The 1153433-nt window shown below is 45.8% G+C and overlaps 1 protein-coding gene and 3 long non-coding RNA genes across 5 annotated transcripts; 1 reads left to right on the top strand and 3 right to left on the bottom strand.

Moving 5' to 3' along the window:
- Window positions 1–236799: 236799 nt before the first annotated feature.
- LOC146835101 (uncharacterized) lies at window positions 236800–237956 on the bottom strand. The gene is made up of 3 exons (XR_014960385.1): window positions 237753–237956; window positions 237569–237653; window positions 236800–237037 (listed from the first exon to the last, which is right to left on the bottom strand). It is a non-coding gene; the product is annotated as an uncharacterized LOC146835101 (long non-coding RNA).
- Window positions 237957–245421: 7465 nt separating this feature from the next.
- On the top strand, window positions 245422–246465 carry LOC146835100 (uncharacterized). The gene is made up of 3 exons (XR_014960384.1): window positions 245422–245512; window positions 245612–245696; window positions 246228–246465. It is a non-coding gene; the product is annotated as an uncharacterized LOC146835100 (long non-coding RNA).
- A 135243-nt stretch (window positions 246466–381708) lies between these two features.
- On the bottom strand, window positions 381709–1019415 carry LOC146835098 (uncharacterized). 2 transcript variants are annotated; one of them, XR_014960382.1, is made up of 7 exons: window positions 1019325–1019415; window positions 891523–891678; window positions 862869–862936; window positions 813773–813847; window positions 466902–466984; window positions 403237–403308; window positions 381709–382519 (listed from the first exon to the last, which is right to left on the bottom strand). It is a non-coding gene; the product is annotated as an uncharacterized LOC146835098 (long non-coding RNA). The 2 variants fall into 2 exon arrangements; XR_014960383.1 differs by lacking the exons at window positions 381709–382519; window positions 403237–403308; window positions 466902–466984 and adding an exon at window positions 809780–809904.
- Window positions 836003–838124, bottom strand: LOC146835099 (uncharacterized). Its single transcript, XM_085600174.1, has 2 exons — window positions 836630–838124; window positions 836003–836572 (listed from the first exon to the last, which is right to left on the bottom strand). Exons 1-2 carry the CDS (start codon window positions 837470–837472, stop codon window positions 836312–836314), a joined length of 1104 nt encoding a protein of 367 aa, XP_085456300.1. The 5' UTR covers window positions 837473–838124; the 3' UTR covers window positions 836003–836311.
- Window positions 1019416–1153433: the final 134018 nt, after the last annotated feature.

Below are 1153433 nucleotides of genomic sequence, written 5' to 3'. Positions count from 1 at the left end.
TCCCCTTAATGGATATAAGGTGGGCTTTCAATACCAAGTGGATGGGCCTCAGCTCCAGAAGGTTGACGTGGAACCAAGACTCTGCCAGAGACCAGAGTCCTCTGATCTCCACCTCTCCCAGATGCCCGTCCAACCCAGAACCAATGCATAACCACTGTCAGTTCTGGTAGGGGAGGGGAGGGGAGAGGGGGGGGTCTGTCACTGACCTATCACAGTTCAGCAACCACCACTGCAGATGTTTTGCAGTCTCCTCTGAAATCTGAATGTAGTCGGAGAGGTCCCCTTGATGTTGAGCCCACTGGGACTTCAGATCCCATTGCATATTACGCATCTGCCACCAATCATTCTCCATAAGCAGGATGAAGGAGGCCATCAGTCCTAGCAGCTTCAGAATCGACCTAAATGAAATCCAAGACTGAGGCTGAAAGATTAGTTTCATAGCCTGAATGTCTGGAACTCTGTTTCCTAAGGCTGACCATGTCCAGAATAGCTCCGATAAAGGGGTCAGGTATGACTTCGGCGCATTGATAGAGAACCCCAAAGATGACAGGAGGTTCACCATAGTCCGGAGGTGGGTGATGACTGCCTCTGGCAGGCCCGCTTGCAACAGCCAGTCGTCGAGGTAGGGGAAGGCTGGCACCCCTGACCTCTGAAGCTGTGCTGCCACCACCACCATTACATTTGTAAACACCCGAGGGGTGCTGGTGAGACCAAGGGGAGCACAGTGAACTGATAATGCTGGCAGGCCTGGCACATGGAAATAGGTGACCTCAGGTCCAATGCCACGATCCAGTCTCCAGTGTCAAGGGCAGACAAGACCTGGGCCAGGGTGACCATTTTGAACACCTCCTTCTGGAAGAAGGCATTGAGATGGCACAGGTCTAAATAGGCTGAAGTCTCCATCCTTCTTGGGCTTCAGAAAGTAGCGGGAATATCACAACCACATCCTACTTCTGGCAAGGGCATCCTCTCGTCATCCCCTTTGACCAATAGGGCCTATGCTTCCTGTCAACAAAATAGGGATGGTCCCCGGCCGGGTGCTCAAGGGACAGTGGAATGTGTGCCGGGGAGTAGAGAAAGGGCAAAGCACAGCCTGCGAACAATGTGTAGGACCCACCTGTCTGACGTGATCGATTGCCAGCCTGGTAAGAATCAATGTATTCTGCCTCCCATCGGGTGGTTGTGTTCCTGCAGAGAGGTTTGGCAGGTGAGATTTCAGGGGAAGGGCGATAAGCTGGGCGGCATGCTTACCTTGGCGTGTGGCCTATTTGCCCCATGACCTGCACAGTGAAACTGCTGGGTTCCACGTGGAGGCTGGTGTTAAGGAACGCCTCGGCCAAAGCCTTGAAAGGAGCTAAAGAACTGTTGCGGTTGACAAGGTGGGGTGGAAAGGCCCAGAAAGCGAGTTTCAGACCAGCTTTTCTTAAAAAGCATGACAGTGGAATCAGCTTTGTCCCTGAACAGGCAAGTACCATCTAAGGGCATGTCCATATGGGAGGTTTGGACATCGCCTGAGAACCCAGTTGATCACCACCGCGCATTGCGGCCAATGGCAGTGCTGGTGGTTATAGCCCACCCGCTGGAATCTGTAGTGTCCAAGCCACAACAAGTTGCGAACTTGGCTGCATCATGATCATCTTGAATTGCCTGAGAGAACACACGGCAAAGGCCTTCACACACACCAGGATGGACTTGTACCATCGAATCCCAAGCGTATTTGTAGAGTCCTAGCAAACGGCTGGCATTAACAGATCGGAGTGCCAAGCTGGTAGAAGAAAAGACAAGTTTGATAAATGTTTTCAAAGTCTTAGATTCCCTATTAGGGGGAGTGGTGGGAAATATGTTGGGATTAGAGGGTCTGGTGGAAGCCTGCATAACTAGGCTTTCTGATGAGGGGTGTTGCAAAAGAAAAGCCAGGGCGCTAGGAGCAGTGCAATGGCGCCTGTCAATTTTTGATTGACTTGGGGGTCCAGAACAAGGCTTGCCCCAAGCCCGAATAAGTTATCTGGAAATCCCTCATTAAATGGAAGAAGGGCCTCAGAAGATGTTTGCCCCAATTGGAGGGCTTCTGTGAATACACTTGTTTTAACTTCCAAGGTAGGGAGCTGGAGGTCAAGTACTTCTGATGCCTCACACATCACCTTGGCATAGTAGGCAGACTTCTCTGGTCCACTTGGAGAAAAAGGACCTGTCTCCAGGGAGGTATTGGGGCCACTAGCCTCCTGTAATCCTCATACCAATTGTCATCCTGTTAAGGCTGAGGAAACCCATCACCCAAGTCACAGTCGTTATCTGAGTCAGTCCCAAAAATGGAATGCAGACAGTGTTGTCGACCACGTGGTAACTTAAGTGGGAAAAGCGGAGGATCGGTCTGATTCGGGCACAATGTCAGTCGAGGTCGGACAGGCGTCGACTCAGCATCGGAGAGAACAATCGGGGTTACCTCCTCAGATGGCAAAGCCTGCCTTGGCGTCAACATGCCCATTGCAAGCATGGGTCTGGAATCTGGAAAAGGAGTCGGAGCAAGAGCTGAATGGAAGATAGGCTTTCAGAACCTAGCTGACACCGAGGTTGAAACTGTAGGTGATATTCCAGGTAGAAAGCCTCTTGACTCTTTTGGATGAAGGTGCATAAAAGAGAATCAGCAGGAATTATCTGAGGACTTGGAGAGAGACGAAGGCCAAACTTTGGAGCGGCTCCATCGACTCTGGGAACAGGACCAAGATTGAACCTGAGATACAGAGTAGGATTTGGAACGGTGCCGGCGTGGAGTCTTTTTATGCTTGGTGAAGTAAAGTTTTGCCTTGTGTTTCCTGATGTTCTTCAGGTTCATCGATGTCAGTTGCCGCAGAACTTAGTGTTGTGCCTCGACCACAGGCACACCTTATTTGGATCCCTCACAGACATTTGTTTACGGCAGTCTCTACAGGGCTTAGAACCTGTTGTTTTAAGAGGTGACATCCCTTTCAGACTGTGAGAAAATATGGGAAAATATTGACCACTGGAATTATGTATCGATGATGCTCTGTAACATTATAGGCACATCTATTTAGGGGCTAACTATTTCTGGAGGAAAGATTATTCAGCCAAGAAAGACAACCTTCTGATGTACTCATGGAGAATTGACTGTGGTAGCTAGACAATACATCGTTTAGGCATATTTTACTGTTGTAAATTGACATCCATAGTTGATCAATTCCACCATTATTTCTTCAAATCTTGTCTGAATGCACTTGATATGTACACACAAAAGAAATTCTTCCTGGTACCTAAACAGGGAGATTTCCCCTGTCTGGGAACATTGCTTGTACTGCTTTAAAAAAACAAGAAGAAGTTAACAAAATATAACAATATGGGAGAGAAATAGTCAAGGAATAAAGTGCTGCATATACTGAATGGGTAAGGAGCACAACATTTAAGAATGCAGGTGAGAGTGAAGTTCGCGGGATGGAGAGTTTAAGACTGAGAAGTTTGACATGAACGTACGGATAAATCACCACCTTTCTCTCATCAGAGCAGAGTGCACAGATCCTTTGTAGCCTGGAGGAGAAGTGAGAATGAGGTCAGGGGCAGAAGCGTTGTTATGTTATCTTACATTAATTTAACTTTGTATAGTGCAACAACCACCTGAAAGTCTCTTGGCACTTAAAAATGAGTGCACGTATTGGATAATTACAGTGAGAAGTGCTGAGTTTTAAGTGTTTTTCTGAATGTAAAGTAGGTATCTGAATCTGGTGGTCATACAACAAAGGATGACCCTCCCCAAGTGACCTTCTAGTAATGAGCACCCTCCAATAGATTAGCATTAGAGGACTGTAAAGCCTTATTGGGGACATGTTCCTTAAACCTTGTTCCTTTCCGAACCCAGAGAGATCAACTGGGGATTACCCCAAGGATCTTCGCTCAGTCCCACGCCCTTCAACATCTACATGGCCCCCCTCATCGCCATCGTCAGACAGCATGGAGTCAGCATAGTATACTACACCGACGACACCTAGCTCATCCTCTCCCTCACCAAGGACCCCATCACCACCAGACTCAGCTTCCAGGAAGGAATGAAGGACGTTGCATCCTGGATGAGCAGCAGCTGCCTGAAGCTCAACTCGGAGAAGACAGAGGTCCTTGTCCTGGGACCCTCCCCCTCTGCTTGGAACAACACCTGTTGGTCCACTGCCCTCGGCAGCCCCTTTACTCCCACGGACCTCCCCCAGAACCTCGGCATCATATTCGACTTCTCCCTCTCCATGACCCGACAGGTCAACGCCGTCACCTCCACCTGTTTCAACACCCTCCACATCCGCCGGAAGACCTTCAAATAGATCCCCCAAGAATCAAGAAAGACCGTCACCCATGCACTCATAACCAGCAGACTGGACTACAGAAACGCCCTCTATGCTGAGATCAACAAGTCTCTGCTCCGCAAACTCCAGACCATACAGAACACCACAACCAGACTCGTCCTCGGCATCCCTCGACATGAACACATCACCCAACACCTGCGAAACCTCCACTGGCTCCCCGTCAATAGGAGAGTGATTTTCAAGATACTCACCAACGCCTACAAATGCCTCCACAACACCGGACCCCAATATCTCAACAAAAGAATCTTCTTCCACGTACCCAAGAGAAACCTCCGTTCCGCTGACATCGCCCTCTCTGAGCCTTCTCCTACATCGCAGCTAAGACTAAGACCAGTCTACACATCTTCAGGATGACCCTCAAGACCTGGCTCTTCGACTAACCGGAGCTCCCCGCCACTCCCCCTTCCCTCCCCCCCAGCGTCTTGAGGCCCTCACGGGTGAGTAGCGCGCTTCAAGATCCCTGATTGATTGATTGTAAGAGTTCACAGTGCTAAACCGTTGAGACATTTAAACAAAATACAAAGGGCCTTGAACAAGGGAGAGGATGTAGCCTTACAGCTAGAGCAGTCGACCTCGAAGTTGGGGAACCGGGTTCAAGTCTCGGCAACGACACTCAACATCCTGTGATTCTGGGCAAATCACTTAATCTGCCCGTGTCTAACAAAAATGAATTTGTCCACCTGTAACAAAACTAGTGCTCATGTAAAGCGCTCAGATACCCGATGTCTTGGGTCTAGTTCTCGCTATATAAAACTCTAAAAAAAAACACACAGTTCTTTTCTGAACACAAAGCCAATGTATCGTCAGAAAGAACAAATTTGTCTGACGAAAATCTTCAGTCCATATGATCACTCAAGCAGCTTGGCTCTAAATAATTTAGAGCAGGGGTCTTCAACTTTTTCTACAATAAGAGCTACTTATTTTCAATGAAAATCCTCCCTATCTGCTTATATTCTTAGTGTTTTAAAAGTGACCCCATCAGAAAAGATTACATTAGTGGCCACCACATGCAAGATTACCAGCTGTGGTCACCTTGGCTGGAGGGTTACCAGTAGTAATGTAAATAAGCATTGGCATAGCCAATAGGTCTCTCCTTTGGGACCTTATAAGTGTTTAGCAATGCAACAGTTGCATAACTAAATACTTATAAGGTCCCAAAAGCGAGACCTATTGGCTATGCCAAGCGGCCGTGCGGCCACGAAAGTGAAAGTGAACGCGATTGCGATCACGATCAAACATCAAAATGTGAAAGTATTCGCGGTAAAGCGCGGCACGCGCGCCCGCGCACATGCACTGTAGCTCTAGGCTGGCCTGGTAGCACTTTTTGGAGCCCTCTCAATAAGTCTCGCCAGACCAGCGCATGGGCTGGGTCAGGCGAGACCTAAAGAGGCATTGTCAATTTGGAATTCCTCTATGAGGGCACTATATAACAGCCATAGCTGCAATGCCCTTTGCACCAAAGGGATAATATTGGTAAAACGTCTATTCAACGTCACATTATTTTTTACTCAAATATCAGTCCTTGAAAATTCAATCACTTTTTCTTCAAACATCAGCTTTGAGTTCTGAAAATGCACACATTTCGCTACAAATATATGCTTTTCATGTTTGGTACATATATTAATTCAAGCAAGCAATATCTTCTAATTATATAGGCTAGGCCGCACAGGGGAGAGCTACCTACAGGTAGCTCACAAGCTACTCGTTGGAGAAGCCTGATTTAAAGCCTCTGGAGGTGGCCTTTCAAGGCCCCTTAATAGAGTTAATCACAATAATGTAACTGTAGTATAATGATTCTCTTCTTTTCTGTGCATCTCGTGCTGTATCACGAGATGCATGGACCATGTTGTTATGATTGAATTCCATATGTTTATTATAGAACCGCGTTCTGAGTTCCAGCCCTTTTGGCTTGTCTCTGAATACAGTTGATTCTGCTGCCAGGTTGAGCTGTATAGGAGGTCGGTCATGGGCTCTCTGTTATTTGAGACAATAAAGTCTCTATTATTGAATTCCACTCCGTGTCCTGCCTGTGTTTCTTCGTGGACCCTCCCGCAACAGTAACCTGCATCCGATGATGGCAGAGACAGGCACTTGTCTACATTCTTCTGAAAGTAATGGAAGAATTGGTCACAGGTTATATAATGTGCAGGCAGAGACCACTACTGAGACTTGTCTCTCAAGTTTGAGTAGCATATCAAATTTAACGGCAAATGATTTCACCACTGTTTTAGGAGAAGAGGTATGAACACAAAGAATCAGGCCACAAGAATGGAGACCAAAGTATACAGCTTTTCCCTACTGTCATTATTCCTGTCTTCTTCAGTGTTACTTTTTTGCCAGTTTTGGGCCATCCACGTTTTAATATTTTCTAGGCAGCTCAACATGGTTTAAATATATGAGCCTTACTCACTGAGCTGAAAAATTTGTTGAGTATCATCTGCATACACATAGAATGAACACCTAAATTACCTAATGAGCAGCACCAGAGGAAAGACATGTATATATTAAAGAGTAGAGTTGAAAAGAATGGCTCTTTGAGAGACTCTGGTGTTCGAAATTAATCTCTGTTGAACAGACATGGTTAATCGTCAATTTCTGAGACCTATTTGAAATGAAAGATTTACATCAATCCAGGACAAGGCCTTTAACACCATATGGTAGCAGTTTTATGACTAGGATGCTGTGGTCTACGGTCTTGAAGTCAGCATATAGGTCTGATCAAGGAGAGCACTGGCAGAATTCCTGTCTTCTGTCATTTTAAGATCTTCAAGCACTGCTAAGAGTTCTGTCTCTGTAATGAGATTTGATCTAAAGCCAACTTGAGCACGTCCATTAAATCATTTTCTTCTCTGAAAGATGAAAGTTGGTTTTCCACAATAGACTACATTTTTGGCTATTGCAGGAAGAAGGGTAATGAGACGATAATTGGATGCTTCGGCTGGATCAAGATTGGCTTTCTTTAATAAAGGTCTCACAATGCTGTGTTTTAGTTCCATGGGATTAATAACAGAATGAAGTGACATGAAAATTATTTTTGAAATAAGCGTGTTTAATACAGATTCCTTTTTCTGTAATATTTGTATGGCAATTAGGTCAGCAGGGGAATCTGATCAACACTTTTTAATACATTCCATCACTTGTTGCAGGGAAGGGGTTGGTATCTTTCAAGAGAGCAGGATACATTTGTCTCCAAAAAATCAACAGGTTTATGGTCTTCCTGCATAGATGCAGAATCACCCATAGCGTGAGAGGGAGCGCAGGAACCCACATATTTTAGAATACTTTTGCAAAAGTTATTGATTTTTTCTGTGATGAATTGTGAAAGCTTATCACAAAACTCTTGAGTGTCCAGGGAAGCTGAAATCCCTGAAGGGCGGTCAACAGTACATTAATTTGTGAATTAAAATGTTTTTTCTTTGCATAGTAGGGGCTGGTAGGAGACAATTAGTATGGTAGTCTTTATGAGCAATCTGATTCGCTCTTTTATAGTTTCGCAGTTTCTCCTTACCCCCAGGTCCCTTATGTCCTCGTCCCATTCATTTACATATTGGAGATAACCATCTCCCGACAGAAAAAAAGAGCAGAGGCTTGCTGGGACCCTAATACTGCCCCTCCCACCGGGAGTACATAAGCAGTACTTACCCAGCATCCCGTCTGCTCTTTTTTTCTGTCTGTCGACAGAAGTTTGCTGTGGTTGCTGGTGCTGCTCCTGCTGGGCTTGAGCGGCTTCCCTCTCTTGGTACTCCCCGTCCGGCTGCCTGGCTGTTCGGTCGGGGTGTTGGCTGTCCTGCCTCTTGGCCTGCCGGGCTTGCTGGGAGGTTGGTTTCTTTCTGGATTGTGGATGCCTGGGTGCACCGGCCCTTTGCGGCTGGTGCGCTGGCCTCCGGGTCTCTTCCTGGTCAAGGGGCGCGTCTTCCTGGATCCTGGCTGAGGGAAAGACGCGCTGTGTTTGCTCCTGACTGTCTGCCCGGCCCTGGCGTGGTTCCTGTGGTGCGACTTAAGCTGGTGCAAGGGGGGGGGGGCCTTGTTGGCGATGTGGAGTGTGTTGCACCGGCCTCCCTCCCTCCCGTAGCGGTTTTCTTTGCTTCTGCAAACATGCTGAATATAACGGCCTTGTGTATGGCTGTCGTTCTTTTCTTTTTCCCGCTGTTGGTGCCTACTTCAGCTTCAGTTGGCGGCTCCCGACGCTGCAGCGTCCTGTGGCTTTGGTGTGGCGGGCCCCTGCGCTGCATTGGTTCGGGTCCAGCCACCGGCTCCTTTCTTAGCATGAGCGTGGGCCACTTTCCTCCATGGCGTGGATCCTTCTTCTGCCTTTTTGTGTTGCAGGTCCCTGTCTGGCTGGGGTTCTACCTACGTGCTATTGCACAATAGTGTTTTCTGTGCCTCTGGTGGCAGGACAAGGGTTCAGCTCCTGACAATGCTGTCTAAATGTACTATGCAGGTGCTTTTGTATTATAAGGTGGCTGCACACAATGTACAGTACCGTCGAGGCGCACACAGCTGGTTGCGACCTCTCTGTTTCAATAGCTTGGTGATGTTCTTCCTGGCCCTTCTGGTTGTTGGAAAACAGCTGCGGGAGACTCCTGGGTATGCCGGGGTTTGAACCCGGGACCTCATGCTTGCGATGCATGCGCTCTGCCTCTGAGCTACATCCCGGTCGGAGCACTTCCGGCTTCCCTGCGTGCTGGTGCTGTGCTGCTGGTTTGCTCTTCACTTGGACTACCCGGCTCCAGTGATGTTAGGGTGCTTGGCTCCTTGCTCTGCCTTCTGCCAGTTTGCCGGTTGTGTGTCCGGGTCCTTCTCCTACTGCCGGGGTTTGTGCCTCTGGCGGTGGGGCGCTCCTTCTGGCTGCTACCTTGTTGCTTGGCTGCCTGTTTTTTTCGCTGGCTTTCCGGGTTGGGGCCTGGCGTCGGCTTTTTGTGCCTTCTGCCGGCTACGCTTGGGGTGCTTCCTGCGGGGGTTGGTCTGCTCCTCGCGGGTGGCTTGCTGCAGTCTCCGGGCGCCGGCGTCTGCTGCCCTGGTCGGTTGCGCCTTGGTCGGGGCTGTGCTTCTGTGGGTGCGCGTTCTGCTTCTGCCGCTCCTCTCGGGGAGCGTCCTGTCGGGACTGCTCTCCTCCTCCTCCTTCTTGGTTCGCATGCTGCAGGCTCCTCTCCCTCGCGCTGCTCCTGGCGTGCTCTGCCCGGTTCGGGTGCACCATTGGTTGGGGCTGTGCTTCTCTGTGCTGCCCGGTTGCTCCAGGCTCTGGCCTTCGCCCCCGCCTGCGGTATGTGGTCTGGGGGTCGCGGTTTTTTCCCAGTTTGCTGGCGGCCCTCGGTCGGGTGGCTTGTGTGGTGTGGCCCGCCGCTAACTCTTCCGGCTCCCCTTCTCTGCTCTCCTCCCGTGGTCTGCGTGGTTGGTGTATTCTGTTTCTGCTGCGGGCCTTCTTCCTTTGGGTCGCTGCCTTCGGCTGGTGACCCTGTTCCGGGCCACGCGTGCTTTTGCGTTTTGTTTCGGGCCAGGTTAGGGGGGTTCTCCTCTCTGTTACGTTCATTTGCTGCTTCTCTGGGCTGTTGGCATTCGCTCTTCTGTTTGGTGGCCTGACTCAGGTTGGCGTGGGTTCCTGTCGCCTCTGTGGTGGCTGGTTCCTTTTTTTTTGCTGGCTCTGTCTGTGCTTGCTCCTGGGGATCTCTGTGTTGCTGGGGTCTCCCTGCCTGCTTGCTTGCGCCTTCTCCTCTGCTGCTCCTGTGTCGGGGTCGCCTTTCGCTTTCTCGGTGGCGGCCTGTTGGGGTGCGCTTCTGGTCCATTCTCCTTTGGGTTCCTCCACGGCTCCCTGCCCCTGGTAGGTGGTGGGTTGCTGTTTCTGCTCCTTGAGCGGCTGCAGGGGGGTCCTGTTGGCTCCCCTGGATTCCTGTTGGTTCTGCCTTGGGTTTTCCCCGCTTTTCTTGCTGCCCCTCTGCTGCCCTGCTTTTTGGGGTGTCACAGGTGCGGGTGTCATGGCCTTGCCTTGGGTGTGTTGAGTTTGTCTGTCTGTCCGCCCCTTTTTGGGTGGCCTTCCCTCCGCTACGGGCTAGCTGTTGTGTTCAGGTCTCTGCTCCGCTGTGGGTTCTGGGTGTTCGCCTTCTCTTCCTGGCTTCTGCGTGGTTGGTTAGGGTTTGGTGCGTGGGGGCTCCTGGTACCCCATCCCTTGGGCTGCACCTGGTTCCTCTTGTGGCTTCCTGGTGTTGTGCCTGGGGCACTCTGGGGCTCTCTGCCTCCTCTGCCTACGCCTGGGTGGCTCGTGCTGCCGTGCGAGTGGCTGTTCTGCTCTCCTTTGCTCCGGCCTGGGACTTCGGGCGTTTGTCCCTGGGCCTTCTGTGTGTTGGGGTTGCTTCTGGGGTCTGGCTGCTTCTGTTTTTGTTTGCTCCTGCCCTGGCTCTCCCTGTGCTTGCCTTTTGCTTGTTTCCAGGGTTTCCTGTCCGCCCCGCCTGGTTTTCTGTCTGGTGTGGTTGGGCGTCTGCTCTTCCTTTCCTTGGCGTCCCCCCTGGGTTGTGTTTCCGTGGCGGTTCGCCTTTTGGTCCCTGGGGTTCGTGCCGCTGCTTTTGGGCCTGGCTGTCTTTCGCTGCTGCCGTGTCATTGGCGTGGTGCCTGTTTCCCCTCTTCTGTTCTACTGTTCCCTCGAAGACACTGCCGGGTGCTGTTGGTTTCTTGGTCCGTCTGCGCTCTGGTGTGTTTGATACCGGGGTGGTTCTGGTCTCCTCTGGTTCCCGTGGTGGGTGCCTGGCTGGGTGTCTGCTGGGGCTTTTCCGCTCCTGGGGGTTTTGTGTGGCTGGTTTGTCGCCTTTTGGGGCTCTGTGTCCTGGCCTGGGCTCTCTTTTGTGTCCTGGCGGGGTGCTGTGCGGTTGTGGCTGCGTCCTGGTGGGTCCTTTGGGGCCTTCTCCTGCCGTTGGTTCTCCTCCTGGGCTTGTTTCGCCTGTGTTGGGGCCTGTATGGGATCCTGTTACTCCGGGTTGGCCGGCTTTCTGCTGGTTAGGGGTGGCCTCGAGCTGTGCCTCCTTGGCTTTGTGGCTGTGCCGTAGTTTTCGGCCTGCTCTGGGGTGTGTTTTGCTGGGCGTTCCAGGTTCTGGTGTCTTGGCTCGCTTCTCTCTTGCTTCCCCGGGCTTTTGTTCCTGGGGTGTGTCTGTTTGGGTGTCATCCTGCCCCTCTCTGGTTGTGGTGCGGTTCTGTGGTGCTCTTGCCCCTGTGGGGTCCTCCCTCCAGGCTGCAGGTTGTCTGGGGTTTTCCTGCTGCTTGGCCCTCTGCCTTCTCTGCGGTTTCCGCATTGGCGGTTTCCTCTGTTTCGTTTTCCGGCCTTTTTTGTGGTCCAGCGGTGGTGTGCTGGGGGTTTTCTGTTCCTCCCTACCCTTTGCTTTGGCCTTGGCGCTGCGTGGGCTCCTTCCTGGGTTTGGTTGGGCCTGCGGGTCCTCCTGGGTCGTCGGGTTGCTGGGCTCCGGTCCTGGCTTCCTGACTCCTTTTGGGAGTTTGTTGCCCTGGTTTGTGCTGTTTTCTTGGCTCCTCCCCGGTGTTGCTGGGGTTGGGCCCTGTGGCTTTTTGTCTGGGTGCCGTTTCTTTTTTTGGCTGCCCCTGGCCTTGCTGCGTGCTTGGCCTGGGAGTGGGTTACTGTGCGGTTCTCTGCTGTGTGGGCGCATGTTTTTGTCTGCCCTCTGTGGTTCGGTGGGTTCCTGCCTGGTTGTTTCCTGGTTTGGGGGCTGCTGGTTGTTCCCGGTTGCTCTGGCCTTCCTTCATGCCCTGTTCTCCCTTCCTTTTGGGGTTGGGGGTTTTATGGGGGTTATGGCCGGTGGCTCTGTCCCCGCCCTTGTTGGGCTTGTTCGTTGTTGGTTTCCGGTCTTGTTGGCCTCGCCTTGCTGGTTGGCTGTCGGCTGGTTCTCTCTAGAGGGCGTCTCTGGCCTGTGGTCTTTGGGTTGGCCTCCTATTCCCTGCTGTTATGGGTTTGGTGTCCTTCCTGTTTTGGCTGGTGGTCTCCTTTCCGGTGTTTTTTTTTGCCCTCCTGGGGTTTTCGGTTTTTCTTTCCCCTTGCCTGTCTTTCTGTTCGGTTGGGGTCTTGCTCCTGTTTGGCCCCTGCTCTGGGCTCTCTGGGGCCGGGTCGTTCATTTTGGTGGGGTGGGCCGGTTTCTGGCCTATGCTTTCCTCCTTCCTTGTTGGTCTCAGTGCCTGTGCCTGCGCTCTGTTGGCCTTCTTCGGGGCTGTCGCAATTTGCTCTGTGTCTTTGTCGCTGGCGTGTCCTGTGTGCCTTCCCGGTGGTTCTGGGCTGGGCAGCCTTGTCCAGTGGGTTGCTTGGCCGTGTCCTTTGGGTCTTGGTTCCGATTGCCTTGTCTCCGGATTCTCTGGTTGGCGGCCTCCTTGTTGGGGCTCTGGCCTTCTGTTTTTCTGGGTTGTTTCCGGGCCTTGTTTTGGCCCTGCTGTCCTGTTCTGGGTTGCGGGACGGTTGTTTCCTGCGGTTCCCCTTTTCCTCCTTCTCAGTGCTCCCATAGGTTGCTGGTTTTGTTGTGGTTTCCTGGGTTGCTTGTGGGTGCGGAAGGCCGGTTTTCTGCTTTCGTATTCTCCAATATGTAAATGAATGGGACGAGGACATAAGGGACCTGGGGGTAATGTTCTATTACTTACCGGTAATCTTCATTACGCCAGGTCCCATTGTCCTCGTCCCATTCATGCGCCCCTCCCTCCCGGGCGGCCGGCCTTCCTGTCTGGGCTTGGTTGTACAGACGGGATGCTGGTTAAGTACTGCTTATGTACTCCCGGTGGGAGGGGCAGTATTAGGGTCCCAGCATGCCTCTGCTCTTTTTTTCTGTTGGGAGATGGTTATCTCCAATATGTAAATGAATGGGACGAGGATAACGGGACCTGGAGTAATGAAGATTACCGGTAAGTAATAGAACATTATAGAATGATTGAGTTTCCGGTGAGTATTGTTGTCGCCATTTCTTTTCAGATTGTCTAACTGCCATATCAAGTTTGGCAAGCTCAGCAAAGAACCAAGGAAAACGTTTGTGTTTGTCCACTCTTTTAACCTAATGGTGGGATCTTTATTATTTGCACTGGAAAGCACCCAATTCGGATAGCCTCTACAACAGGTGTTGAGATCGGTAAGGTCCTGGGGTGAGAGGAAGGCCTCAAGAATAGTTTCATTCTTAGCTTATGTGATTTACTAATAAATGTGACATTTACGGAGGTCACATTATGTTAATGAGCCGTGGTTATTGTAAAGGACAGCAAAAACAAGGTCAGTCCATATTTGGGAAGACTAACCTTGGAGCAATGATAGTGTCATGAAATCTCATCTAAAACGTGACGTGCCTCACGCGTAGCAGACCTTACCTGTTGTTCCATGACCAAGATCTTTACAGTGCAGAAGGACCTCTCTGACTGAGAGCTCATTCGGATTATCAAAATCAAGGTTTATATCTACTTCAATAATCCTTCAGGAAGGATTCGCACAAATAGCTGTGATCATTTCTATAAGTTCCGAAATGAAAAAGGAGGGGGAAAAAGGGGCCGCTAAATTAACATGACACTTTTAGTGCAGGTAGAGGAGAGAATAATATATTCGCTTCCAGTATGTTTACGATCTGGATTTTGAAATCCTTAAAGTTTTCTTTATTAAGTGTAGCTGCTCCTCCACCTCGCTTCTCATGAGTCTAAGACTGAAACGTGAAGAAGATGTTTGGTTTGAAGTCTTCAATAAAGTAGTGAGTATATGGACACATGGTAACAGTCTTGCATATGTGGAGCACGAGGTGAATAGAAAGAGCCTACCACACTCAAGAAAAGAACAGAAGGAACGACCAAAGGAAAAATCAATCTGGAGTAGTCGGGGTAAATTAGGTCATTCTGTGAATACTCTTTGATGGAGAACTACCAACAATTACGCAATTACTCTGGTTCACATAATTAAGAGTAATTCTGACCTCAGGAGCACATTTACCCAGCATGAGCAGCACTCGCTATTAATTTTCTGTGGCATTTAGCGCAAAATTCATCATTGTGTCCAAGAAAATAGCGCTAAATGACGGTAGCAAGTTAGGGGAAAATCCTAGCACATTTAGGGCCAGATGTATGACCGTTTTTTGCGGTCGCAAATGGGAAATCGGCCCGTCTGTGACCGCAAAATAGGTCTGCCCTAGTTTACAAACTCTATTTTGCGAGTCCGTAACCTATTACAGACTCACAAAATAGGGTTTGCGACTCTCTATTAGGAAGGGGCGTGCCAAGGGTGTCCCTTCCTAATAGTGACTTGCACTTCAATGTAAGATTGTTTTGTGGAAGCAATTGCAGCCGCAAAACACTCGCAGTTTACCACCCATTTCAAATGGGTGGTAAGCCACTCGCAAAGGGGAAGGGGACCCCATGGAACCACTTCCCCTTTGTGACTGGCATTGAAAATATTTTTTAGAGCAGGCAGTGGTTCCACGGACCAGTGCCTGCTCTTAAAAATGAAACAGTAACGTTTAATTTTTCTTTTTTAATTGCATCCCAGTTTACTTAAAGAAAAACGGGCATTTAAAAAAAAACTGCTTTATTGAAAAATCAGTCACAGACAGTAGGCCACCATCCCTGGGAGTGCTGGCCATTTCCAATTGGGTCGCAAATTGCACCTGCCTCATGAATATTCATAAGGCAGGCAATTTGCGACCCTATTAGGAAACGCAAACAGTGTCTAAGACACTGTTGTACATTCCAATTTGCGAGTCGCAAATTGCGAGTCGCAAAACGATGCAATTTGTGACTAGCAAATTGGAAGGGTCATACATCTGGCCCTTAGTGAGTGCTCGTGCTCACTATTCATGGTCTGTTGTATTTAGAGCTATTTCTTAGTGCAAAATACATTCTTGTGTCCACATTGGACATGAACGGACATTTTTGCTCTAAGAAATAGCGCTAAACACAGAATTACTTTTGCCATGTTATTCAAGTGCAATGCCGCTGAATTCTTAGGTAACTCCACAGAATTACTCTACATGGAATTATGCAACTTACGCCCACCCCTAAACATGTTGCTCCTTCATTCAGTTTACTGGTATGATACTCAAGTCAGTTACTGCACCTGCTGAGGTGATGCTGGCAACCCCCACAGGTCACAGATTTGTAATTCAGCAGGGCCAAACCAATGTTTCCTTCTAGAACAGTCACTAAAATAAAAAGTAAAAAATATTGTCTGTAACAAACAAGGTAAAGAACCCTGACACTGTAGAGAAGATACTGTGTGGTATATTAGTAGATCTGAACAGTGATGCCATTATTAATGCAGGCATTGTTATTCATTATTATTAGAAGTATTGTTATTACTTATTAATCATTATGACATTGTTATTATGATTATTATTGTTATGTTATGTTAAAAAATGTTTCTAAAGCGCTCGAATACCTATGGGTGTCTTGGCGCTAGTTGGGAATAGCAGGGAGGGTGAGATCAGCGGAAGACTAAAGGTTAAAAAGCCAGGTTTTTGTTAGTCTCCTAAAGCTCAGTAATGTGGGGGCTGCTTTAACATTTATAGGCAGACTATTCCAGAGTGCGAGGACTTCAGAGGAAAAACAACTGCCTCCCCATTTGAGTCTCTTAAAACTGGAACGTGAGACCGTCACAGAGATTTTTGATCGCAGGTCTCTATTGGGTATATACCAAGAAAGGGACTGTTTAAGGAAACTAGGACCTAGATCATGCAAAGCTTTATAGGTGAGGTATAATGCCTTGAATTTAATACGTATTTACAAAAACACAAGAGTGACCCATATGTCCTTGCGAACTGGGTGTTGCTAATCAGCAAGAAAACAATGTTCACAAGGAACTCATTTATAAAAAAAAATAGAAACTTAGCAAGAAAGTATAACTTGCTAGAATCAATCAGAAAACCAAAGACAATTTAAACGACTGAGACCTGAAGTATTATAGAATCAATTTCAGAGAGCCCACAAGACAATGTCTCAAAGCTGTACTCACTTCAGCTGAAATGAGTATAGTTTATTTTACAGTTATCATAAGCATACACCTTTCCAATGATATGTATTCAATATCTACAATAGCCAACAGTTTATACGTGACTTAGTGAACCCCAGTGAAGTGACCATAACCTAACAGTGCTGTACAAAATATGTGAACAAAGGGGGAAATTGGTTATTGGTAGCAAAAGAAAAGGAGCTCTTCATAATTATGGGTTAGTAATTGTATATCTATTTTTCTTCGGCTCTCCCTTTTAAAATGTCGACGAAGTTTCAACCCTCTTGCGATACGGGGTCTCTTCAGGATAGGAATTCTGGGGACTAAATGGAGGGAAGTGTGAGTGAGCTGTATGATAGGACAGTCTGAGAACAGTGACGTGGCAAAGGTGGACATGGGCTTACCAAGAAGTAGCACAGGGGTTGTGCCGGGCGTGGATGTCTTCTGGTGTGTGATCTAGTGATCTCAGGTGGTCCAGATGAGATGGTCCTAATATTAATAAGACAAGAATAATTGGTGGGCCATTATGCCAGTGAATGGCATGTAAGATAAAGCGGTATTAGGTGGCTTACCAGAATGCTCACAATCAACGGATGTGCCGGTCTGAGTTGGAGAATGCAATAATTCCTTCACGAATCTGAAGAAAACAAGGGCAGTTCGGATATGTCATTGCCAAGACACCTAGCTTCTCACATTTATAATGGTGAAGCAGTGTCATAGCAGTAAACTCACCCGGTCTAGTCTCGGTGGTGAGTAAATAAATTCCTATGCTCAACTGATCACAAATCCTTTGTGGCGGCACAGTGCCTTGTGGTGATCTAATGTAAAGGGGGCATATAAGTGTGTAAGTTACCAAGGCAATGAGCAGTAACAATACGGTCCAACTCACCCGAAGGTTTCCTCGGCTTGAGTAATTCATTTACAGGGTTCTCACCATCACAATCTAAAGTTTAAAGAGGGGATAATTATAGGAAGTACCGCAATATTAATGCGTGCGGTAGTATGTGTGAAAGCACTATTCTACTTACTATTTGTTGGACGGCATGGCGCTTCAGAGGTGGGTCCAGTAACGGCGATGTCTGCCGAGGGCTGCCCTTAAAGAGTGTCAGTGTGCACGCTGCTGGATACCGCGCATGCGCAGAGTGGGACCTCAGGACGGAAAAACGTCAGCCATTGCTAAGTGGTGAGATGCCGCGGGCAGGATATGGCTTGTATTGTGATACGCTGTTATTGAGCCATCACCAAAGTCACTCTTATTACATGGTGATCGCGGTATGTAATGTAGGGTATATCGGGTAGGGAGTCCTACAGGAATAAGTAATTCATGGACAGAATTGTATGGCGGCAATTACTAAGTGGGGTGTTGCTACATAAAAATAGTTGAACTGGGCAAATACACCAGATCGTGTACAGCAGGTAATCAATTACACAGTGATGTACATGACCATTGTGGAGTCACAATCAAGATAAATTACACTAAAGTGAAGGTTTTTAAAAAAACACATTGTTTTTGACATCGACTCATTTGCAATTTGCATAATAAAATGGTTAAACTGAGCCAGTCCACAAGGTGGTGTCCAACAGTTAATCAGTTAAACGATGATAAACATGATCATTATGGAGTCACACTAATTACCTTTACACTAAAGTAAAAGTGTCTGAAAATATTGTTTGTGGCATAGACTCATTTGGCTTAGCAATGGCGGCTTATATCACAAGATAGCAAATGACAATTACTTAATTATAAAGACATATACAATATTCACAGTTAGCAGACAGTTGGTCTGCTCAAGTCTTATACATGTAGTGCATGGTTCAAAGTAGTGTATGTTATTTCTCTTGTCTACCGAGATAAAATTGGACCATTCGTTATGTATTAAATTCATAGCAGGACACTATCCCCTACTCATCCCAACTGAGATGAAGGAGTACACAGGTGGTATTAGTGTGTAATGAGTCATGGGTACCATGGGTATCAGTGTAAGCTGATGAACCTACGCCATTCCTCCAAACCGTTGAGCCCCTCTCTAATGGAATCACATTTTTCGATCCATTTGCATTCTAGTGTCTGCAGAATGAGAGAGATATTACCCCCTCCGGGTGGGATTTTGGCTCTTTCAATAACTTGCCATTTGAGGTCATTAACTGTGTGGGATTTGTCCTTGTAATGCTGTACTAAGGGGGCATTTTCCTCTTGACAGCGTATTCTGCTACGATGCTGTCCAATGCGGGTTTTTACTGGCTGGGTTGTCTGTCCTATGTATATCAAACCACAAGGGCACCAAATGCAATAGATTACATTAGCGGTGGCACAATTTCTAAGGTCACGCAGTGATAGTTTTACATTACCATGGGTAAAGTCTTTGGTATCAAAAGTGTAGTTACATGCTACACACGAGCCGCATTTGAAATGTCCAGTGACAGGTGGAAGAGCCCAGAGTTCATTGATAGTGCTTTTCGGTGTTCTTATGCTGGTATCAGAATGTACCAAGTGGTCCTTGATATTCATTCCCTTTTTATAAGAGAACAGGGGTAATTCTTGGCAAGTGCTCAGCGTGTTCAGTGTGGGCCAATGTTTTTTGATGGTTTTGGTGACCTGACTACTCAAGGGGCAGAAAGTGGTCACACGTACACTTTTGTTAGTCTGGCGTTTAGTCTTGCCGGTTAATAGCACTTCTCGGGGGCTGAACCATGCCCTCTTCATGGAGGTTGTCACCAATCTTTTGGGGTATTCCCTCTCGCGTGGCACTCAGGATGTTTGCCTCTCTGAAAAAGTCCTCTTTCTCTGTACAATTGCGTCGTAGCTTCAGAAACTGCTCATACGGGAGACCATCCTTCAGGGCCCTGGGATGGAATCTTTTGTATTGTAGGAGTGTATTTCTAACTGTTGGTTTCTGATAGAAAGTCACATTGAGTTGATTGTGACAGCATCTTATTTGTAAGTCAAGGATCGGAACGCTCTCTTTATCAGCGCTGAAAGTAAAGGTCAATGCTGACTGGCATTCATGTAGATAGGTCACAAACATTCTTAGACTGTCTTCGGTGCCAGTCCATATGAGGAAGATATCGTCTATGTACCTCTTTCAACATCTGATGTTGTTGATGAATGGGTTAGTAGTAGTAAAGTTATGACTCCTTACTTTACTACTACTAAATGCCCTCTGTGAATACCAAAAGTAGTAAGTTTAGGATTTTATCTCAGATTAGTTCTGTGAATCTGCCCCATATTGTTTTTGAAGTTTGACAAAAAGTCTGTTGCAGTAATCCAATTTCGTAAGTATTAGTAAGGAAATGAGTTGAGAGGAATAAAAGGAAGAATCTTCCTAATAATTCTCAAAGTTTTGAAGCTGGACGAGACAACTGAACTAATCTGCTTATTAAAGTTCAGATTGTCATCAATTGTTATGCCTACCTTTTTTGCTTTTTGGACTGGGTGTGGGAGAGTTCCCATTTCTGCTGGCTAGCATGCTGGGCTCCAAAACTGAGGTTTATTACTGAAAAGTGTCACCTCTGTTTTCTCTGAGTTTATTTTGATGCAATGCATTCCCATCCAGTCACTTACTGCTCGCATAGAGTTTTGAAACTGAGAGATAGTGACTTCTGTATTGTTGGAGGCTGATACCACGATTTGAGTATCATCTGCATAAGATGTGGGGGAAAATCCAAAAGATCTAATTAGGGAGGCCAACTCTGAAACATAGATATTGAAGAGTAGAGGGCTTAGGGAAGATCCCTGAGGGACCCCGCATGGAAGAGAGAAGTAGCTGGATGAAATGTTTTCCAGCATAACTAAATGACTTCTGTCTGTTAAAAATTATTAGAGTAGGGCAAGAGCTTTATCAGCAATGCCCAATTTTTTGAGGCGGCCGACAAGGGTGACACGATTGACCGTGTTGAAGGCCGTTGACAGGTCAAGAAGAATAAGTGCTGCAGAACCTCTTTTGTCCAAGATAGTTCTTAATACATCTGTGGTTTTTATTAATGCCATCTCAGTACTATGTTCGGCCCTAAAGTCGAACTGAGAAGGATCCAACAGATGATTTTCCCTGAATAAACTGTGTAAGTTGTGTATTGATCAGTTTTTCTACTATTTTGGCTGGGAATGGTAACCTACAAATAGGACGGTAGTTGGCTGGATTAGCAGGATCTAGGTTGGGCTTCTTAAGAAGTGGCTTTTCCACTGAGCAGGAAAAGTACAGGTGCTAAACATTCTATTGAAGATGTTAACTAGAAATGAAGAAATTGAAACCGGAAGCTGTTTTAATATGGAGGGGGGACAAGGATCAAAAGGTGATCCTGACTTTGTAGAATTAACTAAATTAAGAACGTCTGAGGTAGTGGTAGAAGAAAATTGGGTGAAGTTGGATGGAGGACTTGAACTAATCGGCACTTGTGCTGTCGTGGGGCTGATGCTAAGGTTGATGTCACTGGAAGCAAAAAACTGGTTGTAGATTTGTGCAACTTTGTTGCAAAAATGAGAAGCTATTTCCTCACAGAAGGATTGGCTAATATTGCTGCCTTTAGTGTCGGGGACTTTAGTAAGTTTGTTTATGACCTGAAAGAGTTCTCCGGTAGAGTTCTTGGATTCTTCTAATTGCCGTGTAAAAAAGGACGACTTTTCCTTAATGATGGCTGCTTTGTAGTTGGCCAGGGACTGATTAAATATTAATTTGTCTGAAGGGTTATAGTTTAATCTCCATATTCTTTCCAGTTTTCTACATTTCTGTTTTTGGAGACGAAGAGCATATGTGTACCACGGTGCGGATTGTTTAAGTTTGTGTTTGCTACCGCATATTTTTGGAACAGCTTTGGAGATGGCCGAGTTGAGCCAATCGGTACAGACGGTTGTGGCCTGATTCGGGTCGAGCAGCTGGGGAATTGTTACCTGGGAGAGATGTTGTTCCAGAATATCGAAATTAGTTTCAGACCAGAGATGGAATGGCGAATTATTGGAATTTACATTCCTGCTTTGCGTAGAGAGGGAGACGGACAGTTCAAATAGAACTGCTTTATTATCAGACCATGTGAGTGGAAGGGACTCTTTGACAGAAATGAAATGGTTGTTGGAGAAGATCGTATCCAGAATGTGACCACAATTATGAGTAGACTGAGGTATCAATTGTGGGAGGTTGAAAGCGTTCATAATGTTCAGGATAGCCTCCGTGTCTTTATCCTCTTTGCGGTCTACGTGAAAATTTAAATCCCCGAGTACCGTGTAATCACTTTTGCACGCCCTCCCTCAACCAATGTATAGATTGATTGGAGAAAGTCATGTCTTGTCCCTGGGAGACGATAAATGAGCAGGCCTTTAAAAGAGTAGCTGTTAGTCAATTTGAGGCTAAAGGATGCAAGTTCGCACTCTGAGTTAGGCATAGAGTCAGTTTTATAATTGAGATGACTTCGGTAGATTATCCCCAACCACCACCTCTTTTTCCAACTCTGTCAGCTCTTGACATTAAGTAGCCTTGTGAGGTTGCTATTAACAGATCTGGGCTGAAATGATTATTAGCCCATGTTTCTGTAATGAAAAGGACATCTTGTTGTTGATTTTCAATGAGCTCAACGACCACTTGGGCATGCTTCACTAGGGACCGCGTGTTGATCATGGCCATGTGGAATTTGTGAATGGTAAAAAAAGTTGTTAGAGCGAGCCTGTTTCAGATTAGATGCCTGCTTGAGGTTAGTGGCCTGAAAACCACAATTGTGACACTGGGAACTAGAAGGATCTTGACTAAGTTTAATTAGAAGGCAACGGTGATCAGTTTTATCAAAGATTGAAGGGCTTTACTTGACCACATAACCTTGGTTTCTTTATTTCAAGAGAAACGGGCAGCCTTTCCGGTGCTAGGCGCGGTCGAGGTGGGGACGTGCGCAGACAGGCTTGCCTTTAGCGTGCCTTAGGCGCGCCTGCTGCGCGCGTCCACTGCGCATCCAGCCCAGCATGTGGCTCTGTGGCTGGCCGTGCGCTATTCTGACCTATGACCCACAGCCCCGGCCGGAAGTCAGGCAAGTCAGACAAGGGGGAGGGGCTGCTTCCCTTCGCTTCCCTCCGCACAATCGGCAATGCGGCGGCGGACCAGGGATGCGGGAAAACCAACCCACACTGCAATAGCAGGTGAGTGCACACTCAATTCAAAATACGCAGTTAAAATGCGCTAAAAAGAATACGCTAAAAAGAATGCCCACACAAATAAAAAAAATAAAAACCTAATTTGTGCACAGTGCGCAGTGCCGCAATGCCGCTTCCTACTGTGTCGGACGGCACTGTGCTAGTCAGGGTTTCCCTCTCACCATCTTCACCCGCTGCACGTCTGGCCCAGCATGTGGCTTTGTAGCTGGCCGGGTGCTATTCTGACCCATGACCCACAGCCCCCGCCGGAAGTCAGGCAAGGGGGAGGGGCCGCTTCCCTCCGCACAATCGGCAATGCCACCGATGACTGGGAATGCGGGAAAACCAACCCACACTGCAATAGGAGGTGAGTGCACACTCAATTCAAAACCCACAACTAAAATATGCTCAAAAAAATACGCTAAAAAGAATGCCCACACAAATAAAAGAAATAAAAACCTAATTCGTGCACAGTGCCGCAATGCCGCTTCCTACTATGTCGGACGGCACTGCGCTAGTCAGGGTTTCCCTCTCACCTTCAGTACCTGCTGTGCGTCCGGCCCAGCATGTGGCTTTGTAGCTGGCCGGGCGCTATTCTGACCAATGACCCACAGTGCTAGTCAGGGTTTCCCTCTCACCTTCTGCACCCTTATTATTATTATTATTATTATTAATACATTTTTTTGCTCTTGTTGTTTCTGTTGTTGTTGTTATATTGGCTGAAAACCATTGCTGTTATTATTGTATTTGCAAATGTTTATTGTTACATATATTATATTATTATTTTTCTTATTATTACTATTGTTGTTACTCTTGTTATACTGGATGAAAACAATTACTGTTATTGTTTTAATCATAAGTATTGTATTACTATTTATATTATTATTATTGATTTTAACTGTAATAGTAGTAATATGGGAAGTAATAGTAGTATTACTGTTTCTATTATTATGACCACCATTATTAGCTGTAATACTAGTAGTATGGTAAGTAGTACTAGCATTATTTTTACTATTATTACTATTATTTGTCTTGCAATAAGAATGATTAGCAGCAGAATCATTATTACCAGGTAATATTGTGGTCATTGTGACTAGCAGCCTTATTAATAAGCAATACATCCGTTTGAAGTGGTAATACCTTTTCCTCGCTGTGCAGCTCATGCCGCCTCGAGTGTTGACCTTGGAAAGCCTGCCCTATTTCACTCCATCACTTCTAATTGGGGCCTGGCGTGGGCACGTTACGTAAGGCACAGCGGAGGGACGGCTTGAAGCGCCTGGCCGCGGGCACGCGCTGTGCCTGGGCCTGACCTGGGACGCGCCGTGCCCCGCAGCTCCGTTCTCAGATCTCGGCAGCTCGCGGGCTGCTGGTCAGATCTCGCGCTGTCCCAGATTCCCGCCTCTGGGGCGGCTCTCTCACACGCGCTGCTGAAGACATCGGCAGGGGCGCATTTTATCATCGCTGACAGCTTCTCCCTGCTTTACCTCTCTCGCTGTACACACTGTCCTGTCCCGGAATAAACTCGCTTCCCTGCGACTTGACAGCCACCTGACGCAATGCTCGTTAGAGGCAAGGAATTGGAAAAGTGCCATTTGTTCCTCTCATGTACACCAACGGAACGCAGGGCCTTCTTGGCACTAATTGCCTTTCCCCGCAAAGTAAGTTACAGTGGGAAAGTTTGCAATACTCTGGCTCTGTCATTTCCCCTGCAGCCACGCAGAACTTCTACAAGGCGATATTCATGCTTGAAGGTCAAAACATCCTGGACAATAACATCGACTGTCTCCTATATCGACTCCGGGATACTGACATCTCGTCAATGTAAGCATATAGTGGTAAATTTACTATTCAAACTCCACATCTATTTACCTAAATGAGTCGTTTACCGATATTGTGGATCCATGTGATTGTGGATGGATATTAAAAACTCAATATTTTGGTAGAGCACCATGTTTGGAGGCCACCACAGCCCCTCCATAGAGGACTACATCAGAATTGGAGGCGTTTTCTGGCATCAGTGGGACAGCCATGCTCTTTCTCACTCTCAATGTATTCAACTCACTTTTTAACATTTGCTCCCTAGCTTATATAATATATTTCCCTAATAAGTGGACCAATTGTTCCATGAGGAGCGAGATTGCCTGACTTCTTTACCATGATTATTGGATTTTTCCCCTTTAACGTTCATGTACTTTTATTCTGCAGTACAATCACACCTGTACTCTTGGCCTAGGTGGGGGGAAGTGGTGGCTGTATACGAACCCTGCAGTGGAAGGTACACAGCAGGCAGTATTGTTACTTATGCTGATGGTTGAGTTAGGAAGGGCTTTCTCTAATACCATGACGGAGAAAGCTGGACCTAATGTACACTGGCGGGACCTCACTGGATTTCAGAAGAAGACTGTCGCCTCCTGGGGCCATCACCTGTCAATCAATTGTATTTACGAATTCAAGAACTGCTATTATTAGGTCTCGCTATTATTAGGTCTCGCTAGAGTCAGCGCATGCGCTGCTCTTGCGATAAATTTAGTAGGTGGTTTATAAGTGCTACCCAGGCCGGCCACCAGCTTGCTATTACGCGCACAAGCGCGCGCGACGTGCACAGCACATTTTCCCATCGCGTGTGCGCACAACTCGCATCACCACTCGCGTTTTTATTTATTTTTTATTTCATTTCTCGGCCGCGCTGCGTTACTTTTACAGCCACGTGGCCAATGCTTGTTGGTGGCTTAACTTCAGCCGCTTTCACGGTGCTGCTTACAGCCCCTTTTCCAGGGCTTCATTTGTGATAAAAGATGTGCTGGGCCTCTTTTGGCGTTAGCTTTCCTTAAAGTACGCTGTACGCGTATCTCCCTTCTGTGCGCGAAATGTACTTTCCATAAGTACACTTTTTATACATTTGTATGCATTGCACAACATATTTGTATATATTGTTCTCTATATGTGCCTCACCACTCGTGTGTGCCTTATAACTCACACATGTATCCTCTTACAGTCGTTGCTTTTACGCCCACTTATATGTAACAGAAATGGCCATATTTGCTTTGTATATTTGTTTACAATTTACTGTCAATTAACGCATTTTACTTCACACATAATGCATATGTGTTCAGCTGTCTGCGGTTCATTGTTGGTTGCTGTCTATGAGTTGAAGTACATAAAACATGATGCGACAATTCACAGCAACTCACACTTCATTAGAATTTCAGGCGGCTTTTTTTACAAAACATATGTCGATCTAATACATTATATTAACCACGTTACAAAAGCAACGTTCAAGCTATTTTTTTAAACAAATTGGAGCATATTTTTACAAATTACTGTTGCTACTATTTAATTCTACTAATTTTGGTTGTGTGTAGCAGCAAACATGTGGCTACAGTCGTTCTGTTCGACACATCTCCCGCCTATAACGAACAGATTTTTTTTATTCTTTTCTACTGAGTGCGTTATTTACTTTTTATACGTACCCTATTGTACATTTTGTTGCCCGGGGTTTTTAATTAGGTGGCTGATTTCTAAATACAATTTGGGGTGTTATTCTGCCTAAGAAACAAAAAAGAAGCCGTATTATTGGGGAGGGCATGTTGTTTAAATGCAAAAAATTAGAAATTCAGCACTTGCGGTTTACTAAATTTGAAAAGCAACTTCTTTATTAATGTACGTGTACTTAGCCAGCTGCCGTTCCTCGTTGTTTTGGGATTAGCTACAGTCGCTTTTACAGTGCTGGTTACAGCTGCTTTTATAGAGCTTAATTTGTGACAGGATAGGTGCTGGGGCTCTTATTAGGTCGAAGATTTTAAAGGAATTTTTTTTATGTTAGCCTGAATAAGAAACTGCCTAGAAACCGTACAATTCTGAAGGGCATGTTGTTTCACTCACACTGCTCTTATTACTCTCCTTCCATTTCACTCACACTGCTCTCATACTCTTCCATTTCACTCACACTGCTCTTATTACTCTCTTTCCATTTCACTCACACTGCTCTCATTACTCTCCTTCCATTTCACTCACACTGCTCTCATTACTCTTCCATTTCACTCACACTGCTCTTATTACTCTCTTTCCATTTCACTCACACTGCTCTCATTACTCTTCCATTTCACTCACACTGCTCTCATTACTCTCCTTCCATTTGACTCACACTGCTCTCATTACTCTTCCATTTCACTCACACTGCTCTTATTACTCTCTTTCCATTTCACTCACACTGCTCTCATTACTCTTCCATTTCACTCACACTGCTCTTATTACTCTCTTTCCATTTCACTCACACTGCTCTCATTACTCTTCCATTTCACTCACACTGCTCTTATTACTCTCTTTCCATTTCACTCACACTGCTCTCATTACTCTCCTTCCATTTCACTCACACTGCTCTCATTACTCTCCTTCCATTTCACTCACACTGCTCTCATTACTCTTCCATTTCACTCAGGCTGCTCTTATGACACACCTTCCTTTTGACTCATACTGCTCTTATTACTCTCCTTCAATTTCACTCACAATGCTTTCATTACTCTTCCATTTCACTCACACTGCTCTTCGCATACTCAGTCTCCTTCCTTATACTACATACTCCTCCATTTCTAACAATTCTAATTCAATCCGCATCATTCAAATACACAACACATAATACATCCATAACAGATAGATAAAAAACATTACCATTTAGAACACGAAATACTCAAAAATAACCAATTGCGAGACCTATTGCATTTCCAATGCTCATACTGATCTTCAACTCCTCACTCTCCTTCCTCATCTCAACCTACTCTTCTCCTCACTCTTTCCTTACACCTCGCACTACTTTTCTGTTCTCTACATCCTTTTACCTCACACTACTCTTCTCCTCCTCACTCTTCTTCCTTATACCTCACACTATTCTTCTCATCACTCTACATCTTTATACCTCACACTACTCTTCTCCACACTCTCCTTCTTATACCTCACACTTCTCTTCTCATCACTCTACATCTTTATACCTCATACTACTCTTCTCCTCACTCTCCTTCCTTATTCCTCACACTTCTCTTCTCCCCACTCTCCTTCCTTATACCTCACACTGCACGTCTACTCCTCTCTCATTCCTTATTTCTCACACTACTCTTCTCATCACTCTACATCTTTATACCTCACACTACTCTTCTTCTCACCCTCCTTCCTTATACCTCACACTGCTCTTCAAATCATCACTCTCCTTCTTTATAACATATACCACTCTTCTCCTCCTCAGTCTCGTTCCTTATATCTCACACTACTCTTCTCCTCACACCCTTTCCTTATACCTCAAACTACTCTTCTCATCAATCTACATCCTAATACCTCACACTACTCTTCTCCTCATTCTCCTTCCTTTATACCTCACACTGCTCTTCTCCTCCTCACTCTCATTCGTTATACCTCACTCTGATCTTTCCTTCCCTCGACATCCTTATACCTCACCCTACTCTTCTCCTCCTCACTCTACTTCCTTATACCTCACACTACTTTTCTCATTTCTGTACATCCTTATACCTCACACTATTCTTCTCACTCCCCTTCCTTATACCTCATACAACTCTTCTACTCATCACTCTCCTTTTTATACCTCACACTACTCTTCTCCTCCCCACTCTCCTTCTTTATTCTGCACACTACTCTTCTCATCACTCTACACCCTTATACCTCACACTACTCATCTCCTCATCACTCTACTTTCTTATATCTCATACTACTCTTCTACTCCTCACTCTCCTTCCTTATACCTCACACTACTCTTCTCATCACTCTACATCCTTGTACCTCACACTACTCTTCTCCTCACTCCCCTTCCTTATACCTCACACTGCTCTTTTCCTCCTTACTCTCCTTTCTTATAGATCATACTACTCGTCTCCTCCTCACTCTCCTTCCTTAATCCTCACACTACTCTTCTCATCCCTCTACAGCCTTATACCTCACATTACTCTTCTCCTCATCACTCTCCTTTCTTATATCTCATGCTACTGCTACCCCCAATGCATAGCCAATAGGTCTCGCCTGTGGAACATTATAAATGTTTAGTTATCCAGCACAATATCCTAGATTAGACAACATCATGTGTTCCATGGCTATTCACTTATAAGGTCCCAAGAGTGCTGGACTTCCTTCAGATCTCTGCTGGAGTATGTCTACTACTGTTTTGGGTTATTTGGGCTGAATTAACTTTATAAGTTTAGTTTGTGGCTAGCAATAGACATATCCTTTTGTAGATGAGTGTCCATCCCTCCCTAAATCACGTATTAGTCCTTACTAACCCCCGGCTTGCTCCTTCTTAAACCCCTCCCATGTAGTTGTATGAATTCCTCATTTTCAGCCACTCCCCCCGTCCCGCCCACATTTACTACATGTGTACGGATGTCCACAGAGAATTGATAGGAGAGGTTGAGGTGGACATTTCTGCCTGTAGGGTGGTGAATTGCATTTTGTAGTAAGCAAGTAGGTCTACAGTACTACAAAATGCAGTTTGTGAATCAGACCCATAATCTCTTTGTGTTGTCTGTGTTGTAACCCTTTTATGCTTAATTTGCTCTCTCTTTCTCTCATTCTTTCTCTCTTACACTCCCGCTCTCTCTTTCTCAATATCTCTTCCTGTCTCCCTCTCTGCCTACTCCTGTGCTTCCTTTCATTCATTGTTCTCCTTTTTCCTGTATTACTCTCTCTCATAACAGACAGCAATCAAAGGGAGATTTAGCAAAAGTTTGGGACTTTGCTGTACAGATCCTACCCAAGATGTTTGGAGCCCAATGAAACACTGAACAGCTCAGCTGGTGCACCCCCCCTTTCAAATATAACAAAGCCTGGGATCAGTATGCTTCACTGACCTATGCTTATGTCCCTTTCAAAATAATTTGTAGTCATATAAAGATCTCTTCATCCTTTCCTTACAATCAAAAAGCCTCAATAAACAAAACATTTTTTTTCTATAAATGTAATGAAAAATGAAGTTTCATAATAACTACCCCTTGGAAATGTACTAAAAGAGCAGTAATGATAAATGCAATTCAAGGAATGTCTAAGTAAAAACATAATTTAAATGTATCGGATTCATAGATAATCTGATGTGTATATTGCTCTTATAATCCTTTCATATGAAAGAAGAAAGGTGTATAAAATTACATGATGAACAAAGCTTAAATGATGGTGATGAGAATTTCAGCTACTATTAGATGAGTTGTCTCCAATTCTTGGATCATGCACTACTTAATAATTAATGCTGAGACTGCTCCTGTGGAAGACTTCATAAGAGAAAAGCATGTTGTTGCTTTCTGAAGGCAGACACACACTGGAAGAAATCTTTTTATTTTTTTGATTATTAAGCTTTATTGTTCAATTACTTAAAATCGTTACAATATACTATCATTGCAATATTCTATAAAAAGAAGAAGAGTTAAAAACCCACACAGATTGCTACAAACTAGAAGGGAGTTAAACATTAAAAACAGATATCCAAACTGTCAATAAAGTGCAAGTGCATAAAACTTAAAGGGGAGTTTTGTCAAAGTCTCTCTTGCTTGCTAGCTGGCTGGTTTCTTTTTGTAACTCGATTTTCTGTGTCAGTGCAGCCCGGATTGATTCTGTAAATTACCCTAGCCGCGCAACTTTTTGAGCTGTTTTAGCAGAGAAACACAAGTCTGAGGCTTCTCTGCATCGTACAAGGCCGTGAGACCTGCAGATGGGAAGTACCAGTTGGTGCCGCTCGCTTGCTAACTTTGGGCAGCAGCACAGCAGATGGAGCCAGGATTCACGATGGTAACTACAAAGTCGACATGCGGCTGAATTGTCTTTCCAGGCCCAGGCTTGGTTAAAGTCCGCGATAGGTAATGCAAGAAGTCTCATGTAGGTGATTTTTTTTCCGGGCCGGGACTGTCAGTGCTTGCTCAAAATAAGGCTGTGGTTTTCCCACTTTGTAGGGAGTGTCCAGTGATGAGAGAGATTGGGTTGATGGCGTAGGCTTTCCAGGTCTCTTTCATAGGATATTTTCTTGACCTGTGTATTCACAGATCTTTTCCATGCAGTTACAGGAATGTTTAAGTTGAGCAAGTTTTGGATGTCTATTTCTAGCAATTTTGTGGCTGCTGCCAGCTGAACCTGCCAATGAGATCCACCTTCTTCAAAGATTGTTGTAATATGCGTTTTCCGAGAGGTTGCTGAAGCTCACAGGGTGCTAATATAGTATTTTAACATGTCCCCTCAGCTGGTAATGTCCGGTCGGGTGAGTCCCAGCTCCAACCTTACTCTTGCTTTCCTGGCCTGTCGTGGGAGTCCTAGAACTTTCTTATAGGCAGAAATTTGGTGGTTCATGTGGAACTTGGTGAAGGCTCCAGGGAAGACTAGGTGGCTGTAGTTGAGAGAGGGAACTAGTTTTGCTTTTAAGGCTTTCAGGATGGGTTCTGCAGTCAGACTATGTAGTCGTCGATTGAGGTTTCTCAAACTATAAATGATGCCGGCCCCTTGCTTCTTAGATGTTTCAGATGGGCTGTGGGTTTGGCCCCTTCCGATGACCTGAGACCCAGAAAGTTATAACTTGTGCATGTTCTGATTTGCAGGTCACCTACGCGCCATTGTGCTGTCTTCTTTCGGTGGTACTTCCCAAAGATAATTATCCTGGTCTTTTCCTGGTTCACCGAAAGTTTGTTCTTTTGGTTAAACCTGTACAGAGCTTCTAGGGCTTTCTGTAGGCATGTCCTAGCGTGATCTATTATGACTATGTCGTTGGCGTATTGGAGAATTTGGAGCCGCGCATTCCCCAGCCTTGGTGTTAGTAAATTTGCCCCCTCCAGGGCTTTTCCCAGGTCGGATGTATAGAGATTGAAAAGTAAAGGAGCAAAAACGTACCCTTGTTTGAGGCCATTATTGGTTAAAACCTTAGTTGTTACAGTCGTTTGGCTGGTTTTGATACGAACCCAGGTCCCCTCATGAAGGGTAATTATTGTCTTTAACAGCTTTTGAGGAACCTCCCAGGAGTCCAGTTTTTCCCATAGCTTCCCACGGTCAACTCGTCGAAGGCTGCACTGTAATCAACAAAGCAGCAAAACGGGGGTAGTTGTGCTGGCTGGGTCGCACCGAGTGACAGGTGTCCCAGTGCTAAGATGTTATCTATGGTGGAACTTTGGGGCCTGAAGCCGAATTTAAAGAAGGGAAGGATGTTCTGATCTTTTGCCCAGGTTTCTAGTTCTTTCAACAGTATTCTGGCATATGCTTTCGCTTCTATGTCTAATAGAGCGGCGAGCCGGTAATTTTCAGGTTTCGTGCAGTCCCCTTTTTTATGAATGGGAAAGAGTATTGAGCCTTTATACGACGATGGAATGGTGGAAGTGGCGAATGCATACTTGAAAAGTGGTGTTAACTGCTCTGCTCAGAATCCGTAAGAAGCTTTAAACACTGCTGCAGGGACTCCGTTGGGACATGGGGCACTATCTGTCCTCATTTTTTAATCAGGTTGGTTATCTTGACCTTAGTGATGACAGGTGTTTTGACGCCTTTATGTATTGCTGGGGGAGTTTGTTGTGTTTGGGTATAAGTCATGTACTGATGTGTTGTATACAGTTGCTTTGCGTATTTAACCCACTCGGAGGCTGCCACCCTGTTTTCCTTGATCTGTCCGATGTGGCTATGTTGCTTGATATGCCTCCAAAGTTGTATGTGTCTCTTTTCTTTGAGAAGGTTAAATATTTTCAGCCACTCTGCCTCGATTTTCTTTCGTTGTGTATCCCACTGGAAGAAATCTATACTCAACAAGTAAAGAAAACAAGAAACAATTTCCAACAAGTAAAGAAAACAATAACAGTGCAGACCAAGACAATTTATATTATATCCTCTATTAGAATACATAATTCCAAAACGAATATCTTAATCATAATCAATTTATTTAACATGACTTATAAGTCTTTACCCCCTGTCGGGCTCCATATTGTTCAAGTAGATCAGAAGTTTTTCTCAGCTCTGAATTCATCTGGAAGTATTTTAAAAGAAGTTCTTTTTCATGAAAATGTATCAAGAATATTTTATTTCAATTCTTATGTGGGGAAATCCCTCTTAAAAATACAGTGAGAATTTGTCACGGCTTCAGATAAAATGGTGCACTGTGAACCTTCTAAAAAACAAATTGAATTTAGATTTCTTTGAGGATAAAGTACAAAAATACAATTTTGAAATGTCTCATTTACTCATGGGAATCTTAATAAAACTGGAGAGGAGTGTATAAGACTTTCAGATCAAGCAGTTCGTCCAATAGCATGCTTGCATAACCTTTCACATGTTAATAACATGAACAAATCAATGGCGTTAAAAGTGCAATGTAAACCTCCACAGAGACTAGGCGACTACCAAAGTGGTCACATTGAAATAAATCAAGCAAATTACAAAAGTCACAAAATAATTCAGAAATCTTTATAATCAATAGTAAACATGAATGTGCATAATGAAAGAAAACCACAGCCATTTGTACTTTTGTTATCCTCTTTTACACAAGAATTTGTTTATAACATTTCCGTCATAGAAAGGTTAATGCTGAGCATAAGAAAACACAATGTTGTAGATCTTTTATCCCATTTATAACTCGATCCTACCAGATAGTGCAAGCTGTCTGGTTGCGAAAGACCTATTTCGGGCTTACCAAGAATTTACCGGAGCTTAAAGAGATTTGCGGACATTTCACTGCCTAGTAAACACAGACTCACTCTTGACACCGATGTTTGCCCCGCAGTGTATGTCCCTTACTTTTTTTAAGGGGGTACCTCCCCACCCACCTGAATCCCTGCTTCCCTTCCAACCCCGCTGGCAGGCATGTCCCCACCTACAACTGCACCACTATTAAATTAGGCGCTGCGGGGCAGCCGGTGAAATGTCCATCGGCAGGAACAATGCGGTCCAAAGTCTGCATACCCTTAAAGCCCACACACTACTCAGCAATGGTTAGCTTTATTGTCCCTGTCATTTGCATGCTTCTTCCATTTCCCCACTCTTGTGTTTTTATCACCCGTGGAGCATAGGCACTTTACCATCGTTCTGATTGGCTGGCTTTCTGTCCTTCCACTTTTCACGTTTAAGGAACTACTTTTTTCTTTTTGCTTAAGCACTTCATGACAGTAAATCCGTTTTCTTGCTCTCTACAGCTCCTGTCACATCATTTTGCCTTTTTTCACTACAGTAAAATACTACAATGATATGGCAACGGACCGATTTTTTTTTTTTTAAATTAATAAGAATTCAGATTTTGGTATGTTTTTATATACCATGATTAGACAGTATAATTTGAGAAAGATAATATATGCTCAATTGTTCCTCTTTTCTGACTTCTCTTTGCACCATTGTGAATGGTTTTGTATTCCACAATCAGTGCAGACTCATTGAATTTGATATGTTCTCGCAGAGGCCTTCGGTGCTGTTGTGCTTACTTCATTACCGCCTGCTCTTTGCTGGACCCGTGTGTTTTATGCTCTCCCGCTTCGCTGCACTGAAAGCGATTCAAGCGGCGGCATGGAGCATTATTTTCGCCCCTTTATCGTCCTCTTTCAGGGTTAACATTTGGCCCTCTCCTATTTGTTTGCAGGTCCCTTGACAAGAAGCGAGGGTGGGAACCGAGGCTTGCTGCCAATTTCTGATCAAATCAGTGGATATGAACTAACTCTTGCCATGCTACCGTTTTTTCTACTTTTATAAGCATTTTTATTTGGGCCTTCTATTAAGAATTTTGGGGCATATTATCAAGCCAGGAAACTGCCGCTAAAACGACGATAATGGGCTTGATAATATGCTCTATGGAATTCCAATTGAAGCCCATGTTAGACGTCCTTCACATTTAACATGGGCTTCAATTGGAATATTGGATAATTTTATCGCCTGGCTTGATAATATGCCCCATGCTTTTTAAAAAAAGACAAAAGAAAAGGTAAAATGCTGCCAGGTTTATTCCTAACAGCGGGTCGTCACTCGTCTTCGCGCCACCCGCCCTAGCACTTGTGGTTCCGTTCCACAGCCAGTTGCTGTGAGCAACTGATAAAAATAGGTAAAAGAATACACGAGTAATACTATTTTTGTTTCATGCTATTAATCACTTAATACACATCAAGCTTGCACTAACTTACCTTTGAGTGTACAGTGACTCATTTCAAGTAGTCGAATGCAATTAGAAGGTGTCCCTTCTGCATCAAACAATCCTGTCTGTGATGCATTCACACTGGCACTAATGTGCCAGGGTGCCCGCGTTGGCGCTAGGCAGCTCACAGTGCACGAGCACAAGGAGACCACAGAAATGCTCCATATCTTTGTAATTATGGAGCATTTATGCTCTCTCCCTTTCACGCAACCCAGCACAGCATGTTAGATCCCTTGCATTGCATGAAATAATAGAAAATATGCCCCTAACTGTTCTCGCAGAGGTAACTCCCCCATTTGGATTGTGCCAGTACCTGCAAGCCTCTGCAAATGCACTAAATGCGGAGCGCCAGGTCCTGGGGTGGAGGGTGGCGCAGACATGACAAAGTGATGCTAGGGCCAGGATGCCCTCTGCATCCTCTGAAGAATGGAGTCCCATGAGCGTGCCAGCTGCTAGAGCTGCAGTAAGCCCTGAGGTAGAGAGGAGTTGTATCTCCTCGTGCTATTCAACTTCACCAGGCTTTTTGTGCCATGAACGTACGCAGCAGACAAAAGCCATGCAGCACCCCACAACAGACGTGGACACGCGCAAGGCATCAATCGAGTACCATTACTGCAATGCTTAATTTGTAAAATAGTAAGTGCCAAAACTACTACTAACTATCTATCTCGCCTGCAAGTGCAACAGTTCAGATTATTCCAGGTCCCCATAGCTAAGGAATGTCTGGGGAGGCAGGTATTAGTCATTTCTAATGTATTTTGTATTCATAAACAACCGTTGTTCTGCTCATCTCTAAACTAGATGAGCAGCGCCACCATGTGGCAGACTCATAAGTGTGGTGTTGATAATTAAGTGCTGGTGCGAGCACCAGAAACCAATAAGTGCCAGTGTCCAGCACCGGAAACTACTGGCTCAAATTAAGCACTGCATTAGTGGCATTATGTGCACTTCAAGCTGTAATGACACCATAGGAGTTGATGCCACATGCTCTTTGATCCTGACAACATCACAGAGAAAAACAGTGCAAGATGAAGAAAATTGCAAAAATAATTAGAATCTCAGTTGTAAAGGCAAATCCATCATAAATTCAGAAGAGTGAAGGGCCGGGGGTTCCTACTCTGGGAAAGCTGAATTTTTATGGTTAAAATTAAAGCCAGAAGCAGGTTACGTCACTTGCCAAAACCTGGTGAGTTTAGAGACGTTTTAGTTCACAGTACGTGCTGTACAGGAAAATGTATTTCTGGCATGACGCCCTGAGACGACGAATGCATTAAAATGCCCTTGATATATTCTTTAAGTCATAACCCGAAAATATAGTACAACATCTGTTTGCTCCACTTTGGTCCTAGTTGAATCATTGTACAGCACGACCATGGCAACACCTGCTAGCTTCATTCCTTGATAAGGAAGCAAAGAATGGAACCACATGAACCCAGGGCAAACAGGACGTAAGAATGCCACGTCTTGGCAAACCAGGCTTTCTTCCGGGGCAGAAATAAAAATTTTGTACCAAAACTTCAGTTTATGAGTTTTAGTAAATACATGTTTAGTCTTAAATTATCAACTTGTTTTCAGCAAACCCCCCACACACGCGTGCTCGCACAAGTGCGTTCACACACAGTTTTTGTTTGTCATTACCATTTGTCATCATCATCCACAACCAGGTATATTTTTCACACGGTATGGGTTTTACCACCATTGTACTATGGATAGGCAGAATTATGACAAGAATGTCCATGAGAAGCCAACAATGCGTACCATTCTTCCAGGGCCACCATGATTTGAAAATTATTTGAAGGACTCGGGTTCCACGTTCTAGACTTACTCAGGAACCCTTGGTTGATGGCTCGTTGGTGCCTGCTTAAAAGCGTGGAGGGGAGAAAAAGTCATTGAAAATTATGCATTACCCCTCCCTTCACCCATATTACTAAAGGAACACAGACTTTGAATCCAGAGTCTAATGGATTTATTACAAAGCCAAGAAAAGTTGAACATACAAACTCCTCATGACAAGGGTGTAAAAATACATGGGCACTAATGCAAAGCCAAACCTACGGTCAACATTGAGACGGTGCAGCACGCATAAGATGACCTATTCCAATAGCATTGTGCAAAATATTGCTGCAACAACATCAATAGTTCTCTTCTTTGGCCGTTCGCATTTAAAAAGCATTAGTCTGTCCCTACTCTACCACTAGCATGACATCCCGCCTTAGCATTCCCCAGGCAAGTTCAGGAAAGGGTATCAGCACGTGATGGCTTCCTAAGAAGTGCACTCACGTTGAATGGGTCAGGTAGCATAAATCTACAGAGCTTGTTCTAAGATGCTCTTCCTCTCCAGTTCCTGCAGAAGTTCCCCAGACTCTGTCCCTAACCCCAACACAAAAATCATAGGACACACCCTTTGTCACATCACGCGATCATGCCATCCAGCTAGACCCCTCCTCGTAGGTAACTTTCCATGCAATGGCGGTGCTCCCAGGCCTCGCTCGATGACCTTGATTCCCAGGCCTTCTTCAGTGAGAAAGAACACCGTCCCATGTAGTATCTCTTGTTTAAATGTATCCTCTCCTCCTAAGCTTAGCTCCTAAAACAAAAGCTTTAACTAACTAAGATGAATTTCTCCACCTGCAACAGAAACGTGAGAAAGAAAAGATTCTGCATAGACATGAATTTTGCGAGTAACTCATCTAGAGAGCCATGGAGAAATACACATGAGACCTATGAAATTCAGCTAACATAAGAAGCAACATATAATTTAATTACGCATGCGTATGCATGAGAATTATTACTGTGCATTTTTAGATCAATAAGTTACATAGCAAACAAAATATCTCTCATTAGTCACATGTAAAATTCAGAACATTAAAGCTTCATCGAATAGCACGTGATTACAATGTTGATTTCTCAATGTTGTACAAAACTATAGCTATCACTTTTCTTTACACTTATTACATTACACATTATAATAACCACATGTTAACACATCAAAGGAATATATGCGGGTGCGAACTACTTGTGATTATAATGCACCCCTACAAATGAAAGAGCACCATTGTGCGCTATCATATTAAAAGTCTGTCTCTATCAGTCAAGTCTGGCATTAAATGCGTAGGCTCACAGACACAAGCTTCAGCATTCAGGCCCACCTAGCATCATTGTACCTCAGCGATCCGGCACTCCACCAATACTGGATTTTGTAATGGATAGCCATATTTATGATGAGAATAACCACAAAAAGTCCAGGATGAGCCTAAATATGCTAAGTATAGCTAGAATCATTTCAGGACATCCCCCAAGATGTAATCATTGCATCCTTTATGAGGACCAGCCTGTTGTTTTTTTCCATTTCTTCTCAGTAGTTGTTACCCACTGATTGACTCTACCCATCTCTCTGTCATCTCTCACAATTTAGGAATTGCAAAACGCGTGTAATTTCGCGTACTAACATGAGACATAATTTGACATTTAGGGATAATGCATTAGTGCAAACCATACCCTCATGCCCAAAATGGATGTGCGGATGAATTTTGTGCTAACAAAATAGCCCTGCTTGCAACAGAACAAGAACAGCAGCAACTTGCACTCTGTTCGGTTGTTGTTTCCATGCTTCTGTATTACGATTTTGCCCCCAATGGTGGGTAAATTATGCAGGCGGGTGTAATATTGTAATTTCGCTAAGTTCACGTAATGAAAGTAACGCAAAATTACACCTATTACACAAGATTAGACTGTTGTAATGAACATTTCGCCCACCCATACTTACAACCAAACCAGCAAAATAAAAAAACTAGACCCCCAAATCTACTAGAACTTTGCAACGGGTGCACAAGTGATGCAACGTGATGTAAAAGATAGCGGGGCATATTTACAAGCCCCTATCGCCACCAAAACATCACTTTTAAAAACGTGGTGGTGATACAGGCTTTGCCTTATTTACAAGGCAGTGTTAAGCCACTTAAGGTGGCTTAAGGCTGCCTTGTAAACAAGGCCTCTGTAGTGTAGTCCCAATAGTACCCTGTCATGCAGGACCTACGCTGTTTACGGATAAACAAATACAGTGGGTCTGGTTGCAGACTGACTCCGTACACCCCCGCTGCATATGTTAGCCTATGGTTTGCATTAGCTAGCTCGCAGTATCACTAGAATCTTCTGTTATCAGAGAGATTAGTTTTTACAACCTTAAAACACACTAACCTCAGACTTGTGGAAACAATTTACTACTTTTCACCCAGTCACTCGTGTATGCTTGTTTTGTTCTCAGAGAGATAGGGAGAAGACACAATCGAGCATTTTTACAATAATAATTTATTGTACCATTTTCTCATGTAGGATAAGTGTTCTGTTACGACTGTAACACAGTAGCAGAGATATAGACCCAGCAGTACAGTGAATAACAAGAAATAGTATTGTTCTACCATTTTGCGATAGTCATGAACACATACATGAATATGAAATACATTTATAAAATAAAGTGCGTACTCCTAAGATGCCTGACTAGATGTACCCAAGTGTACCTAGCATGTGAGTAGGTGCTACCGAGCCTAAACCTCAGAGCCAAGAATCCCGCTAGGATTTAGTCGTACCCCCATACCTGAATAGTGAGAGTGTGGGACTTCATCCTGGACTTGAGCTGGACACCCCGCAAGCTATAGTCAGACCACTGTCAGCTGGAGCAATGGCATGCCGGAGCCGCAGCGTCTCTGGTCAGTGTGTCGGCCTCGAAGTCTCAGTTCCCTCCTGCTTTCTGATAGCAAGAGGTGCTGTATTTATACAGTATATGTACGTGTGTTACCCATTGTTCAGTATGAGGATGACGTTGGGAATTAAACCTTGTGCGTCGATGGGAGAGGTGAAGTATACCTCCTGGAGAGTGTACTCATCAATTATTCATATGTACTAAGGATGACGTCTTAGCAATATCGATTGGGAAAAACCCACCCTCGGCATGGAACTAGGTGAAAGGTTTAGTCCATAAAAGGCTGCAGTCCTTATAAGGCATGATGTCCCTATAAGGCATTCTTTCCTTATTTGGAGATATGTCCTTATAAGGCTCGTTCATATGAAATAACGAGAGCTGATGTAGGGAAAGGGTACTATGTTCCCTGGACCTATATTAGGGTACTGATATGAAATATAACACCTCCTTCCACGCTATACTTAGCGTGAAATGAGGGGGCAATGGGTGTTGCTTTGGCGTGCCACCACAACACCCATTGATTTTGACACTGCCCCGTGTTTACAAGGGTGGCATAAATATGGGGCAGCGCCAAAATTAAGACCAGGGAAATCCTGTTCATAGCCTGGCGAAACGATGAGAAACGTTTAATTTCTCATAATTTTTGCTGTTTACATGTGTGCTGCGTTGTGCGGCACACATGGAAAGAGCAAAACGCCTTTGATTGTTTAAAGGTGTCCCTTCCTGCACATAATCATTTTTAAAAAATTACATTTTGCAACTTCTATGTGAGAAGTTTCAAATCGCCATTTCAGATTGTTTATGTGGAGGAAGGGACACCTCCCTGCACATAATCAATCACTCCCCTCAACGCAGGAATTCTTGCACTATGGTACAAGGGTGCCTGCGGTGGCGATAGTCAGCTAAATTTAGCACCAGCGCAGGGGTGAAACGCAGGGCTGCACCATATTTTAGTAAATATGTTGCAGCCTGCTTTTCTAAAGGGATGGAGCATTTTGGTAGCCTTCTTGGCTTAACAACACGCTTCACCACTTACCTTGTAAAAATGCCCCTGCACCGGTTTACTTACCATTGTAGAGTTCAGCGGGAGCAGCCGTATTGTAGTGAGCTGCACGACTCAACACAAACGTCAGTAGTAGGTCCTAATGAATTCAATTTACCCTTGAGCTGTGGCATTGCCCTTCCCATACCCCATGCAAACACACAGGCAGTTCACAGACCCCCACCGATCCAGTGCTACATTATCTCACGGGTGAAGGTCAGTGCTATATAATTATAACTAACACCCTATTAAAGTAGTTGCATTACTTAATTTCATATTTTCTTTTAAACAATTAACCTGTCTCACATTAAATTTGTATATTTATTGTTTAATCTGTACCAACCTTATCGTCTGTACAGCCACTCATTTGGGGGCATATTATCAAGCATGGAGTTAAAATTGTCGCCGCTTTAGCGGCAGAAAACTGCCGCTAAAGCGGCGATAATGGGCTTGATAATATGCTGCAGAGAATTCCAATAGAAGCCCGTGTTGACACCAGAACATGGGCTTCTATGGGAATTCCCAAGGGCATATTATCAAGCCCATTATCGCCGCTTTAGCGGCAGTTTTCTGCCGCTAAAGCGGCGATAATTTTAACTCTGTTTCTTGATAATACGCCCCTTCGAGAGTAAAGTCGGCTTCGGTGTCCAAAGAAGATTTTTTGTATCGGCTTTCTACAGTTCTAACTTTAACGCCTATTGTTAAGAAAATTGAGATTGTGTAGATACATTTAAAGTCAGTCACCTCTGGACCTTCTGTTCTTAAATGTTCCAAGAACCTGCCATAGTAAGTGTACTTTAAGGAGCATTATGAAGATGTTGTCCAACGTTTCTCATGGGTGGGCTCAGTTTTCATTCTGTTGGCTAGTTCTTACATTTTATTCCCGTGGACGTTACACACATTCTTTTGCAATTATGCATCTGGCAAAGGTTTTTCCTGCAAATCCAATTTTTAATGGAACATTCTCTGGCTTAAAGTTGGATTGTTTCTATTATTGTGCACAAAATAAGGGAAGCACACTTTTAACGATGTTTTCTTAGAATTCAGAAAAAAGTTTGCAAAATATCAATTTGACAGGTTTTCCTTCTACAAAAACATTTTACCAATCTTTTCCTTTTAAACAACAAGTTTGCAGTGTTACTCCTGTGACTGCACAAAGTGTGTGAACACAAATTCACCCAGTTTTTCGCAACCCTTAATTATTTTTCCTCCCCGGGGATAATGAATCCTTCCATACTTTCACTCATTTTCCCTGAGCTTGAAGTAAATCTAGACCACATTTGTTTCACATGTTCAAAAGTGTTCAGAAGGAAAACAAGTCAGAGCTTGTTGGAAATTAATTGTTTTGTTTGTTCTCTGAATCCTAGCTTCCCTTATTGTTGATTTTCATGTGAACTTGTGTGGGTTAATGAATGTGCCCATTAGCTTTCAACTGAGTGCTGTTGTACTTATAACATATGCATCCTATGCAATGTTTACATTCGTTGAAGCTCAGAATGTAGCTATTAAAAGGAGTAAGGGTCAGATCTAGCTCACAGTTTAAAGTATGCGGAGGAAGGTGGTGAAAAGCCACAGTGATGCATCTGGAATGCAGAGGGTTTGGAAGATATGCGGTGATCTGTTTTTCCTGCTAACGCAGGTGTGGCTGGAGAATGAGGAATAACAATGCGGTGCACCTGTTTTCAGGACACAATTTCTTTGGGTGGGATGAGCCGTCCCTCAGCGGGCCCCGCAGCTTCGCTGTCCCCTCATTTCCCGAAGTGTTACGTTTCACATTATTTAAGATTACACTATTAAAAGAGACACAACGGGCCCGATTCACAGAACTAACTTAAGACAAAATCCTAAACTTACTACCATTTTGGTATTCACAGAAGGCACTTACTCATTTCGGTATTCACAGAAGTTAGGACTCCTAACTTTAGGACTCCTAAATGCCTTCTGTGAATACCGAAAGCCTTAAAATTAGGATTTTTCCCAGTTTAGTAGTAGTATAGTTAGGACTCCTAACTTTAGGACTCCTAAATGCCTTCTGTGAATACCGAAAGTCTTAAAATTAGGATTTACCACAATTTAGTAGTAGTAAAGTTAGGACTCCTAACTTTAGGACTCCTAAATGCCATCTCTGAATACCGAAAGCCTTAAAATTAGGATTTTTCTCCGTTTAGTAGTAGTAAAGTTAGGAGTCCTAACTTTAGGACTCCTAAACTGAGAAAATCAAAATTTTAAGACTTTCGGTATTCACAGAAGGCATTTAGGAGTCCTAAAGTTAGGACTCCTAAATTCTGTGAATACCGAAGTGAGTAAGTGTCTTCTGTGAATACCAAAATGAGTAAGTGCTTTCTGTGAATACGAAAATGGTAGTAAGTTTTGGATTTTGTCTTAAGTTAGTTCTGTGAATCGGGCCCAACGCCTTTATGGAGTTAGAAGGCTGCTACTCTGTAATATTTTCATCGCACATGAAGAAAGTGTTCAAACCAAAGATAATAAGCAAAATCTGGAGCAGTAGATCCAGGACCACCCATATCAAAATTACTGCAATTAAAAAAAGGAAAGACATAACCGACTAACCTACTTCCTCCATGGATGAAAGGTTATTTACTGGCCAGGGACCTGCTCTCTCCCAACAGCTCCGCCGGTGTGCCGCTGCCACCGAAAGGGATCTTGTCGGTGTTAGAGCCTGCCCTGCTGCTCCCACTGTTTGCCTGTCTCCCCCGCTGTGCCCGTTTTGTCCTGTGTCATCCTCCTGTCTTCGTTGAATTTGATATTCTGTATTATTGTTAACTGTTAATTGTCTTCATTGTTTTTTGTATCCTGTATTGGTATTCTACATTATTGTTAATTCGGTGCTGTGTCTTTATTGTTTTTATTGTAATTCCACGTTTTGCTTTTGCCTGCTCTGACCCTGCTTTTCCCGTCACTGCACCCCCACGGCCCCTCCCCCCGCCGTTCCCGCTCCCGCCTCCCAGCTGAGCTTCCCTTCCCCCCTCCTTATTTAATAATGGCCGCTGCTGGGTGAGCAAGCAAGACCACTGGCCAGGGACCTGCTCTCTCAAAACAGCTCCGCCATTGTGCCGCTGCCGCCCATTGGGATCTTGTAGGTGTTCAAGCCTGCCCTGCTGCGCCCACTGTTTGCCTGTCTCCCCTGCTGTGCCCATTTTGCCCTGTGTCATCCTCCTGTCTTCTTTGGGTTTGATATTCTGTATTATTGTTAACTGTTAATTGTCTTCGTTGGTTTTTGTATCCTGTATCGGTATTCAGCATTATTGTTAATTCTGTGCTGTCTTTATTGTTTTTATTGTCATTCCGCTTTTCCTACTGCTGCTCCCCAGCAGCCCTCCCCCTGCCGTTCTTGCTCCAGCCTCCCAGCTGAGCTTCCCTCCCCCTCCCTGTTTAATGGCGGCCGCTGTCGCGCCAAAGCAAAACCAAATGCAAGCCCGTCTGCGCCTGTCCGTGACCCGACAGTGACCAGCGCCGGGGACCCTGGATCTCCGACCATCCTCCGCTACGACGCAGCTGCCCTCCTCGCACTCAACCCCGGAAGGAGCAACAACTGCCTGCTGTCCATGCCGAGCACTACCCATGGACAGTTCTCCTGCCGTCACTGCTGCCAGACCTTCACCACCGCCCTCACCCCCACGGCCACCGCCCCTGCACCAAACACCAATAACTCCAAAGCCCTGAGGTGCACCCTCCTCAACGTGACATGCTGTAGAGGTCTGGGACTCCTCGACACCCTCTCACCAGACTTTGCCTTCTTTACAGAAACCTGGACCAACTCCTCCTCAGCCCCTGACATTGCCATCGCCATCCCTGATGGATACAAGATCTAGAGGAAGGACCTCCCCAACCACCCAGGAGGAGGGCTGGTCATCGTGCACAAGAGCTCCCTCCGACTCTCCACCTCCACCATGAGTGACTCCTTTTCCACCACCGAACACCTTCATTTCTAGATCCAGACCAGCCCTAGATCCACTCTTCGCGGCACAATCGCCTACAGACCCCCCAGAACTCGCGCCTCATTTGCCACTACCATCACTGACCTTGTCGCACCCCACGCCATTGCCTCCATGGACTACATACTCATCGGAGACCTGAACTTCTACCTCGACAACCCCAGCGACCCCAACTCCACCACCCTCCTGGACACCCTCGCCAACATCAGACCGAGACAGCTCATCACCACACCCACCCACAAGGCAGGACACACCCTCGACCCCATCCTCACAGGAGGCAACAATATCCACTTCAGCCACACCATGCAACCCCCATGGTCGGACCACCACTGCGTACACTTCCACGTCGACAAACCCACACCGCCCAAACCTGCACCGGGCCCTCCACGAAGGAACTGGAGCAAAGTCACAGAGGAGCAGCTCAACTGAACCCTCAACTGCTAAGCCCCCACCACCTCGAACCACACCAACCTCGCAGCCGAAGAACTCCACAGATGGATCTCCAATTGCACTGACAAGCTCGCACCCCTACGTACCCTACGTAATGCCGACAGACAGCGCCCGAGGAAGGCCACTTGGTTCACCCCGACCTCCGAGAATCCAGACACTCCAGCAAAAGTCTTGAGAAGAAGTTGAGAAACAGCAAAACAGCAGAAGATTGCACCACCTACCAGAACGCCTTGACGGAATACCACCAACGCATCAGATCCACCAAAAGGACCTTCATCCAAAACAAGATCCTCGCCAACACCAGGAACTCCAAGGAACGTTTCAGCGTCATCCAGGAATTCACCAAGCCCCCCAGCGAAACCACAGACATCACCCCCTCCCAAGACCTCTGCAACAAGCTCAAATCCTACTTCCATCTGAAAATCAAGGGCGTCTACGATGACTTCAACGACCGCACACCTGATTCCGAAACCACTTCCCCCTCCAGCAATGCCAGCCAGCCCACCATCTCCTCGTGGATACCAGTCTCCATCAAAGACAACACTTCAACCATGAAAGGCATCCACTCAGGAGACCCCATGGACCCCTGCCTGCCACACATCTTCCACAGAGCCGCCACCACCATCGTTCCAGAACTACAATGCACCATCAATGCCACCCTCAAGACCGGCATCTTTCCCGACGACTGGAAATGCGCAGAAGTCAGACCACTGCTCAAGAAGCCCTCTGCAGATCCCACGGACCTCAAGAACTACCGACCCATCTCCCTCCTCCCTTTCGCGGCCAAAGTCAGTGAGAAGACCGTCAATGCCCAACTAACAAAATTCATCAAAGAAAACTCAATCCTCGATCCCTCCCAATCCGGATTCTGCAGCAACCACAGCACCAAGACCTCTCTATTCACCGCCACAGACGACATCTGCACCCTCCTCGACCAAGGACATACTGCGGCCCTGATACTACTCGACCTCTCTGCAGCCTTCGACACCATCTCCTACCGCGCCCTCACCCCCAGACTCCGCGACGCCGGTATACAGGTAACTGCCGTCGACTGGATCTGCCCCTTCCTCACCGGCAGAGCACAAAGAATAAGACTGCCACCCTTCCTCTCCGAACCCACGGTAATTAACTGCAGAGTATCCCAAGGATCGTCGCTCAGCCCCACGCTCTTCAACATTTACATGGCCCCCCTCGCCAGACAGCACAGTCTCAGCATAGTATCCTACACCAACGACACACAGCTCATTCTCTCCCACACCAAGGACCCTACCACCACCAGACTCAACTTCCAGGAAGGAATGAAAGACGCTGCATCCTGGATGAGCAGCAGCTGTCTGAAGCTCAACTTGGAGAAGATAGAGGTCCTCATCCTCGGACCCTCCCCCTCTGCATGCCTCGGCAGCCCGCCCACCCCCACGGACCACACCCGAAACCTCGGCATCGTACTTGACTCCTCCCTCTCCGTGACCCGACAGGTCAACGCCGTTGCCTCCAGCTGCTTCAACACCCTCCACATCCTCCGAAAGACCTTCAAATGGATCCCCCCCCAAATCAAGGAAGACTGTCACCCATGCACTCATAACCAGAAGACTAGACTACGGTAATGCCCTCTACGTCGGGATCAACAAGTCTCTGCTCCGCAAACTTGAGACCAAACAGAACACCGCAGCCAGACTCATCCTCAGCATCCCTAGACACGAACACATCACCCAACACCTGCAGAACCTCCACTGGCTCCCTGTTGAGAAGAGAGTTACCTTCAAAATTCTCACCCACGCCTACAAATGCCTCCACAACACCAGACCCCAATACCTCAACAAGAGGATTTCCTTCCTCGTTTCCAAGAGAATCCACCAACCTCGCTGAAACCCTGCGCATCCGCAGAGCCAGAACAGGTGGAAGAGCCTTCTACGACATTGCGGCCAAGACCTGGAACGAGCTCCCAATCGACATCAGACGCGCCCCCTCTCTGAACACCTTCAGGAAGGCACTCAAGACCTGGCTCTTCGACTGAACGGAGCTGTCTTCCCCAGCGCCTTGAGACCCTCATGGGTGAGTAGCGCGCTTACTATTCCCCTGATTGATTGATTGATTGCTTGGTTGATTCTCCCTCTCCAGCAGTTGCATTGGCTGCCTGCATATGATGTGAGCTGTTCCTTCTCCCCTGCATCCAGTGATAGAACCGCTGGTACTGCCTCCCTCGGCTTTCAATTGGTACTTCTACAGCCAACAGGCAATGCCTAAGGCAGCCAAGTGGCAGCTACCAACACCAACGATCCTCCTGGTGGGCTTCAAGGCGTGGCCATGAATTATTCAAACACTGTAAACACAAACTTACTATTTTGGCAACTACACTAATATTACAGAGTTTTGCTGTTCTCATGCACTCCTGTTAAACGAATGAATCAAAGGTAGTGCTACCGTCATAAATTCCCAATGCACCACTGCCTCCAAAACGTATAGTAAAAGGACAAGGAGCAAATTCACCTATAGCCCCCCTACTTGCGTTGAAAAATGCTGACAGGCCTAGATATACAAGGACCTTTTGTCTGGGAGAACTATGGTGATCTACTCTCCAGAAAGGGGAGATGTCCCTCCCATAATTCTTAACAAGCAGAGCCAGGACCGCCATGATGCTCTGCTTAGCTCTGAACCTGGACTCCACGCAGCATCAGCACATCAGTGTTGCCCCACTTTAAACATAAGAATAAGAACTCTCGAATTGTTAGCCAGCCGCTCTTGGCTTCATAAGATTTGCCCCATAGGGTAGGTTTTAGCAGGTCTCGAATTGTTAGCTAGCCGCTCTGCTCTTTTTAGCTCTGAATCTGGACTCCACGCAGCATCAGCACATCAGTGTTGCCCCACTTTAAACATAAGAATAAGAACTCTCGAATTGTTAGCCAGCCGCTCTTAGCTTCATAAGATTTGCTCCATAGGATAGGTTTTAGCAGGTCTCGAATTGTTAGCCAGCCGCTCTTGGCTTCATAAGATTTGTTCCATAGGATAGGTTTTAGCAGGTCTCGAATTGTTAGCCAACCGCTCTTGGCTTCATAAGATTTGTTCCATAGGATAGGTTTTAGCAGGTCTCGAATTGTTAGCCAGCCGCTCTTGGCTTCATAAGATTTGCTCCATAGGATAGGTTTTAGCAGGCTCTGGAATTTCTAACCAGCTGCCCAGATGCTTCTATTCGATGGTAATTGTCCTTGTCCTGTGTGGCGCTGGTGATGAAGCCGTACCACATCCTGAGATAAACCCTGCCATTACAAGATCCAGCTTATTCACACTCACATTTTATACCACTGCTCTTTTGAGGTCTGGAATACCAACATCCCCTCTCTATGATGACATCCTGTGTAGCCACACTTGCTGCTGCTTCTAGCGCTGGAAAGAGTCTGAAGAATGCATGTTATGCTATCCAAGTTGATACCCACATCCTGTATACACCAGCTTCGTAACACTGCTAAATAGTCAATGGACACCCTATCACATGAATCTTCTCGTTGCTTCACATATTGTGCAGGAATTTCTTGGTGAGTAGTAAAGGCAACTACAGGATTCTGACATACTTGAGGTCAACATGAATGTCCTAATGGATGAGCATCTGTGCAGCAACACTTCCATTATGCTTTCCGAAACTGGGGAGGAGATACCTTCCCTCTTGTCCTTCAGCCCTTTTTGTGCCCTCCCCAGCCTACCATGATCCTCGTCCCTGTAATAACACTCCCAGGCATCGCACAAAGGAGGTTGAGGATGCTGGTCTGATTACTACTCATGATCTAAATTCCCCATTCTCGAAAGCTCAGCCCACAAATGCTGCTACTACTTTCTCAGTTAACCCCTGGCTCCTAATTTCACACTCCTGTGCCAGTCTCTATATGTCTATAATGCCACTACTGCAGGAAGGATGCACTTCTTTGGAGGGCTACTGCCCTGTCACATGTTTCATATTTGCTTTTTGTTCCAACAAAAGATGCCGTATCTGCCCTTAATTTATCCCAAATGTGGGTCCACTATACATCATAGACCTGCATTTGTGATGCATTAAAACCAGATAAAGGCAGTCGTTTACAGCAGCGATAAGAAGTCGCTGCAACAGGACCTTTTATGGGATACAACACAAGCTTATTTGGAAAATAGATGACTTACCAGCTTTGTGAGCTGGAAAACATGGGTTAAACTGTTTGAGGGCCCAGAAGCGTATTTCCATCTACTGGAGAAGCCAAGATGTTTAGACTACAAAGATTATACAGTCCAAAAACATGAATCAGAGTACAAAAGTGGCAGATTGCTGGTATGACTGCGAAACCAAAGTCTACGGGTGCTCTGCTCACAAGTATGTGCAATGAAAAGGAGACATCATTCATAGGCAAGAAGAGATAAATTAAGTGTTCAGGGATTATTAGCCTGTAGAGAATGCCAGCTGGGCGACCTAGAGCGAGGAAACTATCTGAATTTGGCCCCATTCATAATCCTGCTGCCAGCATAGATGGAGGATTTGGAGGTCTTATTGTTGGTTCCAGAGAATAAGAAAGCAATCTTGGATCTGAGTCCAGAGAAATTACCGGGAGAGAATGGTCTATCAACAGAATTCTATCAAACTTATTTTGATATATTAGTTTCTAAACTGGTGGAAATGTATTTGGTTTCCAGTCCAAGGTTTTTTTTTCAACCAGATGACCAGAGAAGTGTTGAAGGTATCTCTTCCAAGTCATGGGTAGGGGGGGGGGGGGCAAAGAGTAGGTAACCCTACCACCCTCTATCCATGCTAAACATTTATTAAAAAATAGGAGTAAAGTTATAGCCAATAGACTTCATATTACGTCTACTGCTGGTTCATCCAGCCCAATGTGGATGTATTCAAGGATATAGCGCTCCTCCAAATGTAAAGAGACGCTTCTAAGTGATGAAAGACACCCCAATAACTTCACCAAGACCAGCAGATTTGACAGTGGACTTGGAAAAGGTGTTTGATACAATCATCTGGAGATGCTCATTGATGCTGCGGGACAGGTATACTGCAATGGATTATTAATCTGCACTTTTACCCAACTACTGGGGTTCAGACAGGTCAAATAATTCCCACTCATATAAAATTGACGCGGGACTCACCTGAGATGCCTCGTATCCCCTATGATCTTTGCTTTGCCTGTGGTGCTATCTGCAAATGTGATATGCCTCAAAGCACAGGAAAGAGACATTGAGACTTAATGAACACTACCCACTGTCTCTCTGTATGCTCGTGATATTCTGATGTTTCTTAGGAACGTTTCCTCTGGATTGGACCAGACAATAACAGAACTGGAAAAGCTTGGGAGGATATCTGGTCTGAGAGTAAACTGGGCTAAGAACTGCTTACTCTTGATCAGACATGAGGATGAACCACCCCTTATTGAGTGCTTTATTGGAAAATAAGTATATTCTGATATTTGGGGGATTTGTATATCACAAAGAATCAAATGTAATAGCAGGCACTGCCAGCAATTTCTGGAAGACTCTTCCACTAATAGATAATGTCAAGAAATGTGCTTGCGAAGATGGCTGCACTCCATCAGATTATATGTTGCATCACAGCTCTGCCAGTGAAACTAACGGTTTCTCTTTTCAGAGACACAGGAAGTCGTTCTGAGTGGCAGACTTTCACCCGGGTTAATCAGGGTGATGTTCTACCACCTGTAATTCCAAGTGTCTACAGGCCTGAAATGATTGGGTCCGTGAGCTCTGGATCTAATAAAACCCAGGGTGAGGGCTGGGATACCATTATTGAGCTAAGGAAAACTCATGTAAAGGCTATTCTACATGGAGCAATACTCACTGAGTATTTAAGGGCCAACGCTGCACCTCGAGGCCTATTGGTTACCAACGAACCCCTGATCTTCCTGGAAGATCCGTCTTTCAGGAAAGATTGGGACTTGATTGCATGGAAATGCACAAGAGATTGGTTGGTCCTAATTATAACAACGGCCAAGAGAATTGTAGACACATTGCTCATACAAATACAGAATAGTGAGCAGGGTTTGAGAGCCAGTGTAGTTTTGGCCACATATAAGAGGAAACTAGAGGAGACCAATATAGAAATAGGAGAGTATAAGGACTACCTATTACTGTCAAAGATCTCTAAACTACAGAACGACCTTAAATTTTCAAAAGAGAAAGTATATCCATATACGACGGAAGAATATGTGCAGAAAAAACTGGAAGAAGCAAAGAAGGGACACCCGGGAGACCGGAGGAGTTCGGACTCCATGAGTTCAAACAGTGATGGAAGTGAAAGTGAAAACAGGCCAAGGAGGAGGGGGCGTGGTAGAGGTAGGGGACAGTATCAAGGCCAAGGGTACAATTTTAATCCTATGTACCAGAATTATCAAGGCCATGGATTTGGCTGGCCCCCTATGTATCAGCCCTTCCCACCCATGCAGGGCCCCAATAACATCCAGAATTTCCCACAGTTACCTGGTTCCCCTTTTTTAGGCAGAGGCAGGGGCCGGGGCAGGGGGAGGCAGAGAGGCAACCTGGGTGTTCAGTGGGAAGATCTAAATCAAAGAGTAACCTGGAGCATGGCACGGGACCCAATACCGGGAACCAGCAGGGAGACGACCTAGTTATGAACCTTACGGATCTTCCTCTTACACCAATACAACAAAGGGTACTGAATAAGGGCCTGGGATTTGTCCCTACAAACATCATGGATAGTTTCAAGGTACGCCAGGAACTTTCCGATTTCTTTAGATCAGTGAGACTAAATGTCTTCTTTTCAGATCAAGAAGATAGATCAGAGAAAAGAGGGGACACGAACTTTCGCCCAAAGTCAACTTTCACACCTATGAACTCGGTACTACCAAATGAAGTTGCCACTTTTGAGAGAGCGGTTGTGTATGATATAGACAAATTAGGTGACAATCAGAAGCACCCTTTCAGGAATATTACGAGAGAAGAAAGGGAAGCCCTAGATGACCTAAAGAAAAATCAACACATAACTATAAAACCCGCCGACAAGGGGGGAGCAATAGTTATCCAATTGAAAGAAGTATACGAACATGAGTGCAGAAGACTATTGAGAGACGAGAGGAATTATAAGATTCTTCTGAGTGATCCTACTCCAGGACTAAAGAGAGAGATTGGAATGATTGTAGAGGAAGCCTTAAACAATGACTGGATAACAGAACATGAGGCTGGCTTCTTATTAAAGAAAGACCCTGTGACACCAGCATTCTATACTCTACCCAAAGTACACAAAGTAACTAGACCACCACCAGGAAGACCTATTGTGGCAGGGATAAACTCCATATTGGAGCCCTTGTCACAATTTTGTGATTTTTACTTTAAACCTTTGGTTCAGAGTAGGAGGGCATACCTCAAAGACACAACTGAAGTACTCAATCTCTTAACGGATATGGCCTTCAACCCTGACGAGGAATTTTTGGTGGGATTGGACATAGAATCCCTTTATACCAATATTCTGCAGCAAGAAACTTTGAGCATGATTGAGGAGCTTCTATTTGACCTGGATTGGCAGTATCAGACCCCTAGACCATTTATTTTACATCTGGCTGAGTTGGCCTTAACTCGGAACTTTTTTGAGTTCAATGGAGTGCTGTATTTGCAAACCCATGGTACTTCAATGGGTAGTGCCTTTGCACCTAGTCTAGCAGGTCTGTATGTTGCCACCTTTGAGCAAAAATACATCTTTAGCTCTGAGAATCCATGGACTGATAACATACGGGTCTGGAAACGGTTTATAGAGGACGTCCTCCTCATTTGGAGGGGTGATGAGACATCTATAAAGGAGTTTATGCAATGGTTAAATGCACAAAACCAGTTTTTACACTTCACAAACACTATCACTAAGGAAAGTCTTCCTTTTTTGGATTTGGTCATCTCCCCATTGGAGGGTAAACTGTCTACGAACGTCTATCATAAAACCACGGATAAGAATGGACTCCTGCATTTTGGGAGCTTTCATCCTAGAGCCCTACGCGAAAATCTTCCGGTAGGTCAGTTCCTGCGACTCCGCAGGAACTGTTCTGAACCGGCTGAATTTAAGGCAGAGGCAGTACGCCTAGCAGAAAAATTGGATGAAAGAGGATATCCGAAACAAATTGTCAGGCGAGATCGTAAGCGAGCATGGAACTGCCCTAGAGAGGCATTGTTAACTAAAGTAGAAAGACCAGCAAGTAATAAAATAGTTTGTGTGACTACTTTTAATACATCTTCCACGGCTATCAAACGTATCGTCCTGAAACATTGGCGTATCTTGAACTCCAGTGGCCTGAAACTTGAGAAACCCCTCTTTGCTTTTAGAAGGGGCCAAAATATTAAGGATCAATTAGTACATTCTGCCCACATAATAGTGTCCGGGGGGCCCCCAGGGGAGGTGGATTTCTAACACCAGTCACGGGACATACACAATGTGGGTCATGCGATGTCTGTTCCCTGACCAGAAACACAAAAGAGGTTGATGTGGGTTTGAAATACCCTTGGCAACAGCGAGTACATACCAACTGTAACTCGTCCAACGTGATTTACATGATCAGGTGCCCGTGCAATCTTATTTACATTGGGATGACCTGTAGAAAGGTCAAAGTGAGGATCATGGAGCATAGGAGTAACATCAGGTGTTCCAGGACCAACACACGCCTCACTTTGCATTTTGCGGAAAAAGGGCATACAACACAGGACATATATTGGACTGTATTGGATAAACCCACTATCAAACCTTCAACGAGGGACCCCTCTAAATTCCTCTTCTTACGGGAGCAGAAGTGGGTATATCGTACAAAGAGTCATGAATCTGGACTCAATGATGATATACCGTGGTCGGCCTTAGGTAGAAAATGACCCAGTATTGGGGGTAATATTCATTTGATTGGAGGACCTGTGGGGTAAAGGAATATAGAGTCAAGAACACTCTAGTAATAATGGCCTGGAAGTGGGGATGAGTGTCCCTTGTTTAAATGCAAGCGCCAATAGCACAAATGTGTACTCTACACGTAATGTGTGAGGAAGAGCCTGTGCTTGTATGGAACATAGGCAGAACCTGGCAAAGACGTAAAGGCTAATGAGCTTACTCCCGGAGGCTAGGCGTGCTTTGTAGAATGCACGCATCCCGAGAAAACAGGTCTCTTTACACAAAGGCAATATACGCTATACCTGGATGAATCAGGGAGGTTAGTGGTCTAGCCTCAATGTAGATACGTGCCTTGCCACTCGGATTATGTGATGCGTGCATCGTCACTCGCACGCATCACGTGACGAGTGAGCGGAAGTGAAAATGCGGAGGGCATGGAAGCCAGAGGTATCTACACGGCACCAGGAGAGACGTATTCCGTAGGCGGCGCACCACTCTTGACGAAGTAAGGGGGATTGGGCCAAAAATTGAGGGAAGCAAAATATATTCATGCTACAACTACTCGAGTACGTAAGGGCAGTACTCGAGATCGCGATCTTAGTAGAGAAGCCTCATTATAGAAAGAAAAGCTCTTCTCCTTCACCTTGGGGATGATTTATGCGTTGAGCCAAACACACAATAGACCTCATGCTCTGATAGGGGTGTTGAGAGGGGTATTGTTGAGTACTCCCAATAACGAACAAGATAAGACGTATAGCACATACTTGATATTGTCTGGCTGCCAAAGCACTAGTGGAGAACATCATCCTAGTGTGTGTTTTAGTCGGAATGAAATACGAACTTAAGAATTGAATACATTCTGTGATTTCCCTCCCACAGTGTGTGACTACAGAGGGTCGCTCTCTACTCCAGTGCCTTTTCTAGCAACTTGCTTAATAAACTCTGTTAAGAAATGGGAAAGGCTGGAGATCGCACGACCCTGTATGAGTGTGTATAAGATTCTTTGACTAAGATGGGGAAAGCAACACCTCGACATCTTTGGACTGCATGTGGGGGTGTTGGAGTATGTTTATTCTCATTTGACTCAGCACGTTACTCCTTGTATGTGAAGTATATATATATTTTTTAGTTGAATGGATATTAAGCACAAATTATGTGTCTTGGATATACCACTAGGAAGGCCATTGCTTGCCCGCTGAATTATGATGGTGGATTGAGCACCACATATGTTATAGTTTTGGTCACACCGACTGAGTGGTTTGCAATTGCTTTATGTTTGTTTGAGAGCACACATTATAAAATATTTTCTCTGTTTCGGATGTGAAAATAAATGGTGTCATTTTCGTACATTTTATCTTTCAGTTCCTATTTGAAAGAGTAAGTTACGAGAGGAACTCCAGACTTACAGGTGGAGTATAACCCACGAGAGTGGGTAGCAAGAGGGGTTTGGAAAAAGGGCATCGGGATCTAACTTGTCCTGAGGAATGCCGGAGATTTAATTTTGAACCGGCAGAAACATGTCGACTGCTATGCAGAATGGAGGTGTGGTGAGCACTTAATCAACTCATTCCACCACTATCCATTTGGTATATATTTTTCCATATATATATACCTTTTTAATCTGACTGGGGAATCCAGGAATAAAACTATTATAGAGATATCCCTGGGTCAGTTTTAAAATTCATTATTTCTGCACTAAAGGATCCAGCCTTTTTGTTTGTTTGTATCACTGTTGTATTGTTTACCCCTCCCTATTGCTCCGCCTCTAGCGTTGGTCTGCGCAGAGGCGTCAGTAGCAGCCCGATGATGAAGCATGCCACAACTTGTTGTGGATGAGGGCAGTTTTTACAGAGTATGTGTGCTCTCTTAAAACATTTTGCAATTGCCATTGGATGTAGGCCGTTTCTTCACTCTACCTCTTTTTGTGTGGTTTATCTAATAAATCTGGGCCAGAGGACATTGCACCTTCTTTGATGCTGCAGAGACTACAAGCAGCAGTAGATCCAGGCCCAAACCCAACCCCTGCCGCTGTTTGGGGAAGCAGACATGCTCCTCCTGGACAGGCAAGCGTTTTCCCTGAATCCCGCCCCCCCCACACATCCACTGAACCTCCCACTGGCTCTCCTGCTGACACCTTCCATCTGCTCAGAGCAGGCAAATATTTCTGGGTCTGTGCTGTTATTCCCCATTCAAGGGAGAAAACTTGTAATTAGTGGATTTTGTTATGGGAATACCACCCAGAAGAGGGAGTTCCAGCATCCCTGCACCAAAATCCACTGAACTTCTAATCGAAATCCAAGACTCTACTTTAATCAAACTGATAAAGACGCTGAAAGATACAGAATGGCCCTTGTAAGATCTGACTGCCTAACACTGAAGGGAATCTGGGTATCGTCAACTCTATCATATTGCTGTGCAGTTTCAAGAAGGTAACCAGAGGGTCCTCTGAGGCACCAATGTAGGAATCTGTGGCTTTATCGGCTCACACCATGCGTGATACCAGGGGGGCCTATTACTATGTCCAAAAATCGTGATTGGGAAATTACCAGGATGGTTAAGGATAGCCTGACATTGCTGGGACAGCATGCCTGTGAGGTTAAATTATGCAATGTATTTCCATGGGTAGTATGCCGGGTTGGTAGATGGTGCCGCAGATCAAGCTAAACGTGCATCCAGTAGATGCAGTGACCCACTAACCCCAAACACAATTATGGTTGCCTTTTACTGCCCAGCCACCATGCTGGGGCCCATTATTCCTTGAGTCCATTGTGCATCATCTCATCCTGCCTATGTTACAAGGTGTACTGCCACCTTTACAATGGTTTGCTGGAAGTCAGCCTGTTTGATATTACAGAAGGGGCTGCAAGAGTCTTCAAGTCCTCTTCTATAACACTAAACATGTAAGTGTACCCAGCGAATTTCTTCACAGTATAGGCTTCAATAACCTGGGTGGCACGAGACACTTATGGATCCTGGGGGTTGATTTTCAGACCATCTCAGTGGTCCAGTTCACTCTGCTTATGCCACAAGGCAGGCTGGTACTGAGGAACTGGAATGTCTGTGAGGTGGTGGTATTCCTGAGCAAACACCAAGAGCAAAGTTCAAAGCTACTGCCACAAACATGTGCACTGTACTGATATGCTGGCTGTGCTGTCTTTTCTTGGGAGAGGGGCTGTTAGGGCCCTGCTGTGGGAATATGCACTCTCTTACTGTAGCCAGTTATTAGAGCTGAGGCAACACCCTTTTGTGTCAGAATGGACACCAGGGGCTGTATTGTGGAAGTGCCCCGGGGCACTTTGGTATTCGAGAAGGTGCCACAGATGCTTCCCCTTCTGTAATACCAATAGTGCTGGCGCTTATTAAAGTGCGAGTGCTATTTTCAGAGGGCATTTCCTCTATTGCATGGGAGCGTGGCCCCATGCAAATGAGGGAGTCCCTGTGCTTCTGTGCCCTGGCCACATCATAGACGCGGGCTCAGAGGCAAAAAACTTGTAAGGAGGAGTGCTGACGTGGTGCACTGTCAGTGTGCCCCCTGATGACAGCCCTCTGGAGGGGGAAAAGAGGGTCTCAATTGACTCACCCAAACATACCCTTACAGGTGGGTGCTGTCCCTCACTGCACCCGCCTGCAAGGGGATCTCTAATCCCCCTTAAAAATGCAGAAGGGTTGCCACCTGCACAGTGAAACATGGAGGGCTGCTTCAAAGCCGCTCTGTTTTTCACTTGAATGCGCTGCCCCAGGGCAGTGCGAGTAGTTTACGGCTGCCCTGAGGGTAGTGCATTCAATGTGATAGAGCGCACTTTCACTGTTTGCTCATGGCACACCTGTTTTAAGATGCGCCAGGCGCAAACAGGGAAAGGTTACCCTATCCCTTATACGGCCCATGCACTGCTATGAAGCTCCACATAATGAGAACACGCTGACTGGGAGTGGGACAGCGGTTTTAGAATATTTAATACAATTTAATGTCTGCCGTGTCTGGTGCACTTCAGTGACAAGCAGCCCGTATGGAACACCTTTCCATATTCCATAATAAAAGAAGCACAGATATTGCCAAGGTAATCTGATTTTTTTCTCTAGAGGGGATAAGCCTTATTTCATCATCTCTCTCACAGTCCACAATCATTTTATCGCCTGTTTTGGTAGAATGTAGGTGACCAGCCTCATGCAAATCAGTTCAACCAAGGCCAAAAAGGGTAAGCCTTACCCAACCTTCTAGGCCACAACCTCTCAATACAAGACAACAAGCAGATCTACATGCCTTGCCTGTACAGTGAGATACAAAAAATGGGGGGAAGATTCAATAAAGTGTGCAGAGGCTGGAATCTATACTAACTTTCTTTGACATGCATTTGCCTCTGACACCATTGATCACAAATGTGTTTTTTCTCAGCTAGCCTATTTAATGACTGCGAGTTATAAATCAATTATTGCAATTTCTTGTTTTTTTTTTAAACATAAAGAACACTGCTTCATTTCACATTGCACGTGTCCTAAACATAAAACAGTGACGAATATTTACATTTGTACAGTGACTTCATGACATATCATACAACATGGAAAAAGTGCTGAGAACAGACAAAAAATAAATTTTTCATAACAATGATAAGGTGTCCACTTTGGTGTATCTTTGGGAACTTAAACCAATTGGCTCCTCAAGTTCTGGTTGTTACTATGGTCCTGAGCAGAGTCAGATGATTGTGACGTAATGATTTGGGGAGCAATAGACTGATTTGCTATTTAAGCTCTCTAGGGTACTCTGATGTCTAGATTGTTATATCCCAAACGTGTCTGGATCTCTGCTGTCCAGCCGACGCGTTTCGACCTGTAACGTATTGGACCCGTATTGTGTTCACAAGGTCGTCTTCAGGGCTGTAATATGGTTCGAGTGGGACATCTATTCGTGCACTCAGGTGAAGGTTGCTGTTTCGTCTTCGCCCTAGCTTCCGATTATTTGAGTAAGGGACCAGCGTGCGTGGTTGATCGTATCTTCCTTGCTGTAGCTGATAGCTCTTATTTGTGGTGGCGGGGCGGCTCACTTTAGGTTCGTTGTTTTCTTCCTCCTCGTCCTAATCGGAAGCTAGGGCGAAGACGAAACAGCAACCTTCCCCTGAGTGCACGAATAGATGTCCCACTCGAACCATATTACAGCCCTGAAGACGACCTTGTGAACACAATACGGGTCCAATACGTTACAGGTCGAAACGCGTCGGCTGGACAGCAGAGATCCAGACACGTTTGGGATATAACAATCTAGACATCAGAGTCCCCTAGAGAGCTTAATAGCAAATCAGTCTATTGCTCCCCAAATCATTACGTCACAATCATCTGACTCTGCTCAGGACCATAGTAACAACCAGAACTTGAGAAGCCAATTGGTTTAAGTTCCCAAAGATACACCAAAGTGGACACCTTATCATTGTTATGAAAAATTTATTTTTTGTCTGTTCTAAGCACTTTTTCCATGTTGTATGATATGTCATGAAGTCACTGTACAAATGTAAATATTCGTCACTGTTTTATGTTTAGGACACGTGCAATGTGAAATGAAGCAGTGTTCTTTATGTTTAAAAAAAAAAAGAAATTGCAATAATTGATTTATAACTCGCAGTCATTAAATAGGCTAGCTGAGAAAAGACATATTTGTGATCAATGGTGTCAGAGGCAAATGCATGTCAAAGAAAGTTGCCTCTACACTGAGCATCAATGCGTAGTTTGTGTCTCTAGAAACAGCATCCCAGGTGTGTGCATCCACAGTACCATTTCACACAGCAGCAGCCAAGAAGAACAGGATACATGGGACAACTACTGGGGATACCTAGACCCAGAATGTCCAATATGGATCCAGAAGAGACAAACCATGGTAAATGTTAATGGCATAAGAAGAAGATAGATACATTTACATAGACTGGGGATGTCCAACAGAGATCCAGGAGAGATGATGCCGGCCAGGTTTGAATGGCATACACACGGAGACATTTACATACAATGAATCTGAATGCAAATCATTTAGATTGCAAGTAGTTGTCCCTAAAACCTGGCATGAATTCCAGCTCTCCTGCACCTATGTTGGGATTCCTACCCTAGACCCTAGGGGCAGCATTTCTCACAACTCCCAGTCCACTACAGAATTTACAAAGGACACCTGGCAACACTGACCAGGCCTGTTGGGATTTTCGGGGGAAATTGATCACACCCAACAAATAATGGCACCTCTGGGATCGTATTAATCGGATTCGGTAAATATCCCTATCTATGATGGGGAATAGCTTAGAGTTTACTAGTTTGCACAACAAAATCTTCGTATGATGTACTTTCCGGGCCTTTCTTTACTGGTTAATATGGGCAGGTCTGGCCTGCCCATTTCTACCAGTGGAATTTTTGTATGGCAACGTATAGTGAACTGAGGAAATAAAATCGACAAACTCATAATTCCCCCACCTGTGCAGACAGGGGTTTGCAGAGGTGTTTGTCATTTACAGAGGTACTTATAATCAAGGCATGTCCGTATTGTGAGCTATGGAATTTGTGATATAATTAAGAATTGATTCCAAACGAAAAAAAACTCCCATGCACTTGAGAAAGGCTTCGGAAGGCTCACTGAAAATGCTGAGCAAACGGAAATTAGAAACTTTCTATAAACTGAAGCCCAACGGCAATTAATTACAGCTTGAAGATCAGTCTTTGATATCAGTCTTTCGTAAAGAATTCTGTCTCCTTGCCCCCCTCAGTAATGAGATGCAGTGGCTCAGTGGAGGGGGCTGGTGGTGGCCACTGAGAGATCTGGGAGACCTTCTAAAATGGGAGAGCGGGCGGCCTGGGGACATCTCTCTCTACTTCCCCAAACAAGGAGCTCCACGCGCTGCAGACATGGCCATTAAGGGGATTTGTGGGGCGCTTTGATCGCAAAGCGCCCCCCGCCCCCTTCCCCCCCTCTAATTATAGACAGAATGGATCAGACGCGTCCCGCCCGTGTGGCGTCAAATACGAGAAATTAATTTGAGAATGGAAAATCAAATGAAAACAAGATGAGATGGTTTGATGATTATAAAATTAAGTGGAAACTGAAAAGGGATGTGTTGGGAAGGAGACGGCAGCAGTGCCCCTGGGTTATAAGTGGGGGAGGGAGGGAGCCTTTCCAAAGAAGTGCATGTGTTGAAAGGGCCACTTTGGACACACATGGAAGCAACCGATGCTTTTTCCAAGTCATGCCCGCATGGAACCGAAGACTGACCGTAAATGACCACATGGAGTCCCACGCTCCTCTGGCGAGGAGGCTGAGGTGGGGGTCTGCGTGGTATTGCAGATCTGGGGTGCACGAAAAGAGCTGAATAGAAGCAGATGTGCAGCAGCGACGCGGGGTCCAGATGTGCTCCAAACTAGTGCACGAAGAGCCTGGGGCGCGTTTGGCAGTCGGCTATCACGGCGGTGTAGGGTGACATTTGTGCTGTGGTCTCTTGTGGAAACTGTTGTTGTGCTTATGGGCAAAGGCTTAGGGTCGCTGAGCAAGAAGACGCCACTGACCAGTGACAGTAAGGTTGTGGTGTGGAACCGGCCCCTCAGAACATTTTCAGAGTTCTTTGAGGCTACATCTGAGCCATTGTGCGCAGGAAAAGAAGGCACTCGGGCAACTAGGCTATCTGTTGGTTTCGGTTAAGGATGAACCGTCAATTTAGTGCTACGTTGAAGTTCTCATGAGGATTTGCATTTTACGCATGCGTCGCCGTGAAAATATACGCAAGGCATGTATTGTACGAATAGTTTCAAAGCCATATGGCGAACAGTGCTAGCAGAGCGCATCCAGTTTTACAATTCCTGTAAGTTTTTTCTGGAACCAGCTTGTCTGTAGATGAAAGAAACCCCATCATTCTAAACAAAAGAAAATCATAAATTAGGCAAAATAGAGGTTACCCAGTAGTGTAATTTACATGACATTGCACTTGAGTAATAAAACAAATTGCACAACTCTACAACCAGTCAGAGAGATTTCCATTTAGCAAATATTTTATGTAAATTACAACCAGGCAAAGTGCTTAATGACTTAGGAATTTTTTAGCCACTGGGTCTTGCTTTTGTCTTTGCCAATGCTTTTTAGGTCTCGCCTGACCAGCGCTTTAGCGCTGCTCTGGCGAGACTTACAGTAAGCGCGTTTTGGAAGTGCAAAGAGTGGCTTTGCAGGCCTCCAACTACAGTGCATGTGACCCGTCCGGGCGCGCGCACCATTTGGAGTCCTGCAACCACTTGTTTGCTTTCACTTTAGCCGTGATTCATCGCACCATTTGGCAGCCTGCGTGCCCGCCCCCACTCCCCCTCCCACTCCGTCAGCTTCAGTGCGCGCTTGTTTTTATTGTGGCTTGTATTGCTCGGGCAGCCTCTCCTCGCTTCAGTCCCCCAGCCTCTGAGCACACGTCCGCTTGGAGAGCTTCATCTCACTTCAGCCCCCCGCCTCGGAGCCCCCCCGTACCCCTCCCCCGCCAGCACACGTCTGCTCAGGCATCCTCTCCTCGCTTCAGCCCCCCGCCTTGGAGCACACGTCCGCTCGGGGAGCTAGGACTGGGATTTCTCGGCGTAGTGAGCCTTTGGGACACTCAGATACGCGACAACATACAGCCATGTGGCATCACCCTTTCTGGTGATTAGCGTCTTTACACCGACTTCTAATAATAACTAGTGTGATACTAAACGAGGGAGAGCACTACTTGTGTAGGCTTGACAATGGTTACCTTTCCCGTAGCCTTGTGATCTGCCTTCGAGTGACATAGCTCGCCACCCGCGCCTGAAGCAGATGGGTACACGGGTGTCATCACCAATGGCTGCAGTGTACCCGATGTGTGAACAAGGTAAGCCGTGCTTCTCAACAGAGCGATGAGGTAACAAAGAGGGCAGGGCCAACAGGGACAGAGGGCTCGAGCTCAGCAGTCACGTGCCCCCAAACTGCAGCTCAGTGACTAAACACCAGCACCTCAGTTGTGCTGTTTAATTAGTAGGGAAACATTTCCCTCCCAATGCTATCATTATGCTTCATTATCACGGCACTTCGGTTACACAGTTCTGATTTTTACGAATACAGTATTTGCCTACAAGAAACATGAGTGTAAGTATGGTACTGATAGCTATAAAATATACACGTAGATGGCACCTCAGGGCAATGCAGACAGACTCCATGCGACAAGAGCTGTCTACAGCAAAATGAAAAGCTAACAAGCCATCAGTGACACTGGTCATACGAGTGGTGCAACAAATGCTTTCTTCTCATGATGCGAAAACACTACACTTGGGGACATTGCTCCTCACTTCAGCCCCATCCCCCCCCCCCCCACACACACACACCGCCTCGGAGAACACGTAACTAGTTAATTATCTGGCACGGTTCATATGGTATGTGCTACTTTCCCCAATTCGCAGGCGCACCAACTCCAGTTTAAGTTATTAATTTATTAGCCCTCCAGCCCTTGTTGCCAGCATCCCACTCGATTCCAGCTGGAACAGACCTGGAGCTTTCATTTATCCTTGACCGCTCGTTGCATCTGTCTGGTGAGTGCCTGCCACTCCCCCCCCCCTCCCCTCCCCCACCCAGTTATACTTTTGTGATGCACACTTATTAAGTGCGTGAGTCTGCAGGTTCTCTCTCTTACCCTTTTGCCAACCATTCGCCCTCTGCCCACTGTTCTGTTTTGCCAACCCTCCACTCTCCTCACTTTATCCATTCTTTTTTGCCAACGCTACGCCCTCCTCCCGCTGTCCATTCTGTTTACCACCCTCCTCCCACTTTCCGTTCTCTTTACCACCATCCGCCCTCCTTCAGCGGTCTGTTCGGTTTAACATCCTCCTCCCGTTGTCCGTTCTTTGTCCCCCCACCCATCCTCCCTCATGTAGCTTGTTTGTACAAGTTACTGCTTCTGATATTTCTTTCTGGAAAAAAGGCTGCATTGCAATATGGGCAGCTTGTGTTGGAAGATGCTTTACTGTCGGTTGGTTCAATGTGTAATTGGGCGCAGGCAGCGGGAAAGACATTGCAGGCGAGTCCACAAGAGACACACTGCAGGCACACTGGGCCCCATTCATTCACCCCCCTGAACGCATGGTATGATTCCCTTGAATGTCATCATACTTCTTTTCAACAATCCTTCCCTAGCCTTTCTTTTCCTTCGAGCTCATCACCTAAGCGTAGCGTTTTTCTCTCGCCCTTTCCTCTTCCTAACTCCATTCGCATCGCCAGTCACCCTCCCCACCCTTTGCTTTTTGTTGGTATTCAGAGCATTCAGGTTCCCATGTATCTTTCCGTGCCCCTCCCCCACAGGTTCATCCTACCCCACTCTCTTTCTGTACCTAGGTCTATTGTTAATCTCTTGCTGTCTTCACTCACTCTACCCCCATGATTTCTCCTTTACCTGCCCTATCCTTTCCTATCTGTACCTCTCCGCCCCTACTCATTTTCTCAATTTTCCATTCTCTCTCTCTCATTCTCTCTCTCTCTCTCTCTCTCTCTCTCTCTCTCTCTCTCTTCTGTGCACCCCATCTTTATCCTTTCCTCTGCCATTTGTCTGCCCCCTCCTTGCCTCTATACTCTCCTCTACTCTCTGACAGAGTCTCTCTGCCAATGCTGCAGCCTCCATGTTCTCCCCCTCCCTGCCCTAGCAGCACATGTCATTCACAGTAACAATCCTAGCAGCCCTCCAAACATAGCTCCTGGGCAGCGATTTATAGCGTACTTTACTGTAATGTACAAAGAAACAAGCTAAACTGGCCCCAGTAATGAGCGTGCGGCACTAACTGTGTGCAGGAACGCCACCTCTTTCTTGATCACTTATAAACTTGTATACAGCATGCGACTGACATGAGCGTTTGCTTTTCCTGTGTGCGTGCCTGTATACAGTCCCTTTCGTTCATGCTGATTCATTGCAACAGCAGTGGTGGTTTCTGCACCAAACTGCAGTAAACTACCCGCTTCCCTATTGCTTTTGGAGCGATTCCCGATTCGCACTAGAGGTTTCTATTGGAAAATGGCAGTTGCTTAGCAGTATGAAAGATGACACTGGTAACCGCTTGTGCTCCAAAATCTATCTAAAAAGGTTATTTCAGGGAGCTTACTGAAGATGTGGCGTCTTTGGAGACGTGCATTGTTCTATGCCTTGTTTTTTTTACTGTGAGCGTAACTCTTTTCATATAAAAAGGCAAAGTGAATAACAACAGTATACCATGCACTCCTGTTACAATACATCTGGAGGGAGAAGCCGCATTGATAAGCTGTCCTAAATAAGTATGGTGGGAGACCTAGTAAGATACATCGAGAACTGCAATCAGAGTGGAAAAAAAGGGTCTGGAACCACAGGAGTGTAACATGGCAAATTAAGCGGCTCATAGGGAGACGATGTGGTCTGTCGGCTAGACTGCCAACTTTGGTGCTAGAAACCAGGGTTCGAGCCTCCAGGTCGCGTCCACATCCTGATTCTGGGCAAATCACTTAATCTCCCCGTGCCTGAATGTGTAATGTAAATACGGTGCTCATGTAAAGCGCTCAAATATCTTCTGGTCGAGTTCGCGCTATATAAATATGCAACAACACCTATAAAAAAACAGCATTTGCAATGCAATAGGTCTCACAGTTACGCCAGCTTGAGCTATTGCAAATAACAATGCCGTATATTTTTGTTTTCGTTTTGAAAACATAAATAAAAGGCATTGTCATTTACTATGCCAATAGCTTAAACTTGCGTAACTGCGAGACCTATTGCATTGCAAATGCTTGTTATTTAATTGGCACGCTTCTAGCCTGTTCCTGTCAGCGGGGGTTAGCAGTAACAGGCACAATACAATACGTTAATAAAATCATTTGTGTTAGTAAGATTAATGTAACGCCGTGGAGCCAGGGAGTGGCAGGATCAGCTGCAACATCAGGAGGTCACTTCAGTTTTGTCCACTGTGAAATTCTGAATTTACACCATGTCCTCTTGGGGTTCAGCGAGGCCTTTGACACTTCCAGGTGGAGCATTCAAAGCCAGTATGTGGGCCCTCCTCATGGTACTCAGGATGGATAAGTAGGCTCGTGTGGTCAAGGACGGTGCATCATTTATTGTTTAGTTTACCTTATACCACTAGAATTTGTAAGGCCCTGCGGTGTTCTTGGAATTCTGTGCAGCCTTTCTGTATGGTTGTACAATTGTATTGACAGGAGTCATGGGGTTCTGGTGTCATTGTGTTTAAACCGCAACAATTGGTATGCATAGTATAATAATCGCTGATAATTGGCTTTGGTTCAGTTGGATGACTACAGTGGGTTTGAGTCTCAAGGGATCTCAGGCCTCCTCTGATTTTACATAACGGTATTGTTTATGTGAACGTTCCAAACAGATGTATAATCTGTGAGTATCTTTTGTTGGGTTAGGTATCTTTTGGTTAGTCCCAAAGTCATCAATTCAGAGTTTGAGGTGCTGGCATTGTATATGACTATGCCTTTTACTTATGTGTTGATTATCAAAACAGATAAATAAAAGGCATTGTCATTTACAATGCCAATAGCTTAAACTCTCACAAAATGCGAGACCTATTGCATTGCAAATGCTTGTTGTGAATGCGGTTCAGCAGCAGGTGAAATAAGCGGAAAGGGTGTTTAAAAAAAGTCACAAAAAATGTGAACGGAACAGGGAGATGCAGGGAACCAACGTACAACAGCAACACAGAGAGCACAGGGCAAGTGAGATGTAAGGAGAGTTCCAGCACACGGGGAAACAACATCAAGAAAACACGGGCACGCCCATGGAGTGCAGAAGAAAAAGTAACAAACCTTGGCAAAGCCAATAGGTCTTGCCATTGTGTTAGCTTCACCAAAGGATTTTATCCACGCTGCAAAGCATTATCAATGCTGTCCAGCATGGCTAAAGTAAAAAAATAAAACACACACAAAAGCCTTTGATGCGCCTAACCCCTTCATTTTGCTGGTGCGTGCACCACCCATGGGCGTGCCCACAAATAGACATGGGCCTTTTTTTTCGTTATAGCTATTGATCCAAGTTAGATCAGTAACTAATATGAAAATATACAAAATATTTTTTTTTAAGTCGGAAGGCGAGGGAAGGGGAAATAATGAAGCAAAATGAGGGACACTGGGGGCAAACAACGAAGCAACAAGGCTGAGGGGGGGCAAATGGTGAAGCAACACGGGGAAGGTGATGGGGAAATGCTGAAGCAACACAAAAGCAATGAGGGGTTGGTAAAAGCAACAAGGAGGGATCAGGTGAGCTGAAGCAATAGGGAGAAACACGTGTGAGGGTAAGAGAGAGGAGTGTGGGAGAAGGAGTAGGGCAACAGAGAGCAACACAGCAACATAGAAACTTACACGAGGGAGATCGCTCGAAAACACACACACTCTAATAGAGTTATTCACGTAAAAGAAAAGAATAGTGCTTGAGAAGCAATAAATGGCAGATTTTAAGTACCAATGGTTTTGGCCCCCGTATTCAGACAGCTATAAAGGCTATGTACGTACAACCCCATGCAAAAATTCAATTGATGGGGATGGAATCTGGGAGAATCAAGATCTCACGCGGTACTAGACAAGGATGCCCGTGATCCCCTATTCTCTTCGCCCTTTATATCGACCCATTAATTAGAGCAATGCTTAATGATCAGGCTATTGAACCTATAGTGGTCAGGGGATATAATACCAAAGTTTTAGCATATGCGGATGATATCGCAATAGTTACCCCAGACCCTAAAGTAGCTTTGGACCGAATTGAGGTTTTGGCATTGGAATTTGGCAGTCAATCTGGCTATAGATTGAACACTGATAAAACCTAAATTGTCTGCTCCAAAAATACTCAGCTTCACGACGCACGGAGGTCTTCGGAGGCTATATATTTAGGGATAAATATAAACACGGAGGTTGGGACGATTTGGGATATTAATTCAGCACAGTTGTTGAACAAGATTAGTAATGATTTAAAGACAATGGATAACTTACATATCTCCATCATAGGACGTGCAAATATCTTAAAAATGACTATGTTCCCTAAATTTTTTTATTTATTTAGATATATTCCGTTGGAACCCTCAAAAGGGTTCTTTACAAAAATTGAAGGAATATTCTCACAATTTATTTGGGGGTATAAAAAGATTAGAAGATCAATTAAGCTGATGACTCTTCCACAAAACCGTGGGGGTTTGGCAATCCCCCATATGCTATATTACTTCTGGGCTTTAACTTTGCAGCAAATGGTTAGTCTTTTTCGGCCTAAAAACTGCACAGGAATTATACCGGCAGACCAAATTAGGGAGACACCACCCTCTATTTATGAGTTGGCCCTAGGGGATTTGGCTTCAGGTGTTTTACTGAGGCAACACGAAGGGAGTTATTACAAAAAAACACGGTTTAAAATAGTCAGAACTGCTTGGAATGTATGGAATAATGTAAGAAAACGTCTGAGAATTCCAAAGGTCCATAGATATCTCTCTTTATGGCGCTCGTCAATGTTTTCTTCTTTATTCTATGATACGTTAGGCAGAAATTGGGAGCAGGCAGGAATCAATGCAGTAGGGGATTTGTTTGATCAATTAGAGTTAAAGTCATTCGAAGAACTTCAAATACAATATGGCGTAGACTCTAAGACGTTTTTTAAGTATCTACAATTGAGGGAGAAAATTAAACTAGTAATGCCCCAATTTTCTAATTTGGATAATATTCCAATGCTTGACTGGCTGGGGCATAGGCACCCACGGGTCAAAGATCTATATCAAATTCTTTTGAATGCCAACCAAGACGACATCGCCAGTGCAGAAAGTGTTTGGGCTGGGAAGTTGGGGGATCAGGATGTGGATATGTGCAGGTCCTTATAATTGTCGAAAAAAAAATTTGGGGCCGCAAATCTTAAAGCTCAACACTTTAAAACTCTGTTTAGGCTTTACTATACCCCAGCAAAATTATTTTGTTGAGGGGAAAAGGGAAACTGATAGGTGTCCAAGATGTGATCAGGGCCCAGCAGATATGATTCATATGTTTTGTGGCTGCAGTAAGCTTGATATTTTGACACAAAGAATAGATCATTTTCTCAACCAAGTCATAGGGGGTTTAGCCAGATTAACTCCTACGTTGATTATACTTGGGATTGATGATAGTCTACAGTTGGATTCCTCCCAAACGTATTTTTGTTTTATGGTAACTGCTATTCTGCGGTTAATTATAGCAACTCATTGGAAGGATGCTGAATCGCCTTCTTTCCAGGAATGGTATGCAAGGCTTTGTCATGTTTTTAATTTAGAGAAGGCACTGTATAAATGTAAAGGTAGAAGGGCTAAAAAAAGAGGTCTCCGGGTTTGGGGTCCGTTGTGGGTAGCTGAGGAGAACTAAAGAAATAGCCGAGTGATGTAATGAAGCTCGGAATCCCTTTTGCTTCTACCCATACCATTGCGATATATATAGTAACTTGTGAAAATATGTATTGATTTATTGATGGAAAAGATTGTGCCATTTTTGTAATAAATATATGTATTGGTTTTCCTGAAAAAAAAAAAAAAGAGAAGCAATAAATGGAATTAGCAATGCCAGACAATCAAAGAGATTGTAAGCAGACAGTGCATCATGGAAGGGACAAACAGAAGATTCAATAAATCAATCAAGTGGATTTATATTACTGGCTAATCATTCAAGAGGGTATCCGGGTACTTGAGGGTCAGATGGTTCAGATGACTCAGTCGAACCGCCAGGTCTTGAGTGCTCTCCAGAATCCCAGTAGAGAGGTGGATGTCCTTGGCTGCAGAGGGAGGTCGTTCTAGGCTTTCGCCGCAAGGTATGAGAAGGAGCGTCCTCCGCTGTTTTCAATAATTCCGGGGGGTGTGGGTGAGTGAGAGGGAGGCGGAGCATAGTTGTCTGGTTGGGAGGTGGAAATTCAGGCTGTTCCTTGGTTGTGCAGGGCTTTGTAGATGTGGATTATCAGCTTAAATTGGCATTTCTTTTGAATGCGGAGATAGTGGAGTTTTCTGAGGTGGCGGGTGATGTGGGTCCATCTGGGGAGGTCAAGGATGAGTCTGGCAGTGGAGTTCTGTATTGTCTGGAGTCTCTGCAGAAGGTGTGTGGTGATCCTAGCGTAGAGTGCATTACCGTAGTCTAATTGGCTGGTGATTAGGGTCTGAGTGACGATACACCTGATGTTCAGGGGGAGCCATTTAAAGACTTTACATAACATGTGAAGTGTGCGAAAGCAGGCAGAGGCAATTGCGTTGATCTGGGACCTCATGCCGTACAGGTTTATGCAGAGGTTTCTGGAGTGGCCGGTCAGTTTGGGTGATGGTCCTAATCCTGAAGGCCACCAGGAGTCGCTCCAAGGGTTGTTGTTGTTGCCAAAGATCAGCACTTCTATTTTGTCCTTGTTGAGCTTGAGGCAGTTATCCTTCACCCAGCTGGTGATGCTTATCATGCACCTGTGGAAATTAGTTCTTGTGTTGGCGGGATCTTCTGAGAAAGAGAGAATGAGCTGGGTGTCATCTGCGTAGGGTGGGATTTTTAGTCCATGAGATATGACGATGTTGGGCTAAGGGGTCATGTAGGTGTTGAAAAGGCTGAGGCTGACGGAGGATCCTAGAGGGACACAGTAGATGATGTAATTGGGTTCGGGGAGATGAATGGAGGTAGGCAGACCTTCTGCGTTCTTCCAGTGAGGAAGGAGACGATCCACTTGAGGGTATTTCCTTGAACACCGATGTGATATAGTCTTCTGATCAGGGTGTGATGAGATAGGGTGTCAATGGCGGCTGAGAGGTCGAGGAGGATCAGACCCGCTGTTTCTCACCTGTCGAGGAGAGCTCTGATGTCAGCGATGGCAGTGACCAAAGCAGTCTTGGTGCTGTGGTTGGCACGGAATCTAGATTGGGAGGTGTCTAGGAGAAGATTCTGCTCCAGATATTTTGTAGGTTGTTGGTTGAGGGCTTTTTCCAGGACTTTGGCATGGAAAGGAAGAAGGGAGACGGGGTGGTAGTTTTTGAGTTCACACGGGTCGGCAGAAGGTTTCTTGAGGAGTGGTTTGATTATTGCATATTTCCAGAAAGGTGACTATGGAAAGTGAGAAGTTGAAGAGGGTGGGGAGCTCGCTGCTGGTCCTGCGGCTTCAGAGGTTGAAAATCTTGAGCGGGCAGGGGTACCTGGGGGCTCCTGAGTAAACAGAGTTCATGATGGTAGTGGTGTTGTAGGAGGTGATCTGGTCCCATGAGGTAAGTTGGTGGTCGATGTTAATTTCGGTGAGTGTGCAAAGGTGAAGGAAGTCTGACAGCTTGGGCTGGAGTTCGAAGTTCTTATGGATGGTGGCGATCTTGAGGAGGAAAAAGTCAGAAAGTCTGTCACATAGTTCTTGGGAGTAGGTGATGCCGTTTTCTGTGGCATGTGGGGTTGGCAAACTCTCTGATGTTGAAGAGCACTTTTCTGTAGTTGGAACTGGACTCGTTTCGGTTGGCTAGGGAATTCCTCTTTGTCTCTCCTTTTAGCCGGTGATAGAGGTTGAGGGAGGTCTTGAAGCTGGTCCTGTCTGAGGTGTCTTTGGCTGTGTGCAATCTTCTTTCCAGTTACTTGCATTGGAGTTTCCTGTTCTCAATTCCTTGTTGTACCATCTTGATGGGAGTGATGATGTTGGTGCAATTGGTGATCCAGGAGTTGAAGTTTTTGACAGCTTGGCCCAGGTTAGATGCAGTGTTAGGGCATAATGTGTTGAGGGAACTGTCCATTGGCTCTGGGTGGCTCCGCATTGGAGGTGGGGGGGCTGGAGATGTTGAAGTGTACAATGGAGTGGTCGGTCCAGATGAGTTTCGTGACATAGCTGTACTTGACCCTGTTGATGGAGGTAAAGATGGGGCCCATTGTGTATCCTGCATTGTGGGTGGGGTAGGTGATGAGTTGGGTGAATCTAATGTTATTCATGCTGTCAAGTAGGTTGGCAGTGTTGATGTCATTCAGGTTGTCGAGGTGGAAATTCAGATCTCCAAGGAACCTCTAGTCTTTGGCGTCAATAGTGACAGGGATAATGAAGTCGGGGATGACAGTGCAGAAGCTGGGGCGTGGTCTAGGTGGTCTGTAGGTGAGGGAGCCTCGGATGGTCGTTTTTCTGTTTGTTTGGAGTTTGAAGTTGAAGTATTCCATGGTCTTGATGGTGCCTTCTATCTCATTGGTCCAGTGAATGTTTTGTTTGTTGATGATGGCGATCCCTATTTTGGAGCAAAAAGGTTCTCCCTAGATGACTTGAGGCCCCAGAGGAGGGAGAGAGCAATATGAACAAAGATATAAATACCTCTGAGCCGGCCTATATACTTAGACGATTGATCTATTAAGATTCCACATTATCTAAACAACATTGCCAATTGTCACTTCAGATTTTATCATTGTCTTTGTAGAAACATAAATGGTCTTTTATAGTTTTTAAATCCAAGAATTTTTTATTTATAATTAGAATCAAGCAAAAAATACATTTTTTTCTTTTTTTAGAACACTTACATTTTTAGTTCTAACATATCACATAGTCGATGTGATAAGAAATATTCATGACATCCTAGACAGCAAATACGAAAAAACAAAATTCTAAAATATCCTAAACAGCAATATACACATATTACTAATCATTCATACTTACATACATACAAAAAAGAGTTTTACTAAATGCTAAAGGAAAATCAAAGGGAAAAGGGAAGACACCGGACCCTTGAATTGGTCAACTTAGGTCAGATTGTCAAGCTGGAGTTTAACAATCTTCAATATCACTGTGATGTAAACAAAATCGCGGTCTATAGGCCGGCTCAGCGATGATGGCGATCCCTCCTCTGGATTTGTTGGTGCGTTTTGGTGATTGATTTTGTATCCAGCTGGTGTTGCTGTGTCGGGAGCAGATGCGGGTGTAAGCCAGGTCTCGGTGAGGAAGATGACATCAGGGTGAGGGTGGTGATGAGGTCCCAGATCTCCATGGCATGTTTGAAGAGCGAGCGTGTGTTGAGGAGGAAGCAGGCAAACTATTGTGAAGTAGGTGCGTTGTGTTGGTTGGCTTGCATGATGTTGGATGGCGTGTTGGTGGGCGATCTGATGATACAGGAGAAGAAGCAATGAATGCAGGAAAAGTTTCTACTGTAGATTGTGGGGAGGTGCGGCAGCAGCATTTGTCGTGGCATCTGTGGTCCAGGGCTTGGAGCAGTGTAGCTGTTCGGTGTAGAAGAACCAGGGTTCCTGGCACTGTTCATGGTCCAGGTGTAGACGAGCACAGACGGCTTGGCTTTGGCACACCAGCAGTGCGGTTTGCGCTGCTACCTCCATTAAGTAGGTCCTGGTAGGAGGGAGGGGCGCTGGGTGGTGGTGGGCGTGGCAGGCCGGAGGTGGAAAATGGCAGTGACGAGTCAAGTGGGAGAAAAAGGAGTGAACAAAACAAGTGGGAGAAAAAAGGAGAGAATAATTAAAGCGCAGGCAGGCACAAAAGGGAAAGGCACAAAAGGCAAAGACGAAAATAAGGAAAAATGAGGCACAAGGAGGGCAAAAATCCAGCTGTTCGGGGCCCGACAGTGAGTGTGAGGGTTGGGCCTGGGACCTGAATGACAAGCTGGGACATATGCGAACGACAAGGAAAATCAACCAATGCTAAGCAATGGGTGGGCTCCAAGCCACTCGATGTTTTTGGTAAGCCACAAAACGCCTCGCAACAGAGAGAGCATGAGCTCTCTAGTATGCTTACCCTCAAAAGTAGTTTCCTGATGTATAGCTGTGGAAGAATACAAGTGATCCAATCCAAGAAATGGTGATAAGGTTAAACTTCAGCAGAGGAACGAATACAAGAATAGGAAAGAAAACCATTGTATAAGAAGCAAGAAAATGAGATTCACAAGAAAGCTAACCAACGGAGGGTTGATCCAAAGTATTGGTATTTTGCCCAATAGGTCGGTAAGCAAAGTCTACTTAAGAATTTATGGAATTGAAGACTGTAACATTACTCCTAATTAAATCATGAACAAAAAGTGGCGTCGGTCCAGCTGGTAGAGCTGAAATTTTTGTTAGCTACATCACTAGATGTATATTTCAGAAAGTTTTGCAAGATTCTGCCCAGTGCCCAGTCCAGTGCGAGGAACATCTACTTACTCAAGGGCAGTGTTTTTAGAGTTTTTTATTCTAAAAGGTGTATGTAATGCCTTTTAACCTAGGATGTGGACTATAACGTTAGCGGAGACATCAATATAGGGAAGACATTTTGATATGTTTAATTCTGTTTTAACAATGTGAATGCTTTTATGATTTATCTCAAATCGAATAAAGAACTATAATAATAATAATAATAATACTCAAGGGCACGGGTGTCCAACCTTGGACCATCAGCGCCAGATTTATGTTAAATGTACAGGGAAGCACTGATTATGCAAAAATGCAATTAATTCCAAAACAGAATCACTTAATGTGAATTGATCACACTCTGATATCTTCATGATCTGGTATGAACTTGGTCCCCGTGATCAGTGCTGCACAGCAGAATACTGGGGGATAATAAAGAAATGGAAGGAGTTTGAAGACAGAATTGATAGACTATAGGACCGCAGTTGAAGCAAACCGACATAGAGATGTAGTGAGACTCTCCATTTTTCACCATGGATGAAACTATGGATTTTGCGGTGGACATTATATAATGATTACATAATAGAATGTGGAAGGAATTTCTAGAGTCCTTTATTTCTGATTCTGTATTGCTTTGTAAAGTGTAGGCAAAAGAAGAAATTTAAGCTCTCGCGAACATGAGACAGACGCAGACACAAAAATCACCCCAGGGTACATGTTGGACACAGTATCCCACATACATCCAATGCATCTCCAGCATGCCCAAAAGTGAGTTCTCGGGTTGCTGCGAACAGCACTAGCCACTGAAACACAACACACACGAACACAGAACACCATCTTTCGACTATCCTAAATCGCCAGCCATCGGGAATAGTGCTTATTGATGAGATGCACAAGCAACCAGAAAATGCCTCCTGGCAGAGCTGTGACGCACCAGACACTTAAATCACTCACCTGAAGCTCATGGCGCATAACAACACCCCGACCCGCCCAGAGATGGAGCAGAACACAACACCCCGAACATCTCATCCCAGACCTTCTCAAACTCCAGTCTGCGATGGAATCCCCAGAATCCTGCGCGAAGGCACCCTCTCACAATAGCGCTGCGAGGCCATTCTGATGGCAAACTGTGCGCTTTACAAATGCCAAAAGCAGAGCACTCCATCCCTGCTTCTGCTCCATTTTCTCTCACCGAGCGCTCATTAATGAAATGCTGTTAAGAGCTGGGATTCATCCCCAGGTACTCAGTCCAAACAAACTATAGGCCCTTTGGCTATGGGTTATTATTCAAGGTCAAATATGCCCCCAACTGATTTGGAAACATGCAAGTTCTTCTTGCCAGGAGCCGCTGGCTGCCTCTTTACAGTGCGTTATGCAAGTATTTCGGTGTTGACAGATGACATAATGGTCGCAATTTATACCTCTGCAGACCGGTTCGTTGCGCCATCAGAGGCAAATCATAGCGGGCGGTATTAATAGCGCCCGTAATTATATTCGCTATGAACTGAAAGAGGGGTAATTATGTTTTCAAGGAACAATTTTGGAAGATGCCTGAATGATTAAAGGACAAACAGGGAGGTGGGCCTCTCGCAACCACTGTGAGAAGTCTTTACGGTCTAGTCTTCCCTCAACAAACTATTTTAGCTCTCCCAGACACAATTACACCGAGTTGCTGAAAATGTGCGAGGTGGGCAAGTAGCAGCGGTTAGTGATCTGCTTCCTGCCTGCCAGACTTCCTTCTTTCTGCAGTCTCCAGTGCATGAATTTACTCTCAATCGTCATACAGCGTTATTAGTGGCACACTACTTTTGTGGGTTGATGTACGTCACTAGCAGTCAGTGGAGCAGCACAAGATGCGGAATGAGCCCTCTCGCCAAACTTTGGTGAGATGCCCCTAAAATGTCACACTGTGTATTTATTTAAGAGGCTTTATACACAGTGAGGGGCAGGGGCGTCCCTGCACTGTCCTAGACTCTAAAATACCCCTGTGAGCTGCGCCTTTAAAAACAAGCAGTGGCAAAGCCAATAGGTCGCCCCAATGAGCGAGCTATTGGCCATGTTGTCTAGCAGCACATGTGCTATTCATCATGGCTGAAAGTTACTGAAAGCCCAGAATGACAGGATGTTGAGCCCACGCCAATTCTCTTTGCCCCCCATGTTGAATTTATTTTCCTACCCCTCCTAACACAAAAAGGCGCTATGACGACGTGGCCTACGCTGGCCACATCATTGCGCTTTTTTCAGTGGTGACTTTCAGCCGTGCTGAATAGCAGATGTGCTAAGCCACCTCCCAGCTCCACTGCCTTTTATCAGTTCACCAAACGTTTATCAGTGATTGGATGCCCTCTCGCGATATCCTCCATCCTTTTTAACACATCTAATTTCCCCCCAGTGCCCAATGCTCCAGTATTTTCCCTTCATTTGTAAGTTACATAGGCACCCACCGCCGCTTTATTAATATTACTGCTGTTCATGCAGCAGCGGTCAGTGCAGGTAAGTGTGGTGGGGCAGTGGGGTGCGGGGCAGAGCGGGCGGGATGTCAACAGGCAACGGAATAGGAATTATTTATTTTTACCTATTCTGTTGTCTGTCGACTTCCCCCGCCTCACCACGCTACCTGCACAGACCGCCGCCGTGTTTATGCGTGGTCCCTCATCATCTTCTTCTGTGAATACTGATAAAATGTTTTGCTGCAAATATACTTCTCTTCTTTAGCTGGTTTTACAAAACAAATACGTGTGTGTGTGTGTGTGTTCTTTACGAGTTTTGTAAAACCAGCAAAAAAGACCAGAGAAGAGAATGACAAAAATGTCTCTAAAGAGCTCATAAGAAGAGTGAAACACGTGTCAGGGGTTGCTTTTATTCATTCCAGGTTGGCTTGGATGGCATTTTACTAATTCAAAGCTGTAATACTGTGCCTGTAGAAGTAAAATGCTTTTGTCATGTTTCAGCTCGGCATGGGTGGCACTTATTAATCAAATGCTTAAAGACTCTGCTGTACAAATGGCAAAAGACGTTGTCACCCTTTTGCGTGGTGTGGATGCACTGCTCTAATCCTATGCCTAAACACTTTGCTAGAAAAACAGGCTTTCCTTTAAGATTAGGATGTGTGGCTACATGCGCACTTTTTACTCGATCTTGAGGCATCAGGGAAGTATGGATAATACATTTGAGGTACTGGCTACAAAGTGGTCTCGACGCTTACAGTGCAATGTCTCTGTGTCTGAGATATGGTACACCAACACGCTGGCTCAGAGTACGCTTAATGTTTCTTGACTCAAAGCACACTCTTATAAAATCTAAAATGATACTTGCTATGCACCGCTTAAGCTGTAAAAGTGGGGTCTGAGGTAAACATCTGCGTGTTTCAGCTGTGATGCACTCGAGACTGATACAGTGCTTATTTTTGCAGCCTGTGGCCCTATCTTACAGGATCGCTATGTATGGCTGGAACATGAAATATGTAACTTTAATACAAAGTCTGCTGTGTGTTTTGCTGTCCATTATGTCTGTCACATTCCAGGCATAGATGTGGAGGCATGGATTCTATAGGTAGCTGTTTCACTTCTGAGAGGTTGGTACAAATAGCACGGAATCTGCCATTCATCTGCAGGTGTTTCTGACAGGTTACTCTGTCTGTGCCAGAGATTAACTTACAAGTTGATATCTCTGAGTGACCCCCACAGCAAATCAGATGTCATGCCAGCACCCTTGACCGAGGAAATGCCTGCAAGACTGGGGTAGAATCAGTCACGTCAGATCAGTTCCTCTGGGCTGCAGTAGATCCTGCCACACTTTAGGCTCATATGTGTGTCTTCTATATCAGGAGCATAGGCATGTGGTGCACAGCCAATAGGGCTGGGTTAGTAAGTCACATAGTAGGTGGAAGACAGCTAATTATATCTGTGTGTGTGTGTGTGTGACACAGCCTAACGCCGTGCATGGTAAAGGGTGGGTACCCATGGGTAGCTGGCCTGAGCGCCCAACCGCAGGCTGTGTACAGTGATGGGCATCTTATTTTATGTTAAAAATATAAAAATTCACTGAAAAAAACAACCTCAAGTAACTGTAACTCGTGCCCTAAAGTAACTATAACTCGCACCCTTGCCATGCACTGCTAATTACCTCATATATTACACTACTCATGACATGTTCCATGATTTCATTGATAACATCACTGCAACATCTGAAATGGCATCATTTATAACAACAAAGTGCATGGCAGGGGCGCGTGTTATGGTTAGTTTATGGTGTGCGTTATAATTACTTAAGATTACTATAACTGGTGAATGTCAGTGATTTTTTTAGTGTAAAATGGTATGTTTTAAGTGACCGTTTCACCTAATTGTAACATCCCTTTACCTTTTTTGCCCTGAATTTCTAAGTATTTTTTAAATGTAAAGTGAAATATTATTACAATTCCTAACGCCACTTGAACCTTTGTTTCTTTAAGTGAATACACACATATAAATTAATTGATAAAAAAATGTTTAGCGATATAATTAGGTGAAAATGTCACTGTAGACATACCATTTTAAACTCAAAAAACACTACAACTCACCAGTTATAAGTATAACTAACTAACTAATTAATAGGTTAACTAACTATACCTTGCACCCCCATGAAGCACTGATTATTACTTCACATATTACATCTCTCATGACATGTTCAGTGATATTATTGGAGACATCACTGATGACATCTCAAATTACATCATTGATGACTTCTCTGATGACATTATACCATGAGTTTGAAAGTTTGCTCTACGTTTCTGACACTGAAAAGTATTTTGTGAGCTACACCTATAGCACATTTTCAATAGTTTCTGTGTTGCTAATTAGTGTAAGCTTTTGCAACATGCTATATCTCCTAATGGGGCTTGCATCTATGAAGGGTGTGTGCTCTCCATGAGGAGTTCTCCATAGGAAAAAGGTTGTACATAGTGGAGGCTTCATCATCTAACAGAGTTTGAGAGTCGGTAGGCAGTGGGCTATCTGTGAAACGTTGTGCACAGGGTTTGGGTTGAACATGACAGAGGCTGTCTATAATAGGAGCTGTGCACAGGATGAAGACTATGTGTATTACAGCCTTGACCACCTATTGAGAAATGCAAATTGGGTGCTTGGAGGGAGTGGACTCTGAGGGAAGAACTCTGTTCAAGACGAAGGCCATACATGGTACGTAGAACGAGTTTTACTACCTTATGGGGATTGGGTGTCTGTAGTTAGTGGGCTCTACATGAAGAGTTTTGCACAGGGTGAAGGCTGTGCGTAGCAGGCACTTTGGCACCTTATGGGCATTGGGTGTCTAGAGGTAGTGGACTCTCTGTGAGCAATTGTTCACATTGCGCAGGATGTGTGTAGTAGAGACCTTGCCAACTAATGGTGCTTGTGTGTCTAGAGCCACTGGATTACAGTTTAATAATTTTATATATGCACATACGTTTATGTAATTTATGCTTTGCATGATTCTGTGCCATTTATCTCTTATTTACATGTTTCAAAGGTTGTACTGGTTTATACAGTAATTTGAACAGCAGTACGGTGGATGATGTCATAAATGATGGAATTGTTATGAGTAATATCTGTCCTGCCATTGCTGAAGAAACCCTTCAATGCTCGCCAACTACAGGCCGATCTACATGATACCATTCTGGCCAAGGTCTTGGATAAAATCATCAACAGATGCCTTACCAATATCTCCACAAGCACCAACTCCTCACCACCACTCAGTTTGGTTTCAGATCAAACCCCAGCACAGAAACTGCCCTCATCGCCGCCACGGATGACATCTACATGGCTTTGGACAGAGGAGACACGGCAACCCTCATCCTCCTGGACCTATTTGCAGCGTTTGAAACAGTCTCTCGTCCCTTCCTCATTCAATGCCTACATTGAATCCAAAGGGACACACTCTGATGGATCTGCTCCTTCCTAACTGAAAAGATCCAGTCAGTAAGCCTGGCACTGCACACCTCAGACACCCGTGACTTCATCTGCAGAGTATGCTCCCTGAGGCCGACCCTCTTCAATGCACACATGTTCTCTCTAGCCAGCATCATCCACTCTCATGACATAAACATCCTCTCCTATCCTGGTGACACACAACTCATTCAATCCCTCATGGACAAGATGCCCAGTACTTGTATTAAGTTCGATGCCTGCATGACTCAAATAACCCACTGTATAAAGACCAACTGTATAAATCTGGACACAAACAAGACTGAAATTGTGATTGTTAGATTTGGGGGTCTCTAGTTGGCACAGGTAGGTACTTGTGACAAATAGGGACCCTTGCCTCTAGTCAGGGTAAGGGGGTACACTCCTACAATATCCCCTGCTCACCCCCTTGGTAGCTTGGCACGAGCAGACAGGTTTATCTCAGAGGCAGTGTGTAAAGCATTTGTGACCACATACAGTAATCCAGTGACAACACTACAAATGGACACCACACAGGTTTTATATAAAAAATAAGTAAACTTTATATAGATTTACCACAAGACCATAAACGACAAAAATACACAATACTGTTACTTTAAGAAGGTAGTTTTTAGCTTAGTTCAGTTCAGTTTTTAAGATGCGACACTTTGCGTCAATGTACCTTACGATGCGTTGCACTTCCACGACAAGCAATGTCGCAGCGATGGAAATGCGGCAAAGTTCTGGTGCAAAGAAATAAAGACTTGAAGATCTTCCAGATGCGGCGCGCTTCTCCGGGGATGCGAGAAGTTCTTGGTTTGATGCGTGGACTGCAGCAGCGACACACTTGTTCAGAAGTGCGACGGCAACAGCTCCAACTGCGACACTCTTCTCCCACGATGCGTGAAGCTTCCGCACAATGCGACAACTAAAGTGGCGACATCCTTGTTCAGAAATGCGACGGCAGCAGCTCCGACGGCGGCGCGCTTCTCGGGGATGCGAGGCACTTTCTCCGATGCGGTGCAGTGCGACAACTCCAGCGGCGACACACTTGTTCAGAAGTGCGACAGCAGGCAGCAGCGATGGCGACACGCTTCCTCTTCATTGCAAGACACTTCTCTCGATGCGTTGCAGTGCGACAACTCCAGCGGCGACACCCTTGTTCAGAAGTGCGCCGGCAGCAGCAGCGACGGCGACACGCTTTGGCTTCGTTTGATCATGCTTTCAGCTCCTTGCGACACGCAGTCCCTCAGAAGGCCCAAAACAGCAGCAGGCACTTCCAAAGAACTCTGGGAAGCTGGGGTTTGAAGTCTGTTGTCCCTGAGACTTCAGCAGGAGGCAAGCTCTGTTCCAAGCCCTTGGAGATCCTTACAAGTTGAAATAAGCACACAAAGTCTCTTCTCCTTCCTTTGGCAGTCAGGCAAACCACTGCAGGCCAATCCCCCAAGCATCACTTCAGCTTAGGGATAGTCTCTCCTCAGTTTCTTCAGGTTCCGCTCCTCAGTAAAGGTTTCTTCTTGTTCCAAAAGTGATAAGATTTCTTGGGATCAGGGTCCCAATATTTATACCCCAAAATCCTTTGTTCTCTGAAGGCAGAGAGGCCTTTGCCTAGTCCAAACCAGTTCTGGAGCACTCTGTTTACATGACTCCTTCTTTCCTTTCACAGTGCAGAGCAGAAACATCAGACGCCCCACAGGAGGTGGAGCCAGCATTGTAGCCAGCATTGTGGAGGGAAAGCACAGCCCTGGAGCACTTTGTTGACATGATTCCTTCTCTCCTTTCACAGTGCAGGGCAGAGACATCAGACGCACCACAGGGGGTGGAGCCAGCACTGTGGGGGGCAGGCACAATCCTATTCAGGTCCCAGGTGCAACTCCTCCCTCCCATCTAGATGCAGATCTCTCTATTCACCACTGGGCGGACTCACCCTGTCTCCTGGAATCCCCCAGCCCTGTCACTCAAACTCCAGACAAGGAATACACAACCTAGCAGAGGCAGGCTTGGTTAGTTAGACAAGAAAATACCTACTTTCTAAAAGCGGTATTTTCAAACACAGAATGTTAAAACCACCTTCACTAAAAGGTGTATTTTATCATACTGAGTTCAGGCATACTAAACTCGAATTTCTACCATGTTCTCTGAGTCAGTTAAGATTATAAACATGTAATAATCTAACAGCCCATTCTGGCCTATGGAGAACAGGTAGCCTTGCAATAGTGAAAAATGAAAATGGCTGTAATTCACTATTAGGACATGCCACACACATAAGGGCATGTCCTACCTTACAATGCACCCTGCCCTTGGGCCTACCATAGGGGTGTCTGATATGAAGAAACGGGAAGGTTTAGGGACTGGTAAGTGGATGCACTTGCCCAGTCAGCATGACAGTACCAGACTGCACACAGGCTCTGCAATGGCAGACCTTAGACACATTTTACAAGGCTGCTTCTGTGGGTGGCACAACCAGTGCTGCAAGCCCACCAGCAGCATTTGGATTTACACGCCCTGGGCACACTCAGTGCACTGTACTAGGGTCTGACAAGTAAACCAAATCAGTCAATTATGGAATCACCAATTCATACATCAATTTACAATAGGGAGAGCATATGCACTTTAGCACTGATCAGCAGTGGTAAAGTGCCCAGAGTCATAAAACAGCCAACAACAGGTCAGAAAAAATACAGGAGGAAGGCAAAAAGTTCAGGGATGACCCTGCAAAAAGGGCCAAGTCCAACAGTGATCTTCTGGAAGAGCACTTTACTGTAGGACTCTACCTGGTGGCCAACAGAGCAAGTACTGACACCCACCCCCATCACCCACAGCAAGAACCAGAGGGTCATCATTGACAGCAAACTGGACACGACCACCCAAGTCAACACTCTCACTACTTCATACTTTAATTCCCTAAAGATGTTGTGGAAGATTTTCAAATGACTCCCAACCAGCACCCGGAAAACCGTCACAGACGTCCTGGTCACAAGGAAGCTGGACTACAGGAACACCTTCTATGCCGGGACAAACAAAAAACTCACCAGAAAGCTGCAGACCGCCCCAACCCCATTCTGCACTCACATCCCACCACACCTGAAGGAACTCCCTTTGATCCCCATTCAAAAACCAGCAACATTTAAACTCCTCACCCACATTTTCAATGCCCTATATAACATTTCCAAGCATACCTTAACACAAACCTTCCAGACACCTTTGCTCATTTGGACTCCTACTTTCAAACATCCCATGCCTACGAAAAAACAGATCCAGCCATCGATCCTTCTCCTACATGGCTTCTAAAGCTTGGAACAACCTGCCACTACACATAAGAGCCTGCTCCTCACTTCTTAATCCCGCAAGAAGCTGAAGACCTGCCTTTTTTGAGTAGCCCCACTAGTGTAGCGTAACTGAGTCTGCGGCTCATCCCTAAAAGGTTTGATTTCACACCCACGGCTGACACGAGTGAACGTAGTCCAATGCACTTGTGCTGACTGTGAAAGACAGGTTATTATAGCCCTGCAGAAACCTATCCAATATATAAATGAGGTAGTGCTAGTGCTTTTGGGTTACTAACAGGGAGCAGTGGTATTCCAAATGATCATTCATTAATGATTTACACACTAACGATCACTAGAAACAGAATACATATTTCAACAGATTTATTTTAAAATAGTCATTTTAAAATATTGGGGTCTAGTGACCATAATATTGGTAACATCAAAGAAGATAATAAAAAGCACCTAAGGTTTTTAATAACCGTGAAAACTGAACATTCATAGCATCACAATGTATAGCCCTTAAACCCTCACTGTGCTATCTCTGTGCTATCTAGTAGATGAATAAATAATTCGAATGCAGAGATCTAGTGCACATAATATTAGTGACATCACAAAAGAAAATAAAAAGCATCTAAGCTTTTCCATAACTGTGATAACAGGGAAAAATCATAACATCACAATTTATAGCCCTTAAACCCTCACGGTGCTAGCTCTAAGCGCTATACTAGTTTTAGCAGTTGAATACATACATAATAAGCCTGTGTTTCGGAGGTGGTGCCCATACCTGGACAACAGGGTTTGTTGTCTGTTTGGAATAGCTTGTCAGCTATTTTGAGCACACGGCCAACAGCTAGGAGACTGTGTCTATGAGAGAACACGATCCTGGCACCAGTTCATGAAGGAAAATAGAATGCTCACAAAGCCTCTGGGAGTCTTATTGGATGCTTGTTCAGTCAAAATGGTATCTGGTGCCGTGCTCATCTGGAAGTGCAATCTCCGACCTTCGACCTGGGTGAAGTCTCTCTCTTGACTAAGTGGTCAAGTGGTAGTCCTTATATATTGCAACTTATCTAAGATGGAATTTGCAATGTCACCTTAGGAATGTTTAGGCGTAATCATAGACATCAGTGGATTTACTAATAAGGTAAAATAGGCCAATAAAGACTACATTATTTGGGTTATGGTTGCAATATGACCATAAAAAGGTACCTGTTCCAGTCTGATGTCACACTGGGGGTTTTGTTGATGTTTATATCTGAATAACTTGACACTTTCACAGTTCTTGGAAAGATAAGCACAGACTTCTGCTTCAAAGGAGGACGTTGATAATTCTGCAAAATTTAATGAAAAATGGAAGCCTTCTTTGTCATAGATGGCAGCCTCCATTGTCCTCTATTACCTTTGATGTATTCAGGGCCAAAGGTAAACAAGCTGGACAGGCTCAATAAAATGGAGACTAGAGCTAAAAAAGAAACCTGTCCTGTATTGTATGTGTTTAAGTACCTACAACTAAAAGAAGTAATCCTAAAAGCAAGTGATTAAAATAATTGGATTATGTAGAGAAACAGCCATAAGACTTATGACATTCCTGGAATAAATTCTAAGTTAAATAGTCCCTAAATTATCAATGAATGTGTTTTGATTGAACTTGCTTATCAGACATATTTATTACACATTTGCAGAATAAAAGCACATGCCAGAAATGCGAATGTGATGAAATATCAAGAAAAAGAGAAAAAGTGTAACCAGTCCCTTTAAAAACTATCTCTGTTTATATTAAAAAAAGGTACAGTTACTTTCCTGCATAGGGATGCAATCTGGTTACCTTTGTTTCTCTCTGCTGCTGATGTGGACGTGAGCTCTCCACTGAATTTGAAGGTTGAGCATTGATTAATCTTTGGTGATGGTTTGTGAAAACAACACAGCGAAGCAAAACAGAACCGGAGCAGCTGGATTACATAACACAGCTTTCGATTTGAATGGCGCAGATAAAGCACATCATTTTCCAATGTTGCTGAAGCAGACAAACACATCCTTGCTGTTGATGGAATCCAATAAAGAAGAAGTGTCTTCTGGCTTTACTCTGGAGAGAGCAGGTTTTAGCACTGCTGGTGGATTGTTATTTGGTGATTTAAGTGACACATCAACTTCTGCATGCCTCAGAGTGGGCCACTGCAGTGCAACATATTAGTGCAACCTCCTAGTTTGAAACAGTTGCTTTGCTTGTAGATTGAAAAAAGTCAAGTGCTTACAGATAGTTGCTCCAAAACTAGAATTCCACCATTATGGCCCTCCATCTCTGTACATAACTTTATTTCACATTGCTTGTTTAAACAAATAGAAGTGGCTGTGCAACAGTGCAGCCAAGTCGATAGGAAATTCAGTCTTTGAAGGTCTTTAAATCTAAGATGTAAAATAAGCTCTTTGCAGGAAAAAAACCTAAAATGATTTTCTTGCTGCTTGAAGTTAAAATACCTCTTTTGGAATTTATATTCTAACAAACTCTTTTTAATTTGCCAAAGTGCATAATCTATTAACTCTATTTTTGTGCCATTTTACAAGCACACATTTCTTAAATTGCCTTCTTTTCTACACTATGACTTTTGACACACATTTGCTTGCGTGACAGTGCAGGATTAGTTTCAATGAAACCACATTTATTACATTTCTACTCCATAGGCACACTATCACGGCACCTTGAACATTTAGTACAAGGCCTAACTATACATTCTGCAAAAGTTTCTGTTATTAGTCTGTAAGGGGACATAGCTATCACAAGAGGATAAACAATGACAGCCTGGCTCAGGCCTCGGCACAAAAGCATGGATGCTGTTATTATAAATACACACACATTTCTGTGTTCAAATCCGAGGAGCACTCTGCTGTCACTTCGAGGTTGCTGTTGTCGGAGTCTCAGCCCAGCTGATCCCTGTTTTCCCTCTATGAAGAGGGATGTCCAAATTGTGACCAAGAAGGGGACCTGTATCCACTTACTCTCAGGTAATGGGGAGTTAGATCATCTAGTAGGGGTTTTTGGCAGATCACCTGTCCTAGGTAACTAGGAGGCATATCAGTAACACCCAGCGATAATTATCGCTCAGCGCTCTTAGCGCGAGGATAATTATCGCCGGGTAACGTGGATTTTTATCGCTGAGATAGCGTGCTATTAGCAACGCTTATCTCCTCAGCGATAAAAATCCTCACGCTAACTGCCTAACGTGAGATTATCGCTGGAAACCCAGCGATAATCTCACGAATGTGGCGTTAGCTTGCTGATAGGGCCTCACAAACTTAGCCATGATATCCACCTTTCATAGGATATCATGGCTAAGTCAGTCCTGAAGCAGGCGTAAGGAAAGTAGCGATAACAGGGGTTATCGCTACTTTTCCTGCCGCTATGCTTCATAGCGTGGGGCTTGATGATAGGAGAAATGTCGCTTAGGGACATTTCTCCTGTCATGTTAGGTCAGGAACGCCCAGTTTGCATCTCATTAGAGATGCAAAGCTGGGCGTTAGGAATCCTGATGCTAAAGCAAGGTTTCACATGTTAGCGTGGCCTTGCTAATTAGGCGATAAAATTATCGCCGCTTTTCGGCCGAAAACGGCCGCCAAAGCGGCGATAATTTTTTAACACCTGCTTGTAAATATGCCCCTAGGTTAGGGAGTGCATAGTAGAAGCACACTGTATACTGTGCTTATATGCCAGCATATATACACTGCTTTAGCACAGTGGTGGAATTATTTATCCTTTTCACTGTTCTCATATTGCTGATCACTTTCATTTGCTTCTGTCTATTATTAATTGCAGCACATATATTTCTACACAAGAATCACAATGGTTCAATAAATATTGAGACCCCTTTTGGTGTATTTCTGGTGTATCTCTCTTGGAATGCATGAGTGACTGAGCGAAAAGGTTCTAGGGGCCAGATGTATCAAGCTAAATTGCGTTTGCAAACGCTGAAATTCGCAGAATTTCAGCATTTGCGATCGCAATTTAGTTGTGTGCTATGTAGGTAGGCAAATACCTACTCGCAAAATAAGGAATCACAAAAAATTGCAATTCCTTATTTTGCGCAAGCATTTAAAGAATCGCAATTTGCGATTCCCTAAATGCTATGCTAGTAGGCATCGCAAATTGCGATATTGCCTTAAGGAATCGCAAATTACCATCAACTTCAAGTTGGTGGTAATTTGCGATTTCCTTTAAAAAAACACCTTTTTGCTTTTTTCAAAGTGCCATGTGGCACACATACATGCCCCTAGGGCATGTATATGCACCACATGTGCACACATGCATATTTCAGGGGTGCAACAGGGTGTCCTTTTGGAATCCTTGCACCCTTGAAATTGCGTGTGCAATTTGCGAGTACCTATTGGGTACTCGCAAATTGCGCACACAATTCCCATTAATACCTATGGGCCTCTTGGCCCATAGGAATGAATGGGAAGCTATTCCTTAATTGCGACTCGTAATTTGTGAGTCGCAATTAAGGAATGCAATGGAATTCCCAATAAATTGCAAATTTGTATTTACATATCGTTTTGCGATTCTCAAATAGCGATTCTCTAAAAATCTCTATTTGAGAATCGCAAATGCATTCTTTGATACATATTCCCCCTAGATCTGTTAACCTGATTCTTTGGGGAGTCAGGGTTGTCATGTTCTGAGGTTGCCCAATCCATTTATTACCTTCTTAGGCTTAGAGGTACTTATGGTGGCACTGTGAGGACTACAGGCTAACATATCCTTAATTAATCCCAACGGTATGTTGTCCAACAAGCGCACTGTTCCTACTGAGGAAGTAGAACCCGTTCGACAAATGCAACTTTCAAAACAATCTTTTTCACGAGGAAAAATAAAATAAAACTACAATGTTATCATTGCTTTTGCAGTTACCATGTAGGCATAATACAACATGAATCATTTCCTAGAAGCATATGTATGTATCTGAAGCCATAAGGCTTTACATTAAAATCACTTACAGTCAAATAGAAAACACTGTTCTGAACAGACTCAAATTGAAAATACCATTCTGAGTTGTTTCAGTTAAATTACTATCCGTAATGTTTTCTTTCGTAGCCTTGGACAGTAAGAGTTGCAATACAATGTGCACTGTAACTGAGTCCGTGGGTGTTAATCATGTTTAATCAGATTTCTCTGAAGTTTCTCTTTTTTCTGCGTGTAGAAAAAAAGCAGACATGCTTGACGCATCAGCAACGTTGGATAAGAAACATTTCTCTGAAACATTTCTGTTTATTTGTGCTCACGGCCTTAAAGTGTTCCTATTGTGTATAATTGTACATTTCTCAGGATCCAATGCTTTTGTGAATTTCATATTAACCACAATTATTAAAAGAGTACTTTTTTGTCATTTAGAATATGAAAACATGAACATTCATTTTCAAAGGTAGCATAAACAGACCAAATGTGTTGTACAGTATCAAGGTCTGACAGGCCTGAAAAGGAATCAGGAATAATTAGACAATTAATTGAAACTTTCAACACATATGCCAATTGCAATGTCTCAGTGGGTCACATAACTTAATAAGAAACCCTTTCCCAGACAATGCCCTCGGGCACAGGATACGCTGTAATGTTGGCAGCCTCGAGATCTAGTCGGGCTCTGTGGGATGAGTGTTGCAGTTGAAGTTCTTGAACCACAGTTTGTGGAACAGTTCTTTCAGGGGCATAATGTGTATTCAGTAGCAGTAGAGCAACATTTAGCATTGTCAGCCATATGATGAAAAAGAAACACTCTTGTAGTAATCCAAACATAGGACCAAAGTGGTGTCCAGTGCCTGCCACAAAACCAATGATATGCAAGAATAAATCAATGGCGTAGAGTGACTGTAGTTTGTCATGAAAAGTCTTCTGTGTAGAATTCAGATTCATTTTCCTAAAGCATTGTTGCTCAAGAAGGCCTCACCGCTGTCAATGTTGAATTATGCGGAGGTTTATGGTAAACCATAGCAATAGTTGAGAGTGTCCAATTGTTGGAATTGCATCCTCATGTTCCTCTTTGGAATCTGGAAAATGGTATAAAGCTGGAGACACAGTAGGCTCTGCAGTCCCTGGATTGGGACTCAGGAATCCAGCATCATTATGACCTTCCTGGGGCAGTTCCTCCAGAGTAGGGAAAGAGTGAGAGGTTGCTCTCTTAGGGCCCTTAGGTGTTAAAAGGGGGTCTGTTAAACTGAATTAGATACATGGTGCTTTCAATGTGAGCGATGGACACATTCTTGGCTGTCTTTGAATCAGGCAGTGGAAGCAGGATTACAGTCCATGTGCCTTCTTCACCAACAACTGGAGCGGGTGGTCTGTAAAACGGCTTAAAAATGTGTTTATCAGTAATCTTTTCTTGAATTTTAATGAGACATCTGTCAGCAGCATTGGAAGCCTTAACTTCTGCTCAGTTTCTGAGTCAGAAAGTTTTGCTGCTGCCACCTTTCCAGGGAAACCCAGAAAAGGTACATACTCTGGAGCGCATATAATATGAAGTGCAACCACCTATTACTCCTCTAGGCAAATTATTTACCGCTCTGTAGACTTCCTACAGATTACGCAACCAACTCAGTCCTGAATTCAATACCCCAGCAGTCAGGGCTTGTTGAACATCCTAAAACTCACTCACCTTACGAATTGCTTACTAGTCAAAATAGGTTAGTAATCGAAGAAAAACACTCAGAGCAGATGCAACATTCCAGTAAGCATTTGAGATAAACGCAGGACCATCGTCTGAATGAGAAGAATAAAAAATTGCTCCATTGGCAGTGATACTGTAAGCCTTTTTGACCACATCAGTATATCAGCATTTCCTTGTGGCTGAAACCCATAAGAATCTGGAGCCTGAATCAACAGAAACTAATATAAAATAATAAAAGTTACATCTGTGATTAGCCCCACCATTGTCATGGGAAAGATCACAGTGAAAGGGTGATCAAAATAGTGTAGGGCGTCTGCACGAGTCTCACAAAAATACATCTGTCATTTACTCACAACATTGGATTGCAGGAAATATTTATTTTCCATTTAGTTTGTTGAATTGAGGATGGCTACCTTGGGTACCAATTTTGGTGTGGTAGTTTTGACACTACAGACTTTATGCCAGGATGTGCAGACGCATTCACCCCCTGACGTGCCATGATTAAATATAACTTAGATTGCTCATCTAAGAGCATGTTTTTCCTTCACTCCTAGATTTGGCGAACATTAGAGTGTTACCTAAATTGAGGGTGTAGGAGTGATACGGAGATTCATCTTCTTTTGAAGTTGCTTAGCTCACTATCAAAATGTCCATGCCGATCCTGGCTTGAGATCGGGTTACCTGCAGATTCCTTAGAAAGGTATGATTGGCATCTCCAGCAAAGCAACATTGGCAGCCCAGTTCCTTTAAATGTTAAATTCTTTACTATTATGGTCCATGGTCCTTGACACAGACCGGTTGAGGCTTGTCTCTGAAAGACAGTACCCTTCCCCAGAAGTTTCCTTTATTAACTTCCCTTCTGAATCTCTTAATCCATTTAGATGCTAAAGTATGCAATGTACATTGTAAGCTGTAAAGGGCATTACAACTGAACCCTACCCTGCTCTAGTGTGGGAACTGAAGGATCAGCTTTACATAATGAAAGTAAAATGGATTGGATATTGCTGTGCAAGGGAGACACCTAAAAAACTTTAGTGTGTGTATAGCACTTTGACATTTCTAGCGCCAAGAGTTTCCTGCACTACATACAACACAAGTTGTAAAGGTAAAACATTTAGGAGTTGCTTATGATGTGTAATGATTTTTTAATGGCAGCATTGTATACACATTGCAAAAAAGACTTGCACTACATAAGATAAAATAGAAACTTTGTATCAAATAGCTTCTAAAAGAAGAAACTTGCCGCACCACAGAATTCTCTGTGCGGGAGTGAAACTTGCTTTCAGCTGTGAAAATGTAATTAGTAAAGGAATGGAATTTCTGTATGATCTTTGTGTGAACTATGTGTATGTAGCCTAAAAGTGCTAAGAGAAAAAACATGTTCCTTTACAGTCCATGTGAGATAACTGCACGTTTTCATCCAATATATTTCAGAAAACGTAAGAAAAAATGTAGCATAGACTGTGGAATAATCATGTAGTTCGGTACAGGATAAATCTCTGCTAAGCGAAATTACATTAGAATGCACAAATTTAGATTTTTAAGTGTTAATTGTGTAATTGTGTGTGGTCAGTAATGTTCTACCCTAAAGACAACTATAATATGTGATGTAATGTTTTAAGGTATGAATCTTTCTGTCAGATATCCATCAAATCAGGACTATTAGTATCCCATAAGTGGTTTTAAGTAGAAATCTAAAAATACTTAAACAAGAAAAGCGGTTAGATACTGTTTTGGGGTGCTATGTTTGAGCTGAAACATTCATTTGAAATGTCCAGGGTGATTTTAAATGTACCTTTATATTAGGATGATTTCCAACCTCGTCAGTGAACTGCTCCCCTTCCCGCACAGCTCCACCTGGTAGCTGCCGCCGCTGACCCTTACAGGTCTTCGAGTTCAAGGCCCTCCTCCACTCGCCACTGCCTCATCCCTGGTGGTCTAGTGGGGAGAATCTCAGCTCTGCTTCTGCTCTGCCCTCTGTTTCTCTGCTTTCTATCTTTTCTCCTCTGATCTCTTTTTTCCTTTCATCTCTTCTGCTTTTTTTGTCCCTTTCTGCACTTTTTCACTTTGCGCCTTTTTGCCGCCGTGTCCCCACCGCTGCTCATCCTCCCACAGCCCGCCCCCCTCCAGCGCCGGTTCCCCACCTCTCAGCGGTTAGCCCTCCCCTATCACTACTTAATGGTGGTGTTGCGCACCCGCCCAGCGGATGGGCGCAGCAGGATCTCTGCTTGCACCAAAGGTGTGCCAGAGGCAAGCCTGTCTGGGCCCGTCCATGCTTGGAGCACTTCCAGCACCACGGACCCTGATCCTCTGACCTTCCACTGCTACAACATCAGCAGCCTCCACATCCTCAACATCGGACGCCACCTCATGTCGCTGAAGAACACCCAAGGCCCGTTCGCCTGCCGCACCTACAACTGCACCTTTGCTGGCCTCCGCACACCAGACCCACTGACCTCACGACCCTTAAGAACGGGACCAGACCACCTCAGATGCATCCTACTCATCACCCACTCCCTCAAAAGACATTCCATGGAGATCTGGACCTGCTCGACTCCATCTCCCCCGACGTCACCTTCTTCACAGAAACCTGGATGAACTCCAGCTCACCCCTGGACATCGCAATCATCATCCCGTATGGATACAAAATCATCCGCAAGGAAAGGACCTAGTCAACCGGCCGGGAGGAAACATCGCCATCGTACACAAAGACACCCTCCGCCTCACAACGAGTTCTGGCGGCCAATCATCCAACATGGAGCACCTCCACTTCAAGATCCAGATCAACCCGAATGCCACCCTCTGCGGCACTGTCGACTACAGACCCCCCGTACACTGCCCCCCCTTCAACGAAGCCATAACCGACCTCATGTTTCACCACGCTTTTGCCTTAATGGACTACATCCTCCTCGTCGTAAGCCACCACGCCCACTGCGATCCTCCCAGAAGCTAGAACAAAGTCACCGAAGACCAGCTCACCACCTCTCTCAGCAAGACCCAACCTCAGACATCCACGGACACCAACACCTCAGCATACAACCTCCACTGCTGGATCTCTGACTTCACCAACACACTTGCGGGGGGGCAACCCTCAGGCAAGCAGCCCTCCAAGAAAGCCAGCTGGTTCTCCTCCACCCTCTAAGAGTCCAGCTGCACCTGCAGACAGCTCCAGAAAAGGTGGACTTGAAGGCTGCGTGGTCTGCCGTGATCTTGGTGCTCGCAAGATCACGGCAGATCACGAAGCCTTCAAGTCTGACGTCACTGCACACCACCACCTCATCAGAACAACAAAGAAAGCAGCCATTGAGGAACGCATTAAAGCAAACGCACACAACAGCAAAGAACTCTCTGCAGTGGTCAAAGAATTTGCTAAACACAGCTCAGGGATAGCAGACATCCTATTGTCTCAAGACCACTGTGACAACCTCGCCATCTTCTTCCACAGCAAGATCGAGGAGACAGCTGCGCAATCCAAGACTCGCCCACCCCACCCACAACCACCACAAGGAATGGCTCCAGCTCCCAGCAGACCCTGACCAACTGGCCTACCCTCACTCCTGATGACACCTTCAGGATCATTTCCACTCTGGAGCCCCCTCAGATCCCTACCCTCACCACATCTCCAACAGAGCCGACACCTTCATTGTGCCCGAACTCTGCTGCACCATCAACTGCTCCATCGAGTCCCAGAAGACTGGAAGCACGTAGAGATCAAACCCCTGTGGAAGAAAAGCTTCTGCCGACGCAGACCTCAAGAACTACAGACATATCTCACTACTCCCCTTCACAGCCAAAGTCATTGAGAAGGTCATCAACGCTCAACTCTGATTTAATCGAAACAAACATCCTGGACCACTCCCAATCTGGATTCAGAAGCAACCACAGCACAGAGACTGCTCTTCTCTCCCCCACATACGACATCCTCCTCGACAGAGGCGAGACCACAGCTCTTATCCTCCTGGACCTCTCTTCTGCCTTCAACACTGTCTCCCACCACACCCTCTGCTCAAGACTCCATGACGCCGGCATCCACAACAAAGCCCTAGAATAGATTTGCTCCTTTCTCACCGGCCGAACGCAGAGTCAGACTTCCACCGTTCTGCTCCGAGCCCACAGAGCTGTGGAGTGCCTCAAGGATCCTCCCTGAGCCCCAACCTCTTCAACATGTACATGGCCCACTTGCAGCTATCGTCAGAAGCCACTGACTCAACATCGTCCCTTACACTAACGACACCCAGCTGATTCTCTCCCTCACTGACCAACCCACAGCCACTAAGAGCAACTTCCATGATGGCATGACAAGATGAAGACAGTAGCCACCTGGATGAAGGACAACTGCCTCAAGCTTAACTCAGACAAGACTGAAGTTCTCATTCTGGGCTCCTCCCACTCTGCCTGGGAAGACTCTTGATGGCTCACATTGGTCAGATCCACCCCCCCACTTCCATAGACCACACATGAATCCTGGATTTCTCGCTCTCAATGAACCACCAACTCAACGCCGTTTCATCCTTTTGCTTCTACACACTTCTTCTCCTTCATAAGATCTTCAAATGGATCCCAACCGAAACTAGGAAAATGGTCACCCTGCGCTCGTCAGCAGCAGACTTGACTATGGCAATTCACTGTCTGCCGGTACCAACGTGAAACTCTCCAAAAAACTACAGACCGCCCAGAATGCCTCAGACAGACTCATACTGAACATCACATGCAGCAACAACATCACTGGCCACCTGAGAGACCTTCACTGGCTACCTGTCAACAAAAGAATAACCTTCAAGCTTCATACGCATGCCTACAAAGCCAGCCACAATACCAGACCTGCATACCTCAACCACTGCATCTCCTTCTACACTACCACCAGACATCTCCGCTGCGCCCAACTAGCCCTGGGCACCATCCCACGTATCCGCAAGACCACGGCTGGATGAAGATCCTTCTACCTTGCTGCGAAGTCCTGTACCTCAGGCAATACCCATCGCTGACGCAATTCGGGAAGGACCTCAAGACCTGGCTCTTCAACTGAACCACAGACCCACTCCCCAACCCAGCACCTTGAGATGCTCACGGGTGAGTAGGTCGTGCTTTATAAGATTACTGATTGATTGATTAAATCCTGTGTTTTGAGTGCGCATGCCTGTGTATATACATGTCTAAAATTAAAAGCCATACTATTTGGTAGGGTCTGTCAGGTTTAATTAAACCAGAAAAAGAGTCTTCATTATAGAACTGCAAGGTACTATAATGCCTTGATATTGTAGCTAGTTTAAAATAGCTATTATGTCATGTTTAGCTTCTGTCTTCAGAGTATTTTAAGCTTGCACTTGGGACTCACTCTTTAGGGTAATGACATGTGGAGCTGAATTTTACCCCACTCCTCTTGATTTCTATGCAGGGCTGGAGACTATTTTAAAAGACCACTTGCATCAAAAAATTTCCTGGGCTCTTCAAGTACTTAAGGAGAAAAAATGTCAATGCTATTACGTCCTCATTTGGAGGTGCATCTCTTTCTAAAGACTGGAGTCTAGTCAAACTCTGCAAAAATTATGTCCACAAAGGATGTCACAAACATCAGATAAAGAAAGCTAGAATGTTGCTTACATTTTGAGTGGTATGCCCACATCAATCTGTATATAGTCTAGCTAAATTCACCACCAGATGTTCTTTCAAGATTCTTGTGAACGGGTTCATTTCTGTTGCACTATCCCGAAGCAATATTTATGGATTACGTACATGCATTGTATGTATTGCATGTGTGCACATGTTGTGCAGAACCGCAAGGTACTAGGTCCTATAAAAGCCATTTGCATGACCCATTATGTAAGTCACCTATAGAATGATATTACTTTATTCAGTAAGAGTATTATTTGTGAAAGTGTAAAAATATGTATGTCAGCACAGGATGTAAACCCAGCCAAAATCGTGACTGGTGACTCTGTCATTATTTAGCAAACCGCTTCATCATTCTACGATGTATGGGCTAAATGACCCCTAAACCAAGCCTCAAAGAGACTTCTAGGTCTCAGTAGATTACCTATTTAACAACAAAATGTGTAGGTCTGTAAATTTAAAAGCTCCCAGTGTTGGGAACTATATCATAAAACTCCAAAACTCTACCCATAGCTCAGATAACTATAAGTGGTAAATTCAGTGCTTTTTTTTACATTTAAAATGGTATGTTTTAGGTGACATTCTCACCTAACAATATCACTTTAACCTTCTTTTTTTCAGTGAATTACTGCGTTTTTTTAAACATAAAGTTAGATCTTATTACCATACCTAAATTCACTTTAAACTTGTTTTTTTCAATGAATTTCTAGGGTTTGTTAATGCTAGGCATGATCTTACTATAATACCTAACAATAACATCACTCACTGGCCTGTGGCAGACAACAAGCCCGGCATCCAACCACAGCGGGGCAGCCAACCCTCCACCCCCCGTGCGGCCAGCCAGTGAAAGTGCACATCACAATATAAAGCGGTGTCATTTTAAATAACACAGGTCTACTGGCTTTCTCAAGACGGCATCAAATCAATATATAAAAGTCAAGCATATTGGATTTGTCAAGAGGTGGTACACACAAAATTCACTCAGACTCATAAATCTCTCAAACGGGGAATGCACACACACTGAGATCACTAACTAAAATACCAACAAACCCAAAAATGTAGCGTCAGAGGCTTTATTTATATAAAAAGCAAACATATATTGTAAACATTACAATTCACATCTAAAAATATTGGTTACTTTACAATTCATAGGAGATGCAATACATCTAATGCACATTAAACACCAACAAACTATACTAATTGTGACAATCGTATAATCAATAAAAAACAATTTATCGATTTGTAATAAAAATACATTTTACATAAAAATGTGAGGTAAGAGATAAAACATAAAAAACTGTAAAAACTGACAGGGAGACCGTCAGTTTAGAAAGTACTAAAAAGTAAGAAAGTACTGTTACAGACCCTGATCCAACTTTTCACATAGATTTCATGCCCTAATTGCTGTCCATTATAACTTATTAGAGTAATATGTCTCATGGTTGGATTCAGTAGTCCTAAAGCGTTGACGCATTTCAGTGGTCAAAGAATGATAAACCCCACCTTTCTCAGGACAAAAGGTATATAAGGGATTATAACCTCCCTCTTAGAAGAACTACAAAGTCAGATCTAAAAGAGACAGGGGGAATAAACAAAGATACAATTTTAGTACCATGTCCCATAACATGAACTCTCATCCCTATTCATGCCATATCTTTAAATTAAAATCAAAGTCAATAATAATCACTTCATAATGGACATTGCCCTCCCCATAACATCTGTCAATAAAATAATCGAGTTTGGTGGGTTGTAATTAAAAAACAATCCTCTTTTTCCCTAGTTACATGCTACTTTCATACACTGTTAAACAAAAGCCATTCGGTCGTTCAATTTTATAGTCTTAAGTTTAGACAAAACCACACTCACCACTCTCAGCGATGTGCTTCCAAATGACGTCAAAGAATTAATACATTGAATGCTGTATCAGTCGCTATACTGCCAAACTGAGAGGTTCCTGTCCTCTGTTCTAAAATAAGAACCAATTCCTTTATAGGTATTTGACCATACATAGACACACTGTCTAAATTAAGCTGTAACTGTCATACTTGTTCCTGTGTATCTTCTTACCTGAGAGACAGGTTCTTTAATTTTATGGAGTATGCAGTAGCTTTAGGTCCTATGTAGGCCAAGATGCATATCCCTTATAATGAATAGACAATCACTTCCGATAGTGTTGTTGGCCGGAAATGCGACAGTTCAATATTCTCTGTTTTTTATATATAAAAACTTGTAGTGCCGGCAGCGGACTCACCTTTTCTGTTCTTTGGTTTCCGCACCCGGGTACCGATATACAACCAGTGTAAATAGGCCCTAAACAAAATAAAACAGGCCTTACTATAAACTACACAGAAATAAGTTTCCAATAGAAAAGACCCCTGTATGAGGCTTCATCGTATTCAATAGTCTGGGGCAAGAGGCCTTTACTGCACATTTCATATTGCGCATTAGCAGCATGTTGTGCTATACATGTTCATTAATTGGTAGATGATAGATACCGCCAGGAATGTAAAATGGCATGTTTTACTGTGGTAGGCAAAGCGATGGTAGAAGCTGTAAAATTCCTTCTCTTTCTACCTACGCATAAGTTTAAATTTAAAACGGGGGCATGATTTTCAGTTGTTAAAAAATTATTTTAAAATGCGAAGAGATCCCCCTTGTTTTTGAATAAACCAAGTAGTGCCTCCCTACTCAAAAAGGGTATCTCTCTGTAGGGTCCCGTAAGCTCATACTCCGCTTACCTTTCGTCTGAACGGTAGCTGCTCCTTCCGTCTCCAACAATGGGCGCTGAGAAGTTACCCATTTTTATATTCAGATTGACCCAGAAATGGAATTAATCAAATTCCCGAATGAGCCTTGTTACTGAGGCGGCCATCTTGTAACTTGCCGTAAGTTGTCAGAATGAATAGCCTCTTGATGTCCTTAGAGATGTTCCTATCTGTCTATAACTACTGATAAATAAATATAATGGCCATGGGCTAATACTAAATTAAGTGTCACGCGGCCAAGTCCCAATTTACGTTTTATTTTTTTATTTAAAAAATAATGTCTCAGATATTCATGTGAGTAATTCTTGTAACACAATAAGATACTTGTTGCTGAGGTGGCCATCTTGTGACTGGTCGTAGACTGTCAGAATAAACAGCCTTTTGATCTCCTTAGGGATGTTCCTTTCTGTCTATAACTACCGATAAATAGATATACAGGCCATATGTTAATACTAAGTTAACTGTCAAGAGGTGACCACATTCATGTCAAGGCAAGCGTCCTAGCTTAGTCAAGGGGTCTCCACATCATTATATTAAGGCAAACCTATTGGCTTTGTCAAGGTGTCCCCCCATCAATATACACGGCAAGCCTATTGGCTTTGTCAAGGGATGACTACATCTTTATATAAAGAGTAGCCGATAGGCTTTGTCAAGTGGAGCCCACATAATTATATAAGGCAAGCCTTTTGGCTGTGTCAACAGAGGACCACATCAATGTGCAAAGCAAGCCTATTGTCGTTACCAAGGGGTCACCACATCATTATATGAAGACAAGCCTATTGGCTGTGTCAGAGGGTGACTACACCATTATACAAGTCAAGCCTATTGGTTTGTCAAAGGATTACCTCACCAAAATCTTAAAGCAAGCCTATTGGCTTGTCAACAATAGTAAACACACTGATGGAGCAGTGCATCCCAAACTTTTTAGAATCGCAAACGTTCATGACCCACCTAGCTTTATTTGACATGAGTCGGGCAATTTTTGAATGTAACTAAGGCATCATGTGGTAGCACACTTTCATTTACAGACAGCACATTTTCCATTGAAATGGCCACCAAATTTGCACAAACAAATAATTTTACAGATAATACTATATTGCACACAAATGATAATGTATGGAAATTGGGGTTCAGTGAATATTTTTCATTTGTACATCACCAAGTAAAGTGTTCTGATTTTGTTTTGATCCAATTTCAATCTTTATTTCCATCACACTTCAGAATAAACAAAATGTGCTTCATTTTTGGTTTCTTAACCTCTGAATGTGTACAGTTCTTTTATAGGTATTTACATTTCATGGTGTTACAAAAATTACATCTTACAGCCTTTCCTTTCACACTCTTTGCACCCCAGCAAAATTCTCACATAATTGACTTTAATTTTCATTCTCTGACTGCAAAGTGAGAGGAGTCTGTAAACACTAATCTCCATGGTAAAAAAAATGGGCAGAATTTTGTTGGAAGACATAGTTTGACATTAGAACTCTTTGATGTGCAGCAAATGTGACAAGATAAATAAAAAATTGAAAGTCATCTTTATTTATTGCTTGGACTTTCATGAACCACTAAACATCAGCTTGTGACTCAGAGTTTGGGAAACACGGTGTTGGAGTCTTTCTTTTACACTGTTCATGCCACATAATACAACCATTAGCCCAACTACAAGAGATCCATATCACCCCTAGCGAAAAAACAAAAGCTCTAACTCTGGGAATGCCTAGAAACACCATAAACTTTTCCTGAGGTCACGATCTATATGCCCATGAAAATATAGGGTTACTTTTCATCCATTATTTCTGGGGACTGCTGTATTCCCTACAGCCCCCACTACATTTATTTAACATGTTGGTGCTGTCCTTGGCCAGATCGGGGCGCCACAAAGCCAGAAGAAATTTACAAAATAGCCCATGAGGGCACTATGAGGAACTGCTAGCCAGGAGAGGTGAATAATCAATGAGCGGTGTTCTTTTTTTGCATATTATTCTTTTTTTCCCTGTTTTAATTTTTGGGTGCATTGCATGTCTCGAGAAACCAAGATCCCCGCAGCCATGTGAGGCCCCACATGTAGCCCCTGTCCTATGGGGCTGCACAGTAGACAGCACCATAAGCTGTGTTCTACTGCACTGAAATATTACGAAATCATTACAAGAATGCTTTCTGGGCAAAGATATAACTTTCTGCCGAATTTGGTGTAATTGTGTTCAGCTGGCTTTTTTCTGCATCATAGTACAATTTTCCAATGGAAATTGCATGAGGAAAAACGTGTTTTTAGGTTAGCTCGCACTTCACCAATCACCCCAAAACCTTCCATGAAGGAGATGTTCAAAAATCCCTATGAAATTGCATGGGGAAATTGTATTTCGGGAACCACCTTTTTCTAAGCCCACACTTAACAGATCTCCCTGAAACTTTGTGAAAAGGCGATGAGGTGGGTTATCTTTTTTTTGGTGTTTTTTGAAGGTTCGTCAAACGGCACTAAAGGTATAAGATTAGCAAAACAAAAAATCTACTTCCTATGGTAACTAGGCCCTAACTATAACTACACAGAGAGTAAGGATCAAAAGGCACCTTCCTCATGCAATTTCTATGGGGATTTTTGAACAGTGCCACAGCCAAAATAGTTCAATGTAATTACACCAAATTTTGCAGAAATGTAGATCGTGACCTAGAAAGTGTGCCTTTTGTGATTTGTTGTAAAACAATTCAGTAGTTTTTGAAAAACTAAGGTTTAAAATATATAGGTTTTTGGACAGTTGGATATGCTGCGGGCATGCAACTTCAATAGCTATCTGACTGGCAGAGGGCTTTATTTCCTCATCAGTCGCCCCGTTTCCCGGGGAAGTGAGAAGCTCCAGCTAGTCCTGCAGGAGCTAGTGCTCTCATGAGACATATTGCGGCCACTACAGAAAATGGAGACTCGCTCCCTGTGTCCTGAAAATAAAATAAAAAGGAAATATAAGGGTGTGGTGAAGGGATATGCTGACGCCCCTTTAACTTGTGGGTAGGTCCCTGAGGGATTTCATCTAGATCAGATTAAAAATATTTTTAAAAGTTTGGTTTGCTGAAATCCTGCCGGACTTCCTCAAGAGTCCTGTGGGAACAGAAAGCACTTAAAAAACAAACAAGTGAAGTGATGGCATGCTTGACCTATTCTCAGTCACTTGCAATCACCTGGGCCGCATTCCAATCCATCATTTCTCATCCATCATGCTGGCTCAATTGGGACCCAGCTATACGCAAATCAGTCTTGATGCTGCTTCCGTGAGAACAGTCCAGCCCAAACTGCAATGCCAGGTCCTCCCTACACTGGAACACAAGCAACCCAGGACTGGTTTCACCCTTATTAGGGCTCATCAGCAAGGTTTTGCTTGAGTGGCACAGTGAGTATGGGACCCGCTTCTGGGCATACCCATCACTCTTAGGGCATCAAAAACTAAGTGGTGGATAGAATGCCTGAATTCATCTCAGCCACTGACAGTTCAGGCTGGTCTGTTCCTATTGGAGCAGAGTAAAGACTGATATGCATATTGCTGGGTCCATAATGGGGTGTCATAACAGTAAAAGAATGATGTGTTGGAATGTTATCCAAAGCGATTGCCAGTGGTTAGACTTTTTGCAAGCATCCTTCCATCACCTTTTGTGTGTTTCATGTAATACTCTAAGTGGCCAAGGGTATGCCCAGATGTTGGTCCCTTGCTCACTGTTCCACTAGAACCAAGCTACACCCAACAGAAGAGCCCCAATCAGGGTGAAACCAGTCTAGGGTTGTTTCTGTTCCGGTTCAAGGAAGGTTTGATCTTGCAGCTTGGAGGGGGCTGTTCCTATCGAAGCAGGGTCAAGACGGATTTGCATATGGCTGGATACACGCTGAGGTGGCATAGTGGGCAAAAGAACGATGGGTTGAAATCCTGCCCGAGTGATTGCCAATGGTTAGATTTTATGCAAATAATTTGCCATCAACTTTTGTGTGTTTCATATCCCTTGGGGCAGGCCAGTGCTGCACACAATGTAGGGTTGGGTGCCCAAAGGAATTCGGGAGCACAGCCTGGCCATAGGCTAGGCCCTCTGGCGAACCCAATACCAAAGATCGTACACTGCAAGCTGGTCGGTTATCCATGGGGGTGGGGAAGTGGAGATGATAACAATAACACTACTTTGAATTTTAAAAACAATAGAAATTCACTGAAAAACCCAAACGTTATAGTGATGTTTATAATTAGGTTCTGTAAAATATTTTACTTTAAAAAAAAAACAAATTTCACTCAGAAATTGACTGAATAAGCAAATGTTAATATGACCGTATACGTCAAAATTTAAGTTTTCATTTTTTACTTTAAAATGTTACTTTTTTAACTTATATTTCACCTAACTATAACATCACTGTATGGAAAACAATCCTTAGCACACGTACTACTTATACAAATTTAAAGGTGTAACGTGTTTTCACATTAAGATTCAATCAAGTGTACAAAAGAAATGAATTAGTCTTTTTCTCTTCTTGGTGGTTCTTTTATTGGTTGCCAGTCTTCTCAGTGGTTCGTAACAGCCAACACGTGTTTCGTCGCTACAGGGGAATGTAGTCCCGCGACTTTTTCAAGGCTGTGTTTACAGAAAAGATTAAAAGAACTAAAGTATCTATCCTGAAGAAAAACATGTTGTACTTATTGATAATATCACAACAACACGGTAGTGGAACTAGAACCCCAACGGAATATGGGTGAAGCCTATATCCAATTGGATAAATAACTTTACGACCAATTGTCATAGTCACAATACATTGTGAATTCGTGAAATGAGCTGAAATTCGATTACTCTAATCGCGATGGAGAGAGCTAATAACGTGCATTTAGTGAAAAAGTTCAATAAATACTATTCGAGTCCTTAATTGTGAACAACACACCCGCATTGTGAATATCAGAAGGAAGTGAGGTGGGTGTAGTTGGTGTTCATGAGTTCTAGGGAGTGTGAGTTCGCGCATTTCAAGTGGGTAAAAACTCGTGCTGTACATTGGTGCCAGACCTGTGAGTAAAACAAAGTGCATTTGATCATAGCTACCTATTTTCGGCTTGGTATATATATCTGGAAGGAATAATATCATAAATATCAGACTGACGTCAAAAGGAAAATAATCTTAAGAGTTCAGAAAATAAGAATAAATATATCATAAGTGAGAGACCTACTTAGTAAGCGGTGATAATTCCAAACCGCCTATGGTTTCTGAGGTTGTGGCGTCACTTGTTGTCATAGGATACTGCAATCCTTAGTAAAATCCTGTTTCCCTTTCAGTACTGTGAATAACAAGTTAAGTCCAAATTAACCCATAGCCATGGTCTTCAACCTGTTAAACTACAGACAGCTATTCAGTAATGTAATCCGTAATTCTAATCTAATGGAGCATAATATCCATGCAACGCTATTCCAACATTGTCCCATTGTAAGAAGTTAGGTAGTATAGTAGCAGTATACCGGGGGACTAAGCACGTACTGATACCATAGCGCCAATATACGTATCACGTGCGTGAAACCAGATTCTAAATACACCCCCCGGTTTATGGGCAGTCGTGTCCTGATCACAATTTGAAACTTTCCAATTTCGTTGATCCTTAATATCATTAACGCTAGAGTAACTGTGTCACTAATGTGGATACTCGATCAGTACAAAAATAACAGGCTAACAACATACAGATTAGTATAAATCTTCCGGAAGGCAAACTAATTTCTAAAACCTCCCCTATGGTCTGTACCTTTCGGCTAGTCTCCATCCCTGCCAGACTATTGACATAATCATGGACTAATCATCATAGCTATTAAAGTATAATGGGAACACAGTTCAGTATGCAGCGCTCAGTTTCTTTACTTTAATCGAACAGGACGTGGTTCTCACTCGGTAGAAATATAGCCGGCGAGGTAACCTATTTCTATCATTCGTTTGTGCATTCCTTAATACGAAATAAACCGCGTTTGGCAAAGCTTACCTTATTCGACTGAAAAGTGATTCGGACGTGACGCCCGTCCCTAATATTCCGGTCTCGAGTGCGTGCATGCAAGAGGTTTCCCTTCTATTTATTAAATGTTTGGAGGTCGGGGAAGTGTGTTCCCGTGTGTGACTCGGTCTCGTCCAAACTCTCATAATGTTAATAAAAGAAGGACTACAGAAGTCTGACTAATACGGCGGCCATTTTAAGACATGCTTGGTTGTCACGTAATTCTATAGGTTTCAGCGTATAAGGTGAGAATTGAAAAAGTGCACCTATCTCGTACTTTGTGAATATCGGCAAATCTTTAGAGAGTATTGTTCTCTCCATCTATTAGACTCAGTACATATCCATTCCATACGGTATAACGTGAAATTTGAAAAACAATTATTCTCTGTTTGAAACAATTTGACAAGAAAGACTAAATGTCACATAGGTATAAAAATACAAATAACAAGTATTATACAACTGAGAATTGAAACGAAGGTTGCTCAATAACCAAAACAAATTGGCTAAGCCAACACTCAGAGGGCTTTTACATATGTGGTCACTGTAGTTCTTGTAAATGGGCAGATGACCGTAAGACTGACTTCGCAGGGCCAGGAGACAGAAGATACAAAATACACTCTAACATCAACTGCCTAACAAAATGTGTGGTGTACATAATTGAGTGTAAGTGTAAAAAACAATACATTGGTAGTACAATCAGACCATTACGTGAACGCATAGGGGAACACACCAGGGCAGTCAAACAGGGGGACATGAGATACCCGCTGGCAGCACACATGTCAATCTGTCCTGCCCAGTCACCCAATCGCACGTTTAAATTCTACGGAATTGAACATGTCCCAAGAAACCTGAGGGGGGGGGAACAGGGAACTCACATTAAGACAGAAAGAGGCACACTGGATTTTAAGAATGCACAGTGTGGAACAGGGTCTTAACATTGACCACAAATTACACTATTTTTTGGGCAAATAAGACCCCCACTGTCAGTTCTGTTGGACTTTATCAGATTGGTTAATACATAAGTTCCCTATTGATTATATCCAATCTGACAGAAGGCCAAATTAACAATACATACTGGGCACTTCACTACTTACTGTAACTCCTGTTAGAAAGAATAGAATTTTTAGTAAATACTATTGACAGATTTGAATGGGTTTACACCATAAAAGCATTAGACATGAATGTTTTTCTAATGAGCAACCTTCGTTTCAATTCTCAGTTGTATAATACTTGTTATTTGTATTTTTATACCTATGTGACATTTAGTCTTTCTTGTCAAATTGTTTCAAACAGAGAATAATTGTTTTTCAAATTTCACGTTATACCGTATGGAATGGATATGTACTGAGTCTAATAGATGGAGAGAACAATAGGCTCTAAAGATTTGCCGATATTTACAAAGCACGAGATAGGTGCACTTTTTCAATTCTCACCTTATACGCTGAAACCTATAGAATTACGTGACAACCAAGCATGTCTTAAAATGGCCGCCGTATTAGTCAGACTTCTGTAGTCCTTCTTTTATTCACATTATGAGAGTTTGGACGAGACCGAGTCACACACGGGAACACACTTCCCCGACCTCCAAACATTTAATAAATAGAAGGGAAACCTCTTGCATGCACGCACTCGAGACCGGAATATTAGGGACGGGCGTCACGTCCGAATCACTTTTCAGTCGAATAAGGTAAGCTTTGCCAAACGCGGTTTATTTCGTATTAAGGAATGCACAAACGAATGATAGAAATAGGTTACCTCGCCGGCTATATTTCTACCGAGTGAGAACCACGTCCTGTTCGATTAAAGTAAAGAAACTGAGCGCTGCATACTGAACTGTGTTCCCATTATACTTTAATAGCTATGATGATTAGTCCATGATTATGTCAATAGTCTGGCAGGGATGGAGACTAGCCGAAAGGTACAGACCATAGGGGAGGTTTTAGAAATTAGTTTGCCTTCCGGAAGATTTATACTAATCTGTATGTTGTTAGCCTGTTATTTTTGTACTGATCGAGTATCCACAGTAGTGACACAGTTACCCTAGCGTTAATGATATCAAGGATCAACGAAATTGGAAAGTTTCAAATTGTGATCAGGACACGACTGCCCATAAACCGGGGGGTGTATTTAGAATCTGGTTTCACGCACGTGATACGTATATTGGCGCTATGGTATCGGTACGTGCTTAGTCCCCCGGTATACTGCTACTATACTACCTAACTTCTTACAATGGGACAATGTTGGAATAGCGTTGCATGGATATTATGCTCCATTAGATTAGAATTACGGATTACATTACTGAATAGCTGTCTGTAGTTTAACAGGTTGAAGACCATGGCTATGGGTTAATTTGGACTTAACTTGTTATTCACAGTACTGAAAGGGAAACAGGATTTTACTAAGGATTGCAGTATCCTATGACAACAAGTGACGCCACAACCTCAGAAACCATAGGCGGTTTGGAATTATCACCGCTTACTAAGTAGGTCTCTCACTTATGATATATTTATTCTTATTTTCTGAACTCTTAAGATTATTTTCCTTTTGACGTCAGTCTGATATTTATGATATTATTCCTTCCAGATATATATACCAAGCCGAAAATAGGTAGCTTTGATCAAATGCACTTTGTTTTACTCACAGGTCCGGCACCAATGTACAGCACGAGTTTTTACCCACTTGAAATGCGCGAACTCACACTCCCTAGAACCTATGAACACCAACTACACCCACCTCACTTCCTTCTGATATTCACAATGCGGGTGTGTTGTTCACAATTAGGGACTCGAATATTATTTATTGAACTTTTTCACTAAATGCACGTTATTAGCTCTCTCCATCGCGATTAGAGTCATAGAATTTCAGCTCATTTCACGAATTCACAATGTATTGTGACTATGACAATTGGTCGTAAAGTTATTTATCCAATTGGATATAGGCTTCACCCATATTCCGTTGGGGTTCTAGTTCCACTACCGTGTTGTTGTGATATTATCAATAAGTACAACATGTTTTTCTTCAGGATAGATACTTTAGTTCTTTTAATCTTTTCTGTAAACACAGCCTTGAAAAAGTCGCGGGACTACATTCCCCTGTAGCGACGAAACACGTGTTGGCTGTTACGAACCACTGAGAAGACTGGCAACCAATAAAAGAACCACCAAGAAGAGAAAAAGACTAATTCATTTCTTTTGTACACTTGATTGAATCTTAATGTGAAAACACGTTACACCTTTAAATTTGTATAAGTAGTACGTGTGCTAAGGATTGTTTTCCAAGTTGTACTGGGCCAAGGCCCATAATTCTGGGAAGTAAGGTGGTACTTCTCACCTTGTAGCGGTGTCAATCAATAAGTTCAGGACAAATAATACATGTAAATTTTCCCTGTGGCGCCTTTACCTAAACCTAAAACCACCGCATACAGCATTTCAGTATAACATCACTGTAACCTTTATTTTTTCAGTGAATTTATATATCTATCTATATATATCTATCTATCTCACAGAGGGGCGGTAGGCACTCTCTAGGTACAGTTAGGGTTAGTCAGGTATAGGAATTACTTGGATGTTGGCTCACTAATAACGTTGCGTTCATTTGAGTCTCCACAAAACTTTCCATACCTGCTTTTTTTACATTGGTGGATGATGAAAAGTTTTGTGTAGATTTGTCAAGGGGGTGAAAGTCAAAAGAGGGATCCCAAAACACATTTTTTCACCAATTCATTTTCCATAGACTTTTGTTTTGCACATAGCGCCCAAACGCCCAGACAGATTTCCATGAAATTTGTCTGGATTGTAGATTATGGTGTGCATTTAATCCTTTTTGGTATTACAGGTGAGTAGGGTAAGTATTTTGAAAGCTATAATGCATTTAAACATATTGATATCTGTGACTCTGCAGCTCCATAAACGTTTGCGAAACTCTGCGGTACATGGCGATGACAAGCCATTTTGTGATTGGCTAATGACTGCCTTTACAAAAGTTAAAGGCAGCTATATTATTGGCTTTTTTGTTTCTCCATACACAGTCTTGTCACCTTACTCTCCACACTACAATAACTATAACACGCCATTCTTCCATGCAATGTGTTCTCACAAATGATGTCTTTGAGATGGCATAAGTGTTTTTATCAATGTTATGATTTTGTATGCTATAAGTCATGTAATATGCAAGGGTATAACCAGTACATTGAGAAGGCATGAGTTGTAGTCAATGTAGTGTAGCGAGTGAGGTGGTAAGACTGTGAACCGAGGTGTGTGAATTGTAATAATTAGAAGGTGTTCCGTAAATTATAAATTTATATTATAACTATAACTTTAGAATTTCAAATATTTGTATAGTTTAAGTTGAGTTTGTATAGAAAGAATAAATAACATTTTCATAACTATAACACTGTAATTTATCCTTAACTTTTGTTGTTTTCATACGTATATATGCATATGTATGTGTGTGTATATATATATAGATAGATATATATAGAGAGGTATATTCGCTGACAAAACAAAGGTTAAAGAAAGGTTATAGTCAGTTGAAAATTTCAGCAGCCTAAGTAATGTTTTAAACAAAAAAAAACACCCCTGAATTTTAGCTGACGTAACTATAACTTGTGCCCTAAAGTAACTACAGCTCGCGCCCCTACCATGCACAGTTTTGGCATCAATGAGACTTGGGAAGGAGTGCCACTCGCCCCTCCCTTTTAATTTATGCACCGACCTGTGGATGGGGGACCACCGCGGCTATCTGCCTCATGAGAGTCATTCAAACCCAACCGCCCACATATACAAATATTTTTGTACCTTCATTTCTCAAAAACTACAGCACAGATTTACACCAAATCACGATAAGCACACTTGACGAACCAAGATCTAGCTTCTTGCTAAATTTGGTGTCATTCCATTCAGCAGTTTTTGCGTAGCGCTGTTAAAGAAAGGCCATGGAAAATGCATGGGGATTCTGCATTTTGGGACGCCCCCTTTACTGAGCCCTACTTTACAGATCGCCCTAAAACTTTCCATGGAGATACTGCCCAAAAATAGCAGTTTTAGGGAAAGTTTTGTGAACATTCATTAAACAGCACCAAAACTATTTGCAAACCAAAAAAGGTACTTCTTATGGAAACGCAGACTTAACTAGAACTACCCAGTGGTGAATGCTACAGGGTAAAACATCTCTCTTCTCTCTCTGTACATTTATATGTATGTATGTTAGGCATGAAACACTTGCTTGCAAACACCAAAAGATTTTTGTTGTTTTAAAAAAAAAAAAAGTTACACGCTTTGCAAAGTGCAAAGCAAGCATACACCCCTATGCCATGCATGGTGGGTAGAGAGGCCTGGTGGTTTGCCACAAGGCCGTGGCCAAATAAAACAGCAAGTAACCAAAGTCTGCTGAAAATGGCCAAGCCCTTGTGCAGTGGATTCGGTGGCTGGGTGACCTGGAGCATACTGGTGGTGCACAGCTCTTGCTTGAAGTTCAATTAGCAAATTATAGTTCCTGGTCGCAAAAATTAGAGTAGTGGATTGAGACTAGTTTTTGCTACCAGAAAGTTAGTACATCTGGCCCTTAGTGAATGTGTTTATTATCGCTCATCCCTGACGGAATTTACGCATTTCTTGCTGAGTAGGGGAATCGAAGTTTGCCTTCTTTCACTTTTCTGCCTGTACATTGTGTACTATTTGGCACATCAAAAACGTATAGATTCAGGTGTTCCAACAGCACCAAATAAATTAGTTCCAACCTAATACTGGAAAATTAATAACACAAGAAAACTGTAGGCTGTGTTTTCCTTGCTGAAATAGAGAACACTCTTAATTAGAGGGGTTTAAGATTTGTGTTCTCTCTGCCAGTCAGGAACAAAACAAGCTCAAAGGCAAAAGGCATTAAAGTGCTGAGGAGAGCAGAAAATGTATTCTTTTCAGAATTGTATTTAAATGCCAGCAGCTGCTACTTCCACATGGCTGGTCATATCTTTTTTATTTAAATTACAAGTTCCAGAGTTGATAGAATAAAGCTATTACAGATTAGGGATGTGCAAAGTTGCAAGTATTTCCTTTGCAAAATTCATGCACTTATTGTGTGAGCTTGACAACCTTTACAAAGAGCACATTATGTTTAAGTGACAAGAAAAACTTCGTTTTGGGGAAATAATATCAGAACAATTTCACAGCTATTTTGGGGAATTATAGGGAATACATTTTAAAAGAAAACTATTATGCAAGGGAATCTTTACAAAGTTGACTCAACTTTGCATTCTTTCGAATTGAACTCTTCTGGTAAACTTTTAAATTTACCTACCCTACAGCAAACAGAAGTGACTGAGATTGTATGTTTTGTAAAGCTGGGATTGCGAAATACTTTTATTTCTCCTTGTTTTTTCCTCTTTCTATTCTGCAGCATGCATAGACAGAGGGAAATGCCATCAACGCAGGCACCCTTGCAATATGATGCAAGTATGCCTGTGCTAGCGCAGGAGAAAGCACACAGATGCGTTGTATTGCTGTTAATACCATGCATCCCTGTGCTTTTAAAATGACACAGGTCTGTGCGGCAAAATGGTTTGCAGCACTGCGCTGCGTCATTTTGTTTGTAAATGAGACCCCTAGGGCCTCATTTACAAGCCCATTGTGCCACCGGTGCATCACTTTTTCAGACACACTGGCAGTGCAATGGACTTTTCCATATTTACAAAGCCACATAATGTCAACCTGCGTGACGTTTCATGGCCTTGTAAGTATAGGCCGCTTTCATGCATTACTCTGTGTGAAAGGGGTGTTCCATGGGTGTTGCTGTGGGTGTTCCCACATAACATCCATGGAACCTGACACATCCCCAGATTTTTTACTTTTTGCAAAGATGGGAATGCATCAGAATCCTACGCCTGAGTGGTGCAACAAGGAGAAACACTTTCATTTCTCTCTGTGCAGGTGTCCCTTCCTGCACAAAAACTATCATCACCGCAAAGCAGGTACCCTTGTAACAAGATGCAAGGGTGTCTGTGTTGATTCACTGCTGTTGTTGTTAGTGTGCCGGCGCAGGGGAGAAGGACAGGAATGCATCATATCCTGTAGATACTGCACATTCCTGCCCTTTTGTTTTCAAGCACAGCAGCGCAGTAGGAAGGCTTGCTGTGCTGCCGTGCATCAAAATATAACAAATGAGCCCCACAGTACCTTAAACATTTTTCTCAGGAAAGAATGGATTTTCCCAGCAGTCTTTGCCACTTGCCACTCTTCCTGATGGTAGTACACTTACTAAATAGTTTTTCATGCAAATCCAAATCCAAATCCAAAAACGTTTGTGTGCATCAATATTGAAGGCTTTATTAACTAGCAAGAATATAACCCTCTCTGCGTTGGCTTGGCAACTAAGAGTTCTTTGTTAAATGTGATGCTATGAAGCCTCAATCCAGTAAGCATGAGTGTTTAAAGTGCTCTGTTAAACTTTCCTTTAGGCATGATTCATTGCCTTTGAGGATTGCATTTGAGGTCAGGTTGACAAGAGGAGGCTTTGTGATGCAGCTCATTCCTCTACTGCCCCAAATCTCATCCATCTCTGGTACATGATGGAGAATGTCTGGGAATACAGCCCATGCATTGCCCACCTCTGTTAAAATTCTAAAGTGTCTGGCGTCTAATCCCATGGCTTTATCTACATTATGGTTTGTAGCACCGTCAGGATTTTTTCTTGCATAAAGGGTGAGCTTCAAGTCCCCTTTTTTGTGCAATAAAAGAGTTCTACATCCCTATCACTTTCTTCTACAAATACTGAAAAAAGGTTCACATTGTTGAACATACATATAGGGCATCCTTATGACAGTACTGTTTTCCCAATATCCCAATGGGACCGGATTCAGGTGTCATAGGCATCTCAGGATTTCATGTTAAGTGGGAACAAATCCCATTTTGAGTTTTTAACACAGGCCCTTTGCTTGTTGTGTGAAAATCTACAGGAAAATGGAGAAAAACTGGCATAATCAGGAGTAAATTCACAGCTTCAATGGGTAGTTCTGGGCTAAAAAACTAGCCCGCTCCTAATAGCCACAGTACAGCTCTCACTTGCATACTAGAAAATGTGTCTTTGCTTCATGTACAAAGTTATTTCCTACTTTGTTTTTTTGCCTTTTTTCTCTTAAGCTCTACTTTTCCAAAAATACATACCTTTCTCAAGACTCTACTTACGTGGCCCTGGCTCTTATGTATACTAGGAACTTCAAAAATGATCATCTTTCTGCACTTCCCTTTTCCTTCAACTTGCATGGGAAATTATTTTATATATAGATTTATATATTTTGTTTTGAATTACTTGCTCAGTATAAGAGTTTGATAAATACATTGGTAAGTAGGGGATCTTTGCATAATGTAAAACTAGCTGAAGATCAACAATCTACCATAGAGTGGCAGCTCAGGAGAGTGTTAACAGGGAGTGGAAGGTGATTTATAATAGTTTACAAGACACTATGGAAATTGCATGTTAGCAGGAATGTTATGTTATGTTAGCAGGAATTTCTATAGCGCACGGTCACCGAGAGGTTTCATGGTGCTTACTTTGGGCAATGTCAAGCGGAGACGGATTACGCATGGGCTTGTTCGACAGCCATACCCATTGAATGCCTCTGCCATACCAAATACCTTCATGGGTGAGCAAAGGAGGACTTGCGAGGCGTAGGAATCACAGGTGAAAAAGAGAAGGGAGTGAGAGAGAATCCCAAACTGGTACCCACACTCCTTCAAGGTTAGTTTGTCTCAAAGGACAGCTCCTTATGACTGATTCCTGCCCCAGGTGTTACAAGCCCTAATTTGACCAGGAATTAAGTGGAAGGCCCCAGATGCTGTAGCAAAATACTGCTAAAACTCTACGGAAAATGGGACAAAGACAGAACAACACAAGGAAAGGCAATGCTGGAAAAAACTGAGGAAACCGAGGGAGCTGAAGACGGAAGGAAAACAATAAGCAATGGCAAATGCAATAACAGGTGCAACTAACAAGTGAGTGAAGAGCAATGCAAATACCAAACATGTTGGTAGATGAAGCCTAATAGGCTAGTGTTCTATTACTCTTCACCCGGAAGTGACTCCAACCCAGGAAGTGAGTAATTGTTGTTATACTATAATTATTGGTCTAGTATCTCCACCGTTCATTGTCTCCGCAGACCCTTTCATTCTCCTCGCATACCCATCATGACAACCCCTCATTGTGCCATTTTACCACCAACAGTCAACCCAAGATTGACCTTCATCTGTGACTCATTATTAAGCATACTTTTGATCACTTTACAATATCTCATACATAGTATGACATTAACCAGGGAAGAAGTATTGTTACACTGTAAAATGCATTTGGAAACATTCAATCGATGGCATGTCCTTGAACAACTTCATGGTGTATATTAGCTTCTTATTGCAAGTTGTCAACCATACTGGCAAAGAAAGCATCAAACGCCTTTTCTCATCATTATGACATGAATCAACCGTAAACAGTAAATCACTTGCATTCACAATAAGTGCCAAACTAAATTCTATTTTAGTATTCTTCACAACTTTCTTTGCACTAGACTAATTCAATTAGGTGTCAGTCTGATCATCTTTCTCATTACACCCTTGGGCAAAATGACTTTGGAAGCCAGGTGCTTTGCAATTCGTACCAACAGTAGGGAGTCTTCTAAACTAGGCTACATGATAAATATTGCCCCACCAGGAACACTTGAAACACATCTTATTTTTTTATTTTTCCTTTCTTTGAATATTGGCCACACTGTAAACATCTCTAGTTCTCTTTTCACTTTTTTTCTTAAGTGACATATTTAGTCCATTTTGATGTCTGCTTAATGCTTTTAGCAGTTGTAAATACTTTATCTGGATAGAATCTCACATACGTTACAGTCTTTCCTGTATCTTCCCACTGTTGCTGTGTACCATAAACTGGTCTGTGAGCATGTGGTCCTTAAATGTACCAATTTGACACATTTTGGTAAGAAATCTTAAAACCTGTTGTTAGAAATGGGGATCTGTAGTTGGCAGAGGCTTGCACCCATTCCAAGTAGGGAGCCCTTCTTTCTAGTCAGGGTAAGGGGATTACACAGCCACAATAATCCTTGCTCACCCCCTTGGGTGATAGCTTGGCACGAGCAGTCAGGCCTATCTAAGAGGCAATGTATAAAACATTTGTACATAAAACACACAGTAACACAGTGAAAATACTACAAACAGACATCACACCAATTTAGAAAAATAGCCAATATTTATCTAAACAAAAAAGACCAAAATGACAAAAATCCCAACATACACAATTTAAGATAGGAATTTAAAAAAACAACTAAAAAATACAGTTCCTTGAATTCGATAGCACAACCGGGCGATTGTGACGGCGTGACCAACAAATCCAACAGATAAGTCCGACCTCAATGGAGTCGAGGGCCGGCTACTGCCTTCAGGGAAGACCCACAAACAGTCCTTGTGGTGAAGTGCAACGGTGATGCGACGCGGGTGTCGGTACTGCAAGTCGGTGCAGAAGTGGGGGAGTTCTTGAAGTCTCACGTGTTGCAGTTTGAACTCCATGAGATTGAAGTCAGGAGTGCTGACGTCGGCAGTGCTGGGGCTGAGGTGTCATCGCGGGCAGTGGGTAGTGCACTTCACCATGCAGTGTCCGTGTCTCCGGTGCATGCAGTGGTGTGGTGTCAGTGCAGAGTGCTGGTGTCAGAGTCGATGTTGCTGTCATCAGCAGCCTGTAGCTGCGGTGTCAACGAGGGCGGTGTATTGAGGCGGTGACCACGGCAGCGGGGCAAACAGTGGTGACGGGCTTAGGAATCAGTGAGACCAATGTTGTGGTGTTGGTGTAGGCAGTGGCATCGGTGATGGCGTTGGAAATACTTTTCTTGAAGTTACAGCTCAGCAAACACCTTCAATGGGCCAGAACTGGAATTGGCACCACTTGGCAGGTTCAGAACTTCCAGCAATGGAGTCCAGGTGCTGTAGATGAAGTCTTTGCGACCCTCGAATGTCCAACAGGTGGCAAGCACACACAAGCCCTTGGAGAAACTTGGAAAAGCAGGATTCAAAAGCAAAGTCCAGTTCTTTCACTGCCCACAGACAGAAGCAGGCCAACCCAACAAAACAACACACAGCAATGGGGCGTACTCCTCTTGACAGCTCTTCAGCACTTCTTCTTGGCAGGGTCCTCAATACGGAAGTGTTCAAAACATGTGGGGTTACAGGTACAATACTTATACCCCTTTTGGCCTTTGAAATAGGCATACTTCAATGGAAAATCTTTATAGTGCACAGATCCTGCCTTGCCCTGGCCTGGCTCCAGACACACTACAGGGGGTGGGGGGTGGTAGACAGCATGGTAAGAGGAAAGGCATAGCCTTATTCAGGTTTCAGTGACAACTCCTCCCACCACTCTAGCTCAGGAAGGCCCATTAGCCTGGTTTTGGCCATAAGGATATGTAGGGCATACCTCAGCTCCCTTTGTGTGACTGTCTAAAGTGAATGCACAAACAATCCAGCTGTCAGTCTAAACCAGACATTCTTTCCACAGCATGGAGAGGCACAGGATGGTAAAGCAAGAAAATGCCCACTTTCTAAAAAGTAAAATTTTCAAACACACAATTTAAAAACTACCTTCATTAAAAAATGTGTTTTAAAATTCTGAGCTCAGAGAGCCCAAACTCCAAATTTCTAGCTCTTCCCAATTGAAAGTTACACTTGTAAGATGTTACAAGGCAGCTCCCATGACAACTATGGGAGCGATAGTCCTTGCAATAGTGATAAACAAAATTGACAGAATTTCTCTATCAGAACATGTAAAACAGACCAGTACATGCCCTACCTTTTGCATGCACTGCTTCCTGCCCTTGAGGCTACTTAGGGCCTACCATGGGGTGTCTTACATGTAATAAAACGGAAGGTTTGTGCCTGGCATGTGGTTGCAACTGCCAGGTCGACATGACAGGGCAGTTTAAAACTGCACTTACAGACACTGCAATGGAAAGCCTGAGACATGTTCACATGGCTACTCATGCGGGTGGCACAACCAGTGCTGTAGGCCCACTGGTAGCATTTTATTTATAGGACCTGGGAGAACGCAGTGCACTTTACTAGGGTTTTACTGGTAAATCCAATATGTCAATCTTTGATAACCAATCATGATCACAATTTACACAAGGAGCACTTGCACATTAACACTGATCATCAGTGGTAAAATGCCCAAAGTACACAAACCAGCAAAAACGTAGTCCAGTACACAGTCAAAAATATAGGAGGTAGAGGCAAAAAGACAGAGGGAAACCATGCCAAGGAGGCCAGGTCTAACACCTGCTAAGAATTTATCAAATGTCTCAGTCTGCCCTATATACATGTGGGAAATCTCCACCTCTCCAGTACATTTTCAAATGTTAACATCAAATTCTTTTTAATCCCCACACTGATTCCCAGTCCTGTATGCAATCACAACCAAAGTAAATTCCTAAATATTTCTTGTCCCTTGAAATCCAAAGAATGCCACAATAAAGCTTTGTAGTATTCAACTGACATGTCAACCCCATCCAAATCTATAGATCATAACTCCTGTTTCCAAGGAGTAGAAGTTTCCCCTTTCTGTTGTAAAAAGTTCAGAGGAGCATCCCACTGTTGCAGCAACACCTCTTACCTGGAAACACAGAAATAAAATTTGCAAGTTATATTGTAAAGCAAAAGTTCAATGTCATGCAACATCCACTGACTAAAGGACAATGGGGCAAATTTACAGGCCCCTATCGACATGGTAACGTCACTTTTTGTGACGTTTCCGTGGCGATAGGGAGTTAGCCTTATTTTCAATGCACCGTTAAGCCACTTAACGTGGCTTAAAGCTGCATTGTAAATAGGGCCCCTTTCATGCTATGCTTAGCGTGAAAAGGGTTGGCAGTGGGAGTTGCAGTGGGTGTTCCACCTCAACACCCTTTGATTTTGACGCTGGCCCCTATTTACAAGGGTAGGATAAATAGGAGGCAGCGCCAAAATTAAGACCAGGGGAAACCTGGTGTCAACTTGACAAAACGAGGAGAAATTCTTTATTTTTCCTCGTTTTTGCTTTTTCCATGTGTGCTGCCGTGTGCAGCACACATGGAAAAAGCAAAACTCCTTGGATTGTTTATGTTCTGGAAGGTAAACCTTCCAGCACATAAACAATCTTTAAAAAAAAGACATTTTGTAACTTCCATGTGTGCTGCATTAAGCAGCACACATAGACATGACAAAAGGGCATTTCAAGATTGTTTATGTGCAGGAAGGGGGACCTGCCTGTATATAAACAATCTTCCCCTGCAGGCAGACACCCTCGCACTATGGTGCAGGTGAGCCTGCATTGGCGCTACACTGCTAAGTGTAGCGTCAGCACAGGGGGAAATGCAAGGCTGCACCATGTTCTTGTAAATATGGTACAGCCTTGGTTTATGAAGTGTCGGAGTGAAGCGCTAAGCCATGACGGCTAGCGCCTCACTCTTGTAAATATCCCCCAATATGTCTTGTCAGTGGCGGCTGCCTTCAATAAAACATGGCGAGGTGTGAAAGCACTACTCACCATAAACTGGGAGCTGAAGCAGGAGCACGACCGCTGCCGCACTTCTCCCTTCCACAAGCATGAAAAGGAAGGACTTCCTTTCTACTTGTGGAACATAACTCCAACCAATCCTGGAGCTCTAGGATTGGCGGGAGCAAGCTCCTCCAGCACTCATGTTGAGGCTGGGGCCCTGTGCCAGCAATCCCCAGACTGCTTCACAGTCGGATAGGATGGCGGTAGACAGCCGGCCAATCCATCATGCTCACTGTAGACCATTGTTGTCATCCTGTATTTGCAGGATACAGCCCGCCCTCACCCTTGCGGTGTACACAGCGCAAGCTGGTGTGGTGGTAAATAAATAAAATGGCGTCGAAATTGCATTGTATTTATTTGTGTTCGCCCTCTGCACTCGCAGCAGGCGGGGAGATGCTCCTGCGCTCATGAGGAGGAGCCGCCCCTGTGTCTACTATGCATGATACAGAACGATATACAACCATAACAACAATATGTCTGGATTTGTATAAAAATATAAATCACAGTCACCACAGTGAAAATCAATGTTGTAAGCACATACAAATTAGGCATATGAAGTTATCAGAGTACATACATTTTATTGTAAATATTAATAATACTATTAATTTCCTTGTGTGCACCTTACTGAATTTGCTATCATATCCTCTATGCACACCAGAAATGTAATGTGCAGTGCGATCACATATGTGTGCATATCACAGATGAAATTTGTAGCTAAAACAAATCCATCTATCATGAACTGAAACTTGGTAAAACATTCCTTATGCTTGAACTAAATGAAAATACCTAAATGAAAATACATAAAAGCGCCTCCAATATAACTATCAATATTGCATTTCTGGTGGTTCCAATACCAATAAAAGATTCATTTGTTAAACTGTACCTTCCCACAGTAAAATGGCCAACGTTGCTCTGTATAAGGACTTAGCATGAAAGGGCCACCAACCGCATTACTCTTACATTGAAAGGGAATCATGCTGAAAAACTGTCAGTCAGCCACATAGTTAATAAACTTCTGATGATATGAATGTAATATAATATAAAATTACAGTATCTAGCTACTAGGGAACATGTTGGTGACGCAAGGCCAAAAGCAGTTCACAGAAAACACAGTCAAAGCAGAGCATACCCTCTTTAAACCCAAAGTGTACTTTAAAGAGAATCACCCTCGACCATGAACATCCCTTGAAGCCAAACCAACAGGATCTACACCAGCAATTTAACAAGTTATTTAGGGACATTAGCCTTTAGCAAAATACGTGTGCATTGTCACCCTTCTTAAACATGTGGGTGTGGCCAACCAAGATGGCCCTTCGGGCATAATCCACGACGGCTTCACTACCTTAGCTGAAGAAATGCGGGGTAATGGCTGTAACTGACACACCATTGTATGGGAATCGTGGAGGCGGCACTCACCGATCTCCATACAGGCATGGCTGATGTCTCCAGTGCACGGAGCCTGGGTAGAAGAGGGGGGATGCCGGCAGGCCTGGCCGGGTGCAAGAATGAGGAGGAGAGGAAAATGGTAGTTACAGTTCTCACATGGAACATTAGGGGGCTTAATGCAACAGCTAAGTGACACAAGCTCTGGAAGTATCTATCGGACCAACACTATGACATTGTGGCGCTGCAAGAGACCCACCTTAAATGTTCAGAGGATCATAGGCTTAAACATAAAATGTATCCCCTGATATACAAATCTTTCGTCAAAACAAAACACAATGGGGTAGCCCTCCTATTTCATTCCACATTAAAATTCCAAACTGAGGGCTACAAAATGGGTAAAGAAGAGAGAGTGGTCATGATAGGAGACTATGTACAGTGGCAGCGACTTATGTTCTTGACTCAAATCAAGTAACTCATATTTCGTCTCTGTTGACTCTATAGGGGGCTTTCCAGAAGGAGATATGATTCTCATGGGAGACTTCAACCTTACATGGCATTCTGGTATGGATAGTACACACCCCCATAGAATGCCAACGGGTAGCTTCACAAAAGGCCTAAAATACGCAATACATGATCTGAGTTTACTCGATGCGTGGAGGGTGCAACATCCCAGGAACTACACATTTTTCTCTCATGTTCATCGTATATTTTCCTGGTTAGACTATTCCTTAGTCAAGCTCTCGCACACAAAATTCAAGACGCAAAGATCCATTCAATCACCATATCAGACCATGCACCGGTGGTCATCACACTTGACCAACCCCCTGCCTAAATGTAAACAATGATTCTTTCCCCATGCCCTGCTTTGGGACAGGTTGCCCCGACTCGAGCTCCGCAAAAACATCAGAGAATTTGTCCAACTGAACAAACCTCAAGATACATCCCCTTCCAATAATTAGGATTCCTTTAAGGCGGTTCTGGAAGGTCAATGTGTGGCATTAAACGGGTCCCTCAATAAACAGAGGACCAAAGATAAATTGACATTGGAGTGGGAACTACGCACCATAGAGCAAGCTCAAAAACAGACCCCCACAGTAGCCTTCCAAAGAAAAGTGACAGCTGTAAAGGGGTAACATTGCAATACATACTACTAGAGTGGAGCTAATGCTCCTCCAGCTTAAGCAAGCATCATACTCACAGTGTAATAAGGGTGGGGCACACCAAGCAAGACAGTTGAGGATACGTAGGGAACATGAATACATAGAAGAAATGCGCCACTCCTTAGGAGAAGTGGAAACCTTGGACCAGGGAAAGGCACTCATCTTTAGGCAGTTTTATTCAACTCCATACACAGCAGACCCAGCAGACTCACATGCCCAACAAGACTATTTACACACAGTAGATTTGCCACAAGTGACACAAATACAAAATGAATATTTGTGGGCCTCGATCAGCAAGGAAAAAGTTAGACAGGCAATTGATGTGTTGAAGCTTCATAAATCACTGGGTCCGGACAGTCTGACGGCACACTTTTATAAAAACGTATAATGCAGAACTAATCCCCCACTTAACTGCTCTCCTTAACCATATCGCGGAAACAGGGAGAGTAACGCCAATGATGAAAGAGGCAGTCATCACTGTCTTGCCAAAACCTGACAAAGACTTACAGAGTTGTGGTTCCTTCCGCTTCGATAGCACTCCTCAACCTGGACGCAAAGCTCTACTCCAAAATCCTAGCCAAACATATAGAGGACCTGATGTCACCAGAATCAATTGGGCTCCATTAAGGGCCGGCAGACCCACAACAACGTACTGAGGGTAATTCACGTAATCGACAAGGTGACCCAAAAGAGATTCCCAACTGTGCTGCTTTGTCTGCATGCCGAAAAGGCGTTTGACCGGGTCCTTCTTTTTCCACGCTCTGAAGCGATTTGGCTTCAGCAAGTCCTTTATTGCGATGGTACAAGCCAACGTTGTACTGAGTATAGAGCAAGAGAAATGATAAGGGTACAACAAACAATTAAAGGAATTAACTTCGGGTCAGTGGAACATAAGATCTCACTGTGTGCTGATGATATTTTACTGACACTCACGGACCCCCAAAGCTCCGTGTCTACACTGCAGGAAGAGCTTAAACTCTTTGAGGAAATAGCAGGCTTCCGTATCAATCTATCTAAATCCTCCTTCCTTAACTTTACACTTCTAGACGCAGAGACGGGGATGCTGGTGACCATGACCCCTTTTCAGTGGGCATAGAGGGAACTTACCTTTCTTGGTATCAAACTTACTCCCAAGATCCGTAGTTTATTTCAGGCTAATTTCCCTCCCCTCCCCCACAAAATACAGAACGATCTTCCCCACTGGGCCCTAATGTACCTATCATGGCTAGGTAGAATACATGCAATTAAGATAGTGATCCTGCCGAAGTTTCTACATTTATTTCAAAGTCTAACAATTTTCCTGGAGAAGGATTACCTGAAAATGCTCCACACTCGACTGATGAGGTTTATTTGGCAAAACAAAAGAGCCCGCATCCCCTATAATCTACTTTGGTGCCTGAGGGATAAAGGGGGACTAGTGCTCCCAGATTTTCATCTCTATTATAAAGCTGCCCAATTACGTATCATTGCAGAATGGTCTCAGAGAGAGTCAGACAAGCATTGGCTCCATATGGATAGGGCAATAGCAGGGCGGGTCATATTGGACATGTTATGGAAACAGAAGGTAGACCACCCAACTAATGCATACCTAAGCACACCCATGAGAAAACCTTACAAGTATGGGACGAGGTGGTCAAGACGGCCGACTGGACGACGTTACCTTGCCCCTTCACTCCCATACACTACAATCCAGCCTTTCTGCTGGCACTTCAACAGGGTCCATTCAACGCCTGGAAGGAAGGGTGTTGCCTCATATTATCCCACCTATTTCATAACTGGCACGTTCTTACATATGAACACTGTATACGAGACTTTCAGCTCTCATGCTGAACACTTCCATTATTTGCAACTACGTCACTGGGCCTTACAGACAGACGTTAGGGAGGTGGCAACGCGGAAACTCATGTAGGTAGAACGCTTTATAAAAGGGGCTACAGCGAATAAAGGCACAAAATCTTTCTTATACTCATTACTTCTCCACACACTGCCTTCCCCTCAACCAAGCGTTACAACAAACAAATGATGGACGGAATGCTGACAATGCAGACATTCTCCCCCAGTCAAGAGATCTGGGTTAAATCCATCGTTCTTTTGCCCACTACGCCACCCCAGATTAGACATGGCCATATGCAAATCAGTCTTGACCCTGTGCCTCATGGGAACAGTCCAGCCCGAACTGCCAAGCCATGTCTTCCCTGGACCGGAATCAAGCATCCTAGGACCGGTTTCTGGCTATCAGCCGTCATCAGCCAGGATAGCTTGACTCCAGTGGCGCAGTGAGCACGGGTCCCACGTCTGGGAATACCCATCCCACTTAGGGCGAAAAGCGTTACAACAAACAAATGATGGACGGAATGCTGACAATGCAGACATTCTCCCCCAGTCAAGAGATCTGGGTTAAATCCATCGTTCTTTTGCCCACTACGCCACCCCAGATTAGACATGGCCATATGCAAATCAGTCTTGACCCTGTGCCTCATGGGAACAGTCCAGCCCGAACTGCCAAGCCATGTCTTCCCTGGACCGGAATCAAGCATCCTAGGACCGGTTTCTGGCTATCAGCCGTCATCAGCCAGGATAGCTTGACTCCAGTGGCGCAGTGAGCACGGGTCCCACGTCTGGGAATACCCATCCCACTTAGGGCGAAAAGCGTTACAACAAACAAATGATGGACGGAATGCTGACAATGCAGACATTCTCCCCCAGTCAAGAGATCTGGGTTAAATCCATCGTTCTTTTGCCCACTACGCCACCCCAGATTAGACATGGCCATATGCAAATCAGTCTTGACCCTGTGCCTCATGGGAACAGTCCAGCCCGAACTGCCAAGCCATGTCTTCCCTGGACCGGAATCAAGCATCCTAGGACCGGTTTCTGGCTATCAGCCGTCATCAGCCAGGATAGCTTGACTCCAGTGGCGCAGTGAGCACGGGTCCCACGTCTGGGAATACCCATCCCACTTAGGGCGAAAAGCGTTACAACAAACAAATGATGGACGGAATGCTGACAATGCAGACATTCTCCCCCAGTCAAGAGATCTGGGTTAAATCCATCGTTCTTTTGCCCACTACGCCACCCCAGATTAGACATGGCCATATGCAAATCAGTCTTGACCCTGTGCCTCATGGGAACAGTCCAGCCCGAACTGCCAAGCCATGTCTTCCCTGGACCGGAATCAAGCATCCTAGGACCGGTTTCTGGCTATCAGCCGTCATCAGCCAGGATAGCTTGACTCCAGTGGCGCAGTGAGCACGGGTCCCACGTCTGGGAATACCCATCCCACTTAGGGCGAAAAGCGTTACAACAAACAAATGATGGACGGAATGCTGACAATGCAGACATTCTCCCCCAGTCAAGAGATCTGGGTTAAATCCATCGTTCTTTTGCCCACTACGCCACCCCAGATTAGACATGGCCATATGCAAATCAGTCTTGACCCTGTGCCTCATGGGAACAGTCCAGCCCGAACTGCCAAGCCATGTCTTCCCTGGACCGGAATCAAGCATCCTAGGACCGGTTTCTGGCTATCAGCCGTCATCAGCCAGGATAGCTTGACTCCAGTGGCGCAGTGAGCACGGGTCCCACGTCTGGGAATACCCATCCCACTTAGGGCGAAAAGCGTTACAACAAACAAATGATGGACGGAATGCTGACAATGCAGACATTCTCCCCCAGTCAAGAGATCTGGGTTAAATCCATCGTTCTTTTGCCCACTACGCCACCCCAGATTAGACATGGCCATATGCAAATCAGTCTTGACCCTGTGCCTCATGGGAACAGTCCAGCCCGAACTGCCAAGCCATGTCTTCCCTGGACCGGAATCAAGCATCCTAGGACCGGTTTCTGGCTATCAGCCGTCATCAGCCAGGATAGCTTGACTCCAGTGGCGCAGTGAGCACGGGTCCCACGTCTGGGAATACCCATCCCACTTAGGGCGAAAAGCGTTACAACAAACAAATGATGGACGGAATGCTGACAATGCAGACATTCTCCCCCAGTCAAGAGATCTGGGTTAAATCCATCGTTCTTTTGCCCACTACGCCACCCCAGATTAGACATGGCCATATGCAAATCAGTCTTGACCCTGTGCCTCATGGGAACAGTCCAGCCCGAACTGCCAAGCCATGTCTTCCCTGGACCGGAATCAAGCATCCTAGGACCGGTTTCTGGCTATCAGCCGTCATCAGCCAGGATAGCTTGACTCCAGTGGCGCAGTGAGCACGGGTCCCACGTCTGGGAATACCCATCCCACTTAGGGCGAAAAGCGTTACAACAAACAAATGATGGACGGAATGCTGACAATGCAGACATTCTCCCCCAGTCAAGAGATCTGGGTTAAATCCATCGTTCTTTTGCCCACTACGCCACCCCAGATTAGACATGGCCATATGCAAATCAGTCTTGACCCTGTGCCTCATGGGAACAGTCCAGCCCGAACTGCCAAGCCATGTCTTCCCTGGACCGGAATCAAGCATCCTAGGACCGGTTTCTGGCTATCAGCCGTCATCAGCCAGGATAGCTTGACTCCAGTGGCGCAGTGAGCACGGGTCCCACGTCTGGGAATACCCATCCCACTTAGGGCGAAAAGCGTTACAACAAACAAATGATGGACGGAATGCTGACAATGCAGACATTCTCCCCCAGTCAAGAGATCTGGGTTAAATCCATCGTTCTTTTGCCCACTACGCCACCCCAGATTAGACATGGCCATATGCAAATCAGTCTTGACCCTGTGCCTCATGGGAACAGTCCAGCCCGAACTGCCAAGCCATGTCTTCCCTGGACCGGAATCAAGCATCCTAGGACCGGTTTCTGGCTATCAGCCGTCATCAGCCAGGATAGCTTGACTCCAGTGGCGCAGTGAGCACGGGTCCCACGTCTGGGAATACCCATCCCACTTAGGGCGAAAAGCGTTACAACAAACAAATGATGGACGGAATGCTGACAATGCAGACATTCTCCCCCAGTCAAGAGATCTGGGTTAAATCCATCGTTCTTTTGCCCACTACGCCACCCCAGATTAGACATGGCCATATGCAAATCAGTCTTGACCCTGTGCCTCATGGGAACAGTCCAGCCCGAACTGCCAAGCCATGTCTTCCCTGGACCGGAATCAAGCATCCTAGGACCGGTTTCTGGCTATCAGCCGTCATCAGCCAGGATAGCTTGACTCCAGTGGCGCAGTGAGCACGGGTCCCACGTCTGGGAATACCCATCCCACTTAGGGCGAAAAGCGTTACAACAAACAAATGATGGACGGAATGCTGACAATGCAGACATTCTCCCCCAGTCAAGAGATCTGGGTTAAATCCATCGTTCTTTTGCCCACTACGCCACCCCAGATTAGACATGGCCATATGCAAATCAGTCTTGACCCTGTGCCTCATGGGAACAGTCCAGCCCGAACTGCCAAGCCATGTCTTCCCTGGACCGGAATCAAGCATCCTAGGACCGGTTTCTGGCTATCAGCCGTCATCAGCCAGGATAGCTTGACTCCAGTGGCGCAGTGAGCACGGGTCCCACGTCTGGGAATACCCATCCCACTTAGGGCGAAAAGCGTTACAACAAACAAATGATGGACGGAATGCTGACAATGCAGACATTCTCCCCCAGTCAAGAGATCTGGGTTAAATCCATCGTTCTTTTGCCCACTACGCCACCCCAGATTAGACATGGCCATATGCAAATCAGTCTTGACCCTGTGCCTCATGGGAACAGTCCAGCCCGAACTGCCAAGCCATGTCTTCCCTGGACCGGAATCAAGCATCCTAGGACCGGTTTCTGGCTATCAGCCGTCATCAGCCAGGATAGCTTGACTCCAGTGGCGCAGTGAGCACGGGTCCCACGTCTGGGAATACCCATCCCACTTAGGGCGAAAAGCGTTACAACAAACAAATGATGGACGGAATGCTGACAATGCAGACATTCTCCCCCAGTCAAGAGATCTGGGTTAAATCCATCGTTCTTTTGCCCACTACGCCACCCCAGATTAGACATGGCCATATGCAAATCAGTCTTGACCCTGTGCCTCATGGGAACAGTCCAGCCCGAACTGCCAAGCCATGTCTTCCCTGGACCGGAATCAAGCATCCTAGGACCGGTTTCTGGCTATCAGCCGTCATCAGCCAGGATAGCTTGACTCCAGTGGCGCAGTGAGCACGGGTCCCACGTCTGGGAATACCCATCCCACTTAGGGCGAAAAGCGTTACAACAAACAAATGATGGACGGAATGCTGACAATGCAGACATTCTCCCCCAGTCAAACTGGGGTGGTGTAGTGGGCAAAAGAACGATGGATTTAACCCAGATCTCTTGACTGGGGGAGAATGTATGCATTGTCAGCATTCCGTCCATCATTTGTTTGTTGTAACGCTTTTCGCCCTAAGTGGGATGGGTATTCCCAGACGTGGGACCCGTGCTCACTACGCCACTGGAGTCAAGCTATCCTGGCTGATGACGGCTGATAGCCAGAAACCGGTCCTAGGATGCTTGATTCCGGTCCAGGGAAGACATGGCTTGGCAGTTCGGGCTGGACTGTTCCCATGAGGCACAGGGTCAAGACTGATTTGCATATGGCCATGTCTAAACTGGGGTGGTGTAGTGGGCAAAAGAACGATGGATTTAACCCAGATCTCTTGACTGGGGGAGAATGTATGCATTGTCAGCATTCCGTCCATCATTTGTTTGTTGTAACGCTTTTCGCCCTAAGTGGGATGGGTATTCCCAGACGTGGGACCCGTGCTCACTACGCCACTGGAGTCAAGCTATCCTGGCTGATGACGGCTGATAGCCAGAAACCGGTCCTAGGATGCTTGATTCCGGTCCAGGGAAGACATGGCTTGGCAGTTCGGGCTGGACTGTTCCCATGAGGCACAGGGTCAAGACTGATTTGCATATGGCCATGTCTAAACTGGGGTGGTGTAGTGGGCAAAAGAACGATGGATTTAACCCAGATCTCTTGACTGGGGGAGAATGTATGCATTGTCAGCATTCCGTCCATCATTTGTTTGTTGTAACGCTTTTCGCCCTAAGTGGGATGGGTATTCCCAGACGTGGGACCCGTGCTCACTACGCCACTGGAGTCAAGCTATCCTGGCTGATGACGGCTGATAGCCAGAAACCGGTCCTAGGATGCTTGATTCCGGTCCAGGGAAGACATGGCTTGGCAGTTCGGGCTGGACTGTTCCCATGAGGCACAGGGTCAAGACTGATTTGCATATGGCCATGTCTAAACTGGGGTGGTGTAGTGGGCAAAAGAACGATGGATTTAACCCAGATCTCTTGACTGGGGGAGAATGTATGCATTGTCAGCATTCCGTCCATCATTTGTTTGTTGTAACGCTTTTCGCCCTAAGTGGGATGGGTATTCCCAGACGTGGGACCCGTGCTCACTACGCCACTGGAGTCAAGCTATCCTGGCTGATGACGGCTGATAGCCAGAAACCGGTCCTAGGATGCTTGATTCCGGTCCAGGGAAGACATGGCTTGGCAGTTCGGGCTGGACTGTTCCCATGAGGCACAGGGTCAAGACTGATTTGCATATGGCCATGTCTAAACTGGGGTGGTGTAGTGGGCAAAAGAACGATGGATTTAACCCAGATCTCTTGACTGGGGGAGAATGTATGCATTGTCAGCATTCCGTCCATCATTTGTTTGTTGTAACGCTTTTCGCCCTAAGTGGGATGGGTATTCCCAGACGTGGGACCCGTGCTCACTACGCCACTGGAGTCAAGCTATCCTGGCTGATGACGGCTGATAGCCAGAAACCGGTCCTAGGATGCTTGATTCCGGTCCAGGGAAGACATGGCTTGGCAGTTCGGGCTGGACTGTTCCCATGAGGCACAGGGTCAAGACTGATTTGCATATGGCCATGTCTAAACTGGGGTGGTGTAGTGGGCAAAAGAACGATGGATTTAACCCAGATCTCTTGACTGGGGGAGAATGTATGCATTGTCAGCATTCCGTCCATCATTTGTTTGTTGTAACGCTTTTCGCCCTAAGTGGGATGGGTATTCCCAGACGTGGGACCCGTGCTCACTACGCCACTGGAGTCAAGCTATCCTGGCTGATGACGGCTGATAGCCAGAAACCGGTCCTAGGATGCTTGATTCCGGTCCAGGGAAGACATGGCTTGGCAGTTCGGGCTGGACTGTTCCCATGAGGCACAGGGTCAAGACTGATTTGCATATGGCCATGTCTAAACTGGGGTGGTGTAGTGGGCAAAAGAACGATGGATTTAACCCAGATCTCTTGACTGGGGGAGAATGTATGCATTGTCAGCATTCCGTCCATCATTTGTTTGTTGTAACGCTTTTCGCCCTAAGTGGGATGGGTATTCCCAGACGTGGGACCCGTGCTCACTACGCCACTGGAGTCAAGCTATCCTGGCTGATGACGGCTGATAGCCAGAAACCGGTCCTAGGATGCTTGATTCCGGTCCAGGGAAGACATGGCTTGGCAGTTCGGGCTGGACTGTTCCCATGAGGCACAGGGTCAAGACTGATTTGCATATGGCCATGTCTAAACTGGGGTGGTGTAGTGGGCAAAAGAACGATGGATTTAACCCAGATCTCTTGACTGGGGGAGAATGTATGCATTGTCAGCATTCCGTCCATCATTTGTTTGTTGTAACGCTTTTCGCCCTAAGTGGGATGGGTATTCCCAGACGTGGGACCCGTGCTCACTACGCCACTGGAGTCAAGCTATCCTGGCTGATGACGGCTGATAGCCAGAAACCGGTCCTAGGATGCTTGATTCCGGTCCAGGGAAGACATGGCTTGGCAGTTCGGGCTGGACTGTTCCCATGAGGCACAGGGTCAAGACTGATTTGCATATGGCCATGTCTAAACTGGGGTGGTGTAGTGGGCAAAAGAACGATGGATTTAACCCAGATCTCTTGACTGGGGGAGAATGTATGCATTGTCAGCATTCCGTCCATCATTTGTTTGTTGTAACGCTTTTCGCCCTAAGTGGGATGGGTATTCCCAGACGTGGGACCCGTGCTCACTACGCCACTGGAGTCAAGCTATCCTGGCTGATGACGGCTGATAGCCAGAAACCGGTCCTAGGATGCTTGATTCCGGTCCAGGGAAGACATGGCTTGGCAGTTCGGGCTGGACTGTTCCCATGAGGCACAGGGTCAAGACTGATTTGCATATGGCCATGTCTAAACTGGGGTGGTGTAGTGGGCAAAAGAACGATGGATTTAACCCAGATCTCTTGACTGGGGGAGAATGTATGCATTGTCAGCATTCCGTCCATCATTTGTTTGTTGTAACGCTTTTCGCCCTAAGTGGGATGGGTATTCCCAGACGTGGGACCCGTGCTCACTACGCCACTGGAGTCAAGCTATCCTGGCTGATGACGGCTGATAGCCAGAAACCGGTCCTAGGATGCTTGATTCCGGTCCAGGGAAGACATGGCTTGGCAGTTCGGGCTGGACTGTTCCCATGAGGCACAGGGTCAAGACTGATTTGCATATGGCCATGTCTAAACTGGGGTGGTGTAGTGGGCAAAAGAACGATGGATTTAACCCAGATCTCTTGACTGGGGGAGAATGTATGCATTGTCAGCATTCCGTCCATCATTTGTTTGTTGTAACGCTTTTCGCCCTAAGTGGGATGGGTATTCCCAGACGTGGGACCCGTGCTCACTACGCCACTGGAGTCAAGCTATCCTGGCTGATGACGGCTGATAGCCAGAAACCGGTCCTAGGATGCTTGATTCCGGTCCAGGGAAGACATGGCTTGGCAGTTCGGGCTGGACTGTTCCCATGAGGCACAGGGTCAAGACTGATTTGCATATGGCCATGTCTAAACTGGGGTGGTGTAGTGGGCAAAAGAACGATGGATTTAACCCAGATCTCTTGACTGGGGGAGAATGTATGCATTGTCAGCATTCCGTCCATCATTTGTTTGTTGTAACGCTTTTCGCCCTAAGTGGGATGGGTATTCCCAGACGTGGGACCCGTGCTCACTACGCCACTGGAGTCAAGCTATCCTGGCTGATGACGGCTGATAGCCAGAAACCGGTCCTAGGATGCTTGATTCCGGTCCAGGGAAGACATGGCTTGGCAGTTCGGGCTGGACTGTTCCCATGAGGCACAGGGTCAAGACTGATTTGCATATGGCCATGTCTAAACTGGGGTGGTGTAGTGGGCAAAAGAACGATGGATTTAACCCAGATCTCTTGACTGGGGGAGAATGTATGCATTGTCAGCATTCCGTCCATCATTTGTTTGTTGTAACGCTTTTCGCCCTAAGTGGGATGGGTATTCCCAGACGTGGGACCCGTGCTCACTACGCCACTGGAGTCAAGCTATCCTGGCTGATGACGGCTGATAGCCAGAAACCGGTCCTAGGATGCTTGATTCCGGTCCAGGGAAGACATGGCTTGGCAGTTCGGGCTGGACTGTTCCCATGAGGCACAGGGTCAAGACTGATTTGCATATGGCCATGTCTAAACTGGGGTGGTGTAGTGGGCAAAAGAACGATGGATTTAACCCAGATCTCTTGACTGGGGGAGAATGTATGCATTGTCAGCATTCCGTCCATCATTTGTTTGTTGTAACGCTTTTCGCCCTAAGTGGGATGGGTATTCCCAGACGTGGGACCCGTGCTCACTACGCCACTGGAGTCAAGCTATCCTGGCTGATGACGGCTGATAGCCAGAAACCGGTCCTAGGATGCTTGATTCCGGTCCAGGGAAGACATGGCTTGGCAGTTCGGGCTGGACTGTTCCCATGAGGCACAGGGTCAAGACTGATTTGCATATGGCCATGTCTAAACTGGGGTGGTGTAGTGGGCAAAAGAACGATGGATTTAACCCAGATCTCTTGACTGGGGGAGAATGTATGCATTGTCAGCATTCCGTCCATCATTTGTTTGTTGTAACGCTTTTCGCCCTAAGTGGGATGGGTATTCCCAGACGTGGGACCCGTGCTCACTACGCCACTGGAGTCAAGCTATCCTGGCTGATGACGGCTGATAGCCAGAAACCGGTCCTAGGATGCTTGATTCCGGTCCAGGGAAGACATGGCTTGGCAGTTCGGGCTGGACTGTTCCCATGAGGCACAGGGTCAAGACTGATTTGCATATGGCCATGTCTAAACTGGGGTGGTGTAGTGGGCAAAAGAACGATGGATTTAACCCAGATCTCTTGACTGGGGGAGAATGTATGCATTGTCAGCATTCCGTCCATCATTTGTTTGTTGTAACGCTTTTCGCCCTAAGTGGGATGGGTATTCCCAGACGTGGGACCCGTGCTCACTACGCCACTGGAGTCAAGCTATCCTGGCTGATGACGGCTGATAGCCAGAAACCGGTCCTAGGATGCTTGATTCCGGTCCAGGGAAGACATGGCTTGGCAGTTCGGGCTGGACTGTTCCCATGAGGCACAGGGTCAAGACTGATTTGCATATGGCCATGTCTAAACTGGGGTGGTGTAGTGGGCAAAAGAACGATGGATTTAACCCAGATCTCTTGACTGGGGGAGAATGTATGCATTGTCAGCATTCCGTCCATCATTTGTTTGTTGTAACGCTTTTCGCCCTAAGTGGGATGGGTATTCCCAGACGTGGGACCCGTGCTCACTACGCCACTGGAGTCAAGCTATCCTGGCTGATGACGGCTGATAGCCAGAAACCGGTCCTAGGATGCTTGATTCCGGTCCAGGGAAGACATGGCTTGGCAGTTCGGGCTGGACTGTTCCCATGAGGCACAGGGTCAAGACTGATTTGCATATGGCCATGTCTAAACTGGGGTGGTGTAGTGGGCAAAAGAACGATGGATTTAACCCAGATCTCTTGACTGGGGGAGAATGTATGCATTGTCAGCATTCCGTCCATCATTTGTTTGTTGTAACGCTTTTCGCCCTAAGTGGGATGGGTATTCCCAGACGTGGGACCCGTGCTCACTACGCCACTGGAGTCAAGCTATCCTGGCTGATGACGGCTGATAGCCAGAAACCGGTCCTAGGATGCTTGATTCCGGTCCAGGGAAGACATGGCTTGGCAGTTCGGGCTGGACTGTTCCCATGAGGCACAGGGTCAAGACTGATTTGCATATGGCCATGTCTAAACTGGGGTGGTGTAGTGGGCAAAAGAACGATGGATTTAACCCAGATCTCTTGACTGGGGGAGAATGTATGCATTGTCAGCATTCCGTCCATCATTTGTTTGTTGTAACGCTGTTCCCCTCAACCAAGGCATTTTAGGAGCACACACTGGGGCACGAAATACAGGAGGGACACTGGAGGTCTTTATGAAGGGATATAGCTCATCACAATCGCTCCTTAGGACTTTGGAAAGCCCATCACAAGCTACTTTATGATTGGTGCTTATACCCAACCAAATTAAAACAGCTTTTTCCTAATACATCAGATTTATGCTGGAGGGGTTGTGGCATGCTGGGCGATTTCAGACACGTATGTTGGGATTGCCCAATGATTTGCCCATTCTGAGCAGAAATCCTGGCACAAATCAAAGATATGTTGGGATACCCACTCCCAGATTCCCCAGACTATGTTCTACAAGGCCTGAGAGACTCCTCCTTGAAATATCTAACATAAACAGACCGAGATGTGGCGTGGCTTTGCTTAGGAATGGCGAAGCTGGCGATAGCTGCAGCCTGGAAGAAGAGAGAGAGAGAGAGAGAGACCCCACACTGGCGCAATGGCATGCCCGACCATGTTAGGCAGCCACAATGGAAAGGATATATTTAGAGATGATTTTAAGAATTTTGAATATGCCTGGGGTCCCCTCATTAGTTATCTCTGCAGGGGTATACCTCCTGTGGTCTGCCCCTCCAGGGTACGAGCACTGCACATTTTCCAGTTCTGAATAGTACACCTAACCAAACAGAGATGTCCAAACATAGCGTAGTACCACGGTCAACACACCTGGGTACCTTGCAAAGCTTTGTTTTCTTTTTCTTTTTGGTTCGTTTGCAAGGGATGTGGGATAAGACGGGAGGGAGTTGTTGAAGGGGAAAGCATGGAATTACTTAGGCTCAGAGGGCTGGTGATGCATGTCAAGGAACAGGTTTGGAGGAGATCCATGAGATATAGAGGAACGCTGTACATTACAATAGATTCAAGAAGACTTCTTATGATTCTGTAATTTGAGCATGACTGGCCTGTGTTGCAACTTTTTGTGCTATAAATCTCAATAAAAAGAAATTTGACAAACATATATATTATTCTTTGATGGTCCCATGAATTAAAACATATACAAGAAACCTACATCGTTTTAAAGGTTCTGGCCAAGAATGGTGGCCAGAGATCCAGAAACTATTATTGTCCTGTTAACAGGAAATGCGCCCCTTGCAGGGTACTAGTCTTGTCACGAAGCTCGTGTAGATTTCATTAAGGCATTAGCCATCCATTTTCAAGAATGGCAATGTTTTTTGTATAAACTTTTTGTTAAACATTTTGCAAAGTATGACATCAGCATTTCTTTCACATGACATGTGGACATAATAGTTCCGGTATCAACATAATCATTACTGTGCGTCTCATAGCGTCCCCCTCCTCGTTCCAACTCTAGCATCTTTGCGGTCCCTATACATATACCCCTTGTGCGTGCGCCCCCTCTAATCTGTTGATATACCGGCATCTGATTCCGATTCGTCCAGCGGGGCGGGCTCACAGATATTGCCTCAATAGATGTTCCAGCTTTCCCAGACCTTTTCCCATTTTTTCGGACACCCCCGGTGGATGTATACTGACTTTTCCGCCACCAGTGCCATATCCATGTCTTTGCACCATTGAGCAAGTGTGGGGCTGTTTCTGGATCCCCAGCGCTGGGCAATGTTACGTTTGGCTATCGTCATGCCCAAAGTTACCCAATCTTGAGCCACCGCATTTAAATCTGTTGGTTGCCAAATATTGAGCAGGCAGCACCTCGGACTTGGAAGTGTGCCGATCTGTGTGACCTGGGACAGCGTCCGCATTACCACCATCCAGTACTGTATTATTTTGGGGCATAGCCAAATAGTGTGGTAGAACGTGCCCTCCTCCCCGCACTGCCGGAGACAGAGCGGTGTGTCCACTCGATGTATTTTGTGTAGGATTGTCCTAGTGTAATACGTACGGTGCAAGATTTTTAATTGGACTAACCGCAGTCTTGATGGGATTGCAGCTTCTCTGGGGGAGGCTAACGCCTCCCGCCAGTCCGTCTCATCAATCTCTCCAAGTTCGTGTTCCCACGTGGCCTTCAGCGCTACCATGGGGTCTTTTGGGTTATTGACTATTTTCCTGTATGTCAATGAGATTGCCTTTATGCGGAGGTGGTCTGTTAGGAGCCGATCCTCCAATGGGGAGGCCTCTTCAGGCCTTGTATCTGGTGGTACTAGGGACTGTAGTGCATGTCTGACCTGCATGTATCGAAAGAATTCTGTCAGGGCCATGCCATAAGTGGCCTGAAGATGAGCAAAGGCAACCACTCCACCCCTCTGCCACAAGTCCCCAACTTTGGAAATGCCTAGTAGGTCCCAACTACGAAATCCTTTGGTCCTACCCAGCATTCCAAGTCGCTTTGCATCCCATAATGGCGTCACCAGTGTGACAACATTGTCCCACCCTAGTGTAGGTTGTGCCTCAAACCAAACCATATTCGCAGTGTGTGCCGTGTAGGCCCCGTAACGTTGCGTTGCTTCCTTTTATTGTATAAAGCACCCATTATCCCTGACGACTCTAAGAGGTGTCTATCTAATCTGAATGCGGGGTTGTCGTGGGGGACGTGGAGCCACTGGTTGATTGCGACTAATTGGGAAGCCCAGTAATAGACCTTAAGATCCGGAAGGGCGATCCCGCCATCATACCAGCTTCTGGTAAGTTTATGTAGAGCTATTCGGGGTGTTTTCCCATCCCAGAGCAGCGACGTCACTTCCGCATTGACTGCTGTGAAATCCGCATCCGGGACCGGGAATGGTGTATTTTGCAGTGCGTACAGAAACCGGGGGAGCGCCATCATTTTAAATAGGGCTTCTCGCCCTAGAAGCGTCAAGGGTAGCATACGCCAATGCTTAACATCTCTTTTAAATCACGCCATGGGTTGGGTAGGTTTTTTTCCGTGAATAGCGCGTGGTCATGTGTAACAAAAATCCCTAGATATTTAAACCCGTCCATGACTATTTGTAGTGGTCACCCTCTTGGAGCCGTGTAGGATATACAGCAGTGACTTTTCCCAGTTGATAGTATACCCTGACATCTGCCTGTTCGTGGCACATATGTCCAGAAGACAGTTGATGGACCATGCAGGGGACGTTAAATACAGTAAAAAATCATCCGCATATAGCGAAATACGATCTTCCCATCCGTTAGCCCATCGCAGGCCCTGTATTGTAAGATCTTGCCTAATCCATGTCGCCAGGGGCTCCAGTACCACTGCGAAAAGGAGCAGTGACAGTGGACATCCCTGCCTCGTCCCTCTGCCTAATGGAAACTCGTCTGATAAATGGCCATTAACTACGACCTGCGCCACTGGCTGTGTATACAACAGACGGATCCATGCACAGAATTTTGGCCCAAATCCCATACGCTTAAGGACTGCAAAGAGAAAGGGCCACTCTACTAGGTCAAAGGCCATTCTCGCATCTAACGAGAGTATGACTGCGTCTTCGTCTATAATTGATCTGCGCTCCATTACTCCGTGCAACCTTCTAATATTTAACGCTGTGTTGCGGTGAGGCATAAATCCAGATTGATCTGGATGAATTATTGCAGAGAGATGTGGCTGCAGCCTTGCTGCTATTGTCTTCGCAAGTATTTTTGCCTCTGCGTTGAGGAGGGAAATCGGTCTGTAAGATCCGTATTCGTGCGCCGGCTTACCGGACTTGTGTATGGCTACTATAGTGGTGAGTCGTTGATCTTTGGGCAGGATCCCCTTACCTAAGCTTTCTGTGTACATGCCCAGGAGATGTGACGCCAGCTGAGGGGCTGCCAATTTAAAGAATTCTACTGGAATTCCATTGGGCCCCTAGGCCTTTCCTGTGTGTAGTGCCCTAATGGCTTGTGCAAGTTCCTCTGGTGTAATATCCGCCTCAAGGGCAGTTATGGCGTCACCGTCAAGTGAGGGCATGCGTATATCTCGCAGGAACGCCAAGTGCTCTTCCTCCGTCGCAGTAGCTATCGGTGTATAGATTGCCTTCTAGTGTTGCGCATGTGCTGCAGTAATGTGCTGCGGCGCAGTCACTAAAGCTCCGTCTCCTGCCCTTATCTGGGTTATCCAGTTACTCGCTCTTTCTTTCTTTCCCAACCAGGCCAGGAGTCGGCCCGCCATATTCCCCTGCTCGTAGATTACATGTTGCGTCTTTGTCAATCTATCCATAGGCTCTTCGCGCGTGTATGCCCTATATTACTACTGTGCCAAATGTAAATTGTGTGCCGTCTCGTCAGTGGTGTCTGCCACCAGGGCCGCCTCCGCCCGCGAGAGCTCTACCTCTAGGTCGTCAATGTGTTTCTGGTGGTCTCTCTTTTGTCCCACTATCAACGAAATGGCCTGCCCGCGGAGCACTGTCTTATATGCCTCCCACAACGTAATCGATGAGGGTACTGAGCATAAGTTTTCCTCAAAATAACATTTCGTCGTGGCCCTTCCTTATTGTACGGTTCTTAAGGTGCCCTGGTCTGATGGGGAACAGTCTACGGGTCTGCGGTGTAAATGGGGCATAGGTGATGAGAATGGGGGAGTGGTCTGAGATACCCCTAGGCAAGTGTCTAACGTCCGCCATGCCTACTGTCCCTGTTGCTAATGTGAATATGTAGTTGCTTTTCATTCGGGTGCCTAGTCCTCCACGCATCGAGCAGCCCGAGCGCTTCTACAAATTCCTTTAGTCTATAGGTTGGACCATTGGAATCTCTGGGAGGCTGCCGGTCTATAGCCGTATCCATGACGGCATTGAAATCGCCACCGAGTATGAGCTCCCCTCCTGGAAGGGCAAGCAGGGATTTCCCGAGATCTGAAAAAGCAGTCTGGTGTAGCGTCGGGGGTACGTATACTGACACTATATTGTATATTCTACCATCCCATTGGCCCGTGATTGCCGCAAATCTACCCTGATCATCCCTATGTGTTGCAGTTACAGTCAAAGGGACGCGTTTATTAAGAAGGACCCCTCTAGACCCTGAGGTGAATTCGGAGTGCACTGCCATTCTGAAGCCCCAGCGATCTAGTGCTTTAACTGTCATGCCCTGCACATGCGACTCCCGAAGGAGCGCCACCGCTGGGTTTTTCCGCCGAAGAAATTGTAACACCAGTCCCCGTTTGATTTTGTTCCCTAATCCATTTACGTTCCATGACATCACAGTAAATGGGGGCCCTCTCGTTTGACTGTCTTGTGCGTGCGAGGCGTTATTACTGTCACCTTGGTTTGTGCCTGCCATCATGATTTGGAACGAAAACTTTGTCTCTTGCTATTTCAGACTTGTCTGTCATGCTACAGTCTACAACATTCTTCGTTGCATCTGTGCAAAAGAGGGTCGCCACTAGAACTAAAAACCTCCCCAACATGAACTGATCCCATCCCCCTACCCCCCCACCGTGCCTCCCTGCCTAGCCACAGCAGAGCACTTAAATCCCATACCCATGTACCTACGTGTAGGGGGGAGAGTCTCCCGCGACTCACCAAGCACCCCTTATATAGAGTCTTTGTGTCTGTGGTGTACGAATTGTGTCTGGTGTCTTTCACCCCTGGGGCCCCATAATTATACATCACCGCTTGGAGGCACTTTCAGACCCCGCCTCGGAGTATGTAGGTGCAGTTCTCAGTCCGCCGCACGGCAGCATCCCGGTGGGCCAACATCTGGGCCTCGGCCCGGAATAGCAGCCAGTCTCCTCAAGTCCATAGTGCTCCGACCCTGCTCCTAGGTCTGGAGGCTGCGCTTTCAGATTGTCACTCCACGTCGCTTCCAGTCCCTGTCCCGGTGGTCGGTCCTTCCGCTTCGTCCCTCCCTTCGTGTTGGGCCGGCTTCTACTCTTAACTTTGCCGGGTAGAGCATGGAGTACTTTAGTTCTCTGTTACGGAGTTCTCGTTTGACTTCTGTGAAGTTGGGCCGCTGCTTTGTGACTGCGGCAGTATAGTCCGGGTAAAGGGTTACCACACTATTGTCCACCCGAAGCGGTGGTCCCACTCGGGCCGCTTGTAAGATCGCATCTCTGTCCCTGAAGTTGAATATTCGCGCCAGGATGGGTCGCGGGGGAGCCCCCGGCCTGGGCCGACCGCCCGCCACACGGGGCTCTCTCCGCTGAAAAGAATTTGGAGAGTCTGCGGGGCTGTAGTTGGTCCTGGATCAGCTCTTCCACAAACAGATCCAGCGCCGGTCCTGTAATACTCTCCGGCACACCCACTAAGCGCACGTTGTTTCGTCTAGCGCGCCCTTCTTGGTCATCAAGTTTCTCCGCCATCTGCTTGTTGGCTAGTTCAAGATGATGCACCTCTCGCTGCAGGGTCTTTGTGTCAGTTGAGAGGACTGCCGTTGTGGCCTCGACTTCCGCCATCCTCGTACCCATTTTAGAAATGTCAACCCTAAGCAGCGTCACATCACAAGAAATGGTGCCGATGGAGGCTTGCATTTGCGGCAGAGTGGCCATCACATCATGGAGTGTGATTTCCTTTTGCGGTTCAGTGGGCTGACTAGTCAGAGCTCCTTGCGCCGCGTCAGACGTGCCATGCCGGTCTTTGGTAGTGGCGTACTTATCGATGCGGTTGCTTTGCACCGATCTTGGGCCCCTGCTGCTCATGGCACTCTAGGTACTGACGCGGGTGACCCTTGTACAACCGGCGCAGGGCAGACGGCGCCAACAACCCATAGACGGCACCCAATCCACAGGAGGGTGTGGGGGGGGGGCACCCTGGCTCCGTTTACTGCTACTCCGGTCCCGGCCCAGGAAAGGATGATAGTGCACAATCCGCTGGCTGCGTAGTACGCAATTCTCTATGCGTAGGACAGGGTATGGGCCTTGGTCATGGTGAGATCTCCGTACCTGCTCCTCCCACGGCCTCCGGAACTGACAAATATCGCTTCCTGCCAATTGTTAGTCACTGTGGCCCCTGGGGGCCGCACCTCCGCTGCAGCTGCTACCTGGCAAGATGTCGGAGTGCTGGCGCCTTGTGCCCCACGTCCCTCACTCGCCTCTGGTGCTCCTACTCCTCTCCAAGCCCCAGCCGCACGGGGACAGCCTCCCCTCAGCACGGGTCCCTTCCCACACTGGGCGGGGGTCGCGAAGGGCCATCCCGACCTGCCGAGTCGTGCTGCGTGCAATGAGACCTAGCTCAGTCTTTGTTCAGGGCCCTCTTGTTGCCACCTCGCGGTTCCTTAAATCAATGGGCCAGTGCCTCTCTGCTACTTCGGGGCGGGCTGATCGGCCTCATCTGCGTCTGCCCTGCCATCCGCTATAAGTGAGCTGCAGCGCTGCCGCGCTGCGCGCCACCCGCTGCAGCTCACGCCTCCACTCCCGGCTGCGGCAGTCACTGTGTCTACCGGCTGTGCTGCCGGGTCTATGCCGCTGCTCCTTCCCTCAGCCTCCGGCGGGTCCGCAGGCGTGTTTCGCTCCCTGGTCGCGGCAGTGGTCACCGCAGGCAGTGTGGCGCCTCCGCCTCCGCGTACTTCCCTCAGACGTCAGGATTAATGCTAGGATTGTCGGGGCTAGCTCGGCGTCCTCGGGAGCCCTCTTAGGCTGTGGCCATTTTTTCCGGTCGCAGACCACGCCCCCCCAAGAATGGCAATGTTAAGATCAGATTGGAGGCCATATTTTTTATCACAGTCAATTCAAATTTTCAAAAACAGTGTAGAACCAGAGGCCCTACACGCAGCATTGAAGTCATCCAAAAACACCTCTATTAAACTGATGGTTTTACCCCTTAACTTTCGGCCTCCCTGCTGCACTTTTAAAACAGACAACTTTAGGATTTTGAAGAGATTTTGGGGTCCTTCAGAGTTTCCTTCTTGCTACATGCTCCTTGAACCACCAATATTGCCAACTAGTGAAACAAGCGGTGCACAGCACTTGTAAAGTCCTAGCTTTATGATTAGTTATCTATGGAAACCCTTGATAACCAGAATATCTTGTGATTCATGCCCAAGCAATGATAAAATAAAACTAATGGCACCTTCGCACTACGGACAACAAAGTGACTAGGTCTCTTTGGGTCAAAGGAAGTCTTTCCAGTCACTTAAAAGGCTATGACTCCATGGCCTCGAATATCCTATCTTGTGTCAATGACCCAGGTCTAGGAATCCTTACTTCTGATTCCACTGCACGGTTTGCAGTCACCAGATCATGGCCCACCACTAATGTGGCATTAAATCCATCCCAAGACCAGACCCGTGTGGCCTACCATGCGTCATTAATCTAATAAAGAAAGTCTGACTAATCTACCAACACGTTGGTTGCTGTAGTAGCTAATTACATGTATAAAGGATCACGCACTCCCAGTATTCCAATCTTATGTTGAATCATACTCAATTAGTGGCTAATTACAAGTAAGGACACTCCTTTCCGACAATTACGTTCCACTGCAATTTGAACAAGTTTCAAGAAGAGCAATCACACAGTTCATGTCAATCCCCATCCAAGTGAAGACACTCCCAGAAAGAAGACCCCCGGAAATTGGCAGGGCTGGTATATTACACAATTAAAGTCCTCCATATAACAGGGTTCAACTAAACCTGTCTTCTGCAATGAACATTAGCCTATCAGGATCGCCCAGCAGACCAGCAATATGCAAATGGATTCTGAGCGTCAATTAATCGGCTCTGGCATCCTACAGCCAAACACTTCTAGTAAACACATAAAAAAAAACATTAAAAAACATAACATGTACTTTTGTATAGCGCACGTATCACCCAAAAGTCTCAAGGCGCTGAATAACAGATGTATATTGTTACCCAACTCAATGGTATTCATTTTATCGACCTCAGATGGATGAAAGGCTGAGTGGACCTGCTGGGATTAGAACCTGTGACCATGAGGTCAAACACAGGCCCCTACAGTGGATGCATTTGTCCACTGCGCCACCAGACGCAACTCTACGGTGACGTCTGGTGGCATCGACGTAACTCTACAGACGGGTGACCACAAATGCGAATGCATTCTTAGGGCCACATGCACGATCATTTCATTTTGTGACTCACAAATTGCGATTTTTTGCAACTCGCAATTAGCGAGTCGCAAATTGAAATGTACATTAATGTTTCAGACACTGTATGCGATTCGCAAATGGGTTGCAATGGACCGCCTCATTAATATTCATGAGGCAGGTCGAAATTTGCGACCCATTGGGAATGGCCCGGCACTCACAGGGATAATGGATTGCTGGGGTCTGTAGACCACTATGTCTGTTACTGCTTGTTCAATAAAGCAGTTACAAAAAAAGAAAATTCATCCGGTTTCTCTTAAAGTAAAACGGGGTCATTTAAAAAAGAAAAACAAAATGTTTCTGTTTCATTTTTTAAGAGTATGCAGTTATCCGTAGGACCACTGCCTGCTCTTAAAAACTTTTTCACTGCCAATCACAAAGGGGAAGGGTTCACCTGAGGACCCATTCCCGTTTGCGACTGGCTTACCACCTACATGAAGTAGGCGGTAAACTGAAGTTATTTTGCAATCACATTCCGGTCGCAAAACGTTCATAAATCCCCCTGTGAGTCGCTATTGGGAAGGGACGTCCTTGGCACACCCCTTCCTAATACCGACTCGCAAACCCTATTTTGCGAGTCGTAACAGGTTACCGACTCGCAAATAGTGTTGATCCATGCTACAGGCGGTTTTAGCGGTCGCAAATGGCTCAATTTACTATTTGCGACCACTAAGAACGGTCGTACATGTGGCCCTCAGACTTTCAAATCAATACATCCACCCAAATGCATTCTTATCAACATGTGTCCTTTCTCGTAACAAAATTAATATTCATTTATGGACAACATACAAAGTACCTCAAAGAGCAAAAAACAAACAATTCTACTGAAGGCTTTCGTAAACCCATACAATTCGGATCAATTGTATCTTTTTTGTTGGACTAGAATGTAAACGTGCAAAGCACCAGAGAATGCTGTTAGTGTCTTGTCCTTTCAGCCCTGGAGGCTGCTGTCTGGAAGGTGCAAGGCACGTTATTGGAAGCAACTGTTGTCTCTTCCTGTCAGGAATAAAACAAGGCTAATGTCAAAAAGTATAAAAAGCCCTGAGCGAAGCAAAACGATCGTCTCCCCCGGAAATGAATTTAAATGCTGACAGCTGTTTGGTGTTTTACTTTTGTGTGAGTTCTAAATGCACTTCCCTCTCCAGGGGGTTCTGCTGGCAAAAATAGCGGTGATGGGCTACTCCGCCCAACAAACTAGAAGAAGTAACTGGTGGATCAGATGAGAGTGTAAGCAGGAGCTTGGCTCAACCAGCTTTTTCTTATGAAATGCTTTATGATAATGAAGGAACAACAAACACAACAGACCCTGTTTAGTGGTGGGCGGTCATGGTGCGCGTTGAAAGATTGGCAGGGTTCTCATCCACTCGCCATTGGGTTCACCTACCTCCATTAGAAGTGAGGCAACTGACTGGTTTTCTATTGGATCCTCAGCCAGCTTCTGATTGGAAACTTCTGGCCGTTGGCCTGCTTGACACAGGGCTGTCGGCTTTTCAGTAACAGAAGGTCCACCCTTTTTAGGTTCACCCGGGCAGCGGGGAGCATAGATCGGAGGTAGGGGGTGGGGCAGGGGTAGGAGGGAGTGGAGGACGTGGGGGAAATGGACGGCAAATAAAAAAAAGTACCTTCTCACCGCTTACACGCCGCATCTCTCCTGCGTAGTCCTCCCTTATTGGAGGACCCGCCACTGGTTGACCATCCGACTCAGCTTTTCCTGTCAAGAATTGTCATGCCGTGCTTCGTGATCCTTGATAATATCCATAATGCGCAGGGAGAACACTCCCTGCGCATTGTGGGCATTACTTTTCTTCAAAATTAAACTCTTCCTTCAGGAAAAACAAAAAACAATGTCAGTAGGACTACAGTGAGATGGAGGCCCAGCCACATTACTTACAAACCAAAAGCGTCCCCACCCTGTCAGCAGGGGCACTATTGATAAAAACTTCCACCAGAGTGGTGGGTAATGTAAATAAGGTGGATTGGCTAGCCAGCGTTAGCAAAGGCATGGCCTCTGCCGTCCGAACTGTTTGGCAGCCAATCCATCAAAATCAAAAGTACTCACAAAGTTTTTTCACATAAGTAAAATTAGGGGTATATTTACTATGATTTTGCGCCATTGTGCATCACAAAGTGAAGCAAATCAGTGCATTTTGTTTCCTATTTACTTTCCAGTGCAAAACATTTTTTCTGTTGGAAATTCGCCTGAAAGTAGCACAAAGCAGTGCACAGCGCGGCTTTGCATCACTTAGCATCAAGGGGGCATACATGGGTGGTGCACGGGCATTCCCATGCAACCATCCATTGCTTTGATGCAAAACCCTATCTACTAAAACAAGTAGACAGGATGTTTCATAAAAAACAACAGCCTTTTGAAATGGGAGCTATCGAGGAGAGATGCTTTTATTTCTCATTTCTTTTCTGACTTTTCACGTGCTGCACTGTACAACACACATACACTCTAGGAAACCTTTTAAAGTTAGTCTAAGCATAGCATTTTGTACTGGAAGGCTACCCTTCTAGTACTAAAGTCGTGCTAGGCTCAAGCAGAGAGCTTTTCACTATGGTGCAAGGGTGTGTGTGTATGGCGTTCTGCAGCCCGATTGTGCACCAACACTAGGGTAGATATGGTGCTCTCCTGCTCTCTCAAGCAATGCAGCACAGCATGTTTGGGTGCTGTGCTGTGTTGCATGACATTTTAGTAAATATACCCCCTAGGTTTTTGTGGTTGTACTTACTGCACAACTACAGTAAGTACAGTTGGGGAACACTGATCAACCACATCATTTTAAATCACTGCATTTGAAACCACACCCTCCTTTCAGCAACAGATCCTCTTTCACCACCAGGATTGTTTCTGTTCCCTTCAATAATTAATATAAATAGCCTAACATTTCTCCAGTGAGAGAAACAGTCCTCCACTGATCCATCGATTGCTGTCAATAGCAACTAGATAGCAGAAGATCTGAAATTAGAACAAGTTTGAATAAGGATCTGCATTGGGCCCAGTAGTTTGCAGAAAGTAATCTAGGGCGGCTTCTTTCTTTTTTTTGTTTTTTAATAATTTTATTGAATTTAAACTTGGCACATTCAGGATAGCAGTAGTATATATTCTGTTACAGATAAACAGTTATAAGTTGACATTTATCGTGTACAGTGTTTCAGTCCATCATTACATTCCTTTGGCCCCCCTTTGTTGACATTTCCATTTCTACCGTTGGTGAAGTACATAATTCTGCATTCCAGGCACCCCATTTTTTGTCCCACTTTACAGGACAGCCCCTGGATTTGTAGACATCTTTTTCAGCAATCATACATTTGTCCATTTCTGCCACCCATCCTATTGTCAATGGTCGATCTGCTGCTCCCCATTTCATAGCGATTGCCCTTTTCACCAATGTGTATCCTAGGGTGGCTAATTGTTGCCCTATTTCTATTAGGTCAGTTGCATCCCATATGTTTAGAATCCCCTTTAGAGGTGTTCGAGTGATTTGTTTACCTAGTGCATCTTGTAGCTTCTCTGTAGCCTTCTCCCACAGGAGTCATATCTGGGGGCAGTCCCATATAATATGATAGAATGTTGCCGTTTGGTTACATCCACACAGACAAAGTGCGTCCTGCCTTGTTCCTATTTTAGCTAGGGTTATTCCGGTGAGGTACGTTCTGTGTAAAACCTTTAATTGAATCAATCGAAAACGATGATTTATGGCTGCCTCTCTTGGGGACATCAATGCGGTTTGCCAATCATCATCATCGATCTGCCCCAAATAAGCCTGCCAATGGTTTCTGAGAGTGTGGAAGGGGTCTGGTAAGTTGTTGCATAGTTTACGATATGTGAGTGAAATGGCTTTGGCTGGGATAGGCTCTGATAATAGCCGGTACTCCAAGGGAGATGAATCTGGTACATTTGTCAGGTCCGGGAGTGTTGTCTTAAGAGCATGGCGAATCTGTAGATATCGAAATATCTCCCTGTGTGCTAGTTCGTGCTTTGCTTGTAATTCCTTAAATGTGAGGATCTTACCCTTATGTAGGAGATCTCCGATGATGGAGAGTCCAATGGTGTCCCATTTATCAAAACCTACGTGGTGACAAGGCAACCCCACCTGTTAAGAGGACCACAGGGGTGTAGCTTTTGTTAATGCTCCAGTCCAGCCCAGACGCTTAGTTGCCTTATGCCAGATGGATTCCGTTTGAGCCATAGAGCCCAGATATCTCCTTTTACGGAGTTTAGTATATAGGGCCCCAAGATACCCCTCTCGTCCCATCTGATATCTTTCTAGCCTGTATGATGGGTTCATCGGGGTGCCGTACAGCCATTGATTAATCGCCACCAGTTGTGATGCCCAATAATAGAGTCATATATCTGGGAGTGCGATCGCCCCGTCATACCACCCCTTCGTCAATTTCCCTAAAGCTATTCGTTGTGTACCTCCATCCCACAGTAGTGTGCGTACCTCTGCCTCAACGTTATTAAAATAGGAGTCAGGGACCTGGTATGGGCAATTCAGAAGCAGGTAACGGAATCGTGGCAGATCTAGCATTTTAAATAGGGCCGCTCGACCTAATAGTGACAGTGGCAGCGACCTCCAATGTTTAACATCTTCACGAAGTCTATTTAAGGGGACTGCTACGTTCTTATCATAAAAAGTTTTAGGGTCGGGAGTAATGAAGATCCCCAAATACCGATATCCATCGCAGGCCACCTCGATTTCACATCCCCGGGGTTGCCTAGGTGTGCGGCCATGTAGAACAAATAGCATTGATTTAGTCCAATTAATAGCATATGCCGAAGTTTGTGAATATATTTAGTAATCTATGTATGGAGGCATAGGGAGATGCTAAGTAGATCAGGATATCATCTGCATACAATGAAATCCTGTCCTCATTGTCTGCCTCCCACTTTAATTAATTAATTAATTAATTGTGGGTTTATATAGCGCTAGAATCGACTCCCGGAGGAGTATCTCTGCGCTTCGACCGCTGGGGAACCCGTCCTGGCTCACCCTGAGAGATGGTCCCTAATGGGTATCTCCAAGGTGCGACCAAGCATCCCCGGCGGTCTGGGGGGGCCGTTGTGAAGATGAGGCAAGCTAATGCCCAGAGTTGCCGAGTGTGGTCCCTGACTAGAGTAGGCACCGAAGCGAGAATTATCGAGTCCGCTGACCCTGGTCCACGATCCTGGCCTCTAAGAGCCACATCCCGTCTCACCCATGATGCCAGTGGTTCTAAGGCGAAAAGTAGGGGTACAGGGGGCAGCCCTGTCTGGTCCCTCTGTTCAGCTTAAACATCTGCGACGTGCAGTTATTCACCCTCACCTGACCCTGCAACTCAGTGTAAAGCAGTCTGATCCAATTTATGAACCGCGAGCCAAACCCCAGGCGGGCCAGCACTTCAAAGAGATAGGGCCACTCTATAAAACTGAATGCAATTGAGGCATCCAGCAACAGAATTACCGCATCCTCTTCTATATATTGCTGACATGCCAGAACATTGTGCACTCAGCGAATATTCAGTGCTGTGTTAAGTCCCGGCACAAAGTTTGACTGATCTGCGTGAACCAGTGAAGGGAGAACAGTATTAAGACGGGACGCTAGCAGTTTCGCTAGAATTTTAGCCTCCGCATTTATCAAGGAGATGGGCCTGTAAGAGCTACAACTGTCCGCCGGCTTCCTGGGTTTACGGAATACCACTATGGAAGCCAATCTTTGATCTTCAGGCAGAATTCCCTTCTCCAAACTTTCTGTATACATTTGTTTAAAGTGGGGTTTTATCCGTAAGGCCATCGATTTTAGGAACTCAATAGGAATCCTGTTGGGCCCATTGCTTTCCCTGATTGGACGCTAAATATGGCTTTGCAAATTTCATCATCCGTTATGTCGGCGTCTAGCTCAGCTCTGTCTGTCACGGACAATGAGGGCAAATTTATATCTGCCAACAGCTGTCGTGAGTCATCAGATGTATAGGTGATGGAGGATGTATACACCGTCTCCAGATAATCCGCAAATACCTCCGCTATTTCTTGGGGATCGGAGATCTGTTCATTCCCGTTAACGGATAGTTCAGGTACCCACCGTTCCCCTTGTTCCCTTCTCTCTAGCCAGGCAAGCATTTTCCCTCCTCCGTCTCCCAGTTCGTACACCCTGTGACGTGTATAGAGTATTTTCGCCCAGGCCTTTTCTCGTACCAGTTTTCTACTCAAGTTGTTTAATGGTTAAGCAGTGTGTGGTGGCCTCGCTGGGCGAGGAGTTATTTTGTGTCTCTAGCTGCTGGAGCTCACTCTCTAATTGTAGTATTTACTTGTTATGTCTTCAGTTATAACCTGTCATTAATGCCAGGGCGGGCCCTATCAGCATCACTTTATAAGCTTCCCAGATGGTCTGCGCTGAGTCTACGGATCCTAGGTTTTTGGTAAAATAACAGTCTGTCTGCTTAGTGAGCTCCTCCTTTATGTCTGGAACCGTTATGGAGCTGCGCTGCCTTTTTTGCTTAAAGGTGAGCTCGGGCGATACTGGGGAGTGATCCGAGATCCCCCTTGGAAGCCCGCGAGGGTTTTGGATGTGGCCAATGTCTGTTAAGTGCGTAAGGAAGTAATCGATGCGGGACATACTATTATGTGCATTAGAGTAATGGGTGTAATACGACATGTTTGGTTGCAGTGAGCACCATACTTCTGTCAGTCCCATAGCTTGCACAAACTCCTCCATTTGAGTGCTATGTCGGGTTGGGGGTCATCGAGGAAACCTATCTAGTGCATCGTCCATAGTCATGTTAAAGTCACCTTCCAGTATTAGAGTACCATCGGGGAGATCTATCAAGATTTTGCCTAAATCACTGAGTGCCTCTTTTCCCAGTGCTGGCAGGATATACACTGATACCACATTTATCGGTTTCCCCTACCAGGTGGCCCCCATCACCGCAAATCTTCCTTGTGGGTCCGCCCATGTATGAGTGGGAGTGAGAGCTAGGTTCCTCCGCACTAGTATACCCATTCCCCTGGAACCAGACGTAAACCTTGCATGAACCAATAGTTTGTACCCCCATCTGCTGAGGGCCTTACAATTATTAGCCACTAGGTGCGTTTCTTGTAGCAGTACTAAGTCTGGCACCTGTCTCTTGAGGTATTGGGGCACTACTTTCCGCTTTATTTTGTCTCCCAATCCGTTTACATTCCACGTCAAAATGGACAATTTTGTGGCCATAGTTCTACCCATGATGAATCATTGTTAGGGACTAGCGAAATACCTGTGGAGGTCACCAGAGGGGTGATCGACTCCTCCAATGCGTGAGCAGCTATCTGTAGTAACCTGGGTCGGTCATACGTTCCAGATTGTTCCGTGAACTCCGATTGTCTATACCATGCCGGCTTAGGGAGGACCCAACTTTCCAAATCTGGTTTATAACACTGTGCATCGTGACATTCAACATTAAAACTAACAAAATAACCCCACCCTCCCCCCCACTCTATCCCCCTCCCTGCCCCCCTGCCGGTGGATTTCAAACTACCCACCCCCCAACAAGGCAGAGTGCCTGTCGCCCACCCCCCCAAATGCGAGGTGCTTGTTTTACAACCCTCCCTCCCTCGTCGTGAATTAAGGATGTAAGCATATTACACATTATGTCATTCGAACATGTTCAAGTCCCCTCTGAAGCTTTTACCAGCAGAGCAGCACATCATCGACAGTCCCGCCTATGTCGGCATTAGCGGAGCATACCGCGTCAGAAGAATACCCCTGTACCTTTGTCAGGTGTCTTACCCTGTACCCATGGACAGCAATTGTCTCCCAGGCTACGGTGCTCAGAGTCCATAACGCCTCGCTTCTTCAGCCCTTCGATGTTGGGTTCAGTTCATCCTGGGTTGGATCGTCTCGTGGTTTTTCAATATTGTTTAGTCTGCTACCACGGGTTCTACCGTTTTGATTTCCATTCAGCCTCCCAACTCTTCGCCAACCCTCCAACCATTCCCAAGCCTCTTCTGGAGATGAAAAGAACCATGTTATGCCCCTTGGACTCCACCCGGAGCTTCGCTGGGTAAAGCATAGAGTATTTTACTTCTTTGTCCCGTAGTGCTTTCTTAACTGTGCCCCCACAGCCGGTCGCTCCTCCTCCACTGCTCTGCTGCCTGCCTGCCTGCCGCTGCCTGGCGCCTGCCTACCGCTGTGACTGCTGACTGACGCCACTTACCTCCTCCACGCCGCTGCCTTCTGCCTGCTGCCTGCTGCCTCGTAGGTACCGCCTGCCGCTCTTTGCCTGCCGCTGCTGCCCCTTCCTCGCCCGCTGACCGCCGCCGCTGTCCCGGTCACTTCCCCTCCGTTTTTCCCGCCGCCGCTGCCCCGGTCTCCTCCTTCCTGCTCCCGCCTCCGCCTGCAGTCCCGCCTCCCCTCCCTGCCCATTGGCCACCCCGCTCCCGCCTCCCAGCTGACCCTCCCTCCCGGCTCCTTATTTAAGGGGACCGTGGCGGGCTGGTCAGTGTGACCCCCTGTGCCCCCACAGCCGGTCACTCCTCCTCCACTGCTCTGCCGCCTGCCTGCCTGCTGCTGCCTGGCGCCTGCCTACCGCTGTGACTGCTGACTAACTGCCCCGGTCTCCTCCTTCCTGCTCTCGCCTCCGCCTGCAGTCCCGCCTCCCCTCCCTGTCCATTGGCCACCCCGCTCCCGCCTCCCAGCTGACCCTCCCTCCCGGCTCCTCATTTATGACGCCCCCTCAGCGACCGCGCAGCGGACGCGCGCAGCGGGAACGCCGATTGAGCGCCCGTCCGCGCCTGGACCGCGCCCAGTGCCAGACCCCCTGGCCCCCGCACCTGCCAGCCCCCCCGCAGGACCTACAACTTCGCCACACTCATCGCACTCAACACCGCCCGAGCCCCCGGATGCTACCGAGCATCCCCGCGACGCACCCATGGACCCTTCGTCTGCCGATCCTGCAACTTCTCCTGCCTCCGAACCTGCACCGCACCCGCCAAGACTGGAAGCAACAACCACCTCAAGTGCATCATGCTCAACACCCGCTCCATCCACCGCCACGCCGTGGAACTCTGGAACCTCCTCGACACCGCATCTCCAGACGTCGCCTTCCTCACGGAAACCTGGATGAACGCCTCCTCAGCCCCCGACATCGCCATAGCCATCCCGGACGGCTACAAGATCATCAGGAGGGACCGCATCAACCAGACCGGAGGAGGCATCGCCATCGTACACAAGAGCACCATTCGCATCTCGACTGACTCCATCAACACATTCAGCGCCGCCGAATACCTCCACTTCCAGATCCACACCGACCCCAAGACGACCCTCAGAGGCACCCTCATCTACAGACCCCCGGGACCGCGCACACAGTTCTGCGATGACATCACGGACTTCATCAGCCCACACGCCCTCCCCTCCACCGACTACATCCTCCTCGGGGACCTCAACTTCCACCTGGAGAACAACAACGACCGCAACACCACCGCCCTGCTGGACAACCTCGCCAACCTCGGACTCAAGCAGCTGGTCAACACCCCCACCCACTACGCCGGCCACACGCTCGATCCTATCTTCTCCTCCAGCAAGCACGTCTCCTTCAGTCACTCCACCGGACTCCACTGGACCGACCACAGCTGCGTCCATTTCAGCTTCGCAAAGAACACGGTCCACCACCACCCGAAGCGGGTTCCCCACAGGAACTGGAGCAAGATCACCGCCGACCAGCTCGCCACCTCCCTCAGCCTGAACCCACCCGTCTGGACAACGGACCCTAACACAGCAGCCTGCAACCTCACGCAGTGGCTGACCACAAGTGCTGACGACCTCGCCCCACTGAAGGACCCACTCACCAGGCCCAGAAGCAAGAAGGCTCCCTGGTTCACCGACGAACTCAAGGACTCCAAGAAGGCCTGCCGCACCCTCGAGAAGGCCTGGCTCCTCGACAAGACCGCCGACAACATGACCGCCCTCAAACTCGCCACCCGCAGACATCACCGGCTCATCAGCACCACAAAGAAGAAATATCTGAAGGAACGGCTGGACAAGAACGCCCATGACAGCAAGGAGCTCTTCAACATCGTCAAGGAATTCTCCAACCCCAGCACCGGCAACAACGACATCACCCCCTCACAGGACCTCTGCGACTCCCTCGCCTCGTACTTCCACCGCAAGATCGCCGACATCCACAACAGTTTCGGCGCTCAACCCCCGCACCCATCAATCGGACCTACGCACCCAGCCGCCATCCTCCAGACATGGACCGAGGTGACCCCACCTCCGAGACATCATCAACACCTCCTTCAACACAGCCACCTTCCCGGAGAGCTGGAAGCACGCCGAGCTCAGCGCACTACTGAAGAAACCAACAGCGGACCCGACCGACCTCAAGAACTTCCGCCCCATCTCGCTCCTTCCCTTCCCTGCCAAAGTCATCGAAAAGGTCGTCAACAAGCAACTGGCCGCCTTCCTCGAAACGAACGGATCCCTCGACCCATCGCAGTCCGGATTCAGAGCCAATCACAGCACCGAGACCGCCCTCATCGCAGCCACTGACGACATCCGAGCCCTGCTCGACAACGGTGAAACAGCGGCACTCATCCTCCTAGACCTCTCCGCTGCATTCGATACTGATAAGGGAAGGCCCTGGACTGGATCACCTCATACCTCTCCGGAAGAACACAGAGAGTACGCCTCCCGCCGTTCCGCTCGGAGGCCACCGAAGTCATCTGCGGCGTCCCGCAAGGATCATCGCTCAGCCCCACTCTCTTCAACATCTACATGAAACCACTAGCTGCCATCGCTCGCAATCACAACCTGAACATCATTTCCTACGCCGATGACACCCAGCTGATCCTCTCCCTCACCAAAGACCCCGACACCGCCAAAACGAGCCTCCACGAAGGGATGAAAGACGTCGCTGAATGGATGAACAACAGCCGCCTAAAGTTGAACACGGACAAGACAGAAGTCCTCATCCTGGGACCATCGCCCTCCGCATGGGACGACTCCTGGTGGCCCCCAGCCCTAGGCACCGCACCCAAGCCAACAGACCACGCACGCAACTTGGGCGTCATCCTGGACTCCTCCCTATCGATGACCAGACAAGTCAACGCCGTCTCCTCATCTTGCTTCCACACACTCCGTATGCTCCACAAGATCTTCCAATGGATTCCGACCGAGACGAGGAAGACGGTCACCCAGGCCCTCATCACCAGCAAACTGGACTATGGAAACACCCTCTATGCCGGAACAACAGCCAAGCTTCAGAAGAGACTCCAGCGCATCCAGAACGCCTCTACCCGAATCATCCTAGACGTCCCCCGACGCAGCCACATCTCGAGCCACCTGAGAGACCTACACTGGCTCCCTGTCAACAAGAGGATCACGTTCAGACTCCTCACCCATGCACACAAATCCCTCCACGACCTGGGCCCAAGGTACCTCAATGACCGCCTGACCTTCTACACGCCCACCCGCCAGCTACGATCGGCGAACCTCGCCCTCGCCGTCGTTCCTCGCATCCAGAGAGCCACCGCCGGAGGAAGATCCTTCTCCTACCTAGCGGCAAAGACATGGAACTCCCTGCCCGTCCACCTGCGGCTGACCCAGGACCACCTCGCCTTCAGGAAACAGTTCAAGACCTGGCTGTTCGAGCAGTAGCAGACCCCCCTCCCCAAGCGCCTTGAGTAGTGCGCGATATAAATGCCATGATTGATTGATTGATTGAAACTGCATCTTTGAGCTTGTACTTTGGTGGTAAAATCCAGGAAGAAGGTGACTGCACAGTCCTCCAGTGTCAATGGTGGGTGGGCTCGTGCCGTTTGGAGTATGAGGTCACGGTCGCGAAAGTTGAACACCCATGCTATAATCGGTCTCGGAGGGGCTCCTGGCTTTGGTCTACCCCCGGGGACCTGATGAGCGCGTTCAATGGAAAAGTAACTGGATAGGCGCTTCGGCTGGAGTTTTGTCAATACTTGGTCCTCAACGAAGAGGTCCACCGCCGGCCCCTCCGTCCTCTCTGGGACCCCCAGGATTGGAATGTTATTCCTGCACGCTCTTTCTTAGTAATCATCGAGGAGCCCCTCCATTTCTGTCTGCTGGTCATGGAGTTGGACCACTTGTTGCTTAAGGAGAGCCGTGTCTCAGGTTAGTGTTTCAGTAGCTACCTCCACTTCTTTCAGTGTGGAGTCCATTTTCCGCAGGTCGGCTCTGATGAGGGAAACCTAAATATTAACGGAGTCAATGCGAGTCTCTAAGGAGCTCCGCACCCCAGCAATGGCCTCCATAACATCGTGGAGGGTGACATCTGGCTGAGGAGTCTGTGGTTGAGGATTTTGTGTTTCCCCTGGGGTGGTGGCATCGTCCTCCTCACCTGTTTTGTCCCAGGCAAATTTGGCTAATTTATTTTGAGCCTGCATCTTGGATTCCTGTCCGCTGGCCATTGCTGCTCAATGTCGAGTAGTGTCCTCCCAATTGTTCAGGGCCCTGTGCCAGTACTCGCCGTTGCCTGCGCAGCGGGGGATTTTCCGCTTCTGCCGGCCTGTCGGGTTTCCTGGTCAGGCGAGTGAGATACTTATTAAGGGAGTGAGTAGCGATGAGGTGCTGCACCACCTCACCACACTGTAAGTGTGAGGTGAAGGGGGTCACGGAGCTGGAAAGAGCCCATGACTACATTACAAAACCCCTGCAGTCCTTTTTGTCCATGCGCTATGTAGCAGTCAATAATATTGGGGACGTGGTCGTGGAGGGTCGCTGGGCCTCGTTGTATCTGTGGTTCCCAGCCTCCGTGGGTCCCCGCAGATTGAGTGGGATGCTTCCTTACACACTGTTTTGCCCCCGAAGGTCGTGAAGCTGTTTGTGTCTGTTACTGGCCATAGACGCTTATTGCGGGGCATTCACCATGCGTGGCTGACTCCCCAGCCCCGCGTCCTCTGTGGCTTCCGACTCACCGCGAGTTCCGCCGGCGTCCTGGGCTATTCGGCAGAGCGCTGTCCCAGTCGCGCTACCTGCAAAGTCACTTGCGGGGTGGAGAAGTGTGGCTCAATGGTTAGAGCGGCAGACCTCGATGCAGAGCACTGGTCCGGGACCAGGGTTCGATTCCCTTCGCGGCAGGGTCTCGGGCTATAAATTCCGCGGACCGGATATTCTCGCCTCAGTGCCTATTCTAATCATGGGTCCCACGCTGCAACTCTGGGCAATAGGTTGCTTAATCTCCACAACGGCCCCAACAGCGCTGGGATGCCTGGCTTCACCCTGGGGATGCCCAGGAGTGGACATTTCACAGGGAAAAAGCCAGGAAGGGCTCCCTAGCGGTATGAGTACAGCGCCGGGAAACCCCGAACCGGGGTAGCTGTGCGCTATATAAGTACAAGCACATTTACATTTACATTTACATTTGCCCCTCTGGCAGGATGAGGACAGCCGTCTGGGGGGGTCTCCTTCTCCGGCTCCACTATCCACAAGGCCACAAAGCCGGGGCCTCGAGGACCCTTGTCGTCTGATTGCCCTCACCATTGCTGATGCTCAGATCCCTCCCACTGCTGGCGCACACCGGTGTCTCGAATCACTAACGTGCTCGGTCGTGTCCATTGTCGGGCTGCAGGGTTGGCAGTTGTCTATTTCAGGGCCCCCCAACAGTCACTGTATCTGTGGCAGCCCCGCACGCTCACCTCTAAGGTGGAGGCACTGGGAAGGTCCGCTATGTTTGTCCCGTATGGACTCCGATTGCCGCGGTGGTGTCTCGGCTCTGCCGCTCTCCCCACGGCGGGCTACACAGGTTTGGCGGCTTGGGCTTCGCTGGGACTTGTACCCCCGGTTACGAGGGGGTATCTGCAGGTTTGATGTCAGATTCTGTCAGAAAGGACGGCGAGGGCAGAGTGTGGCCATTCCCAATGGCTGCTCGGGCAGCTTCTTTTTTAATCTTACATCCAAGTAAGAAAGCGAACAAACTCCTAAAGATGTCATTTGGAAAGAATCTTGGGAGAAATATGCTTTACTTGAGAACTGAAGAGATCTGGCTGCTAGCTATGCATGGAATTTGAGCCTTATTTAGAGTATGGCCTATGTGGGGCATCAGCCAAAAGGTGGTGGGTGTCCTGTCCACCATATTAAGAATACACAATTATAAATGCCACTCCAAAGACTAAGGATGCGACATCCACCACTTTTTGGTGGATGTCCCACTCATCCAGGCCAGCCTAAAGGCCAACCAGGTAATGCCCGATGGGTTGGAGTTGACAAATCAGTATGTGGGCCGGCTTTTGGCTGTTTGTGGGCTTGTGTTATGATCTGCTGAGCTGGTTTTTACTGTTTATTTCCCTGATATTAAAACAAACATTGACTGTAGCAAGCATAAACCAATGAAGTCTTGCACATCTTGCAAAACACTTATACAGTGTGTCTTTACAAGCTCAAAACTGCCCAATGTGTAAATGTGGGCAACTTTTTGAGCTTTCTAATTCACTACTGACGGGCACTTAAATTTTTTTTTTAGGTGGCACATAAACCGACAGGAGTGTGAGCGTGTAGCCCTCCCAGGCACCTGTAACTCCTACATATCTGCCTCTATCGTCCGTCCAGGTTGAGCTCACGGCTAAAGGGAAGGAAGTTTTCACCATTATGTCTACTCCCCGTGAGCTAGTCGTGAACCCTGCGTGTGCAATTAACTGGTATCCCCACCTATTGAGTGCCTTACAGGAGTTGCCCACAAGATGTGTTTCTTGGAGCAGAATAACATCTGGGGCATGGCGCCTGATGTGTTGCAATACGACACTGCGTTAATTTTGTCTCTTAGTCCATTAACGTTCCAGCTCAATGGTTTAACACTTTTGTCCCATTGCGTACTCATTGGGGTCAAAGTAAAGTCCATGTTCCTCTGCGTAAATGTCAGCTTTACCGTCGATGTTACTTGAATAACATAAGGCAATGATAGCAACCCAACCCAACTCCCCCCACTCCAGCCTCTCCTCCCTCCCACTAAAAGAAACAAGTAAAACAATAAAAGAAGAACTCCCATTACTGTTCCTTCCCTCCCTGCAACCCTGCTGTGTAGGCTCAGAACTACCCACATCCCCAACTAGCAGAGCGCCTGTCGCCCCAAAGAACTTCTTAACTGTTACAGAGGTTTTGGGGTGACACCTCTTGCGGCCCCCCAGAGCCCAACTCCAGCCCCCACTAGGAAAGAGACATTATTACATATTATGGTCCCGCAGTGTCCAGTGTAAATGGTGGCTGCTACACCCCCAAAAAGAACAGATGACATACAATACGGAGTGTTACAACGAGTCTCAGGTTCCATTTTCTGATGGAAGTAGTTCAATCTCCGCCAGTCACAGAGGCCGCTGGGCTCATGGATCTCAATCGCCAGGATCGCAGGCTTCTCTTGTCGGGTTCTGCTCCGCCGTCCTGGGAGCTCGGCGGACTCACGCGGGAATCCCTTCAGCCACTCCTGTTGACTTGCCGTGTCTTCCGCGTAGGTCCTTCATCCAGCCACGTCTGCACATCCATAGGGGTAGTGAAGAACCAGGATTTTCCATCTACCATTACTTTGAGTTTTGCTGGGAAAAACATCATGTACTTGATGCCTCTGTCTCTGAGCGCTCGTTTCACCCCGTCAAAGGAACGACGTTCTTGTTGGACCTTGAGAGTAAAGCCTGGAAAGAACCGGATGGTGGCATCCTCATATCTGAGATCCCCGTATATGCGTGCCGCCTGTAGTATTGCGTCCTGGTCTCTGTAGTTGAGGATTTTAGCAATGATCGTCCTTGGGGCTGCGCCCGGTTTTGGTTGGGGGATTGGGGCCCTGTGCAACCGCTCCACTGTGAAAAAGGCAGAGAGTCTTTTAGGTTTGAGATGATTTAGTATTAGATCTTCGAGGAAGAGATCCACACTTGGCCCCTCTGCCCCCTCAGGAACCCCAACCACTCGAATGTTGTTGCGGTGGGCCCGCCCTTCCTGGTCTTCCAACTTAAGTGCAACCTGACGATGCTGCTGAGTCAATTTTTGGACTTTTTCTTCCATCGACCGAGTTTTATGTTGTAGCTCTGTTACATTTTTTTTGGTTTGTGTTACGCATTCCGCCGTTTTGTTCATGTCGGCCCTGAGTAAATTCATTTCAATGGAAACTTTGTCGATCTTTGTTTCTAGCATGGTACCCAAGACCTGGATAGCCATCATTATGGAGCTTAGCGAAGGCTCAGAGTCGCCCGCTAGGCCACCCGTTGCCCCCTCTTCCGTGGTAGGCTGCTTGGGGATTGCGTATTTGTCCAGTTTGTTGGACTGCACAGGAGGACCTCCCTTGGGCTTCATCTCGGTGTGAGGTCAATGGGCTGCATACGGGGAGTCGATTGCTACGTGTCAATTTGTGAACCTTGTGTTGTAGAGACACCCTGGCCTGGTGCGTAGGATGGACTACCGGTATCTGCACAGTAGGAGATATGGTGCAGTCTTGACCGTATGCTTGACCCCCTCTGTGCACTGCGGCCGCTAAGGCTGCCTGTAACTCTTAAGGTTCCCCTAGGCCCAGTAGTTACTGAGGAGGAGCCTCCAGATGCAAGCTGCGCCCTGGCAGGAGGAGCTTCCAGATCTCCCAAAGCGCCTGGCCAAATGTTAGGCACACACGGCTCTCGGGCCTATTGGCGTCTGGCAGCTGTCATTTGGTTGTGTAGTCTTGGGGGGCCCACTTGTGGGAGGCTAAAACGATGAGCGTCTGGCGCCAGGTACTGAAACACACACTTCGAAGATCCTGGGCAGGCCCCAGGCGATGCTGCCCCGAAACCAGGCAACCTGGCATGTAGCGAGCCAAGGAACTCGTCTCACAGGAAAGGGGGAAAGGGCCTCCAAATCAATGGCCAATAGCAGTAGTAGCATAGGGGGTTTCCAGGGCCAGGCCACACCACCAGCACATCCAGGGAGAGGTGTCCGCTCCAGCAATTCCTCACCGGGGAGAAAGGCAACAGGTACCACAATTCAGCCCTCCCCGTGAGCCCAGGTCAGCCAGCAGTCTTATAGGTCCTGGGGAGGGGGAAACAGGCGGTCGCTGCGGATCGCACCAGTGACTTAAGTAAAAGCGGCGCGCAACACCTATTGCTATTGGCTGCTGAGGTGTATCTTCCTACCGCCAATGCAGCACTTTGCATTGAACTGCATCAGGGACCATTTTACAACTAAAGACTCTGGGCCTCATTTATGAAAAGTGACGCATCGTTGCGAGAAAACAGCGATGCGTCGCTTTTCATTGCACCCTCCTTACGACACCAATGATGCATCATATTTACAGTATGACGCATCATTTCACAAGGAGTTACAGATACGTCAGTATTTGTGACGTATCTGCAGGTGCAAAAATGACGCATTGCTGGAGTGTGTCACAAAAGAGACGCAACTCCAGCAATGGGTCATTACACATGGGCAAGTCCCATGTTAAATGATCCTGCATCAGTCTTACGCCTGCCATGAGGCAGGCGTAAGATATTTTTTTTTTTAAATATTTTTATTATTTTCAATGGCAGAGGCAAACAGAGTACAAGGATGACAAAAAAAATGAAAGAAATACATTTTAAACAATGACAATCCATAGCACAATTATTAATACATTAGATTAAATCCAATTTTCAATAGGCGACCAAAGTTTCCTAGCAAATGTCTTCTTTCTGTGTCCTTTCAAATTATACACAGCTTTATCCATTCTGTAAACATTTAACAATTTTAACAATTTTCCCAACCATTGTTCAAATGATGGTGGATCAGAATCTAGCCATCTTGAAGTAATACATAAACGATAGACAGACATTCCAATAAAAAGAAAATGTTCCTGATCAACGGTTAAGCTCTCAGATGAAGTATATAAACCAAGAATAATCACAGATGGACATAGTTTAATATTAACATTGAGCAAATTGGTCAAAAACTGTTCTATCCTGTTTATGAATACAGTTAATTCAGCGCAGCTAAAAAACATATGACAAGAATCAGCTGCTAAAGTTCCACAGCGGCTGCAATTAATACCTTTCGTAGCTTTCCATTTAGCCAACTTTGCCGGTGTATAATAGAGATCTAGAGATGCCATGTAATGTTGGCTTTTAAGAGAGCTGTTAATTAATGTTTTATTGCTAATCTCAAATGCCCTTACAAGATCAATTCCGTCTGTGCAAAGTATTTTTTCCCATTTCTGGGTTTGGAAATCAAGATCATCATGCAACATGTTGACCATTGATTGGTAGATTGTACCGATAGGGCTATTTCTCCTGACATTTTCCATGACTATATTGGTCTCCATTACATTGGTATGTAAGAGGTGTTTTTTTTCCAAGAAGCTGCGAATTTGTAAATATTTAAAGAATTCGTTTCTGAGTAAACCGAATATATTTTGGAGATTAGAAAAAGACATTAAAGCCCCATTTTGGTACAGTTGCCCAATTGAATGAATCTGTCCCAGACGGAATCGGTTCATAGGAATGTCTTGAGAAATGCCAGATAAAGAAAGATTACAGCAAATTGGTGTATAGAAATTATATTTTAAAGTTAGCCCTAAAGTTTTGTTAATTTGTCTCCACACCAAAAAAGCAGAGAGAAGAACCTTAAATCTTGTTTTTTTGTAATAGCTTGGCTCCATGAATATCAATAAGCATTGGCGCACATGAGCACCCATAAGCATCTCAAAAATAGATGGTGACATAAAAGTTTCGTTAATGTGATCATGAAATAATAAAACCTTTATATTTTTGAGAGTTAAAGCCCAGTAGTACATTCTAAAATTCGGGAATCCTAACCCACCGCGTTCTGGCGGTAGAGTGCACCATTTTAGGGATCTTCTTGAACGACGATAGCCCCATAAAAACCTGGACAGCATCCTATCTATTTTATTAAAAAGAGACATAGAGAAAAATAATGGAATAGTACGAAAAAAGTAGAGAAATTTTGGAAAAATCAACATCTTGATAACATTAGTCCGTCCGATTAAAGATAAATGTAAATTATGCAGGCGTAAGATATTGACGCATTTGCGTCCTAGAAGTGACGCAGTGAAATCTCACAGATTTCACTGAGTCACTTCTACGAGGCTTACTTGCGTCAAAACGCCCCCTTCCTGCATACATTATACCTGGCGCAGGGTTTTAAAAAATGACGCATCTACCTAGATGCGTCACTTTGTAAATACGCCGCAACATGGCGCATTTTTTACGCCACTGGTGCGTCACAAAAAGTGATGCCTCGGCGGCGCAAAAGTGACGCAAGGGCTCATAAATAAGCCCCTCTGTCCTGGCTCCTCCTGTGTCTGCTCCTGGTTGCTCCCTCTTGCCCCTCCACCCCCCTTCCTGCTGTCTTGTGCTTCTTTTCTTCCACCCATTCTGCTTGCTTTCTTCAGTCTCTCACCCTTTCCCCTTCATGCTTCATTTTCTCCTGTCCATCACCTCCCATAGCTCCTTCCTGTCCCTCCTTCTTTTCCTTGTGTGATCCTAGTTGATCCTTCGGGTGCTAACTCTTGTGATTCCTATATCACACCCATTCCTGTGTTCTCCTTATTTCCCCACCCACTGCAAAATCAAGTTCCTCTGTCCCATCCATTTCTTTCGCTGTATGTACTCCTCATTCCAAACTCTGCCTTTCACTTTCAGCAGTTTCTAAGCGCCACCAGAGTCTATATTGAAGGCTCTCTTGTGTGCAACACAGTCCTAGTTTTGTCAATTGTCAGACAGTAAGGCAAGGCTGCTCACAAGCATTTTCTCACCGGCCACAAAGTTTGGGCTGTGATGTGACGAGGGCTGTATCGATGCCAGCAGGGTGGTGATTTGTGGGGGGGAGGGCGGTAATGTGGACATGGGGAAGCAAAGCATACACATATCTAGTGGCTGAATTGCACAATGTGAAACCAGAAATCCTGAGATTAAACCAAGCTTCCATACTTTATCAAATTGTGTGGAATGAAATACACTTTTTGAGTTTTAAAGAGACATTCTCATATTTGTCCACTATTGCAGCAAGATAGCTTTAAAAATGAAGGCGTTCCTAAAGTTAAGTGGTGCAGGACAACCTAGTTACTTCCTTTCCTTAACTTCAATTAACCTGTAAATAAAGGCTTGCCTGTATATTTGACATCTTTTTAATGTTAGTGCTGAGTTTAGTGAACAGCAGCCCAGTGCTGCTGTTGATCAGGGGGCCGCATGTAAAGGTCAAGAGGGCCGCATGCGGCCCCCGGGCCATACTTTGAGTATCACTGCAGTTAGGGAACCTTCTGATTGTGGTCACTTTTTGGAACCAAGGGTTCGTATTCAATCAGTCTCATTCACCCTCAAGTCAACCAGATCTCTGCTATTTGCTTATTCTTCTTTCTTTTAAGGAAGCTTAGAAATGTTCAACTTCCACTGTCTTCCTCCTGCAGATTCACAGTTGTAACTGTGCTAACCTGGATTACTGCGACTTACTTTACCTAGGCATCCATAATTATGATGCCAACAACTGGTCCAAAACACAGTGGCATGACTTCTGCTTGGCATTCCTCATCACGTAGGCATCTCTGACCACCTAACTCATCTTCATTTGTTCCTGGTGTCAAAACCCTCATTTTTTTAAAACATCCACATTTTCCCCAAGGCATTTAACGATAAGGGCAAATATTTCTCCGAAATCATATTTTTCTTTACACCTCACTCAAAACGCTGGGCTCCTCTCTAGCCAGGATGCTAACACCACTTAAAATCTGCAAGATCCAAGCTACAGGCCATGTTTTCTCTTTCCTGACAAAAAATACATTCTCCACCACTATTTCTCCATGAACAGTTACCATCTTATTTTTCATAAACTCTTATAAACTTGGCTATTTGAGAATTAGTTTGTCTTCTGTCTCTTCAGATGGATTCTGGTGCTTCCAATAATGCCAAGGCACTGGCATTGGATATTTGCATGCTCTACAAATATAAGGAATGAACTATAATAAAGAATACATTTGATAGTGCCAGGGAAAGTTAATATCATCTGAGTCAACAAATCCTTTGTAAATTCCAGATCTAGTACATGACCATGCACTATATATGACAAGACAATTGGTCTCATTGCCAGAGATGTGGGTGGGAAATGAAGTACTAGGGGAGACAAATAAAATGCAATGATACAAATGATATTTTGTAATGCCTTACAACGTCCCCTCAAACGACACAACATCCAGCAGTTCCTTGATATTTTCTAATAAGATAAATGCAGGTGATATTGTCTCTTCTGACATTCTCTATTCACCTTGGACAAAATATGTTCTAAGCTGTGCCAGAAAACAGCCTGGTGATACTGAGCTGTAGCACATCACAGTGTAGCTGAAAAATGACATGAGTGGAGTGGTGTCTATCAAAGCTGATCTGGTTATAAACCAACATTAAATAAAGACATGGCCCGGCAGCTCATACTGGACTGTTCCTGTTGGAGCAGAAGCAAGGATTATTTTAATATGGTTGCTCGCTGTCAGTAATAGCACAGTGGGCAAAACTCGTAAAGGGCTGGACCTTGGCCAGAGGACTTAACCATTCACTGAGAATATTTCACTAATTTCACTCATCACTTTTTTGTTTTTCTTGGTGTCACTGCCCTGTGGTGTGTAGCTCAGTCTAGAGTCCTGAAGCTAACTATACAATAGGGCTCAAACTGCACCTCACTGATTAGGCCCAGCAAGGCAGAAACCAATCTGGGGTCTCTTGTGCAGCCTGGTAGGGTTGTATGACGGAACCCGCAGGCATTTACCCCGCATGCCTTTACAATGCAGTCAGTACCCCTCATGCGACATTACCATGCATCACTTTAGACTTCCCTTAGAGGGCGCTGGACTGTGGAATAGTATAAATTACTATTCCATTTACAGTCTACACAACAGTAGGGAAGGTGTTGGACTTAAAAATCCAGCACCAGGCCAACAATGCGCCCTCCCCTACAGCAAGTCGTTGTAACGACTTGGGGGCATATCAGCAACAACCGGCGATAATTATCACTCAGCGCTCTTAGCGTGAGGATAATTGTCGCCGGGTAACATGAATTTTTATCGCTGAGATAGCGTGCTATTAGCAACGCTTATCTCCTCAGCGATAAAAATCCTCACGCTAACTGTCTAACGTGAGATTATCACTGGAACCCCAGCGATAATCTCACGTAGTGTGGCGTTAGCTTGCTGATAGGGACTCACAAACTTAGCCATGATATCCACCTTCCATAGGATATCATGGCTAAGTCAGTCCTGAAGCAGGCCTAAGGAAAGTAGCGATAACAGGGGTTATCACTACTTCTCCTGACGCTATCCTTCATAGTGTGGGGCTTGATGATAGGAGAAATGTCGCTTAGCGACATTTCTCCTGTCATGTTAGGTCAGGAACGCCCACTTTGCATCTCATTAGAGATGCAAAGCTGAGCGTTAGGAATCCCGACGCTAAAGCAAGGTTTCACGCGTTAGTGTGAGCTTCCTAATTAGGCGATAAAATTATCGCCGCTTTTCGGCCGAAAACGGCCGCAAAAGCGGTGATAATCTTTTATCGCCAGCTTGTAAATATGCCCCTTGGGTGGTAAAGTAATGCGTGGTAACATTGCAAGCGGAAAAAGCTGGTCGTTGTGGAGACTGCGGGGTAATGGATGTATCCCTCCTGGTATTTTGACCCAGACAGATAATGGAGCAACACTAATACTATTTGAAATTGTTGCTATATAAATGGGGCTGCACAGCGGGCAAAACATTATAGACTGGAATGTGGACCAATGTAACCCACGGTGTGATCATCTAAAGCAACTGACACGCAGCTTTTTTGGTTTTCCCTTGAATAATGAGTGAGTGAGTGTGTAATATGATATATTCAACAAACGTAAATGTTATGTTTCCCTGCTCAACCTTTGTGCCTAGTAGAATTTTGGATAACCAGAAGGGTCTGGTCTTCAATCCTATTTGACACAGGGGACAACTAGCAATTAAAATAAGAGGAACATTTATCTGAAATTGATAACTTTGTTTATGGTATTATCTTTGATGTAAATGTTGTCCTTTAACGCTGCAGTGCCCATCACTCCTCAGTCCAAAGTTAGTCGTGCATAGCAAAGTCATAAAAGTATCGTGGTGCTGTTTTTGATTTAGTTTGCTACACGTTTGCCACACGTTTCCCATTGGTGCCACTTCTGGGGGAGTGACGTATCATTCCACTGAACAGGTATGTTGGTGCCAAAGGGAGGGTGTGCAAAAAAGTTACTTTGCTTATGGTGCACAATTATCCTGACATGGCCCCAGGCCTGGCCTGGAAACGCTCCTTAAAACAACTCCGTGGTTGGCTTCTCTCGCCGCGGCTGCCGGCCTGGCAGCTCTTTTAGTTGCGTGTCAGAAGGTGAGAGAGTAAAAGCAATTAAAGAAAGGAATCCGCTGTGAAGTCAGCAACTCGGCCACTTGGAAGCTCGGTCTGATAAGATGCAGCAAGACACGAGGAGTGCAGATGATAAAGTGAACGGTTACTCTGCCAGCATTTCAGACCACGAGACCTTTTGGAAAGAGATAATTAATCTCTAAAAAAGGACCTGGAGGGATGCAAATGAGCTGTCCAGTCCAGCAAGCCTTAGCTGTGCAGAAATAACACTAAAGGTATTGGCTTGCAGCAAAAGACTGGGGGTTATGAAACAGATGGTGTTTGGAGAAGGTTTCTAAATCTAAATTAAACATGGCACAGGCATCGATTGCAGATAAAGCACAGAGTGTACTGAACGCAGCTCTTTCACCAGGAGCTCATCGAAAATGAGATATAGTTAAAGCTATGAACTTCTGACAAACTTAAGAAATCCAAAGAGAGAAACTGCAAAGGTTATAATGGTTAATTGCTTTTTTTAAAACTCTAACCTCCCAACTGCCCATTAAATGAATATTTTCGCATGAGCACAGGAGTTGCAAAAGATGCAAATGTGCCTTTCCCTCCAGGCCACCACGTGAGCGCTTAACACTGGAGGAGTTAACCAAGGATAACGGGAATGGAGAAGGAGTCAGAGAACCATGGAGCATATCAACAAGGGCTTTATCTCTGCTTTTTTGGCTTTAAAAGCCAAAAAAGCAGAGATAAAACTAGCGCCCTATCAACAACAGGGTGCTAACACGCACATTTGCATGTTAGCACCCTTTTACTCTACGCTTCCCCTTGCATCTCTAATGAGATGCAAAGGGGGCGTTCCAGAGTAAAATAATAGGAGAAATGTCGTTAAGCGACATTTCTCCTATTATCAAGAATGTCGTTAACCCTGTTAGAGACAAAAAAAGCAGCACTAACCTCGGTTAACGCTGCTTTTTTACGTCTGCTAATTTTCAGACTTAGCCATGATATCCTATGGAAGGAGGATATCATGGCTAAGTTTGCCTGTCCCTATCAACAAGGTAACTTGTGATTATCGCTGGGTTTCCAGCGATAATCTCACGTTAGCCTGTTAGCGTGTAGATTTTTATCGCTATTGAGGTAAGCGTTGCTAATAGCATGCTATCTCAGCGATAAAAATCACGCTAGCCGGCGATAATTATCCAAGCGCTAAGTGCGCTTTGCGATAATTATCGCCGGTTGTTGTTGATATGCCCCCATGTCTGCTGCCTACAAGACAATCCAATGCCTTCGCCTATTGGTTCTCTGTGACGTGTGTATGACCTCCCCCTTTATACAGTGATAATTAGTCACAAGGAAACAGGAAACTATGTAAGCACGGATGTGTCAACATGGATGCCGGTTCACCGGAATGCGATGGACAGCGGAAGTGACATGGTACACTGTTGAGTTCCTAATGTCATCACGGGGTAAGCTACTGATGAGGCAGATGAAAGGCAAGGAGTACACGGGGCTCTTAGGGTCTTGGGCCTGTTTTCTTCTTGTTGCTGTTGTCATGCCTGTGTCCTGTGAGACCACGGGCCCTATAACAGATAGGGGGCACTTTTCCCGTTTGCGCCACAGCGCACATTTAAACAGGTGCACCAGGTGCAAACAGGGAAGGTACACACCCATATTTGTTAAATTCTCTGCCCTCAAGCTGCTCCGTGTTTCTCCTTGCAGGCAGCAACCCGCCTGCAATTTTAAGAGGGATTAGCGATCCCCTTACAGCCGGGTGCAGTGAGTCACTGTGTGTAAGGTGATGTCTAAGGGGTCCATGGGACCCCCTTTCATTCCTCCAGAGGCTTACCTTAAGGAGGCGCAGTGAAATTGTGTGACTTTTCTGTGGTCCACTTTCAGTGTGCATCTTAAGGGCATGTTTGCCTCTATGCCCACGTCGGTAATACGGTGCAGGCGCAGAAGCAAAGAGATTACCTCATTTACATGGGACCACACCCCCATGCAAATGAGGGAGCGTCCTCTGATAATACCGCTGGTGCTACATGTGGGCCAGCGCTGTCTGTATTACAGAAAGAGCTGCACAAGCATTTGTGGCCCCTTCTGTAATACCAAAGTGCCCCTAGTAACCACAAAGCGGGCGCAAATGCTCATTCCGCCCTGGGTGTACTTCTATAATATAGCCCCAGAAGTACAAAAGGAAGAACCAGTGCCATGAATGGGCAAGTCAAGAATAGCAGTGGCTATCCCAAGCTACTAACATCCAGACAGTCTACTGATGACAGATTTTGAAATGAGAACTTTTTGTGAATGACAAAAAATATGAAAACAGTAATATAGACAGATTGGTCTCTATAAACTTAGGGCCATATTTATTAGAAAGTAACACAACGCATCGCAGCAAGTTACCTTAGTGTGCTGTGTTACAAGGAAAGGGCAGGGATATGCTGTATTTATTACAATAGATTGAATTCCTGTCCTTTCCCCAGCGCTGAAGCATAATGGGCTGCCTAGCGCCAATGCAGACACCCTTGCACCATGGTGCAAGGGTGTCTGTTTTGCATGCAGGATTGTTTTTGTGCAGGATGGGGCACCTTCTTGCACAAATACAATCCTGAGAGGCATATTAAGAGGAAGTAATGAGGAAAATAGATATTTCTCCTCGCTAAGCCTTCACTGAGAAGGCGTATCTTGTTGGCACATAGCCACCAATGAACGCTGCGAAGAAATTGCCTGCTTCTTCTCAGATAAGGTCACTAAAATTGATCAATCTTTTTTCCAAAGCCCTAACCTGCTCCACTTTGCTCACCGATGACCAATCAGAACTAAATCCTGCAGAGTATAACCTGGTCCCTACCCATACAAAAAATTATGCAAATTGGTCGGTTTTCAAAACCATGTCGGAAAAAGAAGTATTCAATATAATTACGAGCTTAAAGCCCACCTCCCACACCGGGGACCCCCTTCCTTCCATAATAGTACAAAATCTCAACCACATCATTGCCCCCTTCGGGAAAAAAAATCATTAACTCCTCTCTCACCTCAGGCTGTGTACCAGACTCCCTTCAACTAGGACAAATCACACCTATTCTAAAAAACCCAGGGGCTGACCCAAACGATCTCAACAACATCAGACCTATCTCCAATCTCCCGTTCCTAGCTAAAACGTAAGAGAAATGTGTTCTCCAAAAACTCAATAAACACATTGACGATTTCAACCTCTTTGATACCTTTCTACCTTTCAATCGGGATTAAAAAAAGGCTGTAACACTGAAACAGCCATTCTCAACATCTCTGATGATATCCACAGTTACTTAGATGAAGGTGAAGCATGTCTTCTCGTCCTTATTGACCTATTTGCGGCGTTCAACACAATAAATCATACAGCATTACTGAGACTCTAAAAAGATGCTCTGGCATCAATGGCACAGTACTAAAATGGTTCACTTCCTACCTTCAAAATCATTCACAACAAATTAAAATCAACTCTTGCCTTTCTCAGCCCTAACGAGTCACGCTTGGTGTCCCCCAAGGCTCGATCCTCTCCCCGCCCCTCTTCAATCTCTTCATGGAACCACTTACAAGTATACTAAAGCAAACAGGAATTAAACATCACCTATATGCAGATGACACACAACTCTACTACAAAATCAAATCACCCAATGACATCCGACACCTCAATGACACGCTAACCAAGATTCAAACATGTTTTCACTCCAACCACTTAAAGCTGAACCCGGACAAAACTGAATTAATACTGTTCTCTCCGAAAAGTAACAACCTACCAATCCAAGATTGGCTGAAGAACCTGGATGCCCTAAATTACTCCCTCGCCCTCTCTGACTCAGTAAAGTCACTTGGCATTACCCTGGACAACAATTTGTCAATGAATGTCCACATCGAAAATTCTGTGAAAGGTGCACTGTACGCTCTAAAACACCTCAAGAAAATTAAACCTTTCATCCCCCAGGATGAATTCAAGACAATAGTTCAATCCCTAGTCCTATCTAGACTGGACTATGCGAACGCCATCCTAACAGGAACGCCTAAAACACAGCCAGCCCCATTAAGGTCAGTACTAAATATGGCAGCCCAGCTCATAACAGGTGTTAAACTGTTTGAACACGTTACACCAACCCCTTAAATCCTTCAACTGGCTTCCCATTGAAGGTAGATGTATTTACAAGTCTACATGCATCACATACAAAACCCTTCACACACATTCCCACAACTACCTAAACAGCAAACTCGTGAAAGCAGGACAAGCTGGAAGTCTGAGAAGCTCTAACTCTCTTCTTCTCATCCCTCCGTAATTGAAAAAGTATAGCACTCAGTCACGATCTTTATCTGGTAATGTACCCAGGATGTGGAACACACTCCCTATCGAACTCAGATGCAATACCCCCTTCACATGCTTCAAAAGGGATTTGAAACTCCATCTCCTTGACAAATACTTTACGAACAAAGACAACTGATCCAGGATCTGATAGCATATTTGACTCTCTCTAAATCTAGGCAGTCAAGGATTGATGGTCATCTGACTGTTTCACCTGCCTAAACCATCACTCACCTTTCTAATGTATTCTGTGTTAAAATGTGAATGTTATTCCTATTTTATTATGTATCCTTATACCATATTTACACCATTCTATTTCATTCGTGTTGTGAAGCTCTGATGCCCACGGGTCTAGCTAGCACTATATAAAACTCATAAATAATAAACACCAGTGATGATAAATCTAGAAGGTGTAAATACATCTACAAGTGTGTATTTCTATGACACAAGTGCATAGAAATCCACACTAGTTAATCTCACCCAAGGAGTAGGAATTGAGCATTCCACAGCATGGAATGCCTTGGAAATTTGGAAACAGACACAAACGTAGGTTTGGGGACATTCTCAAATTCCATCCTGGAAATGGTTTGTGATTTACACCAGACAAGGACTGAAATAACTCCTATTCCAGGATGGAAAGGGAAACAGATCAACCCCAAAGATGCTGGGGGGTTCACAGGAAGAGCTTTTCCATTGAGAACAATGTTTTCCCACAGAGTTCCACAGGAGGCTTCATTTTGCCCTGTGCGAAGTTCTCCCTTGTGAAGAATTGCACACAGGGAGACTAGGGGTCCTTGGAAAAAGATCACACTACTTTCCCAGAGGCATGCCTGTAAACCTTTGCTTGCCATAGCTTTCTATGTGTACTTCTGGGAATGTTTGTGAACTCCAACAAAAACATGAAAGTATGTTGCGGCAAGGATCTGACTCCTCACTGATACTTTAATTTTTTTGGTGTGAAGAGGGCCCATCAGGGGTGTGCGTTTGAAAATCTATGCACAACAAAAGACCTGCATGGTGCACAATATACATCTAGTGTCAAATCTTAACCCCTTCAGCGCGGCGCGGATTACCGCGCCGTGCTGAAGGTTCGTTGCGCGGGCGGGGCCGTGACGGAGCGGTTCCGTCATACGCACAACGCGACTGATGCGCATGACGGAACCGCTCCGTCATGCGCATCGAAAGGGTTAATGCCTCTCCTCACCAGACTGGGCTTGTTTGGCCTTTGCAGGCTTTCCTATGGCTCCAGTTCTTACTGGTTCTCACCATATCACACGATGGTTGACCATGCAGTGCAGAGTCCTATCTTGAAATTCAGGTCTGTCCAGTAGCTAGTGCTTCATTTGAACTGGTAGGTGCAGGTTGGGCCTGCTGGCACTTATTTTTGGGCAGTAGCACTTATTTTTTCTGATAAGGCGTTTGCCCAGAAAAAGAGAGAGGGAAACGAAAAAAAGATGAAAGAAGAAGGAAGAGAAATACGGAAAAGGAGTGTAAAAGGGAGAATGCAAGGAAAGAAAAGAGGGTAGGGAGTGTCGGATCATGGATAAAGATACACGAGGAAGAATCAAGACTATGCAGCACAGCTACCTTCTAAAGCAGCAGCAGCAGCATTTGAGCAAAGTTTGGGCACCAGCACTTATTAGTTTACAAATTAAGCACTGCCTGGATCCCGCATGTAAGTGTACCGTGCTGGATGCAGCACGAGAAGCAGGACTTCTGAATGGTTGAGGTGGCACAAGTTTTGGGGGAGGCAGCGTCCCCCGCTCTTACCTGCCGTCTCGGGGTGGCAATCGCTAGACTTCCCCCGCTCTTCAATGCACCGTCGCGGCGCCGCACCCCGACCGCTCTTCAGTGTGATCACGGGCGGCAAATGCAGGGACCGCCAGGGGCGGCCTAAGGTCTAGCTGCACCACTGGTGGGTTGGTTTAAAGGCCTGACCATTGGGTATTAAATATCCCACTCCAGCCATCTACAGAGAATATATTATCAGTTTCCTATGTGCCAGATCTCTTTTTGTCTCTGCGGGCACCTGGAAAACAATGTCACCCTTGGGAATATCATGCATACCCAGGGATCAGTCTATAGACTATACCTGATGTGGGACACCTCTGCTTGTTATGGCAGCGTGTGCCTTGAATGAGATTGCATTGTGATGCATACAATCACAAGTCGAATTAGTGAACATGTAATTAATAGAGCCATCAGGGTTTTATGCACAAACAAGATGCTGTTTATTAGTGTACATGAACCTCATGCTTTCCTGTCTCTCATTAGTCCCTGTCTTTTGTAATAAAAAAGTAAGTTTTACAAAGAGATTGGTGGGTGACCTTCCTTCACCTAGGGGAGCGGCTGTAATAATCTCTGCACCCCTGGCACTCTACCACATGCTGGTTTTAAAGATCCCTGCCTCCCTGGCAGAAATCTCTATGCCATCTGAGGAGGCTCCTCTGAAGACCTAGAATGTTTGCTGAGCAGCTGCCATGTTTTATGAACTGCTTGGCAAACTTTTTTGTTTTTCAAAAACAAACTCCAAAGTGGGATGCCCCTAACACCCCGAAACTCTTCCAAGGTATGGGAGGACACATGGGAGTCTCTTGGTGGGGAGGTAATTTTTCTTTTTTCCTCTTCAGACTAGTGGTCCCAGAGGAAAAAAAAATACATAAAATCCTCCACTTTAAATAGGGCAGGAGGTTTGATGTACTTATGTCGACGGCCCCCGGTCCATTGGTGTAAGGTTTCTGCCAGCAGAGCCAGCGGGAGCACTGCTGGTGCAAACTTGATGGTCTGTATGACTCTAAATAGAGTGGGCAGGCTGTCAAATTGACAGACAGAATTCCACATTTGTGGCAGAGAATCCTGTCCACCAGGCTCTATAGCAGGCCCTTAGTCGTTCAAGAATTAGCAACATTGTAGACACACAAAAATCATCTCCCAATAGAGGTACTCAATCACACAGACACACTCGCAGTTCATCCCCTCCCCAGCGCAGGCATACACACATTGATCCAGGCACCGACAAACACTACTGTGATACACAGTTACAGATCACAACACCAACTGGGAATCTATGGAAATAAACACATCCCAGTGGGTGAGACTGCTAATCATTGGTTGTGAGGCACTTGTGAAGGAAAATCATTTTTATTCAGTCATATTCATAAATGGTTTTTTCTGGTCACCAGTTGCAGATATGCCACATTTTGTGTTTTGTTTACTCTGCTACTACTACTACTACTACTGCCACAAATACTACTACAACTGCTATCACAAATACTTCTACCACAAGTATTACTACTACTACAAATACTAATACTAACACAAATACTACACCTACTACTACTTACACAAATACTACCACTTACTACTATGTCTTCTGCTGGTGTTACAGCTACATAGCAGAATTTGCTAGGAACACACAATGCTCAAGGTTTGTAAAAACAAGTAATGCTTGTTTGATCACAATAATGTATATCACTGTATATATGTGGATACATGCAGTCCACTGGATGTTGTAGTAAGATTTCTGTTGCAAAAATAATTTTCACAAAGTTTATTGTGAGAACACATTAGTTTACAGGTCAGTTTACTTATGCGTAATATTTGAGCTGATCTGGGTTCATATATTGATTTACTGTCTTGCATGGGATGGGATGTATGTCTGTGGATGAGAGTATTCAGCATTCGAGTCTTTCAGTACATTAGCTGGATTATGTGACTCAGCAAGTCAGGCTGGTGTTCCTGTGACATCACAGTGGAATTTCCAGACTAGTGTGCACATGCCCAGGGCGGTGATTATCTTAAAGCACTTCCTGGTGCCCCTCTCATATTTAAAATAAGGAATCCCAGGCTCCTGAAGTGATGCCTAACTCAGCTGAGTCTCCTCCTGGGGTGGTGAATCACTGTGGATGGGAGAAAAATATTATGCCCAAAATATTATTTACAAAAATATCACCCCACTGGAATTAAAAATGGAAAATCCACACCCAATAGACAAATATTTTTGTAAAAGATATGTAGGTTTTGGGTAAAATATTCATAGCAGACAATCTGTTTGTCAACAATATTGTAGGCTTATGATTTTGGGTTGGGCTGCCTGAATTCTAAAAAGCAGCCACCTCTCACCTGATGGGTGAGAGGTGGCAGGTAGAGCGGATGAATGATGGGTAAACGAATGGTGAGTGGTCCTATAAGCACATGGTGTACCCTATTATCAATGTAAGGTACATCAGGAGGCAACCTTGAATCTTGTGAAAGCCCTGCAGTTGTGTAAGTGTCACACTAGAAGGTGAGAGCATGTTATCTAGAAAGACATCCTGGAGAAAGAGTATGTCTTTTTCCATTGAGATCAGAAAGCATCATCAAGGCAGAGTGAAGAAAACAACAAAGTAAGGCTAAACCTCCGTTGTGAAGGAGAAATGACGTCTCACAGAGGCCCACATCCTCTCTAACTGGGATAGCAACAAGAGAAACTAAGTGGTAAAATATGTCCCTTTCAGGGTCCAGAAGCTGTGCAATGCTTATAACAAACTGAGCCACAATGAGATAATGGGAGGATATGTGGGGGAGTGGATTTTATGTATATCTCCAAGTAAAGAGAAAAATGAGATGGTCATTCATAGTGACTCACACAGAATCATAGATGCAGAGCTTGACCATGAATAACGAAGGGTGATCCTATCAAACCTGACAACCCACACCCTTTTTTACAGACCAGCTTTGTGGCAAGATTTACCATTGACATAATACAAATATGAGAGAAGGAATCAGACAAAGATCCTCATAGGAACCAGTATACAATAAGTTTGCAACACAAACAAGCTCCATCCACAGCTGTTCCTAACAGTTGTCACCGGCTGAATCTGGCTAAGTTGCTTTCAGAGATTAGCTTCACTAGCGGTTGTTGACTGCCATGGACCTATGCAATGCTCCAAGGAATAGGTTTCTAAGTACCACATCTAGTAGGACCAATCACCAGCATACATTTAAATCCTCCTGAGGCTTTGTTCCACCAGGAGTCCAATCTTATAGGTTGTCAAGAGCCTTTCTAAAGGGTAATGACTGACTTCTGCTATCAAAGCATTCTTTGGGGCAGATGTTTCATCAGGAAAATTAAAATGAGGACACCCTCACTACATTGAGTCCTCTACTTTGCCACCCCTACATCGTAGGACATTACGTTGTGTAATATATATTAAGAGAGGTGGCTAATTAATTATAATGTAGGGTATGGTAGTGATGGAGCAGGTAAAACAAAATTTTGTATACTCCTCTATCTTGCATTAAAAAACTAATTACATAACCTACTTATTATAATTTACTAACGGTTTGCTGTGTTAAACTAAACCAATCATTTGCATACACCAATTAAACGTGGGACTTATTGCTATTTGCATGGCAAAATAACTCTAATAACTAAAATATGTACGCATATTAATAGTAGTACATGTGGTAATAGGATATCGCATGATTTATGTTGCTTTTGTGATGTTTGCATTCCTATTTGGATCCTAAAGGCGAGTATTATCGCTTTAAATGTCGGTAAAGGCTAGGAAAATACTTATACATAAAGGGATTAGTGAGGGTTTAACATTAGAATCTTCATTTCTTTGTATTAATTATTCTTTTGTGTTTGTTTCGCTTAAGTTGACATTTGGGCCTACAAAATATGGCGTCCGAAATGGAGTTCAGAAGTGGCCACCGTCTCTTGAGCGCGATGTCTACTGCGCAGACTCGGATGGCTCCGTGAACTTCCCGATGACCCAAGTCACAGTGTTCCTGGTCAAGGATAGGAACATGGAAGACTGCCAAACTTCAGTCAGTAAAATCTGGTTTAAATTAACAATTGGGACATACAAGCAAACCTTCAACAATGTTGCATATGGGCAACACTGACAGAGGAATTGAACCAGCAAAATCCATGAGAACCTCATAGAATAAAAATCGGACATTCCCCAACCAGCCAATCACCGTCTTTCTTAGCCTAAAAATGTTTCATGTTATGCTGAAATTTATTATAAAAAGTAGTAGAATAGGGAGGGGAGTTCTAGGCATTCGGCGGTTTGGATGACTGCACACCCCTATCGACCCCAAAGGCGATGACAGATGCTTGTACGATTTCTGGTCCTTCGGAGATCTTTGGGACTGTAACGTGCTGAGCAAGGAACTTTCGGACTTTGAGCTTTGGCCTGCTTTATTTGGACAATTAACGGCTAAATTTGGTTATGCAGAGCCAAATGAATTAGAGAAAAATCCAGAGAGCAAGAATAGGTAAATATAAATGTCAGGTGATTTGTGAACAAAAATAATATTTTAGATAAACAAATATGATTAACAGAAATTACAAGTATGTGGTTTTTCAATGAAGAGAGTAAAGGATTCTGAGTCTTAAAATGTGCTTTAGCTGGTTCTAAATCACCATCAACCAATCCAACCAACCAAGTGGTGGAGTGCCTTGATGTTTAGGATTAGGAATCTATAGGTGGTGAATGCAAATGTATATTCTGTAAAGTAACTTTTCTTCCCTATAGGTAATAAGGTACCCCCCACATGTCCAGCACGAAATCATCATCCCTCCTGTGTGCAGACTCGTGAGTGGAGTAATGTGAGTGTTGGTGTTATGGGCCCCACCAATGAATGTGTGTGTGAATGAGCTAGTGTGGCGACGGGTCTGCGACGCAAGAAGGGATAGTTGTAAAATGTGCCTCCTTTTTCTCTTTTCCCCGGTCTCGCGCTGGATCAGTAGCTTAAATAAATAAAAAAGGTGGCTCAAGCAGTGTGAACTGTTTCCCCCTCCACCTCCAAGACCATATAATCTGTAACAATATTGTGGTAGAGATATGTGGCCCATGATATAGTGACATACATCCGATTTGCAATTTTTAGATCACAACTTAAAATATTGTAGTCATTTATTATATGAAGGTATTTTTCATTCTAGCACACCACTAGTGATATTGTGAAGCTGTTCCACTGTTTAATGACTTGTGCTGCAATTAATACTTTTTATGCTTTTGAATTCATCTAACTCTAGCACTCTAAAAGTTTATTTTATACACTCATTTCAATTTAACTTTCTTTACCTTTGGTCGCCTTTTCATTTGTGGGCAGCTTTTTGGTCGCCCCGGTACTATAAAGTGAGGCATTAAAATCTGCTTGGAAATGGAGCCTTGTTGAATGAGACTTCCACTCCCTCCCAGTTCTCTAGACCTTTGCAGGGAAAGAAATTGAAATGTTCCTGAGAAGCATTTAATAGAAAGCTGTACTTCTACAAATGACAAAAAGAACAATGTATACTTTCCCTTTACCATGACAAAACCACAGTGCCAAAATGTGTAGGATAATATTTCTGATCGCCAACTACAATTCCAGAAGCCCCAGTTACCCCCATCTGCCTTTCTTTCTATACACAGCAGCCATTTTGAGGATCTTCCTCTTTTTTGCTTCACTAAATCATGATTCTTGCTGTAATGTATTCCTATGCTGGGGATACTAACCTCTCATCACAATGAAAACTCATGAACTGAATGATCAAGGTCACTCAAATTCATCTATGTGGTTCACTATTGACTCATGATGCAGTATAGGAAGACACACTTCTGTAGTAAAAAACACAGACCTTGGGGGGAAGTGGAGGAGGGTTGCAGGAGGAATACCCAGGGCACTTAACCAGCCCGAATGAAAGAGAACCTAGATAACCTCGGCTTCCATGTCATTTATTAAATTGTGACCCTCTGTTTAGTGTTTCTCAGACCATCTTCATTTGAACCCACAAGAGATGATGGGAGGAATGCTTGCAATAAGTCTAATGATTGGCAAATGCTCGGGGTAGCATTCCAACCCATGGTTCTTTTGCCCACCATGCCACCTCTGTTTGGACCCAGACATGTGCAAATATTTCTTCACCCTGCTCCAATTGGAACACTCCTGCCCAAACTACCAGGCCAGGCTCTCCGTGAAGCGGAACACAAGCAACCCAAGACCGGTTTAACCCTGATTGAGGCTCTTCAGTCTGTTTGGCAATTTACATATTTCCAACTTCACAAATCTGCTTTTATAAAATGGTGGTAAAAAGTGTCCGCAACATGCAGAGCATTACAACCAAGGACACGCAATAGTGCCAGTGAAAAAGTTTTGTGATCCGTTCCCATGTCTTAAAGTAGCAATTCCAGTGATTAATTTCTCTGATATACTCCAAGAACTGTTCCCTGCGAGAACTTTGTTGGGAGGAGTGTATGGTGTGGTTCAAATGACGATATGAGACGTAGAGATGCACCACAACAATAACAAAAGAAGAACAATGTTGTTTCTTGTCTTTTTTTTCTCTTTTTTTCTCTCTCACATTTTCACACATGTAAAGTGAAGACAGCATAACTTTGTTCTTCTTTTGATATTGTTGTGGTGCATTTCTACATCTCATATTGTCATTTATAACCTCTCTTTGGTTTATGCATCTGGGTAGTAGGTGCTTGTACTTTATGCACACATTGATACTTATTTATGGTTCATGATCATATTTGGAACTAACAAGTCAGGTGCAGTCTCCTATGTCCCCTGCTTTCGCTTCTATGGTGTGGTTCACTTTGCCGATTTGCTGGGAGAACTTATGTAGATGTTGTATCAAGGGAGAATCCCGAAATTCTCCCAAATGGTTGGATTCATGATATTCAATAGTCTTCACGTCCTTATTTATTAGCAATACAGCTGTTTTCAGGAAGCCCTGTTAACCGCCCCACACCATAGTATAGGCCACAAAGCTAAGAATGTCCTCCTCTTGATATTGGTGTTGTATGTGTAGTAGATTCATGGATGATCTAAAAGTGGTTTTACTAATCTGAACATAAAGCTCAATTAAGACATGGTTTAGTTAGCCTGATTAGGCCTCAGTCAGCAGGCACTGACATCTGTTTACAGAACGAAATGTGCATTTTTATTATATGTGAACGAGCCGTTCCACGTTCACGTTTTATGTGTGCTTTTCCATTTCCGAAAATCAGGAAAATAGAAGCTTAGACTGTGGTCTCTGAATCAATAAAGTTCATTAGTTGTGTTCTGCCAAGGAAGCCATATTCAGGATGTATTGTCTTTGTAACATTCAAGGCCCTTTGATTGGACCTTTCAGAAGGACTATTCATTGAATGAACTGATCATTGCAATATTGCATTATATAAATGCGATGATATTTCTTAACGTGCTGTGCCCAATCTGAGCACGTGTATGTGATTTCTCTTTTCAGAAACTCGTTCCAGTTCAGAGGAAAATCGTGGGTTCTGTGTGGGTATTTATCAAATAACAGTTTGCTAGCTTTTTCAGCAGAACAAAAGTAATAGGTTTCAAGGTTATGTCCCTTGTTATAAATGTGCTGAAGAAGCTGATTGTTTAATGTTTCATTTCATGTTTATTTCCTTTTGCTGTTTAAATCATGCACTTAGGTTAACCGATCACACTCATTTGGAAGTAGGTGACGACTTTAGTGATTGCAATTGAATACACTGATTGGCTGCTGTGCTAAAGTAACATATTAATTAGTACAGCCCATTTGCTAAATGTCATGCTTTAATGTGTGTGTTTCTATTGTCTGAAAACCCTATAAAAGTTGATGTTGGGACATGTGCCAGATATTCTGTGCCTTTCTCAATGAGCAGATTCTATGGCAGTCAGTCTTTCATTTGAGTTGATTCTTAATTGACTAACTAACTACGTTTTGCCTTCTGCAATTTATTAATTTTGGAAAAATGCATAAGGTTTAGCCTGTAATCCTGTCTCGTAAGAGTTTATTTTAATTGGCTAGGACTTAGTGTTATGAAGGTTTTGCAAAGATTCAGATAGTCCCAATCCTATGCACCAACCCTCGTAATTAGTTACTTAGAGCATTGACAATTGCATGGCATTCCAGCAAGAATAGGCCACCTTTCTTCTCAGTAGCCTGAAGGGTTATTTAGAGTTGTTGGTAGTCAAACAGACATAGGAAGATATATGTGGGAGCTCGAGGTGGAGGTGATTTCCAGTTGAATTGCATGTGCTCTATGGAATTCCAGACACATTCGTCAAAGTATAAACTCAGCCATCAAATTAAACATGCCTTCTTTTGGGACACCACTAAACCAGATGTTGTCTCAGTGAGAATAGTCTTCCAAATCACTGACCTTGCATTTGAGGTGGCAATTTTCCTGATCACATTCTGGACAGTCTTCCAAACGTTCCTTCACAGGCTCAGGCCTTCTTTCCCTTCATTTGATTTGACTTGTGAGGACATGTTCGACATTTCTGATTCAACTATGCATATCAGCACTACTATTGCATTTGTCTGTTTTTTTTTGTTTAATTTTTTTTATTGGTATTTAGCATTTCATGTTACAAATGATAATACTGTTATTAGAAAACTACATGCATTTGCAGGAAGTTGAACAGTGACTATAGATAATAGAGTTTACTACATTACGGCATATTAAAAACATTGAACATGGCACAGTAGAGTATTCTGGGTGCTACCCCCTAGCCTGATGCTGTTTCTGTGTCAGTGCTCTTGCTAGAACCTGGTTAGGTGAGTTCCCCATGATCGTGGATTGATGGTTTATCCCCACCGTTACGTTTTTGTGCTGTCATACATGATATTTTGAGGAATGCATACCCGTTTGAAAAACCATCGGTTTCAGAACAGCCGATGAGGAAGAAGAACTATCAACTTTTGGAGGTAAACTGGGGAGGTTATTGGCGAGCTGCTGGAATATATAGTGGTGTACACCCTTGTGCAGCTGGCTGTATTTCCATTTCACGGTGTGGTGTTGTGTATGTGGGGGGTGTCGCAGTAGATCGTCATAGCGCATGGGATTATCTGGTGTGGCTCCTACGCATCGTATTGCATTTGTATGTTATAATTAATTTTACCACCACCCTTTTTCAATATGGTGATATGTGCAAGACATTAACTTCCATTTATCACTTCAAAGGAAAGAAGATGCTGTGCTGGTTTCATAGGCAACATGAGGGTAATAAGTCAGAGTTCAAACAACATGCTACGAATATTTTCATTATAGACAGTGTTGCTACGTCCCTGTAGTAGAGATCATAGAATTAGCAATGAGCAGTGAGAATAGAAAAATATTTTGAATGTTGAGGAATCTCCGAAGGGGTAGTCTTTAAGCTCTATGGAGTTCACTGCAATGAGTTGTTCTCTAAACCTGTTGAACATGCCTCTTGGGTACAGCAAGAGTACCCTCCTGAGTACTGGACATCCCTGCCTCCTGCCCATGGTTGATAGGCCAGGGAAGCGAAGAGTATATCATTATACTACATAATAATGAATGACTGCTACTAATTGTTTGAGATGTCATGAGTGATGTCACTGACCATGTCATGAGTGATGTAATATGTGAGGTCATTAGCAGGGAATTGCAGGGGGCACACATTATAGTTAGCTCAGCTAACTATAACTGCTGAATTTCACTGGTTTTGTATGAGTGAAACCTGAGCCTAACTATAACGTCCCTATAACCTTTGGTTTTTTTAGTGAATTTCTAAGGTTTTTTTAAAATTCCATTTCCTAACTATAATGTCCCTGTAACCTTTGTTTTTTTCAGTGAACTTCTAAGGTTTTTTAAATGTTAATTCCTAACTATTATGTCCCTCTAACCTTCGGTTTTTTTCAGTGAATTTCAATGTTTTTTTAAGTGGTAGTCACGTTTGCATAGTGGTGGAGAAAGGGGGCAACTAGCTCTCAGGAATCCCTCTGTGTAGGACTTACAGAAGGTACCAGGAGGGCTTCTTGGCTCCCAAGATCCATCAGGAGTAAAGTGGACTTCATTCCCCAACCAGTAGTGCAACAGGAGCAACATTTGCAGAGCGGTGTAGAAAAAGTGCGTGGTCTCCGAAGACCTGTTAGCAATCGCACTGTGTGGGTTCTTACTGGAGGTAACAGGAGGGGTAGTTGGCCCCCAAGGACGTCCTTGGTGGTTTCTACCCTGCCCCCTTTTCTTTTTGTAATCTTTTTTCTGTGACTCGGTTCTACCGGTGCTTGTTATGCCACTAGATTCAAGCTAGCCTGGCTGATGAGGGGTGATACCCCAAAACCGGTCCTAGGATGTTTGATTTCCGGTCCAAGGATGGCCTGGCCTGGCAGGTCAGGCTAGACTGTTCTCATGGGAAGCAAGGTCAAGACTGATTTGCATATTGCTGGGTTCAAACTGGGGTGGCATGGCGAGCCAAAAAACAATGGATTTAATCCAGATTTGTGACTGGGGGTGAGTGTTAGACAATGTTTAGTATTCCGTCCATCATCTTTTTGTGACGACATAGCCGCCCTAAGTTGGAAGAGTATGGCCATACGTGGGTCCCATGCTTGCTATGCCACTGGATTAAAGCAAGCCTGGCTGATGAGGGGTGATACCCCAAAACCGGTCCCAGGATGCTTGTTTTCCGGTCCAGGGAGGACCTGGCCTGGCAGTTCGGGCTGGACTGTTCCCATGGAGAGCAGGGGTGGGACTGATTTAAATATGGATGGGTCCAAACCGGGGTGGCATGGTGAGCAAAACAAATTGGGATTTAACCCAGATCTAAGACTCGGTGAGTGTTTGACAATGTTCAGCATTCCGTCCATCATCTTTTCGTATTGCTATAGTCACCCTAAGTGGGAAGAGTATACCCAGACATGGGTCCCATGCTCGTAATGCCACTGGATTCAAGCTAGTCTGGCTGATGAGGTATGATACCCCGAAAATGGTCTCAGGATGCTTGTTTTCCGGTCCAGGGATTACCTGGCATGGCAGTTCAGACTAGACTATTCCTATGGGGATCAAGGTCAAGACTTATTTGCATATGGCTGGGTACAAACTGGGGTGGCCGTTTGAGCAAAAAAAACTATAGATTTAACCCAGAACTGTAACTGGGGGTGAGTGTTTGACAATGTTCAGCATTCTGTCCATCATCTTTTTGTGTTGGAATTCAATAACTTGTAGATTATAAAACTAGCCAGATAGGTTCTTGCATAGGAAATGATTTCCTTAAATTACGACGTTTAAGACATAAGGATACACCACCCAATGTTTGGGCCATCAGTCGTTACTAGGCAGAGTTTTACTGGAGACACTCCTGCAGTTGAAATTCAGTGGCTTAACGCAAAATGTTGGAGTCCAGTTGGTGAATGTGAAGAGTATCCATTTAGTTTCCCATGTCTCATAGATATTCATTGGTCTTTGCCTAAATGGGGTTGAGAGGTCCCTGAAAAGTGTTAAGGGGTCCCTGAAGAGCTGGATTCTCCCTGCACCACAGTAGTCTTGATCTACTATTTAACAATACAGTATCCCGCCAAGGGTTATGGGGATTGTGGTGTATTGTACACGAGACACGGACTGGAGGGGTAGGTCACCCCGTTTGGATATGCTAACTCCATATGACTAGAGCGGGGAAGGAAAAAATTATTTTTTATATATAACCCTCACACACTCCAGTAGTGTCATGCTTCATTATTGGGTTCGCCCTGACTCCTAAAGGTCAGGTTGAGCTCGACCGTATTTCAGGGAGCACTTAAGAACAGAGGGTGACCAGGGGGCTTAACTAGAGATTAAAAATCCCTCACCGTCTCCTAGGAATCCCTTTATTCATGGAGAAGGTGGAGAAAGCTAAAAATAAGGTAAGGGGTAATGTGGACTTTTATGGTCCTATGACCCTATATTTTTGACCGACATATTTCAGCCATACTCTAAGGCCTAACAAGGTCCGGAGCTTTCATCAGGGTATCAGATAAATATCTTCCTGGTAAATAAGTCACAGATGTAACTTGCCGAGTAATGTCATACACTAATGTAAGGGCAGTGTTAATACTTGCCCGTCAATTGTCTTTCTGTCGCGTCACCTGCAATAAAGAATCCAAAGCAGGCACTACGTGAAGTTCTAATCTGACAGTTAAATAAGGTGAAGATGCATATCAATGTTGTGAGAGGATAAGCGGCATGCATATCTCACTGCATGCGTGTATATTACAAAGTCTCAAAGTCGAGACAAATGCATATATTCTCTGTGCACATCATTGATAAAAATGTAGAACGAATATTAATTCCCATAACATACTTCTTTCACCCACACAACTCTTGTGGACTGTTTTTTCTAGAGCGATAAATTAGTGGCCCTAGTGATAATCTTTCAATGCTTCAATATATCACTCTCATGCATATTATACGAAGTGAGAAAGATACCTAGGACCACAAACGTGGACAGACACCATGCATTCTTAAAAGTTATACTTGTATGGTATAGGTCTCTATGTTTCATGCGTATTATAAAACGGTGATTCTTGAGGGTGCAGTGATCCCACATTAGATGGGTATCATATATCTTAGGAGCAGGGGTGAGGCTCCCTTTAGTCACACACTGCGGGCACAAAGTAGTGGAATAGGCAAGAGGGAGTTAGTTGTCAATGGTATACCATACTCAAGTTCAAGGTGAGTCCAATCTCTTTGACTGCGTTGGAGCATGAATACCACCCACATCCCTTTCATGGACCTCAACTTTACCAAGAGATGCCGTTCTTCCACCTAACCAGGAACATTTTTTAGGGAGAGGCAGCCAGAGGAACAGACAAAATCGCAGAGGAGGGAGAAGACTCCAATTGGAAGACGGAGAAATAGAAGGTATGAACACAAGAAGCCGGACACAAGACCAGCAACCATGGATGAGCGGCCTATGAATATGGTTGTGAATTTGACAGACATAATATTGACACCCACTGAGATTGCGGTACTGAACAAAGGTTTTGGTCCATTAATATGGACAAATTCAAGACCATATGTGAAATCCATGAATTCTTCAGAAAAATACTGGTCAAAACCTTTTTCCATCAGACACCTATATCTCCAACACAGGATGGTTGTAGCATGATGTGGAATAAATCAACGTTCAATCCCCCCATAACCACCATTCCCCCGGAGGTTAAGGCTTTGAGGATGCAGTGATAAAAGAAGTAGAAGCACTTGACACAAGATAACATGGGGCATATTCTCAAGGAGCTATTGCCGAGTTAACGGCACTTTAACGCAGTCAAAGTCGCGATAAATTTATCACCCCATTCACAAGCTGGTGCTAACAGCCCATAGCACCAGTTTACCCATGATAGCAGCTGCAAAAACATCGCCACAGATGACCCCGGCAACTGTCAGTAATGAGATGCAGAGTAGGCTTCCCGAGCAAAAAGCTGCAACATCACCACTCCACAAGATTCTCAATGACCAGCCAGATGGACGAAAAGCCCACAAAACATGTGATAAGGCGCGTTAGCAGCAAGAAATTAACATCTGCTCTGACCTGGTGTAAAGTCGGACGGCAGCCTGCACCACAAAAGAGAGCCCAGCCCACAGCCACACCTGAAGAACAACAGATGCCATGGAGCCACTGATCATGGAGGCCGGACACCCAAGAGAAAGCAAAAGACACACAATTGATGGACGGAATGCAAAACAAATCACTTCACTTTGATAGCTTTATTTCGGTCGTTGACCATAAAAGCACAGGTAAAATATGTACATACAAGATAAAACATAAATATTTATACATACAGGTAAAAAAATTATTAAACAGGGGTTATCAAAGGTGAAATTTACACATCGTTAATTTGATTAATAAGGGCGGACCTCCTCCGCCACATACTATGTAAAAAACGGTAAACAGTGAACACAATTGGGGGTGAGGTATCATAGCGCAATATCCTGCATGCTTGTGCACAATGTTTCAAGCCTAAGTTCCTACATAGTGGGACAAGCCAAGATCTGCGTATTTCTTTGTAGGCAGGGCAGAAGAATAAGATATGAGCTAAGTCTTCTTTAATTGCGTTACAACCCGGACAAAGTCCCTCACTTCTCCCTACCCATTTGCAGGTCAGGTCCCCGATTGGGAGGCAATCCTTAATTGATATTCTAACAGTGCTTTCTGGAACTACCCCAGCTCTAACACCTGCGTGGCCCGGATGTTCCACAGATGTCACAGACCCTCGTGTTCTGGACTCACTCTGGGAATCCGGATTCGCTATCATACAAGTAGAGCCATCCGGTTGGAATGCCCTCTCACCGGCTGGGTACACCAATGTTTTTCCCGAGAGGGAACTATATAGGGTCGCAAAATGGGCTTCCCACACAGCGGGCGAAATATTTGGGAGAAAAGGTTCCGCACTATTTCTCCTGGTATTATTCACTAAAGCCCAGAAAAGTTTGGCGTCCTTCAGCATCAGGGCATTCCTCAATTTTCCCCATGTATCCTCTTCCCAATCCAACCGGCTCCTATGTAGTTCCTCCTTATATGCCTTCCTAAGGGTTCTGATATCTGGCTTATTTTTTAGCTTAATTGCCGTTAGAAGTTCCTTGCGTAATTTCCTACAATCAGTATTATACCAGGGGTGGGTGTTTGGTACACGCCTCTTGGTACGGATTACAGGATGGAAAACATCAGCCAGTGCCGCAACTAGTCGTTTATGAATACCCAGTATTTGTGCATGCTCTTTTCCTTCGGCCATCTGGGCTATGAAAGGCGTGGCCATTTGGTAAATTTTGGCAAGTTGTAAGGGTGACTCTGCCAAATGTGGCCATTTCACCCGCCTTCTGTTATTAGTTAATGCGAGGGGGTGGGTTACTAAAGTGGGGTTGGTCTCACTATTTTTCAGGCCAAAGGACCCTGGCTTTAGAGTTAGGATCAGTGCATTGCGGTCACTGTCCTGTCTTTTCTCAATTCTAAAACAAATCAAAACATTCACCCCCAGTCAAGAGATCTGGGTTAAATCCATCATTCTTTTGCTCACCATGCCACGCCAGTTTAGACCTGGCCATATGCAAATCAGTCTTGACCCTGTGCCTCATGGTAACAGTCCAGCCCGAACTTCCAAGCCAGGTCCTGCCTGAACCGGAAACAAGCATCCTAGGACTGGTTTTGTGTCGGTGTCGTGGATACCATCTTCTGCCTGATCCCCTGATCAGCACTCCAGGTGCCACTGACAACCATGGACAGTTACTGATTGAGTTTTGTGCTGTGCAGATGTTGAGCAGCAATGTCAGCTCAGGCAGTGTGGGAGACTTGGGACGTTGATGAGGAAGTTGGTGCAGGTCTAACACACCCCACTGCATCTGCATCAGGAATAACCCAAAGGGTCATAATCCTAGACATTTTCTTCATATGAGCGCGCTCATCTCTAGTGCCCCGTCCTTTCCTGCATTTCACTATGACTATTAACAAGGACAAAATTCCCTTTCTGGATGTAAACATTCTAGCAAAAGGTGGAAAACTGACAAGCACCCTCTACACTAAACCCACAGACCGGAATAGTCTACTGCACTTTAACAGTGCCCACCCACGGTCAATTTCTACATATTTGGCAAAAATGTTCAGAATTACGAGATTTTAAAGAAGAATCGAGCAAGCTTGCAATCAAACTTAAAGAGAAGGAATACCCATTGAAAGTGGTTTGACAAGCACAGAAAAGAGCACAAAATACCCCATGATCAGCTTTACTTGACACCAATGTCAAACCGGATTCCCTGATCTGCGTAACCACATACAATTCATGCTCCACCACAGTCAAGAAAATAATCTCCAGGAATTGGAGAATACTCACATCAAACAAACTCACCTTCAAACCTCTGCTTTTCTCCATCAGAAAAAATAAGAGCATTAGGGACCTGCTGGTGCATAGCGTTATGAGGAAACCCCAAAGTGAACAACAATTGACTCTGTGGAATCAACCCCGAGTAATGGGACATTACCCATGTGGATCATGTACGGCATGCGCATTCACACAACAGAGTAAATACATTGACCTGGATCTTCCTACTCCATGGGAGCAAAGACATCATACAAGTTGCAACAGTTGCAATGTAATATACACCATCACATTCCCTTGCAGGGATGACGACAAGGAAAACGAAAATCCGAAAAAACGAACATAGGAGCACCATTAGGTGCAAAAGAAGTGCTACAAAACTGACTACACATTATCTGAAATGGACCATAATAGAAAAGATAGATAATACCTTAACGAACAACGCAGGGTGTACAAACCGGGGACACACAGAACAGGATTAAATGATGAAATTCCATGGGGCCAACTGAGATACTAATGTTAAACTATCCAGAATGACATCTGTATACAATCTCACACCGAAAGGCATATACCTGACTGCATTGACAGTCAATATCAACTGATAGACCACAAATATTTGTCCCCTCTACTCAGTATTACTTATCTACACATTAAGAAAGGTCCTTAAGCCCATTGTGACCACTGGAGAGGAGGTAACAAATGAGCACAGCCATATATCAAGGACACGATTAATGTACCCTTTATGTCAAGAAGGGGAATTTCATAAAGGCCCAGTTATAAATGTTCATGCCCACTGTACGTGTATCCGGTCATCTCTACAGAAATAACAAACATATAATTAGTGTTCTTCCCGCCCTTTTGAACATATAATGAATGTCATTCCGGCTCCTTGAACATACGTGCTCTATACAATGGACACCGTAAATACTAACATCTAGTATGTATTAGATGCTGCATCTTTAACAACAGGCATAGATGACGCTGGACACAACTTTATTAGTAATGAGGCTCGCTTCTAAATAACTTCTTTACAGGACCATAAAAGTCCACATTACCCCTTACCTTATGTTGTGCCTAGGTTGAGATGGTTGAAGCCTTTATGTAGGAGTCTGGGCACAAGATCATATTTGGAAGCTTTACGCATATTGCGCTCAGATGCCCGTCCTTTCTTTGCCTGTTGTATGGCTAAATTTCTGGGCTGGGCTTGGAGGATAAGAACTGCAAAGAAACAGTTGATACAGTAATGTGTTTCTGCTTGTATTGGCTTTTAAAACTTGGCTATTACTTTGTTTTAAAAAAAAATTTCACTGTTGATTCTGTAGGCTTTTATACTGTGTTTTGTCAAACTGTTCTTTTTTCCTCTTTTTTATTGATGTTATGTATTACTTTTATGACATGTCTTTATGTCGAAATAAAGTTCAAATACCCTTACCTTATGTTTAGCTTTCCTCACCTTCTCCACAAATAAAGTGATACTTAGGAGAAGGTGAGGGATTTTTACTCTCTAGTTAAGCCCCCTGGTCACCCTCTATTACTAGGAGTCAGGATGAACCCAGTGATGAAGCATGACACTACTAGAGTGTGTGAGGGATATATATAAAAAGGATTTTTTTTCCTTCCCCGCACTAGTCATGCGGAGTTAGCTTATCCACACGGTACCCCTCCAGTCCGTGTCTCGTGTACTATAAACCACAATCCCCATAACCCTTGGCAGGATACTGTCTTGTTCAATTGAGTTTACAAGGGAGGGCGTGTCCCCCCATACTCTACGTATCTGAAGAGGCCTCTCAAACCTTCAGGTCCCACAGGTTACTTCTGTGTGAACCTTGTTTGTTTACCAAAGTCTTGATCCACTATACACATGATCTGAAGCCACAAACACTACTGTGACCCATTCACGCATTATGCGCAAAGTGATTGTGCATACAAAGGATGTAAATTTAAGTGCATATGTTACCAATCTGCCCTGACAAAGGGTCCAGGAAGGAAACTCAACTCAAACTGACAATCCATGAGCACCCACACTTTCACGTTTTCTTGCAAAATTCATTTTTTTCACCATTATAATCACAAAGATTTCTCATTTTATGTTTAAGTTTTGAACTGAATTACTACATTTCTAAAGAATGTTAATTTAATTTAATGCACTCTGTAGTGCACTCGAAATTATTTATACATTTTATTCCAACCTGCACATAATCCATTTTATTTCTGTGCTGACATTGTGCTGAAAATATTAATTCAGGGAGGAATCCCTATGGAGGGCTTGGAATGAGATGACCAGCAGAGACATTGCTCAGTTCTGACATCTTAAAACAACTTCCAATTACCTGTTTCAATAAACATCAATCTTGAGGCTCCATTTGTTACCAGAATGTGAGAAATCATAATTAGAGCAATCATAATGCTTGTAAAGGAAAGAAAAAATCACATTAGATGCATAAAAACCTAGAAGATTAATAACCAGAGCACTTAGATCTAGGGCTTGCATGAGCGAGACATGGGATCCATGGAAGGATTGTGGCGGGAGTGGTGAAGCAATAGATTCGCTGGTAGTGTGCTCGCTCAGTGCTACGGAAGGCCTGTGGGCAATATGGCGAAAGACCTCAAGACCACAGGGAAGATAGGAAACCTTCCTACAGTTTCATTTGTTATAAAAGCATGGACATGCACAACAGACCCCATTACCTGATCAACGGAACCCTGCATTAGGGGAAGGACAACTTGATTACACAGCAAATGTTCAAACGGTTCATGCCGGAAGGAAGTTCTGTGCCCCAGATGGTTGTACACTCTGAACCTCAGCCCAGGAGTGCATGGGCTTCAGAGAGGCACCTCCAGACATGATTTTTTGAGGGGGACTCAAAAACAATACCATCCACAATCTAACTTCAAATATAAACGTCAGTCACACACTCATACAAATATAACTCACCATATTTATATCCTGTGTAAAAGAAAAGGTTTGCAGCTGCATATCATTATGTATATATAATTGGTAAATTAAGATATTGTAGGAAAGTACCCCTAACCTTTTGCCAGATACCTGATGCTAACATGACTGAGTGTGCCCTGGGTCCCTGCCAATAAGGTCCCCAGGGCTTGTGTTCTTTCCCAAAACTGTACCTTCACAATTGTCTTCAGAATTGGCACACCTCTGGGCCAAATGTAAGACCCCTCACCTGAACACCCAAACACTGCCACTGCAGGATGCAGTCCTGTTGCAGACTAAACTGAAGAGTCGACATGGCACCCATCCCTATCCCTGGGTGCCATGCCCCCTGACACTGCCTATGGCATGGGTAAGTCCCCCCTCTAGCAGGCCTTGCAGCCCTAAATGCAGGGTGCACCATACCACCAGTGAGGGCATAGCTGCATGAGCACTATGCCCTAATAATGTCTGTGCCATTCACAGGCATATCGTCCCAGAATGCTTTGCAGGGTCTTTGGTTGGGATTGTATTTTTGCCCATGACTGTGCTTGGGGTGGTCCTAGGAGGATGGACCACCACCAAATTGTTCAGCATGATGTGCTCTTTGTGTTCAAGGCATCGGCTTGGTTCTCTCCCTAGGTTAGGGAGGACCCCAAAATCATCACCTCTTTCACTGCTTGCTATATTTTCATTTTCAATTTTGTGAGATGACTATATGCTTTTTAGCATGCACAGATAGAATTATTTGTTGTTTAGCTAAAGGTACTGCTTGCTATATTTTCATTTTCATTTTCACTTTTGTGAGATGACTATATGTATTTTAACATCCAAAGATAGTCATTTGTTGTTTTACTAAAGGTATGTGAGATTGTTGTTTTACTAATATGCATTACATTGAAAACAGAAGATTTTTGTTTTATTAATACGCATTACATTGAAAACATGGAATTAATGCGCAAACTCTGGAGTAAGCTATGGCACCCACAAACCTTTGAGAAAAGAACTTTACCTTTACATGCTAAAAAACATATATTCAATTCACAAAAGTGAAGGCAATGAGAGAGTTGATGATTTTGGGGTCCCCCTAACCTAGGGGAAGGACCAAGCAGATGCATTGAACACAAAGAGCATATAATGCTTAACGATTGTGGTGGTCCCATTCTCCTAGGACCACCCCAAGCAAAGTTTTGGGCAAAAATACAATGCTAACCAAAGGCCCAGCAAAGCTTTATGGGGCTAGATTCTAGAGTGCAGTGAATATTATAGCATTAGCTCTCAGCTGAGCCCGAGAGCCTGCCCCTTGAGGAATGTTTTGATATTGGATACTATAATATTCACCGCACTCTAGAATATTGTCCCATAATGCTTTGCAGAGCCTTTGGTTGGGATTGTATTTTTGCCAAATCACTTACATAATATCGACGAGCACAATATCGAATTACAAACATATCGGCACCAAATTATCGATTACAGTATTAACGACTACCAATACTGTTAAACAAATATCTAAATGAAAATATCGTAAATAAAAAATATCATATACATTATCAAAAACACAAATATCGTTAAAAAAATTATCGAACTTTCTTTAATAAACATTAGAATGTCCTAAATATCGAAAACTAAAATATAGACAGCAATATTATTCATTTTATTTAAATATCGACATTTAAAAAACGAACTAAAATAAACATATCTTAACTCCAAAACTTATTTTCACTATATAAACAATAACTATGCACAGTATAAGTATTATATAACTTTATTATAACATATAAACATATAAAAACATCAAAACTTTAAAAATCACACTATTAAACTTAACATTAAATATTATTACAAATAACACATACAAAATTAAACATTATAGACTATATAAAACATACAAAAGCAAAGAAATATGTTTAAAAAAAATAATTTGCACTAACAACTTCTTAATTAGCGTTTCCCATATATGGAAAGTAGGTCTAAATATAACTGGTATCCTTCAAGGATCAAACGTACGTTTTTTTGCAAATATCTCGGTAAGACTAAAATTCCAGCCTGGGCATTCGTAGAAAAAATATCAAATTTCGGAGAGTGCTCCCGTCGCCATCGTAACTTAGTATCTTACAAACAAAGTTACGATGGCGACAGGAGCTCTCTCCGAAACTTGATATTTTTTCTACAAACGCTCAGGCTGGAATTTTAGTCTTACCGAGATATTTGCAAAAAACGTATGTTTGATCCTTGAAGGATACCAGTTATATTTAGACCCATTTTGTATGGGACCACATACAGGTTTTACCTGAGGTGTGGTGAGTCGGTTTTTCATAAATTGCATCTGCCCTGAGGAAGTCGCTGGGCGATTAACCCAAGACAAAACACGTGTTGGCTACAACTTGGTCATAACATCTACGCCAATATGTTATCATGAATCGATGTGTAATACACCTACGGTTATGATCAAGATGAGAATTTTTGAGAAATGAGAAAATAAAGAAGAACATCTTTTGATAATATATTGGACTGACATCTTATTGGATTGATGCTCTAATGATACTTGTTTGATTGCTTATTTGCTTTTTGCTCGGGAACGATATTCTGTTTTGTGTTTATCCTCTGTGTATTTGTAGTAACGGAGGATTATTGGGATGTAGGTGGCCGATTCCTTTCTGTCCCCTGGAGCACTTTTCTAGACATTTGTCTGTACCCTCACTAAATTATTGGTTTTGCGCAAGTTTTAAACCTAGCCACGCTTCAAAGTCACATATATGGAAACTAACGGCCAGAAACTTAAAAAAAATAAAGAACAACGAATGAAAACCTCAAACTAATCAAATACACCAATGAAATAAACCCATCAATTAAACAAACACTTTATAAACAACACATTTTTACACATAATACAAACTACAACCCTACAGAAAAAAGAAGAGGAAACTCTGCCGGATTAATTCCAGAAAGCAAATTTACATTTCTGAAAGAAACTTTACAACAGCACCAAGTAAGTAAAACACCATTTAAAATAGAACAACACTTATACTCTTCACTTAAAAATATATCAAAATGTAATTTACTAATACATCTATCTTAAACTTATATCTCCTCCACAGATACCTTCTAAAAAGCTCCAAAAACGACTTCTACTACATAAACAAAAAAGTTACTAAAAAGTAAGTATATTTCTGTTTTATAATCCACAATTCCCTAAAATTCCCACCCAAAAACCCACGTATCCCCAATTTCCCCATCACCTATAAGTTAATAGAACAAACATTTGAACATTATATTTCCTCTTACCAACAGAAATATTTTCAAGAAAATGAAAACAGAAGTTTGAAAGTAACCAACACCATCTTCAGTGACATCAACAGCAGCATTGTAAGTATATGCAACGAAATGTATATTTGTTTTCCTTAAAAATGTACTGTATTATATCAATTAATATTTATAAATATTTTCCTTAGAACTAAAAAGACCACCATGACTGAAGGAGCCCAGTTTATAACGTCACAAAAAGGCAAAATGTTATTGTGTTATATGGGTTATGTATACACACAAGAAAAACAAAGTGGTTTAAAAGTGTTTTGGAAATGTAGTAAATATTATTCGAATAAATGCTATGGAAGAGCTATTACACAGGAAACGGCTGCTACATCTGTTAAAGAACATAACCATCCACCAAATGTAACAGAGATTGAAATTAGAGGTGCTCTTGAAACAATAAAAGAAGCTACCACTCATATAGATAGGCCTACCACAGAAATACTGAAGGAGCAGTTACTAACAGTACCCCAAAATGCATCTAGTCAATTACCATCTATTGATTCCTTAAAAAGAACAATAGCAAGACAAAAGAAAGCCACTACAACTTGTACACCTGTCCCTAAAACCTTTCAAGAGGTAGAGATTCCCCCTGAGCTAAGTGTAACACACAGCAATGAACCATTCATATTATTTGACAATAACTGCAAAGACAAACAAATTATTACGTTTGCTACTGCACACAATTTACTTAAATTACAGCAATGTAATACTTGGATGATGGATGGGACATTCAGAATTTGTCCCAAACCATTTTATCAGTTATACACAATACATGTTTTTTCCCAAAATACCAATATTCCATTTATCTATACCCTACTCCCCAATAAACAACAAGCTACCTACCTTGAAATTGTAAACCAAATAAAAGATAAAACCAATAATTATTTTCCTCAGAAAATAATTATTGATTTTGAGCATGCCATGAGCATTACTATACTAAAATGCTACCCCCATACAGCAATCCAGGGTTGCTATTACCACTTTAATCAATGTCTCTGGAGACATCTACAAAAGTCAACCCTAAGGGCCCCATTAGAATGGCAGGCGGATCGCCCCTGCAATCCATACCTAAACGCAGACCCCCAAAGACAGCTTCCCAGATGTTTAGCGAGCCGAAAACCTCAGGTCGATCCGGCTGTCCGACGCGTGCATCGTACTGTCTTGGTCGGAATTCGCCTCCATTGCACGGCACGGTTTGTTTACGGACGAGGCGTACGGAGCGGTTCGGACCCGGAAACGAATCGGTCGGCGATTTTGTGTTTCTCGCATTGTACTTGCTGGCTCGTACAGCCGTACGAGATGGGCGGAGAACACGCGTACGGCTCTTATTTTTTACGGCCGCATCGCGTTCGCTGCCCTTCCGAGCGAGATCGGAATCGGCCCCTATCGATATATAATTTACTATTCCCACTCCAGTCAATATTAAGTCAGGGAAGGTGCTGGACACTAAAGATACATAATTTACTATTCCCACTCCAGTCAGTATTAAGTCAGAGAATGTGCTGGACACTAAAGATATATAATCTACTATTCCTACTCCACTCGATATTAAATCAGGGAAGGGGCTAGACACTAAATCTATATAATTTACTATTCCCACTCCACTCAATATTAAGTCAGGGAAGGTGCTGGACACTAACAGTATATAAATTACTATTCCCACTCCAGTCAGTATTAAGTCAGGGAAGTATAGTGTAGTTCCTATATCCCTGATAGGCTCTGCGCATTGGACTAATATACACTATAGTTTTGACATAGGACTGAGGTCAGTATGTCTCTATCGAGTACATTAAACTTAATTACTTGTGTTTGCCAGCTAACTCAGAGGTCACTAGAAAACCTCTTGAATAAACAAGAAGGGATTAGTTTCTGGCAACCGCATAAACATGACAACTTTGTTTCCCTTAGAATCGGAACAATCTCACAATCGTGGAAACAATAGATAACAGTTTCACTAAATCAATCATGCATGCTTCGTTTCTACAGAGTTACACAGCAATAGATAGACGGCATTTCAATAAAAAGGGTTTATTGAGCAGTCTTATTTCTCGTTCAAGAGATATGATCTGCTACAATCGTAAGACAGAATGCGAAGTATAATATGTACAGCGTTAGCAGTAAGATAAAATAATACTGCGATAGCATGGTTGGTGGCTATGACAGATTTTCATAAAAATACATCCATAAATAACACAGGCTAAAATGTTAATACTTATCTGATGCTTCTAGCTAGTTCTACCCCAGTGTACCTAACCCAAGTGTAGTACGAGGTAAGAAGTAGGTGCTGTTTGTCTATAGTCTAGTTTAGCTATAGTTGTCAAGATTTGCCAAAAGTCCCTCTAGGTTCTAGTCCGCTCCATACCTTAGAATGAGTGAGGTTGGAATCTCCTTCCGAGTCTCGATCTCTAACAGCCCGCAAGGGGAGTCAGAAACACTGGATTTGGATTCTCTGCGAGGAGGATGACAGCGTCTGGTCAGTGCGTCAGGCGGGGACTTGACTTCCTTACAAACTTGCTGTGGTGAGCCGCGTCGTGCAAGTAGGCAGCTGAACCGTGGTTTGCCATGGTAAGTGAAGGTATATTTATACCTTGAAGGTGTTTAGGAATGCCAGTATTGATGTAAAAGTCGGGCAGAAGAACGTCATGAATGAACCCCTAAGTAATAGATGTTCATGCATAATAAATGAGTTCTTTAAGAAATCAATATCCAAGCAAGGGGAAGTCCTAAAGGCTTAAGAGTCTGGTTTTCCAAGAACTCGTTGTAACGTAGATGAAAGGATGTAAGTGGCCATGCCTGTATTTGTTCAGCATGGATAATGCATAAATAAGGGTAGGGTTTCTATGCCTAAATATGGGCAATGCGAATTGTGTCTTATAAGGACATAAATCGGGAAACCTATGTACGGTATCTAAATCGACACACAACAGAAGGTGCTGGACACTAAAGATATATAATTTACTAGTTCCACTCCACTCAAAATTAAGTCAGGGAAGGTGCTGGACACTAAACATACATAAATTACTATTCCCACTCTAGTTAGTATTAAGTCAGGGAAGGTGTTGGAACTAAGGATATATAAATTACTATTCCCACTCCAGTCAGTATTAAGTCAGGGAAGGTGCTGAACACTAAAGATATATAATTTACTATTCCCACTCCACTCGATATTAAGTCAGGGAAGGTGCTGGACACTATACATATATAAATTACTATTCCCACTCCAGTTATTATTAAGTCAGGGAAGGTGCTGGACACAATTGATATATAAATTACTATTACCACTCCAGTCAGTATTTTGGGGTCTCTTAGGATGGCGGTCGGAAAAGCACTGTGACCGCCATGGTAGCGGGAAAACACTGTGTCACTATAAATTTACTCCAACTGACCAATAACTGGTCAACATCAACACGCGTGGATGGAATATTATGATGAAGCTACTGTGGAAAAATATTAACTTCACCAATAGGTGAGCAAGGAAGCAATTCCTTTTGATTTAGGTACCCTCACACACCCTAGTGGTGTCATGCTTCATCATTGGGTCACCCCGACGCCTAAAAGTCGGGGTGGGCTCAACCACAATGTTGGGAGCTCTTTGAAGATGTTACAGACCAGGTGGGCTAAAGATTTAAAAAACCTCAGACAGATCCCCAGTATCCCTTTATTTGCGGGTCTGTCTGGGATACTAAAATACTTCAAAAAGGGTCTTTGTAGGATAATTATGGTCCTAAGACCCTAGTGCGGGAAAACACCACCCGCTAGGACCGCGGCATAACCGCCAGTCCAGTCTGTATGCTCTGCAGTCGAAATCCGACCGCGGCGGTCGGATCGCGGCTTTTTACATTGCGGCGGCTGCTGCTGCCAGCAGCACCGCCGCCATGTCCAGAAAGGCATGTCCAGCATATCCCTTCACTGTGTGGCAGGCACAGCACAGTGCCTGCCACCTGGTTCAGGGACATGTAGGGGGATACCGTGGGTATCCCCCAGTGCACCCACCCCCCCAAACACATTGGGGGCCCGCAATGGGCCCCCTGAGACATTCTCCGCATGCCTGTCCATGGCGGTTCCACCGCCGTGGATAGGCTGGCTACTGCCGGCATCATAATGATGCCGGCGGAGCCTGGCCGTGCACCGGCCCCAGTTTAGCGGTCCAGCTCTGCATGTCAGGCAAGCATGCGGACTGCTACAGACAGAAAAGTGACGGGTGGAAAACATCACCGCCGCGGTCGTCACCGCCATGCTAATGGGACCGGAGGTTTTCTGGGTTGCGATTGCGGGCGGATGACTGCCGCCGGCCCAGAGGTTGCCACCGCCGGACCGGCGGCAGACATCCGCCCGCCATTCCAATAGACCCCTGGGTCAGGGAAGGTGCTGGACACTAAGGAAATATATTTTACAATTCCAAAGTGGACAAAGCCCGCGACTGTAATGGAATGTGGGACCGTCCGCCAGGGGTGCGGCAGTCCTGCACCTGCAATTAAGATGCCACCGCCACCGTGGCGGTGGCATCCCCCATTCCCAGCATTGTAGCGGGCGGTGCTCACAGCACTGCCCGCCACAATGCTGGGAATGCACGTTGTGCATTGGCATGCACAAGGTGACAGACCCTGCGCGTATCACTATTCCCACTCCAGTTAGTATTAAGTCAGAGAAGGTGCTAGGACACTAAGGATATATAAATTACTATTCCCACTGCAGTCAATATTAAGTCAGGGAAGGTGCAGGACACTAAAAATATATAATTTACTATTCCCACTCCAGTCACTATTAACTCAGGAGAGATACTGGATAATAAACTTATACAATTAACTATTCACCCTCTACTTTCTATTATATGAGGTAAGGCAAAGGACACAAAAAATATTTAATTAAATATTACCACCACAATTATTACCAATTCAGGGTACATGCTTGACTTTAAAATTTATATTATCTAAATTAATTTAAAATGAACATTTGTATAATGTTAAAAATTGAAATATAGAAAAAATATAAAGCATTAATACAATATTTTTACATTTTTTAAATAAATTACTCTAACATTTATACAACTTTAACAGCTTAGAAAAATACTAATCTTTAATATAAATATGAATAAATGTTTTTCTATAACATTTTGTTTAAACATCTCAAAAATATTTAATTTAATTAAAACAAATCTGTAATACATTTAATAAATATTACATTTATAAATAATAAACACTAAAAATAAAAAAATAATATATTTAACATTATATTCAAATTTTTTAATTCTCAATTATTGTTTTTTTAAGTACACCCCATCCAAACCGTATAAAAATACTACAGCCCACTCCATAAAACAATAATTATTTTAATTTCAAATTTTTATTTTTCATTTATTTAGATTTTTTTAATACTTAAAAAAGTAGTAGCACACACTTCGCCCATAATAAAACAACAATTCACACCTACAACATTTCAATTTTTAAATTGCAATTTTCAAATTGTTTTCAAATTTCTTTGTATTTTAAAAATATTCCCCACCCTTATGCCGTAATAACTCGACATCCAACTCCTAAAACAAAATATCAAAATTCAATTCTAAATGTAAATAAATGGGAGTAAAATCTAAGAAATGTTATGGGGGTAAAACCTAAGAAATGTAAGACCCATCACTGTGAAGGGCATGAACTAACACGGGTGGCTACGTTTTTATATTTAGGAGTGTTATTAGATGAAAAGGGCACATGTATCCCCCAAATGAAAGCCAAAAGAAATGTAATGGCCAGATCAACTATTCCAGTCCTAGATTTTTCTCGCAGATTGGGATCGAAACTTATGCTACAGGGCCAAATGCCTTGCTATAGCTATCTATGGTTCTGATCTCTGGGGATACAGAGACATCACCGATGTCCAAATAGTGGAAAACAAGTTTTTAAGAAACTTGCTTTCTGTGCTGCAATCGACATCTACCTATATCATACACAAAGAAATGGGTATGGGTTTTATATCAGATGTCATAGGAATGGCTCTACTTAAATGGATTGGTATTTGGATGTTCCAGAGCTTGAGTTGAACTGCGAAATTATTCGCGATTGTTTAACTCTCGATTTAGCTAGCAGTATCCCGTGGTTTAATTATATAAAAAGAATTGCATCTTATTTGGAGAGACCTGAGCTATTTAGCTCCCCGGAGAAACTCCTAAAGGCGGACATGCTCTGGGTTAAAAGCATGTGCAATTATCACAAAATGATAGAGAGTCCAGGGAATTAAGGAAACCTCTTGTGCGGGCACACCAGTTGCTATGTACATCACAAATCATTGAGCCATATTTGACTATAGTTACAAACCAACAACATTGTTTTCTTCTGGTGAGATTCAGATTGAATCAATTACATCTGCTCGTTGCTGAACCAATGAGATGGAAAAAATTGGAGGATTTGAATGTATGTACTTGCGATAATTTTTCCACCCAGGACTCAATGCACTTTGTATTATTTTGTGATCATTTTCTGCACATTCGAAACCGGTTCATTTTACCAATTTTAAAAGGCAAAGGATTTACTCAGGCTAGACCGACTTTTTTATATTTACAATTGTTGAACAACATTTGGGAAATTTTTAATATAGCTAGCTTTTTGACCGCTGCTATTAGATTAAGGAGAAAAGGAAGAATTGTTAATAATGAACATTCCTTTTAGAAAACTCATGACATTTTTATGGTTTTAATCAACCGAATAAAGTGAATTTGACTGACTGACTGAAATAAATTTTTCAAATTTTAAATTAATATTTTTAAAACACTCCCCACCCTTATCCCCTAATAACCCAACATCCCGCTACTAAAACAACATTTCAAATTTCAAAATTATTTTTAATTGTACATTTTCAACTAATATTTTTAAAACACTCCCCACCGTTATCCCCTAATAACGCAACATCCCTCTCCTAAAACAAAATTTCAAAATTCAATATTAAATTTACATTTTATTTTACATTTTAAACTAATATTTTTAAAACACTCCCCACCCTTATCCCCTAATAACCCAACATCCCACTCCTAAAACAACATTTCAAATTTCAAAATCTAATTTTAATTTTAATTTTTCAACTAACATTTTTAAAACACTCCCCACCCTTATCCCCAACATCCTGCTCCTAAAATGTATATTACAATTATTATTTTAATACAATTTACTACAACTATTAATACAATAAAAACAACAATATTTGAATTAGTATTAGCTCTCAGCTGAGCCCGGAAAGCCAGCCCTTTGAGGAATGTTTTGATATTGGATACTATAATATTCACTGCACTCTAGAATCTCGTCCCATAATGCTTTGCAGGGCCTTTGGTTGGGATTGTATTTTTGGCCATAACTGTGCTTGGGGTGGTCCTAGGAGGATGGGACCACCGCCGAATCATTCAGCATGATGTGCTCTTTGTGTTCAAGGCATCTGCTTGGTTCTCTCCCTAGGTTAGGGAGGACTCCAAAATAATCACCTCTCTCACTGTTTGCTGTATTTTCATTTACACTTTTGTGAGATGACTATATGTATTTTTGTAAGGAAAGATAGAGTTACTTGTTGATTTATCAAAGGTATGTGAGGTTTCTGTTTTATTAATTGGGACGAGACAGAACAGAGTATGGTACTCTGCCAATTATGCCCACCCTTAATTCCCAAGACATTCTTTTAATGGAATGTAGCAACTCAGGCACAGGTCAGAGCAATGAAATGACCAAGGTAATCTGTGTATCCTCTGAGTGGGCCCAGAAGGTCTTGGAAAATGCAGAGACCTTTAAGCATTCAGGGATCACATTTACTCCTCCAAGGAACCCGGGCTACCCACATGTCACCGAGAGCTTGAGGAAAGAAGGCACTACACCAACCCAACTTAGACGAGTCTACTTGGTCTTAAGAAATGCCTTAAGCAAATCCCTAGGCTCTCTGACTCAACAAACTGGTAAACGTCCGGGTAAGCCTGCATCTGGACCTGAATTGGCTGATAAATGGGGCTGGCTGTCGGGAGCTTTGAACTCAACTAGGCTTCTACAATGACAAAGCACTCTTGCAATCGACTCCACAGATTGGGTGCTTAAGGTGTTTGTTCAGCTGGCTGGGTAACAAACTGGAAGACCCTGAAATCCTCTGCTCATTCCATATAATGCTCCTACAAGAGACATGGTCACAGATGGTGCTCCACCTGGAGGGCTACAAAAATCACTTTATCCCAACAGCCAAAGAACTCAAATATGAGCATAGCAAGTGCGGTCTTCCCATTTACATATCTGCCACCAGCGCAATTGAATGTTGGGAACAGGGTAGCAATGATGCGGGACTGCAGGTAATAGAAACTACGCTCAAAGCGTCCAATGGCAAAACCAAGAAAATCACTTTGATACATGTGTACTTTCATCCAAATGCAAGATCAAGGACTGAGCTCACTGACAAGCTGGTTGACATCACAATAGGACTAAGGTCGGAGAGGCCCAGTATTGACCTTATCATATCAGGGGATTTCAACATGTGGCTGATGAGTGCAATACCAGCTGATGAAGTCACAGAGGCACATGATAGCGACTGGATGATATAATCTCAAAATATTCCTGGGTGGCACAAAGAGGACAAGAAAAGATGGACCTTCCAAGATAATGTTGAACACCTTGGCCTCAGAGCTCTTAACGGATGTATATCCACAGACAAACCAGCAGGCCTCTCACATTTAACATCCTCTGGGTCTTCCCTAATCGACTACATGTTTGTGAGCCCCCCCTGTTGAACACTATTTCCTCCTTTGGCTTTAGGGAGAAACTGGAAAGCGACAACCCTTGACATAGGCATGAACAACTTTGCACATGTGACAGACCAAGGGATCAAAGGGCATATAATCGACCTCAAACACATCATACTCACTACTGAGTCTTTCCCAGCACTGGCACTTGAAGCTAAACAATTAATACCATGCACACTTATACTGGGGGAAGATCCTCTGACTGGCTGGGATAGGTTCACCACAAATTTCTCCAACCAGCACGCCAAGCCGGTCCGTGCCAAGAAAAAGACTCTAGGGTGGGGAAGTAATTCCACAATAAGAAGGGCCAAAACGAGTGCAAACTATCTGTGGAGAGCACTCAAAAGATCGCCAATGGACCTTACAATACTGCACAACCTACGGAAGGTGAGAAAAATGCTAAAAAGGGAGAAAAAGAATAATCAAAGGGAGTGATGGAACTCCTTCTGGGCACAACTGCTGCATGATAATATGACAAACAACTCTTGTGTACTTCTGCCAGACCATAAACGGAGTTGGCAGACACCATTCAAATATGGCCTCCTCCAATATCTGAGTCAACCTGGTATCAATTCCTGCTGGATCATTTCAACCCGGTGTCACAGCCGGACCAACCTAGTGCTCAGGCAGATGACTTGGAGCCTTCAAAATCCCTGCCAAAGTAATCTATAGGAAATGACCGAAAATCAACTTAGTGCACTGTCTCCGCAAGAATTGTTCTGAAACAAATTGCAAAGGATCACAGGGAGGAGTCACCTGACCCGAGAGGAATTCCACCTGCCCTCTACAAGGATGATCCAACATTTTGGGCTGCACAGCTAACATTGCTCTTCTCTGCCATCTTGCAGCTTAATCGTACCCCGCCCCCCCCCCCCTTCCCCATGGCAAGGCTAGATTCTGGCACCAATATTCAAGGGGGAGGGAGTGATAGCTTTAATTGACAGCAATGCCAAATATTTTGCAGGGGTGCTACTGGCAGGGCTGCAGCAGTGGGCTGAGGTTAATGCCATCATTCCACCAAACTAAACCGGCGTCACCAAGAGTACACCACTTAAATGCACTAACACGCAAAATCATCTACACCCTCTACTATATAATACTGCCAAATTTCACAAAAATCGAGCTGATGATTTTCATGCTACATGAAATACAAAAGTGTATGGAAAATACATTGGATTTGAAGCCTGATTTGGGACCCCCCATTTTTCTTTTCACCACCTTGACAAAACACCACAAATCTTTCAGCACTCCATGAATGAAACGGGGGCAGCAGGTCTGTAAAGTTTCACAGGCATTCATCAAAAGGGTGCAAAGTTATTAAGAGACAAAAATGTATAAAATCACTATCTCTGATCACTCTATCTATAACTACAGTGTTGCTAGTGCTACCACTACTCCGGTGTCGGTAGCCACTCTAGTTACACTTAGGTCAGCGTTTCCATACAAAATGCCTTTATTTGGTTGCTAATAACTTTGCCGCATCTCCACAAAACTTTCCAGAAAGGTTCTGTTTTTTGACTAGTTTCTTCATGAAAAGTATCAGGGTGATCTATCAAATGGGGGCTGAGAAAAAGGGGGGGGTACCAAAAGGCACTTTTTAGGCAGTGCTAAAGAAAAACTGCTGAACGGAATTACAGTAAATTTGGCAGGGACCTAGATCATGGTCCAGAAAGCATGCTTTTTGTGATTTTGTGTAAATCCATTCAGCAGTTTTTGAGAAACTGGGCCCTCACCATGCACAGCGAATTAGCCCATATATTACATCACTCATGACATGTTCTATAACATCATTGATAACATCACCCAAACATTTGAAATGACATCAAGACTGTGAATGACTGGGGAGGAAGATATAATTACCTTAGGGCATGAGTTATTTTTACTAGAGATAACTATGACTGGCGAATGTCAGTGTTTTTTTATTTTAAAACATTTTGTTGTCACTGAAATTTTCACCTAACTATAACGTCACTCTAACCTTTGTCTTTTTTCAATGATATTTATATATATATTTGCCAGTGGTGGTCACCACTGGGTAAGTATGTTTAGATCGTGTTCCCATTAGAAATGCATTTTGTTGTGTTGCTCATAACTGTGGCTCACTTGGCGAATCTCCACGAAACTTTCCAGAAGAGTGCCACTTTTGACTAGATTGCCCAGGGAAAGTTTTGGGGTAACCTGTCAAGTGGAGGCCAAGGAAAAGGGGGTCCCAAACCACGTTTCCCTATTTATTTTTCTATCGGAACCTTAGACACTGCTACAGCCCAAACTCCTAAACGGATTTACACCAAATTTGGCAGAAAGCTAGATCTTGGTCAAGAAAGAATGCTTTTTGTATTATGGTGTAAATCCATTGAGTAGTTCTAGAGAAATATAGGTTATATATCACACCGCGGAGGATCCACAGATCCGACAGCTCTCAAACTGAGATCTGATTGTCTCCAACCACCACAACCAGGAAGTGGTGGCAGCCATCTAAGGACTTGGTCCCGAGTCCTATGAAAAAGGTGAAAAAAGACATAAGGGTGCAGGGAGCAGATACCCTGACCCCCTAGGCCTGGTGGTGGGGGTCGCAGAGAACTACAATGCATGCCCTAAGGTAACTATAACTCACGCAATCGCAGCACACTGCTAATTACCGCACATATTACATCACTCATTACATCTTCTATAACAACATTGATAATATCACTGGAACATTTGTAATGAAATTATTGATGAGAAAACTGTGCATGACGGGGGTGCAAGTTATAGTTATTGTAACTGGTGAATTTCTGTGGTTTGTAGAGTGTAGAATGTTACGTTGTTACTGAACATTTCACATAACTATAACACTTTGTTTTTTTCAGTGAACTAGTGAATATATATATGAGTATATAATATATATATATTAATAATATAATATTAATACTATGTATTCGCTGAAAAGAACAGAGGTTACAGGGACATTATGTTTAGGTTCACGTTTCACCCACAAAAAAAACATCGAAATTCAGCCCTTAAAGTTATACTTATGTTAAGAAACTCTAACTTAAAGCATAAATTTCTTAACTGTACAGATTAAAGCTTCTTCTGATTTCTTCGGTGAATTTGTATGTTTTTTTAATGTAAAGTCATATTTAATTACTGTGCGTTAGTATAACCACCGCTGCAAACAGCCTTTGGCCCTGCGCACAAACCCCTCGCATGCACCCAACCCCACGTTGCGCACGGCCTTTAGCTGTGCACAGCAGGGGTTTGGTGTGTGAGTGCGTATATTTTTTTTCATTGTGCTTCGGATCCGTAGATCTATCGCAAAGTTACACTGGGGGCCACGCTGAGCACTGTGTTGGATCCGTGGATCCGCAAATCAGCCCCCATACAATTTGAGGGCAATTTCTTGCCCATGAGGGGCCTCTCCATGTGTCCTATGGGGTCAGGATACCTTTATCCTGACACCTTATGTGTAGGATACAACTTTTGTGATCTCTTAGTATATATGTTTGACACTCAGAAACGTTCAGAAAACACTCACAATCACTGGATGATGCCATTAGTGATGTCATTTGCGATGTCATCAGTGTTGTCACTGCATATGTCATCGGTGATGTAATAAGTGAGGTCATAAGCAGTGCATTGGGGACGTACGTTATGGTTAGCTCAGGTAATTATAACTGCTGAAGTTCTATGGGTTTGCCTCTTTTCGGTCACTGCAGATCTATATTTTGGCTCTTTCTGCTCGTTTCTCACCTTAATTTCGCCTCTTTCTGCTCATTTCTGACCTTTATTCTGCCTCTTTCTGCTTGTTTCTACCCTTCATTCTGCCTCTTGCTGCTTGTTTCTGTCCTTTATTTTGTCTCTTTCTGCTCGTTGCTGACATTTATTCTGCCTTTCTGCTTGTTGCTGAACTTTATTCTGCCTCTTTCTGCTTGTTTCTCACCTTTATTTTGCCTCTTTCTGCTCCTGGCTGATCTTTATTTTGCCTCTTTCTGCTCATTGCTAATCTATATTCTGCCTCTTTCTGCTCATTTCTCACCTGTATTTTGCCTCTTTCTGCTCATTTCTCACCTTTATTCTGCCTCTTTATGCTTGTTGCTGACCTTTATTTTGCCTCTCTCTGTTCGTTGCTGACCCTTATTCTGCCTCTTTCTGCTTGTTTATGACCTTCAGTCTACCCCTTTCTTCTCGTTTCTCACCTTTATTGTGCCTCTTTCTGCTCATTGCTGAACTTTATTCTGCCTTCTTCTGCTCTTTTTCCTGGGACAGGGGGGAGCCTCAAGGCCCCTGCGGCCCCAGATGGTTTCCCGCCTCTTGCATGAGCCAGCATTCCTGCAGCACGGAGGGAGATGCTGGAAAGGTAGCTCTCTCCGTACAAGAGCAATTGTTTCATCTCTTCCCCTGCATGCATGTCTGTGGGCAGGGAAAGAGATTAAACCTCTGCTTCCAGCAGGCAGGAGCACTTTGACAGCTCCTTCCCGCTGGAAGCAGAGTGTTTGCTTTAGTTGTGAGCTCCCACCAAGCTAAAGAAAATATCTATATCCCGGGGGTGGGCACCCTGGGACATAGCAGGCTCCAGGAGGGGCGCCCCCTCTCCTTTGATTTTCAAAGGCTTGCCCCGGGGAGGTGGTGGGTCCAGGGGTCGGGACCAGCTCAGGAGGTGGGGCTATGGAGCCCCTCTCCCATATTTGGCACTGGGGAGGTGATGGCCCCTGGGGCCTGGGGGTTCCACAGGACCCCCCCATTAAGTGTTTTTTAACCCCGGAAGGTGGTGGTCCCCAAGGTTCGGGGGGGGTCCACACAGCCCCCCCATCAATGTTTCAATAGGTTCGAGGAGGTGGTGGTCCCCGGGGCTTATAGAGCCTATGGCATGGAGGGGGGCCCGTGCGCTTGTATACTTTTTTATAAAAAGCCCCCGTGATCTGGCCCACCCAGAGTCCCTCTTCAAAACAAGCCAAGAGCCTGTGCTTGTTTTTTTTATGCTGCGAATTTGCAAATATCGCGATTTCCCTGTCAATGTTATTTATTTAAAAAAAACAAATTGGCGCTGACGGGGCCCTCTGGGACCCCATGACCAAGGGGGTCATGGTATTCATACCCTGCCCTATTTTCCTTAAAAATAAATAAATTAGTGGGGTTTCAGCTGATGCCGAGACCCAAGATGGCTGCCAACACTTCCTGGTTGAAGTGTAGGCAGCCAATCAGAGCTCTGCATTTGCATGCACAATCTCCTTATTATTTGCGAATTAGCTGCACCCACAGATATTTCTAACTTTATTCTCTTAAATTTCTCAGCAACTACTGAACGGATTTACACCAAATAACAAAACACACAATCTGCATAACCAAATCTACCTTTCTACCAAATGTGGTGTAATTCCATCCACGGGTTCGGGCTGTAGCATGTTCAAAGGTCCTATGGGAATTAACGTGGAAAAACACACTTTATTGGTACCCCTTTTTCTCTGCCCCCGCATGACAGACCCCCCAAAACTTCAAAGATGTATTCCACACCTTACCATTTTCTAACACCACAACGCTAGCCTTACCTTCCTTGACTTTTGCTGGGGCACAGATATGTGAAAGTCCTTTCTGAACTTGACCTGGTTTTTTAATCCCAACCCAGACACCCACCTTGACATGAAGTGAACTACTCCTTTCCTCTGAGAGATACTTAGGGGTCTATCCACGCATGAATGACCCCCCGCCATATTATGATGGCTGGGGGGTCCGCAGCGGACGGGAAGACCGTCTGCTGCATTTCCGCCCGTCGACAAGTCGACCGGGCGGAAAAGGGGTCTAACATGGTGGTGGTGTCTGCATGACACCGCCATCCATATTAGCATGTAGGCGGAGATGTGCCTTTCTATGGCGGCAACGAGGCATGCGGTCTTTGCCTATGGGGGCCCGTGGAGGACCCCCAGGTAGTTGGGGTGGTGGAGGGTGCACCTGCATTGGCACGGACAAAGTGGCAGGCACCGTGCGGTGCCTGTCACCTTGTGCATCCCAATGCTGGGAATAGGGGATGCCACTGCCACGGTGGCATTAGCATCCTAATTACAGGTGCGGAACCGCCGCACCCCTTGCAGACGGTCCCGCATTCTGTTACGGTGGCGGGCGGATCAGCCCCGCCATCGTAATAGACCCCTTAGTCTGAGCCACACTCCTAACATCAACACCACTCTCCACTTTCCATCAGCACATTTTCTTTTCATCCATTCTTTGTTCGACTTGGAGCCAGCAACCCTTCTTCTCTACAAAATAAAAGGTTACCTTCCCGTACTGATATGCGGGGAGGTTCTCATGGCCCACAACATATCCTTAACAACTGACTTACACTTCAATCCATTAATCAACACCAGTTGCAACTGGACCATGACTACATGGTTCAGTCTCTTTACAAAACTATCGCTATAGGGATGATGCAAAGAAATTCTAACGTCTTACCCCCACAGATTAAAAAAATTTATCCTTTCCTGGGCAACTAACTGAGTGCCATTATCCTGTACTAGCCCCTCATGATTCTATGATGGCTCACAAATTAACTCTATCCACAAACTTTGTTTCAGGCCACTTGGAGAAATAATCAATTAACACAGTAACGGCTATGGCCTTCTCCCTAAAACTCTGAAAGGTCCTGAACTGTCCAGAGCCAACTTTTGCCATGGTAAATTACTATAGGTTACAGGAGAAACCGGACTTGTTTGTTGGTCGTCCATGTGGTGACACAGTTATCTATAGAACATAAACAATTGCAGACTGACTGAGTCATATATAAACGAGCATTTTCAGGTTTTGGCAGAGGACCACTTGCTACCATTGCAAGGTCATTACACGTTGAAACCTCAGCCCAGCTGCTTGTTGATCCCTCTGTGAGGAGGGATGTCTAACCTGTGACCTAGATGGGGACCTACATGCTTTCCCTTCAGGTAACGGGGGTTGGATCCTCCAATAGGGTATTCTTGGCATAACATCTACACATACCCAAGACGTCTAGGTTAGGGAACGTGAAGTAGGAGTATGCTATCTAGATACTGTTTTATATGTTTGCATGCCTACATTGTTTTAGCAAGATGGTGGGACTATTCTTTTTGTTCACTGTCCTTAAACTGCTAATTACTTTTATCTGCTTCCGTCTATTGATCATCGCCGCACATATATTCTGCAGAAGAATCACGATGCTTCAATAAATATTGAAAACGCCCCTCTGTGTATTCTTTGTATATTTCTCAGAGAGAGAGCACGAGTGACTGAGTGAATGGGTTCTTGATCTGTTTCCATGATTCTTGGGGAGATCAAGGTTGTCCTGTTCTGTGGTTGCCCAAACCATTCTCTACCTGTCTAGGTTTAGGGGTGCTTATGGTGACACTGTGAGCCAACTGGCCTATAGGACAACATATCCTGAGGGGGTGCACGGAATCAGTCTGGCACCTTCCCAATGCTTATGTTGCCCAACAAACACGCAGTTCCTAGTGGAAATTGGATACTACAGAACTCTGCTCTCTACACCACTCTACTCTGCAACACTCTATTGCCAATTCACTCTATGCCACTGTCCTCTACTACGCACCACTCAACGCTATGCCACTCTACTGCACTCTATGCCACTGCACTCTCCATCACTCCACTCTACACCACTATTCTGCACCCCTACTCTCCACTGAACTCTGTGCCACTCTACTCTGTGCCACTGCACTCTACTTTGCACCACTGTACTCTACGCTACTCTACTCCAATGCACTCTATGGCACTGCTCTCTATGCCACTCCACTCTACGCCACTCTAATCTACTGTGCATCTCTTTACTCTCTGACACTGCACTCTATGCCACTTCACGCTATGCGTTTCTACTGTGCACCACTCAACTCTATGCTGGTGCACTGTACCCCACTCTACTATGTACCATTGCACTTTTCACCATGCCCCTCCATGCCACTGCACTCTACCATGCACAAATCCACTCTATGCCATTCTACTGCATTCTACGCCACGACACTCTGCATCACTCGACTCCAAGCGACTCTAATCTATTCTGCACCACTGCACTCTACGGCACTCTACTCTAGACATTTTTTATTCTGGTGGTGCGTAGGAGGTGTAGATGGGAGGACCTTAATAGCCAGGTGGGGACGTGAGTGGATATCAGATTTCAAAGTTTTTCCGAGACTTTATTATTTACTGCCGTATGAGCAATGCATAGGGATTTAAACTTCACTCTCACTGCAATTGGCAACCAATGGAGCTGTTTCAGAGATTCCCTTACCGAAATGTATCTAGGGAGTTTGAGCAGAAGCCTTGTGGCCGCGTTCTGCACAGTCTGAAGTCTCTTTATCATGTACTTTGGTGAGCCTCGGTAAAGAGAGTTACCATAGTCCATGCGGGAGACTATAAGGGACTGCAGGACGGTTTTCCTTAGCTGCTCTGGGATAACCTCCAGTACCTTTCTGAGCCTTATTAAAAGCTTGAAGCAGATGCCAGACAGTTTGTTTGCCTGTTGGTTCATTGCAAGGGTGCTATACAGCCAGATACCTACATTTTTTACTACAGGTTTAGGATCAGGTTGATTTTCCATGCAGGACAGCAATTGTTCAGTGGCTAGGGAATGGCATGTTACCTAATATCATGAGTTCAGTCTTCTCTCCATTCAGTAGATGTGCCTGTCACCCGTATACTGATCAACTGACAGACAACAGTCTTCCTGAAACGAAATCAACTTTCCCAAAATATGTCCACCAAAATGTGCATAACGCACTTTGCTCGATGTACACTCTACTGTGGGCCAGACAACCTGTCTGATTGATGCTGAGCTTCCCAGAAAATAGCAGCCAAAATGTGCGTAGTGTCATTTTCTATGGGAGTTGGAGCATACTACTCGCTGCTCATTCACCTTCCATTACGTGACTGGTTGTTGATTCCAATTACCAGTTCAATGAGTAAAAATGTCCGCCGCACACTCAGCCCAAGTTCTTTCAATGGGAGGTAGGGCACACTGCTCCTGATGACACAGCCAACGATGCTCTGCCATGGTCAGCGCACAGCTCCCTGTCTGAACCGAAAACGGCAAAACACAACAGCGCTTTGCCAATGCGGAAAATCAGGGACTTCATCGACTCCGGTGGATTTGCCTGTAACAACCCCTTATACTTCCGGGGGTGACCCGGAAGCTCCTTACACCCTGTAACACCCTCAGACCAGTCATGGCCAGAGGATATAAATAACGGGGGCGAAAACCGCTCTGGGTTTTCAGCCTAGAGCTCTATAGTGGGAGTGTGTCTATTGTTTTATGCTGCGCTCAGGGCTGCACCTTGTCCACACTGGCAATGAGGGTGGTGACCCACCCCTTCCCGAGACACCACCACTCCGCACCATCCCTGCAAGACCAACCAGTGCGGGCCTACCTTCGACGCAGGGGCTGCTGCGTGGTGGGTCCGCTGGATGCCGGTGCCTCGCAGATGCGGCACTCACGGTGTGATCAGAGGAACTGCCTGCCAAAGTTTCACCTCGCCTCCCCGACTGTCTCAGCAGAGTTCGCTGCAAGACCGGGTGTGAGGCCTGGAGCTGCTAGAGAGCCCGGCGGCTGACATACCTCCTCCCCTGCGCTACGTGGGCTCGCACCAGCAGGAGGGGTCGACTGCTCTCTCTCTCTCTCTCCAGGGAGCCCCGAACTGCTGATGCCCGCATCCTTCATGGAGGCAGGGGCACAGATAAGTGAGCAGGGGCAAGGCAAAAAGAAAAGCCAAATAAGTCTGACATTTTGGGACATACAGTACTGAAAGAAGGTGGTAACCAGAGAGAAAAAAAAAGAGACAAACAGAAAAAAAATACAAATTCACAGAAATACTTACCAGCCTTGCCACAGTGCTGCCTAGAACTTTGTGCCCTCTTCCTACAGTAGATTCAAAAAACAGATCAGGCCTAGAAGAGAGGAAAGGGAAGGAGGAAGGGAATTGGACCTGTCACGTGGTTGTGCAGAAACCCCAGCACGCCCACCACCCCAACAGAGGTAACAAGGTATTCTGTTTCCCCCTCTACACCAGCACCACCGCCTGGCAGCCATGGTAGATGAAGCAGCCAACGCAGTCTCTCAGCCTGTACAACTTCCTTCACAACCTCCTGTGCAGCGTCCTGCCACGCAACACACGCAGGTCAGCGCACTACCACCATTAAGCGGACTCTCCGATCCAACCACTGCCTCCTCCCGATGGAAGATCTGTATTGGACGGCTAGACAACTACTTTGTCATGACCAGAGAGACAGACAGCACAGTAAAGAGATCACTCCTGCTCCATTTCGCAGGTGAGGAGATCTACAAACTCTTCGCACATCTGCCCAATGACTACAACGCTGCAGTCAGGGCCCTCGATGCTCATCTTGACCCGCAACTCAACCCAGACTATGAGCGCTTTAAACTCTGCCAAGCATGCCAACAGGAAGGGGAGTCAATGGACACTTTCTACGCACACCTGCGAGAACTAGCCAGCACATGCACGGCAGATGGCCAGCCCAAGGAGTTGGGAGCACAAGTCATTCAAGGATGCCAAAACAATACACTAAGAAGCCTCATCCTCTGCTAACCGGAAATCCCACTGGTAGATATCCTCATCCGGAGGCAGTCCCATGACCTGTCGGACTCCAGAGCAACAAAATTGGACATTGCCATCACCCAACAACCAGAAAGACCCATCACAATAAAGACGGAACACTTGCCGATGCAATTTGTACACGTGGAAGAAGCAACGGACCAAGGCAAACAGCAAGTGCACCACCCGGATACCAATGTGGCTACTGTGGGTGAGAAGAGTATTCCCTGGAGGAGTGACCAGCCCAAGGATGAACCTGCTCCAAGTGCTGCACCCTCAATCACTTTGCCACTACGTGCAGAGGCGCAAAAGGCAGACGACCACCATCAAAATCCGTGCAACAGCTATCCCTAGAAGATCCAGAAACACTGAAAACATCCAAAACAGTGCAGCATCAGCACTACCGTCTGGAAGACTCATCCCCCGATGATGATGAAGAAGTATTCCTCATCTCATTTGCAAGTGACCTAAAGCGACAAAGGCGCCCACAGCCAACATGCATAATGGAAGTGGCAGGATCCAGTGTCAAAGCCCTGATTGACACCGGCGCATCCGTCAACGTAATAGGAATCCAGCAATACCGGGAAACTCCACCCGTGCCCTCAGCTGTCCCCAACCAACGTCAAAATATTCACATACAGAAGCCAGTTGCCACCACTCCTAAAAGGCAAGATGACCGTCCAATTAAGAGCAGAAGACCAAGAGATCACAACCACTTTCCATGTGGTCGACAAAGAGGCCGATACCCTGGTGGGAAGCCACACCACAGAAGATCTGGGCCTGGTCATATTCGCCTATGCCGTCAAAGCTCTCAAGACGGATGAAATACTAGACATGTTTTCCCATCTCTTTACCGGACTCGGATGCCTGAAGGGAACCCCAGTCAAGCTTCACATTGACAAGTCGGTCAAACCAGTGGCACTCCGGCACCGACGAATACCCTTCCATTTGAGGCCCATAGTCAAGCAAGAGCTACAAAACCTTGAACAACAAGGGGTAATAGAGACAATCACTGGTCCAACACTGTGGGCCTGCCCATGGTGAGAGCTGAAAAACCAAAATAACCCAGCAAAATAGGGCTGTACATAGACATGCGCCTACCAAACCAGGCGATCAAAAGAGAGAGGCACATAATGCCCACAATGGACGACATAACAGCTGACCTTAACGGATCGAGATGGTTCTCCAAGCAGGACCTCAATGCTGGATATCACCAACTAAGGGTAGCGGAAGAGAGCCTTTACATAACAACCTTCTCAACACACATAGGGTTATGCCAATATAACGAAATCTCATCAGCCGCTGAGGTTTTCCAAGATGCGGTCTGAGATACCCTATTAGGCTTGCAAGGAGTGTTAAACATCAATGATGACATCCTAATTCACTCATCATCCATTGAAGAGCACCACAAACACCTGAGAGCAGCTCTGCAACGACTGTCCGACCATGGCGTGACCCTTTACAAGGAAAAGTGTTCATAATTCCAAAACTCCATCGAGTTTTTTGGCTGCGTGTTTACCCAGGAGGGAGTTCAAGGAGACCCACGCAAATCCAACTCTATCCAGCAAGCACTGGCACCAACCACTGTATCCGAAGTATGCAGCTTCCTAGGAATGGCCACCTACTGCTTCTTATTCATTCCCAACCTAGCTACAGTGGCTGAATCCTTCCGAGCCCTAACTAAGAAAGACGGTGAGTGGAAGTGGGGGCGAGAGGAAGAAGAAGCCCGTAGGAACGTCAAGAAAGCCCTGCTCAGTAAAACTACCATGGCCTATTTTGACGCAACATAAAGTACAGAACTACTGGTAGATGTTAGTCCGGTAGGACTAGGAGCAGTGATCACACAAGAAGTAGTGGCATGAAAATGGGCACCCCTTGCATTTGCTAGCAAAGCCGTCACACCTACGGAAGCGCAATATTCCCAAATTGAGAGAGAGGCGCTGGCAATCAAATGGGCATGCTGCCATTTCCTTCTCTACATCAGTGGGCACCCGATCCATGTAGTCACTGACCACCAGCCACTCATCCCGCTGTTTCGAGGCACAGCCCGCACCCTCCACCGTGATTCGAACGCTGGGCGATCCAGATGCAACACTTCCAGATGGAGCTGATATACCGACCAGGTTCGAAAAACCCTGTGGATTTCCTCTCCAGGCATCCGCCAAGTCCAATGGAGGGCGACATCGAAAACACCAACAAAGCAGAAGAATACGTGAACATGATATCCCGAGGAGCGTGCCCCCATGCACTCACCATAGAGGAGATAAGCAAAACTACCAAAAACAATCCAGTCTTAATGAAGGTCGTGGAATCTCTACACGAACATGATATCCTGAGGAGCGTGCCCCCATGCACTCACCATAGAGGAGATCAGCAAAGCTACCAAAAACAATCCAGTCTTAAATGAAGGTTGTGGATTCTCTACACGGAGGCTATGGCACAACGTCCTGTGAGATGCCAACAACTGGTGTGGCCCAGATAGAGAACGTTTTGGGAAAATGTGGAGGATGCATGATGACTTGAGTTCTACAGCAGGCGACCGGGTACTATGGGGGTCACACATCGTAATCCCAGAAAGTTTGCAAGACCGGGTGAAAACTTTTGTCCACGGAGTTCATCAAAGAACCGTCCGAATGAAGTCTCGGATGAGGTAAAAGATGTGGTTTCCGGAGCTGGAAGCCACTGTAGATGACTTTGTGCGACAATGCCATTCCTGTCAGATGACAGGCAGTGAAGAACCCCCAGCACCCATCATTACAGAGGAACCCTGCTCAACTCCCTGGTCCCAATAAGCCTTGATTTTGGGAGCTTCCCAGACCAGAGAGTTACCCCAGAAATGGTTGACAGTTCTTCCAAGTATCCAGTAGTTGAGGTTATAGAATCCACAGCATACACAAACATTGCCCCAGTATTGAAAATAACTTTTGCCTTGTTAGGACTTCCCCAAGAGATAAAGACGGACAACGGCCTGCCATTCCAAGGAGGAGACTTCAGTGACCTACTTACATCCCTTAGCATACGACACTGCCGTATCACCCCGCAGTGGCCCCAAGCGAATGGTGAAGCAAAATGCTTCATGCGCACGCTGAACAAAGTGTTGAGCATCGTGGTGGTAGAAGGTACCAATCCTGAGGCAAGTCTGCATCGGTTCCTACGAGAATACCGAGGAACTCCGCCTTGCACCACGCAATGGTCCCCTTGGTCCTTGATGCTCAATGGACTTAGGCGGGACACCATCGCTGTGTCCAGCCAGTGGGCTCCTCTGCCATATGAACCAGCCAACACTCAAGCCAGATGCGTCCAGAGCAATGAACGTGTCAGCATGAGGTGATGCACCAAGCCCCGGCAGCTCATACCAGCGAACCTGGTGCTAATCTGAAACCGCCGAACAAGATGGAAGTTCAGGACGCCGTTCGAACCAGTCACATGGACAGTTTCACGTGTAAACGGGACTGTAGTCACCGCCAAACGTGGAGAAGAAATAGTCACCAAAAACATGTCATGGTTCTGGAGGGTGGACCACCCGAATCAAGAAATCACTGATTCGGAAGGAACAGAAGCTAACTGGAACGGCAGGAACTCACAGCCAAACCCTGAGAGGTCCTCCCTGGCTAGTCCTAGAGTTGAGTCACCTGAGTAGCGAAGACTTAAACACCAGCTCTCAGCCCGAGTCAGACAGCCAGGGTGAAAACCATCGTTCCAGTCCTCAGCGCTACAACCTGAGGCTGAACCCACCACCAAGTCAGAGACTGAAAGACTTTCTCGAACTTTTCAGGCGCAATTTGACGCCAAGTTGGGAAGGGATGAAACAACCCTAGCACCTTGAGAATGGTGAAGGGGGTGACCCGGAAGCTCCTCGCACCCTGTAACACCCTCTGGCCAGGCGTGGCCTGAGGATATAAATAAAAGGGGCACAGACTTGTCAGGGTCTTCCGCCCAGAGCACTATAGTGGGAGTGTGTCTATTATTGTATGCTGCGCTCAGGGCCGCACCTTGTCCACTCCCTCAGTGCAGCGCGACTCTGCTGACAACACCAACCGAAACGCTGACTGCCCTCCAGAAAGAAGCAAAAAAGCAGCAGCACCAAGAAATGACGCACAGCCCACAGCGGCACCACGAGACAGCAGGGACAACCAGGAACCAGAAACAAATAAACATGTTGTCACTAAAGGGAATAGTCCTCTTGGCATGGTAAGTACAGGAGCTTTATTAATATTCGGTCCACCGGTCCAGGAAGCAACTGCCACACTGAGCACCAGGAGAGCATTCCACACCCCAACATTCTACATTTCACAACCCGGGCCGCACACCTGTGGAATGGGGTAGGGGGGTCTTTGGAGTCTCAAAATCATTCCTGTTCTCCTCTTCACACCACTCTCCGCTGCAGTTTCTTTAATTGGCATTTACACCCTTTTCTTGTCTTTCATACACACTCAATCTGTATTTCTCACACCTCTTCTCTTTCCTCTTCAGTACCTTCTTGTCACACTTCTGCTTGTATTTCCTTGCATACCCTTTTTCACTAGTACCCCCACACACAATGCGCCCACTCACCTGTACACACTGCATTTTCTTAAATTTTCGCCCTGTCAATATTTTGATGGCTGTGTTCCTCCACATACTTTTGCATATAATCACAATTACAGCTGACACACCTGACCTTTGCTCTCAGCGCCCTCAAGAGGTCAGGGATCTGATAAACATGCCTTCCGAACCCATGCATGTCCCACTGGCATGATGCAATTCACACAGCTTGGGCCTAAACCTCACAACTCTCAAGTTTGGCTTGTCCACAACCTGAGCTCGCAGAGCTTCATGGGAGCAATCCTTTACACACTGTACATGAGTAATATGTTGCATGAAAAAAACTACAGACTCTCACCATCCTGGAAAAAGCAAATACTCCGGAAATGCAGTAGTAAGTAAAACATGACAATTAAACAGGAACGACATCACAGTTCCCAGGCAGAAAGGGCAGTGTTTTTCTTTTCGCTGGCTGTGGTGGAAGGTGGTGATGTAGGACGTCTACAGTTGGGGCACCGAATCCACAAATGCCCCAACCTCCCACCCCCAACCGGGAAATGCCAATGGCGCTTCAGGAAAGGTCTGAAAATAGAACTGTTTCAGCTCTTTCAACTGATCAAGGTGAAAGTGAGGACAGCCACTGCAGAACAGCGGGGCAAGAGGGCGACACATATAGGAATGGGGTCCACCCTTCTCGGACCGCATGTAACTCCTCAACACCTCTGAAATCTAATGTATAAAGGCTGCCACATCTATAAAACTCAGAAATCAATGTAAGGTGAAGTGAAATACTCTATGAAAATAAGCATGATAAAAAAAGTATTTTCCGTTCTAAAGCATATATAGGCACTGGTCAGAAAGCTTGTAAAATGGTACTTTGAACAACAACATAAGTTACCAGATAGATGCAACAGCAATAAAAGAGAGACTGGGGGCACCAATGTCTATGGAGACTGTAACAGACACTGCTGTTTTGGTGCTGGTGTCCATGACAGAGAGGAAGCTCATTTTATCATATGCAATACATATCAAAAATATTGCATACGCTATATCAACTACTAATTATTTTGTAGGAGAAAGTAGAATCTACCCATGTGTATCTGACGATACAGAAGCAACTAGTACAGTGGATGCCATATTCATGCAGGTCGGCAGTGTCGACCTTGATATAATGACATCCAACCACACCAGCAGGATGGCGGTGGGAAGAGAATCAGCTGGGGTAAAAAACAAGAAAGGAAAATTAAAAAATGGTTGAGATGGCGCTGGCCACTGAGTCATGAACTGCAACTTTGAATGAACTTGAAGGGAATTAATAATGCAGGATTTTTATGAAAAAGGGAACTGTAGGAAAGCCTCCTCCAGCTTGGCTGCGTGCCTCTGTCTTGTAATGCAGGCTTGCTGGACTTACAGGAGGGAATACAAGAACTGTAGGCTCCTTATCAGAAGAGACACATTCCAGAGGTGAAAATAAGTGAATAGATGTTATCTACAGGGGAAGGCGAGAGTTTCTATTGGCGTCTTCTTCCTTTGAAGCCTGCTGGCTTCCACTCAGTGGCATGCACTCTGGAAGCACTCTTGCAGTATGAAATATTTCAGTTTTTATGTTTATTTGTGGGTGTTTGAGGGAGTCTTTGCCTTCATACTTCCACTTACAGAACAGAGCCCTGCGCTTGCTTTCAATACATTGCATGCAATGAACACTGAAAGAATGAGTTCATGCATAAGGGGTGAATGCACAGCTAAGAGACTGTCAGCCATGCTGGTCGCTCTCTCTATGTGCTTTGCATAACTGATGCACGAACTTCAAGGGTGCTGCAGTCGGCGCGAGCACTCAAAGGGAGCCTTTCATACACATGCACGACAACCCTCAGAGTGCCCGAGTGCACCTGAGATGCTGTTACACGGTAATACTCGAAATGGGGATCGTATGCCGTGTTTTATATGGTTATAGTTCAATGAAGATATCAAGACTGAAAATATCTAGTCCTGGTGTTGGCGTTTGATGTACCTGATTCTTTCCAGTCTTATGGCTGTATACGTGTCCTGCAGGAAAAGAGTCTGGGAGTCACTGTACAACGTTTGGAAGCAGTCAGATAAAGAAAGACACTGGGCTATTGAAACTCCAAAGAAGGGAATACACAGACTACTAAGGGCCTAATTATGAGTTTGACGGTGTGGGAGCGGGGCAGCACGCCACCGCCCCGCTCCCACACTCCCAAACCTCACCACCAGCCAGATTATGAGTTTTCTCGTGGTCTGGTGGGCAGTCCTTTAGCATTCCCATGACGGGGCCTATTAAAAAGACACTGCCACGTGAATGCCAAAGCACGTTCTTGCACAGCATGCACTGTGCAGTCCATGCCGTTCAGGAAAGGAGTGCACCATGTGCCCACCTGCATGCATCCTTATTCTTTGAGGAACAGGGGGCCCTGTAGAGCTCCCTTAGTTTCCTCACCACAACAGGTTTCATGGCGGGCTCTTCGACATGAAATCTGTGGTGGTGAGGAAGCTCGTAATATGCTTGGTGGTGCCTCAGCAGCACTACCAGCATATTGCGGCCCTCAGTCTGCCGCCAGTGGTGTAACAATGCTTGAGGGGGCCCCCCTGCAAGGTACATGGAGGGCCCCCCTTGTAGACTCAGTCAGGAGCTCTCCGGTCAGGGTAATCTTCTGAGGGCGCCCCTGGAGCTTGGGGGCCCCTCCACACCGTGGTAGCAGTGGGGGCCTATGTTACACCACTGACCGCCGTACCACCGCCAGGGATCGCAGATCCCTGGCTGTTGAGGCAGTACTATGGCAGTCCGACTGCCGTAGTCGTAATACAGCAGTCAGACCACTAGTGCGGTGGTCCGCGACTGCTACTGCACCTCCACCATGAGTTTGGCGGTCCTATGGACCGCCAAACTCATAATTAGGCCTGAGGAATGCAGCAAGATTGTGCCTAAACAGGACCACATGTTTCCATCCCTGAAAAAACAACTCTAGCTTCTAGTGGGACAACAAATAAATTCAAAGTGCCGTGCACCTATCCAGCTCTTCCGTGGAGTTGGTCCTGTATACTGCTCAACTGACTGCAAACTCTGCGGTTGAAGTGCCATTCTGGACAACATGTTAAAATACAGAGCAAAGAATCATGGAGAGTTTAGGGGGCTCTATGTCGAATTCTTTAGTCTGCCTTTTGTAAGACTCTTGCACATTTCCATCCTTCGGGAACACAGAATAGAAGGCTGTCCAAAGGCACATACGTCTCATAAACTGTCTCTATCAGGATCCACCATCATGGGCTCCCACTATGTTTTTTAATAATTTCATGTCTGTCTTATTGACGCTGGTATACACAGTAGGAATAATTTGATGCACTATTGAACAATTATGGTCCCATATCATCCTTTAGCAAACGATTCGGGAAATCAGTATACACCAGTCATTCACATCCTCTTCACCCACCCACAGTAAGCATTCCCCTCACAAGTATTTAGGCAGATGTCATTTGTACATCTATATGTCTCCTCCAGGATTCAAAGTGAGTTACTTTCATGTGGATTCTAATTATTGAATACAGAATATTGTGTGAATCAAATATCATATCACAGACAGAATATCGAGGGACAAAATAGCAAAAGGTGAGCAGGTATAGATTTTCTATACCTAATTCCACACCTGTACCTTGACGACATATATTGTATATTGTCAAGGTACTTAGATGTGGAGTTAGGAAGATTAAATCTACACTTCCTTAGATATATATCTCTAAGGAAGTATATATGTGTATATATATATATATATATATAAATATATTATCTACTGGCGGTCGCCAGTAGATAGCCATAGTTAGGACCGTGTTTCCATAGGAAATCCGCAACATTCTATTTGGAATAACTTTGGCGCCGGTTGACAAATCCTCGCGAAATTTTCAAAATAGGTGGGGCGCTCCGCTCCGCTCCTACCCTGAAAGTCTCGGGGGGATTAGTCAAGCGGGGGCTGAGAAAAAAGGGGGGTCCCAAAACGCGTTTTCCCCATGCAATTTTCCATAGGACCTTTAGTCGAAGGTACAGCCCGAACGGCTGAACAGAATTACTTGAAATTTGGCAGAGAGGTAGTCCTCAGGTCAGGGAAGTGCCTTTTGCAGGTTTGGTGTCAATCTGTTCAGTATTTCCTGAGAAAATAGCATTTAAAAGCATATAAATATCTATACGCGCGCACCGTGCGCGAGCGAAATTCTGATTGGTTGTTAGATGTCAGTCAACATTCGAATCCGTCGAAATCAGGAAGTGTCGGCCGCCATTTTGTCTTTCGCACTGAAAAGGAAAGGGGGAAAAAAGGTGGAAAACGTGAAAAGGGGGCAGGGAAGAGAGTTCCTGACCCCCTAGCCTTTGTCAGGGGGTCACAGAAGGACCCCCATGGGTGAAATAAACATTTTATTTTTCTTTATAAAAATTGCGGGGTGCGCGCACGGTACGCGCACGGTGCACGGTGCGCGCAGCGCACCTTGCGCCCAACGCGCGCACACGGTGTGCGAAGCGCACCGTGCGCCCAAAGCACGCACGGTGCGTGAAGCGCACCGTGCGCGCACCGTGCGTGCACGGTGAAAAACCTTAATAAAATATATATATTCATAAATACATAACTTAGCATTTTAAAAAACGTACAAATTCACTTAAAAAACCATAGGTTTCACACACGTTATAGTTAGGAATTAGCATTTAAAAACCTTGCAAATTCAGTTAAAAAACCATAGGTTTCACACAGGTTATAGTTAGGTGGACATTTCACTTGTAAAAAACCAATGAAATTCCCCCGTTATAGTTAGTTCAGATAACTATAACTCGCGCGACCGCCACTCTATCACAAGGATGATGTCATCAGTGATGTCATGAGTGATGCCACTGACCATGTCATAAGTGATGTAATATGTGACGTCATGAGCAGTGGATTGCGGGCGCGCGAGTTATAGTTATCTGAACTAACTATAACGGGGGAATTTCATTGGTTTTTTACGAGTGAAATGTCCACCTAACTATAACCTGTGTGAAACCTATGGTTTTTTAAGTGAATATATATATATATATATATATATCACCTTCAATCCCGCAATTCTCACAATCCAAATAGCCAGGCACAGATTCCTTTTTTCATTAGTGCTCTTTTAGTTCAATAAATTACACATGTCCATATAAATATATGTAATATGTATTTACCTTTCGATATTTTGTCCCTCAATATTTTGACCATGATATTAGTGCGCCCATATTCTTGTACTCAATATTCTAGAGCACAATATGTTAAATGGGTGCCAACTCTTTTTGATTTTTACAGTTCTCTCCTGGATTAGTGCCTTAACTTTTCCATAGTGAATGGTCCAATTTTATGTCCACTACAGGGCCGATGGTGGAGTGGTGGCAATCCTCATGTGTTTCACTATCAAAAAACCTGCTGCCAATAACAAGTGTGAGATAAGTTCACCCATCTCTGTGAATACTAAATGTATAATATCCTCCTATGTGAGACCTAAGAGGACAATCAAGGGCTCTTCTTGAAAAGTGAGAGAATTAAACGTCACTGCGTCTCAACATGGATACATGATAAGAACATGGGAAGCATTGTCGGTAGTCTGTCTAGCACTACTTAATGCACAGAAAAATGCAGTTTGTGAATGGGACACACAACGTTTTTTGTTCATTGAGAGCATTTGTAAATCAATTTAAACAATGAAATTACACGAGTGTGGTAGGTTAATAGGAGACTATTGAAACTATTTTGGAAGGACACCGAATACAGTAGGCACAGCAAAGGCTGGGAGAAAGTGGTATATAAAGGAGGTTTAAAAGATGAACTAGAGACTGGAAGAACATGGTTTGGAAAAGGTGTATATTTCCAGTAAAATAGAGCTTAAGGTGGTGGGGTATCGCCAGAAAAAGAATGCGTTATAAAAAGAAATTATATTGACGTCTCTGCTTAGAAGACTTAGGTACTTTGCTTGGACTTGTTGGCAAACAGATTTGATAGAAGAACATGGTGTGGCAGCTGATTTGGAAATATTTGAACATAGTGTGCAGGTCTGGGAGGCAAGATTTGAGTTGGCCAAAGCTATAGGTGGTGGTAAAGGTGCAAGAAGTGACAGGCAGAGCTATCTTTAAGCAAAGAAGAGCAAACAAGACCAATAATCATTGTGAATGTACATCAATGGCTACATTTGGAGTGACTGAAATGATTTTAATTCGCAAAACTTTCCATGAGAGCTCCTGCTTGACAGATTTAAAGCAGTACTCTCATCCTTAGACTTTTATACCTGAGCATATGAATGTTTACGTACGTAGAACACCTTTTTATTTTATTTTTCCTTTGGGAACATATATTTTCTAAGGAGAACATCCTTGCCATATGGCTCTTCTGATTTTGGGAGGTTTCCCTCCCCATTCCACTTTGTATATGGACTTAATCCGTTTTAAATTTGAGTAAACCTCTGACCTAATGTAGAGAAGTAATGTAACTTGAATGCTTACCAACTTTATCCTTTTCTTGGAACGTTCAATCACCACTCAAGCTGGAAGATTTACTCACACATAAAATTACGCTACACTGGTAAGTTTCTACAGTGACTAATCATCTATTCATGTATATACCTAAATTAAGTTTAGGTGTTCAAATGTCTTTATGAGTCTGTCTGACCATAAGTGGATATGCCGTCCGTAGGGAAGTGGCTCACGCTCATTCAGGAGATACCGAGCCCCTTTTAACGAGGACAAAATAAAGGGTCCGGGAGAGGAGCTTCTTCTCCTTCTTCAGGAGCAGTAACCTGGAGTAAGAGTGCTTGGCTGTGTTTTGGATGCGAGGAGATGAGAGGGTGGGGGAATTTATAGCAGCCATTGAAATCCAAGGATTTGTCTCTGGGGATAAAGGTGGAAGGTTTGGTTCTCAAGACTGGTTCATTGGAAGGTTTGAGTTTAATATCGTGACTCAATATTTATCACTCAGTGGAGGAGAGATTGGAATTAAGGTGATGAATGTCATGTGCAGTGGGTATTTCCAGACAGAGACAGGTAACATAAGTGAATTTGTAAATAAAGAGGATTGTGCCTGTAAGAAGTCTCCAGCAGCTCCTTCTATAGACTGAAAAGTACAGATGTCAAGGCAGGACCATAAAGTACTCCATCTTGGTCATGATTTAAAGGTATCGAATGAGATGAGGTGGAGTTGGTTTATAACAAAGATATGAAATAGAGTAAAAGATTTCCCTTATGAATTTTTAGGTGAACTATTTGGGGAAAATGTCAATATCGCATTTGAAGTTCAATTGTAAGGGACATTAACCAAAACCTGAACATGAAAGAGGGACCGAGATCCCATTGAAGGTGGGTCCAGTGAGTGTCCTCACTTGCCTGCAGGTGGATGTCTATGGGGGTTCATTGGACTCCTTTTCCCCCTTTCAAGGAGCACCCTCAGTGGCGTACTGACAGAATGCCACCACTATGTAGTGCACAGTCAGTATGTCCCCTGACAGCTCTATTGCCTGTGTGCCCCAATATACAATATGATGCAGTGCGGAGGCAAAGTGTTTCTTCATTTGCATGGGGCTACATCTCCCATGCAAATGAGGACACGCCCCATTAAGATCGCACCACTGCTACAGTTTTAGTATTCGTCACCCCCGATATTCAGAGCACCAAAAAATCATACCTAATATACATCCTCAGAGAGGCTTTTGGTCTTGTTCTTTAGCCTCCTAAATTGTCCTTAATGTTTTGCTTCCGCACGCCGCAGCACACAGCATGGGGTAATCAGTCAGCCCACTTTACTCGCTTCATTTTGAGTGACTGCATAAAGACTATGTAGATGTTCACCTCCACATAAAAGTAGTTCCTTTCTTTTTAGTTTTAAAGCGAGTTCAAAATATTGACTTTAAATGTAAGTTATGTATTTTGTCTCCATTCCATTATAACGTTTATTTTATGACGTTTTTAAGGGACATTGTAATATTGTAGCGGCCTGTGATATAAGAGTTTGGGTAGGTGGTGGTTTTTTACTCTATTTTGTAAACAATACTAATAAATATCATGCCATGACTGAAAGGCTTTTATTTGAAAAAACAAACACTATAGGGCTTTGTCTTTTTTTCCATTGTTTAATTGCAAACCTGAGGTGACACATTTAGGTAACAGCAGCGTTTATTTATTTTTCTTTTTATGTTTGTGTGATATGCTCCAGCTATCCAAGGCCAGACCTATTAGCTTTGTCAGTTTGTTTGGATTGCTCCATAGCAGTGTAGTAGGATCTGCTGAAGGTTGCATGACATAATATTGTTGAAAACAATATTGGTTCACCAAAGTTTGGCAAAATATTATTGATTACAAAAATATCGCCATCTTAAACTTAAAAAAAAAAAAAGAAATTCTATTGATTGTTTCCAAGCATTTCTTACCAACACAGCTTTCACATGGTGTGATTCAACTGTTGTAGGCCATATTACATCGGATAAACATGCATCAGCATCTTGTGGCATCATTTAGATCAAGTTGGTAAATCCAAAATGCGTAACAACTAATTTCCTGTGGTGGGTGTTGGCTCGGTATTACACTAGCTTATTAGGTCTAAAAAGTAGCAAAAGTAAGACAAACTACATAAATAAAGAACAAATCATTTGAAGCCCAGCTTTAAACTATATAGCCTTTAAAATGATTAACAAACCAACATACACTCACTCCCACGTATGCCTCATTTTGCCTTTTGCCTCCTATTTTCTGACCCTGTTTTTGTTGGCCTATAGGCACTTTAGCACTGCTAATCAGTGCTAAAGTGCATATCCTCTCGCTGTAAATTGTGATTATGATTGGTTATCCATGATTGGCATATTTGATTTACTGATAAGTCCCTAGTAAAGTGCACTGAGTTTGCCAGGATCTGTAAATCAAATGCTACTAGTGGGCTTGCAGCACTGGGTGTGCCACCCATATGAATAGCCCTGTAAAGGTGCCTCCGACCTGCCACTGCAATATCTGTGCATGCAGTTTTTAACTGCCATGCTGACCTGAAGTGCACCCCCTTGCCATGCCCAAACTTTCCCTTTCCTTACATGTAAGGCACCCCTCAGGTAGGCCCAAGGTACCCCCATGGGCAGGGTTCACTGCATGTGAAACGTAGGACATGTACTGGTGTGCTTTACATGTCCTGATAGTGAAATACTGTGCATTTAGTTTTTCACCGTTGAAAGACTGTCTGTCTCCTAGGTTTACATTGGAGCTGCCTTGTAACATCTTACAAGGGTAAGATTCCATTGGGGAAGACAGAGACAAGGAGTTTAGGCTCTCTGAACTCAGAGTTTAATAACACACCTTTTAGTGAATGTGGTTTTTAAATTGTGTGTTTTAAAATACTACTTTTAGAAAGTGGGTGTTTTCTTGTTTTACCATCCCGTGTGCCTCTACCTGTGTATTTACTGTCTGGTTTTGGAGTCACAACAGCTGGGGATATGCATTCACTCTAGACAGTCACAAGGGGGGTTGAGGTGTGTTTTGCCTCTCTGGGTGACTCATAGCCAGGCTGAATAGACCTTTCTGAGTTTAGAGTGGTGGGAGGAGTTTTCACTAGAACCTGAATAGGCTGTGTCTCCTTTGCACAATGCTGTCTCCACCATCTGTGGTCAAGCTGGACGAGGGAGGACAGAACTGGTTTGTACTGAGCTCAGGGACTCTGAAACAAAGACTACAATGAGAAACTGGAGTATAGGTTCTGGACCTAAAACCCCATAACTTTAGATTACTTCTGGAAACAAGAGGCCCTGCCACGAAGAAGAGCTGTGTAAGAAGTGCTGCCTTTTCTGTGTATGGGGTGAGTCAGCCTGCAGTTTCTGCCTCTATCTGTAGACAGAGGTAAAGGACTGACTCTTTTTGCCCTACTGTGGTATCCTGCTTGAGAAGATCTCCAAGGGCTTCTGTGTGCTTGCCTCCTCTTGGACGTCTCAGGGAAATCAAAGACTTCAAAGGATCCTTGCTGGATCAAAAAGGAACCTGCCTGGGAGGAGAGGTGGGAGAGCTGTGTGAGGAACGCTGCCACTGATGTGTGTGGGGTGGGTCGGCCTGCAGTTGCTGCTCCTGTCTGTAGTCGGAGAAGCACTGGACTGTTTTTCACCTTTTATCAAGTAAGCGTGTGTTGAGCACTTAATTTGTGGCACAAGTGTGTGGTGAGTCCTCCCCCTTTCAAGAAGGAGCACTCTAAACTAAGGCATGGTGAGTGCTTTGTGGTTTACACTCAGCGCTTGTCAAGAGTTGCTCTGTCCCTCGTGTTCGGAGCAGCGGGAGGGGAGAGCTTGTTATGAATTAAGTGCTCTCCCTTTCCCTGGCAGCCGGTGTCTGTGCTCCACCCTTTCAGCAGTGATGGCAAAGGAAACCCCGGTCTGGAGTTCCTGCTTTGCCTGGCAATACTGACGCCACCAGTGGGTATAGTTCAGGGAGAAAAGTACGGCACCAACAGAGATGCCGCTCCGTATCACGTCAGTTGGAGGATGTTCCCTCCCACGTCTGCAGGAGCCTGTGGTGCTCAGGCCCATGGTTAGCCCAAAGCCGAGGCAGGAGACCCAGCGATGTCTCCCTGTTGCAACTTCAGGGCTGCCTGAATCCCCGCAGTGGTCCCATGTGTTCACGAGCAGCTCCACTTTTGCAGTCTCAACAGTGGTCCCCAAGGCCCTGGAGGGCTCCGGACATGCCGCATCATCAGAGCTGCTTTGCTCGGTTTGGAAGCTCTGTTTTGACATTGGAAACAGTGGTCCGAGAGGTCCCGGAGGGCTACAGACAAGCTGTAGCTCAGCGCGGCCTCATAGTGTTGAAACGCTGCATTGGCTGCGGCATCTGAACCACACATTTCTGAACTTCTGTCTTTCACTGTTGGGCACAGGGGGGACCCAGCGAGGTCTCCCTACTGGATTCAGCAGTTTGTGCCCGCAGGGTTGACACGTACCTTGGGGCACTGGTTGTTTGTAGCCTTACGGGGGTGATCCTCGACGGAGACCCCACCCGATCAGGAACTGACAACATTTGGAGACACGGCAATTACCATATTGAAGGTAATAGGTGCGCAGGTGCTATTATGTCTGATGTTTGGTGCCTAAATTTCCCCATGAAGGTTAATAGGAGGCCTGGTGCGCTACACCCTATATGTTTATGGTGATATCTGGTGATTTTCATTACTGACTTGTATTTTTTGCCCTGATGTTATGATTCATGTTGTTCTTTGCTTTGCTATGACAGGATAATATAGCATTTTATGGGTGAATTGCGCCTGCGCCAGCATGGCGGGCGGGTTTAGGTTGAGGCTCCGCCAGCGGGCACGAATCTCGCCTGCTATGCCGCACCTAACAGTGTAAAAAAACAATTCAGCAGTGGTCAGAACAGAGCAGGAGATCGTTGCTGGGCTCTCAGTCGATCCAACATCGGGAGAAGCTGAGAAAACTGACCCGGAGCCGCGACAGCCCGGTAACCAACATGGCAGCCACTGGACCCCGGCAACGCCATTAATCGAATCTCTGGTCCTGCCACGGACAGCCCCTCATGGGTAGATTGGTCCGCGGCTGAGGGAAGACCGATGAGGAGTTAGCATAGGAGATTAGCCCCACGGTAATTGCCGTCGAAGCCGGTAAACAGCACGGACCCCTCCCCCCTCGTAGGAGACTAGCAGACACTGGGACACGTCCTGCCACAGGGGGCGTGCAGCAGCCCCACTATGCTTGCGGCCCTCACTGGAGCGACAGGTGCATGGCGGGGGGGTCCGGCTAGTCAGCATGGAGGAAAGTGGCGTGCACACGGCAGTCAGGTGTGACTGATGTTAAGATGGTGGCCGCAATGCAGCAACTTGGATCCCATAGCCGCTGACAAAACCGGTGACCGCGCCCATGCAAGTCGAGGAGCACCCTGGTGGCAGCACCAATGCTGCACCAGACATAAGCAGCAACTTTGACAGCAGTATGGAACAGCATGCAAGGTGAGAGCCAAGGTCGCTTCTACTTTCCCCTCCTTGTGATAGAAACCAGTGGGGGTGAAACAATGACAATTGCAATTCAGCGGCGTTCAGGGCGTAGTGGCGTCTGGTGGGTCTCTGGTGGCAAAGTGGGAGATGACTGCTTGATCCAAACTCTCCGTCGAGTACGGACTCCATGCGTGGACACCTGAAGAATGCAGCGGGAAAACCCTAGGGACTCCGGGGGCCATCAACAAGATGGCCGCTGACTAGGAGCTCTACGCCAGAGCTCACGGGCTGGGGATTACCAAACCTTTAGATATCCTCCTGTTTGCCCGGTCTTCCACCCTCTACCCGGATTGTAACCACCTAACCTACATGTTCCACCGGATCTCCCACTTACCTGAGTGGGCGATCTTCAGGGACTCCAGGAAGCCGTCGCCTGCTTCTCCACTCATCACCAGGACCGAGCCCGCCGAAGGGGACGAGCGGCCACTCCTCCACCTCCAAACAGACCGCCGCTGTGTCACTACTCCAACGGTGGCTCACCATCGGACTCGCTGCTTCACTGCCGGACTGTACTTGTTTCTGGGGTGAGCCTGTTTTCCGTTTGCAGGTCTGTTGCTCCTCTCCCTGCCAGGTTTGCAACCTGCTTTCCCCACCGCCTGACGGACAGGGGCTATGTCGTTGGCGGCTCTTCCGTGAGGTGTGCGTGCTCTTCGCATTGTACTCCGGCCGCTGCTGATATGTAGAAGCTGGCTGCGACACTGCGGTGGCCTGGGCGGTGGTGCCCTGGTCCGCCATCTTGTGCAGATTGCTCCCTTTTACAGGGAGTGCCTTTCTCTACCAGCTTGACTCCCTTAAATGGCCCCCATAACTATGCCCTTGTCCAAAGCACTCCCACTCCCCTTGTTGGGGATGGATCCAGCATCTTTGCCCTGGAGTCTCAGAGACCCCTCTGAGAGAGTCCACAGTGACGAGGGTGTCACACATAGTGGAGGACTGGGACTGATCCCCTTACCACTGGGAGCCGTCTCCTACCCTGACGGACATCGGACACTGTGTTCCTGCTGGGTTTCCTACCCCCTCCCCCACCTCTTCCCTCTATCATTCCTCAGAGAGAGTGTGCCTGTGACCAAAGCACTCTTCTTCCCTTGTTGGAGAGGGATCCAGCATCTTATGCCCTGGAGTCTCAGTGACCCCGCTGAAAGAGTCCTTCGTGAAAATGGGAATCACACATAACTGAGGACTGAGAATGATCCCTGTCCCACCCAGCCGGACGTCGGCCATTACTTCCCCGTCTCCACGCTGTGTCCCCTAACCCCTCCACCTCCGCTTCCCTCCTTCATTTTTTGGCTACCTCCCCTTGTTCCTTCCTCTCTCCCCTGAATTCCTCTCACCTGCCTGCTTTGTCTATCCTTATGCCTATGCTCCGTTTAATTCTCCCTTCCCTCACCCTTTTACATTACCCCTTACCCCTCTACACACCATTAACCTAAGAATGTAACTTGTAACTGTTGTACCTTCTGTAGCAATGTGTAATTTGTAACCTATGTAACTCTCCCCATGTAAAGCGCTCAGATACCTCCGGTTCTAGCCAGCGCTATATAAAACTCAAGTAAATAAATAACAAGTATAATTTCAGGATCTGCGTGTTATATTCGGTGGTGTTGTTTTATGACATGTGCAGCATACAACTATTTACTTTAGGCCACTACCTCTGATGATTATGACAACTGCCTAGTTGCCAAAGTGATTTATGTGATTGTCGTCCATGTGTTATATACAATATATGAGATATTTTGATATACTACTGCGTGGAGTCTCTTTTGTGGTGTATTTATTGTGTCACTGGTGTGTGTGTGCTTTGCAAAGGCTTTACGCATTGCATGCTGGGCCAAGATAAGAAGAGGTTATCTTGGGTGTGAAACTCACTTACCCTGACTAGAGTGGTAAGTTCTGCCTGGCTTAGGTGCATACCCTAGTCAACCAGAAACCCCATTTCTAACAGTGTCTGTGCGCTAACCACAGCGATTGGAGTTCAGTAGGATGAGGGGGTTTCTGCCCACCACTCCATGCTTAGGTTGGTCTTAACCTCTATGCTGCTCAATTCTAATTGTCTGCCGTAACAAAGGAGTCTACCAACTCTCCCCAAAGATCAGTAATGGTGTGTTTATGCAGTCCCTGGCAGTCTTTATTTTGCAGAGCTGCACCCTCTGCTTCTGCCCATGTCTTAACCTCTTCCTTCTATCTGCCTTTGGACTGTTTCTCAGAAATCTCCAACGCATTGCTAAGCTGTGTCTTGCAATCGCTAAGACTAGACCTAAAAATTTGGAGCTCATACTCTTCCCCTTTGAACAAGTAGATAGGCCTACCATGCACATCTTCGCCGTAAGCAGGTCTGTTCTGCCCCTTGTGTCTTCTAATTCAGAGGGGACTGGCTGTCAGAAACTGGTAAGTATCCAGCAGTTCCAGGTCATGTGTATAAACTACAAAATGTGCGCAGTATGGCAGTCCTCCCACCAGTATGTATTTGTGGCTCAGTATGGCAGTCCTCCCACCAGCTGTCCAGAAATCGCATCTGTGCTCCATACACCAGGACCTGGGATTCCAGCACGCGATCCTAAACTATTAATTGAGCTGTAAAGTATCCGCCTCTGCAGGGGGGAAGCTAATTAATGGGAGCCCTTGTACATAGAGTGCATGTTGTCGTGTTTTCTTGACTATTCTCTTCCAGCATTGGAGTGCGATGGCAAGAAGTTTAGAATGTTTAGTGTCCCATTTCTTTACACCCAGCAGCAACACAATTAGAGCTCTCTCCCTTTGTCTCTGCCCTATCGCGTCCACTTCCACTAGTCCAGTCCTGTCAAGCCATTGGGTACCCATTACAGCTGGGCAGCCGAACAGTATAACTCGTAGTTGGGGTGCTGCGAATCCTCCATCTCCCACCGGGCATCATAGAATATGTATTGGTACTCTGTGCTTGCCACTATCCCACATCAGCTCCCTTAGTAGTACATTTACTGCTGTAAACCAAGACTGAGATCTATACTGGGAGATCTGTAAAGTAATATAGAATTTGTGGGAGCATCACCATTTTAGACAAGGCAATCCTTCCCATTATAGGCAGTGTAGGGAGCACCAAAAATCAGCATTACTCTTAGAAGGCTGTCCGAGTTCCTCCCAAGTTCCTCTCGCAGGGATCCTCATGATGATATATTTTTATTGCCAAGTATTTAAATGTCTTGCATTCCCAGATGATTCCCAGGCAAGTTACCACTTGCGGAGCATGTTATCTGCTTGTGAAAATTGGTAAAGTGCATATCTTAGTCTGGGTGGTGTGGAACGCCTATACACTGCCTAACTCGGTGAGATATTGCACACTTTTGGTGATGCCCTCACTAATGTCTGGAAGGTACAGGAGCATATCATCTGTGTAGAACCAAGTCAAAATACACCTGAGCACACCCAAGTAGAGTCACTATAATCCAAAGGTTTTAGTCAGAACCTCAGCAACATGAATAGTAGTTTGGAGTGTCCTTTGTTTTCCCTTTTTTTTGTAATTGGATATAAAGAAGTTTCCCAATCAGGTCCTGTTGCAGATTATTTTATTCAACAAACAACAGCGCAGAGCAGCAGCAGCCACTTTAATGTTCTTGTCGAGTTTCTAGAAGGCAGCCTGGGACACGTAGTAATCGAGCCGCATCACATGTTGTGATTAAGGTACCCCTTCAGGTGCGGGAACCAAAATAAAGGACCTTGATAAGCCCTGAATGTCGCAGCAGTGTCCTAACGAAGACGCGTGGCAACTCGGCGTGTCTGTGTAGAACCAGATGCCATGCTCTTCATCCCGCAAAGGGATTCCCCCAATGAATATCTCTACTCTCACTATGCTGGTACCCCTGAAGGCCTTAAAGCGTATAGAGATACAATGACCCGTCCAAACTCTGGCACATGCGTATAACAATAAAAACCTAGTTATCCCAGTCCTCTCCTAGGGCCATGTGTTTCATTGCAACCCACAGATAGTCCCACTGAACTGTGTCCAATGCCTTCTGCAGGTCCCTAACCTAGGGAGAGGACCAAGCAGATGCCTTGAACACAACGAGCACATTATGCTGAACAATTTGGTGGTGGTCGCATCCTTCTAGGACCCTCCCAAGCACAGTTATGGTTATGGGCAAAAATACAATCCCAGCCAAAGGCCCTGCAAAGCATTATGGAACTAGAATCTAGAGTGCAGTGAATATTATAGTATCCAATATCAAAACAATCCTTACTGGGCAGCAGCTCTCGGCTCAGCTGAGAGCTAATACTATAATATTCACTGCCCTCTAGAATCTCGCCCCATAATGCTTTGCTGGGCCTTTGGTTGGCATTGTATTTTTGCTCATAACTTTGCTTGGGGTGTTCCTAGGAGGATGAAACCACCACCGAATCGTTCAGCATGATATGCTCTTTGTGTTCAAGGCATCTGCTTGGTCCTCTCCCTAGGTTAGGGAGGATCCCAAAATCATCACCTCTCTCATTGCCTGATATTTTTCAAATCTCACATTTGTGAATTATTTATATGCTTTTTAGCATTTGCAGATAAACTAGTTATATTGAAGGGTTGTGGTGCAATAGCTAACTCTGCTATGTGGCTTGGAATGCGCAATCTCTGCGAGCGGAGTTCAATGCCCATGGTTAGTATGGATGCCATTCGTGTCTCCCTAATAGTGTCTAGGAGGGAGACCTTCGCTAGTGCCTCCCAATATAATTCCACTAAATGTGATGTGAGCAGCGGTGCATATGTCTGAGAAAATTCAATAGAGAGACCGGCCATTCCTGGTGTTTTGTTACATGCTAAATCCTGTAGACCCACTTTTATCTCCGCCTCAGCTACGGGTTCGCCTTAAGCTGCCCTATCATCATCCGAAAGTGAGGTCCACCGTTTCTAGGTAAGCGTCTATTTCTGGCATATTCATGTTGATCATAGAGGGCCTCACACTGGTACAAGATTTCCTTATGTATATCGAGCTGTGCCTGTACCAGTGCTCCCCCCACAGTTCTACTATTAGTGATTGGCTGTTTTCTGAGTGTATTAGCTAGGCTGGTGTCCTACTCAATCCTTCCTCTTCCATGTTGTTTAGTGTAATGTAACACGAGGAAGAATCAAACCAACACTGTACAAATTTATAGAAGCTCTTCCAAAAGAAGAAAGCAACCAACAACTAAGGATAGAACAACTGGTGAACCAAATCAAACCTAAAATAAACAAACAAATCAGGGAGAAGTATGAAATGCTACAATTCAAAGTTAGCAAAATTTTAAAGTCCAAATTAATTTAATCGAAGTAATTCACAGTCATTGGAAGCCATGGAAACTCAAAATACAGAAAGTAAAAACCACTTCAGGAAATCCCAAAAAATCAAAGGAAATTAAAAAAATAATGCTAATTTAAATTAAACTAAATTATTTTCCTTGAAATACAAATGTATATGCATTATAAATAGCTGCAAACATTGCTAACTTGTATATAACATTACACACCCACTCTTACACTTCATCAATCAATCAGGCGCTTGTATAGTGCGGCTACTCACCAGTGAGGATCTCAAGGCGCTGGAGGATGGTGGATGCTGCTGGTCCTTCTGGGTGTAGGATCATTTGAAGAGCCAGGTCTTGAGATCCTTCTTGAATTGGGTCAGCAACAGGGATTGCCTGAGGTGGAGGGGCAAGGTGTTCCAGGTCTTGGTGGCGAGGTAGGAGAAGGATCTTCCTCCGGTTCTGGTCTTGTGGATCCTGGGGACAAAAACTTATAACATCACATAAATGATAAAATAAGATAATACTTTTCAGAGATGAAGCTCTACTGAGTGAAATGAGGATCCTCAAAAAACCAAGGGCCTAAATACAATGTCGGTCGTACTTAGATGCGACCGACACCACTGCGGACAGAAATTGCTCCATAGGTCGGCGGTTCCGACCGCAAAAATTAGATGTGACCACCCTCCAATCAATTAGAATGCACGGAATAAATTCCTTCATCACCAAGCTATATCACCAAGCTATATCACCAATTATGATTGTCTGCTTGTTTTAAGGAAAGGCCAACATGGAAAGGCTGCATGAAAGTGCTATCATAATCCCGAGGGCGAAGCCGAGGCTGGCTCTGTCGTCATTATGGGATTATGATGCCTTCGGACTGATCGTCTGGCTCTTTAAGCCTGTCGAAACAGCAGCGGATGGTCCCTCGGCCTGATGCTTGGATCCGCCGCATAGTAATGCGGCGGGCGGACTGCAGGGGCAGATGTCGGGTGGACCACAACCAACGGTTGGTCAGTTGCAGTCTGCCCGAATGCATAATCTGGCCCCAAACCTCAAAAAAATATCGAAATTGCACAAATAAGCCAGTAAAAACTGAACATCCAATGTGAGTTCAATAATCCAAGGAATCCATGCAAAACCTGAAAAACTGGAAAAATAAATAAGGCTCCAGAAAACAAAAAAAATCAAGGAAAATGTAAAACAATAATTTTGGATTATAAATAACCAACTCTTATTCATTGAAAAAAATTCGCGTCCAGGTTAAAAATTAAGTCCGACATCCAAAAATGAAAATCGATGACGGAAAAAAAATAAAAACCCACCCAGAAACATTTACAACCCTAGTATGAAACAAAGCACAGTAAAAAAAAATGTTTAAATCAATGTTGAACTCATAGAACAGAGATATAAAATACAAATAAACATTACATTTCACAATATGGCCTACCGCAATACCATAAACTAAAGCAGTCAAAACTGAAGCTAGAGTGGGTTGAGCTGCTTCAGTTACTACGTATATGGCCTCTACTCACACAATGCACCCAGCCATGTCGACACACGTAGGGGGATATTCTCAAGAACGTGTGATAATTATCGCAAAATTACCTTAACGCAACTTTGCACATCGCAGTCTAGTGTGACAAAATAACACTGTGTAAATGTTGTATTCCCAACCCGGCAGCACCATGCGATAGCATCACGTAAACGTGCCAAATTACCGCGTTAAAAACTTAAAATTAACGCAATGCCGAAAAAATGTGGAACATGAACGCGAAAAAAATTGCGAAGCCCCAAATCGCGATACAAAAATCAGCGACAAACAGTGACAGGCCTGCAATTCCCACGCGGCATGCGGGAAAATCCAATATAAAAGCAACAGAAAAAAGATACCAAATCAAACTGCGTAGCACCATGGATGTACCCGGACCGAGTGCAGAGGACAACCTAAACCCCACAAGCCCCACAGAGGACCAGCCAGTGACCCCGTGTTCGGGGAAGGGCAAGGAGAAGAGGCAGAGGAAGACGGGGTTCAGTCCTCAGGAAGACTTGATCATCGTCACGAAGGTGATAGAACATTACCAACAACTGTTCATCACCTCCACAGCGTCATTGGCAAAACAAATGGAAATATGGCAGTCCATTGTGAACAACGTGAATGCAATCGGAGTGTCGATGAGGTCAAGAGGTGCTGGCATGATGTGCAAAGCCACACCAAAGAGAAACTCGCTGCTAACAGGAAGGCAGCGAAGGCGACTGGAGATGGGAGTCCTGCGCCACAGTAGTAACTGGATGAGCTGGAGGAAATGGTGGCCACAGTCATCAGTGTGGAGACGGTGAAAGGAGTTGGGAGCCCGGACACAGCTCGATATGACCTGACCCAACAGCAACAGGGTGAGTAACGACCAGTGACTGGGGGGACGGAGGGAGATGGGCACAATGGCACACATGCACAATCATGTGTAGCACACTGCACACCCACAATGATTGTGGAACATGTCCCTGGTACCCTTGGCACACTGCAGCACACATAGAAACACCAAGTAGGCCCCCGTCCACTATGCCCTCCTTATCACCAGTCCCACAACCTACCCATGCACATGTGCTGAATCCAGCAAAGCAGCGGCTCTGTGAGCTACACTGACAATGCAAGTGACACTGCATGACCGACAGCATGGCTGCAGTCAAAATACATGACATGGTGCCTGACACAACACTGAGGTGGCCCAGTGTGGATCACATCCTCAAAGGAGCAGGTCACATTCTGACACATCCATGTGCACACACAACCCTTGACGTCAACAACACATCTGCAGACAAACAATGCGCAAGAGTACAAAAAACGTCCAAGAGCACAAATGACCCAAGTCGCCAACATCTCAGCACCGTAAAAGCATACAAGTCAAAGGCACACTGCCTCAAAGGGATAAGGGTAGACAGGAAAAACTAACACCTAGGGATTAATAATATAGCTATGTTATGGTGACGAGAAAAATCAAATATCTCCTCCCTTGAGTTAATTAATCCTCAAAAATAGACTATGTTCTTTTTATTTTCACTAGTCATACATAGAAAATCCGACCCAACAATGAATATATCTTTCCTTAGATCTGCATCTAAGTGTATTTATTGTTTTATATTTCACCAAACATATATAAGAAGATTAATCTTTTAGACATATATACAAAAACATTTGTAATATTTACATTCTTTTCTCGAAAAAATCAATATACATATACATCTATACGACCCTATACTTGAATTTGGATGCTTGTAGGATTAATCTGTTCCAGCATTCCTTTGTAATGAAGAACAAAACCAAAATGAGAACTCTAGAGATCTTTTTTCATCTTGATCTCTACTTTCTTAAGAGTACTCTGCTAGACATCAATCAAAACAAAATTTAATCAATTAACTGGATGTCTTCCAATTCGTTGTCGACGCGTTTCAGCCCAAAGAATTTTAAGGCCTCATCAGGACTAGGGTACACGTATATTCGATTTCATCAAAATTCACCTATAAATGCAAGTTCAATATATCTGTATTACTATATTTTATATACAATATAATACAAACCTATATCCTTATTTACACTATATATACACATTGGAGCAAAAGGACGGATCATGCTGTCTCATATTTACAAACAAGAACACGTTTCTTAAAAGAATCACTGAAGTGGCGGGCAAATATATCCCGATTCAAATGTGTCAAATATGAACATAATAGTGCACTAAACACCACTGTGTGTCAATTATCTTTAGAGATGCAAATATAAAAGAAGAAATAATAAAGAAACAATATTTTAAACTAAAATCTCAATGTATATATATATATCCCACCTCTGCAACTGAGGGGAATATAGCCTTACGAAATGCAATATTTCTTAAATAAGCAAGTACCGAAGAAAGACTTTTAATATAGTATCTGCGGCACCTTGATTCACAACTACATTCATAGCGAATGGTGTGGTTCCATAGCAAAAATCAATTCATGGAAAAGCACTCCAACCATCTTAACCCTGATGTACACACACTCTAAACTTACTAATGGAATCCGTGCTGTCGAGGCGTTTCGTAAAAATATATTCATAATGGACTTCTCCAAGCTTTCATTCAATGGAAAGTCATGACTACAAAACAAAAAAAGAAGGATTTCTAACCGTAAATTTCCTTAATTTATTATAATTATACACATCCAGGCAAAACCAAGATTAAATTAAAAGGCCTACCTTATCAAAAGGACTTAAGTTGTACGCCCGTGATAGCCTTAGTTCCTATCAAGAAATCTCTGCGGGACAATAGACCACAAACGTCGGTTCTGCCAAAGTTACAAAACATATAGTTATACTCGAGACCCACGTCGATGACTAAATGTCTAATAAGGAAAGGTGTAGTTTCTTTGTCGTTTCTCACCTTATTATTCCAAATCCTTTCGTCCTAACTCCTCGTCAAACTTCCTCGCGTTTACCAGCATCAGGAAGCGCGTAATACGCCAGCGGGATTATATCCGGCTTGAGGAGGGACTAGAGCTAGAAAACGGACTATATTCCGCCGTAAGGGAAATGGAGGGCAGACTATCCATAACATCAGGGTCGCTAGCGATCATAATAAACACCCGAATGTTACTTCTAATTCAATTAGAACCTTGTAATACCACTTGTAGGTAATTTGTTCAAAAAATAAAATTAAAATAATACAGAGAAAATATGATAATAAATATTAAATAAATATAAAGAAAAGTCACCTTATAGCCCAGTGTGCACCCGCCACTCCTTACAGTCTGTTTTTACATATATCAGTTCATCATCTGACAATTTTTATACCAAATTATATTATTGGACCCTGTATCATAGAAATAACGAAGAATAACTCACATACTAAATGCTTTATTTGCCACTGCCGTGTTCTAATGCAATAATGACCATATTTCATCTCTGTCATTCAATCCCACAACTGTAGTGTGATATTTTTCAATCAGTCTGGCTTCCAATCTATTTAGCCTAGTCTGAAGTTGGCTTTTTTCCAGGTTGCCCACTAAGCAGAGTACTGACCATTTAAAGTCATTTTCCGAATGATTAAAAGTCTGGAAATGTTGTACTAACGGAGCACCTTGAACTTTACATTTTATTCGCGACTTATGTTGCAGTATTCGTTTTTTCATTTGTTGTATAGTCTGCCCAATGTAGTATTTATTACATGGGCATCTGATGCAATAAATTGCATTTTTGGAATTGCAATTAGAAAAAACTTTTTGATGATGTATTTGGTCATTGATAGTCAATTCTTTGGAATCCTCTGTTAGACAACATGCCGAACAATTCTGGCATCTATAATGGCCCACTACAGGTGGTAAGTTCAAAAGATTTCTAAGATCTTTTTTCTGGGGGACAGTTAGTCTATTTGCCTTCACCAGTTGTTGCCGGATATTTCTACCCTTTTTAAAAGCAAACAGAGGTTTAGGAATTCCCAGGCTTTCAATCAGTTTCCAATTCTTTTGGACAATCTTTTTAATTTTGTTTGCCTTGGGGTCGTATGTCAATACACAAGTCAAGGGGGTATTTTTGTCTTTTTCTTTTGGTGTTAGTAATTCCTCCCTTGGAGTATACCAAGCTCTTTTTAGCGCACCTTTCACAAGTTTTTTGGGGTATCCTCGTGCTATCAATTTCTCTTTGAGGGTCTCTGCATTCATAAAATAATCTGATTTATTGGTACAGTTTCTCCTGATACGGAGAAACTGTCCATATGGCAGATTCTCCTTTAATGTGCGCGGATGACAGCTTGTAAAGTGTAGTAAGGTGTTTCGATCTGTGGGTTTGGTGTATAGACACACTCCTAGTTTGTCAATTTCTTGTTGGATGAATACATCCAAAAAGTTGATCTTCATATGGTCAAAGCTCATTGTAAACTTGAATTCCATTGTCCTAAAGTTCAACCAATTGTGGAATTCCTTTAGTTGAGAATCATTTCCTGCCCAAATCATAAAAATATCATCTATATAGCGACACCAAAACCCCACATGATGTTTATAGGGATTGGTGTCGCCATATATCCATCTTTTTTCAAATTCCGCCATCACCAAATTAGCTATTTCAGGCGAAAAACTGCAGCCCATAGCTACCCCAGAAATTTGGAGATATAGGTCCCCTTTAAAATTGAAAAAATTGTTTTTCAAACACAAGCTAGCCAATGCTACTAGAAATTCTGTTGGAACTTGATGAGGGCGGTCTCTTTTGTCAAGGTGGTATTCCATCACAGCCAATGCCTCTTCTTGCGGAATATTCGTATATAGAGATTCGATATCAAAGGATACCAAGAGTTGTTTTTCTTTATCATAAGGTAATCCTTCAATCTTTGATATCAAATCCATAGTGTCTCTTATATACGAAGGGGTCTCTTTCACCAATGGGATTAGAAAGGTGTCAATATATTTGGCTAATGGCTCCAAGATAGACCCACAGGCAGACACAATGGGTCTGCCTGGTGGATCTATCAAGGTTTTATGAACCTTCGGCAAAACATATATATTAGGTGTTTTAGTATTGTCATTATTCAAGTATTCAAATTCATTTTTGCATAGCCATCCTTCCTCCAAACCCTCCTTGGTAATCTCCATGATTTTAGATTTTAAATCCAGTGTGGGATTAATGTTTAGTGCTCTGTAATGCAAGGGATTAGATAATTGACGAATTATTTCTTGGTCGTATTTTTCTGTATCCCACAGAACGATTCCTCCCCCCTTGTCAGCCGGCTTGATTATAATCGCCGGATTATTAGACAGGTCTCTTAGGGCTTGAAATTCATTTTTAGAGCAGTTAACATTATAGAAAATTTTCTTTTTTTGTAGACTGTCTAATTCACGTAAGACTTGTTCCTCAAAGATTAGAATTTCTGCTGGTAAAAATATACTTTCTGGAACAAAGTTTGACTTCTTTCGCAAACCACTTATGTTAATTTGTTCATTGCTCTCTCTTTCTAGGAAAAATGCTTTCAGTCTGACTTTTCTGAGAAAGTGTAAGATTTCAGTTTTTGTGTCTACGGGATTTTGTAACGTGGTTGGAACAAAGGATAGGCCTTTACTTAAAATCATCAACTCAGTTTGGGTAGGAGTGTATTTGGACAAATTATAAATGGGTATCGTTTCTATTTTGTCCACTTGTGCAGTATCCCATCTATTTAACGTCTGTATGTTTTCTTGCGGGTTCTGAACGTCTCTGAATCCTGATTTTGGTACTGATCCGGGGTCTGGTATTGGCCCTGTTGTTGATACTGGCTTGGTTGAGTGTTGAAATTTCGCCATCTTGCTCCTCCTCCCCTGCCTCGATATCTGCCTCTGCCAAAAAAAGGTTGGGATCTAGGGTACTGAGAATAGTTCTGATAACTGTTGTATGACCCTTGATCTGAATCAGAGGATGTATCAGAAAACGTGATGAACCTATTTCTTGACCTACCTCTGTATTGTGAGTTTATTGAACTTGGATTATTATTTTGATAAAAATCCTCCTTCAAATACGGATATGTCTCTTCCAGTTTAAAGTTTTTGATGTCTCTAGTTACTTTCGTGGTTTTTTGATTAGTGGTGTGTATCTTGAAATCTGCAATTGTTTTTTCGACTGTTTCAAGCAAAGATTTACTATCTTTTATCGTGTTATCTCCTAGAATTTCTTGTTCCAATAACTGAATTTCCTTCAATTCTTCGTCATTTAATCTAAGGGCAGTTTCTATAGACAATGCCATCCAGTCCCTAGAGCATTTTGTTCCTACTCCCCCAAATTTACCCAAATATACCTTATCTGTAATAAAGATTACTGGGATATTTCTCACTTGGAGGCCTACTGGGACAGTGTTATTTTTTAGATGTTCCAAAAGAACCTGAGCGTGTAATTGGGTTCTTATGTTTTTCTTTTTCAGTTGTTTTAATCTTTCAATTTTGTCAATGTTTAATACTTGAGTCGCACATTGATCTCCACTTAACAATGAGGGAATCTTACACAGAGCACTAATTTCTTCTTCGGTATAACTAACCAATACAGGTTCTGTCATGTCAATGAATATCTGTTCCCTTGTCAATTTGTATGCTCCAATGTGAAAAAAGAAGAAGAAATATTTATCAAAGTAGGGAAGAATAAGTATGGCTAACAATTTCTTTTATTTTCTTTTCAATACTAACCCTTTGGTGTCTGGGTACTTAAACAGGTAGACAGGAAAAACTAACACCTAGGGATTAATAATATAGCTATTCCCTCATTGTTAAGTGGAGATCAATGTGCGACTCAAGTATTAAACATTGACAAAATTGAAAGATTAAAACAACTGAAAAAGAAAAACATAAGAACCCAATTACACGCTCAGGTTCTTTTGGAACATCTAAAAAATAACACTGTCCCAGTAGGCCTCCAAGTGAGAAATATCCCAGTAATCTTTATTACAGATAAGGTATATTTGGGTAAATTTGGGGGAGTAGGAACAAAATGCTCTAGGGACTGGATGGCATTGTCTATAGAAACTGCCCTTAGATTAAATGACGAAGAATTGAAGGAAATTCAGTTATTGGAACAAGAAATTCTAGGAGATAACACGATAAAAGATAGTAAATCTTTGCTTGAAACAGTCGAAAAAACAATTGCAGATTTCAAGATACACACCACTAATCAAAAAACCACGAAAGTAACTAGAGACATCAAAAACTTTAAACTGGAAGAGACATATCCGTATTTGAAGGAGGATTTTTATCAAAATAATAATCCAAGTTCAATAAACTCACAATACAGAGGTAGGTCAAGAAATAGGTTCATCACGTTTTCTGATACATCCTCTGATTCAGATCAAGGGTCATACAACAGTTATCAGAACTATTCTCAGTACCCTAGATCCCAACCTTTTTTTGGCAGAGGCAGATATCGAGGCAGGGGAGGAGGAGCAAGATGGCGAAATTTCAACACTCAACCAAGCCAGTATCAACAACAGGGCCAATACCAGACCCCGGATCAGTACCAAAATCAGGATTCAGAGACGTTCAGAACCCGCAAGAAAACATACAGACGTTAAATAGATGGGATACTGCACAAGTGGACAAAATAGAAACGATACCCATTTATAATTTGTCCAAATACACTCCTACCCAAACTGAGTTGATGATTTTAAGTAAAGGCCTATCCTTTGTTCCAACCACGTTACAAAATCCCGTAGACACAAAAACTGAAATCTTACACTTTCTCAGAAAAGTCAGACTGAAAGCATTTTTCCTAGAAAGAGAGAGCAATGAACAAATTAACATAAGTGGTTTGCGAAAGAAGTCAAACTTTGTTCCAGAAAGTATATTTTTACCAGCAGAAATTCTAATCTTTGAGGAACAAGTCTTACGTGAATTAGACAGTCTACAAAAAAAGAAAATTTTCTATAATGTTAACTGCTCTAAAAATGAATTTCAAGCCCTAAGAGACCTGTCTAATAATCCGGCGATTATAATCAAGCCGGCTGACAAGGGGGGAGGAATCGTTCTGTGGGATACAGAAAAATACGACCAAGAAATAATTCGTCAATTATCTAATCCCTTGCATTACAGAGCACTAAACATTAATCCCACACTGGATTTAAAATCTAAAATCATGGAGATTACCAAGGAGGGTTTGGAGGAAGGATGGCTATGCAAAAATGAATTTGAATACTTGAATAATGACAATACTAAAACACCTAATATATATGTTTTGCCGAAGGTTCATAAAACCTTGATAGATCCACCAGGCAGACCCATTGTGTCTGCCTGTGGGTCTATCTTGGAGCCATTAGCCAAATATATTGACACCTTTCTAATCCCATTGGTGAAAGAGACCCCTTCGTATATAAGAGACACTATGGATTTGATATCAAAGATTGAAGGATTACCTTATGATAAAGAAAAACAACTCTTGGTATCCTTTGATATCGAATCTCTATATACGAATATTCCGCAAGAAGAGGCATTGGCTGTGAAGGAATACCACCTTGACAAAAGAGACCGCCCTCATCAAGTTCCAACAGAATTTCTAGTAGCATTGGCTAGCTTGTGTTTGAAAAACAATTTTTTCAATTTTAAAGGGGACCTATATCTCCAAATTTCTGGGGTAGCTATGGGCTGCAGTTTTTCGCCTGAAATAGCTAATTTGGTGATGGCGGAATTTGAAAAAAGATGGATATATGGCGACACCAATCCCTATAAACATCATGTGGGGTTTTGGTGTCGCTATATAGATGATATTTTTATGATTTGGGCAGGAAATGATTCTCAACTAAAGGAATTCCACAATTGGTTGAACTTTAGGACAATGGAATTCAAGTTTACAATGAGCTTTGACCATATGAAGATCAACTTTTTGGATGTATTCATCCAACAAGAAATTGACAAACTAGGAGTGTGTCTATACACCAAACCCACAGATCGAAACACCTTACTACACTTTACAAGCTGTCATCCGCGCACATTAAAGGAGAATCTGCCATATGGACAGTTTCTCCGTATCAGGAGAAACTGTACCAATAAATCAGATTATTTTATGAATGCAGAGACCCTCAAAGAGAAATTGATAGCACGAGGATACCCCAAAAAACTTGTGAAAGGTGCGCTAAAAAGAGCTTGGTATACTCCAAGGGAGGAATTACTAACACCAAAAGAAAAAGACAAAAATACCCCCTTGACTTGTGTATTGACATACGACCCCAAGGCAAACAAAATTAAAAAGATTGTCCAAAAGAATTGGAAACTGATTGAAAGCCTGGGAATTCCTAAACCTCTGTTTGCTTTTAAAAAGGGTAGAAATATCCGGCAACAACTGGTGAAGGCAAATAGACTAACTGTCCCCCAGAAAAAAGATCTTAGAAATCTTTTGAACTTACCACCTGTAGTGGGCCATTATAGATGCCAGAATTGTTCGGCATGTTGTCTAACAGAGGATTCCAAAGAATTGACTATCAATGACCAAATACATCATCAAAAAGTTTTTTCTAATTGCAATTCCAAAAATGCAATTTATTGCATCAGATGCCCATGTAATAAATACTACATTGGGCAGACTATACAACAAATGAAAAAACGAATACTGCAACATAAGTCGCGAATAAAATGTAAAGTTCAAGGTGCTCCGTTAGTACAACATTTCCAGACTTTTAATCATTCGGAAAATGACTTTAAATGGTCAGTACTCTGCTTAGTGGGCAACCTGGAAAAAAGCCAACTTCAGACTAGGCTAAATAGATTGGAAGCCAGACTGATTGAAAAATATCACACTACAGTTGTGGGATTGAATGACAGAGATGAAATATGGTCATTATTGCATTAGAACACGGCAGTGGCAAATAAAGCATTTAGTATGTGAGTTATTCTTCGTTATTTCTATGATACAGGGTCCAATAATATAATTTGGTATAAAAATTGTCAGATGATGAATTGATATATGTAAAAACAGACTGTAAGGAGTGGCGGGTGCACACTGGGCTATAAGGTGACTTTTTTTTATATTTATTTAATATTTATTATCATATTTTCTCTGTATTATTTTAATTTTATTTTTTGAACAAATTACCTACAAGTGGTATTACAAGGTTCTAATTGAATTAGAAGTAACATTCGGGTGTTTATTATGATCGCTAGCGACCCTGATGTTATGGATAGTCTGCCCTCCATTTCCCTTACGGCGGAATATAGTCCGTTTTCTAGCTCTAGTCCCTCCTCAAGCCGGATATAATCCCGCTGGCGTATTACGCGCTTCCTGATGCTGGTAAACGCGAGGAAGTTTGACGAGGAGTTAGGACGAAAGGATTTGGAATAATAAGGTGAGAAACGACAAAGAAACTACACCTTTCCTTATTAGACATTTAGTCATCGACGTGGGTCTCGAGTATAACTATATGTTTTGTAACTTTGGCAGAACCGACGTTTGTGGTCTATTGTCCCGCAGAGATTTCTTGATAGGAACTAAGGCTATCACGGGCGTACAACTTAAGTCCTTTTGATAAGGTAGGCCTTTTAATTTAATCTTGGTTTTGCCTGGATGTGTATAATTATAATAAATTAAGGAAATTTACGGTTAGAAATCCTTCTTTTTTTGTTTTGTAGTCATGACTTTCCATTGAATGAAAGCTTGGAGAAGTCCATTATGAATATATTTTTACGAAACGCCTCGACAGCACGGATTCCATTAGTAAGTTTAGAGTGTGTGTACATCAGGGTTAAGATGGTTGGAGTGCTTTTCCATGAATTGATTTTTGCTATGGAACCACACCATTCGCTATGAATGTAGTTGTGAATCAAGGTGCCGCAGATACTATATTAAAAGTCTTTCTTCGGTACTTGCTTATTTAAGAAATATTGCATTTCGTAAGGCTATATTCCCCTCAGTTGCAGAGGTGGGATATATATATATACATTGAGATTTTAGTTTAAAATATTGTTTCTTTATTATTTCTTCTTTTATATTTGCATCTCTAAAGATAATTGACACACAGTGGTGTTTAGTGCACTATTATGTTCATATTTGACACATTTGAATCGGGATATATTTGCCCGCCACTTCAGTGATTCTTTTAAGAAACGTGTTCTTGTTTGTAAATATGAGACAGCATGATCCGTCCTTTTGCTCCAATGTGTATATATAGTGTAAATAAGGATATAGGTTTGTATTATATTGTATATAAAATATAGTAATACAGATATATTGAACTTGCATTTATAGGTGAATTTTGATGAAATCGAATATACGTGTACCCTAGTCCTGATGAGGCCTTAAAATTCTTTGGGCTGAAACGCGTCGACAACGAATTGGAAGACATCCAGTTAATTGATTAAATTTTGTTTTGATTGATGTCTAGCAGAGTACTCTTAAGAAAGTAGAGATCAAGATGAAAAAAGATCTCTAGAGTTCTCATTTTGGTTTTGTTCTTCATTACAAAGGAATGCTGGAACAGATTAATCCTACAAGCATCCAAATTCAAGTATAGGGTCGTATAGATGTATATGTATATTGATTTTTTCGAGAAAAGAATGTAAATATTACAAATGTTTTTGTATATATGTCTAAAAGATTAATCTTCTTATATATGTTTGGTGAAATATAAAACAATAAATACACTTAGATGCAGATCTAAGGAAAGATATATTCATTGTTGGGTCGGATTTTCTATGTATGACTAGTGAAAATAAAAAGAACATAGTCTATTTTTGAGGATTAATTAACTCAAGGGAGGAGATATTTGATTTTTCTCGTCACCATAACATAGCTATATTATTAATCCCTAGGTGTTAGTTTTTCCTGTCTACCTGTTTAAGTACCCAGACACCAAAGGGTTAGTATGGGTTTTCCCCTTTTCTTTTGAAAGTTTGTGATTTCAAAGGGATAAGGGGGCGCTAAATCAGAGCTGCAGATGCAACTCTCCCACAATGCAGCACACACACACAGCGCAATCACAGCACATCAATATTGACGACAATGTGGTACAAAGTGCAACACTTTCACTACATGTCAGAGGACACAACTGGTGCTGCCTGAGCATAGAAACTGGCCAATCACATCTGGCATAGCAGGAAACTGTGAGATGATAATGTACGAGTACAACCTCACATCCGTCATGTAGTCTAAATGTCCACTGTCTCCCATCAAATAGCCAGCTCCCCCAAAACAGTCACAATGTACATTGTCATGCAGTCTGTATATGAACATGTACAATGTGTCAACATACATGGAACACGCTGTTAACCTGCATCTCCCCTTTACATTGCAGAGGGACAATCAACACCTCCTGCAGAGCAGACCAGACATCTCTTCAGTGATGATGAAGAGGACCCCCTGGCCATCTGCTCCGACACCCACCAACAGCCCGTATTCAGCCTCCGTACCCCACCTCCAGGAGCAGGTCAGCCCAGCTGCGTCTAGGTCAGCCCCTGCACAGACCACACAGCAGGAAGCACACCCCACCATGGCTGGCTTACATTACAAGACCCCCACAACCAACACAAGGCATTCCAACGCCGTGTGTTAGGGTGTCAAGAGAAGATGGCTGATCAGCTGCGGGTGGAGTTCGACCTCAGGGCAGCCAAACTAGATGCCATACGTGGGTGTCTAATTCCCATCAGGGACCACTTACAGTCCCTAACGGACACCCACTGTCCGCTCCATGCTCTCCAACAATCCTTGGCTGACATACTGGGGCTGTTACTCGGATACAAGAACTGTATAGTCAGACAGGCTCCAGCGATGACAGCACAGAGTTGGCACAGATGCGGAGGACAATGGAGATCATGGAGCCGATGCAGGCTGGAAGTATGGCTGCCATGGCTGAACACCAGCAAGATGTAGCTGGGATCTTCCATGCCCTGCAGATCCTCATCTTGCCATTGCTGCCACAGAGCCTGTCCCAGATGACTGCTGCAGGAACTTTGACACACACATCTCTGCCCCTGATGTGCCATTGGCACACAGTGATGCAGACCTACTATCTTCGCCCCCTGATGTGTCATTGGCACACAGTGATGCAGCCATAACACCACCACACACACCTGACAGGCCGGACACAGAAGACATATCAGAGAAGTAAGATGTGGATGGTAATGACTGTGTGAGAAAGGAGGTAGTAGCATCCATCCCCGCCATATGGCCTGTCCCTGCCTGGTTCAGCCCTCTGCATCATGCCCTGGAACAACACCTTCCACTGTCCCCCGAAACACTCTGTGCCATTCATCTGGTCCATGACATGGACTGCCATATTTGCTCTGGTTACCAATGACACAGCAATCAGGCTGCGGACTGAACTCTTCCTCTCCCGATTAACTTTACATTCCACCAAGGACTCTGGTTGGCCCTCCACTGGGCAACCATGTAATGGGGGGTTGGCATGGCCATGTACTGCTCCAGCTCCGACACTCCACAGAATGTGAATAAAACATTCCAAATCACACAGATGTATCATGTCTATGTTCAATCAAGTATAGAAGTATGGATGAATGTATGGACATTATTTGCACAAAAAGGTACACCCTGGGAAAAGACATCCATGCGCATGTTTGAGCCTGACCCACATGGCCAATTAGATGACTGTGAAGGTGTGAACTAGCTGTGGCCTCATTGCTCATGAACAACAATCTTGCAACCCCACATAGCTCCACATCCATGTATCAAATAGGGCTGTGTGTAAAAATGTCAAATGCGGTAGCAGGCCTGAAGTAGTGTCCCCCATCACATGTGACAACAGAACATCTCTTCGCATACCTACTCACACTCAACTGTGTGGACACAGCCTGTTTTGATGGATCACATTGATCGACATAGCAAGAAGTTGGACACCATACTCACATTGCTGAAGACACGCAAGAGCACAGGTCTACCAGCAACTATCACAGCCACAATGTCTGGCTCACAGAGGTGGAGCTGTCAATAGGGACTCACCCCCAAGTGAAATGCGACAGTCAGTTCCTCCCTGTGCACGGACAATGCTCATTGAAGGCACACGATTTATCATTCTAATCAACACTGATCACAGTTGAACACTAGTGAAGTTGCATAGACTTTATTGGCATGTGCGTGTCAGTACAGGCAAGACAAGGGCCACAACATGCAGACCAATGCTTAAGACACTTACATGCAGCATAGGAACATGTAGCGGTGAAAGAAATGGGGAGACAAAAATGAACACCAATCATTACGGATGGCAATGGTCTCAGCCCACCTTGCCTTGCTGGACGAGTCATGTGATGTTTGGTGTCTGCTCATTGCCCCGTGTCAGGGGACACGACTCACAGCCCATGGGATCTGCATAGTGCTATACCACCGGACTGCGCTGACTGTGTGCTCTGCTGACAGTGAGCAGGTGAAAGTGTCCAACAAGGTCAGATGTCGTACTACATTGCCATGTGTGTACTCTCCCTCCAGCGGTATGTCAGATTTAGAAACGTTGCCAAACGACCCTGTGCAGCTCCGCCCATGGGACTGCCTCACCTTGCACAGGTGTGTGTCAACATGCGTAGATGAACACGTGCCTTATTGCCTGTTTTGTGTTCTTATCGCAGATCTGGCTGGTCCTTGAGCATGTTGTAACGTGGTGTTGTCGCGGCTTTTTGCACAGGAATGCCTACTCTGCATCTCATTAGCGTTAGTTGCCGGTGTCATCTATGGCGATGTTTTTTGCGGCTGCTATCGCAGGGAAACTGGTGATATTGGCTGTTAGCACCGGCTTGTGAATGGGGCGATAAGTTTGTCACCACTTTGGCTGAGATAAGCCCAGCAAAGCATTATGGGGCGAGATTCAAGAGTTTAGTGAATATTATAGTATTAGCTCTCAGCTGAGCCCCAGAGCCTGCCCCTTGAGGAATGTTTTGATATTGGATACTATAATATTCACTGCACTCCAGAATATCGTCCCATAATGCTTTGCAGGGCCTTTGGTTGGGATTGTATTTTTGCCCATAACTGTGCTTGGGGTGGTCCTAGGAGGATGGGACCACCACCAATCGTACAGCATGATGTGCTCTTTGTGTTCAAGGAATCTGCTTGGTTCTGTCCCTAGGTTAGTGAGGACACCAAAATCATCACATCTCTCACTGCTTGCTATATTTTCATTTTCACTTTTGTGAGATGATTTTATGCATTTTAGCATGTAATGATAGAGTTACTTGTTGTTTTATTAAGAGTATGTGAGGTTTCTGTTTAATTGATTGGGGTGAGACGTTGCGGAGCGGAATTCCGCGTAGTGGTACTCCGCCAACTACACCCACCCTTAGATTCATACCATAAGCTTACTAACACATAATACACTAAAAAATACACTAAAACAGTATCCAATTACAAAGCCAGGCCTAAGTCTAACACCTCCCTGTTATACCCGCTGCTCAGCCTGTGTCAGTGTGGTGTGGAAGGTTGGTGTGTGGTGATGCTGTAGAATGTTGGATGTTGGAGAGAGTCAGTTGGAGAATGGGCTGAGCAGCAGGAAGGCTGCTCCTGGTGGGGGGAGTTCTTCATGGAAACTACTAATAAAACATTTTAATTAATCTACACCTGCACTTCTGGACTTCTTGTGTTCACAACCCTCCCCGACCACCAAACCCTTAGAAAACCTTGGTAAAGGGGCTAATTTCCAAGCGCCTTGCTCCGCTGGTACCTCACTTTGTCCCATATTAAAAGTGACGCACTGGCGGCGCAAAGGGCTTGTAAATAAGCCCCTACATTTCAAATAGTCTTACCCGAACCGTACACCAGCAATGGGAAACCGCAACTATAAACTGCGTGAACAGCACAAAATGATGTAAAAATGACTATGAAATCAAATAAATTAGATAAACAGATGAGAATTTTTTTAAAGATGCTTTTCCTCTAGAAATCAATGTTTAAACACTGTTTTTATTTATTAATCTTTATAAAATATTATACATATTATAAATATATTAAAAAATCTGCTTAAATTTATGTACTACTATATTTTATGTATGACTACATTAAAATGTACTAGTATAAATATAAAAACAACATTTTTCACTATTTGTTTAATATACTATGTTAAAAAAATAAGAAATGCAAAAATGTACAATTGGTTAAAAATGTATGTTGCAAGTTTAAAAAATGTGTTTAAACAGGAAAGAAAATGTATGTATACACAACTATATCATATGTGTTATTATTCTGAATGTAGGAAAGGGCTCTTTTTGTGTGGTCACTCCCTACTTTTTGCCCCAATGCTGATAGTTATGACTCTGAAAGTGTACTGGAGCCTGCTGCCTAGGCCCCAGTGCCAGTGCTCGCTCCCTAAAACAAATATATGTGAATTGGTATCCCCAATTGGCAAGGACTTTAACCCCTTATAAGTACCTGGTAAATGGTACCAGTGGTGAGCAGGCAATGGGAGTTGAAGGGGTCACCTGGGCCTGAAGCACTGTTTATGCCACCCTGAGTGACCCAAGTAAACAAATGACATTCTAGAGTGCTGGAGCAGTGTAAACTGCTCGAACTCGACTTTGTCCTCACCCTGTGTGCCAAGGTCAAAGCACTATCTTTACAAATGCCAGTCACCCCTAAGGTTGGCCTCCTGAGCCCAGAAGGCAGGGTGCATTATATTTTGGGTGAAGATGTGCAAGTGCAAGCTTATATGTCCCTATAGAAGCCTTTTCCATCAAAGGCTGGCACCCGGGCTCCATTATGGTACTGCCGAGATATGTTGGGTTTGGTATCAAACAACGTGTCTCATCACCCCTGACATGAATCTCATGCCAGGGTTAATATGAAATGCACCCAGGTGGCTACCTTAGAGGTTGCCCACCTGGTTGCCCCAGCCTTTCTGGTGCTCTGGCTGGCAGCCTGCAGCTAGGAGCTGTGAACACTCCCAGGAGTCAGAAACAAAGGCCAGGACCTGGAAGGAGGTGACATTTCCTCATTAACAGGATTGCTAGTGAAGTGGCACATCAAGGCGGTGAGCTTCAAAGTATTCACCGCATCTGATATGCATCAGGGCTGCCTCCCTAAGGAGTCACCATCCCACCCCCTGCCTCCAGGCACATTTACACCTGGGCAGGTGGGAAAATAATGCAGTCAAGAGGTGTACACCTCAGAAGGCTAGCCACACCCCTAGGGTGGGCTACCTTGTCTGTAAAGCAAAGGAAGGTTTCTGTCATTTTAAAAGTGGGAGAATACAGGGTTCTGGGTAGAAAAGATGGCACATACCCCCAGATGTGGTCACCCAAGGGGCAGATTAGTCGCTGGTGCTAGTAGGCCACTTGCATCCACACCCCTACGTCGCCTAAATCTAGGATCTAAAGGGGCACTCCTTGCACCAGAAACTCAGTTCTGATCAGCAAGGACAAAAAAGAGACCCGTGTTTGCAACTATAGGACCTGAACAAAACAAAGGCGCAATAGTCTGCACCTGTGGCACCCCTTCCTGGAACTGCACGACTGCAACTCGTCCCGTACCAAAGACCGGTTCACCTAGACCAAGGGAACCCTTTCAGGGCCAAAAGCAACTCCAGATTCCCTTGGACTAGTGCCACTAGTCCCCTGCAGTCCGCAGGTAAAAACAGCGTACTGGAAACAAAGAATCGCTAGCCATCGGGCCCGCCAAGGGATTGCCCAAAGTTAAATGGTCCGGAGCACTGTGGGAAATGCAGTTGTGACCTCCAGAAAGTTTCAGGTGTTTACCGCTTTTCCCCATACCTCCGGAGGTAAACATATCTAAATGCTAACCTCATCGTTGCCAAGGCTTGTTGGTGGCCAGTCCGGCAATCACCGCCTTTACTTGATACTGCAACTTGAAGAATCTCCGCAGCACCTTCATCCAACATCAGCAGTGGCTTCGTTGTTGACTTTTTGCATCCATTTCCTCACCAGCACTGCGTAAGCAGTAAAACCAGCTCCCCCACAACTCCCACTTCAGCACCTCGGACAGCCAGAACAACTCTGCATCCGGGCTTCTCAAACCTGGTAAAGTCAAATTGACTGTTGTGGCTTAGTCCTGGGACCTGCATCACCTTAACCCTCCTTGGGTTCCATGCAACTTGACCTTCAAGTGGCCGTTTTTCACGAGTGCTTTTTAGGTCTCGCCTAGCTATTGTGTTTATGCAATCGCTTTGCGAGACTCTAGTAAGGGGCATTTCAAAGTGCTCCCAAAAGTGGATTGCATGGCGAGCACGCGCACAATCACGTGCATCTTGCCGCCATGCAATCAGTTTGGGGAAGCGCTTCAGCCCACTGGCGCCCTCTGCATCATTCTTCAAAGGGTCCGCTCCCCCGCCTGGAATGCGCTCCCCCGCCCCCGCCAAGCACGCGCGCCACGCTCCGCCGCGTCACAAATTTGCTTTCACTTTAAGCGCTTCAGCCCACTGGCGCCCTCGGCCTCATTCTTCAAAGGGTCCGCTACCCCGCCTGGTTCTTAAACTAGTTCCCTCCTGAAACTCCATGCTCTGATCTCCCCGATCTGAAGTAGGGGGAATGCACTCAGGCAAGCTATCCCCCTGTGCTGAAAGAGAGCACGCTACTGCACGAGTGCACTCCATCCTAGGATGTGGGCATGTTTCTACTGGCTGAGCGCTCAACTGCTCTCTTTTGATCTTAATTTCCTTTCCCCCCACTCCCATGCGCTGGTAGAGTGCACTTGAAAAAACTCTTCCTTCTGTGCTGCTATAAAATGAATAACAGACTTTACAGCGCATTGACCTTCTCTTACTACGTGTTGGTTTACATCGTTGTACCTTTCTCTTACTACGTGTTGGTTTACATCGTTGTACCTTTACTACGCATTTGTTGTTGTAAAGGCTGAGATTTCTGGTTTGGCTCAAATCCCCATTTTACTTGCGCACACGCTCACACTCTTTCTACTCTATTTACCCCGGCCTAATCCATAAAACCCCTACTACCCTGTGTCCTTGCCCATTACTAAACCCTAAAGTCCTTTCCTACTCTATATCCTTACCGATCCCTGAAACCCTAAATATGCCTTACAACCCTGTGCCAGTACCTATTCCAAGACCCCCTACTACTCCGTACCCTTACCTTTCCATGAACCTTACACCGCACCTTACTTGCCCCTTCTCTATCCCTGAACCCTAAAACACTCTTGAAAACTGTACTGCCCTGTACCTTTACCCATCCCCGAACCCTTAAAATTACTCACACCTCTTATTTTTCTTAATAAATAATATCTTAAAATGCTTACCTTCGTGCTTAATTCGTAAAACTATAGATAGATTGTTCTTGTCTCCAAATAAGGCAAACCGCTCCACCATGTGGCAGACTGCCGTAAGTGTAGGTGTTGACATCTTGTGTACCCACCGCATTTGGGACATTTTTCAAATGTTCACGTCTCACGAATCTTTCAGAAACTGCAGGAAGGAAATCCAAATTATTAACACACAGATCTTTCATCTAGGACTGTCCGTACTCTCAATGAAAACGAATCAAACTACCCACAGAGGACTAAATAGGCCAATACAAAATAACACAATGCCATTTTCAAAGTGAAAAGTATTTTTTTCAACAGACCAAATAGACAAAGAAATAAATCAATCAAAGATGGCTTCATGTTCTGAAAGTCTTACCAATTATATTTCCCTACAATCAAGGTCCGGTATACACGTAGTTGCACAACTGAACTGCACCATTTTCTGTATGCAAAGTAAACACTGTAACTCCTTTTTCACCAACAAATCCAACATCAAACATAATACTAAAATGAAAAAATAATACCAAATACCATTTTCAGACCCAGTTTTCAACGGCGTTTTCGAAAACACCTTCAAATGCTGATAATCTCACTACTTTCATCCTATTAAAATGCCAGCGGTCTGATAAAGGGTACTTTTCCGCTCCCATTTGACTCCTGCTTGACCTCCTTCTCCTTAAGCAGGGTGCAGATCAGCAACTGCGTTTTACTTGTTCTCTGGACCAACTCTCTGGTACTAGACCTGCCAACAAGCATTGGCATAGCCAATAGATCTCGCCTTTGGGACCTTATAAGTGTTTAGCCATGCAACAGTTGATGTTGCACCAAGGATATTGTGCTGCATAACTAAATAGTTATAAGGTCCCAAAAGCGAGACCTATTGGCTATGCCAATGCTTGTTCCCATTGACCGCAGTGCTAAAGTTCTGCAGTATTGAATTGCTGTGATTTATTTTTCTTCTAAAATCCATAACTCTATTTATATGTATCAGATTGTGCCCATTTTGGTGTCTACATTTTTGTTTACAAATGCGCCATATTTCAAGAAATTGGTGTTGGATTTCTATTGTGCCATGTTGTGTTACTTAGGGGTCCATTAGGATGTAGGGCGGTAGGACCACCGCGGCACTGGCAATGCAGAAAAATGCCTTTTTCTCCCCACCAGCAGCAGACCTCACGCCCTCCATATTAGTATGGTCAAACATAGGCCAATTTCCGACCGCCACGGTGCGACGCGCACTGCCGTTAAAGTGCGCCCGCCACCGCGGCGGTGGGAGCCAGTGGAGACTCTCTGCCGTGCTGAATGACGTCCGCCCCGCTCCACAAATTAGGATGACTCAAGCAAGCAGACGCACCGCAGCGGAGATACCGCCCAACCAGAGATGGCGGAAACTCGACAGCGCAGCGCGAAAGCAGAGTCCCGGTCACGACTGCCATGGACCCAGCTCTACACGTCTTTCCGGTGCTGTACCTGTTACATCACCAGGAACTCATGGACGCCGCCGCAGGTACGCTATAATACAACACACAACACCCAACCCACGGCCTGACACAGGGTCCAAATCCACATCAGACACCCTAGGGGGGACAGGGACACATCCACAAGGGCACCCACACATCACCCACATGCCACAAAGTCACCCCGCTGCATCCTGGACACACAGCTACTGCCACCATGCAGCAATGTCCCGGTCACGTCACCGCAGCGGCGAACACAAGCAAATACATGGGCACAATGAAGAAGGCAGGGCCAGTGCAGGGCACAAAGACCACAGGGACACACCCATTCCCACCACACACTAGCACACCCATGTGCCCGCCCTGTGCACCCCATGCACAACATCAAGCCAGGGCAATACATACCCTTTACCACACAACAAACAATCATGGAGACACACAATGCAGGAGTGGCTGCACAGGAGCACACAACACACAACCACAGTAGCACAGGGCCAGGGAAACACACACAACACCACACTCAGGAAAAAAGCAATGAGGACAAGCAACAAATGAACACACACAAGGAATCAACATCCAAATGGACACACAGCCTGCACAGTCACACATACATATCACAGACTGTCATACACACACATATACACCCCACATGCCAACAGCAATGGAGCACAACAAATAGGGAAAGCAAAGTGGGTTGCACACAAATGGAAGGCAATGGAGACACACAACAAGCATGTGTACATCAAATCAACACAAGGAACAGAGCACCACACCCTCACACCATCAAAACACACATGGCAGGCACAGTCATTGAAATCAAACCACAGACAGCTCAGTGCAACAACACAGGGAGACAGCAAGGCACACCGTGTATAGGCACAAGGATGAAAGGATGAAAGGAAGGCCCTGAAGTCAAACTGCGAACAGCCACACATCCATACAACTACTTCACAGGAGTACACCAGCAGCACTACACACAGGGACCATCTAAACACCTCAGGATTGACAAATAACAGTAAGAATCTACACACATACCCACCTAACACCAGCAGCACACAACACCAGTGCCAAACACATTGAAGGCTGGCAATACTTGACAGGCAATACACACAAAAACAACCACACACCCTGGGCCCAGCCACAAACATCACACACACACACACACACACACAGACACACACACACACACAGGGATGACACCACAAATGTGGAAACAAATACAACAGACAAACACATAACCCAACAGAAACACACACAGAGACACAATAACAACAACAGACATGCCCTGTGCAGCTAAACTGGAGAAAGGCAGTGGGAGCACAGACACAACAGGAGTGCACAACCTCATCACTCAGGAACAATGCACAGACAACATACCACAACACACACAAGAAGTGCACCATCACAGAACAAAACAGCCACAGCAAACAAGCAACAGATGCACAGGCAGAACAATCACATAGCAAACATAGCACAACATCAGGGGATGCACACCAGGCAATCACAAGGCAACATACACACACAGCACTGCATGCACAACAAGCTGTGTGTGCACACCAAGCATACCAGACAAACACAGTCATCAGTGACAGAACAGCAACCCACACAACACCATACAGCACAGCATAAAGACAACAGCACACCCAGGAAGTGAGGCAATAACATAAACAACACACATACATCCAACACAACACCGAATAGATGCACAAGTCTGGGACACAAAGGTGGAAACAACTTGACCACAGGACTGGGTAGCACACACAGTTGAACTGCATAGCAGCAACCATGACTGACAAACAGCACCAGAACATCACACATGACCCATTGGGGAAATGCACTGAGTGACACACTGACCCTGGACAAAGAACTGCACCACAAAGCACAGTGGCACAAATGAAGTCATGGGGAGGCACACACACATACAAACCAAGGAGACAGCTCACATCAAAGTGAAATGTACTGCATGTCAGTAGGGGGCATGGCAGGAGTGTACCATACACAAAGAGAGGGAGTGCAGCTGAAGCACAGATAGGGGATGGCATGACAACACACACAACATGCCACACTGGATGCAAGAAGGCACCATGGGACAGCAAGGAATGAGAACACACAACCACAATGGCAGTGTGGAGCAGCAGGTCTGCACAGACCCCACAAACAGCCACCAGACACATGGATGTGCAACAAAACACAACACTGAATTGCCACTAACACCCTCTGCATACTCACAGTGACACAAACAACAATTAGGAGTCAGACAGAACTGCATGGACACACCAACACACTGCACAGTGCACAACATACAACCACATCCACAGGGATGAACAATCAAAACAACAGGCACACAACTCCTGGGTGACACGTGTGTGTAGTTGACATTGCATAGGCATGCACACATCAACACTCCCCACAAACTCACCCCCTTCACACTGCACACTACCTGGCCATCCAAGAGCACAAATGGAAAATAGGCCATGGGACTAGGATGACTGGCCATCACAAGATGACCACACACATACACCACTGGGCACACATATAGGAAGAACACACACATGATGATCCTGGACAGTCTGCCTGCATAACTGTGTGCAGAAACCCACCCTGTGCTGGCAGTGCCCCCCAACCTGACATGTGTACAATAGAGCCAACATGAACTAATCAAGTAAATGACTACTGCTAACCATTCAAAATTGACACCATTGCCACCTCAAGTATCTGGGCCAAGAAGAACTGAAGACCCTGTCACCCCTGAAAAAAGAGAGCAAGTGAGCCCAAACATTGACCATATTGAAGTGCCACACAGACCATGTGGCACAGTAAACCATTTACACACAACAAAATATCGTTATTCAGTAAGGAAACTGACAAAATAGACAACTGGAGCAACTGTCTTTATTCACACATTGCACAGATAGGCACCATGAGAAGAGAAGAGTAAGGCACAAAATGCAGAGCATGTCCATAAGAAGCTGCACAGGCAAGGGCAAAACAACAAGGCCAGTGGCCAGGGCAGAGTGCAGAGTATGTCAATGAGAAGCTGCACAGGCGATGGCATAACAGCAGTGAACAACAAGGCCAGTGGCCAGGGCAGAGTGCAGAGTATGTCCATGAGAAGCTGCACAGGCAAGGGCAAAACAGCAGTGAACAACAAGGCCGGTGGCCAGGGCAGAGTGCAGAGTATGTCCATGAGAAGCTGCACAGGCAAGGGCAAAACAGCAGTGAACAACAAGGCCAGTGCAGAGTGCAGAGTATGTCCATGAGAAGCTGCACAGGGAATGTGTGCGACTGTACCTTTCCATGGTCAGCAACACAGTCAGGGGGCAACAATGTGCAGTACAGGACCACCTGTGTGAGACACAGGTGTGTGAGGGTGACTACCACTCAGACTTGGCTGTCAGGCGGACTGGGAGCTGGCTGTGTCTCGGGGACTGTCGGGGCACTTGATGGGGGAGAGAGCGGAACAGCTGAGGTAGAGCTATCAGTGGCTTGGCAAGCTGGAGGGCTGTTTGGACCAGGTGGTGTAGTGGCACGTGTAGGTGGCATCATGCAGACGGGAGTCACGTTGTGGCTGAAGGATTGTGGAGGGGTGCCCTTCCACTTCTTGGGGATCCTAAATGGCTTGACTGACTGTGGATCTATGGGAAGTGGTGTGGGCACAACAGGCACACTCACCACCACTGCTGCAGCAGGTGCAGGCGCTGGCAGCCCCTCTGGTTATGTGCTGGACCCAGCAGAACGCTTTGCCTTGCTTTGCCTCTGCCCCCCTTTCCCTGTTTACTAGGTGTTACCCCTACAGTGCCCTCCGGCCCCTGCTTCACTGGGCTTTGAGTCGAGGTGGTTGGTCATACTGCCTTTGAGCCCTTCCTAGGTGTATCCTTGGCATGCACCACCTCCTTGGTGGGCACAGCCACTGTATGATTATCTTTGCGCGATGCTTTAGGGGCAGTAGAGTCCTTGGATGGGGATGCCACTGAGGCATGTGTACCTGAGGTCTGCTGCTTTGCTAATTGTCCACTGGTGTCACCTGACGGGCTTTTCTCCCTGCACTGTGGGGTGCCTTTGGTCTTCTGTGGGGATGGTGTCTGCGACCCGGACCGCTTGTGTTGCTGCTGCTGTGTGCTCCGTGTGCTGTATCGTGACTTTGATGTATGTGGACCGTGGTCACTATCGTCAGACGTGGCCACTGCCCGGGAGGTGGACAAAGGTACTGGAGCTGGACTGTGAGAATGTGCCTGTTGTAGGGCAGACGTCACTGTTAATGACAAAGCCTGGACTGTCCGGTGCAGCCCACCCACGTCGGAATGTATATCCTCCATGAAAGCAACCACCTGGGCCAATTTCTTTTCGTGGTCAATGAAGGCATTGAGGAGAGCTGTCTTGCCTACACACAGCTGGCTCAAAAGGTCCACAGACTCAGCACTGATGGCAGCAGGGGGGACCGGGGCAGGGGCAGCGGTACCAGGGGTGAAGGACACTCTTCCCCTCTTACTGAGGCAGACACGGGCAGCACCAGAGGAAGTGGCTGGGAGGGTGGGCAATGGCCGCTGTGTGGTGGAAGTCAATGCAGAGTCCCCATTCCCTGTGCCCTTCAACATGGATGCATCCCCGCAGGAATCGGATGATGTGGTGCTTTGCGTCTCAGGCTGGGACTCCTCCAGCAGACTCCTGTCCCCCTCTGAGGCGCTGGTGACATCTGTGTCACTGGGCTCCTGGGCAGCTGTGGTGCTAGTTTCACCCCCACTGGTGTCCGTCTCCTGTCCCTCCGTAACCACAGGTGATGCTGCATGGGAGAGAGAGAGATGTAGGGTCAGGTCAGTGGCAAAAACAGAACAAACATATGCAAGCAATACATGACAAAAGTTGAGCAAATCTACATGTTGCACACCACCCTGTGCAATCACATTGTGCCAACTCACTACATAGACTCAAGCAGTGCGTGGAAACTGGAAACTCAGGCATGCGTGAGCCATGTGATGACCACACAGCACAACACCCTGCTTGTCGCTCTGTTCAAACAGACACACAACTAGTTCTGAGCACACCTAGGGACATGATGGGGGCACACTACTTGTTGCCAATGACAGAACTGGATGGAACAGGAGGGGACAACACAGTCACAGACTACAACATGACAGTCCACGATGGACGTTAGCCCATGCCACCCACCATGTCGTACCTTGGGGACAATAGAATGCCGCACATTGCTGTAAGATGTCTAGCCCTCCCCAATATGGGTGAATGCAATGGACCCATTGATGTATGCACAGTCAGATTGGGCTCACTGGGATTCCCAAGACTACACCAATGCAGAAGAAACCTGAAGAGCACAACTCAGAATGTAATGTGAAGGCACAGCATCCAAATCACCTTTGTAAGTACAGGTAGTGCAAATGCATGCCACAGGCACCCAGGCCAGCCGCCACTTACATGCCACAGCATCACACTACCAACATCACAGAGGCCAGCGCTGGCACAGGCTCTGTACACATGCAGCCACTCCCAGCCAAAGTCAGACTCTCCAATTGCTCACCCCTGGCTTGCTGCTGATGCTCCTTCAAAAGTGCATCCAGCTCAGGCTGTGTCACCACCAAGATGTGCCCCATTAGTGGTGTCATACTGCGCCGTGCCAGACGCCCAGTGAAGGAAGCAGCACCAGGGTAATCTCCGCCACATTCTTTGCCAGCCAGCTGATGTCGTCCCATCTCTTGTGGCAGTGGGTGCGCCGTCGGTTTGAGACCCCAAGGGATCGCACCTTCGCTGCAATGGCCCTCCACACAGCCTTACGCTCGTGTACCTTGAGCTGCAGGCATGGGAGACAAGAGGGAGAAATGATCGGGGACACAGTGTCATGTACCGACATCTATCAGTATATCAGCAAGATACAAAATCATCACATATCCAACGATAGGTCAATCAGAGACTATAGTACAGCCCACATGGGACCCCTGCATGGGAAAAGCTGATGTTAAAGCTTGCAGGTAAGAGGGGGAACACAGTCTCTACACATCTCACACACATGGAGGATGCCAGCACTGAAACACCCATATAGCCTGCCCACATCTCCAGTCCATTGTTGGCTTGAGCAACACATATATTACATGTCAACCTGTGTTTGGGGGTGGACTCACTGTGTCCAAGACTGCACAGCCATCAATGTTCGTGTCCTGTGAATATTTGAATGAGTCATGGTGGTCACATGGAAGGACATGATATCACAAATACAAAATGCCAATCACAAAGCCAGTTGTGTGCAAACCACAGTGCTGAGATGGACCATAGCTGGAGTGCAATGTGACAAGACTGATGTCCTACTATGTAAGTTCAGTGAGCTGTCCTTGTCTTTGTAGGCAGGGACTGTGCAGGCCAGCTGGGCTCACACTGAGATTGGCTACAGGGGCACACACAGCCATCCAGCCAAGCATTCACTGTCCTGACTACAGCATGAACAACCTTCTGTGTCACTTTATGGCTGACAACACAACACAGGTCACTCATACATACATGTGCAGGGAGGGAAAGCTGTGGCATTGGGTACACACACCCTCCCATTGGAGACAGCATGCCAGGCAGTGCATGAGACTACCCCACACTCCCAGGCACATACTGCATCAGTCCAACTACATGTGTGGCCCCCCTGCCCTACCCCACCACTGTTGAAGACTTACCATGAGATTTGAGGCACCATATAGCCTTGGGTACTGTGTGAGCACCTCGTCCACCAGGACCTCCAGCTCCTCGCTCGTGAAGGGACTGGCACAGATCTTCTCTGTTCTTGCCATCAATGTGGACGTGAGAAAACAGCAGGGGATTTTGGTGGCGAGGGGTCTCAAGCAGCAGTCCCTGGAGGAAGCAGCAGGAGAGGGATCCCAGGCAGCAGTCCCTGGAGGCAGCAGCAGGTGAGGGGTCTCAGGCAGCAGACCCTGGAGGCAGCAGCAGGTGAGGGGTCTCAGGCAGCAGTCCCTGGAGGCAGCAGCAGGTGAAGGGTCTCAGGCAGCAGTCCCTGGAGGCAACAGCAGGTGAGGGGTCTCGGGCAGCAGGCTCTGTGAGCAGTGGCAATGTGAGGCTCACTCCCACATATATAGCCCCCTGGAGTCGTTTCAAAGGTGCCAAGCTGCAGCAATTGGTGGTCCAGGTCTGCCTCTTTCAAATGCATCCAATGTTCGCCTCCGCGGTGGCAAAGCACGCCTACCGCGATCTTCAAAATTGCATCATGTCACCACAATCATGGCTCCCATTGGCTGTAAGGGCATGCTCCATGGCGGTGATACAACGCTGGGGCCCGGGGTGCGCTACCGCGATGGTGCATCTTTCAAATCCAGCCAATGTCCGCCTACGTGGTGGTGGAGCACTCCTACCTCGATCTTCAAAAATGCATCATGCCACCGCTATCGAGCTTCGCATTGCTCTAGGGCGAGCTCCATGGCGGTGAAACACCGCAGGGGCCCGGTGTGCGCTACCGCGATTTTACTGGTGGAGCATGCCAACCGCCATTTCCACATGTCTCCATGCCTATGACTACCGCACTTGTGTGAATGGGGGTACTGGTGACACACCGCCGGGGCCAGGCGGAAGCTACCGCGATATGAGTGCCCTGCATTGACTCGAGGCACCGCCATTCAGGCGGCGGAGCATACCAACGGCCATATGGGCATGTCTCCATGCCTATGACTACCGCACTTGTGTGAATGGGGTTGCTGGTGACACACCGCCAGGGCCAGGCGGTAGCTACCACGATATGGGTGCCATGTATTGACACGAGCCACTGCGATTTGGGTGGCGGAGCATGCCAACCGCCATTTCCACACGTCTCCATGCCTATGACTATCGCACTTGTGTGAATGAGGGTGCTCCAGCTCGTCATGAACCCCGCCCGCTAATGCAACGGCCGGCACAGGGTGGGGAAAGGGCGTGGCACACAAGGGGTTAAAGCATCCACTTGTGAGGGAAGTGCTGGTGCACACCCCCATACCTTCCCAACACCCATTTTCACTGGGATGGCTGGGTAAGTACTTCCACTGCCACCCCAAGCCTACCCCCAAGTGATCGGATGATGTCGGTGCATGCATCAACATCATCAAGAGATGCTGTGGCCATCATGGAAGCAAATGGGTTCCAACGTGGTTGTGGAAGAGAAGGTTAAGTCCTCTGCCAAGTCTTCAGTGGTTTCCTGCTGTGGGATTGCGGGTATAACTGCGATTTTGTGCAGCAGGAGTTCACCCACTAGACACCAGGGGTGTCTTTTTTATGCGCTGAGTGGCACCTTGGGCATGGGTCGTTCCCCATATTTGGGCACACATGTTTTAGCTGTTTTCTGCCTCCCCGGGGGCAGATTGTGCCATTTTTAAAAGCCGCTCTGACCCCATGCGGGCAGAAAATGACCAGACACCAGGGACTTACATAAATACATGCCAGAGAGCGGCCCCTTGCACAAGGATCACTCCCCTAATATATTACCACAGATTTTGACTGTTTTCCACCCCCCTGAGGGCAAATTGGTAATGTTTTAGGCCAGTCTCCCCACTACGGGGACAGAAAACCACCAGATACCAGGGATTTTATAATGATACATGGTGGGGAGCGACACCCTCTGGCAAGGGTCGTGCTCCAAATTTATAGCAACATGTTTTGGATGTTTTCTGCCCTGCTTGGGGGCAGATCGGCCATTTTTTAGGATGATCTGCCCCAAAAGGGGGCAGAAAGCCACTAGACACATGGGGCATCATTAGGATGGTGGGTGGACTTTGTCTGCCCGCCATCCTGATGTAAAAAGGGACCGCCCACCATAAGTGTGGCGGTCCCGTGGGGGTGATTAGGATGCGCCCGCCACACAGGCGGGTGCATCCTGCATTTATAACATTGTGGTGGGCGGTGCTTTCAGCATCACCCGTCGCAATGCCAAAAATGCATGTTGTGCATTTGCATGCACAACGTGGCAGGCACTGCGCGGTGCCTGCCATGTTGAGCATGCAAATGCAGGGGGTATCAAAGGTACCCCCAATGTGCCCCCCAGCTCCCCAACATACTGGGGGCCCACAATGGGTCCCCCAACTTCAAAATCCGCCATGGAAAGGCTGCCTCCCACCTTAATCTTGATATGGATGGCGGTGTCTAGCAGACACCGCCACCATATGAAACCCTTTTCAGCCCGGTCGACTCGTCGACCCGGCAGAAAAGCGGCGGATGGTCTTCCCGTCTGCCGCGGTACCCCCGCCATACTGATATGGTGGGGAGTAATGTGCATGCGGGGGGTGTTTTATGACGGGCAGATCACCACCGCTGTTTGGGCGGTGGCGATCTGCCCACCATACTAATAGGCCCCTAGGTATTTTATTTTGATACATGGTAGGGAGTGCCCCTTGGGCAATGGTCACTCTCATATTACATAAGCACAGTTTTTGGCTGTTTATCACCTCCCACTGGGGGCAGATCAGCCATTTTTAGGGTGATCTGCCCCCAAGGTGGGTGGAAAACCACTAGACATGAAGGAGATTTTTTGTTATTGTGGAGATGAACCACTTAGGCAAGGGTGGCTCCCCATTTTGAAAATGGCATGTTCTTGCCCCCTGGAGGGGGGCAGAATGGCAATTCTTTTCAGAGCAATCTGCCCCCAGAGGTGGGTACTGAAAACCAGTAGACATAAAGGAATTCTGACTTATTTATGTTGGGGGAGAGGACCATTGGCTGGCGATGTGTGTAAACTTCCGTTTGGCTGGCAGTGTGTGCGGATGGGCATTCAGCTGAAAGTGGTTGTGGCTGGCATTTGGCTGGCAGTGTGCGTGGACTGGCATGTGACTGATTTTGACTGGTATTTGGCTCATGGTGTGTGTTTGGCTGGTGGCATGTGTTGACTGACGTTTGGCTGGCTATGTGTGTGAACTGGTGTTTGGCTGGAGGCATGTGTGGACTGGCATTTGGATGGAACTGTGTGTAGACTGGCAGCGGCCTGGCAATGTATGTGGACTGACTACACACTGGCAGCCACATGCCAGTCCCCACACACCTACAGCCAAGCATCAGCCCCTAGGAAGTGGGATTGCTGTGTCAGTACTATCGGTGAATGAAAATGTTAGGCTCTTGAATGGCGCTCTTTGTTAATGTGAGTGTTGTAGTGTGTTGGGGCTGAAGTTGGTGGTGTGAATGGTTTTGTGTGTGAACCATGAAAGGTGTATGAATGGCCTGTAAAGTGTTTGGTGCCTTGTCATGGCTTTACAGCTCACAAGCTGGGAGTCACTAGTTCAGTATTTGATCATTTAAATTATATTATCAACTGTGATTTCTAATCTATGATTTTTATGAAATCTTTTGTTAATAAAATTAACTTTTTGGACTTTTACTCACCCTCATGAGAAATCCAACCAGTATGTGTGTGTATTTGAGTGGTAGATGGTTGTGCAGGGTGTACATTGTGTCGGAAAAACCTAACAAACCGAGCTACTTTTGTAAACTAGGAACCGGAGGACTCCAGGGTGGTGCGTCTTGTGTGGAGGTTTTCCTATCCAGAAGCCCTATCAAACCTCAAACATAGGCTAAAATTACTAATAAATTTCTTCACATTTCTGTGAGTCAAAGTACTAGAATCTGCAAGGAGTCACAAATTCCCTACACCCAGTGGTCCCACATGTCTTCTGGTAAAAGAAAATTGTACCTCACTTGTGTGGGTGGGCCTAGCACCCACAAAAAGAGGGGGTCTAAGATGCAATGTGGCAATATCAATAAAACAGTAGGTGCGTTTATTGGGCCTGGGCTTGGAGGCCACCCACGGAAACCTACCTAACTCAGGCAATTCTGATTACTCGGTCAACAAAAAAGAGGGGGGACCAGGAGCCTGTTATGGTCCAGTGTCCGTGCTCCACAAATGACTGTTAAATCATAGGGGACACTGTTCCAATTCTGATTACTAGACACCCAGGGGAATCCAGGGTGGTGTGCATCGCTGAGATCCCACAAAGTTTTCTTTACCACAATGCCCGGTAAACATCATCGGAAGGAATACACATGATTCCTATCACCCAGCATTCCCCCATTGGCCTGATAAATATGCTGCCCCACTTGTGTGGCTGGGCATAGCGCCCGCAAACTAAGGTCAATGGGAGTCTTTACATAGGGACTTTCATTGACCGTGGGTCGATAGTTTTTTGTATGAAGGCACTTATTGTAGGAAAACATGTGTCAATATATATCTATATCTATACCTAATCTATATATATATTTCAATATCTATGCAGGAGAAACTACTTATTGCATGGATGTGCACATTGTGCAAGAGCCGAAAGCCATCACTCACAGTCGGGTAAGCAAATTACTGAAGTTGGCTGACCCCGTGCGCCATGAGGTACGCACTGGTGGGCAGTAGCAAAATGTGAATGACACCACAGAAGAACAAAGGGTGAAGACGGCAGACTGAAAGAAATCCCCAGTAAAAAGCACGTCTGATTGCAGGTGCGCCTCGATCTCTTTAGTGCAGACACTGGGCGACTCATATGTAAATTCTCACTTAGTATTAACAAGTATGAAAGTGAGACTGAATACATCAGAAATGAGAGAGCTGTCTAACATAACCGTAACTCAGAAAAGAAAGATGGTAGTACATTAATTAATATGGTATCAATTACTGTGGCGTAGGCGGCCCCTGCGTTATCCGTGTAGGAGAGTAGGATCTGCTTCTTATAGTTACCCCCACTTTTTGCTGATGTTTCACTGTTTTTGACTTTAGTCTGGCTGGGATCCTGCTATCCAGGACCCCAGCCTAGCTGCTTCCTCTCTAAATTGATTGCATGTACTTTAGGTACACCACAGATTGGATTCTGGGGTACCCTTATAAGTCCCTAGTATATGGTATCCTATATACCCAGGGCATAGGTATTCCAGAGGCCTCTCAGGGCTGCAGCATGTATTATGCCACCCCTGGGAGACCATTCAAAGTGACACAACAGGTCTGCTACAGCAGCTTGTGTAAGGTGGTGCATGTACCCCTTACTTAGATATAGGTCCACTATATCTATCCATATCACTGCACAGATAAACCTATCAGTCACCCCTATGGCAGGCCTTACCAATCCTGAAGGCAGGGTGCTGGGTTTTATGTGAGACGGTGCCCATGCATGAGCAGAGCCCCTCTGCAGCTTTCGGAACCTTTATTCCGGGATTGTTTGTGATGCAGCCAAACCATATACTCAAACCATATACTCTTAAGTGCATTATGACCTCGCTGTAAATGCTAACTTTGGAATGGCTGCACAGAAACATGTCATGTTTGGTGTCAAACACCTTGGAATCATGCCCCCACACCAGCAACTGGTGTGGGAGGTATGATTCCACCCTACTAGAGGGAGAAATATGACAGCACCGGTGCACCCGGTACCAGCTTTGCAAGCCCTGACAGCACAAAATGGATGATGCCAGCCACAGACACGAGTCTGTCCTCCTGCTGCTGGCCGAAACTCCGGCAGTGGATGGCTGGACAATAGGTTTCCTGTCACAGGGAGGTGTGACCACCTCCCAGACAGGCTTTAGTGTATTGGGGCTGGGTGGGTGCACTCTGAGAGTGCTTTGAAGTCTGCACTGGGGGCACATTTGGTGTCCCTGTGCATAGTCCAGCTCAAACCAGTTGCAGGGGCTACTAGCCCCTGCTGTGGCGCGAGACTGGACAAAGGACATGGGTGTAGCCACCCCTCTGTCCTGACCCTCCCATGGGTGGGTCCCCAGAGTTTGTCCCAACCATACCTTGGGTATAAAGTAGGAACCCCTGACTACATGACTTTAGATTTACCTGGACGAAACTCTGCTACAGAATCCCAGAACTTCAACTATCTACACAACGTTGGATGACCGAAGAATCTCCCTTGGATTAAAGAAGTTACTCCCCTGCAAGGCAGGCACCAAAGACGCATCTGTCCGGTTTGCAACTACGCAGCTCCTGAAGGACTTCGAAGATTTTGCAACACAGGAGGTGGGTTTCCAAGATTCCCCGAGGCCGATCCGTGCTCTCAGCAAACCTAAGATCCAAAGCCCTCGTGGGGATCGTGCAACCCGAACCCCTGGACACCGTGAACATTTGCAGCAGCATATGCTTTTTGGCAAATCCTGAGGCTATGCTTTGGGCTACTTGTAGTGCAGATCCCGAGCAGTGATTCCACTGAAGATTACTGGCCTACACTCTTCGAGTGTCCCGTGGGCTGGTATTGAATGATTCCTCTCAAGGTCCCTTCGCGATCCCTTGTCCGTCGACTTGTGGGTACCTGAGAGGGATACTGTTACTTTCAGTGGGCTTACCTGGTTGCTCCAGACGTGCCCTGACCCTCCATCGCTTGGGGAGTCCACAGGACCTTGCTGGTCCACACGAAGCCTTTTTACTCTCACTGCATGGTTTGCCGTTGCCAAGGCTTGTTGGTCTCCAATCCAGACCCCACAGCACTCGACATCCTTTGTGGGTCATCTTGCCTGCGGACTGTGGTTGTCGTCAACACCTCCTGGTCCCCCTGGCAGTGGAGTCAAGCTTCACCTCATCGCACCTGAAACACCCGACATCGGTGGGCATTCGTCTATTGTGCCCCAGGTCACTGGCAAGTGACCCAGACTCTGTCCTCTCTGCTTTCAGGTTCTTCACATCTTCGATCCAAGCTTAGATCACACCGGACACTTCTCCTTTCCACGGCAGCAGCACTTTGCAGCAACTCGCCATTGAAAACAGCGAAGATTCCCGACACCATTTGACACCTATGCACCCGGCTTCCCTGGGTTAGGTAACACGAGTACTCCAGTGCTCACATGTGTGATGGCCTTAGAACCTTCTAAGTCTAAAAGGGTTTTCTCCAAGTCCTCTCCTAAGTGTCCTTATTCTTTAAAATTCCAACCATGACTTTCCAATAGGATTGTACGGAGCTCGCGGCTGTGTTCTCACACTGCACGCGTCCCCCGTGGGTCCCCTGTGTCACTACCTTGGGTAGTTCCTTGGGGTCCCAGCGATTCTACGTGCTCTAGGCACTGTGTCTAGTCAAGTTGTGGTTCTTATACCACTTTCTTATTATATAGTTTGGTCTCCCCCTGGGGCCCATTGTAAATTGTGCTATTTACTATCGTTTCGGAACTGTAATATTGTGTGCCTTGCTATCTAATCTCATAAAGAGGTTAATAGAGAGTGTTTAGTAATAAATACATATATTTTATATATATATACCTTGTGTGGTTCTCCTTTCATTTGGTAATTCAGGAGGTTATAATCTAGTAAACCAAGCTGCTTTACATTCCTTCGAGACTTAGCCTGAAGGCTGCTCTCCATAGCTACCACTAGGATAACTTTCAATAAAGGTTGTCTTTAACCTAATAATCAATAAGGGTTGTTTGGACTGGTGCAAGCTGCCCACTAGAACTAGTGGACAGCATATACCAGGCCAACGTCTCACAATCCGCCCCATAGCAGCCATATGTAAGAGCAGGTGGGGTGCTAGCGAGTCCTGGGATGACTGCCTCGCGACAACCACAGGTAAGGGGGGAGGCCACCGCCTCCAAAACTCGTGCCATCCTTGCTACGCCACTAGTCAATTAAATTACTATGGTGATTAAAAGCAAATTTTCAGTCAATCTCTCAGTTATATAGCACAGTGATTTTTTTCATGTGGGCGGGGACCCCATGGGATCTATAACACCTACTCATGTTAGAAACCTAAGTAACATTAACAGATTATTTAGGTAAATATGAAAAACCAGCAAAATTGAATATTGAAAATTTTTAAACGGTCTGTAAATTTGAAGGAATTTGAAATTGGAGGCGACCAATTAAGTTAGCATCTTTAGATTAATTTGTGAGAGCAGTAAAAGTGCATGAAACAGAATATAGTACGTATGATAGGTGACCTCAATTGAATTTAGAAATGTTCCAACTTTCCCACTAAAATAAATAGAAAATTATATTTGTTTGTGAATTAATATTTCAACATTTATGTACTTGCTTGATGAATGCTTGTTTCTATATTTTGTTGAGTTGTTTTGCGGTTGAAATTATTGAAATTGCTTAGTCCGGCGTCCCCGGATTCCAAAAATGATTCAATGGGGTTCCCTGTATTCCAGTAATAATTAAGTGGGGATCCAAAGAAGTCAAAAAGTTAAGAACCACTGGTATAGCATAAATATTTTATTAAAAACAAAAGGCTCCAAATAATGCCAGACCTGATCAATAAAAACAAAAGATCTTGGCTAACGCCACACCTGAAACGTTGGTCTAGCTAAACAACCTCTATCACCAGCATCACGAAAACAGAATAAGAACATACTATATATACACAAGATAACAAAAACAAACCAAAAGCGTACGCCAAACATAGGCTCGACAAACATGGTTGTAGCTGATCTAGGTCCATGTTTCCTGGGCCTCTTCTCTAATAATAAAATTAGTGTATACTCATTGACCTTGGACTCTAAAGTCATGCGTGATGGATGGTATCAGTACAAAGTCCTTACCCTTCACGCGTCAATTCCACAAAAGAGAAATATTAATGTAATGTTTTAATCAGTTTTGGGAAGGGAGCGTAGAGTGCTTAGATCCCTTTCTCCCTCCAGAAATCCTAGTGTCATTTCGTTTCCTGAAAGGGAGCTTGACAGGCTTTTGCAAAGCGGATACTGGGATGAAGGCGCACACACACAGCTGAATTCGCATCACTAGTAATTGTTTTGGCAGATGGTTGGGAACGACAAACTCAAAGTCCTTGTTCATCATTCCTGGGGAATTTGAAAGCTATTGAAACCTCCATTCTTCCGCGCGGCAGAACGTCATCATTCACAGACGGCTGGCACGCGCGGCTGACAGAAACATCATTTTCCTGAGCCGGCTGTCTCGCGCGATAATGGCCTGGGAAGGTGGACCAGGAGGCGGCTGGGGGGATGGGGGGGTCATCTCGGCTCAGGGGCTGCAGAGGCAGATTGGAAGAGGCGCCCGTTGATTGAGAGGCCCATTTATTGGGTGGCGGAGGGCCTGAACTCACCCGCTCTGGAGGGCGTAAGAATGAGGCCTTTATCAGCTTCCAGACCCTGCCATCAGTAGAAATCATTCCCATCACTCTGAGGGCATGGCTCTTTCCAGATCTTGCCATTTTCTTTTCCTGCAGCGGAAGGGTATCTGCGAACATCACTTGCAAGATAAAAACAGTATGTTGAAGGGCACTTGATTACTGCCTCTGGTGGAATAAAATGTCAAAAAGTAAATGTCATTCTCTCATATATAGACCTTAATAATTGGGGTTGGCCTGTTTGAGAGTGCTCCCAATTACAGCAAATAAAGGGACCGGAGGCCAGGAGCATCAAATGATTTGCCCAGGATCACACAAATTGAGCAAGAGTCGAGGTTCAGGAGCTGACAATTTAACCACTAGACAAGTCTCCTCCTGAAAATAGTTACACGTAAATTCCAATAGATTTAAAGGAGAAAGGCTCTGAAATGTATTTCTCTGCCACACTTCAGCTTCCAAGATGTGGGCTGTTTTACAGTGTAAGCAAATAATATTGAATATGGAAAAAAGGAAGCAAGACCAGGGCTTTCGGAGGGAGGGGTACAAGCCAAACTGAGACCAACTTTTTGTGTGTGTAAAAGGCTGCTTTATTGAAACAGGTGCATATCACAATGATCAACACTGGCAAATGCCTTACAAAACTAAAACCTCATTATACATAAATTAACTGACCCCCTGTTCCCCCCCCCACGATCCCCATATTAAATCCCCCACCCTGCCGATACCAAAAATAACATTACATAACAACCATATTACACAATATTGCATTTACAAATCCTGCCCTCCAATGACCTAAACCCCTACCTGCCTTTGTGCAACTGTAACTACCAAACATCTAGTCTAAACTTAGCCCACCTGCCTACCCTTTCCCTGCCCCTGCTCACAAACTACCAACACTTAACTAAAAACTTCAGCCAATCTTGGCCAACTTTTAACAACCCCGCCTGCACCTGTTCCAAGCGACGAATATACAATCAGCCACACCCCTATGCTCCTGTCCCAAAAAAACGGCCTGAGACAAAAAACACAAACCCCAAAATAAACGAACCCCAAAACCTAGAGAAAAAAAGGGTGGGAGGGAGGGAAAAACGCTAAAACCTACTACGGTCCCGGCTACCACGTCACCAAACCAAAAATGGTGGCTGGGAAAGCGCGAAACCCCAACTTATACCCCTTGGCTATATTTCTCTTTGGGCTACAATTGGGCTATTCCCAATGTAGCCCAAGAACAAAATGGCCGCTAATCGGCTTGCCCCTACCCCCTCCCAAGACCTCACCGGGTTCGGCTGCCCCCCAAGCCCCCCTTGGGAGGGAGGGGGACAAGCCAAACCGAGACCATTTTTTTGTGTGTAAAATGCCGCTTTATTGAAACAGGTGCATATCACAATGATCAACACTGGCAATTGCCTTACAAAACTAAAACCTCCCTATACATAAATTAACTGACCCTCTGTTCCCCCCACCCCTATGATCCCCTCATCAAATCCCCCACCCTGCCGATAACAAAATTAACATTACATAACAACCATATTACACAATATTGCATTTACAAATCCTGCCCTCCAATGACCCAAACCCCTACCTGCCTTTGTGCAACTGTAACTACCAAACATCTAGTCCTGACCAAGACCTCTCTGATTTCCAGCAAATACAAATCCATGCCCATCCACGACAAGTGGACTCCACCACCCCTGACAAAACTCTGCTGTGTCATATCTGATGTCCTTATGTGTGATCCTCACAAAAACCCAGATGCCTGCATCCATTTTGGTATTGAGCTTTCTCCGAGCCTTGACCACTGCCCCAGGGTTAATAGCTCCTCTCCAAACTCTACAGGGCACAAACGCTGTCCAAATGACATAACAACCCACCCACTGCCGTTTTATCAAGGCCAGGTCCTGCTTCATGCTCCTAATTAAACCTAGCCCTGACCATGTCGTTCTCACCCAGATGGATCAACAAAATGTCGGGGCACCTACCAGCTGCCAACACGCCATTCAAAACATACACCAGCTCTGTCCAGCGCATGCCCCCCCTTCTCCTCCAGGAAACTTCAAATAAATCTTTATTAAAACCCACATTTTCCCCAAAATAACAGGGGCGGGCCTGGACCTGTGCGCACTTCACAAATGAATGTCCCAAATTGACATCTTTCTGGCGAGGGGGCCAATCACCGAACCTGAAACGAGAAAAATTAAATGAACAGGGGAAATGAACAGAACCGCGCTACATCCCCCCTGCTGCTCTGCAAACATAACGCTTATAACAATCCGAGGACCATTCCCCAACGTCATAATGTCCCCCCCACCCCCAACCCCTATTACTTGCCCCCGATGTTGCCCCAATCCTGAAGGAATGCGTCCCAAAACCCCTGCCGTCAATCCCCAACTCCGCAAGCGCTTTTCGCAAAACTGCCAATAGCTGAAATGCCGTAGCTCGCCGCCCATTCGTATGTAGAAAAACTAAACCAGCCTGGCCGGTAGCCAGAGCCCTCCACTTCACTTCTCACCTGCAAGGACAAGTCAACTGTAGCTCAGAAGCCTGAAGAGACACCGATTTACCCACGCCCCTCTGATCTATTTTAGATTTTCTCAGCCATATGCAAACTCTATCCTGATATGTTGCCACATCCCCCCACTGAATCCCATTCCCCAATTTTGTACCCAACATTTCCGACTCTCAAAAAGCCCCAAAAAACATCCAAACCATCAGTGTGGAGAAAAGGCACGACTCATAACCGTCTGTACATAACCTCAGCAAAATCTGAAGCACCCGCCCCAGCAAAGTCCAAAACCAAGGGTTCCTCAACCTGCCTACCCGGCCCCGCTCCCGAGCCCACCCCTCCAACATCTGCGAGCCAATTTCTCCTGCAGATGGCGCATAGCCCCATAACAGCTTTCCTACAAATGCAATTCCTGCTAGTTTACCCACAATCGTCACCCTAGAATGCCACTTATCCATCAAATCCAGCATAAACTGTACCACATCTTCCCTTCTATGCTCCAATGAAGACCGCCACCGTGCTCCAGATAGCAGAAATTCCTCCCAAGCTGTCCTGTAAGCCATCCTCATGGATTGTGCCAGGGACCCTAAAACCAGCCTGTGTTGCCTACGTACCACAACTGCTGCGGCATGTGGGTCAGAGTCCTGTCTGCGTCCTTGGCTAGCCCACGGAATCTCCCCCACTGTGAATGAAACAAAGCATCTATGTCATTGTCCACTCCTGGCACATGCAACGCTCTAAAAGCGATATCATAACGTAAGCATCCCAAAACAAACACCCTCAATAACTTCAAAACCTGTTCATCCCTGGCAGACTGGCGGTTTGCAATCTCCACAACCACCATGTTATCAATCCTGAAAGTCACCTTCCTGTGTGCCAAGTGTTCCCCCCAAAGTGTGACTGCCACCACCAGGGGAAGAATTCCAAACATGCTATACTCCTACCCTCCCAGCCCACTCTGCAGGCCACTGTTCACCACACCATTTCCCTTGCCAATAGAGGCCAAAGCCTTTGCTTCCTGCTGCATCGGAAAAAAATTGGACATCCCACACCATGTCACCCTCCCGCATCAGAGGAATGCCGTTGAAATCCTGCAAGATAAACTACCACATTCGTAAGTCTCACTCCCGCACACAACCGCACATGATGGTGTGGGGGTCTCTGTCCTGCAACTGCCCTGCCCAATCGTCTGCAAAACGTCCTCCCTACTCTCACTACTCTGCAGGCAAAGTTGAGGTGTCCCAGCAGCACCTGAATCTCCTTTACTATAACTTTGCCCTTCAACAGCATTGTCGCCAGCAGCCCCAACATTTGCTGCTTTCATCTTCCGGAAGGCCTGCCTCCATCAATTGAGAGTCCAACTCAACACCCAAAAAGGAAAAGCAGTGCAGGGCCCCATTGTCTTTTCCGGTGCCAAAGGCACCCCAAGTTCATGATCTCTTTGAAGCTGTCCAGAGCTGCCTAGCAGTCTGTGGAGTCTGAGGTGCCGACAAAGAAAAAGTCATCCAGATAGTGTGTTACCAGCTAGTGACCCGTCCGACAACCACTGAAGAAACGTGCTAAAGCACTCAAATAATGAGCAAGACATAGAACATCCCATCGGTAATGCTTTGTCCACGTACCGTTTACCAATGAAATGGATGCCCAGAAGATTCCAATCATCCGGGTGGACTAGAAGCAAATGGAAAGCTGACTTTATGTCACATTTTGCCATCATCGCCGTTGCGCCCGCGGTCACTACCAGTGACATGGCCACATCAACTGACGAATAAGAAACAGTAGCCTCCCTTTCATCAATGAAATCGTTCACAGAACTCCCTTCCGGCCACGAAAAATGCTGGATTAAACGGAATTGCCCTTGTTCCTTTTTTGGCACCACTCCTATGGGAGACACAATCAAATTTTTCAGTGGCCAATCATCAAAGGGTCCTGCCATGCGGCCTTCGCGCACCTCTTTGACCAATTTCTCTTGCACTGTCTCAGGATGTTGTTTTGCAGATTGTAAATTGTCCGACCACCTTCTCATCCTAGGTCCCCCATACCTGAGTTTAAAGCCCTCCTTAAAACTTGCCTGAAAACGTTCCACAGCCTCCCGTTTGCCATAACCCTGTAAGGCTGCGATCAATTTGTCTGTTCTAACCGGCATACAAGCCCTTTGGCCCAGGCCCCTTTGCCCCTCGCCCAACCGCAAAAGGCTGTTGCTGCTGTCCACCTGCCTTAAACCCCCCTGACTGCCACTGCTGACCCCCTTGTTGCTGTCCCAGCCCGCCCCCGAAGCAGTTAACCAAGGCGTGTCTGCCTCCACATTTCGGGCAGTCATGCCGAAATCTGCAAAACTCCCGGGTGCACAGTCCCTTATTAAAATCCCAGCAGGCCCCCCTGATCCAGTCTGTCCTCTACCTGAACCGCCCACCCCTCCCCGGGTGGGTTGACCCTGAAAGGGCCGATACACGAGCGGTAGCCCGTTGGCCGTGAAAATAGTCTTGCCCGCCCCGGACAGCCCCATCGTGTGTTGCCACAGATCTGTATCTAATTCCCCTCATTTTGCCTCAGTGTCCCACGCCATGTGTGGCCTAAATTCCTCTTCATATTGAGCCCATGCATATCCACCCCCCGTAATCTGGGCCCCCCTGATCACATCCATGTACTTAAACAGCGCCACACACCTCTCCGGGTATTTTTCACAGTACACACTTGCATATATCAAAAAGGCCGCTGTCCAATTCTTGATTGTGAGAGGCACCTTCGGCGCTTGGCCAATTCGTACTCCTCCTCTTTAGATCCCTCCTTCACCCGTACTTCTTTATGCAGAAGCTTGAGCATCTCAACATACTCACCCTTCCAGATCCGCTCCTTAGTGGCCAGCAATAAGTGCGTGCCCAAAGGCTTGGTTACTCCCATGTAAGGCAGCCGTTTTATTTTTAACTCCTTACTCTTTAACTTGTTCCCGGACTCCACTACCGTTATTACCACTGTCTCTTTTTTGGCTCCCTGACACCATACCTGCGTCCCCTGTGCCCACTCCCACGGTTTTCACCCCGTCTCCCATGTCCGCTGATGCCTTACCTGCATCGTCTGTGCCTACCCTACTTCCAAAATATACTTTCCTTTCCGCAGCATGGCCCCGCCCCCTCCTTGTCCCCCCTCCAACCCCCACTGATACCATGATGGGCCGCAATCCCCCATCCTGTTTACCTGGCTCTAAGGAGTATGCCCGTCGTCCTGCAGTCCGCCTTGCCAATGGGGCCGACCATTCGTCCAACCTCGATGTCCGACCTGCGGGCTCTGCCAGGTTTAGTGACACCTGTAAAATACTAGACAAAACATTACTGGCCCCCCCCACACCCTTGTCCTCAATTTCCCGCAACTCGCCCTCCTCAAGGCTATCCTCCTCGTAATCTAGCTCCTCGTGCTCCCTGAAACCCCATGCCCCCTCAACCTGAGGTGCAGACTGCACCCTCCTAGCCCAACTTATATGCCTGTCATCCGAGCTCCTGCGTCCTCGATGCCCCGAGGACCGTTGGGGCCCATTGGGTGTTGGGGTGGGCGGGCCCGCCCGGGGCCTACTAATGCCGGCCGCGCCATGATCCCATGCCGGTACTGGGACGCCTTGTGAGGCTCCACCCTCTCTTCTCCTAGGCGCCTTTGAGCCGCTCCCAGCTCTGCCAAGTCTGGCGCCCGCTGTTGCTCCGCCACCTGAAAGAAAAAGGAATGGCCTGGTGTGCTGGGCCTGCCTACCCTCTCTCTCCCATCCCAGCTCCTCTTCCTGCCCACCCCCAGCGTACTAGCCACCCATGCCCGCCCTACCATACTAAGATCCACCGCTTACCCCCCGGCTACCTGTTCCTCCTCCTCGTCACTCCATTCCAAGCCTGCCAAGCCCCGAACCCCGGCACAACTGGGCCCAGCCTCTGCCTCCAAGACTCCCCACCCAACCCACCCCTGTACCCCCGCTGGCCCCCCCAATTGCCCATTCCCCTCTAACCCCAAACCCACCGACCCCCCACGACACGTACCCATCCAACTGGCCTACCCTATCCACCCCCACACCTCCTCATTCCAGGAGGAGAAAATATCCATCCCCTCCCAGTCCCTGCCACTCCCTTCTGACTCCAAGTCAATAGGAGAACCCTCTCCCTCATTCTCCAAAACCCAAGCACTACCCCCTCTCACCCCTCCCCCAACCTTTCCCCTCCCAGGAACCACCTCGCCAACCCCCAAAAACCCACCCCACCCACATATGTCCCCTCCTGCCCAGCAGGGGTAGACTGAACTAGTGTCTCCCTGCTCCCCCTTGTGCCCCTCCTGCTTTGCCTCTTATTACCCCCATCCTCCAACACAATAGTGGCTGCCTGGGGCTAAGGGCCTCCAACCTCGATTGTAGGTAGCCCCTTCCCCCCTTCTTCCTTCTCTTCCCGCCCTCCCGCTGTTCTACAGCCCCGACTGAACTCAGGGCATCCTTCCCTCCCTTCCTGTGCAGCCTCTCAGAACATGGCACGCTCCGCGGCGAACGGCTCCCCCGGCGGGCCCTGCCTCCTCCACTTCTCGCCGAAGCCCCTACCAGAGAGGGAGGCTCCGGCTCGATGCCTACAAGCGGGCAGCTCTCCTCACATAGGAGCGGCCCCGGGCCTTTGGAGAAACCGCCGGGGAGGCGCGAGACGCGCTCCCCCGCCGGGCCCCTCCTCTCCGTACCTCCGCAGCCGCCTTCTCCCTCCCACCATCCCGCAACGCTGAGATGCCTGAATGGGCTGCGCTTTCCCCATTCGCACTGCCCCCAACACTCACCTGCCCTTTCTTTGCCTTCCGGGGGGGGTGAGCAGGCCACAACAGCGGCCGCCACCCCCGCCGAGGCGCTCCTCAATGGGCGCGCACTCCCAAAGGCCTCCGGCCTCGGTAAGTCAAGCCAGCCGGCCTCACTAAAGAGACGAACCGCATCCAGTACGCGGTAATCTTCTGCCGCCATCGTTGAAACTCCGCACTAACAGACAATGCACTACCACCTAAGGACCCCACAAAACTGCCTGCCGCTGACAAAACACTATGCCTGACACTGACAAAAAATGCAAAAGCCTACTATGCTCCCAGCTACCAGGTCACCAAACCTAAAATGGTGGCTGGGAAAGCGCGAAACCTCAACTTACACCCCTTGGGCTATATTTCCCTTTGGGTTACAATTGGGCTATTCCCAATGTAGCCCAATCACAAAATTGCCGCTAATAGGCTTGCCCCTACCCCCTCCCAATCTGCCCGGGGGGCAGACCTCACCGGTTTCAGCTGCCCCCCAACCCCCCTTATTTTAAGTTAGAGTTTATAATTATTTTCTTACATATTTTTTTCGGTGAGAGTTTATTAAAGCGTACATTTGCAAACAAAAGCCAGCTTAATCCTTATTTCCAGATCACGACTATGGAGCCACAGTTGAGGGATATATATTGTGGGCTTGTGTAGGGGTATCCAGTGCAGGTCCAAGAGGATCGGATCCATGCCAGTCTTTCAGGATAACCACCAGTGCTTTAATTGTACTAGTGGTTGCAAGCGGTGGACATTGACACTTTATTTGTGGACCATAACTAATTTTTCATCATTGGAGTTTGACCCAGAGCAAGAGGGAAGCAGACACCTGTTGACCCTTGCACTGATTTCATATCGAATTACTGGAACATGTGTGAGAAAAATAGAGATATATACAAGAGGCTTAAAATCTAGTCATTTAAATATAGGTTTGAAAGCGGGTTAACTATTGTGTGGAAATTTAAATCAGAAGTCAAAATGATAGACTGGAAATGGTATAATGCTGTTCAAAAAAAGGACTAGCTGTTCCATGTTAACCTTCCAGTAATTTGCAACAAATGAAGGGAAATTCTGGAAATTAAGCTCTTACACATTATAATTTTGGATACTATAAAGCGTAGGAAAAATGGGAAGGGTGTAGGCTAGGAAAGTCAGCTGGCAGGGGGCTGCACTGCTTTAAAAGACCCCACCTTCTGACAGACGTTTGCTAGGGTGTAGGGGTTGAGAAAAACTCCCCAAGCCATGGGCTAATGCCAATGACTGCAAAATGTTATTTTCAGTGAAAATCTGCAAAATCTACAGGGATACACGCTTATATCTCTGCTGAAAAATAATGGAAAATATTCTCTTCATGATTTTGGCAGAGCAGGTGAACGTTGTTATCACATATAAGTAATCCTCACCAAAAATGATTTATTTCAGGAAGATATGTGTAGCAAAGTAGGATCTGTTTTCATGGTCACACCTACTTTTTTCTGGTGTCATTATGTTTTTCTGACTAGTCTGACTTCATTATGTTTTTCTGACTAATCTGACTGGGATCCTGCTAATCAGGACCCCAGTCTCTGTGCTTCTTCCCTAAATTGGACATGGTGAGTACATAGGTACATTCCAGACTGGCTACTGGGGCACCCTTGTAAGTCTCCCATGGGCTGAAGCATGTATTATGCCACCAATGACAGACCACTCAAATTGTGACTCCAGGCCTGCCATTGCAGCCTGTGTAAGCTGGTGCTAGCACCACTTAACGACAGATATAGATTTCCCTATATCTGGGGTCACTACACTTAAAACCTATAAGCCAAACCTAAGGCAGACCTTTCCATCCTGAAGGCAGGGTGCTGGGTCCCAAATGTGAGGGTGCCCCTGCATGAGCGTGGCACCCCTACAACCTTCAGAGTCCATTCTCCCGGGTTGTAAGTGCATCAGCCATTATGACATATAGAGTGACCATGCGTCATTACGCGATGACCATCTCTAAACTGGCTGTAATGAACCCTGTCATGTTTGATATTAAACATGTTGCAATCATACCCCCACATACCATTAACGGTGTGGGAGGTATGATTTCATGCACTGTAAAGCTCCTCCGGGAGGCCCTCAGTGCTTCCGGTACCAGTCTTCCAGAACTGGACAGCAAGCTAGGGCTGCTGCCCCCCAGAGACACGTTTCTGCCCTCCTAATGCTGAGCCAAGCTCGAACAGGGGAAGGCAGAACAAAAGATATCCTGTCACAGGGAGGTGTAACCACCTCCCAGACAGGGTTAAGAATATTGGGGCAGGGTGGGGGCACTTGTCAGCACCCCTGAGACTGCTTGAAGGGCACATTTGGCACCCTCCTTGCTTACTCCAGTTCAAACCAGTTCAGGGAGCCGTTGGCTCCCACTCTGGTGTGAAATTGGACAAAGGACATGGGAGTATCTGCCCCACTGTCCAACCACCTCTCTGAAAGGTACCCCTGAATTGTTCCAATCCTTTCCTAAGGGTACTTAAGGCTTTACCTGTGAGTGGGTTCCTAGATTCGTCACTCCTCTGCATCTGCAGGCACCTCAGCACAGCTGAACGGTCTACTGATCCTGGGCTCCCACGTACTCCAAAAGGCTCAGCAACACAGGTTCTGCATCATCAACCTCTCCTGCATCTCCGACAACGGCGGGCATTCGTATTCCGTGCCTCCTAGTCACTCCTGAGTAGCATAGACTCTGTCCACTCTGCTTGCGGGTATCTCTCATCTTGAATACACCTTTGGGTTCCACCGGACTCCTTTGTCTTCTTCTCCAGTGGCATCTTTCCTGAAGTCCTCTATTGGATTATGAGATGTTACATCGCATGCGGTACGACGCATGCGATTACAACACGATCGTTACAAGAAAATGTCGAAAGCACAAGATAGCCCGGGGGTATGAAACTTTACTTAAGTGTGAAAAGATTAAAATCTTCTTTAGCAGCAGGTGAGGGAGACTGAAATGCTAATGTAGGAGCTACTAAGGGGCTTATTATGATGTGGGTTGGAGTTGCCTCCGACCAACACTGTCTCGGTCTTAGGGCCGACCGACCTCCGGTCGGTGGTTCCGCCCACCTAATTACGATGCGACCGAACACTAGGGGTGGGCGGAATTTGCGTAGTCGCGCTACGCAAAGCTCCGCGAAACGGTAAAAAATCTCCGCGAGCACGCAGAAATTCCACGAACACATGGAATTGCTTGTTCGCGATGCTTTTTTCCTGTTCGCGAACGCTGTTTGTGTGCTCGGGGGGAAATATCTTGCGAACACGTATTTTGAGAACGCGAACAAGCAAAAACTTCCGCAAAGCTGCGGAACGCAGAATTTTGGGCAATTCCGCGTTCTCCGCGGTACGCGAAATTACCCAAATTACGCAAATTCCACGAGCGGAACAGAATTTACTGCCCAGGCCTACCGAACACTGTTCGGTCACATACTCACTTTTCTCTATGGAAGCTTGTGTTACGGCCATAAATCGGCAGTAATACAGACTCCTATAGAGAAATAGGGGTGTGTGTAAAACCCTGGCCTTATTGCATGGACCCCATGGTGCCTGCCACACAGTGCAGTGTTTTACAGGGGGTTACAATAGGTATCCCTTCAAACATCAACCGTAGGCTGTGGAGGCAAGGTGGCCCTGCTAGGGGCCCCCAAAGTTGTTCCCCGACAGCCGTGTCGGAAAGGCCGGCATGGAATGGCTGTGGGAAAGCGACATCGTAATCCCAAAACCAGAAACGCCGTCCGTAGGGGATTAGGGTGCGGTTCCGACTGTCCGGAAGACTCCGAGAGCTGGTCGTAACCACGTCGGAAAGTCTAGCCGGTTTACGTGCTGACGGAGTCGGAGAGGCTTTCCGGCCGGCATCCTAATCGGCCCCTAAATATTTGACCTATATCCACCTATTTTTTTCGTGATTGGATCAAGCCTACCACGATTAAGTGGAATCAATTCATCACTATTTATAGATTATCATGGAAGCAAGCGAAGTGGGCAATGTTTCAGGTGGATATGAGGTTGAATTGTCCGAAGGTGTTAGTGGGCAAATGAAGACGGCATTTGTATGTTTGTGTATTGGCCTACTTCTGGAGATTCATATGGTATGTAACAGGACTAAGAAAGGGGATAAGTGAATCATTAGTTACATTCGGAATTGTAGAATATAGTAAGATCTTTAAAGAGGTGACAGAGAAGGTGATTTTTCAGATGGCTCTATTGTCCATAATACATTTAACCAAAAAATAAGGGCGTGGGTGCTCTGGTGCCAATAAATTTTGAAGACTCGTAAGTTAGATAGTAGTATAGCTACCACAACAGAAAATCAATTTTATGAAGTGACGAAGAACTATTATAATGAAGCAATATGAAATATGAGTTAGAAAAAATGTATTAGTTTTAGAAGAAGAAAAAAAAGTTCCTGGGTATTTGTCGGACCAGATTGGATCTCAGTGAGCCACATAGCATAGAAAACTTCCGAACTGCAAGCAACTTAACATCAAACAATATGACTATGGGGACACCAAAGATACTGAGGGCCAGATTTATGAGCCCCTTGCGCCACTTTTGCGTCACTTTTAACATGGGAAAAGTGACGCAAAAGTGGCGCAAGGGGCTCATAAATCTGCCCCCGAATGCTGATGTTAAGACAAGCCACTAATATTGCTCAGCAAGTATAGAAACTAAAAACATGCTTTTTAAAAAGTTTTTAAGAACAGTTTTCAAAAAGAGTCTTTTAATTGTAAATTTCTTCACTAAGCTCTCAAACGAACATTTGTTATAAAAACATTAAAATTGCCAGGATAACCTTCACCTTTAGTGAGTTATGGTGAGGATAAAAATCCCAAGAACCACAGGAATCCCACAGTTATGGCTAGATATCTAACTATAGCACGACAGTGCACTGCTCAGGCATAACATCAGAGATAATCAAAGATGATATAGGAACTTACATCCTTATCGGGATCCCTTTCCCCTTTGGCTATACTCTGTGCGGTGTTGGGGAATTCTGGAATCACCTACATAAGTGTGGAATGCTTTTCTACTTTGCATTCTATTTCTATCAATTATATAATGTTATTATTTAAGTATGGCCATTGTAACTGAGTGGTGGGTAAAGAGTGAAGAGTGTACCAGTGCTGCAAGAAAGATCTGAATCTTCGTACTCCTCCCGGTGGTAGCACAATTTTTGGTGATGAATTCTGCAGCTCTGGAAAAAGATGAGTCCGTTCTTTGGGGCGTTTACGCCTGAAGTCTCAGCTTATGCATGGAACAGAATTGGCATCGATCCCGGTTGGAATTATGAGGAAGAAATTCTGATGTGCTGCTCCACGGACAATTTTGGTGTCTGTAGGTTGGTTGAGGATACCAGTGCTTATATTTGAGGAGTAGAATGCTTGTCTTGCTTCTGTAATTCAGTGAGAGTAGGTGCATATCATGGGTAATCAGATGGGAAAGCTATGGAAAAGATATACAGAGTGGAGGAAGATCCTGGGTGGATTTAAAGACCCTTAGATATCACTCTATATCCCAATAGACCCAAACAGGTACTGGTGGTAGGAAATAGTGTAACTACAGGAGTCACAGCGTTGAAGGAATAAAGTGAGGAATTTACCCTTGGTTCTAAGTGAAGAAGTTAACCAGGAGATATTTAGGCTTTTGGAGGTTTGTTTTGTTTGTTTGTTTTGTTTAACCCCTTCCATGCCCTTCCATGCCCATGACGGAACGGTTCCGTCATGAGCATCGGTTGCGCTGTGCTCATGACGGAACCGTTCCGTCATGGGCCCGCCCGCGCTCGAACCCTTCAGCACCGCGGGGGAATTCCCGCAGCGCTGAAGGGGTTAAGTATGGTTATTGTACCTGACTGCTAGGTGGAGGGCAGAGTGCACATCAGTGCTGCAAAAAAGAGTTGAGTCTTCATTTGCCTCCATGTGGTCTTTACACTCTGTGCCCAAACCCACCAGCAAATGTTTTTATTCTGGGCCCACAAACCCACGTTTTTGGTTTCAATGGTACGTCATGTTAGGATAGGATTGTTGCTATATTTTGACATTTATTCGCTCTGTGTTCCTAAATGGTGTATTGAGTGTTTGATGTATGCCTTTACATTTTGTTCAAATTAGGGTGGGCTGAACTCGTATGCAGAATTGCATTTAAATAAAAACTCCGCTGCATACTGCGGAGTTCCGCCAACAGGCAGAACATATGTGGCTCACACTGCAATTTGGTGTTGGTAGTGCGAGCAGCGCTGAAAAATCTGCACGAACTGCAAGTGCGCACAGCCATTTGAGTCGATTTTGCTGCCGCTCAAGTAAAAATCCCTCTACCCTGATCACCCATATTAGAAAATCGCTTTAGGGGACGCCAAATCTCACTCGCACTCACCATCTTGAATTTCTGGAGCCTCGTAGGAGAAAAACTCCATCACATGACATTTGGCGGAATTTGGCCAGAACTCCACTGAGTAACATGGAGTGACCAAAATTTCACAAAGTATGCAGGCGGAATGAAACATTTTGCCCACCCCAGTTCAAATTCAGCATCATTTTATGTGTGGTTTGTAGTACTACTGCTGGTGTGCCTTTTTTTTGGTTTGTTTTTTTGGACTCTTTTTGTGGTTGAAATGCATAAGGTATTTTTAGTAACAGCAATAGATGCCTGTTTCTTTATTGTCACTATAGGCATTGTAGTATGAGTTCTATTTAGCACAAGCAATTCCTTGCATGTAAACGTCCTGCTGGAGGCATACCACAGTCAAGGCAGGTGCTGACAGGCACCAACAGGGAAGGCCTGGGCAGTGGGAGAGGGCGACAGAAAGTAGCGGAAGCCAGAGCTTGCACTGAAAGAGAAACAGCACCTTGCCTGCCAAATACTTCATAATAATTGCCCATCCTCTTCCTTTTAGTACAACACATTTCTAGCAATCAAATGAGATTATGAAATTCACACATTTTTTGTTACTCCAAAGAGTGTTTTGGAACATAAGCAGATGTTTTGTATCACTATAGAGCTTACGTGCCATTTGCATAATAAAGTGCAACTTTTTTATGTATTTCACAAAACCTACTGTACCAAAAAATTCAGCAAATTTGGTATCTGCACCAAATAAATCCATGCATAATTTGACTATTGACTTGTGGACTAGTTTTGTGGACAGTAGTGAATGGGGGTGGGGCAATGTTTGCAAAAATCATTTTGCGTGAAACTTGAGTTTAAGCTTAACTGGAGATTTTAAAAGTCATTGGTATTATGGTGAACCTGAAATACATAACAGGCACCGTTCCATGGCCAATGATGCACTAGTCTATGAAATATACTAGGACTTAGCTAAAACAGTAAACATGACTTAAAGGCCCCAAGAATGGGACAAAGATGGGAAAAACAATAGATTTTACTTTTTTGAAACACTGCTCTATGCATTAGGGCACAGAATATTTAAATAAAATCCATGTTCTGTATAAAGAAAGCAGAGCTGCAGATGTTGTTTTCAGGGATGTGCAGAATGTTTCATTCTGCGCGTGGAATTTGGCGACTCCATTTTACTCTTGTAACATTAAGTTCCTGTCTAAGTCTGTCAATCGCCGCCTGGTGTATTTTTTTTCCAGAGAGACTTCAGAAATGCGAGCTGATGAGCGTGAGCAAATTTGGTGTCCCTTAGCGTGATTTTCTAATACAGGCTGTAGTGGGCGGTTGCGGGCGGTCATGGCAGTTGCTGCTTATCGAGTAGAATTGCAGCCGCTCAAGTAGATTTTGTACTCGAGTTGGCAGCATAACCAACTCAAATTGCCGCGCTCTCATATGCACAGCATGGTGCTGTTCGTGCTGATTTTTCAGCACCGCTTGCGCTGTTGGTGCTAAATTGCAGCGCAGCGTGCTTGTTTTTCACCCGTTGGTGGAAATCCGCAGAATCTCGCGGGATTTTTATGTAACTCTGTGAAATTCTATGGAGTGACACTCCACGAGTTCCGCCGACCCATAGTTGTTTTATACCTAAAGCCCCATTTGGAGTTTGGATGACAGTGTACTCCTTTGCAAATCTCCTTTGTCTGCTCGTCTCATTTTAGAGACAGACAGACCTTAAGTATTTGTCTAAGGAGTCCCCATAGTTTTAATCATAATTGGAATTCTTTATCAAGCAAAAAGTGAAAGGTTGACATGGATCTGAAAACGTTAACAACACTTCTGAAATATTAAAAAGAACAGAAAGCTGAATTATGTGATGCAGATGAAAGTTGGAGCTTCTTCATTGTTAATCACTAGCATTGCAGAGTGGATCTGAAGTAGTTAAGTATCTGAACTGAGTAATATGGCAGGCAATGCCCTCTGCTCGAATGCAGAACTGTAAGGCTACTCAGCTTTATTTCCACACCCAGTAAATGATGTGTGCGTGGAAGGTCAGAAGGTGGTAGACAGAGATATGCGGCTTCTGTGTCCAAAACCTTGTGCACGGATAGCATGTGAGAGCAGACGTAATACACTGGGGATAACGCTCTTTTCTCCTCCCTTTAGGCAGTTTCATAGAACATGCTTCCTTCCATAGATTTTCTGACATAAATGTGAGGAAGGGACCTTGGAGGTTTCAAAGTCTGATGCCCCTATTTTTTGTCAGCCTCAGAAGAGATACCACAATTGGTTTGTCGTGGATGGCACTCTGGCCCTCTTATTCCCTCTCTCTTTCTTCCTCTGCAGTGTGGCAGGCTTCTAGCAAAAGTTTGGAGCAAGTTGGAGAGTTTACAGATAAACTTTTTCTGCAAGCTGCAGTGTTCTGATAAGAGTGTCATTTTTTCCTTTTGCACATCAACACCCAGTTAGAGCTTTGACATCCCTTGAAGTTGCAGGATGACAGGTTTGTAGCCAACATCCTTTCACTTGGCTAAAGGGAGGCCCCCTGCTGCTGCATTCTGTGTGTTTGACTTTCTCACGGCAGAAAAGAAATGTGATTTATTCGAGAAGCAGTCATCTTTCAGGTCTGATGGCCCTTTCTGATAGAAGAATACGGGTGCCTGCATGTGACCCTTTCTAGGCAGTGCAGAGGCTCTACGGATGATGCAGGCGCTTGCAAGGAATCACAAAGCTTATTAAAAGGATTTATACAGATTACTCAGGCCATATTAATATCCACTACTGTATAGCCATTGACATGCTACATTGGGATACTGTACCAGTGTGCCTTTGGGACCTTTAAATGGCAATTTAAATAATCACTTAGATCCATAATCAGGCAGGCGGTAGATTGAGTACTGGCGCTCATCTTGCCTCCTGTGTGGGCATTGTTGTTATTGTTGATTTCGAAGGGCCACCAATGCCAGCACACTCCAATTGGATGTCTAATCTACTCAATTTATGGACTTCGCTCTCCAGGGTCCTGAAGCTGAAAGGTCCATGCATTTTCTGGGCGGTTTTGAGAATCTCAGATGTGCACAGTAAATATCACTCAAAGTTAAACTCGGGCCAGTGCTATATAATGAAAGAAGAGTGTGACTTTTGTTTACATTGAAATACAAAACAATATTTGAAAATACGATACATAGGAATGACAAGAAAAGACCCGAAATGTTTTATTTCGTTAACATGCCTGTCTTTTTTCCATATATAATAGAGGACGTATGGATGCACTCGGGTTGATTCAGGGAAATTCGAAACTACAGTTTTATGTCCAGTGTTTGCTCTCAAAGTTTCAGTCGATGAGACAGAGATGACAGACAAAAAGATATAAGGTACCAAAATCAGGCCGTCTGTTGCAACAGTTCCTGGATCCAGAGGCTGAACCTTCAGCTCCTCAGTTGCTATTCGAAATTCATAAAAAGTCCTGACACCCAAAAAACAAGGCTTCCATCCAAGAAAAGTCAATGGCAGAGTTTATAGTTCTAATAACCCCTTGTACACTGCAATCTTAATCTGAGGTGCAACATGGAGTGATCAGGTGGGTTGCAGTTGAAATTCCTCAGACACCAGTTAACATCGCAACTGGTGTCAAGGTTTTGGATTGGAGCAGATGAAGAAGTGTGGCAGCTCCTGCTGGGAAGCCCCCTGCTCATTTATTTTTTTTTAAAGTATTTTTATTTGATTTTGGATTGCAACATCTGGGAGTTAATGCAGAATTAAAGGTACTCGGTAGTCATCATATCAACAACCCTCGTTAGTCAGTGGTCCCACTGTACATTGTCATCTTAATCAAGCGAAGCTCATGCATACATTCTCCATGTTAGCTCCCGCTAGCCATATACAATTATAGCGATTAACAATCCAATAGAGGTTCCTCATTGGCTAATACCCAAGGTGTGACTGTGGTGAAGCCCCCTGCTCATACCAACTTTTAGAGGCACCTACCTCAAATATTAAGCTGTTGCTGGTAGATCGTGCAGGGGTGGAACATTTAGGGTACTGACCGGACCACAACTAGTGCCACTTTGGCACTGGATTTTGGGATTAAAGAGCAACAGTAACTTTAAATGGTCCTGGGTCTGGTTCAGATTCTGGAGTCGGGACAGCCAGCGTCAGCCAACAAGACCACACCTCACACAGGGGGTGTGAAGATTCTGAACCTACAATGTCTCTGGACTGGAGATGCCACTGTAAGGTTATGGGGTCACTCAGGGGCAATGTAGGGTCAGCAGTGGTGGCACAGGAAATCATCTATGCAGCTGCACCATCTTTAAGCTTTGAATTTGGCGTTATACCGACATAGGTGCATTTGGTAAAGTAGAAATAATATCAATGCGTAAATGATGGGATTAAAAACAACACTTCCAAAGGAATGCATTTGGGCGGGGTATGTGGCTTCCCGAAATATTATTGGGGAACGCATGGAGTTTCCAATTAAGTACTGTACGGGTAAGCGAGGTTCAACTTTCTATGGGGAACGATATTGTAGCAAACATGGGGTATGATGAGAGGCTGAGAACAAGAGCAGTCATCTATTCAAGTTTTGAAATGATACGTGACTGAAACTTGGCACGTTCTTTTGCTAAGACTACTGTTTGCCATTATACCGACATATGTGCATTTTGTAAAGCAGAAATATTATTAATACATTAAAGGACATGTGGTTTCTCTAATTGTTATTGGGGAACACACCGAGTTTTCAACTAAGTACCGAGATAAGGATATAAAATCCGAAATGCAGTAAAATTGAATACAATTATATTCTAGCAGCAAGCCCCTACTAACAGCCGGTAGATGGCATAGATTGCCTGTAAAGGTTTAGATAGGGAGTCTAACAAATCTTGTGACTGCAGTGATACAACTACAGAGTTATATATCAATTGTTATTTTAATTGTAGGCACAATAGCCTTGAAATAGGATCATATTGGGAACATCAAGAGACCGACTATGCCTTTAATATAGGTAAGAAATTAGATTTTATAATGAAAGTACAATACTCAAACTTTTTAAACACTATAAGTCAGTCTATGATATTAGTTGCTATTAATTTCTTGACAGGCAGAGAGTTTGGGATAGTTCTCTTGGAGTTCTACCTACGTGAGAAAATACAAAGGATACTAGAAATCCCAAACCATTGAAAACAATTTGTTCACCAAAGTAAACAACTGGCATTGAGATAAATTGGTATGTATGTTGCGCTTCCATCTGCAATAATATTGTCATGTGGTGATAGCATAAGTCATGCAGTATAATGGATTTGTAAGAGTGAGGCCAGATAACATTATTTTTGTTGCTATACTCTATCCTTGGAAAGAGGATTGGATTGTAATGGGAACTGCTTTGTATCTTATCAGTATGGACTGGGATTGGTAACCTCATTGTATCCTATGATCATGGAAGAAGCATGCCACTAGAACTAAAAGATGATAACATGCTTCGCTCATGGAATCAAGCTGTGTATAGGTCTCTCTCTTTTGTTATATATTATTTGGAAAGTGAGGTTTGAGTTGGAATTAACTTGCTTCTTGATATTGAACATCTATAACTCTATTGGTGACTGGATATGGATAATAAGTAGAGAAAAAATGGGGATTTGAATTGTGAACATATTTTCAAACACTACATGCAATGTACAGTGTGCATGAGAGTATCTTCTGTTTGGTTGAATAATGTGTTTTGTAATATACTATATCAACTGTACTGCAACAATGGTATTATATATGTATTTTTAAATGTTTTTTACAGCCATGAGGAAGTTCTTTGTTAAAGAACGAAACGCGTTGGCTGACCACGATCTGTGAAGAAGAATAAAGAGGAATACTTGAATGATTTATACTTTATGGACAATCATATATTATTGTTTGTTTTTGACTGGACCAAGTGGTGCAACCTACAGTGTGGTTTTAAGTTTGATTTGATCTTGTGGATCACCCTCTGGAAACAACGGGGGTAGTGGAGATGCACACTATGTAAGCCATGATAGCTGATTCATTTAGTTTGGGAGGGTGTATAGGAAACGTCCTGAGAGAGGTGCGACTCAAATCTCTGAGGGTTTGTATAAGTTGAGTTGTTTCCCATTGGTTTAAAACCAATCAGGTGATGTTTGTCTGTGAACTTGAGCTTTGTCTTGCTACTGGCCCTACTGGGCTCTACAGATGTTGTATCTTTTTCTGTATCCTTGTTTGGTGGCCAGAGTGGAAAGAATGGGTCAATCAAAGGTGTGCTTTATTTGAAATGCAAAGACTTCTCCATGCAGGGTAAAGTGCGTCTTCTTTCTTTTTGTCCAGATTTTATGGGTATCTGGAGTAGAAACTTCAAGTTCCGATCACTTTTGCCTGGTTAGGGTGTTTTGCTATTGAGAGCCAGACAAAGCCCCAGCAGAAGGCTACTGTTGATATACGACATGCAGCAAAACAAGAGGGCAGCTTCACTCCAGGAGACTGCACTGATCTTGTGCACAGGATCCAACTGGAGTGATGCTCTCTTCTACTGCCCACCACTCCAATCAACGACCGCATATATAACAGAAATGTGAGGGCCAGTCGTAGAAGTGGGCAAAGGGGAATGGGATAAGAGAGAAAGCAGAGACGCAGGTCTCTACTACTTCTGCCTCATCACTCGACTGGTCGATGAGGTCATCACAATGTAGTGGATTCCTACAAGGGAGAGAGGAATCTTAAGTGTCTTGTTATACAGAGCACTAAAAATAAGTACTATTGCATATAGATTTACCTGGACTCTATCACTGTGTCACCAAATTTCTGTGGGTGATATGGAACTGGTAATTCCTGTAAATTAAACATACAAACATTAAGTATCTAAAAAATAACACAAGTGTATATAACTCCCTATTCTGATTATAACTATCTCAAAAGCTGTCACTACCCACTTTCATGTGGAAATGAATTATAGTCTCTGTCTGAGCTCCATAACCTGGAAAGATAACAATACCTGTAATGTCATGCTGTCCCTGAATGTGCCAATGATGTTCTTATCAAAATTCTAATATATTAATCATGATATGTGTCAATCCCAAGTGGTGAGGCTCTGGCTGCATCAGCATTGTAGCAACACTGTGTAGCAAAGATGCCATGAACCACAAGTAAAGTTTTACAGCGTAATCAAAGATGGCTACATCTCTCTTAAGGGTGGGTGTAATTGGCGGAGTACTACTATGCGGAATTCCACAAAGTTTGACTTTCTGCAACTTCTGTCAGACTCCCAATTAATAAAACAAAAAACCTCATATGCTTTTGGTAAAATAACAAGGATCTCTGTCTTTACATGTTTCAATGCATATAGTCATTTCACTACAGTGAAATTGAAAATTTAGCAAGCAGTGAGAGAGGTGATGATTTTGGGATCCTCCCAAACCTAGGGGGAGAACCAAGCAGATACCTTGAAAACAAAGAGCACATCTTGCTGAACGATTCGGTGGTGGTCCCATCCTCTTAGGACCACCCCAATCACAGTTATGGGCAAAAATACAATCCCAACCAAAGACCATGCAAAGCATTATGGGATGAGATTAGCAGTGGGCACTGAATATTATAGTATCCAATATCAAAATAATTCTACAAAGAGCTGCAGTTCAACTAGTCGTTACTAGGTGTCCCTCACTAATCAAATGCAAAAGCATTGAAATTATTACATCAAGCTACAGTTCCACTAGTCGTTACTAGGAGTCCCTCACAAGTCAAATGCAAAAACATTGAAACCCTTTCATGAAGCTGCAGTTCCACTAGTCGTTACTAGGTGTCCCTCATGAGTCAAATACAAAAGCATTTGACTTGAGGGACACCTAGCAACCACTAGTTGAAATACAGCTTGATGTAATAATTTCAATGCCGATTCCGATCCGGTTCGGAAAGCACTCCGACCGAGCCGGATCCGGGGTATTTTCCGACCGATCCGGACTCCTGCAGTCCGACCGAGCGAGTACGATGCGGTCATATGCTGTCGGACTCGGTTCGGTCGGACTCCCATAGAAGTCAATGGGAGCCGATCGTATGACGTTTACATGGGCTCCCATCGACTGAATGGGTACGTCGCAGACAAGAGCGCCCCCTACAGTGGGTACTCGTCGGTGCCACCCCCACCGTACATGCCTTTGTTGGGGAGACCCATGGGTCTCCCCCTGTGTCCGAGTAGCAAGGCTGCGTGTGACGGGGGGTCCGACGCGGACACCCAAAGTCCGAGCTTTTGCGAGCCAGACGCTCCAACTCGATCCGGCTGTCCGAATCGAGCATCGTACTAGCTCGGTCGTGAAACGTCTCCATTTTATGCCACGGTTTGCTTGCGATAGTCGTACGGAACGGTTCGGAGCCAGAAACGATTTGGGCGAAGATTTCACGCTTGTTCGCATCGTACTTCGACGTCCGGACCCGTGTCGACTTGGACAGAAAATCAGCCTCCGAATCGGATCCGCTAATGCCGAACCCGATTCAGTGCCCTACCGACCAAGATCGTAATCGACCCCCATGTGTTGAAGATTATTTCAAGGTTGTTTATATGAACACAACTATGGAATAGTCACTATTATTCTTTGTAGAATAAATCCCAGTTCTAATCCTTCACAATTAGTTCTATCACTGTTGGCCTGAACTTGTGACTTTGTACCGGACGAAAGCGACCAGATATCCAGAGTTGCCACTTTGTGCTGTTTGGCACCATTTTCACTTAAATCTTTAAAATTGCATATCTCCAGTTCTAATGATTGGATTTTTGTCATTTTGGTCTTGATTTATTTATTATGTTTTGCTATATATTTCTAAATTGGTGTGGGATTTTTCTTGTGCTGTTTGAAGTGCTGCATAAATACTTTACACATTGCATCTAAGTTAAGCCTGACTGCTCTGTGCCAAGATACCAGAGGGTTGAACACAGGCTAATTTAGGGTTTGCTTGTGCCTCATCCTGACAAGGATTGCAGTTGCTGCTTGAGTAAGAATTCCACCCCTCCTCAACCAGTGACCCAATGTCTTACACCCAGTAAACTAAGATGTCTGTCTTCTCTCATAGTTCACAACTAATGCACTGCCACACTGAGCATCATTCATGCATCATCCTGACTGCAAGACACCCAGTCTGAGTAGGTGTAGCCCACCTCTCCGTGCACATGAATGACACAGGTCCTTATGCTTTTCCTCCAGCCACACTTCCTTACAATGTGATGTTTTTTATACATTTTGATCTGCTTGAGCTAGAAGCAAATATTTTGTTGAAATTTGCGAATTACACAGCAGGCGGTGGATTGTGTGGCATTTGCGGTAAATGCATAATTACGTGGAAACTGAATCAGCAAAAGAATTACATAATTCCAGTGGAACTGTCAATTATCTATTAATGGGCCTGCAGGCTTTTATGTGCATGTAATTGCTGCAAGGACATCCGCTGGTTGTCTAAATAATTGTAGCCTTTAACCTGCATGTAATAACTCTGAAATCATCTGTTATCTGTGAGTGGTACTGCAGTTTATATTTTCATATAAACCTTATGAGGACATCTGGAAATTAAGAGGGATTTAGGTTTTTGATCAGAACCATAAGACTTACGTATTTGAAGGGAATTCTTATGGTTTTCATAAAGTAAGTAAGGCTGTGATCTCAGTGACCAATCATGATGTCCCTGTAATGATGTTTTTGTAGTAAATTTGCCAGGGTTTGTAATCATACAGTCTAGTTCTGATACATTTACATGGAAGACCCTCCAAGTGTTTTCATAATCATCACTGTGGGTGCCATTCCTCTTCGGACCAAAGAATTGTCTCCATGTTAGGTGTTCCTGTAACATAACATAACGTGTATTCGTAAAGTGCACATTCACCCAGAAGGGTATCTTGGTGCTGAATAACAGATGATTAATGGTACCCAACGGTACTTATTTTATTGACCTCAGAAGGACGAAAGGCTGGGTGAACCCGCCAGGATTTTAACCTATGACCATGTGGTTGAACACAGGCTCTCTACAGTGGACACATTAGTCCACTAAACTAGGCTGTTCTTGTGCACAAAGCTGAAATTGTGTTTGAGTGACCAAATGGTGAAGTTCAGATTCAAGTTAATGGAGGCAGATTTTTCTGGTAGATTCTTGGAGTCCTCAGAGACTTTCAGTTTGTCAGCTCAGTAGATGGAGAGGGAATTGTGGGTAGCTTTGTAACATATATAGGTCAAATTAAATTTGATTCTGGTTTTATGGGGTTCCAAAGAAAATCTTGTAGGATGGGGTTAATGTGATTAAATACGGAATCTGATGAAAATATTTGTTTTCATTGTTAGAGAAAACCTCAGACTCATAAATTAATATTTACATTTAAAGGGTACTAAACTTGTGTTGCTGAGGTTAGTAACGTGGACCTCATCTATAATTATCAATAGCCCCCTGCCAACCACATTCTCCAGGCTATGTTGTACATCCACCTACAGGGTCCAAGATAGTTGCACACCAATGATTTGTGGTTTCATGCTGCTGAATTACTCTGGTATTTCATTAATTAAAAGTGTGCTGAAAAAGAGTATCTTCTGGCCATGGCCACTCAGTTAAATACCCTACATGGTGACTCCTTAAAATAAAGGGTAGCCCGCTGAAGGGTATGGAAGATTGAGATTGAGCAAGATTACCAGTGGAACATAATGTACTTTGTACTCTCTAGGTACATACATGGAGGAACAGGCGAGGATGGTGGTGGAGGAAGAAGACTGAAGGTAGAGGTTGGAATCTATGGGGTCCATTGGGAGGGATGGAGGCGCAGGAGAGAGAAATGGGAACAAAAAAGGGGGATGTAAAACACTGAGCCAAAGGAAAGAAAACCTGGATGGCTGCCTAGCAGCCTAGGAGGCCTCCCAGCCAGTTCTAGCCAAAAAGGACGGCCAGATTTGCAGGAAAAGGTCAAGCTTGTCCTGTACCGTGTATATGTGTCTCTCATAGGAGGCGGCTTTGTTTATTTTATTAAGTCATTCATTGTGGGAGGGTAAGTGAGGGGGATCTCCAATTTCGGAGATCCTGGATGTGTTCACAGCTGTAAAGGGAAGGTGTTTCTCGATCGTCAGAGTAGGGAAATCAGCTGTGTTGTGTAACATAATCAGTTACCTCATGAAGGGGAGGGGAAACATAGTTTACAACGCAGGCATTACAACACAATTCCTTTACAACGCAACTATTACAACGCAGGTACACTTACATCGCATGATTTTACAACGCATGTCATTACTACGCATATATAGGTCCAACGCATGCTTTTACAATGCATTGGTAAGTATTGTATGGTAAGTGTTTGTTAAATATTTAGATAATGCATGTTAATTTATTTAAGTAATATTTATTTATAAAATTTAATAATTTATTTATAGTTAATTCGTTTTTATATATTTATATTGTTATTTAAGAGTTAATACGTTTGTTAATAATAATATATAATTTATGGAATAGTTATAAGTTATGAGTAGATTAATACTCAGGTATTAATATTAATGCTACTGTTATAATTATTATGGAAACATTTACCAAAAATGTCGTTTTAAATATAAGATTAAAATACTCAGGTATTAATTTTGTTGGTAAATATTTAATTTGATGATTATAATTAGTTAATTCATTTTAAGGTTTAGGTTAAAATTCTCAGTAAATTAATACTCAGGTATAAAAAATGTTTATAAGTATTTATTTGTTATGTAAAAACTTAAAGAAAGTATTTCTAAAAACGAATTAAATATTAATGAATATTTTAAATAAAAAATTACATAGAGAAAAATAAAGTTAATGTTAGGTTTAAATACTATTACTGTTAATAGTAAATTGTGATTAATTATATATATATCTTAATGTAAAGTATATGGAATTAATTATTAATTGATGTAAAAAAATAATACATATATATATATATTATCCACAAAAGTCGCAGGTCTCTCTGCCGCTTTGCGGTGGCGGGCTTCGAGTGAAGTCGCGACCCTCACAATATTCAGAACGATTATTACCTCTCCACAAATAATCAACTCGAGCCCAATTCCATAAAGCGTGCGATTTAATCAAAACATGAAACAAGCACAACACCCGTTGCTGGTTTCATCATTACGTAGATCGTCGCTGGAGAGAACAGGAGCAAGGGAGAGCTGTGTTAAGGAAAGATACATTTACATTCTTAAAATACAAAGGGGTATATTCACAAGAACGTGTGATAAACAACACCAAAAAACGCAACTTCACACATCGCAGCCTATCACGGGAAGATAACCCGGTGTCAACGTGAAATTCACAACAAGGCGGTACCATGCGATAGTCTGCCGACACCGCGGTCAATGTCCGCGATACAACCACCTCGATGGAATTAAAAACACAAACCACAACACAAAAAAACCTGCGGTAGGCCAAAGCGCGATAAGAAAACAGTGACAATCAGCGCAAGGGCAGCAATAGTAATGCGTAATGTGGGAAAAAGCACACAAACAGCCTACGGAAAATTCCACAGAAAAATAAGACATCAACTGTGGAGTACCACGGATGCACCCTGACCGACTGCAGAGGACAACATGTACCCCACAACATCCAAGCACCGTGGAAGAACACAACCGACAGGCACACCGCATGAAAGAGACCAGTGGTAGACAAATCACAACTGGTTGCGCAAATGTGCACAACATGGCAAATCACATCTGTAATCGCAGGAAAATGTAACATGACAATGTACAAGTACAACCTGTAACCTGCAAATATGTTTTAATCGCACATGCTGTGCAATTGGACATCTTGTATTGTCCCATGATTGCCATGGATGGCCACGATGTGACGTGCTCATGATAAGTAAGTGTCAATGATGGTGTTCCTGCGGGTCAAACCTGTCGCAGCTGCAGGGGGATGCGGGCCACCTGCCCCATTGTCACCATCACCGTCCAGTACCTCTGGAACTGGGATCCATGGGGTATTGGTGCGAACACAGATGTTGTGCAACACACAACATGCAACGATCATCTTGCACACGATGTCCGGGCTGTACAGGAGCTTTCCACCTGTGCTGTCCAGGCACCTGAAATGTGTCTTCAGCACGCCAAATGTGAGTTCAACGATGCCCATGGTGCATATGTGGGCCGCATTGTACTGTCTCTGGGCGGGTGTGTTTGGGTCTCGGAGGGGTGTCATCATCCAAGGGCAGAGTGCCTATCCTTGATCACCTGTGACAGTGCACGGAGAAAAGAGTCAATACTTGGTTCGACAGGATGTGATGGCAGGCCCACTAATCCAGTGACGCCTGTGCTGGCTGTGTGTGTGGTGAGTGTAAGCCAGCCCTCAGAGAGTAGCTGGTGCTGGCAACAATTCCAACAGTCATCAGAAATGCAATGTCAGAACCACAAAGGGGAAAGACTCGAGTCGCACAGGGCTAGTGGCCCCCGATGCACAGCGGCCCACCGCCATGGGACGCTGACCTGCTGGAGACTGGGGTAGGGTCATGAGGGCAGAGCAGGGCCTTGCACGTGTCATAGGTGCCTTCCGTGGAGTGTCACGGGGCAGAATGGGAGGTCATGATGCAGAGGACACATGCCAGCTGTGCCCAGCCGCATGGCAGATACGAATGCCACAGACCCATGCCAGACACCAAGTCCGTACCTGCCCGTTGCTGATCACAACCCCCAAGCCACAGGCTCAGACACCAACGATGTCCCGTCAGAGGATGACGGTCACCAATGGAGCACAGGGTTAGTGGCACCACGTGTTGCCGGCTTGCGTTGAACAGGGCTAGTGGCACCACGAGTTGCCGGCTTGCGTTGAACAGGGTTAGTTGCACCACGTGTCGCAGGCCTGCGATATGGAATTATGCCTCACTGATCGAAGGGAGTCTGGTGCTGTGGTCGCTGCCACAGACTTGGGGTCACTGCCATTCAGGACACAGGACACAGTTCCACATGTGGAACCTACTGGGCCGAAGAGGACGCCAGCGGAGTATGTTAATAAGAAAAGAGTGATGTGGGCCAGCGTCAGGGGGGCCAGCGATGGTTTGTGGAGACTGCAGAGGTCGCGGAACTGGGGCTTGGAGCTTGCATCGGCACGTGGTGGGCCCTCTTTGACACGCGACGGTGTTGGCAGGTGTGCTGAGGTGGGCAGGCCTAGTCTGTGCATCAGTGTCCTGGGGTGCAGCAGGCGCACAGGGTCGCGGGCCCCGCTGCTCACGGTATCGGCCTCGTGGCAGGCCACGAGGCGCCGCACTGTCAGCGATGTTGGCCTTCCAGGGAGTGAACCACGCTCTGTGCAATGGGGTTTTAGACCACACCCCTGTGCAGCCCTGGCGTACACAGGGCCAACTTACTATGCTCATGCACACAGGGGGGGAGCAGTGTGCGACACTTCCGCTATCTGACCCACGGCCTGGGGTGACATGGTTGCGTCCACTGCTCACTACTTACCAGTCACCAGCAGTTGTGGTCTGCATGGACATGTCTGTGGTTTGCATACCCATGTCTGTCCTGCACATCCACACCTCACTTGTCATTGTGTACATTCCCATGCACGGGTCACTTGCATCTTCCGCACATGGCTGCATTCCGCATCTCCACACATTCAGCTGTTGTGTGACTGTGGTGCCATGATATGTCTTTATTGCATGCAGGGGTAGCCCAGGATGAAGGTACTGGGGTATGAAGCTGAGGATGGCATCCAGGACAGGTGTGATAAACTTTGATAGGGCTGGCTGTGAGACCCCTCTGACTCTGGCAGTTGTTGGTTGGAAGGTACCAGAGGCAAACAGATGCAGCACAGCCAGCAGCTTTGTCTGCGGAGAGATGTTGGGACCATCAGCCTGTGGCGATGTGGGTCATGATGAGGAGGATGGTTGTCCTTTTGAGCCTGTAGTGGGCAATGACTTCCTCGGGCGTTAGGTTTGGGAGAGTGGTGCGATTGCGGTAGGTCCGCTGTCTTACTTTGCGCTGTCTCTGTGGTGGTACGGGGGCGGGTCCGGGACCTGGGGGTGGTGGCAGTCCTGGAGGTGGTGGCGGTGAGTGTTGTGGCCCTGTTGGGGCTCCGAACTGCATGATAAGTAGCTCCATGGCGTTGTTTGTTTTTCGGGTGTGGCTGTGTGCGGGGCTCCGTTGCCTACTGCAGGTAGTCGTCCATCTTTACCCCTACTTGAGGCAGGTGTTAAATACCTGCGGGTAACGCAGCTTATCGTGTGTTTTTGACTCGCATTGCGGATCTGGCATTTCGTTGTGAAAGTGGTGTTGTGGTTTTTTTTGTGTGTTTTTGCACGGGAACGCCTACTCTGCATCTCATTATGGTTAGTTGGTGGTGTCCACAGTGGAGATAGATTTTGGGGCAGTTATCGTGGGAATACTGGCGATATCTGCAGTTTGAACCAGCTTGTGAATGGGGTGTTTGATCTATCTCCACTTTTAAAGCGTTAAGGTGGAGATAATTCAGAGATAAGTCCTTGTGAATATGCCCCATAGTGTAGTGGTAATGTTTATTGTAAGGAGAGATGAGGGAGGTATATCTATTTAGTAAATGTGTTTTACATAGGTTTCATGTGTTTTCAGAAACTAATTTCAGCCAATACATGTTGCAGTAGTAGTTCCACGTCGGGTCTTTTATTTCTAAAACTACATTTGTTTTGTTAAGTGGTTACTGGTATATATTAAACACATAGGGGCCGATTCCGATCTCGCACAGAAGGGCTCCGAACACGATCCGGACGGAAAAAATATGAGCCGTACGCGTGTTTTCCGTCCAACTCATACAGCTGTACGAGCGAGCAAGTACGATGCGAGCAATGCGAAATTCGCCAACCGAATCGTTTCCAGGTCTGAACCGCTCCGTACGTCTCATCTGTAAGCAAGCAGTGCCGTGCAATAGAGGCAATTTACGACCGAGCCTGTACGATGCACGATTCAGACAGCCGGATCGAGTCGGAGCCTCTGACACGTAAACGCTCCAGGAAGCGGTATTCGGGGGTCCGCGCCGGACCCCCCTTCACCCGTAGCCTTATGAGTCGGACACAGGTGGGGACCCAAGGGTCCCACCAACACGTGCATATACAGTGCGGGTGGCACAGACACATGCCCACTGCAGGAGGCGCACTTGTGCACAATGTACCTTCTTCATCAATAGGAGCCTATGTACGCGTCGTACAAAAGGCTCCCGTTGACTTCAATGGGGCTCCGAGTGACTCATGTCGGTCAGCGCTTGTTCGCATCCTACTCGGGCACTCGGAGCCCCCGAGCTCGAGTCGGTTGGAAAACCTTCCGGATCCGAGTCAGACGGAGCCTTTGCCCAGCGAGGTCGGAATCGGCCCCTTAATGAAACAAAAGTGTTTTGAAATGTGTACCTTTTTGGTTTATCGGTACGTTGTTTAATAAATAACACATTTTTATCAGTTTTACGGTTAGATGTATTTAAACTTTGGTTAAACTGTAATACACTTTGGATGTGTACATGTGAAAAACATTTAGGAAATATCATAGAAAAGTGGACTCACAAATATAAGAATATGCAAACACCCCAAAAAAAAGTTTATTCTGTATCAAAAATCAATTTGTATTATTTATCTTTCATTCTTTTGTTATTTGTTAATATTATTTTCTTTAAATATATATAAAAAGTTTTTAGAAAAGCAGTATATGCAACATTCCAATTTATACTTTCACATGTATACCCATCACATAGTTTTCTACCCTGATGCTAAATACATGTGTGCCAGGCATACTTGTACATTCATACTTATCTGTCTAATAACAATGATTTCCTCAGAACAATTTTAATCAAGAAGTTTGATCTAACTATATTTGATTTTTTTTATACATATATATGTACAGACAGTATAATAAATTCAACACATTGCCACGCTTGTTAGCATCTAAGAATATATGCGATGAGTAAGGGCATTCATATCTTGTCCTTGATATTCACATTGCCTACCCACAGCTTGTCTGTGTGGGACTGTTCGTTACTGTCATATCTGTTCAAATCTTGTTTGTCTGATTGTTTTATTCAGTAAGTTGCCATTTGACTTTCACTTTTTCTTTTAAGTGCTCTATTCTACACACTGTAACTATTCTTAATCACTGTTATCTTCTTTGAACAGGTCTCAAGCTTTACCTTCTATAAACCTGTCATCTTTTCAGTGCTGTATTTTCCTTTATTCATATACAATCTTACTTCAATATGGAACAACTTAAAACATTCGGTTTTTCTGATGAAGAGTTTGCGCTTTTAGTAGGCACAAGTAATTCTTCCAGTAACATTTCTAATGCCTCTGCTCAAAACAGTGATGATTCGATCCAACTATTAAACCTAAAGAAGAAAATAAAAAGAATAGAAGCCCATGGGGATTTCAAGTTGCAATATCTTAAAGCAGGGGTAATTCCGCAAGGGTTAAGAGTATGGAACATTCCCGGTCTATTTGTGGAATTCAGGAAATTTCTTGAGAAGTGGAGCATGATAGCCAACATATGCTCACAAGATTTAATGATACTGATATTAGAAACAGCTAAAGAACTGCTTGCTTCTCTAAAAAACGAATTATTAGTACTAGAAGAAAAAATCTGAAAAAACAATCCGAGAAGATCCATCTTTTAGCCGCCTCACATTACTTGCCCCTATTTCTCTGTTGTGTTGTTTTTCATCATGTCTATGTATATGTATTAATGTTTTGTCTATTTTAGACTACCTTTAGTTTTGTGATATTTGTGTGATTTTGTATTTCACTGAAACTATATTGTATCAGAATGATGTATTGTTCACAATATTATCTGAACTAAAGTCTTGTTAAAAAATGAATTGAATAAAATTCCAATATGTTTTAACGTAGCTTAATTGTATTCACACTGAGTTCTCCTTATTATGTTGTTCGTGACGATGAGTTGTTAGAGTAGTTTAACCATTTGACTGCCTAGGAATTTTGCTTTCTATTGTATTATTACCCTGTCCTAGGAGCTCTAGAAGAATTACAGGGGGTCCTTGATATTCGCATTGAAACTAGTATACAGCAAGGACTACGATTGAACTTGCGTGCTCTAAAGGAGTAAAGCATTCCAAAATTTTTGTCTTGATAGTGGGCAAATATCGGTTCTCTACAGAAGTGTATTTTGTCATTTATTCATAATGGCAGTGCAAATAATCATGTTCTAACTAAATAAAATTAATGATCCTAATTAGTAACTGAAATTAACTGTAGCGAGGTGATTCTTACCCCTGGTTTTAGAGTTGATTAACGCACCCAGGATTACTGGCACTTTGTATTTGAATGCACACTCTTGTGTCCGTGATCCAAAACAGTAGACGCTTGTATATCGAGCGTTCGGGGCCGTGTATCCGAGGGCTTGTCCGAGATGCCCTCGGCATCTATATTAGTTCTCTGCATAAACAGGGTTAAAAGGAAAGAGAAACCCACACGTTGTAGAGGGAGCCTTATGAGCTATGAAGTTCCTACGTATTTTGAAAATTAATGTGGAATGCTCTTACCCGTGTCTTTCGAAGAATCCTAATTTGCTCGCCTCTTCTGGAATGCGGGCAATTGCTTCCGCGCTTCTAAAGGCAAACGTTCGAGTAACAGGCATCCAGGATGATGTGTCCGGGGGCTCGTCCGAGCTCCTCTTGGCATAGAGTTCCTTACGTAGACATTAGTGGATGGAAGGATGTGTACGTACTGTGGGAGGTTTTATATATTCAAAGTGCCGCATAAATCACCAAGGATGGCACAGGTGACTCCTGATTGGTTGGCACAGGCGGCTCCTGATTGGTTAATATGAAAGGCTATACAGGTCTCTTCCTTCTAAAGGTAAAGGTGGCGGCGATCTTTATCCTACATACAGAACATATCAAAATGCCTGAATGTTAGGTGTAGTCGTTTTTACGGCTATATTAATTGTAGATTATTTATATCAGTTGATAAAAAAATATATACCGAAAGAGGATGAGCCACCATACTCAAATTAAACCGAGGTAGTAACTTACAAACAAATGAGATGAGGCATTCCTCATTGTTTTGATGGCATGTGTATATTTAGTGAAACCCTTTTTAAAAATCAATTTATAGTGCAGAAGGATTTTGAGCCTATTCGGAATATTTAAGTGGAATTCTTATGAATTTGCATAACAAACTGAAATAGTTCTAAAAATCTGTGAAATTGAAATGGCCACCTTATTAAGAGAATCAGGGTGATAAATCAAGGTAGTTGTTAATAACTGTCATTGAAGAGATATATGTGTGACATCCAGAGATCCCCACCCTGATTTTAGAGGATATCTTTTCAATGACCATATTGTAATGTCAGACATTGTTAAATCTGATTGCCTGGTCCCAAGGTATTTCAGTATTCATTTCTTTTAGATAAGTATCTAGAGTAAAAATCCAAAAGACTTCCCTGCGCTTTCGTATTTCTGTGCTCGAAATGCCTTTAGTATGGATTTTCTCAAGGATAAGCCATCTAATGTCCTCGGTAGAAGGATTAGCTTCTAATTGATGTTTTACTAGTGAGGCATTTAGTTTTTTGGTTCTGATGGCCGACCTATGCTAAGTAAGATGTGTAGTCATTGTGCGCGACGTTTCCCCCACGTATCCCTGATCACAGGGACATAAGATTAGATAAACAATGTTTGTAGTCTTCAGTTTGTTAGAGATTTAAGTGAGAAACTTGTTCCATTGACTGTATAAGTTTTTGTTTCTATGACAAATTGGCATGCGACACAGAATAGACATTTGTAGTTTCCTATTGGTGGTGTCTTACCACAAAGTGTCGTTTGTATGGATTCATTCAAGGTATTTGTTAGGTGAGAACGCACTATCATGTCCTTTAGATTTTTATTCTTTCGATGGGCAAAAAGAGGTTTTGGGATCAGAGTGGCTCTATCGCTTGTGGCATTTAAAATGTGCCAATTAGAATTCACAATGCGACGAATGTTATCATTTAGTGTAGAATGGCGTGTAACAAATACTAGTCTATTATTCTCTTTAGGATCTTTTGGAGTCAGCAAGTGTTGCCTGTCATAGTACCGTGCTCTTTTGTAAGAGTCATGTACTAAGCGAAGAGGATAACCTCTGGCAATAAACTTAGATTTCATCTCAACTGCTCTTGTGTCAAAATAAGTTAAATTAGTGCAATTCCTGCGCAATCGCAGGAACTGTCCAAACGGAATGCTGGTTTTTAGGTCTTGCGCCTAGCGTTGCAGTGTGCAGCATTGCTCGTGCAGCGAGAGACCTCTTGTAGGGGGTTTCAAAACTGACCTAGAAATCGCACATGCTTGTGCGTGTGCTTTTCCTTTTGGGACACGCTATTGGCCTTTGCATGCGTCTTTTTAACAAAGACAGCACGCAATTGGCCAAAGGCGGGCGCATTGCTCCGCCCATGGCCTATTGGTGTCGGTTACCCTCACCGTTGCCATGTGGTTTCAATTATCTCAAGATAAATACATGAAAAAGGTATTAACAAAAAAATCCAAGTGGGACATATCCAACGTCGTACTGACACAAGGAAACAAAGAAACAAAAACAAATGAAGAAAGGTTCAGGCAAAACAGAACGTGTCTGCGTAGTATAAATTATAGCAGACTCATGTACTTTGAAAACACCATTGCACATTAAGCTTTACAATATATTTATTGCATATGATGTAAAGACTGTGGACGGCGTTTCGATCCCTCGCAAAAATTAATGGGACCAAGTAATCTTCCTTTCGGTAGCAGTTTCTCCTTATACGCAGGAACTACCCCGTGAGCACAGTCGCTACCTCATCTATTCTTGCCGTTTCCTGCGACGCGGCCCTCCTTATTTCCGGTTCTTCTCTTTCAAATACTACTCGCAACACTATCCCTGGTGTCTTTCTTTTCAAATTCTAACACGACCCGGTTTTTTAACTCGTTCTTCCTCACTCATTTCTTTGCAAAGTTTGGCTTAATAATGTTCAAATACACAACCAATAATGTAATGTTTGTGGTTTACCCAATGCCCATTATAAACGTATGTTTTTACTCCCTTTCTCTCATTTTTTCTCCTTCTAAACCCTTATCTCCATGGTTTACGCATTTTAGCAATTTTTCACTGTATATATACTGGCGATATTATCTAATTTTACGCCAATTGTAAGCAGGCATGTATAATTATAATGTCCTGAAGATGGTTCCATTAATTTTTGGGAGGGATCGAAACGCCGTCGACAGTCTTTACATCATATGAAATTAATATATTGTAAAGCTTAATGTGCAATGGTGTTTTCACGTTACATGAGTCTGCTATAATTTATACTACGCAGACACGTTCTGTTTTGCCTGAACCTTTCTTCATTTGTTTTTGTTTCTTTGTTTCCTTGTGTCAGTAGGACGTTGGATATGTCCCACATGTATTTTTTTGTATATACCTTTTTCATCTATTTATCTTGAGATTAAAACCTTGTCCGGCTGGACAGAGAATATAGCTTCTATTTAGACTATATTTATTCTTCATATAATCCTAAATTGTCTAGGGACCCCTGTTCTCAAAAATACATTTTAGAGCAGGCCAGTTTTTAAAATGAAAATAGTCGGGAGAATGTATTTTCCCTCTTGATTTTATATTGATCCAGAGGCAATCTGTCTGATTTGGGTTCATTGGCTTATTTTGTGGCAGAAAATCCGCATTTCATTGTTGACAGTTGAACAGCACAGTGCTAACAAAAGCAGAGTTCAAAACTCTGTTTTTTATACACTTTGTACATTTTCCAAAAATAAAATGTGGATGCTCTCAACCCTTCTAATCTCCCCTCCAAGAATTAAGGATTCAGAGGTCATTGTTGGAGGAGACGTCACAGGCATCAACATGTCACTTCTGCCTTGTTTCCAGCAGATCCTGATTGGCCATTCGAATCGGGTTTCTGCAGGAATTGGGAGGCGGGAGACTAACCTTGAAATCGGTACTCTCCCGCCCAAGCCGGGAGGATTGGCATCTAAGAATACATATGTTTAAAATTACTGCAGATTATAACAAGCATTTGCAATGCAATAGGTCTCGCAGTTACACGAGTTTAAGCTATTGGTATTGTAAATGACAATGCCTTTTATGTATGTTTTCAAAACAAAAACAAAAATAAAAGGCATTGTTATTTCCAATGTCAATAGCTCAAACTCGCGTAAATGCGAGACCTATTGCATTGCGATTGCTTGTTTGTGTTTTCGGGTGATAGCTATTGAAGTGCAGCAGCGTATTGCGGGTCGTATGTTTTGTAAAGAGATCAACTTCCAATTTTTGGCTATTTGCTTTGATCATAATATCCAAGAACTCTACGTTGCTAAAACTAGAGTTTGCTGTAAAAAGAATATTGGGATACACTTTGGATGTGTTCATAACAAATTTTCTACAGGATTTTGGCTCTAGATGGATTTAATTTTTGGAATTTGTTGCATTTTTTCTATGTAAATAAAAAACATTTTCTGGATTTTTTTCTTGGGTTTCCTTATGTTGGCTATCTAGCGATATCGAAATGTTATTGGATTTCAATTAGAAGTGGATTGCAATGTTGGAATTTGTTGAGTTTTTTCAGAAAACAAATATATTTTTCGTGATTTTTCTATTGGGTGCGTATTTTCACATATGCACTAATTTTAGTGTGCATATTAATATATTTTTCATCCGGTGATGGATTTTTTTAATGGATTTGCTGTTATTTACTATGGATTAAAGAAAAAAAGGACTCTTGGTGAAGTAATGGATGGAATGTAAGTCCGAGAGTTGAACATAGAAATCGTCTGAAGGTAAGAAGACCCGGCTTTTATTTTTAATTTTAATTTTTTTTAATAAGACCAATTGAATTAGTAGGAGTTGTTTAAGGGTAAAACAGACAAGTAAAATAAATGTGTTTTAAAAGTGTAGCATGTGTGCAAGATTATCAGCGTAGTCTGAAGCCACTGTCAACGAAAATTGTTGAATTACACCCAATAGTCTTTCTGACATTTCCTGACGCGCTTGGCAAAGCTTGAGAAGGTCTGGTTGCTGCTCGAGGGGACTCCATTGCCCACAATCCCGCACTCCCAGGAGGGAGGAGAGAACATCGCCTACGCGCTTAAAAAGCGCAGGAGAACACAGCAGCGCGCGGGCCCGTCCTTCCACGTCAGAGCCCGGAGGAGACTGGACTGGGCCACATCTCTTACATTTGAAAACAGGCTGAGGCTATCTCGTAGGTGAGCACAGCCCATTCCCATATACTAACATTATTAATTGCGCCATTCCCCCTAGCACCATTGTTGTATGCTGTTTTTGAAACCATGAGGAGGCGCACTAATGCACCGGTAATGAAATCGACCACTACATGTATTGAAAATATGTTGGAGAGGGCTGTTAGTATTGTGAGCAATGAAATTGAGCTCCCTGAGAGGCGTTTGTCTCTTGGCTTAGGGCAATCTGCACCACTCTCTGGACTTATTGCCGAAACAACTGATTTGACTGTAAGCAATCCCGATGTCCCCGTTTTGGCCCGTGAAGAGGTTCATGATGTTTTTACACTTGATACACCTGTATCAAATTCTGAAATAAGCAACACTCTCACCTTAGGGGCAAAACGCACAAGGAAAGTAGGAAAGCCAGCGAGTGCGAAGAGAAAACAACTCACTCGCCCATGTTCCACACGCTCGACCTTAAACTCGTGGATTCACCCAACAACAAATCAATCATCTGTTGAAGCCCCACCGGTTGAATTGCTCTCTCACACGATTGGAACTCAAACTGATAACGACTTTTTATTCCCCTTTATTGATAACGACAATCAAAGTAGAGTAATTGACACTAGCTATCTAATTACTGTTATCACCAATCATATTAAGCCTGTTCTTGATAATTTTCTCTCCTCATTGCAAGATAGTATTCTTAATTCTCTGACTGTCCAACAAACACACTCTGTATTGCAGCCCGTGAATGTTGTTCCCCAAGTTGTTGCTAAGACACCCGATTCTATCATTGCTAGTAGGCAAATTATAAATATCCCTATTAATAGTATACCCACCTCTTATCAAAACATTAATGCGCCACATAATTCAACTCAGGGAATTAGTGATTGTGTGACTTGTAACGAGATTCGCACATGGTTCGATACGAGGGGTACTAGGGACGCAAATAGGCCTCTGGACCACATTACCGAAATTTATGACGGTAATTTGATAAATAACACGACATCCGCCACCAATGTACCCACGAACATATCCAATAATGATAGCTTGGCTAAGACCCAACAAGAAGCTGCTATCAATTCAAGGTCCACAAACCACTTTGTGGTGTTAAATTTGCCCCCTGAGGCGTGTCCATACGTTGTAATTTTAGCAGGTGTTCCTCCTTTAAGAAAAGATCAGAGAGAGTCTTGGGAGCAACTACGCTGTAAGTGCGTTGATTGGCTCACCAAATATAGGAGATTTAGACCTTCACTGATTGAGAACATCATTATGGTACGACGAGTGGGTTGGCTGGGTACATCCCCCAAAGTCATCAAGGGGGATTGTATAATTATTAATTTTCGGAGGCAATCGGTGGCAAAAACTATTTTAATACCACAGATGGAACAGAATGGCCATAATACCAGTATATGGACCCTACTCTTAGGCTATTTTTATAAACCCACATTTGAGACACCGTCCTGTAACATGTACAATCATATCCCAACATTCAATAGATTCACATCGCTGTCTGGTTTGGATTGTCAAGATTGACTGCCTACCCAGGTAACGAATGAAGTAAGAACTGACGCATTAATTTTAGCACCAATCCAAAGAAGCCCTCAGGCCTTTAAACCGGACACACCAACCATAAGGAAAGCCGATCAGACACTTAAAATATTGATCTGGAATGTAGCCGGTTTGGCATCTAAGCTAAATTTACCGGATTGGAAAGAATTAATTAATCATGTTCCAAGAGACTTGGGCAACTCAGGAGTTGTATATGGAGGGCTTTGAATGTTTCAATATTTTGTCCCCCATTCCTATATCAGGTAGACCTGCTGGCGGTCTCTCAATTTGGATAAATATTAAGGCAGGTGGCCGTTCTAGAATTTTGCCTACAAACAGTGATAAATTCCAAGTAATCCTTTATACTCGGGGGATTCAATTTACCTGATCAATTTTTATAATGATGATTTTAAAACTGTGCCCAATATGAACTTTTCTTTGTTGTTTAATTTTATCTTAAAATTACAATTAGTTAACTGTGGTGCCCAAATTAAGGGTATATGTTTAGGTGGTGACTTTAATGTCAAAATCCCAAGGGATATTTATTCTGCCGTTCGGCTCGTCACCCAAGTATTACTGAGCAAAAGAGGGGAACAATTAGTGAATCTTTTAAGTTCGCATAACTTTTTGAATGTTATGCAGATTGCAGCTGCTCCTGTTCCTGACGGTTGTATAGTTCCAATTTATAGAAGCCGAGGCTCTACCTCCACCATTGATTATATTTTTGTAACCGCTTCCCTAGAAAGTCATGTATTAAGGGCTGAGGTAATCCCAACAATACAAGGTGATCATAACCCTATCAGTACCACTCTAAGTTTTTCATGCCGCCAAGTGTACGACTGTACGCCTGGTGCACGTGACTTGGTGGTATCCAACGATAAACTTAGAATTGTTTGGCGTAACATTGATAATAATGCCCTATTTGAAAATATGATAAAATCTCATTCAAACCTGATTAACACCTGTTAGACGTTTGGCCTATGTAACACAAAGGTAGTTGACGCATTCTCAGGGTTATGCTCCGGCATTAAAAAAATACTGTCTAAACCGATTAGGGTGTTAAATCCCGATCCTGGTTGGTTTAACACGGATTGCTCTGCGGCTAATAGAGCGCTAATAAAGGCTCTTGCAAGCAAACCCAGAGTAACCTCTCTTGTATCATCACTCAGGGGAAGTTACAAAAAAGCTATTATACGTAGGAAGGAAGAGCTTATTAATGATTATTGAGCAAATCTTATGCAGGCAAATGTATTAAAAAACGGTAAGAACTTCTGGAGGGCTGTCAAAGATATGAAATCTGTGGGCAATACTTCCTCACCAATTGGCTGCAATATCTCGAGTGAATCTTGGGAGGCTCATTTTAGTAAGATTTATGCCACCCCGATTTCTAACGAACCTGAAAAAGAATATATATACACTATCGGGATACAGATTGAACTATCTGAGGTTGAAGAAGCTATAATTCAAAGTCTGGGGGGTAAAGCCCCCGGACCAGATGATCTCCTGATCGACCTCATCAAAAGTTAACCCGAATTTTGGGCACCACTTATTACCAATGTTTTTAATAATCTTACTAACTCATCTATTCCTGATTCTTGGTCATTTAGTACTATAGTCCCAATTTTTAAGAAGGGGGATCGATCAAACCCGAGTTGCTATAGGCCAATTTCATTGATCGATAACACCTTAAAAATTTTGGGCAGGGTGATATTTAATAGGATCAACCTATGGGCCGAGGATAATAAGGTCTTGCATCCATCTCAGCTGGGTTTTAGGAGCAAGGTTGGCACAGTGGAACAGTGCCTAAACCTTCACTTGATTGTTAGAAAATACACTATAGCTAAGAAAACACCAATGTACCTGGCATTCATGGACCTCACGTCAGCCTTTGATTTTGTAAATAGATCACGGCTGTGGCAAACTCTTTTAAATCTTGGCCTAGACAACTCATTAGTTTCCTTCTTGGCACATCTGCACAGAGACCTAAGAGGCAGGGTGCGTATAGGTAGGAATGGTGAGATTTCTAAGGCCATTGAAATTGGAAGGGGGGTCAGACAGGGTTGTGTCTTGGCCCCCCTCTTATTTATATTATACATCAACGACTTAACTAAATCTCTACTGTTTTCAACCGAAGATGTCCCAAACATTAGTGGAAATAAGATCCCTGCGTTGCTTTATGCTGATGACGCTGTGTTAATGGGGCGCACCCCCAAAGCTTTACGCGCCCTGGTTCACGGCTTTGTGGAATTTATGGCAACTTTGGACTTATGTACTAATTTTAAGAAATCGTTTTTAATGTCGTGTGGGTCCAAGAAGTATTCTAACCTTTCAATTGTTTTAAATTCTACTCAATTGTTAAGCACTTGCACTTTCCCGTATCTTGGGTTGGTATTTGCATCTAATGGTTTATGGAATGACCACATTGTTCACTGTAAAAGGAAATTTACTAATTCTATCAATACAATCCTTAGGCTACCTAAGCCTAAAAACATAGAGGTAGTCCCTTCTATCATTAAAATTTACAGACTACAATGCATACCAACCGTCACATATGGTGCAGAGGTATTGGGGAACATCACTAGTACTATTCAGTGTGAAGAGAACAGGTTCTGTCGTAAAATTCTGGGAGCCCCATTTTTTTTTCCTCCACATATGCTTGCCACAGCGAGCTTCATCTACCTTATGTAGAAGATTTTATTAAGGCTCGCCCGACATTGTTTTGGCTAACAATCTGGAAGAATTCGGCCGCACAACTGACTAGGGAGATAATCTTGGATTGTTTAAAATGTGACAGAGGAATGGATATACCATGGTTGGCCGGAGTCCTCAAAAGTTTAAATAGCTTGAATTTGGAACATCTTTTCTCAAATCCTTTAGACCATAGCCCTACCAGCATTAAAATTCTGGAAAAACTACTCTATGCTTCTTATAAAGAAATAAGATTAGCAACTGAATGTAATAAAACTTCAGTTGCTAGATATATGCAAATTGAGCATGCAACCCCAGTTATGCCCAAATATCTTTTAAAACCTGTTGGCTGCTGGGAAAGGGGCCTATTTTTCAGGCTAAGGACAGACACAATGAAATATCTGTTGTCATTCCCTATTGGTTATTCTGCAAACCTCGATCTTTCCCTCTGTCCATGTAGTAACACCTTAAAACAATCAATGTTACATTTGTTATTTTTATGTTCTTATTATCTACCACTTACTAAAACATTTCTGATCTCGTACTTTAAATTACGATGTGCTACTGACTACAAGATAGCTTATGGGATCGTGCTAGCTATTAACAATGATGAATTATGTTTTCGAGTTGGATCCTTTTTAAAAATGGCGATACGTATCCGCAATACCATGTATCCAGATTAATTTTTATCATCTGATATTTGTGAAATATTTGTACCTTTTTCCTTGTACAATATCTTTTTAACTGTACTTTTATGGATATGTTGTTTTTATCCGAATAAAGTTCATATAAAAAAAAAAAAATCCTTAGTTCTGGTAGAAATACGTGGGTTCAGACTACCTGTTAATGATTGTGCCATTCTCATTTCTTGGAAACTTTGCTCCTTCTTCAAAATTTCCAAAAGATGATAGAAATTAAGGTGAGGTTTGCCAATTGCTTTTTTGAAGGAGTTGTGCCATCCCTCTATGGCATTGTTTGTTTTTGCTCCTCCTTCTAAGCAGGTCGAGTAACAGTTCCACCAGTCCAAATGGAAACGTGGTCTCCTTCTGTGACCCGACCTGCTTAGATGGCCAATCCGTGTGTCTTCAAAATAATTTAGTATAGGTGCCAATTTATCATAATTTGCTGTAAAATATTCAGATTCAGTCATTGAAGTGTAGTATTTATCTACACTGTCAGGAGGAACAAAGCAAAGTGCAGTTAGTTTTTTTAGTTCAAACTGTAGGTTACTGTCTGATATATAATCCTCAATTAAGGATGTTTTTTGAAGTTTGCACCAATATGCCTGAGAAAAGTCAAAGAAACATCTTGAATTTGGGTTTCTGGATACGTTTTTGTAATTGTATTAATCATAGATATTTCAAAGTCAATTATTACTTTTCTAGGGCTTTTGTTAGATGATTTAGATTTTATTATATTATTATTAATTATATAAAACTGCGGTTCCACTAGTCATTACTAGATGTCCCTCACGAGTCAAATGCAAATGCATTGAAAGCCTTTCATGAAGCTGTTGCATTTGACTCATGAGGAATATCGAGTAACGACAAATAACTCTGGGCATAATACTACGATTCACTCACAGAGCATGCATAGTTTGTGCTACTACGCACTATGCAAAATGCACGTAGCACAGTGCAAAAACTATGCTACAACATGTAGCATAGCAGCAATATCAACAATACCAACAAATACTTTGATAAAGCAATTTTACATGCTAAAAAGCATATAACCAATTAACAAAAGAGAACTGTGAATGAAGATATTAGGCAATGAGAGAGGTGATAATTTTGGGGTCCCCCCTAACCTAGGGGGAGGACCAAGCAGATGCCTTGAACACAAAGAGCAGATCATGCTGGTGAACGATTCAGTGGTGGTCCCTCCCTCCTGGACCACCCCAAGCATCGTTATGGGCAAAAATACAATCCCAACCAAAGGCCCTGCAAAGCATTATGGGATGATATTAGCAGTGGGCAGGGACGAGATTAGCACTGGGCAGTGAATATTATAGTGTCCAATATCAAAATAATTCTACAAAGAGCTACAGTTCAACTAGTCGTTACTAGGTGTCCCTCACGAGAAAAAATGCAAAAGCATTGAAATTATTACATCAAGCTGCAGTTCAACTAGTCGTTGCTAGGTGTCCCTCAAGTCAAATGCTTTTGCATTTGACTCATGAGGGACACCTAGTAACGACTAGTGGAACTGCAGCTTCATGAAAGGGTTTCAATGTTTTTGCCTTTGACTCTTGACGGATTCCTAGTAACGACTAGTGGAACTGTAGCGTGATGTAATAATTTCAATGCTTTTGCATTTGACTCGCGAGGGACACCTAATAACGACTAGTTGAACTGCAGCTCTTTGTAGAATTATTTTGATATTGGATACTATAATATTCACTGCCCACTGCTAATCTCATCCCATAATATTAGATGTCCCTCACGAGTCAAATGCAAAAGAATTGAAATTATTATTACATCAAGCTGCAGTTCCACTAGTCGTTACTAGATGTCCCTCACAAGTCAAATGCAAAAGCATTGAAACCCTTTCATGAAGCTTTTGCATTTGACTCGTGAGAGACATCTAGTAATGACTAGTGGAACTGCAGCTTGATGTAACAATAATATCAATGCTTTTGCATTTGACTCGTGAGGGATATCTAGTAACGACTAGTTGAACTGCAGCTCTTTATAGAATTATTTTTATATTGGATACTATAATATTCACTGCCCACTGCTAATCTTGTCCCATAATGCTTTGCAGGGCCTTTGGTTGGATTTATATTTTTGCCAATAACTGTGCTTGGGGTGGTCCTCTGAGAATGGGACCACCGCTGAATCGTTCAAGAAGATGTGCTTTTTGTTTTCAATGCATCTTCTTGGTTCTCTCCCTAGGTTATGGAGGATTCCAAAATCATCACCTCTCTCACTGCTTGCTAATTTATCATTTTCACTTTTGTGAAATGACTATATGCATCTTAGCATATAAAGACAGAAATACTTATTTTTCATAACTTACACTGTGCAAGATGCTGTTTGCAATTATTGCTCAGAGCAGTAAAGCACACAGTGCTATCAGCTACGCACTATGCAGTTTGAGGAGTAGCTGAACATAGATCAAAGTGTACTCCATGTAGCTATGTGTAGTATTACTATGCAAACTACTCCCAGGGTTAACGATGAGTGGAGCTGCAGCTTGATGTAACAATAATTTCAATGCTTTTGCATTTGTCTCGTGAGGGACATCTAGTAACGACTAGTTGAACTGCAGCTCTTTGTAGAATTATTTGGATATTGGATACTATAATATTTACTGCCCACTGCTAATCTTGTCCTATAATGGTTTGCAGGGCCTTTGGTTGGGAATGTATTTTTGCCAATAACTGTGCTTGGGTTGGTCCTCAGAGGATGGGACCACCGCCGAATCGTTCAAGAAGATGTGCTTTTTGTTTTCAAGGCATCTGCTTGGTTCTCTCCCTAGGTTAGGTAGGATCCCAAAATCATCACCTCTCTCACTGCTTGCTAATTTATCATTTTCACTTTTGTGAAATAACTATATGCATTTTAGCATATAAAGACAGAAATACTTATTTTATCATAACTTGCACTGTGCAATATGCTGTTTGCAATTATTGCTCAGAGCTGAGAAGCACACAGTGCTATCAGCTACGCATTACGCAGTTTGAGGAGTAGCTGAGCGTACATCAAAGTGTACTCCGCGTAGCTACGTGTAGTGCTACTACGCAAACTACGCCCAGGGTTAATTTTGTGTTTGTATGTTTTCTCATTTATTTGCTTCTTCTTAGATGGTTATATTTGAGAGAATTACCTTGGTATATGAGTTTGCTGCTGTCCAGTGGATTTTGCGATTTGTTTGTTAAGATGTTGTATTGCAGTAATCTGTTGATATAACAAAAAAATTACCGTAGGAATAGTAATTTGAACGTTTTAATATTATGCATGTTTATTGAAAGAAGCAGCTTTTGGAGTAAGAATATTTCTTTTAACCTCATCACTATCCAGCATTTTCTTTGAGTCAAGCATATTTTAGAGTAGGTATAGTAATATAAATATACTAGTATCATGCACATAGTCTGAATCAAGCACCTTTTGGAGTTGGAATAGTTATTTCAACCTAAACACTATCCAGCATTTTCTGTGAGGCAAGCACCCTTAGGAATAGTAGGAATAGTAATTTTAACATACTACTATCATGCACATTTTCTGAATCAAGCACCTTTTGGAGTTGGAATAGTTATATTAACCTAAACACAATCCAGCATTTTCTGTGAGGCAAGCACCCTTTAGAGTAGGAATAGTAATTTCAACATACTACTATCCTGCACATTTTCTGAATCAAGCACCTTTTGGAGTTGGAATAGTTATTTTAACCTAAACACTATCCAGCATTTTCTCTTAGGCAAGCATCTTTTGGAGTAGGAATAGTAATTTTAACCTAAACGCTATCCAGCATTTTTTGTGAGGAAAACACCCTTTGGAGTAGGAATAGTAATTTTAACTTAGTACTATCCTGCACATTTCTGAATCAAGCACCTTTTGGAGTTGGAATAGTTATTTTAACCTAAACACTATCCAGCATTTTCTCTCAGGCAAGCACCTTTTGGTGTTGGAATAGTTATTTTAACCTAAACACTAGCCGGCACTTTCTCTTATGTGAGGCAAGCACCCTTTGGAGTAGGAATAGTAATTTTAACTTACTACTATCCAGCACATTTTCTGAATCAAGCACCTTTTGGAGTTGGAATAGGTATTTTAACCTAAACACTATCCAGCATTTTCTCTTACGCAAGCATTGTTTGGAGTTGGAATAGAAATTTTAACCTAAACACTATCCAGCAATTTTTGTGAGGCAAGCACCCTTTGGAGTAGGAATAGTAATTTTACCATACTACTATCCTGCACATTTTCCGAATCAAGCACCTTTTGGAGTTGGAATCGTTATTTTAGTCTAAACACTATACAGCATTTTCTCTTAGGCAAGCATCTTTTGGAGTTGGAATAGTAATTTTAACATAAACACCATCCAGCATTTTCTGTGACGCAAGCACCCTTTGGAGTAGGAATAGTAATTTTAACATACTACTATCCTGCACATTTTCTGACTCAAGCACCTTTTGGAGTTGGAATAGATATTTTAACCTAAAAACTACCCAGGATTTTCTCTCAGGTAAGGAACTTTTGGAGTTGGAATAGTTATTTTAACCTAAACACTATCCAGCATTTTCTCTTAGGCAAGCATCTTTTGGGGTCGGAATAGTAATTTTAATCTAAACACTATCCAGCATTTTCGTTGAGGCAACCATTCTTTGGAGTAGAAATAGTAATTTTAATATATTATTGTCGTGCATATTTTCTGAGTCAAACACTTTTTGGAGTTGGAAAAGTAATTTGAACTTAAACACTATCCAGCATTTTCTCAGAGGGAAGCATAGTTTGGAGTAGGAATAGTTATTTTAACCTAAACACTATCCAGCATTTTCTCACAGGCAAGAACTCTTTGGAGTAAGAATAGTAATTTTAATCATGCACATTTTCAGAATCAAACAACTTTTGGAGTTGGAATAGTTATTTTAACGTAAACATTATCCAGTGTTTTCTCACAGGCAAGCACCCTTTTTTGCACATTTTCTGAATCAAACACCTTTTGGAGTTGGAATACTTATTTTAACTTAAACACTATCCAGTATTTTCTCACAGGAAAGCACCCTTTGCAGAAAGAATAGTAATTTTAATACATTATTATCCTGCACATTTTTAGAATCAAGTGTAAAAAAAAGTTTAAACAGAAACATTATTTTAACTTTGAATATATTTTGTAAAGTGAATACTAATTATTTTTTTGGGTGAAGTCTCATTCGTTTTAGCATTATTTACTATAAAACAACTATTTTACATTTTGTTTTAAATGAGAAAAAAAAATATGTTTTGACTTGCTTTTGATATATATATTGTCCCAAATAGAGTATTCAGTAAAGTTGGTTGGAGGTTGTAAAGTTTTGTAACAAACTGAAAAACTAAAATAATATGTTCTAATTTGGTTCATTTGCGTCTCTAAAAACTTGTTAAGTAGCTATACATTTCTATAGTTTGTACTTACTTTGAGCTTTAGCTGGCTTTCTTCGCCGAGTAGAATTTGCAAAGTGTAATCCTGCGTGCAGTCTCTGGTAATCAGGTAACTACAATTTTAAAAATGGTGGATGGCTCCTTTTATACGTTTTGTTGTCTTGAACGTTATTTGAAAAATGTGTTTTGCGTTTAATTTTTCTTTGTGTTTTTAATGGTGTGTGAGAATATAAATAATTATTTTCTTATGTTACTTTTCGTATCTTTTTATTTTAGTAGGTTTTAACATCTGTTTTGGCTATTTCCGGGTCAAAGTAATTTAATTGAAAGAATTGTTGGACTTTTTGTTTCGTATTTGTAAAACGGAACTTTTCTTTTTGTTGTTGGTATTAGTTGTGTATTATACTATTTTTGTTATGTAAAAATCTATGATTTATTAATAGTAGTTTAATTTGTGTTATTATGTAGTGTTTTTATGTTTGTGTATTTTTTTGTGTTTACATAATAACATTTTGAAAATGTTGGTTAAATTTATGTTATGTTAAAATGTCGTAAATAAATTAGTTTATATTAATTTAAGTTTTATGTTTAATTTATATGTTTATTATGCATTTTGGAAATGTTTATTAAAATTATAAAGTAAAAAAAAATAATCCTGAAAAAAGTACTTGAGTATTAATTTTGTTGGGCGAGTTTTTTTTGTAATATTGGGTAATTTAATTAAATATTGTGTTATAAAATAGTATGTGTTGTAGCAATTATTTTAATAAATTTATATAAATTGTACTATCCCTATTTTTAATATTAGCCCTGTGTATTAATTTTAATACTCGAGTATTAATTTTAATGCTTGTGTATTAATTTTCATTATTTACGTTTTAATACACTTCCCCACCCAAAACCCCTGTTTTCCCTGCATCCCGCTCCATGGGTTTATTATACAAAAAATATATATATATAGCGTTGTAAATGTGTGTGTTGTTGTAGTATGCGTTGTAATGGATCATTCAATTTATTATACTACATTTGCGTTGTAATGGTATGCGTTGCAAAAACTTGCGATGTAATGGTAGTTGCGTTGTGTAGAGTCTCAGTAAGGGTGCTCCCTATCCATTGCCATACTTCAAGTAAGAGTGGGCAGTCATGGAGGACATGTAAGATGCCACATCCTGTCTGGCCACAGTCCCAGCAGATCAAGTGAGGGAGCAAGTCTGCTGTGTGCAATTTGTGCGGAGTCCAGTACCAGTCCAAAACAGTCTTGAATACACAGAATTTCTAACCCCTTTTTCCAAGTCCGCTAGCAACTCTTTCCAGTCACAATCAGTGTAAGCAACATAAAGAGTATCCTGTCATTTGACACAAAACTGTGACATGAGGGGTAGAGCATGCAAGTGGGACGTCAAGAGAATGTAGAAGCAGTCTGAAGAGGCCATAATAGTATAGGTACTGTGCCATAGGGGAATCTCAGATGTTCCAAGGTGGTTTTCCAAGTTTACTCCATGGGCAATTCTATAGTGACTTTTGTGTAGCAGGTAGTTGAAATGCCTCATGCAGCACTACAAAGGTTTTAAGATCGCCACATAATAGTATCTGATCCAGTGTACGGATACATGACGTCCACCACCCTTTGCAGAATATGGGACATCCACCCACACAAATGGTGGAATTGCGCCAGAGGGGTATGTATCCCCCTTAACATTTTTTAGCCACAGAAGCCGAAGCGCACTGTGGAGCACACCACTGGGTTCAGTGATAGTGAAGACGGATGGTTGTAAACATAAAGAATCTGGAAACCTGCCCACTGGCCATAAGATGTTGCTCAATGGCACCCCACAATGGGGTGCCCTTAGCAGTTGAGCCCAGCATAGCTAGTTGAGTGAGTTGTAGGGCCATGTAATAATGTTCGACTGATGGAAGGCTGAGACCACCTTGTCTTCTGTTTATCAACAATTTGGACATTCGGATTCTGGGCTTCATGGCTCCCAAACAAAGGTCTTGATGTCTTATCAATCGCTTGCAGTTTGGATAGGGCATCCGACAATGGTAGCATGCCCAGAACATACGTGAATCAAGGTACCGCTACCATCTTCACTACTTGTATCCTACCCCATAAGGATAGGTGTAAGGGTGCCCATTTTGTATAGTCTTCCCTGGCAATGAGGCAATCGATATTGTCGGGCGCCATCATTTCCAGGCCCCTATTGAGGTACACCCCCAAGTATCTGAGCTGGTCTCCATTGGAATGGATAGGTAGCAATAAATGCTGCAGTAGTATTTTGTGACAGAGCCAGATCTTCGCTTTTATCTCAGGTACTTTAGCTGGATGTATATTAGAAGGTGGTTCTGACACTCTGAGCCGGCCAGATTTTTCACTTTTTGAGCACCTATTTGTTGAGCTTTTACTGTGGGAGAGCCTCATAAGTTGGGACTCACACACAGTGAACTCATGATGAAAGAGACTGCATGTGGATTTTACTGGTGTCCCCCTAGCTTGACTAGGCCACTGCGCAGCAGCTGGAGTAAGGGGCACCGGGCTGGTTACATACAGACACATGTGTACATGCGTGTACACATGTGTACGGGCTGCGCAGGGGAGATTCTTGGCGTGCGCAGGCCAGGAGCAGCTACAAAGTGAATGGTGTGGCAGCACTTATGCAGAATTGGGTGGGCTGGGTCAGGTCCTGGGGGCTGCCCCCACAAGAAGAAAAGTCAGGGAGCGCCGTCTGGCTCCCCGTGAAAAAAGCCCCCACGGGGTGCCAGGAGCCCCCGCCGAACCTGGAGGCAGGGGAGCACTGTCGCGCCCTCTGTAAAGACAAAAGTTGGGGAGCGCCGTTGTGCTCCCCGTGGAGGGGCCCAACCCGGGTGCCAGGATCCCACCCTTGCCCCCTGCGACAATGAAGTGCAGGGAACGCCATCGTGCCCACCGCAAGGAAGTCATGGGGGCCCAGGATCCCTACTCTGGGCCCCGTCCCCCGGAAGTAAAGCCGGGGAGCGCCATCGCGCTCCCCGTAAATATGTGCAAGGGGGCCCGGGACCCCATCTCCGGGCCCTGAATGGAAGGCGGGGGAAGTGCCGTTGCACACTCCCCCGAAGACCTGCTAGCGAGGAAGCAGCCTCCGTGTCTGCCCGGCGGAGCGGGCAGACCAGAATGCACATGTCGGCTCCTGCGGCCGCACACAAGGGTGTGGGCCGGGAGGGAGCCGGCAGGGGCGGTCGGGGGTGGGCTCCCCGGGCTGCCCTCCATCATTCTGCCAGCACGGGGTGCCCGGGTGAGACCGGGCCCCAGCAATGAGGAGAGGAGCGGCTGGGGGTGGGCTCCCTGGGCTGTCAGAACAACTCACCGGCAGCACGGGGTCCGGGTGGGACCGAACCTCCAACGATGTCGTGGAGTGGCCGGGGGTGGGCTCCCCGAGCTGCGAGAACAACTCACCAGAAGCATGGGGTCCGGGTGGGACCGGACCCCCAACGATGTCGTGAAACGCCAGGAAGAAGGGCAGCGCGGCTCTCCACAGAGCAGCAGGGGTGCCGCTTCTCTAATATTCATTAGCGCCCTGGACCGGCCTGCAAGGAAAAGTCAGCTTTTCTCTACTTGTGGTGGCCCCACGAGGACGGGGTCACCACCACATGTGTGACAGGGTGCAGAGGGAGCTGCAGAAGCAACGCAGTCTCCCCCAGCACAACGCAAAGAAGTCATTCCCTAAGTCTCATGGGGACAAAAAAGAATAACCCCTCAAGGGCTCAGCCAGGAATCATCTGCATCCCCCCCATGGCTGGAACTTTTGTTTTACAACTAGGGGTGCCTTAGGGACTGCCTCAAGTAGTGAAGGGCTGAGTTGGGGATGTCTGGAGAAGGGCATCTCCTGGAGGTGAAGAGGTGCACCAGAACTGCATTTACTAACTTTATTTCTTTTAGAGGGACTGAACGTCACAGGTGTAATGTGAAGTATCTGTGTAAGGTGATGTCATAAGACAAATGGGGTTATGTTGTATGACATTCCTGCTAGGGTGTCTGGCTGTATATGCTTAATCCTGTGATTTCATCTGTGATGCCTTTAGGGGCTATAATTGCAATGCATTATAATGATCAACCAATGTGATGAGTACTGTCATTCTAAAGTGATGCTTAAACATGTATTCTTGCTGTTGCGCTTAGGTGAAGAACAATCCAGACTGTTAGCCCCTAAGATGTAGAGGTGCATCCTGTATGGTCAGTGGGAGATGCTCAGTCAGGATTATGTGTCACCAGGGCAGGTGTGCCTAGTTTAAATGCTTGTTGAGGTAATGGGGTAGGTCGCCACTGGGATGGTGCCAGTGCGCAGGGCCCTCGCTCCAGGTTATGTTCAACTAACTGCATTAGGGGACAAGATGATGTGCATACATGGGAGTGGTGGTACTAGACCCCACCCCCCTGCGGGAGGGGTGGAGATGTTATGCAATGTCACAAAGTAATTCCAACAGCTTATGTATATTTGTAAATTGGTGCATAGTATTGAGTAGTGTGTGTGTTTAATAAATGTAATCTTACTTTTATAAAGCAAAGTACAGACTGGACAATCAATTATTGAGTGTTATTACTGTGCACCTGTAATGGCGATTACTAGCCCTCACCACCTCCCTTGAGTAAGCCTCAGACTGCTCTGCAACTCTACCCTCTGAGAGTCAGGCGCGACAATTTGGTGTTTGGTTCCCAGTGAAGGACAAATGTAGTCATGTTATTTGTGCAGGCCTCATAGATACTGCCTCCTTGTCCAACAATGTCTCATTATCCTGATATCTTATGTTACTGGCACAGAGCAATGGCAGTTCATTGGATGGTTTCAGCATCTGAAGTCAAAGGGGCGTTAATAATCAGCCTCTAATATCCTTTCCATTAAGGAATGGCCTTCCTCAAACGTAGGATTGGGAGCTGCATGACGTAGCACCTCTGAAGGTGGAACGTCACAGTGTAATTGTTCACACTATAAAAATGCATTTCCTCTGACAGCCACTTGTCCTTCTTTCTTCCAGCCTAGGTGAATGGACCAGTTGCGGCTCTCAAATGACGTATCTGTAAGCAGAGAAACTCATTAAAGCACATACAATTTTTAAAAATTTCATTTTTCTCTTGGAAAGGTGAAATCTATGATGACGAGGCCTGGTTCCCCAAAATCAGAGCCTGCGAAGGATGCCCGGTGCTCTGATGAAGTTCTGCAGCACAGCAGAGGCTGAGTTAGTCGCTAAGCAACGTGAGGCAGAGGAGTGAAAAGTGGGCGATTGCCCTGGGAAATGCTATTCTTGCGCTGGCTACGAACCTATTATAAACAGATTTATTGTTGTGTAATTTCATTGGCTCCTACATGAGAATAGAGTGCTTTATTGGCCCATGAAACAGTAGAGCCGCGCTGGCTCCCGGGGCAGCATGAAACCCTCTAACCCCCTCTGGCGCTGGCACAGAAACTTAAACACGTCCTTGGGCTGAAGCCACAGATGTGACTCTCGTAAAACCGAGCGGATCAGGCGTAGCTAAAGAAAGAGGAAAGTGCTGATTGAGAACTGCCCTCAGTAAGAGGGGACACACCACTGACCTTCAACTCAAACCACAGCCTTCTATCAGCTTCTAAGTGTAACTTAAAGTGCCTGCTGGCAAGTTAGACATCCCTTTTTACCCCCCTTCTTACAAATATTAACACCATCCAGATCCTCCTGTCCCACAGGCCTGTCTGTATACCTGCAGACACATTTACCAAGGACAACAACTATCGCAACAATTGACAATAAATACCCTTTGAATTTATATTTATTTAGTGAACACTAACATACCACCTTACAACCTCTTCGGAGCAATTTTGAATAGAGGGTTCATCAGCATTACAAAAATATTATTCGATGGATGGAAGACCTAGGGCCATATTCACAAGGAGCTATCGCCGAATTAATGGCACTTTATCGCAGCCAAAGTCCTGATAAATTTACCTCCCCATTCACAAGCTGGTGTTAACAGCCCCCAGCACCAGTTTACCCCCGATAGCAGCCGCAAGAAGCATCGCCACAGAGGATCCCCGTAACTATCGCTATTGAGATGCAGAGTGGGCGTTCCCGTGCCAAAAGCCGCGACCACACCACTCCTCAACATTCTCAACGACCAGACAGATCGGCAATAAGAACACAAAACTGGCAATAAGGCGTGTTAGCAGCAGGAAATCTACACCTGCTCTGACCTGGTGGTAAGTCGGACGGCAGCCAGCACCACAAAAGGGAGACCACCCCAGGGCCACATCGGAAGGACAACAGATGCCATGGAGCCACACATCATGCGTCCCGGACACACAAGAGGGCCCACCGACACCACCCCCCGGACCACCCCTCCCTGGCACCCCCCCACAAAGACATGCCACATCAGCTACACAAAAACATGTACAAAATATTCTGCATGATGTCGCACAATCACAACAGTTGAAATGCATGTGTCGTCACAGAAATGAGCATCACACATTCACGTTCAAAGCAACAAATAAAACTTTATTAAAATGAACACCAAAATTAAATGAAGACACATGGCGGCCTGCAAGACAAAAAACATGATGAGAAGGTGTGTCCTGCGCACATCAAAGGACAGAGAGAGAGCGAAGGAGAAAGAGAGAGAGAGAAGAAGAGGGAGAGAAAGAGAGAAGAAGAGAGGGCGAGAGAGAGAGAGAAAAGAAGAGAGGGGGAGAGAGAGGGAGAGAAGAAGAGAGGGAGCAGCCCCTGCGCACCCAGGCCACACTGCTCACCTGGTGCCACCGGTGTGTTTCCAACCACTTGCCGGCATGTAGTGCAGTCCATTAGGTCACACATCTGAGTCAGAGCCGTCATCTGAAACAGAGTCCAGATACATGACTGGCACAGTACACACACTCACACAAGACAACAGCGCCTGCCTGCCCATGCACACCCAGGCAGAGGCAGAGGCATCACAAAGGCACCCGCCGCCCATGGAGCATGCCCGCCCATGCACACCCAGGCCTCACTGCTCACCTTCAGCCACCGGCGTGAGAGACTGCATGTCCCACCACGTGCCGCTGCAAGCCACAAGCCCAGGGCCTGCGGACATGGCACCCTCCGCACCATGCAGCCATGCTCCGCAGGCCACCAGGTCTCACTTGTGTTGCTGGGCCTGGAATACTCCATGGCTGAGGACATACCAGTGCACCTGGCAACATCACAGGCTGCACACCCGCTCAGTTTTGATTTGCTCAGCAGTACGTACATCAATTGTGTGTCTTTTATATACCCTATCAGCCCAATGGGTGCCACTAAGTCTGTGACCCGGAAGCGAGGCCATGTGGCGGTAGGCCCGCGCTGCCTGATGGCTCTGGCCTACACTGCGGTCCAGCAGGGCACACGAAACCTGAGTTGCGCGGACCGTCGGGACGGGACATCATCACAGGGTGCCCACTTGCCCAGCAGCTTAAGGTGCGACTGACTCAGTGCACCCAAAGTCACCGTCCCATGGCAGGGTGCCGGTGCTTGCAGGCAATGCGCCAGGTGCGATTAACCCTGTGCAACCCCGGGGGCATGGTCTGCCGCGCTGCGGAATGGCCACCTACTGAGCGCGCCCCGCTGGCCGGGAAAAGATCCTTTGTCAAATCCTGCACACCGGAGGAATGCTTGGCGGCCCTGGTGCTTGCGACGCAGCGCGGAACACCCGCTGATCCTTCGGAAGTGCTCCGATGCTCGGAGTATATCTCTGAGCGGCTGTCCCTTTGCGGAGGTGAGGCGTCTGGGGCCCTCTGTGGAGGCGATCGCCGGACCTGCGGGCCTCGCAGAAATTTAGCCCACGGCTCCGGCCTAGACGTGGGCCATGCCGCGACATCAATTGGGGGGAACTGCGGGCTATCCTCTCCCGGCGGAGCCGGATATATTATGAACTGAGGTGCAGGCGAACTGCGGATGCCTGCTGGTGACCTCCGGCGCTGCGCTGCTGTGGTTGGACGGACGGGGAAGACGGGGATTGATTGAGACCCGCCATTTTGTGGCGCCCGCCGGCGGCGCTTGAAAGCTACCTCCAATACTTTAGGTCTGTGGTTCTTATTGAGGCAGCGACTGCACCGGACGGACGCCTTGGACCCTCGCTGAGTGCTGGTCGAAGCCTGTGCGGAACCCCAGCCCTGCACCTGGTCGCTCTGGAGCTGTTGATGTGGGAGTAGCTACACGAGGTCCTGCCTGCCCTGAAGGAAGATAGAGGCCTACTGTTGAGCTGGCATTACCTGGGGGCCTGGAGACGCTGCCCTTGGGGAGCAGATGGGAGTCCTGCGCTCATCGTCTGGCGTGGAACGCCCAAGTTGGCCTTCAACTGCCAGTGGTTGCGGTACAAGTGTTGTTTTGCTCTGTGGTAGTTGCTGAGACGGCGCGCCCCACGGCGCACCTAGGACCCAGGTTGGAAGCTGAAGCCTGTCCTGTGACCACTGCTGGGCCAGTCTGCTTTCTGTCGATGCCTACTCTCTCTATCACATATTCGTAGCGTGTGCTGCGCTCTGCTGCCGTCCCCCTGGTTCTGAGTGGTGCCTGAAGCGGAGTTGCGTGCATTGGCATCGCGACTCTGGCCGTGCCTGATTGAGCTTTGCACGGGCTGTGTAGCGGGTCGCTGTGGTGCTATTTTCCCCTGGGGGCACGAAGACAGGGGGCTTCTGTCGCTTGGGCTCTTCGACTGCTGAGACGCTGTTTGGGGATCCTCTGCTACGAACTCCGCACACCCCTCATCATGGGTAAGCCAGACGCAAGGCAGCCAAGGCTAACCTTTGATGGCAAGCGCTTCACGCGGACCACGGAGCCGGACCGAGAGGTGCATGGAGATGGCCAGCAGGGCGCGCAGACTGAGGATCAGGGAGAGGATCTGCAGTCCCTCATGCTTGAGATGAGGTCCAGTCTCCATAACATAGATACGAAACTAGACACGTTGACGTCGCAGCTGGACTCCGTCAAATCCCAGGTATCGACACACGAGTCTCGCCTTGATGTACTGGAAAATCGTCAAACTGATTTCCATGAATTCCAAGTGGAGACAAAAGAACAGCTGCTTCATATGGACAAGCTACTAGGGGTCATCAGGGCCAAGAATGATGATTTAGAGGCGAGGTCACGACGCAACAACCTCCGCATTACTGGAATTCTCGAGACGACCGCCATTTCCAGGATGGAAACCTATATTACTGACCTACTCCATGAGCTGTTTGACCCGAACTTATCCTCTGTTTTTGTTGTGGAACGGGCTAATCGATCGCTGGGACAGAGGCCCCCGATTGGCGCTCCACCGAGACCCATCATAGCAAAACTTCTCAACTATCAAGACAGGGATCTCATCCTCAGATTGGCTAGAGAGAAGGGGAAGATACAGCACAAAGGCAACAACATCTCGTTCTATCCGGACTTCACCCCAGCAGTGCAGGCGGCCCAACGGGAATTCCTCCCGGCCAAACGTATCTTGTTGCAGGCACAGATTCCATACTCCCTACTATATCCGGCCAAATTGAAAGTGTCCTTTGATGGAGCTGCCCACTGTTTTTACTGACTCGAAATCGGCTTTAAAATTTGCCAAGCACGTAGGGAGTAAGAAGAATAAAGGAACTCGGGGGGACGCTCAGGCTGCAGGAGACCGCCTCAGTGACAATGACTGATATGGGTACCGTATGCTTGGCTGAGTTCTTACCTTAGAAGACGATAATATAGACACTGAAATATGATGTTCGGGTGGCTGCTGCACGATCTGTCGCTCTCAAATATGTTATTACATGTAGTGTGTCGTCTTGCGCCAGGGCATGCAGCTCCCCCCGCAGTATTCCTGGCCACCTTGTGTTAACGAGGTAGTTTGCCGGTGCTACTGCGCCCCCATGGGAGACTTCCCTGTTTTGAAAAGCTCATGTTGTGGTTTTGTTTTTCTAGGGTGGGTATTCTGCAACCTGATTGGGGGGTTGGAGTGGGTGGGGGGTGGAGGGTGGGGGATGTTTTGGGGGTTTTTGCCAGTCTGTATCTCGCTCCTTGGATGTCTTGTGGACTTCATTGCTGGATCTGCGCTCGTCAGCACTATTCATTTTAGGCTAGTGGTTGTTTGGCACTTGCAACCTCACTAATGTACTAAATTGCATTACTTGGAACATTTGTGGCCTCAACGATGGTAGGAAATCAAGATTAGTACATGCTTACCTTTCTAGACATAATATAGATATTTGTTTGTTGCAGGAGACTCACTTGAATGACACACATTCCACTAGAATACGCCATAAGCATTGGGGAAGTGTCTATTTGTTTGTCTACTCCAATTATGCACGTGGTGTGGCTGTGCTTATTAAACGGGGACTGGATTGGAAGGAGAGATTGGTGCGAATTGACCCAGAGGGGCGTTTTACCATTTTGCTTGGCTTGTTGTGTGGGGTCTCTATGGCCATTGTGGCTGTCTATGGCCCTAATGTGGACTCTCCCGAAGTTTTTACTGATGTCTGGATGAGAGTGAGAGCTACAGGTTGCAGTACGATACTGTGGGGTGGAGATTTTAATGCTGTGCTGAATGACGAATTGGATAGGCAGGGAACTTCTCGATCTTTACACACTGCAGCTGGCGCCGCCCTAAAGGCTATAATCTATGATGGTGACTTGGTAGATATCTGGCGTGAAAGGAAACCATTGCTTAGGGAGGGCACCTGCACATCTGATCATCATAGTGCATGGTCCCACTTGGACTTTTGGCTGGTGTCCCGTGATGTTGCCTCTTGGTCATTAGATGTATTGCACATGCCGCGCACCTTATCAGATCATGCCCCTTGTTTGTTGAAATTACTAGTACCTGGCTCACTCCCGCGTGCCTTCACCTAGCGTCTCCCCCCGCATGCTCTGCTCGACGGAGCGTTTAGAGAGGAGATCAGGTCTGACATACACAAATATTTTGACTTAAACACTGGATCTGTGGACACTGTGGCCTCCCTCTGGTAGGCATTCAAAGTCGTGATCAGAGGTAAATGTATTGCAAGACAAGCAGGGGTGTTGAAAGCTCTTAGGGGAACGCTGGCCTCCCTAGAGGCCCAAATTAGAGAACTTGAGGAGGAATTCTATTCCAATGCGGACCAGGGTACGGCTGGCCTCCTGAAGGCCAAGCTAATTGAATTCTCTGAAGAAGCACAGCGGGAGGTTATCTTCCTTGGAAAATACGTGGAGGCGAGGCGCTATGGAGAGGGAGATAGGCCGGGGCGCACACTAGCGGGTATGATTAGGCCGCCCAGGTCCACTACTTTTATTCATGAAATACACACTGCACCGGACACAGTAATCAGGGGTCAGGGGATCATTTTAAATGTGTTCTTCGAGTTCAATTCGGGGTTATATACTGCTACCCAAGACACGTGCCCGGAGGGGGTGCAATCATTTATGGACTCGATTGCCCTAGTCTGGTTTCATAACCGCCACAGGCAATATATGGACCTCCCGTTCACCATAGAGGATGTTGCCCAGGTAATAAAAAGCATGCCACCTGATAAAGCCCCTGGCCCTGACGGCCTAACTACCTCCTTTTATAAGGCATACGTTGACGAGCTAGAACCTAGGTTACTGGCGGTATATGAGGAAGCATTGGAGGTGGGGGTACTGCCTGCGTCCATGAGGGAAGCCATAATAATCACTCTATTAAAGCCGGGGAAGCCAGACACGGAAGTGCATTCATATCGGCCTCTATCGCTGATCAATGATGATGCCAAAATATTAGCTAAGTTGCTTGCCAATCGAATACAACCATTGATCCGTATGGTTGCACTTCCGGATCAATCAGGGTTCATCCCTGGGAGATCCACATCTCATAACCTGCCCACTATATTCTCAATCCTGCACTATTTGCACCATGATGTACGCGCGGCAGTGGTCTTTCTGGACGCAACTAAGGCCTTCGATACACTCGAGTGGCCATATCTGTTTGCTATACTAGGCCGCATGGGCTTTAGCCCCCTTCTACTTAATTGAATACAGTTGTTGTATACCTCACCCAGGGCCCAAATCAGGGTAAATGGAATGTTATCTGATCCCTTCCCCATATCGCGCGGCACAAGGCAGGGATGCCCTCTCTCCCCACTCCTGTTCGCCATCGCGATGGAGCCACTGGCTGCTCGCATCCGGCAACACCATACTGCGAGGGGCATAGGGCTTAGCTCTAGGAGTCTACTAATATCTCTATATGCCGATGACGTGACTCTATATTTGCTCAACCCAGAGGTAAACCTCGACCCAGTTTTGAGGGAATTCATCCGGTTTGGAGGAATCTCTGGGATCACTATAAACTGGGCAAAACCAGTGATATTCCCACTAACTGATGGCACGTCGCAGTTGCACTCTGAATACCCCATGAAATGGGAGGCTGAAGAGGTCAAATACTTAGGCATATGGATCAGTCGGGACACACAGGCAATATGAAATCTAAATTATGGACGTGCGACTGAATGGTTGGAGGAGAAGGTCAGGATCTGGTCTAAACTACCACTCTCCTTAGCTGGGCGGATAGCATTGGCCAAAATGGTCATCCTACCCAAATTCTTATATCTCTTTGTAAATATCCAGATCCCACTCACAACACATTTCTTTAACACTCTTAAATCGCACTTAATATCGTTGACTTGGGCGGGTGGGCAGGCGCGTGTCTCTTGGGACATGCTCACACTTCCGCTGTGACAGGGCGGATTGGGCGCTCCGGACATGCATCTTTATGCATTGTGTGCCCAGGCCCAGTTTTTACACTTTTGGGTACACCCCAGGCCATTCCAGCCCCATGTTGCAGTGGAGATTGACACGGTTGCACCTATCCCACTACGAGTTGCAATCTACAAGTCGTCGCGGCGCCCACATGGAGACGTTGATACTGCTGGCACGCTGCGGTGGGCCTGGGAGGAGTTGCGAAAACGGGCGAAGATCCCGTTGCTGTATGCCCCCTCCATCCCATTAGCACAGAATCCTATGTTGCCCTGTCTTGAAGACGGGGTTGGTAAGCGCCTAACGCAGAAATTACAACTGCGCACATTTGACGATATATTCCCCGACAATGAATTCAGACTGCCCCTGTTGGCAGAGGAAGGCCAGACAGTACTCTATTCTGAGCTATTCCTATATCATAAGTTGTGTGCTACATGTCGTGCGCTGTCTAGGGATTTCCCAGTGGCCCCTCCACAACTTCAAGCACTGGAAAATCTATTGAAATTCCCCTCCCCGAGCAAACTGATTACACGTTTATATACACACATGCAAAACACAGCTCCGGTGGTGGAGTCCAAATCCTTTCAATATTGGAATGTAGATCTTCCCACCCCATTAACCAAGGCACAGTGGGATTTTTGTTGTGGACAACTGACTGAGCTATCACCCAACTATAGACTCCGCCTGATCCATTTTAAATATTTAAATAGATTTTATAGAACACCCATCAGCCTGCATCGCATGGGGTTAAAAGAAGACGATAGTTGTTGGCGCTGCAGATATTCCCCGCTACATTTTTGCATATGGCTTGGGACTGCCCAGTGCTTGTTGAGTATTGGTCAAAAAGTTTCACCTCGATTAGTCAAATTATTGGGGTACCGGATGTTCCATTGCCTCTTTTAGGCTTACTGGGCTATGTTAAAGACACCCCGCCCAAACTGCGCAAATTACATGCCCTGCTTTTACTCTACGCGAAACGGCAAGTGGCGGTACATTGGGGGAGAAGGAGGGTGCCAGTGTTTAAGAGGTGGCTTGCAGATGTCACCTATGGTAATGAGCAGCTGAGTACATTCTGGGAATTGGTGCCCCTTACCTCACGACCTCGGGATATCTGGGACCCTTTTCTGACGTGGTTAAGGGGACAGAGCGAATTGGCTGGAGAAGCTCTAGGTGAGAATGCGTGTGATGAACCTTAGTTAGGGTCTAACCTGCAGGCAACGCAATGTTGGGTGCGACCCCTAGACCATCGCACCCTGTGGCATGAGCTGTGAACTCTATAGGGTTCAACTGCCCCAAGAGATATTTGCTCTGCTGTATTTTATGCTGTGCGGACTGCATTTTTGGTTTCGCAAACTACCATCGAGGAGAACCTTCATGTATGGGATTAGTACTGTTATGTATTTAAGACTGGTGCTTGACGAGACCACGTATAGCTTTGCATTTCAATGTATAAACTGACATTGAGCTATAATCCATTTTGATGAAATAACGAACTGGCCTGTTATGTTGTAATAGTTTTTGTATTTTGTCAAATGCTAATAAAAAACAAAAAAAAAAAAAAAAAAACCCTGTGCAACCCCAGACAGCACCACGTGGTGGTCGGCCCGTGCCGTACACAGGCCTGGGTTGCCACTAACCCCGTGTGCAACAAAACTCATGTGCCCTTCATTATTGGGAACCGTGGCGTCCGTCATCCACTCACCACTGGTAGAGGAGAATGTGACGTCGTCGGCCCCTTATGTTGGCGGAGTCACATGACCTGTGACGCCTGTGTCAGATGGGTGTGGTGTGTGTGCAAACCTGCCCTCAGGGAGTGGCTGTGACATGCTGACAACTAGACCAGTGACCTGCACACCACAAGCGAGGTCGCCTGTGAGGGGGACCCCCCTCGGAGCGTAAGCGGAGTGGTCTGGCCTGCCGTACGCCAGACCAGCACAGGGCTTGCCACAATGACACATTGGCTCTGGGCGTGGTTCAGTCCATGTCCAGACAAGGAAGTGAGTGATGCGTGTGTCTCAGTTGTAGTGTCCACGGGACCGGTACACAAAATGCAATGTAGCACCCTCTGACTGGCATCCCACAAGATGACCATCATTGACGCAAGGGAAATCACTGTCACTTGTTTGTGTTTTTATCTCCATCGAGGTGGTTTTACCGCAGACATTTTCTGCGGTTTTGGCAGACTATCGCATGCTACCGCCTTGTTGTGAATCCCACGTTATCACAGGGTTATTTGCCCGCGATGGGCTGCGATATTGAAATTTACGTTACGCTACTCTTGCCGCAGTTTTCACTCATTCTTGTGAATATACCCCCTAGTGTTATAGTTTGGTCATTTATTTGTTGAACAATTGTGCACCAGTGAAAGTATTTGGGCGCTTTGTAGTCGAGTAAGAACAGCTGCAAAGTTTCACATTCATAAAACTTGCATTTAAGGGTAAGAGATTAGAGGCTTTCCTTAGAGTTTGGTGGATGGGGTCATCATCCAGAAAGCAGGGCACTGACCCATCTTTCATAGGTCAGGGGTATATTGGTCCGCTAAGCACTCTAAAGAGAGTGGACAGGGCATGTGCTACTTTTTGGCAGATGTCAGACATCCACCAACTGCTAAAAAAGGCCCTGACTCAGAATGCCAAGAAAATGTTCTTCTTTGAGAAATTACTGAAAAATGTGGGCTTGTAAAATTGTTGAAGGGTGTTGAGTTGTATGGTATGATGTACACAGAGGTTTTTAAAACGTCCTTTGTCCCAAAATTACTGCCAACAGAGAAAGAGCTTGTGGTACCTCTATGCTCACAACCTATCAGGTAGGTGGAAACATTTCCACAGACATGCCTAAGAGTCGGGCAGTTGCCCATGATCTACCGCCCCTTCATTCTTCATTACTCCGTGAGCATGAACCTCTCCCTCTCTGTGCTCCGTGCTCTCCCTTTCAGCTTGCATTCTTCCTTGTACTTTACACTTCCCTCTGCAGCATGTGCTCTCCTCTTGCACCCTTCACTCCTTGCACCCTTGAATTCTACACCACGGGGCAGATTTACAATAACTGATGCATCCCTGCATATCATCAGGGATGCGCCAGTTATTGTGAGTCACGGCTCCGCCATCATGGATGCGCCGCATTTACAATGCAGCGCACCATGTAGCAAAAAACATCTGTGCCATAAAGGCAGTGCATTGCTGGAGATGCATCGCAAGCGCGACGCAGCTCCAGCAAGGCTCTGGGGTGCCCTATCTTCACAATGCTGCATCAATCCTTACGCCTGCTTCAATCTTGTAGATTTCACTCAGCCACTTTTAAGAGGCGTTCCTGCGATGGAACGCCCCCCCCCCCCTGCGCAGAAACGCCTACTTCTGGCGCTGGGCTTTACAACATGACACATCTCCCAGATGCGTCACGTTGTAAATACCCCGCAGCATCAAAAGTGACGCAACGGCGGCGTAAAAGAGGAGCAAGGGGCTTGTAAATCTGCCCCTACATTTTTAGCCCAAAGAAGTATATGCAAAAGGTTTATGTCCACTTGCACCTTGCTATCTTCCTTGCACCAAGAAAGCACCACCTTCACGCTTCTGCTTGATCTGAGTGCCCCCACTGCACCCTGCATGCCAGCTTTGCAGCCTCTACTCCCCCTTGCAACATTTCTCCTTTTCACCCTGAGCTCCTCTTGCACCATGTGACCCCCGTTACATTTTTCATTTCTTTGTACCCTCTAGCCCCTTTAAATTCTCAAGTATCTTTTCCGCCCTGCACTCCAGATTGCATCCTGTGTTCTCTTCCCCCTGCACTCCCCCTCGTGCACGTTGTGCTCCCCTCGTACCCTGCACTACTCCTTTCACATTGAGCTCCCACTTCCATCCTGCGCTCACGTCCGCTTTCGCCCTGTTGGCACTCTTCCATATCTCATGGCTTCATGCTGTGTCCCCTTCATCCTTCTGTGGCCCCCTTGCAAGCTGCAACCCCACCCATTTAATTCCAATCAGTGTGGATTTTTAAGAGTTAAAAGGTGTTCAGCAAGATTGGTTAACATAGAGTACAGATAAAGCATGCAGCAGAACAAGCTTCCCAAGCACAACATTTATGTGACTGGTGACAGCAATTCTCTGGATCAAAAAATATTTCAATTCTCCTGTCATTGACTAATCGCATAGTGATTTATAAATACATTGATACCTTTGGTGTAGCATACAACTCTGCACTGGTACTGGCAGAAGATAATCTTGATGTAATCATTGACTCACACTTTACATTCACACGCCACATAAATGATATGCAAAGAAAATTAACTTTTAGAGATAAGTCTTTAGAAAGATCCCTCCATTCCACCGCTGAGAGGAACTGACACGTGTCCTGTTCTTGGTACATCCATCAAACTGCAAAGTAATCTACATTGATCCTCCAAAAAGTTAATGACAGCAAACAGCAAATGAAGAGCCCTCATATGGCCAGGCTGCCCTAAAAAGGAAGTGTCACAGACACATGAAAACTACCTTAAAAACTGTCTGCGGCCTCCCGGAAGGGTACAGGACAAAATTTAAGGTTTGTGCTCGCCATGTACAACTATTTCTGGAAGATGAGCCTAGAAGTGAAGAAATTGGCAAAGTAAATCCTGGTTGACCAAGACACAAATTGCCCACTACCTGATATCAGGGGGTATAAATGTGTGGAAAGGAACCAGGGCCGGACTGGCCATAGCGGGCACCAGGCAATCCTCCGGTGCGCCGCACGGGTGGGGGCCGGTTTCGGGCCCCTGGGGGCCGTTTTTTGTTACAGGGCCTGTAAAATCGGCCCTGTAACAAAATCGGCCGAAAACCGGTCCTGGCAAAGAGCTCGGCGGCACCCCCCACCCAGCCCTTGGGGGGGGGGGAGCGTCCGAGCACGTTGCCAGGGCCGGTTGTGGTTCCCAGTCCGGCCCTGAAAGGAACCTTGGAGAGGAGGGGCCTTAACACTGAAATGGTCTAATCCACCCTTCAGAGCTAAGCCACAGTAACTTAAATTTGTAACTAATGCTTGGAACACTGACTAGACCCGAAGAAGCAGATTCTAAAAAATGTCACGCAGTACAGCCATGCATCCAAAGATGCTGTGCTGCGTTGCGTGAGAGAGAAGGAGCAGGAGAGCGCCCTATCTACAGAGATATGACTCTCTCCTCCCCTCTACCTCGCGCCAACACTGTGTTTAGCTGTTTTGCGTGACGCACACACCTTAGCGCCATAGCACTAGGATGCGTGACTGAGTCTAGCATAGGTTTTGTATAGGAAGGATACCCTTTATGTACAAAATACTATGCCTAGACAACTTTAAACACTTTTCTTACCTTATATGCATGCTGCACAGTGCAGCACACATGCAAAGTAGGAAAAAAAGGAGAAATTAAGACATTACTCCTCTTAATGACTCTTTTCAGACGGCATTAACTTTTGGTGCTAAACCCTATCTACAATTGTTTTTTGATAGGGTTTGCGTCAAAAGGCATGGGTGATTGCATGGGAATGCCCATGTGCCACTAATGTAACGCCCCCTTTGCACTAAGTAATGCAAAGCAATGCTTCGTGCTGCTTTGCGTTACTTGTAGGGTACTTTCCACCGCAAAACAATTGCAGTGGAATTTGGTAAAAAAGCATCTAGTGCTGATTAGCATCACTTTTGTGGCGTGAACCCAGCACAAAATGTTAGAAAATCTACCCCGAAGTTTGATTGACTTTTGTCACTTGTATCATCACACCTTGCTAACTAACACCACCAACAACATTCCATTTTCACCACAAACTCAAGGGGTGGCTCCCTCTATCCTCTCAGTCACATCAAAGTCAGGGCAAAACCTACCTAACTGATATGAACTCAGAAACCCAGTGTAAATGTGCACTTTGACATGAAACATGGAATAAAGAAGTGATCACAAGTCAACATGTTGGTGCCGAGTAAAATCCGGAAATTATGTTATCTAAAATAATAGTGCACTCCTATTCCAAAACTTTAGCTGCCAATGGAGTTCTTGAAAAACAAGATTTAGAGGGAGATTTACAATAAAGTCACGCAACGCAGCACAGCCCTCCATAAGGCTGTGCTGCTTTGCACAACAGGGAGGTAGCAGGAGAGCGCCATACCTTCAGAGATATGGCTCTCTCCTCCCCTTTCCTTGCGCCGGCGCTGAATGTCCAAAATGTCCACTGAGTAGGAGCTCCCTGCAAGAGCTCCGGGTTGGGGATTACCGCATCGGTGTTTATCCCTGGTTAACCCCGCCAGCTGCCCTTCTCTCTCTACTGCATCGTGTGCCCTGTAGCACTGGATCGCCCGGACTTACCCAACTTACCTCGTCGCGACATTCTGCAGCTTCTCTGCCTCCGTTTGCTGTGGTGTTGTGATGCGCATGCAGAGATGGTCTCCGGGACTCCTGGCGAGCCTGGGTGGCGGCTGCGAGGGAGACATCACTGGACGAACCTAGGGTTGAGTGCTGCTGCACCCGCTGCTCCCTTGCACCTCCCGACGCTGAGGACAGCGACGCTGAGGACAGCACAGAGACGGTCTCCGGGACCCCTGGTGTGCCTGGGTGTCAGCTGCGAGGGACACATTGCTGCAAGGCCTAGGGGTGAGTGCTGCTGCACCTCGCTTCTCCCCCGCAGGTCCCGACGCCGAAGACCGTGCTCCCCGGGCGGCTGGTCGGTGATTCACCTCGCCGGAGAAAGCGGAGCTGGGCGCTGCCTTCCGCCTCCAGGCGCTCTCGATGGCTGGTTCAGTGCGGGAGCATATGTGACCGGTGACCTATCTCACCGCAAATAAGTCTAGCGGGAGCTGCTACAGATGCCAGCTGTAGGCCCTCGGTGTGTAGCTCATAGGAGCATCGAGGCCTGATCACGATCCGCCGCTCGTCTGGCCCTCGGCGTGCAGCTGATTGGAACGTCGGGACTCTAATTGCATACCGCTGCTCGTCTGGCCCGCGGTGCTGCCGGATCCTGCGACCTGGCCTCTCCCGTCGCAGGCCTCCCACAGGAGCGATGGATGACCGTGGTGCCGCAAACCGCTCAATCATGTATCCAGCAAGGACAATATAGCATTGTTAATCACCAAAAAGCCAGCTGTTGATCTTTGGTGCAAATTCTTTTTTTTATTTTTTATTCAAGTATTCATCAGGGACATTGCCACATTACCATTTGTTTGCACATGTATGTCCTCTGATATACTTAAGATGGCAGCAACCATAGTTTATTCTCCCCTAACATGGCCGAGACAATAAATATCTCCTTCTCCTGTCCACTCCAAGCACCGGCCACAGCTACTGACGTAAATCAGTCAAAACTGAAATAGGACTTTCTTTCCATCTTTCAGCTCCAATGCCAGCAAAACTAGACTCTATTGTTGGTCCCCCAGAGCCCCCACTTCCCTAATGGACATGGAAATAGGACCACACGGTTGCTCCCATAGGGTATAGAAACTGCGTCAATGGACCACATAACGGTTTTATTAGTTCGTTCTCTTTGATGTGACCTTCCTAGTTTCCCCCCACCCTCCACCTCTCATTAGCCTGACCTCCCCTTCCCCTCAGCGCAAAGCGAATTTACTGTAAATCCCTCACACTGCACTCCTCCAGCCTCTCCACCTCTAAGCCCTCGTGATGTCCCTTTTTTTTTGTTTTCCCTTTTCCTCCCCTTGTGTACCTCTCAGCCTAACCTTCACTCGGCACCCGTGGCTGACATCAACCTACCCCTAGCATGTTTTGCCTCTTACTGTGCTATCCGCATCATCATGGAGCACGCAGTTTTGCCCTCCTATAGCATCATTTATCCCCCTAATCTCACCAAAGAATCTGCCAAACGATTTAAGCACAACTTTTTAAAACTTCACCCCGAAACTCTTGGCTGATCCTTATTTCTCACCTCACAGTGGGATTACTACCACGGATTTTATTTTCCACACGAAACAAAGAGCCCAATTAAGAAAAGCTTTCCTAGCTTCGCTCTCGATCTCCTCCACGAGGAAAACCTCTCACGGTACAGCTTTCGGCATTTCCCCCTCCCAGCTCTTTCCTGCGACAGCTACTATCACCATATACAATAATGGTACTATCCTCATCCAAGCCACAGACCATAACTTAAACTTTTTTGACAACATCTTCCCCATCATTAATAACATGGTGTCTAAGCCCCACTTGGCTACTCAACCCACACCCCGCGCCAGCACAAAACTGATAACACCGTCCACACTGGCAAACAACACCACCCCTCCTCTTCCTTTTCCTCCTCTGTCCCCCACTCAACTTACTCTTCCCTTCCACACACTGCACGTCACCTCCTCCTCCCCAACCTGCAGGGCTGACACCCTCACCCTTAGTCAGGCCCTGACACCACAAGCACCGGTTTCTTTTGGCATCCCCCCCTGAACACCATCAATCCCATCAACACACCACACATCACTGCACCCAACCCTATCACTCTTCAGCCCTTCATGACTGAGATAGCATGCGCCCCCCCTTAGATTTGGAACCCCCTCTGCTTAAGCCCATTGTCCCCTCCCCTGTAACATCTTATCTCCCATAGATACATTCTCTACCATTACCTCATCTACGCCCCATATTGCCTCTCCCTACACATCTTCCCCACAGCACACCCACCCCCCTCGACGTAGATTGTTGGCACATAACTTGACACCCCACCATCTTTCAGAAACCTTGTTTCCGGCAGTGCAAGCCACCATCCCTTCTCCCGTCCCTTATTTTCCCACACCCACACATCAGCCTACCACTCCCACTATCCACCCACCCACACCCACAACCCACCCACACTCAGGCACGGCAATGCCTCCACTTCCTTTCATACCGGCTACTGCTCACACACCCATCCTTTCCTCAGCGCAGCCATCCACATGCATTACACAGCCACCTACCTCACCTATATCTGCTCCAGACCCTAGACTAGATGAAATTATGATGGCGCTGCACCAAATTAAAACGGAGCTCCACTCTTTTAAAGAGGTGCTGTCGAGACAATCATCGCGCTCTATTTCCTCTAAAACCTATAACTCAATCGAGCGCACACACCACACTTCTTTCATCTCTAAAACTCCTCCATCCAGTTGGAAAACAGTCCCGTCCCACAACACACGTACACGCCCTATGCGTAGCATCAATCAGCTCTCAGAGAGCAACCTTCTCTCTCTTCTACACTCTTACGATCCTGCTCTCCCCAACCCCTGTATGTCCTCTTAGTTGACCATCCCGACTATCCCCCTCAACCCCTTCAGACCTGCTACCTACAACAATAGAGGAGTCAACGATAACAACCTTAGAAGAATCCCTCTCACTCAGGACTCCTCCCCCTCCCTCATCTCACCCCGTCTTAAATATATTTTGCTAAACTGAAGATCGGCCTCTAGACACGCAACCGATATAGCTGACCTCATCATGCCACAGGAGCTGGACATGATAGTGTTAACTGAAACCTGGCTAACAGAATCCTCCACCCCACTCATCGACATCCTAGTCCCACCAGACTACAACATCATTAGATTGGACAGATCGGACAAGATAGGGGGAGGTATAGCTTGTATTCATCGTAGCAACCTCACTGTAAATAGAGCCATTTCGCCTATTTTCCCCTCGTGTGAATACTTATGCCTGGACATTAGCTGCAATGTCAAACTAGTATGCTTACTCCACATCATCTATCATCCCCCAGGAGACAACCTCCTCTTCACTGAACACTTCATGGACATGATCTCTACCAACAATGGGCGGCAAAACACCCAAATATTCCTTGGCGATTTCAATCTCCATTGGAATGACAGCAATGATGCCGCGGTTAACAGCCTTAAAAACTTCCTGGATGATCTAGCCCTCATCCAATCCTGCAACAGCCCGACACACAACAAAGGCTCAACCCTCGATCTTATAATCTCCAAAACTGACGTCATTCAGCTAGAGTCGATCCAACCCTGTGATTGGTCGGACCATCATATTATCACCTTCAACATCAAGGAAACTTTAAAACTCAACTCGGCTCATTCTACAAATCCAAAGATCTGGAAAAGAGACCTGAAAAATCTCAACCCTAACTCATTACCCTCCTCCAGCTACAACCTGCTTCAGCCCCCTCTAGGTACCTCCGACGTCCAGGACCTCACCAACCACTACCTCAACACCATGTCCACGTTAATCAAGGAGGTAGCCCCCCTGCAACTTAAGAGAGCTCCCATTAAAGTTTCTAAGCCCTGATACAACGGTCTTCTCAATGAGGATAGACGGGCCCTCAGATCCCTGGAACGCAATTGGAGATCAGCTCCATCTGCTAATCACCTCAAAGTACTAAGGAAAAAGAGAAATGCTTACTACAAAAAAAACAAGCGCACTAAAGTAGACTTCATCAGCCACCAATTAGACCTAGCTAAAAACCGTCCCCAAAAACTTTTCGAGTTAATCAAAACACAATCCACGGACGCACCTCCACGACTACAAAACTTATCTCGCCCATAACCCAACTGTGAAGAATTCTCTACCTTCTTTAATTAGAAGATCGACAACATCAAGATGGATCTCCTAAATGACTGATTACCACGCTCTGATCCTCTTACGAAAATCACCACCACCCTCCCTACCCCGCCATGCCAGCTCCCCCCTAAGTCTGGCCCAAAAAACGATGCAACTTGGTCTTCCTTTGACTCGTACTCTGAAGAAACTTTAGGCAGGATTCTCAACGCCTTGAAGCCGGCCAATCACCTCACCGATGCTCTCCCTGCGAATGCTGTCAAAGACCTCGCACCATGGCTTCTTCCACTCTGGACCAAAATCATTAACAGTTCTCTTCAACAAGGCTGCATACCGGACTCCCTCAAAATAGGACAGGTTTCACCCATTCTAAAGAAACCTACAGTCGACCCTACTGACCTTAATAACTATCGTCCTATTTCCAATATTCCCACCCTCGCTAAACTTCATGAAAAATGTGAACAACGCCAATTGACTAAACACATTGATCACTTTGAACTCCTTGATAAACACCAATCAGGTTTCAGAGCAGGCCACAGCACCGAATCTGCCATGATACACATTATTGATGATGCGCTACAAATCCTTGACAAGAACGGATCTTGTTTACTCATCCTACTAGACCTATCATCAGCCTTTGATACGGTCAAACACGAGAACCTATTAGATCTCCTGGAACACAGAATGGGTTTATCAGGGTCAGTGTTAAACTGGTTTACCTCTTTCCTCCATAACCGTACTCAAAAATTCAAGGTCAACAACACGCTCTCCAATTCCTCACCAGTAACATTGGGAGTGCCGCAAGGGTCCTCACTTTCTCCGACACTGTTTAACCTATTCATGGAACCCCTCACCAAAATGCTCCATGATTCTAACGTACATTTTCACATGTATGCTGACGATACACAACTCTACCTCAAGATCAACACCCTAGAAGACATCAATTTGCTGAACTCCACTCTCAGGAATACCCAATCCTGGCTTGCAGATAACCATCTCAAACTGAACGCTCTAAAAACAGAATTCCTCCTTATAGCCCCACCTGCCAGAGTCCCCTTAATGCAAGACTTGATCAAACAGCTTACCGCACTCAACGTGCAACCAACCATCTTGGACTCTGCAAAATCTCTGGGTATTATTCTTGACAGCAACCTCTCTATGCAAAAACACATTAGCAACGCTACAAAGGGAGCAAACTTCCAGATAAATACTTTGAGGAAGCTGAAACCCTTCCTTCCAGTCGATGACTTCAAGTTGGCAGTACAAGCGCTAGTCATCCCTCGTGTGTATTACGGTAGTGTCTCCCTTCGTAGCCTCCCAAAAGCGACAACTGCGCCCCTAAGAGCCTCACTAAACGCTGCAGCAAGACTCATCACTGGCTCGAAAAGAAGTTCCCACATCTCCCCTGACTTAAAAGCCTTGAATTGGCCCCCGCTTGAAGCCAGGATCCACCTAAAAATAGCATGCATGACGCATAATGCCTTACATCATAATACTCCCAGTTACCTCGCACAGAAATTAACGATCTTTGGTGGTCTAAGATCCTCAAGGAGTGTCGTTAACCTATTATTGAAACCTCAAAGGTTCAACAAGAAGAAAACATACAAACGATCCTTCTCGGGGCTGGCCCCCAGAATCTGGAACACTCTACCCCCCGAAACCAGACTGAATGCCTCCACCGCATCTTTCAAAAAGGAAGTCACAGCTATTCTCATGGCAAAATTCACATGAACACAATCCTATACGCACCGACTTATACAGATCCTGTACGTTTATGCCCTTCTATTTTAATGTGCCAATCACCCCCCTCGCCCTGGACTCTTCGCATTGGGGATGCTTTCCCGGTATCTATCCTGCTTCTGTTTGTACGATATGTTGTTTATTTGACTGCTACCTGCTTTTATCCTGTTTGCTAAGTCACATTTGTATTAATGTAAAGCGCTCTGATATCCGCAAGGATCTTGTTCGCGCTCTATAAAATTCTCAAATTCTCAAATATAGCGGCCGCACACCATTCACACACCTTAGCACCATAGCGCTAGGGTGTGTGCATGAGTCTAGCACAGATTTACTATGCCTAGACAAGATGGAAAGCTTTACCCACGTTGTATGCGTGCTGCACAGTGCAGCACAGATGCAAAGTAGGAAAAGGAACGGAGAAATTAAAGCATTTCTCCTGTTAGCACCTCGTTTGAAGGGGCGTTAACTTTTGGCGCAAATCCATGTCTACAAATCTTTGTAAATATGGTTTTGCAACAAAAGGCATGGGTGGTTGCATGGGAATGCCCATGTTCCACCCATGTAACGCCCGCTCGGTGTTAAGTAACGCAAAGCAGTGCTTTGCCCTACTTTGAGGGTGCCTTCCAGCACAAAAAAGGTTTTGCGCTGGAAAGTAAATAGCAAAAAATACAATTTGCACTGGTTAGCATCACTTTTGTGACGCTAACCCAGCGCAAAATATTTGTAAATCTCCCCTTAATGTATTGTGTCCAAACTGTGCGCTAACCACATTACATGTCAAATGACAAGTGGTCTAGTACATCTCGGCTGCAAATCCATTAAATCACTCTTCTTGTTACAAAACCTCATAGGTTTCAATGATGAATGCTTACATATAAAATAAGGCTGAACCATATCCCTTCATTGAGCCCCATGCATTGATCAATACTATGTTGTGTCTGCCCTGATATCATGTACTCCGCACTGGCTGTAAGCTAATGTTTCTTCTGTGATTCTACCCTGAACAAAAATAAATACAACTTTCTGTCTGCCTTTTCACTGTGCACCGAACATATTTCCAACCCATAGAAACTTAGCACTTGAGAGCAGGTCTCTCTGCTCTGCCCCTTAAATAATGATTATTGCCCCTACCTGTCCTGCCACCAAGTCTGGAAATTGATGTCTGGACACTAATGCCTTCTTTCTGTCCTGAGGCCAGCAACTAAGCCCTGAAATATTTTTTTTACACACTGTGTTTTCACGTAGTTGGTTATAACCTGACCAGTGAGTAATAACACTTCCCCTTTTTATTTTCTGCAGGCCATGAAAATGTACCAGTAAGTAATTTTGTAAGGCATTTTTATATCCTCAGCAGACAGGCCGAGAATGCTAGAAATCTGCCTTTTATTCTGGCGTCTTGGGAATGGTCAATAAAGATGTAATTCTCTTCTTATGTCAAAAAAGGAATCTCTGTTATGCCAGTTTCATACAAGTCTTATCACTGTATTGTCCTAAAAGAATTTTGTTGTTGTTGTTGCCTTTTTACTATGTCTTGAACACTAAAAACATATTTCATTATAGGCCCCAGGCGAATAATGCTTTAACACTTGGGGAGTGCATGAACATGGTTTGGCAACTCATTGTCATGATTTATTGTGTTAATAAAAAAGAGTAAAAAGCTATTTTAGTGATAAATAAATTTAGAGTATTTACCACATAACAAATATACGCTTTAGTTGTTTGTTAACGTTTTTTGTAGTTATTTTATTGCATAGTGTGTGCTTTGTTTAATAAATTACTTTGTGGGCAGGAGGAGAAGATAGTTTACTAGTGTTTGCCAATGTTAGAGATTTTTTTATTTTTATGAGTTATGGAATATATTTTGTTAGAACTGGTGGTCTCTAGTTGGCTGAGCTAGGTACCTTAGTCCAAATAGGGACCCTTGCTTCTAGTCAGGGAAAGGAGGGACACACTGTTAGATAACCCCTGCTCACCCTCCGGTAGCTTGGCACGAGCAGCCAGGCTTATCTCCAAGGCAATGTGTAAAGTATTTGCAACCACACTCCCAGTAACACAGTGATAACACCACAAATGGACACCACACTGATTTATAAAAATAGCGGTATCTTTATCAAGAAGAAATACGATGAGACCAAACGATAAAAATATCCAGCATATGCGTATTCGTAATATTTCACTGGGGAGGTTATTAGGCCAACAATCACTTCTAAGTTCTTGCGGTATTAATGAGCAGTTCACGATGATCTAATGCAGTCCTAATGCAATGCTATGTAGTTCGTAATGTAGAAATAAGACAGTCCTTAATGCAAGTAGTAATGCGGTTCGTAAAGCAAGTAATAATGCAGTTCATAATGCAAGTACTAATGCGGATCGTAAGAGCAATTCGGCACCTAACGCAGTACTAGTGAAGGTCTCTATGCCACTCTTGGCTGACTCCCTGTCAGCGACTGCCAACATATGCCCCCAATACTGTTATGAAGGAAACAAAGTGCAGCTCTACAATCCCAGCCCGGTACTGCCACTCCTCGGCGAGTACGGGCTGTGATACTGACTTGAGCAGAGGCTCACACTGTAAAAATGGGAAACGACGAGAGTGGTCTCTCGTAGCATGCACTCCGCCCCAGGCGGCGACACACGCACGCTCGCTGAGCGTTACCTGGTTGCAGTCTCTCTCTCCTCGCGACTTGGGCGTCACACTGTACAGCTTCGGGTTGGCGGTGGCTGCTCCTCGCGGTGAGAGTCGGGTTACCAGGCGACGGCCTCGCAGCTGATCGGCTCCCGGCATGACTCCGTTGATCTTGGGCCAAGGACCTCGGACCCACTATGGTGAAGGTTCACAGGTCTCTCCTTGGCAAAGGCAGGCTCGGACCGGCGGTGGTGATTTCTCACGGCTCCCCCTGGGGACAACGGTCCGGGCAGATGGCGATAACGATCACAGCACTTCTGGTCAAGCTGTCGATTGAATCAGAACACAAGACTGCTCCGGGGCACACAGTCACGGGGCAATTCTCACGAAGGTCTCAGGCTGCAAAAAGTACATGCACACAGCGTCGCTAAGACACACTTGGAAACTTTGATGTTCCTGAGTTTCCACAACAGGGAGCCGGCTCCTCTCGGGCCCTTGGAGACAAGTTACTTCAGGACACAGAACACAGCAAAGTCCTTTCAAGCAGGGGGACACAGCACACAGCAAAGTCCCTTGTCCTCTCCTTAGTCAAATCAGCAAACTGCAGGCCAGCCCCAGAACACACAGCAAGGGCAGTCCTTCTCTTCAGTCTCGTCAGCTGTTCTTCTTTGGCAGAGGTTCCTCTTGATCACAAAGTAGTTTCAATACTTTTTCAGTCTTGAGTTCAGTCTTGAGTTCAGGGGTTTCAGCTCTCACATTTATACCCCTAAATGCCTTTGAAGTCTTTGTGTTCAGGGGGCTCTGAGGCCGGTCCAACCCAGTTCTGGGTGTCTTCCTGCCAGTGCACACCTTCTTCCTTTGATAGTGAGGGTCTGGGCCTCAGATACTCCGCAGGAGGTGGAGCCATTCTTTTGTGGCAGCAGCACAGCCCTCTTCTCATCAAAGGGGCTACTCCTCCCACCACACCAAACGCAGGCCAGCCTGTTGCTGTCTCACCTACTCCTCCCTGGTGTCAGGACACCTCCCCAGATCCTGTCACATCCAAACCCGTACAGTCAATACACAACCAGGCAGAGGCACACAGGATGGTTAGGACAAGAAACCAGCCACTTCTAAAAGTGTGGTTTCTAAACACACAATTTAAAAACCATCTTCACAAAAAGATGTGTTATTAAATTCTGAGTTCAGGCACGCTAAACTCCATCTCTCCATCTTATGTCTATGGGAAGATATGCTGGAGACATGTGACACAGCATTCCCCATTCTGTCCTATGGGCAAGATGGCCTTACAACAGTGAAAAACGAATTTGGCAGTATCTCACTGTCAGGACATGGTACACACCTCAGTACATGTCCTACCTTTCACATACACTGCACACTGCCCAGGGGGGTTTCCGCCATCAAAGCTGGGCTCAGAGATTTACCTTGGTGGTTTCCCTCTTGAATGATTGTAAGGTGATCTGGTGTGATATAGCTGACCATACATTTCTGCTCAAGATGCAGCTGGAGGAATATTCTGCATATACCACAGGTCTTTTTCCAGTATGTAGTATAAAGAGAAATGTAAACTTACTTCCCTGGTTCACCAGTGGATAGTCAGTTTCTTCAACATTGGCTTAACCTATGCATGCTTTAAGCGATGTATGCACAGTCTTTCTGCACAATTCTGTAGTTGTTGTATTTGTTTAGTAAGGTGTTCTGGAAGTGACATGTATTCTGCATTGCAGTACTCCGGTGCTTAATTTGAGCCAGTGGTTTCCGGTACTCAGCACCGGCACTTAATCATCAACACCAGCGCTTTTGAGGACCAGTTAAGGACACATTCATTATTGGTAGGCATGGGGAGATTACGTGATTTGCCCAGCATCACAGGATGTTGGCCTGATGCCAAGACTCAAACCTGGTTCCCCAGCTCTGAAGGCAGCAGCTCTGGCCATTATGCCACATCCTCTCCCCACTTTGATGGCTAGTAGTTGGTTCTGTTTTAGGCAGCACTAACAGGAGAAATGGGCTGGTGCAAGCTGCCTCCTGATGAGAGCCCCAACACTTATTTCTTTTTACAAATTAACCACTGCAGTACTCCAGTTAAGAATCTTGTAATTTCCTCTCAATGGGTGCAGCAGAGTGAGGGCCAAGTCTGCACCCTTAACTACAGCATTGACTTGAGATGAAAAAGACATGTCAAGATCAAATAGAATTCCCATGTTATTTGCCTTCATGAACACAGGGATGGCCTTCCAAGATTCTGTAGCCATTCCAAGGGGATGGATTTATAGTCTGTTCCAACAATGCAACCATCAAATGCTCCATTGAAACACAGAGCATTTTTCTTCCATCCAGTTGTAATGTGCGTAAGGTTTGCGTGGCATAGCGCAACGTCAAAATGTCCATTCGTAAGACCTGCAAAATTACTGCTCTTGCTCTAAACCTACAGTTCTAGAAAATTTCTGTCCAATAGCTTAACTTTCCTTTGATCTCAAAGTTTATGTGAGCATTAGTTCTTGGCCAGGACCAGTCTCATTTGGAATATTTCCACTATGGCCAGCATTAAGGCACTTCAAATCCTTTGTTTGACTACTGCGTCCGCCAGGAAACATCAAAGAATTTTTCTAAGTGTTTGTCTATGGTTTGACTCCCACATTCAACAGTGCAGTGAGAAAGAAACATTCACCATGATAATCTACATACAATGGAGAGCTCTATTGTCATTTGTCTAGAAACAAGGCATAAGTGGAGCTGAGTATAAACACATTTTGAAGTATTAAAGTATGCTTTTAGCAGACCTGATACAAAGCTCAGAAAAATTGCCTTGTCTAAATGTCAATGTCATTTTATGTCTCAAAGTCAGTGTAGGAAGCTGGCTCTTTATGTGATATATCATTAAGTTGATATACTGTGTAAAGAGCCTAGGGGTTCCCTTATGAGTGGGCAGGGATTTGCTATGCAATCCCAAAGTGCTCTGTCAGGGGGTAGTGTGGTCTAGCATCCTTTGGCTTAAACACTGAGGAGTACAAGACATTTGCAAATACTCACAACGATTAATAAATGACAACACAACTTAAGAAGGATATCCGCACCAATTTACAGAAATATCAAGTATATTTATATGTTTAGGCATCAGAGAAAAATCGTTCAGGTAAGTACTTTTTTAAATATTTATTTGTTTCACTTCAAAAAGTGGATACAGTGCAATTTCTGAGTTTTGCTATGTTATCCTATGGGAGGAAGAACAAGGTCTGTAAACTGGTACAGTACATCAACGTACAGGTCCAATCTCCAGGGGTTAAGGTGAGTGATGGGCAAGGCCCAAGACAGCACCAATAGTACACCACCAGCGGCACGAGGGCAGCCAGGTGCAAATCAGCATCTGGAACCGAATGCATTTCAATGGGGATCGGTCACTGTGAAAAGAGGCTGCAGGCTCTGGTGGGAAGCTAGTCGGGGTTAACCAACGGGGGGGGCGTGGTTCAAGGCTTGCAATGTCCAGGGACGTAGGGACACCTGGGGTACTCTTCTCCATGGCCCAGGGGCAACAGATGCAGAGGTGCCTTTAGGCGTCTGGTTTCCCTTACCTGGAGCAGTTGTGGGGCCCTGCGTGCAGAGGCTGCAGGCGACGTCGGGGAGTCCGCGATGGGTGAAACCACAATGGACTTGAGCTCTGGAGGGCTGGGGAATCTTGTTGGCACCAGTGGCCCACTTGAACTCAGGCCGGAGGCGACCGGTGCAGTGGTTGCTTCGGTTGTCGGGTTTTGGCGGTTCCAGAGGCCACAGGTCTGTAGTTCCCGGAAGGTCCCTATCTTTTTCCAAGTCGGGCAGTCCTCACACATTTCTGGAGTCACAGCTGCAGGACAAGTCGACTTTTGTGCCCTTTTTTGACGAGGGGTGCAGACAGGCCAGCAGGGTTAGTACAAGGTCAGCTGCTTCTTCTCTCTTCTCGGCTTTTGCGGCTCTTTGGTGTCCTCTCTCTTCATAGGTCATCAGGGGCTGCTTCTCTGGTGCCAGGGACTCCCCTAAATACTGAATGTAGGGGGGTCAGGGTAGTGTAGGTTAGTAGACAATGGGCTATTGACACTTGGGGCACCACGCTCCATATATGACCCCTTCCTGTGGGAAGTGGGCATAACCCTGTATCAGAATTCCTAAATATGCTATCACAAAGATGGCTTCTCTTGAAAAATCGTGTCTGCCTCACAGTAACCCACCTTAGCGACGGTACTAGCCTGGAGGTGGCATGCCTACCTGACTAGCTAATTTTCTCACCTATCCAGGTGCCAGGGGGCTCTGGACTAGGGAAATGACTCCCTCTCCTGTGAGGGGAGCCAGATTCACAATCCAAAGGGGGCAGATTTTTATAGCTCGCCAGACCAAGGAGGCTAATAAGCAGGTCATCCTGTGGGAGGGGGTTTACACCCTTTTCCCGGACGGGCTTTTGTTCTGGGCCTTCTAAGAGCAAAGACTCTCACCCTAGGAGGACAGAACAGCATCTCGGATGGCAGGATGGCAGAAACCAGTCAGCAAGCACATAAGAGGCGGGTAGGATATCAGGGGTCACCTCTAAGGTACCCACTAGGTGCATGTATTGATAAATCCAACACTGGCATCAGTGTGGATTTAACAATATGAGATGTTTGATACCAAACATCCCTATTTTCAGTGAAGCCTTTGGGTTGCCAGGCATGCTGTACGGGTGACTTACAAATATTACATGCAGTTTTAGGGACATGGCACACAGGAATGTGTAACATGTTGTGTTTTTACTTTTCCCTGCAGCAAAACATGCAGCCTGCAATGGCAGCCTAGCATGGGGTGAGGGGTCCCCTAGGGTGGCACAATTTGTGCTGCTGCTCTTCTTTAGTACCTCAGGCCCTAGGTACCAGGGGTACCATTTAATAGGGACTTACAGAGGATGCTAAAGGTTTTGCCGATTGGATAAACAATTGTAAATTTTTAGGGAAAGAACACTGGTACGGGGAACCTTGTTAGCAGGGACTCAGTACACTTCAGTCAAAGGTATATCAAAAACCAGGCAGAAAGTGGGGGGGTACTGCAAGAAAAACCCAGACAGTCACCTCAGAAATGTATTAAGTAATCACAACTGTTTGCCCTATTTGGGGCTTCCCAGCGTGAGACCGATAAAAATTTAAGAAACAAGTGACATGTGAAGTGGGCCAATAACAAACTAATTTTGGGTTTAGTATCCATTTGGCAAGGAAATTCACCCCAGATTCAAGGGTGTCCCAGAAGCTGCCGAATTGAAATGTGTCCATATGGGATGACTGTTGTTTAGCTTTAAGGATTCAAAGCAAAAGCTCTGAAAATACCTTAATCTAACATATGCGGCATGAAGGAGATCACAGAAGCTGCTGTGTGCTTCTCAGAGGAAAAGCAACTATAACCATAAAGCTTCATGGTGCCCATTTACAAATTGCATTTTGTAATACTTTAGAAGTGCTACAATGCTGTTCAAAAGCCTACAAGTGTAATTATCCACCTCAACCTCTCCTATCTTTTCTATGGAGAGAGTCTCACACATGTAAATTTACTACTGAGTTTTAAATGTGAGCGGGATTGGCTGATAAAAGGGCCATACTTACTATCAAATGAGAGGGATTTAGGAAGGGTTAGTACGTGGTTTAGGGAGGGTTGTGTACCCACCCACACAAGAGTAAGCCCTTTGCTATTTACAAACTCCACTTTCAAAGTTAGAACAACGAAAAAGAGACCACACATGGTGACCCCTTGGTACTGCAACACCCTCCAACAGAAAATAATAGGTATAGAGATTTAAAGTAAAAAGTCATAGGAAACAATGTTAAAATAAAATTAATTATTTAAAATTGTAAAAAAAAACTCATTTAATTTGAAACGAACCTCTAAAAATAAACGGTATATATGACTATATAAAAAATATTTTTACAACCTTTTTAAACGAATAAATTAATGTAACATTAATTTATATTATAATAATATTGAATGACTTTCAATTAATTCTATACATCATTTTTAATAATTGCTAATGCTTATTAAACAAAAGATTTTTTTATTGTACTTGGGAATTTATTATTTAATTTAAACATCAAACAATTATTTTTTATTTAATGTGATATGGTTAAACTAATTAAAGATTTAATTCAAAAGTAAGTTAATAGTGCTTTATCATTTTAATTTTGTTCTACATTTAAAATTAATAGTATCAAGATCCTGTTCTAGATGTGCATTTTCATACAAACACTATCACACGGTCTCTTTCTCCCTGAATGTGCCACAGCCGGGTGTTTACTTTTCTGTCATCATCTTCCATCCCAAATTGCATGCTGGGCAAGCTCAATAAACCCCACCAACAACCAAAGGCTAACACCATCCCAGGCAACCATCTGCTTCAGCTCCCCAGTAGTGTTTGGCTCCTAGAGCCAAAAAAAGACTGAGCTACATAATCTACTCACAGGGAGATGTAACCTGGAAGTGGTGTGGGCCACTTTCCCTCCCTTTCTGGGTCTCCTGTGAGGTCAATTTGCTTCAGCCTCTTTCAGTCTCAGAGGGATCACGTTGCACAACAAGAGGTCAGGCTGGAAATTGGGAAGACCAATTTTTATTCATAGAGATTAAACATTATAGTAGTGAAAATCAGAATATTAAATTGATCTCATAATGGATTTAATACTCTGCAAATTTGATTTTAATAGCAAAAATGTTGTTAATCAATATTTGGTATACACCAGGCTTTGCAGCCTACTTGCATTCAACATGCACTGTCTAATGCACATGTTATATTTTCAAGTATAAGATAGGAAAGTGTTCTTTCACTCTTGCACTCCATAACTGAACTTTGTTCAGCTGCACAAGCATTTTAAGCACAAATATAATTGATCTACCAAAGTAGCAGAATATCAGATATAACTGACATACAGTGAGCAGGCCTCAACTTATAAATGAAAATTAGCAGATGCAGCAGACAAAGTGCCCCATTATGCATCCCATTGTAAAATAGAACAGAAAGTATCAGATTGTCCAAGAGTTAAAAAGAGCTGCCAGGAGTTGCAGGTGCAGCTGGTCAGAGCAGATTAAGACTAGGACGGCCAGAATTCTTTATGCCCTTGTCAGCAAATAGACCAATCACCCCTTAAGTAAAACCTGGATCCCATGCTGACCTGAGGGAAGAGAAAAGTACTGAAGAATCGAGGTGGAGCATAAACGTACAGGGACCTATCATAGAAATGCACCTGGCAAGTGGAGAGTGGCCATAGATGTGAGTACAGGCCCCAAGAAAATGTTGTTACGTGAAGCAAGTTTGAAAGTTTTATATTAGGAGGTTTTTTTAGGAGTTGCAGGTATGCCACAAGTCAAACAAATTTCAGCAAAGAAGATACAGCCCTACTCCATTTATTAAAAATTTAAAGATTTAATAACAAAAAAAGCACCCAAAAATGAGCAAATATCATTAAGAGAAAATGGAGAAAAATATCTTTGATTGCATGAAAATCCCTTAATCAGAGTGGGTAAAAAAAGCAAATTACTATAAAAAGTAAGAGAAAAAATTGAAAGGTTTCTTAGTGTTTAACGTCCTCTTACAACTTGCTAACTGCACCTTAACTTGAGAGTATAGAAAAAAATCTGCCTCAAAGTGATCCAAACATTTCAGCCAAACGAAGATCTGAAACTGTTGTCTCACTTCTTGTTGGATCTATTGCTCAAATAACCTTGACTCCAAAAGATAAGCATTAATTTCAAGATGTGTTTTCTGAATTCAAAGAAAAGGAATTACCACCCCATTGACCTATTGATTGTTCGGTTGACTTAATACCAGATTCCAATTTACCATTTAGATGAATGACTTCCCTATTCCCAGATTGAAAATTGGCTCTTAAGGAATATCTTAATAATAATCTTAAGAGTGGTCTGATTGTTTCATCCAAGACTCTAGCTGGGGCATCATTGTGTTTGGTTATTAAAAAAAACAATTTGACTGAACTTCAACATTGTCCTGGTTCAAGAAGACCAGTATGGAATCCTGATGTCTATGTCTCTCAGAAATTCACCCCAGCAGCATTCAGCAATCAAGTATGCGAAAAAGCATTACTAGCTCTCAAGGAAACCTTTGTTGAATGAAGATATTTTCTTCTTGGGGCTCAGTGTAAAGTCACTGGCCATACTGATAATCGACATTTGCAACTGCTACATCATGCAGAGTGCTTGCCACTGAGAACATAGATGGGCTATTTGTCCAATGGTACAATTTATTAGTTACTTGCATTGCCATTTTTACCTTATCCCTTTTACATCAAGTCCTTCAAAAGACTAAGGAAATTCAACATTACCGCTTTAATCGTTAATTTGCTTCAATCACGATTCAAGATCATTAAATGATTCATTTTCTACCAAAACAGAATGTTTGTGCCATCGAAACACCATCAAATAATGTGAATTCAGTTGTGTCATGACTCTTTGATTTTCTGGACACAAAGGCAGAACGGTGTCAGAAGAGTTACTGAGAAGGAAGTTCTTTTGGCCAACTATTTATCAAGCTGTTTCAAGTTACGTTAATGCCTGTGGTATCTGTGCTCTCAGTTCTGGAAATATCTGTGGAAATATTTGTGCAGCAAATAAGGCATAAAAGATTGCTTTCGATTCTGCTCTGCATCCTCAAGATAATAATTTGATGAAGAAGTAAAATTGCACCTTAGTGGAAATGATAGGATGTTGCTTCTCTGCTTCCCAAGATAACTGGAAATCCCGGCTTCCAGCAACAGAATATGCCAATAAGAACGCAATTCACACCTCTAGTGGATTTTCTTTTTTTTTTTTTTTTTTTTTTTTTTTTTTTTTTTTAAAAAGGTTTTTATTGAGCAATAATTCGATTACAAGCACGGGCCTACAACCACCAGGGCCGGCCGCTAAGGACAGAATGAAATATACATTTATCAAAGCTGCAGTCGGTTCCCGGGGTTCGGCCCCGTAGTGACTCCGGATAGTTCTAAAGGAACAGGAGAGTTAAATCCAACAAACACAAAAAAACTAAAAGAAAAACAAAAGGCGAGGCATAAAGACAAACAGTGCAGGTCAGGCTTCCTCCGGGGAACTCCAGTTCAGACCATTAGGCAGCACGCAAAAGGAAGGAGTACCGGGAGGCTGGGGACGGGGGGGGGGGCCAAGGGAAATGAACGTCCATATGTAGTCATTCCAAAAGATGCCCGGAACCGTCAAGGGTCAGGGGGACAAGGCGATATCGGTGTCCACCAGGGGGGGCGTACAGATACCCCCGCGATATGCATTCCATTGCCCCCAGATTCTGCCCCATGCCCCCGGCTTACCACGGGCAACATACACAGTCTTCTCCCTGAACATACACCAGTCCATATTCTCCTTCCATACTGACACGGTGGGCGGCCGCTGGGCACCCCAAAGCTGCGCTATATCTCTCTTGGCAATCATGTTCCCCAGGGCCGCCCACCGAGTCTGAGCCGCGCTATAATCATTGGGCTCCCACACATTCAGGACACAGCGACGCACCTCCGGCAGTAGCACAACCCCAGTGACCTGTCCCATAACCGTATGTACCCGGCGCCAGTAGTCCGCCACCTCGCGGCACTCCCACAGGATATGGAGAAAGGTGGCGCTGAGCCCACAACCCCGCTTACAGAGCCCATCGTCGGAATACCCCATCGAGACCAAGCGAGGACCCGTCACATACACCCGGTGAAGAATCTTAAGCTGTACCAACCGGAGACGGGCTGGAATGGCGACCTCCTTGGGGGACGACAGTGCAGACTGCCAGTCCTCGTCGTCCAATTCCACCCCATCCCCCGTCCAAGCCTCCCGAAGGCGCACCAAGAGGTCAGCCCGATGATTAATCAGTTTCTTATAAATTAAAGAAATAGTACTGTCAGGGACATGTCCGTCAAGTATGCGGTCCTCGAGGGGCGAGGAAACCGGGATCTTGGTCCCCTCTCCAAAGACCGAGAGCAGGGCGTGTCGAACCTGGGCATAGCGGAAGAACTCCCTGTCCGTAAGCTCATATTCGGCCTGAAGAGCCGCGAAAGTCTTAACCGCGCCCTTATGCCACAGGTCTCCCACTTTGCTGATACCAATCGTGTCCCACTGGTCAAACCCCTTCGTAGTCCAGAGGCTCCCAAGGCGATCGGAGGCAAACAAAGGAGTAGCACATGTCAGTCGCTCACTCCAGCCCGTGGCCGCAGTGGCAGCCCTCCAAGTCCTCACCGCAATCTTAGTAGGACCCGTAAGGGTCCGGCCAGCCGAGCGGGAGTAAAGCGCCCTGTTATAGTCCCCGCCGGGAAGCAGGAACTTGTCCATCTCATACGCCGGATTCAGGCCAGGCGCATACGTGGCATGGTTGATGGCCGAAAGCTGCGCGGCCCAATAATACCTGCGAATGTCGGGAAGCGCGATGCCCCCGTCGTACCAGGGTAGAGTAAGCTTAGCCAGAGCAATGCGCGCCCGCCCGTCCCACACCAGTCTCCTCTGCAGGCTCTCTACCTCCCGAAAGTAGGCCACTGGGATGACGTCGAAGGAATTCTGGAGTGCATAGAGGAACCTGGGAAGGGACATCATTTTGAACAGCGCGGCCCGACCCCGCGGGGACAGGGGCAGCCTGCACCACCGGGCCGTGTCCTCTCGCAATCGCCGAAGCGGACGCAGGAGATTCTGCTCATAGCGAGCCACCGGGTCCAGCGAAACGTATATCCCCAGGTACTTAAAGCCGCTCAGAGATACTTGGATCGGAAGCCGAGGCGGCAGGAGAGGAGGACCACCGGAGATCGGATAGACGCAGGATTTAGACCAATTGATCGTGAGACCCGAATTATTCCCGAAGGAAGTCAGAACGTCAAAGAGGACGTTGAGCGACTGCCGCGGTGAGGTGAGATACAGGAGAATATCGTCCGCATACAGCGAAACCCGATCTTCAAAGCCCGGGGCCCACCGGATCCCTCTAAGCGAGGGCTCCCAGCGGAGCCAAGCAGCGAGTGGCTCCAGGGCGAGAGCAAAGAGCAAAGGGGACAACGGGCATCCCTGCCTCGTGCCCCTGCCGAGGGCAAAGGGCCGAGAGACCCGCCCATTCACCACCACCTGGGCCATGGGTCCCGTGTAAAGAAGCTTCACCCAGCCAATAAATCCTTCCCCAAAGCCAAATTTAGCCAAGACAGCCCAGAGGAATGGCCACTCGATGGTGTCAAAAGCCATCGTGGCGTCAAGAGAAACCAGCACGGCCGGTTCGGAGAGGAGCTCCGCCCTGGCAAGGGCGCCGTGAAGACGCCGCAAGTTAAGAGCGGTGTTACGATGCGGGATGAATCCGCATTGGTCCGGATGAATAAGATCGCACACGACGCTCAACAGACGAGTGGCAAGGACTTTCGCCAAGATCTTAGGCTCCGCATTTAGCAGTGAAATAGGCCGGTAAGAAGTACAGCGGTCTCGCGGCTTGCCCTCCTTGGGGATAACGACTATCGTGGCCAAACGCTGGTCGGCCGGGAGGGAACCCGCCGCCAGAGACTCACGGAACATGCGACTGAGGAAGGGCGCAAGCTTGTCAGGGCGCAATTTATATAGCTCAATAGGCAGACCGTTGGGACCCATAGCCTTGCCCGAGCGAAGGGAGCGGATCGCGGTCGCTATTTCGTCCGCCGACAAGGGGGCGTCCAGCCGCTCACGGTCCTCGACGGACAAGCCGGGCAAGGCGATATCCCTCAGAAGAAGGCGAGAGTCGTCCTCATCCCTGTCAGTCACTGGGGAGTACACAGCCCGGAGGTGGTCGGCAAAACATTCCACAATCTCGTCAGGCTCCGTCACACACACACCATCCGCAGCACACAACTCCGGGACCACACGATTCACTCTCTCCTTCCTGTCCAGCCACGCGATCAACTTTCCCGCCTTGTCCCCGGCATCGTACAGTCGACCCTGCTGCTCCCTATACATAGTTTTGGCCGCGTCGGTGACCAGGGACCTATATTCAAACTGTTTCAGGCTGAGGGCATGGAGCCCGTCCGGAGTGACATTCGCCTCCAAGGCCGACTCCAGCCCCAAGATGTCAGTCTCCAGCCTCACCACTGCCTCACTCTTGACCCTCTTAGCCACCACTATCTGGGAAAGGGCGTGTCCGCGGATCACGGTTTTAAAGGCTTCCCACAGGGACATTGCAGACGACACCGACCCCTCGTTATCCAGGAAGTATTGGTCCATAGCCTTAACCAGGCTGTCACGAGTCGTAGGGTCTCGCAGGTACCATGGGTTAATGGGAGCGATCCGCCCTGCAGACCGCGGCCCGGTGTCAAAAAGAAGCCACAGCGGAGAATGGTCGGAGATACCCCGCGCCAGGTGCCTGACCTCTCGAATCCGACCAGTCTGCGCCGCGGGCATCAGGAAGTAGTCTAACCTAGAGAGACTCCCATGCGCCCCCGAGTGAAAGGTGAATTGACATTGGGTCGGATGCATTAATCTCCAACTATCCACCAGGCCGAAGGTATCCAGCATCCCACCCAGCCATGCCTGGGCAGCGGGGAGGGTCCTCGGTGGGTGACGATCCAGTTCCCCCGAAACCACAGAATTAAAGTCCCCGCCCATAAGCAGGAGGCTGTCCGGAAGGTCAAGCAGCATTCGACCCAAGTCAGTGAAGGTGGAGTTCTGGAGGCCCGGGGGGACGTAAACTGAAACCAGGGCAAGGGGCTGACCCTCCCACCTCCCAATCAAGCACACATAGCGCCCTCTGTCATCCGAGACTATCTTAGTGATCTCCACCGGAAGTGAGGTTCGCAGGAGAATGCCCACCCCCCTGGAACCAGTTGTGAAACCAGAATGGGCCACGAGGCGGTATCCCCCCCTATTCATTGCATGACAAACATTGCCAACCAGATGCGTCTCCTGGAGAAACACCACATCGGGAGTCAAACGACGCAAATATTGCAGTACTACACCCCGCTTGATACGGTCCCCCAACCCATTGACGTTCCATGACATAAGCCTCAACCCGTCCCCCCCCATCCCCCCCAATAGATCAAGGGTCCCCCAGCCTGCAGCACAGTTCCCAAATGTGGACAAAAATCAGTACCTCGCCCTGTAAACAAAAAACACACCACAAAACAACCCCTCCTCCCCCCCAACCCCACCCCAGGACAAACTCCCCCACCCTGCACCCCTGCGGGCCAAAAAACCCCCCCAACTTGCAGTGTGCCTGTCGCCCCTCTAACCCCATTCTATGAAAAGACCCCAGAGGAGGTAAGGGACCCGTCCCCGCCCGCCCCCCTCACTGGTCCTGGTAAAACACAATATGCAAATGAAATAAGACCCAACTGTACAGTGCAAAACGGCAAAATCAAGGACCAAAAGTCATTCTTAAGGGGACCCGTCACCCACGGTGCCCGCGGAGGGTCCGGGACGGCCACCTCCGTCCGGCAGAGAGTCCAGCCAGTCACTTGCAGCCACAGGAGAGTCAAAAAAGGCTGTCCGATCCCCATGTTCCACTCGGAGTTTTGCAGGGTAGAGCATCGAATATTTTAGGCCCAGCTCGCGGAGACGACGCTTCACCCCCTGGAATCCCATCCGTTGTTTCTGGACCAGCTGCGTGAAGTCCGGATAAAAATTGATGGTCGAGTTCTCATAGCGAACCGGGCCGTGGGCCCGTGAGGCCTGCAGAATAGCGTCACGGTCCCTGTAGTAGAACAGTTTGGCCACGATAGGCCTCGGGGGGGCCCCCGGCCGTGGCCGACCGCCCGGAACTCGATGGGCCCGCTCCACGGCAAAGAACTTACTTAGGCCAGCCGGGGACAACTGTTTCAGGATATGTTCCTCGACCACGAGGTCAACCGGGCGGCCGTCGGAGGACTCCGGTACACCTATGACGCGAATGTTGTTGCGTCGGGCCCGTCCCTCGAAGTCCTCAAGCCGCCGGGCCATATGATCGTTAACCACCCTGATGTCTCCAAGCGCGGCCCGCAGATCCAACACCTCCGCACCGAGGGTGGAGGTCCGCGTGTCGAGAGCCTGGACCCTCTCGTTAGTTTTGGAGAGGTCGGCCCGGATCAGGGTGACATCAATCGCGACAGTGTCAATCTTACGGGCCAGGGCCTCATATTGCGTCGCGATGGTTTCCCTAATGCCATCAATGGCGCCCATAATGTCCTGTAGGGATAGTTCCGTAGAGACGGTCGCGCCTCCCTCCGCGGTATCCGAGGGGAGGCCAGCAGCGCCAGAGGGCCCCCTGCCCTGGGTGTAGCGGTCCATGTTATTGCTCTGGACTGGTCCCCCGCGGAGGGAAGCCTTGGTCTTGCGGCCCTCGGGACCCCCTTTACCCCCCATGTGAACACGGTCACTCAAGGGGACCTCCAACCAAGAGGTGTAAGGGCACCAGCAAGAAGACCAAAAAATGTCAATATAGGGGGTCCGAGGCGATAGGCACGCTAGTGGCAGTTGAAAGGAAACCTCATGCAAAGGCCCAGGAAGCACCTCGCCACTCCGAGCGCACCCCCCTGCCGGTCTCCTGAAGTGCAAAACCGAAACCGAAAGTGAGGGATCGGCAGCTGGCACCGCGCTGAAGCCGCTGTTGTTCAATTGCAGCCCGGCCCCTCGGGTCAACTTCACCCCGGTCACCTCCGTCGGGTGGGTCCCAAAAGTTCCGACGACGACAACTCAGGATTCCCAGGTCCGATTTAAGTTTTGAAAAGAGATATATGCTCAGCTGGTCTTTATCTCCCAGATTCCATAAGCCACTTCAGGATATTCTCAGGATAGATTCCGAGGAGCAGAGAGGGTCCGGGGAGCCCTGTGCTCACGCGACCATCTTGGATGCGCGCTAGGCTCCTCCTCCCCTCTAGTGGATTTTCAACTTGATTTGCTGTATACACGTTTCATTCTGAAACAGTTCCGAAATTATTGAAGGCGATGACTCTGTTCCTGCTGTCCAATAATCTTTGAGAAATAATGATCCAATCAGAATATTTTGGGAACTGAATTTACAATCTTAGAAATTAAAATAAAATCACCAGGTCAAACAAAAGAGACAACTAACATCTTCAACTAAAAAATCTTCCTCATTCAATCCATTGATCTAAGATTAGTCCAAGATATAATGTCCCTTTTCTGATTTCCAAAACCATTAATACAGTAACTGTCAGGTTACAAGTACCCCCTTCAAAGAAGGTTTATATTTTTTTTCCATGGGTCGCCTCTGAGCGATGTAAATTGGCCAAGCACTTCTCTTAAGAGCAGGCCTCCGCCAGTTTTTGTTGATGATCACCCTGGATAAGAGGTTCTATTGTCTCATTGATTGGGATGTTTATCCTCTTTGTGACTGATCATGAGAACCAACAGAGGTAGTTCATGCTCCTCATTTAGTGAAATGTTTTTTCACAAAGTATCCCAAGAAACACAGAGCTCCTAGAAGAGGGCAGTGTCATGTTTTTTTATTCACCAGTTCTCTTGTCTGACCGCAATTACCAGTCACAGATTCAAGGAAAACTTTGGTGTTGTCATCCTATTTGGCAGCAGGTTGACACCGCAGTGTTCGTGGCCTCTTCTTCTTGGTTCAGCATATGCAGCTAGGCATTCCACTAAGTACCGTATACTGAATTATACGTCGAGTTTGTTTTTTTACTGCATGCACCATTTCTGTAACATCGCATGCATGGGAAACCCTTGAATAAGATACCGGGCATGGTATGTCTCTGTAATGGCACAGGTACTAAGGGTCCCATATTTTTTTCTATAATTTCCTGGCATATCAGTTGTAGTACATTCTAGATTTTCTATTTTGGAATAGCTCCCAACACTTCTTAGATTACTTTTGTCTGTTGCCGAGGTGTTATGGAGGACAACTAACTCCTGTTAACTAGGAAGTCACATCCTGAAATAATTGTTTTTTGTTTGTTTGCCTAGGTCCTGGTTTCTTGGACTCATTGGGATCCCACTTTTTCCTCACATATCTGCTGCTTCTCTCATCAGTAGGCCTGCATTCCAGTTTTATTCCCTTCTATCTAGAATCTAATTCTAGGGTCATTTTCAGGCTTTTTCTGTGAAATCCTGGAGCCTTGGAGTTGGACCGCCATTTCCTTGAACCAAGAAAGTCTTACAGCCGTTGCCCAGAAGACTTACTCTCCACACTGAGGTGCTAGAAATTAACATAGTAAAAGCACAGACTGTCAGCACTGGGTCTAAATATCCTGTTTTTAATTTCACTGAACAATAGGATCACCACCCAAAAGCCTGCGGTGTACTTTAAGGTCTGTGTCCTTGTTACTCAAGCTTACACTTTTCGTAGAGATGCTATGGTAGAATTATATAATTTTTCAGACAACAATCACTAGGAGCTGGAAACACAAACTGTATATGTCCACGTTTGCACTGTATATGAGTAATTTTGACTAGCTATCTTCACAGACGTGTTTGGGGTAAGTGTTCTTAGGGCACAGCCACCCGCCAAACCTCTATCTCAGTTTTCAGGCTAAGAGTCAGCACTGACTTGATGGTATCTTCAGAACTAACTTTCCCACTCAGGGGATTAGCAAGCATGTGCCTTTGGGTGACCCTCTGAAATGCCGCCATTGATGGAAAACATTAATTTCCCTTGAGGTCAGCAAAAGTGCTGTTATCTATAGGTATTTCTGAACCTACTGTGAAAATGATTAAATTAACTCATGACACCATTTACAATGAGATGATTTCCTGTCGCCAAAAATGGTGACTTCTTTGGGCATCCTCCAAATGCACTCTTGGTGGGGTTCCTTGACCATATGCCTCAGACAGACTGCTCCCAAACCCATCTCATCCAGTTCAGGGTTTTTACTCTTTATCTAGACTTGTGTCTGTATATGCAGGGCACACTATAAGTGAAACACAGTAGCCTTCCTTTTTAGGACTGTTGTCTATTTCTAACTCAGGGAGTCCATGAGAATACAAAATAATGCTTCCAGTTCTTCTCGGGTTTAGTGCCTCCCGATTCAGCGTCTTGCGGAGCTAAACGTCATGACTCTTCAGCTGCACCTTTCGATGCTGGAACATTTGTCCCTCAACCATGGCTCCATTTCCTGTTTTCCTTGTAAAACAATGTTGCGATGTTCTTCTGTCTCTTGCTGCTCAGTTGGCATAGGCAGCTCAACTACTGAAGATATCCAACCGCTGTTTATCTGAGCTCCATCATTCTGTTCCTATGAACTCTATATGTCATGAAGAGGGCAACTCAGTCAAAGAGCAAATTCACCCTCATGATATTTAGGAGTACAAGACTATCACGGTCTTTACACTTGGGTTCCTACTGAGAAGTGAACAGGGTTCTTATCTCCACTGAGACACTGTACTCAAGGATGCTTTCAACAAGCTGATCAATATCAACCGCAGCCAGCAACAAGTGTCCACACTCCAATGTGGTCTAATTATATTCAGCCTCCAGAAACGCTCACAAATACACCGATCCATCGTGCACTTCTCCGCGTCACCAGCGTCTCCTCTGCCATGGTTACAGTTAGAAAGGCCGCATTTACAGGACCATTGTAGAGGTTTGTCTGGGTTTTTCATCAAGGATATTGCGGTCTACAGTACACCTTCCCAGGGAAACAGAGGTTTGTTTATTTTTCTAAAATTTGGAGCTTTATTGGGCATTTTTATCCATATCAGCAAAGAAAGGGGTGGAGCTGGCATGTAGAAGCAGAACAGTGAGCTTTTCATACGGCTGCGGCATGGAAGAGAAGGCTGCAGTGTAATAGAATAAAGAAGCAGTTTTTTGTTACCACTTTAGTCAGGATCTGCCATTTCTTCTCTAGAGGACAAGGAAAGGCAACTAAAAACCTAATAGTACATGGCACCCTGGATGAGCAGAGAACAAGCAGCCACATAATGCTTCCAGAGCGGGCCTATAGTGGTAGTTACTGCATGCAAAATACATATTCTGATTACATGACCTGCTCTCAATGGTCAACTTCGGGTATGAATATAGTATTGTAGCTAGCCTTGCCTTAGGCTATACTGCAAATTCAAGGTCTTCTTCCTGAGCTAAAGGAGCAAGCCACAGGGCCTATAAATGCGGCAGAGGGCATTTACCGACCAGTATAGTCTAAGGGTAGAAGAGCTTTAATGCTATTAGAACATTTCACCCACTGAAGGTAGAATGTTCTCAGTTAAATAAGGAGAAAAATTGGCGTGGTGGAGTAGGAGGCTTCTACCAGCCATTATTGCCATCTGCCAGTATTTTGTGTTCAGTGGAGCTCCAAACATTTAAATGTTCTAAGATACATCAAGACATCGCTGTAAGTAATTATGAACCATGACCCGTGATGACCCTTTCATCCCTTGGACTCAACAGTGGGATCTCCTCATAGCCAAAGATAGTATGACATGCTCAGACAATGTTACTAAACATTGAATACATCTGAGGATAATGAAAGTAAAATTCTGTTAGCTAACCTTTTGCACAAAAAGGCTTTATTTACAGCTCTTTCATCTTTCTTTTGGAAAAACAAAGCCTTTGCTGCACTTACCCTGGCCCACCTCACTGCAACAGTGATTAGTAATAAAGAGTCCACATAATTGCACACCTATGTAATGCTTAGCTATGTGGTGGGATGGAAATGTCCCCAGCCCCATGATGGACATGCACTCTTGCCTTGAGTGCCCCAGCTGCATGGATATCCGGAACCCTGCTACTGATTTTTGGTCATAAGCAAACACAGATTATGCCTGTACTCCATGGCCTAGGCCTGTCTCATGGGTCTGCAGTCTGGATAGACCGGAAGGGGCACCCCACGTGCTAGCCTTATAGTAGTAAAAGGCTACTGCCATTGAAGGGGATACATGACATGAGCACAGTTGTGGCAGAGTACCCTTTTTTTGCTTTGTAGTAATCACTGAGTGGTGCCTATAGACCCACAGGGGTAAAGTTCCACTGCTGTGCATTTAATTAACCTTAGCTTAGATGGGAATAGTATTTAGTGCCTTACAGCATGTGAGTGCATGTGAATTAAGTGTTGCACACACGTGCCTGAGTGTGGTACATAACACGGGGGCCTATGGTTTACATTTTGGGATTGCTGACGTTCCTGGGGGCTGGGAAGGGAATACTCTGAAGCGAGAGGAGCAAAGCATTCTCTTTGCACATCAAAGGCTTTTATGATTCAGGAAGGGTTCTGGTAGTGGGGCCTAGGCACCGTGTTGAGAGCTGATGGTTGGTCTGATAAGGCACACATTACTGGGATGCAGAATTATTTTTAAAGAAAGGGGCGGCTTAGGCCTTTCATCATTTGTGAGGCATACATCAGTGAGGCTGACACTCAGCTGTGACCCTGAAGCTGCCTTTATGGCCAATGTAATGGGTCCATCAATTCTGCTGCCACCTCTGCTGCAACAGACTGCCCTCTGGCCAACATCAGGAGAGAGGAGCAGGCACTTCAAAGGGACTTCACACTCACAATAAGATTTCAAAACCCCAACACTAAATCACATCTGGTGTCTGGGCGAACACAAAAAAAGTGTGAGCCAGAAACCTACATCAGCGTAGACAAGATCACCATGACTTCAAGCTGCTGGAAGCAGGACTGAGGACCACGGTCTGTTGGGCTGCCAGCTGAGTGTGGGGCCTTCACCCAGGAATCCAAGAATGCTTGCCCTGTGCAAGGAGCACCATCCTTCTGCCTGCCTGCCCTGACTAGTGTGCCCTGTGAGGAGGTGGAGAGAGCCTTGAGGGAGCAAAGCCCAGCGGGGATCCTGGTAAGTGGATCTGGGTGAGCGAAGTGTGAGGAGCCTTGTCCTGCCACTGCTAATGCTGAAAGAGAGAGAGACATCCACTCTTGGCGACCCCTGTTGGGGCTGCAGTGAAGTTTTGGGTCATCACTGGTTGAAGTGAAACCGTTGGAGCAGTTCCCTTGCTCGTGACCTCTTTCTGCCAAGCAGGGACCAATAGGAACATTGGGGCCATCACCCAGTGCAACCAACATCATTGGGATCTGCCTGTCTGCCAGAAGGGGGCCACAAGGTCTGTTATGGCAGTCGCCTATATCCGAGGAATCCTACCTGCAGAAAGCATGAAGAGAAAGCCACATGCTTCACGCAGAAACCGTCACAAACTAAAATCAACGCAGCACTCCGCTCATGTTGACCACTGGACGATGCAGTGCATCTCGGTTGTCGGCGAGGTGCAGTAAAGAGGTGCTCTTGCTCATAAACACTTTTCCAGGCCACTGCTGTGTTAGACTGGAGCAGGGCTGGCAGGCTTTTTGAGACTTGTGTGAACCCTGTGTATTAGCGCCATAGCGAGCTGAACTTTGAGGGCTAAAATCTTCTTATACATTGCTGGTGAGGGTAGCACCTGTGGAGTACCCTCAAATAAATTGCCAGGTACATGTTGATTAGCATGAAGAAGGGAGGGGGAGCTCCTGGGGGACATGGCCTAGGAAACTACTACAGCACTCACCCTGAGAGACTTTGGTGTGTATTATTTTGTGTGATATACTATATTTTGTGTGTGTAATAAATACTTCTTTTCTTTAAAAAAGTTCATATTGAACTGAACACTCACATTATTGGGGTCATTGTTTGTATTTTGAGTCTTGCGCCTTTGCTTACCTTGCACGTACTTCTCCGGTAAAGCCTTGGACTGTTCGACCCACGCTACCACTGAGAGTCAAGTACTGAAGGGGTAGGACTTGGTCTAGCTGTTCAGAATCCATAATAAGTCAGGCCCCAGGAATAAAAAGCCTCAACCCCCATAGGTGGGGCCAGTAGCCCCTGCCTGCCCCAGCGGCCTTCTAAAAGGGCTTGTGACACTTTGCAAAAAATACAATTGGCCAGAAAGCAAAACCAACGATTCTTAACCATATTTTTATTATTAAATTTTTGGGAAGTTTTATATAGCGCAAACTCGACCCAAAGATATCAGGTATCAGAGCGCTTTACATCAGCACCAGTTTCGTTACACACGGACACATTCATTTTTGTTAGGCATCGGGTGGTTAAGTGATTCACTCAGAATACCAGGATGTTGAGCGCCGTTGCCGAGCCTCGAACCCGGTTCCCCAGCTTCAAGGTCGACCACTCTAGCCGTTAGGCCACATCCTCTCCCCAATATTTGATGCTGTTTTCATCATGAACTTAAAAAAATAACATAAGCGTTCCCCAAGTTCCTGGAAATTAACTGATTGAACATTTAGACTGAGATCAACTGTTTCTGGGACTGTTGTATAGTATCTACTTCCTCACAACTTTCCCTGTAGAATAAGAGACCTGTCATCAGTTAGTTCAGCCAACATTTGAGTTTTACCCTCGAAAAGTCTAGATTTTTAGGTTTAGCCCTTAAATCTGGAAACATATGCCAAAGAACATTCACCTAAAACACTACACAGAAGGGGTTGGGTATCTGAAAAAACATAATGTGCTGTTTCCTTCTTTGTTGGTCTATTTTGTTTAGTGTCTTATGAGTGATGCTAAGAATTCTATCGCATGTCAGCAATCGTCCTTGGATTGTCTGTTTTGAGTAATGTGCTCTAATATGCTGCTAAGCAGGTTGGTGTTATTTAATTTGCTGGTGGTGATTTAAATAGTGGGGAAGTGTGGCTGTATGTATTGGTAGCTCATCTCCTAGGAGAGTAGCAAGCATGTTGCCCAGCAGTTATATATTTTTTGTAGTGCAATGATGCTGGATGAATGTCCTCTATGATTTGCACTATTTATATGTAGTGGTCTGCCTAATGTGTCCTTTGTATTTGTGATTTAGAAGTCATCAAGGCGTTTTGTGGTATTGTAATATTTGAGCTGCACACTAAATGAATATGTGTAGTTTGTTGTGCCTAATGTGCTTTCTTGTGTCTGGGTGTTGTCTCTTAGTGTCTAGTGCATTTCGTAGCTTCTTAATTGCCCGGTTTATGGCTTATGTTTATATGCACTTTTTTAATGCATGTGTGTAAGCTGTAAAATGTGTTCTCCAGCTTTGAGTCATTTAGAGCAGTGGTTCTTAACCTTTTGACTACTGTGTACCCCAACTGAATCATTATTGGAAACCGGGGTCCCCCACTGGGTCATTATTGGAAGCCGGGATACCCTGCATAATTAATTTCTATCATTTGAGCCTCAAAACAATACACAAAAATACAAAACAAGTATACACTAAAACAAATGTTAATGAATTGAAATATTGTGTTTACTTCACAATCAAATATAGAAAAAGTTTTCAAATTTTCAAAGTTGTGTCTTTATTTGTATACACTTTATTTATTGTATTTGCTTAGTTTTTTTAATCTTATTTAATTTTGTAGAGCAGTAGTGGACCCTCAGAATAGGCCTAACAGGGGTCCTCAGATCACAGGTTCAGAACCACTGAATTAGTGAATAAAATGTTGCGCCTGTGCCATATTTTGTTGGCCAATGTGAGAAGGACGTGAAACCATTGACATGATGTATCTCGATGCGGTATGCAACTTGTCCTGCCAAATGTGTTCCCAGTGGTGGCTCCTCCATTAAGGCAGGGGAGCATTGTCCCACTGCTCACGGAGCAATGTAAAAGAAAAAAGAAAATGATAATAACTGAAGTTATTATAATTTTCTTTTTAGTATCATTACGGGCGGGTTGGGGCTTGGCCCCCTTGACATGGGGAGGAGGAGCGGCTGCTGCACTATAAAGTGCGCATGACGCTTTGACCAGCTGGCCAAAGCATTATGCGCACTTTGCATGCTCTCCACCCAGGCCACATTACAGCTTGGGTGGAGAACATGCCCAGGCCCCTAGCCCCAGTCTCAACGCCGAATCACGGTGTTCAGACCACTCACAAAGCCGTTGTGATTAGCTCGGGATGCAGCGTTGTGATTGGCTGTGGGGCGCTTGGGTGCTCCCTGGAAAGTGACACGACTTGAGAGAGACGGAGGAGAGACGCGGCGAGATCAGGTAAGTGAATTTTAATTTTTCTTTTTACAACTCCCCCCACCCCTATCTGCCTCCTTCCCCCCCTCGCCCCACTACTGTATCGTACCGGCCGCCGCTGTGTGTTCCATTGGACTCTAATGTGCAAAGTATCTAGGTGTTGATACTCAAAAGTATGCCCGGGTGAAAGTTTCATTATGTCTGTATTATGTTGATCATTTCTTGCATTTTGTATCACGTGGCATTCCTAAAATACAGCATCATGCCACTGTCGTGTAATTTCAAACCCATTCAGGTAAAAATCCTATTGAAGGAGCAGGGGTACACAATGCAAGCGCTTGATGTTATTGATTGCAGTTGTGGTTTTTTTTAGCTTTTAAAATGGACATGAGGACGCATTTTGCACTAAAATACAGCAATAGGGGCGAGATGTACGATGCTTTTAGCATGCGCAAACGGGTCGTAGACCCGTTTGCGCATGCTAAAAAGCATGGGCCCATGTACAAACAGTATTTGTTTTCCTTTAAGGAAAACGGGCTGCATTTATTAAAAAAAGCTGCTTTATTTAAAAGCAGTCCTAGACATGGAGGTCTGCTGAGCCCAGCAGGCCACCATACATGGGAGGGCCAGCCATTCCCAAAGGGGTCGCATATTGTGAGAGGCTCATTAATATTCATAAGCCTCACAATTTGCGACCCCATTGGGAATCACAAACAGTGCTAAATGCTCTGTTGCACATGCCAATTAGTGCCTCGCAAATTGTGAGTCGCAAATGCGATGCAATTTGCGAGGCGCTATTTGGCAGGTCGTACATCTGGCCCTAAATGGCAAATTTGCATTTCATATAATTTTGCATACATTTCCCAAAATATCAAGTAGTTATGCAAAAATAAATGATGCAAATTTCACTCACACTTACTCAACTGTGTTGCATTTCTGTGCTGTGATTGATGTCCTGACAAATGTCATATGCTGAATGTGTACGCATTGAATACCTGGAGGTTGTATTTTAGAATATCGCACAAAGAAATATTGTGCAACATAACTATTATGTCATAAACATAGTTCAGAAAAATATTGTTCCTCTGGTGTAGATTTTCTATTGTTAATACCAAGGGGGCCTATGTTTTGTACACGATATTTGGGACATGATATTTGCCCGACTTGTTAATCTGACAACGATATTCTTGTCTCAAACCATATATTGGAAGAACTGTGCTATTCCAATATGTGGTAGATACGTTCTGGTTAATGTGCTCGGGTGAATGTATGTGTGTGGCATATCTGGTGACGGGCCGGCTCGCTCGCTATAAGGCAATCATCCTGAACTAATGCGCCCTACCACTTTCAAATGTCACCAGCCGCCACTGATGTCCTGTACGCCATTTCCTCATATCGTATTGTTGCCAGCGGGCCGTCTTCCATCTGATATCAGCCTCCTCCCCCTCATTTGTAATCAGGTTGGCCTTCCCTGGACCTTACCCGTCTCCGTGTAGGACATTACTGCTCATGTCTATGCTCCTATGCAGTTAAATGTTGCTGAAGTGTGCCGGCCCTCATATCGTGTGAGTATGCTGTGGTAAATCACTCATATTAGATAATGTTTCTTCCCATTGCAATAAATCTTTTGCCCCGTCTCATCGATTCTAATAGCCCTCATTCGTATTTCTTCTGCGAAGGTTCAGTCCCTCATATCTGTCCAGGCCTTCCTAGTGGGCGTCCGGCTCCCTCCCCAGCATGGTTCAGGAGCTGTGTTGGATGTAGGAGAGGTGTTCTGTAATACAGTCTGCTTCTGCGTGGCATATCTTGGTGGAAAAAGCTCTCTGAAGCACCCTGATAACGCTCAGTGTAGCACTTTAACAACATTGTTTATTTTCTCCGACTGCCTGAAAGAAAAATAACGCAGAATATTATATAGAAAAAATACACAGGGGCAGATTTACAAGCCCCTTGCGCCTCTTTGCACCGCCATTGCGTCACTTTTTTTGACTCAACAGTGGCGCAAACAATGCTCCCTATTTACAAAGTGACGCATCTAGGGAGATGCGTCACGTTGTAAAGCCCTGCGTCACATTTTACCTGCGTCTGGTATAATGTATGCAGGGGGGCGTTCCTACGCAGGAAAGCCTCGTAAAAATGTGACGCAGTGAAATCTACAAGATTTCACGGCGTCACTTTTAGGACGCCACTGCGTCAAAACCTTACGCCTGCTTGAAGCAGGAGTATGGAGTGACGCAGTGTAGTGGGAATAGGCCACAAAATGCATTGCTGGAGTTGCGTCGTGCTTGCGACACGACTCCAGCAATGCGTGACTTTTGCCCCAACAGATGCGTCAGAATTTCTGACGCATCTGTCAATCTTTGCGCCGTATTGTAAATACAGCGCATCCATATTGGCGCAAGCATTTTTTAGGGTGGCGCAAGGAAAGTGACTCATCTCTATAGATGCGTCACTTTCTTGTAAATCTGCCCCATAGTATATTGATTTCACTCAACAAATGAACACATTTATTTTCTATATTTGTGCCAGAGTATAGAGTTATGCTTGTCTTTGAATACATCCAGTATTACAGACCTGTAAAAGGAGGCTGCTTACCTCACACAAGAGAAAGGTTGTGGAGGGTCACAAAGGATTTTGGCCTTGTTGATCCTGACCTGGAGAGAGGATGTGGTCCGATGGCTACACTGCCGACTTTGGAAACCAGGGTTCGAGCCTCGAGGTCGCGTCCACATCCTGTGATTCTGGACAAATCAGTTAATCTCCCCGTGCCTGAATGTGTAATGTAAATACGGTGCTATGTAAAGCGCTCCAATACCTTTGGGTCGAGTTCGCGCTATATAAATATGCAACAAAAAAAAAAAAAACACAGGTCTAAGAAAGGATTTGATGAGAGAGTACAAATGTGGGAAAACCTACTGCAGGGGCGCAAGAGGGAGGAGAAATAGCAGAAAAGCGTGTTGAACAACCACGACCACTGTGCAATGCGGGGAAGGAATCAGGAAAGAATAAGTGGGTCAGGAAAGATTCACTGTTGGCTGCAGGCAGATGGGGAATGTACTGGTTCTGATAGGGGAGGCATTGGTACTGTTGTAAGTACATTAACTTCAGACTATGGCCATCTCCTAGCATGTGGGATGGAGGCTTACACTGTAAGAATCATTCAAATCAGACTGCAAGGGACCCTTGCGATGAGCTCCATGGCATGTGGAGCGAGGTCACACTCCCATTACTAGCACTGCGGAATGTAATGGTGGCCCTTCTCTTGTCCATGGTGGACTAACTGGGCATCATCATTGCCTATAGATGGGTTCGGACGGATAGTTCCTCTCCTTTACTTCCAACTACTCTATCCCCACTACTCTCTTCTGCAGAGGTGGCCAAAGGGCAAAAGGCTCTCCGAGCAGCGCAAAGGTAAAATAAAATTATAATAACTGAACATTATCATCATTTTGTTTTTACTATGGAGCTTGCAGCGAGGGTAGGGTGGGGCGAAGCTTGGATTGTGTGACGTCACATGAGGGAGGAGGAGAGGTTGGTACACCGTGAGTGCCCATGACGGTTTGGCCGGCCATCTTGGGCCGACCAAACCGTCATGCGCCCTTAGCATGTTCTCCACCGGGCTGTATTGCACAGCACATGCACAGGCTCACACTCCTTGTCTAAGCGCCGAACAGAGTCAAACATTTCGCCCACTACTATTCATTTCCACGTCTAGATGAAGAGTTACATGCACACATCTCCCAGCATCATCATGCACCCTGCGCAGCTTCAAGCCCTACAGTTTGCTGAACATTTGTAGCTTCAACAGCACAGTCAGGTGAAGCCAGAGTCACTCCTGAGCCACTCTCAGTCATTGAATGACATCACACTTTCCAAGTGCCATCATGTGCACCAATGACCAAGTACTTGCCATCCCATGGCACATCTAGACCAAGTTACACTTGTACCTTAATGGTCACCAATGGTACACACTAGACATGGAGTCTGACCCTCACACACACAACATGGCTCCTAGCTATATGGTTAACGCATGTGCCAACTCAAAGGCACATATATTAACCATCCTGTAGAGTTTAACTTGAACATTTCACAGCCGTGTGCACATAGAAGAGCATCAAAGCCACATAATGAGCAGAGATGTTTTGACAGGACAAAAACATCTGAATTCAGGCAATGGACAACCGTACAACCCTTACAGACCTAAACAATCAACACTATCCATGGAAACATGCCTCCATTGACACAACGCCTCACAAAGATTCAAGGGAAGGTCTAGCTAGCAGCCTCCAATAGAATCCATCACTAATCAATACACAAATCCACCACAACCTTACCGACCACCACTCAATATATCTAAAACAGGATGGAAAATGAGCAAACATCAGTTTCAACAGACAGCCTTGAGCCCGGTGGATGAGAATACAAGAATCATTAACTGCACCCAGAGGCCGAAAGATATTCAGGACACAGCAATGGAGGAATGTGCTCCAAAAATGCTCTTACCATGACACAGCATAATTATACCTGCAGTGTAGGGGTTCCTCGGGAATAGGAGCCAGTCAAATTTATCACACAAATGTAGAGACATTTCTGAGGACCCAGGAAGGGAAGGATGGGGGCGGCTGGGCCATATATCTGGGGATGTTCATGCTCAAATCCCGAGCAGCCAGACTTCACCACAAATCTGTAGCTACACTTTGGTGGCTTTGCTACAGCCCAGAAGCAGATGCTGTATAGAGAAGAGGACCATTTTTTGTAGTAACAGTGAATGATGGTGGCACTATGCTGGCCTTGTTTTGCCTCTACTGGCTGGCACTGTTTGCTGTGCAGTGTATCTCAGCTACAGATTCATCTGTCTGCCAAGGAGAAGGAAGCAGCTAGAACAGATGACAGCTGCAATGTGAGAGCATGACACTCATTTTCCTCTCCACTGACGCTGACCTTAAAGCTTGAATGACAGCTTTCCAATACTCTCAATTCCCGGCTGAACTTTTGGTGTACAAAGATGGCCTTTTACAAACTTGGGAGGGTTGGAGCATTTTCTCTGGCAGGTGCCAATACTGGAAAGTTACCCAGAGTCAGGCTATAAAGCGGATTTCTCCGAGAGGCAAAGTTGTGTACTGTGCACTTTTGAAATATTTTTGTATAGCGGCCAGCTTGACTCTCAGCACTTCAAACCGCTTTATTTAAAGGGATAAGGAGAAAGACAGAGATATTGGACATATATTCTTTTTTAGGTCTCGCCTGGCGAACGCAGCGCGAAGCTCTGTCGCCAGCGAGATCTATTGTTGCTGACTTGCCTCGGAAGGGGGACAGGAGATGGGCACGCGCAGGCTCTCAGCGGATTTGAGTTGGTGTACGCGCTTACAGCCACGCGGCGTGCACATCTCCTGTCCCCCTTCCCTCGCAAGCCAGCAAGCAGTTTCACTTTCGTCCTCACCAGCCTCATGTAATTTTTTTTTAAATGCGCTCCAAGCACGTCGCGCTTTAAATGTACAACATGCAATTTTGTTTTTTTTTAAATGCACACGTGCGCTCCAAGCGCGGCGCGCTTTAAACGTACAGCATGCCCCACTTACCAGCTCTTGTGGGGACTCCGGCTGGTCGTGAGTCTTCAGCGGCTCACTGCAGCACCACGCGGGGCTCCGTCTTGCTCACAGGAGCCCCGTCTGAAACCATGCGGCATTCACGAAGGCTGGGTGGGCTCCCGCCGGATTTCTGCTTTACTTTTTTTGCCTTGGCTGCACGATGCAGCACTCATTAAAGTACGGCGGCTTTTGAAGTCCGCACGCGCCGCCGTCCCTGTGCACGAGCCGCAGTCGCAGAACACGCAAAAGATTCAGTTACTGCGCATGCGCGGGCAGCCCTCCACCTCCCAGGTCTCCTCCCCGGCCCAGATATGGATCTGCTTTCTGGCGGAAGAGGCTCTAGTAACTCATTTTATTTACTATTTTTTTTACTTTTGGGTTCCGCACTTGTTGTTAAAGTGTTTAGAAATGGAAGAAGGGGCTGACAGGGAGGCCAGGATATTAGTCCACGCCCACGGTCTCATCTCTTGTAAAAAAAACGGGTACAGTGTTAGTTACCTGACATGTACCCGACACGGTTTACTTATAAAGGCCTTTGAGAGAAACCAGTCTGTCGGCAGTATTTTTACGTTTTAATGTCTAGCCTTGATAATATATCCCTGACTTTACCCATCTCTTCTGGACTCTCCAACCTTCATTCAATTTAATCTTGCAAACCCTACTGGCCTTTCAGAGTTCGGATTGTGACTGACTCTGTCCAGCCCTGTAAAGCTTGTCCGGCGACGATGTTTGGCCGGCCCTTCTGGACTAGAAAATTCTCAAAATCTGCCCAGAAGCTTCAGCCCGACAGAAAGATGATTCTGCCCCTTCAGTAGCTTTACATTCAACAGATACTCGTCATTCAGAGCTGGACACGTGAATGACTCCTCTGCTCTTCTGGCCTTTTGCCGTGCACCGGACCTGCCCTCCCTTACCTGTCTTTCAGAGGCGTGTCGAAAAGCCTTCGGATTTTATCCGATCTGATTCCATCGGCTACTCTGTAGAAATATAGTGCCCACTAGGGTCTAGCGCCTCGCCTCCAGGCGCATGCTGACTTTAATGTCCTTTTTTCCTCCGCCCTGCAGAACATCTCGTGCACATGCTGTGGAATGAAGCTCACCATGGTGTGAGTTTACATTTCACTGAAACCCCAGCAGTTCTAAACAGTGACACCAATCCGGCCTCCTTCCCGCCTCTCACACTGCTGTGTTGCCGTACAGATACAAGACAGAACACTGAGGCAGCATCATAGCTCGGAGGTCAATGCCCCTGCTGCAGACCACTAGACGTCATCCTCAAAATGAATTCCAACTAGTTGGACTCACTCAGTCTTTCATGCTTTGAGATCGATTAATTGAGCCTCACCAGGTTGGCTAAAAATGCCACCTATTATTTATTATTCAAGCGCCTAGAAACATTGCGATGTTAATGCTCTGCTCGAACCTGAGGTCCTTGCATAATAAATGGCATACAAGAATCATGGAAATAAAATGTATACCTATTGTGAAGCAAAATGAGACAACTGCAGAATGTAAAGAAAAAAACGCGAGGGAGTGTGAAAAAGAAAACACTATGGCGGGACGAGATAACAAAATGCATTGGCAAAGCCAACAGGACTTGCTTCCTGTTGCCTTTGCCTTTTAGAAAAGTTGGCTGCCCAGCATCATCCAACAAGCATTTGCAATGCAACAGGTCTCGCATTTACGCGAGTTTTAGCTATTTACAGTGTAAATGACAATGCCTTTTATTTATGTTTTTTTTTTAAAAAACGCATTGTCATTTACAATGCCAATAGATCCAACTCGCGTAAATGCGAGACCTATTGCATTGCAAATGCTTGTTCCTTTTTTTGTGATTTCATATATTACTCACCGCTGTGTAAAGGGATTTGTTGTAATGTTACTTATATATTTTGTATCTTTCAAGATCCTTTGGTGACGTGTATGTATTCTAGAATACAAAGGGTGGCTGACAGGCTGAGCTGTTTTTCTCCTGCAAGTTGAAGATTAAATCTACTTCAGAAGACATTCAGTTCCCTGCGTCCTCATTCATCAAAGAATCCACTGTTTAACAGGATATTTATTCCAGTTGTGTACATTTCATCTGCAAAGTTGTTACTCATGCGGATCCAAACTTCAGCAGCCCTCAAACGCATGCATGAATCATAGACAGATAGAAACTTTACTAATATAAACTTAGCTGATTAACTATTTTCACATTTCCTTTCAAGTGATGGCTCGTTGAATTTTGGGGAGACTCCTGCTTAGGAAGGTAATGAAATAGAAAATAAATCTTCATTTTGTGTAAAAGACCTCAAACACTATAAAATAACGACCTGTAGCTCTGTTAGGGGCATATTTACAAGCAGGTGATACAAAATTATCGCCACTTTTGCGGCCGTTTTCGGCCGAAAAGCGGCGATAATTTTATCGCCTAATTAGCAAGGCCACGCTAACGCGTGGAACCTTGCTTCAGCGTGGGGATTCTTTACGCCCAGCTTTGCATCTCTAATGAGATGTTAAGTGGGGGTTCCTGACCTAACATGACAGGAGAAACGTCGCTAAGCGACATTTCTCCTATCATCAAGCCCCACGCTATGAAGCATAGCGTCAGGAAAAGTAGCGATAACCCCTGTTATCCCTATTTTCCTTACGCCTGCTTCAGGACTGACTTAGCCATGATATCCTATGGAAGGTGGATATCATGGCTAAGTTTGTTAGTCCCTATCAGCAAACTAACGCCACATTGCGTGAGATTATCGCTGGGTTTCCAGCGATAATCTCACGTTAGGCAGTTAGCGTGAGGATTTTTATCGCTGAGGAGAGAGGCGTTGCTAATAGCACGCTATCTCAGCGATAAAAATCCACGTTACCCGGCGATAATTATCCTCACGCTAAGAGCGCTGAGCGATAATTATCGCTGGGTGTTGCTGATATGCCCCTTAGAGAGTTACAAAGAATGAACGTAAGATCCTCCGATCTCACATTTATTGCAATCAAATAATGACTTAGGGGCATATTATCAACGGACAGCGATAATTATCGCTGGCCGTTCATAGCGATAGAAAAATTATCGGCAGCTATCGCTGAATATTATCGCCATGATAACGCTATATTTACAACGCATTGCGCCATGGCGATAATATTTCAGCGATAGCGGTGTTTTCAATGGAACATCGCTGGTTTTCCAGCGATGTTCCATTGAAAACAGCAATAACATTGCTGATAGGACCCTGTGGTCCTATCAGCATAATCCATATCCCATTAAAAGTATGCCTTAGTCAGGAATTTAACAGGTGTTAAATTCCTGAGTTAAGGCTGAGGTAGCGCAATTTTTTTTATCGCTGCACCTCCTTGTTAATATCGCGAAGCTGCCTTCACGATATTAACATGTGTTGTTTTCACAGCCACGCCTCTTTTGCATCTCATTAGCGATGCGAGGCGAGGCTGTGAAAAAACGGGCTCTACATCAAGGAAACACGCGCTAGCGTGTCCTTGATGATATTGCGATATAATTATCCACACTTTTCGCCCAAAAACGGACGCTAAAGGGGCGATAATTATATCGCCAGCCCTTGCTAATATGCCCCAAAGTTAGATGCACGCACCCTTTCAATGTGTGACATCAAATGCAACCAAACCACATTTTGCTGTCACCTAAAACATGCATACTGCAAAAACAAACTATAGGAAATAAGGCTTTATGCAGAATAGGACTGGAAGAATTGAAATAATTCAATTACAAAGATTATAATAATTTGTAAAAGTAAAATGGGATTTTGACAACTATTCAGAATAAATCCTTAAAAGAAAACACAGTTCTGTCAGTGGGTAAGATCTTGATGCATGAATCTCACTCAGGGCGTTGCATCATTTATAATGGTTATGTGATAATGGAGAAAATGTCAATGCTCTGACCACTGGTGAGTGTTGGTTCCACCGTGTGTTGTGTGAAAGCAAGAAAGACCATTTCTAGACCCCAAGCCTGCCTGCAGCGTGTGAAAGGTGACCAACTTCCTCCAGGTCATTATAGGCACAGTTTACAGCCCGGGACTTCTATAGCAATAGCATGATGCCTTCTGGGTGTTGTAGTTTTGTTTTGCTTCTATTGAACTACTTAGACTAACCTACACGAAATAAAAGTTTGCAGGTGAAAAGCTCAGGACTGGAGATAGTGTGTGTAATGAACTGAAGGGGATGGCCCCCCCAAGCCTTTGAAAGATTGCCTACCCACAAATGGGAAACCTTAAACAGACTGATGATTCAACTTGGCTAAAAGTCGATAACTGCTGTCACACCAAGACATTTAGTTTATCAGGAAGTCCTGCAGTTACATGTTTTGGAGGCAGGTGGACAAAAAGTTTATAAGGCTGGTTGTGCTTTTGACCAAAATGTATTTGAAAGCAGCTTTGAACCGGGACCTCCGTGAAGTGACACCGTCTGAGGAATGAGGGTGACCCCACCAATGCTGTCCTTGCATCTGTCTCTGTATTTGGTCTGTAGTGAGGAGGGTAGAAGGGGAGGGAAAGAATCTGAGGATCAGCTTGTTGTGAATGAAGGAAGGTGTAGAGAGGTGTCAGGCTACACCATCTGAGTACTCCAGAACTGGAGACCATATTTCAGATGAGGGCTCAACATTGAGCTTTACACAATCCAGTCACGGAACAAACCCCTTTTCACTGCATTTAATATTTCTCCCTCTGCACCCCACCATCCCCTTAGCATTGCAGACAGCCTTGAGATGTAATGTATCCTCTTTGAGGGCATCAAACATGAGAACTTGCACTGCTGCCAGTGTTGTAATTATTCAGCATATGCAGGGGGAACCTGCAGTGCAGTTGCCTGTGCTGTACCTGTTCTGTGTGAATTAGGGAAGCTTACACTACTGGTGTAATGCATATGCTGTCCCTGTCAGACCGCTGTCTGCGTTTGACCTGCTTCGGTGTGCCTGCACTGCTTGTATCCTTCCTGTACCAGGAAAATGGGTGTTACCGAACCGTGGCAAAAACTCTTCTTATCAAAAAGCCAAATCGATTGGCATTGTAAAAGTCTGTTATTCTGCATATAAGTGAATGCATCATCCTAGACTTGTCAGGATCTCATGTGGTGGCTGCAACTATTCAATAAACAATCCAGATGCAAGACACAAGCCCTGTGGTACCTGAGGTTGACTTTTCACCATTCAAACTCCATTCAGACTAGCATGAATCTATCATTCAACTAACCCATTGCCTTGGGGGTGATATATTGTGTCCAAGATCGGCTGGCCACTTCTTCTGTGTGTGTTGCCAGGACACCATATAGGGTGATTATTATGAACTCTATAAATCCTATTTCATCTTCATCACCCATCCAAGATACAGCCATAATTAAAGTGTCTAAATCTAAGAGTCAAGTAGGAGTCTGGAGATACAAGTCATCAGCGCCCACTGCATAAAGCAACCATTTAAGCATGTAAAATCAATCAATATAGGAATGGAAAGGTCATCCACCTCGTACGGTCCACCTCATAGTTGTGATGAACATCCTCCAAACAAAAACAGCTACACATATCAAGAAAAGATCCACCAAGAACAAATACAAGAAAAAGATGGCACTCAAATTGACACTCAAATGCTCTTCAGAAGATTATCCAACAATGTCAGTATAATTTGAATGTTTACATACAGAATGGATTTGGACTCGACTAACCTGAGGAAAGTGTCTTGAAACCAGCTGCGGCCCGTGCAGGTAAGAGCGGTGGGGCCGGGGAGAGAGGGGGGGTTTTGACGAATGATGATGAGGGAAAATTAAATAAATAATTGATTTTCCCTTGTCATCGTCCATCGAAATCCACCCTTCCCGGCCCCACCGCTCTTACCTGCAAGGGCCGCGGCTGCTTGAAACTACAAATACCTTCTCTCTAGATGTATTACTTGTTAAGGCTTCGTCCCTTAGTCCAACTCTTCTTCCCTTAGTCCAAAACCTGTTATTGGTTTTGGTGGAATCTTTTGGCTGTCGGGTGGTATGTTATGCTGATGACACCCAGCGTTTCCTCTCTTTCAAGAAGGTAGCTGAGGTTGACTGCTGTCCTCAAGTCCTGCTCTGTGTGGTGTTTGTATAGTTTCATGCCAATCATTTATTGTGTAATGTGGATAAGACTTCTCTTTGGGTCTTTTCATGAGGATTGGTGGCTAAATTGTTGGTCTGATAGACCCCCATATCCGTCATCACCCTCAACTGTTATCAAAAAAGTAGGGGTGAGGTTTGATAACCTCCTCTCCTTTCAACCGCAGGTGTCCGCATTGGTGGACACTTGCTTTGGACTGCTACAAGCCTTAAATAAATTCCTTTTTCTTTTTCCTCTGTCTTCTAGGACGACGGTGGTCCATCCCCTTATTTCATCTCGCCAGGTGTATGTTAATTTCTTATATTTGGGGCTCCCTGACTATTTAATCGCTAGACTTTAGATTGTTCAGAATGGTACCGCCTGGCTAATTTTTAGGTGAGACACCCATATCTCGTCATTTGCGCTATTTACACTTGACTACCCATAAAGAAGAGAATTCTATACAAATCTTTAGTCATGGCTCATAGTGCTTTGTCTATGGTGGGCCCTCAGTATCTGACAATCTACGTCTTTACTCTTCAGCTAGGGGTTTACACTCCTCTCAGTTATTTTTGGCTGTAGTCCCTAGATCAGATAGGTCAGGAGGGGTGGGCACTCATTCTCCTATCTAGCCACGAGGGCCTGGAATCAACTTCCGCTTGAACTCTTAGTCCTGAGTCTATTTTCAGAAAAAAACCTAAAGCCTGTTTATTTGCACTGGCTTAACTGTCCTCTTGCTGTTAGTCATTAGGGCCGGGACACTTCTAGTAGCATGTGTGCACCTCATAAAATCTTTTTCATTCACTTGTAAGTAATTCACAAACACGTATCTCGTGACAATGACTGAACCATGTCTCCCTCATAGTAACTCTTAAAAAATGTTCTTCAATAGGAACCTTCAAGTCAGTATTGCAAATCCTCCTACAATGGGACTTTAGGGATGCCCTCAATCTAAATTATTGTCTGAAGAATATGGCAGCAGAAACACTGTGTGTCAATTTCTGTGAACCTGTTTGCTTAGTTTGCATTGCCAGAGACAAGCTAGGAGAGGTCCGAAGAACATACAGAGGTGACAACCCATAGAGGATGATAGTGGGGGGCTTTATCAAAGAGTGCAGATATGAGAAGATGGATACAGAGAGAGAAAAACATCTCTAGGCAAGCATAGGATGCACAAGTCGCTTACATTGAGCCTTGCTCTTATTTACTGATGTCAAATGTACTAGAAAGAGCCAAATTATAAACACTGGCTGCCATTTTGGGCTAGGTTTGTGCTCCCACAACACAGCAGGAAAACCAGATGAGCTACACACACCAAACACGCAAGAGTCCTACAGCAAATGCCCAAAGAACTTACAGTCTTAACTGGGTAAAAATGCTCATTCTGAAGTTCCTTGTAGGTGTTTATGGTAATATGGAGAGGCTTTGATGAAGATGAGGCTTCAAATCCTCTGATGTTGCACTGTGGTGATGACAACCATGAACTGACAGTGTTAATAAAAGGGGAACATCAGTGACATGAGTGCCTCCGGATATTCAACAGTATGAGCTGCAACTGAGAGGGGAACTGCCCCAAAAGGTTTGGCATGATAAATTAGATTCTTTGAGGGGAGCTTCAGCCTGCCGACTGGAAGAGCATCGCCATCTTTAAAAGAGTTCCCAGACGGGTTGAGCAGTGCGCAGAGTCGTTGTGGGTTCAGCCCGCTGCTGTGCCTTCTACTGAAATGTAATGTCTGGGACATCCTGACTGCTGACTCAAAGGACTAGAATAGAAGACAAAATGAGTCACATAAAAGGGGTGGCTTGACTAGGTCACACAAACAGATGAAATAGGTTGAAATGTGGTACACACTAGACTTCAATGATTACTGAATCTGTGAGGCAGAAATTGATTGAATATTTCTGAAGGGTGATCACTTTAAGGAGCATTGATGTTGCTCCACTGGCTCCCAGTGCAAGAGAAAACCAAGCTCCAAATTCTATTTACCATACATAAAGCATATTGGAAGAATATCCTTGATACAGGTAAGGTTTGGCTCCAGTTTAGGATTACTAGCAGTAGTAGTAGTTCTATTATTATTATATTAGCAGTTCTACTATTATTAGTAGTAGTAGTTGAATTATCATTATTATTAGTAGTAATAGTAGCATTATTATTATTAGTAGTAGTAGTAGCATTATTATTATTAGTAGTAGTAGTAGGGGCAGTGGTAGTAGTTGTATTATTATAAATATTATAATTATTATTATTACCAGCAGTCGTAGTAGTTCTAGTAATATTATATTAGTAGTACTTCTACTATTAATATTATTATTAGTAGTAGTTGTATTATTATTACTAGTAATAGTTGCATTATTATGTAGTAGTAGTATAAGTAGTAGTAGGAGCAGTGGTAGGAGTTGTATTATCATTATACTAATTATTATTATAATTATTATTATTACTAACAGTAGTAGTAGTTCTATTATTATTATATTAGCAGTTCTACTATTATTAGTAGTAGTAGTAGTTGTATTATTATTATTAGTAGTAGTAATGTAGCATTAGTAGTAGTAGTAGTAGGAGGAGGAGCAGTGGCAGTAGTTGTATTATTATAATTATTAATATTACCAGCAGTAGTAGTTCTATTAATATTATATTAGCAGTTCTACTATTATTATTTGTAGTAGTTGTATTATTATTAATAGTAGTACTAATAGTTGCATTATTATTATGTAGTAGTATAAGTAGTAGTAGGAGCAGTGGTAGGAGTTGTATTATCATTATACTAATTATTATAATAATTATTATTATTACTAGCAGTAGTAGTAGTTCTATTATTATTATATTAGCAGTTCTACTATTATTATTATTAGTAGTAGTTGTATTATTATTATTAGTAGTAGTAATGTAGCATTAGTAGTAGTAGTAGTAGTAGTAGTAGGAGCAGTGGTAGTAGTTGTATTATTATAATTATTATTATTACCAGCAGTAGTAGTGCTATTAATATTATATTAGTAGTACTTCTACTTTTATTATTATTATTAGTAGTAGTAGTATTAGCAGTAATTGTATTATTATTATCGGTAGTAGTAATAGTTGCATTATTATTGGTAATAGTAATAGTAGAAGTAGTAGTAAAAGCAGTGGTAGTAGTTGTATTCTTATTCTTGTTGTTGGTGCTATCATAATTATTATTAAGCAATGGCACATCCATTTAAGGCTGGAAAAACCCTTGCGGTTGGCTCTGCTTGCCTATTCTTTTGCTGTTCTATTCATTATTCGAATTGCCCCACCCTCTTTTCTTTCCTATGTGTAAGTAGAGTAACTCTGTTTTTATAATTTGAGCTCGGTGATGTTGATGTCCTTTATTTTGTTACCAAACGGTACCTAAGGGCGTCCATTGTGACTCGTGCAAAAGGCATGTATGGAGCGCGGGTATATTACAACCGCACACACCACAGGAGGACTACAAAGAAGACTTGCTTGTGGAAAATTGACATACAAACATAAACAGACTATTTTAAAAAGAACTCCTGCCATTGATACCTCATTTTTAAGGACACTGAAATGTATCTCTTTTCACCGTCTGTGCCACACCCTAGAAACCACTGTAACATTAGTATAATAGCTTGGCGATCCAATCTATCAAATCTGAGTCACAGTATGAGGGCAAGTGCCTTTTTGATGTTGACACCTCTGACAATCCAAAACAATATCCCAGTCCTAAAAGGGAATATAAATTGCATCTCACAGACCTAAGCACACAAAAACAACCATGTTGCTCTGAGCCTGAATTCCCATTGATGCTAATCCAAACCGAAGAAGACATCACAGCCATCCAGCACTCCCAAAGTCCTATTTGCTGCTAACAAATATATTTTAAGCTGCATGTGCCCAAAAAGCCATCAACCAACTTTCCAAAAATGTCACAAATATCTAAATAAAATTCTCAATACCACCTGCATAGCCGATTGTATGATATTATATCAAGAAAAACAATATTGAAATGCAAAATGCAAAAATATTGCCTAAACATTATAGAGAACCTAAATATCTTGATACTATACTAACTCAAAAAAATATATATATAGACAACAAAAATATTATTGATAACAATACCTAAAATACAACACTATCAAAGACAAAAACAAAGAAAAAAGATATAATAACTAAATTAAAGCTAATGCAATATAACAATAACCATGAAAACAAAAGTTTCAAAACACCCAAAAATGTATATAGCATAAATATAAATGTTTAGGAGACCACGTATAGTGGGGAGCTTCCCTGGGGATTTGGGATTGGAATTAGAAAGGGACAAATTCCAGTAGTTGGGTTTTTAATGCACATTAAATGCGGGTAGAGTAGTGCAAGGACTAAACTTCTGGAGGACATTGCAGCTTTCCATAATGGATCTCATTTCTGTGGCAAAGATGGTATTTTTACCCTGTAGTTTGTATATTTATAGATGTTCGCAAGCACAATATGCATTAAATGCGGGGAGAGTAGAGGATGAACTGGTGGAGTTCTGGATGACATTGTCGCTTTCCATAATGGGTTGTATTTCTGTGACGAAGCTGGTGTTTTTTTCCCATTGTTTATAAGTGCTGCAAAAACAATGCGTCCCAGTCCAATAAAAATGTCCCATTACCTCAATAGATTATTAGGTAAGCTGGTCTGAACAGGGAAGGACAGCCAAGTAAAGTTAGAGACGCTAAAACTACAGTGGTTAATAGGTGAGCTGGGCTTATCAGACTTTTGTTTATGCTATTCATACAGGTCGTTGTTTTGAAAAAGGCCCAGAAAAGAAGTTATAGTTGGGTTCATGGGTTAAGACACATGAGATACCTGGTGTGTCAGTTGGTGCAAAACTGGCACATAGTAGTGGTTACACATTTCAAAAGAGGTCTGTTCGCAGTGGAAATTCCCATCTGGTCCCCTAGACCGTTCCAGGTGTTTACCAGGAATATGTCCTTTCACCACTGGCAAGAGAGTGGCAGTGCATCTGTATGTGAATAATCTATTCATTACATTTGAACAGGCACAAGAACACTTTGGTGTGGGAACAGACAATTTTTGCAATATGCCAGAACAGCCCATGTGGCAAGAACCATCTGGAATGGCTTACCAGAGGCCCTGTGGAACATATGGTGCTTCAGAAGATCTTAGATCTAATCTTTAGCAGAATGTTTATAACCCTATTACATGCTGCAGTGGAACAGGACGGCGGTGTGACACACGGAAAGCTAAAGAACGGAGGACTGCCAGTATGGCTTGTCAGACACGGATAGGGGTAGAGAGTGTGACCAAATTAAAACAATTTCTGTGAATGCCAGGTTTAAATTGATAGACTTTGAATATATTCATAAGACGTATCTCACCCCTCAAAGGCTAGCCTGGGTGCAGCAAGGCAGATTGTCAGCATGTGCTACATTTGATTGGAGAGAGGTCAATTTCCTACACATGAAGTGGGAATGCCAAAAGATAACAGATTTTTGGTATGAGGTGATGACGGTGCTCCATGATATAACTGGTATGAATGTGGCGAAAAATTAAAACATTTATAGGGAGCCCTGCTGAAGTGGAAACAATGTAAAATGAAACTGCAAATCTGAGCTTTTGGGGACTTTGTGGGGGGAAAAGGAGACTAACCATGCATTGGATTTTTCCAGTCTCTCCTTGGATGGCTCAATGGAAACAAGACCGGGTTCAGTGGGCCTTACCATATGACCAACATATGAAGAAGCCAAGAAGAGAAGATAAGTTAACAGAGTATTTATCAAATTGGTTAGGAATGTTGACCAGACTCTCTGACCCACACAACAACAGACCCCCATGAAGGGAACAGACGTTGAGAGTAACCCTGCTTTTTTCTATTTAATTGTGACTTAATTTATTGCAATGTTTATATATATATATATATCTATATACTGTGCGGGTCCAGCGTCTTGAATATCGAGGTGCAGAGGGAGCGGCGTGTCCTGTTGCAGTGACTGAAAGTAAGCGGAGCATCAGCCTCGTGAGGTGACAGCCCCACTGTGGTATTTATTTTGAATTATGAAGCCTTTTGCGGCATCCACTAAGGAATCAACCTTGATTTTATGAACTTCATAAACCACAATGCACTTGATGTATACGCCAATGAGGGCGGGACATATAAGAATCATCGCGAGTGCGATGCAAACTATTGCTGACTTACTTCCTCATTGCCGATTCAGAGACCAACGGCGAGGAACGCCCGAAACACGTTTGGAAATATTGGCACATCACCAAGCTGTAACCGCGATGTCTGTTTGCTCCGCAGTCTTGCAATAATGTATGGAAAATAACACGCCGTGTGTGGCGCCTTCAATCTTGGGAGCGTTTGCATATGGATATGTCGCAACCTGCTCTGATCGCGAAGGTGCCCCTCTGCTGACTGTTCGGGTCCAGGACTCTGAATATCAGGGTGCAGAGGAAGCGGCGTGTCCTGTTGCAGTGACTAAAACTAAGCGGAGCATCAGGCTCGTGAGTTGACAGCACCCACTGTGGTATTTATTTTGAATTATGGAGACATTTGCGGCATCCACTAAGGAACCCACTGTGGTATTTACTTTGAATTATGGAGACTTTTGCGGCATCCACTAAGGAATCAACCTTGATTTTATGAACTTCAGAAACCACAATGCGCTTGATGTATACGCCCATGAGGGCGGCACATATAAGGATCATCACAAGTACGAAGCAAACTATTCCTGACTTACCTCCTCATTGCCGATCCAGAGACCAAGGGCGAGGAACGCCCGAAACGCGTTTGGAAATATTGGCACATCACTAAGCTGTAACTGTGATGTCTGTTTGCTCCGCAGTCTTGCAATAAAGAATGGAAAATAACACGCCGTGTTCGGCGCCTTCACTCTTGGGAGCGTTTGCATATGGATATATATAAATGTATATATATTTATATATACTTCAATCAATCAAAAATATTTACTAACAAATTGATAAAGTTGTTTCAGATGACATTATCTATATATATATATTCAATCTGAAATTAAACACACACCCAAACACACATATATATACATATGCATAAATAAAATAAATATATATTTGATTTAAAATAAAAACACTAGAGTTAATCATAAATCTTAAACAAAAATCAAACTATTCACCAAACAATCCATGAAATTATATCTAAAAACAGTTACGAAATATAAATGCTATCCAATTTAAAAACTAAGAACACAAAAACATCCAAAAAATGCATCCTAAAAAGCTACCACAGCAGGTATGCGTCAATCTGAGAGCTCATACCTCCACATGAGAAGATTGCTACATTTAAAAAGATGCAACCTTATACTAACTGAAAGAAATAATAAAATATGTAAACTAAAAATACCAAAACTGTACTATACATATATCCCAAACCAGTGGTATATCCACTACAAGAAGATAAAAGGAAAAAGAAAATAAAGCCACAGACATTTGAAAATGAAAAGTCCAAGAAAGACTAACTGAAATGTGTTATTTTTAAAGCACTAATTAACATTATAACAAAAAACAATTTATTTACAAATCAGAACTTAACACAATCAAAACAAAAACATGACTACATGATAACCCTACACAACTAATATATCTCCTTGTCTCAGACTGCTCCAAACGCCAACTGTCATCAAATCCAAAACAAGCATCCATTCAACTTAGAAATTTTGAGGGACTAAAGTTCCTCAAAGTTATCCAAAATGTAAGTACAAATGTGTGGCTATAATACATATTAATATAGTTAATATATAATCATTAGGGGGCATATGTATCAAGCCCTTTTACGGTTCGCAAACGGGCCGATTCTGAGAATCGGGCCATTAGCGAACAGAAAAAGGCCTTTTGGGATGCATCATCCCAAAAGGGCATTGCAAATTAGAGAATCGCAAAATTTGCGATTCTCTATTTTGCGATTGCATTTAAGGAATCGCAAATTACCATTCCTTAAATGAGATGTAGAAAGCACCTAAGTTGTGCGAATTTGGCATAAGAAATCGCAAGTTACCACCAACTGACAGTTGGTGGTAATTTGCAAATTCTTTGAAAAAAGCACTTTTTTGCTTTTTTCAAAGTGCCACGTGGCACACATACATGCCCTTAGTCCTTATGACACCCTTGCAACCTTGAAATCGCATTCTTAATGTGCGATTTTCTAATTGGTAATCGCAAATTGAGAATGTCTTCCCATTCATTCCTACGGGCCTCTACGCCCATAGGAATGAATGGGAAGGTATTCCTTAATTGCGAATCGCGATTTGCGATTCGCAATTAAGGAATATTAAGGAATCACAATTATTATTGTGATTCCTACATACATAGCATTTTGCGATTCCTTAATAAAAATTTGCTAAAAATCGCTATTAAGAAATCGCAAAAGGGCTTATTCATACATATGTCCCTAGATCCCAAAACTCACAGATAAAATGTTAGAATAGCAACATACATCATATCCCAAATAGGGAAGCTTTTACTTTGGAATAGGGGATATATCTATAGTAAGCAGAGCACCAACACTGAAGAAACTGAAAATGCAACATGTGTTACTGATGTGCTTTGGTATGGCAGGGATACTACTAAAATGACATTGTTGAAAATGTTAGGGAACAAAGTCATCCCCCTAAGATTACAAAAATAGAAGTGAGGGATGCCAAACAGGATCTGAAAGAAGCCAGTGCAAGCGTACACAAGCCAACAGAATAATACTGAAAATATTATTCAAAACAGTCATGACCACGAAACAGGCCAACTCCGTGCGATACCAAATCTAAAAAGATTAATGTATCAGGACACATATAACATCTAGGGAAACAGCAGTAGCACCTACAAGATATGAAGAACTAGACATGCCCCAACATTTGCTAACCACACATTAAAATGACACCTACTTATATGACAACCATACTAATGAAAGAAGAATTATAATTTATGCTACTTCAGTGAAGTACTAACATAACACAAATAAAACAAGACATTAACAACTAAAACTCTCACAAAATCATCACACCAACCTAAGTATCACATTCCATGGTGGAAAGTCTATGATAGCACCATGTCTCAAGAAGAAAAGACAAATAATGCAGTGGAAGGGTGACACAGTTCCCTTCAAGGAACACTTGGAAGAAGCCACTCTACTATAAACCAATTTTTAGAAATACTCCAAAAAAGAGCAAAGCTACCAGGAACTAAGAATGGAGCAATGCATACCCTAATCAAATCAAAAGTATCTAAACAAACTAAAGAAATACATCAAATTTTAGCAAGCAAAATAATAATGTTGCTAACAGCCATCTATCATATCTAGATTCAATAGCAAGAACCCAATTATAAAACCAACACACTGAACAACATCACAATGTAAGTGATACCAAATACTCAAAAACACATATTTTTATGAATGTGTATTTATAAATAATAATAAAACAAATCTTAAATAACCACCTGGAAACTAAAATAAATGTGCAATACATTATTTTTTAGACTGATAAGTAAGAATTGCATGAATAACTATAAAAACCAACAATAACCTAATTGATTTAAACAAAACAAATCTCTATTACATACACAAATATTTTAATATAATAAAGAAACATACGAATACAAAATAACATAATCATAAAAATATTAACAGGGGGCGTGGCTTGACGCGTCAAGATGGCGGTCGCACTTTAAGAGTGCTCCTGGGCCCCTCCGTCATACGCCCGTCCTTGCACTCATCCAGCCTCGCAGCCCGGTGCCATCTCATCACCGCATCGTCGAACATCGATTTCCAGCTCGAGAACGTCCCGTGGCCCTGCGATTCTGAGATAGGCGCCGACAAGGTGCTCTCACCTACAAGATGGCCGTCTATGTGCCCTGAATCGCGGCACACACACTCCCCAGAGCGTGCTGCCCAGATCCCTATCCTCGTGGTCGTGATTGCAGTAGTGGCCTGTGGAGCTAAGGCGAGGCACCAGCCTCAGGCGCACTGTGGGCCTCCTTTGATCGAGCTGGCACCCGGCCACCACCTGACGCCCGCCTGAGGCTCCCTGTCCTGGTTGGCCCTGACCCTGCCTTGGCAGCCTGTTGCCGTCGCTTCCCTGCCTAGCCCCTGGCGTGAGGCCCGGCCTGCCTGGTGCGTGGCCCGTGTGTGAGCAGAGGCGGCCTGAGACGACTGAGTCTGGTCCGTTGGCTTCCGTGTGGCAGCCGCCATTTCGGGCGGCAGGGAAGACGTCTGCTGCCAACTAAGATCCGGCTGCAGCCGGCGACCTGTGGTTTCCCCCATCTTCCAAGAGAGGCCGTCCGACACCCGATGTGCACAGGCTTGTAGACCCAGTGAGTGCACTGGCGATAGGGGGGGCTGCGACTGCGCAGAGAGGGGCCCCCATGTGCTCTGAGCAGCCTGCCTGCCTGCTGGGAGGGTGGAATCGACTACTGGGTCGTGCAGCGCGGGGTTCTGGACCCCCTCCACCACTCCCACTTACCTGCCCTGAACCGCGGTACTGCTTTGGTCCCCGCTGGGCCCCATAATTGAGTACATGCTGCTGACCTGAAGGCTTTGGACCCACCTCTGGTGTGAGGACCGCCTGGAGAGGGAGTGGAGCGGGTCACGAGCTGTGATTGGAGCGGCGTCCAGGGGAGAACCCACTCCACACACACCCCCCTGCCTGGCTCCTGTGGCCCCGGTGGTGGATCACTGGCCATTCATTCCAGGGACCCTGCTGATACCCTCAAAGACCTGGCACATGTGCTGCTGCTGGGGCCCCGCCGGAGAAGGGAGTGGGAGTAGCTGCATCTCTTGCTGGTGTGGAGTCTGAGGACTCGACCCTATGGACTGCTAGCTTGGACGGCGGTGAGGGCTTGTGATTCGCCCCCTCCCCTGCGGCTGCTGTGGATCCGAGGGTGTGTGATTGTGGTCTGTGACTGAAAGGCGCCTCCTGAAGGGATTCGGCCTTCGCGGCAGATGGCGAAGGGTGCGGGCCCTGCCTCTCCTCTGGCTGCCAACGTTGCCCCTCACCCTGCTCTGGCCTGATTCAGGGATCTCCCCACTTGGATTCTTGGGCGGCGAGGGGGCAGGTAGTGCTCTCTCCTCTCTCCACATCCTTCCTTTCTCATTCTCTCTTCCCCCCGCCTGACTGCCTGAGGGCCGCTTGGCTCTCCCGCCCTGCTCAGTACACACCATGGGTAGAGATTGGGGCCCCAAAACCCCAGCCACGCAGACCAAAGTGGACAGATTCACAACTACGGACCCTGGGGTGACCAGAGGAACCGCGGATACAAACACCCCCTCCGCTACAGACTTGACCACTATCCTTCAAGCCATTCACACCTCGCATGCCTCGGTGGAGGGCAAGATTGCAGAAGTCCGGGTCGATATGACCCTTATCCGGCAAGACCTCTGCATAGCTACTTCCTGGATTAAGGAGTCGGAATCCCGCTTATCCACCCTAGAGGATGATGTCACCAACTCAAGGACCAAGTTGCTCGCCTCCAGACGCATACCCAAGAGCTCCATCAACGGGCCGAAAATGCCGAAAACAGGTCCCGGCGAAACAACCTCCGCCTGGTAGGGTTTTCGGAGGCTCGGAACAGGGCAGGAGCAGCTGACTTCGCTGAGCTTGGCTGCGCTCATGGATGCCTGAAGGTTCCCTCTTCCAGTGGCTCGCGGTGGAGCGCGTGCATCATTCTCTTGCACCCAAGCCACCACCGGGCACACCCCATAGAATGATAATACTGCGGATCCTAAACTTCGGGGACTGGGACTCCATTCTGGCCGAAGCCAGCGAACAGTGGCGCCTCCAATATGAGGGTCAAATGATCATGGTTTTCCCAGACTAAACTCAAGAGGTTCAGGGCCAACGTCGCTTGTTTGGTGAGGTTAAGCAAAACATGCGTGCCCTCAACCTCCAATATAGGCTCCTCTTCCTGGCCTGCCTCTGGGTCGTGTTTCAGAACAAGACCCTCTTCTTTGATTCCCCTGAGGAGGCCTGGGCATGGGTAATGGAGGAATGCCCCACACAGGGGCGTAACAAAGACCCCCGCAGCCCCCGCGGTGTGGGGGGGCCCCCAGTCTTCAGTATCTGAAGGGGGCCCCCTCAGCTCATCGGTAGAGAGCTGTATGTCTCTTGCTCTGAAGCAGCTGCAGTCTGCAGTCTGCTCTGAGCTCCTCGCAGGACCCAGGACTGAAGAGAAACAAAGTAACAACGTACATTGTTTCTCTTCAGTCAGAGCCGGGTCCGGAAAAATGATGGGGATGGGGGCCCTCAGAGTTACAGGCCTGGGATGTGCATTTACAGGGATCTCTGTAAGTAGGTGTGTTAACCCAGTGATCTTTCTGCATGGGGCGGAGAGGGGGACTGACTATGCGGAAGGTTTGCTCGTGGCTGGCACTGTCCCTTGTGGTGATCTGGCTAGAAGTGTTGGTACTGTCCATTTAACGCCCTGGTGTCCCTTGAGAAGTGCTGCACTCTCCTTTTAGGCGCTATGGGGTACTGTTCAGAAGTGTCGCCACTGTCCATGAAATGCTTTAGGACCTGTATGTACTGCCTATGAAATGTTACGAGGTCTGCACGGATTTATGTATGTACTGTCCGATTTGTGTATGCACTTCTCATTGAAATACTGTGTGTCTTTTTAGAAATGCGGTTCTGTCCTATGAAATTGTCTGAGATCTGTTTGGGTGTGCCTATATTATCCCTTGAAATGTTTGGGACTTTCTAATTTGTTTGGATCTGTTTGTACTGCCACATGAAATTTTTGGGAATCTGTCGGTACTGTCCAAAGAAATGTTCTGGGAACTGTTTGTACTGCCCCATAAAATGCTCAGGGATATGTTTGTACTGCCCCATGGGATGCTCAGGGATATGTTTGTACTGCCCCATGGAATGCTCAGGGATATGTTTGTACTGCCCCATGGAATGCTTTTAGATCTGTTAGTGCTACTGCTCAGTGGAATGCTCTTAGGTCTGGTGGTAACTGCCCCGTGGAATGCTCAGGGATCTGGTTTTACTGCCCCATAGAATGGTGTTAGTTCTGTTGGTGCTACTGCCCTGTGGAATGCTCAGGTATCTGTTTTTACTGCCCCGTGGAATGCTCTTAGGTCTGTTGGTGCTACTGTCCCGTGGAATGCTCAGGGATCTGGTTTTACTGCCCCATAGAATGGTGTTAGTTCTGTTGGTGCTACTGCCCTGTGGAATGCTCAGGGATCTGTTTGTACTGCCCCGTGGAATGCTCTTAGGTCTGTTGGTGCTACTGCCCCATGGAATGCTCAGGGATCTGTTTTTACTGCCCCATGGAATGGTGTTGGTTCTGTTGGTGCTACTGCCCTATGAAATGCTCAGGGATCTGTTTGTACTGCCCCGTGGAATGCTATTAGGTCTGTTGGTGCTACTGTCCCATGGAATGCTCAGGGATCTGTTTGTACTGCCCCATGGAATGTTCCGGGTTCTCTTTGTAGTGCCTATGTAATGTTCTGGGATACGTTTGTGTACTGTCCCATGAAATGCTATGGGATTTTTCTATGCTGTCACCCGAAATGCTGTGGAGTCGGGTTGGATGTATTGATACAGTCCCATAAAGTTCCGTTGAGAAGTGCTGCTTCGTGTCCTAGAAGATGCTATTAGATCTGTTTGTGTTTTCACTATTCCACTGCACGTGCAGCAGACTCGTAGAGATCGGCATCATTCGTACTGCCCCATCAGCAGTGGTGGATGCCTGCTGAGACTGCTGGCTCTGCCTCTGCCCCACTAAATGTAATCAAATTCTTCAGAAAAGTGCTTCTGCCGGTCCGTGGAAAGCATTGCAGGTATGTTGAGATGTGCCCGGGGTAACCTGTTAAACGTGTGCTAAGCGTCAAGTGCGCACTGTCCCTTTAAACGTGATGCACTGTTCTAGATGCTAAGTGCTGCTACTATGCCATTGAAAGTGCTTGAAGGGGTGAAGCAGGCGGTGTCCCTTTAAATGTGATGTAGCTGTGGATGCGAACTGCTATCACTGTCCCATTGGTGCGGTTACAGGTTTTGGTTGTCAATTGCTGGTAATTTGGCTGATTTATTCTTTGTAGTTTTGGGTGAGTTACTGCGTTTGTAGCTGCTGTTATCACGTCACCGTTAACTCATTCAGGACAGAGGGGATTTTGCAGGCCATACTAGCAGGGAAGAGCCAATGTAGTTACATGAAAGTGCCAGCTCTATCTGTAAAGTGCCGCTACCGACTAAATGAATGCCGTCATGTTGGAAAGTACTGGGTTCGCCCCACCTAAAGTGCCGTGTTCCTCGTTGTGAAGTGCGGCAAACAAGTACATTAAAGACGCTACAGTTAGAAAAAATTAGAAGTGCCTTATGCCCACCTAGGCAGTAGTGTAAGGCTTGTGTTTTTTATTTATTGTTTATGTTGGCCTTCATGTCCTTTTCTTTAACATCAGTGGTGTTCTTGCAGAGTGTTGTGTGAGTAACTTTGATGTATTGGTCAAATCTTTGTGTCTACATCCAACAATGAAGGATTTTATTTATTTTTTAGAGTTTTTCAGTAGATCAGTTTGTCAGGTCTCCGTATGATGTGTATATGACTTCGACATGGTAGTGTGTGCTGCCAGACCCCATTTGATGATTATCAGTGCCACTTCTACAGCGCATAACAGTTGCGCTGTGGATGAGTGTGACAGCCTTGGCCATGAAGAAGGATGTATGGTGGCCAAAGCAGTTTTGGCAAGTGTTGGCCGCAATGGGGTTCTTTCTTTGGGGATCTATAAAATCCATCAGCTAATAGACAATTCCTGTGGCATTTGTGACCTATAGAAAGAGAGGGTCATCCCTACATACTCCACAGGGGCCTACGGCTGTAGTCGTGGGCACAAAGACATGTTGGGCCAGTCTGGGGCATGTCAGCAAGAGGACTTCATGGTGTCACACCTTCTTGAAGGTCTGCAGAACACTAGACATGAAAGGACAGATGCTCATTTAACAGATCAAATATATTTTTTTAAGTTTTCATTTTGGGGGGTTTTACATCAATGTAGCAGCTAATGGGTAGCGTAATATCACTTCGATTGTCGACGGTGGGACACTACTCAAGCCTTTGCCTGTCCCCTTGAAAGCAGAAACACTTACCTAGTTACACAGGTGGTATAGTCAGATTTTCCCAATTGATAAGTGAAATTTGTGTTACAAAAACATCAAGGAAGTAATACTAAGGCCTAAGAATAAGCAGAGATCAGCTGCGGGCTGGCCTGTCTCAAAACTGGGACATTTTCTGAAAAGATTAGTGTCTCTGAAAGCTTGTGAGGGTCGGGACAGAGTCAGTCGTTTCTCAGGCAAACATGCTTAATTTGTGCTGGTGGATGCATGTTGTAGACTCGGGCATTCAATATTTTGGCATCCAGAATGATTTTTCCTTTCCAAAGATTGACCTAGTGCAATAGAGAGAAAGGCAGGCAATGGAGAAAGAAGCAGGAAGAGAAGGATACGGCCGCAGCAGTGATAAAAGCATGAATCGTGATAAAAATAATCCCAGCTGTGAGCTAAGAGGCAGGGTGGGAGTGTGTAGTGGAAGAATCAGGCATGGGGTGGAATAAAAACTAGGCTCCCAGTTTTCTATTGTGCCTGCGAAAGGCTTATCCCTTGCTCACAGCTTGTATCCAGAGATATGGGTGGGTAGATGAGTGAATAAATGGATGGTAATATGGACAGAAGGTCTTGGTTTGATATGTGGTTCGATGCAAGAGGATGGATGGGTGGGGATGGATGAACGGTTGGGTTGATGTTTTAGGTTGGCTGAATGGCTGGTTGGGTGAATAGATGGATGGGTTTTGCTAGTTTGATGGATAGTTTGGTGGATGAAGGGTTCGGATGGATGAATAGATGGGGTCGGATAAGTGGGTGGGTGGGTGGATGGGTCATTTGGGTGGTTTAGTTGGATGGGTTACGACTTGTGGATGGCTAAGGGGTGAATAAAAATACAAAAGACAAATGTGTAGCATTTGACTCGAAAATGGTTACACAAAAGTGTCCGATATTGGCACAGCAATGACGCTCGCGCCTGCATAATTGTGAGCATTCTTATAATGCGGCCATATTGCTCTCACTGGCTGTTGCTCATCCATATCCATTAATGATTGTTGCCAGGGCAATTTTGTCTGCAAGTGTGTGGTTTTTACACCAGTTCTTTGGAATTGCCAAAGAAATAGTATTAGGTCGTTCCCCATTTAGCTTCTATTGCCAGCCCTCTCTATTCGAGTAGCATGTGGGTTGGTGGGATTTAAATGTCCCCCATTACATTACGGCATTACGCTTCCCTATTCTCACAAAGGGCGTGCAGATATTAAGTGTCTTGCGGCATCTTCCATGGCATGTGCGAGCTATATCAAAAATGTGTGCAGTCACCTCGGTCCTACAAGTTTCCTCACTGGGTTTCGCATTTGAATCCAGTCCTGGATTTGCTGTGGTAAGCTCTCGGTCAGCATGGGCCCTTGACCATGAGGGATCATCCACCTTGTCCCACCCCTAAGGAACATCGGAGTTTCAGTGGGTGGCGGGGTGGTAATCGGATAATTTGGAATCAGGGAGGTCATCATGGTGGGGCGATTGGGGCCCGGCCGGCATTAAAAGTAAAACATAGTGTAGAGCGGTACATTCTTCACCCACTCTCCATCTCATGCCGGTCATACACCTGAAGGAAATTTGCCCGCATATACTATAAATCAATAGATCAATCTACAAGCAAAATGAAAGCCTTTCCAAACTATATCTACCTTTTAGTATTTCTACTTGTGGTTGTCTAATCTCACATCGGGGCTTCCTTAATTCGCTTACCGCTTTAACTTGTTTATCTACTTTAGTTGATCATTGTCGTACTAAATCCTATTTTACGTCATCAGTGACATACTAAAGTCTTTAATGTGACTTTAAGTTTGGCTGATATAATGTTTGCTGTGCTCTCATTTCTCAGTATGTCTCAGTCATGTATTAGTTATTCCTGAAAGACATTCTGTCAGTTTGGCCATTCGCCCCCCCCCAAATCTTGGAGCTGCCTTTGTCAAATGCCTCAGAGCATTCTACGAGGAGCAATGTGTATATATACCTATCTGTGATAAACGCGGTACTTCTACCACTTGTGAATTTAAACTGAGGAATTGCTGGATTGAGATGTCGAGATGATATACTGTAGGTGGTGGGCCGGGCCGCTAGGGAGGCCCCCTCCATGTGCTTTGCAGGGGGGCCCCCTCAAGTTTCGTTATGCCACCGGCCCCCACACGACTCAACACTCGCAGTCCATCATCCCCTGGTGATGCTGGAGGTTCCCGCCGCGTCATTCCTGCCCCTCAACCACAGCATCACCGCTCTCGCAGGAGATGGGACCAAAGACGGACTCGTTCAGACTCACCATTGTACCCCTCTCGTCAGTATCCAGAACACCCCCGGAAGATCCCCGTGCTGGGCGGAGGACTGGCTCTTCAGGCCGCTCGGACCCCAGGAATGCCTCGCCCCGCCCATCGCTGTTGGATCTGGTGGACACAGACCTCTCCTGTAGCCCGGTTCTCCCCACGGGGCCTTCCTGAGCCTGCCAGGACCTTCTTGCTGCGACCAGTCCTGCACTCTTGAGGCTGCACATCAACTTACAGCGCTCTACTTCCCGATGGACATTGCCGTTGAACATCCTGCTCTGAGGAAGGTCCTCCACAATTCTCCATTCCCAAGCGTTTTAGTTTGGTCTTCCTTGTGTTTCCTAGTTAGGGCGACAGATGCTTCTGTTCCTGAAGTATAGGGAGAGGGAGGGAATGGGATTGGGGGGGAGGGACCATTGTCCCGGTTCTTTGGTTGTTTTCTCTGTTTAATGCACTAACATTCCTTTCCATCAGCAGAGCAAGCGCGTTGAAATCCAGCACTGTAGAGTTGCACCCACTACCTCGTACAAATACACCACTTCATCCACACCTACCAACCACACTAGAAGACTGATTGTCTGTCGACTCTCCCTATGTCTGACAAGTATGCCGGGCGGCATTGCTCCACATAATGTCCTGGAATGGAATGTTAATAGCTTACTAGATAAGGTCAAGTGCACAGCGGTCCTTCGATATGACCAGCGCCACACCGTAGACATTCTGCTGCACCAAGAAAACCACCTGGTAGGAAATCACTGTCCTTTTCTGGCGCCATATGCTATGGCGGAGTCTGGCACTCTGGTTTTACTCGGTGCTCGAGAGGGGTGGCCTTCCTGGTGCACCGTGCCCTACCATACGTGGTGCCTGGGGTGACTCATGATCCTCAGGGCTGCTTCGTCCTCTTGGAGGGGAGCCTTGGGTACCGACCTCTGAACCTGCTTACTGTATACTCTCCCCCCTTCCTGCTGACCTCCACACTTCAGCATCTAGCCACCCTGGTTGCTGCTTTGCCCCAAGGGAAGACCATCATTGGGGGTGACTTCAATGCTGTTATGGACCCCGACCTTGACACTGCTAAGGCCCCCTCAACCTCTAGAATTATGCACTCTAATCTCCTATCGAGCTGGGCCGCTGCTCAAGGCATCGAGGATGCTTGGAGACTTTGGCACCCGAACCCTGAATTGTACACCCACACATCGGCATCCCATCACACGCATGCCCGTATAGACTAAGTTTTCATGCCAGCCCTGGACTGCCGAGCAATTCAAGATATCGCCATCCTCCCCAGGGGTTTATCGGACCACTCTCCAGTGGCGATCCCGCTAGGTAAGATCCCTGAATCTTCGCGCCCGATCTGGTGGCTAAACGCCTGGTTTCTCCAGGACAAGACATTTAGAGACCAAGTGGGCGACGAGCTTCACCAGTACTTCATCACCAAGCAGGGCTTGGTTCCTTCTCCTGGCACCCTATGGGAGGCTGGTAAGGCCACCATCCGGGGCTTCGCCAAAGGCCAGCTCAAACTCCAGAGAGCGAAGCAGAACTCTCGACTCACGCTCCTGGAGGCCTAAGCTGTCCTACTTGAGACCCACCCTCCGGAGGAGAGAACTGCAGCCCCAGATAAGAGGCTATCGCTCCTAAGGCACGAGATTAAGCAAGCCTCCCTGGAGGCCACTAAGTTGTTGTGGAGATCATCCGTGGTCCGAGTGTACAGATGGGGAGTTAAGAATGGGAAACTCCTCCACCGTCTGGCCACATTTCCTATGGCCAATCGTATCATTCCTGAGGTGCTTGATTCGAACGGAGTGACCCAGCGAACCCCAGTGGCAGTGGCCCAGTGTTTTGCCACGTACTATGACAATCTTTACTCTGCACAGCCTCCCAGTCTCTCACTCCCAGAGCTCCTTCGGCGCAAATGGTTCCCTCATCCATGACTCAGCAAATCAGAGGCGGAGGCGCTGGACGGCCCGGTCAGTCCGAAGGAGATCAACGATGCCATATCGTGCATGGCTGCCGGTAAGACGCCAGGGCCAGATTGACTCTCGCAGGAGTTCTACGCATCCTACTGAGACACGCTGGTTCCCCACCTCCTAGAAGTATATCAGGAGGCCTGTTGATTGCGGCTCATTCTGCCCCGAGATGGACACGGCCACCATTGTGGTGACCTCCAAGTCTCAACCTCCGTCGAAGCATTGTCCTGACTACCGCCCCATCTCTCTTATAAATTTGGAGCTCAAAATATTTGCTTCTGTCCTGGCTAATCGAGTGAGACCGTACCTGGCCAAGCTGGTCCACCCCGACCAGTGCAGATTCATGCCCCTCTGGGGAACCAGACACTGCCTTAGATGCCTCCACCTGGCTTTAGCAAACCGGCAACAGCTGACCCCATAATTATTCCTTCTTCTCGTGGATTTCGAGAAAGCATTTGATTTGGTGGACTGGCGATATCTAGAGGCGGTGTTGACCGAAATGAGGTTCGGTCGGCCCTTCCGCAGCCTGGTCAAGACATTATACTGTAAGCCGCGAACTCAGGTACTAGTCAATGGAGCTTGTCCCACCCCTTTCCCATCAGAAGATGCCCCCTCTCGCCCCTCCTCTTCGCGTTAGCGAAGGAACCCTTTGCCAGCCTCGTTAGAGCTGACAAACTCATCATGGGATGGCGGTGGCCAGGCTTAGAGGAGGACAAGATCGCCCTTTGCGCAGACGATGTTCTGCTATTTTTAGGAGATCCAGCCCAGTCGGGACCCCGGTGTCTCCGGGCCCTGAGCCTTTTTGAACAAACATTCGGTCTTTGCTTGAATTCGACTAAATCCGTCCTGGTCCCCCTTCACCTCTCGAGGGAGAGCTTTGACTGTCAGTCGTCGATACCTCTCCGGCGTCAGTCCTTTAAATACCTGGGGATCTGGGTTGCCCTCCACCCCGACCTCACCTGGTCACTCAATGTCACCCCGCTGGTGAAAAAGGTTTTTGCTGACCTCCTGAAGTGGCAGACTCTGCCATTGAACCCCATGGGCAGAATAGCTCTGTTCAAAATGATGGTTCTGCCCAGATTCCTTTACATGCTCCAGAATTCAGACCTCTCCTTCACCCGCGCATGGTTCCGCGAGATGGACAGCTTGGCTATCAAGTTCTTATGGGGAGGTCGAAGGTCTTGGCTGGCCCTTGCCCAGTGCCGGATTCTGCCCTTTGATGGAGGTCTGGGGATGACGAATCTATACCTCTACTACCAAGCTACACGGCTCCTCACTTTGCATGATTGGTTTAATGGGGGATGGTCCGACCAGGCAAACCACCTGGAACTGCACACCCTGGGCCTACACAACATTCAGGGGATGCTGTATGGGAACACCATTTCCCAAACTATGCCTGAGGTTACACTTGGGGTGCTTTTGGCCTGGCGGGCTTCTCTGCGCCATACCCACTGGTTGGGTAAACTGACCCAATATACCCCATTGTGGAGGGGCACTCGGCTCTGGGAGGTCGCCAACCTGAAAAACTCTTTCTGAACACGGCATTGATGGTGACTAAAAGGGACATTGCGGCCAACTGGCTGAACTCGGCTGCGCCCGCCATGGTGCACTGGTGCAGTGGGGTAGACTGGTGCGCGGCACAAGAACGACCCCTGTACGAGGCTAGGGGATGCCCGAAAACGTTTCGCAGAATGTGGGGTAAATGGGTCGGGGTGATAGAAGATTGATACCCCCGCAGAACAACCAAGGACCGGGGTGGATGCTGCAATGTTTTCACCTTGCTTATCAACTCATGTATGTTGGTGCTCTATTGCTACATTTTTGCTCTGCACTGATAACTGTGTATAATGCTGGTATTGTTCTCTCTTGCTGGTTTCTCCAAATGAATAAAAATTAGATTTTCAAAAAAAAGAATTTTAACAAATGAACAGTTCCCTCTGAATAATATATCATATAAATTAAAATTACACTTACAATTTTGTTTCTGAAGTCTTTTGAAATGAAACTCTTACCCCCAAAAAAAATTCCAAAAATATATTCATGAAAAAGATCACGCAAAAAATGCAACACAAAAATTAAACAGCCAATACTTCATTAAGCCAGTAAACACATTGAAAATCTGATAACTACTTAACAAATAAATAAACACTCCAGGAAATCAAAAAAGAGGGAAAAAGAAAAAAAGTATTTGGGTCAAAACATAACCAAATATTTTTCTAGGAAAAGAAAAACCACACACAGAATAAAAATGTTCTCCAATATCTAAAATAACAACATGTAAAGTAAAAACATATAAACCTAAGCAAACAACATTCACAACTATAAACCCACATATGAACCACAATCGAAATTCTTAAAAACATACATCCATATAAAACACAAAACACATAAAAATATTCTTAATTACATGTAGACTTAGCACATTAACATAAAAAAGGTAATGCAAATTACACTAATATGTTACATACATAGGGCCTCATAATGACTTTGGCAGTGTGGGATCGAGGCGCCATGCTTCCGCACTGTTCCCACACTGCCAAAGCCAAAACAGACTGCCCTCCAGATTACGACTTTTTAAGTTGCTGGTACGCAGTTCTCTGGTGTTCCTATGGCGCTGCCTTTAAAATATGCACCGCCATGGGAACGTCAAAGCATGTTCCTGCATGGACCGAAATGCACAATGTTGTGCATTTCGTTCTGTACAGTAACATGGGGGTGCATGCAGACAGGGGGGGCACACTATGTGCCCCCCTGCACATGCACCCCATGGTGCAGAGGCCTTTGTTTCCTCACCGCCAATTTTCATGGTGGTCGCACCGCCATGAAAAGTGTGGTGATGAGGAAACTCATAATATGCTTGGTGCCCTGCCAAGCACATTCCAACCTCAAGACCGCTGTGCCATAGACGCAAGGGATCTCTGATCCCTGGTGGTTACGGTGGTCCCAGGGCAGCCCGACCGCCCTCGTCATAATAGGGCAGTCGGAAAACTGCCACCACCACGGCCCTGCAAGTCTGGCGGTTCGTGGACCGGCAGACTCGTAATAAGCCCCTAAAATGACATTACATTTCAAATGCTGCTCTACCTAACTTTAAACACTTCCCATCAAACACTAAATCCTTGCAAAGCAATTGTAAACTACTCTTACCTAAACCTTGACAGCAGGAACGGGAAACTGCAACCTCAAAGTCCACAAGCAGCCCAAAATGATGAAGACAGTCTACAAAATCAAGCAGATGGTAAGAAATGTTAGAAAATGACTATTAAAAAAAACAACTCCCATCCTATACAAACAATGAAACAATTAAATACACTTATTATTAATGTGTGTAAATCAATATGAAACATGGGAAAATGTTACAGTGCATTTTCTTGTGCAAAAAAGTACAAAATGTAAAATAAATATACACACACTAAGAAATACTGAAAAATAATTGCTATTTGTTTACGGCACTTTTTAATATTCCAGCAAACTAATTCCAACCACAACTGCTCATTACCTATGGTGCTGCTGCTGGTAACGACTGGAGTCCCGTTTACCATAGCAAGAAATTAAACCCCAACAATGGAGAGAAAACACCAGCAGTCCAGCTTGCTCTTCACCCACTTTACTGGCAATAACACGTTTCAGCAATTTTTGCCTTTGTCATACCTATCAGAGCAAGCTTTTCAGTCTTGTGTGGCTCCTCAATGGTCTCCAGTTTCACCTGCACTCTAAATGGGCCATCCTGTGTAGAGAAAAAATCTGTTTTCTTTACCCAGGTCTGCATCACTAACAATTTAAAATCAAAATTAGAGAAATATATTTGATTTAAATTAGTAACCTTATGGGAGATAAAAGGCCCTGGCTCTTGTAGGAGCAGGGTTAGGTTTAGAATGGGAGCTGTGGTAAAAAAGCTAGCATCAAGGATAGTCTTGGGGTAATTCTATTATGGTAAGGGTAAAGATATAGGGGCATATTTATGTTCCCTGGCCCATCCCTGCAAATCAGCATGGATGCGCCAGGGAAGATGCGTCATGCAAGTTTGCCCTTGCGCCACCGCAGATGCGCCGCATTTACAATGCGGTGCATCGTGGCGCAAGGACAAGCAGATACGTGACGCATCTGCCGGTGTAAGGTTGGCGCAGTGCTGAAGTTGCGTCGCAAGCGCGACGCAACTCCAGCACTGTTCCAACCTACCCTTTCCTTAACATGGTGCGTCAAGCCTTACGCCTGCTTCAAGCAGGCGCAGGGTTTTGACGCATCAGCGTTGGGAAGTGACTCAGTGAAATCTTATAGATTTCACTGAGTCACTTTTCAGGGGCGTTCCTGCGACGGAACGCCCCCCCCCCGAGTTGAAACGCCCACATGAAACCTGATGCAGGTTTCATGTGGCGCAGGGCTTTACACCGTGACGCATCTCCATAGATGCGTCACGATGTAAATAGGACGCAACATGGCGCAGGGTTTACGCCGCCGCTGCGTCACAAAAGTGACGCAACGGCGGCGTAAAAGGGGCGCAAGTCCCTCATAAATCTGCCCCACATTGATTGCATGAATAGTGTTATGATAACGGTAAGCAGCAAAGTCAGGTAAGATCATTGTTAGGGTAGACTATTGATAGATAACAGAGTCAAAGAGGCTCATGTCAAAGGTTAGGGTCAGGGCAACTCTTGATAAATGTTAGTATCTTTTAAGTGTCTTTGCTTGGGCCAAGGTTATGGTTAGGCCTTGGGTAATGGTTGTTAACAAGCTCTGAGTATGGTTAGCGTTAGGTCAGGGGTGTGGTCAAGGTGAGGGTTTACATTCCTGTTTGGCTGAGGTAAGGGTTAATTTAAGATAGGTTCAAAAGTTAGGGTAAGGATTGGGGATAAAGATAGGGTAAGGCATCAGGTGTTTCTGAAAAATATTGCAATAAACCAAACTTTGAAAAGAAGGGGGGCAGTGTGACAGAAAATGAATTGTTTTTTTCACGGAAAAGGATTTCATTCATATACTTGCAATTATAGTGCCTTTCAAGGCATTATATAGCAAACTATGAATTCAAAAGGTGTCACTAATCTATATTGAGTGGACAGGCTATGATAATATAACAACAATAACCTCCTTATACATAGCAATGTATACCACGTCCACCATTTATAAGCACTGTGTATAAAAGGTTTTAAAATTCTCAATTACAAGAACTGGTGACACATACGTGTAATAAGTCCAATCACCAAGAAAAGCTACAAATGCGACACAAATCAGTCTTCTTTGGTGCCGATTCCGATCCTGTAAAACCCGGGTACGAATGGTCGTACGGAGCGTATTCTCCATACGACTCGTACCCGGGAAATCCACCTTACAAAGCAGCAAGTACGATTCGTACAGAAATACAATTTCCGGACGAATCATAAAAAACTACGTGCGTCGAAAAAATAACCACAATTCCGATCCGGGACATCGCGTACGTGACGTCCAGACGGAGTCAGGCAGCGTTCTACGGACCAGCAAGTACGATTCGTGCCTACGTCACTCCGCACGGATAATTTTTTACGGCAGCCAAAAACTCCCGGGAAATTGAGGACGACGCGAAGAAGGAGCAGCGGTACGCGACGGACAGCCATGGACCCCATCCTACGTGTCATCCCGGCCCTCCTAGCCTACGACCTGGTGCACCGAAACCGCCGCGCACGCCGCAGAAGATCAGCATAACACCCAGGGGCAAAGGGGGGGCGAGGGGCAGGAAACATAACCTCTACCTAATTTTTAAAATACCATATACTGTCCATACATTACCTCCAGGGTCTGGTCACTTCGGGGGGCGTGTCCACCAATCCCCGCGTACGCGTACCCGTCACCACTACAATGGTGGTACGGCCCGTACCCACGCCCTCAGAGCTTGGGTACGGCCCGTTCCACGCGTACCCCTACATCACCACTACAATGGTGGTACGGGCCGTACCCACGCTCTGAGGGCGTGGGTACGGCCCGTACCACCATTGTGGTGGTGATGTAGGGGTACGCGTGGTACGGGCCGTACCCACGCTTTGAGGGCGTGGGTACGGCCCGTACCACCATTGTAGTGGTGATGTAGGGGTAGGCGTGATACGGGCTGTACCCACGCTTTGAGGGCATGGGTACGGCCCGTACCACCATTGTAGTGGTGATGTAGGTGTACGCGCCGTACCCACACCCTCAGAGCGTGTGTAAGGCCCGTACCACGCGTACCCCTACATCACCACTACAATGGTGGTACGGGCCGTACCCATGCCCTCAAAGCGTGGGTATGGCCTGTACCACGCGTACCCCTACATCACCACTACAATGGTGGCATGGCCCATACCCACGCTCTGAGGGCATGGGTACGGCGCATACACCTACATCACCACTACAATGGTGGTACGGGCCGTACCCACGCCCTCAAAGCGTGGGTACGGCCCGTACCACCATTGTAGTGGTGATGTAGGGGTACGCGTGGTACGGGCCGTACCCACGCTCTGAGGGCGTGGGTACGGCCCGTACCACCATTGTAGTGGTGATGTAGGGGTACACGTGGTACGGGCCGTACCCAACCTATGAATGCGGGGGTCCGGACCGCATCACCCGTACACCTAGGGCACCAGTACATTTGTGATACAAGGCGTACACACGCCACAAATGTTGACTTAGGGCCTGGTGCAGCATATAACCAGTATATTGGGGTGTGTACATGGCCAGGACAGCAGTGTACACCACCAAGGGTGCGGGTGGGTGGGTGTCTGCCTAGGAGTCCCAGCAGTGGACAAAGACATGTGAGGGGTGGGTGCCCATCACTCCCGGCAGTGGACAGAGACATGTGAGGGGTGGGTGCCTATCACTCCCAGCAGTGGACATAGACATGTGAGGGGTGGGTGCAGAGGAATACCAGCAGTGGACAGAGACATGTGAGGGGTGGGTGCCTATCACTCCCAGCAGTGGACAGAGACATGTGAGTGGTGGGTGCCTATCACTCCCAGCAGTGGACATAGACATGTGAGGGGTGGGTGCACATCACTCCCAGCAGTGGGCAGAGACATGTGAGGGGTGGGTGCCTATCACTCCCAGCAGTGGACATAGACATGTGAGGGGTGGTTGCCTATCACTCCCAGCAGTGGACATAGACATGTGAGGGGTGGTTGCAGAGCAATACCAGCAGTGGACAGAGACATGTGAGGGGTGGGTGCAGAGGAATACCAGCAGTGGACAGAGACATGTGAGTGGTGGGTGCAGAGGAATACCAGCAGTGGACAGAGACATGTGAGGGGTGGGTGCCTATCACTCCCAGCAGTGGACAGAGACATGTGAGGGGTGGGTGCCTATCACTCCCAGCAGTGGACATAGACATGTGAGTGGTGGTTGCAGAGGAATACCAGCAGTGGACAGAGACATGTGAGGGGTGGGTGCCTATCACTCCCAGCAGTGGACAGAGACATGTGAGGGGTGGGTGCCTATCACTCCCAGCAGTGAACAGAGACATGTGAGGGGTGGGTGCCTATCACTCCCAGCAGTGGACATAGACATGTGAGGGGTGGGTGCCTATCAGTCCCAGCAGTGGACAGAGACATGTGAGGGGTGGGTGCCTATCACTCCCAGCAGTGGACATACACATGTGCGGGGTGGGTGCCTATCACTCCCAGCAGTGGACATAGACATGTGAGGGGTGGTTGCAGAGGAATACCAGCAGTGGACAGAGACATGTGAGGGGTGGGTGCAGAGGAATACCAGCAGTGGACAGAGACATGTGAGTGGTGGGTGCAGAGGAATACCAGCAGTGGACAGAGACATGTGAGGGGCGGGTGCCTATCACTACCAGCAGTGGACAGAGACATGTGAGGGGTGGGTGCCTATCACTCCCAGCAGCGGACAGAGACATGGGGGTGTGTACATCATGATCAGATGACCACAACTCCATGGGTGTATGTACGCATCCCTAATGTTCTACTATGTTGATAGTGCCATAACAACACATCACTGACAACAGTGTCCCACTCCCATGAGGATGGATGTCTTTCCCCCACTGCATGACACACCACATGTGGGTGTGAGGACAAATGACACATGCATACCCACCCCTGGCGGATGCAGCACAATACACACACAGAGATCATGCCACAAGACTGTAAAGTCATGGCAATGCCTACTAAACTAAGAGAGCCAAAGGGAACACACACTGTCACGCACATCCCAGGACTGATAGGAATGTACAGGTGCTGGGACAGTCACAAAGATGTTGCCTCTCATGGAAGGAATAGGGTAGAGTTCCCACAGATACAATGCCCACAATTGTCAGGCAGGTGCCCAAATACCCTGCAGAACAAGTACCAATTGTGTGCTAGGCTGGGATAACACACATGCATAGTGCGGAAAATGGATAATTTAGCCATTAAGGCATTACAACATACTCAATACACAAGTACAGTGACTAGCAAGGATGGCACAGACGATGCAGCCGGAGACATTGCTGAGCAGGCATCCCCATAGTTGAAGGGATCCGTCACCAACAAAGGAAATGTAGACACAGGTCAGCACAACAATTGTGCAACTCCCTGCAGGGAAGATGTCAGGTGTCACAGAGGAAAGAACACTCCTTGGGACAATGTCTCCAAACACAAATAGCACACACGACCAAAGATTCTTCGCAGAGACCTTGTGATGGCACGCAGATACCATGGTCCTCCCCATGAGCATCAGGCTACAACATTACCCTGAAACATAACACATTACCACAACCCCAACTCCTGGAGCATCAGCACCCACATCAATACCTGAAATGCAAGTGTTCAAAGTGAAAAGAAAATGCTTTATTCAGCATTAAAAGCAAAATCATAAAAGGACACTATTTACAAAAGCACATGGCCAGTCTAGATCAGAAGTCCTTGGGGGGGACACATGGCCACGCGTCTCCCCTAGCTTGCCTGCACATTAGAACCCTCAGGTTCGTCGACTGGGGGGGGCGGGCATCATGTAGGGAAGGACCAGGCACCGCAGGGACAGGAGGTGTAACGGTAGGTGTGGTGGGTGCAGGGACGGACACCTCCACCGCAGGGGGTGGGGCAGCGCCAAAGGTGGAGGTCAGCTCGGCGCTGCACACTGCTGCCAGGTCGTCCAGCGTATCCCCTGCACCCAAAGAAAACACAGGCTCAAAGGAGGGGGGGTCGGAGGAATGGGGTGCAACGCTACTGGGGGAGGGGGTGGACAGGGGGGGTACTCAACTCCCCTACCCGTGGAGTGCCGTGCCCGTTTGCGGGCTGGTGAGCCAGAGGGGCTGGGGCCCAGCACAGCCAAGTAGGCCTCCTTGCCAGATTGTGTGGTAGGGGAGCCGAGGGGAGTGCCATTGGAGGGACTGGGTAGTGCGGCATGTGGACTCGGACTGTGGCTGTGTGTATGCCTGTGTGCCCCAGACCCAGTGGGTGTGCCTTCATCCCCCTGAGTGTGCGTGCCAGGAGGTGTGCACTTGCCCTTACGTGTTGGTGTGCTGCCTGTGTCTGGTGGGGTGTGTGCTTGGGAATGTCTGGGTGTGCTTTGGACAGACATGGCAGTGGGAAGTGTGGATGGTGCAGGGGTAGGGGGGACGAAGCGCTGCAGGAGACTCACTGCTGCTGTCAGTGAAGAGTCCATGGACCTCAGCAACATCCGTTGGTCAGACATCGCTGATGACATGCCCTCCATGTACAACACCATCTGTGTCAGCAGTCTGGTGTGGCCATGGAGGACATTCAGCATCGATGTCTGGCCAACCTGCAACTGCTGCTGAATGTCCACAGACTCTGCAGCGAGGGCAGCAGGGGGGACAGGGGCAGGGGGTGCGGTGCCTGGCACGAAGGAGACACGGTGTTGCCTTGCACGGACAGAAGGGACCGGAGCAACTGGGAGGGCGGTGATGGGAATGGAGAGGGCGATGACAGATGTAGTGCTGCTGCCAGGTGTTGTAGCAGCCTCTGCCCCCTCGAGGAGTTCAGCCTCGGACCCATCAGCATCGTAGTCAGTGTTGCCACTAGACAGGTCCTCCGCCTGACTCCCCTCGCCCTCCGTGCCACTTGTTCCTGCAGACTTGCCAGCAGTGGTGGCAGCGATGCTGGATCCCTCCTCCAGGTCCGTGCAGGTGTCTCCCTCGGTGTCCTCCGATGATGCTGTGGGCAAGGTGAAGATACAGAAAATAATCAGTCACCCTTATACATCTAACACATGAGTCCAAACAAAAAATGTCACAGTGCATATCTGGAAATGCATCATGAGTAACATCTAGAATACTCTGCACATATGTAACCCTGCACTCCCCAGTTGGTTGACCCACCATGCCACTTGGAAACAATGGAGATTATGACACAACAGCAAATAACTTGATATCAAATTATACTGAGAAGCTAGTGTCTGGGAACAGTTGAGCACAGCAAGACTGTGAAGGCATGCCACCTCTTGTTCACTGTGAACGAAACAGTATTGGTGCACCCAAGGCCAAATAACAGACCTCAATGCTGAAGGTGTCCCCACACTCAGAGACCTGTGAGTACTTTTGAAATCCAAACCAAAAACATTGCGATCCCTTGGGACTCACAACACTTTACACAATGTACATGTTTAGAATGTGTGAATGTGCCAATTTGTGAACAGAACACACATGTGCCTGTATAACAGAATTCACACAAGGAGGTGCACACTAAACTACATTTACACATTCATTGTATGAGCTGGCAGCCGAATTCAAATAAGCCACTGTAAAGAAGAAATGGGGTATCAGTAAGTACATATACATGGCACCACGGTGGTCTGGATGACTTGACACTCGTAAGTTGGTATCAGCAACAACCAAGGACTTACCCAAATGTAAAAACACTGTGGGAACATGGATATGTATAATCAGAAAACAAGTGGTAATCGAACTGTGCCTTTCTTTAAAATGTGCCAGCGTGTCCCGGGAAAGTGTGAAGGTACTTTATTTTGTACTTCCTTGGGAGACATCTGTCATGCAGGCACATTATTGTCCTTCACAACAAAACTTGAGACATGTTGACAAGTGTAGTGAGTGCCAAGGTACAATACTTCTTGACTAACAGCTTGAATCATGCCACCTGTCACATGGCCATCCGTACCATGATGACACAGTTGGCAACACATCTGACCCACTGCCTGTAATGTGGAGTGGCGCACATGTCCAAACACAGGACAATGCATTAGCTAATGGGCCTGCAATTGTGTCGGGATAAGGAGCACCTGCACTGAGGAGACACCCTCATGGGAACCAAGAATGCCCACACAGATGTCAGCACACACAGACCAAACTACGTAGCATCTCGACCACACCCAGGTGGCAAACATGGATGAGCATGAACCATGTATTTTAACTTTTGACACATGCTGCAAAGCACAAACATTAAACCCTGCACAACATGACTGGGTCAACGCATGTTGAGTGTCTGTCCAGACAATTATCACACACAGGTCAGACCTGGCAAGGAGACATAAGGTTTGGACATGTAGGCCTTGCCCGCACAAACCCACCATACCTGACACAATGTGATTGAGACAGATCAAGAAGTTACACCTCTTAATCTGGGTTTACTAAAATGTGCATCAAGAATTCCTAAATGTACTCCACATCACCTTGTGAGGCTGCCAATACATATTTGTGACAAACAACCATCAACAGATAGTTGTACATAGACACACAGGCACTGCCCAGTGTGAGGATGCACAAGCCAAATGGGGTCAGCCTGTACAATGGGCACATGTAGCACACTTTAGATAAATACAAATGAGGCCAGGGAACAATGCCACAGAGGCCAACCTATGCTGAACACACAGAGAATGGGCACAGTGTTGGATGACACACATGATTCCGAGGCAAGGGTGTCTTAGGGGACTGTAGTGGGCACACTGCTCCACGGTCCTGGAATGATCTGACTGTAACATGAGCTACCGTCCCGGCACTATGCATATCTCCCACTCATGCACATCATGTCTGAGGCCACAACATCGGTCATGCATGCTGCAAGTCTGTTCATTTGAAAACTCACACTCCTATGTTGAGACTCTGCATCAGTGCCAACTAATATGGACCCCCAAATGACTGAACAGGACAGGGCACAGGCAAGGTAACAACAAATGTCTCAGACCCCCCCCACATGATGCAGAAAGCAATGTGCACTTGGATTAACTGGCAGCCTAGATGACCATGTGCAATAGTGATTACACACAGACCAGGGAACACATGTCAAAGAGGGGAAGGGAGGAAGAACAGCACTGGTTGACTTTGGGGAACAGGATATGCACTGCACATATTAACCCTCGCAGTGTATCCAGGTGACTGAGCACTTCAAAAAGCTGGTGACACACAACAAATACACATGTACCTACCCCCTTCCTACTGCTGCAACTCCTGTAACCGCCTATCCATGTCAGGGAAGACCACCGTCAGGACACGCTTCATCTGGTGGGTCAGGCGTCGGCGCCCGCCGAGCTTGCGTGGAGGTGAGTTCTTCAGCTGCCACCGGGCGATCCTCCGGGTCCAGCACCGGATGTCCTGCCAGCGTTTCCACACCTGGGCTAGGCGCCGACTGCGACCCTCCACTGATCTCACGGCCCTGACGGCCCGCTTCCAGATCTCCCCCTTCTCGTAGGCAGTTACCTGTGAGGATGACAAAGTGAGACAACATCACTACACCTGCTCCATGTCACAGAGACACACATTTGAACATCTTTGATATGTTGAACAGGGCATAGTATGCTGGCAACAAATAGCACCTTTTTCATAGGGACATTAGCCTCTGTGGAAGCCCCAATGCACTACATGGCATTGAAAGTACACAGATGGCATGAGGGGTGCAACACACTCCCTGATCATGGCACACACTGTGCATCACATGCAACACCAGGCTGATGGACAGCACCTCCAAGCAGTTACATGCCCCAGGCCACTGACGCAACCTCAGCAGAGTACACAGACACACACAGGCACAGATCAATCACCTGCCATTGGCAACAGCGGATACAAACCTCACTCTGCACATGTGCCACTTGCCTGTGGGGTGTCACAGGTGTGGGGCTAGCTCAGCAAGTCAGACACTCCGCACGGCTTACATCTCACATCAGATGGGTGGAGCTGTTGCCTCCTCCATGCAGCTGTGGTGCAACACTCCACATAGACACTCACCTACATGACAAGGAACATTCACACACATCAATGTCCAGGGGGCGTACACATCATTTGGACACTCTCACCACTCTCACCACAGCTCCACTCAACTCACACACATCTGTGGGTACAGTCACCTGTCACACCGGGGGGGGGCAGTGAATCACCTCAGGACTATAGAACAAAAATGGCCAAAGGATTGGGCAGGCTGAATGTGCCATGCACTATGCAGTGAATGTCCCAGTAAGCACAATGCAAGTGAGGAGTGCACACATGAACTACATCATGCTCTGCATGAGAGACATAAGCCATTCCCACCCCTGGGACCCACTCTAAACAACATTGCATGTCTGTCACACCTGGACAAAATGCCAGAAGTGACAGTCACAAAAAAGGTGCACAGTCAAAGCTAGTGGAGTCAGCACTCACCTGCTCCCCTGGTCTCCCATACAGGCTGGGGTACTGTGGGAGGATGACATCTAGCAATGCCTCATTCTCCTCTTGTGTGAAAGGCTGGGCCCTCTCCACAGACCTTGGCATGGTGCCAGAGGAAGCACAAGCAGCAGCAGTGGTGTCGACTGAAAGGCTGTGCAGGCAAGTGCCCTCTCATGGGTTCTCGCTGATTTATATCTGCCTTGCTGGGCTGTTTCTTTTACAGGAGTACAGAGTGATTGGTCAGACTCATTTGCATCCTACGTTTCCTCCAATCCCTTTAAACATTCACCAGTGAGTGCCTTTGCATGGTTCAAAATTTGTGCATCATGTGAAGTCAACAACCACTTTGCAACATTGGATTTAGTTGCCAACTGACTTTTACAGGCCACCTGATGGAAAATTTGAACTGGAAACTCGGTATCCATGACAACCAGCATGCATTTAGGCCCTAATACTTGTCCCTCATGTGTCCCTGTGTAATTTAGCAATTCACACACAGGTACGGTGCGTTTCACACGTACCCCTACGGCACCAGTTGCACAGTGCGTTTGACACGTACGTGTACGACCAGTGTGTACACCTACGTGTACTACCAGTGTGTACACGTACGTGCGACCAGTGTGTACACGTAGGTGTACACACTGGTCGTACACATACGTGTACGACCAGTGTGTACACCTACGTGTACTACCAGTGTGTACACGTACGTGTACACACTGGTCGTACACGTACGTGTACGACCGTAGTACACGTACGTGTACACACTGGTAGTAGACGTACGTGTGTACAGTCCGTGGCAAGACCAATATAATGATACGACCATTCACACGCCTTCAGAGAGTGTGTACGGGGCGTTTCACAGCTTACACTGGTGATAGGAGGCGCACACGAAAGGAATGGAGATGTCAGACTCGTGCACGGCTGTACATCAAGTCATTGTCATTGCAGTCCTTCATGTGCAGGGCCTAGGTGTGTCAGGCAGTGATATTGCACATGTTTCCTCATGTTTTAGCACAATAGATGTGTGATGACCTGTGTACACATGTCATGTGTGATGGGGCAGTATGTGGCACACTTCCCCTTCCCACTCTGCACATGTGTGCATGTAGTACAAATGTGTCAAGCACTACATCACTGGTATGGCACAGTCACCAACACCCGCAACTGTCCCCTGATGCCAGGGACAGGGACACTAACACCTGACATCTAAGTACCAGTGTGCCCCGATGTGACTATGTCCTGTGTGTGTCATGTGTTCCCATGAGCTTGCTGTTGGTGTTCCGTCAACTGCATCTGCTGTTGCTGCATCCAACATGTGTCTGTGTGTAGATGGGCATCGCACACATAAACGCACACCATGCCACATGTGGATTCACACGTTACGTGTGTCTGGATGCTTCGAAGATGGTTTTTTGACATGAGGACATATCTGCGCCGTATCCATGTCTGTGTTTTCGTTTTTCACTTGTACCCCTTCATCGCAATGTGTGTGATCTGTTCATTTTCAATGACATGTGACCTGTGTGTCTAGCTTGCCGCCAGCTTTCTGTATGAGATGACATCCTTCAAATTCAGATATGTGGATGTATGTCACTCCTGTGATGTCTCTGGCTGTTCACTTACACTGGCCCACAGCTAGTTTTGGGGCATGTCATGTAGAACTTGACAAACAACGGGTGTAGCTGGCTTTTCGTAGGAGTATCACCTGGCTGGCATACATGTCCTGGATGTATTGCACAGACCAGACTCTGTATTTAGCAGATGTGTAGTAGCAGTTGAGCATGTGCTCAGTTCATTGACATTGATGTTGTTATGTACTCACTCTTCGTTATTCCTTCCAATTTTCTGCAGGGTACCGCCTCTCCCCCGACCAATGCCAGACTTGGGTGGCATGAGGGAACGTGACTGCATAAGACGTTACCGCTTCTCGCAACAGTTGATTGAGCTGGAACCACACCTCCAACCGCGACACAGGTATCCTACTGCGCTGACGCCCAAGATGAAGGTGATGGCAGCCCTACATTTTTTTGCCACTGGTACGTTTCAATTCACCATAGCTGATGTGGGTGGCATGTCACAGACCATGTTCAGCCGTGTCCTGCATGATGTTTTAGAAGCCATGTTGGAGCACCTGAATGAATTCCTCCATTTTCCGACTCCTGAGGAGTTGACAGGTGTCAAGGGTGATTTCTATGCCCTGGGAGGGATGCCCCATGTCATTGGGTCCATTGATGGGACACATGTGGCTTTTGTACCACCACAGGTACAGGAGGTCGCCTATCGCAACCTTAAACATTACCACTCTATAAATGCCCTTGTGGTGTGTCTTGCCAACATGCTGATTTCCCATGTCTGTGCACGTTTTCCAGGGTCAGCACACGATGCCTACATCATGAGGCGTAGCAGGGTGCCAGAAATGATGCTGTGGCTGCACAACGAATGAGCATGTCTTGTTGGTGGGTATACTCTGTTTGTCCTTTGTTTAGCACTATCTTTGTATCTTAAGGCATCTCCTGACCCACTTCTTTACATGATGTTTCCATGTAGGGGACTCTGGCTATCCCAACATGCCATGGCTGATGACGCCTCTCCACAACCCCAGAACAGCTGCAGATCACCGTTACAACAACGCACATGTGCAGACCAGGCGAGTGATCGAGAGGACGTTTGGCCTCCTGAAGAGCCGATTCCGGTGCCTTCACAAGACAGCACCGGTGAAGGTCTGCAAAATCTTCCTCGTGTGCTGCATGCTGCACAACATGGCAGTGGAGAAGGCTGTGCCACTCATCCTGGATCCGGATGAGCAGGAACATCCACCCGTGGAGGATGAAGGGCTTGGTCACGAGGCAAGTGAGGAGGAAGAGGAGGAGGAGGACGACGACATCCGGAGTCAGCTCATACGCAACTTCTTCTCATAATGGTGAGTCCATGGGTCTGAGTGTGCACGCTTGGAGCCTTGTGTGGCATGTGTTGCAATGTGTGTGTCCAGCTGACTGTACGCTAAGTGACTTAGAGGTGTGTTCAGATGTGTCACTCAAGGGATGATGTCCTTCCACGCATATTAGCTTAGACACTCAATTTAAAAGTAGCATGATGACACACTTATTCCTGTACAGTAAATGACCATGCATGCGGATGACAATCTTTTCCCTGACTTCTTGTGTGTATGTCATCCCCAGGTAGTTGCGCATGCTGTCTGCTCGTGTCATCCTTGGCCTCCCGCTATTCCTCATGAGTATTGCAACGTGTGCTGAATCAGCGTCCCATGCACGGACATGGTGAAAAGTCTTTTGGTTAAGGATTGCTGCAAGGCATTTTGGTGTTGGTAGGTGTTTGGAATGTGTGGGCACTGCTCCTGTGCATGTTGTGTTACTATACATACATGTCGACTCACCATGGGGCACATGACATGTTGAATGACTCCCATGAATTGATAGTCACCCTTCGTAACAGTAATATGTAATGGGACTGATGAAGGCATCAATGTGTGTACAACTTCCCTCTGAAACATACGGGATGCTACGGGTAGACATAGTGTGGGACATCCCCATGAGAGGATCAATGGGGAATTGCAGACCCTCCGTGTGCAGCAGGGGGTGTTTGGCTCACACCCTTCACTTGTGTGCCAGTTCAATGGATTTACAGCATCTGTGTTGTGAAGGGGGTGTCCAGTGTAGGTCCCACATGTTCAGCCTAATGACCTGTGAGTCTGTTCATATTGATGCATTTCTCTAGGTGTGAACCTGAGTAATAAAGGTGTTCCTCAACCTCCAAGGTGCCTCATCTATGTCAATGCAGGTCTCTTGCCACTCTGCATGCGACATCTCTGGCATAGTTGTCAAAGATTGTGCATATGAGTCTAAGTGTAGTTTGGCAACATGCATGCAGTTCTTCAGGGATTAGGATCTCTATTGTGCATGATGTCCATGGTTGTTTATGTATTTGGGCATGTTGGTCACCACAACGGGCCGTCAACACCTGCTGAGGGTGTGTATCCTGTGCGCAGCTCGTCCTTCAGTTTCCTGATCCTGTGTCAGTCATCTTTGGTGATTGTGCATCCATTGTCTCTGGGTGTGCCATGGGGACCCGACACTCCTTCCTTTACATACGCCTGTTGCAGTTGTCCTTTCTGACATCCTTGTCTTTGTGTGCAACTTGTGGCATAGTTTCCAGGACATGCCACCTGCTGCTGCTGCCCCTGCAGCAAGGGCCAACTAAGTTTCCGGATTCGGCAACACACACACCTCAAAGATGCTCCTCCCTTCCTCCCTCCACCCATTCATTTGGCTGTTATCAGCTTGTCTGTGCCACTGTTGTGGCGCCGTGGTGCCAAAGGCTGGATCGTCAGCGCATGCAACGTGCACATTGCATGACCCTCATATCCTTGCATGACCCACATCACACTACAGTCTGATGGTGCAGCCACCCTCCAAGCATTGTCCATCCGAAAATCTACCACCTTCTCTCAGGCCTTCTCTCAGGCATACCATAGGCACACACACGACACCTTTGCATGATGATTGTGCAACTCCAACTGCCTACACAGCGCTGCCCCGCATTCCAGGCCCTGTCACACCAACCAGGTCATGTCCCTCCTACTCCCCACCGGCTCTGTACACCAGCAAGGCCATGGGAGTGGGACTCAAGCCTTCAACGTGTAGTATAGTGGCATCATCTGGCACATGGCCCAGGAATCATCTCTCAGCGTGTCAATCTTCAATGTGTCCAGGTCCCCCTCTCCGGCATCACATGCGCACAGCACCTCATCATCAGCTTGACAGCCAGGTGCTCCTCACCCTCACCAAAGACGCAGCCATTGCCAGTTCCAACATTCAAGAAGGCATGAGATCCATTGATGAATGGCTGAACATCGGCCACCTGAGGCTGGACTTGTACAGGACTGAGGTAATCATCTGAGCATTGTCCCCTTACAGCTGGGACAACTGCTTGTGTCCCACCCGCAAGAGCCCTGCACATGCACCCAGTGCCCACGCACACAAGATGGTGTGCATCATGGATTCATCACTCACATTTGCCATGCTAATCACCAGCATCTGTATCTCAGGGTGCAACACCCTCTGCATGATGCACATGATCCACAGATATATCCACTCCAAGGAAAGACAGACCATCCCCCAGGCCCACGACACCAGCCGTGTCAAATACTGCCCCGCCCTCTACGGAGCAAGTACATCCAAACTCCCGGGAAACTTGTCCACATCCAGGCTGCATGTGCACATCTCAGCCTCAACATCCCACGCCCCAGCCACATTGACGTCCACCATAGATAGCTGCAATGGATCACTGTCTGCTGCAGGATGACCTTCAGACTCCTCACCCACACTCAGGAGGCAGGCCACAACCCCAGACCCCAAACCAACCTTGCACATATGTCATCCAAGACCCTGTTGTGCCAACTCCGTGCATCCAACATTGCCCTGGCCACCATTCTTCACATCCACTGTACTCCAGCTTGCAGGACATAGTTCTCCCACCTGGCAAGACATACCTGCTACTCCCTCCTCGGCAACATCCACATGAGCCATGACCTCTACGCCTTCATGATACTCTTCCCAATTGGTCTGTACGCACAGTATAGCATGCCCCCCCTCAGCAGCTTGAGGCCATCACGGGTGTGTATTGTGCTCCATGTCTGTATTGTATGATACATTGTGACCCATGTGTATCCTGTACCAGACTCAGATTCCAGGGTATGGATGGCTGGAGTTAGTTCAACACTCAGGCATAGTTTGACATTTCCACACACGTAGGTTGTGTACTCATGCTAAATGAATGCAACATCTCATTGAACAAATTAGGATTTATTCTCGGTGTGGGGCCAGTTTAGTGTGGACAAATAGGTGCTATACAGTGTGCATGGAATCCAAAGTTCACAGGGGGAGATGGGATCCTTGGCATTTGAAGTCATCAGAGTCCAGACCACAGTGTTGGTCATCATTGGTCAGACTGTGACCAGCAAGTCCATGTGACAGAAAATGTCAGTGAATGATGTGCTGCTGTTGCGCATGAAGGCCAGGTGCCAGGCCAGGTGACCTGGGAGATGTGGATGGTCGGCTGCCTCTCACGGTCTTTTCCGTGGACGACCCACCTTCCTCCGGGGACCCTCAGATGCAGGCCTTGACGATGTTTGGGACGCTCCATCGGACGAATCCTCCTCCTCCTCCTCCCTCCCTGTGGCTGGTGCTGGTCTGCGCCTGGTGTCACAGGGAGGGTTGCCCATGTTGTCGGCGATCCGATGGAGTGAATGGCTCATGTCCCTTTGCACCGCCAGGAGCTCAGCCAGTCTTGCCTCCATCCGTCCTTGGTGTTGTTGTTGACTGGCGTGTTGCTCGGCTGTGGGTGTGTGGGTGTGAATGTGTAGGTGTGTGTGTATGTGTAGAGGGGGGCTGTGTGAAAGAGGTTGTGTGAAGGTGTGTAAGTTAAGGTGTATGGGTGCAGTTGTTTGTGTGTGATGTCTGTCAGCAGTGGGTCTGTTGCAAAGGCTCATGGTTTGTGATTGTGGGCCCTTTTTATTGGTCCATTTGTGGGTGTGGCTGGGTTTGAACTTTTGGTGGGTGTGTTATAAGAGGTGGTTGTGAGTTTGGGCCTCTGTTTGCCTGTTTGGATGTGCCAGGTCAGTCTTTTAGATGTTTTTTGTCCTGTAGACGTGTTTGTGGTATTGTGCGAGTCAAATTGACCCTCCTTGGGCTGTTTTCCAGTGCCCTGATTCAGTAAGAGTCGTTTTCGCGTATGTAAGGTACGTCCATAGCTATGTTGTTGTACAGTCATCACATATGCAATGGTGTTGTACGATTCGTACATAGGCGATGCTGGGGTACGGTGTTGGGGTACTGTGCGTCCAAGTACGGGGCTGGGGTGGGTGGAATGGGGCGTACATACGAGGGTGCTGGGGTGGGGGGTATGGCGCTTACATACGCGTGTGCTGGGGTACGGCACGTACATGCGCGGGTGCTGGGGTGGGGGGGGTACGGTGCGTACATACGCGGGTGCTGAGGTACGGCGCGTACATATGCGGGTGCTGGGGTGGGGGGTACGGCGCATACATACGGGGGCTGGGGGTACGGTGCGTACATACAGGGCTGGGGGTACAGCGTGTACATACGGGGGGCTGGGGGTATGCACCGTACTTAATAGGGGGGGTACGGTGCGGACGTACGCAGGAGGGGTGGGAGGCTGGGGGGGGCCGTACGACTCGTACCCTGGGCAAAAGTGTACCCGGGGTAGGGGTCGTGCAAAGTTCGCTCCGTACGGGACGTTTTACATACGCGTGTGTATTCGGGACACCGGTGCGGATCGGACTTGTGCGCTCGGACTTCAGTTTTACGACTCATACGTAAAACTGTCCGGGGACGTCATTAGACTTTTCCCGAGGTCATTTGTATGTATTTTTCACTTACGAATCGTGCTTCGCCGTTTGTACGGGACTTGTACGATTCGTGCGTAAGAAAATAAAGATACGAGTCGGATGGTAAATTTTGTTAACGGATCGGAATCGGCACCTTTGTGTTGATTAGACATATACCTTTACAATGTCGGTGTCCGTCTTCACTTGCAAGATTAGATCAAAGAGGACATCCTGACGTCACTTCATTGAGGCTTTAGCAACGGTCTACCAATTACACCCATTTCACTTCCCCTGTTAGGCCTGTATTACAACTGGCTTGTTAATAATGATTTGCGCCAAAACAGGTTTCACCCATATGAGTTTTAAGAGGCACATGGTAATCTATTACTGCCCCTTATTCCCCAGTACATAGGAGTTCATAGGCTATTACAGACAATCCCCTGTTTTCTCCACATCCTGAAATTATTATTAGTCACAGCTTTGATCAGTCCATGTGTAAAATTCCCAATTCCCAATTACAGCAGTGGTCATGGTGAAAGCCATATTGGAAAAATACATCTCACATGTGGAAATGTAATTATGTTAGGCCTTCATAAACTGCAGGTGAGCTTCAGTGCTATCAACCTGAGGACTCTGTCGTCAAAATCTTAGGGTGTCCCCCACTAAAGGCACCAATTCTTCTTTTCATTCATTAGACTTCAAAAAGCAGTCCAATGCTTGCATGATACAAATTATAAGATGTATTTACTCCTTTCCCTCAGTGAAAAAGTGCTTCCCTGCAGCCCATTTTCAGTTTTAAATTTCCAACCTGTGTTTCGTGCAGAACAACATGGACTTGTTCAAGATGATTGTGCAGAGGTAAGCATAAATGACCATGTACAAAAAGTGTTCCTGTGCATATGTCGTTGAAGGACCCAACCCGTTTCATGTGTTTCCTGTGGTGAAATGGGAGTGTTATCTCGTAGTAGGTCAATAAAATGGTGATAGGATGTTCGTCCCTCTCGTTGCAGGGCGGGTCTGCCAGGGTTCGCTGTCTTAAGAGGCTCTGCAGCAACTCTGTCTCTCAAGTTACCACTGGCATGAATAGCAAAAGTTTAAGTATTCTCAGTTCTAATAAAGATATGAAAGAGGGTTCTTTGCAGGCCTGGCCTTTACAACCTCTATATCAAAGACTGCTATCAGGCCATGGTAGATGTATCAAAAGACATCCTGCAAGGTGGATCTAAGAAAATCCTCATATCTATTAATCTATGTGGACAACACAATGCTGCTGGTCAGAACGCCAAGATGCTTGAAAGCCCCACTAAAGGTGGATGAGAGTTATTGCTTTCGAAATGGCCTAATTATAAACAACACTAGAGTGATAGTAATAGTCTTGTGTTGGGATCGAAAATATCCTCTGCACAGTTCTGGGAAACATGTATCCCTGCCTCAAGCTCACCATAGAAAGCTCTGCAGGAACTGCTCAAAACCTGGTCCCGCAGTGGACTGCTAGGGAACCCAAATGTTGTCTTTAGTATAAAGAGCCAATACAAAATGTCCAGCAAATGTGTCGATTTTTCTCTTTCGGAATCCTGGGCCCACACCAGTGGCAAACAAGAAACTCTTATGTGCTCCAGGTATCCAGCATCAACTCCCCGTTGTCAGGTTCTGGACCTGTAGTTTGAGGGTTTCTACAGCTGCCTTGAGGTCCGCAATGAAAGCAGGAGCTGTCTGACTGCTCAAGAGTGATATTGGAGGTGCCTATACACCAACAAGATGCTGCCTGGTAGAATGCACCTGCCACCTTCCAAAGGTTGGTGAATCAAGTCCTTACTGGGTTGGATGACTTTTGTGCAGCATATCTTGATGACATTGCTGTCTTTAGCTCCACCTGGGAGGATCACCTGATCCACCTGAGGAAGGTACTTGAGGCTCTGCAAAAGGCAGGCCTCACTATCAAGGCTACTAAGTGCCAGATAGGGCAGAGTAAGGTTGTGTATTTGGGCCACCTTGTAGGTGGAGGCCAAGTTCAACCACTGGAGAGTAAGATACAATCCATCAAGGACTGGTCCCCTCCAACCACCCAGACTCAAGTTCGAGCTTTCTTGGGCTTGACTGGGTATTACAGGAAGTTTGTTAAGAACTATGGGTCCATCGTGACTCCTCTTAATGATCTGACATCCAAGAAGATGCCCAAAAAGGTTCAGTGGACAGTAAGCTGTCAAAAGGCATTTGATGACCTGAAGAAGGCCATGTGCTCTGCACCTATCCTGAAAAGTCCTGACTACTCCAAAGAGTTTATTGTCCAAACAGATGCTTCTGAGTTGGGTGTGGGAGCTGTGCTGTCACAACTTAATGTAGATGGTCAAGACCAACCCATTGCTTTTATTAGCAAAAGGTTGACCCCCAGAGAGAAGAATTGGTAAGCTATTTAGAGGGAGGCCTTTGATGTGGTGTGGGCCCTGAAGAAGCTGAGGCCATACTTGTTTGGCACTCACTTCAAGATTCGGACCGACCATAAGACCCTCTTGTGGCTAAATCAGATGAAGGGTGAAAACCCCAAACTGCTAAGGTGGTCCATTTCCCTACAGGGGATGGACTTTACAGTGGAGCACCGGCCAGGTACAGACCATGGGAATGCAGATGGTCTCTCCAGGTACTTCCACTTAGGACATGAAGACGAGACTGGTCAAGGCTAGTTTAATGTCCCTGCGTTTGGGGGGGGGTTGTGTAGGAGAGTAGGGTCTGCTATCCTATGGTCACCCCAAATTTTTGCTTTTTGCTTCACTGGTTTTTGACATATTGAGGCTGTGGGCCTGCTAATCAGACCCCCAGCCTGCTGTTCTCTCTAACTAAATTGACACTATGCACCCTAGGTGCATAACCAATTGGAATTGGATCACCCTGTGAGCCCCTGTACCAGTGTACACTAGGTACCCAGGGCATTGGTGTATCTAAGGCCTACCAGGGGCTGAAGCATGTATTATGCCACCCCAGGCCTGGCCTAACAAATTTGACACAACTGGCTGATCACTCAGCTGGGGTAAGTTGGTGTAACCACCTCTTACTTAGGGTAGTATACCTATACCTAACCTTAAATGGGACACATGTTAACCTATAAGTCACTCCTATGGCAGGCCTTGACAATCCTGAAGGCAGAGTGCTTGGTTCCATGTGAGATGGTGCTCTGGCATGAGCTGAGCCTGTCTGCAGTGGTCGGAACAACTTCCTTCTACCGTTTCCAGATATCGTCATACCATATACTCTTAAGTGCATTATGAACCTCGCGGTTAAATGCTACCTTTGGTTTGGCTTTATCAAAACATGTAGAGTAAGGTGTTATACGAATTGGAATACTAACCCCTCGCCAATTCTGGCGACGGGGTTAGCATTCCACCCTTCTAGAGGGACACGACATGTACAGTACCTGAAACCCGGGTAAAATCAGACATAGCCTCAGCTCCACAAAATGGATGCTGCCACCACAGACACAAGTCTGCCCTCCTGCTGCTGGGAGTCCTTCCAGCTTGGGAGACGTGGACAAAGGGTTTCCTGCCAGGGGAGGTGCGAGCACCACCCCAGACAGGATTTTGTGTATTGGTCAGGTAGGGCTTGAAAGGAATCAGACATGCCTGAGGCTCACAAGGAGCCTCGGTGCATATGCCAGTTCAAACCGGTCCTGGGGCACACCAGCCCCGGACCTGGGGCGAGCTGGACAAAGGATTGGGGGTGTAACCACCCCCCTTCCTGGTCCCACCCTTAGGGAGGGACCTAGCAGGTAGTCCGGACCCTAGAATCCGCTTAAAGGTAGGAGCTGTGTCCTAAGACTTCAGACATCCTGGAATCAACTTAACCACAAGAAGAAGACGGGAACTTCGACGCTCTGCTGCACAGAGGACTGAAGGAAAATCTCCCCTATGGTCAGGGAGTGACCATCTTGCTAACGCAAGCACCAACCAGCTATTCAACGTCTGCTTTGCCGCCGCCTCCTGCCAGAGCCCGAGCCCAGAGCCCGACAAGACCTGGACCTCCAGACCTCTCACTGCCCGATCCACAGTCCCTGCAAAGAAGGAACCCGTGGAGGCACCGAGACACGTGGAGCCAGCCATCTTGGAAGACCGACGACAAGCTGCAAGCGCAACGACAGAGGCTCCCTCCAAGTTGTGCTTTGGGTCCTGAGAAGCCCAACCACCGAGCAGCATCTGCACCAAAGGTGAGCCCTCCAGCATCTCCATGATCTGCGTGGGGCCCCTCTGCACTTTGCATCTCGACGCGCCTGCCCGGTCCCTGGCCCGTTGGCTAGTGGCCATTTTGGCAACCTATTTTGAAATCAACGACACTGGTCTGGTTGCTACAGACTGGCCCTAGCTGCTCTCCAAAAGAGCAGCCCCTCTGACCTTGCTGGTCAGAACAATCAGCTTTCTTGAACTTCCACGACTCCTGCCTTTGCCAAGGCTTGTTTGCTTCTTTCGAGTCGCCGACACCGCCGACACCGCCGACAGCGAGAGCCTGCGTGGAACAGCTCGTGAACCGACTCCTGGACATCGTTGACCTTCAGGGACCACGTGGCTGCGGAGACAAGCTACACCTAACCACCTGTTTGTACCTGACATCGCCTGGTACCTACCTGGTGCCACGCCGGTCACTGGCTAGTGACTGTGAACACTGTCCCCTCTGCTTTCAGGTCTTCTACAACTCCGATCCACTCTTGGATCCACCGCATCTCTTCTGGATCGACCGCCTGCAGCATCTTTGTCATCAGGCTCCATTGAATCGATAGAAGAAACCCGACGCACTTCGAGACCTATGCACCCGCTTCTTGTGGGTGAGGTAAAGCTGCCACTCCGGTGCCCAAGTGTAGAGAAACATCTCTAGTGTCTGTGTTTTGAATCTTAAGATCGTAGTCCACCCAGAAGACCCTTTCTGCAGTAACTTTCTAACTTTTACGCACCCATTGAAAACCTATGGGAGCACGCGTGTAACTTTCCTCACTGCACACGCGATCCGTGGACCTCCTGGTCACTAACTGAAGTTAGCTCCTTGTAGGCCCAGCGATTCTAGAGGCCCTAGGCCTTTTCCCTTTCCTGTTCGTGGTACTTATACCACTATTTTAGTATATGGTTTGAGTGGCCACCAGCGCCCATCCATATAAAGTGCAACTTCTGTATATTATAACGTTGTCTTGTTTAACGATTTGTGCTCCTGTGCTCATAAAGAGTCTAGGGGATACTTTGAGAAATAAATACATATATATTTTGAATATATATCTGTGTGGTGTCCTTTCATTGGTATAAAGGGGGTTTACATTTGGTGAAACAGCCTGCTTAACACGCTTTAACGAGTTTAGCCTCAAAGACTGCTTAGCCTACGCTACCACTAGGGCAGCTAGTCCGAAAAGGTTGACTTACAACCACACCATAAGGGTTGCTTGGCATGGTACAAGGTGGTCACTTTAACTAGTGAACATTATATACCAGGCCAACTTCTCACACCATCTAACTGACCTGTACCAATGTGGAAAACGTCTATGCTGGAAAATCACTCTTACAACCTGGAGTGAGTTCCCAGCTTACGTTTGGTGGTGGAGGGCTTGTGTTTAGGCCCAAGTAAGATCCAGCAAAGCAAGACAGAGACAATAGAAGCAGCGTGACTTGCACACAGTTAATCCTCCACCGGTAATGGCACTCACCCGATTGGGTGTGCAGAGGAGTGCAAAACATGGGCTACATTGGATGGGCTGAGGCAGAGAACAGGCGATTCCACTCGGTGAGCCATGTTAGGAGCACACCACCATAAGCAGCACTGCCCACCAATAACTAACAAGTTCAGGGCTTGCCTGCAGATCACCAACATCCTCAAGGACATGAAAAGGTACTTTGCAACTACAATTCCGGAAGGAAGGGGAAGCATTATCCTACTGAACTTGAACACACCTGACTCTTGGATGAAGGGGTGCGTCAAATACAGGACAGTGTACCACAGAAACGGTTCCCCCTAGGTTTCCCTCAACGGCATAACATTTATCTCATTTGCTTTTGTCCTACTGGTAAATAAGAGACTGTTCTCCCAAGTGCACTGTGGTCCCATATATAGGATAACAGAGTAACATGTGAAGTGCCCTCTGAATTTTACGTACAGTATTCTGCTGTGTAAAAGTAAAATTACAAAAGTAGAATTTTAGTTTTTAAGCACAATCACTTGCTGGGCATATATTTATTGATTGTAGTTAGTTGGTCTTTTGAGCTCTGAGTATCAAACCCCACACCACCTCCCTGTGTAAGCCTTGGATTGCTCAACGTATTGCTAAAAGAGTGTATTTGATGCTCATTTTTGGGACCAATAGTAAAGTTAATCACCTGTGGAAACCTGCTCTGACTGTCACAATCGGAGTACAGTAATTGTCAGCCTGGGACTCCTGAAGTTCCTGCAATTGGTGGCAAACAATGACGGATCACTAGATTCCAGTTCCAATAGATGCTAATAACAGTTACTAAATCCAGGTTATTCACAGGCAGCTTGCGCATAATAATGGCAGAAGCCAAATAGGATGAAGTAAGCTTGAAAGCCCATCCCTAAATTAGTAGAGCGAGATGTATTGCAATAAGAGGTACAGGAGTTCATGATTCAAGATCAGGAGAGCATTCCAGATTTCAAGATGAATAAATGGGAGAAAGAGACCCTCATAGCAATAGAACAGGTTGCCATATTCTCATGGAAGGGTTCAGTAGAGGACACTCCAGAGGAGAATCCTGGAGATACAGGCTCTCAGAGTCCCTGGTATATGCTTTTTCTAGACAGACCCCCACTCTCCCACCATGGTATTTGGTTTTAAGAATTTTCTTTAGACTGTATACTCTACCCATCTCTAGGTCACCAATTTGCCGCAGGGATGGCTCCTAAAGATAGGTTAGACTTTGTTGACAGCTTGGAACTTGAGCTCAGTAAATCTAACGAGGAGCAGGAGGAAAATGCTAGGGAGTTTGAGCGAAAGAGTACACCATCTAGGAACAGGAAGAGAAGTAAACAGAGAGGATAAGTGAGCCCAGGAAGAAAGGGAACAGGAGAGGCAGGAGAAAGAGAGAAAGAGAGTTAGGGACCTACAGAAGAAGGTGTGGCTATAGAAAAAAGTTAAGGTTAACAGCACAGAAAGGGTATGGGATTTCCACCTCCAGGTCCATGGATTCCACCGCTTAGGCACCAAATAATACATATGTAGATGTAAATCACTAACATTTCAGCGTGTAATGAATGTGACTTCTCACCAATAAGCCACACCCAAACCCTGCACTCCCCTAACGAGAAGCAAATGTATCACTGCACCTTTAAATCATACACGTTTGCACAGCACCCCCAAGGCGAGGCAAGAAAACAAATTCCAGTGCATTTAAAACAACACACACAAATTTATTAATATAAATGTTTAAAAGGGCAGGCCACATATATCAGTAATTGTGGATTCCAAAATGCCAATTAACTATAATAAACAATTAGAATAAAATGCAGCATATATACAGATTGCAAGAGTATAAAATATATACAGAAATGGTTAGGAACACCTCACCGACTGATTCTGCCACATCATTGCCAATTCTAGCTGGGGAAGTCCTTTCAACAGCCCAGGAAGGAGTTCAGTCAGGACCCAAGTTCCGTCACATCCACAGCAATACGTCTATTCTGTGGTGAACTTCCACCTGGCCCCCAAAAGCACCCAGCTTTAATACCATTACTCAACGTGAAGCGAAGCTTCTAGAAAACCTCACCCCCTTCTCATTGGAAAAAACCGAGCTGGCTGGTACCCGTCTGCATCAAGGCCAAGACGGAGGCTGGCCAAGCTTCCGTATTTTGGCTCTGAGGCAGAGTTGTACATTCCACAGACACTTCTCACAACATGTTCCAGTTCACTCTGGTCAGTGAGGAGCGAAAAACAAGTGAGGAGCAGAAAGGAATTGAATATGAATCGCAAGCACTGCTTTGCACGCAGAAGCAAGGCAAAGTCAGTGAACAAGAAGACATGAGGCCATGTCAAAGCCAATAGTAAGCACCTATAATTCTCATTAACACAACTTGCATGCACCACTGTGCACACCGAAACAAGTTGAAGGCAGAAAATAAGAAGAAATGAGGCCATGTCAAAGGCAATACTAAGAACCTATAATTCTCATAACCCAAACAACTAGCAAGCACCACTGTGCACGCAGAAGAACTGAAGCAAGGCAAAGTCAGAAAGCAAGATGACATGATTTGCCATGTCAAAGGCAATAGTAAGAACTCATACTTCTCACCAATGTACAACACAGAGCACATGTGTGCACCACCGCTCACAACAGTGCATTTCCAGACCAAAGGGTACATTCCACCTTATTCTCTGCGCTTGGCAAGACTGTTCCACTCCGTGACAGCTCCCACTGAAAGACAGCAAGATTACAGGAAAGAAGGGAAGCAGACATATGCAGGACCGTCCTACATTAAGGCTAGGGTAAAATAGCACACTAAAGTCAGTTAAAATGGTGGTGGTCGAAGGTCATCATAGGGTGCCCAACCACAAGAGTGGCACTTTCATTACACAGTGTGGTTACACAATTTTGGGATTACATGCATGGCTCAAAGTTTGAATGAAAAGTTGAAGGCAGTGATTCTACTTTGTCGTCTCCCTTTAGACGGTACTGAGTTCAATATAAGGATGTCGGAGAATGACAATCTGACAGATGAATATATGAAGGAATCTTTGATGATAGAGTTCAAGCTGAAGCCAATCTAGTATGTGCAGAGATTCCAGGAGAACACGCTGACAGGTGGGGTTTTGTATAAGAATTAGAAACAAAGTAAAGGAGTACAAGTTCCTTAATCAACTGATAGTAACAGAGTGACTCAGGAAAATGTCCTGTACCACTTTTAGGAAGTACTTGTCTGATCATACTGAAAGGGATAAGGAGAATGGTTTACTGCTGGCTGATAAGTGCTTAGTTAACTGGGTCAAAAAAGGTAATGAGCAGCAGAGTTCAAAGCCTAAAGGGAAGAAGAGATTCCTAACAGAATGTTTCTAAGTTAGAAGGAGAGGGAGAGAAAGGTTCTGCTGGCCCTGACTAGGACAGAAGTTGAAGGGGAACATGGATATGAGTCAAAACCACAAAGAGAAGTGTGGGATAGGGGACACTTCTCCGGCCAAGGTTGTTATATGCTTTGGACACCATCAGGAATGGCATTCAGGACTTATTGCCCAGTTAACAACTTAGCACCCTTATAGGCAGTATGCTGTTGGTGAGAATGGGTATAAGTGAGGGCCCAGTGTTACTCAACCAAGTCATGATGGACATCTGGCAGAGAGAATTAGATGCTCTTATCCATATTTACCCAAATACCTTGGGGATTGTTAGTAAGGTGAATATCAAGGGGAGGATGGTTCTTGCCGTAAGGGATACCAGCTCCTACAGGACTATGTTTTGAGAGCAAGTATCTCAAACGTGAGGAAATTCTCCCTGGTTCCATTGCCAGTGGCCTGGGTGCCACGGAGAACAACATAGAGTGCCTGTTTGCCAGAGGTGAGTTTGAAGTCAAAGGCAATATGGCATGGTCAATGTAGGGGTTGGAGAGAAGCAGGTTGGTGGAAGTCTGATAGCTATAGCTATATTGCACCAGGCTAGTGTCAGGGCTAGAGCCATACTTGGTCTGGACAATGTCACCTGTGTTGATGAGAACACAATTGCATGTCACCCATTGGAGGAGACTGTAGTCACTCCCAGAGTGGGGAGATCAAGAGAGAGCAGGCGTTAGAAGGTGTGGTGCAAATGCTCAAGACAAAGACCCGGCTGAGGCCCCAGAGGCAAGTTCTGTGTTGGAGTCTGGGCTAAAGCGATATCTACATGAGTCATAGAAAGATTTCCGTCAGGCACAGGCAGGGTGTCCTACTCTGGTGGGTCTACACTATGTGGCCTAGTTTCAAGTTGCCCCCAGAAGGGGCTGGCAACTTGAAACTGGGAGGATGGGCTGTATAGCGAACCTGTTGATCCAGATCCCAGTGCCAGCAAGAAACTGTCTGTTTTTTTGCAAGCAGTCAGAAACGTTCTGTTGAGCTATCCCATGAGTTTCCTCCAGCTGGACATATGGGCATCAAGAAGATCAAGGACAGGGTAAAACCTTTGTTCTGTTGGCCAGGTATGGGTCAATATGTAGAGAGGTTTAACAGAACCTGCCCAACTTGTCAAAGTGATTGGCAAGTCTGGAGGCTCAACAAAGGCAAGGGTAGTGCCTCAACCCATGGTCAGTGTGCTGCTTGAGAGGGTGGGCACAGAACAGACATTTTTTGGGGGAGTTTTATATAGCACAAACTCGACCCAAAGACATCAGAGTGCTTTACATGATCACCAGTTGTGTTACAGACGTGCACATTCATTTGTTTTACGCACGGGGAGATTTAGTGATTTGACCAGAATCACAGGATGTTAAACGGCCCTACCGAGACTCCGAACCCTGTTCCCCAGCTTCGAGGTCAACCGCTCTAGACGTTAGGCACATCTTCTCGCATATGACCCCCTCTACTTAAGGCAACAGGTATATCTTAGTTGTTGTGGACCAAGCCACCAGGTACCATGAGGTGATCCCTCCAAGTAGCATGACAGCCAAGATAGATTACAGGGTCCTTTTTGTGATATCCTCCAGGGTCAGATTTCAATGGGCTGTGGTATCAAACAGGGGAAAAAATTCATCTTCCCATAAATGAGGATCATTTGGAGCAAGCAAGAGCAACTCTACTGCATACCACCCTCAGACCAGTGGGTGGGTGGAATGCTTCAACAGACTCTAAAGTGCATGACGGAAGCTCTTTCCATGCATCTCTTATTCACCTGGGAAACCCACAGAAGGGGTTGGAATTAGCCCATTTGTCTTTCTGTTTCTGCATCCTGTCCACTGACTTTGGAGCATTGTGTGTAAAAAGTAAGGTACTTATTCTTTTTATAAATAAAAGCAATGGCTGGACATTGACTTTATTGATTGTTGAGATGGTCTGTTAAGTTCTGATTCTCTAAACCCACATCACCTCAGTGAGTAAGTTTTGGACTTCTGTGCTTCATTATTCCGAAGGTCCTGTGCAGTTGGGGCTCAGTTTTAGACTTAATAGTACCATTAAGCCCCTGTACACCAGTAGTAACCTGCTCTGATTGTCACAATGTGAGACCAGTAACCACTGTCTGCCCTGGGCCTCCTGAGAAAAGTTCAGACATCATGTTTCGAAAAAGACATTAGTGATAGAGCATGTTTTCCTTTTAAAGCAGAAGAAACTGTGTGACATCTCATTGTACCTTCATGTGAAAATAATAAACATGTCACCTGGACCAAGTATCTGGCAGAAATCTAGCAAACAATGCTGAAACGACCATAAAGACTTTCCCAAACCACCTGAATAGGGAAATAGCAAGCACTAAGGTAGGTACCCAATACAGCAAAGCTTTGAAATAGACCAATGATGAGAGAACAAATTGGGAAATTAAATGAAAAATCTGGAAGAGAACCATTCTTCAGTGAACCAGGGCCTCTAATTTGCAACACTAACAGTGATATTCCCTCCACCTGAACTGAAGACAGTTTTTGCCAACTCCCATTACCTATGCCTTCTAAGTCACAACAAGAGTCTCAAACAACTTAATCAACAAGTGTTGGACAGAAAACCTTAGAAAAAACACGTATCTTGTAGAACGAAGGAATTAGACAAATGTTTCAAAATAGATGCCCAACTAAGTAGATCTTCTGTAAGCTGAAGTGAGTCCCCTGGAAACACTGTGATAGCCATTCCTGGTCCTAAATGTTACATATATCCACACAAGAGGAGAGACATCTAATCATAGGACCAAAAACAACATTATGCATACAGGAAAGATCCAAAGGAAAACTTTGAAGCACTTCACACTTTTCTTTTTACCACAATACAATGAAACGCAAAATTGTAAGTTACATAAGTCCTTAAGAAGCTCTGGTATCACCATATGAGATGAAAGAATACTTTATTTGCTATAACACCCATACAAAGACAACACAGTAAAAGCTAACATTTTCTTGAGAAAATTATAGGAGAAGGTAGGTAGAACTGGACAATACTGTATTAACATAATAGATTCATTTGCTTACAACAGATTTTCTATATGGCCAGCAGCCAGAGTTGCCATCTCATTTATGTAAACAAATGACTCTGTTGCCTTGACGGCAAATTCTGGCAGATCATAAGAGGTCCAACAACAGTACAACTTAGATTCTTCATAGTTTCTAGCACAGTAAAAGCCTGAAGGAATCATGGCATACAGATAAATTTAATTGCCTCAGCACCTATAGCTTTGGATCTCAGATAATCTATTGCTAATCAATCCCAATATACATCAGTTAGAGAGAGATAGCAAGGAACAACAAAACTGCTCTGTACTGTAAACAGAATGATTTTAATCAGATGTCTAAAATGTACCTCCAAGAATCACACTTCAACTGTAAACCTGGGTGTAAGGAAATGCCGCTTTTTGCATAATCACCCCCATTTGTTTTTGGACTGATGCTGTTAGTTTTTAGACTGTACACTGGGACCATGCTAACAAAGCCCCGGTGCATGTGCTCTGGCCACTAACAACTTGTTGAATTGGCCAGCACTCCTAATTGGCACAATTAATTTACCTATAAATCCCTAGTATATGGTACCCCAGTCAGCCAGGGCCTGTAAGTTAAATGTCACTAGAGGACTGCAGCATCTATTGAACCACAATTAAAGTGAAAATAAAAAGCATGTCTGCCCCTGCAGCTTGGGTGTGCAATTTTAAAACTGCAAGTTCAACCTGGCAAAATAAACCTTCTCCCAGGCCTAAACCTTCCTGTTTAAAATGTATAAGTCAACCCCAAGGCAGACCCTAAATTCCCATTGAGCAGAGCTCATGTTATTTAAAAATTAGGTTCCGTATTTAAGTTTTACATGTCCTGGCAGTCAAACATCTCCAATGTCGTTTTTTGCTGCGGCAAGGCTGGCTGTGTGCGGAGTTATCCTTATGGGGATGGAATGTAGAGCTTGTTGCTAGGGTGGAATGTTATTCTTTAAGGGAAAAAGAGTAGATGGGGCTGTGAAGCTGGAAGGAAGAGCTGGAGGTACCTGTGATTGTATCTTACTTAATAAAGATACTTTACTTCACATCTTGCATTGGAGTGGATCTTTACATTGGCAACAAGTTGAACCCGGTCTGCGCGGGGGGCAGACAACCAGTACCTCCACCCCTGGATGAACCTACTACTAAAGGAACCAAAGGAACTATACAGTTGCAGCATTGTGAATATTTAATTCAGCTGCCTTGCTTGCGCTCCACTAATTGAAGAAGCATCTATGCCTACGTGTGTCTATTTATCGACATAGTTTGGCTGCCTTGCTTTGTGCTCCCTTGCAAGAGTTGCCTGATGTGTGCTGTTGCCAGTGACTTAATCCAAATTAGCATTGCGATAGAGCTGTCGACAGCTACAGCTGAACGTATGCACTTTACTGAGCCATCAGTTTGCAGCAAGTTTTGTTTAGCAGCTACACTCAGATTTCACTAGAGACCACGAACAGCCGTGTTTGTGGATTTACTGACACTTTACAGAGCAAGTTTGCACCATGTTTTGTTGTGCAACCACGCTTGGATTTCAATTGGTACGTGGTACGGATTTGTACTTTTCTGGAGTTTTATTGCCGACGAAATGTTTATTGGGCAAAATGTTTACATTTCAACATTAAACAAACGACAGTCAAACGCTCACCTCTGAGCTCGCTCTGCCACGCACTTAGTTCTCGACTCGCGCTGTCCCAGTGATTGCCCTTGAAGTATGCTCTTTGTGTCTTCGTGCCCTCGCACTCATCTGCTCTGAATTTCCTGCAAAAACTTGGCACAAGCCATGTACAGCAGCGGCCATTTTAAGAGGTTGGGAAGATCTCCTTGTTAATAAGTAAAACCACAACGTTTTTTTTTCTCATCCAAAATATCGATTACTCAACTGAATGGACATTTCTTTGAACAACCCATGTTTGATAGCTAAAGGGTTAGAGCACACAGACTTATGGATCAAGGAAATGGATAAATGTAGTAATTCCATAATGTCAAAAGATCAAATTTCTAAAGGTTATGACGTTCATGTGTTTGTTGATGAGACTAAAATGGTGAAACATACTACAAAATTGCAAAATAAGCCTCCTAACAAACATAATGATGTTCCTCGAATTGCCACTGCTTTTCCAGGGATCAATACGAGGGTAATTAAGTGTTATTGATGTGGTGCTCCTGGTCACATTGCTTCCAGTACCAAATGCATGGCCAGGAATGTAATATGTAGAGCATGTGGTAAGAGAGGACATCTTGCCAAAGTTTGCAGAACCAAAACTCAATTTTGTCTAGTATTAGAAGTGGACGACACGTGTGAGAGTGTCCATGAATTAATGTTGTGTGTAGAGGATTCTGGTATTCCTGGCGAATCATACTGAAACTGTACTGTCTTGGATTGTGGTATTGTCACTAGAAAAACCTCACTGTATCATAAGTTTGGATATATGTGAAGTCATGATGTTAGTTGATTCAGGAAGTTTGTATACGTTATTATCTAAAGAAATGTATTCCAAAGTGTGGGGAGGTAAGGCCGATATGGGTCTTGGGACAAGTCTGAGATCAAAGCTGTTGGATACGGTGGAAAAACCATTAAAATGTTGGGGTCAAAGTGGATGGTGATCTGCTTTAATGGCAAAAAAGTGTACGGTCGGGTATACTTAACAAGACAGGGCTAGAATTTACTAGGTTGGTGCCATCAAAAGGATCTTGGCATCATGCTCAATCCCAACGCAACTGAGCCAGTCATGTCTACTATAGTGCATGACATTGATGCATATGAGACAACTATAATGGAGAAGTATCCTGAGGTTTTCTTTGACAAGTAAACTTAAAAACTTCTCATAGGATTATCTTAAAGAGAAATGTAGTGTCTGTCACACAAAAAGTAAGAAATGTACCACATTTAATGAGAGATCCTCTCCAAAAAGAACTCAAGAAGTTATGAGCGCAAGGAATTATAGAGTCCATTGAGGCCTCGGAATTGTTGGCACCCATCGTGGTTGCACCCAAGGATGGAGGCAGAATTTACTTATGTGTTGATTTGCGTGACCTGAACAAAAATATTTGGGTAGATAGACAGCCGCTACCCAACATCTCGGAAATGCTGATGGCCATGGGCGGCGGAGTGATGTTTAGTGTGATCGATATGTCTGCAGCATATCACCAGAATGATTTGAATGAGGAATCAAGACACCTCACTTCATTTGTTACACCGCTGGGTGCATTTCATTCCTGAAGGAAGTCATTTGGCTTAGCATCTGCCTCAGCGGTGTTTCAAAGAGTCATGCAACAAATCTTTGTGGGTATGAAAGATGTCCTCTGTTTTCAAGACGATGTGTTTATTGTAGGAAAGGACAGTGTACATCATGATGAGGTGATGAGCGAAGTTCTGAGGCGAATGGAGAGTCATGGGTTAACCATAAGAAAGGAATAGTGCCAATTGAGGAAGAGTTGTGTCACATAATTGGGACACGAAATATCTAACGCGGGGATCAAACCTAAGGAGAGTATTGTTTCTGCTGTCAAGGATGCTCCTTCTCCCCTTAACAAAGAACAGTTAAAATCTTTTCTTGGTTTAGCAGAATACTGTTCCAAGTTTGTGAGTGGGTTCACGGAAATAGTAGAACCACTGAGGCTGCTAATGAAGAAAAGTGTTGTGTTAGAATGGGATGTCACCTGTAACTACGCCCGACTCTTGGTCATTTCGATGTCAAAGCTAAAACTCTTATAACTACTGATGCCAGTGCAGTGGGGATTAGAGCTGTCCTGACCCAAGTGTGTGATGGGTAAGAGAAGATTATCGGGTTTGCATCTAGGAGACTTCAAGATGCAAAAGGATCATATTCTGTGGTTGAAAAAGAAGCCCTAGCATGTTGTTGGGGCATAAAGCTCTTCAGATAGTTTGTTTGGGGAGGTAGGGGACATTTATTTAAGGGAGGTAGGGGTTTGGAAGGTAGTGAGACTCCCAGGATTTCCAGATGGATGTTATCAGTTTTTGAGTATAATTTTGAAGTGGAATATGTGAGAGGTTTAAAGACTGTAGTGGCTGACTATTTATCTAGAATGCCAGTGGATGAGGTTGAAGTGGACATGGGTGAAGGAATTGAGGTGATTAGGGGCGAAAGTGAGGAATTGGCCCTCGATAAAGAGGAATGGACGAATGCCATGTTGAATGATGATGTCTTACAGCATGTCATGAGATATGTATCAGAAGGGTGGAAGGAGGATCTCATTGAGGATGTTCGCTTCAAAAGTTATCGTCATGTGGAGGATGAGTTGAGTGTGTGTGAAGGGGAACTATTGAGAAGGAGTCAGTTGGTGCCACCAGTAGGACTTAGGGAAAGGATTGTGAACATCACACATGAGGGGCACCTGGGTATAAATATGACTAAAAGACGAGTATTGCAGTCATTTTGGTGGCCCTGCATGCATGGTGATATTGAGGAAGTTGTGAAGGGATGCCATGCGTGTGCTAAAAGTGATAAAACTAAAGTGGTAAGGCAACCTCCTCTAGCATGTGCGAGTTTTCCCAAGCATCCATGGGAGAGGTAGGCAATTGATTTCTTGGGTTCAATTTCCAAACTTGGGTCACAAAGTAAGTTTTTAATGGTTTTGGTGAATTACCACTGCAAGTGGTTTGTCATTGAAACTACTGATTGTATTGATACTGAGAAGGTGGTTGGGTTTAGGGAAAGTGTATTCATGAACGAAGGTATTCCTAAGACCTTGGTATTAGATAATGGTGTTCAATTGGTATCAAGGAAGAATTTCTGTGCAAATTGGGGATAAAACATGAAATGGTCGCCATGTTCAGACCCCAAGAAAACGGATTAGTTGAGAGAATTAATCATTTAAAAATGGAAAACTTTCAACTCTCACTCTCGATTGGGCTGTTATGATTTGAATAACTCAAGAAATTAGTGTGGTCTTATAGGGTGACACCACACTCAGTGACTGGAGTGTTGCTATTCATCTCTCTCAAGGGGCGAGAGTCTGGTGTGAAAGAAGTCCCAGGCTGGCTAAAAAACAAAGATTGTGTATGGGTTGATCGTGCTGCTGTAGATAATGATGTGGCCAGGCAGCAACTGGCTGCGACGAGGTATTACAATGCCGAAAAAGGTGTAAAGATTCCTGATATAAAGGAGAGAGACTGGGTTGTGGTAAAAAGAGGAGGAATAGTCACCAAAGGCGAGAGCAAATTTTCTAAACCTATGCAAGTGAAAACTGTGAAGAAGAATTTTCTCATTTTAACTGATGGCTCTGCTTGGAGTACTGGAAATGTTTGTAAATGTCATGCTCCTCAGCCAATTCTCTCTGATGAATGTCTTTGTGGCCTTCACCCTTTTTTTGTTGTCCCCATCTATGCATTGTTTAGAGGGTGAATTTTGTTCACTGTATATAAGGGGGGAGATGTGTGGAGTTATCTTAATGGGGTGGAATGTAGAGATTGTTGCTAGGGTGGAATGTTACTCTTTGAAGGAAAAAGAGTAGTTGGGGCTAAGAAGCTGGAAGGAAGAGCTGGAGGTACCTGTGATTGTATCTTACTTAATAAAGATACTTAACTTCACATCTTACGTTGGTGTGGATTTTTACACCCTGCCATAGAAAAACACTGGGTTACATTAGAACACCTTATAACGCATAACTTCAAATTTGGAATAGTTAGAACAATGATCCAAGGATTCAAATTATTAGTAATTTGAAATCCAATGAAATGGTTTTTGGATTTGAACCCACTATTTTGAAAATGTCACTTTTAAAAAGTTGGCATTTTCCTGCCTTAATCCTCTAGTAGCATTTTCAGAGTTAACCCCCAACTGTCACATGGTAGCCTGCTGGCCCTCTGCAAGTAGGTGTGAATGGCTCCGACGAAAGGGAACAAAGGAGGCCTTAGGTAGGAGGAGGGCAGTCCTCTTGCTGACAGGATGGCTTGGGGGATGTGCTCACCAACTGCCCAAGCTTCAAAGGAGCATCCCATGTTACAGGCATATGTAACTCACACATAGGCCTGCTCCTACTATTGGCCAAGTAGCCAGTGTGGCAACAATTCCAGTGGGATTTTCCAAGTACCCAGAGTGGCACCAATCCCAGTGTGGAGGGGGTGGAGTTTCAGAACTGTTTGCAGGGGAGTTTCTCATTTACCTAGAGGCACATCAGGGGTGTACACAGAGCTCTGCCCAGGGGAAGAAAGGTTCTGCAGTGTTGGCAGACAGTGCACCGTGGGATTCTTTAGGGCCAAACCCCAGGAAGTGATGTAAAAGTGGGCAGGATTCCCCCTGAGAAATGTTTCTGTATTTGTCAGGCAGTATTCCCTACCCACAAGCTGGTGCCAGGCATAAATGTGGCACCCCTGTGTAATTTCTTCAGAACACTTCTGGACCTGTGGAAGACAGAAGAAGGACTGCATCTACTGTTGAACTTGTGAAAAGAGACCCAAAGGGCTGACCTGCTCCCACTTGTACCAAGGACAAAATAGTGGACTCCAAGTTGTCTAGCATCCAGTTAAGCTCCAGGAACACAAAAGCTGCATGAAGCCCAAATCTATTTGGAGTCCAGCTGACCAGTTCCAACTGGATTTGCCCTAGACACTTTAGGTGGTTTCTGGGAGATTGAGTCATAACCTCCAAATGGTGACCAAAAGGTCCTGGACCCTTGGTTGGTGTTAGAGTGTGCTCTTTTCCCTATCAAGATTGCAAGACTGGACACTTAAAAACTTTTTCTGAACATTTATTTGAAAGAACCAGAGGTTGCCACTGGACCACCCCTGAGCCATAGCTGCCGACGTCGAATTGCTCGTCGGACTACACTTGCTGGTTTGCCCCTCTGAAAGAATCCTGAGTTCCAGAAAAGTTGATAAGTCCAAACGTAGAGGACTTCACTGAAACCAATATGGAGCAGCACCTCACTATTGTTTACCCCTCCCTGGGCCTAAACTTCAGACTTTGGCTGCTTTGAGTTTTGTCGCCTTCTACGTCAAGAGCTTCAAACTTCTCCCTCTAGAGCCTAGGCTCCCACGAGGACCCATGTTTTAGCTGGCCACTGTAGACAGGCCCCTTTTCGGATCCAGCTTGCAGCCCGACCCACCAACGATCCTGTCAACAAGGACTTTCTAAAAAAAAAGACCAAATCCAAAGTTAAACTTTGGACGAACCAGGTTTCTGTATCCGACCCGCACTCCATTAAGGTTAGCCTTAGCTTTTGATTTCGACCTGGTTTAGCATGACAAGAAATCCAAAGTTGGCGCTTTGTGCTTTTTGGAGCTAAAATTATATAAGCCTTCCAAAAATCATCTCTCCGGTTCCCCACATCCGATTTTTGTTGTTTTGTGTCAACTTGCTCATTAAAACTTACTTAATTTGTATAATTTGTAGTGAGATTTTATAGTGCATTGTTTTTTGCTTTTTAACTGTTTTGGTACTGACAAATGATTTACACATTTCTCCTACGTTAAGACTGTATGCTCTATGCTCTATGCTCCAGCTACCATGAGTTGATCTCATATTTAAATTATTGAGACCTATCTGGACCTAGTAAGGAGTAGGGCCATCAATCATTGAAGAGGACTGCCATCGACTTCAGTTAATAATCCACTTTCTCACGCTGGGAAAACGGGAATCAAAACAAACTTGAATTTTGATGTGATTCTGGGTTTGCTGTACTCTCAGACTTTTCAGTGACTCAAACCATATTTATGACTCCCCAACTTTGCATATAAACATAAAACATTTTTTCTACAGCTATTGGAATGCTAGTGTTAGGGTTCAAACTCAAATAATCTTACAATTATTTATATGTAATTATATATAATCTAATTTAAAATTGTTCGGCCTCTAAAGAGATTGGTACAATGCGCCCTTAAGCATCCTCATGAAATCCGAGAGGCCAAACTCCCTAAAATCCAATTCAACCCAAGATTGCTCCCAACAGATGGTAAATTTAGAGACTCAGATAGGTAATTTCAGAAGTAGCATTTTTAACATGTATACAGTTTAGGGGGGGGGCATTTGGACATCAGTCCACCTGTCACAGTAATACCCGTCTGTCTGGCAAGGAGCTCTGTGCCTTTCGTGCAGCCGCGGGTGCTGTGGCTGGAAATGAGGATACTGTTAAATGCTGAGCAGGTACATGTGTATTTCACCCTCTGGGCATTCTTCTTTGGTTCTCTAAAACAAACTCCCAAAGCAGAAGTTTGTTTACATTATTTTTGATTTCCCTACGCAGAACCCACATACTTTGCAAGGTAACCAACAGGAAAGTCCAGTGATGGTTGCCCCATTCTACATGGGTGCGGTGATGTTCACCCAGACCTTGTTGCCCTCAGGCAGATGGTCCACCAGCTTTAAGGCTTCTAGTGGCAGAGTCAGCTCAGGCTCCAGGATCCGATATACTGTGGCTCCCCCACCTATAAACCGCGCTGGGGAACTACTAGTTTGACAAGCAGGGCAACTGCTAGATCCGAGGGATCCTGATGGAGTGATAGACGGAAGCGTGAAAATTGGATTCAGCAGAATTTGAGTTTGCAGATTGGGAAAGCAAATGTGATACCTTTCCTGGAATGAGCTGCAGAGCTGCACAGAGACCTAATTTAAGTAACTGCCGGAAAACAGGTTGGGCGTTCACAGGTGCATGGCGTGCGCATCCTGATTTGCATCAGTGCGTAATTAAAAATTCTCCACCTGTTTGCACAAATTGATTAACATTTACTTATTCTTGCAAGTACCCTCTTGTTGTGAACAAAAAGTAATGTATGGTTTGCATAAAAATACATCTCCATGATAACATGGCTGCTGGGCTGACGAAGTCCTGGTATTCCCAGTGAGCCTCTGTGCCTGCTAGTTATTCAGACATTGGTTCATCAGTCTACAAGGGCCAGACAAGTAGAAAGGCCTGGTCCTGCAGCTTGCATTTGGCATTTCTGGTACCTACAAAATGCCCACACAGCTTATTGGTTAATCTGGATTTGTCCTATTTAGTGGCCATCATGTACATTTGTGCTGCGCACGCACTGTTGTGCAAAAATGTAATGAATTTGGGGGCATATTAACAAGCCAGGCGATAAAATTATCGCCGCTTTAGCGTCAGAAAACTGCCGCTAAAACGGCGATAATGGGCTTGATAATATGCTCTATGGAATTCCAATTGAAGCCCATTTTAGATGTGAAGGACATCTAACATGGACTTCAATTGGAATTCCATACAGCATATTATCAAGCCCATTATCGCCGTTTTAGCGGCAGTTTTCTGCCGCTAAAGCGGCGATAATTTTATCGACTGGCTTGTTAATATGCCCCATAGTCCGATGTGTCCAGTACCTGATTGGTTGTCTCACCATGTTGATGTTGTGGCCCCAGAACGCCATTTTAAATGTTTATTTTCAGTTGTCTCCAAGACATAAGAAGAATGAATTCTCTAATGAGCTCAGTAGTGGATGGGCATCGGGTTGAGTTGAGGTTAAAGGACCCTGCATTAGGCACCCTGCTTGCTTGATACGCCACTAGCACCTTTTCCATAAAATTACAAGTCCCAGCATGCTAAGTGCTCCTGACAGAAGAACCAAGAGTGGCTGCAAGACACCTCCCTGACATTTAGCTAGTTGTTAGATGCGCTTATTCAGTTGGAACAGACAGTATGTGCTATAATTTTACCTATTTGAGGCAGAGGTGAAAGACTTTAACGAAATTGGCCAGACCCAATAACTAAGCTGCAGCGTTCGCAGAGTGTCTGCACCTACATGAAGCGGTATATTTTGGGAGGGTTTTGGTGTGGACCGCGAGACGCAGCTCTCCCTCCGGGACTTCCCACGGTATCCCATGACTCGCCTGTCCCCACCACGCCCACCCTCAGCCTGTCACGCGGCGCCCGCCGCTCTCCTCCAGCTGTTTCAAGTTGTTGGGTGGACAAAGCATCGAAAGACGAGAAGAGGAGAGGGCCAGTAACATCCTCCGTGACTCAGGCTGCAGACAGACGCCAGAGTGTACGACGGGGCTTCCCGGCGGGAGTTTGAGGCCTGGGTGGAGCATCCGAAGGGACAGCGCTCGCCACCGCGTCGACCGCTCCAAAACCTACGTAAACAGAAGTAAAGTGAACAGATCGGCCCATTGGCGTGCACTGCCCGCGGCGCTGTCACGTCAGTTTAGCAGGACTGTATTTTAGTCAGAGCGCAGGGTTAGAAGCCTGTTTGTCTGGCTGTACGTGTGTTTTTTGAACTGGGAGCTTTTAGGAAAACTACTAGTTTAGCGGAATTTAAAGTGTCCATCGTGAGGCGCAGCACGCACGGTGCTTGCACTGCGGCTACCAGACAAGGCCTTAACCCAACTCAAATTCACAAAACTACTTTGAATGTAAATACTGAGGCACAAGTCGGGGGTACTCGATTGTTGGTGGACGGCGTCCACCCACTATTTTCATAGGATGGACGCCGTCCCCCTCTCAAGAAGTTGGGACCCATATGGTATGCTGAACATGCCCCAGTGTAATTTTCTGACACCGGGACAAATTCAGCAAGGCCTGGCCTGCACCTTGTCTGTTTTCCCTTCCGAACAGCAACGTGCAGGTGGAGGGGCTTGCTTACTTACAGCCCCAGCTGGGCCTCAGACAAAGGCCTATAAGGCTATCAGCCCTCATTTTGTTCGAGCAAGATCCTGACCAGAAGTTATCTCGAGCCTATCACTTAGATGCCAGAGCTATGGACGGGAAACAAAGGCACACCGCATCTTATGCATCACTTAAGTATTTAACAGATTATGCATCACTTTAGTACTTAACAGAAACTAGGATTAGGAAGCAAGCTGTTGATTTAGGTCAATCATATATAAAACAGATATGAATGCACAGGAATGTAAGATGTATTGGTATGTACAAGTACAAGCCTGGCTGATGAGGGATGTTACCCCGAAACCGGTCCCAAAATGCTTGTTTCCGATCCAGGGAAGATCTGGCTTGGCAGTTCAGGCTGGACTGTTCCCATGAGGCACAGGGTCAAGACTGATTTGCATATGGCTGGGTCTGAACTGGTGTGGCGAAATGAGCTAAAGAACGATGATGGATTCAACCCAGATCTGTGACTGGGGGTGAGTGTCTGAAATGTTTCAGCGCCCCGTCCATCATCTCCTGGTGTTCACTTAAGTATTTAACAGAAACTAGGATTAGGAAGCAAGCTGTTGACTTTGTTCAATCATATATAAAACATTTATGAATGCACAGGAATGTAAGCTGTATTGGTATGTACAAGTATTTACATGAATAACAATTCTAATGCCACATTATTTTAAATTTAATTCTTTTGTAGTGTTATTCCTGATGTAGGGTGTCAAAGAACTTTACATCACATGCACGTATTTTACATTGACAAAAACAATCATACAAGTGTATAAAACAATGTACAGGATGTTTTTTCATAATACAATGATGACAGGGCAACTGGAATTATGTGGCAGAGACAGTCCAAACTGTGCAGCAGAGTTGACTAAATTATGTGGCAAGAAAAGGCAAATTAAGTGGCAAGAAAATGTAAATTATGCAGCATAATGCAGTACATGTAGTGCTAGTATTACCTAATTAGTTTGGAATTTATACACATGTTGACATAATCTGGGCAAAGGTTTCATCTCATTAGTACCACTTTGCCACCGAAATACAGAAATAAGCAACAGAAAGCTAACCAGTCAACCTTCGCAAAGGACCTTCCACTGTATGGCTATATGTGTCACTGTGCTTTTAGTAACGTTTAATCTGTTTGAGCACAAAATAAATAATGTTGTTGATATCTGCAGATTATGCAGCAAACTATGGATTATGAGGCACATCCATAATTATGAGGAAAATACACCAACTGTAACATTACATATTTCCTGAAGGAGGGTTCCAATGTATAGGAGTCACACGCCGATTACAATTTATGGACTGCAAGTAACAAAAGAATCTCTGTGTTAAAATCAGTAACCCACTTACCCATCTACATAAAATAAAAATATGTAATCTGCGTATTACATGATGTGCTTTGCAGGAGACATTTAACCCTCCATGCTACTTTGAGCCAAAACTGTGCCCAGACAAAACACAGATATCTCCAGCATGTGCATTAATCACCATAGTTATTTTACCATTAATATTTTTCCCTGAGATTTACCCGGCGCATAAAAATCTCTGCAGCAGGTGCCTTAACTCCACAACATACACGAAAATGTGGCCTTTGCAACCAGTTAAACTAGAACAGATTTGCTGTCATGTTTCTCCTTGTTGCCAATTTCTTTGTGGCAGAGTTGTTTTAAAAAAAATAAAAGTTAACTGTTAGACTGCTTTACATGACTTCGGCCCTCGTGACCCCAGCAACATTTGTTGCACATAGACATGAGTGTAAATCAACAAATAAACAGGGAGACCTGAGCCAGAGTCGAGCAATGAGGTTTGCTTGCCTGCATGGGAACACCTTTACATCGCGGTCATTAGACTGGGATGCCTTTACAACGTGGTCGCTACAGTGACCGCGTTGTTACAAGGTGATGCCATTACTACTCAAAACCCTTACATCGACTTGCAGTAGATGGCGCTCTAACATAAGGAATAGTATAATTTACTATTCCAACACCTTCCCTACCGTTGCGTAGGCTGGAGTTAGAATAGTAAATTATAGATTCCTAATGTTACGGCGCCATCTCCTGCAAGTCGATGTAATGACTTGCGTTGTAACGACTGCATTGTTACATACTGCGTAATAAAAGCGCGCGTTGTAACGTGCTATATTCGCCTGCAGGAACCTGTGCATGAGACAAACCCTTGAAAAGGTTTGGCAAGTAAATCATGCATCAAACAGCATATTAGAGTATGTTATGGTGTCTTCAACATTCAATGAAGTTTATTTAGCACACAAAAGCTTTTCACCTTAGTACATCCAGAATATATCACTGCATTGATTGAAATTTATGGTTTTTAGTATTGAATCAATTTTATTGGCAGAACACAAGGCAGGGCAAAACAGGACAATGTCGCCTACAACCTAGCGGGCCGGCTAACATCTGGTCCGATCATGACAGCAAGACAGTGAAATAGAGGCACAGAGCGGCTGATAATTAACACAGCATGTCGCCTACAACCCAGAGAGGGACGGCCGTGTGTATAAAAAGAGGGGAGACGGCTAACCGCTCCCACTACGAATGGGTAGTCATAAAGTCCAGTGTGCCATGAAGCTTGTGAGCAGTAGTAAGCCAACAGCCTGTAACCTATAGTGACTTACTAGTGGTTCTGCTTTTAACAAAGGGCAAAGAACAACAAAAGGAAGAAGTCAATACCTTGTCCCACCCCCTCCCTCCCTCCCCAATGAGCAGGAACAATGAAAAGATGTGAATCCAGCCTGTAAGTACTGTGTGTCGCGGGACTCCAATAGTCTATAGGGTTTTGGAAGTCCAGCGGGAAGCAACCTTACTGGGCAGTAGCAGTGTCCCGGGAATCAATTTCAGGATTCGGAGATAACTAGGGACGGTCAGTTCCCGGAATTCAGTGGAGAGGATGGCTATGAAGGGGGCCCAAATATTGGCATAGTCTGCGCTGTTCCCCCAAAGCAGCCATTGAAAGTCTCTTCATACCTAAAAGATACCAGAGTTGGTGCAGCCATTGCGTGTGCTCCGGGATCCTGTCTGATTTCCACCCTGCCAGTATCACCCGGTGTGCAGCGTTCCACGCAAGCGCCATCTGTCTCCCTCTAGTAGAGCACAGGGGGAAGGTCAGCGCATTGGGTAGACCTAAGAGAGTGTAAGCCGGGAGCCTAGGAATGGTGGTGTTGAAAGCCTTATCAATGTCATCCAATATTCTCTCCCAATAATGCATGAGCTTTGGGTAGTGCCATAACAGGTGGAGGAGGGTACCAGGGCTACCACTTTCCCACCAACAAAGGCCATCGTAACGAGAGTGCCACTTAGCTAGTCGGGCTGGGGTATAGTATCAGTAGGACGCAATTTTAAAAGCCGTTTCGGCATGACCCATGGAATGTGCTGTGTGATGAGACCTCTAAAAGACATCTTCCCATTCCTTGTCGGACAGTGTGCGCCCCAGTTCCGCCTCCCATCGTTTCTACCTTGCTGTACGGACTTTCAGGACGCCCAGTGTGAGAAATGAATATATTTCAGAAATGAGTCTCTGATCATCCTTTTTACCAATGAGCCATTTCTCGAACGACCTCATCGGTCGAAGTGCCAAGGGGCGCGTTGTGGCCCCAGAGATCCAGTGCGTCATTTGGGAATGTAGGAAGAGATCAGCGCTGGGGAGACCAAAGTCCTCCTGTAACTCCTTAAAGGGGATGAGACCCTGGATGTCAAATAGATGCCCTAAGCCCTTGCAACCACCCTCCAACCAGCGCGCAGCGATTTTATTGTCCATCCCAGGAGGGAAGGCATGGTGTGAGAAAATCGGGGTCATTGGCGAGGGAAATGTAGTCAAATTAGCCCGCAGAGAGACCCTATACCAGATAAGCAATGTGGGGCGAGTGACTGGCGAAGAGTAGAGTCCCCAGGCGCGAGCAGATCTCGGTAGCCAGGCGTCACACCTGATGTGGTGGCCCGCCACTGTCTGGTCCATGACGACCCAGTATTTCTCTGTCATAGGACGATTCCATTCTACGAGGTATCATAAGAGAGAAGCCTGGAAGTAGCGGGTGATATTAGGGAAGGCGAGGCCGCCCTCATTCTTGGGGCATTGTAGCGGAGTATTTTGCAGCTAAGGCGAAATCGGACCCCACACAAAGGGCTCGATCGCGGTCTGAATATGGCGCAGCGAATGTGGCGGGGGCTCCAAGGGGAGTGTTTGAAAAAGATACAAGGCCCACGGCAATACATTCATTTTAACAGCAGACAACCTCCCAAACCATGTCCAAGGCAGGCGCTGCCAGCGAGCCAAGTCTGCACGGATGCGAGATAAAAGGGTTGTGTAGTTCACATCCGCTGTTTTAGCGAGACTTTTGTGGAGGACCAACCCAAGATATGTAATACCCTCTGACACCCAGTCAAAGGCAAGTGGGCCCATAAAGCGTCAACTGTTGGTTGAGCTGCGGTAAGGTTAAGTACTTGAGACTACTGCATATTAATTTTAAAGCCAGAGACCTGGCTGAAAGTCCATAGGTCATCCACAATAGCTGGCAGTGAGGTCAAGGGATGAGCCACCGAGAAAATGACGTAATCCACGTAGAGGTTAATGAGATGGTGATCTAACCCGAACGGGATACCTTGCGCCAAGGGGTTGTCCCGAAGCTGTTGGGCGAGGGGCTCCATATAAAGGGTGAAAAGCAAAGGGGATAAGGAGCAACCCTGCCTCGTCCCCCTCCCCACCGCAAAGCCCTCCAAGAGCAAGCCATTGACCCTAACAGGCGCTGTTGAAGCACTATAGATGCTTGCAACCCACTGTCGAAACCTGGGCCCCAACCCAAAACGCTCGAGAGTAGCGAATAGGTATGGCCAGTGCACACGGTCGAAAGAGTTTTCGGCATCAACCGTTAGCAGTAGGGCTTCTTCTTTGGACCGTTGCACCTTATCAATTAAGTGGCAGATACGTTTGGTATTGTCCCCACATTGCCTCCATGGAATAAAGCCCGATTGGTCTGGGTCAACCAAACCTGGCATTCGAGAGTTCAGCCTGTGCGCCAGAATGCTAGAGAACAACTTCGCATCGACGTCCAGCAGGGAGATCGGACCCGGAGCTTTGTAGTTCTACAAAGTAGTTGTGGAACTACAAAGCTCTGGGTTTTTCCACGGTTTGGGGATGACCGAAATAGAAGCCTGTAACATAGAGGCTGTAAGGGACCCCGTATCGGCGAAGGAGTTAAACAAACGAGTGAGTAGCGGGGCGAGTTTGACACAAAAAGTTTTATAAAAAAGAGCGCTAAAGCCATCAGGGCCTGGAGCCTTCAGGACCTTCAACCGGGCAATAGCAGAGATCACCTCCTCAATACGAATAGGGGCTTCCAGGGCCTCACTCTCGACGTCTGGAAGAGGAGTGACCGCTGCACCCTGATGATACTCATTGGGATCGGACAGCATGGACGAGTCCGCAGTATAGAGAGTTTGGTAAAAAGAGTGGAAAGCTACCAGTTTACCAGCATCGTCCGCAATCGACAGTCCACCCTCGCCCCGTATCGCTTTGATAGCCTGCGCCGCTCGATGACTGCGTAGGCAATGATTCAGCATACGGCCCCCTTTATTAGAGCCCGCATAGTATTTGTGCTTCAGTTGGACCACAGCATGTTCAGCTCGATCGAGATCCAGGCGTCGAAGCTGAAGTCGCTCTTTTTCTAACTGCTGCCAGATTCTGGGAGCACCAGTGCGTTTGTGAATAGCTTTCAATTCTCTAACAGTCACTTCGAGTTTCGCGCGCTTGGACTTTCTGATCTTGTTCTCGTAGGCCGCTTTAGCAATGAGGGGCCCCCTCGCAACCATTTTAAGTGCTTCCCACACCGAGGATAGCGGCGTAGAGCCCACATCGTTAGTCGCTAAGTAGTCGATCAGGCAACACCTGATGTCGTTCACCAAGGCCGGGGACCGGAGCAGTGAGTCTCGCAAGCGCCAGTGTGAGATGGGGGAAGACCGCACAGAGGGAAAGCGCATGGTCAAAGTAATGTGTGCGTGATCAGACAGGGAGCGGGCCTCAATGGTGGAGTCTGTGACGCAAGCCCAAGCGGCTGGGGTAACAAGGAAGTGATCAAGGCGGGCATAGGTCTTATGGGCCACTGAATAATATGAAAAGTCCTGCTTATCAGGGTGCAAGCAGCGCCAGGCGTCTCTAATCCCTGCGTCGCGCAGCCAGTCACCACCACCCACCGATAGAGCTCCTGCGCCCCCGGTCCGTGAGCCTGAACGGTCCAGCCCGACATCCATCCCTAAGTTGAGGTCACACCCCACCACCACCATAAGATCGGGCATGTGCAGCACGTCAGCACAGGCATCCAGTAGGAACATCTCCGGTCGGTCATTTGGGGAGTAAATAGATGCTACAGTGAAGGGAGAAGGCCCTATACGGAAGCGCAGCGCTAGTAGGTGTCCCTTGATCTCAGCGACGGGTCCTACCGCTGAACCCCTTAAGCGTTTGGAGAGCTGGATAGCCACCCCACCCCGCTTACTATTCCAAGAGGCCCAAAACTGTAAGAGAAAGTGACTATGGCACATGCGGTGTGTGTCACTATGGAGCAAGTGGGTTTCCTGAAGAAGACAAACAATACCCCCAGAGTGCTCGAGCAGGGAAAGGACCGCCTTCCGTTTAGTGGGGTTGTTAAGACCCCGGACGTTGAAGCTAACTACCTTGATTTCCATCTGTAAAAGATGGACCAACTGGGGCTACCATGGGACCTCGGGGGCGCAGTGGGGGCAGGACACGAAGAGGGGTCCCGAGGAGGAGGGAGGCAGACATCGCTGGACAAGAGTAAGTGCAAAGGAGAAAAGGCTCTCTGGGAAGAGAACACTCCCTATCCCAAAAATAAAACAACCCAAAGAACAACAGAACATTAATCATTTCAAGCACATAAGGACCAGCCCAAGGAAGGCCAGCACGAAAACTAAGTGATGAACTACCGCAGCAGGGTGGGAGTGACGAAAGTTCGTCGGAGTGACACAGTTCGGGGACAGTGTTTCCACACAGGTCAATGAGAGCCAAGGAGCAGCGTCCCTCCAGCCCAGCCGTGATAAGGATCCCCAAAACGATCTAGACAACAGCACCAGGCGGGACAGGAATGGGTAGGGCTGCCGGTCAGTGAGGCCAGGACTTCTCTTTCTTTCGCCATCGCTGCCGAATCCGGTCTGTGAGACGGGGAGGATTTGCCCACTACCTGCCACCATCCGGATCTGGTTCTACTAGTGGTGGCCGCTGCTTGCTGGCAGGACGAGTCTGTAGGAGGGAGGCCCAGGAGGTCGGCGGCCTCCCGCACCTATCGTAGCTGACACAATCTGCCCTCATATTTAAAGATGATACGAAAGGGGTGCCCTCAAGCGCAGGGGATCCCCTTCTCCCTCAGGTGTTGAGTGATCAGCCAAAATTCTCTCCGCTTGATCAGGGGGACAGCGGATAAATCTTGAAAGAGCAGTGGGGAATTCCCTCGGAACTGCAGGGGATGTGTGTCTCGGGCCTTACGAAGGATGAGTTCTTTCATTTGGAAGCTGTGCACACATGCTAGGATATCCGGTGGCGGGGCCCTGGCAGGGGTGGACCCACTCGGTGAACCCTGTTGATCTGCACCTCGGTCGCGTTCTCCGGGCCCAACACTTGACGGAAGAGGGCCTGGACAAATTCCCCAATGTCACCTTCCTCGGCCCCCTGTTTCGCTCCCCGGATGCGTATATTATTTCGGCGGGTCAGTTCTCTAGGTCCTCCGCCCGTCCCTGGAGCTCAATGTGTTTGTTCTTTGAGTTGCAATATTTCTTGTTGCATCATCTCCATTTCTTCATCACGCCCATTTTCGTGCTCCTCCAGCGTTGCCACCCGGTCCCCAATCTCCGAGACATCGCGTCCCGGAGGTCCGCCGCCAATTGATCCTTACATTTTTGAAGGTCCTCCCTGAGCGCCGAGAAGAGCGACGTCATAAAGGCCTTCATAGCTGGCGTGTCTGCTCCATCCTGCGGCCCCGTAGATGCCTCCAACGCTTGGCCAGCATGGCCCTGTGCGGCCTTGGGCTGCAGCATGTCCTTCACGGAACGTTCCTTCTTGAGTCGTGCACTCGCCATGCGGGCCTATTTGGTGTCTGCCTCCGGCCACTGGGCATCTCCAGGCGACCCCCTCACCACATGGCCAGACACCCCACAGTCAGCTGGGCCGATGGATGTGGTGCCCTTGGCAGAGGGGCCCGGAATCTGTGCAGGCCACCCACCTCAGTTGCGTACCTTGACCGCAGGATCCCCCTGCAGGGAGAGCACGCAGCCATCTGATTCTTGTGTGGCGTGGTCAAGTGTGGGCCCTCGCCGTAGCGACACCGCACGATGTCCCCGCAGGCCTTAATACACGCCCCCACTCCTCTTTGAGGTCTCTGTCGCACTGCCCTCAGCTTCTAGCTAGCGGGCAAGCCCAGGGGTGCTCCACAAGTCCGCCCCCAGGAGGCTGCGCGTACCGGGGGGGGCAGTGCGATCGCTCCCACCCCACGCTGCACACTCACCGGTACTTGCTGTGGGCCCACCAGGCCGTATCTCTCGTGGAGCTGGGTATACCGAGGTCTGACTGGCAACGCAGACCAACGCGCTCCAGGACCTCCAAGCCGCACCCACGTGTGTGCCCTCTGGGCCCGTAGCCTGCCTCCGCTCCTCTGAACACACGCTTTCAGGCTGCACACAAGGCTGCTCCCACGCCGGGGTTTATCCTGCGGCCACCGGCCGGGTAACCACTAGGGGAGCTCATCAACGCTGAGGTAAGAAGCGGCCCTCGCCGTGACTCTACAGTGTCTAACATCTCAGCAGGGGGCTCGGGTATCACTCCTTGTCCGCTGCAGAATGCAGCAACCGCCGTAAAACTGCTGGGTGTGTGGCACGGCCCTCTGGGAGATCACGTTGCTGCCTCACTGTGCCGCAGGTCGCGGCTCCCCACAGCCATGCGGTCTCTGCTCGCTGTCAAGGACTGTGGCGCTCTCCAGATGGCCCCCCTGGCAGCAGCAGAGTTACCCTCTCATCCCTGCCTGTTAGGAGCAGCGGATGAGGTGCGATATCAAAGCTTTAGAGCGGCAATGCCGGAGGGACCGCAATAGACGTCCTATGCGGTTGCCATCTTGGACACGCCCCCCAAAAGTTATGTTTTTTTAAACATGAATCTGTAAACAGTCCTGCCCACCCCGGCCACAATGGCATTAGTAATGAAGGAAGCAAGTCAGTTGTCAGGCATACCCTAAAAAGGACCGAGATTCTTATTATAAATGGAGCAACATTGTAGTCTATTAAATCACATACAAGTAGTTTTTGAACAACGCATATTCTGCTCTCATATGTAGTGATAAATAAAAAGAAGGCTCAGTCAAATGAAATACTTGCCTAGGATCACATAATTGGTGAGCATGGCAACCTTGATAGATTATTGCTTTTCTTGTTGAACATTGTACAGTTCAGCACTTAGATGGGTATCTTTTTGTGTTAGTTGTTACTGCTTTGTCTTCAATTCATGGTGTACGAGGTTAGAGCATGCTGTCAGGCAGAAGCCACATCAAAGCTTGGCTTATATTGGGCTTGAGGGCCCCAAAAGACCTCAAGTGAACCAGAACCAGTCACCTGGCTGAAGACTGGCTTGAGCTTTCAGTAGGTCACCCACCTCTTGTTGTACCCCAATTAAAAAGCCAGAATGTGGTATTTTTGTTCCTATGCCCCTACACCTGCCTTAGTCACCCTGACGTTTGCCTTTCTATCAGAGCTGGAGCGCACGCTGCATATGGACAGAAAGAAGAGGAGAGAAGCTAGACGAGATTGCAGGTGGAGAGGAATCCGTTCTATCCAGGCCTTCATTTCAGCTGTTGGTAAGTACAAGTACACCAGCCAGAATTCATCCTATCCCACTGCAAAAGAAAAACGGTGTCTTATCTATGGACAAAATGTTGCCCCTGTTGCCTGGACCTGCAACTGGAATCGATCGAGCTCTGCTGACCTCTGCAAGAGTGAGTCCCTTATCCTTAAGAGATGCCTCTCCATGTCCTGGGCACTTGGCTGGAATCAGAGTACACTCGACTGACTCAAAAAGGAGAACTCCTACAGTTTTGGGCTCTTCTTACCAGGCCTGTTCGCAGCAAGATCTTGCAGCCGATGCCAACACAAAGCTCCATTGAATACAGCTCTTCGTGCTACTGCGACCACCAGCAGCGCAAGATCTGCACTTCGTGCTACAGTACGCGGTGACCGCCAACGTGAATGCCAAGCAACAACCGTCCGCGACCCCCAACACATCTTCACGGTACAGCAGTGACAGTTTGCAAAACCCAGCCTGCTCTTCGCGCTGCAGCGCAACCATCGTGATGCTCTCCCTGCGCCTCTTGATCTCCAACACAAACAGAACTCTTTGCACTGGACTTTAAAAGATTACTAACTTTTTCAGCTGAACGAATATGGTCCCTGTATCCACGCACTCCTTTGTGGTCTGCTTGAAATTGTGACTTTCACCTGCTCTCGCAAGACCAGATAACCACAAGTGGCGCTTTGTGCTTTTAGACGCTGTACTGACCTGGGTCTACTGATTGGATGTTTGTCGTTTTGGTGTAATTTTATTTATTACTGTTTATTCTGTTTTTCTAACTGTGGAGAGGATGGGGCCTAACGGCTAGAGCTGTTGACCTCCCAGCTGGGCAACCGGGTTTGAGTCTCAGCAGGGATGCTCAACATCCAGTCATTCTGGCCAAATCACTTAATCTCCCTGTGCCTAACAAAAAAAAAATGAATGTGTCCAGCTGTAACGCAACTGGTGGTCATTTAAAGCGCTCCGATACCTTCGGGTCTAGTTCGCGCTATATAAAACTCCCAAACAAAAAAAAAAACAATTGGTGTGAGATGTTGCTTTTGTGCGTTTTTACTTTATTACTGTTTTTGTGCTGCATAAATACTTTACACATTACCTCCAAGTTAAACCTGACTGGTTTTGTGCCAAGCTACCAGAGGGTTATCTACAGGCTGATTTAGCGACTTTTGCTGTCCCCCCTGACAAGGATAATGGCTGCTGCTTGGGAGGGGATCACACCCCTCTCAACCAACAACTCCATTGCTCACAGTCTCCAATGTCTGAAGTAATATATGTGCAGAATATCCAGTGATAACTGTATCGTTCTTAGGGAATATCATTTGCTGTACTCCGAATACCAAATGCAGTGTGCAACTTTCATTTGTTTGTTAATGGTCAAAGTGCTAAAATTGTCAGTGTATATAATGGTGGTATATTTGGTAGGTCAATACATTTTACAGTTCTGATATTCACCATTGCAGATTCTAGCATTTTTCATGCAATGCATGAAATTTGCTTTGCTCTTGGTACCTAGTTTTGTATGCCTACCTTGTAGAACTTAGTGGCTTGTCTACTGTAGGTAGTCAGACACCAAATGTCATCCACATTTGGGCTATTAATTTTTTCCGACAGGGAACTCCAGCCACAGGCTTAAATACTATTCATTTGTTAAATCTTGTAATGCTCTTAAATGTACTCATATTAGACCTGCTAAACATATTTGGGAGGTCCTAAGATCTGATGTCACTTCTTGTGAGGTTGTGATATCACTTCCTGTAATGCCACATGCGATGTCGTGTCTTGATGCCACTTGCATACTGCTACTTGGTTAGTCACACCCCTTCTTTTTTTAGGACTTGTACCCTGGTAATACTTAACCTTAATTGTGAGCAAGGCATCCAAGCTTCTTCTAGGAAGGTACCAGGGCTTTCCTCCACTTCGATGAGACTTTTTTTTTTTTAAAGGGCTTCAATGGTGCATTTAAGTCACTGTGCTCACGTACATTTGCCAAAAGTCATAGGCTTTTAAAAGTCATTCAAGAAATATTCCAGTAGTTTCATGGTGCACTAAAAAAACATGACCTTTCACAGTGGCTGACCCCATTTATATCATAGGTTGCCATGGGTCTCTATTACTGGGCGGCACACATGCCAATCATCAACAACTGACTATTTGGCGAAAGACAAGACCTAGCCTAGACCTAGAAATAGAAGAGTTTGGGCGGGGGAGCACTTCCTTACTCGCACGCCTGGGAGCCTATGATGTCCAGCACGAGGTCCCAAAACTACATTCAGGGCTTGGAAAAGTGCCTTACAGCACAAACATTGGTTTAAAACTCTCATTGCAGGAAGTGCCACTTTGGGTGGGTGACTAGCTGGCCAATGCAGGCAGGGCATTTGATTTTAGAGTGAGAGATAATATAGGGCCCTCAGAATTAGGGGACACGTTGGAGGTCACTTGAATAACTCAAAGGGGAGTATGACCAAAATCAGTGCTTCCCAAACCATTTAGGTGCAGGACCCAATTTTTAGAGGCAACAAACTTTTGTCACCCACCTGGCTTTAATGGAAATGAGTCGCACGCTTTTGCTAATGTAACTAAAGCATCCTGTGGCAGCGCACTGTCATATCAGACAGCACATTTTCTATTGAAATAGCCAATTAATGTGCACGGACATACAGTTTTACTGATAAAACTATATTTCACACAGATGATAATGTGGGAACGTCGGAATTCAGTGAATATTTATCATTTGTGCATCACCAAGTAAAGTGTCTTGATTTGTTTTGATCCTATAAAAATCTTTGTTTCAGTCACACTTCTGGATTACCAAAAGATGTGCTTCATTTTTATTTTCCTAACTGTTGAATACGTAGAGTTCATTTTTTGTCCTGTGTTATAAATAATGACATCCTACAGCTTTACTTTCTCACACTCTGTGCCCCAGCAAGAATGAGATGAGTTTTAAAACACCAATCTCCCATATGAAAAAAACAGCAATTTGTCAAAAGACATAGCCTGACATTTGACCTTTTTCTTTTAAGGGCAGCAAACGTGCCAAGATAAATGCAGACTTTAAAACCATCTTTGTTTATTGCTTGGACTTTCATGACCCACCAAAAATCGTCTCATGACCCACCAGTGGGTCGCAGCCCTCAGTTTGGAAAACACTGACCTACATAAGTTGTAATTTTATAGAGTTCTGCAGTCAAAGATCATGTTAGAGCCACTGAGGAGATCTCCTGGGACTGTTCCTGAGTTTAGTCCATTCGAAGCCAGGTTGACATTGGAATCAGGGGACTCATGGAATCTCTGGGTTGTACCGCTCTTTGTTGGTGAATGCCCCTCACTCAGTGACTAACCTGCGGGGGAGGGTGCAGGAGGATGTAGGGAGAGGATGATAAATGGAGGGAGATGCTGTTGGGTTCTCATAATATTGGCGCGTCCCCGCCTTACCCAGTTTCATCGCATCCACAGAGCCTACTACACACTGGAAAGACTGTGGAGCATGGGCAGCAGGCCCAATCCAAACTATACCTGATGCTCACAAGAGAGGGAAGCCTTTATGCAGATGGTCTGGGACTGTCCAAGGATTAGGAATTTCTGGGAACAAGTGGAGGAGGTCATGGTGGGGTAATAGGGATGCCAGTACAACGCGCCCCAGAATAGCACTGTTTGAAATGTTGGATGAAGATGGAGGACTCAGGTGTAGTATTATGCTGTTGGGATGCACCATTGCTAAGACAGACGTAGCGCACAGATGGCTCTCATGGGGTGGTTGTCACAGGAGTGGCAACCATGGAGCCTGGCAGAGAGGCATGGACACTGCACAGTCATGGAGAGGGAAATGTACCCAGCAAGGGAGTGTCCCCCACAAACATAGTTAAATCTGAAGACCATGGCAGACACATTCACAGGAGGGGCTCTATAGAGGGCACATGGGTGGCTGTTGGTAAGACAGGAACCTTGGGCTTTACAGCATTACCCCAGGCACTGGATTTCTCATGGAAGGTTCCATGTTCACAGCGAGAGATGACCATAGGCGCTTGTAACCAGATAGACCCTGGTCAGAGTGAATTTACTTGTTATATGCTTCGTGGTTGGTTGATTCAGCTCTGTGCACATCACCAGAGTGGTGAATGTGTGCCAATGGTGATGTGGATTAATTTGTTACATAAACTAATACAAATTCTTGTAAACAATGCCATGGGCTCACTTCATATGTTGCGATTACCTACAGTGTACCAGGGCCATAATGTAAAAAACGAGTTCCAGTATGCCATGGTTAGCATTATTTTCATGGGAGTCTGCCAATATGCCATGCGGGCTCCCCTTATGCCATGGATTCCATACAGTATTCCAGTGTCCCCAAAAGTCAACAATTGCCTCTGGAATGCCAGGTTTTGCATTTTGCCATATGTAACCCCCCAACGTGCCATGGTTTTGAGCCCCAGAAGCAAAGAGTTACTACAAGTATTTCAGGGCTAGCAGCACCCTTGCAAACACAAGCCCCAGACACAGACTCTCTGACACTCACTTTCACATAGATCCACTCATACTCAAACACTCCCACATTCTCATACACGTACAGACACGCACACTCTTGTTGTTACAATCCGCGTGAGTTAGAAATCTTACACTGCTGTTGATCCTCCTAAGACTATCTTTCCAGTGAGTGAAGAGTAGAAAACACTTCTCTACACACTATGCAACACGTGGCAGTGCTTGGTTTTACGCATGATATAGTGCACTTCCAGGAAATAAATGAACAGGATTTATATCTGGTCTTACTTGGTGTTCAGGCAGTAACTGTGCCTGAAGTGCCCTAGACTGCACATAACATCTAAATTATTTTAAATTCACATACAACTGTTTCAGGCTTTCAGTCCCTACTTGCATGCAGCACTGTGGTGCCGGAGAAAGCAGGACCGACTAAAGGCGTAGGCCAAAACAGGGGCCCCTTCTCAAATAGGTGAATAGTTAAAAACAACATTTTTCAGTTTGTGATTTTTGGCCCTTATTCTTGGAAGTAAGTATTGAACAGGCGGAGATGGTATTTCATGTACAGATGTTAAAATCCCAGTGCTAGTAGGAAAATATTCACATTCCTCTAAAACAATGGGACTTGCTAAAACCTTTACTGCCAAACACAATTAGAGTTCCCTTGTTGTGTGGACCATATGTCAGAGCACCACCTCCATCCCTTCCTGTAGTCACATTTTGTAGCAGCAGCAGTAGAAGTTGCTTGGGGCAATATGTACAAAGCATTTTTGCAGTTAGAAACAACTCAATTCGCAGTATTGGGACGTTTCCAACTGCAAAAATGCTTTTTCATATGTACAAAACAGAAATGGCGACTCTGTAACACTTTACCGAATAGCAATTTGTGTTTGCGATTTGGGGCGTGTTTAGGGCATCCCTCCCAAATACCGTGTCTCAGTATTAATGTTTTGTGACCAAATTCTGGTCCGCAAAACATTAATACTTTACTGACTCCTTGAAAGAGGTGGTAAGCCATTCACAAATGGGAAGGTGTCCCAAGGGGGCCGCTTCCCCTTTGAGAATGAAAAGAACTATTTTTTTAAGAGCAGACAGTGGTCCCAGAGACCAATGCCTACCCTTAACAAATGAAACGTCGATGTTTCATTGTTTTCTTTTCAAACACATCCCATTTTCCTTTAACAAAAATGAGATACATTTAAAAAAAAGATTGCTTTTTTAAAAAGCAATCACAGACATGGTGGTCTGCTGTCCTCAGCAGGCCACCATCCCTGTGATCGCTGCGATTCCTATTTGGTCGCGTATTGCAACCTACCTCATTCATATTTGCGAACTCATTGGAAATCGCTATTTAGGAAATCATTCTTTTGTACAATAGGAATCGTAATTTCCTAATTGCGATTCACTAAGGATCCCAATTAGAAAATTGCAATTCCCTTTTTATTTTTTTTGTATATACGGCCCTAAGTGCATCGAATATACAAGATGACGCAAATGGCTCAATACCGGAGTATCTATTCACATGCAGAGTCCAGCCTTTGGTGCACCTTCTCAAGCCCCTCAGCTGGAATATTGCTGGGACTCAGGCACCGGTGATCCATAAAAGTTGGCACCCATGGCCCCACTCAACATGGCCCATCACCAGGGGACGATGGGCGCAGTGGGTTTACTGGTGTAGGTGTTTGTCTAAAGTTGAAGGCAAAGGAGCAACTTCTCTGAGGAGTTTACTTTGAAATCTGCTAAATGTACAGTTACACACAGCTCCTGGATATGGGGAATGTTAATTTCAGACCCCTGGTGATATCGATGTCTGGGACGGTCTTTCCAGGTGTGCGTAATAAACACGGGCCATTTTTTAAAGCTTGAGACTGCCTGGAGAAATGACAAATCACTGTGGGAATCAGTAGGACCAGTTTCAATTCTCATGGTAATTCCTCATTGCCTCCCACTGTTTCCTCTGGAAACCTCTGAGGGAAATGTGACAGGTCCATGGTGTTTCTAAGGCACTCTTAATTCCAGGTGAGATCAGTAACTTGCTGTTTGAAATCAAAAATAAAACACAACACGTTGAGAAGCCGAAAGTCTAACATTCATTTAATGCACGAATAGCGAGGACCACAGCAAATAAGAAACAATTGTCATTTCATCCACCCGAAGCTCTCACCCAAAACAGTGAGTTGGAGCAAGTAATGCTAAAATGCATGCAAATTTGAATGTTGTTATACATTTTGCTTCAATACTATGGAACATAAATATGTCACAGAAATTTGGTACTTTCAGTGAAACTTATCCAATGAACATGTGGCAGGATCTTCTCATGGAGTAAATGTGAGACATCCTTGAAACGAAGATAAAATACATGAATTCAACACAGACTTCAATAAAGTCTTAAAATCATGCTTCGGTATGCCAATTTAGAAGGCAAGGCTACACTTTACTCCGAGATTCAGCAAATATGTAAATGTACTCCCTCATATGAAGTTGCTTCAGGCCTATTAGAGTCATTAAACGTAGACTTAGGAAGCACATTGAGGTTAAAGTGCACTTCAGGATAATAGGAAAAGGATCTCCCTATTTGATTATAAATGTGATTACAATTATGATACATGAGTGCAAGGGAACTTTAAAGTTACAGGTTATGTTTTTTCAAACTGCTTTTGCCTGGAGATAACATTTCTTAGTAATACTTCAATCATAAATAGTCTCAAGACGTCTGCTTTCATATTTTCATTATCACTGTTATCATCATCATCATCATCAAAGGTAGCAAGTGGAAAAGTATTGGTGGTACCTTTATTTGCACAAGTGCATACAATTATGCACATTATTAATGTTATAAATCATGTAGAACAACCACAATTAAAATGATTGCAATGATTATTTCAAATATGTTCATTCTCCATTTTACTCCCTAACAATGTCCTAATGCCACTTAAGTTAAAATCTAGCCTGCTTTGTATCTCATTACATTTCTTAGCACTATTCTTTATGTGGTCTGTCTGCTAATGGATACTGAGTGAGGTGTTGGGAAGATGACTGTGTCATTTACAACCTTAAATAAACCCCTCTACCCCCCAATCAGGTGCTAAAATATAATCTAAAGTCATTCAATTCTGAACCAGCATCTTAGCATGGGCGTCTAATTGATCTATCACTAATCATACAGCTAATAGAGTGGAGTTAGAAATATCTGCCTTTCTTTTTACTTATCTAAAGTAACTGTTTTTCCATAGGTTGGAATTAAAGTAGAAAATAACCTATAAGTACTAGAGGCAACCCGCCTACCCCGCCTCCACTGCAAAGGGTTATCGCCAAAGAGTCTCATGGCAGGAATAATATATCCTAGATAACAAGCACCAGTCCAGTCTAAGGACAGGAATAGACAGGCTTGAGATCCACAAAAAAGTATTCATCGTTCCCTGCTGTTGGCTCCTGTGAAACCACAGTCCATAAGGAAGAATGAATTTGTAAGAGGACAGTTTGACAGGACTGCTCTCTAAAATGAGTTCATATTTAGTATTTCTAATAAATACACTGAAAATATGTGCTTTAAGTTGCTTACACATATGTCCTGGCTCAGTACAAGTTGAGTCACACCTGGCATGTTCTAGATGAAAGTTGTCTCAAACATTTCAAGGACCTGATAGGCGGTGGGGTATCAGCCGACACACTCTCACAATCGGTGTCCAAGGTAGAAGAGGTCAATGCAAGTGTCATTGTAACTGATAGGCACACCAATTAACTACATCCACAGGCAAATGCATGCAAATTCAGCAAGAAGAATCATTTGTACTCCTCCAGCAACAGCATGGAGGAATTGTTCTAATAAACGGAGCAGCAATTCCATGCAAGGACAGGTTCAGTACAATTAGATCTTGAATGATTGCACCTTCTGTAGTGAGGATGTACTCCACCACCAATCTCAATGCAGCAGCAAAGACAGCAGGCTAGACCCGCGAGGAATCCAATGTCCTAGAGGAGGCCGCTTACCTCTGAAGGAGGTGGTACTTTGAGAAGCTGCAGGGCAGTATCACTTGGTGGCGGGGAGCAGGTACAAAAGTGGATATGGAGGACTTGTCCTACTGACAGACAGCAGGATACCAGCATAAAGAGTTCCAGCAGGGGGTCCACTCAGGTCCAGAAGCAAGGACATTGCCTCTAGGAGGAGCAGCTCATTTGCAGTGAGAGGAGTGGATCCCTATCACTAGACTACAACATTAAACGGATGTGTTGGTGATCAGCAGGACCTGGTGGGTTCTGTGCCAGTGAGGCTGCAGTGGAATCTTCCTCTGGTGTTACACATATGTACACCCAATCACTGGGCTGGAGTAAATGGCAGACTTCTGCTGGACAATGAGGTAAGGTTGCATGAACCTAAGAACAGAAACTGCAGAGACATTGTATAAGCTTTCTGCATGCTTCAAACTGCATAATCATTCCACTGTAAACCTAGCGTAGCTGGTGAGACCAGTGGATTGAAGGGCAACATCATGGGTCAGCCCATGACTATTACATATACAGGCTGAATTGTATTTTCTGTGAAGGAATTGCTCTGAAACATCATAGTGCTAGTGGCAGGGGATCGGGCCATTTTAATTGAGTTTCTGAGCATATCTTAGCTATCTTATTCTTGAGGGCATCATTTATCCGCTCTGCCTCGGCTGATTCTGGGTCATATACAAAATGGAATTGCTGATCTATTCATAACGCAACAAACTGTCTTTACTGTTACTGACACAAAGTGTGTTCAATGGTCCCTTGTAATCCGGTACAGAACCCTGAACTGAGCGATAAAATCTCTGAGTACCCACTTAGTTACTGTAATGGCATCTGCATGGACACACAAGTATGTGCCCACCAATCCTGCTAATATACACACAATAACTATGACATATGAGTAATTAGCATACCTTGGCATCCATCTGGAGGTGCACAAAGGGGTGTCAAGTAGGAGGATGAGCAGCAAGGGGTGCTCTTAATACCTTTCTGCAATTGTGTGACAAGCAGATGGCACAGGACTGGCAATAACTATGGAAAAGGGTGCATGTCATTGGGTTGCTGCAGCAGATGTCACTCCATCCATACCGACATGGGCTACTCCAAGAAACAGCCTGATGAGTTTGGGTAGTAGAAATGTGTTTTAGATGCCCATTGCTATCTTTCCACACCACCTCAGGGTCTCATTTACATTTCTGCTTGATTCAAGGCTGTTTTTCACTTTCGGAGGCTTGCTCCTGCATTTGAGACAGGTATTTTAGCACCGGTACAGGAAATAAGTTCTGGCACATATAGCGACTTTAGACAAAGCAGCATCTATAGCGGCTAAACTAGCTAGGTTGTTACCCCTTGACACACCATTGCGAGGATGTTGTTGGGCAGCACAACTTTGTAGGCATCTGTAAAGCATTCAAAAGTTTTAGAACATGATTTGCATTCTTAATAAGGGGGTCTGGATGATTAAGAAGCCCCTTTAAATCCATAGGAGCCTAAAGTTGTCTTTTAATCCTAACACATATTTTAAGTCTGTGTACACAGTCTCAGTATTTTCCTTGGATAAAATGCAAGCTCTGGTGAATAAGCTCTGAACCTGAGCAGATCTCACATTTGGCAAGTGGTAACTTTCCACAATCTGATACATAAGGCATAACCAGCAACCATTACATCATCATTGTTTCTGAGACACATTCCCTCTAGAAAATATGTTAAGTCACAGTTAAGAATAGGCACATCAGGTAAATCCACACAGAGTTTGGTTACATAGACAGTGACGAGAATGCAATCATCGGGTTCCTCTTCCTCACTGGCGAGCATTAAAGAAGCAGGGCTGAGAGCTAGACACTGGGCCAGGTTGCTATGAGAAGCAGACAACAATATCATTTCATACCAGGACAATTGAGCTATGGAGAGGTGCTGGGGTTTTGTAGTGAGTAGTAGCGCTACCATAGAATGAGGCACACAAACAGTTAAAAGAGAACCCCGCACAATATTTAAGATGCTTCAAAGAGGTTTGCGGCAGCCATCCCAGTCGTTAAACATGTTGGGAGCCCAGCTGTGACAAGGTTCAGGATTGAAGAATAATAAACTGTGGACTTTTGCTGATCCCCATGGCCATGCATGAACACGCTGAGTGCAAATCTTTTATGTTCATGACAATACAAGGTAAAGGGTTTGGCATAATCAGGGAGTCCTAAATGTTTACAAATGCATTTTCAGCTTCTATAGATGACTGCAAGGGTTAATGGGTGTCTTTTCTGAGATAGTCTTGCAAAGGCTTCGCAATTCGCCATACAGCGGAGTGCAGGATCCACTGCCTGCAATACCCAGCCATGGAAGTAGTTACAGATCTGAACCACATACGAATGGCTTTACCCTATTCAAGGGTATTCCCTTTCTATGTTGATTAAAAAACAGCAAGTCACTAATGTCATTCAGAGGGCTGCTGAAAACATGGTTATTTAAGAAATGAAGGTCAGAAGCATAGTTAATGTGCAAAGTCAACATATCCGTTGGTTATAGCGCCAAGACGCCCTTGGGCATACGTGCGCTCTATAAGTCTGTAAATCAAATCAAATCAAATCAAAGGGCAGCTACTGCTTGCCAGCAGAGATTTCATGACCAAGGTATCGCATTTGGGGAAGGCAGAACTTGAATTTCTCCTTTGAATCCTTATGCTGTTCAATAACCATTTTGGTGAGGAGATAGAGTCCTCCTTGCAATGATCTAGAGTAGGGGCCCCTGTTCCCTAGGACATGAGTACACAAAAGTTGAAATTATAAGAATGTAAATGAGAAGAGATATTGACTCTCCTCGTGTATGGGAATGAACGAGAAAGTTGAACAAAGATCAACCACAATAATCCATTGGGTATTTTGGGGAATACAAGAAAGGATGGTGGCAGGGTTAGGGCCACAGGGAAGCTTGAAATTCCCACAGTGTTAATAGCCTCAAGGCCCTGCACACATCTGTATATGCTGGTTTTCTCTGCCTTGAGTATTGGAAGAATCGAGGTATTACATCTACTAACAATAGGCACTGCCCCTTCCATTGCCTCTCCTAGCTCTCCCTCCTCCTCTTCCCATACCCTTTTGTTTTTCCTTTTGCGAGGCTCCATGTCCATCAAAGGCTGACTGTTCTCTGCATATTCTGCATTTTCTGTGACATCTGTTAACATTCTACATTATCTTTTTTCCTCTCTTGGGAAGCTACACAATGGTGAGCAACCGTCACCAAATAAACAAAGCTCCTAGTATGCAATCTAATGCAGATGGTCATAAGTGGACTCCCAACGTTCAGTAATAACGCTCTGCACAAAAGCAGCACCTATAGCTTCCTGAATCATCTCTGCAGTAGGTCATGCTATGTCTGAATATCTTTCAAGCACATCCTTAGGTCTGTCCAAATGATCACCTGGTCTTTCACCCTTATTTTGTTTATAGTTAAAAATACTAATCCAATCCTTTTATACTGGACACACATCCGCAAATGTATTGCTGCATTGAACTCTCCTTCACTGCTAAGGCCAACGCATTGCCACATCCACTTTTCCACTAATCATTCTCTCACTTCGCTTGGCACCACAAATTGCAGTTAATGATTCACATCTGCCTAGTTAAGTCTGTATACTTCAAACACATCCTGCAGTTCCTTTCGGAACTCAGTATGGTTTTATCTAATATTAGAGAATTGATCCTTAATACTCCTGAAATCCCAGGGTGTCCAAGGGACATGGACCATAAGTCTATCCCTAGCCATGGGATTCTCCATTAAAGGAGAGATTGGTGGAAGAGGAATAAGTGCCACTCGAGCAGGGAGAAGGGAAACGCCTTCTACACATTTGTTCTCTTGTCTGCCTCAAACATTGGAGGGTCATAGTGGGGCCTCGTTCTCGGTGCCTTGAGACGCAATATACATGGGGGCCAAACTTATCAACAGTATAAGAATCAGCCTATTGTCTACTCGCTGACACCCCTCTACCAGATGCTTTACTGTCTGGCATGCATATCATATCACTCCCCTGCACATTACACCCTTTCCTTTTTGGGATCCTTCAGTTTCTTATGTAAGGTTACTAATCCTTCGATATTTAAAGGTATCGTGCTCTTGAAGGGACTTTATCCCATCCTCGTTATAAGTCCCACCCACCCTTCTAAAACACGCTCATGCCTTTACCGTATTGTATGCATATAGTACAGGCAAGAGTCCCTTTCACTGGGAACTTGCTACATTTAGATATTTTTATACCCAGCTCTGCTTCCTATTTCTCCCTTGCACCTGGGTAGCAAGGAATGGGTCTGCCTGCAGTGTGTCCGCAGCTCATCCCATGGAGTGTGGTAGGGAAGGAGATGTAAGACTTGATAGGGTTCCTCAATTATATTTGTTTTAACTGATCTCAAGAAGTGGGATAGAAGACATTGTGCACTTCTACCCATGATCTCCTGCTTTTGATAAACCACTAGTGAACACTTGGAGGGGGGCGGCGTGGCTGGATCAGAGGGCCTCTTTCATGTTCAAATTAACCATTTGAGGGTCTGTGCTTCGGCTCCTGGTGCTCCTGTCTATCTTCCCTACTCCCACACTATTTCTATGGCCGGCTCACTCTACACTATGGATTCACACTCATACGCGTTTGTATTCTCTGGGCTCCTCTCAGTCTTACTTCCCAATACTACTTGTTTTCCCAATCGTCTCCTAACCAGATGACAGTTGTGCGCACCACATTTTAAGACCACATTTGCAACCATAAAGTAGTGCTGGCCATGCAAAGACAAGCAAGCAAATATATGGTAAACGCATTTCGACTTTAGATAAGTTTGTTTCAATCATGTTCATGCTTTTAGCTGATTCTCCACTTCCAGTGTTGGGCCTTGCTCCACCCATGCCCGATTGAGAATCTTACCTCTAGTGCCTGGGGTCGGCATATGGATTCCAGTCCAGCTCTCTCCTGTCTGCAGATTTGATTTCCTGGCACCAGTGTACCATCTGATAAAATTAAACACAACATGTCAGGAAGACAAAAGTTTATAGTGTTTAATGCAAAAGGAAATATATATATATATATATATATATATATACATATATATATATATATATATGTATGTATATATATATATATATATATATATATATATATATTTAATCCAAAGTCTACATTCAACCCAATTATGTTGCATGATAACATCAATATTTATAATGAGTTAGTGACCACCCAACTCAAAAGGTTACATACATCTATCCTGCAGGCTCAACAAAAATGTCGTAATCAAAATAACTGTTATGGCAGCCTGATGAAAAAACTTCAGAGCAACAACAATGTGGTGATACGTCAATCGGACAAGGGGGCCAACATTGTCCTTTGGTCGAGGTCAATGTACATGGATGAGGCACTCCAACATCTGAATGATCATCAGTGTTACAGACGGGGTGATTGGAAGACAGTAAAACTGGCCTGGAATGAGTTCAACACTAAATTACCATCATGGAAGAGTGATGGGTTATTAAGCAGTGACAAATTTAAATTCCTCAAGTTGAACCATCCGGTAATTCCAGTCTTTTATTTGATTCCGAAGATACACAAAGACCCTAACAAACCTCCTGGGAGACCTATAATCTCCACGAAGAATAGTATATTGGAGAACACTTCACGGTACATCGATTTCTTCCTCCAGAAAGATGTCAAAAATTTACCATCATATTTACAGGTCACGGGGGATTTCTTGAGGAAGATTGAGACTGTAACTTGGCATGAAGATTATCTGCTGATAACTCTTGACGTCACTGCTCTGTTCACCAGCATACACCATATGGATGGTGTCAGAGCAGTTGAACATTTTTTACGGACAAAATCACTTTACATGCTGAAAACACAACAAAATGCTGTCTGATATGATCCTGACATGTTTAAATAACAATTACTTTTTGTTCCAAATTCAGGTGTTCCAGCATATGAGAGGCGTGGCGATGGGGGCTTGCTTCTCCCCCAGTTATGCATGTTTACACATGGGACTGTGGGAGGAGCAGGTCCTCAAGGCTAGATTTGGGCACATCCTGTGTAACCATATAGTTGCCTGCCATCGTTATATTGATGATCTGTTTCTCATTTGGAGAGGGTCCGAGACAGCAGCTAATTTGTTTATTGAGGAAATGAATGTGAATAACCTCAACCTTGAATTTACAGCTCATGTCAGCAAGGTATCCGTAAATTTTCCGGATGTAGAAGTGTACATCAAAGAAAACCATCTGGAGACCCTGTTACATCGCAAAGCCACAGCGGGTAACATGGTTCTGCACGCCACCAGCCACCACCCTGACCATCTGATACGCAGTATCCCCTACAGTGAGATGCAGCGTATCAGACGTATCGGATGTATCTGTAGTGTGGATACTGACTGTGCGAAGGCTCAACATGAAAGCAAGCAAAGATTTTTAGCCAGAGGCTATACTGCTAACATGCTTGACACAGCGATTAAGAAAGCCAACTCTATTTGTCACTCTACAACATTGGGTTGAAGCACTGAGCAGATTATTTTGCCCAACATTCCCAGAGCCACTTCGGAACCACCCAGATTAATCACTACGTACAGCCGACAACACAATAAATTGCGTATGAATTTTAATAAGAATTGGTCGATTGTTCAGAGTGATTTAGTAATTGGTGACACTCTACCCAAGGCTCCTGAGATAACTTTTCGCAGAGCCCCCTCAATGAATGACATGCTTGTCAAGAGCAGTCCAGAAATCACCACTAACAGTTCCTGGTTACAAACCACTAAGGGCTTCATAAAATGCGCATCTTTCAAAGCCTGTAAATTAGGTAGGAACAAAACAACATACAGTATCACGTTTAATGATGTCCCTGTAGTTATCTCTAAGAAATTGACATGCAAGACTGATTATGCCGTTTATGTGCTGGAGTGTACGTGTGGCCTGCAATATGTTGGCGGCACCAAGTTGCAGGTCCACAAACGTATACTCCAGCACATGAGGGCCATCAGCAATAATGATGCAGCTTATCCAGTTGCTAGGCATTTTAAAGAGGTCCATGGTAGTTGCCTAGACTACTTCAGTTACTTTGTGGTGGACACGGTCCCACAACTTCGTTGAGGAGGGGACCGTGAAGCCATATTAAGAAAGCTTGAGACTAGGGACATCCTCGAGTTAGATATCAAGACCCCGAATGGGCTTTACTCGTGTGAAGACCTGCCTTTAAATTCTCCCAGATCTGTGTCAGTCTTTATACAGCTGTTAGCATTGGGTTCTAGATCAGTATCTGATCTTCATATTGAATAATTTTAATCATACGGGAGATGATCTGACTAGTTGTATTTTATTATGTTGTTTTTTCTTTCCGTTTTCACTTCACTCCTCTTTTTTGATTTTACATCATTAGAACGTGACCATTCTGGACAGATTAGATGTCGAGGCTTACAGGACTCCATGCAGATGTATCAGAATCATTACTATTTTTTACTCATATTTATTATACATTGACATTTTTTGAGTTGGTCTCTGAAATCATCAAACAATACAGTTGACTCCCTCTAGTATTCATGTATGGGACATAGTCCATGGGTCATTTTTAGATATTTATGATGTAATAAATATTTATTAGTATTTTTAGAGGTTCTTTTTTAACTGTTGGTTGTTACATGAAATTTGAATGAATATTTTAATCAAATTGTTTTATTATAAATTATTTTTCATAAGCGTATCACCTATGGGTTAAAGTTTGGATCAGGGACATGCTAGCTACAGGAGAATGTATTAGTTCTGTGACCCACTAGGGTTAGATGTAGCATTATTACATTTCAATGTTTGTAAAGTTTTTTATAGAGTAACATATTGATTTCTATATGGCTGCAGTTGGTGTCCCATGATACTAATCCTGTCACCTAGGGTATAGACATGTCTATTTTGGAACTCTCCATTGCATTTTATGCAATATGACAATCGGATAAATTGCATTGGGCTGAATTGTTTCGCACTATTGCCAATAATTTGCACAGCTATTTAGAGACAGCACTCTTGATATTTGTTTTACCGGTTGGGTATGGGGTTTCAATAATGCACTTTTGTGACTTTACCCAGGTATTATATACCACTTGTGCGGTCAGCCTCACTAAGGGGATAATCTCAATTTGCCTATTTTGCACACGCTAAATTTGCACTATTGCATTTTTTGCACATCCGTCTAAACTAAATGACATGTCAAGTTTGATTTAATTAATTACTATCAGAATAACAAGTGATCATCATGCATTTCATGCATCAATGTATTGTCAGATCTTTTCTATGTCTATTGGCCACGTGATGGTTATTACTTGAACTTTAAATTTATTGGCTTTCACTGACAGCGTCATGTGATCAAGGCCTTTCTGGGGCCGAAATGCGTCATGGCGGTGCGTGGTGCTTCAATGGATTAAATAAATACCTTTTGCACGTAGAAGTTTGGGTCCGTTTTTGTCTTTCCGGCATCGGTCGCCAGTAGGTAATTATAGTTAGGACCTCGTTTGTATTAAAAAAGCGCTTATCCTTTTGCCAATATCTCTGGCGCCGGTTGACGAATCTTCTCAAAATTTTCAACACCAATGGGGCACCCTGGTCAGCTCCTGTCTTAAAAGATTCGGGGTGAGTCGTCAAGCGGGGGCTGAGAAAAAAGGGGGGGCCCAAAACGTGTTTTCCCTATTTTAATTTCCAGAGGAACTTTAGACAAAGCTACAGCCTGAACTGCTGAACAGAATTACACCAAATTTGGCAAAAGGTAGGCCTTGGTTCAGAAAGCACCCTTTTTTTAAAATGGTGTAAATCCGTTCAGTAGTTCCTGAGAAATTAGAGAAAGAAAAGTTTTGATATCTGAGCACCGAGGAGGAGTTGCGACTCCTCCCGAGCACAAGCTGACTTCTGATTGGCTGCCAACACTCCAACCAGGAAGTGTTGGCAGCCATCTTGTGACTCGGTAACCGAGTCGCAAGAAAACAGTGAAAAAACAAGAAAAGAGGGCAGGGATATGTCATCAGTGATGTCATTTGAGATGTCATCAGTGATCTCATCAGTGATGTCACTGACCATGTCATGAATGATGTAATATGTGACATCGTCAGCAGCAGCAGTGCATTGCTGGGGCGCGAGTTATAGTTAACTGAACTAATTATAACAGCCGAATTTCTCTGGTTTTGTACAAGTAAAATGTCCAACTAACTATAATGTCCCTGAAACCTGTGTTTTTTTCAGTGAAAAAAAAAAATATGTATATATAAAATTAGACACAGCTACAGCCAAAACGGCTGAACAGAATTACACAAAATTTATAAAAGCTATATCTTGGTCTAGAAAGCTTGTTTTTTGAGAATTGTTGTAAATCCATTCAGTAGTTTTGACAAATTAAAGCTCAAAAGGTTTGTATATTTCAGGCCACAGAGAATCGGCAGCCAACAGATCATGATATATGATCTAATTGACTGCCACCACATCAACAAAGAAGTGATGGCAGCCATTTTAAGACTTGGGGATTCAGTGCCCTGTCCTGAACAGAAAAGAAAAAATACATATGGGGGTAAGGATAGCCTTCCCCCCCCAGGCCTAGTAGTGGCGTCCCACTCTCCAGGGCAAACGTTTTTTATTTTATCAGCGGAACAGATCCACAGAGGATCCGAAGGAAAAAAAAACATAGGCTCCCACCGAATTTAAAAATAAGCCCGCTCTCCCCGGTGCGGGATAGAGCCCAGGAGAGGTTTGTGGTTTTATTTTGTTATGGGGAGGGAGGCCCCAACTTTTTCTGGCCTGCTGGGACCCTATTCTGTGGGGCTGTATTTCATTAAAAAGGAGGAGGCTTGTGGCCTCCCCTCCCTGAGCCTTATTGAGGCCCCAGGGACCCTATCCCCCAAGGCTGATAATTATAATTAGGGGAAGGGGCGCACAGCTCCCTAGCCAAGCCTTATAGAGACCACGGGGCTGATCCTTAAACCTGGGTGGGGGGGATTGGACACTGCTCCTCAAGCAAACATCGATCCCAGGGATCCCATCCCAGGGGCCCCATGTGACCTGATCCCCCGGTATATTGCTGTTTCCTTCCTGGGAGAGTAAGGGCATTTCCTACTCGCACTCTCCCAGCCAAGAAACATAATTTTACTCCTGCCAAGCCGGAAGCACAGAAAAATGTTGTTTTCACCCAGGCGTGAGCAAAGAAAAAGAGCTGGGCAATGCATGCTGGCTGGGGAACCCGTAGGGGCATTAGAGCTCCCCCGCAGCACCCATTAAAAAAATATCCAGCTCCTGCCGCAGTGGTGGCTAGGGAGGAGCAAGGGCTGTGGAGACCCTGAGGCTCTTCCCACCACCCCCAACAGAGGCACATATTGTGGGTACCCACAAGTGGGCACTGGGGCACCCACTTGAAAAAGTGAAAGAAAATGGCCAGATCCCATCTCGGTCATGCCTGGGGAGCCAGCGAGGGCCCTGCAGCTCCCCTACGGCCTCCAACACTGACACATATTGTGAGTGCCCTGAGTGGGTACTGGGGAACCCAAATCATTTTTTTTTAAATGGGGAAAAAAAGAATAAATGTGCAGCAAGAACTGCTCATTTATTATTCACTGCCCTAGGGCTTTTTACTCATGTTGTTTTGATCCTGGAGGTGCCCCTAGACAGGGCAGGGGCATCACCAAAGATTTTGTTAATGTTGTGGAGGGCTGCTGGGAGCACAGCAGCCCCCAGAAACATTAAAAACAACACAGTGGATCACTGTGGTAATTGAATTCATGAACCCAGGAAAACGTAGCATATTTTTGTAAAGCACTCCAAGCTGCAGCTGTATGTTTTTCAGCTGGAGTGCTGGGACACATTGTGGTTGGTTCAATGGATGTACTTTTTGGCCTTGAAAATGTTACTAATAATGCTTTATTGAAAATATGTTGTGAGAATCACTACTATAAAACCTTGCAATGTGGGAATTTATCAAATCAAATTTGATTTCAGTTAGTTGTGGCTTTTTGACAACCGCTTTATATACGTTGATGTGCTGACCTAGATAAAGCCAAAAGGCCCCCTGCTTTTTATATTTTGGTGTTTTAACACTTTGACAAAGCCAGTAGGTCTGCCTTGCCTAAAATGACACATTGTATATTGTTACATGATATAGCTGTGTGCGTCTTCAAGGTGTTGGGGTCCCAAAGGCCATGTGTGGTTGGCTGCTCACAGAGGTTTGAAAGCAAGGCCTGGCCAGGCCTGCATCCAATCTCATGCAGTGGCCATGCATGACGTTGGCTGGCCACTCACGGGGTGTTGGCCACAGGGGTTCAGACACATAAACTGGCTGCAGGCCAGGCCTGCACCCAACCTCATGCTGCGCACCCACAGGGAGCTTGGCACAGGCACTGTGCCCAACCCCACGGTGTGCATGACTGAAGGCTGTGCACAGATGGAGGTTGAGCTCTCGCAAGGAGTTGGGTGCAGGCCTAACACCCAACCGCACACCACACCTGGTGATGGACATCTTCTTTTACATTGAAAAAATAGAGATTCTTGAAAGAAACAAAGGTTAGGTGATGTTATAGTTAGGAATTGTAATAATATGTTATTTTACGTTGAAAAAAACGAAGAAATGTACTGAAAAAAACAAAGATTAAAGATCATCAATGATGCTGTTTCAGTTGTCATAAATAATGTCATAGAAATTGCCATGAGTGATGTAATATTGTGGTCATAAGCAGTGCATGGTGAAAGCACAAGTTATAGTTATCACTGCTAACTATAACTGGTGAAACATTAATGTTGTCACTGCCATATAAAACTAACTGTAACATTAATTTAACCTTTGTTTTTTCTGTGAATTTCTAGTTTATAAAAAATGTAAAGCAATATATTATTATCATATGTAAAGCCACCCCCCTGACGCACAGCCCCCACGGAGCCTTATGTTTTTTTAAGGGGGAGGGGCCAAGTGGCCCCCCTCGTCTAGCCTCATTGTGCTCATTAAATGAAGCAGCGTTCATAGTAATTACTAAATATGCAGAGTAGAAGTATAAAAAATAAAGTTAAAAAAAATCTCTCAAAGTTAAAAATATTTAAAAAGTGAAAAGAGTATCATCACCAAGTCCAGAGTGCTGTTGGATCATCTTAGTGGGAAGCAGAGTCCAAGTGAGTTCTTGCGAACGTAGGAATTGGATCACTAGTGAAAAGTGCTAGTTCAGGCATCTGGCAGGCTGGAGATGGTCATAGTCTCTGACTCGGAAGGATAGGTACTTCGATGGAGACTGTATGTGGCTTAGGTAAAGTGTGATCCAGAGGTGCCCACCTGCAACAATTGAAGTGCTGCGCGGATTACGCCGGTAAATTTCCCCAGCTTTGTTAGAGTCCTTTGGGTGTTGGTGGAGAAGCACAGATCTGAGGCCATTCTGCAAGTACTTGTTCTGTGAACCAAACATCAAGGAACTAACGAGTGATGGCGGTCGCAGGCACGTTTAGGGCAGCAGCACAGTAAATAAAGTCAAAATTCCTTACAGTAATTGCACAGCCTGCATGTTCTTCCCATGTCCTGCCTTCCTTGCCCAGGAGGGGTTAAAGTCTATGATTGGAAGGGCGAGGAGCAGCATATATAAGATATTCGTGCAGGTGTAGGCTGCTAAAGCTTGTTAAAAATAAGGCTGCGCTATCTCAGTCATGTAGGAAGCATCTAATGCTTTGGTGATCAAAGGACGGTGGAGGCTTTCTTTGTCCAGTTCCAGGGAGATCTTCTTGACCTGCAGATTCTCTGTTTATTTCAGTATGTCCGTACGGTGAAGGTTGGCGACTTCTATTTTTAAGCTCTTAGTTGTCTGGGCTAAATACTATTGACATGGAGTTTTCACTGCCTTGAAGACTGCTTTAAGTAGTGCCTTAAGTGTGTTCTCTGGGGCCCATAGAATCCTGATGTAATATTTTAATAGATTCCCTTGGCATTTGAGGACCATTCGCCCATGTCGAATTTAAACACAGCCTCGCTCTTTGGGCCTGCTAGGGTGCATGGAAGATTTTTTTATAAGATGAGATTTGGATGTTGTTTAGTTGTAGGACTTGTGCGCCAGCGAAGGCTAGGTGTCCGTAATTTAGTGCTGGTATCAATTTTGCTTTCAAGATTTCCATCATGGGACCGGCAGATGGACTTGACAGGTGACTGTTAAGATGTATTAGACTATGGACTACTACCGCACCCTTTGTTGTGAGATGCTTTAAATGAGTTGTTGGCATGGCCCCTTCTGTGCATCAGACACCTAGATAGTTGTAATTTGGAATTGTAATTATTCATAACTCCGTGCCGACAGTGTGCATGTGTCTAGTGGGGATATTTTCCAAAAATTATGATTTTTGTCTTGCCCTGGTCCATCTGAAGTGTATTGGTCCTGTTGAACCTATGGAGTGCATCTCAGGCTGTCTGTAGTCCTTATTTAGTGTATTCCATAATCACTATGTCGTCTGCATACTGCCGAATTGGGAGTCTTGTCAATCCTATCCTGGGTGTGTCTAAGTTGGCATTTCCTAATGCTTTGCCCAGGTTGGCAGTATAAAGGTTGAAAAGAAGAGGGGCCAACACACAGCCCTTTTTGAGGCCGTTGTTATTTGGAACTTTGGCAATTACTGTGGAGGGGCCTGTTTTCAACCAGGTCCCCTGGTGTAAAGATATTATTGCTTTAAGGAGTAGGGGCCATGCTGTTAGTTTTTCCCACAGCGTGTCTCGGACCACCCTCATATAAATATATTTATATAAACACACGTGTATGTGTTTAAAAATATATTTATATATGGTATCAAATAATTAGTGGACATTATTTACATGATATTAATTATATATTTTATAATATTTAACATTTTACTTTAAACTATATATATACATTAGAAAAATGATATTACTGTATGTTTTTGGACAATATTACTGTCCACAATATTTGTTATTCAATAGTTTCCCCATTTCTGTTATAAATATAGGAACACAATATTGTGGTAAACTATATTTTTGACAGAATATTTTTATCAAGGATATTGTTTCCCATGCTATTGAACCTGGGTCGAAAAAGTGATGCTTCTCATTTTAACCCCCATTGGATTATTTGCTTTCCTATACAGGAAAAAAATTACTGAACGGAATTACACAAAACTTGGCATTAAAGTAAAACTTTGATAAAAAAATGACTTTGCTTACATTGGTGTCAATCCATTTAGTAGTTCTTGAGAAATTAACTTTACAAAAAAATTTCAGTTGAGCATCAAAAGGTTAAAAAGTTAGAGATAAATAGGCAGCTAATTTTCAGATCCTCCACAGATGTGATAATCTTCCAGTTCAAAAAATAAAGGCATGCCAATGAACGAGTGAGCTTTTGCATCAGTCATCCATTGTAAATTTTGAATTCACTGGCAGATTTGTGAATTTACCATATTCTGATTGGCTGGCCAATTCAGAAAAATGTGTCTAGGGGCCACAATTGCCAAAGAAAAGTATGTGCTGTGTTGAGAATAATGAAACCAAAATAGGGTATATAGGAGCAGGGTGAGCAAAGCCCCATGTGGTGGAACTCAAAGCAATCTCTCAGGCATTAAACAAAATATTTAAAAATATTTTTATCACAGTTTTCATAAATTCTGGTCTCACCTTTGATCCTCCCAGGATTCAGTCAGTCAGTCAGAAAAACTTTATTTCGGCTACAAGCCATAAAAGTGATAAAATATCATGATATAATATTTACAAATTTAAAACATGATTGATAAGAACAATACGATAGAACAGTTCACAGATTAAAACAGATTAATAACAGGGATTGGTGCCAATGTGATTGATTTAGTGGGGTAGTAGTTGTCTTCTGGTTAGCCACATAGAAAAGAGAAATTTAGCAATCACAGTAACGTAAAGGGGGGAAGGATCATATTTCAGCAGCCTGAAGAGATCTCTATGGTTCGTAACCCCTATGTTCTTAGCAAGTTGAATTATCCATTTCCTACGGGATATTTTATATGCCAAACAGAAGATTACAACATGAACCTCAGTTTCATCAGTAGCACCACACCCAGGACAGGATTGCCTTGGTAAGCCAGCCCATTTATTTGTTCTTGAAAACAGGGGGAGAGACCCATGCCTAAATTGTAAGTATAATTTTTTAGCCAATACAGGTTGGATCAAGTCGATTGCAGACTCAAAGCTATAACTAATTTTGGCCTCGGGAAAAGCCGAGGTCAGATTCAAAGTATTGACTGATCGAATGATCTGAGTTAGTTTAAATTCCTGCAGTGTTTTTGCCAATGTTTTTTTTGGCAATGAGGGACAAGTGTCCTCAGGTGAAAGCCAGAGGTCTTCTCTCCCTATATCTCTTAATGATTTCCTAACATGAGCTAGCCAAGGGATAGCACCTACCCTTGGTAGCAATAGGATGGATTTCAATTCTTCCTGAAAGATGGCAAGTTCAGGAGTGCTCCATAGTCGTCGCCAGTACATTACTGGTCTGGAGGCGACCATGTCCGCAATTGGTTGTATACCCAGGTCCATCCTGAGCGGCTGTATAGGGGTGCTCACCGGGAGTGCGAATAGCTGTCTTAAAAATTTGTTTTCTGACTTAGTTAAAATCAAGGATGGGTTATGGCCCCATAGTTCCGCGCCGTAGGCTGCCATCCCCCTTGCCTGACTTTTGTAAATCTCTACCAATGGGCTGGTTAGTTTTAGGGGGCTATTTTTAAGCATCTTTAGGATCCCCCCTGATATCTGGACGAGTTTTAGATTTACTTTTGAGATCTGGTCGGCCCAGGTCATTTTATTATTGAGGGTCAGGCCAAGATAATCAAAAGTGTTCACCCGTTCTAGGGGCAGTCCATCCAATTTCGGTATGGGACGGTTGATGGTATCTGCGTGAAACACCATGTATTTAGTCTTGTTCACGTTGATTATTAAGTTCCTTTTCCTGCAAAAGGTGGCAAAGCCATCCAGAACTCTAGCCATACCCATAGGTGATCTTGACAGGAGCAGAGTATCATCCGCGAACATAAGTACGGGGATTTTCCTGCCTGCCAACTTAGGGGAATCTATGTCACTCAAGGCCAAGATATCTTCAACCAGTCCGTTCAGGAAGAGGGCAAAGAGTGTTGGAGCTAGAACGCAGCCCTGTCTGACTCCCTTTTCGACCCTAAAAGGGTCTGTAAGGTCTCCATGTAGTCCAAACCTGACTCTGGCAAAAGTGTCCTTATGGAGGCGTTCTAATAAATCACAGAGGTAAAGAGGTACGCTCATCCCCTTTAATAACTCCCAGAGTTGGCTACGGTCCACCATGTCGAAAGCAGACTTCAAGTCAACGAACGTGAGGTAAAGGCTGCCCCCTTCTAAGATTATGCTTTTCCAGTGGATCATTTGCAGCCTAAACAATTGGTCCACGGTTGACATCCTAGCTCTAAATCCCACCTGGAGAGGGGTCAAGATGTTGGTTTCCTCCATCCAGGTTTGTAGTCTCCCTAAGAGAATGCGGGCAAAAATCTTCTGGGCGACATCTATTAGGCTAATTGGCCTATAGTTTGCCGGATCAAGTGGCGAGCCCTTTTTATGTATTGGTATGATCTCGGCGCCGGCCCAGGTGGATGGCAATGGCATTCCTGCTAGGATTGCGTTAAAGAGACCAAATAGATAAGGAACCCAGATGTCGGGCTCACTTTTGAAAAGATCACCTGGGATCCTATCTAAGCCTGGAGCTTTATTCGGTTGGATTTTAGTAAGAGCAACTCTAACCTCACTAAGGGTGCACATCGGGGTCAAAGCCTGAATTGGAGGAGGGTGCAAGGTAGTGTGGGTGAGGGAGGTGGACAATGATGAGGGCTGAATTGCGTATAATTCTTTGAAGTAAGTACGCCAGATTTCTTGCCCAAGATTGGGTTGAAGCGCCTGTGTTGGACGTGACATTCCAGTTTTAATTAAATTCCAGAATGATCTTTGGTCCCTATTTTTTAGTGCGTGGGAAATTTCCTCCCATCTGCTAATTTCCCACTCTTTTTTGGCTTCGTGAATAATTTTCTTAAAGTGGGCCCTGGATTCCTTTATATTTAGCTTGGTTCCATTTTTTAGCGTTGACAGAAGCGAGAGCTTTGCTTCCCTACACGATTTGTTGAACCAAGTAGGGATCTCCCTTGTAGGTGGTAAATTTCTCTTAATTGCCCGACTGAAGTGGGTCTCAAGGCTGGCACATAGTTCTATATGTGTTGCTCCTATCAGCTCAAAATCTAAGTAGCCCTCTGGTAAAATTGAGGCTCCCATTAATTTTTCCAAAAGAGGATAGATCTCAGAATACATTACGCCGAGATTTCTATCAGATAGAACAAACTTCTCCCACCTGACTCTTCGGGAGCCATCAGATGTGATCAAGGGAACAACACTAAGTGGGACTATAGATGTAGAGTGATTGGTTATAAAACCCTCTAAGGTGACAATAATGGGCTTATGGTCACTTTCACTACGTTTAAGAACTCGAAAGTCCAGAATACTTGGCCATAGTCCCATGCTAAGCATAATATAATCAATGATGGACGCTTGATCGTTTCTTTCAAATGTGGGATTGCCTGGGTTATCTGCAGGGAACCTACCATTGCATGCCCTTAGAGAGTAAGTAAGTGTCAATTGGGTGACTTGGAGAATCAATGGCGTCCAAGCCTTCGTGGGATAAGAGTTGGAGGGTGGTATAGCCCACTCTTGATCCTCATCCTGGGATACAGGGGTGACCAACCCATTTAAGGGTTCGTAGTGACAATTAAAGTCCCCACCAATTACCAGAGTATCGGTGTTAATAATGGAGCTCAAAAGAGCATCCAAACTACTCAGAGTGGGGGACTCCTGGCCGTACCTCACAGGGCGAGAGTATATGTTTACGATGGACAGTACCCGGTTTCCCCTCTTGGACATACCTACACACATAATGTCCGGCGAGTCGGTATTAATTCTCTTAAATGCGCATTCCAAATGAGTCCGTACCCAGATAGACAGCCCTCCAGAGGGCCTTCCCCCATTTGGCCTTACTGCAGATTCCCAGAAAGTAGCAAACCCCACACGGTGGTAGGGCTTCAATGCCCTTGTCTCCTGAAAGAGGCAGATATCATGGCCGTCAATGAAGTCCCCCCAATCGGGGAGTTCTAACAGCCGTGACAGACCTGCCACATTCCAGGACAACATTTTCAGCCCCATAGCCTTGTGTGAAGGGGGATGGGCAAGGTAGGACCTAGGTGATATAGGTGTTATAGGCGGGGGAGTTCTAGGGTTGCCATTTGCGGTAATCGATGTTGGGCCTAGCTCCGTATAGGGATCAGTAGAAACGGTGTTATCAAAGATGGTGTCAGAACAGGAAACTGTTGACTCAGGGGGTGATGTCATCAATTCTATTTGACGCAGTAGCCCTGAGTTGGGGCAGCCACCTAAGAGCATAGTCGAGCTCAGAACGGGTGGGATGCCCTGATCGGTACCTAAAGATAAAAAATTCCTGGCGTCTAGGCTTTCTGAACATTCGAGGGACGCTACAGGCCAATTTGAAGATTCTCCCCGTGGTCCAGGGTCATAGGCAACATCGAGGTATCTCAAAGTATCTGAACCCGTTGTTGCCTGGGGCTGTGTGAGTACAGCCAGGCTCTCAATTGGCTCTGTCTGGGTTGGGGCTGCGGTCCTGGAATTGACAACCAACTTCAGTCAGTCGACGCAATCCAAGGCACTGAACCTATTGTGACATGGAATGTTAGGATAGGCAAGATGTAAACAAACTCTTGGTTTCCGCTATGGCCTATGCATAATCTCTCTGCAGTCGGTTGTACATTAGGTATATCCCTCCTGTGGTTTAATGCTCCCAACGGATAAAAATATGAGAGATGGGGGGAGTGGATTCCATCAATCATATTATTCCAGCCACCCTCGCCCACATACTTTACCACCCTAGGATCTCTAAAGTTCACAATTATGCAGTCCCCCTTAATGTTCTTCACAACCCGGCCTACCCAAGATACTCTTCGGACCATCAGAATTTCCCCATTCAGATTTGGAGGCAGAGGTCTTTTTGCATTCAACCAATGAACTGTCTTGTTCTTCAACGACTGATAAGGTTCAACTCTGCCTTGTGGTAATTCAGGTACACCTGTTAAGACCACAACATAAGGGCTACATTCTGGGGGTAAGTCTAGTCTTGGGAGATAATTGGAAGTAGGGGGGGGGGTTAGTTCCAATGTTGGTCGAGGAAGGGAGGGAAGATTGGGGTGGGGGACCCACTAAGCTTCCTGGTTCACACGGTGTGTCAGCCTGTCGTATTGTGGCAGCTCGAGCTTGCCTAGGAGCTTTATTATTGGTTAGTTCCCCACCAGATTGGGCTACATTAGGAGAGAGGGAGTAGCCAGTCGCCTGTTCAATGGGCAAGATAAGAGGTGAGGTAGTCGATTGTTGACGTGGCAAATTCCGAGCTGGGAGCACAGATGCCACTGTATTAGGCTGGGTCAGGTTGGATAGTGATGCTAATTTCCCTTCCAAGGCAACAAGGCATTCAAATAGGGGGGACAGCCTCCCATCGATTAGTGCAGTCATTCTATTCCAAAAAGCACTAGAGCTCAGTCCCTCCTGAGCATCCAGACTTGAAGCAATAGTTATAGGTGAAACGGCTGAGTGTTGGGTCGGGAAGTTTACTTGATCATTTACTTCTAAGGGAGTAATATTGTCTTGATTAGGAGCGGGCAGTTTTTTTTGTTTATTTTTAGTGGGACAACTCACAGGACCCCCAACACGTTCTTTCCCTTTTGTGGCTGGAAGATTCACCTCGGAACATTTGCCTCTGGCGGACCTATCCGCCATCGATCTTGTCGTGGCACATGTGAAAATAGGGGCTGGGAGAGGGTGGTCAACCTGATTTTGCCCAGGGGCAGCTGAGTTAGATTGAGTGGAAGCAATTAGGGGGGGGAGGTCATCTAACAGAGTCTCAACTGGAGAACCACCTAGTAGGGGATGTGCAAAGTTATTAGGGGAGGGAATGGTTGTAATGGCACCCAGGGATGATTGCTTCCCTAACGATGGTTCTAGGGATAGTCTGCGTTCTGTGGCGGCGATCTCATAGGCAAGGACATTGCTAGCCCGTGTTATAAAATTATCAAGGGTCCCCACGAGACTCCCACCCTTGGGAGCCAGCCTCAACAGACCGGTAGCCATTGCTTAGTGCCTTTCGCAGAACACACTTGCCAAGGGGGATGTCCAGTCCAGGCTCGTACAGTCTCGAGCGGCCTCAAACGGCCCGCTCTTTGCCCGCTCTTTGCCCGCTCTTTGCCCGCTCTTTGCCCGGTCTTCGCCCGGGGCTACGTCCCGCGCGCGTCCCGCTTGCGCGCGGGGGCAGGGCTGCACAATGAAGGCGGGGGGACAGAAAGGGAGGAGCCGGGAAGAGGAACCAGCTGTGAGCGCCGCCAAGCAGCCTGGTCCTCGCAGTCCCGGTCGATGGTTGTCCCAGGTGATGGCGCCCTCCACACAGCGCAGCGTCCTCGGCAGAGCCCACGAGGCCACGGAGATTGTCAGCAGCAGCCCAGGTCGGGTAAGTTCAACGGTGAGCCTACGAGCGGCACCCCAAATGTTTTGAGTACCGTACCTCCTCACACTCCTGTAAAGCGCTCCGATAGCGCTCCGATACCCCTGGGTCTAGCCAACGCTATATAAAACCTGACAAAATGTGTTGTTTCTACAGACCGTGGGATGAAGAGCTGAGTCACTGAATAGCCCTGGTTCATAACCTTATTCTTCTTGAAAATCGGTTCGCCTCTTCGCCTGAACTTGGCAGTTTCTGACTGGAAGAATGCGCAGCGAGGGGCGAAAAAAACCCACATCAGAACGGGAAGTTCATGAATTCAGCACAGGATTTGTGAATACTAAAAAAAAAAAATGAATTGGCACACTACAGCTGCACTTAGGGGTTTATGTACTCGGCCTGGCCTTGGGACAAGCCCTGTGGCCAACCCCTGTGGTGCATGGGCAAAGGCGGCATGTGTTGGCAATCTCAAGGGGGGATGGGCACTGGGCCTAGCCAGTCCACGCTGCATGTGGACATGTACAGCTGATATTGTCTGTCCACACGGGTTGACATTTGGAAGAACTACATAATCAAAAACAGAGAGATTCAATGAAAGCTCTACAGTTAAAGTGAAGTGATTGTTACAAATTGTTGTAATATCTAAAAGTATGTTTAAAATACCTCTGAAGTTCAGTTAAACGCCACAGTTAAAGCATAGTTGTTACTATGAATTAATACTGGAAAACCATTGAAATTTGGAAGTTGTGGTTAGCTCCACAATTAGTGACTCTCACAAGAGTTAAGGAACAGAGACTGTGTTTCCTACCAGAAAGGCAGTGGCAGCTAGTGAACTTTGAAAGTGGTGCAGCGTAAATAACCACTGCGAGAGTCAGACTTACTCTAGGGGACTACTAAAATCTCTCGGCAACCTCAAACTTTCAATTTCAGCTCATACATACATGTATCTATACATAAAAATATATGGCCCAGAGAGTGTAACCCATAATTCACATGTCTTTTTATTGTCAATCAGTAGAAATTAAAAATAATATCATTCCTACACAGTGAACAGGCAATATCCTGAACATCACTATTACAGGTCACAAAAATAAAAAAAAACACATCCACTAAAAACGCCATTTACCTTCACTTGCATATCATCATTCATAACTTTTTCACACTAACATCTGAATCATAAAACTATTTTTATACATCCACATTTGTTTTTTACTCTGTCTTGTATACTTTAATATCTTTCATAATTTCTCTTCATGTTGACACAATCATCAATGTTTAAATCACGATTTGAAAAACAGTTATAACATCATCTGCTTGTCATTCTTTTTCATTTTTCACACTAGCTGTGGCTTATGTTAACTCACTCAATTTAGTCTACACAATAACCAATCTGTTTGTTTTGTTTTTCAATTGTGCTGTGTCTTGTATTTAATATCTTCACAACACGCGTTTCGGCATGAAACGCCTTTTTCAGGAATGCCACATCATCATCATCAAGACCTCTATGTTTATAAAGTGACCTGCAGACATAAACAAAAACCCTCCTGAGCCCTACATTGCATAATCTATCAAGATGCTTTTGGATCATAAAAAAAAGGGTCCACCACTGTTGCGGGGATTCTGCTCATGCACAGAACAATGCGCAGGAAACCAGAATCTCAGTGAATTGTGGTGTACCAAAAAACTCACCTCAGTACCCAGAACCCCTATCCGACTAGCATCAGTGTCTCATTCGTTCTCCATACTACAGCGAAGCTACCAATGATTAGACAACCTAGAACAGCGGCTTAGGTTACTCTCAGGAATAGTGGGAATCAAGAACACATTTTCGTTGTTATACTCATATCAGTCCACAACATGAGTAATCAGAGACACGGAAAAGTTTAAAATGTTTATTTTTAACTACGTGCTCTAAGATGCAGTATTTTGGTTTACATAAGCAAACAAATGATTAGAAATCAAACCATTAGCATTGTTACAATTCCATAAAACACAAAGGGAGAAATCATATTATAATGATAGTGGAAACAGGTCCTATAATACCTTGTGTACCACCCTCCCCTGGCTATAAGCTAGTTTTATAATAATAATAGAAGGTCTCTAGGTTTGAATGGGAAACCCCATACCTCCAAGATCAGCTTAGGTGAATCACATCACAGGATCAGCATTGCTCTCTGTTTCTGGAAAGGTTTTCTCTAAGAGTGCCAGCATCATGCATGCAATGCAATATTAAAGGCACCCGAATGTGAGATATTTGCAGCTGTGTGCTTGTTGTGTCTAGAGCGTGGGCCGATCAACCTGAATTCAACAGCATACATTGTTATTTGACCTTGACGGTTTCTGCACACAGTGTTCAGACTAAGGTCGCGGTGCAAGTCTAGGGATGTAAAAAACAGACCGTTCTCATGTGAAGAAAAAGCAAGCAAGCAGTTTTACTTATAATAACAGCTACCTGTAGTGTTGTGTGCAAAAGCAGCAAAGTGGCAAGATGGCGTGTAGCATCTAAAAAGCTTATGCTAACATAGCAATGTGTGCAGGCAAAACCCTGTCTTCACTACACCACCTGCTTCATAGTCACGCTCTATAGGGATATGTGTGAGTGCCATGTACTAAACCATCACCAATAAGGACCAAGTGCTCAGAAGACAAATGCTTAACACAAACCCCGTCATCTTGTGCAATTCTGAAACCTACTACTTAATCCAAACCGTCAATGGTGGAAGTGAAAGTTTGGGGCCATGGACCTCATGGATCACTACACAAATAGAAAGCGGGGCACAATTTCCCTAGAGATTTGCTGCCAGCTTTAGCTATTACTAGTAGTTCATAAAATTTGATCATGCAATTTCACATGGCCTGTCATGATTCCAAATATATACACCATCTTCACTTTTACATTTCACTGCATTTCATTTATACATTTAACCACTTGATAAAAAATCTTTAGCGCTGCAGATGGCATGCCATTCAGTTGTTATGAAATTATAGTCAAAGCAGTGAGCATATGTAGTAAATATACAGGGGGAAGGAATATTGAAAACAAAAAAATTAACTGATCCAAAGGTGGAAAAATTGGCCATGGAAGAGGGAATTCGTCAAAGACATGGTGGGTGGGGGAATAAAGGTAGAAACAACAAAATTAGGAGTAATCAGGGTAATGAGTGTGTAGAAAGGACTTAGAAATGGGAGAAGCAAGAGAGTAAAATAGAGCAATTTTGTCTTGAATGCCTGCCGTATTTCTCAGGTAGGCACCGTGATGCTAGGGCTATTATGTTGCCAACAATAGCCACAAATAAGTCAGGAATTCCGTCAATATGTCAAGAATGATTAAAATTAGTCAAGGGCCACCATTACTCCAGAGATAGGCACAATGTTGTTAAGAATTTTCACAATATGTTAAGTATCAACAACATTGAACCAGGATCACCACTTTGCCATGGGACCCATACGGGTGAGCAGTCGCGCTTAACAAACGCCTGATTGATTGATTGATGGATAGCTACAAAATGTCAACGATGATTGTCTTCCCAGCAACACCATTTTGCCAGAAATAGTCACCATTATGCCCAGCATAGGTCACAACATTAAGTCCACAATATGGCAAGGCTGTACTACTGTTATGCCATGGATAACCACATTTGTGTCAGGAATACTCACTGATGAGCGCTATTAAACCAGGGCACATCCTCATAAACACACACAGGCACCCACTGGTGGAGATGCAGGTTGTCCTCCTCTGCTCCCAGCTTGGGGTCTGCATATGCAGGAACAGGGTGACAGTTGTAGGAGGTTAAAGGTGTCACAAATGACAGCTTCCTCTTGTCCTAACAAAGTCTACTGAGGCCTACTATCTCCATGCTTCTGGTACTCCTGGCCTACATTTCCCATCATCCTCATAGGCCCACAAGTGCAGGTGAGGCCTAAGATCCCCATGCTGCATGTGCTTCCAGCCTACAATTCAAGTGCACCCTCAATGGTTGTCTCTTTAAGCACGCCAGGCACAACCACAACAGGAACATGCCTTTAATCGAAGAAGTAATTGGAAGAGAAGCACATAAGGTACTGTTGTCCTCCCCTGGATTTAGGAAGCGTATGAGGACTCACTGATAATTTCACTTCTTACCTTTCTAAACATCTGAGGGTTACCAATTGGTCCGAAACATGTCGACCTTCTTCATAAGGGTTGAATTGTTCCCCTGGCTTTTTTTTAACACCACCCTAATAAAACATTTCAGTCGACCAGGAGGAAGTCTTAAACGTTTCCTCTCTACACTATATCCACATATTATCCCCACACCAGATCATCTAGGCCCCCATGTCCACAGGAGTGGACCTTTTGTTTTCCACCACTTGCTCACTCAGGGTAGTATCTCAAATTGGTGGTTACTTCCATAAATGTTAGGAGAACCCCCATGATAATGAGTGCCTCCTCTGGGTGGGTGAGGGCTTCAGTCCTAAAACAGTCAACAAAAATTCCAGTAAATTGCACATGAGATGTGGCTATTTTTAAAATACCACACGTGGTTCTTAAATTATATTTTGTTCAACCTTTTATTCAATGTAACTAATTGGTGTATTGTACAAAGATGATCACATGGAGATTATCACTTTTAAAAGTAAGCGAATGAGACACAAACTCAAACTGCCTATAAAATGGACTTTCAACATTAATGTGGGACTAGCTAGGTAATACTGATGCAGAGAAAATGTATTACATAAGCAAATGATAAATACAGAATGGCGGCAAATATACTAATTTTAGAATAGTTTTAGCATTCTTCTTATTTCAACATAATTTTATACAATGTTTGGGGATGTTTTTAGTCTCTGTTAGGGCTTGAAACTGGTACTGGTTTCGGACTTTTTAAGGTTTATGAAAACTACAACAATGCAATTATTTAAAGTAAGATATAGAATGAAATCAATGCGATATCTGTTTTTGCAAAGTATAGCTGGAAAGCAAAAACGTAATATGAAGAATTATTGTGCAGAAAGGAAAATAAATGCTCTACCTATTTTAAAAATAAAAAGTGGCAAAATGTAAGGAGCCTTATATACATGCATGGTGTGTCAATAGCGAAAAACTTCCCAATACTTATTTCAGGAAGTTAGGAAAGAAGCATGGGTTTTAATTCTACACAGTACTGACTATGAATCATACGGTGAATATTTGACAGATGACATTAATATTACTCCCTTAAATTAATTTTGGTCTGCGGTGGAAGCCCAAAAGAGTATGAACTGGACATGTTAATGCTTTATATGCTGCTTCGGGTAAAATGAAAGCTGTGCATGTGGCTAAATGAAATGAGGGCTTTGTTAATTAAACTGCTGGTGCATGTGTAACACCGAATTCAGTTATGAGGCATCTGCACTTCTCCACATTAGGGGTGAATTCCAGCAGCACGAAGGTAACTGGCAACCGGAATAAACCTTTCCTTGCCCTCAAATGATCAAAATCAAGCATGTCATCCAATAAGGTCTGATGCTCAACTTGCTGCCAACCTGTATCCTTTGTGCAGGGGCTGCAGGAAGGAAAGTTTTGTAACGAATATTCACAGCCTGCAGCAAAATTCTCTAGAAGCCTCAATCTGAGCTGTAAAAGAAACAGAGTGAAAGTAAAGAATTATCCATATACAGTGAGGAATGTTGCCTGATGAAATATAGGGGCAGATTTATGTTCCCTGGCGCATCCCTGCCAATCAGCATGGTTGTGCCAGGGAAGATGCGTCACACAAGTTTGCCCTTGCGCCACCGCAGATGCGCCGCATTTACAATGCGGTGCATCGTGGCGCAAGGACAAGCAGATACGTGACGCAACTCCAGCACTGTTCCAACCTACCCTATCCCTAACATGGTGCGTCAAGCCTTACGCCTGCTTCAAGCAGGCCTAGGGTTTTGACGCATCAGCGTTGGGAAAGTGACTCAGTGAAATCTTATAGATTTCACTGAGTCACTTTTCAGGGGTAGTTCCTGCGACGGAACGCCCCCCCTGAGTAGAAACGCCCACATGAAACCTGACGCAGGTTTCATGTGGCGCAGGGCTTTACACCGTGACGCATCTCCATAGATGCGTCACGATGTAAATTGGGCGCAACATGGCGCAGGGTTTACGCCACCGCTGCGTCACAAAAGTGACGCAACGGCGGCGTAAAAGTGGCGCAAGTCTGATATAAATCTGCCCCATAATGCGGAAGTCCTGCTACCACTCCTGCCTCAGCTTTAGGTTATCCCAGTTGACTTATTTTAACATCATTTCCCAGACTATTGGACTTAAACTGATTTTGTCCAGTTCCTGTCTAAGCACCAGTTCAGGACTGTTTGTTGGGGCTACTCTAAAAATCAACATTAATTCATTGGTGATAGAGATGGCCCTTCCTCAATGAAGCCTTGCCTACAGAATGGAGGATTAACATTAAAACTTTCCACCTGGCAATATTGGCATGACCTTCCAATGTCATTATGCACATTTGAGTGCCTTAAAAAAAACATCACTTTGTGCTTTTAACATTATGAACTTTTTTGTCATAACTAAGGGGCCGATTACGATGGCGGGCGGACTTGACCCCGCATACTGAACCCCCTAAGTAACATCATAGTGCACCAGGTATTTAAAAAGGAAGCCGCGAAAACCTTTTGCCCCTTATGCATCAGGAAGCTTTGCTATTCGGATAAGGTAAATTTAAAATTTGATCTATACTATTTTCCTAGTAACATTTAATACTAATTTCATCATATGTAAATTGGCTTTAATTCTCCTAGCTTTTGCAGTGTCGTGAGCTACATGTCCATGAGTGTATTTGGCCTTGGACAACACCTTGATTAATATTAATATTTTGCAACCTTCATCCTCAGTTAGAACTTTTCCTAATTTTCTGATAAGGTGACCCTGTAACCTTAGAACACACCGCTTGGACAGTGGACCAACAAATAGCACTTGTGGCACCAATAACGTAAAGAATTCTTGCCAATGAAATCAAAATCTCAAACTGTCTTGTGTGCAAGCTTCTAAAAGTGGCCCCTGTCCAAGGGCAACCCCCTTTACCCCAGGGGCAATTGTACAAAAGAAATAGATCTGAGCTGCACCACTTTAGAGTCCACAAGTCCATACAAATAGTTATAGCTCAATCACGCGCAAGTCAGAACAATTTCTTCTATATTATTTCTTTCTTTATAATGCAAACAGCCAACGCGTTTCGTCCTGTAACGCGTTGGCTGTGTACTTGTGTACTCTAAAGTGGTGCAGCTCTGATCTAGTTCTTTTGACCCTGCAACCTTATCCTATTCAGGTTTTGAGCAGGGGTTTACCATTGTTTGGGATACAAATTCAGTGGTTTCCGGTCCTCACTTGGCCAATGATACCCAGATGCATACTTTTTATGTTGCTTTTCTGTTATATACTGTGTTGCTGACCAAGCAGAAGCTAGGCCGAACCTAAACACTAAAACCTTTAAATGTAAAAGATATCCTGCTATGAGTCCCTTAATTTGATGGAGCTCAAATATGCTGCTTGATCCAGATAAAGGGCCTTTATTGTAAATGTTTTTAGTGGATCGTATCACTTGCCCTTTGAAAAATAGAGTTTGCCTTTAACAGAGAGTGTTAGAATGAACTCACCCAATGTGAAATGTATACACATATCTAAACCTATACATCCCTGTAGCAGTCTCCCACTGAGAATGTTCAGGGTATTAACTACAGGCTACAGCATTCGGGTTCTAGGATTCCTGCAGCCCTCACCGGAAACTGAAACATGCACTCTAAGGCGCAAAGGAATGTGATGCTGGCCCTGAAATTAATTTCCCAGAATACAGGAGGGCGTTCGTCGCCACTAGGAAAAAAGAGGTTAGAGACAAGGCTTATTAAACCCTTTTAAAGACTTGTAAAAAAAAAAAAAGGACAGTATAGGGTCTGGCAAGTGTTTAATCATTCGTTTTTTAATGATTCAACTAACACGGGTGAAAGTGGTCATTTCGCCTCACGACTGGTTTACCCATTTTTCAGGGGTCTATAATGTTGGAACTCTTTCTGATATGCCCCCCAGCATAGAGTTATCCAAACCCTGTGGTTTGTTAATCGAATATGAAGCTGTTATAAAAGCCATCAATAAGAGTCCTGTGGGCAAGGCCCCTGGCCTGGATGTGGTCCCTATTGATCTCTTTAAGGCTAGTATTGATCTATGGGCACCCCTCCTTACTAACATCTTGCGGGCAGTTGTGGTTACGGGTCTTCCTAGCTCTTAGTCACATGCCATAGTGGTGCAGTTGGAGTCTTTCGCAAAGCCCCATCAGGTTATTTTGGATCTACAATGTGGTTTCAGACCAGGTGTTGGAACATTAGAGCAGTGTCTTCATTTTATTCTTCTAATTAACAAATACTCTGTAGCAAAAGGCGGTTCTGTATATAGTGCATTCATGGATCTCAGCTTGGCCATTGACTACGTGAATCAGAGTAAATTTGGGCCATTATGAGTGACCAGGGGATTGAAGCCAATATGTTTTATTCTCTAAGGCAACTTCATAACGAGATGACTTCAAGATTTAGATATGGCACAAATGAGGAGATGACCGAACCCTTCCAGACTGCTAGAGAAATCAGACAGGGCTGTATCTTGGCCCCTTTCTTGTTTATTTTGTAGATTAACGGGTTGGAAAAACGTATTCTTAATTCCCCCGTTGATGTACCTCACGTTGGCACTCATCTTGTTTCCGCACTTTTATATGCGGACGATGTTGTCCTCATGATGCTGATTTTTTTCATAGGTTGTGAGGTTCTTATGCATTGATGTAGATTATAGTTTGGAAGTTTGCGGCTCGAGGATGCCAGGGTTGACAGTTGCTACCTAGTTGGAGAGATGCTGGGCAGAATAAACTTCTGCTCTTAAACTACCTTGATTCCTTCTTAATATTGGTGACAAGGATGAGATGGAGGAAGTTTCAGCAGCTCGCCCTGGGCTGTCACTAAGTACCTTCTGATGCATGCGCTGCGCGCTGTATGCATGCGTAGGTGCGCCATTTTAAATCGGAAAGTTTTGTCAGCTTTTTCTGTGCTTGCATTGTTTTCTTCTAGCTACGCATGTGCTGTGTGCTGAGTGCTCGCTTGAATGTTCCAAGATTTTAAGAAGTCTGGCCTCATTCACGTCACTGTGGGACACCCCCGCGCCGCACGGCCACCAGCTGCTGCGTGTGCTCCTCTGCCCTGCCTAGCTGCCTCGCTGCCTGTCGCGCTGCCGCTGACCACGCCCCCTCCTCCGAGAGGCGCGGTCCGTGCCTGCCTGCCGGCTGATCGTTTTTGGTGCTAATTGTATTCCCTTGACTGTGTGACCTGTGCTTCTCCTTTCAGTGTAACCGTGCCCGTGTTTTTGTTTATTTTTCTGGTAACTGTGCCCGTGTCTCGCTGTCTCCTCCCTGTCTGCCCGCCTACCTCGCCGATCCTCGCTCACCCTCCCCGCTTCCCGCCACCGCCGCTTAGCCCCGCCCCTTTTTCCTTCTGTATCCCTCCCCGCTCCCGCCTCCCAGCTGCCCCGCCCACCCGCGCACTTCGCCTTATATGGCGACCGTGCGAACGCGCAGCAGTCACGCGCAGCGGGCGCGCCGATTGTGCGCCGAAGGCGCGCCAAAGGTAAGCCCGTCTGCGCCCGTCCGCGACCGGATCGCGACCAGCGCCAGGACCCCTGGCCCACGAAGACCCCGACCTACCCGCCTGACGTACTCCGCCGCCACCCTCATCGCACTCAACACCGGCCGACTCCCAGACTGCCACCAAGCCACACCACGACTCACCCACGGACCTTTCAGCTGCCACGCCTGCAAGTTCTCCTGCATCCGGACCTGCCCCGCACCAGCAGCCGCCAAGCCAAACACCAGCAGCACCCACCTCAAGTGCATCCTGCTCAACACCCGCTCCGTCCACAGACACGCCGTGGAACTCTGGAACCTCCTAGACGCCACAGCCCCTGACGTTGCCTTCCTCACGGAGACCTGGATGAACGCCTCTTCAGCTCCCGACATCGCCATCGCCATCCCGGAGGGCTACAAGATCGTCCGGAGGGATTGCAACGCCAACCAGATGGGAGGAGGCGTCGCCATCATCCACAGGAACACCATCCGTCTCACGACCAGCACCGACAACTCCCTGACCACCGCCGAACACCTGCACTTCCAGATCCACACCGACCCAAACACCACCCTCAGAGGCACCCTGATCTACCGACCCCCGGGACCACGCACACAATTCAGCGAGGACATCGCCGACTTCGTCAGCCCGCATGCCCTCCCCTCCGCCGACTACATCCTCCTGGGGGACCTTAACTTCCACCTGGAGAACAACAACGACTGCAACACCAGCACCCTGCTCGACAACCTCGCCAATCTTGGACTCAAGCAGCTGGTATCCACCCCCACCCACCTCGCCGGACACACACTCGACGCCGTCTTCTCATCCTGCAAAGACATCGTCTTCAGCCACGCCACAGAGCTCCAATGGACGGACCACAGCTGCGTCCACTTCACCTTCAAGAGAACGACGACCCACCACCACCAGCAACAGGCCGCCCGCAGAAGCTGGAACAAGATCACAGCAGACCAGCTCGCCACCTCCCTGAGCCAGCACCCCCCTGCCAGCTCAGCGAACCCCAGCCAGGCCGCCAACAACCTCACACAGTGGATCAGCAACTGCGCGGACGAACTCGCCCCGCTGAGGACCCCGCCCAGCAGACCCGGCAGCAAGAAAGCCCCGTGGTTCACCGACGAACTCAAGAGCTCCAAGAAGAACTGCCGAGCCCTCGAGAAAGTCTGGAGAAGGGATCCCACACCGGACAACAGGACCACCTTCAAGCTGGCCACCCGGAAACACCACCAGCTGATCCGCGCCGCCAAGAAAACTGCTTTCAAGGACCGGCTGGACAACAACGCACACAACTGCAAGGAACTCTTTAACATCGTGAAAGAGCTCTCCAACCCCAGCGCAGAAAACAACGACATCACCCCATCGCAAGACCTCTGCAACTCCCTCGCCTCATACTTCCACAACAAGATCGCGGACATACACAACAGCTTCAGCAACCAACCAACGCACACCAAGACCGTACAACCACCCCTCACCACCACCCTCCAAGCCTGGACTCCGATCAGCACCAAAGACACCATCCGCACGATGAACTCCATCCACTCCGGATCACCGACCGACCCCTGCCCTCATCACGTCTTCAACAAGGCTGACGCTGTCATCGCACCCCACCTGCGAGACATCATCAACACATCCTTCGACACCGCCACCTTCCCTGAGAGCTGGAAGCACGCCGAACTCAGCGCGCTACTCAAGAAACCCACAGCGGACCCCACCGAACTCAAGAACTACCGCCCCATCTCGCTCCTCCCGTTTCCAGCCAAAGTCATCGAGAAGACCGTCAACAAGCAGATGGCCGCCTTCCTCGAAACGAATGGATCCCTCGACCCCTCACAGTCCGGCTTCCGAGCCAATCACAGCACCGAGACCGCCCTCATCGCCGCCACCGATGACATTCGAGCCCTGATGGACAACGGAGAAACAGCGGCCCTCATCCTCCTAGACCTCTCCGCAGCATTCGACACTGTCTGCCACCGCACCCTAGTACAGCGCCTCAGCAACGTCGGAATCCAGGACAAGGCGCTGGAATGGATCATCTCCTTCCTCGACGGAAGAACACAGAAAGTCCGTCTACCACCGTACAAGTCAGAGGCCACCGATGTCATCTGCGGCGTCCCTCAAGGATCCTCGCTGAGCCCCACCCTCTTCAACGTCTACATGAGCCCCCTCGCGGCCATCGCACGGCAACACCACCTCAACATAATCTCCTACGCCGACGACACCCAGCTGATCCTCTCCCTGACCAACGACCCCGCCGCCGCCAGAGCCAACCTACACGAAGGGATGAAGGACGTAGCCGAGTGGATGACGACCAGCCGCCTGAAGCTGAACTCGGACAAGACGGAGGTCCTCATCCTGGGCTCCTCACCCTCCGCCTGGGACGACTCCTGGTGGCCTCCCGCCCTGGGCACCGCACTCAAACCGACAGACCATGTACGCAACCTGGGCTTCATCCTGGACTCCTCCCTCTCCATGACCAGGCAAGTCAACGCCGTCTCCTCGGCGTGCTTCAACATCCTACGCATGCTACGGAAGATCTTCTGGTGGATCCCCACAGAGACCAGGAGGACCGTCACCCAGGCCCTCGTCACCAGCCGACTGGACTACGGCAACGCCCTCTACGCCGGTACCACCGCCAAGCTCCAGAAGAGACTCCAGCGGATCCAGAACGCCTCAGCCAGACTCATCCTCGACATCCCACGAACCAGCCACATCTCCGGACATCTGAGAGACCTTCACTGGCTCCCCGTCAACAAAAGAATCACCTTCCGCCTCCTCACCCACGCACACAAAGCGCTACACGACCAAGGCCCGAGCTACCTCAACAGCCGAGTCAACTTCTACGCTCCCAAACGCCACCTCCGATCAGCCAACCTCGCCCTCGCCGCCGTCCCCCGCATCCGAAGAGCGACCACAGGAGGAAGGTCCTTCTCCTACCTGGCCGCCAAGACCTGGAACTCCCTCCCGACCGACCTGCGCCTGACCCAAGACCACCTCTCCTTCAGGAAGAAGCTGAAGACATGGCTGTTCGAGCAGTAGCGGCACCCCCCCACCCCCAGCGCCTTGAGACCCTACGGGTATGTAGTGCGCTCTATAAATGTCACTGATTGATTGATTGATTGACTGTCATCATAAACCTGCTTGTGTGTGGGCACCCTAAACACCTCAAAAGACTGCTCTTTGATTCAATGATATATCACAGGAAAGGAGATGGGGCCCATAAGAGAATCATAAAGAGTAGGGCTGAGGTCCGGGATTAGCCTTTTGATGCACATATCACGGTGGCTGACATCCCACTCCCATGAATTATGTTGTGGACAATCAACTTCGGAGTCATGCCTGCTGCGACAGATTTCTTTTATGAAGGAAGATGAAAAGGAGAAGTGCTCACTTCAAAAGAAGCAGAACCCCAACATAAAACCTCAAAGTCCCTCACCATAAATTACATTTCGTGTCTGGAAAAGGACTATAAGAAGGGAAGGTTGAGCCCCCCAAAATGTGTAATCTCTTAGAGACCTCCACTGGCTCCTGGTGGAACATTTTGTTCAATTAAAGTTATTATGCATAGGGAAATTAATAGTAAAGGTCCCTTACTTCTACGATCATTAGCCTCCCCATATTTGCAGGGAGACTTCTTAGATCCTCCTCTGCTCACTTACTGAAGGTCCCCGGGAGCCATAGATCTCGCTGGGGTAGACGCTCCACTTCTTTTTGGCATCTAAACTTTGGAATTTCTTACCTTTTGAACGGCACCTTTTGGAGCATGAACTCCTCTTCCACAAAGCCTTGAATACCTGGCTGTTCAGGTAATAACTCCATTTACAGCACCTGATGTTCTACAAGTCTGTTGCAGCACAGGGAGGCCTCCGGGTAGCCATGCACTATACAAAAGTAGCAGAATAGAATAGAATCTGCCAAGCAGCCAGACAGGCTCTGCAAGACTTCTGCCTGTGACCAAGACTGGTGGCATCAAAGACCTGGTAGTCTCCCTGCAAGTGAGGGGACATCACCCATAACACCAAGATCACCTGCCCTGGAGCACCTGCTCACCTGCCTACTTGCCAAGACCCGTGTGCCCTGTGAGGCAGAGGAGAGAGTTGAAGCTTGCGAAGAGCAGTTGGAAGCGCAGCATGAGAATTCCCTGAGTGAGGTGTGACGCTGTGAACCGATTGGCTCATTGCCTGTGTGCAGTATTGGCACTGCCACCCTTGTATGCCAGGAGAGGGCTGAGTTGTTCTGAGTCACATCCGAAGCACTGGGTGGGATGCACCAAGCTGCCATGCCTCAATGACCCTGTATGCCACAGGGGGCCAGATGCGCAAGACCTGTGACTGCCAAGATTGGCAAGCAAATATTCCAAGAGGGGCTGCCGTAGGGAGGGCGATCGCCTAAGGAGAGTCTGTGCCCTGAACGTGAGTACCCCGACAGGAAGAGTCTGCGCCTCCGGTTGCTTCCATGTCCGCCGCGAATGGCCTGACTTCGTCGTACAGGATCCAAACTTGGGAGCACTTGAGGAGACAGAACTTATTGCACTTCTGAACACTGCCATACTGTCGGAGCGGGTAACACTGGGGCCCTGGGGTACTTGCTGCTAACAGTGCTGCGGCACCATAGACACTTCAGACTAAGTTCCTAAAATGTCAGCAGTGAGAGCTCTTGAGTATGGCCTAATAGTTTGCATTCCCTGATTTGGCCACCAGTAAATGGGGAATAACCCTGGACAAGTTACACAAAGGGGGTGGGACAGGGATTTGCCTGACAACTACTAAAGCCCCGACCTCAAGGGGGATAGTGTTCTTACTCCTGAATGTCGTATTCCTTTGCATGTGTAGAGTTAGAAATAAAACACTACGTTTTCTTATAAAAGCAAGTCTTGGCTGGACACTGATTTATTGTTCGTACTGTTTGCATCTTAAGTTATGAGTCGTCTTCACTGACCTGTATCGACATTCCCCCTGTTGAAGGCTTGACTGCTGGACCTCAGCTACCACTGAGAGTCAAGTGCATAATGATTACTTGGCCCAGTTCAGCGGGATCCATAGTAGGTCAGGCCCCGTACATCAGGAGTAAAAAGCCTCAACCTCCACGGTTGGGCCCAGTAACCCCTACATGCCCCATGGTCCTCTGAAAGGGATTCTGACAGTGAGTCAACAACAACACAGCAAAATGACACCACGTAACAGGCAACAGCGTCAAACAACAAATAGCCAAACAAATTCGAGTACAGCCATTATTCTGAATACAAAAAACTTTATTGACAGTCTAAAGATACACTATGAATAGGAACTTTTTATAAGTTCCCAGAAGGCAAACAGTGAATACAAAACAGAACCCAGACCCAACCAGCCAGGTCTCCCCATTGCCTTATATCACTACTACCCTGATCAAATATCTGTATAACTGGAATGTACTCACCACTAAATATAAATGTAATTAACAATAAAAAATATGAACCAACAGTAAAATCATTGATAATAAATTAATTAAATATTGAATGCTGTCCTAAAAGGTAAGCCCAACCCACAATTATCAAAACGACCAATGTAAAGAGAATTTGGGGGCCAAAGTCCAATAAAAAAATAACATGCAACCTTAATAATGACCTAGAGGGCACCTAACACAAACATAAGAAGTCTAGATGGCCTTTGTAGACCCTGAGAAAAACCGAGTAGGAAACCAACTGTAGCAGTTAAAGAAAGGAAAGGAAGACTTTCTGAAGTGGACTGTTGTGTGGAGTTGTCAACTGGCACAAAGCAATCCAAATTGACAAAGTCAAATTGGCGAATTGACAAAGTCAAGCTAAGTCAGAGAACCCACTTCCATCACCCTCTAGACCAGACGTTTAAGCATCTTCTGGCCCTCCCTCAACTCTTACCTGACTATGGCAGTAGACTATAGTCTATCGGCATTGGAGGAGTGTTGCAAGGCTAAATATGAGTCTGTGATGAAGTGTTTATTCTTCTGGATGTTTGTCTACTGCTGCACGTTCTTGAGTGTCACCAGTGGCTGTTGACTTCACCACATGTGGGGTGAATAACCTTTGCTTATGGCAAGAGTTCTAGCTACATAGAAAATTATCAATGAGAAGGCATTGAATGGAGGTCACCTGAGAATGTTCCTACCTACCCAAACTAGTGCAGGCTGCCGCACTCTTCTCTTAATTTTCCACAATGAGGAAAATGAAAATGTAGTGCCAAACATGTATCCTTTAGGTATGTCTCCATCATGCCTGAAGCACTGGACTCACTGCGTTCATCACCATTAGGGCAAACTCCGAGAGGAGAAAGTACCATAGGGAGCGGGGGAACCCATCAGTGTGAGAGTTCATGACATTCTGGAATTAAACGACAATGTTAGTTTTTGGTGATTTATTTTATTACTCATCCTTCTCGGTAGGGAAAATAAAATCATGAAAACTGGCATCTTATGAGAACATTTTCCAGCAAAAATATACCAATTTTCAGGTTATGCAGAGTTATCAATTTGACCAAATTTAAAACCAGTGGAATTATAATATTGCATACTCCTGGACACTACCAATTTGAAGTCATGGGCAAGAAGTGGTACGCATTGAAGCAGACAGAATGTCGAGCAAAAAATATCGAGTTGCACAAATATTGAGTAATAAATATCGTGGTTCAGAAATATCGACAGCAAGAATATTGTGGTCAAGAATATCGACTTTACATTTAATGATATTGTTTGTATTTTTAATATATGTGTTAGATTTTTATAGTTGCTCGTTTATTTTATTTGAATTTTTTGTTTTTAGTTTCATAGCGGGTTGTGGGTTAATAGGGAAATAGGGTGGGAATTAATTTAATTATAATAAATTAATTGATAATTTTTTATTTATTAACATTTGTTTAATTGAGATTTTATAGTTTTGAATGTGTAAAGTAATTTATTAGTAATTAATTAATAATCGGTTAATTAAAAATGTATCATTAATTTTGGTAATTGTGTGATTCATTTTAGGTGTGTGTTGTGGTGTAAAGGGTGGGATGTAGTTTCTTTTTAATTTATGAATGAATAATTGGTTGTTAATTAATTTTAATTAATTCATTGGTAATTAATTATGGGAATTGTGTAATTAATTTTAGGTGTATGTTGTGGTGTTTATAGGTGTAAAGGGTGGGACGTAATTTATTTTTAATTGATTAATTAATAATTGGTTGTTAATTCATTTTAATTACTTATTTTGTAATTAATTATGGTATTAGTCTAATTCATTTTAGGTCTGTGTTTTGGGGTTTATATGGGTAAAGGGTGTTAAGTAGTTTATTTATTTTAGATTATACATTTTTTGTTAATTGATATTAGTTAAAATTTTATTATGGTAATTGTATAATTAATTTTAGGTGTGTGTTGTGGTGTTTATAGGAGTAAAGGGTGGGAAGTAATTTGTGTTTATTTAATTAATATATGGGGGCCCATTAGGATGGCTGGGGAATCCGCGGCGGACGGGAAGACCGTCCGCCGCTTTTCCGCTGGTCGACTCGTCAACCGGCGGAAAAAGTGCCTGCATATGGTGTCGGTGGCTGCGAGACACCGCCATCCATATTAGGATGCTGGTGGTCAATGGCCTTTTCACAGCGGTGAAAGGCATACGGTCCTTGCATTGGGGGCCTGTTGCGGGCCTCCACAGTGAAGGGGGGGGGTGAGGGGTGCACATGGGGGGTAGTGCATGGCAGTGCCGTGCACAGTCCTTTTCCATTGCGGGCGGGTCTGCAGCCAGCAGATCCACCCGCAATGGAAAAGGCACAGGATGTGCCTGCCAGTGTGGCGGGCGCATCCTAATGTGCATGGCGGGACCGCCGCAGCATCGGCGGGCGGTCCCGCGCTCCGTTACGGTGGCGGGCGGACTATGTCCACCTGCCATCGTAATAGGCCCCATAGTTGTTAATTAATGTTAATTATTTGATATTTATTTTGGTTAATTGTTTGTGTATTTGTGTGTTGTTTGTACTTTTAAAGGGGTAAATGTTGGGTATTAAATACATTTTAATTACTTCATTATTAGTTGTTAATAGTAATAGATTTTAATTTAAAAATACGTTTTAGTTGTGTTATTATTTTATAGTTTAATTTCGGTGTGTGTTGTGGATATTATAGTGTTAAAGTGTGTGTAGTCAATTAATGTTTATTAGTTTTTTTATTACAAAATATTTTTTAATGGATTATTAACTATGTTAATTATGGAAGTCAATTTAATTTAAAATGTTGCTGTTTTGTTTTTGGTTTGGTGTTATAGGGCAGGAAATGAAATAAATAAATTTATGTATTGTAGGTTTTTGTTATATGTAATTAATATTATAATATGTTTTCTTTTTATATATTTAATATATTTGATTTAAAAAAAAAAAATAGTGTTTATTTATTTTATGACTTGTTTTAATTTTTAATATATTAGGGCGCTTACCACCAATAATGACAAATTTCAGGCTTTATTCTATAAACAGGGGATTTCGTTTTTTTTTTATAACAATGATTTTAAGATTGTTCCCAATATGAACTTTATTGATTCGGTTAACTTCATCGCTAATATACAGACATCTAACCGCGGCACTAAACCTGAGGGTATTTGTTTAGGGGGCGATTTTAATGTCAAGCTCTCGAGGGGCATTTACTCTGCTATCCACCCTATGAATAGGGCACCATTATGTCACAGGGGGACCCAATTACTAGACCTCCTAAGTATCATCAACTTTACAGGTATAATGGAGCTTGCAGAAGTGCCGACTAGAGCGGGCCATATTGAACCCACCTATAGAGGTAGGGGTTCGACCTCTACTATTGATTATATTTTTATCACTGCCCCTTTAGGGAATTGTGTGCTAAAAGCTGAGGTGATTCCCACACTACAGGGGATCACAATTCTGTCAATCTAACCCTGAGCTCTATATCTAGACCGATCTATGATATAGAGTGCGGTGCTAGGGACTTGTCCCCCTCTACTGACAATCTCAGATTGGTCTGGCGTGGAATAGACAACAAAGCCATATTTGGCAGGATGGTAAGAAATCACCCCAAATTGATCGACATTTGTTTGTCGTTTAAGGAACATAACCTGGAGGTAGTCGACGCCTTCCCACAGCTTTGTGCAGGCGTCAAAACCTTGTTGTCTAGACCTAATAAGAAAACCCACCTGGACCCAGGTTGGTTTAATGCTGATTGCTCCTCAGCTAATAGAGCCCTGCGTAGGGCGCTTGCTAACAAACCCAGAGATAGCTGCCTTATTAAATCACTTAGATTATGTTATAAAAGAGCTATAGCAACTAGAAAGGAGGCAATCATAAGAGAGCATTGGGACAATCTTGCACAGGCCATCGCATTAAAAAATGGCAAGGATTTTTGGTCGGCCGTTAAGGGCATGAGGTCTCTAGGGGAACCATATGTCTCCTAATAGTTGCAATATCTCTAGTGAGTCTTGGGAAGCACATTTTAGTAAGATCTATTCTGCTCCGGCCATACCCACAACTATTAATGAGTATAAAATGACTACTAGGGTTCCGATTGACCTATTGGAGGTAGAGGAGGCTATCGATCAGAGCCTGGGAGGCAAAGCCCCTGGCCTTGATGGCTTGCCCATTGATCTTATTAAAAGTCACCCTGATTTTTGGGCGCCCCTATTGCTCAATGTTTTTAATAACCTAATCAATTCCCCTATACCCCATACTTGCTCCTCCAGTATAATTGTGCCTATTTTTAAAAAGGGGGACCGTTCAAACCCGAGTTGTTACAGGCCGATCTCCCTGATCGATAATACGCTGAAACTTTTGGGGAGGGTCCTGTATAACAAGATCAGGTCATAAGCCGAGGAGTGTCAGATTTTACATCCCTGTCAGTTGGGGTTCAGGAGTAATATCGGCACTGTTGAACAATGCCTCAACCTCAACTTGATTATTGGTAAATATAATGTAGCTAAGAAAACACCCATATATCTGGCATTCATGGATCTCACGTCGGCCTTCGACTTTTGTCAACAGGTCTCTTCTGTGGACTATCCTTTTAAACTATGGTTTGGATGAGTCCCTTGTAGTCTTTTTGGCTTATCTGCATAAAGACCTACACGCCCGGGTGCGCATCAGCAGGGATGGGGAGGTCTCAAAAGTTATTGAAGTTAGCAGAGGGGTCAGGCAAGGATGTGTCCTGGCCCCTCTTCTATTCATTCTGTATATCAACAATCTGAATAAGTCTCTGGCAACATTGACCCAAGACGTCCCACGCATTAACGGCAATAAACTCCCGGCCCTGTTATATGCCGACGACGCGGTGCTGATGGGCCGCACCCCAAAAGCTCTTCGTATTTTGGTGCGTGGCTTTGTAGATTTCATGGCCGCCCTGGATTTATGTACTAATTTAAAAAAATCCTTTTTAATGGCGTGTGGGTCAAAGAAGTGTTTTAAGTCATCAATAGTTTTCAATTTTAACAGTTTACAGAGCACTCGCACTTTCCCATATCTCGGTCTGGTATTTGCCTCAAACGGATTATGGGCGGAACATGTGGCTTATTGCAGGAGGAAGTTCACAAACTCTACTAACGTGATACTCGGGCTATCAAAGCAGAGGAATACAGAGGTGGTATCTGCCACTATTAAAATGTATAGACTCCAATGCATACCTATTGCCACTTGTGGCGCTGAAGTTTGGGGACACACTAATATTGGCATTATCCAGGATGAGGAGAATAGATTCTGTCGTAAAATCCTGGGTGCACCTATTTCTTCCTCTAAATATGCTTGTCATTGTGAGCTTAACCTGCCATATATCGAAGATTACATTAAGGCTCGCCCAGCATTATTTTGGCTGAGAGTTTGGAGAAATCCCGCGGCCCAACTAACCAGAGAGATAATATCAGACTGTCTGAAACGTGATAAGGGAATGAACATACCTTGGTTGGCAGCGGTACATAAAAGCTTATCCAGTGTGAACTGCGAACATTTATTTTTAAATCCTTTAGACCTTGGCACCATTAGTAATAAATCCCTTCAGACGGTTCTTTATGCATCCTATAAGGATGCTAGATTGGACAAAGAGCGCAAGAAAGTATCAGTCGCTAGATACTGTGGTTCCGTGAATTCTGAATCCATTCAATGAAGGTTGTCGTATCGTGATGATTTTGGTATCAGCGAACCGTGACTGACAAGTGCGGTATGCGTAAGCATTTTCGTCATACTACACCGATGGATTCACTGTGTATTTAACGATCTAGTCTGCACCCGTGGGTTCCATCTTGTGCATAACCGCCATTTTGTGGTTGCCCTCACATAGGCTGATGACTATAGGATGACTGTGGCCAAGAGAGCCTCTAGGGACGCATACACCTTAGTTTGAATTCGTGTTGACTTCTGTTTGACCTGAGTCAACTGACCCTGTTGCCCGAGGCTAAACTTGTTGAGCCAGTACCTTGTTAAGCAGCTGGTCAGATAGAGATCAAAGAGCAGGACATTATTGATTCTATGGCACACGCACACACCCCTCTATCTTTTTCCTCATCTGTTTCTGCGCCTTACTTTTATGGCCTTATGGCCTAATTATTGATTTGGGTTGAGGTCTTTTATGATGGGCCCGTCCGGCTTGTTTGAGCAAGAATTCTGGATTTATGCTGTGTCATTGGCGGTGGGTTGGATAACTGAAAGTGGGTTTGTCGTTATGTGATGCCTCTGTAAATATCGTCATCTGATTGGTCAAGTTTGTGAGTAATTGATGTTAGCCAGGAATGAGGTTTTTGGCATAAAAGACGATGCTCCGCTCTATTAGGTTGAGCAGGCTCCTGAGAACATACACCGTGTTTTGTACTTCTAGGACCTCTGTTACTGGCTGCAGCCAATAAATTTGATCTTTGACATCGACAGAAGAATCCCGTGTCTCTGTACTCCAAGACAGGTGAACCCGAAGACTTCGGGCGTGTCCCCTGCACCGCTGGGATTAAATCCCGGTTCTTCACGCTATCTCACGAGACAAGTAGGCGGCATACGCCATCTCAAGAGACCAGTAGGTGGCATACGCTATTCATTGTGTAAACAAACCTCAACACTAGGGTTGCCAGTTGGCATCTGGAACACCAGGTGCTAGTCCATGTGCTGAGTACAGCGAGGCACCAGACAATCCTGACCGCGGGGATCAGTGTTCAGGAGCAGGACTACTCCATCAGAGGAACAGCGCATCCTCTCGACCATTACCAATAATCTGCAAAGGAACTATATGTCCCCAGAGTTACGAGGAAAGGTGCTTAGGTCAACACGCACAAAGTCAACAGAAGAATCCCGTGTCTCTGTACTCCAAGACAGGTGAACCCGAAGACTTCGGGCGTGTCCCCAGCGCCGCTGGGATTAAATCCCGGTTCTTCAATACATGTGTATTCAGAACTTTTCACGTGCACCTTCTAGCTACTTATTAAAACCAATTAGTCGCTGGGAAAGGGGGTTACTTTTCCAGCTGAGGACTGACACCATGAAATTTATGCTCTCTTTTCCCGCTGGGTTTACCCCTAACCTTGATCTATTGCCATGCCCATGCAATAACCAACAGAAACAATCGATGTTGCACTTTTTATTTTTCTGCTGCTATTACTCAATACTCACTAAAAGGTTTTTACTTCCGTATTTTAAAGCTTTACCAGAGATTGACTATAAGGCTGCATATGGGAAGGTCATTGCTTTAAATGACGATGAGCTAACCTTTCGGGTTGGCTCTTTCCTGAAGGCTGCAGTACGCACTTGTAATTCCATGTGCCCCTGCTGAATCTTTGCACCTTATTTTGTTGTTTTAATCTCTAAGTTATATGTCACTCTAATGAATTTTGCACTTTTTTCAGCCTGTGTACTGTATTACTGGAGGACTCATTTTAATTTTAGCCGGATGTTTTTAACTGTTCCTTTGTTGTTGAAATTTTTCTTTGAATATGTTGCTTTTTGTCTGTACTTTTATGGATATGTCTCTGTATCCGAATAAAGTTTATATTGATTGATTGAATATATATATATATATATTTTAATCCGACACTTTCTCCAATGTTGCACTCACTGGAATGGGAATAGCAATTTTTACCTCTCCGCTATCCAGCACTTTCCCTACTGTTGCACTCAGTGGAGTGTGAATAGGAATTTTTGTCTCTCCGCTATCCAACACTTCCCCTAATGTTGCACTCAGTGGAATGGGAATAGTAATTTTTACCTCTCCGCTATCCAGCACTTTTCCTACTGCTGCTCTCACTGGAGTGGGAATAGTAATTTTCACCCCACCGCTATCCAACACTTTCCCTACTGTTGCACTCACTGGAGGTATAATAGTAATGCCTACCCCTCCGTTATCCAACACTTTCCCTACTGTTGCATTCACTGGAGTGGGAATAGTAATTTTTACTTCTCTGCTGTCAAGCACTCTCCCTACTGTTGCTCTCACTGGAGTGGGAATTGTAATTAATTTTTACCCCTTTGCTATCCAGCACTTTCCCTACTGTTGCACTCAGTGGGGTGGGAATAGTAAATGTTACCCCTCCGCTATACAGCACTTATCCTACTGTTGCACTCAGTGGAGTGTGAATAATCATTTTGACTCTTCCGCTATCCAACAAGTTCCCTACTGTTCCACTTTTTGCAGTGGAAATAGTCATTGTTACCCCTCCGCTATCTAACACTTTCTATACTGTTTCACTCACTGGAGTTGGAATAGTAAATGTAATTCCTCCGCTATCCAACACTTACTTTACTGTTGCACTCATTGGAGTGGGAATAGTTATTTTGACCACTTTCCTATCCAACACTTTCCCTACTGTTGCATTGTGAAATTTAAGTTTAAATCTTTTTTAACAGTTTAATGTTTCAATGTGTTATAGATTTGTGTTTTTTTATATTTTAAATCATTCATATATATTTTTATTTTTTATATTATTTTAAACTTTTAGCATAAATTAAAAATAATAGTTTATTAATTGTTTTAAAATAAATGTATATGTATAAATTATTATGTTTTTCTGTTTATTTTTCTATTAAGTTTATATGTTATATTTTATTGAAATGTATATTAAATGTATTTTATTTTGTTAAAATTATATTTAATATATATTATATTATTTTATATTGATATAAAAGTCAATATTTTATACATCTATAATTTATACATCGATATTTTTTAGTCTTTTTTTGTACTTGCCTGTTTAAGTATAGGAGTCAATATTTTTGTTGTCTATATTTTTTACTCGATATTTGTAACATCAATATTTTTTACATCGATGTTGTGTCAGTGAACCGTTAGACCTGACAGCCTTGGGGTGGTCTTTCCCCAAACTTTTTGCCTGCTTGCCTCCAATTTTGCCGGACTTTTGCTTCTGTTGGCCATAGGACTACCAGTGCTAAAATGCTTGTGCTCACACTCCTAAACATGGTTTGATTGGCAATGGCATACCCCTAACTAGCATTTTTAATTTTCCAATGCACTAAGGGGATATTCACAAGAACGTGTGATAACTACCGCCAGAGTAGCGTAACGCAACTTCCAATATCGCAGCCCATCGCGGGAAAATAACCCCATGTCAATGTGGATGGGCCACAGCGCGATGAGGAAATCAGCGATAAGCAGCGCCAGGCCTGCAACACACACCTGGCAGGCCGAAAAAATCACCATAAAAGAACAGAAAAAACCCACACCAAAACTGACCTACACCCAAGCACCATGGAGGCAGCCGGAGCAGGCGCAGAGGACAAGCACAACCCCACAAGCACCCCGGACGACCAGACCGGGACATCGGGGACAGCGAAGGGCCAGGACAAGAGACGAGGAAGACGAAGTTCAATCCGCAGGCGAACAGGATCATAGTCCTGGAGGTGATGGAACACCACCAACAACTCTTCATCAACTCCAAGGTGTCATTGGGCACCAAAACTGCAATATTGCGGTACATCTTCGACAAGGTGAATGCCGTCTGAGAGCACAAGAGGACAATGGACGAGGTCAAGAAGCGATGGAATGACATCAAGAGAAAGACCAAAGAGAAACTCACAGCCAACCAGAAGGCAGCAATGCAGACTGGAGGTGGGATCCCAGGGCCACAGCTCAAGCTGGATGACATGGAGGAGCTGGTGTCGATAGTCATCAGTGTGGATACTGTGGCCGGAGTCGGGGGAGCAGACACTGCTCGACAGGACACAACACAACCGCAACAGGGTGAGGGACCACCAGGTACTGGGGGGGACAGACGAAGATGGCCATGATGGCACAAATGCACAATCAAGCAGGGCACAGTACACACCCACAATGACCCTGGCACCTCGCCCAGACCAGAGACTGTCACAATGTACAATGCCATGCTGTCAGAATGTCAACCTGTACCATGTGGCTGCATACATGTGGACACATTGTAATACACCATCTCCCCTTCACATCGCAGGGGCATTGTCAAACCTCCTGCCGAGCAGTCTCAGCCACTCTTCACTGATGACGGGGAGGACAACACCAGCATCGACACACAAGCCATCCTAGACATCATTGACCTCATCTGCGACTCACCTCCAGGAACAGGGCAGCCCAGCTTCATCGAGGAGACCCCACCCACCACCCAAACCAACCAGCAGGAGGCACCCACAGCCTTCCAACGCCGTGTGCTGGAGGGCCAGAGGGAGATGGCTGAGCAGGTGCGGGTGGGGTTGGAACTAATGACTGCCAAACTGGACGCCATCCTTGGGTATCTATGTCTGCCCCATGGTCTCCAACGAGCCCTGACTGACATCACTGCAGTCAATGCACAGAGAGTAGAACAGCTGTCTGCTCAGAGTGGCTCCAGCGATACCAGCCGTGAGCTGGCACACATGCGGAGGCTCATGGAGGACATGGTGCGTATGGAGGTGGAAAGGATGGCAGCCACCGCTGCACATCATCAGAATGTAGGTGGGATCTATCATACCCTACAGACCTCCATCATGGCATTGCCGCCACAAGGAGTGGTGCTGATGAATGCTGCTGCCCCCAGACCATCCACATCCCCACCCCCACCCCCTGGTGTGTCAGTGCCTCACAGTGCGGCAGACGTATCCACCCAGGCCCCTGATGTGTCAGTGGCACACAGTGCCGCAGCCAGGACTGCAACACCCACAGGGTGGGGGCAAGCCACACATCCGGGGATGAGGACATGGATGGGTTTGTGATCAGGAGGCACGAGCATTCATTTCCACCACCTGGCCTGTTTCTGCTTGGTGCCAAACATGGCCTCATGACCTTCCACTGACCCCCGATGCACTCTGATGCACTCACCTTGGACAGCGACATGGACTGCCACATCCTGTCTGACGACCAATAACACGGCGGACAGACTACGGACTGTACCCTTCCTCTTCCAAAGTACATGTCATTCCCGGATGGACTTTGGCTGGCCCTCCACGGGCCCATATTGTGTAGTGTGCTCGGCAAGGCCCTGTACCGCTCCAGCTGCAGAACTGCACTGGATGTGAAAATAACCATCCAGTTACGCACTGCTGTGTCATGTCTTACATCATTCAGGTATGGATGTGAGGATGAATGTGGGGACAGTGCCTTCCCTTGCATCAATGATGTTCATCCTGTGGGATGCGAGTCAGAACATTACATTTTGTGTACCTGGTCCCGTGAACACTACAACAGGGACACATGCATCAGTCACTTCCTTGTCCGGACATGGACTGGACCGCGCCCCGAGCTCATGAGTCATTGTGGCAAGCCCTGCGTTGGTCCGGCGTACGGCAGGCCAGACCACTCCGATGACGCACTGAGGGGGGGCCATCATTACTACCCGTCGCAGGTGTACTCGCTAGTGGTGTGCAGATCACTGGTCTAGTTGTCAGAATGTCACAGCCACTCCCTGAGGGCAGGTTTGCACACACACCACACCCATCCGGCACAGGCATCACTGGCCATGTGACTCTGCCAACATAAGGGGCCGACGATGTCACATTCCCCTCATCCAGTGGTGACTGGATGACAGCCGCTCCACGCTTCTCATTCATAAAGGGCCCATGAGTTGTTGTGCACAGGGTTGGTGGCATCTGAGGCCTGGCACACGACATGGGCCTACCGCCACGTGGCGCTGACTGGGCTTGCACAGGGTTAGGGGCACTCGGAGCATTGCGGCCGGCACAGGCACACCGCCACGGGACGGTGACTTTGAGTGCACTGAGTCAGTGGCACCTTAAGCTGCTGAGCGGGTGTGCAGCCTGCGATGATGCCCCGTCCCGGCGGTCCAGACAGCTCAGGTTTTGTGTGCCCTGCTGGACCGCAGTGTAGGCCAGAGCCAGCAGGCAGCGTGGGCCTACTGCCACATGGCGTCGCTTCCAGGAGCACAGAGTTAGTGGCACCCATTGGGCTGAGTGGGTGTGCAGCCTGCGATGGTGCCGTGTGCACTGGTATGTCCTCTGCCATGGAGTAATGAAGACCCAGCACCAAACGTGAGACCTGTTGGTCTGCGTAGCATGGCTGCATAGTGTGGAGGGTGCCATGTCCGCGGGCCACCGGCTTGTGGCTTGCAGCGGCACGTGGTGGTACCTCCCGTCTATGCGCCAGTGGCGGAAGGTGAGCTGTGAGGCCTGGGTGTGCATGGGAGGGCATGCTCCGATGGGCGGTGGGAGGGGTTGGGGTGCCTCTGCCTGGGTGTGCATGGTCGGCAGGCTCAGTGGGCAGCGGGAGGGGTTGGGGTGCTTCTGCCTGGATGTGCATGGGCAGGCAGGCGATGTTGTCTTGTGCAGGTGTGTGTACTGTGCCAGTCATGTATCTGGACTCTGTTTCAGCTCGCGGCTCAGACTCATATGTGTGACCTGATGAACTGCGATACATACCTGCACGTGGTTGGAGACACACCGGTGGCAGCAGATGAGCAGTGTGGCCTGGGTGCGCAGGGGCGGCACTGTCTCTCTCTCCCCCTCTCTTCTTCTTTCTCCCCCCCCTATTCTATCTCTCTCTCTCCCTCTCTTCTTCTCTCTCTCTCTCCCCTTCTCTTCTTCTCTCTCTCCCCCTCTCTTCTCTCTCTCTCTCTCCCCCTCTCTTCTTTTCTCTCTCCCCCTCTCTTCTTCTCTCTCTCTCTCCCCCTCTCTTCTTCTCTCTCTCTCTCCCCTTCGCGCTCTCTCTGTCCTTTGATGTGCGGAGGACACACCTTCTCATCATGATTCTTGTCTTGCAGGCTGGGACCTACGGATTGTCCCGAGGGGAGCGGCCATGTGTCTTCATTTCATTTCAGTGTTCATTTTAATAAAGTTTCATTTGTTGCTTCGAAAGTGAATGTGTGCTACTCTTTTCTGTGTCAACACATGCATGTCACTAGTTGTGATTGTGCGACGTCAGGCAGATTATTTTGTGCATGTTTAGGTGTAGCTGATGTGGCATGTCTTTGGTCAGGGGGGTGCCAGGGAGGGGTGGTCCTGGGGGTGGTGTCGGTGGGTGTTGTAGCCCTCTTGGGTGTCCAGGCCGCATGATGGGTGGCTTCATGGCTTCTGTTGCCCTTCGGGTGTGGCCCTGGGCTGGTCTTTCTTTTGTGGTGCAGGCTGCTGTCCGACTTTACACCAGGTCAGAGCAGGTGTAGATTTCCTGGTACCAACGCGCCGTATCGCCTGTTTTGTGTTTTTATCACTGATGTGGCTGGTTGTTGAGAATGTTGTGGTGTGATGTTGTTGCGAATTTTGGCACAGGGAACTCCCACTTTGCATCTCATTAGCGATAGTTGCGCGGGTCCTCTATGGCAATGTTTTTTGCGGCTGCTATCGCGAGTAAACTGGTGCTGTGGGCTGTTAACACCAGCTTGTGAATGGGGCGATGGATTTATCGCAATTTGGCTGCGATAAAGTGCCGTTGACTCGGTGATTGTTTCTTATGAATATGCCCCATAATGTGCCCAGAGCCGGTAGGTTAAATGCTACTAGTGGGCCTGCAGTATGGCGGGCGCATCCTAATTGCAGTGGTGGGACCACCGCATGTCTTGCGGGCGGTCCCACGCACCGTAACGATGGCAGGCGGACTCGGGTGTGCCCGCCATCGTAATGAGCCCCTCTGTTTATTCGATCAGACCACTCCTGACAGGACACATTTCGGCTGTATTAAAGGTCAGGTGACAAAGGCCATTGAATACAGCCGAAATCGTCCTGTCCGGAGGGGCCTGATCGAATAAAAAGAGTTCCTTGCATCCCAGAGTGCCAATTCTTTCTTACTTGCTCCCATTCCCGGCCAAGGTCATCGAGAAGATCATCAACAGATAGCTAACCCGATACCTCGAAGATAACAGAATCCTGGATCCTTCCCAGTCAGGGTTCCCCAGCAACCACAGCACCGAGACCGCCCTCATCGCCGCCACCGACGACATCAGGACTCTGCTCAACAATGGTGATATCGCAGCCCTCATCCTCCTGGACCTCTCCGCCGCCTTCGACACCGTCTGCCACTGCACACTACACACACGCCTCCACGCCGTAGGGATCCGAGACAAAACTCTGAAATGGACCACCTCCTTCCTCGCCGGCAGAACCCAGAGCGTCCGCCTCCCCCATTCCGATCCAAATCCTCCGAGATCATCTGCGGCGTACCCCAGGGATCTTCCCTCAGCCTGACACTGTTCAACATTTACATGGCCCCGCTCACACACGTTGCCCGACACCACGACCTCAACATAATCTCTTATGCCGACGACACTCAACTGATCCTCTCCCTCACCAAGGACCCCATCACTGCCAAAACCAACCTCCACGAAGGAATGAAGGCTGTCGCCGACTGGATGAAGATCAGCTGACTGAAGCTGAACACGGACAAAACGGAGGTCCTCATCCTTGGCTCCAACCCTTGAGCCTGGGACTACTCCTGGTGGCCGACGGCACTGGGGGCAGCCCCAACACCCACCGACCATGCACGCAACCTGGGAATCATCCTCGACTCAACGCTCTCCATGACCAAGCAAGTCAACGCCGTCTCCTCCTCCTGCTTCAAAACCCTCCGCATGCTCCGCAAGATCTACTGGGGGATCACGACAGATACAAGAAGAACAGTCACCCAGGCCCTTGTAAGCAGCAGACTCGACTACGGAAACGCCCTCTACGTGGGAGCCCCAACCAAGCTCATCAAACGACTGCAACCCATCCAAAACACCTTGGCACGACTGATCCTCGACGTACCACGCCACGGCCACATCACCCCCCACTTGAGAAACCTGCACTGGCTGCCCGTCAACAAGAGGCTATCCTTCAAGCTCGTCATCCACACACACAAGGCACTCCACAAGACCGTCCCAGCCTACCTCAACAGATGACTTTCCTTCTACATCCCCAACCGCTAGCTCTGCTCCGCCGACCTCATACTCGCCACCGCCCCGCGCATCTGAAGAACAACCGCCGGTGGGAGATCCTTCTCCCACCTCGCCGCCAAGACCTGGAACACCCTCCCACTGAGCCTACGACTGACCCAAGACCTGCTGACCTTCAAGAGGCTACTCAAGACTTGGCTGTTCGATCAGTAGCGCCCCCCCTCCCAGCGCCTTGAGACCCTCACGGGTATGTAGTGCGCTCTACAAATGTTTGATTGATTGATTGATTGATTGATTGACTTGAAGGGAGTTGTGATGGTTTAAAAAAGTGCACCACCAGAGTTCTGGAAGCAAGCCGGAGTAACCGCAAAATATATATATATATATATATATATACAGTCTTTGCTTTTTGATGATTAACAAAATTATGCCAAATAGACGTAGTTTATTGAATTGAACAGGCATCAAATTGCCTCACTAAATAAAGCAATACAATTTTCTATGTTGCTGTGATCACAAGAAACGCGTGTCTAAATGTGGTACTTTAGTCACATGCAAGACAGGGCCAGCCTCTGCATCCAGGCCTTGCATCCAAACCCCTACTGCACATCGTTAAAAGGTTTCACTTAAAAAACACAAAGGGTAAAGTGACATTATAGTTAGGCAAGATAATTAGATTTTAATATAAGTTAAAAAAGACACCAGAAATTCACTGACAAAAACAATGGTTAAAATTATGTTATTGTTAGGCCTGCTAATAATATCTTTTGTAACGTTAAAAAGCCATCGTCCACATTATGAATTATGTCATTTGAGATGTCATCAGTGATGTTATCACTGATGTTATAGAGCATGTAATGGGTGATATAAAATGTGAGGTCATGAGCAGTGCCTGTTGGGAAGCTAGTTCTAGTTAGCTCAATAAACTATAACTGTCAAACTTCAGTGGTTTTTTTTAAATGAAAGTTTTAAATTTATTAGAAGGCCTAACTATAACATTCCTTTAATTTTTGGTTTTTTCAGTGAATTTCTAGTGTTTATATATAGATGGCGCCGGCGGGCTAAACAGATTGTTAGTCCTTTGACTATGTTGTCGCTCATGTAGTGCATACCGGAAATGAAGGCTGTCTTGTTTCTTTGTTAGCTTATTTAAACATATTGTCACCCTGTCTCCACTCACAGTGGAAATAGGTGCTACGTCGAAACGCGTCCTGTCCTGCTTCATCTCTCAGTGAAATTAAATAACCGAGTTTACCCACTTGATTGTTTGCGGTCGCCTCGTTTCTTTGGATGCGAATATTGGAGCTGATATCTATATATTCCCGGTACTGCCGGGAATATGTTCTCAGTGCGAGAGACGACCCGCTCTACAAGTGGCCGGGGCTTTGCTGGCAACAAGCTTCTCACAGTCTTCCAAGGTATTGGAATGCCTCGGCCCGCCACGGAAGCATGTCTAAGCAAAGGGCCGCTGTCAAGTACAATTCGTGACTACACGGGGTGGCGCGATCACTGAATCAGCGTCACACGACCCGGCTGATTTGTGCTATTGCGGCTGGGGCGTCTGATGACCCAAGGAAGCCCCTGAAACAACCAAAGAAGTGCGACTTACCACCTACATAAAGCCCCCTTTTGTCAATCAGTACAACCCGAAAACATCGAATTAGGACCCGCTGAATTCAAATCAATGGGAAAGTTGCAGCCATTTCAAAGGAGGGGTGTGGCAATCTCCCGGTATCAGCGGCATCAGAAGAAGGCAAACCTCGCCAAAACACGTCATGCCACAAGCTGTTATTCAAATTGGACTTCCTACAAATGCCCAGTGTGTCCTCTAAAGTACTTGCAACTCAAGTGTTTCCCTTTTGATATTTTTCATGCTGGCCAGCAGCGCGAGAGAGGACACGCTCTACAAGTGGCCGGTGGTTTGCTGGCAACAAGCTTCTCACAGTCTTCCAAGGTACTGGAATGCCTTGGCCCGCCATGGAAGCATGTCTAAGCAAAGGGCCACTGTCAAGTCCAGTCCGTGACTAAACGGGGTGGCGCGATCACTGAATCAGCGTTGCACGGCCCGGCTGATTCTTGCTATTGCGGCTGGGGCTTCTGGGGACCCAAGGAAGCCCCTGAAACAACCGAAGAAGCGAGACTTACCACCTACACACAGCCCCCCTTTGCCAATCATATCTACGCTCACTAAGGGCTTCATGGGGTCCTGCCGGGAATATGTTCTAAGCGATGGTACATGCTTAGAACATGGTAGTTGTACCATCCAGGACTACAACACAACCCGAAAACATTGAATCAGGATTTTGAAGCACCTGGTGTTATTGAACAACCAATTCTTTCCTCTCCCAGGGGTCAAAATGGATCGACGTGAGTATGTCTCCCAATCATTTAGCCTTTTTAGATGTTATCCATGGGCCCATGCACACAATATCCTTCAAGTTATTCAACACATGCCAGTTTTTTTGTAATATCGTTTTAATGCTAGATTGTGCCGTGTTATATTACAGAAATAATCTTTTCACCCAGTTTTCCTTTTTATCCATACTATTGCCTTGTGGATATAATAATTGTTCCACTGGCTCTTTTCTTTGCATCGTACAAGATGTTTCTAGGGTAACCCCTCTCACTGAAACATTTGAACATATTGCACATCTCTATATTAAATTGTTTATCAGTCAAGCATATCTTTCTGGCTCTCAATATTTGACTATAAGGAATGCTTCATTACTTACTTCATCACTGTTGGCATGTAATAAAGAATATGTGGTAGTTGCCTATCTGTGTATTTTCATTGTTAATTGGTTGTTGACCACGTCCAATTCCACATCATGAAAGTCATAGTGGGATCAACTGCACGTGCTTGTAAACTGTAAATTAAGGTCATTGAAATTCATTTTTTCAAAAAAGGAGTCCAGCTCAGTTTTGTCCCCTTCCTGCAGGATAAATAGTCTATAAACTGTATCCACAGTGCAACCTTCTAAACATGTTCCTTGTTTTCATCAGCCCAGGCCACCACCTTCTCCCACCACCCCATGAACAAGTTTGTGTAGGTGGTGACAAAGGAGGGGCCCCTTGACTTTCTTTGCTGCTGTAGATAGTATTCATTATTGAAGACAAAGACACTGTGGGTAAGGCAGTACCTTAACATCTCCTTTAACATCTGGGTATGTTCAAGCAACTCTACAGTTCAATCCCATAAGAATAAGTCACATACTTGAGTTCAGGGCCGGACTGGCCATAGCGGGCACCGGGCAATCCCCCGGTGCTCCGCATGGGTGGGGGCCGTTTTTGTTACAGGGCCGTTTTTGCAGCATAGCTGCAAAATCGGCCCTGTAACAAAATCGGCCGAAAACCGGCCCTGGCAAAGAGCTCAGTGGCACCCCCAACCCCCCCGCGGAAGGGGGGGGGCAGCCGAGCACTTTGCCAGGGCCGGTTTTGGTTCCCAGTCCGGCCCTGCTTGAGTTCCTTTATCGTGACCAATGGATGTATATAATGTCGTATCAAGCATGACCAATATAAACTCCTGCTTCCATGGGATGTGGTCCAGTTTCTTAAAAAAATATGTTGAGTCCTTTAAGTATGATGGCAGATTGACAACATATTCTTGTAAAAACAGATCCAGGTATCGTGAACTTTTCTCCAACAAGGACATAATTGAACTCACAATGAGTCTCCCTAGCGGAAGATTTTAAATGCTCTTATGTATTTTAGTCCTTCATTATGATACCAGGCGGACCGCCACCGACAAGCCATAGGTGGCCATCTGCCTGACAGACAGGGCATCGGTCCGACCATCATATTACGATGCAGGCGGTCTGACCGTTGACAGATGGGGGACAGATTGCCACCTTGGACAGGATTTACCGATCCCGACGTGGCGGCAGTCAGAATCGTGATCCTGAATGGAGGCAGTGCCTGCTCAGGAACTGCCTTCAGGATTACGATGTCCCTTTCCAGCTGCCTGTTCATGGCAGTCCGACCGCCATAATAAGGCAGCTGTAAAGGGACTTTGGGGGCCCCAAGCAGGGTCCCTGTCCCCTGTGGTCTGCTGTAATGTGGCCCTGGGGGTACATGTAGGGCCCCCACACACATCTATGCACTGTGTGTCAGGCACCATGTGGTGCCTGGCACACTGTGCATGAATGTGCACAAAGTGCTCAAGAACAATGCAGCTAGTGCTGCAGCCCTTTCCCAAGGCCGCAGCACAAGCCGCAATGGTATGAAGCACTTTTCCTCCTGCTATCCCGGCGGGCACATTGTAATTGGGCAGTGGGACCGCCGACGTCTGTTCGGGCGACACCCTGACAAAAGCATCCAACAGCCATCGTAATGACCCCCTTAGGGAGAAAGTAGATGGTGGCAATCCTTGCACCCGAACTTGGTCGCGCCATCAATGCCACCCTCACATACGGCATCTGCCCAGACAATTGGAAACGGGCGGAGGTGAAACCCCTCCTCAAGAAACCAACGGCCGACCCAACGGACCTGAAAAACTACCGGCTTATCTCTCTCCTCCCTTTGCGGCCAAAGTCACAGAGAGACTCGTAAATGCCCAGCTGACCACCCTTGTAGAAGATAACTCCATCCCAGTCTGGATTCCGCAGCAACCACAGTACCAAGACCGCCCTCCTAGCCGCCACTGAGGACAACCGCATGCTACTGGACCAGGGACACACGGCAGCCCTCATCCTGCTAGACCTTTCCGCGGCCTTCGACACCGTTTCACACCGCACACTCACAGCCAGACTTCACAATGCAGGGATACAAGGAGCTGCCCTCGACTGGATCCAATCCTTCCTCTCTGGCCAAACCCAGAGGATCAGACTCCCTCCCTTCCGCTCCGAGTACCCCAGGGATCATCTCTCAGCCCTACGCTCTTCACCATCTACATGGCCCCCCTCGCTGCCATCGTCAGACAGCATGTGCTCAGCATTGTATCCTATGTCGACGAGACACAGCTCATCCTCTCACTCGTGAAGAATCCTGAAGACACCAGACTCTGCTTCCAGGAAGGAATGACGAATGTGGCAGCCTGAATGAAGGACAGCTGTCTGAAGCTCAGCTCAGAGAAGACCGAGGTCCTCATCCTCAGACCCTGCTACATCGCCTGGGACAACACCTGGTGGCTATCTGCCCTCAGGAGCCCACCCTCGCCCACCGACCACGCCCGGAACCTCGGCATCATCCTCTACTCCTCCCTCTCCATGAACCGCCAGATCAACGCCGTCGCCTCCACAAGTTTCAACTGCCATCGCGTCCTCCGTAAGACCTTCAAATGGATCCCCCCCGACTGCAGAAGGACCGTCACCCACGCACTCATAACCAGCAGACTTGACTACGGCAACGCCCTCTACGCCGGAATTTATTTATTTATTTTATTGAACTTATATTGCGCGCAGCTACCCGCAGTGGGTTTCCCGGCGCCAGGGATAGACTGGAGGAGAAATCGGAAAACAAGTAATTGCAAAAGGGAAACACAAGACCGGAGGAATCTGGAACTAGAACAGGAGGGTCTTCAGCTTTTTGCGGAAAGCCAGAAGACTGGGTTCTGTTTTAAGCGCCAATGGGAGAGCATTCCACATCTTGGGGCCCAGATATGCGAATGAACGGCCTCCCATTTTTGCCAGTCGGATTCTGGGAATCACAAGATTGCCACTCTTGGATGACCTCAAAAGGCGGCCAGGCTGATATGGCTGCGCAAGATTGTGCAAGTAGGCCGGAGCGGAGCCTTGGCGAATTTTGAAGAGGATGCACAAAGTTTTGAAGGCCACTCGTTCCGAGATTTTTAACCAATGGAGGTCACGTAGAGCCTGCATTGCGGACATTCTCCTTGGGACATTACGCAGCAGGCGGGCGGCTGAGTTCTGTACAACCTGGAGTTTATTGATTGTAGCTTTATCTGCTCCTAGATAAAGCACATTGCCATAGTCGATATGGGACATCACAAGGGCCTGTACGACAGTTCTACGAGTGGACTCAGGCAGCATCCATATGATCTTTTGCAACCAGCGAAGGGTGTTAAAGCAGATCGCAGCGACCTTAGTTGCCTGCTGCCTCATCGAGAGTTTGTCGTCGATTAGGACACCGAGGTTGCGAGCAACAGGCACAGGGGTAGGCAGAGGACCCATGTCACTGGGCCAATGTCGTGGACCCCAGAGATCTTTTTGTTTGCCTAGTATGATCACCTCGGTCTTGTCTCCGTTGAGCTTTAACAGATGCATTTGCATCCAAGCTGCAACGCGAGAGAGGCCGATTTTGAGGGCAGAGGTGTCCTGAGCCCTGCTGCTAGACAGAGAGAACACAATCTGCGTGTCGTCTGCGTATGAGTATATAGACAGACCGGCGTCCTCTACGATGGAAGCAAGTGGTCTGATGTAAATATTAAACAACAGAGGGCTCAATATAGACCCTTGGGGGACGCCGTAGGCAGAGGAATGAATCGCAGATTCAGCTTTGTTTGAGAAAACCTGAAAGGTGCGCTCCTTAAGAAATGAGGACACCCAGGCGAGCGCAGATCCAGCAACACCGAGGGAACCGAGAGACTCCAATAGGATGGAGTGGGACACGGTATCGAAGGCAGCGCTTAAGTCAAGAAGAATCAGCGCAAAGGTCTCACCGCCATCGATACCGTGTCGGAGTCGCTCAGTTACCCCTAGGAGTGCGGATTCGGTGGAATAATTAGCGCGAAAGCCTGATTGGGACGGATGGAGATATCCCATGTTTTCAACAAACTCATTAAGTTGGGTGTTAACATGGCGTTCTAGGATTTTAGAACAGGCTGGCAGCAGGGATATAGGCCTGAAGTTGGCAAGATTTGTGATGTCAGCACCAGATTTTTTCGGCAGGGGGACGACCATGGCATGTTTCCAGTCCTGTTCCACTCGAGATTCGATGAGCGAGACGTTTAATAGCCTCATTAGGAATCTTCGTGGTTCAAGGTCAAGTTGTTTGAGTATCTTCATGGGGACTGGGTCCCGCGGAGATCCAGACCTGATGCTTTTTAAGCAGGATAGGAAAGAAGAGTCGTCAAATGGTGTCCAGTTGTAAATATACTCAGTGGGGGAGGTGGAGGTATTACAATACGGACCGTGTAGAGAGGAATCAGTTGGAGAGGGAAGGGAAGCAAGAGATTGATGGATGCCCTCAACCTTATATACAAAAAAGTCTGCAATGGCATTACATTGTGTGGCATCTAAAGCCGGCAGTGCGGGGACAGTATCAGCTCCTGTGAGTTTTTTAACTGTGGCAAAAAGAGTTCGGGGACAGTTTTGCACTGAAGTGATTGTGGAAACAGTGTAGGAGGCCTTAGCACGTTTGCAGTTTGCATGATAAAGTTTTAGTTCTTCTTTGTAGATCACTTTAGAGGAAGCTGAATAGGACGCCCTCCATTTCCTCTCCAGGGCTTTGCATTTGGAGCGTAGGATTTTCAGCTCCTCTGAATACCAGGGTGCTGGTGGGCGCAAGGATCTATGTTTGCTCCTGGATTGAGGGACAAGAGTCGATACTGCATCTGTCAGCCAATCAGAAATGGAAACATTCAGATTCTGGTCAGTATTGATGGAGGATGGAATAGACTCAGTTAGACGCAGAACTCTTCTACACAGACTCTAAACCATCCAGAACGCCGCAGCCAGACTTGTCCTCGGAACTCCGCGGCGCAAGCAAATGACCCAACACCTACGCGATCTCCACTGGCTCCCCATCGAGAAGAGAGTCACTTTCCAACTCCTCACCCACGCCTACAAAGCCCTCAACAACATCTGACCCAAATACCTCAACAAGAGAGTCTCCTTCCATGCACCCAGGAGAAACGTCCTCTCTGCAGACCTCGCCCTGGCAGAGGTCCCCTGCATCCACAGAAACAAAACTGCAGGAAGAGCCTTCTCCTATACATCGCAGCCAAGACCTGGAATGAGCTCCCGGTGAACATCAGATGTTCCCCGACCCTGCACACATTCAGGAAGGACCTCAAGACCTGGCTCTTCGACTGATCCGGAGCCGACTCCCCCCCCCTAGCGCCTTGAGACCCTCACGGGTAAGTAGCGTGCTATATAATCCCTGATTGATTGATTGATGCCATGGTTTTAATTTCAAGTTCCTTCATGGGATTTTCCGGGAGGCAGCTTGTAATGTGTGATGTTATTCAGTTGACTCCTTGCTTCTGATAAGTATCTACTCTGATTCATCAAAATAATGTTGCCCCCCCCACCCTTATCAGAGGGCTTGATGATTAAAGAGAGGTTGTTCTTTAGATCATAAATGTCTCTCCAGTCCTTCACTGAAAAATCACTCGTTTTTTAATAATTCTGCCACTGCTTCCTTAATATTTTCAACTCTTCAATACCAGTTCTTGGAATAAATCAGTTCAGTTTCCTGGAGGTAGCTGAGTGCAAAATCTACGTTTTGTTTTCAACCCACTCTGTTTGATGGTATGTCTCAAATCCCATGTTTCTAAGGTCATTACTTTGGAGGGTCAGCTCTCTTGATTCTCACTTCTCATCGTCAATACCTGTACATGAGGCTGATCCTACACCACCATTTATGTTATTGCCAGCTGGTTGTATGATATTCCCCATATCTTTCATTTCCAGATCATGAATGGCAATGCTGTCAGATATATCAGATATTTTGAAGGTCGAGGATTTGAATCTAGTTAATTATTGGTAATTTTCTAAGATTTCATCTGATGGTATTTACGGAGCTTAATCTTCCTAGTGTACTTGTATAATTCAATTCTACAATCAGTGAAGTCAGGACGTGAATTTGGGCAAAAGTTAGGCCTAGATTTAATAGCCTCTCGATTACGATTTTATTTAATCGATGAGATATTCACCACAAGGGGTCTGGTTTCATCCGCCTCATTCACATGAGCTGTTTCTACTTGCACTCTCTGTTCCTCACCCCCTTCCTTTTGCCCCACCTTGTCCTGCAGTTTATTTCTGTAATTTTGTTGCGTCCTGCTTCTTCCACATTGACGCATCGTCATTCGCAGGAGTCGAAGCTCCCTATGAAAATACACCTTTTCTATGGGTGCCTCATTCGCGCTGGAGCCTGCATCAGAGCTGACTTTACTTTCACTTGGGGCATCATTTGTCTGTGCATCCATCTTCTCCTTGGCCCTCAAGTTGTCAAACTTTTTTGAGAAAGTGTAAACGTGGCCATATTGGTGAACCAGCCTATCCTGGTGAACTTTCTTGCTTTCCGTTCCATTTTTATTTTTTTGCCACATTCCTGGAACAATTTCTCCATTTTTTGTTCTTAGATATTTTATCGTTGTGTCATCTTTATATTTTTCCAACTCTTGTACAATCAGTTCCACTTTTGCTGATTGCAGTTCCATCTTTCTCTTCGCATGTTTGGTTAATGTCCTCATTAGTCTTACCGAACACCACTCCATATTCTCTCACCATTCATTCAACAAATCCTCACCCATGTGGTTGTATGTTGGTAACAACATTATCCACAACCCCTTTGTATTTGTTTGAATTCCAAATACTTAGTGAGTATTGTCATTTCCCACCATTGCTTAGCCTCCATTCTTCTTGTTCTCTCCAGTTCCTTCACTAACTGGACTGGTGTTTTATTCGCAGCATTAGAGGGTTTTTCTGTTCCTATCACCCTGGCTTTTTCACTGAAAGTGTGTTCTGCGGCCAGCCTCCATTTTGCCTGTCTGTCTTCTATTTCTACATATTTGTACTTAAACTTTATATCATGCAGAATCAATTTAACTGTGCTTCTTCTAAGGCGTTCACATTTTATCGTGCTGCCCTCTCTGTTAATTCTTCACCCCTTCAGGTTATGGATTTCCGTGCTCTCTTAATTACAATCGGCACATGTGTATTCTTTAACCCATCCAGTTGCTGAGTTCGGCATGGGACTACACCCTTAGAAAATTCCAAATTTCACCACTCCAGGGATCCATGGGCTCCCTCGGCAGGTGATAGTATCCACTTCGCACACCCTCCAGTACACGTGTCAATTACCCCCCTTACCGCGATACAGCATGGCGGCTATTTCTCCTCATTTTCGTATATATATATATATATTTAATTTACCTACTGGTGGTCGCCAATAGGTAGTTATAGTTAGAACCTAGTTCCCATAGGAAATGTTTTTTTAATTTGCCAATTTCTTTGGCGCCATTTGACGAATATTCGTGAAATTTTTCCAAAAAATAGGGACGGATGGCTCAGTTCGTGTGTTGCAAGTTTCGGGGTGATTCGTCAAGCGGGGGCCGAGAAAAAAGGGAGTCCCAAAGCGCGTTTTCGCCATGTTATTTTTCATAGGAAACTTTATTACAGGCTACAGCCTGACTTGCTGAATGGAATTACACCAAATTTGGCAAAAAGGTAGGTCTTGGTTTAGAGTACACCCTTTTTTTTAAGGGTGTAAATCCATTCAGTAGTTCCTGAGAAATGTAGAAAAGAAAAATATCAATATCTGAGCACAGAGGAGGAGTTGTGAACCCTCCTGAGCATGAGCTCAATTCTGAATGGCTGCCAACACTCCAAACCAGGAAGTGTTGGCAGCCATCTTGTGACTCAGTAACCGAGTCACAAGAAAAAGGGTGAAACAAAGATAAAAATCATGAAAAGGGGACCCGCTAGGCCTGCGCTTTATTTAAATGAGACCCTGGGTGGGCTAAGTCCCGGGAGAATGCCACAATTATACTGCGGAGGCCCGCGTGGGCCCCCGCAGCCCCAGGGACCACCACCTCCCCGTGGCTCACAGAAAATAATTTGGCGGTGGGGGACCTCCCAGACCCCGGGGACTGCCACCTCTCCAGGGCTTTCTTCAATTATTTGCGGGGTCCCAATGGCCCCCCCAAGCCCCGGGGACCACCACCTCCCCGGTGCTGTGCAGATGATGGGAGGGGGGCCGCGCGGCCCCCCTCCAGGAGCCCTTGATTGCCCTGGGAGCCACTACCCCCTAGGGCTGTCTCCTGGAATGTCCCGGGGTGCCCTACCCCGACATTGCCATTTGCTATGGCAGGGCGTGAGCACAGCTCCCGCCCTGCCATAGCAAACTCTGCTCACTCTCACATATAGTCATTTATATAGTCCAACACCCACATATACTGCCTTTCACATATGTAGTTACTCACACATGACCACTGGGACATCTAAACACTCACCAATACACCCATACACCCACTCACCCACCCATTCAGCCCTTCACAGATGCACTCTTGAACCCATACACCCAGTGAATTTCAAAGGTTTTTTAAATGCCAATTTCTAACTATAACATCCCTGAAACCTATGGGTTTTTTCAGTGAATTTCAGAGGTTTTTTTAAATGCTAATTAATAACTATAACGTCCTTGAAACCTATGGTATTTTCAGTGAATTTCTAAGGTTTTTTTAAATGCTAATTTCTAAGTATGCCTACCTAGGTAGGACATATGCAGAAAGAGGAAGAAAGGCGCAGAAAGAAGCAAGAGAAAATCAGAAAGAGGCAACAGAAGTCCAGAAAGACTAAGAAAGGTACAGAAAGAAGCAAGAGATATGCAGAAAGAACCAACAGAGGTGCACAAAGAGGCCTTGTTGCAAAGTCATCCTGTGCCCCCAACATTTTGCTCACTGGTACTGGTGGTAACTGACTCTGACTAACCAGAACCAGTGCTATGCTAAAAGACACTTAGAATACAATGAAAACACCTACATACACTAGGTTACACTATGGGTTGGAGTACCCCTGTGAATGGCATGACCACCCCTGTAAGGCCCTAGTACATAATAGGGCATGGAGATTAAAACTACTAAGTCAGAGGTGCAGAAAGAAGCAAGAGCAGTGCAGAAAGAAACAGATGTGTAGAAAGAGACATGAAGGGTACAGAAAGAGCCTAGCAAAGTGCAGAAAGAAGCTAAAGGGATACAGAAAGAGGTAAGAGGGGTTCAGAAGGAAGCAAGAGAGGTGCAGAAAGAAGCAACAGAGGTGCTTAAAGAGGCAAGAGGGTTGCAGAATGAAGCAACAGAGGTGCCGAAAGAGGCAGGAGAGGTGCAGAAACAGGCAAGAAAGGTACAGAATGAGGGAACAGGGGTGCATAAAGAGGTAAGAGGGATTTGGAAATTTGCCAGAGGTGCAGAAAGAAACAAGAGCAGTGAATAAAGAAACAGGAGAAGTGCAGAAAGAAGCAAGAGAGGTAGAGAAATAGGGAAGAGGGTGCAGAAAGGCATGAGGGATGCTGAAATTTGCAAAAGAGGTACAGAAAGAACTAACAGGGGTGCAAAAAAGAGGTAAGAGGGGTGCAAAAAGATATAGGAGAGACGCACATATTGGCAAGAGAGGTACAGAAAGACGCAGGAAGGATATAGAAATAAGGAAGAGAAGTGAAGAAAGAAGCAACAGAGATGCTGAAAAAGACGCGAAGGGTGCAGAAAGAGGCAAGAGAAGTGCAGAAAGAAGCAACAGAGGTAAGGAAAGAGGCAACAGAGGTGCAGAAACAAGCAGGAAAGGTGCACAAAGAGGCAACAGAGGTGCAGAAAGAGGCAAGAGAAGTGCAGAAACAAGCAAGAGAAGTGCAGAAAGAGGCAAGAGAATTGCTGAAACAAGCAACAGAGGTATGGAAAGAAGTAAGAAAAGTGGAGAAAGAGGCAATTGAGGTGCTGAAAGAGGCAAGAGAGGTGCAGAAAATGGCAAGAGAACAGCAGAAAGAGGGATGTAAAAAAGGGAAGAAGGGTGCAGAAAGAAGCAAGAGAGGTGCAGAAAGAAGCAAGAGAGGTGCAGAAAGAGGGAAGACGAGTGCATAAAGAGACAGCAGGGGTGGAGAAAGAAGCAAGAGAGGTGCAGAAAGAGGCAATATAAGTACAGAAAGAGGCATGTGAGGTGCAGAAAGAGGCAAGAGAGTTGCAGAAACAGGCTAAAGGGGTGCAGAAAGAGGGAACGGGTGTGCAGACAGAAGCAAGAGAGGTGCAGGAAGAGGGGTACAAAAAGGCAAAAGGGATGCAGACATTTGCAAAAGAGGTGAAGAAAGAAGCAAGAGCAGTGCAGAAAGAACCAACAGAGGTGCAAAAGTAGGCAAGAGGGGTGCAGAAAAAAAGTAGGAGAGGTGCACAAAGAGGCAAGACAAGTACAGAAAGAGGCAGGAGGGGTGCAGAAAGAAGGAAGAGAAGTGCAGAAAGAAGCAACAAAGGTTCTGCAAGAGGCACGAAGGGTGCAGAAAGAGCAAGAGACATGTAGAAAGAAGCAACAGAGGTACAGAAAGAGGCAAGAAAGGTGCAGAAACAGGCAGGAAAGGTGTAGAAAGAGGGAACAGGGGTGCAGAAAGATACAAGAGGTGCAGAAAGATACAAAAAGGGGTGAAAAAAGAGGCAAGAGGGGTTCAGAAAGAATCAAGTGAGGTGCAGAAAGAGGCAACAGAGGTACAAACAGACACGAGAGGTGCAGAAACAAGCAAGAGAAGTGCAGAAAGAGGCAAGAGAATTGCTGAAAGAAGCAACAGAGGTTTGGAAAGAAGCAAGAGAAGTGCAGAAAAAGGCAAGTGAGGTGCAGAAAGAGGCAAGAGAGTTGCAGAAATTGGCAAGAAAACAGCAGAAAGAGGCAAGAGGGATGCAAAAAAGGGAAGAAGGGTGCAGAAAGAAACAAGAGAGGTGCAGAAAAAATCAAGAGAAGTACAGAAAGAAGCAAGAGAGGTGCAGAAAGAGGGAACAGGAGTGCAGAAAGAGACAACAGGGGTGCAGAAAGAGACAACAGGGGTGCAGAAAGTAGCAAGAGAGGTGCAGAAATAGGCAATAGATGTGCAGAAAGAGGCAAGTGAGGTGCAGATGGAGGCAAGAGAACTGCAGAAAGAGGCAAGAGAGTTGCAGAAACAGGCAAGAGATCTGCAGAAAAAAGCAACAGAGGTGCTGAAAAAGACAAGTGAGGTGCAGAAAGGGGCAAGAGAAGTGCAGATAGAAGACAGTGAGGTGCAGAAAGAGGAAGAAAGGTGCAGAAATAAGCAAGAGAAATGCAGAAAGAGGCAAGAGAGGCCCCCCTCCTAAGGCCAATTATGGCCCTGGGGACCCATCTCCCATGGCCGGTTCTTCGGTTTTTAAATATTTTCTTCTGACTCACAAGACGGCTGCCAACACATTCTGGTTTGGAGTGTTGGCAGCCAATCAGAATGAAGCTCGTGCTCGGGAGGATTCGCGGCTCCTCCTCGGTGCTCAGATATCAATATTTTTTTTATTTCTCAGAAACTACTGAAAGTATTTACACCATTTTTAAAAAGGTCGCTTTCTGAACCAAGAGCTACCTTTTTGCCAAATTTGGTGTAATTCCTTTAAGCAGTTCTGGCTGTAGCCTGTTCCAAAATATCCTATGGAAATTAACATGGAGAAAATGTGTCTCGCCCCCCGCTTGATGAATCACCTTCAAACTTTCAAGACAGAAGCTGACCTAAGCTTGTCATGAGTTTGGAAATTTTCGCGAAGATTCGTGAAACGGCGCCAAAGATATTGGCAAATCAAAAAACGCTACGATTGGTAATCATCATTACTTTTTTCATAACTAGATCTATTACTGATAGCATAACTGTTCATATCCCCCAGTTATCTTCTTCCCTCATACACATACACATGGGCCAAATCACGACATCCCCACCCATCTTGATTTTCCGAGTTTCTTAAACTCCATAATCACTCCCTTCTCAAAGACTCTACCAATTTAACAATTGGAGAGGTAGATCTTTTAAAAACCATGAGGAGTTTGGAGAGAGGTGATGATGACACTAATCCTGTAGAATGTTTAACTGATGAAATGATAACTTTTAACAATACTAGTGCTAGTAATTTTAAACCTGAATCCAGATTCCTACCACAAATACACAATGAGACCATTGAAGTCTTTGAGAAGAGAGTGATTATGGAGTTTAAGAAACTCGGAAAATCAAGTAAACACAAACATGACAATCTCACCCCTACACATAGGAAAGCAGTCGAAGAATTGCAAAATAACAGGGAGGTTGTAATCAAAAAATCAAATAAGGGTGGGAATGTCGTGATTTAGCCCATGTGTATGTATCTAAGCGGGAGAAGAAGACAACTGGGGGATATGAACAGTTATGCTATCAGTAATAGACCTAGTTATAAAAAAAAGCAATGATGATTACCAATCCCAATTACTCTACTGGAAATGTGAGAAATTATTGTCAGAAGACGAATACAAATTTTTAAAATGTGAATACCCCAAACTTGCGGCACTATATATATTACCCAAGTTACATAAGGACAAGGGCAACCCACCAGGACGTCCTATCATGTCCTCTATAGGAAGTACCTATGAAAATACTTCAAAATACATTGATTACCTCCTACGTCCCTTCGTCCAGGAGCTTCCTTCATACTTGCAAGATACTCGAGACTTTTTAAGATTGATTGAAAAAGTAGTTTGGGAAAATGATATATGGTTAATGACACTAGATGTTAATAGCTGATATACGTGCATACCGCACAAGATGGGTATCAAAGCTAACCAACATTTCCTGAGACAACTTGATGTAAAGTATTTTTTGCACACTGAAATGCTTTTGTGTATGATGCAAACATGTCTCTCAAACAACTACTTTCTGTTTGATCACGTCATCTATTGCCAAACCAGGGGAACGGCGAGGGGAACCTGCTTTGCCTTCAGTTATGCAGGTCTCTACCTTGGCTGGTGGGAGGAGTAGGTGGCTAGCAACATCACAGCCTTTTCCCAGAACGTCGTCCTCTGGGCAAGGTATATAGATGACGTCTTCTGTATCTGGAGAGGGTCGGAAAATGAAGCTATGCAATTTGTTGCCAATTTGAATGAGAATGAATGTAACCTAACTTTCACAAGCACCATTAACAAGGAAACAATCACATTTTTTGATGTAGTTGTGAAAGTACAAGATGGGAAATTGGCGAGCAGGTTGTTTTGCAAGGTAACAGCAGGAAACAGCTTGCTGCATGCAAAAAGCTGTCACCCAAAAAATCTCATTCATAGCACACCTTACGGCGAACTGCTGCGAGCAAAAAGAAATTGCAGCTCAGAACAAGCTTTTGAGCTAGAAATGTTGACTATGAAAGAGAGATTTAGAGAAAGGGGATATTCAGACAAGATTATTAACCAGGCTTGCACTAAGATAAAATCAGTCTTGTGAGGTGATTTGTTAAATCCCAAATCTATTAAACAAAATGAAGATGAGCCAATAAGATTTATAACGGCGTACAGCAATCAGTCATGGCAAGTCAGAAAATGCTTGAAAAAGTACTGGCATATCTTGAACATTGATCCAACTTTGAAAAAATTTGTAGGAAGTCAGCTCAAAATAACATTCAGGAAATGCATAGCACTAAAAGATATACTGTGTAGCAGTACACCAAAACCAGAAAAGGACCCAAGAGCTATCCAAGGTTTTTTCACATGTAATTCATGTAAAGACTGCAAAAACAGCATTAATTGTAAAGGGTTGTTATTATCTAAAGAGCAGAAACCTTATGTCATTAAGAAACACTTGGCATGCAAATCAGACTACTGTGTTTATGCTCTCAGTTGTCCCTGTCCGTTAGTATACATCGGAAGTACTATCCACCAAGTTAAGAAAAGAGTTTTGGAGCACACTAGGGCAATCGCCAATGAGGATAGGCAGTAGCCAATTGTGAGACATTTTGAAGATCTACACGGAAAAAATATTAATCTTTTGCAGTTCTGTGCCCTAGACAGAATTCCAAAATCAGAGAGTGGAGGCAACAGGATAAGAGAACTAAGACAATTGTAGTCTAAAATGATTATTAAATATGATACAGTACATCCCTTAGGGCTTAATAAAGATGAAGAAATGTCAGTCCATTTAGGTTAATTGCTGTTCATTTGAATGTTGATGATGTTGTGTAACTGCCCTGATGCACAGTGTTTTAAATATAAGAAGCTAATGTTTGTGTTTTTAATTTACATATACAATAGTGATTGCACTGTTTTATTTATTTTTGTAGGAGACAAAACTGTCTGCATACCATGTGGAAGAAAACCAAAATGAACATTCCAATATTGTTGTTTTGATTAATTAATTCTTGAGTCAAATGTTATACTTTCTTGGTGACCTTTGGAAATTCATACATAAATTATGAGTCATATGATTTTTGCAAATAGAACGAAGACTTAAAACACAGAATCAAAAGCCCACAGGGGCAGGACTGAAAAATTCATGTTGGTGAAAATTCATATGGGTGGAATATGTTTTTAAGATTAAAGTTCTAAAATTGCAACATGGCCCACTGGGGCGCAATTTTATACTGATGTAACATCATCATCATTTTTTGTTAGAAATAGCAAAGTAAATTCGACACTCATTTCTGTACTTGGAAATACAATAATGTCGCAAGAAAAGTAAAAACATTGGAATATTGTTAAATGAAATGCAAAACAATTTAAGTATCTGTTGGATGTTAAGTGACAGATACACCATTTCAAAATGGAGGCCATGTTTGCATATCTTCCAAAATGAGTTGGGACGGGTAGTCCTACTTCAATTACCATGTACGAGCACTATGCACTTTGCACAAACTGTCAGTGACCCGTGACCAAGGTGCGGCTGCACTGAAACGCGTCAGGCATTTGTTTGCTGTTTTTGTCCATGAAATAAATCACGCTTTACGGAATTGGGCTTAAGACTACTTTTGTGAAACCCAAGGTATCTGGAATGATAAATATATGTATATATATCCACAACAACTTGTATCCGCAGGGAACATAGACCACAACAAGGCAGTCACGGCGCATGGGGGCGGACAACCTCCATTCACATCCAAAACACCTTCTAATCCAGAGAAAAGAAGTACGCCGGACACCCGATTCACAGGAATTAACTTGCACTTTATTTCGCAAAATGACAGCCTGGTTTGCTTGTCCTGACGCGTTTCAGCTACATCGGTAGCCTTGTTCACAGGTGAGCCATCGTAAACGGATATGCGGCGTACCAACATAATTTATACGCCCTTGTCAGACTACAACATTCCTCCGTAGTCATTCACATCCTGCAAATCCCAACATGCACCTCGAAAGATAATCTCATCCTTTTTAAATCACTGCTGCATTTTCCCTTCATTTTTCAATATACGGTTGCTTTGCAATGAAAGTGTAACATAATAGAGTTCTTTCAGGGTAGGTTCATCATGCTCAAATAGTTGCATGGCTGTCATTGTCATCAATTTATGCTGTACCTGTATGTCCTGGAATCAGCATATGAAGAACGAGCGTCCTTCACTCTCCTTTGCCTCGCAGTATATTCCCAAAACCACTCGGCTGGAACTCCGTGCCATTTTCTGTTTGGAATACTGCGGGCGGGTCCCGCTCCTTTTAATTAATCCACAACAACTTGTATCCGCAGGGAACATAGACCACAACAAGGCAGTCACGGCGCATGGGGGCGGACAACCTCCATTCACATCCAAAACACCTTCTAATCCAGAGAAAAGAAGTACGCCGGACACCCGATTCACAGGAATTAACTTGCACTTTATTTCGCAAAATGACAGCCTGGTTTGCTTGTCCTGACGCGTTTCAGCTACATCGGTAGCCTTGTTCACAGGTGAGCCATCGTAAACGGATATGCGGCGTACCAACGTAATTTATACGCCCTTGTCAGACTACAACATTCCTCCGTAGTCATTCCCATCCTGCAAATCCCAACATACAGGTACAGCATAAATTGATGACAATGACAGCCTTGCAACTATTTGAGCATGATGAACCTACCCTGAAAGAACTCTATTATGTTACACTTTCATTGCAAAGCAACCGTATATTGAAAAATGAAGGGAAAATGCAGCAGTGATTTAAAAAGGATGAGATTATCTTTCGAGGTGCATGTTGGGATTTGCAGGATGTGAATGACTACGGAGGAATGTTGTAGTCTGACAAAGGCGTATAAATTACGTTGGTACGCCGCATATCCGTTTACGATGGCTCACCTGTGAACAAGGCTACCGATGTAGCTGAAACGCATCAGGACAAGCAAACCAGGCTGTCATTTTGCGAAATAAAGTGCAAGTTAATTCCTGTGAATCTGGTGTCCGGCGTACTTCTTTTCTCTGGATTAGAAGGTGTTTTGGATATGTATATATATATATATATGTATGTGTGTGTATGTGTATATATATATATATATCTATATCCCTCATGGGTTCTTAAAAAAGCAACAGAAAGAGTCAAATCAGTTGAAAGATCTAGTACTTTAGCACCTCCAGAAATGACTACAACACAAAAGGAAGAGGAGGGAACAGCTAGGCTGATCATGACATACAATGGGCATTCTAATCAAGTACGCAAGATTGTACAACGACATTGGGAAATCTTAAAAAGTGATTCAGTCATAGGCAAAACTTTACCAACACATCCTATGATTACGTACAGGAGAGGACGTAGCTTCAGGGACGCTCTAGTTCACAGCGACCTCAATTCTAATTTTGAGAATAGAGGCATTGATTTACCAGGTTTTTACCCGTGTGGCCATTGCAAGGCCTGTGGGAATAGCAAAATGGTCAAAACATATTTTAACACCAGCACGGGAAATATGATGAATATCTCACAATTTCTGACATGCACCAGCACTTTTGTCATCTATGTGTTGGAGTGTCCTTGTAAGCTTCGATATGTGGGTAGCACCACGCATATGGCAAAAAAACGAGTGCTTGAACATATGCGTGCGATTACCAACCAAGATAGACAATATCCCATTGCCCGTCATTTTGCAAGCCATCATTTCTCAGATCCCTCAAAACTCACATACTATGCTATTGAACAGATCACACCCAAAGTCAGAGGGGGTAACAGGGTTCTAAGACTTAGACAACGGGAGTCGAAACACATAATAGGTATGTGTACCCTGTTTCCGAATGGCCATAATCTTGATGAAGAAATGGCAATACATCTTCAAAATGAATGAATGTGTATATTGTTTGAATTTGATGCTATAATTTTCCCTATGACCTATTTACATTTGTATGTATTATCTTCTTAACAGGAAGGAAGAAAGGGTGGTATGGCTGACCCAGATTGAGATCTCTGCCCCTTCTCCTTAGATCATCCGACGGTTCCCTCTGTGTGAGATAAGACCATATGGTTCTTAATTTTAATATATGGGTGATATAAGGGATTAAGACACCATGCTTTGATAGCCTTACATGCATCAGAAAACTATAATTATTTCATTCACCCTCTAACAAGGGTTTAATTACATTTTGACTGAGAAACTATATGAGCAAGATTTTTGCAATATCATGTGGAACAAGGGGCTCTTTGTCACCAAGGGCAATAGGTATACATGTAAACCAGACAGGAATGCTCCTATGTCGATCGAAATACTGATAATCCAATATGAAGTTTGTTCGTAAAAATACGATTCATCACAACACAAACGAACGAACCATTCCTAACTTTGTGATACAAATTATTTCTTATGTACTGACAATGTATGTATCATATCGAAATGATTATAGAACTTTATTGACAATTGTTTCTATGACAAAATGCCCCCTGCTATGTAAACAATGGTGCCATCTTACATATATATTTTTGTTTGTAATAATGCACTTTGCACTTGCCAAAATGGCGACCGTTTTGTTCAAGAGTTTCCCAGCGATGTTGAGAGGTAACAGTCCTCTTTCTTTCTTTATGATAGGCGAAAGTATGTAATGGTTCCTTTCACGGTGTATCGTTGTGTGAACAAGCCACGACAGTGGCGAAACGCGTCACGGCGAGTTTATGAATTGAATAAACTCCCTTTGTTTGGATTGAAGTTCGTTGTTTTTTTGCCAATTGCCATCCGAGAGCACGAGTGGGACTCCGTTTTTACGAATATCTATATATATATATATATATATATATACATATACATATATACATATATATATATATATACATATATAAATAGAATTTTTTAAATAATATATGTGTGTATGTGTGTGTATATATATATATATATATATATTCACTGAAAAAACCATAGGTTTCACACACGTTATGGTTAGGAATTAGCATTTAAAAAACCTTGCAAATTCACTTAAAAAACCATAGGTTTCACACATGTTATAGTTAGGTGGATATTTCACTCATAAAAAACCAATGAAATTCTCCCGTTATAGTTAGTTCAGATAACTATAACTCGCGCGTCCGCAATCCTGCTCATGACGTCACATATTACATCACTCATGACATGGTCAGTGGCATCACTCATGACATCACTGATGACATCATCCTTGTGATAGAGTGGCGGTCGCACGAGTTCTAGTTATCTGAACTAACTATAACGGGGGAATTTCATTGGTTCTTTACGAGTGAAATATCCACCTAACTATAACATGTGTGAAACCTATGGTTTTTTAAGTGAATTTGCAAGGTTTTTTAAATGCTAATTCCTAACTGTAACGTGTGTGAAACCTATGGTTTTTTCAATGAATTTGTACGGTTTTTTAAATGCTAAGTTATATATGTATTATTCTTTTTTTATATATTTATTTTACAATAAACTAAGTATTAACATTTTTTTTTGGGGGGGGGGGTTCACCGATTTTTTTTAAAAAAAATTTTAAAAAAATTTTGCCTTCGGGGTCCTTCAGGGACCCCCTGACAAAGGCTAGGGGGTCAGGAACTCTCTACCCTGCCCCCTTTTCACGTTCGCCACCTTCCTTTTTCACTCTCGCACTGAAAACAAACAAAATGGCGGCCGACACTTCCTGATTTCGACCGATTCGAACGTTGACTAACCTGTAACCACCAATCAGAATTACGCTCGCGCACGTTAGGGTGCGCGCACGGTGCACGCACGGTGCGCGGCTATAGATATTGATATGCTTTTTAATGCTATTTTCTCAGGAACTACTGAACAGATTGACACCAGACCTGCAAAAGGCATTTCCCTGACCTGAGGACTACCTCTCTGCCAAATTTCAAGTAATTCTGTTCAGCCGTTCGGGCTGCACCTTCGACTAAAGGTCCTAAGGAAAAATGCATGGGGAAAACGCATTTTGGGACCCCCCTTTTTTCTCGGCCCCCGCTTGACGAATCACCCCGAGACTTTCAGGGTAGGAGCTGAGCGGAGCGCCCCATTAGTTTTGAAAATTTCGCAAGGATTCGTCAACCGGCGCCAAAGTTATTCAAAATAGAATTTTCAGATTTCCTATGGAAACACGGTCCTAACTATAACTATCTACTGGCGACCGCCAGTAGATAATATATATATATATATATCCACTGAGAAAAAAACATTACGGGGACGTTATAGTTAGGAAATAGAATTTTTTTTAAACTTGCAAAGGTTAGAGGGACATTATAGTTAGGAAATAGAATTCTTTTTAACCTTAGAAATTCAAGTTATATTTAGCCTCATATTTAACTCATGCAAACCCAGTTAAATTCAGCAGTTATAGTTACCTGAGCTAACTGTAACTTATGCCTCCGTAATGCAATGCTTATGACCTCACATATTACATCACTCATAACAATGTCAGTAACATCACCGATGATCTCACTTATGACATCTCAAATGACAACACTGATTACATCATCCAGTGATTGTGAGTGTTTTCGTGTGTTAAACTTATATACTAAGGTATCACAAAAGTTAAATTAGTATACTTTGTGTACTACTGAGTGATTCCTTTTCTAGCATAGTTTATGTGAGTTGCTGTGTGACTGTGTGTATCCGTGTGTGAGAGGGTGTCTGAGTGAATGTACAGGTGTGTTTGTTGGTGTCTTAGTGGCTATATGGGTGTATAAGTGGGTGTCTCAGTAGCTGAGTGGGTGACTTAGTGGCTGTGTGAGTGGCTGTATTGATGAGGGAGTAGGTGGGTCAGTAGCTGTATGGGTGGATGAGTGAGTGGCTGTATGGATGGGTGAGTGGATGTGTCAGTGTCTGTATGGGTGGGTGAGTGGGTATCTGAATGGCTGTATGAATGAGTTACCGGGTGTGTAGGTGGCTGTATGGGTGAGTGAGTGGCTGTTTGAGTGGTTGTATGGATGTGTGAATTGGTATGCAAGTGAGTGTGTGAGTAGTTGTACGGATAAATGAATGGCTCTGTTGAGAGGCTGCATGGGTGAGTGAGTGTATAGGTGAATAACTGGGTGTGTCAGTAGCTGTATGGGTGAGTGTGTGGCTGTGTGAGTGGCTGTATGAGTGAGTGACTGGTTGTATGATCAGGTTCAATGACTGGGTCTATGGATAAGTGAGTGGTTGTGTAAGTATGTGAATTGGTCTGTGAATGCCATTTGCATTGCAGCGTGCGCAATGTAATTCATTGTATTTATTTATTTATGTACTTACCTCTGGTCGGCTGTATGCTGGAGTTTACTATCCCCCACCCAGCCCCTACCCCACCCCGTCCCACTGCCCCACAGCACTCCCACTATGAGCCGCTACTGTTGTGTGAGTGTGGATATGAGATGTTGTAATGAGGTGTGAGTGGGTGTGTAAGTGGTTCTGTGGATGATGCCATCAGTGATGTAATTTGAGATGTCATCAGTGATGTAATATGTGAGGTCATAAGCAGTGCATTGCGGGGGCATAAGTTATAGGTAGCTCAAGCAACTATAACTGCAGAATTTCACTGCTTTTGCATAATCTGAGCCTAACTATAACATTCCTGCAAACTTTGTTTTTTATGTGAATTTCTATGTTTTTTAAAATTCTATTTCCTAGCTATAACGTCCCTATAACCTTTTTTAACTGAATTTGTAAGGTTTTTTAATTTTGTTTCCCAACTGTAACCACTAACCTTTGACACTGAGTATGTGAGTGAGTGCATGAGTGTCTCAGTGAGTGTATGAGTGTCTGAGTAGGTTTGTAAGTGAGTGTGAGAGAGTATGAGTGAGCCTGTGAGTGGGTATGTGAGTGTCTGAGTGGGTCGGCGAGTGGGTGTGTGTGAGTCACTGACAGGAGTGGGCAGTAAATCCACTCCCCCGGCAGAGTTTTGCCACTCTGTGCTTCACTTGGAACATGGAGTTCAGCAAACAATCCGCCAACAATCGGCTGACCAGAGTTTATGAGTGCGCTCACCCCTAGAGTTCATCCCAAAAGAGTAGTGTGCCATGAAGCACATTTGCAGAGTGGTTGAGCAAGGGGGTGGGGCCTCCGACAAGGTCTGAGCAATTCCACTGTGGGGGGAGTTACTTGTGACAATAGGGGTTCTTGTCCCCTAACGACCCTCAGCATCCAAGGGGACTTCATCCCCCAATCAGTAGGTGCATTTGCAGAGTGGTTGAGAAAGGGGGCAGGACTCTGATGAGGTCTGAGCAATCCCACTGTCGGGGACTGTGGCAACAGTAGGGGTTCTTGACCCCAACTGTACCTTACTTTACTCTATGCCACTCCACTCTATGCCACTCTACTCAAACACAAAGTTAAGTTGATCAATAAGGCAAATATACACAAATGGCTCTGTTTTATATCAAACTTCTAACTGGGATTTATCTATGTTTTATTAAGTACTTTGAATATTTTTGGCAGCTAAGGAAACCATTGAGCATGAAAATAATGTGACTTTGTCAAGATCACAGAAGCGGGCCAAGTCTGGAAGCCAGAGTTAGAAATCAGACTTTCAGGTTCCACAGCCAAAAACCTACGCAATGCACCACACCTCAGCACACAAAGAGGAACTCGGTACACTAACTGTTCCAGCACATTACACAATGGGTGACTGCACAACTAGGTCAGGTGTTTTATGCATGAATGTAAGATGTGATGCATTTTCAAGAACAACACATTTTAGATGTACTTTTTTTCCCCACTGCAATGAGAATTATTACAAAACGTCATCCAGGCCTGCGGCTGCGTAATGTACATCAACACATTGAAAGGAATGTTAGAAAGTTCAGCATCCAACAAAAATGAAAGGGAATAACCACCAAGATAGAACCCCATTCCAGGCTTGCATGTCTCAGATGCCTTTATCGTGAAATAAAATCCACCTTCCTGCTATAGTCCTGTCACAGTCTGTACTTTGCTGGTTAAACTTACCCAGAACGAGTTAGCATGAAATAAAGTCCACCTTTCTGCTGTGGTGCTGGCACCAGGGCACTGCTGTGAAACATGTACACCATAGGGTAATCTTGCTCAGGAGTGTGGAATAATGTCCAATTCCTGCTGTAGTGCTGGCATGAGACCACTGCCACTGCAGTGAAACATGTACACCACTTGATAAATGACATAGAAGGCTTAATAATGGAAAAACGTACACCTTCCTTCTGTGGCGCTAGTAGTGCTTAATTTGAGCCTGTGGTTTTCGGTGCTCAGCACCGGCACTTACTTGCCAACGCCGGGGCTTGTAACAGGTCTGACAAATGGTGGCGCTGTGTGTCTAATTTAAAGATCAGAACAACAACAGTTGTTAACAGCATGAAGCCAGCCTTCCAGAGCCTTAATAGCACTGGCTACAAAATCAACCCAGTCTTGGGTGTGTGCCTACTGTGTGTCCCTAAACATAACCCTGTATTGCTCAGTGGTTAAACCAAACCCATCTATGAGGGCAACCCTCACAACTGTGTAGTCCCCAATATCTTTCTCCTTGACAGTAAGAAGTAGTTTGTCTCTACCTTTGCTGGCAAAGGAGAGCAATAGGATAGCTGCCCATTGCTCTTGAGGTACCTTCTGTACCTTACAGGCCCTCTCTAAGACAGTGATCTATATATGGATAACATCCCCCGCCTGGTAAGGAGGGACTATCCTGCTCAGGTTCCTAGTATCAAAGTACTGTTCCCTGATCCTAGTCACTAGGCCTGCCACCATGGGACCCTAATCCCAAATTCTTCCTAACATTTTGTACTTCTAGGGTCTCCTTATCAAGGGCCAACTGCTCCTACTTGAGCCTGAGCTTAGCTCTCCCAAGTTTGAGCAAGTGGTATTCCCTTTCTGTGGGTCCTCCCTGCTTGTTAGAGATGGAGGTCCCTATGGAAATGTTAGAGGCATTGAGTTGATTGAGGAGGACCTAAACCTTCCCTGGGCTCTTTTCACCCTCCCAGGAGTAACAAGGGGGGGCCTACCTCCAGGGGCCTCCTCTGAGGCATCTAACCCATCCCATGGAAGACCAGAGTTTATCAGTGTGGGGTATTCAGATCCCCCCTGGCCCAGCTCAGAATTGTGGTCATTGGCCTCTTCTTGGGCCTCACCTTTCAGAATTCTGAAGGTCATACTGTAGGAGCATCTACAAGAGTTTCTCTGTGTTAGGGTTGCTACCTGTCTTTAACTTAAGACCATAGTAGCTAGAAGGTTAAACACACTGGTTTCCCCAACAAAAGACATGGTGACTAGGTCTAGTGTAGTGTGGCACATACCTAGCCTAGTGAGACTAAACTTCCAAAGATTGAATCGATGGGTGTACTAGACCCTTAACTGCCAATGCAAAAAGTTCAGTAGAACTTACTAATCACAAAAAAGTATTGTCTATGTGCCCAAGCTAGTGATGGTTTTTCATCTACCTAGATTGGATTAGCTGGTAAAAAAAAAGTGCAGGCTTAAATCCCAACCGCTGCACACCAATGTAGGATGCTGGCTTAGTATATGGTGTGCACTTATTTAAGTAAAGCACCTTGCACTAAGCCAGGCAACCATTTATGGTGATTTTAGTGGCCTTTGATAACCTTTTGAAAGCTCTCAAAGTGGTAGCTGTGGAGAGCAGTCTTCAAGCTTATCTTGAAGGAGTGTTAAGCAGCTTGTTTTACCAGGTGTAATCATGTAGTGTAGGTTAAACGAAAAAGAACCACACAGTGTATATATAAATACATGTCTATTTATGACACAACACTCACTAACACATTGGTATATCTCCTACTCAGAGATACAAACACAAATACACAATAATACTTAAATTGCAATGTGGTAAGTAGCACACAATACAGTGGTCTCCAGGGGGAGATCAAACCATATATTAAGAAAGTGGAATGTGAACTGCGACCGAAGACGCGACTTGGACCAGGAGGAGACTCAGAGGAGCTGGGGACACAAGGAAGCACCCATGGTAAGTACCCAGGAACCCCACAGACTGTGTGTGCAGAGTGGAAACACAGCCGCATGATCAATAGATGTCAACTGAAAAGTCGTGGTTGCAGTTTTCAAGAAGAAGGACCCTTCCCAGTGGATCCTGAAGAAACCCCATGGAAGACAGAACGTTGGAGAGTCACCCCACCCATGTATACTCCAGGAACCAGGATACCTACACCGGTGAAGCCGGGTGCATAGGTGCGAAGTGACATCGGAAACAGCCGTAGACAACAATGGAGGACTTCAGAAAAGATGCCGCCGGATAAGGCTATGGAAGAGTCGGTGGAATCCAAGGGTGGATTTTTTTTTAGTTTTAAAAGGATTTTATTTAATGAAAAGGTAATATATAATACAATAAACGAGAGGGTATAGCATATCTATAAATAAACAATGGTAAGTCATATCTGGAAAAAGAAAAGGCAAAAAATGGGAAAGGGAAGAAAAAGGAAAGGAGGAGGGGGAGGGAAGAAAAAGGAAGGGAAAAAAGAACATATACTATCAATGTAAGCAAAACAATGAGGGGTCATCTTTCCCGGTGTTCCGGCGGCAATGGCGCCGCTAACCAAGGGTCATAGCCTGGAGAGGGGGTGGCCGGGCTTCTCAGAGACAGGCCGGCCCACTCCCAGTGGGCCACAGAAGGCTACCCTCGTCTTGCGGCCTCACCCTGCGCAGCCGGGGAAATGTTTGCAGGCAGTACAGCTCTCTCACCAGTCCCACTGTGGCATCACAGCCCCCAAACAAGCTTTTGTGTGTAGGTCTGGTGCCTTCAAATGTGTTACACCACAGGTTCAGGCAACACCGAAAAGGGGGGTCAGGGCCGCCCCCCCGCACCAGCTGCAGTTTCAGATCATTGCTCCTTGAGGGCGGTGAAGACCAGCCAAGGTGCGCAGCAACAGGTCCTGGCCACACACCAATGTCCAGTGGTGGCCCGGGGGTTTGACCACACCACGGCTACCACAGCCCCGTTCTGGGCATACCACAAGGGCAACACAGGTGACCAATAGGCCACAAGGTCAAGGGGCGCAAACCCCGAGGCCTGGGGTCCAGGCCGCAATCTCATTCTGCCGTGCCTCTCCTACCCATCGGCAGTCTGTTCACTCACCCACTGCGGACACAGGGGGTCGCCTGCCACGAACCGTCCACCGCGAGACAGTTCAAGTCCGGGCCGCGCCCTGGGCACCAGTGATCCACCGCTGGCTCCTTCGAGTTCACGCCTCCTTTGCGCCTCGGGAGTCCCGTCCTCCACAGGTCGCCACCACACTCTAGGGGGGGCAGCATGAGTGTTCCGCAGCAATTCGAGGTTGGACACAGCCGTCGGAATCCTCGCCAGCTGAGCCTACCATGCGGGGCCTGAAAATTCGGCGGAGCTCTGAGTTGTGCAACTTACTTGGTTACCATCTTGGACACGCCCCTCCGTAGACTTTTTTGTAAAATATTAAATATGTAAAAATGTAAAATACACTGTACTATACATTATTATAAATAATCTTCCCTACCTATTACCACTTTAATAAAGTGGTAATAGGTAGGGGAAAAATATAAAACCTAATACTTAGCTATATCTAAGAGCATAACATAGAACACAGCTAAAGTGTACTTAAAACAACATGGATGGCTTTAACTTTTGGAAAGCCTGTCATTTCACAGTTAAATGATGCCTTGTCACCTCTATGTACTGCGTTACTTCCGCTAAACATGAAATTTAACAAAAATACAGTGACAACAGATACCACTAAGTTAAAATGCCTTATCGCTCAAAAATACTTACTCTACTAACCTGTACTATCCAAAAGGACTATCTGCACAACTTAATCTATATTCCTGCCAAATTTCATTCAAATACGTTCAGCCATTTTTGCACTACATGTGAGTACAAAGTCAATGGAAAATGCATTGTTGCTAAAATGCATTTTGGGACCCCACTTTCTTTGCGCTTCTTGACAAATCTCTACAAAACTTTGCATCGTCTGCCAATGTAGAACAAGCATTAGAAATGCAAAAGGTCTTGCATGTTTTTTGAGTGAGAGCTATTGGCATAGCTCAACAACCATTGGACAGAAACTGCCACTTTGCAGGTGCGGAACAGAGCATTGCACCGTGAAATGGCCTGAAAGCCTAAAACGATGTTGACAGCCTACAAAATAAAAAGGCAGCACAGGATGACCAAGAGGAATGCCACGTATTGGGATGGCCAACGCAGGCAAACAATGAGTGAAATCGCCTAGGCATGACCCAAGCACGCAAAGGCGGGAGAATCAGACCCAATGCACCAATGAAAAACCTGTATTTCTATAAGGCACAACAAACAAATGGCAATTCATGGGCATGCCAAAAGCCGATAGAGGAGATAACAACAGGTCTTGCAAACAGAGCATGCACGCTGTCTAGGCTCGACCTAAAAAGGAATAGCTCTGCAAAGTGGGGATTTGTCAAACACGTGCAAAGTTATTATCAACTAAAGATCAAAGGAATTCCTATCTCTGGGAAGTCTAACTATAACTACAGGGTTTTACTACAATGAAAAGGTCTTGGCTAATGCTAGAAATAATAGTATATTTTGCACATAACACTTGCTACCACAATGTTGCCATTTAATTTGGCTATATACAGTACCCAATTTAATGACACTGAGTGTGCCTAACCCCAAAGGATGGAGGACTAAATAGGCCCTGCTCATGCTCCAGTTGCACTTAAATATCAGCGGGTTGCACTTAAATATCAGCGGATAGCTCAGGTCAGTGTAATATTTTACTGGCACTTGCTTCTGAACTCCGACTTTCACTTTTTCAGTAAGGCAGGAAGTCGTTGCCTTGTATGGGGCCCTGATTCGGCGTCTGAGGCAAGTCTTGGCCAGGATGCCCAGGAAGGAGAAATCCTAGTCCTGGTGCCGGAACATTCGTGGTGGTTGTCTTGAGGAATACATAAATTGCATTTATTCCGGATTTCTGCCTGATATTTACTTCATAAATAATCCTTTGGAGTTTCCAGATAAAGGGGGCGTGCGAGTCTGTTTATCTACTGCGCGGGACAGTTAGGGCAGGTTTGCCAGGAAGCGATAGGCCTGTGACAGGAAATTACAGAAAATACATTTATTTTTAGAACGAGAACAACTCTTAGCCAGAATTAACTGATGCTGAAGGGCTGTGCGCCTATTTGTCAGCTGGACTTACCAGCAGGACCCGTGTTGAGCAGAACGACATCCTATCTCTCTGGCGTCGGACACGAGCAGAAATAAATATGGGTTTGAAATATGGGTGAAGAATGCACTGTAGATGTAACTAAAGACTCCGAATTCAAAAATCCCTGCTCGCACCCCAAGAGGTAGCCGTGAACCGTGTACTCCTTGCACCCAGATGACATTACAGGAAGTGACAGCACACACCTTTGGAATCTGATGACGCAACAGTATGTGTTTAATAAACAGCATCTAGTTAACACTGAAGAATGCAGCATATGGCTGCCCAGTGATTGATAAACAGACACAAAACAAACTACAGGCACATTTCTTTTAAAAGATCTGAACAATTTGATCAAGTACGATTGCAAAATAGTCTGCAGGAATAGTCTACAGAATTAATGTAGGATAATAAATAAAAGCAAGAACTAGTTACACCTACATGATGCTCTGGGGTGAACACAAATGTGCTCAACTATCACACAGTGACCTATCACAAGGTCAGTCACTAAAAATAATTTCAATTTGAATAAACACCCCGAAATCACAGTCTGTGGGTGGTTTACGTTCAGTTTGCAAGTTTAATTCCAGGTCACTTTGCGTTATCGGTTACGTTTGCATTTTACTTTCTTTTAACGAGGGACGTTAAAAAAAGATAGGGTCTGATTCACAAACTGCACCTTGTAGTACATTTTGTAGCTACACAATGTAAGTTTTGCCTATACGTATGTGCAGGCGCGCAACACCCATTGGACTCAAAGGGCTTCAGCCCCCCCCTTCGTGTGTGGCAGCCCGGGATGAGACACCTTCCCGGGCAAAAAAGCAGCCGCACCCGAGCACTTCACAGGTCTTTAAAAGACCATTTGCATGTTAATGAGGCCTCGCTGTTGTTTCACCCCTTCTAAGAGCCCCTGCAGCTCCACTCTTCCTATTTCTTAAAGTTCAGCCCCCCCCGTAATTTTTGCTCAGCCCCCCCCCCCGAAATGTGGCTCTAGGTGCGCCACTGCTTATGTGTGCGGAGTTCTCTGCCCGGACTGCGGAGTCTCCGCACAGGTAAGTATAGGTTCTAGTTGTAAATATGGGAGGGACTCTAGGGAGTGGGAGGGAAAAGGGGCAGACTTACTCCAAAAGAGGATGGGATTAGGGAGGAGTAAGTTAGAGCCAGGATGGGCATTAGGGAGGGATGTCACCCTGCCACACAACAGTAAGCCGAAGCTTTATTCTGGGGTGGAGTCATGTAACTTACACTTCTTTAGTACGTTTAAACTCGGCGTTTGTGAATTCCGAACTTAGTTCAAAGTGTAAACTTACACAAAAGTGCAAGCTACCTTTGTGATTCAGGCCCTTTTGTGTTTAAGTGCAAAAGGAAGCAGAAAAAACACAAAGTACAGTTGATCAAGGAGGCAACTATACACAAACGACTCTGTTTTAAGCTAAGCTTCTAACTGGGATTTAGCTATGTTTGATTAAGTACTTTCAATCTTTTTGGCAGCTAACGAATCAATTGAGCATGAAAATTATATGATTTGGTCAGGATCACAGAAGCGAGCTAAGTGTGGAAGCCAGAGTTAGAACTCAGACTTTCAGGTTCCACAGCCAAAAACCTACGCTATCGCCACACAAAGAGGAACTCTGTTCACCAACTATCCCAGCACATTATAAAACGGGTGACTGCACAACTGGGCCAGGTGTTTTATGCATGAAGTTGAGATGTGATGCATTTTCAAAAACAGACATTTTTTCCCCACTGCAAGGGGAATTATTACAAAACGCCATCCAGGCCCGTGGCTGCATAGTGTACATCAACACATCGAAAGGAATGTAAGAAAGTTCAGCATCCAAGAGAAATGAATGGGAACTAACCACCAGGACAGAACCACATTCCAGGCATGCATGTCTCAGATGCCTTTAGCGTGAAATAAAATCCACCTTCCTGCTATAGTGCTGGCACAGCCTGTACACTACTGGTTAAACTCACCCAGAAGGCGTTAGCGTAAAATAAAGTCCAACTTCCTGCTGTGGTGCTGGCACCGGGGCACTGCCATGAAACATATACACCACAGGATAGTCTCACTCAGGAGTGTGGAGTAATATCCACTTCCTGCTGTGGTGCTGGCACGAGAGTACTGCCACTGCCGTGAAACGTGCACACCACTGGATACAATCACCTTGAAAGCTTTATTATGGAATAATGCTTGCCTTCCTACTGTGGTGCTGGCAGTGCTTAATTTGAGCCTGTAGTTTCCGGGGCTCAGCACCAGCACCTAATTGCCAACAACAGGGCTTGTAACAGTCTGTCTGCCACATGGTGGCGCTGTCTGTCTAATTTAAAGATGAAAACAACAACTGTGTTTATTAATTCAATATACATTGAAAATGACTTTTGACTGTCACCCAAGCCCTTCGTATAGCTTTGGGGGCTGTAATGGACTGAACTGTCACACTTGTAGAAGTGTGATGACTAGTAATTGTTTTGTACTGTCACTGGCAGGGCTGGGAGGGGCAATGTGTGGTGCAAGCTGCAGTTGTCTCCTGACGAAGGACTTGGCCCTTACTTTTTTACAAATTACACCACAGGAAAAATTCACCCAAAAAGCTTTACTGTAGAATAAAGTCCACTTTCTTGATGTGGTCCTTCCACCAGGGTACGGCGACTGCTGTGAAACATGTACTCCATTGGATACAATCACCTAGAAGGCTTTTTTATGGAATAAGGTCCGCCTTCCTGCTGTGGTGCTGGCATCAGAGCACTGCAGTGAAGCATGTACACTACAGGAGAATTTCCCCCAGAAGGCATTACTGTGGAATAAAGTCCCCCTACCTGCTGTAGTCCTGCCACTGCTGTGAAACATGTTCACCACAGCATAATCTCACCCAGGAGTGTGCAATAAAGTCCACGTCTGCTGTGGTGCTGCCACCCAAGCACGGCTGTTAAACATGCACACCACTGGATAAAATCCCCCAGAAGTTTAGTTTATAGTATATAGTTTATAAAGCGCGTGAATCACCCCCGAAGGGGTCTCTCAGCGCTGGCCACCGTGTGCTGATGTACTGAGATATTATCATTCCGAGAAGAGAGTGGTCTTAAGAAACTTTCTGAACCCGAGATAGTCGGAACATTGTCTGAGCGGAAGGGGAGTTGGTTCCATACCAAAGGAGCTTGGTAGGAAAAAGATCTGCCACCCAAACGCGTTCTCTTAATCCTCGGGACGAGTAGCAGCGATTTGGATCCAGACATCAGATCACGGTTTGGGATATACAAATGAAGCCTTTCAGTCAGGTAGGGGGGGCCAGGACCCCACAGTGCTTTGTGGGTCAGGCAACAGAGTTTGAACTTGACTCGTTTCCTCACTGGTAACCAATGCAGTTGCCGAAGTAGCGGGATGGAGGCAGATCTGCTAGGAGCTTTAGTGACCAGTCGTGCTGCGGTGTTTTGCACCACTTGCAGACGGTTAAAAGCAGATTCGTTAGCAGCGACCATTAGTGAATTACAGTAATCCAGCTTGTTTAATACCAGGGCCTGGACCAGTGTCCTACGAAAAGGATCTGGAAGATATGGCAAAGCTTTCTTCAGAAGGCGCAGAGTGAAGAAACATGTGCTGACGGTGTAAGAGACATGATCCTTCATGGACAAGGCCTGATCAAAGCGGACGCCCAGATTTTTTACTGTGAGCTTGGGCAATGGGACGGGCCCCAGCTCAGTAGGCCACCAGGTTGGTGACCACGAGATGGTGGCGTCTCCAAAAAGAATGATTTCTGTTTTACTGGCATTCAGCTGTAAGAAATTACTGCACATCCACTCCGAGATGGCCAGCATACCTTGAGAAAAACAAGTTTGAGCAGAAGGTGAGGTTTTATCAAATGGAAAGATAAGTTGAGTGTCATCCGCGTAAGATATGGGGATGAACCCAAGAGATCTTAAAAGAGAGGCAAGGGGGGCCACGTAGATATTAAACAGCGTAGGGCTCAAACATGAGCCCTGTGGCACACCCTTGGTCAGACACTCGGTGGTGGAACGAAAAGGGCCAAGGTTCAGGGTTTGTGTACGGTCAGTAAGAAAGCTGGTTACCCAGCTAAACGCCGTACCTCCTAGCCCTGCCCCTCTTAATCTTTCGAGCAGGGTCCGATGGTCGACCGTATCAAACGCGGCGGAGAGATCTAAAAGGACCAAGATGGCAGACTGTCCCTGATCTAACGTCCGTCTGATACAGTCGGTTACAGCAACCAAGGCCGTCTCAGTGCTATAATTTGCACGGAATCCTGATTGTGACGGATCCAGGTAGCCGGTTGTTTCAATATGGTTTGAGATGTGTTTATTCACATATTTCTCGAGAAACTTGCTCAAATGGGGGAGGAGGGAGATAGGGCGAAGGTTGGCGAGATCCTCCATGGGAAGCTTGTTATTTTTACGTAGAGGTATGACCTGAGCAGCTTTCCAAGAAAGGGGAACTAAGCCCGTACTTAAAGATGAGTTAAACAGCATGGTGGCAGAATCCGCAAGTGCGTGCGCAAGAGATGCTCCTAATCTTGCAGGCATAACATCTACGGGAGAGCCAGATGTGACATTGCGTAATAATGTAATGGTCTCCTCCCGTAGGATAGGGGGAAAGGACATCAAAGGTGAGGGGTTGATGATATAGGGTTTAACAGTGTCATCAGACATTGAGGAGTGACAGGTATTAGCAAATTTATCATAGATGGTGTCAATTTTTTGGATGAGAAAGGAGCTAATTTTATTACAGAGAGATTGGGAATGCAAGTTGTCCAGATCACAGGCTTTAGGGCAGGTGAAATCCTTCAGGATTTGGTGAAGGACTTTCGGCGCATTACCTGCTAGTCTCAGTTGCGCAGCTATATATAGTCTGCGTGCTTGTTTAATTTCTTTGTGATAGAGCGATAACGCTGCTCTAAAATTTGCTTTATCATTGTCTAGGTTGGTGCGTCGCCACTTTCTTTGAAGGTTTTTGCATTTACTTTTCATTATACGCAATTCAGGAGTGAACCACACTGCCAAATTATTCCTGGGGGCTTTAGAGCAAATCTTTTCAGGGGCGATTGAGTTAATGGCCAATGAAACAGTGGTGTTAAAAAGAGTAAGATTATCTTCTATATTATTGGTCGGAGGAAACCTGGGAGGTGTGAAGGCTGATGCAAAAGACTCCGGGTTGATTTTCGACCATTGTCTATAGGGGAATTGAATATGTGCTGCCGTAGTAGAAGACGTAGAGGAGTGCTGCACTTGAAAATTGATAAGGGCATGGTCGGTGCAACACAGAGAGCGAGGGGTTTTACAAATAAGCCGGTCTGAATTTGAAAAATTAATGTCTATGGTATGTCCGGCCGTATGTGTGGGACCCTCGTTCTTTTTAATGAGGTGCAGGGTAGCCATGTCAGAAGTGAAGGCTGCTATTTCGGGCAGCAAAAGATTCTCACTATGTATATTAAAATCGCCTAGTAATAGGAAATTCTCCGTGGCAATCATATGGGGGGCGATTAGTTCCATTAATTGAGTGGAGAAGTCCTTTATGGGACCAGGAGGGCGATAGACCAATGCCCCCCTCCAGGAGTCATGGGTGACCATTTCCATCTTAAAGATTAGGATTTCAATTTGTGCATTGGTGCGTTGATCTAAGGTAGAAAGTTTTACACGATCATTATGAAGAATTGCAACCCCCCCCCCCCCCCCCTGGTTTTTAGCGGCCTGTCAAGGCGCAAAATCCTGTAACCATCAGGAATAGCAATCTTTATGTCTGGACCACTGGTGGGTTTCAGCCAGGTTTCAGTCAAGAAACCCACATCGGGCATGTCAGTCGTGATTAAATCCCATATCTCAGATGAATGTTTAGGGAGCGATCTCACGTTACTTAGAAAACCCTTCCAGTGGTTGAGCCGTAAGCCGTAAGTTGTTAGGGGGTGATGTGCAACAATTACTGATCGTGTTTGTGGCAAGGGACACAGGGGGCCTGGTATGATGCTGCCCAGGGGTATGTCCTGGGAGAGTATTTCCAGGAGTCCCCGCTTCCCAGTTACTCTGAAATCTGCAGTGTATGCAGGAAAAGGGTCCTTCAAGAGGATGCGGTACCGTGTTATGGCAGGACAAGCTAGTTGCCGGCGACCTAGCACAGATAGATCTAAGAGCGGCGCCACTAAATACTAATATGCACTTACTAGGGTTATCAGTAACCGAGACAGGGTCCCTGGCGCCGGACGTCGTCCCCGCGCGAACGGGCGCAGACGGGCTTGCCTTTGGCACACCTTCGGCGCGCCTCCGGCGCGCCCGCTGCGCGCTTGCGCCATGGCCCACTAAATAGTGTGCGAGGAGCAGACGCTAGACTGCTCCTCGTATTACCCCCAAGATGGCGGGCGGGCGGGTGGGGGATGCAGACCTCAATACAGGAAGTCGTGTGCAAGGCAAAATGGACGGTAAGAGTCGCCCCAAAGTGCAGAGTGCTTAAAATTGAAGGTATTTTAAATATATTCAGCATGAAATTGAAGCATAAGGAGTAGGTGCAAACAAGTTAAAATTCAGCATAAAAACGATTAAAAAGCCCTCACGATTCACAATAACAGTACACAGTACACCTCGCACAGCGTGGCAGTCTCGATCTCCCGGCTCAAGCCTCAGGAGATGTCGAAGGCTTTAGTATGCAATAAAGTCCGCAATAAAGTCCATCTTCCTGCTATGGTCCTGGTACCAGGGTACTTCCAATGTCAGAAAAATGTACAACACAGGATTAATTCCCCACAGTGGTTTTACTGTGAAATAAAATTCAGCTTCCTGCTGGGGTACCAGTTCCAGGCACTGCAGTGAAACATGGTTACCTCGGGATAAACTCACCCAGAAGACTAAAGTATGGAATAATGTCCACCTTCCCGTTGTGGTGCTGGCTCCAGGCCACTGCCATGACCCATGTACACTTCTGAATTAACTCACTCAGAAGACATTTATGTGCCATAATCTCAACCTTCCTGCTCTCACGGTGACATCTGGGCACTGCCAGTGTCTAAAAAGAGGTACACTATTAGATAAACGCACCCAGAAAGCTTTATTGTGGAATATGTCCCCCTTCCTGCTATGGTGGTGGCACCTGGCCACTGCCAACTTCACGAAATATGTAAATCACTGGATAAACTCACCCAGAAAGCTGTGGTGTGGACTAAAGTCCATCTTTCTGCTATGGTGGTGGCAGCAGGCCACTGCCAACCTCACGAAATATGTAAATCACTGGATAAACTCACCCAGAAAGCTGTGGTGTGGACTAAAGTCCAAACTAGTGCCACCGCCTTGGTAGCTGAGGCAGAGAACATTTCAGAATAAATTCTCTCAGATACTCATTGAGGTCTTCTATTAGAATGAGCTCTACGGGGCACTGTCTAAGAAAAGACACTGCATTGTGTGACACTGGGCTGGGCGCCTTACCAGCTTCTGAGAAAGTGTCCAGAGCTCACCTTTGCTACTTGGCTTCTCCTGGGTATCCGGTGCGTCTTGCCATTTCTTAATGACGCCTCTGTCTCCCTGACATTCCTCGACTTTTATTGGATAACCTAATGCATTCTGGTAGTGGAAGTGTGACTGTCCCTACACTGAAGCCAAATGGACTAAAATACCAGATTACACTGGTTTGTTAAAGGAAGATGCTGGTCGCAATGCATCTTTTCGTTTCTCGAGGAGTCTTCAGGATAACTTAATGGCCACAGTTCACGGAAATCCCTGCAGACAGCTTTGCAACCACCATGATGTCACCAACGCAACAATTGTTCTCTTACAAATGAGAATGTGGTTCGTTTTGATAGTTTGGGCTACTGACTGCGTATTGTGAATCATTTGTCATTATTAAAACATTTTTTACTGTGAGCAAAACACGATAGTCATCGTGTAGGCCAAAGGATGTGTGAATGTGTGATGTCCTGCCCTATCGTGCTCTTGGGGACGGGAGGTGGACGGTGTATGAAATCACTGTAATACCCTCCAGAAGAACTCAGGGGCATATTAGCAAGAACATGCGATATTTATCGCAAAACGCGCTTAACACGTTTATTTTTATCGCTGCCTATCGCTGGATATTTTAGCAGAGAAAACATGCTATTAGCAACGTTTGTCTCCACTGTGCTCAGTGGCGTAACGAAACTTGAGGGGGCCCCCCTGCAAGGTATGTGGAGGGGCCCCCTCAGTGCTCAATCGGCTCCCGGGCCAGAGCATTGTGCTGAGGGGGCCCCCTGGAGCTTGGGGGCCCCCCAGCACCACGGGGGCTGCGGGGGCCTGTGTTATGCCCCTGACTGTGGTAAAATATCCAGCGGTAGTAGCGAAATGCCAGAATATCGCTGGAAATCCAGCGATATTCACGCATTAACGCCAAGGTGGATTTAGCCTGAAGATCCACCTCCTATTAAGGAATACAGGTAAGTCAGGTTTCCAGCAGGTGTTAAATACCAGCGATAATCGCGCTTAGCGCGATTTTTTTAAACGCTTTGCCTGCGTTGGTAATAGGCGATAGCTGGGTTAGCGACTGCTTTCAGTCGCTAACAGTTTGGGTACGCCCACTTCGCATGTCATGAACGATAAATATCGCTGACATGAAAGCGGGCCCCAAACCGGTCGCTATCGCCTGAAAGCTGTCGCTAACTGCTGTTAGCGACAGCTTACTGTTAGGGCGATAAAAAAATTGCCGCTTTAGTGGCAAAAAGTGCCACCAAAGCGGCGATGTAGCCCTTGCTAATATGCCCCTCAATCTCATCCCCCATGAGGAAACAAAAGTTTGACAGCTATGTCAAAGGGCAGAAGCAGCTGTGGAGACAGGAAGGGCTGCTGAATGGGAGTATTGCTGTTCTCATGACAAAGCCTTGTGTGATGTCCCAGGAACGGAATGACCACAGTGCATGCTGCATATCAGTTCTGCCGAGTGGTATCTTTGCTTGTTTCCTGTGGAAATACTAGTTGCTCTATTACAAGTTTTACTGATTGCCGAATTGCACCGATTACAAGCACTTGCATCTCTGCTCATATATTACACCTCTAAGAGCAATGCAATATTTGAGAAGAAAGGGGCTTAGAATTGGATAGAATCGTGCGGTAAAAGGCCGAGTAATTCCAGGACCCTGTGTTATTATTTCCATTCCTGGCCTCAAACTTGTAGATGTCTAGTACAAGGGCGGGACTACCAGGCAGTAACGGTCGGTAATAGCTCACCCGTCAATTCTATGCAATGTGCAGTGGGCAGCTTTGAATCAGCCACTCAAAGGCAAATACAGAAATTAGACAATAAAAAGTTAAACGTTTATGTTCAAAGAGGAGACAAAGTAAAGAAAAAAGAAATAACAGGAAGCAATGAGAAAGCAAACGAAAGACAACGAAATGAATGCCAAAGAATAAGCAAAATGAATAAGTATTAAGTAATCAACAGAAAGAAAAATTAATAACGTAGAACCGGGAAAAGGAAGCTATTGGAAGGTAAACTAAGCCTTTATAACCAAAAGCTAAACCTCGTATTAATTGTTCCCATCAACAACACCATAGTTAGGCAGACAGACACGCTAAAAACAGAAGAGGCCGGGGGAGTTGCCAAGCTCTTTGCCAGGAAGTTGGAACATGACACCTCCAGAGGGAGAAGTGTTCGGGCTTCAAGACTGATGACAATTTGGTGCCGTTCCACCGTTCACCATGAAAGCCTCGCTTCCTGCAAGCCTGGGGGAGTGCGTGCGCGCGCTCCCTTCTTCCTTGTAGCTCGGGGGCAGGTGCAGCCTATGGCAGGGCGCGGGAAGCCAAGGGGGCGTGGCTGTTCAGGAAGTCGCATTAAACATTTCCCATCAAGTGTCACAACCTGCTGCGTGCGGCTGGAGTGAGTAAGACACAAATATGGCGGCTGCCCAATAACTTAAAAGTGATATTTGTTCAAATGAGTCAGGGAACTTTTTGGCAAAACTAAAAAGGTACGAGAGGGTCGTCCTCCTTCCCATTCGCTCCCTAACATTTTTACTTACTTAACAATAATTTTCCCTTAATGGAGGCCCATGTGGGGGTGAAACTATGCTCGAAGCCAGGCAACAATCTCTCGAATACTGTATATGCCAAAACCGTTGGGAATCTTGCCAGTCATATTTGGCTCTCCAAACGGGCCTCTTTCAAAGTTCACCCATCCTTTTGGAAGACACATACATACCACTTAACAGACATTTCTCTACCAGTCATAGAATGGCCAAGCAAGAGAAAGTATGCCAGCCAGGCTGTTATAGCAGGTGAATGCCTTTACCATTTTTCTGGCTCTCTTAAACTTACAATTTATTGGTGGCATGTGCTGTACTCCTTTGCAGGGAGGAGGGCAATTGACATCAGCATGAGCGAGGCATGACTATGGGAAGGGTCACTGGAATTATACGATTGTGCGTCGATTTCCACATAGTTATAGATTTACCGCACATGCCACATAATCCATCGTCTGCCGCATAATCAGCAGATTTAAGCAAAAAAAAATGTTTCTAGCCCAAACGGTTCAAATATTACTACAAATGCGACAACAAGTGTTGCAGCATTGTGAAAGGCCCTTTGCAAAGCTGGACTGGTCACCTTACTGTTGCTTATTGATATATTTGAGTGTTACATTTGTACTAATGTAATGCAACCAAGACCCAGAAAGTGTTACCAAATTTAAAAATGATTAAATAATTTAGTAATACTATTACAAAATGATGCATAGCTTTCCTTTCTTGATGCATAATTTACTCAACCCTGCTGCATAATTTGGCCCTCTCCTGCCGCAAAATTACAGTGGCCTTGACTGTCGGCCAAATAACTGTATAGTTTTGCTTGGTTAGGACAATAACCATGTCCACTATAACTATGCATTGGTGTTTTTATCATATTTATGGATTTGCAGCATTTACCACATAATTCTTCATATGTTGCATAATTTGCCGATTTTACAACCCCCCTCCCAATTTTTTATTTCTTCTTCAAACGGATTAAAAGATATTAAAAACACTCTGACATTTGGTGCTGCACTGTGGAAGTCTATCTCTGCAAAAGTGTACTGGTGACCTTTCTGATTCCCATTTCTGTATTTGAGTATTAGACTGTTATTAATGAAATGGAACCTTTGCTCAGACAGTGTTCACATGTGTAGAAAAGACAAAAAAAATGCTGTCAGAACATGTCCCACATAATGGCATATAATTTCCCTTTTCCTACCGCATAATTTGGTCCTCCCCTGCCGCATAATTCCAGCAGTCCAGAATATAACTGAAAGGTTACTAGAAACATTTCTGATTCAGCGTGATTGCAGGCACAGTAACTGCATGAGGGGCCATGGTTACAGATATGTTAAATGTACTGCAATGCGTAATTTACGTCACAGACAAGTGGAAAGGTACAGAATTGCATGCACTGTTACTGATGTGACGTTGTTGCACGTAAAACTACGGATAGGGCAGGATTACTGGCACAATAATCGGTGTGCCATGTTTACAGACATATTGAACATATGATGGGGCATTATTTCCTGCACAGACACTTTCTGAAGGGGCTGATCACATGCACAATAACTGATGGGGCATGTTTACTGGCACAATAGCTCATAGTGCATGATTACTGTCGCAATAACAGTTCGTTATAACTGACATATTAACAGCCTGACGCCGGTGATAAATACAGGCCCCAGCTAGGCCCGCAGGACACAAGGGTTCGCTCTCCTGTAATGGAATCTATAAGGAAGTTGGCACGGAAACTGCAAAGTACAAAGACAGCATTTATTAACCCTTAAGGGTGGTCCTACAATCCACACAACACTCTTCAGTATTGCATAGAGTAGCACAAAGAACTTGCGTACACGGTCCCCTTTTATACACAACAGAGGGGCTCATAAGTGGGCGGATACAACATGAGGCAAGGAATGTTACCTTTTATGGACATTTTCGATACAAGATCAATATGTGGGCGGAGCTGACACACTCCTTGAGCCCGCGAAAACATGGTCAAGCAAGGCTAACTGATAACAGATGTGGTCAAGTCTGGGCATGTGCCAGATGGACAAAGGAGCTATTTATAGACTGTTACTAGGCAGATTACAAGAGCAACTAACACAGAGGTTGGACTCTTCTCGTGGGGAACACGTGGAAGCATGACAATACAAAATGGAGTCCGAACTTCGGTCAACATAACGGAGAAAACATGCTCTAACGGAAAGGAACTAATGTCTTCAGTAAATGCTTAATCACATCGCTGTCTCAATTTACAACAGACGACCCTTTCAGCATTTACTGAAGACATCCGGCTTGTTAGGATAATCATCATGTATGTCAATTGTCATCATTTCCTCAACTTCTTTAGCTAAACGTTTCTGGTGAGCAACATTGGCAATAGTTTTCTTATCGGGGATACAAAATGATACACATAATGAGCAGAGTGAGGGACCACATTGAACGCAGATACAGCATGAAAACAGAACCGCTACAATAATGCAGAGACCAGTTAGAACCTTCCATCCCCAGGCAGTAATTAACGCCCAAAACCATCCAGAAAAGGACCAAGTGCCGTTTTCTGTATGGATCTCAGCTGCAATTTTATGCAGTTTATTGATGGCATTATAAACTGATGGCGTATGATCAGGGATAAACACACAACAGATACTTCCAATAATTTTACATGCTCCTCCTCTGTCAGCTAGCATAACGTCTAATACCATACGATTCTGCAACGCAACAATTCTAGTAATTTGCAATTCCTCCGTAAGATTCCCAAGTGCAGCAGCGGTCTGATTTGTCACCGCTTCTACCACTCTTGTTAATCTTCGGATCTTTCTACTGTTCAGGGCAGCTCCAACAAAGAAAAACAATCCTAAGTTAAAATCAATATACTGCTGCAGACTGGTATCAGTCTGATCTACATCGTCAAGTGATAAAGTACGTTTATACCTATTTACAGTCACATTATTCAATAATTTCAGATCCTTATGATAAGATGCGGGAGCTAGGAATACAGGAGGTAATAGAAATGATACATAGCATACCCCAGACCACCCAGCCGGCAGACGGTAATAACCTTTATTTCCACACACAAAGTACGTATTATGGGAGGCTAAAAAGGTACTATTGTTCAACCCATCAATATTCAGAACAGTAATACAATCACTAACACCAACAGGAATGAAACCCACACTCTGGACACATAGGTCCGCTTGAGCTTGCGCTACTTGAATCACAAATTTGTCCTTTCCCACAGTGTCTCTTGTGTTCGTGAAGATGTAGGGAATGGATTCATTGTCTGGTCGGTACTCTTCCCACTCCCAAATTGTCCCATTCGCTTGTGGATACCCATTTTTGTCTTGATGGCATTCTTTATTGAGTCTGAAGAGCAATCGTCCCACTGTCGGTTTCCGAGTAGCAAAAAGCAAAGTATACCATGCTCTACAAGAGCCATTATGAGAGAAAGGAAGTGGTATAAATGGCGTTCCTCCTTTCTTCTGATGAGCTGGCATCATCCCACATATCCAACAGTTCGTAGCATTCGTAGCAACGTGGGTATGATGCAGCATCTGGATGAAAGTGTTATTCAAGTAAGACTGTCGATGCTTCAACTCTTGATACGGTAATGTATAAAAGTAGTGCTCCTCAGGCACCGGAGTTGTCAACACAAGAATCTTCCGAGCAGGAGTTACATCCTCCACGAACCATGTGGTTATCCCAACAATGGCTACTGTCAACATGAACCCTAATGCACAAAGGATTTTCTTTTTCTCCATGTCAAGGTAAAAAATGAAACCCAATATCTTCCTGAAACTAAAAGTCTGTCAGAACTCTTCCCCTTGGGCAGCGGTTGATTTCTTCACCAGCGGGCCAAGACGGGTGTCGCTACACTAATGCAGGGCTGATCCCCCCCCCTTGCCTCATCGGCTCTCCGTTTCACTAACCCAAGGGCCATTCTGACAGTATGTCCCGGTACTGAAAAACTCACTTCCTTGGTCGAAGATGATATCGCCTTCCTCCAGGAGTCGCGTGGTCCGGAAAGAGCTCCTCGGTGACGTTTGGCTCCGCAGCACGGCCTGTCTCTGCAGCCAAGATTTCTCGTTGATCGGTCAGCACGGCAGGTTCCACCAATCCGGGCGGCACCTTCCTACAGTGCAGGGAATGGATCCAATTCTTTCTGTTGGAGACTCGCACAGCCGTTGGAGACCTGCTCAGGACCCACCCATCTCGGTTCCAAGCTGTTCGTCCTGTCGAAAACTTTCACCATCACGTGGTCCCCAGGCCGGAGACCATGTCCTTCACCGGTAGACCGATCAGGGAGCGCCTCTCGGACCTGTTGATGGATAGAAACCAAGTTATCCGTTAACTGTGCCAGATAATCGCTCATCATTACACAAGGTACATCATACATAGCCTTAGGTCTTGGTGGACCCCAAATATTCATTGGGCGTCCAAAAACAATTTCATAAGGTGTAAGGCCAGTTCGAGAGTGTGGTACCGATCTAATTGACAATAACGCCAGTGGCAGAGCGTCTGGCCAAGTCAAAGACGTTGAAGCTTGAATTTTAGCAATCTTAAGCTTCAGTGTACCATTATACTTCTCAACTAGGCCTGCAGACTGAGGGTGAAACACGGCGTGGAACTTCTGAGTGATGCCTAGGCCCTTCAAGACATACTTTATAACATCCGCTACAAAGTGAGGGCCGTTATCACTCCACAGAAGTCTACAGACGCCATATCGAGGGAAGAACTCTTTCAGCAGCAGCTTTGCAGTAGTCATTGCAGTATTGTCTTTCGTAGGGTACGCTTCAACCCATTTGCTGAAAGCGCAGACCACTACTAGAACATACTTCAGATTGTTACAGCGCTCAAGCTGGATGTAATCCATCTGCAAAACCTCGAAGGGTGCAGTAGGTGTCACAAACCCTCCTGCTGGAGTTCGAGTGCCCTTTCCTGGGTTATACCTCAGGCAGATCATACAGGTCTGCACCACCCTCTTCGCTGTGCTAGCAATCTCTGGATGCTCCCAGACTTGGGTAAGCAATTTCACAATTGCGGAAGCTCCAACATGTGCTAGCCCATGTGCCATCTGAACCATAGGCTGTACAAAGGCCGTGGGTAATTTCCATCTATCCATCCGCTTATTTCTCCAGCAGCCCTCGTCATCCAGTTCTCCCTCACTAGCCCATTGTTCCCGCTCTTTGTCAGAAGCGGTCCTCTGCATTTCTCGCACTTCCTCCTTCGCATCATGCCATCTTTCCACCTGTGACTTTACTACATACACGGCAGTAGCACCGGGCTGCATCGCAGTCTCCCGTGCTACTCGATCTGCCAACGCATTCCCTTCTCCAACTTTATCAACTACTTTCCTATGGGCGCTACACTTAACGATGGCAATTTTCTTTGGGTATGTCAATGCAGTTAAAAGATTGTGAACTAACTCTCCATGCATTATCTGTACTCCATGTGACGTTAAAAACCCTCTCTCCTTCCAGAGTAGGCCGAAGTCATGCGCTACTCCGAAGGCATAGCGGCTATCTGTATAAACATTCACACATAGTCCTGTACTGAGCTCACATGCTCGTGTTAATGCTATCAGTTCCGCTGCTTGAGCTGATTTCTGTGGTATGCGTGCTGTCTCCACTATCGTTTGCAATGTGGTAATCGCATACGCTGCTGAAGTCGTACCATCTGGTAGCTTCAGACATGATCCGTCCACCCACAGTTCTCCATCTACATCTGGAAAGGGCGTATCCTGGAGATCAATACGACCCTTTGTTTGTTCCTCAGTCACGAGAATACAATCATGCGCTTTCCGCGCCTCAGGCTGGGTTTCGGGGTATGGCAACAATGTTGCCGGGTTTAACGTTACGCACCTTTTTATCGTAATATGAGGAGCCAAAAGCGTCAACTCATATCCCGTTAAACGGGCGCTGGTCAAATGCTGCGTCTTCGTTTGATTGAGCAGGGCATCGACAGCATGGGGGACTAATACCAACAGCTTATGGGATAACACAATTCCCTCGCTTTGGCGTATTGACACAGCTGTCGCCGCAACCGAGCGAAAACACCCCGGTAATGCTCGGGCAACAGGATCAAGTACAGCCGAAAAATATGCACAAGGGCGCTGTTTATCGCCGTGCATCTGCACTAAAACTGACAATGCACATCCATCTTTCTCATGCACATACAACGAAAAGGGTTTTGCATAATCAGGGGTCCCTAACACTGGTGCTGAACAAAGGGCCTGCCGTAGTTGCTGAAAAGCAGTATCACACTCATCTGACCAAGGGATTGGGATAGGCGTGTCCTTTGTCAAGAGGGCTAACAATGGCTTAGCTATGTGCGAAAACCCCAAAATCCACTGTCTACAAAAAGAAACAAGACCCAGAAATGCACGCACATCCTTCTGTGTGGACGGTCTCGGTGTATCCAGAATTACTTGGATACGATCCGGTGTGAGTGCACGTCCCTCCTTAGACAAAAGGTGACCCAAATAAGTCACCTTTGGTCTACAGAATTGCAATTTCTTCCTAGATACCTTATGATTGTGGGATGCTAAAAAGGAAAGTAAGGATAACGTACTTTTTTCACACAACTCCAGGGTGTCAGCCGCCAGCAAGATGTCATCGACATATTGAATGAGGGCGACACCCTCGAGCAGAGCAAAGGAATCCAATTGTCGTTTCAAAGCCTGACTGTAAATGCTAGGGCTTTCTGTGTAGCCCTGGGGAATCCTACAAAAACGATAAGATCTATTATTTAATGTAAACCCAAAAAGATATCGGCTATCAGGGTGAATAGGAATGGAAAAGAAGGCATTCTTCAAATCAATCACTGAGAACATGGTTGCCGTAGGCGGGACCAAAGTAAGCAACGTCGTGATATCGGAAACCACTGGGTACTGAGGTATCACGATCTTGTTCACTTCTCTCAAATCAATTATAAACCGATAAACTCTGGCATCCGTATCCTTTTTCAGTATAGGAAGAATCGGACTGTTACAAATGTTGTAGGGGACTTCCTCCACTACCCCTACCGCCATCAAATCCTGCACTATCTGTATGAGAGCCACCTCGCCCTCCTGGGAAATACGGTACTGTGGGAGGCGTGGTAACACCGCCCCCTCCTTGACGCTAATGTGGACCGGTGGAATCACCATTTGTCCCACATCAGTATCCGAAGTTGCCCACAAAGCACGAGGGAGGGTAGCTAACAGCGCATCCTCAGACATCGTACACATCCGTTCTGATCGGGGGTAATTGTCATTCAATATTACCCGTACACCAGCAGGGGAGCAACGGATCGTAGCCCTAAAATGCTTTAACATATCAAGACCCATAATGTTGTCCGGTGTGTACGGGGCAAGCAGAAACGGACAGGGTGCAGAAAAAGAGTCAACTTTAAACATGAGGGGCTGCGAAAGAGGGCTTCGGGAGAGTGTTCCGTCAAACCCTACCGATGTGACCATTAAGCCGGATGGGGGAGCCCCCGGAACCAATTGCTTAGACAGTGCACTACGTGTCGCTCCTGTATCCACTAGGAACTGATCAGTAGAGCCCAAAACCTCAGCCGATACATAAGGGCCCTTCTGATCGACCGGCACCTCAACTGATTCTAACCCCCATCCAACGCATTCCTATGCATGCTGAGAGTCATAGTACCCCGACCGGTCAATCCCCGACGCTTGGTACTGATGCTGGCGATCAAAAACGTTTGATCTATCGCGGTGCTGCCCAGCAGAGTCAAAACGAGCCTGTTCGTTAGACTTCCCTCGAAAGTTCGAGAAACCCCCTCTACCTCGCGGGCCACCATAGGTATGCCCCTGACGCGATGCATGCAACACCGGGCAGTCCCTAGCCCAATGACCCGATTGCTTACAATACGCACATTGGTTCCTATTTAAATCAGATCGGCCCGAGGGAGGACCATAAGATCCTCCCCTACCTCTATTACTACCCCGCCGGGGCGGGCCATAGACTTGTGCCAACATCACCTTTGTTTTCAAATCTTTCGATTTCTTTTCCTCCTGGCCCTTTGCTTCTTGCTCCTGACGCTCATAATACTGGGCGATAGTCAGGAGGGCCGTCGATGTAGCGGTAGACCAAGAACTTTCACTCGCTTTTAGACGGGCCGCAACTGCCGGCAGCAGATTTGCCACATATTTATCCGCAAAAAGGTGGCGGCCCGTATCGTCAGTAAGCGACTGGCCACTAAAATCATGAAACGTCTCCTCAAAGCGCGTAAAGAAGTCCGCAACTGACTCGTCAGCTTTCTGTTTACATGCAGCTAACATATTCCAGTCAATCTTTTTAGGGGGAATAATTGTCTTCAGCTTAGCCACAATAGCAGCAGGGAGATCTAAAATACTCTGGGGCGGTTTCTGCGCGGGCTTCCGTTCCCTATCCTCATCCTCAAGGTCAGACCACCGGGCCTTAAAGGCAACTGTATCATCTACTTTTCGGACAGATCGCCACATATCCGGTGGTAGAATAAGGCCAAAGAACAGGTCTATATCTGCTAAAGTCATAACGCAAGAATTCAAGGCCCCCTCGACTTCTTCGTAGAAGGCCGCTGGATTCTTGCGGGGGTCAGGCAGCGCATTCTTTAATGCCATCACATCAGCTCTATGCCACGGAGTATAAACCCAATTATACACAAAATATCCCTTAGCATCGGCGGAGGTAATGTCCGAGCTAGTCCCCGCTCCTTTGGGAGGAACATACAAAGGCGCCGCCTCGCGCATTGGCTTAGCATGCACTAGATCGCTCTTATCTGATTGAGAGGTGGATGAGTGGCCTCCTGTAGTACACGAATCCGACTGCGTCTCCTCCCCTGCTCGTTGGCGCGCTTTTTCTTTATGGGCCAGCACCGCGTCCCGCAAGGCGAATAGCCGCCGAGCCGTATCAGAAGCCTTAGAGGGAGAAAAAACACCATCATGTAATGCTTTAGCATCCGATGTCACTTCTTCAGGCTCAAAGACACTAGAATATTTCCGAAAAGCAGCAATCACTTCCTCAGCGAAATGACTCAAAAAATACAATCTCTCTCTATCCTGCCACGACCCCCAAGTATGGAACAATTCATCCACGGACACCTTACCCTTAAGTGCACGGAAAGAGATTTGCCGAAGCTCAGCCATATGCTCAGCCGATAACATGGACCGCGTATCTACCTTACCCGGACCCGGGACAGAATCTTGCGGCCTCGGAGCAGATGCGCCAACATAAGGGGGCGGAGAGCGATCTAGTAAATAAAAATCATCATCAAGATTATTAAGGACACGATAGAGTGGCTGCCGAACAGCATATTGACCCGAAACTTGCAGCCTACGCTCTTTCTCTTGTCTCTCTGTCTGTTCTCTGTCTTCCCGACGCTTCGCTTCCTGGGCTCGCACATGATCATTCTTCCGTCGTTCCTTATCAAACAGCGCTTTCTCGCGCTTCTCTCGCTCACGCACCTCCTTCACCCACAACCGTACACACTCAAACATATCCTGACGAGCACGCCGCTTACACATACACTGTTCCACATACTCAATCTTACGTATATCAAACGATCCATACAAAGGCCATCGCAACTCAGGATCTTTTTTTGTATATTTCCTCCATACTGTGCTGTACATTATGGAAGAAAGACCATGCTTCACGTACATATCCCTATTAGGAGTCCCCTCTGGGGGAGCTGGAGCAGATTCCTCGAGGTTCAACCGGTTTCTAAAACAGCAACACCACTTACGGAGTGCGCTAAAAGCAGGCATGCTCAGGAATAATGCAAAATATGCAATATTATAGAAAAATGGCACTTAATCGTTGCGCCGTTCAAAGTTACACAGCTCCGGAGAAATCTCTCCACATTACCTGCCTATATGTGTTGCAACGCATATATTTTCACAAAGACAAATACAAAATATGACTAGTCATCACAAATCAAACTCAAATAGCCGGACCAGGCTTCAAAAACTCGGAGCAAGTACCGTACACCGGTTCTTACCAATCAAGAGTCCAGATTCCAACTGCCAAGCTCCACAATCGCCCAAACGGCTTTCACGGCAGGACCGACAGAAGAGGTCTCAGTCGGGGACCGGCGCCACCCAGACGGTCAGCTCGGAAGGGAAGGAAGAAAAACCTCGGGATGCCAGGGCTAAGACGCCGCTGGCAGTGATCACGTCCCCGGCCAAGTTCCTCACCTTCGTCGCGACCAGTCCTTCGAGCATCCGAGTCGCCGATGAGCCCCACGTGACGGGCGCCAATTGATGAATACAGGCCCCAGCTAGGCCCGCAGGACACAAGGGTTCGCTCTCCTGTAATGGAATCTATAAGGAAGTTGGCACGGAAACTGCAAAGTACAAAGACAGCATTTATTAACCCTTAAGGGTGGTCCTACAATCCACACAACACTCTTCAGTATTGCATAGAGTAGCACAAAGAACTTGCGTACACGGTCCCCTTTTATACACAACAGAGGGGCTCATAAGTGGGCGGATACAACATGAGGCAAGGAATGTTACCTTTTATGGACATTTTCGATACAAGATCAATATGTGGGCGGAGCTGACACACTCCTTGAGCCCGCGAAAACATGGTCAAGCAAGGCTAACTGATAACAGATGTGGTCAAGTCTGGGCATGTGCCAGATGGACAAAGGAGCTATTTATAGACTGTTACTAGGCAGATTACAAGAGCAACTAACACAGAGGTTGGACTCTTCTCGTGGGGAACACGTGGAAGCATGACAATACAAAATGGAGTCCGAACTTCGGTCAACATAACGGAGAAAACATGCTCTAACGGAAAGGAACTAATGTCTTCAGTAAATGCTTAATCACATCGCTGTCTCAATTTACAACACCGGCATATAGTCCCCGGCGATGAAACTAAGTGGCAGGACATTATTACATGCAGACTGTCTGGCATGTTTCGATTCCTGGCACGGTACCTGTCGTATCACGCGAATGATTTCAGTCACAGTAAAGTGTGGATGGGGCGGGATTAAATGCACAATGACGTGTTTATTTAGTGTAATTTGCCTGTACGATAAATGTACGAGTCCAGAGCAACGCATACCTTCATTCCACAAAGTCATAAAAGGATACAATACACATTTTATTTTAACAGTTGCTATAATTAAGATATGTTTTTAGGTTTTTCAATAAACTAAGAAAACAAGTGCGAAAAAATACTTGATGCATATAATAACCTACATTGCCACACCAAACACCATTTACAGAAATGTAATAATAATACATAATAATAAACGTGTTTATAAATTCAGATTTAACACTGACAAAATTGAAAAACAAAACGTGTAGAAAGCACACGCAAGGACAGCCGGGAACAATTTTTCTCACAATTCAAAAGTGTCCGTGAAAAACAATTTATTCTCTCTCTATCTTTTCATAAACCCTGCTTTTTGGCAGAACGCTGTATCTCATTTGCTAATTTATTTTTGTGTGGATGCCTGCGCATGGCGGTGACAGGCAGCACAAAGGACACGACAAGAGTGCACAGCATCTATTCTACGACCTTTTTAAAGTCTAGTATAATCGAAAACATCCCCCCTTGCTGTCACACTGACTTCTAGTGCGCGATTTCGCAGCAGATGTCGCCTTAGGTGGCAGGGCTCCTGCAGGCGGCGTCTAAGGGGAGCGTGGTATAGAAAGAGACAGCGGCAACCTGTTCGCTCGCCGGGAGGGGGCGCCTGCCAGGGACCTGTCGCGCTCCACACGCACGTTTGTCAGGGCACGGTGCGCGGCTTGCGTAAACCAGGCCAAGGTTGGCTTGGCCTTGCCTCGAGCCTGGAGGTGGTAGGAAGTGAACCTCGGTCACCGTAACAAGGCTGTTCGCACCACCGTGCTACGCAGATTGTGCTTCCGAGGAAAAGGCCACACCCACCCCGGAACACAGAGGGATGAACCCGTTTTGTTTTTGCAAAGCAATCGCTGCACAAACTGAAAGGCTTTGAAAGCAAAGATATAGGGCCTTATTTGTGAGGCCTTGTTACTTTTGCGCCGCTGGTGCATCACTTATTGTGATGCACCGGGGGTGTAAAAAATGTGCCAGGTTGCGCCCTATTTACAAAGTGATCTAAGCAGATGCGTCACTTTGTAAAGCCTTGCGCTATATTATACCTGTGTTAGGTATAATGTAGGCAGGCTGGGCATTCCCACGTAAAAAGCGTTGCAGAAGTGGCGCATTGAAATCTATAGGATTTCAGTGCGCCACTTGTAGGACGCCATTGTGTCAAAACTGTACAGCAGGCGTAAGACTGACACAGGCCCTTTCACATGAGGCTTTCCCCCATGTGAAAGGACACATTGCTGGAGTTGCATCTGTTTTAAGACACACCCCAGAAATGCCTCACTTTTACGCCCACAGATATGTCAGTACTGACGTATCTGTAACTCCTTGCGACATGATGCACCGTACTGTATATACAGCACACCCATGGTGTCGCAACAAGGCGCACTGAGAAGTGTTCCCTCGTTGCTTTGTCACAGCGATGCAAGACTTCTCATAAATAAGGCCCACAATTTGTAATGTACCAAAGTCCCCGACGCTGCATGGCAGCAGGGCAGAAATTATGCAGGCCCACCTTCCTGCTACTGGGAAGATGTGGCATGCCTGTAAGAGCTCATTCGGTTACACAGAACTGAATATTTCTTTTATTTTGACTTTTTCTCTATAAAATGAACCTGGTCCCTGATGGCACTTATGCGCTGTACATGTGTTGGAATGGAACCTTGCAAAGAGTATCAAAAACCTATAAACCTTTCACAAAGTTCTTCAGATTGAGGTAGCACAGGTTGTATCAATCCAGAACAGCACCCTAGACCTAGTAACTAAACCCCTCCGCACCAAGAGTCAGAAGTGATGACCAAGTCCCGTTGTAACAAAAACCTGGTAATTACACTAGCTTACAAACCATCCACAACGGGCCACACACAAGCAAGGAAAATGACCCCCCCACTCAGAGTTTGGTAGTAAACTACAGTTATAATCGGGGTGTATGTACAGTTCTCCTCGCACCCAAGAGCCCTGTTGGCAGCTATGCCCCTGCAAACAACTCCAGTACCTGAGTTCACACTGCCAGAGAATATAACACCAGGAGCTAACTGGAATAAAGAAACCGAACCACAACAAGGACCTGGGCGGGAAGCGTCGCTTCTCCAGACCAGCTCTGTATAACTGAACTTGGACCCCACAACTAATTCTAAATTATCAAGTTTTTAGGTGGACCTAACAGCCGAGGTTCTCCACTACAGTATAACAAAACAACAGACTTACCTCATCAGTCCACGCAGTAGTGGCCCGTGGTGGGAGTGCGGCTGGGCGCTGACGTGGGGCTGGGGAGGGGCGGGGTAGGGGGTAGTAAACTACGGATTACGGCTGATTAGAGGTAAGTAAACATATAAATAAATAAAACGAATTTCGTTGTGTGCGCTGCATCGCATTTGGCGATGCAGCACGCGCAACGAAATTCGTTTTATTTATTTATATGTTTACTTACCTCTAATCAGCCATAATCCATAGTTTACTACCCCCCACCCTGCCCCTCCCCCGCCCTACGTCAGCGCCCAGCAGCACTCCCACCACGGGCCGCTACTGAGTCCACGACAAAGAATAAGCGAAGTGTCACTGGAACAGAGACAATATCAAGGAAAATCGGAAACACCCAGCTGGACCCTCTAAAAAAGAAGAGAGCAAATAGACACAAACAATGCCTGGAGTCAATCTTTTCAGCATACGCAGGATCCCTCCACCTCAAACCAAGATATGGAATCCTTCCTTGAACTATTTGAGGGACCGGTGGAGCCTAGCTACCACTCAATGTTGCCCGGGTTGGCCAGCAACATAGCCGTTGAGGGTGAGATGCAGATTCTCTTTTCTACCCCCATTTGAACTCCATGGGTTACCCTGGCTTCTGATGTGGGGATCATAGGGGTGGGGGGAGGAACAAGGGGTCAGGAAATGAAGTACTGGGTATTTTAGACCCAGCGGTGCAGGGGCACACACCCTATGACTTCTGGGTTCACCCTGTTCCAGACCTACAGAAACACAGAGTCTTCTGGGTGAAGTCAAAGAATCGTTTATTGGCTGCAGACCAATGACAGGTATCCTAGAAGTACAACAGCGTGTATGTTCTCAGGAGACTGCTGAAAATCATAGGAACGGGCTTCTCCTTAAGTACAAAATATCATGCTCCAGGCACACATTCCTTGGTTTACGATATGGCCATTATAAGTATACATTACAAACGAAAAAGCAGAGTCATGATGACCATACCACATTCCAGTTCGGCCAGCCCACAATGATTTACACAGTAAGGTTCAGATCCCACATTTGATGTCAATAGACCCCCCAATAAACATGAGCATCTCCTGTTTTGGGAAACAGGTCATAAAGCAGGAACAAGCAGGTGTGGAAGAGATTAGCCGGAGGATTGTGTAGAATGAAAGGGTTTTATGACGGGTCAAGCCCTGATGCTAATCACAGGTGGACGGAGGAAGGGGAGCTCGTGAGACCGGTTTGACCTGGGGCAGCAGAGCCAGCTGCCCAGGTCACAGAGAAGTCAGAGGAGAAGCCCATGTACTGTGAGGCCCGTATTTACTCCATTATAGCCTATGTGAGGGCAATGACAAGATGGCCACTGCTTCCAAAATGGAACCCGCGTAGTGAAGCAGAATAACGTGTACGCAGTGCATTCATAGCTAGAACGATATATAAAGCACTTGTACATGCCGCATTTACCATTTGCGGTTTGTTAATACCAAGATAGACAGGGGTAGGGCCCTGTCCCCTACGCGGTCCCGAATATTAAAGTACGACAGACCCTCCTTTTGCCCTTACATAGGCAATCACTATACTCATCTTAATCCGAGTCTAGGTCGATGTTCACGAAGTCATGGAGATGTTGCTGTAGCATCATCCTATTACTTAGCTCGTCCCTCGATACAGGTTTCCTTACACATAAGGTAGCACAGAGACCACATATCGCAGGAGCACATTGTATGCACAGACAGAACAAGAAAAAGAATGGCTAAGATCATTCCAATGACCATCAGAACTTTCCAACCCCAGGCAGATATCAATTCCCAGAACCACCCCAGCAGTGACCAATATCCCTTATCCACGTGTATGGATTCAGATATTTTATGGAGTTTGGAGATGGCTTGATATACTGTTGGAGCGTTATCTGGTATGAAAATGCAACAACTGGATTGGATGACCTTGCATACCCCACCGCGGTCCGCAAGAATAACGTCTAGAACCATGCGGTTCTGCAGAGTCATAAGGCGATCCGCTTGGAGCTCAGCTGTCAGATTACTAAGGGCACCAGCCGTTACATTGACAGTGGATTCAACCACACGAGTCAGCTGTCTCAGGTTCCTACTATTGACCATAGGTCCCCAAAACGGCAGGAAACCCAAGAAGAAGTCTCCCGCTTCCTGACTGGCAGTATCCTCCTTACTAATCACACCTCTCACAACTCTGGTCTTGTGATAGTCAGAGGCAGCAGTAAATGTCGGCGGTAGCAAGTTCGCAATATAACATGTGCCCGAGAAATCAGGGGGCAGCCATGTATATGCTCGGTCATTACAGATGAAATATGTGCCCTTGGCAGCCAAAAACGCAGGGGAAAACTGCGACGGGAAGGTGTACGTTTCAGTACAGTCACTTCTTCCCAGTTGAGCTCTAGGATTCTGACCATTACCCTGTAAGCAGAACCGACCCATGTGGGGTACGACCCAGATTGGAGATGAGATTTTTCGCTGTCTTTCACCCAGACTAATACTATACCCCGTCGCGTTCCATCCTACATAAGGTCTCAACTCTTCTTTGGGAATGGATGAGTATGCATCGATATCCCTACTCATATCGGCAACTCCTTTCATCAAAGCCTTATTGCTGGTGATAGGTCTGATGGAACGCGGTTGGCGAGGGGAGTATGTATCTAGAGCATAGAGAAACATGGTTTGGAATGCCCATGACGATCCATTGTAACTGTACGGCAGCACCAGGTAGGGAATACCCTTGTTAATGGTATGTGGCATTAACCCACACACCCAGCAATTGGTCGTATTCATTACCAGTTGGTGCTGGTGCAAGAGTTGGATAAACGAGTTATTTACGAACTCTGATCGTCTGGTCTGTTCGTGCTCAGGCAAAGGGTGAAATGAGTGAGAGGAGGCAGTAGAAGGAGGTATAGGCTGTTCAGTGGGTTCAATGGGCTTTTGAGCGGAGAAGAACACAAATCCTACAATAAACATCATGATACTACACAGTGTAAAAAGGCACAAAAAGACAAAACATTTACTTTTCACAATTCTACACATCCTTGCGTTAAAGTTCATTTCCTCAATCGGTCTCTCCATCTTAAAAAACTCCATCCTCTACTCGGGCCGCTCGCGGTGGATGAGTGTCTTCTGCTAAGGGGCACGCCTGTCAGTCCAGGGAAACGCCCTAGACCAACCAGAACCGTTGACCTAGCGTCTTCGGCCTGTACCCCAAAGTCTTGGCACCGCGACCCTGCGGCAGAACCCGGATGGTGGTTCGAAAAACAAAAATCAAGAAAGTCCTTCAGATGGGAGAGCAAAAATGTTAAAAAGGAAATAGTGAGGAAATCTTTATTTGTCCATGGGCCTAGGTCTCAAATTATAGCGGAGACGGCCAGGTGCTGTTTGGTCTTGAAACAAAAGTTCAGGCTCAGTGGTGTCCAGTCGATTTGATGGTGGCACAGCTTCCTGCAGAATATTGTCACTCTCTTGGTCTGAAACTGTGTCTTTTATGCGTGCGTTACTGAATGGTACAAAACGAGGTACAGTGTCCGTCTCAGAGTCGGCGATACCCTCCTTGACCCACTGGTCATATGGCAGAGGCAAGGGGACTACTTTACAGTGGGTACCATGGATCCAGTGTTTCTTCCCTTTCACTCGCACTGCTGATCTTGTCGAAAGAAGAACAAGGTGAGGGCCGATCCAGCGAGGCTCGTCGTTGCTCTTGCGCTGGAAATTTCGGACTAGCACCCACGTACCAGGGTTGATAGGGTGTCCAGGAGGTTCAGAAGCTTGGGGAAGAGTATCATGTACCTGTTGGTGCAAAACACGCAGTTTAACAGTCAAATCATACAGGTAATCGAGCAGTACTGGATGCTCTATCTCACTGAACTTCGTAGGCCTCGGTACACCCCATACGTTGGCCGGACGGCCAAAAACAACCTCGTAAGGGCTAAGTCCCACTCGTGAGTGTATGGTCATTCTGGTGGACAGGAGTGCTAGAGGCAGAGCATCAGGCCATCTAAGACCGGTGCTCGCCTGAATTTTGGCTAGCTTGAGCTTTAAGGCTCCATTGTAGCGTTCTACTAATCCAGCTGATTGGGGGTGATTTGCAGCGTGGAACTTCTGCTTTATCCCTAGCCCTTCACATACATTCTTCATCACTTTACCCACAAACTCACTTCCGTTATCACACCACACCATTCTTGGCATCCCAAACCTAGGGAAAAATTCCTTCACAAGGGCTCTGGCTGTGGATAGGGCAGTGTTATCTTTCAGAGGATAAGCCTCTATCCATTTTGAGAAAGCACAAACAACCACCAGTACATATTTCAGGTTGTTGCATCTTTCCATGTGAATAAAGTCCAGCTGCAAAACTTCGAATGGACATGATGGGGGTGCAAAGTGACCAGCTGGAGTTGGGGTTCCCCTACCAGGGTTGTACTTCAAGCATACTATGCAATTCTTGACCACATTCTCTGCACACTTGGGAATCCCAGCATTCTGCCATACTGGAGCCAACAATTTGCATATACCTTTCGTACTGATATGTGCCATTCCATGTGCCATAGTAACCACTGGAAGCACATATGCATCAGGCAACAACCATCGCCTATGTTCTGTCAGATCAATCCAACAACCATTCTCATCCAACTTACCCATACTTTCTCTCCACTTGCTTAACTCTTCCTCTGTGGCTTCAGCTTGAAGCGACTTCACACTCTCTATTGTGTTCTCACACATCCCAACATCATTAACCCATCTTGCGGGGCCTGCAACATACATTCTAGTCTTCACATTCTGTGCTGTTTCTTTCGCCGTCTCATCAGCAAACGCATTCCCACGTCCAACATCATCTGTGACTTTCCTGTGCGCACTGCATTTCATGATCGCAACTTGCAACGGTAGGGTCAGTGACTCAAGGAGATCATTCACCAACTTGCCATTCTGAATTTTAGCTCCATGCGACGTCAGGAACCCACGCTCCTTCCACAGTCGCCCAAAATTATGAGCCACGCCAATGGCGTACTGGCTATCTGTGTATATATTTACTCTCATTCCTTCAGACAACACACATGCTCTCGTGAGGGCGATTAATTCTGCTGCTTGGGCCGAATTATGTGGCACTCGTGCAGTTTCCACGACCGTGTGCAAAGTCGTGATAGCATATGCAGCAGTCGTGTCACCATTAGGGAGCTTGAAACATGAACCATCTACCCATAAAGTGCCATCACACTCAGTCAGGGGAGTATCTTTTAGATCTACTCTCCCTTTCGTCTCTTCTTCTGTTCTGAACAGACAGTCATGTTGCTCAATCTCATCTGAGTCTGCTGGAATTGGCAACAATGTGGCTGGATTCAGCGTATTGCATCTTTTTATGTGTATGTGATTTGCTAACAGTGTAAGTTCATAACCTGATAATCGCGCACTAGTCAAGTGTTGTGTCTTGGTCCTATTTAATAATGTGTCTACAGCGTGTGGAACCATAACAATCAATGTATTGTCCATTACCAAACCAGCAGATTGTCGGATAGACATCGCTGCAGCAGCTGTCGCTCTCAGACAGCTTGGCAATGCCCTCGCTACGGGGTCCAAGGTGGATGAAAAATATGCGCATGGGCGCGGTCTGTCGCCAAAAGGCTGTGTTAACACTGATAACGCACAACCATCTTTCTCGTGAACATACAATGTAAAAGGCTTACTGTAGTCAGGGGTACCCAACACAGGTGCTGAACATAATGCATTACGCAATTCCACAAAACTTTTCTGGCACTCTTCAGACCATGGGATAGGATTCGGTGTGTCTTTGCATGTTAAGGCTAACAAAGGTTTTGCCAATAAAGAAAAACTAGGGATCCAATGCCTACAGTATGAAGTGATGCCCAAGAAAGCACGCACTTCTCTCTGTGTTTTTGGCACACTCAACTGTGCAATGGCTTGAATTCTTTCTGGGGTCAGTTTCCTTCCCTCCTTCGATAAGAGATGACCTAAGTAGGTCACTTCTTGTCGACAATATTGCAGCTTAGAGAGAGACACCTTGTGGTGGAAAGCGGATAAATGGCGCAACAGTGACAATGTGGCTTCTTTACAAATCTTTTCAGTATCCGCAGTGATCAGTAAATCGTCCACGTACTGAATCAGGATAGCGCCACTGGGTAAAACCAGTGCATCAAGCTGAGCTTTTAAAGCCTGACTGTATATTGATGGACTCTCACAGTAGCCCTGGGGAGCGCGTTTGAAGCGGAAGCTTCGGCCTCCCAGACTAAAACCAAAAATATCTCTGCTCTCTTCTGCAATTGGGATACTAAAGAAAGCATTCTTTAAATCAATCACTGAAAACCATGCAGCAGAGGCTGGAATCATCGTTAACAAGGCAGTTATATCAGGGACAACCGGAAACTGTGGCACAACAATCTTATTAACCTCTCTGAGATCGATCACAAATCTGTAGACAGGTGGCTGTGAAGGATCCGTTCGTTTTAAGACAGGTAAAATCGGACTATTGCAAACGTTGCCTCTTGTCTCTTCAATCACACCCTTATTAATCAAGTCGCTGACAATGTCTAACAATGCTTTCTGCCCTTCATTAGAGATCTTGTACTGGGGAATACGTGGCAGTCTGACATTAGCCTTTAAAGTCACCACATATGGCGGTATCTCCAAGAGGCCCACATCATTGGGACCAGTAGCCCAAAGGGCATCCGGAAGGGATGACAATTCAGGCGGCATTGTGTCTTTAGACAAGTACATTGGGGAAATCACTTTCTTGCCTAATGTAAGTTGTACTCCTGAAGGAGAACAATACAGTGTAGCATGCAATCTTTTCAACAAATCTAATCCCAGCAAATTCTCACCACAACCTGTTGTCAGAATCAGGGGTGCTTTCAGCTCGCAAGGTCCAACAGAAAGTGACATGGGACTGGAAATCGGGTTCCTAACAGGGGCGCCAGAAAAACCTACTGAAACATTTATATCGCCAGACAAAGGTGCGCCAGGGAGTTTTGAATGCATGATTGAACTCTTTGCAGCACCAGTGTCTAGCAGAAAAGGCTCCGTTACATTTGCTGTAGTCACCTCAACATACGGTCCACTCTGATCCACTGGCACTGAAACAACTCCCTCTCTCTGTCTATGGCTGTCCTAGTAATCATTACTTTCTGCATCACCGTCCTCTGCATAATAATCATTATTATAATACTGGGCCGTATTACTAATCGCGTTAGCTTGCTGATCAAAGCTATTGATGGTACTTTGAGGCGGCAGAGGACGCGCGTTCTGGGGAACACTTCCACGCCCTCTGCCTCTAGGAGCTTGCTGACCACCCCTACCTCTTGCGCCATACGTATTACCGTTCCGCTGCATTAATTTAGGGCAACTGTATTTAAAATGACCTTCCTCTTTGCAGTATGAACATTGGTTGGGACCTACAGGGACACGTGGTTGATAATACCCATTCATTTGCTGATTGTTCTGAAACTGTTGGGGTTGGTGATAGACACCTTGGAGTTGCCTATAATTATTCTGACCTCCACGTGGCGGATAGGCCTGCTGTAAAAGGACCTTTGTCTTTAATTCCTTCGTTTTCTTTTCTGTTCTATCTTTCTCGTCCTTATCTCTATTTTCATAATACTGTGCAGTAGCCAGTATTTGCGCTGAAGAAGAAACAGCCCAAGAACTTTCTGAATCTTTTAACTTTTTACACAGGTCAGGAAGTAAATTCTGCACAAACTTATCCACAAACAACCGTTGGCCACCCTCAGTACTCATATCCTGCCCACTGTGATCAATAAACGTTTCTTCAAACCTAGTAAAGAAGTCTGACACTGTCTCATCTTTCTTCTGCTTGCATGCAGATAACTTGTCCCAATTTACGCGCATCGCAGGCATTATTGTCTTCATATACGTGATGATTCTACCAGGCAGTTCAGCTACTAAAGGTTCTGGTTTCGCGCCACCAGTTTGTCTAGCATCAGCAGCAACAATGTTAGCCCATGTGTCCCCTAGTTCTACATCGTGATCTGCATTACGAATTGACCCCCATAGAGGCTGTGGAACAACATTACCAAACAACATGTTTATGTCGGCCAGATTCATAACGCATGACCCTGCCGTCTGTGACAACTCTTTATAATAACCTGCTGGGTTTTTACGGGGATCAGGCAATGACTGCTTAAGCGCTAACACCTGTTATGTTATGTTATGTTATTTGTACACTTCTATAGCGCACGGCCACTCCACTGGAGTATCCCGGCGCTTTAACGAAGACTCCCAACCGAAGATGGGGAAAAACATAACACCAAAAGGGCATACAAACACAGAAACAGCATCAAGATTACGGGAAGAGCAAAGTCTTAAGAGCCTTGCGGAAAGACAGAAGACTAGAAGTCTGTCTTAGAGAGATTGGAAGATCATTCCAGGCATGAGGGGCTAAGTGACGAAAAGACCGTCCTCCTGCTCTTGCTCGTTTGATAGTGGGAACACTCATCTTTGATAAGGACGAGGATCTAAGAGATCTGGGAGGGGTATACCAAGACAGTCGTTTGGAGATATATTTGGGGCCTATGCCATGCAGGGCCTTGAAAGTCGTGGTCAGAGTTTTAAATAGAATCCTTTTTGCAACTGGGAGCCAATGCAATGTGGCAAGAAGATCCGTGGCTCTGACTTTCCTTGGAAGACCAAAAATGGCTCGGGCTGCAGAATTCTGGGCGATTTGCAGACGCCTGACCAAATATTTGGGAAGTCCCAGAAACAGAATGTTTGCATAATCCAGCCTGGAGCAGATCAGTGCCTGGACAATAATTTTTCTGTGCTGGATAGAGACTAGAGGGAGAAATTTGCGAAGCATCCGCAGGATGCCGAAACATTTCCCAGTAAGAGATGAAATATGTGGTCCGAAAGATAGCTTGTTGTCAATCACCACTCCCAAATTTTTGGCTTTCACAGACGAGCTAGTGGGAGGAGACATATCTTTCGGCCACCAGGTTTTCCAATCGGGTTCAGATGTACAGCCAAAGAAGAGCAGCTCCGACTTGTCGGCGTTGCACTTCAGCCCATGACGTCCAAACCACTCAAAGACAGCACTCAAACATCCGTTGACCTGGACACTATCAAACTGACCATCCCTGTTACTTACAAAGAGGAGCTGGGTATCGTCAGCATAGCTGACAATCCGGGCGCCAAAAGCCTCCGCTGTCACCGCCAGGGGGGCCATAAAGATGTTGAACAGGAGGGGGCTCAAGATGGAACCTTGAGGGACCCCCACTTCAAACGGTGACATTTCAGCAGAGAAGGGTGGCGCCCAGATTGTCTGCCGGCGGTCGGCTAAGAAGGATTTAAGCCAATTCCACACCGTTCCCCGCAGACCAAAGTCCCAGAGTCTGGAGAGAAGAAGTGCGTGGGGAACGGTGTCGAACGCCGCCGACAGGTCCAGCATAATCAGTACCACTTTTTTACCAACATCCAACTCCTCCCTGATGGCATCTGTGACTTCAAGGAGCGCGGTCTCCGTGCTGAAATTTGCACGGAAACCAGATTGAGTATTATGCAACAGACCCCTTTCCTCAATAAAATTGGAAATAGATCTGTGAGCAAACCTTTCAGTCACTTTCGCCAGAGCAGGGAGTAAGGAGATGGGTCTGTAATTTGCATAGACTGCAGGGTCGAGCGCAGGTTTTTTTATAAGTGGCAAGATCATGGCACTCTTCCAAGCTTTGGGAACTACCCCGGAAGAGAGTGACAGATTCAAAATGGGATTAATCAAATCATTAAGAACAGGTGCCATATTTGCTAGACACTTGGCAGGGCAAGGATCCTGTGGAGATCCGGATTTGAGACTTGTCAGAATAGCAAGAGAGCTCTCATGATCTAATAGGGGAAAATTGGACAGAAAGGGGCCATGATCTGGCAAGGGACACCCCAGACTTGTCGTATGCTGCTGGAAAGTGGCCTGGAGAGATGATTGAATAGAGGTGGTTTTCTGTACAAAATAGACAGCTAATTCCTTCAACCAAATTTCGGAGTGAGCATGGATCGGAGTATAAGCAGAGGGGGAGGTGAAATCTTTAACCACCCTGAAAATTTCCTTGCAAGAATGCTCCGCTTCATTTATTCTAGATTCCAGATAGGATTTTTTACCATCCCAAATTAATTTATGGTAGGCTCGAGTCAGCGTCTTAAATTTTTGCCTCTCAGAAAGATCATAGGATCGCCTCCATGCTCTTTCTGCTTTCTTAAGATCTTGTCATGCTTTTTTTAGATGAGGGGTAAACCAAGGGGCAGATGTTCTCTTATCTGCAGAGTTTTGTTTCATGGCCGGAACTAAGCTCTCTAGACGGTCTGTGAACCAATTATGGAAGAGATCGCTGTACTCCTCTACATTGTCAGAGGTGGGACACGGGAAGTTAGTTAGAACATTTGATAGCATCTCTGTAGTAAGAAGATGGAAAGATTTAGAGAGATGCTTTAGCGACCCTACTGGTTTAGACCGTGATGGAACCATGACAGAGATGGAAAAAGTGATGAGAAAATGATCTGACCACAAAACTGGCATGGGAGGGTCAACACAGATAGGAGAAGTAGAAAAAATCTGGTTGAGCGTGTGGCCTTTATTATGAGACGGTCCTGCCACATAAGGAGATAGGCCAAACACGGAAGTAATATCTAACAGTTTTAGAGTGTCCGGATCCGAGCTATTATCCATATGGATATTTAAGTCACCTAATAAAAAGCAATGATTGGACCTAAGGCATGGTATTGATAGGGCTGCCTGTAGTTCTTCCAAAAACAGCCCCACCGAACCTGGTGATCTATAGACCAGGATACCAGTACAGGCCTGGGAAGATGAGAGCTGGAGAGTAAAGCCTAATGCTTCGCAGCCCTGTATATTATCTACTGAGAAAGTATGGCATACAATATTCTTATTAACTATAATAGCCACTCCACCACCTCTACCAGATGACCTATCTTTCCTATAAATGTTATAGGCAGAAGGTACGGCATTTGCCAAATCGGGTGAGGAAGATTCGGACAGCCAAGTTTCCGTAAGGAACAGACAGGATATCTTAGAATCCTGTAACATATTCCAAATGTCTAGAGCGTGGCCGGGTAGAGATCTAGTATTCAGTAGTAAACATTTATGCAGAATAGGTGGGCTGACCTGTGTAAAAGAATTCCGAGCAGGAAGGCGCCAGCCACAAGTACTACACCCTGTCTTCAAAGCCCGCCCTCCCGGGAAAACATGATGGCAGTGACCACACGGGGGGCGGAAGGAGCGTAGCTCGAGGCTGGAATACCTGAGTATACAGCGACACATAGTGCCACTGGCACAAATAGAGGGTATATACGTAGACCGTCCGGCACCGTCCGCCTCCGTGCCGCGGACTGGCGCAGACTGGCTACTCTTTGGCGCCTCTTCGGCGCGTATTCACCTCAGAGCGCTTCCATGGAACATGCACCCAAACACGCTGGAAATGCGCTGCCACAGCGGGGTTACCACCGGCAGCTGCAACCGCTTCCTTCCATACCGGGGGAACTTCTCTCATAGGGTATTGTCGCGCTTTTACCTTTTTCCCCACAAGGACATCTTGTTCAAACAATGACTGTTGACAATCATCATTCCTGAAGGACAATACAACCGCAACTGCTTTATCTACTCCACGGTCCACAATTATACCAGTTCCAAAATCGAACCTCACTCTACACAATTCCTGCGGGTTCGGATTTTTACCACTATCCTCCAATTCTTCACAGAGAATTTCGCACATTTTCTCAAACACATATCTCTGTTTCGGGGCATCCCATTGATGGAAAACGTTGACAACTGATTCCACATCATACAGTGAAGGAAAAACAATCCATCTACGCGCCATGTTATCTATTACCTTTTTCTCATCGGGGTTAGGCAATTGGCTACGCAATTGCTTACGCTGTAAACCAGGAGTCGCACCAGATGACTCAAAGAGGGGCGACATTAATGTAGTAACCACATTAGCTAAGCGCTGTCGCGCTGAAGGAGAAGCTGAGGCGAAAACAGGGGGAAAAACAGAGGGAAGAAAAGAGGATGTAGAAACAGGTACTGGAGTGGTGCAAGGAAGAGTGTCAGAAGAGGCAGCTGCTGTATTAGGCAAAGTCGCAGGAAGTGCGGGGGCAGTTGGAAGCACAACTGGCGGTGCTTGAGAGAGCTGCGCTACATGGATAAGAGCCGGCTGCAAAGCAGCTGGCGGTAGCGGCAAGGCTTGCAGTATATTCACTGGAGGTGGCATATTCACAAGCTGGGGAGGCGCCGTGGCATTTTGAGCATACGGGGGTGGCGAACTCAACAAATGTGACATCAGGGGATCTTTCTCCTTTTCTTCTAACTCATTCTGCTTAGAATATGGTAAAGCTGGGTAACATTTGTCAATCCCTAACTTGCGCTGCCTATGCAATTGCTCACTCATCTGCTCCTCTTCATTGTCTTTAAATTGTACAGCTGCTTGCATTACTGTCATACCTTTCTCTCTCTTATTCTTTTTCGCTAACTTAATTTCCTTTTGTTTGGCTTCCTTTCGCCATAAGCGGAAAGAGTCAAACATCGCCGGCCGGGCTTTCTTCTTAAACAATTTAATTTCCAAATTATCTAAAATATCGGTATCAAAACTACCATTTTGGGGCCATTTTAAAACACCATCTTTCCTAGTGTAGTGGATCCATACTTCGTTATATGCAATGGGGCCTACGCCATGTTTTACATAGAGCTCATAAGTTGGAGTTCCAACCGGAGGAACCGGACATGATTCCTCTAGCTGGAAATCTTTTCCACAACCGAAACAGAATAATCTACCAAATATTCCAGAACCAGGCATCTTCGCTCACTAGTCTAGATCCAAACGTCAAAGGATTATCGATTACGATATTCTCGTGAATACACGAGTCCTCTGGCTTTGGCGTTTGCAAACTCCAAAGTACCAAATTACCAAATCAAACGATCCCGAAGGATACCAAAAACAAATAGGAGACGCTCCACTTATACTTAACTGAATATTGCTGATCGATGGCGTCACCAGAAGACTCTCTCGATTGTTTCGCTCTCTCAAAACTCGTCAAGGGTCCAAAACAGGTCGATTAATCAGGGCAGCAGTCCTTCGTAGCCGTCGGGACTCGGAGAACCTCGCAGAAAAGACTTTCGGACCACGTCGACATGCAGGGGTCGATGAAGTGGCGGCCTTCCTCCGGAATTTCCACACGAAGCTCCTCACGAACCTCTGGCTTGGACTGGTACCGCTGAAATCGTCCCGAGTTGGGCGCCAAACTGAAGTACTGGGTATTTTAGACCCAGCGGTGCAGGGGCACACACCCTATGACTTCTGGGTTCACCCTGTTCCAGACCTACAGAAACACAGAGTCTTCTGGGTGAAGTCAAAGAATCGTTTATTGGCTGCAGACCAATGACAGGTATCCTAGAAGTACAACAGCGTGTATGTTCTCAGGAGACTGCTGAAAATCATAGGAACGGGCTTCTCCTTAAGTACAAAATATCATGCTCCAGGCACACATTCCTTGGTTTACGATATGGCCATTATAAGTATACATTACAAACGAAAAAGCAGAGTCATGATGACCATCCCACATTCCAGTTCGGCCAGCCCACAATGATTTACACAGTAAGGTTCAGATCCCACATTTGATGTCAATAGACCCCCCAATAAACATGAGCATCTCCTGTTTTGGGAAACAGGTCATAAAGCAGGAACAAGCAGGTGTGGAAGAGATTAGCCGGAGGATTGTGTAGAATGAAAGGGTTTTATGACGGGTCAAGCCCTGATGCTAATCACAGGTGGACGGAGGAAGGGGAGCTCGTGAGACCGGTTTGACCTGGGGCAGCAGAGCCAGCTGCCCAGGTCACAGAGAAGTCAGAGGAGAAGCCCATGTACTGTGAGGCCCGTATTTACTCCATTATAGCCTATGTGAGGGCAATGACAAGATGGCCACTGCTTCCAAAATGGAACCCGCGTAGTGAAGCAGAATAACGTGTACGCAGTGCATTCATAGCTAGAACGATATATAAAGCACTTGTACATGCCGTATTTACCATTTGCGGTTTGTTAATACCAAGATAGACAGGGGTAGGGCCCTGTCCCCTACGCGGTCCCGAATATTAAAGTACGACAGAAATTCTTGTATAGTGAGGTTTAATTTTGGAAGGCAGTTGCCAAGGATTGGAATTGTGATACGCACCTGTTTCAATAAAGCGGCCTTTTTCACACACAGAAAGTGGTCTTGTGTCAGCTTGCTCCTCCCCCCTCCTTTATTTCGCAAATCCCTATTAAGATCCACAGGGGTGCAGAAAACAGGATCTGCCCTCAGCACTACCAACATTTGATACCTCTCAGATGGTAGTGTCGGTCCTAACATAATTTTTTCATGACGCCCAGAGACAAAAGTCTTCTCTAGCTCCTGAGAGAAACAAGCAGAGACTATGAGCAACTACTATGCAACACACGTGACCTGTTTAATACATTTTATCCTTTTTAAAGGGCATTATGATGACTCAGCAGTTCTAATTCTTCCTTTCTGTTGATTTTAAGATATTTAAGCCCACTACTTACTCTATCATGTGGTATTATATTTTGTCTACATATATCTCATGTTTATAAGGGCTTTGCCTCAAAATAATCTATCTCTGAATCTGAAAAAAAACACCTACAGCTTAGAATTTACAATGATGACCAAGAAGAGCCCGGCACGCACCCCTTTCCCGTAAGACACTGATCAGGTGTCCAGCAAGCAGTCACTTGTAATCCCTGTCGACAGGCTCCTGATTTGAATTGATGTCTTAATGCCTTAAGACCTAGGGCCCTGTACCGAGCTGTCTGATAACCTCCAGTGCTAATCCCTGGCCGGGCATTACCTGTTCCGGCTTGTATCTCCACCATACTTACCGACAATCATGGGTTTTTGGGAATCATTTGAGGCTTCCGGAATAACTGGCCTCTTAAGTGCATGTGAGCCTGAATTTCGGTCCCTTTTCAACAAACATTTCCATATTTTCTATCTGCTTTCAGCAGGTGTAGAATATGAGCAGAAAATAATTTGGATTTATTTGGTGTATTCCCACACCCAGAAAAAGTCATAATTCTATTGGGTGGCAATTGTGGAAAAAAGCTCCCAGAATTTCCGCTCAACGTGACTTATAAAGAGGCCCTTAGCTGGCTTTCATAGCACCCTGCTACCAGTGGCTTCTGCAAACTGATGCTAACAGGAGGTCACATAAATTCAACAGAAGCACAAGCAGTGCTCAAAATGCAAATATTTACTCTGGGTCCTCAGTGTCGTCAGGGAATTGGGGTCAAATGTAGGTACGACAGGGCGGGGCTTAAAAGTACCAGCCAGTGACAGCCAGCAAATGGCCTAGACATGAGAAATGTACTTCAGGCATCCACGTTGCCATGAATATTAATATATTAATAATTACAAGCACATCACAACATTTATGCTTAATGTTACAATGCCAACACTTCTCAACATTGCTGCTATACTACTAACAGCAGACCCAGCACTTTACTGCAGAACCGCTACACTTTTAGTTGGACAGTAGTAGCACATAGCAAAATGGCTTGCTGGGCGCCTCAGCAAGGGTTTTGTACTTTTAGCTGGACAGGATTTGCACTTCTCAGCAGAGCAGTCATATTAGTAATGGACAGTATCAGCACTTCTCAAGGAAATTGCTATACTTATGCACAGTATCAGCAAATGTTGCAAGGTGGCATCAGCACTTCTCGGCACGGCTGGCATATTAATATCAGCCAGTAGCAGCACTTCTCAGCAGAACTGCTATATTATCAGCCAATGGAAGCACTTCTCAGCAGATCTACCATATTATTAAAAGCCAGTAGCAGCACTTCTCAGCAGGGCTGCCATATTAATAACAGCCAGTAGCAGCACTTCTTCGCAGAACTACTATAATAACAGCCAATGGCAGCATTTCTCAGCAGACCTACCATATTAATAGCAGCCAGTGGCAGTATTTCTCAGAAGGGCTGCCATATTAATAACAGCCAGTAGCAGAACTTCTCAGCAGAACTACCATATTAATAACAGTCAGTAGCAGCACTTCTAAGCAGAACTACTATATTGATAACAGCCAGTAGCAGCATTTCCCAGGAGGGCTACCATATTAATAACAGTCGGTAGCAAACTTCTCTGCAGAACTACCATATTAATAACAGCCAGTAGCAGCACTTCTCAGCAGAACTACCATATTAATAACAGCCAGTAGAAGCACTTCTCAGCAGAACTACCATATTAATTACAGCTAATAGCAGCACTTCTCAGAAGGACTGCTGTCCTTGTAATGAGCAGTACCTACACTTGTCTGGAAGGATGCTAGACTAGTGATAGTCAGTACTTTCACTTCTCGGCAGTGCGTTTGTACATTTTAACTGAACAGGATTTGTACACGTCAGCCTCATTTGTAATGGACAGTACCAGAACCAGTACTATTAATAGGGTGGTACCAGCACTTCTCTAGAGGCATTTTTCTTATTGCTAATGGATGGGACCAGTATTTTTTTCTAGAGGATTGATACTAGTAATAGACAATAACAGCACATTTTGAGAAGTTTGCTTTACTAGCAGAGACTGTACCAGCACTTCTAAGCAGGCTAATATACTATTAGGAAGCTAGTACCTGCACTTTTCAGCAGGGGTACTGTACTATTAGTAGAAAAGTACCAACTGTTCTCATGAGAGTTGCCCTACTTGCTATACTAGTAATGGACCCCCCACCACCCCTTTCTCCCAATAAACAGATGGTGGGATTGTCAGTGGAGAGCAGCCCTTTCTGTGATCACTCACATGACCACCAGACAATACATCTGGTTACTCCTGCTTTGGATAGTCTTGGCAGTGCTCTGACTGGTGTAGGTGTATGAGTTCATAGGGACCGTCACACCTTTCTGTTACACTATGGCCTTAGAACCTGCCGTAGTGGGCTCTACCGCTAATAAAGGCCTGCTCCAGTGTTACAGGCCCGATTTGAAGGCCACTCCCAGAGATCTTCACGACTGCAGCCACTGATGAGTATCTCCGTTTGGATGTCTCCGCTGTGGCTTCAGGAAAGTGAAGTACTTTGCTCGACAAAACTACATATCATATGGAGGCTGACGTTAGCCTCCCTGCACAATGTTCGCTCAGAACTCACCTTGTACCCTGAAGACTGTCTCCTGAGAGGATCAGGTCTAGTGATTCCTGGGACTCTATAACAATGGGTGGTTGACCTAGCTCACCATTCCCATCAAGGGGTCGTCAAGGCAAAGTCTCGACTGAGATGCAAGGTATGGTTTCCTAACTTGGACAACTTAGTTGAAGGGACAGTTCGCCAGAGCTCCCTATGCCAAGCTGCCAGCCCTGCCGACCTACCAACACCAATCATCACTGGAAATACCCCGCCATACCACTGGCAAAGGGCGAGTGTGGACTTTGCCAGTCTCCCAGATGGGAGGCACATGTTAGTGATCATTTTTCAAGATGCTCCGAAATAGAAATCATGGACCCAACAACTGCCAGTCAAACAATACCTCGCTTGAAGAAAATCATAGCCACCTATGGACTCCTCAAGGAGCTGTGCACTGACAACGGCCCTCCATTCTTGAGTCAGAAGTTCACTGACTATGTACAATCCCAGGGCATTTACCACAAGAAGATAACACCCCGTTGTCCGCAAGCGAATGGAGAGGCAGAGCGTTTCATGCACACGGTAGACAAGGTGCTAATAATCGATTTGGCCAATGGACAGAATATGGATTGTGCACTCTACGCTTTCCTCAGGGAATATCGTCTTACACCTCATACGATGACTCAAGTCAGTTCCAGCTCCCTATGCATGAATCGCACTGTGGGGGATGTTGTTCCTAAAATTGAAGGACCACCAGCAATCAAAAACAAATTGTCGACAAGTTGCAACAGTGTCGGATACACAATGACTGCATGTCCCAATCCCGTAGAACCAAACTAAGTTCTTTCAAAATGGTTGATATGGTGATGGTGAGGAACAGACATCCCCGGGGCAAGTTTATGCTAGCTTTTGAGCTTGACCCGGTAAAGGTACAATCAGTAAAGGAAACCATGATCACTGCTCAGAAGGCTGGAAAGACAATCACGACGAACATATAATTTGTTTTATGCTACCAAACTCCAGTGAACAGATCCATGACAGATCTACCTGCAACGCTAGGAGTAGAGATGTCGCATGATGAAGAGTTTTCACCAGCCAGTTATCCTGCACTAACAGAATAACCTATGGTGGTGCCTTTGTCCCAAGAAGATGGGAGGCGCCTCCTCCCAGAAACCTGTCCTGCTGTGCTGTCTGATCTCAGCACATCTCCAACGCCGGTAAAGCAAGATGAGACGAGAGAAGTCGTCGCCGCCAAAGGAAGAGAGATACCATCTTTGGCCACACCCTGCGAGCTCTTCTCGTTTGAAGGACTTTGTACTGCACTGAACTACTATCATGCTCTCTGTATCTCTCTCTCTTGCCCTTCCCATGCTATCCAGTGTTGATTCAGAAATTAAGGTCAGATTTCTTGTTATGATGTTTCTGCTATGCTGTTTTCTTTATTTCGGATAAAGGAGGAATGTTATGTTTCACGTTGGTGAGTGAGCCCACTATGTAACCCCGATTTTTCTTTTTTGAAATAGACTTTTATTGGTTTTCTGAAAAAGCCATACAAACAGCCTCATGAGCATCATAGAGAAGTAGTTGGAAAGGCAATAGGCAATACAATTATAACCACTAGCATTCCTGCGGCCTTCCCAGATTGCTACAAACAAAATATCTCGACAGGGTCCCCCAGGAGCACACTACTGGATCCCCGCCATCTCCCCATAGTTAGCCTAACATATAGTTCTGTTCATATCCATGTCTGCAACAGTCCAAAATGCAGAGTCAAATAGAAAACTCCCAATATCCAACCCACCCCTTATTTCTTAAGCACCCCAACTAAGCCCGCCCAAACCCCACCCACCCCCAAGCATGCCGCCGAGACAGCGGGGGAGAGTCCTTATCAGTCCCTCATCATCCTCACCATGCCCCTCTGTCATCGAGAGTCAGCTGCTTCAGGTGGCCTGTGCACCCTCCATCTCGCCAAGAGCCCCTTCCTCATCGCCAGGGGGGTGCTTAGTCAGTTCCACCAGCGCCACCCACGCCCGAGCCATTTCCATTGATTTCTCGCTCCCATTACGCCTAGCCATGCCCAGCCTGTGGTTCCCTTCACTCTCCGCCCACTTCACAAGCTCCCACTGCCAGCGCACAAGAGCAGGTCCCTGCTTTGCCTTCCAATGGGTAGTAAGCTCTCTCTTTGCCAGGACTAACCACAGATCAATGAACTTGCTGGTGACTTTGGTCTCAGCAGTGTGCGGAAATCCGTGCAGCAAGCAAACTCTTGGTGTCATGGTTATCTCCCTCTCCGTCACAGTCGCCAAGGTAGTCGTCACCCCCCACCAATAGTCCCCCAAGTGTGGGCAGTCCCAGAACATGTGTAGAAACTTCGCCCCCTCCAGAGTACAACAGGAAAAAGCGGACAACGCCCCAAAATAGTCGTTGATTTTAACGGGTGTTAAGTATGCCCTATGTAAGACATAGAATTGGATCAGCTGAAAGCACACATTCTGGGAGCACTTCCACACCCTCTCGACAACTTCCCCCCCAAGGTTTGTCCTCAATGGGTTCCCCCAAATCTGCCTCCCATTTGAGTCGCAATGCTGTCAGAGGTTGGCGCAAGTCCCGGGTAATCCGCCGATAAAGACAGGATACCTCTTTAATAGTTCCCGCTGCCAGCACTACATACTGACAGGCGAGGAAGGTGTCCGGTTCCTCCAGTCCCTTCTGCCAGTGCTTTCTGACAGCCGCCGCTAGGGCCGCATGAAAGAGGAAGTCCCCTCGCTGAAGATCATTGCGATCCATGAGGTCATTGAAAGGGAGGAGGTTGCCATCCTCGTAGAGGTCACCTAATGTGAGGACCCCCACTTCTTCCCGGGACTGCAGCTTGCTCCAGTCACCCCCCCACTATGTAACCCCGATGAGGGGTATTTTGGGTTTAATCCCCTTTTGTGTGCGCCTTTAGTCCAGACCGTGACGTGGGGACCCGAGTGAATAAAAGGGCCTGAGGCATGACCTTTGCAGGCCGAAAACGATGCATCTGTGCCCTAGAACAGTTATTAGCGATGCAGTGCTCTGCATGTTATCAGGCATTTCACACTACAACAATTTTGTAGGCATGTACAGCATGTATGTGCATGCCTACAAAATGACTTTTTGTTTTTGTTTTTATTTACTGATCCAAGTTGGAGCGGTAAACAAAAATGTTTGAAAAAGACACAAAAAAGTGTTTGTTTTTTTTAAATAGATTTTTTTTGAGGCAGGGGTGGGGTGAAGCAACATTGAGGGCACATATGGGGTAACTAATATGGGGGTGAAGCAACAAGGGAGGCAGAAGGAATACAGAGGGTGGGGGCAGAAGTGGCATGTAGGGTGCAGGTGGGTGAACCAACAAGAGGATGATGGGAAGGAACACAGGTGTGAGACAGGAACGTGGAACACGAGGGAAGAGAAGCACATGGGACTAGAGAGAGAAGCGCAGAGCTGTTGGGGGGTGGGCAAATGGGCGAGAAAGCAATGAGGGAGATGAACTACCCTTGGGTGATTACAACATGGAGGGGCTGGGGAGAAGCACATGGGTGAGAGAAAGCACCACAGAATGAGGCGGAGGGGGTAGAGCAGTGCACCATGGAGACAGCTGGAAAACCCCTGCACTTTCATGGAGTGCTTAACCAAAAGAAAAGAGTAGTGCTTCAAAGGTGAGCAGTGGAAGGACACTAGCAATGCGTTCATGCTTCAAGGGAAGGACAAACATAAGAAGTGGACATAAAGCCCATACAAGCTTACAAATAAAAAAATGTGAGTGATAATGAAGCCAACAATGCTTTAAGGGAAGGACAAACATAAGAAGTGGAAATAAATCCCATACAAGCTTACAAATAAAAAAATGAGAGTGATAATGAAGCCAACAATTTTAAACAATGGGTGGGCTCTAAACCCACTGTAAGCAGACAATAGATATTTTCACCAACAGGAGACAGCTTGCACTGTCTGATAGGCAAAACTTTAAAATGATCATTTACCTTCTACACCCTTGAAATGATTAGGCCCGGGTGGAGTTTATGGAGTTCCGCGTAGCAGAACTCTGCGAAGAAACAAAAAACCTGTGCCTCGCTATGCGGAGGTCCGCAAATGGCAGAGTGCGTTACGTTGCGCTGTTCGTGCTGATTTTTAGCGCTGAGTGTTTGTCCTGCACTGTAAAATCCGCACAAACGGCACCACGCAGAGTGCAACAGAGCGCTGCTTCTTTCCACCACTCGAGTAGAAGTTCTACTCGAACGGCAGCTTCCTCAACACGAACGAAAGGTTTCTCAAGACGAACGGTAGTACGCGTTAAGAAATCGCGGTGGAAGGTGCTCTGGCCCGCTCCAGTTTTTCAGAACTCCGTGTGCTCTGCGGAGTGTGGAAAATTCCACAAACTTTGCGAATGGAGCGGAGTTCACCGCCCAGGCCTGGGAATTATTCCTTCAGGTTTAAGCATTTCAATGGAAATTTCATACAGAACCTGCACTGAAATTAGAGGTAGGCAAGCCAACAAATTACCAGGGTGGGCTGACATAGGCCGAGCCAAGTGTCTGGCTGGGCTCTAAGAGCCTGGGCATGACCTGAGCCTTATAAACTGTTGGAATCTACATCATGCAACAAACATCATGTAGAAATGGGACAGTCTCTTTAAATTTAAAAAAAGCTATTTCTTTAACATGCAGAAGCGTTTCACCTTAACACGTCAGATTATTTTTGTATAGTGCACATAATAAACTATGTATTTGAAGATACTCTCATATGCGAGAGCAAAGAAAAAGGAGACTCTATAAAATATTTGCCCATGATCACACAATTTGATCAAGCATGGAAGCCAGGAGGTGGCAAATTCAATGCCAGGAACACTGGGGCAGCTGGGGCGCCACTCTCTTTATTTTCTGTCAATTTATTATTACACTACTAGTGAATAATAACAGCCAAACTACAGAAAAGACTCCAACGCATCCAGAACGCCTTCGCACGACTCATCCTGGACATCCCCCGTCACAGCCACATCTCCGGACACCTGAGAGACCTGCACTGGCTCCCCGTCAACAAGAGAATCCCGTTCCGACTCTTCACCCACGCACACAAGGCTCTCCACGACCTGGGCCCCAGGTACCTCAACGACCGCCTGACATGCTACACTCCCACCCGCCAGCTAAGATCGACCAGCCACGCCCTTGCCGCCGTTCCACGCATCCGAAGAGCCACCATGGGAGGAAGATCCCTCTCCTACCTGGCAGCCAAGACGTGGAACTCCCTCCCCATCCACCTCCGTCAGACCCAAGACCTCTTCTCCTTCAGGAAGCGACTCAAGACCAGTAGCAGACCCCCCTCCCCAAGCGCCTTGAGACCCTCAGGGTGAGTAGCGCGCTATACAAATTTCGTGATTGATTGATTGATTGATTGATTGATTGATTGATTGAATAAAATAAAATATATTCTTCACTAATGGCGTAATCAGAATAGAGTACAATTAACTGGAATACCACGGCAGCAGAGATAAGTAAAGAATGCTTTTAAATGTACTTTGTGTGTTTGCTTGCAGGTGTAAGCATGTTTATGTGTGAGAGAGTGTATATGTGTGAATTTGTGTGTATGTGTAAGTATGTCAAAACAATACACTTTCAGGCATAGAGTGACGCATAAATTATGCAAAAAAGAAGCAGAGAACTCTGGGTAGTTCACAAGTTTAGGTGGAAAGTAGCTACTGTATAGAGCACCCTGAATACCAGCGACACTCTAGATCTGCTCACCTCAAATGTCTGCTTTTCTATCAAAGTCTTTAAGCATAGGATTAGCACAGTGCCATCCACGCTGAGATAGGGACAAAATCTGTTGCCATTTCTACAGCAAAAGTCTTTAAGCATATAATTAGCACTGTGCAGTCCATGCCGAGATGTAAAACGACAAAAGTATTATATCACTCCAGGCACAGTATCACAGCTTTGAATTGGTAAAATACCAACCAGCCACACCTGAAATGAATAAAACCTTACCCTGACACTTGTTTCGCTCTCATTAGAGCTCTTCAGAGAAGTATAGCTTTGACCAGACACAAGGGAGCACCCAGTATAAGTCAAAACAATACCCTTTCAGGCATAGAGTGACGCATAAATTATGCAAAAAAAGAAGAAGAGACCTCTGGTTACTTCTCAAGTTTAGGTGGAAAGCGGCTCCTGTACAGAGCACCCTCAACACAAACTACACTCTAGATCTGCTCACTTCAAATATCTGCTTTTCTATCAAAGTATTTAAGCATAGGATTAGTATATGTTTGTGTGTGTGTGAGTGAAAGTGGAGGTCAAAGGGCATTTGATGTAACTTCTGCTACGCGTCACATTTCGGTGAATTGACATCTATGCATATAATGATGGTGGGGCTGATGGCGACGGTTTCCCGGTCTGCTGAGATATGTTCACTTGTAAGAAGTGAAGCATTCTTATGCACCTTACCAAATTTATCGCCACTAATTTGCTAATGTCCCGTGTTGGTGGAGGATAGTGGATATTCAGGGAAGAATAGTTTTGGCGTGGGTATGCAATGCAAAGAAACACTTTGTCAGGGGTTAGGGTCGAGGTTTGGCTGCAGTTGCAACCAAAACCTCATGACAATTTCCAGCCGATAAAGACAGGTCGTGTATTCACACACCCGAGAAGAAGTGGGTGCTGGAACACCAAGCCAGTGGTTTCTAGGCAGAGAAGAATAGAGCCACCATTGGCAACATTCCCCACCCACAACACAATGCATGCATGCTAAATAAATAAATACACAAGACACATTGTTTTGGGTAAATATTGCTGCAGGTTTATTCCATACAACAGTATGCAATATGGTGGGTATCTTACGGGCGATCCAAGGGCAAGCAGCGGGAACCAACTATGCTGCCTGCCCGCCTGATGAGACAAGCAGCACTGGGGAGAACACAACCTGTGCTACACCTTATGGTGTGATCCACTTTCTGGATCACATGACACATTGGTCCCTTATTACTGACGCCACTTTCAGGGCAGAGCATAGCAAGGCAAGCCCCCGGTTGTTCAGGCCCACAACCGTCTGAAGGACTAACGGGACGCCAACACGGTTTTCCAGGAACCTCCCATGAGGCTCCTGGGATGTGACTCTGGCACCCCTATTGTGCCATGCAGAGGTACCCATTTGCTTCCAGATCGCCCTGTAACTCTGCCACAGCTCTGGAGGTGGCCTCCGTCGCCGCCAGAGCCCCCCACTAAAACAGCTATACCCTTACCTGCACCCCCTCATCTCTAGTGCCTACTGCAAATCTAGAAGTAAGAGATCCATCCCTACTGGTGATAAATGAACCCCATCTATATCACAATAGCCCTTGACGTTAGCCTGGATCAGCTAGTGTCTGATGAAACCAAAGCCCCTTTGGCCTGTGAACTTGTGTAATGAACTATTCACCCTCCTGCGGGAAAGTTCCACTGCCTCACATGACTCAACCCTGTGCCAACTCTGGGCGGGACGTTTTCAGACACCATGGCTCACCTTGCCCCATCTATTTGCTGATCTCACCTAGCTGCCATCCTTCTAGCACCGTGTGTCCCTGAACACCTGTGTCCCCCATCTATGGGGCAGCAGCCCACTTGTTGGGTGACCACTCCCACAACCCGCTTGCCTACTTTGGCTATTAGAGCGAGAAGGTTTATACTTAACATTTGCACAGTCCCTTTGATTGCTAAATCATGACACACAAGAATGTTCATAACTAGAAATATGTGACAATGAGCAATGGTGTCCTCCTGCACTTGCCATGCATCCCTTATTCCTTATGGGAATTTTGCCCGCTCAGCTCCCTCTGTGGTGAAATCCCCTAGGCATATCCGCTTAGTAAATCTGTCTGATTTAATACAGTTTGCAGTCTGCAATATGGTGCCTAACATTCAGGATTGACTAAGTCCTATTTTACCCCCATCCTAGAATATTCCAAAGGGGGGGGAGGGGTTCACACCGCCCACCCTGTGCGGCCCCAGCAGGAAAATTACCTGCTCCGTTAAGTTTACATTTTTTCTTGAATACTGCACATGCCAAATGTTCTTTTACATCGTAGCCTTTTGAGCTTGACACCTTGTTTACCCATTTATTGGGAAAGCAGCACACTATGTTGGCTGACAGTGTGCCCACCCAGCGTAGCTAATATAGCTAACCGGGCGGGGCATTTGAGCTTAACTGCAGGCACATGTCACCTACCCTTGGTTCTGGGGTGCACTTACTTTGCCCCGTTGACCAGACAATTGCACAGACCCCTTTGATTGCTAAACCCTGGTGAACACCTTAATGGTGTCAAATCTGGTTTGAAACAATATATGTATTGTGCCCCCTATTGGCGACACCTCACCCTTTTGTGTAGTGACAACTTACGCAGCGCACCCCGCTTGCTTAACTACCGTCGGATCACAGATGCACAGTACCCGCTGTCCATCTCTGGCCCTGGATGCTTAAACCCGCAAAAGTGTCGAAATCCCTGATTCCCAGTTTCATGTTAGTTGCGGTACACCTTCAGTGGATCCACTGGGAGATTCCACAAACCGCATTGGTCATGCGAACCTTAAGAAGCACCCAATTTTCACCTGGGCGTACCTCTAAAGGAGACTGGCTCCACACAGCTGCAAGGCCAGAGACACACATATATTAAACCTATTTACTGGTTTCTGCCACTTGGCACCTTTCTGGTTGCAGCTCTGTGTTTTTGTGAAGCGTGCGTGCCCCTGGAGCATGATATCGCTGAATAACCGCTGATACTATGTATCGCTAACTGCCCTTACTTGGATCGAAGGAATGCTGGATGATTCCTAAGGGCTGTGGACTTAATACTCCAACCCAGTTTGACCCCAAACTTTTGGGACACCCCAAGGAGTAATCATGCCCTTCAAGGTATATCTACCCCAGCGTTGACTATCAACGTATTTGGGATACAGGTTGCAAAAGATGCCCCTTCCAGTCTCTGGTTCTAGCCCATAGAAGGATAACCCAGGGGGCAGACAAGTCTGTGGGAACCAGAGGGGAACATTATGTGCAAATACCTGCAGTTTCCTGAATATTGGGAATGCCAAATGGTCTATAATACCCTGTCGCCATTTGGCTCCAACGCAGTGTTTACCAAACTTTTTTGCACCGCAGCACACTTGTTAGACGACAACTACCACAACCCGCCTGCTGCCCTGGCTAAAGCACGGTTGACTATGTCTTAACTGAAGCGACCTGTAACCTGCCCTTGTTTGCAGAGGGCACATTTTAGCTGCATCGACCAGAAAAAGCAAGACGAGACGAGCTTGCGAACCCCACTAACACACAACTACAATTAAACATAGTCCCTCAGGGGCCGAGGCTTTGCCTTCGCAACACCTCTCGTTGCGTTGTAATTGCCCAGAGTAAATGTAAAATTGTACTGTCCCACCATTGGGCTGGTAACCGACGGCAAAGAAAGACAGAACCTGGGCATAAGATCCCCGTTTCCTAGAGTAAAACAATAATTATCCTGCACCATTATCAAATGTGCCACAAGCACCCAATGCGCTATCCACCTGTTGCTATGCAGATGTCATCTAATTCAATGACATAGGCGACATATCAACCCATTCTGCCTTTGTGGTCAACAAAATACCATTTGCCTTGATTTCTCCACTAATCCTATGATGCTGAACCTGGATTTGTAAGGTGCACGTGAGTTTCGGCGATCGTCCCAATATTAGATGCCATGTATCCAACTTATCAATATCGTCCCACTTAGTGAGGGCACTACGAGGAACGGAATGGAGGTCTAACGCATTAGTGCCAATTAGGAAACCGCCAGGAAACCTCTGCATCATGCAGGAACTAGCCAATGGGACCACTTCCCCGAAACGGCCACAAACCAGTAACCCCCATAATCCCGCAATCCAGACATACACCCGGGGGGCAACAGGCGACTCTAGTAAAGGTGAAAGAACGTGCAAATTCCATCCTTGCAACCCGGGCATAATACTAAGTTAGAACCGCACATCGATATAAGCAAACAAAAGGACAGCGGGACACAGCCATGCCACATCCAAGAAGAACCCTCTACAGTTTAAAGCCCACTGAGGGGAGAAGTACAGTTCCTGCCTACTTCGAAACCAATAAAACTAAAAAGAAGGTGGACCTCTCTGGAGTGCCCCACCTTGGCCCCCTGACATGCATGTGTGCTAGGGGGGTGTTTGGGGCAGAGAAACAATGACCAACTGAGTGGTCATTCGCGACACAGATTGGGTCGAATGCCCAGACAGAACTGATATTGAAACCTACATGTTCCATGATTTAACTCGGGCGCCATCAGACAGAGTCTTGAACAAGAACTGGTGGACAGCCGACCCATTGGAGGCAGTGGTCTGTCCAGTTCTCCTCCAAATTCTCCGCTATAGGGGCTCCAAATAATCTCAGGTGTGAGAAAAGTCTTTCTAATGTAGCCAACCGACGGTAAGTGACTGCCCCCATTATGGTACGACCAAACCAAGGCTGAAGCAATAGGAGCGTTAAGCAACGGGTGTCTTCGTGTACTGGAAACATTAATTAGCCACGCAAAGAACCATAGACATACCCTTAAATGCGAGTCACCAGATCGTCAATGAAATAGTGTTGGATTTGAGACATAGGCGCCATCCAAAACTACTGAATTAAAAATTAGCAAAAATAGTTCTATGAAAGAAAAGCATTGAACGAATCGCTCATCAAAGTCAAAGGACATATCAAACCACTTTGGTCTACCTTGCTGAAAAGGATGGAGCAATGCCCATTATCGGTATTAGTGAATGAAGACATTATTTATTCATGTTCAGCCAAAGTGAGAAACACTGCCCCCAAGTGGCCTTCCCACTTTATGGCACCGTGGCAGTACAAATTGGTTTAACGCACCAATAATCAACCCCAAACTGATATACTGTTTTGCCACACCCAGGGCACCCTGTCCGCTTACTGCCAAGGCAGACGCAACGCAACGCCAACTGAAGGCAGAGTAACACAAGTTCTGAGCTAGAGCTGTTCACAGCGACACATACATAGGGACGCCCAATATTGCGCGAAACTAGAATCAGCATTCGCCCGTGCTACATTACAGCAAAGCAGTTCTACAGAAAACCTGACACTTGTGCCAATATATGCCAGGACTCACGTCAGGCGGCCGCTTCCTTTTGCACCACACCTTGCTCCTGCCGTGCTGTCAATCCTAGTAACACCACAACTACTGACCCTGACACTCATGCAAACGTGACAATTCCGCCTATTCCGAGCCCTCAATGCTATAAGAAGGGCTTGGGCAGCAGGCAATAGTGATTTTAATGTCAATTGAATTAATCAATGCCTGTTGTGGTCATCTCTAAAATAGACAGACAGCGCCAACTCGTGGCAGACTGTCACAAGCGCCAGTGTGACAATTAAGTGACATGCAGCGCACCAGAAACCGTCCGGTCAAATTTCACAGGTAAACTTGATGCTGTAATTTAGCATTAGTAGCCCATTGCCACACTTTCTCACCCGTAACATTACCCCTACAACAAGCCGGAGCTATTGACATTGTCAATGGTTGTTGGTTACATGCATAAATAAGAACTATGGTTAAGTTGGGGGAATATTGAAAGTGCTTCCAAGAAGATTTCAAGCCCAAACCAGTGGCACACACCATGAGGTGTGTGCCAACCGGCTCAATGAGCCCGAGCTCACTTCGTAAACCAAAGCTGCCTCAGACACCAGAGCATAACTCGAAACAGGCTGTTGGGAAAAGCAAAACGAAACCTGTTCGAGCCAGGCACCCGCAAACACGCATGCAGCACGCTGGCCAGTGGCTGTTTTATGGCAGCAGGCACAGTTCCTGGCTGAACCACTCCTCGGCACCCGACTTCGCCATAGCCATCCCAGAAGGCTACAAGATCACCCGCATGGACCGCACCAACGGAGTAAGAGGAAGAATCGCCATCGTCTACAGGAACACTCTCAAAATCTCGACAAACACCGACAACACCCTCAGCACCGTCGAACACCTGCACTTCCAGATCCACGCGGACCCCAACACCATCCTCAGAGGAACCCTCGTCTCAGATCCCCCGGACCCTGACCACAGTTCAGCGACTCCATCGCCCACTTCGTCAGCACACACGCCCTCACCTTCACGGACTACATCCTCCTCGGGGACCTGAACTTCCACCTCGAGAACAACGACGAGTCCAACTCCTCCACCCTGATCGCCAACCTCGCCAACCTCGGACTCAGACAACTCGTCACAACACCCACCCACTCTGCCGGCCACACGCTTTACCCCATCTTCACCGCAAGCCCCGACATCTCCTTCAACCACACCACTGGACCGACCATTGCTGCATCCACTTCACCTTCTGAAAACCCACCACGCACCACCGCACTCAACAGATCCCCCTCCGCTGCTGGAACAAAGTCACCGAAGACCAGCTAGCCACCACCCTCGCCCGGAGCCTACCCGCAGATCTGAACGACCCCGACGCCGCCGCCCGCAACCTCAGACAGTGGATAGACAACTGCGCCAACACCCTTGCCCTGCTCAAGAAACCCTCCAACAGCCACACCAGAAAGAAAGCAAGCTGGTTCTCTGAAGACCTCCAAGCAAACCTGCCGAAAGCTAGAGAAGAACTGGATCCGTGAACGAACACTGGAAAGCTACGCAGCCCACAAGAACGCCACCCGCAGACACCACCACCTCATCAGATCCGCCAAACAGTCCTCCTTCAAAGACCGTCTAGACAACAACGCACACAACAGCAAAGAGCTCTTCAACATCGTGAAGGAACTCTCCAACACTAACGACATCCCACCTTCGCAAGACCTGTGCGACTCGATGGCCACCTTCTTCCACTGCAAGATCGCAGACATCCACGACAGCTTCAATGCCGAGACTGCCCCGGCAACCACCGAGACCCCCGCCCCCACGACCACCACCCGGACCAACATTAACGACAACGACACCATCAAGATGATGAACTCCGTCCACTCCGGATCCCCGTCAGACCCATGCCCAACCACATCTTCAACAAAGCCAGCACCACCATCGCACCCCATCTCTGGAAAGCCATCAACATCTCCTTCGAGACAGCAACCTTTCCGGAGAGCTGGAAGCACGCCGAGATCAACGCCTTACTCAAGAAACCCAAGGCGGACCCCAAGGACCTCAAGAGCATCCGACCCATCTCCCTGCTCCCGTTCCCAGCGAAGGTAATCGAGAAGGCAATCAACAAACAACTGCCCACATTCCTCGAGGAGAATAGCATCCTGGACCCGTCCCAGTCCGGGTTCCGCAGCAACCACAGCACCGAAACTGCCCTCATCGCCACCACCGAGGACATCAGGACCCTGCTAGACAACGGAGAAACCGCGACCCTCATCCTCCTGGACCTGTCATCCGCCTTCGACACGGTCTGCCACCACACACTACGAACACGCCTCCATGACGCCGGGATCTAAGAGAAAGCCCTGGACTGGACCTCCTCCTTCCTCTCCGGCAGAACACAGAGCGTCCGCCTCCCCCCCTTCCACTCCGAAGCCACTGAGATTAGGGGTGAGCGGAATTTGCGATATTCACTTTCGCAAATTATCGCGAAAATGTTAAAAATCTCCGCAAAAACATCGCGAAGATGCGGAAGTTTTTTTCCCGCCCGTTCGCGGTATTTTCTGCGTGGTCGCGGCTCGCCAACTTACCCATGCGGTTAATCGCGGGCGCGGCCATCTTGTTTTCACTTGTCTCGCGGTGCATGATCACGAGAAGAAAGACGTGATCGCGCGACGAATGACGTTAATGCGGGCGCGAACTGTTGCGAGACAGCGCAAATAGCTACCAACAATCCAACATCTCGTGGAGAACGCGACCGGATCGGGAAAACTTGTCGGCGAACGCGGGGATTCAGGTAAGGCGATCGCACGCACGCGAGAATGTATTATTTTACAGCGCGAGCAAGCAAAAAAATTCCGGTAAAATGCGGATTGCGGAAATTTTGACATTTTCACGCTCTCCGCAGAACACGAAAATGCCAAATTATCGCAATTTCCGCGAGCGGAACGGAATTTTAGCCCAGGCCTAACTGAGATCATCTGCGGAGTACCCCAGGGCTCAGCCCAACGCTGTTCAACATCTACATGGCACCGCTCGCCCACGTCGCCCGACTGCACGACCTCAACATCATCTCCCACACTGATGACACCCAATTGATCCTCTCCCTTACCAGAGACCCCCTGACCGCCAAAACCAACCTCCACGAAGGAATGAAGGCCGTCGCCTAATGGATGAGAAACAGCCGACTAAAGCTGAACTCAGACAATACGGAGGTCCTCATCCTCTGATCCACGCCCTCGGCCTGGGACGACTCCTGGTGGCTGACCGCACTAGGAACTGCTCCAACACCCACCAACCACGCACGCAACCTAGGGGTCATCCTCGAATCAACCCTCTCCATGACGAAGCAGGTCAACGCCGTCTCCTCCTCCTGCTTCAACACCCTCTGCATGCTCCGCCGGATCTACAAGTGGATCCCAACCGAAACCAGGACGGTCACCCAGGCCCTCGTCAGCAGTAGACTGAACTACGGAAATGCCCTCTACGCTGGAGCCTCGGCCAAACTCCTGAAACGGCTCCAACGCATCCAGAACGCCTCCGCACGCTGATCCTCAACATCCCTTGCTGCAGCCACATCACACCCCACCTGAGAGACCTGCACTGGCTCCCCGTCAACAACCTAATGCGATCACGATATGGCGGCAGCCACATGGGATTTAGCCTATTGATTTAGGCAATTGAAAATAAACAACTGCTATGCACCAAACCCTTGGCGCTCGGAGTACGCACACGGGTACATTCCCTAACAGACCATAAGAGTCAGCACATGTATGTCATCTGCTGCGAATTCCTGTCTGCTTTTAAAACACAATTTGTAAATCCCTTTAAACACTTGTCTTGCAAATGGTTCCTACTATTGGGCTTTATTAAATTACACATGAGAAATCAGTTGCGGGAGTGAATTCTTAACACAGTTATATATTTGGTCATAGTTCCCGTTGACAAAACACATAGGAATTTGTTAATTCACTTTAAACTTGAACAGTCTTACATGTGCGCCGCGCTAAACTCCGGTCCTATTGCCTCGTTGCTAGTGGAGAGCATAAATGAAGTGTGATCGGCAGCTCGTTAGGTTTTTACCTGATCAGCAGGATTCCTAAATTAGACCTGAGTCATCAACTCTAGTGAGAAGATGAGCAGGGCATGCGGTTAGCGGAGAGGAATACGCGACAGGGGCCAGTGACAACAATCAGGAAAAAAAAAACTTGGAGCTGCCACTTCCGGGCCACATGCCCGCGCCTCGAATTGTTCACCCCCCACACCGACTGCCAGGCGTGTCCGTGGGCACCTGGATGTGGGAAACACTTTGCCCAAATACCCGTCTGCCAATCGCAGGCACCACTCCACAAAGTGGACAAAAAGGGGGGAGGGGTGGGCTTGCCGAAGGCAACGGTCCCGGGACGCTGAGGTAACTGCTCCACCCGGTGCCGCAGTAACCTCGAGAATCATGATCTGTTTTTGATGAGAGTCAAGTATGTCACATTTTACAAAAATGCATACATATATTCCCTTATTTAATGTAACAACTGCTTTCTTGACCTCGTTATAAAGTGTTGCTCAAAGTGCACACATAAGGCAGTGCAGCGGCTTGGGCGCTTTTAACCCCTTCCATGCTGCGCAGATTCCGCCGCTGTGCTGACGGAATCTTGCGCGGGCGTGGTCATGACGGAACGGTTCCGTCATGAGCACAGCTCAACCGTGGCTCATGACGGAACCGTTCCGTCATGAGCACCGAAGGGGTTAATTGAGGGTACCACTTCCCCATAACCATATTGAAATTGGCAAGAAAGGCCCCAAAGGTCCTCCCTGTCCCCCAAACTCACCAGCATGACGACCACTACCTGGTCCCGGGTACACGACACCCGAGGCACGCTGCAGACACAGCGTGTCTAGCCGGGGCAAAGGAGACCGCAACAATGCCGACCGACGCAAGACCAGACGGCGTGACCAGCGCGACAAAGAGGATGCCACAATGGCAGATGAGGCCTATATACCCCCCCTAGCCTCAGTGCACAGGAAGAGACGCGCCTAGCGCGCCACAGGCCAGTCTGTGGGGACTCCTCCCTGAGCCCCCACAACTAGGAAAGGGGTGGGTTAGTGCCCACTTGAGTGGCCCCCTGCGTGGGCCACGGGCAGCCGCATTCAAAGCGGTAATTCCGCTGCACCTGACTTGTAAACTGGGCGGAAGTGTCCTATGCCTCTGTTTTGGCTGCTGCACCAGGGTTGGCAGGAATCTCAGGAAACCTTTTGCACCTGCAGTTAGGTGCAGCGGCACCGGGGCCCCACTGAACCACGATTAACTGTATTTCACAGTTCAAACAGCTGTATAACTTCATTACACTACAGCCCATGACACACTAGCTCGGCCTCTGCACCTGCAACCCGAATGACCCCTCCAGTGGCCGGGATTGACCTCGTCCTGCTTCAGAACCAGGAACACGTGATTTCTAGATTCTCCCCTGCGCGTCCCGCCAAGACGTCTCTGGCAAGGTCGCAGGCCTAAAATACGACACTGCAGGCCGAGAGGCTGAGTCACGGGTGTCGTCTGGCCCCATTGTGTCTGAGGGCGAGACGGGCAGGCCCTCCGTCTATTTGCGCTTCTTTCATCACTGTCAAATAAAGGCGCTCGGCTGAGGCTGCGTCCCCGGGCGCTGGCAGCCTCCGTGTTTATTTACATTGCAGATATAAATATCAATCACGCAACGCGGGGCCGGCCTCCTCTTTAAAAGTGAAGTCACCTTTATTTGAGTTTTTGTGCCAGGCCCACAGAGCAAACATCACAAGAATGGAGAGCCACGCAGGATCTTCCCTCGTGCCCAGGGCGCTGGTAGATAATGACTTGGAAGTGGGTCGTTTAAAATGGCTGCCGAGCGAGACCACCGACCCCTCCTGCCTCGCGCGCACACCACGGGCCCTCACCTGCAGACCCACTTTATGCAGAGCTTGTGTTCCTCTAGCGCATTTCATGTGAGATTTTGCAGCGCATATCTGCCGACTGATCTCATGGCCTAGATTTTTAGCAAACATCCCTCAAGCTGGGATTATTTTACCCTTAGTATGCGATTCTGCCGCCAATTTTTTTCTCCATAAATTAGGAATTTGTCGTATTTGCCACATAACCCATTATCTGCTGCACACATTTGCAGATGTTAACCCAAAAAATGTTGCTTCTAGCTCAAACATATCAAAGTGGAGAAGTGTTCATGCGCATTAGAAGACCTTTTGTACGGGCTAACTGGTCACTTTCGTTTGCTTATTTCTATATTTACTTGTTAAACTGATACTAAGGATGTGACATTTTTGGCCAAAGAGGATTACCATGTGTAAAGATTGCAAAATAATGTAGTAATACCATAATTTTTTTTTTTACATCATGCCACATTATTTACCTTTTCTTGCTGCATACTTTAATCAACCCTGTCTGCCACCAAATTTGGTGATTTCCTGCCGCATAATTCTACTGGCCCGGACTATACATAAAATGGTAACCGTGAAACCACAAGCACTAGAATGCCCTTCTGTTGTCTAAAAAGCCCCCTCTGAGTGAAGGTGTCACACATGGTGTAGGATGTGTGGCAGCTATGATAGTGCTGTAAATAACAGGTATTTCAAAAGCATACTGCAGTAGTCTGGTACACAATCAGTGAGTGAACTCACCAGAATTCGAACCTGTGACCTTCACACATGCATCTAAGCAGGGTTCCATTCACCCACTGTTGACAACTGGCATCATGTCATCAGAAGCATCCTGTAGCAGTTCTTTTTGTTAGTAGCACTTTCAATGCTGGGACTTTTAGTTCTATTCTTATAAATGAGAAAGAAAGACTACAAGTCACAGTTTGCCACATGCTTGTAACAGAGAAAGAAAGACTACACGTCACAGAATGCAGTGTTATGTGCTAATAAAAACAGCCTTGGTTTTCATTGCACCTGACGACAAACGGCCAGTAAGCCAGCCTTAGCCCCTAATTATCCTGAAGATTACTGAGTTTTTGGATTCTCCCACAGCAAAAGGGCAACATTGTCCTTAGACTTTTATCCTGAATGGATAAAGCGCTTGACCACATACGTTTTAGAATAACATCAAAACTGCATGATCCAGTGGTTCCTACAGGCACTGTTATTGCTCAGCTAAAATACACTCATTTGGCTGCCTATCAGAGGATGAGAGGGTGATGGATTCAATCCCCTTAGCTTTGTATTTCCCTCAATACTTGCAGCCTCAGGAGAGGTGCCAAGATACCCAGATCCGTGTGTGACTAGTTGCTGTAAGACAGTGTTGTGTCGTCATGCCTGGCGCGACGTCGGGACAAGGTCAGGCCGGGTTGTGGGCGGAAGGAGAGGAGCCGCGGGGAGAAGCGGCAGTTACGAGATGTAGGAAGAGAATAAAGACGTGTCCTCAATGCGCCCGTGTCTGTGTCTCCTTCCTGGGCGCGGGACACAAAAGTGGCGACGAGGGTGGGATCACCCCCACTCGTTCATCTCACAACTCGGGAGAGGCGCGCTGCTGCTGCAGCCACGAGCATGAGCGCTGAAATAAATTGAATAACGCGTGAGGCAGGGGACCACACGTGCATGCAGCCTGAAGTGCCGGGAACCCAACAATCAGGACACCACCACTGCCCCAAGGAGAGACAACTCATGAGCAGGGGTAAGCTCTGTCACAGACTCCTTTGAAAGAAGTGAAGCATGCCTGCATGAGTCCCTTTCGGCGGCCATCTTGAAGTCAGGCAAGCCCCATTGATTTAGCCTAATCCTGATGCGGCGGCCATTTTAAAGTCAGGCAACTCACCGAAAAGACCCCTGAAACCTGCAAAAAGTGAAAGTAAGCGGCTGCGGACGCCACCAAAGCCTCGTAGAACTACATTTGCGCCCCCACCATGTCAGACCCTGACTCCTCGCAGCAAGCGGCGCCCGGCCCGGCTCACAATGCCCCACCGCCTGGACTGATGCCCATGGGAGTATCGTACCTGCGCCCCCCTGAGCCACTACTATTGACGTCTGGTAGCAGCATGGGCCCCGCGTGGAAGAGCTGGCTCGAGGACTTCGAGGACTTCATGAAGGGGTCACAAGTCCGTGACCCCGACCAACAGCTCATAGCCCTACGCAATCTCGTAGGTAAAGACATCGGACAAATCATCAAAGACCTGCTGTCAACCATATGACAATGTAAGAGACGCACTGAATAAGAAGTTCCTCCCCAAACGGAATCTAGACTATGATCGCTACACTTTCAATCTCGCGTCTCAGGAGCGAGACGAACCCATGGGCGACTTCATCTCCCGCCTCAAGCGTCTAGCCCGCTATTGTGAGTTCGACAACTTCAACACAGGTGACACACTACGTCTACGCATTATTGACGATGTCAATCTGACTCCCTACGTCGACGACTCCTGAAGAAACACTACACTCTAGATGAAATAGAGGAACTCACGCGCATCAATGATCAAGCCGAAGAACACGCAAAGAAAATGGAGGCCAGTAAATCAGAAAAAAAAAGAACAAGCACTTCGTGTACACTCTCACGCAGAACCAAGACGTCACTCAGACCGACACTCATCGGGGAGATTTGCAAGACAGCCTCGCGTGAAGTCACCCCACCGAGGGACACAAAACAGTCACTCCCGTAGACAACCTCCACAATGCTACCGGTGCGGCCAAGATTACCCTCACACGGGTCAATGCCCAGCCATCGGACAACAATGCCATTGATGCGGGAAAGATAACCATTTTGAAGCCGCCTGTCATGCTCCTCCCTAGGAACCGAGACAGACCAGGCAGACTCCAGGATCCCGTCACCATGCAAGGGCTGTACAAGGCCGAAGAGACCACTCGACGAGCTCGTCCACATCCAGTACCCAGTCACATAGCTCCTACCGATCTCGGCGCTCAACATCCAGAGAGTCGTCCTCCATCACTCCGATATCACAAGACAGCGACGAATATGTATGTATGGTGGCAGACCCAGATAGACTGAAGAAATACCCGCAACTCCACATTCGAATAGGAAATCACTCGGCCAAGTTAGTTTTGGACACAGGTGCATCGCTCAGTTATATCTGCACCACTGAATACCAGAGCATGAGTACCAAGCCGAAACTGGAACCAGCTGCAGTGCGTGTCTACACGTGGATGTCCAGAGAACCACTGCTGTGTTTAGCGCGGTTCCCTACCACGTTGACCTACAAGGACAGGAAAACCCAAGCGTACATTCACGTGATCGAAAGCTCTGAAGCAGCAGACTGCCTCCTCAGTTTACCAACAGCGGAACGCCTGCAGCTGGTCGAGATCCTATACAAAGTAGACGACTCACCAGACATCGTCAACAAGTTCCCGAAACCATTCCACTGTCTAGGGAAGCCTGCCCATTTCAAAGTCAAACTACACATAAATGAGCAAGTAACACCAGTGGCACAGCATCACCGTAAAGTGCCCTTTGACCTACAGCAAGCGGTGGATGAAGAACTACAAGACCTCTTAACCCCTTCGCTGCCAGGCCTTTTCCCCCTCCTGTGCCAAGCCTTTTTTTGGCTATTTGGGGTAGTGCGCGCTTAGGCCCCTGTAACGTTTTGACCACATTAGGTATCCACGCCAAATTTGCGTCCTTTTCTTCCAACATCATGGGCATTCTAAAGGTACTCTGGGTTTGTGGATTCCCCTGGAGGGGTCACAGAAATGAGCCAAAATACAGCAACATTTTGTTTTTTTTCGGAAAAATTGGAAAAACGGGCTGCAAATGAAAGCATCTGGGTTTTTCCCTGCAAATTTTATCAAAAAAGGGTTTGTGGGGTTGAAATCACCATTTTCCCAGCTTTTCGGGGATACCAGACTTTTGTCAGAATCCCAACATTTTTTACACAGTTTTGGCATTTTTCTGGGACATGGACTATTTTTGCTATTTTTTGTGCTTTTGACCTCCTTCCAGTTAATGGCAGAAATGGGTACAAAAGCAATAATGGATCCTTGAAAGCTATACATTTTCGAGAAGAAGACAAAATTCTGAATTCAGCAAGGGGTCATTTGTGTAGATCCATCAAGGTTTTTTTTATAGAAACAAACAGTTAAATATAGGATAAATTGAAAATTAGTTGAAAAAAACAGCCTTTTGTGTCAACGTTTTCACCTGTAACTTCTTCCAATTATGACTGCTCTTTGAAAGCAATATACCGTTGCATCCGCTGGACATTACTGGTTGTGAGGATATATAGGGCTTGTAGGTTCACCAAGAACCCGACGAGCCCAGAGCCAAAAACTGAGCAGCAACTTGCAATGGTTTTTTATTATGTACCGGGGATATAGTAATTATTCTGTAAAAATGTGTACATGGAAAAATCGGTATGAAAGACACCTATGTATTTCTGAAATGGGAACAAAATATAGAGTTTAGAAACAGTAGATATTTGCACATTTCTGAAATTGGGAATACTCATACTAGCATGAGAATTATCAGTCATTTTTTAGAATGACTTATTTTTTACACAATGTCTTTCATTTGGAAGGCAGAAATGCATCGAAAGTCAATAGACAATAACAGTTCCTTTACAAACCTGAATTACCCTAAGAGTCCCGATAACAATGGTACCTCACTTGTGTGGGTAGGCATAGTGCCCGCGACAGGAAAAGGCGCAAAACGCAACGTGGTCACAACTCAATATCGCAGTGAAAATTTACCCTTTTTTGGCAAAGTGCCTAGCTCTAGTTTTTTAACCCTAGCTCTGCGGGCACCTTGGGAAACCTAGCAAACCTATACATTTTTGAAAACTAGACACCCAGGGGAATCCAGGATGGGGTGACTTGACTGCCTCCCACCAGGGTCTGTTACCCAGAATCCCTTGCAAACCTAAAAAATTGTCAAAAAAACCCACATTTTCCCCACATTTCAGTCGTGGAAAGTTCCGGAATCTGCGTGGATCCACAAATTTCCACCCACCTCACGTTCCCCAAAGTCTTACGAGAAAAACAGTACCTCACTTGTGTGGGTCGGCCTAGTGCCCGCGACAGGAAACGGCGCAAAACGCAACGTGGTCACACCTCAATTTCGCAGTGAAAAATAACCCTTTTTTGGCAAAATGTCTAGCTGTAGCTTTTGAACCCTAGCTCTGCGGGCACCTTGGGAAACCTAGCAAACCTATACATTTTTGAAAACTAGACACCCAGGGAAATCCAAGATGGGGTGACTTGACTGCCTCCCACCAGGGTCTGTTACCCAGAATCCCTTGCAAACCTAAAAAATTGTCAAAAAAAACTAATTTTCCCCACATTTCTGTTGTGGAAAGTTCCGGAATCTGCGTGGATCCACAAATTTCCACCCACCCCGCGTTCCCCAAAGTCTTATGAGAAAAACGGTACCTCACTTGTGTGGGTCGGCCTAGGGCCCGCGACAGGAAACGGCGCAAAACGCAACGTGGTCACACCTCAATTTCGCAGTGAAAAATGACCCTTTTTTGGCAAAATGTCTAGCTGTAGTTTTTGAACCCTAGCTCTGCGGGCACCTTGGGAAACCTAGCAAACCTATACATTTTTGAAAACTAGACACCCAGGGGAATCCAGGATGGGGTGACTTGACTGCCTCCCACCAGGGTCTGTTACCCAGAATCCCTTGCAAACCTAAAAAATTGTCAAAAAAAACCCATTTCCCCCACATTTCTGTGATGGAAAGTTCCGGAATCTGTGTGGATCCACAAATTTCTACCCACCCCGTGTTCCCCAAAGTCTTACTAGAAAAACGGTACCTCACTTGTGTGGGTCGGATTAGTGCCCGTGACAGGAAACGGCGCAAAACGCAACGTGGTCACATCTCAATTTTGGAGTGAAAAATGACCCTTTTTTGGCAAAATGACTAGCTGTAGTTTTTGAACCCTAGCTCTGCGGGCACCTTGGGAAACCTAGCAAACCTATACATTTTTGAAAACTAGACACCCAGGGGAATCCAGGATGGGGTGACTTGACTGCCTCCCATCAGGGTCTGTTACCCAGAATCCCTTGCAAACCTAAAAACTTGTCAAAAAAAACACATTTTCCCCACATTTCTGTAGTGGAAAGTTCCGGAATCTGCGTGGATCCACAAATTTCCACCCACCCCGTGTTCCCCAAAGTCTTACGAGAAAAACGGTACCTCACTTGTGTAGGTTGGCCTAGTGCCCGCGACAGGAAACGGCGCAAAACGTAGTGAGGTAACATCAAAATTGCCTATCTCAAAACCACCTGGTTTTGCGAAGGGGGTCACTTGGGTTTTTGGCCCGGTGCTCAGCGGCCATCTAGGGAAACCTACCAAATCCATACATTTCTGAAAACTAGACACCCGGGGGCTTCCAGGGAGGTATGGTTTGCGTGGATCCCTGTAGGAAGGTGGATATCTGACTATGGTTACCCCCAAATTTTTGCCTAGTGTCTAGCTGGTTTTTCGACTTAGTTGGCCTGAGATCCTGCCATTCAGGCTCTCAGGCTATCTGCTCTCTCTGTAAAATGGACTCCATGTACCCTAGGTACATACCCAATTGGTTGGATCACCCTGTCAGCCCCTGTACCAGTGTACACTAGGTACCCAGGGCATTGGTGTATCCAAGGCCTGCCAGGGGCTGAAGCATGTATTATGCCACCCCAGGCTTGGCCTAACAATCTGACACAACTGGCTGATCACTCAGCTGGGGTAAGTTGGTGTAATCACCTCTTACTTAGGTGTAGTATACCTATACCTAAACTTAAATGGGACACCTGGTAACCTATAAGTCACTCCTATGGCAGGCCTTAACAATCCTGAAGGCAGAGTGCTTGGTTCCATGTGAGATGGTGCTCTGGCATGAGCTGAGCCTGTCTGCAGTGGTCGGAACAACTTCCTTCTACTGTTTCCAGATATCGTCATACCATATACTCTTAAGTGCATTATGAACCTCGCGGTTAAATGCTATCTTTGGTTTGGCTTTATCAAAACATGTCGAGTAAGGTGTCATACGAATTGGAATACTAACCCCTCGCCAATTCTGGCGACGGGGTTAGCATTCCACCCTTCTAGAGGGACACGACATGTACAGTGCCTGAAACCCGGGTAAAATCAGACATAGCCTCAGCTCCACAAAATGGATGCTGCCACCACAGACACAAGTCTGCCCTCCTGCTGCTGGGAGTCCTTTCAGCTTGGGAGGTGTGGACAAAGGGTTTCCTGCCAGGGGAGGTGCGTGCACCACCCCAGACAGGATTTTGTGTATTGGTCAGGTAGGGCTTGAAAGAAACCAGACATGCCTGTGGCTCACAAGGAGCCTCGGTGCATATGCCAGTTCAAACCGGTCCTGGGGCACACCAGTCCCGGGCCTGGGGCGAGCTGGACAAAGGATTGGGGGTGTAACCACCCCCCTTCCTGGTCCCACCCATAGGGAGGGACCTAGCAGGTAGTCCGGCCCCTAGAATCCGAATAAAGGTAGGAGCTGTGTCCTAAGACTTCAGACATCCTGGAATCAACTTGAAACTAAGAAGAAGACGGGAACTTCGACATTCTGCTGCACAGAAGACTGAAGAAAATCTCCCCTGTGGTCAGGGAGTGACCACCTTGCTAACGCAAGCACCATCCAGCGAATCACCGTCTGCTTTGCCGCCGCCTCCCGCCGGAGCCCGAGCCCAGAGACTGACGAGACCTGGACCTCCAGACCTCTCACCGCCCGATCCACAGTCCCTGCAAAGAGGAGACCCGTGGAGGCACCGAGACACGTGGAGCCAGCCATCTTGGAACGACTACGACAAGCTGACCAGTGCAACAACCGAGGCCCCCTCCAAGTTGTGCTTTGGGTCCTGAGAAGCCCAACCCTCGAGCAGCATCTGCACCAAAGGTGAGCCCTCCAGCATCTCCACGATCTGCGTGGGGCCCTTCTGCATTTTGCCACTCGACGCGCCTAACCGGTTGCTGGCCCGCTGGCTAGTGGCCATCTTGGCGACGAAATCTACGACAAACACCGCTGGTCTGGTTGCTCCAGACTGGCCCTTGCTCCCCTCCAAAGGAGCAATCCCTCTGACCTTGCTGGTCAGAACCAACAGCTGATTTCCGAATCCTCCTACAATTGCTTTTGCCAAGGCTTGTTTGCTTCGATCAAGTCGCCGACACCGCCGACAGCGAGAGCCTGCGTGGGACAGCTCGTGAGCCGACTCCTGGACGTCGTCGACCTTCAGGGACCACGTGGCTGCGGAGACAAGCTACCCCTCATCACCTGTTTGCACCCGACATCGCCTGGTACCCACCTGGTGCCACGCTGGTCACTGGCTAGTGACTGTGAACACTGTCCCCTCTGCTTACAGGTCTTCAACATCTCCGATCCACTCTTGGATCCACTGCATCTCTTCCCGACCGACCGCCTGCAGCATCTTTGTCCCAGGCTCAACGGAACAGATAGAAGAAACCCGACGCACTTTGAGGCCTATGCACCCGCTTCCTGTGGGTGAGGTAAAGCTGGTACTCCGGTGCCCATGTGTAGTAATACATCTCTAGTGCCTGTGTTCCAAATCTTAAGTTCCTAGGTCATCCGGAAGATTCCTTTTGCAGTAACTTTGTACTTTTTACGCACCCATTGAAACCTATGGGAGCCCGCGTGTGACTATTTGCTCTGCACACGCCACCCGTGGACCTCCTGGTCACTAACTGACGTTAGCTCCTTGTAGGCCCAGCGATTCTAGAGGCCCTAGGCCTTTTCCCTTTTCTGTTCGTGGTACTTATACCACTATTTTAGTATATGGTTCGAGTGGCCACCAGGGCCTATCCATATAAAGTGCAACTTCTGTGTATTCTGTGATAATCTTGTTTGACGATTTGTGCTCCTGTGCTCATAAAGAGACTAGGGGTTACTTTGAGAAATAAATACATATATATTTTGAATATATATCTGTGTGGTGTCCTTTCATTGGTATAAAAGGGGGTTATATTTGGTAAAACAGCTGGCTTAACACGCATCACGAGTTTAGCCTCAAAGACTGCTTAGCCTACGCTACCACTAGGGCAGCTAGTCCAAAAAGGTTGACTTACAACCACACCATAAGGGTTGCTTGGCATGGTACAAGGTGGTCACTAGAACTAGTGAACAGCATATACCAGGCCAACTTCTCACATTGGTGGCAGCGGTGGGATTTGAGCTTGCTGTGTTTTACCATTGTAATCTCTTGGTTACCAATTGAAAGATCACATAGGTACCTGTAGGTACATATAAAACAAGATTAGATATACATAAGTTCTACTGAACTTAGTTGTTGTAGAGCAAAGGGAGTAGCACACCCTGACTACAACTACTAGATAGGTTTAGTAGGTAAACCCAAGTGTAGGTAGATTGCAACACATCCACCCACACTTAAGAGCAATGGCTGGGGCAGAGGGGTCCACTGTACCCATCTCTGTTGAGAGTGACCCCCCGAGGGCACCATCCATCTATGCTACCCTTAATCAAAATGAGCTCAGGCAGCTGGCAACTCTTAGAGGCCTTAAACAGCCCAAGAACCCTACCTCTGCTTTGCTCAGAGAGCTCTTGCAAGAAGATGAAAATCAAAAAGAGCTCAGGAAAGCTTCCCAGTTAGCCCCCTTAGGGACAGGAACAGGAGGCCCCCCTTCTGAAGATGCCACTGAGGTACCCCTTTCCAATAGTCACCCCTTAGATGGGATGCCTACCACAGAGGATGAGAGTGAAAAGGATACTGACAGTAGTGAGGATGAAGGGAGAACTAGCCCAGTGCCAAGTGTTATACTTGGCCCAGCTAAACTAAGGCTATTGGGGACTGACAGTGGGTTCACCCCACTGGATCTCCCCAGTGGACTTAACACAGGGCTTGGAAGGCAAAGGAATCGCTCAGGTGACTCCAATGCTTCCCATGGCTCTAGAGGCTCTCAAGGTCACTCCAGGAGAAGGATGACCACCCCTCAGAGGAGGGAACATGAGGCCAAGATGCAAGAAGCCCAGCTGAGGATCAGGAAGCAGGAGCTAGAAGTAGCCCTGATGGAAGAAAAACTGAGCAAGGCTAGGCAGCATAGAGAGAGTGGGTCTATACCCACTGGCGGCAGCAATGTCCCTAGGGACAAAGATAGGGTCTTTGACAATAGGAACCTGTCCAAGATTGTGCCCCCCTACAAAAGTGGGGATGACATCCACAAATGGATGACTGCTCTTGAGAGAGCCTGCAAAGTGCAGCAGGTTCCTGAAGACCAGTGGGCAGCAATCTTATGGCTCTCCTTTGAGGGGAGAGGCAGAGATAGACTCCTCACTGTTAGAGAAGAGGATGTCAGAAATTACAGAGTCCTGAAGAGTGTCCTAGTTGATGGGTTAGGCTTAACCACTGAACAGTACAGGTTAATGTTCAGAGACACCCAGAAGACACAGACTCAGGACTGGTCTGAATATGTGGAATGTGCCACTAAGGCTTTGGAGGGTTGGTTGCTGGGAAGTAAGGTGTCTGATTATACAGGATTGTACAATTTGATGATGAGAGAGCAGATTTTAAGTAATTGTCAAAACCAGCTTCTCCATCAACACCTGGTAGACTCAGATTTGACCTCTCCCCAAGAATTGGGAAAGAGGGCAGATAAATGGGTCAGGACCAGGATCAGGCCTAAAAACCAGGGTGGTGACCAAAAGAAAGATACCACCAAGCCTCAAGAGAAGGGTGGGGATAAAGAAAAAGAGAAACCTTCCTCAGGGCCCCAAAACTCCACACAGGGTGGTGGGTCCCAAGCTCCCTCCTCTACCACAGCTAAAAAGCCCTACTGCCATGAGTGTAAAACTCCTGGGCATTGGAAAACTGACAGCGGTTGCCCAAGGGCTAAAAACAAAACTGTTCCTCCAATTACTCCTGTCACACCACCTATTACTGTCAGCAGTAATCCCCCAGGTGGTGGGAGTGCCCCCAGAAATCTGGGTGGGTTTACTTGGGGAACACAGGGGGACCCTGGCTTAGCCAATTCCCCTACAGCAACCACTCTTGTCTGTGATGGTGGCATGGGGTTTGCCAACTTCACTGCCTGTCCCAACACTTTGGGTAGGTACAGACAGGAGCCCTACATCAATGGTACAAAAGCTGAGGCCTACAGAGACACTGGGGCTAGCATCACAATGGTGGCCCATTGGCTAGTTCCCTCTGAGCAGCTTTTGCCCGGTTTCTCCTACCAGGTGACTAACATTGATGGCAAACAGAACAGTCATCCCATGGCAGAGGTATGTCTCAGCTGGGGAGGGGTCACTGGCCCTAAAAGGGTAGCAGTGTCCCCAACCTTGCCTGTAGACTGCTTACTGGGGAATGACTTAGAACTCTCAGCTTGGGCTGGAGTTGAACAAGACACCCATTCTAAAATGGTAGGCCTTTCACAAAAGGGTAGGGGGGTTGTGCCATTCACAACCCCTGTCCAAATAGATTTCCTCCCTGAAAAGGTTGGAAGGGCAGTGGTAGCCACAGCCCAGGCACAGACAGACTTCCCTGTAGGGACTGGCAGAGCTGTGACAGTCACAGCTCAAACACAAACTGAGTGCCCCCCTGAAAAGGTTGGCAAGGCTGTAATGGTCTCAGCCTATACTCAGACTGACATAGGTGTAGTGAAGCCTGAAACAATGGATCACTCCACACAAACTGAGAGTAGTGGGGAGGAAGAAAAGTCTCCCTCTCCCCAGACATTAGGAAAAGGTCAGCCTCCTCAGGGATCTGACCTCACCCCTTGTGAAGGAACTGCCCCAGAGGTAGCCAGGCCTGGCCTGGCAGAGCCTCTGATGTCAGTGGCCCCTTCCAAGGTGGGATCCAGTCTGGTGCAGGTAGCCTGCCTCTCTCTACCCTGCCTCAGTCAGCCCAGGGCTGCAGAGGTCAGGGAGGCCAGTGGACCCCCAGAGGGCCCCTGTCCACAAGAACCCCCCCATCAAAAGAATGAGGATTGCCTGGCTAGTAGCCCTAGTCAGGTGATGGGTAAAAACATTCCTGAGGGATCTCCTTTACAGGTAGTTAGGGACCTCCCCCAGGGGGATTCTGTTGGGCACAGGCAAACATGGGACCTTAGGGCCCCAAACCTGACCTGTCCCTCCAGTAAGCCCACAAAAGGGACCCAGCCTCCAGCTTTAGGTAGCCAGAGGCTGACCCTGAGAGCACAGTGCAACTCAGTTAAAGAAAGAAAGGCATCCATGGTGGAGGATGATTGGAGGAAGCTGAGGCCTCACTTTGAGGACACTCACTTCAGTACTCCATCTCAACACCAGCCTTTTACTTTGCCAAGACACACCACAGGTAGAGATTCCCTATGGTGGAGACCCTCTGATACCCTTAGGGTGAGGGATTGCTTAGTGGACCATGAGACAGGGGGTAACCATGCCAGTGCTGGTTCCTCCTTATATGGCCACTTGGGCAATATAGGCTTACCTGGTCAAGGTCAGCCTTATCTCCCTTCGTTTGGGGGGGGGTTGTGTAGGAAGGTGGATATCTGACTATGGTTACCCCCAAATTTTTGCCTAGTGTCTAGCTGGTTTTTCGACTTAGTTGGCCTGAGATCCTGCCATTCAGGCTCTCAGGCTATCTGCTCTCTCTGTAAAATGGACTCCATGTACCCTAGGTACATACCCAATTGGTTGGATCACCCTGTCAGCCCCTGTACCAGTGTACACTAGGTACCCAGGGCATTGGTGTATCCAAGGCCTGCCAGGGGCTGAAGCATGTATTATGCCACCCCAGGCTTGGCCTAACAATCTGACACAACTGGCTGATCACTCAGCTGGGGTAAGTTGGTGTAATCACCTCTTACTTAGGTGTAGTATACCTATACCTAAACTTAAATGGGACACCTGGTAACCTATAAGTCACTCCTATGGCAGGCCTTAACAATCCTGAAGGCAGAGTGCTTGGTTCCATGTGAGATGGTGCTCTGGCATGAGCTGAGCCTGTCTGCAGTGGTCGGAACAACTTCCTTCTACTGTTTCCAGATATCGTCATACCATATACTCTTAAGTGCATTATGAACCTCGCGGTTAAATGCTATCTTTGGTTTGGCTTTATCAAAACATGTCGAGTAAGGTGTCATACGAATTGGAATACTAACCCCTCGCCAATTCTGGCGACGGGGTTAGCATTCCACCCTTCTAGAGGGACACGACATGTACAGTGCCTGAAACCCGGGTAAAATCAGACATAGCCTCAGCTCCACAAAATGGATGCTGCCACCACAGACACAAGTCTGCCCTCCTGCTGCTGGGAGTCCTTTCAGCTTGGGAGGTGTGGACAAAGGGTTTCCTGCCAGGGGAGGTGCGTGCACCACCCCAGACAGGATTTTGTGTATTGGTCAGGTAGGGCTTGAAAGAAACCAGACATGCCTGTGGCTCACAAGGAGCCTCGGTGCATATGCCAGTTCAAACCGGTCCTGGGGCACACCAGTCCCGGGCCTGGGGCGAGCTGGACAAAGGATTGGGGGTGTAACCACCCCCCTTCCTGGTCCCACCCATAGGGAGGGACCTAGCAGGTAGTCCGGCCCCTAGAATCCGAATAAAGGTAGGAGCTGTGTCCTAAGACTTCAGACATCCTGGAATCAACTTGAAACTAAGAAGAAGACGGGAACTTAGACATTCTGCTGCACAGAAGACTGAAGAAAATCTCCCCTGTGGTCAGGGAGTGACCACCTTGCTAACGCAAGCACCATCCAGCGAATCACCGTCTGCTTTGCCGCCGCCTCCCGCCGGAGCCCGAGCCCAGAGACTGACGAGACCTGGACCTCCAGACCTCTCACCGCCCGATCCACAGTCCCTGCAAAGAGGAGACCCGTGGAGGCACCGAGACACGTGGAGCCAGCCATCTTGGAACGACTACGACAAGCTGACCAGTGCAACAACCGAGGCCCCCTCCAAGTTGTGCTTTGGGTCCTGAGAAGCCCAACCCTCGAGCAGCATCTGCACCAAAGGTGAGCCCTCCAGCATCTCCACGATCTGCGTGGGGCCCTTCTGCATTTTGCCACTCGACGCGCCTAACCGGTTGCTGGCCCGCTGGCTAGTGGCCATCTTGGCGACGAAATCTACGACAAACACCGCTGGTCTGGTTGCTCCAGACTGGCCCTTGCTCCCCTCCAAAGGAGCAATCCCTCTGACCTTGCTGGTCAGAACCAACAGCTGATTTCCGAATCCTCCTACAATTGCTTTTGCCAAGGCTTGTTTGCTTCGATCAAGTCGCCGACACCGCCGACAGCGAGAGCCTGCGTGGGACAGCTCGTGAGCCGACTCCTGGACGTCGTCGACCTTCAGGGACCACGTGGCTGCGGAGACAAGCTACCCCTCATCACCTGTTTGCACCCGACATCGCCTGGTACCCACCTGGTGCCACGCTGGTCACTGGCTAGTGACTGTGAACACTGTCCCCTCTGCTTACAGGTCTTCAACATCTCCGATCCACTCTTGGATCCACTGCATCTCTTCCCGACCGACCGCCTGCAGCATCTTTGTCCCAGGCTCAACGGAACAGATAGAAGAAACCCGACGCACTTTGAGGCCTATGCACCCGCTTCCTGTGGGTGAGGTAAAGCTGGTACTCCGGTGCCCATGTGTAGTAATACATCTCTAGTGCCTGTGTTCCAAATCTTAAGTTCCTAGGTCATCCGGAAGATTCCTTTTGCAGTAACTTTGTACTTTTTACGCACCCATTGAAACCTATGGGAGCCCGCGTGTGACTATTTGCTCTGCACACGCCACCCGTGGACCTCCTGGTCACTAACTGACGTTAGCTCCTTGTAGGCCCAGCGATTCTAGAGGCCCTAGGCCTTTTCCCTTTTCTGTTCGTGGTACTTATACCACTATTTTAGTATATGGTTCGAGTGGCCACCAGGGCCTATCCATATAAAGTGCAACTTCTGTGTATTCTGTGATAATCTTGTTTGACGATTTGTGCTCCTGTGCTCATAAAGAGACTAGGGGTTACTTTGAGAAATAAATACATATATATTTTGAATATATATCTGTGTGGTGTCCTTTCATTGGTATAAAAGGGGGTTATATTTGGTAAAACAGCTGGCTTAACACGCATCACGAGTTTAGCCTCAAAGACTGCTTAGCCTACGCTACCACTAGGGCAGCTAGTCCAAAAAGGTTGACTTACAACCACACCATAAGGGTTGCTTGGCATGGTACAAGGTGGTCACTAGAACTAGTGAACAGCATATACCAGGCCAACTTCTCACAATCCCCCAACGTTTCCTTACCCAGAATCCCCCTGCAAACCGCAATTTTAGCTGAAAAAATCACTTTTTTCACACATTTTTGTGTGGGAAAGTTGTGGCATCACCGGGCTCACTCAAATTTCCCACCTCCCAGCGTTCCCCTCGGTCTCCCGGTAAAAATGGTGCCTCACTTGTGTGGGAGACCCAAGTACCCGCGACAGGCAAGGGCCCAAAACGTAGTGAGGTAACATCAAAATTGCCTATCTCAAAACCACCTGGTTTTGCAAGGGGGGGTCACCTGGGTTTTTGGCCCGGTGCTCGGCAGCCATCTAGGGAAACCTACCAAACCCATACATTTCTGAAAGCTAGACACCCGGGGGCTTCCAGGGAGGTATGGCTTGCGTGGGACCCCCAACGTTTCCTTACCCAGAATCCCCTGAAAATCTCAATTTTAGCTGCAAAAAATCACTTTTTTCACACATTTTTGTGTGGGAAAGTTGTGGCATCACCGGGCTCACTCAAATTTCCCACCTCCCAGCGTTCCCCTGGGTCTCCCGGTAAAAATGGTGCCTCACCTGTGTGCAAGGCCCAAGTACCCGCGACAGGCAAGGGCCCAAAACGTAGTGAGGTGACATCAAAATTGCCTATCTCAAAACCACCTGGTTTTGCAAGGGGGGTCACCTGGGTTTTTGGCCCGGTGCTCGGCGGCCATCTAGGGAAACCTACCAAACCCATACATTTCTGAAAACGAGACACCAGGGGGCTTCCAGGGAGGTATGGCTTCCGTGGATCCCCCAACGTTTCCTTACCCAGAATCCCCTGCAAACCTCAATTTTAGCTGAAAAAAATCACTTTTTCACATATGTTTGTGTGGGAAAGTTGTGGCATCACCGGGCTCACTCAAATTTCCCATCTCCCAGCGTTCCCCTGGGTCTCCCGGTAAAAATGGTGCCTCACCTGTGTGGGAGGCCCAAGTACCCGCGACAGGCTAGGGCCCAAAACGTAGTGAGGTGACATCAAAATTGCCTATCTCAAAACCACCTGGTTTTGCAAGGGGGGTCACCTGGGTTTTGGCCCGGTGCTCGGCGGCCATCTAGGGAAACCTACCAAACCCATACATTTCTGAAAACTAGACACCCGGGGGCTTCCAGGGAGGTATGGCATGCGTGGATCCCTCAAAGTTTCCCTACCCAGAATCCCCTGCAAACCTCAATTTTAGCTGAAAAAAATCACTTTTTTCAACCATTTTTGTGTGGGAATGTTGTGGCATCACTGGGCTCACTCAAATTTCCCACCTCCCAGCGTTCCCCTCGGTCTCCCGGTAAAAATGGTGCCTCACTTGTGTGGGAGGCCCAAGTACCCGCGACAGGCAAGGGCCCAAAACGTAGTGAGGTGACATCAAAATTGCCTATCTCAAAACCACCTGGTTTTGCAAAGGGGGTCACCTGGGTTTTTGGCCCGGTGCTCGGCAGCCATCTAGGGAAACCTACCAAACCCTTACATTTCTGAAAACTAGACACCTGGGGGCTTCCAGGGAAGTATGGCTTGCGTGGATCCCCCAACGTTTCCTTACCCAGAATCCCCTGCAAACCTCAATTTTAGCTGAAAAAATCATTTTTTCACACATTTTTGTGTGGGAAAGTTGTGGCATCACCGGGCTCACTCAAATTTCCCACCTCCCAGCGTTCCCCTGGGTCTCCCGGTAAAAATGATGCCTCACTTGTGTGGGAGGCCCAAGTACCCGTGACAGGCAAGGGCCCAAAACGTAGTGAGGTGACATCAAAATTGCCTATCTCAAAACCACCTGGTTTTGCAAGGGGGGTCACCTGGGTTTTTGGCCCGCTGCTCGGCGGCCATCTAGGGAAACCTACCAAACCCATACATTTCTGAAAACTAGACACCCGGGGGCTTCCAGGGAGGTATGGCTTGCGTGGAACCCCCAACGGTTCCTTACCCAGAATCCCCTGCAAAGCTCAATTTTTACTGCAAAAAATCACTTTTTTCACACATTTTTATGTGGGAAAGTTGTGGCATCACCGGGCTCACTCAAATTTCCCACCTCCCAGCGTTCCCCTGGATCTCCCGGTAAAAATGGTGCCTCACTTGTGTGGGAGGCCCAAGTACCCGTGACAGGCAAGGGCCCAAAACGTAGTGAGGTGACATCAAAATTGCCTATCTCAAAACCACCTGGTTTTGCAAGGGGGGTCACCTGGGTTTTTGGCCCGATGCTCGGCGGCCATCTAGGGAAACCTACCAAACCCATACATTTCTGAAAACTAGACACCCGGGGGCTTCCAGGGAGGGATGGCTTGCATGGATCCCCCAACGTTTCCTTACCCAGAATCCCCTGCAAACCTCAATTTTAGCTGAAAAAATCACTTTTTTCAACCATTTTTGTGTGGGAATGTTGGGGCATCACTGGGCTCACTCAAATTTCCCACCTCCAAGCGTTCCCCTCGGTCTCCCGGTAAAAATGGTGCCTCACTTGTGTGGGAGGCCCAAGTACCCGTGACAGACAAGGGCCCAAAACGTAGTGAGGTGACATCAAAATTGCCTATCTCAAAACCACCTGGTTGTGCAAGGGGGGTCACCTGGGTTTTTGGCCCGGTGCTTGGCGACCATCTAGGGAAACCTACCAAACCCATATATTTATGAAAACTAGACACCCGGGGGCTTCCAGGGAGGTATGGCTTGCGTGGAACCCCCAATGTTTCCTTACCCAGAATCCCCTGCAAAGCTCCATTTTAGCTGCAAAAAATCACTTTTTTCACACATTTTTGTGTGGGAAAGTTGTGGCATCACCGGGCTCACTCAAATTTCCCACCTCCCAGCGTTCCCCTGGGTCTCCCGGTAAAAATGGTGCCTCACTTGTGTGGTAGGCCCAAGTACCCGCGACAGGCAAGGGCCCAAAACGTAGTGAGGTGACATCAAAATTGCCTATCCAAAAAAATGTTTGGGCCCTTGCCTGTCGCGGGTACTTGGGCCTCCCACACAAGTGAGGCACCATTTTTCCTGGGAGACCCAGGGTAACGCTGGGAGGTGGGAAATTTCAGTGAGCCCGGTGATGCCACAACTTTCCCACACAAAAATGTGTAAAAATAGGGATTTTTTCAGCTAAAATTGAGGTTTGTAGGGGATTCTGGGTAAGGAAACGTTGGGGGATCCACGCAAGCCATACCTCCCTGGAAGCCCCCAGGTGTCTAGTTTTCAGAAATGTATGGGTTTGGTAGGTTTCCTTAGATGGCCGCCGAGCACCGGGCCAAAAACCCAGGTGACCCCCCTTGCAAAACCAGGTGGTTTTGAGATAGGCAATTTTGATGTCACCTCACTACGTTTTGGGCCCTTGCCTGTCGCGGGTACTTGGGCCTTCCACACAAGTGAGGCACCATTTTTACCTGGAGATCCAGGGGAACGCTGGGAGATGGGAAATTTTAGTGAGCCCGGTGATGCCACAACTTTCCCACACAAAAATGTGTGAAAAAAGTGATTTTTTCAGCTAAAATTGAGGTTTGCAGGGGATTCTGGGTAGGGAAACGTTGGGGGTTCCACGCAAGCCATACCTCCCTGGAAGCCCCCGGGTGTCTAGTTTTCAGAAATGTATGGGTTTGGTAGGTTTCCCTAGATGGCCGCCGAGCACCGGGCCAAAAACCCAGGTGACCCCCCTTGCAAAACCAGGTGGTTTTGAGATAGGCAATTTTGATGTCACCTCACTACGTTTTGGGCCCTTGCCTGTCGCGGGTACTTGGGCCTCCCACACAAGTGAGGCACCATTTTTACCGGGAGACCCAGGGGAATGCTGAAAGGTGGGAAATTTGAGTGAACCCGGTGATGCCACAACTTTCCCACACAAAAATGTGCGATAAAAGTGATTTTTTCAGCTAAAATTGAGGTTTGCAGGGGATTCTGGGTAAGGAAACGTTGGGGGATCCATGCAAGCCATACCTCCCTGGAAGCCCCCGGGTGTCTAGCTTTCAGAAATGTATGGGTTTGGTAGGTTTCCCTAGATGGCCGCCGAGCATCGGGCCAAAAACCCAGGTGACCCCCCTTGCAAAACCAGGTGGTTTTGAGATAGGCAATTTTGATGTCACCTCACTACGTTTTGGGCCCTTGCCTGTCGCGGGTACTTGGGCCTCCCACACAAGTGAGGCACCATTTTTACCGGGAGACCCAGGGGAACGCTGGGAGGTGGGAAATTTGAGTGAGCCCGGTGATGCCACAACTTTCCCACACAAAAATGTGTGAAAAAATGATTTTTTCAGCTAAAATTGAGGTTTGCAGGGGATTCTGGGTAAGGAAACGTTGGGGGATCCACGCAAGCCATACTTCCCTGGAAGCCCCCAGGTGTCTAGTTTTCAGAAATGTATGGGTTTGGTAGGTTTCCCTAGATGGCTGCCGAGCACCGGGCCAAAAACCCAGGTGACCCCCTTTGCAAAACCAGGTGGTTTTGAGATAGGCAATTTTGATGTCACCTCACTACGTTTTAGGCCCTTGCCTGTCGTGGGTACTTGGGCCTCCCACACAAGTGAGGCACCATTTTTACCGGGAGACCCAGGGGAACGCTGGGAGGTGGGAAATATGAAATGGACTTCAGTATGGATGGTGGTGGACAGGCCTTCAAGGTTAACCCACAATTGACACCACTAGGGTACACCTGCTTGTGCTAAGACATCCAGCCTTCTAAGGTCTAGTGGGGCCTTCTACGGTCTAGCATGGGAATGTGCTCCCTCAGTACAGTGGTGTGGTGGACTGGTCATGAATGCGGAACCCGGTTCCCCAGTTCCAAATTCCACAGCTCTGGCCATAGTGCCACATCCCCACTGAACACCATACTTGCCAACTGAAACTCAGCTGTAACCTAATTGTGCCCGCTATAAACACTTGGATGTGGCTCAATTCAAATTATGCACTTGATAAGAGTAATATGATGCTTAAAAAAAAAAAAAAAAAGCAACCACTCATAGGGAATGCAAAGCATGTGAAATGTAAGCAGAAACAACATGGTTACCTAAACGATCTCTCACTAACCATTCAGAAATCAGCGAGTGGTTTCACCTGAAAAGTTATGGACATGACTAGAGGGCCCTGAAGGTAACCGTTTCACTGTCCATTGCTTACATCCTTACAAAACGTAAGCAGTATGGTATAAAAAGACCACATCCATAAACACAGAGCCATGGTACACATTGTGTTTTCCAATCCACCCATCAACCAGGTATTGCAGTACCTCCAGGAATGGTACACTCTCCCAACCTGGAAACAACAATGCTCTTCAAAGAAAGACGAGAAAATGAAAGTAGCACTTCACTGGCAAACTCTGTAAAGTAATGCTGGTGTATTTGGATGTAAAAAAAAACAATCTGGCCACTTCGCAACCCCTCTGTCTTGCTATTATTCTCATATAAGAAATTCTATTTCTCTACATGGTGCTGCACTTTGGATTGGAAAAATTACAAAGAAGGGCCTTTCTCGGCATTTTTGGATCCATTTCACAGGGAAGCAACTAGAAAGACAAGCGTTTTTCATATTTGGATCCATTTCACAGGGAAGTAACAACAGGCACACACGAACGAAGCCGAGCCTCGTGGCATGCCTGTGCATACCAAAGTGCCCCCACCCTAACCCAAACCCACCGATGCAAAAATCATGCTGCTGCACTTTGGATTTGAAAAATTACAAAGAAGGGCATTTCTCGGCATTTTTGGATCCATTTCACAGGGAAGCAACTAGACAGATGAGCGTTTTTCAAATTTGAATCCATTTCACAGGGAAGCAACAACAGGCACACACGAACGAAGCCGAGCCTCTGGCATGCCTGGGCCTTCCATAGTGCCCCCACCCTAACCCAAACCCACCGATGCAAAAATCCCCCCTCCCCAGCCCCAAAACTCACCTTTACTCTCCGACGCGCAGGAAGCAAATAGCTTCCTGCGCCACGGAGAGCTGATGTCATTGATGACGCGGGGGGTGCGGGGGGAGGCAGGGGATGGTCTTCCCCTGCCTTCCCAGTAAAAAAAAAAAAGATCGACCACTCACGGGGGGAGCGCCAGCGCTTCCCCCGTGGGTGGGTGTCATGACGAGCTGGACTCGTCATGGGCACAGCAGACATCATTGAGAGATCAACAGGACCCACTCCGTGGGTGTCTCCGGTTGTGGTCGTACCCAAGAGGGGCCAGGGCAACAAAGTACGCCTGTGCGTTGACATGCGAGCCCCAAACACAGCCATTGAACGGGAGCAACACCCAGGACCTCACATCAGTGACATGATCACACGCCTGAACGGAGCGACAGTTTTCTCGAAATTAGACCTCAACAAAGGCTACCATCAACTTGAACTACACAAGCGGTCACATTACATCACGACTTTCACCACACACCAAGGATTCTTCCGGTATAAACGCCTCAATTTTGGAATCTCCTCTGCTGCAGAGACCTTCCAGGAGGCTGTCAGACGAGTAATACAAGACATTCCAAACGCCTTCAACTACAGCGACGACATCCTAGTGTTCGGAGAGACACAGAAAGATCATGACAAAGCGCTGGACCGGGTCTATCATGCCCTACTCACCGCCAACCTCACACTTAACCAAGAAAAATTTGAATTTCACAAGTCAACTCTCAAGTTCTACGGCCATATCTTCTCGAAGGAGGGCATGAGACCGGACCCTGACAAGGTGTCAGCGCTCTCGGACACTTCACAACCTCACGATGTCAGCGACGTTCGTTCGTTCCTGGGGATGGCCAGCTACTGCGCCCGATACATCAGGGACTATGCCACAATTAGTTATCCCCTCAGAGAACTCACTCGACAAGGACAAAGCTTCCAATGGTTAGCTGCGTGTGACCGAGCGTTCCGCAAAATCAAGGCAGCTGTGAGTTCAGCCATCAAACTTGCCTAGTTCAATCCCAAACGAAAGACTGAAATCACGGTAGATGCCAGCCCCGTAGGGCTAGGTGCAATTCTAGCGCAATATGATGACGACGCAGACCAACGGCACATCATCGCGTATGCCAGCCGCAGCCTCACTGACACCGAAACAGCCTACTCCCAACCGGAAAAAGAAAGTCTGGCAGTTGTATGGGCGTGTGAGCATTTCCACCTTTTTGTGTATGGTAAACATTTCACAATCATTACCGACCACCAAGCACTGATCACCATCTTTGGGAACCCCAAGGCAAAAATGCCTCCGCAAATCGAACGGTGGGGCCTCCGTCTGCAAGACTATACATACACCATCATTCACAAACCGGGGAAGGCGGAGAATCCGGCGGACTACATATCACGGCACCCCCACACTCTGACGCAGGTGCGCCACTCTGTAGCTGAAGAATATCTCCATTTCCTCATTGACCGAGCCTGCCCACCAGCTGTCCCACTTGAAGCCATCATCGAGGCATCGGCAAATGACGCCACAATACAAAACGTCATGCATTGGGTTCGCACTGACTCGTGGCGACATCTAGAGGACCCGAAGATCAGTGACACCATCAATATGCAGGAACTTGCGGCATTCAAGCACGTCAAAGATGAACTTTCCATCAGTGACATGGGCTTGCTATTAAGAGGTCAGAGAATTGTCTTCCCTACCCAGCTGCGACAGGGAACTGTAAACCTGGCACACGAAGGACATCTAGGGGTAGTAACCACAAAGAAAGCGCTACGAGAGCGCGTCTGGTTCCCCTCCCTCGATCAGATGGTAGAGTCCACGCTCCAAGATTGCCCACATTGTCAACTAGTAGGGCGTGAAGAACCACATGCCCCCCTGCAAATGTCGGACCTCCCAGATAGCATCTGGCACCATGTAGCTGTCGATTTCTTTGGCCCATTGAAGTCCGGAAAATACATCATTGTTATCATGGACTAATATTCCCGCTTTCCCATTGCTTACAAGATTTCCTCTACCAAAGCGACCACTGTCATACCTGCAATTGATGAAGCCTTTGCGGCATGGGGCATGGTGGTGAAAACTGATAACGGTCCACCATTCAATGGACAAGAATTCGCAGATTTCGCGAGACATCTCAATTTCAAACACCGGAAAATCACTCCCCTGTGGCCTCAGGCCAATGGAATGGTGGAGCGATTCATGGTCAACATTAAAAAGACAATACAACAAGCTGAGCTAACTCACCGGGATATCCAGCCAGCACTGAACTAAGTACTTCGAGCACACAGGACCACTCCACACAGCACCACAAACCATTGCCCGGCTACCCTGATGCTCGGGCGGACCCCTCGTACCCGGATACCAACCGCAGACGCTATCACACAATCCAGAATCACGACTTCAGACCACGAAACCCTGGTCAAACTGGATCGAAACAAGAAGGCAAAGATGAAGGAATACACTGATCACCGCAGACACGCCAAAACATCTGACATCCAAGAAGGAGACTGGGTACTAGTGAGACAAGAAAGAAAGTCCAAAGCAGACAGCCGTTACCACCATCACCCACTACAAGTAACGCGAAGGAAAGGGACTATGGTCACGGCTGAGTCAGGAAACAAGATAAGGACCAGAAACGTGTCACATTTCAAAAGATGCAACCCAACAGCCTACACCTGGGCTCGGAGACCTGACTGGGACACGGACGTGTCAAGTCAAGAAGAAAGCAGTCATGAAGAACCCCTACGAACCTTGGAGACACGTGACCGGAGAAGTGAACATCCTCACAGTCAATCACTACCCAGCCGACCACGACGGGACATTCGGAAACCTACCCGACTCATTGAAGAACTATAACAGAGACGCTGAATTTCTAAAATACAAAAGGGGGAGATGTCGTGTCGTCATGCCTGGCACGACGTCGGGACAAGGTCAGGCCGGGTTGTGGGCGGAAAGAGAGGAGCCGCGGGGAGAAGCGGCAGTTACGAAATGTAGGAAGAGAATAAATCGTGTCCTCAATGCGCCCGTGTCTGTGTCTCCTTCCTGGGCGCGGGACACAAAAGACAGTTAGTTGTTTTCTTTGTATTGTGGGGCTTGCTGTCCCGGTTTCACTACTGGACAAAACAAAACGACAAGTCCCAGAATGCAAAAACCAAACCTGTACTGGAGCAGCTAGTCATGCCTGGATTTAGGAAACTTGGCAAGGCTGCCACAGACTTTCAGCATTTTAGCGTTATTTGCAACACACATTAACATGTTATGTTATAGAAAACTTATAGAGCGCGCGTTCACCATGAGGTCTCATGGCGCTGAAGTAGCAAAAAGCAGCAGTTAACATCCAAGTTAGACGTAAACGTGGTGAAACAGCCATTTAAAAAAAAATAATTAAAACACACATACTTGGATGATGGTCTAATGTTAGGAGGTAGAGTGATCCTTTTACTTCCTGACACCATGAGAAGACTGCGGTGAGCTGATCTAAGATGCCGATTGGGGTTGTATCGCTGGATTCTGCAGAACCCAAAGGCAAGACTTTTGCCATAGAGAGCCTTAAAAATAATGCAGGTTGTTTTAAAAATGGTCCTCTGAGCTACTGGAAGCCAGTGAAATTTTTTTTATCAGTGACTTAGTGTGACAGTGTCGTGGCTGACAAAAGACCAACCGGGCTGAGTGATTTTGCACTAATTGCATCCTGTTGTTTAAACTAATAGGGACTCCCAGATAGAGTGCCTTAGTATAATCAATCCGAGAGATAACTAGAGCAATAAGAATTTAGATGACAGCTTCCACCGTGATGTATCTCCTAATTTTCTGAAGTTGAAGGAGGCAGGAAGATGACACAGCTCCGATCTGATGATTCAGGGATAAATTCTCATCAATGAGAATTCCAAGGCTTTTCACAGCTTTCTTGGCCGTGGGTGGAAGACCCAATTCAGGGGGGCAAAAAGTAGAACCCCAGTGGAACAGTTTGTTCTTAGTTACCACAACTTCGTTTTTTTTCCAGAGTTTAACTTCAGCTGGTGAGCATTCATCAAGTCCCGAATATAAAGCATGTAATTTTGAAAAAAGGCATTGGATTCCGTAGTGTCGTCAATGAATGAATCAATCAAGGGCATGTAAAGTGCGGCTACTTGCCCATTAGGGTCTCAAGGCGCTGCGGAAGGGGGGCTGCTGGTTGGACTGGGAGGAGGATCATTCGAAGAGCCAGGTCTTGAGGTCCTTCCTGAATTGGGTCAACGACGCTGATTTCCTGAGTTGCGGTGACAGGGTGTTCCAGGTCTTGGTGGCGAAGAAGGAGAACGATCTTCCGCTTGTTCTGGTCTTATGGATCCTGGGGATGGAGGCGAGGGTGAATTGGGAGGATCGGAGTTGTCTGGTGGGTATGTGGAATGTGAGGCGGTGGTTCAGGTACGCTGGTCCTTCGTCGTGTAGAGCTTTGTAGGCATGAGTGAGGAGCTTGAAAATGACTTTCTTGTTAACCGGGAGCCAGCGGAGTTGTCAGAGGGGTTACGTGATATAGCTGTGGCAGAGGGATGTTGAAGACCAGTCTGGCGGTGATGTTTTGGACATTCTTGAGCTGTTCCTGGGTGACGCCGGCATAGAGTGCATTGCCTTAGTTGAGTCTGCTGGTGATGAGTACATGGATGAACGATCTTCTGGATTCTGTGGGGATCCATCTGAATGTCTTTTGGAGCAGGCAGAGTGTGTGAAAGCAGGCTGAGGAAACTGCGTTAATTTGGCAGTTCATTGTGAGCAAAGAGTCCAGTATGATGCCAAGGTTGCGTGCATGGTCTTTTGGGGTGGGAGGAGATCCTATAGTAGCTGGCCACCAAGAGTCATTCCAGACTGAGGGGTGGGCCCCAGGTTGAGTACTTTGGTCTTGTCCGAGTTGAGCTTGAGGCAGCTGTCTTTCATCCATTTGGTGATAGATAGCCTTCATCCCACTGTGGAAGATGGTTATGGCGGTTGTGGGTTCATTGGTGAGGGAGATGATCAGCTGGGTGTCGTCGGAGTAGGAGACGATGTTGAGTCCATGGCTTCTGACAATGGCTGCAAAGAGGACCATGTAGACGTTGAAGAGGGTGGGACTCAGGGAGGAACCCTAATGGAATCCACAGCTGTTCTGTGTGGGTTCTGAGAGGAACGGTGAAAGTCTGACTCGCTGGGTTTGGCCGGTGGGGAAGGAATGGATCCAGTCCAGAGCCTTGTTGCAGATGCCGGCATCGTGGAGTCTGGTGATTAGTGTGCAGTTGGAGATAGTGTCGAAGGCGGCCGAGAGGTCTAGAAGGATGAGGGCTGCGGTCTCACCCCAGTCGAAGAGGGAGTGGATGTTGTCTTTGGCGGCGAGGAGAGTGGTCTCTGTGCTGTGGTTGCTTTGGAAGTCGGAATGGAAGGTGTCCAGGACGTGGTTTGCTTCAATGAACTCAGGGAGCTGGGTGTTGATGGCCTTCTCTATGACCTTGGATTGGAATGGGAGCAGAGAGATCGGTTTGAAATTCTTGAGGTCCGTTGGGTGTGAGGATGGCTTCTTCAGCAAGGGGTTGATCTCGCTGTGTTTCCAGTTGACAGGGAAGGTGGCAGTTTCGATGGAGCAGTTGATGGAGTGGCGAAGCAGGGAGGCGATGAAGGCGGCTGCTCTGTGGAAGATGTGGTACGGGATGGTTCCGCTGGGGCTCCTGAGTGGATGCTCTTCATGGTCTTGAGCGTGTCCTCTGTAGTGAGCGGGGTCCAGAAGAGCACGGTCTGTTGGGGGTCGGCTTGGATGTGTGCAGTGGTGGCGGGACGTGATGACTGGGTCTAGGGTGTGAAAGCTGTCGTAGATCTTCCTTAACTTGTGGTGGAAGAAGGTGCTGAGTTTGTTGCAGAGGTCTTGGGAGGGGGGAGCGTCTGTGGTCTCACTGTTAGGCCTGGCAAACGTCTTGACGACGGTGAAGAGTTCTTTGCTGTTGTGTGCGTTGACATCGATTTTGTCTTGGAGGGTCATTTTCTTGGTGGTTTTCAGGAGGAGGTGGTGTGCGTTGATGGTAGATTTGAAGGCTGTGTTTGTTTCTGGGGTTTTGTTGCTCCCCTATTTCTTCTCAAGACGTCTGCAGGTGCATCTTGACTCGTGGAGAGCGGGGGTGAACCAGCTGGCCGCTTTGGAGCATTGTTTGCCTGGTCTTCTCTTGAGGGTGCCAGGGTGTCGGAGCAGTTGGAGATCCATTGGTGGAGGTTGCGGGCTGCGGTGTTGGCATCCGTGGGCATTAGCAGAGTGGTTGTGCTGAGGGAGTTGATGAGAAGTTCTTCGTAAATAATGCCTTTTAAATGTTAAAAAGAGGAAAGGCAGATTTGGCCATCCTGGGATTTTTAAACCTAGCATAGCACCTTTGAAACCACTTTATCAGGCTATGTCTTCTTAATCATTAATAAAAAGGGGAGGACTAGGAGCTAATAAAAGTCCAGCATCCATGCTCCCTTCTGATCATACATGAAGAGGGGGCTGTTCCTATAAAGAGAGAAAAAGCTAAGAAATGTAGGTTGGAACCATGCAGAGGAAAGGTCCTAATGATCAGAATATAGATCCCTTAGACATCCAAATGGGTGTAATGCTTCATCATTGGTCTTGCTCCTCGTCGGGCCGGCGCTTTAATGCCCAACGGGCCCTGCAGGATGGCTGTTAGTCAGAGATCTTCTGTTTTTGCCATAATGATGAATAAGGGAAAGGTGAGTGTAGAGTGCTATGCTAGATTAAGTGCTGTTTGAATTAAAACTGCCTAAAGGGTACCTATACAATTTTAACAAAGTGGTCCCCTTGACAGAGATAAAAAGAATGAGCGAGTGCTGTCAATTGAGATCTATGAATCGTGACAGCCTCACAGTGAGTGTTGTAGGGTTGACAAGTTTCACGCCTTGATGGCCCAGGATGGATCCACGGCGTTTCTTCAGGACCGAGAGAATCCCTACCCTACACCTAGATGGGATATGTGCCAAAAATTGGTTATTACCAAATAATAGACTAATGTCTGCTATACCTGCTTGTATGCAGAAAAAAGAGGAAAATGACCCATGCACTGTTAGGTAATTCAGTATTTCCCCTAAGGTCTATGCAGAGTGCAGCGCGTAGCTTCGGATAAAAGTGGTCCCATGTGAAGTTACTCCCATAACCTACCCCTCTCTGCCTGCCCTTTTAACCGATAGTGCTTTTACATCTGAAGATTGTAATTTTGGTTTCCCCGTTATAGTGTTTGGCGTTCAGACCCAGTGTGTAAAGTGCTTTTGGCAAAAAGCCTTGACTGACCGCCGTGAACAGCCTAGTAAGTGTATGACTCATGGATCTCTACAGCAGTTTTTGGGCACCCAGCTCAAGGAGCTAGCTCACATTCAAAGTGTTGACTTGGTTAGTCATTGTTTGACTTTTACTTATTTGGTAATTTATAGGATGCTAGACATCGCTGCGGGCCTTAAAAAACCATTAACAAGGGCTGTGACCATCAGTAGGAAGTCAACCCATGGCTACATATCGCTTAAAATGCTATTGATCCCAAAGGATTGATGATTTTTCACTAATTGATCTTTCATTGACGCCACTGTGCTGTGAAGATCGCTTCAGGGAGCACTGTCTGAGCAGATCTCACATAAAGGCTACAGACTGGAACTCGATGAAGTAAACAGCGGAGCAACTGCACGAAATACAGCTCAATAGTGGTGGCACCGCCACTAAGGCGGAGGAGCATCGCCCCACTGCTATTTGAGCAGTGCAAAAAACAAAAAGGAAATGATAATAACAAGACATTATTATCATTTTATTTTTCTGTGCGGGACTGGAGCCAGGTCGGAGCGGGGCTGAGCAAAGTAAGGAGTGGTTTGCACTCCCTAAGTGTGCATGAATGTATGGATGGCCCTTTTGCGCCGGCCAAACATTCATCGCACTTAGCATGTTCTCCACTTGGCTATGCTGAACAGCCTGGTGGAGAACATGCCCAGGCTCCCAGGCACTGCCTGAGCGGCCAAACAGGCCGCTCAAACCAATCACGACGCTGCTCATGCAGCGTCATGATTGGCTGGGAGAGTACGGGAGCCTGGGTGCTTCCGTCGCTGAGTGAGGAAGGAGCAGAGGCATGCGGTGGCAAAGGTAAGTTTCTTCTTATTTTTTTTTTTAATCCATTCCCCCTCACCCACCACCCCTGTTCCGAAGCAACCGCCACTGCAGCTCATAGAAGAGAGGGCAACACGGTGGTACAATTACAATTACAGATGTGGCTGTTCCTCTAGGCTAACGGTGATAGCCAATGGGATTGGGCAATATATCTACTTAGTAAAAAGTCTAGTGTAGGGGTCTCCATCCTCCCAGATAGTGAGAGCCGTTTCTGATCACTGAAAACCTCTCGGAGCTAATGCCTAATATAGAGTTTCGATAAAGGCACATTAAATGCTACAAAACGTAAACACTGCCCCTGGTGGACCACGTACTTGCTCCAGCGAGCATGCAACTTTAATGGCACAAGAGCTGTGTCACAGAAGGCTTAGCTGTGCGGTTCCAAAAGGATTCGTTTTTCCCTGTTCCTTTGGTTTATGAGTCATCTGCAAGAGGCGAGTGTCTCTTTCCTGCCCATCACCTTATTGTCATCCGATAGATGATGCCACTGCTCTCATATTAATAGCTAGGTCCCAACAGACTTCCACTATCTGGCTAATTGGCATGAACAGCGTTGACTGATGTCTGCAAACAAGAAAGTAAATCTTTTTTAATGTATACATTGCACCCTTAACTAGGACACTTATTGCAATATTGCATTTTGAGGAGCACCTGCAGACATTATAGCACTCTAGATGTAAATATATCTCTGCTGACACCCCCCACATGGTTTACCTGTCAGGCAATACTGACGCACACATTATGCATGAATACATTGCTTCGAACACTTAAGAAAGAAAGGAGACATAAATAAAGGAATAAAAAGGGATGACCAAGGAATAAAGTAACAATAAGAAAAGAAAGGAAGAAAGAAAGAAAAAGAAATGACAGGGAGGAAAATATAAACTAAGAACAACATGAAGAAAGACGAAGTGGATAAAGCAGGAGAGAAGGAGGAACGAAAAAGAGAAACAAGGAGAAAGAAAGAGGGAGAAAAAACAAGAGAGAATGAGGGAGAGAATGGGTGTTAGAAAGAATGATAGCAAGTGAGTCAGAAGAAGGGAGACACTGGAAAAGAGATTGAACAACAAAAAAGAATAATAAAGAAGCATAGAATGAAAGTATGAAACAGTAATTAGAAGAAAGTCAAAAGAAACAGATAAGAGTGAAAGAAACCAATGGAACATATACGGGGAAAACAAGGGCACAAATGAAACATAAAGGCGAAAAAGAAGGAAAAAGCAGAAGAAGATTAGAAAAAATGAAACAAGGAAAGAGCAAAGCAGTGGGAAAAGCTAGAAAAATAAAAGTAAAAAAACAAGATGATAAAGAAGGAGTGGAAGACAAAAAGGTATATAACATAACTAAGGAGAGAAAAGGTAGCGATATAGAGGAAGAAATGAGAATAATGAACAAGTCATAGAAAGAAACCAGGAAGAAAAATGAGACATAGAAACAAGGCAAGACGGAGAGAAATAAGGAAAGTAGAAAACAAATGAGTGCAAGAATGAGAGAAAGAAGATAGGAAAGAAAGCAAAAGGAGGAGAGGAAAAAGAAAAAATGATGAAGGGAGAAAACAAAACAAAAGAAAAATAGAGAAGGAAAAAGGAAAAGAAAAGAGATCAAGTAAGTGGCAGAGAAAGAAAGAATATTTCGAAAGAGGGTGAGCTTCTTGTTCCTGCATGGCCAGAGGGACTTAAAGGGACCCGGTCATAACAGGTATGGGCCACAGCACATCTCCCCACTAACATAATGTTAACAGCTGAGGGGTGAAGAGAAAGAGATAGAGGAGAAAACAAGGAAATATGAGGAACAACATTCCGCTACTATAATGAGGAAAGGAAAAGAAGAATAAAGAAAGAACAGAAAATGAGAAAAGAGGTAAACGTCGCAACGATAATGCATCACTGTTTATATGATGCAAAATTGGTCAGAAATCAGAATATCATAATATACATAACAGTAATTTCAAATGAAAGTAATTGAGAGCCCATACATATATGATATGCAGCATGAATCTAATGTACTGCATAATCATTGAAATTTGAAATTGAAATTAACCGTATGTGTCTGGCCCTAGCACTGGTTCTGAAATACTCGCTGTCTTCACACAACTTGTCAGGTACATCACCTGGGGCAGGGTTTGCATCAATACATTTAGCTAACCACGACATGCTCTCGACATATACACTATCCAAACTGACAATTTTTTTTTTAACTTCAATTGTCTTCCTGGATTTCAAAACTTAAGACACCACACAGGCTTCTTGATACAAACCAAATCACCCGCATTCCATTTCCTTCAGCACACACAGGGGTATATTCACAAGAACGTGTGATAACTACCACAAGAGTAGCTTAACGCAACTTTCAATATTGCAGCCTGTCAAGGGAAAATAACCCCGTGACAACGTGGAATTCACAACAAAGCGGTAGCAAGCGATAGTCTGCCGAAACTGCGGACAATGTCCGCGATAAAACCACAAACCACAACACCAAAAAACACACGATGGGCTACGTGCCCGACAGCACTATTTCCCTGATTTATAAGAAACTCATTAACGATCGTGCGGACTTGCTGCTCCGTTTGAGGGAGGCGTGGACGGGCGATGGCTTGGAATTGGATGACGAGGACTGGGTATCGGCGGTGGCCTCCCCGAAAGAGGTGGCGATCCCGGCCCGCCTACGGTTTGTACAGCTGAAGATCCTCCATAGAGTGTATGTCACAGGGCCCGGTTTGCTGCGTATGGGTTATTCGATGGATGGATTGTGTAAGCGTGGATGTGGCCTGCCGGGCACTTTCCTTCATATCTTGTGGGAATGTTCGGAGGTTGTGCGATTCTGGAACGGTATCCACACCATAATGGAGGGGGTCACGCACGTTGCCCTGTTGCCAGAGGCTAGGAGGTGTTTGTTGAATGTCTGGGAACCGAATGATTGTAATGCGGCACAGACGCAGTGGGTGACCTTGGGGTACATGGTGGCTAAGCGTAACATTGCACAGCTATGGGGCTCCCCGAGGCCGCCCACGATTGATGTATGGAAGGAGAATATGGACTGGTGTATGTTTAGGGAGAAGACGGCGTATGTGGCGAGAGGCAAGCAAGGGAAATGGACTAGGGTATGGGGTCCGTGGAATCTATATCGGGGACGTATCTGCACCCCGCCTCTGCCATTAGAGGTCGATATTGCTCTGACCCCCTAGCCGCGCGTTCCGCGGGAGGGCTTGAGGTGTGCTCCATGCTTTGTTTTCCCATTGCCCCCCTCTACAGCTTCCGGACAGGAACTGCTTTGGACATTATATGTTATTCCCCGTCCTGGGAAGAGCACGCTGCTATTTCGGACTCTCATTGCCTTGAGTGTATTTTATATTTAATACAAAATGAAACTGTTGTTTTCAATTGCTCCTGGCCTACGGCCACGGCCTGTTATATGTGCTTACGAACTGCCGGGCGCCTTGCCTATGGTTCAACGGATTGTGTGGCGTTACATTGCGGGCCCTCGGGCTCTATAGTGGCCGGCCCTGGTGGTTGTAGGCCCTTGTTTGTATTTTATTGTGTGCTAACGGTTTCGAATAAAAAATTTATAAAAAAAAAAAAAAAAACACGCGATGGGCCAAAACGCAATGAGAAAATCAGTAATAAGCAGCACCAGGCCTGCAACACACACCTGGCAGGCTGAAAAAATCTCCATAAAAGTAGAAAAAACACCCACACACAAACTGACCTACACCCAAGCACCATGGAGGCAGCCGGAGCAGGTGCAGAGGACAAGTGCAACCCCACAAGCGCCCCGGACGACCAGCCTGGGACCTCCGGGACAGGGAAGGGCAAGGACAAGAAGACGATGAAGACGAACTTCAGTCCACAGGCGAACAGGATCATAGTCACGGAGGTGATGGAACACCATCAACAACTCTTCGTCACCTCCAACGTGTCATTGGGCACTAAAACTGGAATATGGTGGGACATTGTTGACAAGGTGAATGCCGTCGGAGAGCACAAGCGGACAATGGGCGAGGTCAAGAGACGATGGAATGAAATGACATCAAGCGGAAGACCAAGGAGAAACTCTCCGACCACCAGAAGGCAGCAACGCAGACTGGAGGTGGGGGCCCAGTGCCACAGCTGGAGCTGGATGACATGGAGGAGCTGGTGTCGACAGTCATCAGTGTAGAGACTGTGGCCGGAGTCGGGGGAGCGGACACAACACAACTGCAACAGGGTGAGTAACCACCAGGTACTGGGGGGACGGGTAGAGATGAGCACAATGGCACACATGCACAATCAAGCAGGGCACAGTACACACCCACAATGATCCTGGCTCCTCGCTCAGACCCACAGACTGTCACAATGTACAATGCCATGCTGTCTGAATGTCAACCTGTACCATGTGGCTACATACATGTGGACACATTGTAATACACCATCTCCCCTTCACATTGCAGGGCCACTGTCAACACCCCCTGTAGAGCAGTCCCAGCCACTCTTCACTGATGACGAGGAGGACAACACCAGCATCGACACCGAAACCATCCAAGACATCATTGACCTCATTCGCCACTCACCTCCAGGATCAGGGCAGCCCAGCTACATCGACGAGACCGCACCCACCACCCAAATCACCCAGCAGGAGGCACCCACAGCCCCGGCATCCTCCCAAGTCCCCCAGGAACAACAAATGGCCTTCCAACGCCATGTGCTGGAGGGCCAGAGGGAGACGGCTGAGCAGGTGCGGGTGGGGTTCGAACTCATGGCTGCCAAACTGGACGCCATACTTGGGTGTCTATGTCTGCCCCGTGGTCTCCAATGAGCCCTGACTGACATCGCTGTAGTCATGACGTGGAGAGAAGAACAGCTGTTTGCTCAGAGTGGCTCCAGCGATGTCAGCCGTGAGCTGGCACACATGCCAAAGCTCATGGAGGACATGGTGCAGATGGAGGCGGAAAGGATGGCAGCCACCGCTGCACATCATCGAAATATAGCTGGGATCTATCATGCCCTGCAGACCTCCATCATGGCAGTGCCGCCACAAGGCGTGGCGCTGATGAATGCTGCTGCCCCCACACCATCCACATCCCCGCCCCCTGGTGCGTCAGTGCCTCCCAGTGCAGCAGGCGTATCCACTCCGCCCCTGATGTGTCAGTGGCACACAGTGCCGCAGCCAGTACTGCAACACCCACCGGTGGGGCAGGGCACACACCCGGGCCGAGGATGTAGATGGGACTGTGGTCAGAAGGAGCAGGCACTAGCATTCATTTCTGCCACCTGGCCTGTTTCTGCTTGGTCCAGCACATGGCCTAATGACCTTCCACTGCCCCCGATACACTCCGATGCACTCACCTTGGACAGCGACATGGACTGCCACATCCTGTTCGACGACCAATGACTCGGCGGACAGACTGCGGACTGTACCCTTCCTCTTCCGCAGTACACGTCATCCCCGGATGGACTCTGGTTGGCCCTCCACAGGCCCATATTGTGGAGTGTGCTCTGCATTGCCCTGTACCGCTCCAGCTGCATAACTGCACTGGATGTGCAAATAAACATCCAGTGACGCACTGCTGTGTCATGTCTTACATCATTCAGGTATGGATGTGTGGATGAATGTCGGCACAGTGCCTTCCCTTGCGTCAATGATGTTCATCCTGTGGGATGTGAGTCAGAGGGTGCGACACTGCATTTTGTATACCTGGTCCCGTGAACACTACAACAGGGACACACGCATCAGTCACTTCCTTGTCAGGACATGGACTGGACCATGCCCCGAGCCCACGAGTCATTGTGGCAAGCCTTGCGCTGGTCCGGCGTATGGCAGGCCAGCCCACTCCGATGACGCACTGAGGGGGGCCATCATTGTTACCCGTCGCAGGCGTACTCGCTGATGATGTGCAACTCACTGGTCTAGTCGTCAGCATGTTACAGCCACTCCCTTAGGGCAGGTTTGCACACACACCACACCCATCCGGCACAGGCGTCACTGGCCATGTGACTCCGCCAACATAAGGGGCCGACGACGTCACATTCCCCTCTTCTGGTGGTGACTCGATGACGGCTGCTCCACGCCTCTCATTCATAAAGGGCCAATAGGTTGTTGCGCACAGGGTTGGTGGCATCTGAGGCCTGGCGGATGGCACGGGCCTACCGCCATGTGGCGCAGACTGGGGTTGCATAGGGTTAGTGGCATCTGAGGCCTTGCGGACGGCACAGGCTCCCCGCCACGGGACGGTGACTTTGGGTGCACTGAGTCAGTGGCACCTTAAGCTGCTGAGCAGGTGTGCAGCCTGCGATGATGCCCTGTCCCGGCGGTCCAGACAGCTCAGGTTTAGTGTGCCCTGCTGGACCACAGTGTAGGCCAGAGCCAGCGGGCAGTGTGTGCCTACCGCCATGTGGCGTCGCTTCCGGGATCCCAGAGTTTGTGGCACCCATTGGGCTGAGCGGGTGTGCAGCCTGCGATGGTGCCGGGTGCACTGGTGTGTCCTCTTCCACGGAGAAATCAAGACCCAGCACCAAACGTGAGACCTGGTGGCCTGTGGAGCGTGGCTGCATGGTGTGGAGGGTGCCATGTCCACGGGCCCCGGGCTTGTAGCGGCACGTGGTGGGACCTCCTGTCTACGTGCCGGTGGTGGAAGGTGAGCAGTGAGGCCTGGGTGTGCATGGGCAGGCATGTTCCGATGGGCGGCGGAGGGGTTGGGGTGCCTCTACCTCGGTGTGCATGGGCGGGCAGGCGATGTTGTCTTGTGTACGTGTGTGTACTGTACCAGTCATGCATCTGGACTCTGTTTCAGCTGACGGCTCTGACTCAGATGTGTGACCTGGTGAACAGCAATACATACCCGCACGTGGTTGGAGACACACCGGTGGCAGCAGGTGAGCAGTGTGGCCTGGGTGCGCAGGGGTGGCACTCTCTCTCTCTCCCTCTCTTCTTCTTTCTCTCTCTCTCTCTCCCTCTCTCTCTCCCTCTCTTCTTCTCTCTCTCTCTCTTCTCTCTCTCCCTCTCTTCTTCCCTCTCTCTCTCTCTCTCTCTCCCTCTCTCTCTCTACCTCTCTTCTTCTCTCTCTCTCTCTCTCTCTCGCTCTCTCTCTCTCTCTCTCTCTCTTCTCTCTCTTTCTCTCCCCCTCTCTTCTTCGCTCTCTCTCTCTCTCTCTCCCTCTCTTCCTCTCTCTCTCCTTCACTCTCTCTGTCCCTTGATGTGCGCAGGACACAACTTCTCATCATGTTTTTTGTCTTTCAGGCTGGGACCTACGGATTGTCCTGAGAGGAGAGGCCATGTGTCTTCATTTCATTTCAGTGTTAATCTTAATAAAGTTTCATTTGTTGCATCTGTTGCTTCGAAAGTGAATGTGTACTGCTCATTTCTGTGTCGACACATGCATGTCACCAGTTGTGATTGTGCGATGTCAGGTGGATTATTTTGTCCATGTTTAGGTGTAGCTGATGTGGCATGTCTTTGGTCGGGGGGTGCCAGGGAGGGGTGGTCCTAGGTGTGGTGGCAGTGGGTGTTGTGGCCCTCTTGGGTGTCCGGGCCGCGTGACCAGTGGCTCCATGGCATCTGTTGCCCTTCCGATGTGGCCCTGGGCTGTGCTCCCTTTTGTGGTGCAGGCTGCCGTCTGACTTTACACCAGGTCAGAGCAGGTGTAGATTTTCTGGTGCTAACGCGCCTTATCGCCTGTTTTGTGTTGTTATCACAGATCTGGCTGGTCGTTGTGAATGTTGAGATGTGATGTTGTTGCGGCTTTTGGCACAGGAACGCCCACTCTGCATCTCATTAGCGATAGTTACGGGGGGCCTCTGTGGGCATGTTTTTTGCGGCTGCTATCACGAGTAAACTGGTGCTGTGGGCTGTTAGCACCAGCTTGTGAATAGGAAGGTACATTTATCACGACTTTGGCTGCGATAAAGTGCCGTTAATTCGGCGATAGCTCCTTGTGAATATGCCCCACAATGTTTAGCATCAAACCATTTTTGTATTTGTCTTGATTGGCTATGACGTTGTCCAACTAGTTATTTCTTTTTGATATTTCAGAATGTCCTAACACCAGCTGAACAATCACACAAGTTAGGCCAACCCTCAACCATATAGAAAGAAACTTCTTTGCGAAAAGCATCTCTTTCCACCTCCAAACACCATTATTTTTCACCAAGGGCCACCTCCTTGACACACAAAACAGGTAAGTCTTCATCCAAGACACAATCTTCCCCTTGCGGGGACCTAGAGAGAAAATCTGCCGGGATATTCTTCCCAGGAAAATACTCTAATTGAAAGTTAAATTCCATAATACTTTCCACGCAACGTTTGATGGGTGGATTAGTGTACTCATCCCTACAGGCAAACATCTGTAGCATAGGTCTGTGATCACTCCTGACCACAAAAGGCAAACCTCACAGGTAATATTTGAAATGGTTCATGGCCCAGGCACAAGCCAACGCCTAACGTTCCACAACGGAATAGCGTTCCTGTGCACCCTTAAGAGATCTTGAGGCAAACACCATCACTTCTTCATCAGCATCAGACATTTGAGAAAGTACAGTTCCCATACCTTTCATACTAGCATCCGTTTTGAGCAGTCTTATGTTTCCAATTTCTCTCTTCACCATCACTATCACAAAGGCTCCCTCACACTCCAAAAAATCATTCAAAATGTGTACCCTTCTTTAACAGTAGTCGCAAAGGTTGAACCATACTAGCAAATTGGCAGAATTCTGCTTGAACTCTGCTCCAAAACTCCATTCCGTCTCATCCCAATTAATAAAACAGAAACCTCACATGCCTTTGATAAAACAACAAGTAACTCTATCTTTACATGCAAAAATGCATATAGTCATCTCGCAAAAGTGAAAATTAAACTACAGCAAGCAGTGAGAGAAGTGATGATTTTGGGGTCCTCCCTCACCTAGGGAGAGAACCAAGCAGATGCCTTGAACACAAAGAGCACATCATGCTGAATGATTCGGTGGTGGTCCCAACCTCCTAGGACTACCCCAAGCACGTTATGGGCAAAATACAATCCCATCCAAAGGCCCTGCAAAGCATTATGGGACAAGATTCTAGAGTGCAGTGAATATTATAGTATCCAATATCAAAAAATTCCTCAAGGGGCAGACTCTCCCAGCTCAGCTGAGAGCTAATACTATAATATTTACTGCACTCTATAAACTCACCCCATAATGCTTAGCTGGGCCTTTGGTTGGCATTGTATTTTTGCCCATAGGTTAGGGGTGACCCTAAAATCATCACCTCTCTCATTGCCTAATACTTTTCAAAGTTCACTTTTGTGAATTGGTTATATGCATTTTTAGCATGTAAAGGTTAAGTTGTTTTATCAAAGTGTTGTGGGTGCTGTAGCTAACTCTTTTGCATAAATTTGTTAACAAATTTCCGCTAGCTGATGGATTCTGCCAATTACAGCTTTGGTCTAATGCCATTCTCCGAGATGGTATGGCCTAAATCGTAAACTGTGCCGGCTCTGAAACGGCATTTTAATAGTTTTAAGGTGAGGCCACTGTCTCTTAACTTCGTCAGCACTTCCCTCAAAACAACATCATGTTTACGATTGTTTTCACCATAGATCAGTATGTTGTCCTGAAAAAACAGCATGGACATGACACCTTTGAGTACCTCCTTCATCAATCTCTGGAAACAAGCAGCAGCAAATGCCAACCCGAATGGCATCCTGATCAATGTTAAAGTGCCCAAAGGACTGACAAAGGAGGTAAGAGGTCGAGAATCCTCATAGAGTAACACCTGATGATATGCTGCAGAGAGATCTATCACACTGAAAACCTAACCTTAGCTCTTGATAACATGGTTAAGGTCTCACCTATGTTGGGCAGAGGTTGACGGTCCACCCAGATACATTGGTTGAGTCCTCTCAGGTCCACACACATCTGAATTTTTGCCCCAATATCCTTGGGGACAAGAAGGGGGGGGGGGGCTAACTGCCAAGCATTGTGGCCGCACATTGACGGAGCTCCCATGCGGGACCCACGACTCCCTTTAATTACTGGATTTTATGCCAAAACTCCCCCCCCACCTAAGCGAGACACTGATGAGGACAACTGATTGCAGAGACTTGATGGGACGCCGTCAAATGATATTGCCGACATGCAGGTAGCTCTGTGGAGTTGATGGGTGCGGGCTTTTCTGAGTGATCTAGCGGAGGCCCTATGCTGCCTGCCCCTGTGGCACAACCCGCACTACTTTGAGGGGAGATCCTCTCAGGACCCACGATACACTGACTGGTGCGTACAGATTGGGGTGAGAACGACAGTGTACATCGACCGAGACCGCACAGATCCAGAGCCAACGCCCTGGAGAGTACGACGACGTGGCTTCATAGAGGTGGACCCTGTGTGCGCACCCGGTGACCCGAAACTCAGCGTCGCCCTGAGACTCTGACGGGTACACCTTTACGCCCTGACGGTATCTCTCGACCCTGCTGTCTGACGCCGGTGTTGGTCCCGTCCCCAGCCGCGAGCTGGAGCTCTGCATAGGCCTAGCTGTATAATCGCCAACTAAGAGTGCACCTTGTCTGCTACCTCCCCAACAGCGCTGCCATCTGAGGCCCATGAGGAGTGGTACGTCCCTGCGGCAATAACCAGGTGGTGTCCGCATTGCCTGCAGGTCCCCCTGTGACCGTTGGGACTGCGCTGAAGATAGGCTCTGGCCCGCTGTACGGGTGGAGCTGGACTACACCGGACCGTTTCTGGGGCCTTCCCGCACACTTGCATTGAGGGGAGGAGATGAATATCTGCGGAACTCTAAGTGGATGCCCTGTGGGAGCCCATCTGATTACCTTTGAGCTACTGTGGGTGCAGTGCCCGGAGCTTGATCTTACCTCATAACTCTGAGTGTGCTGCCAATTACACCGAAGCAAGTGATTCACATGCCTATGTCTACGCCAGCAGGTCAGATAAGGAGAATATGGCTACATGAAGCCCTGACACGATCCTCTTCTCCTTGTGGATAACGGACTGCGGCTGGTTATCGTGGGAGTCCAAGAAGTTGGATACTTGATTGATATATGCGGATTGAGAGGTGGTTGGCCTACATGGCTGCCCAATACTGTATAATTTTTGAATCTATACACCCTAGAAGACCTGACTGGCATAACAAGCATTAGCATACTACAGCATACTACAGTTGAATTCACCAGTGCGGAGCCCACATTATCCCTTTAATTCTATTGTCTTCAAAAGAGTGCTATAAAAGGAGACCGCACTAGCGTATGACAAGCTGAGTCACTGACACAAATGTCAGAACTGAAAGTACACCCTGAGGCTATTACATCGCAGGCTCTCTTCATTTACCACATCCTCTATACATGCTGGTATGGGGCATACGAAAGGGAAAGGGAAACCGTCCGAAATGCAACCAGCTTAATTATCAGTCCAAGGGGACTCTGACTCGGCCTCTCAAGCTTCCTCCATAAGCTGTGTCCCTCTGATTAATATGACACCTGCACCTGATAAACTGGATAATATTTTGCAGGAAATATGAGACTCATGTCAATCCATTGAGCACCAAATTGGCACTCTTACCACTGGCTTTTCTCTCCTACAAGCAGACCATAATAAATTGTCCGAAACGGTTAAAAGCAATAAACAAACGCTACTAGAGATAGTCCCACAACATTAAGGGGCAGATTTATGTTGCACTTGCGCCTCATTTACGCCGCCGTTGCGTCACTTTTGTGACGCAGCAGCGGCGCAAATCCTGCGCCATGGTGCGGGGTATTTACAAACGTGACGCATCTCCCAGATGCGTCACGTTGTAAAGCCCTGCGCCACATGTAGGCGTTCCAGGGCAGGTGGGGGCGTTCCGGCGCAGGAACGCCTCCTAAAAGTGGCTGAGTGAAATCTACAAGATTTCACTCAGTCACTTTTAGGCCCATGCTGCGTCAAAACCCTGCGCCTGCTTGAAGCAGGCGTAAGGATTGACGCAGCATTGTACAGATAGGGCCCCCCAGATCATTGCTGGAGCTGCGTCGCGCTTGCGACGCAACTCCAGCAATGCGCCACTTTTCGGCACAGATGCGTCACGCATCTGTGCCGTTTTTGCCCCATGGTGCGCCGCATTATAAATGCGGCGCATCCATGGTGGCTCAGCTGTGGCGCATAATAACTGGCGCATCCCTGCTGATATGCAGGGATGCGCCAGTCGTCATAAATCTGCCCCTATGAACATACCAAACAATTATCTCAAATGCAAAAACAACTAGCTACTCTCCTCGATAGAGCCGAAGACGCTGAAGGTAGAGCTAGATGTAACAATGTCCGAATCATAGGAATGCCGGAGCGCTCAGAGGGCCCCAATGCAACCCAATTTGTGGAACAATGGTTGAGAGAATATATAGCTCCAGAAGGATTTTTATGTGTGGAAAGAGCACACCGGATCCCTGCAGGCAGACCAGCGGCAGGGATGCCACCTCAACCACTAATAGCCCGTATCCTGAATTTCAGAGATCGAGACCTTCTGCTTCAGAAAGCTAGAGAAAATGCTCCAATACAATATGAAAACAATCGAATTTCCCTTTATCCGGAGTATGCTGTCCAAGTACAACGGCAAAGAGCCTTCTACCAACCATTGTAACGAAAACTACAAGCATTAAATCTCAAATATGCTCTGCTGTTCCCAGCGCAACAAAATATTATGCACAACCAAAAATCTCACTTTTTCGAGTGTCCTGAGGCAGCAAATGACTGGCTGGAATCCACCCTTTCCCCTCACATGCTGGACAATATTGACCAACAGTTACGACAAGCTTCAACACGATTAACTAAACCAGGACCCCGCCAAAATAGACCTACGCGTGGACCTCTCACGAAGAAACCACTGCCGGAACAGGCCTTACTAGAACAAGAATCAGCATTGGCAGAAGCTGCTTCTATGCGAGAGCCTAGCCAAATAGCATCACCGGAACTCACGGACGACAATTTGATGCACTCTGACTCTGAAAGCAATGATGTGCTATTCCCATTGATTACTCCACAGATAGTAAAGGACTTATTTGGCTAAAAGAAAGCAGAATAGAATACAAAGAGATTCGACCATTGAAGACCGACTCCGAGTACTGAAGGGAAGTAAGAAATTGTTAAGGTGCGAATATTTAGTCCTTTTCTTTCCTTTCCCCAGATTTTTATTAATCTCTACTTGACTAGGGGTCCCATCACGAGCGCAGCTCTGTATCGGAATGTAATGACATGTACGATGTAGGAACCACCCCCCTGCAGTTACTGCATTGTGTAACCGTTTGGAATCTGTTTGTTGTACGAATGTTTGGACCAGCATAGTTCCCCTGTTGGTCCTAGTATTGGGTTTAGTAGTCCGAATAGACTTATTGGGTTCAGTTCCTGGCTCACCCCACCTTATGTTGTACAAATTATTTCTTGTGACTTCCTAGGCTATGTCATTGTACTTACACAAATGTTGAATGGCTATGTTAGGTAAATACAAAATGGTAACATGGAATGTACGGGGAATGGGATCAGTTCACAAAATCCACGCTCAATTAAATAGGCGGAAAGCGGAGATAGCCTTGATTCAAGAAACTCACCTTACCAATTCAGAAGTGATGAAAATGCGTAAAAAATGGAAAGGCCAAATATTCAACACATACTATTCTGCATTTGCAAGATGGACACTCATTTGGATCAGACACGGGGTACCATTTGTGCTTGGGGAGCAGCGTTTAGACACAGCAGGGCGTTATGTACTACTTCAGGGCATGCCAGACGGTATCCCAATCGTTATTGGTAGTATATATCTCCCAAACTATGAACACAATACCTATCTCACCAACCTGAATGCAGTAATGACAGATTGGGTTGTTTTTCCGTGGATTCTTGAGGGGTTTACAATTACGTCCTGGATGTCCAATTAGATCGCACTCACCCCCCTGGTTTATGGTGCTGCTACTATCAAGCAGAATTTCTACAGTCCTGGGCTGCGGGTTGGGCATTGAAAGACGTATGGCGCCTCCAAAATCCAACCAGCCGTGAATATTCCTTTTACTCCTCACCACATCAATTGCACACCAGACTGGACAGAATATTCTGCTCCACACCTTTGGTATCCCAGATTTCCCAGTCTATGTATCTTGGGATCACAACCCACTTGAAGTCATTCTGGAATGGGGAAGGGTATTCATCCCGGTCCCAACATGGAGATTGTGGCCACAGATCCTAGAAGACACGGTATTTCATAATACATTGGGCAAGGCCATTACCAACGACTTTAATGAGAACGATAATTCTGCACCATCTCGTTTGATTGAATGGGATGCTTTTAAAACAGTAATCTGGGGCACAGTAATAGGGGCAACTGTAGGGGCCCGGCAGGAAATACATAAGAGTCTTACCATAGTCGAGGACTCCCTGAATGTCCTGGAACATGATGCTAATACCGACCCTACTAAACAAGAGCATTTACAAGAAGCAAGGATTAAACATGCTACTTGAGCAACTTCGCCTAATAGATCATAGAGCATACACCCAGCACAGACATGTGGAAGCGGATAAATCGGGCACCCTATTAGCACACCTCATACGAGACACAACCCCCATCCCAATACCAGAAATAACACTTCTAGACTGTACTATTGTTCGCACCCAGGCAGAGATTAACCTTGCATTCAGCGCTTATGACGAAACATTGTATAGTGCCACTGACGCTGCATCACCGTAACATATAGAGGCTTTTTTGGGTGATCTCGCATACACCAAACTATCACCGGACGCCCAAAAAGAATTACAAAATCCTATAACTAGATCTGAGGTAAACGCGACCATTAAAGAACTCCCGAATAATAAGACCCCGGGACTAGACGGCTTACCAGGGGAACTCTACTCTGCATACGCTGATAAACTGGCTCCATGTCTAGAAAATTTACATAAGACAGCTTATGAAACGCACACCCTACCATTAACTACTATGCAAGCACTGGCCACTTCTCTCCCCAAGCCAAACAGGAATCTCTGGGATATGTTGGGCTACCGCCCGCTCTCATTATTGCCCACCGAGTATGAAATACTCAGCAAAATAGTAGCCGGACTCCTCCTTCCTTATCTCCCAAAATTAATTCACATTGATCAATGTGGATTTGTGCCAGAACGTAATACCTCCCTAAACATCAGGCGACTACATTACATAATGAAAGCTGCATCGGAACTCTCCTGCACTGCTGGATGTATTTCCCTCGACCTACAGCAAGCGTTTGATACGCTTAATTGGAAATATATGTTGGCAACTATGGAAAAGTATGGCATTCCAAGGGGATACCTAAAATGGGTTGAATTATTATACACCGCCCCTACGGTTCGTAACAGGACAGGCTCTCGTATATCTCACCCTTACCCAGTAGCGAGGGGAACTTGACAAGGCTGTCCCCTGTCGCCGCTGTTAATTGTTTCATCACTGAAACCTTTACTCATTAACCGCTTTGTTGCTCATGACGAGCCCAGCTCTTCATGAGGCACAGTGGAGCTGTGCTCATGATGAGCTGGGCTCGTCATAACCATCGCGGCCTGCCCACGCGTGGTTCATTCCCCGCCTGTGCGGGAGAATCAATCAGTGGGCGGGGTCGTGACGAGCTCAGCTCGTCATGAGCACAGCTCCACTGTACCTCATGACGAGCTGGACTCGTCACGAGCACAGCGCCACCGCCCCCCCCCCCCGCACCGCGGGGGAATTACCCGCACGTGGAAGGGGTTAAACTCCGCAAGGAGGCTGCAGCCATAGGGATCCAAATTGGACAATCAACACACACGTAGTGTCCGCTTATGCTGATGACCTTATACTTTTTATGAAAGGCCTAACCACAGATATAGAACCTATTCCACTTATATTTAAACAGTTTGAGCAGATTTCAGGTTTGGCAGTTAATGCTACCAAATCCCATGCATTTTTCATGCAATACAAGGAAAACCCAGACCCTATCAAATTTGGTGATCTTATTTTATCAACCGCACCGCAAACTTTTAAATATTTAGGCATACAAATATATAGATCCCCACAAGACCTACTGGACGGTAACCTAGTGAAAACAATTAGATCCTTGCGGACGCAGGTCTCTTTCTGGATATCGTTGCCCTTGTCAGTGATGGGCAGAGTGGCCATTTCTAAAATGGTGATGCCTCCGAGGCTGTTATATTTTTTCACTAATTTGCCGATATTGATTCCAGACAAATATTTTCGTACACTTGATCCCCTCCTGTCTGAACTTATCTGGGGTAGTGGACGTAAGAGGGTGAGTCTAGCAAAATTGCAATTGAGGCCCGAAGAAGGAGGATTGGGTGCCCCTGACTTTTGCGCATATTGTATGGCCAGTCAATTACAATGGCTCTCATACTGGCTTGCAGGGCATAACATACACGAGATTGGCTACACTCCACAAAGCCTTAACCAAGGTACACTCCATACATTGCTTTTGCTGAATACTAGGCTACCGCCCACTGCTCCCCCTTTGCTTAAAACAGCTCTATTGTACTGGAGACGGAATCTACAATATACTAAACGAGTCTCCCCATACTCTCTTAATATCCCTTCGGTTGGGATACCCACTGCGACTGGGCTGATTACTAAACATAAAGTTTCCCAATGGACACAAGATGAAGTGACGACAATCGGGGCACTGTTTATAGATGGTACACTGGCAGATCACGAAAACTTCACATGCGCTCAAGGTGTTCCCCGAACATTGTTTATGCTACATGCTGCCATTTCCTATTATATTAAACAACACTGGTCCCCCAATGGAGTGGAACCTTCTACACACGAGCTAGTACATGCAGTACATTTAATGGGGGAGGGACGACACCTTACCTGCTGGTTATATAGAAGCATTAGGGCACACTCAGGAATATCACTAACTCTTCTGCGTCCAAAGTGGACCAGGGATCTGGGCAGGGATTTCACAGATAGAGAATGGGCGTCCATACTGGAATTCCCTAAAAAGGTGTCCAGAAATGCAAAATTTAAATAGATACAGTATATGATTCTACATAGGGCTTATCTTCCACCACACTGTATCAACAGTATGAATCCGGACACACAACTCCAATGTCAGGAGGCCGATGCTGACATACTCCATATGTTGTGGGACTGCCCGCGTTTACAGGGATTCTGGCACACAATAAGATGTCTAGTACAAGAAATTACGGGCACTGCTGTCTGGACGACAGCGGTAAGCTGCCTACTGGGTTTACACCGTTGTACAAAAGGGCCAAAAGTGAGTTATAGGTTTGCGGACATGGCCATTCTTATAGCGAAGCGTGCCATTACCATGAGATGGAAATCAGCCTTTCCCCCTCACCAATTACCTGGCACACAGAAATGACTCGCTGGGGAAGTGCAGAGAGTGCTATTATTAGAAAAGAACAATTCAGTGGATTACGCAAAATACCCAAATCTTTTCAATGGGATCAGATGTTAGAATCATTGATGCTATGGATCCACTCAAAACCCCAGCTTCCCAAGCCACAGTACCACCTCCCCGTCCATGCTCGCTAATACCAATGAGCACGTATAATACCATATATTGCACAGTGCCTAAATGCTTTTATCCTGGTGCCTCGAGCTCTCCCTTGGACTTGAGCATGCTCCCACGTGCCACCATTTCCCGCAGACAACATGGGCCCTCGGAGTGGGGTCCTCCCTGGGTCGCCCCCAACGGCGGGCTGCCGGTGTTTGCCGGTGTTTGTGTCGTCCCCTTTGCACGCCTCGGACATGGACCAACAGCGCTCTACCACTGGCAGAGCTGCTGGGGCGAGCGCCTCGATTTTGCCGAGATGAGCATTTTTCAGCACAGACCGACGCCGGAGCCCTGAGGCTGGCTGTGGCTCCACTCTGCTCAGCCATCTCTCTCTTCCTCCCCTTTCTTTGAGCCCTGCTCCACGCTCATCGCCGCTTCCTGGTTTCATCCTCACCACCTCTCGGCAGACTCCATCGCAACACCGCCAATGCCTTCTGACTCTGTTTTTCAGGTTGGCCGCTGAGGAACCGGGCCGAGGCCGAGGCTCTCCCTCCCCACAACCCACCCTCCACCTCGGACTTTACTATCGCTGCTTTTCCCACTGCCATCCCGCCTGGCTTGCCTCCCGTAAAACGCTTGGAACAACTTGAAGTTTTGAGCAGAGGTAAGAACCTTCTCCATTGGACTTTTGGACTATGTCACATTTGCCCCCCACCATTTTATGCCCATCTCCGATGGTCACTCCTGTCTCGTTGTGCCATCTTGCAACCTGGTCCATACCTCCGGCCCCACTGATCTCCACCTGGACTATTTTTGATCTTCTCTCCTCCCCACGGATATACACATCGTCTAAGAATTTTAATGATACCTCTGTTCCCCCCACTCTTCTTAAGTCATGTCCAACCCCCCGATTATTTGCATGTTTTAATAGTATGGTTCTTATTGTGCTACACTGCATCTATCCTTTGTTTATTCTGTGTAATTTTGTATCTTACCAGTACCCTTGCTAGCACGCTGACTCCTCCGGGTTTTTCCAGCACCGGTGACTGTCCCTGTTGAGTCTGCCTGTACCGGCCTGACATTAATATGGCAGCTGAACTCTCCCCCAGGGCCACATCTTCCCTTTCCCTCCGCAATCATTTGTTCTTAATGTATCTGCGATCTCCTTACTCTACCTATGCTCTTTCTCCTTTTAACTCGCTTTTTACTGCTAGCCCCCTCATTTTAGACCATGAAGGGAACTGATTTTAATGAAGCTATGCTCAGTTTGGCAGATTACTCATATTATTGTCTTGGCTTTTTCCTACTACCTTCAACGTTAGCTGCTCTAGGGCAGTAGGCATCTGTTATAGCCTACCTACTCTCTTTCCCCCTTTCTACTGCATAGGCCCTCCCCTACCGCCCATCTGTTCCTAACAGCCCCCTTCAATGTGCCTCTTGCCAAAGCACTCCCTTTCCCCTTGTTGGGGAGGGATCCAGCATTTTTGCCCCGGAGTCTCAGATTCCCCTCTGAGAGAGTCCATAGTGTTTAGGCATTCACATATCCTGGAAAATGCCTTAAAACGGCCTCCTTTAATGTGCCGCTTGCCAAAGCACTCCTCCTCCTCCCTTTGTTGGGGAGGGATCCTGCATGTATGCCCTGGAGTCTCAGATACCCCTCTGAGAGTGTCCACAGTGTTAAGGGTTTCTCACATAGCGGAGGTTTAGGAATGTTCCCATTATCGCTGGGAACTCAGCACCTCACACCGTGAAAGGCGCTCTCTTTAAAACCTTTTGATGTTCTCCTCTAGGTTGATACCTTAACCCTCTGATGTATTTTGGCGACCGACCAACCTTTGGCCGATGACCAGCGGAGTTGTCCTACGCAGCTATTGAGGAATTTGGCTCTGGTTCCCCCCCTTGGCCGTCACCTACCCATCCGATCGCCAGACATTGTTTCTTTTCTAGTCGCCCGTTGCGTTTCCTACCCCCTCCCTCTTCTCTTTCCTCCCTCACTCTTTTTCTTCCTCTTCTATTCCCTCCCTCTCTTCCCCCAATTCTCTCTCCCCTGTCTGCTTTTCCTTCCCCATACCTGATCCATGCCTTTATAACTCTTGTTTCTCCAGCAACTACGTACCTGAAACTGTTGTAACTGTGTAACTATGGGGCACATGCATCAACAATGCCATTTACGATTCCTTATTAGCGAAAAATAAGGAATCGCTAATAAGGAATAGCAAAAGGCTATGCATGTAGGGATCGCTATTCAAATAGCGATTCCTTAACTTTCCTTAATTGCTACTAGCAAATTGCGAGTAGCAATTAAGGAATGCCATCCCAATCATTCCTATGGGCCTCCAGGCCCATAGGAATGAATTGGAGATTGCATGAGCAAATAGCGAGTACCAGTAGGTTCTCGCAAATTGCTCATGCAATTTCAAGGGTGCAAGGGTGTCAAAATGACACCCTATTGCACCCCTGAAATTGATATGTGCACATATGTTGCACACACACATGCTCTAAGGGCATGTGTGTGCGCAACATGAAACTTTGAAAAATGCACAAAAGTGCATTTTTCAAACTTTTAGCAAATTACCATGCAGTTCATCTTCATGGTAATTTGCTCCCCCTATTAGCGAATTCCCTAATTTTTTAACTTTCATGCATTGCATTTAAGGAATCCCAAATTGAGATTCCTTAAATTAAGGAATCTCAATTTGGGATTCCTTAAATGCTATCGCTATTTAAGGAATCGCTATTTAAGGATTCCTTAAATAGCGATTTTTGCTTTTGGGTTGATGCATTGGGATTGGGTAAATACCGGGAGCTATTAGCGAATCGGTATTTTACCGACTGGATTTTGGCTTGATGCATGAGGCTGTATGTGGCATATCAGCAACAACCGGCGATAATTATCGCTAAACGCACTTAGCGCTAGGATAATTATCGCCGGCTAGCATAGATTTTTATCGCTGAGATAGCGTGCTATTAGCAATGCTTATCTCAAAAGCGATAAAAATCCTAGCGCTAACTGCCTAACGTGAGATTATCGCTGGAAACCCAGCGATAATCTCATGAAATGTGGCGTTAGCTTGTTGATAGAGACTCACAAACTTAGCCATGATATCCACCTTCCATAGGATATCATGGCTAAGTCAGTCCTGAAGCAGGCGTAAGGAAAGTAGCGATAACAGGGGTTACCGCTACTTTTCCTGCCGCTATGCTTCATAGCGTGGGACTTGATGATAGGAGAAATGTCGCTTAGCGACATTTCTCCTGTCATGTTAGGTCAGGAACGCTCCCACTTATGCAAAGCTGGGCGTTAAGATTTCGTGCGCTAAAGCGAGGTTTCACGCGTTAGCGTGACCTTGCTAATTAGGCGATAAAATTATCGCCGCTTTTCGGCCGAAAACGGCCGCAAAAGCGGCAATAATTTTCTATTGCCGCCTTGTAAATTTGCCCCATAGTTCTTGAAGCAATTGTACCTCCTCATGTAAAGAGCTCTGATACCTCTGGGTTTAGCCAACGCTATATAAAACTTTTCAAATAAATAAAATACAATAGATGCTTAAAAACCAGTAAATGTATACTATTGCCAAAACTATACAGTCATAAACGAGATAACACAACCTTTCAACATAAGTGGGATGCCAGGACAATGGGTGGGAGGGAGGTACCCTTAGATTAGGAAATGTTAGTTTATAGTTTAATGTGTAGAAATGATTTATATGCTATATGGCTGTTTATATACAATAGCGGTCAATACCCATGGTATTTGATATATGTCTTCGGCATTGGATGATATTATATGGAAATACCCATGTATACAATTGCAGTTTGCTTACGACATTGTAACAAAAGATCAATCACTCATATACATACGCTATTGAACAGCTATAACTTTTGTATATGATAAGTACTGTAATAAAATCAATAAAATTGTGTTTAAAAAAAATCCTTGGGGCAAGAACAACGGCTGCTAAACACTCTGAGGCTTCAATTTCCTCAATCATTCCTAGTTGCAGCAATCTATCCAGTTCCTCTTTCAAAATGATCTCATGTTTAAAATCTTTTTAGCAACCCAAGGTTGTCATCAAAGATCTCTGGAAAAATGTGTACAGTGTTGACATCACCATCAACATGTGATACTACTACTACAACTTGATCAGGGGAATTTGTGTTCAAAATGATGGGCACCCCAAATGGCAACCAAATAACAGTCAAACAACAGTATGCATTTTTTCTTCAGTAAAATCGGTTCTTCACGCTCAAAGAGGAATTGGTGTGGTTGTGATATACTGAGAGGTGAATGGTGTGACGTGATAAACACCTGTAATGGATTTCATAATAACAATCTACCAAAACTAATACAGCAAATTAATAAAATAAGTTCCCATAAAAAATGTATATACCAAATCAAAGTAATTGCACTTCTTCGCACTACTTCAGGCTAAGGACATGCTGAAATACTTACTGAACAAAAACAAGACGTGTCCTTATTTTTATATAAAAATAAGGACACGTCTTGTTTTTTTCATATGTATATATTTGCCAGTGTGTAGTTATAGTTAGGACCTAGTTTCCATAGGAAAAGCGTTTTTTCTTTTGCCAATATCTTTGGCGCCGGTTGACGAATCTTCATGAAATGTTCAAAACTAATGGGGCGCTCCGGTCAGCTCTTGTCTTGAAAGTTTTGGATTGATTCGTCAAGCATAGGCCGAGAAAAAGGGGGGTCTCAAAATGCGTTATCTCCAGGTTAATTTCCATGGGAAACCTTTGTCGCAGCTGCTGAGCGGAATTACACCAAATTTGGCAGAGAGGTAGCTCTTGGTCCAGAGTGCACTCTTTGCTTTAAATGGTGTAAATCTGTTCAGTAGTGCCTGAGAAATTAAAAAAACATTGATATCTGGTGACCGTGGTGGTGGTAAAGGCTCCCGATCACGAGCTTCATTCTAATTGGCTGTCAACACTTCAAACCAAGAAGTGTTGGCAGCCATCTTGTGACTCAGTAAAACCGAGTCACAACCAAAAAGAGAACAACATGATTTTACAGGGCCAAAAAAAGCATTCTTTTTTATTTTTTTGGCTGGATTTGCGTACGGTACGTGAATCCTGCCGAGAATTTTTTTTAAAAGGAATCGCAGTATCCTGCACTTCATTTTAATGAGCCCCCCGGGTGGGCTAGGCCCCGGGGACATTCCTGTATGTTTATGTGGGGGCCCTGCGGGGGCCCCTGCAGCCCTGGGGACCGCTACCTTCCCGGGGCGATACTTATTGAAATGCAGGGGGGCTCGCGCCCCCCTTGCACCACCGGGGTCTGCCATCTCCCCGGGGCTTTGTTATTATTTATTTTAACAGTGTGGGGGGCTCCTGCCCCCCTCATGCAGCCCCGGGGACTACCACCTCCCCGGGGCAATGCTTAATAAAGGAGTGTGGGGGCCTTGAGCCCCCCCACACGCCTCATGGACCACAATCCCCTGGGGCACTAATTAAAAAGAAGCTGGGGGTCCGTTGCGGCCCCCCGGGGACCACCACCTCCTGGGGCTTTGCATATGAAGGGAGGGGGGCCACGCAGTCCCCCTCCTGGAGTGCTCTATGGCGCTGGGGACCGCCACCCCCTAGGGCCGGCTCCAGCAATGTCCAGGGTGCCCATCCCCGGGACATTGCAACTTGCGGCCCCCCTCCATTAAAAATATTACAAATAAAAATATGTGGCCATGCCCCGAGGGATAGGGGTCCACGGATTGATAAAGGCCTCACGAGGGGGGCTGCGCGGCCCCCCTCCTATAAAAATATAAAAATAAAAAATATGTGGCCATTCCCTGGGGGATAGGGTCCCAGGGGCCGAAATCGGCCTCGGGAGGGGGGGGGGGGGGCTCCACGACCCCTTCTTGTTTAAAAAAAAAACTATGTCTCAGGCCCTGGGGGATGGGGTCCCCAGGGCCCAAAAATAATTAAGTGAAGGGGGCCACACAGCCCCGCTTCCAAAAAAAAGAAAAGAAAAGCTGGCATCTTGCCGGAGGCCCTGCCCCCTACCTGCACCACTCTGCAAATGCGCCTCTTGGTGCTCTGCTGGTGGGGTGATGAGGTCCTCTTGTGTCCTGAAGACCTCAGGACTAAAGTGGACTTCATCCCCGAGCAGCAGTGCACCAGGAGGCGCGTTTGCAGAGTGGTGTAAAAAGGGGACCTGGCCTCGGACCATCTCAGCAATACCACTGTGTGGGGCTTACTGGAGGTACCTGGTGGGCTAGTTGGCCCCTAAGGACCCTTAAGATTCTAGGGGACTTAACCTCCTAACCCAGAGTGCACCAGGAGGCGCATTTGCAGAGTAGTGCAGAAAGGGGGCATGGCCGGTGTCCACCACTCAGCAATCCCACTATCTCGGGCTTACTGGAGATGTCAGGTGGGCTAGTTAGCTCCTAATGACCCCCAGCATCAAAGGGGACTTTAATCCCCATCCAAGAGCGTGCCAGGGAGCGCATTTGCAGAATGGTGGGCAAAGGGGGCGTGGCTGGCCATGAGAGTTTAGCAATCCTGCTGTGTGGGACTTGAGGTAATAGGAGGGGTAGTTGACCCCAAGGTTGTCCTTGGGGACCAACTACTCCTCCTGTTACCGCCACACAGTGGGATTGCTAAGATGTCTTCGGAGCCCACGCCTCCCTTTCTCCACCACTCTGAAAACTCGCCTCCTGGCACACTACGGGTTGGGGGATGAAGTCCACTTTACTCCTGAGGTATTTTGGGGGCCAAGAAGCCCTCCTCGTACCTCCTGTAAGTCCTCCGCAGCAGAATTTCTGAGCGCTGGTCGGAAGCCCAGCCCCCTTTCTGCACCACTCTGCAAACGCTACTACTACATTATAGTTAGTAATTAGTTTTTAAAAAACCTTAGAAATTCACTGAAAAAAATAGGTTTCAGGGACGTTATAGTTAGTAATTAGAATTTAAAAAGCCTTAGAAATTCTCTGAAAAAAACATAGGTTTCAGGGACGTTATAGTTGGAAATTAGCATTTAAAAAATCTTTGAAATTCACTGAAAAACAATTAGGCCGTCATAGTTAGTTGAGCTAACTATAACTTGTGCCCCCGCAATACACTGCTGATTACGTCACATATTACATCAATCATGACATGGTCAGTGACATCACTGATGACATCAGTGATGACATCTCAAATGACATCACTGATGACATCATCCAGTTAATATCTGATGCACCTCCTCACACCCTAATATAACCTTTCATATGCCCTCTCTAAAATGCAGACCACCATTCTCAAAACCGTAGACACCCCAATACCAGTTAGTACATACCCACTCACTGATTCATAAGCCTACACACATCCACTCACTCACCAATACAGGCACTCATACACGTAGTCACTCATCAATACAGCCTCTGATATATGCACTCATACACCTATACAGATACTCACACACCACCACTCACCCACAGAGTTACTAACACACCTAGTCAGTCACCCAAAGACTCAATCACAGTGCCATTTACTCACCGATACAGTTATACACACAACACCTCGTTTTCATGCATATACTAACACATAGTTACTCTCTTATACAATCACTGACACAAGCATACAATTATCCATACAGCCACTCTCACAATCACTCACTCTAACATATAGTCACTTATATACTCCAACACTCACATATGCCTTTCTCATATGTAGTTACTCTGCCCTGATTGATGTGGTGTGTAACCTGGCCTTGACACACTCTAAACTGATCATCCTGGGTGATTTCAACTTGTGGGCTGATGGCCCGCTGGACACGGCGTTTAAGGAATTGTCGGAATCTTGCGCTAGCTTCGATATGCTCCAGCAGGTGTTGCAACCTACGCACCAGGCTGGACATATATTAGATCTACTGTTTGCTAATTCCAACATGGCTACAATTACAGATGTTCTACCACTGTGCTGGACTGATCATAGTCTGGTAAATTTTAGACTTACTCTGCCTAATGGCAGAGAATGGGCCACATTGAGTAAGCTTAAAAATTCCTTGCATTGGAATGACTTAGACAGCCTGGACCCCAGTAGGTCGGTGGACTGGAATTACCAATTCCACTGTGTGCAGATCCGAGACAGGCTTGATAAGCATATTCCTGCAAAGAAGCTAAAAAAGAGAAAGAAACCCTCAGCCCCCTGGTTTTACCAGGAATTGCGAGCACTCAGGATGGGTTGTAAAGTGGCCGAAAAAGCCTGGAGAAAAGGATATAGTGATTCAGATAAAAATGCTTTTAAGAATCAACTTAATCTGTACAAAGACACTATAGCGAAAACTAAAGCTGAGTATTTTGCTAATACCATTTTTCTAGCAGCTAATAGCACCAAAGCTATATTCAGCTTAGTAAAGAGTCTGTCTAAACCTGACTGTGCTAATAACAAAATTCCTGTTACTCAAGCTTTATCCAATGAGTTAGCTTCCTATCTGGAGGATAAAATCGACAAGATAGTTAGGGATTTTGATCCACCAACAGCGGGGGAAGAACCTGATCCTCAGCTGTCCAATGCTGAGCAGTGTTCTCTGCCATCACCAGACTCTAAGCCCAGCAACCCTACCATTTTAAAACACTGCCAGCATACTCTGGATTGCTTTCACATTCCGGACGAGGAAACATTTGATACCTTAGCCAGGGGGTCTCCTCTGGGTCCCCCCTGGATCCCCTTCCCCACAGAATCTGGAAGGAATACGGGGTCGAGCTCTTTCCCTATTTACAACAGATCTGTGGTCTATCCTTGAGTACGGGGGAGGTCCCTAAAAACTGGAAGGAAGCAGTTGTGACCCCTCTTCTAAAAAAAAACATGCTTGACCCTGGGTGTGTGGCCAACTATCGGCCAATTTCTTTATTGCCATATCCTGTTAAAATTCTGGAACGCATCGTCAGTAAGTCTCTATCCCAGTATCTTGAGGAGTATTCGCTCCTTGACGAGATGCAATTTGGCTTTCGGCCCAAGCACGGTACTGAAACAGCACTTGTTACCGTGCTTGATGATATGAGGATGCGGGCGGACAGTGGTCAGTCAATGATCTTGGTGCTGTTGGACATGTCAGTGGCTTTTGACACTGTAAACCACGGTATACTGTTGGAGAGACTTAAAGACCATGGTGTGACCAGTCGCGCCCTTGACTGGCTTTGTTCTTATCTAACAGACAGGACACAGACAGTGTGCCTTCAGCCGTTCTCCGCCAACAAGTCTTCCTTACGATAGGGGGTCCCGCAGGGCTCAGGGATTAGTCCTGTGCTCTTTAACATCTATTTGCAGCCTCTCATTCCGCTTATTAGATCTTTTGGAGTGGAGGTGGTGAATTCCGTGGATGATACCCAGCTCGTGTTTTCCTTGGAAGGGAATGATTCCATTTCCTTGGTAAGATTTCACGAGTGTATGACTAGCACCACGAAGTGGCTTCAGAAGAACTGGTTACAATTTAGCAGCTCTAAAACGGAAGTGGTCCTGTGTTCTTCCAGAAGATCTGATCAGCCTGTTTTACCCATCTTTCAGCTGTCCCCTACTGGCGCACCTATTACCCCTTCTAACACAGTACGCAATCTGGGGGTGATGGTGGATCAGGATCTCCAACTGAATTCTCAGGTTAACAAAACGTTTTGCACTTGCTTCTCTTTAATCCTAGTGCTGAGAAAGATCCTCCCTTTTTTGCCTAACTCTGCTAGAACGCAGGTTCTGAGATGCGTAATTCTCAGCAGACTTGATTACTGCAACTCTCTATATCTGGGTGCGCCTAACACCCTTATCGGGAAGCTGTACAGAATACAGGTCATTGCAGCGAAACTTGCTTTAAATAGGCAGCGAGGGACCTCAACCACATTAGCCTTGCAAGATTTGCATTGGCTGCCGATCCACGTGCGAATTCAATTCGAAGCTCTATGCACTGTCTTTAGGGTAGCTCATGGAATGGGCCCTAAGAACCTACAAAGAAAATTCAGCTGGTATTCTCCAACTAGAAACCTTCGTTCTGCTTCTGCATTATATATATATTCACTGAAAAAACCATAGGTTTCAGGGGCGTTATAGTTAGCTGGACTTTTCACTCGTACAAAACCATAGAAATTCCCCCGTTATAGTTAGTTCAGCTAACTATAACTCGCGCGCCCGCAATGCACTGCTGATGACGTCACATATTACATCACTCATGACATGGTCAGTGACATCACTCATGACATCACTGACGACATCTCAAATGACATCACTGATGACATCACTGATGACATCATCCAGTGAATGTGTGTTTTTCTGAAAATTACATATGTTTTATATATGTATATCTCAAGGTTGATGGAAGAATAAATGGGTATATAAGTGTCTAAATGGATGATTTGTTTTTGAAAAATTGATTGTATAACTGACTGATTAAGTGTATCTTAGTGAATACATGGCTTAGTGAGTAATGTTTAAATATGTAAATATCTGTATCAGTCTCTCACTTTGTGTATAAGTGGCTGCATGGGTTGGTGAGTAGCTACATGAGTGTCTATATAGGTTATTAGTTGTTTTTTTGAGTATCAGTATAAGTGTCTGATGTCTGTATGGTTCGGTGGGGGGTATTACGTAGTGCATAGGTGCATGAATGAGTGACTCACTGTTTGTATGTGTTGAAGACAGCATGTGTGCAGGACTGTATGGGTGGATGAGTGTGTGCATGGGTGTGTTAGTGAGTGAATGACTGTCTCAATAGTGTCTGTATGAGTAACTACATATGTTTTAAACTAGTATATGTGACTATTGGTGTATATAAGTGAGTATATGTGAGAGTGAGAGATTGAAAGAGTTTCTGTATGAATAAGTATGTGTTTCTATAAGTGATTGTTAAAAAGACTAAGGGGCTCATTTATGAGCCCCTGCGTCACTTTTGCGCCACCGGTGCGTCACTTTTTGTGACGCACCAGTGGCGTAAAACATGCGCCATGATGCGCCATATTTACAAAGTGACACATCTACCTAGATGCGTCACTTTGTAAACCCCTGCGCTACATTATACCTGCGTCAGGTATAATGTATGCAGGGTGGGCGTTCCCACGTAAGTAAGCATCGTAGAAGTGACTCAGTAAAATCTACGAGATTTCACTGCGCCATTTCTAGGGTGCAAATGCGTCAATATCTTACGCCTGCCTCACAGCAGGCGTAAGACTGACGCAGGCCCTTTCACATGGGGCTTGCCCCATGTGAAAGGACACATTGCTGGAGTTGCGTCACTTTTGTGACACACTCCAGCAATGCGTCACTTTTGCACCTACAGATACGTCAGAAATACTGACGTATCTGTGACTCCTTGCGACATGATGCGTCATACTGTAAATATGACGCATCACTGGAGTCGCAGGGAGGGCGCAGTGAAAAGTGACGCATCACTGTTTTCACGCAGTGATGCGTCACTTTTCATAAATGAGGCCCTAAGTATGTGTAAGTTTCTGTAGAAGTAAGTGTGGTGGTGTGTGTATAACTGTATATGCAGGTAAAATGATGTTTGATTCTTTATTAGCATGAGTGACTATGTGTGTGAGTAACTTTATGGATGAGTGGCGTTGTGTAACAGGATGTATAGGTGTATGAGTACATACGATGAGTGAGTACATGTATGAGTGACTGTATAGGACTGTTGGTGAATGAGTGGATGTGGATGTGGATCTTACAATTACTGAATAGGTTGTTGTAACTGGTATTGGTATGTCCATTGTTTTGAAAATTTTAATTTCTATTTTTGAATGTGTGTATCAAAGGTTATATTAGGGGGAGAGGAGGTCTGCCACTCTATCACAAGGATGATGTCATCAGTGATGTCATGAGTGATGTCACTGACCATGTCATGAGTGATGTAATATGTGACGTCATCAGCAGTGCATTGCGGGCGCGCGAGTTATAGTTAGCTCAACTAACTATAACGGGGGAATTTCTATGGTTTTGTATGAGTGAAAAGTCCAGCTAACTATAACGCCCCTGAAACCTATGGTTTTTTCAGTGAATTCTAAGGTTTTTTAAATGCTAATTCCTAGCTATAACGTGCCTGAAACCTATGTTTTTTTCAGTGAATTTCAAAGGTTTTTTAAATGCTAATTTCTAGCTATGCCTACAGAGATAGGACATGTGAAGAAAGAAGGAAAAGCGCACAGAAAGAAAAAAAAGAAATGCAGAAAGAAGCAACAGAAGTCCTCAATGACGAAGAAAAGTGCAGGAAGAAGGATAACGTGCAGAAAGAACAAACAGAAGAGCAGAAACAAGCCTTGTTGCAAAATCATCCTGTACCCTCAACTTTTTCAGACGGATACTGGTGGTAACTGAGTCTGACTAACCAGTCCTAGAGCCAGTGCTATGTTAAAAGACACTCAGAATACAGTGAAAACACCTACATACACTAGGGCACACTATGTGTTGGGGTCCCCCTGTGATTAGCATGACCTCCTCTGTAAGCCCCTAGTATATAATAGGGCAGGGGATTAAAACTACCTCTTAAAACGCACCACAGGGCGTGTTTGAACACGTCACCTCATGCCCCGTCCCCTCCCTTCCCCACTGTGTAAACACGCCCTGTAGCCGTTTTAAGTTGGGAGATTAAGTCCCCTTGAATCCTGAGGGTCCCTAGGGTCCAACTAGACCACTAGGTACCTCCAGTAAGCGCCACAGACCTGCATTGCAGAGAGGTGTGAAAAGTGGCACGGCCTGCACCACCTCTCTGCAACGCAGAGCAGTGGTGCTTACTGGAAGCACCTGGTGGGCTAGTTGGACCCCAGGGTCCCTCAGGATTGAAAGGGAATTATTTCCCCAACTTAAAAATGCGCCACAGGGCCTGTGGGCGTTCTGAGTTGAGAGATTAAGTCCCCTTGAATCCTAAGGGTCCCTAGGGTCAAACTAGCCCACTAGGTACCTCCAGTAAGCGCCACAGAGCTGCGTTGCATGGAGGTGTAAAAAGGGGTGTGGCCTCAGAACACCTGTCTGCAATGCAGCTCCCTGGCGCATACTGGGGATACCTGTTGGGCTAGTTGGCCCTCAGGGACCCTCAGTATTGAAGGGGAATTAATTCCTCAACTTACAACTGGCCAGGGGGCGCGTTTGCAGATTGCTGCAAGGAGGGGGCGTGGCCTCCGGCGCGATGCCAGTCTTTTATTTATTTATTTTTAAGAAGGAGGGCTGTGTGGCCCCCTTTCTTTTTCTAATTTATTAGCCCTGGGGACCCCATCCCCCAGGGCCTGCACCCTAATTTTTTTTGTTGAAAAAAATTAATTTGTCCCTCCCAAGGCCTTAGTCGGCTCCGGGGACCCCAACCCCCAGGTCATGGCCTTTTATTTATTTTTTTATTCTTTAGGAGGGGGGCTGTGTTGCCCCCCTCCTCAGGCCACTTATGGCCCCGAGACCCCATCACCCGGGGCCGGCCTTTATTTTTTATTTTTTTAAAAATATATATATTTATAGAAACACCTAGGACATGCTGGACAAACCGTATGTACCTATCACCATGACGATTTGCGTGATATTCATTAAAAGGCGACTATGCATACAATGAATCCACGTAGAATGTATTCACACCGCTAGTGAAGCTCTGACATGTCCCACACCCTACCGTGCCTAATCCCGGCGCCCCCGCTGGTGGGTACTCTCCAAGTAGACACCCTTGTCGTTTATTTATACAAACATGGGTAGCTATTGACGGGCACATTTAATACACATGCACACCAAGCCATTCAAAGGGGATTCGACAAAAATCCGACCAAACTATGCAAGAAACCCCCTCACGGTTAATAAAACACACATCCACCGCCGGGTGTGTAATACTTTTTATTTTACTCTCTGGAAAGGACACAAACCTCACTTGAGAGTCACAGCGTGCTCCTGGCTGAGCCCAATGCTGTGTTACACCCACCAGTGCCCGCCGAGTACCACACACCTCTGTGTTGTATTCCACCAGCTAGTGCGTATGCTATGACACTCTCTAGCCCATGTGCACTGTAACACCACCCCGTGAATATGTCATGCCAAACTTGCCTTCGCAAGGGTTATATTGCCCCATCTAACGTGCCTTCCTCGATGCCTATGTTATAAAGCACAGCGCTATGCCATACATATTACAATCTGGGATCCATATCTTTGTCACAGTGCATATGCAATGTTACACTACCCAGCACATATTTTATATTACAACTTTAGAGACTAGTTAGGTTACACAACACTGCCCTGTGCATATTACACTCCAAGGCGCATATCACATAGCAAGCGCTAGTGCCTGTGCTATCTCGCGCTCTCCAATGAATCTGTCATTGCGCACAATGTATTGCATATTATATTTCACGCCCCGGTTCATCTTATATCACACTTTTTGGTGCATAGTTTATACCATATACTATATCTAGTTTTCATTTTCAATCGTGCTCTCAGGACTATGCTCTATATAACACTGCGTCCACCTACCCTTTTCACGGGCATTACATTTTGCGATGGGGGGTGGAGGGTCAGGGGATGTTTCTGCCAGGTGAGCCCGGAGTCACAGTCCCAAACGTCCTCTTCTTCCTGAATAAAAGTGAGATTATGCTGCATACTTGTTCATATTTTAAGTAGTTCGCACAGACACACATTTTAAAAACAATAAAGTTCCTAATACCCACCTTCTATGAACATTTAGCTTGCTGCCCCGTCCACCTCCTCCCTATCCTCTGTTGTCTGAATCCATGGACTAGCCTCCTCCCTCCTGCCATGCATGGTCTGATGTGCTGCCACTGCCCTGCATTTAGCATGATGTACCAGTCCACTCATCCTGCCCTCCATTGCCCAATTCTATGGCCCATCATTGACCTCCTGCTTAGCCTCTGTGCTTTGCTTGCTGCCCCTATTCTCCTTTCCCCTGCCCTCCGATGTCTTTGTGCATGCCACTGCTCCATCCTTTTTGACCACCATGTTCCATGGACCTGCCACTCCTATGTACTCTGAGTGTTCTGTTGAGCTGCCACTCCCCTACCACCTGCCTAGCATTGTCAAATGACTGTAACCTGTCCCTGCCACCCCCACCCTGCCTGTCCACATGCCATGCCCCTTTCCCCTTCCTCCTGTCCTCCATGGTCCATTTTACTGCCACACCCTTCTGCCCTCCCTGGTCTGTTGTGCTGCAACTGCTCCTCCTGCCTGCCCCACACGGTCTGTTGTGAGGCCCCTTCCCCTGAACTCTCTTGTCTGTGCCCAGGTCCTGACCCTCCCTTCTATCCTCCATGGTCCTTTGTGCATGCCCCTGCACCCTCCTTCTTGCCCATCATAGCCATTGTGCTGCCACTAACCCTCCCGCTTGCCATGCATGGTCTTCTGTGCTGCCATGGCCCCTCCCACCTTCCCTGTGTGGTCAGCTAGCTGCTCCTGACCCCCTCCCACCTTCCCTCCATGGTCTGTGTGTATGCCATCATAGTCTCACTGATGCTCTCCATGGTGTGTCTTGTTTCTAGTGCCCATCCTGCCTGAACTCCATGGTCATCTTGCTGCTCCTGCCCTGCCCCCTTGCCCCCAGCCCTCTGTTTCCATGTGCAGACCCCTGTTCCCTCCCTCCTGGCTTGTCGGTTCCATTGTAATGCCCCTAATCCGTCCCTCCTGCCCTTTATGGTCTGTTATGCTGCAGCTTTCTCTCCTGTCTGTCCATTATGGTCAGCTAGCTACCATTGCCTCTTTCCCCTCTGTTGTCTGTTGTCCATGTGCATGGTCCTGTCCCCTCCCTATTGCTTTCTATGGATTGTTGTGCTGCACTCCCGTCCCGCATGCCCTGTGTGGTGTATTGTGCTGCTGCAAACCCTGATGCCTGCCCTGTAGGGTCAGTTTGGTGCACCTCTCAATGTCCCTCCTGTGTTCTGTTATCCGAGTCCATGTCCCTACCCCAATTCCTCCTGCCTACCATGATCCAATGTACCATACTTGCGAACATTTTGAACTTGGTAAGAGGGAGATTTTGAAATAAAACTGGGGTATTGATTTTCCCCTTTGAGTTACATTGAAAAAGAGAAGATTGTAGACAGGAAACAGATCAAGTAAAGCCCATTTGAGCTTAAAAACATTGGACGTTTCCTGGCTGAAACGGGTCTGTTGGCATGTATGGTTGTATGACCACTGCCTCTTCCTTCTGCCCACAATGGTCTACTATATTGCCACAGCCTCTCTTGCCAGTCCTGTATTGTTGGTGTGTTGCCCCTACCCCCCTTTCCACTGCCCTCCATAGTCTGTTGTGCTGCCACTGCCCTTCCTGCCTGCCTAGTGTGGTCAAATTGTTGCCTCTGCACTCTCCTACCTGCCTTCAATTTTCAGAGTCCGTGCCCCTGGCCTCTGCCTCTCAACAGTATCCCAATGAACAACTAGATTGCTAACATTCTATATTTATTACAAAAGTGTGGAATGCCTGACGTCATCTTGATGTAATCAAAACTGTAATGCCTAGAGCATTTCCTTTAGAAATTACATATATGAGAGGGTCTTATTTGCATCAAAATTATGGTTAGTGCTCTAAAAAACTAAAATGAGGACATATTTTCTGAATTTTCAAATAGCGACAAAGAACTTTTAAATTATTTGTAATCTTAGTTTTTTTATCCAGTTGACCACTTGATTAAATGTTGCATCCAAGGGGAGAGGGTGTGGTGTTACTTCCAGATCTGCAGACTTTGCAACTGGGGAACCAGGTTGCAGTTTCTGCTTCAGCTCAACATTCTGTGATTCTGGTCAAATCACTTAATCTCCCCATGTCTACAACCAAAATGAATTTGATCTTGTGTGATGTAACCAATGTACCTGACAAGTCTGCACTATATAAAACTGCAAATACACAAAAAATAAGTGTTTTGCACACTTCTGTCATTGGTCTACATTTGGGCTACATCTGGGTGATATTTGGGCTACATTTGGGCTCTTTTGTCTCTGGTGGCCATTTTAGGAGATTTATTTGTTATGAAGTTTCCTAATTTCCTTATTTACTGCAGTCTCCTCAGTAGGAAATGCTTTCAGTTTTTTACTTTGATTCCATCAAGAAGGTATTCAGATATGTCACACATTTGCCATAAATTCTGAATGTTAGCACTCTAGTTGCTCATTAGATCACTGTAGTAAAGCTACTGCTCACCTCGGAAGTCTGCTGCTAGTATTAGAAGTGCATGTTTCAGTCTGCATATCAGAATTTTTTAATGAAATAGAAGAGGATTTGAGAAGTCACTCATAATGTGCCCTCATTTTTCTTTCTTCAGCACTAATCATAATTTCTATGGCAAAATGAACCCCCTCATTGTGTTCCTTTTTAAATTAAATGTTTTAAGTGTTACCAGTTTATTCCAATCAAGATGGCTTCAGGTGTGCCACACTTTTATCATAAGTAAGACAGTAAGCGCTCTAGTTGTTCTTAAGAACACTCTGGGACATTCTGTCATTGGGCTATACTTGGGCTACATCTGGGTGATATTTGGGCTACATTTGGGCTCTTTTGTCTCTGGTGGCCATCTTGGGAGATTTATTTGTTATGAAGTTTCCTAATTTCCTCATTTACTGCAGTCTCCTCAGTAGGAAACACTTTCAGTTTTTTACTTTGATTCCATCAAGAAGGCATTCAGATGTGTCACACATTTTCCATAAATTCTGAATGTTAGCACTCTAGTTGCTCATTAGATCACTGTAGTAAAGCTACTGCTCACCAGGCAAGTCTGCTGCTGGTATTCAAAGAGCATGTTTCAGTCTGCATGTCAGAATGTTTTTATGAAATAAAAGAGGATTTCAGAAGTCAAAATGTGCCCTAGTTTTTCTTTCTGCAGCACTAATCATAATTTATATGGCAAAAAGAACCCCCTCATTTTGTTCCTTTGTAAATTAAATGTTTTAAGTGTTACCACTTTATTCCAATCAAGATGGCTTCAGGTGTGCCATACTTTTGTCATAAGTAAGACTGTTAGCGCTCTAGTTGTTCTTTAGAGCACTCTGGGAAGCTGCAGTAGAACACAAAGGAATCAACTGACAGTCTCTGCCCTTGTTGGATGTACATGTTTTACTGAGAATGTCAGACTTCATTCTTACATGACTGAGAAAGATAATGTGAATTTACAGAAAATATGCTCTCAGTTTAGCTTATAGATCACCTTCCAAACCTCTGTGGGAAAAGTATGAGAAAATAGTTTTCTCTCAAACATGGTTCGTGATATCACAGCAGAAGGCTTTTTCACATGGTAAAATCACCTTAGAACACACCACAATTCCTAAAATGAGTATGGTACCATCAACAAATGATTTATAATGTAACTAAAGTCTTAAAACCTTCTATTAACTGCAATGCTTTTTAATGAGGTGCTATCATGTATATTGGTCCCAAGATGGCTGCCAACACTTCTTGGATGAAGTACTGACAGCCAATCAGATCTCACGATGAGATGTGTGGTTAGGCTCCGCCCAGATATGTATGTGATTTTACTTTTGATTTTCTCAGGAACTACTGAACAGATTGACACCATATATGCAAAAGGCACATGCCTGACCTGAGGACTACCTCTTTGCCAAATTTCAAGTAATTCTGTTCTGCCGTTCGGGCTGTACCTTGGACTAAAGGTCCCTATGGAAAATTGCATGGGGAAAATGTGTTTTGGGACCCCCCTTTTTTCTCAGCCCCCGCTTGACGAATCCCCCCGAGACTTTCAGGGTAAAAAGAGACGCGTTTCGACTTCACTGGAGCATTCATACAAACAGCGCTCCTTCCCAGACCACGGACCTGAGGAAGGTGGTGCGTGCGCCGGCGAAGCAAACTGGCTTTCAATATCCAACAGTCCGCCCCCACAGGGGATAACGTACTCTCAGTACACAACACGCCACACAGGATAGTTGCTCAAGTTATCTTTACTGGCTCCTCGTAACTCGTTTTGGCTGACCTGCTGCCTTACTCACACGTAGGATTGCCGTGCACAACCAAATCATATGTAGAGAGAGTAAACAGGAAATAGAAAACAGACCTGCAGGTCAGCCGAAACGCTTTACAATCAGACTGCCTGCTCCAGCATGTGAACAGACTTCAACATGCTCGGGCTCGCTTAGAAGAGTTTTTATTTGTGACCACAAACAACCTGGTAACGCTTTTCAACCGTGAAAGCGGTCTTTGTCAAACCCAAATATATATATATATATATGAGGCCAGCCACTTCAGATGAGGTTATTTCAGGTGACGTAATGCGGTTCAAGATATCTCAACCAACATGCGAGAAATGGGCTTAATGAAAAAGAAGAAAAAAAATATCTTCCACATACAATAAATGAAATGGTGTGTGCATCATCAAAATCCACAGCTCAAATACCTTCTCATTCCCTTTAACTTTCAAAATTATCTGCATGCCATGTTTCTGGAATCTATCGTGCTTCGCTTATAAACAGAGGCAGATTCCCTATGTGCCAGCGCATCCAGAGCATTCTCATGTTGTCTGTATTCTGCGTCGTGTATTATGGGTAGCGGCATAGTGCTCCTGATCAAGATACGCAACAATAATGATAAAAACGTCACCACCACACTTCCGTGATGCAGCTGCCAACGTCCTTGGAAACTCTTCACATGCAGTTCTACACACTGTCAGCCAACTGTAAATGCTCATGCTCCCAAATTTTAATAGCCTTCCCATAGAACTGTAACAGTTCTTCAAAGCTCGAGTTGTAAGAATGCAAAAACAATGACTGTACCTTCACAAAAAAACAAGTTCAGATTTGGCATTGGCAAATTACCGCCTTTATCCTCACCATCTATATAACAGTGTTGTGAAACTTTCACAAACAGCACACAGGGTTCAATAAGTGAGGTGGATGCTCTCACTCGTCACCACTTGACGCGAAGTCCACACATACTTATGATTCAACTCCAGCCAGTACACAACCAACTTACCGGTCCTGTCTCCTCACCATAACCGTCACCAGGTAGACTCACCGGCACCCCGGATTCCACCTGATGACCAGACTGACTTAAAGGGACCCTGTCATAAAAGGTATAGGCCACAACAGCACTCCAATTGTTTCAGTTTAAATGAGGCAAGACTACAACTCCTACAAAGCACTAGGTCATTAAAGAAAAGTCCAGGATAGGATGGTGTTATTGGTTATGCTTAGAAGGTATAATAGGGCTGATATGGGACTTTGCCTACTTACTCTCGCCTGTGTGGTACCACCCACCCAAGACACTCATAAACAATTACAGACAATCATCCCTTGTCTGGCATGTATTTTCTGCAATCTCCTGACTCCCATTGTAAGTCTAGTTTTCTAAAGACTAACATTCTTACAAGGCTTAACTATTTTTTAGGAGCTGAGATCTTTTTTAAGCAGATCAGTGGGTAGAAGGGTTTTTGTGTGACTGAGTCAATTTGTTGATGCAAAGATACTGTTTGTCCTTCAACTAGATAATTTAATTGAAAACAAGATGTAAAAATGACAGTTTATGATATAAATCCCTAAATATTGCAAATAGGTCTGAAGAGGAATTCATACAATGTAATGTGACCTACCCCCCAATCGTTTTAGGTCTCACCTAGACTGAGCATGCTCTGATTCTGCAAGGCCTTTTGTTTTCTAGCAGTGGGCTTAGAGCTCGCTCATTGCTTGCCATTAGTTGGCTTTATTGTCACTCTTATTTGCTTTCTACTTATTGGTCGGATACCATAAGCTTCCTTCCTGTGTGTGTGTTTGTCCCTCCCCTGGAGCATGAACACATTGCTTGTGTTCTTCCTCTTCTCATTTTTTAGGAGCTACTTTTATCTTTGTGTTTAAGCACTCAACCACAATGCACCTTTTTCTGCTGGTTCTCTTGTGTATCTCGCCTCTCCTTTGCCCACCCCCCTTTGATCTCTACTGCTTGCCCTCACCTGCCCACCCTCATTGGTTTGGCTTACCCCCAACCTTAGTCCTTGTTGCTGCTTACCCATATGCAATGTCTGTCTTGCTCTTTGTCGTTATCAACCCACCCTGCTTCATCTCTCTTGCCACTTGCCCCCACCCTCCCTCATCTGTGTTGCTGCTTGCTCTCTCTCATAATCCTTCCCTCCTCATCTTTGTTACTGCTTGACCCCATTCCATCAGCCTCCCTCCCTCCGTGTTGCTGCTTTGACTCCCATCTGCCTTAACAAAAAAAAGCGGTATGATGAGGGCACCACTGGCTGCATAATAGCATTTTCTTCTCACACTCGTGTTGCCTCCTCCTGCCCTCCCTCCCGCCAGCAATAAAAAAGCCCTATGACACGATCAGCACTGGCAGCGTCATACTGCTTTTCTTGTATTTTTCTTTCAGCCATGCTGAAGCCAAATGCCTTTGAATGCAGACGACGCTGACCTGTTGGCCAGGACTGCAGTGGGGCTGCAACGTTTAATGGACGCTTATTCAAAATATTAAAGCATCTTCTTTCAATTCCACATTCCATTTCCATTCATTTTCATTCCTTCCCCTTCTGGGTAGATTTAAGTTGTATATTTGTAAGAGTCAAATTTTCAGGGGCAGGATGGAAATCCAAAGGGTACCCTAAACTCATCATCTTGGGTTGTATGCAGCAGACCTATCTATCAGTTGAATTCCACTTATATTTAGTGCCCTGACAAAAGAGCTGCTACTCAGACTAATGAGACTTTACAGGTTCAGCCTGTAGACATGTACATGATACTACACTGATCTTGCAGACTTTGGTTACAGAAACAGTCGGGATGAAAAGGTCATTCAAAGCTATCAATGCAATGCAATGAAAATAAAAGAATATGCCTTGTGACAGCAAAGAGATGACATGAGCAATAAATGTCTGTCTGTAACTTGCATTGGGTTAGTGCTCTAATGTCACCTTTAAACACACTTTGGAAATTTGCATATTTTGTTCCCAAGCATGAGCTGGTCAGTTCACGAAATACACACATTTCGTCTTCGCATATGAGGTTTATTTTAATTATCTAATCTCATTTTGCATGGCAGGTTTTGAAGATATATTCATTATGTCAATAAAACAAAAAATTTCTTGTTTTTCGTAAATAAAAATATTTCTTTAAAAACAAAGCTAGTCTCTGACTGCAAATAAACTTTGCCAAAAATATCAGCTTTTTTAGTTTTAGTAAATGCATTAAGTTGTGCCCCAAATATCTGCTTGATCTAGTGCTGAGATTCAGTCCAGCCTCACATACTAATGTATGATCAGCACATGCAGGAATGCCCACTATTTGACAGAAGAAGACAAGAGATGCCAGGGGTGGCACTCAGAAGTCATGGTTATCCTACCTATGACACAAGTGGCTACCAAATGTCAGGGATGTCCGTATGTAGCAGAGGTGGCCATCAGATGACAGAGATGCCCACCATGTGCTATGGAATCCCAACTTAGGGGTTTATTAGGATGGCGGGCGGTGGAACCACCGGGGGGGCCTGCAGTGGTGGACAATGCCTTTTTCCGCATGCCAACAGCAGGCCTCACGCCGGCCATATTAGTATGGCCAAACACAGTCAATTTCCCATCTGCCGCGGTACGACGCGCACCGCCATCAAAGTGCACCCGCCACCGCGGCGGTAGGAGCCAATGGAGACTCACCGCCGTGCAGAATGACATCCCGTCCGCTGTACAAATCAGGATGCCTCAAAAAGTCAGTCGCTCTGCAGTGGAGAAACCGCCCAACTAGAGACGGCGGAAGCTCGTCAGTGGAGCGCGGAACCTGATTCCTGGTCTCGACCGCAATGGATCCAGCTCTTCACGTCTTTCCGGTGCTGTACCCGATACATCACCAGCAACTCATGGACCATCGCGGACGCTGCCGCAGGTACGCAACAACACAATCCCGCACACAACCACAACACACAACTCATGGGCTGATACAGAATCCCTTGCCACACCAGACTCCCTGGTGGGAACAGGAACACATCCACAAGTGTACCCACACATGTCCTACCTGCCACCAAATCACCCCTCTGCATCCAGGTCACACATCACCGCGATCTCCAAGTAATGCCCCGGTCACGTCACCGCAGCGGTGAAGACAAGGGAAAACATGCACACAATGCAGAAGGCAGGGCCAGCACCAGGCATGGGCAGGGCATAAAGTACACAGGGCCACATCTCCCCACTCTACACACTGCCCCCCAACATGAATGGACATTCCATGTGCACCCCCCTGTGCACCCCCATGCCCAACGCCAAGCTAGGTGAATCCACACCCTAAACCACACAACAAACAACTAGGGAGACAGCCACAGCAGGAGTGGCTGCAAAGGAACACACAGCACAGAAGCACAGGCCCAGGGCAACCCACACACCACAACACCACATTCATGGCAAGAAAGCTGAGTACAAGCACAAAATGAACACACACACATACAATGAACAAACATCCTACTGGACACACAGCCTGCTTAGTCACACAGACATACCCCGCACTGACACACAGCCACATACACAGACCACCAGCAATGGAGCACAACATATTGGAAAGCCAAAGTGAGGTGCTCACAAATGGAAGGCCAAGGAGACAACCAACAAGCATGTGTACATCACATGCAAGACAAGGAACAGAGAACAACACCCTCACTCCATCAAAGCACACATGGCTGGCACAGTGAGTTAACTCAAACCACAGTCACCTCAGTGTAACAACTCAGGGAGACAGCAATGCAACCCATGTATAGGCACAGGGATCACTGACAAAATATCGAGAAGGAGAATATCGAATTGCCAAAATATCGAAGTAAAAATATAGAATGCCAAAATATCGAAGCCCTATCTCCAAACAGGTAAGTTCAAAAATATAGAATCCAAAATATCGTTGTAAAAAATGTAAGTTAGTCAAAATATCGAATTTTTTAAATGTCTTAAAATTAATGTAAAATTAATGAAATAAAACATATAATTAACTGAAACATACTTAAAAATACTTAAATATCTTTAAAATTAATAAATAATTCATGTAAGTAAAAAAAAAAAAATACATATATATTAACGTAATATTAATTAAAAATATGCAATATTTTTTGCGTAGGATAGCGGGCGGGTGAAGTTTACTATTACCACTCCAATAAGTGCAATAGTAGGGAAAGCGTTGGATAGCGGGAGGGTAAAAATTACTATTCCCACTCCAGAGAGTGCAACAGTAGGGAAAGCGTTGGATAGCGGGAGGGTAAAAATTAGTATTCCCACTCCAGACAGTGCAATAATAGGGAAAGCATTGGATAGCGTAGGGGTAAAAATTAATATTCACACTCCAGAGAGTGCAACAGTAGGGAAAGCGTTGGATAGCGGATGGGTAAAATGTACTATTCCCACTCCAGTGAGTGCAACAGTAGGGAAAGCGTTGGATAGCATAGGGGTCAAAATTACTATTCCCACACCAGAGAGTGCAATAGTAGGGAAAACATTGGATAGAGTAGGGCTAAAAATTAATTACTATTCCCACTCTAGAGAGTGCAACAGTAGGGAAAGCGTTGGATAGCGTAGGGGTAAAAATTACTATTTCCACTCCAGAGAGTGCAACAGTAGGGAAAGCGTTGGATAGCGGGAGGGTAAAATTTACTATTCCCACTCCAGTGAGTGCAACTGTAGGGTAAGCGTTGGATACCGTAGGGGTAAAAATTATTATTCCCACTCCAGTGAGTGCAATAGTAGGGAAAGCGTTGGATAGCGGAGAAGTGTGGCTCAATGATTAGAGCGGCAGACCTGATGCAGAGGTCTAGCCCGGGACCAGGGTTCAATTCCCCGCCTCGGCCGGTCTTGGGCTCAAAAATTCCACGGACCTGATAATTCTCGCCTCGGTGCCTATTCCAATCATGGAGTCCCACTCTGCAACTCTGGGCAATAGCTTGCTTAATCTCCACAACGGCCCCCACAACGCTAAGGATGCCTGGCCTCCACCTTGGGGGTGCCCAGGAGTGGACGCTTCACAGGGAACGCCAGGATGGGTTCCACGGCGGTATTCGTACAAGCGCCTTGAGACCCTTGCGGGTGAGTAGTGCGCTATACAAGTATCAATTTACATTTACACATAACTCAGCAGAAACACACACAGAACCACAACAAGATCACACATGAACTGTGCAGCCAATCTGTGGGAAGGCAATGGGTGCACAGACACAACAGGAGTGCACAACCTCATCAGTCAGGAACAATGCACAAACAACATACCACAACACAGACAAAAATTGCACCATCACAGAACAACACAGACACACCAAACACACAACAGATGCACATGACAATAAATCATATAGCAAACACAGCCGAACATCAGGGGATGCACACCAGGTCAGGGCAAGGAAACATACACCCACAGCACTGCATGCACAACAAGCAGTGTGTGCACACAAAACATAACAGTCCCACACAGCCATGAGTGACACACCATGAACACCCACAACAACAATCAAAACAGCACACGGGAAGTCAAGCAGTACCCCAGCATACAAACATACACCTAACACAACACCCACAGATGCACAAATCTGGAACACAAAAGTGGAAACAACTTGACAAGAGGACTGGGTAGCACAGACAGTTGAACTGCACATGAGCAACCAAATCTGCTGAACAGTACTAGAACAACACAGATAACTAATTGGGGAAATGTCATGAGTGGCACAGTGCTCCTGGCCAAAGATCTGCACCACAAAGCACAGTGTCAATGAAGTGATGGGGAGGCACACCCACAGGCAACACAAGGGAACAGCTGACATCAAAGTGAAGTGGTGTGCACTTCAGTAGTGGACATGGCAGGAGCGTACCATACACAAATAGAGGGAGTGCAGACTCACAATGTCAAGGCATCTGAAGCACAGATAGGGGGTGGTATGACACCGCACACCACATGCCACACTGGAGGCAATAACGCACCATGTGACAGCAATGCATGAGAACATCACACCCACAATGTCAGTGTGGTTGAGCAGGTATGCACAGTGAGTACAAACAGTATCAAGACACACGGCTGTTCAACAAAACAAAACCCTGACTTGCCAGTCACACACTCTGCATACTCACAATTGGCAAAAGCAACAAGAAGAATCAGCCAGAACTGCAAGGACACACCAACACACTGCACAGTGCACAACATACAACTCACACATGTGCACACAATCACAATCACAGGCCTGAACAATCACACAAACAGGCACTCTACTCCTGGGTGACACATGTGTGTAGTTGACATTGCATGGGCACACACACATCAACACTCACGACAAACTCACCCCTTCACACTGCTCACTTCTTGACCACCCAAGTGCACACATTTAAAGTAATCCATGTGACTAGGATGACTGCCCATCACAACATGACCATACACCTACACTGCTGGGCACACAGAAAGTAAGAACACGCATACATGATGACCCAGGCCAGCCTGCCTGCAAGCATGTGGAAAGAATCACACACGGTGCTGGCAGTGCCCCAAAACCTGACGTGTGTACAATATAGCCAACATGAACAAAGAATGAAAATGACAATGCGTAACATCTAAAAACAACATCATTGCACCCACAAGTATCACAGTCAGGAAGAACTGAAGTCCCTGTCACCCCAGTACAAAATTGAACAAGTCAGACAAGCCATTGGCAATGTTGAAGTGGCACACAGGGCATGTGGCACAGTAAACCATAAACACACAGGAAAACTTTATTCAGTAAGGACACTGACAAAACAGACAACAGGAGCAACTGTCTTTATTCACAAATTGCACAGATAGGCCCCATTAGAGAAGAGGAAAGCACAAAATGCAGAGCTTGTCCATGAGAAGCTACACAGGCAGGGGGCACACAGCAGTGAACGACAAGGCCAGTGGGCAGGACAAAGTGCAGAGTGAGTACATGAGAAGCTGCACAGGCAGGGGGCACACAGCAGTGAACGACAAGGCCAGTGGGCAGGACAAAGTGCAGAGTGAGTCCATGAGAAGCTGCACAGGCAGGGGGCTTACAGCAGTGAACGACAAGGCCAGTGGGCAGGACAAAGTGCAGAGTGAGTACATGAGAAGCTGCACAGGCAGGGGGCACACAGCAGTGAACGACAAGGCCAGTGGGCAGGACAAAGTGCAGAGTGAGTCCATGAGAAGCTGCACAGGGAATAGTTCAACACAGCAAAGAGCAACAAGATCAGTGGTCAAAACGAAGTGCAGAGTGAGTCCATGAGAAGCTGCACAGGCAAGGGGCAAACAGCAAGGCCAGTGGCCAGTCCAAGGTGCAGATGAGGTACATGAGAAGCTGCACAGGGAATAGTTCAACACAGCAAGGAGCAACAAGGCCAGTGGTCAAAACAAAGTGACGAGTGAGTCCCTGAGAAGCTGCACAGGCAGGGTCCAAACAGCAAGGTCAGTGGCCAGTCCAAGGTGCAGATGAGGTATATGAGAAGCTGCACAGGCAAGGGACAAACAGCAAGGCCAGTGTCCAGTCCAAGGTGCAGATGAGGTACATGAGAAGCTGCACAGGGATTAGTTCAACACAGCAAGGAGCAACAAGGCCAGTGGTCAAAACGAGGTGCAATGTGAGTCTATGAGAAGATGCACAGTCAGGGGGCACACAGCAGTGAACGACAAGGCCAGTGGGCAGGACAAAGTGCAGAGTGAGTCCACGAGAAGCTGCACAGGCAGGGGGCAAACAGCAGTGAACGACAAGGCCAGTGGGTAGGACAAAGTGCAGAGTGAGTCCATGAGAAGCTGCACAGGCAGGAGGCACACCGCAGTAAATGACAAGGCCAGTGGGCAGGACTAAGTGCAGAGTGAGTCCATGAGAAGCTGTACAGATAGGTGGCACACAGCAGTGAACGACAAGGCCAGTGGGCAGGACTAAGTGCAGAGTGAGTCCATGAGAAGCTGCACAGGGAATGGTGTGACTGTACCCTGCCATGGTCAGCAACACAGTCTGGGGTGTCACGATGGGCAGCACAGGCACCGCTGTGGGAGAGACAGGTGTGTGAGGTTGACCAACATTCAGACCTGGCTGTCAGTCTGACTGGGTGCTGGCTGTGTGTCAGGCACAGTTGGAGCACTGGACTAGGGAGAGAGAGGCCCAGCTGAGGTAGAGCTATCAGTGGCTTGGCACGCTGGAGGGCTGCTTGGACCAGGTGGTGTAGTGGCACGTGGAGGTGGATTCATGCATACGTGAGACACAGTGTGGGTGGGAGATTGTGGAGGCGTGCCTTTCCATGTATTGGGAATTCTAAATGGCTTGCCTGACTTAGGATCAATGGGAAGTGGTGTGGACACAACAGGCACACTCAATACCAAGGCTGCATCAGATTCAGATGCTGGCCCTCCCTCTGGGGACGTGCTGGATCCAGCGGTACGCTTCGCATGGCCTTGCCTTTGCCCCTCCATCCCCTGTCTAACAGGTATTCCCCCTACAGTGCCCTCCTTTCCCTGCTTCACTGGGCTTGGAATGGGAGTCGAGGTAGTGGATGAATCTGCCTTGGAGGCCTTCTTATGTGTTCCCTTAGCAGGCACCACCTTCTCAGTGGGCACGGAAATTGTCTGCTTGACTTTGGGAGAACCTTTTGGGACAGGAGAGTCCTTGGCTGGGGATGGCTCTGAGCCATGTGACCCTGAGATCTGCTTCTTTGCTTTTTGGCCCCTGGTGTCGCCTGATGGGCTTTTGTCTTTGCGCTCTGGGGGGGCTTTGGTTTTCTGTGGGGATGGTGTCTGCAGCCTGGACTGCATGGGCTGCTGCTGTGTGCTACTTGTGCTGTATCGTGACCTTAAGGTCTGTGGAGCGTGGTCACTATAGTCAGACGTGGCCACTGGAATGGGGGTGGACAAAGGGACTGGAGCTGGACTCCGAGATTGTGCCAGTTGAAGGGCTGACGTCACTGCAGAGGACAAAGACTGGACAGTCGGGTGCAGCCCACCCACGTCTGAATGTATGCCCTCCATGAAAGCAACCACCGGAGCCAATTTTTTGTTGTGGTCTATACATTGAGGAGAGCTGTCTGGCCTACACACAGCTGGCGCAAAAGGTCCACAGACTCAGCACTGATTGCAGCAGGGGGGACAGGGGCAGGTGCTGCGGTGCCTGGGGTGAAGGACACTCTTCCCCTCTTACTGGTGCGAACACGGGCAGCAACAGAGGAAGTGGCTGGGAGGATGGGCACTGTATGCTGTGTGGTGGAAGATGATGCAGAGTCCCCGTTCCCTGTGCCTGCCAACATGGCTGCATCACCGCTGGCATCAGATGACGTTGAACTTTGCGGCTTGGGCTGTGATTCCTCCAGCAGACTCCTGTCCCTCTCTGATGCGCTGGTCACATCTGTGCCACTGGGCTCCAGTCCAGCTGTTGTGCTTGTTTCCCCACCACTAGTGTCCGTCCCCTGTCCCTCCGTGACCACAGGAGATGCTGCATGAGAGAGAGATGTAGGGTCAGTTCAGTGGCAGCAACAGAACAAACATATGCAAGCAAAGCAACCATGAAGATGACTAAATCTACATGTTGCACGCCATCCTGTGCAATAACATTGTGCAATCACACTTTTGTTACTCAAACAGTGCATGTAAACAAGAAAAACAGGCATAAGTGAGCCATGTGATGACCACACAGCACAACATCCTACATGTGGCTCCGTTCAAACAGTAACACAAATAGCTCAGACCTGAAGCCCACCACCCAGAATGCTATTGAAATATCCAGTACTCGAATTCCCTTGGGAAGTACAGGTAGGACAAATGCATGACAGCTGCACCCAGCACAGAGGCCACTTACAAGCCACTGCATCACACGACCAACATTTCATATCCCAGCGCTGGCACAGGCTGTGTACACGTGCATCCACACACAGCCAAGGTCACCCATCCCAGAATACTCACCCCTAATTTGCTGCTGATGCTCCTTCAATCGTGCATCCAGCTCAGGGTGTGTCACGGCCAAGATAAGGCACATTAGTGGTGTCATGCTGTGCCGTGCCAACCTGTGCCAGTGCGAGGGAGCAGCCCCAGTGTCATCTCCGCAACGTTCTTTGCCAGACGTGTGATGTCGTCCCACCTCTTGTGGCAGTGGGTGCGCCGTTGGTTTGAGACACCCAGAACCCGCACTTTGCTCGCAATGGCCCTCCACATGACCTTTCGCTGGTATACTTTGAGATGCAGGCATGGGAGACAAGAGGGGGCAAACATCAGTGACACAGTGTCATTTAACAAAATCACTCAGGACAGTAGCATGAAACTGATTCATCCCAAATCCACAGATTTGTCTTGCAGAGACAGGAATGCATCTCACATGGTACATCTGCATGTGAGAAGCACACATAAATGCATGCAAGTGTGAGGGGGACACAGTACCTGCACATCTCATATACAAGCAGGATGCCAGCACAGAAAGCCCTGTGTACTCTGCCCACATCCACTGTCCATTTCTAGGTAGAGCAAGACATACATCACATATCAACATGTGTTTGGGGGGAGACTCACTGTGTCCAACACTGCGCAGGCCTCAACGACCTTGCCTTGTGAATAGCTCACTGTGTCATGTATGTCACATTAAGGGACATGATCTCACAACCCAACACCCTTCTCACAGGGCCAGTCGTGTGCAATCTACAGGGCTGAGATGGCTCATTGATGGAGAGTTGTGCAAAAAACACACATGTAACACTGTACATTGAGTGATGTGTACTTGTCAGATGGGGCGGTGGCTGTGCAGGCCAGGTGGGCTCACACTGAGATGAACAACAGGGACCCACACAGCCATTCACACAAGCAATCACTGTCCTGACTCCTGCATTACCAACTTGCTGCGTCACTGTATGGCTGACAAGACAACACATGTCCCTCCAATCTTGATGTGCAGGCAGGGAAACGTGTGGAGTAGGATACACCCCCCTTCACCCTAGGAAACAGCATGTTAGGCAGTGTATGACACAACCCCACACTCTCAGGCACATACTGCATCAGATCGACTACATGTGTGCCCCCCCCTGCACTCTCACCCCCACTGTTGAAGACTTACCTCAACATTTGGGGCACCATATAGCCTTGGGTACTGTGTGAGCACCTCGTCCACCAGGACCTCCAGCTCCTCACTTGTGAAGGGACTAGCAAGGATCTTCTCAGTCCTTGCCATCACTGTGGACATGAGACAGCTGTGGCAGCAGTGGGTGGTGAGGAGTCTCAGGCAGCTGCCCCTGGAGGCAGCAGCAGGTGAGGGGTCTCAGGCAGCAGATACCTGGAGGAACCAGCAGGTGCAGGTGAGGGGTCTCAGGCAGCAGTCCCTGGAGGCAGCAGCAGGTGAGGGGTCTCAGGCAGCAGTCCCTGGAGGCAGCAGCAGGTGAGGGGTCTCAGGCAGCAGGCTCTGTGAGCAGTGGAAATATGGGGCTCTCTGCCACACATATATAGCCCCCTGGTGTCGTTTCAGTGGTTCTAAGCTGCTGCAATTGGTGTTCTAGGTCAGCCTTTTTTAAATGCATCCAATGACCGGCTCCTCCGTGGCGGAGCACGCCTTCCGTGATTTTCAAAATTGCATCATGCCACCGCGATAGCGGGTCACATTGGCTGTAAGGGCGTGGTCCATGGCGGTGACACACCGCAGGGGTCAGGCAGTAGCTACCTCGAGTTGGGTGCCATACAGTGACATGGGTGACCGGGATTTGGGTGGCGGAGCATGCCAACCGCCATTTCACCATGTGCATATGCCTATCACTACCACGAATGTGTCCCGGGCATTGGTGGTGACACACCGCTGGGGCCAGGCAGTAGCTAGTGTGAGTTGGGTGCCATACAGTGACATGGGTGACCAGGATTTGGGTGGCGGAGCATGCCAACCGCCATTTCACCATGTGCATATGCCTATCACTACCGCGATCGTGTCCTGGGCATTGGCGGTGACACACCGCAGGGGCCAGGTGATAGCTACTGCGAGTTGGGTGCCATACAGTGACATGGGTGACCCAGATATGGGTGTCGGGTGACTGTGATAGCACATCATGCTGTGTCAATGGCCATCTGGCAGTCATCCACAGTGCACAGTGACCACATGGTTGATGGCAAGTCATAGTGCACACAATGCCAATGTGCCATGTACCCCACTGCTGACTACACATGCCATGTTTGTGTATGTGATTTCTTAGATTGTCATGTACTTCCTCACATGTCATTTGTGATATTGATGGGCCTGTACTCTGACAGTATTGTTATGGACTCCCCAATGTGTACACATGTCAAGGTGTGAAAGTGCAGGGAAAATCACTGCGATGTTTTTCAAGATGAAGATTGTCCATATGTGCCTGTTTGCTTATGTTTGACCATGCACACACTCATCATGTACGCTCAGCCTGTGGTCATTGTGTTGTTGATGTGTACCAGATTCGACTAACGCCTGAAGGTGTGTCAGGTGCAGCCACTAGATGTGAGACAGTGGTGTTGCACTTTTACACTAATGCTGGATGATATACTACCAGGCGTGCCCATGGTGAACGTGGCCATATCCATATGTGCATTCTCATATGGCGGTATGATTTGGAGGTACTTGCTGTGGGTCAGTTGACAGGTGTACGATCAGTGTAGCTGAAGGAGTCCCTACATGTCAGCTGGTCTGTAACACAATTTTAATGACAGTCATTGTTGGCGCTGTGTCCGCCAAAACGTGAGATGCTGTGCCCATCTCATGATGTATTGCATTAACATGTGTCCACTTTCATCTCAACTAGGAGGAGACCAAAACTGCATTGTCCCTTCAAAGTGCTGGCAGACATGGAGAATGAGGAGATCATCCGGAAATTCCGGCTGGATAGAGCCAAACTACAGACCCTTTGTGCTCAGTTGGAGCCCCACCTGCAACCTCGCCGAACATATCCAACAGCTTTCACCCCCACATCTAAGGTGATGGCGGCCCTGCATTTTTTTGCCACTGGATCATTCCACCACATGGTGTCCAGCGCAGGTGGGATGTCACAACTTATGTTCAGCATGGTGCTGCATGATGTTCTGTCCGCTATGATGATCTACAAGGACACATATATCCATTTCCCCAGGGGGCATGAATTGGCTGCTGTGAAGGGAGATTTTTATCCCCTTGGACCCATCCCCCATGTTGTTGGTGCCATTTATTGCACCCATGTTGGGCTTGTACCACCACAGGCACGTGAGCATATCTACAGGAATCGGAACCATTTCCACTCCATAAATGTGCAGGTGATGTGCCAGGCAGATATGATCATCTGGCACGTGTGTGCAAAATTTCCAGGCTCGGCCCATGACTCCTACATCCTGCGGAACAGCATTGTACCACAGCTGATGGCTAATCTGCTTCCCGAGCGTGCATGGATTGTGGGTGAGTATGCCTAGTTAAATAGCGTGCTGTGTGTGTGACATGCTGACCCAGCAACATTGCAATGTGTATCTGTGTTTGTCACACATAGGTCCTTGGTTGCTGAGCCCACTGCGGAATCCCAGGACACAAGCTGATGCCTGCTACAATGATGCCCATGGGAGGACATGTTGTGTGGTGGAGCATACCTTTGGTCTGCTGAAGTCACGTTTCCGCTGCCTGGACAAGACCAGAGGTGCACTGATGTACTCGCCCGGGAAGGTGTGTCAGATTGTAGTGGTATGCTGCATGCTCCACAACCTAGCCATTCGCAAGGAGATCCCCCTGATCCAGGATGATGATGAGCAACAAAGGCCCCCGCCTGCAAACCAACCCGTGTCCAGTGATGAGGACAGTTGAGAGGAGGAAGGTGTTGACCTGTTTCAACAGCTCATCACCCGCTACTTCACTTGAAGGTGAGTTACAATGTACAACGGATCCATTGTCTGATGATGTTGCTGTTGTTGTGAAGGTGTATGTGGGCTTTGTGTAAGGGTGGGCACAGTGCTCCGCCCGCGGAGTGTGCGTAGTACTGGCCACTTCGCGCTTCGCAAAGTAGGCGTAGCAGGGGCAGACTACACACACCCCGCGGCGGAGCAGAGTTGCCCGCCGCCCGCCTCCTTCCCGCCCTCATTTTACAATTACTTATAAACATTACATAAAGAAAATTACTTACCTGAGCTGCCGCGTCCCAGGGCTCCATCTTGCTGCTTCCTGGATAGCTTCTTCGTCACGAATGCGCATGCGCGGGCGCCCACGCATTTCTCCCGAGAAATGCGCAATGTGCTGGCGTCCGCGCATTCGTGAGGAAGAAGCTATCCAGGAAGCAGCCAGATGGAGCCCCGGGACGCGGCAGCTCAGGTAAGTAATTTTCTTTATGTATTGTTTATAAGTAATTGTAAAATGAGGGCGGGAGGGAGGCGGGTGGCGCGTAGTGGGGCTACGCGAAGTGTGCGGGTGGGCGTAGATTTGCCCCCACTCCGTAATGCTTCACATAGCCTCACTACGCCCACTACGCCCAGGGCTGGCTTTGTGACTGCAGCCGGTTGTTGACTCAGTGGTAGCTGACAATGTTTCTGGAACATGGTAGTTTTGTACATCTACAGGATGTGTATGTTGGCACTTGTTGCCCATTGTGATGTGTGCATGTTGGATTATCTTGATGGTAGGTGTTGTGTGATGTCTGTGATGCCACACCCAGACTAATGAATGTTGTTCTGTTGTGTTTTCCTAGGTGCCTTCAACCTCTCCTTGCCTACATACATTCCATACTCCTGGTACATTATAATCATGTCAAAGACAGTACATCCTGGAATAAAGACAGAGCAGACACAACAACATGTGTGTAAAGATTTATTATTTACAATGGTGACATGTGAGGGGGGGTGAACATTTACATTGAGGTGATTAGTGGAGCAGTGAGTTGACAGTTGTGTTAAATGAGATAATCGAGTAGTCACAACATTGATGTGGTGACCCAGTCCAACAGACAGATGCCTTTCACAAGGCAATGTGGGTAAGGACAGTCCAAAGAGTCAATGCAGTGGTGGAGAGGGTTGCCATTATGGCTAGCTCCATGACTGGCGTTTGGCAGGTACTTTGCCTCCAGTTACTCCCAGGGTTTTCTTCGGACGGCCCATTCGTCGCTTGGCAGGGGGGTCCCTGCTGTAGGGCCAGTGGAGTCTGAGGACTCACCTCTCTCTGTGGCCGCAGGGAAGGATTGCAAACTGTCATCCTGCAGCCCACCAGAGGAAGGAGGTGTTGGTTGTGGCGCAGGCCTGTCCCTCAGTACCGCCACTTGCTAGCCCAGGAGGTCCACAATTTGCCCCATGCAGGTGTCGATGGACCTCATCAGCAGGATGAGCTCACGTTACACTTTTTTTGACCGTCCCGTTCATCCCAGGGCACGTTCATATGCCCCAAGGACTCTGTTAATGTGGTCCAGGGATTGGGTCCCAGCCTCTTGGTGTCTGTGAGTGACCCTGCCCCTCCCACCTTCCCTGCTGCCACGGACCTGTTGCCTCACCACTGTAGGCACACGCATCCTCTCCCTGCCCTCCTCAGTCGGTGGGGTGGGGTGGTCATCCTCTGAGACAGGGAGAGTGTTGCAGGCAGCACTGGTGGTGGTGATGTTGGTGGTGGTGGTGGAGGACGTACTGGCCATGTCAGCAGGGGTCTGCAGAGACGTTGGTATTGCAGTAGATGTGGTGGAAGGGACGATGGGGGCCTGGGACCTGTTGCACCCTGGCACACCAGATGGGCCGGCTTCGAGCTCATCGTCCAGAGAATCCCAGGAGTCAACATCCGAGAGTCCATGTACCTGGGGGGGTGGACTGGCTCTGCAGGTTGCTGGTGTTGTCCTCTGCAGTGAGTTCTTGGTCACCTGTGGGTCAGATGGAAGATGGTCATTGTAGTGCACCCCAAAAGGTTTGTGTTAGCTGTATATCATTCACTGTTTGTACACCACACAGTTGACTAATCATCAAATTTTTTTCTATGTGCACTACTGTGCCTCCTGACATGCTGCTGTGGTACATACATTACTTGTCCATGGTGTGAGTTGTCAATACCTACCATGCGCAATGTGCATAGTTTGTGAGTACAGGGAAATGTTGCCATCTAGGGACTAGCGCAACTAAAAATTTCGGTGAGGACTATTTTAGGTATTCTCTGCCCTGTCAGACGTTACATCTGGGCATGAACTGGCCATTGTCATCTCCTGCATACCTTGGTCTTGTCATGTGCATATCTGGATTTGTACCACCAACCATGCTTTCTAGTTTCTCATTTGGTCCTTGCTACTCTGGCCCCATGGCACTTACACATGGAATTCAGTGCTGTGCATGGTTGTGCCCAGACTTTCTTCTACATGTGCATTGGTGTGTCACACTTTGTTTGCTGTTTCGTTTGCTTAGCTGTGTGCACACTGTGAGTGGCAATAGGATCTGTGTGTATGTGTGTGAAATGAGAGTGATGGTGTTGTCATGTGGCACCATGCTTTTTGAGAATGGCTGTGTGCACATACTGGCTACTTACCTGTTATGATTTCCCATTTGGCTCTGACTTGACACATCTGTGTGTGTGTGTGGTGGAGGCTTGCATCCTGCTCAGGGGTGTGACAAGCAAGCATGATATGTCTACCTACCTGTTTGTTTGTAGTGAGACAATGGCTGACACATGCATCTGGGTGGGAGGGGAGGCTCCATCATGATGGTCTGGGGGACGAGTCAGCCTGGGGTGAGTTGTTGTTCAGGCATCCCACCCCCAAACAGACCTCCCAGGGAAGATGTCTGCCTATCTGTTAGTTTGTTTGTAGTGAGCCAATGGCTTGGAACTGCTTCTGGGTGCAGAGTGCTCCATCCTGCTTGTGTTGGGACATGGCTGCCTGGTGGGAGTTGTACTGCAGGCCTCCCACCCCCAAACAGCCCTCCCAGGGAAGCGGTCTACCTACCTGTTAGGTGAGTGTGAACCATTCAATGGCTGGCAAATGCCTCTGGGTGGGGGTGAGTGCTCCATCTTTCTCAGGGGTGGGTCAGGGGGCCTGGTGTGAGTTGTTGTGCAGGCCTCCCACCCTCAAACAGCCCTCCCATGGATGTGGTCTAACTACCTGTTAGTTTGTTTGTAGTGATAGCATGGCTGCAACATGCATCTGGGTGGGAGGGAGTGCTCTATCTTGATGACCTGGGTGACAAGGGTGCATGGTGGGAGTTGTAGTGCAGGCCTCCCACCCCAAGACCTCCCTGTGAAGTTGGCTACATACCTGTTAGATGATGGTCAACAATGCAATGGCTGCAACATGCTTTTGGGTGGGGGTGGTGCTCCATCGTGCTCAGGTGTGGGAAAGGGTGCATAGTAGGAGTTGTAGTACAGTCTTCACACCCATTAACACCTCACTGTTAAGATGGCTACCTACCTGTTAGTTTGTTTGTAGTGGGACAATAGCTTCATGATGCTTCTGGGTGGGGGGCAGTGCTCTATCCTGCTCAGGGGTGGGACAGGGGGAGTGGTGGGAGTTGTAGTGCTGGCCTCCCACCCTCCCACACAGCCTCCATGGCAAGATGGCTACCTACCTGTTAGTTTGTTTGTGGTGGCACAATGGATTCCAAATGCTTCTGGGTTGGGGGGCAGTGCTCCATCCTGCTCAGGGGTGGGACAGGGGGATTTTTGGGAGTTGTAGTGCAGGCCTCCCACCCCCCCCACAGCCTCCATGGCAAGATGGCTACCTACCTGTTAGTTTGTTTGTGGTGGGACAATGGATTCCAAATGCTTCTGGGTGGGGGGCAGTACTCCATCTTGCTCATGGGTGGGACAGGGGGTATGGTGGGAGTTGTAGTGCAGGCCTCCCACCCCCACACAGCCTCCATGGCAAGATGGCTACCTACCTGTTAGTTTGTTTGTGGTGAGACAATATCTTCCAACGGCTTCTGGGTGGGGGGCAGTGCTCCAACCTTCTCAGGGGTGGGTCAGTGGGCCGGGTGTGAGTTGTTGTGCAGGCCTCCCACCCCCAAACAGCCCTCCCAGTGAAGAGGTCTACCTACCTGTTAGGTGAGTGTGAACCATTCAATGTCTGGCAAATGCCTCTGGGTGGGGGTGGGTGCTCCATTCTTCTCAGGGTGGGACAGGGAGCCTGGTGTGAGTTGTTGTGTAGGCCTCCCACCTCCAAACAGCCCTCCCAGGGATGTGGTCTAACTACCTATTAGTTTGTTTGTGGTGGGACAATGGCTTCCAAATTCTTATGGGGTGGGGGCAGTGCTCCATCGTGCTCAGGGGAGGGACAGGGGGCATGGTGGAAGTGTGCAGGCCTCCCATCCCCAAACAGCCTCCATGGCAAGATGGCTACCTACCTGTTAGTTTGTTTGTGGTGGGATAATGGATTCCAACTGTTTCTGGGTGTGGAGTGCTCCATCTTGCTGAGCTGTGGGACAAGGGGGTCTGGTGGAAGTTGTTCTGCTGGCTGACTGTGCACATGCCCCCATGGTGATGTTGCTAGCTACATTTGGGGTGGATGTGAGTGATTGAATGTTGGTTCTGTGAGACATGTGTTGGGGAGTGTGTGGTGCATATGAATGTACTTAGGCCTAGGAGGTGTAGCTATGTAGTTGTGCAAGACAGTACATAGCAGTGTGGCGGTAGTCATTTGTTTGTACTTACCAGCCTCCACACCCCCGGCTACTCCTGTGAGACTCTCTGGATGCAGTATGGCAAGCACCTTCTCCTCCCATGCATTGAATGGTTTTGGTGGGATGGGAGGGCCACCGCCAGTCCTGTCATCCAGCTCACGTTTCTTGCTCCTCTTCTGTTTGACAACCCTCTTCAGGTCATGCCACCGCTTCATGATTTCATTTTGCCCACATTTGAGCTCTTGTGGCTAATGGTGTCTGTTGGACCAGGCTACTAAACAGTTGTGGTTCCACTCTGACTATCTCATCTCCCATAACCTTCAACTCACTCTCTGTGAATTTTGGCATTTTATGTTTGCCATGGTTTGTGATGTGCAAAGGGGTTATGGGTGCAGGGGTGTGAGTGGTGGGGGTGGGGGTGATGTGTATGGTGTGTGATGTGCAGGGGGTCAGAGGTGCAGGTGTGGAAGTGGTGGTGATGCTGTGTGTGGTGTGAGTAGTGCTGGTGTGTTGCTTTGCCTATCCTTTATTGTCAGGCGTTGTGGCCTTCAGTTTTGGAATGTTGCAAAGGATTGTGGTCAGGGAAGGAGCTAGTTTTATACTCAGCTATGAAGGTGTGTACAAATCGGGTATTTCTGTCAGGTGTGTTGTGTGGGTTGTCCTGGGATTTGTATTTTTGTATTTGCCATGTGGTCGTGTCATTTGGGTGTGTTCTGTGTTTTTGTGTGCATGGCTAGTTTGCTGTGTGCACTTTGTGGCCTTGTTGTGGGATTTTTCTTTCGTCCGCCATTTTTGTCACGGAGCGTCCGCAGCGGTGGCTGTGCTGCAGCTATTCCGCTGGCTCTCCCATCCATTGCTGTTTGCGACCGCGGCGGTCGGAAACTGCGGAACGTACTGTGGGGGCATCGGGGTTATGCTAATTTGACGTGCGGCTTTCCTGGCGGCGGTTTGATTGTTTACCACCGCGAATGTGACAGCCGCGGACGGGTTTGGGCCATCTCCGCCCGCTACGGGTGGTTTTTCTTGGCCTCGTTCTGCCGCGGTCGGTGTTTATGGCCGGTCGTTTCTAATTTGGATGCCGGATTTTCCACGGTGCCGGCGGGCGGTTGATATCCGGATCCATGACGGTTGGGGTGGTTTTCCGCCCACCATCCTAATAGGCCCCTATCTATTACGATGGCGGGTGGACAAAGTCTGCCCGCCACCGTAACGGAATGCGGGACCATCCGCCAGGAGTGCGGCGGTCCCGCACCTGCAATTAGGATGCCACCATCACCGTGGCGGTGGCATCCCCCATTCCCAGCATTATGGCGGGCGGTGCTCATAGCACCACCTGCCACAATGCTGGGAATGCATGTTTTGCATTGGCATGCACAAGGTGACAGGCACCGTGCGGTGCCTGCCACCTTGTCCATGCCAATGCAGAGGGGTACCATAGGTACCCCCCATGTGCACCCCCCAAACCCCCCAACATCCTGGGGGCCTGGTACGGCAACCAACAGCGAAGACCACATGCCTTTCCATGGTGGCGTTGCATCTCCGGCCCATCATAATATGGATGGCGGTGTCTTGTTGACACCGCCACCATATTATTCAGGTTTCCCGCTCGGTCGACAAGTCGACTGGCTTAAAAGTGGCGGACGGTGTTTCAGTCAGCCGCGGACCCCCCAGCCATTCTAATATGGCGGGGGGTCTTTTAGGTATGGATGGCGGGCAGATCGCCCCCGGCGGGCAAGCGGTGGCCTCCGCCGGCCCACAGGGCCGATCCGCCCGCCATCCTAATGGGGCCCTTAATGTCAGTGAAGGACCCCATTACACCAGTGATAATCCTCATAATGCTACAGAGCGCCAACAGTATGCCAGGTATTAATAGGGATGCCCATGATATGCCAGGAATGAACACTGACATGCAGGTATTGCTGCATTACACCAAAATGGCATATTTATGCCACAGTACATCAGAGGTACCTAAAGTATGTTAGCCGTGCACAATGTGCTGAAGCTGGCTAGGATTAATAACAGCATGTACTTAATTTTTTTATATAACGCTTAAAACTTCAGCTTACTTTGTACATGCAGGCCAAATAGCCAAATTCATTGCCATTGCATTAATCAATGATTTATTAACAACAATGAAAGGGCGAGTTGGCCATTTTGTGGGGTCTGAGTCCATGGCTTCAAAATTTCAGCTACAAATGTTTAAATCTCTGAGTTATCTTGCCGGCACTATTGCAAACGGGTAATGTAGATACTGAAATGCATGATTGATGCAGAGTCACCTTTATGGACCTATCTGGTGCTGTCCAAGGTGGTGGGTAGATATTGATGTATTTGTACAAATGAATTAATTAATTATGATTGATTTCAGTTAATTCAGCAGTTCTCATAGGCACTGGCTCAGGGACTATTGTTATTTTTTTGCAGGCCCAGCCACCTCTGGCTTCTTACCTTGTTAGTGGTTGAGGGTGGAGCTGCACGCAGAGCCTACGGTCACCGCTCCACGTCTCCGACCCTCCTGAACACATGGCTGTAGACTTGTGGTCCTTGGGACTCTCGAAAGGCCGCCCATGTTTCCATCACATTCTTTGTGCTTGACCAACCTATGGGTGGACTCGTTTGGCTATCAGGGTCATGGGGGACAGCCACCTGGAAGATGCTCATATTCAGGGAAAACCTCATGTTTGAGAGAGGAGTATCTCTCCCCTGTGCATTTCAACATTGCTACCGCTAAGGGATGCTGGAACTGGCTTAGCAACACATGCCAGTGTCTCGTGCTTGCACATGCCAACCTTTTTCATTAGTGAAACATATGTGTTACATTGTATCAGTTACATAAATTAACCAAAAACAGTACCCATTGTTTCTTAACAGTTTATTTTCTTTCTAGCCAGAAACCGTGTTCTTCGCTTGCTAGTTTCCAGGCTGCATGTTCAAGAATCTTCACAGTTTAACTCTCCTTCTAGTCTTGTCCCCCCCCTTCCCTGCTGCTATCCCCAGCCTATTGCAGGCCTGTCTGCCTGCTGCTGTTCGTAGCCTATTATCAGCCTGTCTGTTTTACTGCGGATTCGGCCTGGGCGCAGTTCGCGGAGTGCCGCGAAGTGACAAAAAATCTCGTAAGCGCAGCAGTGAGATAAGTTGCGCTGCTTGTGCTGATTTTTAACACCAGGCGTTTGTCTGCGCTGTAAAATCAATGCGAACTGCACCACGCACTGCACAAGAGGGCGAAGCTTCTTTCTGCTGCTCGAGTAGATGTTCTACTCGAGCAACAGCTTTCTCAATTCATGCAGCAGATTTCTCAACATGATCAGTAGAGAAATCTTGCAGAGAGGTGGTCTAGCGTTGGGTTTTCTTCTCTCATGCGCGACAACTTAAATTTGACGAGCTGCCAGGGAGGAAAAACTCAGCAGAGTTTTTTGGTACTCCGCGCTCAACGCGGATGCGGCGTGGGATAAACTTTGCAAACTGTGCAAACTGAGCGGAGTTTACCGCCCTTGCCTTCTGCTGATCCCCTGCCTAACACCAGCCTGTTCCTGTTGCTGTCCCCAGTCTATCACAAGCCTGCCTGCTTGCTGCTGGTAAACAGAAAACCACCAGCCTGCCTGACTATTGCTGGACCTAACCTGTCACGAGCTTGCCTGTCTACATTTAGTCTTCAGATTACCAATAGTGGCACCCCAGATAGTGTTTCAATCTACCATCAACCTATTCCACAGACATACTTTGGTTGGAGTACCCTCAAACCATCTCAATGATTCTGGCTTCCTTGCACATTTCCTTTGGTATGCTTCTCAGTCCGAACTGCACAAAGACCAAAGGATAAGGGCAGTATGGCGACCATGCTGTTCAAGTCCAAAATCTGCACCGAGATTATGACTTACTGCAGAGGGTAGATATGCTTCTTGGGCCATATTTGGAAATCAGGTTGCCGAATCGCATTACGCTGTTTGCACTTGGATATTTCTTGATGTTCTCTGGTTGTTTTCTTTGTTTGTTGTAGTGTCAATAACAACGCCAAAATATATCAGTTCGAATGCGCTACAGGAATGCCATGACAGTTTGAGATGTGGCTTCAATTGAAGAAATCATTGGGACCTTTTTTGGTTTTTGTTTGTTTGGTTACCTAGGTGATTGATTGTCAAGTGAGTACAGTATTTTTGCTCTAGAAAGGACAATAGTTGTGTTGTCCTTCTCTTGTGCATGCAGGTGGTTTTAGGAACTCTTGCTCTATGCTAGGGGGAAACATTTCAATGGAACACTGAGGCAGTATAGAAGTGGAAACTTGAGGGGAATAGAATGTTGCTACACAAATCAGGAAAGGGGTTATTTGTCTGTGTATCATTAATCATCTATATATCAGCCCTGGACAATGTGCTCAGCTGCACAAACATTTATTAACTCAATATTGGATCAATACTCTTTCTCATTTATAGTGTCAACAGTATAATGCCTAGTGTCATGGATTGCCCCATCTCATCCGCCGCGGACACTGAACCGCAGCAGTGCTTGGGGTCAGAGGGAAGGGGAAATACCTGGAGATTGGAGGTGGTGGGGGGAGAGCAAGGTCCAGAGCCCATGAAGAAGGGGCAGGACTTGTGTTCCCATGGTATGCTCAATGATAAATCTTGTATGTTAAAGGTGCCCTTTGCATCCTCTGGGAGTGGCCTCGACTCACAGCCAAGAATGAGCAACAAGAGCACGGATGTGGATCCTAGCGCCCTGCGGCGCGTGCAAGAGACGAATACATGCATTTTTAATTGTGATGCAAATTGCAGCGCTTTGAATGGGGACAGACTCTTCTGGGCTTTATCAATGTGAAAACGTGTTCTTGTCTTCTTAACCTCAGTAGGTCTCAGGGATCTTCCTTCTTAGCGGTGGCAGGAGGTGTCCCTGAGACACATCCTGCACAACCACAATGGAGGCTTTATGCTCCCATGACTAATATTAAAAAGATGACACCTGCCCGTCTCCATTGGTTGCTGTTCTGCTGTCCTGTTCTAATCCTTAGATTATATACCATGGCCATGGAGGATACTCTAGGTCCCTATGGGATTCTCCTCTGCCACTCCTGAGTGGGCCCGCAGACTATACATGAACGCTACTTACACAACGACCAGCCTCGAAGGCTGCTCCTCAGCCACCCTTCTTTTGTCTCTCCATTGCATTTACTAAGGCTCTTTGTACACTACTCTTTCTGCCTCTGGGCAGACTCCGGACAGAACATACGATGACTGGTTGTCTAATGCTCACTGTTATAGGCTGCTCCCGCCATCCCTAGGTGGACAGCTCAGAGCTAGTATCGCGGCTGACTGTATAATGTCCATGAGCTGCTCTCAACCACAGCTGGACAGGTCTCTCTGGCTTATCACAGGAGTTGTAGTATAAGAGATGTTCCTTTGTCGGGTTGTGGTGGATCCATCAGAGAACATACCAGCGTTGGCTTCATAAACAACATTGCTATGGATTGCAATGGAATGCTTCCCTGTCACTCCTCTGTTCACTCCAGAGCATATACTATAGTTGTTGCAAAATAATAGCCCCATTTGCATCCCTATATTCAGTATGATTTAAACTGTATGATAAGGACCACTCCAAATAAAGACCACTCCAAACATTGTCGCTATTTGCATACCTTCACAAACGTGACATTTCTTGCACTTTTTCCCCAGATCCATGTGTAGGCACAGCATCATGATGGCTCAACCCAGTTTGAGCAATGTCTGCCCTAAAAGTAAATTCTCACACAGACCACATTCCAATCACACACCTTGTATCCATCCATACACTGTCATCTTATGCTTAAGCATCAGATCTCTCCTTTCTCTTCAAATACATGCATAGGCACAGTGATAAAATACAATAACAGACAACTCTGGTCCTCATGCATAACATCGCACCTCTAACCATATAGAGCACATATAGGGCACCTCACTGACACACACTCCTTTCATCCATATTAACTCTTGTGAAGTAGGGTGCTACCCATCTGCATATTCATTCTTTGGTAGGAGGTATATAAATGCAACTACAATACAATAAAATACTTGGATGTGGCAAAACACTAGTGTGCAAACTTTCGGTGGAAAGAACACTACAGTCTGAGGGGTTTGACGGTATGGAAAAATGAGGCCATATCTCTGAGGCTAGGATGCCACTTCTCTGGATTAAAACTAGGGGTGGGCAGAACTTGCGGGGTTTCACTCCACCGACTTCCACGGAGATGCTGAAACGCTCTATGGGATTCCACAGAATTCCGCCAACGGACGAAAAATATGCAGCTTGCACTACAAATTAGCAGCGGTAGTGTGAGCAGCTCTGAAAATCAGCATGGTCGCCACCATGTGTTGCGCAAGAGCACGGGGCCATTCAAATTGATTTTGCTGCCGCTTGAGTAGAAAATCTACTTGAGCAGCAGCAAATCTACTTGAACAGCGCACTCAAGACCGTGACCGCCGGTGACCCCCCACGTTAGAAAATCGTGTTAGGGGACGCTAAATCTTGCTTGCGCTCTCCAGCTCGCATATGCTGGAACCTCGCAGGAGATAAGTTCCACCTCCGGGCGATTGGCAGAATTTGCCCAGAACTCCACGTTAAAGAGTAATGCGCAGTAGCCAAAATTCCCCCAGTTCATCAAATTTAAACTCATACTGAAAACCTTTGAATTTGATATCCATATTTGTTCTTACACAGCTAAGGGCTACGGAACTACAGCACCAAGAAACATCTTAACATATTGTACTATAGAAATATCATTCATCTATCAAGATTATTGCATGCATTTCCGGTGACTTTATAATTGTCAATGTCCATACGCTATCCTGTAATGCAATCAGGGTCAAAGGTCATATTAGACAACTTCCAGCAATGCAATCGTGGGGCAGATGACTTGTGATGTCATCTTCTCTAACTCCTTTGTTTTCAGTTACTCCGTGGTTAAAACAGTAACTTTTAGACCAAACCTCGCTCCGTACATTCCAATTGTTTTCTGCTTTCGTTTTCTAGAAACAACTTCTTTCAGTAAAGGTGTGGTGAACCTCTGGTATGGTTCTGGTTATATCTTGGGGCGAACGTACTTGTCGACCCCATACACTTTATTCAAGACACTGCAGCTTATTTTGAAACACATTCCTTGGAGGCTTCCTGCTAGCTACAGGTGGAGCCTGTAAAGAGGTTCTCTGAGTGGGAAGAGAGTGGCCGCAGCCCTCTGAAAGTCAAGCAGTGTTGTGAAATGCCTGCACAGGTATGTTTGCTGGCGATGAGTTGTGGCACTGTGGTTAAGTTAGTCACTTACCATTTGCTTCTCGTGATGTCACCTAGGTCAGAAGACACACGGTCATTTCCTCTGCTATGTGTCTCAAGTGAGGTGCTGGTTGTGTGACGTCATTTCCGGTGATGTCATCTTTACTCTAGTTAATGGTTGTTAAGCCTGAAACATTCTAGCTCCTTTTGGACTCAGAATGTTGGCATGTGTGCTGTGCCGTTTGTCTTCGGGTGGTGCTACGCACTATTGCCGTGGCATCTTGGAGTATTATCTGAGTTCCGGCAGGTCAGTCATTCAGACTGGAGGAACCATAGTGTGGTAAACTGTCTGTTGCTTTGTTGGCGCTTGGTTAGACGTGGTCACAAAATGTGTACAGTGTTTGCGGTTTGCAATGATTTGTGGTAGTTAATGTGAAAGTAAGATTAGTTCAATGCAGGAAATGTTTGTGTGTGTAGGTGATTGTTTTCAAGGACTTTCCGTTTTTCTCCCAGTTGGGGGCATCAATTGTGCTTTGCTCAGGCAAAGTATAGTGATTTTTAGGTCTCGCCTGACCCAGCACATGCGCTGGTCTGGCGAGACTTATTGAGAGGGCTCCAAAAAGTGCTACCAGGCCAGCCTAGAGCTACAGTGCATGTGCGCAGGCGCGCGCGCCGCACTTTACCGCAATTACTTACCCTTTCGCTGCCGCACGGCCGCTTTGATGTTTGATCGCGATCACTTTCACATTCGCGGCCACACGGCCGCTTTGCATAGCCAATAGGTCTCGCTTTTGGGACCTTATAAGTATTTACTTATGCAACTGTTGCATGGCTAAACACTTATAAGGCCCCAAAGGCGAGACCCATTGGCTATGCCAATGCTTGTTATTCAAGCATCACAGGCCAGGCCGATGCTTTTGGTGTGATATTGCCGGTATGCTTGTATCATCTGAGTGTTTCTTGGATGTATGTTGGTGTCGTTTCTGAAAATGCCATTGAGAAGGCAGTGTTTTGTGTTGAGTATATGCTTTGGAGACTATGATAGTGAGGGGCGCCTACTACCATGTGATGGCTGAGTAGGACGATTTGTAGATGAGATTGGAACAGTAGTGTGTTGAAGTTGCTGGGTCCAATATGCTGGACGTCATAGTAAAGCCCAAGCATGTTGGTTTATAGGATAATGACTGCTATACTGTATTGATCGATGGGTCGTGTATCGGTTCTGGGTTTGGACCACTACAGTATTCGGATAAAACAATAATATATATATTCCCCAAAGCCATTGTTGCTTTTATACCTTAGTATGATGTTAGTTGGTGCTTTCTGAGGGTTATAGGTTAGCACAGGTTATCCTGTGGGAGACAAGCACAAGGAGAGGGAATGCAGTCACAGATTTACTTTAAAAAATAATTGTATTATTTTCAATATAGAACATAAAACAGAAGCTGCAGGTGTACGGAAGTAAAGGATGTTCAATCAGATATAGGAATGTTGCCCACTGTCGCCGTTGTGCTCGCTAAATACTGAGAAGTGATCATCAAGGCACTGAATTCTCGCCTTAGGATCCGGGTGTGTTTAAGGGGGAAAAACAGCATTCAAGCCCAACCTGCAGACACATGTACAGCCGTCCAAACTTGCATAGCATCTCCCAGCATTAGAATGGCACGGAAGTGCTTTCTTGATGTGAGTGCTTTTTCGACAATATTGAGATGGTGGTGTTTACTGTTAGAAAAGGACAGGGAGAGAAGACTGTGAGGGAGAGAGTCCGACATAGAGAGGTGGGGAGCGAAAAAGAAAGAAAGGGAGAGGTCAAGAGAGAAAGAGGTGGGAGGGAGATAAATAGAGACAGAGAAGAGAATGGAGTGAGTGTCTGTGTGCATGTGCGTGAGCGAGGACATGTGTAACATCTGCTGGGGTCAGAAACTGGGCGTGTCAGCGGTTTAAAACCAAGGATTGGCTCTTCGGGGGGAAATCCCGGCAGAAGGTAAGAGGCAGTGACTTTCCCCCTCACTATAGTCAGTCCACAGCCAGCTGCCTCTCCCTGGTTGATACATTTACCTGCAAGACTCAGAGGCCGACGAGGGTGGTGGTGGTGAGACTTACAGCTGAATCTAACGGCTCACTCCATGTAGTGCTTAATTTGAGATGGTGGTTTCCGGTGCTCGGCACCTGCACTTAATTATCAACACCAGCACATGTGTCGTATGTCTAAATTAGAGATGAGCACAAAACAGTTGTTTATTAATTAAATATAGATCGAAAATGACTATTTCCTGCTGCCTAAGGCATTATTATAGCTTTGGGGGTCTGGAATACTCCGAATTGTCACATTTGTAGGGGTAATGTGTGGTGCAAACTGCAGTGGTTTCCTGACCAGGGCCCAGACACTTCTTTTTATCTTTTTTTTTTTACAAATTAAGCAGTGACTCCAGGTCATTTCTTTTGCGTAGCAGAAGTGACAGGGTTGGATAAGGAATGCTCCCGTGATACCGAAGGTCCTTTTGGCACTCTCCTAGCGTAGGGAGGTGGGGGGGGGGGGGTGAGGTTGGCCTTCGCTGGGCTCTCAGCGTCACGGCCCTCATCCTGGTCTGCCTATGTGGCTCACGCTCTCATGAACCCCTCTGTTCTCAGCCTTGCCCTTGGATCGCGTACGGGTTGGTGCCGGAAGCGGGGGCTTTAAATTCTTAATTTGGCAAGTCTCAGCTGTTCTTAATTCATCCCCTCAGTTGTGAAATCACGCATTTTCCGCAAACCTCATGCACACGGGGCGGAGAAGTTCCGTCTGAAGTGCGTCACACATCAGGCACCGTGTCCTGCTCGTGGGCAGAGGGACTTTGATATCAGTGCGCACTGCTAATTAGCTGAACGGGGACGCGAGTTTTATTTAGATTTTTTTTTCTTTCTGACTAAGAGGACCAGGGTTCGCAGAGTGTGTGTTGCAAATCATCCAAATAAATCAAATTAATGAAAGTCTATTTAAATTCCGAAACTAACTTTCTGCCAGATGTTAATCTGGCAGCAGTATTTAAGTAGCAGGTATCTTAAAGGCACAATGTCACTCCTGCCGTCCAGCTCCAAACTCTTTTGCGGCAAGTAGTTTAGCACTCATATATATTACATGTTGTGTAATAAATGCCACCCGATTCTTTGCGCAGGGTTGACTCACTCGCCCAAGACTTGAGGCTGTTCCCACACTGACACTCAGCGGTGTTCATGTTATTAATCTCGGAAAGATGACATTCAAAACAAGCCCTGCTAGGATTTCAAATAAAGTAACCGCAAGGATGTCTGCAACAGGTGCGATGATACACCAGGCTTCTTAGCAGCCACACGTGTATTTAGCTATTTGTAATTCAATCTCCCTTCCGTCGCTGGTGTTAACAACAGGGCCGGTCTAGGAACCCAAAGCAGCCGTGGCAATGTTGAAGGACCAGCCCCCCTGCTGCCTTCGTTACTGGGGGCAAGATATAGCTGCACCGCTGCAAAACCGGCCCCCAGTAACAAAACACGGCCCCCACCACTGCAAAATCGGTCACACCCTTCCAGCATCACGGGGAAACGCCCGATGCCCGCTATGGCCAGTCAGGCCCTGGTTAACAACCATTAATTGTCTGTCTGGCTATACGAACCCAAGCTGAAAGATTCAAGTGAAGACACATTGGGCCTCATTTATGAAAAGTGACGCATCACTGCGTGAAAACAGTGATGCGCCACTTTTCACTGCGCCCTCCCTGCGACTCCAGTGATGCGTCATATTTACAGTATGACGCATCATGTCGCAAGGAGTCACAGATACGTCAGCATTTCTGACGTATCTGTAGGCGCAAAAGTGACGCATCGCTGGAGTCTGTCACAAAAGTGACGCAACTCCAGCAATGTGTGGCCTGCGTCAGTCTTACGCCTGCTTTGAGGCAGGCGCAAGAAATTGACGCATTTGCACACTAGAAGTGGCGCAGTGAAATCTCATAGATTTCACTGCGTCACTTCTACGACCCTTTTTTGCGTCAAAATGCCCCCCTTGCATACATTATACCTGGCGCAGGTATGATGTGGCGCAGGGGTTTACAAAGTGACGCATCTACCTAGATGCGTCACTTTGTAAATATGGCGCAACATGGCGCATGTTTTATGCCACTGGTGCGTCACAAAAAGTGACGCACCGGCAGCGCAAAAGTGACGCAGGGGCTCATAAATGAGCCCCATTCTGTCTCAGGAAGACATCTCTAGCAGCAGGATTGGTTCTGCCCAATCAAATATCTCACGCATTCTATATGGCAAAGACACATAATGTAGGGACCTATGTACTTAAACATTTTGCACTTGCAAACACTATCATTAGTAAAATCACGGATTTGCGACCGCCAAACAATATTTTAGTATTTCGGAACCACCTTTGCAGCTCAGAAACGAATCTCCAGTTCACATAAGGTGTTTTGTGGTTCTCTCCTAGTTACAGTAAGGCAGGGGCATGGAAAGGGCCTCCCCTCCAAATTGTTATTCGGTAAGAGATGTATTAGTGGCTTGTGGGAGACATTGTGGTCGCAAATCATTGAAGAGTTACTAGTTCACAAAAAATGAAGCTGACCCTATTGAACAGCTCCCCCTCTAGGAGTCATGTGGAGCGACCTCAGGAATATTCCTTAAGTTACCCTTTGAAACAGACTGCTTAAAAAGTTTCCTGTTTCGGAATGCAAACACAGGGATGGGGGTCTGCTGTTCCTTTCAAACCGCTACATTTGTGTTTATAGCCAATCACAGAAGGTAGGTGATAGAGACCTGCCAAATTCATATTTCTCGGGCTGTTTGTTTGTGATGCGACCTATGAGTACCTAGATCACACTGCAAAACCAAAGACTGGTCGCAGACGGTCAGTGCTCTAACTTCTGATCACCTTTTGTGACCAGAGTGCATCTGGCCGTTAGTTGAGTATCAGCTTGGTCACCACAACACTAAACACTAAGAAGCAACATACAAAAACATCTTCTACAGCACAATGGAAAGATATATGTCATATAGTTGGGTCTCAGACTGGCATGCACACAACCCAATACTACACATGTCAATCACTAACAGGCATGTTAGACTGAGCTCCTCACACCCACCCAGCCAGTGGAAGGATATGAAAACTCTCACTTTAACTCTAGTTAACACACTGGTATAGCATCATGCTGGACAATGGGAAAGCCAAATTACACAAAGAGCACTTAATCCATTCTTCAAGAGTTCTGACCACACCAATTAAACTTCATAACTAATGGACATAGCAATTACTAAAAATGCACCAATTGTGAATGACACGAGGATATTACACACCGATTACAAATCAGGGCCACAGAATATAAGGACATCGCCACGGAGGCGGCGAAAACTCTGGCACGCGATAGGGATGAGCGCATATACGATCATGGCGACAAGGCGGGAAAACTAATAGCCTGGCTGGATAGGAAAGAAAGGGAACAGCGGGTGGTGCCTGAACTCATGAGCACTTCAGAGAGGCTCCTGACTGAGCCGGGCGACATAGTGAATGAACTCGCCCTGCACTTTGAACAGGTGTATAGGAGGCAGTCGGACCTCACGGAGGACGACTCTGCTGCCTTCCTGACTGACATTCAGTTGCCCACCCTGACAGATCAGGAACGAGACCAAATGGAAGACGACCTTACGACAGAAGAGCTTACCAAAGCAATAGGGGATCTCACAGGGGGTAAGGCATTGGGGCCCAACGGCCTCCCAATTGAGCTCTACAAGCTTAAACCAGATAGGATAGCGCCATACCTGAAGGCAATGTTTCACGAGAGTAACAAACAGGGGATCCTTCCTCGGGACCAGCGCATAGCCACTCTGGTGGCAATTCCCAAACCAGGAAAGCCGAAAACAGAGTGCTCCTCGTACAGACCCATATCGCTCCTTAACGCGGAGCCCAAAATACTGGCTAAAGTCTTGTCTAACAGGCTACGTACAGTTATCACCAAGCTAGTGCACCCGGACCAGTCGGGCTTTATGCCTCACCGCAACACCGCACTCAACCTCAGGCGACTTCATGGATTCCTGGGGCGCTGCCCTGGAATCCAGGAGGATGCTATGGTGGTGTCATTGGATGCAACCATGGCGTTCGACACACTCGAGTGGGCATACCTTTTTGCGGTGCTTAAGAAATTAGGGTTTGGACCCAAGTTTCTGGGGTGGGTGCGTCTATTGTACTCTGAACCACTTGCGACTGTTTCAGTAAACAACAAGACCTCTGAGGTCTTTCCACTCAGCAGAGGTACGAGGCAAGGCTGCCCTTTGTCCCCATTGATATTCGCGCTATCTCTGGAGCCGCTTGTGGCGTGGATACGCCAAACTGTGACCATCCGCGGCCTCAAGTGGACTGAGGGCTGGGAAGACAGGATATCGTTGTATGCAGACGATATACTTCTTTATTTGGCCTCACCTGCCCGTTCCCTCAGAGTGATTCTAGACATTTTCGTCAGTTTCGGAAGAAACTCAGGGTTCTGTATTAACTGGAGCAAGTCAGTGATCTACATGCTCCACGGAGCGGCCCCCTCCCTCCCGAGAGGCTGCGCAATTCAGATTGCGGACGAGGGTTTCCGCTACTTGGGGATATTCATAACCACTGACGTTAGGAAGCGATATGACCAAAACCTGATTCCCCCCTTGCAAAGGCTCAGCCGAGACGTGGAGGTCTGGAAGAAGTTGCCCATATCCTTACTCGGGAGAGCGGCACTCTTCAAAATGATGGCTCTGCCTCGATTCTTGTATGCTCTTCAAAACTACCCAGATGCGGTGCCGTCAGCGTTCTTTAGGGAGGTGGAATCCTTACAGAGAGACTTGTTGTGGGACGGTAGACCCAGAATTGCACTAGGCAAACTCACACTCGGCTGGTATGACGGAGGTATAGCCCTCCCTGACATTAGGAAGTATTATTGGGCAGCACACCTGGCAGCAATAAACCAATGCCAGTATAGCAACGGAGACGACCCGGCATACGGAATGGATAGGTGGTTGCTTCCGGGGGGCGACTTCACGAGATCCTTGTATTCTAGACCAAACAGGTTCCCACTCACAGGCCCCACCAAACACGCGGTATAGGTCTGGCATGTGGCAACTAAAGCCCTGGGATGGGCCAATAAATTTACACTAGCAACCCCGCTGTGGGATACGGAGCGACTAGGCACACTGGGACGTACGAAAGGGTTTGCAAAATGGGACCTGATCGGCATCTCCCACATTAGGGACCTGTGGGGGAGGGAGGGTGTGGTGCCATTTGACACACTGCAACAGACGTATGAAATGGCGGCGTCAGAACACTTTCGATATACGCAAATCAGGCATGCCCTACAGACCGCCATATGTGCCGGTACGACGCTCCCCGAGGCATCCCCACTCGAAGACAGGTTGTTAGACGGGCACCTGCCCGAAAAATGTATCTCACTTACGTACAAAAAGATCATCCACCACACTCCAGACCCCCTCGCAGCGCTCACGGAGAAGTGGGTAAGAGACGGTTTGGAGGTAGATGATGAGGAATGGCAGGAGGCACTCGCTTCCCCCAGGGAGGTGGCCATTTCTGCAAAATTGAAATTAATACAGCTGAAGATTCTGCACAGAGTCTACCTATCAGGGACCCAATTGATCCACATGGGGAGTAGTACAGATGGGCTTTGCAGAAGGGGCCGTGGAATGCAGGGCGCATTCCTACACGTGCTCTGGGAGTGCCCGGTCATTCATAGTTTCTGGAGGGGGTGTTGAAAATAATGACTGTGGTGTGGGGGGTGCCCTTGTTGCCTGAAGCAAAGAGATGCCTTTTGAATGTGTGGGAGCCCACAGATTTGCCTATACATGGGAGGTTGTGGGTCGCACTGGGGCAGACAGTGGCCAAGCGCAACATAGCGCAGCTGTGGGGGGCCGCTACACCTCCCACCTTAAAGAAATGGAAAGATGATATGGATTGGTGCATGGTGCGGGAAAAAACTGTATATGTTGCACGGGGAAGCCCCAAAAAATGGTTATTGATCTGGACAAAGTGGAATGTATACCGGGGGGGAATTTGCGAGCCACCAGTTGTTTCTTCCCCAGAAGACCACTGTTCAACGTAAACCAGACTGTATGTTAAGTAACAGCACCTGCTATTTTGAACATTATATACTGACGTATGTACACGCTGATGCAAGTATACCTTGTGAGATAACCAATCGGACCTGTATAACATGACCAATGTTCTTTATGTTAATAAAAAGATTGATAAAAAAAAAAATTGTGAATGACAGACACAGTAATGAAGTAGTATGGGTCGGAATCCTTAAAAACAGAAAAACAGGAATGAGGTACTAGACCACTTTATTCCCAGAGGGTCATACTGTTGAAAGCACGTGCACTATAGATACATTAAACATAGCGTAATATAAAATCGGGTGCATGCCTACATTGGACCACTCACACCAACTCATTATTTTATGCATTTATTTATATATTTTTTACTATATTTACCTAATACATACATAAAGCGCGTCAGGCAGGCAATGCCACATCAGAATACAGAGGAGTGACCAATATCAGAAGAGTGTGGACAAGAATAATGCTTGTGGATGAAGCAGGGTTCCCTAGAAACACCTGTGAGCAGTGTAGAGATAAAGCCTTGGAATGAAGGACCCTGAGGGTGAAGTGAAAAGGAAAATCCTCCCCAAAGCAGTATTCAATACAAATAGAAAATATGTTTTGTTGATGGTGGATTCTGGTTCCTTGTTCACCTTAATTCCTAAACAGACATTTGTTGATACATGGCCTGGCCAGAAATTAACCTACGCCCATGTGACTTTGAAAGGGTACTAAGGCGCACATAAAGATGTCATGGGCTTTATTGTTTCAAAGATCAAATTTCAAGGACAGGAAGCATTTGGCAAGGTATATGTGGCAGAATCTGGGCCTCAAATTTTGGGGTGGTCTCACCAATATGATTTGCATATTATTGTGACCCCAGGAGCAGCAGCTCGAGTGTCAGAGGAGGAAGAAAATGATGAATTGGTGACAATCTTGAAAGAGCACAAAGCAGTTTTTGAAGACAGGTTTGAAAAGGCTTGTAGGTATTTGCACAAGATTATTGCAAAAAGGGGTGCTGTAGCTGTCAGACATGTTGCAGGAACAGTTCTCCTATCCATCAGGTGTGAGGTGAAGGCGATTCTGGAACAGATGATCACAGATGGAATTATTGAAGTTGTGGAAGCTGTAGAATGAATATCACCAGTGGTGATAATGAAGAAATCAGATAGCTTGTTAAAGTTTTGTGTTAACTTGCACAGCCTTATCAAAAACATTTTTACAGACTGTTTTCCACTTCCAACAATAATGAGCTGGTTTTGATTTTGTCTGGGGGTAGGTATTTTTCAAAACTGGAGTTACAGAGTTCCTGCCATCAGATTGTGTTGTATGTCGATTAAAGACACTTAACTTCGTTTATCACTAGTGAAGGTGTATTTCAAATTAATTGTGTTCTTTTTGGCTTGTGATCAGCAGCGAGCATTTTCCATAGATTGATATCTAGTATTCTATCTGGTGTGAAGAAAGTTGTGTGCTTTCAAAACGATGTGTCGATCTTTGGGGAAAGTATTGCCACTCTTAACGAAACATTGAAAGAGGTATTGAAATGTATTGCAACTACAGGGTTGACATTGCACAAGGAAAAGTGCAAATTTGTGATGCAAGAAGTCAAGTAGTTAGGATATTGTCACTGGTAGTAAAGGCTTAATATCCAATGAATACTTAGAAGGTTTATTGTGCTCTCTTTGTTTTATTTTCAATAGACAAAAAATAAGGGTATACGGTACAAAGAAAAAAAAAGAGTCCCATGCTTGAGATTAACAACGTCTACTTTCTTTTCAGGGCCTTCAGAGTTTCTGTCTGCCGGTACCCTCATCAGAAGAAGAGACGCAGGTAAGAACCTTTCCTTTTATAGTTTTAATTATTTATGTGATGGGTTAGCAGGGTGTTCTCTTTTATCCTCTCTGTGAGGAAGGTGATTATTACCAGGAAGTGGGGGAAAAAGAAGAAGGGAAGAAAGTGGAAAATACTTTTTCTTACTCCTTTTGAAGAACCCGTGAACCCCAAAGGAGAAATGGAAATTCCCCAAAAGGAAAAAAAGAGAAAGAAAATTGTAAGAAGGGAAAAGAAACTTTAGAAACTAGTATCCAATTATACCTTTTCCAGCTTCTAAAAACTAATTTTCCAGTTCATCAGAATTGTTTACTTAAGTTTTTTTTTTTGCCATCCTTCTTGGCCCCCAGCTCTCCCTCCTTCCCACTAGTCGGTTCACTTTGGCTTCGAATTAAGAGCAGCGCACACACCTGGTAAATCCATGTCCCTCCCGGGACGTGGTGTGGATCTGGAGCCACCTGGCAGACAGGAGACTCCGCTTCTCCTTCTGGCATTCCAACCGTCTCTTCGGGTACTGCCTGTTCATTAAGCACCTTCCCCGGGTCCTCAGATTCCTCAGGAACCCACTTGCTGGTTGCTTCTTCCTGCAGTTCTCACAATCTATTCATCTACCTCGTTCCTGGAGCCCAGTATTCCTTAATAAGCTCCTTAGTTTCTCGTGAAAGCCCTGGGGCCTCCCATATTCTCCTGAAATTCGACATGCCACCAACCTAATCCGATCTGTAATCACTAAATTGTGCACTTCTCCTGTTGGTCCTCTCAACAGCATCGGAATTGTCAGTAGCAGCATTAGAAAGTCCACTGACATCTCAAACTGAACTGGATACCAAACGTGCACCCTCCAAAGCGGAGCTATCCCAACAGTAGTCTCCTTCCACCTGCGTACCATTATGGTCACCCGAGCTATCGTAGAAATCTTATGGAACGCATAAGGCCTGAGACCCGTTCAATCCTGCTGAAATGCATTTATTCCAGCAGAATCCAGATCTGGTCTCCAACTGAAAAACCTGTTTTTCTGTGCATTCAGTCTGTTGGCGAACAAATCTACAGCAAACGGTCCCCAAATCGATTCTATATGCAAAAATACCAAACTGTTCAAAATCCAATTGCTCGAATCATTGAAATTCCTCGAAAACCAATCCGTCTCTAGATTGGTCAACCCTGGAATATGTTCTGCCTGCACGCACAGGTTCCTCGTCAGACAGTACTCCTAAACACCTTTGCTAAATCTGCCAAATCCTTTGATTTCGGACCCCCAACTTGTTCACATACTGACCTGCTGAGACATAGTCCACACGCAACAGCACCAAACACCTTACCTCTCTCTGCGTGAAACATTTTATTGCAAATAAACCCGCTAACAATTCCAGGCAATTTATATGCAACCTCTTCTTTTCGTCTGTCCAACAACCTCCTGCACCACACCGTGCACCACAGCCATCTAAACTTGCATCCAATTCTATTACTAACTCTGGGTTCTTTCCAAAAATCGATTTCCCTTACCAAGCCTCCATGTTTAACATCCACCATTCCAACTCCTCCCTCGCCTCTTCCGTGATAGTTACATTTTGAGAATACCTCAAACCATTTCTTACTTGCATAGCCCTCAATCTCTGCAAAGCCTGATAATTCAGAGGACCTGGAAAAATAGTCTGGATCGTGGATGATAGAAGACCAACCACACGAGCAAGTATCCTCAAATAAATTCTCCCTAAAGACAGAACCTTTTTCAATTCCTTCCTTATCCTATTCAATTTCTCCCTTGGAAGTTTTAAAACCCCCTCTACCGTAATCACCCGAAAAAAAAAAAAAACTTGGGGGCATATTATCAAGACAGGCGATAAAATTATTGCCGCTTTAGCGGCAGAAAACTGCCGCTAAAACGGCGATAATGGGCTTGATAATATGCTCCATGGAATTCCAATTGAAGCTCAGGTTAGATGTCCTTCACATTTAACATGGGCTTCAATTGGAATTCCATAGAGCATATTATCAAGCCCATTATCGCTGCTTTAGCGGCAGTTTTCTGCCGCTAAAGCAGCAATAATTTTATCGCCTGTCTTGATAATATGCCCCAGAGTCTCCTCATGTGGCACCCTACAAGATTTTTCTCTGTTTACAACAGAACCCAAACTCTCTAGTAACCTGACTGTCATCCCTGTTTACTCCAACACATGTAACCTGCTTTGATCCATGATCACTATGTCGTCTAGATAAATAATCAGTCTCACTCTCCTTTCTCTCAAGAAAGACCCCACTAGTCATAAAATATTCGTAAAGCACCATGGGGCCGACAAAAGACCAAAGAGTAGACACACAAATTTTCATAATTTTCCCCCTTAGTTGAACATGAGATACTTTTGATGGTCTTTCCAAACCAGAATAGTTAGATATGCGTCCTTAAAATCCAGTCGAGTCAACCAATCCCCGGTCTCCAATGTGACCCATAACATATGCATGCCTTCCATCTTGAAATTATGGTATACTACCCAATCGTTTAGACTTCTCAAATGTATAACCAGTGTTATCCCTCTGTCCTTCTCTACTAAGAAAATATTGCTTAAAAATCCTCCTCTTTCCTGAAAGCATTCCACTATAGCTCTCTTCTCTTTCAAATCTTGAACTTCTTTGTCCACTAACTTGGCCTGGTCCAAACTGAACTGTACTGCTCCTGGCACCCAATTTTGAATCGTATCGTCTATGAAATCGACGTGGTAACCCTGTACCGATTTCAAAACCCATGGGTCCCTTGTTACCCAAAACCATTTGTGATAAAATTGGGCAAGTCTGCCGCCCAAATTTACAGGGATAGAAATAAGGCCTGACCTTACCTGCTCATCTGAACCTTCTATCACTCCGACCTCCACGTCCCCTAGAACGTTGGCTTTGAGGGTAGAAGCTTCCAGCTTTACACACAGTTTCTCCTTGTAAGAGGCCACATCCCCATGAAAAAGAGGATCTCGCAATTTCCTGACCTCGTCTGGGAAATTAACCCATTGATCTTCTAACCCAACCAAACACATGGTCACTGAACACCCTATTAATATCGCTTTGAGATTTTTGGATGAAAGAGTATGCACCCACAAACTTCAACATTGATTTAATAAAATCATCTCTAAAGAGGAAAACGTAAGCCGTAGGACCACCATCATTATTTGCCAAATCAACCAACTTAGGGTCAATTTGCAACAAGATACTTTTCCTGCGCTCTACTGACAATGCAGTATTATCAGTTCCTAATAAACAAACTGCCCTGTGCACCCATTGACGTAGATCCTCTGTATCCACATTCTCCTTATTCATATGTGCCTCTTCAATCAAATTGAATATTTTCACTATAGGGCCAGAGACATCCAAAAGTTGATCTTGGCACATACAAAGTCCCTTATCTAACACTTTTCTGGGATCCCTATTGCCTTTTCCAGTGAATGCCAGAATCTTTGGGTCCAGCTCTGGAGTTACCATAACTTTGTCCACCAAAGAAGGTCTTGGGCATTCTGCCCTTAATCTGACCCTGGCCTCTTTTGGTATCTGCTTTTGCATCCAAGAATGCATATATTCAGCAACATGATCAAGTGGTGTCCATTCCGGGGAGAGAGGATGTCTGACCAAGTAAGGATCAAACATATCCTCACCAGATGGATCCTTAATCAATTCCAGCACTGATTCCCTCATATTATCGTTCTTATCTTTTACTTCAATAATTTCCTTGTCAGACTCGTCCGTACCAAAGTCTGGAGAACAACTTATCACCACTTTAACACTACCCGAAGATTCATCACAGTAAACGGCAGAGTGTTTCCTATGCTTCCCAGCATCTTTCGATCTACTCTCCTTCCTGGGACCTTTTGACTGTCTTTTACCTTCGATTTCCCAGTCAATGATATTTTTGACATTCCAATATTCTTGGCATGATATTTTTGTATCACAATATTTTTTATTCGCTATACACCTTTACAACATGGCCAAAAGTCATGAACTAAGCCAATAGCTCCGGCATAGGTGACACCTGTTAGCTTTGCTAATACTTGTTCTAGAAGTATGTAACAGAAAGAAACAACAGCCATGGTCTAATGAGTGGGCACACTGGCTGAAGGGTGCTAGGTCCATATAGAGAAGATGGTAGGTCAAAAAAGGAAATAAAGTGGCCCTTTTGCCTAGCATGGGGTAGTGTGGAATAAGAAAGAAATTAGGCTGATGGGAGAAGCAAAGTCACAATATATGTCCTAGCTCAAATAAAGCAGCATTTTGTCAATCTCATACTAACCTGTGAATTTCAAATTTTGTGAAAAAATAGCTAAAATGTTGCTTACCTAGCTTCTAGGAGAGATTTAAATGTTTTTTAGTCTGTCATTTAGTGCTGTTCGTCTAATTTTGGCACCCTGCCTCCACATCACTTGCCCCACACTATATCTGCTGCTTTCAAGACATGAGCTGTAGTAATGCTTTGCACTGTCAGGTAAGTGAGCAGGAGGTTTACAATATACACAAACACCAAACTTTCAAAGCAGGTTTCTTTCTGAGAAGGGATAGATTTCAAAGTCACTTCCATTAAAGTAAATTAGGTGTAGCGAGGGTAGCAACTGCTGCCCATGACTTAGGTTGCCACATAACTCCATGGCAACAGTGACAGAGTCCTCCAGTTCTGGAATTTTCATTTACAAATCATTGTGTTAAGTCTGTTACCTTAAATGGATCTACTAAAGAGAACTAGGACTAAAAGTCCCAGACTGCATAAGTTTGTTAAATGACCACCCAGAACAGGAGCATTAGATCACTGGTGGCATGAAGCAACCTGGTAACTTTACCCCTGGCTTGCCTTAGGGCACCACTAGTGATGCTTTCGCTGCTGTTGCTCTCCGGGAGGGCAGTAACAGGAAAAGACAGTATGTGTGCCTCTAGGAGCCAGGCTTACTTTCTGTTTATACTCCTTGCCTTTTCTGTAACCCCTGGTTAGCAAATAGGAGACTGCTGAGGTGCAGCGAATGGGAAAAGGAGAAAATCATGTGAGGTCACGGGTGTAACAATCTGTGACCTCACTACCGCTTCCCATGACATTTTGATGAATCAACATCCATGGTTGCACACAAATGCACCCAGTCCGCAGGTTCAGAGTGAGTATATTCAGGGCATGCTGGGTCAGATGGCTCAGAGGACTAATACATCCACTCCAGGAATCTCAGGTGTGACCTCATAGCCGCTGGTTTGGATCCTAGTGTGTCCACTCAACCCTTCATCCTTCAGAGGTTGATAAAGTGTGAAACACTGAGGGGCATATTCACAAGGATCTAGCACTGAGTTAACAGCACATTATCGCAGCCTAAGTTGCGATAAACTCACTGCCCCAATCACAAGCCGGTGTTAACAACCCACAGCACCACAGATGACCCCCACAACTACCGCTAATAAGATGCAGAGTAGGCGTTCCCGTGTAAAAAGCTGCATCAACACCACTCCACAACATTCACAACGACCAGTCAGAACTGCGATAATTGCAAAAAGAACTATTGATGGACAGAATGCAGAACAATGTCATACATTCACCCCAGTACAGAGATCTGGGCCTAAATCCATCGTTTTTGTGCTCACCAAGCCATTCCAGTTTGGACCCAGCCATATGCAAATCAGTCTTTACCCGTGCCCAATGGAAACAGTCCAGCCCAAACTGCCAGACCAGGTCCTCCCTGGACTGGAAACAAGCATCCTAGGACCGGTTTCGGGGTTTCACCCCTCTCCAGTCAGAATAGCTTGATTCCAGTGGCATGGAGAGCACGAGACTCACGTCTGAGCATACCCGTCCCACTCGGGATGACAATTGCAAAAAGAACTATTGATGGACAGAATGCAGAACAATGTCATACATTCACCCCAGTACAGAGATCTGGGCCTAAATCCATCGTTTTTGTGCTCACCATGCCATTCTAGTTTGGACCCAGCCATATGCAAATCAGTCTTGACCCTGTGCCCAATGGGAACAGTCCACCCTGAACTGCCAGGCCAGGTCCTCCCTGGACTGGAAACAAGCATCCTAGGACCGGTTTCGGGGTTTCACCCCTCTTCAGCCAGGATAGCTCGATTCCAGTGGCATGGAGAGCACGGGACTCACGTCTGAGCATGCCGTCCCACTCGGGGTGACAAATGCAAAAAGAACTATTGATGGACAGGGTGAGTATATTCAGGGCATGCTGGGTCAGATGGCTCAGAGGACTAATACATCCACTCCAGGAATCTCAGGTGTGACCTCATAGCCGCTGGTTCAGATCCTAGTGTGTCCACTCAACCCTTCATCCTTCGGAGGTCGATAAAGTGTGAAACACTGAGGGGCATATTCAGAAGGATCCAGCGCCGAGTTAACAGCACATTATCACAGCCTAAGTTGCGATAAACTCATCGCTCCAATCACAAGCTGGTGTAAACAGCCCACAGCACCACAGATGAGCCCCGCAACTATCGCTAATAAGATGCAGAGTAGGCGTTCCCGTGCAAAAAGCCGCATCAACACCACTCCACAACATTCACAACAACCAGACAGAACTGCGATAATAACACAAAGCAGGTGATAAGGCGCGTTAGCAGCAGGAAAAAAACACCTGCTCTGACCTGGTGCAAAGTCGGACCACAGCCTGCACCACAAAAGGGAGCACAGCCCCCAGCCACACCTGAAGAACAACTGATGCACCCGGGCGACTGAACATGCAGCCCGGAGGGCTGAAAGGGCAACAACACCTTCCGCCACCACCCCCAGGACCTCCCTCCCCGGCACCCCCCCGAACAAAGATATGTCACATCAGCTACACCTAAACATGTACAAAATAATCCGCTTGATGTCGCACACTCACAACTGGTGACATGCATGGGTCGTCACAGAAATGAGCATCACACATTCACTTTCGAAGCAACGAATGAAACTTTATTAAAATGAACACTAAAAATGAAATGAAGACACATGACGGCTCCTCTCGGGACAATCCGTAGGTCACAGCCTGCAAGACAAAAACCATGATGAGAAGGTGTGTCCTGTGCACATCAAAGGACAGAGAGAGAGAGCAAAGGAGAGAGAGAAGAAGAGAGGGAGAGAGAGAGATAAGAGGAGAGGGGGAGAGGGAGAGAGAGAGAGAAGAGAGGGAGAGAGAGAAAGAGAGATACGAAGAGAGGGGGAGAGAGAGAGAGAAGAGAGGGAGAGAGAGAGAGAGACAAGAAGAGAGGGGGAGAGAGAGAAAAGAAGAGAGGGGGAGGGGAGAGAGAGAGATAAGAAGAGAGGGGCAGAGAGAGAGAAGAAGAGAGGGGAAGAGAGAGAGAGAGAGAGGTAAGAAGACAGGGGGAGAGAGAGAGAGAGAGAGAGAGAGAGAGAGAAGAAGAAGAGAGGGGGAGAGAGAGAGAGAGTGCCGACCTTGCGCACCCAGGCCACACAGCTCACCTGCTGCCACCGGTGTGCCTCCAACCACTTGCCGGTACGTATAGCAGTACACCAGGTCACACATCTGAGACAGAGCCGTCATCTGAAACAGAGTCCAGAAACATGATTGGCACAGTACAGACACTTGCACAAGACAACATCGCCTGCCATGCACACCCAGGCAGAGGCACCCCAGCCCCTCCCGCCGCCCATCGGAGCATGCCCGCCAATGCACACCCAGGCCTCACTGCTCACCTTCCGCCACTGGCGTATAGACAGGAGGTCCCACCACGTTCTGCTGCAAGCCACAAGCCCAGGGCCCGTGGACATGGCACTCTGCACACCATGCAGCCACGCTCCGCAGGCCACCAGGTCTCATGTTTTGTGCTGGGTCTTGATTACTCCATGGCATTGGACATACCAGTACACCCGGCATCATCGCAGGCTGCACACCCGCTCAGCCCAATGGGTGCCACTAACTCTGGGATCCCGGAAGTGACGCCACATGGCGGTAGGCCCACGCTGCCCGCTGGCTCTGGCCTACACTACGGTCCAGCAGGGCACACAAAACCTGAGCTGTCCGGACCGCCGGGACGGGGCATCATCGCAGGCTGCACACCCGCTCAGCAGCTTAAGGTGCCACTGACACAGTGCAGCCAAAGTCACCGTCCTGTGATGGGGTGCATGTGCCGGCCTCAATGCTCCGGGTGCCACTAACCCTGTGCTACGCCAGTCAGCACCACGTGGTGGTAGGCCCTTGACGGCCAAAAGGCCTCGGGTGCCACTAACCCTGTGCAATCCCAGTCAGCGCCACGTGTTGGTCGGTCGGTGACGGCCGCAAGGCCTCGGGTGCCACTAACCCTGTGCGCAACAAATCATGGGCCTCTTATGATTGGGAACCGTGGAGCGTCCGTCATCCAGTCACCACCGGCAGAGGGGAATGTGACGTAGTCGGCCCCTTATATTTGCGGGGTCACATGGCCTGTGACGCCTTTGCTGGATGGATGTGGCGTGCGTGCAAACCTGCCCTCAGGGAGTGGCTGTGACATGCTGACAACTAGACCAGTGACATGCACACCACCAGCGAGTACGCCTGCGATGGGTAGCAATAAGGGTCCCCCCTCGGAGCGTCAGCGGAGTGGTCTGGCCTGCCGTACGCCAGACCAGAGCAGGGCATGCAACAATGACTCATAAGCTCTGGGCACGGTTCAGTCCATGTCTGGACATGGAAGTCTCTGATGCGTGTGTCCCTGTTGTAGTGTTCACGGGACCCGGTACACAATATGCAATGTAGCACCCTCTGACTGGCATCCCACAGGATGAGCATCATTGACGCAAGGGAAATCACTGCCCCTACATTCATCCACACATTCATACATGAATGATGACAGACATGACACGGGGAACAACCTTTACAATGCAACTTTTACAACGCACTACACTTACAACGCATTTTTTACAACGCAACATCCACTACAACGCATGCCATTACATCGCAGGACACTACAACGCATTTTTAAAAACTACCTTTACAACGCATTCCATTACATCGCATGCTACCTTTACAACGCATACCATTACAACGCATAATATTATATTAAAACCCCTACACTATCCAACACTTACCCTACTGTTGCACCCCCTGGAGTAAGAATAGTAATTTTTACCCCTATACTATCCAACACTTACCCTACTGTTGCACCCCCTGGAGTTAGAATAGTAATTTTTACCCCTATACTATCCAACACTTGCCCTACTGTTGCACCCCCTGGAGTTAGAATAGTAATTTTTACCCCTATACTATCCAACACTTACCCTACTGTTGCACCCCCTGGAGTAAGAATAGTAATTTTTACCCCTATACTATCCAACACTTACCCTACTGTTGCACCCCCTGGAGTAAGAATAGTAATTTTTACCCCTATACTATCCAACACTTACCCTACTGTTGCACCCCCTGGAGTAAGAATAGTAATTTTTACCCCTATACTATCCAACACTTACCCTACTGTTGCACCCCCTGGAGTTAGAATAGTAATTTTTACCCCTATACTATCCAACACTTACCCTACTGTTGCACCCCCTGGAGTAAGAATAGTAATTTGTACCCCTATACTATCCAACAATTACCCTACTGTTGCACCCCCTGGAGTAAGATTAGTAATTTTTACCCCTATACTATCCAATACTTACCTTAAATGCAATGTAATATTATGTGTTGTAATGGTATGCGTTGTAAAGGTAGTATGCGATGTTATGGAATGCGTTGTAAAGGTAGTTTTTAAAAATGCGTTGTAGTGTCCTGCGATGTAATGGCATGCGTTGTAGTGTCCTGTGATGTAATGGCATGCGTTGTAGTGGATGTTGCGTTGTAAAAAATGCGTTGTAAGTGCATGCGTTGTAAAAGTGTGCGTTGTAACGACGTACATCCCATGACACAGCAGTGCATCACTGGATGTTCATTGCACATCCAGTGCAGTTCTGCAGTTGGAGCGGTACAGGGCAATGCCAAGCACACTACACAATATGGGCCCTTGGAGGGCCAACCAGAGTCCATCCGGGGATGACAAGTACTGCGGAAGAGGAAGGGTACAGTCTGCAGTCTGGTCGCCGTGTCATTGGTCTTCAAACAGGATATGGCAGTCCATGTCGCTGTCCAAGGTGAGTGCATCTGAGTGTATCAGGGGTCAGTGGAAGGTCATGAGGCCATGTGCGGCACCAAGCAGAAACAAGCCAGGTGGAGGAAATTAATGCAAGTGCCTCCTGATCACAAACCCATCCACGTCCTTGTCCCCGGATGTGTGCTCTGCCCCATCTGTGGCTGTACCAGTACCGGCTGTGGCATTGTGTGCCACTGACACATTAGGGGCCGGAGGAGGATTGTTGGCCGCACTGTGTGGCAGTGACACATCAGGTGCCGGAGTGGATATGCCTGCCGCACTGTGAGGCACTGACGCACCAGGGGGCGGAGATTTGGATGGTGTGGGGGCAGCAGCATTTATCAGCGCCACGCCTTATGGCAGCAATGCCATGATGATGGTCTGCTGGGCATGGTAGATCCCAGCTACATTTCGCTGATGTGCAGCAGTGGTTGCCATCCTTTCCGCCTCCATCCGTACCATGTCCTCCATGAGCCTCTGCATGTGTGCCAGCTCACAGCTGCTATCGCTGATGCCCCTTTGAGTGGACAGGTGTTCTTCTCTCCGTGTCAGGACTCCAGCGATGTCAGTCAGGGCCCGTTGGAGACCATGGAGAGGGCCTAGACAGCCATGGAGGGCATCCAGTTTGGTGGCCATGAGGTCGAACCCCACCCTTACCTGCTCAACCGTGTCCCTCTGGGCCTCCAGCACATGGCGTTAGAAGGCCGTGTGTTGTTCCTGGGGGTCTTGGGAGACTGCTGGGGCTGTGGGTGCCTCCTGCTGGGTGGTTTGGGTGGTCGGTGGGGTCTCCTCGATGCAGCTGGTCAGCCCTGATCCTGGAGGTGAGTCGCAGATGATGTCAATGATGTCTAGGAGGGCTTGGGTGTCGATGCTGGGGTTGTCCTCCTCGTCATCAGTGAAGAGTGGCTGGGACTGCTCTGCAGGGGGTGTTGACAGTGGCCCTGCAATGTGAAGGGGAGATGGTGTATTGCAATGTGTCCACATGCATGTAGTCGCATGGTACATGTTGACATTCAGACAGCATGGCATTGTACATTGTTACAGTCTATAGATCTGGGCGATGACTCAGAGTCATTGAGGGTGTACACTGTGCTCTGCTTGATTGTGCATGTGTGCCATCGTGGCCATCTTCACCCATCCCCCCAGTACCTGGTGGTCACTCACCCTGTTGCGGTTGTGTTGTGTCCTGTCCCCCCGACTCCGGCCACAGTATCCACACTGATGACTGTCAACATCAGCTCCTCCATGTCATCCAGCTCGAGCTGTGGCGCTGGGCCCCCACCTCTAGTCTGCATTGCTGCCTTCTGGTTGGCTCAGAGTTTCTCCTTGGTCTTTCGCTTGATGTCATTCCATCGCCTCTTGACCTCGTCCATTGTCCTCTTGCACTCTCCGACAGCATTCACCTTGTCCACGATGTCCTGCCATATTCCAGTTTTGGTGCCAAATGACACGTTGGAGGTCAAGAACAGTTGTTGATGGTGTTCTATCACCTCCGTGACTATGATCCTGTTCGCCTGCGGACTGAACTTCGTCTTCCTCTTCTTCTTGTCCTTGCCCTTCCCTGTGCCTGAGGTCCCGGGCCGGTCGTCTGGGGTGCTTGTGGGGTTGCGCTCGTCCTTTGCGCCTGTTCCGGCTGCCGGGTGCTAGGGTGTTGGTCAGTTTGTGTTAGGCTTTTTTTTCTACTTTTATGGTGATTTTTCCCGCCTGCCAGGTGTGTGTTGCAGGCCTGGGGCTGCTTATCGCTGATTTCCTCATTGTGCTTTGGCCCATCGCAGGTTTTTTTTGTGTTGTGACTTGTGTTTTATCTCTATCGAGGTGGTTCAGAGTTGTGTTAAGCTACTCTTGCGGTAGTTATCACACGTTGTTGTGAATATACCCCTGAGTTGGGTAATCATAAACATCTGCTTCTCATCACCAAGATTCCCCAAAGGGTGAATGTGCGCTCCACAAGTGGTTATGTTATGTTATGGATGAGTCAAAAGTCACAAGTTTAAGTCACAGTTCAGACTAATGCCACAAGTTGTGACGATGGGCACAGCAGACCCCTCTATGTGTCTCAGTTTCTCAACTGGAAGCCAATGGTACCTAGAAGTGGTTGAATATGAATGACTGAATGAAGAGTAGCGCTGCTAGTATGAAAGGCACCACTGTGCCGTACACCTGGAGCGCCGCCACAGGATCCACTCCTGCATAGTCGTAACCCCAAAATAAGTCATATTCATGGCTTCAAAGTCGTGCTGAAGTTTCTGGGCGTATCCCGGATTAGTTCATATCTTCTTGACTCTTGCCACTGCTGATAAACAACCTCTTGAGATTCAATCCTATAGCAAAGCTCTGCGGAGACACAAGTAGCGCTGTCACGGATGAGGCAAACAGGTGCAGTGAAGTAGGAAATCACTGAAAAGGTCTGGAATGGTCCACATTTCCCTGAATAGCAGGAAACAAAGGTTAGGGACTTCAGAAAAACAGTCGAGTGGGACTAGGGAGGGTACGAGGGAGTATAGGAAACTGTAGGATAGGGAAGGCTGTTAATAGGGGACGAAAGGAGGGGTCTGTTCCTGGAACCCTTGAGAGTGAACATAAGAGACGCTCTAAACAGGAGATGCTGCGTGCAGGGTGTCCGGTTCGTGCCCCTGCACGCCATGTGCACCTATTTCCGTCCTGGTACATTTGGAAAGTGGAAAGTGTGGGAAACGCTGTTGTGAGGAGCACCTGCAATTTCAGGAAATGGGTAGGTTTATGGGGCTCATCCGAAATCCTAAGTCTGCACAGCTGCCAAGAGTCTGAGCTCACGAAAAACAGCCATGTGGCATGTACGCTGGGCACAGTGCACTTCTGAGACTGGCAAGCACTGTCGGGCAGGGCCACCATTTACTGGAAGCGAACAAGCAGTGCTTAATTAGTAAAACAAAAAAAAACAACTCCACAGCAAAATTAAGCACGACAACAAAATACATATTTTATGGGAATGTGGGATTGCCAGTGCATTTGCTGCTCATACTTTGCTGTTTGCAGCCCTGTCCATTGCTTTGCCGTGTGGATTTACTACCTTGCTTTCTGATCTTATGAAAGAAAACATTCCCATAGCTTTTGCTACTTTAATCTGCTTGCGACTGGTTTTGTTGACTGTTTGTTAAGCGTCAGGCTGGAGTTTAACATAAAGATTTTAGAAACGTACACAAGCCCGCCATCAGGGTTAAAGGCTCTGTGATTTCACTTCCTATTATTTGATTGAAAATCAAAAGCAATGAGATGCCACTGTTCTTGTCCCATGGTTTAAGACAAGTGACAGCCCTGAACTCCAAATTTCAGTGTCACACTAAATGAGCGAGGCTCAGTCCCGCCTATCACATCCTGCAATTTCCAGAATATTGGCGCGATATTGGATTTAGAAGGCTGGCGCGTAATTGGATTTAGAAGGCTGGCGCGGTATTGAATTTAGATGGCTGGCGCGATATTGGATTTAGAAGGCTGGCGCGGTATTGAATTTAGAAGGCTGGCGCGATATTGGATTTAGAAGGCTGGCGCGGTATTGAATTTAGAATATTGGCGCGATATTGGATTTAGAAGGCTGGCGCGATATTGGATTTAGAAGGCTGGCGCGGTATTGAATTTAGAAGGCTGGCGCGATATTGGATTTAGAAGGCTGCAGCGGTATTGAATTTAGAAGGCTGGCGCGATATTGGATTTAGAAGGCTGGTGCGGTATTGGATTTAGGTTTAACTCTGTTTTTATTGACAACCTACAGCAAATAGAAAACATACGGGGCATATCAACAACAACCGGCGATAATTATCTCTAAGCGCACTTAGCGCTAGGATAATTATCGCCAGCTAGCGTGAATTTTTATTGCTGAGATAGCGTGCTATTAGCAACGCTTATCTCAATAGCGATAAAAATTCTCATGCTAACAGGCTAACGTGAGATTATCGCTGGAAACCCAGCGATAATCTCACGTTACCTTGTTGATAGGGACAGGCAAACTTAGCCATGATATCCTCCTTCCATAGGATATCATGGCTAAGTCAGAAAAATACCAGACGTAAAAAAGCAGCGTTAACCGCGGTTAGCGCTGCTTTATTTGTCTCTAACAGGGTTAGCGACATTCTTGATAATAGGAGAAATGTCGCTCAGCGACATTTCTCCTATTATTTTACTCTGGAACGCCCCCTTTGCATCTCATTAGAGATGCAAGGGGAAGCGTAGAGTAAAAGGGTGCTAACATGCAAATTTGCATGTTAGCACCCTGTTGTTGATAGGGCGCTAGTTTTATCTCTCCTTTTTGGGCTTTTAAAGCCAAAAAAGCAGAGATAATGCCCTTGTTGATATGCCCCAACATCTCTTATCAGAGGCGCAACTAGAGCCAAATTTCGGGGGGGGGGCTAAGAAAAAATTTCGGGGGGGGGGCTCAATCTTTAAGCAATAGGCAGAGTGGAGCTGCAGGGGCTCTTAGAAGGGGTGAAACAGCAAGGCCTCATTACCATGCACATGGTCTTTTAAAGACCTGTGAAGTGCTCGGGTGCGGCTGTGTGAGTGCCCGGGAAGCTGTCTCATCCCGGGCTGCCACACACAACTGAAGCCCTTTGAGTCCAATGGGTGTTGCGCGCCTGCCTCTCATGACCCCTAATACGTGATCGCATATCCCTCCCCTGCCCCACAGCTGCTTTCACACCCTGCGTGTCCTCCATGCAGATGCAGTCCAAAATAGTCCCTCCAGCTTTATGAGGCACTGCTACGAGACGATCTGTGGCCGTGGAAGAACCAAAATCTTAAGAACACTGCAATGTCAAAAAGGATAATCAAACCCTCCCCCACCCACCCTCCCCCGAACTGGTGTGCTGTAGGCCCGTTCCGTCTGCAGAACGATGGATGTAATTAGTACAAGAGACCGAATCAGGATGTCGTGTTAGTTTCCTCCTGAGCGGTGAGTCAAAGAAGACGGAGGTACTTTGGGCATGTGATTTCGTTCAACTCAGTGGCTAAGAGCGATACCATAGGCTGCCAAACTTCTCTGAACCCCTGCGCGGAATTAGTAAGGTAAGCCTGAATCCGCTTCATCCCCAAAATGTTCCATAGTCTATGTAACCACCCCGTATATGTCGAAAGTGTCTGTGATCCCCAATGCGATAAGATATTCTGGAGAGCTGCCCCTAAGGCCAAACCCATCTGTCTCCCCCTCCTGGACTTTAGGGGATAAGTGAGTGGGTTGGGGATTCCTAGCACCACATAGGCCGGGAATCTCGGGATTTGCGTCTCAAAATGTCTATCCACATCATCCAATACTCTGGACCAGTACCCCGTCAGTTCCCTACAGTCCCACAACAGATGCACTAGTGTGCCCTCGTCCCCGGTCCCCCTCCAGCAAGTCGGGCTACGGTCCGGGTTCCCTTTATTGAGTCTCACCGGCGTCAAGTACCAGTATGTGGCTATCTTGACGGCCATCTCCCTGCTAGCGGTGTTGCGCGCCGCATGGCTGGCCCTATAATAGATGTCCAGCCATTCTTTCTCTGTGAGGTCCCGCCCCAACTCAGTTGTCCAGCGTTTCTGACTAGCAGTTGGCTGCTTCGGAACTAGCGGTCGCAGCATATCATATAAGTCAGAGATCATTTTCCTGTCCGTGGTCTTGGTCACAAGCCACTTTTCATATTTTGTCAGTTTTCGGTGCACATGTGGTTGCACCTCAGGGTGGAGAAGCCAGTGCCGAATCTGAAGATAGTGGAACCTTTCCGTTTCCGGGAGAGCGTACTCCCATCGCAGATCGGGGAATGGGAGAATCCCTTAAACATCAAACAAGTGCCCTGCCAACTTACACTCTGATGCCCTCTCCTCGTATCCTGGAATGAACTCCCTATTATTGAACAGGGGAGACATGGGGGACGGGAAGGAGGTCAACCCTCGTCTAGTGGCAACCCTGTCCCAGACCCGTAGTGTAGTGCCTGTTATGGGTGAGTCCCGGAGGTTTGTAGGCCTGTCAGCCTTCTTGAGGAAAGGGACTTTCCATAAGGAGAGTTTCGCCAGCGCCCTGTCCTGGAATAGCCATCTCTTTTTTGACTTAGGCCTACTCCACTCCACCAGGTACCGCAACTGGGCTGCCTTACAGTAGTCCAGAACGCTCAGGATTCCCAAACCTCCCTCATCCAGCCTCAAGTGGCTCAACTCCCTCCGCATACGGGGCCGTGCTCCTGCCCAAACGAATTGGTGTATCGCTTGTTGCAGTGTACGAATCGTCCCCTGTGGGGGCCAGACCGGTATTGTCTGAAAAAGGTATAACGCTTTAGGAAGGATAGACATTTTAACCGCCGCTACCCTGCCAAGCAATGATAGCTGGTGGTGTTTCCAGTTTTGAAGCTCCTTAGGACCTGAGTGACTAGTTTTGAGTAGCTCAGCGTAACCGTCTGCGCCACAGATGGCGCTGGATCTAATCCTAGGTAAGGGATAGTCTCCATGCACAGCATCCCTGCATAGGTGTGATTTCCCGACTTTGACCTGGAACCCCGCTACTTGGCTGAAGGATTCCAACTCTTGCAGGAATGCAAGGACCGAATGAGCTGGGATTCTAGAGTTGCTATGATATCATCTGCGTAAAGGCTTACTGTATGTCTCTTCCCTCCGAAGGGGATGCCAAGGATGTTAGGGTTATCCCGGATTTTCTGTGCCAGCGGCTCAATGTATAAAGCAAAAAGGAGGGGCGAGAGTGGACACCCTTGCCTCGTCCCTCTTTTGATTTCAGAGGAGCCGGACGATAGCCTATCCACTCTAATAGTTGCTGTGGGCCCACTGTAGCAGCTTGACACCCAACCCCTGAATCGGTCCCCCAACCCAAAACGGATCAGAGTTTTGTCTAAAAAGGCCCAATCCACCCGATAAAATGCCTTCTCGGCATTTGATCGGGTCCATTGACAACAGAAGGGCATCCATATGTGTGCGATGAGCCTTGTCTATCTGGTGAAGAATTAGTTTGGTGTTGTCGCTACTTTGGATGAACCCTGACTGATCAGGCTCAATTATGTCCGGAATCAAGGGGCCCAGTCACGTCGCTAAAATGCCGGTGAAGACCTTCAAGTCGACGTTAAGAAGGGACACTGGGTGGTAGGAGCCACAGAGGGATTTATCTTTTCCGGGTTTGGGAAGCATCACTATCGAGGCTGCCATCATCTCCATGGGGATTGTTCCTGGCCCTGTAAACGAGGTAAAAAGCCGTGTCAGGAGCGGTGCTAAGATGTGGCAGAAAGATTTATAGAATCCTGCAGAGAAGCCGCCCAGTCCCGGTGATTTCAGGAGCTTGAGGCGCGAGATTGCCCCTATAACTTCGTCCACCTGAATCGGTGCTACTAGCAACTCTGCCTGTCCCTAAGCTAATGCCGTCGTGTTCGCCCCCTGCAGTTACGCTGTTATATGAGCTTCTGGGGGAGTCTCCCTCCGATAAAGGTTGGAGTAGAATTCCAGAAAGACTCTGGCAATCTCCTCGTCATCCTCTACCACCTCTCCTCTAGCATCCTTGATCGACTGGACCTTAATCAGTTGGGTGCGGGCCCTGAGTTTGCTCGCCAGCATGCGTCCCTTCCTATCACCTCCGATATAGTAGGAGTGTCTTATGCAGAGTGCTGCATATTCAACCCTATCGATGTCTATCCTAGAAAGTTGAGCCCTCGCCACCTTCAATTGGCACCATACCCGTGGGGCCCCGGTCCTGCTGTGCACCCTTTCCAACTCCAACACTTGGGCCATGAGGTGGTCACGTTTTTCTTTGCGCTCCCTATTCTCGGCTGCGGAAAGGCTATCAACTCCCCCATACCACTGCCTTGAGGACCCCCCAGAGTGTAGGCAAGGTAATGTCTAGTGAGTCATTCAACTCCAGGTAATCTGTAATGCATTTGTGTATCTGCTTTGTCACTGCCTCTCTATGGAGCATGCCTTCCCGCAATCGCCACGTCCCAGACTGTCTACGTGTCTGAGGCACCTGAAGGTAGGCCTGGGCTAAATTTCTGTTCCGCTCGCGGAAATTGCGATAATTTGACATTTTCGCGTTCCGCGGAGAGCGCGAAAATGTCAAAATTTCCGCATTCCGCAGTTTAGCGATAATTCGGTTCTTGCTCGCGCTGTAAAATAATACATTCTCGCGCGCGTGCGATCGCCTTACCTGAATCCCCGCTTTCGCCGACAAGTTTTCCCGATCCGGTCGCGTTCTCCACAAGATGTTGGATTGTTGGTAGCCATTTGCGCTGTCTCGCGACAGTTCGCGCCCGCAGTAACGTCATGTGTCGCGCGATCACGTCTTTCTTCTCGCGATCATGCACCGCGAGAAGAGTGAAAATAAGATGGCCGCGCCCGCAAGCAACCGCATGAGTAAGTTGGCGAGCCGCGAACACGCAGAAAATACCGCGAACGGGCGGGAAAAAAACGTCCGCATCTTCGCGATATTTCCGCGTGTTTGCGGAGATTTTAAACATTTTCGCGATAATTTGCGAAAGTCGCTTTCGCAAATTCCACCCACCCCTACCTGAATGGACATTATCACTACATCATGGTCTGAAAGTGCTGTCGGCGTGATGTCCACCTCCCCCAACAGATCGTTCAGTTATGTCGAGCCTATCAAGTGATCCAATTGGGCATAAGTGCGATGTGCATGTGAAAAGAAAGAGAATTGAGAGGTCTGCGGGTGCGCCAGCCGCCATATATTCACCAGTCCTCTATTTTGAAGCCAGCTCTTCCCGTCCGGAGACAACTCCCCAGTCTGGGTGTATTGGTGGCCCAATCTGTCTAGGGAGGCGTCCATCACTATATTAAGGTGCCCTCCCACCACCAACCACCGCTCTTGTGCGCTCAACACCTCGGAGAAGGCTGCCCTCAGAAATTTCTCTTGGCCCGAGTTGGGTGCGTATAGTGAACCTACCACTAGGGAGAATCCCCCTATCCAGAGTTTATAAGCTAGAAGACGGGCTTTGATCTCAGCTATCTTATCTCCTACCCTCCCCGCAAATTGCTTGGCTATCAAGATGGCCACTCCCGCTTTTTTATCAGTAGTGGAAGAATAAAATTGCTGAGGCAATGCCCTGGACCGCAAGCGCTGCCAATCTTTGGAGAGGAGATGGGTCTCCTGAAGGAGACAGACATCCGCCCACAGGTTCTCTAGATAAGACAGGATGGATTTCCTTTTAATGGGGTTGTTAAGACCCTTCACATTGAGGGTAAATACACGTAACTGAGAGTATGTCATTTTGTAGAGTTGGAGTACCGCCTCTGCTCCCATGGGTCTCTGATCCCCTTGTCCTGTCGCGAGCCCCCTGCCCCTCCGGCTCTATGCCCAGGTGATTTGTGCGCTCTTGCTATATGCCCCATTCTCAGCACACCAGTTCTCCCCCCCCCAACCTCAACGTAGAACCCCCAATCCCCCCCTAATGTTCAGTGCCCGCTGGGCTCCTTCGCATGCATCTGGATAAAAGAAGTATCAGGAGCAGTTTGTGGCTCAAGACTCCCCTCTCCCGCCCGCCCCCTCTGCTTATCTCTGCCATGTGCTTTATATCCCACGGAGGTCACAAACTGTCCTGTGAGGCGATATCCCCGAGTACAGTCTCCAGAGCCGATTGCCAGGAGCCCTTCTTTTAAGCCCCACCCGGTGCGCCCTTTCTATGCGGATCTCAAAATCATCGGGGACCCCTAAAATGTCCCGGAACAGCCCCTGTAGGTATAGAACCATGTCCGAGCCCTCTTCATCTGATGGGACCCCTGAACGCGGATACTGTTCCACCTGGAGCAGTTTTTGATGTCCGCTCTGTGCGCTTGGAGGTCTATTTGCTGAGTTTGCAGCCGAATCACCTCCTGTTGGAGCTGCTCCAACTCTTCATCCCTGGCCTGCCCTTGGTCTTCTATGCTCGCCATTCTCTCCCCGATCGCGTCCACGTCACGTCTAATCTCTTTCACCTCCCCTGCGAGTTCACTTTTAAGTGTCTGAAAGTCCTCCTGGGGAGTGTGAAATAATGCCTCTAGGAACGACCTGGTGACTGGGGCTTCGGCTCCCTCTGGTTCAGTGTGCATCAACATGCAAGGGGACCCTACCCGCTACTTGCTGGCAGACCTTTTGTTAGCATGTCTTTGAGTGTTCTGTCCTTCTTCCCTCGCACCGAGGACATGTCTGCCACATTGATCACCTCCTTGTTGTCAGTGCTCCTGGTGCACCCGCCAAAGGATGGAGGGGTAAGGTGCGCACCTGGTGGGCCCACTACATCCTGGAGCAAGGGTGCTGTATGGCAGGTCCATATGATCGAACAAGAGCTACCCGCCTAGGAAAGCGCAATGTTCAGCTTCCCCGCACGGGCCGCTGTCCTGCCTTGCACCGGTCCGTTGGTGTGCGGTGGCTACAGGCCTCTCCCGATCCGTGGCCCCTCCTGCCCTCAGAGAGCCCTTGGAGACCTCATTAGCTCCCAGTCCCCGGCTCTGGCTCCGGCCTTGCTCGTAGGATCACCACCGGCCCCAGCGCAGAGGCCAAGCAGCCGTCAGTTAGCCACTGGGCCCCCTTTCTCTGTTGGCATGCTCCCTTCTCCGAGATCCTCCGTGCTGGCGGTAACCCCCACAGGACACGCAACTTCCACATGCACCCCCCCCGCTTTGTGGGGGACAAGGGCTTCTGCAATGGGGTCTTCTGCAGCCTACCTGTGGTCTGGTGATGTCCTCGGGTCGTGTACCCGCAGCCCTGTCATGAGTATCCACCCCCAGGGACCCGCTCTTGTTTTCACCTCCCAGTGCCTGTTGACCGGTTCGGTCGCCCCGGGGCCTAGCTGGCACCACGGCTTCCTCTCACACTCGTGGGCACCAGTCGACAGCTCTGGCCGATGCCACGCGCAGGTGATCTTCCGCAGCCCCTCCTCTCTCTGCGCTTCACCTTCCACTCGGGATTCCGGCTTACACTCGGCCCACAAGGCCTCACCTGGGAACTTGGCCTCGGGCGGCCACCTCCGCCAGGCTGCTGCACTTCACTGCACCGGGCCCTCAACCCGGTCCGCAGTCGGCACAACCGCCGAGATCCCGTCTGGCCTCCCGGGCCTTCTGCTGTCACTGCAGCCGCCTCGCCTGCTCACAGGTGCCAGGCAGTAGCTCTGGTCGATGCGGCCGTTGCACCATTTCCCGCGGCGTTGCTTCTCACAATTGAAGTCCCAGCCTTCTGTTTGCCCGCTAGGCCTCACCTCCGATTTTGCACTCGCACGTCATATGCGCTCCTCTGAATCTCTTGTCACCCTCTGCATTCAGGTCTGCTGCTGGGCTCCCGTCTGGTCCCACGGGACCTCTGCCTCAACTCGGGTGCAGACCGCACTTTTAGTAACTGCCGGCCCACTGTAAAGTACTCACGTAGCCGAAATGAAGTACTGAAGTACTTTATTAAATTAATGACCACCACGGAATCCAGGGGAACGCCTGGATGAAGAACAGCGTGCAGGCGGCTGGGTGATCAGCTGTCAACTGTCAACGGACAGTTGTCAGCTGGTGACCTCACTGCTGGTACAGGTGCCCAGGTAGGACACAAGGTATGCGCACACATTACGTTGTCCGTGCAGGGACACACAATCTAAAACACAACACATCCTCCTCCTGTGGGAAAGGGAAAAAAGGGAGGGGGGTGGGAAAAGGATTGGAGAGAACAAGGTAAGGAACGGAAAAAATATTACTCACAAAGTCTCTAAACCTAGTAGGTGGACCTAAAAGTCTACCAGACCTACTGGTTGTCACAGGTTCAACATTGTCTCGTTCCGGTGGTGTGGGCAACCTCTGTCTGACCCTTTCCTTGGTAGTAGGCATAGACTGTCTATCAACTAGTCCGGTGTTATCTCCTACTCCTTGACTGCCACCGGGTCTGTCCTCTGTGGTGACCTCACCTTCGGAATCTTCATTGGAAACACAAAGACGTTTCTGTCTGTTCCCATTTGTTTTATCACTGGTGACATCCTGGGATGCGCTGGTGGTAGAGTCATGACTCTGGTGCTGTTTCCAATTTAGATTGTTACTGTTGGCTATCTGAATAACCCCCTTAATGACTCTGTTAAATCTTTCCACTGCTCCATTACCGGTAGGATGATAAACTGATGTAGTTTTATGGTCAATACTATTTTTCTTAATGTAATTTTTAAATAATTCGGAAGTGAACTGAGTGCCATTATCGCTCACGATCTGTTTAGGCAGACCCTCGCGGGCAAAGATCTCATCCATGAACCTTACGATGTTCTTAGATACAGGGTCGTTGGTGAATTTTACCTCAGGCCACTTAGTTAAATGATCGATCATGACCATCACATACCACTTTTCTTGACCGTCTGGTATGGGACCCATAATATCTATTCCTATTCTTACCCATGGCATACCTGGGCTTGGTAAGGGCTGTAGGGGTGGTCTGTACGTCAGCTGTGCTTTGTCAGAGTTCATGCACAAGGTACATTCCCTAACCGTTCTTTCAATTTCCAAATTGATACCAGGCCACCAGTACATATTCTTTATTCTTCCTTTTGTTTTTACTATTTCTAAATGTCCTTCATGACATAGTTTTAGTATTCTGCTTCTTATTTTACAAGGTGGTACATATTTTCCGCTTCTTAGGTGGAACCCATCTTCGTATGATAATTCATTCCTTACTTCCCAAAATGCTTTGGAATTATCAGTCAGTTTTTTTTCTCGACCCAACCTTCCTTTAACATTTGTATGACCTTGTTTATTGTACTGTCACTTTCCTGTTCTTTGAACCACTCCTCCTTGGTTATGCCGCAAGTTTGCTCTAAAACACTAGCAACAGCATTCTCCTCCATTTTAGATTCTCCTTCTTTGTTTGCTCTTCCTACAGGCATCCTGCTTAGGAAGTCAGCTACGACATTTTTCACTCCTGGTATATATTCGATTTTGTACATAAAATCGAATAAACGCACAGATAGTCTGGCCAATCTAGGAGACGCTGTGTATAGACCCTTGGTTGTTAAAGCTTTTGTCAGGGGTTTATGATCAGTGCATAATGTTACCTTCCTCCCCCATACAAAGTGTCTGAAATGTTCCAAAGCCCAAACACATGCAAGGGCTTCACGCTCTATGACAGAAAAGTTTTCCTCTGCGGGAGTGAGTGAGTGTGAAGCAAAGGCTACAGTATACTCCATACATCTTGAGTCCTTTTGGGTGAGAACAGCACCCAATCCCTTGTTGCTTGCGTCTGTCGTGATGAAATTGTCTAAGGTTGTGTCAAAACCTTGAAGGGGAAGAGCTATGCACAAATCTTTCTTAATACTGTTGAATTTTCCTTCACATTCCACAGTCCACTCAAATTTGTTTCTCAATTATATGAGCTGTCTTAGATCATGTGTCTTTTGTGAAAATGTTTTGATAAATTTCGAGTAGAACTCCACCATACCTAAGAATGACCGTAGTTCATCCTTGTTGGCGGGGACGGGTGAATCTTTTATTGCTTGCAAAAGCTCCTTTTTTGGGCTTACGCCATCACCCGTAATGCAGTGACCAAGATAATTGACTGAATTACATGCAAACTTGCACTTTTGATACTCAGCTGTCAATCCCTTGTCTTCCAGAATTCTGAGTACTTGTTTTACTCTTCTGTCATGCTCCTCCTTTGATCTCCCCATGACTAGGATGTCATCCTGAAATATTAGGATGTCAGGAATTCCTTCAAATATATATGCATTAGTCTCTGGAACATCGCAGCCACTGATGCAAGACCGAAATTAGCATCCAAATTGTGTTATAAAAGTCGTCAGTCTCTTCCTATCTCGATGGAGTGGCACTTGGTGATAGTCCGACTTCAAATCTATTGTGGAAAACCACTTTATACCTTTAGTAGTGGCCAACATTTCATTAATTTTTGGAAGTGGGTATTGCTCAACCACTATATTTTTGTTTAGATCTCGAAGGTCCACACAAAGTCTCAATTTGCCATTGGACCGTTTAGCAACCACCAAGGGTGCAACCCACTCTGATGCATCTACTTTCTCGATTATACCCTCCTCAAGGAGTTTGTCTAATTGGTCTTTGACTTCTTTTCTTACTGAGAAGGGTATATTTCTCACTTTGTGCACTACAGGGGTAGTTATTGGCTTGAGTCTTATTTTGTATTGGTACCCTTTCAATGCACCAACCTTTCCGCTAAATACTTTTGGCAAATTTTTATGCAAGTACCTTGCCTGGTCATTGTGTTCCATTATAATCAAAACAGGGTCACTTTTTGTTGGATCTAAAATTATACCTAAGTTCCCTTGGTCCAGCCTCCCCAAGACTGATGGACCAACCTTAGATACATACAATTTTCCAGCGGATTCTCTGCCTTTGAATGCAAACTTCAGATCTCTGTAACCACACACATCTATTGGTTCGCCCTTGAATGATTTTATAATTATGTCTGGTTTTTCTAAATGATCACCAATTCTATCTTTGAATTTATCTGTCCAAACTCTTTCATTTACTATCGTATAAGGTGAACCGGAGTCTGCTACGATGCTAATTTTATTCCTCCGATAGTCATGTTACAAATTGGTTTTTTGGTTTTCGTGGCAATACCATCTTTAGTCTTATCGTTTTGTTCATCATCTATGTTTAGAATAAACATGTTAATGTTTTCTTCTTCTGATTCAGCTGGATCGTATTCATCGGTTTCGTCTACTATTTTTATTTGTTTAGTCTTCCTTTTATTGCATGCTTTGTAAAAATGTCCCTTGATGCCGCAATTAGTACATCTTACGTCGCGTGCAGGGCATTTTAAATCGTTGGCTAGATGTGAAGTACTTCCACATCTTTAGCATTGTCCCCATTTTTGTGTTTCATATTGTTTGTTCTGTGGGTTGAATCCTTTTTGTCTCCAATTTTGTTTTGAATTTACTTTTTGGTCACATACTTTGCTTATATTCTCACTTTCTTTCTTTTCTTTCTTTTCTGTTAGTACTGCTTTTGCGCAGCGTACTGTTAATTCTGCCTTGCGCGCTATGTCAATGATATTCTGTAGGGGGTACTCTCCTTTCGCCCATAAATTGTCCTGAATATTTTCATTTGACCCTTGCATTACAATTTGGTCTCTTATAAATTCGTTGTGGAGTGCTCCAAATCTACAATTGATTGCTAGATTTTTTAATGCAGAGACATAGTCGTCAATAGATTCTTCTTTTCCCTGTTTGCGATGAAAAAATTTGTAACGATCAACTCCCACACAAACTGTAGGTTTGTAATATGTGTTTAAATCATCAATCGCGTTCATAAATAGGTCTCCTTCATTTTCTGCTCTCAGTTTTTTGTTAATTGAATTATATACTTTTATCCCTCCAGCGCCTAGGCAATGCATCAACATTTTGTATTTTTTTTCTGGTTTCACTTCTTCATCCTCCTCTAAAGTTGAGATATAGTTAAAAAAATACTCTCTCCATTCTTCCCATTTTAGTGTTGGTTCTCCCCCACCACGTAAGAATGTTTCTGGAGGAGACAGATTCCAAATGCATCCTGAAGCCATATTATATTTAGACTTGAGTATTTATTTTTTAATAGAATGTATTGTGCAATTTGTTCAATAGCAAGGAAGAGGAGATAGATATTTTGATTAACCTTCCATGTTTGTTTAGTGTATATACTGATGGGTTCCCTTAATTTATTTTTTCTATAGTTTATGTATTCCCTTAATATACTTTGAGCAAATATGTAGTTGTTTGATGTTGCCAATACGCTTGAGATATGTTAAGCAAAGGAGATAACAACAATATTATAAAATCCTGCAGTTCATACTAATATCGCCCTAATATACACGTGGTGCACAATTAGAGTTCGTTTAGTAAGTTATTGCTTTCTTTTCTTTTTACCTTGTATTATTTAGGAGACTTGAATCTGTTCTTTGCGTGAGAGTTTCTTTTTTTTTTTGTTCTGAAGATCGCGTTGCCAGCAATCGTTGCGGCGATCTCGTACTTTGTTTACAAAACTTTTTTAAATGGCGCTGACGTTCAATGCACACTGACTAGAACGCTAACTCTAGCTTGAAATGGCTGCTTACGTTGTGTCGTAGTACGTTGCATACGTCAACAGTGTGACAAGATGACGCGCTGTTCAGCTGATCCTTACGGCGGTTGACAGCCCGTTTTTTCCGTTGCAACTTCTCAGGTGAAAATCTTTAGTAAAGGCTCTTTACTTTTTCTTACGATTATTGTTGTGCATTTTAACCTAAGCATCCAATAATACTTTGATTAGTTTCTCACACATTTCTTCAAGATGACACTCGTAGACAGTTCGACGATTACCTTGTAATTAGTGTGAAAGACGTTTGAAAACGTGCTCTACGTGTTGATTACCATAGGTCCGCATCGTCTTCATTTCTTCACATACGTAGTTTAAAGTAGATCGTCTTACTTTATGTATATATGTGTCATAAATTTTTTGTTCTTTTGTTCTTATATTCGTTTGTAGTTAAATTATTATATTTGTCCACGAAGAGTTGCACTGACCTTTTCCAGTATTAACAGTTTCCATACAAGTCACAGCTGAATTTGTTCGTAAAAAAAAAAAAAATCGTAAATGGTCTTGAAAGTTCTTTCTCAAGTTGCCTTCTTTTCTTTTTATAAATTCACTTGTGTCACTCTCGTGGGTTCCCGTGTTGGTCCTCGTCGCCACTTTTGTAAAGTACTCACGTAGCCGAAATGAAGTACTGAAGTACTTTATTAAATTAATGACCAACACGGAATCCAGGGGAACGCCTGGATGAAGAACAGCGTGCAGGCGGCTTGGTGATCAGCTGTCAACTGTCAACGGACAGTTGTCAGCTGGTGACCTCACCGCTGGTACAGGTGCCCAGGTAGGACACAAGGTATGCGCACACATTACGGTGTCCGCGCAGGGACACACAATGTAAAACACAATACCCACCGGCCTAGATCTCGCTTTCGGTCTCCAGCGGACCTCCGTCCTCCAGCTGGCCCACTTCTACCAGCAATGGTGGGCCGGAGGCACGTTCCCGACTCGTTTTCGGACCTCCGAGGGGGCAAGGATCGCTGCATTATGCCGAGTTGGGCGCCCGGGAGCGGGGAGACGACATGGAACACGTCTTACCAGCTCGCCATCTTGGCCCCGCCCCCACGGTATTGGATTTAGAAGGCTGGCACGATATTGGATTTAGAAGGCTGGTGCAGTATTTGCTTTAGAAGGCTGGCACGATATCGGATTTAGAAAGCTGGTGAGGTATTGGATTTAGAAGGTTGGCACAGTATTGGATTTAGAAGGCTGGTGCGGTATTGGATTTATAAGGCTGGTGTTGTATTGGATTTAGAAGGCTGGTGTGGTATTGGATTTAGAAGGATGGCACGGTATGCTGATTCAAAATAAGGCATAAAGGCTTTGATTGCATTATTTACCGCACCCCATACAATTACTTGGGGATCGTTAATTATCGGATGTGGTAGATAATCCCAATTACTAATTGGGGCATAACGTGGCTATGGGTGGTTACCTCTACAAAATTTGCATATTACAGTATTTACTGGCCCTTTTTAACCTATTAACAGTCTTTAAATTGAGACAGTAGGTAGTTGCTAGTGGGCTCCACGAGCAAGGACCGGTACTTATTTTTCCTCATCAGACATTTATCGAGAGCAAGAGAGGGAAAAACACACAAAGGGGAAAGAAGGAGGATGAGAAAGACAGAAAAGCCATCATAAAGGGAGAAAGCAGGAACCTGCAAGAGTGAGGTAAAAGGGAAGGGAGTGTCTGGGAGTGGATTTAAGATTCATACATTTGATTCAAGACTATGCAGCCTTGATATTCCGCGCACAGACATTTAATAGCGGCAGTGTCTCAAGCATCCCTCAAAATCGTCAATAACCACTTCTGTAGTCACACATTTGTCAAGGCACAGGAGAGAAGCACACCGGTGGTGTCATAGGTTACAACACGGGATCTGTGGCTTGACGAATGTGTGACTACAGGAGTGCTCCTCTACCAATGGGATGAGTGGGCTTGAACTTTTAAAATGATAGGGTCATAGAACGATACCGGATGGTTAGCAGTAAGACTTTTTCTTACCTTTTGTGCATGGACACGCATGCAGGACAGGCTCTATGGGGTACTGCTTTTTGCCATGACAGAGGCACTGGACTCCCCTTTTTTTACAATGGGTATCCTTTTTAGACCTCGCCTGACCCAGCGCATGCGCTGGTCTGACGAGACTTATTGAGAGAGCTCCAAAAAGTGCTACCAGGCCAGCCTAGAGCTACAGTGCATGTGCGCGGGCGTGCGCGCCGCGCTTTACCGCGATTACTTTCGGCCGCTTTGATATTTGATCGTGATCGCGATCACTTTCACTTTCGTTGCTTTGCATAGCCAATAGGTCTCGCTTTTGGGACCTTATAAGTATTTAGTTATGCAACTATTGTATAGCTAAATACTTATAAGGTCCCAAAGGCGAGACCTATTGGCTATGCCAATGCTTGTTTGTAGTTGAAACATGTTGGCAATTGATGATTTTGAGAGATGTTTGAGACATTGACTCGTATTAACATCCCAAATTGTTATTTTGACCCTACCCTACGTACTCACTTATTATAGGGTATCCCATGGGTTTACGTTGAGGCTGTTTTAGTATAGAATCTGGACCCCTCATTTAACCAGAAGCACATTATTTATCCTGTTCTCCCTCTCAGCAAGGTTGAGACCACCATGTTGGCACTGTCGTAACACGGTGGGGCGTTCTGGCCGATGATGAAGCATGACACGGAAATGTGGGTGAGGCCTTTCTGGCCACAAACGTTGGATTTTGTGTCCCTACTGCTGGAATTCCGTGTGGGTGAGGTATTGAACTGCCATGCCTTTTGTTTTTCTGTTTGTTAGGTAGGAAGGCTGTGGGGCAGTTTTTCTGAAAGAATCCTCTATGTCTTTCTTGTGTGTGACGCTGTCAAACGTTCTGACAGATGAGGCGGCACTCGGATGTATTTACACTCTTTTTGTGAAAGATTTAACTAGTCTAGTTCAAGATTTCAGGCTGAAGCTGAGTGCATCAAAGTTCGCTTCCCTGTCGGACTATCTTGGCTGGTGCTCAATGCAGTCAGACCTGCCCACTAACTACAGTCTTAAGGTGCCAGGACTCCGGCCGCAGCTCAAGTTCCTCCCTAGGACTTTTCTCAGCTGTTCCCATTTCTTTTCCTCTCCCTCAGTTGTGAAATCTGGCAGCTCAGAAAGTCAAATAAATACAGATAAAGAGCTTTGCTCTGAACTGCGTCAGAAGTTAAGAACCGTGTCCTGCTGGTGGGCGGATGAAGGTGGAAAAAATACGCTGTGGCGATTGGTGACGCTTTCTGCTCCATTTAAATGTGCATATGCTGTAAATATGATTTTTATTGCATGGTGCTCTGAATATGATTTTTATTGCATGCTACATTTTCTTTTGCCATGGATCAAATAAAGGGGAGAGGAGTGGGGATTTCTGAAGGTTTAGGGTAAGTGAGAGGGCATTTGAAGGCAGAGGTCAGAGAGGGTATGTTTTATCATTCATAAAGAGATGACTCCTGCATGCTGTTTTACAGTTTTGCTGGCAGCATTTTCTGTCCACCACTGCAGTTTATATACCCCATTGACACATTTTGAGTTCTTTTGATTTGGGGGTGGAGCAGCATTTTTTTGCCACCAAAACGGATGCTTTTGCAGTAGGAGAAACCCCTTTACTAGTGAAATTCAAAGGTGACATTCCACCATTACCTATGGGCACTGGAAACATAGCTGCAAAGTCTAATCTTTCTCACGGTCCGGGGGGAGGGGGAGTTACAAAATGTTAGGTGCACTATATGCAAAGTGAAAGTAAGTCAGCCCCACCTTTCATTGCAATCTTTCACCGATGTGGTTACATTAGATCCTCCTGCTAATCCTCCACCATTCTGGCAGAGTTTCCACTAATGCAAAACATCCACCACTTAAGGAATTCCAAATAGAGAAATGAGTTAGAACTGGCTGTGAGTACATAAAGGCAGTCATTTAAAACCAGACCACCAATTCATGTTGTACTATACCAGAAATAAATGTATAAGAGCTATTACAACATTGGAATGTTGAGCGCTCCATTAAAAACAATGGAGTGCTCCGGGCTTCTAATGGGGGTAGAAGCCCGGAGCATTAACATTCTAATGTTTAACAAAGGCTTCACGGAGCCCGAAGGGATTTCAACCTCCTCGGGCTCTGTGAGGCATTTGTTTTACAAGTTACAACATTCTGTCTGCTCTCTAGGGGCAGAATGTTCTAATAACCTTAGAGCCCTCCTCAATGGGCTGTATCAGCCATTAAAGACCCTCTCCCTTGTTGAAGGCCCTCACCTTTGGCTCGGGCCTTTAACACTGGAGCGGGCCTTTAATGGCCAGGAGAGCTTGCTAGGTAAGGCTATAATAACCGCCAAAGCATTCTCCTTCAGCATCTTTCTTTGCGATGTATTTCTATTGTTATAAGGATTAAAATCATCGCCATTCAGCGCAGCAGGGTCTGCCCTGCCTTTTTTATTCTGAAGTTTATGCTAATCCCTAAGGACTCATATGACATCATATGAAATAGACTTGAGCGTATCCATCAGATGTCACGCTCGTGTATACTTCCACCAATGATAAGAAAAATGCTCACAATGCACGAGCGTGGCATAGAGCATACTGCACTCGTATGTACAAAAAACCTCCTTCTTTCCATTTTTTTTCATTTACGTTAGAACAAAATCTTTGATCCTTAAAGGTGGTCGATGTGACCTCACACTTCTGATGTTATCCCTGGTCAAATCTTTGCTTTTGCAACTGATAGAGTCATTGATATGAGTGTCCCTTGTACATTCATCTCCAGGCACATCCCAGAAAATGTTGGTGACATACTTATCCGAAGACATGATTCCACCCCTGAACAAAGACACTCTGTTTAGATTCCAAACTCTTCCACCATCCACACATATAGCATTCCTGATAACTTCAATAACACGTACAGAATCAGACCAATTGGGAAATCCTTTTCCCACCTTGGTGCCTATTTTGAGGTGAACCATATCACCCTCTTGCACCACTTGCCTGCCTACAAGGCCTTTCCTTTTCCGTAAATCTTCTTTCATATTTGTTTTGTAAGCTTCCATCCAACTTTGACTTTCCTTATAGTCCACTTCCGCAATCTCACCTTTCACTATTTTCTTACCTTTCAACCACCATGGAGCTAATCTGGTACGGATTTGCGTCCTTTCAATAGCTCAAACAGACTTACAGCAATAACGACATTAGGAGAAGTTCTATAAGCTATCTCAAACCTCCCTTCACAGACAACTGAATGGCTTCTTTAACCCTTCGGTTAAATCTCTCAACCTGTCCATTTTCTTAGGGATGACAAACAGCAATCATTTTATGAGTAACTCAACATTTCTCCAGATAATTCTGCAACTGTTCACTGACAAATTGAGGCCCATTGTCACTTATGAGTTTCCGAGGGATGCCCTCTCTACAAAAAATCTCATCAAAACACTCCACAACCACTTCCGAAGTAACATCCTTCACCATCTTAATCTCAGGCCATTTAGAGTAGTAGTCCATTAACACAATACCAAAAGCTTCCAGTCTTGGTAAAACTGCGAATGGGCCAATAATGTCAATGCCCAATTTACACGACGGTGCTACAGGAAAATCTACTGGCTGAGGATCAGTGGTCAGAGCCTTAGCTGACTTGTCACTATTTGTGCACTTCCCACTCATCCTCACCTGATGTTCCATAAAAGAAACAATACCTGGACACCAAAAATGTACTTTGATACATCTTCTTGTAGCTGAGATACCAAGATGACCTTCATAAGAAATATCCACAATGGACGTCCTTAAATTAAACTGAGAGACAAACTTGTCCTCTCATACCACAATGCAATTTTTCACTGCTAATTCCTCCCGTACATTGAAGCATCCCATCCTCATCAGCAGTGTAAGAACTGGAGGCACACCAGGAATGGCGAGACTCCGGCAAGTAATAATCCAAGCTTTATTCCGCAAGAGGTTTACAGTCACAAGTCCAGATCGAGAATACTGCAACAGAAACCACAAGCTATCTATATACATAGTCCCAAAGGTTTAAAAGATGCCCGCACACTCGGACCAACCCCCAGAGCATCACATGAAATAGACACGAGCATATCCATCACATGCCACGCTCGTGTCTACTTCAAACAATAACAATGATAAGAAAAACGCTCACAACACACGAGCGCGGCATAGAGCATACCCTATGGAAATGTTACAATGAGTGGATTATGACACAGGCCTATGTGAACATTAAGGGGCATATTAATAAGTTGCGTTGGCCTTGCGCCATGCAATGGGATGCAAGTGGGGGGCCGCAACTACTAAGTCAGATTTATCAAGCCATGCAAGGCCACCTTGCGTGGCCCTGCGTGGCTTGATAAATCTAGAGTAACTCAACACAGCAGAAATCAAAACGTTGCATTACTCTTCCCCAGGGAGGCGCTCTACGAGTGGAGCATGGGCGTTCCCACACATTCACCCATGGATTTTGGTGCATTCCCAGATTTACCATTAGAGTAGAACTGGGAATGCATCAAAATTCTACGCCACCCTAGGTAAGGCATAACAAGGAGTAATATCTTTCTTGCCTTGTTTTTTTCTCTTTCTGTGTGTGTTGCATTCTGGAGCACACATAGAAAGAGGAAAATGCCTCAGAGGATTGCTTTTGTGCAGGAAGGTGCTCCTTCCTGCACAAAAACAATCCTGTCTGCAACGCAGGCACCCTTGCACCATAGCACAAGGGTGTCTACGTTGGCGATAGGCAGACATTTGTGCCACAGCTCAGGGAAAAGACGGATTGTACTATATAATGTTATCCTGCCATTTCCCTTTCAAACAGCCCAGTGTAGCAAGGTGGCTTGCTGCACTGCATTAAAGTTTGATAAATCTGCCCATAAATGTTAACCCGTTGTTAGGGTTACACTTACCTGGTAAATAAAATTTACCCACATCCTGTTCATCTTCTGCTACTGTGTGATGGATTCTGGAAAAGGAGCTCTCCGAGAGACCTCCATTAGAAATTAAATACTGCCTCCCCCCATTTGGCTAACCATTTGACAGTGTGAGATGCACTGGCTACTAACTGGCATACTGCATCTGACCAACGAAAACTTTGGCAGTATAAGCTATAGCTGTCCTACGGGTCACGGAACATCATTTGGGCTTGGACCTGTGTGGATCCTCAACCAATCAGGGAATTGTAACCGCGCTACTCACCCGTGAGGGTCTCAAAGCGCAGAGGGGGGGTCTGCAGATCTGTTTAGCCGAAGAGCCAGGTCTTGAGGGTCTTCCTGAAGGTGTTCAGGGAGGGGGCGCGTCTGATGTCTGCCGGTAGCTCGTTCTAGGTCTTGACTGCAATGTGAGAGAAGAATCTTACGCCTGCTCTGGCTCTGTGGATGCACGGGGTTTCGGCCAGTGCGAGGTTGGAAGATCGGAGGTTTCTTTTGGGTACGTGGAAGTCGATTCTGTCGTTGAGGTATTTGGGTCCGTTGTTGTGTAGGCATTTGTAGGCCTGAGTGAGGATTTTGAAAGTGACTATTTCTCCACGGGGAGCCAGTGGAGACTTCGTAGGTGTTGGCTGATGTGTTTGTGTCGGGGGATGCCGAGGACGAGTCTGGCGGCGGTGTTCTGTATTGTCTGGAGTTTGCGGAGTACGAACTTGTTGATGCCGGCGTAGACTGCATTTCCATAGTCCAGTCTGCTGGAGATGAGTGCGTGGGTGACTGTCTTCCTTGACTCAGGGGGGATCTACTTGAATGTCTGGCAGAGGATGCAGAGGGTGTTGAAGCAGCTGGAGGTGACGGCGTTGACCTGTCAGTTCATGGTGAGGGATGAGTCGAGTACGATGCTGAGGTTCTTGGCGTGGTCTGAGGGGGTAGGTGGGCTTCCGAGGGTGGTCAGCTGTCCCATGCAGAAGGGGTGGTACAGAGGAAGAGGACTTCTGTCTTCTCGGCATTGAGCTTCAGGCAGCTGTTGGTCATCCAGACTGCGACATCTTGCATTCCTTTCGGAAGTTGAGTTTGGCAGTGGTGGGGTCTGTGGTGAGGGAGAGGATGAGCTGGGTGTCGTCGGCGTAGGATACAATGTTGAGGCCATGTTGTCGGACTATGGCTGAGAGGGGGGCCATGTAGATGTTGAAGAGGGTAGGGCTAAGTGATGAACCCTGTGGGGCTCCGCAGGTGATTTTTGTGGGGTCGGAGAGGAAGGGTTGTAGTCTAATCCTTTGGCTTCTTCCGGTGAGGAATGATCGGACCCAGTCCAGGGCTGTTCCTTGTACGCCTGCATCGTGTAGTCTGGCGACTAGTGTGCGGTGGGAGACGGTGTTGAAGGCCACTGATAGGTCAAGTAGGATGAGGGCTGCAGAGCGGCCTTGGTCCAGGAGGGTGCGAATGTCATCTGTGGCATCGAGTAGGGCGGTCTCTGTGCTTTGGTTGATTCGGAATCCGGATTGGGACAGGTCGAAGATGGCGTTCTCTTCAATGAATCGTGTCAGTTTCCTGTTGACTGTTTTCTCTGCAACTTTGGCTGTGAAGGGGAGGAGTGAGATGGGCCGATAGTTATTGAGGTCGGTGGGGTCAGCTGTGGGCTTCTTGAGCAGGGGTCTGACTTCTGCACGCTTCCAGTCATCTGGGAAGGTGCTTGTTTTGAAGGTGGTGTTGATGGTGCATTGTAGTTCAGGTGCGATGGCGGCCGCGGCTCTGTGGTAGATGTGAGGAGGGCAGGGGTCGGTCGGGCCCCCAAGTGGATGCTTTTCATGGTCGAGGCGATGTCTTCGGCCGTGATCGGTGTCCAGTTGGAGATGGTGGGCTGGCTAGTGTTTCTGGGGGGTTGGGGACCGTTTGTGGCGCCTGGTCGATGGTCAATTAAGTTTCTTTGATCTTGAGGTGGAAATAGGTTCCAAGCTTATCACAGAGGTCTTGGGATGGGGTGATGTCTGTGGCCTCGCTGCGTGGGTTGGTGAATTATTGAATGACACTGAAAAGTTCCTTGGAGTTGGTGGAGTTGGCCAGGATTATGTTGGGGATGAAGTTCCTCTTGGTGGCTCTGATCTGGTTGTGGTAGTCCGTCATGGCGTTCTTGAAGGCGGTGTGGTTTTCGGTTGTCTTGGTGTTTCTCCAGTTCTTCTCCAGGCATCTGCAGGTGCATCTGGCTTCTTGGAGAGCAGTGGTGAACCAGGCGGCTTTCCTGGGGCGTTGTCTGTCGGGGTTGCATAGCGGGCGAGCTCGTCTGCGCAGTTGGAGATCCAGGTGTGGAGTTCTCTGGCTGCGTCATTTGCGTCGGGTGCCCAGGTGTGGTTGTCTCGGGTGAGGGTGGAGTTAAGTTGCTCATCGGTAACCATGCTTCAGTTCCTTCGTGGTAGGCGTGGGGCTGGTTTGGGTGCCTTGGGTTTGTTGATGGCGAAGTGTATGCAGTGGTGGTCGGTCCATGGCTGCTGCGCTGTGTGGCTGAATTGGACGCTGTTTCCTGCCACGAAGATGGGGTCGAGGGTGTGTCCTGCTCTGTGGGACGGCATGTTGACGAGTTGTTTAAGTCCGATGCTGGCGAGGTTGTCACAAAGGATAGTGGAGTTGGGGTCGCTGGGGTTGTCGAGCTGGAAGTTTAGGTCTCCAATAAGTATGTAGTTTGTTGAGGCGATGGCGTGGGGTGGGATGAAGTCGGTGATGGTGGTGGCGAAGGGTGTTCGGGGTCTGGGGGGTCTATAGATGAGGGTTCCTCGGAGTGTGGCTTTGGGGGTGGTCTGGATCTGGAAGTGCAGGTGTTCAGTGGAGGGGAAGGTTTTGCTGGAGGTGGTGAGGCGGAGGATGCTCTTGTGGCCGATGGCGAGGCCCCCTTCTTGGTGGTTGGGGCGGTCCTTCCTCTGGATCTTGTATCCGTCTGGGATGGCGATGCTGATGTCGGGGGCGGAGGATGCGTTGGTCCAGGTTTCTGTGTAGAAGGTGAAGTTGGGTGAGAGAGAGTCGAGAAGGTTCCAGATTTCCATGGTGTGTTTGTGTAGAGAGCGTGCAGCGTTAAGGAGGATGCATTTTAGGGTGTCGCCGGTGCTGGCGTCGGTGGTGTTGGAGGCCTGAGAACTGGCCGTGGGCCATGTTTGATGAGGCCTGTTGGCATTCTCTAAGCCTTCCAGGGTTGAGTGCGAGGAGGGTGGTGGTGTAGCGATGGGTAGTGGGAGGTCCAGGGTTCCTGGCGCTGGCTGCGGTCGGGTCACGGACGGGTGCAAACAGGCTTGCCTTTGGCGCAGCAATGGCGAGTCACCGGCATGCCTGCTGTGCACGTCTGCGCAGTGGCCACCATTAAGTAGGGGAGGCGGGAGGGAGGAGAGGCTGGGAGGCGGGAGCAGGGTAATTCTGGGGGGGGGGGAGGGCCACAGGGGAAGCAGCGGCGAAAGGCGAAAAGAACAGGCAGGCACGAGAAAATAAAAACAGTGGTAGAAGTAAAGCAAGACACAGATAGGCACAATAACAGTAGCACAACAGGGAAAAAATTAAGAAAAAAATGGCTGAGAAATGTTACGGTGGTTGCAGGCAGTCTGGTCCCAGTTGGAGCGGGCAGCAGGCGCAGTAGCAGGCAGCAGCCTCAAACCTCCCAAGGAGGAGGTCGGGGTCTGGAGGCAAGAGACGGCACAGCAGAGCTGCGGGGAGGCGAGTGGACCTAGACCGAGGGTTGAAGGTCTTACTCGCTGTAATATGTGTGTATCTAGAGTCTGGAGCTCCAGGCCAAACACTCCATTTTTGTTAGGTGTAAGCCTGATGACCTTGTGGAAGCTCTGCTAGACAACCCTGCTCCAGACCATGCATTCACGAAAGCCGCAGTTAACACAAGGAGAACAGAGAACCAACCCAACACCTTTAAGCCTTCTCTACCCTCAAAAGACCCAATGTGAGCTTTGAACAATCAACCTCAAAGGCAACAAATGTGTTCAAACTTCTAATGAGATCCTAGAATTGCTCAAGCGTGATGGAGGTAGACTGCCTGTGAAACCAACAGCTACATGAGCAGCTGGGAAGGTTGCTGTCTCTGCTATCACACCCTTTCCGGCAATGACGTTTATATTTTTTCTTTTTGTTGCTCGCCTGACCTGGGTAATGTTGTTGGCCCAAAGCTGGCTGAATCCAGAGATTCTTCATAGGCCATTGTGAGCCCTATTTGCTTCTTGGTTTATAACCCCTGTGTCTGTCTTGAGACCCTGGTGTCTAACAACCTAGATATGAACTCTGGTGTACTGACCTTGCTTTATAGGAATCTTCCATAATGTCATTGAATTGCCTTGCACTTGCTTTCTTCTGTGTTAATTTAAATGTTCATGAATATGTATCCTTGACACAGTGATACAATATAACCCATTTTTTTGGGAACATTGCAATCCTCCGTTTTGATCCGAGCTTGCTAAACCTTTAGCTAGCTGCCCGAGAACTCCCTTGTATTGCCGATTTCTTATTGTAATGGATTGGTTCAGTGCCAGATTAAATCCTGTGGAGGCCCCTAGGCAGTCGAAATTTTGGGGGCTCCCTCGCAAATTATCTCCTAATACCCAATGCACTGGATTTTTTTACAAACTGACAGCTGCCAGAAGAGGAGCTTTTAAGAGACAAACTGTTATGTGAATCTGAATCTCTGGTTTATGTACTTCAAGTTGTTAATGGGTACATTACATCTATATAGTATTTTCTCCACAGAGTCTTTAATGTAAAGTTTTTGTTTCTCTGAGTTGATTAATTTTTGTCTATCTTTTGGAAACAATATTTAAGAAAGCTTGATTGTAATTTTATTTCAAGATCAAATCAATATTATTTTGATCCGTTGTCGTGGGGCCCCTAAAAGGAGTGGGGCCCATAAGCCGGTGCCTACTTTGCCTATTTGGTAATCTGGCCCTGCATTGGTTCTTTGGCTTTCCATTTCAAGTGTGTTTCAAGTTTCACGAGCATTAAAAATCTGCAAATACTCGAGCTTCCCAAACATTCGATCTCTGAGAACGTTTTACAGAGTGATTGTGCAAGGACCCTGATTTCTTTGTTGTAGAGTGCTAACATCTACTTCAGTTCATTATCTGCTTCTACGTAACTTTGCTGCTCTCATTAAGAAATAACTGGTTTATTATGTAAGAATTGTGTTACTTTTGTGTATTCTTTTTTGGGCCCCTGTTCATAATGTAAATATTTTGTATATATGTGAGCATTTAAAAATATTGTGTAACCATAGTTTGGGGTTTATACTTTATTGAAATCATGTTGCACTATAGATTGATTTGTGCACACAGTAGTTAAGTCTCTGTTGATCACCCACATCAAAGAGGTAAAGAGTCTGAGGTGAGGCGACTTTCAGTCACAGTCTTAGGGGCTTATTTACAAGCCCTGGGGCTTATTTACAAACCCAGTGCACCGCCAGAATGTCACTTTTTATGACCTTCTGGTGTGCTCTAGGCTTACCCATATCTATGAGGCCATTTAAAACCATCCTGCATGGCTTTTCGTGGCCTCGTGGTTATGGTGTGAGGCAACGCAGTGCAAGTTACTTCATTGGCTCACACTGTGATGGGGAGGCGTGCCATGGGCCTTATGGTGGGTATTCCCACGTAACACCCATGACATGTGACATATTCCCAGATATACAACATGCTGTAAACCTAAGAATGCGTCAAAACCCTAAGCCTACCCAGGGGTGGCATAAGGGTTATTTTTGCGAAGGAAGGTGGCCTTTCTCCCACAAAAACAACCTGATTTCAACGCAGACACCCGTGCACCATAGTGCCAGGTGCTTGTGTTGGTGCATGGCAGTCATTTGTATACCACTGCTGTGAAAAAGGACAGGAATGCACTGTATCTTGTAGACACAGGGCATTCCTACCCTTTTATTTTGGCGTAGGGCAGCGCAGCATGAAGGCTTGCCGCATTGCTCTACGACAAATATTGTAAACGAGGGCCATAGTATCTTGAACACTGCCTTCCAGGGACCCTCAAAGTAAGTAAGTAAGTAATTAAGTAAATGGTTTATATTGCACGCAAATACCAAAGGTGTCTTAGCGCTGTTGGTGACCCCTCGGGTGAAGAGCTGTAGGCCAGAACTAACCGCCACAGCTAAATGAAAGATTCAGTAAAAAGCCAGGTCTTCAATTGCTTCCTGAATAGTAACAGGCTGGATTGGCAGCGTAGTGTTAAAGGTAAGGAGTTCCAGAGATTCCTGCACAGTAGGAGAACATCCTTCCACTCCATCTTGTTTTTTTTATTCTGGGAACTGTTATCATTTTAGTTGAGCTAGAACTTAAATGCCTTTTGGGGGTATACCAAGCAAACAGATTTTAAAAGTATACTGGACCTGCCTGGTGAAGTGCCTTATGGACCATACAAAGTGCCTTAAAAATGATCCTCTTCCTGACAGGTAGCTAATGCAGGCCTTGCAATGATGCAGAGATAGGTGCAAACTTGGGAATTTTTAAGAGTATTCTAGCCTCTGCGTTTTGTAAGGATTGCCGTTTTTGCACCTGTTGCTTCGGTGCACACAGATATAGGGCGTTACAGTAGTCAAATAAGCAATTTATTCTTTATTTCGCATTTGATTAAATGCATAAAAGTACATGAATAAAACAGTGTATATATAACCGGTACTACAAACCACAAAGTGCAGATGCGATTACAAGAAAAACAGGCTAAAAAGTACAAGTTAAAATGTTCCAAATTAATAAAACCATTCGCCAAAGCTCCATATATTGGGTCAGTAAAGTTAGATTTGTGGAGTGTTGCACCGCTCGTTATTGAGACAGTGGTAGTCAATTAGTCAAAGAGTCTTGTGATGTTAAAAGTCTTGAATCATTCTTTATTTTCAAAAAATTGCCAGCCAACGCGTTTCGTTCATGAGAATGAACTTCTTCAGGGCATGCGTATATGTTCCTGATTGAGGAAAAGGGTGCTAGTCCGGGCTCCATGGGCCGCCTTGGTAAGGGCCGGTGTGCGCTAAATCTGATAGTAGCGCACACCGGCCCTTACCAAGGCGGCCCGTGCAGCCCGGACTACCACCCTTTTCCTCAACCAGGAACGTATACGCATGCCCTGAAGAAGTTCATTCTCATTAACGAAACGCGTTGGCTAGCAATTTTTTGAAAATAAAGAATGATCAAGACTTTTAACATCACTAGACTCTTTGACTAATTGACTACCACTGTCTCAATAACGAGCGGTGCACCACTCCACAAATCTGACTTTTCTCATTTATCTGCATAGCAGTTGGCACTCGACAACTGCGAGTGCTGGAGTAGTTTTTGTGCACACTCAACCAGATTGACTACTTTTTTTCATACACAACAAGGGAACATCACAGGGAAGTGCGGTCACTGTGTCCGCCGTTGTTTGGAACTACAATTTGGGTCAGTAAAGTTAATGACATACATAAAAATTTTTAAAAAGCAATGATAAAACCAGAATCAATTTCCACAGATAAACCGTTAATTGTTTTTTATGTGCTGAATATTAGTGTGCAAATCTGGCCATGGTTGGGAAACTCAGCACGAGAGACAATAAGCATTTGCTCTGTTCATACATACAAGTGCTGAGTGTGCAAATCTAGCTAACATTTTTTTAAAAACGCAAGAGGCAATTAAAAACCTGGTCTACCATTGGTGTAACTTCATTCAGGTGTTTAATTGTTGGCCTTTCGACTTCTTAACGTAAGGAGGAGACCATAGTGAGGCAAACAAATGGAGTTTCTAAGCTTTGAAACATAGCAAGAGCCAATGTTGGGGAGCGATAATTAGATTTCTTCATCAGAGGGATAATATATTGTTTCCTATCTTTTGTATAAAAAGTGCGAAAGAACAATATGTGCAAAATTGATTGCGGTGACTTATTATTACAAGGACAAGGGGGGAATTGTGAGATTGAAAATGTATTCAATGGATACCCCAGCATTATCGGTATATAATTCAATCGAAATCTAGTTAGAATATAGCAGTGCTGGATGTTCTCCACAAAAGAAAGATACGATGGAGCCCCTTGCTGTAAGTGTGGTAGACCGTAGTAGGTCTTAACAGTGATTTTCCCCCTACATCTATCCCACCTATCAGAGGCAGTTTTCTTGGGAAAAATTTCTTTTAGCCTCGATTTGGGAAAACCTTCACAAAGACTAGGAGTGTCAAAAAGTTCTGTGAGCCCCAGTGATGTCAAGGTATGTTTTACATAGGAAAGCCAAGGGATTTTATGGTTATGATCTAAAGGCAAAATGTCTTTCAGAATCCGTTGATTTAGTGCAACGCTGTTCCTTTTCTAAATTGACAGCCACAAGGAAAGCGGGGCCAATTTAATGGAATTACTAATATAAGCAGATCAACTTCCTTGTGAGCTACAAAGTTGCTGCAAGCTGTTGGAACCGCTAGCAGCTGTTTAATAAAGTTGTCTTCTGTTACTTGCAGGGGTGCGATGTCCACTATCCCCCAAATCGCTGCCCCATACGTGGCATTAGACCTTGATTTAGCTAAATCGATTTTGATCATTTCCGACACGGGCTTACTGCCCAATTGTTTCGAAGAGCGTAAAATTATAGCTTTGCTCTTGCCCATACGATCTGCTCTATTCTGAACCATCGCCTTCCAAGATTGTTTAGCGACAAAGACACCCCTAAATAGTTAAAGCTTGGAACTTGTTCTATTTTTTCCCCATCTTGATAAAAACTTGGGGTTTCTTGTTGACACCTCCCATAGCTAAAATAAAGGTCTTAGATGTATCGGACATAAAAGCTGTTTAATCAGTAATGAGATTTTTAAGTGCTTTGGGGTTCTTGCTAAAAGAACTGTATCATCCACGTATAGCAGAATCGGAAGGGGGGTGTTCTGAGCTTGAGGGGTGTCTTTTGATGTTTTAACTAGGGCTTCATACAAGCTATTTGTGTAATGGGCAAATAGAAAGGGGGCCAGAACACAGCCCTGTCTGACCCCCCTTTCAATTTTAAAAGGTTTGGTGCATTCCCCACATTGACCAAATCGAACCAAAGCAGAGGCACATAGATAAGACTCTCTGATATAATTAGTAGTTGCGGCCTCCACTCCCATAGCCTCCATGATATCCCACAGTTTGCTGTGTACCACACAGTCGAACGCCTTCGACAGATCCATGAAGGCCATGTATACCTGTCCTTTTTTTGCCAGGGAGTACTTCGCAGCTAATAACAACAAATTAAGACATTGATCAATGGTACTCCTACCTTGCCTGAACCCATACTGCACTTCGGTGAGAATTTTCTTCTCTGCCACCCAAATTTCCAGCTTGTTTAGTAGTAACCTACCCATTATTTTAGCGGTGCTATCTAGCCAGGAAATGAGGCGGCAGTTAAGTGGAGTAGATGCATCGCCTTTTTTATTTATAGATACGTATAATTACCGAGGTTTTCCAGTATGGCAGGGGACCAATTAATGCTATTGAGTTAAAAACTACAGTCTATAAAGGTGACCACAATTGTGTGTTAGTTAAAAAGATATCAGTTAGGACCCCATCGGGTCCTACTGCTTTTAGGGATGGTTAATGTGACAAAGCGGTCTCCACTTCCTCAAGTTCCAATGAAAGACAGGTTGATGCCTTGATAGGCAAGTTGTCAGACAAGGGGATAAGGCCCGCCGGATTATGGAAAATATCCTGAAAGTAGCTTATCCATGTCTCCTCCTCTATATCAACATCCAGAGAGGGCCACCCTTATCTGGAAGGGAGACTGAATTAACCACATTCCAGAAAGTTTTACTATCTTTCAAGGCAGAAGCTTTCTTTAATGTTTCCCAAGCTTCGCGTTTTATCTCTTTCTGTCTTTCTGCCCTGGCCAACTTGTACAAAATCCTTAGTTCATGAATGTGCTCCTTGTCTCTTGGTGAAGCGTTTACGGCTTTCCGAAGGTTATAAGAGGCTGCTGAACAATTCTTATCAAACCCTCTGGGCCGGGCTGTATCTTATGTGTGAGTTGGGCGGGTCAATAGGTTTTTAATGTTTGCTAGAATATTAGAAAAAGCTTCTATCACCAGATTGTTGCTTAGTTGTGGATCTAAGCAGCGGTGAAAATCCTCATAGTTTGATGCTAGAAGGTTTGCAAGTAGCTTAGGCTCGTCCACTTTGTCCCACTTTAAGGTAAAGTCATTTTTACTCGCTAAAATAGGTTTAGGGGCGACTTTACTAAAGCTTTTCTTGGCGGTGTACCACGCAAGAGCGCATGTAAGCATAGCATGGTCGCTGAATTCGGTAAAGGAGACTTTTTATCTTAGAAATATTGGTATTTAAAGAATTGCTCGTAATTATGTAATCGATCGTCGAACTATGTTCTGCACCCTGAAAAGTGGAGGATATTTGGCCAGTTACTGGATCGATTTCATTTCGGGGCTCTAACTGCCAAGTCAGCAGTGCATTATTCAGGGCGGTGCCATGTTTATTATGATTGAGGTGAATAATGGACTCACCTCTATGGTATTCTATCCCGCACAGCTTTGTCTCTACTCTTGGACAGTTCCTGATGTTAAAGTCTCCCACCCACAGAGTTTGTAAAGGGTTTGGATGTAATCCAATGAGATCATCGATGGCCAGCCCTAAATTCTCTGCTACAGATTCAGGGATGGAAAAATTGTTAATTTCAAAGTTTATTAATAAGAGGTCCCAAGTGTCATAACCTTTAATTACTAGCATATGAAAGAAGGGGGATGTTTTTGTGAATTTTAGTACTTTCACTGCGAGAGTGTTAGCTAGCAGTGTCAGAAGGCCCCCCTTAGCTCTCTCCCCGGCTGAAGGTGCTGCTGGGGTACCAAATGAGTGGTAACCGTTAATAAAGATTGAGTGTGTCTCCCAGGTTTCTTGGAAGCAAATAATCTGATAATCGGAGAATGCTTAAACCACTCTTCATTACATCGTTTGTTATTAAAACCTGCGATGTTTCATGATAGGAGGCTATAATTCAGAGGGGTCGCACAAGGGGTGGGGGGCTCTATCATATCGTGATATTGACTGACCAAACTGAAGTCATGAGTCAAGCCCATCCTTTCCTCCCCATTTATCCCGCTGAGATCCCTAAGCCTCGGACTTGCACTTGGAGCTGGGAGATCGATTTGGTAGGGCTCTGATTGTCCTTCTCCAGTCAATCGCAGGAGTCAAGATTTGATAGGGGAGCAATCTGTTGAAAGTTATGGGACCGTTGCTGGCATAGGGCCCAGACCTACTCCCTTTGGTTTTTCCCAGATCTGTCTTTGGTGCAGTATGGTGTATGCGATGGGGCGGTTTGTAAAAAAACCAAGTGGTACAGGTAAGATCTGGGTCGGGCCATGGTTGCCATGTGGAAATGAAATAATAGATCAGCTACAAACTGCGAGTTGTCGAAGATTAAGACAATACAATTGCCCGCGTATGATTGTGGAGATGGGCCAACCCAGGATATTCTTATTGCCATGATAAGATGGTTCTGGGCTAAGTGTCCCAAGCTATTATAAGCTGATAGCCAGCAGGATGAATTGTCCATAAGTTGGGCAGTAGTTTCTTACAGTGTGGGCCTTAGGGTGGGAACATTTGCCAAGATCAAAACAAAAGGACAAGCGGCTGGGGGAGATTAAGAGTTTTTGAATGGGTATCACTCATGTATTCTGGGGAAATAGTCTGCCGTTGGCTAATGGTAGAATATCTATTGGCCCTAAAGAGTTTGGGTGGTGCACCTCCCGCCCCGTGGCTGTTGGGAATACAAGTGATCTTCGACGTATGTATGGATAGCCCTTCATGACCTGATTTAGGAGGCATTCCATCTGTGGGGGACGCAGCTTTCCCCTTAGTATGGAGCGTGTTTTTTGTGCCCAGATTTGGCTCTGTTGCATCCCCAAAATTAGCTCCCTGCTCATTGCATACTATAGGTGCGGCCATAGGGACACAGATGTGGCGTTGGAGGGGCTGACTCGTTGTAGCGTCATTTTTAGATGTAAAACAAGCTTTATCGAAAATGTCCTGGATTTTTAGTTCAAGCGAGTCCAGTCGTAACAAAATAGGTTGTAGCATCAAGGTAATCTTGGTAGTTAGATCCTCTATATTGTAATTTTGTGATAAAGTCTCATTAACTACGGTAGCAGGAGTTGTGGTTGGCCGACTATATATGGATTTTTTAGGTTTCTTGGATTTGGTTAGTACTGGGTCTTTTATAGTTCCTCTTTTCCTTTTGGCCGTGGTGGCTTGTGGCGTGGTATACGTATTGTTAATAGGTTGTTGAGATGGGACTGCATGGTCGATAGAATGTACCTTGGTGATTACTTAGGGCATATTTTGCTCTTGACGGCCCTGGGTATCATGGTCTACTTTATCATTGGTAAGAATCTGCAGCAAACCGTTAGAAACAGAACCCCCCTCTCCGGAAGACAGTCTTTTTTTCTGCCATGGTGATCTCCAGTGTTATTGTGTTTGTTGCTTTTTGCAAGAAAGTATTAATGGTGGTAATGGTAATCCTCGCGGAGGATATTAAGGTTGCCTTTTTCTTCCCCATGGCTAACCTGCAGTGCCAACAGCGTGCTCAGAAACTGGAGCCGATGAGTAGAGGTTAGAGAGGGGGCCCAGCCCAGCCTCCTCCGGGCATGGACGGGCCCACTCTTGGCCCGGGCGCACCCGCGTGCATCCCGCGCAGCTGGAAAGTGCGGGGTCTTTATTGTCACTGGGAGGGCTGGGTCTGCCTCCACGCCTGAATCCGGAAGTGGCAAGATGCTGAGGGACCGAGTCCCACCCCAGATGTCCGTGCAGATAATGGGTTCAGAAACAGCCCTTGCAGCGGCACTGGGAGGGCTGGCTCTGCCCCCACACCTGAAACCGGAAGTGGAAAGATGCTGGGGGACCGAGTTCCACCCCAGATGTCCGTACAGGTAATGGGCTCAGAAACGTCCCTTGCAGAGTTACAGTAGTCAATCTTGGAGGTGGCAAATGCCACCATCACTGTCTTTTGTAGGTCCTGGGGGATAAATGGAAAAATCTTATTAAGGTTCCCAAGCAAAAAGAAACCGGAAGAGGTGATTTGATTTATTTGATCAGAGAATCCAAGTTTAGTGTAGAAGCTAACTTCCAGATTTCTAGCTTTTTGCACCGGGACTGGAAGCGGGCCAAGATCATCTGCCCACCAAGATGAGCTCCAGAAGGTGGTGTTACATTCTAGCTGTCACAGAGCTCAGCAGCCCTGACCTGGCCCTCAACTTTTTCCTTTGTCTCACTTCTGCCATGTAAACGTCTGGTAGTTTGGCCTACGAGGAATAAAGCATTTTCTGGGCTGACTCTAGGGCAGGGTCATCCACTGTTGGACTACTGAACTGTAAATTGGGGCCTGGTGTACTAAGGTCAGGTTGCACCACGGCTGCTGCTTTGTGCACACCAACTGGTTTGCAACCTAACCTTCATGTTGTGCTGCAACCTATAAACCAACCAATCCAGTGAAACAAACATGTGCATGTCCGATTGCAGCAAGCCACGAAAACGCTAGCCTTTTAAATATGGGTCAGCCAGGAGCCGCTTTAAAACATCCTGCAAAGGGATGTGATCTACGATAAGGAATATATGGTATACATTTGAAAACGTGTTACCTGGGACAGAGAAAATACGATTCCCATAGACTGCATGGAATCCCGGACGAGTCCGCTTAAACTGCACGGGGTCCCCTAATCTCTGCCCAGTTCCCTCAAGCTGGTGGGACATTACCTGAGAAATTAGATGTGTTTATTCAATTTAATTGGAGACAGCAATTTTAAAAGCAGCCCCCCCCCCCCCCCCAGGTGACAGAAGCTGCGTGCAGCAGAATCCTGCTTTCTTTCAACTATAAAAACGTTATACTCTGAGCTAACAAACTAGATATAAGCGCGCCCTCCTCTAAGTCAAACACAGTTGCGTGCAAGAAAGCATTTTATTTTGGGGATTTGCATGTTTTAGCTTAATTGAGTGAAAATACACACGCGCTCACAACACGTGGCTTCTGCTAATGAACCGTAGCCCTCCCCTCCGGCTGGTTATTTAAATGTTCCAAGGATCCCCGACAATACAACGCAGCAGATCATATGAGAAGTACCATTCGCAAAGGGGGGGGGGGGGGGGGGGCGGTGTGGGCGCCCACACCGCAGCCCATAGCAAACCCTTTACCGGAAGGGCCCTCAAGAAGCAAAATACAGAACGACACGCAGGCGTGCGTGCAAACCTGAATGCTCGTGGGTGCTGGTGGAAGGGAATCCTGCCTTCCCCTCTCTCCCCCAGGACCTTTGAGGATGGGGGCGGGGCCCTCCAGGAGGATGTCGCTTGTCCCTGCCACCACCAGATTGTTAGCTAAAGTCTGTTGAGAGTTTGTTAAGTGTGTTGAGAGATGCACACAGGCCCTCGACCAACGAGAAAACAGGCTGGTTGCCATCTGGCCGTCTTGTTTTGTACCGGCATGACCGGTATTTTGATGTTAGGGCCAGTAAAAATAAATTGGGGTGTCATCTAAAGCTAGTCCTTTTTCCATTATCAGTACATACCTAAAACATAAAATGTAATCACTTCAAAAAGTGTTCTGGCGTTGCTCGAATGATCTGGTTCTGATAACTAAACTGATACTGAAAAGCTATGGGAGAAATGAAAACAGAGGGGTTTTCATAACTGTCTATTTAAGTATTATGTCCCAGCGGGAACAAAATAAAAGAAAATGAACAAAATGGATCGTATTTTTCTCTGGGAAAGATGAGCAACCCGCGTGTGGGGGGGGGGGGAGGGTGGCCGGTGATTACATTTCAAAGCTTTTGTATACATTCTTCTGAAAGTTCTAAAATCCATGGAAAACTTGAAAAGTTTTACTCTCTTTTCTGCATCTGCTTAAAAATAATATAGGCCCTCATTTATGAAAAGTGACGCATCGCTGCGTGAAAACAGCGATGCGTCACTTTTCATTCCGCTCTCCTTGCGCCATGCTGGAGGCGTCACATTTACAGTATGACGCATCATGACGCAAGGAGTTACAGATAAGTCAGTTTTTCTGACGTATCTGGAGGCGCAAAAATGACACATTGCTGGAGTGTGTCACGAAAGTGACGCAACTCTATCAATCGGTCATTTCACATGGGCAAGTCCCATTTCAAATGTGCCTGCGTCAGTCTTCCGCCTGCTGTGAGGCAGGCGTAAGATATTGACGCATGTGCGTCCTAGAAGTGATGCAGGGAAATCTGATAGATTTCACTGCGTCACTTCTACGAGGCTTACTTGCGTCAGAACGCCCACCCTGCATACATTATACCTGGCGCAGGTATAATGTGGCGCAGGGGTTTACAAAGTGACGCATCTACCTAGATGCGTCACTTTGTAAATATGAGACAACATGGCGCATTTTTTACCCTGCTGGTGCATCACAAAAAGTGATGCAACGGCGGCGCAAAAGTAACGCAAGGGTTCATAAATAAGCCCCAGAGTTACTTCCCTCCTTCACTGTACATTTATAGCATGGGCAATGCAGAACACGTTTCAGTTCATAACAGAACCGGGACAGCAGCAGTACATGCTTCCTTCCTTCGCAGAGAAGGTACAGGAGTGGCAGTGTCACTAAAAGCATAACTCCTTCACAGAACACGCATAAGCAGAGTCTGGGCACCAATAGTACGCAGTGGCGGCTGCTAGGGGACGGGGGCAGGGGGTGGCTACGGAGGGGGGTTGAAAAAGACAAACAAGCAAAGAAAACTTACCTTCAGAATGCCGGCTGCCGCCTCTCCTCCATTCTCCCTCGGCTCTTGGCTCCCGGAAGCACTCAGACTCTCAGACTCCCCTGACCAATCACAACAATGCCTTACAGCAGCATTGTGATTGGTCTGAGCACCGTCCCCCAGTCCGCTCAGAGATGGACTGGGGGCCTGGTCATGTTCTCTATCAAGGCTGTAAAACAGCCTAGGTGGAGAACACGTAAAGTGCGCATGGCGGTGTGCCCGGCCCGAGAGAGCCCAGCCAAAACGTCATACGCACTTAAGTGTCCCCCAATCCTCCCATTGCTGGCTGTGACGAGTTATTATCATTTTATTTTTCCTTTTTCCACTGCACGATAGTATGTTATTCCTGTTACAGCTGACATAAAGAACCCCATTATCCTTCACTCTAACTCTCCTGCCTCACAGGACATTCTGTAATTTAATCTTTGCTGGCCAGCAGCATAGACTGGATCAAGACCTGCCTGTGCAGTGGTGACTGGAGCTGCTCCATGCACACATGGGGACAAAGCATCTGTCTCCCGTCCTTGGCTGTGCATTCTCTGTCCTCTCTGCTGTCATCGGCCGCAATCCGGGCTCAATGCTCACACAGACAACGTGAGTTAGAAGCCTGGATAACTGGGCAACTGATCAGTAACTATCAGTCTGACAGAGCACCTAGTTACATCTGCAACACATTTCAGGCTGTTTTTTTAACTATTGAGGGTATTTTTAACATTCGTCAAAATTTTACAATAGTAAAGTTAGAATAGTAAATCCCGTCTCCTGAACTATTTTGGAGAAAGTTTCACTTTCTCCAACTCTTGATTGGAATTAGAATAGTAAATTGGCCTTCTCAGCATCTATGAAAACACTTTGCTGCCTGAGGCAGCCACTGAAACTTACGTCTGGGACGCAGAAAATGGACAGCCTTGATCAGGTTGGGTAGTAAAAGACCACCATAACTGAGCTGCTGTGGGCACCTCACATCCCTCGGCATTACGTGCTCTGCACCTGTAGAGCGATGCTTTCTGAACAGGGCAGCAGTGGCACAGTGAAGTACATGCCCTTAAAAACAGACTCACTAAAGCACAGCCATCCTAACAGCATTATAGGCCCCAAGGGAAAGCAGTGCACTGGCCCTGCCAACACAACCATTCACAGGAATACAAATGATTAACAGAAAATGAGTGTTAAATTCTGGTCTGTATGATGCCCCTATGCTCGTGGGGCCCCCGGGCAACTGCCCAGCATGCCCATGCGTTAAGGCGGCTCTGTACAAAACAAACAACAGCTATCAGAGTGACATAGTGGAAGAATAGACTAACTTTACCAATAGCTTTAAGACTTTAAGGGGCATATGTTCAATGAAGTGGCGGAGTGAGGTGTTAGCCGTCATGGCTTAACGCCTCCCTCCACCACTTCAGAAACGCTAGGCTGTACCATATTTATAACGATATGGTGCAGCCTTGCGTTTCCCCCTGCGCTGGCGCTACACTTAGTAGTGTAGCGCCAACTCAGGCGCCCTTGCTCCATAGTGCAAGTGTGCCTGTGTGCAGGGAAAAGATTGTTTCTGTAAAGGAAGGTCCCCCCTTCCTGTACATAAACAATCTTTAAATGCCATTTCGACACTTCTATGTGTCCTGCTTAATGCAGCACAAATGGAAGTCACAAAATGTCATGTTTTGTTTAAGATTGTTTATGTACAGGAAGGTGGACCTTCCTGTACATAAACAATCCAAAACGAGTATCCACTCACTGAAATTAAACAAGCTAGAAAGAGGTGGAAAGTAAGTAACTGACCTGTTACCCCCTAAAAGAGGCTGGAAGAGGAGAAAGTATCTAACTCTCACCCACTCTAATAGTGTCATGCTTCATCATCGGGTTCACCCTGACTCCTAAAGGTCAAGGTGGGCCCAACCATATCCCAGGGAGTACTTAAAAAACCGGTAGACGTACTGTTCTTAGGTGGGATATTTTAGCATTAAGATAAAACTCCCTAGTTCACCCCCAGTATCCTTTTATTAGTGGGGTGAACGGGGATAGTAAAAAGAAGGAAAGAATGGGGCAATCAGGATGTTGTGGTCCTATGACCCTAAGCTCCAAGTGCAAACATGTTTCTGCCCTACTCTATTGGCCCGTATGGGTCCGGGCATTTGTCAGGGCGTTACTAGAGAAAAAAAAAACCCAGTAGCATCACCGTGCGATATTTCCACACATGAACATGCAGTGCCAGAGTGTTAGCCCCGGCGTGAAACAACCTACCACTACAGATTGCAGGTGGTAAAAAGATAGTACTTGCTGTTCTTTGGGTGATTAACCTCAATCTTCGACAAGAATTACTTGTCAGGGTGCGACGGAGGGAAGGCCCTGTAGTCACAATAACACCAAGGGTCCCATCCCGTGGGAAGACCTATTCGTCTAGTCTGCTCCCTTATTAATTTGCACATGGACACATCTTTAGTTCACCTCCTGGTTTCCCTGCACACGGTCACTAAGGCTCAAGTCAGGTTCGGGAATAAAGGGAAGTCACAGATGAATTCAGCTTTGGCCGGGGGGTTCGCCAGGGGTGCATTTTACATCCCCTTTATATTATTCTACACATTAACGATCTTAGTAAGGAGCCTCGAAAGTGCACCACAGATGTGCCCATGGTGAATGGCGTCCCCCTCCTGGCGTTACTTTATGCGGACGACGTGGTGTTAATTGCTCGCATCCCCAAAGTCACGCGTCATTTAGTGTGCTCTTTTGTTAATTTCATGACCAACTTGGATTTACTATCTAATTTTAATATGTCTTTTACAATGACCTGTGGCCCAAAGCGTACGCGAGCCCTATCTATTGCTGTGGGCACCAATGTGTTATTAAGCACTAGCACTTTCTCCTATCTGGGGGTTACTTTTAGTTCATCTGGGTCATGGTGCGCGCATGTTGCACAAAGCACGATCAAGCTCTCAAGGGTTGTTGGTTCTCTGCTTGGTCTCCCATCTCTTGCAAATATACTCCGCCCAGTGTGTACCAATAGCTACTTATGGGGCAGGAATATGGGGCTTGGTTGACCCAATTATGCTCCGAAGGGTGGAGGATCATTTTGGCCGGAGCTCACTGTCAGACCCTACATCAGCCTCTTTTGTGCCTATCTGTCTGGAACTCAGAAGAAGAAAATCTAACAAGAGAGATCATTTTAGATTGTTTGGCCTGCAACAAGGGTCTTCTCATTCCCTGGGTAGTGTATGTTAAACAAATCTTTGGAAGCAATTGGTTTCGCTGATATTTTTCTAGATAGAACGCTGGGGGTAGCCGCTGGCAGAAAGCAAGTGCAAGCTCTTCTGCTAGAACGGGTTAAGGAGGAGAGGTTGAGGGTTGAAGGTCAAAAACCAAGTGTTAAGCATTATTTATATCTTAACCAAGGGTACATTTCTACTAATTATTTGAGGAGCACTAGCAAGAGATGGGAAAGATGTTTACTGTTCAGCTTTCGGACTGGTACAGTGAAACCCTTCCTTTGTTTTCCAGCGGGACACCAGCCCTTTGCTTGATTCCAGAGTATGTCCATGTAGTAATTTGTACAAACCATGATGCATGTTCTCTTTTTTTGTGAATACTATAAGTTGTACACTAAAAAATAAATTCCTTGTACCTCTTTTGAGGCTTAGGAATTTACTGCTCTGCCTACAAGCTCATCATTTCTAATTAGCACTTCCAGATGATGAAACGTGTGGATATGTGACCTTATTTCTTCACGCTGCTGTCCGCTCTAGGAGGTCGATGCTTTTAGATTAATTTATTTGTTGCTCCAGCAGATTGATGAATTTGCACTTGGCTCATTCCGACTGTTGTTTATCTAGCTTGTTTTTATCTAGATTGTTGTTTATCACATTTTATCCCAATCTGATGATTTTATGTATTTACTCGTGTGGTTTTATTTTTAACCCTCAAGTTGCTATATGTATTCTATTTAAATTTTTGCACATTTTCTGTAAGCTTTTATGGTTGATTGCAGCTGAATAAAGATGATTCTGATTCTGATGCTACTTAACTTAAATAAAAAGCGCTTTTGGGACGAAATTCATTATTGGCTTGATAACCACTCCTTCAGAGTGGCTAATAAGTGGATGGACATAGAGATAATTGGGGGAAATATTTACAAGGTCCAAAGGAAGGATAATACAGATGGACAACTGAGAAAGGAAATAAAGACAGAGATAACAGTGGAAATTGTTCAAAGCAGGGCAAGCATAAAACCAATAGGGCTTGGTCGATCCATGTCAGATTTTCAGAATAATCATTAACTTGTAAACAATTGACATTTTATTTTATGTGGCTATCCTAAAAATCTGGCAGGAACCCAGCAGTCTTGGACCGACATTGGCCACCCTTATGTTAAAGTCAAGAACGTTATTATGTACACTGATGAATTATCTGTATTTTAGCACTTACGGCTTTTCCCTTTGCTGAGATCTTTAGATTGCTTTGGGTTTCTATCCAGGGTTTCCGAAGCAATATATGCTTTTTAAAGTTGTTCGATTAAGACAGGGAGATTCAGGAATAGAGAAATGGCTTGTTCTTAATACATTGCTCAACCATCATCAATAGGAAAAGCGACCAAGCATTGGCAAAGGTAATCAGTGTCGGCAATGCCTGAACTATTGGCGCTTTCAATCTGGATGTGTTTTACAAATATTGCATGAGCTGTCTAGCGAGAGCAACATAGAAGCAAACAAATGGTAAGCCTGTGGGCAAGCTGTAGCCCACTGATTGTTTACAACATCTCTTGAAGAGACAGTGCACGCCTTGTCTAACTGAGACCTAAAAACTGCTCAGCGAGAGGCACATGGCGACTTCACAGCTAATGAGCACTTCAGAATTGTACCATGCACTAGCACTGGCTAAGGTGCCACCAATGCCCAATCCTAGGTCCTTTTAGACATTAGCATTGCCTCTCACTTCACAGATGTCTTCAAGAATCTATTCAGCCATGGGATTGGTTGTTATGGGACGTGGAAGTGCTAAAATTACGGAGAAATGGCATGCGTTCAAAGGTCAACAACAGACAACGAGCATTGCACTGAATTTGCTGATGGTCCATGTAAGTAGCCGACTAGTGGTCACCTTGTTCTTCCTATGTCTCCTTTTGTCACATTAAACCCTTGATTATGCCACACCAGCCCACAAGATCACCTTTGCAAGACAGCGCATGTGTAAACATTCTCCCTTCCGTATGCTATATAGATATGAATGGAGAAGGTCTTCTCTCTCTTATTAATAAGATTGCAAGAGTTACGTATAAAACCTGTGAGATCAGTGCTGTACAGTGGAATACAGGAGGAGTGCTCCGTATGGCAGTCATTGCTGAGTTGCAAGTATGTGCTAAGTACGTGGCTTACTCACTCATCAGGGCTGATTAATTTATTATATAGCAGATGGTGTATCTACGTCCAAGATTTGCTTTATTTGCATATGGCACCGCAAGAATAGCTTGGACATGAAAATGAGAACTTGGTTTCTTACACATTACTGAACAATCTTCAGAAGGATAGAAGCAACAGGGTTGGGAGCAGGTGGGAGGAGATGGAATGAGTGAAAACACAAGCACTCGTTTGGAGTGCTCTAAGACAAAGAAAAAAGTAGCTCGCAAAATGGGAGCAGTGGATGAACACAGGTACTTGGTCCGTGCTTTAGGGGAGGGCTAAACACAGAAAGAGACCTGACGCATTCATGCTATGGGCAAACGCGAACAAAGGATATCAGAGTGACGAATAATCAAACACATGGTAAGCCCGTGGGTGGGCTGTAGCCCACTGATTGTTTACAACATGTCTCGAAGAGTCAACACATGTGCTGTCTAGCTCAGACCTAAAAACAGAATAACAACACCACCTATGAAACATGAAATATATTCCTAAGGAAAAACTGAGATCAAAGGAGGCTCTTCCTCAAGTGGGTCAAAAAAGGAAGTATGATCCTAGTCCTTGTTGGTTTGTGACAAAAGAGAACCAACATGGAGGCTCAGAGTTGGGGCCTGAGAAAGCTTAGCAACTGGGGACAGTAGCTGCTGCTGCTCCTTGAAAGGGGTGGTGCATAATACTTTCCAAAATTCCAGTGAGCGAGCAAAGTGAGTGGATGTGGCTTCTCGGAGGATTCAAGTGGTGAGTGGGGATTATCTGCTGATTGAATAATGAACAAAATGGAGTTAAATAATGTATTTAAAGCACAGGTTTCACATACATTTGCGAGTCTATAAAGGGCAAATTACAAGTAAATGAAGCTGGCGGCTTCCTTGGAGAGGACCTAATTTTTTCAAAATTTACAGTTGGTACAGTGGGTATTTATTAACATCAATAGTTACCTCCATTTAATATGTTCCACAAGCTTGAGAAGGCCATCTCAGTACCCAGATTCCACCTAAAACCTGGCTGACTGGGATGGAGGATGTCGTTGATCTCCAAGTAGCAGGAGAGTTGCCTATTAACCGATTTCTCTGAGATCTTTGACACTGCAGGAAGCAAAAAAATGGTTCTGTAATTACTCAGCATGTTGGAGTCCGTCAATGGCTTCTACTGGAGCAGGATAATTTTTGCCTGTTTCCAGTCTGTGGGAACCACTGTGGAAGCCAGCGAATCATTAAGCAGCTTATTTACCAGCGGAATGATTACCTCTGTCACCATAATTAGCTAACTAATGAGGCAGGGGTGAGCCAGATTTTAGACTTTGGATGGCTGTTAGGGACTCCAAGGAGATGGGATTAAAGAATGCGAGGGAGCACTCCACCTCATTGGTCGCTTCCATAGAGAGGGGAAGGCTGCTGAGTCCCAGAACGGACTCTGCTTGACTGAGTTGAATATTGACAATCTTATCTTGAAAGAAAAGAGCTAACTTTTTGCCCTATTCTAAGGAAGGTGAACACCTCTGGTGCAAGCCAAAGGGGTCATACATGTGCTCACTATCTGAAAGACTTCAAATGTCTTATTACCTGCCCTTTCAATCTTACTTTAAAAATAGCCCTTTTTGGCAGTCTTGAGCGAGACATGATATTTCCTCAAGGCCATCCAAAATGACTCTTTCTCTGATGAGTTGTACCCCTACGTCACACTCACAGCCTTTTCACAAAGTTTTTTTATCTGCAGCAAGAGCTTCAGTAAACCAGGGGGCAGAAGGTCTGCTTCTTTCAGATTTCTTGAACTTAATAGGGGCAAGCGAACTAATCGCTGCACGAATGCAGCTATCCACCCTAGTAGTATCTATCTCAATGTTGCCCACAAACGTGGATGTGGTCACATTAAGACAATCAGAAGTTGAGTTTGCTTTATTTTGTTGTAGGGTCTAAATGAAGAGGCTACCTGAGCCGTGCCTATCTGAGCTACCTTCTGATAAAGGTACGGCCAACTTAACCTAATCAGGGAGTGGTCAGTCCAAGGAAGGGGGAGAGGGTTGCTCATCTGCAGAACGTGGCTGGAAAACACCAGATCAATCATATGACGCACTGCATGAGTTGCCTTGATGATAAACTGGGTTGAAGGGGGACATAGCCTCCACCAAGGATACTGACTCATTGTCTCTAGTTCAATCTAAATGAATATTGAAATCCACAAGTATTATAAGGTGCGAAAAATCCAATTGTCAAATGAGAAAGAGCATCTCCCAAAAAACTGAGGAATGCTTCAGCCTGGCTGGGGGGGGGGTCTATAAATTAAAACGGATTGTTGAGAAGACAAACAAAAAGAGGAACCTAAAGCTTCAGCACCTGCAAGTTCCTTGAGCTCAAAAACCGAACAATTATAATTGTGTTTATGCACAATGGCAATCCCCCCACCCCTCCGCAGGGCCGGTTCAAACTATGCATCTTATAACGTGGGAATGGGCATTTCAATTGCAGGAAATGTTGTACTAGAGAGCCAGGTCTGCGTCATGAAGAGAGCTTTGGCAGAATCATCATACAGAAGATCAAAGATGAGAGTCGTATGTGTCTGTGAGGAGCACACATTGAGCAAATGCCCATCCAGGGGCATATTTGTAACAGGCAGAAGAGGTTGCAGGCAGCAAGGGCTACCATCTGCACTAAAACCGCAAGAAGGACAAATGAGAATGATAACATCATTACTTAAGTCAAAGTGCAAGCAAACCTCGAGCGCAATGAAGTGCAGCAAATGCGGGCAACAGGATCTGACACATTTTGAGCAAAGTGGCTGGTGCCGGCTGCTAACGGGACGCTGACAGGCGCAGACGGGCTTGCCTTTGATGCGCGACTGCTGTGCGTCTGCGCCACTGTCCCGGCTTTAAAGTGCCGGTGCTCCGCCCCTTTGGAAAGCTTGAGTGCACACTAAAACAAAATGGCGTCTCCAGCTATGCCAATAGTAAAGGGGAAAAATAACCGCCCGTACGGGCTGACCGCAAATGAGCAAATGAGTAATAAGGCTCCCTCTCACCACAAAAGTAAAATTAGAGCAAGGTTAGCAGTGTAAAAACATGTGAAAACACACTATTTACTTAATCTTGCCAAAAGACCAGAGTTGCATCTTTTAGTTCCTATTGTGGAAATTTAGCTTGTAACTGAACATTATCTGCGCCATCTTGCCTCTCCCCAGCGCCACGCACAGCGAACGCACGGCCGCCATTTTAGGCACCCCACTCTCTCCCCGCTCATTCTCGATCGCCAGCGCTTTCCCCTGGCGCTGCGAGCATCCCCCGCGCGCCGGCAACCCCCGCTCTCTCATACACGGGCCATAAACCCTCTCCTTCTGCGCGACCCTGCCATGGAACCACATCCTACGCCTGACCGACATCCCATATATGGTCACGCATCTCTTTGATAACCCCCTTCCTCTGCGCCCCATTGTCCGAACTGATCCCAGGCATCACCTAGCCCTGCGGATGCAGTTTATTGCCCCTACTGTAAGGGAAACACCCCACATCAAAGGGATACAGTGGATCAAAGCCCCTACCCCCTGAGACCCGGCCGGTTGCACACACCCCCGGGAATTGGCGGAATGTCCAGCTGCGTGATAGCCATCTCCTACTGTAGATGGGGTGGGGACTTCCACTGTAGATATGTGTGGGAACGAGTTCGAAGTGGGGATTCCGAAGACGTTCTCTTATACATCAAAGTAATCTCAAGAATGTGCCATGTACAATAAAACCTGCAATAAAGTCATAAACCTGTGTATAAGAGGCCAGGCCTCAGAGATGCAGTTAGAGCACCTCGTGACGATACCTTGCTGTCTGATCTGATGTGTTCTGCTCCGACGGAATAAAACTTTGTTTCCTGCCTTCCAGTCTCTGGCGCCTGCCTCTTTCATTGGTAAATTATCGAATGGTATGAGAGGCGATTACCGCCGGGCAATACTTGAAAGGTTATCGACTGAAACTGCCGCTACCATTTAACAATTGGCGTCCCAAGCGTGGGGCCCATCAGAGACACGTGGATCCAGTGGGAGAGGTCCTGACGACAGAGTGAACGACTGCAACGATCGGGAGAGCTCCTGCCCAATAGACCCTCGTCTGGCAGCCGATCATCCGAACTTCAATGGTTCCGAGCAGACCTCTCTCGAGTGATCTACGGTCCTGACTGGGAACCATCAGGAGTGCCGCGGCAAATACGGAGAGTAGAGGACGATCGGGGGCTGGAGGCGGAAGACGAGAAACTGTCCACGCGGTCCGGGTAAGGTCGTGATACACGACAAATTGCGAAATAATTGATTGATTGTTTGAAGTTTTGAAAATACTAGTATTGCTCATTGATTGTTCTCTTTGAGATATTCGCTGTCTACAAACGGGGAGGAGTAGAAATACTCTCTCTCTCTCTCTCCCTTTGCAGATAGTGAAGGGTAGGTAATGCAGACTTTTGTCCCCGTTGAAACCCGTCGTGCCTATCTTTATCTCCCCACTGATTGATTGTCCGAACATTGATTGTTTTGAAGAATAGTGCTCTTTGAGATATTCTCTGTTTGCAAATAACGTAGAATAGAAATATTCTGTCTAGTCTTTGCAAATAGTGAAGGGTAGGTAACGCAGACTTTTGTCCCTGTTGTAACCCGTCGTGCCTATCTTTATCTCCCCATTGATTGATTGATTGATTGTCCGAACACTAGTTGTTCGATATTGGTTCTTTGGAGGTATTCTCTGCTTACAAATAACGAGGAATAGAGATATTCTGTCTAGTCTTTGCAAGCAGTGAAAAGATAGGTAGTGCTGACTTTTGTCCCCATTGAAACCCGTCATGCCTATCTTCTCCCCACTGATTGGTAGTTGGTTCTGCCCGGACCGCTTATTAGAGGTGAACCATCCGGCTCCTCTGGAAGGCACCCCTAATAAGGACATGTTCACTAAAATACGAACTAATCGCCGTAGTTTATAGCAAGCTATGGCATAAAATATACAAAGGGGGACCCCGAGAATCAGTGGCCACTGGCAGAATCCTTTTTGACCCTACAAAACTAAAGTAATGCTAGGAAATAGCCCTTTGTGGGATATATGGAACTAAGGGAAGGAGCCAAGCTCACGGTCGAGACGGCCACGAGGTAGCCCGACTCCATCGCTCTCGCTACCTAAACATGTCTGCCCTACTGCCCACCCCGCCCAATAAGCATGACAAAATCCTGCACAAACGGAAGCCTGCTGACACCCACCATCGACGTCACCAAACTAGGGCTAGATCGCGCACAATTGGGCTATGTTATTTTTCCGATTACGCAGTAACATCCTTGTGCTCGTCGCCAGATTGCAAATATGTACAAACACTCCAACGAAGTAGTATAGTTATAACATTTTAATAACTTATAGATATAACAAACACACCAACAGGGTAAACAGGTTAAAACACGTTTTTAAACAACTATTTACATGACAGTCTGCTGCAACCTCCATCTCAAAGCCTTAACGTCCATGTGACACCGTCCTCGCCTCTCCTTCCTCGAAATTGCAACATTGGCCTGTTTTGGGCGGTCCTTTTAGTCAGCTCTGGGCTATAAAAACCATGCCAAATCCATCGACATCAGTGGCGGACGATTGTGCGAATAGGCCGGAGGCTATACGAAGCGCCAAAGCTCTGACAGCGCCAAGATGGAGTCTGCCACGCTGGGCGGATCTTCCCATTCTTTTCTTCTTTCTTCAATAACGGAGGGGTGCCCTGGCCGGGGGAAGCGCCGCGGACAGGCCTCCCCCACCTCCCCAGGTGGAGGCTCGCCAGCAGACGAGGGCACCCCAACAGTCGGATCTTCCCATTCTCTTCTTCCTTCAATAACGGAGGGGTGCCCTGGCCGGGGGAAGCGCCGCGGACAGGCCTCCCCCACCTCCCCAGGTGGAGGTTCACCAGCAGATGAGGGCACCCCAACCGTCTTAATTCGCCGGCCAGCTGAGCTGCACCCAATCGTCTTTAATTCGCCGGCCAACTGAGCTGCACCCTGCCGCTGCACGCGACCACCGGACAACCGCCCAAGCACGGGTTCACCAGGATCGCCACTAGCGCCCGACGCGAGGAGTGGGCCCCCGCAGCCAAGTAATCGGGGACCCACCCCGGTGGCGATACCATCCAAACTGCACCCGCTTATGCCGGCCTTTTCATGGGCTGGTATGAGCGGGTGCATGCCTGGGGCAGACATTCTTCTGCATGGACGGATTTTGTATTATTCTGGGATGGTACATCGACGATATCATCATTATCGGGAATGGACCTGTCCCAGAACTCATGGAATACTATAACTATCTAAATGATAATCCGTACAATATCCGACTGACCATAAACTGGAACAAAGAGAGGATTGATTTCCTAGATATTCAATTTTTTGCTAACAACAACACAATACAGAGTACCATCCATCGCAAATCTACAGCCTGCAACAGTGTTTTACACTATGACAGTGCTCACCCCCGTCATGTGGTTAACAACATCCCATTCGGTGAAATGGTGAGAATGAGAAGGGTCTGCAGTACCCATGAGTCATTCGTTCAAAACCTAACAGAAACGAAAAAAAGGTTCTTGGAAAGAGGTTATCCTGCCAGCCTGATGGATAAAACTGAAAAAAGGGCATTGAATATTAAGCGGGAAAGCACACTTGCAGTGAAAACACCAAGTATGACAGGGAGAAGCTCACCTACTGCCTTAGTAACGGGTTACAACATGGACAGTAGCAGAATTTATAACATCCTACGTAAACACTGGAGATTACTTGAGGAGGTCCCAGGCCTCAGGAATGAGATCACCAAATACCCAAAGGTTACTTACAGACGGGGAAAAAATTTAAGAAACATGCTTTGCCCCAGTTTGGTTCTGACACCCAAAGCCCCTAATTGGATGAGGGATGGTCAGGGTGGGTTTTTCACATGCACCCAGTGTTCCGTCTGTAAAATAGGTAAAAATAGAACCCGCACCTTCAAATTTAACACTGGTAGAGTGCATACGATTAAACACATCATTACGTGCAGAACCAAATTCGTGACATATATACTGGGATGCCCATGCAATAAGATATATGTAGGTAGCACGAAGAGAGAATTAAAAGTCAGGATACAGGAACATCTGAGGGCAGTCAAGAATGGGGACCTGAGATATCCTCTAACATTGCACTGCCAGGAACAACAACATAATCTGGATGAGCTGTGTTTTTTTGGTATTGATCACACACGGATCTCCCCTAGGGGTGGGAATAGGGAACAGAACCTGAGGAGAAATGAAGCAAGTTGGATTTGTAGACTCCGATGCGTAGAGATGGGTCACAATAATGAATCCGAAATGCATTATTTTCTCTGAAATATATAAGATCACCCAACCGTTTCCCTCTCCAGATAACCTCTGTTTTTCTAAGCTGTATTCGAATTAGATATGCTTTCTAATGACGTCACTGATGTTCATGTTTGACACAATGCTTAGCATAGTTATGTGATGACATCTCATTCTTCAATCATGATCTGTTCCCTAAACTGTACTCCCGTCCCGTCCTAATTTGTTTTCTCTGGGCACCACTTGCCATATGACACATGACCCATGGTTACCATTAATTTGGGATTGCTGCCCTGCATTTTACTTAATCGGTTTTGGGGATATTTGTAGATCTCCTCTCACCTTTCCCCGGCGGGTTTTATGGCTTTATTCGCCTCCCTAATATTTTGCTCCTGCTTGACCTGGGACTGACCGTGCTTCTCAACTGGTTTGCCGTTTTTTGTCATACCTGTTTACTAGGATATATCCAGCATATTCTCTTCCCTTACGTTGGCGAACATATGGGCGTCCGCCAGACCTCTAGGGTAATGCTTCCGACGCATTTGAGGCATGAATTAGTGGGTTTTTTGTTAATCATGGAGTTACCCCTTCAGGGTAGCTCGCTTGACACATTTCGAGGCATCAATTATTTGTTGAATGCCATTCATGAATTTACGTTTAGGGGTGTTTCCCCCTCTAACTTGGCTGGGTTTCGTTAACATCGTTAATTTCTGTTGGTTACTCTGGTAATTAGGAGCTTCTAGCCGTTATGCACATCTGTTTCTACCTTTGGAAGCGATCTGTATTCCGACCACTCCAAGATGGCGACTGATTTTAGGACACACGTTGGTGGAGACTGTTTTTTCTCCATACAACCACGCACACCTTACATATACTCTAGGATGATGAGTTATTTCAGATGTCAACCCGGTTCACACTTGGGTATGTACGGCGTATTATGGTCGTGTTGTGAAAAGCATTTTGTTTTTGTAACAATATTCCTATTAGCTGTACTCTGACCTATCAAAGATGGCGGCGGAATTAGGATATACGTTGGTTGAGACCGTTGTTTTCCCGTATAAAAACGCATGCTTCATACATTCTCTAAGACGATTAGATTCCGCAGATATCAACTAGGTTCACATTTAGGCATGTACGGCTTTTAATGGTCGTGTTTAGAGAGCCATTAAAATTTAGTATTATTATTTTTCATTGAATCAAAGTTTTGCTTATTTCGGCACTACTGACAGGTGACCCTACACTATTCTGGGAAATCATATTAGGTGTAATGGAGAGTGTTCCGGCATACTTGGGATTATTAATTTCCCGTTAACGTTATGATACGGGTAACGGTCTTTCAGGCTCTGTTGCTCGTTCCAATATGGCGACCGGCTTCCCGATACCTTTCCCCTTCGGCTGACGCCGGACCCTAGGTTTGAACTCCCGATCCATGGGAATTGCTTACAGGTGTTTTCCATCCGAGTCTGATACCCCACACTATTTAAACAAGTTTTTCCTGACTAGTGGTTGTCGCTTTCTCTGGACGGAGCGGACGTTTGCCTTTCACTTCGCTCTTGGATACTGAATCGGGTAAGAAGCTTCCTATCATGCCTGCAGGGAGGGTCATGGTGCATGATGGTAATAGCGTGCTATGGATAGTTTCTGAGGTTATTTTTTATCTACTTAAATAACCGTCACGTCTTTGACATTCCCTATTGGTTAAACGTAGGATTTACAGAATTCTTGGCACTTTTCTTTTGCCTTGTGCAGGTTAAGCTTAATTCATGGCTATTTCTGACATTGATGCTATTGATACATACCTTTTTACCCTTGTTCACGTTCCCTACTTTTAAGGAATTTGGCCTGACTCTCTCTGCCTCTCGACTTTTTACTGTAAAACGCCAATCCTTCGTGAGAAACATGCCTCAAACATGTCCCCTTCTTTCATAGGTATCCCACGATAAGACAAATTTGTTCTTATCATTCGACTATGACCTGTCATCGATGGCTTAGGAACACCGTTTCTGAACTTCTGAATTCTAATTAGTATTATCCATTTCCTCTCCTATACAGTAAGTAGGTTTACACCCTGACTACGTTACGACAATTGTTTTAGAGAAGTTGCTGGTTTCCTCATAGGGCCTCTGATGTGACCTTCTTTCCCTTCTAGGGACTGTGATCTTATACCATGGATATACCATATCCGACTGGATTGTGTTAGACTTTTGATTTGAGCCGATCAGAACCATATGTGCTTATATTTCAACCTACGATCTTAGGTGGGTACAGATTGAGCATTTGTCTTGATAAGACGCTGTCCTCGTCTTGCTCCTATTTTTATCATCACTAGCTGGTTTCCTTTTACTTGACTGCTGTCTCCTTATCTCACTGGGGTGACGTCTCTCCTTCTGTTGTTGTACCATTATTTCTTTCTCCAGTCCTTAGTTCCCTTTATGATAGCTTAGGGCATCCTAAACATGTGACATATGTTGAGGGGTGCCCCTATGTCTCACTATAACATTGATTTGATATCTCAATGCACACGGTTGTTCACTGTATTATTGTTGTTTACCGTTGTAGCCTTTTTAGCCGCATTAAGATGTGCTCAAATGAGCCTGTCACTATTTTGATATTAATATGCCCAAGTTCAGCATGTTTTTTAATATTTATAGATGTTTTGTATGTGCTATTTGTGTTTTTGTCTTTATGTATGTCACTTATTTTTTGTGCTTTTGTGTATATAAATCTGTTGCAGCCCTGAAGAAGTCCAAAGTTGGACGAAACGCGTCGGCTGTTTTTGCTGTTGTCAAAAAATTCACATTTTAAATTGAACAATAAAGAAGAACCCTTTGGAAAACGTACTACCTTGAAGACTTGGACTTATTTGTATTATATGAATAGAGTGGTGCATTTGGTGCTGTGTTTTGTCATCCAAACTGCTGTCGTTGCTGCTACTGGCATCACCCCGGTGGCGATACCATCCGAACTTCTGCTGTCGCTGCTACTGGACCCACCCGGTGGCTGTACCGAAGAGCTGCTACTGCTGCTGCCTTTGGACTCCGGCGGTCGGTTCTCCGGATCCAGGCCTAGCCCACCGTGAGGCGATTCTGGACTCGAAAGCTTGTCTGCTTGGGCGTGGGCCCCACCCTTGACAAAACGCCCCCTCAGCTTTGCAGGGTTTGTGGGAGTCATTGACACTCGACTCCCGCGGACTTCCGGTAAGGACAAACCGCCGCCATTGTTCTTTGCACCGGACGGCAGCCACCTTGCCTCTGCTTGGTGCAGTGAGAAAGACTGATTCAAGCTGTCGGCGGAAGAACCCGCCTGCTGCCCCGCCCCAAGAACGGACCATGGCGGTGACGCCATGCTGACGCAAGCTGACGCTAACGAAAGTTCTCGAACTACCGAAAGGAATTCTGGTCCAACAGCTAATTCATGGAAAGACTTAGACTGTACACTGGCCCGACCTCGCCCCAAAATGGCTAAGATAGTATTGCTCATGATATTCGGCGCCTCTCACGCCGTGGCCGGCCTGAACGGTTGTAGGCCCGTATTTGTATACTGACATTGTTTTAAATAAAGGGCTTCTTGAAAGGATTACTGAATCAGTGTCATGACAAATCATATAGGTTGATAAAGATTTTTCTTTTGAATAAATGAGTGTTACTCCCAAGCAATAGGCAACAGATAATGCAGACCCCATTTACATGAATCTTTTTGATTAACGGAATTTGTGCCCGACACACCTGTCTTTTCTAAGAGTTGTCGGAAAATGGTCAACCATAGCTTAAGGTGTATGCCGAATGCAAGGTATGGTATCTTGCACCATAATACACGACCAATTGAGAAAGGCATGCGCGACAAGGGGACACGAATTTAGGAGATGAATGAAATAGAGCATCTTTTCCTCGGACAAAAAGAATAATAGGTCTGTGGTATTACCCACTCCTGCGGCCAGCCTGGTACGTGGTAAGTAAAACTTTTTCGTGTCTACGCGCGCTAAGGTACTTTGAATCCTGCATATCCCCTCCCCTCTTTTCTCCCCTCTATAGGTCACGACGAAGTTCAGACTGAAGAATGGAGTGGACATGGACCGCACCGCGTTCGATATCAGGAAAAACATAGACAAACGTTGTGGGGTAGTGCGTAAAGTGCAGACCACCATTGGGAACATGAAAAACTGTATGATATGACTGTGCGTATGTGCTACGATTATACGGTATGACTGTGTATGCATTCCATGCTTGGGCCACTTGAAGAGAGCGTCACCGTATGATTGAAGTGCTCGTCCATCGATCAAAGGGAGGAGAGTAAAAGGTCCAACACCCCCCCCAAGAAAAACTACAAAAATACTGAAAATACGCAGCATGCTTAGGAAAGACAGGAAAGGAGAGGTCCCCATACTCAACGTAGCCCTGAGTCTCCGTCTTAAGTCTCTGCGCTTGATGCATGTACTGTCACACCCTATCCGGCATTTGTGTGTACGTGATCACCGAATTTATGTCTTTTCCCCGCTTGTGTTTTCCTACATAGAACAGACCCATGCTACTCCATGTTGTGTGTGCACCAAGTGGCCTATTATCATACCCATGTCTCTCTCTCTCTCTCTCGTTTTGTACCGTACGTATGCCAAATAGCCTACTTGATGCACATCTATCTCTCTCTCTCTCTCTCTCTCTCTCTCTCTCTCTCTCTCTCTCTATCTCTCTCTCTCTCTCTCTCTCTCTCTCTCTCTCTCTCTCTCTCCCCTCCCTCACTAAAGGCTCACTTGCCCTTTTTCTTTTTGAATAAATTAACGACACATACCTCTTCGATAAGTGTATAATTGGCCTGAAACACGGTGGTGTTCGAACAAATTGACAGAAACAAAACGACCATACTTTACCACGTTACTACCTCTCCTTTCTGCAAATGTTGAGCTTAATTGGCTGAGAAAGAAGGGACAGGTAAGACGACTGATGTCTCCCAATCTGGCCCTCATCACGGGGACTATATGTCAGTGGTTTTTTTTTTTTTTAGAAGACACCATCTCCACCGCCCAGAATTACCCCCGCCCAATTACCCCGAAATAGAATGTCTAAGGCACCCCGTTCCCCCAAAGATAACCCCAGCCCTATACTAGCCGTCTCAGAGTATTCCGAACGAAACAGCCGATGACCTTGTTCTCTAATAATACATCGCCTAAACTGATAAAGGGTTACCTATTGTCGCCAGCAAAAATAATGCTTAGCTTATGTTCCTCCCTGAAATGGATACTAGTGAACGCATGACAGTAGCACCTCGCACTCTTTCATAAACTTAGCAGTCGGCGGAGGAAAATATGTATTAACAAAGCTTGTGTTGAGATGAACGAGTCTCTACCGGAGAAGCCGGTTCGAATTTTTTAATAGACGAGAAGGTTGACAGATGTCAGGCTTCCTGAAACGATTGTAGGACGTAGGAATCGGCACCTAGAAGGCCAGACGATGGACAGGGACACCCACAGAAGCACAGCAATGATTAATAGATTAGTAACACGCACACCAACATCAGAGTTAATAGACATCGATCATACAGCAACCGATAAAAGCATTTCGGCAACTACTCGGTGGTTGGGAGAGAGGATGAAGTATGTAAATGTCTTCCCTGCCAACTCTCTAAGATTTTTGTTTCTTGTACCCATTCAAAGATAACCTGCGGCCATCGGAAGAGAGGGGTCGGACGTGACGCACAGCCTGGCTGCGAACCATGGAACATCTATGGCATCGACCAAGGGGGAAGCATCGAAGCAAAAAGGGCGTGAGACGAGGCACCAATATCAGGATGATAAGTGATAGAACGAAGGGCTATATCAAGGCCCCCTGCTCACTGACCAGCGTGTCTGAAGTCTCAACCCGTCGGGCCCGATTGATGGGCCCAGTGCTGGAAGATTCTGCTCTCCTTGGTCCGCATTTTGATCCGATCCCACTCCACCCCCTCTTCCCTCGGCATCCCGAAGCACGTCACACCCTTCTCTCTCCCTCTCCCCCCTTTTATATGGATTATGAATTTGACTTAACTACAGAAGAACAAAAAGCAGGTACCCTGTCTCAAAGTACCTATGATGAACTGTGTTAAGGAACAGGACTGTGATCAGAGAACAGCGAATGGTCACACCCTGCCACGTGAGAGATTGGATTTGAGCTGGACCTTAGCTCCACCGCCGGTGCTCAACAGTGCCAACGAAAGAAAAACAACAATAAGAGCTTACCAGTGATGGCTCTTCGTAATAGGACACTGGATAGAAGAACCCATGTTAAAGTTGAAAAATCCTCTCCCAACCACCATTTTATATTAACTATCTTCCTATCGAGTTTTCATGATGTTGCATCAGTCACTTCCGACTGCACACTGAGAAGTTTAGAAAATCTAACTTTGTATAATGACATTCATACAACACCAGCCCTGCACACGACTATACTGACTATCTTTTTGATCCACACGAAGTCTGGGCCATATGTAATGTACGGTATATCCCTTGCTTTGCCAGAAACATTTTTTGCTTTACAGTATCCTATTTGTGCTCAAACAAGCTCACCTCTTCCTACCCCTGGGCCTGACATGCGGCGCAGCTGATGTAACTTTGTATGTACTACCTCCTCGCCTACTTTATCACCTGTATGTAACTATGTACAAATGTGTCAGATTACTCCTGCCTGCCCTAAAAACTCTGTATCTTTAAGGAATGTACGAAAAACATTAGCGATATTATAGCTGAAGGTTAACGAAGGTAAACGTCGGCCAGGCAAGCTGGCGAGATATGTTAAAAGGGAGGACTGTGGAAATTTAGCTTGTAACTGAACATTATCTGCGCCATCTTGCCTCTCCCCAGCGCCACGCACAGCGAACGCACGGCCGCCATTTTAGGCACCCCACTCTCTCCCCGCTCATTCTCGATCGCCAGCGCTTTCCCCTGGCGCTGCGAGCATCCCCCGCGCGCCGGCAACCCCCGCTCTCTCATACACGGGCCATAAACCCTCTCCTTCTGCGCGACCCTGCCATGGAACCACATCCTACGCCTGACCGACATCCCATATATGGTCACGCATCTCTTTGATAACCCCCTTCCTCTGCGCCCCATTGTCCGAACTGATCCCAGGCCATCACCTAGCCCTGCGGATGCAGTTTATTGCCCCTACTGTAAGGGAAACACCCCACATCAAAGGGATACAGTGGATCAAAGCCCCTACCCCCTGAGACCCGGCCGGTTGCACACACCCCCGGGAATTGGCGGAATGTCCAGCTGCGTGATAGCCATCTCCTACTGTAGATGGGGTGGGGACTTCCACTGTAGATATGTGTGGGAACGAGTTCGAAGTGGGGATTCCGAAGACGTTCTCTTATACATCAAAGTAATCTCAAGAATGTGCCATGTACAATAAAACCTGCAATAAAGTCATAAACCTGTGTATAAGAGGCCAGGCCTCAGAGATGCAGTTAGAGCACCTCGTGACGATACCTTGCTGTCTGATCTGATGTGTTCTGCTCCGACGGAATAAAACGTTGTTTCCTGCCTTCCAGTCTCCGGCGCCTGCCTCTTTCATTGGTAAATTATCGAATGGTATGAGAGGCGATTACCGCCGGGCAATACTTGAAAGGTTATCGACTGAAACTGCCGCTACCATTTAACACTATGTGGATAGAGTAATGGTGTGAGCCAGACGTCAGGTAGGATTTTGGCCTAGATCCTCTGGCGCATATTTACAAGTAATTGGCATAGGGCATCACTGCAAGTCATTTTGCTGCACTGACATACACCAGTTCGAAAGGACAGGAATGCAACGCATTTACAAGATACAATGTATTACTGTCCTTGCGGATGGCACACACAATTAGCCGCAGTGCACCAATGCAGGCACCCTTCCATCATGGTGCAAGGGTGACTGTGTTGTTGGCAGGATTGTTTTTGTGCAGGAATGGGCACCTTCCTGCACAAAAAACTATCACTGGAGGCTTTATCCTCATTCCATGTGTGCTGCAGAATGCAGCACAAGTGGAAAGAGGAAAAACAAGGTGAAATGTAAACATTTCTCCTCACTACGCCGTCTCTAGGAAGGCACAAGGTTTTAAGGTTTTGGCACTGCCCCAGGTTTATGAGATATTGTAAATGTGAGGCAGCGTCAAAGTCCATGGGTGTTGCGTGGGCACATCCACAGCAATACTATGTAACGCCTCTTTGCTGCAGAGTAAGGCAAGGCAGCGACTTGCGCTGCTTTGCCTTACTCCAAATCTACAAGGCCATGAAAAGCCACGCAGGGTGGCATTACGTGGCCTAGTCAATATGGCTAAGCCCTGTGCGTCACCGGAACGTCATTAAAAGTGATGTTCTGGCAGCACACACTGCTTGTAAATTTGCCCCACAGTGTTTAGCTGGCACAGGCTTGACTTCAGTTTTCTTTCTCCTTTTTGCACCTCTTGTTATCAAGCATGGCAAGGTTGAGACATCTTGTGTTAGTCTGTCAGCTGCATGTGGTTAGTGATTTTGACCTGGAATGTTGGTGCACTGGAACTTTCTGCTTTGTAGGTGATGCAGCAAGTTATGAAGATTGTGGTGGGCTGGTTGGACACCTTCGGGATGGGGGAGCTGCAGCTGTACTACTTTAATGTGCTGATTAGACAGGTAGCAGCAGAAAGGGTGAGGGTTAGCAAGGAGGTACCCCAAACAAGGTGAGAGAGGACCCAATTTGGACTGTCGTTCTGAAGCCAACAATGGGGAAGAATGGTTTAACTTACTAAAACAGTTCATTATTAAGAGATGAAAAAAATTACAAAAGAAAGAAGGGTGACAGAAAAGGGAATGAGAAAGGGTATTGGCAGACATAAATAATAAGGAAGAAAAGAAGAGGAGTACCGAGGATGAGTAAAACATATAGGCAAATAGACTCAGGTAGACAGATGGCAAGGGTAAGAAATGAAATACAAGAATAAAAAGAAATATACATGAAATAATGTGCACGCAATGTGAAAATAAGACAATGATTGCACAGATGTAAAGGTAGATCAGACAAAGAGGGAAAGAGCGAAGGGAAATATTGAAAACAAAGAAAATAAATAAATCAATAACCTGAGGAAAAAAAGAAAGAGAATGAAAATGAAAAAAGAAGATTGATGTACCATATACTTCATGCTTTTTCCTAATCCCTTGGGAACATGCATCTCACATCTGACATTTGCAAATATAATCTAAGGCCTATTTTTGAAATGAACCCATGTAACGCGCACAAAGAGCTCGTGCGTCAAAGAAATAGATATTATTAGTCTCCAAGGTCTTGTCTCTTAAATAATATTGCACTCCACAGGCAGCATTTGTTGTAGAAGGCTCAGGCATAATGTCCAGCTATAAAAAGCAACTAATTTTCTCATTATCCGGCATGCACTCCTTCAGTTTTAAAGACTGGTTTCTAGGAAACCCAGCTAAAGAAAATGAGAAATTCATATTCTGAGACAGTCCCTCAGCGTCCACCTGATGCGTCCATGTAAGGCCAGCTAAGAGGGCTCTAGCTTGTCAGGCTCTCAGATGTACTAAAACCCCATCCATGGAACTCGTGCTCCAAGCTGAGAGTGCGATACAAAAAACAGTGGTCCTAGACCTTCATTAACAGAAAGGGATATAGATCCTTACTTAGTGATATCATTTAATTAATTATGAGCTAAAATAAGTGGATTCGGTAGCTCTCGGTATTCAATACATTATTCAACATAAACAAAAAGAGTGCAACAAAACGAAATCTAAATCACCATACATTTATTTTCGAATAAATGGTGAACCATACAGTTTTAAAATTTTGACAATTGTTGTAGTAAAGGTTGCTCCAGAGGGAACGTGCATGTAGCAAGCGTGCTTAAGGGTGAGTACGTGAGAGAAGAGAGAGTTTAGATTGGTGATAAAGGAAGGCTTAGCATGATTCAACATTGGACTGGTTTTCAATCACCGTCCTACAGGGCCTGGTCACATTTCACAATATGCAGTCTAAATCATACAATTCCAATATCAACTAGAGATAATTTCTAGTATAGCACGTGGGGAAGTGACGTATCCCAGGCTAAAAAATGGGGGGCGTCGACGTTTCGACCCGTCTTAGTGGCCTTGAGGGTGGTTTAAATCCTTGGCCGTGCGGATCTTCATCATGACAGGAGGGGGCAACCTGTATGGGTACTGGACTTTTGCGTGTGCCCGCTGTCGATCGTAGAGCGGGACTCTTCAGTATAAATTGTGAAGGATAATAGTTCTGTGTTCAAGCGTGCTAATCCGCTCATGGGTACCTATTAGATCAGTGGCTGAAAACTGAAGAAGGAGGTCAGCGTCAATTCATTGGATACATGTATATATGTACGAGCCAGTTGAGCTCATGAGTAGAGAGTCGGTTTACCTTGGCGTAGAAGAACGCAGAGTCCAATTAAGGGACGTGTAAGTATCAATCAGCTGGATGTGGTGCCACACTGGATCCTCTCAGTTGTGGCATCCGTGCTGTGCCTCGAGCAATTGCACCCAGGTCCTCGACTATTGGGTTACCCCAATTTTTGTAATGGCTTCCAAGCTGAGAGTGTGCATGAGCGTGCACACATCAAGGAGCACACATCAGATAGCATATATATGAGAGCAGCTATAAGAGGGAGCACACATAACTGAGAGAGCACATGTCAGAGAGGAATGTGTGAAGGTATTCTGCAAGCCGGAATCATGCTGTGCCATCACTTCTCTTCATTAGAACGAATGCGTCTTTAGTACGCATTCGTTCGGCACGCAAGTCATTATAACGACTTGCCTTAGGGGTGCGCTGGATTTTGGAATAGGTTAATTTACTATTCCAACTCCTGTATGCATAACAGTAGGGAAGGTGTTGGACTTTAAATCCAACACCATCTCCCAATGCACCCCCTAAGGCAAGTAGTTATAACGACTTACCTGCTGATCGAATGCGTACTAAAGACGCGTTCGCTCTTTTGCCGGCACAGCGGGATTCCGGCTTCGGTCTGAAGGACGTTTCCCGTTAGTGAGCTGGCAGCTGCCCTAACTGCAGGCGAGTCAGAGAAGTATCCCCGGTGGGCGTAATGTTCTGGCCGATTCTGTTACCACACCCAAAATTACTAGGCGTGGGCAAAATTTGAACTACGCCGGCGTCACTGGCGTAATTTCTGTAATTTCATGTTAGACTTTTGATGCAAAATTACCGAAAATTATGTGATTATGACTGTTTGCATGATTATGTGTAATTTCGGCACAAACATTCTACCACAGGTGCAGAGGAACAATGACCTTAGCAAATGCAATCGGCTGCCGACTGCTGTTATTTATGTTCTGTTGCACTTGTCTGTCTGTGGTAAAGTCACTGAAATCACGAAGGCACATGTGGTATAGGACCTTGTGTCCCAGGATCCACATGCTGTTTCCCATTCAACTAATAATGCAGGGATTCAGGAGTGAAGATACTGGTCAGTATCATTTATTCCCCTTCGTTATCTTCCTGCCTTAATTCTGAGACTCATAACCGGGCTCAGAGAGGGCAGACATCAGCGAGCACGTATGACAACGAATGAGCACACATCGTTAATTGAGCCCTCAAACTCAGCATGAATCAGAGAAGTCATATTAGACAGCACATATTGTAGCAAACATATATCAGAGAGCCCTTAAAGAGAGTTTCCATCAAGAGCACATATTAGATAGCACATAATATAGAGCAAAAGTAACATATCACACAGCGGAGTGGAAATCAGAGAGCTCTCAAACAGAGCACATATCAATGTTGCGTGACAATGTTGAACTACAGCCTTTGTCCTCTGCCCCTAGGTAGGTAGTATAAAGTGGGCTTTTGAATTATTTCTGTAGGTAGCTTTTAGGCTTGTGATGTTTCCAAATACTTAAAATACTTCTTAAAGTGATTATTTAAAGATAAACTTAAGTTGGAAATGCTGATCGGGGCGTGGCCACGCCGCCGACCGTAATGGCCGTGCTGAGTTGAAGCTCCATCGGAATCCCCATCATCCTAGCCATAAATTAGCTTAAACGCTGTCATCCATTATAACCTGCTACCTGTCCATACTGGTGTTACCCTTGGGATTACGCTGTTGTGAGAAGAGATCGCCAGGGCACTGAGAGTGGCAACCCGCACCACCGGAACGCTTGACTGGGCCCTTGCCCAGAGTCTACCCAGACATTGTGACTGTGATACCTGGGGCTTGTGCTGCGGCAGGCTGCGGAGAGTTGAGTTGCATTGCTTTTAGGCCCCAGTGAAGGCGTCAATATACGGCGCCACACAATCTTACCCCATCGTGCCCTGCTGGCGTATACCACCGAGCAGGCGCCTGCAGCTAGAGAGGACTGTGCTGCAGGAGAGGTGCCGCTGGACCCCTGCTGCTGCGGTGCCACGGATGCGACCTGCCTGGAGCTCTCTCGGCTGCAGAGAGAGGGGGTGTGGAGCTCGAGTGGAGAGACGCTCTGGTGAACTGCATCCAGGAACAAGGTAAAACCGGCCAGGGATCTCTCTGAGGCCTCACAGGGACAGAGGCCGCGGGTGAACCTGGAATGCCGGCCATCGTGGCGCATCGGCCGGTCCGCTACCTTTTATTTACCTTGGTCCCTCACCCGCACCTTGACCAGTCCTGCCTATACTGACAACCTCCTCTGGCCCCTTGCGGCATACAGGATATGTTGGGACCAGGCCTGCACCTACCCCGTGGAGACCGGAGCCTGTCCTGCAGCAATGGCGCAACTCCTGGCCCCATTAGAGGACCTTACAAGGCAAGCTGCCTCTGTGCTTGTGGCCTTGGGTGGCAGTGAACCCCATGTAACCCCTGGGCAGGACGCTCTTACCTTCTGCTGTTTGCCCATTCTGAAACACACTGGAACTCCCACCAAACACCAATGGTGCAACTAAATAAGCCCTAGCGAGGAGTCTGACACTCTACATAGATTGATCCCACATACTTACACCTCGGACCCATGCACTCAGCCTGTGTGTGCCAGGTTATGAGGTCGCGATTGTCTGTTAGGACGGACAGGAACATTGTCCCACTATAGTACATCTACTCGTGACCATTGGTAGACCTGTATCCCCTTCTGTAGGAGAGTAGGATCTGCACTTATGTTGCCCCCACTTTTTCCTGATTTATACACTGGTTTCTGGCTATAGTCTGGTTGGGTCCCTGCTAATCAGGGCCCCAGTCTCTCTGTTCTCTCTAAACGACTTGGTGTGCATATTAGATGCACTAGTGATTGGATACTGTGGTACCTTATGAGCCCCTAGTATATGGTACCTTAGGTACCTAGGTCATAGGCACTTCACAGGCCTACCAGGGGCTGCAGCATGTATTATGCCACCCCTGGGACACAGACTCAATCTGACACCACAGGCCTGCTACTGCAGCCTGGGTGAGGTAGTGTTAGCACTCCTCACTGAGGTATGGGTTTCTATATCTCACCATACACACACATATAAACCTATCAGCCACGCCTATGGCAGGCCCTGTCAATCCTGAGGGCAGGGTGCTTGGTTTACAATGTGATGGGGTGCCTCTGCATGAGCAGAGCCCCTCTGCAGCTGGCAGAGTCTATTCTCTGTGACTGTTTGTGGATGCGGTTAAACCATATACTCTTAAGTGCATTATAACCTACCGGTAAATGCTAACTTTGGAATGACTACATCAAAACATGTCGTGTTTGGTGTCAAACAACTTGGAATCATACCCCTACACCAGTAACTGGGGTTGGAGTATGATCCCACCCTTGTAGAGGGGACGGCATGTACCTACTGTGGTAACACGGTAGAAATCTGAAAGAGCCCTGGCATCACAAAATAGATGCCACCAGCACAGACACTGGGCTGCCCTCCTGCTGCTGACTGAAACTCGCAGGGGAGGATGCCCAACAATAGGCATCCTGTCACAGGGAGGTGTCACCACCTTCCAGACAGGATTTAATGTATTGGAGCTGGGTGGGTGCACTTCTAGAGTACTTTGAAGTCCTGCACTGGGGGAGCAGTAGGCTCCTCTGTGCATATGCCAGCTCAAACTGGTTCAGGGGCTACCTGTCCCTGCTCTGGCACGAAACTGGACAAAGGGAAGTGGGTGTAACCACCTCCTACCCTGACCCTCCAAGAGGAGTGGTCCTAGAGCTAGTCCCTCCCCTATCTTCAGTATAAGATAGGAAACCTTGCCATTGCAAAGTAGATAACCCTGGACGACACTCTACAAAGAAGAATCCTGGCCCTTCGATGTTCCACTACCTTTGGAAGACAGAAGAATCTCCCTTGGAGTCAAGGAGTGACTCCCCTGCTTGGCAGGCACCAGAAACTCTAATCAACGGTCGCAAACTTTCCCACTCCCACCAGAGTTCGAAGTCCCTGCAGCCCCAGAAGTGGATTTCCTGATTTCTCGATGGCCATTATGAGTCCCCAGCAAAACTGAGGTGAGTGTACCCCATGAGTGATGAGGAACAACAATACCCGGGTATCGTGCACTATTGCCAAGTGCAACCCCTTCACGACATTCTACGAACTTGTGCATTGGACCATTTGTGGCCCAAGCCTCCAGCAGGTTTTGCAGTGAAAATCAGAGGCCTACCATATCCTGAGTGACCGTGGGCTCCTGTGAAGCATTTCCTCAAGAGGCATCTTAGCGATCCCTTGCCTGTTAGCTTGTGGATCCCCCGAAGACTTTCTTATCAACTCAAAGGGCTCCGCTGATTGCTCCATGCTTGCCCTCACTCACCCTTGCTGGGTGAGTCCTTCAGACCTTGCTGGTCTGCAACGCTGACCTTCTTCAATTTCCACGAGACTTGCTGTTGCCAAAGCTTGTTGGCTCCAATCCGGTTGCCGACACCTCAGTAAGCTGCAGACGTTGTGGGACACTCTGAATCCAGCTGCTGGTCATCATTGATCCTTCCTGGACCTCATGAGCGAAGAGTCAAAACACCCTTGATCACCTGAAATCACCCAACTTCCGTGGGCAACCAGCTTCCTGGCCCCCGGTCACTGGCAACTGACTGTGAACACTGTCCCTTCAATTTCCAGGTCATCTGCATCTCGAATCCACCCTTGGATTCCACCGGACACTTCTTCAGTCTTCGCAAGCAGCAAATCTTCTTTGGTCTCCATAGAAAACAGCGACACGACCCGACACCAAAAGACACCTATGCACCCGGCTTCCCTGGGTGAGGTAACTCGTGCACTCTGGTGCCCTAGTGTGTGTTGGCCCTCGAATTACTTACCTTGTAAGTGGCTTGCTTGTAGACTTCCTCAAAGTACCCTAAAACTTTAAAAATCAAACCACAACTTGCTCCATTGTAATCAATAGGGAACCTGCGGCTGTGTTCTGACACTGCATGTGTCTCCCGTGGGTCGGTTACTTACCTGCTTTTGCTGCATTAGTGAAGCCCCAGCGATTCTACAGGCCCTAGGCCTTGTCATTCTGCAAGTCGACTTTCCTAAACCTCTTTTTTAGTATATGGTCCGGTACGCCCCTAGGACCCCAGCCATATTTGTGCTTAACTTATTGTGAAACGTTGATATTTGAATGCGTTCCTGGCTTCTAATCTCATAAAGAGATTAGTAGAGTGTGTCTAGAAATAAATACATAAATATATATTTGATATATATACCTGTGTGGTGTCCTTTCATTTGGTAATTCAAGAGATTATATTGGAAAACAAGCTGCTTTACATTCCTCTGAGACTTAGCCTGAAGGCTGCTCTCCACAGCTACCACTAGGAAAGCTTTCTTTAAAAGGTTGTCTTAAACCTATCTACCATAAGAGTCGAATTGGACTGGTGCAAGGTGGACACTATAACTAGTGACCAGCATATGCCAGGCCAACTTCTCACATTGGTGGGCAGCGTGTGGGATTCCAGCTTGCCATTGTTTTACCAGAAAATCTCTATTTGAATTACAAACTAAAAACCACTAAAGGTACTCAAGGTACATATAAAAGTCAAGCTTAGTATCAATAAATTCTACTGAATTTAGAGTTATTTATGAAGGGATAGCACACCCTTGCTACAGCTCAAGCTAGGATCAGTAGGCCACAAACTAGTGTAGGTAGTGCAACACTGCATTAGACTAGAATGTCCTCAAGGGATGGAGCCAGTGGGTCCACCCAACCCCAGTATAAGGACATGACCTTCTTTGACTTGAAGGCCATGTGTATTGCAAGACACCTGGGATTAGGACAGAATCTCTCCACACAACACCTGATGAATCTACTTATAGCAGATGATCTTAGACTGGCTCTAGGAGCTGGTGGATCTGGATCAGGGGGTGGGTCAGCCATAGCCTCTGGGTCAGATGATGAAAATCAAGATGACCTGGAGTCTGTGATTGAAGGGCCAGACCCAGAAAGGTCTGAACAGGACAGAAGAATTCTCCCTAAGAGAGTTGACAGAGTGGGAGAGAGGCCTAGGTCCCCTTCAAGGGAATATAACCACTCATAGCACTCTGACAAGGATTCTGTCCATCAGAGGAACTCATACTATAATAGAGAGACCTCCTCTGAAAGAAGGTACAAGATGCTCCAGTATGAGGAAGCTAGGCTTGCCCTCAGAACCAAGCAATTGGCCTTAGATAGAGAAGCCTTTGAGCTCCAGAGAGCTTCTAGAAAAGAGGGGTTACAAACCCCTGGTGGCAGCAACAGTGTCCCTAGAGGCAGAGATTACATTCCAGACCATAGGAACCTGTCCAAGGTTGTTCCTCCCTACCAGAGTGGGGATGATATCCACCAATGGATAACTGCTATGGAGAGGGCCTGTAAAGTTCATCAGGTCCCCCAGAAACAGTGGGCAGCAATCTTGTGGCTCTTCTTTTCTGATAAAGGTAGAGACAAGCTCCTCACTGTTAGAGAAGAGGATGCTAATGACTATGAAGCCCTGAAGAGTGCATTAATAGATGGGGTTGGCTTAACCACTGAACAGTACAGGTTGAAGTTCAAAGATACCCAGAAAGCACAGACTCAGAATTGGACTGACTTTGTTGATTGTGCAACCAAGGCTCTGGAAGGTTGGCTGGTTGGTAGTAGGGTTACTGATTTTAAGGGATTGTATAATCTTATCATGAGAGAACAGATCCTTAATAATTGCCAAAACCAGTTGTTGCATCAGTACCTGGTGGACTCTGATCTGACCTCTCCCCAAGAATTGGGAAAGAAGGCAGACAAATTGGTCAGAACCAGGGTGAGGCAGAAAACCAAGAACCAAGGGGGTGACACTAAGAAGCAGGATCCTAAAGGCTCAGATAAAGGTGGGGATAAGTCAAAAGACCAGAAGTCTTCACAAGGGCCCCAACAATCTGCACCTGGTGGGGATTCACAGTCTACAAAGGGAAAAGGCCAAAAGAAGCCCTGGTGCAAATTCTGTAAACAGAAAGGGCACTGGACTTCTGATTGTACCAAGTCCAAAGACCAAATCACCACCACTCCAGCCCCTAAGGCAACTGTTCCCCCTAGTGCAGTCATTGGTGGAGGTGGTAACCAGAATAAGGGTGTAGTGGGGTTGACCCTGGGTTCTGATGTGGACTCTGGCCTAGTCAGAGTACCAACACAGGCATCGCTAGTTTATGAGGGAGACCTTGATATGTCCTTCCTAGTGAGCCCCAGTAATCTGGGAAAGTACAAACAGCAGCCTATAATTAATGGCAAACAGGCTTTGGCATTCAGGGACACAGGTGCTAGTGTCACCATGGTGGCAGAGGATCTAGTGGACCCTGCACAGATCATCCTGGGTGAAATGTACCAGGTTACCAATGCAAGCAATGTCAGGACCAACCATAGTCTGGCAGTTGTGAATTTCTCCTGGGGAGGGGTAACTGGCCTCAAAAAGGTAGTAGTCAGTGCAGACCTCCCTGTCGAATGTCTATTGGGCAATGAGCTGGAGACTTAAGCCTGGTCTGAAGAGTTATGGACTCATGCTGAGATGTTGGGCATACCTGCAGAGGTATTTGCTGTTACCAGGTCACAGGCCAAAATGCATAAAGCTGAACCAGCTCTGGATCCTGAAACTATGGACCAGATGCTACCCAAGAGGAGGAGCAGTAGGGTTAAGGCTGTGCCTTCCCCTCTGTCTTAGATCACAGATTGCCTTCCTGAGGGAGGAGAAGCAGGGCCTGAAGAAGGAACTGCCCCAGAGGAACTTGAGCCTGGCCAGTGTGAGTTCTTGGGGGCAGGGGGACCTTCCAGGGAAGATCTGAGTAAGGAGCAACAGTGCTGCCCCTCTCTTGAACCCCTCAGACAGCAAGCTGCTGCTGAGGCTGCTGGGAGTGCTAGTGGGTCCCATAAGGTTTATTGGGATGATGGACTCCTATATTCTGAGGCTAGAGATCCTACCCCTGGGAACCACCAGAAGGATGGTAATACCTCAGAAGTTTAGGGGGTTCCTCTTGGCCCTAGCACATGACATCCCATTGGCAGGACACTTGGGACAACACCAGACCTGGGATAGGCTTGTCCCTCATTTTCATTGGCCACACATGTCAGAGGACACCAAGGAGTTTTGTCGCTCCTGTGTCACTTGCCAAGCCAGTGGCAAGTCAGTAGGCACAACAAAGGCCCCCCTGATACCATTACCTGTGGTGGGGGTTCCCTTTGAAAGGGTAGGGATTGAAATTGTTGGTTCCCTTGACCCTCCAACCGCATCTGGGCACAGGTTTATCCTGGTGGTAGTGGATCATGCCACCAGGTACCCAGAAGCAATTCCCCTCAGGACCACTACAGCCCTGTAGTGGCAAGAGCCCTCATTGGAGTCTTCTCCAGGGTGGGATTCCCTAAGAAGGTTATATCTGACAGAGGTACCAACTTCATGTCAGGGTATCAAAAAGCAATGTGGAAGGAGTGTGGTGTAAATGACAAGTTCACTACTCCCTATCACCCACAATGCAATGGGTTAGTTGAAAGGTTCAACAAAACCCTAAAGGGAATGATTAAAGGCCTCCCAGAAAAGCTTAGGCGAAAATGGGACCTTTTACTTCCCTGCCTTCTGTTTGCATACAAGGAGGTCCCACAGAAGGGGGTTGGCTACAGCCCTTTTGAACTTCTATTTGGGCACCCTGTCAGAGGCCCATTATGTTTGGTGAAGGAGGGATGGGAGCTACCTCTCAAACCTCCCAAACAGGATGTGATGGACTATGCACTTGGTCTCCGCTCCCGGATGGCAGAGTACATGAAGAAGGCAACCAAAAACCTTGAGGCTAGCCAAGAATTACAAAAAGCTTGGCATGAGCAAAAGGCTGTCCTGACTGTTTATCAGCCAGGCCAGAAAGTGAGGATGATGGAGCCTGTGGCCCCAGCAGCTCTCCAGGACAAATGGAGTGGCCCCCATACAATTGTTGAGAAAAAGTGAGAAGTCATCTACTTGGTGGATCTTGGAACTCCCAGGAGCCCCCTTAGGGTGCTCCATGTCAACAGATTAAAGCCATATGTGGACAGGGCTGACATGGGCTTGCTCATGGCAACTGATGAGGACCAGGAGGAGGAGAGTGACCCTCTCCCTGACCTGCTCTCACAGAACCCTGATGATGGGTCAGTTGATGGTGTTGCTTTGGCAAGCAGCCTCACTGATCATCAGCAAACTGAATGCAGACAAGTTCTGCAACAGTTCAGACATATGTTTAGCCTGACCCCAAGTCAGACTTCCTGGTGCACCCATGAGGTGGACACTGGAGACAGTCTGCCTGTAAAGAGTAAAATCTACAGACAACCTGAACATGTCAGGGACTGTATCAGGACTGAAGTCCAGAAAATGTTGGAACTAGGTGTAATTGAGCCTTCATATAGCCCTTGGGCTAGTCCAGTAGTCCTTGTGCCTAAACCTCATACCCAGGGTGGTAAGAAAGAAATGAGGTTTTGTGTTGACTACAGAGGCCTCAATGCAGTCACCAGGACTGATGCCTGTCCAATTCCCAGGGCAGATGAACTAATAGATACTTTGGCCTCAGCCAAGTACCTCAGTACATTTGACCTAACAGCTGGCTACTGGCAAATCAAGTTAGCTGATGATGCCAAGGCCAAAACAGCATTTTCAACCCCTGGTGGGCACTATCACTTTGTGGTAATGCCCTTTGGTTTGAAAAATGCACCTGCCACTTTTCAGAGGTTGGTGAATAAAGTTCTGACTGGTATGGAAACTTATTGCTCAGCTTATCTAGATGATATTGCTGTCTTTAGTTCCACCTGGAAGGATCACCTGGTCCACCTCAGAAATGTTTTGGAGGCCCTGCAAAAAGCGGGCCTCACTATCAAGGCCACTAAGTGCCAGATAGGGCAGAGTCAGGCTGTGTACCTGGGCCACCTTGTAGGTGGATGCCAGATTCAACCATTGCAGAGCAAAATCCAGACCATAATGGAATGGGTAGCTCCAACAACCCAGACACAGGGTAGAGCCTTTTTAGGCCTGACTGGGTACTATAGGAGGTTTGTTAAGGGATATGGATCTATAGTGACCCCCTTAAATGATCTGACCTCTAAGAAAATGCCAAAAAAAGGTTCAGTGGACAGCTAGCTGTCAAAAGGGATTTGATAACCTCAAGCAGGCAATGTGCACTGCCCCCATCTTGCAGAGTCCAGACTACAAAAAGAACTTCATTGTTCAAACAGATGCTTCAGAGCTGGGTGTGAGAGCTGTACTGTCTCAACTTAATGATGAAGGTCAAGACCAGCCAGTAGCTTTCATAAGCAGAAGGCTGACCCCTAGAGAGAAACGTTGGTCAGCTATAGAGAGGGAGGCCTTTGATGTGGTGTGGGCCCTGAAGAAGCTGAGGCCATACTTGTTTGGCACTCACTTCATAGTTCAGACTGACCACAAGCCCCTCCTATGGCTCAAACAGATGAAAGGTGAAAATCCTAAACTGCTCAGGTGGTCCATTTCCCTACAGGGGATGGACTATACAGTGGAACATAGACCTGGGACCCAACATGCCAATGCAGATGGACTCTCAAGGTATTTCCACTTAGAACACGAAGACTCAACTGGCCAAGGTTAGTTTAGTGTCCCTGCGTTTGTGGGGGGGGGGGTTGTGTAGGAGAGTAGGATCTGCACTTATGTTGCCCCCACTTTTTTTCTGATGTATACACTGGTTTCTGGCTATAGTCTGGCTGGGTCCCTGCTAATTAGGGCCCCAGTCTCTCTGTTATCTCTAAACGACTTGGTGTGCATATTAGATGCACTAGTGATTGGATACTGTGGTACCTTATAAGCCCCTAGTATATGGTACCTTAGGTACCTAGGGCATAGGCACTTCGCATGCCTACCAGGGCCTGCAACATGTATTATGCCACCCCTGGGAAGCAGACTCAATCTGACTCCATAGGCCTGCTACTGCAGCCTGGGTGAGGTAGTATTAGCACTCCTCACTGAGGTATGGGTTTTTATATCTCACCATACACACACATATAAACCTATCAGCCACCCCTATGGCAGGCCCTATCAATCCTGAGGGCAGGGTGCTTGGTTGACAATGTGAGGGGGTGCCTCTGCATGAGCAGGGACCCTCTGCAGCTGGCAGAGTCTATTCTCTGTGGCTGTTTGTGGATGCGGTTAAACCATATACTCTTAAGTGCATTATAACCTACCGGTAAATGCTAACTTTGGAATGACTGCATCAAAACATGTCGTGTTTGGTTTCAAACAACTTGGAATCATACCCCTACACCAGTAACTGGTGTGGGAGTATGATCCCACCCTTCTAGAGGGGATGACATGTACCTACTGTGGTAACACGGTAGAAATTTGAAAGAGCCCTGGCATCACAAAATGGATGCCACCAGCACAGACACTGGGCTGCCCTCCTGCTGCTGACTGAATCTCCCAGTGGAGGAGGCCCAATAATAGTCATCCTGTCACAGGTAGGTGTCACCACCTTCCAGACAGGATTTAGTGTTTTGGAGCTGGGTGGGTGCACTTCTAGAGTGCTTTGAAGTCCTGCACTGGGGGAGCAGTAGGCTCCTCTGTGCATATGCCAGCTCAAACCGGTTCAGGCGCTACCTGTCCCTGCTCTGGTGCGAAACTGGACAAAGGGAAGTGGGTGTAACCACCCCCTACCCTGACCCTCCCAGAGGAGTGGTCCTAGAGCTAGTCCCTCCCTTATCTTCAGTATAAGATAGGAAACCTATCCATTGCAAAGTAGATAACCCTGGACAACGCTCTACAAAGAAGAATCCTGGCCCTTCGATGTTTCACTACCTTTGGAAGACAGAAGAATCTCCCTTGGAGTTAAGGAGTGACTCCCCTGCTTGGCAGGCACCAGAAACTCTAATCAACAGTTGCAAACTTTCCCGCTCCCGCTGGAGTTCAAAGTCCCTGCAGCCCCGGAAGTGGATTTCCTGACTTCTTGACGGCCATTGTGAGTCCCCAGCAAAACTGAGGCGAGTGAACCCCACGAGTGACGAGGAATAGCAATACCCAGGTACCATGCACTATTGTCGAGTGCAACCCCTTCACAACGTTCTACGAACTTGTGCATTGGACTATTTGTGGCCCAAGCCTCCACCAAATTTTGCAGTGAAAATTAGAGGCCTACCCCGTCCCGAGTGACTGTGGGCTCCTGTGAAGCATTTCCTCAAGAGGCATCTTTGCGATCCCTTGCCTGTTGGCTTTTGGGTCCCCCAAAGACTTTCATATCAACTCAAAGGGCTCCCCTGATTGCTACAGGCCTTCCCTCACTCACCCTCGCTGGGTGAGTCCCTCAGACCTTGCTGGCCTGCAATGTTGACCTTCTTCGATTACCACGAGACTTGCTGTTGCCAAGGCTTGTTGGCTCCAATCCAGTTGCCGACACATCAGTAAGCTGAAGACATCGTGGGACACTCCGAATCCAGCTGCTGGTCATCATCGATCCTTCCTGGACCTCGTGAGCGAAAAGTCAAAACACCCTTGATCACCTGAAATCACCCGACTTCCGTGGGCAACCAGCTTCCTGCCCCCGGTCACTGACAAGTGGCTGTAAACACTGTCCCTTCAATTTTCAGGTCATCTGCATCTCGAATCCACCCTTGGATTCCACCGGACACTTCTCTAGTCTTCGCAAGCAGCAAATCTTCTTTGGTTTCCATAGAAAACAGCAACGCGACCCGACACCAAAAGACACCTATGCGCCCGGCTTCCCTGGGTGAGGTAACTCGTGCACTCTGGTGCCCTAGTGTGTGTTGGCCCTCGAATTACTTACCTTGTAAGTGGCTTGCTTGTAGACTTCCTCGAAGTACCCTAAAACTTTAAAAATCAAACCACAACTTGCTCCATTGTAATCAATAGGGAACACCCGGCTGTGTTTTCACACTGCATGCGTCTCCCGTGGGTCGGTTACTTACCTGCTTTTGATGCATTAGTGAAGCCCCAGCGATTCTACAGGCCCTAGGCCTTGTCATTCTGCAATTCAACTTTCCTAAACCTCTTTTTTACTATATGGTCTGGTACGCCCCTAGGGCCCCAGCCATATTTGTGCTTAACTTATTGTGAAACGTTGATATTTGAATGTGTTCCTGGCTTCTAATCTCATAAAGGGATTAGTATAGTGTGTCTAGAAATAAATACATATATATTTGATATATATACCTGTGTGGTGTCCTTTCATTTGGTAATTCAATAGATTATTAGGTAAAACAAGCTGCTTTACATTCCTCTGAGACATAGCCTGAAGGCTGCTCTCCACAGCTACCACTAGGATAGCTTTCTTTAAAAGGTTGTCTTAAACCTATCTACCATAAGAGTCGAAATGGACTGGTGCAAGGTGGCCACTATAACTAGTGACCAGCATATGCCAGGCCAACTTCTCACACCTTCTGCCCTCACTTGTGGCTTGTTCCTTGATTGGCTACTGTGAGGCTTCTTTCCTAGAACTGGTAGGGTACCCCATTGTGCCTTACCACAGCTGTCGCTTTCCACACCATTACAGGCACCACACTATGCCTCTGCCTGCTTTACTGATTGTCGTAGCATAATTGAGCTGTACGGAAGGTACTAGTAGGTAGTTGTAGACAGTTGCTCAGAAATTATCTCCATGCCCTACTACATACAGGCAGTGGTTCGAGGAGACCCCAAACAGCGCTGATTAACCTTTGATAAGTTGAAGCCTCCCTACATTACATAACATCAGGCAATGGCTGAGAGGGGTGGTCCACATGACGCAGAGGCTGCCTTGCTGGCTAGCACGGATGCAATCATGGCGGAACTCCCAACCGGCCTTTGAGGCCTAGAGGGCAGGTTTGACACTTTAGACAAGAGGCCAGATACGATGGGTGAGCGTCTTGACCACCAGGAGCGTAGGCTCGACATTGTCTTGGACCGCATGGAAAAACTCAAGATGATGGTAGCCATGAAAAATGAAGATCTCGAGGCAAGAAGCAGGCAGAATAACATCTGTATCTTGAGAATACCTTAATCCACAAATGCTGGCTGCCTTGATCAGTTTGTCGAGCGACTATCGACTGATATGTTTGGTAAAGATTCCTTCACGCCCTCTTTTGTGGTCGAGCGAGCCCATTGCTCTCTTCATCCATGCACAACCCCAGGATGCCCACCGAGGCCACTCATTGCTCGATTGTTGAACTTCAGAGACCAAGACACTGCCCTACGTCTGGCTAGAGAGAGGAGCCCATTAAACTGGCAGGGTTCCACTATCTCATTGTTTCAGAACTTTTCCGTGCTGGTCCAGGAAGATACCAGAGTGAATGATATGCTTCGTAACCTGGGACTTCGTTATGGCATGATATACCCGGCCCGTCTTAGAGTAGAGGTGAATGGTAAACCGCATGTGTTTGACAATCCAACTGATATGTAGGCTTTTTGTCGACAATATTCTGAAGGACACTCCTCAATGTGGCGTGAACCCCAGTGAAGTCACCACCAGATATTCAATCCAGCACCAGCACTGATCTTTTTCCTGCCGGTTGATGTCCTAGAGTGTCACATGTTTATTACTCATTCATTGCAGGAACTGCTGATACACATATATCGAACAATTACAAATTTCTGTCTCTGTGCTACTTCAGAAGTTTTTTTTCCTACTATGTACCAGTGTTTTATTCTTCCTTTTTTCCTACAGGATATGGGAACATGACGTGATGTTGCCACCTCCCACGTGGTGTACACGTGTATGTTAATTTGATACCACCCTATGGTTAGAGGGATTATGTCTTTTGAAATTCTGTTATGTCTGGGTTTTACTTGGCGAAGATCTGTCAGGTTTGGGATGGGAAATTCAGGGGTTTCTAAGTATGTTTGGCTTTATTAGTTCATTAGTGCTGTACCATACCACTCACTTTGTGTACATTCTCTTTTGTTATTATTACTCAGTGTCATCACACTCTAATGTCCATCCATTCGCAGACGTCACCCTTATGCCCTGGAACATATGGGGTCTGAGTAATTCATGTAAAGGTAAAGAAGTGTTACAGTACCTGCAACGCCACAATGCATACATTGTTTTTTTTACAAGAGACTCATCTGTCCCCCAGCCTATCACCCACATTTGCATCCGCATGGGGGTCATATCGCTTCGGCCCTAGCTTACGTGAGAGGAGTCTCCAACTTGATTTACAAACAGTTGCCATTTGAGCTTTCCACTGTTTATACTGACATGGAGGGCAGGTATGTTTTAGTGGTGGGCCACTTACTGGGGTACCGTGTACTGTTGTTGAACATTTATGCACTGAACACTGACAGCTCAGAATTCTCTCTACAAGTACAGTCACAGATTGATTTTGTCGATGCAGATCATATTTGTATGGCAGGTGAATTTAACATTCTTCTAAACCCAGAGCTAGATAGCACCGTGAATGCCCTGGTCAGTAAGCCCAGCTATCGGTGCATTCTGCAAGAACTCTGTGATGCGTACATGTTGGTTGGTGCTTGGCACTAGCAGTACCCTGCGTTCACATTCCACTCTACACAACACAATACCTGGACACGTTTAGACTTTTAACTTCTCTTGGCCACACTCATACCTGGGTTTAACTCCATTGCACACCTTCCCCGTACACTCGCTTGTTGCACTAAAGATATGCATCTCTAGAATAGGTGGTGTTGAAATGAAGTGGCGATTCCCAAACATGGCACTTCAAGATGACCTCTTTTGTGCTGAACTCATCACTGCTATTTTTGAATATTCTGAATTAAATAGGGAACCATTGCCTCTCAGGCCACTTTATGGAAAGCCTTTAAAGCATATACAAGAGGTGTTTGTATCTCCAAACATGCAGGGATACTGCAAGATGTGTGCGGTACCCGTTCCAAATTGAGGTGGATTTAGCGGCACTGCATCAAGCACAGACTCTACACCACACTACGAATTATCTACAGTGCCAAGCAGCCCTACTAGCTGACTTCAAGGAGTCGGTGGAAAGGGAGGCCCGTTTTCTTGGGAAATATGCTAAGGCCCGTAGACACAGAGAAGGGGAGAGATCGGGATATACGTTAGTTAGGCAGCTGCAACCTTCTCGAGGTCAATCCTATATCGCTGGCATTCAACGGCCTGGTGGCATACACATCTCGGACACATTAGGTATTCAGGCTGAGGTGCTCAACTACTACACCGACCTCTACACTTTTCTGTTGACCGACAATGCCACTGAAATAACTAACTATTTAGATGTAATAGCCATGGTTTGGTTCACCACTGCTCACCAGCAGTCCTTTAGTGAACCTTTCATCAATGAAGAAATAATCCAGGCCATTGATTCGATGGATGGCTCTAAGGCTCCGGGCTTGGATGGGTTTTTCTGAGTCTTTCTATAAAATGTACAAGCAACCAGTGGTGCCATATCTCCTAGAAATGTACACTGAGGCGCTAGAGTGCAGCATACTCCCACCAACTCTCCGGGAAGAAGTGATAACGTTAATTCTGAAACCAGGGAAAGACCCCTTACACTGTGGCTCCTATCGTATCTCCTGTCCAGTTGGAATTCATTCGACACAGATCAACCGTGCTAAACCAGTGAATGATCTTTTAAGTGCTACATAGAATCCCCCCATGGTACCAGCGGCAGTGGCATTGCAAAATGGCGAAAAGGCCTTTGATTCACTGGAATGGCCTTTTTTTACATGCCACACTATGCAAAATGGGGTTCCCTCTTGGATTCACATCACTCATCACTCTATTATACTCACAACCAACAGCACGCATTTGACTCAACGGTATGCTGACAGCACCATTGTTAATGTCACGGGGAACTAGACAGAGGTGTCCCCTATCGCCCCTATTATTCATAATAGCAATAGACCCCCTGGGGCATCATCTCCAGGCAAACCACCTCTATAGGGGCCTACAGTGTAAGCCCGGCCCACTTCTAGTCACGCTTTATGCAGATGATATTATCCTTTATGTAAGACTCCCAGCTGAGAATGTGACACCCACGATATGGAATCTTATCGGGACCACATAGTAATTGGAATAAATCGGAGATTTTTCCTCTAACGGAAGTGACGGAGCGAACATGTGGCAAATTTCTGTGAACATGGTGCAATACCTCTACCGGATATTTGGGGATATATCTTCATAGAGACAAGGACCAAATTTTACCCCTTAATTATGGCCCAGCAGTGGATAAATTGACCACTCGGGTCAAACGATGGCTCTGTCTACCCCTTTCATTGGTGGGCTGTATAGCTATGATTAAAATAATAGTATTGCTTTAATTTCTGTACCTATTTCATAATATTCCTTTCTCATTAACCAATGCATTTTTTGCATCAGTTCACACTATCTTAACGCGACTCATCAGGGAAGGGTAAACAACTTCGGATTGAATGAGACACTCTGGTTCTCCCGTACGAACGCTGGGTCCTCAGGGTTCCCAACATACATCTCTACTATCTGGCAGCACAGTGCAGCTTTGCCTGACATTGGTACAATCCTGACGCGTGGATACTATATGCTAGACCCGAGATAGTCCTAGCTGCCTGACACCAGTAGAAGTAACATTACCAGCCTGGCTACCGCGAGACCCACATGATATTCAAACAGTGTCCACAACTAACTGGGCCTGGAAGAGGCGGATTCGGATGACAGGGGGCCAACTCCTGTACTCTCCGGTGATTCCTCTAGCCACCAACCCCTGGTTGCCAATTACAAGAAACATGGGTCCAAGGCACCCTTTCGAGATATTCATTGCATTCTTTCAGGGATCTCTTCCCTAATGGTCATGTATTTTCTCATGGGGAACATGTATGTTTTCAAGACGCCCCCCATATGGATCATTTTGTCCTGCGGCATCTCCATAGAGCACTTAGAGCTCAGGGCTGAGATGGGGACTGTTTAATTTCGAAACAGTAGCATGATAGCTTAGCTCTGTTGCCCACTCATGACTCCAAAGTTCGGACTGCCGAGAAGAAGATCTGGGGTACTCTCTTACCGATCAAATATGTTATGCATGCTGTGCACAAACTCGTTTAGCAAATTTCAATCATCGTCATAAGCTACTACACTATACATTTTTACGGCAAGCATCCGTTACTCTTGCCAAGATATCTCGCATAGACCCAACTCGATCATCTGACTGCCTAAAATGCCAAGCCCCATCGGCAGCTCTTACCCATATGACGAGGATCTCTAGTAAGATCGCATCATATTGGCAGGAAATGTTTTACCACACTTGCCCGTATGACATAACTTGCTATAGAACCCTCCCCCTACTAGCCCTACTGGGCTATGTCCATAATATACCCAAATCATCAAGCCGCTTTGTAGCCATTGCCCTACTCCTTGCCAAAAGGAAAATAGCTATAGACTGGGGAAACAAACGCTCACCCACCACGGATGTATGGATCAAAAGTCTAATATACTGTGACATAAACAGCGAACTATATGGAGCTCTTCAGCCACCAGCCTACAGACCCCTGGATATCTAGCAACCACTTAGGGACTTTCTTCATACCCTGGACCCCTCTGAAAATACAAGCTAGCCGTAAATATCTCTCCCATGTATAATTGTTGTGTTTTATAGAACTTTGTTCGGCATTTTAGGACAAATTGGGAACATCCCCGCTTTCTAGTTGTACCTATTCATATCGATTTATTTCTTCAGATTTTTGTATCTTATGGTTTCACTCCTTCCAATATCTGAGATGCATGTGATGTGTATTTGGAGTAATCGCAATTTGTTCTACATTAAGGAAGGCATGATATGTATGTATGGTACTACAAAAACCGCAAAATAAAGTTAAAGAAAAAACGTTGGCAATGCGGATCACCTTCCATGCTTCCACTAAACTTCAAAGACACTAATAGTTGCTTACCCATCGATCACAGAAAACTACAAAGTAAAGTGAAACTGTTCATTTTGTACTGCAGGGCATGACTGTCTATTGCCTTAGTTGCTAAAGTCAAGGTCTTAAACTCTAAGGGGCATATCAGCAACAACCGGCGATAATTATCGCTAAGCGCACTTAGTAGTAGGATAATTATTGCCGGCTAGCGTGGATTTTTATCGCTGAGATAGCGTGCTATTAGCAACGCTTATCTCAAACGCGATATAAATCCAAGCGCTAACTGCCAAGCGTGAGATTATCGCTGGAAACCCAGCGATAATCCCACGAAGTTTGGCGATAGCTTGCTGATAGGGCCTCACATACTTAGCCATGATATCCACCTTCCATAGGATATCATGGCTAAGTCAGTTTCAAAGCAGGCGTAAGGAAAGTAGCAACAGAGGTTATCGCTACTTTTCTTGTTGCTATGCTGCTTTGCGTGAGGCTTGATAATAGGAGAAATGTCGCTTAGCGACATTTCTCCCGTTATCCTGGGGAGTAAGGCCCACTTTGCATCTCATTAGAGATGCAAAGATGGGTGTTAGGAATTCAGGAGCTAAGGCAAGGTTTCACGCTGTAGGGTGACCTTGCTAATATAGCGATAAAATTATCGCCGCTTTTCGGCCGAAAACAGCTGTATAAGCGGCGATAATTTTATATCGCCACCTTGTAGATATGCCCCTTAAATCTCTTGAATCGTCAGCCAAGCTGCTCATCTGGCCGGGGTTCACATGATACAAGGAGCTATAATGGTGACCAGCTGGACCCTGTCATTCCCTATTACCTCGAGCTTGTCGATATTCTGCTTAGCAGATCTCACCATTAATGAGTTGCACTAATTTATTTATTTATGTAAAGGTTTTACATAGCGCTGGCTAGACCCAAGAATATCAGAGCGCTTTACAAGATTTGGTAATAACAGAGTTACAGTTGATTTTAGGACATTGAGGTAATGAGGCAGCGCACTTTGATAGATTTGGGAAAGGGTAAGTAAGCTGGGAAGCAGTAAGAAAAGTAACAGATTGAAGCAGGAAGAACTGGAGAACATAAGAGAATGTAAAGGAAGTGAGAAGGGGGACGGGCGAGAGAGTGAGGGACAATTGTGGCGAGTGAGGAGTACGGGGAAAGCAGGTGGCAGAGGGTAGGTGAAATCCTGAAAAATAAAAAGGGGGTCAGGGGGTCGGGAAGAGAGCATAGAGTGGGAAAGGGAACCAATAGTGACAATGTAAGGAGGAAGAAATTAGTCATCAGTGAACTATATATTATGAACCCCAATATTTATTGAGAAGGAGCATCTTGAGGTCTTTTTTGAAGCAGGGGTAGGAGGGGTTGCAACGTAGATCTTTGGGAAGGGCATTCCAGACGGTAGGCGCGTTTCCAGAGAAAGAGCGAGACTGTGTAGATTTCTTTTTAAACAAAGAAGGTACAAGTGCGTTAGTGCTCCTCATTGTTGTAGTGCAGCCCGCTTTGTGGAGTTTGTCAGAGAGGTAGGAAGGGGTATTTTGGTGGAGGGCTTTGTGTGTGATGCATGCGGTCTTGTAGTTAGATCTGCATTAGATCGGAAGCCATTTAAGGTTTTTGAGAACGGGGGAGATGTGATCAAAGCGTTTGCAGTCAGTAATAAGCTTGGCAGCAAGGTTAAGAACAGATTTGATAGGGGCTAGGTGGACTTTGGGAGTTCCAGCAAGATTGGTGTTACCCTAATCAATTCTGGACAAGACCAATGATTGTACAACTGATTTAAAGTCATCTGCAGGGATAAAGGGTTTAATTTTTTTAAGATGGTGCAGTGTGAAGAGAGCACCTTTGGCCGAGCTTTTTATGTGGGGAGTAAGACTAAGGCTCTGATCGACGCTGATGCCGATGGACTTGACCGAGTTAGAGATGGTGAGAAAGCAGTTGAGAGCTTTGATGTCGGAGATCCAGTGTTGAATAGGAAGCGGGTTGTTTTTAGGAGTGAATAGAATGATTTCAGTTTTTTTAGGGTTTAGTTTGAGATGGTCAGAATGGAACAACAATTGAATCTTAGTCAACGTGTCATTAAGATTAACCCTGGGCATAGTACTACACTTCGCTCACAGAGCATGTGTAGTTTGCACTACTACACACAATGCACATAGCACAGTGCAAAAACTATGCTACAACACGTAGCATAGCCGCAATATCAACAATAACCACAAATGCTTTAATAAAGCAATTTAACATGCTAAAAAGCATATAACCAATTCACAAAAGTGAACTGTGAATGAAAATAATAGGCAATGAGAGCGGTGATGATTTTGGGGTCTCCCCTAACCTAGGGGGAGGACCAAGCAGATGCCTTGAACACAAAGAGCATATCATGCTGGTGAATGATTCAGTGGTGGTCCCTTCCTCCTAGGACCACCCCAAGCACAGTTATGGGCAAAAATACAATCCCAACCAAAGGCCCTGCAAAGCATTATGGGACGAGATTAGCAGTGGGCAGTGAATATTATAGCGTCCAATATCAAAATAATTCTACAAAGAGCTGCAGTTCAACTAGTTGTTACTAGATGTCCCTCACGAGTCAAATGCAAAAGCATTGAAATTATTATTACATCAAGCTGCAGTTCCACAAGTCGTTACTAGATGTCCCTCGCTCGCCAGGAGGAATAGTGTGAAGATTTCTGGTTAACTTCTTTTGTTTGATTAAGTTGGAGGGGTGGATGGGCACAGAGCTATTGATCGTGAAGAGGATGAGGTGGTGGTCAGACCAATCAATGGGGATAATGTGGGAAAGAGAAGCCACATCCTTGCTAGTGATAATGGCGTCAAGGGTGGCTCCTTTGGAGTGTGTTGGAGAATTACAGGGTTGTTTATAGTCATTGATGTCAAGTAAGTCATTGATGAGAGTAACCGAGGGGGTCATCATTTTTGTTAAAGTGGAGGTTAAAGTCTCTGAGGAAGAGGTTTCTAGATTTGGAAATAGATGACTGTGTAAGAAGATCAGACAACTCTTCAGCAAAGGAAAAAGGGTCGCCAGGGGGTGGTAGATATTATGTAGGCAGATAGAGGGGGAACCATGGACTGTAAGCTCAGCACCAAGGTATTCAGAAGTGGTAGGGTCCGGGTGGTTTACAGGAGAGAGTTGAAGTTCTGCTTTATAAATTATGGCGAGGCCCCCTGCAACTTTGTCAGGCCTATCTTTTCTGAGGATGGAATAACCAGGGGGAGACAGCAAGTCAAGAATTGATGTGGAGTGGGAATTGAGCCAGGTTTCTGTCAAAAAGGCGATGTCAATGCTTTCACTGAGAATGGTTTCAGCGATTTCTGTAGCATGACAGGAGGCAGATCGACAATTGACCAGCATGCAGTTGAGGGGTTTAGGGTCATTTAGTTTTGTGGAGGAACAGGAGTGGATATTGGTGAGTTGCTGAGGGGGTCTAGGCGAGACTGGGGAGGACGGAATCCTACTAGTTCCCAGTATCACTGGGATAGATGAATGAGGTGGGGGCGAATTCGTAGTCAAGGTGGTGGTGCAGACTTTATTGGGGTCATGGAGGACGTTGAAGGGAGGATGGGTCGGGGAGAGGGGCGGTCCAACTGAACTATTATTGCCTGGAGGTCTAGCTGGAGAGTTGTCACTAGGGGTAATATTCCCTTGGTTAAAGAGTGCAGGGTATATTTGTGTGGGGTCTAAGGGATAAGTGCAATAGGAATGGTTCCTTGTGGAGAGGGAGTTGACTTAATTTCTGAGAGAAGAGAGTTCTAACACTAGGGTTGAGGGGTGGAGTTCAATATTGAGGAGTGTTTGGGTAAGAAGTGATATAGGGAAGGGGGCAAGGAGATCGGGTGGGAGGGGGGAGTGGTCTATGTTAGTCGAGGCTGATGGTCTAGGGTGTGAAAGAGGTGGGAAACCAGGCGGAGGGAAGAGAGGGTGTTAAGGTTACAGGGTGAGGGAGGAGTTGAAGGGTGGGAGTCATGAGAGGAAAAAAGGGCCTAGGAGGGTGCTGCTAGAACGTTAATGGGGAGGATGGTTGCTAGGAGAAGAAATTTTAGATAATAGTGGAGCCATTGTGGGATTAAGGGGAGATGTTACATGAGGAGGGGGAAGGGTTTGCGTTGCTGAGGTTGTAGTAGTAAGGTTACTAAGAGGGAAGGATATTGGGGTTATTCGAGGAGCAGCTGGGGGTTCACGGGATGAGGGTACCAGAGGAGGGTGGATTTGGGAGGTAGAGGGTGTTGTAGGAAAAACAGGAGGGTGGAATGCTGATGATGTCGTGGGAGAGTACATCTGCGAATCGGGGGTTTCATTTGAGGTTGGCGAAACAGGGAAAGGCAGTGAAGAGGTCAGTGTGTGTGGAGACATGAAGGCATCTTGCGATGGGGAGGCTGGGCGGTTGATGGTAAGTGAAGGAAGTAGGTTTTGGGATAAGGAGCTTAAGTCGTGTTCAAAAATGGAGAGGTGGTGTTCGGAGGCTTGAATAAGGATATTTCCAGATTTGAATATAGAGATGTCGATTTCGCCAGGAAATGTAGAGGAAGGTGTGGTGGAATGTTTCAGACCATAGGGAATTTTGCAGGACTTCGTGACAGGAAGGACTTGGAGAAAGATTCCATTTGGAAGGGCGTTTAGTGAAGAAGATGTAGTTTGTTTTTATGATGGAGGTTAGGCTATGGTAGTCAACGAATAAGGTTTCTTGGTAGCAAATAAGAAGTTTGTGTTTGAAGTTTTTCTTGCCATTTTTGGAAAGGTTAGAAGGGTAGAGGATGGACCAAGAGTTAGGGCCATGCCTAGTGATGAGAGAGTCCAGTGTCAAGAGAGTATTGTTGAGGGGAGGCATGATGAATCTGCTATAGTGGTCAGGGGGTGAGGGCAGATGAGCGGGAGGTCGATTGAGATGGGGCAGACGTGTGTGAGGGGAAATAGGGGAACGGGGGAGGGGGCATATCGGTGAAATGTAAATATCTCCACGTGATAAAGTGGGCCGAGCAATGTGGTGGTGAGAATGAGAGGCGTTTGGGAGGGGGGAAGGTGGGAGAGGAGAGGTTCCAGGGGAAAAGGCAGTAGACTGGGTCGATCTTAAAAAAAAGGGGAGAGTGGAAGGTAGGGAGAAAGGGGGGAGGTGAGAGCGAGACTGACGGGGATAATAAAGATAGTGAAGTCAGTGAAACATTAGGAGTTGACAAATCAATGAGGAACAAGAAGAAGGGAGTATAAGTGCTGTTAAACGTCTTAATAAAAATAGAGTACAAATTTAAAGTTGTGATGTAATGAACCTAAGTTCCAATATCTGCTTTCTCAGCAATGAGTAGACATGAGCCCTGTGGAGGAATTTAAGATGGTGATCCGCTACAACTACGTTAGTTTGAGAGTCCATCCCTACGCCTACGAACTCGAAAATTCACCATAAGATTGTTTTATTTTGTTCTCCATGAGTAACACATACTATGCGTTGCCAGTCAGGAATTTACGTTTATCCTTATTCAGACCTAGTCAATTTTCGATCATCCTTTCCTGTATACATTCAATAATCATAATCCTAACTTCATGCTTAAAAAGAAGTGTCAAGATTGGGGCAAAAATGTACATATCATCCACATAATTATGGAATAATACCCTATTTCCCCAAAGCAACTCATGCAGGAATTGTAAATCTGCATTAAAGAGCTGAGGGAGAAACATGAACTTTGTGAAACTCTACTTATAACTTGACACGCATGCGAAAACCTATCCCCTGTTGTTACCAGTGCTTCTCTGTCTGATTTAAAGGAGGGCAGCAACTATGCTACTACTTCTGACACCCCTTCCACCTTGTGTGTTTATAATACTCAAATGCTGTGGTCGAGTGTGTCGACGACAGATCCTGCGGCTTCATTGGAACCAGCTCTACATATCCATCACAAAGATGGATGTTTTTACTTCTTGTCTTTGTTCCTCTCTCCCAACTTGTGATACTATTTCATATACGTCTGTAGCTGGTATGGTGTCCATTCCTTTACAATATAATGCTTGGGTGAGCTTATTCACTAACATTTACACTGCCACATACTGCCCCCCATCTACAGCTATATTACAAGAGATATTAAAACAGGGCTTGTCCCCTGCCTTGTACATTCAAATGAAATTGATTGAGAACTATGAGGCAGTTTTTGAAATAATACTAAGTAGCATAAAAAGAGAAGCAACTCTCTTAGCTTGTATTTTCAGACATGCCTTTAGCGCATAGGGAACACAATTGACCAACATAATTTCACAAGCATACACTTTCATTGGAATATATTCATTACTAGGCAACTAGAAAACAAAAAACCTGCAAAAAGCCAAAACCAGAACCAGAGGTGGCCTCCAAAATAAAAAGAGAGACTGAGAAAATGCTGAAATAATGTAGGAAAGAATATGGAAGACTGTAGTAGGAGATCTAATTACCAGTATGAGTAAGAATTCCATGGGTGTTAAAATGTAAGGATCGTAAAATATTAAAATGCCCAGAAAGGTATAGGCATTCGAAATAGTACTATTCATGATATCCACAGGAAGAATGGCACAGCAGACCCTCAGACAGATACTTTGGAAATAGAAAGTGTGACTCTCATAGAAAGGAGCCTTTTTCCAAGACAAAACATCAGGCAAAAGGGCAAGCAAGACCAAGACTAAACTGTTAAGGGAATTAAAGAGTTTTGATCAGAAAACTCATTGTAGAAAGAAGATTGTAGCTGGAATTGGAACTATAAAGCAAATGTCTCGGGGAAAGAAGGTTTTCCTAAAAGACTGGACATTGGCAATGGCTCTGCTAGAAAGTGCAACATAACTTACCATAGCACACAAACATCTCCAGCCTCTGAAGAAAAATCCAAAGATTGAATATATTCAGGCCGAAATTCCAGGTGGACATGCATATAAAACAGATCAGATCTACATAATTCAAATCCCAATAGAAGGGGTTATAAGAAAGACCTATAAAAGATGTTCTAGTTACATTTGCCAAACGCACATGATATAACATTACGTGGGGAAGACTGGTTCCTACAATGTATCATTGATGCTCCCAGAGGTGAGAAAATCACAGCTGAAGCATTTCTCACTGATTGTGCTCATGGTACTCCGTGGTCCGAGCAGGTCAGAGCGGAGGGGCCCGGTAGGGGAAGGGGGCTTGACAGACGACGAGGACTGAAAATTAAATAATTAATACATTTTCCCTCACTGTCATCTGTTGAAATCCCCTTCACCGGGTCGCACCGCCCACCACTCTTACCTGCACGGGCCGCAGCTGGTACTCCTAGACACTATGGGGCATATCAACAACAACCGGCGATAATTATCTCTAAGCGCACTTAGCGCTAGGATAATTATCGCCGGCTAGCGTGAATTTTTATCGCTGAGATAGCGTGCTATTAGCAACGCTTATCTCAATAGCGATAAAAATCCTCACGCTAACAGGCTAACGTGAGATTATCGCTGGAAACCCAGCGATAATCTCACGTTACCTTGTTGATAGGAACAGGCAAACTTAGCCATGATATCCTCCTTCCATAGGATATCATGGCTAAGTCTGAAAATTAGCAAGACAAGCTTGGGTTTTGACTCATGGGCAGCAGGGCCAAGTCAAAAGTACTGAATAGAACAAAAGGGATACCGGTGCTGCACTGAATTTTAGGGGAGATTTTGTCAAATGAATAGATTAAATCAAATCCATTTTAACCATTTATTGGCAGTTTTTAATCAAAAAATATTTATGCAAATTTTTCTTATTTTTTGCACGGTAGTATTTAGAACATTTCAACAATATCAGTGAAAATAAGGACAAACATTAAGAAACATTTCAAATATTTACATAACATTACATAAACACATACATATCATCACACCACTAGCATACCTCAGACATTCAGACAATGGAACAACATTAGTTTGGCACTTCTATATACACAATAAGTCCATAAGTGAGAAGCATTTGCAATCTTTCAACAGCATATATTTTTAGATTTGTTTGGCAGTTTTTTTAAACTGAAGGCGAAGACAAGTCAACATAGGTCAACGCGTTTCGAATCCCTTCACCGGGGATTCTCATCAGGACCAATGCTATCTGGGAGAAAAAAGAAGAACACTAGGTTGGACCAAATGCTATCTGGGAGAAAAAAGAAGAACACTAAGTTGGACCAAATGACCCCTCAATCACAACTATTTCAAGGCCGCTGTGTTTCAATGGTGAGCCTTACCTAAAATTTGACGCAAAAAAGGGGCTCTAATTGGATGGTAGAAGGACTTCAAAAACAGGATCTGAAAACATTAGAGTGAAAAAACAGTTTTTCAGAAAAAGATTTTGAAAAAAGAGAGTAGAGAAAAGCAAAAGCGCTTCTATCCCTGTGTCCGGTCACTGAACACTGTATTGTACTTACTGTCAGATGTATGTGTAGTCAACTAGACACGTCTTTGGCCTCTTATTTCAATCAGGGCAGTGTGGAAACGCTTGAGTCCGGAGTTAAGGGTCGAGGAACAATCACCGGCCGAAATCTGCATGCCAATTAAAAGTCGACTTTAGACCATTGAAGTGCGTATCTTTTTTAGGACGGGGCCGACAAAGACAACGAGGCAGAGCAAGATTCACCAACCAGCCGTGGGAAATGTCCACGAGACGCCAGAATTACAAGAATTAAACACACAAATGGCCTTGCCCCGACGGGAACCTCAGATACAGACCACCTCACCGATTTTCAATCTTTCAGACAAAATATTGTCACAGGATGAACTGGGAGTATTGGAAAAAGGTTTATCATTCGTGCCGTCCAAACCAACAAATTTTGTTCTATTAAAGACGGAATTTATCGAATTTTGCCGCAAGATACGCCTAATCACGTTCTTTGCGGACAATCCTGCAGAACAGAGCAGTGAAACAACGGGCTTGGTCCTGATGAGAATCCCCGGTGAAGGGATTCGAAACGCGTTGACCTACGTTGACTTGTCTTCGCCTTCAGTTTAAAAAAACTGCCAAACAAATCTAAAAATATATGCTGTTGAAAGATTGCAAATGCTTCTCACTTATGGACTTATTGTGTATATAGAAGTGCCAAACTAATGTTGTTCCATTGTCTGAATGTCTGAGGTATGCTAGTGGTGTGATGATATGTATGTGTTTATGTAATGTTATGTAAATATTTGAAATGTTTCTTAATGTTTGTCCTTATTTTCACTGATATTGTTGAAATGTTCTAAATACTACCGTGCAAAAAATAAGAAAAATTTGCATAAATATTTTTTGATTAAAAACTGCCAATAAATGGTTAAAATGGATTTGATTTAATCTATTCATTTGACAAAATCTCCCCTAAAATTCAGTGCAGCACCGGTATCCCTTTTGTTCTATTAAGTCTGAAAATTAGCAGACATAAAAAAGCAGCGTTAACCGCGGTTAGCGCTGCTTTTTTTGTCTCTAACAGGGTTAGCGACATTCTTGATAATAGGAGAAATGTCGCTCGACATTTCTCCTATTATTTTACTCTGGAACGCCCCCTTTGCATCTCATTAGAGATGCAAGGGGAAGCGTAGAGTAAAAGGGTGCTAACATGCAAATTTGCGTGTTAGCACCCTGTTGTTGATAGGGCGCTAGTTTTATCTCTGCTTTTTTGGCTTTTAAAGCCAAAAAAGCAGGGATAAAGCCCTTGTTGATATGCCCCTATGTCAGCAAATGAGCTTCGATGAAAGCCCCAGCTCTTTATAAAAAAAAAAACATTTACATGAGGCAACTCCTCTCATCAAATTCATCCATAGAACCCAGGTAAGCTATTGTCATTAAATAGGATATAAAATGCATATTACATGGTCTCCAATATCATGGAGTAATTGTTCCCTGTTACACTTCAATAAACATCCCTGTCATGGCTTGCTGGGCGTGTACTGTTCTGCCCCCTGTCTCTGTTCTCTCTGGGCCTCCCCACAGCAGTCTTGGCTCACCAGAGAGGTGCCGTGGGATAAGGGGAGTCTCACCCTTTTCTTCAGGGCTGGGTCTTTGTTGATTCTCTGATAGCCACACTCCTGTTTGGGATCCAGGATGATGGGAACCAGGACATCCTCATGGCCCATATACACCCGGAACATCTTGTCACCAGCCTGGAACGGCCAATCCCAAAGCCCTCAACTCTTCGGGCTCTCTCCCGATTCCTGTGAGAGCCATTCAAACTCTTCGTGGTTCTTGTGCAATTTGGCAGCTCTTTTGGGAGCTATTATATATAGACCACACTCACTCACTCACTCATGCTTCACTCAGTCTTCAGAACCTTGATGAAGAAAGGTCCTTTGACTCTTCAGGACCTCTTGACGGGGACCACCAAGCTTCCTGCTTCAGCTAGTCACCTCAACCTTCATGGTCGCGTTCCAGCTGTGCCCTACTGCCTCATTGACAATCAGCTTTATTGTGCCCCTCAACACTAATGCACGTATATATATTTCATCCTGTACTTACTTATGCACCTCGTAGAGTCTACAGACTGTGTAGGAACAGAAGTCAACCTTGCATCATAGGAACCATGGTCATAGGAGTTACTGTGCATGAACTGGAGTCCTAATCTTTGTAGGACCATTGATTTTAGGATTACTGTGCAGGTACAGAAGTCATTTCATTCAGATTGGTCAAGGGACTACAGACACAGAACAGAAATTCCTTGCAACAAGGACACGCCTAAAGTACTGTGGAAATATGTTAGTAAGACTCAGGATGGTCATAGTGCTCGAAGAAAACTCATTAATGTCATGTAATTTATTTATAATTTTATAATCTGGGTTTAAAACAAATTACAATTTCGTCTCTTATTGGTCCAATGTTAGGTTGTGTCATTTCTTGTAGTCTCATCATCCTTTTTAAGGCCAAGTAAATTAACTTTTGATGACTTCATTTTTATTCAAAATTTTAATTTTGAAGCCTTTTTTGATTACAGATTTATCTAGACCAGGCTTTTCTGCTATTTATAGTTGAGTGAACCCCATTACACAGCCAGGAAGGAAAGTACCGAAATGCAAAGAAAACATCTGGCCTGAATGATGTAGTCAGGCATCGAACAAGATACCTTGAGAGCTCTGCTCACTGGTGGAACCTCTGCCCTCAGAAAGAACATATCGGTCTGATTCACAAAGGGAATTGTAAGTTAACTCTAGTAGGGGCACTTACTCGGGGGTGCAGATTCACGATTTTCACAAATAAGCAGTAGTGCACCCAGAAGGCTCTGCCACACTGCTGTCCAGGCACACCACTGAGCGAGCGGTGTGATTTTTGTAAAGCCTGCTACTTCACACAATGCACAACTGTACCTACTGTACAACTATGCACTACAGAAAGGAGGACTGGCGTGCAAATGTGTAGGTTTTCCTATTCTTTTCTCCATGGAGAAACATTTCTAGCTGTGTAAAAACTCTGCCCTCTGCAGTTCCTTCAAGGTGGAGGGGGTTCATCCTTCTGACCACCTTGTAACAGGAGATATTCCAGCCTTTTGCTGGAGTAAAACAAACGATTGTAAGGGTGGGAGTGGAGTTCGTCAATGCTAATACACTAAAAAAACTAGTGAGTGTTCACAAAATCTCAAAGCAAACCATACCTTTGCTCCTGCACTCCCCGCTCCTTGCCTGGGATGAACTGCTGTCTAATTCTAAGGACTTGTGGCGAGGATCACACAGTAGCAAAACCATTCACACCTGACAGGTATTCTTTTGTGCTTAGCTGGCAAGCATACATGGGGCCCTTTTTGGCCATTTACATATGCTTAGGCCGTGAAAGGCTTTGTGAATTGGGCCGGACACTTCCGGGTGCCTGGACAGAGCGATACTGCCCCCTCTTCCCCAACTTCCATTGGCGAGCCCTCCAAGAACACTGGGCAAAAACCCTCTATGTTTGGATAAGCTGCAGAATTACATTTTGGGAAAACGTCTCCAGCTCTCATGTCTATTTTAAGGCTGCTGACGTCTACATCAATTAACACAAACTGCTTCCACATGACTATTGTGCGACTACAGAGACACCCAAGCGTGCCGAGAGCGCAACAGTTGTGGGTCTCATTACGAGGGCTGCACACAGGCAGGAGGAAGCGGAGGACTAATTAGCGGCCTGATGCCTCTGCCTTAAAAGCAGCTATTTTTAAAACTCTCCATTTATTTATGCCAGGTGTACATGCAATGATATTTTTTGGCTCAGTTAGTGGAGGGGTGGGGGGGGGGGGGGGCGGGTGGGAGTCATGGAGCGGCGAATCAGGAATGGAGAAGGGCCATGTTTGTGTTATATGTTAAACTGCACAAAAAATGAACCTCGCGTGCAGCCTGCGGAGGGGGGCTGGGGTGGGGGGGGTCCTTCCAGGGCCACAGAAACTGCAGCTGCCCACGGTGTGACAAGCAGAAAGTGCAACCTCACCTCTACCAGTGCTTAATTTGAGCGTATGGCTGCAGGAGGTGGGCACCGGCACTCAATTTTGGGGACCGAATTTGCTCATCACCAGTAGACTTAAACCCAAACTCAGGAGAGAAGAAGGCAGAAAAGAGAGAAAGAGGGAAGACGAAAACATTAGGAAAATAGCCAGGTAACATTAGCCCCCGCGTTGCGGGGATGGGGAGCCCAAGCTCCGGGGCTCCCTCCAGCACCATGCACGGGTGGTGAGCCTCTGACCGAGTCCTGAGGGGGATGTACTTTGCAGGGGGGCTCTCTCAAGTTTTGTGACACCAGTTTGACAGCAGGGATGGATCCCTAAGAAAAAGTCCTCTCTCTCTCTCTCTCTCTCTCTGTGTCTCTCTCGTCGCTTGCCTTGGTGCACGGGGCGGCCCCTCCGCTAAGGTGGAGGAGCGTCACCCCACTACTCTGTGAGCAGTTGACAAACGGAAAAATAAAATGATAATAAACGTTGTTATCATTTTATTTCTCCATCTGTGTCTCACCTGGTTAGGGGCGGGGCAGGGCAGGGCTGGACGTATCTGGAACAGTTAAGTGCGCATGAATGTTTGGCCGGCCGTCTCAGGCCGTCCAGTAATGCGCATTTTGCATGTTCTCCACGCATGCTGCATTACTGCCTGGATGGAGAACATGCCCTGGCACCGAACCACGGCGCTCAGACCAATCACAAAGCTGCTGTAAGGCAGTGTTTTGATTGGCTGGGAGAGACTGGGTTTTTCCTGGTTCCTGCTTCCTTCCTGCTCCTGGATTGAAAGAGGACCGAGAGGCTAAGGCCAGCCGGCGTGCAGGTAAGTACTATTTTTTATTCATTAACCCCTCCACCTCCCCTTGCCACCCCCGGTAAGCAGCGACCGACACTGCTTGGTGCACACCTAAAAGGAGAAGTCTCTTTCTCTTGTCACTTGCCTCGGTGCACCCTCAAAAGGAGAAGGGGTGCCTTTAGTCACTTCTCGTGAACGCAGCAGGAAGGATGGTTTCTGGCCTGGATATTGCCGCCAGCAGTAGCAAGCCACTGCACTGTTTTGTTTCAGGATTGGATTGGGATCTCCTCACCTGGGAAACATTATCTAATAACCCACTCCTACATACAGTGCAGCAGGTGTAATTCCTAAAAAGTACTATGTGCAGTAGCAGTATTGAGTCACCAGTTGAAACCCTGAAAAACTAATAAGTGATTGTGGGTTTAACAGAAAAAAAGTTGTTCAAGTGAAACATGGGGCTAAAGCTGATACTAACAATGATGCTTACAGTGTAAGTGCAACTAGTACCCTTAAAGGTACACTGTGAACCCTTTAAAAACAATGACCCACATAAGTGCTATATAATGGCAAAGCGCCTTTCAAGATAGTATGAAATGCAAAGAGGGAAGGGTTGAATGCTTGAATTAATCCTAGCCACTGGTTTAAAAATACTGGCCTAATCTTTTGCCATCCAAACATCAGATCGAGAGCAACCATTTGTTTTGTACTGTGTAGCACCCAAGTGTGTTGAATCTGAGAGGCACTTTGTTGTGTTCACCACCCCCTATGGATAGAAGGGTACTCGTTTGTCTAAACTGTAAGCAAAGCCCAGAAGTGTTGTTTTCTAACCTGCAGGTGAGTGTAAATTAATATTTAAATGCTATGGCAGCTCAGTTGCTTTCACTGGGTTCGTGCACACGCTGTATAGACCAGACAACCTCAAGTAGAGGGAAAATGCCAAGATCGCTCCACGTGATCTCTCTTTATGCGGATGATGCCCTTTTCTAAGTCGGCGATGCAGAGGTTATTACAGCTTATGGAGGACTTCAGAACATACACTAAATAGAAATCTTCGATTTTCCCGTTGGCCCATCTGACTACTGCACCTGTAGAGTGACTACCTGACCTGGCGTTGCGGTGGGAAGTAGAGCATTTCCGCTATCTGGGTATTCAGGTGGCACATGTAGATTCCCAAACGTTTCGCCTTAATGTGCACAGGATGGTCAATAAAATAAAAAAGTCCGTAGTCTTTTGAAATAAACTGCCGCTCTCTTTAATGGGTAGGCTGGAAGTGACTAATATGGTTGTTCTACCGTGCTGCCTGTGTATCCTCCAAAACATGATCTGTCCCGTCCCCATGTCGGTATTTAGGAAGTTGTACTCTATATTGGTGTCTCTTTTCTGGGCCGACCATCATAGTAGAGTAGCTCTGGCCTCTTTAAACAGTCAGTATGGGGATGGGCAACTTGAGCCCCCTAGAATGGAACTGTATTATTTTGCAACAGACCTACAATATGCAGCCCGGTGGCTAGAAGAGGGAGATAACTGGGAGAAGAGACTGATGAAGGAACGTGTAAAGCCTGACAACCTCCCATTGGCACTGATGAGGAGAGCAGGAATTATGGAGGATATGCCAAATATAGTCAAACAAACTGCAAATATATGGCAGAAATTGGTGGAGCGTGGCTTGCAACACGCTCCATTCCATTGAGAGCTCCCAGTATGGATACTTGCACCAGCGCCCAGTATGATGGAAACTATGTCCTTTCAGGCATGGAGGGAGGCTGTGAACAGATGGCAGACCTATACCCAGCCAAGACATTTATCTCCTACGAACAGGAGTGTGAGGCCTTTGGGTTGGGCCGAGATCATTACCTCCATTATGCTGGCCTGTCTAATTTATTCAAAGTAACTTGGCCAGTACATCTAGCCATCCTCCTGATGACCCAGACACTGGACATGATGCTCACATGCGATGCGGGAAGTATATTTGTCTCTCTCCTTTATAGGGCAATGAGTGAAGATTCAACGCCCCCCGCCGAGGGCATGGCATGAATTTGACTGAACCATTAGGGAAGAACTGGACACTAGTAAGTACACTCACCTACTCGGTGTCATCCAATGCCCGCTTCCAATTAATTCACTACAACTACTTACATCGCACATATATGACACCGTATAGCACTGGCCGCCCAGATACGTGCCCTAGGTGCGATGAAACGGGTGCAGACTTTATACATTTAGCATGTAGATGCTCTGAGGTCAATCAATTTTAGAGTCAGATGGTGAAGAAGGTGCGGAGGGGCGTGCTTATTAGTGTTCAGGAGTCCCAGTGGACTGCTTACTGGGACATATTCGGAAATCTAAAAAGCAAAAGGTTGCTTATAAACTCCTACAGCTCCTGATAGTATTAGCAAGACGCAGGGTGGCAATCCCTTGGATGGGCAAGCATCCTCCTTTGAGCAAAGCTTGGCTGAGAGATGTGCATGAATGGTCATTAGCAGAGGAAGTCCATATGAAAAACAGACGAAGGGATCCATAGTTAGAAGAGGACCTCGCAACATGGAGAGAGCTTTGTAATGCTTTTTTAAACTTCGGACTCCAACGCAAGGGATCAGGAAGAGTCAGGAATGCCTGCGGACATGTCGGAGAAAGAATCAGAATGAGTGTGTAGCCGAACGCCTGTTCCCTGGTGTTTTTTACCATGTTTAAAAAACTTTAAGAGATCCTATTGTTGTCATGAGACACTGCTGTACTTTCTCCAAAATATGTACTAGTAACACAAGTTTCATAGGTGCTGAAATGATAAATAAAGGTAATTAAAAAAATAGAAGACTGATCTACTTGGATTAGTCTCAGAGGAATTAGTATAAAATTATAAATTGTATCACTAATGAGTATATATAAATCCATTTAAAGTTAAGTAGTTTGAGAAACATAATAATTGAATGGTTTCCACATATGTTCATGTTTAACGGATGAATTAGTGGGATTAGGAGAGTATAATCTGGCACCTTGTCTTGTAAAAGTAAACAAAGCCTGCCATTTATGAATAGATAATAATTTAGTGTCTCTCGAGATAAAAGTTATGGATTTAATTGCTGAAGAAACTTCAAAATCAATCAGTTTCTTATTGGCAAGAGACACAGTATAAGAAAGGACAAATGACGTACTGATAATTATATAATATGAAATATTGTTGAAATAATTAAGAATTTTACAAATGATAGCCCATAGTTCAGACCAAAATGTAAATATAATGGGACATTGATATGAATGAAGAGAGAACCATTTCTCAATTTTCTTTTGGATTTTATAATAATAATGTTCCAATGTGAGTTGAGTGGTGCAAGCAAAAAACATTTCAAGGTCTTTTATCTTGACACCAAATATTGTTATAATGTATATCTAGTAAGCAATAAATATAAAACAGGAAAAATATCATTTTATTTATATTTAGAGTATAACCAGATACTGTAAAATAGTTACTGATGACCGGTATAGAGATAATCGTATGAGAAATGAATAATAAAAAAACATAAGCATAAATATAAATTGTAACTTTGGAATTTACAATCACAATGCCTTTAAAATGTGAAAAATTTCTAAAAATGTTAAAGAGAGGTTCAATAGATAATAGGAAGTGATGAGGCAAGAGAGGACATCTTTGTCTATTGCCTCTAATGATATGAAATGTGTTAAAATAGTAACCATAAAGAAACAGTTTGGCTGATGAATGAGTATATAAAACATTAAAATAGTAATAAAGTGGGGACCAAAATTACAGTATTTGACGACATTAAATAAACATTGCCAATTAACCTTATAGAATGCTTTCTCTACGTCCAATGCTGATAATCCTCATGGTGCACTGGTACTGGATATAGTCGACATAACATGAAAAATAGGTCTTTGATTATTAACTGAATATCAGCCTTTCATGAAACCTATAATCAGAGAATCAAAAACTTTAGTTAGCCTGTTAACAAGAATTTTGGCATATATTTTACAGTCCTTATACATTAATGAGATTGGTATGTAGTTAGAAATAATAGTGGATTAATTTTATTTTTTGGGAAAGACCAAAAATATAACTTCATGAAAAGATCATTCAGTAGTGGATTTATGGGTCTAGTCAGTAAAAATAGATAATATGTGTGGGACTATTTGTACTGAAAATATTTTATAAAACTCAGCTGTGATGCCAGGAGCTTTCCTTGAGTTAAGTGAGCAACTAAGTAGATTGCACGTCATTTATTGATGTTGGGGAATCTAACATCTTTTTGCTATCTTGGGGTAGAGAAGGCACATTACCAGATTTTAAATTAATTTATTATGTCAATGGAAGCAGTTAATTATTGACCATAGCTAGAATGAACAGCATAATTTTGAAAAATCATCTTTTATATACAAATAATTAGTAAGGTACCTTCCAGATCTGTTAATGTGGAAGCATAATTTTGCTTTATTATTTGATATTTGTAAACCTGCTCTTTTGCTTAGTAATGAATTGCATTCATTTTTAAGTTTTTGTAACAGTATTTTTATATTTAGTATTGGTTGAAGAAATAGTCTTTCATATTTAGAAGTAGCATTCTCCAATGCAATGGTTTCTAATATTTTAGTTCTATTATTCTCATCATGGAGGTGATCTGAGATATCAGTTTGGTATATTTTAAGTTGACAGTTAAGTTACATAAATTCCTGGAGAAGAACAAGTAATCCAGGAATAGGATGAAAAAGTGTTAGAGAAGAAAGTGGATTATTTTTCAGTAGGAAAATTTAGTTCCAGATATCTACTAATGTAGTATTTTTGAAAAAAAAGATTTAAAAAAATAGAGATTTAGGAGGGAAAAATTTAGAGGAGGAAAGATGGTCTCGTAAAGAGTGTCTTAAAAGGTTAAAGTTTCAGCTAATATTCATGGGACATTGCCAAGTTTAATAATTGTAACAGTAAAGGAGGGGTCATCTATTGTGGGAGCATAATTATTTACCGGATGTATGGTAGTTCTATCAATTTCAACATTAACATATACAAATCTACCACTAGTATCACAATGCTTATATCGAACTTTGAAAGGAATCTTTTTGGAAAATAGAATAGAAACTCAATTTTTCTTTCAATCTGCTGGTGGTGAAACAAAAGCATCAATCCAATGTTTAACCATTGAGCACAAAACCACATCATTAGCACAAGTTTCTAGGATTAAACATACACCTGCTTTGTGGCGACAAATATAGTCAATTATTTCTTTACATTTAACTGGAGTGTGTACACTTAATGAAACAAGTTTAAGTTGCGATGTAGAACGCATAAATAAATTTAATATTAACAGAAAATACGTGAGGGAGACTAACAGTGGAAAAAGAAAGTAGGAGGATACTTGTGATTCCACAGTGTTATATTTGAGTAGTGGAAGTGAGGTCACCTTGATATGTATTTGTGGTATTGTTAATAATGGTATTGCTTATTATGGTTGGTTCCTGTTGGTCACCTGTTATGTAATGTTGGTATGTTCCATATAGAATGTTAATTCTCAAAGAGAAACTGTGAAGGCAGTTAGATTTTGTTTTTCCTGCTGCTGTAAGCTGTGGCTGGACTTTCTACATCTTAATAAAGGAAGTTGTCTTCATCACATGAACCTCTTTGTACTTTGGATAACCTCTTAATTCACATTGGTGGCAGGCGGCTTATGGACCTACTTTTGGGGAAACTTCAACACTTTTTGAATTTATTTTGGTTGTACTCTTTCCTTCACAGTTCTTTTCCTGGACATTGTTTGCAAGCATTGCCACTTTGGATTTCTACTGCTTTATTGATAGAAGCACCATTGGAGTTCCTCTCGTGCTTCCTTCCTCGTGCCCTTTTTGCTCTAGAGCTGGCGGAAGAGTGGTGAGGCCATGTGCCCATTGTCATTGCCGTAGAGGTGCACTCTCTCTCCCTTGTGCCAGCCATATTTGTGCCATCACTACTTATCAGGAGCACTCTCTTTACCACTCACCTGTCTTGCACTGGCATCTCCATGCACTCTCTCACCATCAGTGCGGCAGCCTATTTATCTCATGTCAGCTCCCTGTCTCACATTTACCTGTAATCATTTTTTGGGACTCTAAGGATCCTTCCTGGAACTTGGCTTGGACTTCAGTCATCGCCCAACGACAGGAGCCTCTCATATGGCTCCACTGGGATGTTGCTGAAAACTCCCTTTCTTGTCATGAAAATGGATGATGAACTTTGATTTTCTAGTGAAAACTCAAAGGTCAAACTCAGTCATACTAACAAAAATATGATTATGATGTTCTTTCATCATCCCAGCAGTTATACTTCAGCTTCTAGCTTGAAAATGCTATTCTTAATCATTTGTTTTTCCATTTTGTCTTAATTTTTATTTTTTTCAGGTGGAGTTCAGGTACTATTTCGAGTACTGGGGTTCTTTGGGCAGTGTTTTGTATTGTGCTCATTGTCTCAGTGTGTTTTTCCTTTCTCCATCCTTGCATTATTTACATATCTCAATCTCTTTAAGCATTGTTTCTTCTTTTATTATAGTGTTATTATGTTTGTCATGCAGAACGTTACCCCGCCACCTTTTTTCTTAACCACTCCAGATAATCCTGTTCTTCCTTGGGCAAAATGAAAAACGTCTTTATGAATTATTTAAGGATGTGTGGTACAAATGTGACTCCTGAGGAAAAAAGCAGCAATGTTATTACATTGTTTAGGTCGAAGGTCAAGAAATACCGGAATCTTTACACAGCATTGACAGTAAAGGTGGTGATGCCTCTGTGAATGAATTTGAGCCTTCTATTAAGATGTTAGATAATAATTTCCTGTCAAAAACAATTATTATAATGCAGAGATACTATTTCGGTAAACATAAACAGGGGAAAGATGAATCAGTTGAAGATTTTGTTACAGTTCTTCACAAATTCACTTCTACTTGTAACTTTGGGAATGACACTGAAGAGAGGATTAGGGATCAACTCATGCTCAAGTGTATATGTGATAAAATAAGAGAGGAGTTTTGGTCTAAGGGTGATCCTAAGCCTGATAAAGTGTTGCTTGTAGCTAAGCAGGTTGAACACTCAATGACATGCACTTCAAAAGACTAAAGAGTTTGTTTCCTCTGTACAGTCAGTATCTACCAAGCAGAAAAAAAGTAGTCTTCTCAGTCTAAAGGCAAAATGTCTTGTAACAGGTGTGGGTGCCTAGTCATTTGGTCAATTGTAAAGATTGTCCTGCTTTATGGAGTGTAGATAAACTTTGTGGGAGAAATGGGCATTATGGAAAATGTTGCAAATCTTCTGAAAAATCTATGGACAGGGTGAATGAAGTACTACTGATGATAAGGATGTAATTCTTCAAATTAATGATGCAAACTGTATTTCCGATGTAAATTGTGAACATTCATCAGATATAGTGCAACACAATATTATTGATATATATGATGTTGGACTCAGGTGCAAAACTATCATTGGGTTCAGATGGTGATCATACTAAGTAGTTTCAAGGGAACACCATTCTGTCTGAACCAGATTTTACTTCCTACAGTTACAGAGGAAAATATATTGAATTAATTGGCTATTTTGAGGCAAAAATAAATGTTCATGAAATACTGCCTTCGGAAAAATATATGTTCCAGTTAAGTGTGATATAGTATTGAGCAGGCCTCATCCAATACTTCTTGGAATTTATCTAGAACCCCAAAGCTAGGCCTCAAGTGCAGATAAGAAAGGTGGACACCATACCTGAAATGCTGTTGCAGAAATGTACAAATTTTTTGGGGGAGTAAATAGGTTGTATCAAAGGTTACTTACATCACATAAGGTTGAAGGAAGAAGCCAAACCGGTAGCAGGTAAAGTCAGGAATAGTCCATTCAGTTTTAATGAACCTGTAGAGACAGAATTGATTCATCTTAAAATAGAAGGAATATTTGAAGCTGTTGAAGCTTCTCAATGTGTCGCCCCAGTCGTTGTAGATATCAAATGTTCTGGAGACACCATGTTATGTGTTGATCTTAGAGACATCCATAACAAACAAGTTGTTGAGGACAAGTTTTCTTTTCCCAACAACATGGAGATGGTAAATCTGTTGGACAATTTGACAACACTTCATTTAACATCAGCATATCACGAGGTTCGGTTGAGTGAGGAGTCTAAAAATCTTACCACCTTCTTAACTCAATTTAGAGTGTTTTGTTTTAACAGAATACCGTTTGGTCTTTTTTCAAGTCAGTCTATCAGAGAATTTGACAGATTTGTTTGGAAAAGTACCTGGGGTCAAGTTTTTGATTTTCACTGATACCCTTGAAGAACATTTGCTTAAAGTTAAAGAGGTGTTGAAGATCTTTAGTATGAATGGCATTACTCTTAGGATTAGTAAGTGCAAGTTTTGTTGCCCTGAAATATCTTACTTTAGGACATGTTAGTAGAGCTGGTTTTAAACCTAAGGAAGTGTTTATTAGGGCAATCCAAGATTTGACAGAACCAACCAAAAAGTAAGCTGTGCAAGTATTTTCTAGGGATGGCTGAATTTTATTTGAGATGTAGCCTGAATTTTGCCTCTAATATAAGAAATCTGTTAAAAATGAAGTTTCTTTTTCTTGGACCAATGAGTGTCAGGAGGAATTTGCTAACATAAAAGTCTTGCCTCAGCACAAGTTTGAAAACTTTTACTCCAGGTTTACTGTTTTGTACCAATGCTAGCAATAAAGGGCTGCGGACTGTTCTAAAACAGGTTCAGAATAATGTTTATTTTACTATAGAATTTACCTCTAGATCTTTCAAAGGTGCTGAGTTTTATTATTCTACTATTGAAAAGGAGGCCTTGGCAGTTTTTTGGGTCATGAAACAATGTAAGCAGTTCTTGTGTAACATAAAGTTTGTGGTTAAATCAGATCATAAACTACTTCAGGAAATGTTTAGTAAAAAAGGATTGGATTGAATTTCTTCATGAATTTGTAAGTGGCTAGTTGCACTACGGGACTATCAGTTTTCATAAAATATATTCCTGGTGTAGATAACAAGTCTGCGGATTGTCTATCCAGATTAATGAATGTAACTCGTGAATCATGTGGAGTTGATGAAATGAGGTGGAAAGATGAAGATTTCAAGGTATGTTTCAACTCATCTGGTTGTGTTACAGAGAAAGAGTGGATTTCTGCGATGAAAAAGACCAGATGCTGAAAAAGTAAGGATAGCCATTTGTCGCGGGATAGAGGAATCACAAGACAGTATATGTCTTTTAGATGCATTTATTACTAGGTAAGACAGTTCAGCAAAACAAACTGTTCTTCCTCTTCTTGGGGAATGGCGCTCTCCTTCTTATGGACGTTCTCCACCAGGGCGATGATGACCAAGCCAGGAGGGAGAGGCATAAAAGAGAACAGAAACAAGGGTCAGCGCCATGCGCTATGCCATACTCAGCTATAGGAAAGGGAGTGGGGGAAATGTTGCACCCTATTTACAAGTTCTTGTGAGTGTGCTTCCGGAGAGACCGCCACCAAAATGCATAGAAAATAAAAGGGCTTCAAGCCAATATTCAAACAAGCTTGTTAAGGACTCCCCTTCTGATGAGAACAAGACTTTATCTCCACCCGCCTCCCGCTCCCAAGGAACCGTGCACGCACCTGTGTGAGCCACGCTCCTCCTGGAACATGGCTGGGCGATCGTGGGGTTGTTGGCCTCCTGGAGTTTGTTCCTGTGGTTTGCGGCAGGAATCCACTCTCCCCGGGTTGTCATCGGTCGTAGCCTCCCCCCGGGACTGCTGCACAGTGTCTCCAGTTTCCGAGTTCGGGTTTCCTCCTCTCTGGTCCAACGTGAGAGAGTGTAGTGTCTCCTGTATGCGACGCTCTTCCTCTTCCGGCGTGGATGGTTCACTCCTCCAGGGAGCGTGGCTCTGAGACGCTTCAGCGTCAGGCAGTCAGGTCTTAAAGGGCCCATAACAGTAAAAGTCAGGATCGTCCACGGCATAAATTAAGTTACTGGGACCCTCCGGGGGCCTAAAAGAAAACAGAGGTGTGGGCCAGTGAGGCAGAGTCTCTTCTTCCTCCTTGGTTTCAGGGTCAACGGGAGTCAAAACCTTACACCATTATTGCTGGCGATTGTTCACGGCATAGGATTGAATGTTTATCTGGTTTTACTAAAGTCTCTGAGGAATTATCCATTAGCAATAATCTTTTTTTGAGAGGGAGCAGACTACTTCCTCCTGTTGGGCGAGAGAGTGTCTTGTGCGTCCGTCTCATGATGGACACCTAGGTATTTGTAAAATGAAGGAGAAATAAATTGTTCTTGCTGGTGGCCAGATATGGATCCCATGGTTGAAATAATGGTTTGTGACTGATGTGAGTGCAGGTTGAGTGACAAAAACCATGAAAATAAGGACATCCCCAATGGTTTGTAGAGGTGTTCCTGATGAGGCTTGGGAGGAAGTTGCATTTGATTTTGTGGGCCCTATAAATGGGGCTAGCACCTTGAAGTATGTGTTGGTAGTGATGGATATGCTCACAAGATGATCAGAGGTTATGGTCACTACTGAAGTTTCCACATATTCAGTAATTACATTCTTGATGACTGTGAGAGATGTGTTTGCCAGAGAAGGAGATCCAAAATCTATACTTACAGATAAAGGAGCAGTTGACTTCAAAAGCCATGGAGGAATTTTTTGTAGGAAAGAGGGGTTACGCCCAAGAAAGGTGCCCTATATAATCTGGAGACGAGTGAGATGATAGAGAGATTCCATCAACCATTCAAGAAGAGTATAGAAGTTGCAAGATCGAATCTGGGTTGTATATGGTTAAATGCATAGTGGAAGAGTATAGGTTTACCCCTCATATCACCACTGATGCTAGTCCATTTGTACTCTTGAAGAAACGTATGCCTTGTACTAAAGTGTTTCCCTGTGGGTAAATGAGTATTGCAAGAAACGTTCTGATGTGGAAGTCTTAATGGAGAGGGGGAGATGGAGAGTACTTGATTTGCTGGAGGAGAGAAAGAATAAGTGTGATCTCTGTACGGCAGTTAAACCATGTGAGATTAAAGTTGGGGATTTGGCAAAAACTAAATTGCCAAAACATTCTCGCACACTGTTCTCTCACTTCAGCAAGCCCTACAAAGTGATGAAGATATTTAAGAATGCAGATAACTGGATGATACGAGAATTTGGAATCACAGTAAACTTGTAGTGTTGTCATCGTTTTGTTTTTTTGTATTTTTGTTGGGTTAGGCGGTGGTGGTATTGTTAATAATGGTATTGTTTATTATGGTTGGTTCTGTTGGTCACCCGTTATGCACTGTTGGTATGTTCCATATAGAATGTTGATTCTCAAAGAGAAACTGTGAATGTAGTTAGATGGTGTTGCCCCTGCTGCTGTAAGTTGTGGCTGGAGTTTCACCAACTTAATAAAGGAAATTGTCTTCATCACCTGAACCTCTCTGTGATTTGGATAAACTCTAACTTCACAGTTTGGCTCTATTTTCAGAAGACATATCAGCCATAGACAAAACTTTTCAGAGTTGTAATATCATTATTAAGAGAATAATTATGATGGCAGTTCGAATGAACATTTCAGAGCAGGAACCATCTGACAATGAGTCAGCGGTTCCGCACTCCCTATTACAATACGACCACCAGTCATTTTTCTAGTGTGGCTTGTGCTGCGGCCCAGGAAAAGGGTTGCAGCACATGCTGCACTTGAAAAATGCATTTTATGCACATCCATGCACCGTCATGTGGTACCTGGCACACGGTGCATGGATGTGTGGGGGAGCACCCCTCTTGGCCCCATAGCGGAGGCCCACAAAAAGGCATCGCAATCCCTAAGGCAGTGCCTTCGCAGGCACCACCCCTATTGTAGGGAATACGATCTGACTGACTGCCTGACGGTCTCCTAAAGCTCATCAGAAGAGTTGGTCAGTCCCTCCGACAGATGTGGTCTGACCGACCGCATTATAATGTGGCGGTCAGACCGCCCTGCTGGATGTCGGTTGGATTGCCACGGATGGCTTTTTGGTGGTGGTCCGACCGCCATCCTAATCAGGCTCTTAGTTATAAGTAAATACCAAAGGTATTACGCCTAAAAAGAAACTGAGCTTTTGCTCCAAGAAATTAAATAAAAAAAATCTCTGCTTGCTTTGATGAAAAGTTATGCAGTCTGTCTGTAGGAGAAAAAGGGTGGACTGGCCTACTCATGGCCGACTCACAATCACGCCTTTTCCTGCGGAAAATGCCACCTCTGTGACTTTTCATGTTGGGCCAGGGAGATGCACGGTATCGGCGTCATCAAAGTTCCTGGACGAGCATCTTGTATGGAGATGGAAAGCCACAAAACAGAACCAAAAGGGCCCAAACCTTCTGCAACAATAGAGAGGGAATTGCGGTGTCTGTACGGGGTCTCACTGCCCTCTGAAGCATCGCTGATGAAGCTGGAAAGTGCAGCCTAGAGTGCCATGACCATCATCTGTCACAAGCACAGCAGGAGTCCTAATCTGCCCCCTCAAACTTCAACAATTTTCCAATGTGGACTATTTTACAGTAGATATAGTAAATCTACCTCATCATAGTCCAACACTTTTCCTAATCTGGCTTCGATTGGAGTGGGAGAAGTAAATCTACCATCAATAGAATTCTATTTTAAATCGTGAGACATTGAATTGGTAACATGAGTTTTAGTTGTACAAAAGTATCAGATTTTTCTAATCAACTATTACATTCTCTGTACATTTTATCCATTTTTGATTGAGATTATATTTGTTTTAAACATATTTTTTCAAAATCATTTATTGATATCAAAAACATTTTCACATATTATTTCAGATTTTTAATGCACATTCATATTTGGACTCATATCATCAATTTTCAACGAATATTTGCCTGTTTTTCACATACTGCGATTTAAAAAAAACATTTTTATACAATATGTGTCAGTAAATCAAGACACATTTTTAACAAACACATTTCTTTTATGATCTTTACAATAATACACTCAATCTATATATATATATATTCACTGAAAAAACCATAGGTTTCACACATGTTATAGTTAGCGGAAATTTTAATCATAAAAAACCATTGAAATTCCCCCGTTATAGTTAGTGCAGGCAACTATAACTCACGCAACCGCAATCCTCTGCTGATGACATATGTGTCTTTATGAAAAAAAAATATTTGTAATATATGTATAGCTAAAATTTAATGAAAGAAGACATGGGCAAATAAGTGTCTAAATACAGTATTAGCATCAGCAGAGGATTGCGGTTGCGTGAGTTATAGTTGCCTGCACTAACTATAACAGGGGAATTTCAATGGTTTTTTATGATAAAAATTTCCGCTAACTATAACATGTGTGAAACCTATGGTTTTTTCAGTGAATTTGCAAGGTTTTTTAAATGCTAATTCCTAACTATAACGTGTGTGAAACCTATGGTTTTTTCAGTGAATTTGTACGGTTTTTTAAATGCTAAGTTACTTTACGCCATTCGTGGCGTGCGCGCCCAGTTAACGCAGTTCGTTCCGTGCGCGCACGGTGAGCACGCGGTGCGCTTCGCGCACCGCGCGCCCACTTTACGCAGTTAGTGCCGTGCACGCACGGTGGTCACGCGGTGCGCTGCGTGCACCGCGTGCCCACGTTACGCGGGATGGGCCATGTACGCACAATGCGCTTCGCGCACATGGAGGACATATTATGCGCTTCGTTGTGAAAGGTAATCATTTATATTTTCATTTGATTTAATTATGCTATGCACAAAAGGTGCCCTTCGGGCACCTTTTGCACTCGGGGTGGGGATAGTGCGGATAGTTTTTTTTTTTTTATTAATTTTTACCGTACGCGTAGGGTAAGCGTAATCGGCGATTTTTAAAAAAAAAAAAAAAATTGAATTTTTGGCCTTGGGGGTTCGTTGGGGACACCATCATCAATGCTAGGTGGTTAGGAACTGAATACATTGCCCCTTTAGATGTTTTTTGCCTTTGTTTTTGCTGCCTCACTCAGAGTGCGAGAGAGAAAATGGCGGCCGCCGCTTCCTGGTTTCGACCGATTCGAATGTTTACTTAGATCTAACAGCCAATCAGAATCGCGCTCGCGCACGGCACCGTACGCATACGGTAAGCTTACCGTAAGCGCACGGTAAGCGCACCGTAAGCTGGCTCAGATATATATATTGATTTAAATGCTATTTTCTCAGGATCTACTGAACAGATTTACACCAAACCTACAAAAGGCACTTCCTTGACCTAAGGACTACCTCTCTGCCAAATTTCAAGTAACTCTGTTCAGCTGTTCGGGCTGTAGCTGTGTCTAAAGGTCCTATGGAAAAATGCATGGGAAAAACGTGTTTTGGGACCCCCCTTTTTTCTCAGCCCCCGCTTGACGAATCCCCCCGAGACTTTCAGGGTAGGAGCGGAGCGTAGCGCCCCACCTATTTTGAAAATTTCGCGAGGATTCGTCGACCGGCGCCAAAGTTATTCCAAATAGAATGTTGCGGATTTCCTATGGAAACAGGGTCCTAACTATAACTATCTACTGGCGACCGCCAGTAGATAATATATATGTATATATATATATATATATGAAACAATGCTCGATCTCCCAACTTCCACTCCGGCGATGAGAGAGACCCGGACTCCAAAATGCGTGGGAAAGTAGGTTTTTATTTAAAAGCCGTTATGACGCGTTTCGAGCACCTCCGTGCTCTTGATCACATACGGAAAACACAGTCCACTTTTACTTTTTAAATTCTGCCAATACCACCTCTCCAGTGTCATGTGGTTTCATAGACATAGAAAAAATCGTGATCAGGTACCATGTTGATAGTCTGTTTTCCAACAACCGATAATTTCAAAATTGCGATGTTTGTCATGTAGATATTTTGTTAATAAATATATAAATAGACATATAAATATGTATATATATTCCTATTTACAATAAATAATTTATAAAACAAAATTGAAAGATAATAACTGCTCTTTTTGCTTCAATGCATAGATTATTACAGTGATTAAAATCAGATACATTAAAATCTGATAAAAATCCACATGTGCAAAATTTGCTAATATATAACATCTCATTTAGACCAGGAGTATTTCGTATGGATCTTCATTGGGCACTTGCGCCTCTGAGTATCCTTGCTAGATGTCTGCATCAATGCTAGTAACAAATATAATGTAATTTGTACTTCCCTGGTCTTATCAATTCCACATGATTGAACAAATACTAAAAGAAGTGATTGCCAAATGTAGACAGGAAGTAGATCACTGCCTTAGTGAAGAGTTAAATCCAACACTCCTGATTCCTAGCTTCCTCAAAATAACCAAGATTATAGAGGACCTTTTTACCAGAAATTATAATGTAACAAAAAAGCTACACGCAGGATGGTTCAATAGGAATTGCACACAGGCCTTTAATAATTTGAAGCTAGCACTAGGAATTAAGCCACGTAATAAAATTAACATACAAAAATTACGTTTAAATTATAAACGGACTATTGAAGCACGCAAAAAAGAATTGCAAAGCGAAGCATGGGAGAAACTTAGTCTGGCTGCAGCAAATAATAATAGTAAATTATTCTGGGAGACCGTAAATAGCCCTTTTTTAAAAGATGATTGCCAACCAGAATTAACCTCGTATGTAAACTGCAATGGCTTGGATCGATCATTTTACTAATATTTTTAACCCGGACAGGATTGATGATGGTTTTCCCACTGATTCTATCTGGCCTGTTTTACCATTATGGATAAATATTGATGAAGTATATGAAGGATTAGCGGTTAGTAAAGGAGGCAAAGCCCCAGGGCCGGATGGGGTTCCTATTGATTTGTACAAGAATGAGATTATTCTTTGGGCCCCGATTTTAACTAGGATTTTTAATGCCGCTGCAGTAGATCATTTCCCACCGTCTTGGGGACATTCTTTAATTATCCCCCTTTTTAAAAAAGGTTCTAAATCAGAAGCTTGTAACCATCGCCCAATATCATTATTAGATTCATCTATTAAGGTAATGAGTAGGATTCTGTTGAAAAGGCTGGAATCTTGGGCCTTAGACAACAAAATTCTTTCACAAGCCCAATATGGGTTTAGGAAGGGCTTAGGCACACTGGAACAGTGTGTCAACCTTGACTTGCTTATTAGTAAGTATACTTTAGCGAAAGGGGGCAATTTGTTTTTATGTTTTGCTGATTTAAGTAGTGCGTTTGATCTAGTGGATCATTCTATTCTGTGGCGCATACTGCTGGACACTGGTGCCCCCAAAGAAATTGTTTATTTCCTGGCAAGACTCTATGAACGTCTTTCCAGCAGAGTGCGCTTTGGTACAGCAGGTGAATGCACCCCGTTTTTTAATGTTAAAAGGGGCATTCGCCAGGGTTGCGTTCTGGCCCCACTTTTGTTTTCACTTTTTATTAATCAAGTGGATGAAACCTTAAAAGAGTTATCTGCAGATGCCCCTTTCATAGAAGGCCAGGCTGTCCCAATTTTATTATATGCAGATGACGCGGTTTTATTGTCACGTACCCCAATAGGCCTTCAGTGCCTTATTAATAATTTTATACTGTTTACTAAGGACAGGAAACTTTTAATCAATAAATCCAAAACAGTTGTTATGTCATACGGGAAAAATACATCTAAGTTAAGTAAGGCCTTTTTCCTGGAAGGCACTAAAATGAATTCAGTTAAATCCTTTTGTTATCTTGGCATATCCTTTACTGGAGATGGAAAATGGCTACGTGAATTTGATAACATATGTTATGTTATGTTATTCTAATTTTATGAAGCGCACAGCTACCCAACAAGGGTTTCCCAGCGCTGAAGACTAACAGAAAACTGGAGCACTCAGACAGTAGAGGGAATTACAGAAACTGATTATTGGTCAAACAACCAAGTCTTAAGGAATGTTCGAAAGACCAAAAAAGACGGCTCGAAACGGAGTGCTATTGGGAGGGAATTCCAAAGCACAGGTCCAAGATAGGCAAAGGAGCGGCCGCCCATTCTTTTAGCTTGATAAAGGGCACCATGTATTTACCTTGGGTAGCAGAACGAAGCACACGAGAGGGCAAGAAAGGGTGCACCAAAGCTTGAAGATATTTAGGGGACAAACCCGATTTAATTTTGTGCATATAGCACAAGGCTTTAAATTTAACTCTGCTTCCAATCTTGAGCCAGTGCAGATTATACAAAGCACTTGAAGTGGAAGAATGTTTGGGCAGCAAACAGAGCAGCCTAGCAGCTGAATTTTGCACCACCTGTAGTTTCCGGGTGACCTCCCTATTTACACCCAAGTACAAAACATTACAATAGTCTAGTCGCGAAGTCACAAGGGCCTGGACAACGTTTTTTTGGGTGGGCATGGGGAGCATCCACATGATTTTTTTTAACCATTTTAAGATGGTGAAACAGGTGGCGGCTACTTTTACCACCTGTTGTTTCATATATAGGTCGACATCGATCAGAACTCCCAAGTTACGAACACATTCAGCGGGCTGAGGCGGGGCTCCCATTTCACACGGCCAATTTAGAGGGCCCCAGAGATCTTTATTCTTCCCTAAGATAAGGAGCTCGGTCTTATCGCCATTAAGCTTAAGGAAATTGCTCTGCATCCACGAAGCAATATTCCTCAAACCCATCTGAAGTTTAGATGAACCATGGCACTGTCCAGAGGAAAGGGAGAAAATAATCTGAGTATCATCAGCGTAGGAAAATAGACAGAGACCTGCTTCTTCTGCTATAATTGACAAAGGTTTGACATATAGATTAAAAAGAATGGGACTCAAGATAGAGCCCTGAGGCACACCATAGGAAGAGAGGTAAGTTTTAGACATAGCTTTCGAAGAAAAAAATTGAAAGGTGCGTTTGGTAAGAAAAGATGCAAGCCAATCAAGAGCAGTGCCGATAATACCAGAGTCCTGTAATATTTTTAGGAGCTCAGTATGGGACACTGTATCAAATGCAGCGCTCAAATCAAGCAAAATGAGAGCTACGGTGTCCCCAGCATCCAAATGCTGCCGCAACAACTCTGAGACTCCGAGCAATGTAGATTCCGTAGAGAAACCAGCTCTGAAACCCGATTGAGAAGGGTGAAGAAGATTAGATGAATCTACAAACAGTGTGAGTTGTTGATTAATGTGTCTTTCCAATACTTTGGAATAGATGGGAAGCAGGGAAATAGGCCTAAAATTGGACAGCTGCGATGGGTCAGCTCCGGCCTTTTTCAAAAGAGGAAGCACCATCGCATGCTTCCAATCAGAAGGCACAACAGCCTCCTGAATTGAGGCATTCAACAGTTTCATGATAAGGAGTAAAGAAGCAGAGTCCAACTGCTGCAGCACAGAAACTGGCATCAAATCACGGGGAGATCCTGATTTGATTCCATTTAAAAATTTTCTGAAAGAAGTAATATCAAAAAGTGACCAGGCTTCCAGAGTCATAGGACTGCGAGTCCTATGATCAGGTTCCGTCTGGCAGAGAGTTGGACTGGATACTACAGTCCGAGTATTTTGTAGAACAGAGTAAATTTGTTTGACTTTGTCCACAAAAAAGTTTGCAAGGTTATCACACTGTTGTTCATTAAGAGTAGGTGGACGTGCCTGCGTATCAGAGCCTGCAAGTTTTTTTACTGTACTAAACAATGTACGAGAGCAGTTTCCAGTATTAGAAATGGTCTGAGATATATAGGCCTTTCTGGCCAAGTTGCAATGGGCGTGATAGTGTTTTAAGGCTAATTTATAGATAAGCTTGGAGTCCTGTGAATAATTCCTCCTCCAGTTCCTTTCCAGGGCCTTACATTTAGTTTTTTCTATTCTCAATTGCTCAGTAAACCAGGGAGCAGGAGAACGATGGTTAAAAGGCTTTTTTGTGGTTAACGGAAGACAATGTTCAACTGAGTTTGAAATCCATTCATGTATCAGATTAGAAGATTGAGTTGAAATATGTGAAATGATAGGGGCATTCTTGTTAAGAGTCCTATTAAAGAGTTCAAGATCCAATTTACTCCAGTTCCGAGTTCTAAAAGGTTCACTCATAGGGGCCGAAGAAAGGGACTTAGAAAAGATACACTGAAATTTTAGAGCAAAATGATCGGACCAGCACAGGGGAAGGGCAGAATCACAATGGATATTAGGTAAATTGGAAAAAATAGGATCCAATAGGTGTCCTGCAACATGCGTGGGGCCACTATTTCTGAGTAGAAGATTTAAGGCAGCTAAATCTGTAATTAGAGTACCACTAGTCATACAATTAGAACTTTCAAGATGTAAATTGAAATCAGCTAGTATCGTAAAGTTCGATGCTTTGAGGAGATAAGGTGCAATTAGTTCAGGGAGAGGTTGGGCCCAAGAGTTAGGGAGGCCTGGTGGACCATAAACAAGAATACCGGAAAAGGTAATTTTAGGTGACAATAAAATTTTGAATAACAAAACATAAGCACAGGTGCACCACACATCAAGAAAACGGGAAGGACAATAATACAATTCATTCCCCACGTCATGATTATTCAAAAAAGTTCATTTTTATTCAGAGATTTATAATAGTTGTCTCATTTTAAAACACAAAATTGTGAGTACAGTCTGTTCTTGACAATACAGCCGACGCGTTTCGTCCTTGAAGCGGACTTCTTCAGGGCTGTTTGAACACAAACACATAAATATACATAAGAATATACATAAAACTACATATAAAAAACATATATACAACCCAAACCATTATGTGCTACAGACTACTGGAGTGTCATTTTTTGTCAGAATCTGTAAATTTTCTTACATCAATATCAACTTATTACCGGCTACATAGCTTATACCTGAAATCCTAAGTGTTTTCATCCCATGTGGTTCCTCTTATCTACTTCCAACATATACAGCGCTGTATTGTTGTTCTTAACAATAATTGATATCAAAATTTAAAACAAATCAAACACAAAAATTGTTGTGTAAACCCAACAAGGGGGTAAGAAAGGAGAGTCATGTTCAACATAAACCCAGGTAAGAAAGAGAGGATAGAGGCAGAAAAAGTAACAGAACTGTAAGTATACTGTTAATAGTTATGTCAGAGAAACTCAATTGCATTTGTATAGTCTCAGGCCTTGCCACACCTAGGCTACGGATCATAAACAGCACCAAAGCCAAACGATGAAAGTAGGAATAACGGATTCATAAGAGATTAATCTTTTTCTTTTTTGAGAGATACGTGAGCGTTCAATGATACCCACCATGTAATAAGGTGCACAAATTATTCAATTCTATTCTGCATGGATAGACACAGTGCCAGACCAGAGATACCCGTGGCAAGATTCCCCGGTTTCTTATATATGCTGAGATTATCTACAAGTAAAAGGTAACAAGGGTAATCAGCATTTAGACACATTAAGTAGGGATTAAATCTAAATACACTCCACATGGCACACATCCAAATATAGACTTGTTCAGAGATAAAGTCACCCAGGGTTTCTATAAAATCTGGGAATATCCAACCCCCCGGAACAAGAGAAAGTATAATTTAACTGCAGGTGAAAATGAAGCACTGAGGGGACTAAAATCTGATACATCCATAGTTATCCGTGAGGCGGATAAAGGGGGGAATGTCGTGATCATGGAAAGAACAAGCTATATAGGTGAGATTGCCCAGCAGCTATCTGACACTTCATGCTATGCAAAACTACCAGGTAACCCCATTAAGACTCTAGGAATACACATTAACATGAGACTCATGGAATGGAGAGATAATGGTTTACTGAGTGAAGATGAGTATAAATATCTCATGGTACAAAAACCCACCTCCCCTTGTATATATATACTGCCCAAAGTACACAAGGGAGGTCCATTTCCACCTGGACGTCCCATCATTTCGGGAGTGAACTCACCCACCGAGAGACTCTCTGAATATGTGGACCACTATATCCAACCATTGGTCCAAAATCTCCCTGCCTATATTAAGGACACGAAGGACATATTGGGCAAATTTGAGGGCCTAACTTGGTCCGAAAGCCTTATGTTCGTCACACTTTATGTGACTAGCCTATATACGTGCATCAAAAAGGAATTTGGGATCCTGGCACTACAACACTTTCTAGGTCAAAGAACAGCAGATCATTACTTGCATAATGAGGTTCTCTTGGAGATGACGGAGATCATCCTATCAAAAAAAAAAATTCTGCACGACTCTGAGTGGTTCCATCAGATCCGGATACGCCGCAACTGTAGTTTGGAAAGCACTTTCCTCCAAAACATCAGTGAAACCGAACAACGATTCCTCAGTAGAGGCTATCCAAAGGAGATATTGGATAAGGCACATAGAAGGGTGATGAAGGTACCTAGGGCCAATACGCTGAAATCAAACCCAACAAAGATAGAGGATAAACAAACCCGAATCTCCTTCAATACACAATTCAACAATAATAGTAGTAGAACCTACAATGTCTTACGCAAACATTGGCACTTGCTGAAGGATATCCCGAGTTTACAAGGGATACTCCCTGAAAAACCGAAAGTGACCTATAGAAGAGGGCAAAACTTACGTAACAAATTATGTCCTAGCTATGTCACGACCCCTAAACCTCAGACTTGGTTACCTTCCATAACAAAGGGCTTTTACATATGCAATGAGTGTAATGTATGTAGGTTAGGCAAGAACAAGACAAAGACATTTTGTCATAACACCAATCGCACATATAATATCAATCACATGATTAACTGCAAATCGACATTTGTGACCTATATCCTGGGCTGCCCATGTAATAAGATCTACGTGGGCAGTACCAAGAGGCCGTTAAAAATAAGAATACAGGAGCACCTACGGGCACTCCGTAAGGGAGACCTTAGATACCCCCTAACATATCACATGCAGGAAAATCATGGTAATATGGAGAATTTTTGGTTTATAGGAATAGACCATGTCCCGATTCACCCAAGGGGAGGTGATAGGGAACTGGCCCTTAGAAAAAATGAAGCTGCATGGATATGTAGACTTAAGTGTGTAGAACTGGGACATACCAGCGATGACGAGATGCAGTACTTTCTTTAGCCTGTGTGCTAGTCTCAGTCATGATTATGTGATCCCTGTACCTACCTTTAAATATTGGTTCACTAAGACTCGTGTTGAAAATGAATAATGTGGACTGTATAAACTCATTTATCACTGACATATGTTTTACTAAGGCTCATGCTGAAAATGATTAATGTGGATTGCATACACTTGTTTACCTTTGATACTCTGGGTAACAAAAATGTGACCTTGGCCTCTCTTTTCCTCTCTTTTTCTAATGTTTCTCCTTTATTCGCTATCTCTCTCTCTGGAAACTCAATCCTAACCAATCCCCTGGCTTGGACTCATATGCATTATCTTATCATAGGCCCCGCCATACTATGAGCATGTATGCCCATATGGCACCTTTAAATGCCTAATTAATAATATTATTGGTATTTAGGATGTCCTTCTTGCCATTTGTTTGTCATCAGTATAAATATGGCACACATGCTCGAAATCGACTAAGGACCACATATATTTACACATATGGATTTAGCGCATTTTATAATGTTTATTTACTGTCTTTAAGAGTAAAAACTGTCCGCAAATTATATTGATTGTCGTTATATAACGTGCGTTGGCTAGCAGCCTTAATCGGCATGAATTAGAAATACGATCGTTCTGGCTCAGTCCTGCCTGTTCTAAAATGGCGACCAATGGAAGAAAACAAGGACCCCCTGAACAGCAAATAGTTGTATTCCTAGGACAGGGTAATATTCATATAGTGAAGTAAACTCCTAGGCAATCTCCAATTCATGAGTAAACATCTATCATATTTAGGTTATAGGAAAACGAGAAAAAAACTAAAACATGCATTTAGTACAGGTATTATGAGTTTTATTTCTTCATGTTACTCATATGGTCAATAAGAAATATTTTACATACAATGTAAGTTAAAAATAATGAATCAGCAATAATAAAAATGCATATACAATACAATATAAAATAGGTGGCAGCTTGTAATGAATAATCGCAATCGACGCGCGTTTCGGCGTTCACAACGCCTTCATCAGGAGTAGCCACTTAAGTATCTACAATAATAAAAAACATATAATTGTAAACAAACAACTTATATTTATATTTATATCAAATTCATATCTCAATCCCTGTACAAATACTTTCTCAGATTCCCTATCTATAGTTTGATATAGTGTCTGTGATAATAGAAAGCTAATACAAATTCATTTACAAACATTCCAAACCAATATTATCATTGTTATAAATTGCAGGTAAAGAGAAGATGGAAGAGAAACAGAGCAGAAAATAGAACAAGAAAAATAATATTACAAAGGTAAACTTACTTAAAATATTATAGATCAGTCATTTGGAAGAACTCCGCATTTAGGGTGTAGTCTATCCGGTATAGATAATCGCTGTAGGTATAACAATTACAAAGAACGACTAGTTATTTATAACTGTTAAACATATTAAACTAATGTTGACCATAGTGGAACCGAATGTTCCGCGTTATATTCAAGCTGGGGGTCGCGTAACTAGAGATTTAGAATTATATAATGGGACTTACTTTCACAAATTATAGGATAAGGAAGTTCATCTTGAGAGCGATCCTATTTGAATACGAGATTAATAGAGAATCTAAAAATAAAAATAAAACATAATATTTATGTTTATTGTGTTAAACCAAATAACGATAACAAACTAAATCTTTGATAAAGAAAAAAGTGAATAAACTACCTTTTGCGTCTCTTATGGTTCGGAGAGAAAATGATGATCCGAACAAAACCTTAGTACGCGTAATAGCCTAATTTAATTGTTTTGATAAAATCGGTTGACGTAGGGTATCTAAAAGAAAAGCAGAGGAGTTATCTAAAAGTGGATAACATAACTAACTTTCATGTGATTATTGATATCAGGGAGAAAAACAGACTAACCATGGTTCAATTCGCTATACAGATAAACATTGTTGTTGCGATGCCACTAAGATTCTAAATGAGTTCCACGAATGGTTTTTCTGGAACCTGAAAGACACATAAACAGAGTATGGGCTCAATATAATGTCTACACTAAGTGAGTCTAATATAGAGAATCACTTAAGGTGAGCTAAATTTACCTTGTATAGTTCTGGTCAGGCTGAAAATGGCCTCCGGCGTATCGCGCATGCACAGAAGAAACGGGATAGCAAAGGATGCAGACTACCTCTACGAATATATACTCGTTGGTAGATCATGTGATAGATCACATGACACCATTCTTATACTCGTGACCAAGTCATATGACAGGTCACGTGTATTACGTCATATGCGGATTTTATTATTTTTAAATAATTAATCCTCACTACAATCTAAATATTTATATAGATAAATACTATATCTTTGTTGTGTTAAATGTTAAAACAAGATGAAAAAACAGCGCGAGGATAGTTTATTATGAACGGATAGTCCTAATTATTAGAGGAAAGAACCTTGCGTAATGTTGAAAAGCAGGCAAAAACGAAAGCAGACTATACAACCTGAACTACCGATATTCAACAAACTTTATTGATATGTACATATCATAGTCAGCTCGACAAAAACATAAACTCAGAGACGGTTTAAAGTAAAGAGTCCATTAATGAATTATCATAAAAACGGTAGAAATAGATCAATGTATTTATACCTTGTATGTACAAAATACAAGATAATCAATAAATCTGTCAAACAATGGCATTCTCCCAGGGTATTTCATTATTTAATCCTTTTTTGAAGGTATTGAGTGAAAAAATCCAAAAAACCTCACGCTTTCTGCGTATTTTCTCACCACCTTTGTTGTTTGGGGTTCTGATTTTTTCCAGAATTCTCCAGCGGAGATCTTCCGGTTTGTGGTTCATCTCAATAAAGTGCTTAACTAATGGTGCAATTAGTTTTGCTGTCCTAATGGCAGAACGATGTTCAGTAATTCTGGTATGAATAGCTCGGGATGTCCTGCCTGTTCTAAAATGGCGACCATAAATGCCATCCTGCCCGTGGATAGCGACCGGGTTTTTTAAGCTGCACCTTTCTAAAGTAGAAAGCTAAAAATATAAATATAAATGGCTTTTTGCTCACATTACAATCTTTGATACTACAGTTAGGCCAATCGATACACCATTTATTACCGCATTAATACACCTTTTAAAAATGGCCGCTATGTTGGAGAATGCCTCGCACACTTGATTTGGGTACATGCACGGTGTTGACCATGATTTATCACAGGTGTAATCCATAGTCGTTAATTACTGCGTATATTTAATCATAGGAATCCGATTGGCTTTTCGCTTGCTTTCTACCTTAATCGGCATGAATTAGAAATACGATCGTTCTGGCTCAGTCCTGCCTGTTCTAAAATGGCAACCATAAATGCCATCCTGCCCGTGGATAGCGACTGGGTTTTTAAGTTGCACCTTTCTAAAGTAGAAAGCTAAAAATAGAAATATATATGGCTTTTTGCTCACATTACAATCTTTGATACTACAGTTAGGCCAATCGATACACCATTTACAACAGTATTACCGCATTAATACACCTTTTAAAAATGGCCGCTATGTTGGAGAACGCCTCTCACACTTGATCTGGGTACGTGCACGGTGCTGACCATGATTTATCACAGGTGTAAACCATAGTCGTTAATTACTGCGTATATTTAAACATAGGAATCCGATTGGCTTTTCGCATGCTTTCTACCTCGCCTGCTGCCCGTCAGCCGTTATTTTCGGTTCTATCGGGAGCTCGTCACAGCCGGATACTGGTAGGTTTTACTATGGGACAAGCCTTTGAAATAGAACTTAGCTTAAGTTCCTAGGTGTAGTAATGGAGGGTTTGGGACTTGCCCCCCCTGCTTGATTTTTCCGTGTGTGCACTATGGGGTGTATGTAACAAACAGGAATATGACACCTTTTGTAGGCTGAAATATGCCTGACGTGAGGGACTGCTCGATGATCGACACAACGGGTCATTGGCTGAAAAGACTCTATACTATTATTCTGTAAGCCAGATAAAAGGGGCTAGGGGTTGCACTACTTCTCAATCCCAGCGCCACCTTGGAAGTAAGAGGTATATCAGTTAGTAACTCGGTACACACTATCTTTATTCACGTTACATGCTATGGATTGCCATGTTAGTTTAAATACATGATACTTGAAGCACAGTACCCGTGCTCTCTCTTTCTTTTACCCAATGGGGGGTCTATAATGTAAAACACAAGCCAGACGCTTCGGTGGCTCACTACTTAGACTCCCATTCACCTCAGTGCAGGTTTTACTTGTTTGGGTACTAGCGGTTATGAGATGGTTCGTATGAAGAACTATTAGGTGGTGATGTACGGGTACAGCTTGATGTTTATGTCATAGTACCGTAGGATCTGTTTTATAAAGCACTTATCTTCTGTTATAGACTGTGAAGATTTTTACCATTTCATACAACAAGAATATACTTGAATACAGCGGAAATGATGTGACTTGGTCATTCTTTTAAAACTTATGGTGGTTTTTTCAAGAACACTACGCTCTAATGTAAGTATATGATCTGAGGGCTGGTATTTAAATAGTACAGTGCTGCATCCCTACTTAATGTGTCTAAATGCTGATTACCCTTGTTACCTTTTACTTGTAGATAATCTCAGCATATATAAGAAACCGGGGAATCTTGCCACGGGTATCTCTGGTCTGGCACTTTGTCTATCCATGCAGAATAGAATTGAATAATTCGTGCACCTTATTACATGGTGGGTATCATTGAACGCTCACGTATCTCTAAAAAATGAAAAAGATTAATCTCTTATGAATCCGTTATTCCTACTTTCATCGTTTGGCTTTGGTGCTGTTTATGATCCGTAGCCTAGGTGTGGCAAGGCCTGAGACTATACAAATGCAATTGAGTTTCTCTTACATAACTATTAACAGCATACTTACAGTTCTGTTACTTTTTCTGCCTCTATCCTCTCTTTCTTACCTGGGTTTATGTTGAACATGACTCTCCTTTCTTACCCCCTTGTTGGGTTTACACAACAATTTTTGCGTTTGATTTGTTTTAAATTTTGATATCAATTATTGTTAAGAACAACAATACAGCGCTGTATATGTTGGAAGTAGATAAGAGGAACCACATGGGATGAAAACACTTAGGATTTCAGGAATAAGCTATGTAGCCGGTAATAAGTTGATATTGATGTAAGAAAATTTACAGATTCTGACAAAAAATGACACTCCAGTAGTCTGTAGCACATAATGGTTTGGGTTGTATATATGTTTTTTATATGTAGTTTTATGTATATTCTTATGTATATTTATGTGTTTGTGTTCAAACAGCCCTGAAGAAGTCCGCTTCAAGGACGAAACGCGTCGGCTGTATTGTCAAGAACAGACTGTACTCACAATTTTGTGTTTTAAAATGAGACAACTATTATAAATCTCTGAATAAAAATGAACTTTTTTGAATAATCATGACGTGGGGAATGAATTGTATTATTGTCCTTCCCGTTTTCTCGATGTGTGGTGCACCTGTGCTTATGTTTTGTAATTAATAGGTCCGTTTGGACTTGCATTGTATCAGTGGGTGCGATTCGGTGTGCACACCTACCCCTAGTAACCACATAGGGACATAAATATAGAAGGGATAGCAGCTTAGGTGCTGGTCAATAGAGGGTTCCACTGATCTGGGTATATTTTATACCCTTCTTTTGCATAAAAATTTTGAATAATGCTGCTTCCGAATTAGGAATAGCTAAAGTCTTTAAATTTACATTGATAGGATTTATCATAAATTATAGCAATTCCACCTCCTTTTCCGTTTACCCTGTCTCTTCTAGCTATAGCATAGTTAGCTGGTAGCGCTACCGCTACATCAGGACCAGAGCTGGAATGCAACAAGGTTTCAGTAAGAAATATCGCATCCGGACACTCATTTATAAGAAAGTCATAAATGTCCAATTTGTGTTTAGGCAATGACCGGCAGTTCATGTTCCAAAATGTAAAAGTTTTTGTGGCAGTATCCTCACCCAGAGACAGCGTAGGCCTTTTAGAGCCTAAATAAGAAGCATTAAATGTGTTTACATCACGGATGCCAATCGAGAGTGGTTTGTCAAGGAAGAAGATGCAACCAGGGCAACAAAAGGCTTTATCAGGAACAAGACAAACGTTACAGCTCGGGTCTAAGCAAGGGCGGTAATTAAATAGTTGTTCAGATGAATACCTCAATAAACCCAGCTTATTAGACGAATAATGGCCAGGGGGCATTTGCCCCTGGTCCCGAAAGGGTGCGGACGGGCGCAGACGGGCTTGCCTTTGGCGCACCTTCGGCGCCCCTGCTGCGCGCATCCGCTGCGCGTCCGCTCTCTGCTCATTTAAGTAGTGAATGAGTCAGGGCGGCGCGCGAAACTAGAGTGCTGACTCGGGCAAAAACGCGTGGCACTTTTAAAATGGCTGCCGTTAATGATTCCCCCCGGAAGGCACAAAGTTGAAATAAAAGTTAATGTGCAAAGTCGCAAAGACAAAATTAGTTAAAAATACACAATACAATACATTAAAGCAATACAGTTTTGTTCTCTTGTTCGATTTCCGTTATATCAGTCTTATAACCCTTTTCAAAAAGTCTCTCCAGAAAAAACCTGTCAGGCGCTGCGCGTCCGCTCTCTGCTCAATACGACTTAAAATGAGGAGAAATACCAATAGTATTTTTAGATTTTCAACCAAAGTGGGAGCCAGAAGAATTAAAGATATGGTTACTATTTATAATGCCAGATGCGTCTCTTCTGCTCTTTATGGAGCTGGCATCTGGGGGCACCATTCCGAGAAATCATTACAGCAAGACGAAAAAACTTTTCTTAAACGCTTGCTGAGTGTTCCCCCTTCGGCCTCTACAGACGTGATACATCAGGAAGTGGGACTAAAATACATTTCAGATCTAGCTGCTTTACGCCCTCTTCTATTATGGCGCTCTATATGGTCGAAAGAGGAAACAGTATTTACACAATGTATAATTAAAGATTGCCTGAAGCTGGATTATTGCTCCCGTATCCCCTGGTTGAGCTTTATCGGTTATCGGTACAGTCTTTTGTTTAATTGTAATATCTACTCAGAACTAGAGAACGTGACTTTAATTGCAAAAAGGGAGATTAAAGAAACCTTCCTGGAATATAAAAAGATGGACCGCGAGAGATTAATTGGGAAACAACCCACTTTGATTTACTACCAACAACTAAACCTTAAAGTTGGTTGCCAGGCCTATCTGATTAATGTAACAAAATCCACTCATCGCTTTGTTTTGACACGACTAAGGCTAGGAATTGTCCACCCTCTTGTGGCCTTCCCAATTATGAAAAAAAGTACCAGCTCTGCGTGTCCTTGCGATAATATGTCTAAGCAAAGTTGTTGTCATTTTTTTATGTTTTGATAATTTTTTTCCCCATTAAGGAAATTTTATTTAAAACCCTGTTTTTAAAACATAATGTCCGGACTACTAAAAATGCTATGAGGTTAGTTTCTACCATGGAAAGCCCGGACGTCTGCTTTTATGTAGCGTTGTATATTTTAAAAAGTATTGCTGCTAGGAAATCCATCATCTTTTAAGTTTGTTTATAAAACGATCAGGTACTTGGCTTATAGCGGTTAAGTAATTTGCACAGAATCGAATATAGTTGATAAAGCGTCATTTTCAAAATGAAATTGATTAGGAATGTAGTTGGCATATGACACTTTATAGCGTAATTTGCACATAATGTTCATGCTGGTATCAACTAATATAGGAATAAAGTTGGCACAAGATACTTTTAAGCGTAATTTGCACATAATGTTTACCGTTAGCACATGGCACTTTTTGTAAAATCTGTAGAAATCCTACTATGTATTTTACTTATGAAAGATTGCAGAGGTTGTTATAATGTATAATGTGTTTTCCTTTATCGCCTATATGGTTGTTATTACAAACCGAATAAAGCTTTTGAACTTGAACTTGATTGAACAATGTTTGCTGACATAAAAAATATACAGTTGTATTTATAATTCAAACTAAGGTGCATTTGTGAAAAAAAAAGGCTCATTAATTTTTTATCTCTCTTTTTTTCTATTCTTTTCCCAATAAATCCAGTTGGACAGCCGTCCCAACATATAATTAAAGTGCTAGTGCATAAAAATAAGAAATAACAATAAATATGTCTATGTATATGTATATCCACTGTGCGGTTAACATGTGGATAAATGTAGCTGCCTGAGGTCTAATAACAATATGTGAAGAGAAATACTACTGATAGCATGCATAATTTCTTTTTTTGTGCATATTTTACTCCCTTCCCCCTATTTATTTCTCTGTATTTCTTTTCGGACGCCGGGTAAGTCTTTCTGATAATTTACACATGGAAAATTGGGTACATTTTATAATGTTTTTATAAGAAGTTGTGAAGATCTTCTGTGTTGTTTAATCCATTGGGAGCCTTGCAGTCAAGTTCGAGAATCATATGCGACTCCAACTGACGAAGGAGTCTCTCCCTATTTACTCCTTTGGGCATGGGTGGCACTGCTGAGATCACAAAATATTTAAGGCAGCTCAAGTTGTTATCATGACATGCCTTAAAATGTCTAGCAACAGGGTAAGCTGTATCATTATTAACTATTGCTCTAAGATGTTGCAATATTCTGACATGCACCTGCAGCTTAGTACTTCCCACATATTGTAAGCCGCAGGTGCATGTCAAAACATATACAGCATACTCTGTCCTGCAATTGTAGGTGCCTTTAATGGGGATCTCAGTTTCTTGAAAGGGGGTGTTGTATCTGGATTTGTTTTCTCCAAATTTACACGCCCTGCAAGTGGAACATTTGGAAACACCTTGTCTGGGTTGCAGCCACATCTTTTTCTTCAAATTGGATTCTGGGTTGCTCCTAACTATTTGGGCTCTCATGGACATTCCTTTTCTGAACGTTATGATGGGATCATTCACCAATATGGGGGCTAATACTGCATCTGTGCGTATTAATGGCCAGTAATGTTTGATGATTGATCTTATTTTTCTTTCCTGCCGATTGTATGGTGTAATCAATCTAGGTGTACTGTCTTCAGTTTCTCTCTTGTGGTTTTCTTGGGTATTAGATTTCAACAGTGATTCCCTTGATCTAGCAGTTGTTTTGGCTATTGCTTCTGTAAGTATGGCTTCACTATAGCCCCTATTTCTGAACCTGGTCACTGAATCTTTTATGCACACATCCAAATCCTCTTGAGTGCTACATATTCTTTTTAAGCGAAGGAGTTCCCCATAGGGGATACTCCTTATAAGATGGTGTGGATGTGCGCTGTCTGCATGAAGCGTGGATTTCCCTGCCAGCTTTTTCCTATGTAAGGTGGTTGCTATAGCCCCATACTTGATGTATATTTTTACATCTAGGAACTCCACGCTGTCTTTATCAATGTGTGATGTAAATCTAAGTTTCACATTGTTGGTATTCATATTGTTGACAAAGGTAGTTGCACTGTTCATCATATCCCCCTGCCACACAATGAACACATCGTCAATGTATCTGAAGAAATGTTTCACATGTTTGTCATACATGTCTGAGTGAGCAGCCCCGAGAGCCCGCTCCTCTCAAGCAGGCATAGCTGGGAGAGAAGCAAGCTCCCATAGCCACCCCCTCAGCTGTCTGTACACCTCATTTCCATACATGAAAAAGTTGTTATTCAAGCACCATGAAATTAAGTCAATCAAGATTTTGTTATGGTTATGGCATTCAAGTGGCCTAGTATCCAACAAATGTTGAATTGCTGCAATTCCCAAGCAATGTTCAATACATGTGTATAAGGACTCTATGTCAAGAGTCATCAGTAACATATCATCTGCCCATTCAATGGTACTCAGTTTGTTTAAAAAATCTCCCGTGTCCTTAACATATGTGGGCAATTTTTTAACCATTGGCTGTAAAAAGAAATCTACATATTGGGATACATGTTCCCTCATGCTATTAATGGCAGAAATTATCGGCCGGCCCGGAATGGGGTTTACATTCTTGTGAGTCTTAGGGATAACATATATCGATGGAATTTTTGGATATTCAACCAATAGATATTTTAATTCATCTGTCGATATTAATCCATCTCTCTTGTATTGATGTAATTTCTTTGATAACATTTATTTAGCTTTGTTGTATTTCATAGTAGATTTTTCATAGCAGTTGGGATCAGATAGTTGTCTTTTGGCCTCTTTTATATAGTCATTTTTGGGCCAAATCACGATATTGCCGCCTTTGTCTGATTGCATCACAACTATTTCTTGGTTGTTTTGGAGTTTCTTCATCAGTTTCGCATATTCAATTTCTTTGTATTTTTTATTTAGTTTTTTCTGTTTCACTTTGCGGTAAAGTTGTTTGATATCATTTGTGACCCTCTTGTGAAAAATATTTATAGAATCCTTAGGCATCATTGGGATAAATGTCTATTTTGTCTTAAAGGGACTGCTGCCTGCCCCTTGCTGTGTAATGCCTAGGCTTTCCTGTTTTCAGTTTCTATTTTTGGTAAATTCTGGTGGGGTTTTGTCAGTGTTTTCAAGTGATTTCAATACCTTAAAAAAACAGTCGTTATCAGTGATTACACATTTTCGCGCCACTAAAAACAACAGAAAAAGTGTTTTTCCGGTGTTTATGGAACATTTTGCTTTTAATATTGCTTGCTTTCTGCACTGATAGAACATGGTATATAGACAGTGTACGTATAGTGTATATGAGGTCCAAATAGATTTTTGCAAATTAAACCTATTGTAGTACACCATACAATACTTCTTCAGTGAGTCTTTGGTCATGTGCGCTCGCTCTTTCCTTCCTATGTAAACTTCTGTGAAAAGGCCCTCTCAACATTGACACTTGAGAAGGGCAATGCCAAAAGAGCCAGCACACAATTTGTTAACTCTGGCAACTGACATAGATTTCCATGCAAATACTGGTGAACTTGAAGACTTTGATTCTCAGGGCAGGTTCTGCAACATTTGCATTGAGCTGGGCGCTTATGCACTCAGAGTTATTAAAGCAGTAAAAAATGAAGCAGCCCTTTTGAAACTACGGAGGAAATTCCCCTACTGAAGGTATCTAGAACTTGTACAGAGTACCACAGTGAGGTTTCATTGACTATAAATGCCATTGGTGGTGAAGGAACATTTCTATGCATCATTACAAGCCATTTCTCATACATTGTAAAATAAAAGTTCCTGAATTGCTCTTCACCATTGCTTTGCTTACCACGTGGCAAGCACTCTAACATGGAACATGTTGCAGTGCCAAAGTCACTAAAGGTGTTGCCCCGTCTACTCACAAGGAGATGTTTCACATCTACACCAATTATGCTGCACACTTGGCAGACAAGGGTTTTTTCAGACTCTAGTTTTTGTATTATGTCCACTACAGCAGTTATGTTTTCCTGTAAAAATCTAATAATGCAATAGAGTGTATTTTTTTCACATCACTTTCAATATGCCACCAAAGATCCTCACATTTCTAGCCTTTGGCATCATCACTCACCAAAAATTCAGCAAACGGTTGCCACATGGATATTATAGCATTCCTAACCCCTTGGACTGAGAACCATCAGCTAAAGGACACAGTTGGGGTGACTCTTTCTTTGATGCCACGCAAAGCACGAAATGGTCAATATTTGCGTTTTAGTTCCTGCGCATAAGAAAGCAGTGCATCAGAATAGATTAAAAAGTCAATAGCATTCCTCATTAACTCTGAAAATTGCAAAGATGCTTTCAGCATACCATCTAAGAAGTGGCAAGGATCTCCTACAGGGAATCACTTCAGCTCAGGTATCAATTTTGACAGGTCATCACCAACTTTTTCATATACGTAGCTGAATCACTGCAAATACGAACAATATCACTCCAATCTTTGTTGAACTCAGAAAGAACCTTTCACTATCCCAGATGCTTGGAGATAGCGCTCTTTATACTTATACTTGTCACTATACCTTGCATTGAATGTTTACAGCCTGAAGTGTTGGCCATTCACCTACTATCAATACTGACCCACTAGAAACTGTGGGTATTAAGGGTTTTTACCCATTCTCTGCGGGTAAATTTGATGACAAATATTAGGAAAGAGTCTTATGAAACCAGCCATTTTATCAGTGAGAGAATCAAACACAGCCAAAACATCAAATATGATTTTGATATTTCTTGATTTTCTACAGTTTATAAAAGAATTAAACGAGACCTAAACATGCTTCTAAACCCTGCATCTTTAGATCAAAGACCACAAAACTGAAAAAAGCAAAAGGAAGAAGAAAAAATATTTTAGTGGCATCCCTAAATTACAAAACTCAAGCAGAATAATGTTAGCCCAGTCTTATGTACTGCTAGCTTGTATAACAAAGTTACATTGTTTTGGCCCCTTCTGGAAGAAAAAGAAAAAAATGACTCTTTCACTCTATTTTTCCTTTCTTTGAATGGCCGTTAGTTTGGGGTTGTGCAGGTGTTTTTTCAGTGTTTATATGTTTTCACTGGTGAGGGCTATTTCTCTTTCAGTGGGGTTTTATCAGTTATTATAGGTTTAAACCTAAAACCCCACAGCCTAGTAATGCCCATATCTTGAAGATTCTGTTGGGTTGAAACCCTAAGTGACTGATTTTCATTGTCTTGGCATGAGTCATCATAAAGTTCCTGTATTGTCAGTAAAGGCGAAATGTCTGACGCTTGTAAACTACTTTTCGCACCTGGTCTGTTTTGTTCACTTCTGTTCGCTGCCAACCCATTTTTGATGGTGAAGAATTTTTAAAGTTTTAATTTTCTAATAAAACAAAACATATCCACTCTCGTTTGTGCTTAGTTTAAATCTTCAGGTGGGCAATAGGATAAACCTAACATCAATGTTTGTTTTTCTGATTTAGTAAGTTCTAAAGTTGATATGTTAATAATGGTATTATCCTCCATATTGTCTATTTGCGCCAATACTTTCTTTTGGGCTTTTGATTTTGTTTTTTAGCGTCTTTCCCTTCGTCTGACATTTCGTCGTGTACTGGCTTTTTCGTTTGTTTCCGTGGTCTCAACGTGTTGCGGCATTCTAAGGATAAAAAATCGACCTCTTCCCCCAGATTTAAGCGTGTTGCTTCTGTTGTACCGCTGGACTGGTTCAGACTTCCACTTTCTGAACCAGTGTCACTGGTCAGCGAGTCTGAATCTATTGCTGATATTAAGGCCTTTGCACCATTTGATTGACTTTTTTCAATAGAATCTGTGCCTTGTTTCGTTTTGGCATCCAATCTCATTTTTTGTAGCATTAACATATTTGCGGGCAAATGTGTATATTTGGCCATGCTCATAATCTGCTTGATCATGTGCGAATTTATGTATTTTTCTGAGCTTGATTTTTTTCATCCTGTTTCTTTAATCGCTCATCTATTTCTTTACACGTTTTGGTTATATAATCATTTTGTTCCAATTTGTCAATTTGCTCATTGATATTGTCAATTTCTTTAACCAATTAGAGCCGATCTATTTCCGCATATTTAATGAGAATGTATACGAGGTTCATAGATGCTGCAAGATTACTCTCTCCCCACTCGTTTAACATGTGGGGATTAGGATTGTCGAAACTAGGCGCTAGAAGAATTCTCAAGCCCCGAGGTACACAACCTACTTCCTTGTATTTGGTTAGGGATTTGCTCTCCCACCATTTGGTAACTTCGCTTTTCATACATTTTTCCAAGTTTCTCAGTAGGGTTTTAGCATCCCCATTGATGTTGTTACTATTGACATCGTTACCCAGTCCTGATCCACTCGCAGAGACATTGGGCACATTGCTGAATAGTTCCTCAGCTGCAGCTTCTCTCTCCAGGACTACTTCCGCTGACATATTCGGCTATTGCGTATGCCTAGCCCTTGTACTTGTGGCTTCTGGCAATACCTTCCACACCTTCCAACCTACACACACTGCTGCACGAAACTCACCGATTCAGTCGCGTCATTGAAGAGTCCTCCGACTCTATTGCTGGCGTTTTCCTCGTCGGCTTATGTTTTCTCAGCTGTGGTAGGGGGTGGTCGCTCAAAAAATCCTTTCAGGATGCCTCGGAAAACACAGGTTGTGGGCGGCTGCCTGCTTCAAAGGAGGGGGTCCGTTTACGGAATCAACCCAGTTCCGTTATTCAAAATGAAACAATGCTCGATCTCCCAACTTCCACTCCGGCGATGAGAGAGACCCGAACTCCAAAATGCGTGGCAAAGTAGGTTTTTATTTAAAAGCCGTTATGACGCGTTTCGAACACCTCCGTGCTCTTGATCACATACGGAAAACACAGTCCAATACCACCTCCCCAGTGTCATGTGGTTTCAAAGACATAGAAAAAATCGTGAACATGCGCCATGTTGATAGTCTGTTTTCCAACAACCGATAATTTCAAAATTGCGATGTTTATCAGGTAGATATTTTGTTTACATAAATATATAAATAAACATATAAATATGTATATATATTCCCATTTACAATAAATATTTTATAAAACAAAATTGAGAGATATTAACTGCTCTTTTTGCTTCAATGCATAGATTATTACAGTGATTAAAATCAGATACATTAAAATCTGATAAAAATCCACATGTGCAAAATTCGCTAATATATAACATCTCATTTAGACCAGGAGTATTTCGTATGGATCTTAATTGGGCACTTGCGCCTCTGAGTATCCTTGCTAGATGTCTGCATCAATACTAGTAACAAATATAATGTCATTTGTACTTCCCTGCTATTATCAATTCCACATGATTGAACAATGTTTGCTGACATAAAAAATATACAGTTGTATTTATAATTCAAACTAAGGCGCATATGTGAAAAAAAAGGCTCATTCATTTTGTCTCTCTTTTTTTCTTTTCTTTTCCCAATAAATCCAGTTGGACAGCCGTCCCAACATATAATTAAAGTGCTAGTGCATAAAAATAATAATAAGGGTATGCTCAGACGTGAGTTCCTTGCTCACTTTGCCACTGGATTCAAGCAGGCCTTGCTGAAGACGGCTGAAATGCCAGAAACCGGTCCTAGGAAGCTTGTTTCTGGTCCAGGGAAGACATGGCTTGGCAGTTCGGGCTGGACTGTTCCCATGAGGCACAGGGTCAGACTGATTTGCATATGGCCATGTCTGAACTGGGGTGGCAGAGTGGGCTAAAGAACGGTGATGGATTAAACTCAGATCAGTTGACTGGGGGTGAGTGCTTGCAATGTTCAACACTCCGTCCATCATTTCCTTTGGTTTTGCTAAAAATAATAAACAACAATAAATATGTCTATGTATATGTATATTCACTCTGCGGTTAAAATGTGGATAAATGTAGCTGCCTGAGGTCTAATAACAATATGTGAAGGGAAATACTACTGATAGCATGCATAATTTCTTTTTTGGTGCATATTTTACTCCCTTCTCCGTATTTATTTCTCTGTATTGCTTTTCGGACGCCGGGTAAGTCTTTCTGATAATTTACACATGGAAAATTGGGTATATTTTATAATGTTTTTATAAGAAGTTGTGAAGATCTTCTGTGTTGTCTAATCCATTGGGAGCCTTGCAGTCAAGTTCGAGAATCATACGCGACTCCAACTGACGAAGGAGTCTCTCCCTTTTTCCTGCTTTGGGCATGGGTGGCACTGCTGAGATCACAAAATATTGAAGGCAGCTCAAGTAGTTATCATGACATGCCTTAAAATGTCTAGCAACAGGGTAAGCTGTATCATTATTAACTATTCCTCTAAGATGTTGCAATATTCTGACATGCACCTGCAGCTTAGTACTTCCCACATATTGTAAGCCGCAAGTGCATGTCAAAACATATACAGCATACTCTGTCCTATATATAAATATATATACATATATATATATATATATATATATACATATAATAAAGCCGTTATGACGCGTTTCGAACACCTCCGTGCTCTTGATCACATACGGAAAACACAGTCCAATACCACCTCCCCAGTGTCATGTGGTTTCATAGACATAGAAAAAATCGTGATCATGCACCATGTTGATAGTCTGTTTTCCAACAACCGATAATTTCAAAATTGCGATGTTTATCAGGTAGATATTTTGTTTACATAAATATATAAATAAACATATAAATATGTATATATATTCCCATTTACAATAAATATTTTATAAAACAAAATTGAGAGATGATAACTGCTCTTTTTGCTTCAATGCATAGATTATTACAGTGATTAAAATCAGATACATTAAAATCTGATCAAAATCCACATGTGCAAAATTCGCTAATATATAACATCTCATTTAGACCAGGAGTATTTCGTATGGATCTTAATTGGGCACTTGCGCCTCTGAGTATCCTTGCTAGATGTCTGCATCAATACTAGTAACAAATATAATGTCATTTGTACTTCCCTGGTATTATCAATTCCACATGATTGAACAATGTTTGCTGACATAAAAAATATACAGTTGTATTTATAATTCAAACTAAGGCGCATATGTGAAAAAAAAGGCTCATTAATTTTGTCTCTCTTTTTTTCTTTTCTTTTCCCAATAAATCCAGTTGGACAGCCGTCCCAACATATAATTAAAGTGCTAGTGCATAAAAATAATAATAAGGGTATGCTCAGACGTGAGTTCCTTGCTCACTTTGCCACTGGATTCAAGCAGGCCTTGCTGAAGACGGCTGAAATGCCAGAAACCGGTCCTAGGAAGCTTGTTTCTGGTCCAGGGAAGACATGGCTTGGCAGTTTGGGCTGGACTGTTCCCATGAGGCACAGGGTCAGACTGATTTGCATATGGCCATGTCTGAACTGGGGTGGCAGAGTGGGCTAAAGAACGGTGATGGATTAAACTCAGATCAGTTGACTGGGGGTGAGTGCTTGCAATGTTCAACACTCCGTCCATCATTTCCTTTGGTTTTGCTAAAAATAATAAACAACAATAAATATGTCTATGTATATGTATATTCACTCTGCGGTTAAAATGTGGATAAATGTAGCTGCCTGAGGTCTAATAACAATATGTGAAGGGAAATACTACTGATAGCATGCATAATTTCTTTTTTGGTGCATATTTTACTCCCTTCTCCGTATTTATTTCTCTGTATTGCTTTTCGGACGCCGGGTAAGTCTTTCTGATAATTTACACATGGAAAATTGGGTATATTTTATAATGTTTTTATAAGAAGTTGTGAAGATCTTCTGTGTTGTTTAATCCATTGGGAGCCTTGCAGTCAAGTTCGAGAATCATACGCGACTCCAACTGACGAAGGAGTCTCTCCATTTTTCCTGCTTTGGGCCTTGGTGGCACTGCTGAGATCACAAAATATTGAAGGCAGCTCAAGTAGTTATCATGACATGCCTTAAAATGTCTAGCAACAGGGTAAGCTGTATCATTATTAACTATTCCTCTAAGATGTTGCAATATTCTGACATGCACCTGCAGCTTAGTACTTCCCACCTATTGTAAGCCGCAGGTGCATGTCAAAACATATACAGCATAATCTGTCCTATATATAAATATATATACATATATATATATATATATATATATATATATACATATATATATATATATATATATATATATATATATATATATATATATATATATATATATATATATATATATATATATATATTCACTTAAAAAACCATAGGTTTCACACATGTTATAGTTAGGTGGATATTTCACTCGTAAAAAACCAATGAAATTCCCCCGTTATAGTTAGTTCAGATAACTATAACTCGCGCGCCCGCAATCCACTGCTCATGAAGTCACATATTACATCACTCATGACATGGTCAGTGGCATCACTCATGACTTCACTGATGACATCATCCTTGTGATAGAGTGGCGGTCGCGCGAGTTATAGTTATCTGAACTAACTATAATGGGGGAATTTCATTGGTTTTTTACGAGTGAAATATCCACCTAACTATAACATGTGTGAAACCTATGGTTTTTTAAGTGAATTTGCAAGGTTTTTTAAATGCTAATTCCTAACTATAACGTGTGTGAAACCTATGGTTTTTTCAGTGAATTTGTACGTTTTTTTTAAATGCTAATTTATTTATGTATCATTATTTTTTTTATATATTTATTTTACAATAAACTACGTATTAAATTTTTTTGGGGGGGTTTTCACCATGCGCGCACGGTGCGCGCACCCCCGCGATTTAAAAAAAAAAAAAAATGTAATTTCTTTTTTCTGCCTTCGGTGTCCTTCAGGGACCCCCTGACAAAGGCTAGGGGGTCAGGAACTCTCTACCCTGCCCCCTTTTCACGTTCGCACCTTCCTTTTTCACTCTCGCACTGAAAACAAACAAAATGGCGGCCGACACATCCTGATTTCGACCGATTCGAACGTTGACTAACATGTAACCACCAATCAGAATTACGCTCGCGCACGTTAGGGTGCGCGCACGGTGCGCGATTATAGATATTTATATGCTTTTAAATGTTATTTTCTCAGGAACTACTGAACAGATTGACACCAGACCTGCAAAAGGCACTTCCCTGACCTGAGGACTACCTCTCTGCCAAATTTCAAGTAATTCTGTTCAGCCGTTGGGGCTGTACCTTCGACTAAAGGTCCTATGGAAAAATGCATGGGGAAAACGCGTTTTGGGACCCCCTTTTTTCTCGGACCCCGCTTGACGAATCACCCCGAGACTTTCAGAGTAGGAGCTGAACGGAGCGCCCCATTAGTTTTGAAAATGTCGCGAGGATTCGTCAACCGGCGCCAAAGTTATTCAAAATAGAATTTTCAGATTTCCTATGGAAACTCGGTCCTAACTATAACTATCTACTGGCGACCGCCAGTAGATAATATATATATATATATATATATATATATATATATATGCTCCAAAACTCCTCGTACTTCCTTTTCACGGCGAACAGAGAAGGACGGACCCAAACAGGTATATATATATATACACACACACATTCATATGTGTCATAAGTTAAAAAGTAATTTTTTGAATAGTTTTTAAAATCAAAGTTACATTTTTAATAGGTACATTTTCACATATATAGAATACAAATTTTTACATTTTTTCCGCATTTTATAGTTTATATAACAGTAAATATAAAAAGTTATTATTTTGTATTCTTTAATATGCAAGGTTAAATCTTTATCTTGTTCTTTTAGCAGCCATTTTGTATACCACTTTACCACTTTATTTTTTTAGACTATGTACCTCATTATGGGCAGTTTCAGCTTCCGTGCAGTCGCAGTTCCTCGTTCCTGCTCTCTAATCCTGGTAAGAGAAATGTTAAGTTACTTTTTGGGGGGGTTTAGTAATTAGCAATGTGCTTATGGTTGGTTTACTTGGTATATGTTAGTGTTTTGTGGTGGTTTAGTAGCTGAATATTAGGTTGTCATTTTAGTTGTGGTAGTCAAGTGTGGTAGGCCTCATTGTATTGTGTATGTTTTAATATGTTTGAAATGTATTATATGTCTGTGTTTGTTGAGTTATTATTATTTAATTGATGATGTTTATAGAGCTATTCGTGTTCTATGGGTTGGTATTTTGTTTTTTTTTACAGATGTTTTATTAGGATCCTGAAGTTGTCCGTCTTTTTGGATACTAGTTTTCTAAAGGAAATACGTTTGGTTAAATATTAACAAATAATGTTTTAAATTTTCTTAATTTTTCAATTTTCCAGGAGTATTTTTGAGAATTCTTTTCCAGGTTTTGGATTGTTCCCATGGATTATAATTTTTCACACTGGATAATTTATTTTGTTATTTAATTTATTGTTTGCATTTTATTTCAGTTAGTAGTATACAGTATGTTGCATTTAGTTTGTTTGGTAAAAGTACAAAGACTAATGGCATTTTTGCATTCTGATATACTCTGTGGATTGTGTAGGTTTGAGTGAATGGTGGAGGGCACAATTAAAACATGCTGGTTATCATCTATGTGTTGTTCAAACCTAATCTTAGTAGGTTGTTGTCAAATGGGTATGTAATTATTCTCCTTTCGTTATTGTTGTTGTCGTAAATGGAAAGGTTAATTGGTGTGTGTTACATGTAAGTTGTTGGGGATATTCATATTTTGGAACATTTTTTAGAGCAGCAGGATTTTCTGTTGTTTACTGTTGTTGTTCCGGATATGAGTCTTTTTAAGTTCAGGATACCCGGGAGTTGACCTGTAGTAAGATCTGGATCATTGACTTGAATGTTATTTATAACTGTTCTTGGAAACTCTTGTGAGCTCTTGCTAGCTTCTCTGGGGTCTTGTAAAGCCTTTTTCCTTCAATTTCTGTAAAGTTTGGAAGTTGATTGTGTTCTTTGTTTTCAACCATTTTAGGGGCATATTATCAAGCACGGCATTAAAATTATCGCCGCTTTAGCGGCAGAAAACTGCCGATAAGGTGGCGATAATGGGCTTGATAATATGCCACAGAGAATTCCAATAGAAGCCCATGTTGACACCAGAACATGGGCTTCTATGGGAATTCTCAAGGCATATTATCAAGCCCATTATCGCCGCTTTAGCGGCAGTTTTCTACCGCTAAAGCGGCGATAATTTTAACGCCGTTTCTTGATAATATGCCCCTTAGTTTTATAATGTAGCCCTTTGATAAAATGCATTAAAATCTTTCTTTGTAGATTTTCAGTTCTTTTCCTCACTGCTTGTACTTCTTTTGGTATACGTATATCCCATTTGATTGATTAGCAATTTTACTTTAAAAGATTTGATATATGTGGCTTTCTAAAACACTGTATTTGTGGGTTATAGAATAATACAATAGTTATTAATTGCAAATAATATTTTTATTCAGCATTATTATTTAAACATGCATTACATTATGTTTACATTCAGACTAGAATGGATAAGATGGAGTTGTAGTAATTCAGATATGTTTATTGAGGTTTTCATTTTTATTGAAAAATTGTGGTCCAGATGCTAGATTTTTTCTTTTGAAAAAGTTTCATTTGTTAGAGTTACAATTATTATGTACCTTTTGGGGTGTTTATTTTATTTAAGGTTAATCTTTAAAATATGCAGTTTTTTCAATTTAGTTATATTTACTTACTCTTTTTGCTATGTTTGTCAAGCTTGAAGTTTTGGAAAGATGCTCTTTTTGATTTTATTTTTGTTGTCATTTTTGGTTTGGTCCCTGTGTTAACTATATTTCAGAAACATAAATAGAATGTTCTATATTAATTGCTTTGCTTCAGTAAATATTTAGAATATTGGTGTTATATAGCTATGAATAATTTACATTGTTTTACTTTCTTTTGGAAAATCTGCTTCTTTTCTTTGAAGGTGGCTTTTTCATTTGTTCTATGTCAGCAACCTGGCAGAGTGTCACTTTCTTTTTTTTTTTTTCTGTACTTTCTGCACGTTTTTGCGGCTTTTTTATACTCGATTTTTAGTTAGTAAAGTGTTTGTATTGGTTAATCGGTTTTAGGCTTAATTTCATTGGTTGCTTTGTTTGGTGTTTGATTACTGTTGGTGGGGGTGGAGATTAGTCTTTATTAGGAGGATGTGGCTGTCTGGATGATCAACAACTGCCTCAAATGCAACACAGACAAGATAGAAGTTCTCATCTTCAGAAAAGGAAAGTACATCCTCTGGCACAACAAGTAGTGGCCACCTGAGTTCGGCCAAACCCCCAAACCCACCAAACACGCCCGCAACCTTGGCATCATCCTCAACAGCCAGTTTTCCATGAAGAAGCAGGTCAGCACCGTCTCCTCCACTTGCTTCCTTACCCTCTGTATTCTCAAGAAGGTCTTCAGATGGCTCGCACCCAACACCAGGCGTACCGTCACGCAAGCTCTCATCACCGGCATACTTGACTATGGCAACTCCCTCGGCGTGGGAATCACTGTCCAACTCATAAGGAAACTCCTGACCATCCAGACCACAGCAGCCAAAATCATCCTCGACCTCCCCAGACAGACACACATCACTCCCATCTTCAGGAAACTTAACTGGCTTCCAGTCACCAAGTGATGCCAGTTTAAGCTCCTCGCCCACGCTTATAAGGCACAACACAGCAAAGGACTGGCCTATCTCAATAAATGAGTGACTTTCCATCAACCCACCAGAGAACGCTGTTCCAAATCCCTCTCCCTAGCAGCTACCCAAAGCATCCACCGGGCAGGCACCCAGCTGCGACCCGTGCAGGTAAGAGCGGTGGGGCCGGCTGGGGGGAGGAATTTCGACAGACGATGACGATGCAAAATTAATTATTTATTTAATTTTCCCTCTTCATCGTCCATCGAAATTCCACCCAAGCCGGCCCCACCGCTCTTACCTGCACAGGCCATGGCTGCAAACACCAGAGGCTGCTCCTTCTCCTACCTGGCGGCCAAGACCTGGAACACCCTCCCCTGGACCTCAGACCCTCACCTTCACTCCAGCAGTTCAGGAAGAACCTCAAGGCCTGGTTCCTCAACTTGTTCAACTAATAGCAACAGACCCTCACAGGGGAAAAAGCCAAGCTTTACAAATCCTGATTGATTGATTGACTGAATTAGTGTGAAGAGCATTTTTTGTTTTGCTAATAGTTTTCATGCCTTTTGGAAAATGTTCATAAAATGTTCCAAAAAAGGTTCATCCACCTCAGCTCATTCTAGGAAAGTTTTGGGATGATTTGTCAAATGGAGGCAGAAAAAAAAGGAATGTCCAAAAACTCTTTGTACCAAGCATTTTCCATGGGAAAAATTAGACAGTGATACAGAGAAAAAAGGCTGAACACAATTATAACAAATTTGGCAGAAAGCTATGTGCTTTTTGTGTTTTGGTGTAAATTTGTTCAGTAGTTTTTGAGAAATGAGGGTTCCAAATTTAAAGATATATTGACAATTGGTCCTAGTACCACAAATTAAAATATATAGAACATTTTGATTGGTTGCAAGGGCTTTATCTTCTGTCAGCCCCTTCAGGCCTGGCAAGCACCAATGGGACTAAGCACTCTCATTGGCTGGCCATAACATAAAATCGTTGTGGCCACCATCACAGGGCATGTGGACTTTGTCCCCGTGTCCTGAAGCTTAAATCAAAAGGAAATAGTAGTGGATAGGACAGGACGTACCCTGACCCCCTCTCCCTTGTGGAAGGATCCAAGATAGCCTTGTAGTGACAAAAACAAAAAAAGAATTGCCCCACCATAGTGGGGGGCTACCTTCCCATGGGGGGTTGGTCATAGGAACTGACTGCAGGCCAGGAGCTGCAGCCATCTGCTGCTGCTCTTTGCACACAGGTGAAACAAAAAACTGACTCCCAAAGCTGCAAATAGGGCGCTATATTGGAGTGGCATTTATTTATTTATTTGAAGGTTTTATATAGCGTGAACAAAACCCTTGTGGGTATCAGAACGCTTTACATTGCACAAGACGAAAACAGGTACAGGCATAAAAAATGTAAATATAGGTGATTCCAATACAAGGTGCTCAATAATACAGACTAGTAATTATATTACATCAATAAGTAAGTAAATCAAGTGAATTTAGCCATGAGAATCGCTTTCACTTATTTTTTAAATGAGGCCGTGGAAGGGTTCAGTCATGTTTGGACATGAATTGCATAACTACATGCCATTTTAAAACAAGTCAATATATGTGCATATGAAAAGTTTAACCTGGCTTGGCAGTTCAGGCTTGACTGTCCCCATGAGGCACAGGGTCAAGACTGATTTGCATATGGCTGGGTCTGAACTGGGGTGGCGAAATGAGCTAAAGAACGATGATGGATTCAACCCAGATCTGTGACTGGGGGTGAGTGTCTGAAAAGTTTCGTCGCTCTGTCCATCATCTCCTTGTGTTTGCTGTGAAAAGTTAAAAAGCACATTACAAATGCATTACTTGACAATCAAGTAATTTTTGTTGTCCACATAGAAATGGGCAAGCACATGCATATTTTATCTGTGGCGATAAGATAAATGGCTGTGGAATATAATTCAGAATCCTTGTGCCAGCCCCCCTTGCTGCCCGCAAAGCAGGTTTACTGCCTTTTGCTTGCTTTCCACTTTCTGCTTGCCCTGCCTGCCGGGTTGCCTCATTGTTTGTATGTCGCACTGCATTGCCTGTGCTGCTTGTAATTGCCTTACTGCTTGTTTTCCTTGTGTTTGCCTACATTGCCTATAACTGCCCATTTGTCTGTTCAGCTGTAATTGCACATTTCACTATTTTGTTTTGTTTCCCCGTTAACGCTCATTTCCTCTGATTGCCCTATTGTTGTTCTCCCGTGTTTATCCTTATTGCCGCCTGATTGCTCGTTTCTGTCTTTCCTGCTGTATCCGCACTTACTGTATTTTGTAATCTTTACTAAGACTTGTTACTAAAATTCTTTTTTGCCTGTCTTGTCTGCACGTTTCTTTTTCCTGTCCTTGTGTCCTTTCCTGCCCGTTTCGTTGCCCGCTTCTTGCCTGCCCCTCCAACTGCCACCCAGAGCCCTACCCTCCTCCCAGGGCCTACTTAAATGTGGCATTAGTGCGGCTGCGCAGCTAGTGTGCTGATGGCCCACCAAAGGCAACCCTGTCTGTGCTTGGACCATGCCCAGCACCAGGAACCCTGGCCTCCCTGCTACTCGCAGATAGACTGCCACCAAGCTCTAAGCCCTAGACCCCAGACTCTGCACCAACAACTGTGGCCCCACCTCTCCACGATCTACAGAAGAACCTTCATCCTGCTGGAACTGCCTCTTCTCCTGCAACACCAGAGCACTCGCACACATGACTGCCACCATTCCTACCAGGCCTGCTCTAGAACAACTCCACTGCCTCCTGCTCAAAGCACAATGACTCTGCAAGTACAACACTGAGATCTGGGACACCATCACCTCCCTTACCCCCGACATCATCTTCTTCACCGAAACCAGGCTTAACCCTGCATCTGTGCCCGACATTGCCTCAGCAACACCCGGCGGCTACAAGGTAGCACCCCAAGATCGCATCAACAAACAAAGAGTTTGAATCACCATCAGACAGAAAGAAACCATCCACTGCACCACCACTGCAGATGACACCAACCCAATCATGGAACACCTCAACTTCTACCTCCAAACCGCAGCTAAAACCAACATCAGAGGCACCCTCGCCTACAGAACTCCAGGACCTCACCCTGGCTTCTGCGACGCCATTGACTCCAAACACTACATCTTCCTTGGAGACCTCAATTTTCACCTCGACAACCTTAACAACACCAGCACCGCCAAACTCCTCAAAAGCATGAACAACATCGGCCTCACCCAACTAGTTACCAACACACATTTGACCCCATCTTCAAGGCCAGCAACAGTCAAGTACAGCCATGTCACCAAGCTCACCTGGACAGTCCACGCCATTATTCACTTCATCGTCACAGGTTCACCTAGCACCTCCACCAAGCCAGCAAGTACCTCACACCACAGCAGGAACAAAGTATCAGAGAGCCGGTGGACAGATGACCTCATCATCTCCCATCCTAACAGTTCAACCAACCTGGAACTTCTTCACCTGAATCACTTATTGCACTGAGAGAGTCTCCCCATTCAAGCACACCAAACTCAAGAGATCCTCCAAACCGACCAGTTGGCACACCATTGAACTGAGAACCACTAAACGCTACTGCAAGCGGCTTGAAAGGAAATGGAGTACCAGCAAGGAACCCATAGACTAATCCACGTTCAAGCTATACCTCAACCAGTACCATAAACTCCTGTAAGAGACAAAACGGAGAACCCTTGCCGACTGCATTGAAGCCAGTTCTAACCACAGCAAAGAACTCTTAAACACTGTCAGTTTGTTCTACAACCTCTCAGCCACTGAAAACATCATCACCCCTTCCAAGAAACTCTGTAACACACTGGCGGATTTCTTCTAAGACAAGATCTCCACCATGTACAAAAACTTCGAACCCCAACCCACCGCCACCGAAATCCTTAGCTCCCTCGCTCCCCCAGATGCAAATCCTGATCACCTGCTCATCACCTGGGACCAGCTCACCAAACAAAACACCACAGCCATCATAAACTCAGTCCACTCAGAGCACCCACAGAACCCATCCCCACCGCCATCTTCAAAGCATTCATCACAATGGCCACCTTCCCTGAAGAATGGAAATATTCTGAAGTCACACGTGTTCTCAAGAAACCATCTGCCTACTTCAGTGAACTCATGAACTACCGCCCCATCTCTCTGCTTCCATTTCCCACCAAAGTTCTCGAAAAGGCCATCAACCTCCAACTCACGGAACACCTGGAGACCATCAATCTTTGGGACATCTCCCAATCCGGTTCCCGCACCAACCACAGCACCAAAACCGCCCTGATAGCTGCCACAGAGGACATCAGAATCCTCCTTGGCCTGGGAGAAATGCCGGCCCTGATCCTCCTTGACCTCTCAGCAGCATTCAACACCATATCCCACCACACCTTTATCAAGAGGCTTCACCACATAGGAATCCAACGAGACGCCCTCAAATGGATTGCCCCCTTCCTCACCGGAAGAACGCAGAGAATCCGCCTACCACCCTTCACCATGGAACCTAAAAATATCATTTGCAGCATCCCTCAAGGGTCATCCCTCGCCCTACAGGGTTCAACACCGACATGACCACCTTGGCCAACATCATCAGAACCCATGGTCTAAACATCATATCATAAGCCAACGACACCCAGCTCATGCTCCTGCTATCAGAAGACCCCTTTAACCATGATGGCCAACTTCTGCAGGTGCACGATGAGTGTCGCTGACTGGATGAAAGATAACTGCCTAAAACTCAATTCAGACAAAACGGAAGTGCTGATCTTCGGAAACAACATCTCCCCGTGGAATGACTCCTGGTGGCCTCCCAAACTAGGAACCTCACCCACGGCGATAGACCATGTCTGCAACCGTCGCATCATCCTGGACAGCAAGTTCACCAACAAAAGCAGATCAACCCAGTTTCCTCCGCCTGCTTTCTCACTCTTTGCATGCTCTGCAAGTTCTTCAAATGGCTCCCGTCAACACCAGACAAACCATTGCTCAAGCCCTATTCACCAGCCGGCTGGACTATAGCAACACACTCAATGTAGGAATCACCTCGCATCTCCAGAAGAGACTGCAGACTATACAGAATTCAGCTGCCAGACAACTTTGAACTCCCTAAGTGGAGCCAGATCACTCCCCACTTCAGGAGCTCCACTGGCTCCCCATTCAAAAGAGATGTCAATTCACGATGCCGATCCACACCTACAAAGCCCCACACAACCAAGGACCAGCATATATCATCCACTGCCTGAATTTCCACCAACACACCAGACACCTGCGCTCCACCTTCCTCTCCCTCGCTCACACTCCACACATCAGCTGGAGCAACAGTGGAGGATGCTCTTTCTCCTACCTCGCTGCGAAGCCCTGGAAAGACCCCCCCCCTTCAACTCCAGACCTCATCTCTTTGTTAGAATTCAGGAAAGGATACAAGACCTGGCTGTTCAACTGAACCCTCTATTAGCAGCAGAGTTCTCAATGCGTGGATACCCTCACAGGTGATTAGCCATGCTTTATAAATCCTGATTGACTGATTGATTTATCAGTGTGTGAATAGACCTGCACTATTGCACATAGTGAATTGTAGGATTAAGCTGGTAAACATACAGTTCAAAGCCTTCTGAGGTATCATAATTGTCTACATCATGAATAAAGCATTACTCACAAACAAGAGGTGACACAGTGAGGTCACAAGTGTGGTTACAGTTAAACAAAAATGGGGCTTTCAATGTTTCGAATATGGTGCAATGTTTGAGCATCATAGAACAAGACTAGCAGTACTGCATAGCATTCGAAAACAAGTTTGTATGTAGTGTTTTGAAACAACATGCATCCACAGTTTTACCTGTGTCGTTAACACAAATCAAAATTGAATACAATTAAGAGTCCTCTCTGAGTAAGTAGTCCTGTATGAGAATTTTAAATGCATATGTACAGTTCGGGTACTTTTTGAATGCGAGTGTCATTTCAGGTAGATTTTTCACTCTAGAAGACCATTCGGGTATTTTTTGAGACTGAAACTACAAATCTGACCGCAAACGTCAGTGTTTTGAATGCGAGCGGCAGTTAACATGGGCACTCAACAAACGTATCTGAAAGAAACACGTTAGTTAGATTCCTCAGGCGTCAGGCTGGATCCGGAAAGATTTTTGTAGCAATACCCCTTGCGCGTCGCTAGGCGTCGTCTGCGGCTCCGCGTCCGTCGTTGGCGTCGTGCGCCGGAATGACATTGTCGGAGTACTTAGGCGCCGCCCTCGCGCGCTGACGTCAGTTCTTCTTTTTTCCGCGCCAGACAGCGCCGATCCGGGAAGAGCTTACCCCTTAGTCACTTTTTGACTAAACTTTTTTGACTCTTTTTGGTCTTCTGTCGACTCGACTCTGGTGCCGGTAGGATGCCTGGGTTTAAAGCCTGTGACTCCTGTCATCGACTGAAGTCGGTGACGGACCACCATCGCCGGTGCCTTTACTGCCTGGGGGTCGACCACGACGCGGAGTCGTGCCTCGATTGTCAGGCCTTGACCTCGAAAGCTAGGCGGGAGCGGTCCCGTAAGCTTCTCGAGCTTCGGCACTCGGCTCCACGCTGTTCATGGTCCCGGTCCAGGAGGAGGTCCAAGGACCGGTTGCGGAGCCGCAACCACCATCATCGCTCGTCGGGCTCGAAGTCTTCGGGTAAGTCGAAGCGATCAAAGAAGTTCAAGAGGCGACACCGCTCTTCGGACTCCCCTCGCCGGTCGCGCGACTCGGCCGAGGGTCAGGGTGGTCCCATCCCCGCAGCTCCATCGGAGCCGCAGAAGCCGCGTCCGTCTCCATACCCGCCGGTCCCTGGGACAGACGCGACTCCGGTGGAGGTCAGTGCTTTCCTCTCGGCCATGAGGGGCCTGGCTCCACCGGCGCGCCTTCAGGCCCCGTGGGCACGACTGGGCGACCTCGCGTGCCGGCGGCTCCGGCCCCGGTGCCGTCGACGACTTCGGTCCCGACGCCGCAGGTCCCCGAGGGATCCAGGCCTGGATCTCTGCCGGCGCCGGTCGACCTCACGATGCCTCCTCTGCCGGCGCCGACACCGGTTCCGCCTCTGGCGTCCTCCCCTGACGATGCCGTTCCCCGGTTTAGCCCCAGTCCAAGCCCGACGCCGGCGCGGCGCCAATCGACGCCGCACCCGACGCCGATGAATGTGCATTTCATCTACCGCCCGGCTCCGATCATTCCTCCTGTTTATCAGGAATCGGATGACGGGGGCGACTGGGAGGGGTCTGAGGACCCTATGGCCAGACAGGCCCAACTTTCACAGGACTGGGCAGACGAACTGGGGGATGCCAGTGGTCTGGACACCTCCCCGGACGCTGGTTTCATCTCTCCTCCGACTTTGGCCTCTGAGGAAGGTGCAGCTTTCTCAGTGGTGCTGCGCAAGGCGGCCGAAGCCCTGGGGCTCGTGTTGCCTGCTGTGGCCGTGAGGACTAACATCCTCACAGAGGTGCTTCAACCGTCAGCAAGCTCCACAGAGCCTCTGCTGCAGTTCAATGGGCCCTCATAGACGTTCTGCAGGGCACTTGGTCCAAGCCCTCCACAGTTCCTCCTGTGGATCGGAACGTGGCCCGGCGCCACCGCCCTGCTCCGGGCGACCCCAGTTTCCTGTCCCAACACCCTACCCCCGAGAGTCTGGTTTTCCAGGCCTCAACTTCCCAATCCTCCTTCCTGTCCGCTCCTCCGGATTGGGAATCCAAGAGGTTGGAGCAGTTCGGAAAGAAGCTGTTCTCTTCCCTGAGTTTTGGTCTGCGGTCTTTGAACACCGCTTGCCTCTTGGACCGTTTCTCCCACTCTCTGTGGGAGGCAGTGGAGGACGAGCTGCCCCTGTGCCCGGAGGAGGCCCGGACACGTCTCTCCCAGGCGCTTGCTGACGGGCGAGATGCAGCACGACATGCCATACGGTGTGGACTAGACACCACGGACTCGCTGGGTAGGGCAATTTCCACCACGGTGGTGCTCCGGCGCCACGCCTGGCTGCGGTCCACATCTTTCTTGGGGGATGTCCAGAGTACCCTCATGGATATGCCCTTTGATGGCACTCGCCTTTTTGGTGAGAAGGCGGATAGTGTGCGGGCTCGTTTCAAGGACTCCCGGGCTACGGCCAAGTCCTTGGGTCTCTCGGCCCCACGGCCGCAAACTTCCGCCTTTCGTCCCTTTCGTGGCCAAGGAAGGGGCGCCTCCTCACGTCCGCCTAGCCACCAGCCACAGAACCAACCTGCACGCGGTCGTGGACGTGGATTCCGCCGAGGCAGTACTGGAGGACAACGTGCTGGTCAGACCACATCCACCCCGGCAGCATCCACCTCAAAGCCCTCCTATTCCGAGCTTTCAGGCCCATTCCACACCAGTGGACGGCAGTGTTCGCCATCACCTGCTCCACTGGCACTCCATTACATCGGACAGGTGGGTGCTGCAAATTGTCCAAAGGGGCAACTCCCTCACCTTCGAGACGACCCCTCCAGCCATGCCACCACAGTGCCACCGTATGTCGGGGGATCACTTGAATCTTCTGCGGGAGGAAGTTACGGCCCTCTTGGCCAAAGAGGCCGTCAAGCTCGTTCCTGGTCCAGAAGTAGGTCGTGGTTGCTATTCCCACTACTTTCTGGTTCCCAAGAAAGGCAAAGGGGGCCTACGCCCTATCTTGGACCTCAGGAGCGTCAACGCCTTCCTCCAGAAGGAACGGTTCAAGATGCTCACTTTAGCTCAGGTTCTGGCTGCCCTCGACCCTGGAAACTGGATGGCAGCGTTGGACTTGCAGGATGCCTATTTGCACATCCCCGTCCTGCCGGCCCACCGGCGTTACCTGTGGTTCACGGTGGGTCAGGAGCACTTTCAGTTCACCGTGCTCCCCTTCGGCCTCACCAGTGCCCCTCGGGTGTTCACGAAAGTGATGGCGGTGGTCGCAGCTCATCTGCGCAGATCGGGGGTTCCAGTCTTCCCCTATCTCGACGACTGGCTGATGAAGGCGGGCTCGCCCCAGGCAGTCGTCTCCCACCTCCAGACTACGGCCGACCTTCTGCATTTTCTGGGGTTCTCCATCAATGTGCCGAAGTCACGCCTGAGACCCTCCCAGAAGCTCCAGTTCATCGGAGCGGTTCTATATGCGGCGCAGTTCCGGGCCTATCCTCCGGAACAGCGGGTCCGGGATATTCAGGCTCTGATTCCCATCTTTCGGCCTCTATCATGGGTTTCGGTCAGGTTGGTGCTGCGGCTTCTGGGGCTGATGGCCTCCTGCATCCTGTTGGTGCATTACGCCAGGTGGTGAATGTGGGCTCTGCAGTGGGACCTGAAGTTTCAGTGGGCCCAGCATCGAGGCAACCTGTCCGACCATGTCTTGATCTCGGAGAGCACTGCGAAACAGTTGCAGTGGTGGCTCACGGACCGCGATTGGGTCAGGGGCAGATGCCTCTCCCTACCTCAACCGGAGCACGTAGTAGTGACGGATGCGTCCCTCCTGGGATGGGGGGCCATATAGGAGAGGCGGAGATCAGAGGCCTCTGGTCTCCGGCGGAGTCTCAACTCTGGCTGAGAGCGATCCGGCTTGAACTGAAAGCCTTCCTTCCCTCTGTCTGGGGAAGATTCGTGCAGGTGTTCACGGACAACACCACCGCCATGTGGTATTGCAACAAACAAGGCGGGGTGGGGTCGTGGACCCTTTGTCAGGAGGCTCTGCGCCTCTGGACATGGCTGGAACACCAAGGCATCATCCTGGTGGTTTAACATCTAGCGGGCTCTCTGAACGCCAGAGCAGACGAACTCAGCCGCCGGTGCATGATGGATCACGAATGGCATCTGAACTCGGACGTGGCGCAAGGTCTCTTTCTGCAGTGGGGAGAGCCTTGGTTAGATCTATTCGCCACCGAAGAGAACGCGCAATGTCAGCAGTTCTGCGCGTTGGAATTTCCAAGGCGGCACTCGCTCGGAGACGCTTTTCGTCGCGAGTGGAGTTGCGGTCTGTTGTACGCCTTTCCGCCTATACCACTTCTGCCCAGAGTGCTGAAGAAGATCAGGCACGACCGGGCCCAAGTCATCTTAGTGGCTCCGGATTGGGCACGAAGGTACTGGTATCCCGAGCTACTCAGTATGTCAATTGATCCTCCGGTATGACTGCCTCTTCAGGAGGACCTTCTGTCGCAGCAGCGGGGGACGGTCCTCCACCCGAACCTGTCCAGTCTCCACCTCCATGCTTGGAGATTGAGCGGCGACAGTTGATGCCATTTGACTTGCCTCCTGAAGTCTGCGATGTGATTCTGGCAGCCAGGCGTCCCTACACAAAATCGGTATATGCCTGCAGGTGGAACAAATTTGTGGCATGGTGCACAGCAAAGGCTGTGGATCGCCTTTCTGCCCCTCTCTCTGAGGTTCTCCTATTTCTTCTTTCTTTGGCCCAGCAGGGCTCTACTCTGGGCACCTTGAAAGGTTATCTTTCTGCGATCTCTGCTTTCTTACGGCTTCCTGATCAGCCTTCTCTTTTCAAGTCCCCTGTTGTTTCGCGTTTTCTTAAAGGCATTACTCACATGTTCCCTCCTGTCACCTTCGTAATGCCTCAGTGGGATTTGAATCTTGTCTTGACCTTTCTGATGTGCGCTCCCTTTGAGCCTCTTCACAATTGTCCCCTTCGTCTTCTGACTCTTAAGACTGCTTTCCTGGTAGCTATCACCTTGGCTAGACGGGTGAGTGAGCTCCAGGCTCTGTCATCTAAGCCTCCTTTTCTTTCTGTTCATCCAGACAAGGTTGTCCTCCGGACTCGTCCTTCTTTTCTTCCAAAAGTGGTGACCCCCTTTCACATCGGGCAATCTGTCACATCGCCCACCTTCTTTCCGCCTCTGCATCCTTCGAAAGAGGAAGAGAAGCTCCACTGTCTGGACCCCAAACGTGTGCTGTCCTTTTATTTGGACCGCACCAGACAGTTCCGGGTGGACGACCAACTTTTTGTTGGATACGTAGGTGCTAAGAAGGGGAGGGCTGTACACAAGCGGACCATCTCACGGTGGGTTGTATTGTGTATAAAGGTTTGTTACTCCTTGGCGAAAAAGGACCCTCCTGTTGGGCTGAGAGCCCATTCCACCCGGGCCACAGCGGCGACTACTGCCCTGGGACGGGGAGTTCCCTTGCAGGACATCTGTCAGGCGGTGACATGGGCCTCACTGCACACGTTCGCCAAGCACTATTGCCTGGAAAGCCAAGTCCGGAGAGATGGCTTCTTTGGCCGTTCTGTTCTCCAGGACTTTCTGGTGTGATCTTGGTTCGCAGACCCACCACCGGGGTTGGTATTGCTGGGATATCTATTCTAAGGTGAGGAATCTAACTAACGCCTTTCTTTCAGATGAACAAGTTACTTACCTTCGGTAATGATGTATCTGTAAGAAACATTAGTTAGTTAGATTCCTCACCGACCCACCCATCCTCCCCGTTCTGCGAACCGACATCTAGGGTTAAGGCCATCCTGTTCAGAGCCCTAGACTTTTTGGCACCAGTGTCGGTCTCTTGCATGGCTCTGCGTTCCTGGTGCGGAAAGCTATGTACAAGAACTGACATCAGCGCGTGAGGGCGGCGTCTAAGTACTCCGACGACGTCATTCCGGCGCACGACGCCAACGACGGACGCGTAGCCGCAGACGACACCTAGCGACGCGCAAGGGGTATTGCTACAAAAATCTTTCCGGATCCAGCCTGACGCCTGGGGATATTCTAAGGTGAGGAATCTAACTAACTAATGTTTCTTACAGATGCATCGTTACCGAAGGTAAGTAACTTGTTCTTTAGGTAGATTTTTCATTCCAACTTTGGAGTACAAAACTACAAATCTGAATGCAAACTGCAATGCTTTGAATGTGAGCAACTGGAAATCAACACATAATGACATTTCGAAGTTGAATCTTTACCTAAACGGACCGTTTGGATAATTTGTTTGAGTGTGAGGTCCATTTTGCATAATTGTGTGTAATGTCACAGCAATGTCACGTAATTACGCTACATAAAATTAGGTGATTTACACCCACTCATAGTTTATAGTAGGCTCCCTATCTATTAGCCCCATGGGGCTGAGCCCACACCCTCTTTTTAGTGATGCACCTGGATGAGAGGCAAACACTACAAAGATAGAATTGTGGAAAACCTGCCAGGAACTTTTAGGTGACACAGAAAAAATAGTATACTCAAATTGATAGACTGGTAATAAGGTAGTATGGATAAAGGCAGAATGAATGAGGTGGCCGAATGAGTCAAAATCAAGCAGGGCCAATTAAACAGTCTGACAAGCTGCCTGTATTTACCCTCATTAGCGGCCTGAGCAGTGGGGGGTTCAACAGACGACGACGAGGAAAAATGAAAACATAATAATAATTTTCCCTCGTTGTCGTCTGTTGAATCCCCACCCCAACCGGCCCACCACGCTTACCTGCAAGGGCCACTACTGTTTACGTTTCAGAAGGTGAGACTTCTCTGTCAAACTCTGACACTCCTGCAGTTGTTTTTGACCATACGCTATTAATCCTACCTCTCTGTATTATGGTCACCATGCTTCTAATATTCTGTTGATATCGTTTTAGAGAAGGTCAACTTCTCAACCTAATTATTCATATATGTAATGTTACATTTTGTTTGAAAATGTATGTGTGTCCCTTAATGTCATAATTGCTGCACTTGTTACCCAACTCAAAAATGATACATTAATTAATGATCTGAAGATGTATTATTGAGAACCAAAAACACCGAGTAACATTTTTTGTCCATTAAATTCTTTAACTCCTTTAAGGTATCTTATACGTGTCTTCACTCAGGCCCTAAATGACCTCTCCTTACGGTTGTTGGTGGTAATGGTGGCTATGGTCAACTTGAGTTTAGAGCAAATATTGTGTCTCAGTCTTGAGATGGTTTTACAAGCAGAGATTATCTGAGGAAAGCCCTCCATTGGAATATGTGATGTAGGAAGCACTTAGTAAAAAGTAAAAGGATTAGTCTGTTGTAAGTTGGACGACTTGGTACCTGCTTGGAGAAGGTGTGCATCCTTTTTTTGCTTTGGCATTCCTGTGGAACTTCTATGGCTTTCTTTCCTGTGGGACAAAGTGAAGGAAACATAAAATGAGTCCAAATGCCCTTTTGCTGCTTATGACATATGGTGGCAATACATGGTGTCATCCTTGTTTTGAAACTTTAAAAAAAAGCTGGAGTTCTGTCCGTAGGTTGAGCTCAGCAAGATAAAAGACAGAATCCCAACATAAATGTGCACACACTATTTCACAACTATGTTTGTAAATGTGGGGGAAACGGCCCTGGTCATTCATGAAGACAAGATGGAGATATTATGAAACTGAAGTGAAACTAAAGAGAGAGAACTTTGTCAGTTACTGAAAAGTCTGCACAGGTAGAACAAAATCACATTTATTTTGTGTTATACCAAAAGCAACTGAACTCTTAGATTCATAAAGTAACATTCCAACAAGGAACAATAGCACAACCAAGTTCTAGATTGTAGAAAAGAAAAATCCAACATTTACATACACATGGGGCATATAAACGCAAACAACAGCAGATCTCTTGATTTTTGGTCACCGCCTTTTGCTTCCATACCCTGAAGATGCTAAGGAAGATTTTCAAATGACTCCAAATCTGCACCTGGAAAACCATCACGCATGCCCCTTTCACAAGCAAGCTGGACTACGGGAATATTCTCTATGCCGCGATCAACAAAAAAACTCACCAGAAGGTTGTAGACCATTCAGGACTCGGTGTCCTGAATCACTCTAAACCTCCCACATCACACTCACAGCACACCACACCATGAAGGATCTCCACTGGCTCCCCATTCAGAAACTAGCACAATTCAAACTCCTCAACCACACTTTTAATGCCCTACATAAAACCGGCCCACCATACCTCAACAATCGCATCCGCTTTTACATACCTTCCAGAAAACATCCACTCGTTAACCCTGGGTGTAGTGGGGCTATGTGGAGTATCGCGTAGTGTGGCCAAATCTACGCACACTCGCGCGCTCCGAGTAGCCCCACTACGCGCCGCCCACCTCCCTCCCGCCCTCATTTTAAAATAAATTAAAGAATTATAAAAGTAAATTAAACACCTTACCTGCGGTGCGGCGTCCCGGGGCTCCCTCTTCCTGCTTGACCGGCATCTTCTTCTCACAAATGCGCATGCGCGGACGTCCGCGCATGCGCATTTGTGAGCAGAAGTTGCCGGTCTAGCAGGAAGAGGGAGCCCCGGGACGCCGCACCGCAGGTAAGGTGTTTAATTTACTTTTAAATTCTTTAATTTATTTTAAAATTAGGGTGGGCGGGAGACGGGTGGCGGGCAGCTCTGCTTCGCCGCGGCGTGTGCGTAGCGCTGCCTGCTACGCCTACTTCGTAAACTGCGAAGCAGGCAGCGCTACATACACTCCGTGGGCGGAGCGTAGTACTACGCCCGGGATTACCGCTCGTCTAGACTCCAACTTCCACAAACCACACATATACGAAAATTCATATCTGGAGTGGGATGACCTGCTGCTAAACGTAAGAGTCTCCTCCTCACTTCTTGGATTCCACAAACTGAAGAAGGCCCTAGGTGTGGCTAGACTCACATCTGCTCAGCTGCAGGATACCTTCATGTGTGATAGTGTGCGCTACAAATCTGCATAACATAACAACACAGTTATCCTATCACTGTTCACCCTCACAAAGCGAAAGGGGTCCTTCGCCTGGTCACTTTTCACTGATTAAAGCCTGCTCTTAGACACCTTTTCTACACGTTGACAAAGAGGGCAGTGCTGCTAGTTGCCAGCAGTATGTTGCCCTCTAAGGGCCTTATTCAGAAAGGGAGTTACGACTAGTGAAGTTACAAGTGTGAAGTCTCCACACTTGTGGTGGAATCTCCGCACTGAGCACTGCATTGTGGAAATTCCACCCCGAATTCGGAGACTCTGAACTTTACGAGAGTCGTAAGTCCCTTTGTAAATCGAGCCAACAGTGCTTATTGTACTCCTCGGCTCTAGGGGAATGCCTCTTTTTTAGCAATCTGTCTAAACAAGTAAATAAAAATCCCTGAAACAAATATTATAGAGTGTCAAGCACAGTAAAATGCATTTGAGTAAATATAACACAACGTGCCACTTTGGGTTTTAAACTATTTCTTTGTTATTCAAAAGAGTGTGTTAGTTAATTCTGTAGCAGGGGCACACCACAGAGGAATAGTGACTCAATTTTTTCAAATATAATTGTTTCAGGTGGGAAAGGGAGCATGGTTTAATGTTGTGCAAAAATATTTTGTTGGGATCTGAAGGAATTGGAGTGTTTGATAATTCACCTACTTTTTTAAACATCCATGTCTGGTCATGTGGCATCTCTGACTCGTGCTCATGCATGTTCTTGTTGGGAATCAAAGAAATGCCCAGTACAGCATCTACCATCCTATGATGAAACAAGCTTTGTGGAGTTGACAATGTGCGATTAGAAATTTGTGTATATTGTGTAGCTATTTGTGGTGGCAGTGATGTGTTGTATTGTTTTTGTGCTGGTGTGTTTTTGTGCGATTGTGTTTTTGTGCTTCATTGTGTTTTTTTAAGCAGTATTGTGGTTGTTGTGTTGCCTCTCAATTTGGCTAATTCATCATGGTATGCCCTGTTTTTGCTGTGTTGTTGTTTTGCTTTGTGCTATGTCATTGAGGGATGCAATCTTGTTTATTTTACAGATGCTCAGGTGTGGTTCCTCCGCGATGGCGGAGGAGCGTGGCCCCACTGCTTAAAGGCAGAAAATGAAAAAAATAAAATGATAATAAAACACTTTTATCATCATTTTATTTTTCATTGACTCAGTCAAGTTTGTGGAGTCCGCCGAGCCTGGGGCGGGGTGGGGCCCGATCACAGCATCCCCATCAGAATTGCAAGTGCTCATGTCGGTTTGGCCGGCTGTCCACGGCCGGCCAAACTGACATGCACACTTGGATATCTCCAGGCTATTCCTTGGAGATATCTGCAGGGCTCAGGAGCACAAGCTCCCATCACTTCTGGAACGCGAAACCGGCCCGCTCCGTCCAATCCCAGCGCTTCTCTCATGCTGTGAGTAATAGCATGAGAGAAGTGCTGGGAGCCTGTGCTCATGGGAACTGCAGTTCTGGGAGCAGAGGAGCAGCGCGGCGTGGGAGCAGAAGGTAAGTGTATATTAATGTATTTATTTCCCCCCGCATTGCCCCTGCACTGCCCCACCATGTAAAATGACCAGCAGCTGTGACTGCAGATGTCAACAAATGCTGGGACATGGACATTTCCAGTCAAAAGCAGTGCATTCCTCTAGCGTTCTGGCAACAACAGTTTAGCACAGGCTAAGGTGACAACACTGCTGTGCTTTTCAGTTATTTAAGACACCTCAGGCAACCCGCAACCATGGCAGTGACCTGTCTTAAATTAACACTTTCAGTACTTACTGTAAAGTTTTAGCCCTAAAAGTAATGGCAAGTAGCATGTTTTTATATAGAGACGATCTAGTGCAGATTAAAAAAAATTCTTTTAACGAAGCCCTGCATGCTAGCAATCACTAATGGGGATTCTAGAATATTGCTGGGCTTGAAGATGTCAGCTAGGGTTTTGAGTTCTATTGTGGCATCAGTCATTGGATGGTCCACTTAAGGTGGATGTGTAAGAAACAGTAAGGCTATGTTTTGTAGGATAAAATTACTTGAAGTTTGGTTAATTCGTGTTTGGAAGAGAAGCTTTTTTGAATTTCATTTATTATTGCTATGATTTAGTTGTTTTTTCTAGATGTTGTCTTGCCTATTTCTCATTGTTGTATGTACCTTTTAGTTGTTTCTGATGTAGTTTTAATTGAAAATTATTTTTTATTTATTTATTTGTTTTAGTTTCTTTTTTACAACAAATTCAATTTTCCACCTAAGCAGTGGAACTACAACATTATCTTGTCTTTGCTATCAGAACCACTGCACAGGATCTTGCATTCTCTCTCAATAATCAAAAAGTGGCTTTTTTAATCTGAGATGCTGTTATGTGTAGTGGGTGTCGATTTCTTCTCCCTAGCGGTAATTATACAGTAAGCGAACATTCCCAAAGAAAACCTCACAACATTTATGAAAACAAGGTTGCTAAGGGATATTTACTCTGTTATGGATCAGGTCACAACTGTTTCCCCTTTGATGCCAACTATAGGAAGGTTGGACTCACTTCACCTTCTGACATCTTGCAACTGTGCTAACTATGCAGGGAGGAGCCAGTGACACCGAAAAAGAACTGGCTGTTCCATCTCCGAAGACAACACATAATTCCCCTGCTTTAAGTGAGGCGGTGCTGTGCAAATACGCTTAGCCTGGCAGAGAGAACATGTGGTCACGCTGAACCGCGGCCTAAGATCTCCTGCTGCAGAACAATGAAGTCTGTGAGGAACTGGGGCCGTGCGTCACATGCTGCAGCTGTATCTGAGACATCCCCGAGGCTTCAGTGGGCATGGGATCAAAATCCTGTGTTTTCCCTTCCCTGTAATGTGTATTTTTATGTGTCACTTATGGAGGCGAGGAAAGTGCTTTCGCAACAAAAGAGATTTTGGTAGCCTTGCATGAAGAGACATAAGTACATTTCCACTTATGTGAAAAGTCTCTTTTACAGAATAGCTGTCAGTCAATTTAGAGTATGTGTGGGAAATTTATTATGGCATTTTCTTCTGAAATAGGGAATGCATGTGAGAGATTTGTTATGGCATCTTACTCTGAGAGGCAAACATACATCTGTATCGTGTTGCAGGAGACAATTTCTGTTTCACTTGTTTAAATTTGTAACCTTTTGGATCGATTAGATTTAAAATGCCCCCGTGGAGAGCCCTAAGGGTTATTAGACTGATCCGCAGAGACGTGTAAACACCCATGTACAGTGTCTGTACCGGGTTCCCAACATTGCTCTATGTCGCTGGAGCACCATGTTCCATTAACAGGATTTTCTTTCACTTACCGATGTAATTTGGTACATTAGTTAAATGGGCTCGTTTGAAATGATCTTAAACTACAACTCCCAGCATGCATTTGATTGTTGAACAAAAGCATATGCTACAACTTGGTGGCCTTAATGAGAGGGAGTCATGTGATTACCCTAAACAGGGGTCAGGATGCAAGATAGAGGCACACAGTTCTAGCAACATTACCCAAGTGGACCAGAAAACTTTGCCCAAATAAGAGACAAATATTCCAGAATACTTTCCATTCACAAGCCCAGCAGTATACGAGGTAGCCAGCTTTGTTGATGTTATGTTACATTGATTTGTAAAGCGAACTAATTGCCCGAGAGGGTATCCAGGCGCTAGGGCAGGTGCAAAGGCTAAGATGAACATTTTAGAACAGGGACACTGTATTCAGTATTCAAGAATCTTTATTCGGTGATTAAAAAACACCATAAAAGCACACATACATATACATAGATAAAACGGCATTAAATATTAGTCAAGATCCTTGTGCATAAATAACAATAAAATACTAACATACAAGGCTGTAAATTTAAAACAGGGAGTCACAAGTCTTTTAATCCTCTCCCCTCGTCTTCCTTAGTCGGACCGCAACCTTGATAAAATTCATAACACAACACAAGGTTAGCGGGTCAGAAGCTTTTTGCAAGTAGATTAGTGCATCTCTGGCATGTTCCAGGTGGGCCTTTTTTAGGATGTCTACTAGGAATCTACGCCTGGGCATTGAATAATAGGGACAGAGCAAAGTAAAATGAAGGGAGTCCTGCGGAGACCGATTGTCGCAGCCGCAGGGTCCCTTCTGCTCGATTGACATGGTAAAACCTGCTGGCGAGGCCAACATAAAAGGAAGTAGGCTCAGTCTGAAACGGCACATAAGAAATCTGTCCTGTGTATTGTGTACAAGATACAGGTAGGGCTCCATACCCTCCACACTCTTCACCAAAGTATGAGCCCTTATTGACTTTTTTTCCCCTTCAGCCAGAGCACGGCATTGGGTTTTCCGCTCTAGGAAAATTTCCCCTACTTGTTTCTTGTGCTGTGCTGAAATGGTGGTGGGGTTCTTGAAGAGGTTTCCAAACCCTAGTTCCTCAAGAGTGTTTCTCACATATTTGAGCCATGGGATGCGCATGCAGTGGGTCCTACCTAGGCAGTCCAGTAAGATTTTTCTACTTAGATGCGCGTCTGGATTTACCCAGATTTTTAGCCACGCCACAATTGGCCTAAGTTTTAACAAATCGACCAGATATGGCCTCCCTAGCTCCCTGTGAGCTATGAGTCCAGCAGTGCTGGGTGGTACCCTCAGGATAGATTTCAGATGTTTGTTCTCTTCCTGGTCAATTCTAGAGGTATTCACGAAGCCCCAAACTTCTGCCCCATAGCTTACTTTAGCGCATGTTATGGAGCCGTACAGGTTCATCACCTGTTCCGGACTCCATCTGCCCAACCTCCTGCCATATCCGGCTATTGCCCCGTTAGAGGCAATCATTTTGTTACAGCGCTCTTCCACCAAGGAGTTAAATTGAAGAGCACCATCAAAGGTTACTCCGAGATAGGAGAACGTTTTAACCTCCTCTAAACAATGGGAACCTATTGTGTAAGAAAATTTTGAGGAAGGTTTTTTGCCTGCCAGGAGCACGTAAGATTTGCTTAGGTTGACAGATAAGTCCAGATCGCTCATAAACTTGACGAACCCATCTATCAGAATCTGTAGGCTTCGTGGTGTACGCGCCAGCAAGACTGCGTCGTCTGCGTAAAGCAGGACAGGGATTTGCCGCGTCCCAACCCTTGGGGAATCTGCCTTTAAGCCCAAAAGAAACTGTTCCAAATTATTAATGTAAAGGGAGAACAAAAAAGGGGCAAGAATACAACCTTGTCTGACTCCACTTTTGCATGGAAAGGAGTCCGTCAAACCTCCCTCCCTGTTAAATCTAACTCTAGCCGTGGTGTCGCTATGCAGCTCTCTTAGTATGGTAATTAGGCCGCTCTCGATCCCCATCCCTGCCATCATGTCCCACAACTTCCCTCTGTTGACGTGATCGAATGCTGCTGCCAGGTCCATGAATCCCATATAAATGGGTTCCTTACTGGCCAGAGTATATTTGGCAGTCAGCATATATAGGTTCAGGCATTGGTCGCTGGTGGACCTCCCTGACCTGAACCCATATTGAGTGTCCGAGAAGATGTTGTTCTCTTCGGTCCACTCGGACAATCTGTTCAGGAGTGCCCTTCCCAGAAGTTTAGCCGAGACGTCAATCAGGGAAATAGGCCGATAACACTTGGGGTCGTCCTTGTTACCCTTTTTAAAGATTGGCACAATGATCGCTTTAGACCATGATGGAGGGAGACCGCAGGTGATAGCAGTGTTTAGGACCCTGGTCATCAGTGGGGCCCAAAGATCTATATTACTAAGAAAAAGGTCAGGGGGAATTCCATCTGGGCCCGGGGCTTTATTCTTAGTTAGACTCTCCATCCCTGCCGTGATCTCCTTAAGGGTAAATACTACCGGAGGAGCCTGACTTGGGGTTACTGATGACTCTACGTGGGGACCCGATTCATGGTTATACAGGCTCTTAAAGTGTGTGACCCACTGCTCCGGGAGGATGTTAGCCCCTATCTCCGGAGAATCATTTTCTTGAAAGGTCGGTTTATTGATGATTCTCCAGAACCCCGCTAGGTCCCTTCTTTCCCCTGCCTCTCTCAGATCTGCCCAAGCTTCTGCCTGCAGGGTGAGTTTCCTCCTTTTGGTCTCTTTTTTATATTTTTCTCTGCATGCCCTGATTACTTGTGGATCTCGTGGTTTTGACTTAAGGGAGCATTTCAGTTCCCTCAGTGCCTTGGAACAATCTTTATCAAACCACCGGGGATTGACCAGATTACGCGTGGGCGCACTGGACCTTAGTAATCCGTCTATCAGGTTGGCAATATGGTTAAATGCTTCTAATAACCTTGGTCCCTGGACTTCCAGATCCAAACATTCATTTATGGCCAGCAGACCCTTATCGCTCAGGTTTTTATAGAACTTTGCCCCATCTATTTTGGACCATTTCAGTCTCCTGCCTTGATCGGTGACCCTCTCCACGATTGAACGATGGGCATTGGAGCCAATACCCGCCCTATATGCGAGCATTAAAACAAGCGGGTTATGGTCGCTGAAAGTGTTCCAGTCTATCCCTACACTGACTACTTTATTAACCAGGGATCTCGAGACCAGGATATAATCTATAATAGACGAGCAGCCCCTGCCCTTAAAAGTTGGTGGGAGTGTACCATCCGACTGTGGGTCTACCATATTAATGGTGTGCTCTAGGTCGTACTTAAACCGAAGCAACCTAAGAGCCGACCCAGTAGGCGAGTGAGAAAAATGCGGTCCCTTCTCAATTGGGCATTGCGCCCAATCTGTGTTCTTTTTGACCAGTGCCGGACAAAGGTGACAATTAAAATCCCCCACCACAAGCAGTCCACCAGACGGTCCCTTATTCTGGGATATGATTTCTTTTCCTAACCTTTGGTCGAGTTCAGTTAATACCGGGGTGTGGCTATTTTCTAACTCGGTGCTATATATGTTAAAAACAGAGAAACGTAACCCCTTTCCCTGGAACCGAACCGCCTGTATCCCATATGAGAACCAGTCTGGAAAGGACCAGGTGCCTGGCAGGTCTAAATCTACATAGATGGACAAACCGCCCATTGCTCTCCCTGAGCTAGATTTTCGGGCGGGAACAAAAAAACACTTGTACCCCTGCAGATGGTAGTTATTCTCCACAGCCCATGTCTCCTGTACACATATAATGTGAAATGTTCTAATGAAGTCCACCCATTCCTTATTGTTAAATTTGCCCGCTATACCCGCTATATTCCATGAGATAAGTCTCACACCCTCTCCACTCCATTCAGCACCCCCCTGGGCCCTTGGTCTTCTTTCCCACATTGATCTTTGCATTCCCTGCCCATGTCCCCCTCCTGTCTTGTCTACAACTATTTCCTTTGGCACAACGCAGTTTGGTTCCCCCTCACCAACCACCTGGATTTGCTGAGCCTTGGATCTTTGCTCCTCCAGTCTTTCTACCGTACCTCCTATTTCTATACAACCCTGGGGGGCATTGTCTGTCTGTCAATCGACCCCTTCAAGGCCATTTAGGCAATGGAACCGGTTATAGGAAAAAAAGGGTTGTTCAGGTCGGCCAAAAAACGGCCTAGGGTTAAAGGCCTGGTGACTCCCCCTCCTGCCAACCCTCTCCCAGTTGTCATGAGTTTGGGGTTGCTGAGATAGGACTGGGATGATGGGAAAAAAGAACGACACATGGAGGGTTTGGATGGTGGATTCCCTAGATCTGTTTTTCCCTTGACATATATGGGACACCGTTCCTGTGTCCCTAAAACTCACCAGTATGCAGTCCCCTTTAATGGATTTTTGTGTTCTTCCCACCCATGGTACCCTTCTTACCATTATAATTTCGTTATTAAAGTGTGTCGGGAGGGGTCTATTTATGTTTAACCACTTGATTACCCTACTTTTTAGGGCACAAAAGTCCTCCGTTTCACCTTCCTCAAGTGGGGGGACACCTGCCATAACGACAGTAAAAGCATTGGTCTCTGGAGGTAAATTGGGTCTGCGTGGTCTCAGGGTGAGCTTCATTAAAGGGGTCGGGGTGCTCTTGTCTACCGGCTGTGCCGGGGGTACAGATCCTAAAGGAGGGTTGGGCATATTGGTGTTAGGGGGCTTAGCTATTGCAGGCTTTGGCCTTGTGGGTTGTTGCGAGGGTGCCACATTCACAGCTTGTGGAGGGACTGGATTAGCGACACTATTTGCCGACTGCTTAGGGGCTACAGTGGAGGAAGTGGACTCTGATTGCCTTCCCTGTCTGCCAGCTGGAGTTTTCAGACTGCCCAATGTGGCCTCTAAAATGGTTAGTCTGATCTCAATCTTTTTAATACTCTCGCTGATCGGTAATAACAGGGACCTTAGCAAAAATTCTAGGTTTCCCAGCGGGACAACAGACAAGGGAATATTAGCAATACCAACTCCTGTGTCTTTTATCATAGTAGGAGCTGGATCCTCATGAGCAATGGGTTTAGGGTGTAAATCGACCAATGGTTTCTCTACTAATGTGGGGGTTTTTAAAAACTTCCCAAAATCCGAGTGTGGAACCTTGGGTTTGCTCTTTCCTTGAGCTCCCCTCGATTTCCTCCTGCGTTTATTTGGAGGAGGTCCAAAGGCTACTTGTGTGTTAGTTGGCTTAGATTTAGTTTTCCTAATCTTCGAGGCTGGAGGGGCCGGAGGGGGTTGGGACACTAAATCAATGGTCACCCTTGGGGGGGCTAGGACTAATTTCTGGGGCTATACTCAAGGCTTCAACTGGTGACATGTTAGTGCAATCCCTCAGCAATAGTGGGACATCATCAATTCGGGACAACTCCTCCCTTGGTAAAATAAGTTGGTCTCCGAGGGGCGTGTTTTTCATATTATCTATTGAGCGTCTCCGTTCTGCCCTTAACCTGGACAGATTACACTCTTTGTCCCCCTTCCCCACTGCCCGGGAGAAATAATTCTCTAGAGTCCTATTCTTTGCTCCACCCGGTTTTAGTGGGGTGCTCTCCCTTGCAGGGGACGGCATAATGTTCACAATAAATTAAACTCGGCGGGCGGCTCCACCGAGTGTAAGAGACCAGGGGTCGGAAGCACAATCCAAGAGGGTAGGCCCAGCCCGGCCACCTTCGGCCCCGGACGGCCACAGACGGTCCCGCCCTTGTCCCGGGCTTCTCCCGGCGCCCTCCCGCGCGCTCCCGCGCCGCGGAAGAAGCTGCACCTGATATAGGGGGAGGGTGCTTAGGGGGCGTGGCCAGCAGGGAGAGCGTCCAGGTGCAGGAAATGATGGCAGCACAGGGACTCCTGGGCAATGGAGTCCCTGATCCTCACCTGGCGCTCGCAGCCCTGCTCCCCGAGATTCAGGCAGCTCCCCTGTCAGGAATCAGCAACGATGCGCCCAGGCACACGGGCGAAGCGGGACCCGCGGAGCGGGTTCCGCGAGGTGCAGCCGCAGAACAAACAGCCCAACAGGAAGGACCTCGCAGGACAGAGCTCGCGCTCACAGGTCAGTCAATGTCTCCCAAAGAGCTAGGGACAAGCAGGCTCTTTTCAGCTGTGCTTAGGGGGCGTGGCCAGCAGGGAGAGCGTCCAGGTGCAGGAAATGATGGCAGCACAGGGACTCCTGGGCAATGGAGTCCCTGATCCTCACCTGGCGCTCGCAGCCCTGCTCCCCGAGATTCAGGCAGCTCCCCTGTCAGGAATCAGCAACGATGCGCCCAGGCACACGGGCGAAGCGGGACCCGCGGAGCGGGTTCCGCGAGGTGCAGCTGCAGAACAAACAGCCCAACAGGAAGGACCTCGCAGGACAGAGCTCGCGCTCACAGGTCAGTCACAGGTCAGTCAATGACACTGAAAGTCGCATTGGCCATTGCAAATCAAAATGGCCATGGCTAGGGGTGTACAAGAAGTCAATGTTATGGAATGTCATGATATTTCACAACCATTTTGTTAATTTATGCATTAAGAGCAAATATGGTTTGGTGTTATTGCATGTGACTTTGGAACAGATGGTGTAAAAAAACAGTCTTCCGAGATACAAACAAGAGACTGGTTTATATAGAAAATGACTCTAAGTAAGACATGTTTAGTGTGAGCAAGACTTCTGTACGCAAAAATTATGCAAACTTGGATAATTAAAAAAATCATAAATTTCACTTACAAAAGCTTGAGATAGCAAATGTTATTGCAGGTGTAATCACATTTCGCCAGGTCTAGTTATTACTGGATCTCCTAACAATTGCGCATGAATGAGGATGCGTCCTCTTCCTTGTGACTTGGGAGCGTGCAACCGCACAGTTTTAAAGATGATTATTAGTAGGGCTGGGCGATTAAATTTAACTCCTCCGGCGGAGTTTGCAGAGTTTTGGCCACTCCGCGTTACGCTTGTAACGCAGAGTTCCGGCCAAACTCCGCCACCTGTTGGGTGGCGGAGTTTGTTTCTCTTGCGTACTCGCAAATGGTAAGTGGCCAGGTGTGAGTGAGAATTGGCTTCCCATACCTCGATTTTTAAGGGCTATGAGGGCACCCGGCAAGATCTTCTCAACGCAGGTGTTCGTGACCGCTTGCAGAGAAAAAACTGCACTTGAGTAGAAAATCTACTGGAGCAGCAGAACAGAAGCAGCGCCCCCTGGTGCACAGAGTGGTGCAGTTTGTGCTGATTTTGCAGTGTGGAACAAGCTCCCAGCGCTAAACATCAGTGCAAGCAGCGCAACGTGCCAAATTCCACCCATTTGAGGAACTCCTCAGAATCTCCCAGAGTTTTCATGCAACTCTGCGACATTCCGTGGAGTGAAACTCCGCACGTTCCGCCCACCCCTAATGATTACCTTCTGCCCTGAGCATGTAGTAACAATTAAAAAAGTGCAAGTGGTTCATTGAGAACAGCCTTTATTTTGCAAATGAACCCTTTCCGCATTAGATGAACAGGCTCCAGTCAGTCGGGCCATGTTTTACTATTTTCTATTCCACTTCATGCCTCTTTCTTCCCCCTCCCTGTACTTCCTATCACTTTACCTCACTCTTGTAGGGTCTTTTTCATGACTGCTTGCCTTTTTTGTTACTGTTTTCCAAAGTCTCTCTCCCTCCTTCTGTCTTTTTCTCTGTCTGGTTTTTGTTCAGTCTAATGATCAGAAAATAAGTACTGCTCTCCAAAAATGAGTGTCGATGCCAACCAGAGGAAGCCACTGGTACAACTTAAGCACTGGTAGCCTCATGTGTCCTATGTTGTTTCGACCAGTTTTTGCCGGTCGAGTGCCCTGCAGGGCTCCTATTCAGACACCATGATTGCACTTTTGCTGAAGATGTCTGAGGGATCCATGTTTGTTGGCAATAGATGAAAGCAAGGTTATTACAGGAAAAGCATTCGGTGACGCACAAGCTAGGAGTCATCAAAAGGATAAAAATAAAATGATATGTATTTACCATACAACCCTTGGATTCTTCAGAGAGCCAGAAAGTACTCCAGGGACCCCCTCTTGTGACATTTACAGAACATTAGTCCTTTAAAGTATTCAGCATGCACAGTTAAGGGCATGTTGTGCTCTATCTCTTTACATTGTCCATCAAAGCAAAATTCCCTGCTGTTTTTTAAAGCAGACGCCTGACAGTGCAAATATGTGCATTGCAATGAGCGACCGGAAGTGTGAATTTCAATGAATACATTGCAATCGCCTGCGATGTGTAAGGGAACGCGGGCAGCAATGGGACTTTTTCTGACTTACAAGAGGATGGTTCATTGTTTTGAGAAGCATTGGATGATCAACATTCTCAAAATCAAATCTGTCAGTGGTGGACAGCTTCTACTGGGGGAGTGAGTGGGTCTTTCCTGGACGGGGACAGTAATTACAAAGATTTTTAACCACACAGTGAATTTATCACAAAGCCCTTCCAACGCAAGTCTATACCACGCATATGCCTTTACCGTGTATGCCTTTACGATGCATTGGAAGTATAGTTAAAGTAAGTATGTGTGAAGTAGTCCATATTTATGTACATATTTGTGTGTATATATATATATATATATATATATATATATATATATATACAAATTCACTGAAAAAACCATAGGTTTCACACACGTTATAGTTAGGAATTAGCATTTAAAAAACCTTGCAAATTCACTTAAAAAACCATAGGTTTCACACATGTTATAGTTAGCTGGACATTTCACTCGTGAAAAACCATTGAAATTCCCCCGTTATAGTTAGTGAGTTAGTGCAGGCAACTATAACTCACGCGACCGCAATCCTCTGCTGATGACGTCAGATATTACATCACTGTATTTAGACACTTATTTACCCATGCCTTCTTCCATTAATTTTTAGCTATACATATATTACAATTTTTTTTTTTTCAGAAAGATACATATGTCATCAGTGATGTAATATCTGACGTCATCAGCAGAGGATTGCGGTCGCGTGAGTTGGTCGAAAGGAGTGCCTTCATCTGCACTCTCAGATGCAGTTCTAACATCGTCCATTGTGGGATCAAGACACCGTTCCACTGTTGGTACCTCTTCGACTACTGTGTTAGTAGCATACAGAGCACTTCACAGTGCTGGGCCTCAGGCTGGGCGCTGTCTGCCTGTGTCGCAGTAGCAAGCGTTGATCTCAGGAGCCTTCCCAGCTCGCAGACCTCGGCCCAAAAGCTTCCGCCGGCACATGGTGGGCCCTCTCTCACATACGACGGTGTCGAAAGGTGAACTATGGGGCATATGTGTGTCGCAGCGGCCATGACGGTTTCTGGGTAGCAGCAGGCTGAGAGAATTATTCCCGCAACTACCTTCGCTCATGGCGTCAGCCTTGTGGCAGTGTAAGCTGCACAGACCTGACAGACATGTTCGCCATTCCAGAAGAGAACCACACCCAGAGAAATGTGCCTTTTATTCATACCCCTTCGCTAGCCTTGCTTATGCCGAGCCACCCCACTACGCTAAAGATTTTGGGGGGGGGGGGCACGTACACACCATGTCTTCGTAATCTTCCCTACTAACTGTACTATCGTGGTTGCGTCCACTGTTGACTTCACTCAATAGACCATCAGTGTATGTTGACATGTAAATGCCTGTGCTCTGCATACTCAAGTCTGTCCGGCACATCCCCTCAACACTTTGGATTGTATACTTTTATAATCGAGAATCACTTGCCACCTTCTCACATACTTTGCACCCATCTCTCCCCGCATTCTGCATTTTGTGGCAGAGGTGCAATGCCATGTTTGGTTTGTGTACATGCCTAGCCACGGTTCCCACAGTACGTAGTGTCGTTGTGTCTGCTAGGTGTACATGTTGTTTGTCAAGTTGTATGTGATTATATAAGGTAGCGCGTTTATTCACGAGCAGTGGTTTCTCCCATTTACATATCGCTGTCTTAAGGAGGATACAGAAGTTTTTCTCACAGGTGAAAAGTGGAACCACAATGGCAATCATTCATTACTATGTAAGAATGTCCAACTGCACGATGCTTCTAAGCTTACAGCCCCCAATCGTGCATGCTTTTAAAAGCACGCCAACTCCCACAATCAGACCAACATTCACACAGCTTTCTAACGGCAGTTATCTGCTTCTTAATAACATGGACTGCTACGCAATGTGAGCTGGCATACCGTATGTCCTTACTATTTCAAACCGGGTAACTTCCTCTAGCAATCTCTATTCCCACCCACACAAAGTAACTCCCAAAGTTCAACTTGACCTTCAATACCTACTTTGAAAACAGATTGTATTAAACGGAGCAAACTGAAAGCGCTTTTGTTTCAAACAGAAGTGTCCCTCACTTCTGCAAAAGTAATTTATCGACTGCAGATAGCACGAACTTCAAGTAAAATACACTCCCTTTTAAATAGGAACCTCCCATTACACTTTGTGAATTGTTACACAATTTTCAACACATCTGACATTTAAGGTCTGGCACACTTTTTTAACCTTGTCTCCTCCGGCCTTCTCACAGGCTTTCAAAATGTTTTTAGTCTAACACCAGACCTCATTCATTCGATCATCTCTGGAATAACAGCAACAGTGCCCATAATTCTCGCTATGTTTGCGGCCATCCTACTACTATTTTAGCTTGTTAAAAATGGCTACGCTCCCTATGGTAACAAGCATGCCCGACAGAATACACCTCTACGCGAAGCTACATCAATACCGTGAAAAAATGGAACAACTTTTCGGCTGCCTGCCTCTATCTATTATCGGAGCCATCTACAACATGACATTTATTTACACATATACAATCTGCGTGCAACCATCTTTTTTTTGCAAAACTTGCCCAATCGACTGGCGAATGGATCTATGTCTTGCCAACATCCAAGCAAACACTCCCGATATCCAGCAGGTAATGGAGTATCTTGAAAACCATGAACTTGATTGTTCGGGCAGTGGAGCAATGGCGGATGCAACGCAAAAAGGTATCCTGGCGGAATGGGATTTCTGCCCAGCCGCGAAATATCTCCTGCAACGTGCGACCTTTGACAACATCACAGATTGCCTGCCAATTCAAATTGCCGCTCCAACATTTGAGGAACATTACTGTCCCTTCGAGGATATGAATTGGATCGCTTTGCTTTTCTCACACGGTGGCAACAATCGCCTCTTGGAACATTACGCATCTCAAGCCGCTGAAGAACTTCCGGACTGCAATTTCCAAGACTTGTAAGAAATTCACTTTATTCTTGGATAGATTTTTTCCAACTTTTTTGACTTTTCCTATTAAATTTTTGAATACACTTCAATTGAACTATTTTCATATAATAACTTTCTAGGTATGCTTAGGCATTTGAACTCTGTTTTGATTATTGGCCCTTACCTCTCCACACTAACCAGGAATGGATGAAGTATGGCCTATGCAAATACGCTATTTACTTGCTAAATTAGCCTAAACCCAACATCCATTTTGAAACCATATCTATTCTTTGTACACACGTCTCTCTGCCTGCCTCTTATCCACGAAGCCCTTTCACACAAATTAGCTCATCCTCAGCCTTTGGTCACGAACTGGCGATCAAGATCATAAAACACGGCATTGTTTAGGAACTGGTTGGCACAGTGTGGTAATCGTATCCTACCTTTATTTTTATTCTACAATTTACAGTCATTCATGTCTAATAGGTATTGTTTATGTCACATGGAACTGTAACATGTAATGTGGAATTGACTGATGCAGAAGCTTAGCTTTGAATACAGCAGAAGCGATTGGAGTTTGCCTCAGCTGGATGCCTTAGCTCTTGCACCCATTGTTCAATTTATGGCACTTACATAAAGACACTTTTTATATAACTTGCAGACTCCATCGCTTTATCCCACACAGCCACTTTCTTAAACACACCTGATTTCACCATTTGTCTTCTGTGGCATTGCAACATTCTGCATTATATTCTTCACAATTATTTATTTATTCCTGCTTGCTAAAACACTCCATTCGAGTCTTCAGACCGGTAGGGGTGAGTAGTTTGCTTTCCACTCCCGCTATAGTCCAAACCCATATTAACAACACTTGCACAGCTATGCTACAGCGGCCAGTATGCTTCAGCGCCAGGAGCACATCAGTTTACAGCAATCAGCTCACGGTTTCATCCCCGAGTGTACTGGCACCTCACCTCAGCACCATCTCACTCTGGTCTAAACAGCACTTTCACTCCGCTAGGGGTGAATACTTCACTTCACACTCCCTGTATAGCACACCCTAACCACCCCACAGAGCTCACACTGCTATACTCTAAACCCATACTAGCACAACTTACACAGCTATGCTACAGCGGCCAGTATCCTACAGCGCCCAGAGCACATCAGTTTACAGCAATCAGCTCACGGTTTCATCCCCGAGTGTACCGGCACCTCATCTCAGCAGTGCACCATCTCACTCTGGGCAAAACAGCACTTTCACACCGGTAGGGGTGAATACATCGCTTCACACTCCCTGTGTAGCACACCCTAACCACCCCACAGACCTCACAGCGCTCCTACCCTCCTCTTTCCGACTCTTTTCACCCTTTTTTCCCCTTACTCGCTTCAACGGAATCACAAAATGGCTGCCAACACTTACTAGTTGCAACCGCTTGCACTGCTCGCAGCCAATAAGCAGCAAGCTCGTGCTCGTAACGCCTCAGCCAATCAGAAGGCAGAAGTCCCAAATATCGCTATCTGTAAATTTCGATATTTCTCCAAACCTACTGAACGGATTTACACCAAATAAACAAAAGCGTGCTTTCTAGACCTAGACTCTTCTCCCTGCCAAATTTGGGGTAATTCCGTTCACCCGTTCGACCTGTAGCCTTGTCTAAAGTTTCCTATGGAAATTAACATGGAGAAAACACGTTTGGGGACCCCCTTTTTTCTCGGACCCCCTTGACGAATAAATATATATATATATTTGCGGGGCAATTTGGATGGATTTATTGTTGGAGCCTGACCTGCACGCCCCCTGGGAGTGCTTTCACAGTGTGTTGGCGAGTTGGGAGCAGAAGGAGTTTCTCCGTTATTGCAGGTTGGAGTGACTTTCCACAAGTAATGGTGAAATTGAAAAACAAACTGTGTCAGAGACTTACCAGGCATCTTGTGCTCAGGGAAATTGTTATTTAAAGAAGTGGTTTGCGCAGCATGTCATTCACACAATTGAAACGACGGCGCAATTCACCTGGGATATGCTGAAATTTTCAATGTGCGCATGATAATACGGCCCACTTAGATAATGAGGGAAACCACGTGGGCCCTTTTGAAATCAGAGACTGCCTCCCGTGATCAAGGCTCGCCCAGAGCAGAAACGTTGGGATTTGGGAGCCTCTTACCTTCGTGTTGTTTCACAAATAAAACTACGTGAATTGGAACCTAACCAGTGTCGGTGTGCCTCCTTTGATGTGTGAAGGAGGTTTTGTTTGGATATATATATATATATATATATTCACTGAAAAAACCATAGTTTTCACACAAGTTATAGTTAGCTGTACATTTCACTCGTAAAAAACCAATGAAATTCCACGTTATAGTTAGTGCAGGCAACTATAACTCACGCGACCGCAATCCTCTGCTGATGACATATGTGTCTTTATGAAAAAAAAATATTTGTAATATATGTATAGCTAAAATTTTATGGAAGAAGACATGGGCAAATAAGTGTCTAAATACAGTATTAGCATCAGCAGAGGATTGCGGTCGCGTGAGTTATAGTTGCCTGCACTAACTATAACGTGGAATTTCATTGGTTTTTTACGAGTGAAATGTACAGCTAACTATAACTTGTGTGAAACCTATGGTTTTTTCAGTGAATTTGCAAGGTTTTTTAAATGCTAATTCCTAACTATAACGTGTGTGAAACCTATGGTTTTTTCAGTGAATTTGTACGGTTTTTTAAATGCTAAGTTACTTTACGCCGTTCGTGCCGTGCGCGCCCACTTCACGCAGTTCGTTCCGTGCGCGCACAGTGAGCATGCGGTGCGCTTTCCGCACCGCGCGCCCACTTTACGCAGTTAGTGCCGTGCACGCACGGTGGGCACGCGGTGCGCTACGCGCACCGCGTGCCCACGTTACGCTGGATGGGCCATGTACGCACACGGAGGACATATTATGCGCTTCGTTGTGAAAGGTTATCTATTAAATGTTCAATTTTGCAATATGCCATGCACAAAGAGTGCCCAACGGGCACCTTTTGCACACGGGGGGGGGGAATATGTGGATTTTGTTTTTTGTTTTTTTATTTTTGGCCGTACGCGTACGGTAAGCGCATTCGGCGTTTAAAAAAAAAAAAAAAAATTGAACTTTTTGCCCTTGGGGGTCCATTTAGGACACCCTAACCAAGGCTAGGTGGTTAGGAGCTTTGTTTTTCCTCCCCCCCTCAGAGTGCGAGAGAGAAAATGGCGGCCGACACTTCCTGGTTTCGACCGATTCGAATGTTTACTAAGATCTAACAGCCAATCAGAATCGCGCTCGCGCACGGCACCGTACGCGTACGGTAAGCTTACGGTGCGCGCTCGGAGCGCGCTTACAGATATATATATTGATTTAAATGCTATTTTCTTAGGAAATACTGAACAAATTTACACCAAACCTACAAAAGGCACATCCTTGACCTGTAGACTACCTCTCTGCCAAATTTCAAGTAACTCTGTTCAGCCGTTCGGGCTGTAGCTGTGTCTAAAGGTCCTATGGAAAAATGCATGGGGAAAACGCGTTTTGGGACCCCCCTTTTTTCTCAGCCCCCGCTTGACGAATCCCCCCGAGACTTTCAGGGTAGGAGCGGAGCGTAGCGCCCCATTAGCTTTGAAAATTTTGCGAGGATTCGTCGACCGGCGCCAAAGTTATTCCAAATAGAATGTTGCGGATTTCCTATGGAAACATGGTCCTAACTATAACTATCTACTGGCGACCGCCAGTAGATAATATATATATATATATATATATGTGTATATATATATATATATATATATATATATATATATATATATATATATAAATATATATATATATATATATATATATATATATATATATGGGCAGATTTACAAGCCCCTTGCGCCTCCGGTGCATCACGTTGCGTGACGCACTGGTTGCACAGCCTGGTAAGTGATATTTATAAGAACAGGTCACCCTGCGTGACTTAACCTGTGCTTGTAAATATCGGCCCTGTTCACGCAACACTTTGCGTGTTAGTGACGTGACATGTGTGTTGCTGTGGGTGTTCCGACGCAACACCCATGTCCACTGATGCATTTCCAGATTTACGAGAAATCGTTAATCAGGAACTGATTCAGAATGCTCTTTCAATGCGTGCTGCATTCTACAGCACACATTGGAAGAGGAAATCACCTCAATTGATTGTTTTGTGCAGGAAGGTGCCCCTTCCTGCACAAAAACAATCTCCCCACGACGCAGGCATCCTTGCACCATGGTGCAAGGGTGCCTGAGCTGGCGCATGGCAACAGTTTGTGCGCCAGCGCAGAGGGAAGCACAGAGATGCAACATATTGTTGTAAATATGTCGCATCCCTGTGCTTCAAAAGTAACGCAGCGTGGCACAGCGAAATGACTTGCGGCACCGCGCTGCATTAGTTTCTTGTAGATCTGCTCCAAAATATTTAGGGACGGGTATAAGGTATAGAGAGATAAGGGTTGTTTCAGGGTTTAGGGGTGGGTAAGAGTATTGTGTTGTAAGGCTGTTTTTTAAGGCACAGGGGTCAGTAGGCCTATTGGATGGGAAAGGTATTTAATGGTCATGGGGTAGGAAAGTAAGGGTGTTTTTAGGGTTTAGTGGTGGGTGAGGGTATTGGTGATAAGGGTATTTTTAGGGTTTAGCGGTGGATAAGTGTAAGTAATAAAGAAGGGCCTCCCCCACAACTTGAATCAATAGGCACTTGCCTTGAAACCTAAGGTACATTAGTTGGGATACACAATACTTTAGAGATGTATCAACAGGCACTAGTCACATTATCTCTTATATACCTCTTTTGTTGTGAGATCATAACACAGTATATTATGAGTTTGTTTATAAACTTCATAACAGTCTTAGTACTAATAAGCTGTGAGTTATGACATGTACCTATAGAATGAATTAGTCCATGTATGAATCTTATTGTTATTGAACAGCATATTTAAATTTTATATGATTTATTCATAATAGACTGTTTTAAAGCACTGGTCAAACAAAGTAGAATGTTTAAATTGATTTAAAGAGGTTCTTTTATCCCTTGTAGCACATGAGGGTGTGTGTGTTGCTTTAAATTTGCACGATGGCTTAATCACATTTAGGCGTTCATTGGTTGTATTCTATTTAAAATGGCAATCCGTCACAGGCGCGTCAGGTGATCAAGATCGCTTATGCGATCGAAACACGTCCGGAGCGGACACTTGTCTGTTTTTACTTCGATGAATAAATAAACTGATATCATGAAGTAACCCCCTTGGTTTGGATGGATTGATCCCTTTTGAAGAATTTTTGAGGTCCGTACCTGTTTTTGAAGAAATAGCAATTCAGGCATCAATTATATATATATGTATGTATATATATATATATATATATATATATATATATATATATATTACCTACTGGCGGTCGCCAGTAGGTAGTTATAGTTAGGACCACGTTTCCATAGGAAATCCGCAACATTCTATTTTGAATAACTTTGGCGCCGGTCGACGAATCCTCGCGAATTTTTCAAAATAGGTGGGGCGCTACGCTCCGCTCCTACCCTGAAAGTCTCGGGGGGATTCGTCAAGCGGGGGCTGAGATAAAAGGGGGGTCCCAAAACGCGTTTTTCCCATGCATTTTTCCATAGGACCTTTAGACACAGCTACAGCCCGAACGGCTGAACAGAATTACTTGAAATTTGGCAGAGAGGTAGTCCTCAGGTCAAGGAAGTGCCTTTTGTAGGTTTGGTGTAAATCTGTTCAGTAGATTCAGAGAAAATAGCCTTTAAATCAATATATATATCTGAGCCAGCTTACGGTGCGCTTACGGTGCGCTTACCGTACGCGTACGGTGGCGTGCGCGAGCGCGATTTTGATTGGCTGTTAGATCTTAGTAAACATTCGAATCGGTCGAAACCAGGAAGCGGCGGCCGCCATTTTCTCTCTCGCTCTCTGAGTTGGGCAGCAAAAACGATGCCCAAAAATGTCTAAAGAGGCAGTTTCTTGAGATCCTAACCACCCAGCATTGATATAGGGGTCCCCAAACAACCCCCAAGCCCAAAAAAAAAATATTTTTTTTTCGTAAAATCGCCGACCACGTAACTGCGTAAAGTGGGCGCGCGGTGCGCGAAGCGCACCGCGTGCTCACTGTGCGCGCACGGTGCGCGCACGGTGCGCGAAGCGCACGTGCGCGCACGGAACGAACTGCGTTAACTGGGCGCGCACGCCACGAATGGCGTAAAGTAACTTAGCATTTAAAAAACCGTACAAATTCACTGAAAAAACCATAGGTTTCACCCACGTTATAGTTAGGAATCAGCATTTAAAAAACCTTGCAAATTCACTGAAAAAACCATAGGTTTCACACATGTTATAGTTAGCTGGACATTTTATTGATAAAAAACCAATGAAATTCCCCCGTTATAGTTAGTGCAGGCAACTATAACTCACGCGACCGCAATCTTCTGCTGATGACATATGTGTCTTTATGAAAAAAAAATATTTGTAATATATGTATAGCTAAAATTTAATGGAAGAAGACATGGGCAAATAAGTGTCTAAATACAGTATTAGCATCAGCAGAGGATTGCGGTCGCGTGAGTTATAGTTGCCTGCACTAACTATAACGGGGGAATTTCATTGGTTTTTTATCAATAAAATGTCCAGCTAACTATAACATGTGTGAAACCTATGGTTTTTTCAGTGAATATATATATATATATATATATATGTATATATATATATATATACTTACCTGCATGGTAAAGGCATATGCGTGGTAAAAGCATGCGTTGTAAAAAATGCTTGGTAAAGGCATGTGTGGTAAAAGCATGCGTTGGAATGTCCTACAATCTTCCTTGATGAGTGGCAGTATACTAAATGATTATGTTTCGTGCCAAGCATTAGTTTGAGTATCAAAATGGACGTAATAGACTGACTTATATAACTAAACTACCACTATTGACATTAATGCATTTAGATGATAAATTAGCAGATATCGTATTCATCCTAGTTAGACTTGGCCATGCAGAAATTAATCAACTGACAATGTATAAATGTAAATAAGTAGATTTTTTTGCATTGTTATTCCTGATTTATTCATAGGATTAAGCCTATAATTGCAGAACATCTCAATAATAACATGTTTGTCGCAAAGAGAACATCTAATAAATTACATGAAAAACCCCTCTCTCCTTTAAGTCACGTTATAATAACTAATGAAACTTGGTGCTTAACAGAATATATTATTAAACCAGGTGTAAACAGATTGATATTATTTAAATATATGTCACATGTTGCAATCTCTGTTTTTGACACGTACTAAGAGATAATCCTAGGTCTGGTTTTGTTACATTGGATTAAGTGCATCGTCTATAGTGGAGCAATTAACCAATACATTGAACTAGATAATGAGGTGGAATAAAGGTATTACACTAGCTGATGGGAGGGAGGTGGAGAACAGGAAACTCACCAGGAACTCCCAGCCTCACCCTTACCAATCATCTCTTTCACAATAAGTCAATTTCTTCCACTGGCCAGGTTTTGACTATCCAAGTGGAAAACTAGCAAGCACATGTCTTCATAATCCTTTTTGTGACTATAGCCAGACTCTGGCCCTCATTTAGTATTTGATGGAGGGATACTCCTACACAAACAGAATGGATATCGTGTCCATCATATTGCAAGTGTATTAGGCTACGATGAATCTGTCATAAGGCAGACGGGATATCGGTCATGTTTGTGACAGAGCACCTGTCCACTAGACTCTAAATCAAGCCCTCTGTTTTTGAGTTTCCTTGCAAAGGTGGGTTTGTTCTTTGCAAACCATGTTTTTTTTGCCCAATCAAAATAAGCAGAGCTATGATTTGTTGAGACACTTTTTTTTTTTTAAGTTCAAAAGATTTTTATTAGAGAAATAAAGGTGTCGATACATAAGAAAACCTAAAACATAACAGCAATATGAGAGGTAGAATAGACATGACTGTGGAAATAAACATGAGATTGAGAGATAACAAATAATTGAGGCTATATAACAAAAAGCAGTGCTGGAGATAATATGCAGTAAAATGGATTATAAAAAATGCAAAGGAACAAAAAAGGTCAATCAAGGAGGTTTAGAGACCGCCTGCTGAAAAGGAGGCAAATGAGATGAGCGCTTAGCACAAATATCAAGGTACAAGGTCACAGGAAGCAAAAGATCATGTCGCTTTTTAGCCAGACTGAGGGGATAAATAAAGACAGTATCTAGCCTGTGATTATGACATACATTGTACCACCATGCTCTAAAAGAAATATTAGCAACATTTTTCCAATTAACAGTAATTTGCTGGAATGCAAAAGCTAGCAACAAGTCAACAATTTGCATATTAAAATCAATATCTGCCCAACAGGGAGAGAGAATTCCTAAAAAAATATTGACAAAAGAGAAGGGAAATGCAGTATGAAATATGGCATTAATTTGAACCCAAACTTGTTTCCAAAAATTGTGCGCAGCAGTACAGGAAAAAAGCATGTGAAAAAGAGTAGCCTTGGGTGTCGAGCAGGACCAACAAAGGTCAGGGATTAAAGGAAACCTCTTATTCAACATATGGGGTGAAAAGAGAAGTCTGTTATAGATAAAAAAAAAGGGTTTGTGTGAGGGAAGCAGCCCTGGACGATTTGCGAAGTTTGGTCCACATTTTATCCCAAAGAGAGGTGGGCCAAGAGATGTCAAAATCAGACTCCCATTGTTCCTCTACCGTGGATTTTGGCCTAGGTGTGAGAGTCTTGTGAAATGAGTGGTAAATTGAGGAGGCTGTGGGGTGAGTACGCAGCAAGGAATGGAGGTGCAGAGTAGGATTGGAAGGGTCGGGTTGGGTGGGAGAGTTGGAGAATTGGGCATAGGTGCACATAACTGCGTTCTTAAGCGTGAGGTACTTACGAGCAAAGGAGTGAGGGAGATTGAAATTTTGGCTAAGAACGGAGAAAGGTAAGAAATCAGAGCCAGAAAAGAGGTGGGATACCCAGATCAAACCCTTTTGTCTCCAAGATTTCCAATAAAAGGGCTTGTGATTAATGAGGATGCTGTTATTATACCAAATGGTGTTATTGAGAAATTCAGCTACAGAGGAAGGAGGGCTTGAGGAAGTGGAAAGAAGAAGTTTGGTAGTGAATTTATGGATGGGAGTGGAAGTAAACTGGGGCTTACGAGAAAATGAGAGATACTCAGCGAAAGTAAAGGGGGATAAAGAAAGACGCTCAATAACAAGCCATAGAGGGGGAGATTCAGCAGGATCTCGCAACCAAAGGGAAGCTTGTCGCAGAAGGAATGCTTTATGATAAGTGGGAAAATCTGGAAAGTTGACTCCACCCTCTGATTTGGGAAGTCGTAGTCTGAACAAGGACATACGCGCTTTTTTGCCGGACCACAGGAAAGAAGAGAGAATAGTGTTGATTTTCCTAAAAAATTTAGCTGGAATAGGAACTGGAATATTGGAAATAGTGTAAAGAACTATTGGGGAAAGCATCATTTTAATCGTGTCGAGGCGACCCCACCAGGAAAGGTAAAGCGGGTGCCATCTAGAAGTGAGGTCAGACAATTTCTGGGTACACTTGTTAAGGCATAACGAGACAGTATCGGGAAGGGAGGGGGTAATGTGCAAGCCAAGATATTTGATATGTGAGGGACTCCAAGTAAAATTGGACGCAGCAAAATCAGGTTTGAAGGTAAATTTTGTGAGGGGTAAAATTTCACATTTGTCGTTATTCAACTGATAACCAGAAATGTGGGAGTATTCATGAACTTCAGTTAGAAATGCGGGGATTGAAATGGCAGGGTTGGACATAAAGAGTAGGATATCATCTGCATAGGCAGCAAGTTTGATGTTTGTTTGAGAGATTTGGAAACCATGCAAATTAGGATTTTGGCGGAGTTTTGAGAGAAAGGGTTCTAAGGCCAGATTAAAAAGGAAGGGAGAAAGGGGACAACCCTGATGAACTCCTCTACCTAAGTTGAAGAAAGAAGAGACTAGGCCATTAGCACAGACCGCCGCTCTGGGACTGGAATAAAGGAAAGAAACAAAGGAAATAAAATTAGGACCAAACCCAAACCATCTGAGGGCGGAAAAAAGGAAAGTCCACTCTACTCTATCAAACACTTTTTCTGCGTCCAAAGCAATTGCCGCTAACGAATCCTGGAACCGTGAGGATTTGGACAGGACATTGAACAGAAGTCTAGTATTATCTGTGATGAAACGACCTTTAACAAACCCAGATTGTTCCGGGCCCAACAATTCAGGAAGAAAGGGGTCTAGTCTTATGGCAAGGGATTTAGCATATATCTTGTAATCAATGTTAACTAAGGAGATTGGTCTATAATTCTTGCAATGCTGGGTGTCTTTTCCTTCTTTGGGTATAATGCATATGTGGGCATCTGAGAAAGTGCCAGAGGAAGTGCCACTAAGAATAAAAGAGCCAATAAGAGAATGTAATCTGGGTAATAGTAATTTAGAAAATTGCAAATAAAATTCAACTGTAAATCCGTCCGGACCCGGGGCTTTATCCTTCTTAAGTGACTGAAGTGCAGTGTGTAGTTCGGAACTAGAGATAGGCGTTTCAAGAATGGATAAGTCAGCAGGAAAATTGGGGGGAGCCTGAATGCTGGAGAAAAAGGTAGCGAGGGATTGGGCAGTAGGGTGAGTTTCAGATGAGTAAAGTGTGGAATAAATAAGGGAAAATTCCTCTAAAATATCAACATATGTGCGCCTTAAAACGGAATTAACATCATAAACAGACTCAATGTTCAGTTTGTGTTGCTTGACTTTTAAATAATTGGCTAAAACCTTCCCCGCTTTGTTCTTACCCCCGTAAAATTTTGAACTAGATTTCAACAAATATAACGAAGCATCGTCAGTGGATTGTTTGTTAAATTGCATCTTAGCTTCAATAAGAGTAGTCAAACTTTCCTGCGAATGGGAGGTATAAAAAGAATGCTCCAGTTTTTTAATCGTGAGGAGAAGGTCACTAGTACGCTTGCGAGCAGTTTTACGCTTTCTAGCTACATAATCAATGATGAAACCTCTGGCTGCAGCCTTATAAGCGTCCCAAATAGCATGCTTGGGCACAGTGGGTGTGTCATGGATGGCAAAAAATTCTGTAGTAAATTCAACAAAGGAGGTGGTGAATTTGGGATCAAGAAGGAGAGTATTGTTAAAGCGCCATCGTTTTGGCCCGGTGGACTTGGGTAAGACATCAATGTTAACCAGTACAGGGGCGTGATCAGAGAACAAGATGGGGCCAATATCGGCGTGAGTGAGGGACTGAGAGATATGATGGGAATGAAAAATGTAATCAATGCGGGACTGTGATTGGTGGGATGGGGAGTAAAAGGTAAACTCTTTAGTAGTAGGATTACATAAACGCCAGGCATCAATGAGTTTGTGCTGGGATATTGCTTGAACAAACAGTTTATGAGACTTATTAGGGATATAAGATGCTTTGGAATGCCTATCTAAAAAGGGATCAAGGGGTAGATTGCAATCTCCTGCCATAATAAAATTGTCATCAACGTATTCAGAAATACGAGAAGCCATTGTGCGCCAAAAGGCGGGGTCACCGCCAGTAGGTGCGTAAATGTTGAGAAGGGAGATGGGAATACCCTTCGAGGAAAGTTTGACATACAACCATCTACCCTCGGGATCTGACTCAGAAGTCAAGAGCGAATGAGAGAGAGATTTGCGAATTAACACAGCCACACCATTTCTTTTACCATCCCCAGGAGCAGAGAAAACATCACCTACCCAACCCCTCTTGAGCTTAGCAGTTTCAATATCAGACAAATGGGTTTCTTGCAAGAAGGCAATGTCTACATTCAACTTGGCTAGATGAGAAAGAATTTTTTGCCTCTTAATAGGAGAGTGAAGACCTTTAATGTTCCAAGATAGAATACGTACTGACATTAAGGATTATTAAAAGAGTAATGCAAAGAAAAATTAAAACATTGAGAGAAAGCCTCGCGAAAAATAAGAACGTAGGAAAAAGAAAGAAAGAAAAAAGAATAAAGAAGAAATGGAATGGACAAGAGAAAGAAGAGTAAGAGAAGACTAAAAGATACCATAAAGATAGAGAAAAGCCAAGGTGTTACTGAGATCAGTGAAACGATAAAGTGAAGTCCGGAGATATTGATAAGTAAGGTCCAATGAAAGAGAAAAAAGAACATGCGCAAAGAGACCAATAAACAAGCAAGATAAGAGAGAGGACGGCCAAAAGGAGAGGAACGTAAATATGAGTCAAAGGAGAAATGAAGTGACAGGAGGGTAAAATGTATAAAGAGAAAGAAGCATGACCAAGGGAGCCAATAAGCGATGAGGAGAAAGGAGGAAAGAGAGAGAGAAGAATAAAAAGGTCGCGAAAAAGGTACTGACACCAGTAAACCTGAAAACATGAAAGGAAAAACCAAAGTCAGGAGAAACAGAACAAGAACAGACATGTCAAAAAGGGTATGAGGAATACTTACAAGGGGTAACTTAGGGAAGATACGATCAGGAACAGGAACAAGCAAGGACGTACGTGGAGGCGGGGGGAGGGAGGTAGGGCCAACTGGAGAAGGCAGGACACTCGGGGTCAGTGAGACGTCCAACCAGAGGAACAGGACGGAACGCGGAACATTGATCTGTGAAGGAAGAAAGGTAACAAGGTTAGGCGACGGCAAACGACAGGGGCACAAGACAAGCAATGAATGGGGCGAACCAAGAAACCACAACGTAAATAACAAATACTTCGATGAAAAGCATAAACTCATCAAGAGAACATGCAAGTTTAAGAACAGTTGAGTTAGAAAAATCAGCGGACACAAGAAACTGGGACATCATAATACAACTTCGGAAAAAGTCACGGTGGGAGGGAAGAGGAAGGCCCAGAAAGCTCCATGTCAGCCTGGCCGCAAGAATTCAGGAAACTCCGAAGTCGCGTAGGCTCCTCATATGTCGTAGTCTTATTATTGTAGGTGACTTTGAATAAGCAAGGGTGGAAGAGACCGTATCTGGCACCAATGGAGCGAAGGTCAGGTCTCATGTCGAAGAAGGCCTTACGACGATTCGCAGTGGCTCTGGCGTAATCTTGCGCAAAGAACAAAGTGGAACCCGACCATGTGAGACGAGGAGAGGCTCTGGCTGCTGAAAGAACTTTCAGCAGATCTGTGTATTCCAGAAAATACATTATTACACCTCTGGGCTTCGCTGGCGTGGATAGAGAGGAGGAAACTCGTCCAAGCCTGTGGGCACGCTGGATATTGAGCGATGTGTCCTCGGGCAAGTGTAAAAGCTTGGGAAGAAAAGACTTGAAAAAATTGATAGGATCACTCCCCTCGCAGCCGTCCACCAGGCCGTAAAGGCGAATATTGTTGCGCCTGTTTCGATTTTCCAAGTCCTCCGCCTGCTTCTGGAGAGAGGAGATCTGCGCATGCATATGGGTGACCTTGGCTGCAGAGTCCTGAAGAGAGGAGACATCACGCTCCACCGATGACATTCTCTCATCCATCAAAGCCCAATTGTCAGTAAGAACCTGCAACTTAGCGTTGGTTTCTTCCATAAAAGGGCGCAAGGCCCGTATCTCTTCAAGGAGTAACTCCATCGAAATGGTCGAAGAGGACTTGGGAGGCGAAGGTGAATCTTTTTTTAACCTCTTAAGCGTCGTTTTTGCTGAAGACTGTGAAGAGGCTACCATGTTCGACGTCATCTCACTAGTAGGGAGAGACTGAGAGGATTCTAAATGAGCCAGTTCCCTGAAAAGCTTGGAGTTTTTAATATAATTGCACTTTTGGACCTTGCTGGAACAGTCAGCCATCAACGTGTCTATGAAGTGCAGGTTCACTGAGAACACACAGTCAAACTGGAAGCAAAACAGGTACTTTGCGGGATCCAAAGAACGTGGAGAGTAAAAGAGAAGCAAGTAAAAAGAGTTGGCGAGAAAATATGCCAGGCCAGAAAAAAAAAAGAAAAAGACAAAAATACCAAAGAGCCAGGAGACGCAGATTGAGGTCCTAAAATGGCTGCCGGATTTGAGGAGAGCAGAAAATGTCCATTAAGTCCATAAAAAAGCCATAACAATTAATAAAAAGTCACCTAGAGATGCAGGTCTGTGACATCTGTGTCGCTGGGAGTGCTGGGAGTATTGCAGGTTCGTCGAAGCAGCCGGGAATCCAATGCGCGGTGAAACGCGCTGCTGAGGGGATCACGGGCATACATAAAACAAAATGGCGGTCGCGGCCGATGCAGAGCCGCGACCGGGACTAAAAAGGGCAGCAGAGTCGAAAGCAAGACCGCCACGGCGGCAGAAGTGGGCTCAGGGCATGCCCGGCATCTTCCAATAACTAAGGCTTCCCTCCAATGTTCGCCTGGGAAGCGCGAACCGCCGGTGAGCTCTGGTACGGACGGAGCTCCTATGCCGGCGCCGCCATCTTCCTCGGGCGCCTAGCCATGCCCCCTTGTTGAAACACTTACATCTACTCCTGCTGTTCCGGGTTGGTACATTTTTCCTCCTTCCATTTTGAGGGTTGTACTGGGGCACTGTTTTTCTACCCCATAAGCATGAGTTGACTGACACTGAGCAGTTTGCAAGGCCCATTGACTCCCCTCTGGTGGCTGTTATTAGCAAACACTAATAGAGTGTTACTATGGCTCCGGTCTCCAGTGGATTCATCTTTTATCTTGATCACTGTGTAACTCAAGAGCAGGTTGGCAGTCCTTGTGGCAAGTGTCGCCATTGTTCTTGGGGACACAGGCGCCAGATACAATTTTTAGGCTTTAAACATTCAAGTTTTGCTTTGGAGGGTGGTGTGGAGTAGAACTTCTGTTTTTCTTTTAGAAATAGATACAAGGCTTTGTTATTGTTAATATAATGCCGCAGTGACTTTAAAAAGTGTTATGGCATTTCCAATGCTTCTGCGCGACATTGCAAGTTACTCTGTAAGTTTTCTGCACTCAGCAGGAGGCGCACTTGAGAAGTGAGGGATAGAAATACACTCTTTTTGAGTTGGAAGAAATGTGCACTGTCTGCCAAGGCTTTCGGTTGTACAAGTACCATAATGACATAACATCTCTGGCACCCTCTTTCGAGAGTCTTAGCGATTGTATGTCGGGCTGTGTACTCACCACAAAGAGTTGGATACCTCATGGAATTGCAGTCCATGACTGGATCTTACGCTCTGGTGCTCCAAAGGCAGCCTTCCAATGTTCCAGCCAGACTATCTCCTTCTACAGTAGAGGAGTCTCCAGACCTTCCAATGTTCCAGCCAGAGTATCGCCTTCTACAGTAGAGGAGTCTCCAGACCTTCCAATGTTCCAGCCAGAGTATCTCCTTCTGCAGTAGAGGAGTCTCCAGACCGTCCAGTGTTCCAGCCAGACTATCTCCTTCTCCAGTAGAGGAGTCTCCAGACCTTCCAATGTTCCAGCCAGAGTATCTCCTTCTACAGTAAAGGAGTCGCCATACCTTCCAATGTTCCAGCCAGAGTATCTCCTTCTACAGTAGAGGAGTCTCCAGACCTTCCAATGTTCCAGCCAGAGTATCTCCTTCTACAGTAGAGGAGTCGCCATACCTTCCAATGTTCCAGCCAGTGTATCTCCTTCTACAGTAGAGGAGTCTCCAGACCATCCAGTGTTCCAGCCAGACTATCTCCTTCTACAGTACAGGAGTCGCCATACCTTCCAATGTTCCAGCCAGAGTATCTTCTTCTACAGTAGAGGAGTCGCCATACCTTCCAATGTTCCAGCCAGAGCAGCTCCTTCTACAGTAGAGGAGTCTCCAGACCGTCCAGTGTTCCAGCCAGACTATCTCCTTCTACAGTACAGGAGTCGCTATACCTTCCAATGTTCCAGCCAGAGTATCTCCTTCTACAGTAGAGGAGTCGCCATACCTTCCAATGTTCCAGCCAGTGTATCTCCTTCTACAGTAGAGGAGTCGTCATACCTTCCAATGTTCCAGCCAGAGTATCTCCTTCTGCAGTAGAGGAGTCGCCATACCTTTCAATGTTCCAGCCAGAGTATCTCCTTCTACAGTAGAGGAGTCTCCAGACCGTCCAGTGTTCCAGCCAGATGATCTCCTTCTACAGTGGGGGAGTCGCCATACCTTCCAATGTTCCAGCCAGAGTACCTCCTTCTACAGTAGAGGAGTCTCCAGACCGACAAGCTGACCAGCCAAGTCTGAACTAAGTGCAACACAGAGAGGTTCATTGAGAAGGAATCTGTCTGAACACAGGGACCCTTCTCATCAATTTCTGCTCCTCCTGTCCCTTGCCTTGCTCATGTCGGTCACCCTCTGTGGTGCTCCACATGAATCACTGAAGAACAGAGAAGTGTGTATTGTGTCTCACGGGGGAGGGGATAGAATAAATCCTACAACTCTTCACTATTATTGTGGTCACATTGTGACAGTAGGCTCTACCTGCCCAGAATGCCGGGGGGCTCAAGGCGTCAGAGAGAAGAAAACAATATTATCAGATACGACTGTGTAAGGGAAGGTGCAACGTTGGCTCCAGCACCCGTATTCATGTGAGATGCACATTTTTATTGTCTCTACAACCACTAGCTCTTGACGATCCTCCTCGTTCATTGCCCACAGACATGTGGAGTTACAAATTTGACGGTCCCATTAAAACGCCACTCTCATAGGTAGTTGTGGGCTTCCACTTCTCAAGGGGCCTTTACATGTGGCTGATAATGGCTGGGGCCACTCGGTGACTGCTGCAGCCTAGTGTACAGCTGTATTCATGGAACACTGCTGCTTGTTCAAAGTTTACATGTGCCAAGTGGCCGAACTGCAACACATTATGACCCAAATTCTTAGCTGTGGCGTCAACCTTTAAGGAGTCCCATGGGCCAGTGCTGAACTTTTGGGCCACTCACGACCTCTCACTTGTTGAAGATGTCTAAGGGCCTTATTACGGGTATGGTGGTCCTGGGAACACTGCACTCCTGGTGACGGTCTCATTAGAAGACCGACAAACTCGTAATGCGGCCCCAAGTAAATGGATGGCCTTAGTCTACTTATCTCTTATGCTGATGCCTCGTCACTGCCTCCCCATGGCTTGCAACTTGTACCTACACTGGGCAGGAGACAGGTAGCTGCCATTTCTGTTACCAGCTCCCATGCAGCACCTTTTTATGTTAATACTCTTTTTGATTAGCTTTTTATATATTAAATTACATATTCAAGCCTGAGGCACTCTCTTATAACCCCTTCAGCCTCTGGCCCTAGCCCCAGTTTTTAAAATTATGCTTTAGGTCTGCTTCTTTGTGGCAGGTACCAATCTCTGCTCAGTGCCAGACCAACTGGACCTTTCAGCAAACATTAGGGGCCTGATTCCCAAAGGCAATTTCGACCCTAATTATACATAAACATATTTCATGGCCCAAAATAGCAGGTAGTCACAAAAAATTCCAAGCAGCTGTAATATTGCAACGCGCGGTTAACCTTGTATTGTCAATGCCTATAAATACTTCAGTTTCTGAACATTCACAAACTGCTCTTCGACCATTTTCACCCAGAAATGGCTGGAGATTTGCTCTTGCAAAGGGATAGAGTAAATCCCTTTCCAATGAGGGAAGGGGAAAGGAACACACTCAAACTGGGTAAGATTGCAGGGAAGAGTGATTCTCTATGGGGAAACAAATTGTTCCTGTTGACAAATACAAAACAAGTGAGTTTACACAACAGCTTTGACTGTTCCCCAATGTGGAATAGAATTGCATGTCAATTCCAGATTGGTGCAATGCCTACATCTGAAAGGTCACATGGCTTTTCCAGGAGTATGCCTGCAAAAAACTGATTGAAGATCTTTCCAAGTGTGATCCTTGAAAGGTTTGTGAACTGGAAACAACTGTAAAAGTACAGTTACGTGGAGGTGTACTTCTAGACTTTTTCAGGAATCTGTTCCTCATTTTTTTAAATATTCGGAGAATAGTAATTGTGTCCAAACACCATGTTATGACACTACCTGTGGAGCCATGGAGGCTCAGTTTGCGTGAGACGCTACTCACAAAATACTTGGGGGCATATTATCAAGAACGGCGTTAAAATTATCGCCGCTTTAGTGGCAGGAAACTGCTGCTAAACCGGCGATAATGGGCTTGATAATATGCCCTTGAGAATTCCCATAGAAGCCCAGGTTCACACCAGAACATGGGCTTCTATTGGAATTCTCTGCGGCATATTATCAAGCCCATTAGCGCCGCTTTAGCGGCAGTTTCCTGCCGCTAAAGCAGTAATAATTTTAACGCCGTTCTTGATAATATGCCCTTCATGGTTTTAGAAAACCGTGCCTATACCCCACCCCCACCAATCACTCATTGTTACACAGAAAAGACGTACGAATCCCTGTTGTAAGATAAGGGTAGGGGGCAGTCCCACAACGACCAAGTGACCCACTGATGGTAGACAGGTAGAGAGGAGAAGACAGGTCAGCGCTTCTATAATAACATTAGTCACATCCATGGTGCCTGAAGCAAGAAAAGAACAATATTCTAACTCCAGCTGTTGACTGCTGCTTCCAGACAGCAGCAGCAGAGTCAGCAAGTTTTGTGGCCTCAAACTGCTCACAATTAGTTTTGGGTTTTGATGTTGATTCCTTGCAGAGCTGGCTTGCCTGACAGAAAATAGAGTGCCAAGGACAAGTGGTTTACCAGGCTTCTTTAGCGAGGTTAGGGATGGAATTACTAGAACAAACTTCACACAAGAGGTGCCATGCAGGCAAATGTCCCAGGCGTGTTCACAACATGAAATAAACCTAGGGCAGACCAACAAGACCTGGCGCTGCACCGACCCCCACCCCCATCCACCTCCACCTTTCTCTCTGCAGGATTGCATTTTATCATTAGTTATGATGCTTTGTACCCATGGATATAGTCATGTGACCTCTTTCACCTTGGCAGCCCCCCCCCTCCAACACCCTAAAGAGTGTCCTGATAGGGCCATAGGATCTATTTTATTAAAACTATTCGCTACTTGCCTCTTACAGCACCACTAATTTAGAGGACGGTGCAAAATGTAGTGGCAATACCGTGCAGTGGTAACAATGTGACTGGTCGTTTTTACCACCTGATTTAGCCTTTTGCACAAATTAGTTTTAAATAATTTGTGGTAACACTATTACATGGTTTTTGCATGACGTAAAATGTGAGATAGGGATTAAATATCTGGCAACACTCATACAGAACATTTCTGCAAGTACTGCAACACCCAGATCAGGGTGTGACTACCAAAGACAGAAGCAGATGCTGTTGAATTTCTGCACAGAAGTCAAATCTCACCACATAAAAAGCTTTATAGAGAAGCCAGTATATGGATTCCCTGGAAACCCACAGATTATATTTCTGTTTGCCGCTTTTACATTAAAATAAATAATTTGATTTTTTTAAAGTGTGAAATTGAGTTGGTATTAAAGGAAGGCATCTTAACTGCCTATCCTTTGTAATGTGGCCATGCGGTTTTTGTAGGAAGATGTTGGACAAACCCCAGTTGGCTAATCAAAAGAAAGTCTCATCAAACACACAAAAAGTGATGGGAGGAATGCTCGCAAATAGACTAACTGGCAGTAGCTCTGGGTAGCATTCCAACCCATTGTTCTTGTAAACACTAAGCCACCTCACATTAGACCCAAACATATGCAAATGAGATTTGGTCCTCCTTCAAGCAGAAACGCCCAGCCTGAACTGCCAAGCCAGATCCTGTCTGAACTAGAACACAAACAACCCAAGACCAGTTTCAACCTGATTGGGCATCTGCTGTTAGATGTAGCTTAGTTCCAGTGGCACAGAGGGCACGGGACTCAGAGGGCACGGGACCCATATCTGTGCAAACCCATGTCCACTTAGGGCGTTACATCCAACACATAAAAAGTGATGGAAGGAATCTTGCAACTAGTGAAACCACTGGAATCTTTTGTGTATTTGTTTTTTAAAGAAAATCTCCATCACAAAACTCTATATTGAAACGAAGAAATACAGGGGGACATGTTGATTCTGAATTCAGCTACTTTTGCCAGCTGTTCAGTAGAGTCTACACCTATAACCAGCTACCAGCATTTCTAAAAGGCTATAATATTAGGCAAAGACACACGCCCGTAGTTGGAAGAGAAGTGCTAGGGGACACCTTCACTAAAATCAACCTAATGTTATTCTCCATTGCAGATTCCAGCATGACCTGCAATGGATGGAGACAAAGGGCTTTAAGACTGGGTTGTGCCACATAGTATGTGTGTGTAGAAGTTGCCCATGTTAAGGACAAGGTCTATATGCAACATTCAACTCAATTTGGGCTGTGGATTGCAGAAGGATCCACTCCAGCTCCTAATATGGGTGGTATTGGCAACAACATGGGTTCAGTCATCAGTACAAGAGGCTAGTGTTAGAAATTGGGCTTTCTGGTTGGCCAGGGTATGCACCTAAGCCAGGCAGAACCCACCACTCTAGTCAGGGTAAGCTAGCTAAACACCTATGATAACCTGTGTTCACCCTCAAGTAGCTTGGCGCAGAGCAGACTGGCTTATCATAAGAGGCAATGTGTAAAGTATTTCTGCAACACACATTCACAGTAACACAATAAATACACCAGCCCTGGCTCCAGACTACCAGTAGGGGGTAAATCAGCCCTTTGTGAGGGGGCAGGACACAACCTATTCAGATGTAAGTGTGAACCACCTCTCCCTCTCCCTGCCTAGGAAGGCTATCAGTATGCAGATGTATCCCCTGTCACACTCAGCTCTTCCTGTGTTTTGGCTGTCTTGAGATTATGCACAAAGTGTAGCTGTCACCGAGCCCAGACGTGTATTGGAGGCAGCCTGCAGGCACACAGAGTTAAGAGCACAGAAATATCCACTTTCTAAAAGTGTTTTACAAAAACAAGGAAACCCAAATGAATGGTCAGGGACCTTGGGTGCAAATTATTTTTTTGAAACAATGGTCCATTACAACATACAATAATCACTGTAATTCACAAAGAGATTCAAGGATGTCTATGTTTATATGTCCAACTGGACGTAATCATTTAATGTGACCAATTACAAGAACAACCTATAAGTGGGACATTTTAACAACATAAAATTGAGAAAATGAAAGAGCTCAGGCATTGAGGTAGAGTGGCCTGGAATGAAATTAAATGATTAGGCCCAAAAGCATACATTGTGGAACCATAGCACATATTAATACAAAATATTAAGATTGTGTCAAGGTGCGAAAAGTCAAGGGCACATCAATGGGTGCAGTTTTTGCTCCCAATTTTGAGGTACTCTACATGGATGACCTTGAGACTAACAGAATACTGACTCCTACTAACCCATATCTAGACAGCGTGACCACCTGGAAGCGCTATATAGATGATATTTTTCTAATTTGGCATGGTTGCCAAAGAACATTAATGGAATTTCAAGAATGGCTTAACACTAATTGCAATGTATTGAATTTCAAGCTGACACATAGCAAGACAGAAGCTGCCTTTCTTGACCTATTGATCAGACATGTTGAAGGCAAACTATTTACTATTCTTTCCTGTAAGCCCACAGATAAAAATACCCTACTGTCATATGTCAGCCACCATCCTCGTGCCTTGAGGGACTCACTACCATTCTCACAATTTCTCAGCATTAGGAGGAATTGCTCATTTAAAGAGGATTATTTCCATGAAGCCAACATTTTGGCTGGCAGACTACTCATCAGACCATGCCCACACAAACTAGTTCGCAAATCAATCAAAAGAGCATGGTATTGCCCACGCAACACTCTTCTCACACCAAGGGGAAAAAAAGACACCACTAACCGATTAGTATGCGTGACAACTATCTCACCTATATCTAATAAAGTGAGAAAATGTATCTTAAAACACTGGCAGACACTTAATGCTGGTAGCTTCAATATGGAACTCCCCCTCTTTGCATTCCTAAAAAATAGGAACATTAAGGACCATTTAGTTAGAGCCAGCCTCCCACCAAAGAAAACACCACAGACACTCCATGACCTCTGGGGTCTCTCCCTACTAGCCGGACTCTCCAGATGTGGTAATTGTAAATGTAAATGTTTTGTACTTGTATAGCGCACAGCTACCCACCATGGGGTCTCCCGGCGCTTGTACGAATACCGCAAGGGAACCCTTCCTGGTCTTCCTTGTGAGGTGTCCACTCCTGGGCACCCCCGTGGTTAAACCAGGCATCCCTCGCGCTGTGGGGGCCAAGCAAGCTATTGCCCAGAGTTGCAGCGTGGGACCCATGATTAGAATAGGCACTGAGGCGAGAATATCCGGTCAGAGGAATTTATGAGCCCAAGACCTGCCGAGGCGGGAACCGAACCCTGGTCCCTGGCCAGAGCTCTGCATCGAGGTCTGCCTGCTCTAACCACTGAGCCACACTCCTCCACAATTGTGTTGCATATCAATTCACTATTGAAAGCAAAGAATATGTATTCGGCAACAATAACATTTCCCTGGAACAATTTCCCAATTGGTACACTTCTAATGTGATTTACGCCATTTTTTTGTCCTTGTAATTGGATCTGCATTGGACAAACGACACCAAAGATTTGGATTCGAATCTGCCAGCATCAAACCCATTTCCACTCAAAGGTATCAAATGCCCGCTTGTTGACCATTTCTCAGAAAAGGCACACACAGAGGATGACATCCAATAGCCGATCATCAGCGTGGTAAATTCACCACCCAGAGGTGCAGACATCAACCAAATCCAGATGTATGTCGTTACAACGCACACTTTTACAACGCATGCACTTACAACGCATTTTTTACAACGCAACATCCACTACAACGCATTCCATTACATAGCATGACACTACAACGCATTTTTAAAAACTACCTTTACAACGCATTCCATTACATCGCATACTACCTTTACAACGCATACCATTACAACGCATAATATTAAATTGCATTTAAGGTAAGTATTGGATAGTATAGGGGTAAAAATTACTATTCTAACTCCAGGGGGTGCAACAGTAGGGTAAGTGTTGGATAGTATAGGGGTAAAAATTACTATTCTAACTCCAGGGGGTGCAACAGTAGGGTAAGTGTTGGATAGTATAGGGGTAAAAATTACTATTCTAACTCCAGGGGGTGCAACAGTAGGGAAAGTGTTGGATAGTATAGGGGTACAAATTACTATTCTAACTCCAGGGGGTGCAACAGTAGGGTAAGTGTTGGATAGTATAGGGGTAAAAATTACTATTCTAACTCCAGGGGGTGCAACAGTAGGGTAAGTGTTGGATAGTATAGGGGTAAGAATTACTATTCTAACTCCAGGGGGTGCAACAGTAGGGTAAGTGTTGGATAGTATAGGGGTAAAAATTACTATTCTAACTCCAGGGGGTGCAACAGTAGGGTAAGTGTTGGGATAGTATAGGGGTAAAAATTACTATTCTAACTCCAGGGGGTGCAACAGTAGGGTAAGTGTTGGATAGTATAGGGGTAAAAATTACTATTCTAACTCCAGGGGGTGCAACAGTAGGGTAAGTGTTGGATAGTGTAGTGTAATATTATGCGTTGTAATGGTATGCGTTGTAAAGGTAGTATGTGATGTAATGGAATGCGTTGTAAAGGTAGTTTTTAAAAATGCGTTGTAGTGTCATGCTATGTAATGGAATGCGTTGTAGTGGATGCTGCGTTGTAAAAAATGCGTTGTAAGTGTAGTGCGTTGTAAAAGTTGCGTTGTAAAGGTTGTTCCCCACCAAATCCTCAACAAGGAAGAACTCAAATGTATTCTTCGTACTAAAATTCAATACATAGGGCTAAACCGAATGGAGGATTGGACCTCCCTGGTATAAATAGAACTTGTATGGACTTTCAATATGTTGCCCTAATGAGTAGCTCTATATGAAGTGTTCTGTCTTGGTTCTATTTTAATTGGTAGAATCTCTCCTTCCCTGCACATAGTACCCCTACAACTGCTATAAATTAATATGCTTGCTTGTACCGGGTATTCTGTCTGCAATTAAGTTCCAATTCATGCTTTTCCACATTACCAACTACTACGTATCAAAGAGTATTGCCTCTCCCATAATGATGGAATCATTCGTTAACTACTGTATGCATGCTCATGACGTTACTCGAGCGATGATTCACACCATAACTGTATACTATTTGATGTATTAAATGATTTGCCACATTGCTCCATATATGGCACCAACTGTTCCTCATCGACAGCATTGCCTCTCTCATAATGCCACATTTTTGTTTTACTGTCAAATGCATTCTCATGCTTCTCCTCTAACGGTGACTTACACCATTACTGTCTCGATTTCCTCACTCCGATATGGCCGCACCACTTTGCCGTCAATTAAACCGATATGCAACACTTCACTCACATACATTCTTAACCACGTCATCATGCTGGGGCACTTTGACCCTCCTAGCATCCACCCTTCCCAGGTTCTCCACAGAGCCTCAGTAAGTGAATTCTCATGGAACAGTACCACCGGAATTTCAAAGGTCTCTGTTCACTTCTGAGGGTAAGTGCATATGCATCCCTTGTGACCATGCAGCCTCCACACATTCCAATTCGACCAACTAATTCCACTTAATTTTCCTCACAGTAACCAATCCATGGCCCTCAAGTTACCACATCCGCTTTGGCATGCCGCGGCTCACCAATTGACCTCGACAGCAACCCTACTTGGATCTCTTGTCATTCACTGGACACCGTCTCAGGTTATTCACTTTTATTGTTTAGAACCATGCACATAACCCTAAGAAACTTTGAGTCAGAACCGTCTGACCTTCTCCTTCTCTCACCCAATCCAGAGCCAGTTGGATATTCCGTGTCAGGCAATTGCCTCCACTCCTTAATGCCTGATCGGACTCACTACATTACCTTGGTCAGTCTGCATTTTAGGCAATTAATCCAGCACTACCACATTCAATTGCCTCACTACTCACTTATTAACTGTCTCACTTTGGTGGATTAATGTCCTTGTCATCACCATATGACAATACTAAGCATACCCATCACTTGACCATGCCTCACTGACAATGGCTTACGTCCGGTGTCTTTTTTATTAAGTATTATTCGTGTCTATTAGACACCATATGATAGTACTTAGCATGCCCATCACATGTGTATGCCTCACTGAGAATGGCTTACATCCGGTTTCTTTTTAAGAAGTATTGTTTATGTCTATTAGACACCATTTGACAGTACTGAGCATGCCCATTACTTATGCATGCCTCATCTCTCTGCTTACTTCTCTTTTTTTAATAATATATTCTCTTCCCTACTCCCTTCACACTCCTTCTTGCTTTTCTTGTTGTCTACAAATCCTCTCACTTTTCCCCTTCAATTCTAACAGGCATCCATCCCAGGCATCAATCGATATGTCCTGATGATGATCCTAATATTTTGCTAAAGGGATCAAAACGTCATCGACTTCTCGCACCTTGACACAATCTTATTCTTTTTTAATAATATGTGCTATGGTGCCACAACGTATGCTCTTTGGCCTTATTATTGAATTGCATTCCAGGCCACTCTACCTCAATGCCTGAGCTCTTTCATTTCCAAAATTTTATGTTGTAAAATGCCCACTTGTATGTTGTTTTTGTAATTGTTCACATTAAAGGATTACGTCCAGTTGTACATAAAACTATAGACATCCTTGTATCTCTATGTGAATTACAGTGATTATTGTATGTTGTGAGGGACCATTGTTTCTTTTTTTTTTAAACGTACTCCTTTCCAATCAGGAATTACAGCTTTAAAGATATTTTAAGGAATCCCCAATGCTAGCCCATGGAAGGAGTAGACCTCCTAGTAGTGATAAACACATTTAGCTGTTTGTCACTGCCAGGACATGTAAAACTTAAAAGTACATGTCCTGCCTTTTAGTTACACAGCACCTTGCCCTTAGGGTTACTTAGGGCCTACCTTAGTGGTGACTTATGTGTAATAAAAGGGGGTGTTTTAAAGCTTGGCAAGTGGTTTTAAATGCCAAGTCTAAGTGGCAGTAAACTGCACACAGAGGGCCTGTAATGGCAGGCCTGAGACAGGTTTGAACAGCTACATGTGTGGGTGGCACAACCAGTGCTGCAGGCCCACTGGTAGCTTTTAGAGTACAGTCCCTGGGTATATGGGTTACCAGTTTACAAGGGATTTACAGGTAAACTAAATATGCCAATAAGGTGTACACCAATGCCACCATGTTTAGGGGAGAAGGACATGATCTTTAGCACTGGCTAGCATTGGTAAATTGCTCAGAGTCCTAAAGCCAACTTAAAGATACTGGAAAAATTGGGAGGCAAAAGGCAAAAAGTTGGGGGAAGACCACCCTAAGTATGACAGACCAACTTTTGGATTATTTCCGTTCTTGCCATCGAGTGAAAGCCATTCTCTAACTGCAAGAACTTTGTAGCTTCACAAGGCATCGCGCCTCAGAAATTGGTAAAAAAAGCAACACACATAATGTCAATTAGAAAAGCAATATCTTTGCTTGAGCAACTCAGACCTCCCCTTGCTGGGGCGCCCTCTCACATGATATGGGCTTTTGGACAAGGGATTAGAATAGTAGTATATATTTTAATTATAGGGTAACTGCCCCGTCAACTATAGACAAAGATCTGTATATTGAAATTCCACCACCAGGTCCTGTTTTCAATGCATACAGCTGAAGGACACACCGCCATGCCAACCACGACACATCACTAAGACAGCAAACATCTCTTCAATCAAACATCAAGGAAGAAATGTCCAATCGCAGTTGTCTTGCAAGATCCTAACAATACATGGCCATAACACCAATGGGAGATCAACAAGCACCTCTTCCAGTGTCAACCACGCAAATGAAGTTGCCAACAGACTGGCAGATTGCTGAGTATCCTAAGCCAAAAGCCTGAAAAATTTGGTGGTGTGACCGTCAGTCCGCTGCGACAATGGGACCAAGTACTCCACCGTACTTCTGAACTGAGGTGGCGAAGTGAGCTAAAGAATGATGATGGATTCAACCCAGATCTGTGACTGGGGGGGGGGGGAGTGTCTGAAAAGTTTCAGCGCTCCGTCCATCATCTCTTTGTGTTTGCCAAGTACTCCACCGAGCAGCTGGTCACCACGCTTGCCATATTAGGAGTATTCCATGGGGCTGGTGGTTTCACAGCGGCGGAGACATGACGGCGGTACGCTTCACCACTGGCAACGAACCGGATGCCAATGCTGCCTCCACTACAGTGCTCCCAGAATGGGGCTCTTGCCATACATTTAGATAGTGTGCTACTGCTGAACATCTGAAATGCAGTGACTATCATGCAAGAGAGTGTTGTTTCACTTAATGCACATGCATACCCCAGAACGAGATTGCAGTGTCAGGCATAATTTTCTTTTATTAATTATTTTGCAGTTTGATATGGTGCAAACCCGACACAAAGGCATTGGAGCACTTTACATGTGCAACAGTGACAGTATACAATGGCACAATCACTCTTGGCTCAATTTCTGGCCTCATTTACAGCCTTTCTGTTGACTCGCACATGGCGTTGTCCCTGCCAGGAAAAGGTTGTCAGAAAGGCAGAAATTATTAGCCCAGCGGGAAGCTGGGTGAGTACCCCTCAATGGGCTGCCTCTCCAGCCGCAGGCGCCGAAGTATCGGCGGTGGCGGTGGTCTTGTGGCCATGTTACAGCACACATTGTAATCGGATGGTCAGACTGCCGAAGAGGCGGCGGCAGGACTGCCGAAAACGAGACGGCAGGACACATTCGACCTTCATCATAATCAGGCCCTTAATTTTTTGTTTTCCCTTATAGTAAATCAAAGGGAAAATTACAAAAGTTTATTTAACTCAAACCAAATTAGTTAACACATTTTTTATGTTAAATATTATTGTAAATTAATTTGATATATTTGAAAGGTAGAACAAAAGGAAAAAATAGACTGCATGATTAATTTAAGTTTGAACTGAAACTTTAATATTTTTTTTATCACGGATTAATAATTATTAAAAGTGATGATTAGAATTAAATACAAATAATTTAAGTATATTTTATTAGAATGTAATGTTACATTAATGTTTAAATTAGAAAAAGGTTCTTAAATTATTTTATAACGAAATAATAAAGGTTTATTTTTGTATATTTGTCTAACATTCAATTATATTAATTTATATTTTTAACTAGTTTAAATAATTGTATTTATTTTTAAATAATTTCCTATGGTGTTTTAAGTCCATACTTTCATTATGTTCCATTGGAGGGTATCAGTGGTTGGCCATCTGTGGTGCTGGTCTTACCCCAGCTCTTAGGTGAAGTCATTTTCAACTGCTGTGGGTCCATTTTTGGCTGGTCTACACCCCTCCCTAATACCCCCTCTCCAACCCGCACTAAAACCCTTCTAACGCCTCCCTGATGCCAACCCCTTTAGTCGTAAGAATTCTTCATTTACCAGCCGCTCGACTCTGTCCCTCCTACATTTACTACTGAAACATACACTTGCATGTGCAGAGACTGCAGTCGGGCAGAGATCTCTGCATAGAAAAAGATATGAGGGACGAAGGCAGAACATCCACATGTAAGAATGTGAATAGCATTTTGTAATACATTTGCAGTGCTATTGTATTACTACAAACGTACTACAAAATGCAGTTTGTGAATAGGCTACAATATGTTATAGCTTCCAAATAAATCCTCCAGTAGTATTTTATCGAGGTTTCTCTTCCTCATTTTGACCACTTCCTCTTTCATCCTTAGCTGTTCTATCCTGTTTTCTCGTGCAGCAATCTCTATTCCCCTTCTACTTGCTCCTGTGCTCTTGCCTGTCCATTTACTCTCCCTTCCGTCTCTTCCAGTCTTCCTCCGAATTGCTCCCACTCTCTCCCCCATGCTTTGTTTTTCTCCATCGTTCATCTCTCTTCCTAACTCTCCCTATTTGGATGCATATATAATATTTTGATTTCTATTTCCCATTTCTGGTGCCCATTCTATTTTATTTTTCTCTCTCTTGTCATCACCTCTTTTGCTAGATCCCGTCCTTCCAGTACTCTGTATTTGTCTCTAAAATCTCTATTTCTTCTACTTGTCTCACTAGCCACCTGTTTCCCCCCTTCATGATGCCTCCTACAATAGTCAGAACAAGAAGATGAAGAATCAGTGTGTTGACCACCGAAAAGTCATATAGACACAGAAACATTTGAGAAAAGTATATAGCCTTATATAGCAGTTGTTCTGTGAAATGGAAGTGTATGTCACATGATTTATGATTCAAACTCCTCAAATCTATGGTATATGCAGAGCTACGGAGGACACTATTGTCCTCTGGATCTGATGCTGGGAGACACTTGAAGGACCCTTCAGCCTTCTCCGCTAAGTTAGCTTCCCTCAATGTCCCGTATGGAAGTACAAAGTGCTTTGTAACTTAAGGTAAGGATCACCGATGACCAATGCCCACCTATCACCTTAAAGTATCTGCTCCAATATTGACCCCAATTCTGTGTGCAGTTATCAATTCCTTTTTCTACAAGAAAATTATTCCACAGTTCTGCAAGGAGGGCATGGTTTTCTTGTGTTGAAAAAAGCTGGTCTGGGTCTAAATGTAATTAAGAATGTTAGACCTATTGCTCTTTCATCCCTCTCTAAGATCATGGAGCACTTTTTAGCTAAGTGTATTGTGGAAAGATTGGAATTCTTGGTCAGGCCCAATTTGGTTTTAGAGAAGGTGATAGTAAAGGGGCGGCTCTAGTAACAACTCTAGACTTTCTTCATTCTACATGGGACCTGGTTGTCCTGGCTGGAGTGCTATAGCCTTTAACCCCTTGCATTCTCCTGACGGAACCACTCCGTCATGAGCCACGGGCGCTGTGTGCTCATGACGGAGTGGTTCCGTCATGCTGCTGTCGTTAGCGGCCGCTCCGCCCACGCGGCGCTGTTTCCCCGCCTGTCTGGGCGATCAGCGCAAGTGGGTGGAGTCATGACGGAACCACGCCGTCATGAGCACAGCTCGCCCGTGACTCATGACGGCGTGGTTCCGTCATGAGCATGGCGGCGCCGCGCTCACCCCAAACCCCCCCAGCGCTGCGGCGGAATTCACACCGCAGCGAAGGGGTTAAGATAGTGGATCACTCTGTTGTCATCAACTGACTGAAAGGGATTAACCAGTTGGATTAGCTCTGGACTCATTCATATACTCTTTCTTAGGCTGGGATCAGTCGGTCTCTCTCACTCCTTTTCGGTTAAACATTTGGTTGAATAACTGTGGAGTGGTTCATGGGTGCCTCTATCTCTGATTCTTTTTAATATTCAGCCCCTTGGGAGCTCATCTTAAGCTTTATCTTTCAATTGGTGCCCTATACTGACAACACCCACATCCTTCTCAAATCTCACAACATAGCTTCCGACTCTGTGTTACCAGGTCATAGTTGCCCACTCACGGTCCAGAACTAGATGGTAGCCAATATTCTTAAGTTGAATGGGGACCAGACAGAAATTCTTCAGTTTGGGAAATGCCCGTACATTGTGGAATCAAACTCTCTGATCTGCTCAGTGAGCAATCTTCCAGCCAAACAAAAGCAAAAACAAGGGATGTTCGAAATTTGTATAATTTGCTTTTGCGTAACTATGGGGAATTTTGACAAAATTGAGGTAGATTTTTACAGCGAATGCCATGTTCACTGTAAATGTTTACCACAAATGACATGTAATTATGCAAAGTGGTGAAATGGCATAATCCTGGGATTTTCACATAACAAGCCTAATGCTAAATTCCTGAAAATATGCGAATTATGCTGAGATCATTTAAGTTTTCCTAGATCTAGAAAAAACATAGGTTTCTGGTTAGATCATTAGCTATCTCTGAATGCCTATCTCTGAATTCTCCTGTGAGAATACTGAGGAATATACTTCCATTTCTCCCTCAGCACAGTGGGACTCCCATCCCATACTCTCCTGTCTTGACTATGGAAACTCCCTCTTCTTGGGTCTTGCAGACTATCAAATTGCTAAATTCCAGAGAATACAAAACATGGCTTCCCAATTAGTGTATTACCACGTGATGTTTGGTCATGTTTCAGAAGCATGCTTCTCTCCCTTTTGGCTGCCGGTTAAGAGCAATGTTCACTTCAAGGTTATTTTTATGGTCCTACAAACATCTTACAATACTGTTGCCATGATGTTTCACTGCACCATATTGGACGGCGATCTTTCAGTGTACTGGGCCCCACACTATAAAATATTCTTCTTCTGAAGCATCCACAAATCTCTTTTGGCCTATCTTTTCTGCTACTTTGCCTTTCTTGGCCTCTCCTCCCTCCTTTCCTACCCCTGGCAGGAAATTTGCACTGCACAAATTAAAATAATTTAAAAAATGAATCCTGCACATGATTAAAACCTATGACAGAGGCAGGGAGTGAGTGTCTGAGGGTGTGGATGCTCTGGAAACTTTGGGAACAACCACAAATCAAACTATTTTCAGACACTGGCATCAGCCTGAACTTAGACAAACTGAGTTGGCATATGGGAAGTGGTTGCCTCATATGGAAAAATATTTTGTCAGTGAAAAAAAAACACTTGAAAAAATGGGTGATTGTAGATAAAAGATGCTCATTAGAAAAAAAAGCAGCCCTGTTGGCTATAGCAGCATTTGTTACTTGCCTTTTCTTTCCCTGGACACATGTGGAATCAGAGCCGGACCTTGGTAGAGCACTTACATTTACATTTGCTGCTTGAATTTAAAAAAAAAGAAATACATACACAGAGCTGCAATAGAGGCATCCGGAAACACAAAGGGCCACATTCTAGATCGGGAAATTACAACATCCGGAAACACAAAGGGCCACATTCTAGATCAGGAAATTACAACATCCGGAAACACAAAGGGCCACATTCTAGATCAGGAAATTACAACATCCGGAAACACGAAGGGCCACATTCTAGATCAGGAAATTACAAGGGGTATAATAATACCTTGAAGAAGGAATTCCCTTCAGTATATGAGGCAACGCTACACCACATGCATTCATTCCACCCCAACTCCCCACCAGGACATCAGGAGCACCCATAAGCAGTGGTGCTGGAACAATTTTCGGAGTGGAGGTGCTGCCATTAATGTCATATCACTGAAATCATAGGGGTTGTGGAAAATCCAAGCATCACTCAGAAAAGCAAGTGTAGCAAATGTGCTGTGCCAATACAGCAGGAGAGTGGTACAGGTGTGGCATGCAGCTGGTGGTGTATTTTGGAGCACTGGTGGGACACGGCACTGTCATTTACAGATAACACATTTTCGGTTGAAATGGCCACTAAATTTGCACAGACATGCAGTTTTACGGATAAAACTATATAGCGCAAAAATTATAATGTGTGAGAAACAGGCTTCAGCAAATATTTATCATTTGTGCATCACCCAGTTAAGTCTCTTGATATGTTTTGATCCTTTGAAATTTGCTTCCATCACACTTCAAAATTACAAAACGTTGTTCTTCACTTGTGCTTTCCTAATTGCTGAAATATTTTTGAAATATGTGTGTAGTTCATTTAGTATTTAAATGCGGTTGTGTGTTAGAAATAATCTCACATCCTACAGCCCTTCCTTTCCTTTCCTGTACCCCAAAGGATTGTCACCTAGATCACTTTTACAAAATCCTCTCATTTTGCAAGCAGCAATTTGTCAAAAGACATAGACTGACATGACCTTTGCAAGCCCAGCAAATGTGGCCAAGATAAACACAAAGGGCCATATTATCAAGAACGTCGATAACATTATCGCCGCTTTAGCGGCAGGAAACTGCCGCTAAAGCGGCGATAAAGGGCTTGATAATATGCCCTAGAGAATTCCAATAGAAGCCCAGGTTTGATGTCCTTCACACCAGAACATGGGCTTCTATTGGAATTCACAAGGGCATATTATCAAACCCCTTATCGCCGCTTTAGCGGCAGTTTCCTGCCGCTAAAGCGGCGATAATGTTATTGCCGTTCTTGATAATATGGCCCAAAATATATTGCTCATTCACCTTCTGAACCCCAGCACAATTATTAATGATGTGAGGTTCTCACAGCCCCCTCCTCTTGCCCTGCCCCCTCTGGTAGCTATGGCCCTGATACTTTATTGGTGTGACAAATCAGCCAAGTGTTATGAAAGTAAACCTGTAAAATACATTGAATATTACAGTCCGTTGGATAGCGGTTGTTTCTGTCCATGTTTTATAGACAATGGCCTTCGTTCTCAGTTGGGTGGAATACAGTGGGATATTTACTGTAAATAACTCCGAAATGCAGGTTTTGAACAGGTAAATGAGGGCTACAGTGCAGAATCGGGCTCATTTACAAAGTTTTGGTGTAGGGCAGTGCCGCAAGCCTTCCTGCTGCGCTGCAATATGCCAAAAGAAAAGGGCAGGAATGCGCTGTATCAATGAGATACGGCGCATTCCTGTCCTCAATCACAGCACTGGCACACCAATGGATGTTATGCGCCAATGCAGGCACCCTTGCGCCATGGTGCAAGGGAGTCTGTGTTAAAATCACTTTTTTGTGGGGGAAGGGACACCTTCCCTCACAAAATCAGCCCTTAAGCCACCCCACGGGAGGTGTAGGCTTTTGATGCATTCCCAGGTGTACGGCTTGTTGTAAATCTGGGAATGTGTCAAATGTCACGGGTGTTATGTGGGAACACCCACTGTAACACCCAATGGAATACCTCCCCATCAAAGTGTGAGGCGTTGCCTCACTCCATATCTATAATGCCAAGAAAAGCCGCACAGGGTAGCTTTACATGGCCTTGTAGATATGGCTAAGCCCAGCGCTCCCTGGAAGGGTCACTTAAAGTGACGTTCTTATGGCGCACTGAGCTTATAAATAAGCCCCACAGTTATTAACACACTGTATTCTACATGTTTTTTCGGGGTCTTTTCCCCCGAGAATCAGCAGGTTTAACATGCTTAAATCTATCTGGGAAAAACTGCAAGAGTATGATAATTTTCGTACAATTCTTGGGGCCAGATGGCTAAAGTTTTTTTCAGCTCACAAACAGCACAATTCACAGAATCGTGACGTTTGCAACCTGAAAAAAGCATGTTTAAATGTACAAAAGCCCTATTTATGATTCAGTAAGCTATTACCGAATTGCAAATTGGGTTTGCGAGTTGCTATTAGGAAGGGGTGTGCCAAGGGCGTCCCTTCCTAATAACGCATCGCAGAGGCATGTTTGAATGTTTTGGATCAGAACACAAGCGCAAAACATTCATACTTAACGACTCCAAAAAGGAGGTGGAAACCCATTCCCATTTGCAAATGGGAAGGGGTCCCAGTGGGACACCTTCCCCTGGCAACCCTTCCCCTTTGTAAATGTGGGCGCCAACATTTTTAAAGAGCAGGCAGCGTTCCCACGGATCACTGCCGACTCTTAAAAAATGAAAATGTAACTTTTCATTTTTCTTTTAAAAATGCATCCCGTGTGCCTTTAAGAAAAACGGGCTGCATTTCAAAATAAAAAACTACGGGCCATATGTAGGAAGCCAAATTGCGATCGCAATTGCTGAAATTCGCAGAATTTCAGCGTTTGCGATCGCAATTTGGGCAGTGTGCTATGTAGCACACAAAAACCCACACGCAAAATAAGGAATCGCAAAATTTGCGATTCCTTATTTTGCTAATGCATTCAAGGAATCCCAAATTGCGATTCCTTAAATGCAATGTAGGAAGCACCTAAGTTGTGCGATTTTGGCTTAAGGAATCGCATATTACCACCAACTTCAGGTTGGTGGTAATTTGCGATTTCTTTGAAAAATGCACTTTTTTGCATTTTTCAAAGTGCCATGTGGCGCACATACATGCCCTTAGCCCATGTATGTGCGCCACATGTGCACACATGTTTATTTCAGGGGTGCAAAAGGGTGTCCTATTGACACCCTTGCAACCTTGAAATTGCATTCTCAATTTGCGATTCTCTAATTGAGAATCGCAAATTGAGGATGTCTTCCTATTCATTCCTATGGGCCTTCTAGCCCATAGGAATGAATGGCAAGGTATTCCTTATTTGCGAATCTCAATTTGGGATTCGCAAATAAGGAATAGGTGGGAATCGCAAAATATTTTGCTAATCCTACCTACATTGCGTTTTGCAATTCTCTAATTGCGATTCCCTAAAAATTGCAATTAGAGAATCGCAAAACACGTTTTACCTACATATGGCCCTACTTTATTTAAAAAGCAGTCAGTGCTGGCCATTCCCAATGGGGCGCAAATTGCAACCAGCCTCATGAATATTAATGAGGCAGGTCCCTTGCGACCCGTTGGGAATTCGAAACAGTGTAAAACCTACTGCTGTACATAGCTGTTTACGATTTCCAAATAGCGAATCGCAAAAATTCTCTATTAGGAAATCACAAACGGAAGCCTATGTACATCTGGCCCTTACTTCTGTGTTTTGCCAAAGGGTGAATTTAGCGCTCAGATTGTAAGGAGGGCCAGTGCTTGTATCGGCGTAATTTACTGCTCACCCTACTGCTGCTTGCAGGTCTCTTCAGTTCAATGCCCACCCAATTTGTCTTCAAATTTACTAGCAACGATTTATTTTACTAGCAGAATATGGGAAAGTAAAACTTCTTTCTGCATTCGTTGGGAGAGGAGTGATATAAATACGAGTAGATTTTTTTAGGTATTCTCTCTGATGGGTGCTAGGCCCCTGGCTTCATGCACAGCCTCCCAATCCCCCAGCAGCGAAGGATGTGGTATTTAGAAGAGCAGATTAAAAGAGTAAATGGTACAGTGACCGAGAAAACCGGCTCCCTCGGGAGAATTAATTGCAGCCGTATAGCCTAGCTCTAATTCCGCTCCATTATCCGCCAGCCTGCCGTGACCGCGCGGCGCGCGCGACAGACCGGGCCTGGGGGCGGGGGAGGCGCGCGGCGCAGGAGAAAGTCACGGCACGTGCTTCTGATGAAAAGACGATGCATTAAAGCAATAAACACAGAACGGGAACTGGTACAAACTGAACCGGAGCCCAGCCCCGAAAATAATAATCAAACCGCAGCACAATGGGAGGGGACGCGGCCTGCCCCTTGGGTCTTAAATGTCTGCTCCAGAGCCGGGGTAAAAGAGGCCGCAATGAGGAGAGAGGGAACTGTGGTGCGAGGAGCCATAAATCACGCTGCCCGCTGCTGTACTTTCATGCCACTTTATCAGCCGGTAAACAGTGTGTATTGGGTGCCGCCTGCCAGTCACAAGAAACGAGAACTCGGTTTACCCCGTGTTTTTTTTTTTTTTTTTACTTCAGCAACCATGCACCAAAGAGCTGCAGGTTAACGACAAAGGGGGGCGTTATTAATGGGCACACAGCATGCTAATTAAAACATGTTTTATTCTAAGGCTTTTCTAGTCCAGACCAGTTAAGTAAATATTGATACCAAACCAAGTTTTTTAAATAGGATTTTGAATAACAGGTCTTGTCATTGCACAGCTCAGTACTAAGTTAGGTTATTGGCATTGCTAAAGCTCACAGGCTCCCACTGGCATGGCATCAAAGCACTTTTGCATGCTGGAAAACAGTTTACCAAACGGTACTTTCATTGTATTGTAATTGCATTGATATAATGCAGTCTGGAAGATAGAGTGGGGTCCCAGCCACTGGCCTACATCACTGATTATCATTGGAATCAGTAACTACTGGTGTGCCAGTGTGCGTCGCCACTTATTTATTGCCCATAGATGTCATCAGATTTGGGCTCCTCCATCATCTCCGTGTCCGGGGTTAAGGCTTGTCCAAGGGAAACTGCATGCTGATGGCTTGGCACTACACCTCCTAGCCATCGAGCCCCGAGAGTCCTGACCATGCTCCAGGTGACACCATCCAAGACCACGGGAGACCGCAATAGGTACAAGGCGGGTGCAGCACTTCAACCAAAGTCTGATTGAGGAGCGCACTCCTCCCGATCCTCGATCAGCGTTCAAGCTCAGCCATAGTGTCTTTTTCGCTGCGGTGTCCGCAAGTACGCAGACACACGTTCCACATACCTTAGCGAGTGTGTAGGTATAAAAAAAAAATTCACTTCTCACGTGGCACTACTCACTTTGCCACTCACCACTTTCACTGGTCCTGAAGAAAGCCCCACACATATTTCCTTGCGGGCTGAAACATGTAGACCCACCACACATACAACTATAAGATAATTATTTCTTTCTTAGTTGCATCACGTACTTAGTTTTAATCATATCCTGAGGCGCCAGTAATAAAATTAAAACGGCAAGGATCGTCAGAGGTATTTTTAATCCACACGACATCACACTTCTGCACCACACCAGCTCCGCTGTAATCAGGTGTCGTAGCACAACCGGGGAGCATCCGGCCACCCGGTTGGGACCCCAATGATGAAGCATGACACCAACCAAGTTGGTGTGTGAGGGGTCTTTTAACTAACCCAGTGGGTTCCCAAACACTGCCTCGCAGCGATCGTACCACACTTGCTTGGGTTCGTCCACCATTGATAAAACATGCTTCAGGACATTTAAGGGTTGGCACGCACCACACAATGAGGAATCAAAAAGCAATCAGCAGGAATCAGTCCCAGACTGGACATGGAAGTCCAAAAAACAAATGTAATAGTCTTCAAGAACGTATTGCAGATACGGAAGCAATGAAATGAGCAACCAGGTGAAGGACAAATTCCAGGGCAGTCTGTAAATAGCCAAGTACAAGGTACTCCTGGGCAGCCGACACGTGTTTCATCCTTGCAGACTGTATCAAGGCTACAATATAACGCAATCATACATTAAGTCTTAAAGTATTACTCTATAGATTGTTCATACAGCAGTAAACATCAAAGCTGAAAGTATGATAATGTGAAAACATTTATTCAGATACTGTGTATAAGTGTGAAAAAAGAAAGAAAGGAATATTGGAATTGGGAAAAGAAAATAAAGAAGAGGAGGCAGGGACAAAGATTTGATTATACAGAGTGACATGTGTCCACATGAAATGATGGTATGGTTTCACTTTTATATTGACCCATGCATAAAAAAAGAAATCCCAAGTGGACCAAGCATTGGTAAAGCAATAAGTCTCTCCCTTAAGAGCTATTGCCTTTAGAATTGTTTCATAGCCATGCTGTACAGCAGCTCGGCGCTTTGCAGTGTGGCTAAAACGAATTTTAAAAAGTGCTATGATGCAGCCCGGGTTAATGTGCTTTTTTTAAAAAAAGTATGTTAGCGTTGGATGCATCAAAGTCCTTTTTTATTATTATTATTTTTAGCTACAAATCATTGCCAAAGTCAGCAATGCCTTCACACTATGAACAAAAGGCAATGACGGAGTCAATAGTCTCGAAGAAAATGATCTATTCGCTTTGCCATTGCTTGTTAGGGCTCCTCACAACACCCCTATCAATTTGAGCAAATCAGTTAAACTCCCCATGCGTGAAAAAGAACATAAAATGACATTTGGCAAAAAGTCCTATCACATAAAGTAAGGAATTGCACCCCTGTCCATACCTTAGTGAAAATACATGTGAAAGAAGATAACATCTGTTGTCACAATAAAAGCAGATGACATCTGTTGCCACAATAAACATCAATTTCAAAGGAGAAAAAGGCTTCTTTGAAGTGTGTTTGGCATAGTAAAACATAGCTACAAATGGCAAGAGAATCAACAAGGATGACAGGGAAGAAGAAAAAATAAAAGTATTAATTCAATTACAGCGCAATCAGCGGAAGGACAGCAATCATGCTGAAGCAATCAGTACTTGGTCCATGCTCCAGCCGAAAGAAGAGAAACTGATGCCAGCACATGCTCGGCAATTAGAAGGCAGAGTGAAAATGAAGCAAACAAATGTTAAACAATCAGCAGGCTTCAAGACCCTCAATGTATTCAATATCTTTCAGGCAAGAGCGCATGTGCTGTTGCAGACCAGACCTAAAAAAGGGGAATATTGTCTAATAAGACAGATATGTACAGCAAGTGCTTTTCCCAAACAACCTGCACCAGGAGTGACCTAACACAATTGTGTGCTAAGGATATGTGATCAGACTTAGAATTGAAGAGGTGATCAGTGTAAATAACATCCAGTACCTAATGGACTTGATAGATGTTGGCCGGATATTTGAAAGTCCAAAAGTGGCAATTCTTATACATGAAACTGCATCAAGACATCCCGATAGTCAAGATCCATATGAGGAGAGAAAGGGAATAAGGGAGGAGGAAAGAAGAGAAGAAAACCGTGACACTATACTTTTAACCCGGCAATAGAAACAGAGAATATGGAAACAAAGTGAACGGTTAGATGGCACTTACAAAGGTCAACAAGGTAAGGAAGCGACTGAATGTAGAAACCAGGAAAGTCAGTTGTCCTCAAAATGGAAAGAAGTAGAACTTGTTCCTGGGGATTCTTGGTTTATATGCAAAAGTGAAACCAGTTTGAAAAGTCTATGGTTAGTCATCCCTAGGTATGGTTGCTGTTGCTTGGTGAACTGAACAACCAGCTAAAGTTGCAAATAATCATGCTAGTCTGAGGTTGTTGCTGACATGTATAGAGCAGTGAGAAAACATTCAAAAAAGAAGGCTCTGGAGAAAGAAATTACCAGGGCAAAGATTTTGAGGTCTGCAAAGAGCTGAAGGAGTCAGTGCATGCTTACTATGAGAGGCTTATATCAATTTATAAGAAGCTGAGTGGAGTCAAAGATCCTGAGAAAGATGGTGCTAGCTGTTTCGTATCTGTATTTTTTCTGGATCTGCACCCTGAACTTAATTTGCATATGTAGCAGAGTGTGATGTGCTGGCAAACAAAAGGTAAAGATAAGATTTTGAAGTATGCTACGTACAGTTGTGGCTGGTTTTATAAGCGGAAGATGATCAAGTAGAAGCTGATGGTTGCACAGATGAAGCAGTTTTAGAGTAATGGCAAAACCCAGATGTGTTCTGATTTGGGTTTTGGTCATCTCACAATTCTGGAATGAATGGAGCACATTCGATGCAAGGTATGAGAATGGGAAATGAAATGGTGGAGATGCAAGGTTGTGGAAAACAAGTTGTGAATAATTCTGGAAAGGATGCACATATTGATCTGCTGAGGAAGAGCACTGCTTATCATTTCTGCAGTAAAATTGGGCACTGGAAATGGGAATGCAGTCAGAATCTGGGCTGAATACAGAATTGTTTTCTTCCCCAAATGCAGCAGGATGTTAATCAGGGGCAAATTAAGTCAGTAGCCCCAGCTTAACCAGCATCTGTGCAGAATGTGCAAAATATATGCCCATGGGTCCGGTAATGCAGCAAAACGTGTGAGACAAGATGCCTTATAGTCAGAATCCATTGATTCTGAATAATTAATTTCCTCATTTTTCCCCAGAGACTAATTCCCAATGCCTGAGAGGGGAGGAAGATTGCTTACTTGAGCAGTCCTGGACATAGACCTAAGTGACCCGTATGTAGTGGTGAGGTGAATGGCCACTCATGTCTCTTTTGCCAATCAAAGGAGCTACTCGCTCCACGGTTTTCTGTGTGGAGGTTCCACACATCCCCCTTTCAGGAAAGGACGTACAAGTTGTAGACCTACTGTTAACCATGTTACTGCCAGTGTTCCGGTTAAAATAGGATCAAGGGAGAATAATTGTGCAATTAAAGTCCTGTTAATTTGTTGGGCAGAGACTTGCTTTGCAAAATGAACTATATGATTTACTGTACACAGGATGGTGTTGCACTTAAAACCCAAGATGAAGATTTAGTGTTCAAAATTAAATCAAATGATTCAAGAGTTCAGTTGTTCCATGTTCTTCCTAAAGATGATTTGCCTCTGAATTAAATACATATTGTCAAAGAAGTGGTATGGGATTTCCTAGGAAAACAGATAGGATTAATACAAAAAAGTGCAACACCTGTCAAGATTAATGACAAAACAAATGCATTTTTCCCTAGGGTTAGGCATAACAAACTTTCAGGAGAGGCAGAGGAAGGAATGAAGCCCGTCATGGAGAAAAGTGATTGAAGAAGGTTTTCTGCGGAAAGTGCTTGGTAGATCTTGAAATGCTCCCATGATCGGCATTAAAAAGCAAGTAGTAAATGGAGAATAGTGCAGGACCTTCAAAAAATAAATAAAATTGTGATCCGAATTCTGCAGTAATTTTGTTCCAGATTGCAACAGATGCAGAATTCTATATACCAAGCATTCTTCTCAATTCCTCTGCATAATAATAGTCAATTTTATTTCACATTTCAGTTCCAAAATAAAGTTTTTGTTTAGTGTTGAATCCCACAAGGGTATATTGAATGTCCTTCAATTTTCAGTCAGATCCTAAAGCAAGATTTGGAACATTTGCAGATGTCTCGTAACTCAGTTCTAGTGCAATATATAGCTGACCTATTGGTGGTATCTAAGACAAAAGAAGATTGTAAACTTGATACTATTGCACTTATGAACCATCTGGCTGACAATGATCACAAGGTTTCCACTAAAAACATACAGTATTGTAAATAGGAAGTGATTTATCTTAGTCATCACATTGAGAAAGGGGCAAGGAAAGCCTTATTAGAATGCATTTCTGCAATTCTGAACATAAGTCCTATAACCATCCAGGGAAGATGAGGATGATTCTGGGGGTTGTTGGCTACTGTTGTCAGTAGATTCCAAATTTTCTTTGATTGCAAAGTCTTTAGGCAGGCTGAACCACAGTGATATCAGAGATCCGGTACTATTTAATGATAAATGCTTAGGGCTCTGAGCATTTCTCATCAAAAAGTACTGGGTTTCTGTTCCGAGTTTTAGGAAAAAAGTATGTAATGCACCCTCCCTTGGAATGCATGATTACAATATTGAGTTTTATCTTTTCTGTCATGCCAGAGGCGGGTGTGCACTCTCCAATTTGACCCAAAAACATGGTGGAGTCATGAGATGAATAGCCTGTCAGCTGTGTTGGATCCAGTATCTGTTACTCTTACTGGCTGTCTGAAAGCGTTTGCTGCTGTTTGCATTGCAATTGAGCAAGTGAAGGAATTGTGATTGAATATATGTTAATTGTGTTTGTTCCACTTTCAGTTGAGATTTACAGAGAGTCAGCATATGACAAACAGTCGCCTGACCAGGTACGAACAAGTAATAATGGCAGCTGAGAACATTTGTATCAAAAAGTGTTGTTTTCTGAATCCTGCAAAATTGCTTCATCTTTCAGACAGCAAAAAAGACCAAGACAGGAGTGAAGATGAACCAGAGCATCTCTGCATTAATATCACAGAGTTATGTACCAAGGAGAAATGAAATGGCTGATCAGATTTATTTTGTTTGGGAGACCATCACGGAGCACATAAGGCTGCCTATGCAGTATGTTCCTTTTCTGATATTCTTGAAGCATCATACCTGCCTGATGTACCTTCAGCACAAGTGGCAGAGTTAAATGCACTGGCACGAGTTGTCTTGCAGAAAATTTAGATGTGACAGTCTATACAGATAGCCAATAATGGTTTTGGAGTGGTTCATGACCACGGCCTATTATGGTTACAAAGGGATTTGATCACATCCTGTGGAACTCCCATCTGGAACAGTTCCTATATATTGAATTTGTTAGAGACCATACAATTGCCAAAAGAAAGTGCAATGATCATGTGTACTGCCCATAAGATTTTGAAAATACATGTTCGAGCTTCGAAATTAATATGCGGACAAGATAGTAAGATATTGTGCACTTGAGAAAGAAGCTATTAGATTAAATGAACAAATTACAATGCAAGAAATGGAACAAGTGAGATTTCTGTTGAAAATGCTGATAATGTAAATTATTTTCTGTTGAATCTAATACAGACTTTTGAGTGAATTGAGGGATCTCTAGGAGGAAGTGACAGAGGATGAGAAAAGAAGATAGGAAATGTTGGGTTCCAAAAAGAGATACTAAGATGTGTGAATCCCTCCTGAGTATAAATACATTTGAATAGATTAGATGTTGAACAGCATGGCCAGATATTTACATAATCATTCACATGCAGGGGCGGATACTGTAACTAGGACTTTTAATAAGTACTGGTTGAATTACAAATTCAGAAGTGCTGCAGAAGATTTTAAGTCTAAGGTGCCTCATTTGTCAGAGATATAATCAGGGAAAGAGAACTATGGTCTTTATGAATGATATTGGTCAATCACAGAACCATGTACGAGACTTTGAGCAGATTTCACAGTACATTCTCGTGATTATCTGCTTATTCTCTAATAAGGTCGAGTCCTATTCTAATTATCGATCAGGCAGCAATACTGTTGCAAAGCTTTTATCGAGGGAGTTAATACCCGATTTTGGACTGCGAGCTTCTATTGTCATGGCTCCCATTTTAAAAATAACATTGTGAAATTGAGTTGTACAGCTGTTCAGATTGATCAAAGGTTCCATTGTATTCATCATCCTCAGTCATCTGATGTAGTCTAGAGAATAAATAGAACAATCAAAAACACGGTGGCCAAAGTTTGCACATCACTAGTTTGAAGTGGCCAGATGCTCTTCCTCTTCTTTTGATGAGATTTTGAAGTACTCCACTTAAAAATACTGGTCTCCATCCCCACAAGGTGCTATTGGGCAGATAAATGAGATTAGCTTACAGTCTTTCGGCTACACTCGCTTCAATGACTGATGACATTGTGCTAGATTACTGTAAAGGTCTGGCTGATATGGTGAAATCTGTTTCTTATCAAATGAATTTGGCAAGAACATCGACTAAAGAAGCTTATTCTCATTCGTTGAACTCAGGGGGTTTGGTTCTCGTAAAGAAGCATGTCTGCAAGATTTGTCTTGAAGAAGGTGGCTTGTGACTAAGACTGCTGTTAAGTGTGCTGGAATCCTGCAGTGAATGCTCGCCGTTCACTTGAGAGGAATGAAGGTGGTGGATGAAGAGGTGATAAAAGCAACTACTGATTCACAGAGTCAAGCTGAAGTTCATGGCCTGAATTAAGAGGAACGTGAAGTAAATTTTGAAGTTGGTGAAGATCCGGGTGAAGTTGCTGGTGAAAGTGAAGATACTGGTGAGGGTACCAGTACCATTGGCCAGTTTCAACTTGAGGGTGAGAGTGAAGAGCTGTTGCAAAGTCACGAGTTGCAGCAAGCAGAAGTAGTCTCTGATTCAAACAGTGAAAGGCACCAGTTGAAAATTGAAATCTTAAGAACCCCCGGGGGTAGAAGAAGTTCACAGTGAGTTGATTTACTGATGCTGACCAAAGCACAAGTTCACCAGTGAGTGGACATAGCAGTATATCACATGGAGAGTCTATGGGGAGGGGGGCTCATCATAGTGAACAGTGCGAGGTGGCTGGAATATATCCCCCCGATAGGAATTCCACAAACCCCACATGCGGGTCCACTTCTGGGACAGCCTCGAGCCACATACACTGTCTTTTCCCTGTACATGGACCAGTCAATGTCCTTCTCCCAGGCCTCCACGTGGGAGGATGGGATGCTCCCCATAACTGAGCGATGTTCCTCTTGGCGAGTGTAAGTCCCAGGGTGACCCATTGTGTCAAGGAAACATTCAAATCAGTCGGCTCCCATATATTCAAAAGGCATCTAAGGGCTTCAGAATAAAGATATGTGGATAGTACAGCATTGATAGTGTTGTGTATCTTTCGCCAGTAGGGTCTAATAAGGTCACATTCCCAAATGATGTGCATAAAAGTACCCATTTGAACGCACCCTCGTCTACATTCCCCCCGTCAGCTCTTCCCATCTGCACCAGCCGGGGTCCTGTCATGTATATCCTATGAAGGATTTTAAGCTGGACCAATCAAAGTCGCGCTGGGAAAGCCACGACTCCTGTCGAGGATACTGCCTCCTGCCATTCTTCATCATCCATCTCAATACCGTCCCTGGTCCATTTTTTTCCGCAACGAGTAAAGAGGATCGGGCATGTTATTTATTCGTTTTTTGTAAATCAGGGAAATGGTGCTGTTGGTGGGGTGTCCATCTAATACCCTATCCTCCAGCGGGGAAGATTCGGGAAGGGTGGTGCCTTGCGGCAGAAGCGATCGCAGGGCGTGCCGGATCTGCGTATAGCAAAAGTGTTCTTTACCAGCAAGGTCAAATTGCTGTTGCATGGCGGTAAACGATTTGATATCCGACTTCTCCCAGAGGTCCCCGATGCGTGAAATTCCAATAAGGTCCCACCTGTCAAAACCTTTTGATTTCCATAAACTACCCAGTTGGGTCGCTAATGTCAGTCGGCGATCCCAGCCGAGGTATTTAGTGGCGGCATGCCAGACATGAACCGAATGTTGGGTGGGCCTAGTTAGTTTAAAGCGTCGAGGTTTGGAAAAGAGAGCTCTATTATAGTTCCCCCCAGGGAGTAGCCACCTGTCCATGGCATAGCCTGGATCACCCGGTGGGGTATAGGTGCCATGATTGATGGCAGCTAGATGGGCCACTGTTCTGCTTGGGTTTTTCAGAACCCGCTCAGCAGAGCCTCTCTAACCCAAACCAGAACGTTACCCCCTCCCTAGGGCCTATTTACACCTAAATAACCACATATATGTACCACCTAAGGACAGGGAATTCCTACTATATATACCAAGACCTACAAGTCACAGCCTCGCGGTCCCAAATGGACCCAGGACTTCCTGCCCAGACGGCAGCCACAGACTTCCTGCCCAGACGGCAATCACAGCCTCGCGGTCCCAAATGGACCCAGGACTTCCTGCCCAGACGGCAGCCACAGCCTCGCGGTCCCAAATGGACCCAGGACTTCCTGCCCAGACGGCAGCCACAGCCTCGCGGTCCCAAACGGACCCAGGACTTCCTGCCCAGACGGCAGCCACAGCCTCGCGGTCCCAAACGGACCCAGGACTTCCTGCCCAGACGGCAGCCACAGCCTCGCGGTCCCAAACGGACCCAGGACTTCCTGCCCAGACGGCAGCTTTAGACAAGTCACAGCCTCGCGGTCCCAAACGGACCCAGGACTTCCTGCCCAGACGGCAGCCACAGACTTCCTGCCCAGACGGCAGTCACAGCCTCGCGGTCCCAAATGGACCCAGGACTTCCTGCCCAGACGGCAGCCTTAGCACGAGTTCATCCTATAATTACCACGACATCAGTGTTACTATATATCAGATCACACAAAGACAGCTAGTTGAGCACAACTTGTTCCCCAGTTCGAAGGGCTCCTTTCTCCCTTATTCAGTTACCACCTACCTGATCAGGATTAACATCTGTTCATGTTAAGTCACAGCTGACTAGAAGAATAGGTTACCCTCTTACACAAGAACATGTAGCACATATTGCTTTACTACAAACTGAATACTTTATTTAGTTATTACATGCACACTCACGGAACATAATACGTATCACATAACCTGCAAAGAAAAGTGAAAGATTAAGTTGTAAACTCTAATAGTAAGGGGTTGACATCACCTTGGTCGTATGTAGCCTGCACTCAATGGTCATCTAGGTTCCCTTCTCGTCTGCGCCTCGGCTTCGCCTGGAAGTCACACCTCCGCAATCACGGGTTTACTCCCGTCTCCCTCTCCGAGTCACTGGGACCTCTTCCTCATCGGCTACTCTCTTCTCTTTGGAATATCTATCTCTCGGTTTTTCTCCACCTCCAAGTTTGTCATCTGTCTTCCCTGGAATAAGTAGCAGCTTTACTACTAACGGCCAGGTGCCGCCCATGGACAAGAAGCAAGTGCCAGTATCTGCCTCAAACTTTTACTAATATAGACGTGCATTTCCTCATGGAAAATTCCAGCCCGTAACCTGCCGCCCACCAAATTCTTGTACCTCCCCGTGCCAAGGACACGTTCCCAGCCGGCCGGCCTGATGTAGTGTCTTCGGCATGAAGAAAAATACAATCCTTCGATAAGGGCCGGCCTGAACCGGTTCTCTCCAAGCGAATAACACCTCCTAACTAAAACACTGCCTATGACCTAGAAACATCCCGAGCTGCCAGAGCAGGAGGAAAGATGGAGTCTCTCCCGTTTAAGGCCTACCAGGCCTGAATTCAGCACGGCTCCATGAAATACCCTCACTACAGAACAGATTAGCCCTAATGCTAACGAATCTATCCCCTAGGATATATATATGCAAACCCTGATCTATGGGGAAGAACACAGGATCATGTCGAAGTGCCTAATAAATAGGCTCTATACACTACTCTAACCCTTAGACTTGAATGGAAAGAGACTGAAGTCACCTAAATCACCCTTCAACACAATAAGACCGGAAAGATCGAGCAGTACATTTCACCCTTGACTTCAGTCTATTAAACATTCATTAAATGGAGCTAACATCTGTGGAAGAATAATATGAAACAAAGCTAACTGATCTATGTCTAGTACCAAGTGTGCAGAATTGAAATAATGAAGGAATACACTGAATAAAGCAACAGATAGAAATCAAAACAGCAACAGCAATCAAAATACCACCTAATATTTGGCGTAGCGCATGTATATCAGGTAACCAATTAAAGAGCCAGTCAAACCAGCCCTGGTCAATGTGTTTTCTAACTTCTTCTGTTAAGTCACGCAACTTGTCGATGTGAGCACGAATGGATTGTGTATGGTCAGACAAGTTAAAACAACAGAGACCTTCGAAGTCCGAGCAATCATGTCCATGTTTAAGCAAAAGATAATCAATGGCTGCTCTATTTTGCAAAATGGCCCTACGTTCACCCTGGGCGTCTAATAGCATGTCAGACAAAATTGTAGAAGTATGATTAATAGATTTCACCATCCAGCAGGCCATTTTCCCAATAGATTTGGCATTATAAACCGCCAAAGCAGGAACACCAATAATTGAAACAGCTAAGCTAAGGTATTCAGACTTGGAATATAAATGCAAAGATGGGTCACAATCCTCCTGTAACATTACAGTATCTCGAAGCACACGAGAGTTGGCATTCGGGTGCGATGCAAACATCAACAAACTGAGTCTCGTAATGGCACAAGGGCCTCCGGAAATGTTTGCAGGGACAAATGGCCAGGAAGTATTACCACATGAGAAAAGCCATCCGGCAGGAAGTAACATCGCGCGATAGTGACTGGGGGTAACTACCAAACTATTACAAGTCATATTGTTCTGAACTGAAACACATGTGGTCGGTGTCCTTTGAAAGCACAAAGTCCGTTCGTGAGCGGTAAATGAAGTGGCGCCTTTTAGTTTGAGGCGTAGACATTCAGAGATCGCACTAGGATTACACGTAAGAAAGAAGCACAAATCACCTTGTGTGATATTATAAGTAAGTATTTGGGACTGGATGGGGGTTTGCTCGTTCGGCAATTCAATACATAGGGGGCAATATACATGGGTAGCAAAATCACCCAGGAGAATATTGGGACGGGCCTTCGAGACATTAAAAATATGAGTTAAAGTTTCCAATGAGGCGGGGACAGCAACCAGGCAGGTCGCCAGAATGTCATGGACAGATCTCATCGGTGTCAAACAGAAGTGAGGGGCGTCAGTCACCCTTTTGGCAAGTGCGGTCCAAAAGTTCGATGATGAATCCCATGCAGCGAAGGAACGCAACACTCGGGTTCCCAGTTCATCCCGGGTTGATAGGATCCCTCCTTTCTCGTCGTACCAGTCCGAAAACAGTCCGGCTCCGACACATCCTGCAGCAACAATCCAAAGAATGATCTGAAAGAGAACCAAATACAGGCATTAATCATTCTCGTAAATAACATTTATCAGCCGGGACCGCTTCCCAGCTATCTTTCCCTGGTCTCATAACCAAAATGGTATTATCCTGACCGGTGGCAATGACCTCTGCTTGTTCAGGGGAATTCTTAGGCGACTGCACCCAAACTCTGGCCCCAGGATTATCCGTGGAGCCAAAACCTTTCTGGCCACGTACAGTTAGCAACGTTGGAGCAGTGCCTTTCATTAATACACCACTGAAAACAGGCATTATGAGTAATTGAGCCACTCGGTCAGTGCGATGTATCAGTAAGTCAATCTCACTGCTATTCAGCAGGAGCACCTTAATCTCTCCCTGATAATCACTGTCGATAATTCCTCCAAGCACCTGAATGCCTTTTACAGCCAGCCCCGATCTAGGGGCGATCAATCCGAAATTTCCAGGTGGTATCTGAACACCAACACCTGTCTCTATGATGACTCGATCTCTACTTTTTATAACAATGTCATCCATAGCATGCAAGTCTAAACCTGCCGACCCTGGGGTCGCTCTACATGGAGCCAAAGCTCCGGGAGTAATTTCCCAATACATCACGGTTTCTCTGATTTCATTAGGCATAGCCTCAGCATTCGGGGGAAAGAAACGCATGAGTGGAGATTCAGCATTTAAAAAAGGACGATTGTTCAAAATCAATAGTGCTTGGGGCAAAAAGTCTCGCCAATTTTTATACTTGTCATCCGTTAACTTACGCAGCTGGTCCTTTAGCAAGCCATTCAATCTCTCCACCAGGCCCGAGGCCTGTGGGTAGTAGGGGATATGGAATATCCATTCAATATTGTTTTCCGCACAGAACTCCTGTACCAATCTTCCACGAAAATGGGATGCATTATCAGATTGAATTTGGAATGGCACACCATAGTACATCATAATTAATTCTAATGTTTTAATGGTATTCAATTGGGTAGCTTGCTTACAGGGAAGGGCTACCAGCAGGCCACTGTATGTATCAACAATAGTGCAAACATATTGACAATTCCTACTCATGGGAAGTGGACCAATGTAATCGATCTGCCAAATTTGAGCGGGCAATTTGCCGCGATGTAAATGACCTTTAACAATTTGGGGCACCTTACGCCGTCTGATATGCTGACAAACGGGGCAGTGTAAAATAACATTTTTGATTAAATCTAAGGGAATATAAATTCCTCGATCAGCAGCCCACCTGCTAGTGGCCTTCTCTCCAAAATGTCCTGCCTTCTGGTGTGCCCATTTCGCCAATCCCGCAATATCAGAATCTTGCCTGTCCACCACTGCCTCAGCAATTTTAGACTTCTCATCTGCAATGTTATGAAAAAATTTGTCAAGAGAATCTATCGGGGTGTGAGCGTCCACATGGAAGATTGTAACAGTACTCTGTGGGAGCATCTCCCAAATTTCTTGCCATAACTCTTTTCCCCATAATTCTTTGGAATGTAACTTCCAATTATGGGAATGCCAAGTTGGCAACCAAACAGCCAGTCCATTGGCAGTAGACCAAGAATCAGTGAAAATATGACATGTACCAGGTAACTCTTGTTTCAAAACTTGGTAAACAGCGTAAAGCTCGGCAAATTGGCTGCTTTTACCTTCACCAGTTGTGCTCAACAATTTCTGTGTGATCGGATTATAGGACACCGCCTTCCAGTGCCGTGTCATCCCTATTAACCTCGCTGAACCATCAGTGAACCAAACATGGTTTCTTTCCGCTGCGGACAAATCATCAAAAGGCTTACCCCACTTGACAGGAGACTCCTGTGCTAAAGGGACGGAACATTCACTCTCAGTCTCAGTCGATGGCGCTCGCGCCACCTGCTCATGTAAAGAAGCAATTCCTTTCGGGCCCACACGTGCCCTGTCTTGTATGTACCATTTCCATTTAATCACACTCGCCTCTTGAGCGTGTCCAATTCGGTGAGTTTTCGGCGAACTCAGGACCCACTGCATGATAGGAATTTCCGGACGCAGAACTATATCATGTTCCAAATCAATTGCTCGGTATCCACCAGAGCCCAATAACAAGCAAGTAACTGTTTCTCAAAGGGTGTGTAACGCTCACCAGCATCAGGTAACTTTTTGGTCCAAAAACCTAACGGTACTTTACTCCTGCCTTGTTTCTGCCACAAACTCCAATTTGCATAAAGGCCCTGTACAGACACATTCAAATCCACGTCACCATCAAGTACAGGCCATAAATCCAGAGCATGTTGAATTGCCTCTTTTGCCAGACTAAACGCATCTTGCTGTGGTTTATCCCATTCAAATGCATTCTTTTTACGCGTGACCCGGTACAAGGGGGCCAATATTTGACTCAAATGAGGAATATGCTGGCGCCAAAAGCCAAACAGACCAATGAAGCTCTGGGCTTCTTTCCTATTTCTAGGAACTGCAAAATCAAGAATCTTCTGTTTAACCTGAGGGATCACTTCACGGTGCCCTTCATGCCAATTAATACCCAAAAATGTTACAGCCTGGGACGGACCTTGCAATTTATCTGGGTTGATTTCCCAACCTTTCTCACGCAGGCACTCAATGACTCTGTCTAATTGGGTCTGAACTTCCTCTTGTGTTTCGCCTTGGATCAAAACATCATCAATATAATGACATATCTGAATTTGGGGATGAACCGGTACCTCAGCCAAATGCTCTGCCACCAGCCGGTGACATATCGTAGGACTATGCACATAGCCCTGGGGAAGACTTCTAAACGTCATCTGACGCCCGTTCCACGTAAAACTGAATTGTTCCTGACACTCTGGGGCAATCGGAATTGAAAAGAAAGCATTAGCAATATCAATGGACGCGTACCATGTACCTGGATGCTTTTGGATTCTCTCAATAAGTGTAATAACATCCGGTACTGCAACAGTCAAAGAGGGTGTGTGCTTGTTCAATTCTCGATAATCAACGGTCATGCGCCAAGAGTTATCACTCTTACGCACCGGCCAAACAGGATTATTCCAAGCAGAAGTAACTGGGGTTATGACTCCTGCATCCACTAACTCCTGAATAGTGGTACTAATCTCCTCATGACCACCTGGAATACGATACTGCTTCTGACAAACCACTTTTGTCGCATGGGGAACTTGTATGGGGGGCATTCTTAAACGACCAACCCGTATAGGTCTGGACGATATATAATGCGTTGTTCCAAATTGGTAACATCCGTCATCTAGATGCAAAGTCATTCCTCTCAAAATATCAATCCCAATTATGAATTCTAGAAGTGGCACTACTAGTACAGAATACTCTTTTCTAGGAATTCTACCTATTCTCATTTCAAGCAAAGTTTGAACTGCAGGGGTTTCTTTTCCACCTAATCCGGTAATAGTAAAAGGCTGACCTGTAAACTTCTTTGATTTTCCATGTATAAGAGTGGCCTCCGCTCCTGTATCTACCAATGCTCGGGCCCTTTGGATATTACGATGTCTCCAATAAATATCAATATCTACATAGGGTCTATTATCTCTGTGAGCCCATCTGTGTACCGGAGCTTGACCTATTTCCTAGTCATTCTTACTGCATTCTGTGTACCAGGATAGATCAGGATAAAGACTCTCACGTTTCTTAGGTATCGGTACCTCCTGTTCATATCCATTCCCAGTACGGAACGGATTCGTATCTTCTGCATTGTACTGCGGGTTACGATCGACCAAACTGTGACGATCCTCTCTCCTCCTCAACTCAGGGGATTGATCCCTATCATCTCTACGTCTGCTGTAAACATAGTCAGTTCTCCCCCTTTCTCTTTCCCCCTCTCTCTCCCTGTCTCTCTCTCGACGGGGGGACACATCACGTGCAGAACGTCGATCATCACGACGAACAGAGCGCCCACGGCGGTCGTCATCACCGCTACCGTCAGAACCACCACGATCACACTCAGTGGTCCGAACACGCCGGGCACCCTCCTTTCGATCCAAGCCACGTTTGCGAAACAACTCCCACAAACGAGCGGTAGTCTCACCATCAATATCCTCCCTCCGCACACCATCAGCCAGAAGACCAGAAAAAATATCACGTCTAGTAAGTTTATTTTCACCAGGAGTACGAGTGTCAGGCCGGGACTGCCGTTCAGGTTTAAACCACTCACCCAACTCACCGAGTTGGCGCACCGATTCCAAAACCGTAGATAATACGTTACCAGTCTGATTAATCAATAAAGTCATCATGACCTGCTTATAAGCAACAGGGGAAGATCGAATGATACGGTTCCGCACAGAAGATGTCAATGAACCATCAAGCAACCTGTCAGCAGTACCCAGAAAAATTGCCGTTTTCATCACCTCCTCTTTGAGACGTTGAGCAGCATCACGCAAAGTATACCACGGCTTGTCATTCACAGGCCAGTCAGATTCAGTAGGATATTTTAGATTACAACCCTCAGTCGCCAATTGGAGTAAAGAAATCTGACCAACACCATTATAGTTACGAAAATGATCCTGCACAGTAGAATCCAAACTCAAGGAACAGAACTTTAAACAATCGCCAGTATCCAACATAATACCAGCAGCGCCCAGTTCATAAAGGCGCACCATCCATGTGAGCAAGGACTCACCAGCTCGCTGCCGAAATCGCTGCAAAATATCACTAATTTCCTGCTGAGTAAAGTCTTCTAAACAGTCCAAAGAAATACCCTGCGGAGCATTGGGAGACTGCTGCAACTTCCGAAGGAAAACTGGATGCGCAGAAACCGCGGGACGAGCATCACAAGGAGCCCGATCAGTACTCGTAGAGGGACAATCAGTGTAAGAAGCATTGATCCCACTCGAAGAACGAGCGTAATCACGGGGTGCACCATCAAAGGTGCGAGAAGCAGACTTACAATCATGGCGGGAGCGAGAAGACTCGCGCTTGGCAGACTCCTCACCCGAGGAACAAGAATCCGTCGAGTTCCAGATATTACCATCCCATTCATCAGGATTCCAATCCAGCCCAGCTGTCGCCACGACCAGACGCACCTTTCGCGTCGAAACCCGACCGCGCCTGTTCTTGTATTTATAACGAGCAATTCGCACAGCCGCCCGTTCGGCAATAGTTTGGTAAGTCTCAAGTTTATCAGCAAGCAACTTATTTTGACACCGCAACAAAGTATGAGAATTCTGAATCTCAACAAAGTGCGCTTCCACATCTTTAAGAGATATCTGTAACTTCAACAATCTCTCATGCAGAATCCTGTATGCAGACAAAAGAATCCAACCTCTGCGCCCCAAAATGGGAATCTCCTCACCCTTCGATACGGGTGCCTTCTGCAAACAAGCAATCACATCAGCCGGCTCTGCCAGCTCCAAAGAAGAATTCCAATTCTCACTCAAACCAGTGGAATCAGCCCACTCACGGGCCAAGGCTTCATAAGGCGTTGAATCCCATCCGGGAATATCAACGGGCAACTTAAAAGTAGATTTAGACCTTCTAGAAAACATCGTGAAAAAGGAAAAAGAAGAAAAGAAGAGAAAGAAAAGAAGGAAGAAAAATAAAAACTATACACACAAATATACAAAAATAAAATGCAAACAAAACCACGCACGCGCCGAAAGCAAACACAAGACAACCACAACGCACACAGGTTTCGTAAACGGTTCGTGACGCCAAATGTTCTGCTTGGGTTTTTCAGAACCCGCTCAGCAGAGCCTCTCTAACCCAAACCAGAACGTTACCCCCTCCCTAGGGCCTATTTACACCTAAATAACCACATATATGTACCACCTAAGGACAGGGAATTCCTACTATATATACCAAGACCTACAAGTCACAGCCTCGCGGTCCCAAATGGACCCAGGACTTCCTGCCCAGACGGCAGCCACAGACTTCCTGCCCAGACGGCAATCACAGCCTCGCGGTCCCAAATGGACCCAGGACTTCCTGCCCAGACGGCAGCCACAGCCTCGCGGTCCCAAATGGACCCAGGACTTCCTGCCCAGACGGCAGCCACAGCCTCGCGGTCCCAAACGGACCCAGGACTTCCTGCCCAGACGGCAGCCACAGCCTCGCGGTCCCAAACGGACCCAGGACTTCCTGCCCAGACGGCAGCCACAGCCTCGCGGTCCCAAACGGACCCAGGACTTCCTGCCCAGACGGCAGCTTTAGACAAGTCACAGCCTCGCGGTCCCAAACGGACCCAGGACTTCCTGCCCAGACGGCAGCCACAGACTTCCTGCCCAGACGGCAGTCACAGCCTCGCGGTCCCAAATGGACCCAGGACTTCCTGCCCAGACGGCAGCCTTAGCACGAGTTCATCCTATAATTACCACGACATCAGTGTTACTATATATCAGATCACACAAAGACAGCTAGTTGAGCACAACTTGTTCCCCAGTTCGAAGGGCTCCTTTCTCCCTTATTCAGTTACCACCTACCTGATCAGGATTAACATCTGTTCATGTTAAGTCACAGCTGACTAGAAGAATAGGTTACCCTCTTACACAAGAACATGTAGCACATATTGCTTTACTACAAACTGAATACTTTATTTAGTTATTACATGCACACTCACGGAACATAATACGTATCACATAACCTGCAAAGAAAAGTGAAAGATTAAGTTGTACACTCTAATAGTAAGGGGTTGACATCACCTTGGTCGTATGTAGCCTGCACTCAATGGTCATCTAGGTTCCCTTCTCGTCTGCGCCTCGGCTTCGCCTGGAAGTCACACCTCCGCAATCACGGGTTTACTCCCGTCTCCCTCTCCGAGTCACTGGGACCTCTTCCTCATCGGCTACTCTCTTCTCTTTGGAATATCTATCTCTCGGTTTTTCTCCACCTCCAAGTTTGTCATCTGTCTTCCCTGGAATAAGTAGCAGCTTTACTACTAACGGCCAGGTGCCGCCCATGGACAAGAAGCAAGTGCCAGTATCTGCCTCAAACTTTTACTAATATAGACGTGCATTTCCTCATGGAAAATTCCAGCCCGTAACCTGCCGCCCACCAAATTCTTGTACCTCCCCGTGCCAAGGACACGTTCCCAGCCGGCCGGCCTGATGTAGTGTCTTCGGCATGAAGAAAAATACAATCCTTCGATAAGGGCCGGCCTGAACCGGTTCTCTCCAAGCGAATAACACCTCCTAACTAAAACACTGCCTATGACCTAGAAACATCCCGAGCTGCCAGAGCAGGAGGAAAGATGGAGTCTCTCCCGTTTAAGGCCTACCAGGCCTGAATTCAGCACGGCTCCATGAAATACCCTCACTACAGAACAGATTACCCCTAATGCTAACGAATCTATCCCCTAGGATATATATATGCAAACCCTGATCTATGGGGAAGAACACAGGATCATGTCGAAGTGCCTAATAAATAGGCTCTATACACTACTCTAACCCTTAGACTTGAATGGAAAGAGACTGAAGTCACCTAAATCACCCTTCAACACAATAAGACCGGAAAGATCGAGCAGTACAGCCACCCAATAATATGTTTTGATGTCTGGGAGGCTAATGCCGCCATCATACCAATTCAAGGTGAGCTTGGTTAGGGCAATGCGCGGCTTCCCGTCCCACAGCAAATCACGTTGGAGGCCCTCTACCGCCTTGAAATAAGACATCAGAACAGGATCCAAGGAGTTTTGCAGGGCGTACAAAAACCGGGGCAAAGACATCATTTTAAAAAGAGACGCCTTACCCAGTAAGGAAAGAGGGAGAGACTTCCAGTTATTTATATCCTTCCTCAGTCTAACCAGGGGCGGGAGTAGGTTCCGAGAGTACCGAAGCAACGGGTCTAAGGAAAGAAAAACCCTGAGATACTTGAAGCCCTCTGTTTTAATCTCTCCCGCTAGAACAAACAGCAGAGACTTACACCAATTAACAGAGTATCCGGAAAATCTGCCAAAAATTGCCAAGATGTCTAAAACCACTATCAGGGACTGTCTCGGGAAGGCCAAATATAATAGGATGTCATCCGCATAGAGTGAAATGCGGTCCTCCCACTCTGGGGACCAGCGCAGTCCACGCAAAACTGGGTCCCTACGTATCCATGCCACCAATGGCTCCAACGCCAAGACGAACAAGAGAGGGGATAGCGGACACCCCTGACGTGTCCCACGACTAAGTTCAAAAGTGGACGACTTTATATTGTTTACCACCACTTGCGCCAAAGGTTTAGCGTACAGGAGTTGTACCCATTGGATATATTTTGGGCCAAACCCCATTTTCTCCAGTACTACCCAGAGGTATGGCCATTCTATGGTATCGAAGGCCATGGTAGCGTCCAGAGAGACTATTATGGCTAGTTCTTGAATAGTGGATACTCTGCCCAGCACCCCATGGACTCTACACAAATTAAGAGCTGTGCTGCGATGAGGGATAAACCCAGATTGGTCTGGATGGACTAGCTTCCCGATCACAGTGATCAGACGATTGGCCAAAAGCTTAGCCAAAATCTGAGGCTCAGCATTCAAGACAGAGATCGGCCTATAGGATGCACAGTCAGTTTTGGGTTCCCTTCCTTGTAAATAGTGACTATGGTAGCCGTTCTCTGGTCTTTAGGGAGTGTCCTTTTGTCCCTGGATTCTTCAAACATGGAACGCAGATGCAGGGCTAGTTTGTCCGGCCGAAGTTTATATAAATCAATAGGAAGACCATTTGGACCATAGACCTTCCCAGCGTTTAAGGATCTAATCGCCTTCGCTATTTCATCCTGTGTTATTGCGCTCTCCAATAAGTCGCAGTCCTCTACCGAAAGCTTGGGAAGTGCGATTTCCTTACGGCTTACAGGAGTCATCTAACGAATAGGGAGCAACAGTAGTGTAGACCGTGCTAAAGTGGTCAGCAAATATGTCCACAATGCCTTGTGGATCTGTGAGAAGGTTGCCACTTTTATCACGGAGTTCAGGCACCAGCCTGCTCGCCCATTCTTTCTTGTCAAGCCAGGCTAATAATTTACCTGCCTTATCCCCCAGGTCGTATATCCGTCCTTGCTTATTTCTTCCCATGGTTTTGGCCTGTTCCACCGCTAATGCTCTGTATTCCTGCTGCCGGAGCTTCAAATGATGGAGTTTGTCCTGAGTGACTCCCAATTCTAAGTCAGTCTCCAAGCGACCAAGCTCAGTCTCTATGCTAGCGATCTCTTTCTGGTTTTCTTTCTTCACTACGGAGATAAGCGACAAGGCTTGACCACGGATCACCGTCTTAAAAGGCTCCCATAACATCTGAGAGGAGGTCACAGATCCGTCATTGTCTATAAAGTAGTCGTCTATGGCTTTAATAAGTTCCTTACGAATTTTAGGATCTCGTAGGTACCATGGGTTAATAGGGGCCACTCTTCCCACCTGCTTGTAGCTAAGGACCAGGCGGCATATCAACAACAACCGGCGATAATTATCGCTAAGCGCACTTAGCGCTAGGATAATTATCGCCGGCTAGCGTTGATTTTTATCGCTGAGATAGCGTGCTATTAGCAACGCTTATCTCAATAGCGATAAAAATTCTCACGCTAAGTGGCTAACAAGAGATTATCTCACGTTAGCTTGTTGATAGGGACAGACAAACTTAGCCATGATATCCTCCTTCCATAGGATATCATGGCTAAGTCAGAAAAATACCAGACGTAAAAAAGCAGCGTTAACCGCGGTTAGCGCTGCTTTTTTTGTCTCTAACAGGGTTAGCGATATTCTTGATAATAGGAGAAATGTCGCTTAGCGACATTTCTCCTATTGTTTTACTCTGGAACGCCCCCTTTGCATCTCATTAGAGATGCAAGGGGAAGCGTAGAGTAAAAGGGTGCTAACATGCAAATTTGCATGTTAGCACCCTGTTGTTGATAGGGCGCTAGTTTTATCTCTGCTTTTTTGGCTTTTAAAGCCAAAAAAGCAGAGATAAAGCCCTTGTTGATATGCCCCTAAGTTAAGCCAAACCAGAGAGTGATCTGAAATGCCTCTGGCCAGATGCTTAATCTCATATATGTGTGTGGCCTGAGATGCAGGGACTAAGAAGTAGTCTATGCGAGAGAGGCTCCCATGCGCCCCCGAGTGAAAGGTGTGTTGCACTGTATTTGGGTGATAGGTATGCCACCCATCTAACAACCCCATGGTTTCAAGGAACTCAGGAAGCCAGCACGGCGTTGCTCCCACCCCTCGGGGGGATGTCGGTCTAGATCGCCCGAGACTACCGAGTTAAAGTCCCCTCCAAGTATTAACAGGCCCTCTGGAAGAGTGAGTAGGATATTTCCAAGGTCTCTGAAGGTGGTGGCTTGTAAGCCGGGTGGTACGTAGATCGACATGAGTGTGATGGGATGTCCCTCCCACACGCCGGACACCCCAATGTACCTACCCCTATCGTCTGTCCAGGTGGCAGGAACTGCAAGCGGGAAAGATTTACTCATCATGATACCCACCCCGCACGAACTGGAGGTGAATCCTGGGTGTGCTAACATGGTGTATCCCCATCTGTCCATGGCCTTACATACATTACCAATCAGTTGGGTTTCTTGAAGTAATACAATATCTTGGGCCTGACGCTTAATGTACTGGAGGACCACACTGCATCTGATTTTATCCCCCAGCCCGTTGACATTCCAGCTCAGCATCTTAACACCTTTGTCTCACTGTGTAGCCATGATAGGTTAGGACAGGTCGCCATGCCCTCCGTGTGTACTGTCGTATAGGCTGCTGATGTAAGAACTACAGCAGAAAACAAACAAAATTTCCCCTCCCAACAACCCCCCACCCAGAACAACTCTTCCCAACCTCCCCCCTCCCTGCACCCCTGCCCTCTGGGCCTCAGACTGCCCATGATACAACTTGCAGAGTGCCTGTCGCCCACACACAGTAACTAAATGTAGAAAAGTGGGGAGTGCGGTGTTACCCCCCTCCCCATCACTGATATTACTATATTGAATGCCCTCAATTGCAGGTCTGTCCGGCACCTGAGGTAAAAAGGAATTCACTTTGATTTTAAGTGACTGAAGGTTTCCCAACTTAAGCCCCAATTCCCATCAAAGTCTAACAAAATCACCAACTAACATTATTATCACTTGAGTCCGTTGGCCCAAGGCCACTCCAGCTCCGTACATTACCCCCATGACATCGTTCAGCGGCTCTCCAACCAGTCTGCTGCGGATTCCGGCTGCTCAAAGAACCAGGTCCTGCCATCGGTTTCTACACGGAGCCTGGCCGTAAAGAGCATGGCATACTTGTACCCTTTGTCTCTTAATGTTTTCTTTATCCCTAGGAAGGAGCGCCTTTGTCTCTGTACCATCTGGGTAAAGTCTGTAAAGAAAGTTATTTCCGCGTAGTCGTACCGGTGTGGGAGTCCCCTCCTGGCGTTTTGAAGTATCACATCTCGGTTTTGAAAATTTAGGACTCTGGCCAGGATAGGACGTGGAGGAGTTCCCGGCTTCGGCCGACCTCCCGGGATTCTATGGGCTCTTTCAATTAAATTTTTTTTTCCAAGATCCTTGGGTTGCAGATGTTTGAGGATGAGGTCTTCCACAAAGAGGTCGGTGGCCTGTCCTTCTGATTTTTCCGGGACCCCTAAAATGCTCACGTTATTGCGCCGGAGCCGCCCTTCGTAGTCATCTAGCTTGGTTTCCGCATATTTACGAAAGGTTTGCAGTTCTTTGACCTCCGTTTGTAACTGGGAGGTATCTTTCACAAGGCTCGTAGTTGTGAGCTCCACCTGCTTGACTCTCTCGCTATGTTTGCTCTGGTCCACCCAGATTAAGTTGACTTCTACTGTAAGTGCCTCCATTTTGTGCTCTGGTGATGTCTTAATCCTCGCAATGGCCTCCAGGACATCTATAGGCTCTGGTGTCGGCTCTAGCTGCGTTCCGCTATTCTTGCTCGTGGGTGAAAGGTTCAGGCAGCGAACTTTTAGAGAGAGAGTGTAGCGGTCCAGTCTATTCTGCTGCACTGATTTTCTGCCCCGTGACGACGACATTATAGCACGTCCTCCAATCCTTGTCGCACGAAAAGGGAGAATGAAATGCCAATTCAACAGGTAGGAGATATTCTGGGTGATGGGGGAGGCCCCCCCACCCTGTGTAGAGTCACAGGAAGTGCTGTAGGGTTGGACCCACTCTCAGGGGACAGTGGGGTGGATTTCTATGGCGGGGATCCTTTTCTTAGTGTGCAATGATTCGTTCTTCGCTATGGGACGCTGATGCTATTGTTCACCAAGGCCCAGCGTGCATTGGCAGTACAGGTTGGTGTCTGTAAGAAGGACAGCAGAAGCTATTCCCCTCCAGTGTCAATAACTCGTGGGACAAGACGGCCAATATTTCTTTCAGCTTTATAGCCACTTTTACTTATAGCGCAGTTCAATCAGGGGGCGCGCTATTACTGGGGTCTCTAGCCGATTTCTGCTGGCTTGCCAATAGGGGCCTTGTCCTGCGGCCCCCCCCACTTGTTGTCCGCTTCGGCTAGTGTATGGCAATGGGTGGTGTATGATCTCCCCCTTCTCAATGGAGTTGCGCTTCTTCTATCCCCAATTAAGTGACTCAGGGCCAGACAGTGTTGGGTACGTATTCCCACAGTGTTAGTCTGCTGTATCAGTGGCTGGGCTACGTGCGGGCATTTCCTGTTACCACTGCTTCTTCATCCAGTCCCAGTGCTTACCGCTCAGCAGGGCAAAGGCACGTTGTCCATCCACGCAGGTCGGGCCACTCCCAGAAATCACTGCCTCCGAGTCAGGGGGACCTCCACTTCAGGTTGCGATCAGGCCTGGTGCTGCATCCTTGACTGTTGGCCTGATTCAATCCACTGCTGAGTCCTCGGGCCGAACTGGACCAGGATTCACCGCTGCGGGCCTCAGGTGTCCCGTATGCGGGCTGATCACCGTCCCCGGGCTTTCACCAGGACTCACTCTCCTCCCTCTCGGAGGGCTGCTTGTTTGGGATATGTGTGGTTAGCGAGAGGCGCACCCCCCACAGACGTCAACAAAGGACCCCGAGGGGGCCTCTGATGGTTACCGCTCTCTGCGTCAGGCTGCCGGCCGTTCCAAGGTGGTGCTAAAAGTTTGAGGCGCAGGGACCGCCGGGCCAGCACTCCGCCTTCCCCACTGCGCATGTCCCCGGCGTCTCCTCCCAGCATAGGCCTCGATCGGTCCTGCTCCGGATTCTGGCTCCGCAATTCAACTATGGGGTCTGCTGCATCAGGATCGGGTCCCAGAAGTGTTCCGGTTATTTAATTCCCTGTTGGGCATACGGATAATTGTGTCGGATAGGTAGGGGAGAAAGGAGGTCACGGAGCTCCGCTAATCCGCGGTCAATGCGTTTCGCGGCTTAGCCGCGCCCCTCCTCCTTTTTGTTTTGATCTCGATAAAAATGGTACATCACAAATGCTGCAAAATTATTGGCTTGATCTCCTTGATAATGACACTACTAGTCTTAGCTGATGTATTGTTGTTCCTCACTTCTCAGTTGAAATATAGCTCCACAGAAGTTGACTTAACTACAGTGCATAATGATGTTGGATCTAATACATTGACATATAGAGAACATTTAGTTAGTAAGTTTCATACTAATATTTATACTAAAATATTGGGTATGTGGACATTATCGGGGTCAAGAATTGTTTTGTGTGTACTTGTCTTCTTTTTTATGAAGGGGAAGATGCTACATACTTATAGCTTCAAGTTTCCTACTCATTGTCTTGTGTTTGTTAGTATATTTAATAAGTATGAGTTTCTGTCACCATAGTTGTTGGAATTCAACATTTTGCTGGAAAACCATCATGAATTCAAAGATGTTAAAGATGGGATAAAATACGAGAAATTTCTTTAATACTTTTGCACAAATGAACTACAATGCTAACAAGATTTGCATCCAAGTTTGAGAATGGAGCAATGAGAGAAAGGGTAAGTTGTTTATGATGCATTATGAGCCTACAGGAGTTAAGTTAGTAGAATATGTGGGTGAAAGAAGTTGCATTATTAATGGGGATTTTCTGGTTGGTGAAAAAACAATTTTGAGAGGAGTATGTTATGTGTGTAGTAAGACTGCTTATTTCAACATGCCTCATGCCTCATAGAGCTCAATTCCGTTGTCGTTTGGAAGGGCTCCTAATCGGATTCGGGTTTGGCGGATCCGATCCGGAGCCCTTGTTTCCGCCCCCACTCGTTCCCAGTTCCGAACTACCAAGTACGATGCCTGGAAACTCTAAGCACTGACCGAATCGGTTCAGGAAGGCATTCGGACAGGACGAGCCTTTCGGATCTGATTCGTGCAGCTCTATGGACTTGGTTTCCAAACGAGCGAGTACGATGAATGATTTGAACAGCCTTTTCGATTCAGTTTGCCCAGAATGAATCGGCTGCTGGAATCGGTCTTTGGGGGCCAGTAGCAGGCCCCCCATTACTGGGGCCCTCTGAATCGGGCCCTAGGAAGTACCCATGGGTCCTCTCGTCCTATCCATGTACAGTGTGGCAGGCACCAAGGGGTGCCTGCGACAGGGTGCATGCTTTTCCCCAACTACCCCTTTTTTTCAATGGGAGCTTGTGTTCGCGTTCGGAACACAGGCTCCCATTGAAGTCAATGGGAGCACGACCGAATCGTATCCGGAAGCATCCGGATGCATCGTACTCGCTCGGTCGGACTCCCCCGATACAAGTCGTCCGGAAAGCATTCCGGAACTCAGTCGGTTGCAATGCTTTCTGAACGAAATCTGAATTGGGTCCATAATTGAGGTAATCCTATTTCGCTTTAGTATTTCCTTGGGGTTATCATGTGATTAGAATGAATGATGATGTTTGTTTGAAGAGAGTGAGCATTGCTTTGGGCAGATAGTTTTAGATATAGATATATTTTAGATATATTAGGAGCTGTGATTCCATCTATAGGTGTGGCTATGAACAATGTTGTCTGTGCTTGTGGACCAGTTTGGTTCTAACATTGCCAGTGCTTTAACACAGATAATATCTGAATTAATGGCAAAGCGATCAATGAATATGCAAAATTTCCTCGCGCTAGATAGTCTTCTCATGAAGCAAGGTGGTGTTTGCAGGGTTTTGGAAATGAAATGTAAGTTTATTGAGAGAGGATATTCCCTAAAAGTGATTGATTGAGCATGTATTAGAGCGAAGGAATCAAAAAGAGATGATCTGTTAATACCAAAAACCAAGCTGGAGGATGAACAACCAGTTAGATTCATAACTGAGTTTAGAACCCAGGCTTGGGAAGTGAAGAAAAGCCTCAGTACATTCTGGAATGTTCTCAAAACAGATGAAACCCTTTCTAAATCAATCAGTGAATATGCACAAGTAACCTTTAAGAGGTGTGCATCACTGAAGGATATGGTAGCAGTCAGGTACAAGAGAAACAGAATAAGAACAACATACAAGGGTTTTTTACCTGTGATGAGTGCAAAGCTTGCAAATATAGCAACTGTTGCAAGTAGATAAAACCATCTGAGAGAAAAAAAGCTTTTATTATTAGGAAGCATCTAATATGTAACTCTGACTACTGTGTGCACTATTTAAAGTGCCCATGTTCACTTTTTTATATTGGCGGTACAATACATAAAGCAAAGAAACGGATATTAGAACACCTGAGAGCGATTGTGAATGAAGACAAGCAATACCCAGTAGCTAGAGATTTCAAAGAACAACATGACAAAGTCAAGAGTTTGTTGAAATTTTGTGTATTAGATAGAGTCCCGATTTTGGAAAGGGCAGGTAATAGAACACAGATTTTAAGCAGTTAGGAATCCAAACTGATAGTAACGTATAAAACAATGTTTCCAACAGGGCTGAATAGAAACAAAGAACTAGCAGTGCATTTAGGATAGATGCACAATTTATTGTTTTAATGTTGGAGTTCAATATTAATACATGAGAAATAGAAGATGCAAGTCTAGGATTACAAAGTTTACTGTTTTTATTTGAATAACAACCTAGGTCATGTTGATCTTATACTGTTTTTATATTGTAGGTAACATGGAGAAGAGGGAAGAATGAAGAAGAGCAAAAGAGCTAAAATATAAATTGCAGCCAATAAGATAGATTAAATCCAGAAGCACAGTTCAGAACAGAAGTAGTTTCAGTAATAGAATGAAGATGAAATCAATTGTATTACGAAAAGGCGGCAGATAAGGCCCACTTGGGTAGAATTGTGTCTAATCTTTCAAATGTGAATTTATATAAATGGATTGAACACCCTGAGGGGTAAGATAGTGATTTGCATATAGAAATGTATGTAAAGTGTAGCATTGTGCTGCCAGTACTGTAAACTAATACAATTAGCACTGATGAAGAAAAAACTAAATGCTAAATATTGTGATAAAATCAAGCCCATTAATGAAATGTACATTAATTTTAGCAAAATGGATGTTATAAGTAGGGGTGGGCAGATTTTGTGTAGTTGACCTACGCAAAATTCTGCGAAACGGCAAGAAATCTCCAGGACCACGCGGAATTTCGCGTGCTTGCGGAGATATCTTGTTGCGCCCGTTGTAATCTATGCAGGGTCTCAGGGGCAGACGAGTATTGTGCCAGAATGAATCCTGCCCTGCATATTTATCCAAGAAGACGCCAATGTTTTGTGCAATTCCTCTACTCAGCTGGAGTACTTTCTACTGGCTAATCACCAGTAAGTGCTACCTCGTTGGGTAAATGTATAGCACTTTTCCTACACAACAGCTGCCTAAAGGGCCAGTGACCATGTGTGTTTGTAACTTTTCCATCGCGCCAAAAGGCACCAGGGTCCCTTGAGTGAGCTGTCCATCATAGTGGGTAAAGCAGGGCGGGAAGAAGTTGCATTCCGTTAGTGTGTGTGGGGGGCGGGGCTTCTATGCGAGTTCACATGCCTCGTCTTTACAAAGGATCAGAGATCGATCAGAGCAGCAGATGAGGAGAAAAAACCTTCTGGTCACAGGAACTACACGGGGACTGCGCTCGAGAAAGTCATGGATGCAAAGACCTCCATCAAGGATCACAGTTAATTTACGATGGTAGATATGGGGAAAAAGCACACCTGCCCAGCCTCGACCGAGCTCACGAGGTTTTTGGGCTGACTAATGAGTTACAGAATTTGAACTTCTACTCGGGCACCTGCTTTATCTGTAAGTGCTTCCTGTCCAGATTACATTTTTGTGACAGGAGCGGGGGGGTGCGGGGCCAACGGACGGGGCTTCAATGCGAGTTCACATGCCTTGTCTTGTTTATAAAGGGTCAGAGACTGATCAGAGCAGCAGAGGAGGAGAAAAAAACCTCCTGGTCACAGGAACTACACGGGGACAACGCTCAAGAAAGTAATGGATGCAAAGACCTCCATCAAGGATCACAGTTAATTTATGACAGTAGATATAGGGAGAAAGCAAACACACCTGCCCAGCCCCGACCGAGCTCACTCGTACCAGTCCAAACAACCCTTATTGATGATTAGGTTTAAGACAACCTTTATTGAAAGCTATCCTAGTGGTAGCTATGGAGAGCAGCCTTCAGGTTAAGTCTTGAAGGAGTGCAAAGCAGCTTGGTTTACCAGATTATAACCTATTTAATGACCAAATGAAAAGAGATCCACACAAGGTATATATATATATAAAATATATGTATTTATTTCTAAACACTATCTACTAACCTCTTTAATGAGATTAGAGATCAAGATACACAATATTAACACACTAGAATGACAGTAAAAAGCTCAATAGACACTGGGCCCCAGGGGAGGACTATACCATAAATTAAGAAAGAGGTATAAGAACCACGACTTGACTAGACACAGTGCCTAGAGCACATAGAATTGCTGGGACCCCAAGGAACCACCCAAGGTTGTGACACAGGAGATCCACGAGGGTCGCGTGCAGTGTGAGAACTCAGCCGCGAGCTCCGTACTATTCCATGGGAAAGTCGTGGTTGGAATTTTAAAGTTTAAGGACACTTAGGAGAGGACTTGGAGTAAACCCTTTCAGACTTAGAAGGTTCTAAGGCCATCACCCACGTGAGCACTAGAGTACTCGTGTTACCTAACCCAGGGAAGCTGGGCGCATAGGTGTCAAATGGTGTTGGGAATCTTCGCTGTCATCAATGGAGAGTTGCTGCAAAGTGCTGCTGCCGTGGAAAGGAGAAGTGTCTGGTGTGATCCAAGCTTGGATCGAAGATGTGAAGAACCTGAAAGCAAAGGGGACAGAGTCTGGGGCACTTGCCAGTGACCAGGGGCACGATAGACAAATGCCCACCGAGGTCGGGTGTTTCAGGTGCGAAGAGGTGAAGCTTGACTCCACTGCCACGGGGACCAGGAGAGCTGTCCTGCAAAGGATGTCGAGTGCTGGGGGGGGGGGTCGGTGTCCGGATTGGAGATCAACAAGCCTTGGCAACTGCATCCCAAGTGGTGAGAGAAAATCAGCTTCGCTGTGGACCAGCAAGGTCCTGTGGACTCCCCACGCGGTGGAGAGTCAGGGCACGTCTGGAGCAACCAGGAAAGCCCACTGAAAGTCAAAGTACCCTTCTCAGGGACCCACAAGTCGACGGACAAGGGATCGCAAAGGGACCTCGACAGGAATCACTAAATACCAGCCCACGGGACACTTGTGGAGTGTAGGACAGTAATATTTGGTGGAATCACTGCTCGGGGTCTGGACTACAAGTAGCCCAAAACACAGCCTCAGGGATCGCCAAGAAGCCTATGCTGCTGCAAATGGTCATGGTGTCCAGGGGTTCGGGTTGCACGGTCCCCACGAGGGCTTTGGATCTCAGGTTTGCTGAGAGCACGGATCGTCCTCGGAGAAGCTTGGAAACCCACCTCCTGTGTTGCCAAATCATTGATGTCCTTCAGAAGCAGCGTTGATGCGAACCGGACAGATGCATCTTTGGTGCCTGTCTTGCAGGGGAGTAACTCCTTTACTCCAAGGGAGATTCTTCGGTCATCCAACGTCATGTAGATAGTAGAAGTTCTGCGATTCTGTAGCAGAGTTTCGTCCAGGTAAATCTAAAGTCCTGTAGCCAGTGGTTCCTATCTTATACCCAAGGAAGGGGTGGGATAACTCTGGGGACCCACCTATGGGAGGGTCAGGACAGAGGGTTGGCTACACCCATATCCTTTGTCCAGTTTTTCACCTGAGCAGGGGCTGGTAGCCACTGCAACCAGTTTGAGCTAATGTGCCCCCAGTGCAGACTTCAAAGCACTCTCAGAGTGCACCCACCCAGCCCCAATAAACTAAAGCCTGTCTGGGAGATGGTCACACCTCCCTGTGACAGGAAACCTATTGTCCAGGCCTCCCCTGCTGGACTTACGTCCAGCAGCAGGAGGGCAGACTAGTGTCTGTGGCTGGCAGCATCCATTTTGTGAAGCCAGGGCTTGCAAAGCTGGTATCAGGTATACCAGTGCTGTCATGGTTCTCCCTCTAGAAGGGTGAAATCATACCTCCACACCAGTTACTGGTGTGGAGGTATGATTCCAAGGTGTTTGACACCAAACACAACATGTTTCTATGCAGCCATTCCAAAGTTAGCATTTACAGCGAGGTTATAATGCACTTAAGAGTATATGGTCTGTCTGCATCACAAACAACCCCAGAATAAAGGTTCCGAAAGCTGCAGAGGGGCTCTGCTCATGCATGGGCACCCTCTCACATGAAACAGCACCCTGCCTTCAGGATTGATAAGGCCTGCCATAGGGGTGACTGATAGGTTTACATGTGCAGTGATATGGAGAGATATAGGTAACCTATAACTCAGTAAGGGGTGCATACACCACCTTACACAGGGTGCAGTAGCACACCTGTTGTGTCATTTTATATGGTCTCCCAGGGGTGGCATAATACATGCTGCAGGCCTTGAGAGGCATCTGGGGTACCTATGTCCTGGGTATATAGGATACCATATACTAGGGACTTATAAGGGTACCCCAGAATCCAATCTGTGGTGTAGCTAAGGTACATGCAATTCAATTTAGAGAGAAAGCAGCTAGCCTTGGGTCCTGGATAGCAGGATCCCAGCCAGTGTAAGTTGAAAACCAATGAAGCATCAGAAAAAAGTGGGGGTAACCATAAGAAGCAGATCCTACTCTCCTACACAACCCCCCCCCCAAATGTAAGGACATTAAACTAACCTTGACCAGTTGAGTCTTCGTGTTCTAAGTGGAAATATCTGGAGAGTCCATCTGCATTGGCATGGTTACTCCCAGGTCTATGTTCCACTGTATAGTCCATCCCTGTAGGGAAATGGACCACCTCAAAAGTTTGGGGTTTTCACTCTTGTTGGAAAACGAGGCAGCATCTGTGAGGCCTGCACAAATAACATGACTACATTTGTCCTTCACTAGGAACCAAACTCCCAATTGTAGCGCCTGACTCTCAGAGGGTAGCGTTGCAGAGCAGTCTGAGGCTTACTCAAGGGAGGTGGTGTGGGCTAGTAATCGCCATTTAAAATATAATTAAATAAAAATAACACTCAATAATTGATTGTTCAGTCTGTACTTTGCTTTATAAAAGTAAGAGTACATTTATTAAACACACACACTACTCAATACTATGCACCAATTTACAAATATACATAAGCTGTTGGAATTACTTTGTGACATTGCATAACATCTCCACCCCTCCCGCAAAGGGGGGTGGGGTTTAGTACCACCACTCCCATGTATGCACATCATCTTGCCCACAATGCAGATAGTTGAACATAACCTGGAGCGAGGGCCCTGCGCACTGGCACCATCCCAGTGGCGACCCACCCCATTACCTCAACAAGCATTAAAAAGGGCTAAACCTGCCTTGGTGACACATGACCCTGACTGAGCATCTCCTACTGATCATAAAGTATGCACCTCTATATCTTAAGGGCTAGCAGTCTGGGGTCTTCACCTAAGCGCAGCAGCAAGAATCCATGTTTACGCACACTTTAGAATGACAGTACTCATCACCTTGGTTGATCATTTGAATGCATTGCAATTACAGCCCCTAAAGGCATCACAGATGAAATCACAGGATTGCGCATATACAGCCAGACACCCTAGCAGGACTGTCTGGCAACATAGACCCACTTGGCTTATGACATCTCCTTACACATGTGACTTACAGTCCCTTCAAAAGAAGTACTCCTGGCAACTACCCTTCTCCTGCAGTGCACCTCTTCACTTTAAAAGGAATCACTGGTAAAAGCATGGGATTACGTAAATACAGCCAGACCCCCTAGCAGGAAGGTCCAGCAACCTAACTCCATTTAGCTTAACATCACTTTACACAGGTACTTCACTTTACACATGTGACTTTCAGTCCACCTAAAAAGAAATAACCAATAGTAAATACATTTCGGTGAAATTACACCACTTCACCTCCAGGGGATGCCCTTCTCCAGACATCCCCAACTCAGCCCTTCACTCCATGATGCACTTCATAGTACACCCTCAGCTGTAAAACATAAGTTCCAGCCTAGAAGGTGTTAAAAGCTGGCTGAGCCCTTGAGGGGTTATTCTTTCAGATGCCCCATGAAACTTATGGGTGGACTGTTCTTCTTTATGCTGGGGGAGGCTGCGTTGCTCCTGCAGCCCCCTGCACCCCTTTTCACACATGAGGGTGACCCCCTCCTCTGGGGGCCACCAGGCACCAAAATGGCAGTTTTCTTTGTGGCGGGGGCAGGGGGAGGAAGACTGTGCTGCTCCAGCAGCTCCCCCAGCACCTTTTCACAAGTGAGGGTGCCCCCCTCCTCTGGGGGCCACAAAGCACCAAAACGGCAGATTTCCAAATGCCTGGCGAGGCATTATGGGGCACTTCATGCTCCTCATTACCAGCCCCAGCCACTGGGAACACTCTCCTCCGCCCTCGGGGTCTCTGATTCAGCAGGGTGCTGTCTTCACTGGCTCCCTGCGCCAGCCTTTCGCCTGGCTCTCCTCCGTGGCCTCTCTTCTCCCTGCGCAGAGGCAACTGCTCCTGCGCACCAGTCCTGGGCTCTTCTTCTGGTGCTGTTAGGGTCCTGGGGGCAGTCAGGGGGTCTCTCGTTCCAACTGCCCATTGCGCCAGGCTCCAGCACCTTCAGCCTCAGCAGACCACACCACAGAGAGAGCTTCTCTTCCTGTGCAAGCACTTTTTAAAAGTTGAGTAGGGGGCTGGCGGGAAGTCACTGTTGGTCTTATCAAACAGCGACACATCACTTTCCTGCCCCTGCTCCCTCCTTCTTGTCCAGCCTCTGGGTTTGTTAAAAATGGCGTCGTTCAGTATCTCTGGCCACATGGCCTCTGAAACGCAACTCCTTCCCTCCTTGGTGCAGCATGGTGCCTGGCACCTAGTGATGGATGAGTCTGTAGCCCTACCCATCATCTCTTCATGGAGAGGAGGCCCTCGCTTGTGGAAGAAAGGTTATCAATCCATCCAGCTGAGGCCTGGTTCTGGTCATGGCTGGCTCAGAGAAATATGACAGTTCTGGATGACCCAAAAGCAGTACAAATATGACTTTGGACTCTGCAGAATACTTATTTTCACATTCGCTACATTGGACTTAAGTGTGTGTCTGGAATCTGTAGGCCTAACGGAAGTTAATCTAGCCATGGGCCCCACATCCCTATAGGGGAATAATGAAGTGAAAACACAGTAAAACACACTGACTTTCCCTGGCATGTTTCTTTTCAGTGTATAAAGCCTATTCCATGTCACCACCCTATACTGCATAAGTCCTGCCACACCATTCACTTTGTAGCTGCTCCTGGACTGCGCACGCTAGGAATCTCCCCTGTGCAGCCCGTACAGGTGTGCACACGCATGTACACATGTGTCTGCATGTAAACTGCCCGGTGTCCCTTACTCCAGCTGCTGCGCAGTGGCCTGGTCAAGCCAGGGGAACAGCAGTAAAATCCCCATGCAGTCTCTTACATCCTGGGTTCACTGTGGGTGAGTCCCAACTTATGAGGCTCCCCCACAGTAAAAGCTCAACAATTAGGTGCTCAAAAAGCGAAAAATCCGGGCGGCCCATAGTGTCAGAACCACCTTCTAACACACGCCGCGCCCAGCTGATTCCTACAGGGAAGAAGTAGCCACTCTACATGGGTACACTTTCCGTAGTCAGCGATAACTAGTTATAAGGGGTTCTGAACAGACCCCCCTTACTGACCAGTTATCCTCTTAGACCACCTACTCCTCCCATCCATGAAATCTCCACCCATGACAGGGATCCCAGACTACCCTAAGAACCCTCCGGGCTCTAGGTTAGATACCTCTAGGTCACTCATGGTCTACATGGACTCAGCCTAACTAGGCTCACCTTTGCCCTTGGGCATGCAACACTATGCCTACCACTTCTCCGGACAAGGGTCCAGTGCCTCAGCACCGATGCGGTCTTCTGGGATAGGTCTAAATCCCATCCCCTGGGTCACTAGCAGGTCTCCCCTTCCAGAGTTTGTTCCAACCAGTACCCTCTCTCCGTTTGGTCCTTGCACCCCAAAGATGCAACCTCTCTGGACCCTCACCCTCAGGCTGCCGCGAGGTCATTCTGCTGCCACCACCCTTTCGGGATGACTGTCTTCCCTAAAGAAAGCACAGCCACTTGTGCTTCCCAACACAGAAAAGCACCCTTTGGCCACTGGCCTGGCTCCCTGATAGGACCTCAGACCGGCCTCACCACCACACTGGCAGTGCCAGGAAGAAACACTGAGGGTGCCTCATCAGACATCCTACAGCTCATTCCCCCCGTCAGTAGCTCCACCCGGAAACTACCCCGTGAACCTAGACCCCTTCCTTGTTCTCCGCTGCGAGAACAGGGCCTATGCACCCTTCCCTCCGAGAGGCGCGCTCTCCTCCCGGAGTACCCTTAGATAGCCTGCGAACCCCGAGTTAGCTAGACCCAGGCCCACCTCTCATGTCTCTCCCCGGTCTCCCTGCAGCGCCTTGGGAGACCGGCCAGGGACCTACATGGTCCCTGGATGGCCTGCACCACCCCTTATGAAGAGCAGAGTCCCTTCACTTAAGATAGGCCCCACCTGCCTTCAGGGTAGTACTACCACCCTCAGCCAGGGACCCTAAAGATCCCGGCTAGGCCTGCACCACCCCTTCACGAAACACAGGGTCCCTTCACTTAAGATAGGCCCCACCTGTGTTCAGGGTGGTACTACCTGGCAGAAGTCCACCTCCTGCCTCGAGCTAGGGAACCACCCCCATGCTCCTGGTCCTTGGGTCCAAGTCCCACAGGACCTACCTGACTGGTTACCTGCTAGGCCTCGCCCCAGCCACCACTTCAGGTTCCCTCCACCAGCTCCTGGTCCTGGGGTTCAAGTCCCACCGGACCTACCGGACTGGTCACCGGCCACCCGACACCTCAGGGTCCACCACTAACCCTTCCCCTGGAAACTAGGGAGCACATCGCCCCCACTCAGATCTCCACTGGGTCAGTTACCTAGCCCACCTAGGGTACCTAGGGGCTACCACTACACACCATCACTCAAGAACTACCCTCCTTGGGGGCCACCCACTACCAGGGGCCACCCCTGGGTTGCTCACCTCCCCACCAGTTAACCTGGGGGACCTGCCGGACACTCAACTCTACCACACCCTCCTCACACCGTGGGAAAAGTTTCTTGGGGTCCCCCACCATGGGAACTCCTGGGGCGCTACTACCCGGGGTAAAGAAACCTCCTGCCCCACCCTTCCAGTGGTTTTGGCCTGCGCCATTAGCAAGAAACTTCCAGTGGGGGAAGGATATCTGGGGCCCCTCCTGTGGTAACCCTCCCTGCCCTTAAAAAGCACGGGAATCTCCCAGGACCCCTACTTCTCCTGTCCCCCTTGAAGGTCAATCCACCCCTACACCCCCACCTGTGATGTAGGTATCAGTTGCTGTCCTTATCTCTTGAGGAGACACCCTCCTCATGCAGGTGTAGTGTATGTAGTATTAGGGTTCAAAGGTGTACAATATGGCTTGTAACATTTGTATGCAATAATTTCCTGGAAAGCACCATCCCGCTAGCCATTATAATCAACATAGCGCGGTCATATCAATACAGCTTACATTTAAACCATAATAACTTCACATGACACATATGGGCGCAGGGCTTTCCTTTCCCATACCTTTAGTTCACATAACCAAAACGTTGAAGCTTTCTCAGAGCCTTGCACTCTTCCATTTGCTCATTACTGCATAGGTAATGTGTGGCAAAACTGGACTTATCAAATGCTATAAATGCACACCAGAATGGGATACTATGTTTCCCGCCGCTAGACACCAATGTTGGAAAACGAGGCAGCATCTGTGAGGCCTGCACAAATAACATGACTACATTTGTCCTTCACTGGGAACCAAACACCCAATTGTAGCGCCTGACTCTCAGAGGGTAGCGTTCCAGAGCAGTCTGAGGCTTACTCAAGGGAAGTGGTGTGGGCTAGTAATCGCCATTTGCAGGTGCACAAAAATAACACTCAATAATTGATTGTCCAGTCTGTACTTTGCTTTATAAAAATAAGAATACATTTATTAAACACACACACTACTCAATACTATGCACCAATTTACAAATATACATCAGCTGTTGGAATTACTTTGTGACATTGCATAACATCTCCACCCCTCCCGCAAAGGGGTGGTGGGGTCTAGTACCACCACTCCCATGTATGCACATCAACTTGCCCCCAATGCAGATAGTTGAACATAACCTGGAGCGAGGGCCCTGCGCACTGGCACCATCCCAGTGGCGACCCACCCCATTACCTCAACAAGCATTAAAAAGGGCTAAACCTGCCTTGGTGACACATGACCCTGACTGAGCATCTCCTACTGACCATAAACTATGCACCTCTATATCTTAAGGGCTAGCAGTCTGGGGTCTTCACCTAAGCGCAGCAGCAAGAATCCATGTTTACGCACACTTTAGAATGACAGTACTCATCACCTTGGTTGATCATTTGAATGCATTGCAATTACAGCCCCTAAAGGCATCACAGAAGAAATCACAGGATTGCGCATATACAGCCAGACACCCTAGCAGGACTGTCTGGCAACATCGCCCCACTTGGCTTATGACATCTCCTTACACATGTGACTTACAGTCCCTTCAAAAGAAGTACTCCTGGCAACTACCCTTCTCCTGCAGTGCACCTCTTCACTTTAAAAGGAATCACAGGTAAAAGCATGGGATTACGTAAATACAGCCAGACCCCCTAGCAGGAAGGTCCAGCAACCTAACTCCATTTAGCTTAACATCACTTTACACAGGTACTTCACTTTACACATGTGACTTTCAGTCCACCTAAAAAGAAATAACCAATAGTAAATACATTTCGGTGAAATTACACCACTTCACCTCCAGGGGATGCCCTTCTCCAGACATCCCCAACTCAGCCCTTCACTCCATGATGCACTTCATAGTACACCCTCAGCTGTAAAACATAAGTTCCAGCCTAGAAGGTGTTAAAAGCTGGCTGAGCCCTTGAGGGGTTATTCTTTCAGATGCCCCATGAAACTTATGGGTGGACTGTTCTTCTTTATGCTGGGGGAGGCTGCGTTGCTCCTGCAGCCCCCTGCACCACTTTTCACACATGAGGGTGACCCCCTCCTCTGGGGGCCACCAGGCACCAAAATGGCAGTTTTCTTTGTGGCGGGGGGGGGGGAGGGGGGAGGAAGACTGTGCTGCTCCAGCAGCTCCCCCGGCACCTTTTCACAAGTGAGGGTGCCCCCCTCCTCTGGGGGCCACAAAGCACCAAAACGGCAGATTTCCAAATGCCTGGCAAGGCATTATGGGGCACTTCATGCTCCTCTTTACCAACCCCAGCCACTGGGAACACTCTCCTCCGCCCTCGGGGTCTCTGATTCAGCAGGGTGCTGTCTTCACTGGCTCCCTGCGCCAGCCTTTCGCCTGGCTCTCCTCCGTGGCCTCTCTTCTCCCTGCGCAGAGGCAACTGCTCCTGCGCACCAGTCCTGGGCTCTTCTTCTGGTGCTGTTAGGGTCCTGGGGGCAGTCAGGGGGTCTCTCCTTCCAACTGCCCATTGCGCCAGGCTCCAGCACCTTCAGCCTCAGCAGACCACACCCCAGAGAGAGCGTATCCTGCTGTGCAAGAACTTATTAAAAGTTGCGTAGGGGGCTGGCAGGAAGTCCCTGTTGGTCTTATCAAACAGCGACACATCACTTTCCTGCCCCTGCTCCCTCCTTCTTGTCCAGCCTCTGGGTTTGTTAAAAATGGCGTCGTTCAGTATCTCTGGCCACATGGCCTCTGAAACGCAACTCCTTCCCTCCTTGGTGCAGCATGGTGCCTGGCACCTAGTGATGGATGAGTCTGTAGCCCTACCCATCATCTCTTCATGGAGAGGAGGCCCTCGCTTGTGGAAGAAAGGTTATCAATCCATCCAGCTGAGGCCTGGTTCTGGTCATGGCTGGCTCAGAGAAATCTGACAGTTCTGGATGACCCAAAAGCAGTACAAATATGACTTTGGACTCTGCAGAATACTTATTTTCACATTCGCTACATTGGACTTAAGTGCGTGTCTGGAATCTGTAGGCATAACGGAAGTTAATGTAGCCATGGGCCCCACATCCCTATAGGGGAATAATGAAGTGAAAACACAGTAAAACACACTGACTTTCCCTGGCATGTTTCTTTTCAGTGTATAAAGCCTATTCCATGTCACCACCCTATACTGCATAAGTCCTGCCACACCATTCACTTTGTAGCTGCTCCTGGACTGCGCACGCTAGGAATCTCCCCTGTGCAGCTCGTACACGTGTGCACACGCATGTACACATGTGTCTGCATGTAAACTGCCCGGTGTCCCTTACTCCAGCTGCTGCGCAGTGGCCTGGTCAAGCCAGGGGAACAGCAGTAAAATCTCCATGCAGTCTCTTACATCCTGGGTTCACTGTGGGTGAGTCCCAACTTATGAGGCTCCCCCACAGTAAAAGCTCAACAATTAGGTGCTCAAAAAGCGAAAAATCCGGGCGGCCCATAGTGTCAGAACCACCTTCTAACACACGCCGCGCCCAGCTGATTCCTACAGGGAAGAAGTAGCCACTCTACATGGGTACACTTCCCGTAGTCAGCGATAACTAGTTATAAGGGGTTCTGAACAGACCCCCCTTACTGACCAGTTATCCTCTTAGACCACCTACTCCTCCCATCCATGAAATCTCCACCCATGACAGGGATCCCAGACTACCCTAAGAACCCTCCGGGCTCTAGGTTAGATACCTCTAGGTCACTTATGGTCTACATGGACTCAGCCTAACTAGGCTCACCTTTGCCCTTGGGCATGCAACACTATGCCTACCACTTCTCCGGACAAGGGTCCAGTGCCTCAGCACCGATGCGGTCTTCTGGGATAGGTCTAAATCCCATCCCCTGGGTCACTAGCTGGTCTCCCCTTCCAGAGTTTGTTCCAACCAGTACCCTCTCTCCGTTTGGTCCTTGCACCCCAAAGATGCAACCTCTCTGGACCCTCACCCTCAGGCTGCCGCGAGGTCATTCTGCTGCCACCACCCTTTCGGGATGACTGTCTTCCCTAAAGAAAGCACAGCCACTTGTGCTTCCCAACACAGAAAAGCACCCTTTGGCCACTGGCCTGGCTCCCTGATAGGACCTCAGACCGGCCTCACCACCACACTGGCAGTGCCAGGGAGAAACACTGAGGGTGCCTCATCAGACATCCTACAGCTCATTCCCCCCGTCAGTAGCTCCACCCGGAAACTACCCCGTGAACCTAGACCCCTTCCTTGTTCTCCGCTGCGAGAATAGGGCCTATGCACCCTTCCCTCCGAGAGGCGCGCTCTCCTCCCGGAGTACCCTTAGATAGCCTGCGAACCCCGAGTTAGCTAGACCCAGGCCCACCTCTCATGTCTCTCCCCGGTCTCCCTGCAGCGCCTTGGGAGACCGGCCAGGGACCTACATGGTCCCTGGATGGCCTGCACCACCCCTTATGAAGAGCAGAGTCCCTTCACTTAAGATAGGCCCCACCTGCCTTCAGGGTAGTACTACCACCCTCAGCCAGGGACCCTAAAGATCCCGGCTAGGCCTGCACCACCCCTTCACGAAACACAGGGTCCCTTCACTTAAGATAGGCCCCACCTGTGTTCAGGGTGGTACTACCTGGCAGAAGTCCACCTCCTGCCTCGAGCTAGGGAACCACCCCCATGCTCCTGGTCCTTGGGTCCAAGTCCCACAGGACCTACCTGACTGGTTACCGGCTAGGCCTCGCCCCAGCCACCACTTCAGGTTCCCTCCACCAGCTCCTGGTCCTGGGGTTCAAGTCCCACCGGACCTACCGGACTGGTCACCGGCCACCCGACACCTCAGGGTCCACCACTAACCCTTCCCCTGGAAACTAGGGAGCACACCGCCCCCACTCAGATCTCCACTGGGTCAGTTACCTAGCCCACCTAGGGTACCTAGGGGCTACCACTACACACCATCACTCAAGAACTACCCTCCTTGGGGGCCACCCACTACCAGGGGCCACCCCTGGGTTGCTCACCTCCCCACCAGTTAACCTGGGGGACCTGCCGGACACTCAACTCTACCACACCCTCCTCACACCGTGGGAAAAGTTTCTTGGGGTCCCCCACCATGGGAACTCCTGGGGCGCTACTACCCGGGGTAAAGAAACCTCCTGCCCCACCCTTCCAGTGGTTTTGGCCTGCGCCATTAGCAAGAAACTTCCAGTGGGGGAAGGATATCTGGGGCCCCTCCTGTGGTAACCCTCCCTGCCCTTAAAAAGCACGGGAATCTCCCAGGACCCCTACTTCTCCTGTCCCCCTTGAAGGTCAATCCACCCCTACACCCCCACCTGTGATGTAGGTATCAGTTGCTGTCCTTATCTCTTGAGGAGACACCCTCCTCATGCAGGTGTAGTGTATGTAGTATTAGGGTTCAAAGGTGTACAATATGGCTTGTAACATTTGTATGCAATAATTTCCTGGAAAGCACCATCCCGCTAGCCATTATAATCAACATAGCGCGGTCATATCAATACAGCTTACATTTAAACCATAATAACTTCACATGACACATATGGGCGCAGGGCTTTCCTTTCCCATACCTTTAGTTCACATAACCAAAACGTTGAAGCTTTCTCAGAGCCTTGCGCTCTTCCATTTGCTCATTACTGCATAGGTAATGTGTGGCAAAACTGGACTTATCAAATGCTATAAATGCACACCAGAATGGGATACTATGTTTTCCGCCGCTAGACACCAATGTTGGAAAACGAGGCAGCATCTGTGAGGCCTGCACAAATAACATGACTACATTTGTCCTTCACTGGGAACCAAACACCCAATTGTAGCGCCTGACTCTCAGAGGGTAGCGTTCCAGAGCAGTCTGAGGCTTACTCAAGGGAAGTGGTGTGGGCTAGTAATCGCCATTTGCAGGTGCACAAAAATAACACTCAATAATTGATTGTCCAGTCTGTACTTTGCTTTATAAAAGTAAGAATACATTTATTAAACACACACACTACTCAATACTATGCACCAATTTACAAATGTACATCAGCTGTTGGAATTACTTTGTGACATTGCATAACATCTCCACCCCTCCCGCAAAGGGGTGGTGGGGTCTAGTACCACCACTCCCATGTATGCACATCAACTTGCCCCCAATGCAGATAGTTGAACATAACCTGGAGCGAGGGCCCTGCGCACTGGCACCATCCCAGTGGCGACCCACCCCATTACCTCAACAAGCATTAAAAAGGGGTAAACCTGCCTTGGTGACACATGACCCTGACTGAGCATCTCCTACTGACCATAAACTATGCACCTCTATATCTTAAGGGCTAGCAGTCTGGGGTCTTCACCTAAGCGCAGCAGCAAGAATCCATGTTTACGCACACTTTAGAATGACAGTACTCATCACCTTGGTTGATCATTTGAATGCATTGCAATTACAGCCCCTAAAGGCATCACAGAAGAAATCACAGGATTGCGCATATACAGCCAGACACCCTAGCAGGACTGTCTGGCAACATCGCCCCACTTGGCTTATGACATCTCCTTACACATGTGACTTACAGTCCCTTCAAAAGAAGTACTCCTGGCAACTACCCTTCTCCTGCAGTGCACCTCTTCACTTTAAAAGGAATCACAGGTAAAAGCATGGGATTACGTAAATACAGCCAGACCCCCTAGCAGGAAGGTCCAGCAACCTAACTCCATTTAGCTTAACATCACTTTACACAGGTACTTCACTTTACACATGTGACTTTCAGTCCACCTAAAAAGAAATAACCAATAGTAAATACATTTCGGTGAAATTACACCACTTCACCTCCAGGGGATGCCCTTCTCCAGACATCCCCAACTCAGCCCTTCACTCCATGATGCACTTCATAGTACACCCTCAGCTGTAAAACATAAGTTCCAGCCTAGAAGGTGTTAAAAGCTGGCTGAGCCCTTGAGGGGTTATTCTTTCAGATGCCCCATGAAACTTATGGGTGGACTGTTGTTCTTTATGCTGGGGGAGGCTGCGTTGCTCCTGCAGCCCCCTGCACCCCTTTTCACACATGAGGGTGACCCCCTCCTCTGGGGGCCACCAGGCACCAAAATGGCAGTTTTCTTTGTGGCGGGGGGGGGGGGGGGGGGGAGGAAGACTGTGCTGCTCCAGCAGCTCCCCCGGCACCTTTTCACAAGTGAGGGTGCCCCCCTCCTCTGGGGGCCACAAAGCACCAAAACAGCAGATTTCCAAATGCCTGGCAAGGCATTATGGGGCACTTCATGCTCCTCTTTACCAGCCCCAGCCACTGGGAACACTCTCCTCCGCCCTCGGGGTCTCTGATTCAGCAGGGTGCTGTCTTCACTGGCTCCCTGCGCCAGCCTTTCGCCTGGTTCTCCTCCGTGGCCTCTCTTCGAGGCAACTGCTCCTGCGCACCAGTCCTGGGCTCTTCTTCTGGTGCTGTTAGGGTCCTGGGGGCAGTCAGGGGGTCTCTCCTTCCAACTGCCCATTGCGCCAGGCTCCAGCACCTTCAGCCTCAGCAGACCACACCCCAGAGAGAGCTTCTCTTCCTGTGCAAGCACTTTTTAAAAGTTGAGTAGGGGGCTGGCAGGAAGTCCCTGTTGGTCTTATCAAACAGCGACACATCACTTTCCTGCCCCTGCTCCCTCCTTCTTGTCCAGCCTCTGGGTTTGTTAAAAATGGCGTCGTTCAGTATCTCTGGCCACATGGCCTCTGAAACGCAACTCCTTCCCTCCTTGGTGCAGCATGGTGCCTGGCACCTAGTGATGGATGAGTCTGTAGCCCTACCCATCATCTCTTCATGGAGAGGAGGCCCTCGCTTGTGGAAGAAAGGTTATCAATCCATCCAGCTAAGGCCTGGTTCTGGTCATGGCTGGCTCAGAGAAATATGACAGTTCTGGATGACCCAAAAGCAGTACAAATATGACTTTGGACTCTGCAGAATACTTATTTTCACATTCGCTACATTGGACTTAAGTGCGTGTCTGGAATCTGTAGGCCTAACGGAAGTTAATCTAGCCATGGGCCCCACATCCCTATAGGGGAATAATGAAGTGAAAACACAGTAAAACACACTGACTTTCCCTGGCATGTTTCTTTTCAGTGTATAAAGCCTATTCCATGTCACCACCCTATACTGCATAAGTCCTGCCACACCATTCACTTTGTAGCTGCTCCTGGACTGCGCACGCTAGGAATCTCCCCTGTGCAGCCCGTACACGTGTGCACACGCATGTACACATGTGTCTGCATGTAAACTGCCTGGTGTCCCTTACTCCAGCTGCTGCGCAGTGGCCTGGTCAAGCCAGGGGAACAGCAGTAAAATCCCCATGCAGTCTCTTACATCCTGGGTTCACTGTGGGTGAGTCCCAACTTATGAGGCTCCCCCACAGTAAAAGCTCAACAATTAGGTGCTCAAAAAGCGAAAAATCCGGGCGGCCCATAGTGTCAGAACCACCTTCTAACACACGCCGCGCCCAGCTGATTCCTACAGGGAAGAAGTAGCCACTCTACATGGGTACACTTCCCGTAGTCAGCGATAACTAGTTATAAGGGGTTCTGAACAGACCCCCCTTACTGACCAGTTATCCTCTTAGACCACCTACTCCTCCCATCCATGAAATCTCCACCCATGACAGGGATCCCAGACTACCCTAAGAACCCTCCGGGCTCTAGGTTAGATACCTCTAGGTCACTCATGGTCTTCATGGACTCAGCCTAACTAGGCTCACCTTTGCCCTTGGGCATGCAACACTATGCCTACCACTTCTCCGGACAAGGGTCCAGTGCCTCAGCACCGATGCGGTCTTCTGGGATAGGTCTAAATCCCATCCCCTGGGTCACTAGCTGGTCTCCCCTTCCAGAGTTTGTTCCAACCAGTACCCTCTCTCTCAGTTTGGTCCTTGCACCCCAAAGATGCAACCTCTCTGGACCCTCACCCTCAGGCTGCCGCAAGGTCATTCTGCTGCCACCACCCTTTCGGGATGACTGTCTTCCCTAAAGAAAGCACAGCCACTTGTGCTTCCCAACACAGAAAAGCACCCTTTGGCCACTGGCCTGGCTCCCTGATAGGACCTCAGACCGGCCTCACCACCACACTGGCAGTGCCAGGGAGGAACACTGAGGGTGCCTCATCAGACATCCTACAGCTCATTCCCCCCGTCAGTAGCTCCACCCGGGAACTACCCCGTGAACCTAGACCCCTTCCTTGTTCTCCGCTGCGAGAACAGGGCCTATGCACCCTTCCCTCCGAGAGGCGCGCTCTCCTCCCGGAGTACCCTTAGATAGCCTGCGAACCCCGAGTTAGCTAGACCCAGGCCCACCTCTCATGTCTCTCCCCGGTCTCCCTGCAGCGCCTTGGGAGACCGGCCAGGGACCTACATGGTCCCTGGATGGCCTGCACCACCCTTTATGAAGAGCAGAGTCCCTTCACTTAAGATAGGCCCCACCTGCCTTCAGGGTAGTACTACCACCGTCAGCCAGGGACCCTAAAGATCCCGGCTAGGCCTGCACCACCCCTGCACGAAACACAGGGTCCCTTCACTTAAGATAGGCCCCACCTGTGTTCAGGGTGGTACTACCTGGCAGAAGTCCACCTCCTGCCTCGAGCTAGGGAACCACCCCCATGCTCCTGGTCCTTGGGTCCAAGTCCCACAGGACCTACCTGACTAGTTACCGGCTAGGCCTCGCCCCAGCCACCACTTCAGGTTCCCTCCACCAGCTCCTGGTCCTGGGGTTCAAGTCCCACCGGACCTACCGGACTGGTCACCGGCCACCCGACACCTCAGGGTCCACCACTAACCCTTCCCCTGGAAACTAGGGAGCACATCGCCCCCACTCAGATCTCCACTGGGTCAGTTACCTAGCCCACCTAGAGTACCTAGGGGCTACCACTACACACCATCACTCAAGAACTACCCTCCTTGGGGGCCACCCACTACCAGGGGCCACCCCTGGGTTGCTCACCTCCCCACCAGTTAACCTGGGGGACCTGCCGGACACTCAACTCTACCACACCCTCCTCACACCGTGGGAAAAGTTTCTTGGGGTCCCCCACCATGGGAACCCCTGGGGCGCTACTACCCGGGGTAAAGAAACCTCCTGCCCCACCCTTCCAGTGGTTTTGGCCTGCGCCATTAGCAAGAAACTTCCAGTGGGGGAAGGATATCTGGGTCCCTCCTGTGGTAACCCTCCCTGCCCTTAAAAAGCACGGGAATCTCCCAGGACCCCTACTTCTCCTGTCCCCCTTGAAGGTCAATCCACCCCTACACCCCCACCTGTGATGTAGGTATCAGTTGCTGTCCTTATCTCTTGAGGAGACACCCTCCTCATGCAGGTGTAGTGTATGTAGTATTAGGGTGCAAAGGTGTACAATATGGCTTGTAACATTTGTATGCAATAATTTCCTGGAAAGCACCATCCCGCTAGCCATTATAATCAACATAGCGCGGTCATATCAATACAGCTTACATTTAAACCATAATAACTTCACATGACACATATGGGCGCAGGGCTTTCCTTTCCCATACCTTTAGTTCACATAACCAAAACGTTGAAGCTTTCTCAGAGCCTTGCGCTCTTCCATTTGCTCATTACTGCATAGGTAATGTGTGGCAAAACTGGACTTATCAAATGCTATAAATGCACACCAGAATGAGATACTATGTTTCCCGTCGCTAGACACCAATGTTGGAAAACGAGGCAGCATCTGTGAGGCCTGCACAAATAACATAACTACATTTGTCCTTCACTGGGAACCAAACACCCAATTGTAGCGCCTGACTCTCAGAGGGTAGCGTTCCAGAGCAGTCTGAGGCTTACTCAAGGGAAGTGGTGTGGGCTAGTAATCGCCATTTGCAGGTGCACAAAAATAACACTCAATAATTGATTGTCCAGTCTGTACTTTGCTTTATAAAAGTAAGAATACATTTATTAAACACACACACTACTCAATACTATGCACCAATTTACAAATATACATCAGCTGTTGGAATTACTTTGTGACATTGCATAACATCTCCACCCCTCCCGCAAAGGAGGGGTGGGGTCTAGTACCACCACTCCCATGTATGCACATCAACTTGCCCCCAATGCATATAGTTGAACATAACCTGGAGCGAGGGCCCTGCGCACTGGCACCATCCCAGTGGCGACCCACCCCATTACCTCAACAAGCATTAAAAAGGGGTAAACCTGCCTTGGTGACACATGACCCTGACTGAGCATCTCCTACTGACCATAAAGTATGCACCTCTATAGCTTAAGGGCTAGCAGTCTGGGGTCTTCACCTAAGCGCAGCAGCAAGAATCCATGTTTACGCACACTTTAGAATGACAGTACTCATCACCTTGGTTGATCATTTGAATGCATTGCAATTACAGCCCCTAAAGGCATCACAGAAGAAATCACAGGATTGCGCATATACAGCCAGACACCCTAGCAGGACTGTCTGGCAACATCGCCCCACTTGGCTTATGACATCTCCTTACACATGTGACTTACAGTCCCTTCAAAAGAAGTACTCCTGGCAACTACCCTTCTCCTGCAGTGCGCCTCTTCACTTTAAAAGGAATCACAGGTAAAAGCATGGGATTACGTAAATACAGCCAGACCCCCTAGCAGGAAGGTCCAGCAACATAACTCCATTTAGCTTAACATCACTTTACACAGGTACTTCACTTTACACATATGACTTTCAGTCCACCTAAAAAGAAATAACCAATAGTAAATGCATTTCGGTGCAATTACAACACTTCACCTCCAGGGGGTGCCCTTCTCCAGACATACCCAACTCAGCCCTTCACTCCATGATGCACTTCATAGTACATCCTCAGCTGTAAAACATGAGTTCCAGCCTAGAAGGTGTTAAAGGCTGGCTGAGCCCTTGAGGGGTTATTCTTTCAGATGCCCCGTGGAACTTATGGGTGGACTGTTCTTCTTTATGCTGGGGGAGGCTGCGGTGCTCCTGCAGCCCCCCTGCACCCCTTTTCACACATAAGGGTGACCCCCTCCTCTGGGGGCCACCAGGCACCAAAATGGCAGATTTCTTCGTGCTGGGGGGGGAGACTGTGCTGCTCCAGCAGCTCCCCCAGCACCTTTTCACAAGTGAGGGTGACCCCCCTCCTCTGGGGGCCACAAAGTACCAAAACGGCAGATTTCCAAATGCCTGGCGAGGCATTATCGGGCGCTTCATGCTCCTCTTTGCCAGCCCCAGCCACTGGGAACACTCTCCTCCGCCCTCGGGGTCTCTGATTCAGCAGGGTGCTGTCTTCACTGGCTCCCTGCGCCAGCCTTTCGCCTGGCTCTCCTCCGTGGCCTCTCTTCTCCCTGCGCAGAGGCCACTGCTCCTGCGCACCAGTCCTGGGCTCTTCTTCTGGTGCCGTTAGGGTCCTGGGGGAAGTCAGGGGGTCTCTCCTTCCAACTGCCCATTGCGCCAGGCTCCAGCACCTTCAGCCTCAGCAGACCACACCCCAGAGAGAGCTTCTCTTCCTGTGCAAGCACTTTTTAAAAGTTGAGTAGGGGGCTGGCAGGAAGTCCCTGTTGGTCCTATCAAACAGCGACACATCACTTTCCTGCCCCTGCTCCGTCCTTCTTGTCCAGCCTCTGGGTTTGTTAAAAATGGCGGCGTCCAGTATCTCTGGCCACATGGCCTCTGAAACCCAACTCCTTCCCTCCTTGGTTCAGCCTGGTGCCTGGCACCTAGTGATGGATGAGTCTGTAGCCCCACCCATCATCTCTTCATGGAGAGGAGGCCCTCGCTTGTGGAAGAAAGGTTTTCAAACCATCCAGCTGAGGTCAGCCCTCAGCCGGGGTCTGGTCATGGCTGGCTCAGAGAAATATGACAGTTCTGGATGACCCAAAAGCAGTACAAATATGACTTTGGACTCTGCAGAATACTTATTTTCACATTCGCTACATTGGACTTAAGTGCGTGTCTGGAATCTGTAGGCCTAACGGAAGTTAATCTAGCCATGGGCCCCACATCCCTATAGGGGAATAATGAAGTGAAAACACTGTAAATCACACTGACTTTCCCTGGCATGTTTCTTTTCAGTGTATAAAGCCTATTCCATGTCACCACCCTATACTGCATAAGTCCTGCCACACCATTCACTTTGTAGCTTCTCCTGGACTGCGCACGCTAGGAATCTCCCCTGCGCAGCCCGTACACGTGTGCACACGCATGTACACATGTGTCTGCATGTAACCAGTCCGGTGTCCCTTACTCCAGCTGCTGTGCAGTGACCTGGTCAAGCCAGGGGATCACCAGTAAAATCCCCATTCAGTCTCTTACATCCTGGGTACACTGTGGGTGAGTCCCAACTTATGAGGCTCCCCCACAGTAAAAGCTCAACAATTAGGTGCTCAAAAAGCGAAAAATCCGGGCGGCCCATAGTGTCAGAACCACCTTCTAACAACTCTTCATCTGTTTTAGCCATAAGAGGGGCTTATGGTCTGTCTGAACAATGAAGTGAGTGCCAAACAAGTATGGCCTCAGCTTCCTCAGAGCTCAAACCACAGCAAAGGCCTCCCTCTAAATAGCTGACCAACGTTTCTCTCTGGGGGCCAGCCTTCTACTAATAAAAGCTACTGGCTGATCCTGACCTTCATCATTCAATTGTGATAACACAGCCCCTACCCTCAACTCAGATGCATCTGTTTGGACAATGAATTCTTTGGAGTAGATAGGACTTTGCAGAATAGGAGCAGTGCACATGGCCTGCTTCAGGTCATCAAATGCCTTTTGACAGCTAACTGTCCTGTGAACTTTCTTGGGCATTTTCTTAGAAGTTGAGTCATTCAAAGGGGTCACTATGGATCAATAACCTTTGACAAATCTTCTATAGTAACCAGTCAGGTCCAAGAAAGGTGTGACCTGAGTCTGGCTGGTTAGAGCAACCCAGTCCATTATGGTCTGGATTTTGCTCTGCAATGGTTGAACCTGGCCTCCACCCACAAGGTGGCCCAGGTACACAACCTGACTCTGCCTAATCTTGCACTTAGTGGCCTTGATAGTTAGGCCTACCTTTTGCAGGGCCTCCAAAACATTTATTAGGTGGACCAGGTGATCCTCCCGGGTGGAGCTAAAGACAGCAATATCATCTGGATATGGTGCAATATAATCTTCCAGGCCTGTAAGGACTTTATTCGCCAACCTTTGAAAAGTGGCAGGTGCATTTTTGAAACCAAAGGACATCACCACAAATTGGTAGTTCCCATTAGGGGTAGAAAATGCTGTCTTTGTCTTTGCATCATCAGCCTCTTCTGATTTGCCAGTAACCAACTGTCAGGTCAAATGTGCTCTGAAACTTGGCTAATGCCAAAGTGTCTATAAGCTCATCTGCCCTAGGGATTGGATGGGCATCAGTCCTAGTGACTGCATTGAGACCCCTGCAGTCTACACAAAACCTCATCTCTCTCTTTCCATCTTTGGTGTGAGGTTTAGACACTTAGACTACTGGACTAGCCCAAGGGCTGTCTGAGGGTTCAATGTCTCCCAAATCCAAAATCTTCTGGACTTCAGTCCTGATACAGTCCCTGCTATGGTCAGCTTGCCTGTAAATCTTATTTTTAACAGGAAGACTGTCCCCAGTGTCCACTTCATGAGTGCACCAGGTGGTCTGACTTGGAAAACATGTCTAAACTGGCTGAGAACTTTTCTGCAGTCAGTTTGTTGCTGGACAGTGAGGCTGCCTGTCAAGGCTACACCATCTACTGATCATCAGGGTTCTGAGAGAGCAGGTCAGGGAGTGGATCACTCTCTTCCTCCTGTCCCTCATCAGTAGCCATGAGCAAGCCCATGCCAGCCCTGTCAACATATGGTTTTAGTCTGTTGACATGGAGCACCCTGTGGGGGTTCCTGGAGTTCCAAGATCTACCAAGTAGGTAACCTCTCCCTTCTGTTCAACTATGGTATGGGAGCCACTCCACTTATCCCGGAGGGCTGCTGGGGCCACAGGCTCCAACACCCATAATTTCTGCCCTGGCTGGTAAACAGTCAGCACAGCCTTTTGGTCATGCCAGCCCTTTTGTAATTCCTGGCTAGCCTCAAGGTTTTTAGTTGCCTTCTTCATGTACTCAGCCATCCTGGAGTGGAGACCAAGTACATAGTCCACAATATCCTGTTTAGGGGGTTTGAGAGATAACTCCCATCCCTCCTTCACTAGACACAATGGACCCCTCACTGGATGTCCAAACAGACGTTCAAATGGGCTGTAACCAACCACCTTCTGTGGAACCTCTCTGAAGGCAAAGAGAAGGCAGGGCAAAAGTATGCTCCATCTGCGCCTAAGCTTTTCTGTGAGACTTGTAATCTTGCCGTTTAGGGTTTTGTTGAGCCTTTCAACTAACCCATTGCATTGTGGGTGATAAGGGGTGGTACATTTTTAATTTACTCCACACTCCTTCCACATAGCAGTCAAGTAACTAGACATGAAGTTTGTACCTCTGTCTGATACTACCTCCTTAGGGAAACCAACTCTGGAAAAGATTCCAAGTAGGGCCCTTGCCACCACAGGAGCTGTAGTGGCACTAAGGAGAATGGCTTCTGGGTACCTAGTGGCATGGTCCACCACCACCAGTATAGATCTGTGCCCAGATGCTGTCTGAGGATCCATGGGACCAACTATATCAATCCCAACCCTCTCAAAGGGAACCCCCACCATAGGTAGTGGTATCAGGGGGGCCTTTGTTGTACCACCTGCCTTACTACTGGCTTGACAGGTGACACAGGAGCGACGAAACTCCTTGGTGTCTTCAGATATGTGTGGCCAATGAAAGTGAGGGACAATTCTGTCCCAAGTCATGTTTTGGCCTAGGTGACCTGCTAAGGGAATATCATGGGCTAGTGTTAATAGAAAGCCCCTGAACTTCAGAGGTATAACCAACCTCCTGGTGTCACCAGGCTTGTGGTCTCTACTCTCTGAGTACAGGAGTCCATCATCCCAATACATCCTGTGGGATCCACTAGCATTCTCAGCATCCTCAGCAGCAGCTTGCTGTCTGAGGGGTTCAAGAGAGGGGCAGCTCAGCTGCTCCTGTCTCAGATCTGTCCTGGAAGGGCACCTTGTCCCCAAGAACTCAAACTGATCAGGTTCAAGCTCCCCTGGGACAGTTCCTTCTTCAGGACTAAGATCATCTCCCTGAAGAGACAGATCTGTATTCTGAGTCAGGGGGGAAGACACTGCCTTAACCCTACTGCTCCTACTCCTGGAAGGCGCCTGGTCCGTTCTTCCAGGATCCAGGGCCTGGTCAGTGTTGGACATTTTTGCCTCTGACCAGGTCATGGCAAACACATGTGCAGGGATTCCAAGCATTTCTGCATGAGTCCTGAGCTCCACTTCAGCCCAAGCTGAGGTTTCTAAATCATTGCCAAGCAAGAATTCAACAAGGAGGTCTGCACTTACCACAACCTTCTTGAGGCCAGTTACCCCTCCACAGGTAAAATTAACAGCTGCCAAGGAATGGTCTGTCCTGACATTGCTGGCATTGGTCACTTGATACATCTCCCCAAGTATGATTTGCTCAGGAGCCACTAAATATTTTGTCACCATGGTGACACTTGCTCCTGTGTCCCTGAATGCCAAGGTCTCTTTTCCATTAATTAAAGGCTGTTGTCTGTATTTGCCCAGATTACTGGGGCTGACAAAGGAGGCCATATCCATGCCTCCATCACAGATCAGTACAGCCTGAGTAGGAACTCTCACTAGGCCAGAGCCCATCTCAGATCCCAGGGTTAACCCTGCTACACCCTTATTCTGAGCACCACCACTTGTAGCTGAACTAGGGGGAACAGTTGCCTTAGGGGTAATGGTGACTGGAGTTGAGTCCTCGGACTTGTTACAGTCACTTGTCCAATGGGTTTTCTGTTTACAGATTTTACACCATGGTTTCTTCTTGCCTTTTCCCTGGATGCCTTGTGACTCCCCACCAGATGCAGATTTTTGGGGCCCTTGAGAAGACTTCTGGTCTTTACCCTGCTCCCCACCCTTATCAGAGTTTTTAGAATCCTGCTTCTTGGGATCACCACCTTGGTTCTGAACCTTCTGCCTCACCCTGGTTCTGGCCCATTTGTCTGCCTTCTGGCCCAATTCTTGGGAAGAGGTCAGATCAGAGTCCACCAGGTGCTTATGCAACAGCTGATTTTGACAATTATTAAGGATCTGCTCCCTCATAATTAAGTTGTACAATCCTTTAAAATCACACACCTTACTGCCAAGTAACCAGCCTTCCAAAGCCTTAGTAGCACAATCTACAAAGTCAACCCAGTCTTGGGTATCTCTGAACTTCAACCTGTACTGTTCAGTGGTTAAGCCAAACCCATCTATCAGTGCACTCTTCAAGACTTTGTAATTGTCAGCATCCTCTTCTCTAACAGTGAGGAGCTTGTCTCTACCCTTGTCTGCAAAGGAGAGCCACACGATTTCTGCCCACTGCTCCTGAGGGGCCCTCTGAACTTTACAGGCCCTTTCAAGTGTAGTTATCCATTTGTGGATGTCATCCCCACTCTGGTAGGGAGGGACAATCTTGTTCAGGTTCCTATGGTCATGAGTATGCTCTCTACCTTTAGGGACACTGTTGCTGCCACCATGGGGCTCTAGCCCCCATCTTTGTGAAGCTCTCTGGAGCTCCAGGGATTCTCTATCCAATGCCAACTGCTCTCTCTCTTGATCCTAAGCTTAGCTTTCTCAAACTCAAGCAGTCTGCACTTTTTCTCATAGGAGGACTCCCTTTTTGGGGGAGCAGACCTATGTGAAATAGAGGTCCACACAGAAGTACCAGAATGATTAGATTCCACTGAAGGGGATCTAGACCTTCTAGGTAAACTGTTAACCCTTCCAGGTGGAGTGAAGAGGGTACCCCTAAGGTCCTCTTTCCCATCCTCAGGAAAGATTGCATTGTCCAGGTTAGAATCATCTTGATCCTCCTGGTCAGCATCAGATTCTAGGTCCTGGATGTTTTCACTTCCAGGCCTATCCTCTTCTGCTGCCCCACCCAACTTGCCTGTTTCATCAGACCCTGGGGTCTTTCTGAGGTCATCTATGAGCAAAGCCTCGATGAGGCGTTGAGTCCTAGGGTTCTTCCCTGTCTTCACTTTTCTTGATGCACACATATTTCTCAATTCCTGAAATGGGAGATGGTCATACTTATTCAGCAAGGAGCCACTGGCTTCTGCTCTTGAAGACATACTAGTGTTATGTTAGTGTTTCACCTACCTAACCTAGTGGGAACTACTAAACTCTCATGAGTTGAAGATAGGGTTTGCTAACCCCTAGACTTACCCAACTCCAAGTTCAGTAGTACTTACTTTATTCTAGTCTTGGTTATATGTACCTATGGGCCTAAAGTGGTTTTCAGTTAGTCACTCAATGAGATTATCTGGTAAAGCAATAGCAAGCTTGAATCCCAACCGCTGCCAACAATGTGAGACGTTGGCCTGGTGTATGCTTTCCACTAGTTATAGTGGGCACCTTGTACCAGTCCAAACAACCCTTATTGATGATTAGGTTTAAGACAACCTTTATTGAAAGCTATCCTAGTGGTAGCAATGGAGAGAAGCCTTTAGGCTAAGTCTTGAAGGAGTGCAAAGCAGCTTGGTTTACCAGAATATAACCTCTTGAATGACCAAATGAAAAGAGATCCACACAAGGTATATATATAAAATATATGTATTTATTTCTAAACACTATCTAATAACCTCTTTATGAGATTAGAGATCAAGATACACAATATTAACCCATTAGAACAACAGTAAATAGCACAATACACGCTGGGCACCGGGGGGACCAAACCATATATTAAGAAAGTGGTATAAGAACCACGACTTGACTAGACACAGTGCCTAGAGCACGTAGAATCGCTGGGACCCCAAGGAACCACCCAAGGCAGTGACACAGGAGACTCACGGGGGTCGCGTGCAGTGTGAGAACACAGCCGCGAGCTCCGTACTATTCTATGGGAAAGTCGCTGTTGTAATTTTAAAGTTTAAGGACACTTAGGAGAGGACTTGGAGCAAACCCTTTCAGACTTAGAAGGTTCTAAGGCCAGCACCCACGTGAGCACCGGAGTACTCGTGTTACGTAACCCAGGGAATCAGAGTGCAGAAGTTTCAGATAGTGTCGGGAATCCTTGCTGTCGTCAATAGAGAGTTGCTGCAAAGTGCTGCTGCCATGGAAAAGAGAAGTGTCTGGTGTGATCCAAGCCTGGATCGAAGATGTGAAGAACCTGAAAGCAGAGGAGACAGAGTCTGGGTCATTTGCCAGTGACCAGGGGTACGATAGACGAATGCCCACCGATGTCGGGTGTTTCAGGTGCGAAGAGGTGAAGCTTGACTCCACTGCCACAGGGACCAGGAGATGTCGACGATGAGCAAAGTCTGCAGGTGAGCTGTCACAGGAAGGATGTCGAGTGCTGGGGGTCGGTGTCCGAATTGGAGACCAACAAGCCTTGGCAACTGCAACCCACGCGGTGAGAGAAAATCGGCTTTGGTGTGGACCAGCAAGGTCCTGTGGACTCCCCACGTAGTGGAGGGTCAGGGCACATCTGGATCAACCAGAAAATCCCACTGAAAGTCAAAGTACCCTTCTCAGGGACCCACAAGTCGACGGACAAGAGATCGCAAAGGGACCTTGAGAAGAATCACTAAATGCCAGCCCACAGGACACTCGTGGAGTGTAGGCCAGTAATCTTCAGTGGAATCTTTGCATGGGGTGTGGACTACAAGTAGCCCAAAGCACAGCCTCAGGGATTGCCAAGAAGCCTATGCTGCTGCAAATGGTCATGATGTCCAGGGGTTCGAGTTGGACGGTCCCCACGAGGGCTTTGGATCTCAGGTTTGCTGAGAGCACGGATCAGCCTCGGGGAAGCTTGGAAACCCACTTCCTGTGTTGAAAAATCATCGGTGTCCTTCAGGAGCAGCGTTGATGCGAACCGGACAGATGCGTCTTTGGTGCCTGCCTTGCAGGGGAGTAACTCCTTTACTCCAAGGGAGATTCTTTGGTCATCCAACGTCATGTAGATAGTAGAAGTTCTGGGATTATCTAGCAGAGTTTCATCCAGGTAAATCTAAAGTCCTGTAGCCAGGGGTTCCTATCTTATACCCAAGGAAGGGTTGGGACAAACTCTGGGGACCCACCTATGTGAGGGTCAAGACAGAGGGGTGGCTACACCCATATCCTTTGTCCAGTTTCACGCCAGAGCAGGGGCTGGTAGCCCCTGCAACTGGTTTGAGCTGGACTATGCACAGGGACACCAAATGTGCCCCCAGTGCAGACTTCAAAGCACTCTCAGAGTGCACCCACCTAGCCCCAATACACTAAAGCCTGTCTGGGAGGTGGTGAAACCTCCCTGTGACAGGAAACCTATTGTCCAGGCTTCCCCTGCTGGAGTTTCGTCCAGCAGCAGGAGGGCAACTCGTATCTGTGGCTGGCAGCATCCATTTTGTGATGCCAAGGCTTGCAAAGCTGGTACCGGGTATACTGGTGCTGTCATGATTCTCCCTCTAGAAGGGTGGAATCATAACTGGTGTGGAGGTATGATTCCAAGGTATTTGACACCAAACACGACATGTTTCCATGCAGCCATTCCAAAGTTAGCATTTACTGCGAGCTTATAATGCACTTAAGAGTATATGGTCTTGCTGCATCATAAACAACCCTGGAATAAAGGTTCCAAAAGCTGCAGAGGGGCTCTGCTCATGCATGGGCCCCCTCTCACATTAAACCCAGCACCCTGCCTTCAGGATAGATAAGGCCTGCCATAGGGGTGACTGATAGGTTTACATGTGCAGTGATATGGAGAGTTATAGGTAACCTATATCTCAGTAAGGGATGCATACACCACATTGCACAGGCTGCAGTAGCAGACCTGTTGTGTCATTTTAAATGGTCTCTCAGGGTTGGCATAATACATGCTGCAGCCCTTGAGAGGCCTCTGGGGTACCTATGCCCTGGGTATATAGGATACCATATACTAGGGACTGATATGGGTACCCCAGAATCCAATCTGTGGTGTACCTAGGGTACATGCAATTCAATTTAGAGAGAAAGCAGCTAGGCTGGGGTCCTGGATAGCAGGATCCCAGCCAGTTTAAGTCGAAAAACCATGGAAGCATCAGAAAAAGTGGGGGTAACCATAAGAAGCAGATCCTACTCTCCTACAACCCTCACCCACCAAAAGGCCCCTTGGTGGCATGCTTCATCATCGGGTTCTTCCCGCCGCTCGGGACGGGGAGTGCTGAGACCAACGGAGACGTGGGGGCACTTTCTGGAAGGTGTGGGCTATGTTGAAAAAATAGGATTGGAAGGGTATTTAAAGGTTTTATAGATATACAACTGGGGACGTGGAGGATCCGCGACCCTTCCGGAGATTTCGTGCGGAGATCTGATTGACAAATCAATCCCCAGGGCCAAAAAAGCTTTTTTTTTTTTTTAAATAATTTGGCGTGTGTCATGCTGGACCCACTGAAATCTTTTTTTAAAACAAATTGCAGGCTTCCGTGCTTCATTAAATATAGGCCCCCGGGGGCATTGTGGAAACACAAGAGGGGGGGCACATGGGCCCCCCACTTGAGGCTATTCAAAGCCCTGGGGACCACCTTCTCCCCTGGGTAGTAACACGATTATATGTGGGGGGATCCTCGTGGCTTCCCCGCAGCCCCGGGCATAACCCCCTCCCCGGGGCTCATAATGTAATAAAGTGGAGGGGAACGCTAGGCCTCCCCGTATCCCCAGGGACCACCACCTCCCTGGAGTAATCATTAATAGAAATGCAGGAGGCCCGCTAAGCCCCACCGCAGCTCCATGGGCCACCACCTCCCCAGGGGCCCCCAATTTTAGCCCTATATGTCCCAGGGAGCCCGTCCCGGGACATTGCTGTTTGGTATGGCTTGGCAGGAGCACCACTCCCGTCAATCCAGAGCAAACACTCCTCTGCTTTCAGCAAGAGAGAGCATTAAAAATGCTCTCGCTTGCTGAAAGCTGAACAGAATTGCTTTTGGACAGGGGGAACTGCATGTAAGCAACACCCCTGTGCCAACAGATAAGGGAGGGTGCCCTGGGTGGGACCAGGGCATCCAGAGTAGAGGCCTGGCATCAGGGGACTGGGTCCCTGAAGCCAATATCAGCCCGAGAGGCCCCAGTCCCTTTTTATAAAACAAATTCAAAAGGGACAGGCCCCAGCGGTTGAGGTCTGAAACTGGCCCAGGAGGGAGGCCACTCAGCCCTCCTACATTTCATAATTTAAAAAAAAGAAAAACAAAAGGCCAGTCTCTGGAGGATGGGTTACCCGGGCCAAATTCGACTCGAGAGGGGGGCTGCTTGGTCCCCCTCCCTTTTTTAAAAAAAATTTAAGAAAAGGGGCAGGCCCCAGGGATAGAGTCCCAGTCGCTGAAATCAACACAGGAGGGGGGACATGCAGCCCCCTTTGTTTTAGTATTTCTTTTTCAATAAAAATTCAAAAGGATGGGCCCCGGTGGATGGGGTGCCCGAGGCCCAAAACGGCCCAGGGAAGGGGGGGCAGGCGGCCCCCTTTCCTAAAAATTAGAAAAAAAGGATTTTTTTTAAAAAGCTGGCAACTCAGTCAGTCAGTCAAAAAGTACTTTATTCGGTTGATTTAAAACCATAAAAGCGTTCTATACAGAAAACATCAAAATTCATATAATATTTGTTAGCAGCGATAATATTGAACTAGGTTATAAACATAAAATAGACAACAAACGAACAATTTAAAATACAACATTGAGAACCCCAATCTGTTAAAACTTAATTAATATTTGACTAGGTCATAGAGATCACACTCACTTTTTTCCTCCTTATTCTCACTGCTGCAGTAAGGAAACTCGCTATACTAAAGATTTCCCAGACATTGGAGAGCATCTGTAAATACATAGGTGCTGATTTTGCTTGTAAAAATCCTTTGTCCTTTAAAATTGGAACAATAAAACGTTTCCGACTGTGCAAAAAGTGCTCATAAAATAAAACAAAGTGCAGTGTATCCTGGGTGGAGAAATTGTCACATGAACAAACTCCCAAGTCCTCCACCCTTCTCCATCCCGGTGGATCTGCAAGGAGAAAATGTAGCTGATTCAGCCTGAATCTTACCAGGAGAAACCAGTGATTTTAGTTGGTTACTACATTCAAATACGGTTCAATTGCACAAGACGTTTTTAGCAATTGATGGGCACGTACCGTTGGTTTTGCCAACTCCCTTTCTTCTCTTTCCAAGAGTGCCATATATAAATAAGATTTCTTCGTCCACTGAATATCACCCTTTACCAATTTATCTGGGGAAATAAATAGCTCACGGGAAGCCCTGGCCCCTTTCTCCACCACTCTGCAAACACACCTCCTGGAGCGCTGCTGGTTGGGGAAAAAATTCCACTTTACTCTTGAGAGCCTCAGGACTAAAGTGGACTTCTTCCCCCAAAACTGTAGTGCGCCAGGAGGTGTGTTTGAAGAGTGGTGGAGAAAAGGGGCATGGCCTGCAAAGTCTTCTCAGCATTCAGGCTGTGTGGGACTTACTGAAGGTAACAGGCAGGGTAGTTGGCCCCCAAGGATCCTCAGAGCCAAGGGATTTCATCCCCAACCAGTAGTGTGCCATAAGGCGCATTTTCAGAGTGTTGGAGAAAGGCCCGTGGCCACAAAAACCTCTCAGCAATCCAGCTGTGAGGGACTTACTGGGGGTATCATGCGGAGTAGTTGGCCCTCAAGAACCTAGGGCACTTCATCGCCCAACTAATAGTGCACCTGGAGGTGCATTTGTAGAGTGGTGGAGAAAGGGGGCGTGGTTCTGACAACCTCTCAGCAATCCTGCTGTGTGGGACCTACTGGAGATAACAGAAGGGGTAGTTGGCTCTCAAGGACGTCCTGTTACCTTCAGTAAGTCCCACACCGCGGGATTGCTTAGAGGTCTTTGTAGACCACGCCCCCTTTCTCCATCACTCTGCAAACACAGCTCCTGGCACACGACTGGTTGGAGGATAAAGTCCACTTTACTCCTGAGGGACCTTGGGGGCCAAGAAGCCCTCCTGGTACCTCCTGTAAGTCCTACACAGTGGGATTCCTGAGAGCTAGTTGGAGATACCGCCCCTTCTCCACCACTCTGCAAACGTGAATGCTACATAAAAAACCATTGAGATTCACTGGAAAAGAAACAAAGGTTACAAGGACATTATAGTTAGGAATTAGCATTTGAAAACCCTTAGAATTTCACTGAAAAAGCACAGGTTACAAGGATGTTATAGTTAGGAAATGAAATAAAAAAGCTCAGCTAACTATAACTGCTGAATTTCACTGGTTATGTACGAGTGAAACCTGAGCCTAACTATAACGTCCCAGTAACTTTGTTTTTTTCAGATATATATATCGCAACAGAAACCTCTCTCACTTCAGAGAGGACCTGCACCTGGCATAAGAAGTATCCATACATCAAATTTCACCAAGCAGAATGAAAATCCAATTGCCAATATTTCTCAAGACCAGCAAAGGTTTTATTTCAGGCATTCCACGAAGACACGTTTCGGCTAACAGATAGCCTTTCTCAATTCAAATCGCCATTTTTTAAAACCACTGACTCACATGCTCTTAATATGCAATTAGTTTGCTGAACATAGAAAACATACTCTCGAATTGTCCCCGTTTGATAAAACCGTAATTGAAAAAGTGCTTTAAAATATCATTTGCATTTGCGACATTAAAAAACCATAGCAATTCACTGAAAAAACCAAAGGTTACAAGGACATTATAGTTATCAGCATTTTTGAAAAACCTTATAAATTCACTGAAAAAGCAAAGGTTACAGGGACGTTATAGTTAGGAAATGAAATAAAAAAGCTCAGCTTTCTATAACTGCTGAATTTCACTGGTTTTGTACGTGTGAAACCTGAGCCTAACCATAACGTCCTTGTAACTTTTGTTTTTTTCCAATGGATATATATGAATGCGTTTCTTAACTGGCCTTATTTCTTCACAATAAAGAGGTCAAACAGTACGCGGCACAATCCAGTTGCCTTTCAAATCCATTTATTCCATTATATAATCAAAGAAAAGATGCATCTCATACCTTCACATAGCCAACGCATTTCGGCCGTAGCCTTCAACTGCAGTGATGCGTCGATAAAAACCGGCGCTGGAGCCGATGAGGGGATTTTCTTGATTCTTTGCAGCAAAACCATCTCCAAGGGCACAGAACTAGAATTGGCACCACTTGGCAGGTCAGAACTCCCAGCAGAGGAGTTCAGGTGCTGCAGATGTAGTCTTTGATGGTCCAGAGACATCTTAATAGGAGGCAAGCACACACAAGCCCTCAGAGAACTTTGCAGGCAGGATGTAAAAAGCAAAGTCCAGTCCTTTCACTGCTCAAGAGAGATGCAGCAAGCAGCAGGCCAACACAGCAAAGTAAAACAGCAAAATGTCAGTCCCGCTTGACAATTATCCAGCTCTTCTTAGCAGAGTGTCAGTTAGTTCAGAAGTGTTCTGAAGTTATGGTGTCACAACTCCAGTACTTATACCAGTTTCTGCCTTTGAAGTAGGGAAACTTCAAAGAAGAATCTTTTTATTGCACAAGACCTGGTTCCGGAAACACTTCAGTGGGGACGGGAGTTGGGGAGACGTCTTTGTGTGAGAACAGGCACAGGCATATTCAGGTGTCAGTGACAACTCCTCCCACCACTCTAGCTCAGGAAGACCCATCAGCCTGGTGATGGGACATCAGGATATGTAGGGCTCAACTCAGCTCCCTTTGTGTGAGTATCTAGGGCAAATGCACAAACAGCCCAACTGTCCACCAAAGCCAGATGTGGATTCCACAGGCAGAGGCACAGAATAGTAAAGCAAGGAAATGCCTCCTTTTTAAAGTGGCATTTTTAAACATACAATTTAAAAACCAACTTCACTAAAAGATGTATTTTAAAATTGTGAGTTCAGAGACTCCAAACTCCAAATCCCTATCTGCTCCCAATAGGACGTTACACTAGCTGTTACATGGCAGCTCCAATGATACTCTATAGGAGAGATAGACCTTGCAATAGTGAAAAAACGAAATTAGCAGTATTTCACTATTAGGACATGTAAAAAACACCAGTACATGTCCCACCTTTTAATACACTGCACCCTGCCTATGGGGAAAACTTGGGCCTACCTTAGAGGTGACTTACATATAATAAAAGAGAAGGTTTGGGTCTCGCAAGTGGATGCACTTGCCAGGTCAACAGAGCAGTTTTAAACTGCACACACAGACACTGCAGTGACAGGTCTAAGACATGTGTGTAGGGCTACTCATGTGGATGGCACAATCAGTGCTGCAGGCCCAGTAGTAGCATTTGATATACAGACCCTGGACACAACTGGTGCGCTTTACTAGGACTTACTAGTAAATAAAATATGACAATCAAAGATGAAGCAATTACAGATACATTTTCCACCGGGAGCACTTACACTTTAGCACTAGTTAGCAGTGGTAATGTGCCCAGAGTACTAAAACTAGCAAAAACAAACTGCAGCACACAGTCAAAAACAGGAGGTCAGAAGCAAAAAGACAGGGGAAAACACACCAAAGATGCCAGGGCTAAAACATGTCCACCACCTACTGCTCAAAGTGGGGAGAACTACCCAATCTCATGGGAGTTCTCTTCACTCAGGCAGGAGAACCTGGACACACCTCATTTGCATCAACCATCTCAGGGGTCTGTGGTCTGTCTGAACCTGGAAGTGAGTCCCAAACAAATAGGGTCTTAGCTTCTTCAGTGCCCAGACCACAGCAAAAGCTTGCCTTTCAATGGCCCTCCACCTCTGTCCCCGTTGTAACCTTCTACTAAGTGGCTTAATTCATGAAAAAATAAATGCTGGGACCTTTGTCAGGAGCTACTGCAGCTTGCACCAGCCATTGCCCCTTCCAGTGCTGCCAATGAACACAACTACTGAGCATCACATGCCTCCAAGTGTGATAGTTCAGAATATTCCAGGCCCCTGAACCTACAATAATGGCTTGGGGGGTAGGTATTAGTCATTTTGAAGGTATTTTTAATTACCAAACAACTGTTCTTGTGCTCATCTCTAAATTAAACAAACAATGCCACCATACTATCATAAGTGCCAGTGCTGACAATTAAGTGCCGGTACAGAGCACCGAAAAACACCCGTTCAATTTAAGCACTGCTCTAGGCCTTCTTTATTCAGCTATGAAAGCATGACTCCCACTACATGTTCTGAGGCATCAGTCTGCACCACAAACTGCTTGGAGAAGTCAGGAGCCTCGAGCACGGGCACCACCCTTTAGGGTGTCAAAAAGCAGTCTGGTATGCCTCAGTCCAGATCACCTGACATAGCTGCTTCCTTGAAGTCAGCTCTGTCAAGGGAGCAACAATGGTGCAATACCCCTTGACAAATGTGCGGTAGTACCTGATGAGACCTAAGAAGGCTCTCACCTTCTCACCTCTGTCTGGGTCTTGGGGGGTGCCCAAACCAGAATAGTAAAAGACACACAATTGATGGACGGAATGCAGAACAAATCAAAACATTCACCCCAGTCAAGAGATCTGGATTAAATCCATCATTCTTTTGCTCACCATGTCACCCCAGTTTGAACCTGGCCATATGCAAATCAGTCTTGACCCTGTGCCTCATGGGAACAGCCCAGCCCGAACTGCCAAGCCAGGTCCTCCCTGGACCGGAAACAAGCATCCTAGGGCCGGTTTTGGGGTTTCACCCCTCTTCAGCCAGGATAGCTTGATTCCAGTGACACAGTGAGCCCAGGACCCACATCTGGGCATACCTGGTGCACTTAGGGCGAGAAAGCAAAAGACACATAATTGATGGACGGAATGCAGAGCAAATCAAAACATTCACCCCCAGTCAAGAGATCTGGTTTACATCCATCATTCTTTTGCTCACCATGCCACCCCAGTTTGAACCTGGCCATATGCAAATTAGTCTTGACCCTGTGCCTCATGGGAACAGTCCAGCCCGAACTGCCAAGCCAGGTCCTCCCTGGACCGGAAACAAGCATCCGAGGACCGGTTTCGGGGTTTCACCCCTCTTCAGCCAGGATAGCTTGATTCCAGTGGCACAGTGAGCCCAGGACCCACGTCTGGGCATACCTGGTGCACTTAGGGCGAGGAAGCAAAAGACACACAGTTGATGGACGGAATGCAGAACAAATCAAAACATTCACCCCCAGTCAAGAGATCTGGGTTAATTCCATCATTCTTTTGCTCACCACGCCACCCCAGTTTGAACCTGGCCATATGCAAATCAGTCTTACCCTGTGCTTCATGGGAACAGTCCAGCCCGAACTGCCAAGCCAGGTCCTCCCTGGACTGGAAACAAGCATCCTAGGGACGGTTTTGGGGTTTCACCCCTTTTCAGCCAGGATAGCTTGATTCCAGTGACACAGTGAGCCCAGGACCCACGTCTGGGCATACCTGGTGCACTTAGGGCGAGAAAGAAAAAGACACACAATTGATGGACGGAATGCAGAACAAATCAAAACATTCACCCCCCCGTCAAGAGATATGGGTTAAATCCATCATTATTTTGCTCACCATGCCACCCCAGTTTGAACCTGGCCATATGCAAATCAGTCTTGACCCTGTGCCTCATGGGAACAGTCCAGCCCGAACTGCCAAGCCAGGTCCTCCCTGGACCGGAAACAAGCATCCTAGGACCGGTTTCGCCCTGTCCCCTGGCTGGACAGCAAAATAAAGCCATAAATTGGGTGCCCTGGGCCCCTAGTACAACCATGATCCCGGTGCCTCTGCACTTGATGGATATGCGTCTGGGAGTGACTGGTACAGAATAGGTGAGATGAGAATAGAGATACTTGGGAGAGAAGATGGAAACTAGGAAGAGAGAATGCTGTGAGATAGAACTGGGATTCCTGCTTGCTTGTGGTGGGTAAGGTGACTCTGCTGGACACCTCAAATTGTACTTATGATTGCCTTTAAAGAACAGAATCACTATTAACCAGACATTCTGATGACTATTGACTTTCTGGAGCCCTTGCATCGAAGGGAGTCTTTTTAATTAGTGGGAGCCTCTGCCACAATTTGTTGCATTGCGGTCATTTGATGCTGGACGAACCCAGTGGACTTAATGGCCCCATTCAAATCAGTGGTGACGCACACACGACAAACATAGTTTCTGTTATAGAAAACTTTTGAACCTAATCCCGTAAGCCCCACTCTTCAGAGCACTTTGACCTTGTGATTTAAGGAATTTTGATACCTGGGATGGATACCATCTCTGTTAATATGTACATTAAGGTCCGGTGTCTCCGGGCCTGGAATTATTGGGGCTTAAGTATGTGAAGGAGCTGCAGGAACCGATAATTACGAGGGCTCTGTACTTTCTGTAATGCTCACTCCTTACCCATAGCAGTAAATAGGAGACTGCAGAGGGGCAAGTGGAGGGGAGGAGTCAATGGAAGTCACAGGGGGCCTTATTAATGAGGCCTTGAGACACTTTTGTGCCACCGTTGCGTCACTTTTTTTGACGTAACGGTGGCGTAAAAAATGCATTATGTGGCGCCCTATTTCCAAAGTGACGCATCTAGGCAGATGTGTCGCTTTGTAAGTCCCTGTGCCACATTATACCTGCACCAGGTATAATGTGTGCAGGGTGGAGGTTACCCCGCAAAAAGCTTCATAGAAGTGGCGCCACTTCTAGGACACTATTGTGTCAATATCTTACGCCTGCCTCACAGCAGGTGTAAGACCGATGCTGGCCATTTCACACGGATGGGGCTTGCCCCATGTGAAAGGACACATTGCTGGAGTCGCATCTGTTTCCAGACACACCCAAGTAGTTCTACCACTTTTGCGCCTACAGATACGTCAGAAATACTGACGTATCTGTAACTCCTTGCGACATGGAGCGCGGTACATTGAATATGGCGCATCTATTCTGTCGCAGGCAGGGCGCAGTGAAAACTGTTGCATTGCTGTTTTCACGCAGTGATGCGACAGTTTTCATAAATGAGCCCAGGGTGTGTTATGTCATACCCACTACCTCGGGCCCTTTTGTGCATCAGTAAATGTCTTGCGTCAATCCATTCTCCATACAAACCAAATAAGCGATGTACGTCACTCAAGCAAATAGGCTTGGGGGGATTTAACAGATGGACACATTGGCAACTACGTGCACGACGACCTTTTCTCCTGAGATTTTCTGTGATGTGAGGACAACGCCACCACCCCTAAATGCACTCTTCTTTAAGCGGAAAATGAAAATGTATGGTTGCCATAATTATATATATAGCGAAGAACTGTACGTGCTGTTCCCTTGTCTGCTTCACATAGTAACTGCGAGTGGGCGGAAGGACAAGACACGAACCGGGAGCTGAGCAGCTCCCGGAACTCGACACCGCGTGCACTTTTCAGTGGTTGCAAAAGCTTAAGAAAGTGCGGGCCTCACAGAAGAAGGCAGCACATAGCGGTGTCAAGAAGGCGGCCAGCGTTCGAGCTGAAACGCCACAGCCCTGCTTTCAATTCTCTGGGATTACTGACTTGGCACCGAAGTGAGTCATGAGTGGCGCGAGGCAGCTCTTTGGGGAGTCTGTGATCCCCACTTACTTGGGTAACATGAAGCCCTTCTAGGATGCCAGCCTTCCTCCGAGGGTGCCCGCGCGACGCACAGTGATGTCATCGTCTGTGAGGTCCTCTCAGACAGGGGACTGCCGCCTTTGAAAGCTTTCTTTTTTCCTCCTTGCTTTTTTCCATGCCTTCTGTTAATATGGTGTCATCTTTCCGAGATTGATGGATGGTAAATTCTACTTTATTTCCCCCCGCAGGCTCAAAAGCAGAGGTTCTTAAATGCTGTGCGGCCAAGGCCTCTTTCGCCGTCCCCTGTGGCAGCTCGAAGCTTTCTGCTAATGTTTCAGCCGTGTTTAGTGTCTCACCTCCCACGGATGGCGACCTTCCACGGGAGGAGGTGAGGAGGCATACTCGGATGGTGCATGCCCTTACCTGCTCCTCCGTTGCTCCCCACCCGTCGCAAACCGTTAAAGATAAAGAAAACAAAAAATACGTAAAGTTGCATTTCTTGTAGGACACTGAAGCTGAGATTTGGTGCCAAGCGCTACAATACAACAAAAGAGATTATGAGCATTTACCGATTAAAGGGGCGTCTTCAATCTTTGACCAATTAAAAAAAAATAAGGTCTACATCCTTCTGTAGTCGCATGAATGTTCGGTGACGCATGCACGGGAATACGTCACTCACAACGCATTGGCATGCCTACAGAATGATGCGCCCTCCAATAGCATCAGAGTTAAACCCTCCTTCTGTTTTTTGATTTTCAGTGACATGCTTGTTTGAAATTACTTTGATCCCCTTGCAGCAGTGGTGGAAGCGGGTGGGATCGGAGCAGCACGATGTGCCCATACTTTTATTAGTTTAAGGGAAACAGTTCCCCTACTTTCTATGAAAAGATAACCATCCTAGGATGGCTAATTCCATGAGCTGAAATACTTCAGCTGAAGTGTAAGGCAGGGAGTCTCCTGTGCTGTGAAACTGAGGGAGGGGCAGACAGCTAAACAAGCCTTCTTGCCAGGGTGCCTGCTTGCCTGAAAGAAGTGTAAATGTGCTCAACTGGTCAATCTGCAAATGTAACGGGAGCTCAAAAGCATGTTTCGGCTTTAATTAATGAATGACTTGACGCTTCCTGATGAGGCACACTTATTCTTTTTGAGAGGTACTGGAAAGGATTTACCAGCTGAGCTGTGAAGTGTGTACTTTTTAAAAGGGCATAACACAGGCCCCTGCACCAAGGGGGCCACAGGGGCGGGTGTTGCGTTCCTAACTGATAGAGGTTTCATAAAGCGCTATAGAGCATTTCCCACTGATTAACTTAACTTGCATTTATTTTACATTTAAACCGTGTGTTATTTTATATGTACATACGTGAAGGTGAAAGACCGAAAAAAATTAAAGAATATTTTGGGTTTTTCAGCCACATCTTTGATCCCACCCCCATTGTGCACAGCATCACAGTACGCTTACGTTTCTTAAAGTACTTCGACGGCTGCCTTGCAGGAGCATGTAAATAACATTACAAATCACTGTCTTGCCTCTTCAGCCTCACGGGTGTATCAGGCATCTTGCGTACCACACACTCAGCTGAGTGGTCGGTGTTCCATAGAGGTGAGTGAGCAAACACGGTCCAGTGTGACCTGCTCAATGCTAGAAGACTGCCTTTGCATTCTCACAGCAGGGCCGTGCAGCCCCTTCCAATGATACCCCTGCTCAGTGGGGCCCTCTGCAGACCAGTTTTTTGCTGACGTACCTCCCCTCTGGGATTTCTCTTTCTACAGAGGGGCACCATGACTTTTCAAATGTCTGTACCCAAAACAAACTGCACTTTCACGTTTAGAAAGGGGACTGGGGTTTTTCCGGAGTATGGGGCTTTGTGGTCAGGCTATGCAAGTGTGGAAAGAAAACATATCCTATTTGCACTTGAGTCAAAACTCTTTCATGCTAAATATCATCCCATATCCTATTGAATGACATGAGTCATCCAGTGCTTAATTTGTAAAACAATAAGTGACGGGGCCCTCGTCAGGAGGCCACTGCAGCTTGCACCACACATTGCCCCTGCTAGTGCCGCCAATGATTGTACCAACACAATTACTAACATCACACTCCTCCAAGTGTGACAATTCAGATTATTACAAGCCCCCAAACCTTTAAGAATGGCTTGGACGGCAGTTAGTCATCATTTTTAATGTATATTGAATTAATAAACAACTATTGTTGTGCTCATTTCTAAATTAACACTGAAGTGGAGATATTTTTGTCACTCAACACAGCTAAAATTAAGCAATTTTGGTGGAAAGAAAAGAGTGAGCCTCCCTCCTGAAGCGGGTATGTTGGCATGGATGGTACCGTAAAGTAAGCCATACTTCCATCCGTCCAGTGGAATGCTTACACTCTCAAACAGCATAATTCAGAGTGTGGGACTCAAGAAAAAAGTGATGTTTTTGAGTAATTATGTTTGGAGACCTCTGGGCAGGTCAGCATAAGGTAAGAGGTCCCTTGTTCTAGAGGGACTCTTTCTCCATTTGAAGGTGAAATGAGTGAGGGAATGGAGTCTTCTGGTCTGGCCTTCTGGTGCCCCCTGCCACCACTCCTCAAGTTTGCAATGTGAGGTCATTCTTTTTCTGAGTTCTTATTTACACCAGCTACCAGTACGGCTTAAAACCCTCACGCTACTCCAAACTGACTACCAGGTGGCACTGACTAGAGTGCTCATGAAGTCCAATCTGGACTACTCTGACACCATCTGCACAGGCCTCCCAAAAAGACTCAGGCTGGAAAGACTGTAAAAGCAGGCACCAAGACTGCCGTATTCTACTATTCCTAAACACAGAGGGGCAGATTTATGTTCCCTGGCGCATCCCTACAGCATGGATGCGCCAGGGAAGATGCGTCACGAAAGTTTACCCTTGCGCCACAATAGATACGCCGCATTTACAATGCAGCGCATCGTGGCGCAAGGATAAACAGATGTGTGTCGCATCTGATGGCGGAAGGTTGGTGCATTGCTGGAGTTGCGTCGCAAGCGCGACGCAGCTCCAGCAAGGCTCGGGGGTGCCCTATCCCTTACATGCTGCGTCAATCCTTACGCCTGCTTCAAGCAGGCGCAGGGTTTTGATGCAGCATGGCCTTAAAAGTGACTGAGTGAAATCTTGTAGATTTCACTCAGCCACTTTTAGGAAGCGTTCCTGCGCCGGACTGCCCCCCCTGCTCCAGAACGCCTTCATGTGGCGCAGGGCTTTACAACGTGACGCATCTGCCAGATGCGTCACATTGTAAATACCCCGCAGCATGGCGCAGGATTTGCGCCGCCGCTGCGTCACAAAAGTGACGCAACGGCGGTGTAAATAAGGCGCAAGGGGTTCATAAATCTGCCCCAAAGTGGTTGACTTGTGTTCTCATTCCATAGCTTAGCTGCATTGCAGACCAAACTTCTACCTCCCCAGGACACTTCCAAGATAGATGGAATCTGTACTTTACAGGCCGTGGATGACCTCAGTGCTCTGTGGGGATATACAAAGAGAGTTTCCTTCTGAAAAACTCTGGGCCTTGCTGATGAAGCGCTCTGTGCGTTATGCAGATTAGTGAATCAGAATGCTAAAAACGTGGTCCACATTTGCAAATCGGGGCTGTTTTGATCTTGTAAAACTCATGCTGTATATGTGTTTTGCAATGTATGGGAAATTGCATACATTTGTGTTTGCTGCAGGCAAGGCTTGTATTAATATCAGGGAAATCATTTGTAAAAACCGGCTCACCAGACCACAAAACAGGCCTAGAAACAGCAGAAAATGGCCTACACACTGACCTGTCAGACCAGCCCCTCTGGCACTGCCAATTTGCCCTTTAGGCCAGTCCGACCCTGCTTCCAGTACAGGATTAAACCTGAAGATTATCACCATCCGCAATGCATTCTGGGAAAAAGGTCCCAAATATTTGTAAAACCTAGCCCCATGGTACACCCCAGCCAAAAACGTCTGAGCAGCAGTTCAACACAGACACATAGACGGATCCTTAGGGTACAAGGTCCAAGACTGGGAAATGAAATCAATCTGCTGCTGAAATCCCAATGAACCCAATCAAATGCGGGTGGGGAAACTCATGAAGAGGGAATGATTCAAACTTGCTTTCTGAATTTACCGTTTGGCTTCCAGGTGCTGTGACCGCAAAATATCAGCTACGGGTACCGAGGTACCTGACTGGACATGTTTATACTACATTATCTTTTCCTCACACGATATGTTGTTCCTATCCCCTTCTGTGCTCCGAAGCTGCTGAAAGATTGCAGGGTGCCCCATTACTAACCTCCTGAGCCATACCTGCCAACTTGAAAAAAAATCTCACTGTGTGAGGAGCGGGTAGGACCTAGGAGGGGGCGGGGCCTCATGCTGAGAAGTCCCTATGAGGCATTTTTGCCGCCAAGCCCCCTACTCCCTCCCCCCCCCAAAAAAAAAGCTTACTGAGGCTGGAGCCGACATCCTTGGGTGTTTTCATACCTCTTTATGGACTTCGGTAGTTCAAAGCCTCGGAAAACGAGTTGGAAATCCACTATTTGCAGTGGTTTTCAGCTCATTCTCCCTGCCATCGTGTGATATTGGCTCCCCACCAGGTGACCGTGTGATGGGAGCCGATATCGTGTGTCGCATGGTGGCATCGTGTGAGTTGGCAGGTTTGCTGAACTTTTAAATAATATTATCTAGCAATCTCTGCTTCATCTGAGGTGGGCAGGATCACACAATTCATGCTGTAAACTGTGGAGTTGCACATGTGGTCATCAAGTGCAGAGACTGCAGGCTACCAGGGACCTAGAAGGATGCACTGTGGTGCATCCTGTCATCACTGACTGCTAATGATCACGGCTAGTATACAAACCACCATTCACCAAGGACTTCATAGCACGTCCAGAAATCCACACAAATCCTTTCAATGAACTGTGGCTATTAAAGGCGTCTGCAGAATCAATAGACCATCCTAACAACTGTTTGTGGTCAACCGTGGACATTGTAGTGTTCGACTTTGATTTACGGGGTCTTTCTAGCGTAACTCTTGATGCTGTTGGAGAGGACTTGATTAGAGCAAGGCCCGCCTTTTGCGAACAATGCTCACAAGGGCCGCACACAAATAGAAGTTTTGCAATTTATATTGATAATCTTCAACGATTTAAAATGGCCTTTCTCCACCCATCTGCAGCTTGTTACCTCCCCTTGTGTCCAGACAATGTGAAAGCATTATTGGGTCACAGATATGTATGTCACAAATATGTATCACAAAACGATCACCTAATACACATGTTCAGTCCAGCAACAGCCATGAGCCCAAATCACTGATAGTTTCTGGTGCCTGTAAATGAGGTCTCAGAGTAGCCTATGCCATGTGTATTTAGTCTTCTTTCTTCATGCTTTGCATTCTGGTACTTGTAGTTCGGCGTTCTCCATTTAAAATGTAGGAGTAAGCCAACATAACAGGAGAATGCATGGGATTGATAAACTGCTCACATCTGTGATTGGGACACCTTTGAGATCTCGGCTACAGCCAGGAAGAGTCAGAATTAGTGGCACATATTTTACTGGAGAAAACACAGAATAGTTTCATGGATATTTTGTAGTTCACCACTAATTTTGGACATTTTATGTATTTTCAACAGATTTTTGAAATTTTGGAAACTATCTACAGAAATTGTCTTAATTAATGGCAGAGGTAGTCATTCATTTTAATAGCACCCCAGCCCAAGTCACTCAGTCAACTCTTAACTTGCATCCAATATACCCGAATGCAGCAGGTATGTGGTACCCTATTAGGTATACAGAGGAGGGGTTGAGAACACAGCTGACTGAGAGTGCAGATGCCCTAGCATCAGAAAACAAAAAGACTTCTGATTGGTGGAGATGTGTGAGACAGAGCTCTTCCCATCAGGATTCAAGTTGTAGCTGAATTTAAATGTCCATGAGGGGCAAGGCCCTGCATATTTAAATTAGATACTTTTCTGAAACATTCAGGTTGAAAATGAATGCTGTGAATGCAGGTTGATGTGCATCTAACATTATTTTTGACTTGGAATTATAAACATTAAGGTGACTTTTCATTGTCAGTACTGCAAATATCACAACCTTTTCTTGCAGAAACTGTAAAGTATTTCCGGAGATTTTCACATATTTTTCTGCAGAATTGGACACCCCTAGATATAAGAGTTTCCATGACAGGATGCCAGCGACAGTTACACTTTGTATATTGTCCTATCATTTTTTTGTGGTTTCTGTAGTACAACATGCTCTGTGGCAGCCACTTAAGAGCCAACTTTGGTTAAATGTAATCAAAGAGAACTACAAAATTGATTACAAAATCATGTGGCTAGGGAGAAGTGGTGCTAATATAGAGCCTGAATTAGATCTTGGTGGATGGGATACTCTGACACAAACGTGACGGATATCCCGTCTGCCATATTACTAGTACGTTAGGACGGGGTATCCGCCAAATTACAAGGGCCATAGGATTTAATGCTCGGACGGATATCCGCCAGTTTGTGATGGAATATCCCAACCCCCAAGATCCAAATCAGGCCCATAGATTGTGTCATACAACAACGCTGTCACTAGTGCCATGCACCGAGCACACTGAAATGTGATCACTAGTGCATAAACTCACTGAGATGCCCTGGAGTTCAGCCAGTCTTCCCATGGCTTTAATTGACCCCACCTAAAGGCAAGAGTGGAGTGGAAGATTTGATTCTGCTGAAGTGGTGGATTTAGCACAGCACTATATTTGTGGTGGGATGTATGCTTCAATAAGAGGTCAACAAAGTACCTGTTTCAACCAAGGGAGGAGACACTTATCGCCCAATCATGAAGGGATGGCAAAAAACTGGTGCACATTTTACCTCTGCCAATCTGCGTTATCCTGGGGTCGGCAAATTTGCAGGTACAAAATTGTATCCCAATGTCAAGCCTGATACTCCTAGCTGATGGTGCGAGCATTATGGTGGCATCTCGTGGTTTGAGTACAAATTGACCTCTGTGGTTCAAAAAAGAATGTCAGTCAATCAAGGGCAATGAGTGAGCGCCCTGGAGCTCCTTGACGGCCAGCAGATCCCCATGGTCTCTGATATCAAGCGCTATCGAGATGCGGAGTGGGAGGAGCAGGGGGGTGCCTTTCTGATCTGGAGTACCAGTCAGTTATCCTAATGTGAGTAGTGTTCGTCTTTTTTACTACATTGCGAATGTATCCATCGCTACCTCTTAGTTACTGCTCATAACCCCAGTACAAAGCCAATCAAGTTTCAGTTCTATTCAAAGTAAGAAGGACTTTGCCGGCCTCGGGAGCTGGTTGCTTTTGACTGTTATCTGTCACTGCTTATAAGGTAATATGCTCCAGTCTCAGGGATACAGATTGTGCAGTTACTTTGTGCCTTTGATTTTGGTGAACTAACTATACGCACTTCAAATAGGGCTTTAGTAGGTAGTTGTTCTCATGGAGTTTGGCTCAAGCTTTAAACTTTCTCTCTGAGTACTGAAAGGTCATTGATGCTCCTTCTATCAAAAATGGAGGAAACACAAAAAAAAGAAAGAGAAAATTATCTCATCTCACAGGGCCCTATTTACGAGGACCTAACGCAGCGCCGCAAGTCATTTTGCTGCGCCACGCTGCGTTAGTTTAGAAGCACAGGGATGCAACATATCTACAACAATATGTCGCATCACTGTGCTTTTCCCTGCGCTGGCACATACACTGCTGCCATGTGCCAGCGCAGGCACCCTTGCACTATAGATGGGAGATTCTTTTTGTGCAGGAAGGGGTATCTTCCTGCACAAAAATAATCAATTAAGGTGATTTCCACTTCCAATGTGGGCTGTAGAATGCAGCACGCATTGAAAGAGGAAAAAAATAAGGATAAATGAAAACATTTCTCCTCGTTGCGCCTCGCTATGCCACCCCTCGGGGTGGCGTAGCATTCTGACGAATTTCCAGGTTTACGATTACTCGTAAGTCTGGAAATGCATTAGTGGACCTGTGTGTTTTAGTGGGAACACCCACAGCAACACCCATGTAATGCCCCTAACACGCAAAGTGTTGCGTGAAAATGGGCAATATTCACAAACACACGTAAAGCCACGTAGGGTGGCTTTACATGTGCTTGTAAATATCACACAACAGGTTGCGCCACTGGTGCACCACGTGACATGATGCACTGGTGGCGCAATGGGCTTGTAAATAAGCCACACAGTGCTTAGAGCGCACCCAAATAGATACCATTTGATGGTGGAGTAGCGCTCTAATAATTGGACGCAGTCTTTGTTTTATTCCTGATGGCACAGCCGACGGGGTTGCCAACCCCAATATTTTTCAAACATCTTCCACGTGTGTTTTTAAGATTTGACGTATTTCCCAGGGCTCAGCCATTTCACCATGGCTTTACCAATACTTCTCGGCATGTGTATTCTGGGGCAATCCTTGTATAACTCTACACACAACATGCAGGTCATACCGCGCCTGCAAGGTCCATAACGCTCAACATTTATGGGTGGATCATAGAGGACCCTTTGAGACACAGGTGTGTTAAGCTTTAGAAGTGCCCACTGGGCGTCTGGTTTCTGGCCCATTTCCACAGGCTCGGGCCTGATTCTGGATGCTACAGGTAAGTTCCCAGGGGTTCACGTGCATATAGTGAGATGTTTCCAGCCATATGCTGACAGTGTAGTACTGACATGTCGGAGTCGTTTAAAAACACTGGGCCAGTGGCCTCCTGTTGCAAACGAAGAAAGGAACTGGAGGCTCAAGGTAAGTTGTCATTGTTGACTTTATTCAGCCAGCAGCGTGGCGGACACCTCTCAGCAGACCGGAGGGTCCACTCACAAGCAGCGAACATTCAGCAGCAAAGGAGCGTTAGAACCTTGAGGCAGAACACTCAGGAGAAACAGCAATGGTGCACAATACACGCGAAACACACAATGAAGCATGAATACACATAGGAATGCACGTACAACAACTCCATCTTGTCTTGCAAAGTAGATTTGAATAAACTGTCGGAGCACAGCCATCACGGGCATGCTTCTTTATCAACCGTGCTTCGTCTCAGCAGCCACGGGCCCTCTTCTCGGACTCCCAGGGTCCACTGCTGGTCTTTCTATAGACTGGAAGCCTTGCTTCCTGGGCACACAGTCAGATTCCCAGTTGTAGTCCACAGTCATCTGAGCTCCGTCAGCTTCGAGTCCCAGAATGAACACTGAGCGAGCAGAGGGGAGCTCGTTGTCACCAAGGATGCTTAGACACATGACCACACGGTAGTGCCAGAATGCAACCGGAAGCGTCCTTGTGCTAGGAGTTTGCAACTTTATCGCCTGATCCTGTGGTCTAGGGTTGCCAACAGTACTCTCTTAGAGCCAAGATGTCTTTATTGGGTGTACATGGAGCTATATAAGGCCCTAAAAACAAGACAGCCCAGTCTGGGACACTACCTTTACCACCGCAGAGGAGATTTCTCTAACTTTACCTGGAAGGTGGGCATGTAAGCATCTGAATTCTTCACTAGGTTCTGATCTTTTTCATTTAGGTCTCAATCCCTTAGAGCCAAGATGCCTTTATTGAGTCTACATAGCGCTATATAAGTAACAAGTAACATTACAGCTTAGTCGTTGCCACATATCACCTTTTACACGTGAAGAGAATATTTGGATATTTCTTTACATTTGCCTAGGTGATTGACATCTCGGTATCTGAACCCTTCCCTGGGTCCTGCTCTAACTCCTCTCTTTACATTTCACCACCCTTCCATCATCACCTCTTTTAATACAATTGCGCCCGGCTCTGATTGAGAAAGTACATAAACTACCTGACAAATGCGGCTGTCTATTAAGGGAGCTGAACAGTAAATTATTGTAATAAAAAGCAGCTTAACTGGCAATGTACAGTTCTATCCCTTTAGTGCAAAATCTATATCACTAATTGCTTATTGACTGGCATGCATAATGACATCACCTCCAGCCAACCAGCCTAAAGCCCTCCCTGTAAAAAGGCATAGGTGTTTTATAAGAGCGCGGCACGCTACAGAGGTCAGCGAACGGGTGCGCAATCGATAACAGGACGCAGAGGGAAATCTTCAGATCACCTGGCTCAGCGGCCGAAGATTTGGGAACAAAAAAATTGCTAAGCACTGGCTTTTCCATCAGAGGGTCATAATTCATGGCAACCAATCCAGGGCTTTTGGGCTCCTAGCCACTCGACTGACCTCAGTAAGCTCTAAAGCTCCGTTCTGCACTGAAGACGCGTAAATAGAACTTTACTAGTAGTATTGGGGATATCACATAAAGGAATGTAAGCGCTAGCCAGCTATATTTCTGCTGTCTCACTTGGTGGAACCTAGGGAGCATGTCATGCCTATATCTAAAATCAACTAATTTATTGACTCAATGTATGTATATGGCTTACAGAAGCATGCCCTTGGTGTAATTTTAGTATTTAGAGGGCTTTTGCTGAGAATAAACATAATGTGCTTTTAATATCCCTCCTTCCTTATTTGTTTTTCCACCTGCAGAAGTTCACATTTCAGCATTGTACAATTCCACATTGTTAGGGATTTAAGATGTGATGGTGAACAGTTATTCACTAGAGTGTACCAGGTCTTTGTAGCACCCCAGCGGGTACTCCTTATGAACAGTTGGGTCGTCTTGTCTTTGTGTCAACGTCAGGGCACGTCTTACAAATATTCAGAAGCTCTGGAGTGTCCTACTCCAGTTCCGAGATACTCCTGCACGTAGCCTACTATTGTTCCTAAATAATTCCTATAAAGTCCTTGTACTTCAAATCCATTACCTTTTTATTTCTAGTTCTTTCCTTCCATGTATACACTTCACAAATAATGTCTTTGCCAACTTCAATCTAAAGTCTTTTTCGATGGTAAATTATTCCGTTAATTGCTTCAAAATCAGTAATGTGAGTCCTCGGTGCACTGCACACCTTGCAGATGCTTCACCCGGAGCCGTTTTTAACAATCACAAAACTATTGGTTTTCAACGTAGCAGCTCCAGTCATGTCACCATGGAAACGGTAAGGTTACTGTCGTGTCAGTTGTTCAGTGGAGTTAAGGCGGAATCCACTAGACTTCGAATCAGGACGGCTTTTGAACATTAATCCCCTTCTTCACCTTATCTCAAACCTCATTTTACTACTGCGGTCTCCCTAATAGCCCTTTCTAGACTCTTCCCTCCTTTGACTCATCCCAAACCCCATTTTACTACTGTGGTCTCCTTAATAGCCCTTTCTAGACTCTTCCCTCCTTTGACTCATCCCAAACCTCATTTTACTACTGCGGTCTCCTTAATAGCCCTTTCTAGAATCTTCCCTCCTCTACACCTCCTTTGACTCACACCAAACCTCATTTTACTACTGCGGTCTCCTTAATAGCCCTTTCTAGAATCTTCCCTCCTCTACACCTCCTTTGACTCATCCCAAACCTCATTTTACTACTGTGGTCTCCCTAATAGCCCTTTCTGGACTCTTCCCTCCTCTACACCTCCTTTGACTCATCACAAACCCCATTTTACTACTGCGGTCTCCCTAATAGCCCTTTCTAGACTCTTCCCTCCTTTGACTCATCCCAAACCCCATTTTACTACTGTGGTCTCCTTAATAGCCCTTTCTAGACTCTTCCCTCCTTTGACTCATCCCAAACCTCATTTTACTACTGCGGTCTCCTTAATAGCCCTTTCTAGAATCTTCCCTCCTCTACACCTCCTTTGACTCATCCCAAACTTAATTTTACTACTGTGGTCTCCCTAATAGCCCTTTCTAGACTCTTCCCTCCTCTACACCTCCTTTGACTCACCCCAAACCTCATTTTACTACTGCGGTCTCCCTAATAGCCCTTTCTAGACTCTTCCCTCCTCTACACCTCCTTTGACTCATCCCAAACTTAATTTTACTACTGCGGTCTCCCTAATAGCCCTTTCTAGACTCTTCCCTCCTCTACACCTCCTTTGACTCACCCCAAACCTCATTTTACTACTGCGGTCTCCCTAATAGCCCTTTCTAGAATCTTCCCTCCTCTACACCTCCTTTGACTCACACCAAACCTCATTTTACTACTGCGGTGTCCCTAATAGCCCTTTCTAGACTCTTCCCTCCTTTGACTCACCCCAAACCTCATTTTACTACTGCGGTCTCCTTAATAGCCCTTTCTAGAATCTTCCCTCCTCTACACCTCCTTTGACTCATCACAACCCCCATTTTACTACTGCGGTCTCCCTAATAGCCCTTTCTAGACTCTTCCCTCCTCTACACCTCCTTTGACTCATCCCAAACTTAATTTTACTACTGCGGTCTCCCTAATAGCCCTTTCTAGACTCTTCCCTCCTCTACACCTCCTTTGACTCACCCCAAACCTCATTTTACTACTGCGGTCTCCCTAATAGCCCTTTCTAGAATCTTCCCTCCTCTACACCTCCTTTGACTCACACCAAACCTCATTTTACTACTGCGGTCTCCCTAATAGCCCTTTCTAGACTCTTCCCTCCTTTGACTCACCCCAAACCTCATTTTACTACTGCGGTCTCCTTAATAGCCCTTTCTAGAATCTTCCCTCCTCTACACCTCCTTTGACTCACACCAAACCTCATTTTACCACTGCGGTCTCCCTAATAGCCCTTTCTAGAATCTTCCCTCCTCCACACCTCCTTTGACTCACACCAAACCTCATTTTACTACTGCGGTCTCCCTAATAGCCCTTTCTAGACTCTTCCCTCCTCTACACCTCCTTTGACTCATCCCAAACCTCATTTTACTACTGTGGTCTCCCTAAAAGCCCTTTCTAGACTCTTCCTTCCCCTATCCCCACTTTATCCTATTGAATCCAACTAACATATTCACCACTCGAATAAAAAAAAAAAAGAATTCCGATACGAATCCACCATGAATCCACTTTGGTTTCTGGAGCTACTCGCCGAAAAGTGCTTCAACGTTACGTCAGGGGTAGTCAGCACTATATAAATGCGATTACAATGACAATAACTGCTGGATCCACTAACTAGAACTAGAATTTTTTTTTAATGTAAAAAAAGCCCCAAAGAAGTGTGTGTGTGTGTGTATATATATGTGTATGCATGCAGGGGGGGAAGTTGTCAGCTTCCTGTGTGTGTACAGTCCACCACTGTAGGATATATATATATATACATATAGTTTATAACAATAACACCCATGAACGAATATTCAGCAATCATAACTAGTGTGCTACTAGCGAAGGAGGAAAGTTTGCGAGACAACATTCAAGTGTTTTTCTCCTTTTACAGCATCATGTTGTGGATGGTTTTTAGGTCTCGTGAGCCAAAGGCTCTAAGAGACATTTTATATCTGGGCTTTTCAAAGTGCTGCCGTGGCCTAAAGCTACAGTGCACGTGAACGTGCACGCGCGCAGCGCCATGTGTCTTTCCTTCGTAGCGATCGTGATCACTTTCACTTTCGCGGGCTCCTCTGTTGCTGGCATTCCCCCCTCCCCTCTCGTTTGTTTATTTTCTCTGGCTGCACGCATAGCCTGTTCCCACCTTCAATGAGCAATGGGTCGTTTTAAATTGCCCTGCCAAGCGCTCGCGCCACGCTCCGCCGGGCTTGTTTGTTTTCCTTTCACTGCCGTGTCACTTTCAGTGAAAGCCCCTCCCACTCCCTCCTCGTCAGCTTCATGTTTTTTTCCAGCGGCGGGCTTGTCTTGTGTTTTTTTACCCATTTCCCACGTCATTTGCCCCCGACTTGTATACGTGGGCAGAACTTCAGGTACTGACTGCCCCGTGCACGAGTGTCCGAAGACCTGATTACACCACTCATAGCGGATTGGCGCTTGCTTTCTGCTCTGCCCCACGTCTCTTCGTCACAATCGTTTACTTTGTCCATCTTCACTCTTTCATGTCAAAATGATAATCAAGCTGCTTCCCTTCTGCAGACACGACAGGGTAAACCCAAATAGGCAGTGGTTTGAAAATACACAAAAACGCATGTCTTTGCAACCCAGACACTTTTGATATATGCACGGTCGAGCTGCTTTTCCACAAATTATAACCGTACAGGAACAGGGCTTTTGGAGTCTCACATTGCAATGTATTTTTTTTTTATTTCATTCAGTATAAAGGATAGGATTTTGAAACTAAGAGCTGCGCAAAACGGTACTTGTGCGGTCTCCTTCTGAAAGACACACTTCAGTGCAGAGCACACGTCGTAATGACATCACTTTTTTTTCTCCATATATCATCAATTGGGTACCAAAATATCTCAACGTTACAATATTTTGAACAGGCATATTAAACCCAGAAATTACACCCCGCTCTTACCTACTGCCGTCGCGGGACAGCAAACGCAGGGACCACCATGGGCACCAAAAGATCTAGCTACGCCACTGGCTGGGATGTGAACTGGGTCAGAGGCAATTGACATGCACCCTCCATATGGAAGCGTCAAGGCCTGATGGAAAGAGGATTGCAGTGACTTCAAAGCATATCTGTTTTTGTCAGGCTGTCACCGGTCCTGTCCTACCAGACATTAGCCTTTCAAAATTGCCCCTTTTCTCTTCCCTCACGTGCCCTTCCTTCTGGAGTATGCCCGGCTAGTTCATCATACGATGAACAGCTTTAAAGTTCACTTTTTCCTCTGGCTACACAAGAGTACCCAAAAGTCAACATGCTTTTATTGTAACTTGGATTTGCAGGCTTCGTCACTGGGACCCGAGGCCCACCGGCCGCCGGGATGTTCTTCAGAGGGTAATTTTCATATTGTCTCTTGGAAAAACATCTGTCTCTCGAGGCTAATATGCAAAGGGCGGGCACCGATTGAGAGTAGACGCGGGTCTTGTTTGTAACTGTACCATTATGCAAAGCACTTCACGTGGCGCCACGCGCTTCTCTGTGCACCCTGGCCGGTCGCGTGCATGGGATGTGCGTCATCAGCTCTGAGTCCAGGTGTTTCTGTAGGGAACGGGCCGGGGGCAGGGAGGGGTGCTTGGCGTGCAGATTTTAAAAGATAGAAAGCCCTGATGTTGATTTATACCCCATGACAGAGTAGGTGACTAGAATGTTATGTTACAGAGATCTGTGCAGCGTTGCATTGCACTAATATGACCTCGCAGCGCTGCCCGAGATGAATCTCATTGAAAGTGCCTGTTGGTTGCAAGGGGTGTTTAAATACATTAATCGAACGAAAAGCAGAAGAAGTGACACCTGGGCACATCTACCCGCCCTTCATCACCACGAAATCCCACCTAGAGCTGTATTGGCAGTACGAATTCGCAAGACCTGACAGATAGTCAGCGGCTCAAAGATTCCCAACATCTATGATATATGTGTATTGCAGCCAGCTTTCGCCTGGTTACCCTGTAATTCTAGCGGCCCGGCCGCCGCCGGGGTCACAGGCTTGTTATCAGCTGTGTACTTCAGCACAAAACCATCAGCGATCGGGGGGCGCGCGAGGCACTTCACAAGGCCACCCCCGCCATTCAGGTTGAGCTGAGGCCTTTAGCCAAATGTTTACTCGCGTGAGGAGGAGGCGCGAGGCTAGCGTAAGACGGGCTGATAATACAGGACAGAAGACTGGGGAGCGGGGTGTGCTAGGAGCATTAACCCCCTGCGCTGTAACCAGCATGCGGCATTTGTACACCTACCAGTGTGTCAGTGGGTGCACCGGGTGAGGCTGAGCCCCACACACACTCGGACCCCCTGCTCGCGCGGCTCAGAGGTGCACCTGGGCACAGGGTTTAGGGAAGACTCTTTGTACGGCACAGACCCCCTCGGAAGGGAGTGTGCATGAGGGGAGGCGAGGAGGGTGGGGCTGGCTCAATAAAAAGAATGGGTTTGCTTTTCTCATCACCACCCCAGCGAGGTATAAGCAGGCTCCCCACGGCCCTCATTGTCTATGCCCTTTGTGTACCCCTCGTGAGTTATGCTTAAGGAGTGCAGCGGGGCACGGAGGCGGGAAACCTGTCCTCTTCCGTGCGCTGTTCTGCATTTATCCTGACTATTTTTGACAACTTAGAAAAACAAGCATTTGCAATGCATTAGGTCTCGCATTTACGCGAGTTTGAGCTATTGACATTGCAAATAACAATGCCTATTGGCATTGTCATTTACAATGCCAATAGCTTTAACTCGTGTAATTGCGAGACCTATTGCATTGCAAATGCTTGTTCAGTTTGCTGTCCTCTACGAGTGAGACTTTGGTCCTAGGCAGGGACCTAGTGTTCTCCGGCTCCCACCAGACAGGGATTATTTTATTGGGGCGGTGAGGAGGTCGAGCAGCCTGTCTGATGGGTGCAGTTTGAGCCGGGGTGCTTTCTGCTGAAGGCTTTCCAAGGAGCTAACTTGATGGGGGAACCCTCTGCCACGAAGACTGCGCTGAAGAGGACGTGTGGATGGACAACAATACTGAGGAGCTTGGATTCCAAACACCCCCTTAACCCTGCTTCTGAGAAGACCTGTAGAGTACGGATCAATGTGAAATAAGCGTGCCAGCTACCTGCATCCACGACTACCAACTCACCCTTCTAGTGGAGGAGCTCTTGAGGTCCAATGTGGCTAACTGCTGCTAAGACTCCGATCTGTGATGGGAATGCACTACTTTTCACCAAGGCAGGGGACCCTGAGGGAGCGTAATGTGGGGCTGATGCAGAATAGGCCATAGGATAATGTTCCATCTCAATCCACTTTACCGAGTGTTCCTACATAACTACGTAGACCACCTTTGTAACTGTTGACACCTATGTCGCAAAACACGCCTTGCCAGGGCCCTTTCCTTCCCTTTCTAGTGCCAATGTGTTGTTCCCATTAGCCTTTGCCATCAGCCTCCTTTCTCTGAAGACTGCACATTTGAGACCCAATGGGCCTTGAAGGGAGAGCAGAGGTCATGGAAGTCTCTCCCAAGCGCATTTCTTTTCTAGTGGCGTAAAGGTGCGGCCTACCATACCAGAACTCAAAACACCCCAGCCCACAGAGAACAACCATGGGGGAACTTTATTTGTTTAATTTTCCTTCTTGTTTTGGTTACTGGTTCTTGTTTTGTGTATTTCACTATGGCACAATGCAGAACGAGCTTGAGTGTTTGAGGCACTCTAAACAATAACAATCATATCATTGCCATGGGTTGGTTTCTAAACTTCATTAGTTGGGATTGGTAGCTGCTGTTGTGTGAATGCTGCACTACATTCTTTTTTTATTAATGTATGATTTAATTTCAATACCATAATATTAGATATTTGTTAATGGTTTAATAAGTAATGTTTTTAATTATTTGTAATTATTAGTAGCTTTAACTTTATTGGTTAGGCCTATTTAATACGTTAATTTGTTTACATATGATGTTTTATTTATTTATTTTTCTTAAAGTTATTTTTAATGTACACTTTTTAATATATTTATTAAATTATTTGTATATTATTAAAATGCAATTTTTTTATGTTAACATATCTTTTAATGTTAATATAATGTTAAATAAATTGAAATTCTGTACACTCACCAATATAATGTTCATATTTTGGTCCACTATACATTTGTAGTAAATATGTTTTTTACTTTACATAGTAAGTATGTGACATTTGTATTTGCGTCCTGAATATTGGTTTGGCAATATTTAGAATTGCAACATTTTTGCCATCAATATTATATCATAGAAGTGCAGCAGCATGCCTCAAGAAGGGCTTGAAAATATAATGAATCACTCTCACCCCGGTGGAACCTCCTTTTTCTGCCCGTGCGAGCCCACCCCATCTTCAAACTTAGCTGCATCATCTACAAATCCTCCACCACTGGGACCACTGCCTATCTGGCTGACAAGCTCACTCTCTTCGGTGGCTCTCGATACACACACAGGCAGGACACCATTGGACTGGAGGCAAAGCAGAGCAAAATGAGAAAAAAGGCGACAGGCCATCTCCATCTGTGCACCCAGGATCTGTGACAAGATCCCCACATGCTCATAGGACTTCCCCAACCCTGCTTTAGTTTCTAAAAGAGCAGAAGACACATCATTTTAAAGATTACTGCATGATGATTTATTAGCAGCTCACTTTCGCTCTTAAACATCATTGATTGTGTCTTTGCCTTGGACCCTGTACAGCGCTCCAGTGGCTTTTGGCTAGGTCCACCCTATATACATACCAAATAAATACATACAAATATACATACATACATTAAGCTATGCCACCCTCTTTTTCCGCTCCACTGTAACTCCTTATCAGAGTTCAATTAAGGGGCTGATTCTGATGTCGGACGGACTCAGGTCCGTCCGACATCGGTCAGGAGCCGTAACCGACCGACCTGCTGTCGTCGGTTACGGCCCTGCAAGTACGATGCGACCGAACAGGGTTCGGTCACACTTGTATACTTCACAATGGGAGCATGCATTCCAAGTGGAATGCATGCTTGCATTGTGAAAAGCAGGGGTGCAGTTCATCCCTGCACCCTGTGGCCGGCACCCCAAGGTGCATGCCACCGGGTGCAGGGATCCACAGAGGGACACCATAGGTGCCCCCAGGCTGCCATTCGGCGGCCTCGCACCCATTGGGGCCTTACTGGGGGCCCCGAAAGACAGTTTCCGACTGCCTTTTCGTGCCGGAAAGACCAGCATGAAAAGGCAGCGAAAAACTGCCATTGTACACCCTCGGTCGTAAAGAGGCAGCCGGGGGAGTACTGAGGGATTTCCGGACGGCGGATGGGCTCTCCGAGCCTGTTGTCAGCCATCCGGAAATCCGAGTCGGATTCCTTTCCGACCGAGCCCATCGGAATGGCACGTTGTTCGGATCCGACTCGTTATGCACAGAAATATGTAGTGGTAATGACTTTACTTCCCCACATATATATTTATTTGCAAAGTTTTATATAGCGCTGGTTAGACCGAGCGGTATCAAAGCGCTTTATATGAGGATCAGAGAATTACAGGTTACATAATTACATCAATTACAGGAGCCAAGATATACTAAGAAGGCATTCGCCTGAGTGTAATGACCATTTTTCTATAGGGTGCCGAAGGGCTACATAATTTCGAATAGGGACATAGATATTAGCCTACAGGGGCAATCAACAAAAGGTTTGAAGATCACTTTGCTTCCACCACCATTGCCATAACAGCACTGTAACCCCAGCGTCCTGGAAGTTAAAGGAATTCCCCAGTTCTCTGATAAACCTCAAAGTAATCCAGATCTATTGCAACCAGTGAGCATAAGACACCTAAAAGTAATGGTGTATCTCCTAACTTGGACCAGAAAGATTCTTGCCCACCTTATGCACCCAAAAGACAGTAGTTGACCTTTGTCGAACAGGGATTGAATCAATTACAATTTGTACACGTTATGTACCGGGTGGGTACTATTCTAAATGTATATAGGTCACTCTGAAACATCTTGAATTGGTATTATAATATAATCAATTCTACAGGACACCATATCCCAAAAAAATGTAAAGAAATTATATTGTAGGAAAATGAATAGCTTTAGGTATTGTACATTTTCGGTGCTCACTGTGCCACTAGAGCTAGGCCACACCAGAGCCGAAATCAGGGTGAAACCGGTCAAGGGTTGCTTTCGTTCGAGTTCAGGGAGGATAGTTCGGGCTGGGCTGTTTCTATTGGTGCAGAGTCAAGACTGATTTGCAATGTCTGGGTCCAAACTGAGGTGGCTTGGTGGGCCAAAGAATGATGGTTTGGACTGCTACCCCCCAAATGATTGCCAATGATTGAACTTATTGCAAGCATTCTTCCCATCACCTTTTGTATGTTTGATTAACATTGTAAAAGTGAAGAAGTAAAGTAATTAATATTTAACCTTCATTTATGTTCATGAGATTTATTCTAAAATGAAATATCATTAAAAGTAAATCAATGAAATATAAAAGTAAATGAATTGTCGTTAAATAATTGCAATTAAAAAGAGGAATAGTTCTTATTTCTGGGGGTAAGGTTGTCAGTTTACCAGATAGGTTAGTACATAAGACACCTTGAAGACTGAGTTCATGGAGAAGACAGAGAACGGGACAATGAAGAATATGGAATAACATCAGCAAAACTACAACTCCCAGAGTCACACAAGCAGCCTCAGCCACAGTAGAGACGTTCCCGACAGACACACTTACAGCTTGAGAGTTGGACCAAATATGTGCAACAGCAGCTGTCTGGCAACATCGGTTATAGTGACTGCAGTGTCCCTGTGGAAAGAAGAGACACAGACACAGGATTCTCACTGCTCAGCTCCTTTATTTGTTCCTTCCTCGTCCCCGGGCTAACGGCTAACTGCCGTTCCTAGCCCTCCGCTCCTCCCTTTCCGCCCGCCCTGGTCCCCACTCAGGCCGGTCCTAGTGCCTGACCTGTTTGGTCATTGTGCCCTGTTACATCGGCACCATTACATCTCCCCCCTCTGTAAATGAAAAGCAAAATATGAACAACACAGCAACTGTCCCTTTTTGTGATGACCCTTCTGGGGCGTGACTGGAGTTCAGAATTGTCACGCTCGTTCTCGTCGGGCATTTCCATCAATGCCTGACTGCGGTGGGGCAGTGTCTCTGATTCTCTCTTCTCCATTTTCAGTTCAGTCAGTAGTTCCTTAACGTTGGGTCCGCACTTTTTAAAGTGCGTCACATTCCTGGTAAGTCTTCTTCCGTCCGTCTCTGCAGTGATCATAGTTCCTTTTTGTTGTAGCACCTTCAGCGGAACCTCATGGTACTTGCTATCAGTCTTCCGGGGCTGCTCGTCGTGCAAGCACCCAGTCTCCTTCTTGTATTTGAGGGGACGTAGCACGTCGTCGTTCATCAGCATAGTCCTTCATCTTTTCTTTCTTTATCTTGTCTCTGGCTGCCATCTCCTCATGGTCAGAGTCGGGATACTGTTCGTTCGCTGCCATAGTCATCATTGGTAGTCTGGTGCGCACTGGGCGTCCCAGCATGAGAGAGGCAGGACATTTGCCTGTGGTGGAATGAGGCGTGTTTCGGTACGCTCGCAGTACCTCGTTGAGTGCCATCTGAAGGCTCTTTCCGGTGAGTTCTGCTTGCTGAATGGCTTTCTTGATCATGGATATGAAGCGTTCGACCATTCCGTTGGGCTGAGGCCATAATGGTATGATCTTGCGGTGCTTGAAGTTGAGGTGTTGAGCAAAATCGGCAAAGTCATGGCTGTGGAATGGAGGCCCGTTATCTGACTTCACCACTAGGGGAATGCCCCATGCGGCAAAGACCTCTTCTAGTATCGGTATGATACTCGATGCTTTCGTGGATGAGCACAGTTGTGCGATGGGGAATCTGGAGTACTCGTCCATGATGACCAGGACATATTGGCTCGATTTTATTGGCCCAAAGAAGTCAATGGCAATGTGTTGCCAGACACCCTCCGGTAGTGGAGACATTTGTAGCGGTGCAGGAGGATCCGGACGGCTCACCAGTTGACACTGCGGGCAGTCTTTCAGGGTTGTCTCTACCATCAGGTCTATTGTTGGAAACCAGACTCTTTCACGGAGTGCTCTTTTTGTGGCTACTAAGCCCCAGTGCCCTTCATGTGCTAAATTGATGACCCCTCGTCTGAGTTGTCGTGGGATCACTATTCTGGTGTCTCGTAGGACGAGACCATTTGCTGCTATTGACAGTTCGTCGTGGACATGTTTGAATGCCACCATTTCTTGATCGTTTTGTTCGCTGCTTTGCGTGTGTCTCCAGCTGTTGGTTTGAATCCGATGTTTCACCTCTTGCAGGGTGGCATCTGTCTGCGTCGCTTCACAAATGGCTTCCAGTGGAACAGCCGGAGGTCTCGCTTGGTCTACTACGAAGTGAATGTATTCGTCCGCAATTGATTGTTCTGATTTGCTGGATCTGATGGGGTGTCGGGACATGTAGTCTGCGGGGTTTGCAGCTTTTCCTGGCTTGTGTATGATGGTGTAGGTGTATTCCTGGAGCCGGAGGCCCCATCGCTCTATTCTTGGTGGCATTTTTGCTCGTGGGTTTCCAAAAATTATGATCAAGGCTTGATGGTCAGTCACTAGTGTAAAGTGTTTCCCAAAGATGAAGATATGGAAGTGTTCACACGCCCAGACAACGGCCAGGCTTTCTTTTTCTGGCTGTGAATACGCTCTCTCCGTGTCTGTTAGACTTCTGCTGGCGTATGCTACTATGTGTCACTGATCTTCTTCTCTCTCATATTGTGCTAGGATGGCTCCTAGTCCTACGGGGCTGGCGTCCACTGTTATCTCTGTTTTCTTTTTTGGATTGAAGTAAGCTTCTTTTGATCTCTCTGAACGCCCCTTCACATTGGGTGGACCACTGAAAAGGTTGTCCTTGCTTGGTGAGCATCCTCAGAGGGTAACTTAACGTGGCGTAGTCAGGTATATATCTGGAACAGTAGCTGGCCATGCTTAGGAATGATCGTACATCGCCCACGTCATTTGGGCTTGGTGTGTCGTTTAGCGCTGCTACCTTTTCTGGGTCTGGTTTCATGCCACTTCCAGAGAATATGTGGCCGAAAAATTTCAGTGTTGGTTTGTGAAATTCACACTTGTCTTGGTTGAGTGTGAGGTTGGCTTCCATGAGTGCATGACAGACCTGATCTAGTGCTTTTTCGTGTTCTTGAGTCGTTGCTCCATATACGAGGATGTCATCGCTGTAGTTTAGGACATGTGGAATGTGATGTATTGTTCTCCTGATTGCCTCTTGGAATATTTCCGCTGCTGATGACACTCCGAAACGTAGTCTTTTATATCTAAATAGCCCGAGGTGTGTCGAGAATGTCATGATATATCTTGACCTTTCATGCAATTCTAGCTGGTGGTATCCTTTGTTGAGATCTAGTTTTGAAAATATCTTGGCTCCGTTGAGTGAAGTGATCATGTCACTGATGTGAGGGCCTGGATGTCTCTCTCTATCGCCATGTTGGGCGCCCTCATGTCCACACATAGGCGGACTTGGCTGGTTTCCCCTTTCTGTGGGACTACCACCACCGGGGAGACCCATGGGGTTGGTCCATCTGTTCTTTCTATGATATCCGCTTCCAGTAAATCTTGGAGCTCCTTCTCCACGGCTTCTTGCAGGTGAAAGGGGATTTTCCGGTGATGCTGTGCTACCGGTGTGATTTGTTCATTTATGTGCAGTCTTATTTGGCAGTCCTTCATTTTTCCCAGGCCTTGAAAGAGCTTGGGGAACTTTTGGATGATAGCTGGTTTGTCAGCCACTCGGTATAGGATGTCAACCAGTTTCAGTCGTTCTGCGGTGGCCAGGCTCAGGAGGCAGTCGGCCTCAGGCCCCTCGATGACATGGATGTAGGCTGATATTGTGCGATCTTGGTACGACAGTTCGGTTGCAAATTTCCCAAGACACGTTAGTGGCTTTTTGGACATCCACGTGTATACTCGTACATGTGCGTTATCCAGCTTGGGAGGTGATTTCATTCGTTGGTATTCCGTTACGGGCAGGTAGTTTAGTGATGCCCCACTGTCTAGCACGAACTTGGTGGGGTGAGCACCAATTCTGATGTCCAATCGCGGGTATTCTTTCAGCCGATCAGGGTCGGCTACACAATAAATATATTCCTTTCGGTCTTGAGAGATGGGTGATGTGGATCGGGATTCTCTTGATGACGACCGTCGAGATTGATATGTCCTGCAAGAGTGGCAGCTGGATTGTGACGACCCAGTGGATGAGTCTTCTCTATCCTGGACTGCTCTGACATGGTGACGACTGCTTGAAGGCTGATGTTGCCGGTACCTTCCCTTTTGATCACCTTTGGGTATCGCCCCGCGCATGCTTTCAAAGTGGTTGTCTCTACCACACTTCCGGCATTGTTGTCCTAGTGCTGGGCATGCATCGGCATGTGGGAAGTCGTAGCCGCATCTGTAACATTTGAGTTGTCTGTCTGATCGTTCCTTGGTGTGGGTTCTGCCTTTGTGTCCTTTGCTTGACTGGTGGTGATGTTACTTGGATCTGGAGGAACGCACCTGTGGCGGGGATCTTCCATGCATTTGCCGAGACTGCATCCTGAATGCTTGTTCCCGTCTCTCACCTTTCCCTGCTTCTATTTTCTTCGCATGTTCATCGGCTTGTTCATCTACTCTCGTCATCTGTTCAATCTCTTCCAGCGAGTAGCTTCTCTTGAGCAATTTGCATATCAGTGGTTCAGAGAGGCAACCTTCTATGACTCTCAGCCGAAGGGCATCTTCAGTTGAAAACTTGTCAAAATCATAGTATCTCGCCAGTCGTCTCAGACGTGTGACGAACTCCCCCATTTGCTCACCTTTCTCTTGCGCGGCCAGATTGAATGTGTACCACTCGTAGTCAACGTTCCTTTTGTGTAGGAACTTGCGATTTAGTGCTTTGCAGACTTTGTCATAGGCACCAGAGGACTCAGCAGGCAGTTCTTTTATGATTCGTCCAACTTTCTTGCCAATCAGGTTCTTGAGAGCAGACAGTTGTTCTTCAAGGTCCGTCACATTGGACGCTTTCATGAAGTCCTCGAAATCTTCTATCCATTCTTGCATCACGGACCCATGCCCCCACCAGATTCAAGAACGAGGGGCTCGGGGCGGCGCAGGAATGAGGCTCCAAACATGCTTGTGGGAGCTGTGTCGGGCATTGTTCAACTGTTATTGCTGATTGCTTTTACAGACTTTGTTTGCTCTCCGTTACACTCGCCAGTGCTTGTTTGTTACTTCTGTTGCACTTGCCAATGCTTGTTTGCTACTTCTGTTTCCTTTGCCAATGCTTATTCGTTACTTCTGTTGCATTTACCAATGCTTGTTTGTTGCTTCTATTGTATTTACCAATGTTTGTTTGTTACATCCGGTTCATTTACCAATGTTTGTTTTACCAATGCTTGTTTGTTGCTTCTATTGTATTTACCAATGCTTGTTTGTTACTTCCGTTTCATTTACCAATTTTTGTTTGCTGTTTGGCTCATCTGCCTGACTTAAAGATGGCCGCCGATGGTCCCTGACAGGGGGATTGGGAAAATCTCGCGCCTGACCTCAAAATGGCCGCCGCGAGAATCTCGTGTGCAACGAGATTTTGTCTTTTGAATAAACGGAGACACCGCGATCATCAGCGCTTGATTTCACTCACCGGGGCTCCGCCAGGTGAGGTTATTTTCTTCTTTCTTGGGCACTTTTCACCATTGCCGCCGGGGTGGGCTCCCGGTAGGCTCTTTGGACTCGCTCTAGCATCCACACATGGGGCGAGCTCCAGATTTGTTGCCGTCGGGGTGGACTCCCGGTGGGCACTTCTGTCGTCGCGCTCCCAGCCCCACACGCAGGGCGAGCAGCTCCGGGCCAGTCGCCACCGGGTTGGACTCCCGGTTGGCGCTTTGGACTTCAAGCTCTAGCCTCCACACGCGGGGCGAGCTCCGGATTTGTTGCCGCCTGGGGTGGACTCCCGGTGGGCACTTCTGTCATCGCGCAAGCTCGATCCCACCTTCGTCGCCAGTTGTAGTGTCCCTGTGGAAAGAAGAGACACGGACACAGGATTCTCACTGCTCAGCTCCTTTATTTGTTCCTTCCTCGTCCCCGGGCTAACGGCTAACCGCCGTTCCTAGCCCTCCGCTCCTCCCTTTCCGCCCGCCCGGGTCCCCACTCAGGCCGGTCCTAGTGCCTGACCTGTTTGGTCATTGTGCCCTGTTACATCTGCACCATTACAGTGACATTCGCTATAGTTTACACCCAGCTATTCCATTCCTTCACTTTCATTGTTTCCTCCCTATTCGGTTCCCTTGGTCGCCTTTCGTTTCCTGACTTGTGGCTTAGCTGCAACTTGCGTTTCACCGCCGTGTATCCGTTGTTTTGCCTCTACCAGGCTCCATCCTTCCCAGAGTTGCAGCATCGTTTCATTCATGTTTGGTTCATGAGCGCGACTCCATGGTAAGCCTTGGTACCAGTTATAGTTTATCTAGGGAAACAGCCTTTACCATGAAGATTTTACTACGAAGAACAATTACCAATTCATCTACTGCTCGCACTAGGTGGACACTTGGTCAATTTTCTCTAGGGTCCTTTGTTATGCATCATCCAATCTGGATTTACTGACAGTCTACCTGCAGGAGTGAGTTTCACTTTCTCTCTTTTAACTCCTTTTCCCCCCCAAGCCGTGGTCCTCTTTACCATGTATGACATAATTCCAGAAGTATAGGTGGACTCCTGATGGGGAGAAGAAGGAACTGGCCTCGGCCTTCATATGTCAAAGCTCTGAGGTTGTGACAAGGGTTAGGGACGGTACTAGAGTTACAGTAAGGAACCATTGTTTTTAGAAATCCATTGAAGTGAAGGCAATGAAAATGATAATAAATTACTAATTCTAACTCTAACACTAAACCCTACCCTGGACCTAATCCTCACACTGAATGTACACCCTGTATTTAAACCTAATTGTTAACCAAAGGCATGAACTGATCCCTAACTCCTAACTAAAGCCCTAATCCCCCACTTTGGTGGAATGGAATTTCTGTGCAATCAGTGCTTTGAAATACTGCTTTGTGGGTTTCAGTGATGAGTACCACTTTTCTGGAAGATGTAGCACATATGTTGTTTGCTAGAGCAGAAGGAATGTTTATGAACATATCACCTTATTTAAATGCTGAGGTATACAGAAAGATATGTGTGTATGTTTTCTGTGCCCAGTTCAGGATCTCTGAAGTATGATGTGGCCATTCACAGGGGACTCCTTAATGGGTTCGAAGATGAGGTTGGCACAGCATATGATGCAAACAATCCTAAATTCTTGCAGAAGTTTGTCACTTCTTACATCTCGGATCACACCCATACATCAGGCAGTGTATTGTACAAGCAGCCTTCAACCTTAAGATACAAAATGTAGTAAAAGACATCAGAGTCCACAGTCAAAGTCTCAGGGAAATCTCAGCCTCACTCTTAGGATCTTACCTAATCTAACAGATTTAAATTGATTTCTCAGGCTTTTGCTTGACACAAATACCTCTCTTCAGATCCTTCCCATCTGACCAACAGCTAGGATTGAAGACCCCATACTCAACATCACTCTTACCATTGTTGTGGAACCTCAAAGAAGCTATTCCCTTTTGAATCCCTCTGGAACACCGCCGGAAGATACCACCTTGATTCCCCCTCACGAGCATGCAAAAATTGACCATGAGGCTGCATGCTAGCAATTTGTAAAACAATTAAAAGATCATCATCTCACTAGGTTTCAACTGTTTTGAAACCAGCTCATTCATGGTAAAAGATGTCCTTGCAACACACACCATCAGTGAGCTTCTATTCAGGGATTTCAATGTTTGGCAGGATAGTCCACAAGGCAAGACACATTTTGCAATATAGGAATGTGGCCTCTTGGAGTGATGCTTAGTTTGGTTCTCTGTCCTGTTTCAGAGCTGTAGCAATACTGCAGGAGTCTCGCATGGCTTTAGATGAATTTATTGCCCCTGGAGGGACAGTGACTATTATACCATTAATCTTCTACTAGGCGTGTTTTGCGGGAGTCACTAGCGCTTCTGCTTAATAACTCAGCGCTTTGAAGTTGTCAGGTGTCCAAGCACTTTAGAAATAAATGAATAAACAAATATATGGATTATAGTTGTCTGTGCAGGTAAATTGGTTTCTAATGACATTGATGTAGCGTTTTCAGATGTAGGTGGAGATAATGTAGAAAATGTAAAACATCTGGGCAATTTGAGCCCTCTCTCTGTCTTCTGCTTAACTCTGCTTCCTCTCCATTTAGTTCTAATATGTTACAACTTGAAAATCATGGTTTCCATAACTTTTTAATGCACAGAGGTGGCTACACGAGTGGAACGCTGAAGGCGGCACCTTGGAGCGCAAGTCATTGGCTCACATTAAAACACATGTCCTGAAAACTATGTGAACCTGTTGAGATTCAAACATTTAAAACAACCTTATCACATTATGGCTGGCATCACTCGTTCCAGGAACTGTTCTAGTAGACGTGCTTGAAAAACAGTGCATGATAAACGGACAAGTTCCGCTGTCCGAAGAAATCTGGCTGCATGTGAAACTGATTTCCTATTTTTTGTTGCCACTGCTGGCACATTAGTCTAGTTCGTTTGTGGAGGTCTAGGCCTGTTCATTGTGATTAACACCCCAGGACCTGCTCTGTGACCCGAAGGGTTGTTTATATATAGAGGTATTGGCAGCATACCGACTTTCGTGGATTAATAATACTGAGCAGGTATTTTTAAGTTTCACTGTCCCAACCTACGTAAAAACTCAGCTTAGATGTGATACTCAGACCCTTGTATTAACATCACATATGTGTGTTGAGTGTGTGAATTTAAGGTGTGGATGTTAGCACCAATTGCAGCTGGTCAAGCATGGTGGCGGGGCAGAAGTTTTTTTAAAAAGACTTACCTGTGTGTTCCCAGCCACCGCCTCTCCTCGGTCCATGCTGTATCCTGCCTCCCGGAAGCACCCAGGCTCTCAGACTCCCCTAGCCAATCACGATACTGCCTTACAGCAGCATTGTGAATGGTCTGAGCACTGTGGATTGGCGCTCAGAGAGGGACTGGGAGCCTGTGCATGTTTCCCACTCAGGCTGTACAATACAGCCAGTGGAGAACATGCACAGTGCGCATGACGGTTTGGACAGCCCAAGAGGGCCGGCCAGACCGTCATGCATACTTATGGTGCAGCCACCACTCCTCCCTCTGCTGGCATCACGCGAGCCCAGCTCCACCTCGCCCTAACATAGAGCCTGAAGGCAGCCTAAAAATTTAATTATCAGAACATTCTGTTAGTATCATTTTATTTTGACTTTGCTCTGCTCTTAGAGCAGAGGGGCAACGCTCCTTCACCTTACCTTACCGGAGGAGCCACCCCTGGTTAGCACAACTCCATGTCGTGGTCTGGGTCTGATGGCTGGGACCTGTGAGATCCCCTTTGAATAGCCTTTGGTTTTGACAAGGCACAAGATGATGGATGTGATACAGCTTCCCAGACAGTGGAAGTGTATTGCTTGGATTCCTGGAGCTGATGGGAGGAGACCCAGGGCCGGATTCACAGAATTAATTTAAGACAAAATCCTAAACTTACTACTTTTGGTATTCACAGAATGCACTTACTACTTTTGGTATTCACAGAATGGATTTACAACTACTAACTTTACATCCGCACCCGTGCTGGAAATTCCGGCCTGGAGGTGGAGATTTCAGCCATGGCTAAATCTCTGCCACCGGCCAGAATCCCCACCTCTGGGCCAGAAGCCTCTTAAATATCAAAAGTCCTAAACATACTTCAATCCAGAGGAGCTACTTTAAGAAAGGATAAATGCATTTTTAAAACCACAGAAATCGAGTATTTGGGTCATGTATTTTCAGCTCAAGGAGGCAAGCCTAAGCCTTGTCTTGTCAAAAGTATCACAGACGCACGCAAAGAAAGATCAGTTACTTTCTTTTCTAGGTATGTGTGAGTTTTACAGTAAATTCCTAAAGAACTTTGCCAATTTAACAAAATATTTTAGGCCTTTATTAAAGAAAAATTCTGAATTCCTATGGTCAGATACTTGTGAACAGTTCTTTAAGGAAATTAAAGAAAGAATCGTGAACGTTCCTGCTTTACAGCCTTTTCTTGAAGGCAGAACCACCATTGTAACTGTTGATGCCTGTGATTATGGTCTTGGGGCTGTTCTCACCCAAATGGATAATGGGCGTGAATTTACCATAGGGTTTGCGTCCACAACTCTCAGACCTGTTGAGCGCAAGTATTCGGTCATCGAGAAGGAACTTTTAGCTTGTGTTTGGAGTGTAGAAAAGTTCAAAGCCTATGTTTGGGGTAGACCTTTCATAATTAAAACTGATCATTGTCCCTTGGTAAATATTCCATCTGGCAAGAACATCAAGCGTACCACTGCTCGCATTTCAAGATTGCAAGCTAAACTTTTAGAATTCACCTTTTCTATCCAATACATTCGCGGTGGGAAGAATTCACATGCTGACTGCCTCTCTAGACTTCCGATTGATGAGCCTGAAAATCAAGAATGGGAAACAGAAATAGAGGAGTGCTTTATTGCATGTATAGGGGATGCTTCCTTTTGTGAAAAAGATTGGATTTCGGCTATCCAATCAGATCCCATTCTCAGTCAAGTCATCACATTTGTAAAATCTGGTTGGCCAAAAGAATCTGTGTTACAATATGATCTTCAAACATTTTGGAAGGTCTTGGATAAATTGTCTCTTGAAGGTGACATCTTAGTCCGAGGAGATAAATTAGCGGCTCCCTTTTGTTTTCGTCAACATTTAATCAGTTTAGCTCATGGTGGTCATTTTGGGTTCCACTTTGACCAAGAGGAAAGTTAGAGAGAGATTTTGGTGACCTCGCATGGACTCCAAGATCGAAGAATTTGTGTCCAACTGTACCAAATGCAAACTTAGTGACAAAGTTTTAATAACTGAGCCTCAAGTTCAATCTGTCAATCTCTGTCCCAAAAAACCTTGGCAACGCATTGGGGTACATTTTCTAGGTCCTTACCAGATTCTTCCCAACTACATGAGATATTTTGTTGTAATGGTGGATCATCTTTCTAGATGGGTTGAAGTTGAGGCAATCTCTGAACCCACTACTAAAAAAACTATTGAATGTTTTCAAAGAGTGTTTTCAAGAGAAGGTCTCCCAGGGGAGACACTCACTGATAATGGGGTTCAGTTCACGTCCTCTGTGATGTCTTTATTTTTAGAAAATTGTGCAATAAAACACTTGAGAGCGCCACTTTATCACCCCCAAACCAATAGTAAAGTTGAACGCTTTAACAAAGTACTTGTAGAATGCATTCAATCATCCATCAAAAGCAAGTCTTGTGTTGCTAAATCCATACTTGAGTTAGTTTGGTCACATCGCACCACTCCACATTCAGTGACTGGGAAATCTCCTTTCGAATTGATGAGAGGTAGAGAACCCTCCACTGAACTTTGCCCTTTTTGGCCAACAAGAATTTCTCAAAAAGATGGAAACGTGGATGACTGGTGGAAATCAGCTGAACTTAATTCCAATTTTGCAAACTTGAAAAGATTTACTAAAAGTATTCCCAGTTCAAAAAGGGTAACCAGATTGAAAATAGGTGACTGGGTACGTGTGAAGAATCCAATCCTTGTTAGCAAAGGCTTGTCCAAATTACAAAATACAGTTCAAGTTTGTGAACTAGGGAAGAATTCTGTTAAACTTTCTGATATGAATTGGTGGGGTATGTCTCTTGTGGCCCCTGTTCCTCACGATGATATGTCTAGCAACACTGAAAAGTATTTATCACAACGATCCTTTTTGCCCATCACAGAGCATTCAAGAAATAATCTGACCATCAGGAAGAGTTCTCGCATTCCTGTATGACCTAAAACATTGAATGACTTTATTAAACTTTATTTTCTTTTCTCTTCCTATTTTTTTTCTCTTCCTCTTTCTCTCTCTTCCTCTCTTTCTTCTTTCTTGTTCTTCCTTCTTTTCTTTCTTATCTTTTCTTTCGTAAACTTCTTTGTTTTCTTTGGAAGGGGGTATGGGTACTATATTTAAAGTCTTATGTTAAAAATGTTTATGTTGCTTTATACTTTGTATAAATTTATTGTTTCATACTTTGTTTTGTAAAAAGGGAGATGTGTGGTAATGTGAGCATTGGCACAGAATGTCCAGACATTAGAATGAGTGATGAGGTCATGAGAGCACTGCATTATGATTATAAGCAGTTGTTCCAGGGCCCCTTCATGGTGAGACTTATCCTCCTGATTAAACATCTTCATACTTCTTCAGACTGCTTGGAGTCATCCTTACTAAACATCCCACTTAGTCTGAGCTCCATGTTCCCCTTGACCAAGGAAGGAAGTGCTCTGTAGAGTACTTCACGAGTTGATGTGACCCAAGGCTGGTGTCTGCATGACAGCCAGTCTCCAAAACATAAGGGTTGTCACCTCACTTTGTGTAGAACCTGTTTGTCCGCATAACTTCTTGAAGCCTCCTGCTTGCTCAGAGAGGGGAAGGTAGCGCCTGTCCAAGCAGGAGGGGAGAGTGTCCGCGGGGAGAAGCTGAGCCATGTTTTAGGTAAGTGGAATGTCCAGAAGAAGCCGACCAGTGTTTGGGAGTGTGACCAGTGCTGACCCAACCCAATAGCAGTCACCAGGTCTATTTGTGTGGTTCATTTTACAAATTGCCTGAAGCAACAATAACTCCATAAGTATCAATGTGTCATGCTCAAACACCACCTTGTCCCAAAAGGCATGTGTTGCTGCTGGCAACATGATGAGGACAAGAACCTCAACATCACCAAAGCAGAAGGACCTCCCAGGCGACCTCAAGGCCACAACTGCTGATTACGGGTGACTGCTGACCCTGGCATATCATATTGCTTTCTTCTGTGACAAGACCCAAGAGGTGGGGTCACCGCTGCTGTAGCCCTTCTCCCATAGACACCACCATGGTGACCACACAGGGTGCACCACAGCCACGTCATTGCTGAGCACCTCATTCATATAAACAGGTAAATTTCACGGCCATGTGGAGAAAAGGAGAGTCTTTGCCTTATGCTAGAACTGCATGTTGAGATGAGTAAGGAGTGCTGATAGGAACGCTATTGCAAAATATTAACTGAACTCACCTACGGTACTCACATTTAGCGATTGCTCGCATAAACCAAGTAGTGGACTCGCAGCTGAGTTGATTATTGCTATACGTTTTCTTGCATGACTAGGTCACTGTAGTAGCCTCAGAGCTGCAGCGACGGTGCTAGAACCCTGTAGTGGAGCGGGAACAGACACGATGAACCAGGACACTATGGCGTGAGTGGGAACGATAAGAATTCGTTTTAGTCTGTAGTGTTGTGGAATCCTGTAGATAGACCACATTACTGTGAGTAGAATCCCATTTTGCTGTGCTTGTCTTTTTTCTAAGAGAGAATCTGAGCTAAACAATATGTCAATGTATCTGTTGGTTTACTGTTGAGTTCTGAGTCTCTGCCCTCCATACTACCTCCCTGAGGAGCCCGCTCACCCACACTACCCTGAGCTTCAAGCATGGAAAAGATTGTACCTGGCCCAGTTTGCAGAGTCATAATAGGACGAACCCCAGACCACTACAAGCAAATGACACAAACCACTACAGTTGTGCTGGAATTTCTCATGCTGGCCTGTCTTCCCCCCACTCCAAAAAAAAAGGGTCTAGTGGTAGCGAACACAACTTAGGGCCTGGTGTGCACTGTTCATCAAACATTTGTGCAGACTATGCTGTTCTGCCTCATGCAAACATCATACATTTAGGAATATGCATTCACCCACTGTACAGCTGCTGTACACTTCTAAACTTATGTTTAGAATAAAAATAAACTCAGTGGAGTGTGGGATGCCAATCAGAGTTTTACAGTGGGTGGCTGCACCATCTCGATCATGTGTTGCAAAAGAATGAACACGGGAAGCTTGCTGCTAAACAACATGCTGCTGTGTTTTAGTATTCACAGCTCTTCTCTGTACCTTTCTGATGTGTGAATCTATGGTCATAGTACAGCTATTTAACATATTAGAAATAGTTGTATTCGAATTGCGTGTGTGATAGTTAATTTTGATTTAGCAAAGATGGCGCCTACATGCATTGTTTAGAGAGAACAAAATGCCGTTCAACAGGAAGATTCCAAATCGACCAAATGTCGCACAGTAAGTACATTGCGACCCTATGAAAAAACATGAGAGCATGATGAGAGCAAAGAGCTTTCCAACACATGGGCACAGCATCACCTGCTGAGTGGATAGATATACAGTCCCACCCCCAGGGTTGTAGACGTCAGCCTCAGGTGCTACGAACCTGGGGAATGTGGGTGTTAGGCTCAGTGCTTAGTTTGTCAAAAACATTATGGTCCAGGCCCTTCACCAGTAAGTCGCTGCAGCTTGCACCACCCACTGCCCCAGCCAGAGTCGCCAGTGACAGAACAAACATAACTACTAACCATCACACTCAACAATTATAACATCACAGACTCTACCAGATCTGCAAAGCTTTAAGAATGGCTTGGACGGCAAGTATTATTCATTTTTAATGTATATTGAATTAATAACTGTTATTGTGTTCATCTCTAATTTAGAAAAACAGTGCCATCTTGTGGCAGACTGGCATAAGTGCCAGTGTTGGCAATTAAGTGCCAGAGACGAGCACCGGAAACCACCGGCTCAAATTTAGCACTGGTTAGGCCTTTGCCACAATCCAATTCCAGCTGTCTGTTACTACTCAAATTGGAGGCAGATACCCACTTTCCTTTTTATAACATTATGGCATTGGGTTCCCTTGCAGTCCTTGTTCATTTGTGGCTCCAGGGCCTTTGCTTCATGGTATATCCTTATAAATGACTGCAGGGATGAAGGTCTCAGTGCAGGGAATTGGTTTGAAATCTATTTTACTGCACTGTAACTTCATTTATATAGCTCCTACTACCACTGATGAGGCACTGAGGTGCTTTATGCCAAATAGCATACTACTCCACAACTCCAGGTGAGTGGTTAATATAGTGGTTATTATTGTTCATTGGGGTTAGTTGTGCTCCCTCAAGAAAACCACTCCATGCATTTAGTCCAGTTTCTTTGTGGTATATTACATTTTCAGGCTTTAGGCGTGATCCTTTGTGGGACCTGTACGATTTCATACAAGCAATGGGTGGGATGAATAGATAGGCCAGCTGAGATTTAGTATTTTTAGGCTGCAGGAATATGGCTCAAAAGAAGGAAAGCGAGGGGAGCTGTAATCTATGTATTAAGAGAGATGAAGGTAGACAGGTATGCAATCTAGGGTATGCTGTACTCCGAGAGAGGAGGCTACAGAAGATGAAAGGGAGGGTCACTCGGGAAGGAGAAAGGCGAGGAAAGTTTTAAGTCAGGATACATTTTTCAGGAAGGAATTTAGGAATATAATGGGAGGAAGCTTTTTGAGATATAGTCCAATCTGAGGGTGCAAAACTGTAGAAAGGAACAACATTATGTAGTTCTCCAAGTCAAGGGCAGACTGCAGAAGAGAGCGGCTGCGGCCCTTTGCCTGCCTCAATGCTGCTTTAACTGGGATGTCTTATTCTGGTCCCATCACTGGGGTTTGGGAACAGAGCCATCAGGGACATAGTTTAGTCAGTAAGATTCAGGGGTAAGAAGGGTGAATCGCAAAATACCCAACTAAAATAACAGTACGCATAGGGTGGAGGGATGCTCAAGATTTGGGATACACTGTTCGCATGAGGAACAGGTTCAATACTTATTTGCATTAGGTGGGCCTCAGTTTAAGTTACTTAAAAAGAAAATAACAACCTTTCAGTCAAAGGAGGATGACCTTGGACCTTGTTGGTTTTTCAACTCCCATGATCAAAAACACCTGCGGAGTCCCACAGGGATCCTCTCTGTCCCCCCATCTCTTTAATTTATACCTCCTCCCTTTGATTCATGCACTTAAAGAAAAACATATTCAAACCTTCAATTACGCAGATGACTTTCAATTGATATTTCCTATCAATGACTCTCCAGAATCCATCTGTGAATTTCAGGCTACCATGCTGTTCATCCGTGACTGGATGAACAGCAACCAGTTGAAATTGAACCCAGATAAAACTGAACTGATCCTCACAGGTGGCTCACTGAATCACTGGAGTCCCAATTTCTGGCCTAATGAACTGAGACAACCACCAACTCTCTCCAAGCATGCCAAAACTTTAGGAGTTACTATCTGTAATGATCTCTCCATGAAAACCCAAATAGGCTCGGTGTCATCTACTTGTTTCTTCCAACTGAGGAAAATAAAGAAAATCAGCCGGTTCCTAACTCAGGAAGCAAAACTACAAGCCATTCTTGCCATGTTGACCTCGCATATTGATTAAGCCAACTCCTTATATTTCGGGATTCCAGCCTATCTCAATTACCGGTTACAATTGATACAGAACCAGGCAGCTAGGCTGGTTCTGCTGGAAAATAAACACCAACACGCTTCCCCACTTCTTAGGAGACTACACTGGCTTCCAGTATCCCAGAGATGCGCCTTTAAGGTGGGATGTATCATATTTAAATCCTTGAATGGAAAAAACCCAAAATTCATTGATAACTTAATTACTAGATATATTCCAAACCGGAATCTGAGATCCACTCACTTGCACCTCCTAACAATACCCCTTTTTAAACAGAAACGATTTGGTGGCTCCAGGTTTGCCTTCTTGGGCCCCAGGTACTGGAACTCCCTGCCCCTAGAGATTAAAAGCTGTACTAATATTACGACCTTCCGTAAACTGCAAAAAACATGGCTTTTCAAACAGGCATTCGACTAACCCACCGAACATGATATCTCCATCACCAACTCAAGAAGCGCCAAGAAACCAATCCGGTGTACGTGCGCTATACAAATTCATCATAACATAACATAACAGGATGACGAAAGAAATCAGCAAAAACATAGAAGACCAGACTCAGGGCCTCAAGACCCAACTCTCAAGCCAAGAATGCATTTATTTGGGGGTGCCACACCACAAACTCCCCCCTTGAAGCTACACCCCAGGGAGCCATGTAGGCCTTTTATTCCACAGGGCATTTGCCTGGTGGGCTGCAGACCCTGGGGGCAGTTTTGAGAGCCCAGGGCCTCCCCTGGTGCCTCTGTAACTTTCCCAACTCCCTGAGTTTAACTGGAGCAGGCACAGGGAGGCTTCAGTAGAGAGAGAATGAGAGGAAGGGAGGGGGGAGAAAGAGAGAACGCGATCTGAGAGGGAGAAGTGGGAGGGAAGAGAAGAGAGACAGAATGGATGGATGGATTCAAAGAGAGAGACTGCAGAAGGGGGGGGGGGGAGAAGGCTCGTCTAAGCATTTTTCCAGGGCTCATTTTATTCCCCCACTGCATCTCTATTCGTAAACATCCATTGTTGAATTTTAGTTTCAATAAATTGAAAATCTAGAAAAAAAATCCAAGTTTCTAGTCCATGTAATTATCCTGTCAGCTTGTCCTGTTATCGGAATTCCATTACCGAACTGTACTGTACAAAATCAAAACACTATCTCCGGCAAAGCGAATTTATTACCTGATTATGCTTTGCAGCTTCTGTTGCAAAATATATCCGAGGCGAATGCCAAAGCGTTCTTTCCCGTCGTCAGGCCTTGCTAGGGCCGCAGGATCTGTGCTCCTGTTTCGAAAATGCCCAGATTGTTAGCGTGAGTCAGCATCAGGCACCGCGGCCTCTGCAAGGCTTTCACGAGCTGCTGAGCTGTTCAGCCCGCGCGCCTCCCCGCCCGCTTCCAATGAATCAGCGAGTTCACAGCGCCCCCAAGCGGCTGGTTGCCGCAGCAATGAACATTACAAGTTTCCACGTTAAAGGAACGGGCAATAGAAAAAAAAATGGTTATTCTTTTATAGCGTGAGGAAGTGAAGGTTTCGGCATCAGCTTTTGGTCGCCACCTTTCCAAACCCGGCCTTTTGTTGTAGTTTTAAAAGTGTGCAAAACTAAACAAGGGTATGAACAAAATGTAATGCAGTCATTTGTAGCATTACTTTTCTGTCTGCATTTACTTTATTTATTAGTCAAGAGTCAAGGATCGTTAGCTCAACTCTAGAACACGTCCCAAAAGGGATTTTTATTTAAATGGGCTCTTTGAAGTATGTACAGATAAGGGATACTAGGCTTGTTAGAGAGATGTATGTGTTGCTTATTTTTGTATCGAGGACATTAAAATACAGCTGGTGCCGGTAGAAAACCTGTCAGCTGGTAACCCTAGCGTCAGTACAGCACCAGGAAAAGGAAAAACATTACGAAACTCACAATCAGGTGGAGACACTGAGGGGCAGATTTATCTTCCCTGGCGCATCCCTGCAAATCAGCAGGGATGCGCCAGGGAAGATGCGTCACGCAAGTTTGCCCTTGCGCCACAGCAGATGCGCCGCATTTACAATGCGGTGCATCGTGGCGCAAGGACAAGCAGATGCGTGACGCATCTGCCGGCGTAAGGTTGGCGCATTGCTGTAGTTGCGTCACAACCGCGACGCAGCTCCAGCAAGGCTCGGGGTGCCCCTATCCCTAACATGCTGCGTCAATCCTTACGCCTGCTTCAAGCAGGCGCAAGGATATGACGCAGCCAGGCCGGAAAAGTGACTGAGTGAAATCTTGTAGATTTCACTCAGCCATTTTTCGGAGGCGTTCCTGCGCCGGAACGCCCCCCCCCCCCCCCCTGTGCAGGTACGCCCACATGTGGCGCAAGCTTTACAACGTGACGCATCCTAGATGCGTCACGTTGTAAATCTGCCGCAGCATGGCGCTGGCTTTGCGCCGCCGCTGCGTCACAAAAGTGAGGCAACGGCGGCGCAAAAGTGACGCACAGGGCTTATAAATCTGCCCCTGAGGGTCTCATTTACAAGCCCCTTACGCCACTTTTGCGTCACTTTTCCCAATGACGCAAAAGTGGTCCAAGGGGGTTGTAAATCTGCCCCTGAGTCAGAGAAGGCTGTACACAGGCTGGAAGTCACAGATACACACAAGCAGTGGCGGCTCCACTGCAATGGCGGAGGAGCATCAGCCCACTGCTTTCAAGCAGTGCGAGAGGGAGAAACATAACATGATCATAACTGAAAGTTATGATCATGTTATGTTTCTTTTGCGGGCGGGAGGGTAGACGGGGCTGCTCTGCTCATGGAGCAGGGTAAGGGCGTAGTGGTTTGCCCACTCAAGCACGCAATGACTGGTTGGCTGGCCCTCTCGGGCCACCCAAACCAGTCATGCGCACTTCCCTGTTCTCCATGCAGACAGCATTACAGCCTGCATGGAGAACCCCCTGGCTGAGCCCCGTATCACGGTGCTCAAACCAATCACAGTGCTCCACTGGAGCGTTGTGATAAGCTTAGGGGTGGGAGCATGGCTGCCTTCTTCCTGTTCCTGAAAGCGGATTACGGAGAGCAGGAGCGCAGAAAATGCAGGACCCAGCCTCGAGGTAAGTTTGAAAAAAAAGATTCTAAACCCCGTCCCACCTGCACGACACCCCCACGACCCCCGCGACACTCCCCTCCACCCCCTGCACCTACCACCCCCGCCCGCGAACCCTGCCGGCCGCCCCTGCACACAAGCAGGCACGCTTCAGCAACAGTGTCCCAGAGACATCCTGGATCAACGGAGCTCTGGGAAATATATGTTTTGGGGTCCCCTGTTTGGAACAACTTTAAGTTTGTTACCCATTTTCCTGCTGTTTCAAATCTCATGATGCAAAACAATATTGAATTATATATTAAACCTTCAGACACAGGGAGTCACAAAAACAGATGCTACCTGGTGACCAACAGACAAATAGTACCCAAAGAAAGGTTGAACAAAGATTGATAAAGTAATTTCTTTTTGAGTTTGGATCTAGATTTTTTTTTTATTTACAACAACATTTTATGTGGAATTCAGCGCCTTACCAGCTTGATATACACATTGTAGGGAAAATGCCAAAGGGTGTCTTGTCAGATGTTTAGTGAACTCGTGCATCATATTAAATTAAGCAATATGGACACGGCACCTTGAAATTGTAGTTGTAGTTTTCAAATCTACTCCAAGGGTTTCTAACATTCCATTGGTAACACCTAATAACATTCTTCTGATTTCTCTTCCCCTGTCTTGTCCCTCTTTTCTATGTGTGCATTTCTCTGGCTAGACAGGTACCTGTGACCTATCAAAGGGGCATATTATCAAGGTCTGGCGATAAATATCGCAAAGCGCGCTTAGCGCTTGCATATTTATCGCCGGCTATCTCTGGAATTCATCGCCTGGTTAGCACGTTATCAACAACGCGCATTGCCGAGGCAATAAAAATTCCAGAGGTAGTGTGGATATCGCCGTTTTCCATGGTGGAAATTAGGTATATCCTAGATGATAGGGCCTGTGGTCTTAGCCACACAATCCACCCCCCATGTTAAGTATGCCTTAGTCAGGAATATAACAGACGTTAAATTCCTGCATTAAGGCATACTTAACGTGATTTTAAATATCGCTAACCCTCCTTGTCAATATGACGAAGCTGGGTTAGCGATACTGTCCCAAGGGAGTCTTGTCAGGCACGCCTCCTTTGCATCTCATTAGCGATGCGATGGGAGGCGTGCTGACAAGGGGCGCTATTGCCAGTAAACTGTCGCTAACAGCTGTTAGCGACAGCTTGCTGATAGGGCGATAAAAATATCGCCGCTTTAGCGGCAAAAAGTGCAGCTAAAGCAGCGATATTGCCCTTGATGATATGCCCCAAAGTAAGAGAAATTGGAAGGGGCGAGATACAGCAGGATGTAGACAGAGACATAAAAAGAACTGTAAAGCAAGAGATGTGAAGTAGAGGCAGAAGGCGGTAGAGCTAACGATTATATACAGAGATGATGCAGCCAGAAAAAAAGATAAAGAGGGGTAGAAAATGAAGGCTTCAGAGTATGGAAGAGAGGTAGAGCGAGAGAGAAAGAGAAAAAGGAAAACATGAAATGTAGAGGGAGGCAGGGGAGTACAGTTCTTCAAGTAGTGAGATAGAGAGAGGTAATATAGATAAAGAGATGAATCAGAGAGGGGGTAAGGCAGAGAGAGGTAGAGGTAGACAGGGACACTTGAGAAATAACAGAGATGTAAGGTAGAGAGGAGGAAAAATGAGAAGCAATATGGAAAAACAGATCAGGCAAACACTGTAGTGGGGAAGAGATAAAGGTAGAGAGATTGGTGAAGGCTAGAAAGAGGAATGTGGTGTAGACCGTAAAGAGGACGATGAGAGCTATGCATGAAATAGGGAAAGAGATTGATTTTATTATACAGAGGTAAATCGCTGTGAGGGGAAGAGATTGTGAGGTTGAGAGATCTGCGAAATAAGGTTGTAGAGAGACAGTTGAGGTGGAGGTGATGGGTTTAAATGGAGAAGGGGGCTAAGAGAGACCATGTGTGTGTTTGTTTGTGCGTATGTGTATGTGTGAGAGTGAGGGTGAGAGAGAGATGGAAAGAGAGAGAAAAAGAGAAGAGTTGATGATAGAGTGAGAAGGCTGGAGGTAGAGCAATAGATTAAACCAACAAGCCATACAATATCAGGAGAAGTGAAGGAAAGGGGAAAGATGTAGTAGGAGAGAAAGCAGGGATAGGGAGGTGCAATCCTGAACTAATAGTGGGGTAATTGAGAGGGGTTATGTAGTTAGAGAGAGTGAGAGAGAGAGAGAGAGAGAGAGAGAGAGACATGCACAACCTGTGCACCACTGCTCAGGGGTGTTTACATGCCGTCCACAATGAATGGAAGGCAAGCATGCCCTTCCGTTACTAAATCCTATGCCTAGACAAATACTGAAACATTCTACATATTGAATGTGTGCTGAGTGCTCATATGTAATATGTGGAGTGTTTGTGTCAGCTTCAAGGCAGTATTTTTCTTTTATGTGAAGCCCAGTCCGGCTACCTTAGAAGATAGGGCTTTGTGTCTGAAACTTTAGGTGCCTGCGCTAATCACCCAAGTAATGCCCCCTTGAGGCAAAGTGGTGCACAGCAATCCAAAGCTCTATTTGCACTGACAAAATGGCACCTTTCCAGCACAAAATACTGTTTGCGCTGGAAAGTAAATACCCTTGAAAGAGACTGTGTGTTGCGTCACTTTACATGACTTTGCTCTGGCACAAACCCTCATTAAATCTGGCCCAACATTTCTTTCAAACATGCTCAGCTGTCAAATTAAAAAAAGAAGTTTTTTATGTGCAATGTAACTATATCAGTAATTTCAACTGTCTCATTCACTTTGCCAGGGGAGCTATTGGAAGGTTGGGCTCCTAGGGTGTTCGCCGCTTTGCCCGTGCCGTAAAATGTCTCTGCAGTGGCCCACACATTGCTACAAAATTGCTGCTCACAAGTCACTGACTTGTTTTGATTTAACTGTAGGCCCAATCCATGCAGGACATATCTCTCTTAAATTACTGTAAGCTACTGTGGCCATGTTGAATTTACGCAAAATATATTTGACACACACCGATTTTGCATTGAACAGGGATTGACGCAGAGGCTTATGTAAAGATATATGAATCAGATTACAGTTCCTCATATTAAAACAATCTCAACATTAGAAAGGGAGCATCTAGGACCCAGGGCAGCCCGTGCCACTCTCAATCACACCGAACACAGGGAGCGAACTGGTGCCAGAGCTAGACTTTGGCACCCCGATGGTTAACCTTGCCTTTAGACCATCTTACACTTACAACAGTGGTCAAATAAAATTCTTCTTATAGTAAATGGTAAAGGCACAATCTAGTAAGGTGTGAAGCTCTGTATAAGCACCACTGCACCTATTAAATAGCCTAAAGATAGGCACTATTGGACCTATTCAAAGGACTTTAAAGGTTCACTCCACACTGCCATCATGTCATCTATGTACCTATGAATTTCACTGAAAAAAGTAAAGGTTAAAGTGCTGTTATAGTTAGGTGTTGAAATGAGATAAGAATTCATGTGTAAAAAATGAAAAACCACTGAAATTTGCCAGTTATACTTTAGTGAGCTAACTATTACTTGAACCCTTGTGATACACTGCTTATGACCTCACATATTACATCACAACATGTTAAATAACATAATTGATTACATCGCTGATGACATCTCAAACGGTGTCATTGATGATAATATGCAATCATTGCGACAATGCATTACAGAGTTTGTGGACTTGAAGTAGTTCACCAAGCTACATTTGTGCCCAATTTTCTATCAACAAGTTATTTTTACAGGAACAGTGGCACCTTTTAAAAAAAGTCATCTATGTGTTTGAATTCCAAATAGCATATTATTATAAATGTATTAAATCTAAAAAAATGAGAAAACCATAGAAGTGGGACAATCTACAACAATAAAGGAAGTCAATAGAACTTCAGAACTCAGGTATTGCACAACGTGTAGCTAAAGTATAAACAATGAATGAGCCACAAATACATAGTACCTTTGCTGATATTTAAAATTAACAAGTGAAGTCAAGGTAGTCAAGTCGATGACGTTTCAATCCCTATCAGAGTAGGGGTATCATAATCAGGACACAACGAATTATGCCCGCGAAAATACCTGCATGTCGCAGAAGACAAAATATGTCAAGGCGTGCCTTTTGAGGATTTCCAGAGAAGGCCTGATCTGGATATGAATATACATGAAAATAGTAATGCAGGGCGACCAAACCAAGATCGCATGGATATAATAGCTTGATGAGTGACAGGAACAAGGCCTGCAAGTTGTAGTAAAATAATGATCCAGATCAGAAATGATGCCGAGATTCCTCAAGGCCAGGAGCGGCACACGGAAAACTCCTGCCAAGCGCAGGAGCTGCAAGTAGCGGAGCCGAGATCGGCCAGTAATAGTGTTACGACAATCTCAGGTGCAACAGGTCAACAATTTTATATCAACAGTCAAGCAATAATGGACATAACTTTGAGCAGATGGTGGACGCATAGCATATCTGTCAAGTCACCCAGATTTGACAGATATTGCCCTCTCTTTATTGTTATTTACCCACCTAACAAACAAAAATCATCCATGGACTTTAACGGGGTCACCTGCTTTTTAAACCTTGAATACCCACCAAAAGAAGAGTTTGAACTCTATTCACTTTAAAGGGATTGCCCTCTTGACATGGCCCACAATTTGAAGTCAAGAGATTGATAGGTATCTATTTGTTACCCATAAGACTCCTTTTGATAGACTCTATAGACAACCCTCAGTAGTTTGGTAAAAAACACAATACAAATTCCTGGGATAAGCGCAATGGCATACAACCTTAGATCCATGGTTGCAACCCCAGTATGAGGTAAACCTCTAAGTGGCTCACCCCTACATTATTCAATAACCTGAATTGCCTCCCAATCGTTAGCGAAGTCCTTGAAATAAACATCCACATCTCACAATGTCCTTGTGACTAAGATCTTTGGTGCTGTATTACAACTATTTACTATGGGGATGTGCCGGGACACCCACTCATGAATACTGTTTTGTCAACAGAAGGATTTTCTTGCAGATTTCTTGCATCAGTCCTTGGCTTTAAGACCTGGCCTACTTTGGAACAAGCTTCTCCACTCCACATCAGGTGCAATGGGATGCAGGGGCTGTCCCAAAGTAGGTTGGAGCTTTCAGTATTTTTTGTTTTTTTTTAAATTGGCTCATGATTAATTTCAACACCTACTTACAATGTCTCTTTAACCCATGACCTGGTTTGTTAATTCTTGTTATTTTAATGCAAGCTAATATCCTATTACCATACCTAACTATAACATTCATTTAATCTTTAGTATTTTCTGTTAATTTCTGTGTTTTTTAATCACATTCAGAGTTGAGCATACACCCATCCCCCTCAGGCAATGTGCTCCCAACACCCCGCTGTGTTTGGTGCGCACAGAGGGGGCTTGGCTGCAGGGCCTGATCTCTGGCCGGATCCTGTGCCCAACTCCCAAGCCCCTGCACTTGGCTTTCACTCTTCATTAGCAATTACTGGTTTTTAAAAGGATGCAATCTCTGTCTGCAATTTTACAGATTGACAAGTTCCCTATTATAGGTGTTCATGAAATGATGTACATTGTGCAATTTTCAGATTTGGGTTTGTGGCTGAATCACAGTTCATCTCTAGATTTTAACTAGGTTTTAATTCTGGACTGTTGCAAAATATTATCATTATATCCTTTTCTTTTGAATCCAGGTATAATTGCATTCCTTTTCTTTCAAAAGGTTTATGATGTTCTGCAATAACTTTTAGCATGCAAAGGTTAGCCATGCAGATTACTGGTTTTGAGAAATATAAGATGGAAACTATGAAAATGTAATACACTGTTTCCTGTAGAGCACTTACAAAAAAGTGATGTTTCAATCCTATTGTCAACTGCAGTTACCTATATGAATAGATATACAATTGTGTGTATATGTATTGTACTAGGCAAAAACACATTTTCACTGTTCTCACTTAGTGTATTAACAAAACTGCTACTTCATTATATTAACATATAAAGTTTCTCTGTTTTCCATATGCGAATCAGGTTATCAAAAAGGTACCTGAGTCATCTGACTGTGTTCAGTGAATTCTGAAAGATCAGGCCCCCAGACTACCTCCTCTTCCCATCAGTCCATTCATACATTTTACATAGCTAGGGGCAAAGAGGCAGTTCCTAACTGCCTATGCAAACATTACCAAACAGAAATATATTCTTGTAAGACACCAGTCCATCATTTTTATAATTATCTCTGTATGGTGGAAACATTTACTGCCCTAGATTTTAGGAAGCACCCACTAACCCATATCTCATTATTATGTCTACATGATGTTACATCTAGCATGATGAAGAGGTAGTCCTCTTCCCCCTAAATATGAAGGTCTTTGCAAAGGAAATTGTTAGACCCGGGATCCCTGGTTGACTGAGGTAGTTACCGTAGGCCAAGTAGGGACCCGCGTTCCAACGTCAGGGAAAGGAAGGACACCTTTTTAGATAGCCCCGCTCACCCCCTCGGCAGCTTGACACGAGCAGCCAGGCTTATCTTCAAGGCAAGTGTGTAAAGTATTTGCAACCACACTCACAATAATCCAATGATGACACCACAAATAGACTCCACACAAGTTTTGTAAAAATTAGTATAAACTTTATGTAAAAAGCTATACGATAAGACCACACGATATAAAACCAACATATGAGGTTCTGTAATATTTTGTCTTGGCCGGTTGTTAGGCCAGTCAGCCCTTGTAAGCTCTGGCGATATCAATGAGCACTTCTAAACATTTTCCTGTACTCCTAAAATCATATCATACAGTCGTAATGCTAGAATCAGATACTTTTGCAATGTAATAATACTGTAATGCGTAAAGTAACAATCAGGCACTTTGCAAGATCAAATAATGCAATGCGTGATACCACCACCAGATATGTCGTTCTGCAAAAATAAGACAATGCGTAATCAGGTAATTTGTTATGCAGGAGAAATGCAATGCGCAATACGCTAATCAGGTATATCGTTATTCAGAAACAATGTAATGCGTCATATGACAATCAGGTAGCTCGTTATGCAGGCAAAAATGCCATGTGTCATACACAAATCAGGTAATTTGGTATGCAGGAATAATGCAATGAGTAATACTCTAATCAGGTACTCCGTTATACAGAAATGATGCAATGTGTAATACAACAGTCAGGTACTCCGTCCTTCAGAAATGGAATAATGCGTAATACCCGATCACCAGGCCTTAGGCGGTCTCTCCGCCTCTCACAGTTGCCCCCAACACAGTACGATGTATTCCCAAGGTGCAGCTTCGCACTCCAGCCCCTGCACCACCACTCTTTTAGCGATACGGGCGGCGACACAAGCCGAAAAAGAGGCTCGCGCTGCCAACACGAGAGAGAGGCCGAGAGCGTCTCCCTCCGAGCCTGTGCCCCACCCCAGGAGTCGACACACGTTACCTGGGGGGGGGCACCTCGTTCAGCGGCTGAGCCTCCAATGCAACTTTGTGAAATGGCAACGGCGGCTCGGGCCGGCAACTCAGCTCCTCCGGGACTGCCAGTCCGGGCAGCTTCAACTACGAAGATCTCAGGCTGCCACAAAGCACACGCACACAGTGTCGCTGGAGCTTCCTTCACTCCGGTTGCACGATCACTGGGCACTCCACACACAAGTCTCCGGCTGCGCGAAGATCATGCGCACAGCGTCACTGAGACTCACTTTACTCCGGTGCACACGATAACATGGTAAATCCTCACAAAGGTCTCACGGTGCACAACGCACCTGCACACAATGGCGTTGAGACTCACTTGGATTCCGGTGCACACAATGACAAGACCAATCCTCACGAAAGTCTCATGGTGCTTAGTGCACCCTCACACAACGGTGTTGAGACTCACTTTGCTTCCGTTGCACACGGTGACTAGGCAATCCTCACTAAGGGGTTCAGGCTCCACAAAGCAAACACACACCATATTGCTGATCCTTGCTTGGACTCCAGCTACCCCCGATCACAGACCGATCCTCCTGAAGATCTCAGGATGCACAAAGCACGCACACACAGTGCCACTGTGACTCATTTAGACGCCAGGCGCCTACGATCACAGGTAGTCCTTACAAGGGTCTCAGACTGCAACAGGCACGCTCAAACAGCACTGCTGAGACTCTCCTGGAAACTTTTATGTTCCTGTGTTTCCGAACAGGGGGCCAGCTCACCTCAGGCCCTTGGGGATAGTTACTTCAGGACACAGCAAAAAGCAAAGCCCTTTAAGCAAGGGGACACAGCACACCGCAAAGTCCCTTTAGCCTTTCCTTGGTTGAAACAGCAAACTGCAGGCCAGCCCCAGATCACACAGCAAGAGCAGACCTATCCATCAGTCTCTTCAGTTGTTTCTTCCTTGGCAAAGGTCCTCTTGACCACAAAGTAGCCCCAGTCTTGTTCACACTTGATCAAGCTATTCTCCAAAGTTCAGGGGCTTCAGTTCTCTTAGTTATACCCCTCAATGGCTTTGAAGTCTTTGTGCTTCATGGAGCACTGACCCCTGTTCAAACCAGTTCTGGGTGCCTCCCTGCCAGTGACACCTTTCTTCCTTTGATTAGTTGGGACTGGATTCTCAATCCCTCAGCAGGAGATGAGACAATTGTTTTATAGTAGCAGCCCAGGCCTCTTCACCTCTAGGGGCTTCTCCTACCCTACACTCCAGATGCAGGTCAGCATGTGGCTGTCTCACCTCCTCCCCTGGGTCAAGACATTCCCCAGATCCTATTGCTTACAAATCCAGACAGTCATTCCACAGCCAAGCAGAGACACACAGAAATGTCAGAGCACAAAAACGCAGCCACTTCTAAAAGAGGGGCTTCTGAGCGCACAATGCAAAAACCACCTACATAAAAAGATGTGTTATTGCATTGTGAGTTCATGGATACTAAACCTCACCTTTCCATCTTAAGCTTTTGGGGAGATAGCTGGAAAACATATTACCCAGCCTTCCCATTCTGTCCTATGGGAAAGATGGCCTTTCCACAGTGAAAAACGAAATTGAGATTATTTCACTGTCAGGACATGACACACACCTTAGTACATGTCCTACCTTTCACACACACTACACCCTGTCCAGGGGGGACCCCAGACATACCATAGGGGTGTCTGAGGTGCACAGAAAGGGAATGGTAAGTTTTGGCAAGTGAGTGCACTTGACAGAACAACATGGCAGTTTCACAAACTGCACGCAGGCCCTGCAATGGCAGGCCTGAGTTCCCTTTTTAAGGCTACTTGTGTGGATGGCATAAATAGTACTGCAGGCCCACTAGTAGCATTTGCATTACCATCCCTGGCACAAATAGTGCACTTTACTAGGGACTTTACTAGTAAGGCAAACATAATAATCATGGACAACCAATTACCATTACTTTATACAGGGAGCACTTACACTTTGACACTGGTTAGCAGAGGGCAAAGTGTCCAAAGCATCTAAGTTGGCAACACCATGTCAGGAAAAAGGTCTGGGGGAATGCAAAAAGTTTAGGGACTTTAGCCAAAATGGGCCAAGTGCTACACAAATCCTTTGTATACCTAACATAAAAACCTAAAGCTTTTAAGTAGGGTAAAAGAAGATAATGACGGTATGTGGATGCATGTTCAAATAAACTCACATGAGTAGGCAGTGTTGGTCTCACCGGAGGACTGGATTTGCCCTCATGGACAATAGCTGGAAGGTACAGTGTTTGTATTCTAATATTATAATTTCTCAAATAAAAAATATTCACCCCTTTCCAGTATTCCACAACCCACCCAGACTCTCAAGTCATTATGATATTACTTTTTGAACTTCAGAAATTTGGCCATATTAGTTCATTCATAACAATTGTTATCCCCCTGTTGTCTCTCTGTTTCTGCTACATATAAATCTCTGGGGCTCAGCACCACACACACCCCTTTGTCAGATTGCTTTATAATGATTAAAGCATCCTTCTAAAGTCCTTATATTGCTTGTTTTTCCAAAACAGAAAGGACTTAGATGATTGTGGTGACCTCTTATACTTTCTCATAAACAACTTCTAAAGATCAGAGCCACAAGCTGGTGGCACGTGTCCATTTTCTATTGTGGAATTTGGCATTTGTGCAATGTATATGAATGGAAGTTTGAAAGACTTGGCAATGCTGCCATCTAAAACCACGCCTGGTATGGTTTCAGTGTCAGCATCAGGACCTCCCTAATGGTTTAAGCTTCCCAATGTCTCAGAGCTATCCACATCAGATGCTTGTAATTGAGGCACATTAAATCTTGGTACACAGATTTTACAGTTTATGTGACACAGATTGTTTCAGGAGTGTTAACTTTCTTATGGAGTGTTACAAATCATTTCTAGTTTGTGCATTGTTAAATGATGTCTGTGGACAATAAGAAACTAAACTCATAATCTCTGTCTCTGCATTGTTTCTCTTTCTTGCTGCTCCTTGTATGGATATTTGCTTTAGATCTCTGACTTCTTCCACCTCTTCTGGTCATATGTTATGTTATATATATTTGTATAGCACACAATCACCCATGACAGAATCGTGGCACCTCCTTTTTGGGTCTTTTTTTTATATATATTGTTTTTGTTATTTCCTGTGAGTTTTGGTTTTGTGCTCAACCTTAATACCCTAAATTCCACTAAAAAAGACACCTCTTTTGATATAGAGGGATTAGAAGGTCCTAAACACGGATCATTATTGTGGTTTTAACTAATTTCTGAACTCACATCTGTTGCCATTGATTCCTGTCGATTCTGATTGGTATAGTTATTACGGATAGTATAAGATCTCCTAAAGAAAGGGTACACTCTCCCCATATTATAATCAATTTTGGCTCTGTGATATTTCTTGTTTTTCTTTTTCCTAATGTCTTTTGCAGTTTTATCCAATCTTAGCTGCCAGATTGCTATCTATTTACAAAGATTTTTTTTAGTTCATTGATTTAATTAAAAAACTTTAGTCTGTCCAGGTCAAGCACCGACCCACCTACATCCGGCAAACCCAGACTCTGTATTGTTGTCTTTTTTTGGTTGGCGTTGTGTTTTTTTTTTTTGAAGGTTCACATAGTAAAACCCTTTTTTGATTCATTGTTTATGTGCCTAAGTTACACTTTTTTGTAATTGTTTTTTTAAATGTATGGTCTTTTTGAATCAGTATTATTGTTTCCATATTTTTGTAACCATTTTATTCAACTATTTTTCGTGTTTTTCTTCACATTTCCAACGTTTGAATAAGACTTTATGATATTTTTTAAGTGCTCTTCCCATTGCACAGCAGATAACCGATGAACAAATTTCATTCCATTTTTTGAAGTGCATTGAAAATATCTGCAACCTCAGGACCTTGTTCCTCTGCAGTTTCAAACATTTCCAGTAGAACTATTTCCTCTTTCTCTTCTGCCAGTCGCTGCTTCTCCACTTCTCCTTAGCGGTGCTCATTAGGGTGCCTGCCTCGTAGGTGTTTCAGGATCCCTGTTGTGCCAAAAATTTACATTCCAGGATAACCATGCACCAATTGCATTTCACCTTTCAAAAAGGGTTTTCTTCTCTACTCTGGTGTGTGTGAAAAATGTTCCCACTAGTGATTTGTGTATAGATTGATGTGCTTTTCCACCCTTGGATGTTATCAGCATTTCCAACGTATCATCTTTTGATGTTCGACATCAGATTGACAGGTTTCTGCTGCTTGCTGGCTTTGTACAATTTGTTGTAAACACATTTTATTCTCACCAGAAGATTTCTGCTCTCAGTCTCTGGGTAGAAAGTGGAAATGCTGTCCTCCAAAGGGTGCTCTTGTTTTTTTCTAGAAACTAATGACTTACTTTTGGAAAATCTGCAACAAATCCGGTGCCTCCTTTCTTTTTTGGGGTGTATAAGGTTTGCAGATCCACTGCTGATCCACCAATAGACATAGTACTTTTAGACCGCAAGACACGTAATTTCAGAGGTGAGACTTCCGTTTTGAGTAATGCAAATCTAAAAACGAGAATTGTGACACGTGAATGTTTTTAAAAGTTGCATTAAGTATGAAAACGAATTATAAGATGTTGCTTGAATGTAGGGGATATCTAAGTATAGCAAAGAAGTCAGAGATGTGAGAAAAACACAAAGAAAAACTACAAAAAAAGGATTGTAGAAACAAAAAAGATGGTTCTTTCCAGATCCAACTGTAAAGGTTTAAAATAAAGGTAAAAATATATGTTGTTTGTTGTACAATAGAGTGAGAGTGACTGAGAGTGACTAAAATTGATGGGCTCAAACAAAATGCGTGGGTATAGCCTTCAGCAGTGTGCAGTGTGAGTTGACCTATGCGCAACCCTCTATGGAGAACAACTCTTGCTGCGCACGACTTCTGTCATCTGCAGCGGGTGTTGTCTGCAGGGCCTTGCTTTTAGCCAGGCCCTGCAACCAACCCAGTGGGGATGGACAAATTCTTGCCGGGCCCTATGCATAACCATCCATGGGCCACAGGCACCCATTGTGCACAGTCCTCTGGGCAGGCTCAGCCCTGCATGGCAGCCAACCCCAGGTGCGCCGGACCCTCCAGCCAGGCACATGCACAAAAGAACTGCAGGTGGCCAACACTTACTGTGCACAGCCCTTTGTACGAGTCTAGCACCCAAACCTCTGTGGTTGCCTAATCTCTGATACACAGGGCTCTCTGGCCAGGCCCTGCAATCACTCTACTGCATGAGGCCAGCCTGTGCTGAGCACGGCTCTCCGACCAGGCCCAGTATGCAAACCAATGACAGTTACCAACCCCTGCTTCACTAGAGTTAGCCACAGTGGGGGTTGTCTGCAGGGCCTGCCCTCCAGTTAGGCTCTGCATCCAACCGTTCATTGGTGGCCAACCCTGCTGTGCACTACCCTTCAACCAGGCTTTGCACCCGACCCCTGCTGATGGCAAGGGAGTGTGCGAAGGGCCTGTCAACAGGCCAAGGGGTTGTAAATTATAGCCATTATAAAAAATGAAATTCACTGGAAAAAAAATGAAATTCAGCAGTTATGATTACCAATGCACACAACACACACAGTAGTTCACGCTACCCGCTATGCTCAAAGCAACAAATTGCAAACTACAAAAAAACAAAAAAACTTGAACAAGACAGCAGCGAGGTTAATGGCGTGAGTAATAGGTGTTCATATATTTACAAATTGGAACAACCTATCTTTTACTGTCGCTGTCAGTTTCTTCATGGCATACAAATTCCAAACCATAGGCCACTTCAAAGTGACGTTTGAGGTTTCAGAATCCTCCCTTTTTGTGTGATCGTTAACATGGCCCCCAATAGTAGTTGTTAGTTTACTTCTCTACCCTCAACAACACCAATAAGGGATCCAACAGTTGTTAGACATTAGTAACTTGCATAATTTGCAATTGAATCTCCTTCCAAAAACAGTGAATGCGCTTATGCATCCACCACACATAAAGATACGAACCAGACCCCTAACATCCCTTTCAACAGTTATGATTATCAGACATGGCTCTAGCTATTGGGCCAGATTTACCAATTTCTCACGCCGAGCCCGTGCAGCAGCCGCAAATGCTGCGCTGCGTAAGAAGGAGAGAGCAGGAGAGCGCCAAATTTACTGAAATGTGATACTTCCATCTCCGTAGCACCGGCGCTGAAATTAGCAGCCGTGTCTCCGTGAGTCAAGGATAGGTTTTATAGTGGAAGGTCACCCTATAAGCGTTTTCACACTTTGGATGTGTACAGTGCAGCACTAAATAAAGGAGAAAAAAAAAACATTTCTCCTTCATAGCGCCTGGTTGAAGGGTGTGCTGTCTTCTGAAGCTAAACTCTGCCTACTTATTTAGTAAATTGGGTTTAGCGTCAGAAACCGTGGGTCGTTGCAGGGGAATTCCCATACACCACCCATGGTAAATCCCCTTGGTGCTAAGTAATGCACAGCAGCGCTATACGCTGCATTGCATTACTTTCACATTATTTTATCGCTGGATAGAAAATCGGACAAAAAGACTTTGCGCCGATTTGCGTCACGTGGCGTAAAATCTTAGTAAATCTGCCCCTTTGTTTCGACACTAGAAGCTGCAGATGCTTTTGCTTTCAGTCGGGACCTTTGCAGTTGTGTCTGTTTTCTGCCCCAGATACAAGTATTTATGAATATCGTGGATGGAAATGACAGTAAAGTAATTGATAAACCTGCTAGCCTTTTTTAATGATTCAGAAATTGAAAGACCACCCTTGGTGTATAATATTCCAGGTGATAGCTCGGCAAGGTGTCTCTGAGACAAGTACAGACTATTGGAGACATTCCCCACCCTGACACAAGAATCTCTAAGAGTCGACCGAAATACGCAAGTGCACAGATATGCAACTGATTGATAAATGTATTATTTGCTCCAAGTAGGGCACCAGGTGTCGACGTGTTCATTTGGGTGCAGCTGCCCTCCTTTCCTCCAGCTTCCCATGATCTTAACTCCCAGTAGGCAGCTGTATACTGAAGGGTTCATGCAATAAATCTTTGTCTCCAATGTATGTCAATTAATGTTGACATTATTGTCAGTGTGTTCCAGGGCAAGCTTTGTTATCATTTGATTTATTCTTGACTGAAGAAAGGCTTATGTGTGCATATAGATTATAAGGTTTGTTGTCCCAGTGTACATACATCCTGCAGCAGGGGCGGCCATCTTGTATTTGTGCGAACTGAAACCCGTGACTGGATTCTAAGGAGGGCCCCGGCACACACACGCTGCTTCAGAAGTGGCCACTACTTGTGTGTGTGTGCTTCAGAAGATTCTAAGGGGTGCCCCAGATCAAATGCAAACTGCATCGGACATAAAACCCCTGCAGTATGGATGAAAACGGGCACTCCCGACTGCACACTCTATTGCTTCTGAATTCAGACATCCTCAGCTCCAGACTGACATAGAAGCATCCAGTGGCGTAGCTAGGTTAGGCAGGGTGGCGGTCTGCCCTGGGCGGCCCTTTTTGGGGGGTGGGTGCACTTCACGTGAGGTGATCAATTTCGGCAAGCGCAAGGTAAGTGGTATTTTTTTATTTTCCCTCGTTATCACCTGTCGCCTCCCCCACCCCGCTCTTATCTGCACTGGGCGGAAAGCTCAGAGACCGCTCGGGGGCAAAAGCTCCACCCACGCCACTGGAAGCATCTTGTGTCATGCTGCAGGTGTGGAAGAGGTCAGGTGCGAAGAAAAGGGCTCGCGCTGTATACTGGACTGCACATCCTTGGGCATTCTAAACCCAGGTGCACTTTCGATTACATGGGACTTCAAATCTTTGCTCCAGGTGGCTTTCGGAAATGGATTGGCTTTGTTCTTTTTAAGAGCATTGCATGACAGTAATTAAACTGTAACTTATTGAACATGGGTGGCTGTAAAAGGACAGCAACAGGATTGGGTGAGCTTTGCATGAAATAGGCCACCTATCTCATTGGAATGTCAGTGGCATTTTATGAACCATCTTCCTTCTCACCCCTCGCAATAGGACATTTTGTAATCTCAGGCGTGTGTAGCTATGTCAAGGACTGGGATAGTGTCTGCATTTACACAATTCAAAAGTAGCTGCTCCTGTACCTGTTAGCTGGGGTGTTGGCTTGTGAAGCTCTCATGTTTTTGTAACACATTCTATAGATGCTGCAAGTTCCATTACCTCATATGTTTGTATGGTCTAGGGGTGGGTGGAACTTGTGGAATTTGACTCTTTGGAATTCCGTGGAGTTACACAAAAACTGTGATTTAATGCTGGTATTTTGTTCTGCGCTGATGAATCAGTGAGAATGGCACAGTGCGCCAGAGGGTGCAGCAACTCTAGCTGATTTTGCTGTAGCATGAGTAGATTTTGTACTTGTTCGGCTGCCTTCTGACCGCCAATGGTCAGAAGGCAGCCGGAAATGGAAATCACGCTGGGGGATGCCAAATCTCACTCGTGCTCACCAATTTACCGTTCTGCAGCCGCACACAAGAAAGAATTCTGCCACGTGGCGATTGGCGGAAATTGGGTGAAACTCCGCATTACAAGAGTAATGCCGAGTCGCCAAAATTCCACCAATTCTGCAGGAGCAACAGTATATTCCGCCCACCCATTGTATTTTACTACATTTATTCATCTTGATAAATATACCTTGCGCCTCTATTCTATGCATGGGGCAGAAGAAGAAACACCCACACAAATGCTCCTCTCTCAGTTTCTTAAAAAGTTGGCTTTTCAGACACTTAGGGGCATATTATCAAGAACGGCGTTAAAATTATCGCCGCTTTAGCGGCAGAAAACTGCCGCTAAAGCGGCGATAATGGGCTTGATAATATGCTGCAGAGAATTCCAATAAAAGCCCATGTTGACACCAGAACATGGGCTTCTATGGGAATTCTCAAGGGCATATTATCAAGCCCATTATAGCCGCTTTAGCGGCAGTTTTCTGCCGCTAAAGCGGCGATAATTTTAACGCCGTTTCTTGATAATATGCCCATTGATTATTTATTTATTTATTTATTTATTTATTTTTTTTAAAAACCTTTATTGTGCATAAAACTCGATACAAACATGGGCCTACAACCACCAGGGCCGGCCGCTAATATATACATGATCATCAACATCAAGGCAGCAACAGGCCCCCTGGGCTCAGCCGAATTAACAAATCACTGAGTGCACCGCAAGGGCTATCAGGATACATAATTTTTAGAAATACAAACAAAGGAAGAAAAAATAAAATAACACCAAAAAGAAACCATCGAAAAAGGGCGTCTAACCACCGCCGGGGGACCACACAGTACATACTCCACCCTCAGGTGGTCAATGAGGATGATCAAGGGGGAGGTGGGGGCGACGGGAGAGCGACAACCATATACAGGTAAAATGTAAGAGTCCGGGAACCTCAGGATCAGGGGGACAGGGCCGCCTCAGATGTGTCCACGAGGGGGGGCGTGCAGATGTTCCCTCGGTATGCGTTCCACTGACCCCAGATTCTACCCCACGCCCCCGGCTTACCCCGGGCCACATACACGGTCTTCTCTCTACACATACACCAATCCATGTTCTCCTTCCATACTGACACGGTGGGAGGCCGCCGGGAACCCCAAAGCTGTGCGATGTCTCTCTTACCAATCATGTTCCCAAGGGCCGCCCACCGAGTCTGAGCCGCATTGTAGTCATTAGGCTCCCACACGTTCAGCAAACATCGGCGAACCTCAGGCAACAGAGCGACCCCAGTGACACGTTCCATGACAGCATGCACCCGGCGCCAATACTCGGCCACATCACAGCACTCCCAGAGAACATGGAGAAAAGTGGCGCTGAACCCACAGCCGCGCCGACAGAGCCCGTCTGCAGAAAAACCCATCAAAACTAAACGAGGGCCCGTCACGTAGACACGGTGGAGAATTTTCAGCTGGACGAGACGGAGACGCGCGGGTATAGCCACCTCCTTAGGGGAGGACAGCGCTGACTGCCAGTCCTCATCGTCCAGTTCCACCCCATCCCCGATCCACGCCTCCCGAAGACGCCCGAGGAGATCCGCCCGAACGTTTATTAGTTTTTTATAGATAAGGGAAATAGTACTGTCGGGCAAGTGACCGTCGAGTATGCGGTCCTCGAGTGGCGAAGATACAGGGACTGCAGTCTCAGCCCCGAAAACCGAGAGCAAGGCGTGCCGAACCTGAACATACCGAAAGAACTCCCTCTCACTCAATTCGTACTCACGTTGCAGCGCAGCGAAGGATTTAACCGCACCCTTCACCCAGAGGTCACCCACTCTGCTGATGCCAATCGTGTCCCAACGCTCAAAGCCCTTCGTCGTCCAGAGGCTTCCCAATCTGTCAGACGCAAACAAAGGGGTAGCACACGTCAAACGGTCATTCCAGCCCATGGCCACATTCGCAGCCTTCCACAAGCGAACCACAATCTTAGTGGGACCAGTTAAGGTCCTCCCAGCCGATCTAGAATAAAGCGCTCTGTTAAAGTTGCCGCCAGGCAACAAGAATCTATCCATTTCGAAAGCCGGATTCGGACCAGGTGCGTACGTTGCGTGGTTAATAGCAGATAGCTGGGAAGCCCAGTAGTACCTCCTGATGTCCGGGAGCGCGATGCCCCCGTCATACCAGGGGAGAGTCAGTTTTGCAAGGGCAATACGTGCACGACCGTCCCAAACAAGTCTCCTTTGTAAGCTCTCCACTTCCCGGAAGTAGGCCGCAGGAATGATATCAAAGGAGTTCTGAAGTGCGTAAAGGAATCTGGGAAGAGACATCATTTTAAAAAGCGCCGCACGACCGAGGGGAGACAAGGGAAGCTTACGCCAACGGGCCACGTCTAACCTCAATCTCCGAAGCGGAGAGAGGAGATTATGTTCGTAGCGGACAGTCGGGTCCAATGAGACGTACACCCCCAGGTATGTAAAGCCGGAGTGGGACGCCTTAATGGGAAAACGAGAAGGCAGGAGAGGAAAGCCCCCGGATATAGCATAGGCACAAGATTTGGACCAGTTATTGATCAAACCAGAGTTCTTGCCGAAGGAAGTGAGGATATCAAAGAGCACATTGAGTGACTTACATGGTGAGGTGAGGTACAAAAGAATGTCGTCCGAGTACAACGAAACACGATCCTCGAAGCCAGGGGCCCACTGGATCCCTCTTATCGACGGTTCCCAACGAAGCCAAGCAGCGAGCGGTTCCAAAGCCAAAGCGAAGAGCAGGGGAGACAACGGACACCCCTGCCTAGTGCCCCTCCCAAGAACGAAAGGCCGGGAAACCCTTCCATTAACGACAACCTGTGCCAACGGAGCGGCGTATAAGAGTTTAACCCAGCTAATAAATCCCGGCCCGAAGCCAAACTTTGCAAGGGCGGCCCAAAGATACGGCCATTCTATCGTATCAAAGGCCATCGTGGCATCCAAGGAAACCAAGATGGCCGGCTCTGAAAGATATTTCGCCCTTGCAAGTACGCCATGTAGGCGCCGCAAGTTAAGGGCCGTATTCCGGTGCGGGATAAAACCGGATTGATCCGGATGCACCAGATCACAAATGACAGTAAGCAGGCGGTTAGCAAGAACCTTGGCAAGGATTTTCGGCTCAGCGTTCAACAGAGAAATAGGCCTATACGAGGCGCAACGGTCCCGAGGCTTACCGTCCTTGGGAATCACGACTATAGTGGCCAGACGTTGGTCATCAGGGAGAGAACCAAGTTCAAGCGACTCCGAAAACATACGACGGAGAAATGGCGCAATTTTATCCGGTTGCAGTTTGTAGAGTTCAATCGGGAGTCCGTTGGGGCCCATAGCCTTGCCCGAGCGAAGGGAACGAATCGCGGTAGCAATCTCGTCGACCGATAATGGGGCATCTATCTGCTCACGCTCATCCACCGACAAGCAGGGCAAAGCAATATCCCTCAACAAGTGTCGAGAGTCAGCCTCATCTCTAGCAGACACCGGGGAGTACACCAAAACAGTCAGCAAAACACTCCACAATCTCACCCGGGTCAGTCACACTTACTCCCTCCGATGTCTGAAGCACAGGGACCACTCGATTGACTCTCTCCTTCTTATCAAGCCAAGCAATCAATTTACCCGCCTTATCCCCAGCATCATACAGTCTGCCCTGCTGTTCCCTATACATCGTCCGAGCAGCATCCGTAACAAGGGACTTATATTCGAACTGTTTCAGGCTGAGGGCGTGGAGCCCGTCCCGAGTGACACCCGTCTCCAAGGCAGCCTCCAACCCCGATATCTCAGCCTCCAACGCGACCACCACCCCGTTCTTAGCTTTCTTGGCCTCCACGATCAGGGAAAGGGCGTGTCCTCGGAGAACCGTTTTGAAAGCCTCCCACAAGGACACCGAGGACAAGACGGACCCCTCATTCTCAAGAAAATACTGTTCAAGCGACTTAATGAGACCCTTTCGAATCTTGGGGTCACGCAGGTACCAGGGGTTAATGGGGGCGATCCGCCCGGCGGATCGCGCCCCGGTATCGAATGGAGCCACAATGGGGAATGATCGGAAATGCCCCGGGCCAGGTGCTTAACCTCCCGGACCCGGGTGGTCTGGGCCGCGGGCATAAGAAAGTAATCTAGTCTGGAGAGACTCCCGTGGGCCCCGGAGTGGAATGTGTACTGACTCTGTGTCGGATGTATCAACCTCCAGCAGTCCACCAGACCGAAAGTGTCCAAGGACCCGCCGAGCCACGCCTGGGCGGCAGAGAGGGCTCTGGGAGGGTGACGATCCAACTCGCCAGAAATCACGGAATTAAAATCCCCACCCACAAGCAAGAGACTATCAGGAAGTTCAAGTAACATACGACCCACATCCGAGAAAGTAGAGGTCTGGAGTCCCGGGGGAACATAAACCGAAACCAAAGAAACAGTCTGCCCCTCCCACCGTCCAGTCAAGGACGCATAGCGCCCTCTATCATCAAGAGTGACGTTGTCGATCTCGAGCGGGAGGGAGGATCGCAGCAAGATGCCCACCCCTCTGGATCCAGTGGTGAAGCCAGAATGTGCAACCAGTCGGTAGCCCCCCCTGTTCATAGCATGACATAAATTGCCCACCAAGTGCGTCTCATGAAGAAATACCACATCAGGGGCCAATCGGCGCAAATATTGCAACACAACCCCACGTTTGATACGGTCCCCCAACCCGTTGACGTTCCAAGACATCAGTTTCAACCCGTCCCCCCCCATCCCAACACAAGAAGCTGGAGTCCCCGGGCACGCAGCCAGACACCTGAAACTGAAAGAGAACAAACATACCGCCTTGAAAAGAAAAAACACACAACCCAACTACCACTGCCACCCTCCCACCCCCACACCATTGCAACTCCCCCCACCCTGCACCCCTGCGGACTATACAGCCCCCCCAACTTGCAGTGTGCCTGTCGCCCTAACAATCCCATGCTACAAAAAGACCCTAGAGGAGGAAAGGGACCCGTCCCCTCCCGCACCCAAGCGAAACATTAATAAACAAAATATACAATTGAAGTAGAACCTTGCTGGGCGCAGAAGGAAATGTCAAAGTTGAGGATCAAGAGTTATGCCTGCGGAGGCCCTCCGCCCTCGGCACCGCCAGTACGCCCAGATCGTTCACCCCGGTCCGGCAGGGAATCTAACCAGTCACTCACAGTGTCCGGGCGTTCGAAAAAGATAGTCCGATCTTCATATTCCACACGAAGCCTGGCAGGGAAAAGCATAGAGTATTTGAGTTCCAGATCTCGAAGACGGCGCTTCACCCCCTGAAAGCCCATCCTCTGTTTCTGAACGAGTTGGGTGATGTCCGGAAAGAAGTTAACGGAGGAATTCTCATATTTAACTGGGCCGTGCACCCTCGAGGCCTGCAGGATCGCATCCCGGTCTCTGTAGTGAAAAAGTTTTGCAATGATAGGCCTCGGGGGGGCTCCTGGTCGAGGCCTACCGCCCGGGAAACGATGGGCACGCTACACGGTGAAGAACTTGCTCAGGCCTGAGGGAGCAAGATGATTGAGGATGAGATCTTCGACCATGAGGTCCACCGGGCGGTTGTCGAAAGTCTCCGGTACACCTATGACGCGGATATTGTTGCGTCGTGCCCGACCTTCGAAATCCTCCAGCCGCCGGGACATCGTGTCGTTTGCGAACTTTAGATCACCAAGAGTTGCCTGGAGGTCCGATACATCCGTAACAAGAGTGGATGTCCTCAAGTCCAGCGACTGAACCCGCTCGTTAGTCTTAGAGAGATCTGCCCGAATTAACGTAACATCAATAGCAACCGTGTCAATTTTACGGGCCAGAGCCTCGTACTGCTGGGCGATGGTCTCCCTTATGCCGTTGATGGCGCCCATAACGTCCTGCAGCGACAATTCCGTGGGGACGGACGGGCCACCACCAGAGTCCTCCACGACGGCACTTGCTGGCCCGGGGGATACTTTACCCTGGGTATAGCGATCCATGATGTTACTCTGGACTGGTCCCCCATGGTGGGATGTCTTGGCCCTCCGTTTCTCAGGATCCCCCTTGCCCGCCATATTGAGCGATGCCCACCGGAGGGGTCCGCCCGGACCGATGGCGAAGGGGCGCCAGCAGATCAGACACAGACTGTCCCAGAGCCCGCTCGGAAGAGTTGTGGAAAAGGCAGAAATCAGTCCGGTGCAAAGGCCGGAGTGTGCCCCAGCCACGCGAAGTAGCACCTCGTTCAGGCCATGCAGAAGTGCAAAAGCGAAACTGAAAGTGGGGGCGCGGTCATTGGCAAGGCTCCGATGCCGTTGTTGTTCAACTACTCCCCGGCCCCACAGTTCACCAACGCACCGGGCACAGCCTCTAGATGGGCCTCCAAAATGCAAGACGCTGTATTTCAGGCCTCCCTGATCCGATTTACGTTCTGAAAGGAGTTATGGATTCAGCCAAGGTTCATCTTCCAGAATCTGTCCACCAATCCAGGATAATGTCAGGGTAAGTTGCGAGGAGCGGCAAGGGTCCGGGGAGCCCTGTGCTCACGCGACCATCTTGGATGCGCGCGAAGCTCCTCCCTCCTGCCCATTGATTATTAACACAACAGTGCTAAAAGAATATGATTTTCTCCCCTTTATTTTGCAGTCTTGATCAGCGTCTGTTCTTCTTTTTCACTCGAGGGTTGTGCCATAATCTGTGAGATGGCTGGGACTGCTTCTTAGCATCATGCCTTCCAAGTTTAAGTATTTTGTTATCACAGCGGTTCCTGTCTATGCTTTTTGAAGTTTGGTGCACGGTTCCATCAACATGACACAGCCTTGCACCAAACTGGTTTCTTTTTTATTCTCTGAAATAAAATCCATGGTGAAGGGAAGATTACCAGTTTTCACTGCCCCTTATCGCCAGGGATTCCTGGCAGTGATGGGAAGTGAAAAGTGACTTCTAATTCCATTTATCTATATCAGGTGGGCAGAATTAGAAGTCTGTCTCCAGCGGCACTTACTTCGCAGGGCTGTTGAGGGCTTTAATCATGGAGGAGACGAAGTAGTCTCTGCTGTGATTATACCTAGGGTCTGCCCGCATCTTCTTCGGCAGGCGGACCTTTCTATTGGAGGTATGTATGCTCTGTTGTTCTTGTGACGGAGTATGCATACTGCCAAGATATATATCAGGCTTTTAGGGTCTCATCCTCTTCAGTATTGTGGACTGGATTGACTACAATTCTGTGGATGAATCTACAATTTCTCATGTCAAGCATTCAATATTTTTATAGAAACTTTAGAGTGTCGTATTGCACAACAGATTGTGTCAAATAACGTGGCTGTTCGAGGGAGCATGATTTGTGTACAGTGTGTGAAATCTTTTATTTTCCTTGTAATTCAGTCTGCCAGTTAATTATCTGTGCCTGTAGTCTATCATCCTTTATTAAGATGGTTGTCTCTAATAAGTGTACGCTTTGGGGTAGTTTTAGAGTAACTTTTCCCAATCTGTGCTGTTAATAGTCATTTTGTGAAAACCGCTTTCCAGGCTCTGCTGAGGAAATCATGAGCTAAGCAGGGGTCAGAACATAGATCAGCTAATCATTAACCCCGGGTGTAGTGTGCGTAGCGGGGCTACGTGGAGGTCCACAGAGTTGAAAACAAACCTCGTGGAACTCCGCTCCGCTTCGATACGCCACCCGTCTCCACCCCCCCCCATTAAAAAAAGTAATTAAACATTATTAAAAAATAAATTTAAAACCACTTACCTGGCATGCAGCATCCCCGGGCTGCCCTCCTCCTCTGCTTCGCCATCTCGCTAATCCTTGTGAGAACTGCGCATGCATGCGCGCCCGCACATTTCTTGCAAGAAATGCGCATGCGCAAGTGAAAAAAAAAATAGCGCTACACTGCCTCCTGGTGAGATTTCTCCACGCGGGCGGTCGTGACAGATGGCAACTGCTATTGTTGAGAAAATTGCTGCTTGTGTTAAGAAAGCTGCTGCTCAAGTAGAAAATCTACATGAGTGGAGAAAGAAGCAGCGCCCTCTGGCATGACGCGTGGTGCTGTTTGCAGTGATTTTACAGCATGGGCAAAGCTCCCGGGCGTAAAAAATCAGTGCGAGCCGAGCGACGGAAAGGAATTCTGCCACTCACGGAGCTCCGCGGAATCTCACAAAATTTCTAGGTAACTATGTGGAATTCTACAAAGTGAAACTCCGCGGGTTCCGCCCATCCCTAGTCTAATGGTGCATACTGCCTGACATTCTTGACAACCTTCTGGCTTGCCCTGGTAGAGTAGTGGCACATCCTTGACATATAGTGGATCCCTAGCGGTACAAATTATACGGTGTGGTGGCACTCTTGGTAACAGTTTGGCTACCTCTGGCATAATGGATAAAAGCCCTTCAACCAGTGTATCCTCAGAATTTCATACTTGAGTTTTGCTGCTTTGGGAACAATAAGCTCCCTCCCTGAACATTTACAGGCAGACGCTCAAGATCTGGTTATTTGACTGAACGGAGCTGGTTACCTCCCCCCCCCACCCCCCCGGTGCCTTGAGACCCGTACAGGTGAGTAGTGTGCTTACAATTCCCCTGATTGATTTATTTATTGATTGATAAGCTATTCAAGACAAGACCCTCTGATCAGAAGTATTGTCCCTGGTTTTTCGGGTAATGGTTTAACATGGTGCCCAGAATCAAAAGATGCTAGCTTTATAATGTGGTGTGTCCGTCTTTTCACTACTCGTGCAGAGAATACGTCTCTAAACCTTTAGATAGTTAAAACTGGCTATAGCGAAGAGAATAGTTTATTTAGTCGAGAGCATTTGGATGTTTTTGCTATGTAAATTATACACGAAATCATCCTTTCTTCCCTAGAAAGCCTTACGGTGGTGTCGCCTTCTCTAAAGAGGAGGAACGTCACCCCACTGCTTTTTAGCAGAGACATAAAGAAAAAATAAAATGATAACTTGAGGTTATTATCGTTTAATTTGTTCCTGCTATGGTGTCTCTGCGGGGTGAGGCAGGGCTACTCTGCTCTCAGAGCAGGGGAATGAGTGATGGGCAAACAGTAATCCGCACCTTGCATGTTTTCCACAAAGGCTGTGTTACAGCCTGTGTGGAGAACATGCCCAGGCTCCCACTGCCTGTCTGAGCGCTGAACCACGGCGCTCAGACCAATCACAACTCTGCATTGCAGCATTGTGATTGGCTATGGGGAGTCTGGGTGGTCTTTCTGTTCTAGCTGCAGCGAGGGACTACGGAGGAGAGATGCAGCGAGGAAGAGGTGAGAAGGTAGGTTTTTTTTTCCCTTTACATCCTTTACCTCCTTCCCCTCACCACCCCCAATCTATGCCAGCCGCCACTGAAGCCTTACATGTCAGTGGGAGACCCTATGCTATGGGGCGTTAGGGCATGAGCACTGTTTCATCTGAGAACCATACGCATGACTTAGAGAAGGGTTGCAGATTATCTTGTGTAGTGTAGTGATCTAGGTAGCCCCAAAGACCTTAGTGGAGAGGCTTAAATATTCATGTTGTTTATCTACCCTAGATCACCGGAAGAAGACAAGAAGCTCCATGGCTCAGTTCTATAGCCTGAAATTAAAAAAAAGCACAAAAATCAATACAATTAATTTGAAATTACTCAGTGCAAACTTTGACTACCAAATCATATATCAACATCTGTGTGCAGAACCCTTACCCTCCCTTTCAATTATAAATCTTCGTTCTCAGGTCATATTATCAACTCAAATTTATGAAAGGCAAAAGATGGCTGAATAATGTCACAAATGTATTCTAATGTAACTGCATTTTTATAGCACTCAATACCCCAGACGAGGTATTGAAGTGCTTCTCAAGAACCCAAGATTAGAGATGAATCCAGGGTTATTGTTGGTTATTATTATTGGCTATTGGATCAGAATTGAGCTCTCAGGAAACCACTCCATGCATTTGGTCCAGCATTTTGTGGTAGCTTAATTTAAAAGGAGTTAAATTGTCATTTTGAGCTGTAAAACGTACATTGTATGCATGTATGTATACATGTCTATAAGACTATTTATATACCGCTTGCTTAGATACGATGCAATGGAATACTGACTAGTGGGCGACACAGTTCAAAGGTGGCGACCAGAGAGCGAGCCCTTGCTATTTGCAAGAGAAGAGGCGAGGCTGAAATGTGGTCCCTCTTCTTGCAACTTCCTTCCACCACTTAGACTGCTTCATGCCTCTACAAGGAATTATGAGATGAAGGTTTGGTGTTCCTTGCAGGCTCCGCCACTGCGTTTAATGTGGTGTGCAATAGGACGCACAACCAGTTCATCCCTACCAGATACTGAGAAGGCGGTCTTGCACTGCATAAAGCATGCAGCCCGGTGCTCATGGGGTACAAAGCAAAGGTCTGGCCTCCTATAAACCCTTCAATGTGCTAAGCTACAGCAGTGCTGGAAAATGATCAGTTGATCGCTTCGGCTGAGTCTCTTATAGTCACCTTAGTTGAGTGTTTCACACATATTTTGTTTATGGTGGGAGAATTGAAACCAAAAAAGAGAGACAAAGTATATGTATTTGTTCAAATCAAAGAAGGGTCTTTCATTCTATGTAGTTCTCACACATGAGTGTAACCAAGCTCTGGAATGACAGATTATTGTTACAACATTAACATTAGAATGGTGGAGCTCTGGTTTTGCCCTGCTGGGTTTGTGGGTTTGGGACCCTTAACCCATAGGTTACACATATACCACTGCAGTAGACATATTAAATCACTGAGCCATTAAATCACTGAGCCACTAATTGGGACAGCAGTCTGGTTGGCTATGTCCATACTTCTATTGAAAGCAAGTTTAGCAAAGCGCACATGCAAAGTTTGGCACAATTCAATGGCAGTAAACTACTTCAGTGTGGGAAACAATAGTAAGAACCCTGTTTGCTTTCTTTACTTTCCACTATTTCTCCTCCCCCAGCAACTTACCACCAAATCGGAAGCGTCTGATGAGCTAAGGGTGGAACAAAGGGTCAGCCCTGGAAAGTCTTCTGGGTGTAGGAAATGGTGAGTGGTGTAACGAATGGTACCCTGGCAATTGCCTATGCTTGTTACCTGAGCTTCCTGGTATCAATGACATCACAGATAGACTAACCTTCAAATTATCTTGCCTATACACACCACAAATATTCACTTGTAAAGTGGAAGCAGAATTTAGATGCATTGCTCAGCTGATGGCTGTCCCTACAGACCTTACTGCAGATGCCAGCTGTAGAGGGAGTCATTAGCAGCTAATGGAACAAGGCTGAACGCTGAATGATGACGCGGCCTTAGGCGCAGCACGTGCAGCCATTACACTGTGAGGAATGATCCAAAGTTAATGCGCAGTGCCTCACTTTACACCCCCAAGTCCTAAACACTATTGATTCGGCTCAACAGGAAATATAAACGATTGCATGTGTACAAATGTATGTTTGGAAGCAGATTGGATTCTGATGACCAAGTCTGACTCTTCAATTAAATAGAATGTTGGATGCACACGGGACATACGTCAACACAAGTCTGCCCTCAACAATGCATGGTTCAGCTAGAGCCAGCTGAACAGTAAGGACCAGATGTATCATGGGGCTGCGTTGCTCTTGCAGGGTGTCGCATGGGCAATGCATTCCTTAAGTCTGATTTACCAAGCAACGCAAGGTCACCTTATGCGGCCCTGCATTGCTTGGTAAATCTAGTAACTCAAGACTTGTTACTCTATGGAAGGAGACATCCACAGGTGGAGCCTGTGTATTCCCTCGCATCCATCCATGGATTTTGTCCCCTTCCCAGATTTACCAACACTGGTAAACCTGGGAATGCATCAAAATGCTACTCCTTCTCAGGGGAGGTGCAACGAGGAGAAATACCTTTATTTCCCTCTGGTGTTTCCTCTTTGTAAGTGTGCAGCATTCCGCTCCCACATAGAAAGAGGAAAATGCCTCTGAGGATTGTTTGTGAGCTCGAAGGGGCGCCTTTCTGCGCAAAAACAATCCTGCCTACAGTGCTGGCACCCTTGCACCACTGCACAAGGGTGCCTGCATTGGTGCAAGGTGGCACATTGTGCACCAGTGCAAGTAGAGGAAAGGAATACATCATATAATGTTAAATACAGCGCATTCCTGCTCTCTGCAGCAAGGGGTCTTGCTGCGTTGTGTTGCATTGCGTGAAAGTTTTATAAATCCGCTCCTAAAAGTAGAGGTTGGTATTGGACACACCTGGATTCATTGCTCCATTCTGTGTTTTATTGTAATACTATTTCACAATGCATCATCTCGCTTCACCTTTGCCATCCAGCTTTGGAGCACCCAAACTTTCCAATTCCCTCTGTGGTCCTTACCGGACAGATCATCGCAAATTCACAACGGTCTGTGAATACAAATGTAAATTGAGGCAGGTGTATAAGATGCCTATTTGTGGTTGTAGCTGTTTCCAACTATTGCAAGTGCAGGCACACACATCCAATGCATGCTCTATTGTGATTGTCACTACATGCGCTATCACTTCACTTGCTGGTTTACTCCTGTGCCCTTCACCCGACAGATGAGTTCTCCATGCGTTGCCTACACTTCACAAGCGTGGTGTTCGGAAATATTGTGGAACTTTTCATTTTTTTGTTCATTGTATTTTTCACCACTATAAACTTGTTGTGAGTTCATCTGCCCTTCCGGTACACTCCTTGTGAATAATGGAGCGTTAGGTGGGCTTTGCTGCATTTTCTGTTGGATCATCCCATGAAGCTGAGAGAATAAAGTCCTCCTTTTCGGATTCAGACAGGGGCGGTTCCTCCACTGTGGCAGAGAAGAGTCACCCTACTGCTGAAAGGCAGCAGACATAAGAAAAATAAAAAGACTATGAAACTATTTTATTATCATTTTATTTTTCAGTGTAGGGTGAGCCAGGGCCATGTCGCAGCGGTAGCAGCAGGGGAAGGCGGAGTAGTAGACACTGAGAGTGCGCATGTCAGTTTGGCTGGCCATTTTAGGAGGGCCAAACCGACATGGGCACTTGGATATCTACAGGCTGTTACATGAAGATATCAGCAGTGCTCAGGAGTCCATGATGGAGCGTGCAACCGGCCTGCTATGCCCAATCCCTATGCTTCTCTCATGCTGGGTAATAGCATGAGAGCAGTGTTGGGATTGCGTTGGGAGTCTGGCAACCTGCGCACATGAGGTCGTGCTGTCGGGCGGCGTGTGCATGCGGGGCCATGTAAATGTTGAACAGAGTCAGGCTGAGGGATGAGCCCTGGAGTACGCCGCAGATGATTTTGGAGGCTTCGGATCAGAATGGGGGGAGGCGGACTCTCTGTGTTCTACCGGAGAGGAAGGAGGTGGTCCATTCCAGGGCCTTGTCTCAGATCCCTGCGTCATGGAGGCGTGTGCGTAGAGTGCGGTGGCAGACCGTGTCGAAGGCGGCGGAGAGGTCCAGCAGGATGAGGGCTGCGGTCTCGCCATTGTCCAGTAGGGTCCTGATGTCGTCGGTGGCCGCGATGAGGGCGGTCTCAGTGCTGTGGTTGCTGCAAAACCCTGACTGGGAAGGGTCCAGGATGTTGTTTTCTTCGAGGTATCGGGTTAGCTGTCTGTTGACGATCTTCTCGATGACCTTGGCTGGAAACAGGAGCAGGGAGATGGGCCGGAAGTTCTTGAGGTCCCTTGGGTCTGCCTTGGGTTTTTTGAATAGGGCGTTGATCTCGGCGTGCTTCCAGCTCTCTGGGATGGTTGCGGTCTCGAAGGAAAGATTGATGATGTTGCGCAGGTGGGGTGCGATGGAGCTGCTGACTTTGTTGAAGATGTGGTGCAGGAAAGGGTCTGACGGGGAGCCGGAGTGGATTGTGCTCATGGTTTTGATGGTGTCATCGATGTTCACGTTGGTCCACGCTGTCAGGAGGTCGCGGTCGATGGTGTGCGGCGAGTCTGGTGTGTCGGTGTCTGTTGGGACTGACTGGGTGTTGAAGCTGTCGTGGATGTCGGAGATCTTGCGGTGGAAGAAGGTGGTAAGGGAGTCGCACAGGGCTTGCGACGGCGGAATGTCATTGGGGTTGGAGAGTTCCTTCACTATGTTGATGAGCTCCTTGCTGTTGTGTGCGATGTTGTCGAGGCGGTCTTCGAAGGAGATCCTCTTGGTGGACCTGATGAGGGGATGGTGGTTGCGGATGGCGTCTTTGTGTGCTGCGTGGCTGTCCGGTGTCTTTTCACTGTGCCACTTTTTCTCTAGTTTCGGCAGGTCCGCTTGCATGCTAGGAGTTCAGAGGTAAACCAGTTGGCTCTCTTGCTGGTGTCTCTGTAGGTGGGTTTTTTCAGTGGGGCTAGGGTGTTGGTGCAGTCGTCTATCCATCGTCTGAGGTTGTGGGCAGCGTCGTCAGTGTTGGAGGGGTCGGTGGGTGGGCTGAGAGCGAGGTTTGTCTGTAGTTGGTCTTTGGTGACTTTGTTCCAGCAGCGGAATGGGTTCTGTTGGGTGCGGTGGTGTGTGGTGGGTTTCTGGAAGGTGAAGTGGACATAGCGGTGGTCGGTCCAGAGGAGTTCGGTGGTGTGGCTGAAGGAGATGTGGGAGCTTGAGGAGAAGACGGGGTCTAGTGTGTGGCCGGCGGAGTGGGTCGGCGTTGTGACGAGTTGTCTTAGTCCGAGGTTGGCGAGGTTGGCGATCAGAGTGGTGGAGTTGCTGTCGTTGTTGTTCTCCAGGTGAGTCAATGCTGGATGCGAAAGCCTAGTACAGGCATGGCACTCCTGAAAGATGCATGAGGCCTAGTACAGGCATGGCGCTCCTGAGACCTAAAACAGGCATGGCGCTCCTGAAAGACACGTGAGGCCTAGTACAGGCATGGCGCTCCTGAAAGATGCGTGAGACCTAGTACAGGCATGGTGCTCCTGAAAGATGCGTGAGGCCTAGTACAAGTAATGCGCTCCTGAAAAATGCATGAAGCCTAGTACAGGCATGGCACTCCTGAAAGATGCATGAGGTCTAGTAAGGGTGAAATGATCTCCTCACCAGTAATCGGGTTGTAGGGGCCGGGGTGGTGTCTGGTCAGTCGGGCGGATCGGGCCCCCATATTCACAAGACCAAGCTTGGTTCTCGCAGCTGCCCCACCCTTCCGATCGGGCGGATCCTCGGCTAGTGGTCACCGGCTGGGGTCCTGAGAAGGCGAAACCTTGGAACTGACCATTTGGCCTGAAGAGTCGGCAGTGGAGAATAACTTGGCTTGACCTGAGAGCACCAGGTGAGTGACTTGGTCCTTGGGAAAATGGCACCATTCTTGGTCGGCACGAGCCTTTAGGCTGTGTCTTGATGCAGCCCTTGGACTGTCTTGTCTGCAGTTTCTGAACTGCCTTGCTTGAACGACACGAGTCAACGGGCTGTGTCTTGGTATGGTTTAACACCACCTTGGTTTCTACTTGGTGGGTTTGCGGACCCTTGTAAAGGACACAGATTGTTTGCGAGTAGTCTGACAGACCAATTGGTAATTCGGCTGCGTTTTGAAAAAGATCTGGCCTGTTTACGAACAATCTGCCAGGCCAACTGGCAATTGGCATACATTCGAAAAGGTCTGGGGCTTAAGCCTGTCCTCTTGAACTTGGCACGGTCTTTAGACTGTCGCCCTGAATGTGAGGCAGCCACTGGGCTGATGTGTGATATGTTTGCGTGTCTGGGTGCTGTGGGGTCAGTGGACCGACGCCAATGATGGTGCTGGTGAAATACTTGGTTGAGTAAGTAGCGACTATGCTCTCCGGACAGTTGGTTTTCACGTTTTGAGTGACTCTATTTTCCTTATCTGCAGTTGTTGGTGTTGTAGTCCATTAGGGACAGTGTGTGTGTCTTATATTAAGATGCCTTGTTTAAGTAAGTTAGGATGTTTTGGATGTCGATGTTGTTCTACTGATGCTCGGTTGGAAGAGAGCCAGCCCACAAACTCCGGTGGGTACCCCAAATTTTGACATATATGTCAAGCATGGTATTGGCCCTATTATGTTTAGCACATTGTGGAATAAATATACGAGGGACAATGCTGAGCTGCAATGGCCACTTACTGGCTCGTTTGATGAACAAAAACTACATTTCCTGCAGGCCAAACTGTTTGTGAAAAGTAGTAGGCAGTCCATGTTTGACTCTTTGAGAGTGTGGCAGAAAGAAGCAAAGCAGCAACGCATGCACGCAGAGAAAGAGGTTCGAAGGAAGCAGACAAAAACTATTACGCAAAAGGCGGTAGCCTATGAAAGAGAAAAAACGGAGAAAGGCAGAGAGTGCGCAGATAGGAAATTCCAACTTCAGACTGACAAGTGTTATGTTACTAGGGAGGAGGATGAGCTAGCTGAGGAACTCTTGCATTCACGCCCTCCACCACCCTATGCTCCACAGCGGATATACCCTATGGTCCCCACATCCCAACCTTCGACCCTTGGGGTTGTTCCCTCTGATACGGCCATTTCTAGAACTACTGCCTCAGCCCCAGCCCCACTTGCTTCCCTTGTATTCCCCCCAGCCACAGGAGCGGACACTGCTACTTCCCCTGTTCTGTCTCTTCACTCTCCTGCCCTGTCTATTGGCTCTGTCTCGTCCACTACGCCCCCTTTTACCCCTACAATTCTGTCTCCCTACATGATGGTACCTGTCTCTGCATCCGTCCCTTCTCTTGTGAGTGTAACGCCCCAAACACCATTGAATACTGAAACGCCTTCACGTGGAATTCCCGGAGCCAACTGGACAGCAGTGCGACATCACATGGAAAAAGTGTTAGTGCGCACTGCTGTCAGTACTGAGGAGAAACAGATGGTGGCGAATCAGGCAGCCCAATGGGCCCGGCACCCAATCTATAGTGTGGAGGATGTGTGGAGTGTTATGAAAGATTATGAGCCTTTCATACAGCAGCATGCCCTTATGCACATGCCCACCATGCTGATAGAATTGTGGGAACAGTGTTTCCAGGGTACCGCACCACAGATTATCTATGACATACGAGACAGAGATATGTTACGGACATGGCTCCAAATTAGGCTTTTAGCAATGTGACTACACTAGTGGATTACCGAGGCAGGTTACTCCAAAAGGTTCCGATGTTAAGGACACAGCACCCCATGAAGGAAGTCCATCCCATTTATCATCCTGAAAAACCGGAACTACGTGACTCCACTGATACTCTAATAAGACCACGAGTCAACGCTCGGTTTCAGGAGCGATGGAACTACACTCCTTGGAAAAGGAGCAAGTTCCTTTACCTAAAGTGTCAGTTGCTGGATCCAAGGAAAAACCCCACTGCATATTACAAGGAATTGCCAGAGGCGGCCTCCTCCATGGTGATGATGCTAGCTGACATAGAGTTATTTTTCGGCTTGTTGGTACCAGCGGATATATGGAGACAGGTCCACACGCAGGACCATGCGTTGGAGCTGGGTGGCACATGGGACAAGATCAGAGCATGGGATAAGGAGTGCAAGCCCGGTAAGAAGCTAAAGGCTATTGGCTTTACCGGGGCGTGTTATCGCCTATATGCCCTCCTTTATCCCACCGAAGAGAGTGGGTTGGGATAAGTTGACTGCGTGTTTGTCAGAAGAAGGACGAGAGTGTGTCGGATTTTTTTACCAGATTTGAAAGGGTGTTTCTAGACTTTAGTGGTCAGGATTTGTCACAAGAGGGTGGCGTCCATTTGTTTGTGAACAGATTTGTCACTACTTTGCTCCCTGAGGTTGCAACTAAGTTGCAGGCCTCGTAAAGTACCTGGACGACCTCCTCTCCATTGGTCATATTGAGTATGGCACAGTATTATGAGCATAGAGAGAATGAGGACAAGGAAAAGTTAGAGAAGAAGTCTAAAGATTTGAAGACGAGGGTGTTGATGCAGCAAGTTGCAAGGGGGGGAAGAGGACGTGGTTCGAGTTTAGTTCCACAGCCACCTCGATCTAACAGAGGTGGTGCTTCAGGTACACCTGTGGGACCCAACCAATGTGTGTACTGTAAGAAAGAGGGACATTGGCGGAATGAGTACCTGGAATTGTTGCAGAGAGGGTGGTTCCGAGAGGTCGGAGTTTCGGAGGACAAGGACGTGGAGGAGGAGTCCAAGGGGGGATGCAGTCAGAGGATATGTCTTATAATAGACAGAGCGGGAACTATTTTGACGACCCTCGGGGAAGACAATACTACCATGACGACTATGATATGGACAAAGTGATGGGGTTGTCTCATAGTTAGGACAGCCAGGGGCAGGGTAAGGGACCAGTTCCGGTGCCTGTAGATCAGCGTGGACCTTACGTTACTGCAGATTTACAAGGTACTACCGAAAATATTTTAGTTGATACAGGGACTATGAATAGCTCTGTTTCCCGTTCCCTGGTCCCGGGGGCAGCTCTGTCTGGCCAAAACAATGTTTTGGTGGGTTTCTCAGGCGTACCGGTTGTTAGCCCCATTTCCAAGCCTCTTGCTTTGACTGTTGGCCCTTTCATGGTTGACTCACCATTTCTACTGACGTCACATTGTGAAGAGAACTTACTAGGACTGGATCTGTTAAAAAGGTTGCCACGCGTGATCTGGAGTGACAATGGGAGCCATTTCAATGACAAAGTCATTGATTTGGTGTGCAAGGGCTTACAAATTACGCAGAAATTCCATGCAGCGAACCGCCCCCAATCAGCAGGCCTTGTTGAGAAGTACAATGGTACTCTCAAACTGAAGCTAGCAAAAATTCATGGAAGTACAGGATTGCAATGGCCAGATGCGTTGCCATTAGCATTGTTGTCCACGAGAGAGACAGTGCATTCTAGGACAGGGCTGTCACCCCTTGAAGTTGTCTTTGGGTGCCCTGCTAATGTCTGGGGCTTCCCAAGACCCAAACATTTCTACGAGATAGAGTGCCATCTTTTGATAGACTACCTGTACCGATTGTCTAAAGACCTTCATTTTGTTTAACAACAGATACACACCACTCTGCAACCAGGACCAGAGGGTCCCGGACATCGACTACAGCCCAGGGATTATGTGATGGTTCGACATTTCCAGCGCAAGACCTGTCTGGAGCCGAGGTGGAAGGGACCTGCCCAGGTGTTGCTGGCCACCCGCACTGCTGTCAAGCTAGAAGGCCAGAAACACTGGGTGCACGCGCCCCACGTTAAAAAGGTGCCCCTGCCGTTTCCATACGATGCCCTGGTTTGGGACAGGATCACCGACCAGGAAGGTGAGCTGATGCCTCGCTTTGTCCTTATCTCTGACGCCCGGTTGAGAGGGGCGCAGACGGACGAGGAAAGTGACGAGGCCTTATTCTAGGCAATGCCCCTGAGATAAGGGCCGCCCGGATGCTCCAGCCCCTGGTGTTCAAACACCTGAGTCCCGAGGCCCGACTGAATGTGAATTCCTGTCTCTGTTTGTGGATGAAGAAGTGCCTGGGCGTACCAGGTACAATCTGCAGCCCCAACAGAAGGACAGGGCAATCCAGGAGTTAGGGAAGTACTTGAGCTTAGGGTGTAGGTCTCTGGTGCCTATTTTAGACTAGAGTAAAGAACACTGGTGCACTGCCCTGGACACTGGACAGGATCGTTGAGGGTATTTGCCCAGGAGGGAGGTTGCCCTATCCTGAAAGAAGAAGGATTTGTTTCTCAGTGAGGTCCTCAGATTGTTTTCCAGCAAGGGCTGCGATCGTGCAGCACCTCTGTGGGAGTGCTTGATGAATAATAGGAGCCTGCCTGTGAGGCTCATAACGGACACAGGAAAGAAGAATACCCCTCTGGTTTGTTGTATTTGTGGCTCCAATTCTTAAAAGTATTTCTTATGTACCCGTTTGGTTGTGCAATCATGAGAGAGGAGCAGTCTCTAGTGACTCCTCCGATGCAGCAGAATGGTCCTGGGTGGTCTAGCTGGTCTACTGGAAGTAGGGTAGTGGTGGTGGTGTTAATTCTCCTGGTGATGATAACATTGTTTGGAGCAGTCTGGTATCTAGAGGAACAACACCCATTGTATACTTTGATAGGGACTACCCGGGTTACAGCTGAGCACTCGTTTGCATTGGCCCCGCATAATGAAAGACATAGACAAACTTACACTCATAATGCATTCATTCAAATGCTTCATCAAGTACATAGCACTACTAATGCCACAAATTATTGGGTATGTGGACTGCGCCCCTCAGTTATGCATAAAAATGACTTACTATATCCGTGCCCTTGTCCTATTTAGGTAGCTGTGAAACGTTTCAACTACTATTTATTGTTTATATGCATTACTATGCGGATGCGATGAAAATGACACAGACTGATTATGAGGCAGTTTTAGATTATATAGGGTACATCAAGGATATCCACCTGGGGCAGATGGAAAGGAGGGTACCATACACCCTGACGCCTGTATAAATGTTTTCACAGCCCACAAAAATGTCACATGGTTACAAAATGAAGTACTAGACTTCCAAGGATTCAATGTCACTGAATATTTTAAATGTTTCCAAGAGCGCAATATCACTGAAGATAAAGCGATGCCCGTTCCTGTTATAAATGCAACCGCTAGTTTCTGTGTTCAAGGGTCAGGGAATGTTTCCGTAGGACAGTGCCATTGTAATTATACCTATCAATTGAATACCACTAGTAGTCCACCCTTGCTGACACCTCCAAATGTATATTTCATCTGTGGAGAACAAGCTTATACTTGGATCCCTAGGGGGTGGTCTGGCCAGTGTTATCTCTCCTTTCTTCTGGCCCCTGTTTACCTTGCACTGTCCACTTACCACAAAGATCATAGGTTGCATCGTAGGGATCTTCCCGTGCCCCGAATTAAAAGAATTGTTAATACAGATGATATTGATCAAACGGATACCTCCCTACAGCAATTCACTGATATAATGAAGGGTAATGTGCCGTTCTGGGTTTCCATGTTTAATAGACGCAACATACGTCTCCTTGCCAGAGTAGTTGAGGGAGTCATTAACACTACTGCGGGTATACTGATTAATAATACAGCCGAGCTCCAAGCTACGAGACTCGTTTCGCTTCAAAATTGGATGGTTTTATATGTCATTCTAGCTGACAGGGGTGGAGCATGTCGCATCATCGGCAGCAGTTGCTGTGTGTACATACCCGGCAGTGCCCGGACTGTATATTCTGCCATACAGAAATTTCACATACTTGCCTCAGAGATACATCAAGACAATGGTTCCTAGTCCCTTACAGGGTGGCTCTGGGGCCTGCTGACTTCATGGGGTTAGAAGATATTTCTTGTCTTGATAGCTATCGCAGGGGTCATCTTTACCTGTTGTTTGTGCATCAATTGCCTCCCAGCCGTTTGTACGTATTGTGTGAGTAAACTCACCCCCAGCATTACACTGCCCCAACAGGATGAGAAGTACTCCCCCATGATGATGCAAGAAATTCAGTCAATTACGTTGATAGACTAGGTGATATTTGAATATTAACTAACGTTTCTTTCATGCTCGCATTTGCTATGTTTTCCTTTTGCAATATGAATGACTATGTCATTTTCCTCTTCCCACTTAGAATTGTAAAGACCCTGCCGGATAGCAATAAAGCTTTTAGCCACATATGCTAAAATGAGGGTCTGTTAGGTTTGAAATTCCCTTTCCCGTTGTGCACTTACTCATGCTATGTTAGGTTAGCATTATGTGGCTAAATAGACGCCATGTGTATTCATGTTATGCAACCCACTGAGTTATCCTCAAAACATGTAAGCTTAGTTAGCTTGTGTGACTCCATTTTGTATTTCGCAATCACTAGAAGACTGCTTGGGCTGTGCTCATACTAGGCCTTATTTCTCTTCTCGCTTGCCTCAGCAAAACACTGTACTTCGTTATTATTTTCTCTCCTGTTCAAGGCTGCAAACCGACTTGCTAATGAACTGATAGTCTTTCTCTGCATTCCAATCTCAATGTGTAGCTCTGCTCCCACATTAGGAGACGCTGAGACTCGAAGCAGTGACCTTGGAGTACTGATAGTGCACCCATCTGGCAGGTGTTAGCTCATCTCTCTGTACCTCCTTTGTTCATGCCCGGCTCAAGCCGATAACTTTCCATTAGAGGCATGGCCGAAGTCTCCAGAAGGGTTTATTATGTATTAGCGTACCTTGGGGCGTCAGTTCCCCTCGGTAGACATCTTAGGGTGAAGGCCTGACTGGGCTCCTCTGCAGAGTGTATACTGAATAAAGTAAGTTTGTATTCTCTACTGTCTGACTGACTCTTCATTTTGGGGAAGGCATAGCAGGTGGTTGTATATAACCCGCGTGGCCCTAGAGGGCCCTGTCCTTCAGATGTGTGAGGCTTAGTACGTGTATGGCACTCTTGAAAGATGGGTGAGGCCTAGTACAGGCATGGCACCCTCAAAGTTGCACAAGGCCTAGTACAGGCATCGTGTCCTGAAAGATGCGCAAGACCTTTCTATTGACCGTAGTCTTGAACAGTGACTTTTACAGTCTGCATTACCAGGTACTCTGTTAGTCACTAGCCTGGGCATTTGGTTTTTATCTATCTTGGGTATCTTTCTTAATTCATTCCTTTCTTTTCTTCTCACACAGCACTACTTAAGAAAAGTGTAATCAAAGTCCTGATGATGACCATTACTTAGATTGGTCGAAACGCCGTCGACTTAACAGCATTAATCGTGGCCTTCATAGGGTCATTTGTAACTAATATTGAAATTGTATTTATATTGATTTGAATTGTATATATTTTGACCCCTTATAGTTTTTTTGTACTTTATTGTTGTCCGCTGTCTCAAGATATACACATCACTTGTGTCACTGCGCCATTCACTGTCACTAACACGACTAGTGCACATTTGGTTATGTTTGGTTACTTCAATAAATTTTGTAATGTAGTGCTGTTTAACTACCTGCAAATAACATACTGCCTTTTCTAATTTCTCTGGTCTCCCTTGTTTTGTATCTTTCGTGGAGTTGATTTAAGCATACTGTTTAATGATCCTTACAAATTATTACCGGTTGAGACATTGTTGTTTTGATACAAGACCTAATACAGGCATGGCTCGCCTGAAAGATGCGCGAGGCCTAGTACAGGCATGCTGCTGCTGAAAGATGCGCAAGACCTAGTACAGGTATGACTCTCCTGAAAGCTGCACGAGGTCTAGTACAACCATGGCGCTATGGCATGGCGCGCCTGAAAGATGAATGTGGTCTACTACATGCATGGCGCTCCTGAATGATGCACGAGGTCTGGTACAGGCATGGCACCTTGAACGATGTGCGAGGCCTAGTACCGGCATGACACTCCTGAAAGATGTGCGAGGCCTAGTACAGGCATAGTGCCCTGAAGGATGTGCGAGACCTAGTGCAGGCATGGCACTCCTGAAAGATGCATGAGGCCTAGTAAAGGCATGGTGCTCCTGAAAGATGGGTGAGGCCTAGTACAGGCATGGCACTCCTGAAAGATGTGCAAGGCTTAGTACGTGCATGTCACTCCTGAAAGATGCGCTAAGCCAAGTACAGGCATGGTGCCCTCAAGGATGCGCGAAGCCTAATACAGGCATTGCGCCCTTAAAGATAAGTAAGGCCTAGTACAGGCATCGTGTCCTGAAATATGTGTGAGGCCTAGTACAGGCATGGCACTCCTGAAAGATGCGCGAAGCTTAGTATGTGTATGGTACTCCTGAAAGATACGTGAGGCCTAGTACAGGCATGGCTCTCCTGAAAAATGTATGAGGCCTAGTACAGGTATGGCACTATTGAAAGATGTGCAAGGCTTAGTATGTGCATGGCACCCTGAAAGATGCACAAGGCCTAGTACCGGCATGGCACCCTTGAAGATTAGTGAGGCATTGTACAGGCATGATACTCCTGAAATATGCATGAGACCTAATACAGGCATGGCACAAATGGGTTTTAGACCCGTTTGCGCATGCAAAAATCCTGTAGTCCATGTACTAAGCCTATTTTGCGAGTCGCAAATAATTTGCGCTCGTAAAATAGTGTTTAGCAACTCGATATTAAGCCTGCCCTTAAAAAATGAAAATGAAAAGTTACATTTTTAATTTTTTTAATGCATCCAGTTTACCTTTAAGGAAAAAGGCTGCATTTCACACAAAATAATCTGCTTTATTTAAAAACAGTCCCAGACATAGAGGTCTGCTGACCCCAGCAGGCCACCATCCCTGGGAGATCCCGCCATTCCCAATGGGGTTGCAAATTGCAACAGCCTCATTAATATGCATGACGCATGCAATTTGCGACCCCGTTGGGAATCGCAAACAGTGTTTCAGACACTGTTGTACATTGGCAAATGCGACTCGCAATTCAGCGCAATTTGCGAGTCGCAATTGCCAATGGTCGTAAATGTGGCCCTTGTTCTCAAACCCACCTGGTCCTCATGCCGCCTTTGGTGCATCTATGGTCTTGGCATCCTCCAGTGAAATGCCCTCTCCTTGACCATATGACTATCCATATTTAAGTCAGCTTTTAAGGGACTCTCAAAACTAGAATTTTCCCCTTGTCACTGTATAAATATGTCGATATGTTTTAAATGTTATGTCTGATGTAAACATTTTGTGTAAATAAGTGTTTTTCTTTAACATTTCGCCTTTGACAAAATGGCGTTCAGGGTCTTTTATTTCGATCCCACACTTTAGTTTCTCTTGGGCTCTACCCATGAATTCTATGAAACAAAGTTGTTCAAAAAGTTTAACTGATGCAAAAAAAACTTCCATTTGCTTAAAAAAAAAACGTTCAGGGGTCCAGGCGGTCCAGGCGCTGCTGAATGTGGGGTTGCTGAAGACTATAGCCAGTTACCTCTGATTCCAACTCATGTTTCCTTTTTCCATCTCTCTACACTTTGAGTCTCTTTTTCTTACAGATTCTCTTCCATCCCTTTGCCTCTGTTTTTCTTTATCTTCTACTTTCTTTACCCCTTTCTGCTGTTCTCTCTTTTGCTCTTGATAAAAGTACAATGATGAAAAAACAGCCTTGGTCCCAAGAATGGGTGCGGGTGCCCCCACCTGCAACCAAAGGCACATATTGTGCACTGAATACATATATAAATCCCATCGACTCCGTCTATCCATATAGCTATTGGCTAGAACTAAATAAGAAGTCCATTTTCAAAGGGCAATAAGATTTATTTTTGCCGAAATGGAATTATAGGGCTGAAAGTAAGTTAACTGGAACTGCCATGTCAAGGGCCACTAAGCCAAAAAATGTCATATATCAAATCTTCTTGTTGACGATCAATCTTGGAGCAATCAATTTGCTATATCTGGAAATTTGTAGCGAATTGGAGAGGATTTGTGCTCCTTTCCCATGGATTAATGACAAGGTTAAGCTCAGCAGGAGTTCACCCTTTACATGCCTCTAGAAACTATTTAGTGTGGTCTATTATTGCAAGGAACAGCACTTTCCAGGTGCACAGTGGTGTGTTGGCCTGCCTTACGTTTTGCCTGCCCACAATCTAATACTAATAAAAAGGAAACCGTTCGCTTGGTAATGTTCAACGGTTTAAGCTTGCTTCCTATCTGAGCCATGACTCACTTGTTTCATTAATGCCGCCCCGCGCTCTGCAGGCCTTTGGTCTTTTTCTTTTCATGGCTGATTGTGTGATTTTAGCTCACCGCAGTCTCATCCAACATCCATGGACACCCTGCTGGGAGGAGTGTGACTCATGCCGGTGGACCTTTCCTTGGCGTAAGATTATAAGCCGCTTTATACGACTGAAGAAGGGCGCGCGGTCCGGCCTTGTGGCGGTTGATGAACCCCCTCCCCTCCACAATGGAATGGAACGTCCCTGATCGGGCCACTTTTAAGAGCTTCCGCCCACTATCCCCCTCCTCCCACCCCCCGCCACCGCTCCTCAGCATAAATCCCTTTGTTCTTTCAGAAGTGATTGGCATACCTCAGATGTTTCTAAATCGAAGAGCAGGTGTTTGCTGTAAAATGTAATTTGTATAATAAAGGCAAAGTTAAAATGCTTGCAAACGCTGCAGCTTTGAAACTGCCTGAAATTCTTCTTAGCGACTTTATAACCTTACAAATAAGGATTTTAGCTAATTTGTAAAGCAATGCAGTTTACACCAGGTGGGCTATGTTCATCTCAAACATTTAAACTCTCGTGGGAAATAATCATTCCCTTTTCCAGACACTGGCTTCAGATGAAAATCATCACTTTTTTCCAAACCTCCCCTGCTGTGATTTATATGAAACTACAAATTTTGTAAAGCACTCATTTATTATGTAGTGAACTACCAGCTCATCGCTTTTCTTCCTTTACTGCCCTGCTGTCCCCGTCCCACATCCCTATATACATTGCTGTAATTCCTGGTCGCGGTAGACCGAACATCTGCCCATAGGTGTGTAGCACTGAGTTCACAGGGGCGTTTCACGGATGGATCCGCAGAATATTCTACACAGAGGCGGACTGGTGGAACCAGGTAGAGTACCTTCAGACAGCTCATTTTTACTCCATGGAACAGTACAGGAAACTTAATTGCAGCTAAAACCTGCACCCACCACTATTCCTCCAGCGATGTCACCTGCCACGTTCTGTTCTGTTCCGTTATGTTATGTTAAGGGATTCTATAGAGCGCATGGTTGCCCCAACAACGGGGCTTCCCAACGCTGGACCTCAGAAATAGGAAGCAGATGCTAACAACCTCTCAAAAGGAAAGCAAAGGGATTTAGGTAGAAAACAACCATGTCTTCAGAGATTTCGTGAATAACAGATGGTTTTCAATATTTCTAATAGAAAGTGGAAGTACCTTCTCCTCCAAGGTTAACTATCACATTTGGATCCCCCTTAGCATTGGTCAATGGCTGCATGCCCTGCCGCCAAAGTTCCAACTATCCAATCAGAATTGCAGCATACCTGTTCCTTATTACTTATTATTTTAGTCCATGCCGGCTGTTTGTCTCCCTTCAGGACCCTTATTCCCCATCACCTAACACTCGCCCCATATATGTGCCATTGTCTGTGGTTGTCTTGTGGTGACCTGTACAGCAGAGAGTCCACAAGAAGCTTGGTTCAAAGTGCATAAGCAAGATTTATGTAGGTTGACAGGATCCCCGTAGATCGTCCCAAACAAAATACTACAATATAACACATTCCAAACACCTCTTTTTACCTGGTTAAGGAATCATAGGTATCCTGAGGAAAAAAGACCCATACACACCAGGCTGAGAGGTTTAAAACCCCCTGACAAGGCCAGCAAGAGCCTCCGGTACATTAACATTCTGGGGGGACAATGCAGAAAGAAGACTTATGTAAGCGGATTTTATAAATACATGGACTGTATGTGAATTCTCTAAAACAAAACAATGTTGTTATTGTGCACTAAAGATTCACTAATTGACCTCTCGACAGTCTTTGCAACACTGATAATAGTGACCCCAGTAAGACATGGCTGGCAGCTCAGTGCAATGTCCACTGACTCCTAAGGTAGTGGGGATGAAAATCTCAATTCTCCCGCTATGGTTCCGACTCCCATTACAACGCGAGGTGTGAGGGACGGGGGTCGAAAGGGGTGGGGGTCAAGTCATTGTGGCACTGCCCTAAGAGTTACTCAAGGAGGTCTGTCTCACCCGATGACACACCCTCTCTTATACGTACATCTGGCCCTATGAAGCTTGACTCACCCTGAACATGAAGGAGGGTCCCCCAGGCAGTGCCCTCTAGGACTGTCACTCAATCTACCCCGCAACCCATTTCCTGGGGGATTCGGGGCAAACTCTAGCACATCTCTCAGCCCCTCCCATATTCAAAGAATCCAGGAGTTCAAGAGACCACTCACAATTAGCATTCAATCAGCCACACCACAAGAGTCCAACGTCAGCTGTCACTCATATTGCATACAGCCAATGCACACTGCCCCAGGCACTTCTTGGCTCCCCTACAGAACGCTGTGCTCTGCGCTGTGTAAAAACAGGAGGCTTGGCTTCAGGACAGTCCTACAAGCACTGCATTTGAGAAGAGGTCCCCACAGAGCACTGTGCTCTCACAGACGTGCAGCAGGTGGCGCTGGTTCAAGACACTCCTAGAGGCACACCATTAGGGGAGCGGTCCCCACAGAATACTATGATCTCACAGACATGTACAATAGGAGGTCTTAGTCCAAAACACTCCTATATGCACACCATTAGGGGAGAGGTGTCCCACAGAGCATTGTGCTCTCGGCTCTCACAGACATGTACAACAAGAGGCCTTGGTGGAAGACACTCCTACAAGCACACCATTGGGGTAGAGGGCCCCCACAGAACATTGCGCTCTCACAGACATGTGCAAGGGGAGGCCTTGGTTCAATACACTCCCACATGCATGTCATTAGAGGAGAGGTCCCCCACAGACTCACAAAACATTGTGTTCTCACAGACAGGTGCAACGGGAGGCTGTGGAACAGTGCTCTCCTGCATGCACACCATTATTGCAGAGGTCCCCCATAGAATACTGTGCCCTCACAGACATGTGCAGCAGGAGGTCATGGTCCAGGGCCCTCCTGCATTCACACCATTATTGGAGAGGTCCCCCATAGAACACTGTGCTCTCACAGACATGTGCAGCAGGAGGTCATGGTCCAGGGCTCTCCTACATGCACACCATTATTGGAGAGGTCCCCCATAGAACACTGTGCTCTCACAGACATGTGCAGCAGGAGGTCATGGTCCAGGGCTCTCCTGCATGCACACCATTATTGGAGAGGTCCCCCATAGAACACTGTGCTCTCACAGACATGTGCAGCAGGAGGTCATGGTCCAGGGCTCTCCTGCATGCACACCATTATTGGAGAGGTCCCCCATAGAACACTGTGCTCTCACAGACATGTGTAGGAGGAGGTCATGGTCCAGGGCTCTCCTGCATGCACACCATTATTGGAGAGGTCCCCCATAGAACACTGTGCTCTCACAGACATGTGCAGCGGGAGGTCATGGTCCAGGGCTCTCCTGCATGCACACCATTATTGGAGAGGTCCCCCATAGAACACTGTGCTCTCACAGACATGTGCAGCAGGAGGTCATGGTCCAGGGCTCTCCTGCATGCACACCATTATTGGAGAGGTCCCCCATAGAACACTGTGCTCTCACAGACATGTGTAGGAGGAGGTCATGGTCCAGGGCTCTCCTGCATGCACACCATTAAGGAAGATACCCCCTCAACTCTTTGAATGTGAGAAAGAGAGTGTGTGTGTGTGTGTGTGTGTGAGTGACAGAGCATAATATGAGGATTATTATTATATTATCATTAATAATAATTGTAGCCCTAGTAGTAGTAAGATTATTATATTATTACTCTTATTCTTATATTACTTTTATAGAGTGCGCTCTTACCCCGCGGTGTCCATGCCAAAAGCTAAATGTACTGCAAGCCAAGGTAACACTTATAATTTAAAAAGTTGAGTTAGCTAGAAAGGCATCTGAGCTCCAGAGGGAGAGATTTCCAGGCTTTTGCAGCCTGACTGTAGAAAGCTCTGCCACCTCGACGAGATGTTTGATCTTGGGCACAGTTAGGAACAAGGCCATAGAGGAGCACAGAGGACGAATGGGTGCATGCCTGGGGTCCATGTGTTGGTAACTAGAGGGCTAATCTCCTGAAAGCTGAGAGGGGGTCTGAGAGGGAGTATTGACCCTGCAGATAATGGAGGGGTGGACTGCCGCATGAAGTACAATTTGCAATGCGGAGTGGCATATGGAGGAAGACCCTCAAGGAGGGAATTCACAAAACAGAATCGGGACCCTATGGTTGCTTGAATGACAGGTTAGGCGGATTCTTTGGGAACCAAAGGGCAATATTTGGGGTCTAACAGATAGTCTGTCACTGAACATGGCTCCAAGAGTCTTCACATTACAAGAGCGGAGTAAACATCTGGCCACCAGCTGGATGTTCATAGAGTTGAAGAACCTCCTGGTACCATAACCTTAGTTTTATCCGAGTGAAGCTTAAGGTAGACAGTGGCCATCCAGTCTGCCACCACCCTCAGACCCAAGTGAAAGTTTGGGTAGGGCTCTTTGGTGCTACCATGGAGCCCGGTGATCAGTTGTTTTATTGGTTGAGACGGTGAATAGAAAGGAGCATCTTCTGCTCTTGTATAACAGTGAACGGGAGAGTTATTTAGAGAAATAATTATGGATAAAATTGCTAAGTGGGCATGGAAACGTTGCATGGTGAAGGCCCTCTGGGCCAGAAGGAGGCACTTGCCCTCCAGGAAGCTTCTTGCAGTGATCAATCAATCAACTCGGATTTGTAGAGCGCAACTGTTATCACCCGTGAGGGTCTCAAGGAGCTAGGTTCTTGCTGGGATCAGTCGAAGAGCCAGGTCTTTCTTGCTCCAAGAAGGGTGGAAGTGCTGGATGTTGAGGTTCCGTGTGAGACGGGACGGCACCTTTTGAATGGTGACGAATATGGATGAGTCTGGTATCTATGAACCGCAAATGACGAGTATAGTGGGTGTACGAAGTTTCTCTATGCAGCCACGTATGGTTCGCCTCATTTTTGGGTTCGTTCATCCGAGCCCTCGGGTTCCATTTTAGATACAGCGTCCATTTTGTTTCTTGCCCTCAGGTAGCCAGCGAACGGGCTTCTTGTCCGCTTCGTGACCCCGGAACTCTCAAGCTTACACGAAGGACACGTGTTCCTTTGAGGTGACTTTTATGATGAGGGGAATAGCGCGACTAAGGCAGATGGCCCCGCTCGAGGCTCATCCTGCCGCGCCGGTCTATTGTTTTAGCCACGCATACATTAGACACGAGGTCTTTGACCCTCTATCGAGTTTCCTTTATTGCCCCCAACACTCTTTTCTAACCTGTTGTGCATCCTTGTCCTTTCCTTACATCTGTTTTCCGTCCTTCCTCTTAATGCGTTTATGGTTAGGATGGAATGTGTTTATCACGGAGGGGATATGTTTTTACAGTTGGGAACCGGCAAGACTGTTGTAATTATGTTCCGGCCTCTTGAAACATGAATGCGACCCTTTTTCAGTCTATTGTGGGAACTGAGTTGTGACCTTTGTTCATCATACTGTGCTATGGCCGAAACCTGTATAAAAGGAGCGACCCACTTCTACGACTTTGAAGCAGTCTCCGAGAACCTACACGTTGTGTACTTCTTGTGACCTCTGTATCCCTGCAGTAAATAAACGCTGATCTCTGACGTCGCTGGAAGTGTCCCGTGTCTCTGTGTTTGGTACGCCAGAACAGGTAACCCACGAAGGTTTCAGGTGTTGTCCCCTGGCACCGCTGGGTCTTAAGAATAACCCAGTCCTTCAGTTGGCGCCCAACGTGGGGCGACATCAACGGTACCGGTCCAAAGCCCGACGATCGTGAGGAACTTCGTGTGAAATCTCCGAGGGAAGGTGCACCCCGCTTCATCGATCCAGTTGTCGAAACAAGTGGCCCGACGTCTTTTCCCGCGAAGATCCCCGCCTCCTGACGGCTGCGACGGACCGATGCCCTGACTGTCGACCTGTTTGGCGCCTGGCGTAGTCCTTTGAACGGCGAGACGATCAACGGGCCTTCCTGGTGACGCCATCGTTCTTTCAGTTAAGTATTTGTGGGTCGCTCCCAGTGTTGCTTTGTTGTTTGCATGGTTCCATAGCATTCGTGGTTCTTAGTTGTTGGGTTTTCTTTGACGATTGCAATTGCCAAAAACCGAGGGTCTTGCATTTTTGCGAGGACATCGTAATCCGATAGCCCTTGAAGTTTGTATACTCGGTTAGTGTGCACGATGCCTGGCCGTAGTACTTTGTTTGGGTTTCTCAAATGTTGCAGCATGGATTCCCGGCTGGAGGATTCATGTCCGATACCTCCGGCTGGAACTCCGCTTTACGAGCTCTATAGTCGCCATGGCGTGGGTCCTATCGTATATAATGAATATTGGGTTTGTTACACTAAAAAGGATGGCGTCCTTAGTTGGCCACCTCATGGTAGTTTCGAGACTGCCATTTTAGATAACTTGGAAGCTAAATTATTTAAAAAGAAAGCTAGGCCGGCCATGTTTGATTCCTTCCGGTTATGGCGGAAAGAGGCCAAACAGAAAGAAATCAAACAGAATAAGAAAAATAAGCGAGAAGGTGTCATTACGGTGATGCGCAATGCGGAACAGTATCAGTTAGACAAAGATGAGAAAGAGCAAGAAGTTAGTGCTCGGCTTCACCATATGGCAGTGGACAAATGTTATCCGGCGCTACCTTCTACGAACGATAAGACAGGAGAAGAATCAGTGGAAGATTCGCTTTTGTCTTATCTGATGAAATCGCCACCTCCCTATGCTCCTGATGTTATGGGTCCCGTTCGTCCACCTCTTCCTCAACCCGCTGATTTGGCGGCTGCTGGTCAGCCCGCTGTTCCTCCCGTACTCCCGAATCCCCTTGGGCCACAGATCGTACATCCTTTTGTCCCGGCTTCTCTCCCTACTGCGCCTTTCCAAGTTCCTCCTCAGCCTGTCGTTCCCGCTACTCCCGCTGCCGCGTCTACTTCTACCGTTTCCACCCCTATGGCTGCTACGCCTGCATCTTCGTCTTCTTCTCCTTCTGTTCGTAGTCGTCTCTTGACTGCTGTTGCTTCTCTTTATTCTCCGCTCTTTGGGCCGATACTTGGCTCGACTCTTTCAGACATTGCTCAAAGACGCAGTCAGCTTCCTGATGGTAGGGAACGTGAATCGTTGGTGAAAACGGCACGTAGATGGATTCGTAACCCTGTTAAATACACCCCACGTGTAGTGTTCGAAACGTTTTCTCAGTTTAATGTGCCCACGCAGCGATTCGTGTTCGAAGAATTGTGTAAGTCATTGAAAGAGGAGTGGGACGATGATATAGCTGATGATATACCACCTGAGGTTTCCGAGCTACAGCTTCGGTTTGCCACGGGTGTCATTGTAGGTGACAAAGTTCGAGAGGCTCTGGAACGCTTGTTATCCTTTCGATGTACAGTGCAACCGCGTGCGCTGTTTAAGGACGCGACCGCGGAATGGATGGCACAACCTGGTCAATATCCTATGCGGGAAGTTCCCCCGGTATGGATGCCAGGTGATCCGGCTGCTAACCCTCCTGTCCCAGGCCATTTCCAGAGAGTGTGGATACACCTCCCTTGGAAGCGATCGGAAGTTTTGCAAGTGAAGCAATCCCTACCTGATCCCCGTAAGAATCCTGCAGGGTACTATAAAGAACTGTCCCAATTGGTGGATGCTACTGTTATGAACCTAGCCGATGTTGATATGTTGTTTGGCAATGTGGTGCCTCAGCCGATTTGGGCGAAAATTCGTCACGAGAATCACGTGGCCGAGTTAGGCGGTGACTGGGCTGCCCTTACAGCGGCAGATGCCCGGCAGGTCGGCGGGGCTAAACCCGAACAGATTATTGTGGCTTTGCCCCAGAGGATAATTACCCTCATGAAAACACTTATGCCAGCGATGCGCGTCAACTGGGACAAATTATCGGCGTGCAGGCAAAAGAGGGATGAAAGTGTTTCTGATTTCTTTACGAGGTTTGAGGAGGCGTTCATTGACCATAGCGGTCAGGACATGGGTTCCGAGGGTGGTCAGCGGCTGTTCGTTGATAAGTTTGTATCGAATTTGTTGCCCGACCTTAGCAACAAGTTGAAGAATTCTGAGAGTGCATGGGCTGTCTCTACCACTGCCCAAATATTGGCTACGGCCCAATATTACGAAAATAGAGAGAAAGAGGAAAGTGAGCGTGCAGAAAAGAAAACTAAGGATCTCAAAACTAAGGTCTTGTTGCAGCAAGCCTATCCATCGCGTTCGAATTTCAGTGATACACAGCAGCCAAACAGATCGCAATCACAGTTCTCTAGACCACAGCCGCGCAATGCTTCGCCTGCGCCTCGCTTTGTGCTGGGATATAATCAGTGCGCGTATTGTCGTGGGGAAGGCCATCTGAAGTTTGATTGTCCGGTTCTCCGTGACAGGGCCAATGGCGTATCGGCTCGGGGAGGACGTAGCGGTCCTCAACAGGTCTCTCGTGGTAGAGGTCGCGGAGTTGCCCAGAATCAGGCCGAACGCTTTGCGACGTCTTCGGATTCGCAAAATTGTTTCGATCGGCGCGAACAATCGTCCGGTCGGTCTACTCAGTATCATGTGGATGATTGCTATGTTGAGTGTGATGTTGATGCGGATGGTATCTATTAGGACAGCCATAGACAAAGGAAGGGAGAAGTATCAGTTCCGGTTGATCAGAGAGGGCCATACGTTTCAGTAGCCACTTTGGGCGTCGTTGAGCCTTTTCTGTTGGACACTGGTGCGGCAAAAAGTTCCATCATGCATTCAAAACTCCCTGGCGCGCCTTTGTCTGGCTTCACGAATGTTTCCGTTGGATTTTCTGGCGCCCCCGTTAGTAATCCAGTTTCTAGCCCTTTGCCCCTTACAATTGGGTCTCATGAGCTGGAAGCTCCTTTGATTTTGACTACTGGTTGTGGTGAGAATCTTTTGGGTTTAGATTTGTTGAAAAGGTTACATGCGACTTTGTACTGTTCTCCTACGGGTGTGGAGCTCACGTTGGGTAAGAGCGTGATTTCCCCTATGTATTTATCGATCGATAAGTTCCCATCGGAATTGAGATCTCTTCCAGCCTCTTTGTGGGCGACAGGTCCCAATGACGTGGGCCTGTTGGATATACCACCTTATGTTGTCCACCTAAAAGTTGGTGCGCGTTTGCCACGTATACCTCAGTATCGTATTTCCCTTGATGGTGAAAGGGCACTATTAGCGATCATTTGTGATCTGATCGGCAAGGATGTTATTGAGGAGACACGGGGTAATGTGTGCAATAGTCCCGTGTTGCCTATTCTGAAACGAACGGATCCCTCCAAGCCTCCCGTGTATCGTCTAGTTATCGACTTACGGGAGGTAAATAAAGTCGTTGTTCCGCAGTTTCCTGTGGTGCCAGACATTACAGCTTTACTGACTCTGATTCCAGCCACTGCATCATGGTTCTCGGTCATCGATCTGAAGAATGCGTTCTTTAGCATTCCAATTGCTGAGGAAAGCAGAGATTTGTTTGGTTTCTCATTAGGTGGTCGTAGCTTCAGATTCAAACGCGCTCCACAGGGCTACTGTGAGAGTCCATCAATCTACAGTCAAGCTCTTAAGAGTCAGCTTGATGCGTTTGTGTTACCGGCTGGTGCAGCCTTGATTCAGTACGTTGATGATCTGTTAGTTGCTGCTGACACTGAACAGCTCTGTAGAGCCACTACAGTGTCTTTGTTACAGCATCTCTGTGCTTTACATCATAAAGTGTCACCTTCCAAACTACAATATTGTTGTCAAGAAGTTACCTATCTCGGTCACTTATTGTCAAAGGCGGGAAGAAGGTTGACCCCTGAACGAATTGCAGCAATTGCTCGAATGCCTGTGCCAGCAACTCAGAGAGATGTGCGTGCCTTTTTAGGTATCACGTCATACTGCAGACAGTGGATCCCGAATTTTTCACTGTTAGCGAAGCCATTGGTAGCTCTCACGTGCAAGGACGTTTCAACCCCTTTGCCTTGGACGGAGGAATGTCAGAAAAGTTTTTCTGAACTACGTGATGCGCTGTGTTCGGCTCCTGTGTTAGGTACTCCTGATTACAGTAAGCCTTTCACATTATACGTCCATGAGAGGGACGGTTGTGCGTTGAGTGTTCTAACGCAACAATTTGGTGATAAGCAGCGTCCGTGTGCATATTTTTCCTCGACCTTAGACCCGGTGGCTAGAGCGTTGCCAAGTTGCTTGAGGGCGACAGCGGCAGCTGCGGCGTCTATTCGGCAGTCCGCAGGTCTGGTCATGGACAATATGCTCATAGTAATGGTTCCGCATGCAGTTGATACTCTCTTGAATCGGACAAAGACTCAACATTTGACGAGTGCAAGGTTGTCTGGGTACGAGCTGACCCTTTTGGCAAGTCACGTACAGATCAAGCGTTGTAATGTACTGAATCCGGCGACATTGTTGCCGATTAATGTGGAATCAGATGATGTGCTACCACATGATTGTTATTTACGGACTGAGGAAGAAACAAAAGGTCGTGTGGACCTGAAAAACACCCCCTTGTCAGATCCTGATGGTACTTTGTATGTGGATGGCTCTTGTTTCAAATTGCCGAATGGCGATGTGACGACTGCGTATGCTGTGGTGACGTTGAGCACGATTGTGGAAACTGCGAGATTGAACCAGAACTCAGCACAAGCGGCAGAATTAATTGCATTAACAAGAGCGTGTGTTTTGTCGAAAGGAAAGCGCGTGAATGTGTTTACCGACAGTCAGTATGCATTTGGTGTTGCGCATAATTTTGGAAGATTGTGGAGAGAAAGAGGATTTATGACATCGCACGGTACAAAGATCCAGCACGGGCATCTTGTGAATGATCTTTTGGACGCACTTACGTTGCCTAAACAAGTGGCGATCGTCAAATGTAGTGCACATCGGAAAGTGACGGATGATGTTGGTCGTGGTAATGCATTTGCGGATGAGATTGCTAAAGAAACGGCTAAGAATCTTGCGACTCGAGTGTATGTCACGAGTTTAGTGAGTTGGCCGGCGGAGACTGGTATGTGTGAAAATACTGTTGAAAGTGTGAAAGCAATTCAGAACGAAGCTACGGAAGCTGAAAAGACCAAGTGGAAAGAAAGTACAGGGAAATTGGATATGCATGGATGTTGGGTTGACCTGACGGAATGCCAGAGGTGGATGTTACCAGACGCATATGTATTAGCTGTTGTGACGATGGCTCATGGGTTGTCACATATTAGTGCGAAAGGAATATGTAAGTTCTTGTCTCCTGTATGGAGGAATGATGGTATCGCTAAGTGTGCCGAAAGAGTGGTTAAGAATTGTATGGTGTGTTTGATGCATAATCCCGGAAAAGGCACCCCCACTCCACCTGGTCATTTCGCTCCTCCTGTTTGTCCCTTTGAGGTTATCCAGCTGGACTTCATCCATATGGAGAGATGCAATAATCTGAAGTATGTTTTGGTTGTGGTTTGCGCGTTCTCCAGATGGATTGAGGCCTATCCTCTTAAGGATAATACTGCCCTGTCCACAGCAAAAATCCTGCTGAAGGAATACTTTCCTCGGTACGGAATGCCCCGGATTGTATGGTCGGATAATGAGAGTGAGTTTGTGGGAAGTGTAATGCAGAGTGTGTGTAAGGGCCTTGGAATTCGTCAGAAATTCCACAGTGCTAATCATCCTCAGGCAGCGGGTTTGGTTGAAGGGTACAATGGTACCCTGAAGCTGAAACTTGCCAAGATTCAAGCTACGACTGGTCTGTCATGGCCTGATGCCTTGCCTCTGGCTCTCCTATCGACCAGAGCGACTGTACACTCTCGAGTAGGGCTCAGCCCATATGAGATTGTGTTCGGTCGCCCTGCGAATATTTGGGGAGTCCCGAGACCTAGGGCTTTTGATAGTCTTGAATATCCAATGTTGATCGATTACTTGCATGATTTGACCACTAAACTACGGTTAATTCACCAACAGGTCTTTGAAGCTCTACCAGCGCAGACAGAGGGTCCTGGACACCAGCTTCGGCCAGGAGATTGGGTGGTTACCCGAAACTTTGGTCGAAAGCGTAATTTGGAGCCAAGATTTGTCGGACCCCACCAAGTCTTGTTGACAACGAGGACAGCGGTTCGACTGGCGGGCCGGAAAAATTGGGTTCATGCCAGCCACACAAAGAAGGTACCGATCCCCCTACCAACCGACTGTTGGGTGAGAACTGGGATTTCGGCCGCAGAAACTGAGACTCTTTTGCGCTTTGTGCCATTTAGCGACGCTCACCCTGTGGAGGAGGATTCGTCATTGGCAGATCCACAGGTGGAGTCATTAGTAGCAGAGAACCCAAGGACCGACTCGTCATCTGTTTCATTGAACACTGTTGCGCCATCTGAACAATTGTTCGTAGAGCAAACTCGACCTGGAAGAAGTCGATACTTTCTTCGTTCAAGGACTAATAGAAATTAACAGTATAGTGGTTTTTAACGTCACGAATATTATGAACAATTACATCCTTTCTTTCTGAGTTTTTGTGCTTTCCACTGCTAAGAGACTTGTAATAAATTTGAACGTTTCAAGGAAACCTCGCCATCCGGGTCACCGTAGGGCCGTGCGGGTACTTCTTTCTGTTTAGCAGGTTTCTGACGTTAGGTTGGTTACTTTTGTCGATCTCTGGGAACTCCTGGGGATTGATAATCGCTACTCAGAACGAAGTGCGTCAAGTACGTCACGGACGGTTTGTAGAGGATGGCATTCTCTAAGCTAGTGGACGAAGAAAGGGTGTCAGCGCAGAGATCAGAGTTATGGAGGGTTGTACAAACAAAATGTTTTCTGTTTCAGGTGTTTCTATTGTTTCTAACTGTATCTATGTTATTGGTGGGTGGAGTATATTTCGGAGTATCGTTGTTCTTGCCTTCTGTTTCACCTACCTCTGCTTTTAACCTAAGTTCCCTCACCACTGTTTCCCCACATTCCTTTCATCCTTTGCCTCAACATGAGCAGGTTAGACGTGCGGAATTCATGAATAATTCCTTTATTCAACTCCTACATCAGCATCAGTTGGTGGTGAATACTACCAATTGTTGGGTGTGTGGGTTAATGCCACACACTATGGATAGGGGTATTCCGTATTTGGTCCTTCCATACAGCTCCCAGGGTTCAGCTCGAGCATTCCAAACTATGTTTCGCAGTGCACTAGATTCCTACCCCAGTCGAGAGCCACGGTCTGTCAACTCTGGTCCTGGGCCGTACCACAAGCCTTTGGCGATAGCCATAGCAGATCTGGATAGAGATGTTATTGATGCATCACTCATTCCAGATGAAGAAGTGCAGGCCTATAAGGATCTGAGCGAGACTGAGTATAGTACGTCAGTGGGTGATAGACAACTTAAGAGCTCGTCCCCAATATGGATTGTACCGCACCTTGGAAATTTCTGTTTGCAGGGTTTGGGTCGAAATCCGAGAGCACAACTTGGGAACAGTGCTTGCACTGAAACGTACGTCCTACCGATGCTCTCCTCCCCTGTTTTTCTGACTGCTAAGGGCACCTATTTTGTGTGTTATGAACGCGCATATACATGGTTACCCCGCGATTTTTCGGGTACCTGTTATATTGCGAATCTTTTGCCTCCAACCTTCACAGTTGCTTCGGACTACCACAAAACTAGAGTCATGAGAGGCGTTATTAGCAAAGAGGATACTGCTGGTCAAGAAGCAGGAGACTTCTTTAAGGGTTTCTTGCCGTTTTGGGGACCTATGGTTAATAGTAGGAACCTAAGACAGTTGACCCGTGTGGTAGAGTCGACTGCTAATATTACTGCAAATGCCCTTGGTAATCTAACAGCTGAACTACAGGCGGATAGACTCATGACGCTGCAGAACCGTATGGTTCTAGACGTTGTTCTTGCAGATAGAGGGGGCGTGTGTAAAATTATCCATTCAAGTTGTTGCATTTTTATTCCTGACAATGCTCCAACTGTTTATCAAGCCATCTCGAAGTTGCACAAGATTTCCGAGTCCATACACGTGGACGAAGGTAATTGGACGCTCCTAGGATGGTTTTGGGGCTTGATGTCAACCTGGGGTTGGAAGATTCTAATGATCATAGGGGCTGTTGTAGCGTTTCTGTTCACGTGTTGTCTTTGTGTGCAGTGTGGTCCTGCCTTATGTGGCCTATGCGCTGCGACGTGTATAAGGCGGCCATCTGTTACCAAGGAGACATTGATGAATAGAATGATGTTCCAGCAGCATCTGAACGATCTGATGAATATTGATATAGATTTCGATCTTGACTAGTGCTTGCCTACATGAGGGCAAAAGGAGCGTCTGAGGTTCCGTGTGAGACGGGACGGCACTTTTTGAATGGTGACGAATATGGATGAGTCTGGTATCTATGAACCGCAAATGACGAGTATAGTGGGTGTACGAAGTTTCGCTATGCAGCCACGTATGGTTCGCCTCATTTTTGGGTTCGTTCATCCGAGCCCTCGGGTTCCATTTTAGATACAGCGTCCATTTTGTTTCTTGCCCTCAGGTAGCCAGCGAACGGGCTTCTTGTCCGCTTCGTGACCCCGGAACTCTCAAGCTTACACGAAGGACACGTGTTCCTTTGAGGTGACTTTTATGATGAGGGGAATAGCGCGACTAAGGCAGATGGCCCCGCTCGAGGCTCATCCTGCCGCGCCGGTCTATTGTTTTAGCCACGCATACATTAGACACGAGGTCTTTGACCCTCTATCGAGTTTCCTTTATTGCCCCCAACACTCTTTTCTAACCTGTTGTGCATCCTTGTCCTTTCCTTACATCTGTTTTCCGTCCTTCCTCTTAATGCGTTTATGGTTAGGATGGAATGTGTTTATCACGGAGGGGATATGTTTTTACAGTTGGGAACCGGCAAGACTGTTGTAATTATGTTCCGGCCTCTTGAAACATGAATGCGACCCTTTTTCAGTCTATTGTGGGAACTGAGTTGTGACCTTTGTTCATCATACTGTGCTATGGCCGAAACCTGTATAAAAGGAGCGACCCACTTCTACGACTTTGAAGCAGTCTCCGAGAACCTACACGTTGTGTACTTCTTGTGACCTCTGTATCCCTGCAGTAAATAAACGCTGATCTCTGACGTCGCTGGAAGTGTCCCGTGTCTCTGTGTTTGGTACGCCAGAACAGGTAACCCACGAAGGTTTCAGGTGTTGTCCCCTGGCACCGCTGGGTCTTAAGAATAACCCAGTCCTTCAATGTCCCACCACTTGACTGACTTTAGCCAGTGATGGATACATTCACATGCATTCCCGGTCCATTTGTAATGAGTGCAGCCAGTAGTTTGGACTGGAGCTGTCCCTGTGTCGAACAATCCCACGGAGACACTACCCAATCCAGTTAGGATACTAAGTCGGTGACACATAGCGAGTCACCAACAAAGGGTTACCAAAGCTCACATGGGTACGGACATATTATTTTTGGTTTGCTCCTGTGTCCTGGGAATGGAAGGTGACTTAGCCCTGGTAACTAGCTAGAATGTGCCTTGCATTATTCTGCTGAGATTACTGGAAATCTTGGATATTGGTGTGAATCTTGAGATAAATAAGGGACGTTTAGTCCCCTCGCCTTCACACAGATTCTTTTACTTAACATGTCTACCGCCATCGCTGGGAAGGTGAGGGAGACCCATATGCTTCAGTGAAACACAGATGTACCCAGTCTCACTGTTAACAGGTTCAGGATGATACTGGTCCCATTCCTGGGAGTTAGAGGACTTCTAGTGTGGGCTGGGTGTGGTTGGAGTGATGCTTCCTGGGTCACTGATTCTGTTATCCCTAACTGAGCTCCCTGCATGACAAGAGCGTTGGCACAGTAAATGTGCGTGTGACTCTTAGAGGGGTCAGACAAGCACACATACCCTTTGCATAGTGCTGATGCCGTCACTACACCCAGGCATCCTGATTCCGTCCTGTTCAAGCTGGCACCAAACACGAAGACCCCAGTTGTACCTCATGAAAGGATGGATCATGTTTAGTGGGGGCAATAAAGGACCACCCACAAATGGTTGACCAACAGAAGGGGCCAGGATGGAGTGGACAGCACTCCTTAATGCATGATAACTCAACAGCAAGGATCTTAGGGAATTATTTATGAAGGCCTTGCAACACTTTTGCGCAGCTGTTGCGTCACTTTTCGTGACGCAGCGTCGGCGTAAACAATGCTCCTAGTTGCGCCATATTTACAAAGTGACAAATCTAGGTAGATGCGTCATCTTGTAAAGCCATGCGCCACATTTTACCTGTGTCAGGTATAATGTATGCAGGGTGGGCGTTGCCCCACCAGAAAGCCTCGTAGAAGTGTTGCTGTGAAATCTGTGAGACTTCACTGCAACACTTCTAGACGCCAATGCGTCAAAACCTTACGCCTGCCTCATGGCAGGCATAAGGGTGACGCAGTGCCATAGGCACAGGCCTACCCCATGCATTTCTGCATGGGGTACCATTGAGTTGGGTAACAATAAACATCTGTTATTCAGCGCCTTGAGACCCATGGGTGATAAGAGCACTTTACAAATACAAGTGTTATGTTATGTTATGTGTCATGCTTGCAACACAACTCCAGCAATGCATGACTTTTGCGCCATGGAGCACCATACATGAAATATGGCGCATCCATCGTGTCGCAAGGAGGGCGCAGTGAAAACTGTCACATCGCTGTTTTGTCGCAGCAATGCGACAGTTTTCATAAATGAGGCCCTTAGTTTCCACACAGAGAGGGCACTTGGCTTCCTCTTTAATGACCAGGTATGTCCTACGCTTCACTAAAGTGCACAACTTTCAGCAGAGAGAGTCGTCTCAGCCCCACACGTGCAATGTCAGATCCTCCAAGGCCATTTGACTTGTTCGCTCCATGAAGAGAAGGTCCAAATCTTTGAAGCAAATATCTACATATCCATGAAAATATTTTTCAGCTTTCAACCCCCAAAAAATGAAAGTCTCAAGACAGTCTTAAAAGAGAAAAGAAGTCAGGGATGACCCTGAAAATGTATTTTTTTTATCAAAAGACACGTCCGATCAAGAGCCACGCCATGGAGGAACAGCCTCATTCGAGAACATTGAGGTGACTTCACAGCGCCTTCTCCACGAGTGGGTGACACATTTACCCTGGGACTCAGTTCAGATCTATGAACCACAGGCAAAAGCAGTGCTTAATTTGTGCGAGTGGTTTGCAGGTGGTGGACACTAGCACTCAATTTGGGGATCAGGACTTAGTTTTCATCATCAGACTTTGATCCAGACCAAGAAAAAGGCAGAAAAGGAGGAACAAAATGATCGGAAAACAGCACAAACAGAAGCGATGATGAAAAACTGAAATAAAGAGGCAGAAAGTGTAGGATGGTGAAAGAAAGAGGCATGAGGTGGAAACAAGAGGACACCCTCAGAGTCCCTGGCATACAGCAGCCCATGCACCGGGCTCCTAAGAAAATAGTTTGGGCCCTGGACTTATCCTTTTTCATTCATGAAACTTTATTTCGGCTATTACGGCCATAAAAGTACATACATATACACAACCACTTAAAATTAATATCGAGTAAGAATACAATGTCGTAAGAACCACTTATTATAAAATAGTACAAGCATAGATAGCAGTAATAATCACTCATTGGGAAACAGGGGAATAAAATGATAATCATCACTATGGGAAATATAATCAGTGCAACCCAATCATTAAAAATATAAATTAAACTAAAAAAGTTAAAAGGAAATTCACAGCCTATGTTTTTATATAAAACCTAAGTCACAATAGCAGCCAATTAAAAGCAGGTCTTAATAGATCTCAAATCAGTTGTTTGATAAAGTATCTACGCTTGCAGGCTAGGTTTTTGCCAAAACTAGGGTCACAATAGTTGTCAAGTGGGAGCGGGTATTACTAATTCTCACATCGATTTTTCAATAGATACCTTCGCTTAGGATTCCTTATAATTTCTAATACCTAGGTTCCTACACAGTTGAGTAACCCACTTTAACCTTGCCCATTTATATGCCAAGCAGAAGAACAACACATGAATTACAGTTTCCTCCTCTACTAGGCACACCGGGCAAAGGTGGGTGGTAGCGCCTGTCCATTTGTTGGTAAGTGCATGGAGCGACAGCGTCCCATATCTAAATTGCAAAAACAGTTTTTTTGCTGTCGGCGGTTGAATAAAATCCAACACCTGCTCCAATTTATATTGCTGTTTTATGTCCAGGAACCCATAGGTTAAACTACTCCTTCAGTACACAAACCAATGATTTTTTTGAAATGGCTGAGCATGACTCCTCCTGTGCGGACCATAGGTCCTCCCTTCCTATCGCACAGAATGAGTCTCTGATAAAGGAGAACCACTGGATACTACCCGCCCCCAGAGTGGACATTACAGCCTTTAATTCCTCTCTATAATGTCCTAGCTCTGGCGTACTCCACAGCCGTCGCCAATAAAGCAGTGGGAGTGAAGCAATTAGGTCTGCAATGGGAAGGATGCCCACATCCATCCTTAGTGGCGTTAAAGGAGTACTTTTGGCAAAACACAAGATTTGTCTCATAAAATTATTTTCTGTTAAAGTGAGGGCATTAACTAAGCTATGTCCCAAAAGTTCGGCCCCATACATAGTTGCCCCCCTAGCTTGAACCTTGTAGATTTCTACAGGCGGGCTTATAACCTTTGGGGCCCAACTCTTATAAACCTTTAGAAACCCCCCGACTGCCTGAATTAGCTTTAAATTAGCTTTATTGATTTGGGGTCCCCACCCCATTTTGTCATTTAGTGTGAGGCCCAAATAATCGAAGATAGGAACCCTTTCATTTGATAGTCATGAAAGATCTGACTATTCGACTATCAAATGATGAACGACACCTTAAGTGGGAAAAAGTCTCAGAGCACCCCGATCTTGTGGACAGCATAAAAAACAGTCTGGATGAGGCGTTGACACTAATGAGGGCTGGTTATAATAATAGTCAACCCTATCTAGCTGTAGAGGATATACATAGTATATTCTTTGCTAAGCTTAAAACTTATTTTTGTGGACCAATCTTAGAAAAACGGTTCCACAAAAGAAAGCTAGAGAACTGGTTCAACGCCACCTGTAAACTAGCCCGGGAAGAGCTAGGAGCTGCACTCAAGTTAAAGGATCAGAATAAAACAAAACTAGCTCGGAGCAATTATAAGAAGGCACAGTGGAAAGCTAAAAGGGATTGGGAAGAGAGCGAGTGGCAAGACCTTAAGGTAGCATGTAGTGGAAAGAACCAGAAGAAGTTCTGGGACATTTTTAAGTGGAAAAGGGGGGAAATAACAGAAAGTCCCCACAACTGTGTTCCCCAGGACTCTTGGATAGAGTTTTTTAAAAGTCAATATGCGAAGGATGCAGAGGATATTAGTCCACCCTACCAGGAATGGGGTTTCTATAAGGAGCCACCTTTTAGTAGTAAGGAGGTTGATAGAGCTCTTGATACTGTGACCCCAGGCCGCGCACCTGGTATGGATCTAATTCCTGCAGATGTGTTTGTACATGACAGGCAGAGATGGCGCCTTTATATCACTCATTTGGCCAATGCTATTGCCCAGGGCATGGCCATTCCTCAATCTTGGAAAGGCGCTGAAATTGTCCCGATATACAAAAAAGGGGACAAGTCTTTGGCCAGCAACTATAGGCCCATCAGCCTAATAGATGCTATACAAAAAGTCATGGGACGGCTGGTCTTGGGCAAAATCCAGTCCTGGATGGAAGATGGTAATATTCTGAGTCCTCTACAGGCTGGTTTTCGTCCCAAGACCAGCACCATTGACCAGGTTTTTAGATTTTTGATATTGTACTGGAGGACAGTGGTATTAGAAAAAGGCGTCCTGTACGCAGTGTTTGTCGACCTGCGGGCGGCATTCGACCTAGTCCCGCGTGGCAAACTGTGGCAAGTACTCCAGGGACTGGGGATGGCACCGGAGTTGCTGGCACTAGTCGTTCGCTCACATGAGGACAACTTCGCTCGGGTACGCTGGAGTAGGCCGGGAGAGGTCACGGATTCTTTCCCCGTGGAGCGGGGAGTGCGGCAGGGTTGTGTCTTGGCACCTACCCTGTTCTCACTCTTCGTTAACGGGGTGGCCGAGTTCCTCTCCCGGGTCCCCGCAGATGCCCCAGCTATGGCTGGAGCCCGCGTTCCAGTCCTCATGTTCGCGGATGACACTCTGCTGATTTCAAAAACTCCGAGTGGCCTCCAGCTTACCTTGCGGCGCTTCGAAGAGTTTTGCTTATTGCGTGGACTAGAAATTAATGTCGCAAAGACCAAGTTTATGGTGCTTAATGGCCCTAGACCCAATAAAATGTATAGACCATTCAAAGGTGCAATTCTTATGAATGGATCTTCACTAGAACAGGTTGATGCATTTACATATCTGGGAGTAACACTGCAGAAAAATATGTGCTGGAAAAGTCATATAGATCTCTCATTATTGAAATACCAACAACAGACTGGTATTTTATTGAAACGATTTAAAACCTCGCAGTCCCAACCAATGGAGCCACTTCTAGAGATCTATACGACGAAGATTCGCAGCTCGTCTCTGTATGGGTCTGAGCTGTGGGGGTATGGCAAAAACCCGCAGCGATTGAATGCCATGGAGAACGAGTTCATCCGGAAAGTTGTTGGCGTTCCGCAAAGTACTCCCTTGCTACCCCTTTTCTGGGATCTTGGTTTGAAATCATTACAGGATGTAGCTTATCTGCGTCCTTTGCTGTATTGGTGTAGGGTATGGACAACTAGCGAGCTTAGTCATTATGCACTGGGCCTAAAGGAAATTATAGAAAAGGATTCCTCCCACAAGATAGAATGGCTGAGATCTGTAAAACTGTTACTTTATCGCATGGGGTTGAGAGACCTATGGGACGATCCATCTAATGCAGTTTTCCCTTCAAAAGATCTTGTGAAAAACAGATATTGGGAGATGATCGGTTTAGAACTATTCACTAAGGGGTGTTCATCCGTTTTAACTGGAAGATTTCTGGAATTTAAGATTAATGTCAGACTGGAACCATACTGGGGTTTAATTGAAGTACCGTCTGATCGTAAACTTTTTTTCCAGTTCAGGATAGGTACACTCCCAATACGATCATTCACATCCCATTGGGCAGTGGGGTCTGAAGATAGATGCCCAAAGTGCTTTGACAAGATTGAATCTATGAGTCACTTTGTCCTTTTTTGCCCGCTTTATTCCATCCCACGCAAGAAATGGGTATTACCTGTTTGCCGATTAATGGGCATCCGAAGGTATGAGGTGGCTATGAGAATCTTGTCTACTGACCCATGTCCGATCATCTCTATTGCAATGTCAAAATATATAAAGTGGGCCTGGGCAATTCGGTCTAAATTGATTAATGCTAAAGTGACTTGTGATTAGGCAATTGACTGGATTGTTATATATTTATTGGGTCTTTTTATCGTTGTATCCTTGTGTATCGACTATTTTTATGCTATTTTTAAAATGCTGATTTATGAATGTAACTTTGTATTGATATTATGTGTATGCGATTGTGTTATGCCACTTTTACGACTTAATTGTCGAATAAAGTATTTGAAAGATAGGAACCCTTTCTAAAGGTCCATCATCCAGTCTTTGGTGCGGACAGTTTATGGAGTCAGCGTGGAAGACCATATATTTTGTTTTCTTAATATTAACTACCAAATACCTCCTTTTACAGAACCGACTAAATTCCTCTAATACACGCTGCATTCCCATAGGTGATTTCGAGAGGAGCAGGGTGTCGTCCGCAAACATTAGGGCAGGGAATTTGCGGTTGGCTAGTTTTGGGGAGTCAATGTCCTTAACGGCAAGAAGGTCTCCTATTAGCCCGTTGAGAAAGAGTGAGAAAAGGGTTGGTGCAAGCACACAACCCTGCCTCACCCCCTTTCCCACAGGGAAAGGAGCCTTTAATTTCCCATTCTTGCCGAACCTTACCCTAGCAAATGTTCCCTCGTGGAGGCGTTTAAACTGGTGGCAGAGGTATGGTGGTACTCACATATCCAGCAAGATTCCCCACAGCTGGTCACGATCCACCATGTCAAACGCCGATTTAAGATCCACAAATGTAAGGTACAGACTACCACCCTCCAAAACTATATGCTTCCAATAGATCAGTTGAAGCCTAAACAACTGATCTATAGTAGATGTTTTACATCTGAAGCCTGCCTGTAAAGGAGTTAAAATATTAAGGTCTTCCATCCATTCCTGGAGTCTTCCCAATAAGACTCTAGCAAAAATCTTTTGAGTTACATCGATGAGGCTGATTGGCCTGTAGTTTGCCGGTTCTATGGGAGACCCTTTTTTATAGATAGGAATGATCTCTACCCCGGCCCACGTAGGGGGGGGGTGACATGCCATAAAGAATGGCATTAAATAATGTCTGGCGGTATGGGGCCCAAACAATCTGTTGATTTCTATACAGGTCCCCGGGGATTCTATCCTGCCCAGGAGCTTTGCTTGGCAGTATTTTGGCTAAGGCAGATAATACCTCAGCCAAGGTACATGGAGGTATATCCCCAAGGGAATCAAAGGTATGACAGCAAACCAAACCTTTTTGCTAATTAACACTGAGAACAAAATGGCCCTCAGGGTGCCAGGACCATGACAGGTCAGCACTTGGGGCCAGTGGCAGGCAGATTCCCCATCACCATCCTAGACCCAGGCCATCTCTGCAGCATAGGAAGGGAGGACAAATGGAACCTGCATCCTGCTCGTCTGTGGGTGGGAGGTGCAGGTCTGGCCACCATTTTAGGGCAACTAGCCCACCCGGTAGTTGTGAGGATTTGGCAGTAGGTGGCTTACCACATTTGGCAGCACTACCTCCTAAGAAAAGCAAATCTTTGGCTCCATCACTTATTTATTGCACTTATTGTTTCCACAAATTAAAGCACTTTCAAGAGAAACAAGATGTAATCTATCTATGGAAAGGATGGTGAAACTTTCCAATACTTCTCAATTTAAAACCTACAATTTTGAAAAGAAAAGTGGATTAAACATAGGGTCGTTTTTTTTAACACCCCTGATTGCTTTTGCAGGAAGCTATTTCTAATGTCAGCGACTCTGCCCACCTCATGTGCATTTTCTAGGCTAGTCCTAAACCAGTGTTCTGATATCAGGGTTTCCCTCAACCTTACAGTGCCTGATTCTGCTCTTTTGTGCATCCTAGGGCCAGGGTGCCTGTCTCACGCCCACAAGTCGTTCCTCATGCATGTCCTGTAACTATGCCAAAGCCAAGTTCCAGTGCCCAGTACAGTTGCCCTGCCCCGCAGCTAGTGGGCATATGGAATGCACAAACACTTTCCCTGTGCTCATTACCTATGCATGAAATACCTATAAGACATGACCTATAGGTAACCAGAATGGGTATGTGGCAATGGGCTTAGCAGTTAGTCAGTCAATGTATCTAGGTACTCAGAAGGCATGTTCAGATCCAGAATACCCCACCCCAGGTGAGTCATGCTCTCTACAAATACCCATTGCAAAACATACCTTAACATGTGGCACCTGTATGATGACAAGAAAGGATAAACTCCAAAGAACTGTTGCAGCAGTAAAGGGGCGCACTCATAACGTTACACGTGTTAAGACAATGTTTAGTTTCTTATTAAACTTTAGTTCCATTTTCAAACATAAACATTGGTGTATAGTCCATTGTACAGAAGAGAATCAGCCATCAATGCAATTTTCACAGTTATATGAATACTGTATCAACACTAATGTAAGGGCAGGAGTAGATTTCCAGCGACTTACAACAATGACTCCATGACTAACACATGTGACCATCAGCACCGACAGCGAAGGAAGGCACTGTTGTTATTACCACTATGTAGGATGGCTCTTGTAGGGTCTGAGATTGCTGCGGAGCGGATCCCAAAAGTCCTTAGGGTGGGACCCCCATGTGAATAGCATTCCATGCGTTTCAGAATAATGGGGGCAAGTTGTTAAATCTTTTATCCAGTGGGCATATCAGGGGGTACCGGGTTTCCGCTAATTTGTGGCAATTCTTGGTTTTCCCAGTAGAGGCGCCAAAGCTGCAAGTCATCGGGAGGCCTTGGGGACATCTTTCATATAGCCCAGTAGGGCCAACATTGGTTCGGCTTGCTACCTGCATGATATTAGTTTGTTCAAAGATTAGTCCAGTAGGCATAGGTCTGCAGGCATTCCCATGCCATATGCAGGACATGCAGAGTCAGCGCCGGACCCGCAGCAGTCTGATTCAGTCATCAGTCCAAATCTAGCTGCAGAGCTCAGTGTATCGTAAGGCCCATGTAGGAATTTTAGAAGAATGAGGTGAAATCTACTATTGGGTGAAATCTCCTTGGTCTGCTCGCAGCAACAACGCCACTGAGTGTCTGAGATCTCATGGCCAAGCTCTTGTTCCCAACGTGCCCTTATGGCCGAGATGGTTCGAGATGGTCTGGGGCACTGAAAGCACTACATGATACATTTGAGTAACTAATTAGCTATGTAGGACAAAGGTTTGTTAGTAGCACAGTCAGTAGTGCCCACTCAGTAAGGGTGGGCGGAATTGGCAGAGTTTCATTCTGCGCAATTACATTAAAATTCAGCGGAATTCCACCAAGGGTCAGAGTGGGCACCCCAATGTGCAATGCATACCCCTCCATGCCCTTACATAAGCATGTAAGGGCACAGAGGGGTATGCACTACACTGCAGTGCACTGCATACCTGTCAGTGCTTATGTAAGGGGACCAGTGCACTATAGTGCAGTGTATGCTCTTCTATGCCCTTACATAAGTATGTAAGGGCACAAAGGGGTATGCACTGCAGTGCACTGCATACCCGTCAGTGCCTATGTAAGGACACCAGTGCACTATAGAGCAGTGCATGCTCTTCTATGCCCTTACATAAGTATCTAAGGGCACTGAGGGCTATCTACTCCAGTACATGCTCCTGGGTGCCCTTACATACTTACGTAAGGGCACCGAGCAGTTTGTGACCTGCAGTGGTACTTAAAACAGGGCTGGACGAGGGAGCACTCCCCCTATATTTAAAAAACACTGCAGATTAAAGTTGAATCTACAGTGGTTTTTAAAAACAGAGGGACTGCTCCCTCCCAGCCCTGTTTTAGTACCGTTACAGCTCTTATTCAATTCCGCCGGCAGACTGGCAAAATTAATGAGTAATTCTGAGTTACTAAATAACTCTAATTCAGCTGGCGAAATTAAACATTTCGTCCACCCCAATCACTGAGGGGGCTCAGCAGGGACTGTTGGGTGTATTGCTCTAAGTGAGCTACAGAGCCTACTGTATAACAGACCCGCACAGGGCTAGAACAGTCAGCACCCATGAACTCTTCCAAGGAGAGACAGTGGGAGTTTATCAAAATGGCCCCTACAGTCTAGAATCCCTTGGTTTTCACATGCTTACTCACACCTGGCTCCACTGTCAGTGACAGGCGTACATTACTTAGTAATGGCAGGTGTGGTGAGTACATGCCAGGGTGTCCAATTAGCACAGCAAGCCATGACCAACCCCTTTTGGTGCATCAAACAGTGTGTATCTCATCAGTTGATTGTGTGCAGGGCCGGCTTTAGGGCGGTGCGACCGGTGCAACCGCACCTGGTGCTGACTCTTCAAGGGGGCGCCGTCCTTGAAAGTATTTTGTAGCTTTAGAAGCACTTGCTGCTGCATTGCTAGCCTCGGCAATTCTCAGACAGCAATAAAAATGTCAAGATAACTACAGTGATTCATGTTCTTCCTGGAGAGAGAAGGAGTTTTGTCTAGTGGTAGATTTAACTCATTTTATGGTAGCATAGAGGGTTTTATGCCTGCTGCCAAGAATGTGTACCATGCAGATCAGAAAGTGCATATATTTTAAATCAGTCAGTGCTTTTGTCAGAGAGATCCTTTTGTTACTGGCAGTGTAAATGTTAAAATCCTAACATGGAACAGTGAGCTAATAACTGTCAAAGAGCTGCATGCAAACTGCAAGATATAGATTAGAGCATTATAATTTTTCCTCTGTCTTTCATTATTCTAATGTTTCAAAAAGGGTTCATTTTCGTAAGAATAAAAAATCTCTATTATTAAATGTAACCCCAAACCATGGGGTTATGTTTTCAATTATGAGTCTGTGCTTCTCCAGACCAAGCACTTTTAAACTAAAATGTCTACTAGTATGGATGACATGTGACTCCTACACCTTGTAGTCTTCTGGCTTCTGTAACATTTTCTATACACTGATTTACACACCTATGATTTATTGTCTCTAGATTAAATACATGTGAGAGAGAGCGATTATGGAGACTTGAAGGGGCACTGTGAAAGGGTGGTAGGGAGGGAGTCTGTGGGGGGCGCCAACAAACATTGTCGCACAGGGCACCACCAGTGCTAAAGCCGTTCAGCATAATGGCTAGCGGAGCAGAATGGGGGCACCCAAGCCCGCCTCTAGATTTCAGTGTAGCGCCTGGCGCGAATCGTGTAGTTAGTAGTGTGCCACTGACTGTTCAAGCTCCATTGATTCTCATGTTCGACTGTGGGACTGCAACTGGCTCCACCAAGGGCCTCTCTGAACTGTGCTTCTAGGCTCATTACAGGATCAAAAAGCAACAATTACATCACGCCTGCACCTAAAATCACTTAACTGGCTTCCATATGAGGCAAGGATTCATATGAAAAGTGCCTGCATGACCCATAAAGCCCTCCGTTTCATCACTCTGAGATACCATGCACAAAAACTAGAGTTGTCTGGTGCTGTCATAGAATCTAGAGCCACTAGTTCCCCACTGCTGAAACCACCAACATTTTATAAAAAGAAAACTTACATCCGAGCCTTCGCTGGCATGGCCCCGAGAATCTGGAACTCCCTCCCCCCTGAAACCAGAGTGAATCCCTCAACTGCTTCATTCAAATAAGAAGTCAAAGGATACTGATGAACACATTTATGCCATTGAACGCATGTACTATACTCCATGACATGATTTATCCCGTAAACTACATGCATGCTTATTTCTTGCCGTCTATGTTCTTATTCTGTTTTACTGGGTGTTGTACGCCTGGAACCTGTGGCTTTCTCCTTAAGGTATCCTCCCATACCTTGTCCCTCCTTGATGAAGTTGTTATTCTTATAAATAACCCCTTGATCATTGTAAAGTGCTCTGATACCTCAAAAGATCCTCCCAGGTGGTTAGGCAACTGTAGATTTTAGGTCTCACCTGACCCAGCGCATGCGCTGGTCTGGCGAGACGTTTTGTGAGGGCTCCAAAAAGTGCTACCATGGCCAGCCTAGAGCTACAGTGCATGTGGCGCGCGCGCGCGCCATGCTTGGCCGCTTTGATGTTCTCCGTGAGCCATTCTGTTTATTACTTCTATGTAGTAATGGTGGCACCCGTGCTTTAGCTTAAACATCTTAGGCTAAAGTCGGGTGCTGAGATTGCTTCAAAAGTAAAGAAATAGACAATTCTTTACTTTTGAAGCAATCTCGGGACCCAACTTTAAGCTTAAGATGTTTAAGCTAAAGCACAGGTGCCGCCATTACTACAGAGCAGTAATAAACAGAAACAAGCATTGGCATAGCCAATAGGCTCGCTTTTGGGACCTTATAAGTATTTAGTTATGCAACTGTTGCATGGCTAAACACTTATAAGGTCCCAAAGGCGAGACCTATTGGCTGTGCCAATGCTTGTTTCCTTTTGATCCAGTGCTGCCTACCCACCCATGTTTGTCTATTTGTGAGGGTCGTGAGATGAGTAAAGAAAGAACAGGGCAGTGGTAGAGGAAGGTTTTGAAATGAAATAATTTGGGGATGGGCACCTTCTTCTTAAGAGTCACCCTGGCAGGCAGTGTCAGAAAGAGTTGAATCCGGCACTCCACGTGTTCCCATAGCTTTATGATGTAGCATACTGTGGACAAGCTAGAGAAAGTGACGCATGGCAATGAGACATGTGTAGTTGAAGCACAGTAAACGGTGCTTTAGTACGTGAGATGAAGAAAACATATATGCAAGCCAATACTAATACATGTAAACGAAGTTGCACTAATACATTTCGTATGCGCATGTTTCTTATTTATGTATACTGATGAAATTTTGAAGTTAAGAGAAGTGGCCTAGTGTCGCAAATGCTTTCTGTTGAGAATGCACCAGTTAGAAAAGTCGGTGCAAAAACATGTGGAAATGAAATACAAGCTGAAATCTTGCACAGTATACAAGAGCATCTACAGTTTATGAAAATATAAAAATGATTTTCGTACTATGAATATAGAAAAATATGCACTTAATGAATATTGTGAAAATTCGTGGTAGTAGGGTATTTCTAACGTTAGCTATTTTCATGTAATAATGATTTGTGAAAGTTCTATATATTCTTTATTTTGAATTGATTTAAATACATTGGTGCAGATTCCGATCCTGTAAAATCCGGGTACAAATGGTCGTACGGAGCGTTTTCTCCATACGACTCGTACCCGGGAATTCCACCGTACAAACCAGCAAGTACGATTCGTACAGAAATACCATTTCCGTACGAATCGTAAAAAACACCATACGGCTAAAAAATACATACAATTCCGATCCTGGACAGCGCGTACGCGACGTCCGCATGGAGTCAGGCAGCGTTTTACGGACCAGCAAGTACGATTCGTACCCACAGCACTCCGCATGGCTTTATTTTTATGGGAGCCAAAAAGTGCCGGAAAAGCTAAGTACGCCGCGATGCACGAGGAAAAGGGGGCCCGCTACGCGACGTACACGCCATCACCCACATCGTACGTGTCATCATGTACGGTGGGTACCCCAACATTGCATATGTACGGACCATACCCCCCACCCCCGTATGTACGGACCGTACCCCCAGCCCCGTATGTACGTGCCGTACCCCCAGCCCCGTATGTACGCGCCGTACCCCCAGCCCAGCCCCGTATGTACGCACCGTACCCCCACCCCAGCCCCGTATGTACACGCCGTACCTCCACCCCAGCCCCGTATGTACGCGCCGTACCCCCACCCCAGCGCCGTATGTACGCGCCGTACCCCCAGCGCTACACGCTAATAAGTGCTGTCCTGCCCCTTATGTAAGGAACTGCTCCCTCTGTCTTGTTTGTACAGTGAATGAATCCCAGCCACTGATAATTAGTTTCTCAGAGCTCAGTTTCAGTACATCACTTTGCTACTGTGCTACAACAGGCAGGAATCACCCATAGGCCACCCAGCCTTGTCATCGCGACACCCCTAACTGCGAGTACACATCCGCTCTATACAGGAAACATATCATGAGAACAAGACTGATGCTAATTAACCAACAATAATTAATAATCTCTGCATTAACTCCAATGACAATTACCGACAAGTTTCGGCCTTTGTAGGCCTCAGCAGCGATACGCAGCTTCAGCCCTATGGCCAGTGTCACATGAAATAGGCAATTTTGCAACTGCTGCATTTTCCCTATAAATATAGATTTGCCGCAGTTGCCACATAATCCATTATCTGCTGTAGATTCTGCAAATTTTTACATCAAAAATGTTTCTAGTTTAAACTAATCAAATCCTACTAAAAGCACAGCAACATGTTTTGCTGCACAGTGGAAGTCCCTTTGCAAAGGCTGATGGGTTATCATTCTTTCGCTTTTTGCTATGTTTAGGTGTCAGAATGGTACTCATGAGATGAAAACTTTGCCCAGATAGTGTTAAAGTGTAAGACTCACAAAAAACAGAGTTAATACTATCACAAAATGTGCTGCATTATGCCACATAATTTGTCTTTTCTTGCCTCAAATTAGTAAACTGTGCCGAATGATTTTGTCCTCCTGTGCCGCATAATTCCAGTGACCCTGCCTTTTCTTGCTGCATAATTTAGTAAACCCTCACAATTAATTTGGTCCTCCTATGCCGCATAATTCCAGTGGCCCTGCCTATGGCATATCGACCTATAAGATTCGTACATATCGCCAGCTGTCACAGAGTGTAGCGTCACAACTTCACGACACGATTGAAGTTACAGAACATCTCATATATAATGGCATATAGTTGTTTGGACTTCTGTGTTTGTGTGATACTGGAAGCACATGACGTCACTGTAGGGCCATAACACCAATTAGCCGCCATGTAACCTCTGTTTATAACACTTTCCCTTTCTTTAGTCTTCCACCGGGGATCTGCTCATACCACGTGCTGTTCTGCTTAAGACACGTCAGACTACTGTGGTCTCTTCCCTACAGAGTTTACAGAACGGCGGTAATCTGAAAGAATATTTACCTCCCAGAGTGATTCCGCGTTCTTCTCGGCACTGATACTTTGCCCATCACAATGCTAACAAGTTTTCCCCAGTTTCCATAGTGATTCAACAGCTCTGCTTGCCGACAGGTAAAAGGTTATCGACGTGCAGGTGTGACAATGGAAAGGCTTTCAGGCGCTCACGATTTTGAGCTGAAAAGAAAGGCATGAGCTGTTCATTATTTCTGCAAACACCATTGTTCGCACAGTGACCCTCTCGAATGCCTCTTCAGCAATCAGCAGCTTCTTCAGAACTGGCTAAAAATACATCTAAACTGAAAAAGTTTTCCTAACAGGCCTGCTCTGTACCACAGCGCAACCCTGTGGACAAACGAGTAATAACTTTCCAATACATTTGACTGGGAAACAAACTCTAAGGGCCTGGTGCTCAAAAAAGGCGCAAAAGTGCCCGCAGAGAAATATAGATCCCGCCTTCGATTGAACATACTTCTCTTGTTCACCAACATTCTGAGGAATATACTGGGGGCAGATTTTAAAAAAATACTCGCAGGGCAGCGCAGCACCCAAAGGCAAACATACCAACATTTTAGAAGAGAAAAGTGGGAGGTGCACACTGGACGATACATATGCACTCTGGGTGTGGCCACGAGTGATGCACAGCCCGTTTATGTGTACCCTTGGTCGAGCCCGGCCTCCAGGGTGCGTGGTGGGTGACTGGTGTTCCCGTGGAGTCTCAGTGGCACTCTACATCCCTGCTCAAGTCAGTCTACAAGCACGCCCCTACCCTAGGCAGCTGCGTCAGACCTACTGTCCAGGTTCCAGTGCTTAAATTGTAAACTAATAAGTGCCAGGTCCCGGACCAGGAGGCCACTGCAGCTTGCACCACACATTGCCCCTGTCATCGCTGCCAAAAAAACTGCTAACCATCTCTCTCGGCTGCAAGTGCGACAATTCAGATTATTCCTGGTCCCCAGCTAAAGGAATGGCTGGTATGGCAGGTATTAGTAATTTTTAATGTATATTGTATTCATAAACAACTCTTCTGCTCATCTCTAAATTAGATGAGCAGTTCCACAAGACTGTCCTAAGTGCGGTGTTGACAATTAAGTGCCGGTGCAGAGCACCAGAAACTAATTAAGTGCCAGTGCTGAGAACAGGAAACCACCGGCTCAAATTAAGCACTGCCAGGTTCCATGCAAAGTCCCTCAGGACCAGTGGTCTAAGTGGGTGGGAACGGCAGGGCACGGCGTACCCCTACTTCTTCAATTCCAAGGAGTCCGTTCCCCTACTTTTTTATTTTGAAAATGCGTCCCAGGACGCAAGAATTCGCCACCGCTTATAAATAAAGCTCGGGGTTCCTGGCGTTCGTGACGGGCGGGAAGGCACAGAAGTAACAGGACTCTGTCTTTTCCTTCTTGCCCAGAGAAGAAAAATACAGTATCCACTTCTGCTCTGCCGCTTCAGCTACCCCCCCCCCCTTCCTTCGTCCCTCTCTTTCTGTCTAGCAGTTCTTCTCTTACTGAAAACCGAGTCTTCAAGACGGGGTTTTCACTCTCTTTCCTCTCCTTTCTTTTACTTGCTCCCCTGTGAAATGGATCCAAAAAAGAAATCATTTTTGCTGGAAATGTCGTATTTTAATTCCAAAGTGCAGCATCTGGAATAAAAGGTTAAACATATGAAAAATAACTAAATAAAGTAAGACAGAGTGGTAGCAAACTGGCCAGATTGATTTTATTCACACCCAAACACATTAGCGCCACTTTTTACAGAGTTTGTCAGTGAAGCGCTATTGTTGTTTCTTGTCTTTGTTTTCCCTGGGCTTGCAACTAGTGCACCAATCCTGGAGGTACTGGATGTGTGGATTGGAAAACAAAATGTGTACTGCGGCTCTGCGTCCAGGAATGTGGTCTTTTTACCACACTGCTTACGTTTTGTAAGGATATAAGCAACGGACATTGAAATGGGTCCATTAAGGGCCCTGTAGTCATGTCCTTAACTTTTCAAGCAAAAGCACTCACTGATTTCGGAATAGTGAGTGTAAACGCGTTAAGGTAACCATGTTGTTCCTGCTTACATTTCACATGGTTTGTTAAATTTAGCATTCCCTATGAGTGTTTGCTTATTCCAGGATGTTGTTGCTTTTTTTTGTAGGCCGCATATTGCTCTTGTCTAGCGTGTAATTTAAATTGAGCCGCATCCATGTGCCAGCAACAATTGGGTTGTAGTTGAAGGCAGTGTGAGTTTTTCTCAGTGAGTGCAGTATGGTGTTTAGTGGGGGAGAGGATGTGGCACTATTGCTGGAGCTACTGCATTTGGAACTGGAGAACCAGGTTCAGCCTTAATAACCAGTCCACCAGACCACTCTCCTGAGGGAGCACATTCCTATGCTAGACCTTAGAAGGCTGCGCAAGACCTTAGAAGCCCTGGTGTCGTAGCACCAGCAGGTGGACTCTAGCATGACAAGTGTAGTTTAACCTTCAAGGCTTGTCCACCACAATCCACACTAAAGATAACCTCCAGTCTTGCGGTCAGGCCTATGAGGCAGCACAGCCTTGAACAACAGTGACTCTGTCACTGTGGTCATAGGACCCTTTAGAAGGGCCAGCTCTAGGGCAGTGCAACCGGTGTGACCGTACCGGGTGCTGACTTTCGGTGGAGGCATTATGTTTTTAAGTATATTAAGGTTTTAAGAGCGCTTGCTGCCTCCTTCCTGGCCTCCAGCAATTTTCGGCAACAATAAAAATATCATGATGACTCTGGTGTTTAATGTTCTTCCTAGAGAGAGACCATTTTGTCTAATGGAAGTTTTGATTCATGGAAAGGTAGCTCAGAGGGTTAATGTGCCTGCTGCAAAGAACATGTACCATGCAGATTGTGAGAAGTTGGCCTGGTTTATGCTGTCCACTAGTTATAGGGGGCACCTTGTACCAGTACAAACAACCCTTATTGATGATAGGTTTAAATACGTCCTTTATTGAAAGCTATCCTAGTGGTAGCTATGGAGAGCAGCCTTCAGGCTAAATCTTGAAGGAGTGTAAAGCAGCTTTGTTTACCAGATTATAACCTCTTGAATTACTAGATGAAAGGAGATCCACACAAGGTATATATAAAATATATGTATTTATTTCTAAACACTCACTACTAATCTCTTTATGAGATTAGAGTCCAAGATACACAATAATAAAGTTCTAAAATGACAGTAAATAGCACAATATACAATGGGCCCTAGGGGCAGAACAAACCACATATTAAGAAAGTGGTATAAGAACCACGACTTGACTAGACACAGTGCCTAGAGCACGTAGAATTGCTGGGACCCCAAGGGACCACCCAAAGTAGTGACACAGGAGACCCACGAGGGACACATGCAGTGTGAGAACACAGTTGCGAGCCCCGTTCTATTCTATGGGAAAGTCGTGGTTGGAATTTTTGAAGTTAAGGACTCTTAGGAGAGGACTTTGAGCAAACCCCTTTAGACTTAGGGGGTTCTAGGGCCAGCACCCATGGGCGCACCGGAGTACTCGAGTTACCTCACCCAGGGAAGCCGGGTGCATAGGTGTCAAATGGTGTCAGGAATCGTCGTTGATTTCAATGGCGATCTGCTGCAAAGTGCTGCTGCCGGGAAAAAGAAAAGTGTCCAGTGTGATCCAAGCCTGGATCGAAGATTAGAAGAACTGGAAAGCAGAGGGGACAGAGTCTGGGTCACTTGCCAGTGACCAGGGGCATGATAGACGAATGCCCACCGATGTCGGGTGATTCAGGTGCGAAGAGGTGAAGCTTGACTCTGCAGCCACGAGGACCAGGAGGTGTCAACGACAACCAGGAGCTGGATTTGAACTGTTCCACAAAGGATGTCGAGTGCTGCGGTGTCGGTGCTCGGAGTGAACACAACAAGCCTTGGCAACAGCAACCCATGCAGGAAGAGAAAAGATGCTTTGGTGCGGACCAGCAAGGTCCTGGGGATTCCTCATCCAATGGAGAGTCAGGGCACATCTGGAGCAACCAGGTAAGCCCATTTAGAAGTAAAGTTGCCTTCACAGGGACCCACCAGTCGGCGTACTAGGGATCGCGAAGGGACCTCGAGAGAAAACACAAAGGGCTAGCTCACGGAACACTCGTGGAGTGTAGGCGGGCAATCTTCTGTGCAAATGCTGCTCGGGGTCAGAGCTACAAGTAACCCAAAGCTCAGCTGCAGGAGTCGTTGGAAAGCTGATGCTTCTGCAAAGTGATGCGGTGTCCAGGGGTTCGGGTTGCACGGTCGCCACAAGAAGTACAGGCCAAAGACTTGCTGTGGGCACTGATCAATCTCTAAGACCACAGAAACCCACCTCCTGCATTGCAAAATTATTCGGAGTCCGGTGGGAGCTTCGGAGATGCAAACTGGTCAGATGCATCTTTGGTGACTGCCTTGCAGGGGAGTAACTCCTTTACTCCAAGGGAGATTCTTCACTCATCTAGTTCAATGTAGGTCGTCGAAGTTCCAGGATTCAGTATCACAGTTTCTTCCAGGTGTTATCTACAGTTCTGTAGCCAGGGGTTCCTTTCTTATACCCAAGGAAGGGTTGGGACAATCTCTAGGAACCCACCTATGGGAGGGTCAGGAAAGAGGGTTGGCTACACCCATTTCCTTTGTCCAGTTTCGCACCAGAGCAGGGGCTGGTAGCCCCTGCAACCGGTTTGAGCTGGACTGTGCACAGGAACACCAAATGTGCTCCCAGTGCTGAACTTCAAAGCACTCTTGGAGTGCACCCACCCAGCCCCAATACACTAAAGCCTGTCTGGGACGTGGTGACACCTCCCTGTGACAGGAAACCTGTTGTCCAGGGCTCCTCTGCCGGAGTTTCGTCCAGCAGCAGGAGGGCTGATTCGTGTCTGGGGCTTGCAGCATCCATTTTGTGACGCCAGTTCTCTGTTAGCTGGTACCAGGTATACCGGTGCTGTCATGTCTCTCTCCCTCTAGATGGGTGGGACCATACTCCCACACCAGTTACTGGTGTAGGGGTATTATTCCAAAGTGATTGACACCAAACACAACATGTTTCCGTGCAGCCATCCCAATGTTAGCATTTACCGTTTGGTTATAATGCACTTAGAGTGTTGTGGTTTGGCTGCATCTCAAACAACCCCGGAATAAAGGTTCCAAAGGCTGCAGAGGGGCTCTGCTCATGCATAGGCACCCTCTCAAAGAAAACCCAGCACCCTGCCTTCAGGATTGGTAAGGCCTGCCATAGGGGTGACTGATAGGTTTATATGTGCAGTGATATGGAGAGATATAGTGAACCTATATCTCAGTAAGGGGTGCATGAACCACCTTACCCAGGCTGCTGTAGCAGACCTGTGGTGTCATTTTGGAAGGCTTCTCAGGGGTGGCACAATACATGCTACAGCCCCTAGTAGACCTCTGGGGTACCTAGGCCCTGTGTACATAGTATACCATATACTAAGGACTTATAGGGGTACCCCAGAATCCAATCTGGAGTGTACCTATAGTACTTGTGATCAATTTAAGGGAGAAAGCAGATAGCCTGGGGTCTTGAATAGCAGCATCCCAGCCAGACTAAGTCAAAAACCAGCAAAACACCAGGAATAAAACAGGGGCAACCATGCAGTCAGATTCCACCATCCTACACAGATCAAAAAGTGCACATAATGTAAATAGGTCAGTGGGCTACTGCTTTTGTCAGAGAGATCCTTTTGTTACTTGCAGTTTATAAGTTAAAATCCTAACATACAACAGTGAGCTATTAAATTTCATCTAAGAGCTGCATACAAACTGCAAGGTATAAATTAGAGCGTTATGTCCCGGTCTTTGATTATCCTAATGTTGCAAAAAGTGTTCTTTTGGACAGAAATAAATTCTGATTATTAAAGAGAACCCCCAACCATGGTATTACATTTTAAATTCTGAGTTTATGGTTCTTCAGACCAATCACAATTAAACTATACGGCCTAGTAGTATGGTTGTCATGTGACTCCTACACCTTGTAGTCCATAGTCTTATGTAACTTTTTCTATACAGTGATTAACACATATATTGATTGTCTCTGAGTAATGTTTGTTATGTAAAGTGCTCCGACACCCTACACTGGTATGAGTGGCGCTGTAAATCAAATTAAATGCATCTGAGAGAGAGTGTGGTTATGGAGACTTGAGGGGCACTGTTAAAGGGTGGTAGTGAGGGAATCCATGGCAGAGGTGGTCATTAGGGGGCAATAACAAACATTAATGCACAGGGCACCACCAGTGCTGCAGGCCAGCCTTACCCTTGAGGCCAGTCTGCCTCACCCTTAGGTACCTCCATTGGCCTTGTTTTAGCAGTAGTGGCTGCACCTCACCAGGGATTGGCAAAGCAGAATTTGCACGCACACCAAATTAAGTTCGCAAACTTCACAGTCTCTCTGCTTCATTCACAAGCACTTTTAACATGTGCTGCTTGCTGTGGGGCCACTGGAATTAAAATATGCAGCAAAGGAGGACAAAATTATGCTGCAGCGTTGACTAAATTATGCATTAAAAAAAAGGCTGCAGCGTGATGCAGTATATTGTCTGATATTTTATTATTTTGACATGTGTACACATGCTAACAGTCTTTGGAAAGATTATTAGTACCAGCGTAACATACAAATGAAACAGTGAGAAAGGTGATCAGTCAACCTTTGTAATAAGCCATCCACTCCACAGCAAAACAAGTCACATTTTGTATTAACTTTTGATACGTTTGAGCTATATACAATTTATTAGTTTAAATGGTCAGACCATGCAGCAGATCTTGCATTAGGAGGCAAATATGGCAGAGCCATAATTCTATAGAAAACATTTGCAAATTAGGATATTTTGCCATTCATGTTTGAACTGCTGTTGTGGTGATGACAAACTCCATGGCTCGGCGACAAATGGCTTGTGCTTCCACATTTCATCGTATTTGGGACATTCAGTGATTAGAAGCATATACCACTTTGTGAATGTGTTTTAATGTCAATAACTCATTATAACCTTAAATAATCATGTGTATCCATTGGTTGATTAAATTGGGCAGTCAAATGCCAAACAAATACTAAAAATTGGGATGTTTGCGCATTCTGGCCACACCTCTGGCTCCGCCCACTGAGCCAATCCTTGGGTTAATCCCACCCTCTGATTCTCCGCCCACAGTTCCCCTACTTTTTTTTCCCCACTTCGACCACTGCTCAGGACCCAGCTGTGTCCAGGTTGGGTCTCAGATCGCATTACCTTTCTGCATTGGCACAGGACTTTGGAGGATCATGCAGTCTTCCTCTGTGCCCTGCGAGGGCAGCATCACCAACAGTCGGTTGGGGAGGCAAACTGAGCGTACTACCCCTGTCGCCTGTCCTCGATGCTCCGTCAGGTATCGGGGAACATCTGGGAATCAGTAACTTCCTTGTTCACCCAGGTGGTTCTGCGGGATGCACGGCTGGACTCCTCTTGCTCCTCTCACCTCTTTAAACGAGGACACATTCTGTGTCACCGTTTTACCCTGGTGAGATGCTGTAGTCATAGTCCCTAGGACTTAAGTAACTCACCAGGATTCTCTCTCGAATGGGGTTCGGAATTTGTTGCTTGGATGCTGGTCTTTGATAAATAACAGCTCTCCTTGAATAATTGGGGCAGTACCTCGTCAGTTCTTAATTGGTGTTCCTGTGGCTTACCTGCACCGCTTTGGTGTGCCTTCCCTGGCGCAACTATTTTCTGCTAGCGGGGATGCTGTTGTGGTCTGGGTGCTTTAGCAGCAGGTCCATGGGGGCGCATCCTGTAGTGCTGTCTGGTCTCTGGCGGTAGGCTATCAGGAATCGGTGGAGGCTTTCGTCCACTTCAGCACCTTGGTCAACCCCAATCTTGAGCATTCTGTTGAGAGTTCTCGATAATCTCTTAGCATCGCCATTCACATGAGGCCATTGTGCTGTGATTTTTCGATGTTGTTTACCGAGGCCCTTAATTCCTGCCCTTGAAATGGGGGTCTGTTGTCAGTCTTGACCTTTTCCGGTAGACCAAATAGGGTGAACACTTTCTCCAGTACTGGCCTCACCCCCTGACCACTGTGGAGTGCACCACTTTAACCACCGGGTACCTCAAACGTGCATCAGGGACAATGACCCTGGGAAGCTACCGAAGTCGAGGCTTAGGTGTGCACACGGATTGGGGTGAAACTCTTCTGTCATCACTGGTGCTGGAGCTATCGCTCCTCCTGTGACCTGAAAGGAGACATACTGGTGCATGGCGTCATCCACCGTGTCATTCACATCCCTGGAAACCATACTTTCCATCTCAGTCCTCCCTTGATTTTCGACCTCCTTTGATGTCCTGGATATGCCAACGTATTCATCCAGTCCCACAGACCTCGAGTAAGTACTATGTGGTGCCCTCTTAGAAGCAGCCCTTCTGTGAAATGGGTGAGTTCATGGCAGGCGTGCCACAGCTGTGTCAGGACGTGATTTTTAGAATGGTTCCACCCTCGGGCGCCATCGAGGAAGTGATGACAGGTGCAATTTCCTAAAGCCTCAGCTGCTTTCTAAAAGCATGTGTCTGAGTCTGTGGCTTTTCGTATCTCTTCCACTGCCATCGCAACACATGCACTCTGCACCACCATGATGATGAATTCTTACACCCACTCATCCTTACCCTGAGCCCTTGACCCTTTCTTCAGTGGGTGACATGACAAGAAGTCAGAAGCATTCTGGGCCCCCATCAGGTATACAACCTCGAAGTGATATGTCTGCAACTACACCGTCAACCTCTCAGTCTGTGGTGGGGGATCCTGTGTGGTGCCCCCAAAGGGCGGGACCAACCGTTTGTGTCCCATGATAACCTTGAACCACCATCCACACTGGTAAAGATGGAACTCTTGGCAACCCCACTGAATGGCTAAGGCCTCCCTTTCTATCTGGGCATACCGGGTCTAGGTCTCTGTGAGGGCAAGGCCGCAGCCCCACAAATGTAGCATCCACCACCAGCTCAGTGTTGCGGTGCGGGTCATAGTAGGCCATCATGGCATCACTTTGCAGAGCTTCGTTCACTTTCTGAAAGGCGGTGTCCGCTCCATCATCCCAGTTCCAGGTAGCATCCACTTTTGTTAGGGCTCATAGTCGCTCTGCTAGCATGGCTAAGTTTGGAATGAATCGCAGTATGTGGCCATGCCTAGAAAGCATTGCACTCTGCCGTGCACCTAGGGGTTGGCACTGTCCAGAAGGCATCTGCCTTCTTCAGGTCTACCTGCAGGCTGTCTTTCGAGAAAATGTATCTGAAGAACTTGATGAATTATTTAAAAAAAAGGAGCACTTCTCCCTGTGCAGTGAGTGGTCATGGCAATGACATAGAATTTACCTTTGTGAAAAGATCTATGTGTACGTGTTGTACACTGTGTAGTTATAGTTAGGCCAGATTTTCCATAGGAAGAACATTTTTTGTTTTGCTAATAACTTTGGCCTCATTTGATGAATCAAACGTTCCCAAAAACAGTTCATCTACCTCATCGCCTTCTTGGAAAGTTTCAGGGTGTTCCGTCAAACGAGGTCCAAGAAAAAGGGAGGGGTTCCAAAACATTGATTTTCCAAGTTAATTCCCATGGGAAACTTCTGTCGCACAGCTGAAAAGCATTACACAAAATTTGGCAAAAAGCTAGAACTTTACCCAGAAAGCATGCTTTTTGTGAATTTGTGCAAATTCATTCAGCTGTTTTCGAGAAATCATTATTTGAAAAGGTGATCAGGGTGATCATGAAGGGGTTAAAAAACTGCTTGCATCTCTACTCTTGGGGGCATATTTAAAATGCCCATGTGTCACTTTTATGCTGTGTGAGCGTCACTTTTGTGATACTACTGAGGAGCAGTGTGCAGGCCCATATTTACAAGGCCACGCAAAGCCACACTGCATTCCATGGGTGTTGCTGTGGTGTTCCCACGCAACACCCATGGTTTTTGACACTGCCCCAGATTTACAACATAGCGTAAATCTGGGGCAGGGCCCAAACTAACGCCTTCCAAAAGCAGGCGTAACGAGGAGAAACTTTTACATTTCTCCTCGTTTTTTCCTCTTTCCACATGTGTTAGATTCTGCAGCACACATAAAATGAGGAAAATGCCTCCTTTTATTGTTTTTGTGCAGGAAGATGTCCCTTCCTGCACAAATCCAATCGTACCAACAAAACAGATGCAAGGGTGTCTGCATTGGTGCTTGGCTGCAGTTTGTGTGCTGGCAGAAAGGACAGGAATGTGCCATATCTTTTTACTGAATTGTTACTGCATTTTGATATAGTGTTCTTTAACTCTCTTATACATTGGAGCAGTGCTGGGGCAGTCCTCATGGTTACAGGGATGTTGTTCTAGATCCTGGGTACATAGATGTAAAAGGGCTGCTGTATTGTTTTTTCTCTTTTAGACTTCTTACTCTCCAGTCTGCTTGTGGGCTGGCTGCAGGTGTCCAGAGAGCCCCCGGAGATGGTGAGCAAGACTAATCAATCATCCCATTTTGGTGTGATGGTACCTTTTCTAGAAGGAAATATGAGTAATCGTGGGTGGAATGTTTGCAAAAGTCTCAGCCACCTGCAAATGCTTGGGCTGCTTTCAGTACATCATGTCTCCCACTATATCAATGCAGACAGGGCCCAGTCATATACAAACCAGACTTGTCAATAGGATGTTGCAAATAGAACAGTCCAGCCAAAACTGAAAGCCAGGTCCCCACTAAATAGTAACACAAGGTTCCCCAGATCGGTTTTGGACTTGCTTAGCCTCATCAGGGAGATGCTGCTTAAGTTCTGTGTCACAGAGAGAATCGAATCCACGTGTGTGTATAACTGTGTCTGTGACAATATGAATGTGCAGATTTTCTGATTGTAGTTTGGAGTCAGGAGTGGAAAACAAATACAAAAATGAAAAAATAACTAATAAACAAAGCACTGGATAAACACTAATAGTTGTCCTACCTTCTATAGAGCACATGTAAACCTTACCCACAACTAAAGAGCTTTTGCAAAACTTTATTTTTGGGGAAGCTGGTAGCCAATCGACAAAACATGCTGTATGCTGTTGTGGGCGGAAGTAAAATGTGAAAGACACAATAACAGACCAATGGACAAAGGGCTGGGATAAAGCACCAATAAAAATATTATACATATGATTTTAGTAAAATCAAAAGGTCTTTTACCTAACAAGCATTGGCACATCCAATAGGTCTCGTCTATGGGAGTTCCATAGTGTCAATTTCTTACAGCCATGTTATACAACAGCGCAACCGCTGTGCAGCATGGCGGAAAGTTCGACAAAAAAACAGTGCTATGATTCGGCCAGCACTGCACATTGGGGCCAGTGATCCAGTGATCCATTTTCTTACATTGGGATTATTCTCAGTCTTCGAAAACAAGAATGTTAAATTATCTTACCCGTCTTGAAGACAGCACCCAAAAGGCCATACACAACACTAGTGCAGTGTCTCGCGTCAGTGTGTCAGCATGAAAGTCTGGCAGATGACTCGTTTTGAGGCATATTCACATAGATGTCGGTATTAGGCCGAATTGAGATCTGTTTTTCATTAGAGTTTTGAACATTTCAATGGACACGAGTTCCATTTCAGTGTTGGCAACTCCTTTATTTCGTAGAGTAAAATCTTCAAATATTATTAGTCTTTCAGTCTGAACTTCCTGTGTGGTAGCGAGAGGAGATCGACGGCTACATAGGAGCCCACGCGGCCTGCTATTCGGTATCAGCCACATAGTGTGGTTTGATCAGATCAATGGAGATGAATCTCTTTTCTTTTTTGCTGGCAAGAGGCAGAGGAAGTACTGTTCTTGTTCCTTCGACAGCCGTGACAGGTACAGGCTTTCTGTATGAGGGCCCAAATTCATTTTTGTCCACAATTCTTTCTCTGACCAGATCCCGAATCTTCGGGATCCAAGCAGGTCTTGCCGGAACAGCTTTAACTTTCCCAGTGGCCGTGCGTTTTACTTGGACATTGCTTTGTAATGCCTGGAATTCATTGAGTTCCTGTAAAACAGCCAAACGATTATTTATTATTGATGTTGAATTATTTTTCATCCGCCACTGTGCTGCCACAATCGAGGTCGGATACCCACATTCTCATCCCAAACAGGACCTTGTAAGGAGTGCGGCCTCCCAGGGAGCTTCTTGGCATGTTATTAAGTGCCCTATGGACCTAATATCATATGTGATTGACCCAACTGCCACCCGAGCCTAATACCCTTGCTTTAAAGGATTGCGCTAAGTCCAGGTTTTTCCTCTCCACAATCGAATTTCCCTCTGGATGATATGGAGAGGATTACCACAATGCCACACCCAAACTTCCCATGGCTTCCTTGTAAGCCCGAGAGCTGAACACGGGGCCACAGTCAGAATTTAATGTGCAAATTGCATATGTCCCTATAAAGACTTGCAAATACTTTATAACAGTTCAGGCATCAGCAGAGCGCTGCGACCAATCCCACAGGAATCTAGAGAATGAATCCACTGCCACCAAGATGTACTTGTAAGCCCCGTCAGATTGGAGGGGGCTGTAGTGATCCAAATAGACAAATGCGAGGGGTCTGTCTGAAATCAATAGTGGTGTTTGTGGTGGACGTGCTACAGTGGAACCCTTCATCTGCTGACAGATGTTGCACTTAAGGACAAATGCTTTTGTTTGTTTGGTAAAACCTGGCCACCAATAACGTTGTTTCAGTAATTAAACTGTAGCAGTAATACCTGTGTGCTCCAAAACCAGACCTTCGTGTGAAGCTAGTATCAAACCTAACCTGCGATACATGTTTGGTATTGCTCTATCCACCACTCTGGAATTTGACGGTATATTTTGTGCATCTAACTTGTAGGAGTCCTTGAGTGGAAAGCCTTTTGACACGTCCTTGCTGTTTTTTCACAAAGCGATGATAGATACCATTATCTCTCCATCTACTCTTGTACGAGAGCGAGTGACTGCAGCTATGGCAGCAGGTCGCACTGTTGACTTGGCTGCTTCATTAGCCAATGAATTCCCTTCAACGTTCACGTCAACACATTGATGACTCAGCGTATGGATCACATGAGCCCGCGGAAAGCCTTTTTTCAGCTCTGTCACTTGTTACCAAAGCAACCTGTGCTTTAATTGTGCCATCTTTTAAATCTTTAAATCCATTATTGCCCCAATAGTGAAGATATTCATTGTATGGCTGAACACAATAACATGAATTCACACAATGAGTGTAGGGAATTCTCGATCCTTATTTTTTTAGTGTCAGTACTAGGGCTTTTAGTTCTGCCAGCTGAGCTGTGCAATCTCCTAGCGACTGTGTCTGTGTATTGCTAGGACGGAACTTACCATCCCGCATACGTCCCTTTACAGTAACACATGCTGTGCTGTATTGCTGTTTACTTCCCATGGCAGGCTGAGCAGATCCGTCAGTGTAAATAATTTATTCATACTGATCTAGAGGCATTATTTCATTCAAGGGAGGATATTCTTGTTCCTACTGCAGAAATGCTTGAGTTTTCAATGTAGAATCAAATTTGTAGTCTACATCTGTTGCAGTGGGAGAATTAGCCCATTGTATCCATCGTGAATGCAGTGCTTTTGCAGTTGGAATGCTTGCTTTAGTAACAGCCTCTAAGGTTGGTACTGGAGTTACGCCAATTTTTCGTTTCCACTGTGCCAGTGCTCTTTCTCTCACTACAGCAGTCTGTACTACTGTTAGAATCTTTTCTGTGGATGCAATGCACATCTCAGCATTTGTGCACAAATGAGATTTGTATGCAATTGGTACTGTTTTGCCTTCATTGAAGGTCGGGTATACGTATCCTGATTAACCCTCTATTACATGAATCACCAAATTCGTAGTGTTTACACATATGTGTAAGTGTTTGGAAGCCATCATGTCAGCCTGTAAGGAATGTAGGATTTCTGTGTGTTCCTGTGTCCAATGGTGAACTGAAAAATCAGGTCTAATTAAATCGTAGAAAAGTTTTACTTTTTCTGCGTAATCTAAAATATATGTTCTGCCAAAATTTAGAAATTCTAAAATGGATTGTAGGTTTTTCAGAGCCTTTGGAGGTTGAAGCAGCGCACATTTTTCTAAAACATTAGCTGCTAGGCTTTTCCCTTCACTTGACAACTCATATCCCAAAAATAGGGCATTGAGGTGGGTAATTTGAGATTTTTTATGGTTACATTTGTAGCCATCAGATGTGAACCCCAAAATGATGTTGTTCACCCTGGTCAAGTTATCCAATAATTCATCATCCGTCAGATAAATATAATCTACATAGGGCAATGCCGCTTCATCAAAAGTTTGAAGAAACTCTGTTACCCTTGCTGAGAACAACCAGGGGCTATTCTTATACCCTTGGGGCAGTCTACAAAAGTGACGCTGAGAGCCCATGGCTGAAAATGCTGTCAAATATCTGCTTTCAGGCTCTATATTTTGGCAGAAGAATCCATATGAGATATCAAGTGTTGTTTTGTATTTTTCACGCACAATGTTATTCATCAATGCGGCACCGTGTGCATTCTGTACTGCAAATGTTTTTTGCGTGTGTTCAAATGGCTGTAGTCTAAAACTATCGGGTTTTATTACAGGAAACAAAGGAGCTGCAATTCTCTATTACACCCAGTGCTTAATGTGTGCCGGTGCTTTCTGGTGCTTAGCACCGGCACTTAATTATCAGGACCGGGTCTACATGCATTGCTGCAGTGCACGCACGTCATTGATTTTTATTTTGGATATCAAATATTTACCTCACTGCTGGCGCAGAGTATTGTGTTGTGCAACTTCTCGTCCGCACTCCGCAGTACTGTCTGTCTGCCTCTCGAGTCCCGAGTGACTCAGTCCCACTCCAAGTGCTGCCTTCCCAAAAAAATGTAAGTATTGGGATGGAGTTTAGGGGTCATGACATGAGCGGCTTACCAAAGACAAACTGTAGGTGGCGGAAATCAACAAATTAAAAATGAAACCTTGTGACCTTCGAAAGAAAATCATCTTAAATGTCCACGATTCACCGTCAGTGGGCTAAGCCGAGAGAGAACGACTCGAGTGAAAAAGATATGTAGGTTGCCTCTTCGTACGAAAGAAACAGCTTGTAGGTGCTTGTGTTAAACCCTTTAAAAAACCTTATCATGGGAAAAAGAGCAGCATGACCTTACAGCATGAATCTCCAGACTACACGTACTTTCAGGCCTTTTTATTATATGCATTTGTCTTGGTATTTGTGTATGGCGGAGATCTATCAACAAGGAAAGGAGGCGCTTTAACATGTTGCACGGGGTCAAGCTGAAATTAGAACACATTTAGTAAGTAAGTAGATATGTGAAACTGACGCAGGAGTAGGCAATGGAGCAACTCCATAGCATATACAGGTTTCTGCACACTCCACTCAGAACAAACCCCGGATTCTGGCCGAGGTCACAGCGCAGCTAAGTTTGATGAAGACGACCCTGACTATTCCAAGCAGGCTTGGAAAAGCCAGTTCTCTCTCGTCCGCACTCCGCAGTACTGTTTGTCTGCCTCTCGAGTCCCGAGTGACTCAGTCCCACTCCAAGTGCTGCCTTCCCAAAAAAATGTAAGTACTGGCATGGAGTTTAGGGGTCGTGACATGAGCGGCTTACCAAAGACAAACTGTAGGTGGCGCAAATCAACAAATTAAAAATGAAACCTTGTGACCTTCGACAGAAAATCATCTTAAATGTCCACGATTCACCGTCAGTGGGCTAAGCCGAGAGAGACCGACTCGAGTGAAAAAGATATGTAGGTTGCCTCTTCGTACGAAAGAAACAGCTTGTAGGTGCTTGTGTTAAACCCTTTAAAAAACCTTATCATGGGAAAAAGAGCAGCATGACCTTACAGCATGAATCTCCAGACTACACGTACTTTCAGGCCTTTTTATTATATGCATTTGTCTTGGTATTTGTGTATGGCGGAGATCTATCAACAAGGAAAGGAGGCGCTTTAACACGTTGCACGGGGTCAAGCTGAAATTAGAACACATTTAGTAAGTAAGTAGATATGTGAAACTGACGCAGGAGTAGGCAATGGAGCAACTCCATAGCACATACAGGTTTCTGCACACTCCACTCAGAACAAACCCCGGATTCTGGCCGAGGTCACAGCGCAGCTAAGTTTGATGAAGACGACCCTGACTATTCCAAGCAGGCTTGGAAAAGCCAGTTCTCCCTCTGGGGCACTAAAATTCAATAAGAATCCAGTTGGACAGTGTTTCAGCCCTTTTATCATTCTACCCAGATTCGACAAAGGGGCGAAACCTGTCCTCAAAGGAACTACGGGGTGAAGGTACTGAGAGAGTAGACGGCCACCCCCAGAGGCGCAATTTGAGCAAAATTTTGGGGGGGGGGCCTAAGAAAATATTTCAGGGGGGGCTAATTCTTCAAGCAATAGGCAGAGTGGAACTGCGGGGGCTCTAAGAAGGGGTTAAAAAACAAAAAATCATCGTAAACAAGCAAATTGTCTTTTAAAGACCTGTGAAGTACTCGGGTGCGGCTGTGTGTGTGCCCGGGAAGCTGTCTGAGCCTGGGCTGACGCACACAACGGGGGGGGTGGCAGAAGCCCTTTGAGCCCAATTGGCGTTGCGTGCCTGGCCACCCCCCACTTGTGCTATCTGAGTACTGATCTTTGCATTAAGATTTTTAGATGAAGCATGATGTGAAACAGTCTGTTTCGTGAGCTACTCTGCATCTCACATGCCTGTGGTCAAAGCTTCCATCAGAGAAGGGTGCTCTTGGTAGGATCAGAGGGTGGTGGGAGCGGATTCCCCACTTCATAAATCGCGCTGCTTGAGTCTTTTTTTTGTTTGTTTTTTCATTTGTTTAATGAAATATACAGCCAAAGTGTAATTGTCCAGAACTTCTAGCGCAAAGCTGTGATGAGCGAGCCGCCTGGCCTGCCCTAGCTGAACCAAGAGGAGAATGGAAATTCATGAATAAATCTCAATCTCTTGTTGATGGCGTGGCGGCCTTAGTTCAATCATAGTGTTGCTGGCCTGGTGGGCGGGACACTGATTTTGGGCTGAATTTTGGTTCTGCGTGGTTTGGAGCTGTGCAGCAGAAGGCAGCATGCGCAGATTTTTTCAGATTGCGCACATTTGCCACGCGGCCACACCCCAGCATACCCGCACGGCCGCACCCCACCACCGAATCCCCAACGGCCGTTCAAGCCAGCCAGCGTGACCTCACCCTACCATCCGACAATGACGTGAGGACTGGCAGAAGTAGCGCTGCACCAGTACTGGAAACAGTACTAGGTGATGTAGGCGGCCGGCTGGCAGACCAGGCCTAATCAGTTATTGTTAATAGCCTAAGCAAGGCAGTGTGAGTGCAGTCAGTGTGTGTTCCGGCTGCCCACTGGGCCCACCATGAACGAACCGGAACCAAAGTTAAGCAAGCATAGCAGAGCTGCAGTACAGTACTGAAGACGTTAAGTAACTACTAGTAGCGACGTAGCGTAGCCACCAAGGCGTGATGCCAAAATTGCCAATAATATACCAAGGATGGGTGGCGGTGGCCCATGCCAAAGCAACGCTGCTTTTTTATTTTGGGAGTGTGGTTGTGGCGTGAGTCGACGGTCAATAGCAGGTCATGTCAGAGAATAGTAAGTAGCTCCGGCCCGGCGGCTCCGCTACACAAGATTTATTCAAATGATCATGATTGAAAGAATGATCATCATGATGAGAGATGGACTGCCTGGCCGTCGGCCACCTAGTACTAGCTGCCGCTAGCGGTACACAGGCACACGCACACAGGTTTTACTGAAAAGTGTGCTGGAAGTGGAACTCCAGCTTGCAATGCACCGAGATTGATGCTAGTGCTACTGATGATCAGAAATGATAGCTCGCCTGAGTCACCTCGGTCTATACAAGCTGCGAAGATTGCCTGCATGCTGCATCAAACATACGATGGATGTGGACATGTAATGGATGGATCTGGTTGCTGTAGATGGCCATATAATGGAAGACCTATATCATTCTGGTGCTTTATTTAGGCGTGGACCAAAAAACCTGCTTCTGATATCATATCCACTCCTGGGCTCAAATACACAGTGAGCGTAGTTGTGCTCTTTTCAGTAACCAAGATATAGCTTAGTAAATTGTATTTAAAACTGGCAGACAAGTGCAAACCCTCAGTAGACTATTGTACTGTGTTGGAAAGGTCTAATTGTTGTCGTCCTTAGTTTAAGCAGATAAATACATGCTGGCTGCAGGATAGTTTACTAGAGACACTGGCAGCCTCCCCCTATAGAAGTAATAAAAGGCTGGGTTGAATTGGTGACAAGGTACAGACTGACAATATAGTCAGTGAAAGCGTGACAAGAATTTGGCAGGCTAGAGTAGATGGTGAGGTAAGAAGACTGTCTGTGATTGGTCTCTCTGTAATGGAGCTGGGTAGGTACCAAGACAGTGACTGGAGTCTCATCACTGGTACAAAATCTGAGGGTCATAGGTTCAGGTCCATACTGAGAGGACTGCAAGACTGAGGCTCCCATGTTATCTATAGCACTACGGCAGTAGTGGAGTGTCCCTATTCAATGCATTAGTGATTTTAGCTAATTTATTCCAAAATTGTGCTTTAAATGCACTTTTTATTTAATATTTTTTTCAAAATTTTGACAGGGCAGGGGAACCTCCTATCAAACCCTTACTATGAGTAAGGCTCCCTTGCTGAAATTCAGATCAGGTATTACAGCTGACTTTTAGCAGTGGCAGTTGAAGATGTAGGTGGAGCTAATAGAATAAGTGGGTGGAGCCAGTGGGGTAAGTGGGCGGAGCCAGAGAAAAGTAGGCGTGGCCTCCCTAAAAAAATTGAGAACCTGCACTTCATATTTTACAAATTAAGCACTGATTACACCTTGGTATTCAAGTTGATCTAAGATCTCCCTTACTTGTTTTTTCCCATCAAGTTTTATTGGGTACTCCCTCTGTGGAGTTGGAGTAGTTTTTACTGGGATTACATGGTGAGGTGACTCAGCATCCCACCCCTGCATGATTGCGGTATAATGCAGAAGCTAGTGCTACTGCCCCCTCCTGCGCATATGAATGTTTCAGAGATTCTGGAACAAGGTCGGAGAACGGGGGTAAAATTACAGATTCTCCTTTTGGCCAATCCATAGCAAACTCAGACGGCCAATCTTTTTCTGAAAGAAGAATGTTGAATCCAAGGGACAGGTTCTCCAAGAAGAGACCTTTAACTTTCATAGGTATGTTCCCCTCCATATGGAGTGTTATTTCATATAACTGGTGTGGGACACTTACCCTAGTATCAGGTGTTTCCACCGTGATATATTCATTCAACACCGCTGTCACCAGAAATTCCATCAGGTTCTGGCGAACTATTGTTACTTCTGCTGCGCTGTCAAGCATCCTCAGAGCCCGTTCCTCGTTCAGAAGCTGAGTGCTCAGTAGTCTGGGCATTTCTTATTTTAAGGCCTGCTACCTCCTTATTTTTAAATTGAGGTTTTAATTTTGATTTATCTTATTTTTTGATATTAAGGTCTGAAATGCAATGAGTGTCTCTCGACTTTGTTCGCTCTTCTGATCTGTGTTCTGACTGTCCTTCCCTCTCTGAGTTTTTTGATGAACCCTCAAAAGAACGAGAGGAACGTGTATCAGTATCATGATATTGGTCAGGCATTTTATTGTTATCACGATTTCTAAGATTTTACCTCCTTTCGGAGAGCTCCGGTTGAGGAGACCCACCCCTTGATAGTGATCTATTCTCTCTATTTTTTTGTTTTTTAGTATCCCATTTCTTTTTTGAAGAATCAGGTGCTTGCTTGGTGTTTTAAGGACTACCCATTACTTGTGGTTTCATAGCTCTGGCTCCCAAATTATCTATACTTAATTCAGCGTATGTATGTTCGATAATTATTGGTAATTCATGCTCCCATTGCTGCCTCCCCTTTTATGTTAGCTAACATAGTTGTAAATACCTGGGAAATTGCCTAATAATTTCATCTCTACGTTCAGAGATGGTTCGCTCCATACACATTCTGTATTTGTTTTAATACTTCTGGTATCAATGCTATTGAAGGGATATCATGAGTTCTGATATAGATGGCAGTGAAAACGGTACCCCAAGTGGTACAATCCTCTATCGGGGGAGCTATTCCCATTGGCAAGTAAATTGTCAATATTCAGTGTTTTTCTTGTGAGCCTGTGTGTGGAAACACTGCCTCTAACATTGCTATTTTCTGTGCTATGGTATGGTATGGTATGGGCTGTCATTTTATCGTATGCTATGGTTTGGGCTGGTATTGTTGGGTATGATATGGCCTATTATTGTATAGTATGCTATAATATGGTATGATATGATATGAACTGTCATTTTATTGTATGGTATGGTATGGCCTGTTATTGTATGGTATGGTACTGTTTGTTATTGTGTGATAAGGTATGTTAAGGCATGTTATTGTGTAGTATATTATGGTATGAGTATGGCATGACGTGTTATTGAGGCATACAACCTGTTAACTGCTAACAGCACGTGTACACATGCATTTAGGTGAGTGCCAATATCAGCAGTTGCTAAACTTTTAAAGCATGTAACTTTAATTGGCGAATTGCAAAGGAAGGCATCATTACACGGAATGCAACCAAAATGAAGGTAAGTCAAAAAAAAAATGCACCCTTAATGAATGCTGCAACATGTAACTTTATTAAAATTTAATCAATTATGGTACTGTGTTATGCCTCTTGGACAAGAATCGCTGGAGAAAAGTGGTTTACTGGAAAGTGAAGTTTTTAAAAATCTAGAAAGCAAACAATGAGCGACGAGAAGGGTCAGGCCAAAATCAAACACAGCAGAGTTTAAAAGCAGCAAAAAAAACAATACAGAGTAATATAGAAGGGTGCAGAAAGACCAAACAAAGAATAAACACTCCCCCAAAAAAGTACCACAATACGACCGCAAACAGCACACAAGAAGTCCATGCTCTAGCGAAGAAAACAAAAATACGGAGACGAAGTGAACCCCTCACCAATGAAAATGAAGCAAATATGAGTGCCAATGAAGCCAACCAATGGTAAGTAATGGGCAGCTAAAAGTCCCTGTTTAGAGTAGAGTTTTACTTTTTGGAAAGAGTAGATCATGGCAAGCGGCAACACATGCCTTTTGTCTCAGGCGAGACCTAAAAAATCGAGACTTGAATTGGAATCAGGCAAATTCTAGAGGAAGATTCATTTGCAGAATATCATGATAGCTTAGCAATGAAATTCTTACTATAAATAATTAGCTAACACCAAATAAAGTCCACTAGGAAGACTGTGAGAATAGTTTCAGGATTAATTACAGGTGCATGGTTTCATTTAATAACACACAAGCACTCAATACTTTTGGATTCACAAATAACTAGAGGTAATTCGCTTTACTTTCAGAAGATACTGTAGACTGACACACATTTTATGTCTGCGGTTTTCCCTACTCTATCTAGGCTTAAAGGTAAGCTTTAACCTATTTACGGTTACCTGTCATAGTAGAAGAGTGTTAATAAAGTGGTGGCATCTGCCCTAAAAGAAGACATGTTGGGCCTTTATGATGATTGGCTTCTAAATACGTATGATTTAGGTGAAAGCTAGAGAAATTACAACACTTAGGGGCATCTGTATATAGAAATTTTGCAGCGCTGCGCTGTGTCTTTTCCAGAGCGCAGGGATGGGCCATATTTACAAGAATACGACAGCCCTGTGTTTTCCCTACCGCAAAAAAATGGATGCCTAGTGCCAACACAGACACCCTTGCGCTATAGTGCAAGAGTGCCTACATTGCAGGGAAGATTGTTTATGTGCAGGAAGGTGTCCCCTCATGCAAGTAAGCAATCAATATTGGCGTTTAGCTTTCTATGTGTGCTTCTGAACGCAGCTAACATAGATAAAGATGACATGAAGAAAAATAAAAGTATTTCTCTTCGTTGCGCCAATCTAACGCCTGCTTTTACATGCCGTTAGTTTTTGGCACTGCCTCAGATTTACAGACCCTTGTAAATCTGAGGCAGTGTCAAAAAGCAATGGGCGTTGCGATGGCACTCCCACAGCAACACCCATTGCACGCCCCTTTCATGCACATACCTGGGTGAAAGGGTACCATAACACAGATTTGTAAATATGGTGCAGGGCATTACGGCACTGGAGCGACTAAAAAAAGTGACGTTCTGGTTGCTTAATCCCCTTGCGCATATGCCCCATAACACCCCTAGTAGAAGCCTTATCGGGCGCAATATAAACACAACAGGTAAGGAGGCCTTCTGGCAGTAGTTGTGCATTGTTCATGTCACATGGGGGAATCTCCAGTAGCAGTTGTGGCTAATGGAAGTGCCTCTGACAGTGGAAATACATGGCCACAAAATCGTCTCTCTAGAATCCTGGGGGAATGTTTATTAGCAGGTGAGGGACTCCTTACTCACCACTTTCACCCAAAATCTGTTGTTCTCTGTGTCAGAATGTTTCAAGAAGGTAACTCAGACATATCTGGTGGTGGAGTAGCTTTCACTATAAACCAGAATCACTTCTGGTCAAGTTTGGTCCCCACCCTGGGTGCAGGGACTTGGTTCAAAGGTCAAAGCACTACCCTTTCTTAGCTTCAAGTACTATCAGCCCAAAAAAGGATGCAATATTAATCTCACTTGATACATTCTGACATGGCAGCAATTGGCATCCCTTGGGTGTAATGAATAGCACCAGATTACGAGTATTGCCGGCAAAATATGACTGCACTGAAATCTGCATGCCCGTTGTCTGCCGGGCAATGGTCTATTGATACATTTCGACAGGTTTAATCAAAGTCTAAAAAACTGAAGACAAGTTTACTAAAACCCTGTTTTGCATGATGGCATTTAAAGGTGTTGTATCTACTTTGTTTATCATTTGTATTTGTACAGCGCCTCTATCAATGGATTCAGTCACAATAGTGTATTTCTTGTGATTAAAATACTGTGCCCTCCTACAGCTCTACCTCCGGTCTGAACAATCATTTTTTTATGTTTGTAGTTTATTGTAAAATCCCTTTTTAAATAGAATATACAGATGGTGTGACATGTAAGCATGAAACAGAACCGGTGTTCATTTCAGCAGAATGCAGAGTGCATCGAGGGGCCCCTGGCCGTGTGGGCATCATTAGCCCTGTTACCAGCGCATGTTTAGAGCTGGCGGCTCCTTCGTGCTGCTCACATTATCTCCTGGGCGGGATTTTTAAAGTACCTGTTTTGTTTTATTATGTGCAAGGGACATTTTGTGAAGAATTATTCCCACCAATGAAATCGTAAATTTTATGAAGTTTGACCAATTGTGGCAAGGAATGCGCGGTGATTAAAGCGAATCAGAAATATTTCCCTGGATTAAGGGTTGCAGGGGATGGCGCGCTCCGTACACAGTGATGAGTAGCTCTATTTCACCGGAGTCATTTGGTGAAGGAGGGATGTCCAGCAGATGATGGAGGTGACGTCACCGACAGTAACAACGCAACTCAGAGCGAGCAGGCCTTCTCCCTTGCCTGGCTGCTCATCCTCCAACTCTGGAGCAGGAGACATCTGCTCTGGGGCGCTCACCTGCAGTTTGGGAAGGATCCTAACACTCGGCGAAGGGACTTCCTGCTTCTGTGTCTTTCCTGGCTTTGGTTGGCGCTGCTCGCAGGCTCGGTCCCTGCAGCAGAAGGATGGGCGGCGTCTGGAGCACACGTCTTCTTGGCCCACCTCTGTATGGAATGGCACTGCACCTGCTCTCTGGTGGTGTTTAAATGACAGATGTGCTGGATCACTTTCATCCTTCCTTTGAGATCCTTTTGTACAAAAGTGCTGTTTTAGAGGCAGGGGAGCGGAAATGAGAAATCTGGAACTGAATAATGTCACAGGCAGGGCTGGACTGGGAGGCCAAAGCAGCCCTGGAGAAGTTTGTCAGACCACCCCCATACGGTGCATACCAGCCAAGCGCAGGGAGCGAGCCTGACCCTACAAGGCGACTGGGGGTAGGGGGTTATTCCCACTAGAAAATTTGGGGGACAATGACAAAAATGGTGCATTCTACACCACATTTTTCATTCTATATTCAATTGTATTCGTTTTTAAAGCATAGTCATACAGCAATCTTTACTGGGGCTCTTCAATGACTCCCTCACTATACCCTCCAACAGTGCCTCTAATCTCTCCATAGCAACTCTCTCACTTGTATTTTATTTGTTTTATAGAGTCTCTCATACAAGTGTTTAGGTGTCAGAGCATTTTACATCACAAACACATACAGAGACAATGAACCATAGATGTGTAAATCAGTGTATAGGATATGTTACATAAGACAAAGGACAAATGGGACTACAAGGTAGAGGATTCACATGTCATCCATTCTGGTAAACATTTTTTTAAGAGTGCTTGGTCTGGGAAAAGACACACTCAGGATTCAGAAAGTAACACAGTAGTTTGGGCTGACTTCACTAATAAGAATGTATTTCTACCCAAACAAAACCCTTTTTTAGCAAAATTAGGATAATGAAAAACATAACTTTCTAACCTACATTACGAGTGTTACTTCTGAACTGCACAGTAACAAAAGGATCTCTGTGACAAAAGCAGTAACCCACTGAGCTATGCACATAAACTACTGTTCTGTGAACTGCATGGTACAGGTTCTTTGCAGTATGGCATATGAACCCTCTGGGCTACCTTAGATAAGTCAAAACTGCCACTAGACAAAACTCAGATCTCTCTCCAGCAGGTACATTCATAGAGGTATCTTGGTACTTTTATTGTTTCCTGAAAACTGCTGGATTCACAAGGAACTCTGCAGTGCTTAAAACTGCTGCACTTCAAAAAAACTATCCCCCTGTGACAAAAGCGAGTTTGTGAAGATTATGCACAGTACTGTACAATTCGTTTTGTGGTTTGTAGAGTGAAAGTTGATTGTGGGGAACATGCTTCATGTTCAAAAGTCACTCAAGATACCAGCAAGGGCACTGACTCGAGCACTGTCTCCCATCACAGATTTCCGACGCCACCCGTCTCTTGCAAGTCATTTTCTTCCCAAGGCATACTCCTGCAGGAGTGCGTTTGTCTTCACAAGTCCCACAGGGCGTTCTCTACTGGAACTGGTCGGCCTCAAACATGTTTTCAGCTCCTGCCTGTTCATTATGGTAGAACATTGCAACATTTTACACCAGTGAAATTCATGGAATTTCAAGAATTTCACATAATCTTAAATCTGAGAATGTTAAGGGCCTAATAAAATGTTGCATATCTGAATACACATATTTCGATTAAATTAATTCAGACATTGATCTTTGATCCCTAGATCCAAGACTCTGGAATCACGCAATGCTGTGGTCACTGCACTTCATATATGATTAAGGATATGCCACACTTGGCGCACATTCAACCATCTGCTGCGTAATTTGCAGATTTCAACAACAAATGTGTGTAGCTCAAATAGCTCATATCATGCTCGAATAAACACATAGGGGCTTATTTACAAGCCCCTTGCGCCACTTTTGCTTCACTTTTCCAATGTTAAAAGTGACGCAAAAGTGGCGCAAGGGGCTTGTAAATCTGCCCCATAAGACGCAATGCAAGACTCTTCCCAAAAGTGAACCAGCCCCCTTTCAGTTGTTGATTGCTGTATTGAGGTATTACATTTGTATCAGTGAGGGGGCAAATAAACATGTGCCAGGACAGTATTGAAGCCCCCATTTCTTGGAGTGGGCAAGGGCTTTTGTTTATGTACTGGAAAAAATCCTTACATAGGTAAATGTAATTCAAAATTAATCATTGCATCATTGTCCTGAAAATATTTTTACGCTACAGACAATGTTTCTCAACCTAGCAGTTTTTTCAAGAGGGCTCTTAAAGTAGAGAATAAATGAAATCCCACATAATTAACTTATCTTTTCATGACGTGTCTGAAATATTTTCTTTTCCTCTCAGTGAGACACTTACATTGTATATGATTAATGTGAAATACTGTTCTGCAAGGCCGTTAATTAGTAGATAAAGACGTTATCAGACGCTCGTTGTTGGGTCACACAGAGTGCAGATTGTATGCACTTGCAGGGCATAAAGTGAATTCATTTAAACCAATATTGCCCTGAGTTAGTGCTTTATTTTCAAACAGTACAGCTCAGAAACAGTGAGGAAGGGTTACCTATTTCAATTTCTGAGCTTGAAAATAAAGGACTGACTCGGAGAAATATCCTGGTAAATGAATTCACTTTACACCCTGTTGGCGCATAAAACAGGTACTTTTATGCTGGTCCTGATGTCACATTATCCGAAGCGTGAGCACTGAGGCATAGCCTCAGGTGTGTGTATTTGTGTAGAATGCGTGTAGACCATGTGCAGTGGTAGGGCTCTGTGCATGAAGGAGTCGGAGTACTGAGGCCAGTGGGATGCATTTTGGATGCCCCTGGTTTGCTACCACACAAGATGGAGGATGAGGACGGCTTCCCCAGACAGTGGAGGCATATTGCCTGCATTCTTGTGGTTAATGATTGGCGATCCAGACACTGAAGTGAGGAGGATGGAGACAAGGCTCCCTTTAGAAATTCCATGAGCATGATTTTTGTTAGCAAAATGCTGCTGATAATTCTTCCTGAGCACTGCCGTTTCGTTGATGATAGGGCCAGGGGCTGCGACTGCAGTTTCTGTTGTCCAAGGTGAGGAGGTTTCTAGGTCAGGTCTGCCCTTTTGTTTATTCCTGATTGCTGCTTCTGAGCGGCTGATGAAATCTAAGTGTAGAAACACTTCATCGTGACCAGATTGTATGTGCTCCAGTTTGGTGTCGGCCTGGTCATGGCTGCAACTGCCACAGTGATTGAGTCAGCCTGGTCAGAGCGGCAACTTCGCAGGTGACTGTCAGCTCAGTCAAGGCTGCAATTGTCTTGGTGATTATGCCGGCCTGCTCTGGGCGCAATTGCTTTTGTGAACGTATCAGCCCAGTCAGGACTGCAACGGCACTGGTGATCATGATCACATCAGCCCAGCCGATTTGGCATTACCCAACAGCCCAACAGGGTTGATTCATCTCACTGTGAGAATGGAGCTGCAGCAGCTTAACTCCCACCTTCGTAGATGCACCATGGTCACTGATCGATTACGGAATTTGCGTGATAAGAGACATGGGCCATGTCTGACCTCCTCAGCAGCTTCCGAGAACTGCCTCCAACTATCATGTGGCTCCACCTTTGAGAGAAGACTAAGCACTGGATCAATGCTAGTTAATTGCGAGAGACTAAGAGACTAAGGGCCTCATGTAGGAAGCCAAATACCGGTCGGTAACGGCTGATTTTCGGTAATTATACCGTTACCGACCGGTATTTTGGCTTTTGAGATGTAGGGGGAGTATTTCATGATTCGGTATTTACCGAATCGGCAAAATTACCGAATCGGTAATATTACCGATTCGGTAAATACCGAATCATGAAATGAGATGTAGGGGGAGTGTGTGGTGGGTGTGGGGATTCGTTATTTACCACCAACTAAAGGTTGGTGGTAAATGACGAATAGGTGAAAAAAAGCATTTTTGTGCACATTTAAGTGTGCAATGTGGCAGACATACATGCCCTTAGGGCATGTATGTGCGCCACATGTGCACACATGGCCGAATCAGGGGTGCAACAGGGTGTCAATGTGACACCCTGCCACCCTTGCATGTGCTCCCCTATTACCGAATCGGTATTTACCGATTCGGTAATGAGGCATACCTTCCCATCAATGGGAAGGTATGCCTCATTACCGAATCGGTAAATACCGATTCGGTAATTACCGAATTTTTCCGAATCGGTAATATTTACCGACTCATTACCTACATTGCATTTACCACTTCATAAATACCGAATCGGTATGATTCGGTATTTATGAAGTGGTAAATGCCAGCCCACCTACATAAGGCCCTAACTTACTACCCACTACAACACTAGAGCTAAGACATGAACTGATTGCCTGTTAGACTTGTGGGCCACCAGGATCTGCACCTTAGCCTGGTTGCTGGTTCACGTTTATCCATAATTGTTGGGGAGACAAGCACATGAGCGGGGATCACGGATTGTAGAGATCAAGGGAGACTTGTGACTAGACTCACTGTCCTGTTTAGCAGAGTGAAGTGTGTCGTTTTTAGTACCGCTGTCAGATTAAAAAGTACTTTTTTCCTGAAAAGACAAGCACTGGGCTGGACCTAAAAGTTATTGAGTCTGTTCGTGTATTGTTAAGCTCTGAGCGTGAGCGCCCCCATAGTACCCCCCTGAGAAGCCTGTGACTGCTCTCCCTCTCTACCATGAGGTTCTAGTGTGTAAGCGCGGTACTTGACCAAGTTTGCAGGCCCACAGTAGGAAGGACCTCTGGACATCAGTGACAAAAGACGTCAACCAACATTATTAGGGCCCAATAGCCCCAGTCTATACTAATGTTCCTTAAATGAGGTCTCACAAGTAGTAGGTAATGAGTGCATTACTATGGCTTTCTGGTGTGGGCACAACTGTGTGTGGCTAGAGGCATATCCAGTAGCGAGAGGAGCAATAGGTCTTTGTGTTTTTTCTTGATTTTGTGCATAGTCTACACACCCATAAATATTATTGCGTACAGAGCACAGCTTAATTTAAGAAACAATTCTCACTACTTGATGATGTCCAATACTCTGCGTTGACAGTCAAAATTTGGGGCTGCCGCAGAAGTGAACAGAAGCTGTTGATTTGCAGCTTAAATGAGTAGTCAGAAAAAAAATGGCCATGACAATCCAACATGAAACAACAGCCTGTCTGCTTTTCTAAAAAACATGTTGGGTTATTAATAGTGCGGTATACGATGGCGCCTCACAGAATCCCGCAGTTATATAGATTACAAAATTCAATGTGGTGCTACAGGCAAAGGGAAAACCTGCAACCCTTCATGGGGGACAAAAATGTCCCAAATTTGTACTCAATGGCCTGTGCACACACGTAATTAGATGTAGACAACTAGTACTGTCCAATTCTTGATCCAAGTATGACTATTATAATATTAGTTCAAACACAATAATATGTGTGGAACACTCAAGATGATTCGTTTTCATTATGTTTATTGGAGATCTCAATGCCCGGCCGACACGTGTTTCGTCAGGGTCAACACCCACAACTTCTTCAAGGCTTCACAGCGCGAAAAGATACAGTTCATTAAGTTCACAGTACCGGTAATCCTTCCAACGCGGTGCAAGTAACAAGGTCAGAATCAACATGTGAGTTGTTCTTCAAATCCAATAAGCATAAAAGGAACTCCAATGGCGTGTGACACAACGGGAAGGAAACGCCGAGTGTGGCGGCCAAAATAGCACTTATACTTAAAAAAGTGACAAAACAGTCCCGTGTGTGCCCTCAATCCGTGACGGGCGGTCAATAAGCCTGTCTGCTTTTCTGTCTTACCTACTAAAGAAAGTTCATGGTCAAGTACTGAAGACGGACTCTGGACTTAAAGTTACTTCTAATTCTTATTGGTAGGGAGTGTAGAATTGTCTCTATTGGCTTTGACCTTTGTCTATTCCTACTCTGAGGGGGATATTCTCAAGTACATTTGATAACTACCGCAAAAGTAGCTTAACGCGACTCTTCACACCACTCTGTTAACGTGGTGTTCTCAACACGGCGGCACCATGTGATACACCCACCACTACGCAGCAATTAAACGCGTCAAAATCAACGTGACACCGCAAAAATACAAAAACACCAACGCGAAAAAAGGGGCAATGACGCAAATCGTGATACAGAAATCAGCAAAAACTAGCCACAGGCCTGCAATCCCCACGCGACATGCGGGAAAATGCACTACAAAAGTAGGGGAAAAAACACATACAAAAGCCAAACCACAGCGAAGCACAATGGAGGCAACCGGAGCAAGTGCAGAGGGCAACCAGAACCCCACAAGCCCCCTGAAGGACCAGCCTGGGACCTCGGGGTCAGGGAAGGTCAGGGAGAAGAAGAGTAGGTAGAAAAGGTTCAGTCCGCAGGAAAACAGGATCCTGATAACGGAGGTGATGGAACACCATCAACTACTGTTCGTCACCTCCACTGTGTCACTGGCAACGAAAAATGGAATATGGCAGGCCATCGTGGACAAGGTGAATGCAGTCGGAGTGCTGAAGAGGACAATGGAAGAGGTCAAGAGGCGCTGGAATGATGTCGAGTGCAAAACCAAGCAGAAACTCGCAAACAACCAGAAGGCAGCAATGCAGACTGGAGGTGGCAGCCCTGCGCCACAAAAGGAGCTGGACGAGATGGAGGAAATGGTGTCCACAGTCATCAGTGGGGAGACGGTGGCAGGAGTTGGGGGCCCGGACACTGCTCAACACGACCGGACACAACAGCCGCAGGGTGAGTAACGACCAGGGACTGGGGGAACGGGGGGAGATGGCCACAATGGCACACATGCACAATTAAGCACAGCACAGCTGCAGACAAACCATGCACCAGAGTCCCAACTCTCACCAATAGACCAATGCATCCAAGTATGCAACATGGCAGCACTGTATAAGCACAGAAGTCAGAGGCACACTGCATGGAACGGAGAAGGGGCAGCCAAGTCAATGCTGCAGGGGCGACTCCCCCAAAGTGCGGCACACACACATCACTTCCAGAGCACATCAACATTGACAACGATGTTGCACAATCCGCAACACGTCCACCACAGAACAGGGGACACAACTGGTGCAGCTTGTGTGCAGAAACTAGCCAATCACATGTGGCATAGCAGGGAAATGTGAGTTGACAATGTACAAGTACAAACACACATCCGTGATGTTATCGGAATGTCCACTGTTGCGCATCATATAGGCAGTTCCCCACAAACAGTCACAATTTACGCTGGCATGCAGTCTGAATGTAAACATGTACAATGCGACAACATACTTGTGAACACAATGTTAAACTGCATCTCCCCTTCATATTGCAGAGGGAAATTCAACATCTCCTGCAAAGCAGTCCCAACCTCTCTTCTCTGATGACGAAGGGGACCACAACACCTTTGACTCTGACGCCCTCCAACAGCTCGTGGACAGCCTCCGCAGCCGACTTCCAGGAGCCGGGCAGCCGAGCTCCTACGAGGAGAACCCACCCCCTACACAGAGCACACAGCAGGCAGCACCCACCACCACGGCTACCTCCCAGGACCCCCACGACGAACACATGGCCTTCCAACTCCGTGTGTTGGAGTGCCAGGAGAAGCTGGCTGAACAGGTGCAGGTGGGGTTCGACCACATGGCAGACAAACTAGACGCCATACGTGGGTGTCTAAGCCCCATCAGGTTCCACTCATAGTCCCTAACAGACACCGACAGTCCGCTCCATGCCCTCCAACGAACCATGGCTGAAATCGCCAGGGTCCTGACTCTGCGACAAGAATGACTGTCTAGTCAAAGTGACTCGAGCGAGCTCGCCTGGGAGTTGGGACTCATGCGGAGGCTCATGGAGAACATGGAGCGGCCGTGGGGGGAAAGAGCAGCTGCCACAGCTGCACACGAGTGAGAGGTAGCTGGGTCACTCAATGCCATAAATACCCTCCTCATGGCATTGCTGCCACAACGCCTGGTGCTGATGCATGCTGCTGCTACCACTCCATCCACATCCCCGGCCCCTGATGTGTCAGTGCCACACAGTGTGGTGTACATTCTACCTCCGATCCCTGAGGTGTCCGTGACACACAGTGCTGGAGACAGAACACCATCACCCACATGTGAGGCACCTAAAACAGCAGAGGACGAAGAGGCAGATGAATCTGCCCTCGTGGTCAGAAGAAAGCGGTAGCATTTATCTCCGCCATATGGCTTGTTTCTGCTTGGTTCTGCCCTCTGCATCATCACCTTCCACTGTCGCCCGATGCACTCAGCGACACTCACCTTGGACCTCGACATGGACAGCCATATTCTGTTTGGTCACCAATGACACAGCTATCAGACTGCAGACTGAACCCCTCCTCTTCTGATGTACTTGTCATTCCCTGAAGAACTCTGGCTGGCCCTCCACGGGCTATCAATGTAACGTGGCTTTTACATGGCCCTGTACTGCTCCAGCTATGACACCCCATTGAATGTGCATTAAACATTCATTGTCACAGCCATGTGTCATGTCTATGATCTTGCAAGTGTGGAGGTATGGATGAATGTAGGGTCAATGATTTCCCCTTACGTCCATGTTGCTCATGTTGTGGGACTTGGGTCACAGGGTGACACATTGCCGATGGCGTTCCAGGTGGCTCCGACACTTGAAAGGAGGCACAAGCATTAGTTACTTCCTTGTCCAGCCCAGGGCAGAACCACGCCCCGAGCCCCGGGGTCATTGTTCACAGCCCCTACGCTGGACTGGCATATGCCAGGCCAGCCCACTCCTCTTACGCTCACATGAGGGGACGACAACACTATATGTCCCAGGTCTTCCCTGAAGGGATCTGCTGCTCACAGGTCTAGTTGTCAGCATGCCACAGCCACTCCCTCACGGCTGGTTCACACCCACACCACACCTATTCAGCACCGGCGTCACAGGACATGTGACCCTGCCAAAAAAAGGGCCTGGCACACGTGTTGTACGCCATTTCCACTCTCCAACTGGGTGTCTCTGTGTGGGTATCATATATGCATGAGGGCCAAGGGCCCAGGCACAGCACATTGCCCGGTGCCGAGGGTGACATGATGGCATCTGCACCACGAGACTCAATCATAAAGGGTCCATGGCTTGCGGTGCACAGACTTGGTGGCACCGGATACACTACGGCAGGCACTGGCACACCGCCACAGGACGGTGTTTTTGGGTGCACTGAGGTAGTGGCACCTAAAGTGATGAGTGGGTGTGCAGCCTGCGATGATGCACCATTTAGGCGGTCCCAGATAGTGGCATTGGTGGACCGCGGTGTAGGCCTGAGCCAGAGGACAGTGCGGGCCTACTGCCACGTGGCGTCACCTCGCAGTTCACAGAGTTAGTGGCACCTCTAGTGCTGAGCGAGTGTGCAGCCTGCAAAGAGGTCGGGTGCACTGATAGGTTCTCTGCCATAGCGAAATCAATACCCAGAATCAAGTGGGTGACCTGGTGGCCCGCGGTGCAGGGCTGCATGATGTGGAGTGTGTCATGGTCTCGGGCCCCGGGCTTGGGGCTCCCAGGAGCACTTGGTGGGCCCTCTTGGAGACACGCCGGTGGCAGAAGGTGATCAGCATGGAGACCTGGTTGTGCAGGGGCAGGCAATCTACACTGGGAGGCGGGAGGGGCTGGGGTGTAGCATCCTGTGTGTGCAGGGGCGGGCAAGCGCGGATGGCGTGTGCGACTGTATGGACTCTGTCATTCATGTCTCTGGCAACAGTTTCAGATCAGGGACATGGGGGACCGCAGTGTGTACCGGCACATGGTTGGAGACACACCGGTGGCTGCAGGTGTACAGTGAGGCCTGGGTCTGCAGTGTCGGAACTCTCTCTCCCTCTCTTTCTCTCTCCATCTCTTTCTCTCTCCATCTCTTTCTTCCTCCCTATCTTTCTCTCTCCCTCTCTTTCTCTCTCCCTCTCTTTCTCTCTCCGTCTCTTTCTCTCTCCCTCTCTTTCTCTCTCCATCTCTTTCTCTCTCCCTCTCTTTCTCTCTCCCTCTCTTTCGCTCTCTCTCTCTGTACTTTGATGGGCTCATGACACACCTTCTTATCTGTATTTCTGTCTTACAGGCTATGACATACAGAGTGCCCGGAGAAGACCCGCCGTGCCTCTTCGAGATTGTTGTTTTTTGTTTAATCTGTAATAAAGATTTTTTTTAGTTATATGATCTGAATGTATGATTTCCATTTTTCTGGCCGCACCAGTATGTTAGGTGTTGTGATTGTGCAACTTCAGGTGATTTGTTTGGTTCATGGTTTCGTGGTGTTGATGTGCATTCTCTTTGTCCAAAGGGAGGGGGGTGCGTGGTCGGGTCCTGGGGGTGGTAGCGGTGGGTGTTGTTGCCCTATTGGGGCTCAGGGCTGCATGTTCAGTTGCTCAGTGGCATCTGTTGTTCTTCATGTTTGGCTCTGCACTGTGCTCCCTTGGTTGCTGACGGTTGTCGTCCGACTTTACACCAGGTCAGAGCAGGTGTTAGTTTCCTGCTGCTAACACGCCTTATCGCATGTTTTGTGTTCTTATCGTCGAACTGGCTGGTCGTTGAAAATGTTGTGGAGTGGTGTTGTCGCAGATTTTTGCTCGGGAACGCCTACTCTGCATCTCATTAGCGATAGTTGCCGGGGTCATCCGTGGCGATGTTTTTTGAGGATACTATCGCCGGAAAACTGGTGATATGGGCTGTTAGCACCGGCTTGTGAATGGGGCAGTAAATTTATCGTGACTTTGGCTGCGATAAAGTGCTGATAACTCGGCGATAGCTCCTTGAGAATATGCCCCTTTGTGTTTTGCTGTCATTGGAAGATCTTGGCCTTAGAGTTCCCATACACACCCCGAGTGTCAGCAGCATGAGCTGGTGGCCCATGTTGCTAAAGATTTCAGAATTTCATCAACTCCGGTGGAAGCAAGATCTTGATATGGAGCCCAGATTGGTCTGACTGTAATTTTAAGAACCACTTCCTTTATTCTGCTTTTAGGCTGGGCGTGCATCTAATTTACTGGAAGGAACAGTAAGGTGATGGGAAAGATTGCTTACATTAAATCTCAGCCACCGGATGTAGCACAGTTGTGGGTGTCCGATGATGTTTTGGTGAGGGTGCTGCAAGAGAGGATTAAGCACCCATACTGATGCAAGTGGTCATGTGGGAGACCCTGCCTCTTGACGTCAAGGAGCTACAAGTGAGACCAAACATGTAACCCCTTGAGAAAATACCTGAGCTCCTCATGCTGGTTGATGCTGAGCCAGCCTTGTTACTGGAAGATGCCACCTGAGATAATTCTCGTGGAGGAAATCCTCTCAGTAACATTCCTTTCATGAAGAGTGCGGATCTAGCAACAGAGACAAATTGAAAATTGAGGAAGATTACTTTTGATTTCTGCAAAAAAATATTTCTGTGTCGCAAAGATTTATAAGCACCAGATATTACACACAAACTCAAGTTGAGGAAAGCTCTTACTCAAGTTCTAAGTGCAAGCATTCAAGGCTGTTTCATGGAGCGACCATGGAGCAAGGCAAGGACTGGAGCTCTGAGGCTCACACACCCCAAACCCAAAGATCCTCTTCTCCAAGCCCCTATGCATTTCTGCACTCATGTACGTATATTACATATTTCTGTAGAGGTGCATTGGATCTTCCTCTGGTCCTGTACAAGCGGGCCTGACGCTGGTTCGATGCTCCCTGACCATCGGTGAGGATATCTACCTCTAGGATGGTACAAAAAAAATGGAAGGTTCCCTCTGAGAGCTATCGACAAACTTCCTCTTTACCCTAAAGAGGAGGGAGCCTATGTGAGACCTGACCAAATCCCCCCTGACCAGGGGTTTCCCAGGAATGACAAAGGACTTAAGTTCATGGGAAGTGAAGCGTCAAGAGAAGACATCTGACGTGATGGTACGTATGAGAAGCTGCATGAGAAGAGCACAGCGTTTGCATTCAACGGCTTAATCTAATTGAAATGTCCTTATAGGTTTACATAATTATGCATGTGTATATCATTAATGCAACTTTCAGAACCTTGGGCAATGTCGTATGTTTTTATAGATTCGATTTCACGTTGATCCACGGTCCTTGCATGAGACTATGAAAATGGCACAGTAATGTTCCCAGCCAATCCTGATGCAAGGGAGATGTATCTATCTACTTAGAGACCTTGCCATGTGGGACCTTACAGATGACAGCTAGTCAAACTTTATTGTGCATTAATACCATCGAATTAACAGCGAGCGCATATTTAACACATTTATGAATGATATGGTGCAATGTATAGATTCACGTCTTTTTTTAAATGTTAACCTTGTGTTCATCAAGGCACATAATAACATAGGTTTTACATACATTTATTCATTAAATTACGCTTTGAGCTCAATCTGTTTCATCTGATTGCACAAACAATAGAAGCAAAAGAGCTGTGTATTTGTAAAACAAAGGTGGTTTGATGATGTGAAGGAATCCTGCACTCTGCTGCTAACCTGATCAAGAATACTAGAACATTTGCTAGGATATCACCTATTCTTGATTTTTTGCAACTGGTTTCCTATAGGCACCCGGGCACTCTACAAACCAGGCTGTCTCACACACACAGCTATTCACCTTAACTTACTTCCTTCTCCCAGAAACATGAGAAAACTCATTGCAACAGAACACTTAAGCTTTAATTACAAATCGTGGGGTAAATTCCAATCAAACACAACCACGAGTTTGCAAAGGTATCAAAATTCTAAGTAGAGTGATAAAGGTATGTAGGCGGTGCGCTAAACACCAAACCCAATCTGCAGCACTTGTAATTAAAGCTGTGGAATAAAACCCCTTCCACTTGTCAGAAGTCCATGTTTGAAGAAAGGTTCTACCATCAAACAAATGTTTTCAGGACACGCTCTGATCTCTGTCTTCCTTTCCACGACCTGCTTACATTTTAATAGCCAGATCCCACATGTGTACTCCATCATTCTATCGTGATCCCCCAGGCTTCCTGAAAACAAACTCACCAGATATCTTCTGCCTATATGCACGTCTCAACACATTTCTTTTGTAACACTCTGCAGTTTTAATCCGAAATGTATACACGTAAAGCGCTATGACACTGTATGCCATTAAGAAGAGCTATATAAAAAGCTATAAACAAATACATTAAATATATAAACGAGAATAACTTAGCAGCCAGGCCGACCCTTGTCACCGTTGTATACTTCAGACAGTCCTGGCCGTCACTGTAATCAGGGACACGTGGGTTAAATGTTCACCATTGTAAATATGGAATCAAGGGAGCTTGGATGTTTGCTAAGAAGTCAGGACTGGCTGAAGGTGTCACATGGCCACTTTGCAGTTGAGCTAAGTAACCTGATAGTTAAATATTGGTTCATTTCTTTGCTGGCTTATTTTAGCTGGTGCCCATGTCTAAGCAATCTTATTTTCCATTGATCTCCTGGTGACGCGATTAAAGCATTCCAGCTGGAGCTTCTAAACGCATGTATCGCACACCATGCTTCTAATTAAGGCCACGAGACAGTCTCACACCCTTTCAACCATGCACACCGGAAGGGCGTCCCAGAAACCGGATGGCAGTATGAGTGCCGCGCGGCCTCAGCAGCAGCATAAAGCGCTATCTAACTTCTGCAGTGCAAACATCTTCTTGGCGTTTTGTGAATGACAAAGTGAAACCGAGTCCTGCAGGGATGATTGTCGCAGAATGTCTGAAAGAGCGGCTTGTAGGCGGCTCATTTCAAAATCGACATGTTTCTATTTCTCAGCCCCTGCTGCTGCGCATTTCTCACTCACCCTCCTCTCTCTCTCCCCCATAAAGCTCAGACGAACAGATTTTTAGTGGCGCTCCCTCCAGAGCCATTAGTCACAACATCTCACACCTGGTATCATTAAGGAACAGAAATTCACAGCTTCCAAATGCTGTAAATTGTGTACTTTCCTGACAAGCGCCTCCAGAGAGAATGGCATTCGATATGAACCTGTCAGCTCTCAGGTCTGTGCCTTGCTATAGAGTTCTCTCTTGTTGCTTTGGAGCTCAGCTCTCCAAAAACTGTTGTTACAGAGCCAAGTCTCACCGGGGCCTTTCCAGAAACAGAAACACAGAGGGATGCAGAGAAGCTCCCCCTGCCACAGAAACACAGAGGGAGTGCAGAGAAGCTCTGCCACAGAAACACAGAGGGAGTGCAGAGAAGCCCCTCCTGCCACAGAAACACAGAGGGATGCAGAGAAGCTCCCCCTGCCACAGAAACACAGAGGGGGTGCAGAGAAGCTCCCCCTGCCACAGAAACACAGAGGGAGTGCAGAGAAGCCCCTCCTGCCACAGAAACACAGAGGGATGCAGAGAAGCTCCCCCTGCCACAGAAACACAGAGGGATGCAGAGAAGCTCCCCCTGCCACAGAAACACAGAGGGAGTGCAGAGAAGCTCCCCCTGCCACAGAAACACAGAGGGATGCAGAGAAGCTCCCCCTGCCACAGAAACACAGAGGGATGCAGAGAAGCTCCCCCTGCCACAGAAACACAGAGGGATGCAGAGAAGCTCCCCCTGTGGCAGAAACACAGAGGGATGCAGAGAAGCTCCCCCTGCCACAGAAACACAGAGGGATGCAGAGAAGCTTCCCCTGCGGTAGAAACACAGAGGGATGCAGAGAAGCTCCCCCTGCCACAGAAACACAGAGGGATGCAGAGAAGCTCACCCTGCCACAGAAACACAGAGGGATGCAGAGAAGACCCCCCTGCCACAGAAACACAGAGGGATGCAGAGAAGCTCCCCCTGCCACAGAAACACAGAGGGATGCAGAGAAGCTCCCCCTGTGGCAGAAACACAGAGGGATGCAGAGAAGCTCCCCCTGCCACAGAAACACAGAGGGATGCAGAGAAGCTCCCCCTGTGGCAGAAACACAGAGGGATGCAGAGAAGCTCCCCCTGCCACAGAAACACAGAGGGATGCAGAGAAGCTCCCCCTGCCATAGAAACACAGAGGGATGCAGAGAAGCTCCCCCTGCCACAGAAACACAGAGGGATGCAGAGAAGCTCCCCCTGCCACAGAAACACAGAGGGATGCAGAGAAGCTCACCCTGCCACAGAAACACAGAGGGAGTGCAGAGAAGCTCCCCCTGCCACAGAAACACAGAGGGATGCAGAGAAGCTCCCCCTGCCACAGAAACACAGAGGGATGCAGAGAAGCTCCCACTGCGGCGAACCCCTCGAAGAAAGGGGAGCCAGCTTCCAACTCAAAACAAAAATAATAACACAAAATCCAGATTTTTCACTGTGGTCCAGGTTAGAATATTGGCTACCACAAATGATCATGCTACAAAAATATCTTACAGTATTATAAGCAAGGGTAAACCCAAAATGTTTGGGAACCTGGGGTAATACTGTATATAGAAGAAACAACGGTTCTCTAGGATCTCAATCAAAATGAGAGAGCATCATGTCTTCATAGATTTAAGACACACCATGAAGTACCAAAGGCAAGATAAAAAGGGAAAAGCAGGCAGTAAATACTGTATAACAATGTGTTCTGTAATTGCATTCTTTTTTTTTTTTTTAAGTTTAAAGAAAGTTTATTGAAAATAAGTAATAGATACATCAATAATACAATCTAGCATATAGAAGTAATATCAATAGAAAATACACTATATATACTAAGGGGAGAGAAAAAGAAGAGAGGGGAGAAGAGGGGGGGGGGAAGGAGAGAAAAGGAAAAAATATAAATAATTCCTATAACAATACCATAGAGCAATATTATACACCAAATATAACAGGTACATTGTAATGAACTCACTACCACAAATTCACTTATATATTGAGAGTATATATAAAATAGAACAACATTTAAATTACCTTAATAAAATTAAACTTAATTTAAGGAGGCTTGGAAACTTCTTCTATGGCAGGAACATGAGATGGCAATGATTGAGCAGATAGATCTAAAAAGCTGGTAACAGGAAGCCATAGCAAGTCACGTTTAATAGCCAGAGTAATCGGGTAAACATAAGCTCGATCTAACCTATGGTTATAACAAACGCCATACCACCAGGCTTGAAAAGAGACATTAGAAGCATTTTTCCACGACTTAGTGATTTGTTGAAAGGCAACAGCAATGAGTAAGTCAATAATAAGAGTATTAAGGGAAGTGGATGAGGGCCAAACTTCTGCAACACTACCTAGAAAAATGTGAGAGAAGGAAAAGGGGATATGAGTGTGAAATATTTTGTTAATTTGTTGCCAAACTTTAACCCAAAATTGATGAATGACTGGGCAAGTAAACAACATATGTTTAAGGTCCGCAACAGGAGCTGGGCATGACCAACATGTAGAGGGAGAGCTAGGGTTAATCTGATGTAATTTGGCTGGAGTAATCAATAGTCTATTGTATATAAAAAATAATGTTTGTGTAGTATTTGCTGCTCTAGAAGATTTCCTTATCTTAATCCAGATGTTATCTCATACTGACGTGGAAAAGGAAGTGCATAAATCGGATTCCCAATTAGTTTCAACTGCAGATTTGTCCCGAGTTTGATTAATGTGTCTCAATTTATTGTAAATTTGAGAGGCTGAGGGGTTCGATTTCAAAAATGAAATCGTAACAGGAGAAGAAAAAATCTGTGTAGAGGAAGCCGGAAGCTTATCATAGGAACTTTGGGCAGCTGAGGACAGTAATTTGTATTTAGAAAGAAATGAGGAGGGAAGAGAGAAGCGTTGTTGCAATATACGGAAAGGAATGCAAGTATCACCTATGAAAAGTTGATGAGTCCATTTAAGACCAAGATTGAACCATTCCTTCCAAAAAAGGGTCCGATTCTTGATCCTAATACGAGTATTATACCAAATCGGTGATTGTAAGAAATGGGTACGATCATCGAAACCATCCAGCATGAGAGGATGAAGAGTTTTACGAATATGTTTAAGAATAGGAAAGGAGAATTTCTGAGGAGTGTTTGATATGGATAAAAAATCATCAAATGAGAGAGGGTAAATGAAAGAGGATTCAATATCTACCCACAGAGGCAATGATAATAAATCAGTCGTATTTTGAGATAGTAGGGAAGAAGAATTCTTAAGAAAGAAAGAAGTATGGTATAATGCAAAATCAGGGAAATTAACCCCACCCAAATTTTTAGGCTGTTTAAGTTTGGAAAAGGACATCCTAGACTTTTTGTTCTGCCACAAAAATTTTGATAAAATAGTATATAATTGTTTGTAACAGGATTTAGGGATGTTAACAGGCAGATTAGATAAGAAAAATAAGATTATAGGGACCAACATCATTTTTATAGAATCCAATCTACCCCACCAAGATAGAAACAAGGGATGCCATCGTGTTGTGGAACTAATTAAAGTTGATTGGAGGTTCTTAAGATTGAGCGATACAGTTTCCTTAATAGAAGGGGTGAACCATAAACCTAAGTATTTAATTTTGGTAGGATTCCAGTGGAAAGAAGAAGATACAAAATCAGCATGAAAACAATATTTATTTAATGGAAGAATTTCACATTTATCTACGTTAAGTTTGTATCCTGAAACAGAAGAAAAAGAAGAAACTTCCGAAAGAAAAGCCGGTAGAGAGGTTTGAGGATTAGAAAGAAATAAAAGAATATCATCAGCGTACGCCGAGATCTTTAAGTGTTTGTCCCTGTAGGGGAAGCCAGTAATATTTTCGTTCATCCGGATTTTAGATAAAAAGGGTTCTAACGTCAAAATAAATAAAAGGGGGGAAAGAGGACACCCTTGTCTAACACCACGGAGAAGTGGGAAAGAGGAAGAAACAAGGCCATTAGCTAAAATAAACGATCTCGGAAAAGAATAAAGTAAAGAAATATAGGATAAAAATTTAGGGCCAAAACCAAACCAAGTAAGAGTCGAAAAAATAAACTGCCAATTAACTCTATCAAAAGCTTTTTCAGCATCCAAAGCTACAGCTGCTAACGAAGACTTATGGGATTGAGATTTACTAAGGACATTGAAAAAGAGGCGAGTATTGTCTGAGAGATGACGACCTTTAATGAAGCCACATTGTTCTTTGCCAATTAAATGAGGTAAAATATTATCCAAACGAAGTGCAAGAATCTTTGCAAAAATCTTATCATCTAGATTGATTAAAGAGATGGGTCTATAGTTCTTACATAATGTATGGTCTTTACCCTCTTTTGGAAGAAGGCAAATCAAAGCCTCTTGAAAAGAACCTTCAGATTTTCGGGAAGATATAAAAAACAAGAATAAGTTGAGTAATTTAGGAATAAGTAATTTGGAAAAGTGGATATAAAATTCCATGGTAAAACCATCAGGACCTGGGGCCTTTCCTTTTTTAAGTGACTGAATAGCAGTAAGAATATCCTTGGTCTGGATATCAGATTCTAAAACAGAGAAATCAACATCTAAAGAAGGAGGTGGAGGAATGGAAGCTAAATATTTGTCAATGTCAGATAAAAGAGGAGTAGATTCAGGGGTGTATTGGGATTTATAGAAATTAGAAAACTCCAAAAGAATGTCTTCGTCTTTATGAAGCACAGCATTAGTAGAGGATACAATAGAATCGATTTTAGTACGTTCCTTTTTGATCTTGAGATAATTAGCAAGAAGGTTGCCAGATTTGTTCTGCGCACTATAGAATTTAGCACTAGACTTGAGTAAATATAAATTTGCTGAATCAGTAGAAATCTTATTGAAAGAGAGTTTAGCATTAATTAATTCTTTCAAGGTAGATTGACTTTTCGATGAGTAGTAAAGATGTTCCAGATTTTTGATTTGGGAAATAAGTGCTTGGGAAGAAAGAAAAGCTGCACGTTTTTTTCGACCAACAAAGGATATAATAAAATCCCTAGAAGCAGCCTTAAAAGAATCCCATACAAGTTGAGGAGATAATTGAGGGGATTCATTTTCTTTAAAGAATAAAGAAGCGAATTCGAGAAAGGCTGGCGGGAACTTAGGATCTAAAAGAAGAGAGTTATTGAATCTCCAGCGTCTATTTCCTTTAGTGGGAGGAAGTAAATCTAAATTCAAGGAAACCGGGGCATGATCAGAGAGTAGGATAGAACCTATGTCCGAATGAGAAATGTGTTGAAGAAGAGGTTTAGAAATAAAAAGATAATCTATTCGGGATTGGGAGGAGTGGGCAGGAGAGTAGTAAGTATACTCTTGTAGTGTGGGGTGACAAAGCCTCCAAGAATCTACAAGAGCTCTTTGGGAAATAGCAGACATAAATTGAGAGTGCATAGAGGACGGGACAAACCTGGAGCTGGAATTCCTGTCAATAAAGGGATCCACAATCATATTGCAATCTCCCCCAAAAATTAAATAATTATCAGTACATTGCATTAAACGGGAGAGAATTTGAGGCCAAAACAATTTATCAGGGGAAGTGGGGGCATAAACATTAAAAATGGTGAAAGGAATCTTGTTAATCAGTAAAGAGACCACAACCCATCTACCCTCTGAATCATTATCTTGACTTATGAGCTGAACATCTAAGCGTTTATGACAGAGAATAGCAACGCCATTGCGTTTTCCAGAACCTGGTGATGCGAAAACATTGCCCACCCAACATCGTCTCAATTTAGTTACCTCAGTGTCGGGAATATGAATTTCTTGTAGAAGAACAATATCACCTTTTAAGTTTGCAATATGAGACAAAACTCGTTGGCGTTTGATAGGAGAACCCAAGCCTTTAACATTCCAAGATATAATGTTTAACGACATAATAGAACTTATTTAAACATATTCAAAATGGTTCATAAAAGAATGAATTGTGCATAAAGACAGAAGTGTTCAAAAAACACAACAAAACATGAAAGCAACTTCTTATTGTGGAAAAATAGCAGTGAGAAACAGAGAAGATCAGGAAACAGTGTAGAAAAAAGAGAGTGAGAATAAGAGAAACATTGTAGACATATGAGAAATATAAAAGGACAACCAAAGATAGGGAAGAACAGAGGAATGAGGAGAAAGTAGGGAAAGAGAGAAAGAATAGAAAACAGAGGAGCAAATTAAAGCTAACAATTGATAAAACAGTACAATAACAGAAAAACATACCACAAAAGAACAAGAGTAACGGGGTAGGTGGAGCCATATGGGGAGGGCCACACGTCAGACGGGAGGACGCAGGACGCGAAGTACACACAGAAACACCATCCAGGCGAAACGTAGAATATTATGTAGAGAGGCACGGAAACCACAACCTGATAGAGAAAAAATAAAATAAAATAACAATTAATGTGATAAGTGATAATGACATCAAAAACTCACGAAAATGACTGAAACACACGAAGTGTACAATAATGGGTAAAAACACAACAAACACTACACGACATATCATGGTTTAGAGATATCCATGGACATTCCTTTACAAGAGTCCAAAAATTGTTGCAGGACAGCTGGGTCTTCATAGTTAGTGGTTCTATTGTTAAGAGTCACTTTAAAAAGGCAGGGATGGAATAAGCCGTAACGTGCATTCAAACTGCGTAGAGCTGGTCTCATATCTAAAAACCTTTTTCGACGATCAGCAGTTATTTTGGCATAATCCTGAGCGAAGAAGAGGTTGGAACCGTTCCAGGAAATTTTTCCCCGCTGTTTGGCTGCTTGTAAGACCTTAAGTAAATCCGTATATTCCAGAAAGTACAAAATTACTCCTCTGGGTTTTGTTGATGGAGATGAGGAACGGGGACTCTGGCCCAAACGATGCGCACGCTGGATATTTAATGGAGGAGACTCCGGAAGGCCAAGAAGAGTCGGAAGGAATGACTGAAAATAGGATATAGCGTTAGAACCCTCCAGACCTTCCGCCAAACCATAAATTCGCAGGTTGTTACGCCTATTACGATTTTCCAATTGTTCAACTTGCTGTTGAAGACGCTCAACATCTTTATGGATAAGAGGAACCTTGTCAGCAAACTCCTGAACTGCATCAACACGCTTCTCCAGACCCTCCACCCGCTGTTCAGTGTGAGACCAGTTATCTTCTAATCTCAGCAAACGGGTGTTGGTTTCCTCCATATAGGGTTTGAGGGCGCGAATCTCCTCAAGGAGAAGTTCCATTGAAAGAGGTGTAGAAGAGCCAGTAGGAGATGGAGGATTCGCTTTCCCTCTCTTTTTTCGGGGTGAGGGGAGCCGAAGATGGAATTTTAGACCCCTGCTTGGAGCCCAAACGAGTCGTAGACGAAGAGGCGTTTTTTATGGCCATAGGGTCGCTGAGAGCTTCATCTGTAGTTTCTGGCAATATAGTAAAAGGGTTGAAGTCCTCTAAAGAGGCACCAGCGGACTGTGGCGCCTCTTTACGACTGGTTCGAGTTGCCGCCATAGCGTAGAAATGTGCTAGACGCAGAAATGGTGATGACGGCTTCAAAAGAGTCAGACCCAGAGAGAATTGTAACACACGGCAAGCTGGTAGAGGTGTGGAATCTGGTTAAAGGAGTATTAACCCACAAGACCAGAACCAGATGCGGAGCAAAATAACTTTTTGGTAAATAAGTTACACAGCTGGAAAGATACGATGACCCAAGCACATCCTACCACTGGAAATCAATGAGGCAGTAGAAAAATTCTGGATAGGCAGACATTTCAGGCGATAATATGCAACTTCTGAGGTAAAATATCAGGATATGTGAAAAACGCCTGAAAAATGAAAACAAAATGGCGGCCGTGAGAGCATTTCAGCCGTTTTGAGGAGAAAAAACTGTTAGGAGCTCACCAAACGGCGGAAAAAATATTGCGCTGCATCAGGATACACTTCCGACGCTGATATATGTCCTTTCCGCGCTCCGAAAAGGAGCAAAAATATCCTGGAGAGGGTGAACTGTGTCACGGTACTGCGGAGCTCCCGAAATCGGCGGCCATCACCGAAGACGCCGAAGCCACGCCCCCAATTGCATTCTTTTTAACATTATTATGAGTTTTTAGTTTTTTGTAACGAGATCCAGTGCTCACAAATTGGTGAAGAAAAGTGCAGTGATGAGTGATATAAAAAGAAAAACATGCATCACACATAAAAAGACATATGACTCCTTTTAAATATTATTGTAACACGTCTATTGCTGATGGTGTTTCGACTTCTGGCAGTGTAAGGTCATCATCAGGACGGGGCGTGAGCACACGGTATCTGAAATAGTATATACAATTAGGGATCTGAGGAGAGCAAGATGGGCCTGTCTAGGGTGAAAACATAATTAAAAAGGGATGGGGAACTTTCCTGGGGTAACAGAAGGGTGGGAGTCAATCCCAAAACGAATGAGTCCTGCGGAGCTGTGAAGGGGTAGGTCCTAGGGCATCCAGGAGGGCCCTAGAATAGGAGGGAATTACACGAGGTGGGCGTCCATATGGCAGCAAAAAAAATGATACCTCCAAATCTTAGGTAAAGCAACTCACCATGTAAATGAGGAATGATCCTTGATGGCTACTTGATCGGGGGACAAATAGAAGTGAGTGGTGGCTTCCAATTCAGCCAGAGCTTTAATGAACTTGTTCTGTTAAAAACTACAGAGCCAGAATGAATGATATGAGAGGGGGCAGAAAAGGAAGTACGAGTCCCTTATGGGTAAAAATCTACTTGCTATTTAAGTCGGCTCGCGGGCGATTCGATCTAGTGAACAGGAATCCTAGGAAGGGCTGAATCATAACCGTGCATGTGGCACGTATGCGCATGCTCTCAGGGGAGCATGCAGTTGCCAATTAAGACTACGCAGGTGAAAAACATGGTGAGATCCGCACCGCTAACTCGCATGACACTCTCATAGAAGCATTCCATACATAGTGTGCATGCTAGAAAATCGCAGTCGGAGTTGTACCGCCAGCACACATGAGAGCAATATGTGACTCAACCATCAATCAAACAATGTGGGTGCTGAGGGTGTCTCCCGGCGAAAAGCCAGGTCTTGAGTTTCTTTCTGAAGTCCAATACGGAGGGTTCTATGGAGGAAGAGGGGCAGATCTTGGCAGCAATGTAGAAGAAGGAGTGGCCCCGGTGGACACAGCAGGGTGTGTGCGAGGGCGAGTGAGGTGGAGTGTAGGTGTCTTGCGGGCAGATGGAAGTTCAGTTGATGGTTGATGTAGGACAGTCCTTGATTTTCTACTGCTTTGTATGCGTTCGTGAGGATCTTGAACTGGCATCTCTTCTGGATGGGGAGCAAGTGGAGGTTTCTGAGGGGGGGTGATGTGGATCCGTTTGTGGAGGTTCAAGATGAGCCTGGCTGTGGTGTGCTGTATGGTCTGGAGTCTTCTGAGAAGCTGGGTGGGAATTCCGGAGTAGAGGGCATTGCTGTAGTCGAGGCTGCTGGTGACGAGGGCCTGCGTGAAGGTCTATCTGATGGTGGTTGGGATCCATCTGAAGATTCTGCGGAGCATGCAAAGGGTGTGGAAGCAGGAAGAGGCAATTGCATTGACTTTTCATGGTTAGCTGACTGTCAATGATGTGGCCCAGGTTGCGTGCATAACATTGCGTGTATTTGTAAAGCGCACATTCACCTAGAAGGGTATCTTGGCGCTGAATAACAGATGTTTATTGTTACTCCACTCAATGATACTCATTTTTATTATCCGCAGAAGGCTGAAGGGCTGAGTGGACCTGCAGGGATTCGATCCTATGACCATGAGGTCAAACACAGTGAGTGCATTAGTCCAATAAGCTACCAGACCCGGCCTGCATGGTCTGTCGGTGTGGGTGTTGGTCCGAGTTCTGCTGGCCACCAACCGTGATCCCACATGGAGGTGTTTTCTCGAAGATCAGAACTTCTGTTTTGTCAGAGTTGAGTTTGAGGCAGTTGTCTCTCATCCATATGGCTATGTTGGCCATGGCATTGCAGAAGTTGGTTTTGGTGTTGGAAGGCTCCTCAGTGAGTGAGAGGATTTGTTGAGTGTCATCTGAATAGAAGATTATGTTCAGTCTGTGGGACATGACGACATCTGCGGAGTGGGTCTTGTCGATGCTGAACAGGGTGGGGCTGAGGGATGAGCCTTGGCATACACCACATATGATGTGCTTCGGTGAGGTGGTGAAAAGAGGCAGTCGGATGCTGTGAGTTTGTCCTGTGAGGTAAGAGGCGATCCACTTGAGGGCGTTTTTCTGAATGCCGATGTTGTAGAGTCTGTCAATGAGGGCGTCATGGGAGACGTTGTCAAACACATCCAAGAGGTCGAAGAGGATCAGGGCCACAGTTTCTCCGAGGTCGAGGAGTTTTCTGATATCATGTGTGGCAGCAATCAGCATGGCCTCAATGGTATGGTTGGCCAGGAATCCTTATTGTGAGGTGTTAAACAGATGGTTTTGTTCGAGGTAATCGGTGAGCTGTTGGTTGATGTCTTTTTTGAGTACTTTGGCAGGGGAGCAGGTGGAGCAGGTGGTGACGTAGGGGAGCAGGTGGATCAGTCGGACATTTATGAGGTCGCTGGGGTCGGCAGAGGGTTTCTTTAGTATGGGTCGGACCTCTACGTGTTTCCATCTGTATGGGAAGGTTGCTGTGGAGACTGAAGGGTTGAGGATGCTGGTGAGTTCCGTGCTGATTGGGATGGTTCTGAGGTGGAAGAGATGGTGGGGGCATGGGTCAGTGGTCAAGCCGGAGTGGATGGACGACATGATGGCTGTGGTGGGATGGTTCTGAGGTGGAAGAGATGGTGGGAGCAGGGGTCAGTGGTCACGCCAGAGTGGATGGATGACATGATGGCTGTGGTGGTCTGAATGGTGAGCGGGGACCAGGTGGTGGTTGTTCGGTTGGTATTTACAGGTTGGTTGAGGTTGTCAAGGCTAAGAGTTTTGGGTTGGGGGGTTGAAGTTGTTGTAGATGGTGGCAATTTTGCTGTGGAACTGGTTCAAGATGGTGTCACAGAGGTCTTGGGAGGGGTGGATGGTGTTCTCTGTCGCTGTCGGGTTGTTAAATTCCTTGACTATTTTGAAGAGTTCCTTCATGCGGTTGGCCGCAGTGTCGATGGGGACAGGGATGGCTGCTCTCTTGGCTTCCTTGATGCAAAGGTGGTAGTTTCTGAGATCTGCTTTGTGGGTCGCTCTGTCAGGGGGGTCCTTAGTGACCCGCAATTACTACTCGAGCCAGTAGCAGTTGTGCTTGGCGGTTTTGAGCTCTGGGTGTACCAGTTGGCTTGTTTTGAGGTTTTGTTAGCTTTTGCTGGTTTCGGCAGTGCGACTCTGTCGCCACATTTGGTGATCCAAGCGAAGAAGTTCTGGACGGCCTTGTCAAGATCTGCTGAGGTTTCTGGTTTTGTGGTGCCTGTGTCCATTGAGTATTGGTTACCTTAAAACAGCTGCAGTGGGTCGTGCTGTGGTGCTTGGTGATTTTATGTTGGGCATCAGAGATGGTGAAATGAACAATAGCCTGATCAGTCCAGTGGACTTCTGTGACGTGGGTGAATTTTATTCTGTTGCTGGAGGTAACAATAGTGTTGAGCGTATGTCCGGCTTTGATCGTGGATTCGGTGACCAGTTGGATGAGGCCCATGTTGTTCAGGTTCTCCAGGAGAATGGTGGAGATGGCGATGTTGGGGTTGTCGAGGAGGAAATTGAGATCTCTGCGTAGTACATTTTGGTGGTAATCAGTGGCTTGGGTGGTGATGAGGTTGGAGATGGCATCACAGAAGGCTGATCTGGGTCCCGAGGGTGCCTTATCTGGATCTTAGCATGGGTCTGTTGTCGGAAGGTGAGGTGTTCCATGAGAGACGTTGGGTCGTTGTTGGTGACGGTGCATCAGAGGTTTCGTTGAAGATGAAGGTGATGCCCCCACCGTGTTTGTTGGTGCAGTCTTGGTGTATCATGTTGTAGCCATCAGGAGTGGCGGTTGAAATGTCGGGGTTCGAGATGGGGTTGAGCCATGTTTTGGTGATGAAGGCAACATCAGGGGAGAGGGAGGTGAGGGTGTCCCATATTTCTGTGCCATTTTTGCAGAGGGAACGGGCATTGAGCAGGATGTAGTGGAGTGGTTCTGGGTTGTCCATGGTCTTGTGAACGGAAGCGGGCGAGGTCCAATGTCGGCAGGTGTCTCTGCGTGGTAGGAGAAGCAGCAATGGTGGCAGATGAAGGGTCCTTTGGTTAATTGCAGAGAAGCCATTAAGCAGCTGTTGTTGCAGTGTCCGGGGTCCAGGGCCAGGAGCTCCTTAGCAGTGTATCACCGGGTTTCGGGAGGGCCAGTGGTCCTGGCCGCAGTCCAGGAGTGGAAGTTCGCAGATGGGTTTGCCTTTGGCATGCCCGCTGCGTGTGACCACACAGTGGCCTCCATAAGTTGTCCTGGGAGGTGGGAATAGCTGTCAGGTAGTCAGGAGGGTAGGGAGCAGGACCAGCGATGAGGGGCGAAAAATGCGTCGGTGAAAGGTGGGAAACAGCGAAGGCTACGGACACAGTCTAACCCTCAAAAGAAGTGCCTATAAGCGAATTAATCCCATTACAATAAAATAATGGGCCTATGAGTAATATTTAATCCTAATAAATAGCAGGCAAAATTGATATCCAGAAGAAAGAAATGCCTTACCCAGCAGACCTCTGAACAGCGGTCTTGAACTTGAGGCAGCAGGGAATGGGATGGCAATCCCGCCTCGAGGAGCTAGCAGCAGCGTGGCGAAGCGCACAAGACCAAAAGGTCAAGGGCTACTCGCAGGGGCTGTCAGGGAGATGGGAGGGCGGGGAGCGGGTAAAGCGGCAAGGAAGGAAGAAAATGTCAGGAACAGGCGTGAAACAACAAAGGCTTTGGACCTAGTCTTAATCCAAAAATAAGTGTCTATAATTGAATTAACCCCAATAAAATAAAATAATGGGTCTATAAATAATATTTAACCCCAATACACAGTTGAACAGTGTGAGTGAACCGCGGTTGGAGTTGTGCTGCTCGCACACCAAGGAGCAATTGGTAAACAGTGCACATGTCCCTTCAGCACTCAGCAGCACCCTTAGAAAGATGAAAATGCCTCTAAGGATTGTTTTGTGTAAGAAGGGTTCCCTTTCTGCAAAAAGAAAATCCTGCGTGTAACCCAGACACCCTTGGTTAATTACGCGATGGTGCCTGCGTTGGTGGTAGGCTGCAGATTGTGCAGCAGTCGACGCATAGGACAGGAATGCGCATATCTTAATATAATGGTGCATTCCTGCCCTCTCCCTTTCACGCACTGCATGAAAAAATTATAAATCTGCCCCTGACCCCTACTGAGCCACTGACACACAATCTGCAAACCTAAGAGCTCTGCACCAGATCCGTTTGTGCCAATTTAGATGTTCTGATGAGTGCTGGAAGTTTGACATGTTTGTTAATGCACAAAGAGCTTTGATTGTCTGAAAAGGAGACCTCTTTTAAGCATGGCATTTTCTAGGCCACTCTGGTGACAATTGCCTTGCTTAAGCTACCTACAAATAGCTAGTTCAGGATTTTACAAGTACGTAGTGATACATTTCCACCATTACACACACATGCACACATAGACCACATTTGCTGGCTTGGCTTATACTTGACAGAATGGGCATAGTGAACATGTGTACTTTATTACTTCTTGTTCACATATTTTCCTTCATGCTCCCAATAATTTCAATGTATGATTAAATTCATTTGTGTGCCATTTTGTTTTGCACATCATAACTTGCTTCAGAAGACTTCTCAAGACCTGGCTCTTCGAACAGTAGCAGCTTCCCCCCTCCCTCCCCCCCCCAGCGCCTTGAAACCCTCAGGGGTATGTAGTGCGCTTTACAAATGCTATGATTGATTGATTGATGACATAAAACACAGTCAAGGTTTTCTATTGACAGCTACAGTGCAAGAATTTTGGGTGCCGAGGAAAAATAATATTTCACCTTTCGGAGCTCCTTCTCCTCTAAAAATAAGGCCATTTTGGAGTCAGTTTTTGCTGCACGACACGTTCATGTGGCTTCTTCTGGCCTTTTGTGGCAGTACTGTAAGGCAGCTCAATACAGTGGCCATGGTCTAGCACTCAGTCAATGGAAACATCTCTTCATTCCCAAAGTGTTTAGAGCTCCAGCTTTTAAAAAAAATAAAACATCCAGGGTGATATCAGTGGGCGCCCTCTATAAAATATTTCCATTTAGAGAAATGAATATTTCTCTGCCAGACTGGAGCACAGGCATGGGGTGGCCATTATCAAGCTGGTAAAATTCTTTACTAAATTTTGATCTGCAAAACTTAGTGCAACATGAATCTTTAAAAAAGATTCATTTGCAAATAAGAGCATAACCTTTCTTGTCTTTGAAAGAGAAATTTGAAACAATAAAAACATACATTATTTATTCTGCTAGCCTCTTGAATAACCCTTGTATATTCTGCTTTAAAGAGGAGATTGTGACATGCTTGCATTTTGTGAACATCTATCATAGTTTATCCTTTCCATTGAAGTTACAGCAGTGTTGAAACTGTATTCAAATCAAGTTGCTTACAGACTCAGCACTAATGCTTGTACTCGGCTTAAGCATGTCATTACATGCAGACTTCAGTGTCTGTTTCAATCCATCGTCTTAGGGCACATTTATTAGGTTCTTATACATATTTATGACTAGCATGCACAGGGCAGAATGGCACAAAATAACATTTTGTACCGTCTTTCTGAATTAAATTGTGGCTTCTTCATTCTAAGATGAGGCGGCAGACGTGCACAAGGAACATTACCCTTTTTCTATGCACCCATTTCAATAAGCAAATCAATGCACATGCATCTTCTAATGATTATGCTGTGATGACGTATTTATTTATTTAATAGCTTGATACAACACCAGGGGACCTATTTGTAAGAGCCTTGCATCACGTTTGCACCACGCAAAGTGGTACATGTGTGCCACAAGGCTCTGAGTCAGATTTATGAAGCCAGGCAAAGCCACTTCGCATGTCTTTGAGTGGCCTCATAAAGGAACTGGTTAATTTTGATTATAACAACAGCCAAGAGCATAGCTGATAGTATCCTAGTTGAGATACAGTTACTGGAGTCTCAGATTAAATCTGTATTGGTCACAGCCACCTTCAATAAACAATCTAAAGAGACCGAAAAAACAAGCAAAGAATTCAGAGACACTATTTTAGCAAGCAAGATAGTGAAATTTAAGAAAGATCTGGCTAAATTCTCGATGACAAGAGTATACCCCTATACTAGTGATTCTTATGTACCACCGGTATACAACCAACAGGGCAGACGACCTGGTTCAAATTACTCTACATCTGGTAGTGAGGGCGATTCTTCTGATTCAGACCCAGGTGTTAACCAATCATCGAGAGGTCAAAACTGGAGGAAGAGGGGTCCCAGGAGAGGTAATTTTTTTGGAGGTCCCCCGCCACCCCAGTGGTGGCCACCTGGACCTTATAATTATCCACAGCCCTTCTACCCACATCCGATGTATTCAGCTTCGATGCATCAAGACAGTTTCCAACAGCAGCCTTTTTTAGGACAAGGCCAACGCCGCTCCAGAGGCAAGAGAAGAACAGCTCAATCCAATGTCCATTGGAGCCCCCCATCGTCCCGCACACGGAGCAATCAGAAAGACCTATCATTACCAGGCCCAAGCAACGCGACAGTTTGATTGTTAACTTAAGCAAACGGACACTCACCACAGATGAGGTCAATGTCCTAGAGAAAGGACTCGGATACGTCCCCACTTACAAAGGAGACCCTTTCCAGACTAGACAAGAATTAGAAGGTTTCTTCAGGAAAGTTAGACTACGTGCTTTCTTTAAAGAGAAACCCCATGAAAGTGATGAAGAGGATACAACAAATACGGGTTTACGTCCTAAATCCACATTTACTCCACCCACTCATGTGGTTCCACCAGAAGTACTTACTTTCGAGAGGGCTGTTTTAAGGGATGCCGAAACCCTCTTTCAGACTGAGAACCGTTCTTTTACCAACCTGTCAAGAAATGAACGCTTTGCTCTTCAGACATTAGCTGGCGACAACTCCATCACTGTAAAACCTGCGGATAAAGGGGGAGCCACAGTCATCATGGACTCAGAAGCATACAGATGCGAATGCAAGAGACAGCTCAACAATGGAAAGTTCTACCATTTTCTTAAATTGGACCCTACCAAGAGACTCATGGCGACCATTAGAGACCTGGTAGACAGTGCACTGGAACATGGCTGGATTACTAATCATGAGGCGCAATTTCTGAAAACTGCATATCCAGTGACTCCATATTTTTATGTATTACCTAAAATACATAAGGGTGTGTTTCCTCCTCCAGGGAGACCCATAATCTCAGGGATAGGATCGTTGTTGGAGCCACTATCTACCTTTGTAGATTTCTTCCTGAAGCCACTTGTGAGAACAATGCCTACCTACATTGAGGATACCAAAGATCTGTTACGCATCCTAGATGGGATGCCATTTGACACTACACAAGATTTCCTGGTAAGCTTTGACGTGGAGTCATTATATACCTGTATCCCACAAAATGAGACACTGTCTGTTGTTAGAGCGCTCTTAGAAGAAGTGGACCTGGAGAGTCCCACACCAGTTGATTTCATCATGTCTAGCCCCACATTGGCTATGAAGGAGAACTTTTTTAAGTTTGAAGATGAACTATTCTTACAGATCTCCGGAACATCAATGGGGAGTATTTTTGCTCCTTCTCTAGCGAACCTATATGTCCATCAAATTGAGCAGACTGATATCCTGTCAATAGCTAATCCGTTTCTGGGTCATATTTTGACCTGGAAACGATATATAGATGACACCCTAGTCATTTGGAGAGGATCCGCTGATACGATCAAGAACTTCCATTCCTGGTTAAATAACAGGAACGAATTCCTGAAATTCACCTGTGAATTCTCTAAGGATAGTATACCCTTTTTGGACCTACTAATCAGCTCCAACGATGGAGTACTCAACACAGAATTGTACAGGAAACCGATGGCACGTAACTCCCTATTACATTTTCAGAGCTTCCATCCTAAAGCTCTGAGGGAGAATCTGCCATTCGGACAATTCTTCAGGATACGCCGGAATTGTTCCGACATCTCTAAATATCGAGAACATGCCTCCCACCTCTCTACACAGCTTCTTGATAGACAATATCCTAAGAGAACCATCAAGACATCCATGAAAAGGGCTGCGAATAATCATAGGGAGGCCCTCCTAGAGAAAAAGATTTGCAACTCAACTGATGAAGACAAAAGAATCACATGTGTCAACACTTTTTGTAGTTACTCTAATGCATTAAAGAAGAGCATTCTAAAGAACTGGAAAGTGCTCAAAATTGAAGGGATTGCTTTGCCTCCTCCTCTATTTGCTTTCAAGAGGAGCTCTAACATAAAAGACCAGTTAGTGCATACACGTCCCAGAGTAATGAAAAATTCTGTAAATACCACACTATGGGGCCTACCTCCGGTTATTGGCCATTTTCCCTGTGGGACCTGTTCAGTATGCCCCCAAACCTCACATACAAAAGAGATTGACATTGGCACGAATAGACCTTGGGTCCTCAGTAAACACACTAATTGTAATAGCGAAAGGGTTATTTACCTGATAAAATGCCCGTGCGGAAAAGATTATGTAGGTATGACATCTCGCAAGATCAAGTTGAGGATCTCAGAACATAAAAGCACTATACGGTGTAAAAAAAGTGCGACAAAACTCACTAACCACTTTATTTCAGCAGGTCACAGAGATACTGATTTACATTGGGTCATCTTAGAACAACCCCAGATTCCTCCACATGTAACAGATGTGCAACGGTTTCTGCTACTCAGAGAACAAAGATGGGTACATCGATTACATTCTGACATAGTGGGGCTTAATGACAACATTCCCTGGCTGTTGTTATAATTCTGTGTTCCTTCTTGAACACCTATAATAACCAGATAGAATCTGACTTTCAGCACCTCAATGTAGCCTTTACCCTCTGTCTGCATCTTTTGAACATTTTAGGACAGTGGTTTAGCGCATATCATTAGACCTCAATGTAGTCGGTGTCCTCTGTTTATAGGTCTCAATTACTTTAGGACAGAGTTTCAGCGCATACCAGGTCCTGTTGTCTTGCCTTAACGCATGCGCAAACCATTTGCTTTCTGCATGAGTAACACGAAGGTCTACATGCCACAGCTTGTCGATGTCTGTGGTTCGCACATGCGCGAAAGTGTTCCTGAATCAGTGTCTATTTTTCACGCATGCGTGTCGGACATCAAACTCTAACTGAGACAGGCACTCTCTTGGCCACCTTCTCACACAATCGCACCTGTAACTGTTTGGCTTTTTTCAGGCTTTAAAGAATGCCTGGACCCTCTCGCCGGCACCTCCGGTCTTGATTCAAAGACCGCCCTGGGGTACCGACGGAGAGGTAGGTCTAGCGCTGGTCTTCCTTCTTTTTCACAAGTTTGAATGCCCCTTTCTGACTCGATACACTGTCAGTGGAAATCGATATAGTCGTCAGGTGGTAGTGGAGCTCTCTCCGTGTATATGCTGGTTCCTTGTATGCAGCTTCCTTTTAAATATCACTGCTAGTCAGTGATTGCTTTTTAAGACTAAATAGACTGTTTGCTTGTTTAACCACGGATTTTAAGAGAAGTTAATACTCAGACTTTGACCTTGTTGCCACTATCCATCTCCCTTTTTTGGAGTACATGGGCTATATCTCGTTGTTTGTAGCCAGATCTAATGAGAGGATGTAATTGAGGCATGATAACTAGCAGCCTGAATTTCTTCTTCCTCCCTAAATAGAGCGGGCCCCTTTCCCTGAGTCAGGACCTGTTAGACCTGTTAGACCTGTCAGCCCTATGGGTGGTCCCTCCTCATTATTATTTATTTTGTCCCACTTCTGCCTCAAACCCTATTATAATTTTTCCTTTTTGGGAACCACCAGACTTTTTAGTGTTGATGCAGGGTCAGGGAGCCATTTTCCCTACCCCTGGAACTTCTGTCTGAGGGCCTGAGACACAAAATGGTGGCCACCCATTGTCACCTGTGACATCATCAGAACCCACTGGAGATTTCTAGAACCTTCCGTAACATTCTGGAACCCTGTGACAGTGAGAGGCAGTTTAGAATGTTGGGAGGCCATCTCAGAGTGGCAGTTGGCATCTGACTAGAGAGGAGAGAGGACCAGTTCAGAAGGAGGTCGGAGTAAGGCAGCAGGGGTGGACACCAGTGCTTGGAGTGGGGTCCAGAAACCCACCCTTGATGCTAGTCCCTACTGACCAAGCCCAGCCTAGAGCCCTGTGTGGGATCAAGATCAGAAAAACCATCTTAAGGACCTAAATATTGTGAAGAGGCCTTAAAGAAGAAGACCAGCAAGCTCCTGACCTGTTTAGCGGTGTCCTCCTGGAGTCCTGACATCGAGAAGCCTGGAGACCTGAGGCCTGAGGTGGAGAAGCGGCGCTGACAGAAAGCAGCCGTCGTACCCGGAGCCGTCAGAGGTCGAGAGAGGGCGCCGACGGAGGTCGTGGAGAGGCACCGGAGGTCGAGTAAGGAGTTACCTGAGGTCGAGGTGAAGCGCGCCGGAGGTCGGGAGTGGAGATCGCACTCCGGAGTCGCCGGAGATCGAGGTGAAGCGCGTCGGAGGTCGGGAGTGGAGATCGCACTCCGGAGACGCCGGGATCTGAGGTGAAGCGCGCCGGAGGTCGGGAGTGGAGGTCGCACTCCGGAGACACCCGGAAGCGGGGAGACCGTGACCCTGCGACGCCGGAAGGCGACATCGAGCCGGAGCAGCCCAGCGACATCGAGCCGAGGCCGCCCAGCGACATCGAGCCGGAGCAGCCCAGCGACATCGAGCCGAGGCCGCCCAGCGACATCGATCCGGGACAGCCCAGCGACATCGATCCGGAGCCGCCCAGCGACACCGAACCGAGGCCGCCCAGCGACATCGAACCGGAGCCGCCCAACGACATCGACCCGGCGCCGAGCGGAGCCGATCATCGTGAAAAGGGCAGTAAGTGGTAGAAAGGGCATCTGAGGCCCTGTGGAGCCCTAAAAGACCATTCTAGGGGCTAGAGGGGTGTTAGAACCAGCCTGGGAGTGCCAGGGGTGAACTGAGACTGGTGCAGGGACCTCTGTGAGGGGTTGTGTATTTTGGGAGAGCCAGATCCTTAGGTTACCCTTATTCTACCTCAGTTCAGGCCCAGCCTTGACCGATCTAGGTGGGACACCCCCCCATGTCATCCAAATGACCACAAGCTGTATTTGGGCATAGTAAAACCAAACTACCTCAGGAAAGTGATGTGAACTGTAATTGTCATTAATTGTGTTATATAAGTTATTGAATGTGCTTTATTTATTGACTGTATTTATTGTCTGACTGTATTTATTCCTGCATTGTATTTATTGTCTGACAGTATTTATTAGCCATTTGTATTTATTGCACCCCTATTTATTCCTTGCTTATTTATGACCTGATCCTATTTATTGAAACCCCACTGTGGTATTATTTATTTGACCTGCCCTTTTAAAGGAGAATCTTATGGTACTGTATTTATTTTATGAACCCTGCAACTAAGAGAAAAAAAGATAAAGACAAACTACTTTCTTTCATAATTTTTACGGTGTAGTGTCGTTTTTGGAACGGATGAACGCATGGTTATTGTGAGGGTGTGACGTACGCTTAACACGGTGCCTGACCCCCAACCGCTCGAGCCAAGCTACCATTGTGCTGGGAACCTGGTGACTGCTAACCCGGTTGCCCGGTTTCCAACATAAAATTGGTGTTCAGTGGTGGGATTGAGCTGTGCTTGCGTCCACTCGACAATAACTGTGGGTAGTCCATAGGCCTACACCGGGAGTTTTCTCCAAGCGGACTTCCTAATTTTGAGTTTTGTTTTTTCCAAATTTACTTCTGGTGGTGGGAGGAGGTATTACAAAAGGTACCCCCCTGCATAGCTTCTGTAAGCAACTGTCTTCTATCCTGAGTGGGCAAAATGGAGTTTGTGTTGGAGGATCTGGAAACTTACACGGTGACCCAACTCAGGGAGTTTTGTCAGAGAGAGGGGGTGTTTTGTCCCCAAGGTGCAAAGAAGGGTGAGCTCCAGACCAGCTTAAGGGCTTGGTGGGAGGCACGACGAGAAAGTAAGGTTGAGAAGGAGGACAGGGATGGAGAGCCTGACAGCGAGGGGGCTGGTTTGTACCAACCTGAGGTGGGGGACCTAGTAGCGGGGCCCAGAACACTTTCCAGGAAGGGCAGCAGTGTCTCTAGCAACGGCTTATTAGAAGCAGAATTCGTTGACCGGAGGGAGAAAAGACAGCTCACATGGGATTTGGCGAAGCTGGAGAAAGAAAAAGAGGAACGGAGGATGGCTCACGAGTTGAGGCTCAGGGAGATAGATCTCCAGATCCTAAGAGTCGGGGCACAAACTGTTCCTAATGGTGGCAGCAAAGACAGAGAAATCACCAGAGAACCCAAACCCTATCTGCCAAAAGACATAGTAGCTAGCTATAGTGCAGGTGATGATATCGCCAAGTGGCTAGCGGCCTATGAGATCTCATTAAGAGTCCATGGGGTTCCAGAGAAGTATTGGGGAGGGGGATTGTATAAATACATGCCTCCAGCTGGTAGGGATACGTTATTGGCCCTGGAGCAGGATGAGCAGACCCACTACCCCACCATGAAAGTGGCGCTCGTGAGGAAGTTTGGACTAACACCCGAGAAGTATAGACAGAAGTTCCGGGGTAGCCACAAACTGGGCACACAGAATTGGGTGGATTTCCTGGACTATGCAAAGAAGGCATTAGAGGGTTGGATACAAGGCAGTGAGGTGAGGGACTATGAGGGGTTGTTTGATTTGATGTTAAAGGAACACCTGCTCGAAAAATGTTTCCCTGAACTGCGTCAACACCTGGTGGATAGCAAGCTGACCAACCCCCGGAAGCTTGCTGAGGAGGCGGACATTTGGGCTAGTACCCGAGTGTCCACAAGGGGGACTGGAGGGGACTCTCAAAAGACCGGACAGGGCGCCCCCCAGAAGAAAGAGGGAGGGGAAAAGAAAACGGAGTTCTCTAAAGGCCCCCAAAATAGTTCCCAAGGGAAGGGAACAGGATTTACCCCTAGGGCTAACCCACCCAGAAACCCTAATCCTGGCCAGAGTCAGCAGCCAAGGGTTGTCCATTGCTACGAGTGCGGTGGTGTCGGACACTATAAGGGAGATGTGAAGTGCCCGAAAAGACCACCCCCTCCCATCGGAGGAAAGGCCCCCGGAGTAGCTAGTGTAGTGCTCGGGGAGGAGATGCCCTTAGATAAGGGAAGGGAGTGGGCGGGTGTCACTTTAGTGTCCCTGGGAGAACGGGAGATGGTTCCTAAGATCCAGGTGCCCGCAAATACCACAAAGTATGGGCAGTGGGTCACCATCAATGGCCAAAGAGGGGAGGCTCTGAGAGACACAGGAGCCAGTATGACTATGGTACGTAGCCAACTGGTGTCTCCAGAGCAGGTGATTCCCCATGTACTCCACCCTGCCGCGATGGCTGACGGCAGAATGGGTCACTATCCGGTGGCCGAGGTTCCATTTGAATGGGAAGGGGTTGCAGGTTTACTTCGAGTTGCCGTAAGCCCTGCCGTACCAGTCGATTGTCTGCTGGGGAATGACATGGAGCATAATGCTTGGAAGGAGGTGGAATACTGGACTCATGCTGAGATGCTGGGTACACCTGACTGGGCCTGTGTCAGCACAAGCTCTGCGACTACCCGGAGAGGGAGTTCATTTAGGCGGGAGCCTGGAACAAAGGCACCGCCGGCTGCCAATCAAGGGAAGAACCGAGGACAGGAGGAGCCTGCCTCGGCATCTGCGCCCCGTGTGACGGATAGGCCACCGGAGGTGGTGGACCAGGAGTCCGCGGAGAGGGATGTTACCGAACTGGAGAACCTACCCATCCCGGCCGAGTGGCACGTGGAGGGAGGGCCGACCAGGGAGGAATTCTGCAAGGGCCAGAGGGAGTGTCAAACCCTTGAGGGACTGAGGCGACAGGCCGAAGCCCAGGCAGCAGGGAACGTTGAGGGGAACTATAATATTTACTGGGAGGATGGCCTCCTCTACAGTGAACCCAAGGCACCCATGCACGGATCGTCACGGGCCTTGGTTGTCCCTCAACGTTACCGAGCCTTCCTTCTGGAATTGGCTCATGAGATCCCCTTGGCAGGACACCTGGGGCAAGACAAGACCTTTGCCCGGCTTGTCCCGCACTTTTATTGGCCTCAAATGAAAGTGTCGTCCGACACCTACTGCCGGACGTGTGTGTCTTGTCAAGCCAGTGGGAAAACAGGGGTGAAGCTGAAAGCTCCC

This window comes from Triturus cristatus, chromosome 4_2 (genome assembly GCF_964204655.1).
Source record: "Triturus cristatus chromosome 4_2, aTriCri1.1, whole genome shotgun sequence".
NCBI lineage: Eukaryota > Metazoa > Chordata > Amphibia > Caudata > Salamandridae > Triturus > Triturus cristatus.
Note: the sequence above shows the minus strand (reverse complement) of the source record. Positions and strands in the feature narration are given on the sequence as shown.

Bases quoted from the DNA above. Each gene is read 5' to 3' on its own strand.
- LOC146835099 (XM_085600174.1), bottom strand. From the start codon at position 837,472: ATGTATGACAAACATGTGAAACATTTCTTCAGATACATTGACGATGTG. The intron at 836,573-836,629 runs GTATATGTTTTG...ACTAAGCTGCAG, and splicing joins ATTGCAGGACAGAGTATGCT to GTGCATGTCAGAATATTGCA.